This window comes from Scomber scombrus, chromosome 16, assembly GCF_963691925.1.
Source record: "Scomber scombrus chromosome 16, fScoSco1.1, whole genome shotgun sequence".
Classification (NCBI taxonomy): Eukaryota; Metazoa; Chordata; class Actinopteri; order Scombriformes; family Scombridae; genus Scomber; species Scomber scombrus.
Genome location: NC_084985.1, coordinates 14,613,948 through 15,767,380, shown reverse-complemented (window position 1 = coordinate 15,767,380; position 1,153,433 = coordinate 14,613,948). Strand labels below are relative to the sequence as shown.

The following is a 1,153,433-nucleotide window of genomic DNA, read 5'->3' as shown; positions in this document are numbered from 1 at the left end:
AGTGGGCGAAAAACTGACAACCTTGCCTTCTTCCACGAGAATGTAAATTAGTCTTTCCCAACTTCTACAGAGGACTGGCTAAATATCCTGACAGCATGCAAACATACACGACAATAACTTTCAAATCACAGTGTAGACTAGTGATGTCTTATGTCATGGTAAATTAAAGGACAAACTCAATATCTAATTAATTTAATTAACAAATAGGTTGCCATTTTAACTAATATTAAAATGTGATGTAAGGAATGTTTTCATATGTGAATAAAAAGTGTGCAGATAAAAGTAAAGATAGCGATATATCCCCACTGTATTGTCTTTTGGTACATCAAACCCCAAAATGGCAGATATATACGTCTGTCATTGCCTGGAGGGTATCCCACAGTCCTTTGAGGTGTTGTAGTTTTCCATGTGCACTTGATGTGAACACGTGAAAAACACATCTCCTTGCTTGCCACCAAGCCCCAGCTCCATTCCCTTCTCGTCAATCCTGTGCTCCCTCTGGTTGTGGAATGAGAAAAAAGAAAGAAAAGTTGACAGACAAGATGCAAGAAATGTTCTGTTGCTTTCCTCGTCAGTTGGTCTGACAGAAAGTCTTTTTTTGAAGTGAGCAGAACCTCTGAAAGTTGAGTCCTGATTTTGCACCAGGGATGATGGAATGAATTAATTTGCCAGGACGGGACCATGTTTTAACAACTGGAAGTGTACTCAGTCAATGAGACCTTTAGAACACATGTCCGCAGGCTTGTCCAATTGCGTGGGCAAATTAAGAAGCCAGATATACTTTACAGTACGTATCCTTGTTTTTTTTTTATATACACACAGAAACCCATTACAACTCATGCACACAAGTATGTGGTCATGTAACATTAACTGTTCATAGACTTAGCCTACTTAGACAGGTACCAAAACTCCCACCTTACCCATATTGTTAATCCAATAGGCAGTATCTCATTCATGAAAATGCAATATAGGCATTTCCTTTTCTATGAAGGTTTTGCACTTTGTAATTCCTACCGTCGTAGCTTCATTTCGACAGCTGTGCTAATCCCTTTGTTATAATGTCACTCGGTCGATGAATCATCCTGTGAGCCTCTTGATGTTGGTGAAACAAATGTACAGTGGAATTCAATTGATGAAACTACTCGTCAGCTCAGAAAGTAATTAACCACCTAACATTACTCCTTTGTCTTGGGAAACAGAAGTGTGTTCTTGACTCACAGTTTTTCACAGGCTCAAGAACACACTTTCACTGTTTATACACAAGGACACATTTAATGCCTTTAGGTGTATGAGCAATAAAATGAAAAACGTTACATTCATTAACATTTCACAAGATTGCCAGGGCGACCAGGGAGACACTTTTTTTTCCTTTTTCAAGATTGATTCATTTCTTTTGTTTTCATTGATGATACTGATAACTGCATTAAATGTGATTCCACAATAGGTAGCAGATTCTGACCGAGGTCCACAGTAATATGCTTATTGTCTACTATGAGCGTTTGTACTACCTAAGTTCAAATTAAAATGACAGTGACCCACTTTACTGAGGCAAAGCTTTCTTTTCTATAAGCTAATGGACAAAATGTCAGTGCCCTTGTTGTTGCTACTTTATCCTCACTCTGTCTAACCAAATAAAATTTCCTCTGTGGAAGCCTGCATTTATCAAACTTCATGTCACGGTATCCAGGGAATACCTGCGCCCCAGGTATTGAATTTATAATGTTGTACCCCAGAATGCGATTTGGTATTCTTTTGCTTGGATTGAGAACAGCAAATGAACTGTGCAGACAGGAGAAGGATGAAAACGTGATAGGAGAGATAAAGGGCAGAAAAGGGGGAGAAAGACGATTTTGAGGAGAAAAGAGAGATGACTGACACAGAGAGAGGGAGAGGAATGTGTACACACAAATAAATTGTAAAACAGTATACCAAGTGGCATGTATCTATTCATGCCTGCATACTTATGTGGTTGTGAGGCAGTTCCTCCACACATGTATGTATAAGAGCTGCCAAAGGTTGCTGTGATTGGCAGCGATGCCCCTGGACCCATCCATCATCATCACTCACCTTGCTATACCTCGCTTGCGGACCCGACTTCCCAACTTCCCCCAAATCAGCGGCCAGATGGCCCTCGCCGATGCTCACCCGCTTTACACACCTGATATGAAGCTATCCGTCATCTGATAATGACCAAGCTTTGGCGGTCCCCCAGCTGGGGCCTCTGTTGCAGCACTGGGCACTGGCGGGTATCGGGGATGGGTGGTGGCGGGGTGGTGCACAGCCTGACTGCCCCTCTGATGGATTAGTGCCAGGTAGTGTGGCTGGGGAGGGGCTGGGGGTGCTGAGGGGTGTCCCCTAATAGGATTCACAGTCATTCAGTGGACCATGGAACAGGTGGAAGCACAGAGAGGGACGATGGCGAGAAATAGAGGTGTGTGTGGTCGGATGCAGTACAAAGAGATGGAGTGTTAATTAGAGGAAGGGCAGAAATGTAAAGAGGAGGAAACTGAGCCACTGCAATACACCAGAAGCTGAGTAGAGACAAAAGGAGACCATCCGCCAAAGAAAAACAACAACATTAGTCGTTTCAGCAAATGCCCCAAAATGACACGTTCAGCAATTGTAGGAGACTCTTGTCAATTGTGTCAATTAACTCTTTTCCAATACACAATTTGTACACTCCATTTCCCAAATGCTGACCATATTATTATATATTATTAGGACGCATATTATTATTACATAGTAATTAATTCTGTCATATATCCAAATACTTTTTAAACAATCTTGCTACATGTACAGTCACTAAATTGATTCAACAAATAGACCAACATAAATGTAATTAATCATTTTAGAAATTGGAGTGGATTGTATGATGTAAGTACAATTGACCAAATTATGCAGGACTGACTCCACATTCACGTTAATCATACTTGACCATGGGCACAGTCTCCAAAACAGACCGAGAACTTCCTAAATTTTAATAGATTGTGGCATGGATGTACGTCCCAGACAAATACCAGTCCCATATTATGCCTAGCTATAGATTGTGTAAGATATAGTCAGTATTATACTAGCCAGTTATTTCCATGGATTTATTATGAGAGTTTGATACTGTACCAAAATATGCATCCATTCAGTCCTATACGAACTGCTTGACTGGCGCATATGCCAAAAAAAGTTTCTAACTTCCGGGTTTCCCTCAACGTTATGCCTGCCCCGCCCACGAGTTCCCACTTTGCCCATAGATTTTACATTGTGATGATGTCATGGATTTTTAAATCGCTTTTCTTGGCTAAGGAAAGTTTTACAAATATGGAACCTCTATTGATTAAAAAATTCATGATAGAAAGACTCATAATTGACCTTGTTTGAAATGTCCTGTCAACAGTTTTAAAGACTTATATTTTTCAGTGGTGGTCTATGGGGAAAATGCTTTTTGGGCTGTCGGGGGATTTTTCCTACAAAGCAGTGGCCACTGGGAAAAATTGGCTGCAAGACTGCGCAACAGAACCCTATCCAGCTCTTATAATACATCCAACTGTTATGCTAGCCCAACCTAGCTGTAGTTGAAACATTTGCCATAAACAATATTTCCCTTAGCACTGAAGGCATTTTTGTGCCTGAACCTAACCAAACCTTAACCATAGCGGTGTCGGTCAGAAAACTATTTTTCAAATTGATTTAAAACAGTTTGCACTGATACCAATGATAAGGGTGTCCCGTTATGAGACGTATTATAATGCATATGTGAGATCTGTTGCAAACTGTGTATTTTGAAGACTTTTTGCTTATGTTTGCATGACTGAATCAAAGTGAACATGAATGCAGAAGCAATAAGAGGACAAAGGAGGGTAATTTCAGAGAGGGGAACAGTTTTTTTTAAACCTGCTATCTAATGATGACAACCACACTACAGCTAATGCAGTCAAATAATTTTACCTGTGATGCAAATCAGGCCAAAATACCGTTAGCTTGATGAAATAATTGCTGTCTGGACCTAACAAGGATTGTGTTTGGCTGTAAATAATGACTTTTCAGGCAGTGAGATACACTAGTATACTTGTTAACAATATCTCGGTGTTAGTGTGACTGACAGGAGAAAAATTCCTTAATGGCTTATGTTGAGCCTAATGTAGCAGTGTTTCCGTTGTTACACATGCCAGTGCACAGCGAGGGAGGCTAGCAGCACAAATACAGTATACACACACACACACACACACACACACAAATACAGTTCACAGTCTCACACATTCACAGACATACATTTAAACTACCGCTCGCTCGCTCGCTCTCACACACACACACACACACACACACACACACACACACACACACACACACACTCAAAGACTGGCGGTTCTCATTAGTGGAGTCAGTTTGCTCTAGGCAGGCAGGGTCCCTGCAGCAGTCTTCAGGAGTCAGAGGAGCTATTTGTCAGTGGAAAACAATTAGCGGGGAATGATCCGTTCCATTGGTTTTAATGAGTACAGCCGGGTCACTCTGCTCACAGCAGAAACACGCAAAGGTCATCAAAGGCTGAGAGCGACGCACACCCAAGTCACATTTGTATGTAGGCACACAAACACATAGGGCGCACACACACACACACACACACACACACACACACACACACACACACACACACACACACACACACACACACACACACACACAAATATTCATTTTCACCAACTTTTGGTTCTTCAAATTTGCAACATGCACATACTTATATACGTGAGCTCACACACTGACGCAACCATGAACTGATAAATGGACACACCCAGCCACCTCACCCCACACTCATCTATTTCCCATCCCTGTCAAGCAATCCATTTCCCTCTACATCGTTGCTGGCAATGAAAAGTCATTATGGTAAGTGAAGTCTTGTAGGAGGTTATTGTGCATATATGTGACCTTGGACAGTACCAGTGCCTTAATGATATATGTAATGCATACACCATGTTAGTGTGAATGGTTAGCTTTGAAATGGTAGCTATAGAAACACATCTAGGAACCATGTACCATTTTCCATTGCAAAGGAGAAAAATAGCATTTGATGAAAGCATGTCATTAATGGACAACACGTCCTCATAATGAAACAACCAGATATGTTGATTGTACCTGCACTCCAGAAGGATGGATATGACTGTATTCTAATATTTCCCCTCTATCGGCAGTAATCATACAAAATAATTGTTTTATGATGACAATACTGTGGTTGAGGTCTGGTTAGGTTTAAGCATAAAGCCACTTGGTTAGGGTGAGGGAAAGATCATGGTTTGGATTAAAATGATCACTTAAAATTTTGGCTGTGTCTGAAATCACTTCCTTATTCAATCATTCACTACATATAAGAGACACTAAATAGTGAGCAGCAAATCAAGATTATGGACACTAACTAATCATTGTCATCTTGTTTCATCATCATTAACTGTAGACTCAGTAGTGTGATGGTAGTTTTCACATGTGGATCATTGTATTGTAGGATTGTTAGCAGAAAGTAGTGTACATGCCATGGACACTACTTTTTTTTTTAAAAAGATTGAGATTGTTTAAGATGTTGGCATATGTTGTATTTTTTGTTGCTTTATTTAATAATAACCTTGAAATATAATTAAAAAATTAATTTGAATTGTTTCATGGCTGTTAAAGGTAGACTAACAGAGATAATTAATTACTTTGGAAATATTTAATCTGTTTATTTGCAAGTCAGGCATGACTGACCACAACATGCAGGACTGATCAATCATACATAACCTCAGGCACACAAACCAAAAAAGAGAAAGGACTACCTCATTCTTTTCAGGCATCGATAAGCAAAACCACACATTTTTATTATAATCAAAGACAGATGAACCAACTGGTTTTTGGATTTTGAAAAGCTATACACAAACGATTAAAAATGTGCATTGTGAGTAGTTATTTCTAAATTGCACAAGCAAGCAATTCAAGGTTTTCTTGTAATAGTTGAAAACCCCCATCCACTCAAAAATGTTTTTTTTGCTTGTTGTCACCTCACTTGGATGTTTGACCTTCACTGTGCAGGATGATGTATGCCAGGCTGTTTTCACATTCATTTGTCGAAAGGGGAATATCTTTTTGTGCTCGCCTTAAATCTGAGTTCAAGGCTACGAGCACAATTTGAGACATTGTGGACCAGTATGCCATTTGCACAAGTGTGTTGTGGAAACTAGTAGCCTCATGTGCACATACACTGGAATATACTTTTCAGTGAAGAAGAAGGCATCTTGCATGCAGCAGTTACATTATTAAATTGAAAAATGTAGTATTTGAATATTCACACTTTAGATTCTGGATCTTTCAATGAGGGAGAAGGTATATGTAATTTTAAGAATTTCAAAACAGATAATTAACGGTTTTCTGGAGAAACCATATCAGATACAAATTATTATTCAAAGCAGAATACTTTTATCTGTGTTAAAACACCTCTGGAGGGGATGTTTAAGATTTAAATAATGTAAATATTAAATTAACTTAATATTACTAAACGGCTCACGCAGTCTGTATCAATAACACACATTCTAACATCCTTAATTGAGGAGACATATAACAGGCCATAGTGTCAATTCAGTTGTTGAACTAAACTGATATAAACCCATTTGGAGACAGGTTTTGTTTAATGCTACCATGTATTAATTTTACATGAGGTGCATTACTTAGCATTTAGCTTATGTATTAAATCACTCTAAATGCTTTGAGGCACTGACCTTCAATTTTGCTCACACAAAACATGAAAAGACCGTTCTTTCTGTCTGCCGATTTTCTGTTCTTCCTGATTTCCCTCTTAATACAAAACACTCAAACCCCCATTTAAGTGTTTTTCATCTGTCCTTTTCCTACCATGCACAGATATATATATATATATGTGTGTGTGTGTGTGTGTGTGTGTGTGTGTGTATGTACGTACTGTATAGTGTGTATATTGTACTTTAAAACATCACTTAAAGTGTCACAAAGATATGTATTTTTTCATTTAATATGTGATCTTACATGTTTCCATCTCTTCTGCCCTCCACTACATAAAACAACCACAGTTTGCTCTATGATGACACTTCAGACACACTAGGGAAATGCAAAATGTTGAAGAGTTATGTACCATATAACAGGACTCTCTCAGTCAGTGTGTAATAGCTTTGGTTTAAAGAGGAAAAGATACAGAAAGAGCAGCAGAGTAAGAGAAATGGATACCACCAATGGAAACACACCAGGGTTCATACAGTGTTCACACAGGAAAGGGCTGCCCAAGAATATTGCCACTTCACTGCCTTTAATGGGCACATTAAATGAGCAACGGTCATTTAGCAAAAAGCCCACCTGGTGGAACTGCAGTCCTGAACCCCCCCCCCCCCCCCCCCCCCATGCTAAAATCAGTGGAAAGGACCTCATAATGGTTTGTGAACACTGTGACAAGTAAAATGGGGTGGTGGGAATTGGGATGTTTAAATGGGAAAGCCCAGCCAATGTTTTTTGTAGTTAATTCTTTAGAGCTGTAAAGCTCTGTTTCATTTTCTGAATTTGAATGTTTCACCTTAAAAAACAGAGTGCAGTGATGGGGAAAAATCCTGGAGCTTGTTTGTAGACAGCAATTAATAATAATTCAGATAAAAAACATTTCATAATGAGAGAGGGATAGTAGTTCCCCTACTATAGCCATTTTTGCAATTATTTTTATGGTGAGGCGACTCAAAACACTAATTAAGGGAAATACTTTATGCATGGTAGAGAGTGTACTGTACTGAAAATCCCTGATTCCAAAAGGTACTATTCAGCAATCACCATAGGGAACGTGGAAAGATTGTGGGGCAACTCAGCAAGTTTTTAAAAATAGGTATGATTTCATTAAAAACAATCCACATATTAGTGTTGTAGGAGGAATTACAGCAAAATTAACATTAAAAACAAATTGGTATGAGGTCAATCTTCAACACATTTATTGTCACAATAACCAATACCCCCAACCTCACCATGTACTGCGATTGAGAGTGCGTGACTAGTTAGTTAATAAATAGAGCTAGCTAAAAGTAATGAATAAATGGTTCAGAGTTCATGGTTCAGACATAAATGGTTCAAATGTTCAGAGTCTGATAAGTGGTAGTAGTACAATTACAACCTGACCAATTACACTGATTAAGTTTTTGGAAAAAATTGTGGTAGTAATTAAATACTGAAGAAGTCAACATGAAACAGGATGCTATTGGGTCTGAGATTCCTCTCTACAACATTTTACTGATACATAAAAACATTGCACTATGTATTCACTCAGAATTATGCTAATAATATGACCAGCATTAAATTACCTTCAAAAGGTGTTAACCTGCTGCAAATTATGAGTGTAATTTGGAGGAGACATAGGGTACAGGTCACTGCCATTTTACAGTTCAATTTTAAAATATGCATTTGGACAACTGGTGTTGCCTTACAATAACACTGATGTAACAGCAAGATAAATACATAACACATTACATTTTTACCATTATTATCTACAGCATCCTCAAGTACAATTAAACCCACCTGAATCACGGGAAAGCTTGCACTGTTGTCCATATTAAAAATAAACTAGACTGTTCAGGACATCAAATGCTAGGTTTGATCTGCCAGAGGGACAAATTCTTGTGAGTGCAGTTCAGGTTAGGGTTAAGGTTATGGTTAGAGTTTTGCATACAATGAAGAAACACAATGTGTATAAATTATGCGAGATTTTTGCAAATTGTCCGTCCAACTGATCCAATCTATAAGTAACTGTTCAGTACTTGCAGGGGGATGAACATCTGCCCTCTTATTGGACAGCTTGGCTCTATAAAACAGGGCCTAAGTCTGTACTTGTTAACTGCTGTGTCACAGACAGGTTGGGAACTATGAGCGTTGAGTTTCACATGTAGTTTTTTGCTTTGAATCTGTAGGCATGTTTACACAAAAGCGTTTTTCTGTTTGTATCTTCCTGTAACTACACCACTGATATAATTTGTTCACTGATGTCTTTGTTTCTCACAAATGCAAATCTTCTCTACACATTCACAAACTTGAATTTCTCATGCAGATTTTTTGCACAGTTTTATAAAGATTTACAATGACAAGCTGTGGGATTATTTGTTAGCATCACAAACTCAAATACTTATTGACCCTGATTTGATCCCATAGAGTCACTATTTTACTGTCCAAGGACCATCTCCAGATATAAGCTGCTGACATGATCACTTCAGTTTTTGTTACTTTGAATCCCTGCATTAGTGGTTTAGTAGTTCTATCCTCTTTCTCTTTTGCTCTTTCTTTCCCTTTTATTTTTGCTCACACAAATATACACTTGCAAAGTGCATCAGCGAATGAAAGGCCGTGGCACGGCAATTGGAACAATATAATTAGAAGTGCTAGAGAGGTGGAAAGTGCTTTATGGTGATAATGTGTCACAGTAATTAAGGGGAAATATCATGACCCTAGTGCCCACGGCATTTTAAAAATAGAGTCATTTAAGCCCAAGATTACACAGTGATTGTCAAATCAATGGAGGAGAAGGAGGGGGGAAAGAAGGTGGAAAATGAACCTGTCTTGATGGGGTGCATCAATGATGAAAGAAGCAAGTTCAGTATGCATGTGCACGTTTGCATTTGTGTGTGAATGTGACAGTAAATGGACTTGCAGATGTGTCATCTGCATCATCTGCAACATCATTATATCCTTATGTTTCTTACATTTTATAACTGTATACAATAATCATAGATGGATAGATTTTCTGCACTCAGTTTTGTTATACCATATTAGGAAATGTTGGACTGCCTTTAAAAACACTGCAGCACAGACTGAGATGACTTACACAATTACATAATACATTTTCCCATATCATTTAAAAACAAATGACAGTTGTCTGTATATGTGTTGTGTTATTGCAATATTTTGACACTGCCAAGCTGCAGTTGCAGAACAACCACAACTAGCATTTAGACAAAGGAGAGAGGGAATGAGTTAGACAAAGGGTACAAGGGAAAATAGAAGGAGAGAGATCTTGGTAATGACAAGCACTTCACAGTTAGATCCGACCTCCCTCCACCCACGTACCCCGATGAGATAATTCTTTCTCCAAATTGCAATCAAAGCTCAGAAAAACACTTGAGGAGCAGGAGCCCTTTCAGCCATTAACTCGCCAGGTCCTGGGGTGCTGCTTTTTAAATATTACATTTCTTTGAATGTGTATTGTGCATATTGTTTTTTTCCCTCTTAATTATTATTCCAAATTTTCTCCCTCTTTCACCTCATCATTAGCACTGTTTGGAAATTATTAATATTCAAGCTGGGTAACTTCATTGACAAAATAATAATAAAAAGTTTATGCACTTAATCACCCTTTTTTCCAGTCCCTTTGTACAGACGTGTATGACCTCACACGGATATGTTAGACAAAGGACTACATTCATAAGAAGACTGCTATTTTGGCTATTTTCTTCTTGTTACTGTCTCACACTGAGAAGGACACTGTGAATAACAACAAATGAAATATGGTCATTAGAGTGCAGGAAATACAAGTGGGACCAAATACAACCAGTCAAGACAACTAATGGTATTAAGAGAACAGGTTACATGAGTCACTCCTGTTGTATGCAACAGTGAGAAATCACCATTATCCTTTAAAGAAACTGCTTAGTTTACAACCATCATTTATATTATTTTATATATTTTAGCTCTAATTTTTAAGCTTAGCAAGACTTAAAAATAATATGACCAATGTCCATTAAAAATTGTGGTCACCCAGCTCTTTAGAACATGTGGGTGTGCTGGTGAGAAACACTGTGGCATGGAACAATCTTTCCAGAGAAAATGGGGCTATTTCAGTGAAAATGCTGTGTGTGAGTGCATGGAGGAGATGCCTGATGTAATGCTTTCATGTATAGGTAAAATGTGAACAACAGGTCAATGCCTTTAAGTTGCTGCAAAAATAAACAGTATTCGTTCAGGATAATGCAGTGACCCATTTTGACATTTTCGTGACTCACTCGTAGGTCCCAAAACAGGACTTGAAAGACACCAAACGGCAGAGAAAAGAAAGCTCAGTCCTCTGCTGTAGATTTGGTGTCAAGTGGCTGTATTTGTCACAATAATGTGGTTGTAAAGGGAAAGTCTAGAAAGGTCTAATCAATCTGATTTAATTAAGTGCAGTCAGTCATTTGAAATGCGCAGAATAGAATTAATAAGCACATTGTAAATTTGCATTTAAACCCATGTAATTATGCCAATTCAGTGGCCTTACAAGCACATTCATTTTTTAAAAAAAACCAGCTAAGCAACAGAGACAATTTTTTCCTTTATTTGATTTTGAATCAATATGCAGTAAGAGGGAGTGGCTTAGATAATAAAGATAGCATATGTAGTTTACTGTATGAAAACCATTATGGACATGTCTGTTACTGATGCTTGTGGGCATGATACTACAGGTGTAAAATACACCTACTGTTAGCTGGAAACTCACCAAAAACTGTACTACAACACATGATTTAAAGATGAATGAAGCCAATCCATGTTATTATCCACAGAAATCATTCAGACCAGCCGATGAAGAGATGAGGAGTAGAGGGAGGGGAGGGGGAGGTCCTGACCTGAACTCCACCAAGCATTAGTAAGTAGAGGAGACACTGGATCATTATAGGTCTATGAAGCTCAGTTGGTGTTGGGGAGTTTGGGGAGGGGTGGTGGTTCAGAGGGAAAGAGAACGATCAGTGACTGGCACACTGGATAGATGGATGACTGGGTAGTACACTGGATGGTGAACTGGCTATGCTGGCTCACTGACTGATTGACAAGGTGACTGACAAGGTGACTGTTTATGTGTTGGGTCTTGCATGGATGACTCTCTGAGATTCACTGAAGCATTTCCTCTGGAGAGAGGCCGGCATGAGGAAAACTTCACCGACGTTCCCTTTGACCTGTTTTTATTAGAATACACTTTGCAGAAGACATCTAGAAACTCTCAGTTATGAAAGACAAATGGCCTCTTCAGAACTTTAACATAAATAAATAAATAAATAAACACCCCTACACGTTAACCCAATTCAGTCTCTGTTTAAGCACTCCTGCTAATACAATCTAGTAGGGAAATACTGTAATTTTCTCACAGTCCAACTTTGCCTTTTGTACTGATTTTTTACACCTTTTTTTCGTGCATATTTTTGAAAGCATGTCAAACATAATTTTACATGCTGTGCAGAGAAATAATGGCTCACAAATAAACATCACAGCCTTTCCGATGCAGCTTACCTGCCATGGAAACAGCTGAAATTAACTACCTCCCACAAGCCTTTGTTCTATTTACGTGTCAAATTCTGCTTGAGCAACTCCTCCTCTCCCACTGAATACCATATGGGCATGATGCAGGCCCATGCTCTGAACAGATATTACACTTTTGTCACAAGTAGCGCTGCACATCTGTCATTTAAAAAAGAAACAGCTGAAAAGTGTTGGGGGTTTTTTTTTAACAAAAAGTGTGTGTTTGTACATGTGTGTGCGCTTGGGACAGAGATAAAGAGATTTGTTATTGAGAGACAGAAAGAGAGAGGGTTACTGTTGTTGAAAAGATGCCTACGAGGAGTAACTGTTGTTGAAAAGATGCCTACGAGGATTCACTGTATCTTACACATCTATGTTTTTTTTTCTTTCTCCTTGATATCAGAACGCTGCCTCGCACTCCCCAAGATTTCCCAAGCGGCGTTGAGTCATTTCCAAGCGGCTTCCTCCATCTTGCCGCTAATCAACAAAGTTAATTTGTTTCCCCATTTTTTTTATGAATCCTCAAGCTACCACACTTGGGTTTCTGCTGTTCCACAATATATTTCTCCAGCTAACTGGCAAAATCTCTCTTCATTTATCAGATCCACACAGCCGGCTTATTACAAGAGTCCTCTTATCTGTCATATTTCCTTCCAGTAGCGCTGCAGTGGTTACAAATGGGACTTAGTCTATCTGGCTTGGAGCTGATGAGGGGGGAAATGAAATTATTGCGATTAGATCTGACCCATATGCTGAAGCGCTTGGAGTGTGTGTTGATGCGCGTGTGTGTAGTGTTGGCAGAGGTACTTTATTGTGTTTGTGTGTCTCACACTGTGGTGGGTGGCAGTGGCTAGCAGCTAGATTAAGGCATTAGGCAGTGCTTGCCCCAGTGAAGGTGGGTGATAATGAGAAGCAGATCTTTTTCAATTGGTAATATTAGGTGATGCTCGGCATCTGAATTGCTCTGTATCACTTCTTTCTTCTATCTTTATTTTCTTTCCCTGGCTCTCTCACTCATTTCCCCCCTCTTTCTTCTTCTCATACATGCACACACACACATAGAAAGACACACACTCCCTGCTTCTTTCTTTCTCTTTCTGTGAATAATTGAACAGCTAGCCCGGGCCAAGGTTTAGCGCTATCATCCAGCGTGCCGTCTGACTGCCAATCAGTTGACTCATCTACTCTTGTGGAGAAAACAAACAGGAGGGCACTGATGCAAGCCAATAGGCGGCACTCCAAATCCTGAACCAACAGAATGAATAGTCTCCTGTTATCTGGAGCAATCCGTGCACAATGGGAGAAAGAAATGCATTCAATAGATGTAATAAATAGATTCAGGTTTTTCTTAGACATAAACAAGTCAATGGAGATCTGACTCATAAGTATTCCAGCAGTGATGATTAAGTTAAGAAGAGATTCTCCACGGGGGAAAAAAGAAATAGCTTTAAATGAAAACCCTCCTTGTTGCAGGATTAGCTATGATTTGACATGTTCAGTAGTTGTACTGAATAATACAGTTTTGAGACTGAGCTTTTGGTTAGCGAAGATGAAGAAGGAACTATTTATTGCACCAGGTAAAGCAGGACAGGGGACGTTTGGTACTGTTTTACAGCCAGACTGAGGTAAATAAATTACCTACCTAAAATGTAAAATAACATTAGCATGTTTTAAAGGACCACTTTAACCAAAAACTGTCCCACAGGCCAGATTGCTGGATGAACAAAACTCAACCTAGATCTCACTTGCAGTAAATGTTGAGTACCACAGTTGCCTTAATGAGCCATTGATCAGGACTGAACAATCCAAAAACTGATTTCAGGTTTCAAGTGCAGGCACAGGCCTGTCATACCGTCCTTTAGACAATTCTAAGGGAACTAATTATTGTCATCATTGTCATGGTAATTTAGAAAAAATATTATTACTATTTGCAACAGAAATGATTAACACTTTTCGAAGCTCAGTGGAGCCCATAGAGAAACATGTGTACACATATGCAAACACTTACTCACCAACAGCTGTGCACTTCTATATGAGACTATCAAACACAAACAACCCTACATTCTCCATTCAAAAACATGTCTTTGCAGGCCATTCTGTCCATACTCCTATGGAGAAAATTGATGACGTTACACTGTCAAACATCTCTGCCCAAGGAGGAAGTAAACTAACCCATGCTACCTATACTATATTATTTTCCCTTAACATATTGAATAAATAATATTATATTATTCCCTGCCCCATATTTATTTTATAATTAAGAACCATAAATAAGTTGAAAAAAGTAACAAATAACTTAAATAATAAGTTTCACAGCATCTGTGCAGCCTTGTTTACTGACTGTGTCCATGAAAACAAGGATGAACGCACCCATAGAGGTATGGTGTGGCACAAAAGAGTCCATTTAATACATCATTGCATAAATGTTCAGACAAGCTTAACATTTGGGTATTTGTGATGCTGACCAACTGGCTCAAATCCCCTCTCACTTTAAAAGCTCCACCATCATCCCAAGAAACCCTCCAACCCAGCACTGAATGACTACAGACGTGTCACTTTGATGTCTGTCTCCAGATCACTGTATCACCCACCATCTGTTGGTGGATCACCAGTTCCCTGACTTGTAGGAAACAGCAGGCGAGGATGGGGAAAGTCAATTCTGGTATAGGGACAGTCAGCAGTGATGCTCCCCAGGGATGTGTCCTCTCCCCACTGCTCTTCTTCCTCTTACACCAATGATTGCACTTCCAAGGACCCAGCTGTTAAACTCCTGAAGTTTGCAGATGACATTACAGATATCAAACTCATCCAAGATGGTGATGCATCTGCATATCAGTGAGAGGTTGAACAACTTGGAGTTGAAATGACACCCCTCAGCACTGCTCCCTCTCAAAACATTTTATAACCTTGTGTCAACCATGGAGAGCTTCTAGTTTCTGGGAGCTACCATATCTCAAGACCTGAAGTGGGAGACCAACATAAACTTCATCCTTAAAAAGGCCCAGCAGAGGATGTACTTTGCACAGCAAATGAGGAAGTACAGTCTGCCACAGGAGGTGGTGAGCCAGTTCTACACCACAGTCACTGAATTCATCCTGTGCACATCCACCACAGTCTGGTTCAGTGCAGCCACTAAACAGGATCAGACTGCAGCGAACAGAAAGGACAGAAGAAAATAACATTGGTGTTCCCCTGCCCATCCTCCAGGACTTCTCCAGTACTCTTTCAGAACCAGTTGGCAATTGGCAGGGAAAATTATTACAGATTCCTCACCACCATTTCAACTCCTCCTCCGAATGAACATTTTCTGTATATTGTCTGTTTTGCTTGAGAGACTTCAACACAACAGCTGGAATCAAATTCACTGTGTTAACATACTTAGCCAATACATCTGATTCTGATTCTATGTATACATGAAATTTAAAGATATTCCTGCAAACTAATTAGGCGGTGGATGCCCGGATTTGAAACAGTTATAAGGCACTTTATCATTAAGGCTGTACATACAGTTCTGCGTAGGAGTCACACGCCATACTTGCTTTGCTTTTGACAACATCAAGCTCGGTCTACCCCGCGCTCTCTCACACGGTGGTAAACATTTTGGTTGTGCAGGCCGCCTGCTCCAAATGCCATGAAAAACACTATGTTTATATGTTCAGTTTATCTTTAGAAATAAAACAGAATAGGGGCAATAGACTGGAAACACAAATATATTTCCATGCTGTTTCCTTTTTCCATACTTGTCCAGACTTGGAAGTTACAAAAATCCAATTCCATATTTTTGTATACTGAGTAGGAACCCTGAGATGAGGGCACTGCACCACCAGTCAAACTGTCACCTTAAGGTGCCCTCTCCATACTTAACATGGCCCGATCAATAATCATTGACTGGGAGGACACAAGGGTGAATATTGAGCAACAGTATATCAGTTTTTCCCTTGATGTCAGTTTGTTGTTCTCTTACTGAATATTTCAAAGCCACTCTGTTGCTCCACCCATTCACCTCTACATATAAATTGATGTATCCATGCACATGTATAATCCCCAACACACACACACACACATACACACACACACGCAGTCACGCACATACGCACGTATGCACACAGGCATGCACGCACACACGCACACATGCACACATGCACACATGCACACATGCACACATGCACACATACAGAGACAGAGACAGAGACATTTATTTAACTCAAGCAATTGCATTCTGAATATACACAGAGACAGAACCAAGTGTTGAATCATCAGTGCAGTTTTACTGTATAAAATGTATATTCCTAATCCTATTCTATTCTATTCTAATCACTCATTTATTTTGTTGTTCCTTAAAAGCAACATAAAGTGCAGTAACAGGTTAATATCATATTTAGAGTCACTGTAACCTTACAAGAGCAGAAGTGCTGCAGTGGAATAAAGCACGTTTCTAAGCCTGTCCTCTGTTTGTCACGGAGACAACTGTCCAAAAAACATAGATGGGAACTGAATTCCTGTGCCTGGTTGTGCCTATATTTTATTTTTGTGTTATGGCCTTAATGCATGTGGTTCGAGTGCTGCCGTTTTCCGCTCATTTGCATCAAGTCCTTGGACAAGACCTGCCTCGGTCTCTCCAGCGCAGCTTGTTTCTATCATAATGGGCTACGAGGCATGTAAGTAGCGAACAGAGGAAACATCAATATTTGAAACCATTTTGAAAACCATTAGGCTTGTTGAGTGCATGTGCATGTGTGTGTTTTATTCTGGCCATTGAGTAGTAAGAGGTTAGCAAATGTTAAGTAAATAAAATTCAGCAGGGATTTTTTGCACCAAAATCCTCAGTGCAGAAGGAAGGCAGTGCTGTTTTGTTAGTCTGTCTGTATGAGAGTCGGAAGTAGGTTTGGTGCATTTTTTTCCCACAGTGTTTCTTTGGTTTTAAATTCATGAACTCTCCTGACTATATAAATGTGTATGTGATTTTCTGTCTGAAAATATGGATGTATGTAAATGTGTACGCTCACTTTCATGCTTCTGTGTCTGTGTGTGTGTGCATGGCGAGGCAGATTAGCGTTTCTTGGCCTCTAAGTGAGCACATCTGCAGTGAAGGCTTGACATCTGGATCTCACATTTTCTCCCAATGCCATTGCTCCAACTGAATATGAGCGCACAGGAGAGAAAATAAGAGAGGGAGAGCGAGAAGGAAGTGCTACTCAAGCAGAGAGATAACAAGTATGCCTTTTAAAATGGCAGACCACTTTCTACACTTAAAGTCATCTTTCCTTAGAGCTCTCATTTCCTTCTCTCCTTCTATTCAGACATATTTTATTGTTCATATTCAAATTCTCATAGCTTCATATAATCATGTAAACAAATATGTGGACATTCAATTCACCATAACCTGTCTGGGCTGAGAAGAAACTGTCTGTGAGAACAAATAAGCTACCCCACAATATTGTTGACAAAACAGTCTCACCTCATGGTGCTTTTAGTATATTATATGAAGCTTTTTAATCATATCATATGATTTTTCTCAGCAAATGTTTGCCTAGTTGTCACTGTAAATGTTTAAATTTCTTTAAATATCCCATCCAGACACGTATTGTTAAATTTGTTGTTTATCTTTCTTTCTTTTTTTTAAACCAAAGTACACGAATATGCAAGTATTTTTATTTTCAAAATGAGATGTTTCCTACTTCACTAAAAAGTCCATTCTTCAGGTTTGTACCTTTATATTGGCCAAAATCAGTGAGTGTCACACATCAGGTACTTTCATTAGGCTCAAACATCACAGTCAAGTGACATGAGAAAAACACATTTTTGAGTGGACTTTAAGTATTTCTAATCCATGTTGGCTTAAATGTTGCGATCTAGAGTCATACTTCACCTTTGAAACAGCAGTTGACAAAACAATCTGACCTCAAGGTCCATTCAGTAGCTGTTTTTGGAACTTTTGATAAGTTAAGGAAACCTTTCTTCATTTACTTGTTGATACACACATCCACTATTTTTGTACTGTAATTGTTTCTTTTTTTCTTTAGTTTGTTTTATTGTCTTATCCCATGGCTGTCTTCATCATGTTCTCCTCTAATATTCATCTGTATTGCACAAACCTGTTATACTACACTTCCGAGGACGCTGACATAACCTAGCTTATGTTGTAACCTTGACCATAACCGCTGCATCTCAAACCCAAATCCTTAACCTCACTTGTATTGTGGGGAGTGATGATGATGTGAACAGAATTCTGTCCCCACAAAATGATAAACACATAAAATACACATACATGTTTACTTAAGTCACTTTTGGGGACATTATATAGACTTACATTCATTTCCTGGAGACTGACACTAACCCTAACCATCACCACTACTTGCCTAAACCTAACCCTTACCAAAACGTAACAACTTAACAAAAATCCACTTTTTTCCAAATTGGGACATGACTTTTGTCCCCAGCCATCCCCAATTCAACTGGTCTTTAGTCTGAAATTTGTCCCCGAAAGTAGCCTATGAAAGAAACACACACACACACACACATGGCAGCTTTTCAGCTGGGCTGGTTTAGCGGTTATAGAGTCAAGCTCTCTTCACTCTGGGACAGACAGTTGGTCACAGAGCCCATCCAAGACCCATTTAGCCCTCTCACCCACAACAGATGTCAGAACACAGAACACAGATACTCTCAAACACACACACACACACACACACACACACACACACACACACACACACACACACACACACACACACACACACACACACACACACACACACACACACACACACACACACACAGTCTGACCTCACAGCCATAAGAGATACCATCATGTATCCCTGATGTACAGAACTTTGCTTAACACAAAAATGTCACAGTCTATTTACCTTAATTTAAAAATGTGTAGGCACCTGGAATAGCATTGCATGACCAACTAATATTTTCATATTTACAGCACATTTTATAAATGATTCAACAAAGAAAAAAGAAAAAATCAGTACCATTTCGAAGACTAAGTTATAAATGTTTTGTAAAGTTTAACTTAACTTCAGCTCTGGTTCAAAAATGTCTGAAGGGCAAGAGGTCTTTTTCCCTCCCATCATTCTCTCTCTGCTTTTCTTTGATCATGATACAAGTATATTCACTTCAAAAACTCCCCAGGCCTTCTCTAAATTTCCCCTCTCTCTCTTTTGTCACACCTCCCCACCCCATCATCTCCCCCCTTTCTATTTCTCTCTTGCCACCATCCATTAGATGACAAGGGACCAGTTCAGAGTCCGTATCAAAGCCCATCTGGGTTTGAAGTCTGTCTTTCTCTGCCTTCCAGTCATCCTCTGGAGTCGGTGTACAGCCGTCCATGACCATCCGACTCCCAGTCCCCTTGACTTACGAAGATTTCTGGGACTGCCACAGCCTCAAGGTGGGTGGTTAGATAGAGCATGACCTGACTCCATGCTGGTCAACTTCATTATAAGGCTGCTATTGGCAAAAAACTAGGCAGTGATGTGGAAAAGGAAATGGCTTCATAAGGTGCGTTTATGTTTTCTAAATATTATACTTTACTCCCAGTGAGCTGAATTAATATATTAACATACTGTACACTATTATTATTATTGTGATCATCAGTGTCATTATCATTATTATAGTCCACATAGTGGTCAAATAAAATCATATAGTACACGTCCTACCCACAACTCAAGCACTGTAATATATAATCCCTTCAGACAATTTAATTTATACAGGTGAGTCTGTTTCCTTTTGTGTACTAGCATATGTGCTTATGTGCACATATGTAATGTCATAAGTGCGTATTCCTTTGGCTTTCTAGATCGTGAGTTAACATTAAAATGGATTAGATTGTGTGTTGGTTTTGACAAATCTCCTCAAATGGGAGAAAGCAGCTGTGACTCTATGAGGCAGATAAAGCCCAGAATGGCGATGTTTTCCATGTGGGAAGCAGATACTCTGGACTCTACACGCACGCACGCACGCACGCACGCACGCACGCACACACACACACACACACACACACACACACACACACACACAAACACACACACACACATCTCACAATCTCTATGCTGCATTCATTCTTGTCATCCTCCGTATATCCAATCACCAATCACTATCTGCATTGTTTACTAAAACAAAAAATATATATCACACCCCATGGTCAGATAGATGGAAGTTGTCATCGTCTGGACAAAGAGATACAAATATCATCCTGCTGTCTGGTTGTCATTTCTGTAACAAAAAGAAAAGTCTTTCCTATTTTTGTTATTTATGCTTTCTCAGTCACACAATAGACTTTTGTGAAATTGCTAAATCTATCCTCGTAATCCCCTATATGAGCTCATTTTACAGCATCACATTCAATATAGGAATTACGGGATGGAGCACAGTATGTCTTCCCTCACGCATGCACTGACACTTTCTCCCATAACTGCCAACCACATTTTACTGTCTGCTGTGACACCATCACAATACCCCATGTCTTCTCCCCCTGAGTTTGCACACACATCATACACTTAATAAAATATTAACTAGATGCGTCTTTTAGCGCTGCCAGCACCGCTGAAATATAGCTGATGGATTTATAGTTTCACACAACTGCTCCAGTGAAAGGACCTGCAACGCCCCCGCCTTTCTTTGGTGCTTCCCCCCCCAGTAGCCCCTCTGCGACCTTCCTCCAGCTGTTTAAAGCACAGCTCCATCTGAGGAAAAGGGGTGGAGGAGGGAGGCATGGAGGCCCACTTACTCCCTCCCAATTCCCCTGCCATACACACTCACATAGACCCCCTTCTCCATGCCAAATGTCTTCACCTAAAACCCCAGCTAATATGCTAATAGCTAATAAGGGGCTCGTGTCGATCACAATACTAGTGGAATGGGCTTGCATAGTTAAAAGATGAATGAATTATGCTGATTTTTTTTCTTTTTACATCTATAATATTAGATATGGATATATTATAATAATTAGAAGAATGGCCTTCTATGGACAAACGGTATCATAATTTAATGACCTCTGTTGGCTGTCCTTTTGTATTTGTGATGTTACTTCTACTGTATGTACTCTTTACCTCTCTTGTCACATTCATAATATACCACTGACTTTGACAGATTCACTATAACCCTCATGCTTATGCAACACAAACTCATGACCTCTATGAGCATGGGAAGAAATGCCAAAGGAAGACAGATGTCTGCTTTTGTAGAAATGACAGAGAACAGTTACTTTCTCCCCATACCTATTCCCTTTTAAGGCTCTGGTGGCTGTGAGCAGCTCAGCTACATATAAATTCAGTTTGCTCCACCTCCATTCTTGGTCTCCTTCTCAACCAGGGGGTTCCTGGCAACGCACTTATTGATGACGATCATTCCTGGGTGGCTTGCAAGTGGTGGATGGAGTGAGTGTAATTGATCATTGGCATCTGTGACAAGAATAGGTTACTATGCCAGAGAGGCTGTAAAAGAGGCAGAAAACTGCAAGTGGAGACTCACCTAAACATAAATCCTAATCGTCATTCTTCTTGCAAACCTCAACCCTAAATCTAAGTGAACAGCTTCACCACTGAATCAACATGCTTTTTAAAAGAGATGCTTTTTTGTCAGTCCTAATATAATGGATAGTTTTGGCAACCTTAACATGAACTCTAGCTAGAAATTACTGCATATTAAGGGCATATAGTAAAGTGAGAAAAGTTCAAGTTGAGAATTCACAGAGGAGTGAGGCATAACCCCACATGATCTCATTTGAACACCTCACGACTGACTGCAAGAGATCATAGATAACCATGCAGTCGGTTCAGCAACATAATGTCTTGACACTGTGGCAAAATCAAAACGCTGAGACCTTTGAGTTGCCTGAGTGATCACTGTGGCTCTGAGATGTGGGAGTTACTTGTCAAATCAGACAGGTAGATAGGATGCTGACAGGCAGCAAGGTAAAGACGCAGGGGAGTGTAGACCAGCAATTAGTGCAGATTGATTTAGGTTGAGGAGCCACCCACGTCTGTCTTGGAGCAAAGTCGGGGCCAGCAGCTGTGAGAAGCACCAGGTTAATTAGCGGTGTGTAGATCTGTTCAAGAGTGTGTGCTGTGTGCTAATATAACTCTCCTCTCCCATGTGGAGTGTATATGACCAGATGTATGCTAAATCACACACATTACTAATGCCATCCCCCTGCAGATCAAATCTCTCATGGGTTTGCACACATGAAAACACACAGATTCGTAAGACTACAGAGAAAGTAGCAAAACAGCTGGCACCATCATAATCCACCATTGGTTGCCTCAGGGTCAGAAATAGCCCATACATGGAAAGACAAAGATAAGACACAAACACACACCAACCCTATAATCACCAATGTTTGCTAAAGTGTCTGTGCGTTCATCATTTTGACTCTCTTTCTCGCCACAATGCCTGACTTCTCATCCATGGCAATTAAAAGGTACCAATTGTGGTTGTCATTAATCAGCATGTCTGCATGGCAGTCTCCAATTCATATCTGTCAAATGCAATGGGCAGAAACTAATAGGTCACCAATTATGCACAGGGAGTCTCATAAGCCTTTGGAGACAGTGGGTTTAAACAGAGCACACACTGAGTCACTTCGAAACATGTATGCACGACTGAGTAGACACAAGTACACACACACAGAAACATGCATGCATGCGCAAACCCAGAAAACACATTTGAAAACACACACATCACCGTGGAGCCGCACACCTTCCATTTCTACCCCAGTGAGAGGTTTGACAGGACCTGAGGTGAGGAGAAGGGGGGAGAGGGAAGAGGATGGTGAGCAAGCAGCGATAAGATGAGAGAGTGAGTGTTCCAGGTCCTTTAAACAACAGAGCGGCTAAAACGAAACAAGATGTTTTCCCTCAATGGCCAAGCTCTGTTTTAGTGAAGACGGGAAGCAGCTGTTGAACTGGAGCCCTAGAAGAAGAGAAGCCACAATAGAAACCATTGCCCTTTTTCTGAAAGCCACTGATAAAAGCTAATGGAAAAATTATTGACCCAAAGGAGAAATTGACATCTCCAGTTAAACAAATGCCAAGGGTCAAAGACTCATCGCTTGGGGACAGAAAACTGTAAAATATGATTTATAGGATTTGAAATCAGTTATAAACTAATAAGTCAAAAATGTGACTTCTTTGAACTAACAACATGTTTTGTTTTCGGATCACAAGTAAAACCATGTAGTAAGTCATGTAGAACACACACACACACACATACAGTGAAACACAAAAACACACACACTCTCTGATGTGATGCAACTCCCACATATGACTTGCATTCAGCATGTGGGATGGAGAGCTGAATGATATAATTGCCACCAGATGTAATGGCCTGTCGAGAAGCAAGTTCGGGTTTCTAAATAAACAGGCTTTTATGACTCATAGCCTCATAGTGGTGACGGAGCTCCGGTTTCCCCTGTTGAAACACAAATAAATAATCAAGCGCACCCCCTCAACGTTCCACCATTACCATTTTGTTCTTGGCGAGCTTTTGCAAGGGACTGTATGGTTTGTATTAGCCTGAAAGGAAAGAGTGAAATGTTCCTTCGTTTTCAATATGGATCTGCACATTGTTGTATATTTTTTGGCAGAATTTTGCAGATACACAAACACAATGAACACACATTCCTGCATACATCAATAGGCTCAGCATTATTACACAAGGTTACAGGGTTTCTGCGGATTCTCGCTTCTTCTGCTTTTACATGTTTTATATGTATTTTATATGTGTGACAAGCGATGCAGTGAAAATACAGAACCTGGGGAAAAAAACACATGGTCCAAGAGTACAACAACTAATCCAAAATTTACAAATTCATGTTCAGCAGGCTGACAATTCTCTCAAGGTGGAGCTCGTCTGTCATTACGAAACCAACTAATGTTGATTTATAAGAAAAGAGTAATATTTGATTTTTTAATTCTCACCTGACTGACTTTTCCGGCAAATGAATGGGGGGGGGGGGGGGCATTCATGTTGTAATGATACAATGCTGGTTGAAAATCAGTTTCCCCTTTAAATAATAAGGCTCCATTAAGATATACAGTGTAAAATCATATATATATATATAAAATCACACTTTTCTAAAGGGACAGAACTGGTCGCCAATTTACTGGCTTACCATTACAACACTTGTACTGTTAAGCAAACGGCAGCCCTTAATTTTCATCCACGCCTCTAATTGCATATAAAATTATCCATTCAGTGTGCAGTACCCAGGACATCACATTCATATTAGCCTGTGTGTATATTGTGTGTGTGTGTGTGTGTGTGTGTGTGTGTGTGTGTGTGTGTGTGTGTGTGTGTGTGTGTGTGTGTGTGTGTGTGTTAGCAGTCTGTCCTTTTGGAGTCCAGAATGAATGCTGGGGACCTTTTCCCTCTCCAAGTGCAGGCAGGTAGAACTTTAATAACTGACGACCAAATTATAGAGATTCTGCAGAAAGCAGACAGGTTAATAGCCTGCGTAGTAGAGAAAATGTGTGTGTGTGTGTGTGTGTGTGTGTGTGTGTGTGTGTGTGTGTGTGTGTGTGTGTGTGTGTGTGTGTGTGTGTGTGTGTGTGTGTGTGCGCATCTGAAAAGCATGTGCACATACTGTAGAGTTTCATGTGAAAGAAAGGAGTTAAGAATCATATAGGTAGCAGGAGAAACTGCATAAAATATAGTATTCTTTATTTTCAAATGCAATAAACCAGACTCAGTCTCTGCTTTTAAAGAGAGCTGCATCCCTTGATCTTGCTAATTGTGAAAGGTTAGCCATGCATTACACTGATGAGCTGAGTGGGGGGCCCATTTACCATTAGTGCCTCTATGCATCTAAATGAGGAGATACATTTTAATAGAGCAGTGACACAAAATGGAGACGAGAATATGTAATTTATAAGGGTAGAAAGAAATACAAATATAGAAGGAAATAGTAAGAAGTAGATTTTGTGGTCTGTGTGGGCACTTACAATGACTTGTATTGTATTTTGATGTGAATTAATGTATGTTGGTACTGTGTGCATGTGTGTATATAATGTGATCCTCTTGGCGAAACTACATTGATTATTCAAACACATTTTTAAACCCTTTAAATTCATAAAGGGTTGATGGAGGAGTGCACATGCTCTTTTTCAACAGCACACACAAGTTACACATACGTTCAACCTCAGCCCATAACAACTGTCTTCCAGTTGGCCAATCAACAGCTCTGACCAATATACATGTATTGGCCTTTCTTATCTTGAACGGTATTAAAACATATATGTATTTACCTTCCATTAGAATAGTTTTTTTTTTTTTTTTTTTTTTTTAAATCTTCTTTATCCTTGTAGTTTTTGTGTTCTTTAAATGTGAGTGAAAACACAAACGACACAAAAAGAAGACAAACATTAATGTATGCCACAGACTGGAATGAAATCCAAAACAAAATGATTTCTATTTTTCCTCAAAAACATACACAAACACACCTTTTCTCTGTCTACAAAAGACTGTTGCCATTATCAGTATTGACAGATTCAGAAACATGCCTACAAAACATAACGATAGTCGTATCTACTTTCTATGCATTGGGTTCAATCTACAACATTGCCGCAGCATTTTCTATGCATGGGTAACAGCCAGGAAACACTTTACTGGTGTTTTCGATGCACAGAAGTCAAAAGGAGAGAAAATTGTTCAGAGTGAGTTGAGACCAAAAAGCGAGGCTCTGGCTGAGTGCTGAATATAATTCTAAAGTCCAAGAAACTCAAGGAGTTGGGAACAACAACAGGCATAACATTGTATTTATTGATTTGTTGGTGTGATGCAGTTAATCATTGAAATGCAAATTTAAAAAGATGCTTTCTTACATGATACATTTCAATACTTTTTCTGTTTGGAGGGAAGATGTGTCATCAGGGATCTGTGCAATGGCTACCCTGTTTTGTCTGCTCAGCTTGTAAATTGCTTCATTTTAGCCTTTTGACTGAAATGAAACATCTCAAATGAATTGCCTCTTCAGGAAAAAGCTTGGTTTTGATTCTGACACATGCAGTCACATTAGGAGTGCACTATATTTTCCACCTGTTCAGTTCTTATTCAAGACTGTCAATTTGGCAAATTTCAAAAGCCTGTTGATTTCAGCATAAGCAACGTTTTTTTTCCCCTCTAAAACTGCCACTTATCTATCGAGCAATCCTAGAAAGTGGTTAAAAAAACATACAAAGATACACATTCACACACAGAAATGGCAGATCATTGCTTGGATAAAAGAACCGGCTACAACAGATGGTGTTAAAAAAATGGACAAGCACATGATGTTTTACAGAGTGCCAGTGATGGAACTCAGTTTTCCCTCAAATGTATTCAAGCCACTTATTCATCAAATATATTTTGTGGAAAGTCGAGGCAATCTTTTCAATTTGACTTGTCCTGTGTACTTTATTGAACACTTGAACACAGAGCTTATTGTTATGTGATGAAAGAATGTGAATCACTATTGGCTTAAATGCTGCAGTTTTGAAAGAAAAATCTTCATAACCATCAATGGACTGTTTGTCCATTTCATTTGAAAAATTACAAATAACAAAATAGAAAAGAAGAAGTTGCTTGTTTTGTAAATATTAATCTGTTTGTCATTAAATTGAGTTGTACAAACTGTACAGTTTTGAACCAGTGAGATCCAACTACACACATATAGTAATAACATGTAAGGAGCTGGATTGGAATGTCCGCTAAGTTCAAGGTAAGAGAAAGAGGAAGTAGTGGGTGCATATACCAGATAAACATAGTTCATCCCATCAGTGGTATGATTCTAACTCATAACTCCAACTTGAGGATCCGCTATGTCCTCACTACACTCCTGCATAACTGCTTTAATCTTCCCCTCCCCTCATCTCTCTTGTTTCCCACCTCTGATAGCTTCTTACCTTCCTGTCCTCCCTGCCTCCCCTCCTGTCCTCTCTCTGATACACAAACAGTACAACAGCTGGAAGTGGATTGCTTCATCCAAGCTTGGCTAGCCACCAACTTTCTCCCTCTGCTATTTTAAGCTCCTACCTCCTTTTCTCTCTGTTTCTCTCTCAATTTAGTAGAAAGCATAACAGGCACTGACAGATGTTGAATCCCCGCTTTACTCCTTATCCCCCTCTCTCTCTCTGTCTCTCTCTCTCTCTCTCTCTCTCTCTCTCTCTCTCTCTCTCTCTCTCTCTCTCTCTCTCTCTCTCTCTCTCTCTCTCTCTCTCTCTCTCTCTCTCTCTCTCTCTCTCTCTCTCTCTCTCTCTCTCTCTGTTTGACTATCCTCTCTCCTTTCCCCCTGCTCTGTTTTATTGGTGAAAATTTGTGCAACAGCCATTGACACAGATGTTGAATTTTGTTCGCAGGGCCCAATTCTCTCTCCTCCTTTCACCCTCTCTCAGTCTGCACCTGTGCAGAGTCAGTGCCAAGCTCCTGTTGAGTCTAAATGGGAGGTCCAAACATTCCCAGAGATTAGCTAATGAAAGCAAATCTCCCATTATTATACACTGTATTATGGGCTGTCGCTGGGGCAGCCCTGTTTGGAGAGTCACCAGCAACTAAATGATGCGAGAGGTCATGGGTTTGCAGAAGCATGTAAATACCCACAAGCGCGTGTTGAGTATTACGTACATACACACAGATGCACAGGCATGGTAGACTGTAAAACTCTTAACTGTAAATACTAATGACATACATCTGTTTAGAACTTCCTATTCTATTCTTCATAAAAGCTTAATTAATTGCAAACCATGAGTGTTATCCATGTACAGTAGCAGACCAGCTCTAAAAGGGTTGATAATTGTGTCTATTCTGTTGCTCTTTTCTTTCTTATAATTAAAACAATAAAATGAATGAATCCATCTATTTATTAAACTTTATTGTGCCTCCATGACCTTTCCATTTTCTCTACCGAGAAATTTTAAGCTTTCCCGGAAAACACTCCATCTTAAAATTAACAACAAACTTCTCCACCAGCAGTGCACAGACAAAATGAGTTTCAGGTGTTCACCAGCAGGTTTTTTTTTTTAGAGCACTTATGCACAGCTGTTCCTGTTTTAGTTGGCAGGAATCAGCAGTTGCTCTTCTTTTCCTTCTTTTGACCAACAGTTTTATCAGCTTGCTCTTTTGATTTGATTTCAAAATACTCAGTAGGGTGTTAAAACTAAGCAAGCAGACATTTGTAATCATTAATATATAGTATGAGTGTGGAAATAAATGTGATACTGAAAATAAAAAGATGTGACTGTAATCAAGGTAAGAAGCAGTTACTGTCTCTTACAAGTGGTAAAAAAAAAAAAAAACTGGCAGTACTTTACCTTAAGTCACCCTAGCATCTATGAGTAGTATGCAAGCACTTAATACATGGTTTGTAAGATAATGAAGTTATAACGTACAGCAGATATAATTGACGGCTGGTGCATAAACAGATAATGAATAACAATATAGTAATATAGATTTGTAGTAATACAAAATATGTCTTCATGGTAAAACTTAATTTATCTGGCGTATTCATAGGTGCTGACAAATAATGCACACTTAAGAATATCCGTATACAGTATAGGTTTATTTTCCCCCAAAAAAAATTAAAAGAAAAAAAAAGTGGATTAAAAAAAGTTCATTATTTTACATAATCAAATGTTACTCAAGCAGCTTCTGTGTCCGTTGACTTTCTACACAAAACCTCACCAGTTTTGTCTAATTACTTTGCATAAAAAAAAATTTCTATTGATTCTTTAATGCAAATCGTATTTCTGCAGCTAATTTTCTAAGTTATTACAACCGCAGCAGCGAAGTGGTTGCTGCAGTACAGTAGCTCGAGGACATTATATGCTTTAAACAAACACTGAGTTGGACTGAGTGTCACAGAAAGATTTTTTTCACTTGAGCAACTGCAGCAGCCAACTCATCAAAATCACAAAGATGTGATAATTAATTCACAGTTTTCATTGTATATGAATGTGAGATTTAAAAAAAACAACAGGTGTATGAAGTGCGTGTCTTAGGCAGCAATTACCAGGCAGTCTTACATATATTCATAATCCTCTTGAATTTGTTTTACATCTCCAATCTCTAAAAACAATCATTATACTTATAATTAATCATTTAACTACTTGTGCACTGACCTTCCAGAGTGATTGACTGAACAAGTAGTGACAAATGTGCCTCTTCTCTGCACTTAAACCTACTGTTACACATATTGGCATACACTATATGTTTATAACTACATTAAATATGGTGTGTTATAAACAACTTGTTAAATGTTGGCATATAAATGCTAAATAGGGGGATTTAAAGTAACGTTGTACTGTTAAATACACATTCAGTGCAAAAAAACACGAGTGAAACTAGATAGAAATTCAAAAAAGAAAAACCCCTGAAGCTTTTGTGGGAACATAGAACTATATTGTTGGAAAAAGTTCAAGATCAATTGCATATTGTGGGATGGTATAATATTAATTGATCTTTTTGCCATAGCCTGCACCATAGTATCTTGTTAACAGGTGATAACTTGTTTGCACAGTTTATCTTGTTCACCTGTCTTGTGAGTGCAACAGTGTCATCCAGCTGAATAAAGTTTCATGCCAACACATCTTCTTATGATTTAAGACTCACTTTGTTGTTTTACTGTTTCTAATGTTGCTTTAAGACAACAGAAGGATGTCACTCTCCAGGAATTGCTGACTTGTACTGACTTACAAAATGTTTTGTATTTATAATATTCTGTATGCATAATTGATGGTTGCCATTGTTTTCTGCAGGTAGTGGTTATTTAATATGTGAAACTCTAAAATATATAACAGATGGAAGTCGAGAGGCACATTTACTATAGAGGATAAGAGGATAGGTAGGTGGGATGGGACAAGTTGAGGATGAAAATGAGAAAAATGTAATTTGTGTGTGCGTGTGTGTGTGTGTGTGTGTGTGTGTGTGTGTGTGTGTGTGTGTGTGTGTGTGTGTGTGTGTGTGTGTGTGTGTGTGTGTGTGTGTGTGTGTGTGTGTGTGTGTTTGTGTGTGTGTGTGTGTGTGTGCCAGGGGAGATGAGTATGGGGAGAGAGAGGAAGGGAGAGATGGAGAGGAGCGATATAGCTGAAAATGAGTGTGAAACAGATCGGAGGCTGTGTGCAGAAGCAGCAGATGGACTGGGGAGCAGCAGAGCGAGGCGGAGGAACATAGCCTTTGTTCTCCCTGCTGTCTGTCTGCCTGCCTTTTCTGTCTGTCTGTCTGTCTGTCTGTCTGTCTGTCTGTCTGTCTGTCTGTCTGTCTGTCTGTCTGTCTGTCTGTCTGTCTGTCTGTCTGTCTGTCTGTCTGTCTGTCTGTCTGTCTGTCTGTCTGTCTGTCTGTCTGTCTGTTTGTTTGGAAATGTTTTAATACTCACTAGTACGCTCCTGCTCCCCTCATATCATCTTCTGTCCTCTCCTCCTCTGTCAGTTACTCAAACTTAATAACTTGTATGTCCTCTCTTGTTTTACGTCCTTGTCACTTCTCCTTTCTACTGCTCTTTTTCTGTCCTTTTCCATGATTTGACTTTTTACCCTCTCTTCACCTCTATCTCACCTTCTCTCCATTTTCTCTTACTTCAACCTCCAAATTACCCTTTGAAAATGTCCCTTTGTTCTATTTGTTCTATTTCTTGTTCTTGTTCTACTTTAAAAAAAAATCAACAATCACACTATCAATTTTCATCTTGCCTCCACAGCACTTTTGCTCCCTGGAGACCTCATCTCTCTCTCTCTCTCTCTCTCTCTCTCTCTCTCTCTCTCTCTCTCTCTCTCTCTCTCTCTCTCTCTCTCTCTCTCTCTCTCTCTCTCTCTCTCTCTCTCTCTCTCTCTCTCTCTCTCTCTCTATCCTCTGGCTGCCCATAGCCCAGATGTTATGGCACATGCCATTACACCTACATGCCATTACTCCTAATTTCTCACTGGGGTGAAAGTGTGCACTTGGCAGAGCTCATCTGTGACGACTCCTCTCAAACAGTAACACACACATGCACACACACCCATGCAGGTGTAGAGTAGATTGAAAGGACACAGATAAGCTGTGCATCCTAATACACACTGAACAACTGGAGGAGATTTCATCTAAAATCTTCATTATAATTCAGCCTTTCATGTGGATATTTTCTTAATTTCTTTATAATTCAAGATAATATTCTTCAGTAGCATCAGTGTAACTAACATTGTGTTTGGGCTATTTATAGTATGTGTTTGATTTTCAGTACAAACAAAAGTGGGAGTTTCAAGTGAAATTTTCGACATCATTGCGTAAGCCCTTCAAACATGCCCTGTATATATGATTCTGTCTGAGGCACCCTCTAAAGATCATTGCAGCTCTCCTCACAGTGGGGGAGTGCAGTGCCATGCCATGAACAAAGGATTAGGAGGAGACTGTGTGTGTGTGTGTGTGTGTGTGTGTGTGTGTGTGTGTGTGTGTGTGTGTGTGTGTGTGTGTGTGTGTGTGTGTGTGTGTGTGTGTGTGTGTGTGTGTGTAACTGTACACATAACCCTATATCCTCAGGGCTGACTACTGCCTAGGCTCTATTCTCTTACCATCCATCTCTTATTGTGTGTGCATGTGAGTGCATGTACACGCGCGCGCATCATCATATTAACATAGATGACAATCTGGCGCGAAGGTGCTGATCAAAGATAAATTTCCCTCCCTGGCTCGCCTCCCGTTAATTACGCCATCTGTGTAGGAACGTAGCATCCCGAGTGTGGGGGAGGCCGATCCATCAAATGCTCCTGCTCTCCGGCGCCGACAGGAATTCACCAGAGACTGATCGCCTCCAACCCTCAGATAGGTTACACACACATGGCCGCAAGGGCACACACATTCAGTGCTCATTTATATATATTCACAGACATATCCCTTTATAGTCTTCTTAACAGTGTTTTACTGAAGAACTTGAACCTGTCTCACTTAGACACACAAACACAGATACATGCATACACACACAACCTTTTGCTCACCTCTCACCACCAATCATACACATTTCAACACCTCTTATACAGCGTTTACCTCAAATCTCTATGACAACTTGCTATTTGGCCAGCATTGAACACAGCTTTCAGAGACTTCAAATCTTTAAGTTGTTGTTGGCATAGCTGGAACCCAGACAAGCAGTACCAATAATTTATGTTGTATATCTGAATTAAAAAAACTAGAGCACAGTAACGATCAATCCTCACTACTATTAATCACATAAAATAGTAAATATGGCTCCTCAATTCCGTGTTTTATGATAACAACAAGACAACATTTAAATTAATCTGCAAACTGTACTTTCAATGCATTTAATTAGTTTTTTGCTAGTTTAAGCACTATTTTCACTTTTGTGGCTCTGTTTTCACAAATTAAAGCATGTTGTTAAGGTCAGACAATGAAAGTTAAATACTGAAGTTGGAGGCTGAAAACATACAGTAGACTTTTTAATATGTAACCAAAACCATTCAGCATTCACCCCAAGCGCTTCCTTTCCCAATGTCACACTTCCTGAATTAGAAAAGAACCATTGCCAGTTAATGTAATCCTGGCAGCAATTACTTTTCCCTCAAAACTTATTTTCCAGATTAGTACTATATAAATGTAGGAGATAGAGTTGGAATCAATTCTAAGATAGAGTTGGAATCAGTAGATTTGGTGAAGACATGCTGAGCCAGGCAATACAACCAAACCTATGTACTTGTTCATATTCATTTGTATTCAGCATGAGAGTAATCCTATCAGTGACTAACAAGGTAATTGTATTATTGTGTACATGAGGGTAACATGGAACACCATTCCCAATAGATCAGTTACTAAGTACTTTAATTGACAGATATTCATCTGATGAACACAAAGGAACCATGTAAGGGTATGTCAACAATCTACTAATAAAACAACTACTGCAAACTAGGCTACTACTTTAATTAGTAGCCTACCAGTATCAGGTTTTCTTACAGTAGTAAACACACAGTGTAACAGTGCCAAGAGGAACTTCCTTCCTCTAGAGAACGAGTGAAACAGAGACAGAGAGGGATTGGTGCCCCATGCCTGGCATTTGTGCCAGATGTGTGGGGTGTTTTTTACGAGGGGGCGCTTGGCACAAAGTGCCACTGTGACGAAGAGGCACACGCCATTAATCTCCTACCTCTAGGACGCCTATTTGCCGCTAAGCTTTAAGAGTCCTCCACCCCCCTTTCTTTCTACCCTTCTATCCTCATTGCCTCTGCTCTCCCATCATTCCATCAATCCTCCCATCTGTTACGCTGTAAACCAGACTTTTCTATTCCTCTACACTTTTTTAAAAGAAATCTCAAGCTTGCATGTAAGTTCACTCACTCCATCACTTACTCATCCATCCATCCATCCATCCATCCATCCATCCATCCATCCATCCATCCATCCCAACTATCCATCACTTAATGTAATTTTGCTGCATCTCCCCTCAGAATCTCTCATCTCTTCCTCTTCTTCCTCCCTCCCCTCTCTCCCACCAGTCAAATGAAGCAGTCACAGCTGTGCAGCCATTTCACAGGGGGCTGCACTGATCACACCATTATGATTATTGACTATATTAAGCAAAGATGGCGGGGGGGCTGGTTGTAACATTGACCACATTGATGCATGATCAATACACCCTTTGAGGGAGAAAGGGAGATGAAAGAGTAGACTTAATATTTAACACTTCAGTAGTTTTGAGTTGGGTGACTTTGAAAGGAAAAATAAACAGACATATACAGACAACACATACATCCCATTACTGCTCATAATCTAAATGTTATGAGCAATAAAAGTGCTTTCACATATATATTCTGTTTTTGATGTCTCTATACTGTGACATCTACTTGACATCATCCAGTTTAAAACTCAATCTTTCCTTTGAATACAGAGGTCATACAAACTAAATCAGTTTTAACTATCAAGGCAAAATAAACACAAACAACCAGTTGGCTTAAAACACAACTTCTAAAAGAATTCTTACATCTTCACTGAGTAATTAATTACAATATCCACCACCCACTGCTATCCTTGGAGACATTATTGGACAACCAAATTTTAGTCGTTTATGTGCAGGGGCCTTTAAACATGAGCGAGAAACATTGATGTGCACTCTGCTCCCCGCTGAAGCATTAGATTCACACAAGAATCAAGGTCATCATTAAAATTTCAAAGACTTCAAAGCAATACAGTCTTAAGCACTGCTCAAATTGACCATTAAGAGAAAAAAATTGAGTTTGGCATCTTAAAAATTCTCTTTCATCTCTTGAATCATTTTCATGTGATAAACCTATTGAGGAAAGGTTTTGTGGGGGGAAGCTATAAGAAAACATAACCAGAGTGCTCTGGGTATAGCCAAAGTCAGGATTCTAAGTTTTGTTCAGTGGTGTTTTCAAAGTGAATGAACCAAGATTCAAATATTTTACCTAATTTTATAGTCTTTATATTGAATAGTGTATTTATGGTCATTCAAATTCAGTATTTACTGTGCAGAATAAGTTAAGCTAAAGCTTGTTATGTTTGGGTGTTTGTAACTTTTTGGAATACTGACGTGGACCTGTTTGTCTGTGGTTCTGCATTTGTGTTTGTGATTATGGTGCACTTTCAGGTCCCAGGCCCCACTGATGAGCGCCAGGCTCTCCCAACATCCTCCTGGAGCTTTCCCAGATGGCCTGCAGAACTCCTACCCATCTCTGGACTGGCATCACTGCCAGGCCTGCGCTCACTTGCAGGGCACACAGACTGGGGACTTGGCACATCACTCTCTCCCAGGACAAAGGAGCAACTTTTGGAGGTCATCTCAGTGTTCTTGGACCAGCTGTACTTTTACCAAACTGGGACTTTACATTTGTCAACTTCAAAGATTTGGCAACATGTAGAAGGATATGGAAATCATATTTTAAGCACTTACCATCCTTCATTGTGCAACAATAAAATAAGATGACTGTCTGAAAGCTTTAAATGTTACAAGCAACCAAATAGTAAGTATATAAAGAATTACAGCAAGGGCACACATGCTTGTAATGAAGACACAGTCAATGACACCACTATTAATGTTTTCATTGAGACATTCAAGACGAAAAGATATCTGCTGTTACAACTAATCAAAACTGATCATTTTAGCAAAGAGTGCAGTTCAAGTGACTATAAAACATTGCTATGAATTGTGGGGAAATAAATCAACAACTAAAGACAACTAAAGATTGTGAGTAAATAGTTCACTTATTTAAAGTCCGTACTTCACTTTATTAATCCATACTTTACTGTTTAGGTCATTTTTACAAATTTGGAACTGACTACTAGCTTTCTGCCATGTGTCTAAATGTGAACACGTAGAAGTGATGAGCAGCAAATCTGCTGTAAAAAACCCTTTTCATACCAAGGTGACATTCAGTGGTCACCTGGCATGACATCTGGATTTGCATGAACTCATTCCACCTCGACAAAACCATGCAATGTGTATCTTTGGCAACTTTTTCAGTCGAGTTCTTCTTTATCAGAACTCCAATTGTGGCGTCAGGAGAAAAATGGGGGGTGATGAAGATAGGGAGCAGAATTAAATGATACGGAAATTAGAGTAGGCGTAAATGACTCGGCGAGGGTGAAGGACGGAATAAATTGGATTGGACTGATTCTGGAGCCAGCAGATAAAATCCAGCAGGGATAAAAGAGGACCATCTAGGCTGTCACATGGAACAAGTTGTGCATGTATGCGCCTGAATGTGCACACATATAAACAAAATTAATTAATTTGCTCATTATTAATAGATTTGCCCCTCTTTTGCTCTCTCTCTGTCTCTCTCTCACTCTCTCACTCTGTCTCTCTCTCTCTCTCTCTCACGCTCTCTCTCTGTCTGTCTCTCTCTCTCTCCCTCCCTCTCTCTCTCTCTCTCTCTCTCTCTCTCTCTCTCTCTCTCTCTCTCTCTCTCTCCCTCTCTCCCTCTCTCTCTCTCTCTCTCTCTCTCTCTCACACACACACACACAGACACACACACACACACACACACACACACACACACACACACACACACACACACACACACACACACACACACACACACACACACAAAAATGTCATCTTGGCATGCTAATGACCTTGCTTTCCTGGACTTTTTTCCTGTTGTTGTTTTCCTATGAGAGGCTTAAGGTAGAGGGTTGGAAGCTGTGTGTGTGTGTGTGTGTGTGTGTGTCTGTTTGTGAATGTGTGTACTCTTGGCGGTTGTAGCAGGGTGTAAAAAGTAAGACAAGCAGAGAGAAAAAGTAAGACAAACAAAAAAATCTGCAAAAAAGAGAATTAGAGAGAGCCATAGAGGGGTACAGATCAAGAAAGACTACTGGAATAGCATCCAGGGACACACTCAAAGGCAAGGACCTAGGGGAGTAGAGAGAGAAAGACAGAGGGTATGTGAGAGGGGTGAATAATCCTTTCCCCCAGAGAACTTAAAGAGCTCCTGACCACAAAGAAAATGACTTCAACCCACACAACCAAAATAACTGGTCAAACAACTGTTGATAAGAGAGAAGGAGAGTGAGACAGAGGAGAGTATGTAATGTGTGTGTGTGTGTGTGTGTGTGTGTGTGTGTGTGTGTGTGTGTGTGTGTGTGTGTGTGTGTGTGTGTGTGTGTGTGTGTGTGTGTGTGTGTGTGTGTGTGTGTGTCCAATGTCCTACGCATGTGCCAGATGTGTTGAGTGTGTTTTACAAGGAGGTGTTTGGCACAGAGGGTGTCTCTGTGCAGGGAAGAGGAGATTTAAGGAAGCAAGGGAATATGAGGAAAGCTCAGTCACCAAATGGCTCTTCCATGCTGAAGTGTCCTTGACCACTGAAGGGGAAAAATGTAGGGAAATGTAGGTGAATTATCATGTCTAAGTAAAGGATAACCTGGGACCCGAACTGGGAGCGGTACATCTAAAACCACGAGGAAAACATATCCATGCACATAAACAATGCCTGTGTCATAATGCAAAAACCTTTTTTATGGTGGTTTGTATAAAACACAGTATTTGGTGTGATAAGAATTATCGAAAAATTATGATATGTGATGCACACCAGTGAACCCCCTTCATAAAGTTTGAATGAAGTCAAAGTCAGATGACCTCTGTGCCTTCTATTAAAAGCTACAAGCTCTTTAACTTACCCCTAGGTACTGAGACCTCCAGAGCGAAGCGAGAATGGTGCCTGGTGAGTTGCTTTAATTACTTCTCTCCCTCCCTCGCTGCTAATACCTTTATTTTATTAGGCCTGATCTGATTCATATGCATAGTGCAGACATAATTTTGATTTGAAATTCTTTCTTATCTGCGGTGGCCGGGACTACCCCTGCATGACTGCATCCAAAATCAATTACCTTGCTTGGTCCCCTGGCGAGCATTTGGCGAGGAACAGAGTGGCACAATGTGCATGTATCAATCACAAACTTTTAACCTTAAAGACAATGTTGTTTTCCACTTTGAAGGACATCTCTGATACCAGACTGATGCAGTGTTTTATGGATGAGGAGATTGTCGTATCACTTCAAAACATTCCCTCATTCAAATCAGTCACTGTGAAAGCTGGTTAGAAGGAGTGATTTTGTCATGTCAGTCAGGCTGGAACAGAGACAACAAGTGAATGCAAAACTTGACTTTAAAGCCTCAACTTGCCATCGCTTACTCCTCACAAGAACTGTGCAGACAGAAAAGTTGTCTCCTTTCCACAAAAAAAGAAGAAAAAAACACCTACAGTACCTCTGTCTGACAATTTACCTTGTAATATGGCATCTCACCATCATATTTACTGAGGGGCAACACCTGTGTTAAAAACCCCTCCCCAAACCAAATATGTTTGGCTATTCATTTGCTGCAACTTCTCGTTATAGATCCATTATGGAAAGCGCCCAATGGACCGGCATGTTATGACACAGGCAATGCTTGCTGTAAAACAGTGGCATATGGCTAAACTACACAACATTAAACATTTTGGAGACTGTGCCTCCCTGGTGCCTAAATAGCACACTGCTTTGGCAAATAAACCATTACACAGTGTGAATGACTTATGCACTCACATGCCAAGCTGAGCTTTTTAACCACGTTTTACTGTGACAAACACTGCAGCACACAGAAAGAGAGCAATCTACATTACAAGCTGAGCTGTATAAATATATATATATATATATATACATGCTCACATACACCATCCATCTGTCCACCTACAGTATGTAACAATCCATTTTTGACTGCTCATCACAGCCTGCTTCTGCATCCGTATCTACTTCTCTGGGCCAGGCATGTAAACTCCTGTGGTGAGACTGCACAATGTATCCCAAAAATCCTTTATCCCAACTACATCCTCTAGCTTCTGTTTGGTTATCCTGAGGTGTTTCCAGTCCAGCAGGGACATTTATAATCCCTCCATCCTGTCTTTACTCTGCCCCAGGGTCTTCACCCAATTGGGAGTTATTGAAATAACTCCACAGGGTTCAGTGTTCAGGACACATTTTAATCAGATGTTTGATTCACCTCAACTGACTCCTTTTGATATGGCAGTTATTTTCTGAGGTCCTCACTCATATCTTTTACTACCCATGCCAAGCAAATTGTTTTTGCAGTCAGTCATTTCACAAAGCTTATGACCACTTCTGAGGACTGCGGATAAACTACGAAATCAAAATATTCACCTTTAGCGTTAGACAAAGGTGAAACACAAAGTGTAGTATGTCGCTGCCATCTCTTTGAGGATGAGTTAGGAACATTTAACTCCAACCACTGCATGCAGAGGGTCACATTGTGACAAAGCCTAAAGGACTATGTCTCCTGAAAAATGCAGAAATGCAAATCTGAGTCCTTTAAACAAGATGCTCACCAATCCTTATAATCATTTCCCTAACAAAAAACAAGTGAAGCTCATTCTTAGTGGTTGTTGTACACTCACAGCAAAAAAAGCTCTTGCAAACCTTTTAGATAGACTTGCACTGGTAGCCTAAACATATGTAATCTGAGCCTTTCTAACATACAAATATGTGTGATCACACAGACACACAGTCTGCAGGTAATCATCGACTGGCATCACAACTACACATTTTGCTGTAAGCTTAAGTGGCCTTATAGCCTGCCTCTGCATCTGCATCTACTTCTCTGTGCCAGGCATGTAAACACCCTCAGTCATGCAGTTCCAGCTATTTCTTTGTGATTGATGTGACTGCTTAGTTGGGTGACAGAGGTCACAGTGCCTGGGAGATTGTTTTAGCCCTACCTGCTCCTCTTTTCTACTTGCATCTCTTCTCTGTTTCTCTTCCACCCCCTCCTCTATTTCTCCGTCTTTCTCTCTCTTTACCCACCTGGAGTGTCGTGAACCCTCTCCACACTCCACCACCTAATTATATCCTGGACGTGTAAATGTATTCATATTCATGAAGGCACAGATGCTAAATTAACTGTGGCAGGGACACGTCGCACTGTGCCGACTGCACAATCTGCTTCCTCCACTTACAGAAAGGAGGGAGGGAGGGAAGGGGCGTTGTAGCTGGAGGAGAGAACACTGAAGGGAGAGAGAGAGTTAAACAAAGAAGGGAAGGAGAGGAGGAAGAAAAAGAGATAAGCAGATAAAAATGAGGGTAGGAAAGGAGGTGCAGAGAATAATGAAGGAAGAGGAAGGGGAAAGTTGGATCAGCGGTGTCAGGAGGTGACAGCCATGGCTACAGCTGGTCAAAGTCACTTATTAAACCTCAGCTGTGCCTTGAGTCACCTGAGATGTCACTATCCCTGATCCCGCCAAATGCCCCCACCATCCTGGAGTGAGCACGCTCAGCTGGTCACATGGGTCTACAGTAGGCGGCGATGAGTGACAAATCAAAAAGCCAGAGTGCATAAAAACTTGGAGCCGATGGCGGCAGAACAGCGCGCAGGGAACTCAGGGGCAGATGGAGGGAGGTGCAGCGGTGCGCAGCGAACAGATGGCCGTTCCGAACTTGATATATGAAATTAATAACGTTTCTCAAATAGAATTCAGAAACAGGAATACATTACCTGAATTTAAATAACTGATTTTCGCTTTTTTTGAGGAGTGGGGCAGAGGGGAGCATTTGCATGTCAATGAGAGATATGTGAGGTAAACAAATATGCAAAGTGTCCAATTCTAATGGTTGTTTTTTCTCCAATGGAAAAGCAGACAATAGAGAGTAAATGATGGCAGCTGAATTGTTCAGGAAAGTCAGTCCAAATCATGGTCATATCCTTTTGTGGTTGCTACATTCATATACATATGGGGCCTTTCTTCAACCTAGAAGCTTATTTTATTTTCAGCATAATATTTCCAATTTAGCCATCACTTTACATAAGTTATATTGTTATGATTTTCAATTATTTTTAAAAAGTGAGCTTGAGAACACTACAAGTGGTTGGACTTTACAGTTACCTTTTCCTCTACTGCCTGAATGATGAAAAAAACCTGCCTTGAACCTAATGTTGACTGGCTGACTTTCACATTTTTTTTTTTTAGGTCTTCCATTCATGTGGTTTCAGAAAATTGAATTTTTGTGAGAGGTTTGGCTCATTCTACAAAGAGTGTTATTCACTGCTGCTTGGATTTGCTCCAACCTAAAACAGAGCCATACATATTCACAGACTTACAGTACTATGGAGTATGCCCTTCTGACACAATGGCTATTCAGGGACAGAGCCTATTCAATTTCATATAATAGTTGTTATTCCCTTTAATACTGAACTCAGTAGGATGTGATGAAAGAAAAATGACACTGGGATAAAAAATCACCCATAATGTAATTTTGTAGAATGACATTTCTGTCTATCAATACTTCATTGAAACTATATATCTCAAATGCTATATATATATATGTTAAAAATATATATACATTAAATAATATAAAAATATAATAATAATAATAATAATAATAATAATACCAATAATAATACCAATAATAATAATAATAATAATAATAATAATAGTAATAGTAATAATAATAATAATAATAATAATAATAATAATAATAATAATAATAATAATAATAATAATAATAATAATAATATAAAATATATATATAATATGTTTACAAATAATTTCATGAAGGTTTGTATTTTATACTTGCCGTCCAGCCAGAGGACATATAAATACATGCAGGAAGGGAAGGCCAACAGCAGGCCGCCCTTCTGAAAGTTTGAAACTTACTATAGGTATAAAGTATATTCTATATAGTTTAGTATGTTTGTTAGCTTTAGGATGCTGCACATTTTGCACCACATATTCTGTACAATATAGCCTGCTTTGATGTGCTTTGATATGTGTGGTGCCCCAAAATGTCACCTCACTTTGCATATTACCACTGATTACAAAAAGAAACAACATATTGTGGCTTTACAGGGGGGTAATGTGCAGGACTATTTCTTCATTGTCTGTAGTGACTTCCTGGTGTCTTTTCATCACCGTGAGGTACAGGAAGTTACTGGAATGTCAGGCACATAACCTCCCATTAATCCACAATTTATTGTTTATACACTTATGTATTTTTTTCTCTTACAAATTAAACAAACAAGATACAATGTGTTAATTACTACCCTGTAGAGGTACTAGTAGGTAGATTTTGTTACTTTTGAACAGAGCCAGGTTAGCTGTTTCCAATCTTAATGTGAAGATAAACTAGCCAGCTGCTGGTTTTGGCTGTATATTTACAGACTCATCTAACTGTTGGCAAGTGTGTTCCCCAAATTGTCAAACAATTCCTTTAACTCATTTGCGAAGAAATGAACTGGAGCGGTTACTCTCTCTCAGTGAGTAAAGAGCATCAATAAGCAAACCTGGACTGTCTGAAACAGAGTCAGGATGCTCTGTTAGGAGAAAATGCGCTGCTGACATAGACGTCCCTTCATTACCCATGAACTACAGCCCATCATACCTTAACATCACATTGGAATATTTATTTAAAACATCTTTGGTTTAAAAAAGAAATGAATTAAAATCCCAGATTTGAAGTGAGTTCTAGATATAAAGATGTTGAAATACCAGAGCTAGATCAAACTGTGCTTTGAAGTCACAAAAAGATATCACATCAACAGAAAATAGTGTTAGTCTTTCTCATTGTACTGTACTAGTGAGATGCATTTATGAACAGAAAGTTTTGCTTTAAACGTATTGGTAGAGCTATGCACATACAGAGGCGTTGCTGCCTTCCATAATAAAGTTTTCATTCAACAGTCAGGCCACATTGAAGTTTTGTAAATTTTGTCTATCTCATTCCTTGCTCTGGATAATACACATATTCAAGTCAGGCACATTTGGTATGTTTCAGTATCCCAGTGTGTGTCACGATTATATTTTGGGGCAATTTGCAAGGAAGACATGCTGGTCGAATTCTGACAAACTGCTGAAACTGATGAATATGCAGCAAAGCCGGTGACAATGATACTGTACCCTTGCAATATGTAGTGGGAGTGGTAGCATAAGAAACTTGGAACTGGTTCATGCACACAGTCTGTTCACCTTCATGGATAGAATGACAGATGGCCTGGGTAGCTTTCTGCAGTAGAGTATAGCCGAGCAAACCTACCATGTCATGAAGAAGAAGTTTGCATATGTGGGAGTTTTGACAAGCTTTGGTCTATAGCAATCTGTGCATGAACAGACATTTACACCTGTGCATGCATTCACACAGAGACATTCGGTAAAACCTCTATAGAAACTGTTTGTTTGCCCTCCCAAACCAATCGCTAACACAAAATCCATTACCATGGCAGCATCATTATCAGTGGCGGTGGGGCAAGTCAGGAGCTTCAAGGTACGTCTCAATCCACGGGGGTACACGTTCCCTCCAAAAACAGAAGGTAGAAGTTGGCGAGGCGTTGTGCACATGGAGAGTGTTACTTACTGGTTATTGTGGTGGTCATACTGTGTCCCGTATGGCAGTGTATAAACGAACAGCATGCAAACACCTTCTGTCCAAACATCTGCGACAGGCACATTTTTAGGCTGCCTTCCAAAAACTAAAAAAAGATGAGAGGCAGAAGAAAAAAATCTCTCTAGCTGCTTGGCTCACCTCACCCGCTCTAATTCTTTTGGCTTATTACTTTCTGATTTTCTTACGTACATTTCTTGCATACTTGCTAAAAATATATACATTTAGGGTAAAACCTGCACTATAAAACCACCATGTAACATGTAATGCATACAGGGCATTGTTTACACAGATTAATTTTTTGCAACTTTGGTTTACAGTTGATATATAATGCAATACAATATCAGACCTCATTTCTTAGATAATGCTGTGAAGCACTCTAAGGCATGAGTGTACTGTACATTGATAAAATGTTACACTTTAGTAATTATAATGTTGAATTAATAAATAAGGTATACTGTAATGTATCAGTCTTGGTCTGAATGAGAACCTGTGGTTTTTAAATCATATTTGGGATATTTTTGTTAAGTTTCACAATGTAAGCATGCAAGCAGTGAGCCCCATTGTGGTATCCATGTACAGTACCAGCAACAACAGTAGGACGTAGCAAGAATCAAAATTAAACAAACCTAAATGTACAGAAATTGTGAAAATGAAAAAAAAAAAAATGAAAGAGCATTTGTCATTTTTTAAATTATTGGCTTAATAGATGCAGATTTTATTTTTATTTTTTAATTATTTTATTCTCATGACAGAGGTTTTTTCAAGCTGGAGTCAAAAGACAGTGATGGAGTTGGGATTAAAGCTAAACTATCTGCCTCGAGGCAAAAGCTTTAAGGAAGTTCCCAATTAAATGGCCTTTAACTTTAACACTGTAATTAATTAACCCAATGTAACAGACATAAATGACTGGATTTCTTTTCTTCAGTAATTTCCTCTAGCTCCGGCATTAAACAGTATATAGTTCCTCTGCAATTCTGTGTTTTCTCCAGTCACTGAACCTATCCTGGCAAAGATGTTTTTCATCTACAAGTTACATGACCTGGCCAGTGCTGTGTACACAAGTACTTGGCACGACCATACATAGCTGGCCAAGGAGGCGCCTGTTATAAAAATACACAAGTGGAAGCTCGGCTAGAGAGACTCTGCTGCTCCTTCTCAAGGCACCACGTCATGCATTCCTTCTGTTTTCACTCATTTTCCAGCATTCTTGCCGCCGAAGCTTTGCCCCCTGAACACGACTTATAAAAGACATCCAGTGTCAGCCAATTATTTTGGACTTTGATGGTCATAAATCAAGGCTGACCAATAAAAATGAAGACAGCCAAGTATAATGTTCGTGTGTGACTCCAACTGGATTGTAAATGAAGCCAGATGGGCTGGGAGAGTGCCACTGAACAGAGCTGGATCCCATCACTAAATGGCTGTGTGTGTTTTCCCCTCGTGCACAAATTACGGCATCACCTCATTCAGCGGCATAAATCAAAGCCCAAGCTGTGATATACGCAGGGCATCTCTCCATCTCATTACTAAAATAAATTCTCTGGCAGCCTTGGTTGTGTGAGCCCTGTTCGAATGGTTGATATTACCACAATCGGTACTTTTGTAGCTGCTTTTATTTCTAAGCAATTTTGGAGCCATTCATGTGATTTCAAACAAGCTGAGACATGCATGGAGATGAAACAGATCCTGGGAGTGTTACCTCATAGGGGACCTCTGGACACTTATTGAGAGGGACTGACATGTTTGGATCTGGGAGAGTGGAGAGTGGTGAGATAGAGTGAGGAAGAGTCAGGCAAAATGAGAAACGAAAAGAATCAAGAAGAAGCAGCAACACAGCTCATAAAAAGCAAAACCACTTCTGGTGGTGCTGCTATGCTTGCGACCCGGGCCCACAATCTCTTGCATTTGTTTGTTTGAACGTTTGCGTTTGATATTGTCTGACTACATCTCCTAAGTGTTACTTTAAAGTTGAATAAACATGCTAAGTTCACCTGGCAAATATCAAATATCACTCAATCCATCTGCCAGGCACTGACTGTACACCATGCCAAACATCACCAATGGGTTTGTGGAAGCTCAGCTACCTGTGGCCTATACCCGAGATGCACTGCTACCACTACAATCCACTGGATCCATTCCAATGGACCTGTCCAAAAGTGTGAGACTGCAACCTGAGTGCAACAGGCAGTTGTGGAAAAGAGGCAGGTGAGGTGGAGCACAGCAGTGTCTACGGCAATGGGGAAACAGACCTTGCTTGCTCTTGATGATACTGTGTAAGATGAGATCGCTACGAAATAGAAGGAGTCTGTGTTGGCACCAAGAGATGTTTTGAGTACCCACCTTAAGTATGATATTGTTCACATTAATAGGAAAAAGGCAGCATTTAGAAATAAGGACCAGGTTAAGGAAAATGAGACAAAAGGAACTTAATCAGCTGTTACAGGAGGTGAGGAGACAACTGAAGGACACTATTATACGACATTTTGACAATATGAACTCTAAAAATATTTGGGATTCAATAAAAGCCGTCACCAATATGGTAATAAGAAAAAGACATTTTTTTTTACTAATGATGACCCACAGAAAGCTAATGAGCTGAACAAATTCTACCTCAGGTTGTAAATCCATGATCTTTCCAATCAGTGCAATACTGTTCGCACTGACTTTCTCAAGGACAACTCGAGTATAAGGCCTGAGGTGGATAGCTATAAGGTGCAGTCACTGTTCCATCAGTAATGCCCTAAAGAATCCAGTGGACCAGATGGGTTTTCTGCCTGCTTATTAAAAACCTGCACTGAAGAGCTTACTCCAGCTTGGTGTCCACTCTTTCAGAGCTCACTGGACTCACATACTGTCCTTGCACTATGGGAAAAAAACTGTTATCCCTCAAGTTCCAAAGACGTCTTGTCCAGTTGAGAACAATGATTGTAGGCCTGTAGTATTGACCTCAATTGTGATGAAATGTTTTGAGAAATAAAGTGTCTTTACAAAAAAATTGAGGTAAACCCAGAGCTTGACCCTAAGCAGGTTGCTTATAGACTAGGAAGGAGCACTAATGATCGGTTTGACTCTTTGTCAAATGGTATTTTCTTTTCTAAATAACAAAGTCCAACATGTACTTCTTTTTGCGGATGATGTGGTCCTGTTGACTTCATCAGACTGTGACCTCCAACTCTCGCTGGATCGGTTCGCTGCTGAGTGTGAAGCAGTGCACGGTGGAGTGCACTCTCCGGGTCGGGGATGAGATCCTGCCCCAAGTGGAGGATTTCAAGTACCTCGGGGTCTTGTTCACGAGTGAGGGAAGGATGGAGCGGGAGATCGACAGGCGGATCGGTGTGGCGTCTGCAGTGATGCGGACTCTGCACAGATCCGTTGTGGTGAAGAGGGAGCTGAGCCGAAAGGCAAGGCTCTCAAATCAACCAGTCGATCTTCGTTCCTACCCTCACCTATGGTCATGAGCTTTGGGTAGTGACCGAAAGAACAAGATCGCGGGTGCAAGCGACCGAAATGAGCTTCCTCCATAGGGTGGCTGGGCTCTCCCTTAGAGATAGGGTGAGAAGCTTGGTCATCCGGATGTACCCATTAATCTGGTTCCTTCATGTAAACATCTTGTGTCCACACTGACTGCTCACTCACATGGAATATACTGTATGTTGAAAATCTTTGCAGGATTTTTTTTTGTTTTTTGAGAAGGCTCAGACTCTATGGTGTGAATAGTGAACCCATGTTTTTATTTTATCATATATTATCGAGTGTAATTCAATATGGCATACAAGCTTGATATGGTAACCTGTCAGCACAGTTCAAATCTAAGCTCACATGTCTTATTCAACAGCCATGAAGATCATAGAAAAATAAAAGAACATTACTATCTTCACACTTCAAATGAAAATCTGTCCTCAGGGAGGCAGAGAGGATTTGAAACGACTCAACACATGATCTGAACCCAGAATTCGAGATGTTGCCTTCAGGCCGACAGTTCAGAAAGCCAAACTGCAAACTGAAGCAGTACAATAATTCATTCATTCCACCCTCCATCAATATATTAAATAGCAACAAGTAGTAGTACTACATGGCTTTATGTGGGGACAAAGATATTGTGATTTAATCATTTATTATCTGGTTTGATTATATCTGGTTTCATTATTTGAAACTATAGTCTTTTTATTACCTTTCATTATTAGAGTGTATGTATGTATAATCTATTTACTATGTGTGTATATGCATGCAACATTGTTGGCAAGTGTGTTGTGTGATGCAGTGGCCTGGAGCCCAAGACAGATTTCCCTGCAGGACAATAAAGTATATCTTATCTTAATAGGCAGAGTTGGACAGTGACAGGGAAAAGGAACAGGAGTGACAGATATGAATAGACAGATGTATGTGAGCAGACAGACACGCAGGCAGACAGTGATTGAGTTATTTGGAAGCATTCAGAGGCAGACTTACAGTACTGAGCTCTGTATTTTCCAGGCACACACTGCTGACCTTCATTCATTTGCTGTGACTTCCATTGTTGAGTGAAGAAACAGACCCCTCTGAGAACCTGGCTTTCTCATTCAGTGATAACACAGGTTACCCCTTTAACAAAGAGAGGCTTAACTGTATCTCTCTCTCGTCTTGTTCAAAAATTTACAAGGGTAAGTTATATTTTTGCTGTACTTGCTGCAGCTCACAGAGAGTATGACAAAAATAACAGTTCTGGGTGGATTTACAGTATATGAAAGAGTTTTACATATGGTATTCATGAATTTCCGAGGTCAGGGAGAGTTGGCCAAGCTAAACAAGATTCCCCACTTCACGAGGCTAGACTACTTCATCAGCCGGTAATGAAACAACACGAGGGTTGAAAGATCGTCCTTTCTGCAGAGAATGATTCATGGGAGCAGTGAACAGCCTGACCTGTTATGCTTTCTGCATTATGCTTTCTGAAGGGGGAAATACTCCAAGACTGGCACTTGATAAAAGGAAGCCTTCAGTCGATATTTTGGTCTGGCGTTTGAAATTGAAGGTCATTGATATGGGTCTGTGAAAGATGTAGAAGTGGCGAGCACTTGCAAGGCTGCTGACAAAGTCAGTCAGCTGTCAGTCAAAGCCAGCAAAAACAGATCTATAACATTATACAGTCAGTGGATGGCAAGAGAGCGGCAGTGCTGCCGCAGGCAACTTTCACTCCGCCTCCATCTCACTTTGCCCAGATGTACTTTCTTTCCTCTGGGAACTGATTAGTGAATATACAGCTGACTGGTTCGAGTCTGAACTTTTCTTCACGTGAACAGTAAACCAATCAGTCTGTTCAATTTGAAATCAATATACGGTATGATACTACAATATCTATTAGTTAGGCCCAACATATCTGATATGGTCTTAAGGGAAGTGCAATTCTTTAATTTGTTCAGGAACCTGCTCTTATGAAATCAAAAGTTGGTGATCCTTTCTCAGTTTAATTGGTGTGTTGTCCAGTCATAACGGAATTGCAAAACTCAAAAGTTCTGAGGTAATGCTGATGTTAGCTGAAGACAAATAGTAAATAGAAGCTGAATAATGCAGATATGACTTGGTATGCAGCATCGTCCTTATCATTTAAGAGAATATCCTATTCTCTTTTATGCAGGATGGTCTGCATGATGTTGTTTGAGTAACCCTCTTGCAACCCACATAGCCATGAGCCATAACAGGCATGCACAATACACACATCATCTGTTACACACTCAAGGAATTGTCAAGGTGCGCAACAGCAGGCGTCAAGCTGCAGACAAGTCATATGTCTTCTGTGTTTCGCTTGGAGTAAGTGGTGGGGGTGGTGGACAGAATCTGTATGCCTGTGTTGGTATTTGTGAGTGTGTGTTTTCCCCTTCATCTGAATGTGTGCATGAGTGTATTAGTAAAACCATGCACATCGATGTCTGCCAACAGTGATCCCTGTGTTTCAAACAAAACAGTCCATTGGTTCATGTGGAAAAAGGAGGACTTAAAGAGATGAGGACCTGGATCTTATCATTCAGTGGTTTAACACTAGCCAGACCACTGCTCGCTAACTCCAGGCAGCAAATTAGGAGCTGGGAGCTGCAGACTGTGCTTGTGACAGGGATGTGATGGAGAGCAGGCGGGCTGGGCTACTTCACAGCTTGCATGGACCATGATAGGAGAGGAATGCTCTCTTTGTGTAGTCAGAATAAGTAGTAAAGAAATGTACACTCATATTGGTGCTTTTGCTTCACAGAAGTGCTTTTTGAAATTATGTGCGTGCTGTATTTGAACAATTGGATACTTCATCAATATAGGATACTCATTTGCCAGCCATCTGTTGCATCAGCATGTACAAGACATAATTCATAATTCACACTTGAGCAGGAAACACGGCAAATTCAAAAATCAATTGTGCATGCCAGAAAATTGTGCATGTTTTTATACAGCTATTTCAGTGCCTTGTGTAAAAACTGTTTCTGTGTTTTGACTGGAGGAAATTCCGCCAAAAACTACATTTATTTTAGGTAATTGTCCACAACTTTGATCATAGATTGCATTAAGAAAAACAACACTGCAAATAAATATAATATGAAACAAACACAAAAACATATTCACACACTGACAGTGACAAGGGGTAGACATATCCATCAGTTTTCAGTGTCCCTCTGATTTTTCCCTATTGTTTTGTATTACTATGTTGGTCTTGCAGCTTTTCTCTGTTTGCTTGGTTTCACATTCTTTATTTTGCATATTTAATCTGGCAAATGTTTGTGTTTTGTCTATTTTCACGTGTTCTCTTAAGTAGCACTGGGCTCTGTGGGCCACCTTCTCCTCATCTCTTTTTTAAATTAAAGAGATAGAGCAATATTTTAAATAAATAGTGTTTTCCTGCAATTCACTGCTGATCTGTGTATAATATAATACCATAACATGTTTGCAGTTATTGTAAACTGTAAGACATAATTGTTAAACATATAATTGAGGTAAGACACTGACATATAGTACAGTATAAATAAATATTAGCATAGTTTTATTAGTGCCTAAGTGCAAAGGTTTTTTTTTCCGTTTGTATGTGGTTGATTGAATAGTTTATGCATGTGGTTTCATTGCTTTGCATTGGTTTGAATTATGGCCTTAATATGCCCTCACAAGATGCCAGCCATCATTGTGTGGGTGTGTTTGCACTGTATTCAGTCTATACTGTATCATTCTATGTTTGGAAATAAAGGCTGCAGTTGAAGAATCAGCACCACATCATGGCCCTGCGAGTATAGTTCACAGCTGTACGCACCCTGCCTTGCCTGGTGGTCATGCTAAGAGGAACCACCCAAGTAGTCTCAGTACATACATTCATAGATAGAAACAAAGCACTTAAACATATAACGGTAGCCTACATGGACATGTTGTATATACTTACATAGACACCAACCCCGCTACATTCAGTGTTGATGACTTCTATGCCGTGACAGTTTGGCCACCTGTCGATTCCCATTTTTCTTGCCAGTGCTTTGACTCTCAGGTTATTTTCCTTCTCCTGCCTCCATTTCACTGTTTTCATTTTTTCAATCTCTGTCTCTCTCAGTTTTCCCTTCACTCCACACACACACGCATACTCATACACACACATATATGGTATTGAGGCCATGGCATATACTTCAAGAGACATCCGAGTCTGTTTGTTTTGGACATGTGTCAGGTTAAAATACATCCTGCACTAGCTGTCTGCAAAGACTTTGGTAAATTGCCACCAACTTTTTCCACTGGCTGGTTTGAGGAATTATAGTCATGGCAATACTCTCTCTCTCGTTAAGCCCTCCTCAGATTTCATTTTGATTTCATTTTCCATTCAGTGTTGCCATATTTATGAAATAATTCTTTATTGTCAGTTTGTATTTCTGAGAAATAATCTTATATTAATCATCTGCTATTTGAAACCAGTTGTCTCTGTTGAAATTCAGTTTGAGATAAGAATGTTTTCCTTTGATATTAGAGACAGGTCTACACACGTGCTGTACAGCACAAGTCTGGACCTAAGAAAAATCGAGATGGTAACTTCCTGCATAAAAATGCTCAAGGGGTCTTTTGCACTCACAAAATGTTTGCACGTCTAACACAGTGTCCCTGAAGTTGTATTTCACACAATAAAATGTGATTTTGCTGTAAACTGGTAACCCAGTTGTATTTTAACAGCTTGTTCTCAAATAAGTCAGATAGATCCCAAGAGATCTCACACAAACATACACTACAAAACACGAATAGGAATAGTGCTAAAATATTCTACTTAAGGGCTTAAATAAAATACTCAGCATTAACACGGATGCAATCTTCAGAGAATTGTTCGAAATGTACTCACCGAGGCATTGGTCAAACAAGATAAATATTGTAATGAATGAAAAATAATTGCAGATTATTTTTCATTCAATCAGATATTGGGAGCTTACTTTTTGTTAATCAATTACTAATGTTTGCCAAACTAGCCAGTAAAACTAGCAATTTAGAAACTGATTAAAACTGGTCAGATGACACAGTAATGTATAGTAAATCTGTTTGCTGCAAACTGTCATGGGTATATTTTAATTTCAGTGGTAATATACAGAATGTGTTGAGACTTACAAATTCAGTTTGTTAAAGGTACTTGTTACTGTAGCTGGTTACTTTAACCTGTATACTGTAGGTATAATTTCACATTATGAAGATGAAGATTAATGAGTATTTTTGTGAGAGCCTCTAGAATATAAATCCAATGTTTCTAAACACAGCATATGGCTCAAGTTTTGTGATATTGTTGTACAGTATATGTGTGTGTGTGTGTGTGTGTCTTACGTCTGTTTACTCAGTTAAGCAGGCTTGAAGCCAGCCGTCCCTCATGTGATTCTCTGTCTCCATTCCTTATCAACAGCACTTTGTCGTCCCTGCCTCCCTGTCAGTGCTGTGTGTCTGCACCACCTCTCTGCCTGATAGCCAACAGCAGCCTAAATACACCTGCACTATGTCACACTGCTTGCTTCCCCCCTCCTCACAAACCCAACAGACCCTTGTTTCAGGCCCTACCACCTCCATGGCTTTTACAAATATTTACATACATTACTGAGCAATTTATCTGGAGATCTGATTGATTTAATAACATAACAAAAATGAAATTGAAAGTGGTTTATCCCATTTTAATGTGTTTGCTATATTTTATTGGTATAAAAGCAGGTAGATATAGCTGATTAGAAAATGATTTGAATAAAATAAACATAGCTGTGTGTTTCTCTGTTCTAATTGCAATGAGGAGGAAACCAGAAAAACAACAAAAAAACAACAACAATTACACTAAATTTGCATTTAACACTTTGAAAGCTGTTTTTCTTCTTCTAGGGTGCAAAGAAGTGAAATAGAAATAAAAGTGTGACGACCATTGCAGTTAAATTTGTGCGTAAACTGTAATGATGTCTTTAAAGCGCTAAGATAATCCATGGAACATCCATCCCTTCTCCTGTTTGCCATCACCAACAGTAACATGAAAGATCAAGAGTGTCCTGCTGTAAGCATCCCAAATCCATCCCACTCCACTCCACTCTACTTTACTTCAACTCACTGAATGTTTATCACATTGCTTCTCATATTTCCTTCTACTGTACCCATTGCTCTTATCCATTCCAACACTCCTCTCTCTAATACAGTACACTGTATATCTTTTCTCTCCATCCCTTCATCCCACTAGTGCTTTACCTTTCAGCTCCAGACCCTGTCTGGTTTTCATCAAGTAAGCCCACTGGCACCATATTGACGCCCACCAGGCGTGCTACAAGTCAAGAGCCTGCCCTGAGGATGCCCTTTTACAGAACCATCCACACTCCCTTTTTTACTTTAAGTAGAGCAGAAAAGATCAGGCTGCAGTGGTGAAAAAAATGTCATTGGAATTTTTTCAGTTGTACAACATAAACATGTAAACAAGGCTGCAAAGCTGTCCTTCAATTAAAGGGCTTTAGGTCAAGACCAGCCGGCTCTGCATAAATGGCCTTGGGAAAAACATTTGATCCCAACCAGCTGTTCATAGGTGCTGTGTCATAGATGGTCTGAGGGAAAGCCAAAAAGTACTATTGCTAAATCAGTCAATTTAGTGACACAGTAGAGAATCCTAACTAAAAATATTTTTGTCTGTAGGCCTCACGGTGCCCAACCTTTTTGATAAACATGGCTTTGCCAGCTAAGAGTGACAGCCACTGATGACGGCAACAGACAGTACAGCGCCATGGGGGCTATTAACAGGCTGTATGCTGTCATGAGTGAAGTGGTGATAGAGTGTTGTGAGTGTGTGAGTGCGTGTGTGTGTGTGTGTGTGCGTGTGTGTGCGTGTGTGTGTGTGCGCGTAAAGAACAAATAAACCCTCGAGCAGGTCAGGTATGTTGGAATTAAATTAAGGTCTAAATTCAATTGCCTTAAAATTGCCAGAGGCTGCTGTCTGATGTTGCATATACAATAACAACAATAATATGTAAACTAGTTGAAGACTAATTTTAAAAAATGTATAATTTTACCCATCTCTTTTTTGTGTGCCTTCAAAACCTTTCACTGTCTTTGCACTTAAGTTCTGCAATAATGATGGACAACCGAAGCCACTGACAGTATAAAACACCCAAAACACTTTCCACAACTCAGCATCTCTTTAAAATCAATAATCTGACACAAATCACTGTCTCATGCTTTTCCCATCAACCTTGGGTCCAACTATTTGTCATTCTCTCATGCAAAACCCTACACTATATAACACCACAGACAGACCTGAATGAAAGCATACACGGGAGAGTTGTGTAAGTACTTTAACAGAGTTGGTGGAACAATAGTGTGGTGTCCAGGATGTTGCACTTTGCCCTTCACCGGCATATAGAGAAGGGGGTGAGATACAAGTGGTTTAAGGGTGTGCAGGGTGAGATGTGAGAGGAGCGTGCATCTGTGGGTGAGTGGGAAAGAAAGATAATATACGTGTGTTGTGAAGGATGGTTGCATGCATGAGGATTTGTTTGCATTCATTTCTATGTAATTCTATGTACATTTCTGAGCATGTGGAAATGTGCTTGTGTCTGCCTAACTATGCCAACATATATGAATGTGTCTGCCCACGCACACACACATGTCTGTGTGTGTGTGTGTGTGTGTGTGTGTGTGTGTGTAAGCAAGTGAGCGGCCTACATTGTGTTGGCTCTGCACCAGCTGTGTGGGCCATGTGGAGGAGGATGTATCAAGGGGTCAGGAGCTGGCAGCTGGCAGGGAGGGAGGGAGTCCAGTGCTGTTTCTAGAGGCCCAGACATTAGGAGCTGCTTTAACACTCTTCACCGAATGTGTGTATGTGTGTCAGAGGGGAGTTTTGTTCGTGCTTGGAGAGTAAAAGAGAAAGAGAGAGGGAGCATGAGCGTGTTGTGCAGGCATCCATGTCTATTAAATCAGATAAGCACATTAACACATTAACAACAATGAAAACACACCCACCCACCTCATAAGAGTTTCTCGCTGTTGATAGTTGTCCCCCAGAGTCGCCGTACTCTCACGCTCAGCATCCACCCACTGTGTTGAGTTTGTGGCTGAGCAGACATTAACACCTTCAGCAGGCGTCTGGTTTTCTTCTGACATCACTGATGGTTTTGACCACTGGAGGGTAGGGGTCACACGTGCTGTTTCCAGGGGTCACAAAACATCCCCACAACATGTCTCACAGAAGATATGTCAGACCAAAGCCTCTGTTGTCCAACTATTCAAGTTACTTGACATGTATAGATTTTCTTTCACTCTTTGCTTTAAGGATCTAGTCTATTACAGTGCGAGTGTCATTTTCATAGTTGTGTCCATCGTTTTTATTGTTTATTATCAGATCATACTCACTAAGTATTTTCTGAGATCTGAGAATATGGCAACAGTGCAACATGTACAAAAAAAAATCTGACAGTGCAAAAAAACTAAAAAACTTAAGCGACCAGAAAAACAGACAGGACTAACAATTTAGGTTGACCCAATGGCCATGTTACTTTTCATGACTTTTTTGTGTGATATTGCCATTAGATTGAAGGATGCAGTCGCTGATGACCAAAACTATGAAAAGCAACAGCCAAGTTGTAAAAAACTTGAATGACACTTTAATAATCACTAAACTAGCCAAATAGCTCCCCTCAACATTAACTTGTAGAAGTGCAGTGTAAGGCAATTTTGTAAACCTTTATTTTACCATAAGATTACAAAAAAAGGTAAAGGTAAAAAGAAAAACGTAAGACTATTTACTATACATATACAGGCTACAAGAATAACTAACCGCCTATTTCAATAACTACACCTAATTATACCAATAATAGGGGTGTTTTTAGTTTCCCCTTTGAAGTCACAAAGTATATTATTAGGCAGTTATGATAACTGGAAAACATTTTCAACACATTATCCGTAGTAAATGTATTTCCTATGTGTTATCCAATATTCCGCATTTTTTAAACCTCACAAACCAAAGGCCATTCCAATCAAACCGCCCCTAATCATTACTGTCAGTGACTCCCTGAGGTGGATGTAATGTGTCTTGCTCCCTGATAAAGCTTCTGTGTGCTGGCAAGTCTAGAAATATGCTGCAACATCTGCGAAGCTACTTGGGGTCCTAACGTTTCACTCCACTCCCAGCTAAAGCAAACAAGGGGAAACATATTGGAAAGGAATTAAGGGCAGATTTGAGACAGGCTGTATTGTTAAGCCTTCACCAGTGACATGTCTGTTTCAGTCAATGTCTACAGACGGCCTGACCTGGCAACCACTTTATGGACCTGGCAAGCCCAGCCAAGATTTGTGAGGTACTGATTTGCAAGGTCTGGAGGTTTAAAATGTACATCTACTGTGGAGTGTACTTTTTCATGGAGATGTCTCAAACTGTAAAATAGTGGAGAATACAGAGAATAAATGTATAGTTGTTGTCAGCTGAGACTTTGCTGCTTTACTTGCCCAATGACTGTGCACTGATCACTGTTAACTCTTTTCATCCCATCCCATCAAATCAAAAGACAATGGACCAGTCCCTTCACTTTCGTGCACACATACATGCAAACACACACACAGACCAGCAGACAGACAGACACCCGCTCATTTGTTCATTTGCGAGCTGAAAAACTGAACAGATGATGGCTTCTCCTTTCGGCGTGGTGCCGGTCATGGTGGCGGTAGCGGTGGTTGGCGGCAGTGGGCTCATCATTCCACAAAACCCCAGCCAGATGTCCCCGAGCCTGGGAGGCAGGTGGGCTGGGGCCCCCCTCTGCTGCACCGCGACAGGGCTGGCAGCTCTTCAAACCTGCTGGGTATAACCTTTAATTCACATGCTTTTCCTGGCACGGTGGGCCGAGGGGCTGCCATCTGCCCAGCCTGTTGTGGTATACATAGAGATACTGAGAGAGAGGAAGGAAGTGAGAGAGAGAGAGAGAGAGAGAGAGAGAGAGAGAGAGTGTGTGTGTGTGTGTGTGTGTGTGTGTATATGTGTGTGAGGGCCAGTGAAGTTGCAGAGAGGCCACTTCACAGAATATTGTTCTGGTGGTCCATCAGTTTAGGAGACGACTTTTTTGGCAAAGACACACGCACGCACGCATGCAAGTACACACGCACGCACGCATGCACGCAAACACACACGCACGCACGCACACACACACACACACACACGCACACACACACACACACTCTGACTCTTCAAAACATAAAGGCAGATGGCTGTATTCATAAAAACATATTTACTATTATGTGAATGACTCATCAAGATCACACACACTAATTTATGACAGCTAATCCAGATTGAATAATACTTATGAATTTTAAATAGGCCATAATAATGATATAGCACATTATTGCATCAAATATCAACACCTTGTGCAGCAAACAAACTACTGGCCTCTTCCTACAGATGCTCACCAGATGCAGGGATTTCCAATTGAGTCAAACACAACTTAGATTATTTCACAGTATCCCTTTCATCTCTTCGCTAGAAGAACCTTTATTGCCTTTCAGTACACTGCCATGGAGGAAGGGCTGTGCTGTTTTTGTTCAGAACAGATGTCATTAATAATCCCCAACATAATGAAACGCAGCTGATCCCTAAGTCATGATACAGTCAACAAACATAGCAATGCTTACCCTGGAGGTGAGCGGGAAAATGGGTCTGCTTGAGTCATAAACACGGGGAAAATCGTATTACAATGCTGGGAATTATTGCCCAGACTAAATTAACTGATAACAGTTAAGTTGCCATTTTTTTATTTTTGTAAATCTTTGTTATTGAAATGTTTTGATTTAAGGGGCTTGACAAATAATGTGAGTTTCTACACTTAAAGTAGTGCTGAGAATATGTTTTGTAAAATACAGTATTAATAGTAATTTATAAAAGCAAATTAATTGTTTGATATTGATTTAAAACCAAATAAAAAAAGTTTGCATAATTTACTCCTACAGACAATGTAACATAATAAACAGCCAATATATTGTACAGTATTGTATTTTTGGTGTAGAATAAAGTTATTTGATCATAAATGTCAACCGTAATTACACAGCCACTTTCTTGAAGACAAAATACAAAACTTGAATTTGAAGCATCTGAAATTTGACACCACACCACCCAAACACCACTGCACATGTCATATTGTGTCCATTAATAATAACAGTCATACTAAAAATATTACTGCTGGAAGACAATACAATTAATGACTGAATGATGATTCAGAAATTGTGTCATCAGACATTTCCAAATCTGCTCGGTGGCATATTGGCATTTGAATATGCAAATCCATGTCTGGGTCTGATTGTGCACAAGACAGTTTAAAGTAATTCTTGCCCCATTCCTACTTTTTCCAGCTTGAGAGGAAATTAAAGATAAAAAAGGGGAAAAAGAGAAAAATGAAGACATAGAGGAAAAATAGAGTCAGATCCAAGGAATTAAATAACGAGAAAGAATGATAAAGACAGAGAAAGAGAGGATGGCAGAGTGTGAGAGGAGAGGAGAAGATAGACGATGAGCAATACACAGCACATGTAAAAGAGATAATGAAAAGAAAGAAAATGCCAGAAATAGAAAAAGAGGAAAAACTAGGGAAAATGGAGAAAAGAGTGAGACAGAAAGAGAGGGGTGCTGCAGAGAGGCAGCCACAGGCCTGCTGTGCGGTGCATGGCGGAGGCTCATCATTCAGCTAATTATGATCAGGCTTTTCCCTGCAGGCACAGCAGCTCTGGAAATGGAAAGTCTTTGTTCTCACACACCCCAATGGAAGCGATGGGGCATGGCGCCATGCAGATGAGATGTGCGTACACACGCGTATACACGTAGACACACACACACACAAACACACACACAAACACACACACACACACACACAAGCAGGCGTGCTGCCTCATTAACACTACATGTGCGCTCTGTGCTTACCCCTGCATGAACATTTTTGTGTACAGAGCTCAGAACACACACACACATACACACAAACACGCACACACAATCACCATTCACACAGCACATCTCTTTTAATGCAGGTTGCCAGGTTTCCTTCTCATACAAACACACACCTCTCATAGTCATGCAGTGCCACACACACATATGCACACACAAATAAATATGGACACGAGACATTGCACGAACACATCCCAACACAAACGAATAAGTAAACACGCCAAAAATTAGATTCAGCTTTTCACTTAGATTGCATTCATAAGGATATTATGATAGCACTATAACTTAACTTTATACTTACTGGGCCAGGTTATCCACCTCTTTTAAAGAATACAGACATGTGCTTGGAAAGACAAGATTGCAGCCAGGCATAGGAAGAAAAAAGGACTAGCGAGACCCCAAAAAGATACATTCCAGCTCCCATGATCAGGCCTTTTTCTGCCAAGTTTGAGCAATCAAGATGAACACATGCACAAATGCTTTTAAGCAGACTTGTGAGGTCAAACATCAAACCAAATGATTCATACTGGCAACAACTACCTGTCAGGACCACGCTGTGAAGTTCATGGCCACTGAGCAGCTCTTATTAATTGAAATTTATGGGTATTTCAAACACTTAATTACAAAAAAGGGAAAATAATTGCTTTATTAATAAATAAAGCAAGGGAGAAAGCCTGCCAAGAAAAGAAAGATCGGCCATGGTCTGAATGCATAACTACCCACCTTAATTCAATATATTATCATATATTATTAATAATATTTTATTATAGTTTGAGATGGCCTAATCAAACATCAGGCAAAATCCACTCAACAAGTGTCCAAAACAGAATATTAGTATATTATTAAAATATCTTATATACAGTACAAACATGAACAAACAAGAAGAACATGAAATCAAAATGTAAAAACTTTATATTTTCACTCTCCTTATGTCATCACTCACTGAGAGATGGAAAATAATAAAATTGTGATTTTTATTGTGAAACACAAAACTATCATAGAAAAATTTAATTGGAAACATAATCAAATGATTACCATGTGATTAAATAATTACCAATGCCTTGATGTATCATAACTGACTGATCTCATGTGCTATTGTTGCAACAAGGAAATGTGTGGTGGTGTGTACTTGGGAGCTCACTCAACTTCATCTGAGCAAATAAATAAAAAATCAAAAAATCAAAGATTGATCAAAGTTGGCTTCACAAAATCAGAATCTCTTTATTGTCATTGCACAAATACAGTAAAACGAAATTGGGGTAGAAGCTCTCAAATTCAGTGTGATTAAAAACAAAATAAACAAAGTAAGAAGGCTCATTATAAAGTTAAGTTAAAAGTAAAAAAGGTATACAAGTTAAGAATCGCTGTACTCTATAAAAATCTTACAAAAATGTACACTGTGGACATGTATGTCTTTTAACATAGTTGAGAGTTTCTTAGTGAGTAGTCTGCATGTTGTACAAATCTGGGCCTATTGTGTGGTTGGGTGATCAGGCTGAGCAAGACAGTTTAAGGACCCACTCAGACTTACACCTGTAGTTTCAGTGAGTCAGTGTTGACAACTGCATAACACACAAAGCTTAGAGCATAAATGAACTTCTTCTGTTCACGTGGGATGTAAAAATGTCAAGCCTGTGAAGATAAATGTTTAATTAAATCAAGGGAGACACCATAATCATGCAGCTTAAAGATTTACAGTTTATTTAAATATTTTAATAATTGATCATATACAGTAAATTGAATCCCTGGGCAATGATTAAAGTTATATAAAATAGAAAGTATCTGCTTAAATTAAAATTTTGTTTCATTTAAGACAATTGATTGATTGAAAGATTGTCTATATAAGAATAAAAATCATAACTCAACTTCCAACTGAACTTCATGCTCATTCATACCATCACATACATAAATGATAGATTTAAACACAAAACTATGTAAGCTTGCAAATCTGTTGCTTTCATGGTCCTGGATAAGTCTGTTCATTAAAGGTAGAGTCAGTTATTCTGGAGAAAAATTGATGATATTTGAACTAAACACTCAAACAAATGCACCCCTCCCTTCATGCTTCTTCAGAAACTCCGCCCCCAAATTAATGGGTGTGCATTGCCATGGCAATAGCCAAAAGAGAAATATGGCGGAATCCAGATCGATGCATCATCTGTAAAGTTACTTCTGTTCCTCTTACACTTCATCACGAGTAAAAATGTTGCCTCATGTGAGTACAACAGTCCATCCACACTCCTCAGTTCAATTCAGTTGTATTTACCGAGCGCCAAATCATAACAGAAGTTATCTAAAGGCCTGCGTTCAGCATCTCTGTCCACAGAAGCAGCCGTCTGTCAGCTACAGCTCCTGAGAAGCTTAGAGAACAGCAGCCAGTCAAACTACTTTTACCAGGCTGACTGACAGCAGAAATGTTTGCATGTCATTCCAGCAGGAAGAAATCACCAGTGTTTGTATTTACTGATTGATTGACACAGTTAATAAGTTGAAATCACAGATAGAGCAGCATATTTATGTGAATTAGAGAGCTGCCTGCTCAGATAACACTTCACTAAACACGGTGCAGTGTGGATTGAAACATTTAATAAAATGAAGTGTATCTGTTCATGGGAAAACACTTTTTAAGGGACTTGGCCACAGCCTCTCTCTCTGCAGTTCACCAGACCTCCCCCACTATTCAATCACAATGCTGGAGACAGGAGGCTGTCATGTCTTCACACAGATTTTTTTTTAAATGCACACAGAATGGACAGCTATTGGACCATGATAAGATATTCGCTAAATTTGACAGAAAGTCTACTGAACAATCTTTCTTCAAAATTACTGGCTCTATCTTTAAGTCCAGTTCTTATCTACTGTAGAATAATTTTTGGGATCCACTTTTCTCCAGATGTTTATAGCTATAGCTACAGTTTGTACTAAAATACTGTAATATTTCATATCACCATAATTTAAATGTGTTGAGCATCTTTTGCCTGTTAGTACAAAAAGAAAGAGGTCAGAAAAAATCCTGCAGTGAAGGACTAAGCCAGTGTTTGTCTACATATTGAAGATGGAGCAATCTGCATCACTAATCATTTAAAGGAAAAGGATAAATGTGGGAAACACAGAAACAATATAGGCCAAGAGACAAGGAAATAGCTGCAGGAGAGAGGAAATTAACTACATTTTGAAGTTGGGAGAGCAATAACTAGGTCTACTCTATTCAAAGATTTTGATAAACAGCACATCGCTGAAATTACCTTTTGGGTAGAAGGAGAACGCAACCTATTTCAGAGTGAAATCTCATTGTAAAGCAGCCTACAAGAGCATTATGTCAATTAGTGGAACCATATCCGCACAATGAAACTGTTGGTTTGTGGGGGTGAATGAATGGTTTGTAAGGACAAAGTTGCAGTCAAGTGCCTTGATAACGTTTAGGAAAGCTGAAAAAGGAAAGAATTAATGTTGGGCTAGAGTGAACACCTTCCACATTATTACAGATTAGACTGATCCTGGAACCTATCTTAAATTCAATGTAAAAAGTTAGTTTGCTTTATACAGAGAGGAATATAGTTTATGTGATACAGTCTTCAGACACGTGCCACTGGCAAACCCTGCCAAAGAATTACATAAACATGTATTGTTGTGTTTTCATGCAAAGCGTTGTTCCTCTCCATATTTTTTCATAAAGTCTAGCATTGCAGCCCCCTGGTAGCCAGAGAAGATCTCTTGGCATGGCTCTGCACAGCTCTCAGTCTCCCCTCTCTTGTTTACAGTACAAACACATCTGCCTTTCACGCATAAGTGGTTCCTCAGAGTTGTGCAACGGTAAACGATCTCCCCCTACTCCAACATAGAGGTGTGTATCGCAGAATATTGTCCCCAAAGCTGAGAGGACTTGGCAAAAACACACAAGTTATTTTAATGAGCTGCTTATCATTGGGCGGGTGCCTAGTGTGTGTGTGTAAGTCTATCCAATAGACATACATAGTCACACAAATGCAACCAAGACTCTGAAGGACCAGTGTGTAAGATTTAGTGGCATCTAGTGGAACGGACTTGGCAGAAATGGAATATAATATTCATGAGTATGTTTTAATTAGTGTACAATCCTCTGAAAATAAGAATGATTTGTTACCTTAGAATGAGCCCTTTATATCGACATAGAGACCAGGTCCTCTTCCCCAGAGGCCGCCATGTTGCACTACCATGTTTCTACAGTAGCCCAGAATGGACAAACCTGGCTTTAGAGAAGGACTTTCGCAAGTTTCACGGCCATCGTAGGTTCTCCTACTTACTTGGAAGGGAAAAGGGAAAGGGGAAGGACAGAGGGTAGGGGTATTCATTTGGTTGCAGTCTGCATCCTCACTGCTATATGCCACTAAATCTTACACACAGGTCCGTTAAGCATGTGTAGCTGCTGTGACTGGGCTGTTCTTAACCATGTTATGGCAATCAGCTGATTTCATCAATAGCTCATAGTGTGAACAATTCAATCGTGTCTCTCAAGTGAAGGTAAAGCTCCAGAGTGTTCAGGCCTACAAGTTGCAGGACTGGAAATAGGGATAGTGATAGAAATGGACCATTGCAATATCGAGGGAAGTGAAAGAATCTGAATGTGTGCTATATTTATTAGTTCACTTCAGACTAGTTTATGTTCCTAAGTAGAGTTTTAATCACTATAGGCAGATAAGCACATACTTACAGTACATACATTAATAGATGCACAAGTGTACACAAAACATTAACAAACAAAAGCATTTATTTTCTAAACCATCACTGATGCTGGTAGCAGACAGCATTGCCTGTAACCTTTGTGAAACTTCTTGCTGCCCACACTCTCATTATAGCTGAATCAATATGCCACAGGATGGGACACCTCTGAGAGGAATCTTGATGGGGGAAATTATGCGGCATTACCAGGCAAATGCTTTTCGCGTATTTATTACGTGTCGGACGTGGTTACAAGCCATTATATAAGTGCCCCATTCAAACTGTGCATGCATATTGATGCAGCTATACAGGCATATTCATTTACTGAAACCCAGGTTGTTGATGGCCAGGTGACAATGCTTTACATTTGGCCCTGCATGGAAGCAATGATGCCAATATGCACAATAATAATGTATATACTGTGTATATACAATGAATATGTGTAACAGATGTTTTAGAGTGGGAAGTGGGCCTCCGCAGGGGGAGCTGTTTCAGGAGAGGCTTAGTGAATGGAAGTGAAAAAAGTATTACATTAGTTATCAAAAGGAGATTACGTAGAATAGCCTAAACGTGTGTGATTTGACTAAAGAGATACTTCAGAGATATATTAGCTTTGGGGAATTTTACTGCTTTTCCCACTTTCCCACAGTTAGAAAAATAAATGCATTTATGCAGTCATCAGCTGCATAATTCAATAGTTAAATTAACTGAGGAAGATTGTAGATTACACATAGTCAAGCTATTGTTGATACTAAGCAGGTCATTTTATTATTTATCGTTGCATACCAAATGATTATTAATATTTAATTTATTTAATATCAGGTTTGGACCCTGAATGCAGCAGTCTGCATTTCAGGACAAAATACATGATTGCCAGCTGATAGGAACAGCAGTGAGTAGATGGGTCTCTGAAATTTTCCTCATGATTCTCTTTAAGTACTAAGGCTTAAACTTTTGATAAACTGCCTTGACAACTCGCAATTGCTGTATGTCAAAATGAATTGAACTCTGGTAAGTAAGTCTCCCTTCTTACTGCACCCTGTGAATGTCCTTCACTAACCTCTGAACCACACTCACTTCAGCCTCATACACCAGTGCCTATCCAGCAGAGCATATCAATTGTAGTGATGGTAAGAAGTAAGGTTACAGTCAACTTTTCTCATTTGGCAGGCTCGCTGATTGTCTGTACATCACTACAGTTCCCTTGGTTACTCAGCTCCGAAGGAAATTCATTAATCACAGTATGCAAGTGCTGTATTCATGAACTTAAATGCAATAACGTATTTCCTCAAAAAGTCTATAAAGTATAATTTCACTGGCATAAAAAATCCTGTAGCTCATTGTGGATTTAACAATGATGTGAAATCAACACTGCCATGCATCAAGAAACAAAAGCAGGGCACCAACAATTCCATATGCTACTGAAAAACAATCACAGGAGTAATTTTGGCCTTAGTCAAGCATTTCCAAACAAATGCAGCCAACAGTGTCATTGTGCAGCAGCTATACAAAGACTATGAGTCAGTCAGTGTAGAACAACAACAGCTAAACCAAAGAGCAAATTATGCATCTCTTTAATTTTGGAAGAGAACACTGGTATGTTGGAGAAGCGGTCACTGTGGCCAAGTGTAGGGTTTGAGGTTGTGATGGATAACTCAGACACACACACACAGTGTCTCCTTTTGCTGTTTCTCTTTCTCAGACTTCCTCCCTCCTCTACCACACCTTAATGCCTGACAGACTTAGCCAGAGGCATGCAAGGAACGGTGGGCAGCCAAACTGTAAGGCAACTCCCCAACAACTAACCAGATGAAGTACATGAAGTAGCCAGAAGTAGCCGACCTTGGAGCCAACCAGCCAGTCAGCCAGCCAATGCAGCTAAGTGTCTCCTTCATGCTGCCAGCTCTCTGTTTCCTCCCAGTAGCTACAATGTGGGATTGTTTACAGCTCTTTTTATAGTCCAGTGAATAAGACCTTATTTTCTCCCAATCTACCCCTGCTGGGAGAGCCAACCCAGACAGTGGGAAGTGGCCCTGGGAAGTCGTAATTATACTTGGCACGGTGTGTAGAGCCCAACACACACACAACACACACATACGTGTTTAAATGCCATCAATTGCACTTATGCAAACTCACCTGTGAAAGAAGGTGTACTTAGAGGTACCCACACAGTGTTGAGTGCTTGTGTATGGTTAATACACATTGGCAAATACATACCATTGCCAATACAATTCCACTCTTTTTAAAACAACATGCAAGAAAAAAAGTGTAACGCCGTACCCACCCTCACCGAAAAGCTAGTACGCACATCCATAAAGGACCTGAGACTCCTCCACAGCCTCACTGCTTTGCTTGAACTCGCCTCCCTCTGCCTGAAACATATGTTTAACAAGCACTATGGCCCATTTGACTGACTCCCTCCAACAGTAGAAGATTATACGATGCATGACAACTGCATATCTATTGCCTGATTTGGCATACTGCCTTCCCACTAACCAAATTGCTTTCAAAAAAAAAGGAAAAAAAATACTTTTTATATATCCATGAAAATGCCTTTTGCATGTTTCAACCTTATACAGTACATGAGTTCTTTTAAAAACCATGTAGTAAAATATTATATGTTGTACATGTTATGTACAGCTTTACATGTTCCTTTGATCTGTGAACACTATCATCTCACACCTCAGCCATGTAGTACAGTAATGCAGCAGGTGTACAGTTCATTTCAGTGTGGGGATGTATATTTGTTTCTGTGCACCTGTGCATATGCTCCTGCACAGTTTATGTTACTGTGACTGGAGATTAAACTGATTTGTAAGAAGTAATCTGGGTGTCAAACTCTCAAGCGAGGATCATAGCGAAATGATACGAACAGTGGGTGTAATCGTTTTGCCTTTCCCTCCAGCAGCAGTTGCAGGGGTCCTCTTAAGTGCTCTTTGTGTGTGCAACATGTGTGATTATGCTGTAATCCATTCCTTTTCACAAATGCAATTCAGCCTTTCAGAGTAACAACATTAAATGAGATGAATAGGCTATCAATTGTGCCACAGAAAATTTGCAATGTGGGGCAGCCAACAGCTCCAGATGAAAATTGTAACTGCTACTGGGTTAAAATGGTTTATATTCTCCTTCTCCAACGTACCCTCTTTAGTTTGCGCTTTTAGTTTTTAACAAAGAGCCTATGGTTAATGTTAAGCCATAGTAAATAAAATGCTAGAAGCAACAAATTGAAAAAAACTCTTTTCAAATTTGGCTGAATTCACAGCACAATCGTTATGGGCAAAGGATAAATTAGATCATAGTGCTGCAAAGAAACCATTGTAGCACCAAAGATATACTATATGTTTGTGGTACTCACATTTTGTTAACATAGCGATGTATTCAACTATCTCTGCAAATCTAAGTTTGGGCAAAATGGAAAACCAAGCTTTATTTATTTTTTCTTTATACTGTCAATGCTTGGACAGATTGTAGTGTGGAAAAAAGGAGTGGCCACTTTTCTAAAAATCAATATGGCTCCTGCTTTACATGACAGACAGTACAACAACAGGTCACTTTGTTAGAAAATAGTGCTAAATGTAAAGAGTGTGCAACTATATTCTTAAAATAATCAATGTAAATAACAACACCAAGCTTCCATAACATCTCTCAAATTTGAATGGGAATAAAGCTGACTTGATCCAGAAAGACAGCCATGAGAGGCAAGCATGAAAATAACCAGTGTCCTCTTTGTCTTCGCTCCCACAACTGTTGCCAAGATTGCCAGTTACCATCAATCAGGGCAACAAAGGGTCAAGCTAAATGGCATCTTATCTGTGTCAACTGATTAGTGCCTGATTTCAGCATGACGTGGATGGATTGTACATGACATAGTCAGCTTGGCAACTCCTGAGTGTATCTCAATCCTGCAAGCAAGCACAGCACTGAAGAGATACTGTATTGTAATATTCAATATCTGCTGTTTGTTGTGTTATTTACATTAAAACAAATGTAAAAATCAGCGAGATAAGGATTTAACCATTTCTTTCAAGTACATCATATTTTGTTGTCTTCAATTCAGTGTCAGGCAAGATAAAAAGAGATTTGCTCTGAAGCAGATATTGTCACACATTTGTAAGATATGTTTTATTTGCATGAGGATACATATATTTATATTTATATTTCATATACATATATTTATATTTATATTTCATATACATATATATTTCATATAAATATATTTTCCACAATATGTGCTGAACATTTAAACAGTTTTGAAGATTCCCTTTAGTAATTCTATATAATGATTTAATTTGATCCCAGGGAGCAAAGTAGGAGTAATTTCAGGGGGCAACAGCTTGCACAATCTGACACATTATATCAAGTCATTTTCATCTGTATTGTCCAATATCACAAAACACAAATTTGCTTCATGGGGCTTTACAGTCTCCACAGTAACACAACATAACAGTAACACTGTCCTTAGACCCTCAATTTGAATGACGAAAAACGCCCTAAAAAACCCCCTTTGATAACAGAGGAATGATATGATTATTAAAATTATGAAATTGTTTAGAACATATTTTTAAACCTTTAAGCATTAAAATTAGATTGATATTATTCTAATTAACAATTGTATCAGTTTCATTGAACAATAGCATCTTTTTGAACACTAATGATCTGAAAATAGTTTCAGATCAAATTATGATGAAGTGTGTGTTTAATTTTATACAGACAGGGTGACACTACAAAGATGATGATGACTTTAAAAAAGTGTCTAACTTGTAAATTAGCAGTGGGTGCTAATTAAAATATTCCTCCATATGGTCTGATATTAATATTTTTGTAGTTTTGTATCTCATTATCATTTATGACAGAAAGACATTCATATGAAAAGTACATGAGGAAGACAAAAGTAGATAATATCAGACTTTATGACAAAATAAAAATGAAATTCATAACAAAGCTATTACAAAACTGTCACACAAAGAAGTTATAGTGAGCTGGGAGGAAAACGAAATGGCCAGAAGGAAAGGGAGACAGAAAGGATGGCAGATTGAGAGAATGAGATTGTAAAAAAAAAAAAAAGCTTTGCAAAAGCAAAAAGGGAAAAAAGAGCGATGCTCAAAGGTGAGACAGACAAACTAGCGAGGAGGGTCAATGTGTGTGGGAGAAAGGAGAGGGGGAGCTGGATGAGCTCACCCCATCTTGGCTGGTGAGTCAGGGGGCAAGTATGCAGGGGATGCTCCCTGATTCAACCTGGTACTGGCTTGTGTCGAGGCCTGGGATCTGTCTGGCTCACCCCCATTTTACACTATCTGTGGTTGAGGGAGGAAAGGTTGGGTCAGGTTTAGGTGTATGTGTGGGTGTGTGTGGCTTTGTGTACGTTGTTGCGGGCAGTTAGTGTTAGGGTTGAGAGGTGTGGGGTGTGGTAAACTGGAAAGGCTAGAAGAAGAGTATGATGGCAAATGGTATGCACGTGCAACACATGCACAAGCTTGACGCACACACACACACACTAGACAAGTTAATTCAGACAACCAGGCAACACCTGTAAGTGATTTGCAGAAACCTCTTCACTCCTTATTTCTTATTTCAAGGTGATGGAATGATGAGGACAAGGTGTGAGGAAAGCCATTCATTGTTTATTGAGCCTGTGGGAGTTAACTGTGGGATACATTTCATATTAAATCTTGTGAAAACACTGGTTGTTGTGAGCCTGACCATAATGATTTGTAAGAACACGAGCAGCTTTGTTTATGTTTGGAAAGACTGAGCTGCTTCAGTTTTAGCGTCCTGTTATTGTGTATAACGACTCATTGTCACAGTCATTGTATATTTTATCAGTAACATCTGTGACAAGTCAGAATGTATACTGTAAAAAGAAAGCCTACTATTAACTCTAAAGAACAAAACTAAGCCCCGTTTCCACTGCAGGAACTTCAGGGTAATTTTACGGGGCTGGGGCCGTTGGTGCGTGTCTACATTGCAGGAACCTCCCCCGAAAGACAATCTCCCGGAACTTTTACGGGGGCTAACCGAGTCCCCTGCCTTGTGGTAGGTACTCCGTTCGGCCCCGAAAAGTTCCTGGGTGGGGCTTGAGGTTCACTCAGTGCTGATTGGGTATAGTCAAAGCGGGATGTGGCGTCAACAGAAAGAGCCAAAATAAGAGGCATTTTTAAAAACCCAGCAGAAGAAGAACAGTAGTAGAAAGCGTCTACACTGCCGGAAAAAAGTTGAGAACGTCCACCACCATGTACACGTACACACAAACCAGAAACGCGGCAACCAGCTCAGCTCCTCCATGTTTACTTCCTTGTTGTCTTTTTTTTTGTTATGTTTTCGGCGAGTCGCCTCTGTGACGTCACGGTCAGAGTCCGGTGGGTCCTATCTGGGTCCTACTCTGCTATGGAGACACAACAGTTGGGAGGACCGAGTGAGAGGACGTTCCTGTAAAGATCCCGCCTCCTAAATTTTACCAGGAACTTCCTGAAGTTCCTGCAGTGGAAGCAGGCCTCTAGAGTTGACAGGAACCGTAAACTTTCACAATGTCTTTTTTCCCCATACATTTATTTACATTTTTATACTGCTTTCCTCATCTGTCTGTATGGTGTTCATAGACATTATTGTGAATTTAATCTGTATTGAAACATTACAATTACTTGGATTTTTTATTTTTATTCAGGTAAAACTGAAAGCAGGAATGCTTTGTTCTGTTTGTTTTTTGGCATTGAAATATTCTGTTATTACATTGATACGTTAAAGTCGTTGTTCAACAAGCAACAATCATGACTACAACAGTATAACAATAACAGCTCTTAATTCAAGGAACTGTCATACCCACTCACAATCTCATTTTAGAGCATATTCATTAAGAAAATGCATTCAACAGTTAATTAATAATGTTTTTTGCAGAGTGAAAAAAAAGGAAAAAATGGGTATTGTCTGAATATCAATGATTTGCATAGCTTTCACATTAAGATGGTTATTATCAGATTTGGGAATAACATGAATAAAAAATACCATTTGTCTTTTGCGAACAGTCTGTGTTTTGTGAGCTTGTTATGGGACGCAGCTGCGTCATTCTTGGTAAACAGATAATGAGGATGAGTGTCTGGGAGCTCACCAAACTGAATGTAAGGAGGCATGCTGTAGCTTGCAGTTTGTGTGTGATCATAACTTCTGTGATGGTGGACGAGCTGAAATTGGGTGGGGAGATCGGAAGGAGAAGATGGACAGCTTGGAGACAAACAAATTGAATGGCCAGCCAATTGGATGTGTTAGCAATGAGAAGGCCACAGGTGTGTATTGTCTAATCCCATCATTAAAACAGGTCTGGTACAGATGTCACATACACACTCCAACACACACAGAGACACATACACACAAAAATTTAATGACACAAATCCACTGTGGTGTAAGAGTTGTCCTTCAGAAAGGTATTGGTATTAGGCCTATCTGTGTAAATGTCACTTTAGCCCCAAGGCCTCTCAGCTCGCTGCTTCTCTCTTTCACACTCACTCATAATGTTTGTGTGTGAGAGACAGTGTGTGTTTAAGAGGAGGATATTTAGAAGTCAAATGCAAATATCACAGGAAGTTTTCTTTTCTTTTTTTTTGCCTTTGGAAAGTGGACACCTGTGTAAACTGCCATGTCACTCGATGGGCCACTGTGTGTACAGACAGCTCAGACAGCTGCCTGTCATGTGATGTTGATTCCGTGATAACTTGATGCTTTTTAAACACAAAACACAACAATAAGCCGCTTTGTATGGTTTAGCTCCATTGGGCTGGAGTGTCCCGCTACTAATATTTCTGAATATATAATCTCTTAAGGATGACAATAAAATCTCAGTGCTGTAATCATAATTTTGCTCCTCTGAAGCTTGTAGGCTATGATCTTCTTCTCTTTTTTTTCTTTTTTTTTAGCTGAATTACTTTTAAAACCAAAGCATCACAAAACTGCCAGAAAGACAGCAGATCAATAACAAGAACAATGCCCTTAGACACAAAACAAAATTCTCTCAACTACAAAAGACAAATCAATTTTATACTTTTTAAGTATGACTTTTTACTTAGACTTATGGTGTTCACACCAAACACAAAGAGAAAGTTTTATACAGTGAGATAGCAGACAAATTCAATGTAAAGACACAAATTTGCATCAGGGAATTTGCTAAATGCAAAGATGTGTCTGCACAAGTTGCAAATGTACCTCATGAATGTACAGGGAGGATCTTATCTGAAGATCATGAATGTCTGTACAAAAATGTGTACTAATAGCTCTATGAAAAGTTAGGGGATCACCAAAGTTATCATTCTCTGGGGACCGTGATTGTCTGTACATAATTCCTACAATAATTGCTGATGTATTTCACTCTGAATCAATGTGGTGGACCCATTAACCAACCCACCAATGTTGCTATTCCTAGAGCCACAACACTACTGTGGCAAAAACAGGAGCTTGTTACTTGCTCCAACATTTATCAAATCGAATATATAACTCCATTTAAAACAAAAGATCTATTCACAAGCTATATTTACATCCCAGAAAGACTTGATATCTGTATGATGTATATCCAACTGTTATGTCAGCACAAAACTGATCTTTCAAGATAATCTCTTATCCAGGCACAGTAAACGAACTGTGATCGTTGCTCGTTGTCAAAAACCCTTAGACACAAGATTTTCTGGCATCAAACATCTTGAATGACAGAGGTGCAAAAAAAATGAAACAAGGGAAAAGTTCTTCATGAATGGCACTCTTTATCCCTTTAGTCCCTTGAATGAATGATATCTGCCCTAACCTCTAGTGACCTCTGGCTTAAGGGGGCAAGAAAGAGAGAGAGTGGACAGTGTACAAATAGAGAGGGTAGTGTGTGCATTTGTGAGACACAGAAAGAGAAGAGGAAAAGGGAGAACGAAACAGCATGTGCACGGGTGCATGGTCTCCTTTTTGCCCCTGGGGTATGAGCCCTGTGGCCCTAACTCTTCTAAATCAAAGACAGAGCACAACCATGATCTTTGAAAGGCATTAATGACCCTTTTACTACCTTGAAAAAGTTCCAAGGAGCTGTTTGAACTTTCCTCCGCTCCATCTAAAAGAGTAAACATTCCCTAAGGACCCCAATGAGATTCTATCAGTTAAGACTCAGGTAGGCCTACGTAAAAAGCAGGTAGACTTTGACATTAGCACAAACTAAAACAGACCAACAATCACACAAAGACACACACTACTGCTATTTACAGCTTGCGTGCATGTGGACCCTGAAAGAGTGAGACTGTGTTCTGGCTCGTTTCCCCTGTGACATGTGATATCTGTTCAGGTTTATTTCACCCACAATGAGGGAGCAAGTGAACAAGATGGAGAGCCACCATCTTCTTGGACCATGTATCATCTGCCATCGTCCCTGTTGCCAAAACACAGTGACTGCTGCTTCAGCCTGTTAAAATGTCACTGCTAATGATGTGGGTTACACTGCCAATGCAACTAATGTGTTGTTCCTCTGGGATTTGGTATTCTGGTTGGGTCAAACCAATGTCTGTAAAACGTAATGCTGGAAGAATAGGTAATTGTCCAGCATCTGCAGCTTAAAATAAATCACCAATTTAACATTATTCGTATTGAAAAGCTGCACTTATTTTTATGTTTACAATCAATCAAATGATAATGTGAAATGTGGAGGGAATTGGTCATAGTGACTAACCCACAGGGAATTACCACACATCCCTGCAGTTCCTCCCAGAGTGTTTCAGTATCTAATAGCATATTGTTTTGGTGTTGCTATTTTGGTTCAGCCTCACAACTCCCATCAGCATAATTTCAGCTGCATCAGGTAGCTGTTCACAACACAAAACTCTGCTACCTGCCCAACACCAAACAGCACACAGACAAAGTTAGCGACTAGCTGGTGAATATAGTGGAACATTTAGCAGTTAAAGAGCCAAAAGAGACCAAAACAAAGGTGAAAATACAGTGCATGTTGAAGATACACTCATCAGTAGAGGTGTTGAAAAAAATTCGATTTTTAGATGCATCAAAATCTGGGGTAAAGAAAATAACTTGCTGTTCAGTCTGTTTCACCTCAACAGTCTTGTGCCAAGCTCAGCATGTTGGACAGCGATGTCTTTCCCAGAGCTAAAGGTGCAGCAGAGAGGTTTCTCTCACTGCAGCAGAAAGGATGTTGATAACAAACATAGCGGTGCACTGTGACCTCAGTCTGTTATTCTCATACAGGAAGGTGAGAATCCCACCCCTACTAAATCTATACTATTAATTTATTTTGGTTTACAACTTATTTTAATGTTAATACACTTATTTTTAACATCTATATTGAATGGCGGTACGGTGGTGCAGTGGTTAGCAATATCGCCTCACAGCAAGAGGGTTCTGGGTTCGAACCTGCCTGCATGTGTTTCTCAAGGTACTCCGACCTCTTCCCACAGACCAAAAATATGCAGGTTAGGTTAATTGGAGACTCTAAATTGACTGTGAATGTGAGTGTGAATGGTTGTCTGTCTAATCTTTGTTAGCCCTGCGATGGACTGGTGATCTGTCCAGGGTGTACCCTGCTTCTCACCCAATGACAGCTGGGATTGCTCCAGCCCCTGCAACCCTCTAGAGAGGATAAGCGGTTCGGAAAATAAATGAATCAATGTTGAAATCAGATTTTAAAGCACTTTCTAAATAAAAAAAGGGAGTTCATATTTATCTGACTTCTTGTATCAATTGATGAAAAATTAGCCATGCAGTAATATAGAAAAATAAGGATGTGATATGTCGAGATCACTAGACTAGACTATCACTAGACTTGAATTGAAATGTTAACAGCTGAATCGTAATCGAATCGAATCTTAGTCATTAGGCAGTCACCAGATCAACTTTATACAATGATAATATTTCAATGTTGTGTTTTAAGCTGATTTTGCACTTTTTGCTGCTTTAACTACTGCACATTCCAATAGTATAATAAACTCCTACAAACAAAAAAGTTGCAGTATTTTAAATGACAACACCAGAAAGACAGACACAGCACCACCTAATGATTCAATTACGGAACTTTTTCTGAATTGATTGGGGAGTCTGATGGTTGAGAAACAATCAAGTGAGCCACTGCGCTTCATGAATGCACCCATCAGTGCTTAGCTACTCTCTGGAACAGTGATTCACAGAGGGAGGAAGAGGAAGAGAGAGAGAGAGAGAGAGAGAGAGAGAGAGAGAGAGAGAGAGAGAGAGAGAGAGAGAGAGAGAGAGAGAGAGAGAGAGAGAGAGAGAGAGAGAGAGAGAGAGAGAGAGAGAGAGAGAGGAGGAGGAGGGAGCTGAGATCTCCTTACTTATTCAAGTAAAAACTACAACCCACCGTAAGAACCAGAAGACAACCTGTTGGTGTTATTCCCTCTGGCAATCCCACGCTCACTGGTGCATGGCCAAACACACCATTGTCAGAAACACAGCAAACTCTGCTCCATTTTCTTGGAGGCCTCTAACAAGGTATCGATTTGTCTTTTTCCCACACAATAAAATGCAGTTTTTGAACATCCATGGTGTTAAGTATTTCAACAAATTTGTCTAAGACAATTTAACAATACTAAAGTCTCTAAGACTAGACATGGTAAGCAAAGGGTTAGAGCTGTTAAAATTGGCCAAAATAAAAAATAAAAAGTTTGATTATTCTTTCTCAAATTAGTTTTTTTTTCTCTATATATAATTAAATTTAGAATATTAGTTGACAGCCCTACAAGCAGTGGCTTGCGTGTTTTGCTTATTTGAAAAATAGTCATTTATGTTGCTTAAAATACTATGCTGATCTAATAGAGGCCATGACCAAGTTTGGCACCTACCACTGCAGCTTATTCACTGAAATTTAGCTCAGAAAGCTCTCATGCATACTGCAAATTTTGTTGGCATGGTAAACCACGCTTGAAATGCAAAACAAATTGATACCAAAAACAATCAGCCTTAGAGAATCCAACAGACGTGCCCAATAGTTATAAGCGTAAAGTGATAACAGAGTCCCCGGTGCTCTCCTTTTCACTCTTCATTTCACTGTTGTGTGTAAGAAGCCTAGTTCTCAGGTGAGTCAATCTCAAGTGGGTCCGAGTTGGATGGTTTACTCAGGGTGTTGAGGCTCCTGGGAACTGAAGGATAGGATGTCAGCTGCTGCTTCCTGCTTTAGCCAGTAACAGGAACTGGCTGTGTTCCAGTGTGTGTGTGTGTGTGTTGTCAGACAGAGGACTGGGCAACGAGCCCAGGTGCAGCAGAGCCCAGGTGTTCTTCTATGAGGAACACAATAAGTGTGTGCAAACATGGATGGACAGACAGTCAAATGGAGAGGGACTGGTATCAGAGAGCACACCTGTTGAGCACCTGCCCTATGCGCTTATGACACACTGACTATGGATGCAGCAGTTGTGAACACGCACACATGCAAAAGCCCAAACTTGCACATCCACATTTCCTTTAAATCACAATTGTGATATGATGGTTTGAACACATTATAACACCCAAAGAAACAGATCAGCAAAGTCTCATGTGTCAGTTAGTGCAAGTAAGTCAGAGTTATTTTCTATCAGGAGACTTTCTCAGACCTCCAGCTACTTCTGAGTCTTTGCAACTTTTCTGTCACTTTCCTCCTGCCCTCTCTGCCTTTCTCTGCTCTCCCACTGAGTTCTTCAGTCTCTGTGTCATTAGGCAGCGCATCAGGGATTAAGAAGGCGATGGTAGGATGTGATTCACAGCAGAATCCACTAAGTCTGGCATTACCACACACCTCACAAAGCACGGGGGAGTTTCTAATCCACAGCACAGCACAATCCTGCTAATGCATTCATATCAGACACACAGGCAACAGAGGTCGGCTGAGAATTAAACACCAAAGTATTACTGTCAAGTTCAGCGTTGATGTGGTCATGTTTGTTTTTTACATTAAAGTCTGCAGGAACCCGCATTTGAATATGTCTTAGATAAGAAGATTATCTGTTGGACAAAAAAATACAGAACTATGAGCACATATTTGTACTAAACAACAATAATCTACATCATTCACTCCATAAAAAATTAATATAGAACGTAATAGTTATAATATAATGAGCTACAGCTTTCAAAGACTTTATATATCACACCACTCAGCATCAAAGAGACATTTTAGCTTTTAGTCTTCTGTCATACTGACCCTCTGTCCAGGACATGTATTCCAAAGTTCCTTACATGATATAAATCTACATATTTTAATTTTTAAGTAGAACTGCAGAAGCAGTGAAGGATATTCAGTAAAGTGGCAAATCAGTGATAGGGGGGAGAAAAAGGGGGAGTTAAGAGAGAGAAAGAGGGAGGACACATTATGTGTGAGACTAGCAGTAGTACTTTGTGACACGCATCATCAGTCCTGTCTTCTCACTATATCTCCCTAATGGGAGCACAGCAGTGTGTGTTTGCGCACATATATGTGTGTGTAAGAGAGAGAGGGAGCAATGAGTCTCCCTGTCAGAGTGACTTGTAGATAGACTGTGTAGACTGTGTGTGTGTGTGTGTGTGTGTGTGTGTGTGTGTGTGTGTGTGTGTGTGTGTGTGTGTGTGTGTGTGTGTGTGTGTGTGTGTGTGTGTGTGTGATAGAGATAGGGACTAAATGAGCTCCTGGCGGGACTGACCCTCCTCACTTCTCACTGGTCCGTCAGAGAGACTGAGCGCTCCACTGGAGCATGGCCACAGGCACGGTGCTGAATACTGAAAATACATAGACACACATGCACACACACACACACATACACAGACACACACACACACACACACACACACACACACACACACACACACACACACACACACATACTCAGGAGAAAGGCTGTTGCACAAGCCCTCTGTGCTGTATGCTCACATACACACACACACAAAAACTGGCACGAAAACAGACAAAAACGCCATCTTAGAAACAAAACAGAAAATACACTGAGGTCAATGTGCATTTATGTTCACATAACGTCATGGTACGGATAGAAAATGTGACACAATGCATGTGTTTGTTTATGTCAAAAGTAAATACTATGCAAGCCAAACCTAGCATGATCTGAGTGTCGGGTTTACCAGCAGTCATAATTATGATTCATGTCTTGATAAACAGCCATACATGTATGAGAGTGTTTCCTACTGCGTAAAGTGTGGGAAAGTGTGGCAACAATAAATATTGTACTGTGTGTGTGTGTGTGTATGCAAGTTTGGGCCCAAGTATAATTACTCTTGGTGACATACCTCACATGACTAATGAGTAGGATTTGAGCATGTGGCGCCTAGCTCATTTGTCACAGGATGGTAGGTAAAGCTTCAGTGCGTTCAACTCCTGTGGAACGCTGTTAAGGTCGTGCTAAATGCTTGTACAATACTACTGCCTGATTAATTTCCTCTGTTTGACTTGCAGTGAACAGAAGTCAGCAGAACACTGTCAATTAGCAGATATATGTCAAATGATGTATATTGATGTCACACCCATGTCCTTTTGGAACTATTGTGAATAACTTTGCTGTATGTATGAGCTGGATACTGGACCAAAAATGGCTCCCATTCAGTCCTATAAAAATGTTTATTAAAACATTTCTAGCTTCCACGTTGGCTTCCACATTATGCACCCCAATGAATATGTGCAGTAGTGTTTCCCCCACTGACCCCAGCCACAAGTTCCCACTTGGCCCATAGACTTTACATTGTGATTATGTGTTGGATTTTTAAATTGCTTTTCTGGGCTTAACGGATGCTTTACAAATATAAAACCTCCATGGATCACAAATTCATAATAGAAAGAGTCATAATTGACCTTGTTTGCAGTTCAAGGTGCCCTGTCAAATGTTTTACAGATGTCTCTTTTACAGTGGTGGTATCTGGGGGAAATGCTTTTCCTTCAATACCACATGTGGCCACTGGGGAAAATCCTCATATGCGTATCCCACCTACTGTAGCATCTGATCTCAAGCATATACTGTATAAAAATAATGGATGTAACCATCGTGATGTCACCCTTTGTGGACTCCCGTTTTCAAGCCTCCATCAGTCTGTTTTTTTACCATTGCCATCTGAGATTTTTGGAGCCAGAAGTGACCATATTTGGACGAGAGGGTGGATCTAACCTACCCTAACGCTAGCGGCTGGCTTGGTTAGCATGGTGCATTTTACAATAAATGGTATAATGCTAATGCTAATTTTCTTAATTATGCATTACACAATAACATTCAAATGAGTGAGTTATATAACAGTTCATCCCCCTTACAGTTGTCATGAATGGAAAAATTAGCTATAGAGACTAAAACTGTTTTTTATGCTAGGCTGTAAACATGTTTATTTATGCAGTAAAATTGGGCATTTTAACATGGGGGTCTATGGGGATTAACTCGCTTTTTTCTTTTTTTACCAGGCCTGAAGGTTGCTGCTTGATGTCAAATATAAACTCACTGAGGGAATCCTGATTGAACACCTTCACAGCTGCACCTGCAGACAGACAAACAGCCATACTATTATTGAGGAGAGGCCCTTCACAGGACATGTAGACCAGTGAAGATGTTACTATGGTTAATACAACTTAAACGGTTACTGACAAAACATTTATAGTTTAGCATTACAGCAATCTGAGAGGAATAATAGAAAGCCTTTACCCCATAAAAGTAAATCGCCACTAGGATTTTTTTATTAATTAACTTTTAAGACTCGCGGTTACGAGAATATAAAAACATTAAAATATAAAATATTACATGTAGTTATGATAATGGCATTATCTAAAGTATATACAGTCTGATCAGCTGTTCTTGTATTTAATTATAACCTTTACATTGTTTAATATTTACGACCATGAAGATAAGTTTGCATCATGGAGCAGTTAATACATGTGTCTACTTGTGCAAAGTATAAACACCTTTTTCATCATTGTTACAGCCATTAGGTTCTGTGTTTAATGTATCCTCCATTGTAATGTAGTGCAGATGCTGACACATGCTATAGTGGTACATACTTAAGATGACAAAATATTAATTTAAATTACTTAACTAAAATACTTAACTGAAAAAGGTCCTTTATTCTTTTTTAATCTTTTTACACGAGAGACACAATATTAATTTTGAAAGTAGTTTAATTACAGTAAAGGAATGCAGCATAATGACAATATATCACACAGTATCAGGTATCATAATGATAAAGCATAAAATGATTACATATACAAATCAATTGAATGATACTACAACATGTGACACTAACCATTACACCATTGTGTAAAGGTTAGTGCTATTACACTATTGTGAAAAATAGCTCTGCAAACATGAGCCTGAATAAATAGCTTGGGCTGCCAGATTGTTTCCACTGTGATGATGTCAGAGCTCTTGTAGTTGGTAATGGTGACCCTTTAGATGAGGTGTCACATATGAAGGCCTATTAGGCAAGCCTTTCTATTGTTATACATGTGAGTAACTCACAGTGGTGTAAGAGGGGAGTCTAGATATTCCAAGGCCAGATAAAAGCCACTGGGTATGGGTGCACGCTTATCATAATGGTTTCTTTGACATGCAGTGTTTTACCAGAGGTCAGGAGGTCATGGGAGAAAAGAGGGAAAAAAGCAGAAACTGAAAGCTCAAAATTCGTCTCACGTTTCGAGAATCATATCAGCAACAGAACACAGACGCAAGGCTTGTTTTTAAAAAAAAGACTCAGTGGGAAAAAAACATGTTAGGAATGAAAGTCAAAAGGCCTCTTGTGGATTTTGGTATGGGCCTTTTATGCATTGCACTAATTCAAAAACAAGTCATATCCAAAACAACTGCTTTATAGATGAGAGTATTGCTTTTGGTAAAAAGTAGTTGAGATGCACAGAGAGCAAAAAAGGAAAACTATTTGATAACTGCATGAAAATAGACTAAATAAAAGCCTCTGACTCCGCTTTTGCTTTGCTCACAAAGAACCTTTCAAACCTTGGAAGCACTTGGGCTGTAATGGTTATTTCGAAGGTCAGTCCTCGCACCTTCTAAGAGTAGTGCACAAAGAGAAAAGCAGTGGGATAAAGAGGCATTGATAAACCTTCATATTCCTGTCTATAGAAACATGTCATCCTTAAGGGAACAACAATACAGACGTTTGAAGAGGAGCAGAAATCATCAAGATGTTCCTTATGAGAAACATGTAGGCTCACCTCTATTCAGTCATCATTCATCTCTGTAATTTACATCCAAATGAAAGAACAGGATCATATGCTAATCCTGTGGATGCCTGTCTCTGTACTGCATGTATCTGCAGCAGGTAGAATATGTTGTTCTGTATTCTGCACACATGTTCAATCAGGACGAGAGCTTTGTGGATTCTAATCTCACACTTTGTGATCTCCAGATATCCGGGGAGGAGAGGTTTGTGCACTGGAATGTGAGGCAAGTGTTTGTCTCAATGTGATGAGGGGTTCAGCATGAAGATTTACATTTTTCTATTAGTGGAGAAAACAGCAGGACGTGACTCCGCAGAATATGATTAACAGAGCTCGGGCGTGACTGTAGTTTGGAAGACTTGTGTAAAAAAAGAGGTTTGTTTTCTTTGCTGAACGTATATTTTGCAACAGATGTTTAATGAGTGCCATGAAGGAAGAGGTCTGTCTTTTTCATGGAAAAAGAATTAAAGCTCCACTGTTGGTCCTTGACTTAGAAAATACATACATGGATGCTGAATTATAGTGTAAAAAATGTCAATATGTTTCCAATACATTACACAGTCATATATCAATAAACAAGAGTAAACAGGGCATCCTGGTGGCCTGGGGGCTAAGGCGTAGACTGTGAACTGCAGCATGCACAGTTTGGATCTGGCCCAGAACTTGCATGTTGATCCCTATCTCACTCTCCTAATTTCCTGTCATCTGTTCACCAGAATCTCTCTAATAAAAAGGCATAAAATACCCAAAAATATTTGTAAATGAAAGGGAAAAAAATGGCATTGAATGTTTACAGTTGCAAAACAATGCAAATCTCAACAATTACCTGAATCTGTACTTGTTTGTGAGTGTAAAAGGCTGACAGAAAATTGTGACTGCATGCTTTGGGGTATCATAAAGAAGTAGACCATTAGGACAAAGTCATGCGACCGTATATATTCATTCTACATCCTCGTCTTTGTGTATGAAGTGCAGAAAGAAGAAAATTGTCCTGCCCACAGTCCACCTCTTTTTAATCCACGTCCAGGTCCATGTTGATCTCGGTGCTCAGGTTGAGGTAGAAGAAGGCGTACACACAGAGCACAAAGAACAGGATTGCTGCGATGACCAGAAAAGCATCCTGAGAGGAATAAAGAAAATATTTAAAGAAGCAGTACATATACACTGTATTGATGAACTACTTGTTTATTATATTTTAGTCTGATCCCTCATCTGTATTTAAACTGAGGTGCAGCTCTACTTTGTTTCAATCTGTCTGCAGTGATCTGTAATATTCATCAGTGTTGTGTCTATATTTGATAAGTCCCTATTGTCTTTCTTTTCATCTAAAACAGTTGCATTCCTAATAGTGTGAGTAGGAATGTATTGTTTATTAGCTCATTTTGAAAAATAAAACAACAACTACAAACATATTGTTCAAAACATTAAGTTATGTGGATGTACTTCAAGAACAAATGTAAATAGGACTGTCAATCATCACACTTCCACTTCAGCTACTAAAGCAAAAACATGTTTTGGTACAAAGAGATGCAAACATTTCAAATAAAATTAAGTCCAGTCTAGAGTATTGCAGGTAAATAGGAAAACATCCCGTTCACACTTCTTTCAGTTTATTTACTTAAAGTTCACAAGTCAACAGAGCCCAAGAGGTGTCATGGAGAAAAAACAAATTAGTGCACAATTTAATACTTCATTCCCATGATTTAGTGTCGTAACTTTCGTATGTCTTCCAAACAAATCAAACACCAAATAAGAGGAAGCCACAAAGCCACTCCTTAATGATGAATATTCAGCAGTTGTACAGGTCGATGTCAAATAGTGCTGTCATTTTTTTGAATGCAAGTAATAAAACAGCTAGAGCAATCTGGTAAATTAAAAAATCACATCACTTTACTGTAATGCAGCCTTTAAAACCAGGAAAAAACAAAACTCATGACATATCACGATTATGATATCCAAAATCTAAGACGATATCTGGTCTCATGTCACGATATCGATATAATATGCATATATTTCCGTGCCCTAACAGCAGCATCTTTTATGTAAATCCTTACATAAAAGATGTTCTTTTTCATGTATATTATTGTCATGCATACAAAATTAAATGAAACAGAATAAGACATGACAGTCATGTTTGCAAAAACGTAAACAAGCTGATATCATCATGTCACTGTTGTCTGCCCACAAAACACACAACTGGTGTTTTTACAGATCTCAACTCTACAGAAAATTTTCAAAAAGCCTCTCTTTCAGCACCCAAAAACACGATCTTATTGTTGATGAAAGGCAATGTATCTGCGTTTGTGTGGAAATGGTTTCAGGATCTTTAAATTTAAATTAGGTCTCCACAGAAGGTGTGTTATAACTCTGATGGAGCTATTTGCACATTAATGGCATATGCTCTTAGCTGCTTCAAGATAGATTCACTGTGGGAAATCGTTACCTGATGAAATTAAGGTGTGAGAAACCTGACACACTGCATAAATACAGCACCTTATCCAACCCAGGCCTAATGTCAGATTTCACTGCCAGATTTAGGACATATTTTCAAAAACAATAAAAATTGGTATAGACTATGTTTGGGGTTTGTAAAGTTTAGTTGCAGTTAAATGTGACGACTTCTGCATCTGAAAAATGAATCATTGATTTATTTCAGTTTTCTGTTGTTAAAAAAAGATTAATAAGAAACATACTATTTGTACAGTATCACATTTCAGAGCCAGGCGCGTAGTATTATAATTAAATATTCTATCTGCAGTCAAGTCTCCACAGTTCTCTTGGCATTCTTGTTGAGAAATTAAACTTACTTGAACAAAATGGCCTATTTTCTTTTTTTTTAGATTTTCTATTGGTTAATTGTCAAACAAATTGAGGCTTTCCAGAGGAGTGGCATTCAACTTGAAAATGGAAATTTAGGGCGCTCGTTCATTATGTGACGCTCACACGATTACAATCTTCATCAGCTGGAGTTTCATTAGGGCCACTCAGAGTATTGAACAATGCCAGTTATTCTTTATCAAGAGAACTCATTAGCAGTAAACTTTCTAATCAACACTGGAGAGCTTGGAGAGCTTTAAAAGAGTGCAGAGTGCAGTCTGATTGGGGGTTACTCAAAAAGAAATATTTGATTTGAACATGGAAATTAGTTTTAACATGCAAACTGGGCCACAACAACAAAGGTGTCATCAAAGAAAAACATTTGATTCTAGTCCTACACAAACTTATTCATAACATATGATTCTAATTTCCGCAGATATCTATAAAATCATGTGTGCTGTGAAGCAACTCACACAGAGCACCTATTTCTGGATTCTATGAGAACCTCGTGGGAGAAAACTTCCTGAATCACGTTAAACTGAATCAGTCTGCAATGTCCTGTTGTATTTGCGAGTGACAGGCTGAGGTGATACAAGGAAAAAAATACAGGCAAAAAAAACCCTGAATGACAATTTGAAAAAAACATCAGTTTGGTAATTGCTATACGTAGCACGCACACAAAGAGGCCTGCAAATTCAACCCACTGGCCAAACTGCTGAATGAAAGAGAATGGAGAAAAAAAAGTTAACAATGAAAACGAGAGAGAAAACAAGTGACAGATAAGGCTCTGCACAAACGAGGGGTGGTGGGGGGCTAATAATAATTGCTCTCTGACGAAGGGGCTGGGGGTGGGTGGTGGGGGTGGAGGGACAATTAAAAGGCATCACAGCATCCACAGCTATCTGTGTACATGTTGTAGTGCCTAGTCATCAGCAGCACTGGTCTTCATTAGCCTCAACCCACATTTATCTACATCCCGGCAGCTTCCAAACAGCTTAAAGTCCTTGCTTAATTGGAAAACTTTTAAATTTCATGCACTTTAGCTTCATATATTAACCGCCAGGCTCCCTCCGCTTGATTTACTTTTCTATTTTGCCTAGGCCTCAGAGAAAAGAGAACTGTTATCAAATCACGAAGGCTTGATTGTTTTCTGCTTTTTCTTGAGCTCTTGCGCAATGCTTTGAAAAACATGACAAAGAGAAGTGTTTGTAATTCCGTCGACAACATTGCGAAGAAAGTGTTTGGCTTCGGACGCAGGTAAGTATTTTGTGTAGTCGGCGCTGAAACAAAAGGACGCACGATAATGCAATCCAGTTGTTTTTTTGTTCGTTTTTTTCTTCTTGGATTCAGGATTCAGAGAGAAAGAGAACAGCTGGTTCTCTTGTCTGTGAAAACAATCTGGAGGGGTTTTGGTGAAAACACTTGAGTTGTAGAAAGCACCTGTACTTGATTGAGATCATTGTTTTGGAGGAGATCGGCCCACTGTGTTGACTCTTGCCTTGTCTCACAAACACATTTACGTGGGCCCACTTAGACACACACACGCACGCACACACACACACACACACACACAGCTTCTCTGCCCACATTCTGATGGAGACCCCTGGATGGGGGCCCAAGCACATCATCATCTTCATCATGTGGCTCTCTCAGCTATGGCGGCAGCTGCAGCACACTCGGCACGCTGGGAGCTGGGTCCCTGTCACCCTGGCGACAAGCCACAGCTCAGCAGACATCATTTCATCCGGCTCGCCTTTTATTCTCCTCCTGGGTTCGTTTGTGTGCGTATATGTGTGTGTGCATGTGTACGGCAGTCTGTATGTGCCTTTGTGTTTGTGTGTTTGTGACTGTATGTGGGTGACCGATAGACACAAACTGCAAACAACTGTTGGTGCATTTGGGCTGCGTTTGGTAAGCATGTCTCCTCGGTATAAATCATAGCAACAAATATCACATATTAGGTTAGATTTCATGAAAATGTTTTACTGTAAAATGTGACTCCAATCTTGATACTAAAATAATTTCTTACCTTTGAAACACATCTTGTGTCTTCCTGCTACCCTGACAGCATACCCCTCTTATATATCCGTGCAATACGAGTATATATATCGTGTAGCGATAGTAAAATGTCTATTGTTTCATATTATGCTCCATCGTTAATTTGTTTGTGTCAAAGTCTTTACAGTAATATTTTTTATCATTTGAAGTCTGTCCTTCTTTTGTGTGGATTACATAGATACATTCCTCTTTTAATTTTAGTTGCAAAGATTTTATTGAAGTAGCGTAATGAGTGTAGACCAGAACTGGAAATATTCATTCAGTGAATTTACAGAAAATGTACAATATTGTGATATGTATCATTATCGGGATATAAAATATCTTATATCAGGATGAGACTTTGGTCATATTACACAATCCCTACCGTCTTATACTTCCACCCTCATCCTCATTAAAATCTTTTGTAGGCCTATAACTAATCAACATTTAAAATGTTGATTCATAATGTAGTAAATTTACACTCACATCAAACAACATAACAATTCTCACATACTTAAGGATGAAAAAAGTGAATGTTATGTATATTTGCTTGCTGCATGATTTTAAATTAAGAATGTATCAATGAATTGGTACACCTTGGTAGTCAGTTGGTTATCACACAAGCCACATAAATTCAATTTAAATAAAGGCAAGAAATTAAAATAAATAAAAATGAATCAATGAATTTGTTAATTTTCAATTGATCAACTTATCCAATAATTGACTTGTAATAGGGTAAATCTATGTCATTATCACAGTCTTAATCCTAGGACTAGGATAATCTAAAAAAATATATATTATAGTGATTTTTTATAAGTAATTCTAGAAATAATCATTAGAATTTAACATGTAACAAATACTGTAAGGCTTTTACATAACTAAATGTCTTTCCACATGCTTTACACCGTACAAAAACATCTCTGTGAATTGGAAAAGCCTTAACACTATCACAACTCATTAACTATTATGTTTCCGCTTACTACATTAAATGGCATAAAAGGCCATAAAACCTACAAATTCCCATGTGCTATATTTCAACGCTCCTAACCAACTTGAAAATGTGAATGAGCCTCATAAACCTAATGGCCAGCACAGATAACAGATCCAACATGACTTGTGTGGAGGGCAGGCACTACTGTTTGGACCCCCCCCCCCCCCCCCCACCACCACCACTATCATCACCACCACCACCACACCCTCCCCTGTTGCCCCAAAGCAGTCAACCTAGGGGAAGCACTGTAGAGTCATTATCTCTAGCCTCTATCCTCTGCCAATTCCATAAGCGCTTTTCCCAAACTTTCTAGGCTCAGTGGTTTAAATAAGACCCAGGGAAAACAGTCCTGATCACAAAGTTAGTGTGCCAATTAGACAAGGCAGCAGGCTTGTTTCCTGTGCTGCAAGCTAGTGTGCTGGAGCTACTTTGAAGGCGTTTCTACTTCTGTGGGCAACCTGAGGAGAGACTACAGCAGACTTCAAGCCAGTTTTGTGACCCCGTTCCATCCACTGTTTACATGAGCTGCATTCAGGCCACAATACGCTGCTACCGTACACACACACCGTGACTTGTATGTGTTTGTACGTGCAGACATAACAGGTGGTCGGTTTACGACATGTCTCAGGTCAATGTTTTTGTGCAGCCCGACAACTGATCACTGTTGTGGGAACAGAAGTTCTCCCTCTCTCTCTCACTTTCTCAGTCTCTACCATCCCTTTTCTCTGCCAACTTATCCAGACTGCTCTGCTACTAGGACAGCCCCGAGACAGCCTGCCCTGGCAGCTGCCAGATTCTCTGTGCCCGCATGTCTGCTTGGCCCTTCTGAGATGCCAGCTGCATCTGAGATGAGCATCTCAACTGGAGAGATGGTGATAGGAGCAGAGAAGAGAAAAGAAGAGAAGAGAAAAGAAGAGAAGAGAAGAGAAGAGAAGAGAAGAGAAGAGAAGAGAAGAGAAGAGAAGAGAAGAGAAGAGAAGAGAAGAGAAGAGAAGAGAAGAGAAGAGAAGAGAAGAGAAGAGAAGAGAAGATAAGAGAAGAGTACAACATGCCTATAAAATCCACAGCCAAATCATTGCTGTCAACCAAAGGTTCAGACACAGAAAGTGGGGGCTTTCTACTGTCATCACAGAGCTGTGTAAAAATCGCAACTTTACATAATGTTAAAAAGGACTCAACGGGAAAGCAAGCGTGACCAAATATCCATTACATGTGGGCTGAATTTCAATCGAAATCGGGGGCCAAGAGGTCTAAGTCAGTTTAATATACTCGTCCCAGAGGTATTTTTAATCCGACCTCTGAAAATTCCCTTCGTCTTGGGCGTGAAAAACCTGAATTATTCATGAGCAATATCAATATTTCAAGATATGGACTAATCTAATTGGATTAAAGACGTGCTTAATGAGGCCTTGCGTGTCTAAGAGATGCATATTTTAAAACCTGACCATTTCACCCAGTGTTTAATTCTCGCTATGATTTGTTCATCTCTGTGTACTATGTGCCAACTGAAGCTTAATGAGGAAGTGAAATCTTTTGGCTTTTGATATACTGTAAACAGAGCCAATTTTCAATACTATGAAGCAAAATAAACATGTCCAAACAATAACACTAGACATGACTGATTTGTGTTTATTAACTGACTTTGATTTTAAACAGCTATACAAAAAAATCTCTGAGGACCTGATGTCATCTGCTGGTATCTGCAATTTCAAAGAGGATTTAAAAATCTATGGCAGCTGATATTTTCCAAGCTATTTTAGTAGCTGTGGGCTTTGCTGTGAAATAGTAAAACTGTTTGACTGAATGAGGAAAAGCATACACAGAAGAGCCACATTTGGCAGAGTGATAAACGTGAAGTCATCCATCTCTGCCTGCACAACAGCTCCTAATCACTGCAGTCTGACACAGTATTGGAGAGAGACACACCTTTCTCCCCTTCTTTCACTTTCATATTACCCAACTCTCTTATCACTTTTTTTCTTTCATTTTAGGTTTTCCTTCTGTGCTTGTTTTATTTCTGTTATATATAAAAAGGAAACCTGTAAATAATGTCTTCTTTTTTGTAGACAGAGTATTATATATTTCTCCAAAAACAGTTTATAATACTAAGTACAAGCAGGGAGTGCACATCACAAAATGCAGGTTGATATATTACAATCTCTCAAGTAAGTTGTAAGTAGCATGACAGTCAAGAATCTGGGATATTGAACGTGATCTAGTGAGACATACTCTCAAATAGGAAGGCAAATAGACAGACAAATGGAAAGAAGATGGTTGGCAGACAGACAGACAAGCTGAATCGCAGATGGCCCGAGACAGACAGTCAGGCAGAAAGAAATAGTGGGAGACATGCAGATACAGACTTCAGTAATCTGAAAGAGAAAAAAGTCCGAGCCAGGTCTCACCTTGAATCCAGAGGAACTCTTCTTTGCCTCAGCTTTCAGTCGTGTGGCCTTTAAGGCTGACTTTGTCTTTTTGTAGTCTTGCTTACCTGAAAAAAAGAAAAAAAGAACAGGTTTTGTAGCTGTATTAAAAGGGATAGTTCAAATGTGGGGGACCATTTCTTGGGCACCTCAGGAAGTCCTTTTGTCTGGCCAAGAAATAGTCCTCTATAGTCTTACTTACACCCAGAAAACAAGAAACAAAACAATATATAAAATATTAATTGATGAGTTGCTTTCAGACAGATTCTTTTTATCTTTAGACAGAGACTGATTAGCTGTTTCTTATCTTTATGTTAAGCTAAGCGCTGGCCTAAGCTGCACACCCATTCACCTGTGCTCGGTTGACTTCCCATGAGCTCAGCTCTCAAGGGTGATTCTTGTCGGTGAGCTGGCCACCTGGCAAAACATGTGTGTGACTGTGTGTGTTTCACATGAGGCAGGGCCGGCTGTCTTGGTCTAATTAGAAACAACACACTGCAGGAAAAGGAACTTTGGTAACAATAGGGTGGAAAGGCAACAGCTTGCTAAGCAGTGTGTGTGTGTGTGTGTGTGTGTGTGTGTGTGTGTGTGTGTGTGTGTGTGTGTGTGTGTGTGTGTGTGTGTGTGTGTGTGTGTGTGTGTGTGTGTGTGTGTGTGTGTGTGTGTGTGTGTGTCTGGTACTACTATATTTGTGAGAACTAATTTGTATGCTCCAATTATGGAAATATTAGCAAGTCCCTAAAGGGTTTATTTAGGTAATCTAGCTCAGGGTTCAATTTTTGAATTACAATTAAGTTAAGGTTAGGTTGATGTTAACCATGAATGTTTGATAGATAATGTTAAAGTCATGATTTGTGGGAATCAATGGACAGTCCTCATAAGAAGAGACATAGAGTGCAATAAAGAAATATGTGTGTAAAAAAGAGACCAAGCCCTCGGGTCAGCTTTGAGGTTTTCTTAGTTGGTGATTTAACATGGAGGGGCCAGTAGGAGTTTTTACTCTGAGCCAATTAAGCCTCATTTACATTGAAAGAGGGAACAAGGGGGAAGGACTGGTCCATATCCATCTGGAAAGGGTGTGGAACAGAAAAGAGTGAGAATGAGCTTGTGAGAAATGAATGATAAAGAGGTGTATGTGTGTTGTGACTAAAAACAAACAGAGCTGCATACCACTGAGTATCATGTCGCTTGGGGAGCAGTGGTTCTTTTCTTCTGGGGCCATGGAGGAGAGAGAAGATGACCATTAGCCTCGCACTAAGCAACTGCTCTGTCTCAACCCATACGCATTTTCGCTTTTTCATACTTTTCGTCGACGTTGCACTCAATTTCAATCTTCCCCCATCCCTCCTGGTCCTGGATTCCTCCTCCACCTCTCTCTGACTTGGTGGAGGGCTAATAGAAATGGGGAGCATGTTGCCAGGAGCAGAGAGTGAGCTAGTGGGAATTCACTGAATGTCTCCTTCACTTGTCAGAAAGTGGAGAGGGGGAAATTTGATTGGAGGCACCTCAGGTTGTTCACCATTCATAAAAAAATGGTGTAGGGCTTTAAGGCTGTGAATGGATAGTTGTGATAATGTAAGACTACAAGTAGCATAATATACTGCCATTCCCTTTGGCCAAGAAGAAAAACAATGAATCAAGAATAAATAAATAAAATTTCTATATATTCAAATTGAGATTTATGAAGGCATAGCTGGTTGTTTAATCTTCATTTTGTTGACAGTGACACATGAATGGTTGTGTATGTTAACAGTACAATGCTATGCATATGTGTTTAAAGCATTTCAAAGGCAAATTTTAAACTCTCCCTTTTTCTAGCTTATAACTGCATTTTTTGATGAGAGATATTTTACTGTATTAAATTCTTACTTCTACTCTTTGAGGTGTAGACTCAAATGTTAGTTGCTTTGACATGTTTCCCACACTTTGTATGTTGGATGGTTAATCATGTCAGCCTATTGGTGTGTATGTGTATGCGGGTGTGGAAACCATTTATAAACATTTTAACCTGAAACAGATCCGACTTGGATTGAAACTTTGGATACATTGAATACATTTTTGTGGCTTGGAGTCAGTGCGCAGTGCTTTTTAAATTAATAATGCTGCTTTTTAAATAGCCTTACTTTATGATAATTACACTACTTTAATCAAGAAGAAAAACAAACCATACTGAGAGCTAAATATGTTGTGAAATGCGTACAAATGAACAGAAAAAACATGCATGGTACAGTGGTAATTATCTTATCTTGCATATAATATGCAGATGAGCGAACTGACTCTTCACTAAGCCACAACACAGATTCAGTTTACAATGACAACAGTGACAGATCACCACTGTAACTCATAGTCATTTTTGAAACATAGGGCCTTTGAATTGTCACAGAAGCAAACCCAAGTAGGCATCTTATTTCAAGCTAACAACTGTGGATTTGGTTGGCTGAAGTCACGATCGATAAAGTAAGTTAATGACATGCCCCTAGCCTTTGCTAATAACAATAGATCACAGAGTTTTATCCATTCCTTACACTTATGATTTTAGAAAGAAGACACCACCCTCTAAATTCTTTAGACAGAGAGTAATACTCTTATTAGAGCCCCTTGAACACAGCTTTGGCCCTTGGAGAAATCCAAAGCTTGACAGGCCTCCTGTGCTGATTTATGCTTGCTAAGTTGATTGCACAATTGTTGTTCAGTTGCCAGGTTTGGTAAACAGTCAATAGTTGAAACTTAACATAGAATTGTAAAACCTACTCCTACATTTCTTTTCAACATCAACTGGTACTGGATTTGATATACAATACAATATTTTTTCATATACAGGATTTTATAGGAAACAACCCAGTAGGGCTGGGCCAACCTTTAACCTTGATTACGATTAATGAACGATTATCTCCACCCTTGATGAACAATTAGGTATTTTCACAGTTTCTTTTGTTTTGTATTTTACACTGCCCTCACACGATATTTTGTGATATTTTCGTGTCTTTAGGGAGTGAAAATAATTATGTTTTAAGGTGTGACGCTGGGCTTAATGTCTAGTTTAGGCACAAAACTCACTTGATTAGAACTATGAAAAGATCATGGTTTGGGTTAAAATGATCACTGGAGACAAGTTTTCAAATTCCTTAAAGATATGCAACCTTAACTGTCATGGCAACAGTGAACACCACGATTAATTGACATGAGCAAGATTAAGTCGATTAGAGTTTCTAAATGTCGGTTTCAATTATTTTTCGATTATTGCCCAGCCCTACAACCCAGACATAACTATGTAGGAAACATTAAAATTGTGGAAATCCATGATCTCTGTCCTGTAACAGGCACCAGTGTCACTTTACTACAAGCTCACAATCAAACAATTTGTGGATAATTATTAGCTTGTTAGCTGTGTATTAAAATCTGTGTACACAAGGTCCCTTTACTGCAGTAAAATCCTGAAGGATACTCAAAGACAGAACAATATCAGAACCTAAACGAGCATCCACCTGTGCTGTTTTCCTCATATGTAGCATTTCTTCATGTTAGTCTACATGGAGAAATCACATTTATATGCAAAAAATGTCATCACAACCCAATACAACCATAGCCATCTGGTAAGAATCAATACTTAATTGGAGAAAAATAAGAATAATTACACCAAGTAGGAGAATGAATAGTTCATATGGAGGAGAACAGCCAAAAGATTACATCAGGCTACGTAAGGTATTGTAATATTTTTGTAATATAGCCCTGTCCTGTCTTAAAGCCACGTTACCTTTCTCCTGTGGTTTGCTTGTGGGGCTCTGCACACACACACACACACACACACACACACACACACACACACACACACACACACACACACACACACACACACACACACACACACACACACACACACACACACACACACACACACACACACACACACACACACACACACACACACACACACACACACAGTCCTGATGATATTGCATTGGGCTTATGAGCACACCTATTTGTCATTGCTCATCCCCCTGCTGCACCAGTGCTGTAGACATTTTCTGTCACCAATTATCTACCTGCGCTGGGCTACACGCCATCCCCCTCCCTGCGTCTGCTTGCCACACTGAAAAGGCATCACTGTCCTTCTGTACAGCAACGACAATGCTGTATCTCAGAGGAACATTAGCCCTTGTAAGGCGGCCTAGAGTGCCTGCTGAGAGGCTTCCCTGAGTGCACCTTCCATTGAAGTCATCACTGATTTCATGTCAAGAGGACAAGAGAAAAGTGAAAGTGTCCTTTCCAGCCCCCAACACCATTTACTGTACATTCCCTTAGATGTGTGTTTCACGGTTCTTCCTGGCTAGTCTGTCATTGTGTTCACCTATAAATGGTGTGAGGGAACATGAGTTTTTATCTCGAGCTATTGTTTTGTGAGGCATAATGAGACAGGTATTAGCTAAAATTAGCCACATGTGATTATGCACTCAAGAGAAGGATGGGTAAAGGTATATGATTTGTGTGTCACACAAATTGGCCATTAAAGTGAAGCTACGAGAGGAGTAGACATCTAAAAGCATCACAGTTTGTCAGAATGTATAAATGTCAAAAACAGTATTAATCGTCATTCATTTGTTCCTGTGACGTATAAAGTATTTAAATAAACTGTGTGTGGACGCTCAAATTCTGAGACATCTTTACCAAAACCTGACCATGACAGCAATGGCAAAGGCTATTTCACAACGTTGCATTGAATGCATGTGAGAAAATAGACAAAGTAGTACTATAGGATGATATGCTCGCCAATTGGTCCCCATTGATACATAATTAACAATACTCATAAGACAAGAGAAATGTGTAATATCATGTACGTGATTACCAAACACAGTGCCTTGCCTAATGACATCATGTTGTGTTGCAGAAAACGTTGAGCCTAGTTTGAGTTTTTTGCTGAATGACCCTACATTGTTTTGCTAAAGCCTTCTGTGTTGGCACTCCTCCTGCACCGATTCAAATGAATGAAAGGGTTGCATCTTTTCACTCAGGGCTAAAGTCTACTCATCTCTTATCTATAAATATCATGCACATGCATTAATGCTGCCTTGAAAAATTTAACTGTAAGGTTGTCACAGGAACAAATAAGTTATAGCTGTTATTCCACTCATCTATTACATGGTTGTGTTTGCAATGTTTGTCAGTTTATATAAAATTAAGACAATACTGTAATGTTCAAAAAGCTACTGTACACTATTGTTTGGTGGAAAATTACAACAATCCAGTGTAGGAGTCTGTCAAGAGAAAAAGTAACATACCTGAGGAATTAAGCATGTATGTGTATGTTTGTGTCCATGGGGAATAGCCGTCTTGCTTATGCACCACATGCAGAGTGATGGGGTTATTTGGACAGACAGCCCACCGTCCAGTGCTCTCTAGGAGCCCTGGGACAATTCGGGCAACACACTGACAGAGTGTCTGACAGTTCTCCATGCTTTGCTTTGCTTCTGTGTCTATCTGGCATGGCGGCCAAATAGTCAGTGACCACATGGTGCGGATCGCTGGCATCTGCCAGAATGCATAGTAGTGGAACTGGAGATTTCTGATGCCAGACACATGGGTGATATTTATGCCTTGTCCTTTGCGTCATGTCAGGGGAGGAAAAGGGAGGTCAAATCTAAGGTGGCAGCAGTGAGCATATACATATCTACATCTACGTATTTAAAAAAAGAAAAAAAGATATATATATAAATATATATATATATATATACATTATCATTATTACTTCTTAAGTCAACAATTTCTAATTTGCCATTGGGTGTCTTTATCAGTGTGAAACGATTTTCCATGTAAGAACACTATAGCTTTACCTCTCCTGAGGGCAGCTTGATGCAGTCAATTATAACAGGTTTAATAATGGTATTTAAAAAGAGTGTCAACAGTGGTCCCCTGATGTCCATTTGACATGACAAAAGCACTCCAGCAGAGTTGATGGTACAGCTCAACAACCAGCCTGGACTTCCGCTGATGTGCCATGAATAAGCAACCCTATTACGATTTTAAATTACTATGTGTGGCCTGTTCTTGCTCTCAGAAGACACAGCCCCATGCTATCTTTGAAGACTTAATTTTCCTCTCTGACATTTTTCCCCTGTCTCTGTTTTCCACCTTTGCTGTTAAACAGTGGTTCACTGAAATTGCCTGATGGGCATTCTTTTCAAAAAAGAAGAAAAAAATGTTGAAATTGAGGGTATGGAAGGTGGCAGAAGTAGAAAAAGGACCAAAGCGTCCATGGCATCTGTGTTACATATTTTTTGAATTAATGAGATAGAAGAGGATCGGGAGGGAAGACGAAAACACTACGTAGTAAGGGGAAAAAGGGGGAAAAAAAGATTTCCGGCATCACTGGTAGGGGATGTGACAGAAGGAGAAGTGGCTTGTCATGTTATGTCTGTCTCTCATTTGTTGAACCTGCTGGGTTTTACACAATGGCTGACAGTTAAGGGATATCTTCAGGCTAATTCATTTTTTTCTTCTGTCCCAATATGAATACACATGCAACTGTTGTGCTGTTTTCTGAGATCTCAAGCCCTAATAGCCTGGTAGTGTCAACAAGACAAAGAAATGTCTCTACATGCTATTAATTCCCTGAGAAAGATAAATTGGTATTGCTGTCATGACATCCCTTTTTCCTTTTAAAAAGTGGAACAACAAAATGGTGCAAAAAAATAAAACATGCACCAACAGAAATCATCTATGTAGATAGACCATCCTGTGAGTCATGCTAACCCACAGGAAATATTAAACCTGGGATAATCTGTGCTTTCTTTCACAAGAACGGTGAAGAAAGGTACCAGTCATCTCTTCAAGTTTTTAATTTTTTTAATTTTATCTCTGGTAAAAAAAAAACCTAAAAAAAAAACACTTCAGGGCTTCCAAAACCATCTCGTGATGGTTATTTATGATAGCTAGTAGGGCATCAGAATCCTCCTGTTTAATTCTCACTGTGGACAACTGATCAAAGAAGTCACCAGTGATGTTCCATTAAATTGCAAATTGGACACAAAAGCCAAAGACATGTTAATGAAAAAGGCTCAGTCATTATTGGGTAGTGTCACCTCTTCTTGAGTTAGGACTAGGGATGTGCGATATGACGATATATATATATGATATACTGTATATACTGTATATATTCAGCCTCATTCCTGAACTTGTTGTGCCCCAGCTTCCTCTGAATATTCTCTTCTTGTGTTGCAGTTGCATTGATAACTGTGTCATGACTGATAAAATGTTCTCACTTTCCAGAGTTGAAAAACCTGACTCACAGCTGAACAGGTAGTCTACACTGGCCCGGATAAGCTCAATTCTATATGACGCAACCAATCCTAAAGCATGAAAATGTGGATTACAATTAGCAGTACTGTGTTCCATGGTATCTGCTATTTTCTTACACATAAACAGGTTTAAATGAAGTACATATTTTTCTAAAGCCTGTTTCACACACTTTTTGAACGTTTTCTGTTTCTATACAGTGAACAAACTAAATGATCTTCATCTTATATTTTCTAATTGCACTGATATTACATATTATGTTGTTTTAATATGCAGTGCATTGTGTAATTTGAGATACCCTTAAGTTAACAGTTACTGTAAGCCAGTAGAACAATGCTGAGGGTGATTTTGCTCCAGATTTCCCCACCAGTATTTGACGTATAAATAATGACAAGCTTGATATGCGTGTGTTGTAACAAAGTCTATTTCTTAATGAAGAGGATTTGGGTAAATACACATGAAATAATATGGCAATATTATGCTAAAATATTACATTCTAAACAATCTCAAATAAAATGCATCAAGTATAATAATAAGAATCAAACACATAATTTGTTACATGAAATGAAATGTAATACCAACCAAGGCATACATGCGCAAATAGAGAAATTAATCAGATTTAGGGCCCACAACGTGTGGTTGGTTTTCTGGAAGAAGGGGTTTTCCCTCAAGCTGTTTCCAATCAACTGAGACTTAGATCCAATTCAAGAAAAAGCAGCACATCTTCCATTCGAGAGTGACAGTGCACCTTCTGCACACAAACTAATTTGTTGGACTTTCCAGGGACAAAGGATTTATAGGGTCATGAAAGATACTGTATATTGTTATTATGACAGTGTCCCATGGTGTCCTGATTGTTTTATAATTTTCATCTTCTGTAATGTGTCACTTTCTTCAGCTCAACTATATCTATTCATCTATTACGGAACTAATTTTCTCCACTTTGTTGACCCATTTTAATCCTTGTATAGGCTCCTGATGAGGGTATTCATTGATCAAAACCATAAAATCAAAAATAGCTTTACGAAACATCTCACACAATTTGGTGCAAAAATGTTCTTCCTTGGAGAAAGGGGGCACCTTTTGTTTCTAAGGCTATGGGGAAAAAATAACTTCCTTTTGCATTTGCATCAGTAATAGCTGCTCACAAATATCCAGCTTCACCGATGGGGACCTTTTGGTTTTGTTCCACAAGAATAAAACAATAAAGAAAAAACACATGATGAGCTGTGATCTTCAAGCAACCACAGCTGGCATGCTAACGGCAACCAAACTTATGATTGATACCAAACATATTGCCTTAGTTAGGCCTTTGAGATGTAAGAAGAAACAAAGTACCGCAGGATTAGATTGGCATTAAACTTTGACAGCTTCTGACATGATAACAAAGGGGCTTTTTTTTTAAAGCATGGAATTCACTTTTTATCAGTGATGTTACCTCAGATGCTGCTTGGTTGTATTGAAGTGTAATTAAATCCACTACTTGTACAGTACATGAGTTGTAATCCAGTCTGCTTTAAGGTATACTACTCAGGATTTTCATTAAAAAAAACAATGTACAGACTAATAAAAGACTCATCATAGTAATGCCCGTCAATCATAATTTATGACCCTTTAGAGGTGTGTATTTATCCCTCTGCCCTCTGCCTGTATTTTGTATTTTCTTATCATTTTGCTGTGTTCGAGACGCTTTTGGGTGTCAACCTTTGGGCAGTGGGTGTGTAATCCCCAGCCAATAACATTGTGCAGGATGTGAGGTCGGGACTTGTAGTGTGGCGATCAGGTTAAATCACTATCTCTGTCCTCTGCTCAGAAGTTTAATTTCAAGCCAATATGAATTGTAAAAGCTTCCAGGACTATGCAAAGATGTTATGCTTATTCTTGTATAGTTAATATTGATAGGGGTTGTCAAAAGAGGTGAGCTGTTGGAATACGTGAAACCACCACAGGATTGCTCAATGTAACACAGTACTGTTTGTGATTTATTAAAGAACCAGCACATAGGATTTAGTGGCATCCAGTGGTGAGAAATTGCGGTTTAAAAATATTGTGACTGTTTTTTATTTATCTGTGTACAAAATGTTAAATTAATGGCTAAATTGCTTGAGTCCTGACGATTTATGCTATATTATGACACAAACTAGCTATTGCTTGATTTAACACTTTAAATTACAGTTGAATACTTTTCTGTTGCTCACAAATCGATTAACCATAGGATAAAGAAAGACTTACCAATCTGTTTTCTGTACTGATCAACCGGTAATTTGGTCGCGCCGGCATCCTTCTTCCCCATTCTCCTTCCTCAGCCTGACAAGAAACGAATAGAAAAACAACCTTGTGAATGTGCGAATTTCACAGCTGGGTCTCAATGTTACAACTGATCATTTAGTTTAATCAAATACGGATATAGCTCCATTCCTGTTACTGTAGCCTGAGATAACTTGTGAAATCTGTGGGAAGGATTGAAGTTAATACACAATCATATATAGAGAAGAGTAGTCAGTTTTGATCAGGCAGATGATTTATCTTTCACATACATCTGCTAGTCATAATTAAATTAATTCACACCACCTTCCATGTGTGTTACGTTCACAGTATGTGCACTTCCTATCCATCTCATTTAGTCTAACACCATTTCCCTTCACACCATGAGCTCTCCTTGATTACCCTGACAGCTCACAGGGAAGATATAAAGAGAAAGAGCTAGAAATATATATATTTTTTTAAATGTATCTGCAATCTCCACGTGTAACTAAGCTTGTGTAATAGAATAGATGTCAGTCTGTGGGTGCATTTACACAACACGAGTGCATAAACCGCATGTACAGCACAGTCAACAGGAATAACCACACCTAAACAATATTTTGCTTTACAAAGTACAAAAAAATCTGTGTTTTTCTTGCATTCACCCAAAACACATTTGTTTCTCAGTGAGCTCTCTGCTCTAAATTCCAGACAGGCTTCCTCACAACACACTGCATCAATCAATATTGTAGCCTTTTGTTTAAAATAGTGGAAAAAGCAAATATGAGACGACGGCAGGCCTGTGCTGTCTACTGGAATCCCTTTGACCTGTTCTGTCTGAGAGATTTGTGCATGATTAGATAAATAATGTTCAATATCCACCAAGTCCTGCTCAGCTAATGACAATTGATTATCATGAAAAGAGACCATGTTTAACTGTGACAGAAAGATAAACGTGTACACATTTGTGCACAGGGGAGAACAGAGAAATATGAGAAGAAAAAAAGTATATATGTGCATCCAAGAAGAACAGGAGTGGAGGAAACTCTGGAGGTGCAGCCGGGGAATAGAGGAAAGAGACTGAATTAGCATGCTCAAGGAGCGTGGCTGGCTGCCTGTGCTGACTGATACCTTCTCATGGGAGACCGCTGCCTTAGGAGACCTGGATTTTACCTAGCACTAAAAACACTGTTTTCAGCTACATTTCAAACACTGTTAGTGCCAGCAGAGAAGGAGGATGTATGCACAGCTATTGTTCTCCAGCAGTTGGAAACCAGAGTCAGCAAATTAAAGGAAGTGAGAGGAAGACAAAAGGAGACAAGGAAATTGTCCAAATGTAATGTTTACAGTGGGACACAGTGGGCTCTCTGCATTGTTGCTGTGTCGTACTGTGCAGCACTATCTAAATTGCACAATAAACACATTTGTAGACTCTGTTATCACCCATTGTCAAAGTTGCTACAGATGTGTTAAGTATATTTTGCATTTGAAACAGAAGGGTACAAGACACATACTTTTACACCTTAGATACATAGATGATAAAGCTGATACTACATTTTGGTCATTAACAATATTTAGCACAATCTCAACCTAATTGTTAATAAAACTATATCTAAAAAGTAAGTCTAGCATTTTATTTCATAATGACTTAAATGTCTGGGTTGTATCCCCAGTACAGTAAACAATGTGCTATCCCATTTAATCTAAGAGTAAATGTTTGCCCTTGAGTAAAGTGTACTGACTCACAAATGAATTTGCACGTGACAACACAACTACATTTTTCCAGGAAATACTGTAGGTATTATGTCAACCTTTATAAAACTGCCTTGAAAGAACAAGAACAAAGTATGTGGCATACAGTTTCCTTAAGACTTGAATCCAGACATGATCATGGATTAATGCAAAGTGACAATACAGTCAAATCAGGTGTCAGTTTATTAGGTATATTTCGCTAAAAGTAATGTAGTTTAATGCAACAGTCCTGCAATGTTTTTGAAAATTTTGCTGAAACATTTTAGAGTTGTTGATTCAACTTTGTGGTTATTTTGGAGGCTGTAGTTTGTAGTTTGTGCTGTTGAATTACACCGTGTTATAATGAGATGTGTTTCCAATATGTTCTATTATTCTGGTTACTGCAGGTCTGTTGTATTAGACGGCACCAGCTTTAGCCAAGTGTACCCAAAAAGGTGTAGGTAAATGCAAAGTACATAACATAGCTTGATATTTGGGGGCATTGTGGTCTCTGGATAATGGAAGTATAGCTTTCTATCTGTTGAAACAGACCTACTACGCTCTGCGGTTTAAGTTTTCTAAGTTTTAGGTACAACTAATATTGCTTGATAATAACTAAGTTAGTTGTGCATGCATTTGCAGGACTTCGCTCTTTTGTAGTAGACACATGGCGACAGTTTAGTGCGTGCAGGAATTGTATTGTAATTTACAGTTGTCGTATTGTCATTTTTAACGCCCCTGGTAATACTTCAGAGTAGGTGGATATTTATTTATACAAGAGAAAGCATTCCAGTGGAGACGTTACTACATTGACTGCAGACTTCATTCATTGCATTCACGAAAGTACTTACTCTGCTCTTGTTTCTCGGGAGAATAAGTCGCTTAGTTGTGGTGTTTCTGCATTATGAGACGCCTGGTGACAGGACTACAGGACCGTTTTATTGTACTTTGCTCTAAATTTCTCCAGAATGCCAACACACCGCTTCTCCCACTGATAGTTCCTGGTTACACGTCAACATTGGTGTGAGGAAGTGATTTCCTCCAATCAGACACCAGTATTTGTGAAGTCGACCAATAGCAAGAGCGCAGGGCGGGGCGAGGCGGGACGCTCAGTCAAAACACATTTAAAAAGCGCGTGATGTGTAGACACACTCCCATTCATCCCAAAATACCCAAACCTCCATGCATCTCAAGACTGTGGGATGTATCGAATTTGTAACCAAAGCAGCTACACTGGTTGTTCCTAACATTGCAAATCAAGTCATTATTAAATAATTAGGTAAAACAATGATGCAATCTGGTGTATTCAGCCTAACCAAAGTACAACATTAAAGACAGACCACCACAATAGAAAGACCTTGTGCGCACCTGAGTGTCACACACAAAGATGCATCCTGGCATCGTCCTAAAATGTAAATGTGCTATTTCAAGTGACAAAGATGTAATGTTCTATTAATTAAAATGCCATATTAGTTTGACATGTTGGCCTTAAATCATTCTTTGCTTGTCAGATTACAAAAAAGTGTCGCAGTTATCCTTGCTGGAAACTGTAACATTGTGCTGTGACAATTAAAGAAAGCAACAGCCGACCTCATCAAAGACGAGGAAATCTCACTCCACGGTGTTCACTTCTCTTTCATCAGTCTTTTTACATTTTTTTCTTTTTCTTACTGTGTAGAATTTTATTTCCCCCCTAATTGCATCCAGCCTCATTGCTGCCTGGGGCTTCGTGCAGATTATGGGTAGACTTGCCACCGCTTGTAACTTATTGAAGTTTAAAATTATTTTCTGCTCTCCCATGGGCACGCCATTTGCATGCAGCACAGCAGTAACTATGTAATCTGCCTAAAATGTGCCTGTATTATGGTTTACTTTAGAAGAAGCTGTCATTGATAGTGAGGACTTTAACACTGCCCCTAGATGAAAGAACAAGTATTTGAATGACATTTGTCAATGATAACATTTCTTTTCACAGAAATTGCCAAGGAGAAATGAAACTCTGCTACATATTCACACAATAGTCTTTTATAAGTGTGACACAGAAATTACATGAAAGTATACTTAAGGTATACTGTAACCATTACACACTATAATTGCATACTATATCAATTTACATACATGTATGTGCTATAAGCCCCAAAGCTGCTAAAGCTGCCATGACAGCTAAGTTATAACAGTTAACAAATAGTTCCAATAAGAAGCCTGAAAATGTTGTACTAATATGGCCATCAAAAGCAGCATGAGTGTAGTTAATGCAGAGCTCAAATGTTCTCTTGTTATACTAAATGTGTGTGATTAATTTCTCCCATTGAATGAAACAAACTAACGTGCTGTGCCTGTCACATTGATAGATATGGAAAGCATTAGTATCAACAGCTAATGTGAATGAAAACTAAGCAGGATTGATTTGCCTGATTAAGTTGTAGTGTGTGGACTGTGCACATCACTGAAATGTATAGATAACACTTTAGAGATGAGAGGATTTTCCCCAGGCCACGTTAGTGTGAATTTAAAAAATCACCAACGATTGTCTCCACAGAGACAGTATACAACAGAGTTAAGCCTTGGCAGTTTTCTGAAAATGATCATTTAGTTTTTGAGATCTGTTTGTGTGTGTGCCTGTCTTTCTGTTTTTCTCTCATTTCTTTTCTGTCTCTCTCTTCCCTCCCTCTCTCTCTCTCTCTCTCTCTCTCTCTCTCTCTCTCTCTCTCTCTCTCTCTCTCTCTCTCTCTCTCTCTCTCTCTCTTTGAACCTCACTCTTTTACACTCAGTCACTCTCTCTCTCTCTACTCCTCTGTCTCTCTCCATCTCTCCTCTCAGGCAGTTAGACAGCCTTTAATTGCCAGACATTAAAAAGAATGCTACAGAAGAAGAATCCCCTGGGGCCATTGGCAGGCTAAATGGCAGCTCTGCTGCCATTGCCTCCTCCTACGTGCAGCAATGAAGACGTGTCAACATAATCTTGGGCAATTTGCAGTCATCATCAGGGGGATTGATTAATTTTCTAACTGAGTGTCAGTTGTAAACAGCACGATTGTCTTTCTGCATTTTTGTCTTACTTTTTTTTTTTTTTTTCAAAAGCAAGGTACTGATCATCAGTCATCAAAATGCATTCATGTGAATTTGGACATTAATCCACCTTTTAAGATGCTAGATAATAGACATGTTTTCAAATGGGTTTAGCACACTGTGTGACAATAGCAATCTTATATGTTCACTGTACATCACATGGTCTAATACAATTTTGTTGACAATCTCTGTCAAACTGTACAATATCAGTTTTGAGGTATTATATATGAATTCCAACTGAACTGTAGCATTACAACATGGAAAATATAAAGGCAAGCAGCCACGTCATCAACTCATCATCGATCTGTTCCTTTTTAAACTTTATTCAAAAATTATAAAAAATTGTGTTTGAGTTGGTATTTAAATGTTGGTCATAGCTGAAGTCACAATGTGAGAATTGGATCCTAAATTTGTGACACTGGCAGCATTTTTACACAGGCTGTTTTTGGTCATTTTGGATTAATGTCCAAATACTTTTTTCAACTTCTGTTCCAAAACTGCAGTGTATCGGGGGCTTTAGGCTAACTTAAGTGTAACATGATGGAACATGTCATAAGTCTCTGATGTAGTGCCTGAACTCTAGTTGTTGTTTTTTTCATCCAAACATATACTATCAAAGGATAATGCATAATTGAACTGAAATAGCATCCCATACAACAGGTTTACAATTCCATAATAATAATAATTCCATAATTGTGTTCACATATCTGTCGCTGTTCTAGCGAGCACATATGCACACACATAGATACACAGAAACATACACTACCGTCTAAATTCTGTCATATGAATTCTTAGAGTTTGAAGTTGCGTGTTACCTTTTCATTTCCACCCTCAGTCATTTTATTGGTTTGGAGGAGAAGACACAATTCTCTCTCCTTTTTAATATTCTTATCTTGGTTTCCCCGCTATGCCTGCAGTGTGAATTCTCTCTCCCTCTCTATCTCCCAACCCCAGAGTTCCCTCTCATTGACGGGGAAACTGTATCAGCACAGATACAGAGTGAAATGAATTTGGGTTTTATGAAACGCAAGGTCTTATATATGAAAAAAACCTCCAACAGACCTGGTGAGATAAGTTATCATACAATGGATTTAGTCCCGTTTCACTCCAGTCATTATCCTGTATCGGAGTATAGCGACTCTGACGGCAGACATCCCTTTGTGATCTGCAGCAGTTGGCTTAAAGACTTAAGAAGAGAAGTTCCAGGTACAGAGTTGAGAAAAAACACAAAGATAATAAATAAAAAATTATTTGCTTTACCTAACTTGGCCAAATGTCTTTGTGAAGAATTAAAACAAGAGAGTATATACTGGTCATATATTGCATGAAGTGGCATATTTATGTCCCTTTTACAGAGTTTCTATTGAAAAACGAGTAAGTTTGAAACATAAAAAAGTCAGATGGATATTGCATTTTCAATCAATCTATAGTTTAATAAGCTAGCTAGCTACAGCTGATAAGATCTGCCAGCAAGAGTTGTCATTCCAGCTGTAAAAAGTTTGTTTTGAGTGGTGAATCTACCACAGTTATCATCATGCACTGTGTGAGAATGGAACAATAACAATGGGGGAGTTTGGCAAATGATCAATTTCTCACCTCAAAAGTCGGCAAAGCCAAGTCATACAGAGGAAGTGAAGAATGTGATTGGGTTTTCCAGTTGACAGTAAACGTCATTTAGTCATTTTGGCATCTTTTGGCCATTAGAGGAATTATATTATTTCTCTTCATCACTGGCTACAACATACATCTTTATTTTTTCATTCTTTATTTGGATCCCCATTAGCTTTTACACTGTGGTTGCTGATCTTAATGGGGTACTGTGATCGATGCTACTAAGACCAGGGATGATTTGCTGCTTTGCTATTCTTGTCTCCTTGATCCACAGTTAGTTAAACAACAATGCCTGCCCCTTTAGATACAGATGGTGCATCAGCTCTCAACAACAAACTGCAATCGAAGAGCAGTGTCTACTTCAATTTCCCCAACGCAGTGTCTGCTTGTCTGTCCCCAGCTGTGTGTGGTGGCTGCCCACACTGAGTTTTAGTGTTTATGCAGGTGCTGCAGCTGGATCTCTGCTGGGTTCCCCCATGGACACACTGCAGACTGGCTGACTAGGCTAGACTATTTCTTTTTCATTGTTTACTCTGGCAAGGCAAGTCAAGCCGAGGCCCTGCTGAGAGCTATTCTTGAGGTGCTTAATTTTTGTCACTTTGACTCATGCAGTGATCCACACCAGGACTGATGCATATACACTCATTCTTTCTCTCTTTGTCCCAAACAGACACACATGCACGCACATGGTAACTGACTCACTCGCTCAGTAAAATAACTGTAATAATCCACATTTCTCTCTCACATACATACACACACAACCATTCACATAACCCCATGCTACCCTGCCAACAAAATGTGCTGCACCCTACTACCTCACCTAGTTGTCATGAGGCAGCTGCAAAATTCTGACATGTTAATTTCAGCCCTGAGTTGACCCCCAGCTAATTATCCTTCAACTCTGTAAACACTAGTAGCACCAGTTAACACCAATTAATGGCCACTAATCATTGCCAAATGCTTCACCTTGAGCAATTTGCCTGACTTCCTACACTCGTACTTACAATTTCACACATTCAGTTCATTCTGCATCTCTATGGTTTATTGAACCCTTGCATAGACTATTAATCACGGAGGTTTGCGCAACTACTGATTTCCTGTATTCATACAGTTTCATGCACACACAGAGAATAACACATAGAATATTTAAGCATTATGAAAAACACATTTTACTAGATCCGAAAACAAAATAATTTCTGAGCACCGAATAATCAAAAGCTTTATTCTCTTCCTCATTTCTGTCTGCACCAACATTATTCTTGATTTGCTGCTTCATTGTTTGTATTGATTAGTCAAGTGCGTACTGCTTGCTGTCTTGCCTGCCAACTGTACTGTTGCCAAGGGAAAGCGTGAACAAACCTCTGCCAGCACCAGCCTCCTCCGGCAACAGCTGTGCCACATATGCTGCCGTTCAATATAAACAAACATGGCCTCCCTGCACAAGGGATAAGGATTGACAGGTATGATTCATCTTCTGTGCCACTGGTGGGAGGTGCAAATAATAATAAGCAGAGATAGATCTTTACCCGTTGAGGTACGACCACTGAGGTTAGTAGGGGTAGGTCGGAGGGATCATTCGCCCCCCAAGGTAACTGGCAGGGTTCCCCACATAACCCCTCACAGTTTTGCTGAGGATTAGAGCAGCATGAATCCACCAGGGCTGTAATTTGTGGCATTTCATACATAGAGCGCACAGCGAAGATGAACGGGGAATGGGCATGGATCATTGGTGCTGTGCCAGTCGCACTGCAACTGAGCATATTCAACACAGACAGAAGGGAAGATCACAGTATCCAAGTGATTCATGGCACTGTTTTTAAATAGCACTTTGTAAACTATACGATTTCAGCATATGATCATCTCATCAAGTGAATGGTGTTTGATGCATCTCACTCCCGAAATAATGATGAAATTTCTATGCAAGCACCCATTTAAGGATTTTGGATCATTGCACTGAGGTCCTTTGTGGCTACATTACAGGAGTTCAGCAGTTTGCACATCACGTATGCTATTGTCTCAGGGGCACAGCTGAAGACACGGGCCACAGAGGACAATAGCAGCACAGAGTGGGTATGACGTCCGCTTGATGAAGAGTAATGGCTTGAAACAATATTTCCCCAAGGAGTAGAATTGAAATCTGAACACTGTGATATGGTTTCATCGCCATGCAATTTGGAGACGTCAGATCAGTTTTGCTGGGGACAGTGCTGCATGAGGGTGAAAAGCGCAACCACTGGAGGAAAGGATGGTATACAGATAACAATGCTATTTTCATGGGCAGCACCAAACTTGGGAGTGCTCATGCTGAACTGTGAGTAAATATAGTGCCTGAGAGTAAACAAAAATGTGACGTGTGAATGTTCCTGATGTTTAATTGGACTCTCCCGAAACAGTAGTGACTTTTCTGGATTGTAGCTAGTTATTACTGTAGTTCTTTTTCTTATATTGAAATAAAACTCCTGGGAGCTTACAGTATGTGGTTCTTTCACCTGTCCATAATACCCAATCATTGTGATTATTGTTTTTAGAGGAGTTAAAAAAAAGAGAAAAGCAATTTGTCTGATTTCTTTGTATACCTATTTAAGGAAAAAGTTTCCATCCTTTTTTAGTTTACTCGGTAGTTCAATGGCTTCTTTTTAATGAGTAAAGTGAAAATAATGCTATAATCCTAGTTTTACACTTATCACAAGTCAAAATAGGATTTTAACAACTTCTGCAAAAACAGCACTCCAACGTGCAACATAGACACACACATCTTAAATATGAATGTACGACAATCTCAGACATCCCATGTGGTTTGATGTCCTTTGCCCTACATGATGTTGCTCTGCTTGGCCCAAACAGTAATGAGCCAAACTTTAATTAAAATCCAGGCAAGAAAAGGATACTCCTAAAAATGAGACATTTCAAAACGCAATGTCTCCGTGAGCTAAGATTATTGGAGTAATTAATAACAGGATGTCTTCAATCAGTGCTACTGATACAGAGCTACTTAATAATCAGGGTTGATATTTAGATAAGGGTTGATTGGTGAATGTAAATCAGGCCCATTGTGTGGTGCAGTTATTAACAAGACTATGACTCTGTTTGGAAACGTCTATCTTGCAGGCTGGCAAAGTTACTACTATCAATTTCCTTTGGTGACCTACACACTGGGGTCACCACTGGTTATGGCTGCAGGGAATAAAGTAATGAGAGGCTGCAGAACAAGATGGTTGTAGTGGTTAGTTATCTGACTTATCTTAATGTGCAAAAAGAACACAAAAAAGCTGTACTTCTGTTTCCAAAACATGCATCAAAATGAAATACTGTACATCTCCAGTCAAGGCCGTGTCAGTTGTCTTTGTCTTGCTTATTATTTGACCAGAGCTACACAGCTGTGGAGATAATTTATTTGTTTACTTTATTTACCAGTCAATTACATTTTAATGTGACTTGCCTAATGTCCACATTCTGTCTTCAGATGTGGCCCATGTAATGGCTGTGATAGATAAAAGCCAGTTTAATTACACAAAACCCTAATTGTCTGCATGCAAAGCCTCCATTACAGAAGCCTTGAATCTATACCATCATCGCGAGGGAATGAGGATAATTTGAAGTCTTTGTCTGATGGTGGATATTAGAGCTTCCTAAAAATGTGAGGTAAATGTTGCCTGTGGGGGTGCAAACAATGACAACACACAAGATTTGTGGAAAGCTCGTGGAGAAAATGGGAAGGATGGAGCTACGCCCTGCACCCCAAAACACAACAGCCAAGACAAAAGATGATGAAGATGTAATGTACGTTTTATGGCAACAACAGCTGCACTTCTTTCTGTTTCCCAGTGACATACAAAGCAACCACCCACACAGTTATCACTCTGTTCTGCACATAATCACAATGCGAGAAGTTGTTCAGAGAAAATAGAATATTCTGGTCATTTCTGGCAGTTTGTGTGGTGTATTTTGGTCCCAGTGTGATGCCATTCATTACTGCCCTGTCAAAGCTCTCACGACTCGGGGCTCAACAACTAATTGAGATGACATTTCCAAATACACACACACTGGCCATGCTGCTATGAGCTATGAGCAGTTACAGCCACACACACACACACACACACGCACACACACACACACACACACACACACACACACACACACACACACACACAGAGCTCTTTATATTCAAACAATGATATAAAACCTTTATCAGAGGTTATGTCAACAGAGTGGACTCCTGGCGCAGCAGCATCTGTATTCTTCTCGACTATTTTCCTCTGCACTGAATGCTCTTACTTATTTTTCAAACTTTTGGAATCTCACTTGATTTCCAATGCCCTTTTGGTGAGACAGAAATTTCAGCTCTTGCGGGAGTTTCGACAGCAAGTTATGGAATAAGAAACAGAAGTGAGACAGAGACAGAAGATCAATTTATTTTCCTTACTTACTGCACCATTACAGTAATACAGTTGCCGTTGTTTTCTTGAGGAGACAGCATGGTGCCAAGTTCAGGCAGTGCTACCTTTACCTCAAGTTAAACTCTCAGAACTGCACCCCTCTCCTACATATATATACCAATCAATCCATTTTCTATCCGGTGCATGGTCATAGGGGGATTGAGCATTATCCCATTGGTTGACCAGCAATGTATATCCTGTAGAGGTCAAAGGCTGATGAAAGTGGTAACACATATGAAGATAAATTCAAGGGAATTTAGAGTTCACAAGTCACTTATCCTGCAGGTTAAACAGAGCATGCAAATTCCACACAAATGTATCTGTTCTATATCTCACATATTATATCACATAGACTTCACACATAGATAAGTTAACTACATTAGTTAGAGCTGGATGTAGATTCCTCCACCGCATCAGTGTTTACTAAATTAACAAATGTTTTACTCACATCTATTATGTCATTTTTTTTAATGTGAGTTAATGGAACTTTTGAATTGACTGCAGATTCATTAACCCTTGCATACTGTTCATATTTTGACCCATCACAGAATTTCCTTACAATTAGTCTCAATAACAAACTTCTGAAACACAAATCATTCATAAATATCTCATCAGTCACAGATAAATGTAAGATTAATCCTTAATTAAGCTTTTATAGAGCAGAAAGAGTTCATTTTTTAGTTTTTATGAGGACAAAACTATATAAAAAAACACTATATTATGGTCCAATGTTTCATAAGACAGGAGAAACTATTTCAACAAATGATATTAAATGTGAAAAATTGGTTAGGATGAAAACATATTGAATATATATCCTTTTCTGTATGTTAAGTTTATCAAATGTTAGACTAAAAGAAACATAAGTATTTTTTTACAGATCTGAGATGTAAAAATGGTTCATATTTGACCCTGAACAGTATGTAAGGGTTAGTGAGTCATGAACTTGCCTGGTCTGCTGATTACTAGAACAAGTAACAAGTGTGGGTGTGCAGATATTGTGCTGATGTAATTGTCTTTCTGTTTTACTTCTGATACCATAAATACAGGAATTAAAGCACTGACTGACAAAAGAGCAAAAACAAGATATGTTTGGTGAAATAAAGAAATTCAATCACAAAAACATTTTAATTTACTTCAGTAGTAGTAATCTTGCATTGTCTTTTTTGAGGTCATTTATGACAGGAAATGTTTTTGGCTTCTGCCTTTTTATTGTTTGCAAAGTCAACATCAGCACTGAAGCAGCCTGCCAGATTCAGCACACATGCTTTAAGTATGTGTCATTTGTCTATTTTTAGCTTCTTCACATTTTAATTTCTTCACATTGTCTTTATTGGATACTACATTACATACTCCCCTCTAGCTGGCCCCTCACAGTGAAGCAGTGATCACTGTTCCTCTGTTTCCATTCAATGAATTTCAATCATTGTGGAACAGTTGAAGTGCTCCAAAGTGAAACCCACCTTGACTAGAGCAGGCTGAAATGCAGTCTGTGTTGTCAAATAGAAGTTAGAAGTCCTGCTCAGTATTTTGAAGCAATGTTTTTGACTGGATGAGAAGCATACCTGCTGGATACATGGATGAATCATCAAATGTTTTTATTACAGTGTCACCACCGTAATTTACTTGAACAGTTAATAGCTGATAAAATTATATTATTAGGGTATTCTACTGTATGCTGAATGTCTGATGTTGTAGCTATGCCTGCAGTAATATGCTCTATTTTTACAGTGTTGCTTTTGCAATCTACATGACCAGTTTCTTAATGTAAATGTCATGGTAAACAACTTAAAAGTTTTCTTCTTATTCATGTGTCTTCAATCTTAATAGTCCAGTAATTAAATCAGCTCATTTTTACAACCTTTAACACAAAGGGGGATAAGACAAGTGACAGCTTTATGGTACTGAACATTTATTGAAAAACTTTGCCGTATAGAATATGTCAAGTATAATAGTATGTGCCCTTTCACAGGGGGTCAATGTAAATCTGTTAATCATAATATACTGAGCTGCCAGCAAAAGTTAGTCTACTGTGCACTACTCTGAGTGAGAAAGACACAAGAATGAAAATTGAGCACAGAGTGAAAGGAGAAAAATGAAACTATTTAATTGCAGAGAGAAACATTTTAAAAGTGAAGGACACCTAACTTGAAATGATGTCAAGTTTTTCAGAAGAGTGGTGACAAGGATTCACTGTCTCACCTGTCTTCTTAGACATTAGTTATTTTCCACAGCTGGCCTCTGTTCCCTTCGAAGCGTTAATCACAATGAAGTTCTTGAAAACAACATGTAACAAATCATTTATTATGTTCCAGGTTTTAGTACATCTTGGCAACAAACTCCTGTATCTTTGCAGCAACCACGACTACAGCTTCGAAATACTTGTGTTGAGCTAAGATAACCAATATAAGCACTCTGTCTTTTGGGGCTCAGCAACAAACATACCCTAATCAACTTGCTTATATATTTGAATAAACTTAAACTGTTATGGTCGGGCTGGATTAACATTAGCATTCACAAACAGCCATCCAAAAATAGTCTTTAAACTAGACTTTCAAGCAGCACTGAAAATAAGGCTAATAATAATACAATAGTATGCCAGTTTAATGTTTGCAGAAATTAAACGTAGTCACTAATTGGGTAACCAGATGTACACAGATGTAGTTCTAATTTCTCAGTGATGAGATGAGATGATGTTACTGACCTTTTGGTTTGATTCCACATAGGAGGATAACATTGATTATATGATGTTGATGGCTGCATGTGGCTCCTGTCCCTCCATTACAGCTGCAGCAAAAATGAAAATACTGTATCTTTCTGTCAAATCTTACACTAGCCTACTGTTAATGTCCATTCTTAGTTTTGGCTCCAAAAAGCATCAAAATGTATGTGTGTGTTTTTGCAGCAATTTATTACAGTTTAGTGAAGTCTCGACCCAATGGTCCTACCATCTGTGCTCTTGTTTGATGACTTTGTCTGTTACAGATAATCCCAAAAGAAATCCAAACTCTCAATGTTTTTCCCTCTAAATCACCCATACATTACATCACCCTGGCACCAGAACCAGCGGTAAGGAGGTTAACCCAAACTAATATTATGACACATAATCACACATTTACAATGTTAACAGAATACAGTTAATTATCAGCTATATGTACAGTATACATATTTTGCATTTTACTGCAATATTAACTAGAGTATATAATGCAGCAGGCAATGCTGTGTGACTATGATTGTCTGTATTCAGTTCAGCCAAAATATTCACATATTTTAAGTGTATAACAGTAACAATAACATACATTAGCTGTATCAACAATTGTACTGTACTGTTTGTTTTCTGATCATTTTGTAGCAACAACCTGGGGTCCAATTTTATAGTTTGTTGTTCATTTCTTTTAGTTGGCTAGTAGCAATGGGAAAACATTTTTATTTGTTACTGACTGAGGGTGCTGAATAATGCTTTGATTAGAGCACAGACATGTATACACACGTACGTACATACACACACACACACACACACACACACACACACACACACACACACAGTCTGTGTCCTCAAAACCTGGGAGAAATCGCACATGAAAGGTGCTCGACATCAGAGGGAGTCAAATTGGCCTTGGCTGGGAGGATTGGTCCAATCAACCTCCAACCGTATAATTAGTAATTAGATTGGGATTAGAGTCAACTCTGAGTGGAGGAGCGTGGCCAATTCAAATCAGCATATGAAATGTGATTAAATTAATAAGAGAAAAATTGAAATATTAATGTCCCTTTTTCCACTGGGTCTCAGTTTGATTTGTTTGAACTTTAGTTAATTATGGACTGACATAGAGTAAAAGATTTGTGGCTATTTTTTAACAATGTTTATTTTATTGTACATTGCAGCAGACCATTTTATACATAAATCCATTAGATAATGGACATTATATGACAGGTCATCTTTTTGATTTTAACATGATTAATATGATACTATTTTACATTACTCCCATAATGTGGTGTAATGTAATATAATAAAAAAAATTGTACTTTGTAAGGATTTATTTAGCAGCTCCCATCATATATTTATTTATATTTATTCTCATCACAATCTCAGAACTGCTCCTGTTTTTAAAATACACATACACATTTTTGTAAAAGAACATCTATGCTAAAGATTCAATCTATGTGGCCGTAACAGCCTCAACAGCATGATTTTAAAGATTTCAGTGACATTTTACTCACTCTTTCTTTCTGTCTTCTCTGTGTCTGCTGGTTTGTGTTAGTTAACATAACATATGTGTGCTTTTGTCAGGACTCCGTTCAAAAAAAGAGAGAGAGAGAGAGCTCAAGATACCATCCTTTGTAAATAAGGTCAAACCAAATACAAAATAGCAATAAAGAAATATAAATATACCAAATTCACTTATCTGAAAAGAATATACAGCGGGGTGACCTGTTGGATAATCCATCTCGGGCTCAAAATAATCCCTCGCCAGCTGATTATTTGGAGGAGGCAGCGGGGTAGGAGGCAGGTGCTGCCTCCAGCCCCTGAGGGTCTGTCCTCCCCTGAGATTGTCTAACTTCTTTGACATGTTGCAGAAAAAAACTCCTTCTCACCTTGAATACTCACCCTTTAGTTTCCTGAAGTTTTTTTGTGAAGTGGAGGAAGTCAGAGCGGATATTTCTTGGAATAATGGCCATGGAAACAGGAGTTGGTGCTTGCTGCACAAATAGACATGGTTATTGAGCTCCTTTTGATTGAAGCCATAGGAACCGCAGACAATTTACAATCAGCCTCCCTTTCAGTTCTCTACTGTGTCAAAAGAGTGACCATTTGTGTCAAAAGTCTCCTGCATGATTAGTGCTTACGCATTAAAAGGATTAATTCTTAACAATATACCTGTCATTATGATCTGGATTTTTAAAAAAGATTTAATAAGCGTAGTGATCAAAGGGGTTCTTATGTGAAGCTGACAACCATTCATTTAGAGAGGGCAGGTATTTCTCCTTACCTATTAAGACCTCATTTAAAATCTGTCCAAATTACATTATTTAAACTTGCACTGTTCAGTTTAGTCTTGAAAAAAAAAAAAAAAAAGTAAATGTACATTGGAGACCGCTCCTTTTGAGACTCTCAATTGAGGATGCATCTTCACTTTTCTGGCATTAAAGTGTTTAATAATTTATCACATGACTTAGGGTTGTCCTGTATTTGCACGTCAACCTGTGTGAGACAATGCTGTGTAGTCTTTTGAGCACATATGAAAAATTCAACTCCGACAAGCCTTGTATGAAGGGGAGAAGTTAAATATTGAAGCGATAGGAAAGCGCTGTTGTAATGTGTGCTGTCGGTATGTTGTGTTAGGTTTGAACAACAGGGAATATATTTTTTACCAGCAGCCAGGTGTGTTTTACAGAAAATAACAACCATCAGTAATGCTTGTGATGGTGGCATTGGCAAACAGGAAGAGAGAGCAAGAGGGAAGTGATGGAAAGGAAAGAAAGAGAGTGGAGATAATTCATGTGCAAATCTGCAAATAAGTATTTGCCCTGTTGGAGTCCCTTGGCTATGCCTGTAGCCAACTGCCTGGCCAACAGCTAGCTTCTGGCCCAACCAATAATTAGGGCCCGAGCACTGACAAGTCAGTGAGGGACCTATTGCTTTTGCCAGGATTCTTATTATTATTATTAAGCACGCTCTTATGCCGTGTAATGAATCGCATTTTTGGTGGCCTGAACATACATGAAAACTCATGAAATTCTGCACACACGTCGCAGCTGGTGAAAATTTATTTAATTCAATGTGATTGGACGCAAGCGTGGTAAGGGGACTCGCTAGCGCCCCCTAATGTCGGGTCATGTGACCACAAATCCTCTCGGATCGCCATGAAATTTAAATATGTCATAGGTCTTATCGGATCATTGGGAAATTAATTTTGTGGAATTTTTTTACCAAACAGGAAGTTGACCACGCGGCGTGGCGTGCACTGATTTTCATTTTTCGAACACCGCTTTGAGGACTTTATGATGTTCACAGAATCATGAAACCTGCCACGTAGGTTTCAAATCATGAGCTCTTTCATCTGATACCACATTTGCCCAATATTTTGCCCCAACAGCTCAGTAGCGCCCCCTAATGCCTTTTCCCACTTAGCATGTACTGACAAGCTCTAAAACTCACCAAATTGGACACACTCATCAAGACTCATGAATATTATTTTTTGGTATAACCGCAACCTTTTTAGTGCCAAAATGACTCTACAGCGCCCCCTAGAACATTAAAAGTTGAAGCCCCGCCTTCTACATGCACGTACATGAACGAAATTTAGGATTCATATATATCATGACCAGACGCACAAAAAAGCCTCTTGGACCCATACCCTAAGTCCAACAGGAAGTCGGCCATCTTGGATCACAGGTGCATTTTTTCCGCCACAGGTGCATTTTTCCAGGCCTCGTACTTTAACGCACTCCTCCTGCAGTTTTGACTCCACAGACTTAAGATTCGCATTGTATCATCATCAGACCTTGATGATGTAAACTTGACAACAGATTTTTCCTACGTTATACCAGGTGGGCGTGGCTGTTGTTTGTTTGTATAAACAAACAACTCCTTATAACTCCTCCATACATTGTCGGATGTTAATACATGCACTGCGTAAAATGTCACACCTGGTAACGCCGTTTCAATTTCAACATCATTGGGGGTGGATGTGGCAAGGGGTCTCCATAGCGCCCCCTAACAGCAGGTCATGTGACCAAAATCGTTGTCTGATCTTCGTGAAATTTACAGGACTCATAGCACTTATGGGTAAACCCCCAAATTAATTTTTTCAAAATTTTTGCTCTAACAGGAAGTCGGTTATTGTGCATTTCCTGCGTCAATTTACCATTTTTCCAACAGCGTTTAAAGGACTTTCCCATCTTCACAGAATCACCAAATTGCCCACATAGGTTCACACTCAGGAACACTTTAATTTGAGACCATAACTGCCCCTGGGCGTGGCACAACAGCTCAATAGCGCCCCCTAATGCCTTTATCCATTTTGTACATTTTCACAAACTCCTACACTCACCAAATTGAACACATACGTCAACATTCACACAGATTGACTACTGACAAAGTTTGGGATTTTTAAGTGAGAAGATGACTCCACAGCGCCCCCTTGAAGATTTCAAAGTTTAAGCCCCGCCTTCCACATTGACATAGAAAAATGAAATCGACAAGGCCTATGTATTATGTCCAGACGCACAAAAAAGCCTCTTGGACCCATACCCTAAGTCCAACAGGAAGTCGGCCATCCAGGCTAAAATTTTCAATCTGGATAATTTTTATTATTATTATAGTTGTACGCCTTTTTGACAGCCTAAACATGCCCCAAAACTCACCAAAACTTGCAATCATGTCCGATCCGGAGAACACTTTGATATTTTAAGGAGCGCGGAAATGGCCGACGCAAAAATTGATTAATAGCGCCCCCTAGAAAATTTAAAAAATCAAGCCCCTCCACTCAGATTGACGTAAACAAACCAAATTCGGGAAACACATGTATCGTGTAAAGACGCACAAAAAAGCCTCTTGGAGCCATAGCCTAAGTCCAACAGGAAGTCGGCCATCTAGGCAAAAATGCTCAATCTTAATGATTTTTTGACCCTTCACCCACATTCCTTATTGCTTAGAAGTCACTCAGACTCATTTGTGGTCTTAGACTGCCATCTAGTGGAGACATTAACAGCTGCACACAATGTTCAATTAAAGGCACAGGAGCAAAGACATCTACATGCCAGTTTTGACAGCCCTGCGACCGCCGCACGCACCGACGTGCACGTACGGCGTTACAATTGGGGGGGTAAACGGGGGGGTGCGAGGGCCCTTCGACACTGCTTGCAGTTTTAATTTGATATTGTATCTTTGCTGAACCACATGTGTGGACCTCCAGAATCCAAACCAGTTCAGGTGGAAATAGAAGCAGTTATGAATAATTTCAAAAATGATGGGCAGCTTTTATAAGTGCTATGAATTTGATGAGTGTAATTCTGCAGTTAACATCAGTGGTCTATAGGCTACATTTCCTGAAAGACTGTTGATGCAAGTTTGTGTATTTGAGCTGTAACTAATGCCAACATCAATATTTATACAAAAACAATGTAGTGTAAAAAAAAGTTATTAGTCTGCAATGGTAGAAATAAAATGTTAAATGAATGCTAACAGTGTTCTATATGTGCTGGATGTGTAAATAAGCCAGCATTTGTCCTGTTAACTTAATGTTGTCTATCTACATGGTTCATAGCAGCAGTAATATAATTTAATCAATAATTTTACATAGAATTTAATTCAGTGGGCTATTTTTTCCGAGGAAGTATTCTTAACATTGGGCACTTAAGTGAACCAAAAACAGAAAATACATTCCCTGTGATTCTTTATAATCCAAAGAACACAACATATTCAGCGTGGAATTTAAATGTTTTTGATGGTTGGATCACATCACCAGAAGACGCATGTCATCTTCATTTAAATAGATAAGAGCTTTTATGCCAGCCTATTGTACACTATATTTATTGAAGGGGAGTATTTCTTGGCAGAGGCATACATTATGTTTTATTAATGAAGATGCTGTACTACAGAGGGAGGGGTAGAAAAACTCACACACACCGCTTGCGGGACACGATCACTCAGCGCATTAAAATGTATGATATAAGGGAGTTAGTGAGTCGGTTATCTACGTGGTGAAAAAAAGATGAATAAATATTGAAACATCTTTATGAAATATTAACGCCAACACAAACAATGAAAGTAACTAAGGGATTTAGGAGTGGCCAAAAAGCCCGCTGGGGATACATTTTCAAAGGCAGCAAAGCTGTATACAGTCTTTTAGACATTTTTCACTGAGGGGCGAATAGGAGCAATTTTCTGAAGCATCTGAGATGAACTGCTTCACAGCATGAGAAAATAAATATTTCTTTGAGATCACAGGTTTCCCCTCAGAGAATCCTGTGTTTTTAATGCATCACTGGGAGACAGAGGGGCGGAAAAAAGAGCTGTGTATTAAATATGATGACTCCTGAGATTTTTGATTTATGGTGGGTGTATCTTTTGATGCAATATTTACCTAAGAGAAGTTTTGTGAGAGGAGAGGATTTTTTTCTGATGGGCAGGTTTGTCGTGCTGTGCTGTTATCGATGTATTCATTGTTCAAATGGTTGAGTTCCCATCTGTTCCTTGGATTTATGCGTCATCCTATCATTTGTTGTTTCACAGTAAGTCTTAAGGATGAGCATCTCATCCCTAGATTTATGTTAATTCTGTCTGCAAAATAAATGAAAAAGAAAAGCTGACATGCAAATTCAACAGGTTTGTACTGGTAATGTGTGTGAGATGAATTTGAGCAAACTGCAAGAAAACTTGTGTTCAGGGTCTTGTTTATCTGCTTTCATCACCAAAATGCTCAAACATCCAGCCCACTAGTCTGTCATTCTTTATTAAAAAATAAAATATAGTTGCATTGATCATGTTGGCAAAAATGTATGGAATACCAAGAACCTCCTAGAATTAGAAAGGGCAAGACAAGTATAACCTCCCCAGACACCCTCTCACTGCAGGATCAAGAGAGAAAGATATAGAATGATAAGCATTTGATCTCTGTGCAGTCTTCTGGGAGCAGAGCTATCAACTGTGGTGAGATTGCATACAGTAACTTTCTCTTTTGGGGGAAAGACATTTCAAAGATACAACAAGCCATCCATTTAAAACGAAACCAATATGACACACTGCACATGTTTCAAAGTATGATTCTGCACATTTACGTCAACAAATGGTTATACAGTTAGATTTTGTAGAAAAGTTTCTGCACTGTGAGGGAGCTCTTAAAGAGTCCAAACAGCAACAAGAGGTTGGGGCTGTGAAGGGAGCTGCAACAGTGAACAGCACTAGAATAATGCATGAAGTGTACCTGTCTGAATGTGATTGGACGTGTCAGCAGATTAATGAGCCAGTGATTTTGAAGCATGAATGAACCAGCTGTACATCTATAGTACCAGCAAGGTCTCGACTAGACGGATTGAAGTAAATCTTGTTGAAGCTATTACCCAAAATCTTTTGGTTTGATTGTCTTATTTAAGTTTAACATTTACAAACATCTCTCAATCATATATATTTTGCAATATTATATTATTACTTAAGACAGATAGATAGATGATTAACAGCTCTCAACTTTTCTCAGATTTCAACATGCACCATTTCTCAACCTGATTAGACAAACCCACCACCTGGTCTTCACCTCATATATAAAAAATGCAGGAGTTGTAAAGCAAATGTTATATTATTTCTACTTAAATAAGACCAAAAATACAGTAGTCCCTGCAGTTGCATAATCATGTTTCACTTTCTATTTATATCATGTTAACTGCATTTTTTTCATCATTCCTGCACTCAAACTCACTGTTCTTCCTCTCCAAACCATCTCTGCCATGTGTCTTTATTCCTTCTTTTCTATACATCCTTTCTTTCTTTCTACTTGGGCCTTTCAGTAATTGTCCACTACCAATACTTTCATTGTCCACCTACCCACACGAATACAAAGGAAAGTGACAGAATTCCTGCTGTGTGGCAGAGCAGCCAGAGCACAAGGTATCTCCATAGGATCCATTCAGTATTGTAGCAAGTGCGATGAAGCAGAGGTGAATTTCCACAGAATATAAGGTGAAGACAAAGCACTTTGTCATATGGTAAACAATTAGCAGAAATTGTTCAGGAAGGACCCTGTCCTAAGAAAAATTAGCCATAGCATTGTCACATCATGAAACATATTTATTGTTCAACAGTGATTTGTAACTGTTTTGGGATGATGTCATCCTGCTTATAAGTGCCAATTGGGGAATCAGATGTGTGTCATGGAGTACATAGACCAGTGGTCTATTTTGTTATTTGAAGGAGGACTTTTTGGAAATAGAAAAACCTGATGTGATGATAAATGACAGTAAAGGATTGTAACTTTCCTCCCCTCGGTGCAGCTCTTCTTGGTTCTAAATTGAATTGAAGTTCTGACAGCATCCATCATTTTGATTGGATTAAGTATAAGGTAAATAAGACCATGCTGTCCTATTAAGGAATTGAATGCTGTTTTGGTGGCAGGGTATCTATCTACCTTCCTTGTTCTCCTTTACTCAAACATGCCTATGCATGATAATGATACATCAATCATACAACCTTATATTTAATGCTCTATTCTAGTCTAGTTTTTATTTTATTTTTCTCTCTTTCTATTTTTCTGTACTTTGTTTTAATTTGTATTATTAGTGTGTTGGGGGGGGGGGTTGTTTTTAATTGTATGTTTTAATGTTTCCATGTTTTTACTATTATTGGGTTTTATTTTTATTTTTCAAATTGCATGTTTTTATGTTTTTTGTTTCCAATTCTTACTGTTAAATATTTGTTTTATGTAAAGCACATTGAGTTACCCCTGGGTATGAAATGCGCTTTATAAATAAAGCTGCCTTGCCTTGCCTTATGGAAACACTTAAGACAAAATATAGATCATACATTGTTTTATACTCAATAAGAAATACAAAAAAGAAAAATGCCAGACAACAACAAATTATCTGCCTCACTCAGGTCACAGCTCCTCCTCCTTTCTCCTCCTTCCTGCCACCACCGTAGGGTATCAGAATCTCTTCCAATCCACCCTACCCACCTCCACCCCTCTGCCATTTAAGTACCAGGCCCTCAGGTGGGAGCCTGAGGGATGGGAAGAAACGTGTGTTTCTCATGCGTAGGAGTCCACAGCTGCATGGTGCGTCTGCTTCCCCTGCCTTCAGACATGCTGCCATTCATCGCCTCATTACCATAAAGGAGAGGTAGCAGAGGATGGGTGAAGGTAAGCTGCACAGACTGCAATCAGCTCCCTGTTGCTGTTTTTTTTTAATGCACTATATATCACATTTCAGTTTCTGCACGCTCTATAGCCTCGGATACCAAAAGTTACCACAGGCTCATAAGTAAAAACACTCGCAGCTTGATGATAGTGGGGTTAATCTTGAACCTGAATCGACAGGTCAATGACTTACTATTGATTTTATGCTGGTATCTTTATATAATCAATGCCAGAGTGCTCTTATAATACAATCTGTATGGTACTCTGTCATCTTATAGACACATGATGATTGCCTTTTGAAATCATATGTAGGCTAATTTATTTAACCTTCATCACCTTTTTTTTTCTTGAATGTTGGCTGAAAGTTACTGCCAGCTTTATAGTGAATATTGATTTTATGGTGTGGTGCCTGCACAATCTTTAATGACCTGAAGGTAAATTGTCATTGCAGCAACACACTGACTGCAAAACAACTCTTCTACAATCTATATTGGACTTTAACTAGCCAGGTCTATTGGGATACTGCGTGCGCATGCGTTGGTGAACAGGAAATGGTGTATAAGAACAAAATTAAATGAAGGAATAAAAACAACCATGCAAATCTCAATTATGAGTTGTCAAAACAAGACCTACACAAGATGTGATATTGTTCTGTTCATCAATGGCAGGGTGTCGTTTAATTACACTGCCTTAGATTGAGGATTCAAAGCATACTCTCTAAGCAAATAATATAACAAGATGGATTTTCATATAGTGGCGACTCTGTGTTTCAGCGCTATTTAAAGTTTGGCCATAAATTAAGCAGTAATGCATTATTCATGAAGCCACTTATACTCTCTCTCGGGAGTTTTATGCAAAGTGGAGATCTCTCTATCTCTCTCTCTCTTTCTCTATCGATCTCTATTTCTCTCTCTCTCCGTGGCAACTGTCTACTGTACATTATCTCGCTAATGGTCTAAGTCTATGAGTCACTGTTGCACTCACACATGTCAAAGCCACATCGTACAGGTTGTTGAGACAAATTTAGCGGCAAATTAATTGTCTCTCCAGAATACTGAATATTGCACGGAAATTCAAACAAGCTGAATATTGTGCCCAAAACACTGATTTTATTTGGACGAATTTCAGCATTTGTTTTCCTTTATTACATTAATGTTGGCTACACTGCTGGCCACGGTAAACAGGCATTTTTTCATTCAGCAAGCACAACAGCAGTACAGGCAGTAACAAATAAATCATATTTCATATTCACAGGACACTTCTTTCTAATTTCCCTGACTAAACTAAAGCAAGCTGTAAAACCAATTTGTTCCTGGACTCCTGGTTTTGTGCAGTTATGCCCAACCAAGTGTGTGTGATAAACACAGAAATGAAAGACAGCAAGGTATATAAAGAAAGAAACAATATAAAGAAAAACAACAACCATTTTCTCCATACGCGTTGGAGAGCCAAAGGTAGTAAATGTTGAGTTGTGAATGTAGCATGGTGTTCCTCTCAGTGGGGGAGGGGTGGATAGTGGACAGAGCGAGGCTGCTTACCAGAGCCTACCAACACTGAAAGGAGGGGAAAAGTGTTGACAGCAATTTCACTGCAGGGTAGAAGCACACACAGAGCGCCCCAGGTACCTCGGCCCATACACAGTGTCTGATTGCAGTAAATTGTGGTGCTGTTTTTAGTACACAAACAATCCTTACTGTGTGTCTTGCTGCTCCGTTCAGTTAGCGGGTTTGTTGAGGACAGAGGAAAGGTACAAGAGTCTACATGATAAACAATATATAAGCTGTTTATAATGTGTTCTGTGTGTGTTTTGCTTTTGTTGAGGCAATAAACAGCATCAATAATGTGTCATATTGTTGTCCAATGTAATTATTATTATGTTATTTGATGCTGGGGGTATATTGGAACTCTAAAATAAGGTAAGAGAAAAATATGAAAAATGTATTATTCATTCAGATGTAATTAGCCTACTACAACATTCAAATATGGTGAAATGAAATTCTGCAGTGAAAGAAAGTGCTGCGCACTGCTCAGGCTTGTTCATGAACAATCTATTATGAAACAAAATGCACTCTCCGAACTCGCATTTTACAATCACGTGTGGCTTTTTTTTAATCAGTCAAAGCTTTTTTATCAAAAGCTCCGAAAACACTTAAAAGTTATTACAGCAGTACGTTGTATGAAAAAATTATGAAGCATGGGCATTCTAATAGGCTGCGACATCTCATCTGAGATTCCCACTCTGTCTAACAGTGCACTTATTTTCCAGAGAGCAACGTATTTTCCTCCTATCTCATCCATCTCGCTTATGCAAATGAGTGTCTTAATTTGGTTAGGGGCAGCGTCATGTGGGAGATAGGAAAAAGTACAATCTTGTTTACTTTAATGGGGAATGTTTTCAGCCCTGTTAACCAATACAGAGGCTCATTTAGTCATGCTAGAAGCAGAAATAAGGAGACTAATAGAACATGAATTTGACCACAGTGGAAGAAAACATCTTGTGTATGTATATGTTTGTATCTATAATGTATGTATGTTCACATATATAAACACGCTATTCAAAGCTGAACAAATAAAACTGAACTAAGCTTCACAATCATCAAAAACACAGTTGCAATAACACAACCTGTAACATAGTCCATAAAGTCACTGTCACTGTAGCTCATTTATGTGTCACTACTCACATGCAACATAACATGTTGCCACTGTGGCTGTGCAGATAACCATGGAGATGTGAACTATTCCTCCACAGAATAACAATAATGATCTAAAATGGTACGGAGAACAAAGGGCTTAGGTATAGTAATTACAGCTGCCACTGACCCTTCTCTGATAGGGCACGGGAAAGTAATTATAGTCAGCTGAATCCAAAGCATTTCACTGTAAATGTCCACTCACTTTGTGGTATGTTGAGTCCCTTTCTCATTCTTTCTTTCCACTGTGTGCTTTCAGTAAAAACACAAGATGAATGTAGTTTTTTTTTTTTCCTCTGGCCCTGCCTTCTCCTCTGCTCGAGGACAGTTGTCAGTGATTTCACAAGCTGGTGCTGTAATACATATACACATTCATGCACTTGACAAACTAAAGAATAAAATAATTGAATTTTCATTTTTGGAGTACTGAGTAGTTATGGGTGAATATATTCTGTTATCTGCTAATAATCTTATTTTCTGAAGGTTACAGTGTCATTATTTTGTGATCATGAGAAAACAGTTTGCACTGATATTTTGTGGTATTTGTGATCAGAATAATGTCTGAATCTTTTTTTAAATAATATTCACAAAATAAAGGATTTATGTCGAGATTATGATAATTTTATGCCATGGCTGTCAGAAAATGAAAAATGGAAACAAAAAAATTGTAACTGCACTCCTCCTGTGCTGTGGGTATCACTTTGGACAATTTGCTGTAGTATTGGTATTTACAATAGTTATAAAAGACTGACTTCATGAAAAATTATTCCTTATTTAAAACAACAACAAAAAAGCAGGCAGAAATTGAGCCCCAAAATTATGCTAGGTCAAACTAAATACAAATGCCAGTGGGCAATTACTGTCCTGCCAATGCTTATGTATGTGCAACTCCTAACCTTTAACACCACTACCACCCACCATCTCCCTTTCTCTTTCTCTCCCATCTTGGTGCAGCAGTTTCCTCCGTCAGTAGAGCCTGAGAGCAGAGTCGCACCAGCATGCTCCACTGGGCCCTGTGAAAGGATGCCAGGTTAGTGTGAAAGGCAGCCCGAGGGACTGTGTGTGTAAGTATGTGTGTGTGTGTGTGTGTGTGTGTGTGTGTGTGTGTGTGTGTGTGTGTGTGTGTGTGTGTGTGTGTGTGTGTGTGTGTGTGTGTGTGTGTGTGTGTGTGTGTGTGTGTGTGTGTGTGTGTGTGTGTGTGGGGGCAGGTAAGTGGACATCCAGGTTATCGCCTTGTAGCGATGCCAGCTACAGTGCATCATTACCTGTGCACTTTGATGGGTGTGACATTCACCTCACACTCTACTATGGTCATTCACCCACTCACAACACACACACACACACACACACACACACACAGACACACACACAGAGAGCAATGTTCAGTGAACCATAAGGGGGAAACTGCCACCTTATTTGATTTCTGTTTCTCTAACAAACACAGACACTCACACAAACAGCCACATACAAATGCTGGATTTTTCCCTCTAACTTTGTTGTTTGAATTGTATCCTCTCACACATCTAGCATTGCACTGAGTGTTACTGACTGAAGGATAAACTGCAAATTTACATTAGAAACAATATACTTAATAGTATATTCACTGTTACTTTACATGTGAGATTCACTAATGCAATTGAGTGATACACAATTCTACTTGGTTACTGAAAATTCATATTTTCCAATTATTATTTTGAGTCTCAGCAGCAGCTACTACGGCGTGACCAGGTGGGAGGAGCTATTCTTGGCACCCCTGGTTCCAGAAGTAAACGTCCCCTTAATGTTTCTCATAGACAATTTTACATGACTCATTGTTGGAACATTTCTATAGCTTGTAAGGGAAATCATCAGTACAGCAGACGAACAACTGCATTAGAAAATGTCTGGTTCTCTGATTTTAAAAAAGTTGACGGTAAGCCTGTGTACATAAAAATTTAAAATGAGAAGTTACAAAAATTTACACGGGAATTCAGGGAACATAGCATGAGTTCAAAGAGTCACCCAAGTCAGAAATTTTAAAATTTTAGTGGCTTGAGGAGATATCTTGGGGTTTATATTTGACTTCTATCCTAAACTTATTTCAGTATATAAAACTTTCTCTTTGGAAAAAAAAGATTATGGCCCAATACACACACACACACACACACACACACACACACACACACACACACACACACACACACACACACACACACACACACACACACACACACACACAGACTATTCCATCCCGTTGAACTACTTGGTAAGTCATATTGTGACATCGTGCTGGGTGTCATTTCAGCAGCCTAAAGGCAAAGCTGAACTCTTCTTCTTTGATATGCAAAGAAAATACTTGAGGCATCACTTGACAGAATGAGCAGCATTTTGGGACCAAGGTGTTGTCGACTCATATTCCCCATATACACAAATTCTTGCTATACCCTATATGATCTACTACACACTTTCACCCTCACAGCACTTGCTGCTTAGTGTCTCTGAGGCTCCCAATGAATATATGAGCTGGAATCCCTTGAACTTTCACTTTGTAGATTTCCACAAAAGACCTTTTTTTTTCGTTCTACATGTGTATTTTGCTGTGAACAAATAAGTGTATAAAATAAAGTTGTAGAGGAAATAAACTGATGAGATAATAATCCATATATGGCTAATACATGTGCTTATTTTCTTTCCCTCAGAAATTGTGCAAGCATAAGGGAGCCCTTTGACCAAGCTATTGCAACACATTACTGACTACTGAGATCCCATTAGTCTGTTTTACATTAATTCACACTAGTTGGTTTTGGATTCTCTATCTTTGTGTTGTAACATCCCACGCAGTTTTTCATAGCCTCACAGTGTCTCTGTGTGAGCGTTGGAGCCATCTGTTGGGGTAAACGTGTTGTCAGAAACAGTGAAAGTGAGATGGCAGTGAAGAGATGCTCGCCCTGAGGCACTTCCTCTGTCATCACTCCTAGAATCCCGCTGTGCAGACCATGAACATTAACTTCCCAAAGCACTCTGGGTAATCACTTGCCGCCTCACACTAGCCAAAACAAAGATTGCAGGGGATTTTCTGATGCACGCAGTTGGCATGCGGAGCAGGAATTGACAGTGAATTAACACTTCATTCAAGAATGTTTGATATTAACAGGAAGTGTTGAAAATCAGCGAGATGTCAAACAGAAAAAGTGACTTAATTTGGGGAGAGATCAGCGTGGCAGATCTTTTGTTGATGTTGATGCTAATGAATGCTTATCATAAAACCATACCAGTCCCCCAGTGCAGTGTTTGGCATCAAACAACAATCTGTGGCACAATGCTAAGGTGAACGTACGGCTGCTCTAATCCACTTGAACAGTTTCTCCTCTGCCTCACTTTCTGATGTAAAGACCCGCAGCATTGAAACATCTGCCACAATACAAAAGCAGGCAGGCTGATATATGAGGAAGCAGACAGGCAGCTGTTGAGGAGATAAACAGGTAGATAGACAGGTAGAAAGACAGACAGACAAGCAAACAGACACGCATGCACACACACACACACACACACACACACACACACACACACACTAACTCTACACACATACAAAAGTGCATCCAAGCCATGCAGCATCACAAGCCAATTTATTTTCTTCGAACTCCATCTGGACATGAGACAAATAGAGTCATCTGCTGGCCAGCGAGGTGACTATAATTTGTTTGCTTGCATGGCTATAATATTCAGTTTCTCTCCAGGTTAAAACACAATTACTTCCTAGCAAACACGAGTGGACTAAATCGGCCACAGCACCCTGTCCTGCCATCTGTTGCTTGCTTGCAGTAGGATGTGAGCATGACTGAAAAAAAAAAGGCTCCCGATTAGATGTTTCACATAGGCTTTTCTATGTTCTTATCAGATACATGTATATACATTTGGACGTCAGCAAACATGTATATACATACAGCACTCACAAACATGTTTACACAATGTATTTACACACCAAAAAAACACACACACACAAGCATGCATACACATACGAACGCAGACACAAAGACGAGCTCCAGCAAAAATCTGAAGTCTGATGTCTGCAATCTGGTGGAAAAAGGAGCAGTTTAGAGTTGCTCTTCACTATGGGGCCCAATACATATGGAATGTGTTTTCACCCAAACTCAGCTGGATGCCCAATCACCTGAAAGTGCCTTCGCTTGAATCTGCAAAACTGGCAACTTCAGGGAGAGCGCCAACTTTTAGTAACCGATTTTCCATATCCACAAGATAATGTTTCATCTTCCGATGCTGTACCTACCACTGTTTTGAATTCAGTCCTACAATAGTTTTTTTCTCTAAAATATTTCGAACATGAAAAAAAAAAACTGTGGCATTCTTGGAATTAGTCTAGAAAAAAGTGATAGTAGAACTGTAAACATAATCTGTTCATTAGATTTACAGTATTGTCCTTATGCCAAGAATCAAGTGCGGAACACCAGAGGGATGTTGTTAGGTTTTGTTTTACATTTGGCACAGAATGAAAGAGTCCTCGTAGTAACAGCAATCAGCCCCAGCACTTCCAGTCCTTTGTGTGTTTAAACCATGGCAAGAAATGGCCCTTTTCTCATCCCAAATTACACCTTCTTTTGGTGCTGCCCCTGAAGAAATTAAATAAATACAATATGCAAAACCATGCCTAAGCTAATTAGCAGCAGGCTGCCTCACAATGAATGAGGAATACAATTAATCATTGTGTGTGTGTGTGTGTGTGTGTGTGTGTGTGTGTGTGTGTGTGTGTGTGTGTGTGTGTGTGTGTGTGTGTGTGTGTGTGTGTGTGTGTGTGTGTGTGTGTGTGTGTGTGTGTTTTGGGGGTTGCCGATGAACACATATGCTCGGTTTTTATTGACGCTCCCTTTGTTTTGCCCCTGCTAATCTTCAGCCTTGTGTTTTTATTCGACAACATTGTTCTATGAAATCAGTTATTTGCATGCTTACAGTTTTGCATATGCATAAATGGAGGCAATGTAGCTTTTATTTTAAATGCTATTCTTACAAGAGATAATGCATTAGGAAAAGTCTGTTATTTTTAATCACATTTTCATCCCCTGGTAGGTAACGTACGACTACTGTACGAGATAAGGACATTTTGCTTTCACAGAGAATTCCAGCTCAGTTCAATAGCGGTGTCCATGGTTGGACTATTTCCAAATGCAAATCGCAATGTAATGATGTGGAGCTATTAATAGATTAGATACAGTCTTGTCTGCCGCAATTTATTAAACATGATTAAACATCTTGGCAGCAGTTTATAGCTCTGCTAACCAACGCCAGAATGAAACGCCCTAACTTCTCACAGTTAGAATCAATAAAGTCATCAGTTTGATTGTGTTTTTGTAATTATTCTTTAATTAAAAGTCTTTGTTCATTTATAAAAGTTCCAAGAATAGGTGGGGATGTTATCATCACTGTGTCATCACCACAAAAATGTCTTTCCTCATTAGATGGTGTCACTTATGGATAATTATTAATATCACGGTAAAAGTTCACTGGGTGAGTTAAAGATAAAATACTATATTTTCATATCTAAATCACACACCGCATAATTTTCACTCCTCATTTAAATCCAATAATATGGAAATAATTCAGATTTTGAAGCATGACAACACTAGCTAAGAATGATGTTAGCTGGGTTCTGTGGATACTATGTGACAGTGGATGTGAACTGCATCAAAGTCTTCTGCAGTGACAAAGTGCTACCCATAACAAAGAGAGCCTTATGGCCGGGCCCGGCGGTCTAACGTGTACCACAACCCCCTCGACCCCCGTCGACCATCAGCACATCAGAGCGGAGACAGACAGCGGAGAAAAGGCTGGACTTCATCTCACCTCTCAAAGAGCTCCGTGACCCTGTTGCTCCCAGCTGCATTCACGCCGCCTGACACCAAGTTCAAAGCAATTTCTTCTTAGTGTTTTCGTGTGTGCGTGTGTGTGTGTGTGCGTGTGTGTGTGTGTGTGTGTGTGTGTGTGTGTGTGTGTGTGTGTGTGTGTGTGTGTGTGTGTGTGTGTGTGGAGTGGGAGAAAGAGTAAATTAGGGGGTTTGTTCATGGTATAGTGTGTGTGTTTTTGTGTGCATGCAGTTGTGTTCTTACATGTCCAAACAGTACAGTATCTGTTTGCTGCTTTCAAACGTGCCTACATATACAGTATGTGTGTCTGCGAGTGTGCTGTAATAAGTGTGTATTATTACAACCCCTGTTTAGCTGAACTGAACATCTGTCACAACAACCTGCTCTCAGGTCGATCTGTCTCTGGTGGAAAGAAAATAAAAATATTCCCTTTCCAGCAGCTTTAAGCCAGAGGAAGGATATTTTACACATACAGTGCACACATACAGAAATTTGTCTAAATGTTTAATATTAGGGATCTTTCTTCTTCTTCTTTTTCAACTCAGAACCTTAGATCATTCTAAGAGGAAGAAAGCAGCCATCAACTGTGTCTCATAAAATAATCTATAAATAGAGTCATTTGCATAGTGTGATAAGAACATAAGTTCTCTTTGATTTGGCTGTTATGGTTTGGATTGTCTTCTCAACAAAACAAAAAAAGCCTTCACATGCAGTGCACCCTGTTTTCATGAGATGATATGAGGAGTGAGAGAAAGAGAAAGGGGATGAACAGATGTAGGTTGATGCACCTCAAAGGAGTCGTCTTAACCCCATTCTCTCCCCTCCATTTATTTCAGCACAAAAGCATTCTCTTCTGTCTACAAGACCCATTTAACACATGAGTGGCAGCAAGCTCGCAAGAGGGTTGAAGGTTCATAAAATTGATGTACCTCGACATCAACTGACCTCTGTCAGATAGTTCTGTGTGCTGAGGCTTTCTCTGACACGCATACTATGTAGCAAGCTTCCTGCCACCACCGAACTTAGTTATTAATTTTTTTTGTACGGAAATTTGTATAGAGGTGGTTTAAAGTGGATGGATTTCACAATGCAGACAAAGAGTTGGGCTCAAAGAAACTACTCTAAAAGCTCTGAGAAGTGTTTCCAACAGAATGGCTGGGTTAAATAATACTTATCAGTATTCAGCAAGGATAGATGTTGAAGATATATCATCAAGTCTATCCTGACAAGGCTGAAACAGATGGAATAATGTAGTATTTTAAGTAAACTGCTGATCTCCACGGTGCTTATGAGCTGCTTACCAAAGACACATTTTTGACAACCTCTACCTAAATTACACTCCTTTCAACTGGATTTGCATGTGAATTGTTCAAACTATGGCTAATACATGTCACATTTCATATAAAGCACCATTGTGTAAAACATTACATCATTCCTTCTGAAAATGCAATTATTCCTGAAGGATTCTGTTTTTTGGTATAAATTATTGCCTTTTTTTTACCATAAAAGACAGAGATGTCATCGATTATTCATTTTGTTTGACTGTAAATTTAGAATAGAATAGAATAGAATAGAATAGAATAGAATAGAATAGAATAGAATAGAATAGAATAGAGCTACTCTGTAATTGCAGTATTGTTCACCAAGATGGGAAATTATCAACAACAGAGACAAAAGTAGTTAGTAAAACAAACACATAGACAAGATCACATTAAAAATAGTTAATATCTAAGTCCGTAGGTGAAATCTTGTTGGTCACTTGATGATGAACTGCACTGGCAGACACGTTGACTTGTATCATTTTACTTATGATGGTCATTTATTAAACATGTGTACCATCTAAGGAGTGAGCTCGTGCAAAAATCTTGACATTAGAACTCAATAGATGTTTTAATGCATTGAAGGCAAATGTTGCCAGTGAAACAGGGATGAGCTATGAGGACTTGACTTCCCTGGCATTCTTTCAAAGCCCACAATAAAGTTGAGACCTTCCGTGTCATTGCCATGAAACTAAAGCTTTAATGTGTCATTGTGTGTGGTGCCAGCAAAACACAGAAAGCAAAGGAAATAAATAAGTCACAAATGAGTTCCTCTAAAAAGAACCGCGGCATATAGAAGTGAGCAGAAGTAATTCACGAAACGTTCCTTAATAGGCTTTTCATCGTGGCTGACTGAAATGGCGGCTGAATTTTTGTTACCACGTCAATTAGTAAAACTTTTCTTTCTCTCGCCCTCTTTCAGCTCTGAAAAGACTCTGAAATTGCCACCGCCCGGCACAAAAAGAAAAGCCTTTTATTACGCTTGCCTTTCAAACAAGCTGTCGACAAAACAAGTTTTCTGCCTGCAGTATCGAGCTATTTAAGACCTGAGAGGGAGGAAGACGTGGCAGTCACAGCATCTCTCTCCAAAGAGGACTGAATTGGGTATGACAGCATTTGCATCATGGGCTTTTTCTCCCTTATGGTGCTCCAGAGATGACCTATGAGATGGCTTTTTTTTCAAACTGATGAGTTTGTTAAATAACTAGATGATGAATTCAATTCAAATTAATGGCTGAAAAATTGAGTAAACTTTATTTCATATTGTAGCATAATTTTATCTCTTTAGTAATTATGAGCTTAGGTATGTAGATCAGTCACTGTCATTCGGAACTGAAACCAAGTTGGATGGAAGGGAGGCAAGAACTGAGTTTAACCACACTAGCACACAGAGATTAAATCATTTAAGCCTGACCAAAGTTAGGTTTAACAGAAGTGGAAGTTTGACTTTGAACATACAAAAGTACCCATCTGCTTTTTTTTCTTTGATTTTTCCTCCTGAATAAGGCTGCAGCATTAGGATAACTGCTGCAGTTAATACTAAAAACAGGTGCCCCCATGCATGTATATGTATGTGTGCACATGTCCACATGTGTCACACAGACCTTGCACCCCTGTGTCTCCATACGGCCGACAGCTCAAAGCGGGCGGAGAGCGCTGATGGCATTAGGCTGCACTGGGGCCAGAGAACCAGCTGGCCACCAGCTCTCAGCAGCCCTCCCAGCCGCAGGACAGGCATGAAAGAGCCCCTCAGACCTCTGGGGAGTGCTTAGTGTCTTGTCGGCCATTGTGGCCCTAATGGTCCCCCGCAGTCGCACTCAGCATTCATAGCCGACCATTATACTGGAGCGAAACCAATCGCTTAGCCACGCCTGTTGGAGTCAAGAGGGGACGTGGCCTCCTGTTGAAGCTATGACAGCAGGTAGAGATCACTCCTACTCCAACATGGAGCTCTCTTGGTTTCTCTCTCTCTACATCTTTCACTCCTCCTCTAGTTTCTTTCCATTTTCTGATCTCTTTTGTCTCCTCTTCCCTCCTCCCGCCTTCTCTCCTTCTCTGTCTTTCTCTCTGGTCAGCTGCTGGACCGTATGGGGTTGACAGGGCCCTCCAGGCCTACCAGGAGTAGCCACCTGTCCACCTTCCAGAGGATGAAGGGTCACACAAAGACACAGCAGACATCCATAAGTCTGGAAGGCAAAATAAGATCCTAAGAGGCTGCTATGAGCTCTGAGCTAAATTGATTTTTCACACTTTTTTCCCAAGATAGGGCTCGTTCTCTTTGATTTAGGTTTATACATAAGTCATTTTTATATATTTACAAACTGGGGGTAATTTGTTTAAAACAGACACAAGTTTTAATCACAAGATGGAATAGGACACACAGTTTTTTTTTAAAAAGGAAGAAGCAGAATGTTCCTATGTATAAATGTATTCTGTCTTTATTATAAACGTTCATTGAGGTTGATTAAAGGCTCACAACAGGGTGCTTGGTAATAGCATTTTTTATCATTACTAGAGAGTGCAGAGAAAATGACATGCAAGTGGAACAGAAACAAGCAAGGTGCAGCTAATACAGCTAACGTGCAGGAGTTCTTTAGTGTACAAACCACAAATCTGCAGTCTCAAAGTCACCCCATCAAAGCTGTTATCAACTGGGCGGCGAAACACTTTGATGTCCCAACTGTCTCTAAGGTGCACGTGGGCCAATTAGTGTGAGTTCTCTTTGTGTGGAAGGTGTACACAAGTGACCTGATGCTTGATGTCACAGTGAGTTCAAAGGGCTGACAGTGTCAAAGGAAGTCCCCGTGGGGGCTACATGAGTGAGAGTACAGCCTCTGCTATGCAAACACAACCCCCCCCCCAAAAAAAGCCTCAGCGCTCCAGGCAGGGGAACAATATCATGTCGAATCTGTGAATTTCTAATGCGGAGAGGAGGAAAAAAAACTTGCACATATGCACCCACACCTTCACAAACAGCAGAGCACAGTTATCCAAAATGTGAAAAGTGCATACACACACACACACACACACACACAGAGAGAGAGAGAGATGACGAGAAGACTTTGGAGATTAATTCAGGTTTGTGAGCAGAGAGGCAGGTAAAGTTTGGATTGAAAGCAAGACTGGAGAGAGATTTTGTCTACAGGGAGGAATGATGGGAGAGTCAGAAATACAGTTTTAAAAGTTGGGTAACTCATATCGATTGAACACATGGCTTCAATTCAGCAGTGCAGTAAGGGAAAACTTTTTATTATCTTACTGTAGTGTGCCTCATAGAATTGTGCAGCAGTAAACGTCGTTTAAACTGAGATACGTCCTAAATATCCTGATAGACCTTCATAAAACTGGGGTGCTTATACTTCAACAATTTGGGACTTAAGATAGAAAAATTGCTTCCGAGAAACATTGCAGTGATGCAAACTCAAAAAGACATTTTTTGTAGCCTACTTGTTGATTCATTTTGTTGTCCTTTTTTCAAAGATGTCTCGGCTAATTATGTCTTTTTTTGGGATTGTTGTCATGTGGGAATGCAGGCTATAACATCAAAAATGTGTTTGGATTTCTTAGGGCAATTGCAATCTGGGGTGGTATTCAAAACTAGGGGATCGATGAAAACTTGTAGCAGATTGTTCTCTGCAGTTGCACCAACATAGGACATCCAGACAGTTTGGCTGCAATATTGGTGGCTTACAGAGCAGAAAAAGAAAAGAGCAGAAAGATTAGAGACCAATCACCATTTGATCCATCTAGTAGGAAGTTTTAAATGTTATAAACCTCAGGTTTCAGAATCATTAGTTTCATAATAGGGCTTAAGGATGTGAATATTAATGTAAATGTACTATGAAAATAACAATTAAAGCATTTTAGAGAATTCTACTGTCCCTGGTAATAAAGGGAGTTTTGCTTAATTTCACACATGATTAGTTTACCTGTACACAAATATTACTCTTCAGCCTGTGAATACAATTGTATCCTCTGTGGCTCTGTAGCAAGCTTTGTGAAGTCCAAGAAAATAACCCTGGTGATGTAATAAGCTTTGTCTAAACTCGAGACTTTGTCTAAATTTACAGCCCGAGATATACAAACTTGGCGTGTGGAGACTGAATGATGTGACTGTTTACCAGGCAAGAACAAGACAATAAAAGACACTATCAAATTGCATTATGTAAATTGTGTAATTGAATTTTGGATCTTGGCTCTTATTAGGGACTAAGAGTCAGGATATCTCCATCTCTGCTGCATCTCTCTTGCATCTCTTGTGAGTCTATAGAAGTGCAATTAAACTGTGGGAGTGCCCCTTTAACAAACTAGCTGTGTATTCACTGTAAAAACTCACAAAAATTGTAACTTATGTGAAGTAAATCATGAAAATGAATAAAGCGTTTCTACTAACTATTCAGTATGATACAGAGCTTGACTTAAGGGGCACAAAAATAGTAGTGACGTTAATGTTAATTGTATCATGTGCAGAGTTAAATATGAATGATTCATTAGGAAAGGGGTCAATATGTGGATTGACAGCTGACTAACATTATTCATTTTATGCTGTTTTTCATTAATATAGTATCTCAAAGTCAATTCTGCAGCCTACCATCTTATCTTATCGATATCTTCTATTAGTATTTTGTAGTATAAATATTTTTGATTCAGAGTTTTCAGGAAATGTTTCTTGGCAATTAATCCATTATCAATTCATTTAGAATTGTTCCTCTCTCCTTCCTCACTGCTCATAAATGTGTGTATCACATCGTACAAATGTGACATATATGGCATACTGTCTTTGATATTACATTCAACACATTTTTATGTTCATATCCACTCTTATGGAAGTGTTGTAGATGTAGATTAGGCTACTTGTGAGACAGCAGACAGGTAACAAAATACAGCCCTTTGTTTGCATCCTTCACACACCAAAACAAGTGTGTTGTATTTATGTACAGTATATTCTGTGTGTGTGTGTGTGCGTGTGTGTGTGTGTGTGTCCTAGAGGGCTGCAGTAGACTCATTACTGAAAATAGGGAAACCTGAGCGCAGACAACATGGGCCTGAGACGAGAACACACAGACTAGCACAAGCTTGACACACGGAAACAGACAGACACACACACACACACACACACACACACACTTTATGTTCCCTCTCAGCAGTGCGGATAGGATGTTGGACCCCTGCAGCATTACCTGCAGCCAAGTCAGAGGGCACCATTAAAATTCAACAAGCTTTTGCCACCCACCCCTCCCCCCATGACCCAGGAAGTGTTTAGCATTCTGCTCACACACCAAACACCAACAACTACAACTCACACAATCTATCCACATCTTCCAGCTAACTCTCTGTGCAGAAAAATAAATGGTGAATTCTTGCCCGTGTGCATTTGTTTAGTATAAAAAGAGATATTTTGCTGTTAGCCAAAGGCATTTGTATTGTGAAAAAGTAAGTATCTGTCTGTTTACGTCTGCCTCCGTCTCACTCTCCTCTTTTCTTTTGAGGTTCAAGGACGCTGCCCTCTGTGACAGCACAGAGAGAAACTGCTGCGCCATCCTTCAACATTTTTTCTCCCATTATTAAGTGTCCTATTCTATAAAACATTCCTCTACCTTCTACAATGAATTGAAGAAAATAAATAACAAGGCAGGAAAAAGCCTGCAGGGGAAGTGACACAAAGGTTCACACCAGCTCTTGTCATTCCCCAGAGACTGAAGGAAGAAGAAGAGGAAAGAATTGAAGATAGATGAGGAGTGAGGGAGCACAGGAGAGAGGGGTTAGTGCAGGAAGACGGGGTACAGAGCAAGCAGGGGCTTGATAGTTAATGATGCAGATATGCTTTTTTGTTGTTGGGGGCCTGTAAAAATACAGAGAATGAAATCAAATATGTGTGGGGTGAGGACATAAAGACTAATTCTGATTTGTCAAAACTTAGAACTAAATTTTGTTTTGGTCATAATTTGTGGCAGTTATGGCAACTCTGAGCTCAGAAGTGAGCACACACAAAATATTAGCAATAATGGCTAATTGAACAGCAAACTGTATGGACCGGAATTACAGTAGCTGTGGGTCAAAATTGGGCAATATCCTTAATTAATGTTCACAACCAACACTTTAGGTTATAATTTTACCGTTTACTTATGGTCACCATTAGATTTGATTCAAACTGTTGTAATTTGCTTTTGTTTCTTGCCCCGTCAGACTTCTTCTTAACAATGTATCCACATCTACAGATCTTAACAATTAACTTACCAATACAGTCTTTCAAATTTGAATTCCTTGTACCCAAAATTTTTAAAGATTTTTAAAAGATCAGACCAAACCTTTAAACCAGAACTATTCTTTAAATGCTAAAACAGTCAGAGAGATTTGGATGAGATTAGTAAAAAAAAATAAAAAATAAAAGGTGAAATATCTGTAGAAAGCTGAAACACATGTACTTTAAAGTTTCAGAGATATTATTACTTGCACTCCTGTATATAGAATAGCATACAGTTGATCCCATATATCCCTTAGCAGCATGTTCATCACTTGTTTTCTCTGCACCATGATGTGTTCTTCTCTATCTTTTAACCATCTTTTCCATGAATTCAACTTTTTTCACATCTTTGAAGTTGACATTGAAGTTTTTCATATATGCTGCTTTATGTGCTGAATGTCTGCACAGTGTAACAACAGTATGAAACATTATGTGATATTTATTGTGTATGCACATTTGGCTTTGAGTACATTTATTTCTATTATAGCTGGAAATGTATTTGAATCTTTGGGAGCATGTTCTCATATTTCTGTGCAGTTATTTATCCAGGCTGCAGAGCTGACGCAGCCTTGCAAAGAATCCATTCTGTCTAGCAGGGAAAAAGGAGGGAGAGGAGGCACTCATGAAGATTTCAGCAGACCTCAGTACCTTTGAAATAGTTCTTTTCAAAAGCACCATGGCGTGTATCCATACATATTTCATCTCTATTGCTCTGTGCATGCTCAGAGAGGCAATGGGAATTATTTATGTGGTCCAAGAAGGGGGATAAAGGAAAAGAGAGATAAAGATGAGAGAGAGAGACAGAGACAAAGAGAGAGACAGGTCTGCCACCATTCACACTAAACTTCATCACAGATTACGCAGGGCAGAAGCCAGAGAGATACGTGCTCAACTAATTAAACGTCTAAATTAAGTCATTAAGTCTGTGGCCTTTTTTATCCAACCGCCTCTGGTAAAAAATAATTAAATCTCCCCTAAGTTTCGCTCTTATGCTCTCTCTCCCTCTCTCTCTCCTTTCTTCTCCACACCTTTTTGTAGCTTTGTGTCATAATACAACTAAAAAGACATTGGCTACTGGTGTTCTGACGATTTATGCCACTTTGTTGATTTCTTTTTTACAGTAATATCCCATAAAGGTATAATAGTCACAGTGTTATGTCATTTTTGCTTATGTTTTATTTTATTTTATTAAAAGCATGTGTAAGTGTAGTGTAAGAATATTGGGAGCATATTTTGATACTCTATTATAACATAATTTAGATTCAGGGCCACTGTATATTTTGATAGATCAATATCCTTTATGAAATAATGCTCCTTCTACAGAATCATTTCATATTACATCATTGCTCACTTCATGTATACTGTAAGAATAAGGGGAGCATACTGAAAGAGCCTACTCTATTATAACATCTTTATTATTATCACCCCAAAAACAATAAAATGTGCTAATTCTATATATTTTAATTTTATGTGTAGAAATAAAACCCACTACATTTTAAATCCCAGATAGTTAAAAGTTATGAAAAAGTTGGTTTAAAAGCTAGTTAGGACATTCAGAATAAACTGGATTAGGAAATGTCTCTCTCATCTGCACTCTGTGTGGTTTCACATACCAAACTAAGTATCTGATAAATTAACGTGTTCCTTTTCTTTTTTCCCCTTTTTTCCCCTTTTTTCTAGAGCAACTTTGATGGACATATTGGGCATATTAAGAATGTTCCCACCTATTACAATTAATCACACCTACTAATAAAAATAATAAAAAGAGCATTCGGTACATAAAACTTTATGATTACTTTTATGTACCTAATGAATTATATGGTAATATGCACACGCATTTGTGAGTCAATTAATAATACAAAGCACATATTTTATGTTATATTTTTCCATTTCAATCATGCTCTCATCTGTGTCATTTTTGAGGAAGGAGCACACCATTCAGTAATCCTCTAAGAGGTAAGTAAGAAAGTGAATACATTTCACCAAGAATTCACACACATATAGTATACATAAATGTATAAATCTGTATAAAGTCTGGACAGCATGCCCGACAGCAAGGTTGCATAGATTTATGGGTGCAGACATAGAACCCAAGATTGTGGGTCATGTAGCACATCTCGATAGTTAGCACATATCGACAGAATATCGGCCGCAAAGTACTGCTACATGCATGCTTTTTGTCTCACATTGAGGGAGATTTGCATGTAATGCTGGCACTCAGTCAAACAGTCATATGGTTTGATTCTGTGTGGTCTTTGCTCAGCTTGAGCAGCCTCCAACAGAGTCAGAGGCTGCAAAAAACAAGCTCTTGGGAAACTGAAACTGGGCGTAAAAAAATTGAATAGGTCTATAATGTGTGTTTGAATGTGTCTGATGTGTGTTTTAATGAGTGTGTGTGTGTGTGTGGTGTGTGGTGGGGGGTGATAGTGAGAGCAAGAGGTTCAACATCTGCTGACATCCAGGCAACTTGTCAAACCTGTGACTTTGCATGTGTGTGTGTGTGTGTGTGTGTGTGTGTGTGTGTGTGTGTGTGTGTGTGTGTGTGTGTGTGTGTGTGTGTGTGTGTGTGTGTGTGTGGGCCGGGGTTCTGTATACGGACAGAGCAATGTGTGTGTCTGCGCAAGTGTGTGTAGATGTGCTGAATGTCCCCGTGCATTCCTCCATTGGTGTGGCAACACTGTGATGTAGACATCTGCTCAGCTTGCCACAGTTCTGCCTGGTGTCAAGTCTCAGGGGTAGCTTGTTTTGCCAACTTGACACGTTCCCAGCATGTTTTTTACTTCCATCTCTTTGCTCAGCACAAAAGATCAGTGAAACACACTCTTTCTTTCTCTTTCTCACTCTGTGTCTCCATCTCTTCTTCAGGCCTCAGCATCACCTATGCTCTACATTTGATCAAGTTCTCTGCAGAGGTCTATTTGAAGGTTCATAACTAGTTCTATCTTGTGTATATTTTAGTTTGAACCCATAAATACTTTGAGGCAGGAATCAACACATAGAGAGATGCTACATTTGTCAGTGCTCTTACACAGAGGAGCCAAAACATTGTGCACCATGCGGGCGTGACGTTAATTTATTGAGTGGTAGGGAAGGAGACAAAAGGATAAAGATGTGCGTGTATGTGTAGAGAGAGAGGGGGGGCATATTTGTCCATTAGTATGCAAATTCATGCGGGTGCCTCCCTTAGATATCTAATCAGGCTGTCACCTCAGCAGGGAGTGTGATTATGAAGTCTCTATGAAGTGTGGCTCTTAGGCTGCTATGCAAAATGAGGGAGGGGGCAAGCCAGGGACAGGACGACACACTGTTTGGATGACCGTTTATTGTTTGATGTTTCAGATCAGAGCTGTACACGCACGTGTAATCCTCATATGAAGACTGATGCCACCTCTGTATATGTGCTTTGAACTTAACCACCAGTTTAAAGATTTGTCTAGTGTTTGATGTCTCCTAACAGGATAGAATGAATAAAAAGCATTACTGTTTACCTCAAGTGTCGTAGTTTGTACACTGCGTGTCATTCCATTGCCTTTTTTACTTGTTTATGCTCACTGTAATGCCAAAGCATCATATTTTGAATCAGAAACGGACAGGAATATGTGGTGAGGACGTTTCTAGGTAGGGGGTCATTTTAAAGTGTTTAAGAGAGTATGTGTTTTCATGAAACCACAAGAAAGAAAGTAGCCATTGTTTCTGCAGTGCAGCATCTCTCCGTGCTGCCACCTTCTCTTTATCACTTCCTCCTCCTCTCTATTTCTTTGTCACTGTGTGTCACTTTGCCTTAAGTCAGTCGTGGGCATACCTGCAACAGATGTACACACCTGTGTGTGTGTGTGTGTGTGTGTGTGTGTGTGTGTGTGTGTGTGTGTGTGTGTGTGTGTGTGTGTGTGTGTGTGTGTGTGTGTGTGTGTGTGTGTGTGTGTGTGTGTGTGTGTGTGTGTGTGTGTGTGTGGGTGTGTGGGTGGTGCACGTGTGTGTATCATGGTCATCACTGCTCACTCTGCCTGTCACAAGGGGAAATGGCTCGTGAGAGATTAAAGCTTTGTCTTGTCATAATGAAAGGTTAGAGTGATGGAGAGATCTGAGTCCAGTGAAACGAGAAGGACAAGACAGACAGAGAGAAAGAGGGGGAGAGAGAGGGGGAGAAAAGGAAAAATAACAGGAGTGGTGGAAAATGAAGATCAGAGGCACTCAAGCATCGCCCCGGTGGAGCCTCTGCGTTTTTTCTCCATGAAGTCAATCAGGCGAACGACAGACTGCCACTGACAAATGTTACCTCTGAATTTTCTTCTCTATCTTTTCGCTCTCCTATTGTTAAGCCCATGGATCAAGGGGTAAACACTGGTCTATCTCCACTGGATGGATGTACAGAAATAGCAATTACAGAAAACAAAACAAATCCCATTTTCACACAGCAACACAGCAGCAAGCCCTCACATGCATTTTTATTGTGTCCTTCAGTATATCATCCTTATTTCAAAGGATACATTTTAAGATATTTAATCTTGAAGATCTCTTCCTGTTGTGTTGTGTTGTGTTGTGTTGTGTTGTGTTGTGTTGTGTTGTGTTGTGTTGTGTTGTGTTGTGTTGTGTTGTGTTGTGTTGTGTTGTGTTGTGTTGTGTTGTGTTGTGTTGTGTTATGTTATGTTACAAGATTCTTTGGCATTTCTTTGGCATTCATTACACTGCCAAAATACCATATGTGAGCCCTGTTATGGTATACCACAGCTCCCCCTAGTGGAAGGGAGAAATCAAATCAACCATGAGGACATGGGCTCTTTGCCACTGATCACCCAAAACCCTAATATTGCTGACAGTTGGTTATTGAGTAATATAGATACATGTTTCATCAAGTTTGAATATGCACTGCACTCAGTTGTCAATATGAAGTTTTTATTCCAAAATATAAAAATGTCTGCAAAAGTTGTGGCAGCTATTGTTGATGTAGCAGTAAAACTTAATATGGATCATGAGAGTCAATGGTTACAAAATAGTGCAATTTATGAGTGTAATAATTTATGCTATGAAAATATAGAGCAATAATTCTGCCTTTTTATGTGGTTAACATTCTATCTTTGTTTCAATGTTGGTTTTATGACAATAACAGAAGGACTCTGTCATCTGATATCAGCTTTGACTTTGACTGCATGGCACCGTTCATGCACAACGTGGTTTTACAAGAGGCAGAGTAGAAAATGCATCAGGTACCACTTCCATGCACATGGTTTAGTTCATTTTTGCCCAAAAGGGTGACACCAGAGGAGCACTTGAATTGAACAATGCAACATTTGGGACAACCAAATGCACTCTTAATGTAAGAGATGGGGATGTAAGTGCAGGCCTCATTTTGTACAAAATTGTATTAAATTAAATGTATCTATTTATTGGTTAAATTGTGAACCTAACCTTTAAGATCATTGATGATTGCACCATCATGACAAAAATGGTGGATTTAAGGTTGGGTTTTTTCAGACTATACATTATAACAGCTTCAGTGTGGCAGCTATCACTATTCCTTTTAGTTTAGTCTTACTTAGTTTAGTTTGAGTTTGAGTCATTGAATTGAAGCATTTGACCTTGCGTTGAATGTGTTATTCAGCAGAACAGGGACTTTTCTTTCCATCACACACTGATCGAAGAGTAATTTTCTTTTCGAAAACAGTTGAAGGGCAGAACATCATTTATCATCTTTCCTTAGCACCCTGAGGATGATATCCCCCACAGTGCCTAACACTAAAACATATAACACACAAACACACTTGGATATGCATGCATGCACACACGAACACACGCTACCACAACTCCTTGGGAGATTAGGAGAAGAAGGAGGAGGAGAAGGCTGTGTGCCGGAACAGCCAGAGAGATACCTCATGTCCCAAAATGCTTCAGGCTTTGTACCAGGAAGTGAGCACTTCCAGACCTCCAGCTGGATTCAGAATCCTGCTGCGCCTCTGGGCACCTGGCACCCACAACAATGCTCTTAAAAAGACAAAGCCACAAACAAATGAAATAAATTACATGCTAATCTCAATAAGAATGTATCTTTCTCTCTACATAGTTCCATCTGGTTGGAATCAAAGGCCATCCTGAAGAAAGCATTTTTACGTATCATTTAAAAGATGTCAACCAGTATGATAATAAGTTTACCTTGGCTGTGCATGCAACTCACAGCTGAGTCAGTTTAGAGCACTATTTAAATCGCCTCTCCCCTCAAGTAAACTGTTTGTTTTGGGTGGAGAAAGATGCATTTGACATCTTCTGCTGCTTCCATTACCTCTTCCAGTGTTTTTGTTTGTTTTGGGTTTTTTTCCATTTCCTTTCATAGTGCAAATTGGCCTTCCCAGCATCAGCTTAGCAACATGGGAACCCAAACAAGCTTGTATAATGCATTGGCCACTGCTGGCACTGTAGTTAGCTTGAGTGGCTAAAAAGAGAAAAGGCTGGCTGTTGTCTCTTCTATTCTGCTCTGCACTGGCATTACTATTTTACAAGCAAGCATGCTCATTACAGAACCATATGTTTGGTAACGATGAAAGCTGTGGGTGCATCCCTTGTATGAGCTGGGATGCTTAAATTATTAAATACACCACCGAGGCTTGATTCAGATGTGGCAGGCAGCCCAGTTCTCACACACACACACCCACACACACACAAATACACACTCATACAGAAATGAATAAAGGCGTGGGGAAAAACTTCAAACACCTTTCCTGTGCATTTAGTGTAATGAACAATGCCTTAATTGAGATTGGCTAATTACCCAATTTCAAGATAATTAATATGATCCTAATTAGCATATGTAAATTGGACGTTGCATAATTGAGAATCCCTGTTTTGAATTAGATGGCTCTAAAGTGAACCCGCACGTGAAAAGGTACAAAGCAGCTATTAAGAGTTTGATGCCGCATTAAAACAGGCCATCATTCAAAGTGCGCTGATGAAACGCTCAGCATCACGCAGATGTTCAGAAACATTATGGAATGTTGTTGATTATTGTTGATATGTTTTGGGGACATTGCTAATTAGAAGTCATTACCTACTTATCACTTTTGTGCCACTACTTAAGCAGGAATGAAAACAATCTTGGTGCTGGAATTGCCACACAAATACAAAAGGTGAGAGATGGTGATGTGCACATTCAGCATTCAGCTCATCTGTGTCCTTGGAGCTCTGTCAGCAAAAGCGTTACTTGAACCAAGACATTCTTAATAAGATGGTTACAGTTATTATTATGGAAAGATGCATATTTGGGTATGTGGCTTGCTAATCAATTAATGCAAATGTTGTAGTCAATGGTGTACATATTTGTCAGTATCTGCACCTGTGTGAAGCATTGATAGGTTTTGCATATTGTGCCAGCTAAAAGAACTATTAGATATGAAATGGTATGAAAATCAAAAACTTCTTTCTCAAAGGTTCAAAGCAAGTGAAGTAATACACTATGGTATAAGTATACCTACTTTGAAACTTAAAGCATACATTTATTATGTATGATTTTAAAGGATAGGTTAACAGTTTTTCAAACTTGTCTTAAAACAGTCATCATTCATACTGACCATTTGTTCATATGAAGTTTCTTACTATCTTACTAATTCAGAGTCTTTGGTGCCGAATTCCCTCTCTTTGTTACTATCCTTATACTACAGCTGATCTCGAAAACAGTGTCCATCAAGACACAAAGAGAGAATTTAATACTAAAAAGACTGTCCCTGTGGTAGACATCAACTTTATTTGACTAACTCACGCTGCTTAAAGCTCATATTACCTTCAGATAAATTGTTAAATACATTTTTGCGCACTCAAGGATTGTAGGTTTCGTCCCCATCACTTACATTGTAAGTGTATTTAAAAGGCATCTTTTAATGGCAAGTTTGAGCAGAAGAAATGATTACAGTGGGCGAAACCTCTTTCTACTGTATGTTCATATGAACACCTGGCTGCTGTTTTAAGAAAGACTTGAAAAATGTGTGCCTATCATTTAAAGTGTTCATTTTGCTTCTCTTTTCTTTCATGCATCAAAGCCGCTTTTTGCTAAATATATCAGTATAAATGCACATGTGCCACAAAGAAATACTGAACATTCAGATACAACATTGTCTCCCAACACAGTTTGTACTTGATGCTACCTAACAATGGGTTGTCTGACCCCTCAGTGGTGGAATGACATGTTGTCCTCGGTGTGAGCTAATATTGATCTGGTAGCAAGTGGCAGTTGACTGAGCGGGCCTGGAGGGCAGCAGTAATGGGAGGGCTAGAGGGCGTGAGGGGGCAACCGAGCACCTGGCTTACCCAGCTGGTAGAGAGGGCTCCTTAGGCACACAGAGGACCCTGGCTGGCTGGCTGACACCCACGCTGGGCCACACACACATACGCCGACATACACAGATAATACACACACCACAGACAAAAATGCACATACACTTTTCCTCCGTCTCTCTCTCTGGCTCTCGCTCACTCATACACTCCGGGCCCTGTCCAGACTTGTGGCATCAGTGCTGTCAGGACACAGGCCTCCACGTTGGATTCAATCAGCAGTGTTGTCAGTCAATAGCACACACACTAGCACACACACACAGGTCGCCACTGCTTTCCGCCTTGGCAGAAGGGGAGCGTGTTGTCCTTCCAGTGTGATTTCCTCTTCCCTCCCGCCTGCCATCTCCGTTCCCTCGGCCCTGTCAGCTTTGCCCCCTCTCCTTGTCAGCAGCCATATGGCTACCCCCCCGCCCCTCCTGTGCCATCCCCTAGACTCCTTCCCCATGCCTCATCCCCCTGTTGGAGCTTCACTGACAGCCCTAAATGCACCACTCAGCCTCAGGATCACTGGACGTACTATACAACTACTACAGTCACTCCCAGATTTAGAGATGGGGATTTTTTTTCTTCAGTCTGCTATTTGCTAAAGAAATGGAACTTTGTGTCACTGTTGAGCAAATAATTGCTTCCATCTTTTCCATATATCCTAACCATACAGTAGCAACACATTGCTAAATAAACCAATGCTACCATTTGTGTAAACCTAGGCAATAAATTATTTCAAACAAACTTGAAGTATAAAAGTATTTAAGTTTTCCTTTGATTTAATGTTATTCTTCAAGTATTTTCAAAATGGACGTAACAGTTTACAGCTTAAATCTTTGTAACAGCTTTTTACTCAAAATTTACAGTCTTTGTTAAACAATGGCAATGGCTTGGATTATGGGCATCAATGTTCAGTGTAATTTTTTGATTGTTTAATCCTCGCCAGATTGTTGTCCAGTTGTATAATATTAGAAGAGGTACCAGTTAGTTCAAAGATACCAATAGTATCAATTCTTTCCCAGAAGTGTCTATATTGTTACTAGGGGCTGCATTGAACCCAACCCAAATGGGGATCTTCTTTGCTGAATAGTTTAATCATTAACTTTTAATTAAACTCTTTAACATCCTAAAATTAGAGGTGGAATAAAACCAAAAACAGGATATTTATGCCTTTTTACTACTGGAGTCATTTACTGAATCCAAGGTTAATAGGATGCACACTGGACATGTAAAGTATAGGACAGACCAGTGTTGTCAGGGAATACTTTTTTAACATTGTAACATTCACAATGCCAATTGTATGACAACAGTCAACATATTTTGCAGCTACTACTACTCAGTGACTTTTCTCTCCACATAGGGCGGATTCTGAGGATCAGGGAAATGGATAAACTCATATTATTAATGTATTATTTATTCTCAAACCCTTATATCCCGCACAGCATAGTAGGAGGTGAGATGCTGTCTCCACCTTTTATGACAAAGTGAACACAGCCTGGCCTTCATGGGTAGCTTGCTCTTCCTGTGATAGCCTGTATATATGGCCAGGCTGCAAATATATGTTGAGGAGGGTTGGGCTCATATTGCAGCCCTGTTTCAGCCCACAGTACTGTTTGAGATGATTGGTTATTTTGTTTCCACAGATGTTTGCACATCTGTTATTCAAATACACAGTTTTAATTAAATCACAGGTTTTGCTCCACACTCCATTGTAATAATCGATAAAAGAGACCTTCATTCCAAATACAGTCAAAGGCCTTGCTGAAATCTACACAATATGAATACATTTTATTTCATATTTTGGTGTACATGTGTTAATCAGTGTTTCTAGTGGTTTCTGAATATGGTTTATCTTTTTGGTCCAAATTGTATTTTTACATGCCTTAAGTGTTTAACGATACTCATAGGCATATATGTTTGAAGGGTCTTTGTGTTTTTGTGCGGGGCAGAGCAGGTGAACCCAAGTGCAGACACTCAAGGTGAGAGAAAAGGGATATACACTGTTGCCCATAAAGTTGGAATCATTTTGTTTTCAGACACATTCCTTTTTTTATTATTTATTCATACACATCACTAATCACCTTTGACCAGGTGCAATGAGATTGAGCAATACAATTTTGAGAATATATACACTTTACCTATCAAGAATAAATCACATTGTCACAATCATTTCATGAGAAGAAGTAAAAAATATTTTATTCCAACTTTATGGGCATCAGTATAATAGCCACAAGGTATTTATTTAGAAGGCTGGAGAAAGGGAAGCTTACACTGGTAACTGGGAAACTGGGGCTTGGGCTGGAAGCTGTAAACCAGGGACTATGGCTTGGGTTGGAAGCTGGGAACCTGGCACTATTACTTGGGCTGGAAACTGGGAAGAGTGGGATTCCAGGGCAGGGAAACAGGGCTGACAAGAGGAGGTGCGGGGCTAAAACCAGAGCAGATGGGAATGCAGGGAAACAGGAGACGGTTGGCCATGGAAGAAACAGACAACAGGAAAACTGGTAATGTACTGTATGAAAAATGGCTCGAAGCTGGTACAGAAGACATGATCTGGCAGAGTGGTAGTGGCTGAGCCGAATATTTGTAGAGAGGTCTTGAGATGAGATGAGGTGCAGCTGGTGTGGTTCTGCCCTGACTCCAGCACACCTGTCTGAAGTCACACACAAACTAACACGCAGGGAGAGAGAAGGAAAGAGACACTGAGAGAGTGGCAACAGGTTAGGGAGACACAGGATCATGACATGGTTGGGGTATTCTATAAACTCTTCTGGTCAAAATGTATGTTCCATTTGAAAGATGGTCCATCATATATGACCCATCAAGGCGATCTCCATGTTAATGTCATAGATAACATGAGGTAGGGTGTCTGTACAGGGAAGGATGGTAGAGATCACAACCTGTGACTCCGGAAACACTCTGCAGGCTCTCTCTGCCACTTATTGACTGTTGGCTTGTGCAGGTTTTTTGTGCCTGTGTGGACAATGATGATCTGAGGACAGCCAAGAGAGTCTCACTGTGGCAGGTCTGACACATATACAGGGTTCTTGCACCGTTTGGACACAAGCAGCATCACCTGTGGCTTCAGCTCTGGTACAGTGGCTGAAGGTGTAGAGGAAGGGTCAGGATGGCCAGCAAGAAGTGGCTATGGGAATGGATGTTGGGCTATCTCTAGGTTTCTTCCTGTTAAAGGGGAATTTTTCCTTGCTGCTGTTGGCAAGTGCTTTTTCATGGGGGAATGCTGGGTCTCTTAAAATTAAATTAAAGAGTGCAGTCTAGACCTGCTCAATTTGAGAAGTGCCTTGAGATACCTTTTGTTGTGATTTGGAACTATATAAATAAAACTGAATTGAATGTATTCTTATAGGCATAAAAAGGTTATGTCCTTTTTACCACAAATAAATGTCTCAATATTCCAAAACAGGAATGGAAGGCCTACCAGCTCTTTGTTTTTAGGACTTACTCCAGTTATTAAAAGAGGTCTGAGGCAGATCCAAGTTGTCAGTTGATCAGCTAGCTTTAGCTTTAGTTTTCTTTCTGACCTTTCTCTTCAAAATCTTGAGGTTAAGAGATGTCCTTTAGCCAGTATCCTCTATGTACCTTAAGGCACCTGTTTATGTAATTGTTTCTGTGTTTTGTTTCAGTTCATTCATTACAAGTTAAAGTATTGTTAGGTGCATTTTTTGATGCAGCTGCTCTAAGCTGCTCTCTCTGTCTCTCTGTCTTTATGGCACTGTACTCTGGAACCACCATCAGTCTGGGGCGCGGTTGGGACAAGTGTGAATGTGTGTGTGTCTGCCTTTGTTTGATGGGAAGCAGAAAGTGATGGAACACCACGGCCCATACTGTAATAAAGAATATGTGATGGGGGCCCAAGATCTCCCCAGTCACAAAGACATTAGGAGAGAGAGAGAGACAGAAAGACAGAGAGCAAAAGAGACTGCCGATGCCACCGTTGCCGGCCGACAAATCTGCCGTCAAAACCAGGGGTTGTAAAAATGTGATGGCTAAAAGCTAATGCCAGAAGTTATGTGGAGCTGTCATGTGCTATTAGAGAGGATTATTGCCACCGCCCTGACACAGAGAAGGACAGGAGAGAAAGGGAAGAAGAGCAGAGCAATAGTAAGAGAGACTCACATAAGAGAGCGACAGAGAGAATACAAAAGAAGAAGGGTCTTGTTGACAGGAGACAAATCAAAATAGTCAAAGAGTGCAAAGCAAAGGACATTTTTAATGTCTGGATGTCCTTCAGACATTTAGAATGTCTAAACGATAAGGGAGCTGCATTTAGGCCAAGCAGTGACAAGCTGAAGACTGCAGCAAATAAACTTTAAACTGCACTGATCAACGCTCATGGCTGAAGGCATCATGCTCTTAATAACTGTCAGAGTGCATCAGACCAAGAGTGAACGATCGCTGGTAACAAAATCCTTAAGTCCTAATGGCCTCACAACTACTCCCAGTACTCAATAGAGAGTTTTAATCCCCTAAAGCACAGGAATAATCAGGTTGGATATTAATGTATATATAATATATTATATTATATAATATCTGAGGACTAACAAGGGCAGTAATACAAAATATGTCCTTTCCTACTGTAGATATTTATGTTTTTGCTTGGCCACCTATGGTTACACATACACTCAACTGTTTACTTTGATTTTCTTAAGATTAATATAAAGATCATCCTTAAAAAAGCTTTCATTTTTCTGCCCCATTAACAACCATAACAGCATGAATTTCCACCCTCAGACAGTTTTACAATATTGTATCAGTGCGTTCTATGAGACTATGTGTCTCATCCACCTCTATTTCAGATAGCAATTTCCTTTATTACTCACAACGCCTTGTGACAACACTCAGACAAATGTCAGAGTATGCAGGAGAATTTCAAAAGGAGAATTCCTCACCAAACAACAAAGTGGATATACAAATCCAGACACAACATTTAAAATGAAATTCAACCCTTCATCCTGTCCACAGTCCTGCAGTTCTTTATGACACAGAGACAAAGAGCAGAGTGGAAAAGAGGAGAGTCCCAACTTCATACCCTGCAAGCTGTTATTGGCTGGGAAACACACCCACTGCCTAAAGATTGACGTCCAGGAGTGTCCTGAAACCAGCAAATTATTAAGAAAACAAGAAAATACAGGCAGCCACTATGATCTCTGAATGCAGTTTTTTAGAAGGATCCTGCATAGTATACATTTATAGTTGTTTTTAATAGAAATAAAGGGGGGAAGCAGTATGTTAAGGGGTTAATAACACAAAATGATTTACATATATTAGATAGGTTACATGAATCTTGCTTTCAGTTTCATCAAGTGAAGCCAATTAAACTACCTAATTCAAGGAATCCATCATCCTTGAAATAGTCCTTAATGTAGCCATATAGCTTCAGCCATTGTGGCGAAACCCTGCAAAGACCAAGTTTTAATTGAATCCCGTTTACTGTTCTGTTGATTCCATTAAAGCTGCCAACGAAGCACTTTTCTCCCTGCGTGGCCAGCTGCCTGTCCGTCATTATCGCACACCACATTCCAGTACCAGCTAATTCATAAAAATGACAGTAAATCTACTAAAGGTCTGGAGCACAGGAGTCATAAAGTAAATCGCCTGCTTTATGCTTACTGTGCTTAGGGGGGCCGGGGCCAAGGGGAGTTTGGGGCACTAAATCTGAGAAGGTGCTGAGGGGGAGTTAGGCAGGGGACATCAATCACATCAGTGTACACATACAGTATGTAAATGTACACACATACATGCACACACCCATAAGGGAGGAAAATGGGAACTTTGATACATGGATTGTAAAATTAATGGTTATTGGTAATGGCAGCTGCCTATTAGGACAGTAGAGCAAATAGAGTACACACAACACGCACACTCGCACATACGAAGTAGCTCCCTGTCATCTGTCAAATCATGTTTGATTATTACTCCCCCCTACTTCACGCACACACATGTTCATGATGTTGACATCTGCAGCTTGGTGTGCATGGACAGAGAAGAGCTCGGAGGCATTGATGAGTGTGCTGCGATGTCACCCACCACGACTGTGTCTGATAGTTATGTTAATGGTTCACATATGGGCGTGACAAATGAACTTTTGTAGTGGCACAAACAACAGATAAGGTGTGTTGTTCACAAATATGTCATCACGGGTGATAGCATGTCTGTCATTGGCATTCTAGTTTGTTTGATATCATTTAGCAGTTTGTGATTGTGACCTGTGCCTACTGGAGTGGATGTTTAATAGCTTGTTAAAAACAGTTATAAACCAATATCTGATGATAGACGATAGTAAATTCCTCTTTTTCCCAATGATGTTGCTGATGAGTACAACAAGGCATTCCTTGTATACCTGGTACCTCGATTTTCTGCATAAGCTCATAAATGTCACTGATAAAATATGCTGTTAACAACTTAGTAGATGTAATGTCCACCCTTAGAGGTTTCCATATTTTACAACACCGAGGTGTGCACAAACTGAGCAGAGATGGAAATGCTCAGACCTGATGTAGAAGACACATCTGAATAATGCTACCGATATGGTGAGCTATAAAAATCAGTGGCTATATCCTAACTGTGCATTTACATGATTTATGCATTATTACTCTTTTAATGCATCCTGCCGGCCACTTCTTATAGCTGGCCATAGATTGTGGATTGCCGCATTTTCCTGTGCACTGTGTACATGGTATGGGGAAATGCATTATATGTACAGCAATAGTATATGTTCATCTTAAAACGGAATTCAAATAACATATGTTTCATGACTAATGAATTGAACACGACTTTGCTAACTCTTTGTTTCAACACATTTGCATTAAGCAAGCTATGCACTGTAGCATTCTGTTTCCTAGCACCGCTTTCTTCAGCCTAGCCACGGGTTCCCTCAAGGTCATTAACTGGAACAACAGCCAAGCTGGCAAATACAACAAATGACTATACAACAACAAATGACTATAGGGTTTGCTGTGGACAATTACATATTTTCAAGTAACATGCCCTTTGTAAAGTGAGACAGAGGCCCTCTCCCCTAGCTCTCTTGAACTTGAAAGGGCGCACAAAATCAAAGTCTTCAATAGGATCTGATGATGTGCATGCAGAGAAATCAACAACAGCTGGATTGGGTAAGCGATGATCTCTGAAGTGTACTTGAAGCAACATGTCTGAACTAGTTTGGTTTTCCAATAAACTGATTAAGGTTGCCATATGCCTTCACTGCTTTGGGGGAGGAAATTGATTTTTTACATAGTCATCAGAATATGCCTTTCTATTCAGCCCAAGTTGAATCTACAGAGCTCCATCAAAGGCAGCACTTGGAGCAAGGCCTAAGGCTTTTCTTTGGGTTTCACAATGCCCAGCACTTTTTACACCCAACAAAGCAACTCCAAGATGTAAGTCCATTCGTTGTATCACATCTTAACAAGGTTTAAATTATGCATCATGTTCCCGATGGCCAAAAGGGTCTATTCTGTCTTTGAGACTGATATCATTAAACAATAGCTTAGAGATAAAATGAGGGAAGTTCAATGAGAAATAAAGAGGCAGACTGCAGAGAGAACGTCTCTACTGGCTTTTGTCTTTAGTGTGACTGTGTTTGTCCTTTTGTTGTGCTCTGGGTATGAGGGAGTGATGTTCCCAGTAGACAGCTGATACTGACCTTGTACATGGAAATCTGACCAAGAGAGAAAGAGTACAGAGTGTGCAGGTGAGAGCAAGAGAGACAGTGACATAGGGAGGGATTGAATGTTTGTGTGTGTGTGTGTGTGTGTGTGTGTGTGTGTGTGTGTGTGTGTGTGTGTGTGTGTGTGTGTGTGTGTGTGTGTGTGTGTGTGTGTGTGTGTGTGTGTGTGTGTGTGTGTGTGTGTGTGTGTGTGCAGATGTGCACAGTACATGTCTCTGCCTGTTTGCTTGTCTTGCAAGTGACAAGTGTCTAGTGTGTCTGCACCTCTGTGTATTTGTGTGCATGTGTGTGGATAAGTGTGATGGGCGCTTGCTACATTTGTGTGTGTGCCCCTCTGTTCGTGCACATGGATGTGTGTGAGGGAGGCAGAAATGAAAGGCAGGAGTCCCATCTGTTGTGGTGTAATGACTGTGCTATTTGGAGGCAGGAAAGGTTTGGTGCAGGAGCAGCTGGTACCTCGCCCGGTGACCTTTTAGCATTCCTCCTCTCACCATCTGACAGATGTGTCAACTCGATTATTTCAAAAGGCCCTGAATAAATAAGCGATTGTGAGAGAGCGCCGCCCGCTAACCCAAAGACTCGATGAAACGCAGGCTACACACACATACACACAGGTGAAAGTGGATGCAACAGGGAAATACGCCTGCAAGCACGCAAACACTCTCTTAATACTTCCAAAGACGAGCACCGACACAAACACATGCACAGCAAATGGCAAAATCAAATTCCCCTCCTCTGAACAAGTAAATGATCTCAGAGGTGAGCAGACGCATCACCCCTGTTGTTGCATTGCTCATTTCCTACTTTCCCTAACCCTCGTTCTCCTCCACTCCCTCTTTCTTTTCCCATCATCTGCTAAATAGCTGTTGAGTCGCTGGTATGAGGCTTGGTAAAAGGGATACAATGGCGTGAATTGAATGCCATTGTGGTTCAGGTGCCCTTGGAGCACCGCTATTAGCTGACTTTGGGTGAAGGGAGTGGGAGCTTGGGCTGGTTGGTGGGGGGCCTCAGGTGTTGCTGGGAGGCCGCCGATGGACTCTCATTCCCTGGCGGAACCCACAGCGGACGGAGGGGAATGGGAGTCTGTTGTGCATGTGTGTGCATACTGTATGTGTGTGTGTCTGTGTGAGTGTGTAAGTGGAGGGGGTGGGGGGCAGGAGGCTAATTGACTCACTGAGTGATTGGGGGACTGTGAAGAGGCGACCGCAATCAGACCTGCCCTGATAGAGTTTGATGCCTCCCTAAATAGTTTTCAAATGGAGGAGCAGGTGCTGTTTTTCCGAAGCAATCCCCACTGCCCGGGTGTATAAAAGAGGAAAGTGTGTGTGTGTTCCTCTGAGTGTGTGTCAATAAATGTGCAATAGTAAGACTGTATCCAGGGGACTATGTGGTTTTTGTGTCATCGTACGATTTTTTTTATTAGCATAATCAGAGAGAGTAATCAGATCTGGTATGACCTTTTTTTATTCCATTATTCCATTTATCTGTTTTGTGTGTGTGTGTGTGTGTGTGTGTGTGTGTGTGTGTGTGTGTGTGTGTGTGTGTGTGTGTGTGTGTGTGTGTGTGTGTGTGTGTGTGTGTGTGTTTGTGTGTGTGTGTGTGTGTGTGTGTGTGTGTGTGTGTGTGTGTGTGGTGAAGTCACACTTACAGCTACAGTTAACATCTCATCTAAAAAATATCAAAACAAGGAATTCTCATTCTCATCAAGTCATAGCTGCAAATTGCTGGAAAAGGAAAAGAAGACGAAGAAGCCAAAGAAGCTGAATTAATATTAGAGAGTGATGATGGAATACAGATGAGGGATAGAGCCTCTGTTGCCACAGAATTAAATTTTGGTAGCTAAAATTGGAGAAAAGCCCTTCATTTTGTGTACTCTTCTGTGTTAAGAATGACTTCTGTTGAAAATCCTCTGATGCTCTTGTCCAAAACCCCAGGGATTTCAACAGGCCTTGGACCGTCCATCTCTCTCAGCAAGTGTGAAATGGGCTTCATCAAATCATGTCCAGTCCTCTTGATTTCACCCAGTGGATCCAAACTGGTTTGGTCTGGTTATTGGGATGTCATGCTTTGAGATGTGTAGAGGGAGACGAGCCACAGTCCATTCTCTGCCTATTTTATTGCCTTGTTTCACATCAACTCCATATGACATGCTTTGAATAACCTACAAAGTGCTTAGGAAAATTGATTATTCAGAGAGAATTTATAACACTTCTGGCACAGAAGTAAAGACATGTGGGTGAGTGTTCCAAACATATGCAACTCTCAGACAACTGACTGAAATTGATTTGAATTGCAGTCTGTAGCTTTTTTGTCCAAGCTCATATCAACCCAACCTCAGCACGGATGCAACATTAACAATAGGGCTTCTGCCCACTAGGTCAGGACCACGCACCATAACCGTGGTCATTCCTGGACTCCTGTCTCAGTTCTTCTGTCAGCACAGCAAGCACTCCCCATCTATCATCTCCATTGATCTACACTAATGACAGATGGTCGTTATGGGTGGGGGAGACAGATTGCCTTCAGCACAGCGTGGCTTCAGAGGCAATGCTCAGGCAGCAGACTTTGTGTGTGTGTTCTCTGGGTGTACTGGAATATCTGATATCTTATTTCCTCCCATAAACAAAGGCCCAAGAAGAAACTGACTAGGGGAGAACAAAACTACTTTAAGCATTTAGGCAGAAGCCATGCACAAGATAAATGTTTCATTATGGTGTTGTGCAACTTGAGGAAAACACCATCAAACCTTAGCATCATCTGAAAAAACCATGTTAATGCATCTGTATAGTCATTTTTATATGATATGTCTGTCATATCAATGTCTTACTGGTTTGATTTTAATGTAATTATCAAATAGGAACATCTGTCAGAGTTGAAAAAAAGATATTCTATTTTTTAGACACCTAAAATCCCATTAGAGTATCTGGGTCACTAACCCATTCACTCATGTAATGTGCCCAGACACTATCCAGATGCATAGCATGTGGAACGAAACAAGGATGCTCACTTTCCATGATAACATTTTGCTGAATTGTCGCATATTATGCATTTTGTATGGGATGCTTCACGGATAGAGTGTATTTAAAGATGCACAAGCCATGTGTGCATCTCAACTGCTGCTTCACGAATGATGGGAGTGTTGCATAGGCATTAGCTGTGTTTGTACTTTAGCTTCGCCCCAAGGCATTAGCATCAGTTGTTTGGATCTTCACTATTAAGATGGGATAATCAAAATCAGACTCATGCCCAGCATCTAACAAACCTGTTTGCTGTTTGCTATAGTATTTATGGCAATCGCTATCAACTGTAAATTTCAGTGAGTAGAAGAATATCTACCCAGGATACACATCCAGTAAGAGAGTTTCATACATACCATATATAACTTATATCTTCATTCAAGTTATATTTTGGAGAAGTTGTGTTTTTTTTTTTAACACAAACGTATGCTTCCATACTCGCTTTAATTAAAACAGGGCTTTCATAATCAGTTCATCATTTCGTCTATGAAATTTTAGAAAATGGTGGAGAATGTCTATTAGAATTTCCAAGAGTCCAAGGTTACATCTTCAAAAAAAACCAAGGATATTCAGTATTCTTTCATTAAAGCCTAAGAAAACCAGAACATATTAAGAAGCTGAAAGCAATTACTTTTGAGCATTTTTTCTTTAGAAAATGACTTAAATGGGGAATAAACTATCAAAATAGTTTCATTTTCTGTCAAGTGACATTAGAGGAGTTTTTATCCACATGATGCCACTGTCCTCAGAGGCAATTAAAACAGTATTGTGTTTCAGGTCACACAATACCAAAGCTCCTTCTTTTGTTTATTAACTGAACCTTGAAAGACTAGCTCTAACTAGCTCAGCATGATTTATTCATAAGACTATAGATCTGCATAAAGCCAAGTCAATGCAGCCGTCCTGCCTGATGAGGTCAATGTGGTCGATACATATTGTGCGTACAGGGGAATTATTCATCATTCCTTTGACTGTTCAGTCACGATCACGTCAGTGGTAATCAATATTAAACTTGAGTTACCCCTCTTATTAGGGTGAGGAGGATAAGTAAGTTGTCATTATTTTGGTCAGTTATTTGATAAATTTGCAGATTTTTCTGGCCATAAGATCGACTTAAACAATAATTGGACCCTAGAAGATACAATGTCGCATACATATATGAATACAAATGTGATTTGAGATGTCAATGAATGCAGCACACTCATTATTTAAATAAAACAAAATCCTGATCAATGGTAATTACATTTTTTTCTATTTCAATGAGACTGGACTCCACAAAATCTGCATCCTTTTTCATGAAGAAATTGATTGGTTTTGACATACATTTAGCATTAATATTGATTAAAATAATTTGTGTTAATGATTGATGGTTTGAGTTTACAATGAACTGTTTTTTTGTTTTATGTATTTAAAGTTGAGTTTGCAAGAATCAGAAATGGGATTAAAGATGTACAGAAAGGGAATTATTGAAAGGAGATGGTGACAAGCTAAAAAAGGTGGAAGAGATGAATAAGCAGATGTGAGTGGTCAATTATTGTCAGCTGGATGTGAGAAGAATGAGAAGGAAATTTACATTTCATTTGGAAAAAGTAGAGCTTGACAATACCACAATTTTCACAGATGTAAGACGTTATCTTTCTCTCTGAGGCACACAGTGATGAAACCAAAAGCATGCACACCACCCACATCTAAATCCACGGGGATAGAAAGTTCATGTTGGATACAACAATGCTTCCAACAGCTGCATTTGTGCTGAATAAAAAATTAGACCTGGATGTGTAAATCTTGTGTGAGCAGCAGTTATAATAACGTCTATAGTTCAAAATTATTATTAGGGTCAAGAAGTCACTAGAATCACAGTGCTGTCACAAACCAAACTATCCAAACTCCGAAAAGCTCATGCCCTCATTGGGTCCCGTAGGTCTCCAGCAGCCAGTGGGGCCCCTTAGCCCCACCAGCTTCATGATTTAGATGAGGCCATAAAAGTCTAAATGGAGATGAGAGGCTAGTTGCTTAATTGACCTTTATTGGGCTTTCTGCTTCATTTGAAGACTGGATATTAAATTAACATGATAATTCAGGCCCAGCGTGTTAATGCCACTATTGCCCCCCCTCACCCCCCACATTTTTAATATCACCCTGTAACTTTTATGGCTCCCATTGATTTAGCACTGCTTTTTATTAACTGCCTTTAATTTTCCATATTGCCACACACTTACACAAAGAAGGTTTTATTCCAATTGAGCAATGCTCTGTTACAGGATTGGGGGTTTATGAGGCCATTTCTATTAAAAACCTCCCCTATTCTCACTGTGACATATATAGGCTGTAACATGGAGATGAGATCTAATATGTATAAGATAGCCCTGTGGTTGGTTACTGGAGCAGCAACTACAGAACGCATTTCATGGATGTTAGTGATGTTTTACATAAATACTGAAAGAATGGATTTTGCATAATAAATAATGAGAATAATAAGCAAAAAAAAAAAAAGTTGTATGAGTATGAGGAGTCATATTTGTCTGCCTCCAAATATCTCAAAAAGCTTACACACAAATACAGACACTCACTGCTGTATTCAAAATCTATCTATGCTGTAATGAACTTATTTTTCGCTGACTGTGTGAATCTTTATGACTATAAGGATTTACATACCAGCAATGCCTAGTTTATGCAGCCATCCGAGGTGAAATGGAAGAGTTTGTGGTCTGGGCTCAAAGGGTGAGAGAGCACTAATGTCCTCTTGTGGAAGCAGTGGGACCAGCATTTGGTGGCAGTGGAGATAAGATCTTGATTTCAAAACAAATGAGGACTCATAAATAAATAAGAATTAGCATGTGACAGTTTTCCTAACTGTTGGTCATAAATGGTTATAGTACAGTAGTAATGGTGGTTAAAGTGTCTGACATAACAGATTCAAAGGGAACACAGCTTTGTGCGTCATTTCAAAGGATTTCATTCATCAGAGTCTGTCATTACTGCATGACTGTAAATGTATACACCTTAAAGTGCAAACACACTTCAGCATTCCCTACATAAAGAAGACAGAAAGGTTTTAAATTGCAGATCAACACATTCCACTATGTTTGATGTATGAGGTAGCGGTGACCTGTACCTCAAAACCTAAAAGCTACAGCGTAAGTGTGTGTGTGAGAGAGAGAGAGAGAAAGAGGGAGCACTTAACATGTAGATGGGACAAATCCACAGAAAGACACACTAGACACAAACAGGGACACACACTGCCAGACTGACAAAAAGCCAATAACCCACCAACACATTAGAGGTGAATTGCTTCCTGGATGTAGCCCCTTTCCCCCTCTCCTAAGTGGATGCATTATCATTTTGCCTGTCACAAAAAAGAGGAGCCAAAGAATATGAATATGCGTTTACATCTGTCTTCCATTAATATGCATGCCTGAATCCACATCTCAACACAAAGCCAATTTTCTGGCCATCTGGGGGATGGCTGGTAGAGGTAATGAATATTCTTTATGAATATGTTTTATTTTGCAAGGTGGCGATACATCATGAGCATGCCACTGTCTTTCGCTTCTCTCGTTCACTCTCTGTTTCTCTGAGCTGCTGGAAACCTTCACTGCAAAAGTTGATGAGTTTAATTAGCATGTAAAGAGGAGGGATGGATGGATGGACAGATGGAGGGATGGTAGGATGGAAAGAATGGAATATATATTTTGCCGTACAGACTCTGTGGCTGTCTCTCTCTCTCTAATAGGAGCCTTAATAAACTACGCACCTGCTCTGAATTGTAATGCCGGAGAAAGAAATACAGCTGAAGCTAATAGCTATCATGACTTCCTCAGTAACTAGTCTGCAGTCCTGATGTTCATTTAATTACCAAAGTAAGTCATGTGGTATACCCCATAGAATACTCACTGGTCTTATATAATATTATAAAAATATTAATATAAATATTTTCTGTTTGGTTATGCACACAAGACAGGTTGAAAAACTGAAACTGCAGCCTGTTTAACCTTTAAGTTTCTTTGACTGCAGAGTAGAACCCAAATTAAAGCTTATTCTTAGACAACTTCACAAACACAGTCATAAACTATGTTATGACCACACTTAGAATTAAAATGTTTGCTCTTGTTAATAATTGGGACACCACCTTCAACTGAAGGAAAATAAATACATCATATTCAAAAATTGTGATTCTCAAAACAGGGAAATCTGTCTTCTGCTTTAAAGAACACACATATAGACGCACAGTCCAATAAATGAGGACATTTATTTATACTGTAGCTAAATGTCTATCCATAACTGACTAAATGAAGCAATAATAAGGAGTACATTAAAGAAGAAAATAATCAAACAGATGTACAAAAAGATTAAACGATATGATAAACTGATCACTTAGTTTGGTGATAGTGACATGAGGTATGTGATTCAGAGTTACCAGAAAATGGTGGAACGCTACGGGAATCTGTAACCTCTAAGAGGATTAGATCTATTCCACATCAACTCTTATCATGAAAAAAAATGTGGAGTTCCCTATTTGTTGGAGCATTGTTACAGGGATGAACTGGTTTCAAATGATTCTGAAGTTGGTTTGCAGTGCCTCTGCTGCAGGCGTCGCTCCCCAGGCAGCTTCCTGAAATGCAGTTGTTTGCTGCACAACAAGAGTCAGGCAGCAGAGGTCTTCAGCTGATGATGGCAGTCCCACTACTGTAGAGTGGAGAGAGATAGATAAACATTGAGGTTTTACACACAAAGTCACATACTTTAACTCATCACTATGGTCGATCAACACTGTTTTTAAACATGACATTGTCCTATTTCTGCATGAAAATTGTGATTAATTAACTCAATTAACTTAATTTAATCAATACAATACAATAGTTATTATTATTATTATTATTATTAGAAAGAGCTCACTATCGATACTCACTTGATGGCAGTGTGCCCACATGGTAGTGCATTAAATCTGGATGTGGATAACTCAATTAATTTATGGGAGTTGTACATGAAAACATTTGTTGAGTAATATTAGCAGAATTCCAGAGTAGTTGGACAGCTTTTCCACATAAATTCATAGTTGGGTTTAAACAAAGCCAAAATACAGAGTGAAATCACTTCAGGAATGTGTCCACAATTTATGGCATTGGTCTGGCAGATATCTTATCTTAGACCACATCAGGGAGTGTGAGAAAGAGACTGTGTGTGTGTGTGTGTGTGTGTGTGTGTGTGTGTGTGTGTGTGTGTGTGTGTGTGTGTGTGTGTGTGTGTGTGTGTGTGTGTGTGTGTGTGTGTGTGTGTGTGTGTGTGGGTTGTTCTTGCTACAACTATTAAGACTTTATAAAATATCACAACAATAAGTTAGGTTCGCTCTAATAAAATATTATGCAATAACCTAAATCATTTCAGGCACAAATCCAAAAACTGCATTTCTGACATATTGCTAAGTACATGTTACCTAATTAAAGGGCACAAACATTTTTATGACACCTAGTTAAGAAATGAGGATAGAGAGGTGGAGAGTAGGATATGTCAGCCTGTAGGCACCTTTGTATGTCACATCGATGATTTAGACATCAGTGACAGAATTACTGTTACTCGCATGTCTCTGGGGCCTGGGCACAGTCCATTGGCTAGTAGTGTCCTTTAATGATTTATGATTGAAATTAGCCTGTGAAGTCCCCAGAGGATCCTTCAGAGCGAGCGGCACAGGGAGTGACCAGTTTTATGGCAGGACTGGGAATCAATTATGCTAACGGTGGCTAATGAATGCACTTGAGGGAACTGCTCCCGCACTCAAGGGCCATTTTTGCCATTTGCATATTGATGGCAGAAGGACAGTGGCCACTTTCATCCGGCTGTGATGGAGCACAAAATGGACTTCTGTGTGTAATGCAATCTTATTTTTAATGCTCTATTATAGTATTTTATTTCTCTCTCTTTCTATGTTTCTGTACTTTGTTTTTATTATTAGTGTGTGTGTGTGTGGGGTGGGGGGGGGTGTATGTGTTGGATGATTGGGTTTTATTTTTATTTCTCAAATTCCATGTTTTTTTCAATTTTTTCTGTTAAATGTTTCTTTTATGTAAAGCACATTGAGTTGCCACTGTGTATGAAATGCGCTATATAAATAAAACTGCCTTGCCTTGCCTTGCCTTTCACTCTTGCTGCCGATCTCTTGGGTTCTTGATGTTTATTATTTTTTCTCTTTCTGTTTCTGCTTTTTTTTCACGAAAAATTGTTTAAGCCTATAACATCATGTTCATTCAGCAAAAATGCAACCTTACAAACACCCTGCTGTATAAAACATACATGAGCATACACACCCATACACATAATATTGTTACTGCAACCACATTTAACTCTGCAAGCCTGTCGCTCTTTTTCAGTAGTCTGAGGTCATTTTCAATTAGTGGCCTTTTGTGGTCCGTGGGTGAGCAGCCCTGGAAGTGCTCCAGTTTACCCCCAATGGACTCTGATGGACAATGTATGGTTTAAGAGGAAAAATGTTGAGGCTTTTTACCGCTACCAAGGTTAACATGCATTAAAGTCATCTGTTTGCAAAGCTGGACGTCTGGCAACACTCCCCCTCACTCTACTAAAATGCATTAAGGTAAATAACGCTAGACTGGGAGAGAAATCACTTCTGTATGTCTGATGCATCTCAGTGAAGTAAAGAAGGCTATGAATATGAAATGTGCTATGAATAAGTTATGTGGTGGTGGTGACACTGCAAAAGGAAGTGGGTGTGAGATCAAGGCTTTCTCAGAATGCAGAGGTGCTGCCTTCCTCATTCAATCAGATAATGACAGTGATATATAAATTATTTAACATGTTTAAAGGAGTAACACAGTACAACATTTTATTAATGTGTTTATTTGATTTCTTGCAGAGAGTTAGATGAAAAGATTGATCGTATCATATCTATCTGGTCAATAAGAATGGTTAGCTACACTACTATGAATTAGTAATGTAAAAGGTGTGTTTTCCAAAACGTTGAACTATTCTTTTAAATAGGTTGACCAAACCACAAGCGTCTACTGACATGTCCTTAAACATGAAAGAAACAAGCATTTATATGTGCCTTGTCATAGAGTATCATACCTGGGGAATATAAAGTTCATACACAAACTTACAGAAACTTCCATGACTGAAACTATCACTCGGTGGAATAAGCAGACAGAGGCAGACAGGCTGTGTTGGAGGCTCCCGCTAATTTGATCTGGTGACATTTTCTTCTCCAACTCCTCAGGGGAAAAGAGCAGTGGTGAGAGAGTGAGGGAGTTAAGAGAAGGAGGTGTTGGAGGGAGTAAGAGAGATAGAGAGGGAGAGAGAGAGAGGGAGATGGTGAAGGAGACACTAATGAACGCAGACAACAAAGACCCTAACCTGAGCTCCAAGCCCCTGGAAACACAAAGAGGTTTTTCATTGGGTCAATAAAAGCACTGGACCGTGTCTGCGTTGGCTTGCCCTTCAAGCACCCACTTAACTGCAGAGGGAGGACTTTTGTTCAAGGTTGCTGGAGTTAAAGGGGAATATCACTGAATTTCATATTTCAAATATGTGATTCAGAAGAAATGTATTATAGCTGTCTGAGCACAGTGGAGAAAAAATCTGTGACATTGTGTTTTTGTGTGATGTCAGTGTCAGTGTATATGGAAAACGTTACAAAGACAGCAGATGGGATGGATGACAGTTCTGCTGTAATAAAGTTTAGCTGGATGTAAAACCTGAACTAAAACAGACTGACATCTTCATTTTCTGTATGATAGATTTGGGACTTTTTGCTTTTTCCATTTAGACATTCTCCAGAGAAGCAATTAATTGCATATGAGAGATCAATTCTTAATTTAGGGACTGGTTAAATGTTATAACACTGAGAACTGAGTTTGAAGCACATAGGATAGATATATTTCCCACTAGATATTTCAGGGTTAATTTCTGTGAGAGTAGTGCTGTGTCCCTCTGCCAAATCAGAGGAATGTAGCAGTTAGAGGAAGGAGAGTGAGGTTAGCCAAAATCAGCATGATGAGATATTGACTCTTGGCTTGTAGTTTCATTTTATGCACCAAGTGGCAAACAAGATATCACGCTGTTCATAATCCTCAGCGTCCCTGAACACACACACACACACACACACACACACACACACACACACACACACACACACACACACACACACACACACACAAACACAAACACACAAACACACACACACACACACACACACAAACCTCCCACAGACTCCCACTTGTTATTAATGGGAAATCTAAAGCTGTATGTGAGTCTCTGTGTGGGAGGAGAGCCTCAAGTCTGGGGTCTTCACACCAGGACTCACACCTGAAGGGGGAATGTGAAGGAGGAGAGTATATACACAAACATGCGCGCACACATACGCACACACACACACACACACACACACACACACACACACACACACATATATACAATCACGCTGGGGGACACATACTTGGTTGCCCCACTAAGTCCCCCCATGTCTGACATATGTCACTCCCAATCTGTTCAGCAGCAGCAGGCCACCACATCTCCAGTGTAGTATGAGGGTTGCAGAGGGAGAAAGTCAGGCAGAGAGAGAAACACAGATAGCTGAAGATGGAACAAGAGGGCACAGAGGGATAAAGACAAAAAAAGAGAGAAACTGAGAGCATGAAAGAAGCAGAGAGAGCTGCTTGCTGCAAGTGGTTGCTACTCTCTCCTTGCTAATTGGTAGTTTGGAAACAACACCATCTGTTCTTTAAGAAAGTCAGATGCAGAGTGTAAAAAGATGCCACCACTTCTGAATACATTTACAAGCAGCCAAGGCAAATAACTGAACAGCCCCAGGCTTCTTTCAACACACAGATCCTGTAGGACGGTAGCAGGACAGGCATCTGTTATATTTTTTTTCATGTTTAAGAATTTTGAGTCTACTGCCAGAGAGTCCTGAATAATGTAAACATGTGATGATGAAGACAGTGAGGAGTGATGTGAGTCAGTATTAGTTTTTTGTGTCTAAAGATTCATAGCGGTTTAGAGTCCACCTGTAACCATGCAAATTTCTATTTGTGGCCTAGTCTAAGTGATGAATGGAGTTACATCGCCATCATGTGGTTGAGCCAAGCAATTACACTGGTGAAACAGACTGCTTTGTCTGTTGTCTCTTTTATTGTAATTGGAGTGTTACATATTTTCTAGATACTGTAAGGTCCTTTTCAGAATGCCTAACAGCACTCTACAATCAGCATAAAACAGGGGGTGGTTATTTGAATGTACATGAGAACTGTACACATGCAGAATACAATTATGCCTCACAATCACATTGAAAGTATTAAAACATCCAGGTGTAGTGACCCATCGGTCTTAGTAGAGGAAGGTTATATCAGATGCATTAAGAAAAGAATCTACCAGCATCAGCTGTACCAGAGAGTATAAACCAGAACCTCTTGGGATTCCAGGCACACAGCTCAATGCAATGACCGTGTTTTACATCGCCAATCTGTTACAGTGGGATCTCCCCTGCTTCAATCCCATGGATGATTAAGCGTGATAATTAAGGTTTTTGGACATTTTCCACAGAGGAGCAGACGTGGCAGCTGGTGACATTCATGCATTCCCAAACACAGAGGAGGGAATTACAATGAGGCCTCCATTCATTTCAGTAATCACAAAGTCTGCTCTTGGCACCAGTTCAAAAACAGTCAAGCTGTTGTTGAAAAGGACTATTTGTGGCTCTTTGTTTAATGTCGGCAGTGTACCTTGATCTATTTCGGAAATTATATAAACTATAGAAAGGTGACAAATATTTGGGATATTCATTTGCTATTGCTCAGAGAAGTAGCCATGGAGATGATCAAATAGCTTGTTTAATACTCTACTTAATATCGTTAATAAGCAATATAACTGATACAGTAAGATCAATCAAATATTTATAAGTGAATTCAGAGAGCCCAGTGCATTTTAATTATGATGGCACATATGAGAGCAGCCGTCACATAGTCTTGTACTTAACCTGCCCATGTTGGTGTAACAGGAAATTAAGAGATGGATATACTAGCCAAACAGACAAACTGTAATATCAAATGTAATAAAAATGTAATAGATTTTCCAAACTACACCTAAGAATAATGTTTATACAAGATGTAAAAATAAGAATGTCAGAAATAAAACTGTGAAACATGTTGGACACTTTAAAACATGTTGGTGTTTGATGAATGACACTTACATTCATAACAATGAAAACATCATTACTCATGTAATAAGAAGTCTCAGTTAGGGTATACACTTCTCAAATACTGTAGATAAAACATTTTGCAGGCTCATACTTTCAAACTAGAGACAGAGCTATGTATTTTGCAATGTAGAGAAGATTTCACAGTAGAATAGTGGTGGGCTAAGATCCTTCACCTTAGTAAAAGTAACCAGTTGGTGAAGGGAGTTACAATTTTAACTGCTTTATACTGTTGGGTCGTTTGACCTAGCTATAAAAAAACATCGAATGTATAAGTTGGCCATATAACATCTTGTTAACCTAGATAGTAACTAAAACTATTGTATTGTTCCTTAGTAGCTCATAATGTTTACCTCTGGAATGTAATAGTAGCATAACATGGGAAAACCAAGTATCACAGGCACCTCAAAATGTTGACTACTGCTTTATGGGCCAACTATCACATCACTGTGGGAGGCAAATACAATGTTTCACAGTGGTTTTCTTCAAGAAAATCTCCAAAGTATTACCTCACCTCATCTTCCCGAGTTCCCGTCTCTCTCTTTTTTTAGTGTGCTCATACGCTATTCTAATACAGAAAAAATAAATGTATAAATATAAATACAATCATTAAAAATAAGAGGTTATTGAAAATTATATTTCTTTCATAGGGAATCAAGATTTAGAGCTTCATACGTTTACAGTTATAGCCTCGAGTCAACAAACGACTCAAATTCCCAGAATGCATTCCTCAAGCGGAAACGCTACGTGACTCCATGGAAACGGCAGCCTGGCGTGCTAGCCTGAGAGGAGAAGCGCAGCTAGCAAAGCTAACGTTAAAACTGGGGCTGATAAATTTGTCTCTACACTGAATAACGTTACATTTCATTCACTGCCTTTCGGCTAAGATGAGTCGTACGCCCGACGCAAGAGCAAGGTAACAGATATTCAATGCATTAAAACATGTTGAAACAAATACCCTGCTAGTTGTAGAGGAAAGTGCATTGGTAAATTACCGTTAGCGGTGCCAAAAATCAAACAGCGTTGTTGTTAACGCTAACTAACACTACCTGCAGATATAACAATGATTACGTTTTTTAGTAGGTGTAAAAGAAAAACCGCCTTTAGTGGACATTGAAGATCATGTTTATACCCAGACTGACTTTTCTTCATGATCCACAACTCGCAAAAAATTAACTTTAAGTTCATAATCCTCATAATAAAGCAATCATGCTAACGTTACAGGAAGATGTCCTTTTCTCACAGTGTAACTAACACTTTGTGTTTGTCAAACGATGGTGAGACTTTATGAAACAATCTTGAAAACAAAGCGCTACATTACACTCTTAAGATGTTTTGGTTATGATGCCCTGCTACACAGATTTAGAAAGCCCATAATCAAATGACTTATTATACAAGATAAAAGGGTTGTTATTTCTTCCTTGCACAAGTATGTGAAATAAACTGTGTCATCATACACTTTGTTAAACTACCATTTGATTACTGCTGTTATGTTGTCCTTCACCCTCCCCAGGGACAACCAGACAAGAAAGATCCAGGAAAACATCACCAATGTTGAGAAACATTTTGGAGAGATGTGCCAAATGTTTGCTGCCTACGCTCGTAAAACAGCCAGGCTACGAGACAAGGCAGACATCCTAGTTCGGGAAATCGGACTATATGCTGACATGGAAACACCAAACCTGAAGAGAGGTATGAAGCAGTTTGCTGACCACCTGGCCAAGATTCAAGACTACCGCCAAGCTGAGGTAAAACTAACTTACCTCCCACTGTTTTTTATGTTGGTCATAACTTCATTTTCACAACCACAGTCTGAATTTGTCGAGTGACTGTGAGGAAACAAGGAACAGTGTTTAAGACAGGACCTAACTTGAAGTTATTTGCTTTGCAGGTGGAAAGACTTGAAGCCAAAGTCATAGAGCCCCTGAAAAGCTATGGAGCTGTAGTGAAACGTAAAAGGGTGAGTGGAATAAGACACAAGCAGTTTCAAAGTACAGCCCCCTTCCCCTGCAGCTGCATGCATTTCGAGACTAAAATGTGTCTTGACCTACCAGGATGCAGCAAGTGTCTCATTTAAAAATGAGAAGGCCATTTTTTGAAAATATCCACACCATTTTTTCTAATCTATCTGCTGAATTTATGTCATGATTTGATTAGGAAATAGTGAGATAAACCAAATATTTTAAAGGTTCTGCTCTGAAACAATCTGACACGGTTTATAAATAACTGACTAGCGCTGTTAGTTCTCATAATCACAACTGTGTCCTTTTGTGCTTCTCCATCCATGCAGGAAGATCTGAAGACAACTCAGAGTGCCAGAGAGAGAGAGACCAAACAGATGGTTCAGCTTGAGAAGACAAGACAGAGAAACCCCTCAGACAGGCAAATCATTGTATCCTTGCTGTGTTTCTCTTATATTCTCAAATTCTTCAATATCAAATAGACACAATTACTTTTAATGTTACAAAAAACACCTGTTTATGTGCAGGTAGCATCTTGGGTTCAGGCTTATTCCTTGTCCACATGTTAATATATTTATGGTGTTTCCTTGACCAAGCCTTCAGTCTCAGGTGTGTTCAGTGTAATCTCAGCATCTCATCATCTCATGGTGATGTATGAGCACAAACACATAAAATATATCAGAATTGCTTTGAAATGAAGATCCAACGCAATTAAACTCTGTTCATGTTTTACAGCAAAACATCCAGGATGTCAGAAATTTACTTTAGACCACATTCAACAAATGCTTCGTTTTTAAATGTATTGACATGTACTGATTTTGTTCCGCTCTCCTGTGTCAGATGTGTGGCACCTCGTTGAACTTGCTTGTAACTCAATCACAAAGTCACACATTTTTGTTACACAAACTGACCTAATGACCGATTGATTCTGCACATGGTATTATTGTCAGATGAGTTCCTCACATGACAACCTGTGCCACAGGTAGGAAAAAAATAAATAAGGAGCAGCCCCACTTTTATAGCTCCTGTTTTCTGTGTGTACCTGTGTGTAGTTGAGGTCCTAAATTGCAGGAATGTGGGAGACACAGGTGTAAAACTGCAAACGCTACTCCTTTCCTTGTCTAGCACTGTAGCATTTCTACATTTCTACTATTTCTTGCCGATAGGTGGCGCATGTTGCACTGGAACTGAAGGTTAGAAATGTGGTTTCAGGTACTTCACACCACTGACACTGAGCTTTGAATATTTCCCCCAAAAAAAGCTAACTTGGGTTTAAAGTATTAATTTCCTAATTCATCGTATCAACAAGTACTAAAGGATGCTGTTGAATCTCTATGTTTGTACACCGATGCTTTTCTCAAAAACTCTAGTCATAACCTTTATTGTTAGACTGATATGTTTTGTAGGATGTTGTATATTCTTTTTTTTTCTCATCAGGCTGAGAGTGAGCTCCAGAGAGCCACCATGGATGCCACACGGACCACCAGGCAGCTGGAGGAAACCATAGACGAGTTTGAGAAGCAAAAGATCCGGGACATTAAGGTCTGCTGCAACTCTGTATTTTATAGCTACAATTTCAATTGCAAATATACGCATGTTGAAACAGCGGATGACCATGAAGTGAAACCAGACAGTGGTGATTTCTTTTTCTGTCGCCTGCCCACACTCTAAATCCTCCCTCAGTTGTTAAAACTATTATTATTTGTCATTTCTGTGTCAGGTGTCAAAGCCTATTAAGCACTGAAATATCCCCTTTGCTTTTGCCCCCATAGAGGATCTTTGGTGAGTTTGTAACAGTGGAGATGTCTTTCCATGCCAAGGCTTTAGAGGTGTACACCTTGGCTTACCAGAGCATTCAAAGTGTGGACGAGGAGGAAGACCTGGAGGTAGGCTGAGGCTCTGCTAAAGGTTAACCGTGACGAATCATCATAAACTTATTGCTCACACATACTATTTATTCCACACCCTTTAATTGATGTGGTAACTGTGAAGTAATCTGCGGTCACTGCTGCACAATTCAGATATACGCTTGCTACTTTCTTCTGTTTATAATTCAGTGGGAGGTTAGCCTAACTATTTTAAGAGACTCTGCCTGTAGTTAGAAAACAAAGGATCAATGGTAGTCATCGAACGAGGTTCCTCCTGCTTATGCCCTTGTGCTATTTTCCTCCACGCCTTTCCATTTCATCTGTGTGTTTTTGCACTGAATCATCTGCCTTCCATTCATATTGAAGTGAAACTCCTCACCCAGACAAGGCTGTGTTTCAATGACTCATTGTACCAAGCTAGGGAGATTGAATCATCTGAAAAAGGCACAATGACTGGCATGAAGATAATCCTGATCGAGAAGCCGGGAGGAATTTATTTTCTACACAGGGAAAATCATTGGTGAGGTTTTAATGAGAGTTTGTTGCACTATCAGAGGCATACTCCCTGACTCTTTGTTTATCTGTGACTAAAGGACATCACCAGCCCAATTGTTGATTAGCTGGATATTCCAGATCATGGAGCATTTCTTCTTTGTGTGTGTGTGTTTTTTTTTCTGTCCTGAGACTCCAGGTGTTATATAACAGTAATATTAAGTACCCATAATATTTGTTAACATGCCTAACTTAATACTTTCATTCTTTTTTTAAATCTACATAAAGTGTAGCACATCCTACTGTCTTTGGCAGGTGTTCAGGAGTTCGCTGCACCCCCCTGACTACCAGTCACGCTTAGACATAGTGCGAGCTAATTCCAAAACCTCCCTCGATCGGACTGGGTCTTTCCTGAGCACATCAGGGACCTTACAGGTAAGATGCACAAAGTGCACAGATCCTTAATACCAACTGTCATTCTCTGATGCCAAAACTTCCCCCAAAAGATCCCTCTTTGAAGAAGTTTCTGTAATGGCAAATGCTTTTTATCTCCCACTTTGACAGTTGGATAGGTTACATCGTGATGATGAAATGAAAAAATTCCCTGCTTCCTTTTTAAAAATTGTTTTTTAAACCTTCCTCATACCAGTAGAGGCTGGTGCTCGATAACACTGTGTCTTATCAGTTGTGCCAATGCTGACGCCAAACATCACCCCAACCATCTCCCAATCTGAATTTCCACACGTCATTGCATGCCGGCAACATTGTGCATTTACTCCTACATTCAATTTAACCCTAGCATCTTTAGTAGTGATACTGCACTTTGCACTTTAACTTGTGAATTTATGGTATTGGGTTATAAAATGTGATTTAATGAACTGTACTGAGTATGCCTCAAAAGGCAGGTTCAACTTTAGCATCTTGAATTGTTGAGATAGTTGATAGCAGAGGCAGATTGCAGTACATACCCGTCATCAGAATGCAGATTAGATTTTAGACATACCATATGACACATTTATGTTTACACACAACAACTACCGAACAATGTGACTTCAGCAGTTCAATGTCATTGTGTCCTTGATGCATATTTGGGTGTGTTCGCACCTGTATCTGTATTGTCTCTTTTCCTAACCGCAACCTTAGAGGGAGAAATGTTGAAGAGAAAACAGATTCCAATGAAGAACAAACTCTGCTTAATGACTTCCTGTTAAGTGTCTTAGCTGCACAGTGACTGTTTATTTGTTGTCACAGCAACAAAGAGCTTCCAGTCGGCAGACAAGAGAGGAGCAGGAAGAGGATGAAGATGAATCGGAGGAGGAAGAGGAGGAAGAAGAGGAAGAGTCAGATGATGAAAATTAAATGTACAGTGTATGTAAAATGTAGACGTGGGGGGAAAAAAGGATGTCAAAGGGTGTATTAACTGTTATATAAAAGAAAAGTGGTATCATTGCCAAATTCACCTCACACAGGTGGTCTGAGCAGTATTATAGTGGTAATGTGCTGTAGTTATGAGCTGCTTTGTGAAAGAACAGGTTGTTCTTTACTGATATTTTTCTTTGTAATTCCAGCCATTTATTTTGCTATATTTTTATATAGACACAATGCCAAACACTTTATCAAACCATGGTCATTTGTCTTTATGAATAAAAACTAAAAAACTCAATCTGTATGTTTTGCAGTATTCCAATGGATTGCTTTTCTATAATAAGTACATGGTGTACCCTCAGTCACTTTGCATAAAAATGCCAGCAGGGAGGTTGATTGTTATTTTTGAAATTGTTCCCTATGAATCAGTCTAAGTGACAGTAGTTACGTGACAACGGCAGTTGAAAGTGACTCATCTTCTCCGCAGACATGCAAAAGTGTTACAAATGAAGCAGGGAACAGTTTGCACCACACTGTCTGCACTTATCTGGATATACATATGTGTGTGTATATAACATGCTTCTGTACATGCATATGGAACCTTACGGGGCCAGTTGCATGTGTGTTACAGTATGTGTTGTCTGTCACAGTGGATGTTGCTGCCAGTGTGTTGGCTGATGGCTCTGATATCTGTCTTGCATGAGTCACTCAATTCAGATTTTTGTTATTATCTCTACAAAAATGTAATAATATGTCCACATTTCCAAATATGCACACATGCACATATTGTATTAATGGCACTAAAGAACATTCATGCAAGCAACAACACTTTTATTTCAATATAATTATTAGGGCAACAGAAACCTCCCTTACAGAAAAGTCTTATTATCTCCGTTAGATAAAAGCTTTGTAGGTGGTGTGTCATCAACCCTCTGCGTAACAGCACCTTAATGCATATAAAGGTTAATGTGTATGCAAACAGAGTCACACACTAACATGCACTCACGCACCAGTTTTGTCTTTGTTATACTGTGGATCTGAATGGCCTGTGTTGCAGTGAGTCATCACCTATGAAGTGTGTTTGTGTGAACGAGTGAGTCAGAGAGCGTTTACAAATGCAGATAAACCTAAAGGCTCCACTCCCTGATCACAGAATAGAAGCATAGAGTGGCCGGTGAAAGAAAAGGGTCTGAAAGAAACAAAAAGGAATTGTGAGGAAAGTTGTGAACGAAATGCCAGTCTTAATGTTAGTTAGGAATCAAAGGTACATAACAAGACAAGAAGTGGTTGTGAGTCACTTACTGTAAAAAACAAAGCATAAAAAAAACACCAGGGATACCCATGCAAAGAACCAGATGTGAGGAGAAAAGAGTGGGCGTATGGGGAAAAAGAAGGACAGTTGAGAGAGGTCAGTTATAACCTCAGGGCCCCTTATCATTGACTCTGACTCATTGCACCTCTGCCTCACGCCACTCCTATCAAATCTAACACCCACGGCACACGTCAACCGCTGCACTGCCTCACGCAGCTGCTTTCATATGAAGTGCCTTTCCCCTGAGCCTCATGCCACTGATCTTACTTTGACAGAAGTCTTCCTGTTTTTGTTCTTTGATCGTCAAACTGCAGTTTTTCCAAATGCAGCTTTGCAAACTGCAAACCTTAATATCCACAAATAAATGCAACTATTGTCACCCAGAATCACATTACAAGAAAAAAACACAACTAAATAAAAACTATAAGGCTTTTAAGAAAGGTTACCTGTGAAATACGGTGCCACAGTTCCTGGTTGTTTTCTTCTATTGAGCCACCACCAGAGGGTGTTGTTTAAAAGTTTTCTCACCTGGACTGTTGAATTGGGGAAACTGATATGGAGACATTGTGTTCTTTTCAACCTGTGGGTAGCATGTGTGCGAGTGTGTGTGTTTGTTATCAGTAACCTCTTTAGAGAAACAGACTGATTGTATTTTGAAAGCCTTGTAATTGAGCTTTGAACTGTGATACAAAGACATTCGGATATGCAATGTATTTACTATATGTATGTATGTATGTATGTATGTATGTATGTATGTATTAACATTTTATTTTTGTCACACAATTGCTTTGGCCACTACCTTTATGAGAGTGCAGTTTTATCAAAGCAATGACAAACATAAACCAAACATGACTTAGTTGAGGAGAACAGTGCATTAGCTTGTAAGGTGTGTGAAGACTGTTTAGTCCTTTAGATCCATAACAGAGCTTCCTGGAGCCAATGTTTTGTATGTGCTTTGCCAGGTTAGCACCGAGAAACAGGTGGGGATTCAATATTGCAACTAGGAGGCTGACACAGATTTAAAACCTTGTCTAGACGTGGCATTTTACATACACACCTCTCCACATTTTCCTCCTAAAGCTGCATATATTCTCAAGTGGGAATGTATAGGGGAGTGATTCATAGGTCAAGTCTAATGGAGTCAGTATCAGTGGTGCAGAAGCTTATGATTGGATCTCCTATAGATAGGGCACACAAAGAGGTAAGGATTCCCTCCTCTCCCCTTCTGATTCGCTGCAGTCATCCCCAATGACAAGTGTGTATCTGTGTGTTTAAATGGAAGAGAAAAGGCAAAGTGAATGTCAATATAACTCCTCTGTCTTATTTGTGAGTTATATTTGGCCACAGAACATTTTGTGTGTGTGTGTGTGTGTGTGTGTGTGTGTGTGTGTGTGTGTGTGTGTGTGTGTGTGTGTGTGTGTGTGTACATATGTGAATATATGTATGTGTGTGCCACAGAGTCCCACAGTACAGTTGTTTGGAATATTAAATACAGTGCATTGCTGGCGGCTGTTATAAAATCGAGAGGCAGCATAGCCGAAGTGTGACTCACACACTGACTCACTGACAGAGCTGCCATGGCGTGTGTATGTTTCTGTGTAAGTGTGTGTGTCTCACTCTCTGTGGTGCCTCTGGCAGACCTGCTGTGTGTTGCTGGTGTTCTAAGAACTCTGAACTCTGCCACATTCCCTAGATTTCCCACCAGCAAACAAGTTTACATATGTGTGTTTGATTACATGTGGGTATCTTCCTTCCTGTAATGGCATAGTTGTAGTGGATATGCAATGTCAATGTGTGGGTTTATGCAAGAGAGCATGTTTTCACATACAAAACTACTACAAAACTACTGTACGTGTGCTTCCAGTCATGTGTTTACTATTACCAAGAGAGGAAACCTTGAACCTCTAGCTAACATGTATATAATGTAGCAACCACTCATCCTCCCATTTCCCTGATTTATGCACCAACATGAAGGCAGTGTACCTGTTGTCAGGGGCAGTAAGTCATAACAGTTATTGTACTATATCTGTCACACATTCCAGGATCACAGGTACAAACATAAATCAAGGGATGTCTGTGCTTTAAAGTGTGCATTATTGTAAATGTGTACATGCAATGGTACGCGTCAACGTTGTGAGCTGTGCTCCACTGCAATATATCATCTGATGGTGATAAAGTAGAAAGTGACTTCTTATTTACCTTCCAATGCCTGATAGTGGCGTCTCTTGGATATCCCCACTCAGCATAAATCACTGTTTGCAAAGGTTTAGGGGGAAGTGAGAAACCTGGTATGGGTGTGTGTTCTCTACAAACTGATTTTGATATATGATATAATATTGTCACAAAAGCAAAAGACTTGGAAAAGGCCACCCATCATTTAAAAAGGGTTATTTATCCAGTTACAGTTGGTCTTACAGTGTGATTAGAAGGTTTAAGGTCACATTCATAGTTAATATGACATGTAGTTATAAATACATTTTTAATATGAGAGTTAATCACACACTATAGCACAAGGATATGTTTGAGGACCTGTGTGTCTAAAATACAAGTGCATTAATCGTGTTTAGTCAAGTACTGTATGTGCTTCAGATTTTCGTGTTTGTGTGTGTGCGTGCACACGCATTATTTGTTGGACCTGATATTCAGGTTTGGCCTCATACTCTGCCTCAATAAAAAAAGGTCACGCCTGCACCCGTACTCCAGGCCACAAAATTCTGGACAACATTTCAATCTTTCGTCAGGTCAGAATGTGTCGTACTGTGCCTGCCAATCTATCCCAACCCGTGGCTGTTAATGATTTCGAAATCATCTGCTTTCAAATAAATGGAAAGGAGAGAGAGAAAGAGTGTGTGCACTTGTATCTGTGTATTGCGCAAGATGCTTATCAGACAGAGCCATGCTGTGATCAGTGAGGGAGGCCTTGGCTTGGGCCTGTACAGAAGCTAACAGTCGCTTCAGCCTTGGCGTATACTGTAAACTGTGTGTGTGTGCATGTGTATGTGTGTGTCTGAGGCTCAGCAATCTTGTTTTTCTGTCTGCCTGTCCCTTCCTTCCCATCAGTGGCCTGATATCAGTTGGTCATTATGAGTCTGTTTGTGTATTAGCCAATCTGATTCTCCTGCCAGGTGAGCAGTGAGTGTATTTACAGTTGACCAACCACTTCCTAGTATAACACTGCTTTCATAACAGCCATAACCTGCAACCCATCAGCCTTATCAACACTACAGTTCATTACAATATCAAAGTATTTTTTATAAACTTTAACTCCATAAACAATTCCTGAACCTTGGCCACAGATTAATTTAACATCAACTGCTTTGTTATGTGAGCTGTTCTACTTGTTATTGCTATTTAGTATTACTTGAAAGCCTGAAAGGACAGCAGTAGAAGAAATGAGTAGCTTAGAGCCACCTGCTCTGTCCTTAAAATTGCACATTTATTTAAAGTAGTTTGATTGCAGCCACCTGGTTGCCCACTCAGTAACAGATCCTCATCTGAGTTAGGAGCAAAATACATGAGGCAGAAAGACATCAGACATAGATCAGAAGGTGTTTCCTGTTTTATTGTTGACCTTGCATTCATATTGGCAGCCAAGACTGAAGCAAGGAAGAAGTACAATGAATGGACAGACACATATAATATTCAACACACAACATATATACTACAGCTCTAATTCAAAGATATTACATATTACATAGAGGCTGCTACAGTCTTCATGTCAAATGTGAAGTGGCTGAATGAGCACACCAGGTCACGAGGAGTAGAAAAAAATATTTGTCTTCCCTCTTGCACAACAAAGACAGCATTATCCTTCCACATTTTGAAACATCAGAACACCCCCCACCCTCTTCTTTTCTCACTCTCCCCAAGCTGAAAAATAAAGTGAAACCAAAGACAGAATGTGACATGAGAAGCTGTCAGGTCCAGCTCGGGTCAACAGCGGGGGGTCAAAGCTATGTCTGGAACTACAGAGTCACTGAGTGATGTGTTAAGTGTCTCTCAGGGACACTTTAGTACATGACAGCATGGTGAAAAGAGTGTGCGCGAGTGAGCGTGTGTGCGCTTTTACAGTTTCTCCGAGGTTGGTAAGAGTCCGTCAGACAAGTTGGTCCCATGGGTACATCTCATCCACTTGTAGACTTTACTGACCTCCCCCTGCTCCCATACCGAGTCTCACACAGCATGTCAAAACACAGGCAAGAAGCCAGTTACGGTGTCAGTCTAACCTGGCCTTTAAACACACAAACACAAGGAATATCTCACAACTGTCTCCCACATAAAAAGTGAGAAGATGCAACAGAGACTCTCACAAACAACCACAAGAGGACATGGCCACAAAAAATGTGTGAACATATAATCAAATGCTTTCACATTCACACACACACACACACACACACACACACACACACACACACACACACACACACACACACACACACTGTAGTAGTGGCTATGAGACAGCCTGGGAACAGCTAGTCCACTAATGAGGTCTATCCCATGAGGATTTAGTACTGCACAGAGGAATGCAGGCTCTCTGCTCTCATGACTGACCTGCCCTGACACAATCACACAGAGCTATGTTACTGTCCAAGAGCTGCCCTCTTACACATGAATGAGAATTGATAGAAGGCATCCAAGAATAGGACACTTGTAATTTGCTAGGTACTGCATTAGAAACAAACATAACAAGCACACTGGGGAATTTGACACTAATTTGAGACGAGAGCGAGTGAAGGCAGGAAGAAGGGGGGAATGGGCTGAGAAAACAGAATGAAAAGGAGGAATAAATAAACAAGGGTACCGAGGGGTCAGAGAGAGAAAGCGATGTAGAGAGAGGGAGACGGAGCTATGAGGGTATGAATCTCAGAGTTTTATTTGCACTTCACATTTGTTCTTGGGTTTTGGCTCATGATCTGGGTGTGAGAGCCAACTTGTGTGAGTTTACTAGAACAGATCTGGTGTCTGAAGCAGACAGACCCCGTTGCCGGTGGCCTGTTGATGGGGCCTGCTGCTAGCTGATAGACGGACAGCATGGGTGTCCTCTGTCACGACTCTCTGAGAGTACACACAAGTGAGTTCTGCACTGCTCGGTGAAAGTTTTGAGATGAATAACTTTATAAGTGTGCTTCAAAACATTTTTTGAAAAGCACCAGCAGTTGCATAGCCAACCCAAACCATTTGGGGTGTGAATACATCACTTGAAAGTACACAAACTCCACTGTGTTCAACTATGAATATAAACAGGTCTAAAATTTAGTGCCTAGATGAAAAAAATTAAAAGCATTATTCATTTGAGAAACCACAATGGACTTTTATGGTTTTATTATTTGAAAGAAAATTTCCCAATGCTTCTATAATTGTCCCATGACATGTTTGGACTATTCGATGGAGCTCAGACAGTATATAAAAAGATATATGAACCACTGGTACACTGTCCAATCACGTAGCAGGGCTTGCAGCTTTATGCTCAGTGTGCATGCTAATATTTAGTTAGTATATTGTTTACCATGGTCTCCATTTTAATTTAGCCTGTTAGCATTCTAACCAAGTGGCAACTACCACAGCTTGAGGCTGAAGCTGATGCAGAAGTACCTAATGCCACCATAGCCACTAGATGCTGACTCCGAAAAAATACCTGGCTCCAAGTGACTCCCACTGAAAAAGTGTCAACTTCTCTCTTGAAATACTCAGTCAATAAGTTTTTTCAACTAGTCATTGTGGTCTCAATTGCAAAATTCAGGCCTTTCTAATAAGTGTGCTGGTGGTCACTTTGGAAATGATTGCGATGTTAATAAGAATTGAAGACTTGTAGCAGCTTTGATGTCTGCATGAGGCTGTTGATTGACAGTTCGCTCACCTGCTGCTCCAGTCATAAGCAACAACTCTGGTCCTCAAACCAGCTCAAATGCAAAGCATTGGGTGCCGTCACATCTCGCTACATCCATCTTTATACACAGTCTATGATTCCAACATTAATAGCAGTTAACACAAAGTACAGCTGAGCTAATTTTGAAGGTATTCAGTAGGGCTTAGCAATTAAATGACATTTTATTGAAATCGCAATGTGGTTGATATTTTCAAATCACAGGAGGCGCAATATTTGTTAAGGACAACATGTGTGTCAAAATCCCATTTTTAAATTAAATATTGTTGTGCTGCAGGGATGTCCTGATCTACACATCATATTCTACAGACTTAAGAAAACATCTTTGTTTGGAACAGATCCCCACAAAAATCCCCTCAAATCCTATCACAATTGTAATATCAGTCAAAATAATTGCAATTAGATATATCTTCAATATATATATATATGATATTAAAGGATAACCCTATAATCTTATAAATCATCCTGAGGGGAGCATGAACAACAACAACAACCAAGTCAGTAGACGTCATCCTCTGGAGAGCATGAATTTTATGGTAATCAATCCAGTAATTGTGGAGGTGTTGAGACCAACAGATCCCAGTGGATTTTTAAAAAAAAAGTTTATACTAGACTTTAAACCCTCTGTCTTCAGTATAATGGTCTGGTTATTATTAATCATGACATGTTTCATCTATGGTAGACAGTATGCTGATGACTACCCTAAAAATGATAGTATGCAACCACTGTTCACCCATCCCGAGAAATAAACACTAGGCTGCCGCTAATCGTCCCTGTGTCAGCCATGCGTAACACCATGTCACAGCCGCCACGCATGCTGAATGCCTCCCTTTCCTTTGTTTTGGAAAATGTGGCAGGGGTTGCCATGGAGCTTGTGTTTGATCTACTATTGTAATTAACTGAGCCCATTGATTGCACAACGCTTCCCCCTGGCTCGTCTCCATCAGTGGACAGCCCTGACTGGACGTCTCATCAAACATCACGTTAAGCACCATATGCGGTCGCCTCCCCACAATGTTTTGTCCTTACATGGCCTAACACGGCCAAAGGAGCACAGGAAGTGGAAATGAGGCAATAAGGATCATTAGGGGATTTACAAAAGCTGAGGTTTACACTTTGAAGTGGTTTTGATTCTGCGCTTAAGAGTACTGATAAGTGTTCACTGATTATGATTATGGTGTTATGTATGTGTGTGTGTGTGTGTGTGTGTGTGTGTGTGTGTGTGTGTGTGTGTGTGTGTGTGTGTGTGTGTGTGTGTGCGTGTGTGTGTGTGTGCGTGTGTGCATGCGTGTGTGTGTCATCGGCTACTACTGGGTGCAAATTTCAGACTTGAAACAGGGCAAAACAGCTAGCCTGGCGTTGCTTATCAGTTTAAAAAAATCATCTTGTAGCACCTTTTAAGCTAATAGTCTGGCACATAACTCCCCATAAACCACAACTAGTTAGTTTTACACATACAGATAACAACATTAGAGAGGGTTAGGAACTGGTATATTATTTTTTACCTTTGGACAGAGCCACGCTGTTTCCCTCTGGTCCCATTTTATGCTAAACTAACAATCTCCTAGCTGTAGCTTCATATGTATTGGATAGACATGAGATTTGGATTGATCTCTGACTCACTGAAAGAAAGCCAATAATACGCATATTTCCCAAAAAATGTCAAATAATTCCTCTAAATGCTTTACATGCATATTAAGGGAAATTCCTGTTGATTAATCCTTTTTTCCCTTTTTATAGTCATGGTGTGGCTCAGCTCAGCTTTATCATGACAACTCTAATTCATCTGAAATTCAGCCAGTTGTAACATTTTAGATTGAGGAAGTCCAACAAAATAATGGTATTTCTTGTAAAGTTGTCTTTTGTCCCTCAATAGTCCAGTTACTGTGTCCTGGTGTGTGTCATGCAGCCTGGTTTAAAGTCAATTAGCCCTGCCTCCCAACCCCAGGGGTGACAATCTGGGGCTCACATGTCCCATCAGGGCTGACCTTCACATGGGGGACTGAGCCAGCACTCACATATGGCCAAGCCCTCGGGTGGGAAACTGCCTTCTCTGGACAAGGACAGGGCTGAGTGAATGGTGGGGGGATGGAACTATAATCTCTGGAGATGGTATTTTCTGGGGATTCTGTTTTTGTTTTGGGGTTTTTCTTCTTCTTCTTTGGTGGGAGAGGAGTGTGAGTATGTGTGTGTGGGTGGGGGCATGGAGGGTGGGTGACTACAAAAAAAGCTACATGTATATTCTCAGGAAAAAAAGTACTGTGGGTATTGCAGAATATGATTTTCACTTAATTTATCTGATGCATGTGACACAGTGAGAACCCTTTTTTTTTACTGAACAGAAAGTACTATGAACTTAATCTGAGGCCCTAGACTTCTCTGTAGGGGATTTCCAGATTTCCAGTGTAATGACTGTCTACTATACAGGCTTGTTCTTTGAACCTACTTGTACAATTGTGCAATAACCATACAGTTAAATTGATATCATAGCCATGATTAAAAATATTATATGGGATCTAGACCATGTAGACGTAGTAGGTCCCATGACTTTCTGGACTCTCCCAGAGAGTGAAAGCAATGAAAGCAACCCTTGCAATGAAAGCAACTTTCATTTCTTTCTTAGTAATCCATGGTGGATCAAGTGAGGTATATTCCCTGAAGCAGTTAAGATCAGCTCCATGCATCAGAAGACTGGGCATCAAACAGCAGACCACCCATCAACAAGCTACTGGATATAAGGAGGTCCATCCAATGTAACTAATTTGGACCAGATTTGATATTCTAAAGTAGCTCATCCGTCAGAGGATAAGACTCAAAGTTAAGATACATAACACATTTGTAGCCATATACAATTTCACAAGCTTTGAGGGTCAGTAATCAGGGGCTTCTCATGAAACAGAGGTTTCCTTGTATTGCTGTTCAATAAAAGCATGGAAATAGGTGTGTGAAAGGATCCACTGCTGTAAATCGGGGTGTTTCTAATTTGAGGATCTATTAAATCGAACTAAATGGAAAAACAACCCTGTAATGCAGCAAATTGCCTCGTCTGTCCTCTCCAAACAATGTTTACTGCAGTTTATACGTGTGTGTGTGTGTGTGTGTGTGTGTGTGTGTGTGTGTGTGTGTGTGTGTGTGTGTGTGTGTGTGTGTGTGTGTGTGTGTGTGTGTGTGTATGTGTATGTGTGTGTGTGTATGTGTGTGCGTCTGTGTGACGTTTTCAAATGCTGGTGGCTGCACTGTTGTGCAACTGCGGCCCATTTGCCCAAAGCAAATAGCAACATTCTGAGAAAGAGGAAAGGGGGGTTGTGCTTTGCGAAGGTTTTTCGCATGTTTTCCCTTTCTATTTTCCACCAATGTCATTTGCGTTTAATCTGTGAGGCTTGCACAATTTTCATTTGATGTTGAGCAACATGCTGATAAAGGTCACAAACAGTTGTGGCACTCCTTTCAGAAACATCTCACTGAAATCATCATATGCAGAACCTTTTTTAATAGTGTTTTAATCATACTTTACAATGACAGGGTACCGGTGGGATATTTTAAAAGGTCATCTGGTTTGCACAAAAGCCTCGCTAAATAGGTGTTGGCTCAACTTGTAAGGGCCTGTAAGTCTTTTTGCATTCCTGCAAAACCATAACCTCTGGAAGCTACATGTTGCCAGGTGAAAGCCTCAAGCTTTAGTCTGCTCACACCTCGGAAAGCCAAAAATGTAAACTATGGAAAACTGGCATCTGACAAAAATGTACACTGTGTTCGAAATGTTAACCTGCAGAAGGCACCAATGCATTAAAATGAAAACAATGTAACTAAAAAGAAACATAAGGTTGTTCTTTCTTTGCTCATCATTCATAAACACGAGAGGACATCTACCATAAAAAAAGTAATAAAGCTGGATGATATAACTGTAACTGAATTAGATTTATTTGAACCTGCAGTAAAACCTGATTCAACCACAGTAAACAGGAAAGCGGAACACCTGTGCCGAAAGACAAATATGAAGGATGATGAAACAGATGTTTCACTAGCAAGGTAACCCTGTCAGCTCAGAAGTCAACAGTGAACTATACACAAGCATATGTGTATTTATGTCTGTTTGTGTGCACTCAGGAAGGGGTTATATCCTCTCAGTCATACTGGTAAGTCTGTGTTTACTGGCAGGCCCACAGCCTGAGGGATTTTTGGCAAATGGGAGGTATATGTGTAGGTGTGTTGGGGAACACCAACCAGATTCTTATTTCAGATCACTTTTTCAATTTCCATCACTGTTGTGAAAACGTAGTGAGGCAAGCTGACTTCAGATCTGTGTCAAGCTGTGACCAAGGCAACTGCTATTACCTTTGCCAGTGGGAATCCTATGTTTACTGACCACACAAACACCAGCCAGTCCCTGGTACAGAAATTGCTTACAGTCACTAAGCATACATATGTCAGCCTGTTAGTCAGTGCACTTCCCCATGCAGTGACATACGGATGTCTGCTCCTCCCATAATCAGGATGTTAGTTGGTCGTCTGTTCAGTGGTTCCCGGTCTAATGTTGTTGGAAAGTCATCCTGTGTAATTGTCACATGTCCATAATGACTGTACAGTGCCAGCAAACACGGACGGCTTCAAGAGAAAATAACTGCAGCAACGAGCGATGGTGGTTTCTGTGATGCAATTGTGGAATCTCAAAACTTCCACTGCTGTTTTTTCTGCCTGTCTTGCATGACATTAATCTAATGTTTGTTATGAGGAAAGGTGAAATTTTCAGTTGGTTTAATGTCTTTTATCTACAGAGCTGTACAACCTTTGAATTGAATTTGTCCTCATACATCACTGACCCTCTAAGTCATTTTTAGTTCAGATACTATACCATTATTTTTTATAACTGTGTGTTTGTGTGTATAAAGTATGCGTTTGTTTATTATTGTTTACATTAAGCCCTTTTCCTGAACTTTTATAAACTGCCTTTGCTTTCTTGATATGGTAATTGTTTGCAAGTAACTCATATCTACTCAGGGTCGCACGCCACATTTTCAATTATTCAACATATGATGCAAAATGTTTCTCATATATAACCCGTTCTAATACAGAAACCCAAGGTCACATTTTAATTGGTTGTAGTGTAGCTCTGATACTCTCATATTCCCAGTAATGATGGGTTTCAGAGCTGAGTAAATTCCTAACCACCCGTTTGTCACTTGAGTCATCTCGCCCTGTGCAATCCTTTGTCTGCCAGCCCAGCACAAGGCATAACCCACAGACAGTGGAGCTTTTAAAATGCAGCAAATTTTAAATGTAAAAATGTTCCCCTTTTTTCTTTGATTAATGCCCCAGACCACACACTGTGTGGCGGAGCAGTGGAATTTCTCTCCTTAATAAGCATGTTTCAGGTCGAAACAGGCTGTTTTCCATTCATTCATATTCATGTTGCAGTGGCTGTGAAAACAGGCATGTCCGAATCATCATAGGCAACAATGTATGGATGGTTACTTCAAAGTGAATGTAATTTACTCCACAACATCAAAATCACTGAAAATTATATTCATTGTAAGGAAGCATTTGGTTTTCCAAGGCATTACACTGCTGTGCAAAATGATGCCTTTGGCTTGTAGTGACAGTTCAAACAAATCTGCAGCTCAAAACTTTTCTGAGTTACACTAAAACAAAGACATTTTCTGAATAAAATGAACACCTTGCCATGAATAAACAAGGTTTTAGTCCTAAATACATTACTTTCAAGAGTAAAAACATTTGCAGTGCAGCATAATGATAAGATCTTTTTTTATTTTCCTTTTCAAACACTTCTTCCATGACTCTTGGACAATAACTGGACAGTCTATGGAAAGAAATATTAACACTGGAAAGTATGCTCATCCTTTGAATTACACATTCCACCTTCACTTTCAGATATCTTATCTTGACAAATGTGTCATTACAAACATTTTTCTGACAACTCAAGCCTATATTAGGCATGGAATGCTGTCCTGTATACAACGTAGGGAGATGGACAGAGGCACCAATCTTAAAGAGCTGTGGAGAGTAACATCAAACAATAGATAGTTTCAGAGTTACTACAGCAGGATTCCTGTGGGGGCCCTCACTGGCATTGGAACTATTTCCTTTACAGTAATATTTGACACTGTGTGTTACTATAATAGTAACTTATGTTGTAGGAATTTTAGACAGCCGATGACATCATGTTTACTGAGGAAGTGGAACACATTTAAGTTTACCTGGACTTAAAAACACACCCTTGGGGTAGAAACTGACTTCCTGGTTTGTTTGCTTGTTTTTAATACAGACCATATTTACATAACATTGCTTACCACATGCAAAAAAACAAAAACAAGATAATAACAAATATGACTTATCAAATATACGTGCTGAATTATTTTGCCCACTTAATGAAGTCAGAAGTCAGAAGAAAGGAAGGAAAAACCTGAATAAAAGAGTGGAAAAACATATCAGTGCAGATGCCTCTGTGTACCAGGGCTCACTGAATGGTTTGGTGAGTATGAAAATGATATGAATAAAATGCAGTGGCCTTTACAGTTACCAGATCTCAACCCAGCTGAACACCTATGGAAGATTTTGGACCAACGTGTAAGACAATGCTCTCCGCCACCATCTCTATAAGACCAAAAAAACAAAACTCTCATCTTCTAATCTATTTAGTGATGTCTATGATTGTCTCTGATTCTATACTTCCTTTTGTTATGTTAGGTTATGTTTGATTTTCTCTCAATCTGCTGTACTAAGGTCTCTCTTGCAAAGCAGATCTTGATCTCAGTGAGATTACCTGATTAAATAAAGGTTGTGTAGTCCTATATATATGAGGGAATATCTTGTGAAGGAATGGTGTTCATTTCTCCAATAGACTCCACAGACTTGGAAGCTGTTCTAGTGGCTTGTGGTGGTTGGTGTTGTTTTTTCCTTTAAATTGTCCCCGGTCTGTATATTTTCTGTAGCCTTGTTCATGTATACTTCAACACACAGAGGTTGTGGTTGGGTTCAAACCACCAACCTTGTCAAGAGTGGGTGACCTACTCTACCACCTGACCACAGTTACCCACCATGTTTAGACACTAGCATAGTCTCACAGGCAAGTGTACACCTTGAAACATCAGACAGCACAGGTGGGAGAGTAAATCTCCCCTGTAGGCAACTCTTTCTGCCCAGTGGAATGAGTCAAAAACAGAAGTTTGCCTTGAAATGTGTCCTTGTTCCAACAAAATATCAGAAAATAAGTAAGAACTCTGAAATGGGGACCATGTGTTGCCCGTCAGACATTCCAACTACTGCACAATTGCAACAGACTGTTTTTAAACTTGTTTTCTCAGGTTGAGAAAGCCATGTGGAATTTGGGAATGGTGACACACCAAAGGTGACACATTTACAGCAACTGCAGATCTTGTCTACAATCTACTGTTGAGGAATGTTTGATTACACCTGTTCAGTTAACACCACCAAACAATTATATTAACAATTTTACAAAAGAGACACTAACAATGCTATATTGTCATTAACTGCTGAACATGTAGAAACTTCCATGTTGTAGCAATAAGATGTGTTTAATTTGAAAATTAAATGCCCCACACTAACACAAATGAAACTGATGCATTTTGGTTTAAAATGGTTGAAAATGATCTTTTTTTTTACTGATCAGTCTCTCTATTTTCATGCTCTAACATACCTAATGCACTTTTGCCTCAAATTGACAAAAAGTCCAGTGTAGGTGGGGGTTTTTTTTTTTCAATAGAGTACATAGAGAGATAGAAAATCTAAAAATAAGTCTACACTGCAATTGATTAAGATATATACAGTATATTCTGTGCTTATGAATTTCTTGAGACATTTCTCTTATTAGTATTGAACAAGAGTGGAACAACCACAGATATACAGATTGGGATCAGTCTAAATGTTAGGTTTCGCTCTTAGGACCAAATAAGCAGGACACAGCCACGGATGCCAACTCAGTGCAAACGGAGTTTATTTGGGGTTAGAGCGTAGATGGAGTGGAATGGGAGAGTGGGACCTGGGACCAGGAACAGGATTCAACGGCTGGGCGTAGCAGGAGAGCGAACGGGCAGGTAGGTGGATCTGAGACGGAGACAAAACAGGGGTTAAACAGAGGTCTTCTAAACAACAGTTAAACTAAGGGTAAGTATATCTATGTTTAGCCAAGCTGTGTACCACATGGGTAAACGGACGATCTGGCGAAGAATGGGATGAAGAACCGGTCTTAAATACTGCAGCAGCTTGTTGAGATGATGAGGTGATTGAGGTCAGGTGTGGAGATGAGGTGATTGAGGCCAGGTGTGAAGAACCAGCAAGGGAGGAACCAGGGAGGTTACACACACACACACACAGAGACAAACACAGAGGGGAGAGAATGCAGATTCCTAACACTAAAGGGCTTGCAAACTAAATAAAATTCATTTTGATCATTTTAAATGTAATTTTAGAGTACTATGACCTGAGACAGAATCAATGTAAAGTGACTGTTAAGAAAATTAAATAAAAATGGAAAAAAAGTTTAATTGCATTATTATAATATTAACTTTCCAAAGAAATGTAATAAAAGGCTGAAGTCAAATTAAAGGCACTGCCATCACAGGTTTCATTTCATTCCTAATCCCAGTGTTAGACCAGATATCATCTGTCCTTTAAAGGATAATGCAGCATTTTGTCTTCAATAGAAAAATCGAGAATGAATTAAAGTCATCAGCATTGGAAGCTCTTTTCTATGGAAATGCTTCTCCAGAGTTAAAGGATTTGTTATTTTGCTATTGCAGTACATCTCGCCATACAATTACAATTAAAAACTTTAATCTGAGCATTTTACTTCAGATGATGTTCAAATCTATAGCTTCCACTGTACAGCCAGTTAAAACATTTCGGTTCAAAATTTCTAGATATTTTGCAGGTGATGCCTCACATGTGCAGCACTTTACCTCGAATGAGTTCAGCCATTACTTCATTCTTACCTGTATTGTCTCCTTAATAATGTAACAGTATACTTTTCTCCCAACTCTGAAGAGAGATGTGTGCGTTTGATCTATGGTTGCTTGGAACATGTTCTGTCTACTCAAGGTTAGATTGTTTCATTACATTCCATCAATCATTCAGTGATGTAAACATCCCCTGAGCATAACGTTTTGCCAAATGCCCTTTACAGAGTGAGCTAACGGAAGAAAGGGAGACAGACAGACAAAGAGAGAATAAATGCAGGAGGAAGAGAGAAGACAGATGATAGCGGATAGAGAACAGGAGAGTGTGGAAGAGGGAGACACTGAGTCAGAATGAAATATTCTGACTGAGAACACAGCAAATCTGTACAGAGATTTGCTGTGTATCCTGGTCTCCCAGTGAGAGAGGATTTGTTTGGGCTGGACAGGATACAGGGGAGGTACATCTGGACAGATTCAGCCCATATACAGATCTCTCTTCCTGTGCTCTGTGGGGACAAGGAGTCCTTTCCACCAGGGATGGTCGTCTCTACAACAGGAATGTCCCAATGACAGACATAAGCTTCTGCGTCTATTTATTAATGCTGAAATTTAAAGTATAATTCTCATTTATTTCTACTTATAACCAACAGCTCTATTGGTACATTAGAATCGTACTCAAGCTGATTGCTGAAATCTGAGAAACCAACGTTTTTTTTTGCCATATTTTTGTAGTACATGGTCATACAGAGGTGGTCAAGTTGGATGGTCAAATCAAGTCAAGTAAATGTATTTATAGAGCGCATTTAAAAACAACAATATTTGACAAAAGTGCTTTGCAGATACTGAGACATACAATCAAATAAAAAGACAGACATGAATGGAATTTCAAAGTCTTTAAGTGAGAATGGACTTTACCATGAAGCAGGAGACGTCTTGCATCCAGTAAAATGTTTGAAACAGATAATATTGGGACTTCCGGTTTGGCGCGAAAGAGGATGGCAGCATAGGAGAACGTGCTCCCGACGTTTGAGATAAAAACAGCCCACAACGACTCGAATTCGTAAAGACTACTACCAAAGTAAAGATAAAGTAAGGGGCTTAAGATGCCAAGAACCAAAAGCAAAAAGAAAACTACACAGAGTGAGCTAGAAGAGAGAGACAGAGACGACCAGACATCGCCTGCTAGCAGCGCCGTAGAGGACAACGACATGCTAACAGACGAAGGAGAACAAGCTAGCGACGCAAGTCTGGACCTAGGTCAGCTGATACTCAGAGAACTGAGGGAATTTAGAAAAGACAATGAAACGCAACTGAAGGGAATCCGGGAGGAAATACATAAGACAAACACAAGAGTGGGAGAAGCTGAGGAAAGAATCAAAGACACCGAAACTCGAATACAAACTAATGAGGAAGCAGTAATTGAAATGCTTAAACTGCAAACTGAAATGGATGCCAAGCTGACGGACCTGGAGGGACGATCCAGAAGAGAAAATATTAGAACACACGGTGTCAAAGAGGGATCGGAAGACGACGCACCATCAATGGTTGTTTTTGTGGAGCGTTTACTAAGGCATAAACTGGAGTTGCCCGAATCAGCTGAGTTACGAGTTGAGAGAGCGCACCGCGCTTTGGTGCCAAAACCCCCACCGAATGCGGCGCCACGATCCATCGTTGCCAAAATGGCCAGCTTCAGAACAAAAGAAGAAATATTAAAACTAGCCTGGCAGAAACGTGGGTTTGAGTATCAGGGAAACAAAGTTAACCTGGATCATGATTATGCACCTGAAGTTTTGAAGCAACGGAAGGAATATGCAGAGGTGAAATCTGTGTTAAAGGAGAAGAAAATCCGCTTCCAAACCCCGTTCCCAGCAAGGATGAGAGTATTTTATCCGGAGGGAACTGTGTTATACGGCTCGGTGGAGGAGGAGACCAGCGACATGGCAAAGAGGGGATTCCCGGTAACGGTCATCAAACGCCCGGAGACTTTTCTGGAACAGATCCGACATCTCTCGTGGCGCACAGCCAGAAAGACCAGGGGCCAGGTGAATAAAGATCGGACCCGAGACTACAAGGAGAGACTTCAAGCATTCGGACGACAGGATCATGAGTTATTACAGGACGCGTAAAACTGACATATTATGAGGACCGACGGTGAGATGTTTTTTATTTTTATTTTATTTTTTTAAGATGTCCCCGAAGAGACAGTTATGGTGAGACGCATAAGGGATTTCTTTATCTTAAAGATAGGAACTATATGTGGCAACAGAGACAATTAAAATCGTCGGGTGTTCTATCTGTGCTGTGAAAAGAATGGACAGCGGTCAGACAGCACATGAAGGCCCTTTCTCACCTACAGGTGAGAGAGGCCCCCCCTCAAAGCCCCCCTTTCATCGGGGCTTGCTAAGGGTCATATTGATGACCCCACAGTTGGAAGTCAACATATTTTCTTTATATTCTGTATCTGTTCAAAGACAACTTAAGGTTCTTTCTACAGCTGTCGTTCTATACAGCTCTAATGTTCATATAACGGTTGTTTATTTATGTTCAGGGAGTGTATGGATTGCACCAGGTTATGCTATTTCAAAAGCATCCAGACAAATAGATTATGGCTAGTGGCAAGATAAAAATTACTTCATATAATGTAAACGGCTTGTTAAATCCAATAAAACGTAATAAGATAATAACTAAAATGAGAAAAGAACAAGCACAAATAGTATATCTACAAGAAACCCACCTGGACTTTAAGGAACATGAGAAATTAAAAAGAATGGGTTTTACAAGAGTGTTTTCCTCTTCTTATAAATTTGGACGAAGGAGAGGAGTCGCTATCCTTCTATCAAGCAAAGTACACTTTGAAAAAATATCTGAGATAAGTGATAGGGAGGGACGATTTATATTAGTAAGAGGAAACATCGAGGGGGAACCAATAACACTGCTAAATATATACGCGCCACCTGGAAGTGATATCCATTTCTTCAAGAAAGTTGTTAATATGATGGTATCAGAGACAATAGGCCTTCTAATCTGTGGGGGAGATTTAAACATACATCTACAACCAAAACTAGATACTTCCAATGGGAAATCACAGAATACGAAGTCAATGGTTAAGAAAATTAATACATTATTTGAGGAGGTCGGTTTAATTGATATATGGAGAGATTTGCATCCCAATCAAAGGGATTATACCCATTACTCCTCACCCCATTCATTATACACAAGAATAGATTATTTTCTAATATTTTGAAGAGACAAAGATAAAATAAACACATGTGAAATTGGGACAATAGATTTAAGTGATCATGCGCCTATAAACCTGTCTGTAGATCTAAACCTACAACCAAAAATGAACAACTGGAAACTAAATTCTAGCCTGCTCAATGATCCTCACTTTAAAGAACAGATGAAAAGAGAGATCCATTTCTATTTAGACATGAATGACAAGGGGATGTATCCCCTCCCATTCTGTGGGATGCCCTAAAGGCTGTCCTGAGAGGTAAAATTATAGCCATATCCTCCTATAAAAAAAAGATGAGAAATGAGAAACTGGGAGAATTACAAAATAAATTAAAAGAATTAGAGAAAAAATATAAAGAAAAAACAACACAGGCTCTATTGGAGGAATTCATGAAAACAAGAAACGAAATTAATAATTTGACAACGCATGAAATAAAAAAAAATACTACGAAGGCGGATCTAAATCAATGAAAGTTTTGGCCTGGAAACTTAAAAAGAAAATAGCACAGAACACAATTCATAAAATCAAAGACCCAGTGACTAAAACAACAAAAAATAAATTAAACGAAATTCTGGGAGCATTTGAAACATTTTATAAGACTCTCTACACTAAAAAGGCAGGAGGCAGCATAGCTGAAATAGATACATTCTTGGATTCTCTGGAATTACCAGTGTTAGATGAAGAACAGAATAAAATAATGATTGAGGACATAACAGAAAAAGAACTAAAAATAGCAATAAGTAAACTCAAATCAAATAAATCACCAGGATCAGACAGCTATACAGCCGAATGGTATAAGGAACTGAAAGAAGAGTTAATACCGGTGATGCTTCCTACTTTGAATTGGGCTCTAAAGAAAGCACAAACACCACCTAGTTGGAAGGAAGCAATAATATCCGCTATTCCAAAAGAAAATAAAGATAAATTAGAGTGTGGATCATATAGACCTATATCGGTTCTCAACATAGATTACAGGCTATTTACATCTATTATGGCTAGACGACTAGAAATATTCTTACCTAATCTGATACATAATGACCAAACAGGTTTTATTCGAGAACGCCAAACGCAAGATAATATACGACGAACATTACATATAATTAATCATATCCAAAAGAATAAAATAGCAGCTATAGTAATCAGTATTGATGCGGAAAAGGCCTTCGACTCAGTGAATTGGAGTTTCCTTTATCGAGTTTTACATAAATTTGGCCTACACAAAACTATAATTAAAACAATACAAGCATTATATAATAAACCCAGTGCTAGAATTAAAGTAAACGGCATCTTATCAAATAGTATAATCTTGGAAAGGGGCACAAGGCAAGGATGCGCATGTTCACCACTTTTATTTGCATTATATTTAGAACCATTAACCCAATATATAAGACAAAACAAAGAAATAATAGATATTAACATTCAGAGTAAAGAGCACAAATTGGCCTGCTACGCGGATGATATTTTGATTTTTCTGGGTCAACCAACAAATTCCCTACCCAAACTAATGCAGTCATTTGAATACTTTGGCCGACTATCAGGATACAAAATTAACATATGTAAAACACAACTGCTTAAATACAACTACAGGCCACCAGGTGAAATTAGGAGTAAGTATAATTTAGCATGGGAAACAGAATATTTTAAATATTTGGGGGTAGTAATACCGAAGGACCTCACAGAACTATTGCAATATAATTATTCACCGATACAAAAAAAAATTAAAGAGGATATAGGAAGATGGAATCTAATCCCATACTTAAGTTTCAGTTCAAGAATAGACTCAATTCAAATGAACATTCTACCCAAATTACTGTACTTATTTCAAACCTTACCAATAGAAATAAGCCAAAAACAATTTAATGAATGGGACAAAATGTTGTCCAGATACATATGGCAAGGTAAGAGACCTCAAATCCGATTTAAAACCCTCCAATTGACAAAAGCAAAAGGAGGATGGGGCCTTCCTTCCCTTAGAGATTACTACTGGGCAGCACAACTGAGACCTATGATATGCTGGTGTAATCCTTCCTACGATGCTCAGTGGAAAAATATTGAAGAGGGTCTGACTTCCATTCCCATACAAGCACTTATAGCCGATAGCAGCCTTCAAGAATTTATAAAAAATACAGAAAACCCATGGTTCAAGTTGACACTTAAAATATGGAAAACAGTAATAACAGAATACAAATTAGAAGAGGATATTGTGGTCCTTAAATGGTGTGCATATGACACACAATTTGTTCCAAATAAATTAGATATGAGATTCAAGGAATGAACAAATAAAGGATTAACAGCTTTATGTAAGATAATAAAGGAAAATACACTACTTAGTTTTGAACAAATTAAAGAGAAATATGCTCTAGAGGCACAGGACTTCTACCGCTACCTGCAGCTGAGACATTTTATCAGTAACAAGTTGATATTTATATCAGAATCGAGCAAACAGCTGTTAGATGTATTTAAAAGGGCTTATGGTGCGAACAAAGATAGAGGTATTATTTCAGGTTTATATAAAGGGCTTATAAACAAGAAGAAAGCACATTCAACCCTGTACATTAAAACAAAATGGGAAATGGAAGGAGGAATAGATTTGTCAGAGGATGAATGGGGAATAATCTGGGAATATCAATGGAAGTGTAGCAGCTCACAGAGTTGGAAGGAGTTTGGCTGGAAGAGCCTGATTAGATATTTTATTACACCTTACCAAAAATCTCACTATAAAGGTAATTCCCCAGCCTGCTGGCGAAATTGTGGAAATATGAATGCAAATCATTATCATGTTTTCTGGGAATGTCATGTTATTAAAAAATATTGGAAGGAAATACATAAGGCAATACAAGACATTTTTGGGAGTCACCTGCTCTTGCAAAGCAAAGTTATTTTTTTTGGACTCATGCCTGAAGGATGGACAAAGAGAGACAAACATTTATTTAGTATTTTGCTGGTGGCAGGCAAAAAGGCACTTACGAGAAAATGGCTTTCACATGAGAGTCCAACATTGACCATGTGGATGGACATTACGATGGATATATGCAGAATGGAGAAATTAACTGCAGATCTGAATTACAAGAAGGACTTGTTTACTTCACGCTGGAAGAAATGGATAGACTATATCACACCACGCAGACCGGACTTTGACTTGCTTAACCTGAGATAAATAGGCTGTATATGTAACAGTAACCATACCTAACTCCCTAAATGTTCATGTTTTAGTGTTCTTCTATTACTGGAAAAAAGACATTTATGCTGATTTTGTGACGAATATTTGAGATGGAAATACATGTCATATTTGTGACAGAATGTCAATAAAAACTAAATTTAAAAAAAATAATAATAATAATAAAAAAAAAAAATTAAAAAAAAAAAAAGAAACAGATAATATTTGCACTTTCATAGATTCTGTATATTTTATGATGAAGAATGAGTGTATGCATGTCAGACATAAGTTTTCATTCCAACCAGAGTATTTTATATATACATTAATACGTGCCTGGGAGGGATCTAACCCTAACCCTAAGGTTAATGTAATTTCAGTTAAATGTTTCCAAAAAAAAGGAAAAATGTCCTGTCCCATACTTTACGTCACTTTTGACATTTTCAGTATTTAACCAGAACCGCAATCTTTTCCTAGTCTTAGCCAAGTGCTTTGAGTACCTAAACTTATCCGCAAAAAACACAAATTGTGCTACAAGCAGAGGTTGAACTGCAAGAGCAGATATTGAAGGTAAAACAAATGGAACACGTTGGTATTACACATTTTGCAAACATTCTTCACAGTTGACAGACTCACCTCCAGGTTCAACTTTGACCTAACATTCTTTCCGTAGTTGAGTTTTCGTGCAATGAGGGATTATAAGCATGTTCATTAGGTGCTCATTTTTGGTTTAACCTCTAAATGAAGTGGCTGAATTGTACAGTCTATGGGCTGATGGCACATGTCTTTGTTCTTTCAGACTACGCTGTAGCAGTGTCACCATTCCCAAATCTCAGCAGTTACTTTGGTGAGTACAATGTTATACTAACTGATCGCAATGATGGCCAAAACAAAGAAAATGAGGACTATGTTGCAACCATGGATTCCTTTATTTGGATGTAAAATGTAATGTGTGAATTAAACACTTGCAGCCATACTGTTGTTAAAAGGACTTTAAGATACACATTTAGTTTAAAGCTGAGTTCACTTGCACAGGACTGGATGTGCCAAAATACTTGTAAAACTTCGGAAAATACGAGTGAGCCTGTGGAGGTAAGACAAGCGAACGCTGTGGTCTTGTTTTACTATCATTCTTTTATCATGAGTATTGAGCAGGTGAGAAAGTATTACATTCCTTTTTTGTCTTCTTACGTATGTGCCTGCAAATCTCCAGGAGAATGTAATTTCTTTCTCTGTGTTCCCTCTCCACTCTTCAGTCCTTCTGTTTCCTGTTACCTTTCAACCGGTGAAAATATTTACTCCTGAAAATGAAGAGGATAACTTTCCATCTCCGACATAGTTCCAGGAGACATCTGGCTTGTGTTAGAGGAGCTTTGGTGTGTGTGTGTGTGTGTGTGTGTGTGTGTGTGTGTGTGTGTGTGTGTGTGTGTGTGTGTGTGTGTGTGTGTGTGTGTGTGTGTGTGTGTGTGTGTGTGTGTGTGTGTGTGTGGTGGAGAAAAATAATCATAAGAGAAGGGTATTGTTTTACTGTCTGTGTTCTCCCACAGGGGAAGTCAGCTGCAGTGGATTGTAGACGCACATAAGCCACAAAGTATCCCAACAAATAGCACACATAAACACACACACATACAGTGGACCTCCCCACTGTGCGAGTACTGTATGTGTGGGAGGAGATTCTTGTTATACTTCCTCCTTTCTTATGAATGCACAAACACAATGACATGCAGAGAGTATCCACCAGTGGAAAACTTCCCATTCATACATGCAGCACACCTCTAACCACAAGTCAAACATGATGTATACAGTCTTCTTGTTACTTGCGCTGGGGAATTGGCTCTGATCCTCTCCTTGTCACCTCAGTGAGCCTTTTGCTTAGTGAACCCAACCTTCGGACCATGAACCAGCTTACAAATATAAACCACCTGGTTGAGTAATTTATTGTGTCGGCAGCTTTCAAATAAAGAGAAACTGTTAATGATATGATCGTCTTCTCCAAAGATTCACATGATGTGTTTATGTCTTCTGTGGTACAGATGTGATCTGTTCATTGGTGTCTAATTATAAAGAAACAAACATTCAAATTAGCAGTGATTGTAAACACCACATTTTCAGTCAAAATTAGGGGGGAAACGATTTAAGAAAATTGATTTCAGTCACAGCTGATGGCATGGTTCCATAGAGACTGAGATGAGAAAGTTGATAAATATCAAGAGTGCATCACAGATTTTAAGGATATCTAAAGGTTTTACAGACATAGACCATCATGCCTTGCAGCCACATGCCTTTGGTAGTATTCTGAGCTGGTTTTGAGTTGCCAGTTTGGTACAACATGTACAGATATCAAAGTCAGAAAATACTTTCTTTCTGCAAAGTAATAAAACTAGTCTGTGGGATGATCTCACTGACCTCACACACACAAACACTTTAAATTATCTAAAGGAATAGTTCAACAACTTCTAAATAATAAACAAACTATTGTAGTAGGCTTTCACTATTTTCTTTCATTCTTGAAATGTCAACTTCTAAAATACATCCATACATATTCAGGCTAAAATCAAATGCAAAATATTAGAGTGGACAACACATGAAAAATCCTTAGCGACAACCTTAGCAACCAAGGTCGTTTATGGGCTTGTGTGACAATCAGTATATAAATAGTATACAAGTAACAAATCATAAATCACAAAAAGCTAAATCAAAAAATCCACCAACCATCACCTCCAAAGCATAGTAATTAACATTTAGTTTAATTAACCTAAGCTAAGGTAAGATAAACGTGAGAGTTGTATCAATTTTCTCATTTCACCCTCAGCAAAGAAGTGAATAATCATATATTGTAAAATGTCAAAATATTTCTCAGCATACTGTGCAATAAATGTTCACAAGTTACTGAAGAGCCAAGTGAGCATAGTTGGTCTTCAGCTTATCATTTTTTCATAAGAATCTAACTTTCTCAATTTTTGTGGTAGCACCAGACTGGAGCCTGCTACCACCACTACTGGCAGCTAGACATCATTATCTAAAAGCACAAAATGGTTTTGGATCTACTAAAATGATGGTAATTAAGTTTTGGTTTTTTGCACACCAATGATACAACCAACCTTTCTTTGTCTGTAGCCACTCCAGACTTTCAATAGTGATAACAGGTAAGGATTACAGCCACGATCTGGTCAAAGTGTAATTAGCATTAATAAACAAGCATCACCACAGGAAACATTACTTGGTGTCTGGTTTGGAGATATAGCTGCCTACTTTCTCAAACACGGATTGGACTTTCACGACACACAGATGTGATTAAATTTGGTGGTAGACTTCTTCAAAACCAAAGCAGCTACTGGAGAAGAGAAGAAGAAAAAAATCTCAAAGAGAGCTGTTCCCTCCTCCTTCCCTCCACCCTGAGAATACTTCACCGATCTTTTCCAGGCAAGGCTCCACGCAGGTTTTAACTGTTCTCTCAGATGCACAGCCAGGCGCGGTAAAGAATAATAACATGTCAAAAGAGCTCACAACAGCACCAACCACAGAAAATGGAACACGCCTCAGGCTGGAAAAACACTTCAAGATTTCTCGCAGTGCTCTTGAATTTATTAACTGCCAAGACCCCTGGGCCTACTGTTCAGGAACAGGGGACAAAAAGTGAAAAAAGAAAAACACACACACACAAAGGCACGACTTTCATGATGACCTTACTGTGCTACCTTTGCAAAGTCAACTGTGGAAGAACAAGTTTTACTCTCACAGCATTAATTATGCCATTAAATTGCTGGATTTCGGTTTGAAAAAATGCACATAATTTATTGCTATTTCAGACCAACAGAAGTAAAATCTGGATTGCATTTGTAGATTTTTTTCCCTGTGGAATCTGTCTTTCTTCTCACAGATGAACAGTAGACAGACATGTCTGGTAAGTTATTGTGACAGGGAAAATTACAGATGATGTATTTACTGCAGGTAATTTCTACATTGTTGATATTCATTGTCAAATCAAATTTTGACAGCTAAGGTAGCAGAACAAATAACATGACATTAATTTATTTTATACTGTATGTCTCTTTGAAAACAACTGCAGATATCATAGGAATGAGCAGAATCTTTATTATCTGCAAACAAAAATGTAGATTTACCTGTTATGAACTTTTGTATTCATTTGAAGTTAGTACAGTCAGTATGGTGTGTTTGAAAAGCACTTTTACTTTACTTTAAACCATTTTAACAAGTTTTCTTGGTTTTGTGTGCAGCTTTTTTCTGTGGATTTTGGTTTGGTTTACGATCTGTGAATGTAACTTTACCTAAGCTTTCACAATTCTCTTGTTCCATTTGTTATACTGCGGCTCAGCCGGATCAACCTAACCCCTTCAGAATTTACCCTTAGGGAAAATGACATAACACCAAACACTGAGGGAAAATCAACACTAAACACTGAGTCACAGTAACCTGCCTAACACCTAAGCCCTGTCTCAACACTGCAGCACAAACAAGCAAGGCTCCTCTTCAGCCCACTGAGTCATGAATAGAACATTTCTGTCCTCATTTGTGTGATGGCCATGTCACGACTACGCTCACTGAGTGTCCCTTGCAGCCTGTTTTTGTTGTGGTTTGAATGGCAAAAATGACCTCGTGAAACAAAACAAAAGATGGTATCAGAAATGGGACACATACTCTTCAAAGCATTCATACTGAAATAGGTCATACATGTATTTGTTCTTTCATTCTTCCTGAAACACAGATTTAAATACATTTTTAGACTCCACAACATGAAAGCAGTCACATACAAATGCATAAAAAAGGAACACATACACAACACGAGAAACACACACAAACACACACGCACACACACCCCAGGGTGTTAAAGCGGCCGGGCATGACAGATCACGCCGCTTCCCCATTATTACGTTGTGTTACGATTAATAATGCATGTTTCCTGACACCTTAATTACCTCCGCCCACACCCTATACACACACAAATACACACATACAAACCTTCAGTCAGCACCAGCTCTATCACATCAAACATCAACAGCACCCATAACACTGGCTGAGGTGCTTGAAGTAACTGCAGCTGTCTGTCCCTGAACACACACCGTCGGACGTGATGTTCACTCAGCCGTCATGCACCTGTAGTGATCCCGTGACTGCTTCCTGCAGCTTTGACTGACCAGGTTCAATTTAATGCAATGAATCATCTTTCAACAAAATTGTGCAAGACTGTAATCTGAACACAGACTTTTGACCTGGAGGCAGGTCAAAGTCTATATTCTGATGAGGTGTATAATAATCACAGTTTCACACTTAAACACCCTATTTATCAGGAGTATTAACTTCTGCCAATACAGCAACCAACAGGAAGCACATCATTACAGTAAATACTCAGATATTCAAGGTTGACCTGCATTATTCTCATACAGCAGGGTGCAATTGCCATGAACCTTGTCCACCTTATCTGATGTTTAAGTGTTGCCAAGTAAAAACAGGAAATGCACAATGATGGGAACTGACTACTCAAGGGTCAATTCCCATTTTTTTCTCCCTTTTTTTTATTATCATTGAGCAGTAACTATTAACACCCAATAAAATAGAGATAAATAGAATTATGCTAATTGTTTGCCTTGGTTTGAGATCTTTGGTGCCTACCCTTCTTTCTCTTCCTAATAATTTTATGTCTACACCTTTACTGTTACCTAGCGAATAAAAGCAATGACAAAAAATAGATAAATAAATAAGCTCAACAGCAGCATATATTTCCAACTGTGTCCCAGTGACCCTGGGGGCTCCACTTCAGGAAATTTGCAACATGCAAGCTGCATGCGAGAGCCCTGTATGACTTTCAATTTGCAAGTGACATTTTTTTTATGAAATGTGATGCTGCCACCATTTCCAATCTGCATGTTAAAGCAGTGCTCACAACATGCTTCTTTCAAAAAAGACCCCAGGGATAACCCACAGATCTCACTGTCAACAGTTTTCATTCAGAAATGTTTCTCTGAAGGTTAAAAAAAACTGTTCACAGTCAAGTCTGTGGATGTTACTGTTACTGAAAAAACATGGCTGTTGAATTTTTCAGATGTTAATTTTCACTGATTTTCCATTTACATCCATTGTATTGAGGGCGAAGGCATTGGTCTCAAAGCCTCTGCAAATAAAACAAAAACAGTCTACAGTGCTATATGCCATTAGATGCAGGAAATAGTTTTCTCTCATTTGAGCCAAGTGATCCTTTAAGTTCTAGAGAGAAATGCCTGGAGAGACAATGGGCTCCGAGGAGTTTTCAAACCGTTCCACTGGAATAGTGTCTTGTAACATCTCCAAATATTTTAACAAGTTGGGGATCATCAGTTTTAATCTTTGCAACAGTTCAGGATGTTTTTGAAAATTAATTTGCAAAAATCTGGTCTACTATCTCCCCTTAATTAGGAAGTTGTGCCATCATGATTCACCAGGGACAAATGTCTATGAATGAATTCCTTTGAAAGATTTTAGTGCCTGTTTCAATAACATCATGTGTACGCCTTTATGATGACATTCTGCCGTTAAAACTCAAACGCAAACTTCATGAATGTTAACCCACATTTTCAACATCTTCCAAAACTGATGAAACGCCAAGAAACGTGGGGCCTAATTTTCAGCAGCCACGGAGTCTGCAGTTAATAGAGCAACACTCAGCTTTCATCTTTCTCCCGTGAGTTGTAGTGCAATCATATCATTAAAAGCTCTGCGTTAGGTAATTTATGAAGAGTGACAGGTTGTTGTGGCTGGCTGAATAGTAAGTGTGTATGTGTACACACAAACACTTTCTTGTCTTTTCCTGCCGCTCCCACTTCCTTTCACTCCCGCTGGCCTAGCCCTGGTTCAGGCAGTGTGTTCCAATGCTTGGGAAATAATTGGCCATCCCTTTCATCACGGGATTATAAGAATAAATCTACTTTTGGAGCGGAGCAGCGCTAACAGTCATTGAAATCCTGTTACATGGGGTATTATCCTGCAATTAATTGCTTTCTCCAAACGCTAAGCTCTGCTCTCCCTCTCGTGTTCGCACACTTTGATAAATTCAGTACTGGTTGAGTCACTCTGGAAAGAGGTTGGGGGTTATGGGACTTGTAGAAGGGATTGGTAACAAATAAAAGTGTTCTCTTTGCTGTCTCGCTCTGGTGTTACAGTAGAACTGTCATTAATGTTGATCCAACTAGTTATGTTTTGGCTCGAGGGAGTACTTTGTGTCCTCGGTCACTGGAATGAGGATGGACTGAGGAGCTGCTGACTTCTGAATATAATTTAGTGTAGGTATTTTAAAAGCAGACACCCCTTTTGAAAAAGCAGTTGTGGCTTATCTTTCATCAAGCATTACAGAGGAGATTAATGTTAGATGACACTTTCATGTGCTATCCTCTAAGGCGCTGTAAGTAAAAGAATATTTCTAAAGCCGCCGATAAAATAAATCAAAGCAACTGACACCAGGGGGAAATTGTGTGATTGAGAATATTAACAAGAGAGCAGACAATTGAAAAAAACAAGTAAGAAAAACTATTAATGCATTTTTCCCCATGCCATCTGTATGGCAATGTTGGTTCTATCTGTCCACTTTGTTCCATATTTAATGTATTGCCATGATTTTGTTCAGACATTAGTGCTTCTCGGATGATGAATCCAACTGAATCCAACTATAATGGTGAACATGGTATGTTAGCATGCTAGTATTGCAGTGCAGCCTAAAAGAGTGAAAGTATCTCTCAAACAACTGGACCATGATTCTTGAGATCTTTCCACTCTCTCCTTACTTTCACACATCTAAAAACAAAGATTGTTCTAAAAATATTAATACAATCTCCCAATCTTTTCCCCTCAGATGAGCAACAAGTGACAATCACTTCTTGTTTCTTTTTCACAATCAGTGTTTTCACATTCCTCTAAGGGTGACATCATGGGCTCGGCCCGGCTGAGCGGAGAAAGCTTGTGTAACCTCAGTGATGCGCTGGTGACAATTCCAACGGTGACGTGTGTGTTGTGGCCATAGTGCACACACAATTGCCATCCACTTCCCATTACCAACAGGAAACCCCTTGAGTCATCCTGGAGTGGCGCACTGAGAATAAAGCGAACTATTTCAGTGAAATCATGTGCTGAGGACTGCCTGATAAAGATAGCATTATGCAATAATGTTCTTAGGACATGAAGGGAAGTGATCTTTCAAGTGAAATTCTGCTGATGAAGGTCTGGGGATACCTGGTATGGTTGACTTTTCAAGGAAATGGTGTTATTGCAAACTGTTTCATTTTGAGTTGGAAAGATAAAAATGTATTTCCTTATTCTGCTACACCAGAATAAAGTGGTTTCTCATTATCTGTGGTTACTATAAAATGAGAGAGGTTGGAACTTATAAGTTTAGCCACCTCACATTCATATGTAAATTAGATTGTCTGGTGTTGTTTTGATGTTGCTTATTGGTTAAAGACTGACAATGGAAACAAGGGTCCCTCAGTGGTTTGATTTATCTGATCTGAATCATGTGCTTTAGTCTCTGCAGTCACCAGATCTCAACCTGTGGGAGATTGTAAAACAAGAATAATTGACAGCACTCTCCACCACCATCATTGACATTAGGACATATGGTGTTTTTTTCCTCCAGTAGAGTTCCAGAGACTTGGAGAATATAGGCCTCACACCTTACTGTGACACTTTAGGTCAGGAGTTGGCAGCATCACACAATTAGGTTTTGATGCGATACTAAGTAATCAGCCAGAACCACAAATTTGATAATGCATGCAATCAGATGAGACAAGATCTAAGATGAGAGAGATCCTTTTTTATCAATCCTGTTTATAAAACCAATTTTAAATAGATTTTTAAAAGTATTTAAAGCACCAATATTTACCTTTGTGCATTGTGAATTACATTCAAAGTGTCAGGGCATCTTGTGCTGCAGTGGACATATTATGTACAATAAAGATGAAGTTGGACAGCACTTGTACCATGACCTAACAAATGTGTTTCTCACCAGAAGAACAAAAACTGTTGCTCCACTGTAAATACACTGTAACCATTACTGATTACAACATTTTGGGTTTCAGATTTAATTAGTATTTTCTTTGTTGGGTTAACTTTTTTAAGAAAGGGCTATGTGCTCTTAGATTGTCAACTTCATGTGAAAAAAGTGTTGACGGTAGATTCATTTTCAGCTAAAGCTTTACAAATTCTAAGAAGACCTTTGGGGAAGTCTTTGTGCTGAGTTTGTGTAAGCATGACAACTCCCCTATGTGAGAACAAATGTTTTAAATCAATGGGTAGATGTCCTATGCAATGTAAAAACCGTTAGTGGTCAGCTGCCACAAAATCTGAGCACAACACACCATGAAAACTGTAGAAGTATGTATTAAAGCTAAGCTGGGTTTTGAATTGCACAAATCATCTGCATTGCCAAGAATCCAGTCAGTCCAAATCTAACCAACCCTAACTCAACCTAACAGATCAAAGAAATAGTGATGGACAGATTGGGATAACTAGCAAAGGAAGGCAGAAATGTTTGGCCAGACTAGTCTGGAGTCCATCCACGTGAAACAATCCTCATCTCGGCTCCTGGCTTGATTGATTGTCTTTGAGGTCAGCTGAGGCTGTGAAAATATAGAACGTATTCAGTAAGGATGGTTATAGCGGGCTGATGACTAATTTTGGATGAGATCTCAACACTTGAGTTCATACAGTTCACAGCATCTAGGAGCTTATGTCAAGATATAGTTTAATGTAGGCTTATAAGACCATGTTTTGTTTTAAATGCACCCAATGAAAAAAGAAATTAAATAATTTTTATTGTGAGCATACAATTGAATATCCACTGGCCCACATGTATCTCCAACAATCTGATTCATAGCAAACTGTCAGCTATCCAAAAACACAAGGGCAATGGCAGACAACCAGATATTTGGAGGAAACAAGATCTACTAATAAAAGAAAAAGTATAATACCAATAGAGGAAGATGTTGAACTTGTAAAAAGACTACTATTGCTTACGGTATCCTTACTTCCTTCTATCCTCAAGTGACACTTGACTCCACTTCATATACTGAGAAATGGGGTCAAAGTTCAGCTGTAAATACAATAACTACCATATTTGTCATAGTTTTGCACACCTGTTACTTTATCACAGAAAAACTCATCTCCAGTCTTTTGCTGTTTTGCAGAGATAGAAATGTTAGAGGTGCAATGTTTCTACCTTTTTGATTAATACACCTACACATTAACACATTTTCAACCACCCATTAATCAGTATAGTTCAATAACAATGACTGATCAAATGTGTATTGCATACAACAGCTATTAAAGAACATGTAGGTAAAATGGACTTAGTATACTAGTAACTTACTGTAGTGTAGTAGGCTTTGGTCCTCATAAGGATGCGATACATTATAGGATTTTTTCACAGAGGATGTTTTGACATGTCACAGTGGGAAAAACAGAGGGGTAAATAATAAAATTAATGATGGCTGAATTTCATTTAACTGCTTCAATTTCAGGGTCCTGGTATTGTGCATGCTAGCTAGCTTTCACATTGTCATGGCTGATGCCATGTTCACGTCATATTGTTCACACCATAATTAGCAGCTGAATCGGAAAAATCGTTTACATCAGCTTCCATGCTGTAATTCTGAATTAAAAAAGAAATTTCTGACAGCTACCACTTTTCACAGTTGGTGAAAAAAAAACTACAGACATATCAATAAACAAAAGTAATTGAAAAGTCTCTATCATTAACATTTACATCTGAATAAAAGTCTATTCAATCTTAATTAAAAAGGAGATTTACATTATAGTACCGTAACACAACAAAAGTAGGTGTCTAGTGTGACATATCTGGCTACCAGTGTGGATCTTGGAAGTAATTGCCGCCAAAGTCAAAATAACAGGAAGTTTTCTTGATCTTTCCTTTCTGCCTTCATTGCATGAATGCAGTATTACTGGGACATGAATAAAACTGAGGTATCGTTATTAGTAACACCTGTGCTTTTCCTGCTGTGACAAGTCTAAATGTGTGCTGTGAAAAAGGCCAATTAATCACACCAAGTGAACTTAACAGCCATACTAGTCCAGCATGGATAACTGGAATCACTGTTGCTGATTTAAATAAAGTCCAGGAGTAAAACACAATTTATAGGCTATATAACAGGCAACAATAATCGTCTTCAGTGTATTAGAAACAGCTCTATTGGTAACAAAAAGCAGAAGCAAGTATATGAAAAACAAACTGCTTTCTCCTGGTTAAAGTTGGGGAGCTTGGTTCTGTATTGTTGTGGATACATTTACAACAGAGTTTATTATTATGTGTTTGGTTAATCTTGTCATCAGGCATCTACCTATTGTCCACAAAAATAAACTAATCTAGGCCAGTGGTAAGAAAATGTTAGAAAGTCACTTTTTGGTTTTACTAGATCAAGATTGATCAAGCTTTTATTTCTGATTTTCAAGTCAAGCTTAAAGGCAGATTGTTAATCTTGCATCTTGAGTTGTAGTCTCTAGTGTACAGCTCTGTTCATTTTGTTTGGTGTGTGTGTGTGTGTGTGTGTGTGTGTGTGTGTGTGTGTGTGTGTGTGTGTGTGTGTGTGTGTGTGTGTGTGTGTGTGTGTGTGTGTGTGTGTGTGTGTGTGTGTGTGTTCTGACAGAGCAGCTCAAATGAAGAATAATTCACAGCAATGGTTGGCTTTCAGCCAGATAAGATTGAACTATTCTCAGAGCAGATCAATTCCCAGCCTCACTTTACCACTGTTGGTGACTCAGCTAATTATAACAAGGAAGAGCATGCTGTGAATAATGTTTTCTCTTCTTACTCACTGGCATGGGGATGCAGCCACACTCCCACACAAACACTATATACCCACTCATAACACACTCCCACATACACCATAAGGTACACGCTGGCTGACCTGCTATATAATGTTACAACATAAACTATCTTGCATAAATGTAACATACAGCCCACACATGGAGTATACTGACCTGACCTTTTGTAATGATTCCAACATAATTTTTCTATCACAGACAAATTGTTGTTTCACAAACACATACAAACACTTTGTGCTGATTACAGCGAACACAAATAAGTCAGCTTTTCCAGTGTACACCTCAACACTGTGTCAGACACAAACAAGCTACAAACCCGCATCATCACTTTGATGCACTGACCACCAGATCCGGACTATTGTCACATAACAATAAACCTTTTGGCCTTCCGTACATCTGCCGCCTGTTCCCACAGTGACTGCTTATCCTGCTTTTTGAACTTCTCTAAAAAAAAACAAGAAAGACATGACAGTGAGAGAGGAAACCTGTTCCTGTGCCTGCTCGATGGCATGACAAACACACTTGCTCACAGAGACGCACACACATCAATCAGTTGGTGAGTCACCTTATTCGTAGGACGACCACTGCACAAAGAAAGAATGCACGGCCTAAAAATAACAGCCATCATTCCTATGGAATCTGCAGCTCACCCATGTTTGGACAGCCTGCAGAGACAGGTTCACATGACCTTTTTGAGTCAGGCTGAGCCGAGCTGCTGTGACCTGGTTAAGTGTGTGACCTCTTGTGGAAGGAACTGTGTTGAAAATGTGTAATGAAATGGTTTGGAACAGCATGCTACTGTTTTGGCAGGAGGGCTTGTGCAAAAGAGTGGTGATAGTGTGTACACACACAGGCCAGCTGGTGCTGTGTGTTTTAGTGAACGCTCAGTGAGCCTCTGCTGCAGCCACTATGCTTGTTCGACATAAAGCAGTGGAAAAAAGCACTCTTGCGCAACACGCACATTGTCACGCGGGTGTACACACCCCAACAAACACTCACAAACATGCACATTTATAATTAACTCATACCATCAGCTCATCTTAACACTCATCCTCATAGGAATGTTTTTTTCAAACTGACTATATACTGTACTTCACCCTTCAATTTCTGGTTCTTACATTCTTAAGTAACAGTCCATAGTTCACTGATTATACTTTTTTCAAGAATATTGCATAATTTTCACACAGATTGCACAGTATTGTCTTGCTGGTTTGTGGTATTTGGGTATACAAGTAGTTTTAACTTAAGATCAGTGTCTCTGGGAGCCCAGCTGCTGTGATCTTGTTTACAGAACTGCGCTGGCATATTTTATGTGAATGCTTATAGCCCAGCACCATGGCTTTATGGGGGTGACTCATATCCACATAACAAACAGGCCCAGCAGGGGAAAATATCATGGTGATGTTAAAGCTAGCGTTAAGATACATACACTGGAGCTTTGTATGGGCTAGTTCACACTTCAGGCCTAACATTTGAAGAGTTAACAGTTCAAGTGCCACACAGGAGGTCTGTGGAGAGACTGTTACAACTGGCAATAAATGGCAATAAGAGCTGAACATTAAGGAAAAACTGAGTCAGACAAGGAGTTTTAAATGTTGTTAATTATTGTCTAAAACATGTGCATGCTTGATGAGGCAGCTGTGATAAGTAGCAGATGATTTCCTCATTGCTCTCACATGGGTTCTTTTCAGCAGCTATCAGCAAAATCTCAAAGCAGGATTTTTGGAGATTTCATTAATAGGATACCATTAATGTTTGTACCGCGTGCTCACGTCGTCTGTGAAAGGTAATACAGCAGGCAGTTTCATCAGAGCTGAGCTGGAGTCGGTGCCGTTACAGGATTGCTCAATGGTTGTGTCACCAGGAGGCTGGACTGATCGGGCGGAGTGTTTGAGCTCAGTGCTCAACATCACCGGAGCTCACTCACTCTCTGCCTCCGTCTGAGTGAGGCGGTCTCTCCCTCTCCCCCTCTCTTTCTCTGTCTCTCTCTCTCTCTCTATCTCTCTCTCTCTCTCGCTCGCCCCTTCTCTCTCTCTCTGCTTGGGCTCTGAGGGATCGGGATTTTCTCACCAAAAGTACACAGACCTCAGAGCCACGGGCAGTCACTCAACGAAAGGACTTGGCTTGGATTACTACCAAAACGCGCCGACGCTCCGTTGAAGTTTTTAGCTCAACCAGGCTATAGCCTAATAAGTCTCACCGGGGGAAATGGAGCACACAGTTTGTAGTTTATTGTAACCATCATCCTAAATAAGTAAGGGTTTCGTTTTTGCTTTCATGGTGAACCGGTCTATCAGGATGAACTTACAGTGGAGCAGCCCGGTACCTTGCATCCGTACCGGGAGAGTCGCGCACAAGCGGCTGGACTCAGACGATCAGCCGCCGGCCAAATGTGCCAGGCTTAGCGCCGAGGCGGGGGATACACAGGGACTCCTCGGCACATCTCCCGGGTCCCCGGTCAGCCCTCTCTCAAACCCTGTCCCGGCGACACACCAGGGACCATCCAGGATAGGACCGTTTCTGCTTCTACCTCTGGCGGACCGGGAGAGCATGCACAGCGCGATGAACACCGACACTGGCGATGAGCTACTGTGCAAGGTATGCGTAATCATTTTTGCAATTTCTCTGAATGAATGGTGTTTCAAGACAGCGCGTTAGTCTGTCTGATATGTCATCAGCGTTCAGCTGACTTTTTCAGCAAAATTTGAAATGTGTCACACTTTGCGTAATAGCAACAGTGTTTCTTCACCATTTTTAAATCCGGAACTAAGGCTTTATGGTTATTCGAAATCTATTTACACATTTCTTTAAAAAAAAACAACCCCCATAGTCTTTCCAGGGTTCAGAATACACCCTACCTATTGAAGTCCACCTATTCTTGCCTCTACGGATTCACACCGTGTCTGTCAACTCGGCTCATTTGCATACACGTCACTGCAATACTCCACGCTGTGACACACAAAAATGCAAACATGTGAGGAAACGAAAGACCATCTTGATAAGGATCGGTTCTGATAATGCCGGTGCCCTCCACTGTTCCAGATCCATGTGTTTATTTTGCTTGATAGACCTGCAGGCGTTTGGCTTTGTTGATTAATAAAGTTAATCTCTTCACGCTTTGATGATTCATTTGTCATGCTCTTGCAATAGCAGTGTATTGAGATGGAATCAAAGGATATCCTACGCCTTTTTTAACTCGCTGCCAGATTTGCATGCCTGTTTCCTCAGATGATCATTAAGAACATACTGACCCAATGCCTCCTCCCCCTCATACATAGTCTCTCTCTCTCTCTCTCTCTCTCTCTCTCTCTCTCTCTCTCTCTCTCTCTCTGTCTCCTTAATTTCCACTCTGCATCTCCTTCCCTTTCCCTTCTCTTCTTTCTACTTTCATCTCTCTCCCAGGTCTTTGACATGGGGATGTATCAGGAAAAGATCAGAGCCTATGGGATCCTTCCAGCACAAAAGAATGTGGCCGGTATCAGGGACATCATCATTGGTGAACGCAAGGCCTACGTGTTCCTGGACAAGGACTTTGGGGACATGCACACTTTGGTGAAGAGTTGTCGCAGGCTGGACGAGGAGCAGGCCTGCAGACTCTTCCGTCAGGTGGCACTGGCTGTGGCACACTGCCACCAGGCAGGCATCGTGCTGGGTGACCTCAAACTGCGCAAGTTTGTCTTTGCTGATGAGAAGAGGTGAGATGAGAGTTAACACAGTATCCCTAACTTTCAAGGACTTGAAACCTCAGTGTTCAGGGTGAGATGTCACCCAGATTAGGTTACTAAAAAGTTTCCTCACACTGTTGAACTACCTGTTCAGCATCACATCCCTCTGGACTTTATTTTGATGCTGTCAGACTAGAATACATGCAGTTTAGTGGGATGTGCAAGTGAGGACCGAACATGGCAAGAGCTGATACACACAGGCCATGTGTGCAGATATCAATGTGGGCACAGATCGAGTAGGAGGTTCTGTACTTGTGGAGGCAGACTGCACGGCTTCCCAGATTTTCGCCCTCTCTGTCTGTCTCCCTTTCTCACTCTCGATGTGCCTCTTTGTATGCATGTTGGGTGTTTGTTTTGAATGCGTGTGTGTGTGAATGTGGTGGGTGGTAGTTTGGCAGTGCCGCTAGACGAGGCTGGTGAATGAGACAATCATCCCCCTTCTGTGGTCTGTATCTCTGAATATATTTATTACTCATTATTTATTAATAAATTACATCATAACTATGCTGCAGAATAACTGATGCTTCCAATACGGATTCATTCTAATAGACTTTCATCCATGAAGGAGTAGTTCAAAGCACCATCCTTTGAACTCGCTCCCACACACACACACACACACACACACACGCGCGCACACACACACACACACACACACACACACACACACACCCACTCATGCACACACATGCCTTTTAATGTCTGCATCTCTGAGTACTACTTTGTTCTGGAAGACACACAAAACCCCTGCTTACAAAACTATTTGTCGCCTCTTTGCCCTTGCGTCACTCTCTTTCCTGTAAGCACCCGCTGATCCCACACAACCCCCCCTCCAGCTTTCCAAAGGCCCTTTTTCATAGAGACTTTTCAACAGTAACATTCTCCAGCCATGACCTCTGGGTTTGCAGGGTCACACTGGATGAATGAGAGCAGACAGCCAGTGAGAGAAGTTGTGTCCCTCTGATAGCTATACGGCTGCAGAGCGATGAGTCACAGTGTATATGTGCAGAGGGGAAGAGGAGGTGGGGGCTGCATACCTCATTTTCTTTGTGCGTGTGTGTCCTTACATGCATGTTTTTATGATTGCTGATTGCAGCCTTTTGCAAGCTCAAAAACCTTGTTGCTTGTAATTTAGTATGTTGTTAGCTTGCATTGCGAAATTAATACTGGTTGATCGACCCACTTGACCCCGCTGTGGTGGGATGACATCTTCTTTTTTAACAGACTTCTCCTTACACTTTGGCTAGCGACATACTGTAACACCACCATAAATGGATCTGCTGTGATGGACTGTAAAAACAAAACTGCGGATTTTGCTGATAGCATTAGATGCCTGTGTGAATTCATGAAACATGGTTGTGTTTGTTTTCAGAAAAATCAGTGTTATGCATTGCTGCTTCAATCCAATTTATTGTCTTTTGACACGCATAAGTCTCGTTGAAATGTTGCATGACCTCATTTATTTCGTCATACATTCTTCCAAATTCACAATCAGGCATCTTTCAAACGCCAACAATCAAGCTGTGATGCAATGTCCTGGCCAACAATGCAGCGCTCCAGCCAGAGACAGAGAAAGTCACAACAATTTGACAAATGCTATCTCCATTCACACACACACAACACACACACACACACACACACACACACACACATTGCAGTTGGAAAGCCAGTTTAGGGAAGGTGACTAGCACTGTGAAGCATGCAGAGCTCCACTGCCGGGCCAGCCTTCCCGTGCGTCACTGATGTGGCAACAGCCATTTGAGGGTAATTATGGGATGGCTGGCGCCGCGAGTGTGGGACCCAGGTGCAGATAGCCTCGGCTCGAGAAAGAGAGAGAGAGGAGGAGAGGAGATATGTACTCTTGACAGAAGGATGAGTCACTCTCTCCACCCCTCTAACTCTCTCTGTTCTGTTTCCTTTTCTGTCTCCATCTCTTTTTCTCCTTCCTGACTTATCTCCTCCATTATCTTAGTGTTTAAATATCAGCTGCTTTCTATGTTGGTCCTTCAGGATGTCACTCTTTTCATCCTCTCTCTGGCTGTCTATTTCCTTCTCCAGCCACTCTGTCTGACGGCTGAAGTGTCTCACAGAATCGACCCTCTGAATTTGAGATAAAACACCACACATCTTATGTGTGTTTGACTTGATAAAGCCTCAATAAGTGTGTCAGTCTCAGGAGCAAATCTCGAGAGGCACGAATGAAGTTTTAATTAAAAACATGGCATGTCTATTTCTGTAGAGAACTGATCCCTTTTGAAATTATTTAGTGATATTTGTGTGTCCCCGGAAAGAGCAGACGATTCCCATCACATGCTCTATCTTTGTCCCATCAATCATTTTGTGAGAGTGTTATACTCTCACAATCGTATATGCTCTGGTGCAGGGCTAAATGTACGTCCTGTGATTAACATGGCTAAATATAGCATTATGTGTGTGAGCTGAAGCTGAGGAGGAGGAGGTGGAGGACGGGGGGTGGGGCTGGAGTTGTATATTTATATGTGTGTTTATGTGACCATGTGTGCCAGGAAGTCATTGGAAATTTGCTTAGGCAGCTCTGCTTAAACTGGACTCACTGTTGTGCACTTAGGTCATAGTAAGTTCACTGGTGTCTGATGTGTGTGAGTATATGCGTGTGTGACTGTCTGTCCATCTGTCTGTCTTAAAGCTAAATGAAGGATGGCTGTTTTTCCATGATGCAATCAGTGACTTACATTTAACGGATATCTGAAATGTCTGACAATGTTAAACAAAGCCACTATTTGAAATGCACACACACATGTGTGCGTGCACACACAGTTGTGCACCAGACCAAGGAATGACTTTAAATGTTGTTGTACTCTCTGAGAACATAATTTCCAACAATAACATGACATTCAGCAAAAAATGTCCTACTTTCTACTACATTAAGTTCTTGGGTTGCTTGTGTACATAATAATAGATGATGTCATCGCTATCACATCTATCACAGTATAAATAAAGTCTGTATTAAATGAGGTTTGGCACTTAGGCATAGCTGCTTTAAGTAGCTCACAGAAAGAATCTCCGATGTAGTTGTCATTTCTCTGCATTTTCTCTTCTCTTAAAGGTGTTACGAAATGTCTTAACCTTTGTTTTATTTTTTCCTCGCAGGACACAAGTAAGACTAGAAAGCCTTGAGGACTGTCGCGTCTTAGAAGACCCAAACGATGACTCCATGTCAGACACCCACGGCTGTCCTGCTTACGTCAGCCCAGAGATCCTCAGCGGCTCGGCACCTTACTCCGGCAAGATGGCCGACATGTGGAGCCTGGGGGTCATGCTGTACACCATGCTGGTTGGTCGTTACCCCTTCCACGACCCGGACCCGGCCACACTGTTTTCCAAAATCCGCAGAGGCCAGTGCTGTTTGCCAGAGGGCTTGTCGCCCAAGGCCAAGTGTCTACTCCAGAGCCTGCTGAGGAAAGAACCCTGCGAGAGACTCACGGCAACTGAGCTGCTCGCTCACCCGTGGTTCCACCAGCCGCCGTCGTCGCAAGAAGTGGTGCTGGGTGAACAGGAAGTGAGCTCGGCGGAACAGATGGTGCCGTCCTTTGACGTGGAAGAGGATGATGATCTGTTCTGCTGACAGACTCTATTGAGCTGGCTGAGGGACCAATACAAAAAGGCATATTGCTATGAGGGATTCATTGTTGTTTTTTTTACATTTGGCACTTTTTAGAAACCATTTGTGTACTGTTGTGTGTACATACACCCTCAAGCTTTCTACAAAAACTTAGTGTACTGTATTTTGTTGTCGTATATATGTTACTTGCTAAGGGCATTTTTTCACAATGATCATTCGTTGTGTTTCTATATGTGCGTTTTTGAAAATTTTTGGTGCTAAAACAAATAACAAAGAGTCACAATTTGCCAGATTATGTTAACAAAATAATCTCTGCGGGCTACTATGAGTGTATCACAGGAAACTAATCCATGGCACAACAGTAGTCACCAATACTTACTGTCAGCCTGGACTCACAAGGCGTCAGAAAGCATTAGATGAAGGCTGGGGAGGAGACGAAGAGACCAGGATATTGTTCCTCTCACTCTCTGACCAGGCTGGAGGCACCACCGGCTGACTCACCGACTGGCTCGAGGAAGGCCTAGCACAAGCTTGATGTCTCGCAGCAGGCAGTGACATAGAGTGAGAAAGATGGTTAGCAGAGGACTGATGTGTCACACTCAGCGGGACGCTTTGGCAGTGAGGTGTCTCACTGCCAATCTGGCAACGTCTCAGCAAGTGGAGAGCATTTACAAATCTCATGCCACGCGCAGAAGGTTGAGAAAAAGGCAGGGTGTTACTGGAGGAAGGCTTGCAGAAAAGTGGGAAGACTTTGTCACACACATACTCAACAATAAGCAATGACATTAGGCTCATACCAGTCTCTGTAAATGGCTAACAGAGAAAGGTACAGCCAAGTCATTTTCTCATATTTAATGATGAAAACTAAAACATGTATCTTATATAGAAAAATCATGCTCAAAGCTGAATATTGAATATCATATAAAGTTTCCATCCAAACAGGAAGTGTCTATTATCAGGGTCTGACCTAGCAAATTAGACAGAGATTCTGCCTGTGTGCACTAACACTAACGCTTGTAGTTTGAAATAAGATTCTGGGAGCAACCGTGGGTCTAATGACTTGATCACATGCCTCTGCAGCAGCAGAGATGGTGTGATGATTCTTACGCCTGAAGGGATGCAACAGTAGGATTTCAGTGGAAAAAGTAAAAAATAAACTCAAGAACTCAAATGGCACTCATGCAAAATGAATTTTCTCTCAATTCAACGTTTTTTATTTTATTTTAGAAGACTTTCTCAGCTGAGCAGTGAAGCCCGTTTTGTTCATTTCTGTTGGAACAGTATGTTAAGCTGTGTTGCTTTAATAAAGCCGAGCTGTGCTGAGTGTTGTGCCCGTATCACTGTGTTTCATAAACTGAATGGCTCTAAATCAGTCACAGTCAGGCGCTATTTGATGTTGGTGGTCTGATGATGACTCAACACTAGAGCGTGTCTGCAGAGAATGGTCCTGACCTTGGCTGGTAGAATCTGTTCTGACTGTTTCACCCCTGTAATGGCACATTTTTTCCCTTCCTTTTTTTGTTTTTTAGCCGTTGAAAGCTGTGGATCTAACGTATGGAGAGTAGTCATCATAGTTAGTAACATGATGTACCATATTCTAAAAGGTGTTTTTATTTTTGAATGAGACAGACGGATGCAGTGTTTCAGTGACGTTGACCCTTACAGGCTACTGTAGGTCTGCAGCCAGCTGTTTCCTTCTGGCACAGTCATTTTGACAATGGTACTAAATCTGGCAAATCTGAGAAGCGCTGTGCATTTCATTTTGGGTCACAGAGTAATAAAACATCTTTTGCAGTACTTTAATTATTTTCCTTCATCTGTGTGAGATACCAGATGGGAACAGACTTGTGACAATCTAAATTGTTTCTCACAGAAAAGTAATTTAAGAGATTTATGATTTTGTTCCTGGTTCATACATGTAGAGTGAGTCACACATTTCATGTGACATGTAGAGTAAACTGACACGGGTGCACAAACTTCATATTGCACTGTGAATTATGTATTTGTGACACAACCTAGAGGCTACGAGGTCCAGATAGGTTACACACGAGATATATTCATTGTAAAAAAGAGAAAGAAAAAAAAAAGATGTAAATATGTATATTTGAAATATGTGTGGAGATGTTGAATAAAGATCACATTTTTTCATATTCACATGGCTTGTTTTTTTCATCACTGCTGATTGTCTTTCCCACATGCACACAGACGATCATTCACACACCTGCACATCGCACAGCTCGACTTCATGCAAGAATTCTCCCCATACAGCTCCTCATCACCACAAGTGAAAATACATGTTCTTATTTTCTTCAATGCTTTCAATTTCATCCTTGTAAGGAAAAAGAATTCTCTCTCTCTCTCTCTCTCTCTCTCTCTCTCTCTCTCTCTCTCTCTCTCTCTCTCTCTCTCTCTCTCTCTCTCTCTCTCTCTCTCTCTCTCTCTCTCTCTCTCTCTCTCTCTCTCTCTCTCTCTCTCTCTCTCTCTCTCTCTCTCTCTCTCTCTCTCTCTCTCTCTCTCTCTCTCTAACCTCTCTCTCTTCTCTGACCTTTGCGTAATGTAACATTTAACTCCTCAAACACACAAATGTCAATAGTGGGTCGCTGCTCTTCTTCTTTTGTCTTTGCAGTCACCGGTGGAACTGGAGGTCAGCTCATCAAAAACTGAACACTACTTAAACTCTACTCTTTCTTTTATCCAAACCAAATTTGCCTGTGGATCATTGTTTGACCTATAAGAGCTTGGCATGTCTCCACTCTGTGTGTTATGACTACTGTAGGCATGGCTGGCTGGGGCTTGCGTAAGTGTGTGTGTGTGTGTGTGTGTTCATGTGCATACCTGCCTGTGCACGTATATGTGTGTGAGAGAGCACAGGAGTCAGATTAGGTATCAGCAGGGTAGCTGGAGTGTCTCTGCTGCTGAGCTGCCAAACCAATGATTGCGCAACACGTCAGAGACCTCCGGGGATGATAACTGGGCCCCCAAAAAATGGGCTAGTTGTAGGTCAAGTAATGAATATCTTGAGGTGTGTGTTGTGTGTGTGTGTGTGTGTGTGTGTGTGTGTGTGTGTGTGTGTGTGTGTGTGTGTGTGTGTGTGTGTGTGTGTGTGTGTGTGTGTGTGTGTGTGTGATAAAGGGTGAGACTGAGAAGGGGAAGGTGTGTGAGGAAGCTTTTTGTGTACATGGAAATAGTTAGGTTAGCAGTTGAGGGGATAACATATTTGCTAAAAGCTGTGGTTAGGATTCAACAGAGATATGTTGTGGTGAGGAGTACAAATGAGGTTAAGTGTTGAGAAATGTGATCAGATATACTATGTCTGTGCATGATGTCGAGTTCTCATCTATTCCCCCAGCCACATGTGTAAACTTACCCGTCCTTGTGATCCATGATCATTAAAGTTTCCACGTAATCCTTTAAACAACACACTTCACAAACTTCCTCATGACGTCTTTGTCCTCTCAGGTGGATTTCACACACACCACAGCGTTATCAGATATTACCCTGATACTCCCTGACCTCATTTGTTAAAATAGAAATATCACTGTAGTGCGTTTCCTGGTATTTATGAGGATCTTTTTGACGTTTGAAACAATCTTGAGGTCCTTGTCAGTGAAAAAAAGGCCCAAGATTGATTTTTGGTCTGGATTTTGGATATACTGTATGGCATTGTGGAATGAAAAAACATGTGGGTTGTTTGTGTATTTTCCATGTGGACCATACAGGAAAACAGTCTCACACGTGTCATATTGTCCTGTTTTCAAATGTAAGCCACATAAGGAAGATGCAGATCAGAGATTTGACAGCACCTGCTACAGTCTCCATTCAGTGATGATGTTAATTGTTGTGCTTATTCCAGGAAGTCTTTGGCATAGGCCAGCGCTCCACTGATGCAATGGAAACAGCCTCTCCTCTGCTTAAATGACTCTTTGACTCTCTGATTTATTTCAAAATACAAATCCCTGAAAGAATGTGAGTTATTGTGTTGATCTTACTTCAGTGAGGAGTTTGCATGCTTGTAATAAGGCTGGGCTGTCATCTTAAATCTTAAAGGCATACCTGCAAATTCATTTGAATCAAGTGGTCAAGTTCGGATCTCTGCTACCATCCAGTGGACATATGGTAAACTGCAGCTTTGTGTCTTCAACGATTGTGTGGTGCACTGAATTACATGTCCCAGTATGGTACAACACTGTGGCAATAGTGAATAAGCATATATCCCAAAATGTATCACTATTCCTTTAATTTTATACTGATATTTATACCATTACGTCTTAAAAAGAAAGAAACCTATGCCCCTTTATTAGTGACTTACTGTTAAATAAGCCATCAAGTCTGCAGTCTGTAAATAATAAGTTGTTAATGGATGGATTTTAGTGCAGATGTCACAAAACACTGTTATACTGTTGGAGGATACAGACCAGTGGTCCCCCACCTTTTAGACCATTTCTTTGCTCATTTAACATAAAACAAAATACTTTATTGTGGAGAGATATTAACCCAAACAACATCTTTTCTGCTCTGATTGTTAAACATGAGTAAATGCTAGAACCGTAAAGCTATAAAATGATCTATTATTTCACAAGAAAGTAGAAATAATTGTAGGAAATAATCAAAATTTAGTGCATCAGAATATGTTTGTCATTGTTTACATGAATTGTCCAAACCTCCAGGCTGGGAACCCAAGGAGACTTGTCAAAATCTGCAATGCAAATGTTGTTCCATATAAACTTCTTATCATTGATCTATAAAACATTTATTATTCTTAAACTTTTAATAATTAACTATTATTAAAGCCACCAATCACCAAAACCCTATAAAGTATAAAGTATGCCTTATTAGACAATGGTAAAATATAATTTCCAGGGGGAAAATGTTGCAGCATGTTACGTCTCAGACAGCGTGAGCCTCCTTGGAGGTAAATGGAGTCTTGCGTGTTGTCTGGGTCAACAGCCTCTTAAGTACAGGCAGGAGGGGAATGAGGAGTATTTCTCTGATGAGATTCCTTCAAGCAAAGTGGCCCCACAGGGCTCTGCGTTATTGTCACGACTGTTTTCTTTTTCAGACAAATAAAGAGAAACAGGGGGGGAAAATTGCAACGATATTAAAATATGCTGATGACATGGCCCTGGGTGGTCCAATTTACATGGTTTGTTTATCATGACTGCTCCAGTGTACATCTACTCGGTCAAAAAATAAGAAAATCTATCAATTTAGCGTTTGTCTTTTCAGCTGTTGTTGCTAGACAACGCTTGTGCTGAATCATTAAATGCAAAAAATGTCTGTTATGACTCCTAGGGCTGAAACTACTGCAGCAGTGATCAGCTTGGTGATTCTCATAATGCCCAAAGTCTTAAACCTAGATCAAAGCAACTAATTAACTGATTAACCATCTATAAAGGCTTTCTAAGGTCCCCTGAAGCCTAAATCCTACCTGTTAATGCAAATTAGTAAGTTAATATATGTGCTTATGCCCTCCTTTTTGAGCTAATTGTTTATTATTGCTAACATCTTGTTAGTTGTTGAATCCATCCAAAATAGAGCACCAATTCAAGCAAAAAACATTTTCCTTTAATATATCATAGTCACAGAGGAAATATACACATCAAAGATGCTTAGGTTTGGTTTATCTTCTATTTTATTGATTAGTGCTTGTGGGACATCAATTCATATCATGAATGACAACAAATGTCCAGGAGAGGGCAGTGATTTCCTGCACCTTGCCAGGTTTGTAATTGAACTGTCTTTTTTTCAGACAGGTTCATCAAAGTTATCAGACGTTGTGTAAATCAGAACAATTGTGTGCATTAAACAGATAACATTTATGTGTTATTTGGAAAAGGAACAACTGATGAAATGTTTTTGTCATAACACTCATTTGGCTGACGCTGTTGCCTAAACAATAGCCAATCCCACACTCCTGCGTTTCCCACCCATATTTTTATTTGAGGCAAACAACATGAAACGACCTCAGATTTTGGTTTTATGGGGTCTTAAAGCAGGCAACAGACCAAAATTGTTTAGATTGCTTGGTTGTAAAACTGTCCATCTGTCTGTGGAACCGATTACCCTTCCCTGGCCTCAGCTCAGGCTTTTAATGATGTTGCTAAATTAGCCAGTCGGAGAAAAAAAAAACCCATGCAGCTGTTAAAAAACTTGTTGTAAAACAGCAAATGTGGAATATTTGAATTATTCTCAGTGGCACCTAAAGGGATTATCCTACTGCATAGAACTCTAGAGTAACTCACTTATATGGTATTGTATTGTATTGTATTGTAAGAACATCTATATATTTTATTATACAATTTTAAAAGTCTTAAAAGTGTTTTATGAAACAGCTCCAAAGATGATATCAGATCAGAAGAGTCTTATATTTTTGAACTAGAATAGCACATTCTGGTGTCTCTGTTCGTTTTATATGATTCATGTTTATTGAAGGGTTTACGCTGCAGGGCGTACACAGAGTTGGACTGTTGGACTGGAAAATATAGTTTGTAAAATACTTAATCACCTTCCCAACAAACATTTTGTTGAAACTCATTCTCATTTATTCACATTTGTGTCATTCCGAACATACTCAGAGTCAGGTTACTTTATCTGATTGGACCTAATGATAAATATATATTACCTAACACATGTGCCATAAAATTAACAGGAACTTGAATTCACTGAACATCTTTCATTAAAATGAGCGCCTCTGTGTTTACAGATAAAGGAAACCAAACAAGAGAAGAGAATCTATTGTAAGTGCCAAACATACAGCATGTGTTTGTATGTGTTATTTGTCGTCCATAGGCTGATCATTACATCCATTATATCTAACAGCTGCACTACAACAGGAAATAGGCTGCATGTCACTTCAGCCACTGTATGCTTTACTGTTTCCTAGAAAAGTGTTATGCCGCAACCGGCCCCCTGCACTTGTAATGTTAACACTGACATGACTGACTCACGGCTGCTGTTAATGGAGCGTACAATGAGGTGTACAGGAGCCTTCTGTGAAAGCTGTATGTCATTCAGGAAACCACACTGACTGAAGTCTGTACTTCAACAGCTAATTCTAAGTGTGCTTGTCCCAGCATGCACTCATAGAAGGCAAGGAAACATCACAGACAAGATTTCAGACCATCACATTACAAAACACAGATAAGCAATCAGAGACAGTCTGATCTGAATAGATCTTTAGGCTGTGCAAGAAAAACTAGAGAACCCCAAGGTGAGATGCACAGACATCTGAGGACTATCCAAACTCCACTCAGGAAAAACCAAGATCAGACACCAATCTTAATCTCTGTGAGGCAGCAGTGCTCACTGCTGTGACACCATGCCTCACATATTGGCATATTTTAAAAAGGAATAACTCTGGAACTCTGTTTCTCTGTTCTGCTTAAACTGCTGACGCTTTGGATGTTACAAATTTATTTTGGAAAAATAAGTCTTACAATTCAGATAGAAAACAGCAAGCCAAAAACTAAAAAACTAAACTAACTAAAAGTCCTCTCTTCTCCTTTCCTCGAGTACAGCTGTATTTCTGTCTGGTGGGAAATATTGAAATGAGGCAGTACTCTGCTGTCATCCCGTGGAGTGTTTTCACTCAAAAATATCTTCTCTTGCATGTCACTCAGGCTTCAAGGAGCACTGGGTGTCTTGTGCTTTCAGGGCGGCATTGTTCAAAAGGCACAGTGTCAACCTACCTGATACCTGACTTTTTAGTTTCCCCCTACAGAGAGTGCTTGAACACAATCACCACCAATCTCTCTGCAATAGACCCACGTCTGTGAGGAGAATAGAAATTAGATGACTTTGTCTTTTCATCATTCATGGTATGAATAGGAATTTGGCCCAGCGAGGAGTTGATTATTTCTTGTAAGAAGGTAAAAAGAAAAAAAAAAGATCTTCCAATCTATAACATGAATTACTTTTCAAAAACGGTATTTAGATACTTAACCAGATAGATAAACTTGACATTTGCGTTGCTACATGAGTGTGTTTACATACCCGCTCGCCCATAAAGTTGGAATAAAATATTTTGTACTTCTTCTCATGAAATCATTGTGACAATGTGATTTATTCTTGATAGATAAAGTGTATATATTCTCAAAATTGTATTGATCAATCTCATTGCACCTGGTCAAAGGTGATTACTGATGTGTATTAATAGAAAATAAAAAGAGGTACAGTATGTGTCTGAAAACAAAATTATGCCAACTTCATGGGCAACCGTGTATAAGCTGCTTAATTTCTAACCTCTAAAAAATTATGAATCAGCAGTTTGATGGCAGAGAAAATAGTGCATCGGCCAAAGAGATTAGCTCAAAATTAAACAAAGAGCACAGTGTAAGGGGATTTGCTCTGCCACACAGGGCTGTGTTGACTAAATGAGTATACAGTGGCTATGGCTGTGGCCTTTGTGGTCTTTTATGCCGCTGAGCTTTGTAATGATTCGTATTTTCTACAAATGCCCATTAGCCAACTTGCTGCTCGCTTCAAGCCTGTGGATTAGATGTTGAATACATAGGTCCCATTGTACGTTGGAGATAATACACAGATCAGTTGTACCCGATGGCAACATTAACCCCTGCTGGTATACCTACATCTAAAGCTGCACAGTTTAGAAGAAAAGAACAGAAGACTGTGCCCGTGCCTATGTAGAAAAGCAAATCAAGTGGTAGAAAGTACATTTAAATTCTGTACCTAGGCACAACTTTGAGGTGATAGCTTACTACTTTTTTGCAGATGTTGCAGATTCACTCAAAACATTGCAGAAAAAAAGAATACAATTTTACAAATAAAACACTATGCAGATGGGATTCACTCAATGATGATTTATGAATAGATTTGGTACCAAACAGTGTAGATAAGAGTAGTAGAATAGAAAAAGAATTAAATAATTTGACATGTTGTCAGACCACATCAGAAAACAAATGAGTTAATCGTTTGTTTCCTTGTTCCTATAGTGGTTCATTTCTAATGTAGGGCTTATGGTGCAAAGAATGGTGTGGGAGGGGTTTCAAAAGCTGTTCAAACATTCAATAAGCACTTCAGATGGAGCATACTGGTGCCTTAAGTCCCACAACCTCCACTGTTCATACACAGTTTAACCCAACTGCTTCCAGTACTTACATTTCAGCTTCACTTTTCAGTTTGTACACTTGAATTGGTAATCATTTCCTTGGGACTGATGCTCAATTTATCACGCACACTTCGAACATTTTACTCATTTTAATGCATGAACTTCATCTGAATAGTCATCTTATTTAAGCACTTTTACTTCAGCTAATACATCACTCTGCATTTGCACTTAAAACCAATCCTGCAACTTCACATTTATAATTTACACTTCACCAAAAACGTCATTATCTTTCAGCTCTCCTATCTGAACTGCCATTTAAAATGTTTCAAGTACAAATTTTCAGAAGCATAAACCCTAGCATGAACAACATTTTTTCTCAGAAAAGTGAGCCTTTTCTAACTTAAATGTTAAGGTTACATGCTAACCAATTAATATAAAATCTGTAATCAAATATAATTGTTCAATACTGTGAAAGCCTTGAACACCTAGTGGTTTTCCTACTTTTACCTCAGTAAAGGATCTAGTCCATCTGACACCACTGAAAAAAGTATGAGTGTGCTTCATGTGCTTGTACTCACACTAACATGACAACCCTGCTATGTCTAATGGAAGTTAACTTCATTGATCCTCATGGGAGGAATTAAACACACGCGCTCCCCTGACATGCTGCCGACAGTCGCACTTAATCCGCTACTGATAGTCTTTCTTTTGTCTCATCACATCTCATATCCCCTCTCATTGGCTTGATAGCTTTTCCCTGAGCGGGAGGAATTGTGACCACTTCATAGAGCGAGTATTTGCTTCTTTAATATCCTTTCATTAATTAAAGTTCAAGCACAGACAGCAGTCCACAGTGGCTGAGTTGTGTCGAACATTAAAAAAAAGTTAGAGCGGGGATTAAGTCACCAATCCACATGGTTGCACAATGGCCTCCTCCATTTTTCTCCATTTACTCCGAGCGACCCACAGGTACGCCAGGGGGTTATGAACAGGGGGAGCAGTGAAAGGGGTAATCTTTCACTCTTTTGCATAGCACAAAGGCTTAACTTGAGATAAGCTTTCACACTCTGTAGCTTGCATGGCAAGTAATATCAGATGGACACCCTTTACTTTAAAAGTTGGTCACACATCTGATAGATCTGACAGGATGTATGTGAGCCACCTAATTATACATGCAGAGCTACAGTGACAGACATCTGCTATACATACACAAAAAGAACCATGACGCACAACCCTAAAAGTGTTTACCGCATATCTGAGCTATGTAGTATTTAAATTTAGCACATTAGCAGTGCATTACAAGAAATGCACTGAATATGCATCTAGCCCATATGTGTCTGGAACAAGGTTGAGGGACGCTGTGGTCCACTCATTCACTGCTTTTACTGTTTTTTGCTCATAACAGGTAGCTGCATTTGTCTGTCAGCAGGTGATGGATGGAGGGGAGAAGAGAATAAAAAACATCCACAGTCTGGAGGAATGATGGACAGATGGAGCGGAAAAACATAACAGGAGTTTAAAAGAAGACAGCCAAGTTTTAGGTGGGAGGTAACAGAAAGAGAAACAGAAGCCGGATGTGAGAGAAAATGAAACAAGAATTAAGAGAGAAAGAATAATAGAACAGCAAGAAGTCATGATGGGTGTTATAGCAAGCTGGGAGTGTAGCTTGCATGGCTCCTCTCTGCGGGTGACTTTAATTACTTTTCAGCGTCACTGCCTCTCCTGATCATGAGCTGCATGCTCCGATCACCAGCCTCTGATTATCTGGCCTTTGTGAGGGCCTCTGCCCGCTGTCAGGCCATAATTACGTTTGCGCTGGAGAGCATCTCAGCACGTCAGAAAGCTTACAAAGCCATTATCCAAGTGCTCTCCTTTTCTACAGCCATGAACTGTGCTGTGCAAAGGAACTCAAAGCTTAAGGGCAGTGCAAAAATGTGTAAAAAAGTGTCACTGGTGGAGTATGTTATGTGCAATTATTTGTGTTTCTATCTGTTCTATATCGGAGTTAAAAGCAAGTAGCAAGGCCTCTTCTCTGTGTAAGCGATGTAGTGATGACATATTGAATAACAGCCTTGAATGTGAGAATGAAGCCACTTGTTTCCTGCTAAGCACAGCTGTCCTGATCATGGTCACCATGAGTGGGTAAGTAGTGCTGCTTTGTCTCTTAAGTGATGCAGTGTGACTCCCCAACCTTCCTCACATCCTTCCTTTTAGAAACCTTGTCAATTTATCTTTCATTTGTCGGCTCAGATTCTACAATTCTCTCTCTCTCTCCTTTTATTTAATAAAGCAAACCTATGCGGCTTCTTCTTTTTCTTGGGAAAGAGTTGTCGTATCACAATGTGTCCCTTTTTAGAGATCACAACATTTTTGAGTAAATGTCACTCAGCTTAGTTTATTTTGTATCTACAACTTAGATCAGCTTCAGTTATGATCATGTGGTATGAATTTTAGGCCATGTTTAATTTTGCATTATACAGTTAATGCTTCCGCTGGGGTCTGTTTATACAAAATACAACATCGCTGGTCAATACTACGCTGATGACATGCAGCTATATTTTCTTCTTGAAACCTAGTGAAGCACAGAGTTTTCAGTCTTTAAAGTTGTCTTGAGGATGTTTAATGTTGGGTGGCTTAATATTTTTTGCTGCTTAATGTGAATAAGACAGAGGTTATTATCAGCCAGTCATCCCTGTTTCATCTGCAGCTATTTCAAAATGCCCTTCACTAGCTACCAGGAAAATATATTAATTTTAAGCCTCCTCAATTTCGTTTTAAAAATCTGTATGGAAAAGAGAGTTTATCATTCTTCAACCTCCTTATTTCCCATTTTACAAAGGCAACCAATTTTTCTTGATAAATGCTTTCCGACTGTGGAACAGTTTATCTCTCAATGCAAGGTCTGCTTCATCTATAGCACCTTTTAAATCCAGTTTTAAGACCCCCATCTTTACAGTATATACAATATTGAGCACCCTTAGTCTTAAATATTACTATAAAATTGATTTAAGAATTTATTTATTTGATTTGATTTATTGATTTAGAATGGATTTTGTCTGTTACAATCATTTACCTATTTATTTTCCTTATTATTTAATTATTTAATTTAGCTTCAGATCTACCAGATGCTTTGTAACTCTTTTTTTTACGAGGAGCTCTATAAATAAATTGACTGAAGGTTACTGCAGACTCAAATTTCTGTCTGCTTTTAGACTGTCTAACCCTCTTTTGCGTCTATGTCCCTTGCCATTTCCTACATCTCCTGTCTCTGATCTTTGTTACTCCCATTTTTCCCATCTCCCCATCCCTGCCATTCTCTCTCTCTCCCCCGCAATCATTTTGCACTGAACCAAAATAGAGGGAATGAGATGATATGGCGGGAGAGCTGCAGGTGTCTATTGACGTGTTGTCCAGCCAGGCAGCCCACCTCCAGGTTTCCGCGTCCCACAAGCTTGCCATGGCCTGCACTTGTCTGAAGGTCGCATCACTCTGAGCCATCGCACATAGCTGTTCAGGGGCCCCTGAGCCCCATTCTCATCTTGCAGTCTGGTGCCCACCTGCTGAGCAATATCAAAAGAGTCAGGACAGACCTTAAATCACACCAAAGTCAAAGAATATCAGTTTGTTGTGCATAAGATTATGAAAAAAGATTGGGATGTTACCGTATCCTGCGCTCAAGTACATGTGTGGCCCACTGCAATTTCTGTGTGCTCCCAATGGCCAGTCCATCACTGCATTAGCAGCAGATCCTTTAAATACGAAAAGATGGAAGGTGGGGCCTCCATAAATCAGACTTGTTTTTTCCAGCACATCCTACAAATGTTTGATTGGAATGAGATTTGGGGGAACTCTTTGTCATGTTTCTCCAACCATTCCTGAACAACACTGTGGCAGCTCGCATTATCTTGCTAAAAGAGGACACTTCCATCAGGGAATGCTTCATTGCCATGAAGGGATGTAAATAGTCCGCAAAAATGTTTACAGTAGGTAGGAGCGTAACACTGCTTCCATCGGTTTGCTGTCTTCCTAGTTTCTTCAAAACTTTAAATTAAAATAGATAGACTGGTAAATTGGGTGGCAGGCTATGCAAAGGTGTATCTATTGTTGCTACCACATAAATACCACAAGTGCCATCACATACATACACAGAGGAAACAGATGAACCACTTGTGATTCGCAGCTGCTTTAACAATAGCAAACAGTGACCTCTCCAGTGTAAACTGCAATATGTCTAAAATACTTCTTGACATACTATTGTGTAGCTGACTAGCAGTGAGGACTACAGTGAGTTTTGTTAAATTTCTTGAATACTTTTTCCCCAAACCTTGTGACTTGATTTAATTACTCACTGACAGTTTTTACAACAGTGAATAAACATTGCTATTTGAATTTTGACTTCAGATGCTCAAACAAATTACAGAACTTCAAGGTGCTGCTTTCAAACCATGTCTCACTTAATTAAAATGTGAAATGAAGATGCTTAACATTTGTACAAAATTAGAAAGTAAAAAAAGTATGGTGTTCATTCGGGTTCAGGTTCATTCAGGCAAGCTGTAACCAAACTGTGTATTTATAAGAGTTTGCAGTGAGTGAGTGAGTGAGTGAGTGAGGGAGGTAGTGAGTGAGTGAGCGAATTGTGTGGGTGGGTGAGAGGCAAGGCAAGTTTACATAAAACTACTGACTTACACAAAGTCCCTATAAAAAAGTCCTTAATTTTTGTATTTGTAAACTCAACACATGAGGGTTGACTGATTTGTCACGTTGTGCCTCTCTCAGAGTTTCATCACTATGAACAGCCTGAAAAACCAAAAATGTGTTCAGAGAGAGTTTGAAAGAAAAATTCATCGTGATAATAATAATAATGATGATAATAATTATACTTAATTTATATAGCACATCCATGTGAGAGAAAGTGTTGTCTTCAGCTGTATGGGTGTTGCTGTTAGCTAGAGTTTTTAGATTTAATAATTGTTGTAATAAATCAAGCCATTACATTTACATTTTTTATTTCTCATTCTAATTGCTCATGTGAAATACAGGATGCAAATTACTTTATCTTAATCAATTAATTGTTTGATCTGTAAAATATCAGAAAAATGGCAAGCACACTTACTAAAGTCCAAGGCAATGTCCTCAGATTGCTTGTTTGTCAGACCAACAGTCCAAACCCCCAAGTATTTAATTTGCTATCATAAGATAAGCAGCAAATTTCACAATTGAGAAGCTGTAACCAGGGAATGTTTGAAATTATAGCCTAAAAGAGATTGAAAACAATTAATCAATTTTCAAAATAGCTGCTGATTCATTTTCCTTCTGTCAACATATCATTTAGGCTCTATGTAAAATGTGCCTTTCTGATGTTGGAATTTTGTGTGAAATATCTTAATTAACCTTAATTGCTCCTGAGGGAAAATACTGTAGTTTCTATAAGAAATGTTTCAATGTCTGATGTCTGTTGTGTGTCTGTTGTGTGTGATGTCTGTTAATGCCTTTTGTAGTGACTATGCCCTGTATTTTAGCACTACTGGAGGCTAATGGATCGGAATAATCTGACGTGTACGCCGGTTTCCCATTTTATTACCTTTACATAACTTAACAATAAACAAAACAGAAAAAACAGCCCTTTGCCCTGAGCACAGTCAAAAAACTTTTTATCACCATAGCGCACACCTGGCTTGATTGGCATCACCCCTTTAACTGTGCCCAGCCGGCCTTTTACCGTGCTCCCCCTAGTGCTTGGGAGGAGCACTACCACTCATTGAAATCAATATGTAGCACCTACACCTTTAAAAAGGCAAAACACAGTGTTTGAACAAACAGAAAATCTGTAAGTCTCAGAAACAGGTTTGTATTGCTGTCAGTGAGAGCTGGGCAACATTCTCCTTTAGCTCTCAAAAACTAAATAATATCAGTAACATTAGCATAATAATTATATTTACCTCTCGCTGTAAACTGCATGATACTAAAACACACATATTTCTCCTAGTATGTAGATTTAGATCAAACAAAGCAATAACTACATCACAAAGGATTGGCAGTTAAGTTAATTATCTCTTTTCAAATCAACCAGGATTTCAACTTTAATTTGGTGGTGGTGGTTTGATCTCAGCGTGTGCCTATACTGATACATGAATCCCAAATTAATAAGCTCCAGGGGAAAAAAAGAGAGTTAATTTTGCTTCTAGTTCAGGGGATAAGAAAAGGAAAAAGAAACAGGCATAAATGGAGACGTGGTGGCACTATTCACACCAAACACTAATCAGTTGAACGAGGATCAAACTTTCCATCTGATTTTATTGAGAAAGGTTAATTAGTTTTGTGCTTTCTGCCAACTGACAAAAAAATACATAGACAAAACCTCACTGACAGAGTTAAAACAGGAAAATTAAAGGCAGGATGGTTAACTAGCTCCTTGATTTTCTATACTTGGCTCAGCCGTCTATTCATAAAGCCTGACTGGATCTGCTCCTTATATGAAGGTCTGTATCCTGGCAACCATAGAATTGGCCTTGAAATGTGATTGGAATTCATCTCTGGCCTGAAGCTAAAACATCTCCAGGGGTTATTTCTAAGACAAAAATATGTCACATTTCAAACCACCTATTCAGTCATACATTTCAATTATAAACAGCAATAAAACTCCTTTTTGTTCAACATCCTTCACTATACACACAAATTACATGACAACATTTGAGTTTTCTGGGCATTTTTGTGGCAGAAAACAGCGCCATGTACAGTATGTGGTGCTTATGTCATGTGGAGCAAAACATGTCCACTGCCTTTGATTGTTGCCGTGCCTGGCCTTGGCTGTGTGTCTCTTTCATGTGCCATCGTGCTCAGCGTGTGTGTTTGCTTCTCAGCATAGCCTGCCATCAGAGGAGCAAGAGCCTATGCTCCCCAAACAAACTTCCCTGACACATGGCAAGATTTTTGTCAAGCTTCTCCTAGAAGGAAGCAATGCTACCAATTACCTCTGCAGAGCCAGCCAGCCGTCTCGCCGGTTTGACAGATAACTTTGACCTCAGCAAACATAAGGACCCCTCTCTTGGTTGACACATAACTCCCGTTGAAGGGAGAGGTTGATGGTTTGAGGTGCGGGTATGGAGGATATGAGACTTATTCTCATACTGCATCCTTCACAGTACAGGCCTCAGACAGGCAAGGACAGGTAAGTTACCTTGATGGCATCATTGTGTTCGACCCCTGCAAACCCACTCCTGTGCTATCTTTTCACAAACACACACGCACATACACATAGACATTTTTTCCCTAATGATAGTTCATAATCTGCTTCCTGCTGGGCCTGAGAGCTTGGCTACACTCTTACTAAGCTATGAGCCATGAATGTAACTTCCACTGAAAACAGACAATGATGCTGATAACTGACTCATGCTAGATGGTTGATGTGAAGACAATAATAATGCAATAATCAAGTTTATTTATACGTAAGCACTTACCACAACAAACATGGAAAAACTGCTTCTCATAAAACTGAAATGAAAACCAAATTGTGGGAATAAAAACTTTGATACTACAAAAGCAAACAATAACAGGACTTTTTCTTTTTCTTCCACACAGTGACAGAGCATCTAACTCTGTAACCCCACTAACTCCCTTGTGTTTTTTGATGAAGTAGATATGACTCCACTAATGTGTTTCCATTAGATGGAGCGTGAATATAAAAAGCTGCATAACTGTTCAACTTTTACCCTCCTCTGCAGCAAAAAAGCATCAGTATTATCAACTCAATCTCAAGAACAATTTAGTGTCAGTATATGTATATAAAATTAAATATAAATAAACGTACATGATCGATATGCACGTAGCTGTGTAAGTGGAACATGCTTGGTGTTATTCGAGTCATGGCACTGCGCGACTCTTCATGCTGTTATTAACATTCTCTCTGATATTACATGCTGCTAAAACACCCTTGTGTTAATCAGAGTAAGGCTCTCCAGCCTTACACTCCCCACGCACTGACTTGATCCTTTGTTTTCTGTACTGCTGTTATTATCGTAATCAAGCGCCTCGAAGCACTGGAATTTCCTCTGCTTTGACTAACCCACCAGGCAGACAGTGATGAAAATGCGCCTCATGAGTGTGTGCTCATTATTCTCGGCTTTACACACACTGTGCATACAAATATAGAGCAAACATACCTGAGCAGTGTACTTCACCTTAGGTAGCTTGAATAGCAAAGTGAATCAGCTCTAATTTGCGAGGTCACAGAGGTCCTTTGGTTTACTTCACTCTCCAGATGAAGACCTCAAGAATTACATTGTGATTCAGACTTCTTTGTTTTGAATTTTATCACTGTTTTATAACCTTCATCTTAAATTCACTGCTGGGCCAGGTTGTGTGTAATTTTGAACACTGGCTTCTTGAAAAGTTACATTTGCATTAAAAATGTCCTTCTGGCAACCAAATAGTCAACATAATCGTGATGTGTTTTCACATTTTGCTTGCTGGTTCTAACCATAGACTGTATATAAAAGTTCTAACCAGTAAAGAAAAACATCACTGTTCATCACTGTTCATCAGTTTGTCAAGCTCTTGTTGCAATGAGGAACTGATAGAGTACTGGATATTACATCATAATGTTAAATGTCAAGGCCATTAGTAATAGTTTATTGCTCAACTTTCTTTTTTCTTCATCTTGAAATGGGAGTTTCAGCTTGTAATTCATGTTCATCAAATGTGCACATATTGATATTTTCTTCAGGTTAAGCCTGATTGTCAGGTTGCTTGTCTCAGTCGTACCAGCCCTAAATATTGTGTTTCAAGGTTAAGATTTGAAGAGAGCTCTGCACCTGCCTGGCAGCAACTGCAGGAGCTGGACCGCATGGTGAGCACTGGAGGCACAAATCTGAAACAGCATCTTTGTCGATTCTTTCTCTACACAGTTTGGATTGGAAAATAATGAAGTTCGCCCTTCTCATTTCATCTAGTAATATGTGACAGAGCTTTAAGTATGCATTTTTGGCCACGTTGGGACTGCAGAAACAAGCAGTGAACATCTTACAGTTGTTTTACTGCCTTTTAAACTGATATGGTTGTTTTTTTTAGCAAACAGTTGCCTTTTTACACATCCAACTTATACAGAGCAACATGAACATTCTTTTGGAGTCATTTTTCTGGCCACCTGGTGAATGAAAGTCCAATATTCACTTTCTTTTTAGCTCTGTTTTTGGTCTCAAGCACCTGCTGAGAAAAATATGTTGCTGCTGAAAACAGCAGGTGAGAGTGAGCCAAACAACAGGCAGTGGGCTTAAAAACACACCTAAAAGATACTAAAACACTACGAGCCACTTCACACTACACATATTTGTTACTATATTGCGGTAGTGAGGTGGTGTCATGATGTCAGATCTTAAGGAAAGTAAGGCTCTCCATCCCTCCACTAGCCTTCAGGTCACCCTTGGTTAAGGTGTAGTACCTGTCAGCCCTCTAATCAGGATTATGTGAATGCAGGTGGTGACTTTATAAGCAACTTTCAATTCATGGCTGTGTGATCATAGACCTCAGGTATAAGATTTTTCAAAAAAGAAGAAGAATGGCTCGGGTCAACTGTCTCAAAACGACACTGCATGCATAGGTGGGTCTTGCAGCCTTCCTCAAAGTCAAAGTCAAAGTTCTTCTGAAGTCTGAAGTTTTTCAGATTTTGGCAAACAGGGTAAAGTGGACACCAGTCATACTAATCCAGCCCAGTGGAACAGCTGTAAGCAAACAGGCAGCTCTGCACTGTCAATCAAGTGACTGTTTGAAAATTGGAAAATGGAAGGATTAGCAATGTCTACAGGCAACTTGCTAAACATAAAACAGACAGAATGGAAGTTGACATCCTTGGAGTCAAGAGACTCACTGGAAAGGGAAGGAGACTACTTGACAGATATATGGACATTTGTGAAAGCAGTTTCAGAATTTTGTACTCAATGCCAATAAACCTGAATATGTTCATAACATATATAAAGAATTGTCTATAAAAGCAGCTTTCTATGAACAATTTATAGAAGTGATTAAAAGCAAAATGACCTTCGATGAAAATATTATAGCAATGAGAGGCTTTAATGCAAAAGTAAGAGAAGAAAAAGAGGAAAAGATTGAGGGACCTTTTGGTCTGGATGACAGAAATGAAAGAGGTGAAATGTTAACATCCTTTTGTAAAATCGATCAATGCCAACACATGGTTTGGACAAAAGTGTAATGCAAGGCATACACGGCGAGTACCCAATGAAGAGCAAAAAATCAAATAGACTTTTTTCTAGTCAGATACAGAAATTTAGTAAGAAAGACAAAAGCAAGGCCTGGAGCAGACCATAGCCTAGTCATAGTAACTCTAAAGTGCAAACTGGAAATGGTACAAAAAGAGAAAAGGTTAAAAAAAATGTGAACTTTGATGAACTAAAACAGGAAGAAAGTAAAAAACTAATTTACAGATATAACAGATGAAAGATTGAAGCAAATAAACCAACCTGAATGAAAAGACAATGAACAAAATAATGAGATATGTGGTAATAAAAAGACAGAATGCAAACCAAAATGGATGACAATGATAGTACCAAAAACTAAAGAAGTAGATACAACGTGCAGAAAAGCAAAATAACTTTTCCAGTGTAAAGAACTGGAAAAATTGGACAGACAGCATAACCCAAGGTTTCTTCAGAAGGTTAAAGATTTCAAGGGGGAAAAGCACCAGCAAGTCACAAACAACAACAACAACAACAAAAGACAAACAATGGAAAGTGCCCATTGAGAAGAAAACAAGTCCTTAAAAGATGGGCCGAGTTTATCGAGGAACTACACACAGATCAAAGGACAGAAACACCAACAAATTGAGAGGCAGATTACTCAACCGGAATAGAAATAAATGAAATCACAGTGGAAGAAATTCAGGAGGTGATAAAGAAGCTACCCTAAAGAAAAGCATGTGCAGCAGATGGTATCCCAGCGGAACCACTTCAAAGTCTAGGACCAGAAGGAATAACAAACATCAAAAAATGTCATAAACAAGATGTACAAGTCAGGAAAAATACCAGACGGATTGCTGAAGAGCAATTTCATTCTTCAGCAGAAAGTGAAAAATACTAAAACGTGTGAAGAGCAGAGGCTGATAGGTATTTTAAGTCAAAGATACTGCTCCATATAATCAAGAGTAGAATAACCAACATCATTGATAGCAGGATTTCAGGATTTCAGAAAAAGTGGACAACTTCAGAAGTATAAGACATGGATGTATTTTATCTCCTATTCTCTTTCATTTGTACACGGAAAGGATGATCCAAGAAACACCACAAGAGAACAGAGGGATACAAATAAATTGAGAGAGCTTGACAAACATCAGGTATGCTGACGATGCAGTTCTTTTGGCAGAAGATGAACAGTAATTGTTAGATGTAAATCAGGCTTGCAAGAGATATGAGGTTATGAGAAAAGGTGAATTTGAGAAGATCAAAACTGAAATGGAGAATTTAGAATTAGAGAACAAGTGCACAAATACAAATACTTGGGAAGTTGGCTCAATGAAGATGGAACATATCTGGAGGAAATTAAATGTAGAATCAGACAAGCAAAATGGAATTCTTAGGGAATAAAGAACATCTAAGAAGCAACATCAACATCACAATACAGAAAAACACAAAAAGTATTCATTGAAACCTAAACCTTTTCTGTTCTGACATATGGCTCAGAGACGTGAGCACTGACGGAGTATTGCTCAAGATCAGCTGGAGGAGATTTATGTCAAATAATATGGTTCTGGATCTGGTAGGAGAAGACAGGTAGTTTATGAACAAGATTGCAGAGACAAAGTTTGAGTTTCCAGAGGCTCCAGTGGAAGATTGACAGGAACGGAGGAGTGTACACAAGTAGTAAGGCTTGATGATATAAAGAGATAGAGCAGAGAAAGAAGATATGAACAACTCAAGAGAAAGGCTGAGAAAAGAAACAGTTGGAGGACCATGAAAGCCAATTTTCAAGTCAAAGACGGTACAAATGATTGATGATTGATGATTGTTATGGAAATATTGATTACAGTGGCTTTGAAGTAAGGGATTTAAATGAATGAAATTCCAGATGACAGACGCTGAGAATTAGAGCCAATATGAGGTCAAAGTTCACTCACACATGCTGGAGTGGTGACCGAGCCAGCTGTAATCCCCACTTGCCACACTCCTAACATCTGCAAGCCACACATTTATGCAAATGAGAAGTAATTAGTACGTGGATGCTCATTTGGCTTAATGTGCTCCCCAGACACGACCGGAGATCAAGGAGGACCGAGCCAAGGGTATTTAACAGGAGAAGGTAAAATTTCATGAATACTGATATGTCATGTAACATACTGACTGACCTCCCTGGAGTCAAAACTCTGCAGAATCGCGTACCATCCAGAGGAGTCAATTCTCTCTTTTGGCAAAGCTGTTAGTGACAGCACCTCGACCGCCTGTGGAATCATTAGTAGAGGAAGCTCAGCATACTGACACTCTATCTGAACAAATGGCCTCTCTGAAGAGACAGGAAAAGCAAAGCCTTTAACTCTGTGGAGGGAGAGACGAGACTGACTACCTACTGAAGCTGATTGAGTCACAGGGGTATCTAAGTCCCAGCTGATTATGATGCTTACAATTCAAATGCTCTTCTTTCTATACACCATTAGACTTCAGTCGTGAATCAGCTCAGCTTCCCTGAATCCTGAATCCTGAATCCTGACTGCTGAAAACTGCTGACGTGAAAAATGAAGAACAAGCTTCTCAGAGAGATCGATTACCGTCTTGCTCCGATTTCACAATGAAAATGACATTTGGAGCAACACCTTGGTCCCCAGATCTCGAGACAGATGGCATGTGCCAGTTAGTGTGTGCCCTCAGCAGCCTGGCAGAGAGGGGCTGTTGCTCAACAATCTACCCATCTACAACACTCCATCCGCCATCAAAATTATATGACCAATATGCTCCGTTTCAGCGAGGGCTCAGGAGAATATGCCATTATGGCCTATTTGCATCATTTGCTCTTCCAATCCAATAAAAACAGAAGGTGTGAAGAGCAGGGAAATATTTGGGTTTTTAACCTTGAAAAAGACTACACCAGAAGACCAGATTTGCTTGCTTTTAAAGCATTGTGAGAGGAAGCTTTGCCTTATATCTGCAATTTAATCAGTATAGACAGATATCCATCATCACGTTTGCAAATGGACTAAAGCCTGCTGTTGTGTCTAGAAATACTCAAGGGCTAAACTCAAGTAAACTCTAGAAATGACCTTTTGTTTGAAAATAACTGTGAGCAAGCAGATGACAGTTATTACAAAGTCTCACATGCATTCATAACTAATATGAAAATTGACAAAGTGGTGCAGCACAATTTCTGTGCTTTCTAGAGCATCGCAATTTAAACAATTACTCAGGCAGTCTCATGAAAGTTGCTGTTAATTTGTTTATTAAGGCAAAATTGTAGCTGCTCAAGGAGGAGAGAGGGAATGCAAATCGAATTTTGGTATAATTCCTTCCTGCTCATTACCCTTTTTCACAAGATTTTTCTATACTTTAAACAGCCTCTGGAGATTTCAGACTGTGGCTAGCAGGCACAGTCATTGTGACACATAATGAGGATGTAAATGTAGGGATGCAGCCAGAGCAACATAGTTCAGCTACTGTAAATCCCAGAGATCCTACAGACATACAATCACATTTACATATAGTTCGCACACTGTATACATATATGTGTAGACCACTCTGTCCTGATTTTAGAGATTATTATGTGTAAGCCAAAAACCAACAGATACTAAGTCTGTAATTTATGCACAACATCAGTTAATGACTGAAAAGCTTTGATTCATCTTAGGTGTCATCCAGCAAAAGCAACATGTACATTTTTCAGTTTAGCTTATAATAGATGAGCACATACTTGTGTTAGTAGAAGAATGACCAACTAATCTATATCTGGCACAACTTTAAGACAGATTGACAGATTTAAGGAGGGGGAGGAAAGGACTCTGCAAACAAGGATAATTAGAAATCATTTAAACACGAGACTTATGTATCCAATTATTTGAGACAACTTCAAAGTCAATAAACTGTTTAAAGGACATCATTGCCAAATTAAATCATCATCATACAGATGTTCAGACAGGAGCTGCGAAGTGAACTGATAAAAGGAAAAGTTTGATGTCCTTGTAAAATATACGAAACATACAGTATGTGGGAAAAATAGTGACATTAATTGATGCTAAAGAGTTTGTTGAGGCTTTTTGCTATTTCAAAGCCGATCTGTCTGTGAGTACAGCTGTGTAAATATGGGAGCGATAAGAAGAAATTGTGGGGCTGCTGTGTCCTTTGACTCACACACTCTGCCCTTGTGTCCTCTAATTTAGCTGCTTAATGGTGCGTTGACACAGAAGAAAAGCCTTTACTGTTGGGTTACAGTATGTAAATTTGATTTCCCGGCTTCATGTCATAGAGCAAAGTGACTTTCAAGTCATCCATAGCATGAACGAATCTATGAGAGCACAGCAACCTGCTGCGAAAAAAAACACAACATGTAATCCTGATAAATCTAACGCATGAAGCTTTTAAAAACCTGCCTGCCAAAAGCTTTATATAAACACAACTTTAATTGCTTATGTTAGCTTAATGGATGCAAATTACCTGGTAGACTGTGATCTTTTTAAAACAACGATTCAATTAATGTGACTCAGGTGCCCACAAGCAAACACAGAGCTCCTATCATCACAAAATGACCAGTTCAAAGAACCACTGCCAGCGAGTGCTGCCACGGGAAAGAGCAGGACAACAACAGAGATAAACAAAGCCCGGGCAGACAATGAAGCCACCTGCCTCCTCTGCGTCTCAAGCCACTCAGCTGTGGCACTCGACTCTGGACCTCAAATGAAAGACCACAGCTTCAGGCAACATTTTGGGCAAAATACTCAGGCAGGCTTGCCAGAAGATGGAAAATGGAAAAACTCAGAAAAAGGCAAATTGAATTGTCCCTGTATCAAAAGCTCATTGATGAAAATGTATTGCCAGCACTATTAAAAAAATCTGGTTACTAGAGATAAAACCGGCCTACAATCAATGTGATATAATACAAGCACTGTGCATGATACAATAAATAAATTAGAAAATGTAACATATATAATATAAATATAATATAAATATCTCGCTTGACTTTTAAAATGTAGCTTTAAAATGAACTTCCTTGTACCTGATAACTTCAAAAATGTACAATGACTGCATATGTTATTGACATAAGCACAGCTCCACAAGAAAATTGGTTTTGCTTATTGACACTTCATTTGGATGTTTGAACTTCACTTGTGTAGAAAATTGTTCAAAGTTTGTTTTCACATTCAGCTGCTGATGGAATAAAGTTTCCCTGTGCTTACAGAGAAGTTAGTTCATGTGCAACTTAAAACAAGTGTGATATGGAAACTTGAAGCCTCCAGCGCATGAAAACGGAACTTTTTCTGTGAAACATCTTGTGTCCAGTAGTGAAACGTTTGAAACAAATAATATTATTATATTCATAGATTCTGGATTTTTTTTAATGTGGGGGAGGGAGTAGATGTGGGTTTTAAGAATGAATGACTAGTTAATTAAACGTTTTGTGGAAAAACGTTTACAATCTACACTTTAAAACATGTCAGGAGGGGATTTTTAATCATTTCACTTCACCATGAAATCCACAGACAAACTGCTGAGTCATTCCTACTTTGTTTTGCATCAACCTACCAGGAGAAGTATGACATCAGACTATTATAATTGTCCTTTAGACACTCAGGAGTTTTCCAAGCATCACTTTGATACACAAAGAGCAGTGTTACTGTTGTTTCGAGGGTATGACTCACATCCTAGCATGAGGTGTAATCAACCCACCTTTTCCAAACAAACTGCCCAGTAGACCAGACAGGTCTCGTCATAAAGAGCGCCTGAATCATACACAAACGTTTGAGTGTGTGCATGCAGTTTAAACTTTCAATTAGATTATTCACACTTGATTACTTAAGAAAGAAAAAACCCAGGTTGGGCCTTCATGTTGTGTCCTAAATAGGGAATTCTCTTGTTCTGTTCTTAGAGAAGTGTGTTTGTGTGTACATGGATGTCACTCTGACCTGAAGAATTTGTCTTTTTTTTAGATGCTGCCCTGATTCATTACATTCATTTCTCTATCAGTGTAGTTATTGGTTATTTGCAGTAGCGTGCGGTGTTGTTTCATTCAGGGCCAGCACCAAAATCCAACTCCCCCGCCCCAAAAGAAAGTATCGTATGCCGATACAGCCAACAGAGCAGCCGCACACATATAGGCCTATGTCCTACAGTACATACACATTGTGAATCCAATATAAGGCCCCTATTATGCAACAGTACTTAATCGACACCAACATGACAGCTGATCAACATCCGCAACGCATCAAGACACCACTGTGCAGCATTACCATCAGATCATCTTCCCTTAGGTCACTGCCCACTTTACAATGCACATACCATGTGACACAACATCAAAAACAGCACATACTGCTCTGCACCCTTAGAGGAAACTTCTAAATAACTTCAAAAATAAAATCAATTTCTATAACAGACACAAACATGCTCCAAAAACGGTTCTAAATTTACTTCACAAAGAGAAAGAGGGAGAGACAGCCGCGCCAATCTGGTCCAGAGAAAGTTTTTAAAAAAAACTATCACTCACCGATTACTTGTAGATGAAATCCATCCTGCGAACCTTCATGATGAAAAAGGCACCCGAAGCAGGTCTGCAATAATATCTTTATCTACCGATCTTGCTGTTAAATCAACCGCCATCACCTTTCCAGAATAACAGACAGTGCGTCATCACGCACCTGCCCATGGGCCAATCAGCCACGCTCATTTGAATGACGACGCCCAGGCCAGCACTAGAAACTCTGCTTGACTTAGGGAAGAAGAAAAAAAAGCTTGACTTAGGGCTAGTTCTGTCAATAACATATCAAAATTTGATTGGCTGATGATACGTTCACTCAACGTTACGCACCAAATGGCAGCGTCCAGCTCGATCAGATGCTAGCAATGCAACTACTGCTGGCCCCAGTAGAGGAAAGGAGCTGTGATGCGTTTATAGGACATAGGAGATTTGAGCTCCACAAAATATAACCATTCGTTTTCTGGATAAATTTGCATACTGAACAAGTAATTGACTCCAGATACATTTCAGAATGACCTTTTAATTATGGAAAAAACAGTAAAAAAAAAAAAACATTTTTGACAGGGCTAGCAGTGCTAGCCTTGCTGCCCCTGACTGCACACCACTGGTTATTTGTGGTTATATATCTTTCATTTTTAAAAAACAGTATTATGTTTTGGCCTCTAATAATGGTTAGTGTTTGGATAACAGAGTGGAAAATTGAGCTAAGTCAACCAGGTGTGGTGAGAATGAGAAAAAGACCACCTCAAATTAAATATCCCAACTATTTTTTTGTTGTTGTTTTTTTAATGTGTGTTTTCCGGCTGTATATGTGTTAATGTGCATCCACGTATCTGCGTGTACAGTAGACGTGTGAGAACTAAACAGATGGGTGGTTACAAGCGCATTGATGTGTGAAGACTAAACAGATGGGAGGTTACAAGAGCATTGTTTCTGAGTACGAGAATAAAAACCATATAAACAGGGCTTGTTAACATGTTGCTTTATCTACTGTTTCCACTGTACACCAATCACATATGCAGCAAATATCTCTGTGATCTTTTGCATTTCAGCCACAGTGGGGATGTGAATCCCAGTTTGTTGCTCTCTTACAATACAACTAATCTCATCAATTCATCAGCATCCTAGAGAAACTTACAGTATACAGCAACAACAGCTGGCTGAGGTACCTGTAGGCGAGCGCTGACAGATTATTATAATTGGGTTGCATCTCTATGTCCAAGCTTTCAGATCCCATCAAGAGGAGCGGGCTGGAAGACGGCTAATGATGCATGACTGCTGCTTCACTGTAAGAGCAGACTGAATGTAGTATGCACTCCCCATTTACTACAGGAGGGATCGGGCTATATAAAAACAAAATACTCCCAGCATGCAAGAGGCTTGGAAACAACCAGGATAGGTCCATCACAGGGATGCAGGTGTATGCTCTTACCTATGAACAATTAAGTCACCTACCTACATGACATTTAGTCTATTTACAAAGCACTGTTCTATGTCAAGTGTCACCAAGTGCTTCACAAGTCAACAAAAACAGAGCATTAGTCCAACAAATGAAAAAAAACAACATATACAATGTCAGTGAGAGGCCTGTGAGCACAATAAGGTTTTCAGATAACATTTAAAGTTGTTTACACTGCCGACTGACCTTATGGACTGCAGTGTATGGCAAATGGACTGCGTTTTTCTCGTCTCCAAACCACTTAGCGCTTTTACACAACAAGCCACATTCACCCATTCACACATACACATTCATACACTGATGTCAGGGGCTGCCATGCAAGGTGCAAACCTGCTCATCAAGAGGACCTAATCATTCACACACACTTTCACATTCAAATTTAGTTCAATATCTTGCCCAAGGACACTTTCACATGTGGACTGCACCGCCCATCTTCCAATGAGTGGTCAACCCGCTTTACCTGCTGAGCTACAGCCTCCCCTGAAGTTCAGGATTTTTGAGTTTTGACTGTCAGATGACCTTAAAGTCCTGCTTGAAGAGTCAGGAGTTACGAATGCATTAATGTATCCAGAGGTGGTGGAAACCTTTTCCAACATACAAACTCCACACAGAAATCAGAGTACCAATCTGACCTCCCCACACTCACATTTATCTCTCAAATTTTGAGCTTCACAAAAACATCTTAAATCACAAGTTTGACTCTGCGCCGTACCTGACATACAGGATAGTAAAGCATAAGAGGATACTGCCCTTGTGCAGCTTCAGCAGGAACATCTTCACAGCTGCATTCCTGTCTTGTTAAATCACAGTTTGTTCAATATAAAGTTGTCTAATATAATCAAGGCAGACTGAGCTTGACAAGACCCTAAGGAGGGTTTACCATGTCATAATTTGATTACCGTGCTGCGAGGCACATCAAGGCAACCGTTCGGGAAAATGCAACATACAGTGGCTAAAGGAGGCAGATATTTAGCAGTATGGTCATGTCAATATGTACCATAGGACTAATGCTATTTTAGCCCAGATATGACAGAATGTCATAGACGATTTTAATTCAAAGTGTAGATAAAAAGACTATAGGTTTTAAGATGTATGTTTATCTTCACTCTGTAGGTGTTGGTAGCTGTGGGACAACTTAACAATCCACAATGCAGCTCTGCGCTAAAAACTGTAACAATTGTCACCACAGTCATCTGTACTTGTTGAAGGTTGTCTCCAGCAGCCATGGTACTCATTTTCGCCACATCAGCGTAGACACAAAAAACTTTCATTCTTCAAGGGTGAAGTGAAAATGTTTGCATGATTTTTTTTTTTTTTTTTTTCATGTTAGATTTCTCCTCAGTTTCAACTCAGCTAACATAAAGCTGAAAATGAGCCAACACAAAGCATAACAATTAAAAAAATAAGTGATTTCTGATGCTGAGGCTCCAGAGAAATGCTGGTGGAAAACTACAGATAGCTTAGTATGTTACAAGTCTAACCAAATTAGCTCATCACTGCCGTCATCAGGGCACCATGAGCATTCTTTTCATTGATACAACTTTGTATCATCACACTGAGGCTATAAAAACACTGTTTATAACAATGTTGCCTTGTGTTCTTCTGGGCTGCAGTGAGTTTACTGTCAGGAATACTGCCAACGTAATGACAGTGGAATTTATATACAACAACAAATGTAGTATATTGATATAATGGACAACTTGCCATCTGCTTTTTGTTTAAAGTCCTATTTTAATGCTGAAGCGGGCAGATGGTCTAAAATGCCACAAACATCCATTGTGGTTCTGATTTTGAAGAGTGACCATCATTCTCTAAAAATGTTGTCATTTGAACACTCCTCTGTTACATTCAACAGTCTCTTCGTCTTCCCTTTATCTCTAGTGAAAAAAGTAATATTGTACCAGGATCCTGTGCTTGGCTGTGACTAGGAAATGCTGAGTCCCATGAACCAACATTGTTTTAGATCCTTTTATTGTTAATTTCATGTTTGTATTTCTTGTGCACCCACTCCAGCTGTGAACCCCTGGAATCATCTAAACCTTTCCCCCCCATTATAATGACTTGACTTCCTATTCCTATTCCTTCAGAATAAATAAGCATCATTGGTGATACCTTGTTAAAAGTGAGCCAGTTGTGTCAGACGGAAAACACTAACTTTAAACCCAAAGCTAGCTCATGATAACCCATAAATTGTCTCCAATAAATCACCTTTATAACATGTTTATAAGTTGTACCATGGTTAATACATCCTTTACTTGTTATAAACTGTTAATAAGAAAACATTTTGGGTTGCCCGATTGCAAAAAATCCCATTGGCTGTTTTTTCCCCTTCCAGTTGCCTTTGACTTAATGCTTCTAAATATGTGCTTAAAATATATTTGCTACTGACAAAACAGTTAGTGACGTCTTACATACACCATCTTGCTTTGTATGACAAATCCCCAATTGGCCGTGAGGGACTTGACTGGTGAAACTGGTTTGTTTCTTTGTTAGCAGTTTAACAAAAATGAATGTGAGCAACCATTTACCTGAAACTCAAAGAGACTTTTCTGACACATGAAATTTCGGTACATTTACAATTAAGTGATTTGCCCGAAAAATATAGAACATCAACTGTATTTGTTTTACTATTAGCTGTAGCTGAAGTCCTCCTAGTTTCAGATAATTACATGAGGAAATTGAAAAACAACACAGTATGAACTCTGGTCTTCACACATTTGACTAGAGGGGAAAATAAAAATTCCCTTTTTTGGCAGTAAGTAAAAACCTTTTAAACCCAATTAATGTACACTAGTGTCCAAGAAACCCTCTGATATCCAGTGAAGATTACAGTAAATAAAGTTGATATTAGTTAAACATGATCTTTGATGTGTTAATCTGGTTCATGTCAGTAACACAACACTACAGCATAAACAACAAGACTCAATTCAAATAGAGACTATAGGGATCATGATTTACTTGAGCTTTGAGTACAGTTAACACAGACTTTGATCAGTGTAACACAGACCAGCTCCATAACATTTTCTTCAGCTGTGCTGGTGTGAGAATTACCCTTAAAGGCAAAATCCTTCTCATATTCAGCAAGCAACTCTTGACACATTTGCTGTCTGGGTGAGCTGAGAGATGAAGTTAAACCACACAAGGATCAAGTAACAGGACAAACTATGAATAGAGAAACATTCACTCTATGCGTACAGAATCAGACGGTTCAAGACAGACGTGTAAAGCATTTATAAAAACCATACACTGTGTGGAGAGCTACGTACAAGCCAATCAACTACTTCAATCAATTCAATTTCTTTCAGATAATTGAATTCATAATTGCTAAGGCCATTAAGCATCAGATGATGTTGAGTAGTGTGGCTTTAAGGCAATAACATTGTTATAGACTAATGAATACATGGAGGAAAACGCATAATTAAAACGACACCATCTAAGTGGAAATTACGACATGTGCTCCAATTAAAACTAAAATGAAAGAGTGAAGGCTTGCTATAGATTAAAGCAGGGTGTAACAGTTTGGTAAAGGCTACTCTACTTGCAAAGCAATCGTTTTGGAAAGCTTCAAAAGGAGGGCTGGTATCAGTCAGCGTCTGGCTCACTTTTTATCTCCTCCACACTGTTGAAATGAGTGGCCAGCTCCTGCAACACGGCTGTCCTGCCCAGATGATCGTTTCTCCTCTTCTCCATGACCATGTCCTCCAAACTCTGAAACTCCAGCACGTGGGAATGCTTGTCGGACATGAATATTTTCAACCTGTAAGGCTGTTTGCCTATCCGTATCTCCCCACCCATTTTGAACTCCCTCTTCCCGAACCTGCACCAGGCTGCAAAGCACTCCGAATTCCTCCAGCTTAGCTCTTGGTCCTTTAAGCCCACCTGCTCCATCGCGCTCTGCACCACCATGTCCGGACCCAGAGCTTTAAATTTGTACAAGTCGTTCACAATCCTACACCTCCTCCCCTGACTTGCGTCTGTCAAAAAGCTGTTTTTCACCTCGGCTCGGTGCAGGTGCACTACCTGGAAGTCCCCCACGTACACAGCCCAGTGTGGGTACTGACCGGTGGCCACGAACTCCACCAAGTCGCCTGCTTTGCATTTGTTCAGCAGATTCTCCGGAGAGTAAACCTCCAAACTGGCGGACTTGACACTCTTCTCGTAGATGCATTCGTCTCTGTTGTAGACGGCGCACTCCACCTCATCGCGCTGGTCGTATTGTTTCTCTTCCTGATTCGGGTCCTTTGCTGTGCCATCGACCGCGCAGCCATCCTCCAGCTCGTCGTCGTCGTTAGAAAAAATGTAAGAAACGCCGATCCGCGGACCTTCCTCTGTGTCCACGCCGTTCGGGTCCACTGTTGGAACTTCTGCGTAACTTAAATGTGACAGCTTGTCCATCTGGTTCCCCATGCCGCTGCTCACCTGGTGGCAGCCTGCGTAATACGATCTGATGCCGTGAACTGTTACCGGTCGCCAAACATCACCACCATCTGCCACCTCACAGGTTCAAACTTCCTCCTCCCTGCCGTCTGACAGGGGTTTTATCCAAACTACACATAGGAATATCTCCGCGGTAGGACTGCTGGGATAGCCTGTCTGTGCTCCATCAACAAGTGGAGTTGGGAGGAGAATACGGGTTCAAATTCAGCCAGTAGAAATATCCTCAGGTGCAGCCTCGCAGACTCACTTTCTGTTTCCTGCGTAAAGTTCCGTCCACCCTCTGTCAGATCTGAAACAGATGAGTTAAAATCCAAATTCTCGCCACACAGAAAAGATCATATGTTAGTCTGGAAACTAGTCCGCTGTACTGACGGCGTGAGATCCGACTGGCGGTGAACTGAAGCAAGATCTGTGGCTCCGCATCGCTTTAGTGACTCTCCAGTTACACAAAGCTTCTCTTTTAAAGCGGAAGTGTGCGTAATTTTCACCACCGCACCTTTAACATCCTCTTCATGTCTGGAGAAAGAGAACTTACTGTCTGAATATTGTTACGTTTCTCCGTGCTTTATTTTATGTTATTTTATTTTATGTTATTTATTTTTGAGGGTTGGGGGATTTCTAATATTGGGCTAATTATTAAAATGACTTTTATCTGAACAGTTTTAGTTATGCAACTTTTTATTTGTGGCTCAGACTGGCTTTAATTCAAACCAAATAAACAGAAAAATATTTTTTAAATATTTTTTTTTTATCATTTTTTACTCAAACGTAGAGTGAATTAATTTACTATTTTTAGTATCCTGCATTTCTACTGAAATCTGAAAGATTAAATATTTTATTTACATTAGATAGTTATTTTATTGAATGATATGTTTAAGTTAGTTAGTTAGTTAGTTAGTTAGTTAGTTGGTCTGTTAGTTAATTATTTTAACTATTTTTTAAAGTTTTGTATTCTATTTTTAATATCATTTTATTGATTCTTTATTATTTTTATTCGATCATTATTGTATTTTATGTTGTTGGCTATTTTCTAGTTTATGCATCAATTTATGTATCTAGTCATTTTAATTGTACTGTATCTAGTCACTTATTTGATTTTATATCATCACAGACTCACTGGATGGAAAAATGCAGAATAGACAAACTAACACTCTGGGTTTATAGCTGAATGTGTGTTTATTACAAATCTACTCAGTGAGGAGGACGGAGGGAGACGTGTTATTGTTTTGACCACCTGTCTGTCCTTGAATGAACTGGAGCTGCACAGTCATTTACTCCCTTTCCATCTCCTGGTGGGACCATAATGTCTCCATTACGTTTGTAGTGGCTTGTGGCCTGCCTAGACTCACTCTCAGTTATGGGCTATTTTCTCACCACTGTATCCCACAGGCAAGGTGAATGTGCTCAGTATGCCCCCAAAAATGGCACACACTGCGGCAGCCTCTGAGTGAAAACACCTGTCCTAGAAGTGGTATGGATGAGTGAGGGAGGAGAGGTGCTGAGGGGTGTAAGTATGTTTGACAGGCTGTAGAGGGAGATAATATGTTCAACTCAGTGAAGAAGAGAGACAGACAGAGACAGAAACTTTATTAATGGGGCGGATGAACCAGAGTTTGACCCCAGTGCAGAGCTGCGGACCCACTGGAGCGACAGATTACAACTGCAAAGTCATCTGGTACAGGATGTATGATAGAGGACATGTCTCAACAGAAATAACACTGTCTTTCTTATCCATTCATCTGGTTCAAACAGTCAGAAAGGCCTCAATGGCCACAGTGGAATAAGCAGATTAATGAGGAGGCCTGCAGGCAGCACTCCTTAAGACTATCAGGTTAATTAAGAGACTGAGCTTTCTTAGAGCTGTACAGGATCACACCGTATGATTTTCAACCCTGAATAATCCAGATTGAATGTTTTCCATGGTTGGTAAGATTCAACCTGGGTCACCTGGTTCAGTTCATTTCTTCTCACAGGTTTACAGGTCAAATAAGGTCACCAGTGTCCAAAAGTGGAAAAAGTAATTAGATCCTTTACTTAAGTGAAAGTACAAATACAGCAATATACAAATATTCTGTTATGAGTAAAAGTCCTGCATTCAAGTTCATGGAACTTTTAGAGGGGGAATCACTCTTTGGTGGAGCAGCCAACAAACCTTCACTAGATCCTGCAAAAATGTTGGGAACCATTGGTTTAATGTTTTTTTTTAAGTGCTGTAGTTCTTAATCTGATCATATGTTTTTAATATTAAATCTTAATCTAAAAGTAACCAGTAACTATAGCTGTCAAATAAATGTAGTGGAGTAAAAAGTGTAGTATTTCCTCCTCAAATGTAGTGAGGTAGAAGTATAAAGTTGAATAATACCCAAGTGAACGACAAGTTCCTGTAAATTGTATTTAATTATATTACTAGGGTAAATGTACTTAGTTACTTACCACTCTTGCCTAAGACAAACAATTTATTAATTAGATTTGTCTTTCCATTTTGTCTTAGACCATGAATTTTCTTGGAGTAATGGGCTTGATACAAATGTAGACATAAAATGTCAACACCAACAGAGAAAAACGCTACCATCATGAACTGACCAAATAATGCATGAGACGTTCCAATTGCAGTTTGACTTGAAATGAGGTAAATAATGAGGAAGAATGCAGTGTGCAAGACGGCAGTATAATTTCGCCATCACCTTCACTGACCTTTCATCAGTTCATGCTCATACTGTTGGTCTTCCATTCCCTGCTGCTTTTCTCCTGTTTCAGCCTGTAGTCTTTCAGCAGCGCCAGTCCCCAGCATATGACAGGAGTCAAAAATAACAAATCTGCAGAATGAATTTGGCAGATGTATTAGACCTTTCCTGAGCATGAGGTTTCCTATCAGAGCAGGCTGAGGGTGTTAGGAGAGAAATGAACTGTTAAAGGGGTGACATGCAGCCTATTTGGCCGCTTCTTGGAGCTTCTTATCCTCGGGGGACATGACCCAGTTTACGCCCCTGGTGCCCCCCTGGTGACACACTGTAATTTGTGGTGCTGGGAAATTACTGGAGCAGGGAGGCCTGGGAGACATAGTCAATTAGGCAGGGCTCCACCTGTCCGGTGGGGGCACAGCCTGCTGCAGACTGACACCTTAATGTTTCTCCCAAATATGTGGGTTTTTCATAGCTTTTCAAAGGCTTCACATTCACATGTCAGACTTTGTGCCTTTTCAGCTCGGTGTCCGTTTAAATCTACAAGGATAGGTGTACAAGTGCATACTTGAGGCAGATGGACAAAGCATCCGGACCGCTGTGTTTTGCACGCCATCTGCTCCACCTGGCTTGGAAAACATCTACCAAGTGCAGCCTAATGTCATGTAATGTGATTGACTACAATTCAGAGCCAGTGAGGGCTGGAATTAGTGATACAAAACCTCAAACTATAGATGAGTAAAAAAAGACACCGGAAGACATTTTCAGGCAGGAAAAAGAGTTTGTTCTTATTACATATTTATTTATATTTTCATATACTTTTTACATATTTATTTGTAATAATAACATGTATCTGGAGCAGAATGGAGGGAGGAAGGAGAAAGGGCATGTTGAAGGAATGTCACTTTCTTCTTTTTTGTTTATCCCATTTAATTACAAGAGCATCATTATTAACTCAAGTCAATGATATTCACAGTCCCATTAAACAAGCTACAACAAAGATTTCCTAAAATATAGGCTGACATATAAAACTAGCATTTTTTAAACACTGTGGTGTGGTTGTATACCCGGAGGAGGATGGAGGATATCTGGGATGTCCAAGTACTGCAACTACAGTAAAGATAACAGACAGGCAGGTTTAAGGGGACTCTATAGTGAAAAGTAGGCGTGTAAGGAAACACACCAAGTGTGAGGTGTACAATACGCACACATACACAACATACACACAACAGTTTCTACACAGTCATCATGCTTCAAACGGGACCTCATGTTAGTTAGTTGTTTTTTTTTCTAGATCAGCATCACGTTATTAGAAACAAAAACCACAAGTGGGTCAAAAACTGCAGAAGGCAGATTCCTTCCAAAAAACAAGACGAGGAAGAAACTCAACTAAATGGGTTACCATTCTAAATGTAATAAAACATACTCTATATTCTCGGAGCCTTGCTAAAAATTCATGACAGACTTCAGATACTTTTTGGGCCATCGCATCTCTCTGAGACGCTGGGCATAGCATTAGCATTTCTATCCCATGGGTCTGTGACAGCCTTTATAGCGAAGATGCCTAGTCCTCTCTAGACTACAAACCCCATTTTTCAAAACATGGTGTAAACAGAATCCCTTGGAGAGTGTTGTGGGTCGGCCAAGAGTGCACTGCACTGAACTGGAGTGGATCCAGGGAGAGATACTGGCAGACAACAGGGCCGGGTCACACACACACAGACCTGACTGTTCCCAATCTACTCTAAATCTACTCTAAATTAGATTGTTATTTTGTGTAATTCTTGAGAAGGGTGATAAGTGATAGTTTGTGACCCAGTGTTGCTGATTTCAATGGTTATGTACAGGCAATCAAATGCACATAAATCATTTGTTAAATCTAAAAAAAAGAGACTAGAAAAGCAAAAACACCCAACAAAAGCAAATCAAATCCAGAGATTCGATCCAAGACCTGGTGGTTTCTGATTGGCTGATAGTAATAAGGCAGCAAAATAAAAAAAAAGGCAGTAAAACAGAAGTTTAAAAAAAAAAAGTTATTATACAGGGAAAATGGTCTTTGGTGCTCTCTTGTACTGAGAAAGAATGTTTTGCAGAAAAAAAGATTTAAAAAAACAGCAGATTATCTGATGCCCTGTCAACTTCTAACTTTACAAGAGGAAACACTTCTTTGTGTTAAACATGAGCTCTAAAATTGTGTGCACACACTACATGAAAGGTGAAATGTTTTTGAAGAAAAAAAAGAAATAAAAGAATTACATGACATTACTTCATCCACAGGAAATCCTGCACAGTGCAAATAATAAATGCCCCCCCAATATCGATTATAAGTAAAGAGGAAAAGTATTTCTATTTTGTGCAACAGTATCATCAGATCACTTAACATGAAACAACACAAGGAGGCAGCGGGGTCTGTATCTGAACTCAGATGTGACCGGGTAAATCCTTGTCCTACAATATGTATTATGTCAAATGATTTCCGAAGAAGTCTGTTCAACACTTTGTTTATTTTGTGGGTCATTTTTAAAACATCTATACATTATTAACCACTTCACACTCCACTCTCAAGGATCACAAAAACATCCATTGACTGAAGGGTAGGGGGGCTAGTCACTGGAGAACAGCGCTTGGGTTTCCAGTTACATGGCTTTCCTGATTATATGCTGTTTACCTGCATCATAGTTATATACTGTGATAATAGCACCACTCCAACAGATAACACTGCCTTGTTACGAATACCAGGAACCACAAAGGGGGACAGCGAAGGGGATCTGTATTAGTGTTGGCAAAACTGTCAGAAAGATGGTTCCTCATACAGGAGATAAATTGCTTTGTGGCTTTTATTTTGCCATGGCTGCATACTGATGGACAGGGGCTTATGAATGAGTGCATTTCCTTGTGACCAGATGTGAAGACACAGGGTTGAACCTCCAATAAGAATTTCCTCAGTGACACTGTGAGAGTTGGGTGGGCCTTTTCAAAGAGATTTTGATCAGCCTTTTTTCTTGTGATCAAATCTGGACGTTTCGGGAAGTGGTTTATGTGGGCTGGTCCTTCTGCAGGGCTGAGATGTCCAGAGGAGGAGGGGCCCGCCCACTCCACTCTTTCAGCTGTCCGTCCTTGAAGAGGAGATTGAGGGCGGGCAGGGGGACGCCAGACTCTGCCGGGGGCTGACTGAGAGGGTTTGACACACCGCTGTCCAGGTCGGAGGGCTGAATGCCGTCCTGCCAACACAGGGCAAAGTTCGCAGATCAGGATACCAGGTATAGAACAGGAACAGATGATATGTGGGACAAGGATACATTTCTCCAGGACATAAAAAGTAGGGAGGGGCTGAGCAGAATTGTTCCTGTCTGATTTACAGCCTGCATGTGGAATATTTATAAAATGTCCATCCCTTCCAAACACTAAATCATGTTGCTGAAAATGTGTATATAAATGTGCAGGATCAGTGTTTAGTTATAGTTTATCTACAGAAAATCAGCTGCTCTGTGACAGGATGTTCAAAACTAAAACTATGTGTTCACCATGCCTTTCTCCATAGTATATTTTTATCTTCCATTTCATTTTCTGCTTCACGTTATCTTGATTTTTTTATCTCTCTTCACCCTCACACACATCCACACATTCTGACAGTCTGTCAGTACTCAGGTAAAGGAAAAACATGCAGGAAAAAACAGATTTTTTTTTAAAACTCAAAGCAGATCTCAGTCTTGTTACACTCAGATTAGATATGATAATTGTGCTGCATTTTTGTCTTGTTTTGTTTGATTCATCTCACGTCTTTTTTTACTTTTCCTTTCTCATGACTTTCAGAACACTGAACATGCAGAACCTGTACAAAAACACTACTTTATGTTTGATATGTTAATGTTTTGTCTTTCATATCTCAATAACATAAAATAATAAACTACAGTTGCTATATCTATCAACGACTAAAGGTCTATTCTTAAACTGGCTTTGGGTCATCATCACATGATCACAGTATACAAGTTAGTTGCCTACAAAATAATAATTAACTAATGCAAGGTGCAAGAATATAATTCAAACAGGATGAGGTTTGATGATGTGGCTACCGAGAGCAGTCATGATCCCTGAAAGTTGTGTTAAAGGGCCAGTATGTAGAATTTAGTGGTATCTAGTGGTGAGATTGCAGATTGCAACCAGCTGAATACTCCTCACTACCGCTCCCCATTCAAACATGTAAGAGAAATTACAGTGGCCCTGAAGCTTGTGAAAAATGTGAAAGGCCCCCTTTAAAAACAGTGTTTGATTTTGCCCATTCTGGGCTACTGTAGAAACATGGACGTGCAACATGGCAGGCTCCATGGAAGAGGGTTAGGGTTAGGGTTATGTGGATATAAAGGGCTCATTCTAAGGTAATGAAAACACAATGATTCTTAGTTTCAGGTGATAAAACACTAATTAACATACTTATGAATATTAAACTCCACTTCTGCCAAGTCCATTCCACGAGATGCCACTAAATTCTACACGCTGCACCATTATCCATTATCTCACAGCAATGACATTATCTCGTCGTCTCACACTAAAATAAATTACAATTTAGTGGTGCTCATATTTAGCTTTGCTTGTTATACTAAACAAAAGAGATCATTATATTGCTTTTCTTTTAGGTATAAAGAAATCTTTTCTCAAGATCATAGTGTAAATATCTTGCTATATTGTTATCAATAACTACTGCTTTTTCCCCACACTGTACTTGACTTTGTAACTAAATAGAATAAATACTGGTACTGGTCATAATACTGGTCATGAGTTGGTTCACATCACTGCTGTATTTAAAATAGATTAAACCAACCTCTATTAAATTAACTTAAATATGATTATTCAACTTATTTTTGATTACTTACAACAATTTTATTCTGTAAATTAAATCAGACTATTAATATTTTCACTGTCTATTTTTATTTCTTTTCTGTGAATATTCTCGAGTAGCAACCTGCAAAATACAGATAAGTGTTTTTACCTGGAATGACTGAACGAAGCTCAACACCTTCAGCGATAGCTTTCGGCTTGAGTGAAGTAGCTCTTGAAGGCTGAAAAGACATGAAAGCTTAACTCTGGCTGCACCGAAACACCCATCTTTACACTTCTCAGTGTTTTAAACAAAAGTGAATTCTGGGTGGTTTCCTTTTACCTCTCGTTGCTGCACAGTTTGTGCGAGGCAATCTTCCGACACACTTTGCGGTTGAGCTCGGAGCTGAAGAGGGGCATGCCGAAGCACAGTTCAAGAGGGACCCACTCATCTTCGGTTGACAGAGCTGAAAGACAAGGATTGTGAAAGGAGTGAATGGGACATGGGACCTTTGGCACACTTAACTCACCTCTCTGCCGACACTTCAAACTCTTAAACGTCTGACTAAGTGAAGTTACCTGAAGATATTCTAAAAAACAGGAAATAAATAAACCAAAAAAGGAGGCCTACTGTCCGTCTTTCCTTTGCTCTCTCCATTGTTCTCATCTGTTACAAGCTCAAAGGACTCAGTGCTGCCATTGGTGTCCAGGCCTCCACCTAGATGGGTGTCTCCTTGAAAAAGAGCGACAAATCTCCATCAGCATTAAGCCACAGAAAGGTTGTTTCTGGGAACTGGTCAGTTACATTACAGCTTGAACAACCTTCAGTTAAGAAGCTTCATTAAAAAGCACAACTTTTAAAATCATTTCTGTTTTGCTGTCTGTTAAAATAAAATAAACTGCACTTTTATTTGAATAAATGTTAAACAAAAACTGACTGACTGATCACATCAGTATGGGGAAATCTCGAGGTAAAGGCTAAGAATGTTCGATCAGCGTCCATTAGCAAAGGCTATCACAATAAGGGACACAATTATGCAGACAAACAGCATAATTAAAGTGGACTGTGAGCAATCTTTATCTAATTTGCACCATCAGTGCCAATGGCCATGCTACTAATTCAACTATATGTCTTGTCTCTCAATGTGCACACATACGTCAGCATTGTGCACACACAGACACACATATTGTCAGAAGTTTTTGTGTTACCTCTGCACTCGGTGCTGTCACTACCCCGGCGACGGTGCCTGTTGTTGGAGTTGAGCATGGTGATGTAGCCACACTGGTGCTCCAGGTCCACCTGCTCTTTCAGCTTCTTCAGTGCTTTGTGCACACACATGTTGGAGTAGGAAAACTCTGCACAGGAAGTAGAAAGAGAGAAAATACAACCAATGGGCATGCAATCTTGAACTCCAGACTCACAGCGATGAATAGGAAACTACAGATAATCCTATTGAGACCACTGCATAAGATTCATGTGAAATCTGTTTCTTTAAATGATGTAAGAATCTGAAAGCAAGCGTATTAGGAGGATGGGACTTTAGTTTTACTTTTTAAAAAGGGAAACTTCTGTATGTTTTAACATGGATCCTATTTTCCCATCTTTTGTGTCTAAGTCACTAATTAGGAAACCAGTTTTTGAAATTGGTCCAGTACTAAGCAAGAACACTTCCTCTGGCAGCCATGAAATGGACTGCAATGTAATCCTCTGGGGCAATAGCGGCCCGTCAATGTATGTCAATGACAGAGTTGGAGAGAGGAGTGCTGGGAGGAGTTTGTTGTATTGGAATACAGAAAGTGTAACTTAGTGTTGTGTAATTAAAATTTTAATAAAAAGTCATGGTTGAATATTTAGCTAATTTCAACAAGTCAACTCTCACAAGCATTCAGAACGAGACTTCTCCTTGGGCGAGACAAAAAGACCGGATCAAGCAAAGGATAAAGAAAAACTTTTTATTTCTCTGTAGGGTCCTTCCATAATGTTGTCAGACACTTTAAGAACAGTCTGAGCCTGTCAGTGGTAAAAACAAGCACTTTTAGTGGATGGACATTGACGTGTTGCTATTGTTCCATCAGATTACATTGCAGCCCGTTTAACAAAGCTTTAGCTCAATACAGGACCAATTTCAAAAACTGTTGTCCCCATTAGTCATTTAGACACAAAGAGATGGGAAAATAGGATCCAGGTTGAAAAATACCAAACTTTCCTTTTGAGCTTGACACAGATTCAGAAAGAAAAGGCTTTGGAAGATTCTAATCATCTCCATAATGTTCGTTGAGTTAAAACCTTAAAGCCAAACTGAATATTTTAAGTCACCAGACAAAGGACCATAGCTTGGTGGAGGCGTTGGGAATATACTAATACTGATGTTACTGGTGTAAATTTAAAATGTTATCTGTTAATCCTGCTCTTTACACAATGGAAGTGCGCCCTGTACCTGTGAATCTTTGCTGAACACTCTCAGTGTGTAGTCAGAAAGTGAGAATCTGTGGTTTTTAGCCTTTTAGGGTTTGGGGGTTATTTATTTTTTTTATTTTAAGCGTACCTGATCAAACATACTATTGTGACTGAAGCTAAATCCGTCATTACTTTACTTTTAAATAAAAAAGTTTTGGCCTTTTATTGATTACCACTTCTCATTCTGTGAAAATTACACAAACATAATTAGTTTTCATGGAAATAAAAGAGCATTCCTCATTATGATTTTGTGACAACTATAATTTAACTCCAGGATTGTACTAAATAACTGAATTATTCTTCATTACAGGGTTGACATATCATGAACAAGTGTAACATATAGGCACACAACAACTTACCTCCCTTCAGATCCTCCTCATCAAAAGGGAAAGGGATGTGGACTGTTTCGCCATGGCCGTGCATACCATGACCCTGCGAGTTACAAACAGGTATATTTAATATCCACACAGTTAGATTTAATCGCTCATTCTGTGAATTACTGAAAATACAGAACATTAGAGTATGCAAATGTTCATTCTGAGATGACCTGATGCCCCTAATTAAAAAAAAAGCCCTGTGGCCATTTACCTGGATGAGCACAGCAGAGTGTGTGAGGGCATCATTGAGCATGGTCAGCACATTGGACGTGGGGACGACGCCGGGGTCATGACCCCAGGAGGTGATCAACAACCTGTCGTAGCCCTGAACAGAGAAAAAGAGAGGATTCTTCCAAAGCTGGTAATAGCATCAGAAACATCAGTAGTGTGCCCTAATGGTGCACAGCATAATGAGAGCAACAAACTGAATAATTCAGAACTTAATACGTTTTTTAAGTTTCGTAAGACTCTTTAAAATTTATTCAGGTATCTGACCTCAGTAATACTTTTTATATTAGAAATCATTAAATCTGGGAAATGAAAAATGATGTTGAAGGGGAGGAAACATCCATCGTCTATTCAAGTCCACATGTCAACTTGCCAACCTCCCACTATGCCAGTGATGAAAATAATTAAAATTCCTGCCTCGCACTGATTTCTTTTACATACTACAACTTTTGCAAGGCTCAGTCAGAACTTTAGATCTCAGTTTCTGAACTTGACATCTTAGTTTTCCTGGTTTAATTATAATTCTTAGCTGTGATAAGTAGTCTGTTTTTCACTACAGCTAGACTTACTGTGAAGAAAAACAAGAAGGTGAAAACATGTTACCAAAGAGTGACCCATTTACATGATATTACCTGTTGTCCCCTGAGAATGTATTGCATTAAGTACTCTTTTGTTACATATCTCACATTCCCAGGATATCTCTGAGATTCCAACACAACTTGGAGGCCGCAGAGGAGGAAAACGCAGGTGTGTGGTGAGCTACAATACAGCTGTGATTGTGATACATCAGGTGCATTTTTTTAAGAAACGAAGGTTGACAGGTACAAAGGAAGCAGCCTTGAATTCAGCTTACCTGGCCTCCCAATAGAAAAGCCAAGGTCAAAATTGAAAAAGGTATGTGTCAAAGACGAATGAGTAACCAATCACATCTTTGATCAGATGCAGACTTTTATTTTCCTTATCGTGTGTGTGTGTGGTTTTTCTTATCTGACTTCAAAGGGAGATTTATTTCTTTTATTTTTGTATCAGCATACATTGACGTATTCAGCGATGTACCTACAAACCTGATTAATTATTAATCCGGGCTAACCTGGAATATGTCCGGAAGTTTGCGGAGCCTGGAGCCTTTGGAGAGCAGCAGAGACGGCGGGCCTTGGCCGGTCACATGGTACAGGTACAGCTTGAACCAGATGGAGCTCACCTCGGGGATTGCCGGGCCAATGTGCTGCAGGGAGAAACAAACATGAACACATATAAACATACTTACATATACAGGAGCAGAAGTAATGCACAAACACATGCTCTTCTATCTCATTTCTCATGTAAGTATATATTTCAAATGAACAAAAAAGCAACATGAAGACAAGGATGAATAGCTGAGTCTGTGTTGTTCTTCTGTTTAAGAAGTAAACATTGAAGCTGCTATTAGAGGTGTGAGCAGAAAACAAAGAAACAATTCACTGAATTCCACTTGATCAATTCCCAGCAGTGTGAGAATAAACAGCAGCGTGAATGGCACAACAAGAGTTTAACTTCTTTCCCTCTGTCTTTTTGAGCTCAGCTAGAGAGCTGGACTGTGGCCAGGCAGAGGAATTACTCATGAGCCTCCCATTTCCCTTCCCTCCTCTTACTCTCTCCTAACACCCCCCTCTTTCTCTCTTTGTGTAGTCTTGTTGTTGGGGGCAACTGCAGGCTGAGTGCTCACAAAGCATACACACACAGTCACAAATAACCCTGGGCACACAAGTGTGTACACACAGCGAGAGGGCACACACAACCAAACAGTGCACACACACACACACACACACACACAAATGCATGAACTGCCAACTAAAATCCAAACATACAGAGTGCTCATACATCCTAACACACACACATCTGATCCAACATCCCGACATGACACATAATATCCCCTCTGCTCTCTCTCCCTCCAGACATCATACCTGAGGCGTGCAGCTGCTGATGGGTCTGATCTCGTTGCTGAGCGGCGCCATCGAGACCAGCAGCTTATAGTTCTTGTTGAGGACACGGCTGCAGGTGGCCTGATCCAGACCCAGCAGGCTCTCACAGCGCAGCATGTCCAGCGGGAAACCTATAGGAGGGAAAAAACAGAGGACACAGAAAGAGAGTGTTGGTGTAAAAAAAAAAAAGGTTAGGAAATAAATGCAAGCGTTAATATGTATGTATATAGTTTGTGTGCCTTTTGCGATGTGCCAGAAGTGCATGAAAGGATGCAGAGGAGGAAGGACAGATAAAGATTCTGTGAGGTGACAAGTGTAGATGCAACAGAGAGATACTTTGTTGAGGAGCAATGGATCACATCATGAAAGTTCAGCACAGTCTCTTTCTTGATGTGAAGACAAGCATTCCCTCCAAAGTGAGATCGTATCAGAAGTGTCAACTTGGCACTCTTGGATTTAACAGACACCTCCTGCCTCTAAGGTATGAATCTGAAAGGTGTTCATGAGCTACTGATAATTACAAGATAAATCATTACCAGCTAAGAGGTTTACAGATGAATCTCAATAGTAAAGACTTGACAGAGTCAAAAGGGGAAAGGAACTGATATTTATTCACAACATATAGGAATAATGGCATTCAACAGCTGATTCAACCGCACAGAGTGCTGTTTCATGTTATCTAAATCATCTTATAGTTGCATATATGCTCCCTGATGACAAAAGGCATTTCAGTATCGGCCTTTGTGATGGACATTTTCAATTACTCATTCATGTGACACATCGTAGAAAAGAAGAATCTGGTCTGTTAAAAGTTTACAAATGTACATTCATTAGGAATATACATTTTCATTTCTCCTTCAGTGAATAATTATCAGGATCATCATTAGACTCTTGTATCAATTGGGGCTTAGTGACGCTTTAGCCAGCAGGCTCTCAGCACCCAGCAGACGCCAGGAGCAGCAGCTGAGGAGGACTGAGAGATAAGACAATCAGAAGCGAGGCACCAAACCAAACCAAACAAGCAGCATCTGGTGGCACAATGGCAGCTACACAGTAACTCAGACACTTATTTTGTCATCACTGAAGGACTTTACTCTCTGCTGCTCCCTCAGGACAATAAAGCTTTACTCTGGATGTATAGTGTAGAGAAACTATCCAGACACAGGTGAGAGGCTAAACAGACACTTCACATGAAAATAATACAGAAATGCTTCACTGCTTGTTGATTTTCCAAGATCAGTTACAGTTTAAGACTTGAATCATTTAGATTATTTGTTGGCTGGAATTTACAGATCATCTTCTGGCAATGACACCTCACAGTATATTTCCCGTAATAAGAGAGTGAGTTAAAAAAAGAGTAAAAGAGTCTATTTTTTTCTTTTTTTGTTGTTGCTAAATTTAACAAACAATGTTAAATGTCAGTATTACCTTGACAACTACCTGTACAATTAACATACTTTATGATTAAAGTCATTCCACACAAGCAGGGTGTGTGTGTGTGTGTGTGTGTGTGTGTGTGTGTGTGTGTGTGTGTGTGTGTGTGTGTGTGTGTGTGTGTGTGTGTGTGTGTGTGTGTAGTTTTGATAGTGCTTTTGACACCACCTGTCAGGAGAAAACCTACTGCAAAAAACAGGCACAGTGTTTCTTTTTTGTTAGCGTGTTGTTGTTGTTGTTAAGGAGCTGGGGAAACCAAAATCAACATTCATAAATCCAGATTGTGTACTAAAATCAAATCTGCTCTGCAAAGTGGCCTATTTAACACAAGTATGACTTGTAAAGGACTATGACACCTCTGGGTGTTGTTGTATTCACCCATAATTGAGAAAGAGTGTGTAACTGTGTAGTAACCTATATTTGGGATATCAGGTCCCTGGTCCTGAGTGAGTTCTTTGTTGTAGCGCAGGAAGAGGATGGTATTTTTCAGGGTCAGAGCGTGGTCAAAGTATCGCTGAGCCTCTCCCTCTGCTGTGCTTTCTACCTGGAGGACAAAGGAACAAGGAAACAAGTTAAAACAAAGTTTACATTTGTACTCTATAAGCTATAGATCATTTACTAATTAACTTATTGTTTTCTTTCCATTGCTCGCTTACCTTTTCCAACTCAGCCAGGAAGCTGTCCAGAGTCTCGTCAGACAGCTTACCCACCTCAAACATGGTCACTGCATGACTCTTCAAGTTCTAATAGGAAGACAAAGAGACAGAAGAACTGAGTTAATGTCAATTATCAATTATCATTGTAATTAAAATAACTACGTTTCTGTATGGCATTTAATATACTAAGAATGTGTGTTTGTCTTTTTGTATGTTTTCAATCACTAACCGGAGACAGGTTGCCCATCATGAGGAAAGCTGTGAGTGTGGAGTCAAAGAGGAAGGCGATCCTCTTGGTGGGTGCGACCGGGATGCTCAGGCTGCTGACGCTGGCTGTGTCTGCTGCATATACAGAAAGGCAAACACATATCGACGTCTCTTCACATTAAACAACACTATCAAACTGTGTAATATGGTTGATGAACAGTCACTTTGATTGTTAGTCATGAGCAACCCTACAGTGCAGACTTAACAAGCATAACAAATGTAAAATTACACCAACAACCGTTTTAGACGAACACCTATTAATGTGAGAATGACTTTCAGAAGCATGGCTGAGCTTTCTTAGGGATTAATTAGCACTGCCGTTTCAAAACTCTAGAAGTAATATTCAGAAAGTGCTTGGTGTGCACTGTGCATACATGAGTACGTGTATTTATGTACATGCATAGCAGAAAATGTTTGTGTTTGTGTGTCTTGAGTCCAGCCAACAACCAGACCTTGGTCTTCCAGACTGGTGGTGTCAGTGTCGGTGGCTGAGGAGCCTCCCTCCATGACAGGACTGCCCTGCTCCCAGGACAGCAGCATCTTCTGAGGGTCCATGGTACTCCTAACACAGAAAAAAAGTAAATCAAACACTCAGACCAAGTATTTACTTTATTTATAAGGGAGCATGTTCAATTTTAAATATAAGTGTTATAATTTGACACATTGTACCAGTTAGCTTAAAGCTAGTTTTCATCTGCAGTCTCTTGGCAGTTGAGTGCTTCATTAAAGCTCTGATGCTGAACTAATTCAAAATGTTAAACATTTAGAGGATTTTAATTTTCCTAAAGGAGAATGAAGGATTTACAAGATTGATGTAGTTGGACGAGTGAATTTTTGATCCCCCCACCTCAATTTTCCTTGTCCACATGAGACAGTAAATATCCTCACATACTTTAAGAACAAGTTTAACATTTTGCTTCTTTCATTGTAATTAAAAAACAAGCTGGTCTCCTATCTCTACATTTTGTTTAAAAAAAAAATTCAAATTCAAAAAACATCCATGATCTTGCAAATGAAAATGCAATGAATTCCACTTATGGGATTCCAACGGATAAAAAGATTGTGTCGTACTGTTACTGTTTGATTTGTTCTGTGGAATAAAAGGATGAATAGATGCACAATGGTCAGCCTCTACATACTTGAGTCTGTTGACAGACGGGGCGTTTTTCCAGGTAGGATGGAGCTGCTCTGAGCTGAACACCTGTCCTTTCTTTACAGCAAAGCCGAGGCGACAGTACATGGACACTGCATTCTGAAACACAGTAGAAATACAGTCAACAGACCACACAGGACATGACTGACACCATTTGTCAGGTACTCAAGATACTCTTTTCATGTTACATCATCAAACTGTGAGGCTGATTGCATTCAAGCAATTAGAAACAATTTAACAGTGTTGTAGTTTACTAGTTTTGGTCCAGTTTCTTATTTTTCTACTTTCTACAGAGAGCCCTCCTGGCCTTTTAGTATTCAGCTGAGTTTTGAACACTGAACATTGACGGAGAGCAACAATGAGGTTGAAATAGCGAGAGCTTCCAGCAATTCAAACTAACGCATCATGTGACAGTCACTGGAGAAATTTGTAGCTTCAACTATACCTTTTTACATTGGATTTCTCCTGTAACATTGACTCAAAGTGGTGAGTCATTCAGAGGAGGTGACACCAAAACTGGTTTACTGTTGATGTTTTACAGAACTTCATTGCCACTATAGTGAAAATAACTCACATTAAAACTGTCTACCTTTAGTCAGACATCCACATGAATTAAAAATATAAATCACTAATACAAAAAAACATAAAACTAACGTAGTAGTGGCTCTTTTGTGACCGTTTCTAATATTTTTATTTTATTTAGCTACTGTTTTAAGGTTTCACACTACTCTGCACTCTATTATAAAATGGGGTTGACCATTTTAGTGCTAATAAGACAATATAATGGATGGATAAATATTGCTACAATTTGAACAAAGTTTAATTTACGTGATCTGAAGCCAAATTTTGACTTGTTTCACTGGATACAAGGAGCCAGCTGCAGTTTCACAAATTTTATTCATCAATGTCCGTTTTTGAGAGTCAAAATACTGTTTTGGATAATGTACTTTCCACTTTGTACTTGGCACTTTACATACAGCTGGCTTTTTCATTATTTCTTTTAAGTATACAGGCATCAACTTGCTGTAAAATCTTTTATTCAGACTCAACAGGCCACCCTTGTCAAGTATGGTGGGCTTGATTGCGTTCTACACCTTAATGCCCTGGTGGTGCAAGCTGAGGTCAACTCTTAGCCATCCTCTTATCATGTCTAAAGAAGCATAGCAAAGTAATTTTTTTCAAGTGACCCAGGCCATGAGGTAGTCATTAAACGAGAGAACGTTAAACTCAAGTCACGATGGGGAACGTTGTGCACAAAGGAGGCCTCTCAGACATCTCAGTCATTTCTGAAGTTACAGGGTTTCTCCTGGAGAATTGCTGCCACTGCTGCCTTCAACCACTTCTCTTAAGTGCTGCTTTTCAATAGCAGGGATGAGATGAAACTGAGGGGCAGACGAGTTCAGATCCTCACACTGGAAGTCCTAACACTGAGAGGGAGTTTGGCTGTGTGTCTGATAGAGAGTGAATAGGAAACTGGGGGAAACTAGGTCAAACTCGCACCAATTCAAGTGGAATGGTCCTGCTCATCCTTCTGGTAGTGTCACGGAGCATGATGGATCAAATCAGAAACAATGTGTGTCTGTGTGTCACAGTCTACCTCTCAGGTGTGTGTCTGTACAAGTGATCCAGAAAGAAAAAAGACAAATTGTGCAGAAATACTCTCTCACCGATTTGCACTCGTCTGAACTGCATGAGACTGGAAAAAAAGACAGCAATGCCAATGTTCTGCTGTAATAAAATGATGTAATACATATTAAGCCGAATATCTAATTTAATGATGGCATACCTTTGGAAAGCAAATGCCTACTGCAAAAGAACAAGAAACAAATATCACTGAAAAATGGGTTTAATCTAAACATACCAGATTTGATGACGATCTAAATCTCATTATGGCTCCAAAACATCAATTAGCAAAAAATAAATACACTGCTCTCTTTATTTTTCTTTCAGTCTACACTCTGCTGCACTGTGGCCTTCAAGCACACAGAGAGGCAAAAGGTATTTCTGCAAATCTCTTCGAAAGTCACAGTGGAACCCATGAAAATAACCTCCTCATATGTCAGTGTCAGTTTTGAAAGTGGGGATCATACCTCCCAGATCTACCATTTTTCCATCCTCCTGTGAAACGCAGCAGTTTAGTATATAGGACTCTCACATTCTCCAGCAAGCGGGTACCCACCTTTACTAAGTCCAAGTCGATCTCCAACACGTTCGCCAGCTGAGAAGCGCAGGGGAAGGAAGGATCAGGAGAGAAAAAGAAAAAAAAATAGGGCTTGGTTGAAAAGTTGATCAATAAACACACACATATTTCAGTCAATGAGCACAGAAAGGGAGCACAGTGAAACACATTTTTAAAGCCTACCTCTGCTACGTTTGTCTGCTCATCAATGGACACAAAGATTTTGTAGAGAAGCGTTTCAAAGTAATCGCCCTGGACGCGGTTCATGACAAAGCCTTCCAGTGGGGGAACTGAAAGACACAAACAGTGACGAATAACTGTGCAAACAATTCCTGAGAGACTTTTTTACATTCTTTAACTTTGGTTCTGCTGCAGTACAACTGTGTCCTCTCACTTCTTTTTTTTTTTTTTTTTTTTTAAACACTTTATTTGTAATTTTCTGTTAACATATAAAACAATCATATTCTCTGTATTACTCACTTCTTTTAAAATATAATAATATTATATCAAGTCCACTTAGCCATAATATTAGCTTACGGTCTCACAGTTGTACACTGTAGCAGGAATGTTCACACACACACACACACACACACACACACACACACACACACACACACACACACACACACACACACACACACACACACACACACACACACACACACACACACACACACACACACACACACCTGAGATACAGCTGTCATCAGATATAGGCACATCCAAGTAGATGAAGCCCCGGTTGTACAAGCCTGGAGTGAAAGAACAAACATACAACAGCTTTCAACATAATTGTGCCTCTATTTATTCACATCTCTGTTGCCATGTTCAGAAAAACGATTTTTACCGTACAGATTATCCAATTATTGAACTACCTCTAACCAGGAAACAGTGCTATAAAATGTAATGCTAATACAATCTCATTTTAATAGCTACTTGTATTCAAATCACCCTGCGTCTCCTGTATTTAATTGTATTTGTTCCCACTCCAGTGGGCAGAGGTTCATCACTGTCAAACTGCGCAAACACAACCTCGGTCCCTTTGCTGCTTCTTTGAAATTCATACTGGTACACTGAAGATCTCATACTGCAACCTTAGCATCAGCCTTCATGTTTATATTTTAACTGAAAATGACTTTTGACCCTTGCTGGAATTTTCATAAAAGAAAACTATTTACATATTAGTGTGTTGTTTTTTTTCTTGTATTTGATCCCAAGTCAATATTTCACAAGGAGTGGAGCTTAAGTGGGTCACTCACAGATTCAACACAGAAATCCATCAGAGCTCCTCAATGTGATAAAATAAAACAATTTCCAAAATGCTGTTTTACAAGGACATTAAAGACAAAAGACAAAACAAAACATTTACATTAATGAGGGAGACAGACTATTACCATAGAAGCAACATTACATCTAACTACATTCTCAGTTGTAATTATGGAGTGGATATTAATTAAGGAAGGGAATTTGTTATATATTTTTTACTAGACTGAGGGTGAAAAAAGTGTTTTGCATCATTAGAAATAAAAAAGCAATAAACACAGGCTTCACATCCAAAATCGTCTCACAGGAGATTAGAAAGCAGACCTGAATATGGTTAACTTTTAAAAATATATAAGTACTATGTATAATGTAAGTATTTTGGCAGTTCGATTCATGGCTCCTCCACTCCACATGTTGATGTATCCTTGGGCTAGATACTTAACACTAAAAGTGCTCCTGTTGCTGTGTCAACAGTGAATGAATGTGTATGAATGGTTAGTTTCCTCCTGATAAGACTAGAAAAGCGCTATATAAGGACAGTGCCTTTACCATTTTAAGACATCTTGCATTATATGTGCTTAATATTAAAGGAATTAAAGATGTGTTATTAGGGTGATTAGCTAGCAGGATGAAAAAGTCATTTATCATTTTGAGTTTTAACATGTGTACATCTTTGTTTTCAATGGGAAGACATTCTGTGATAGCTACTCACTTAACACCACGTTATACTCCGTTGATCCAGCCAGCTGAGGACCAGAATCAATCATCTTATCGATGGATTTCTTCTCTGCTGGAGAACAGATCTGTAATTACATGCAGACACAGACAATATTAGAATATGCTTTTACATGTGAGTTTGTTACCATGAGTGTCAAAAAATCGCCTCCAGTGAACAACAGTGGTAGTGCAGTCTCCTGGAGGATGAATACATTTGCATATTATAACAGTTTGGATTCCTAGACTGATTATATTTATTCTGGTAGGTAGAAGAACTGTTGGGAACTTGGCAGGTATTTATTTTTAGTCAGATGAAATCTCCACATGCAGTGCAGGGGCGTGTGGGATAAATCGCTGTAGCTTGCTGGGTAACGAGGATGAATTTCAATGAAAGTTAGGACACAAATCATGCCAATAAACTTTAATTTTTTTAATTAAAGTGAACTATGATGGGTTTTGCATTATTATGCCAAGATGTTGTTTATTACTTGACTGTGTTGACAACACTCAATGGAATAAAGGGGAAGAAGTCTAATACTAATCAGAAAATAGGAAAAGACAAGAAGGACTCTGATCTCACCCTGATATCATCCTCAGTGATGTAGCCTGTCTGCGCCACCCACCAAGGCTCCACAGAGATCTCTACCGGCTTGGCAGGTAGCAGGTCCCGTGCTGATTTCCTACGGAAGAATTTCTGACAAAAAGAGACAATGATGGAAGCAATTAAGATGAGTTGGAGTCACTAAAATCACATGAGGAGCAAGTGCTGATATTGTCACGGTGAAGATAATTGGTGGAAAAACAATCTTCATGATTTTTACCTTGGGCATGCTACATATAATAGCTGCTGTTATTACATTTCTGAAGATGTGTGTCATATTCAGCGTGCAGTTGGTCATCTAATCACAGTACAATACAATACAATTCAACTTTTACATTAAATATCAGAGCTGCATCTAGACACCATGAATTCTCTGAGCCTTCTGAACTCTGCTTGCTACAAATGATTAAAATATTTTCAAAAAGTTAAAATAGAAACGTGTCTCACTTTGGAGGACCTGCACTGGTTCATCAGGTCGATGTACTGGTTTCTCCCAATGCCAAGCAGTCTCAGACCTGTCGGATGATGGGGAAAATTAGTAAGTAAGTAAAACTCAGTCATGCCTCAGTAAGCAGCCGTGAAGTTGTAATGGCACCACATTAACACTCCAGCAAATAAATCTGGCTGCAGTACAGCTGGAAAAGTGTGTCTGACATTTTTCGATTACAGTCTCTGAGGCTTTACAAAAAAAAAAAAAGGGAGAGAATTACAGCAAGAAGCAAAGTTTTGTTTTTCAGGATATTTCCAATAACCATACTGGAGAGATACCTTGGGGTATGAAGGAGATTTGCGAGCGGTAACAGTGACTCATCCAAACTCTGCAGTGGGAGTATGTCCACACAAATACCCACAAACCTGCTCTGAGATAATCCCCGACTGACTAACACACACACACACACACACACACACACACACACACACACACACACACACACACACACACACACACACACACACACACACACACACACACACACACACACACACACACACACACACACACACACACACACATACACATACACACACATTAAAGCACAACACAACATACATACATGGATTTCTGAAAATAACATGTATGCATTTCTAACTGCAATTATTCTATGTCACAGAAAATACTAGACTATATAGCAAGAAAATTTTATAATTAGTTTAGTGCTGACGTGTGCAAATTTTGGCTCTAAATCCACCTTGTCACCAGCCAAAGGTGCCCCTCCTCTAACTTGTTCTGCACAGGCCAGAAAGGGGCAGAGCAAAATGTGCTGGGATGGCTGCCAATGCAAGCAGTGACCAGTAAGGGATGTTCAGATTTCAGCCTCCTAACGCAGCAGAATGAAACACGCGTATCCTGCTGTTTGCACCGAGACACAGACACAACACACAACACCACGCCCACGTAAATCTCTCTCTCTCTCTCACACAAGCACACTCACTGCCTCTCTATCCACCCACTTCTGTATGACACACTTCCAAAAGTCCTCAGGGAGATCAGAGGAGAGAGGCCCCACCGTGCACGGCTCCCGACAGCCTGCTGGCAGCCTTCTGTCTCGACAGCATGAAGGTCCTGTACTGCCAGCACTCAGTCACTGACGGCCGGGCTAACGCTAAAGTATGTTTATGTCAGTTTCGCTTGACAGCAGAAAGTCAAACAACCCTTCCTATGCCCATCCACTTGACTTTCAGCTCTGACGCAATCTTAATTGGGTTTTGCAATAATTTCTGACGCAGCTCCTCAGGGCCAAAAGCGACCGTTTTTGAGAAGCAATTTTGATTCATCATGAGAAAAGGATTTATATCAGTCAACTCAATCCAAAAACCGAAGACATTTTTATTTTTATTAGTAATGAAAGTCAGTGGGTAAGAAAACTATTGCTACTGTAAGCCAATAGATCCGGGCAGGATTTGTTTGTAATTGTAAGGTGTGGTAGACTCCCTAAAAAAAAAACTCATACTTCAAGTATTTTGAAAATCAAATTACAGAAAGAAATCAAAAACACTTGGAAAAACAGATGCAGTTGTCAAGGAAACTGTATAAACAACAAGAGGTAGGCTACACCTGTCAACAGGCAGCCACTGGGATGTGAATTTTCATATTAAAAACAAAACAAACAAATAAACCATTTGGATTGACTTAACTCTTGTAAATGTGCTGTGTTATAAATGCAGTTTGACAAAAGCACATGGTATAAATGTATAAATTGAGTGTTTTTATTATCAATTATCTGCTAATTAATCATTTTGTCTAAAAAATGTAAGAACATAGTAAAAAGCCCAAGGTGACATCTTCAAATTGCTTGTTCTGTCCGACCAACAGTCTAAAACCAAAAGATATTCAGTTTAATTGGGAAGCTAAAACCAATGAATGTTTGGCATTTTTACAAGAAAAATATATGTATCAAACAGATGCAAATTAAATTTATGTCAATCAAATAATCTGTTAATGCTGTTTCAGATCTAGTTTCATTACAGGTTTAAAGTAAGACATAGTAATACACAGTAATAGTACTGTATGCACTATGAATAATACAGAAAAGGCAAATAATATTTTAGAATGATCTCATGACACTACTTCAAATCCCTGAGCTTGCTGGAAACTTTGCATCCTTTCATAGTACCTGATCTACCACCTGATACACTGACAGTAAAGAAGCGGGAAGACACACAGAGAGGAGTGGGAGGTACACAGAACCGTGTAAAGTCATCTCAACAGTATGTGAAAGAAGGCGGGGGGGTTGAAAAAAGGAAGAAAAAAAACTCACAGTCAGCAGCAGTGAAGTTGGGCAAGGAGTCATAACTCTTCTCACTGTTCATAATATCCTGGAGGTGCAAAAAAAGAAAGGAGAAAAGGAAAAGAAGAATTAAACTCATTTTTTCCTCTCTCCCCTCTTATGTCCCCTGCCTCTGATTAATAACAGGATTAACAGATCTGGGCGGCCATGCTAATTTCAACTCCCCATTTTCATTAAGTGCTTAAGAGGGATTATGAGAACATGACATAGCCGTCGGCAATTTAGTGTCCACAATTAAAGCTCAGGCAGGTTTAGCTTAGCATGCGTCAGAAAGTGGGTGAAGCCTTTTTTAAAGTATGAGCTAAAAACGAAAATGGCTCATCTTTACTCGTGTTTATGAGCCAACAAAGAACACTGGGCATATTGGTCACATCTGTTCAGATTGTGAAATATATCTGACAGCATTATGTAAAGAAATGTATATCTAATAAACTAAAAAAAATTTTTAAAGTACATTTTTCAGTAATCGCTGTAGATTATTTGTTAAATGAGACCTTTCAGGCCGCATGAACACATGGGCTCAGTGTTTGCAATCTAATTGAGACTGTCAGGAGTCAAGGAGAACCCGACTGGTTAACGTCTCTGACAGGCTGCTTCTCTGTGAGCCTGGCTGCTCCAGTCTCAAACACCAGAATGAGCTTTATCAGTGTGATCGAGCCGTCATGCAGACAAAGCCCAAACTGACTGGAGAGCAAACAGCACAGCTTTTCCCTGGGTGTGTTTGTCCTGGGATCAATCCTCAGTGCCTTCGTAAGCTGGTATATACAAGGCTTCACTGGACGCTGACTGACACCTAGTGCCTGACTGATGAAAAATCTATCAGCATGGAAAACATATTACAACACAATCTACTTCTAAACTGCAGAGTAGGTTAAAGATTCCCCTACATATTTCTTAAAAATCAAGTACACCATTTCTCTAAGTACATTTTTAAGTGCATGACTCATTCATGGTTGCTAATGACATACACATTCCTCCTCTATATAAATGCTCATTGTACAATAATTAACACAAAAGAAAAAGCTTTCAGTAGATCTATTCAGGTCTACCATAAAAGATGGTATGCTGCCATTTTCCAAGTGACAAAGAACACATTACACATGACAACAGGGAGTTATAAGAAGCTCAGATCTTATTATTGTTTCCGACAAAACCTGGTTTCTTGGAATCCCTGTTTTGTCTGAAATTGCCGCTGTGGTTTCCAGGGATGCCAAAAATGTGGACATTGTTCAATTTAAATTAACAGAGAGTGGATGTTTCCAAACTAATTAAAGAATCGTTGCTGCTGCACAATAAGATTTCCTGCTCTGTGCCTTTGAGTTCACCCCGCAGAGCAGACGGAATTGTGAAATTGGTAGTATCTTGCGGTTCAGAAAAAGAAAAAGAAAAAAAATCAATGCGAGTCTTGAGAATCCGCCTGAGCTTTCACATGGTGCATGCAGAAAGCTGGTCAGGTGTTGTGAAAAGCTGCCTACCAATTTTATAATAACAGAACAGTAGTAAAATAAGTAGCTGAAGCTTAGCCCTTCCACATCAAACACTCATCTCTCCGCCTCTGTTCTGCAGTGCGGCACAAGTTGCTCACCTCCATGATTCCTATGTAATACGAGAACGGAGTCACTCGCAGCCCTTTGACCATGATGTCAGACAGGTGGTAGGGGTACAGCATCAGGTGCTCCCGGCTATACTTCAGCAGCTCCTCATAATACTTGCGCTCATCCTTCCTCACGTGGCGCACTGCTCGTAAAACACACACACACACACACACACACACACACACACACACACACACACACACACACACACACACACACACACACACACACACACACACACACACACACACACACACACACACACACACACACACACAGCAGTTAGGACACAGTCGATCTATACCGGATCAATCCAGGTTAAAAAATGAATATTGATCCCAAACAACCTCTAGAAGGTCACAAGGGAAATAATACAAGTTAAATTAAGTGTATATAATTACATGATTTTTAATGACATTACTTAATTGGTAATATAATCAGTTTCTTGATCATTGGAGACAAGCACACACAAAGCGTACCAAGAGGGGAAAGTAAGTATTTCTGTAATTTAACGTTTCTTTGTTGCCTGTCTGCTGAAGCAACAAACACATCTGGCTCATCTACAAACTTTACTAACTTATTCATGAGCCATAAAATGCAAAAGAGAGCAACACTTGTAGTATAAAGAACAACTTTATTGTTAGATCAATGCTTTTCAGCTTGAAGGCCAAAGCCAAAACATAGTAGCGTATAAACCAATAATAAATTCTTCAATATACTATGTGTTGCTGGAGTTTTGACCTCTTTAGACTTTTTTTTCCCCTTCTCCGTTCACCTTGGAAGTAGATGAAGTTGTGCCAGAAATTCCTAACCTGCTCGTGAGCCATAAAATGCAAAAGAATTTGTTCTTTTAAAAGGGGCCCTTTAATGATTTTACACAGTTCACGTATCGAAAGGAGACCTACTCAGCCAGGGAGAACTGCAGGTAATATCTTCTTCTTCTCTGGACAGGACTTTCTAGAGTCTTTGAGAAAATACTGGTAGCTGTGACATCGAGGTTATATCAACTTGGGCTTGGACACAACAATTTACTGCTGCGTTGAGGAAGTTGCAATTGCTGTTTACCAGGAAGGGAGGATCTAATGCCATGTTTATGCATATTGAAGGTACCGCAAGTACCAGTTTCCAACCAGCATAATACACTGATGTCAAAGGTGTAACTAGAAACTGGGGAATTTTTTTGAAACTCCTATACATCCGACTTACATTGCTTACAATTACAGAAGTGCCTGAAAAATCAAATAAACATGGATGCATCACATCAGCCAATGTCCATCATTCAAGGAAAATCACCAAATGAATCCGCATTGTGTTATATTGTTAATTGCACAGTACTTTTAACCTTCACAAAACATACATCAAATGATGTAAACACACACATTAATCTACCATCCAGTCCATATGACATGAATGAGGTATAATAAAAGATGTTACTAAGTTGCATTGTGGGAAATGTAGGATCCAGAATTTTTGCAGCTTCACCCATCCTTGACACTAAAAGACAGAATATCTCCTGCACAGATTTTAACCATTCTTTTTTTTATGAATATCTTGCAAGTTTATACAATACTAAAACAGACATGCAATACTAAAATGCTAATGTAACCCTTTAATGTCATACTTAAGCATGATGTGTCCACAGCACAAGGTGTACATTTGGCACAGCTGTGAGGGACAAGCTTGCTCACCTAGGTTATTGCGGAATCGCAGCTGGTTGCGGATGCTGTAGAGCAGTACATGTTTCTCATATTCGCGTTGAGAGTTCCCCAAACTCTGCAGAGGAAAAACACAGCATGGGTGAGGAACAAATGTGAGGGCAGAAATAAGCACATTAACCCTCCTTTTCCTCCTAATGCCTGTGAAATGTGTACACTTTTTGTATGGTGGAATATTACATGGTCCCAGATTTAAATTTGGGATAATGCAACATATAAATGCAAATCTGAAACAATAAGGGACCAGTAGGTAAGGCTGGGTAGTAATTGATGTTATGCTTTAGTAATGCATAACTCACAATTCTCTCTGAAGGTGCCAATTCGATAGACTAAATCGCAGATCAGGTAACAGCCAGGAAGTGATCCACATTTAATTCAATTAAATGAACATCATTGTTTTTGCTCCCAGTTACATTCAGAGTTTTAGCACTACTGTCTACCTCTGGACTTATGTCAACTTTCATGTAAACTGTTCCAATAACTTGAAAAAATATTGATATCAGATTGATACTATGCATGGTAGCCACGTGCCTCAAAGTGCTTGGGGCACTCTTTCACACCATCAGGCATCAGACTGTACAACACCACAGCTCCCAATACCTCCCACTCCCAGTAAAAACACCGATGCTGTCCTTACTATGTTAATCCCAGGAACATTGCACACATGTATATAATCTGAGGAATGTCTGCATATTGCACATTTTTACATTGCAGATGCATTCACACAGAGATCGTTTACTGTATGTAGTATTTTATTTTATTTTATTTATCACTTTCACCCTTACGCTGCTGCTTTTTTGCACTGTGCTGCTGTATAAATTTTGAATTTCTCTCAAGGAGGATCAATAAAGATACATCTTATATCAGAATCAGTAAAAAGTTGAATCGGTGCATCTCCCATCTTTATAGTTTAATTAGTACAAACCAGTTGATGCAACTTGGAGCTTGCAGGGCCCCTGGAGGACTGGGGCCCCCTGAGTTTATATAACCCTGCTTTGGAGGACAGAACCCAGGGACAGATGCAACTCAAACTGCATGTATGTATGTGCAGGTAACCGCTATTATCGACTATTAATAGTATAACATCCTTCCTATTTTTCGACATTGCAAGTCCCCAAAACATAACCGTGCACACAGGTGTGATTGCAGCATCTGCAGGTGACACCCACATGCTATAATCATGTGGCGCCACCTATTAAACAACCTGTCAAGTGATGCCAGTGTTGCTCAGCAGAGGCAGCGGAGCTCCAGAGACTGCAATATAACGCTGGGTCAGTTATGGCTGAACAGTGAAACCTTCTGCAGAGGAAGGAGCGGGTAGTGCGACAATGCCAACCGCTGGAGAGAGAGGAGAGCACCGCGGTGACATTGACAGCTCCCCCTCCCTCTTTCGCCTCTCCCTCCGGGACACAGCGGGGCTCGCCTCTACCCCTGACCCGCGGTGTGGTTAAAGCACAGTACCTGTTTGACATTAGCTGGAAGCTTGGTCCACGGATAATTCTGCCTGATGTGAAACTCCACGTCCGTGTTCATCGCTAGCTGGCTGGCTAACAGCAGGCTCTAAGAGACGATCTGAAACGGGCTCACGGGAAAGTCCACGGTGACTTTACCCCCCCGACACCCAACAACCGAGCGAGGCTGCTCCCGGTTTGAAGATATGTTTTATCCGGTGATTATTTTCCTTTACAATAAACCTTCACTTCCTTGTTGTATTTTCGAAAGGGCTGTTCGTCACGCTCGTGGCCATATACGTCACTTCCTGTCGAGGCGTGACCGTCGCTGTGAATGGAGCTCGAGGAGCATAACACATACCTGTGTTATGTAACAAAAATCACTATTATTTTATATTATTTACTATTCATCTTATTTACTATTTATTTTTGTATTACACTTTTAATATATTGTATTACTTATTTATATTTATTTATTTGGCTTATATATTTATTTTGGTATTAATTTATTTATTTTTCTAAGGAAGACCTGTAGCCTAGTTAGTGAAATGTCGATAACAAAAGAAACCCAAACAAATAAAGAAAAGGAAACAAATAAAGAAAAGGAAACAAATAAAGAAAAGGAAACAAATAAAGAAAAGTGCAGGGGCGGATTTAGAAGTTGACTAGATTCAGGGCTAAACCCAGTGCACCCAGGGCTGTTTTTTTACATGTGCAGAATAGAATTTTACTGCATTGTATGACTGATGCAAACATTAGTAGTAGTAGTAGTGATTTATTTTGGTCCTTATTAACAATTTTCCAAAAACAATGCACATATAAATACATAAATAACAATAAGGAATTACATCAAAAGGAAAACAAAAAATATTACATTCATTTTTAATTTTACTCTGTAACGCTGCCTCAACTGAATGTCTTTAGAAGTTTTAAAACTGTTATAAACTCACTCAGATTCAGTCAGCAGCTGTCAGAAAAAATAACTTTTGTATCCAGTCCACTGAGTTCTTGTGGATGGAAGTGAACACAACTACTGTCATTTTTTCATGTAAAAAAGATTTCACATCTAAAATCCTGAGTTTTCAATGTTAGATTACAACTCTAAAATACAATTTAATAAAAGAGATACAAGAGTTCAGGTGTTGTTGGGATGAACACCCCCCAAGGCTAAAGATGACATGTTTGGCCCTACTAAAGAATAAAGTTGACATTACTCTATTATTTCTCTTATCAACAAATTACATTAAAAGACAAAAGCCAGTGATGCATTTGTCTGCTTTCCAACGTTACAGCTGAACTGTCTGTGACTCTCAACTCCAAGCCCATTCATTCTCACTAAAGACGCACATACACACTCGTTTGCCACTTTTGCCAAGTGACTGACATATTAACATAGCTTTCAGATGCCTCGGATGGATGAGAAGTTTTAATAGCAGACATCTCCAGTTGTTGCTCACTTTTCCTGATTGCCAAATCAAAGTTTCAGACTTTTATGACCCCTGACCTCATTTTAGAGGTCAGATCTTTTTTGCGTGAAGTAACCAGGTTGAGGAGCTGTAAGATAAATGCTGTTGAGTTACTTGAGGATAGATAAACCATGAATGGTGTCTGGTCATGCTGTTCACTGACATGTCTTTAACATGCATTCATACTGTATTAGAGCCTCTATAACACTAGGCCTCATGGTCAAAAATTATATTTAAAGAATTTAATCTGCTTTTGTTTTTTAGTTTAATTACACTAATAACTGTTGGGCAAATAGCCAAAGTAAATAACACTTTCTTTTCAAAATGCAATGAAAACTAAAATGTATCCACATGCACACATTACTGTTGTTCCTGAGCTCTGTTGGTGCATTTTAATAGTAGTCCCTAAAGTAGCCATGAGATTTTCTGCCACAGGAAAATCAATTTATCAAGAATATGGCGTTGTATGCTAGTAAGATGAAGTCGAACTGAAAAATCATAATCTCCTCTACCTACATCTTTTTCGAAAAAGTGCTCCTTGTCAGATTTTTTTAGCTTGGTTGTTTAAGGAGTCTAAAGTGCACGCTATGACCTATGAGGCTGTGACTTAGTAACTGCTAACAGAGTGTAGGATTTCACCATGTGACAAAGTCCACCAATCCTGCGTGTGCTTGCATGTTATGATGTCTTACTCGCTGACAGCTCACTTTCTTGTAGCTATGTCATTCAATCTGTCCACATGTAACTCCAGTTCCTTGTCATATGCCACTAAACAAACATGACAATAACTCATGTCGCTGCCCCAGGAGCTGCACGGAAGAAGAAGAAGAAGAAGAAGAAGAAGAAGAAGAAGAAGAAGAAGAAGAAGAAGAAGAAGAAGAAGAAGAAGAAGGATAGGTTACAGATGGCCTTATCTGTAACCTATCCTTCTTCTTCTTCTTCTTTGTGAGATATAGAAATGACAACTTGAGAGATTGTGAGGAAAAGGCTTCATATCTCTCTCTCTCTCTCTCTCTCTCTCTCTCTCTCTCTCTCTCTCTCTCTCTCTCTCTCTCTCTCTTTCTCTCTCTCTCTCTCTCTCTCTCTCTCTCTCTCCCCCTCTCTAGAAAATCTTTGTGGAAACATGGGGTTATCACATAAAAGGAGAATATATTTCATTATTCTTTTAATCTTTATCCTCAGTGACTTCAAATAATGTTACAGGAGATTCTGTCAAGATTCATTCTTATCTTTCAGCAAGGTATGAGAGAGCTCATCTACTGCTTGTTCCTTTACAGTATATCACTGTTTCCCAACTTTTTGGGCTTGTGACCACTTAAAATGAAGCAGTGTCTATGTTTGACCCCAAATATGGGCAGTTTTTCTTGTCAGATTGTTTAATTTTTGCTCTCCGAATAAGTGGAAGAATCTAATTTTTGACCAGAAAAAAGTAAAAAATGTAAAACAAAACAGCTAAAAACCTAACATTTTAGGGCTTCTTTGTATCTTTTTTAGTAACACTGTTAAGAATTTACATATCATGAAGTCATTTTCATCTATAATTAAATTTTAATGACCTATTTTTTTTTATGACAAGTGAAGAAACAGGTACAGTGAGTCATGAAATGTGTCAGTCTTGTACGAGAAAGAAGGAATGAAGAATGAAGAAAAATAAAACTTGATATTATTATGAATACATTAAATAAATTGACTTACATTAGAGACAAAATATTCTCTTGCAAGTTTTTAACATTTCTGTTATGTGTGCTTATTTATTTATTTGCCTAGATCAATACCACTCTCATATTTTAGAGTACAGTTTAGACCTGCTCTATGTGTAAAGTGCCTTGAGATGACTTTTGTTGTGATTTGGCGCTATATAAATAAAGGTGGATTGATTGATTGATTGATTGATTGATTGATTGATTGATTGATTGATATTTGTGCTGAAAATATGAAGTTGCTTAGCACACCACTGGGAACAGCTAGTTTGTCTGTGTCAAAAATTAACAAAATATATTTGCCGGCACCTTTTCGTTAATTTTTTCTTTTTTTTACAGAACTACACTGTAAAAATGATTGGAAACAACTGGATTATTGGCCCGGAGCAGCAATTTCCTGCTGGGGGGTTGTTACAGTGCCACTGTACACATTAAACAAACAAAATGTTAATTAGTGAGCTTTAGAGGTGCTTATAGCAAGCTAGTTGTTTCTCCCTATTTGCAGTCTTTGTGCTAAGCTAAGCTAACTGGCGGCTGGGTTATTCAGTTATACTGTGAAAACATGAAAATTGTATCAAACTTCCCATCTTATTCTTGGCAAGAGGGATTCAAGACACAAGATTGTATTGTCGGTCACAATAGACAAACAACAGAAAAAGCAAAATGGTAAAATGGTCACAGTAAAAATGACAGTAAAAATAAGATGAGTGCTAAAATCAACAGGCTACTGTTAAAATAAGTTTAGGTGTGAATATCTGTATGTGTCTAATGTGAATGAGTGTATTTTCCAAAATTGTAAGTATTCCTTTAAGAACAAAAATGACTTGGTCCAAAGGAGAATTTTTCTCATTTCTAATCTTGTGACACCAGGTCCAGGTAACCTAAGCCAGTGACTTATTATTTTATTGAGGTAGTATTTTTAATGGAGTAAATCAAAGTATAGACAATTATAAACTACATTTCTTTAAGTCAAATATGGCACTGTGGAGCCCACAATGTATCCAGGATTTAGGGTAAGTAGGATTTGGCAGCATGACCCACAGGTGAGTTGTAGTAGTTGTAACAGCCATCTCCAGTTGTGCACGCTCATGGAGACACCTTGAGGCAAACAGAGCCCAGTTCTTACAGCTGTTTATCCTGATCAAGCGGGCCTATCAGCACTGCTCTATATTTACCTTCATCCTGGGTTACACACATGGAAGAGGGAGGAGGAGGAGGGGGGAGGACTTAAACAGCACAGGAAGACGGACAAGGGTTAGCAGCTAGGGGACACTTTGATTAAACACCAGCCTGGGTGGGCTCAATGGCTGAGTCAGGACCCCGTGATGACTCTCCCTCCCCAGGCTATTGTAAACACTCTCTCCACTGGACGCTGGCAGAGCTGCTAAGCCGGCAACTGGGTACCAAACAGCCCTGTGTCACATGAGAGGCCTGGCTGGAGTCACAGTGGCCCAGGATACTATTCTTAGCTGCAGGAATGTATACAGTGGCCTCATGGCGAGCTCCACAGTGCCTAACTGGAAAGCCTCGCTGTTTCTCTGTGTCATGCTCCTTTTCTTTCCCTCTTTTCATTTCTTTTTTGTCTGGATAATGCTTTGGTTCTCTTTTGGTTGGAACTGATACTTTTTCTGACAAGACTGGCAAGACATTTTAGATATTATTGATTCACTGAGGACAGCAGGTAAGGATTCACCCACCCACAGATGTTGCAGATGAGCTGACAACAGGTTCATCAGCCAGACATTTGACTCAAACTCATCAGTCTGACACAAATCTTATTATTTTATGTTTCATTACAGCTCTATTCTTTGATTTGTTCAGATAACATTACTATGTGTGTCCTCCTCTAATTATGTAGTTTATGGGCAGTTAAATAATAAATTCAGCTTTGGCATGCAGATAAACGTGTAAAATGTCATATTGGATACAAAAGTGTTGTAATGAAACAGAACTGATTATTAACGGAAGAAGGTAAATGAGTATTTAAATATTTAGTGTGTCAATTTTTAGGTTATTCATTATAAGGCAATATGAGTCTCTAGTGGAGACCTTTGAGACCTGCCAGCTGTGAAATGTCACTCAGAGCCACTGGTATTTCATAAAATACAATAATGATTAGAGGTCCAAATATATCAGACAGGCTGGGTCCCATAAGTGGGAGTAAATCAGTAGCTGTCGCAGAGATGATTAGAAGACTTAGTGTTGCTAATAGCCCAATGAAATTCCTGCTCTTTAAACCCTCCAACCAGGGAGAGACGCACTATGGGAGAAAAATTCATAGTATATAAAATAGCAACAGAGTCAGAGAAACTCAGAGGTATGGAGAAACAAACACAGATGGTCTGTTGACACAGCTCTGATAATGTCAGCAGTGATGGGCAGCTTGATGACAGAGATGTGGCCTAATGCTACGTAAATGCGTCAAGACAATTTAGAAGGGGTTGAAAATAGAAATCTGTGTGAGTCAGTAATCGTCACATTAAGGACAGCTGCTCTGCAGGAGTTTGAGAGCAGGCTAATAAATGAAAGGGTTCGCTATCAGTGGGGTCTGAGTGATTAGTGTGGGGACAAAGCTCAAAGCCATTCAGTTGTCAAATTGGAGAATGACAAAGTGAAACTGTTACACTAGCATGCATGATGAAGTAAATGTATATGATATATTGTGATAATATGTTTCCTATACTGAATCTGAAATTCACTGCAATATACTCTGAATTACACTTTCTTTGAAAGTATTATGTGTTATATAGGCAGTTAGCATGTATGAAGCAGCAACTTTTGCTAAAGACAACTTGTGTGTCAAACAAGTTTCACAAGCTATGTAACTTGGAGGATTGGCCAGTTGGGAGGTTATTGGTCAATCTAAGTAAGTCTGTAATATTTACTTTTGGAACTTAGTAGAGGCAGATCTAATTCAATTTCAACAAAAAAAATCTTTCATTAAAGGTATCTTTTCAGTAAAACCAGTGATAGTGACACCATAGGACAGAGAATAATGCCATCAGTACACTTGTTTTTGTCGATCAACCATATTTTGTCTTTTCCCTTCCTCCAGAATGGCCCGTAGACCACGAGAAGCTTTCTCTTTCAAAGACTCTGAACTCCCCTCCCAACTCCTTGCCCAGCTCAACGTCCTCCGTCAGGATCGAATTCTGACAGATGTCCTGCTCTGCACTGAGTACCAGGAGATCCCCTGCCACAGGAACGTCCTGGTGTCCAGCAGCCCGTATTTCCGCGCCATGTTCTGCAGCAACTTTCTGGAGAGCAGCCAGACAAGAGTGAACCTGAAGGGAATCTCTTCAAACATCCTCAGTGGCATTGTGGACTATGTTTACACAGGATGCATTACTATCACCATGGAGATTGTGCTCCCTCTCATGCAAGCAGCATCAATGCTCCACTATGGAGGTCTATTTGAGGCCTGCTCAATGTTCCTCCAGGAGCAACTGAGTCCAGAAAACTGTCTGAGCATGATACGACTGTCTGAGATCCTTCACTGTGAGAGTTTAAGAGACAGGGCGAGAGAGATGGCTGTGAGGTGTTTCTCTGATGTAGCTGCTACAGAGGACTTCTGTGAGTTGTCTCTTCCTGAGCTCATGTGTTATTTAGAGGATGACCGACTTTGTGCTGAAGAAGAGCAAGTGTTTGAGACCCTCTTGGCATGGATCCACCATGACCCATTCTCAAGACAAGGTGCCATCCATGATCTCTTCAAGAAAGTCCGTCTGCGCTACATCCATCCAACATACCTTTTTCAGTTTATCGCCAACGACCCACTGGTGCAGTCGTCAACGCTCTGTACTGAAATAATTGAGTCAGTGCGTCGCCTCATGCTCTCTGTTAGTGCTAAGTGTAGCCGTGAACTCAAGCCTCTCTGGACCACACCTAGACGTTACACCTGCCGGGAAACTCTGGTGGTGGTCGGAGGACGCAAAAACAATGAGCAGACCTCCCGAGAGGCCTTGCTTTATGATGAAAGGACCCAACGTTGGCAGTGGTTGGCCAAGCTCCCTCTGCGGCTCTACAAAGCTGCGTATGTGTGTATTCATAGCATCCTGTATGTGCTTGGAGGGCTCAGCCTCTGCATGACATCAGGTGACAGCTCAGTCAGTGCCACAGTTTACACACTTTCACTCAAGACCAACCAATGGAGGACGGCTGAGCCTATGTTGGAGCCACGGTATGCCCACCAAAGTGTGTCCTTTCTGCATTTCATTTTTGTGTTAGGAGGCATTGGCATAGACAAGCAAATCTCTCGGTCAGTGGAGAGGTACAACAGCATGTTTAATCAATGGGAGGCCATGGCACCAATGCCCACAGCGGTGCTGCATCCAGCAGTCGCAGCCAGTGACCAGAGGATCTATGTTTTCGGAGGAGAGGATGCCATGCAGAACCCAATCAGGCTGATTCAGGTAGAAAAGTCTCTAATCAGTTTTGGATTAACTTTAAAGTTCCAGTCCCACATTTTTGCCACTCAAATAGGGGCATGATCTTAGTTAAAATACATTGTCAGTTTTTGCAAATGGAAAGTTAAGTCAGGAACTTTAGGATTGACGGTCTGTTGATATTTGTATTATATCAATAGGTGTATCACATCTCTCGCAACTTGTGGTCCAGTCTTGAGACGAGGACAGTGAAAAATGTTTGTGCTCCTGCTGCAGTCATAGAAGATAAGATCTACATCGTAGGAGGTGAGCTTAAAAACGCGTACAGCTTTACATTAGAAACATATTTTTAACATCTTTACATACTAAGTTTGATTTTCAGTGAATTTTGTTGTTGTATGTTTTTCTCACAGTCAACAAATCTCAGAAAAAGAACTAACAATGTGTTAGAACATCTCTTTAAATTTTTCTGACTTCCCTACCCTATCTGTGGCTCTTCTGAGCTCATTGGTTGAGATGTAAGTCTTTTAAAACCTGCTCACAAATACAGTTTAATTTAAGGCTCAGTAATTTTCTGAAACAGCTGGGCACTGTAGTTTTCAGCAACAGGACAGTGTTTGTGGGATCAACTCAAAACAAACTACACTGCCCATGTTCACCGTAATGGAGGGACGTTATGTCACTTTAGTGCAGCAGTGTGGCTCATGGATGTAATTTTAATAGTTTTTTTACAACAATGGAGGTCTGTGGCACAGAGGAATAAGATATATCACGCTTTTAGATACACAGACAATACTTGCGAGATCAATTTATTGCTGGTTTTGTTCTTTTTGTGGAGTTTGATGATAATAAAAAAGTGTAGGCTATAACCAAAGTTATCCTTTGAAGTTGGCTCAATCAAAATCTAATTTCCAGGGTACACCAGGCGGATGATCGCCTACGACACTAAGGCCAACAAATTTTTCAAGTGTGAGAATCTGAAGGAGCGAAGAATGCACCACAGCGCTACAGTGATCAACAACAAGCTCTATGTCACCGGTGGACGAATCCTCAATGGCCATGACGTCATCGAGGACTCAGACTGCTTCGAGTGTTATGACCCAAAGACAGATGTGTGGACCTCCAAAGGTTCTTTGCCATATAAGTTATTTGACCACGGCTCTCTGCCACTAGTCTGTGTTTCCAACAGACCCAACCCACCATGATCAAACCCCCCACCAGGGTGAAAGCTACATGTTCTTCACCTCCCTTTTGGCATGATTTATTGGCCTTTAACTACACAAATGGGAAACCATTTCAAACTAACTGCATTCTTTCACGCAGCTCAGTTACTGACACAACTTAGCGGCACGTTAAGTCAGGCTGGCTTTTATCTGAAACAAAGGAGAGATCAGCTGACGTGCAGAGATGTCATTATGAAGGCCCCTGAGGTGGAACTGAACTGAGAACCCCAGAGATCACAAGAGGCAGACTTACTTACACAACAAGCAGCTGTTCAGACACTACGTAATCCAAAAAGCTGTTTCCATAGATGGCTGCACTCTTTAGATGCTAACTGAAAGTGTTTATGCTTTAATTTCCCAGACATTTCTACACAGCGTATCACTGTGCAGCTGCAGTTTACTTTCCTTTAACACTTTTAATTAGAAAGGGAATTGTGTGTCTGGCTGCAAGTGTATAAGCTCTGCCTCTCTGACAAAAAAGACAGATAATAAAAGCAGTTAAAAATATGCACTTTATAGAAATACATTCCTCCTTGACCCATATGCTTCTATCAGAGTGCTGATGAGATGAATTGTGACAGAATATGGACAGGCTCTCGTGGTAAAATGTACAGCAGTTTCAGCTTCAATCATGTTTGCTGAAATGCCGCTCAGACATGGAATATTACTTAAATGAAATTATCAGGGCCAACATTATTCCGATTAAGTTGGCTTAATTCACACTAACTTTGTGAATTATTCCAGAACCCCCAACAAAGCATGTTCTGTATAATGTTTGATGGATGATTCAGTTGCAACAAACAGGAGGCAGAATAAAATACTTAAATATTTATGCATGATTGCATTTCCTACAGTGGTGGTTTACCTTTAATTTCACAATGTGCTATTGTTGCTAGATAAAGAAAATGGCTTCGCAGGCAGCTACTGAATCTTGATGTGAGGATATGTGAAGGCAAATGCCAGTGATGATGCAGTGACCTGCTAAAGGTGACCATGACTGGAAATGGCTTTGGGAGTTTCAGTCTGCATGTACATACTGTATGTAGCCAGCAGGTGATTGCTCACAAGTATGTTGAATGATTTGTAATCAATCCTCCCTTCATTTGAGGAGAAAAAAAAAGATATCACATGTTAAATCTTGGAAGACGCTTTAAATGTCCACTGCAATGCTGGACACCTCTGTATACATCCTTGAAGTCTATGGAGCATCTATGTAGCATGTGTCAAAAGTTTAGACACACCTTCCCATTGACTTGAATGAAAAAGTGTATCCAAACTTTTGACTGGTGCTATATTAGCTTCGGTGCTCCACAAGCCCCTGGCCCCGGTAACAATTGCCATGGCAACTCCATTATTACCCAATTGCATTGTCTTTGACATGCATCCCTATAGTGAATATATTTAAGACAGCATCAGTGATCAGCTGCCTGACGCAAATGTGTTGGTGTTACTTGCACAACTGAGATACTTGCTCTTTATTTTTTGATGTATTATTTGTATGTAGTGTATTATACTGTCTGGACTGTATGTGGTGATACTGCAAAGAAAATCTAGTTTCTTATTTATTGCGTTGAATCTGTGCTGGAGGGTTGTACAAATTTTGTCTCTGTTCATGAAGCTGTTAGTTGAACTAGGCACACATATAAATGGTTAATTTGTCTACGGACTGACTGAGTCATATTGTCTTCATACTCAAGGGAACATTGTTGACACAGAAGCATGTTTAACAGTTATCAGGTGACATATTTGTTTTCCATACGTTAACCAGCAACAGTGAAACATCCACTTAAATACTGCAACATATTTAACTTTGGTTTAATGATACAGGAGTTATGATAGAAGGACAAACACCTGTTTACAGTTAATCTGTTTATGAAATTGACACTTTGTTTTATGTACTATATGAGTGACATGTGCCAACCTCTTGGCCCTTCAGACCACATTATCTTCTTAAAGAGTGTCTGGCATGAGGAGCTCCACATGTACGCTAAATATCCTGTTACCAGTTTCCCCCCTGAGAGGTTCACTGTTTGCACTGTATAGCCTACTTGTATGCAGCCTCCTGGTCAAGTCGACCTTATGGGAAGAGACACAGGTTCAGATTTCACTCTTAACATTTTAATCCCTGCCCATTAGTGGGGAAAAACATTGAAACTTGTCCGGGAGCAGCGACCAAATGGGAATTACCTCACGCTCTATATTAACAGGCCCAGATTGCCATTGAGTTAAATGGCTGCTTGTTAGCCCGGTCACTCTGAATGCTTCACAATAACCCTTTAGTACATGTGTATGTGTGTGGATTCAACACAAAATGCCCAAGCAAAACATCAAAAAGACATACATGCTGCACACAGTGACACATACACACCAGGAAAGTGTCTGATCTTTAAAAATTGAAAGTAAAACCTTAAAATAATAAACAGGCTGTGATCAATATGAATAAATTGCCATCAAATGAGATCAATTTCATGCTACACTCAGTTAATACCCTGTGAAACTTTTTATTGAGCTGCTGCTAAATACACAACCTATTCAGGCTGTTTATTGGTGTGTGTTTGCATGCTGTCTTTCCATAGAAACCAGTGTGTGAGGGTCACCCTTCATGGAGGCTGTGGCCTGGCAGGTTATTTTCAGCATCTGTTACTAACCCATCAAGGGATAGCATTTCATTGCTAGCCTTTTCTGTGTGCGCACATACACACATAATTGTGGTTTAAAGACCTGTATGCACACACACACTCACACATATATACTTGCAACCTCCCCAAGTCACCAAAACTGACCATAAAAACGGTACCCTCCATAACCTCTAAAAGTCTTTTACAGTATCAGCACTACCATGTAGCATACGGATGACATAAACTAATGAGAAATGTAACGTAAAACGTCATTTCTAATTTTAAACAACTTTACCAGACTAAAAACTCTTAAATTCAGGTTTTGAAATTGTACTCTCAACAGAAAACAGTCGAAATTAGAGTTTACTTTCTGGTTTGAGAGAAGCACACCCAGACACACCAGTTTGGATCAAGGGTTTTTTAAATACTAATTGAGGGAATTCCCTGCTGTGTCATGTGAGGGTCAATGGCCGGTCTGTAACTTTACCCTGTTGTGTTAATGTGATGGAGAGGGGGGGATTAAGAAAGTTTACACCTACATAAAGCCAGGAGTGCTTTACAAATTCTGCCAACCATGTGTCTTTGTGTGTTACACAAGTCTCAAGACTTTTTTCCCCCCAGAAATGGTTTTAATGTGGAATTTGTGGTGCGAGGTGGGCTGGAGATTGTCTGACATCTTTTTACCAATAATGCTAAAAGAAAAAAAGTGTTATCAATTTATTTCAAAATACATTCAATATGTAATCCAATAAAGCTGTTAAAATACCCAAAAGCAGCTACCTGAAAATAAGCAAGAGCAGAGCTTTTAACAGTGTTAATATTTTAAGTCCTGGACATCTGTAATAAAACTAAATAAAAGTTAAGGATCCAAGGATTAAGGGAAAAGTGAAGAAAAACACACATACAGTGAAATTAGTGCAACTCCATATAGCCAGTTGAAGTGTTTGAATGCACTTTCTAAAGTTACAACTATGGCAGCAGTTTTCATGACTTCCAACACTCAAGTTACATTACTCAAATGTTTATATATATACACATATAAATATATATATATATGAATATACTTACATATATCCTGAGTATGGAAACGTAATACACTTTAAAATACCTGCAGTACACATCATCTGCCACCTGACGTCCCTAAAACTGCAGAAAAATATGAAGTGCAACAGAAAAGATTTCTTCTTATCATCCCTTTATCGCCCTCTGCTGACTCAAACATCTTCACGCACAACACATCTTAGACTTAAGAGTTTTACTAAGCTTGACAGTATGTGTAATACATATATGGAGTCAAACATAAGAATCATGATGATTTTATTATAGTTTCTTTGATAAAAACAAGTCACAATACAGCATGCACACATTCCTTACACAGGCCTAAAATAAATCTGTTCGGATGAACTATTTTTAAAGGAACATGGCATCATCATTATCTAACAGGCTGGTTAGGCTTTGTGTTCGATTGCTAACAACTGTCACAAAACACACTATATGAACACACATTAAGATGTCTGTTGGTATGTTCATCTGTCAGTAAGAGAGAAGTTCATAATGTATATTTAATGACAGTTATATAATTTAAAATGCTTACATTCAATTTAGGAGTGTTCTGTTTTCTTTTAGCCATTATCCCTCCTTTACAAACAACTTGCAGCCATTCACACACATTTTCATTCATGAGGAACCCTGGGAAATGGCACTATGGGCCCCCAACAGGTGAAAAACAAAGATTTTAATTATTATCATTATCATTATTAATTAAGACAAAACCCCAACATAAACAATAAATTGGTCCGGTAAAAGTGCTATTTGAGTTTTAGGAATATCTTAACACTGAGGAATTTATAAACTATACAACAGAAATACAATCTTAATATAACATATAACACAAACCATAAGAACACTAATAATAAAGGTTTCAGAGAGTAATCTCAAATAAAGTTTTGATACTCCACAGTCAGAAATCTTAAAACATAGTAAAATTAAACTTCTATTTAGTAAAGTTTTTATATTAAATTTGGAGTAATTTAGATATACAGCATGTACACATTCATAACCCTACATTTCTGTGATTCTATTGCCCTGCTTGGAACATGGAAGGGCAAGAAACAAAACCTTAAATTTACTCTAAAATATCCCCCGTTGAGTTTATAACATATGTACAATAGGTCCATGACTACAAAAGGCATTCAAAGAAAGAAATTACATTTTGGCACCAGGCACAGAATTTATTTACATTATAACTAAAATAGCTAAAACCCACCCAGAAAAATAATACATTTCCACCCCTCAACTTGTCATCCCAACATCATGAGATAAGTAGTAAAATGTACGCATTTGTCAGACTACGTTTGATGAAAACTTGCTTAAAAAAAACAAATGAACGATGGAACATTTGGCATAATTGTTGCTGGAAGAATAAGAGAGGGGCAAGAAGTGGTAGAGATGTACCCCAGCGGACCTGACAGGAAGATCTACAGTGCATTTCTGTCAAAAGACAATCGGTTGTTCATCCTGAGTGCTAGAAGTAAACAGGAACTGGAAAACTTAGCTAAGATTAGGGTTGGGCATCTGTACTATTTACATATCATCACTGCAACATTTGGCTTTCTGTATCCTGTGATCCAGCTCTCCTGTCATCCACATTCTCTCACCCGGTTCACTTTAGCAACATCAATAGCTCAATATAACCACTTTACCCACCACTAACATGCCCTGAATTATCACGGCCATGTAAAGAAACATGGCTCTCCATTGTTATCTGGCAGCTAATGCGGAGTCCTGACCACACGTCTTTGTCATGACCAATCATAGCATGCCAACTTTTCCTGAGACGGGGTAAGGTATACGAACCTTCACTAACTTTGGGACTGGGATGGACTGGCTGCATGGTGACTGGAAATTACCATTTTCATACATAGCAGTGAACCAGTCAGTGTCAAAACTAACACTAAGTAGGGACTTTTTATTGAACAAATGTGCTCTGGGAAAAGCATGAACAAAAAGTGCACAGGGCGGTCTCACTCCCTACACCTCATTAATGGTGCGCTCGGAGGGCCTGAAGTTGACCGAGTTCGACGACGGCATGTAGAAGGACTGGGTTTTGCGATTGAGGCGAGCGCGCTTGGTTGCAACGCACAGGCTGCGCTTGCTGGAGGAGATGATCTCGGTGATGAACTTTTTGCAGTCCACGCAGACCTCCATAGTGACCCAGTCCTCAGTCAGTTCCTTGGGCAGCTCTGGCTCGTCCTGCGACCGGCCCTCTTTGCTGCTACTACTGCTGCCGTGTTTGGACAACCTGAGGACAAGATGAAATGATGGGTTAAGTTACATCTTTGTCTTATTTGTTTTGCATATAAAAAGACATTTTAATTCTGCTGTAACCTACTTGTAAACACTTCTGCGTAGGCTGTGTCGACTCTGTCCAGATCCAAACGGATGCTTTTCTGGCTCAGCGGGGGCAGAAACACCACTTGCCTCTTCTTTAGCCATAGCGCTGGGACCCAAAGAGTAGATGGGTAAGGTGGAATATGGTTTAGATGGAAGCCGCATCTGAGGGTAAAAAAAAAATACACAAATAGATCTTAAGAACAACTTTTACAGAATATAGAGTTTTATGGTCTTCATAGATCAGCCGACAACTTCTTACCTTCCTAGAGCACTGGGAGCACACAGGCCTGGAGAAAATAAAAAATTAACTAGTAAGTTGAACAGTCCTGAACGGCTGGTACGCTTCAGTAAAGTGGTTCCAGGAAGAGTGATTTAATTTACCTTTTGCAGAATTGGCAGGTGTACGACCAGGTAAAAAGCGAAAACCTCTTGGTCCGACATGAAAAGCAAAGCTAGAGAAGAAAGCGTGAGGTGAGGTGACGGAAGTACAGTATATGGGATCTGATGCATTTTAATGACTGTGAGAAACAATCAGCCTGATTGAAGATAAAACTATACCTTTCCTTTCTTGAGGGCGTTGTAGATTTCTTTATACTGCTGAAACTTCTCCAGCTCAGCCTTGACCAGAACCTGCCTGATATGCATCACTTCCTCCACCGTCAGAGCCAGACACTCCACCGGGTAGCAGAACTCCTCCTGAAGGAAAAAACACACCACAATCAGCAAACTACCTTTCTGTACGTAGATGACTGAACACAAGTCTTGAGACAACAACAGCAAGAGGTGATGTCATCTGCTGTCAATGAAACTTATGTCATGTGAATGTGTCTAAATGCCAAAACAAAATGAAATGCCCCAAAACACAAGCACCCATTGTACACCACTTTACCAAAACACCAACACATGCAATGAGATGGTGAGAGTGAAAACATACGTCTTCGACAATCTATCGAATACGAATTATGTTTCCAATGACATTACAGAGTGACAGTGAACAGAAATACAAACTTCCCGGTGATGTAACACACCCGCCATGATGGTGGTCCACAGCTTCAGCCATCAATTTACTTTATTCACTTATTCCATTTACCTTATTCAAAACCACAGGTCCATATTAAAAATAAACAAAAAACAGCTTCAAAGACTAACTGCAAGGTTTTAGCACCATTTTTGTTCATTTTTTAACATGACTCAATGGACTTATTACCAGTTTTACGAACAAATGAATGTTGAATTATTTCTACTCAAACTATTTGCAAGTGGACCCCCATCATGGTGTAAACTGTGGTCAGCAGGAGATTAATGACATAGCTGGGAGCTTCTTTAACATTTTCTCAATCAATCTGTGGTTTGTCTCTACTTAAAAGCGTAATGCACCAACAGTTAAACTACCCAGAAGTGAAAATTGCTCAGGAAAAATTCTTCAATCATTTATGCATTGCTCACTTTCCTTCAGTTGGCTTGATTTCAAAAATTCTGCTGTAATTGTTTACAGATGATTTCTCAACTCTTATTTTCCCTCTTCACTTTCACTGAGCTATTTTCAGTATGCCACAGATCTCCCATTTAAAAACATGGTCATGACACAAGGTCCCATTCATCTAAAAACAAGTCTATTGAATTATATGATATTCTGGAGGGGTGCCCAACACAGTGTTATGTGTTTTTTGATGATACAATTTGATGATTTGCAGTAACAGTGAACCTACCGTGCCCTGAGCACCACTGGCTGCTTCCACCTGACCAGCAGACAGAGGAACAGGACGTTCAATCAGACCTTATATTCCAACAAGCTAATTACTTACAGTATGCTTAATTAGGTTTAATACAAGAATGTCACAAATCTGTTGGGGGATATTTGGGGGGCTCTCAGTAACATCATCATTTTTACAGCCATATTTCTTAGGTTTATGACAAAACTAATAAAACGATTATCTTTACAGCCGTTTTGTAAAAGGGATAAAGTTCTTTATCATAATTCACACATTATTTCATAAACACCCTCCTCGCATGAGCTCATACCATTAACTTACTGTTATTTCATATCATATGTGGCATGAAATCTAATTTCAAAACAGCAGAACTTCATAACTGCAAGTCCCATGATAGAAAAATCATCTGACAGCATCCATCCCAGGAGGAGGAGAGTTCACCGAGATGGCAGCCTTCATCTCATGATTGCATTCTTTCTGCTCCATCATAGACACAGAGGTTCACAGCTGGTGTCTACTGATGGTGCAGAGATAAGTATCCTACAACCCTGCCAGGCTTAGGTTTCATACTGGTCTAATATAGATAAATAAAACAATGAAACATTTTAAAAGATGGATGGTCGTGATAAACAGAAAATTGACCAAGTTACCTTTGCACTGGGATCCGCCTTCAGCTGCAGCATTATATAAAATAGGAAATGACTGAACGTCAGTCTTTTGGAAAGGACAGCTAACCAATGTAAATATAATTACAAGATACAGCCAACAAAGATGTTACTGTTCTACATCTACTAGAAAAGCTTAACTTCTCACATATATGTGAAGCATGTTTGAGTGTGTGCACGAGGGATGAAAATTAATTAGTCTTGTTCTTATCATCAAAAGGATGGCTGGAAAAATGTAAAATGTGCCTTCTGAATACCCCCCTCTTTCACAAGGAAGTTGCATTTTTCTAATTTTTAAGAAACAGGATGTAATCACCAAATATAATTGGTAAAAAACACTACTAAAAATAGCGTAACAAATTACTATTAATACATGAAACCATTGCTCCTAAAGTGAATCATCAGCAATATCAGAGTATTAAACTACTGTGAAACGAAGTGCACAATTTTAAATCGATCTGATGGCCTCCAACTGGTTGCTCTGGTTTGGCGCCAGAGGTCTGTATTTAACTAGTAAGTGGTGAGAAGGAACCAATTCCCTCTAAATCCTCTTCATACAGCAGCCTGTCCTGTGGTTTCAATTACAGCCATCAACATCACTAGAATCATACGACCGGCACAGAGTTACTCAGAGAACCAATGACCTCATGGCAGACAAATGACCAGTCACAGGACGGCAGTAAATTCAACGGATATATTGTACGTCCACTGATGTTGGTGCATGTGGCCACAGTAATGGACATTCATCCAAATTACATGTCCATGTTTATAAGTTTAGATTCTACAGACTCAACTTTGCAACTCAGATAAATGCCTTTCTCTCTCTGAATCAAAACATGATCATGTGCGGTAGAAAGGATTTCTGATGGCTTTTCCTGGCAGAAAGGCAGCTGGCCGAATTCCTGAGCAGAATCAAACCGGAGGTCACGAATGGTTAGTATCATGAACACATGCACAAATCTGCCCAAAACTGACAGATTCAAGTTAACTGATAAGTTAGTCTGTGTTCTCAACACAATACTACAGCCGGAGATATGATATTTATATTATTTAATGATTAATTTAAGAAAACTCAGGTGTGGCCCCCGTCAGATACAAGCACAGACAGAATCTGATTCTGTGGGAAACGCCACATCTAATATGACTAAATTTATGGAGACAAATCTTTTCTGTCTGTGTAGAAAAGTTCAGAAAGAAATCTTGAGGACTGCATTCACTCATTCATGCTTTGATGGTAAATCCAAGAGAAATCGCTCTCATAGTTTACATACCAAAGACTTGGAGCTCTGTCTGGATGCCGGTACAAAAGGGCGAACACTGGTTGGGGTCTCCTTCTCAATGGAGTGCCGCCTCTGTGGAGACTGACGCTTGTCTGGTTGGGGGGTGGCAGAGATTGGCAGGAACTTTGGGGGTGCTGGAGTGATGGAGGGGGGAAAATACATGAAAAAAAGCCAAAAAAGGATCTTTGATGATTTGGTGTGAACAAAAAGTACCGCTACATTCAATACTTACCCTTCTTCCCCACGACAGACTCTGGAGAAGTGTCGTCTATCAAAGACGTGGACATACTGGAGCTGCTCCGCAAGGGCTCCTCCTGTAAACCAGACAGATTTAACCACAGGAAGACGATAGCTTCAAACACAACAAAACGTGACAATGTCTGTGTTTGACAGCTTGCAGGCTGGGACTCAGCAGGGAAGCGAGACACAAACTAAACAAACTTGCGCTGCAGTTTATAAGTCATGGGCAGGCAGCGTGTTGGTAACAGTGGCACTGAAAGTAAGAACTGAACCAGCATTTAAACAAACATTTACATCTATGTTTACGTGCTGGTTAATGTGCTGCAGCTGAGCAGCTCATTAGTTAACCAGCCTGCAAACTGACATTAGCAGTGTACTTTTCCCCTTAGGAATGTTTGTAAGGAAGAGACATGTGTTTTCTAAGTTAGACAAGAAGGAGACTTTAGATGGAAAGATAATGTGTTTGTGTCTGCTCTGCCTATGACAGAAATTAAATTTGATTGGCTTTGATAAGACAGTGTGTGCCACCATAAAAACATAAAACACTGAATATAAATGTCTCACTTTTGGATCCTTCTCAAAGGAGAAGACAGAACGCATGATTTACAGAGTAGATATATATGCTATAACAGACAAATTCGATTTCAGTTGGACTTTAATCCTATCAGGGCCAGTATTTAGGTTAGGTGGCGTATATTAATCATTTCATCTTTCTCTCTTGATGCACTTCATGAAAATTACATCACATAAAGTGTCCAACATCTTACATCAGATTCAGAGCTGTCCAGTTCAGCAAGCGTGGGTGCCCTGAGTAACCTCTTTCTTTGGGAAAGAGGCAGCACTCCTCCTCCTTTATTGGGTGCAGTGGTGCCACTGGCGAGAGACTGAGTGCTGACAGCCAACTTCCTGGGTGCATCAGGAGTATCTGCAGGTAAAAGATAATAGTCTCTGAAATCCCAAACAATATTTAATTTTGAACAATGTTGTTTCACGTGAACCATAAAACAATATGAACTATCTTATCTTATCATAACAGCTGGCCATCATGTCTTTTGTGTAAACTATGGGTGTCTTCATACAGTTACTATATGATACTACAGAGTCTAGACACCATATGTTAGGCTAGATAGTCTCCAACCATGCACTAATGTTACAGATTTTCTCATTTTGACAAAACATTTAGATGTATTTTGTTTAGACGTTTAAGTGCTTTACCTGAGCTGCGGAACAAGTCCTGAGGAGTGCTGATGCTTTTCCCTGCACCTGCAGAGTAATTTAGGGTAATTTATCCTCCAGTAGGACCACACATTCATATTTTCATCCCTAACAACAAGCTACTACAGGGAAGACTTAACAGCAACAAGCATCTGTCAGACCAGGTGTGCATTGAAGGAGGGAGAGTGCTGTATAATTGTGGTCTACATTCATTGACACAAACATAGCTGGAAAGCACAGAGGGACAGTGAGGGAATCCGTGAAAGACAACGAGTGCAGACAAAGCACCAAAGGTTATTCACGTACATCCATCTGGATTACAGTTGTCCTATGAACGGCAGAGCTACGTTCAGACCATCATCTGTCATTCAACTCTATCTAGAGGTAGGCTGCTGACACCCGTGTTATGTAATTTTTCATATTCCCCAGTGAGAGCGGATTAGGTTGACAAGCAGACTGTAGAGGCATAGGGATGATCTGTAATCTCACCCAACTGGCTCTGGCTCAATAGCCATCGCTCGTCACCTCGACAACCGAGAACTCCTGTGAGAAGCTACTACATCCAGAGCATTTTAAATGTTATTAAACTTATGCCACTCATAACATGCTTAAAATGTAGAATGCCTGCCCTTTTGGAGAAATATAGTAGACTGCCCATGAAATTATCCCACTAAAAAACATGCAAAATTGCATGATGCCAACATTACAATTTCACACATTACAAGATGTGCTGTGCTGACCCATTTTTTTGTTCTTTCCTTCTTACTGTGGGTTTCTGTATCTCAAAATATAAGCCAAAATATGACACTGGTGTGTCATACAACAACAACAACAAGTAACGTGTCATAAAAAGTGTAGGTGTGTGTGTTTAAATCACAGGGGAAGGCGGGTGCTAATCCTAAAAATAGCCTGGAATGAAACACGGGTACAATAATAGGCAGACAACAGGTGACATGAAACTTTACCTGATGAGTCAAAACTGTAAGACATGCTAAGAGGTCGCATGACTGACAGATATGCCCATGTAAGAAAAAAGGAGATGGAAGCAAATTGGAGAAAAAGAAAAGATGAGAGTTTAAATGGATGGTGAAGTCAATGAATCATCCAAGTTTATTTAAAAAAAGTATCATTCATAAAAATAGAGACTCTTCCTAAAAAAAAAATGCTACTTATAATCTCAGTTATTCAGAAACTGGTTCAGAGACATTTTAAAGCCTCCTATATGTATGATTATGCAATAACTTTTCCATGTAACCTACTTAAACCCCAAACAAAAAGACGTGTTGTATGAACCACATACACAGAGTAACAGAGTACAGCATAGACTGACAAAATATTAGCTTGTTTGCTTTTATCTGCTTAAAGCCTTAAATGCTTTAAACAGCATAGATTAGGAGTAAGTTGGTCAATTCTGACCACTACATACCAAAAAGATTATCTCCTATGCACTGCTTAGCAGAATTGCTTACTGGTATTATAGCAGGTATGTTGACTAAGTTCAAACCAAAGAAATCAACTTGGGCAATGCAAGTCTGACAAACAACCGAAGGCTGGCAGCTGCAGTCAGAGTGATCCTTGTTTAAACTCTCTGGCATTTCTAATAAATAGAACAGATCAATGTAGGGAAAAGGCTGTTGGAGTAATGGTGATGGATGCTGTTAAGAATGATTAAGTTGTAGTTAATTATTTTTGTCCTGAGTGAAGGGGTTAGGCCATAAAGCCACACTCGCTCAGATTAGATTTCTTCAGTTTACACTTATCATCTGAACAAAATATAACATATAATAACATAAAAATTAGTTTTGAAGTAGGAGCATTTTTATATTATGTCCATATGTGCATGTATGCCACGATATAAACACAATTATTTCCATCTGTGTGTGTCTCACCCAAACGGTTTCTGCGGATCATGTCTGGTGAGACCGGTCGGAGCTTCCTTTCAGCTTTGATGCCCTCCAGCAGTCGCTCATGGAGGCTCCGGGGACGTGGTGGGTGAGGTTTCAGTTTACGGGCAGAGACCTGTCATGACAACCACAAAAGTGAGCACTTAACGGTCATCACCAAGGAGACCGAAGTGAGATTTTCGTCACACCCCTCCACAAACACTGCAAGATTTGTTATTGAATTAATTTGACTAATTATTCTTCATTCTTAAGTCTAACACTTTGGTTAAAAATACTAGCATGGTGATGACTGATATGACACATAATGTTCTTTCACACTCCGTCATATAGATAGTTAATTATCATCTCAGTCATTCACCTTAAAATAATTATAAGATTGCGTCAAAATTGAAAGTTTAGTATTGCCCCAGTAGGGAAAGTATCTTGTGTAAGCTGATGTTACTTACAGGGTTGAGAGGAGGCCGCGACCTGATGAATTCAAGAATGATCTCATGTGCACTCTTCTTTAACCTTGGCGGGATGTCTCCATTCACCTGAAATGAGTTTGTGGATTTCAGTTTCTTAAAAAATTTAATAAATACAATCTGATAGAATATTACAGAAGAAATCTTTAAATTTCTTCTGTAATATTTGAAAAACTTGCAGGCAGACATTAGGATGAACAGCTACTCCCTAAACTGACAGTACAGAAATGTGGCTATTATTAACATGAAGAAAACAAATATTATGCAAACTTCTTCATCTCATGTAACATTTTGTTTTATTCAGACCGTGGACTAAACAGCTATACATAAAAAAATTGTTGTGTTGGACCTGCGCAGGACCTCACCATGACTTTTCGCAGCTTGTAACGTTTGGAGCGAATGTCGTCCATCAGCATTTCGTACGGCGTGAGCTGGTATTCAATAGGTAGTGGGTTGTACTGACGTTCCTGAACCTTCTTCAACTTTACACCGTCCCGTAGATCTCGCATCACCTGTACCCAGAACCGTGCCTGCCGGGACAATAAAAATGAATTGCCCCATTATGATCAGAAAATATACTCATGTAATTACTAATATATGAACGTAAACTCATTGAATAAGGGTGATGGTGCAGTAAATTGATAATCTCACCCAATCTGCATTTTGAAGCTCATCGAGATCTTTTACAGGTTCACCCCGAGTCTCACCTTCCATTTTCCGAAGGTTCTGACAAAAAAGGAAGACATTAAAAACAGAAAGAGGGAGGGAAAAAAGAGACAAAGAAAACTAAAAACAACTGTAATATCACGAAAATCAGGATAGTATGTGTACTACTGCATTTACAGTACTGGCTGACATCAAGTTGAAGTCAATGGCAAACTGCCCACATAGCAATAGTCGTCTAATTAATGAATCGATGGATATCCATCTCATCCTACACTGACAGTGTACCGGGGGAAAAATAAATCAATAGCAAACTAATGATATTTATTGCGATTAATGTCTGTCTTCCTGCACAAGTCACTGAAAGTTCAGTGGGACCAGTTTCAAATGTCAAATGGGGCCAAGTTAAAGACCACCATTGTTGTTGACTTATTCAGCACATCCTTTTTTATTAAGGCTTTTATCAGTTTTGGACATGGTGAACTCTGCTGGGTGTGTTTGAGCATGTTGTCACACTATCTTCTCAGCCCATTTGTTTTTTACTAAAGGCATGAATACTGACAAAGGACAAAGCTGCCCAGGCTGGAATGAGGAGCAGGTAGCTGTGACAGGACACTTTTCACCCCCCAAAACACAAACATTAAAATGTTTATAGTTGAAATACATATCTAAAAAGCTCCAGACCAGATAAAGCAAACCTGATCTATGAGATCATTCAATGCCAAACTTACAGATCAAAGAGAAAGGCTGAAAGATCAACCTCAGGTGTTTTTTGTCTTATCATGCATCTACACATCTGTTCGTCCACACCCGTGTTTACTGCTGAAACACATTCCTTCCACCCAACCCGTGTCTTTTTTCTGCTTATCTGACCTTTCTCCTCTATCCAAAAACATCACAAATGTCGATTTATCTTCCACATTTGCCACGCATGTTTCCTCCCTTTTTTTAAACCAGGGCAACATTTTATCTCATCTGCTGCTTTCACAAGAAATTAAGATTTCAGGTTATTTACAGATGGACTAAAAAGACAAGGAAATATGATTGAACACACTGATAGAAGAAAGAAAAACAAGAGCAGCAAGAGAAACTGAAAAAAAATACTCATTGATAATTGATTAATTTGTAAGCATGTGCGATGTGTGATGCTATGCATGGCTACTTATTAGCAGCTACTTATTAGCCTGTGACATTTCAGTACCGCAGGAAGTGCAAAGCCCCTGAAGCCTGGTGGCCCCTCCTGTAAGCTCCTTAAATTGCTGTAACAAGGTTACACTTGATTCTATAACCTTTTATTACGTAAGACAGTTTTCATGAATTCTGTCCCGTGCAAAAGTCACTGCCTGCACTTATTGCATGAGTGTGTCCTTACTGAACAGCAAAGGTGCGCTGTCTGACCAGCTATGGAAAGAGTCATGTATCCCCACACCATAATTCAATCAGAGAGCACAAAAGTGTACTTCTAGGTATATGAGAGCTTCAGTTTGATATGCTTGACTAAGATTGGACAAATATTTACCCACTGGCCCTATACAACACTTTTCTGAGACATACTTTATAAAGGTTGTCCATTTAAGTTTATGTATTTTAACACTACAGTCAGGGTGCAAATGAAAGTTTAAAACAACATTTCCTATCAGAGAATTGTGATTATGAGAACGGAGTTCATTATACACCTCTAGTTTGTTTCAATAAATTTACACTGTTTTCCAAAAATTTGCCATTAGACTCATCTGTAATATCTGGGTCTGCTCAAGTTGCTTATGACATCTTCCATGGTGTATTTCTTTAATGGCATTTTTCAATCAAACAACTTTTAATTAATCATATTCATTAAAAAAAAAAGTCCAGCACATCTCAGTTAACAGTCGGTTAACCACTAATCATACTCCATTACTCCCACAAGGCATAAATCTGTCAATTAGCTAGCATCGTGACATAAGACAGGCAGACAAGACCACATCCACTCAGAGTTACATCATGCCGAGCGCTCCGGGAGATGCCGAGTTCTCGGTTGGCCTGACAAAAAGGGGTCAGACGGGGACACCTACACAGGCTCTGTCCTTTACAACACTGCAGGCTGTTTTGTTGTTATTGTGCTCGTTTCTGGGCACCACTCTGGTAGTTTCGTTCCCAGCGTTTGAAAGCCTGGTAGCCTAACAGACCCTAATTTAACCGACTGAATACTACTCTGTAATCCACACACCAAAGCAGAGTGCTAAAACCCCTGAGACAACTGACTTTGGTACTTTCTTTTATCAGTTTTGAGCCCTCAAACACAAATTTCTACATCACTTTCAATTTGATTCATATTTTGTGATGTGAAAATTGAAAAAGTAGTATGAAGTATGACTTAGTGACCCTCGAACTATTAAAAGTGAGTTTTTCATTATTTTTGAAAAGGTTTTAGGTGACTCACTTCATGTGTCAATGTCAGTTGTTTTGGGGATTCAAGTGGGTGAGGAGAATGCACCGTACGCGTTTCCTCTTAACTGTGACTCATCCTCAGCAGATTTATTATAAAACTAATAGATGTCATATGCTCGTGTTTCTTTACCTCCTTGGCACTCTTGATCTTTTCCAGGAAGGTGTTCAGTTCCCTGGTCTCGGCGAACAGAGCGCGACACACAGCCTGGTAATGGTTGGGGGCGTCTGACGGGCTGGGAAGGTGTGAGGAACATAGCTGTAGGGGAGATATGGTAGAGCAGGGCTTATGGAATAATCATTAAACATGACCAATATAAAGTGCATATTAGTATCGTACATAACTGGACCAGACATAGATCAATCATATAGTTCAAATAAGAAGAACTGACCCTTTTTCTGAAAAATATACACATCAATTTGTAGCTTTATTGGACTCAGCTACAAAGTTAATATCAGCATTCATCTCCATTCTCTGATTCAGTCTGCAGCCAAGTTACTCTGAGCTAAATGCTAACATCAGCATGCTAACATGCTCACAATGATAATATATGCTAATATTTATTAAAATTGTCTGATCCCAGCTTCTTAAGTATGTTCTGGTCTCTTTAGACGTATACGAGAGTAAACTGAATAACTTGGGGTCATGGACTGTTGATGGTAACAATAGAAGACATTTAAAAAGGTGTCACTTTGGGCTTTGGGAAACAATGATCAATATTTTTCACCATTTTCTGCCATTTTATAGACCAAATGACTAATCAAGAAAATAATCAACAGATTAATTGATAATGAAAATAATCCTAAATTACAGCCCAGGTAATGTGCACACCTTTGTTTTAGGTGGTAATAGTGCTGTTATCATGCCAACACACTAAACTAAGTAAAGCTAAAAGGTTAAATGGGAATGTTAGTACAGCAGATAAAATTAACTTCCTTATGGTACCTATTGTGATTGTAATGTCAATAACAGCTGCCTGCCAGAGTAATGGATTAGCTGTCAAATTATTTTCGGCAGCAAAAAAGGAGGAAACCAGACCAATGACATTTTCTCATTCTCCTGATGGGCTTGGCAAGCCACAGGAATTTGTGACTCAGCATAAGGTGTCTTCTTCTTCGTCCACAGCAAGAAATTCACAGATACAATGATAACAGAGCAGTGAGAGTATTTTCTACCATGATTAAAATACTGCTGTATCAGTGTTTCCATTGTTTCTGATGAAGTCAAAGATTTGAATGAAGCATGAAACTTATAAAATGAGGGCAAAACTGTAGCTTGACTGTAAAATTATGAACAAATTATTAACGATATGTGCCATATTAAAGCATAGTGTGATTTTAAAGTCGAGGGCAACCTGTGTGTGAAATAATTTGAGGTTTTGGAGAGCAATAAAACACGAGCAAAATGGGTCAGCTACAATCCAAACCCCAGATTGACAGCTTTGGTAAGAGGATGACTGCTCGTGTAGCCACTCCTCATTTCACTAAAGCATTCAGCACATTCTGCGTCTGGCTCTTCCTGTCTTAGAGGGACGCTTTACAAGCAAGTCCTGTCATCTTCAGTCAACCTCAAAGTGTTGCTGAGACCTCATCCATCCGACCCACAGAACAGCAGAGTACGAGGAAGACAGACTATAAGGAAAGAGGTCAGGAATGTGCACTTATCCAATTCAGCCTTGTCATACCAACATGTCGCAGTTTACACTCAAGAGAATGATTGTTGGAGGAATTAGGGGCCGGGCCAGACACACACTGGCAGCAAACACACTTAATGTTTAGGTTTTAAACATTCATTACATGAGGGAATAGGCTTAGAAAGTTTCTAAGCCTATTCCCCAAATACCTGTGTGTTTACCCCGCTGTAATTACCCGTCTCGTATTCAGAGGCTGCCTGGGGAATTTACAGCATGACAGCTCCTATCAGGGGAATTTATTTGAAGCCTCAGTGATGATGAGGTCCGCTTTGTTACGATGACGGTGTGACAATGGGTGAAAATAGGTAAAATGTTCACAGTGAAAGCAGATTGTGTACCTTTAATATTCCCGTAACAATGTCAATAGTGTGCTGTGAAATTTCAATCCACAAAAAAAACCTGCAAGCCTGATCGATCAACCCACGACTGATCGAAACAGTCGTGGGTTACAGTAAATTCATTAAGAGTTATAATTGAGAGTGTTACAGAGTGTGAGGAATGTGCTTTTGTTTTCAACAGACTCAAAGTCGCCATGAAAGCTCTCATTTCCGAGCAGGCATCAATGGAGACACGTGCATCCCGCTGCCCACTTTACCAGTTTGTTCAATGAGATTTTGTCATCTGCACTCATCACATGCGTTGTGTTCGTTCTATTAAATCAGCGTCTGAGGCGAAAAACAAACAGTCATGAAATCATCTGTTGTTCCCCTGGTAACAAAAACCTACCGCGATGATGTCTCGATAGCTCCGAACGCTGCTGCTCGAAGCAGAGACGGACTCCTCCGCCTGCCCTTCCTCCTCTTCCCCGCACTCATCCTCTTCTTCTGTGGCCTCGTAGCCCTCGTCAGGACAGAGGTCGCTCTCTTTTTCTTCTGTGTTGGTCATCATGTCGATCAGGTGCTCCAGCGGCGGGCTGAGTTCACGCTCCTCGTTCTCTTTGAGCCCGAAGTCCAGAGCTTTGTAGATCATGACACCCAGTGAGTCGATAACCTGCAGGATGATTGGAGATCATTATTGTGGAGAATCAGAGAATAAAATGAAATTATAGAGTTGAATTCAGGCTGTTCCTGGGCTACTATTGTTTTTGTTTTTGAGTCTATAGAAAAAGGAACTTTGTGAGATTAGATTTAGTTTCTATGTTGTGGTGTAGTCATGGAGACTTTAATCACAGTCACGGTTTTAATGTAATCACATTTTAATTAATTTGAAATGACATCACAAACCTTCCCCAATATCAGACAAAAAAATTGAATATGAATTTCATTACAGCTTTTATTTACCATCATACCTGCCCATTGTGATTTTTGCTTTTATGTTGTTGGTGGCTAAAATATTTAATTAAATTAATAATAACAATAATAATAATAATAATAATAATAATAAATATAACATAGGCTTACACACACACACAACTGCTCTTCAAACTAGCAGTTACGTATATTTGTTCAATCTTCAGGGACAATTTAATTAAGCCAGGACAGTCAGACATAAAATATATTTTTCCATTTCCACACTACCCTGTAATTGCCCTCTGCTCCTCTATAATTAATGGCACACCAGCACATCCTAATGGACCAGGCCCGTTTCATAGCATCCATGTCTCAGTTAGATAAACAACTCCATCTACAACAAACTCAATTCACCTGAGCAGACAAGATGTCCTCAAACCAGATGTGAAATTAGGGCAGAGTGTTCCTCCAAACAGCCTGATTATTACCATAATCTGGCGATGATTTCATTTCATCACTGCCTACACTCATTATTAAGCGGGGTATGACCTCCCTTTTTTCCCCCCAGCTTGTTTCAACTCATCTTAATGTCTCATCTACTGTCAGGCCACAACAAGACAAAGTTGTTCTTTCAGCGCAGCATTTGCAGTTGGCTCGTTTTCCACCATGTCCTCTCCCGACAACTTAATAAAACCGCTGCTGTCAGCGCAACAAGTGAGCACTTTCTGCAACCACTAATGTGAGCTGAATGGTCATGTAAGGATGGGATTTCAGAGCTGAGAGTCAACTCAAGTCAATTTTATTTATATAGTGCCAACTCACAACAGAAGTTATCTCAGGGCACTTTTCACGTAGAGCAGGTCGAGACTGTGATTTAAACTTTAAATGTATCACAGAGACCCAACATTCTCCCATGAGCTAAAAAAAACCCCCCACTGAAACAAAATGTACGACGGTAGACCCGAGATAACCTTTAGAAACCTCAAGAAGATGAATGCCAACACATTTGTAGGATGGGACAGCTGATGTGATTCAGACTGACTCGGAGCTCAATGACGGCGGGAACATTTTGGGACGGCAGCGCTTCATCTTAACTCGAGATTGTACCTTTATATTAAATTTCATGCAAAAAAACTAATAAAAAAATAATCATATTAATCAATAATTAGAAATATTTTAGAAAAATAATAATTAGTTGCAGCCTTATCCACAGGAGTGTATTCTTAATTAATTAGTAAACTAATCCTTATTTAGAGTCTTTGATTAAAAAACGTTTGAGAACATTTTTATGTCCTGTTATGTGGATTGGGTCATTAAGTCATTTCATTTAAATTAAATAATAATTATCTTGTCTGGCACCAGAATAATTAAGGACATTAGGTTATTTGTCCTGCAACCAATCTTAGTCATGTAATAATAAGCATCTGCAAATGAGCGGTCCCAGTGTGATATTTGTATTTTTCTACATGATACAGCTTAAATCACATTTCTCCTTTTTTCCTCCATAGTTTCCAGTGATATTCTGGTCCTACATTGATTTGTATGATGTCAAACAAGTTGTGCAGCTCGTTACGGCCGCAATGTTTGGACAGGACTTGGCACAGTTATCCTCCATCTTAAATGAAACTGCCAGCTGGTATTTATCTGTTTGTGCTTTTCCGTGGTTCACTCACAACACTGGGTTAAGTTTCTGTGTTCTTAGCGTGAGACAGGTTTCAGTGTTTAAACAGAGCGTACCAAAATACAGCGCAGTGGTTTCCAATACACAAAGGTTCTGAACTCAACCGGAAATGTTGTTATATTGTAGCCAATGTTGATCAATTAAAAAATGATCCTCTCAATCCTAAAAGCTACTTTCTGCAGATCTTTAATAAACAACAAGAAAGCCACGAGCCCTTCTGTAGATCTACATTAATCATTTTATCTCAAACTCAACTAATCAATCAGCCAGTTTAATCCTACTCAGCTAAAAGTGTATTTAATGAGTGACAGCCCAATGCTGCTTTAAAGAATAAATATTTAATACATATTTAAACAATATAATATCATCAATCAACATCTCAAAGCCATTTTGAGAAGGCTTTGTTCAGGCAGTAAAATCATCAGGTGAGAACTTTAATATGCGCTGCATGCTGTGTCATGACCATCATGACTGTACTGTGTGTTCTAGAAAGGAACGGAGCCACATTGTTGAAGAAGGGAGGTGCCCAAATAAAAGAGTAGATGTAGGTGGAGATGGTTTTGATGGGCAAGGCTGCCGTGCCAGTGTTTTTGATATGGTGCCAGGGAACAGTTCTTGGCTGTTGAATCGAGGCGTAGAGCACACAGAAGGGAAGGGTGTTGACGGAGCATGTCTGGGCTCACAGACTTCAGTAACCGGAGGAGAAAAATCATTACGAATAGAGTCAAGTTTGGACTTGTGTCACTGAGGGTTTTTAATTACTATTTTTGACTTTGATCTTTTTTAAAAGACACATAGCGTTGCTGTGCTATGAAAACTATGACTCTAAAACTTCCACTATTTTAACAAGCCACTAAAAACATCCATGAATTCAGATAGTCCAATTCATTTTTTTAATGGGTTACATAGCACGTACAAGTTCAGGTTTATATTTTTATCTCGAGGCTTAATATCTTTGTGTGATTTACAGCTTAGAAATCACAGTTTGGAATTTCACTTTATTTCTCGTTCTTCACTCGAAATATAAACTTTCCTCAGAGATGTCCGCACATGTCTGAGCCCAAATTAGATCCTAAATGTATGATTGGACAATGCGAACAAGCTATGGAATAACCTTAGACGGCCATATGTGGGCATCTATGAATCATCTGACGTCAGTTCGATGGGGAAGTGGACGTAACAGTGTTCACAGAAGAATGAATCTTTGGCTTTTGAACTGAAGGCGACATTTTTAACAAAGATGTCCGTCATTATAACAGTATATATAAATCACACACACATTATGTTATGCACCCTTTCTGGAAAAAGGAGATTGTTCACTGAGCAAAGATTTTAAGTTAAACTGTAAACCACTTCCTTTTCCTTTGTCAATGATCACATATAAAATGTATAGATGATTATAACTCATCCTGTCCGTTTTCTATATTAATGTGCAAACTAACTGCACATTTCTACATCATCTGACATACAGCGGGCCTTACCTGTCTCTACAGTTTGAGCTTACACTATTAAAAAAAAGTCATGTCAGACCCGAGAGAGGTTGAGTGCTCTCATGCTAGTTGTGCTCAAGCTCTTCTGAAACATTATGTATAAGACTAAACAGGATATTTATTTATTCATGGAATAAAGATGAAAATATATGAAATTATGCAACAAAGACAAGCGGTACAGTAAGTACCAGATGTTGCTGAATGTGTGTGACTAGAAACTGCTCATTTTATCTTATTTACGGATCAAATTCTCTAACTTCCAGTCATATCAGTGCTTAAAATAAACAAGGAAATGAATACAGATATTTGATTGTGTTTTCCATGAAATCCAACACAACTCTCTCTATATTTACTATTACATGCTTAAGAATAACCCATTCCTCTATTCTGAATTACCAAAACAATAACCTACTGATCCCGCTCTTTCTGGAAAACAATGTTTCGAGGTGTTTTACTGTTATCATTTAGCAACCATCTCTATGTGCAGCTGATAATCCCTTTCCCGAGGCTAAAATAAATATCCTACTCCTTGGTGTCTTATTATATAACCTTATAATCCGTGTGTAGGACAACACGCGCTGTGGTGGGCGGGGATACTAAGGGGATGCTGGAGTGACATACTGTGCAGGGGGTCCCACCAGGATGTAACGGTTTATATTGGACCAAATGAAGTAAACTAACATCTTCTGATCTCAAGTTGAGAAAATGTGGGAAATGATCTTGCATCCATGTCTGATTCCAAGCGGTCAAAGTAGATTGGATTTACAACTAATGAGCACATGCTACACTGGCAGGGCATGATTACATTTAGCAAAAAGTTATTATTATATATATTATTAAATCCAATTTCCCTGCCAGCACAGAAGTGGTTATAATAATTAGCCGCCAAGTGATTCAACAGTAGATGATACAAAAAAGCCCACTGTTCATACATCATTAATTGGAGCGCTCTGAGCAATAATGTGTGTCATCCAAGGTTTAGGCACTCCAGAGCATAAGTAACAACAGATTGGGCTCAATTTTCCTAATACACAGATCACGATGACTCCAAACTGACCCAATAACTGATATGAGGAAGACTAATGTGTAGTAGAGTACACAGGGAAACTGATTCTTATTATTGTTTTTTATGTTCCAGTAATAGATAAGCATCCAGTTTGTCTCATATTGGTGTCAGAAGTTATGGGGAAGAAGGAAGTGCAGGATCCATAGCCAACATGTAGGCTACTGGATGAAAAAACAGCTTAGTTTTCCACTTACACACCACAATTTCATTTGAAGACTTGTGACTCAGAGGAATGAGGCAAAGAGGCAAAGCAGAGGAGCAGCAGGAGGAGGAAGGAGGGGGAAGAATTATGCGGATAAACAGTCGAAAAAGACGGCCAGAAAATCCACCGCTGGGTTTCGGGCACAGACTGAAATGTTCGGTAGCGGACCACTAATTGAAAGCAGCCTCCACTCCAGGAAAAGTGGAAGTCTGCCACGGTGGATGACACACGCATATGTTCCCCCCTCGGTGAGGTACTGGCCGACCGCAGGTAACACAGGAAATCTGTGCATTTTTACTACTGCACAGTATGTACATTTTTTTTAAATGCGTCTTAGGAAACGTAACGTGAGGAGTCATCTTGGTTTCAAAGAAGAAGAAAAATAGTATCACTGAGAATAAATTCAGCCTCAGTGTCAGTGCATTACTGAGACAGGTTAAACTGTTTACTTAATACAAAAATACTCTTTTCTCACGCTCCTCAAACACAAAGTGATACAGAGCGCTTAACATGACATCATTGCCTCTAATAAGAAGGCTGATGTTTTCCAACAATGAGATATTTTATTCTAAAAAGTCTCATTTTCCCATGAAGGCCTGTGTCAGAGGCATCGTCTTGAAAATCAATGACGAATACGAAGATAATTTTTTACTCATGAATTTTTCTCCTCAAGGAACGGATGTGGCCTTAAGGGCTATACTCACAGTTATAAGATCTTAAACTTCATAGCCAGAGTAAGGTCCTGATAAACAAATCTAATTCAAATTTGTTAATAAATAATGAAGTAAATCCCACAAATATATATGAAAAGGCCTCCTCATACCAGAACTTTCTTCCACATATAACCAGTTTAAATGAGTCAAGAAGTACAATTAGTAAAAACACTGCCCTTCTGATGACCAAACAAAAATAAAGAGGGACACATAATTAAAAACATCTGTTTGGTCTCCTCCCGGGCCAAAAAGCTCACACAGCCAGGCAAACAAGTTTTGTCACTCATGAATATAAATGCCACTTCTGGTGACGCTACAGTTCATGTGACTCTGAGCTACGAGCCTGACTGCTACTGCTCTGTTCAAGGGTGTTTTAGTGTGTGTGCTGCCTTCTTGACCCCTCTGCTTAAATAAAAGTTTTTAAAAAAACATTTTGCCTTTATTTTAAACTTTGAACTGCAGGTTTGTTTCTTGTATCTACAGCCATTTTACATGACTGGGTATTTGATACCAAAAAGTTCTGAGCCAGTTCAATTCATAAAACTAAAACTAACTAAAATAACTCAAAAAATAAGGCTTCGTTGAAACCTACACCTCTCAGTTAGGTAAACCTTCGCATACTAGCAATACAAGAGGAGCAGCCATGATGGGGGAAGCATCAGTGAGTCAACCAGTACGCAGATGGGCAAAGAATGAGTTGTTTGTGTTAAAGAGCAGCGTTAACACTCACACAAACACGCAAGGGAGGAAACATTCAGGCTGTGTGTTGTTGAGTCCCGTAGACTGACATACAACTGTTCCTAGTTTCTCACTATTAAACTGCCATTATTAAAATGTCCATTCACATCAGTGGCCGAGCTGAACTGAATGAAAATATGCCAATAAATAATATAACTTAAACAGCTGTGATAATGTAGATCAGAATATCTAAGATATGGTTTAATCTGCAGTAGGAGAAGAAAAAGTCATGAAATCTGCTACTTTTCAAATTAAAAGTCCTAACAGTGTTCATGCAGATTTAAGCAGCTGCCCCGAAATAACTCCAGGAGAGTTCACATCATCACACTTTGCATTTGCAGCGGAGGCCCAAAGCTTCACTACCACACCACCGTGGTCATCTGAGTTTACAAACCAGTCAGCTAAGCAGCCTTTAGCATTTTGCTGCAGTAGTAAAGCAAAGCCATCACAACACAGACGGTTACATAACCGGAGCTAAATCTTAAGAGGTCTTTCACCACAGGAGTGGATACTCAGCCTCCTGTGGTCTCCAGCATCACTATTGTGGTTCATAGCAGATGAGAGCAAAAATAAATACATTTTAAAAAATGTCGAGCATGCACTCCTCTGTGAATTCAGCTGGAAAATGCTGAGTACTGAGAAACTACCGCTGCTTTTCCACGTCATCATTTCTTGTTGTCAGTATGAAGATGTAAGCCGAAGGATGATGGTGATTCCTTTAAACAAAATTCAACAACTTCAACAACACAAATAACACTTAATACTAAGAACAATCAGTTTTTCTATCATATGTCCCTAAAACATCCCCCAAAAAAGAGGACTAACCTACAGAGTCCAGTTTATTCTAACATCATTCAATAGTGGAAAAAATAACTAAGTCCTCTTATTTAGTTTGACCTAAAAACACAAATCTGACTCATTCTCACTGATGAACATAACTTGATGAACTTCACAGACTGAAGAGGAAACAGCAAACTGTAATCTCTCAGGCCTGACTGGACCAGAAAAAGGAGAGATAGGTTTCTTCGGTATTGGTTTTAAATAGAATATGCGGCTTCAAATAGTTCAGGCTACTCAATAAAATGCATTTCTGTGGCTTTGTGCTTGCTGTGAATATCCCTGTATAGGCAGAAATGAAGCCTCTGGGGCTGTAATACAAACTGCTGTAATTGAAGCTTTCAGTGTCACAAAATCACTTGATTGATCAGGATAAAAGCAGGATGTAACACAATGAGATCACTGGTACATGCAGGGTTCAAACTTGGTGTCACTCAGTCGCTGCAGTGGACTATGACTGAGCTCAAAGGCCACGTCTACAAACAGGCTTGCAAAACATGTTGAGCACGCTCGTTAGCGGATACAAAACTCCTGAAATCATTTAAATCTAATATTATAAATGTATTCACACATTCACAAACTAAAAACCTGACAGCTGTGAGAAGAAACTACATGAAAAGTGTTTGTTTCTTCTATTCAAATTGTGCAGTCTGATGTCAGAGCTGACTGAGTGTGAGAACCGGACTGTGTCGACATGGGGGGGCAGTGTGCTAATACACAGTAACACACACACACACACACGCACGCACGCAGCCGCTGTTCACCCAGCTGCAGCGTGGACGCCACTACTGTATACTGTTTACATGCAAAGATATGCACTGCTCCTCCATTACTGAAGCAAATTCATCTGATGAGCAGGAAAGAAGATCGGAGAGGATGAAGAGCCCCAGATCAGGTCTGTGATTGAGCTACACTTCATATCTAGAGTATGATGGAGTGCATTATTATTATTTGGAGTTATTACATTAAACCCTTACAGTAACTGCTGGTAAGAAACTGGGCCTATTAGGATCCATTTCAAAATCCAAGGTTTTACCTCGTGGTTGATGCTGGCAAACTAATCATCTTGGCCCGAAATCGATGGAGCTGACTAGACCTGGCAAACTGGAGAACCTATAATAGGATACTACTACTAATCTCACCTTAATCTTCAACATGACAACAAACTGGGTTAAGCTCGTCCTGTTAGCTACACCAACATCTCACATAAATTCTTTTCTTGATCGAAATATTCACTATTAAACACTGAGGTGACTATACGGCACCGACGCAAACTCAAGACTGGTTTAAATGAGGAGAAGAAATCTCTATCCAGTTTGTCTTTATTGATATTTATCCTACTGGTGGGAAGACAGACAGATAGAGAAAGTGGGTCAACTCACCACAAGCTGGTGATTAACCCCAAAAGACTCAAGTGTGTGGAAGTGAAGAAGACACTACATACATTCACAGCCTCTAAACAGGGACTATAGACCCAGTGTGACCATGTGTGAAAGTGTTGTGTGCTAAAGGTGTATGTGCTAAATAAATTGGCTTGAATGATCTGAATGAAATTGGGTCAGGGAAAAAGCACCAGGACAACTTCATAGCTCCAGTTAACAGCTCTTTGAAACATAAAATTACATTAAGCCCCCCCCCCCCCCCCCCCCCCCCCCCCGCTTCCAAAAAACGAAACAAAAAACAAATGACGTGAATGAACAAATGAGAACAAACAAATCAGAAATCAGAATATCAAACACATACAGGTGACCGGTGATTAGATCAGTGTTCAGCTATCAATCAATGAGAATAACAAACAAACACATTTTAAAAATTAAAGTCCTTTAAGGTTTAACCACATAGGTGTGTGTGTGTGTGTGTGTGTGTGTGTGTGTGTGTGTGTGTGTGTGTGTGTGTGTGTGTGTGTGTGTGTGTGTGTGTGTGTGTGTGTGTGTGTGTGTGTGTGTGTGTGTGTTCGTCATGCTGAAAGGCCCTAGCAACCATTACACAAGATGTTATTTCGAGAATTTCTATGAAACAACCAACAAACCCACTTTACGGCCGAATCCTGGCAATATGAGGAAAGTGAATTATCCAAGAAGCGACCCAGCATCACTAAAGACACCATAAGTTCATTTAAACCTGCGCTTGATTTGCTGTAATCTGAAACAAGCTGTAAATACATAGCTGACACATTATCACCTTTTGTGGGTCATACATCGAATTTGTTAGCAAACAGTTGCCTATTTACGCGCAGAGCAACATTAGCATTCATTTAAAGTTGTGTTTTTTTGTCAACTGGTTAAATCAAGTCTAATATTCACTTCTCTTTTAGCTCCATTTTACATCTCTACTAATGTAAGCTTAATGTTCCACTATGTTTACCGGCTAGTGGCTAATTTTGCGTGCAGTGATTTTTTAGCTGAAAAACAGCTTCCTGTTGTGTCCGAAAACCAAAACGATGAGCTGAAAGAAGCTACAAAACTTTGTTGAGCTGTGAGGAGCAAAAACATCAGGTGATGATTCTCAGTAGATTCATCTCTATGAGCAACACCACCATTTAATCAGCTGTCAAAATAAAAAGGAATGATTATAGCAGCTTTAAATCAAAGCTAAAAGAAATGTTGGAAGGTTACAGAATAAAGGAGGGAAGACACCTTTAGCATTCTTACTTAAAGGCTTCGGTAGTGATGGGATTTCATCTGTGTTTTGACTGTCAGCTGACGTAGAGGAATCCTATTTCAGACATACTGTGCATGCCTGCAATCACATGAACGAGACAAACAAGACGGACGATCTGCCTGCTGCAGGGTTGACAGAGCACTCCCTGTGTAATTATCCTATATACACACGTGGAAGCTTTGAGAGACATCTCCTCCTGACATTAAGTTGTGTACCTTTTGCCCGGCCACGTGCTGCTTCACGTGGATTCGGTGATGATGGCTGAGTGAACAATAGTAGCCAAAAAAAGTAATGCATTTATGTACAAAAGCAGCCCGACACAAACAAAGACTCGTTCTCTTTTAAGTGCAGAGAGTGCTGTTTGTAGAGAGCGTACACCCACGCACTGTACATCATGAAAACACTCAAGAGGATGTCATGCTTTGCTTACATGCTGTTATTAATATCTGAATGGATAAAAATCTGTTTTATGTTAGATACAACTTTCTGAATGCTTTTGGTAAGAGGTAAGCTTGTTTTATGTTGGATACAACTTTCTGAATGCTTTTGGTAAGAGGTAAGCTTGTTTTATGTTTGCCTGGCTGTACACTGAGCACCTTTCTACTGGTTCTTAGAGAGAAAACTGACCCTAAACACAAGAAAACACCAGAATTTACCAGCACTGATAATCAGTTAATGCTAATTGAAATGTCTCCTTGCACCGGTATGGTAGTGGAAATGTTTTCCTCAAGGTTAATATCAATTTTACAACACGCTGTGTGGTGCATCTGCTCACACAATAGCTTCAGCAGTGGGCAAGCTGTGAAAACAGATCCTGAAAATGTTTTGTCGTAATAAGTCAATTGCAAAAACATTCAAGGTAAAAAGCATCTAAAATAAGAATGTAAGTTCTCAGCGGGTAATAAAACTACTTGATTGTGGCTAATAGCAAAAAACACTTTCAGCACTTGTTGAAAAGGAAATCCAATTTTACAAACTCACTGTGAAACTCACCTCTAATGACGTTGAGGGCGATGTGTATTTATCTGTAATGACAGAACACAGAGAAGGGTTATTTACACTCATAAACAGTGTGGATCGTTATTAATTGTGCAAGTAATTACTTGTAACAGATCAGGGAGGCAAACACACCCTCGGAATTATTACCGGGCATGTACTGTACAGTTATGAAAGGCGTCTTTAAGTTAACAGTTACAGAGAAAGCACACATACCTCACGCAATGTTACACAACATGAAATATTAAACTTAATGTGCGAGGGGTGAGCATGGTTATCAAACAGCATCTCAGGCTGTAAAACTGTGTAAAAAGTGAGTGAATAAATGATTATGTTTTTCCTCAGCAGTCACAGGCGAACACTGCCTGAGGCAAACTGAGGTGTCCAAAAGGTGCCACTGGGGGCTGCTTGTGATAATGAAACTGTTCACTCACACTGTGGAGGAAGACATTTCACTGTTGCCCTCCATCCATTTCCATGGAAACCCCTTTCTAGCAATACCTCAACCTTGATCGTGTGCTTATCTTCACATATATTGCTGGATCTCAGGTTGAATGTGGCCCATTGTTACACACTAGACTGACTAGAAACCCGTTCTTAAAAATACAAAAGAGTACATAAGAAGAATTACAAGCAGCTGGATGTGCTTTACCGTTTCATGCTTTTAGAATCTTATCTCTCGTTCTGATTGTGTATTTTTGACACACCTGTCTCTCTCACGATTGTCACGTAAGTGCAAACAGAGGTTATCTCTTCTCAACACTGAAAAAGTTAAATTCCCTAAACGAACAATATTACATTTAAATTTAAATCAGAGCTTCACATTAGAAATGTAACGTTTGACCGCCGGTTATTTGCACAAAATGGACTGAACACAGGATGACTGCAGGTCAGAGTAACGTCAGAGATGAAAGTACAGACAGAGAGATAGAGCTGCGGACTTTAACACCAGTCCAGTTAGAGTGTGCCATCTCATAATACTAATAAGGGCCATTTCTGTTTTGGTAATTGAGTCATTTCCGATTAAAACAAGAATCTTCTGACTGTCGTAGCTGCAATTACATGTTTTTTTAGACATAGAGTTTAAGACATCTTTGGAAAATAAGTGTAGCTCAGTTCCTGTGCAGGACGCTAGAAAGTACAGCCTTGGAAGACTGGGGGGAAAAATAAACAGTCATCCACCAACGCTCATCTGGGAAACACTGGGCCCTCTGTTAGTCCCAGCCAAGGAGCAGTGGCTTGGCCAGGGCTCTAGCTTCTCCTAGGGCGAGTAAATCTCAGCGGGCATGTTTGGAGCAGTATGCAGCGTCACCCCCTGTCGATCCTGTTCAAAGAAAAGTCAACCTCTACGTGTTCAGTAGAAATGCAGTTTGAGATCTTCTTCTCTTTTTTTTTTACCACATTTGATTTGCAGGTTTTATCTTTTACCCATCAGTGGCCTCCAATTTAATAAGCAAATACAGCAGAGGATGCTTCAAATAGACCCACTTACATCCTTATTTAAACCCATTCAGTGAGATAATTAACCAGATCAACAGTATGAATTCCAGCTCAAATACTGCACCAAATAAAAAAAAGAGAGAGAAAAAGTCCTTTGTACTGTAGGCATGAATCATTGCGAATCTTGGGGTAAACAAATGTCTCATCTTGATGCAGCGTTCAGGGCTTCTTCTCTAGAGTAGGAGTGCTTCATGTGAATTGATCCGACTGCAGCAAGAGCGGTGTGCTTCTAGCATAAATTGAATCTAAAATAAGACTCGACTTGGACTCTGTGCTGCTTATTAGCCTGATCCTGTTTTGTCCATTTAAAACAAAAATAAAACACCTCTTTGTCTGCTGTGATAGCTGACCACAGCGACAGTGTGCGGCTCTAGAGAAAATCTAGATACAAAGCGGCAACAGAGGAATAATGACATCAGCTGTACGTTGGTGATGTAGCTGCTGGCCAAAACATAACACCTCGTTAATGTGAAGGCCATAAGCATCGATTTTCTGCTGGGGTAGAAACCTCTTAAACTTGAGCTACTGAAAGCTTAATATGTCTCACGTCTCTCTCATCGCCAGGCCTAATAAGAATCTCTGCAGGGCCAAGCTGTCCCAAAATACCTCAGCTACTGGCTGCAGAGATGGCGGAGGACTCTCCTCATACTCTCCAAACTCATCTGCAGTCAGACTTCTCAAGTCTGTGCATCTAATCATCACGTTTGTTCCTATTTTTAAAAAGTGCCAAAGAGGCTCAGCGCAGATGGTTTCTTTTCATAGAGTGTAACCACACAAAGAAGAGCGGCTGGCTGTATTCAGGGTCATGAAGCAGAGCTGGACTGAGGTTTCAGCTTAAAAGGGAGCGATGTTGGGGGAAGAAAGGTGGATAATAAGTTCCCAACAGAGATGGGACACAACCTCAGTGCCTGAGGCTCTGCTGACTGCCAGACCTCCTCCTCTCACACCCGAATGCAGTTAACAGGATACACAGTGTTCAGGCATTTTGTACGTCTGGAGTCAGCTGGACCAAACCCTGCTGGAAGCTTGCTCATTTTCAGTGATGACATCTAATATTAAACTATTCTTCACCCGAATTACCAGGTAGTCCTTGAGACCCTGATTAATGTGAGGTGTAAATACACAGTAACAGTCAAAAAAGAGTGAGAAAGTGTGTCCAAACATGTGTCCAAACATGTGACTGGTGCTTGATGTCTGACTATTAAAAGACAGCAGAGCATGAAGCACCTGGATCATTAATAGATCAACACACAATAAATTAGCCATTGTTAGTTTATCATTTTTAAGAACAAATGTCTGCAATCTCTACTTCCAGCTCCTTAAATGTACAAGTTTTCTGGTTTCTTTAGTCCTCCCTGATAGTAAAATGAATATCTTCGGGTTGTGGACTGGACAAAACAAGAAATTTTAGATAGTATCATGGACTATGGGAAACAGTGATTAACCATTTACCGACATTTTACTAATCAAGCATTGAAAAAAAAAAAATCAGCAGATGATGAAAATAATTGTGAGTTGCAGTCCTTCATTATTTATGCAGTCCATTAACTGCCTATTTATACAGGTAACCTGTTGTTATGCAAAACGCTTTTATTAGAACTGAAAGCAGTGAAATTTCAGAAATCTGCTTAAAAAACTACTTAAATATCATGAATATTGTTGCCACTTATTTAGGTGCATCTACTGCCTGCAGCCCCATGTGCATGCGTACAAACTCCCACCTTGTTATTCTCACACTACATTAAAAACGTGTCTCCATTGTGTTTAACGTGCAGCACACACCTCCCTCCCCGAGCATTCATTTGTGCTTTTACCTAAATGTCACAACGCATATAATAATGAAGCAGTTAGCAGCAAAATGAGTCATCTGTCTTTGGCTTTTGGCCTCTATTGCTGGCTCCCTGTGATTTCGCTTTCACTGGACCCAAGGCGCTGTGCAGTTTGACTCCATCGTATGGCGCATGGTTCATTGTTTACTCAAGTTAACTGACCGCGGCAGGAGGATCATTTCAAACATGAACCCAGCAGCCATTCCTCACCTATCAGCCCCGTCAACACCCCCAATTGAATAGAAGAAATAACATTAATCAGGTTGATAATTGAACATAGGCTACGTATCGGAATCTGCTCTGAGAACAAGCCCTAGCGTTTTTTAATAATTGACAATACAGCTTTGTTGGTGTTATAGATTTACAGCAGCTATGCGGTGATCTATGATGAATTATTAACAACCACATCGGGCGTCTGTAAACAAATTCGCCACATGGCTGGAAGCAGACAGACACAACAACATGGCCTCTTTGTAGAGATGCTCCATTGGCTCGGCCTGTGAGTGATGTTGAGGATAAAATACTTCATTGTTGGCAGCCTGCTGAAGAGATATCAGTCTTTTTGTCGTTTAAGCTGCGCAGTTACTCAAAAACCAGACAAATGCTGTAGTCGGCATGGACACCTAGCACACCTCGGCTCATTTACCTGTGCTTCCTTCAAAGTGCAGTTTGACAGTCCCGTCTCTCCCGATCCTCACATCCCCGGGTCCTTCAATCCTCCTCGGATAAGCAACAGCTGAAGCACCGGAGGAGCTTTTCCTCCGATGTTTCTGCGCTAAAGTCCTACAACACTGGTAACACACTGCCCATGCTTGCTCCTCGTTTATCGGCTGGCTGTACAGCGTCAGGATTTCTTGTAGGGAGACCTCCTCGGCTCCGTCGCCGCAGTCCATGTTCAATTCCCCAGTGTTCAAATCCCCGACCATATCCCGGAGAACAGCCGGCGAAGTCAACATCCCGTCGTCAGTCCCCGGTCGTTTAGCCATCCTTGCATTATAATGACCACATAACGTAAAGAAAAATAGCCCAAATTAAGTCCTTAATTGATGTTTTGCTGACACTTGGTAACATAAACGTAGACGTTAGCCTCTCATCCAGACGTTATCGCTCCGGTGTGAACGAAGTGCACCAACGGCTCAGAGTGAGCGACAGCAGGCTCGCAGATGTCCGCGGGGTCCTAGTGTCCGCCAATTTAACTGCGCATGTCTGGCCGTGACTTTAATTCGCCGTGAGCGGAAGTCGTCATTTAGGCCACTGATCAGCTTCCGCCTTCAGATTTGTAGTCCAAAATTCTTAAGAAAGACCTAACTGCAGACAAAATGCAGACATAGAGGCAGACATCTTGATCTCTTTTTTTTTTTTTTTCATTTAATGGATTTAAATCATTAGATGGCACATTTAAAATAATCAATAACTTGTGAATTAATTTATATTGGACTGTTAAACAAATCTTCCAACTGCTAACTTCTCAGTTTAACATATTGTACAAAGTCTTTAAAAGAGTCAGTTGACTACATATATATGTATGAAATTATGTTTTAAATCCATCTGCTACTTCACAGGCAATAAACACGAAGAAGACCAACTTCTGCTGCAATGCTAAAGTAATTTTCAGTCAACTGCGGCCAAAAAACAACACAAAGAACAACAACATATTATCTCATTAAAATCCCTTAAATTTAAACTACCTTTTGTCAATACTGAGTTGTGCCAGTCACTTTGTAAAGCAGTGTATCTACAGCAGCACAACTTCCTTTAAGTCTCATCTTGCTACACACAAAAAAGTAAATCATTCACATTAACATCTTCAAACCATTAAAAACAGAAACCTTTTAAACTAAAAATCTCAAAAGACTTTTTACTTATTGGCTTAACATCCTGACCTGTGCTGTAGCTTAAATCAATCCATTTAAATATCTGAATTGAATATATTTATCATTTAATTCTAAGCCTATCACACTACATTTTCATACAAAATTAACATACTAATCACAGATTACTAATCTTAAACTGTTAATAATTCACTTGCAACACAAAAACTTTGAGTACTGAATAGAATTCATGAAGGTGATGTTGGGTTATGTATTTTATTTCATGGAAAAAATATCATTTTTTGGCATTTCTTTTCAACTCTGTAATCCACAGTGAAGTACTACCTTCACCGCAATGTCTTCTCTTTTATTCATTCATTCTGTAAAACAACAACAACAACAACAATAATAATCATAATAATAATAGTTTTGTTGTAGGCCAATTAATAGCAATAACAAACCAATCGTAATCAACTGATGTGACAGTGGGCTTGGTAAAGGGAAATGAGAGACATATATTATAAATGTATTTAAATAGTTTTTTAAAAAGTATATAGAAACAGTCATTAATGAACAGAAAATACCATAAAGCAAGATATTGGCCAATATGAATTCAGGCTATTAAATCCTGCTATTCTTTACTTATAGCAAATGAGAATTGCTTGCACATGTCACATTTTTTCTGAGTTTGAGAACTTAGGAAAAGGAAGGAAATGGGTGGTTAATACTGCAGATCCTGTGTTTTAAGTTTCATTTTCTATCTCAAAAGTTGGCACACAAATCACCATTATCATCTCAATGAGTCATCAAAAACCTTTGACAAGCAGCTGTTTCCACAACATTTAAAGTGTGCCGAGACATGATCAATAGATTGCCTTTCAATTACTCTTCATCATCTGTTAAATTGTTGGTTTTCTTAAATTGTTTGTTGTTCAAGCAATCATCAGGAGAGCTTCAATTTCTAAGACCTCAGCTGGTCAACATCTCCATCTGCTGGCCATAAATCTCATTATCCTAATCGCCCATCATCAATCAATGCCTCATTTTACTTCTTTCTGCTGTTTTTCTGTTTTACACTGGATAGGCAACCTCTGCTTTTTTTTTTTTTTTTTTTTTTTTTAAATCTCAGCATGCTTTGGATGATATGTGATCAACTTCAACCAAAGCTGATTCAATTTCTAGGTTCATTTATGCATGCAGATCAGTGTAAGCCACACAACTGACATACTATTATAACACATTGTGGAGAAAAAAATACAGTGTAACATCATTTAACATAAAAATATAACTGGATAACACATAATACTAACCATAGTTTAGATATAAACTGAACACAGGAGCAGTTCAAATCAAGATGAATTATAGGCACATGCGGGTGTGTTTGTTTCTATAACTTGCAACGGCTGGAAAAGACAGTCTTCAGCCTTCAAGCTTAAAACCTCCAAATCTCAGTTTCTAAACAGCACTTCAGGTTCTTCTAAATGTAAATAATTTACAGCATTTACTAAGGTTAAACAGCATCATCATTGGTTCCCACACTATTGTTTCTCATTCACAAGAAAAGGAATATAGTTGCACAAAGAACTAAAGCAAACTCTTTAGGAAGGCCCCACACAGAAAACATTTGATGTGCAGATTGTGATTATCATGTGCATATGGAACGGTCTGTTCTTGTTTTCAGCTTAACACAGTGACACGTTCCCTGACTGGCACCACGAGCATGGGAGACAAGCATGGTGGAGAGTGTGAACACCGGCTGTGCCCCACTCTCTGCTTCACACATGCATTTGCAATGGCACGACAATGATGCAGCATCCCGAGATCTTTGGATGGAGACATATGCAGGTGCTTATAGTGTTGTAAATCACTGAGATCGACAGCGGAGATCTTGGAAAGTCACTCGCAAACATCATCCACACACTTCTCATCCCGTCTTCTGGTGAACCGCTCACAGCTCAGACCGTCTTGCACGCAGAGTCTCGGCTTTTCTTCATCTTTCATCACACGCGTTCCCAGCTTCGGCGTCTCCACTACTGTTGATATTGACAGACTGCCCATCTTTAGACAAAGCACTGGCCTCCTTTGATGCCCTCCTTTTGGAGTCACGAGTGGTTTGCTGTGAAAAGATGGAGGATCTAGAATGTCATTTAAATGTCAGCACAGTGGACAGAGAGTGAGTGGGCGAAGATGGCGAACTGAGCCCTGAGTCACTGAAGCACTGCCTATAAATGGAAGGATAAATAAATAAAACTGAGTACTCACTGAAAATGTAATTCCTTAGATTGGAGACATTGATTTTTCAGATCTTTTGTAATTGTTAAACTGAATCTGAAACACCCAGAATGCACGTGCACAAACCTTTATGTGTCTGTTTATCTCTATTTGCTGTTAATTTACATTAACATCCATACATCTGCATTCTGAGAACAGTGTCTGCGCTTTCTTTTTATTCCTTTGTGCAGTGAGCTCTAAAGATAAAAGACGAAGAAAACTTTTATGGTATGTCATGTTCAAGGAATCCAGATTATTTTACACAAAATCATCAATGTTTGTCCTTGCAAGGGTGGTCAAGACCGTGGACTGAATTGTATTTGACAAACTCAAACATAGACATTTAAAATATTCAGGAACATTTTTAGGTTCTACACACAGTACACACTATCCCTAATTATATTCCCATAAAACTGCATTTGTAGGCTTGAAACTAACAATTAATGCCTTTATTTTTTATTTATTTGCAATTATTTGCTTTTTCAGCAAGTTATTTTCACAGTAGGTTAATTGTTTGGCCTTTAAAATGTCTGAGACCCCAGGGTGATATCTTTAAATTGCTTACTTTTTTCCACCAAAAGTCCAAAAGCTTTCAGTTTAGTATCATATATGACAAATTAAATACACAAATCTTCATATTTGGGAAGATGAAACCAGAGAATATTTGGAACTGCTGCTTGAAAATAGTTGCAGATTAATTTTTAACAACAATTTTGTATTTACTGCAGTATTTTTCACTTGTACCAATAGGCTTATCCTGTTCATACTGGCCAGTAAAAGATCCCTTCCTTAATAGATGGGGGACAAAATTCTCAATCCTCCTCCTGTAAAAAAATATTTTTAAAATTTCTCTGAAACAAATATGAAGCTTCAGCTTCTCAAATGACTCCAACGAAGTGGAAATCTTTCTTTTCAGTGCCTACTTCCCTGTTTTTGTTCAAATAATTCCACCACAGCTGAACAGTAAAACACTGTCCACTGAGACACAAACAGGAAATTAAAAAAAAAAAAAATCTGATTGTGGAAAATATCAACTTGATAACTCAGACTGCTGAAGCCTATTAATTTAAGATACCCTTTAAATACATTTTTTGCTCAAAATCAGGACTGTGGATTTTGTCCCCCATCACTTACATTGTCAGTGCATTTGAATGGGATCTCCAGTATCAGCCTAGCAGTGAGCAAAACCTGTTTCACTGTTTGTTTGTTTTTTTAAGGCAGACTCACAAAATTGTGAACCTGTCCTTTAATTGAGAACTTTGATCTCCAAATTCAAAACCATGTCTATGTGGGATGATTAACTTTGTTAACTGTCTATGTCGTTCAGCCTCCTTAGTAGGTATTGTTTCATCTGTTGTCTGATTCTGCAACTATTTATGCTGCCGTCTTGGTCTCCCTTGCAGTTGAGATACCAGCTTAATGAAGATTGGTAAAATAAAGGTAAAATAAAATTATAAGAAAATAAAACAATGTTCTACACACTGTGTACACAGATACTGAAACCTAGTGATGAACTGGAGGTAGACTCCTTGCGTGTTCACAACATACTTGACCAATAAAGTCTATTCTACATGAATTTAAAGAATAACCAAGCAGATTGACTTTTTTATGAGAAAGAGGACAGCTAACGTATCCTGTATATCACTATGTGTGCAATGTCAGAGTCTCGTCGTATTCATATTTAGTGTTTAGAAATGCCAGTACTTGCTACCAGTGACACCTACATCACTGAAGGAGCGCCTGAGTCTCCTCTGGTGGTTGGAGCCAGTGGTGGTGAGGGCCTGCTTCCCACACTGGGTGCCTGTGTTCACCATCCTCTTCTCCCTCAGACTGGCCTCCAGAGCTTTACCTTTGCAGAGCAGATTATAGGTTATTAATTGACATGCAACAACAGATATAGTCTCTTAAAGCATTAAGACAAGGTGATAGAGATGGTGCAAAGCTTGATCAGGGAACTGACAGGTCGGTGGTTGTGTTTTTGTTTCATTTATCTTTCCTGTGAGCTCTATCTGTAAGGTTGTATCATTTGTTCTGACCTGAGGAGATTGCATTTTAAATGTGGCCTGCTGTTTCTTCATTGCATCTTCTCATCTTGCATTTTCTGGTTAAAACAGACAAAAAAAGATGACGGATGCTCTTACTGTTTGCTACAGACAGGGGGGACTCTACGTCGGTATTGGTAAGCCAGGTCGATTCGGTCTCCCTGGTCCAGCTCTCATGGTACCTCGGCTCGATGATTGCGTCCGCCCGACTCCCTCCACAACCCATCGAGAAAATCATCCACGACAGGTGGAGCAGCAGCGGGCTGACATGGACCAAACGCAGCTCGGTTTGTCTCACAGCCGCTGCAGCATCCTCCCCGGATCTCTACTGCAGCTCCATCCGTGTTCCCGTGTCCATCCCCCGCATGAAACTGGTCATTCTGCTGGTGCTGCTGGCTGCTACTGGTGGTGGTGGTGGAGGTGGTGGTGGTTGTGATGCTGCTCCCTACAGACAGCAGCTGACCAGCATGAACACACACCGGAGCTATCTGCGTCATCCACAGAGAGGTGGAGGGGGAGTTAAAACTACATCCAGTCTAACCGCTGATTGGTTGTGGGGGGGTTCAACTCAAGCTAGTGTCAGCATTATCATCACCACCATCATCATCATCTTGAAAACATGCACTCGTACCAACCAAAATCAATTATATTATCAGAACATGTTTTAATCGTTCTTATTGTGTTAATTGATATTGATTGATTGAAAGAAAGAAAAAATAATCAAATATTAAAAAGAGGACAATTTATTTAAGTAGGCTTATAGGTAGCGTTTGTAATTGCCTACTTAATTGTTAAAAATAATTAATGCTTTACATTAGAGACCCCTCAAGTTTTGGTTTGCCAGGTTTTGGAAAATGCCTTTTTTACTATATATCAACCATCAATAAAGCCACCAGCTATGATAGATGGTGCTGTATTACAAAGCAGTACTAAAAACTTTATTTAACAAGTACCTTAGCAAAAAGAGGACCACTGGAATAATTGACACAGACTAATATTAGCTCTGTAACACCTTAATTTCAAAGTTAAATTATTTCCCTTTTGTGTTCTCACTGAAAGAAAAAAATAGATAATAAATCTTTATAGACAGCTTGCTTCGTTGTTCTTAGGTTATGCTTCAAATCCTGTAAATCCCATGTTGAGTTCTACTATTTTAATGTTATACACACAAAATCTGTAGCAATATCGAGAGCAAGTATTAGAGGGTGAATCATCTTAACAAACAAAAATGTATGAACTTTTCCTTTAACCTCTGACACTTTCAATACTAATAGTGATTTTGATGCTGGTTTAATTAATCCTGATATGCTTTCTAAACTTTTTTCTGCAGTCCAAAAGGACAGTGAGCCAAAGTCTTTCACATACAGTATTTATTGTCACATTTAATTTAAATACGTAGTTCAATTTTCAGTTATATTGACAATATACAGTATTTGCACGTACATAGACCTATCATTACTTTTCCCAATCTTCTTAATATACAGAAATCAAAGGAGCATACAACCAGCAGATATATTGCTTCTTTATACTGTAAAATGAAATGTCTCAGTATTTCACAGGATTATAGCTTGAGTTAGAGGAAACAATGGTCAACATCTACTTGTAAACAGACATTCCTTACATGGAGCTAAAAATACATCACCTTAAAAACTGAAACAATAGAAACATATTCACTGAGTTTAGAGGCTTAAAATAAATACTATATTTAACATATACTTCTTTTCTCCGCTTCTCCGCATCCCCCCCCCACACACACACACACACACACACACGTGTACTGTTGTTGATACTTTAAGTAGGATAAGAGGACACATCAATAAAAATGTAGTATTTTAAATGTCCTTTGGGTGCTGAGAAGGAATGTCAAATGTTGTGTTGGGGGTAAACTTGGATGGTTTTACAGCATGGTACAAAGAGAAAGTGACAACAAAGGAGAACAGAAGTTATAACTGAAGACTATTTCACATCTTTAATCTATCCTGTTATTGGATCCAATCATTTTAGTCATCAGTCATTACTCAGATTCTTGCAACTCATTCAGTATCGACCCAGGAATGTACCAGGAACATGGGTGGGAATTAGAGAATGAGGACACAAAAAAGATGAGAAAAAGAGGGAAAACATGGCAGGAATGAAAATAAACTAAAGCTTGGGTATGTGAACATGTCACATCAAGAACACTACTGCACAGAGAGTGAGAGATGATGCTGGCAATGTGTCTACACTTTGAAGTCCAGCAGGTTGCAGTCAATCTTGTAGTAAACATAGGGGTAGTACTCCTGCTGGCTCAAATTCAGACCTGGGATGTCCATTGAGGGCTGCGAGGAACAAGGAGATACAAGAAGACAAGGGTGATCCACATCCTTCTTAATGGGAAATATGATGCAAAATATTTCATTTATGTTTAATGAAATATGCTGCGGGAGCTCTGGCCATTAGCTCTGATGGCTGTGAGAGCAATTACTTTGGTGAGTTTAATGTTAAGATCAATACATTTGGTGAAGTTGCTAAACAATAGGTCCAACAGATGATCAGAAAGGTTGTAAACAAACCCAAACAAATTCATATTAGTCAAACTGATCAAACGTATCTCTAAATGTTGGTATGTGTTGTAAACATCTATTAAATTTTACGGGACGACTTCCTGCTTCAACTTTGACTTACCATACTTGCCATAGTATGCACACGATTCTCCACAGCAATGAGGGATTAATTAGTGATATTTTGACTTGTCATAGCAGGAAAAGCACATGGGGAACATTAACAATGGGTCAGCTCCATTCAAATGTCCCAAGAAGCCATACAAGTGAAGCATCATGCTCCTAGACCAGAGTTGTGAATTAGGAAAAACTAAAGGGTTCTAATTTGTCAATGGTGTTAATTGCACATGTTCTTTTCCTGGTTTGACATGTCAAAATCTGTGTTTTCTAAAGGTCTATACTGGTGTGTTCACTAAGAACGTAGTAGGTTGGTGTATCAGTCAAAACTGTCAGCTTGTTTACAGTCTGACTGCTTATGCAAACTAGTTTTTAGCAATCTCAATGTGTTCCCTCTCTAAGGAAGCTTTCCAGAGCCTCTTTGTTTCTGAACGTGAGGCTCAGACTTGATAGCCTGGTTCCAGACCGCTGATTTACTGGCCACATGTTCTTCTCATTGATTGTTTTAACGGTTGGATTAAGGATGTAATTTTCCATTCATGAAAAACAGCTTCAAAAATGTAATTCCAAGCAAAAGAATAACAATATTAAATCAATATGAAAGTATAAGTTAAGTTCACTGCTTCTTGCAACCACTCCCACAGCTTCTGTGTCAACTAAAAATTAAGCTGGTGCCATAGAAATGTCACTCACCATTGAATAAAATGAGCTAACATGAACAAAGTGTCAGGCTGAATTAATACAAATAAATGGCAACTCAGCCTGATGATTATACTCGATTTTCTAAGCTTCTAAGGCAAACTGAGTCTTTTAAATTTCACTGATCTACGTTTACAAAAAGCACTTTTCATGCCAGACCTATAAAGATGAGTTGACTCACATCAATGATCGCAGCACTGCTGTCCAGATGTTTGTACAAGTCGGATAGCACCTCTCTCAGCTTCTTCATGTTTTTCTTGTTGGGTTGGAGCAGCATGGCCTGGAAGTTCACCGGCAGCCCATATCTATAAAACACAAGAGGACCACAAGAATGTTATCTTACATTTAAGGATTATTTTTTTAAGTGATGGATGCTGCTGATGGAGGCTGCAGAGTCTTCAGTTGCTCACCTCAACACTGACTCCACAAACACACGCAGAGCTTTTATGTGAATCCACGCGATGAAGGCTTCACTGAAATTTACTTTCAGCCATCGTACCAAAGGCCCCTAGACCGACAGACATAGAATTTTTATATTTTTCAATAAAGTTAACATACATTTGAATTTACTGACTTGTATTCATACATCATACAATTATTTTCCAACTTGAATTGATCTAACAGAAAACACAGTGACAGATTTGTTGAAATGATCATTGGTTTTACTCTTTTGGATGTTAGTTAAGACAAACGAAAAGCCAAAAACAGGAAATAAACCTCTACATATCTATGGAACTTGGGGTTCTTAGCATTAAAAATCTTATCTGTATCTCTATCTATCGTTATTGATCAGTACTGAGAACAGCAGTCGTACAAACTGTTTCTTCTTGTCAGTGGACAAACGTGTCATCTCTTCTTTGTCTGCCTTCATTTCCTCCTCATTGTACTGGAAATCACGCACTGTAAACCTGCATCAGGACACACAGCAGAGCGATGGTAATCAGCTGCGAGCAATCCCGACCCCACTCCCACACACACACACACACACACACACTCAAGTGCACTTTGTGAAATAGGCTTCGTATAAACACACAGACACAAATACATAAACACACAATGAGATCTCTCTCTGTCATGCTAATTGGAGAGACTGTTGAGTGCCAGTGAAATCCTGTTTATTATAGTCTGTATGTCTGTTTATAGCGCATGACGAGCCAGCGCATGCTTTAACAAATACGAAGCCTACTCCTTCAGTCATGAGCTATCATTACTATTATTTGTCTGTGGATGATCAATTTTAATAAATGAACACGATTCACTGCATACACAAAAAAGAAAAAATATTGTAGAGATGTTAAATGGTACTGTAACAAAGCTCAAGTGGAACTCTAATGAGCGTCACATGTTAACTCTTTTGGCAGCTTGTATTACGCTGTTGAAAAAAGTGAAACTGAGTAATTTACTTGTTTTCTCTGGCCTTGTGTTTGAAGTCATCTATAGCCTTCCTGAAGAGAGTGACACTGAACAGACCGCTGTCATGGTCTTCGAACAGCAGCCTGTAGGAGAGGACAAAGGAACACAGATTAACACGAGAGCTCAAAATATGTTGCGTGTATGCGTCGAGACATATTTCAGCAGGTTTGGTTTTAAAATAAATAACGCAGCATTAACTTTAGAAGCTGCATGACACGCTGACAGTACAAACTTATCAACACGCACACACACAATACACCCAGATTATTGCAGTCATTGTAAGTTGTTCTGAGTTGAGTTGAACAACTCAACCATCCAATACAGCACAGAAAACAAAGACTAACTTAGACTTACTTGGTTTGTTATTGATCAAATGTGCACGTAAATTCACTGATCTCAAAGCTTCCTGATTTTCTTTGATACACACAAGTTGATTCTTTTTAGTCTGAAAAAAAACATGGTCCTTCACTGGCTTTCCACTCACCAACAACTAATTTTGCTGGTTGGAATACAATTTAAAGACGTTACATAAAAAGTTGTAACAATTAAAGATCAAGTCTTCATAAAACAAAAACACCTCTTTGTAGTGAAATATATGTTATGTCTAGTTTCCAGATCACACTGGCGGACAGTGCTCCGTAGCTGCTTTAGAAATACAGGTTGCTTGGTTACCACACCGAACCGCGACAGTCCAAAAGCCCGAACATAACGTCTCAAATCATCCGGCCACGTTGGCAAAAGGTCAATTGCTTTCCACAGGTCAACCACATAATGGTTTCCATTCTAATAAAAGTCAATTGTATTTTACAGGTCAGCCATATAATGTCTCCAATTTTAGTCAGAGTGAAGTACAAGGCTAAATCAACTGTAGAGGAAATGAAGCTGATAGTGAGGAGAGCAGGAAAACTAGTGTTTGATTTTCTAGGAAATAACATATTGTGACATTCACAGAATCCTGTACAGCACAATCAAAAAACATGAGTACTGAAACAGGTGGTTCAGACACAAGTGCATGACTTAAAGCCTGACAAGAGTAATTTTGTGATCTCGTGATCTTGCAGATGCTGCTGCCTCGAAAGGTAAGAATACTTACTTAGTGGAGCGTGGCACGACCATGTCTGAAAGAGTTTCATACGTCTTCTGCCAGTCAGTATAGCTTGTCCTGGTGAGAGAGGAAATGTCCATGAACATTTATTCTCCTGCAGTACAATCATAATGAACGTTTGAAGCTGATGTCAATATTTCTTTACCAAGTGACCAGCTGGAAATTATACATGCTCAAAATACTGTATATTCACTTATCGGAGTCTGTGTCTCAATGTAAAACTTTGAGCAGATGTTTGCCATCTGTGTTACATACAACATATTAAAATCTAAATAAATAAAATTGTTAAAAGTCATTTTCATGCAATGTAGCTGTAGTTGACATTTGGGCTGCGACAAAAAAATATTTTAAGTGTTGATTAATCAAACGATTATTTTGTTGATTCAGTGATCAGAAAATGATCACAATTTCTTGCAGAAAATGACATCACATAATCTTAAGTAATGTGTTATATTATTGGTCTTACAATAATGTAAGACCAAGAAAAGCAGTAGATTCTCAATTTCCATCCAGAACCATTACATGTTTAATCAATTACCACAATTGTTGTCAACTGATTTTTCTAATAAAAACTGCTTCTTTTTTTTTTAAATGTTCAGATATGGAATTAACTGCCATCTATGAAAAAGAGAAAACCAGCAAATCCTCACATTTGAGAGGTTGGAGCTATAAAATATTTTTTGCTTAAGAAATGACTGAAATTATTAATATGATGGTGTACTTACTTTGGGACGACCGCCAGCATGGTAACCAGATACTCTGAGTCCAGAACGAAGTCCTCTTTCTTAACTATGTCAGCCAGACTCCTGGTCAACAAGCTCCCTCTAAAGGACAACACACACAGTCCAGATTGTCAGGTAACATACACTGTATATGGACTAATTTCAAGGCTGGAAAAATTGCTACTTATTGAAATAAATGGTAAATGGTAAATGGACTGTACTTATATAGCGCCTTTCTAGTCTTTTCGACCACTCAAAGCGCTTTACACTACAACTCATTCACCACATTCACACACATTCATACACTGATGGCAGGCAGCTACCACGCAGGGTGCCAACCTGCACATCAGGAGGAATCTAACCATTCACTCGCATTCATACACCGTTGGCACAGCAACGGGAGCAACTAGGGGTTAAGTGTCTTGCCCAAGGACACATCGACATGTAGACTGGAGGAGCCGGGAATCGAACCGCCAATCTTCCAATTGGAGGACGACCGCTCTACCTCCTGAGCCACAGCCGCCCAAATAATAATGTCCATCCTTGAGAAGCACACCATCGATGAGCAAATGTATAAAAACATAATAAAAATAAAAATATAAGTGAATCATTTTTCACTAGACTAAGGCACACCACACTATTTGGTGTAAGAAAACACTGTGTTATCAAGTTTTAGACTTCATATGTGGACATTTTGTTCTATGTGGAATGACAGATTTCAGTCACTGTTACTCACGCATTCTTCCTCTCCAGGTTCTGCAGGTTTCCCTTCAGGTTGTTGTAAGCTGAAGCTCTGGCCTTCAGGTCATTGTCTATCTGAGTCGCTTGCTAGAAACCAAAATGGAGATGGTGGATGTTAAAAATCAATTCAGTGGAACTTTTCCTCCAGCAGTAGTGTGAAAGGAAACACAACAAGACTGCAATTATCAACATTGTGTCAACAGCTAATAATGAGTTTCTTCCAACAAACCTTGGAGATGATCTCAGAAATGTTTTTCAGTGACTGTTTGATTGGATACTTAGCCATGTCCCACTGAAATCTGGTGATGTAGGTGACCAGGTCAACTGTAGAGAGTGGAGACCAGATTCGAGTCATCAGCATTAATCAGACAATTTCCGCAGGCTGCGTGTGCTGTAATGATTGACTAGTAAACAGCATCATACTGGCTTTAGCTTTCTACCACCTCCATCACATTATGTCTGTCCACTAATCAAGAGGTTACATGTCAGTGTGATGATGTTAACAGTGATTACCTCCATTGGCCAGCAGGTTCTCCTGGACTTTGTCTCGGCTGTCCTCCAGAACGTCAGCCATGTACTGAGCAACCTTCTTCACCACACTTAAGCAAGACATGGGATGAGGAGAGTGACAAGCAGAATGGTCAAAAAGAAACTGTGAAATTGTGCTTTCTAAACATGGCTTTTATTTTTTACAAGGCTTCTACTAACATCACCAACAATTTACCAAAGATATGACGTTTTTATATTCATTAAAGAGTTAACATAAACTATTTTAAAAGGACAAGTGTGTAGGATTTAGTGGCATCTAGCGCACACTGGTCTTTTAACTGAACTGAAATAATAACAAGGCACATAAGATCTGTATAAATGTATTATTCACCTTTCCACAAACGTGTCCAGTTTAGCCAGCTCATCCGACAGTCCCACTAAGACGTCTAGTGTTCCAACCTGTTTGAGACGGATCACAACATATTAACACCATCAGTACCCTGACTACCTATGCTGCATTATCTGCCTGGTCTTGTCAACTATTGTATTTCAGTGGATGTTAGATGACTGCCGTGTTTGACCTTAAGGTCGGGGATGTTGAACTTGTTGTTGTTGGACAGGTTGTTGGTGCGCGTGGTGGCCACCATCAGCTTGTCCCAGGTCTGCTGGCACGTCTTCTCCCCCGGAGCAGAGATCAACCAGAATTCTGTCATGGCTGCTGGCAGAAGGTCTCTGAAGTAAAGGAGTCACTGGGGGGAAAGTAAAGAAGAAGATGAGTTAATACATTTCTGTTTCCTAAAGTTTATGGATGTAACAGCTTGCATCGCCCCTGCTGAAGAAGCTATATGAAAACCTGCAAGTACAGCTGTTATGTTCCTGACTCTGACAATAGGAGGATTTTTTAAATTAAACATTTTCCTGTAAAACATCAACACAATATTATTGTAAATGGTGGGGAATTTTGAGGATGTTGCTAGGCTAAAACTCAAACAACCAACTCACACATGTAGGCTATACATCTCTGTAGTAAGTACTGGTACTTTTTTGAGGAGATTGTGCTTAACTTGCATATTTCCATTTCATCCCACTTCATACTTTCACTCCACTACATTTATCCAACAGCTACATTATAGACACTGTGTACACTGCAGAGTTTCAAGCAAAATACATTATCAACTTGTAAAAATGATGCCTGTTTACACGAGAGCATGAAGTTGTCTCCACCTCGACCAGCAACTACATCACAATTTTTCAAGTGTTTCTTAAAACAAATGCCCAAATCATTATAATAATTCCTCCTGTTCATACAAGCCATTAGAAGATCATTTCCCATAATGCAATTACAATGTAAGCTATCTGCAACAAAATCCACAAGCTTCCTTCTGCTTCAGCTGTCCATATAGTCAAGTAGATATCTTTCAAGGTTAAAGTGTGTTTAATGCCAAAGTCCTTTATTTGTTACTATACTTCCACCATAGCTCTACAGGGAAACATTATTTCGTTAGTACTTCAAACTAACTAACTGACACTGAAAGTGCATTTGAACTTTTAACAGCCAGTGTGAACAGCAGGATTTATAACAGCATGGAAAACCTCTTTCTTTCTTTCTTCTTTTTTTTGTTCACATGGACACCTGACTGCTGTTTCAAGACAGACTTGAATGTCTGTGAAGCTACCCTTTGATGTATCAGTGAGTGTAATCCAATATTTCGATATATATTGTATATAACAACTTCAAACTCTAAAAGGGCTGCTTTGCTTTTACTGAAAACTGCTGACAATTTTGTAAAATTTTGATTGGAAGACTTTCGTTGGTAACAAAATCTACTTTTCCACCAGTGAGGACAAAAATAATCCCTGAATTAATCAATAACTTTTGTTCCTCTTTTTTAGTTTAGTTATGATTCTGAATCATGCACTTATCACACTTCCCCATGCCTACAGTGTAGTCACTGCCTTGCACACAGTCTGTTGATTGCATCACTGAAGCACTGTAGAGGGAACCAGGTCCCCATGTCTGCTGATTGACATGTCATATGATCAGTGTCTGAGCTGTACAGGACATGCTAAAACAAACATCTTCATGCGAGCTGAACACAGAGCGCACGCACAGCTGAGAATCGAGGCTTTAAGGGTTACATTTGTAAATCCTCCTCTAATTAAAAATCACTGATAAACATCAAAATAACCTGGTTCATATGTGGTTAAATGAGGAGTTAGCCTGCTGCTGATACTAGCTTATTAGCACTGCAGCCTCACGTTGTCACGACATCAATAATCGGTGTATATTCGTACTTACCGATGTGTAAACTGCCGTCAGTGTTTGTTCACACGGTGTAATTCAGTTAAATAGTCGATACTCCATTCATAGCGCAGATAATAGCAGGTTTTTGACTGAGAGGTCCTTCAGCAGAGCATCTCACTCACAGTCAGCTGATCAGTGGAGTAGATGTGCGCATGCGTACAGGTTGCTGCGCACTATGCTGCTTTCACTTAAGCGACAAGTGCTCGTTAATTTTACTATCTGAAATTAGAGCCAGGAATAGGACGTGTTGAACGTCTGTTAAACGATTAAAATGATTTGATTGGAGATAAATTCAATGTAAATCCGACACACTAGTGTTTTTGTGGTTGTTTAATTTAGAAACCAAGTGGTAGCTACTATTCTGCCAGCAGTAGTGAGACGATGAGGAGGAAAACACTGTTATAAGTTGGACTCATATTGTTTAAATGTGCGTTTTACCCTATTGTAACTTACTCTACACTTGATAAAAATCTCACAGTTTGGATGTTGTATTTTTTCGGCTGCGTCATTTGTGCTAAGACAATAGTTATAGTATTTCCGACAGCACTTTAAGGTAGCATACGTGTTTGTTTTGACATCCATTAGTGACTTTTATTTCAATAAAAAAACATTGAACACTATCTTTCTGTTACCTCATAAATACACGATTACAAATAAAATCAATGAGTTCCTGTTTAAGACCGTAAAGAGCACTGTAAACAACAGATGCACTTTTTGTGATTGTGATAGGGAAACTGTTGATTTGTACATTGTCTTCATGCTGCATCTTTTTGGTTTGATTTACTAAAGCTTTCCAAATCAATTTGACAAAGATACTACTATTACTATTACTATACTAACAATTGCTATATTACTCATTTTTGACAATCCCAACTTCTCATTAGATGAAACTGACATAATTAACTTGATTAATATCTTGACAAAATAGTGTACCATAAAATTACGTGGCTTAAAAGATTACCCTCCTTTTACATTTTTAAAGGTACTGATTTAAAACATGCTTGACAACTACTGAACATTTAAAACTCAAAAATGATAGATTGACAAAAACTATTACACTATTTAAACAAATTAAAATTAACACTTTTTTTCAATTTTAAAATGTTTTTAATTTGTTCCATTTGTAAATGTTTTAGTTGTTCAGCAGAAGCAGAACACAAAGGTTTTTGCTTTTGTTATGATTGTTTACTCTCCCTACATTTTGTTATTTGCTGTACAATATAATGTATCTTTATACTGTGGAGTATATCATGAAACTGCCTGGAACATGCACTCACTGTGTATTGAATGAACTAATTTTACTCAATAAAGTTGGCGACCTCTTTCGGTAAAATGCAAACACTACAGCATGTTATTTTACAGTTCAGTCTGTAGGTGGCAATGAATCAGTGACAGTAAAGCTGCAACAGCATTTTTGAGCATTCAGCTGTTTGTAACCCAGAGAAACATAATGAAACTGGGGAGACAGTGTATACCTTCACCTAGAATTATGTACTGCACCATATTCAGGTCAATATTAAAGTTTTAATTAGTCTTACATCTATACCAGAGCCTGACTAATGCTATATTTTTATTTATTATCTCAAAGTTTGTTAGTTTGCTAATTTGTACATACATTTCTTTTTACTTGTTAGCTAAGTAAGTCAATAATGCCTGCCAGTTTGACTTATCCCTAACTATAACATACCATACACTTAGAGAAGTTGTCTCTGAACTTTTGAATTTTTGGATTCGTGGGTGTTCTGTGGCTATTGAGGATTGATTATTAATGCTGTTGTTTGTTTATATCCGTTACTTCTGGCTTCAAATTCAGTTTCCGTCCTGTGGACAGTGAAGCCATTGAACAAGAAATCAGCAGAACTGAAGCTAAAAAATCTAATTCAGTCCTGTCCTCATGGACCCTGACATGACCTATAAAGCACATACTTTTGATAGTTTAAACTTTTTTTAGATAGAAAACTGGGTACACATTGAACATACAAAGAAAACATTACATCCATTTGAAATAACTGCCACAATTAACTGACGGCTATAAATCTTGTATTCACAAGCAGTCATAATCCAAAACTCAGTTAACCGATAACTGGGAAAAATGTGAGCAGGACTCTAAAAGAGTATTCAATTATTTTATCAAAAACATCAAAATGCTGTTATGAAATTATAATAAGATGTACTGTCAAAATGTTACCATCTTTGCTTTGTATTTCTAGTGTTGTTTGTTTATGGTTTACATCTCTGCTCAGCACTTTAATATCTGCTATTGCACATGATTACTTCATAAATAAAGCTTAACTTGACTATCCCAACATGACCTGTAAAAAGTATAGGAATGAGAAATGTACAGCTCAAGTGCCTCAAGGTCATTAGCATGACTGTACAGCATATATCCATATATTACATGCAGTCATTAGGTCTCTTAAATTAGTGAAAAAGAAGAAAAAAAGGCCAACCAGCTTAGAGCCTTAAAAGTAACAGCATCACAGTACTTCTATAGAACTTTCCTTGTTGTTTAGAGTGGGATGTTTTCTAGGCTGTGCCGTTATGTGAACTCTGTGTCCCCTGGAGTGATTGTGATAAAACAGAGATAAGAGCTATAGGACAGCCAGGCAGTCACAGTTGCACAGATGAAACCATCCATCATGTTGCTCCAGTGCCACAGAAACACAAGTCATACGACTAAGGTGGCTGCAGGCTGAGTTTTGGTGCTCGTCTTGCCAGTCATTCAGTGCTGCACTGAACTCCTGACCATCATGCTTAATGATGTTAATTTTGCGAAATGATTTTTCCCCCCTATCAAACTGAATTGCATAAAACGCTGAATTATCACAGTTGAACTAAAGCTGTAAGTGGGTGTGACAAAGGCTTACGGACTAATCAACAAAATATCCAATAAGCTCTTGAAACTTAATAATCCCCCACATTCCAAGAGACACAAACAGGAAAACAGTAAATATCAAAATAATCCTGACCTAGAAGGAAGCATATTATGAAAGCATTGCCTTTTCCACATCACTGTTTTATGATTGTTTGAGTGTCCAGAGAAATCGTGTAGAGCTGAGTTCAGCAAGGTTGTTAAAACACTCTCACGGGATTGACTGAAACTGTTGTAATTAAAAGGCTTTTGACCCAGTGACATTCTCAACCGTATTACGTCGCCAGCCACACAGGGTTTTGTGCTCATTTAGTCACAAATGTCTTTAAGGCTCATGAATGCTGTGTGAGGAAAAAATGGGGATGAAAACACTGGCTGTGCATTCATTTAATATAAAAGTGTCTACAAAGAGCACAGCAGTTTTGCATTCACAAACAGACTTGCAAAGAAGATTAGAAGATTAGGAGTCAAATATCTTTGGGCCATAACCTTAAGTATAAGGACATACAGAAAGTGTAACTAAAGTATTTAAAAAGTTGAATGTATTTTCCTTAGTGTATTCACTTACTTTTACTGTATTAAAAGTTTTGACTGGTCTTTTCAACATAGCTACAGTTGTGGGTTTTTAAATACACATTCCAGTGCATAAATATAAGAGTTTATTGATGGGCTCCACTCATTTATTTCTGTCTTCCGTCTTTGTTGATGAGAGACTCTGACCATTCATAGTGTTACATAGGCCTAAGTACATTAAATGATTAGATTCCTTTATTATGCAAAACAAGCACAGGCAAGGGAAGTTTATTTGCATAGCACATTTTAACAACTAGGCAAGTCAAAGTGATTTACATAAAACATACAGCTAAAGGCATCAAGACCAAATGTAAAAGGAACACAGTACAACATAAAAAGATACATTTAAATACAATTACAAAGAAGTGAATAGAAAATAAAAAATGAACTAAAATAAGACTGATAAAAAAGGAGAATTAAACTTACAGTGCAGTGCAAAACATTAATCAAAAGCCTCAAATTTGATTTAATAAAAGGGAGCAGCAAACAGATACGTATCGTATATACCGTCTTGATTTAAAAGAACTAAGCATTGCAGCAGACCTCAAGATTTCTGGGAGTTTATTTCAGATATGTATTGCATATAAAAACTGAATGTGAAGTGAATGTTTTTTAAAAGGGTCCATATACATGTATAATGGCTTGTGGAATAGCAGTAAGAGAGAAAACGACACACAGGGAGTGGACACCAAATGAGTAGGACATGTTTTTCTTATGTTTTTGTTCTTTTTCAATTTCACAAAGTTGTGCCCACATACACATAACCTCAGTGGAGTAGATGCTGGATACAAAAACAGGATACAAGAAGTACCCATACACTGAAACAGAGCTCCCTTTTCTTTATTTGTGATATTTCAATCAACCACAGGCAAAAAACGATGTGAGGAAGACCTGGGTCCTGTTCCATAAAGCAGGATTACCCAATAAACCAGGCTTATTTCATTAGTCTGGCTCATTTTCCAGCAGATCCAGTTACATAAAGCAAGCTCAGCATAGTTCAAGCTCAGTTACCACGGCAACTTATGCTGGCAAACTAACCTGGTCCGGATCAGGCTAATTGTCAGTCTTAGCCTGTGTTGCTGACACACACACACACACACACACACACACACACACACACACACACACACACACACACACGACACACACACACACACACACACACACACACACATATATATATATACATTTGGAGAAATAAGTTTTGTATCTCACATTGAGACATTGAGGCATATTCTTAGTGAATCTAAATGACCCGGCCAGAATAATAGCCTACTGCAAAAATATTTGGACAAGAAATGTTACATTTAAATCCATATGCCTTTAACTGCTATTTTCCTGGTATGAAACGCTGTTTTAAAAGGCATTTAAAATAATGTCTAAAAAGTAAACTAAGGCGTGTTTAGTGGATGCATGCCAGGCGTTACCCTCTTTCTTTTAACTAATTAAGGTCCAGCCAAATTAACGACCTCAACCCATGCGCTGTATTTCTGTTAGTCATGGCGTGTCCCTTGATTGAGGAGCTTGTACATGAAGGAGCTGCCATAGTTCGCAAGGCACTGCAACAAGAGCGCACCTTCAGAGACAGATCAGACCCATTCAATCGATCAGCGATTTCCTGACTGCCTTTCTTTTGGATTGTATTTATTGCTGCTGTATTACATCTTTTTGTGATCATATGTTTAAATTCTTCATATGTCATTTTATTTATTTACTTTCCCCCGTACTTTTTGTTATTTTCGTAGGTGCTGTCTTTCCATTTGGTTTCTTTTTCTCCCTTGTTACATTTTTGTTTTATTGTATTATTGTTCGTCGTGTTATTTCATACACCGAATGTATAACTTAAAAGTGCAATTATTTTGTAATGCAGATTACACTAAAAGAAATAAAGAAAAGGAAGCTCTGAATCAGTGTGCGGATATTCCTTCTATCAAGTTTCCTCTCTCCACATTGATTTATATGATTGTTCATCCGGTTTTATTTTCAGTTTTGCTGACAAAACTCCATGTGCTACCTCATCATACATGACCCCACGTATGATGTCATTCAATCAGTGTTTGGTTGATGACTTTGTCTGGGCTGTGGAGGTAATTGTACTTCATTTTAGTTAAGTGGGTTTGTGTTCTAGGACTAAATTAACTATTATTGTTATTATTATATTTGTCTGAATAGTCCCATGAAAACAACAGCAGCAGAGTTCATAGACTGATTAACTGAAACGAGTAGCCATTTACGGAAAGTTTATGGTTATGTAACTTGTATAAACATCACAGATCTCACTGCAGCCTATAATATATTCGGAAATCCATATTTGGTATGATCTAAAAAAAATGCAGAAAGCTTATTGGTTGAACTGAACTGTAAGCCCCGCCCACTCGTCGTTGATTACCTTTTCCTCTTCCCCCTGCTCTCTCCGGTTAGTCCCCCTCCCACCGGCCGACAGAGAAGACGCCGCTCAAGCAAGCTCGATGTTCGTCCCCCTTATCTGAACATATGGCAACAACAGCCGCCGTTCTTTCTTATATCGCTGTGCCCACTACTCTTTAAAAATTCCGCCGAAAAAGAAAAGACGATTTTCCAAAACCTTCTGGCCGTTATCTCACGTAAGTACAGCGGAGCACTTGGGTTTGGGTTGCTTGGATTCAGCGGGCGGACGTAACATGGCGGGCTGGTCTTTCTGCCTTCTTGCCACACATGACAGGACCGATTCATTAAATCCTGTTGGAGTGTTTTAACGCCGCTTTGAAACATATTAATGGATTACAAAGCGGTTTCGGGGGACGTCGAATCAGTGTTAATGAGTGTGTTGTTGTCAGTGTTGGGTTTTGTTTTGGGGTTATTTAGTAGAATACGGAGCTAACATGAGCCTCTTTCGGTTCTCGTTGCCAAGAACACTCAGCGGCGCGTTTCCTCGCTATGGCGTTTCCGTTCATCGCAATGGCACTTTCAACCTGTATTTGTATTTATAAAAATGCATCTTTTGACCACACTTGCCGCCATTAAGCGTTTCATGTTTTGTTTTGACTACTCGCTGAAATATTATTCTCTCATTTGTCAAGTTGTGACACTATTTGCGGCCTCACTGCGCATGCGCATGATTTTCTATAGGCATGATGTTGACTGTGAGCGATTAGAAATAGGTAGTGAAGCAAAATGAATACTCTGTGTGTTATTTGGTTAAATAATAATAATGATAAAAATGATGGTAATAATAAAAACAAGCCACGTCAAAGGGCGTGGAAGTTACTTAACATATCGATTATGTCAGTGAAGATTGTGACCACAGAGAACCCAAAGATGACAGCGATAAACTTTGTATTGTTAGAAAGAAGTGAAATGATTGACTAGTCGAGCCAAGAGCATGTCATGTGATGGTTTTTTCCCCCTTCTTTTCCTCTTGTGTTAAAGTCGGAGTACAAACAGAAATTAACTAACCTTTATGTCAATGTGTATTTGTTCCTCAGGGCTCCCCTGTCTCTGTACAGGTGTATGAGCGCTACCCAGGGGGCCTAGGGGCGGCTCTTTACCGGGAGCACTTTGACTTCAACGCTGAGCCGCCTTGGGATCCTAGCTGATAGTGGGACAGGTCCATCTCCTGACTTGTCCATGTGAGTGACCATTGTACACAGAGGCACATGCTCATGCGCACATACACTTGTAGCAAAGTCCAGGATGATTGTGTCCTAGTCAAATTTGGCACGAGGTAACACATTTTTGCATTGAGTCTGTGTTTTTTTTTGAGAAAGGAAGTCAGTGTACTTATTATATTATATATGACATATATATATATAGGTATATATATAGGTAGAAGTTCATCATTCATGTCCCTGTGCAATTGTGGAATTGTGGTGATATTAATGTTTCTTTCCTCCTTTCTTTTCCTAGTTTGTTGCATACCGGCAGGACCCCATTGGCTCAGTCGTTACCCCTTGACTTGCTTATCTGTTCTTTATGATTGTCGGCTTAGCGGAATACGGTTGAGATGAAAGGACTCGCTGACAAACCCAACTACATCATTGAACTCCTGGAGGGAGGAGTGACCCTTGAAGATGTTATTGACGGACACATCTGCGAGCAGGCTCTGGTGAGTTCCACTTGCAGGCCTTTTAAGGTTCAGGTTGCAGTGGACGAAATTACCTAAATGCTTTTAAAGACACTGTCAGTAGCACATGTATCTTTTTATAGCTGGTTTTCCAGTGTTCACTTTCGAGATATTGTTGACATCAATAAACGCCTTGGAAATCTGCTTTGCTTACTGTATGCAGTGAGATTCTTAGGCAGTAATCTTACTCTACTCTTTACATCAAAACACTTAAGTAACATTCATCATAAAAGTTGCATTATGTATGTACTCCAACCCTTATATACTCTTACTTTACTCTTACGTTCCCAGGTGGAGAAGAGTGCGTTTGTGGTGGGCGACCTCGGTGCCCTGATGCGGCAGCATGTTTGCTGGCAGAGCACAGTGCCACAGTTGCAGCCTTACTTCCCAGTCAGGTGCAACAGCAGCCCTGCAGTCATCGAGGTGCTGGCCTCCTTGGGATTGGGCTTTGTCTGCACTAACAAAGTAAGCTTTCATATTAACAGATACAAATTCGCACATAGCTTTTATTTATTTTTAAACTACATGATGCTTCATCCTCTTATGAAAGCACTCAACATTTAGGGGCAATTACATTTTATGCACTCAATTGATTACTATTAGGCTGGCGGCTATTATCCTTTCAACTTATGCAACACATTTGGTGCCTTTGTTGATTGCTTTGATGAGGCTTTTAGACTTTGCTGCGTTAATGTGTCTAATGTGTGTGTCCCCTCTCCCCCAGGCTGAAGTGAGCCTAGTGCTGGAGCACGACGTGCCACCGGAAAACATAATCCTGTCAGGTGTTTGCAAGCAGCTGGCACATATCAAGCATGCTGCCAAGAATAACATCGAGCACCTTGTTTGCGAAAATGAGGCTGAGTTGTCGAAGGTTGCCCGCCTCCACCCGAGTGCAAAGTAAGTGAAAGAATTAAAGGTACCGTGTGGAGTTTCTGACCTGTAGAGAGACCATGGAGAATTTCTTTTAAATGAAGAAAAATGAGAAAGCCTTTTTAGTTGTAATGTCAAAGTTTGGTCACTCTGAAAACATATCGGCCTAAAGTTGATGTCAAAAGTTCAGAGATACTTGATCTAGATGAAGCACTATCTCAGAATTATACATCTTGCTTAGAGTTTTTTTTTGTCTCATGTATTTTGTTTTTCTTTTGTCTCCCATAGGTTGCTGCTGCTGTTGACCACTGAGGCACACGCGGCTGAGACCAGCATGGCCTTTGGTTCCTCTCTGAAGAGCTGCCGGCACCTGCTGGAGGCAGCCAAAGAGCTGGGGGTCCAGGTGGTGGGAGTAACCTTCCACATCCCCAGCTCCTGCCAAGACCTGCAACAGGCCTACACCCATGCACTCTCAGACGCCCGCTGTGTGTTTGACATGGGGGTGAGTACTGTTGACTCTGCCGATAGACGGATGTTGTATTTAAGGATTTAAAAGAAGTCAACTAAACGGAGGGTTTTTTGGTAATCTAGAAGAAGAGAAGAGAAAAAAGTTGAAGTTTCAGTAATTGATGAAACAACTGTCACAAAGTATGACATGTGTCTAAGGCGATTTCTGAATTAAGAGAGACATTTTGGAAGCTTTGCATTCTCTGCAAGTAATGATATCATCTGGACAATATCTTAAATTCCAAAATGCTTGTGTGGGCATTTTGTAGATAAAAGTCAACTTAATTTATTTTCTGGAACATCCGTGTTTTTTAAAATATTTTGTGTCTTTTAAATTAAAGGTAACACCAGATTGTTTTCTGTCTCTGCTCTGGTTGCTTTTGTTGCTTTACCTTCTCTGTACTACACTTTGAATCTACCTCTGTATATGATACATGCTTAATAAATAAAACTTCCTTGTCTTGCCAGATGGACCTGGGCTTTAACATGAACATCCTGGACATTGGAGGTGGCTTCACCGGCTCAGAGTTTCAGCTCAGACAGGTAGAAATTGGTGCAGTGTGCAAAGACAGAAAACACATTTCAAAATGTACATAAACTCTGGACGCTCTACCATCTTTTTGTAATTACAACGTTTTATCTATTGTCTCTTGCTGACAACATGCAGAAAGTTGTGGATTTCAGCTTTTAAGGCCCCTAATGCCTTTTAATAAAAGTTTCGGCATCATGTTTTGTTTTATCTAGGAACGGTGTTTGAGTGTGTACTTTGTGTATCTTCTTGCAGGTTCAGTCTGCAATCAAGCCGATGCTGGATGCTTACTTCCCCCCACTGTCTGGTGTGCAAGTGTTGGCCCAGCCAGGTAACTTCTACGTGGCCTCTGCTTTCAGCCTGGCTGTCAACGTGATCGCCAAAAAGGTGGTGGCCCGCTGCTGGGACATCCTGTCTCAAGGTGAGTTCTTCTCTTCCTGCTCAGAAGTCCTCAGTTTGTAGATAAAACTGTATGTTCTGTATTTTTTACTTTCTTTCTGACTTTGTAATCTACTTACACAGATGAAAACAACGAGGACACCGAGTTCCTGTACTACATGAATGAGGGTGTTTATGGTCCATTCAGCCACAAGCTGCTGGGAAACTCCATCTCTGCCCCATCAGTGCACAAGGTTAGTAGGCCTCCACCCAAGGGAGTCAACCCTATTCAGGACTGAATGTTCCATCTGATAGTGGCTATAGTTGAATTGGAAAAGGGGTCATGCGTTGAGTATTTAAGGAAGCAGGATCAGATTTTCTTTACATCATGAACTGTATTGACCCATATAAAGAGCTCACATTGATTGTGGGTTTTTCAACACAAAGCCCAAGTATTTAAACATGCTGCTACATTTAGATATATGATGTAATCTGACAAAAAGGTGGCCGGCAACCTACAAACAGCTGGTTGCTATGCAGTTGTCCTTCCTGCGGAAGTATTTCCTCTTCTGTGCTTTGTTTACCTCACAATTGTAACAATGACTAAAAGTGACAAAAACCACACAACATTCAGTAAAACTGGAGGTAAAGTTAACTAATGATGTAATCATAAACAACAGGTGGTCAGACAAAAGCAGATTTTGATTTGAAAAATAGCATGCTGTGATTAATTTCACACAGCCCAGACCATCTAGTTGTAATTATTTTATCAACAAATAATAAGTGGAGGTTGGGAATAGTATTTTTACTGTGTATAACTTTTTATAGTTGATGACTAATCATAGATATTACTCTTCTATGTAATCATTTTGTATATCTTGATACATTTTCACGAGTACTAGAGATGTCACTCATTGTAACTGAAGGTCTTAGGGAGGAGCGCTGGCATTTCTGATTGTAACATTTTGATACAATGTTTCCTCCATCTAGCATGTGCTGTCTGCTGACGGGGCGGCGTATCCCAGCAGCCTGTGGGGCCCGTCACTGGACCAGCTAGACCAGGTGGTGGAGCGCTGCCTGCTGCCTGAGCTCAGTGTGGGAGACTGGCTTCTCTTCTCCAACATGGGAGCGTGCGGCCTAGAGGAGCCGAGCTGCCTCTCCAGCTCCCCCCAGCTGCCCGTCTACTACACTGTCTCCACCCATGACTGGTAAATACGGAGGGAGTTAGATTGTAAAGGTCCACCGCTGATACATATGTAACAAAACGCTGATCAATTTAGAGAGAACTGACTCCACTTGTGCTTGGTGTCGCCCACAGGTACGAAATGCAGGAGGCCGGTGTGGCACTGGACAGCGCCATGAAGAATTTCTCCATGGTCCAGTACAGTGCGTAACTACTCTTCTGCCCCTGTCCCGTCTTATATTGCACAGATCCTCCTTAGCCTCTACTTTCACCATGTGAGAAGAGGGGTCAGAGTGGTATTTGGGACAAGGGGCAAAATGTAGTCAACATTCCAGCCTCCTTGGAAAATGCAGTGTCCTATTATTTCTTCCAGGAATTTGACTTTTGTACCTCTTGAAATGGGAAACAATTGGTTATTTGATACCTCAATTGTCCAAAATTTTATCTGGAAGTAAATTTTCTCGTTTTTGCTCCTCCCTCATATGGACTTAAAAAAAACCTGTCAGCTAAAAGAACTCCTGCCCAAGCTCAAATGACATTATGCAACAAAATGGATGACTCTGTGGAGATGGGACCCCACCCCAAACATGTTTGGGGTGGTTTGTTTCCTAAATCAAATCCAGTTTACAAAATGTACAATTGATTTAAATCATGCGATCTATCGATTACTTGTTGACAGCTGTGTAAATCCTGTGTCTGTTCAACATCAATACATTTTGTCTGTAGATTATATTTTAAAGTGTTTAAAAGAATCAATGCCATGTGTGGCTTCTGTACCTCAGACTCCCACTTTGCATAGTTTAAATGATATTATGACAATGATGTAACCTATTTCTTTATTGCAGTTCACCTCATTACATTTTTATTTATTGGATTCAGTTATTAAGGAGCTTGTTGAAAGCTCCTTCTTTAAGTGTGTTTTGCCCAGGTATTATGCTGTGGCCCATCTAACAGTGTTTTCCTGATAAGATATTGATGTGTTTTTTTAACGCTACATGGATTTTGTGTGCTGTGATTGCCATCTGTGACCTCAGTGGTTTCCCTTGACTGAAAAGGCATGAAGAAATTTCTGTGGGATTTTCTTTTCTCTACATAAAGCTAAAGCTTAAAATGCAGAGATGCTACATACACCCTAAAGGCACTCCTTGCCGCTATTAGAAAGAGGTTGATTTGGTTTAAAATGCACAAAATCTTTTGTAGGTGAAAAGAAATACTGTGATATTTGACAGCACAGTCCTGGAGCTTCAGGTCCTCAGATTAGTGTCTTGCTAAGGTATTGGTCCTTGTCCTCCCAGGATCTGAAAAACCAGCAGACGAGCCATTTCTGAAGAGTGCTCAAACATACATTTTCGTACTGTGGTGGGGATACACCGACATGTGTCTATCTCTCAAGTGAAAGACATGCTAGCTGTGCATATGATAAATAACATGCCTGACGGAGGTCTTCAGAGGGGTGAGGAACATCATGCACTCTTGTACAGCTAAATGTCAAATAATATTAAAGGTGACCTGACTTAACTGCAGTTTTTAAAGAATCCTGCCCTTGTGTGTCACAAATGACTAATGTATTAAGTACTTGCTGTCTAAAGCACTAATGGACCATAGCCTGTTTTTGACTGTAAATTGTGCTTGTTAAAGTAATGAAATGATTAATTTAATACATTTCTGACAGAAATCATCTATCATGTGTTTGTGTGATCTTTTGGTGAGTTATTTCTGGTTCCTGCCAGCTCTTTAAGTTCACCACATGTTCTGGATAAACTCACAATCATATGTTTCTGATCTGCAATGAATCTATGGTTACATAGTAGTTACCATCTGTAAAACTGTTTTACGGCTACCTTCCTTACTGTAGGCTGTTCTGTTCTTTTATTTTATTTCTTGATGTAACCGGTACGACAGAGTACAAAATCTCCGTATGACCGATATCATCCTCACCTACAGATCACTCTAAAACATTAAAAAAAACTTATGAAGAAATAGAGCAAAAAGAAAAACGATAGTTCATACCTGGTTATTATTTTTTTCATAGCAGGAAATGTATTCTGTCTCATCTTGAATGTTAAGTTTTTATCAGCTTTTAACTGGCCTTAATGGTTTATTCATCCCAATAATACATTGGTAGAGTCTTGCACGTTTAGATGATGATGATGCCTTTATTGTCCCAAAGAGGAAATATATTAGCACATTACTGCAGTGTAAACCAACATGCAGTGATATATGTCACAACACAAAATAACAAAGATCTAAATGTTTGAGTTTCACCATTTATCTGTAAAAGGAAGGATACAAAACAGGGAACTGCTTCTGTTTCAGTTCTGTTGCAGGACTTTAATGTGGTCCCCTCTACACTTATGTTTCAGGATGGAGGACTGAGGCAGCCGATCTCACTACTGTACAAATCACCTTCGGTTTATCTAATCAGTGAATTGAGCTGCTGCAGTGCTTTGATGTGATGAAACCAACCAGACTAGATTTTCAAGACAAATACAATATACTTTCTAAACACTTCATTTACCATCTAATTATTAAAGAGCTCAGAACAGAAGTCTTCTCCATCTTCTTGTCAGTGTACATTACAGTATCTTATTGGTTTATATGGTGTTGAAGTCTTAAAAACTAACCAGCCATCTTAACATATAGTAATTAAAGACAGGATGAAGTGTAAATACAGGTCAGGATGACAGAGTGATCTGCTGGAAAAACATTAATGGGGAAGATTTTATTAATTTCCTTTACTGTGTGGAAACTACCATACCTGTTCTGACAGTGTGTCAGTGTGTCCCTGAGTGAGACACTATTATCTCACACACTTGTGTTCTCCAAGTTGCACCCATATTGTTAATAATGTAGTCCTTACCTGTAACCAGTGCAATATATATTAGAAGATAGATGCCCCATTTCTCTCTGATCCTCCGTGTCATTAGAATTTCAAGTAAAAATGTAAGTATACATGTTTAATGTGAGAATAATGAAGCCATCAAACCTCGCTGATGTCCACTGGGAAAATTTGCTGCAAGTTCCTCTTATTTAGTATTTACAACCACCAAAATATCTTCTAGGTTTTTCATGTGGGAGAGGAAACATGTCTGTAAGAGGAGTTTCTGCAGCTAAAATGTAGTTTCCTGTTCTTAAACATAGAAAGAAGTGATGACTGTGTGTGGTATTTAGATTGAAAATAAGGCTAATAGGTCAGTGGAGGATTCATTTGTCGTGCTTTTCTATGCTACTGCATGTGACCCAGATCAGAAAATGTGTTAAGTAAATAAATAGCAGACCATTTATTAGTCTGCCAGGCAATAAACATAAAGTCGTACACACTACACTCCAGAGCAGCATACAAACAATTAGACTGTAATGATGAGGTTACAACACAGAGTTGATAGATTTGCAATTATATGTAGAAGGAGTCACTTGTTATACAGTATGAATTAAACTGTAAGTGGTTGATTTTGATTGGTGGTTAATTGATTTAATTGCATAACCTCATATTGGTTTGACGTGGGAAACGCAGTGAATTAAGTCTTTACTCGCTACTTTGACTTGGACTCAGTTGTCAGCAGTCTCATCTGTGGGATGTAGTTCCTGCCTCAGAGAGATGTTTACATTAATTGTTTGTTCCTCTCATGGTAATGCACACCTCCAGAAAAGAAGTGATTCATGATCAAAACGCAACCCAGTTTACACATGCCATGACTGAAAAGGAGGATGGAGAAAAAAAATCTTATTTTGCCTGCTCCTAAAGAAAACCCAAAACATAAAGACACAGTAGAAATGGTCTGCCAGCTACAGCTACTTAACAACCAATAAAAAGAATCAAAAGCCATACAAAATAATTCAACCTCGACTAAGAAAACCCATTACCTGACAACTTCATACAGTCTTATTATTCTTTCTGTATACATTTTCTTGAACTAAAAGATATTCATACAACCCTTTAAATCATTCTGTAGAGACCCCAACAACTGAAATACACATCTGCTCTAAAGTAGTCTGTGCATACTGATGCTTAAAATTCACATTTCCGTCATCCTCTGAACTAAACAACCAGCTTTTTCTGATAATACTCTGTTTTTTGCCCTGTTCATATCTAATAATGTCTGTAACTCATTTAAGTCTTTGAGTTGAATTAGTCCACTCTATGAATAATTCTTCCTGACATCAATATTCAAATGCATGCAACACTTGTAATTGTTATACATCTGTTTAGAGCTGTAACGATTAGTTGATTAATCGATTATTTGCCAACTACTAAATTAATCCCCATCTACTTTGATAAAACATCAATTGTTTTGTACCATTTTTAAGAAGAAAATGTCCAAATTCTCTCCTCAAATGTGACTATTTTCTGGTTTCTTTAGTCTTCTATGACAGTAAACTGAATATCTTTTAATTGCAGCCCTATTTCTGTTAATAGAACATTATTTTTATACATAATTATAGGCAGGTTTACCAACGATATTGGATTTTGAATTTAAACTTTCATTTGCCCCTCACTTCCACACAGTAACTAAAATACGGCAAAATAAGTGAACAGTACAGAATTTGCATTGCTTTGCAACAGAAATAGCCTATTTGTAGACACCTTTATTTTTTTTTAATGACATTTCTGTGTCAGTTTGTCTTCTATTATTACACCCAAAAATATAAATACAAAATACCTTCATATAAACTCCATCTATAGACAGTGATCTGTTTTTTGATTTGCAAAAAACATGAATTTAGCTTTGTTCGGCTTTAATGACAGCTTATTTTTTTAATCAAACCATCTTTTAAGTTTGACCATTTCATTTCATTTCATTCTTTCTGCTAAAGCTTTGAATTCATCTCCTGAACTAAAAAAACAAGCTGCGATATACTTGACACTTCGCATATGTCAATTATATACAAAAAAAAAAGTTTGGGCCTCGAAACCGAGTCTTGTAGGACTCCACATTCAATCATTGTATTACAAGCGAACTGTACATATTGTTGTCTATTATTTAAATAGCTGTTTAATCAGATTAGAACGACTCCTCTCGCACCAAATGTACGTACGTGATTTATGAATTTAAATGATGTGATAGTATTATGATTTTTTTTTAATCGAATACCCGTATTACGAATTTATCACTAAGCTATGCTAGCCAAAATTCTTATAACCTATGAATTTCATTTCTATCAATATGCTGGATCAATGTATATTGGCTAAAAAGAAAAAGTAGCATTTTTGCGTATTTATCATTAAGCAATGCTAGCCAAAATACTTATAACCTATCAATTTCACTACTCCGCCTATCAAAATGCAGGATCAATGTAATTGGCTTAAAAAAGTAGCATGATATGACATCACAGTTGTAGGACCACCCATTTAGCTCACTTTCTCGACAGCTCATTGGTCAGCCTTAGTCATTTACCACGTGACTGCCATTGGTGGTCGCAGTAGCCACGCCCCCAGACCTAGCTATATGTTGTAGAGCACAAAAATCCAATTAACAAGTCAGGTATTACATGAAACTCAGAAACTGAACTACAAATCCATCACCAGGACTGTTTGAAACAGCAGCTGACAGTGTGGGTAAAAGAATAAAAAGTTATTTAGTTTTTAGGCACAGAGGCCTCCTATTGGTCAGTTTGTGCAGTATGCAAATGAGGACGTCTACGTCAGATCCTGAACTTGAGCGCCATTTTTTTTCCTGAATAGAAGGAAGAAAGGGACAAAAGCTGTACCAAAAATAACTTATCTGTGGAGTGGGCTCCCAAAAAACACCTTTTATATCTGAGTAGGGCTTTAGTCAGAGCGGTGTGTGTGGACAGAGGATGCTGATCGGATGAGTCTCCGTGCAGCGCTTGCAACAGTCGCAGCTCCCCGACATACACACACAGCTGCGGGCCGGTGGAAGTGGAAAGCGTTGTTAGCCCTGTGGAGGTGGCACAGCGACTACTAACGTTAACATACACGGACAACCGGACGAGGTAAATATCTGTGAGGAAGCTCTGGGCATCCTCATGTAGGAGTACGCAGCGTGGCCGACCGGCTTGTTGCTGTCAGCGTGTTATGACGGGGTTTACAGTGAGTCCAGCATGGACAGCATGCATTCAGCAGGGTTAGCATGTGATGGAAAATGTGTGCATATTTCAGGTGATCTAAATCAAAACGCACACTTTCATCTGCTTAAAAGATACGCCTTCTCACCCTCATTGCATCAGTAAATGGTTAGTATGTATGTATTACTCATGTAGAGGCACACAGCGTGACACCGTCAGAGTGCGATCAGCTGTTGCACAGTAATGATGTTTTTTATTTACCACGCTGAACATGCACACATAGCATCCATATACAGCCGTGCTGTGATTTTCTTTGACAGCACATTTTAAAAATATATATACAGGAGTGTTGTTATTATTATGCTGCCTGCGACTTCATAATATATATGCTCACTGTTGTTTATTTTATTGTTTTGATAGTGTGGCATTTAGTGAAAGCTCAAACATGTGCGAAGTTTATGACTTTATTTACGACCAGGATGAGATGACAGGCGTGCTGAAATTCAGGTTGGGGGCTTTATTTACACACTGCATATATTAACTGGCCACAGCTAATTGATTTGCTTATGTTTGTCTTTGCTTTTTCCCCCCTTTTTTTTCTTTGGTTTTCTAATCTTTTTCTTTATCTTTGTATTTGTCCTACTTTAAACTACTTTATTTAAGGCGGCAGTAAAACATGGAAATTAAATTAATTATTCTCATGCAGTGGTTCATTTCCATTAGTGATGGAGGAGCACTGAATCAATATAAAATCAATTGCATTGAAAATGGTTCACTGTTTTGAAGCGTTTGATACAGCCAGACCAGTGACACCTACTGGGCAAATATTGGTATTATTCTTGTATGGCTGAATTAAATCCCAGATGAATCAGTCAGATTATAAATGGTCTAACTGCTTTCATTACTGTTATTTTGTTAAATATAGTCTATGTTATTGAAACAGATCACTTTTAAACAGTCTACAGCTCTGTTTGAAAAGCATATCTTTTTAATTTAATCCCTTTGTCACTAGAGATAACATAACAGGCATGACTTCACTTTCAATTGGCTGATACATTCAACATCATAACAAGACATAAAGGAAAAGTGTTAATTATAAAAATAACAGAAAAGGTGGGCAATAAAAATCAGATTTATTTAAAAGAAATTCTGGAGCATGCTAACTGTATGTGCACATTTCTTATTGATTATGAGTTGGATAGACTCAAAATACTTTATAAATTCGATCATGGAAAGTCCAGACGATGGGCAAGATTTCGAGAACTTGGAAAATTAATGAACTGACTGTCCCTTGAACTTTCTGGTATTTTGTTTTCATTTTATAGTATTACATCCTTGGCTTCCAGTTTAATTGAATGGTTGGTTTGAGTGTCAAAGTAACCTTCAATTTTTTTCCCAGAATCTGATGTATACTGACATTCATGAAATAGATGTTTAGTTGTTTCTTCTTCATTTTCATTGCATCCACAGATCTTGAGACAAATTTGTCAGTGGGATGTATATTAGGCACAGTTTTGTGATGTACTTCTTTATTTGTTGAAGATAACACATTTATTTGGTAGAAGCTGTATTGTTTCCCATTGAATGTTAAAAACAGGAGAGATCTACACAAATTTCTCACGTGGAGTAATTTTCCTTTTAATGTAGTGTAATAGTTTCTTAAATTTTTCTTACTTCATTTCTGACTTTTAATATATATTCCATTAACAAAGAAGGTAGATAACATTGCAGCACATCTTGTATCCAAAACCAGTGCCATACCTCTCTGATACAAGTGTGACGTAACAACTCCTCTTTTGAGGTGGTCACGTGATTTCTAGCCATTTCGAAGCGAGGCATCGAATCATCACACCACGATTCTTTGCTTTAAAGGGTCGATACAGTGTCAAGTAGTCTGTTTCGATCATAGTATCACTTCTTTTTAGGCAGGGGGGAAATTAGCCTCCAACCAGCCAGCTGGTAAAATATGAAAGTGGCTGGTAGATTAAAAAAAAAAAAAAAAATAGTATTGAGTGACTGGTAGATTTTCCCATTTTAAGTTTCCCACCCTGTATCCTGCCTTGAATGAGCAAGGATGTGGTGCCACTGTGCTGTACATTTGGATGTATTCTAAATACATAGAACAAATAATGTAGTTGATATTTTTATTAGCTTTAGAGCTCTTATGTCAATGATCCACAACATTAAAACTTTTTATTTTTTTACGTTAATTTCTATAAGGCTTGCAAGGAATAATGTATCAGCTTCCGGTTGGAAATATTGAGAAGATTCGAAAGGCACGCAAGGCAGTGAAAAACATCCTTGGTGAGATCGGCCTTGAAGACTGCCAGAACCTGCTAAAGGTATGTTTCATCCATGAAGAGAAGTGTTTTTTCCGATTTGGGTCTGACCAGAGGCTAGTACACAAGTGTTACACATAAAAGAGGCTGATGGCTTAAAATAGACTCACAACCTAAATGAGCCAGTTTCAGTATTATTTGTGTAGAGTTGCTTTTTCTGCTCTTACAATACTTTTTCAATACTATAATAATTGTGTTGCACATGCAAAGACTATTGGTGAAAATGTAAATCAATCATCAATGTTTCTGTGCAAGTAAGTAATCCAACCAAGTCTGTTGACATTTTAGTAGTTTAGGTTTAGGTTTAAGCTCCATAAGATAACTATAGCTGTGTGCCAAATATGGGTCAGGAACAACAGACTTGTATGTGTCATTATTTGCATCAGCTAAATATAAAGTAAGCAAGATAATGTTAATTAATAGATTTATTGTTGTGACAGTTAATAAGCATTAAAGGTGATAACATCAGTCATGTTTCAACAGTCTGATTGATACAATCCACTCCAACTTCAACAGCAACAGCTGTTTAAAAAGATACATTTATTGTCAGTAATGTTTAAGTTTGGGTATAATTGTTTCAAACACGTTCATCTGAAGACACATTAACATCAGATTTGAATTCGATATAATGTCCGTCACATTAAAATGCCATTTTGAAGGTTTTTTCTTTGGTTGTTATGGCAACAACCTGGGTTGGGCACTATGATGTCATCTGTTAACTGAGAGATTTTTTTAGATATTACGCTGAATGTGGACCTCGTTGTAAATCAGTGAGCTGCAGCAGCTTTTTGCATGAATGTGATAAAATACTTTGATTTGTCAGGTATTTACATGTAGTGCGAATATTTTGTTCAAATCACCCACCTCACGCAACAAGTTGGGAGACAGATGGTTCACTGAAGACAGCAGTACTTTGTTTGTTCACTATTTCGTTTCAGATTGCAAAGGTTTTACACTGTAGCTGTAACTTGTTACATGATTAAAACCCACATTCTTGTAGGATGACAGTTGCACCTGTGTTAACCATTTATTACCTACATACAGTTTGGTTTAAGGTGCTGGTACATGATTATCTTCATTTGGTGTGACTTAATACTTCTACACTTCAGAGGGAAGCACTTCACACCCTTGTACACTTAGTTGCCCATTCATTAGGTCCACCCAGTTAAACTAAATACCCTCATTGCTATACATTAAATGAGGTGGAGAACATAGAAAACACCACTCAGTACAATGCGATACAATTCAACAGCAACCACTAACTATAGCCTCCAAACTGACATTGAAGTTGAAAAAAACAATTTTGCACACAAATTTAAACAAAAACTGGGTTTGTAGGATTTGTCATAAAGCTGCATTAGTTATATCAGTGTGTACCAAATACATTGGCAGATACATAAACTATATGTTTAGTTCATACTGTATGGTACCATACTACAGTTTAACTGGACTGAATTGGCACTTGTGAGACTTGATTATTTACTGCTAATCCTTATTTACTGAATGTAGGATTCTTTTAAGGACATGCTTCACATTGGGATATTGTCACATATACTTATTTGTTTTTCCATTTATTATGCAGGATCTCAATGAAAAGTCAGAGAAAAGTGCAGACGATGAGGCCTTTGGGGAAACGGAGTGGCTTGATTTCACAGATGGATACAATAACAAACAACGCAAAAAGGTGAATATGACACTTCTCTCGTGTGACTTTTAATCATAAATTGCTGTAAACAAAAACAAATTGCAGCTTTGGTTGATTTTGGTTTGGCTGATTATTCAGTTGTTATGGTGTAGACATACTGGATGCATTGACAGATGTCGATGGGTTCCCTTAATTTTCTGTGGAAAGCAGGAGATCGGCCGCGCTGTGCATGATGGATACAGTGTGGATAGTTGACAGATCAACCACTGTATCTGAATTTGCATAATCACAACTCAACCTCAACTTTGTCCAAATTAGGTCTATTCAGCGCAAATGTGGCCAGCTTGTGAAACAAAGATCTAACTATCAAACTAGGCAGTGCTGATTCTGTTTCTGCATTTCCTGTTTTACACTTCAAATGTTTTTTTAGACACACTTGTCGTGGAAATTGTCTGAAAACACTAAACACAAAGATGAAATAATACACAAAACACTGCTGGGATGAAGATTTAACAATAATTATTGTACAATAAGGAGATAGTATACATACAAAGTGACATGCTCATCTCAACAAGCTAAGAGCATGCCTAAACTATTATAGTCTCTGAAGGAACAAAGACATTTTCTGTCATTGGTCAAACATGTCAACCTATACGAGTACAGCCAATGGCAAATAGCCACAAACAAATACATTTGCATATATGCATATTTATTACCCAAAGTCATGTCACACAAGGGTCACACATCCCCTGGATATAGGAAATGGGACCTTCAGCCATAAATGTCTTCGCCCACTTAAACGTACCCTTTCCAATACCCCAAACCTTTACATTATCTTAACAAAGGTTAAGAACATGATGACCACCAGACCCCTTGATGTAGTTAACATCAGTATTCCTCAGGACACACAGGCCTATAGGATCAAAGCAGTGGTCACATTTTCACCCAGAACGTGTATCTTACTTAACATGGACCATGGCAATAAACTTCTTGACAGTAGTAATGACCACATTCACACAATTAATCACATATTAAAATGATAAACTCAACCTTTGTTGCTTCTTTACTTTTACGTACTGTTTAGCTGTTAAATGAGAAAGTTTGTGATGCAGCCGCTATGTCGAAAATCCGGATTCAGTGTGTATGCACCATTACTGCCCATATCTGTCCTGTGGATTACAAAGATGAGTTGTCATTCCATATTGTTAAGATGTGTAGAATAATATAAATGGTATATACACCCTCAAGTATTGAGTTTCTGTGTACAACTCTGTTTTGTCTTTTTCTTTCCCAACCGTTAAATAAAACTAACATTTCACTTAGTTCATTCTTTATCTGAAATAACTGACTATTTTTTCTTTTTCTCTCTATTCAGTGGCCTTATCGGTCTCGAGCTCTGTGCTGTAACATGTGCAAGTACTCTTCACAAAACATCTACAACTTCAGGAGCCACGTCTCACGCTGCCACGGAATCATGCAATCGTTCTGTGCGCTGGCACCATGTTCTCAGTGCCTCTTCATGGGCCACCCCAAGATCCTCAAGAAGCACATGCTATTCTTCCATGCCAAAGTCACTACACACATACAGTCTGCAAGAGGAGGATCTTTACCCACCCATTGTGGAAATGAGAGGTATCAGTGTCGAAAATGTGGATTCCCAACCTCTTCTATCTTTGCAATGAAGAAACACATCATTCTCAAGCACCTTGAGAGTTTGGCAGAACAGTACATTGGTTACAGATTACATGTTCAAGGGACTACGTCTGTAAAGATCTACTGTTGCAAGGTGTGTAAAGTGAACACTGGAACTTTAGATCAAATGTTGCATCACATGCTGGTGGAGCCATCACACTATTCAGTCAGCACACAAGTTCAGAGTTTGATTCATGAGAACAAGAACTACACTATTAAACCAACACCTAATGGGAACGGCGTGTTTGTAACATTCCCGAGTATTGCTCCTAAACCACAGCAACCTCAGATATACAGTAAATCCTTGGTTTTACCAAGCAATGGCCAACATGCTGGGACTGTCGTGGCATTACAACAATTACAAGGAACTACAAACAGTACTACGTTTATCTGTGCCCCTGGAACAAACCAAGCTTTTCTGCCCCCTCAGGCATCAGCCCTAGTGCAACTAGCTAGTGCTGAGGCTAAAGGTTTGCTTCAGCCTGGGGCCACTATTGCCCTCCGAAGTGCTTTGCCCCAAGGACCATCAACGGTTCATCTTCCCACAGTGTCTAATGTGTCTCTGAAACAGGCACCAGTGGCCCTAGCCCATGCTTCTGCTCCACCACAACAGACTCCACAAAAGCAGCAAATCCTTCTTCCTTCAGGACTGCAAGCCAACATGGCAGCTGCGACTGGGACTGCACCTAAGCCTGCTGTAGTCACACAAAATCAAACAAACCAAATCGGACTACAAGGTACCATGCTGACGTCACAGTCTCTGCTGAGTCACCTGATCCCCACTGGCAATAAGGTGAATGGCATGCCGACATACACATTTGCTCCACTCCAAGTAGCAATGCCTGTTTCTCATAGCACAGTTAGCGCTCTCAAGCCTGTTGAGCATTCAAGTGACTCCTCATCACAAACTAAGAAGTGGATTACCTGTCCCCTCTGCAATGAACTTTTCCCTTCCAATGTCTTTGACATGCACATAGAGGTTGCCCACCAGACAAAGTCATCATCATCCAGATCAGAAAGCGTGGCTGCACGAGCAGCATTCCTAAAGAAAATGCCTGACAAAACTGTCAAATGTCTAACGTGCAAAATTCTACTATCAGAAAAAAGTGTCTTCCAACATCTGCTGCATGGCCTGAATTGTTTGTACTGCTCAGCTTTGTTCTTTTCAATCAAACAGCTTGCTGAACATGTAAAGCAGCACAATCCCACGAGCAAGGCTTACTGTGATTTCCTGAGGCAGAAGTACAGGGTCTACTCAAAAGGTATTGGGGGAATCCTGTTCCCTTACTTTGATGTGCACACCACTGCACCAAAAGAGGTCCTAGGAGATAACGAGGTCAATCTTGCTCTCGTCACAAATTCCCTGGATTTGATCTTCTTTAAGTTGCAGCCCAGCAGCCAACCAGAAATCTGCCCAGCCCCTGCAAAAATCAACAGTGCGTACTGCCCCTTTTGTGACGAAAAGTTCCAGGATGAATCCAAACACCTTGACCACCTGAAACAGAAACACCTTGTAGCGCCCACCATTCATGCCATCCTCAAGACGGAAGCTTTCAAGTGCATATACTGCAATGGTGTGTACACGGGAAAGGTCACCCAGCAGGCGGTGATGCTCCACATTCAGAGATGCCGGTGTTCTCCAAAACAACCACCACCACCACCCAAAATTACAGTAGTACCACAACAGCCACCAAAACCACCTCAGCAGCTCAGTCAGCCACCTGGACTGTACTTTCTCCAAGTGCCACAGGGGGTGACTATGAAACAGACTATAGCTCCAGCTCGTGTGGTTCCACCTGAACCCACTGAGCGGACTCCACAAACAGAAGCAGAACTGCTGTCGAAGAAGAGGCTGGAGGCTGCATGGAGGGAGGTAATGGAAGCCAACAAACGAGAGCGAGAGGAAAAGGCCGCCATACGCAAGAAACGAGAGCAGGAAAAATTGTTACCCCCACCAGAACCTGAGGTTCAGAGTGATCCCACAGTTAAGCTAGTGTTGGAGCCCACTTCGGTGGAGCGACGCTGCAGCGATGAGCGCAAAGACTTCATATCCAAATATTTCAATCTGAACCCTTACGCAACCAAAGCCGAGACTGATGAGCTGTGCAAGAGGCTGTCTCTATCCAAAGCAGAGCTGGCAGCCCACTTCAGCAAGAAGCGCAGCAAGTGCATGAAGAGTCTTAAGAGGAGCACTGCGGCCATTCTCCTCGGCTTCAACATGACAGCACTGAGCAAAGTCAAGCACAACCTCCTCATCCCAGAACAGCGGCCCACCGATAGCACAGAGCAGCAGTCTGCAGATGGAACAGAACCGATGGAAAAGATTGACGATGGACCGGAACCGATGGATGAAAGTGGAAATGAGAAAGTTACAGATGGGAAACCGATGGAGTAGAATAAATGCATTTAGAAATCAGACAAAAAATGATTCTGCACATATGTCCCTAATTTTAAAACAGAATAAAACCCTGATACATTCATGATGGCCTTTTGCATTCAGTCACTAGAGACGCTTATCATGCAGTGCATGAAGTGCATTTCCTGACATACAAGTTAGCTGTAACTGAGGGCAGTTTGTTAATGTAGCCTTCATCAATAGTGCTTCATTTGACTTCAGTATCTTGTCAGTGGTCCATATTCTACGTTCCACATAAATGCTCCTTGATAATGAAGATGTTTTCATCTGTGAGATATATATAATGGGTCAGACTGTTAATCTGCAACATTATTAAGCTGGTTACAATCTCTCCTTCACTCATGGCTACTGACTTAAAATTAAGCACTGATTCACCCTGATAGATGCTTTTTTTTATTTTGCAATCTTTATTTAAACCCAGTTGTACAAAATTGTGATTTACACATTGCTTGTCTGCTAATATCAAGACTGTAGTGCACACTCAACATAGTTTATGTATTATTATGTTGTGCTTTCCTTTATAAATTGATGGGTTTTTAAGACCACATTTGGACCTATTTCTCGTGTGCACACATTAATCGCTTTGTTTTTTGTCAACCATGTTTTCTTCACAACCTCACAGACTGTTCACAGCACTTCCCCCGGTCTATATTTTAACAGTTAAAAGGGTAAATTGTTTCTTGTTCACCGACTCCTGCTGACAGTTTAGGTGAATGCTGCAGTACTGAAGCCAAATGCGTTAGAATGTAAAAATGTTTGAGTTGTCGGGTTACAGAGTTCCCAGAGTTAATGATCACTCGGGTTATTATAAGTCTCTGACCATGTTGCTTGCATGAGCCTTTGTTGTCAGATGAAACTATGATTTGTGCCATTGTGAAGTCTAGAAATTTGCATAGACTTGTTGAAATATACCTAGAGATTCAGCAAAACTTACAACTGTGTTATTGGGTGTTCATGCAGTCATATATCTTCTGTTCTCCTGACCGCTGTTTTTTTTTTTTTTTGTACCAGTATTTTCTATAATTCCTCCAAAATGTTGGGAGAGGAACAAATTCTCATACTGTCCAGGGCCACTGTGTTGTAAAAAAAATAAAGTGATTTCCTTTTATGTAAATGATTCATTCATTTTATTGTTCATTTCATAATATATATATTTAATTTTTAATCAAGCTCTGTTAATACACCTTGAGGTGTGCTTTTTTCACATGTAATAGAATGACCTAGAAAATTGTTTAGTGATTCTGGCAGCTCTTTATTTTCTTAGACAGTAACAGAACATAAAGGCAGTGTGACATATGCAATAAAAGGCTAACGAGTGAAATCTTGAGGGTTTTTCATCAGCTTTTAATACTCCCCTGAGAAATACTGAAAGTTTTCTGCTTGCCACATACATTTTGGTCTTCCATTGTGATGATTGACTAGTTTAATTACATTTCTTCTCAAATGAATTGCCCTATAACAGATCAGAATAAAAATCTTCAGTCTACTGTCAGCCTAGCCAAACCTATCGTTACTAAGTGCATGCAATATTGACTTCTGGCAACACAGTGGAGCTGAATCTACTTTATAACCAAGTGTGAAAGTTAATTCTTGACTTCTTTGAACCTGGGAAATAGTTTGATAATCCAAAATTTAAACACAGGTTCAAATTATTAACTTTTTCCGGAGATTACAGCCATACCTCACGCTCTGTACCATTCATTTAATATATTTTATTTATCATTATTACACTATTATTACTTTACTATTACATTTAACAGCCTTGAGGTAATGATGATGACTGTGAGGTGCCCTTGCAAGGTCCAAAAATTGCTGGACTTCGAGTGACTTGTTTTTCTGGTCGAACTTCTTCATAACTTGATACGAGACGATGTCCGCTCAGTAGCTGTTCTGTACTCAGTTTTCTACTTAGAACAGCTGATGAGTGGATGTGGTGGTGAAGTCGTTGTCAGCTGCTGGTTCCAAAGTGTTTTGTTTTTTTTCAATCACTGCTTCTCAACAGTTTTGATCTGATCAAGGATCGAGGGACCACTGTAGTTGTTTGTTTTAATGGCCTCCAGCCTCTTCAGGTACTCCACCGGGAGTCCGTTCTGCTCTGCACCCAGACACACCACCTTTATAAAACAAACAGAAACAAACATCAGTCTACAACTGATCTGTGATGTGTTGTTTGTACCACAGTATAGTCAAGTTTGTCATCTGTGGACCAGCGTTGGTTTTTACATTCACACACCTGTTTATACTGAGGAGAAGGAGGACAGGCATGGAAATTGTTCATCTGATAGGTCCTGCACAACGTCACTCCATTATCCGTCTCCACTGAAACCTCGATTGGAGAGTATTTTCCTAGGCTCACCCCTTCCTGGCTGAAGGTGAAGAAACAATAACCATAATGAGTTGGTTAGAATGACAAACACAAAACTGCTGGATTGAACAGATGTGTGTATGTGTGTGTGTGTGTGTGTGTGTGTGTCTCACTTGTCTAGGCTCTTGAGATTGTCGTTGCTCAAAGTCCAGATCACCCCCCACACTTCCGCGCCTGGGCAAAATTCAATAGTGGCGACTCCACCATGCCATGCATTATCCACATGTTTCTCCCACAGGCCAAAGTTCAATTCATAGTCCTGTACACATGCACAGGGGTGGTAATGGGGGTGGGTGGGGGGGCATAGGACAAAAGGCTGTAAATAGGGACAAGGCTTGTGCATTTGAAACAAAATGCCTTTTATTTTACTGTGTTTGTGTTTCCAGTGGGCCTGCTTACTGTTGATCATCAGAGCATTGCCAGGACATACTGTACACTCAGACTCTATTGTTGCAGCTGGTTCATCTCAACAACAGAGTCTGGGGGGGCAAAGCTGCACTGTCGTCATTTAGGTTAACAAATATAAATATTTATATATATGGATATAAATATATACGGATGAGGTCGCCAAGCCAGTTATTTCTCATGTTTTTACATTTAAAATTAGATCAAGTTACGGTAAGTTACCAATATAAAGAGCGGCTTTAAGTACATAAATATATATATATATGGCATTTTGTTGCTACGGTTACCGGTGTCAACTGACACATTGATTATTGCTTTGATTTTCAATTAGACCAGCGTCCGCCTATCATCTTAAAAACGACTATAAGGTAACAACATAGTTATAATATGTAATATTATATGTAATGTAATATGTAATCGGGATGTAATCTTCCAACAGTCGCCAAAGCTAAAACATGTTAAATCGTTCAGTTTTGACTCCATTTTCCCTCTGTGAACTTTTAGTAACGACAGTTAAACTAACGTATGAGACGCAAGTGCGACGTTCAAGGATGTGTGGTGAAAGGAGGAGACGACACGGTCCCCACTTTCGACTGTTCATCCTAAACGTGTGCACATTAACACAACGAATTAATAACTGTATACCTAAATTGATAATGTACTGTTTATGTGTCGAATTTGGTGCTCCGCTGAAAATGAATGGTATTCAAGAATACGAAGTACACCTGCTAAGCTAGCTGAAGTTGGATCTTTGGTAATTACTACATGTACTTGAACGCAGTGTTAGTGTAATACAGAGGGTGTAAGTAAGACTAATGGTTATTATACAGACTTGTTGCTTACCTTCAGTCGACCGGTGGTGCAGAATGTCGCTGAGGGGTTTGCCAGCTGCAGTCTTTCCTTCAACAAGTTGCTCCCAAAGGCGAAATACATGAACCGACCGTGGGCTGCACCGGACATGTTTACCGTGTTATTAATGTCTGCTCCCGCCGCCACATAGAAAGCAGAACTGAAACTAACCAGTCCAGCCACAAGTATAATAAAACCACACATACGAACAATTCCAGCCAGGGTACAAATGTGCCCCAGAGGCCGCCGGGGTAAATGAAAGGTTAACATGTAAGACCGGCTCCCCGCATTAGCAACGTTTAGCTTAGTGAGCTGACTCGTTACCGGTGTTTCGGTTGAACTGGTGACCGTGTAACTGGCGACTTTCACGTAGGTGTCCTACTAAAAGTCTTTAATTGTAGTTTGAATAATTTTTAAATGCATACTCATCTGTATTTTAATATATACGCTAATAACTTACGTAATTTCAATTATGTTCAGAAGACTCATTCACCACACGTAGCGTATCTTCTAACGTGGGAGTCATGAAATTACACGGTCACCAGTTAAAGCAAAACACCGGCCGAGTTATATCAATCAACCGGCCCGATATTAACTATTAATTATCTGAGGACAAACGTTTTTCAGGGGATAAATGTTTCGATTCAATTGGTTTTTAAATTATAATTCTATAATAATTTGTCGTTTCATTGGTAATATTTCGTTTTTGGATCGTTATTTACTTCCGGCTCATAAACCAATCATCCTATAAGGGTAGATTAGCGAAACTCTCGCGAGATGTACACCTTGTGAGGATTTCTTGTCATGATTGTCAGTGATAATACATTTGTATGTGTAACGTACTTTACATTTGAAGCAAATCTCAAAGTGCTACAAGGTAAAAGCATCAATATAAAACATCAACCCCCCCCCCCCTCTCTCAACCCAGTTAAAGGAAGATCAGTGTAAGGGTTAAAATGACCACTCTTGCGAGTTCCTTTGCAAATCTAGGGTTACGTCTCTTCTAACTCAACCCACATAGCCATTACATATTTTCTTTGACTAAAACCTCTACATGCCAATAGTTAAATGCAGCCAAAGCTATTTAATTTAATATCTTAATGATTTGAGAAATTATTTGATTGATATTTTAATTTGAATCTTGGTAATAGTCACATGGTTTACAAAAACCAAACCATACAAGTTTAATTGAAAGCTGTAGCTACACATTACTGCATTACTGCTAATGCAGATAAAACATTACTCAGTCATAATGAAAACTGCACCTGAATGAAACAAAGCAAATCAAAGCTGTAATGACACACCAAGTCAAGTTTATCTGCTTCATAAGGAGCATTTTAATGTACAAAATAAAAAGGGAAAATAGAGAAAAACACACTGAAATTCACAAAACGTTTCCTGTGGAAAAGAAAAAATCCTGTACAAAAACAGCGAGGTGGTGACTAGAGACTCAATAGCCCTGTGATCATCTCCTCGGGCCGCCTCGTCCTCGTCCCCTTCCCCGTCCACGTCCTCGTCCTCTGCCTCGACCTCGACCAGCCACTGAGAAAAGAGATGAGGGATTGTCAGCAACATTTGTCAAACTTTAACTGTTTGAGGATGAAAGTACAGACTCAACATTTACACTGCCAAGCGTGAAGGTGAGGAAATAATCTGTAGAAGACGACCACACAAAATACATACAAATATAAAAAAATACTATGGGGATATCTTCCTATACAGTACACTTCACTGATAAGTGGTAAGTGAACAAAGGACAAGACAGCTGGTTTGAAAAAGTTTCTTTCTGTTAACTGATGATTTGAATGTCTGAGATTATTTGTAGTGACAGTGAAAGCAAGAAAAAAAGTTTGCACACTGCAGCTCCCAAATGCAGGTAGATTAAATAGGATACCACAAGTGACATTTCAAGCTTAATGCTTAAAGAGCAGACTTTTCTTGTTTTTACAGATTTTGTTATTTGGTCTAGCACCTGCGTTCTTACTCGAGATGGGTATGTCTACCATAAATTTATTTGTGGTGACAGCAAATATTGATAAGATAACATTTAATTTTCTCTCCTAAATGTGTCTTTATTCATTAAAAATTCAGACAGCCTTCGGTTAAATCGTGTCACAGCGGAGTTGTCAGTGAATGTCAGATGACGCCCACTTAAAAAATATGTTACAGGTGGAGATGTGTGCTTGCTCATGTGGGAATGCTGGGTCTCTTTAAATTAAAGAGTACGGTTTAGACCTGCTGTATGTGTACAGTGCCTTGAGATGACTTTCATTGTGATGTGGCGCTATATAAATAAAAGATTGATTGATAGAGATAATGATCCATTCCACACCTCACTTCCTCCACATTCAGACTGTTTATAAGTTGTATAACCAGCTGTTGTGTTACATGTATAGCCTGACCAGCTTGTGACCACTTTCCTGAACTTCAAGTTAATCATTATGGGTTTCCAGTGTTTCACGCATGGCGGACAAAACATACTTTTTTTTTTTTTTAAAGCTCTTGTTTTTTCTACAAGATTACAGTAGCCCAGAGAAATAAAAATCCAGACTTCACTAAGAAGACAAAATTTGAACACTCTTCAGCCAAAGACTTACTGAGATAACTTGTGGACACACAATCTGGTAAATGTGAGCCACTGTAGTCTTGTTATATAAAATGTAATTTCCTCATTGCAATTTGATGACAAATAATTTATCAACAACAACAAAGCACAAATATCAAATCCTTTCAATTTCAGGGATATTTATGTTTTTTAAAACTTCACTGCAATTACATGAAAATTGTGAGCTCCTATGTAGCTCAGTGAAGTTTGCATATTTTCATTACTTTGACTCGCACTACTTTACAGCTCACCGACAAAAACCTTGGTCCATTAAAGGCCAACTTCGTGAAATTTAATAAGATGCCTCAAAACGTCTCAAACTTCAAGCAGCCCTTCAAGTATCAAGCTCAGCAGTATGTAGTTTACAATAGTTTACATTAACTGTGGCCAAAACAAAAAAGTTAACTGAAAAAAATGTCTGAAGACTAAGATTTATTTTATGTCATGAAAAGCATCAATAAACTGCCACAACACCCCGGGACACTGTTTTTGTGCCATTGCTTACCTGCTTCTCTCTTCTTGGACTTGATCTTCGGTTCAATGTCAACCAGCAACGTGTCCAGTGGCAGGCTGTCAGGCAGGATAAAATAGCGGATATTGTTGCCACGGATACTCAGTGACTCAAGCTGAGTGGGCTCCCTGTTTTTCAGGGTCATTTTAACCGCCTTCAGGTGGGTGTTCATGCTCACGTCAACACCTGAATGAGGGAAAATTAACAGTGGTAAAACATGACGAACATAAATCAATTAGAGCAAGACAATTAATAAATCAACACTTACTCCCACTATTACTATCAACCTATTTCAAGTAATGTTGATGTGTTCTGTGATGCATTTCTCCACACAGACCACCCCTTTAATAACCCTCAAAGCAAAATCTTCAAACCCAAAGTAAAAACCGATAAGATTTTATTTATATACTTAAAACAACAGATGTCCAAATTAACACTGAAATATTCTCTTGCTGTAATCATTCCTCCTGTTCATACTGACGATTAGAAGATCTTTCATAACGCACCATATTGGATTTTTTCCCGACTTGCTGAGGAAACTGTCACACGTGAACTGATAGATTGTACTGAGTATGATCAAGAACGACAGAATATGAAGGAAGGACTTATGAAGACTGGAGTTCAGGAGATCAGCATTAAATCAGTAAAATGTCAAACTGTGGGGATATGTTTCATTCTCATTGCGGTAAAGAAAAATCCACACCGTCACGGCCCTACTGCCTGAGTCTATTCATTTCAATGGGAGAAGTGTATGTGAGCACAGATTAATATACCCACAGTTACTCAGGTAGATATTACACCCAATTTTAACAAGCCAGACATCTTCTGAACATTCTGACACCAGGAGAAAATTAACTCTTTGAAACCTGTCTCCGTGGGCCATGATGGGGGCCAATACAAACAAGCCCCCTTCTTCGCAAATAAAAGTTTATCTGAAGCCAATATAAAACTTTATTTGACAACTGGAGCTGCGTTTGTGCTCAAATGAGGACTGTGGCTTTTGTCCTCCATTTCCATTGTACACATAGTTGGGGGATGGGGGGACATGGGAGGGGTCCTTCTATAATGCAGTATGAACAGGGAGAATGGTTAAAGGGAGAAAAACTTTCTTTGTACACCTGACTGATATTTTAAGACAAAGTGAAGCTCTCCTTTAAGATTGTGATCATAAAGCTAACATCTCGCTGCAGTTCAATCCGTACAGGTTTAACTAAATTTCAGCACATTTTGAATAAGATAAGATGTATCTTTATTGTTCCCCCTTGGAGCACAGTGGAGAAAAAAAATAGCTGATTACGGGTGAAAGTGTACAAAAAATATAAGACAAAATAGGATAAAATAAATATCTATATACAGTAAACTGGATTTTTGTGTAAATAAATCTGCGACACAGAGGTTCTTGTACAGTGTTCCTGAAATTACAGATAAAAATAAATGTGCAGAAAATCTGGGATGTATATGTACAATGTTCCTGGGATTTACATAGACTGTACAACAACACAGCTCCCAGTACCTCCCACTTCCACTAAAAAAAGACTGATGCTGTCCTACTATGTAAAGCACAGGAACCTCAGGACCTTCTGCATATTGGACATTTATATATTGCAGATTCATTTACACAGAGACTGTTATTGTATATAGTATGTTATTTTATTTATCCTGAGGGGCGAACAATAAAGATACATAATATCTCTTATCTTACACAAACTCTTGCATGATGTTATACATGTGCAGCCTGTTTTAACAATGAGTGAGTGGAGTATGTGGTAACTTAATGCTTCAGCTGACTTACCTGTAATGGTACCGTGGACCTGGGTGCCATTCTTCAGCTCAATGGTCACCGTCTCATGACTGAGCTTCATCAAAAACCTGTGGAGTAATAATGAACGAGATCAGAGTGAGCACATTTTCTCGGTTAGCCTTTGAAAATAAGACGCCTGTCTGTTAGCTCCTGTTAGCTACCGGCTAGCATCCCGCACCAAAACAAAAGGCGAGCCAAACTTTCCAAAGCATCTCAATTTCCACCTATAATGACGAAACACATGCTTGAAAAGCTTCCTGGCGTCAACTAAGTAACATGTAGGTTAAATGGAGTATTTCCAGAGCATAAAATAGCTTTAACAGAGAGACTGAGAAGGAGAAAGAGAGAGAGTGAGGGCCCTTCACCCAGGAAACATGACTGTAAGCAAAGTTAGCAAACATTCAGTAATACGAATCGTCACTTCAGCTTTTTGCACAGTGAAACTCGCTGCCGAACACCTCCTATAAAGATTGAATGTGTATAAACCTGTCTGGTGTATTATTTCACACTCTTTTAGCTAACGCCGTCCCAGCCTCCATTCATTCCCTCCGCCGCTTCCCGCCTCATCTCCTCCTCTCTCCGGTCTAATCTACCTCCATCCACCGTCACAGCCCTCATCTTTCTCCTCTCCGCTCCCCTCAGGACACACATAGACACATCTCAACATTGCTCACCTGACTAGTTTCATGATGGTGATGGACTGTAGAGACGTATCCTCCACCAAAAATACCAAAAAATTAGCAGAGGGCTCACGGAGGAGACTCAGGTCCACTGCTGCACGTACGATTTACGTTTCACTGAGCGCCGGAAGTAGAAGAGGCTTCACAGGTCACCACACTGCCGCCCAACGGAGGAGGACTGAACTGTCACTGGGTTTTATCTATTAAAGGAGCAGTGTGTGAAATTTAGTGGCATCTAGGAGAAATGGATATAATGAGTGTAGGGGAGTAACTTTCAGTGTTGAGGAGACTTAAACTACATGTAGTTGAACTACATAGCTTAACTACCATTTGCTGTAACTTGCTGGTAGTTAAACTACATTCATATTTTGTGCTGCGTCGAGTATTTCAACTACTTTTTGGGTCATTTTTTGTAGTTTTTTTGTCAATTTACAAACTACAATTTTGGCCAATAACATGAAATATTTTTAATTTTAAAAAAAACTATATAATATAAATTTTATTTTACCATTATTGTGTTCCAGAACTCTTTTTGAAAAAAGGCATGAATCATGTCATGACATACCAACATTGTTGTTCAAGACACACAGATCTAGAATATGTCTACTCTTTGTATTTTTTATTACATTTTTTGTTGACTGATTTACATTTCTGATTTACAAGTGGGTATTGGGGTAGGCTTTTAATTTTCTCTTTATATTACCCAACATGTCTATGGTGAACCTACAGTATGTTGACCAAAAACGTCAGCTTTTTTTCTTTAAAAAAATAAAATAAAACTGAGTTGAGAGGCATATTTCTGCTGGCATGTGAATTTTTAGGCTATTATATTTTGTTTCATGATAATGATTTATTTTTGGATAGGGACAGTGCACATTAATGAACATCGATATTAAACATCTCTGTAAACATGCCGGATTATATCAAAGCCGCTTATTTGCATCCGTAGTCCCTAACAAATAAATAGAAAAGATACAGATAGATAACATCGGGCAGGGGGGACTACCAATGGAAATCAGGGCTTGGCTGCAATTGGGTACATTTACGTTTTTAGTTCTCTGAAAATGTAGAATGATGTACATTGTCCCTGTGGAGAAATAAATAAATAAAATAAAATAAGGACAGCAAATAAATAGATCAAATACAAATAGAAGAGACAACACATACAACACAATACAACACAAGTAGTCTCGAGTCCAGTTAGTGGTCGCACTTTTGGTTTGATTTGAGCCATTGTTTTAGTTTTCCTTTCAAAGAAGAGTATGTGGGGCATTCCCTTATGGTAGAGGGAAGACTATTCCAAATGTCCCCCCCCCCACAACAGACAACACTTACCTTCCATACGTAGTGCGCTTGTGGGGAATCTCACAGTCTCCTCTATCACAAGCCCTAGTGCTCATACCTCCCATATATCTCATATACACCACATGTTGATTTATTTAACGCTGAGTTAAATGAGTATAATGAGTATAAGTAGTTGCTAACGCTACTTTTTTTAGCTGTAGTTCTCCAGGGGTAAAAATGTAGTTTGTTCAAACTACTGCCAGGCTGAACTACATGTAGTTTTACAAGCTACGCTTGCAAAGTAGCTTCCCCAACACTGGTAACTTTACATGTAACAGCGTTATGTAATTTAATTTAATTTAATTTAATTCCCAAAATCTACATGAACTAATGAATACATTTTTAAATGAGAGATAAATCTTGCTTTAAAACAAATAATCTCCCTTATAAACCATGTCAGTATACATGAAAAACACCTGAATTTAGATTTTGGTGGGCTTAATGGGTAATAGTTGAAAACATTTGTTAGAAAATTAGAAAAGTAATCAAACATAATAAGTTACAGTACTTTACTTTGATTAAGTAATTGAAATAGTTACATTACTTATTACATTTTAAATAGGGTAACTATTAATCTGTAACCTGTTACATTTACAAAGTAACCTTCCCAACCCCTGGATATGAGTATGTATTAATTGGTGTATATTCGCCTGAAAATAAGAATAGTTGTGTTTTCGTTACCTTAGAATGAGCCTTTTACATCGGAGGTGGCATCGGGAGCTGTGGTGCAAATAAACTGAATAAACTGGTGAGGAAAGCCAGCTCTGTAGTGCGGATGGAAGTGAACAGTGTGGAGGCAGTGACAGAGAAGAGGATGAGAGGAAAGCTGGAAGCTATCATGGACAATCCCTCTCATCCTCTCTATGCTTGCACTACACCAGAGCTCCGAGTACCTCCCACTCCACTGACCAGGACTAGGATGGAGACTCAAACCATACACCTCTCACTCACAGTTAACATGAATACCAAGGGCGATCAATAAAGATACATTTTATCTTATATCTATAAATGGAGAGAGTCCTCCTCAATGGCGCCTGCCATGCATAGTCTGTAAAAAATGTATTTTCAGCTGCTTTAACTTTAAATATTTAGTTAGACTGTGGATGTATATGAAAATAAACTCACAGTGAGTCAAAAGACACACGTTTGTCAGTGCTGTTGTAGTTTCCACTTGTTGCCAGTAGATGTTACTAAACATCTATCTAAAGGAGCAGCTTCATTTTTTTCACTCTTGCAAAGTACTAATTCTTAAAAGTGACACTAAATAATTTTTTTCCCCTTCTTGTCCTTCAGCTGGATGTTTGAGCCTCTCTGTACAGAGTTTGACACTGAAAGGCTGTTTTCACTATTTTTTTTTTGTGCTCACTCAAATTCTGAGTTTAAGACGACCATAATGTGTGATGAGCAGCGCAGTGGTGATGGGGTCAGCGCTGTCGCCTCCCAGCAAGACGAGTTAGGTAGGTTTGAACCCATCTGCTGGTTTGGGCCCTTCTATGTGAAGTTTGCTTATTCTCCTCCCACAAACCAAACACATGCCACCAATTAACCTAACCTGTAATGTTCAGTTATGACAGGTTATTAACATCTTAACATTGCAGGTTTGGTTCATTGACTCTAAATTGTAGACCTGCAGGTGTGAATGTGAGCGTGACTGGTTGTCTAAATACTACATTAACCCCGTGAATGACTAGCGAGGATGCACCCCCACCTCTCATCCAATGTCAACTGAGATTTGGCTCCAGCTCCTCTAGAGGAATCACAGTAAAGAAAATGGATAGATGGATGATTTATGAAATCAAAACTACAACTTTAGAGCCAATTGTAGTTCGGTATGCAACTTACACAAATGTTATGTGGAAACACGAAGCCTGCTGTGCACATACACAACATTTTTCTTCAGTGAAGTAGGAGCCATCTTGTGTCCAGCAGTTACATTTTTCAGAGGAAAAATATTTACGTATGAAAAGTTTCTGGATTTTTTTTTTTTTTAATGAGATAGAATGATGAGGAGGAGGAGATGTCATTTTAAGGATATTTCTGTCTTCAAACATATGTTTATGTTTGTAGTGGATCTTTAACTGTGTGGTTTCATGCCGATCACAGTTTTTAGATAAGTGTTGAGTCTGGAGAATGTTTACTTACACATTTTAAAATAATGTCTCATAAATGAATGAATCACACTCATTGCGTTGTTAATTATCAACACATGAGAAAGTGATTCACTGACTGCGGACTGATCAGGAAAATAAACCATTAACATGAAACCAGTGAAATGTGAAGCAGCAGATTCTTTTTTTGCTGATTTCTACAGAGGTTTCTTTACATATCACTGTCACAGAGCACTTAGAAACACCTCACAGCAACACACTTTCAGTTGTTTTTATTGAGAGTAAACTTTGCACTGACACTTTCATTTACAGTTTTGGCCACACATCAAAACCTCTCTTATGGACCGACTGGGAATGTATCGAGTATAATCTACTAGAGTGCAATTCCTTTTCTTTAATTCTGACGTTGTTGTTTGAGGGATTGTTAAAATATAAACATCATATATATGGAATATAAAATGGCACCGGAGCATTCACCGCACCATAAATCCAATTCTAAAAATCAAAGAAATAAACAAAAAAGGAAATAATAATGTAATAATTATGATAATAATAATAATAATAAAAGCGACTCTCATCTGTCCTCCACGTGTTTCCTGACAGCACTGGATTAGTGCAACACATCAACAGCATGCTTGTGCAAAATAAAGACCCCAGACTCAGTGCTTCCATGTTGCACCATGCAACCCAAATAAAATGTGCGCGGTCCTGTTAACCGAGCCGAGTCTGAAGTGTCGTAGGCTACACCGGCTGCCCTCACATCTCATCTCGTCTTTATGAAATGTCATCGTCTGCACCTTTGACCTGTCCAGTACCTTCACAGTTTAATGTTCAATACACAGAGAGAGAAAGAGAGAGATGGGGGGGGGGGGGGGGGGGGGGGGGGGGGTTGCCACTTCCTCTATAGTCAAAATCACTTCAGTGGAGCACTCCAGACCACCTCACTTAAAAAAAAAAAAAAAGGTTTCAAATGCTTCACTGAATACGTCCATGTCCTGTCTGCTAATATAAAAAACGTGGAATTGAAACTTCAAATCATAAAATATGAGTGATGCATTTTTTTTGATTGCATATCACATTCTGTGTAACTGGCTACTTCAATAAAGGGAGAAACAATCTCTTCTTGGACAGGATGGAGTATCTCTAGGTGCCTTTGGCGTGCCACAGAGTCTCATTAAACCACTCATTTATGATCATCCAAGTCCGCAAAGCACCAAATCATATCTCAACACAACAGGCAGTGTTCAATTTCTGTGTAAACATTACAGTTGGAGGGAAAAAAAGCGGAGGCTGGATGACAAGGATTCAGGGTGCTACATCATCATTTCCTTATAAAATCAAAGGCCGACTACATTTAAACAACATTCAGATGAAGTGCGCACTAATTATAGTGGAGACTCTTGAACTAGGAGCAGATAATTAAACAATTGAGGTCCAAACTCTTTTTGAGCTGGTAAAAATGGCCAAAACATCGCTTCTCTGGGAATGAGATAACGTGAGATAAACCTGCGGTGAAAGGACGAATGATACGATTGTGCAATATGAAGCTCAGTGTGTGCGGCAACAGCCAAAGTGGTGTGTCCTCCATCACCTCGGTTTAGCGTATTTTAGCAACGACGTTAATAAATACCAACAAAGAAACAAATATGATCGAAACAAAAAAGGCACACGGACCCGACAACTCTGGTCTCAACTGGAAGAATTTTCTTCTCTATAAAAGGCGGAATAAAGGAATAAAAAATAAAAAAGGATAAATTACAGTAAAAACACATCTCCCACCTATCAAGAGCACGCTGTACTCGCTATCAGTAGTGGAATAGATATGATTAAAAAACAAACTGCAGTTATAAAACCTTAACAGAGCTCAGGAGTGGTTCCATTTACAGTGTTTTGACATTGCTTCAGCTCAGTATTAAATATGCAAAACTCTTATACAAAGAACCAAATTGAACTGTGAAATTCTTACTTTTCAACACAAATCGCTCATCACATTAAAAGTGCAACAAGAAAACTAAACAATAAATGCTTAAGTTACATTTTTAGTCTGCATTTCAAATACTGACTTATATATAATTGCCCTATTTTTTCCCCCTCATTGCTTTTTCCATAATCTTGAGGAAATGACAACTAAAAACCATGTGATGAGAATTTCTTACTGTCTGACAGCATTATTTCATAAGGACCATTTAATTTCAAACACCACAGTGATTAAACTTCAGTGATGAGCTCATACAATATTGTGATATCTAATTTGATAGATGTTCTCTTTGTGTGTGCATCAAAGCATCTTAAAGTTTTGCACTTTAAAGATTGAGCCAAAGCAACAGTAAAATACAGCAACATGGAGGACACTAATGAATGAAAGCTCATGATGAAGGCAGAGACATATTTGAAATGGGGGGGTAAGTGAATGTTGTGAGCAGGAAAAAAAAAAAGAGAAAAAAAAGGACAAAACAAGCACCCGTGATGCTGTGTCTTTGAGCGAGACAGAAACCCTACCAAATGTGTGGGCACTGCTCTGTAGTGAAGACTGACCTCTGACCGTTTCTCTCCTGCGATCACTGGAGTTTTAGAAAAGAATCATAACCGTCATAAAATCCAACAAGCACGAGTGTGACGTTCACTGAGCGGACAGGTGTATCGTCTCTTTTCTTTGCAGCGCACCAAAAAGGGAAACATCAGTAGTGTGTTGGCTCGCTAAAGCAGGCACAGTGTGCATGAAGGTCCAAAAAACAGAATCAGGCCCTCTGATTGTACAGTACGCTAAACAAGCTCCAAGGTTACAGTTATTTGGCTCTCGGAGCTCCAGATAGGCTCGTGGTTGGGTCGGTGTGTGTTAACAAAGTGTGGGTTGACTCGTAAGAGCTCGGTGGGGTGCGTACGAGGCAAGTTTGTATTTCAGCATGATCAGCACCAAAACTTCACCCTGAACAAACTGAGAAGACCATACAGGAGGGTGGGGAATAAATAAAATAAAACTAAAACATGTGCAGCATTTTATGTGTTATGATATCAGTAGCTTTCCATTGATGTACTTGGTTTTAAACACATTTGTTTCAAAGAATGGTTTGTCTGTTTTTACAGCAGACAAAAGCACTTAAAAAAAATAATTAAAATGCTTATGACATCATCTTTACTGGACAAAGTCCGCAGGGCTTAATGTCCTCTCTAGATACAGTATAATACATACAGTAAACACTCTACCCCCAAAGACAGACACTATATCTTATATTTTTCCATCAGTGTTTCTCCCTAGTTTTCCCAGTCTTTGATTTTCTTTCCTTCTTCAGGTTAATCTCTCAAACTGACTCTGAATCTGGACTTGGCTCAACCTATCTCGACATCCTTCTTTCACACTAAGTGAACTTGCTCCTCCCACTCCTCAGGTGATTGGTCCCCCTCTAACTGAAGCACGAGGTCTAAGTCTGTGTCTGCGGCTGGGGCAGTGTGTGTGGGACTGTTTCCATGTTGGGCGTGTGAGCACGGGTGTGTGTGCGCTTCGTCCAGCGACAGATCAGCCACACACCCGGCATCCACGTCCTCCTCGCCAGCCTCTCTGTTTTCCAGCTCCAAAGTACAAGGCCTCTTCTGGCCCTCCACGCCCGCAGCACCCTGACAGGGATTTGCAGACCCTCTGTCCGCCTCTGGCTCGCCCTCCAGGGGCTGCCAGATCGGGGCGGGGGTTACGTTCCTGGAGGTCTGGCTCTCTGACTCAGTCTCGGTGTGTGTGTCGGGCGAGGAGTCGGTTTCTGTGGTGGGCGGGGAGGGGATGAGAGCCAGGCTCTGGGGGTTGTTCTGGGGGTTTATGTTGTGGTTAAACCAGGCCATGATGTTGTCCAGCAGCTGGGCACTGGTTGTGGGGTCCAGGGGTTCCAGACTCTGAGGGTCGCTGGGGGTGAAAGGCCCCCCCGGGGGGATGACTGGTGAAAGCAACAGCTCCGGCTCAGGGTCTGGAGAAGGGAGGCACAACTGGGCGAGGGGCTGGGGGTCTGACTTAGGGGGCTGGTCAAGAGCATAGGCGGCAGGACGCTCTTGAGTGTAAGAGCTACTGTGTTCTGGGCAAGGGTTATAAGAGCTGTCTGGTTTTGGGGTGCTGTCGTACGTGGCTGCGTGTTCCTGGTTATATAAACTAGGATGGGCGGGGTTTTGGGTACGTTCAAGTGCGCAGGAGGCAGTCTGTTCAGCCTCAGCCAAATAAGTACTTGTGTGGCAGTAATTCTGCTCTTTACTGTCGTAGCGAGGGTCTGTGATGGTGATATGGTCGAGCACATACGGGGTGTTCAGTGCACCCGGGTCTGGTCTATGGCTGCAGTCGCTGTAAGCAGGTTCCATGGCGTAGGAAGCAGAGAGAGCACTGTGGTTGTATGTGTGGTGTGAGCAGAGCTGCTCCTGTGTGTGTGTGTCTAGGTCATAAGGAGTGGTTATGTTCCCTAGTTTCATAAGGCTGTCTCCCAGCTCCAGCAGCTCCGCACTGAGAGAGGGAGGTGGGGGAGGGAGGGGGAGAGAGTTAGGCATGGGAGGCTGGCAGGTGGAGTCTGTCCTGTTTGGGGGACGAGGAGGATCTAGGAGAGAAGTGGGAAAGGATGAGCCTCTGGCTCCTGGAGGACAGTCTTTGTTGAGAGAGTGCAACGCAACGTCACCCAGGTCTCCTGCAGGACCCAGTCTCCTCTCCTGTCCCCTGTCCAGTCCGCGCTCCAGCTCCACCCTTCCCTCCATGCTTCTCTCCATGCCCCCCTCCAGGCCTCGCTCTCTGCGGGACTCCTGAAGCGACAGCTGGATGGCCAGCAGGATGTTCGGATCGTCTTCGTCCAGGGAACCCAGCGCTCTCCTGCGGCCCTCGCTCCTCTCTGGACCCTCTGGAAACAGAATGTCATATTAAAACCAGCGGTGCTTTGTAAAGCTTGATTGCCAATTGATCTCAGTGATCAATGCCTCTGTGTGCTTCAATCAGATCTGATTCATGGAGCAATACATTTAAAATCTCATTTACTGGCTGTCTGTTGTAATGAAAAGTCAGAATTTATAAATGGAGTTAAGGAGCTTGTACAAATAAATAATATTGCTTTATAAAATCCACAATTTATATGACACCATACATAAGTGAATTTAGTACCTGCACCACACTGAGTACAACTCTAAAGTGCTATGTATTATTATTTTAAAATAACCTTTTGTACATTTCATTTTGTAATAAAGCTCTTTATACATTAAAAGTTTTGGCAGACCTGTGTTGTCACTCCTCCTGCTGGTCTCTGGTGTGTTGCTGCTGCTTCTCAGGTTGTGCAGACTCAGCATATCTCCTCTGCGCCGCGGCCTGTGTCTACGACGGTACTGGATGTCAGCATAATCCTGCAAAGAACCATTCAAGTTAGGTTATTACAAAACCAAGGCTTGAGTGAATATCATGAGTCTGCTTTGTATCTGCAATGCACATAAAACAGGATTTAGCCCATGAATTTGCACAAAACGCCAGAAGTCTAGAGTGGGATAAAAGCAGATCTCTATAGCTGCGTTCAGACCAAAAGCGTCTGACGCGAATTGAGCAGCAAGTCCACATAGAAAATGAATGTAAATGGCGCGATCACACGCGATTTTATATCAGGCGGCGCGAATGAAGCGTCTGAAGCGAATGAATGAATGAATGAATGAATGATTCAAGCGTCTGAAGCGGCGCGAATAAAGTTGGAAAATTTGAACTTTTCAGGCGGCATCGCGCCGCGACATCCAATCAGCGGCGAGTTTCTCCCGACGTCACAAGCGCGAATGAAGCGAATGAAGCGATGATCCAAAAATGTATATTTATGATCAAGCGGCGCGATAGAAGCGATTCAAGCGATTTTTTTGCGTCAGACGCTTTTGGTCTGAACGCAGCTTATGAGTTACCTGTGACTGTCTCTCCCTTTGATCTCCTGGTCCCAGTACGGAGTGACGACTCCCCATCTTAACAAACACACAAGCAAACTAAGTCAGCTGCAGCTGTAGTCATGCATTAAAATGACCTCACACAGAGGTAGATCACTATGCACAGGTTTAGGAGTAGCATTAGCTGGGCATGAACTAATAAGGTAGCAGGAGAGAAACAGTTAGTGTTTCAGTGTATGATGTGACAAGAGGAGATTCTGTTTACCTCAGGGGAAGCAAAGCCCAGATACTCCCAGTCCCATGATCCTCCAGGGTAACTGAAACAAAAACAAACACAATCATGTTTGAGTCACAGTGAAACATGAACCAGGTAACTTAATATTTTGTTTTAGTGTAGTTTGTTTCCAGGTTATTGTAACTCCACTTTGTCTCATTTATCCCTGCCAGCATCTCGCCCACATTAAATTTGTAAACAGAAGTTAAAAAAAAGAAAAGCACATGTGGTGTGTGCGTGTTTGTTCGTACTTTCTGCGGGGAAGCTCGGGAGAGTCGTTTGGAGCCACACCACGAGCCACTGATGCCAGGAACTCCTGCCTCTTCTGCTGGACTAGACGAGCAGCACTGATTATCTTGTGGCACGGAGTCCTCAGGTACGGCCGGTTGACCTTCTGGGCCAGATCTTCCACTACCATCTCCAGGTCCGTCTGGGACGACATAAAGACAACATCCTTATTTTCATCTGTGCAAGCAGAGACTGGAAATTCAGATGTTAAAAAGGGATTTGCCACTCATATTCAACTGGTGCTGTAGATAAGACACGAATCGAGTATACTTTGTGTATTCTTTATCTCACAGGAGACTTCATCCAATCTTAAGCCTATTTAAATGTCTGAAAAATAGATGAAATGGCCCTCTGGCTCTGCCTAATGCTGCTCAACTCCAATTTCAGCATTCTGTATAATTTAAAAAAAAAAGTACCATACAGTTTTTGAGTCACCAGAAAGGAGCCAACTTATCAAATTGATCTAACACACAATAAAAATACTCCTTGTTTTCTTAACAATTTAGCAAAATTGAATTAGTTGTTTGTTGGGAACTAAAAAAAAAAAAAAAAAAAGCAAAGCACTTGACTTTTGCAAAGGGATGGTAGAGCATACAAAGATTAATTTGCATGGTAAAGGGCAAGCACATGAAAACTGTGCAATGCATTCTATGTCATAACGTAGTACCACATAATGAGTCTGTTTAAATGTGGCATGTTAAAGACAGCTTAGCACAATCATACTAACATTATGTATGCAACCACTGGGTTTAATGAGCACTCCTGCCTGTGAGTGACATTATGGTCGTTACATCTTGCAGAGGATACGAGCATGTCAGATATTTATTATTTAGATTACCTGCATGAGCTCAAATATCTCTTTCTGGGTGCTGCCTTGCTGCAGGAAGAAGCCGTATGGGTAAGAGCACTTCAGCACACGCCGCGTCTTCAGCAGCTCGCACACGCCATCCTCGATGAACCGTGTGTTTGGAGGAGTGCCTTCACCTGGGCGCACACAAAGAAAAACAGAAGATGAGACGAATTTACTGGCAGTCTCAGTCTCCTGTTTTATTAAGAATAAGAAGGCACACTAATACAGACTCTGCCTTTCCTGTAGCAAGAAGACATGTATTCTGATAAAAACAAACCAAAGTTTGGGTTTCTATACACCTCTTAGAAACTGTAATGAACATACAGCTAACTTAAACTCTGTTCTGATGCAGCAGTGAAAGACACTTACGGCAAATGAAGGCTCTGCTCAGCTGCTCCATCTTCTCTTTAGCTGTTTTTAGCAGTTTCTGCTCCAACTAACAGAAAGAAGACAACACAAGTCAAACATTTCATGATCATTTTGTAATGTGTGCCTAAATTTTTTCAATTTGCGTTCTCTACACTCTGAATCATTAGAATGACAGCATATGTACAGTATATGTTCTGTGTGTGTTACCTTATAACTGTGTTCATGGTTCTTGAAGCGAGTGTAATAGTGCATAAAACGATCCAGCTCCTGAAAACTTTTGTGCTTCTTTTCTGCCTGTAATGAAAAACAGCTTTATTTCATCAAAAACCTTTTAGTGTGTGTGTGTGTGCAGTAAATGTAAGTATAATTAAGTGTGTGTGACCGGCCTTGTGTGTGTTTATACCTCTACAGTCATCTCCTTGGACTGCTCCTCTAGCTGTTGGATGACCTCATAGCGAGTGCAACGGTAGTAGCCTCCTGTTGATGAGCTGTGCTTCTTCCACTCCTCCAGACAGATCCAACAGAAATCATACTTGCACTGACAGAGGGAGTAGGGAATGAGTTCATTTCATAAATAAAACCAGAATACAATTTGTACTGGAATAAAAATATTATTCACAGTCAGCGATCTGAGCTCATTCCTCCTAACAGTATCTGTCGAAATGATGACACACAGCTATGGAGAGATTCATTTGTATACCTTGGCACACTGCATGTGGTTGCAGCCCTCATTCTTCTGAATGGGTGACTTGCAGTTGGCACACGGCTTGGAGTTGGTCAACAGCCACAGGCAGTTAGCAGCATCCTCGTAGGCCTCGCTCACACCTGCCACTGTTGAAAGCACACAAACACAGAGACACACATACTCATTTTAGCAACATCTCAATTGTCCAACACCTGCTTTGCAGATACACCCTCAGCGCACACACAGAAACAGACACACATTTGGCAAATATCAATAACCTGAACACCTGCCACTACATTATAACAATATATTAGATGCATCCCGGTAGGTCGTCCTGACAGCTGCTGTTAACTGCATCATTGTGGTGCCAGTGTACTGCGGTGCCATTTAAAGTGAGCCCTGGTAACGCTGAAGATTTTCTGGAAACACAAACAACACAGGACTGACTTACGCTCCTCAGGCTTCATCTCTGTGACTTTTTGGAGCCAGTTCCTCCACATCTGACAGTCACATGGCTCATGGGCCTCGCCAAGGCACTCCCTGCAGACAGGGAGGGGGTGGCCAGAGAAATGAGTGCAGTAAAAACACAAAGCACTGAGAGTAAGGCAGCATAACAAGTTGACGGTCATAACTACAGACAGAAAGGGGCAGCAAAGGAAATAATTTTTAAAAATCCATCAAGAAATCAATGTTTTTCATTGTGTTTATATATTGTTGGCCCCACAAAAAATCATTTGTTAATTTAATCTTTAAGCATCTAATCTATTAGGTCAATTCTGAGTGCTGTAATTAAGATGTCGTATTTTCAGTTTTTAGAGCATCTCTGTAAACAATAATGGCAGTTTAAAACGTATCAGCATGAACTGAAAAGAGGTGCTAAGATATAAATGTAGCTTAAACCTTAAATCAGTGAACACATAGGTTTTTAGCAATGTGTGGAATGTGTTTGTAGAAATGATCTGTAGCGATGACCATGTGAGCTGCATAACTCCATGTGTGTTCATCCAATTCACGGAGCTTACCAGCAGAAGAGGTGACCCTTGCCACAATCGACAGCTGGGGAGGGCAGCAGGGGGAAGCTGTGTGGGTCACTGTCCCCGGGGCCTGGGCGGGTAAGCCGCACAGCTCGCTCACAGCGTGCTGCAGGACACCAGCGGATGGCTGGGTTGTTTTCAACAAAGGCCTGGAGCAGAGGGAAGGTGAAGAGATGGGAGGGAAGGAGACATGGACACATGACAAAATATATTGAAGTGGAGATGTGATAATAAAACACGAGATAGAGGGGAATGTACAGAGAAGAAGTGATTGGGTAACGACAGAAAAACAGGAAGAAACAGAGATTTTAAAAGAAATGTGTAGCAAGAAGTCAGGCGAGGAGCAAAGACACACTACATTTATTAACAGTCAAAAGTAAAGCTTAAGCTCAGTATTTCTTTGAGTTGTGTTTCTACCTTGATGTCAAACTGAAGGTATCGCTGGTCCATCTCCCTGGAAACCACGCTCTCTATCACGTGCACCGGCACCAGCTGGTAGCACTCATAAGCAGGACAGAAGATATTGTGAGCATCACCCTCCTGAATCTTAACATTGAGGAACCTGAGAGATAAACACAAGAAAACTGTAGTAGACACATTTAAACGCACTGAAATGAGCAATAACGTTTACAAACACACAAAAACGGCTTCCTACCCTTCCCAGCAGGCTCTGCAGAACTCGTGGCCACAGGACATGTCCACTGGGTCCTCAAACACTGAGATGGAGCACAGACAGATTCCACACTGCAGGGAAACATCACATGGTATTCAAATTATATTTAATTTACTTGTAATTCAAAACCTGCACTGTTTCATCCTCATTATATGCAGCGGAGGGCTGAAAAAGCAGCAACGCAATGTTTTTGTTGTCTTGTGGAACCACCACAGATATTTTTATCCCTGCTTCTCCAATGACATATATTTCTATCATACCATTAAAGTAAATCCCTTTAATTTGCTTTAGTCTAGTCTTCAGCGGTGTAACAGCTTGACGTCTGAACACCGTGAAAATGTCAGACAGAGAAATGATGAACACTGCATGTGTAATTAGACTTGCCTCGAGAGCAGCAGTAGAACAAGAGGCTAATACTTACAAACATGAGTCAATTACCAAGAGTGAAAAGGAGAATTATCGTTAGAAGTTATGTATTTTTCCTCTAGTGAAATTATACCTGCTATAAACAAACGAATAAGACAGTTGTGACACCTGAGTGCGACTAACTAAGAGAACTTTTTAAAGCCGATGAAATGTACCTGTCAAAAGCTTAACTAACAAGAAATACCACCTTGCATTTGTATGCCTCCGCCAACCAGTCAAATTACGGTTTACATTCATGTCTATCCAGACTTATATAATATTTGTAGTGACGACTTTGAAGTAAATAAAATTACCACTGTTTCACGGTGGGTACCCGAGATTAGTGTCCTCAATTCAGCATGCGACCAAATGTGAAATATTGTCACAACCACCACTTCTGTCCCTGAGTTATGGTGTTGAATAATGGCCATTTTTGACGTGTCACACATGCTTTCATAAACAGCACTTTGGGCATAAAAAGTCCCAACCTTTACATTTATATGGTATGAAATAATATAAAATAAACAGGACATTAAACTTTAAGCATATAGAGCTTTAGAGGGAAATATCTCTATGATTATCAATAATACTGTCACAGCTTACCAAGTAAATCCACATGAATCGACTCAGTAAGTCCTTTCACAGTAGCAGTTTTCTAAAAAGATTTGCTGCATCTACAAGTGTTAACTAAAGAGTTGTGTCTCACCGTAGCCAGGCCCTCCTCGCCAGGTGTGAGACAGCTGTCGGTGGGGGAGGTGAGGGTGAGTGTGAGGGGTGAGCGAGGGGTCCTGGGAGTGCGGGGTGAGGGCAGGGTGTCCCAAGCGTTATAGCCACTGGGTGGAGGGGTGGGCATGGTCACGCCTGAGCGCTGACAGCAGCCTTCAGCGTCCGACATCCAAGCCTCCAGAAGTTTTTCTCTATCCCAGTCTGAGAGAAGGAGGAGATCAGTGTTAGGGAAGTTACTCAAAAAATGCAATATATTACACATTACTTGTTACTTTTTTTTGTTTTTTTAAGTAATGCTTTACGTTACTTAATTACTCCCTGTGGAAAGTAATTACACTACTAGTTATATTACTTTTGCGTTACTCATGTGCAACGCCAGTGATAAAATAATATATCAACAGATAAAATAATATGGGTCTTGACCATCATTACACCATGTTGTACAAATAATAATCGCCTAAAAATAATATATACACAACCTGTTTCTCCTCGGAGTCGGAGCTTATACACAAATGTCATTGAGGGTCAAGGTTTCATGAATGTTAACTCTAACGGATAAACAACACACACCATGTGCTCGGAGCAGGGCCTCGGCAGTGAAGAGGGGAGCTTGCAGCATGTCTGCCGTCTCCACGATCAGCATGTCTTTCAGCCTGCGCAGGTCCTGAAGTTTCAGTCCCTCGTAAGGCTGAAAGGAGAGGGCGGGAGAGACATGTTAGGAAGGATACAGACAAATGAAGAGGTGTGACAGATGAAAGAGAGATAGTTAGTGGGGAACCAGTGCAGTACAAGGGGCAGGTAGAAGAAAAACGCGGTCAAAGTGTAGTTGAGGTCAAGAAATGATGAGACATAAAGCTGGAGAAGAGAGAGGTGTTAAATCAAAACAAGAACTGTGCAAGATAGAGATTATGTTTAAGGAAGTGAAAAATATTTTTTTTAATAAATGTGAGAGAAAAAAAAAGGACAAGGATTGTGGGACAGTCAGGGTTTCTGTGGGAAACAGAGATTAAGTATTAGCATGGATTTGGCTGCAGGAAGGAAGATCAAACTGCTATCAGTTGGCAGCAGCCGCTGTTAGAGAGCTGTGCCGATGGCCTCTGTTTAAATACAACCATGAGAATACAAGGCGCAGGGTTTGTATGTGTGTGTATACTCATAGTGCTATAATTAACCAGGATAAGTTGTGACCCATGAAGCAAGAACTTTGTAAAAAATAAAAAAAAATAGGGGAACTTTCGGTGACAAGTTGTGATAATTAAAGTTAGTGGTAAGAACTTAGAAATGTGGTTATGATGGTAAGCACGCAATCTCTTCAGAGTATGTTATCAATCATCTTACATCTTTGCAGGGATTTAAAAATACTGTCTGAGTGTGTGTAGAGGCATTTTTGGGACTTGCTACCATCTTCTTTTTTACGTTGGAATGATCTTGTATTAATTTTGTTTCTTTAGCACAATTTCCGCTGAAATGAATTCAAATCATTTCTGCATGAAATTATAAGCTCCTGATGAATTGAATTTATTTGACTTTATTAGAGGGAAACATTAACATTAAGACAACTTCAAAATATCAAGGATAACATGAAAAAGCCCCAAGACTTCTTTGATGTAAAGAGAGCAAAGATGATCGAGTGGATGTGACAAGGTGACATCATATAACCAACAAATCAGTACAATGTATACCTTAAATGTCATTTAAGTTTAAGTTTAACAGCAAAAAACTAAATCCAAAATATCACACACAGTTTTCAGGAAACATGAGGAATGTGACGCCCATCATTAATGTTTTTAAGTTGCAACAATCTCTTCTGCTTGGATCTATGACTGCAAAATGTGTGATTATAATAATATAATACTGATTTTAAATACACAGCCAGCAGGAAACCCTCAAATATCATAACTGTGATCTCACCTCCTTGTACTGAAGCAGGTTGGTTTCACCATGTGCGTCTGTGTTTGACTGCTGAGCTGAAGAGGAGGAGAAAACCATCTGTGACTCCAGGCTGAGGGCCAGCTCAGTGTGGTGATGCCGCTCGGCATGGTCACATGGCGTCAGCTTGCCCTCATCCTCCACAAAAAGGTCCGCCTCGCTCTGGATTAGCAGCTAGAAGGAGGGACAAGGAGAGATTGAACAAAGAGGAACAAAAGAAAGAGGAGAGGGATGATAATGGGGAAGAACAAGAAAATGAAGGTACTTGCAACAAAAGAAAACAAAGCAGACAAGATGCCAGAACAAGTGGAGCAGACAAAGAGAAAACCGGGGTGAACAAAAGGAAAAGGTGTGTATGTGTAGGGGGGGGGGGGGGGGGGGGGGGGGGGGGGGTCAGATGATAGAAAAACAGAGAATAATTGGGAGAAGAGAGAAGTAGGCAGTGACACATGAAGGAAAAAGGAGGAAATAAAGAATAAGAACGTGGAGAAGAAAGGGAGAGTGACAAAGCAAAAAAGGAGGTTTAGTAAAATGAAGAAAGATTAAGAAGTATATATTCAGCATATCCAGAAAGTTCTTCCTAACTCAAAAGCTGTAAAATCTTTAAAAAGAAAGAAACTGATGACAACAAAACACAACGCAGATGTTCTAGCTGCAGTGACAGGCGTAATACTGTCTACAGATTGTAAAGTCACACAGTATAAAGATAGATCAGTGTGAGTTTCAGAGTTTCTCTCACCTCCACGCAGCTTTTCATGCCTGCAGCGGCAGCGTAGTGCAGACAGGTGCTGTGGTGGTTGTCAGTGGCGTTGACATTGGCCTTCTCGTACTGGCCTCCTTCCAGCCTGGCCCCCGTCCAGCTCAGGATCATCTGGCAGTGAGAAAAACCCACAAATACACACAAACACACAGTTATGTTAACAGGAATTACCTTATTAAGCATGCTCATAAACATTTCCCGTCATGTTTAGACTGGACGTTTTCAGATACATGTACAGTAAGCATGAACACTGAACTACCTGCAGGCAGTCTGCACGGCGCTGCTCGTCCCTCTGGGGTCGGGCAAGTCGTGGTGACAGCGCCCCCTCTGGCAGCAGTAGGATCTGTGGGCCTTGGCACAGCACATGGAGGCACGTCTCGTTGTGCACATTACGCTTGTTAGGGTTCCCCTCTTTACTGAACAAGAAGGACCTAACGAACAGAGTCAGGAAAGGAGGGGGATGAGTAAAACCGAAGAGAAGACCGAGTTCAGAGGAGCTCAGACATTAAATGAGAAGAGAAACAGAAGAGTATAAGGTTAAAAAAAAAAAAAAAAAGGAAAGAGAAAAGTGAAGCACACTTAAGAGAGAGTCAGAGATGTGGAGGAAAATGAAGGGATGGAGTGGAGATGACAGAGGTTGAAGGATGCCAGTGAGATGGATTGTGAGATAAGTGCGAGTGTTGGTGGTTAAGAATAAAGGTAGAGAGAAGGAGGAAGAGGAGGAGGAGGAGGAGAAGAACGATGGCAGAATATTGACTATTTCTGTTTAACATCTCTGGGATAATGGACATCCTGGCTGGCGGGTGCACGCGGACACACACACACACACCCCTAGACGGTGATGGATGTGCCAGTTGCGCTGGGAGCAAGGCTGCGGCTGCAGTTCTGTTTAGCAAATAGTTTTTCTCTGCTTTTTGTCTGTCAAAACCTCCATTTACTGATTAGCTTTCCGTCCACTCCTTTACGTGGCTCCACCTATTCTATTCCTCTTCTTTCTACCTTTTCATCATTTGAATAAAACAATCTCCTTTTGCATTCTATACTTGCTCTCTTTTTTTCTTGTCCTTTCCATTTTCTGTTCCATTTTAAATCATTTTCAATCTTATGTCAACCAGAGAGAAAAGCCTGATTTTGATCAGCGGTAAAAACATGAATACCTCTCCTTCTCTGCTCCCTCTGTAATTTGGACGCAGCAGTAGCCACTATTGAATTAGCGTCTGAATGCTTCCTTCTTGTGTAGCTGTTCAACCTATTCTTCCATTGCTGTCCTGCTCTCCCACTTTTGACCTTTGTATCATGTCAGCCACGAGCCCCTGTGGCCCCCCCACACCCCTCCCCAATGACAGTGTGTTGCCAATTCATCCACATAGCAATAATTAGAAATTATTCCCCTCCCAATTACAACCCCCCCACCTCTACATGCACATATATAAACACACAAAGCCCCAAGTTGAGGATGGATAGCCATAATATCTGTCCACTAGAAACAACAGGCTGGGGGGACATTATATTTTGCTGCAGTCGTCAAGCACCAAAGCTGTTTAGACCGTACAGGCATTTGATGAGGGCAGGGAACCTCGGGGGAGAGTTAAAAGAGTACATTTCACTCTGAAAATCTGAATTAGTGAGTGGTGTGTGACCAAACAGGAGCTTAACCTGTCCTAAAGTATAAACACACCTCATACTTTAAGACAGTAAAGCAGGAATAAAAAGGAGACATTTTTTTGCTGCTAGACAGGAAATTGTTGTGTGTTGACAAACACGCTTTATGTATTTGTCTTCCTTCAAGAAACAGAAAATCGATTGTTCACAATGAGCAACCGAGCCACAATTGTTATCCACATATTTTCGAGGAGTGTGTGCTCACTTGTTGTGAAGGAAGGGTTACACTTCCTGAACTACACCCATTTTTCCAGTAATAGGTCTAACTTGTGATTTTACACATCTCATGGGAGTAAAAGCCAATGCAGCCCACAGAGAGGACGAGAAGAGGGAATGAACGTGAAGCAGCTACATGTTAAAAATAATCTGAGGAACAGACACTGCATCTACCAGCCCACGCTCGTCCTCTGTGAGTCTTTATTTTGTCTGAGATTTCTCGGCCGTCTATCTGCTCGCTTCTGTCCAATAGAGCTGTTGGAACAAAGACGCATTTCCTCTGATACTTATCAGGAGCAGAGCGCTGCGTTCAGCACGCCTCTCTGGCCCATTATAGGTTAGTAGGAAGGGACACAAATAGCACACCGATTGATTCACTGCATTGTATTCACAGACTCGGACATGTTGAGCATTTGTGGAGTCACATTTTACCCCCTCAAAACACACACACATACACACGCACAGGTGCACACATGCAGATGCACAGATAATTGACTGGCCTTTTCAAATCGGCTTCCTCTGACCCCCCCCAACTACCCCCCTCCTCCTCCTCCTGTAATCATGGAAAGAAAGGGCAAGAGAGAGGAAGAGTGCGAGGGGGAGGAGGAGGTGAGGTCAGTACTGAGTCACTGAATCAGCTGTCTTGGTCATGGCCAGCAGGCTGATTATCCCTGCAGGGGGTAAAAAGACACACTGGTGTCTCGCTCTCTGGGTGATTTAGCTTAAGTTAGACTCACAATAGACATATTTCAATAATAAATTAAAAATCTATACAAGGAAGCAGAGATATCATTATCTGATCCCATAATGGGTCAAGCACCAAAAACACTGATTCCTGTAATTCTCATAATGCCACCCAAAAGTGGCAATATTATGATATGCATGTGATGATACAAAAATGTATTCATTATCATATTATCATATCATTATTATCAATCATTTCATATTATGCTCTTTCATTTATTTAATTGTTGCTCTCTCACAGCAATATTTTTCATCATTTGGAGTCTGTCCATCGTTTGTGTGCATTACATTAATAAATTACTCTTCCTGGCTTTTTACTTATTGAAACTTTTATTGCTCTTACAGTGACGTGTAAAGTGTAGCTGTCGTCAACTCGAGTACTACACCTGGTTCACTGTCTCAGTACAGTACAACATAGTCTCTACTGCATTTTGCTGTCATTTATTATCGCGTTACTCTCCTCTGTGCTCTGAGTTTAACCGCGGGTGGGGCTGAGCCCTCTGTGTGTGCTGCACACAGCGCAGCAGAGGAGAAACAGTGAACAAGGTGAAGTACTCGAGTTGACGACAGGGGGCAACATGGACCAGAAACCATTTATTCACTGAATTTACAGAAAATGTGCTATACCATGACATGAATCACCATCTGGATATCAGATTTTGGTCATATCGTACAGCAGTAACAAATATCATCTTTCGTTAGACCTTCTCTGCTTCCTTGAAGCCCACTCCATATCCCAAGTTTGTAACGCAGGCGTTCTGTTAAAGCCCAATTTTCTCAGACTTATAAAAAGCTCCCTTCAGAGCCACAGAGGACACCATATAACAGTTTTCACTGGCTGAGGCGTCCTCTTAATGATAAGTGAAGTACTCTTTTTGTTGAAGACTCTCTCACGTGTTCATTTGAGTTGTCCTTTTTGAGGCTGCAGTCTGCAGTTTTGTTCAGCAAATATCAGCTGTTAATGCACTTTGTGCCTGGCATGCGCCAGCACAGTTTTGGGGGCTTTTTACCTTTACGTACTTTGACAACGACTGGCCTCTTTGGATGCCTTACTTACTTGAAAATGCAATTATGAAAATGGTGACTCTCAGACATCTATTAAAGCTGACACGCTGTTAATTGTTATCCAATTTAATATGACTCACTTGCATAACTGCCTTTGTAACTATATTGGATAACTGCTTAACAACATTACAGACTGCAGCCTCAAAAATGACTGTCGAATTCAATCAACAGCTCAGTCGTTCTGAACTATATCCAGACTATAAAACACGTGTTTTACCTGAGTAGACGGGTCATGGCGTGGCGGCAGACGTAGTGCAGTGGTGTGTTGTGCTGGTACTGCTCTCCGTACGACGCATTCGGGTCCAGGCCGTCCCTGAACTGAGGGTTGCCCTCGTACAGCTGCCAGGCCAGGGCCTCGTCGCCGCTCACCAGGGCCTTACGGAACTTGGTGGCTGTGTTGCCCATGGCTTCGTGCTTAAAGGGCCACCTAAAAGGAGCTGTGGCAAATTCCTGCCTGCCTTCACTGCTGACCTCGACCTCCTCCTCCTCCTCCTCTTCCTCCCCCGTTCAACACAGGTCAAAACTTAGAGCAACATGGTTCAGTGTTTTCCTGCCCTGTAAGTAGAAGAGAGAGAGGGAGAGAGATTAATTGCAAGGAAAAGACAGATGGAAAAAAAGCACTTGAGGAGAGGAAAGAATTAGAATAGGAAAAAACGGCTGGTAAAGGTAGGAAAAAGAGGAGAAATATATCAAGTTTTAAGAAGCAGGGAGACAGACGGAGCGGAGAGACTGATGGGGCAGCTCAATCAATCAGTCCATCCATCGATCAGCTGATGTGCTGCAGCAAGGATGTTATCTTACCGGAAACAGAGGGGAAAATGGAGGGACAGAAGAAAGGAGCTAGAAATACAAGAGAGATAATTATAAAGAGGTCGGCGCGAAGAGGGGAAGGTTAATGATATCCAAACCATTGATTTTTTTAGCCAGTTGATGAAAGGCACAGTCAATATTACCACAGCTGGCCAGTGCGAGTCCAGTCAGGTTGCGTTTTGTGAGGAATTTGCATATATTAGACTGTTCACGTGCTTGTCTGCTGCTGGAGATATGAGGGTCAGAGTGTATGAAACCATGCAGCACTAACACTCTGAGTCCAAAACCAATCTTTTATGTTGCCTCTCAGGCTCTAAACCAAAGAATCAAAAGAATCACAGCTATGACCACTACAGCTGAGATTACTCTACCAGCAAAAACTGATAAAACTACTGAAGATTTTCTTTTTTAACTTTTTCAGTGCCATCACAACAGCATTTTTAAAAATTAATATCACAAGTAAATAATACAACATGCCGTATGAGAGTAATAACAGTGTGGTGAGAAGAAGAGATATGGGAAACAAACAAACACACACACACACACACACACACTATTTCTTGTCACACGTTGAAGATAATTACTATCTTTATCAATGTATTCTGCTTCATTTCCTTTCCCTCGTTCACACACACACACACACACACACACACACACACACACACACACACACACACACACACACACACACACACACAGCATTACATCCTGTAATGAGTGGAGTCTGTATGCGAGTGCATGTGTCTGTGTGCGTATTGGGCCGTTGAGGGTATCATTACAGTCTTCATTCTATGGCCATCTGTCTAACCCTCACAAAGAGCCTCTTTTAGCCCAGCTACAGTTGGCCGCTGGCTGGCCAGGGTCTGGAACATTTGAATAACATGGCTGGTTGCCTCCCCTCTTCTGCCTCCCATTTCTATGCAGTGACAAACAGGGACACAGACAGAGAAAACGCACAATGACAGACGGAGACATACACACACACAGACGAACAGAGGCTGCTACCACTGGCGAATATTAGCCAACATTTTGTAAGTTCTGCTCCTGCGGTGCAGCAGTAAACTGCACCTTTTGTGTGTGTCTGTGTTTGTATATATCTGGAGTGATGATGATGGTGATGGTGATAGTGGTAGGGGGGTTACTACAGTTAATAGGTCAGTCTGTCTGCTTGGCTCTCTGTTTTGTGCACACTGGTTTACTTCCAGTTCACTTCACTCCTCTGTGTATCTCTACCGGTCTCTCTCTCTGTCTCCCATACTAAATAAGGACAGGAAGTCTGGACATGGAAGGACTTCCAGGGAAGTCCTGCTTTTGGTGCTCGGCAGTGACGGTGCAATTATGTGCTATTACGAAAACTCTCTGAGCAAACACGTCATTTAGTGGTCGGGTGGAGCGAGACTAAGGAAGCATTTCACTTGACCCATTAGCCTTAATCCACACCCGAAACTGTGTTATGCTCATGAGTTGTGTTTGAAAATTAACACTTTTAAAGTCACACTGGGAGCTCATGTCTACACAGAGCAGGCAGAGAGTACATGTGGCATTCCCTACTGGACACAATGGGAAAATCTAGACTTAATGACTCAAGAGCTCAGGAATTACAGACACATGAATCTTGTCTGAAATTCCTGTCTGATGATTTTCTGTTCACAAGAACTGAGGTCAAAACGCTAGCAGTACACACATGCAGAAGAATTAAAAAAAACGTATCAATGTTTTCCCATAATATACAACTATTTACATTGGGTGTGACTTTCATGCTGCTTTCACAAAAGTACGAGCTCACATGATTAGACTGACTGGAGTAAACAACTGAGAGATAATTAATCTACAACTATTAAATACTTTTTCAGGCAAAAAATAACACGTTCTCTGGTTACAACTTGTCCAGTGTGATGAACTGCTGCTTTTCTGTGGTTGAACTCATTGAATATGAATATCTTTGAGTTTGGGACTGCTGGTCGAACAAAACAACAACATAACAACATTTTAAGACTTCATCTTCAGCTTTGGGTAATTGTGCTGGGCAGTTTTCAAAAATGTTCTGACATTTTATCTACTCAATTATGATGAAGTAATGATTTGCTGTTTGTCAATGAGACATCAGAAAATCTTTGAAAAAAAACACATCACAACTTTACCAAGGACCAAGACAACCTCTTAAAAACTCTTATTTTGTCCGACAAGTAGCTTGAAACTCAAAAAATATATTCAGTTTGCAATAATATAGAACAGAGAAAATGTGAAAAATCCTCACATTTGACACGCTAAGATCAGAGTGCTTGCCAGTTGTATGATAAATGGCTTAAAGGATTAAATGATTGTCAAAACAGCTAAGTTACTGACTAATCCTCTCATATCCAAATCAGAGTAATTGATAATGAAAAAAAATCATTACTTGTAGCCTAACCAGGAGCACTGTCATCTTTGTATCATGTTAATATGTATTTCAGCTCTATGTTCAATTGTAACAACATAGCTGTAATCTGCTAGCTATGTCGGATTGCTGCTGAAAGAAACCTAAACAATAGAGCATTTCAACCTCTATTTAAAAGGTTTCATTTACACTTACTACTCTGTAACTATCACTATTAAATTGAATTTGAACAGAAACCCATCCACTGTCATGCCATTAGAGCTTTAAAAACTTGCTGTCAGCTGATAAAACATCAAAATCAAACATCTCACTCAAACTACAGGAGGACAATTACTCCTGGAGGACAAAGTCAGGTTGCCAAGAGAGACATAAAAACTTACAGGAGCGAGTCAAAGTCAGGCAGGAGCTGCATAATGAGGTGCAGCCCAACTTACTTCTGTAGCGACTCGGCGTTTACCAAAATTAGCTAGGTCACCGTCTATATCAGCTAAATATTCAGGTCAGACCTCGTGTGGTTATCCCTGAAGAAGTGTGTCAGCATGAAATGGAGCACAAAACAAACAGCAGTCGACTTTTCTCTCTGCATGTTTCTGTCCATGCGGCCCCACGGTTAGAGCTCCTTTGTTCAACACACTGACAGTCCGTGTGAATTACTAACCCAGCTGGAAACAGACACAGAGACAGAGAGAAAGAGACAGAGAGAGACTGTGTGTGTGTGTGTGCCTTAAATGTTGACGATACAATGCTTTACCTTGGGTGCTAACGTGTCCCCCGTAGGTAGCTGTGACGGCGCCGTAGAGGGAGACGTTAACACCCAAAGCAGTCTACCTTCCTGCCCGTTCATGAAGCTAGCTCTCTCTTGTTAGGTTAGCGCGGTGTGTTAGCCTCCTCTACCTTACAGCATCCAACATCTCCGTTTTTTACTTACACTATCGTCTCACTTGGTAGCTAGTCGCACGTTCGGAAACTTGCGTAAATCGAGGGCCATTGTCTCATCGCTGTCATTCGCAACCCCGGCTGCTTTTCCGCTGGACCATCCTCTCTGCCACCGGACCCGGCGGGGACGACGATGCTGCTGCTGGGAGCGGAGGGGCGAGACTGACCGGACCGCCTCACTGTGTTGTTATTGCTGCCAAAGAGAAAACTGCACTGCGCATGCCCGGTACCAACTGTCATACAGAGAGCTCTCACCTGATTGGCTGTCCGGGCTCCATGGTTTTAACACAGCTACAGTTCTCTCTATTGGCTTTGACTGTGTTTTAGTTGCTATAACAACAAGTGAGTTTGACACGTTGAAACTTCAATGTTAATATATAGCCTATATGCGGTCACTGGGCACTTATTAGGTACACCTGTGCAATCCAATTCAATCTTATACAGCAGGTCTGCTATAAATTCTTCTTTATTGAAGTTTACACATTTTCAGTTTTTTTTAATATTGTCAAAAAATGTGATAATTCTACTTTATGTTTATTATTGAAGTCGTACTAAGTGATGGTGGCGCACTGGGGTGCATTATAATGAATAGTGTTCCTAATATTTTGCCCCCCTCGTGTATGTTAATGGAGTGGACAAAATATTAAGAACACCATACTATCAGCTATCAGACTGTACAACACCACAACTCCCAGTACCTCTAACTCCCATTAAAAAAAATAATGCTGTCTTTACTGTTTAATCCCAGAAACATCAGGAACTTCTGCATCACACATTTATATATTGCAGATTTATTTACACAGAGATTGTTACTGTATATTTTATTTCATTTTGTTTGATCACTTTCACCCTTACACTGCTACTAAGAATCACAGAAAAAATACATTACAAGTAAAAACTAACATTCACATTTTACGATCCCATACAGACCTGTTTTAAGATGTTTATAAAATAGTTTTCACAATCATTTGTGTCTGATGTGGTTTTTCTACCAAACATTTTTTGGATTATCTTGTTAAAAATCCTTGAAATTCCTTCTCCCTCATTATAAGAAATCCTCAATCAAATATGCAAGTACTGTATACTTCATTTCAGAAGTTTAACTGTTGGACACAAGATGTCTCCTGCTTCACTGTAAAATCTATTCTCTGTGTTTGTGCACTGAAGGCTTCAAGTGTCCAAATCACACTTGGGTAAGTTGAATATTGGACCAAACTAGTTGTCACAAACTAGATATTCATAAATCGTGCCCGTAGGCCCGCCCCTTAAAAATCATTTTTTTAATGAGCACAGAGACATTTTCTACTTTCAGCAGATCTATGTGAAAACAGTCTTCCAGTGTCAAACTCTGCACATATTCTGCACAAACATCCAACAATAGGAACAAGAAGACAGTGGAGTGGAGGGGAGTTTAAGTAGGAACAAAATAAAGTTATTATCAGCTAAATGTTCTTAATGTATTAAAAGACAAAGTGCCATTTGTGCAGAAAATGGCGCATGTGAGTTATATTATTATATTTTTTCAGTGTTTCCCTGCTTTTTTTGTGTGTGACCCTTTAAAGTGTAGTCATATCTACTTGTGGTGCATCACAGGTTTGATAATTCAATCCAAACAGTGATTTTTCTTTCTCAGCCTGATTTCTATCTTACTGATCATCTCATAAATGTAGTGGAGTTAAAAGTAGAGTCTGACATGTAGAGGAGTATAAAGTAACATTAAGGTGGAAATAATACATACGTTTTATGTACAAGTAGGAAGTTTAGTAAACTGAATGGTTACATGACTTGTCCTCCATGCTAAAATAATCATTACTATACAAAAACAAAATACATGGTCAGACTTTTATAGACTTTATTAAAAGAAAAATAAGATACAAAATGTACAAATGCATATATTTACTGTTACAATCTTATTGTTGATCATAATGGTGTATCATTTTCACAACATACTATACAAACCCACAAATGAATCATATTTATCTCAGCCAACCACCACACAACCAATCTCTCTCTCTTTCTTTCTTTCTTTCTATCTCTCTCTCTCTCTCTCTCTCTCTCTCTCTCTCTCTCACACACACACACACACGCACACACACACACACACACACACACACACACACACATGCTTGATGATTATAGATACTTATGTTTGAGAGTTTGTAGTTGGATGTTTATTGAATGGAGTTATATTGATTGTTAATTGATAGCTAACTTTAATAAACTGTTATATCTGAAAGAGAAGTTGTTTTTGGCATTGTTTGTATAAATATCATGGTAAAGGCTTTTGTCCACCAAGCTGTCCCCAGTTAACTGGTCCTAAGTCTGAAATGTGTCCCCAAAAGTAGACTATGACAGACCACACACACCTGCACACACTTCTATTCATCCTGACAACAAATGCCCATGATGCAGGCCTCACACAGGCTCTTCTCATGGGGTTTGGTCCACACTTTGTTCGAGCATGCTGAGGAGCCATCCTCATCATCATCGTCATCCTCTCCGTAGCAATTCTTACGGATTTTGCCAAACAGCCTAAGCAAGGCGTGTTCCACCTCTTTCTTGGCAAAACCTGGGAGTTCGAACTCATCGTCTTGGCAACTGCGACAAGCCTGTCCAAAGGGCCGCATGATCACGGTCCCCCGATCTCCCCTCAGTCGGTACCGGAACAAAACCACCACCCGTGCTGAGGGCCAGATCTTGTGGCAGGATCCGCACTGGAAACTGAAAAGGAGAAAAAAAAATAATTTGATGATTTATTTGTACAACATATTTCATGCAAAGATTGCAGCTCAAAGTGCCTCACATGCAAAGCAAAACACAAAGACAGAGTCAATGAAAACATCAATAAAAGCTGATAAGAAAATAATACTACTAATAATAAAGGAATAAAAAGCAGATAACAGATGAATAAAACATCAAAGGTAATTAAAACAGCTGATACAGCCAGAAAAGGGACTGATAAAATACCAGGTTACACAAATGTGTTTACAGCAGTTTACTGAGTTGGTCTCTCTGACATGTCTCGTACAAGATTTCATAATTTTGTGGTACAGTTTAAAAAAACAGAAGAAACACAGTTTTTTTATGGGCCTGATAATGGTGCAATCATGTGGTAATTGCCTTACTGCAGTGAGGTCATAACCACTCTCACTATCATATTTCCTGCATCTGTAAATTTTCACTTTTCTTGTGACACTTGTAAGACCTTAGTTTTTTTTAATGTTTTTGTCTGTATTTCTTTACAGTCTAGTTTTTATGTCTCACAGTTGGAGGGCCACCCAACAAGCCTTATTACTGGTTTCCCCTGCAATGTTCTGTTCTACATGTATTATTTTTATTATTTAGTTTTATGCATTTATTGTCCTATATGCAAAAAACAAAACAAAAAAAGTTGCCCTCTTGAACCAGGATGCAGTACCATATTTTTTCCACACAATGACACTGTTTGTTTACGTGCTCTGTGTCACACGATCACTTCCTCATATGACATATGACCTGACATAAAGTCGCCACAGAAACAAAGAGGAGTCAGCAAGCCAAACAAAACAATTTACTGTGTATTCAGATAAATAAAATAAAAATAATTTGGCTTGTGATTATTATTTATTTTATTATCACTGTATATTATTTTAATATTGCTACTTAGGAATATACAGTTAAGCAATACATACTGTCCATAGGCACAGTGGGAGTAGACTTTCCAGCCTCTTTTCTTTTCCTCCTTGGTGAGTGTGTCTGTCTGGCTGTAGTTAAAGTTGAGAGACCACTGGTCACCATAGTCCAGCTCATTGTCATCATACAGTAGCTCATCAAAAGTGTCCATCCACAAAGAAGGAGTCCAGTCTGCGAAAGTGGAGATATCATATTAGTCAATAAAATATAACTCTCAAGGTCAAAAGTTCAGCACTACAATGTACATGCACTGCTCTTTTTGAGTGAAATGATCAATCTTGCAGCAAAAAGAAAAAAAACTGTAATAAATGCTGCAAATATGGTCTATTATGAATGCTGAAAATATTGCAGCAATGGCAGGAAATTATATTGCACTAAGTCAAAAAGATTCTAAAGACTTAATCGCAAAGTAGGATATAATACAAATATTACCTGTTGATCTGCTCATGGTGCTAGATGATTGGATATTTTCTGTTTTAAAGAAGAAAAACAGCAGTTTTCTGGTGAAACGACGTTGTTGCTCTGAATGTTTCTCAGCTGAGAGCCTCTATTTATGATCTGTTAACAGCTGCTGCTCTGGAAAACGAAACCTAACATCATACTTTCATTTTCCTCCTCCTCGGTCTAGAGTGCATAATCATGATGTAACAAAAACAACATCAATGTAACCTACTTATCGGGAATTTCTGGGGGGATTTCTCTATTGATGACCACATATAATAAGTGTTCAGTATTTAATTGTTGATGGTTGCAACTGACAGTTCAAAAAAAAAGATTAGCATCATTTATGGAAACCCTAAATACTGAGAGGATTGTCAGACAAATACATTTTATGATTGATTATATATCATAGAGTGAAAAGATAATATTTTAACAAAAAGTAGCTCATTTCATTTTTCTAGTCTTACTGCAGCACATATTTAATCATTAATCTATGTCTTACTTTCCCTAAGCAACATTTCTTGTTATATATATATGATAAAGAGAGTCAAGGTTTTGTATTTATTGATGCATATTTTTTTGTGGTTTGTTTCATTTACAGTAACATTATTACAAGAATGATGCAAGTGATAACAATTTTCAGTCATCATCATTCAGTTCAGTCCTGTTCAATTTTCTTCAGTTCAGATCAGTCCTGTCCAGTTCAGTCCAGCAGGGGGCAGTAGAAGACAGCAGGTTGTTTCACACAGACTGGACGCTTCAGCAGCCTTAACTGCAGTGCAGTTGAACATCAGGGTGGCACTATTTAGTTTACAGTGGAAACAAGTATTTAGGGAAGTCAGTGAGTACTGCGGTTTCCCACGAGTCACTGCTTATTTATAGAAGCAGGCAAACTGGATCAGCTTTTCGTGTCTACGTTTATTACAATAAGTAAATATACTTATACTTACTTTAACTTCATCTCTAAGCCTACTTGAAGTACACTGACTGTGAGAAACTAAGGATGAGCTGTCATCCAGTTGACCTGATGGCCATTATTAGGATGACCCTGACCATTGAAGGACATAATATGTGTAAAGCCAATATATGTGAAATACATTATACGTTACATGTTTTTTTCCTAATCAAGTTGATCCCAGTACTGCAAGTGTTTGTCCTTATATAACTGGCTCCATGTTCCTTGCTAAGATGGGATGATCACACACAAATTAAAATGTGATTTTTAATTTGTCTCCATAGGCCAGGTTACCAATTTTGCCAGGCCACAAAATAGAAAATGAAATAAAATATTATGTAGGCTAAAAGATTGTTCACAATTTTTCAAGTCTGTTTTAAAATAATAGTCAGTTGCTCAGATGAACATTAAAACATGGTTTTACTGCTGGAATCGTCCCTCCTGCTCATACTGGCTGTTAATGAGAATGAATCCAAATCAAAATGTCCTAAGGGATAAAATCCATTTTTATTTTAGTTTATATGAAGATAATATGAAGCCTCAGCCGTCCAAGAGACAGTGTTTCCCTGCTGAGCTGCTGTGGAAGAATTGTCACAAAAAGAGGGAATTTGGCACTAGAAAGACTGTAAACACTGAAAGATAATGACTTGATTTGACTAATTTGGGCAGATGAAGTCTCACGTTAGCTTCAAATACATTTCTTTACAAATATATATTTAGTACAGATGGAGGACTGTGGATTTTGTCCCCCTCACTTACATTAAAGTGCATAATAAAGGGATCTTTTAATGGCCAGTATGTGTCAATGTTCATTTAGACACCTGACTATTATTTTAGGACCGACTTGAAAAAATGTGAATCTATCCCTTAAAATAGTGCAATGACACACTCATCCAATGACCTTAAAGAAGTCATAATCTCCAGTGTTTTTGCTCGAGTCAAGGTTTCACCAGTTTCACTTATGTCGTTTTGTGTGTGTGTGTGTGTACTTGTACTTAATTTGCTGGCAGCTGAGTGACAGAACTTGTTTAAATCACTGTGCTCCCTATCACGCTGAGTTTCTACTGTTTTATCAGCCTGTTGTGTTTGGTGACCGACTGATATCCATCATTGCAATGTTCTATCAGTCCTGCCCACCTGTTGACTGCAATTTCTTCTTGCAGCCTGCGGACGAGCTTCTTGGAAAATGAAAGGGCAGGTGTTGTTATTACAAACACTGTGTTGTCATTCTTCTCTGGAAGAGGGTAAAACTTGTTTCTTAAATCTTTGGAGGCTTTGCTGTAATCTATTTCAAGTCTTTCAAGACTTCTTACTTATTAAAAAACATGTACAGTGTCAATCTCAGCTTTTTTATTGATATTTGAACTTTCTTTAAGAGCTGGAGTGCTCCCTCAAGTCTGAGAACAGCCTTCTTGTCTGGTAAAGTTTAGAATAAAGCTGAAGTCCAAAGGTAAAGACCAAGCCCTCACCTGGGCCTTTGTAATGTGGGAAAACCTGTTAGAGATAAAATGGCTTTGAAATTATGACTTCTTTTTTTATCAACATATTTGAATAAAAATGAATGTTTTATGTTTTTTAATGTTTTAAAGGAATGTCTTCATATAGTCTGCATGTTTGCTCTTGACAAATATGTCTAAAGCGTCAATAAATTATAATTACCTGCTTTTAACAAGTGACATAATAGCATCAAAATGGCAACACCTTGTCACAGGTATGTAGTGAAGGTGCTGCATCGTTTCTCTCTTTCTCTCTCTCTCTTTCTCACACATACACACACACACACACACACACACACACACACACACACACACACACACACACACACACACACACACACACACACACACACTTACAGTAAAATGTATGTGTGGGGACTTTCCAGTCGTCCAACATTTCTACCTGAGCCGTTGACGGTTCATGATGACGCCCCACCCATTACTCGAATGAGGTCTCCAACTGCAGCAAAAAAAGTCTCACACACACACACACACACACACACACACACACACACACACACACACACACACACACACACACACACACACACACACACACACACACACACACACATCTGATAACGCACACATGCAGATTTATGAGGTTCATAAGATATATCTCATTTAGAAGTACTTGACAGTGAGTATTTTAGGTGTTCTCTATCATGACAACATAGTGGCGGTTATGTAATGAGGTCTCTCAGTTACATATACACACACACACACACACACACACACACACACACACACACACACACACACACACACACACACAGTATTTCAGTTATTGTAACTGTGTTGTTTTACTTTTAAGGATCATGTTTTCCTCTTTAACAGCTGCAGAGAACAATTACTTTGCAGTATCTTGTTCTGTAGGAAAAAAGGACGTGTACTAAGCAGACTGAAGGTGACTTATCATTATACAGTATAGTAGGCGTTGACTATCTGCACATCTACAGTACAGCAACACAACACATGAGTGTGCACCTTTCCTCCCAGCACAGTGGTGTAAAGATGACCTCAAAGCCCCAGGCTCCAGAGAGTCCCTTTATACTCAGGTGTGACATTACAGCGTGAGAAAAGCATGCTGGGAAAGCTCACAGGGCCACAGAGACGCAGGTCCCAGACGGTGAAAGAAAGAGATGAGACAAGAGCACATTCACAGAGTAACATGTTTTTGTTACAGCACTGAAGTAAATTCGTGACAATCTGGTGAATTAAATTAAAACCATGGGACAACAGCTAAATGACACTAAGTCAATTTAAAGTGGAGGGGGGAAAGAAATCCACTAACCCTAGCTCAAAAAGCACATTCAGTGTGGTTTGAAAAAGAACTGAGTTAAAGAAAACTGCTCATCCAGTTTTTACAAAATCTCATCTCATAAAACTTGATATGGTGGAGTGTATATAAAGAAAGTTGTTTGTATATCAAATACACCTATATATATGAAAATAATGCGGTCTAAAATCCTTCTATACCTTTATATATTTATGTTATAGTGTATACTGAGTGGTGTTGATTCAACTTCATTGACATGTATGTGTCCAGTTAAACCTTTGAAAAAAAAAACAACAAAAAAAAAACACACACACTACATATTCATCATATTCTGGGTTTTCAGTGAGGGAAGAGTAGATGTATTTTTCCTATTGACCTTAAATGTGGCCCAACTGTGCTGTTCTCTTGGTTTTCTTCTGCATTTTTTATTTCCTTTGGGTTCACTCACAGCCCATTACTGCAATACAACTGCATTTTTAGTCTGTTACTAATCACTATTTATGTTTCTGATGTTCTTAAATTTCTAATTTCCTTTCAAAGGGTCTCTATTCTTTTAATCTGCATTTACATCTTTTTATTCATGTTTTCTCTTTCTTTTCACCGTTTTAATGCATTATGTAAAACACTTGTGTATAATATGTGCTATACAAATGATCTTGCCTCACTTTATATGAATTTTTGATTATATGATTAAAACTGTCTTTTTTGAAAAGAAAAAACACACAAATGACACACAAAGTATTGTTTGTGTCCATCTCTTCAGTAGAGACTTGTGGTGGTCCAACAAAATGATGTTTTTTCCTTTCATGTGTCACTCATTTATCTATATTTTATGTAGTCATTAGGTGGAGCACACTCACATTGTCAACACTGAACTCTAACAGTCATGTCAATAAAGCTTGATTGCATTCAAATGGTCCTAGATATCTTCGACTTCTCAGCCAGGTGTGTTGAAATGCAGGCCAAGATTTAGCAGCCTCTTTGACTCAAGCCTGGGCCTGTACCTGTTTGATGGCTGCCAAGTGACTCAGAGAGAGAGGAGGATGGGGAAAGAGGCAGAGCAAGTGGGAGGACTGCAGAGTGAGTGAGAGAGAGAGAGAGAGAGAGAGAGAGAGAGAGAGAGAGAGAGAGAGAGAGAGAGAGAGAGAGAGAGAGAGAGAGAGAGAGAGAAAGATAGAGAGACAAGGAGGGAGGGAGGGAAGGAGGAGGTTGGGTGTGGTAAGATGCCTTGAGCACATTCCTCAGAGCAGCCGCACCCTCAGTTTCAGAGACTGTATACCTGCAAGTGTTTTTATCAGAGCTTGTTCATGTAAGCAGACGCTTACTTTCACCCTTAGCACAGATACTAATGTCATCGGATATAATTTCATTATATTTTATTTATTTCTTCATTTTTGCACACTGCCCTGGTCTACATGTAACACAAACGGCTGTATGCAAACACTTTTGTTTCATATCATATGCCATGCTGAGAGTTGCACATTTGCATTAAATGGAAAAGAGCAAAGAGACAAAGCAAGCTCTTAGAAATATGGCATATCCTCATCCAATGTGTAAGTGCGTGTGTATGTGTGTAAGAATGCAAAAAGGTGCATACTAGGAAAGACATGAAAACAGGAGGCACACCCTTGATAGGAACACAGTCAAGAGGTGTGTGTGTGTGTGTGTGTGTATGTGTGTGTGTGTGTGTGTGTGTGTGTGTGTGTGTGTGTGTGTGTGTGTGTGTGTGTGTGTGTGTGTGTGTGTGTGTGTGTGTGTGTGTGTGTGTGTGTGTTGTTATCACAAGGCAATGAAACAAGGTGTGTTCTGTCTGATAGGCACGTTTCAGGGCAAAGAACGGCCAATATAAAGAACACACAGATGCACACACCCTATGGAGTATACCTTTATTACGCTTTCTAAATGTTAATTTGTCATTATTTCCAGCATATTTATGTAAATGAAGAAAAGAGCAAATAAGGACAAAAAAGAAAGGAAACAAATTGCTTAAGGCAAACAGTCAGGGACTTAACATACGGAATAACAATCAGAATGATTAAAAAAAATCATCATACAGTGTGTATGGGGATCTCCAAGACAACCAGTGACACTGGATCTATTCAGGTCACTTGAACCTGCACTGTGCCTGAATGGACAAATCCAGCCTCCATTGCAGGAGGAGGGACTGAGCAGTGCAGCCTGCATGTTTTTACAAAGGATTCTTATAGAAAAGGGAACTGAAAAGGGAACTGTTGGAGTCTCCTGATTCAACATGAGTGTTTTGCTTTTGAGATAAACAGCTAGCCTCAACACAATGTTTCAATAAGAAACTTGGTCACCAAAGAAACCTGTTGCTCTTTAGCTTAAAATTGGTGCCAGACACTGCCACTCTGTCAGGGTGAAAAAGCCTCTGGATTATTTGAGCAGGGCTCCAAAGTTAAATCCAAGTGTAAAGAGTGGGCAGAGAAAAGTTGCAGTTGCGTCCTCCTTCTTTCTTCCACAATAGATAAAACGCCAACTGGCAGCCATGACATAAAGGCCAGCACTTTTGAAATATGCCTCGGGCAGTAAACTTCCAATGGTCTTGTGTTCCCAGTGATCAGCGGGGCTGGGAGGAGTCTCACTGGTGGGAAAGCCCTTTCTAGCAGGAGTCGCCCCCGCTCCTTCCTCATTCACTGCGCTGCATCTGTGCCATAGTAGCGGCGGATAAGGTGGTTTTCACGCACCGCCGAGTGAAACTTTCTGTCCGGGCCTAGAGTCCGAGTTGCCTCTCTCCCTTCTCCCGTCTATTCGCTGGCTGGGATTGGAGGGTACACACCGGGAGCTGGGTGGAGTTGTTGTCCGATCTTTGGAATGTGACGCGCAGACGGGAAAGGAGACGCACGACGGCGGTTTCACCGGGTGGAGTACAAAGAGAGGAGACAAGTTGTGCAGCAAAGTTAGGAGCTAAAAAACAACTTTGTGCAGCGTGGAACAAAAGCCCTGTTGACAGTGAGGCTCTATTCTATTCTGCTCTGTTCTATTCAATATCTACATTGTGTTATACTGTATACGTTTATATTGTTGCCTGAGTAATTTGATTATATTCTTGATTCTTCCTGTGTTATTCTGTCGTAGTTGTATCCTGCTCTGCTCCATTCAATGTCTATATTCTATTCTATATTTTACTGTTGCCTGTTCTATTCTATTCCATTCTAGTCATCCTGCTCTGTTCCATTCCCTGTCTTCATTCTATTCTATTCCATTCTATCCTATTATTGCCTGTCTAGTTTGATCCCATGCTTTCTAGTTGTATATTGTGATCTGTATATTGTGATTATTCTATTGTTTGCTGCCCTGATTTATTCAATTCTACTGTCACCTGCTCCATTATGTTCTATTGTGTACTGTCCTGCTTCACCATCTTGACTCTTGAAAAGCTGGTTTCTTTCCACATCAACCAAGTGTGAAGTGTGTGGCTGATTGAGTCATCAAGGTAGCTGTTGTGCATAGCAAAACCTGAACAGAATTGTTATTACAGTCTCTAAGCACACAAAAGGCTCCGTGTTGGCTGGCATCGAGGACACAAACTGCTCTCTTCCCAATTTCTCTGAAGACATTCAAGAGAGACAAAATGACTACCTTGCAAATTAACATGGTTTCAGTGTGTGTAGTGGGTATGGAACCTCAGGTAATAAATAATGCTTGAAAAGGCAGAGACACTTTTACAAGCATGTCTAATGCCTCAGTTACACAACGATACACTATGTATGCATTTCAGGTCATTGTCATCAGGCTAACTTGAGAACCATCGAGTTTAAAGATAATTGGTGAAATAATACACGATCCTTGCCTTCTAATTATACCGCCTCGTCCGTTGAGCAAAGAATGCACTAACAACACATCTTCTTCTACAGACTGATCTATAGGCTCTGATAGTATCTTTATTGCATACGCAGATCCATTTTCTTTGCAGTTTTGACTCAATCAGATTTAAACTTATAGTCTTTGCCTCGATTCATTCAATGTGACTCATTGGGTAGGAATAGTCCGACATGTGGTTATAATTTGAGGGAAAAAGTCTGTAGTGCCAGCTTTTTTTCGTTGTGCGTCTTTGCATATGTGCTACTTTTTATAGATTTTTATCCTGTCACACTAGCTACACGGCCACGCCTGCATCCCATTCATTCAGGTTTGTTAGCCTTATGCATGTTACAAAAGGTCACTGTATGCTTGTAAAGATGTTGTTAAGCAGGTATGAGCAATACTGTGCTTGCTGGGGAGAGAGAAGTTCAGTAAAAACATTTTTATGCCTTTATTGTTTGGTTTTCCACCCAAGATGACTGCAAACATTAAACCAGTTGGAACAGATGACGAGGACCTTAATGGACCTGTTTTTCAAGCAGTACTGTTGTGTAGAACACAGTTTTTTTTTTTTTTAAAGGGACGATACACACTACAGTGTTCTCACACTGTATACATTCACCCGACCTTGAGTCTGTCTTTTGTATGGCATTCAACAGGCGTGCTGAGGTGTGACAAGTTGTGTTTTCTGTTTACTCTTATCTGTTTGTAAGTGTCAATCTGACCAAAGTGGCACTGAAAGGTCTTGACAGAAGCATCAGAAGATTACTGGCTCATCCCTCCAAACCTGTTATGTAGTATTCATTCTTTATACTGTTCACACCGAATGATCACACAAAATGAATCGACTCGACAGGCATGCCGGATCAATTATAGTGTTTGTTTAGTGAGGTGTGTTCAGAACATGTGTGTGTATTTTAGAGGTCGAGGGAAAAAATAAAGAGAGCGAAAATATTTTTTGTGCTTGATAGTTTGTGTCTCCTCAGGCTTATTTTTCTCTGGCTCACATGTCGAAACAGATAGAGATTCCTTTTCCACTCCCTCAGCTCTCCCCTCGCCTTTTCTCTCCTTGTTCTTATGTCAGTGTTGTTGAAGGAATGCTGAGAATGGGCCATTTACACGCTTAGTGAGCAAACATTGTGCACATCTGAATATTGAGTTTATCGGCCTTGGGTAGCCGCATTTGCTTGCCGCCTGCGTACCCTGTGGTGGTTTAGTGTTTTAAACCGGCTTTGTTTATGGTAGATTTAGGGCAACTCAGGAAGGAACAGACAAGAGAGAGATCCCTATCATGATGTGTCACTTCCAACAGTTTGATGTCTGACGTAGTTGCTATAACAACAAACAAAGCAGCCGTATTTGTTTAAATATGGAGAAAGTCTGTCATGCTTCTTATATTGTGTTGCTTCATTCTGCTGTGACCCAAATGTCAAGGGGCTGAATAAGAAACCTCCAGGCTCTGTTGGGTGCTAGTGTGCTCGAGTCACCGACTTAACTCATATTAACCTCAGGGTTGATTCACATTAGCTGCTGTGTTCTTTGATTTTGTAACTGATAAACAATAACAGCAATTGCTATTTCATAATGGCACTTGCAGTGTTTTGTTTTTTTTGGCTGCTTTTTTGAGGTTTACACATTAAGAAAAGTATAGGCAAGTGCACATCTCTAAGTTTATGGCTGTTATTGAAACTCCTCAGATATGTACTGTAATGCTGCATCAGCACAGTTCACTCACAGATCATGCCCCATGTGGCTTTATTTTCTATAAATTAAAGACAAAAAATAAATTAAAGTACTTGTGGTTTTTTTGGACATTAGTAACTTGGCAGTAGTGAAAATATTCCATGCGGAGCAGCATGTGTGCCCAACATGCCTCCCTGTCCACCATGGAACTTTGGAAGGGAAACTGCGCACCGCAAAATGCCACATTTCTATGGTTAGAAATGAGTCAAGAAACAGGATGTCAGCCATTTTGTTAGCAGATGAATCACCACAGAGGGGCATGTTGCAAATTAACCCCTCTTGGCTAGGCTGGGCTTCTCAATGACTCATCAGGCTGCTGAGCAAACCGGGTTCTCCTTGTGATTGCAGGTTAGGACTTGGTTCCTTTGCTATCAGCACAAATCTCTAAGTGTGCTTTGACGTTTTTAATTAAGTATAAAACACCTACTCACCATCAGAACCCAGGTTGCAAACACACCCTGATCAGTTACTAAATCAGACCTTCAATCAACCATAATTGCTAAGGCTGAACATCTCCATGGTGATGTATACACAAAGTCAAAACACTTCCTATTATGACCGCACGCAGCAATGTGCAGAACAAACATATATTCATGGGATTTACCAAGTGTTTAACCAGTTCACTTTCAGATGGAACATCCAGTATACAACTGTGTGTACTGGATGTGTGGGTTGGTACCCAGTTGATGGTACATAACATGACTGTGTTGTGGGTGGGAAAACAGACTGGGATCTTTGTCATATGGGCTCCTCCTCTTTCTCTTTTTCTGTATTCAATGCCAAAACTAAATCATACCAGCAACAGTGATAGTCTACTTTTATCTTATGAAAGAACAAAATGATGCTCAAGTGCCAAACAATGATGACACATTTGTGTCTCACACCAGTCATTGTTATTAGGCATGAATAGTCAATTAATTCGATTGACAGAAAATTTGAAACTTTGTGATAATAAATAGTTTAAGGCATATTTAAAGCAAAAATGTCAATCATTGTTTAGTCCCAGCATCTCATATATGAGTACTAACTGCTTTTTTTGTCTGTTGTGATAGTGAGCTGAGTATCTTTAGGTTAGGGAATATTGATCGGACAAAACAAGCTAGCATCACCTTGAACTTTAAGAAATTGTGATGTGCAGTTTTCATAATTTTCTGATATTTCCTAGACCAATGATTAATTACAAAAAATAATCTGGAGGTTAATTGATAATGAAAATCTTCTTTTGATCCATTTTTTTAATGGTTGCTTATTGTCTCTTTTGGGTTTGGAGCAGGGTTATTTTGAAATTTCCATTAGTTTTTATTTTTATTTAGTTTTTCAGTTTGCTTTTTTATTTCACTTTAGTTTTAGTTAGTTTAACAAGTGATTAAGTAGTTTTAGTTTAGTTTTTATTTTGAGGAACTGACTACTTTTAGTTGAGTTTTTATTTAGTTTTAGTTTTTCAAGTATTAGGAGGAAAGCCTTGATAAGAAGAAGCTGTAAAGGATGAAATAATGCCTGACACTGAGGTAAAATTTGCTGTGTTTGTGGTCTCCCTACTGGTACTAGCCTGTTATTTCACTGCTAGTTTTAGTTTTAGTTTTAGTTAACTATAATAACCCTGGTTTGGAGTGAGATATGAACACTGAAAGACTATTAGCTCCTTGTAATCATTCCTCCTGTTCATACTGGCTATTAAACAATCACCTTCAAATGTGCTTTCAGTGTAAGTAATGTGCGACAAAATGTGTGTCCACATAGTCATTATGTGCAAAAAATGTTTAAAATTTGATCTGAAGCTATATTAGGCTTCAGCAGTCTGAGTTATGTGTCTGAGTCTTATCATGTGGATATCTCCCACATTTACAGTCTTTTTAGAATAAATCCTCTCTTTGTGTTTCCTCGGACAGTGTTTCCCTGTTGAGCAGTGGTGGAAGTATAGTAACAAAAGGAGGGACTTTTGCACTGAAAAGACTGTAATGTTGAAAGATATCTACTTGATTTGACTCATTTGGATGGCTATAGCTTCATATTAGCTTCAGATAATGTTTTAAATGCCTGAAGAAGCAGGCTTGTGGTTTTTGGCCCCCATCATAAGTTACATCATAATTGCATTATGAAGGGATCTTCTAATTCCAGTACGAGCAGGGGAAATGATTATGGGAAGAAAAATGTCTGGTAATATGGGCATCTAACTATTGACTGCTAAAACAGACTTGAAAGTGATGAAACCGGTTATTTAAGGTCTCTTAAGGATCGGTGAAGTGGATCGTAAAGGTCTCCACCCTCTTTGTCCCATTAAATTAATATTCACAGAATAGTTATCCAACAATGTTCCTTTCACTACCTTAAATTAAGTTTAAGTCAGCTCAAGTCATGACATATCTAATAGCATACTCATCGCGTTCACTTAAATCAATTTGTTTGCTATGATGACACAGATTTTTCAGGATGTCTCAGTGGCAACTTGAAGAATGACGCACTAGAAGGACAAGTTTACAAATCAGAGATATGAAAAAACCTGTCTATACACCTCTTCATGCCTTTCCCACCTCTCCCTTGCACCTCCCTTTTTTCTCATTAGACTTTTTTTCTTTTTCTACCTCCAATATTTTCTGTATCTTGTTGTTTTTTTGTTCATACCTTTATGTACAGTTTTCTTACAAGCTGAATGACATTTCAGTTAATCATTGCTGCTCTCACAATTATGATATTTTGTTGCTGAATACTACTCTAATGTAACATCAGATAAAACAGGTTATTAAGGTTGTGATATTCCATAGATCATAATTAAGTTTACTCTTTTTCATCTTCAGAAATGTCTACTTATTATTCTCCTCATCCAGTCAAACATTATATGCCAGATGTTGTCAAGAGTTATTTTTAGTTCTTTTTTCTTTTATAACTGAATATTAATGTTGTATAACAATGTAAAAATCTACACCCTTCTTTCCCAGACTGTATGAACTTGTCCTGTAAATTTAGAAACATGGCTGTAGGCTTTGACAGAAAACACTTGTTGAGATCTGTCCCAACTGTTCTGTCTGTATGTTGTAGTAAAAATGTGGTATTGCGTGCAGTTAAAGGTGTGTTAATATGAAAGGTGTACTCGTTAAACTTCCTGCACAGGCTTCAACTCAGCAACAACTGATGCTTTGTGTAGGAGGTTATAAGTAGCAATCTGTTGGCTTTGTGTATCCTGACACAAAGCATTCTTCGTCTCACCATGCTAAGGAATATTTAATTAAATTAAGGTGTGATATGTTACCTGTGTGAAACGACTAGCAATGCAATTAGACCACATGAAAATATTTCATTGGCTTTGTGAACCAGTGTGTTTGGATTCTTGGAATCCTGTAACGGCATCGCACTGGAAAACAGGCTGTGCAGAAAATCGGAATGACTGGAAATAAGATGATAAAGATAGTTTTATTGTTCGTTAATTGTTTAATTCACCAACATATTGGATTAATTTCTCTATATAAAGTGCATAACTCAGTTTACTGACCTATTTTTTCCTGTTTGACTTTGTTGCACAGGCTTAAATTCCCCCCTTCTTCTCATCCCCGAGCCCTGACCTTTGATCTCGCCCCCTTCTCCAATCATGGCACACCGGTCTCAGAGTTCATCAACTGGTGATAACCCCCTCGACCCAAACTATTTGCCACCACACTACCGGGAGGAATACCGTATCGCTATTGACGCACTGATAGAAAATGATATACCGGTAACCGTGCACATTTCTATTTGTGTGTCCTTTATGTCTGTGTTTCTAATGAATATTTATTTTAAAATACTTCAAAAAGAGACGTAGATGTCATTATGTAATAAATCTGTGCATCTCTCCTGTCACACCAGGGATACTATGAGTTTCTCCAGTCCGCAGATGTGGTCAGTTTCCTTGCACAGCAGGAAATTGAATATATCAAGTCCACAATCCAAACACCCTACCAGAACTCCAACCTCCCAGAGCTGACATACCACGAAGGAGGTAATGACGCTGAGGGTTCCTCTGACACCTACTGGCCGATGCAGTCTGACGTGGCTGCACCGGGTCTGGACCTGGGGTGGCCAATGACACAGCACAGCTTAATTGGGCCCACAGAGGTCACTACTCTGGTCAACCCCTCAGACCCAGACATGCCAAGCATCAAGGAACAGGCGAGGAGACTCATCAAGAATGCACGCCAAGTAAGTAAAAGGGACAGATAGATAACAGAGAAATACAGTAAAACTTGCATGTCCAGATTGCTTTCAGATCAAGGTCTTGACCAGATCAAAGGATTCCACATTCATATGCACATTCAATGTATACCACTATTAATGTGCTAAATGTGTTTTCATTTCTGGGCATGTACACTACTTCTCAAAGCTGATTTAAAATTGAATGGGTGGGAAACACTTCTGATCTAATAAATTAACACACCCTTTCTTACTACTGAGTATCCTCTTTCTCTGCCTTATCAGTAGGTATTGTATAATACAAGCATTATCCCTTTTTGTGAAATTTGAGATAAAGGGCTGCCAATGAGTAGTGAATGTGTCGATTACGCTATCTCATTGTTAGTGTAATCTTACTTTTTATCTGCCACTGTCAATTTTGCCACCACTCCCTTTAAGGTGAATGTCTAACTGGCTGGCCTTTGGCTACATAAAAAATATAGTCAAAGGAGGCCTATTATGCTTTTCCTTATTTTCAATCAATATATATATATATATAATGTTACAATGTTGGATGTTCATGTTATGTGGCCAAAGTGTCAAATAAAGAGGTATGTAAAAGTAATCCCTGCAAAAGCAAAAAGCAGACTGTATTCAGACTGTTCTGAACACTCCAATGGTTTTTTCTACCTTCAGTCTGAGTTGACATCAATTCATGAACATTTTTTTTAGATCTGCTCCACACAAAGCACGCACTGCATTGTGGTAAAAGTTCCACATTTCCATTGCTTTGCAGGTAGTCACGCTGAGCCTTGATTCGAGTTGAGCTGGCATGCTGTGAGCATTTTTCCATTACACAGCATGGCAAAGCTAAATAACTTGTTTACCTGTTGGAGGTGTGCTGGTCATCTGCAGTTCTTCTTCTAACATCATTATCACTGTGGCCGATTGCGCTTGTACTATTCCTCCCTGCATTATTTCTAACTTATCCACTGAGCAAAGAGCTCCACATATCTCCATGTTGTTGTGTTGACCAGTTTTTAGCACTGCTAATGAAGCTCTGCTAATTTGGTGAAGAACATGTTTCATTACTTGGCACAGAAGACTCCATTAGTTGAGAGATTTAAAAGATTTTCATGTAAAGTATTAAAGAAACAAATGAGAGGGCCTTAACGACACTGGAACTAAGGCTGCCGTAAGAGCCAGAGGCTAAACTGAGGAGCTGCATAAAGGGCCAGTATAAGATAAATAAGGAGTTTTGTGAACTGTGATTCATGTAAAGCTACTCTTGCGGAGTCCCAGATTTAAAATATAGAGCTGGAAATGAGCATAATATGTACCCTTTAGCATGAAGTATACATGTCAAAAGTCACAAGCAGTCAAAGCTGCATGTGTGGTGGGTTATTTCGGTATCAGTCCTCCATTTTTGTCAGTGTTTTTTGAGTGTCTGTCTCTTTTACTTGTGATGACATTTACAAGTCCGTCTCTCAAGCATTCCTTAAAGTGTCAAAACATGCACATGGAGGACAGAAAGATTGCAAGAGACAGGATTCATTAATCTTGTCAATATCATGTTTGTAGAGTATTACTGATATGCTTACTGTAGTTGAATGCACATTTGGTTTCAGTAATTTTGTTACTGTACAATGTACAAGGATTCATTTTAAGAGCTAAAATGGGCTTGGTGATTTGTTTGTGACTAAAAGCAGTTCAGTGAGTGATACAAACTTTTCTGTGATAAAACTTTACTTTGCTGTATTTTTATTTAATATTTAAATGTTCATATCCATGGGGTTAGTAAGTTAATAAATCAATTAGTCTAAACATCCCACTTGTGAATTAACACAATTTCAATTAAAACATGCGATCCTTTCACTAGTAGCATAAACCTGTACTAACATCTGCCATTACAAAGGTCTCTACAAATTATGCAAATGTTGCAATTGTCAAATCACCTAGTCAGTTAACAACAAGCCTGCAAGTTATACAACTGGAATAAGAAGATCATAATTAAAAGATCATAAGCTAATTTTATACTGAACCAACTGTCTCATGTTCTTGTGATTGCCCCTTTTCTCCAGGTTATTGCTGTGGTGATGGACATGTTCACAGATGTTGACATTTTTGGTGAACTCTTGGACGCAGCAGCACGCCACGTTCCTGTTTACATTCTTCTGGATGAGCAGGAAGCCCATCACTTTGTCTCTATGGTTATCAATTGCAAAGTCAACTTGGACTTAATTCATGTGAGCTTGCCTTTTCAGTATATTGTCTCAAAAGACTAATAGTTGTTATTGACATACTTATAACACATAATTTCCAAAAAGGAATACATGTGTCCATTACATGATTTAAATGTTGGTTTTGCAGATGATGCGCGTCAGAACCGTAGCAGGAATAACTTATTATTCCCGGACGGGGAAATCATTTAAGGGACAGGTGAAAGATCGGTTTCTACTGACTGACTGCAGGGCCGTACTCAGTGGGAACTACAGGTGAGTTCATTAAAATGCCAAGACCCTCCATGCAATTCATACTGTAAATACAAGTTATTTAATTGCCTCCACCGTCTTCCTTATTTTTTTATAGTTTCATGTGGTCCTATGAGAAGATTCACCGCTGCATAGCCCACCTTTTCCTTGGAGAGCTAGTTGCAACCTTCGATGAAGAGTTTCGCATTCTCTATGCTCAGTCAGAGCCTCTGCACATTGACCCATCTGACGGAGCACTTGCAATGTCAGACACCAGCAGCACCAGCAGTTATTTCAGCAGCCAGTTTGGTTTGAAGAGGACCCAGTCTTTGCGGAACCCCGGATCATTTCGCAGACCTGAGATTTCCCCTGGCTTGCCTTATGGAGACTCTGATCGCAACCTTGCAATTCCATTCCGGAGAAACGACCCATTTCGTCACACCATTGAACCTGGGCCAGGAATTCAAATTGGGAAGTATTCCCAGCAACAGTTTTATCTGCAGCAGTCGTTCCTGGAGCAGGGAAGGTCCATCGTGTCTAGGCAGATGGAGATGAGTAGTAGTGCGTACAAGAGGCACAGCTATGCAGAGGGAACCCAAGAAAACTACTCATCTTCAAGGCAATACATGAAGCAAAGAGTCATGAATAATCTGGACGAGACAGAGTTTCACAGGTTATTTATGTTTTTATACCTACAACTGTTTGGAATCAAAATAATTCAGAATTATTACACGTATTAACATCTTATGTCATTATGCATTAACATATAACTATGAATTTATAATCAAACAAGTAAGAACCACTGTATTTTCTTTACAGGGAACAGACCCAAAGTAGCCGTTACTACAATGAAGGGCCTGGACCGGGGTCTGGCCATGGACACTACGACAGAATTCGAGGCCGTCCTCCACATCTTGCCATTGACCAGTATTCAGACTCAAGCTTCCGCTCAGATTCGGAGCCTCCACCTGCAATTCATGGCAGAGACTACTTTTCATCTGAAGATTTAGGTGGACATGAGGGGCAGCAGGCACCTCCTTTAGCTGGAAGGTATGGAGGAGGTTCCTCCCATAGGAGGCCGACCATAGGTCAGACGTATGCCTGTCAAAGTTCACCCACACAGCTCCATCCACCAGAGAGGAAACAGTTTCCAAGTAAATCTGACCAGGAACATGATGAAGACGACAGTAATAAGCAAGGGATGAGGAGTTGGAGAATCAACTCTTATCTAAGCACTTATGAGGACAGTGGAGAAGAAGGCCTGACTCAACCAATGGGGCCTGATGCATTTGAAGATCCTCCACTGTCTCAGCATCCTACTGCTTCTGAAAGTTCAGCTCGCCGCTTTGGAATAAAGGAGCCACCAAATGCTCCCTCCAAGCCGAGACCAGATATTCTGAAACCACGCTTTGGAAAGCCCGTCTTGCCTGAGAGCACCAGTAAAGACTCTGCCCATACAACTGCCAAAGACGTGAAAAATGAGAGGGAGGTGGAGAAGGAAAGGGAAACAGACCAAGAGAGATACACAAGGGAGGCGGGTGTGGATACAGAGATGAAGGAGGCTACAGATCTCCTCCTTTCCAAGCATGATTCATTCCGCTCACGTATTAACCCACTCCTTCAACGTAGCTCACGTCTGCGCTCCTCGCTTATATTCTCATCTTCCAAGGCAGAGATACACAGTGGTAGCCTGGGCCTAAAACCAGCCACAGAGCAAGATGAGGAGTTAGACTCAGTACGCACTTCCTCAATTGTGTCCAAGATCTTAGAAAAGAGAAGGTCATTTTCTCGGGAGCCGTTTGATTGGAGAAAGAGATTGGAAGAGAAAGAAAAGGAAAAAGAGGACAATGAGCATCAGCAAAAGGAAAAGGAGATCAAAGATGAGACAAAAGGAGAAGAGGAACTTCAAAAGAATAAAGAAGAGGTAAAGAAAACCCAAACTGTCGAGACCTCTGAAGTAACATCATCTCTGAACATGAATGACCCAGCCAGTCGACTGCAGTATTTCAAAGACCTGGCTGCCAAGCGAAAGTCCTCACGAATGGAGTCAGAGTCATTGCTAAAAGCCACAGAGCCTGCTGAAAAAAAGCCAGACCTTTCTGATAAACCTTCTCTAAACACTACGACAACTCCAAAGATCACAAATGTCAGTTCAGCAGAACCTGAACCAAAGAAGCTAGACATCTCAGAGAAACTAGCAGAGCTCAATCGCAGATCTTCACTTAGTTCCTCAAAACCACCCATAATGCCTACCAAGCCTTCCACAACCCACCAGAAGTCTTCAGAGACAACTAAGGCTCATAAAGAGGAGAATACAGTGGAGGGTCAAAAGAAAGACATATTCAAGTCTTTGAAGCCCCTTCAATCACCTAAAATTTTTAAGAGGGATCCAGTGAGGCTTAAGGGACTAAATCCTCGCTGTGTTTCCTGTGATGAGGAGGTTCTGACCACAGATGCTACAGATGCAGAGAAGAGTGAAATGAAAAAGAGCCGCTCCCATAGTTCTTCAACCCTACGACATGCGGAATTCACAGAAGGACTACAAAAAAATATGGGATCTAATACATCCCTCAACACACTTGGGGGTGAGGGAAAAGGTGAGGGCAAGACAATTGATTTCCTCAAGAAGCAGACTCTCAGACTAAAGGGATTCCTGGGGCCCAAAGATAAAGAGAAGAAATCTGCAGGAGATGATAGGGGCATGAGCACTGTCAAAGAGACAACTGAAGGTTCAAGCAAAAAGCAGAGTCTGTCAGCTAAAGATACAGGATCTACCACAACTGACCAAACCACAGCCAACCACAAGACATCAACTGGTTTATCAGGCCCATCACGATACCAGGGCCCTGGCAGCTCTGTCCTGTTCAGTAGCAATCTACGAGATGACACCAAAGTCATTCTGGAGCAGATCTCAGCAAACAGCCAGAAGAATCGACTGGAGCGAGAAGAAACAGAAGGGAACAGAGATAATGATGCCGGGGAGAAGGGGCTGGACAGACAGAACTCCATAAATAACAGACTTCTGCGACCAACCGGCAACATCCAGGAGAGAGAGGGATTGCTGAAGAGAATAGAGAGCATGAGGAAGGAGAAGAAGGTCTACAGCCGTTTTGAGGTAGTCCATTACTGCAAGGATGATGTTTACACTGTAAATGGGAAGGGGGTATAAACAAAAGTAGTATTTGGTGTCAATAGGAAAAGTAGTAGTAAAGACTATTTGTGAAATTAGGTTTTGAATTAAATTAAATTTAAAAAATGTTTACAATATTGAGACCAATTCTTATATTGTTTGAGTACACCGAACACTTACAGTACAATGTGAGAGAACAATCTGAGCCATCAAAATGAACAAATATGTTTAACTCATGTTTAGATGCTTTGAAAGTAATCATGTGTATGTTTTTTACTGATCCTTTTTTAAACATTGTCTACATAATTATAGCAATTATATAGTTGTTGGTGTGAATGAAAGTATTTTTTATCATACACAATCACTGATACATGTTCTTTTTACATAGTGTCTGCTCTTAATCGGTGACAAATAATTTTGGTGCAACACCTAATGTTTATTGATTTATATATACTGTAGAAGTTTGTATTGCACAGATACAGCATATCATTGTTATCGATTATTATACACTTTTAAATACAAGTGAATTTGGTTTTATTCTTTCTAGTATATTGGTAATTTAAAGTGACATTAAGATAAGTGGAACACTGTAGTTAAGATGCACTGATCGCATAACTCAGTTATTCCTGTTGTTCTGTTAACAGATGGGAAATAACCTGGGATAACGAAGATGGAGGAGCACCTTTTTATATGGACTATTTATACAAGATGATCAAAAAGACTCTTTGCCCACATGTGCCAACGACACTTTCAAAATACCTCTGTGGCTCTACACTGCAGCCTTTCCTGGATTTTCAGTCAACATAATAAAACTTGAAAAGACAATACATAAAAATGCTGAAAACAAACTAAAGTCAGTGAGTCTGGAATGTGCCTGTTTGCCAGACCCTGGCACAACTTTTACCTTATATGGCGATTGAGAGAAAGAGTGACTCTACTTGAATACTAGGTGCATGGGCTAATGTTTCACCAAACAGAAAAAGGTAGAGACGTTTACCTATAACTAGGCTTGTGGGGACGTGACTGAGGTAGTGAGAGTAAGAGAAAGTCAGCACGGGAAATGAAATAAAATTCATGCCAGTCAAAAAGCATGGCGGTATATAACTGCACTTCTGTAGAACCAGTGTTTATGTTGTTGGGACTTGTTTGAAACTGAGAAGGTGTGCCAATGGCCCATCAAGGGCATTACCAAATCTAGAAGGCCTAATATTAACCCAGGCCAGGGTGAAATTTTCAGGGTAAGTATGAGATTTTAGAGAATGAAATGAGACAAAATCAAAATTGAGGAAACTGTGTTTTAAAATGTCTAATTCCAACTTTGAGGCAGCAGAATTTCAATTGAAAGTCGAGCCTGTAGTGAACTTTACTCTTTGAAGATAGTGTTACGTACCTTTCTGTTAAGGTGTGTACCGATTTCTTATAGTTAAAGACTTATAACCATTCAGAGAGGGCCTAAGAGCTTGCAGGGTCAGAGGTATGGAGGTAAATATATATATATATATATATATATATATATATATATATATATATATATATATATATATATATATATATATATGTTAATGTGTGTACTTGACTTTGTCTTGTTTTGTAATGTAAATAAATAAGTAAAGCTTTTACAGTATCCCCAAATTACTGTCAAAAAAAAGAAAAGCCAATTCCTATATAACTGAAAAATATGCCCCTGCTACTCTCTTCTCTTATTAGTCATTATCTGTAATGAAAAGGAAGATGATTGATACATTTTGCAGTATTGGAACAGGGCCATGCTTCCTTACATAAGTCACTTAGACACCTACGCCCTACGCACAACTCCCAACTCCTTTGTTGGCTTGTAAACACTGTTAAACCAAATATTTAGTTATACGGTAGTTTCCAGGCTGCTTGACAGCTAGGCTAAGCATTTAGTGTAAAGTGTATTTTTGTACAGTACATCAAAAGATTGGAGGATCTATTGCTATACGGCACTACAGTGGTTCTATTAGAGATTATATTGTAAATATTTAAATACATTAAGGGATGGTGGATATTTTAAGCATCAAATTGGATTATGATTACCCTCACTGTAGTATCATGGTGCCTTGTATTTTTCTAATTAACATGTAAGTATGTGGTTTTGTTGCACAGGGTCTTTTATAAACCTCAAATAGTATTACATTGTATTTGAGATACTGCAAAAAACGTTTACTACTTTTATTAAATCTCTTCAGAACTGAAGTTGATTGTGATTGTGTGTCCATTTAAGTAGAGTAAGTGTGTATAGTGTAGCAGAACCTCTTTAAGATTCATAAAATAATGCCCTTTGAGAATGACGTGACAACATTTGAAAAACGTTATATTTTTAAATATGTTAATTTAATATTTTATGAATACACAATATAAAGTTCAGATATAAACAGTACTGTAGAGGAGTAGTACTGGCATCTATCCTCCTGAAGTAAGCCATTTCAACAGTTAAAGAATGAAAAACATTTTAAGGTTTCAAAAATACATAACATTTGGCAATTAATATAAAAACATGAAGCACCCAGAAGAGCATTGGCAAGGACACATTAAATAATGATTTAAATATATCAAGTATAAATAATTTGATAGGCAAACATTTTACTTTAATATCTGAGATGTCACATGTCAACCTGTGACTAAAATCCTTTTCAAAATCATTTTAAGTTTATTTTGACTGTTTTAGTTATTTGCCTTTAAGCATTCAGCAGGAGTTTGTAACCCCTTGGACTGCTGAAATCCCTAAACTGACCATTTTGGGAGATTCAAAGTTTTCACCTGACAACAAAGATGAGTGGTCAAAGATCAACAGACTGTTGCATCCTCTGATCCTCTAAAACTACCAGTCAACATGCAGTTTTACTCCTGCTGAGCCTCTGAATCTATTGCCCCCAGTTGCTTCTTCAATTCTTCCAGCTCCTCATCGAGGCGGCACAGCTGAGCCAACTTCAGTTCTTCTATTAGAATCAGAGAACAGATGATCAAAGGGGTTGAAAAAAGGGAAAACCATCCCCATACTCATGCATAAATAAAAACCAATTGTTTGGTTACATGTTTGCATAAAACTGTGCTTAAATTATGAGAGGGTACTCACCAGCTGATAACAGCTGCCTTTTTGTATTTTCCGCACTCTCTATTTCAGCTGTAAGTCTTTGTGGCATCTAATTAACAATTTCAGGGATTCCAGTCATTAACAATATTAACAATATGTCACATTTTAATCAGTCTATTATTATCTATAGAAATCTGGTGAAGAGTATAAGCAGGAGATGAGTCCTAGATTACTCATTTTTATATTAAATAGACAAACTTACAAACACAGACTGCAGATTCTTATGCTGCTCTATCAGCTGATGCAATTGGTTTTCAAACTTCATCCTGCAGAAACAGGGCTGAATTTAATACATTTATATGATATAAATGTGTTGTTCTTCAGGTTTTTTAATGTTATAGATCATTGCACTATAAATTGATACCGCAGCTTCCGGTGTTTAAGCTTGAATTCCTGGATTTCACATCTGTACTGTTCCAGCAATTCTTCACTTTTCTTGTTCTGCTCTACCTGCCTGCAAAACAAACAGTACACAACTCACCTCTCAGCTCAAGATATAAAAGTATTAAAAATTCCAAAGTACCATTAATTGAATTAGACTTTCATTGTGTGCAGTAGACTTGGAAAAAGGTTTGAAACTTGTTAATGTATTCAATATCACCATCACTTCAAAACTTTGATGGGTTGTTCAGCTATGTCCCCACAGTGAACAGTCCACTACATATATTACTGTATATATTACTGCATACAGTGCATGAAAATCTGCTTGCAATTTAAAATACTTTATGGAGATAAAATAAGATACAACAAAAAAAGTTAAGCCACAAAGGTATCAAAATCAAAGGTCTTTTAAAATTATGTAACTTTTTTTCTCTCTATGAACAATAAATGGATTGATAATAAATTGATAACGAGAATGCAAAAAATGCAAAATCATTAGCTGTGATGCACTAGCAAGTCTTCATCACAACAGTAACAATAACTGGTTAGTCAATGATAAGTACAGTAAGACACAAGTTAAACTTAAGTTCTATATTTTAAATTGTTTGTCTGGTTGACAAGTCGTGTTGCTGACAACATTCAATACTTGTTGCTGAATAAAAATGTATAATTACAAAAGCTACAGACAAGGACAAGGATATTTTCAAAAACTTACAATACTATATCAATATACAGTATAAATAGGCAATTAGGCAAGATGAAAGGTCTTTATATAAAGTACAAATTAAAAATGGAAAACCACACAATGAAATTTAACACAGCGAACTTAAGGACTGAATAAAGTAAATCCAACATTTCAGAACAAATCTAATAATACAGGTACGGTTTGACGCTGGGCAATTTATCTAATGAAGAACTATGCAGGACTCCACCATGACCAGTTACTGCCATCTAGTGTTACAAATTACAAACACAACAATGACGTCTCACAATATGGAGAAGTTGAAGGGTCTAGTTTAGACTACAGAAAAACACAGACAGTTCGTATTGCTGAAGACTCTCAATTAGGGTTTTCAAGTGTAAAGCTCACCTGACAGAGTCCTGCTCAGACTCCTCACACTGGAACTGCAGCTTCCTGCACAACTCTGAAGAAAAACATCACTGAAACTCTGCTCACCAGTTTATTTACAATGTGTACTTACAATAAACTCAAATGTACCTTCTTTTTCTTTGTGGATTCCCTCCAGCTGGTAAGCTTCAGTTTGTACTGTAACAACAATTACTGATACTATAACAGACATTATATTCGGTACAGTACAGTTCATTTTTCATTGCATAAAATGAAACGTCTATAAAGGATAGTAAATATACTTACATTTTAACAACAGATAAGTGCATTGTTTGTGAATTTAAGAAAATCATTAAGGATGATTCTTTGCCTTACAATATGCCAGCTCCTTCTGCAGGGAGTCACTGACTGATTTGAGCTCCTTAATTTCTTCTCCGAGGGCTCTTTTACCTTAAATAAAACACAATGTAACTGCAACAACATAAAAACTGCAATAACTGCTATAATGTAAGTTGTTATTTGTATTACTAAGGATTTTGAGAGTTAATGTAATAAAAATTGCACATAAGATGTATATTTGGGGAAAAAAAGTTAATTTCCTGTTTTGTGTATAAAAATATCAAAATTTGTAGCATTGTAAATCTTTTATTTCAAAAACAACGCTATGATTTAAGTTATTTTTAAATGAAATAAAATATTATTTTGAGTCTCTACAATAAATAAAAAATAAGAAAAGTTGATCTATTATCAAAATATTTTCAGAATGTTTTAATTGAAGATGTCACTTACACTTTTTGTTTTTTTCTATTTAAATTACTATAATATTTATATATGTTTTCATTTAGTTAATCTATGAACTGGAATGACTCGTTTTATATTCTGTTCAACAAAGAATAGTCATTTAGAGGTGCTTAAAATAACACCTGTACATATAGCATTTAGCTATTAAGACACATTCGTACATCACTTACAATACCAACTTTTTTTTTTACATAGTATATCAGAATGGTTCTTGTAGAGTGTTGCGTTCTCTACAAGACGGAGATATTAATCATATCTCATGAAACTCCACTCATCATTTTCTGATACTCCTTATTAGGAGTAACAGGTAAGGATGTACCTCACTGAAGATGGTGAGAGAACGTTGTGAGAACTGCTCTGATCAGTGCGCACAGCTATCTTACTCATGGTTTTAAATTTCCGTGAGCGTCCAATTTTTTCTTGTTATATGTTGCTACACATGTTTATCGAAAGCCAAGGTGCTTGTTATGTTAATCTGTACAGATATTCCAGTTCTATGTGTATTTCTTTGTATAAGACTAAAACCAGACGCGTGTTAAACAGCATGTCGTCAGCACAGCCTGCCGTCTGATTGGTGCACATTAACACATATCCACTATCAAACACACACTACCAGATTAAAGCTTTCTCACATTGCCAAACACTCTATCCTGTTAGGACAAACTGCACATGACCCACATTGTCATTTTTAAAGCTTTTTGATGTAATTAAAGAAAAAAAAGACGAGCACGATTTACAAACGGAAGCGGAAATACAGCTTCACAGAGACTAACTCCGGTGTCAAGATTTACCCCAACTCATTATCTGCCAGTACAACATGTTGCTGATTGCACGAAACATCCAGCGAGTGGCAAAAATAGGAATTGATACTTGTATAATGATAAATCCTCTAATACAGCTGCTAAATAATGCATCATCCGTCTCTTTTAACACCGGTGTAATTCAACACGAAGGCGGAAAGAGACGACAGTGACTCATCCTGCCGTCTGCTTCACTAACTTTACTTTAAGTGGGAGACGTGAAAGTATGGTCACATTATGTTCAAATAAAAAGTATATAACCATAACTTCTGAATAAAATAAGATATTCACGACCTTTTAAATTAAACAGTGTTGAGACTGTTATCAATATATCGGTAATTTAAAAAAATGTTTTAATCAACTTACCAATTAAATCCAAATGTTAGACGCAAAAAAACAACATCCATATACATGAAGATAAAACTCAGGTTTTCCACAGAAGATGTCGCTGTGGGGTCTGAACGGTGAACAGGCCTAAACTTTATACGCACATGACAATTAAAAATACATGATTAAAACATGTCACCTTGTTGCAGTCTCACTAGTTTTCCCACCAACTGTTCCAGTTTGGGCTCGTCTCCACCTGACAGAGCAGGACATAAAAATAATATCAGCTCTGGTTTACAACGCTGAAGTTAGTGTCTCATTTGCAGGTGGACAGCTGTGAAATCACCGTTTAAAGTGCTTTCACAAATAGAAGAAAGATTTGAAAAGTCTAAAACTGTGTTTAAAACAGTCTCTAAAGTCTCCTTGTCTAGTCCAGATTTGACAAGTATAGTAGTTTTTAATCTGAATCTTGGTCAAGAAGCAATGAAATTGACATTATTCGGTTTTCATAAGCAGATAAATGTTGTTTTTTAATCTTAAAAGTTGGTCTAAACAGTGTTTAGGCTTTAGCTAAGATGTCTAACACCTTTTCGTAAGTTCAAGTGGTAAACAATTGTAAAATATAATTATTTATGTTTTCCTTACCCCTGAAGCAGAAGCTAACTTCAGCACTGTCCTGACGTTATCAAAACTCATCTCATTTTTACTTTGTGAAGCTTTAGCTAATTTACCTCCATTCAGTGGTGTCACTTGAATCAGCTCCTCGATGTTGAATCCTGTTGTAAAATTAAGAGAAGTGTTACGTTTTTTCATCATGTTCTACTGTGCCTACAACAAAGTGTTAACTAACTAACTAACTAACTAACTAACCAACCAACCGACCGACTAACTATGTAACCGACTAACTGACTAACTAGCCTAATTAACCAAATAACCAACTACTTAAACTGTAGCTAATGTTAATTTAGTTAAATTTAACAGTTAACACAAATGACTTTTCGACATGTAACAGCAGAATAACACTTTATTACATTTTAATTGAGTGATAAGACAGCTATAAAGGAAGTCACTGACCATTTGGCCACGTCATCACAGTGCTAACACAGTCAACAATCACTGCTACGATTTGTGCGGTAACTTTAGGTAATATTTAATCAATTTAAGCTAACCATCAGACACTATGAACTACTTATATTATAGTTCAGCTCAAATGTATGGTGTCTAACCTGCCGTCTCGCTCATGTTTATCCAGCCTTGAGAGTCTTTTTTCTCCGTTATTTATTCAGATGTTACAAGTTTTCTTCTTATCCTGACTGAAGAGATCTGCGCATGCGCACGCAGAGGGAGCGATCCTGACGTTTAGCGCCAAAAACCCGCGTCGTTCATTACAGCGGGTTAAAGCCATTCACAGGATTTGTTTAGCATAATCTTATCAATCATTTTATTGTATAAAAGCACATTAAGGTTTTGTGCTTTGATAATTGATCACAGGGTGTTCAAGCTGTTGAAACTGCTTGTGTAGCAGTTTTCTACATTTTCTAATTTAACAATGCTATGAGAAAGGGTCATATCTGTAAATTATAAAATGTATAGTGTGACACGACCCAGTATGCTTAACATAGGTTTGCACTTCGTCATCTGCAAATTTTAAATAGATTAGTTAATAGTTGTTGTGGTTGCTAACTCATAATCTCCTCCTCTATCACTGTTGAACATTTTAAATATTTTACTACTTAAAATCTTTGAGAAATCTCAGCTAAAATTAATCTCCTAGACAAAAAAATACATTTCTTGAAACTCACGGAACTTTTTCCTCAATAAACTACTTCACCGTTGCTATAGCATCCACTTCCTAATGTTTTATTGTATCTCTGATATAAATTTGATAACGTTTCACATCACCAACTTGAAGACATCTGACTTCAAAATCCTCTCCAAGACCACAAATTACATAAACACACACATTTATATTAACTGTGACCTTTCATGGAATAAATTCCACTGCAGGTTAGTCAATCATTGCCATGTTGTCTTATTCTATCACTGGTACAAATGATGTAACACTGACTGCACCAACTTGGAGAAATCCTACTTCAAAATCCCCTCCACATATTTCTAGTTTTTGTCTAATTTGATACCAAGCACGGCTTATTACATCTTATTAATATGTTCTGTTAATATGTGCTTATGCTCTATATACTGACACAGATAATGAATGTCAGGAGATGTCACTGTCTCCTCACAGTTGTCTGTTTTTTTGTCTTATGGACACGTGCTTTGCTCATTACTTTAATTTTACTTCTTAATTATGTTCAATAGTTTCAAAATTAGTCATTAAATGGTGGGGTTATGTTGTGTCTTTCAGAGTTAAATATATAGCCTATGCATGTGACTGCAAAATGAAAGAGCAGAGAAGACAAAAATAGAAACAGAACCGTCCAGTTACATGGAATGTGAAGACTGACTGTGTCAAAGTGTGTGAGTGAAGGAATGAGAGACTGAGAAACAAAAGTGAAAGGGTAGACAGGGTTTAGCTATGGCTGGTGGGTCAGTTGTCATGTTAACAATGTTATTTTCATTTATTCTACTATTCTAGTACTTACATACGCCATGGATTGATCCCAGACCCTTAAGAGGGAGCTGGCCTTTGCAGGTGCAGCCTCCTTAAGAGCCACACTTAGACCATGAAGAGAGCACATATTCATAAACAGATTGTTTGACAGGTGTTCATCTTTGTTATTGTCTCTGATAGTTGGGTCCTCATAGCATCATGTCACAGGTAAAATAGAATTGTCCCTGCCTGTCTCTCATTATCACTTATATTGAAAATCTTTTCCAGAGGAATGATAACAGCCACCAAAACCCCCTTTTCACCATTTCACTTGATATACTTTCCCTACAAGACAGAGCAACTGAGTTCAGGGACCACAATAACTAGACAACAAATCTAAACTCAACTTTAACTCTAAACTTTAGCTAAGATCACCTCGATGCAACAGCCCCTGAACTTCCAACACATGATTGTTGAAGTTTTAAAAAAACTCTGCTGTGAAATGTATTGATATTTCCAACTAAACGAACTGAACAGTAAAGACATTTTGGGAGTCATCCAGTAGAACTCTTTATTGAGTACAGCCAGAAACATACATTGTCAAATTTATTTCAAAATTGAGAGTAAAAGAAATTGTGACAAACTGACATATATTCTTCAGAAACAACAGAGGCATGTATTATACTCAAGTTTGTAGGCACTACGCATATTAATTTATATACAAACATCTATTTGAATTAAAAGATGACTGCTTATCATGGTGATGTTCACTCACCGACAACTTCATTAGGTACACCTGCACAATCTAATCAAATCCAATACAACAGCTCTGCCATAAATTCTACATTTATGAAGGTTATCATTTTCAGTTTTTGTTGACATTGTCAGAAAGGTGATAATGCTGCTTTATGTTTATTATTAAGGTCGTACTGGGTGATGGTGGTGTACTAGGGTGCATTATATTGACTGGTGTTCCTAATATTTTGTCCACCCCATTAATATACATGAGAGGGGCAAAATATTAGGAACACCAGTCAATATGATTGCACCCAGGACACCACCATCACTTAGTACGACCTCAGTAAACATTAAGTAAAATCATCATTTTCCTGACAATGTCAACAAAAAGTGAAAATGTAAAAAAAAATCATAAATGTGGAATTTATGGCAGAGCTGTTGTATTGGATTGAATTAGATTTTACAGGTGTACCTAATGAAGTGGCCGGTGACTGTATTAGCGACTTTGTTTTTGTGTGCAGCCACTTATACCAAACTTGTGTCCATGACCAGCATCCATCATCTTGCAGGCACCAAAATTTAACATTCAACATAATTTAAAACTTTTCTTTTTTTTAGTTCATGCATGTTGTTTTTACTTAGAGAAAAGCAGTTTTACATGTTGATTGCAAGCTTGTTTTTTAATTTAATTTAATTTTGCACAGAAATATAACATAAGGCTTTGAGCCGGAGAACAAGTGGACATAATAAATGTACAAAATAATGTCGCACAAAATCAACAGCTTTATCAAAAAGAAAAAAAATTAAAAAGAGGAGGTTGGAACATAAAGTAATTATGGTTAGGGGGTGGGGTGTCATGAGCTTCAGTTTACAAATTCAGCCTTGGATATAAAATAAGCCTGATACAAAGTGGCTATGTCAGCACTGCTGTAAATTACAAAATATTAATCTTTTAAACTTTTGACAGGACATCACTAGCAGCACAGAGGGACAATTTAGATTTTTTCAACCCAAATTATTTCACATTTATAAATCTGTATGATATAAGCTGACGGGTTCATGGACACAATAATACACTTGCAGCAGTGGACGTATAAGGCTCTTTGCTGTGAGATTTGGATTCTTTATGCCCTCTTGTGCTCAACAATTATTTAATGAAACTTTAACCCCATTTACAAAAACACATGCTGATAGACTGTAAATGCAATATTTGTCGATATTCAAAGTTTCACAGTGTGTAAGATTTAGTGCCATTCAGCAGAACAGATTTGGCAGAAATTTAATATAATATTCATAAGAATGTTTTAATCAGTACTGTATTGACCCGAATATAAGACAACCACATTTGCAAGACTCATTTTTGGAAAAAGACTTACAACTTGCATTAAATGACTCTTATTTGCTTGAAAAACTTTTACTGAATTTATTGTAATGTAATGAGTGTAGTTGTCAACTCGAGCACTTCACCTGGCTCACTGTCTGCTCCGCTGAGCACACATACATCTGCAGAGTGCTCAGCCCCGCCCGCGGTGAAACAAAGGAGAGAAGAGAAACTCAGCGCGACCATAAACAACAGAAAAATGCATTTTGCTGCATTTTGCTGTCAGTTCTGGTCGCGCTGAGTTTCTCTCCTTTGCTTCAACGCGGGTGGAGCTGATCCTCCACACACATATGGAGCTCAGCGGAGAAGACAAGAGACAGGGAAGTACTCGAGTTGTCAACAACTCCTCAATTCTTGGAAAAAAACTCTTATAACTTGGATTAAATTACTCTTATTTGCTTGCAAAACTTTTATTGCATTTACAGTAATATCATGAATGAAGTTAGGGGTTGTCAACTTGAGCACTTCACCTGGCTCACTGTCTGCTCCGCTGAGCACACATACATCTGCAGAGTGCTCAGCCCCGCCCGCGGTGAAACAAAGGAGAGAAGAGAAACTCAGCGCGACCAAAAAGGACAGAAAAATGCATTTTGCTGCATTTTGCTATCAGTTCTGGTCGCGCTGAGTTTCTCTCCTTTGCTTCAACGCGGGTGGAGCAGATCCTCCACACACATATGGAGCTCAGCGGAGCAGACGAGAGACAGTGAAGTAGTCAAGTTGTCAACAACTCTTCAATTCTTGGGAAAAAAACTCTTATAACTTGGATTAAATTACTCTTATTTGCTTGCAAAACTTTTACTGCATTTACAGTAATGTAATGAGTGTAGTTGTCAACTCGAGCACTTCACCTGGCTCACTGTCTGCTCCGCTGAGCACACATACATCTGCAGAGTGTTCAGCCCTGCCCGCGGTGAAACAAAGGAGAGAAGAGAAACTCAGCGCGACCATAAACGACAGAAAAATGCATTTTGCTGCATTTTGCTGTCAGTTCTGGTCGCGCTGAGTTTCTCTCCTTTGCTTCAACGCGGGTGGAGCTGATCCTCCACACACATATGGAGCTCAGCGGAGAAGACAAGAGACAGGGAAGTACTCGAGTTGTCAACAACACTCATTAAATTACTGTTACTCAGTTGCTGGTTAAATTGGCCTACTTTTAAGCCACCATGTCTTATATTCGGACTAATATGGGATAATCACCAAGTGGGTCACCCTCCAGGTCATCATGTTTTTACAGTAGCCTAGAGTAGACAACCCAAACACTGACTCTAGAGAGGGTGTCTTGCATTTTTCGTTAGTTTCGTGGCCACTGCAGGTTTTCCTACACACTTGGAAGACTGGAGTTTTGGGTTTGGTGGATTATTCAAATGGTTGCAATCTGCAACCTCATCACTAGATGCATCACTAAATCTTACACACTGGTTTATGCACACACAAGATTATAAGCAGAAAATGTCAATCTTCTCCATTTCCTTGCAACTTTGCAGACCTGTGGTTATCAAAGAATAAAAACAGTGAGTAATTACCAAGCCAGTCAATTAACAAAATGTTTATCCAATTGAAAAATGAGTTTAATACATACCTGCAGCGCAGAGGAGGGTAAAATTACATATCTGGATCTGTAGAGAGAAATAAAAACCAGTTGAGCACCTGCGCTTTCTAGCACCTCTGACCTGAACAGTTTAGAGCTTGTAAATGTGGAGTGGTGCATGTAAAGGTTTTAAAATTAAAAAAAAAAAAAGAAGAGAAATACAAAATCAAGATCAACATTTTACACACTCTTTTCCGATAAATGATATAGCTGTATATGAGGTATTTATAAAATCTCGTCAGAAAAACAAAAGTTTACTTTTTTGGGGGGGTATCTTAGAACTTGGGTGGTTACTGTTTAGCAACATAGAATGTAAACTAAGAGAAGACTCAACTTTCACTTATTTGTTTTTCTGTGGATTCTTAATTATATTTTGGAATTAATGCTTTTATTTAACCGTCGGCAGTTAAGAGAGAGAGCGAGAACAACAGCCACATGTGAACATCGTGGTTATGTGTTACGTGCCTTAAATCAGGTCAAGAGGATGCAGCCCTGTGGTTTGTTTAAAAGTTAATTTGAACAAAGAACATTGTTTTTGCTAGAGATAGTAATAATGTCCCACTTCCTGTCCATGTATCATCAGTTTATTAAATCATTAGTTTCAAATTGGAAACTGAAAATGAATAAATGAATTAAGCTTTTTTTCTGATTTTGTTGAAAAATGGGAAATGAGCAAGTAGGACGATTAGGTTTTTGGGGTTCATGTGAACAACTGTAAATTTGTTTTCATGAGCTTATATTGTCATGTTGCCGGTTTGAGCACATTTCAAGTGTTTCTTTGTATTGTTGTTTATTTTTCTTTTGTTTATTTAAAGAACTGTATATGTTGTGCTATAAAAAGTAAATTAAATTATTGTTATTATTATTAGTTGTAGCAGTTTACATATTTTATATTGTGTTGTTATTGTCATCAATTATATTAAAATCTGATTATATGTATTGATGACATTATCTACTCGGTTTTGTAGGAGACGCACAGTACATACATCAATATATCCTACAGTATATAAACTAGGTCATATTTCTCAAATGTATTATGTATGCGATCATTAATACAATTATTTGTTTTTCTTCTTTATAGTAAAAAGTGCATTTTGTTTACAGTATACTTTGTATTGCAATGTGGTGTAAGCTATTTGTTCTATTCTTATTTTAAATGATAATACTTAAATTATAAACCGGGCAAAACACAATTTAGCATTACTGTACTAACTCAAAGTTTTTTAAAAACCCCATAAAGACAGAAATACAAACAGAGAGACAAACACATACCCCAAATGTATGTCTTGGGTACTTTCTGCATGTGAGTCACTCTGCAAGAGAAATGATCTCCTTTGTTTGGAGTGAACGTCACGTGTTTGGTCAGGTGGTAGTGCCAGTTCTCCTCAAAGGCCAGGTCAGTTTGCTTGCTGTTGGGGATCTCCACACCGTTCTTCAGCAGGTCAATCCTGATCTCTGGTGGGTGGAAGCCGCTCACATGACAGATGAGGGTGTTCTCTTTCCCAAACTCTCCTGGAGAACGGCTGTACACTTGGACCTTTGGCTCAGCTATCAACAAACAGAAAAAAATGTTCACTTGATGAAAATATGATATAGTAGGCTGATGTAGATTACTTACTTATATACTGTATTCTAAAAAGTATTCTTCCTCTCCCTTATTACTAAACAACAACGCTGTGCTGTAATATTATTATTAATCAATTTAGGCATCAATCTCTTTTTTTATATCAATAATTTTGTTTGAACATACAAATAATTGTAAGTGATAAAAATATAGCACATATCACTTATTTTACCAGCCAGTTTGATTTGATCAGTGAGCAAAAATGATAATAAATTAAAAATTGTTTTATTTAGATTGATCACCAATACTATAATCAAACTAATTATATAGCCAACATATCTTATTGCTTTTTTAAATTTATAGTGGATGACACCAAACAATAGTTATATATCCACATATATTTTAAAGTCAGAGACTATGTTATTATTTACGAAGCTTGTAATGTCTTTCCATAAAGACTCTCTATGCGGACAATGCCAAAAATAAGTGTAACATAGTTTCTGGGCGGCCCTTATAAAAGCTACAGTTAACACAAGTGTCATTCTTATACTTTTTCAGGAAGCAATTGGCAGGGTAAAGAAAGTCTTCCCGTACTTTATTAATCAGATAATATATAACATAACATATATATAAGGCAAACTCCACATAACCTAGCTGTCTTTATGAGCCACCTTTGGCCAGTGCGATCAGACTGTTACAGCTTCCCTGTTGCTGCGTCACAGCGCATTTAAGGACATTAACTTACCTTTGAACTCATAAAAAGTTTATTATCAACACACTGCATTTCTCGGTTTTTATGTTACTTTTAATATAATTAATACATATATATATATTCCTTTGTCTATATCTTTTGAGTGGAAGTTAGCAGTAAACATAGCGTCAGGTGTCTGAGGTCTGTCCCTATCTGCGATCTCAAGGCCTTCCGCGTTACAGCACAACGCCATTAGTCAAAATATGTTTAGGATTCATAAATAATAAAAGTACAGTAGGTAACTTACACTCTTTGGCCCATGAGACGCTCAGGAGGCAGAGCAGAGCGACGGCAAGAAACATCTTCATTGTTTCTGCTTCGATTTTTGAATTATTTTGAAGAAAACAAAGGCAGAGACGGTAAAACAGCGGCGGCTGTAGAATCGAAAGTAGAAAGTGTCTGTTTCGGGGAAGTGCTTGCTGGTAAACGGCGGCTGTGTGCGGGCGGTGACAACGCTAACCCCGCCCACCAGAAGCCGCTTCCGCGTTATTCACTGCAAAGAAAAAAATTAACCTGCTAAATCCACCAATAGGAGAGTCAGGAGAAACGGTTGCTAGGTAACGTTCACCCCGACATGTTGATTTCTATGGCGCGGTTTCATCAGACAATCACTCCGTGTTCAATTTAGGTTCCTGTGAGTTGTTAGAGCCCATTTGATAGTTTTTAGAGTGTATTACTTATCTCTTATTCCTTACATTTCTTATTACTAAACAATTTATATGTTGCCATAAAGTTTACTTTATCTTACAACAAAAAAGACCGGAAACAGTTTCTCAGTCTTGTGATTTGAGAACAGCAGACCCTTACATATATCCAGTGTGGGTAGTAACTAGTTACATAACAGTATTACGTAATTTAATTACAAAATCAATGTAACTGTAATCCGTTACAGTTACTGAGAACAAATGTGTAATTCAATGAGTAAGAGAGACAGTTACTTACAGTTGATATATACATAGGGGGTTACATCTGAAGTCAGACCTTTAAGATTTTGCTCAGGATGAGGGGTTTTTCCTCATTTTTTGTTATTAAATACCTATATTGCTTTTTAATTCTTTGAAATCAATATTTTTTACATTATGTATTTAAATCATGACGTGGGTTTATTTAGAACACACATGGGCTTAAATGGTGTCACCAATTAATCCCATGCCAGACTTTTGACCTTTAACATAAAATATTTTTATTTTATATTCCAAAATCTACATGAACAAATAAAACACACACAAAAAAACATATTGGACACTAATTATTATTCAAAGCAAACCATTTTCATATATCTGAAATTATGTCTGGAGGGTGCATAATAACCCAGATAGCAGAGTCATTGAAACAATGTTAAATCAACATTATTTTGTCAACGTTAAGTCATTGAAACAACGTTGAACTCTGATGTTGATTCAACATCATTTTGCACCCAAAATTAATATTGAAACAACGTTGATTTTCTAACTAAAGATCAACGGAATTTCAATGGTATTTCAACTAACACAAATGTTGAAACAATGTTGAAATTTCAACCTAACTATAGATCAACGTGCTTTCAATGATAGTTCAATATTAAATATAATAATATTAAACCACAATTACTAAATATGCCTATATAAAAATAGGCTAATAATACAAATCCTGCTTTATCTACAGTCAGGGTGTTATAGACATAGGCCTAAATATGATAGGCCTTATTAAACAGGTTTTTATCTAATAGCAAATGACAAATCCACACAAAATATATTTTTAAACAAACATTCATTTATTTAATCAATAAATTTCACCAAATTTCAAAGCTTTTAAGGGCATCCAATCCCTCCTGACTGGTCTAGGGTGTAATGCAGCCATTTCTGATCTGCCTGAGAAAAGGCAAATTCGTTTGCAGTCCCCATTTGTAGTGTCAGGGCATCCAAAACAGAAAACACAAGCAAAACACAAACTGTCAGTTAAATAGCTATTACATGCTATTGTGCAATTGTGCAGATTAAAATATTAAAAAGGAACACAAATAAGGCATAAAATACTTGCTTACTTGATAAATGATGAGGATCAATGAACTGTAAAAAGGACAAAAAGAGGTTAAGTAAACAGCAATTTAACTAACAACCAACCACAGTCCTGATAACATTACAGCAAAGATAAGAGTGTTTCTGTAACCATAGAAACACAGTGTATGTCAGAGTGGATTTGGTGTGACTGAATCTGCTGTTACTGTGCATGTATTGTGACTTTATCTTTATCTTATAATATTCAATAAGTAAATGCCCACATCAGAAGAAAAGTTAACGTATCTTTTGTAATGGCTCTGTAATTAATAAAATGGCTGCAAATTGGTCATATTGCTTTTAAATTGATCGATAATATGGGCTGTATGTATCCTCGATCGCTGATCCTAGATAACATTGTCCTCATCTACAGTTAACAAGGCAGGCTATCTTAGAGAGCTAACGCTAATGCTAACGCTAATGCTAAGGTTATGTATACACTTCATCAATATTTTAACATTCTGTTTATTTATAGCTAACATTACCACGAAATAAACCGGTACACAAATGCTTGCTTTATAACTTCTGAGTGTTTATGAAGCGCTTGAATGAACTTGCTGTGGTGCTGCAACAAGTGTGTAAGTGTATTAATTTATAAATGAATGGTAGAAGTTCTGACAGCACTCGACTGACTGCATATGCTGCACTATGTAAATAAACTATAATGTTACACGTTTGCGAACATCAATTGGGTACAATTCAGCATTCAAACATTAGATAAATGTAGATAAATGTATGCTTACCTGATATGGATTCAGAAATTAGATGTGCGGAGTGCAGAAACGTTGGTCTAACACACGATGGTCTCCCGGTCAACTCTAATTCAATGACTTTTCAATCATCTTTCCCGGTCAACTATAAATTGATGGTTTTTCAACAACATGTAATTTCCCGGTCAACTCTAAATCAATGACTTTTCAACATCAGTATCATCACATTGTCAACCAGGAATCGATGCTCAATCAATTATAATAATAACTGTAAATCAATGTTATTTCAATGTCGCTGTTATCAACGTTGGGTTTCATCGCTATTGTAACAGTGATTCAACATTGATTTAGCATTGAGATTTCAATATCAACCATTCTGATGATTCAGATGGAAAATCAACATTGTTTCAATGACTCTTTGCTATCTGGGAAATGTACTGCAATTTCTTTTTTTAAATGTATGGGCCAACATTTACATTCATACATTACAAATTGAAATTAGCCAGTAAAATTGGCAACACTGATTGGTCAAGATGTAGTTATTCAACTCAATAACAGTTCTATCAGAAAAATGTCTTAACCTAAAAGACCACACAAAGTTTCACACCTTTACATTGTATCTGTTTTAATGAAAAGCAAACAGCAGTGTAGAGGAATGTGGTTCCATTTTAAATTTAATGCAAATATACAATGCAAACAGATCTACAAAGCCCAAAATTACCTCATCTATACACATCAAACCACTAAGGAGTTCTATATACACTTGCACATTAGTAAGATACAAACACAAGAGTTAAAAAAAAAAAAAAAGGTCTAACAGGGCTGCCAGACAACATGGTATCCCTCCAAAACAAGAATACCTCTACACTGTGCATTATCAGCACATGCAAATGTGAGTAGAGGGTCATGCAAGAAGTGAAAAATCAAAAGAAGATACAGGATTAAAAAAAAGCCGTACATGTTAAATATATAAATTAGGTTGTGTGTAAGAGTATTTTGGCTTCCAGTGCATGACTCCTTTTGCCAGTTTCACTTTGTTGAGCGTAAATAAGTTTATACTTTTCGAAACAGTCTGCTTTTGTCTTCATTAGATCCAGCTTACAGCAACTTTAAAGCAACACTGCAACCCCTACATTGAGCTCAATAAATAAAGTTATTGTGTACCATTTCCTTCAAGTCCGGACCCGGTGCTACTTCATAACAAGTATTCCAAAATTTTGAATAAAGTTGCCAAACAGCTTGGTATAAAAGTGGTCAGAAATTAAAAAAACTTAAATATTTCACATTAGTCGTAATGAGAAAAATATATAAATAAAGCACTAAATTTTCACTTCACGTTAATGACCAGACGAGAAAAAATTAGTGAGGACAGAAAAGGAGAAAAAAAAGAGAAGATAAGGGAACATCTCAGCTTTGAAATCACACAAATAATTAAGAACATACTTTTTCTTCCTTTGCAAACAATATCCCATAAGAATGTATAGCGCTTATAAATATTAATTTATGTTTGCGTGTCATATACATCCAGTGGTGATCTTCATTCTTATGCCATTGAATATTAAGCACTACTGAAATCTTCCCTGCTCTCTTTCTATTTTAATCTCTGTGGCAAGGCACGGCTCAGTGCCAAGCACCCACAGAATAACATTTTTTTTTAAACTTTATGTGGCAAGTCAAACTTGAAGTTGAGGTTTTAGATAATGTGGACGTCCGTGTTAGTAGAAGCAGAGGACAGTTAGAGCAAGCAGTGTTCAAAATTCAGAAAAAGAGAGGCAGATCATGACGCTCTCAGCTGCATTTTATGACATCCACAGCTCAACTACCTGCTTAAAAACTTGAACTGTGCATATGATTGGAGAGGAAACAAAGAGTATCATGGGGGGGGGGGGGGGGGAGAAAAAGTTGAAAAAAATCAGAGATAACTGGCAATGTTAGCAATGTGTCACAATGGAGGGAGGCATCCTCCATCTCCATTCTGTTTTCTCTAAGGTGCAGCTTTAGTCACGGGTGCGTCCCACAATAGCCAGGATGTAGAGGAAAATGTTGATGATGTCAGTGTAGAGGTTGAGGGCAGCAAAAACATACTCCTCTGGACTCAGGGCCAGCTTCTTGTTGCCCAGGAGGAGCTGAGTGTCCACAGCCAAAAACTGCAGAGAAGAAAAAAGGATGGCATTAGTTATTTCAAAAGACATCCACACCTCACATCAAAGCTGAAAATGTATTCTTTACAGGTATCAAAACAGATACTGTGGTAACATCCATCAAATATATCTGTTAATGACATAAATCAAGTCCATAAAACAGAAGCAACACATATGATCCACACTGTATATACGTTTTTTCAGTAAGCATATTCCAGCTTGTAGTAAATGGGATGAGACAGATTTCCAGGCGTATAAAAGAGTAAACTGTCATTTCTATTCAGTCTCAAGGCTTTGAGACAATATGGAGGTTATGTTGGATTCATACTTATTAACAACTCTGAAATGCTTTCTTGGGTTTCCCTTTTACTCTAAAAACTCAACTTGGTCACACACCACCTACATGTACTTTGCCTGTACCCTTTTAACACTGGTATATTCAAGGCTGATTGAGCCACCTCTCCTACCAGGTCCGAGAATTAGCCTTTCATAGTCTTTTATATTCACCCCATCACATCCCCACAAGGTAAATTCTACTTTTTGTGGGGTCTGCGCACTCAGACCATGAATGCATGATAGTTATATAAAGTTAGTGACCTACTTTCCGCTTGTTATCATTATTCTTTTTTTTGTTTTGCTCTTTAACATTCTGCAGATGTAATTATCTTTTATTGAGCAGAATAGAGTTCACTGGGAGCTGGAAAACCAGCTGTGTGCGCCAATGGTGACGGCTGTCTGGTAACTGAGTCCAGACTACTGGACACCACTACCACAAACATCTAATTACCCTACAGGAGAGTTAAAATGCACCTTTTCATCATTTTGACATAAACAACAACAAAAACTGTGTGTCTCCAGTTGAAGCAATTTAGACACACTGCACGCAAACTTCATCAAGTGATACTTTAATTTTGTTTAGTGTATTTGTATACGTATATTTGATTAATCTCACATTTAAACACAGTCAAAGTTTATACAATTGGTTAAAGTCTAAGTGGAAAGAATTAGAAGACACATGCCTTCTTCAAGTAATTAAAAGCTTCCACGGTGGAGCCAATTCCTTTTCTGATGAGGCAGAAGCCAGGAATTCACGAGCAGATGATAGTTTAAAACCTGACCTGTTCACAAAAGCTCTGGACACCCTAAAAACTGACATTTGCACTACAATAGAATCAGTGGTCAATGGATTACAGTCAGACATCTCTACCAAGACTCATCTTCTTCAGCCATCATGAATGTCGCTTGATAGAAGCTGAATAATCTGCAACTGCAACAAGTGATGTGGTTATAGATCTTGAAACAATAGTCTTCAGACTCCAGTTTGGCTTGGATGAGAAGCTCCTGTTAAAAAGGGCGTACCACACACTACAACCAAAACCAAATCAGCCACCTAGGCCCTTTGTGATCAGGTTCCACTTTGTCCATATACGTGAGCTTATTCACCACCAGTTGATATGTAACGGATGAAAGTTGTTCCTGTTCCTGTTCCCGGATCTCACCGCATTGAAGCCAAGAAGAGAGTGGCTCTCTGGGATAGCTGCCAAAAGCTACTCTGCGAGATCAAGGGAGCCCGTTTTGGATTTTGATATGCTGCTAAGTTCCAAGTCGCTCTACATGGGGAAGCCAAATGCTTTTTCACTGATCCCAAAACAGCAATGGACAATAATACATTGGGTTTTCATTAAAAATAGATTTTTTTTTTTTTTTAAATGTAAGGATCAATATCTATCACCCCTCAGACTCTCCAGTTCCAGAGGTATTCATTTCTATGGACTAGGAAAAAGCTTTTAAATAGGGTGGAGTAGAGATATTACTTAATATTCTTAAAAGATTTGAGTTTGGTAATACATTTATTTCTTGGATTAGATTACTTTACACAATACCAGTTTCTAAGCAGTTAGTTAATGCCCTAGTTATCAACAGTCTCATTACCTACGACTCCAACCCCCATTCATTTGTACCTATTTAGTTGGGTTTGTGTATACAGTTATCATACATATACAGTTTTTCATTTTATTCCTAAAAACCTAATTCATTGTCATGCCATTACTGTGACTTTTGTTGTTTTGATAATGTTGTTGTTTTTGAAAAATCAATTTAAAAAAAGAAAGGAGAAAAAAAAGGAAACCCGAGTGTGAAACTTACGCAGGTGAACAGAAGTGCCCCCAATGAGGCATAGACGATGTGCAAGATGTTGCTGCGGATGAAGATGCAGAGGATGGAGAAGACCAACAGCACGATCAGGCAAACAAACAGTACGCCCCAACAGGAAGTGAAGTCATACTTGGTCTGTAATAAAAAAGGAGAGAAAACAGGGACTGAGAAAGAGTAATGGCAGTAATAGCTATTTATAATATTTTCAGTACCTATATTTTTATATATTTAGTGCTATGAACCAATTTCACTAGCCGCTAATAAACAATGCGAGTACAGTGTGTGGAATGAACTAGGCTGAACAAAGCAATGTCAAAAACTAATCAAACGAAACTTTTCTTCCCTGGTAGTTGAAAAATAAAAGAAGAAACAGAGGGATGACGTTGTCTGTGTGCGTGTGTGGACATTTAAATGTATTTATTAAAGTGGCTGTTTGTGTGTGCGGACCTGTAGTGAGAAGATGACGACAGTGAAGCAGACCACAGCAGTGATGCCCACAGCTATGATGACCGTCTCTGTGTTATAGAAGCTGGCTATCATTCCCACCATGTAGGAGAGGCTCAGGGTCAGGATGGACTGCAAGAAAAACACACATCATTGTTAAGACATTTGTTACACTTATTTGATTTAGATGACAAGTTTAAAGTGCTCTTAGAAATTACGCACTTTTGAAGCTTTTAACATTTGGTCTGTTTTTAGAAATTTAGAAACTGAATTAGTTTAGTTACTGAATAAACCAGCTATCATGATGTGTAATTCATGCTTACTTATTATTTGTTGTTCTTACCAGTGCAACCAAGTTCCAGGGGTGCTTACGGCGGAACTCTCCACAGCAGCTGAGGACGATCAGAGACACAAAGAAGACTGCATAGGACACGTAGTATGTCCATGTATTACGCCTCACAAAATCCTTGGCATCATCCACAAAGGTGAAGACGGCAACAAATGAGAATGTGACCAGCAGCTGCACTGTGAGAACCATGAAGACCTGGGGGAGAAGTGGTGGTGTTGGAGATAAATGTGGCTTATATTACACACCATATTGGTTCTTTATTATTTATTTTACCTATTAGACACAGATGAAGAACGTACTTTTCTGATGAAGGCTCGTCGGATGGTTTTGTCTTCAAAGCCAGAGTTGGTGAACTCATCATTGTCGTAGTAAGATGGAGGCACATCACCATGGTAACCAGGGCTGCCTGCAGGTGCTGGCAAACAACGACAGAAAGACAATTAAGGGTTAAAAAAACAACTGACAAAATCTGGGCGGACACATGTCTGTGATGTTTTCAGCACAATGTGATTGTAGTATTGATCATTTCATTGATTGTCCATTCATCTGTGTGGAGTCTGATCTAAAGTGGAGTCAGCTGTGTGTTTTCTTGTTGACCTGGATAAAAACATGCGTGCACATTTAGTGTGGAAATCCATTTACGGAGAAAATTCCATCCAAACCGATGACTCTCACATGGAAAAATGAAACAACTTTATGGAGCAGAATGGAAAAGCTTTGGAGGCAACTTTAGCTGAGCACATTGTTTTTTTTGTAAATGTAAATTTATGAAGCACAACAACATGGTGTGTTCCCTCTCATGTACGTACAGCCTATGTGACACATTCAGGTTTCCATTAACAAATAATAAGGTGGCCTAGAAATAAATGATTCTAATCTCTAGTTCAACTACTCACCAATGGGTTCTCCAGGAAAGCCTGGCTGCGTGGGTCCTTGCTGGTAAGGCCCCTGAGGGTAGGGTCCCTGTGGGTAGGGCATCTGAGGGTAAGGCATCTGTGGGTATGGACCAGGGACGAAACCAGGGCCTGCCTGGGCGAAGCCCGGCTGACCATAGCCAGCTGCTGGTGGGTACGGTCCCCCAGGTGCCTGGCTGTAGTTGGGAGGGGGCATGCCAAAACCTGGCTGAGGGGGTCCATAGACGTTGTTATGGAGTGGGTTGGTCTCACCCATAATGGGGTATCCACTCTTGTCCTGGGACATGGTGCGGGGGAAGGTTCACTCTGCTGCAAGAACAATCTATGAAAGAAAAGAAAAGAAAACTACAATTGTAACTGATGTGTTTAAGAAACCCCGAAAACTACTACAAACACAGGTAAAGAAATCTTATGTTTACACTATACATATTTAATTTTAATGTCTTTATTACATCTCGAAAAATCCCAGACCAAAGCAGAAAAAAAGTAATGACAGTACACCGTCTAAGCCAAACTGGCAAAGACACAAATGCTACATCTGCCTGATTAAAGAGGTGACAGTTGATCAAAGAGTGCAGCATGAAGAGATGACAGAGAGAGGCAGAGCTGCATCACATTGTCTCTCTTTTACAAACTAAATTCCATTATTTTATATAAATTTTCCTTTTTTTTTAGGGATTTTGATCCTACCCATATATGCCTTTTATTCAATCTGTAACAGATAAAACCAGATTTTATTGGTCTTAGTCATTGTCAAAGAAGCTGAAAAAACAGATGTCAATGCAGACTCTTCCAAAGTTAACAGGGCCTTTAGGAAGGAGACCGCAATCTTGGAAAACTAGGTAGTGAGGGATCATGAGGAAAAAGTTGAGGAGAGAGAAAGAGAGAGAGAAAGAAAAGGGGACCATCACAAACCCTGTCTACTGCATAAAAAGCTGCAGCAGCTGCAGTGAGAGTACACACAACTGGAAGGTAAAATGTGGGAAAGAGTTTAATTTCAGCAATGATTTTAAAAGCTACTCTGAAGTTAAGTATTACTTGATATAATCAATGTAATCAATACAAACTCATAGAAGAATGTGAGACTAATGTGTTGATAGTGCAGCAGTGGTGATTGATTATTGTGAAGTAATGATAATGAAACAATAGATAGTAAAAGTTAAGTGTTGTTGTTGTTGTGGTGAGATAAGAGAGGATGTGAAGGTACTTAACTACATATGTGTATGTGTGCTAAAAAAGGGGATTGCAGTACGAGCTGAGGAAAAGCACCCAGAAACACTGGTCATCACAGGAAAACGGTAACGGCACATTGACAGGACCTTGTTGCTACATTCATCAGCAACCATGATTCAAGAGAAAAGTATAAAAAAAAATACAGAGTTTTAGGAAGGCAGGGGAGAGCTTCATCACTGCAACAAACAGGCTCCTCTAACTGCTAGTTGAGTCTAATGCATCAGTTCATAGAAACTGATCAGCAATTTAAAGACAAAAATTGATTATGGATAGATGTTTGGTTCATTACTGATTTATTACTTGTTTTATGTATTATAGAAATGTTTAAATATAGTCCAAATGTACCCATTGTAATCCAACTGTAGAGAATAGTATCCAAATATTATAAATATAAAATAAATATTATAAATATAAAATAAATATTATAAATATTAAAAGTCTATAAATATATGTGGGAATCATTATATTTCTATTATCTATGTTTCTAAGTATTATATTTCTTCTTAAATATGTTTTGTATGAAGATTTTGAGCATTTCTTACTCTGTTTGTCTCGTGATGAACAAACTAGTATAAATATGTCAGAGGAGTAGAGAAGAAGTTTGATGTTATTGAGTTCATGCTCATACTGTGATATCTCACTGGAAAGCAGAGCGCAGCGACAACTGGTCTAAGAAAATGTGAGAAAATAGATTAGAGAGCTACTATGAAGATCAGATAAGAAACGTATGTGAGAAGAACGGTGAGGGGAGGAGCGTCTGACTGTTGCGACTGTTACAGAGGAAGTGGGCAGAAGGAGGCAGAAGGACACTTGTTAACAACCGACTGCAGTCCCTAGAAGAGCTGACTGCACAGAAAACTATTGATACGACTAAGAATAATGATATGCGTGCATTTATTAAAGATAATGAACCGCCTCGGCTAATGAATGTACCCACTATGTCACTTTAACTGAAACTGGTACACAATGGGTATATATAATTAGTCAGTTGAATGATTAATGACACCTAGGGCTGAAACTACTCGTTATTTTCACAAGAAACTGAGCAGGCGATAACTTTGATGTAAATAGCATTGGCAAAACTTCACTGTAAGTGACGTTTCGCATTTGTAAGCAGTATATAAAGAGTTAAATAAATGTTTATCACACACTATAATGTTGTGTTTAGATATAAGTGTTAATGAATGTGTAGTCAAAAAATATAACTTCTCCTGCGGTCATCCATAACCAGAGGCTACATTATATAAACAGATAATGATTGCAAATAAAGTAAAACACAGTTGTAATAAAATAATAAATGTCTTGGTGACATACAAATGAAGTTTGACTGATTGATAGAAGGGGGCCTGAAGTAAATTGCTACCAGAATGCCAGAAAATTAAAAAAAAAAATCACAATTTTCCATTATCAAATTGCATGTTTGGTCTAATAAAGAGTCCAAAACAGAAATATATTCAGTTTACTGTTCAAATAAAATAAAGAAAAGTTGCAGGCACTGGAACTAGCTAACCTTTTGCTTAAAAAGAGAATTTAAACAATGAATAATGAATTGCAGATTCATTTTCTGACGATTAATTTAACCCTTTCATGCATGGCGTCAACTACAATAGACAAAAAAAACGTATCTTTTTACAAAAGCATTTTGCTAAGTGTTTTTATAGGTTCTCCTTTTTACCTTTTTTAAATGTTCTGCTCTGTAGCACTTTGAGATTGATGAAATGTAAAGTGCAATACAAATAAAATGTATTATTATTATTATTATTATTCATAAGATATTTGGAAGTCATTTTGAACCATTTAAGTCGTAGTACCATGTCCTAAGCAGCCAGGGGTCAAACCCCCAAAGTGTAACACTTTTGGCTCTTTCTGTCATTTTAAAATGTTGCATCATGAATTCAAAATGGCGTATAGAGGAGATGCACCAATTAGCTCAGCGATATCTGTCAAATCATTTTATTCTCAGAGAAAAAAAACAGGTAAAAAAAAAGAAGATTTCAAGTAAAAAAGATGTTATACATACTTTTGTCAAGTTTTTAATAATATTTTTCTTAAAACTATTGGCATGATTTTTCACTTGTTAAAGAGTAAAAATAAAAAATGACTGCTTTAATAAATTCATGCATGGTGGTGCAGGAATTTAGTGGGAAAAATTCTGTTTTAATGTGCAATTTTCCCAATTTTCATGGAAGCACTCAATTTTAGATTAGTCATTTTTAGATTAGATTAGTTGGTCATTTTTAGATGTTTTTAGTCATTTTGAACTTTTCCAACCACAACTCAACCAGAGATCTTAGTAACTCGACCGGTGCGTAAACTTACGCACATAATCACAGGCTTCACTTATACCTAACTATATACCGAGGAGGGAGGGACAGAGCGAGGAGTAAGGAGGCTCTAAACCACACCAGCGCTGACAGTGTTGCCATGGACGCAGGTGGTGCCTTGGTAACCACATGCATTATTTATCTGCTTTGCCTAAGGAAGAGACCCTACATAATTGACCATTACTGTGCTGTCCCTCCCTCCATCAGGCCCCGGCATGACCCCGGTCAACTGGTTTCTGTGCTGTTTACATCACCGTCTCTAATGAGGCGTCCGCATGCTCGAGGCATAGGAGGGTCGGAATTACAGAGTTGATTAGTGCTTTCAAATTGTCTGATTTAGAACAGAAATCTTGACTTGTTACGCTTCCTTTCAGTCGACTCGGTGGGGTTGGCAGATTCAAATGTCTGGAGCCAGGCAAGCTTTCAAATGTTCAGTGCAGATCTCGTATGCAGGCCTACAGTCTCCAGAGGAAGGGAGCCAAATCCATTTCCCCTAATTGCTGACTTCTAAAAGATGAGGTGGCAGCAGTCTGGGTTTACAGTGGTGCGTGGACTACGTGCCGTTCAAAGAATATAAACTGCGTGTATACCACTGTGAATATAAAATATAAGTAGGTAAACACACACTGAAACTCCACCACAAATCGAAGAAATACACACAGGGACAAACATATCCATTCAGCAGTTGATCACTTCACTTAAAACCTTGTTTACTGTTTTGCATGCCCCTCGACTCCCCGACCCTTCCCCCCCTCTCTCTCTGGGACACACTGAATTAATAGCGAGTGTTACACAACAACGCTCCATTTCACCATGGCAAACACATCCAGACTCCAAGTGTGTGTGTCCTCATGATCCCTGCCTGTCCATCACCGGGACGGAGACAGCGAGAGGCTGCAGATGAAACATGGTGGAGTGCCGGCTCTGCTTCATACTGACAGTCTCCATTAAGATCATAACAGATTACTATTACGTTATCTGAGGAGACAAATCCCTGCTGGCTTTCCCGGCATCAGTGGCTTGTGTAGCACACGCAGTACAGCAGTTTTGATGAATTACTTGAAAAAAATCTATCTGTCAGTGAATTTGTGAACTGTGCTCGTGTGGTTTACATAAAATGATCGCTCACTTGATCTGAATTGACAGACAACACCCTCTTTAATAGCTGTGTGACACACCAAAGTGAGCTCTCTGTGTGTGCTTGTGTAACACAGGTCAACGTGTCGGTCTACTGTATACTGACATGTAACTGATCATGTGACACACGCGGTGGAAGCATGAGATCCCCACAAGTTCAATGTCCATGTAAAACTTCAGGTTTGTAACTGGAGACTTAACAGAATTGTCATTCAAGTTGTAGAAGGGCTGAACATTTCCTCACTATGTTTTTCTCAGTTTTGCTTTAACAAGAACACAAAACCTCATATAATCATACTTGTATATAAAACTAATAATCTGGCCTCCACTGTAATGTATTACATGAATCCAGATGTGTAAAACAAAAACTTGCTCTGAAGCGTTAGTTTAGACACTTGTCCTCCAGTCCTAATTCATATTCTTATTTCCGAATATGTAGTGAATCGGTCAGTGAGTCCTGTTTAACATAATAAACTTCGACAGTGTTTCTTGTGGTGCTGAATTAATCTTTACTGGTCTGTTTTTCATCTGTGTTTTAATCTATCTGAGTATGATGGATTACCTGGTATAATCCACAATAACACACCATGCAGTGAAGAGAATGAAAGATGTCTGAAATGTGCATGAAGTCACAACAGCTCGGTCAGCTCAGAGTCACGACGGCTGTCTTCGCAGACATTTTGACAACAAGGTTATTTTTACGTGTGTGTGTGTGTAAGACTTTGGCACAAAAGATGTAATTACTAAAAAAGACACCTGAAATCGAGGGGGTATGATTACCAACCTTACACAAAGTCCCTCGTTCTATATAAAGCAAACATAAACTGTTAAAAAAGGGTAAATTTCTGTAAAAGACATTAAAAGTCAGTGACCTCTCTATCAACCAGTCATCATAAGTTCATGAGACCAACTCAGAAACCACAACAGTCTCACTTCTCACTATATGACAGGAAATGAAACTGAAGACAATAAATATAGTTTGGTTATGATTTTGTTTTGTGTGTTTTTTTGGAGAAGTTGCATCAGTATGAGGCAGCGTTTATACAGCTTCACAAGTATTACACTAGAGATTTTAAATCCTCTTAGGAGAGACGCCCCAACGCTGTGGATAAAGACAGCGCCCCGCTCCCTGCCTCCTGCTGATGGCTATGGCGGTGGGGGAAATTAGGTTAAAGGGAGGGATTCAGCGGGTTCGCCAGAAAGCCATGTTCACACAATTAGGTAAGCACAATACCTCGACAAACCCTTGTACAACATGCTATGTGCATGCCGGAGCAACAGGAAACGGGCGACAAAGTATCACAACAGAAACAGCCGCACAAAAAAGTGGGGCCTAAAAACGGAGCTCACTGTGTCATAACGTGAGGCGTGAAAACAAGTGACTGTGAGACTGAAACCACAGTTTACAGTCCCACACACACAGAACAGGCTGGTTATTAAACAAACTCCTCCATAGCTCTCAGTTTACAGTGATAATATTTTTAATACCATTATGAGACCGTCACTTGCACAATCTAGCTGATACAATCCTGCGCTGTGCTGCTGCCAGCTGATGCAGCAGTCTAGTAAGATGTCGTCTCCGCTTCACGCCGTTTCAGCAGCAGCTCTGGCCGTGTCAAACCTGCCTCGCCTCCTGACAGTTTGTTCCACTTTACGCAGGTTTGCATAATACAATAAAATACTGCTGCCACGAAGAACACAAAGATTAGTTTCTCTGAAAAAACTACGTTGTTCTACCATTTTTTGTCTTTTCCTGTGTTGATTGAATGTTTTTTTCTTGTTATTACAACAAACATTTCTAGTTTCTATAACAATATACCATCTTGTGCTGTTATAACAATAAGTTTCTCACAACAAAAACAGTCATATAACAACATTTCTTGTTATAATAAAAGAGTTGACATGTTATAATAACAAGAAATAACAGAAAGAAACCATCTTCTTGTAAGATATTTATTACTAGCCAGAAGAAAAATAAAATATTCACTCCTTACAATGAGCAGTTGCCAATTTTAGGAAGTGGTGTTGGCAGCACAGCTCAGCTTTATTACTCTTTCCTGGTCAATATAAGCAAACTGATCTTCCACATCTTACCAAAAAAGAACTGTAGTGTAAGCAAAACAGACTAATCCAAAATGTTTACTTTTCCTCCTCTCCAGTTTACATCAGCAGCTAAAGAGAAAGAGCGCATAAAAACTTCCTGTAGGATCAATAGATTAATTAATCCTGGATTTAAACATTTGTGTCACAGCCAGACGGTGACAGAACAGCAAAAAGTCCACCTCAACTTGTTCTTTCATTAAATTATTACCAACAACCAATAACTTTACTGTAACCCTCAAAATTAATCATTTACAATCCCTGAACAACTGTATGATAAGAAGAGCAAACTCATTCACTCTGTGTGGTGTCATGCATGTCCTGACTTTTAATGAGGGCTGAACGGCTGGTTTTCATCAAATCACTCAGATATACCAGTTCAACCTTGATCTGAGCTTTAAATAGAGAACGTCACCGCTGTCAGCCTCTAAATAAAGAACATTAATTGGAAAGTTGATGAGCAAAATGTGGGATATAGTTTATAAATAGCAAATCAGCGTATTTGACTAATGGAGAAAACATACATTTGTGTGTTGATTATTCATGATCACAAACTTATCCTGAGACAGCAACAGGTGACAAAAGCTTTTCTTTCTTAGTTTTAGAGGCTGCCTAAATGTCAAGTGATTTTATGATCTGATCAAATAGGTTTATCTAAGACTGCATTATAGTTTTAATCTTCTTGTTTTCTCTGAGAGGGCAATACAAGAACTATAATATGCTTGTGCTGTGTATCTATGCAAATGCTTAGTAAAGTGACTTTTTACTTTATATACAATGGACGACGGGTCGTCGACTAATCACAGAGTCCATAGTTTGATCCCCAGCTCCACCTGTACACATGTGACAGTGACTTTAATCATGAAGACACTGATCCCCACATTGCTCCCAGAGAGGGTGTGAAGGTATGAATGACAGTAAAATTATAATGTAATTTGGATAAAACCACTATATAATGTCATATTTCTCTTTTGGTCAGCTAGCCCAGTTCTTAGTGTCGTTGCCTTGGCAACACACGTCAATAAATTTGGGGGGGGCAGAGCAGCCGAAGGAGCACTGTGAGTGTATTATTTGGCTGCTGAGTTCAGATATCAACACATTTTTGTCCAGAATAGCTGGCTCCACCTTTAAAAGCCTCATTTTATCTGACCAACAGTCCAAACCTAAAAGATATTTAGTTAACATAAATATTCAACTGAGAAAGCACTAAATCCTCACATTAGAGCACTACTAGCTAATATTTATATGTTTTGTTTCAATATAATATCAACTACAATTTGTTGTAAATATAACACTTTATGTAGAACAAGTAATACATATGATTTATATTATATGATATCTGTCAGGTTTATCATATGTTAATAACCTACACTTACTCAATGTAGAGTTAATGACTTAAATGCAAGGGAGGCTAAAATATAACCAATTAAAACCACAAATTAATGATAAGAGATTTGTTTAGAGGAGCAGAAACTCTCAACCTCAAGGTCCAGAGACCCCCAGGGGTCCTTGAGGTGGTTCCAGAGGGTCCCCAGAAAAATGGGGAATAGTTTAATTTCACTATTATTTAATTTACTAGAAGTTAGCCCATTTACAGAATAACTACGAATGACTGTTCTGCTTGTAATCAGCTAATCTACAGTATAGATAGATATGGAATAACTGCATTTTATCAGATGGGGATCACCAAGACTACTCCTTATCAATTACGGGTCCAGGGCCTGACGTGTATCAATTTGGAGGTTCTTGACGTAAAAAAAAGAAAAAAGGCCGAGAACCACTGGTTTAGAGGTTATTGCATGAAAACCAAAACAGAAACATTAATACAAAAACTACAATTTAAATAAGTAATTAAAAATATTAAATAAATAAAGCGCCAGCCTCGTTTTCATACAGCACCTGCAGCCTGCAGCGGGCGCACCTCCATCGAGGCCTTTATAGTGCAGATAAATGCGACACACTGACCATCTGTTTCAACAAACCCACTAATATTAAGCCTCAGCTGCAGCAGCACCGCCATTACAGCTGAATATAGATAAATACTGTTTGAATACACGACCGATATCCAATATCGCATGAACAAGTTACATTTAATGATGGAGACCACACGACGCGCCCCCCACGTTTATTGACAGATCCCTAAAGGCGGACTACTCTGTTTGTTTGTGACTCTTTTTTGTTTAATTTATCCACCAGTGCATCAATGGCATCTGTTTTTCTGCTTTCTAACTCACTGCCGATAAACGACGGCTGCTGCCCCCCCCCCTGATGCTGATGGTGTAGCTAACCAAAGCGGAGCTCGCTAGCAGCATATTTAACACATTGGTTAATAACAATATTAGTTTCTACTAACAGAACACACACAATAATAACATATCCTCTGCGTATTTCCATCCATACCTTTTTCCTCCTGTCGTTCTCGACCGTCCAGAGGTGTTAATAGTGTTTATTTCAGAGTAGCCGCCGTGCACTGCGTCTCCTCCTCACCGAGCTCAACTGGGTCGACAACTGCTGACGCCACCGCATGACGTCGTCACGTCACATGGTGTGTGGGAATCTCCGGTTGTTACACAAAATGACTCAAATGTATCTCTGCTGACACCATGACGGGGTGTTTTCTATAATGTTAGGGGTCATTCGAGAGAAAATAGATTAATACACTAGCTTTAAATACGAACTACTAGGAATGAAACATTTAAAGAGCTGTGCGTGATGTGCGTACAGTCACTGATGCGGTTTATTATTACACTTTATGCTGCTTTGCTGCCACAGTCATCCAAGTCAAACATTATAAAACGTGTTCAACAATTTGTTTTATTTCTGTACACATTAGATTAGCAAAGAGGTTTATTGCTATTGAATTTACATGGAAAACGTTACATATTATCACAACTATTTGCATATTTTACAGTGTCATTCTCTGTCCATGTGGAACTCATTGGCTTAATGTACTTGCCAAGCCTATAGACATTTAACTACATAGATCAACATGAGAAATCATGTGAAACATGAGAATATTTAAAATGTTCATTTTGACACAAGACCTCTATAGAAAATATGTAAACAAGACATTTTCAGTTGATAACGTGTCAAAGCCCATATTCCCAAAGAAATATGCATTAATCAAATGACCACAAACCAACTAACACTTGATTAAAATGGGGCCCTTGCGGCCATGTACATTTTTTATGAATTAAAATTTGATAAGTCTGATATGAAATAACATTGGATGTTACAAATATATATTCACTGTCACAGACAGTGAATGGAAATCCATGTTTCCATGGGTTCAATCTACAGTACACAAGACGTGTTTTCAGTTTATTTTTTGCCACACGTCTAACATGCTGATATGCAGCAAATTTGTTTTGTGTTCAAACACCTGTGACACCCTGTTACATACGGGCTGTATGTAACCACTAATATAACAGCAGTTATGGGTTGCAAGGTCGATTTCGAAGCAGGTTGTCCAGGTCAGTCTTGCTGATAGTACCATAGGCCTGGGAGTAGCTGCCTAGCTTGGCTCGAGGGTCACCTGCAGCGGCCACGTTACAGTTGCTCTGAAATACTTTCTTGCTGAATCGGGGCGGTGGCCGAGCTTCACGAACCTGAGAGTTTGAGCGCTGGTTCTACACAGGAAGAAAAATAAATATTTACTGCATCAAAAAAACAAAAAACATATGCACCATAAGTTAAATATCCATATATTTTCATACATTATGTCCATTTATCAGTCATATTTTCCATTTGCTGAGGTGTAGAGGACTGACCAGGCGAGCAGAAGTGACGTTCAGTCCAGCGGACAGAGATGACTCATCCTTGCGAACCAGTGGATTGTTCTGGGTTTGGGTTAGGGTCGAGGAGAAAGAGCGGTTATGGCCTGCAGGGGCTGAGCGACCACGCTGGAGGATCTGGTCCATGGACTAATGGAGGAAAGGCAATGAAAGAGAGCGAACAGAGTGAGCCACAAAAAGAGAGAATGTAAGAAGCAACTTTTAAAAAGGGCATGAAAGGAAAGACACCAAGATTTCAGTACATCCCAGTAAGAGATAACAGAGTGAAATAGTGAAGGGACTAAACTCTGTTGCTTACTATATTAGCGTTGGTGCCCTCTGTTGGTGATGTACCTACACTTTCACTACTGGTCTGTCCGACTAGTTTCCTGCTGGCTGCAGTAGAGTGGTAGTAATGAGAAGCACCGGCTGGACTCCGAACGAAAGCATCTGAATGAAAAAAAAGGAGAGTTTGTGTTTTCTTTTTCCCTTCTGAGTAAATGTTTCTGCCTGCTGTAGATGAAATGCATGCAGCTGTATTGTTTAAACTTCATTTTGAAAGTGAAACTAGGGCTAGGCATTTATCACATTTTTTTGAGAAAAGTGCTGATACTTAGTTTTACTACTGATAACAAAACAAAACTTAAATGTCTAAACAAAGGCAACCCTTTAAAAATGTTCCCCAACTAAAATACTGTTTCAAATTATCAAAACTTTTAATGACTGACTTTAAATTCAGTCAGATCCAAAACAGTATTGAGGTTCAATACCCGGTCCTACAGGGAACCAGTAAGTAAATTCAGACATACTTGGTGCATGTGTGATGGGGTTATATGTGAGTTTTCCCAAGCCAGGACTAGCTGAGGGGCTCATCTTCTCCACAGCAGGTGGGGTTGATGCATTCACAGGCCCAGGTTTGGTCACTCCTGCATGAGGAGGCACATGGTTTGTCTCATCAGTCTTTTCACATTGAGTTTTTGCCTCATGGTCACCATTCCTATCGCCATTCCCTGTCACCGGGTCCCTATCCACTTTTTCCTTCCCCTTGGGCTTATCCTTACTACTGCCACTGCCTTCATCTTTCGGTTGGACCAGTCTCAGCATCCCCTCATGAGTTTTCCTCTCCAGCATCATCTTGAAAAAAGAGGAATTTCATTGCATTTAAAAATCTGATCATATAAAGTGTGATGACACTAAACATTTTTATTATTTAAATATATTTCTGTATAATATGGTCCGATGTGTACAAATGTCATCAAATATTGCCTTCTGGACATTTATGACTCATTTTGTACCTCATAAAGTTTGTTGCGGTATTGAACCACAGATAATTGCACATCATCATCCACTGCCAGTACTACATCATAATTAAGAGCCGGCTCTTTGGCTGGACTATGAAACCTTCAGGAAGCAGAGGAAACAGTTAAGGATACAGTAGATGACTGCTGTATGACATTAACAATGACATGATGATACAAATATTGATCTCTCTCATCTAGATGTAGCACAGAAAATACAATAAATAATTAATTCTAACTGTTCAACAATGAAAAAAAGTCTGAATTCAGCTGTGAGGAAAACCTGATCACAACTACTAATCCATGAGTCTATTTGGATGCATGGTCCTTATTACCTGGCTACATATGGATGCTGGAGGGCTTGCTCAGCAGTCAGCCTTTTGTCTGGGTTAAAAACTAACAAACCCCTCAGCAGGTCCAGAGCATCAGGAGGCGCAGACGGCTGGAGAAGATCATCCAAAGGCACCTGTGGTCTGATGAAGCAGGAAGAGAGATTCACATACAGAGACAGCAGAACTAGAAACAGTAAAAGATAGATGGTTGTCTCATGGATGTTTTCTACTAACAATTATTCTCCTTTTTAGGTACAGACAGATGATGCAGTTTACAGATATACAGTCCTGTGCAAATCCTACAAACCACTTCAGGCAGACAAATAGATTCACCCAACTAACTCTCACATCTGTACCCTGCAACACATATTCAACACACCATTTGCAATGAGGCAGTGTCTTTAAGCTGTCATTGCTTAGTTTACTATTTTGCTTCGACACTGCTGATTCATTGCTCACTGCACAATTATCACTGCTGCTGCTCAGCCCCGCCTCCACCTGCAGGCTATGATGATCATCAACACAGTGGGAGGAAAGAAATGTGTTATTGTCACTCCCTCAGTTAGCTCTGTGCCAGGACAAGGCCAGAAAGAGGCTAAACATGAATAGTTCACACCCTGTTTTCACCTATTAATAAACTATTCTTTGAGAGTCAACTGTACTAAATGCAACAGGTGCATTGTTGGGTATTTAGATGACAAGGTTTACACGTACATTCACAAGAAGAACTTCTCTATTGTAAACATGCCCTTTGTGTAGGAGGATTTTCACAGCACAAATACAAAAGAAAAATATTTTCTTACTTTAGTAACATTCTCTGAATGACAGAGGATCCATATTCAGACTTGATAGCGAGGACGTCTGGAAATCAAATTGCATTTAATTAATTCATTGCAATCAATTATGTCCTTTACTTAAAAGTAAAGAGTGAGATGTTCAAATTAATTTATTTTCAAGGTCTTTAGTCACCATCTGGGCTTGGGTGTGGTATGGCACTCATGATCTTCTCTATTTGGTTGATGGTGGATGTCCCAGGGAAAAGGGCTTTTCCCAGCAGCATCTCTCCCAGGATGCAGCCAAGGCTCCACATGTCCACACCCTTAGTGTACCTTTGGACGAGATGTGTCTTTTCACAGCCTTGTACAATCATAATTGCTTGTATTGCATTGTTTTATAAATAAGACTTCTCTGGATTGTATGAAAATATAAGATTTTCTTCATGACTGCTGAATCAACTGTTGCAATGAATGAACACAAGCAGCAGATACTGACGACAGATGCTCATCACAGCTGATACCTTGTGGATCCCAGTAGGATCTCAGGAGCTCGGTACCACCGCGTCGCCACATACTCTGTCAGCGCTGGATTCCCACTGTCCTCTTGGATCTGGTTGAGCGATCTGGCCAAGCCAAAATCACACAGCTTGACAACACAGTCAGTGTCCAAGAGAACGTTGGATGGCTGTGGGAAACACAGATAAGAGAAACAATTCTTCACAAGGACAATGCTTGTTTGATTTTCATGTTGTTAGCCAGAGGTCAAACCAAGCAGGTATTATGTCCAGCACCCAGCTTGACCACGGTATGAAAACAGACATTGTACAAGGGGTGAAAAGAAGGGTTACAGTAGGAGGACAACAGGAGAAAACGAGGGATGAAATTCTCTTCTCCAGAACCATTTTGTGCAGCCATGTCAGCAGATTTGCTGCAGACAAACAGACAGTATTGGATGTGTGATGAACACAATATTTTGAACATATTGTCTAACATTTTCTGCTTAGTATACATAAATAAATGCTTTATTCATTCAAATATGATCCTATATTTTACATGATATTATGAATTTACACAGACCACAAAACAGAGATTAATGCGATCATTAATATATTATATAATATATGCAGTAGGTAGGCAAACAATGCAGCTAGGGTTTTGGGATTTATTTTAACCAAAATTAATTCTTACTCTCCACATTATAAACTTGCCATCATACCTTCTTGTCCCTGTGTATAACGTTTCCTGAGTGCAGATATTTGATGGCTTTAAGGAGCTGGTACATCACATAACGTTTATGAATGTCCTTCAGTAAGGTGCCTTTCTTTATTACTGCATGCAGGTCAGTATCTGGTACAAAACAGAAAGCAAAAACCAATTACGAATATTACCAATTACCAATGTCATGTCAACCAATGAATGGATTGTAAATATTCCTCAGCGATACAAATCACAGTCATCATGACACTGAAATGTCCATGAAGTTGCTGAAACACATGCTCCTCTATAATCTCACACACACACATACATAAACACAATGATCTGAAACCGGCAGAGTCCCAAAAATGAAATGCCAGAGAGAAACAGTAGAGGTCTGTGCTGTGGTGCTGGTGTACAGTCATGGATTAGACTGCAGAGAGGCCAATCTGTGGACTCAGCAGTACGACAGTGACAGTGCAGGCAGCCAAAGGAAGCAGAACCCCCCCCACACACGCACGCGCATACGCACGTGCAAACGCACACGCACACGCACACACACACACACACACACACACACCATGTGTGTGTTGTAAGATTTAATGATGATTATTTGTTTGTGTAAAACTCACCCATATATTCAAAAATGAGGTATATGTCTTTATCGTTTTGTGCTCTGATAACATTTAGAAGTTTGACGATGTTGGGATGATCTCCAAACTCCTACACAGAGAGAAAACAGTTTTAGCAGTAGAAAACACACATAAACACACTCTAGCTACTGGTTTGACCCTTAATAACTTGCAGATTTTGTGTCAAGGTTGTGTACACAACAGGGAAAAGCTTCAGTACAGCTTACATAATGGTCAGAACAAACCCCATGACTACAACACTGTTTCACTAGAAGATGATAACAGCTGATTAGGGGGCAGTGGCACAGTTGAAAGTTACATATAAGTAGGTCAGAAGATTAAATGTGAAAGAGGAATATGTAACACAAGAATGAAGAAAACAATGAGACAGCTACATTGTTTGCTGCTCATAGTCTTTGGTGTGTCGTTGAGATCTAATTTCTTTCAGGATACTGATGAAGTTGCAGTAGAAAACCACATCCCTTGATGAACACATGATTTTCCATATCACGAGTGATATCCATGGCACTAACTGTTAATGAATCAAGTACTTTAACCTTTAAACACAAATTACATATAACTGAGGAGTTAGGAACACTCTCAGACACAACAAACAAGGTATTGATAGAAAGAAATTAGTGAAATTGAGACTTTGACTCTTGACAGTAAAACTGACCAGTCTAAACAAATAACTGACCTCTATTACAAATTGTATTACCTGGAGAAACATGATTTCTCTGAATGTCCGCTGCAAAAAGACAAGACAAAAAATACAGTCAACATGCAGCAATAAACTAGGCACATACAAGCCGTCTGCTCTGTTTAATCATTAACTAAACTTGAGATATACTTTTTGTTTGAAATGACTATATCTCACAGGCATATACAGCTGACAATAGATCAAAAGTAGACATTACTTAACTTTTTCGGGGGGTAGAGGATATGATTAAAGGTAAGAGTGTTAAATAATTAATTTTATCAGACAGACAAAGTACACACCTGGGCATCTGTCCTGTTTCTGAAGGCGTCAAAGATCTTCTTCACAGCAACAATCTCACCTGTCTGTCTGTCAACTGCCTTCCACACAATCCCGTACGCCTGAGACAGAAACACGAGGCTCAGTCGTCACATAATCATGATAACAACATCAGAGCGATTGTTATCCTTACTTAAATTCATCTCAAGCATTAACAAAAAAACAACAACTAGGACATAACCAACCAACAAAAATGTAAAGGAAAACTAAAATGGGGAAAAAATGTGGTCAGGGTTTGTTAGTATGTATTTTCTGCTGACTATAGTCCAGCGGCTCCTTCACGTCTGGAGGCTGTCTGACAAACCTGTTAAAGAATGACCAGAATAACTTTTACGACCTTACCAAGAATATCCTATTCTACCCAAGATGGGCATTGTACTATATTTGAGCAACTGTGTCGAAGGTATAAATATTAGGATTCTTTAGACAATCCTTGTCTTTGTCTGAATGCATGACGGCGAGAACCGAGCTCGTATTAAATCATGCATTAAGCTGAACTCCTGATCTGACTCATCTTTGCCACAGTTTTCGCACTATCAGGGTTGTAGCCAAGAATTTAGAAATACTGAGGTTTTAAGTCTAAGCAACCCTTAAACCTTTGGATCATTTTCAAGAGATCTGAAAATTCAGTCAAAAATTCTGTTAATCTGGATTTATTTTTTAGCAACTTTAAGTCATTCTTGTGTTATATCATATCTAAAAGTGTCCAAGAGTTTGGGCTTCATTTCCTTTAAGATCTGAAATCTGTTTTCTAAGAGTATTTTTTACTTTTCCAGGAGTGCTGACGGTTGCATGTATTCTTACATTTGTTTTTTTCATTATCTTCACCTTTCTTGGCCTTTAAAACGGTCAAATTTAAGGACACAGATTCTTCAAAAGTAGTGGTATGTGTCTTTAAAAAAAAAAACAGACTATGCGTAACTTTAAACTACAACCAATATAATAACCATGTTCCTAGAAAGACGGACAGAGGACATCGCATCTGTGCCCTCAGTGTTGGTGCAGCTTAAGCGTTGTCTGCTGTAAAGGGAGAGTCAGGGAGAAGATGAAGGCAGTGAAGTCAAGCATAACAGAGGCAGCAGCGGGGCACACAGAGATGAACATTTACAGTGAAAATACGGGAAGAAAAAACAGAACAATCTTTGCTGCTGTAAAATGATTTTTATGACTTTCTACAACTGATTAGTACAGTGTTATTGAAATGTGTTGCCTCCTTGAAGCATCACTGCCCAGGACACCTCTTAACCCGTCCAGTCAACTGTAAACAGGTTCAGCAGCTGTGTAACATGAGTCACTGCCACCCTCAGGTATGCCTAGTTAGCCAATATGACGTGTGTACGTGGCAGCTAACCACCTGGCCACTAAGCAGCAATTTGTGAGTCTCTGTGGATGGTGTACGGAAAGAAACCCAGCTGTTTTTAGTCCTGTGGCAGCTGTACCATCGGAGAGGAAAAACAAAAGAGACTCTAAAAGGAATAAGTGTCCTCACACATCAGCTGATCAACAAAGAAAAGAGTGTGTCCTGCCAAAGTAAATAAACCCTTGCTTACAACACTTCAGAGCTTAAGTCTGGAGTATTTGAGGAATTTCTCATGAGGCCAAAGTACAATGAGAACTCTAACAGAGCGGTACAGATTCATTTTCAGGCAGAAAAAGAGGGAGAAACAGTTTTTGTTTTGTTTTTTGCTGCATAATGAAATGGCAGAGAAACTGTTTGGTGACTGATGAAACGTCTACAAATCATTTACAAAAGTTTTATGAGTTAATTCATGTGAAAGATGCTCTCAATTGTTAGGTTATTATTGGCATAAGACATATTCACTTTCATTTCTGTTAAATCCATTAAATTAAAGATTTCAAATTGACTCACCCCTTTTCCAAGTCTCTTCTTGATTTCATATTTCAAAGAGATATGATCCTCCACCTCTGACACGTTTGTTGATTCATACTTTTTGCTCATTTTCGAGAGTTTTTCCTTCTTCTGCTGCTCATACACAAACCATCACCACACTGGTTACTGAAAGATGTACTGAGCGTCCGGGAAACAGGTGTTAAAGCAAGCAGATGGTAGCGATGAATGAATAAAACCAGTCCAGTCAGAACTACAGCATACTATCAAATTATAATCTTGAGGATGCACAGAGAAAAAAAGAAAAGAAAAGAATGAAGTATGTTTGTGGTTATCTTTGTATCTGACGTCCTTGTATCTCTACTCGACGTTAATTACTATTCAATCAATCAATGTCGCGCGAGGAGCAGGTAAGTTTGTCACTTCTGTCTCGTGATTGTCAATGAAACACACGAGCTCTAATAAAGCAGTAAATACTCTCTTGTTGTCTCATGAAGCATTAAATACTCTCTTGTTGTCGGTCAAGTTGATAGTCAGGTCTTACTGTGAGTTTGGATACTCCCACCACACCGCTACAGCTGCTGCAAACTGACGAACCGTGGAGTTTTGTCATTATTTGTCGCCATGGCAACGCTGCTGAGACCTCTTAAAGGAGCAGCAGTATTTTTGAATGGTGAATTTTTTGAATAAATATGGGGCAAATACTCAAAAAAATGTTTTGTATCAGCTGCACTTGGATGATGCTTTGCTCATCATGGCTCCTATTAAAATGTTTCCCTTTAAGAGTCAGTTCAAGGGGAAATGCTGCGTTGTTAGTTCTACAAACTGCAGCCTGATAAGCAGTTAGTTTCCTCTACATTAGAGAATATTCCTTCAATAAAGTTTAAAAAAAGGGTATTGAAACAACAAAATTATAAGTCATAATAAATAAAAAAGGAATAATTAAAAACAACAACAACAACAATCATCTCTTCAAAAGATTTTTTACTAATATAGTCATGTTGACAGTGCTGCTAATACCTCTCATTCAAGGTGAAACCAGGCAACTGACCCAGGCCCCTAAGGGTCCCAAAATTCCTAGGTTCACTGCACTGTGCATTGGTTCTGGAGATTTAATTGCAAATTTGTCAGGGAATTCGCAACACTAAAATAAAGTATGAACAAGGCAGGAACTGCATTACAGTTCTGTCTTGTAGAGGGGTCTTGTGTCAAAGTATTTCCTTAATGTTGGTTATCAAAAAGCGTCAAGAAAGTTTGACATCAAATGCCTGATCAGACTCTGAGTCTAGTTTACTTATTCTTTGGTTAGATACCCTTTTGTCTAATTCGCATTAATACAAATTATTTATATGTACATTTTATTCAAGTTTTTAATTTTACACTGATGAATTCAGATGTGACGAATATCTTGTTAAATTAAAAAGGGTTAAACTACTGCGTCAAATATAGCAATGGTTTGATAACAGTATGAAAGATAACGTATTGTATTGGTAATGATAATGCTCCAGTTAGAATACCAACATGAATACTAGTTGGTCTGTGGGCATATTTTGAAGCTAACATGAATAAATGTAGTGTGCTGCGTACACTTTACAACACATTAATAAACACTGCAGCAAGCAGCCTTTTACCAGCCTGATATACACCTCATACATAATATCAAAAGTTAAATAGTTTTGGGCAAAGGATGAAAAAGACAAACTTCATCTCAATCACACACACAACACAAAGGAAGTCGGAGTTACATTTTTCAACTTTATTTCTAAAAAGGAGTTACATGCTTTTTATTTAAAAATCAAAACTATTATTTACAGTGATAAATCTGAATAAATATGTTCTCCCTAATGGTGTTTGAGGGTTGAAACATATTTAGTAAGCAAATGAGGAGGGGCATGTGTCCACCTCTCTTTTGCGTACTTAATCTGGCCAAACCCTCACTTCTAAAGAAAAAATGGATTAAGCATGTTAACAGAAGTCAGGGTGAGAAAATGTACAGAATAAGAAATAAAGAACACAAACCTTTCTTTCCACTTTAATTTCAATATAATGATTATGGTCCAAATCATTATTTCAGCTGCATATTATTTTTGATATTATTGATTTAGCGTGTATCAGCCACTTTTGCTCTACTGAACAGAAAAAAGTACTATTGCAGGTCTACATTAAAAACTTGTGTGATAGAAAAAAAAAACATGGTACACAGAACGAAAAATGCAAACCTGACCTCAAGTGGCAAGTAGAGGAAACAAGTAGGATACCAAAAAGAAAAATATATAAATTCCTCTTTCCAGTAATATAAAGGCTTTGGCTGTTACAACCTTTTCTTCATATGCAGACTTTGTCCAGTACAATTGTATTGTGCGGCTCTGTTAGTGCTCTGCAAAACTCAAGTATAAAATTAGACCTTTTTTTGATATTACAGTAAAAAGCTAGAAGTAAACAGTTTTATCAAGGGTAGACTGAACAGCCAATATTGAAGGATTTAACACACAAGCTAGAAAACAGGCCAATTACAGCACAGAGGAACCCAGTGGGCAATAATGCAGGCAGCATGATGTACCAGAAACAGTGGAGTATACAAGGCGGGGGAGTTTGAATAGTACAGAACATCAACGAGAGCATAGTAAACAAATGTGAAGAGAAGGAATAGCAGGGTTATGAGACAGAAAAAATGTCCAAATGTAATTCATCTCCTTACAAATGACCATAAGGAGAATGTAGAGTGTTTCTTTTTCCTTTTTTTAACTTAACAGGTAAAGAGTCAGGATCTATTACGGACAGATGCTTTAGGAGGAGTGGAGAAAGCGGTTGAAGGCATTGTAAGCTGACTCCAGGTCGAACAGCATCTGGCGCACCTGATTATCATCCAGCTCATCTGAGGCCGACATGCTGCTGAGGGTTGTCAACCTGGCGAGAAAAAAAAATCAAGATAACGACATTTATGACTAAGAGACGTGAAGCTGAGTTGTGGTCTTATTTATGAATACTGAAAAATCATGAAAAAAATAGAATGATGTTAAATAAGGTAGCAGGATTGTGAACGGTATAAGTTTTAGGACTTGACCTAGTTTTGTACGTTGTACCACATCCTTCACCCACATCAAATACAGACAGTTCTCTGCATGATCCCCCCTATCAGAGCAGCTGCATGTGAGTCAGTTTGACACATACGAATATAGTATCCTGCACTGAACTAGCAGGAGGCTTGACACTATCAACACTGCAAACTCAGTGGCCCAGTGTAACTAACCAGAGGCTGACTTTGTCCTTAGCCTCTGAGTCTGGAGGCATGTTGCTCATTCTGTTCATGGTTTCCATCAGCTCCCTCAGGTCCGGTTGAATCTGATCCAAAGACAAAGAATCAGTTAGTTATCCAGTTAAGCAATTGTTAACATAAGTCTGCTGAATATTTAAGTTTTACACTTTAAAGAAAAGACAATTCACCTCATCCATGGCTCTGATCTCCAGTCTCAGCTTATCCATCACAGTGATAAACAGCTAAAGGTTAGAGAAAGTGTGAGAAAGTGACAATGAGACAAAGTTTCAACAGTTTTCTGGCTTTCCCTGTCAGCAAAACAAAGAGGTCACACAGCCTCTGCATGTCTGTCTGCTGATTTTATTAGTCTGAACGGTTATATGAGCTTAGATAAAAGTTGGCAGTGGATACAGATGGCATTACTCAATCACATCTTTCAGTTACCACAGGATGGGCCAAATTAAGTGAAACCACTTCAGCCACTTAGTGCTTGAACTGAACACGCTACATCATTTGATCTAAAATACAACTGCAACCATTTTTATGTTGGAGCAAAGCCCAAAAAGCCTGCACTGACTGAAGATATATGAGATGAGGTACATACAGAGACTATATCTGCAATGCAGCGGTTCAAGTTGCCCTTGTCATCCTTGATGGTGATTGGCCGATCCTCCTTAATCCTTTCCATGGCTAGAGGGCAGTCAAGCTAGTAGACAAAATGAAAAAAGCAAGATCCTTCATAACATAACACAAAAGAAATCTAGCTTAAAATGTGTGCATATATAAAAACTCAACACAACCCAACACAACATAATCTAGAAATCAGAACTCACTCTGTACTTCCTGCAGAAGTCATCGATGGAGCCGACATCGGAGCCCTGCACCTGTTTGAAAGCAGCCTTATACTGAACCAACAGTCTGGAACAGGAAGCAGTGTACCTAAACCAGACACGTTCTGCATATTAATAAAGGTGTGCATTGAAAATCACAGCAAGCATTTTTTGTCCAATTTCTTTACAACTCACTCATTAGGTGTGACACAGTCTTTGATGTAAGCTTTCTCCAGGGCCTGAAGGGTCTTGACGACAGCAAACAACTCGGCCATGTTATCATACCTTAGGAACAGGGTTAATAACAAGGTGTTACAACACTGCTCACAATATGAATCCCTGGCTTACTTCTTATTCATGTAGGACAGATAACTGGTAATATAATCGACACTTACTTCTCTCGTTCTCTTGCATTTTTGTACAATTTCACTTCCTGAAAAAGACATGATTTGTTGTGATGGCTTTGTTATGACTGACAAGAAGAATATCACACATTGCTGATAGTATTCCCAGTTTTAATTCAGTATTAATGAAAAATGGGCATTAGGCTACTAGCAGTCATAAAAAATTATACATTCGATTTTATTCTAGGTCAATTTCAGTAAACAATTAGGACAAATAAAATAACTATTTGTCTTACATGTTAATATTAGGTTTATAAAATCCAATATGCCCAGCTTTAATACAAACATTCAAGATTTACATTTACCTCATATAACTCAGGTTTATTGGCCGGAACTGTTGGAGAAAAAATAAGTGCATACTTTGAGTGACATGTACAGATGTTTATTTATGAATGGACTGTGTTTGTACAGTCTGAGTACCTAGTTTTTAGACATAAGATTTATGTGATTGTCTTACCTCCTCCTACACCTCCTGTAACTGGTATCCCATGGAACATGATGTTGGCGTATCAGGTGATCTGAAAAAGCATAATGTCACATTAAACCTAAGCTACATAAACAAACTGCAAAGCAGCAAGAGCTGTCCCATTATTACTGAATATAAGAATAACAATAGGAACAGTACTTCAAAGACTTTAGGATGACTTAAGGACATTTGCCAGATCATCCCTCATAGCATGTAGAGTCAATAAGTAAAGTTACATTAAAACACAACTTCTAGCTCCCTGGTGACAGACAGTGTGCAGGATACACTGACAGTTATTCCTGAGGCAGGGTTAACACCTCATCTGGAAAAAAGACCACCTCAAACATCTTTTTTCACTTTTCTGAACTAAAACATCAAACTTCTGGAGAGAAGAGCAGGACCTTGTAAGTATTAATTAAGGACATTTATTAAAATCATCAACATGTTAAGAGATGCATCAGCATTCAGGTGGCTTGTCACCTCAGCTAAACAATTCTCTGGTGAAACTTTGTTACACGTTCAGAGATATATTATGATAACATCACAATGTAAACAATTCACTATAAGGCTGTTTTCACATTCATCTGATGTGAAGTGGAAAATTTCTGTGCTCAGTGAAAATCTGGTTTTAAAAGCTTGGCCAAAGAGCAGGATCTGTGACATCAACAAAAGTTAGGAAGCCATTCGTGGTTCAAACTTTAACTTGATGTGGAAACTTGAAGCGTCCAGAGCACAAACACTGAGAATAGACTTTACAGTGAAGTTGGAGACAACTTGTGTGCAGAAGTTAAATCTTTAGGATGAAATATATTTTTCATATGAATAGATTTAAGTTGTTTTATTAAGTAATGTCACTTGTTTGTGTACGGAAAAAAACATACAAGACACGAATTATATTCAAAGTGTTTTATATACACATCATAAAACATGCCTGAATAGGATCTTTAATCATTTAGTGCCCAGTTTCATGGTTTACATGCTCTGAACTAATGAACGCCACAGAAATGTAGTGCCATCCATGAGAAAGAAGACTTGAATCGCTGATCACACAGCTGATCCGAAATGTACAGACTTGATACAGCTGACACGATACACAATGTAACTGTACTGAAATGTTGAGTTCAAATAAACAGTTGTTTCTCTTGACATGAACATTTAAAACAGCTGCTCATGTCAGCCGATCACCAGTCTTCGGTGCCTTGTTTTGCCAAAACCAGCTAGCCCGAAGTTAGCTATCGCAGCTAGCTCGTCAGCACTTCCTTTATGATTTACTTTGTCTAGGACTGATAGGCAGTGATTTATAAACACTAAAATCTATGTGCGTGACCATAACTGTTTTAACATGTCTTATATCTATTATAACTATTTCAATATCAGTGTTTAATCAACGAAATAATAAACATTTTACTCACCTCCTCTTCGGTAAACTGCTGTGACGTCAGTGTAAACACACCCTCCTGCAAGGACCAGTGGACGTCAAAATATTAGGTGTCTTACTGCCTTAATAAAAATGACAGCTTTAAAACACTAATGCCGAAGTATTAAATATAACTAGTATATTTTGGTATATGTTAAGGGTTAAAGTAGTGGTTGCTGCATTAAAATATATCTTTATAGCTTTACCGCATTTAATGGTTTTCATACAGTCAGACGCCACCGGCAGCCCATCGTCGAGGCGGGAGACTCAAACAAACAGTGGGGACTAATAAGATAGTAAAAACATAGTTAGCTGTGTTAGATATGTAAAAGTTCGCTCAAAGGAAGGCGGAAATCATCCCTGTTCAACGTTATAAGGTCAGTAAACATATGATGCGATAATCTGAGAGATTTGGCGAACTATAGTGAAGTTATGATTAATAAATATTAACATGATCTGTTAGATAAATTGGCTAATTGACACCAGTCACGCAGAGTAGTCAGAGTGGTTACCTATCTTTTTAATCTAGCTTTCAATTTATGTTTTAGTCTGTTTTATTACTTTGACTATTCCTTTTATTTCAATTGTATTTCCTGATTGTTTTCCCCTTCATAATCCACCTTTTATGTCTGCTCTTACTTCATTACTTTTACTCTTAGTTGTTTTATTATTTTATTTTCCTCTTATCTTTTTTTCTTTTTAATATCCCTCCTAACTTTTCTGGTTTTACCCACTTTATTCTATAGTGGCTTTATTTTATTATTTCTTATTATTACATTTTAAAGTATTTTTATTAATCTGTTATTAACCTTTTATTTTATTTGGATATTCTTATTTTTTTTTACGTTTTTATCTTCATCTCTGGTGTTTCCTCACTACAGAATTCAAGTTATAAAAGTGTTTCCACAGTTCCTGTTTTTATTGATTTTTTGGTTGGTTTGTTTGTTGACTGTGTAAAGCACTTTGTATTACATTACGATTTGCAAAATGCTATAATTAAAAACAAGGAGACCCGAAAATAGGCACTGATAGTAAACTGTAGTTATATAACTTTAACTTTTAAACTAACTTCACTATCTAAAATTGGGACATGAAAGAGGCGGCCAGCACAATTCAACAACTACGTAAGTCTTGGCTCAAAATGTTCACAGTGGTCATGAAAGCTATAGCAATCAGGACCTTCAAATGATTAGTCTTTGACGCAGCTGTAACTGGATTATCATATTGCTTCTGAGAAATTTCGCTGTGGCTTTCTCACAGCTCCTTCCCTCTTATTGAAAACTGATGTTTTTGTATTATATATTACATCTCTGTCCCTCAGTCTCCACCATGAAGACCTCCAAACCAGTGCTAAAGGCCTCTACTCAGGAGGAGTGTGGTGTGTGGCTGGACACTGTGCAATTGAAAGCCAAAGCTAAACAGGTATCTGTGGACTATAAGTGGCCAGTTTGTTACTCCTCACTGTTGATCAATACATTTAATAAACTCAGAAACTGTTCATAATACAAACTGCTACCCACCGTATATGATTGATTAGTAGTAAATTCATTTTTATCAGTAACCTCTTACACTATTATTGCACTTACAAAGTGTTGTAGTTGGACAGTAATTTATCTTTGCGATTTTTGTTTGTTTCAGAAAAAGGTTGCTCGTCCCATATCCAAGCTGCTGAACCCGTTCGTTGAGGGTCGAGGATACAGTTTGGCTGTGGCGCTCAACTTCACTCAGACCAAAATAGAAATGCCGAAGACCAAACAGGCCTCCATATCATCCTTCTTTGCACCTAAATGCAAAGGTACGTTTATACAGCTCTGCTGCCATCAGGCTGCAGAGACACATTAGGATTATTATTATCAAAATTTGTCATCGGGCTGTTGACTTGATTGAATGTATGAATTGCCACAGCTTTTCATTTTGTTAATGTAATCCTTTCTTATTCCTTTAATCAGAAGTTCTCAAAAAGACGCCCTCATCTGACGCACCAGTATGGTCCACCTCACCATCTACGTCAACTGATCCCTCACCTGTAGCATCCGGTACAAAGCGCAGACGTGATATGGACCATGAGATGTCTGACTTTTATAACTCAGAGGACCAAAAAGAAAATGTTCCTGTGGATCATGAGTGGAAATGTAAAAATGTGACTGAGCCTGAAGCAGAAGTGGGGCAGGAGCAGGATGAGGCAAACTACTCGCCTCCTCAAAACACATACTGTGAATTTGAAGAAGAGCAGACTGATGAGATGAAGCTACCAGAGAGAAAGAGAAGACTCATTGAAACCTCGTCATTGCCAGGTGACAGTCAGCCTCTTCCACAGGCGTGGAGTCAGGACCCATTGATCGCCTATGAAAGTGAATTTGACCTGACTAACCAGAAATACACCACAGCTAAGGACTTAAATGACTATGAGCCAAGTTTCCTGAACAATTTGCAAAGTGAGGATGCCTTTGTTACTCGGATGAATTTGGAAGGGAAAACCTCAACTCAAAAATCCTTTAAAAACTTTCCTTCTTCTCAGATAGATGATGAGAAAGTATACAGCTGTTCATTGTCTTCTAACTCTCCAAGCAAGCACTCACCTCTCTCTCATCTTGGACCTCTTTCGAACAGTAAAAGGACAGAACCAAAAACTGCATCACCTCAAAAAAATATCCCAGAACACCCGAGGATAAAGGCTAATAAAGAAGAGAGCCTCGACTCCCAGTTCAAGTGGACGAAACCAAGAACCTCCCCTTTAAAAAAACGAGCAGCACAGCAGCAAGGCAGAGAGGTTGACGAGGACAGTCTGGCCATGCTGTTCACCCAGGACTCTGAAGGCTTTAGGGTGATAGCACACCGCAGTCTGCAAGCCAGGAGTCCACTTAAGGATCAGAGTAACGTGAGCACTGGGACGGCGAAAAGACGTTATGCTTATAAATGTGTGTTTGAGGAGGAGGATGAGGAAGATGATTTTCTCTTTACTCAAGATTCTCAGGGAAATATGGTGATCAAACACTGAGAGGACACTTTGAAACTCAGTACCAGACACTTTACTGAATGTGGATTGTTGATCTGTAGTTTTTTAAAACACATTTGTACCTCGTGCACTAGTTGTCAAAGCTTGAAACTAATTGTCAGGATATTTACTCTTCTCTCTGACCATCTTTCTTCATCTATAGATCTTTTAAAACATCCTGGAGGCTAGATTATTTTCCCTGTTTTCCATGTTGGATCTTTTTTTTCTTTTCTTTGAATGCTGCATTATTTCTTCCTCTTTGGTCTGTGTATCCCACAAGGTGCAACTCCTTTTAGAAATAACACTGACAAGCAGGAATTGAGGGTTTTGATTTTATTTGAAAAATGATACAGATACATCAAATTGTTTCCATGTAAATTAAAAGTTTTTGAAAAGTACTACTGGTGTAAATGATCTTCTCATTTATGCTGGTGCCATGTGCTACATGTTAATACAAAACAGGGTGTCAAATGTGAAAGTTAGCCTAACTGTTAAGTATATTAAGTATTTCAGTATTTTAAGGCTTATTAATGAAGTGCTTGTAACTTGATATCTAAATATTAAAAGAAATTAGTAGGTGAATATTGAGTTTATTATTTTCATCATTTTATTTGTTGTCTTTAATTGTGTGTCTGTTACATTCATCTGAACTGATTAATTACACTTTACATTCAGCACTGTGCATTAGTAAGATGGTGAAGTCTGCTGTTAATGCAAAAGTACTACTGAGTAGTGTAGCATCAACTCTATGTGAAACAGCATCATGTGACTAACATGCACTATACACATTGATAAAGAGGTAACTAAGACACACTTCATTCAATAGAAAAAAGACAATAATCCTACATGTGACTCCAAATCATTGCTGTGCGCTTGTCCACTGAATATTGTGGTTGTCACATAATCTTGAGTATATACACATACATACTAGCATATAGCACATGTATGATCATAATTGTAATTAATAGCATTTAGAGGAACTATTTTGAAGATGGGAATGGGAATACTGCTATATGTTATATATTCTTACATAAATGCCTTGCTGTTGCTATGGCACAGAAAATGTAAGAAAGAGTAAATATATTAGTTTGTGTATTTATTGTATTTCTGTGGTGCATTTTTACAGCTGTGTTTTGTAGACACGTGTAGACAATTGACTTAATGACTGGTTCACTGCAATCAACCGTTTTAAAAAGTGCTTGAGATACATCTTACCAGGAAACGAATACAGCAACAATGATTTGATCAACAGATTATTGACGTGTAAAATCCCTTTTATATCTCTGAGATCCAAAGAAATCAGAGGGATGGAAATATATATGTTTTTTTTATGTCAAAGGTGATGATGATGATGATGAAGATGGTGGTGGGGATGACAATGTATCAATTAGCCTGCAATCTCAGTGGGTTCTGTCACCAGTCTGGAGCCATCCCAAACAGTCTTGAACTGCTCGTGGACCGGAAACTCTCTCTGTGAAATGACAGAGAAAATGACTCTAAGTACAACTGTAAAACAACAAGACTTGAATTATTATAATGATATTTTTTTCTGCTCTTATCTCCGACACTCACATAATCGTCATCTCCTTTTGGTATCATGATGTTCATCTCAGAGCTTTTGGCACTGATGATGTCACAGTTGAGGGCGTCCTTACTCAGATAGACCTGGCAGCCTTCGGTTTTGTTGATGGACATGGTGGGAACTGTACCCAACACCTGCAGTGAGACAATGTGGTTTGATAAGACAAAATTATTTTTCAGACAAAAAAATGTGACTATAACCCAGCTGGTGCATGCATTCAAAGCAAATGTAGCCTAAAATGTTAAAGTTCCATTTAGACACATAGCTGACATTAAATTAGAAACATTGTGTCTTCTGAAGCCAATATTTCAACAAGTTCTAGGGCGCGCAGGTGGTCGAGTGGTTAGTGTGCATGCCATATACACAGCTGACCCTGGTTCGAATCCCAATCGGAGGTCCTTTGCTGCATGTCACACCCCCCTCTCTCTCCCATGTTTCCTGTCGGTCTACTGCTAGATAAAGGTGTCTATACCAACAAAATCTATTTAAAAAAAAGTTTTTCTCACCTGTAACTGAATAGCCTTTGAGTTGATGACCTCCACAATCCCAACCACGTTCTCAAAAACCAGACCAAGCTTCTTACAGTTATCTGGAGAGGGTCGACACACACAGGATCAGGAAAAGGAAATATTTGCATTTGGGAATATATACATATATAAATAACACATGAATGGTCTTTCAGCTCTATATTTTGGCAGCTCACCGATGATGATGGAGTTAATTTTTCCCTTGACCTGCACGGTGGAGTTGTTACAACCGAAGATATAGACCACTTGTTTCAGCTCCGTCTCCTCGATCACCAAGTCGTGATTCTGCTCAAAGTTCTCCTAAAACAACAACAAGGGAACAGATTCAGTCAACAGTCTGTCACATAACAGGTGAGACGCCACCAATGATTTAACTGATTCTTAGTGCATAACAAGTTTCAGCAGCAGGTAAAAATGCAGTAAATGTGTGTGAGTCTGAAGCAGGATGGATACGAAAAAAATGATGATGATAGGTTTAATGACCTTTGGGAACATCACTGACAGAGGAAGTAAACATTTTACGTACCACCCTCCATTTCTTCCCCTCCAGCTCCAGCAGAGGGGTTTTTTTCTGAACGGCCGCTCTGGGCGAGTTCCCAGACCCGGATTTCCTGTTTTTGGTCGGTGTTTCTTGGGAGCGCAGATTTGGGTTCTTATGGGTCTTCTTGTCATCTGAGACATGCTTCAGACCTACAGATATTTGGAGAGGCATACACATGTAGGTCTGCAGCAAGGATTTTAGAAATATATCCCCAGCACTAACCCACACTGGAAATACTCGACTAGTTGCCAACCAAAAATGTTGAGTATTTAAGAAAAACAGTTCAAATGTTTTATCTTATATCTTCCAACATTAAGATCTAAAACTCTCCGTGCACTGCTTTCATTTAAAATTGGTTTTCTATTTGTTTTTAAACAGATATTTAGTCTTAAGAAAATCAATTTCAGTATCAGCCTTAAAAAAATATGGGTGTAATTGCAGCATGTAAACTCCTACTAGTGTGATTAAAAGTAAGACATATAACTAAGGGTATGTCCTTGAGCATCTCCAAACTGTATGACCTTTCTCTTCATCTATTTATTTGTTGTTGACAAATTGTTGTAACCAAGTCTAGAGTTCTGTGCATACAGTAGCACAGTTCATTTATAATACCATCATTAAAATGGATGACTTTACTCATACAGTATATCTGGAATAGGGAATCAAAAAGAAATACTCAAGAAACAGGTTGAGGTTGATACACCTGTGTGGTCACATCAGTTGCGTGGACATAATGAGGACTGAAAATGTCAGGATATGTAACAGCAGATACAGGAAAAAACTCAACAGTGAATGTACCTTTAGTGATGTTCATGCCCTGGTTAAGCTGGGCGAATAATGCTGAGTGTGGTGCAGCCGGGCTGCCGGACTTGGGCTGGGAGTCATCGTCTGTGAAGACTGGAGGAGGACCAGGAGGAGGAGGAGGAGGTGGACAGGGAGCAGCGGAGGTAGTGGGGGCGATAAAGACAGAAGAAGGAGCAATGGGGCCCTGTGGGATGAGGAACGCTGAATTTTAGAGAGCAGCATTTTTCATGAGAGAAACTGCAGAGGTGTTCTGTGGATAACAGGTGTAGTAACAAATCTCTCCATCAGGGGGAGTATTGCATAGGAAATATCTTAAAGCAATGATAGAAGTATTTTACTGCAATTAAGGGGATGTGACAGACCATCATGTGTCTTATGTTCTGAGTACATGTGGATGGCAAAAGAGATATTTCTTTTTTTTTTAATAAACAATGTTAATATACAAAATGCTGAGATGAGATGAGATGGTAACTTCAAGATTATTAAAACCATGTTATCTCTCTCTGTATGTCAATACCACATACTGTATATATTCGGTAATATCTTATTCCAGCACTTTACTGCAGCTGCATGATATTTATACCAATAAATATTAAAACTCCAGACTACATGTTTTTCTATTGCAGCACCATTTCATTAAAAGTAAATATTTTAGATGTCTCATGCATTATTTTCTACACGTCGTCAAAATTCAGCCTGACATGTCAATATCTTTGAAAAATGTTTTTTTTTAAAGATTTGAGCAATATGAGTTTGTACTGAGGTTTAATCAGGTCCGTAATCGAGTCACTTCCAGTCCACACTGATGTGTACAATGAACAGCAAACACACACACACTTGCCGTCTGAAGACTGCACAGCTGCCAGACACACGCACACGCACGCACACGCACACACACTTACACACACTATCACAGGCGTTCAGACGTTCAGACGTTTGAATTGTCACATTATGCGCTTCTGAGTACAGCTGAGATTACTTGACCTTTGACACGAGGTGCATGTGTCGTGCATATCATTGCTGAACAATGCTGACCTGTTACACTAAACAGCTCAGCGCATACCTCTGGATTAGAACCAGTTTGTGTGTGTGTGTGTGTGTGTGTGTGTGTGTGTGTGTGTGTGTGTGTGTGTGTGTTATGCGTGGCTCTAAAACTGTCTGACTACCTCTTTGTGTTCATGTCTGCCACTGTGTTTGTCCATGTATGTGAACACACAAACATGTTTGTATGAGCACAGAAAAGTACAGCTTCCTTGTCAGGCTGTTTTAAATTTTGGGGGCATTTGGTCCATTTTGTTCATTTTTTGGGGATGTATTTCATTTTCAATTGTTATATACTAGTAAAATGTACTGTAAAAGAAATTCGATTAATAATTGAAGTGACTTTAAATGAGAAATGCTAGACATTATGTGTTTCTTGATTCTCAAAGTGGGGATTTGCTTCCCTTTTGAGTATATTTGGTTTTTGTACTGTTAGTCAAACTAAACAAGCACTCTGATGATGTCGCCTTGGAATTTAGGACACTGTGATGGATATTTCCCCACCATTTTCTCCCATTTTATAGTTTTATATTACTTTAAAGAATTGTTTTTTTTAAATAAATGTTGGCCGCAGCCCTACTTCATACTGTTGTTTTGTGGTCAAAAGTCACTTTACTTTTCTCCTCCAGAATGTACTTATCTGGTCAGAGGCCACCACAAATTGCTTAAAAGCGCCTGCAGAGGACAGCTGGAACAAATATTTGAAAACTCAAGTGAGCATACAAGAGTTAAGCGTGTCACTAAACCCCAATCTGAGCAGCAGATGACGGCTGCGTTGAAGGGGGGACCAGCCCTGCAGTTTAGGTTACGGGCGCAAACTGTGTGTGTACATAGGCCCTTTGTCGGGGTTCCTCTATGAAGAAAACCTCTATTCAAGTAAACCCTGAGGGCCACCTGTTAGTACCACACACTCCCGTCCTTGTACGTGCACACACTGCATCCCTCACACACACACACACACACACACACACACACACACACACACACACACACACACACACACACACACACACACACACACACACACACACACACACACACACACACACACACACACACACACACATACACACACACTTCAGATCTGTCGCCTGACAGCAGGGGCGACAGCTGACACACACGGCCTCTGCAGGCTCTCGAGTTTCTGCATGTAGGAAACACACATGTGAGCACAGTTGTTCAGCATTAGTTTCACTTAAGGTTTTTAATCTGACGTTAAAGAAGACTCATACTCATATCTGTCTCTTAAATATAAAGCTACAGTTAGGAGACGGCTGGCTTAGCTTAGCATAAAGACTAGAAACAGGGGGAAACAGCTAGCCTGACTGTAAGCAAATCCTCCAACAAGCACTTCTAAACCTCACCTATTTGCCTAATGTATTTTGTTTTATCCATACAAAAGTCAATGTAAAAAACAATAGAATGCAGATTTATGAAGGGTTATGTGCCACTATTTTGTCATTCGGTGATTTATTTTCACCTATTACTCAGCCAGTCTAGTTCATTCCCCCTGTTTTGTCTTTTATGCTAAGCTAAGTGAACCATTTCCATGTTGTAGTTTCATATTTACTATACACCCATGAGAGTCATATTGATGTGTTAATCTAACTCAAGAAAGTGAATAAAAGCATTTCCCAAAAGTTAAACTATTGACATTTGTGTGTGTTTGTGTGACTACAAGTTTGAGTTTTAGAAGCCAAAATGTAGAGAAGCTTCAGTTGTCGTTCCCTGCATGAATAAAGTTGAGAAAAAAACCATTCCAGCTAGCAAAAGAAAGAGGTCAAGTGTGTGTTGCAGTATTTGGTTTCGAGCCATCATAATCTCTGGGATCTAGTGAGTGTGAGTGCTCCATCAGGAGTCCCTGAACACACATCCATAAACAGAAGTGTGTTTAGCAGTGTCAGAGGTTTTGTGAACTCTAGGGACAACTGCTGGAGAGAAGCTCATTCATTCATTCATGTTCTCTGCTGTGATTTATGTAACCGGCTCGCTCCATAACTAAAAATGGAAGTATACGCAAATAGGGGAGTTAATTTGAGCTCCGATTTAAAAATATCAAGGCCTGCGAATGGAAAACTAAAGTCAAACACTGCTGAGATAACAAACAAGATGTTAAGGAGGTAATTTCTTGTTTTCTGGCTAATGTATTGTGAAGTTTTAGAGAAGTGCTGGATACCGGCCGGAGGGGAAAGTGTAAGCATGCTTGATGTTAACATGCTTATTCACACAGTAGGAATGTGTATATAGTGTTGTTGCAAAGGGAAAAATAATCAAAAAACAGTCACAATAAATAAATCATAAGTAGTGCACTTACAGTCTTACTCCAGACCAGTCCGGTGGTGTGGTGCTGTTTGATGAACGACTGCATCTCGGTCCAGATCGTCAGGTAGGAGCACACCCAGTCCACATGGCGTTTGTCGCTGGGGGAGACAAAGGTATGATGGTAAGATGAAAACAAAGCAGAGGATGAGGGAAGCAGTAAAATAGGAAGGAGTAAAGCAAAGGAACCAGATGTGATGATGGATAGAAGTAATGTTGCAGCATTTTGCAGCTAAACTTTATACTGTAGCTATACAGAAGTAGTTACTGTAATCATAAAAACATAATTCCCCTAATGCATGTTTTTGTTATATTGCATTTTGTGCCATTTAAGGTAAAACAAAAGAAGTAGGGGCATGTTTAGCCATTTTACATTACAGCTATTTAACTCAAACCAGACCTGAAGTATTATTTCTACCCTTTCATGAAGCCATTTGTATCTATTTATTTCTGTTAAATATGAACATTTATTTATAAGATTCTTGAGACTTGCTTCAATTGTGAGATCCACCACAGGAACATTATTATGCATTCATTTTTGTTAGATTATTGCTATGATACTGCTATGATAATTCACTACTGACTATTCAAACAAATCATGGCCACGTTTCACGGCCACTGTAATTTCTCCTACATGCTTGGAAGGGAGGGGGAGGGGTATTCAGTTGGTTGCAATCTGCAACTTCACAGCTAGATGCCACTACATCTTACCCACTGGTTCTTTAAAACAAGAAGAATCCACTGAAAACTCTGAAACCCTCAGGCACAGTTTGCAAAAGTGTCAAGAGTCATTTAAAATATATGTGATCTATAGTTACAGTAGAAGCAAAATCACTGGTGATGGTCCATTAAATGACAATTCAGGAATTTCTATGTGTTACATTTTCACAAAAAGATGTTGATGTTATCACTTATCATGTTTTGAAAAACATATATTTACCTTTCCTTGTAGTCCTTCAGCACTCTGTTGGTGTAGAAGATGGCGGCATCATTCATCTCTTTCACGTAAGGGCCGGGCTTCTGACTCTGAGAGATTCAGTTTCGTTAGAAACAAAGATCAAAACTCATCTTAATTTCAGCGTAAAAAGCCGAAGAGCTCGTACAGTGATATCTCGGGAATGAAGGTTTGAATTAAACATGTTTGCTGTTAAAAGTGTCTTGACAGCAGTGTACATTGAGCAGAGCGAACTCCAGAGTTTCTTTATTTAAGAACTCAAGTGGATAAACTTTGATCTTAATCTAAATGATATTCTTCACAAAACTCAGAAGAAGACTTTTGTACTGACGAGAAACAGAGAAGAAAACAGATTGGGAAAAACACTACGTATTGTAGGAGGGAGAAAAAAAACACGGGATGTTGAGCTCATTCTTATCCATTTTATGCAAGCTTCTTACAGATGTTTATGAATTTAATCTGACATTCTTCTTAATTAATCTCAAGTGTACTATCAGTTTTCTGGTAACATTTTATCATAATTTGTGTTTTTCCAATGTGGTTACATTAAACATTATACTTTAAATTACTTTATATGTGTGAGACTGATATCTAATATAGTCTATTATAATGCATCAATAGTTGATCAAAGAGTGAAACTTTTTGATTATATTTAAGGATTCCTATCAGTTTAAGATTATACATTTTTCATACATGTATTTTATAAGTCACACTTTCCTCATCACATTACCCTTGATTTATGAGTGTGTGTGTGTGTGTGTGTGTGTGTGTGTGTGTGTGTGTGTGTGTGTGTGTGTGTGTGTGTGTGTGTGTGTGTGTGTGTTTTATGTGTCCTTACCACAGCCACCCAGCCCAGAGCTGGGATGCTCTCGCTGACAGCTGAGAGGTGGTTGAACAGGTTGCTGCCACGGTTTCGTTCCCGGAAGTTCTGGATCTCCTGGATGTGATCAGAAATGGGCTTCAGCAGGTCACGAAGCTCCGTCTGCAGGTGCAACACATAGACAAGAGGAAGTTTAGAGTGGAGGCGGTTGGTTTAGGAAGGGGCAGCAGAGGGGAAGGATGTAGTAAAGAAGAGGAAGAGATGTTGGTGCAAGAAGAAGAATGCAAATGATGAAAGAGGAGATTGAGGCCTGTAAACATCGTATTATATTAAATCAAGCTTCTTCCACATGCAGAAAATCCAACATGTTTCAGATGTTTTTCAATATTTAATAAGAGGATAAACTTTTTGAGATGCATCATGTTATTTCCACAGGGATCCTCAGGCACAACAATGGATTTTACAACCCCACCCGTACCAGCCATGCTCTCTGTGCCAGCCAGTAATTCCCAAACTAGGCTACAGGACAGTAACTAATTTTATTAGCCAGAGCCTTTTTCCATTGGAACGTCCAGATCTTAGCTACAGTATAGCTCGTCTCCCAATTCCCCTCCCCTTCGCTCCGTTCCTACAAACATTCCTCGGTTCATGGGGAGATCCCTCTGGCCTTGTAAGGCATACCTCTCCTCCAGTGTTTACAGTTTACCTATCACACATGCGCCTGCACACACATAGATTCAGGAACACAATGTTTCATTGCCAAATTGCTGCTACAGTTTTTCTTATTCTGAAGTGCAGCCAATGGGTTGCTATGTGAAATATCTACTGTTTGTTAATGAACATGTTTCTTTATTCAGATACAAAATAGAGGAACACTCTGAAAAATATGTGCTGCTGTTGAAATAGCTGGTTTCAATACACACATTAAGATAAGTGAATACGGCTGATATCAAAGAATGACAAAAACCTGGTGCATCCTTTGTAAGTGTGTGTGTGTGTGTGTGTGTGTGTGTGTGTGTGTGTGTGTGTGTGTGTGTGTGTGTGTGTGTGTGTGTGTGTGTGTGTGTGTGTGCGCACACGCATGTGCATTCCAATAGCAGTTTTATTTTTTTGTATACTATATTGTATGCAGATGTCTGCATGTGTAACTTTATGCTTGTTTGCAAAGGATCAATAAAAACAGAAGTAAACTTTCTCCTCTTTTTTTCAAATTCTTCCCCCAATCAGATGCACATGATCTCCATAAGCTGAGATAGACGCCCCTTTCTCTGCCCTCCTTCTGCTTTTATTTTCCCTAAATCTAACTAATAATGAGCAGCTTTGAAGCAACATCTCTCCCGTCCTTAAAATGGGAATGTAGGAGGATAACTGGTTGAATCTGAGCCGAAGTCATGATCTCATGAAAACAGTCAATCACATTACATTTCCTGCTGCATTACAAAACAACAACATGGCTCCCATGTTGTTGTTTGGAAGTTTAAACTTGTCCTCTGAGTCAGTGCCTAGATCTCGGTGTGGGCTTCCCCTCACAGTGTGGAGGGAGAAAGATATGTCTGGGCTGTGAGGAGAGAGGGTGACTGAGTGGGAGATGTAGAGAGGACGTTAGCTGTAATCCGATCTGTAACCCCTCTGGTAAATTTCTGCATTGGCATCAAGTCAGAGCAAATTCATTTTGTCCATGTAAGACCCTGATTTACTGATTTGCCAGCTCAGGATCTACTAACATTTCTGGAAATGTTGTGCCACGACTCTTGTGGGAACAAAAACAGCAACATTCCTGTGTAGACTAAAAAGCAAAGAAACATTTACATTGCTGTTATGACAGTAGAGCAGAGAAGGTCTAATGTATGTGCTGGTTTGAAGCCAATATGAGTCAGTTACAGAACAGCATTTTATTCACAAGTTATCTTGGAGGAAAGTGACACACAGGAAACACTGAAACTGAATAAACACAATGATAAAATTGTGAATCATTATTTCTTGCATTAAAACGCTGCCTTTGTTCTTCCTGAAGTGACTGACAGACAGATTCAACTGAGTAAACTTTGTAAACTCATTTGTATAGTCAGTTCAGCCACGAGTTGCATGTTAAATGATTGATTTGACATTTTGTGAAAACTCTATTTATTTTCTTGCCAAGAGTTAGTTGAGAAGATTGATACCACTCCTGTGTCTGCTTGCTGTAAATTAAGTCAGCAGGTGATTAGCTAAGCTTAGCATAAAGACTAAAGCAGCGGGAAACTGTTAGCATATCTCTGTCCAAAGGTAACAAAATCCACCAACCAGCACCTCTGAAGCTAACAAACTAACACACTGGGCCTCATGCAAGGACCACTCCTTCAGATATGATCTTAAGAGGCAGATACAAGCATTTTATAACAATTTGTGGCATTCACCAGTTTTTCTTGTGCTTGTTCTCTTAGGTATACACAAAATTTACGAGTGGTCCAGACCGAAGACAGAAGTCTCTGCCTTTCTTCACAAAGGGTTTGAGTTGGAATTATACTTATTAATATTAATATTTAAAGGGTTTAAATGCACGTCGTCATACACACACATTGTTAGCAGCTGTAATAATACTTTCTAATTGTTTTGGGTCGGCAACTACTCACACTTCTAAACTAGTTCTGCTTTTGTCTTCTGATATCTAAAAGCAGGACTTGAAGCTCTGTGGTGTTCTTGTTTTTATTCTTTGGGAACATTTCGTGAATGAAACTTCCCCGCAAAGGGAGCCAAACAGGTCACCTTATATGGACATTTTAGGCCTATCGATTATCTCAAATCTCACAAATGCACACCTCCTCATGAACAGGTGGCATTAATCAGGCTGAGTGTTGATGAATCCCCCTTGGAACACTTGTACCAGCAACCTCACAGAAAAAGTAAGAGACTTTTAGGACAGTAACGTGAAAATGTATGACGAATGAGGCCCATTGTATCTCGTTTGTTTACTCTGGAGAAAGTTGGAAGTGTTAAACCATTAACAAAAATAAGTTTGGGTTTTATTGAGGGTTACAAGCTGGACTACAGCTAACTGTCAGACAGAATAGGCTAGCTTTTTCCTCCTGCTTCCAGTCTTTATGCTAAGCTAAGCTAATTGCCTGCTGGCTTTAACTTCACACTTAATATCAAAAGGTAGAGCGGTGTTGATCTTGATCAAACTTGCATATTTCCAAAATTTAAAACTATTGTTTAAAATCTCTGAAAGCAACAGTGCTTTTGCTAAACAGTGCTTAAACACTCAAGACCCATTTACTACAGAACTGAACATAATAGTCAACAGAACCTGCTAAGAAGCACTTTAAAGTCACAATAAAACAATGAAAAATGATGTTACTGCTCACAGATGTGTGTTTAAACTTTGAAATGAGCTCAGTGAAACAATATGAATCAGAAGTGATTCATAATTTCCCCGCCCATTCACAAGAATAAGAAACAGCTACAGAAAATAAGACAATATAGTTACAAAGATCTCAGTCTACCAAAAAAATATTTCTGTAAATGCAAATGTGGATGTGTCGTCATTGGTAGTCAATAAAGTCGAGTCGTGCACTGTAAAAGTGGCGATTATATAGACAGAGACAGAATGAGACGACAAAAGGATCAAATGCGTCGGATCACATTATTCAGTGTTCAATGTGTTACAACAGCACAGCGTCCAAGCCTTGACTTCCTATACAAGCAGTGGATCAAAGGTAGAGAGTGGAGGGCGACAATGGGAGAACAGCTGTAGGAGGGTTTTTTAACGCAGTGTGTGAACAGCCAGAGCCAGCGGGACACACAAGAAAACACTCACATAATCACACACAACGAGTTAACGGGCCAACTTAAGGTCACATGAGAGAGAGGCTTACTTTCTCCTGCCTCTCTCCCTGTCTCTCTCTTTCTCACACACACACACACACACACACACACACACACACACACACACACACACACACACACACACACACACTGACAACAGGCTCAAATATAGAACATGCCCATAAAAAGTCATGGAGCACAACAGGGCTGCGCTGGAGAGAAAGGCCAGAAGTTTGTACACTCTGTGTGTGTGTGTGTGTGTGTGTGTGTGTGTGTGTGTGTGTGTGTGTGTGTGTGTGTGTGTGTGTGTGTGTGTGTATGTGTGTGTGTGTGTGTGTGTGTGTGTGTGTGTGTGTGTGTGTGTGTGTGTGTGTGTGTGTGTGTGTGTGTGTGTCTGTGTGTGTGAGGGGCACTGGCCAGAGTCACACACATTTTTTTACCTCTGCCTGATCTGTATTGAGGACTACAGATATAGACATGAATGAGGGAGGGTGTGTGTCTGTGTGTGTGTTTGGGAAGTTTTGCATTTGTGGTTTGTGTGTGTGCAGGAATTCAGTTTGTGTGTGTGTGTGTGTGTGTGTGTGTCTACCGAAGGGCAACAGGTCATGTTGATTGTGTATATAGTCCTGATGTCCCATGTAAGCCTCAGTTCCACTACGAAAGATTTTCTCGTATGTTTTCTTCAATCTGCCTTTTAGAAAACATGACACTTGGGTTTCACATTCATACTCTAAGCTAACCTGGTAGCTGTGACTGTACTGGCAAGTAAACTTTATGAATCACAGGATTTTAACAAACATAAGTAAAACACTGGTTATTTTGTTGGCACTCAGTGACTACATCACCCAAGAGACTTTGACAGAACTTCTGGGATAAATGCCAAGTTCTTGTGTCAGAGTTACTGTAATTAAAAGGGGAGTTGTCATTTCTGCCTCATCTTTGTCTACTTGCAAGGTTCAGGAAGAAGGAAAATAGACTTAATTCTTAAGTCCAGAACCACTTGTAGTATAAATGATTAAGAAGTTTGTTATGAGATGGCAAGTTGGAGTTGAAGTTTCGGCCATTTACAAGTCACCATAATTACTTCTTCCTGGCTTGTAACTACCGTTCGCTTTAACATTAACATTTTTCAAGGTAAAACAGTGATGGACAGATGGTTCGTGTAGTCACCTTTTTGAAAGTGCCAGCCATTTTCTAAGTAGTTTCCATGGACGACTTCTCAGATTGTTCTGTGTAACAAACCATCTGATGATTCAGATTCAGCATTTGTAAACCTTACATGAAACGTTTGCAATCACACAGCTATCTTCAGGTGTCCTGTTACATGAAGGCTCACATTGTAAATGTGGGAATCTTTTCCATCGCTACCATTTATCCCCAGATGTGTTTTTGTTGAACGCTTTCAAAAAATTGGTCTTGAATCTCTGTTAAGATTACATTATATGATCATATAATGTTAAATGTAGCAGATTTGGCCCCAGAGAAATGCAATTTCATTCCTATTGTGCAATGCAGTTTTTTGTCATTTGGATCCAAGTCCAAGCCAAAAGTTAAATCTTGTCAAAAAGGTCTCAGGTGAACTCTCAAGTGTTTGAGGGCAAGTAAATGTCAAATCACAAGTTTCCATAAGCAGACTTTAAATGCTGACAATTAAAGTGATGTGAAATTTTAATATTTTGTTTTTAAATATGCAGTTATAGCTGAGATCAAGTAATTTCAATGCAGTGGGCTAATCATTAAATATTCAAAGTTTGTGGCAGTGCAGTGTCTTTTTTATTGTTATTAACATGTGAGACAAGCCTCAAGTGAGGTCAAGTCTTTAGGGAGTCATCATTTCTAAGATTTAATCCTTGTGCATTTCTAAATGACCCATTAGGGTTAGAGAAAGCGATGATAAATTTCATCTCTTCTTCCTCATATCTCTCTCCTCTCTCTCACCCAACCCCTCTCTTGGGTCGGTCCCTCTCTCTCACTCGCTGTCTAAAACCCTCACTCTTTCTCTGTTTGCATTTCTGACAATCACTGAATGCTCTTTTCACCGCCTCTCAACCAGTGACCTGACAGATAGGGAGTAATCACTTCCTGGTGGGCTCTGCGGACCCTGTAACACACACTCACACACTCATGCACACACACACCATCACAACACAAACAGAAGGCCAATGGGATGATATCATATCGACTCTCTCACACACACACACAGCTTTCTCTCCCACCCCCCCTTCTCTATACGTGAACATGTTGGGAATGTGTTGTATTAGCATTTTCTTAGTCAAAGAGCAGCATAATCCCTCTGTGAACAGCCCGGCCTGCTGGGGAACACAGGAGGGGAGGACACAGACAGACATCAGGGACTCACATACAGTTAACGTATCTGTCTGGGCTGATGTGAAACATTTTGATGTATTTTGAACTAGAGTTGTGCATCACTGGCTGCAATAATTGAAAACTTTTTTACCACTTTGTTGTTAATTACCAAAACAAACAGTGATTTATAATGATGGTTTAATGTCACATAAAACAATAATCACTATTGCTGTCATTTGGGTTCTAAAAGCATAAAGAACAGTATGAAAAGTATTGCAAGATGACTGAAAGTAACAGAATAAATCATTAAATAACCATTAAGTTATGCTTATATTACCTATTGCCTACCATGCAGTTAAAGTCGTTCTTGCACAAAGCTTTGGTTTAGTTTAACAGTAAAGTTGCATAAACAGAACAGAACTGGAAGCTACTTTCAGTTGTAAGTCTTTTTTTAGGACATTTTGTGCCTTTTTTCACGAGTCGACATTTGAGAGATGACAGGAAATAAGGGAAGAGAGAGATGGCATACGACATGTGACAAAGTCCATGGCTGAACTCCAGGGATAATGCAGTTCATGGTCAATGCCATAAAAAACACACACACACACACACACACACACACACACACACACACACACACACACACACACACACACACACACACACACACACACACACACACACTAACTTTTTAGCTCCCAAGCCTCATAGGTATGTGGGAAGAGTCGGGAATAACTGGCACATTGGCATTCCTAAATGTGAGATCTTTTGAGTGATGTAGTAGTTGTTTTTTCCTACACTATTCACAATAGCAAACCGGTTTTATTGTGCAAAATATTGGTTTTGATTGTATAGTTATTATTTTTAGAAAAAATTGGGAAATTCCCCCTTATATCACCATTAAACATTGAGCACCGTTTGCAGTCAAAACTGATGACAGTGTGTGTGTGTTCACTTGGTAATCTTCTGCTGACGTACCTGTGCAGGTTCTTGGTGTGTAGAAGCCATTTTGAGGAAAGATCTTTGAGTCTGAAGAGCCTTGTTCACCATCTCCGCCTGTCCATCACAAAGGGTCAAAGTCAGATTGGTTAGGATTACAATACAAGCCTCTGAAACATTTTATGGAGTGTAAAAAGCTATACATTCATTTATTGTGTTTATATATGACTGTAGATATTGAACTGCCCTGAAAAACATTTTTCGATTCTACTATAATGCCTGCAGAACTCTAGGTAGTATATCTGTATAAAACATATAAAAATATGCACACTAAACACTCACACTCACACACACACAGAGAGGTTGGCTTAATCCCAACCAGCCGTGTCCTGTGTGTGTTTGGGAGGAGACCTCCAGTTGCGGGCCAAGGGAACCACCAGGGAGGCTTTGTCCATATAAGGAGCTCTCCAAACTTAAAGAAAGTACCTCTGGTTCTTGCTTGCTCACACACTCTCCCCTCCTCCTCTCTTCGTTCAGTGATGGGATGTAGAGATACAAATCTTTTTCAAGGTACAGAGGCAGAAATTAAAGTACTTTTTCTTCTATGTTTCACTTTAATTTCTTTCTTACTGCCTTTACCCTCTGTTGTGGAGCACTCACTGTTGTTTTGGATCTATTCCAAGGACATAACACAGCTATTATTGCCAACTAGCTTACCACAAAACACACTTACAGCCCTAGAGGGAGTACAGGATCATTACCAAATAGGAAAAGGTGCTCAACTAGCAGTTTGATAAATGAATGTGAAGTCAAAGTTCAATCATACTCCCATCCTTGACTTTGTAAAGGACAGGAAGCCTTTTCTATCATATACACATCATGAACCTCACATACACACACATTATTATGCTTCGGCTTTACAGGGACATGCATATTTGAGTGGGAACAGAGTTGGATAATCCTGTTTGTTTATAAATCTCCATCCCATGAAATAAATGTTGGCACAGACAAACTGCACTAGTTGCTCTTCTGGTCTGTCTGAGCTCACATTAAAGAATAGCTTCCATGCCTTAACTTTCATATTGAGGTACAAAAATGAGTTTGAATTAGAGGATCTCGTTTCAGTTTCAAGTTCTGTCAAGTGAATAAAACTGAGGACCGGTCAAAATTAAGGGTAACATCTGGACGGTCAGGAGGGTTTAATGAGGTTAAAGAAGAGGCTAACGTCGAAGCTCTAACATTAAAGGATAAGGCTGCTGCTTTTCTATAGTTTAAGTCTAACATATTGTATTAATCCGTGCAATAGCTCTCCGTTGTTGTCCAAAACTTTTTAACATGAGTGAAACTACAGCACTGGGTGATTTGTTCCTTCACCCAGAAGATTACAGCCACGTCAGTTTGTTTAGAAACGGCTCCAAAGACTAATGACAGCAATCATGTTTTGAGTCTCCAGAGAGTAGTTGTGTGCAGCAGATCCTGCTGAGCATGTGCGGGAAACAGTTCAGTTTACAGAGCTTCACTAGTTTGTTGCAACTACATATCAGAAAGTATTAACTTTGTACTGTAATTCTTTACTAAGAACAAAGTAGAAAAAAATCAAAAGTACATGAAACTACTCTCTAGACACTGAAAATGTGATCACTGTTATTAATCTTTGACGCTAACTCTTAACAAACCATACTCTTTGTGTTGAAGGAACATGTCCAGTGCAGTGGTGTGGCTTATTGAGGTATTTTTAAATGTTTTTGGACATCAACAGAGGTTTACAGCAGAGAGGAATAAGATATATCAGGCTTTGGTAACACACACAACACTTGTAACTAGGATGAGTTCATTGTTGGTTTGGCTCTGCACACGAGATTTGCTGACAGTAACAAAGATACAGAACATTTCCAGCCGTTTCCTTTAAAAGTAGGGCTCATGTTTTAATGTCTGGGATTTAGCACATGATTATTACTTGATTTCAAGAACAATAGATGGACAAACCTGTACTGTAACTGTAGATCATTAGGCCAACAGCTGTGGCTACATCTGCTACAGCAGCTGGTGCGTGCCATGCATGAGTGTGTGCATTTATGAACAAGTGATCCATCATTTATCAGCCAACATTTGTGTTGGATTTGTGTCTGAATTTTGGGGTGAGTCCTTACATGTTTCTCCACATCGCTTCCTATGGCTTTACTGTTGCTCAGGTATTCCGACACTGGACCTCTCATCAGCATATCGAACGCCTCCACACAGGGAGAAAGACCTGGAAATACACGCAGAGATGACTGTAAATGTATCAAACACTTTTTTTTGAACTCCCAAACCTCTGAGCCAAGTTTGACCATATCACAGACTTGCCTCCACTGATGCCGTTGACACAGTCCCCGTTAGCCATGCCACTGGACTGCATTGTGACGGACATCTGCTCTAGGCGAGTCACAGCTCGCTCCAGCCGCTCCATTAAACCATCCATGGTGACCAACCTAGAAACAAAAGTGGGAACACAAACATCTGAGTCTTGTAGTTGAGCGTGTGCCATCTGAGCTGACATCAAAACTCTGATCTCATTTTTACTTTTGTTAGATGATGTTATATTATATTTTATTGATCCCAGAGGATTCGTTTTGTTTGAACAGTCTAAACTTGGAGATCAGACAGCGATCATCAGTAGTCCAGCTTTCCCACCTTGCTGCTCCTAGTTTTCAGAAAGCCATGCCAGTCTCAGATAGTGAAAATACCTGAAGTCAGTGCAGTACTGGTTTATTTGAACACAATCTTTGAGCTGTCTAGTCCTATCTGTTGAAGTTGATTTTCAGCTGAACACATGAACGTACTGTAGCACACAATTGGATTAAGCAGGGACAGAGACTGGAGGCAGGCAAAGAGGCAGAGAATTTTGTGCAGTGGAAAAACACAAGAGCCTGGGAAAAATAACTGTTACAGTACCTTTACTGACTGGACGGAGTCAGATTCAAGTGATAGGAAGAGGTCTTCTCACCATCGCAAAGGTAATGTATAAACCAGGAGATTTGCTGTTTTAAGCATTTTACTTCAAAATCATAATCAGGAGCAAACCAAACAAAGTATGCCAGCTGATTGCATCAATTAGGCTGATTAGTAACACTGAACATGTTTGATGGTATTTATCAGCTGTTTCCTGATGCTTATAAGTGCTCCTGATGAGATAAGATACTTTATTGTTTCTCATGGGAAATTTGTCTTGCGCTCAAGTGTTGCATACAGCAGCAAAAATACAAGGGACACATATTATAGGTACATAATCTCATGAGACATACAAAAACGTGAAAACTGGATGTGCAAAGTAGGCAAAGTATGTATATTAGATATCCAGCTACGTAAGACACGTTAAATAGTATTGCACTCAATATCAGTCAGTATAGCACATGCAACAATACTGCACTGAATATACATTACATCCTACTATGTAAAATGAAATAACAGTCAGCAGTTCAGCAGTCTATATATATATAGAAGTTGGGAAGACAACTTAAAAGTAAAACCCGAAAGTTTAGACAGCAAATATCCCATGGTCCTTTTTTGGATGAACTTTTTCTTACAGCATCATGTACAGAAATGGTTTCTTTTAAACTTTTTTACCCTGCAATACTTATGTGAATATATCAGGGTGGATGTGTCAGTAACAGAGTGACCTCAATAACCCTGGATGTCCCCATGATGACCCTATTAGAAAAAGGACACTCGTGGACGGATGCCTGACGAAGATAAAAAAGTGCAGACAGTTATGACAAGGTTCGCTTACTGTTGAGACGTAAACAAATCTCCCACCATAACTTAATGCCACTGAAATACATTCAAGATAGTAACACAAACCACATCGTATCTCCCTCTTTAAAAGTGAGCGGCCATATGCATCATCATGAGGCAATGCAGACCTCTTTCCAATATTCATTAGTCAACAGAGTGGAATTCAATCCAGCAACCAAGTGCGTGTTTGTATAAGGTCTCCATTTGCAAACTACTGCTAGGTAACACGCACTTCCTAATCTGACACCTGCTACCTGCATGTCCAACACCAAATCCAATGATGAGACAGTTTATTTGCTTGACAAAATGATGTATAAAAATCACAATGACGCTCTGCACCAATAAGGAGGCTACACAGACTGGATTGTGTTCCCTGTCTGTAATCTTTGTAAATTATGTTCAGTAATTACGTGCTATGAGCGGCAAAACTGGCCTGATGGGCGTCATCTCTCTGGAGAGTTCTCTCAGTGGTGCCAGATGCCTGTCGCGGGCCTCAGCTGCTATTTCTGCTCTCTGGGTCACAGCAGCTCTCTTAGGCAAGACCTGAAATCTGTAGAGCTGATCATGTGCAACAAGTGGGACTTGAACCAATGCTACCATCCCTGCCTCAGGAAATTTGCTTAGATGGAGTGGTATCAGATTTATTCCCTGAGTGTGAGATGGGATTAAGGTTTTTTTAAAAATCAATTCTCGATAGTGGTCGAGAGAGAGAGAGAGAGAGAGAGAGAGAGAGAGAGAGAGAGAGAGAGAGAGAGAGAGAGAGAGAGAGAGAGAGAGAGAGAGAGAGAGAAATGCTACAAGTCTAACGTTTTGCCTGACAATTTCCTCACCACTACGCCTTTGTGATGAGTCTGTAGTGATAATACTTCATTGTACAGTTTTGTACACTTATTTAGTAAATATTTCAATCATTTGAACACTTTCAAAATGTCATTGTGTATAAACCGTTTGTATGGGGAGGCATGGTGACATTTTAAACAACTGATTGCTTTCATTTACATGATGAGTGTCGAATGTTGTACTCTTATGATATCAGTATCACTCTAAGGGTGCTGGTATTGGTATTAATGGTTGATAAGTCATAAAATTGCTTTCTAGATCAGTTATAAGCATTAATACTGTGATGTGCCTCCCTGTCTGCCTACTGCTTGTGTGGTTGGTCTGACCTCCTGGATCAGGAGCCAATAGGCAGTTAAAGGGGATGTCAGAAAACTGCCTACCCCTAAATAAAGTGGGCTTCATACTATTTAGGTGGCTTCATTTCTGACATCTTTTTCTTCTCTTCTTTGTAGGCATCCTTGAATTTTTGTGTTTTGTTTGCACACACCGCATTCATTACTGACCAAGATGACTAACATTTTTTATTTTATCTTTGCTTAAGCAGACAATAAATGCCAGTCTTAGAAACTTGGCCAGTTTGTGAAAATATGGACAACTATTGGGTTGCCAGGTTGTGAAGAAATCCCCTTGGCTGGCATTAATCCTCCTCCAGCATGGCACTTGCTTTGTCTCTCAACCATTTAGTTTATCAGAGAAGCACTTAAATAGACTGTTTGACCACTTAACTTCTGGAAAAGAGCTAAAGCACATCTGGATCCATTTATTAACAACTTATTAGCATTTAAAGCTACTCTTACCTTTCTTGCATTTCACACACCACTTTGAAAAAACTTGAACAGCAACAACCCCTCCTCCCTCCTATGTCCCACCTTCGCCCTCCCTTCCCCTCCGCGAACGCGCTCTATACATATATATAGTTTTCTTTTTCCCCGTGGGAGCGGCTGGAGGTGGAAGCCGTGGCCCGCTTTTGTCGGTCATTGTCAGTCGCTACTGTCTGTTTACTGCTATCTCCGTGGATCATGGATGTATTATAATGCTGTGGATCCACAACAGATTCTCTTCCGGGTGGGGGTGCGCGTGATTACGTAATGCGGAAGGGGAAAACAGGCAGGTCGCTCAGCCAATCATATCATTCGGACTGAATGATATGATTGGTCAGAGTTTTCACAGAATATTATGAGAATGGAATAATGATTAGTTTCTATGCCTGGTGGATCTCTCTAACATTTTAGAGTGCCATTACCTTATTAATAGCATTTTAACCTAACCAAAAAAATGTGTAAAAATGTAACAAAGGTAAGGGTAGCTTTAAAGTCACAGACTTCATCAATTATTTTAAGAATAATTTATTAAGAATATTTACAATGTTCTTATTGGCTTATAAATAGATTATTAATGAATTCATTATTAATGACTACTGGAGTGCTGGTGGTTAGAGCGCATGCCACATAATCGCTGTGTCCCTGGTTCAAATCCGACCAGGGACCTATGCTGCAGGTCATTCCCTTCTCTCTCTCTCCCTGTTTCCTGTTGGCATCTCTGCCAGTTACTGTATAAATAAAGGCAAGAAAAGCCCAAAAATAAATCTTTAAAAAAAAGAATAATAATAATTATTATTAATGACTACTCACATTTACAACTGCAGGCTTGATGCATTAAACCTCTATAAAGCATCAGTATTAACTCTTTTAGAAGGCGGTACTTGACATAAGGTTTGGGCTCAGATGAAGTTGTAATCATAATTTTCTCCAGTCCATAATACTTTATTCAATCACTGTCTGTCTCAATAATAATGTTAGACTTTGCTTAAAGGCATAAAGCAGAAACAGTCAGCATCTACTTTGACTGTATTAGCAACCAGCCAAACTCACCATGGCAATGCAAAGACTTAGCCAAAGACATGTGACTCTCTTTTCTTGTATAGACTTATTATATTCAGCCGATCAAAGAAACTGAATGGGAACGAGAGGGGGTTTAAACCATTAAGCTTAGAAATACAGTAATATAAAAGGACTATGAAGAACAAAACCACAAAAAGCATATAATTAATCTGCCTGTGAGTTTCAGTAGGCTTTATTATCGTCTCCACTGTACGAACACATTCCTCTCTCTGTTGCTGCAGACAGGTGGACCACAGACACATAAAGACCCCAGACTCCAACCAACAGCTGAGAAAGCGCACATGTTCCTGGAGTGGAAAGTTATTACTGACTTCACCCTGACCCGCATGTGTCTCCTGAACCCTCTGGCCTGGTATCTGATCTTTGGGGCTATATTGGGCCACAGTCTGGCGTTGTGCTGCTATGGGCCGACTGCACTGTAAGATATTCTAACATACCGTTATCGTGTGCTGTGATCTTGTGGAGATCTAGGTTAAACTTCTGTATGTCAGTGTAGTGTTTACTCTACAGGTGCTGCAGCTGTTTATGCAGCCATTACAACAGGAAACTGTGACATCATCAGGATGAGCTGTCTACAAAAAAACTGCAGTGGCCTCTCGGTTTGGTGTTAAACGATAATCAAAAGCAACTCAAATAGATAATTTAAATGTAATTGAAAGTAAGTATACAGTGAAATTTAGAAATATGATATACTAAATACATTGAGGTTAATAGACAATAAAGAAAAGCTATAAAATCAGTGTTATAGAGGCCAGATAACTGAAATGCAGCATTTGAAGAAGACTTTAGGACAAAACACGTGCAAATGTGTTTATAGGCCTGTTAGAGGCAGTTGATCTGATAATCAAAGAATGTATAGACAAAACAATATTACCTCAAGGTCCATTTAGTGGCTGTTCTGAAGCTTTTGACCACATCACATGCTCTTCATCAGTTGTCATGGGAGAGCAGTTGTTCAAATTTCTTTCTTTTTCGGAGCACTTTAAGGACTTCTCCAGTAATGTCTTAATGTGATATGGTCGAAAGCTCCAGAGCATCCACTAAATGAACCTTAAGGTAGTAAAGAGTGAACTCAAACACATTAAAACATCACTACAGCTCATATAGGTTTTGATGTCAGGTCCCCATCATGCGAGGCGGAAGATGAGATCAACACCGACCCACCATAATAAAACATGTCATGGCGCCCACATGCTGACACGATTTTCACCGCCCCTCAATACAATCTGTGATGCATCACCTGCTCTGCACAAGATCACCGTTCCCCTCACATACATAAGAGATTTGACAACACATTCAAACCCACTTGAAGCGATTTTCTTCCCTATAACGCCATTTCTGTGCCAGCCTGGGACACAGTGCGCAGGTGAAGATGACTTTGTTTGAACATTTTCTGCGCAAAAACGCACACATCTCTGTCGTTATCATCTCCTCGATCCCGAAAGCACACCAAACTTCACATTCAGTGATAAAAACGTCAGTACAGAGACGACTTACCTCCCTCCTCTGATCCGCAGTGGATTTCTGTCGGGATGTTTTGTTGTGGCTGTCAATATCCCGGGACGGATTCGTGGCTTTCTGCTGCTGCCGTGCAGTCCCCTGCCTCCCAGCCCCGTCACTCAGCTGCGCACAGGACCACCGGGACTCTTCCGGGATGTCCTAATTAAGCAACACGGCGAACCTGAGAGCCTAACAGCGCGCACAGAGCAGGACCATGACTCAGTGCTGCAGTATCTCCTCTCTGGGGCCGACGGACATTTACCTCGCAGGCAACATAAGCACCCTCAGACAACCAACCTGCTAAAAATAGACCCTGAGTGATCGAGGCTGTGGAAAGTCCTGCATGGGTTCTCTCTAGGGGTATGGACCGACACTTACATTGGGGTCAGCATCATCTTCGTCATCTTCATCTTAATCAACAATCTCTGGGAGTTAAATCAGTTTGACCTCCATCCTAGAGAGTCCCCTTCTCACATCTCCCCTCCTGATGTCAACAGCACTCTGAATACTGACAGCCTTTGTTTTTGTTTTTTTAGCCTCAAATGATGCATTTTTATTTTTAGCATGCAGGCCTATTTAAAATATAAAAAATGAAATATCTGATGAGGACATTTCCATTTAAGGTTTATGATGGATTAAATTATTTTGTGTTTTATAAAATAAAGATTCTGTGATAAAACACATTAGATTTCTGAATTGTTAAATTCAAAAACAACTAATCAGTGAAATCTGTGAAGTGTGTGAGTGAAACTGACTGAAGCAATGAGTGTATAACTGTGTGTGTTATCAACAAGTAACACAGAGGGAAATAAAGTGTGACAGTAAACATTTTCTCAAGTTAAATCAATTAAAGTTACCTAACTTCACAGGGGTCAAGGGTCAACACCTAAAGTAAAAAAGCACCACAACTAATATCAATTCAAATTCAACCAACTTTATTTTTGCATTGAGGACTTATTTTATGAAGAGAGTACCAGTGCACACAACCAGTTTAGGAGAAATATTCATTCATGCCTCCCTTTTAAAGTGCCAGTGTGTGAGACAATCTGCAGCTAGACCCATTTTGGGAGCTCAAAAGATGGAAAGAGGCTGGACTGAAAGTTTCTGTGGCCTGTCTGGTTTTGAGTACCAGAGACCTGTATACAAAACACAGATACAAAACATAGATGCATATTCAGTGAAGTCCTGGCAGCTTCTGTCCCCACAGGCCACAACCAAGTTGTGATGCTCACATGTTGTATGATGATATGTTTACTTATAGCGATATTTTTGTTAGATTTCACACCCTCGGTCTGTAAAAGGCCAGGTATTGCCATAATTTTTCTGTGATACTAATTTCTAATAAGGCTCACCCTATAATGGGCTGAAAAATGGCAATTAATTGGCTTAATTGGTTAATGGTTATTAAAAACAATTTACAGATGTTTCATTGATCAATTATGAACCCTTGATAACAACAACTGATCAGAGGTCTGAGTAAGTAGTCAAACAGGCCGACTACTCAAAGGCATTTTTCATGATTTGGCAACCAAAACATTGTTCTTGATAACAGCTTATAACGGATCAATAAAGAATTGTTACTGTTTACAGCTTATAAATGATGAGTAGACTGAGCTTGAATTCTCATCTGAACACTATCACAACCTTTCATCATCCTTTTAATAAAGAAACTGCTTTTATTTACTGTAATATGTCTGACGTCAAACGCCATTATAGCTACTGATTTCACCCATAAGGCCTTGCTGCATCCATGCTGTGTCATGGTCAGCCACCTCAGTGCGGACCAGTTTCATGTTTCACCAGAGACCAAAATACTCCCTGGAGCCAAGTGAAACACGGCAGCACGCTACTTCTGACATGACTTATTGATTAGAGAGCTGATGAATCATTGATAAGCTGAGTCCTAAGAGACTTTATTATCTGTTAGTCGTATCCATGAAAACTCTGGGTGTGTCCGTAATGTGAGTGTTTCAAACAGTTTCTTCTTGAGATGGTTTCATGATGAAGAGCGGAGCAGCATCTGTGTGATGTGTGTGTTTCACCTTGCAGCTGTTGGCACAGCGCAGCCAGAGAAATAAGACACACACACACACACACTCACACAAAAGAAATGAATCAAGGATGAACTTTTAGGGGAAGTTTAAACAGAACTTGGCTGTGTGTGAAATGATCACCACATGCGGTATTTCACATTCATATTATTGACTCCATTGAAAGAACTGTCACCAAGCTTTTTAAATATAGAACGTTTTATTCCAATTTTGAGTAAATGGTGTTGAAAATTCTGAAGTAAAGGTTTTAATATCAACAGGACCTTTGTATTTAAATAGTAACACTTTACATGCCTTCATCCAGTGACAATGAAAAGCTTCCTTAAAAAGTTTTTTTGTAATTTATTTTTCTTATTTCCCTTGTAAGAAATAGTTCAAGTATAAAAATTCCCAACAGTGTAAAACAGCCCATCTGATGAATATGAAGCAAAAGAAGCACAGCTACTGAAACCTCGACGACGACTATACATTCTAGTGGAGAAAGCAGCATGTCGCTTGTTTTTTTTTTGTCAAAATTATTATTATTATTATTTTTACTCTCATCTAAACACAGAAGAGGCAGTACAATCTGCATGCAAACAGGCCTCCATTTAAATGAAGTTCTTCCATACAAAAAAGGCATTAAGCTAACCAATACTTAATGTTCTAAAGGATCAAGAAGATTTTTTTAAAAATGACAGTGCACGTAACAGAATTGTATCTTAAATAACTCCTACATCAACATTTTTGGTTGAGTATGTTAATCATAATGATTATAATAATATTATTACTAAAACTATTCAATAACTTATATATGCCTTGAGATGAGTACATATTATTAATACAGTACCGCCACTAAGTCTCTACTCTCAGAGCGTCAACATAGTCAACCCTCAAAAATAAATATCTTAAATAGTAGATTTCTCTCTTTTTTTCAGTTTTTTTCTCTTAAATAGCAGTAAAAATGTAAGGCACACAAAACAATGTTAACGTCAACGAGTCAACCCCCTCGATCTCTTCACCCCACCCGGCGTTTCTTGACAGATATGAGGCAGGCCAGTTGTTGGGGTGGCTTTGGTGGAAAAAAAAAAGGGAAAAAAAGTGTGTTTGTGAGTGTGTACCTGACGCCAGACTACAGCAGCAGCACAGAGGTGGAAGTGCTGACAGCGGCAGGGCTGAATGACTGGGGGGCTCTGTTGTGGGGGCTCTGTGTCGGGTGGAGGGCTGTAAAGTTGGTTCCCAAATGGGCCCGGGGATTAAAATGTGACAGCTCAACAAACGAGCACAAGTGATGCGTTCTTTCCAGAGTGATCCGTTTGTGTGGCGCTTGGAGCGGCTCTGTCCAACCCCCACCAACAGCTGCTCTCTCTCTCTCTCTCTCCCTCTCTCTCTCCCCCTCTTTCTTTCTTTTTCTTTCTCTCCATCCCAGAGCACCGAGCCAGAGAGAAACACGGCCGTGCTGCCTTTGTCTTTTTCGACTGCTATGTGTGCAACTCTGGATGCATGTGTCGGTGTACGTGTGAGTGAAACATGTGGAAAAGCGACTGATTTAGTGTTTCTCATTGTCTGAAGCCATTTTCAACCTCTCTCCTTTGTCAGTGCCTTTGTTTTGTTTGCCAAGTCCCCCTTTTTAGTCCAAGAGTCAAGTCAGAGTTGATGACATTTTCAGTTTTTTGTTTCTTTGTATTTTTTTGTCTCCTGGTGATGTGTTTGTTTTGCATAGGTCGAGAGGTCGAGACACAGAGTAAAAAAAAGGGGACATTCAGCATCAGGAAGATAAAAAGGTAGTTCTTCAAATATGTGTGACACGACGAGTTACGACTCCTCAACTTCCTGACAGAGGTCACATAATAATAGCTAACACATTGGAAACGGTTCCATTTCCCTGATTATCAGAAAATATTAACTCCAAAAAATGCACTTGAAAAAACAAAAAGAACAAGGAGAGCCCTCAATATGTAATAATAACAATAATAAATATATACGTTACGAGGGCGTCAAATAACTGAAAACACTTGTGGAACACCACAAGCAAAAAAAAGAAGAAAAAAAAGAACAGTTTCTCTAAACTTAAAAACGTTAAAGACAGCAATAGGACTTAAAGGCTTAGTTTAACACCTACACCAACCACAGGGATTAGTTCCTGCATTTCTTCTCTAAAAATAGGTACTCTACTACAGTGATAATAGTAATGATAATAATCATAATCATAGTAATAACAACAACAATAATAGTAAATCATTTTCCATTATTTGTTCTGTGACTTTTTTTCATTTTCTCATTTTTTGGTTGAAGCACAGCAAGTTGGAAAGTTACTGTAAAAGTTCCCACCTCACCATCATCATCACTACCACCACCACCACCACCACCATCATCATTATCATCTTATTTTTAAGCAACTCTGCCTCTGAGTCGCTGACTCTCCCCCCCTCAAAGCCACTCCCTCTTCCTTTTCCTCTGCCGCTCCTCCTCGTGACCAATCAGTTGTGGCTGGGGGCGGGACTCCCCTCTCTGCGTGTCCAGTGGTTGCAGTGGCTGCTATTGCATGCGGTCCGCTTGCAGCTGCTGGGGCTGGTACTGGCCAAAAGCTGCGGCAGCGGCGGCGGCTGAGCCCGGGGCGGCGGTGGCTAAAGGCTGCTGGACTGCATAGCCATAGCCGGCAGTGGCCACATAGCCTGTGGTGGCAGGGGAGGCGGCATAAGGATACTGCTCATAGGCGGCAGCGGCGGCGGCACTGGCTGCAGCTGCAGAATACTGCGCGTAGGCTGCTCCGGTGTAGTCGATGTAGGGGGAAGAAGCGGTGGCAGGTGCAGCAGCTGTGGGCTGCACATGAGGGGATGACCACGCTAGGCTGTACGAAGGCCTGAGGGTACACATAGTGGGCCGGGATGCTGCAGGACAAATAAACACATATGAGGGGTTAGTTTAATTCAGCACAAAGCTCTGTCTGAGAGTAAGATCCCTCACCCTGAAACCCAAACCCAACTCCATCACACTGCGGCCAAGCGCCCTCCCACCACACAGCCCCAGTCCAATCCACCAGTCAAGAACAGCAAGGAAATGCCTGCTAGTAGGGATTAGAACAATATAGGGTTGCCAAAATAGAAATCTCTCTGTGAAAAGAAGATTTGAAGGTGAGGAAAACATTGAACCCCCAGAGGATGCTTATTTAACCTCTGGGTCACCCAAATCACATCTGTATGATCACATTTGGAGGAAATGAGGCCTGGGTGATGATGTCATCTTCTGTATTGGGTGTATCATGGGAAACAGGTTTCTGTTTATCTGTCTTGGGCACTTTGAGGTTGTGTTTGTGGAGACAGAGCTGCAGAGAGGCAGAGGGAGGTGAGACTAAAAGACAAAGACAGAAAAAGTTTGGGAGTTTTAACCTGTAGCTTGTCTGTGGGCCACATGTGGATTTGGCTCTGGTGCCGTCCCCCTTCCCTGCTGGAGGGCAGGCGGGGAGGGAGGGGGCTTACAGTGCCGGGAGCGGGGGTGCGGACAGAGGAGATGAGCCCAGGGAAGCATTGTGAAAATGTCACTGCCACTTTGACAGCTGGACAGTTTTCAAAAAGGGACGCTGCTGGCCATTTCCCCCTCTGTGTCGGGACAAAGAGCCGGGGAGGCATTGGGGGGAGCCGGGACTAGGCTCTGCACCCAGAGGGATGTTTCGATTAAATAAACAATTATGAACAATGAGCACATTCTGCCCTCCATGACATAGCCTTATCCCCCCCCCCCCCCCCCCCCCCCCCCCCCCCCCCCCCAGACTCTATAAGGTCTGGAAACTCAGTCAGACAGCAAGCATGAAGGGAGCTTTTGAAAAATTATCACTACGTGTTCAAAGAAGTGTCAACTTTTGACTCTAGGTGGAAGCAAGAAGACACAACTTGAAAGCTTTTGGTTTTGTGTGAATTTGAGTCTTTGATATCTTGAAAAACTGCCCTACCCTCCACTTTAGAGAGAAAAGTAGAGTCAAATTCAATCTCACTGTGATTCAGATGGAATGAGAAGCATCAGGCTTCACTTGCTACTGGAACAATTTAATTTTATCGACTCCTAAAACAGCTATGTGTCTGTTTTGGATGAGATGCGTCTGTTGGTAAGTTTGAATGAAGATGGTTAAAAATATATATATCTGTTGAGAAAAAAATCAAGGAAACCAAATATAATCAGTAGAGTTTGCATAAATGACCTTCACGTGGTCACTTAGGTGTCTGTGTTTGGGAGAGAAGAGAGGAAGTGTAGAAAATGTTAGAAGTAAAGTGAATGGCGGGATCTATCGTGGCAACCCTATTGTCAGCACTCCATTATCCAATCCAATCACATCTCAACCAAAAACAGTGGGCCCAGAGAAAAACAGGAAAAACAAAACAACAGCAAGGCGTCAGAGAGGAGGAAATATGTAAAAATAGTCCACCGTGACTAGACTGATTACATGAAAAGGGCACAGCACAATCACTCAACTGGAAAGACACAAAAAAAAAGAAAAAAGGGAGGTATAAACTGAGTAAGTAGAGGTGTGGCTATTACTAAAGGGTAAAGGTCACTGTCAGATGCTTTAAATATTTCACACATCCATACACACACACACACACACACACACACACACACACACACACACACACACACACACACACACACACACACACACACACACACACACACACACACACACACACACACACACAGGTTAAACCGATTCTTGAAGACCAGTAACATTTCTTGAAAAGATTTTGTGTTTTCATCTGAGTTTCTCTGAGCCTCCAAAATAACATATTTGTCATCATCATGTGACACTGACACCCTCCTTTGAAACATAATGAAACTCAGCAGGTTAAGGCAGGTTTCCAGGAAGAGTTTATAGGACGCCATATCTAAAAGCTGTCTAAATAAAAAGAACTCCCACATAATGCAATGAAGAATGAAATCAGTGGAAACAGTCTCCAACAACAAACAGGGAGGAAATTCCTCACACTGGAAGTGGATGTCGCTCACTGGACAGTATCCAATATATCAGTATTGGTCTGATTGGTGTAAATCTGTGATGAAAAGATTCACAGACAGCTAGCTGTCTTCATTTGAGCTATTTAAATATAAAAAAATAAATTTTTAGTTTGAGTGCAGGGGACCTTTAAACCTCCTGTCTAACACCATATATAATGATTGTGTAACATTTATTTAATCCAAAGAAGACATTTTGTCAGTTAGATAAAAAAAATCAACTGTTACTATTACTGCCTGTGTGTTTTAAAAGCCGTTCGCCTTTAAATTAGCCTCGTGACTCGGGATAAATTACATTAAACAAACTTCAACAAGATTCAGCCAAGATTCAGATTGACTGTAGAAGCTGCAGATCAAAGAGTGACTATTTTACACCACATATTTTTTAAAAGGACTTTGGTGGCATGTGCCCATCTCCTCTGATGTTGTAATCAAACTCCCAGCTCAATGCATTCTAGTTAGAACCTTTGCTGTCTCCGATTCCCCACCATCGCAGTATCTATGGGACGGTATGGGATTCACACACACACACACACACACACACACACACACACACACACACACACACACACACACACACACACACACACACACACACACACACACACACACACACACACACACACAGACATACACACAGACACACACACATAGAATAAGCAGAGGTTCTGGCCATGGGAAACAAAGCTCTGGCTGACCCATCAGTGTGGCCTCCTTTCCCCCGGGATGATCATAAAATAAGATGATCAAAAATATCAAAGTTAAATGTAAGGCTGTTTTGTGAAGCAATGCCGGTACCTATGATGTGTCCAACTCTGTGTGTGTGTGTGTGTGTGTGTGTGTGTGTGTGTGTGTGTGATTTGACTGGAATTTCATGTTCAAGCAACCCAGCGGTCATTAAAGTTCAAGGCTAAATAAAGGCACTCTGCCGTTGCCCTGAAGGAGAGGACGAATGTACACTGAAGTGAGAGGATCTAATGTGTTTGTGTGTGTGTGTGTGTGTGTGTGTGTGTGTGTGTGTGTGTGTGTGTGTGTGTGTGTGTGTGTGTGTGTGTGTGTGTGTGACATTGGTAGTGAACACCTGTCCTACTTCCATAGAGTTGTTCATAAGGCTTGTTTCTATGCAACAGATGAGACACAGATAGTTCTGGTGTCTAGTTCCACTTTAAGCACAGCAGGACTTCAGTCATCCTCCACACATAGCAAGTTACTTGGATCATGGTAGTTTGTTTATTGAAGTTTGGTATTGAAGAAAGCTAAATAAAGCTACAATCATCTCAAGATCCCAGAGAGCAGAGAGGCAGTTTCCTAATGGCTGTAGAGATGCCCAGTTTGAAACCTGCTCTCATAATTTCAGGATGTGAGAAGATAATTACCAACAATTTTTTTTAATGGCAAACTTCAACCGGACACTGACAAATCTTGGTCTCACAGTTTTTTCACAGTTAATGTCTTTGAGATGAATACAAAAGTTGATGGATCTCACTAAGAAGTCACATTATATTACTGAAAGACCCCTATGGACATGTTTTAAGACAGACAAAAGATACTCATCAATTGACATCACCTTCGTCTCCCTCATGGAGAAATCCAGAATCTATAAATGTGCAGATATTGGTAATGCATATGAGGGAAACAAAATTGAGCATGCACGGCTTAGAAAAGGAAACAAGGTGCTATTACTCCCTAAAATCTACATTATGCTCATAAATCTGTTAATGAGTCTCAAAATGTGCTCTGCACTTGTAAATCTGTGCCTGCATGCTCTGAAAATGTTAACTTGCAGACTGGTTAGAGCTCAAATTTGCTTTGTACTTTGTTGATACTTTTGTCTGTAATTCTATATAATTTTTTGCAGGAGCACTAAGTGTGACAAGCTGACACTCTGTTGTCACTATGGACTGATGATCAGGTGGTTAGCACATGTGTATGTGAACATGGAGGCTATACATTTAAACACCCGCTCTGACCCTGTTTAAATGGCCCCTGCCCTGCTCTTACATGACAGAGAGAGACAGCTAACCCTCACCAGACCCCCACCCCCACACCCTCCCCACATCCCCAACACACACACATACACATACAGACACACACACACAAAACACAGAGCTTCATGCGACTGCAGTGTCAGCATTCGGGGCTTTGTGTGGCACAATGGGTGCGCTTGTTTTCCTTAACACCACGGACCCATGTGACGAAAGCTCGTTCCGAGAGAATAAGAGAGCGAGAGAGAGAGATCCAGACATTTGTTTGTGTCACACTGGAGACTTTGGTGCGTTGAGCTGAGCTTGAAATGCATGTGGACAGACAAAGACAAACACAAACACAATGAGAGCACACTGTCATGTGTATCAACCAGACATGTTCACCTGTTCACATTCAACTATGAATACAGCTCACACACGTCCACATTCACACTTAAACACATTACTAAGGCGTTTTCCTGTTTGAATGGCCACCAAATTTGGCCGTGGCTTCCCAGTTAATTACTAGACTTGTCATTCATTCATCGGACATTCACATTTGTGATTGGAAAATGGCAGTACATGACCTTAGTTTTATGATGAGAGACAAAGAGATGAAGACAAAAAGGAAGACATATGAACAGAGACGACAGAGTAGGACAGCAGTAATGTGGCAAAAAGTTATCTCTGCTACGCTGTGTTAATATAATAAACTGCTAGTAAAATCAGGAAGATGCTATAAGCACACGCAAGCAGTGGGTTGGGGGGGAAAAAACAAAATAAATCACACAGAAAAGTCACCACTCATTCCAACAAGACAGCCAAAAACACATAAAACAGCACATCCTGTTAAACAAAACAGGTCAACCACAAGCTAAAAGCAATAAAGAAAAATAAACAAAAAGAAAAATTGCTCGTCCTTGTCAAAGTTAACCACAAAAAGAACACCCCAAAAATTCAGTCAATCCAGCTTTTTTTTTTTTTTTGGTCATTAAAGTAGAAAGCACACGGTTTAGCTAACAACACCACTTCATAACCGCACACTCAAAGCTCTAAAGTTCTATTCAAATAAAACGAAAGAAGTCAAAATGAAACCCACGTACATGCATCTATAATCACCATTTTGAGAGCTTGTTTGTGTGTGTTTGACTCTACAGGTAATTCCTTTCTCTGATCTGTGATTACGTTCGCAGAACTATTCCACAAACCAGCACAGTTAGCTTAACCGAGACCGAGCCTGTCGAACCAGAGAAAGATAGATAACATTGAGTCAGACTGGAACGTTCCATCATTGTCCACTCAACACACATGCACACGCGCACACACACACACACACACACACACACACACACACACACACACACACACACACACACACACACACACACACACACACACACACACACACACACACACACACACACAGGTATGCATACACACACTCGCACATACATTCACAAACAGGCAAACCTAGAATAGGCAGTTTGACTTGCTTTTTTGGTGGGCAATAATAAAAAAGAATAAGCTACATACTTCTAATTGTCCACCTCTAATTATCAGACATCAGTTATGTTCGGGGAGACAAATGGTTTGAAGACTGATAGTAACAATTATCACACATTAAACTGAGGAAAGATTAAATCAAAACAGGTTAATAAATCACTTGTCCCTACATGAGTAATATCTACAATTCAACACTCCTCCAAAAAACATATGGATTTATCAGTACTTACCCATAAGGCCTTTGGATGAACGCAGGGTGAATTTGGGGAACACCAAAAGTAAAACCTGCAGGGAAAAAAAGGAATATGAATTAATAAAATCTTGTAAATCTTTCTCTTCACTTGCAGGATTCACTACAGTAGTAAGTATAACTTATTAGCTCCCTATGTTCTTACAACTGCAGACGCTACCTGAAGAGCAAACAAATGAACCCTCAGGTAAAAATGGGGAAGGATTGGCTTGATTTTCTTGTTCGCGGCTTTCCTTATAAAACCAACTACACGACTACTTAGTAGTTCCAAAAAAACACAGTGAGAACAAAAGCAGCAACAAAAGGTTGCCTCTTCAGAATCAATACAAGAGACACATTTTCTAATCTTGAACTTTTTTTCATTTTGGCCACATCTGATTGAAAGGTCTGACAAAAAACATGAGGCTTTTTAAGGAAATTAAACCCATTATCTATGTTTTATTGTCTGTACCTGGCTGCATCACCCGAGGCTTGGCTCCCAGGTAGGCCAGGTTGACGTTGGCCTTCCTGCCATCGATGATTGGGTTGGGGTCCTTACAGGCACGGTCTGCAGCTGAGCGGTCTGCCATCGTAACCTGACAGGAGGGAAAAACACAGAGGATGGGAAAGATGTACATTACTGAAGTCCAAATGTAAGTGATATTTCCTTTCCTGCTGACTTGACATAAGGAAAGAGGGTGCACTGAACTAAAGACCAATGAGGATAAAGCCTTATTAAGTGCTGAGACGTTTCTGACATTTCTGTGTCTGTAGGAAAAAGAGAGGATATATTTTGTCTATGAGTGTGTGTGGCCATCGTTACAGCAGCAGGTATTTGGCACCACACCACACATCCATCATCCTCATGTGAATGTGTCAAAACTATCATCAGTGAATGAGAGCCTGGTTGAGAGGCTCCAGTATTGCTCCCAATATAACAGCCAAACTTTACAACTCAACTCAGAAGCTGTGAGCTGAGTTGTAAAGTTTTGCAACTTAAATACACTCAAATGACCTCTCCAGAAGGGTTTCTGAAGGGCATGAATTTGAGTGTATTGAAGTAGAAGCTAGACAAAATTCATATCAGATTTGGTGTGAAAAGTTGGACCAAACATACACATACAGACATTTATTCCTATCAACAGTGACTGTGCAACGTTTACTCTATCTGCTGGGGGGAAAATGCCAAATATCTTCTCAAATCCTGGTCTGAGGAGCCAAATAAGGGCCAATATGGTGTCCGGATCTCTCTTTAGGCAGTCACATTAGTATATATTACCAATAATTGTATAGATTAATTACGATCAGTCACAATTAGTATTTTTAAGCGTACTAACTGAGCATTTGGTAGCATTTTCTCTCTACAACTGCGCTTCAAATGCTTTCTGTCAGTCAGGTTTTATAAGCGAGAGTATTTTCCCAACATAGTGAACAACGTCGTAAATAGCTCCAAGATGATGAAACCCTTTTCAGAAAAGTCTGAGCGGTGATATCAAGTCGTCATCATGTGTTTTTCCCCCTCCTCAGCTCACTAGAGCTGTCAGTTAGAGGGCAGCTCGGTGCCAGGGCGCACAGAGACGCGCAACAAGTTGGTGATTGAGAAATGACAAATTGAAGCAGGGTCTGCTTATCGAAACATTAACATCCCATGACTGCAGATATATTAATGTTGGTCATTATATTGTGGAGAGAGAAAAAAGCAACAGATGCGCACTTTAAAAGAGACACTTTATCAAAGACTTACGATGGAGGAATGTGCGTGCGTAAAATAAAATAAAAAGTCAAATGAAGCGTAAACTTGTTTAATTGTGTTATTTGTTGATACTTACGAATCCATAACCCCTCGACTTGCCGGTCTGTCTGTCGGTAATGACCACCGCTTCTTCAATCTCACCAAACACCTCAAAATATTTCCTGAGACTTGAATCCGTGGTGTGGTAGGGAAGACCCCCGACAAAAATCTTCGTATAGGTCGTGTCCTTTTGCGTGGTGTGCATTGTTAGTGCAAAATACAATAAATAGGAACAATTAAAAAAAAGAATAGTGCAATGTCTCCTTATCAGTAATTCTTTGGATGAAGAGAGAGAAAGACAGAGAGAAAGAGCGCTGTTACTTTTCAAGAAGAGAAAACAAAACAAAACGCGACAAAAAAATGAAGCCTGGAGGTAGATTTATCTTCCGAGAGTTAAAGAGGGGAGTTATATGGAGCGGATTGTCCCAAAGAGACCACCCGGTGTTTCCAGCTCTTGTTGGTAACTCTGCTGTCTAACTGAATAGGTTTGGGACCCATTTCATAGGTTTGGGAGCGCTGCTTCTAACTCCACCCAGCTTTCTGTCCATCTCTGCCCGCCCACTGTGCGCGTACAAACAGCTGTGAAGCCTGTAGGTCTACTGCGTGTTAATCACCGAATTGACTTCCTGCATTCACAGAAACGCACAGATAAACCAACATTTTCGTTTAATTCATGCCTGCACTGTGTGAAACTCTGGAGCCACTCCATGCACACACACACACACACACACACACACACACACACACACACACACACACACACACACACACACACACACACACACACACACACACACACAAAGATATCAATAACCTTGTTTAATTCACCATCAGAGACCACCAAGACCTGCTCTTACTGATTATATGTTGGGGTCAAAGAGGAGCGGAGATGGTACATGTGTGATCAAACATTAGAGAAAATCATCAAACTCTCAGTGAAAATTTGTGAGATTTTCACTCATTTATAAATTGGATTTCCTCTCTTAGCTGAGATATGATCCCCTTTCTTTGTCCATGTTTAATCGTTGCCATACTTTGAACTGTGGGCCTACATGGATTAAGCCTCTTACATAAACAGTGGGTCGGGGTCTGGAAGCAGTCAGGACACAGACACATCACAGCAGCAACCGGGAGAAGATAGACAGGTGCAGCTTTGAGCCTCCACTGGAGGGATCTGCCTTCACTTGTGGGGGGTTTGACAGAGTTTTGGCAAGTTTCTGTGTCCATGGAAACAGCCATATGGTGTGATGGTGCCATGAGTTAAAAGAGAAGTGAAACTCTTTTTGTCCAGCAACATTTGAAAGTCTGCTTTTTTATTGAAAAGTCATAAAGACAGTGGCTCCCACTGTTTGTACTGTTATGCATAAACAAAAGGTTTGCAAAGTCATGTCTGACAACCTATAGGACAAAATTTACATCTTGTATGGGTCCTTGGAATGGAAATGTTGAGCCAAATCTACCCTTATGATCATAAAAAAAGTTTATATTGATCACATTTAAGTATTTGAATCAACTGAGAAGCAGTAACTTGTGCGTCACAGAGTTACGCAGTGATTATAACGGGTAAGGGATCAGGTGAAACAGTCAGACATCAATTCAATCGAGATCCTCTGAACATCAATGATTTAAATAAGTCCTCTGCTCTGCTGGATGGATCCCCTTTTGAACAGCCAGCAGGAGTAATACACCTCCAGTAATGTGAGAGGGAACTCTGCTGTTAATTATTCATGGCAGCTTCTCTTCTGTGAGCGTTGTGCTCCTGCATGTGGATGCTGGCCTACATATCCCCCACCCACCCAACCACCACCACCTAACAGAATGAGTTCACACATTTGAAGCAGGAGCATAACTATGTGTCATTTTCCTGTGGAAAATTACCTGCTAATGTCTTCCCATGTAAAGTGAGTCAAAATTAACTGGAAGAAGAAAGAATTTGTGCTCTGGATCTTCAGATGTGTTTTACCACAGACTTTATGACTGATTACTTTTTGCATCTTTGTAAGCTGATGACAAAAAGTAACATAACTCTTGCACAAAATGTGTAAGGTACCCATATATTGTACCATCCATCTAAATGTGAATTGCCACTGCAAGAACTTCAGATCACAAAGAAATGCAACCTGATCGAGCGTCTGTCCGCAGCGTCTCTGCTCACTCACTATTTTATTCATGCAGCCACACGCCCTTTAAAGTCAGAGTGGAGTGGTGAAAAAAGGGGACCGTATCCAGTTTCTCTGGCTCAACAATGGGGATTCGGTCAGGTTGCGTCCTCTTGTTTTCTCTGTTAATGTGCATCATGTTGACTTGTCTGAATCATCTGATAGTTTTACAATAAAGCCTTTGTTCCCATTTAAAGCTTGATTGATGATATTCTCTCTAATAAACATTGGAAATAGTCAAACTGACAATTTAAATGAGTGAGATATGACGTGTGCAGACATGAATCAGTAATGATCCACAGCTGTTTGTATATTAATTCAAATAAAAGTTTTCATACACATAAGTCACATCTGTAGGGACTTTTTTCAGTTTGATTAAGACAAAGGCCGCACAGCTGAAATTGAAACTGTAACCATTTGGCCCAAGCACGCACCTGCCAGGCAGAGAAAAGCTGGAGGTCAAAGGTCACTTAAACAGCTGAATACCCATAGCACAGTCACACCAAGGTCAGCCTCAACACCCCTCGCTCCCTCTCTTTTAGAAACAAATCTAAAAGTTTATTTTTCTTGACATTAAACTAACTTAATAAAGTTTTAGATTCTGACAGATCACTGAGCTGAACATCACACGTTGGGGAAAAAAAGGACATTTTGTCGATCAATAAAATGTCACCTCACACATCTTTCCTCCTCACATGCTGACAAACTCCTCCTCTGAGCAGTTTATCTTGTAGATGAGGTGTACTGACTTCAGGGAGTCAACACAATTTAAACCCACTGAAACAGCGCCATCTTATGTCCAACATAACAAATGCACCCTTCACAAGACTGAATAATATCATTACAGATAAGAATAAAACAAACGTTAAAATCAGTTTGCTGTGTTGGCAAGAACATTAAGTCTTGGTCACATTTATTAAAGCATTCACTGAGGTACATTTTATTGCATTAGAAACAAAAAACCCTCATGTTCCTTTGTGCTTATTACTGAGCTACAATATTATTAAAACAATTAATGCACTTTCCCAGCACTGGAAATGAGATTGGATGAGCCTCATTTCGCCTGTAAGGCCAGTCACGGCACAATATGTACTGTATATATTTCTTTTACATCTTTCTTAAGTTTGACAGACCGCATGACTGTGCAAAAATAACTATTTTGGCTCCTCCCTCCCTCTCCTAGTGCTAATTCATGGCTCCTTCATGTAATAACTTAAAATACCTCTTCTTTGTCTTCTGCACGTAGAAAACTGTCGTCGTTCTCCAGCTCCCCTGAGACTGAGAGGAGCTGACCCGCCGTGAACTCCTCCACCTGGGTCAACTCCTCCTCCTCCTCCTCCTCCTCCACCTCCTCCTTCTTTGCCCCATCACTATCCTCACCTATCCTCTCTGCACTTTCCCTCCATCCCCCGTTGTTATCTCCGCTCTCTCCTCCTCCATCCATCCCTCCTCTCTCGTCTGCTGCGGTCACTCCTTCTCTGTTTTCCCTGCCGTCACCTCCTGATTCTCTCACACAATCTCCTCCCTCGGCCGCCTCACGTATGATCTGGCTGTAGAGCAGAGGAACTGGACTCAGGTCAGGTGTAAGAGGTGACTGTAGAGGCTCCACGGGAGTGACGGTTGTGTCCTCATCCTCCTCAGTCTTGGAGGTGGGGATAGCTCCACGAACACGGGCCGACTTGGTCCTCAAACGTGCCTTGAGCTCATCTTCCCTTAACTGCAAGAAAAGGGAGGGAGTGTGGTATAAAATGTTTTAATAAATTATGTTTATGATGACTACACTAAAGATTATGATATGTGGTTAAGAGTGAAGAATGTTTATCTTACACCTGCTGATTTAATGTGCACCTACTGATTGAGTTTTCTGTATTGTAACCCACAGATGTGAAATATAACTAGATGAGAAAGTGAGTGAAACATGTAACCAAATATTTATCAGTTAACATTACTTTTTTTTTTTTTTTTAACGCAGTAAGAGGAAGCCAGAATATAATGGTGTCTGTTAAAGACGGTACATTGTATTTTTTAAGAAACCAATGCTGAGGGGTGAAAAAATGGTATCAGCAGAAAATGTGTGTGTAAAAAAAAAAGAATCCTGTATAAGCCAGGATGGTCGTGGTGGAGAAATAACTGGTGTCAAGGACAGGTTAGCTGGTGGACATGACATGTTGTGTGCCAAAATGAAAAAGAAAGGATAGATCGTGGTAGGAAAGTACCGATGTCAAGATATCAGGATGATATCATAGGATGATATCATGGTACTTTCCAGCAAACACCAACCAACACCAGCCAAGTTTGAAGGTATAAAAGAGGGCACCTAATACTGTATGTTCATTGCTCATAGACCTTGTCTGGCTGGTCTATAAATTGGCCGCCAATAAAACTCTATTGCACTCAACTCAGAAAACTCATGGGGATTTTTGGGACTCTGAAGAATTTTTTGAAGAACAGAGAAAGCGACAAAGTCTTAGTTATTTTGAGACACATCAGGAGGGGATGAAAAAACTGCTAAACTCTGAGAGAGTCAAGACAAAGAGAGCAAGGCACTTTCAACAAAGAGCAGGTCTAGACCGTACCCTTTAATTTAATTTAGAGACCCAACATTCCCACATGAGCAGCACTTGGCTACAGCAGCGAGGAAAAACTTGTCTTTAACGTGAAGAAACCTCAGGAAGAACCAGGCTCTAGGTGGGCACACTAGGTATGGGATTATAACCGTGTTCAAGGTATACCGCGATATGAAAAAGTCACGATAACCCAAACCGCCAAATTTTCTGTCATACTGTTCCTAAGGTATGAGCCGTTTTTGTCTGGTCAAAGACAGAAAGTGCAGGTCAGAAATCCCTCAGGTGGTGCAGCTGCAGCGTATCACGACCCCTCACACTGTCATTACAGATTCAGGTTAAATTAACATGTCTGTCTTTATTTTTCTTCCTTTTAGGAACATTTTAGAGCTTTAATCGCAATACCGCAATACCGTGAAACCGTGATATTTTTGCTTATGGTTATCATACCGCCAGAATCTCATACCGGCCCATGCCTAGGGCACACACACACACACACACACACACACACACACACACACACACACACACACACACACACACACACACACACACACACACACACACACACACACACACACACACACACACAGTACCTTGCGTCTCTCTTCAGCGAGCTTTATCTTCTCCTCAATCTCTTCTCTGCTGGGGAGACGTTGTTCTTTCTTGGCTTTTAGAGACTCCAGTCTGGCAGGAGGCCTTCGCCTGGTCCCTTCCCTGTTATCCAGCTGATACACACACAGACACACACACACACACACACGCACACACACACACGCACACACACACACACACACACACACAGCAGAGGGAGACAAAGAACACTGAACCTTACAGGTGAACGCACTTTATTATACTTTATAATATATTTAAAAGGCAACTGATTTTACACATCAAAGTCTGCATGTGTGTGAGAATTTGTATAGTTGTAAGATACATTTCCTCAAGTAAAGTGAAGCCTAAATCATATTAGTGCTAGATTAAGACAATGAAGAAGAACGTGTGGAATAAAAACAGATCATATTTCTGGTTCTGCTGCAATACTTTTTTTTGACATTGTTATACGGTAGGAGTATCATGTTAAATCTCTTGCGGTTGTAAACTCCTCCAGAACAGCTATAAGTGTGGCTGACAAACACGTTTAAATGGCTTACTGGGTTGAGACCACCTGAATCGTTCCCGTGTTCAGTTTTTCCTTCATATCAAAGTGCGATATGATGAACTGTCACTGTTTCAGGTCATTTACTTTCATTCACACATTCAATTAATAGTGACTGCTAGTTATCATCAAACATACAACCATTAGGAGACATGTATGCTGGACTTTTCTTTTCAAGCTTCTAGTTCATACTTGATCTAAAGCAGTGGTGTCAAACATACAGCTCGTGGGCCAGAACCAGCCCCCTAATGGGTCCAATGCGGCCCACTGGATAACTTTGTAAAGTATGAAAATTGCAGAAAAGTAATTCCACTTTTTCAATAAAATGCACTACTATTCTCGCTTATTTTCACTCGCCATTCACTGCCAAGGCTTCTAACCTTCCGACTTGAGATAACTGACTAGCAATGTGATTCAGATTTGAAGGACATGTTTTTTTCTGTTTTATCAGTATTTATTACCAGGGTATCCCTAGATGGTTTGTTAAAAGTTATAAAATGTATTATATGTATTATATATATTATATATCATTTATAGGTTATTATGCAGTGGTTTTTCAGGTCCAGCCCACTTGAGATCAAATTGGGCTGTACGTGGTCCATGAAGTAAGAGTTTGACATCCCTGATCTAAATGATCTGTGGTAGCAGAAGGTTTTTTAGTTTTTTAACCATTTAGGATTATTGCTTTCTCTGTCCATGGCTTAAGTAATTAAATAGAGCTGCTAATAGCAGAAACTCTTCCATTTAAACATCACAGGCTGTTCTGAAATCTGAGATGATGTTGATGAGTCAATGCACAACAATTTCCTTGACATCAGGCATTTAACAACATGACTGTTATGCAGCTTTCAAGAACAGAAAAAATGAACAATTTCAGATATTTCAAAATGTCATGAAAGTTAGATCTAGTTTTTAAAAATCTTTTACCTTGTGAACTGCTGGTATATGATTAGCATTTGTGAACCAGGTACTCACCATGATGTTGTAGGCCTCTCCAGTCCCGCTGCTTCTCTCACTGGTCTGGCACTCTGGAATGATGCCCTGGTTCAGCAGCTCCTTCAGGATCTCACTGGACTTTTGACGCTCCTGCTGCAGCGAGCTCGGGTCGGCTGCAGAGGGAGACAGACGCCATACAAACACTTACAGATATGAAGCAATGGACTTTCTCTGTGATGTAGGGCACGTCAAACACACTCACCGTCCGCCTCATTTTCTCTGGCGAATGTCGGTAAAAGGGCTTTTCTGGGCACAGCTCCAGGTAACTCGAGTATCTCTCTGTTCTCCATCACCACCCCGCTGTCTGCAGTGCCCTTTGACACGGCCGAGTCTCCACGGCCGCCGTGTTTACTCCCGGTCTCATCCTGAACGCACAGAGAAATGTTACAGAGGAGGAAAAGATGCCACAAGATGAATAGACAGAGAGCTTTCTTCATGGTATCATAAACATGAGGTTGTCATGGTGGCATCTGTTTGTTGACGGTGTCATGGACACTCAGCTCAGGAACAATAATAACGACACGCTGATGGTACCTCCTGCAAAGTCTGAAAGCTTCTGCACAAAACTGCACATCAGTTCATAAATGCAGCATTATTTGATTCCTCAATATGTTAAATAATTGTTATAAAAGTGTTTGTGAGAGAAATTTTCAAATCAAAGCTAGGCCTAATTATTGGCCTCGTTAGTGTATGGTTAACTAACTAATATCACTGGTGTAACATGGCTGGCTGGAAGATAAAATGTTGCTGATTTAACAGTGTTTTCTGTCACCTATAAAACTCTGTGACTTTGTGTTATGAGCTATTCAGTTGTGGAAAGAAACCAAATACAATTTAATCAAGCATTGAGCTTGAGTACTAACTGAGATACTCGCACTTAAGTTTAGTATCTCCATTTTATGCCACATCATACATTCTGAGTTTCAACATTTCATTTCACTGCATTAATGTACAATTAGGCCTGCTTAGTTTTCAAATACATGGTGATGATATGAATAATCACGTCAAACTACTCAACAGTAGTAGTCTCGACTAGCTATAATTAAAAAGTGGGTTAATGCATCAATATTAACACTAATAATCCACAATTATCATATAGGCTTTATGAGAATACAGTAGACTGAAATGAGTCATTCTGCATATTGATCGCTTTCACCTTTGTAACTTTAAGGACAGTTTGCTCATAATATTTGAGCACTTTTACCAGCAGGGTATTTTGACTGTGCCTAAATATTTTTCAATGAAGGTTCAAATGTAGAGGTTCACCCCAAATATGGAGATAATTAATTGTAACCTATCAAGAAGTATTAAACACATGGGGTCATAAGGGATTAAAACACATACCAATTGACTAGATAACATGAAAGTTGCCCATGAATTTGAGCACTTTAGCACTTTTACACTTGAAGTTCATTCTGCTCTTCATTGGGATTTTTGGTGTAAAACTCACTTATAATTTGAACTATTTCTACATCGTGATATTGCTGCCTTGATAAAGATTTACATGTTGTATTTTGATATTTAGCACCAAAAAATGGGCAGAATAGAAAACCAGAGGCAGTGAAGGGGCCAGCAGTCAGTATTTGGGTCTTGACCCTCACAGTAACAGCTCTTCAGTGCATCTCACATTCTGCGCAAAAACGTCAAAAATGTTTTGGGATACTGTTGACGAGGATATACCAGTTTAACTCCACAGTTTTAGCTAAAAGTAGCTCCTAACTTACCTCGTCGGCTCTCAGAGGTTGGACCACGGTGTCTGTGGAGCTGCCACATCCCATCTTCTCAAAGCACAGGTGTGAGAGAAGTCCATAAAAGTCATAAATGTTACTTTAATCACAGCTTCGTGGGGTTTTTTTCTTTGGATATTGACCTCTTTAGCCTGACATTCCTTCACACGGACGGACAGACAGACCGCGGTCTCCTAGGACACGATCCGTTGCTAAGGGCCGTTGCTACGACAAATCTGACCCGGTTAAAGAGGTGAAACCCCGGAGACAAGCTGTAGATGTCAGAGTCAGGACACAACACTGTCTCACGTTGATGTTATCAGGGGCGGACTTTACTATTAGGTAATGTGGGCAATTGCCTGGGGCCCCCAACTACAATGGCCCCAAACAGCAATAGATTTATTTTGATATTAAGATATTAACCCTTAAACAGGCAACATGCACCAGGAAATGCATACCTTGATATCCTGGTGGAGATACAACTTACAAAATCCAAAATATTTTCAAAATGATTTGTGGAAATGTTTACTTAGGTGCAAATGAGATAACTAGTAACATCAAAGTTGATAAAAAAGTAAATAAAAGAATAATTGACATCTAATTATCTGCTCCTGCATGTTTAAGAGTTAAAAATATTATATTATGTTAGTCAATCTTTTATTTATACAGCGCCAAATTACAGCAAAGGTCATATCAAAGCACTTTCAACATAGAGCAGGTCTAGACCATACCCTTTAATTTAATTTTAAAGAGACCCAACATTCCCACATGAGCAAGCCCTTGGCGACAGCAGAGAGGAAAAACTCCCCCTTTAACTCACACTCACAGCACTTTATTTTTTTTACCCACCGGCCTTGTCTTAATTATTACCTGCCTTTGTTTTTGTTTTGTTGTATAGTTTTATGATGGGTCGTGATTGATTGTGTGTGACGCGGAATGTATGTCCTGGTATGTGGGTCAATGACGTATAAGGATTTAGAACAACTCAATTGTAGAATAATAAAAACAAGCATATCTAATGCAGTAGTTCAAACATTCAGAATGTCGTGTACCTGAAGCTCCATATTATATATTTGAAATTAAGTGATTTTAGTGGGTTTTTCAAGATTAATTGGCACTGGCCTTTAAAAAGAGTCATGTGGTGCGACCACGATTCATCTTGAAATAAATTAATTTACTTAACACGCTTCACATCTTTTTTTTTTACAAGTTTTCAGTAATATAAAGTGTTTGGAAACAAAGTATTTGCATTTTTTTTTTTAAATCTTTGTAAATGATGGTCTTTTATTTATATAAGACATTTCAAAATGAATCATGGTCGCACCAAATGACTTTTTTTTCAGGCCAGTGCCAATTAATCTTGAAAAGCCCCCACTAAAATCACTTTCAAATTGTAATATGAATTGTCAGGTACACAACATTCTGAATGTTTGAACTACTGCATTAGATATGCTTGTTTTTATCATTTAAAATTGAGTTGTTGAAAATCCTTATACGTCATTGACCCATGTATGTACATGAATGCAGTACAAGGAAGAAGACTCTTTGATCAGGCTCTCAGCCGTCACCTTCAGGTCCCTGCAGTGCGACAGCCACTTGTCATAGCTCACATGGTTGGGCCTGTATTGACCAGCAGGCAGCTTGGAGCACGGGGTGTTGCGCTCATGGGTGATGCATTTGGTGGTGAGCTTGATGGCTTCACTTTTATCCTGAAAATCAGCCAGCAGCTGAGTGCGAATCTCCTTCAGAGAGCTGTAGGGAGGATCAGAAGTAAAGGTGAGACGCAGCAGTGGCTTATTTTAGATTTTACATCAAGTTCAAATGAACAAAACAAATCAAAAATTTACATATTGCAGGTAGACAGTGCAAAAGAATGCTTTAAATGAAGGAGCAGTTACAACTTTCGACATCCTGAAAATCCAACAGAAACATTTTGAAAGAATTCTGGTCTGTCTGACCTCAGTTTTTGCAGCAGGATGCAGATCTGCTTCTGGAGCAGTTCTCTGATCTCATTGGTCAGCTGCTCTTCCTTCCTCAACTCGAACAGGACACGGTCCTGTACCAAGACCTCTATGTTCGGACTGTTAATGAGCACCACACAGTCGCGCATGAGCTGACTGTACAACTGCTTCTCGTGGAGATAGCTCTCAGTTGTGTCTTTCACCTGAACACAAGGGGGAACACATGAGAGTCTGCTGTTACTATTAACTCTATCAGTGCTCTTTTTGCAAGTAACTTTCAAGTGTATTTAGTATAATATTATTATTTATTATATACAGTATGTGTTTACCTGCTCCACCATGTATGTCCTGGTATGTATGTACATGTATGCAGTAGTATGTCAAAATACCACTGTGATGGGCACTAGCAATTTCATTGTATTTTAAACACAGTGACAATAAAGGCATGTCTAATGGGAAGAAACCTCAGGCAGACAAACAATTAATCAACATTGAAAACAATAATAACTGCAGTCATGGGCTCCGGAAATCCAAAAGGTCCCAACAGAATACCCCACTCCTGCCCTTCCATGTGTGTAGGGGAACCTGTGTCAGAGAAAGGGTGAAACTAAAGCAAGACATAGTTTTCCTGGGGCCCTCCAATTTAGCCTACTAAGTCCACCCCTGTCTATTATTACATTGATCCACCATCAGTGGTGTTACTGACACTGATAGTCCTGTGATAGACCTCTTATCAGGTCACAAAGAGGACCAACAGGATCTGAGCCAGAATTTTAGAAATAGCCTACTGAAGTCATGAGTGAAATTCCTCACACTCCACCCGAAAAAAGATTCTGTATAATTTATGTTTTTTAATGTTGTTTTGAAGTTTATGGTGGAATTTTATTTTCTGTAGATTTTATTTCCCAACATGAAGGTCTGAATACTGTTTTAACCTGTCACCAGGCACTCGGGTTGCAACTAACAATTATCTTCATTGTCGATGAATCTGTTGATTATTTAATTGGTTAGTTATTTGGTCCAACAGTAGTCACAAATTGAGATGGCTAACACTAACTGGCCTGCAACTTAATGGCCCTTTTTTGTCAATGTTTGCAATGGTCATTTAATTTTTTTTATTTAATTTTTTTTTTTTATGTGATCATTCGCACATATACTGTACATGCATTTCAACTGTTTCAAAAAACAGATTTTGTACTGTATGTTACTTGGTGGCAGAGCCCTGACTACCCTGAAAAACAGCTCAAAACACTTAGAGGTACAGCCCATACCAATTCTAGAACCGCCAACATCATTTTGCTTAGATTTTATTCAATTTTGCAACACCAGCTAGAAAAGAGCAGAGGGCTGGTGCACTCTCCCAGGCTCTACTGTAAGTGAGCGATGGGGGTGTAGCGGCCTGTGGCTGTGCAGATCCGAGGCTTGTTGGCGAGGACCACAGCAGTGTCAAGAGCAGGCAGGAAGCTCTGGTGCAGGTTCAGGCACTTCTGCTGCACATCCAAGGCACGAGCGTTTTTGGCCAGCTTATCTTCAACAATCATCAGGTGTCTGCGTTTGACCTCCGTGTCCTGCCTATGAATGAGGTTTAACATTAGAATAAGTACATTCAAGATTCCCTAAAGAAGATAGTCAAAATATTTAAATGCAGGTCATGAGGTGAGAAGCTGCAGAGAAGTAAAATTGTGAATGGACAGACTTACTGGGTGCGCTTCAGCACTGGGTGAAGTCCACCTAACATCTTTGCCAGGTCATGTTTCTCCAGTGTGAGGCTGACATAGGGCTGGAGGACAAACAGAAAAAGTGGGTTAAAGCCATTATGTTTCCATGGCGAAAAAAACAGAGAACAAGGACATTTAAGGCTTTATGTAGCTCTGACTGTAACGATATCACATCTTAACCATCCCATTTACTCTCTGAATGAAAACTTTGTGCATGGAGAGTTTAGTGGAGCACCTACCCGGTCCACACAGAGCTCTCGTCTTGGCCTCTGGTTGAGGATGTCCAGGCGATGAGTGGCCTGGTGGAGCTTGGAATCACAGTTTCTGATCTGACCCGCTAGCTTCTGTGCGTCCTTAGTCAGATCCAAAATTTCATCCTTGATCTGGAATTTAGAGGAAATAATTTGCAAACATCAACAAACAATTATTTTGTGGATGCATGTGTGTGTACTAAAATTAAGAGTAGTCCAAGTTCTGATCTAGAATCTAGTGGACTGACCCGCTGCCTCTCCCAGATCATAGTATCCTGGACCCTGCTCGTGTTATTGATCTTCTTTCTCAGAGAGTCAACTGTGCTGCGGCGCTGGCACTCTTGGGCATTTTTTAACTGGTCAGACATTAAAACAAAGATAAAAGTCATGTATCTGAACAATCCGGCAATTATTTGTTTGAAGAGTATTTTTTAGTCATATTTTAGTTTTTTCACTCAACCCCTGCAGGTTTGGATATTACTGATGCATACATACTAAAAGGTGCATTGATTTTAAAGATTACCAACTGATAAAATGTTGATCAGACTCAATGTCCATGAAAATCTACAAACTCATGCATTCATACTGACGATGAAAATTACCACAGACTCAATATTAAGCTTAAAACTATTTTTTTAAAGATTTGTATATGTTTGTATGCAAGTATGGTCGATGTTGTCTTACGTTGGCCAGTGTAAACCGCAGGTTTCCTCTGAAGGAAGAAGACTCTTTGATCAGGCTCTCAGCCGTCACCTTCAGGTCCCTGCAGTGCGACAGCCACTTGTCATAGCTCACATGGTTGGGCCTGTATTGACCAGCAGGCAGCTTGGAGCACGGGGTGTTGCGCTCATGGGTGATGCATTTGGTGGTGAGCTTGATGGCTTCACTTTTATCCTGAAAATCAGCCAGCAGCTGAGTGCGAATCTCCTTCAGAGAGCTGGAGGGAGGATCAGAAGTAAAGGTGAGACGCAGCAGTGGCTTATTTTAGATTTTACATCAAGTTCAAATGAACAAAACAAATCAAAAATTTACATATTGCAGGTAGACAGTGCAAAAGAATGCTTTAAATGAAGGAGCAGTTACAACTTTCGACATCCTGAAAATCCAACAGAAACATTTTGAAAGAATTCTGGTCTGTCTGACCTCAGTTTTTGCAGCAGGATGCAGATCTGCTTCTGGAGCAGTTCTCTGATCTCATTGGTCAGCTGCTCTTCCTTCCTCAACTCGAACAGGACACGGTCCTGTACCAAGACCTCTATGTTCAGACTGTTAATGAGCACCACACAGTCGCGCATGAGCTGACTGTACAACTGCTTCTCGTGGAGATAGCACTCAGTTGTGTCTTTCACCTGAACACAAGGGGGAACACATGAGAGTCTGCTGTTACTATTAACTCTATCAGTGCTCTTTTTGCAAGTAACTTTCAAGTGTATTTAGTATAATATTATTATTTATTATATACAGTATGTGTTTACCTGCTCCACCGAATTGATCTCTCGGTCCACTTGGCTGATGCTCTCAGAGATCTGGGCCTGCCACTGGCTGACCTCGTTATGTCGAGAGCTGAGATGCCTCATGGTGCTACGAGTGGCCGAAGGGATCTATGTAAATAAAGACATTCATAATTAAATACATGTAAACATTAGATTGAATTACAGCCTCATAAATACCCTGTATTCTCTCCTAATACTTTTCACTTTGCAAAGGATAAAATATCGATATCATGATATGAGACCTGACATCTTCATCAGTGTTGTCTTTTCCTGGTTTTAAAAGCTGCATTACAGTAAAGTGATGTGATTGAGTTTATTAGAAGAGACCTTTTTCATTATTAGCCTTTACACACTTTGTCATTATATCCACATTACTGATGATTATTTATCAGAAAATCTCATTATGTAAATATTTTGTACAAGCACCAATAGTCATCCATACAATAATATTGCAATATAAGTACTTGGTCAAAAATATTGTGATATTTGATTTTGTCCATATTAATCAGCACTAATATGAATATGAAACACAGTGTGAGGATCAGTTGATGTTCCTTACCCGTGAAATATCATCACCCAGGGTACAGACGAGCTCCTCATCAAGCTTAAACACTTTGTACATCTGAAGCTGTGGTCTGCTGGTCAGCAGGCTGGTATTTGGCAGCGCGGGCAGAGTGAATTTGACCCCCGACCTCTGCTGGTCCTCTTTTAGTGCGAAACGTTGCCTAACAGAGTGACAAGAAGTCTACAATGTAATTTAAGTTATCTTGATTTCTCCCATGTGATTAGGTTTTGACCAAATCCTGGTTTGTGAAGGAGTTTGAATCTTTATTTTTAAATAAAAACTACATGAAAACAAAACAGAAATAAGTTACTTACCACATTTTTGGGTATTTCAGTGAAAGAATGTGAAAAACATCAAATTGACCAGGGTGAGCTGCTGAAACACTTGTTCTCAGTTCAAGTTGCTGGACCAAACTGAAGTCTCTAAATCTAGACTCTAAATATGGAATCTGTTTACTGTGACATCAGCAAATGGAACTAATGACAAGCAGCTCATTTGCATAAATTAGAACTAAGAATCCTCACACATTCTATATGGAAATACCACTATTTATCTATAAATATCTATTTGTGTATCTATTTAATACACATTAAACCCTTCATCATTTATGAAATACGTTCATAATAATCACAATATAAAATCAAATTATGATTGCGATTCATCTACCTTATAATCTATGTAAAATCATCATTATTTTGGGAATATTTTGGCTTTAAGACAGGAGAAAGCAGTGTGACAATATTTTAGTCTCACGTTTTCTGATATTTTGACACAGCATTAAACACTTTGAAGTGAATTTATTTTTCTTAATGGCACATTTTTCTTCTAACACAAGCAAAGAGTACTGGAAAGTGAAAAAAATATACCTCATTCATTCCTTAGCAGAAATAGACTCCTTACTCCCCTCTGTTAAACCTCTTAGAAAATAAGAAATTGACACTGGACACACTTTTTTCTCCACAAATGCTACTACTACTACTACTACTATACTATAAAACATCTGATTTTGCCTTATATGTGCCTCTATCCTCTTTCTTGTTTGTTACCCTTTTTCCTATAATTACTGCTATTATTAAAACTATTATTATTGGCTATTTGTATGCTTGTATGGTTGATATTTATATTTGACCGTAATGTGAATCATAATTTGTTTCTGACTTCATGCAGTGTTGTATCTTCTACCTGTTTACCTGACCACCTGTTGGTACTATTTTGTCCCTATGTATACTGTAAGATAAGTCTGAATCTCTAGGCCACCATATAAGCAACACTCTAAAAAAAGATTTGGAATATGGCCTGAGCAAATCAATTGACTTTTTAAATTTAGTGAATAAGTGCCAAACAGAGGAAAACAAAAGTATTTTATTTTAGCAGCTGGAGCCCAAAACGGTAGTCTATTTATCATATTTTGTTTCTAGTAGTGGTGGGGCAAGTATTAAGATCATATTTTCCATCTCTAAAAATACTTATTTTACTCAATTATACTCAACATTGAAGTCCCAGATTGATACAAATCATTGTAGAATAAATTATTATTACCCATTAGTATAATGCAATGCAATTTAAAAGCATCACAAACCTATGCCTCCAAAATGACCCTGAATTTGAATTAACACAGCTCTAATACAACAACTGAACATGTAAGTGTAAAATAAACCAACAACTGTGTACATTGTCACATGCAAAGTCATTTCATATTGTCAAGTTGAGGACTTTATCCAGGGCTTTATTTCAGCCTTCAGTGGGGATAAAGTCAAGTCAAAGTCAAGTCTACTTTCTAGTCTAGTCAACAGGGCTCTACTTTCTGCGCCGCACCGCTGTCTTGATCTTGTGTCCAGCTATCACTTGCTGTCCAGCAGGAGAGGCTGTGAAGGATTTAGTTGACCTTCTCATCTGACTCTCACTTGGTTTTTAGTTTGCTATTTTTTTTTCTTTACCTCGGTAACACCACTGGTTTGTTGAGCCCGTTTAACTACTAATTCTGCTCTTCACCCAGGATCCTTCTCCTCCCCTCGGGTGATTTGAGATCACTTTTCCAAGCTTTACTTCGACACCTTGTTGCGCTGATATCTAAAATAGCAAAGCAGAAGGTGAGGTTCAAAACTTTACTTCCTGTTGGAACAAGCCACGTTAGCATATAGACGACCAATTGAACATGTATTCTGATTGGCCACAGCATGTATCTTCGGTTAACCCTTTATACAACTGGTGGCATATTTAGGCATGAGCTTCCGAGCCCTAATGCAACCTTTGGCATGAGGCGGTTCTTGCGTGAAGTGGGTGTGTTTATCTGCAAGCCTGAAGACAGGGCTTTGAAATTCTAGATTAAATAGATAACTCCAGTCTGAAAAGTGAAGCCAATGAAGAAGTGCATTACTCCTGCATTCTCTCTATTGGCCAGCAGGGGGCTCCTCCACTGGCTCCAAAAATAAGTCAGACTGCGTGGAAGTCTATGGGAAAATGACCCTGAAATCTCACTTTATTTGTAACCTCAGTAAAGATTTTCCTGATTATGGTCTCAATCCCTAGTTTAAATTCTTAATTACAGCATGATGTTCATTTTGTAAATTGTGGTCCCATTATAAGTACAATAGACAATAAAGCAGGGTATGCTTTAGGGCTTAGCTACGTTGTCATTGTAAGGTCTTCAGATGGACCCTGAGGAGCTCCACCCTCTTGTCCGAATATGGTCACTTCTGGCTCCAAAAAAAAGAAAGATGGTCAAAATACCAAACTCAGGGATTAAAAATGGGAGTCCAGCATTAAAAAATGGCACCTGTTCAGTCCAATAAGAATTTCTCTGGGGTACAAAGGTGGCATGTAATTTTAGTTGGCTGAATCACACAGGCCAAAACAGACGTTTTGCATGAGAATGGAGAATTCAGAGAACATACTTGCTTTAGTATTATATTCAGAGAAGCCAGTATGTCAAATTAGCGTGTTTCCTTAATCTCTGATATCAATGTCATTTTACAGAACATTTATTGGTCCTTTACAGAGATTTTTCACTGCATTAAAGAGTGGCACTGGGGAAAATTGGCTGCAAAACTGAGAAGTGGCACAATGTGTGCCTCTTATAGCATGGAGTCCATGCACTTAAGTTGTATTAATAATGTAATTTTTGAGGCCAATACAGATATTGACAAATGTTATGCATATTTTTATCTAATACATAACATTTTTGATAGGGATCCATTTAATTTGGACATCAAGGAATTGTGACTAAGATGTGCTGATTGCGATATTTCACTGTTAGAACAATAATTTACAAATGAAGACCTCACACATATCTTTAATAATCCTGAACTACAATTGTTTACTTAACAAATGAGATATAGTACTGTATCTGCTGATATATTCGTAATAACAATGGCAGATTTAATGGTCAAACTGAAATACGTCTGAAAAGATCAGGAACAGAAAATTATTCTTTATAGTTTTATTGATGGTAATTATCCATTGTTTTAATGTTATCACTCATCCAGTAATAATCATGGCTTTAAAATTAAACTGACTTCCTTATCATCCAAAGTCACCCGTGTCCATTTAAACACGCAATAGAAAAATATATACTTAATACTTTATACAATACTGGTTTTGGTCCAAACAAAAGTGGATCAGAAAAGCCAATATACCTTTAGTCATTAAAGGCTCTCCAATTTGCATTTAAGCTCCTTTTAAATGGATTCGGGCAACTTTGAATGTAGGGACTTACATAATAAATTCTAAAGACAAAAATGCTGAATGCGGAGTTGGTAACACAAAAATTCAACTTCACAGATTAAAAAAAATATCACTATTTACAGGTTTTTATAATAATATTCAAAGGCCAATTATAAGAGACAGAGATAAAGAGGGATAGGCAGAGAGAGGTAAAGGGAGAGTATAAGTAATCAGGAGGAGGGATGAATAAGAGAGAGACAAGAGGGCACGAAAAGCAGAGTAGTGGAGCAAAACCAGAGAGGTCAAAGAATTAAACATGTAACATGACTTTTGAAACTATGCATTTACAAAGTCCTAAGGAGTTGAACGAGGGCGTGAGCCTCCAGCCCGGTCCATCCTCCACAGTGCATGGATACGTTTTCTCCTCTCCCGATCCCACCCTCCTTCCTTCCTCCCCTTGTTTTTGTTTTTAAACATTCATTTGCTTGATCGACAGCGGCGGCACATGCCACCCAGGCGATTGACTCCGTCGTTCAGTTTTCATACGCACACCGACACTCAACCTCAGCATGTACAAAGAAAACAAACACACCTCAAGTCTGTACATAAGAGGGGAAGAAAAAAAAAAAAAACAACCAAAAAACAATCACGCTGCATTCACCACAAAGATAACACGCTCATCCCTGTACATACAGCACTCTGCACTGACACCATGGCAACATCTCCAGCAGCAACTGTTGATTCCTGTTAGAGGAGCAGTCTAGTTTGCGGGATTACCACTGGAGATTAACCCTACATCTCTCACTACCTCTCTGCATATCACAGCTCATAACCTGATCACACATACTAATTAATAGGATTTTGTGTACACTCGCAACTCTTTAGGTTTGCAGTTTTGCCTTTGTAATTTTATTACAAAAAGTCATGCCTAAAGTCTAGCAGACATTTGCCGGTGTTGAAAATATAGATATGACTGCCTTGCTTGTTTTTCATGTCGAGCACGGATCTTTGCTTGATTGTTGTTTTCTAAGTCAGCGTCATTGTTCAGTCAACAGTTTTATTTATGTGAAGTTCCTGTGTAAATGGTCTCACGTCGACGTCTCATGGTTTACATGTGAAAGCCTCTGAAAACGTCAGCCCAGCCTATAAGTTCAAACCCACCCACCCATCCAGCCCGAACGCAAAGCGGTCCCATGAAGCCTCTGCCCTTTTTTCACATGCAAAGTCATTTCAGTGTCTGTCAAGTTGAGACCATCCAGGACTTTATTTCAGCCTTCAGTGGGGATAAAGTCAAGTCGAAGTCAAGTCTACTTTCTAGTCGAGTCCACAGGGCTCTACTTTCTGCGCCGCACCGCTGTCTTGATCTTGCGTCCAGCGATCGCTTGCTGTCCAGCAGGAGAGGCGGTGAAGGATTTAGTTGACCTGGAAGAGCAAAGACATTATTCATCAAATACACAGCCACCAGTAACAACTGTCAAATGACTCAAAACAACACCCGGAACAGCTCGCTAAACTGAGAAGGCCAACATACCCAATATTGAACGCGGGGGGCTGTGCGAAGTTGAATCCACCTCCAGGTGTTCCTGCCTGGGGAGCAATAGAGGGGTTAGCAGGGGGGGCAGGAGATGCTGCTGATCCCGCTCCGAAAGTAAATACTCCCGCGCTGTTGTTTGAGGGTGCGAATCCGCTGGCTCCTCCAAACTGAAAACCTCCACCTGAAAAAAATGTGGCACATTTAAATGTTGCAAATAATGAAAAGGGTAAGAAGCTATTGGACAGCCTAAAAGATGATTTCAGTCACCCACCTGGTGCAGAGTTAGCAGCTGCCCCAAATACAGGTGTGGAGTTGGCCTGCTGCCCAAAGACAGGGGTGGCATTCTGCTTGGCCCCAAAGGCTGGGGCTGGGGAGGATGCAGCTGGGAAAGGGGATCCAAAGGGTGAACCAAAGGAGGGAGTCTGGTTGGCCCCGAAGCCACCAGAGGGGGCTGAGCTGAATACAAACGGGGGAGGGGCTGCAGATGGAGCTGGAGAGAAAAAGAGAGAGGAGGTAAAGACCAATACATCTAGAGATTATACATATAAAGGCAACATTTAATAATTGCAAATATACACATTTCAAATCTAAAATAACCACTGTGAGTTGCTAAAGGAGGTACAGACCTGCAGAAGAGGCAGCAGAGGGCGCTGCTGCTCCAAAACCAAAGGAGGGAGCAGCAGCAGGAGCAGCACTGGCAGGAGCACCAAAGATGAAGGGCTGAGAAGGGGCTGGAGATGGAGCAGAGTTCACTGGGGCAGCGGATGGGGCAGGCGGCTGGCTGTCCTGGTTCTGGCCAAAGACAAAGGCTTTAGCTGGAGTAGCGTCGCTGGAAGTCGCAGCAGGCTGACCGAACATGAAAGTGCTGGGAGCTGCAGTAGAGGCTGGAGCCTGGGTGGAGCTGCTGCTGCCGCTGCCGAACAGACTTGGTGTTGGGGCAGAGGATGACGAAGTGGTGGTGTTGGTGGGATTACCAGCCATAAAGGAAAAGGTTTGTTTTGGAGCCGGAGCAGAATCTGTCAGGGAGGGGAAAGCATAATTTATGTTGTGTTGTTGCACTGCAGTGGGAAAGTTATTTTGACAATAACAGGAAAATTATTTTTCAAGTAGATTTTGTTACAATCTAATCATCTTTCACCATGTCATCATAATGCTATAGTTATGGACTATAGAAAATACAACAAATACAATAACTGCAACATGGTGGTCCAGGTTTAAAAAAAAAAAACTGAATATGTATTTTGAGAAATACATTTATTGGCTTTCCTGCAAAGAGTTACATGAGCAGATCAACACCACTCTCATGTCTGTACAGTAAATATGAAGTTACATCCAGCAGCCAATCAACTTAGGTTAAAGACTGGAAACCTGACCTGACTCTTTCAAAAGCTATAATCCAGCTACCGGCATCTCTAAAACTCACTAATCAACACATTATGTCTTGTTTGTTCTGTACAAAAACTGAGGTGTAAAATGACACATTGTAAGTGTTATGTGCTGCACTATTTTTGGCGGTCCTCCTGGAGTCTGACAAAAATACAACAAGAAAGTGAATAAAAGCATATTTCCCAAAATGTCAAACTATTCCTTTAACAAACCGTCAAACAAAACAAGCTTTAATAATTAGTGGAGGTAACTATGTATCACAAGTTTACTAAAAACAAACATTGACAAATAAAATACCTGCAACACTTTGTCCAAAAGCGAAGGAAGGCTTAGGGGCCTCTGAAGTTGATGTTTCAGTCTTGTCTGTCGGCTTTCCAAAAGTGAACGCAGGTGTAGGCTGTTCTGCTGGAGCACTCGGCTTGCTGAAGGAAAAACCTCCTGTAGTGGCCGCTGCCGGTGCAGCATCAGCATCTTTACTAGCAGCACCGAAGAGGAAGTTAGACGGAGCAGAAGAGGCAGCCGCTTCTTTCTTTTCCTCTGGCTTCCCAAAGGTAAACGTGGGAGCAGCTGGCTCCTTTTCTGTAGATAAAGATCCAAAAGTGGAGCTCCCTTGTGGTGCGGTGGTGGTCAAAGTGCGCTCACCCAATCTCGCAAATACAGACCCAGCGGAGCTAGTTGTGGTGGTGGTTGTGTTGGTGTTTGTTGATGTGGTGTCATCTGATGATGCCACATCGTCGCCCTTGTCTTGAGAGGAAGCAGGGGGAGTGAAAGTAACAGAGGTTGAGGTGGTAGTGGTGGTGTCTGACGTTTTCTCTTCAGGTTTTGACAACCCAAAGGTGAAGCCGCCCTTAGAGTTACTTTCTGTGCTAGATGATCCAGTTCCAAACGCTATCCCGCCACTGGCACCAAATTTAAATCCAGAATCTGTGGCAGGCTGGTCTGACTTTTTATCATCACTAGAGGCAGTCCCAAATTTAAAGCCCTCAGATGAGCTGCCGAATTTGAACCCTGATGAGGCAGTAGTGTCTTTGGAAGTGGTTTCTGATGAGGAGCTTCCAAATGCAGCTCCAAATTTGAATCCACTTGAAGAAGAAGAGGAGGACGATTCTGTAAATGAGCCCCCAAACTTGAAACCCCCAGTTCCAGATGCTGAGGTACTGTCTGATGTGCCAAACTTAAAACCTCCAGTAGTAGAGGTAGAAGAGCCAAAGGTAGAGGAGCTTGACGTTCCAACAGCTGATGAACCAAAAGCTACACAAGAGGAAAAAAAGGTTAAGAGTTATATTTCAAAAGTCACACATTTCTCACAACCTAACGATTTGTCTAAATGTGCGTCTATCTTGAAACTTTAAATGGTGTATGTATACAGGTCAGAATAGTTGAACATCCGACGGATCAAGAAACATTTTGGTCCCCCCATTTACTACTGTTGTTGCAGAAACTAAAAAACCAAAGAAAAGTACTTTCCTGCACACTTCTACTCAAAAACTAGATATTTGCCATTTTTGTTACCTTTGGGCTCCACTTTGGCTCCAGGTTTGGCTGCCTGACAGGCAACACACTGTACATCAGCAGCCTTATTCTGTAGAAGACAGACGTCACAATCCCAGGAACCCTCATCCTTCTTAAATTTGTCCCCCAACCCAAACACTGGAGCACTGCTGACTGAAGAAAAGGTGCCATCTGAGGACTCTGTTGATGCTCCTGTAGTGTTGACAAGATAAGAAAGATGCTTCACTACATTAAAAAAAAAAATTTCATATTTAGTCACTTAAACAGTTGATGAATCTTTAATTATAAAGTAGAACCCAGCATTCAGCTGTTTGTATACTAGAAAATATTATCACGGTCATGCTCTTGTTACCTGGTTTAGCACTCATGCAGGCCACACACTTTGTATCCTCTGCCTTGTTCTGTACCATGCATGTATCACATTCCCATGCACCTTCAGGTTTTTTGAACTTGTCTCCAAATCCGACAAACCCTGTAGTGATGGGGGCTGTGGGGCTGGATACAGTCTTAACAGCTGAGAAGGCAGAAGGAAGAGTCAGTGAGGGCTTAAGCCCTGTCCCAGGCTTGGCCGTTTCGCAGGCCACACACTTTACTGCATCGGGTTTGTTTAGAACAAGACACGTATCGCAGTCCCAGGTTCCTGCAGGTTTGGAGAACATTGTGCCAAAACCTGTGGTGGAGGTGCTGTTCGTGCTGCTGCTCTCCAGCCCGACTGAGGAGGCGGTGGGTTTACTGTCCTTGGGTTTGGATGATGAGGAGGAACTGGGCTGGGGGGACATGCAGCAAACGCACTTTGTATCTGACGGCTTGTTCTGCACCAAACAGACGTCACAGCTCCAGCCTGCCGGTGGTTTGAACAAGTCACCAAAGCCCGTTGAAGAGGAGAGGGAGGTGGTGGTTGTGGAGGGCGCAGTGATTTGTGTGGAGGTCTGCTGGGGAGCATCATCGGGACTCGGGGAAGTTCGGGCAACAGGAGAGGCAAAACCTGAAGAGAACAGAAGAGAAATACTAAACAAACTCTAGATTGAACCTTGAAAAAATGCAATATCATGAAAAACAAAACAGATTCTAACCAGGTGCTTTAAGAAGATCCAGCACACTGCCCTGCTTCAGGGTTTTGGCTGGTTTAAAGGGTCCTTCAAAATCTTCTGTGCTTTTGCTTGTTGCTGGCTTCACTGTAGGAAACATGAGAAAGACCAAAAGTTAGTTCAAATTTTCTCAAGAAAGGCAAAAATCATCACGCCAACCTAAAAGAAACTGAGTAATTCTTACCTGCTGCCATTATGGGAGTGGCTAGACTCCCATTTGACATGGAGGGACCCAACTTTGCTACAGGTGCGCTAAAAGTAAATCCAGCCTACAAAGAATAAAATAAAATAATTATCATCCATATTACAGTTGTAAATCATTGCAGTCTAAACAATTACAAATCCTTAAGAAAGTAACTGTACTTACTGAGGGGGAAAAGGAAGGTGGGCTAGCAGCAGTTGCTTTGACAATCGGGGAGGAAAATGTAAAAGGTTCACAAGGGGGTGTTGAGGCCGCTGGTTTGTCCTGGAAACACACAAAAATTAGCGGCATGCATACATTCATAATGTTATTAACCATTAGATTTGTACTAACGCTGAAGTACACACTTTTTAATACAGACCTTATTTGTTAATGTTTCCTTAGCAGGAGTGACAGGTGTGGTTTGGGGGGGGGTGCTGACGGTAGTGGAGGTGGTGAAAGGTGGTAGAGGGGAGGTAAAGCTGAAGGTGGGCAACGCGGTGCTACTGATGGGAAGTGAAATGGCTGGAAGTTCCGGTACCTCGGCTACCTATTACGAGAAAACAAGCATGAATGTAACTATGAGCTTAATTTCAAGAGAGAATTGAAAACCATCATTTCACCTTTTTGCCAGTTCTGAAAAAGTTTGAGCTTTCAGACTGACAGTGATATGAGATAAGCACATGTTGGATATCAATCTGAATGCACTGAGGCTCATTATTTGATATAGATTTATGACCTCTCATTCTTTCTCTCTCCAAAGTCTCATGCTGTACTGGTGTAAAAGGACGAACACCTATTCATCACTTTCTTGCAAGAGCTTTTTGTGTTGTGTACATTAAAATGTGAAAAAATGAATCCAATGTAATCTAATTCCTGATTTCTGAAAACGCGGCCTTGTTGTTTTTGGATGCAAAGCTCTCACCTCTTCTTCTTCGTTGCGTTTAGAGGAGGGCCGTGTACTGGTCCTCTCTCTCTTCATCTTGCCCCCTCCAGAGCTCACGCTGCTGGCTGCAGGTGTGCTGGACAGAGGATAGGTCAGGCCAGTGAAACCAATTGTGCTAGTGAAGGTATAGACAGGAGGAGGTAAAGTAAGTTAAAAAAATATGAGCACAAACAGAAAGCAGTGGAACATCTGAGAAAAAAAGTTACTGGAGAAAATTACTAGAGATGTGGCGAGAACAGAAAGGAAACACTGAAGAGTTGTTACATTTAAAGGAATTAAAAGAAAGGCAAGCAAAACCTTATGCACCTATTTAGTCAAATTCATACTTTTCTTCAGTCTTTGCTTAATTTCTTTTACCATAAATTTAAACTTACTCCAGTGGCTAGCTGATAAATCAGAGCATCTCTAATAGTTATGCATCAGTACCTTTTAGATGGACCTGGGGTTTCTTCAGGCAGTTGCGGTGATTTTCTCGTGGGCTAAATAAACAAAACAAAAACAAAAATTAGCATCAGGAATGTACTCAACACCATTTGGCCAAACCTTGTGGCGTACATATTTGTGTGGGCAGACCGTCTCTCTTGGGGTTCTGTCCAGAGGTCGGCTCACTCCTCCAGGAGTCAAAGTAGGCCTGAAGGACACGGAGCGGTTTCCAGACACGGACACTGCAGCAGGAACCACCAGCTTCTGCACCGGTGGGAGGGAGGAATCCAGCTGAAATAAAACACAGAGTGGAAAATATATGATCATCAGAGTAATCTGAATGTGTGTAATGATGTGTGTGTGACATGCCACTCTGTGACTGTTTATAAACTACGAAAACAGGGATGAAGGAATATTCATAGTCATTGCAGGATATTCCTCTCTACGTACAGTAAGATGTCCAGATCTGATATTTATAAAAAAAGCTACACATGCCATACAAAATGTCACCCGAATGCAACATTCAGGCTCTTTATATTGAGTTAATAATTTCAGGATGAGTTCAATCAAGTTCTGTGGCACAGAACAACACAGACCATCATTTTCTGTGAGAACGTTGCATCCAATTGTAGTTTTTTCTCCACTCTAGTGGTCATTTGGGGGTAATTCATTATTCCTGTTTACTTCCTGCTATTGTTTTCATTGGTTGTTTTAGCCATGACACAGCCAGGTCAGAGTTCAGAGATTCCCTTCACAAAATTCTTTGATTGAAGTCAGCATCAGCTACCTTATCCTTTCTTTCCTCCATTTGTGCCTTGGAAAGCATTGCTTGTAATTCATGTTCACAGTTAAATCATAACAGCACACAATAATATGGATTTGGAGAATTGCTACAATACCTAGTACACAAATGTGATATGTCATATTAAAATCTGTTATGTTACATTTAAATATTTTTGTTTATTTAAATGTCAATACCACCAATGTTAAACTAGCTACGAGTGGTTATGATGTTTCCTATTGTAAAAAATACTGTATATCTTTTCTTGCTCTAAGTATGCCAGTACTCTTTCTAAACTGGTGAACTTTATGTACATTATTCAGAAGATATTTACAAGTTATGTACCGCTATTTATATATTTTCCTATATTTCTGTTTCATTTTAGCTTTCCAAATATCCTTCCATGGAAATTAAAACAATTAAGAGCATTCAACATAAGCTTCCGACATTTGTTGATAGAAAGATTAATAAGATCCAGTGTTATCCTTTAATTTTGGACACTGCCGAGGTGAAACCCCAAAGCAACAATCAGCTGTGAAAGGTCCAGTTAGATAAATGGGCTTTCTTGTCTTAGACCAGTGAGGGTCAATACACTATTGTTGCAGTTTACAAAGCAGCTGTCGCAGCTGGGAATGCCGGACAGTTATTAGTGAGGACAAGTCCAGTACAGAGCCGGCACAATTATTTAACAATGGACTAACACTGAACACACTGTACATACACACTTTTATGAGGCAATACAACATGCAGCCTAACACACTTTTGCTCACAAGCATATCCCTGCACGCATAAAGACACACACAGAGCAGTGAACAGCTGTGTACCAGCTGAGGAGAAAGCTGTTAACAAGTGTAAAGGAGGCCGCCAGGCAGTAGGACAGGAAATGACAAGACGACAAACCACAGCAAGTGCTGCTGGGTTTGAACAATGACATCCCTGTTCACATCATCAGGCCTAGTGCTTGGCTGCAAACACTCCAAAAGGCACAAGTGAAGTTTATTTGTTGATGTGTGCACACAAGCGTAAGGTCAAACACGGACATGAGGTGTAAAAAACAAAGACTCCTGCTCTTGGAAAGCTACATACAAATGCAACTTTTTGATGAAACAAGAATAAAAGAAAATGTGACGGTAATTTTAAAATCTGCACATACCCGTTTCTTTTTCGCCTGGAAATGTGAAACATCTAGATTTGTGGCATCCATTGACTGCAAAGAGAAAACTTGTGTGAGGAAATAGTTTTTTTCAGTGAGATAAAATCAACAGGATGTTTTCAGCTTGATGTGTATTTAATCATTCACTAACGAGAATCAATTTGTTGTCTGTTTTGTGTTCCTGGTCACATCCTGTGCTGTATCGTACTGTGTATCACTGCAAGCTAAAGCAAAGCCTACAATATATGTAAAATGTGCTACAAACACTTACTGCTGACAAGGGAGAGGAGGCTGCTGACGGGATTCTCTTGGCATCCTGCAGATGAAGAGAAATCAAATCTATCAGTTGTTTCAGAGAGACATATTTACCAAACAGGAAGATTATCGCCAACACTTTATGACACATGGTTTAGAGTACAGATTCTTTGGCAACATAACAAAATGTCATAACACTGTGAAACAGAAATCAAATGGTGGTGCATGTCTGCTATGTACAGTATGTATTTACGTGTGTGTGTGAATACTCACAGCGAGAGGGCTCGACATGCGCTCCAAGGACTGCAGGATGCGTCTGGCTGTGGCACTCGTCACCCCACAGGGCTGCGCACTGGCAGGCTTGGCCTTGATCTGTCTTCTCACTGGAGCCTACGGATCAGATGAGCTAATTTAGTCCCCAATTAAATTAATGATATTCGCACTTCAGTGACATCAATCTTATGGCGTCAGTGTCAGAAATTAACGGCACACCTACAAAAGTCAAAACACTGACTGAACATGAGTCAATATAGGTCATGTGTTCTAATTTGATCAGCTAAAAAAAACTCCAATGAATTTATTTACTAAAACTAATTTTAACATTATTAAGCTCTTGGTTGGAGGTTGCAAGTTTCACAAACCAACCTGGTATGGTGTTCCAGGACGAGCACGAGAGCTCCTCACTGCAGCTGCTCCGCCATACGTGGTCTTCCCAGGGTAGAAGGGCGAGTCTCCAAGTTGGCTGGAGTTCAACACTGTGCTGTTTAATGTCGACTGGAGGAGAGCGGTTCAATTAAATTAGGTTAGGGTAAAGTTAAATCACTTAAAGCATATTAATAATAAGTGGCATTCTTTTTATTATTATTTTTGTAACGCATAAAGTAGCCACACAAAACATTATCTTGAGTAATACTACAAGTAAGTCCTGCAGTGCTTTCCATATTCATTCCATTCTGGTAGAAATCTGAGTCAGGATGCACATCAAAGCAGGGCAGCTGTTTAGTTAGCTGGACTGAAAATGGATGTAAATACAGCATGTTGATCACAGAACCAGTGATCTATAAAACAACTCAGACATTGACTAGCTGTGAGCTGAGTGACACAGATTCTTCTGGTGCTGCATTTAATGAATAATAAACTACTTACTTAAAAAATATTAAAATTGAAACTTGAGGTAAACTTGTATCTACACCTAAAAACCAATGTAAACTCTGCAATATGTATAAGTTTGTGGTACACTTGACTTTGAAGAGTTGGGTACAGTGACCAAAAGTATGGACATTTTACATTTAAGTGGGTCACTGCTTTAATGGTACAGTTCATAGTGAACCCTGAAACACTAATAATGCCTGGCTTTGTGGCACGGATCTCTTCTTTAAGCTAGCGTTACTGTTTTTTTGTTTTCCCACCTTGTGCTCAGACACTCAGTATCTTGACAGACAGACAGATACTCACATTGGAGGCTCCAAAGACAGACAGGTTGAAAGCAGGCCTTTTCAGACTGGACTGGGCATGGTGAGTCCCAGAGTTTGTTCTGTCCATCTCTGGGGACCAAAGCTGGGGAAGTGACGCTGTTTTGGAAGTGGGGACATCTAAAAAAGAAGAGTTTGAAACCATCTCAGACCATTTTGAGAGAGCACCAGTGAACTATTGACCTTCCAGGCCCGAGTCAATCCACACAACATATAATCGCAATAGACTCCTCCTACTGTAACACTAAACATTTGTAAAATTTCATTTTTTGACTCCATGGTTGGTGTGTATGTGTTGAGTCTTGAACAATGCCAAGAAATTCTATTAAACCCAACGCAGCACACTGGTACAAGTGAACTGTCAGTTTAAACACGATACAGATATTGTGATGCTTGTTTTGGACAGACTGAGCTCGAGCTTTACATCTGAAACAATTAATTGATTAGTCCAACAGACACAATTAATCAGAAACTGTTTGGGTAATCTTAATTGTTTATGTGATCTTTTGTAGACTAATGGCAAACATTCATTGGTTTCAGCTAATAAATTTTGCTTTTGTCTCATGTGATGGTAAACTGAACATTTTGGGGGTTTTAAGACTGTCTGCCAGCATCACTTTGGGAGTTAGGAAATTATGGCATTTTTCACAATTTTCTAATATTATGAACAAATTAATCAATTAATTGACAATAATTGGCAGATGTATCATTATTAGTTGCAGCACTAACTTATTTATAATCTGTGTTCCAATAAATTTCTTTCATCTTGTAATCAACTTTGTTAAACATGTAAGTCAGCTCACGCTCAACACTTGGCTTTGTCCAACAAATCAGAGAAAACAAGACCCAAAGCAGAAGTTGTAGTTATGTATTAAAGCATTGTCTGTTTATAGGCTAATACTATGCATGCCAATCTATGCAAATTCCTGACACTGAGCTATATGTGTCTACATCAGTTATAAAAAAAATCATCTGTGCAACATTTTCAACAATTTCACCACATAAATTACTGAACACATAACTAGTTTAATTGTGAACTCTTTCCTTTTGATTCAGTTGTTTATCCACAGTTACAAGGTGAGACCCCGTCACAAGCATAACTGAATGGTCTGCAGTTCATTACCTCTCACCACAATGGAGGGCGACAGTGTGTGGAAAGTTAGCTATGGTGCTATTGTACCTATACTGATATTAAAGCCTCAAAAACATCTGAACACATGTCTCCATGTGGAAAGACAATATCTTTTTCTTAAACACTGAGTCTGTACCTTTGTCAGAGGCGCGGGAGGAGAAGCCGCTAGTGGTGGAGATGTTGTCATCTTCGTGCTGTGAGAGATTATCCTTGATTTCTTTGACCAAGGAAAAGCCCGTGGAAAAAGGTCCTGGGGCTGAAGAAGTTGAGGGCTGGGAGAAGAGGCTACTGGAGGCCCCCAGCGTTGGGGAGGAGGCGTCCAGCGGAGAAAAGTGTAGGTGGGAACGACTAAGAGGGGGCCGAGATAATACATATTCCTGAAAGTTCAGTGATGCTCGGCTGGTTGAGGGCTCTGGGTGAGACAGAAAAGTTTGGGGTGAGCGCAGTGGTACAGGTGAACAACGTGACTGAGCAACAGATCTGGACATTTCAAGCTCAGTTCTCATCCAAATTCTGCAGCTAGCTTTTCTGATGACCCAAGAGACTGAATAGATCCCTCACCTGTGTTACTGGTGCTTGGCTCTGGTGAGTCGCGTCCATCCAGAGGAGGAGGTCCCTCTTCGCTGCCATTAGGAGGAGGAGGAGGCGGCGGCTGGCAGTTCTGGTCTGTCCCCTGTACAGCCTCCCCTCCTTCAGGAGCATCTCCATTCTTAAAGTATTTTTGCAGCCAGGAAGGAACGATGCTCTTTACTGTGTCTGTTACTCGACTGATCAGGCCTGACTGCTGCTGATAAAAATGTGAGAGAAGAAGCCGTGAACGGAGCGAAGAAATGAGTGAGGCAGAGACAAATGCAGAGAGACAGAACAGAGAACAATCAAGTCATGCCATTATTTCTAGTCTGCTAATTATGAAATTATAAGAAACGATGGATACATTTCAGCAGCTGTGCGACAATCATCGTCTTCTGATTCATTTATCAACAACTAATACACAAGAAATCAACTAAAAAGCTTGTCTCTGTGGAAAAACAACTAAATTGTGTTTTTGAGGCCTTTTGCAATCCTGTTAAAACAGTTGCACTCTTGTGATTTACAAAATACAGCAATTAACTCTACATTTTATTATTTGAATGAGCTGCACGGGCCCATTTGCAAAGAGAAGCCATTCTTCCTCCCCAGTGCAAAGCAAAAACACAAGCTCAGTAAGACAGAAACTGGGTCAGGCTAGGCGCTGTGTATGCTTCTATGAAGCACTGAGCAAATGACGCTGGTCTGTGCTGTAGTGAGGTCTAATGTTGGATGAATTCCAGTCGATACGGATGAGTCTTGTCTCCTACACCATGCATAGAAAAACAGCTTTTTCACAATCTAAATCCATAAACAGCTCTCTTCTGTAATATTCTATCAGCTGTTGCAACTTGTAATTTATCCATCTGCTGATTGTGTTTGCAGGCGTAGGAGTGAGGAGGGCAGTATATTTTGTTTACAAAAGTTGTTGAAATGCTGTCGACCTTGGTTCTTTCAGTAAATGCTGGTATATTTTCCATGGACTGGGTCAGTTTTAATGAACGACTTCTCCACCAGACTGAGCAGTTTTGGACATGTGGTAGCAGAGGACAACAAAAGGGGAAAAATCTATTATGAATGCAATGAGCAATTAAAGCTAAAAGGTGTTTAGGAGAGCAGGGTGTGCAAAAACTTTAAGTTTAGCCAGCCAGCCACATTTTTCCCTTTGCAAACATGCCAATTTTGTTCATCATATCATATTCATTTGGTTCTAACTTTGATATTGAGAACATACTTGAGTGTCTTCAAATTAAGGCAATGGACCTCGAGCTCCTGTGACAAAATAGACTGAGAAGAGAAAAATAGCTAACTAGCCACCTTGCGAACCACCACATAACCACATCTTCTGGTCCACTGAAGCTATTAACCCCTGATAAGAGCCGTATGGGCCTCTTGCTTTGTGATATACACCTGTGGGTTCTCCCTGCACTTTGACCTATGTGCAAACACACCACTTTAACATGTCAAGAGCGACTGTAATAACCACCACAGCGTGTGTTTACTTAGTGCTATATAAGCTATTGTTATGAGGATTTAAGGGTGCCGCAATTCTGCTGTCGACAGTATCATGTGACAAAGGGACCTGTGGTCGACTGCCACAGCTCTCTCGGGAGGCAATCACATTCAAACACAGGGCGATTCTGATTTAATTGAATGATCAAGTACTTAGGTGAATCTGTGCACCAAGCTTTCCAAGCAAGACATGATGAGAGTTCGAGTTATGAGCTTGTCATATTAGATCCATTAAGATAATTGCTGTATTTGTACTGTCATATTCGTACCATGTGGAGAAGTAGGCACTGCCCAGAAAGACTATCTTTTGCAAGCAATCACACAAGATGCAAGGCGAGATGACGCAAACACTGCATGTCTTATCATGTTACTTCTGCTTTTTACCCAGTAGTGATGTGTAAACCAAGTTTGTTAAATAAAAGCTCAGTGTCTTTTCAGCACAATTGTATACAGAATTTGGATAATCATTGTTTTTTTTGGGCTTACTTCAGTCCACACATATTTGTCTGGACTACAAATGCAACTGTGCTATTTGCAATTTAGTCAAATATGTGAGAGTTTAAAGATGTAATCACGTCTCCCTGATGCCAAGTGCAACTTATATTTGCATTTATTCAAACTCAATATTACAAGTTTATTTTTGTCAGTTAAGGTTGTTTGTTTTTTGCACAAATGCATAATTGCAACAAGTCTGTCTTCATTTCAACACTGTTTGTTGATAGGATTAGCATCCACTGCTCAGATGTTTTGGCTGTTGATCAAGTGGGATAAGGTGTCAAGAACCTTAACATGATACTAATACTGCCTGCCAAGTCAACAGCATTTATAAAGAGAAATTACATGACTTTTCTAAGTATAAACTACACCAAGCCTTAAAAAACACCCAATTGCAGTTTATTAGGCTAATCTATCTGTCTAATGGCAGTCTAATACATCAGCCCTGAACTGAGTCCCACCTTCATGGAGGTTATAATGTTCAGTATTTGTTGTAACTGCTCTAGATGTGTATTAATTAACCTGTATGGTCATTTTTAGGGCTGCCTGTGCTGGTCCTGAATTATACTGGCTCTGTCCATCACATCCATATCAATGAGGACAGATTCAAGAGAATGGTACACAGGTGGCAAATTCATATCAAAACAAATACAACAACTTACAAAGATGAACTTGCAATGTTATTTTTATACAAATGCGAATCAGTTGCTTTATTTATTGTCTTAATTACAGCCACTATTACATCTGACAACATATATTATACAAACACAATAATCTGTTTTAATGCTAAATAATCTAAAATGTTACAAAATGTCGACAACAAAAGTCAGCAAAAACTAAAGACTTTCTATCCAAATCTTGTTAGTGAGGTGCATCTCAGCACTGACAGACCTGTGTGCTCATTACAGACACACTGCTGACAGCTCTCACCTCAATGTGTGTCTGACTGATAACCTTCCAGCAAGTCACGATCAGCTGGTTGTATAACTACCGATACTCTGTGAGTGATTTCACAGAAACTGTTTTTAAAAGACATCATGAGTTGATGTCCAAGCGGCTAATAAATCCACTCAAGCCAACCATGTGGGTTCCCAATCAGGCAATGCTTCCTGCGCAATCCATCTGGCTGAGCTTTGCTAACGCTAGCTGCACAAATGTACAAAATGCTTCCCGATACGCCGGTAACACAACTTAACATTGTATCAGCGTGAAAGCCGGCTACACGTGGCTGTGGAGAAATGTTTAATTAGGACCAGACAATCACGTCGCCTTTACCGGGGACGGTGTGATGCCTCCAAACTTAAAAGAGGCGAAGACAACAATGCGCCGCTGTTAGCCTGCTAGCTGCCGACAATGCTACATTAGCACAGACTGGAACCTGCTTGGTTTCCGCTAACTCAGCTAGCAGCTAACAACCTGCTCCCGGTGCTACAGCTAGTTATTCCGGCGTGTCATGTGAGGACGTGGACTTCACCAAAGTGCTGGTGAATTAGTGTAAACGGTTCAAAGTGTGCCGTGATTTGACCTGTCAGGTTAAGTCTCATTTTGCTAACCCTGTAAGCCTGCTAGCTCAGCGCGTGGAGGCCACGAGCGCTAACAGCAGGCCATAAAATGTCTCCAACAAAACAAAAACAAGAGATAAAATATAGTGGCACCGCAGTCACCGTAATGTCCTCCACACGGAAGCTTTCACTCCATTTACCTGTTTAGTCTTGGCGTAAGGTTTAGAGGCGATGTGATATCTCCTGCTTCTGATTTTCCCTCCACCCGTGGCCGCCATGGCTCTTTCGTCTGAGCTCTGTCGTTTCGGCGCCGGATAGCTGTCATCCACCACAGCGGCCAGTCACCATAGGAATCATGGGAAATGTAGTAGCCGAACAACAAAAAGCATTGACTACAATAGCCTTGTTACCCCAACACTCAAACCATCCATGCATTTACCAAGGATCACGGTTGGGAAGGTTACTTTGGAAATGTAAAAGGTTACAGATTACTAGTTACCTATTTAATATGTAATAAGTAATGTAACTAGTTCAATGTTTTAATCAAAGTAATGTATCTTATTACATTTGATTACTTTTTGAATAATTTTCGAACAAATCTTTTCAGCTGTAGGGTAAGTGTACCCATTAAGCACCAACATCTAAGTTCAGGTGTTTTTTTAATAGATACACCTCCCACCCTCTGCATCAGACTGTGAGGGCCTTAAGCAGCTCCTTCAGCGACAGACTTTACATTGCTGCACAATAATTGCTTCTTTTTTTTTGCACTTTAAGGTCCCTTTTTAGTTTTTAATTGTATTGTTGTCGTATACATATGTTTTTTTAAAATTGTTTTTCTCATATCTTTTCCCCACTGTGGGATCAATAAAAGTTTATCTTATCTTATGATGTATAAGGGAGATCATTTCTTATAAAGCAAGATGTATCTCTTATTTGATGTATATTTTGGAAAATATGATAAAGATATTTTATGAAAAAAGTTAAAAGTCTGGCATGGGCTTAATTGGTACTGTTACACCATTTAAGCCCACGTCATGATTTGTTTACAACAAACAAACAAAATATTGATTTCAAAGAATTCAAAGAAAAACAGCAAAATATGTATTCCCCCTTTGTAATCATCAGCATTTTCATAAGTAACTGTAATTTAATTACACAGTTTTTCTCAGTAACTCTAACAGATTAGTTACATTTATTTTGTAATTAAATGACGTAACACTGTTACATGTAACTAGTTACTCCCCAACACTGCCAAGGATGTAATAGAGTTATGGTTAGGGTTAACAAAAAAGCAGAAAGTTAAATGGATTGTTAATTTATTAATTTTATTACACATCCATAAATCCAGATTCTTGTTTGAATTTTTCACGATTGAGTTTAGAAAGTATTTTGATTCTATCCATTTATAAACAATAATGTTTCAAGATTGTTTGTAAAGAAATCTGATTTATTGCGATCCATTCCTGGTTATTTTCAATTTATTATTACGATTTATTTATTATTATTACTTTTACTTTTTGTCATCCTACCATGTTGGCTGCATCAACAAACTGAGAGTTAAGTCATGTCCATCATGTTATCTTTATATCATTATGATGCATTGTTTTCTGTTATGTATAATGGTCGCACATGTTGTTAAGTGACAAATTCTATAAATAAAGATGTCATTTTGTCTTATCAGTTAAAATAACAATATAGACATAGTTATGGTTTTAAAATGTGTAATTTGTGCTTATTTTTTTCCAACAAAATTGTGCCAAATGTTGTAATTTGTGGAAACAAAAAGGTCAATTAATCAATTACTCAATTAAAAGAAAATGAATCTACAGCAATTTTGATAATTAATTGTTGAGAATTAGACAATTAAAATAAAAACAATGAAATAAAACAGCTTATCTGTAGATGCCATCGTGGACTCAGACATTTTAACAGGCTTTTTTCTGTATTTTTTGGTGTTTTATAGAACAAAAATTACCAATAAAAAAATTAACAGATTAATTAATAATGAAAATAATTGTTAGTTGCAGCACTACATTTTAAACATTTTGTGTTGATGCACTGAAATCAGAAAAAATAAAATTAGTGGATGTAATAGAATATATTGTGACTTTTTGAGGTCACAGTGATGGTTTGCAGAAGTTTTATTCAGGTGAGAAACTACAAGTAACCACTATCTCAGTGCACTATCCCATAATTTGTATTTTGGCATTTCAGTGGCATGATAGTCATAGTGTGGTTTGTTTACCCGAATCATGTTTTTCTGAGGTGTGTTGTACATATTAACAGGAAATCTCATAATTATACAACATATGTGATATGAGGTAACATCTGCGGTATTGTACCGTTTGTTTGTTGTTTGTTTTGACAAAAGTTACATACTACAGTTTTTATCAATTGAAATATTTCCTGATAAATGCTGATAACTCTCAAGTTAATGAAATAATGAATCCATGAAAAAGAAATGTAAGAAACGTGGTCATTTAATTATGTGTACAAAACATGCAAACCCACCCATAAAAAATAAAACATCAGTAATATTAAGTAGTCTATCACAGGTTACAAAATTATAGATTTTAAACATCTAATATTAAATACAGTGTAGTCAGTCTAACACATGAAGACTGGGATCACTGAGGAAGAATGATGCAAAAGCCTGTTACATTCAAACAACGTCAATACAAACTTAATAAACAGATATTCGGTTATAAAAACATTGGTCAAAGTAATGGGATAAAAACACTATAACGCTGAATATGAAACTGTAGGGCATCATTTAATAATATTAATAGCTACAAGAAGTTTACGTGGACCAGTAACTGTAGTTACATTAATGGCCCACATTATTTATTTAGATCACTTTAAAAACACTTCAATGATAATCCTCTGCGATTTAACGTCTTCACAGTGGTAGTGCATTGAATGTCACAGTATTTTTTGTCGGTACACCAGTCATACACCCCTTACTTCTCTGTCCAATCAAACACACCAACACACACGCATACATACACAACTGCAAAAAAAAAAAACACCCAACGACAACAACGCAAACGGCCCACACACATTTCAACAGTTCCAATAATCACACAGATGAAAGCTCAAAGTCTACAATTAATATGTAAAGACTACAGCTGCAGCTGTGCACTTGGTTGAACCAAAATCACCTCCTTTCATGGCAATGCCAAAATCACAAACACCAGTACTTTAAACTGTACTATATATTATAGAAAAGTGCAGAATGTGGTCACTTTTGGCCATTATGATATCAAAACAACAAATATATTAAATTAACAAAGTTGAAAACCAACCATCACCAACTCAAATGACATACAAAATGATACACACGACAATCACTGTGATTTTTAGTTTTTCTAGTAAAGCTTTTAGACTCAATACACAGAGCCTGCACACCCTGACTGAACATATCTCACTGTCTCATAGTGCAAAGCATCCAACAGCATTCAGTACAGGTAGGTAGAAAATAGCTGTAGGATGATGCTGAGGCCAGCATGCTAGTTCTTACAATATAAATTAAGGCCACAGTGTCTTTAAAAATCCAGTGCATACTCTTCTTTTTAGATTGTTATCAAGTAAACTCTATTTTATTTTATATTTTTGACCGAATCAATTCTGTTCATGTCCTATATAAAAGTTTGTAGTGATGCAGATTCTCCAGAGAATCAACACTCTAGTCTGCATATGAGTCTTTTTCCTCATTCTCGTTGTGTTTTTCCTTTGATCTGTTTGCTGTAAGAACTTGATAAGTTGATGTAGTAGATCAAGACTGGTCACTTTTGAAGACTGCTTTCTGCCCTCTAGGGGTCAAAAACTCAATTAAGTGCATATTCCCCTTGTTGGGTTGGAATGTGAATACTCAAGAGTCTTTTGTGCTGTTTATTGTCTTTTTCCTCCTTGGCCATTCACAAATCTGTTCTTCCCAGAGGCTTTCCTCCGTTTTGTAGGTTGTGAAGTTTTCAAGGAATCCCTCTTAGCTACAGAGAAAAAAAAGGATCATTTTGTTAAACTTTCAAGCTCGAGTTTAGGGAAGAGTTTTCACCAGATTGGCTGTTATTGGACTGACCTGCAACACCATCTGGGACAAAACCATGTGAGTCAACAACACTGCTGTCATCATAATCTTCACCTTGCACACAAACGTTCTGTAAACAGAGGAAGCTCAGAGTGAATGGCAAATCTGACAAACACAACTCTAATTGACTCTACATTTATATTAGAAACACTCTAAGTATACCTGTAAATAATTGCAGCAAGTGAGAGGGAGAAGCAAAATATGATTTACAGCTTTGCTTTTTTCATTTTTTAACATTTTGCCTTCTCTTAACACATCATGGAAGTATTCAGTAAAGCATCAACGGAACATCTTACCTTCATTTTTTTTTGCTCTAACCAGACCATCCCATACAAACACAGAAGAGTGATGAGTGCCTAAAGAAGATAAAAGTGGATAAAACACAGTTGTTTTGATTTCTGCAAGGACATACCAGAATATACACCAGGAAGTCGAAATCATGCCTCTGCAGAAAAGCAGATCCTAATTATCCTACCAGTTTTAGTTTATTTTCACACAATAAACCACAATGCATTGTGTGATACACAAAAATGATACGTTAAAGGGTTACTAAAAAGAAAATTACATATTTTTTCATGCTATAAGTAGCAATTTTCCACACTTGTTTTGCATGTAAACAGACTGCCAACAATAGGCCTGAAGTATAATCTACCAACTGCTTAAAACAAACAATATAGAGGGTGCTGCAAGGCTATGCTTTAACATTACCAAGAATGTTACTGGCATTTTCAAAAGGCGCAAAACTCAGTGGTGTACATAAGCAGCATGTGCAGAAAGAAGCATGCGCCCTTTAACTCTGGGCAGATGTTTTGCATCATCAACAGGCTTCAGGTCTGTGCCAGAAATCCCAGCAACTGTTACAGGGGCAGATGATGGTCCATGCAGCATTGAACAGCCATCTTTAGAAAGAAACTTTGTCATTTTTTTTTTTTTTTTAAACAAGCCAGACGACAGACACAAAATCTTATTTATTATCTACACAATAACTAGTTAACTCTAGTTACATAATACTAATACACACACGTCTTTTCTCACCAGACAGAGCAGCCACAGGAGTACGGAGCGAATTTGTGTCTTGGAAAACAAATCGTGGCCAAATTTCACACAAGCAAGAGCCTCCAGGAAAGCAATGGCTCTGAAGAGAAGCACAAGAGTACAATAAGAAAAATTGGTACAAAAATTTTGAACACAGGCTGTTGGATTTAAAACACCCTCTCTTGGTAGTGCTGTCTCATTGCAATGGATCTTCTCTACTGATGCAGAACACTTCTGGCACATACTGTACATCCACATGCGTGTGCTCCGTTTGTTGCTCCCTGGCTTTTGAAACTCTTCAATACTCATTCACCAGACTGCAGTGGTAACTTTTTTCAGTCTCAAAGGTTACACTGCAGGGGTAAACTGCAAACAACAGACTAGTCTCAATGTTGAGTATCTGATGCAGACAGAGAGAGCTCGTCTCGTTGCTATAGAAACTGGAGCAGACTGGGGGCATGGGCAGCTTTGTGTCTGAGATGAGGTCAATAACTTCAGGATGTTATGAATTTCAATTGACTAGCAACTACTCTGCTATAAAGTGTGAAATGTAAAATGAATATAAATGAAGCTCCACTGAAACAAAACACTTAAGTCTGAATGAAAATTAAAAACTAATATTAAATTGAAACCTCTGATTTTTTGGTGTTTACCACATCTTTGTTAAAACCTCACCCATTCATTTGTCAGCTACACTAAAATAGCTTATATTAGCTAGAAAAACCTGCAAGCTAAAAAAAAAACAAAAAACAGCTTATAGCCAGAATAACAGCGGTTTCAGTGGGAATATCAGTCCTGCTGAGTTGTTGCCACTGGTGGGAAGTCTATGAAGTCTGTTCAGTTGAAATCGTTTGAGAACTTTGATTGCGGTTGTTGTAGTATTTGAATTTACAACAACCCTCGTCTGCCAAACAGACTCAACAATAAACAGGAATAGATGAGTACACCCGACACTGTTGATTTATGGTGTAGTCCTGAGTTACAACTTTGATTTGTTTGATTAAACTTGGTAATAACCAACCAGCGTGGGCGTGGGCATGACCATTTGGTATTTAGCTATTGTATGCCAAAAACATTAAAGAATACTTAACAGACTCTGGACAAAGTTCAGTCAGATTGCCTGCCAGACAACTGCTATCACTGCTGAAACAATGTTGAGACTAAACTGACAGGTTGAAAACATGACAGTTTTACCCAAAATATGGCAACGAAAAAATTGTGGAACTGAAAATGTCACAGTAGGCCTTAAAATAATTCCTCATTTCCTTTCAGTATCAAACAGGAAAAAAGGTCATTAACTTGCATTAATGCAGATCCTTAACATCTTTCATTAAGCACAAAAAACAGGAGCGGATAGCCCAAGAGACTTACCCAAAGACCCAACACTGTGTGCCAACTCGTTTGCACTGAGTGTCTGTCAGGTACGCATAGTATTGTCTGAAAGAGACAGAAGAAAATAGGTAAGTTGTACTTGTCAAGAACAAAGGTTGTCAAACACTAACGGTTTCAACAAATTCGGAAAGCATCTGTAACAATTGCTACTTTTTCCTCAAAAAACTATTCATAAATGCTACCTTAGTTTAAGAAAACAGTTGGTTTTAGGTGGAATTTAAATCCAGAATATCACATTTCCTGTTACCAATAGATGGAAGGTAAAAATGTCATTTTGAAGGTTGAACATACCGTACAGTGGGTGCAGTGATGACTCCAACAAGGAGGATACGACACCAGCTGAGAGGGTGAGAGGCCTGGAAGACGAATATGTGCTTGAGGAAGAATGTGTTCAGCTCTGTCAGCTGTTGAGATAAAGGATGTAAGACAGACAGGATTTAATAGGATTTCTCTGTGGATGTGTCGTGTACTTGATGCTAGAGTGAACACAAGAGCTTTTCTGGAATGTGTGATTCATTCATTCATTAAAAGGATAATTTAACAGACACGTAATGCCTAAAACCAGATTGCTTTGACAGTCGTACAGCTGTTTCAAAGTATACAGTACCTGCCACAGGATCATGAAGAGGTAGATGCCTGCCAGCCTCTGGAAAGAAGACTTTGGGTCAAACCAGCGCACATAAGTCCAACTGGCTGGTGTGAACTGGAGCACGGCTCGTTTTATCTTCCCTGTGGTGGTGTGGATCTCCCTAAAAAGACACAATATGTTATTTTTACTATACAGAAATAAATGTAAATATGCAGCTTCGGTTCAAACAATAACATGGAGCTATCCAGAATTATAGTGTTATAAATCTGATTTGAATAATTTCGGTAAAGCAAGTAATTTTTATTTTTCACAGCAGACATTTTGACTTCAAAAACAGATGTAACTAATTGCATTGCACTGATTGCTGAAAAAGGAGCCACTGTTAAGGTTATTAGTTCCATTTGTGCTTTTCCTGTTATGACAAGTCAAACTGTATGTTGTGAAAAACATCTGATTGATTAAATCTGATTCATTTGCAAAATATAGACAAACACTTCTAATTATTATAATATAGCTTTAAATTTAGGCTGTTTCAGCTTTCCCCCCCTCCCCGATAGAGACCCTGTACAGTACCTGCAAAAGTTTGGTCACGTGAATGAGAAAGTGTATCCAAACTTTTGACTGGTACTGTATTTCACATCAGAAAAACACAGAAAAGAAAAAAGCTTCACTTACTTGATACTGGCCCAGCGGTACGTCCTCATCTCCAAAAAGCGGCAAACTGTCATACCGAGCCAGATGCCTCCTCCATTACACAACAGTATGTCCAGTATCACCTGATCCCACCAGCACTCAGCAAAGTTTGGCAGAAGGTGCATGAAAAACAGCTGTGCAAAAAAGTAAAGAAAGAAAGGACAGAGAAAAGTAATTGATCTGTTTAAGGATTTAAATCATAGGCTTTTTAAAATCTATTTATGTAATACCATCTACAAATTGTAAATTAGGCCTTTTATTTCAAAGGTTCAAGCACCTTGTTTGAAGATAAACACATATTTAAACTTACTTTTAGTTGTGCTGTACTGAGGTAAAATTTGCTGTGTTTGTGGTCTCCCTACAGGTACTAGCACGTTATCTCAAGAAGTCAAACTGAACAGAACACAGTAAAAATGAAGGGAGAAAATGAAAAGAAAACTATAACTAAGCAGATTTTTTCACTACTAGTTTTAGTTTAAGTCTTATTTTAGTTAACTATAATAACCCTTGCACAGACACACTGAAGCAATGTTGTGCACCTGTATGAAAGTAATGCCTTTCTTAATGAACTTGCGGACTCAGAAGGTTGAATTTCTGTTTAGGTCCTGGGACTTTGCAAACATTTGTACATTATTCACATCACAACTTTCAACGCAGGCAGATGAAGCCTGATGTCCTCTTTATGACATGCATGCTACCTCAGTGAGTTCCCAGGTGATGCTGATGGTCCAACAGAGTCCGTAGCTGCGGATCAGCAGAGCCTTCATGGCCCAGCCTGCAAAGTGGGCGAATGCAAAGATGTCGAAATGGCTTAGGACGCGCTCCCATGTTATCACAGTACAGTTGACAGCATATTCCTGCGGAAGCAAGGTAAATAAAAAAATGTTAAAACATAAATGCAACCAAAAAGAAAAAGAGAACACATCTATAGCAAGAAAATATAAGCTGTGAGTGCTCCTTAAACTATTCTGAAAACTGAGACGTCATCATACATACGGTTACTCTAGTGTGTTTAACTGACTCAGCAAATGCAAGGCCTATTAACTGGGGCAATCTTGTCTCTAATGTAGTCAAATTTAAACAGATTTAGTCTAACATATTTAAGCTCAAGTACAAGCAACGGTTCCTCATTTGCAACTTGTTATTAGACCTTTATTTTACAATTTACATTGTAGATAATGCAGGATGACCACCACTCCTCACAGCTAAGTTTTTGTAAGGTGCTGAAAGCATCAAAGGGTCCAAACTTGATGAAAGAGATTTCCACACGTCAAGTTTACGATTCACATTAAAGTTTCTAAATTATCCATACCATGATATCGGCTTCCCGTGTAGCATAGCGCAGATTAGGGTCTACCCAGTACATGAGTGTTTTCACTTGGTCCCAGTTAAGGAAGATGAGGAAGACAAGAAACAGGAAGTAGATCACACTGAGACCTAGAGAAAGTGAGTCGGGATAAAGAAAAAATTCATAGCTAGAACCAGGCCGAAAAGTGGTTTATTCTGAATTTTATGGATTTGGACACTTTGAAGACTCACCAAACACCATTCGCCAAATTGCAGGATGTGGCCTGGTAAAAGGTCCTAGTGGGAAAAAAAACTTTTAGTTTATTTGTACCATTTGTAAAAGAGAAATTAGGACAACCTCGGTGAGTGGAGTTAGCTCCGTTGTCTTGGAGATAGGTTTTTTCGGACAACCTATAATGATACAACTGAAGTTACACACTTAATAAATGAGCTATCTTCATGCAAATTCAACAAGCTTGTTGTAAAGGAGGACCATGAGCTGTGGTTTAGAACTCTGGGTAAAATGGGTAGCAATTGGAGTTGTTTTTGGTCAGAGTCCTTGTTTTTAAGAATGAACTTTCACACAGAAACCAGACAAATGTTTACACTGCAATTTTTTCTATTCAGTTGGCTGAAAAGTACCCACTTTTGTGCATATTTGAGTCAATGAATCAAGTCAGGCCACTAAATAAATAAATAAATAAATGAAATTAAGGAAATAATCAGCCAATAATTTACTCAAATAATTGATTATCTTTTTGGTTTTTACAATTTTCTACAGTTCAGAGTGATGATTTAAAATTGTATGTTTTGTCCAATCAAAAGTCCAAAACCCAAAGATGTTTAATTTACTATATCATAAGATACAGAAAATCAGCAAGTCCTCACATTGGAGAAGCTGGAGCCAGGGAGTTATTTAATGATTAATTGATTATAAAAATAGTTACCATTAATTAAGCCCATACAACTTAATAACTGAGCCAATGGTAAGTTTAGGTAGCTACATAGCTGCTTACCATTAGGAAAAGCCAGGACACTGATGACCAAGAAGAAGGAGATAACCACCAGTAGACCAACTCTGAGGTTGTTGTCTGAGTGCTCATCATCCCTGTCACACCACAGTATCACATGTTAGCAAAGAAAATATATCCAACACTGTAGTACACTATTAACAGAGCTGGGAAGGTTACTTTGGAAATGTGATTGGTTACAGATTACTAGTTATCCTATTTAAAATGTAATAAGTAATGTAACTATTTCAAAGTACTGTAACTTATAACATTTGATTACTTTTTAAATTACTTTTCTAAGGTCAGGTGTTTTTCATGGATACTGACATGATTTATAAGGGAGATCATTTCTTATAAAACAAATTCATGTCTCATTTGAAAATGTATTAATTAGTTCATGTAGATTTTGGAATATAAAATAAAGCTACTTTATGAAAAAAAGTCAAAAGTCTGGCATCGGCTTAATTTGGTACTGTGACACCATTTAAGCCCATATGTCGTCCAAATAAGACAATGACAGTATTTATTTACGATATATATTTAAAATGTTGATTTCAAAGAATTAAAAACAGCAATATATTTATTCATGTTAAAAAACGAGGAAACGCTCCTGAGCATTGTAATCACCAGCATTTTCATAAATAACTGTAATTTAATGACACATGTATTCTCAGTAACTGTAACAGATGACAATTACATTTATTTTGTAAGTGAACGTAATGTGACCATTACACTCAAATAGGAGTGGTTTATTTAGGAGTACTCATGGTGAGTGCTGACTTCAAGGCTTAAATCTTGCTTTGAAACACGAATATCAATCGGCCATTAACATAAAATGATATACTTTTTAAAAGTGAACGCTGTTATTTACCTGGTAAAAGCAAAGTACATCAAGCTGAGCACAGTGGCCGTCAGCAGAGAGATGGTGTGCGGCTTGTAGAAGGAGTCAATGCTGATGTCCTCCACTTGTTGCTCGTTTATCATTCGGAAATGTAACTTAAAGTCGGCTTCATCCTTCCGCCATGTCCGCGGTCCCGCTGCTGCTGCCATGTCGCTGTTGTGTGATAGTTTGAATGTTACTAGAGTAATTGTAACGACTGTAAACCATAAAAGTTAAGGCACGAAAACAAGATGATGCCAACATGAGAGCTCCTCAAGCAGCTAGAAATCCTGAAGATGGACTAAACCACAAAGCTAACGGGGGAGTTTTAATGAGAAAATGCATGCTGTGCTATCCACCTAAACATGAAGTGGGAATATTTAATTACATGTGTTACCTAATGTATTGTATTAGTTATCCTATTTAAATCAGTGCATCTTTTTTCCATCATATTTCCTTATATGTACATTAAAATAATGCAATGTCCCCCACAAACGGCGTACTTGGTTCATCCCTAATTGTGACGTTTCGTTGAAGTCCTTCCGCTTGATTTCCACGTGAAAACATTTCGTGACATTGAGCTCTACTGTTAGGATGGACCTGATCTGTGGATGATATACTTTGATACACAAACTGTGAGTAAAAAGTTAACCATTTAAAAATAACGTGCTGGCTTCATCTCGTGTATGTTTTTAGACGAAGAAGAGGCGTGCTATTATGCTAGCTTGTTAGCAATTAACGATATGTCTTGTAGTAGTTTAGTCTACATCTTTCTACCTCCATTCCTAACTAAAGGAAATAAGTAATGTGGATATAATGAGTAAATATATAAAGGCAAATAATAGAACATCTAAAACAGTTTGGTCATTTCAGAAAATGTCATCACTTAAATGCAATGCAGCCTATAAACCATGAAAAGACAACACTGATGTCACGATAACATTATTCAAAATCTACCACGATATCTGGTCTCACATCACGGTATCGATGTAATATTGATTTATTGCCCAGCCCTACTACCCTATGTATTACAGTGTTACACAAACCTTGGGGTGTCAGGTATCACTTGGGGTTTGATGGTATCATTTCATTGTCTTAAGTCAGTCTACGTAAGATAAGATATATTTTTATTGATCACCCTTGGGAGAAATTCAAATTGACACAGTAGTTCAGCAGAAACAAAAGTGGCAGGGGAAACTTATAAAATACTATTTACAGTAAACAATCTCTGTGTAAGTAGATCTGCAATATGCAGAAGCTCCTGATATTATATACATATGTGCAATGTTCCTCTGATTTACATATTAAAAACAGCATCAGTCTTTTTTTACTGGGAGTGGGAGGTACTGGGAGCTGTGGTGTTGTACAGTCTGATGGTTGATGATATGAAAGAGCTCCCCAAGCGCTCCCAGGCACATGGCTGGATGAGTCTGTGGCTGAACTTGCTCCTGAGCTGCCTCAGCTCGGCATAGAGAGAATGAGAGGGAAATAAATTATATATGCTTTCAGTACATGGATAAATCTGTAATATTCATTTCAGCATACTTGTGTAAAGACTGTGTTGTATTGTCTAGTTCTCACATGTACTGTATATGTGTTATATGTGTTATTGTTGGATTTAAAGCCTCCCATAATTTTTTTTTTGACAGTGTGTGTAGCTACAATATCAACGGCACCAGAATCATCATGGCCTCTTCCTGTGCACAGCTGTGTCTGAGATGTAGAAGTCTTCTTTCCTCCAAGACATCAACTCTTACCTGGCAGCAGTCTACTCAAATTCGACATTGCACTGCAGTCTCAAGGGTACCAAACAAAATCCTAAATGGATCTTCATTTATCAGTGGCAATCACACAACAACTCGGGCAAGACAGATATGGAAACAGCAGACGTGCTATTACAGTGACTTTTCTACTAAACATCTGGAAACTGAAGCTAAGGAATACAAGCATACTGAAGAGTTGTTGAGAACTGATGTTGTGCCATACAAGAGCCCACTGCTGCCAATCAGAGATGCTGCACCAGTAACTGAAAACCAGATGTCATTAGGTATTGGTTTGCTGGTGTTGACCATTAAAAACATTTTCATTCAATAACAGCATTTCTAATTTATATGTCATTTGTCTTGAAAGGTAGTTGAATAAGTTTTCCCTGTCTGTATGTTCTTCATTTACTAGATCTGGATGCTGCAGCAGAATTTTCAGCATTAGAGGAGATCAGCAATGAAGAGGCTGTTGCTTTATCTGTGCCGACTGCCTTACCTCCAGCCTCCACCTCACTTAGAGACTACGTAGACAAGTCTGAGACGCTTACCAAATTGGTGCAGCTAGGTAATTAAACTTTAGGTTTTACTATTATGATAAAGGCAGTGATCTTTTAAATGGTGATTTCACCCAAATCTCCTTTTTGTTTTAATTCAACTTATCTGTCATTGCAGGCGTGAACCTGTGGAAGCTGGAACAAAGGCCCAATGTAGGCTCCATGCTGCTGAGGCTCAACTTCAATACAGATGTGGCCCCGAGGCTACTGTTCCTCAAAGGGATTGGGGTGGAGGACTCTCGCCTTGGCTATATCATCTCACACAACCCCTTCATTCTCATTGAGAATTTGGAAAACCTTCAGGCCAGGTGACCTGGACTAATCTCAGAAAAATGCTTGATTTTTTCATTCAGATTAACAAGTCAAGTGATGTAACCATGTATTGAAACGGGGAATCATTAACCCCTTTAGTTGCAGCTGCTGTGAGACTGGTTTTTACAGTGTTTTTACATTTATTAATCAATACATATTCTCTCTCTTTTCTTGCTTGTAAAGAGTAAACTATCTCAAGTCAAAGAAGTTCAGCTCTGAGACTGTTGTATCCATGGTGTCCAGAGCTCCTTATCTGCTGAACTTCAGTGTGAAGCGACTCGACAACAGACTTGGTTTCTATCAGCAGCAACTCAACCTCAGTGCTTCAAGTGTAAGTGTGTACTTAGATGGTCTCAATGACAAATTTAGCCATATCAGTGTCTTCATAAAAATGTGTGATCCTCTTTCTACATTGTATAATTGCAATGTATAATCATTTCTTCACAAAAAGAATTTATTGTTTCAATTTTAGCTGTTTTTTTCTTTCCAGACTCGGAACATTATCGCTCGTCTGCCCAGATTACTGTGTAGCAGTTTGGAGCCTGTTAAAGAAAATCTGAAGGTAAAGACAAATTAAACAGACGCTGTTTGTGTAACCTTGACATACTGTGTATAAATGTCCTTACCCTCTTTGTGTGTATCTGTGTGTGTAATTGCGTTGCCCTTAGGTGTGCGAAATAGAATTTGGCTTTAAGGAAAATGAGATCCAGCACATAGTTATCGCTGTTCCTAAAGTGCTGACCGCCAACAAGAAGAAGCTAATTCAAATATTTGATTTCCTCCACAACACCATGAAGGTGCCTCACCACCTGATCGTCAAGTTCCCACAGGTAGATTAAACTGCTAGATTTTTCTTTTCGTGATCCAGTGTCGAGTATTGATTTTTATGGATTATTTCTAAATTCGAGAATATAAATCATTCAAGACTTATCATGTCCATATTCAGAATTATTATTTGAACGTCTGATGTCTTCCCATAGGTCCTCAATACGAGGTACTTGCGTGTGAAAGAGCGCCACCTGTTCCTACAGTACCTTGGAAAGGATCAGTACGACCCAACTCAACCCAACTACATCTCCCTGGATCGCCTGGTGTCCTTACCGGATGAGACTTTTTGCACTGAGTTGGCTTTGGCCACAATGGAAGATTTTTGTTTGTTCCAAAAGACACTTTGATTCTTCATTCTTCATTTTTCAAAGAAACTACAGAAGAAGTGGTCAAGCGCACAAGAGAACACCCAGATACATGCAGAACTGAAAGTATTTAAAGATAGTGGATATCAGCTGAGTTTGAAATAAAAAAGTTTGCTTTGTAAATATGTTAAATAAATGTACACAAGTAAGCTTCTTCTGCCTGAAATACTGCGTTTTATTGACTATGGCTGTCTATCTAAGGACACTGTACATGTGGCAAAATTCCTGTTCAGCCCAGGCTGTGTAAAACATTTGCCTCATTGGGGGGTGGGGTTGTATAAAATAATCAAAGATTAAAAAAGAAACTGCCTGCAATCAAGAGTGGGCTGTGTTTTCAAAGTGAAAAGGTGTTGAAGTTACTGTATCACTTTTTCAGCAGTGGAATGTAACTAATAACATTTACTCAAGTACGTAAATGTTTTAATACAATTTTGAGGTACTTAAGCTTTGCTTGAGTATTTATAATTTATGCTACTTTGTACTTTTTTCTCTTTCAATTCATTTGACTTTTTACTCCACTTATCTGACAGCTATAGGTACATTGCAGATTAAGATTTTTTTTTTTTTTTAAATTAAAACTACCCAGTGAAGTTGCTGAAATTAGCTGTAACATGATCTGCTACATTAAAATACTGCTTACATCTTACATTCATCAGTGATACTTATAAATTAATGAAATGTATAATTTTAATGTGGGTCAGTGGTGAAGAAGTATTCAAATCCATTGCTGAAGTAAAAGTACCAATATAGTAATGTGCGAATACTCTATTTCAAGTCCTACATGAGAAATCCTGCTCAAGTAAAAGTAGATAAGTATTAGCAACAAACTATACTTAAAGTCAAAGTAGTCGTATCATCCCTCTGACTGATATATTATTATATATGATATCATTAGATTATTAATATTGAAGCATCAGTGTGTAAGAAGCATGTTACTGTTGTAGCTGCTGGAGATGGAGTAGGTTTCAAGTACTTTATATACAGTTAGCTAGTTTAATCCAGTGTTTCCCAATATAGGGGTCAGGCCCTTCCAAAGGGTCACCAGATAAAAAAGAGAGGAAAGAATAAAAAAACAGAGTTCTGATACATAAATCTTTAAAATATATTGTGCACTTGCTGCTGCAATAATGTAAATTTCCCCATTGTGGGACTAATAAAGGAATATCTTATCTGATCTTATTTCCCTCTGAAATATAGTGGAGTGGAAATATGAAGTAGCATTAAATGGAAATACTAAAGAAAAGTACAAGTACAAGTAGTCTACCTCACAACTATACAGAACTACTTACAGAAGTAAATGTACTCACTCAGTGACTGTCCACCACTGATGAGCTTCACTCTGAACACATCAAACCAAAGTGAGGTCAGATCTTGAAGAACTTTTTATTATTCACAACTCATTTATTAGGGGAGTTTTAAATGTCCTTATTTCTTTAAAATTACCTGGAGTCACGTGATGTGAAGTTTCGCAAGTGACCGTGACGTAGGTCATCTCTTCCCACAATCCACCGCTGTCATTCACAGTCTCAAACATGGCGTCGAGGGCACCAGGTTAGTGAACATCGCTCTTACATGAAACATCTAATTAATTAATGTAAACCTCTTGTTGTATTAGTAACTGTTGGCACATTATATGATGTGACACACAGGATTGTGTTGTATTTATTTATTCTGGCTGAATATGACTTGACTTGTGTTTGTCCTTTAGTGTCCCTGTGCTAACTGATGCTAGGCAGCTAGCGTTAGCCAGTGGTGCTAATCAGGGTAAAATGTCAATATCACAGAGATAGGTAAAGGTTTTATTTATTTTATTCATATAATACGGTTGGTGGCATAGTAACTTAATCTTATTGTTCAGCTCATGTTGAGACTCTGCAGGATCTGTTGTTAACGCTAAAGGTTTAGATAGTAAGTTATGTAAAAAGGCTGATGAGCAAATACATTTTATTTGATGTTGTACTATGTGGACCACTTCCCTGTCCCTCTCTATATCAGCTGGAAGATGTTTGGAAAGTGCTCTGAAAGGATCGGTTCACAATTTTTCAAGTCAGTCTGTAAACGTGATCCTTAGTCGGGTGCCCAAATGAACACTTTTTCTTGCCACTCCTCATTTTTACAATTTTTCCTGTTAATACTGACCATTAGATCCGTTCATTATGTGCCTTTGATGTAAGTGATGGGGGACTACAATCCACAGTCCTCTTTCTGTGCTTACAATGTATTTAAATGTTTATCTGAAACTAGTATGAAGGTTCAGTTGTCCCAATTAGTCATATCAAGTGGATCTGTCAACATTAGTCTTTTTAGAGCCAAAGTCCCTCTTTTTGTTATTATATTACTACTGCAGCTCAACAGGAAAACAAAAAAAGGGAATTTGATGCTAAAAGACTGTAAATGTGTCAGATATCCACTTGATAAGACTGAATCAGACTGCTGAAGCCTCATTTAAGCTTCACGTCAGTTTTTAAATGCAATTTTGCTCATAATGACTGTGGACACACTACAGATTTTGGTCCCCATCATTTACATTGAAAGCAAATTTGAAGGAGATCTTTTAATAATAAACAGGAGGAATAATAGGAAGAAAATGTCTTTCAGTGTTCCTTTGGGGACCCAACCATTGTTGTAACCTCTAACCTTACACTCCTATTTTTGTGCACCAACCTGAAAATAATGAATCCAAAGCATAAAGGTTACTATTCATAATCATGGTCTCATTTGAAAGGCTACTCTTGAAATTTCACAACCAAAAAGTCCATATGTAAGTGATCTTGAACCAAAGTTACAGAAGCTAATATGTCACACAGGTGGCACATTGTCGTTTAACAGGTTAAGATAGACTTGAATAATTGTGAACCTATCTGCGCTCTAATATCAACTTTGCTGCATGACTGATTCGTCTATGCGTGTCTTTTTTTTACTTTAACAGCGCAGGCAGGCAAGTTCCTGGTTGGTATTCGCAAATGGTATTACGGCATGTGTGGTTTCAACAAGATGGGTAAGAGTGATGTGCTGGTAAAAATATTTATCTTAAACCCTTGATGCAACATATGATACTAGTTTTAAGGCCACTGTATGCCAAACATTCCTGTGAATAAATTATAAGCAGAAAAGATCACTGTATGGCTTAAATAATAACTGCATTTTATAATAGATGTATTGTCCATCTAGCATTTCACTTATTTGCTATTGTATTTTTTCTTTTTCAGGTTTAATGCGAGATGACACAATATATGAGGATTCAGATGTGAAAGAGGCCCTGAAGAGGCTCCCAGAGCACATGTACAATGACAGGATGTTCAGGATGAAGAGAGCCATGGATCTCTCCATGAAGATGCAAATCCTACCTAAAGACCAGTGGACTAAATATGAGGAGGTACAACAAATTTCATAGAGAGGAATTAAGTTTTTATTCAGTGTCAGGTGGGATGGAGGTGTAGGTCAATGTAAAGGATCAGTGTTATTCTGCATTGTGTCCCCTTTGTGTCATTTTAAATTGTAAATACAATACATATGAAAAGCAGTAGAATTCTCCTAAGTGTACGTTCACATAACATGCTTAATTTAAACTAATCTACTTTATAATTTTACAACTAGCTGAAAAAATAAATGTGACTTCTCTGCGTTACAGTAGTTATTGTAACCATGAAACAGTTTCCAAGGTTGATCAGAGCCTCTTGACAGAGAACCTGAGAGTGGTGGGGAGAAAACTAAAAGTTTTGGAGAATATTGGATACTCATAGTGTCTCCTTCTATAAAGTCACTAAAGATTGTCTTCTTGACAAGTTATTAGCTTTTGAATAATTTCAGTTTTGATACTTACTGACATCGATTTAAGATGTTAACCTCCTAATCCCCTTGTTTTACCTCTAGGAGGTCAACTACCTGACACCATATCTGGAGGAGGTGATCCGTGAGAGGAAAGAAAGAGAGGAATGGATGAAGAAATAAATGGTTACTGGTCAAGGTGTTAATCCCCGCTCCGGTCCAGTACATGGTTATTCTTGTTGTAATATTTAAAATTAAATGTAACCTATATGAGACAGTACTCAATAAAAAATACACATTTTGGAAGATGTGTAAGTGTTTCAATCTTTTTTCAAATGGATGTAAGGCTGTTTGACGTTCAGTTTTATTGCTTTGAGAGAGTGTAACAATCAACATTGTAAATTGGGATCTGTCCCATATTGCAAATGTGTAATGTTTACCTTTACAAATCCAGTTATATACAATCTTTAAACCAGAATGTTACAACATGTACAAAATATCTTAAGCAAGTTTTTACCATAACCACCTCAGTGGCTACATTTGTCTATACAAAACATCTGTTTGGCTGACAGGCTGTAGGAGGCTGATTACTAAAATTAATCTCAAGCCAAAGAAATATAATTGTAAATATAACCAGCAAAATTCTGTTGCACAAAAAAATGTTATGAAGCATGAAGTCAGGTAAAGTCTTCCGTGTCTACTGCGGTCAGTAGCATGAACCTCCCTATAAGGCTCAAGACTTAAGGTCTGGTTTACACAAACATCTAGATTCATGAACAAGCTGTGTGAGCCCTGCTCTAGTTACAGTGATCAGTCCATTTATTTTTATCCCTCCATTGTCAATATCATCAGTCATTTTGAGATTGGGATCTCCTGTTGTCCACGTCAGTTATGGTACCTATAAAGCTCCCAATGACACTGTTAAAAGACTTTAACATGGACACCCCTAGCTCATTACTGGTTTCATTAATGTCTGCATCGTATGCCCCCATGAGTGGAGTGCACACCTCCACACTCCCTTTCCCAGCTCCTGCCAGGATCCCAATCAGCTGGCCCTTGACCTCCTGAAACAACTCCCTGTCATACTGCAGCAGGACCGTATCATCAAGAGGGTAAGTGACATCCTCAGAGTAACACTCACGGGGAACTGGAACCTCTATGTACCTTAACTTTGGAAAACCTGCAGATAGTGTGGAGAACAACCGCCGCATGGCTGCAGAGGTCAGAGGGTTTCCTAAGATTTTCAGCTCCTCCAGTGCTTGACAGCAGGACAGAGCATTAATGAAGGCGTCCATGTGCTCGTCACCTATGTCACATTCTTCTATGACCAGGCTTACCAATGAGGCCTTACAACGGCTTAGCAGTTTGTGGAAAGATGTGGAGAAGGAGCCAAAGATGTTGTGTCCACTGATGTCCAGGCGGACCAGGACCTCGCTGTGGAGGCTGTTGGACAAATACGTCATGTCCACACGGTTCAGGCAGCAGTTGGCCAACTCCAAACATTTCAGTGGAGTGGTGAGAGGACTGAGTAGAGAAAAAAAAGGTTAAAGGACATAAATTGTTGCAGGACAAAATTACGTGGTACCAGAAAGCGCTGGATCCACTGTAAAGACAGTTGCGTTTATTGTTTTTTATACAATGGAAAAAGGCAGATGCATATGGTTTATGTTAGTCCTTCATAGGTAGGATTGGTCATGTGGGTTTGCTGCCAGAATACTTGCTTAAAAATCACAAACAGATGATCTCAATTTAATATTTTTCTCAAACATCTTATATGGTGTTGTCTTAACTATAAGTCACATGCATTTGGAGAATTCAAAACATTTCCAAAATCCCCCAATGTTGTTTACTCATATTTTGCAAAACATGTTCACTTTGTAAAATTTAAATCATTTGGTGAATAGGTTAATGCTCCTGTTTTACTTCCATTTGAAATGTGAAGTACAGTATATCCATCAGACTAGCCTGTAGCTTTGTCCAGATGGCATCATGTCAACAATTTTAACAACTACATACCTGTCATTGTTGAACAAGAGCTTTAAAGCTGGAATGTGCTGTGACTATTGTGAGCCTTGAGTTCTTGATGCTGCAATGTCGATGCAAAATTGACATCAGAAGCATCCATCACCAGTATCCTTCACCTCATTCACACATATGTTATCAAGGACACCTTGTTATTTTCTGTTCATTTACTCACTTGAGAAGTCTTCGTAGGTGTCCAGTGAGAGTAGAAAAGCCAACATAGAGCTCAGTCAGACTGGGAACCTGAGCAAGCAGGTTGCCGATGGTGGCCAGCAGATCATCATCATCAGAGCCCAACCTCCTAACATCCAATGCCCCAGCTGGCAGGGTCAAAGACTGCAGTTTGGGAAATTCTATCTTAGACAGCATCACCTCCAAGTGTGGAGCCTCTAGGGGAACGTTGTGGACCATCTCCAGTTTTGTAATGGACTCAGGCTCTGCTAGTCGAAGAACATAAAACAACTGCTTGAGAGCTAGGGAGTCAGCCCGAAAACTGATGAAACGAAGCTTCAGAGGACAGTAGCGGAGGAGGAGGAATGCCTGGGACACCACCTCATAGTTGCGGCCTGTCACAAAGCCATTCAGACGGACATCGATAGATGTTTCAGAGGCCATTTGGAACACATTGCTGGCTTGCATAGCTACCATGGTCTCATAGCACATTTGTGTTAGGAGGTGGGTTCTCGCCCATCGACCCAGGGTGGACTTGCAGGGGCATGCCTGGTGCTGAACGTCTTTCAAGGCAGTCAGATCCACCACATGGAGGTTCTTGGCATAAGTTGATGGAGGAGACAGCACATACTCCTTTAGATAGGAAGACAAAGAATGATAATCTAGCTCTACTATAACAACTTATGATCAATTTTAAGGAAATAACAAGCTGAGGCATGTTTAAGTTATTTATACAGAAAGGATCAGCAATTAAGAGCAAGGAAAAGGAACATGCAAATATATATAAAGTAAATAATAAATAATATGTATACAAGGAACTTGACATAAGTACATAATACCATTTAAATACCTTTAAGCCAGTTATAATTGCCTCCAGACAAAGCCGGCAGGTGCGTGAGGTAAGGTCGATCTGACAGTCAGCAGTCGTTCCCAGGAGTCTTTGAAGGTTGAGATCAGGTAGAGGCCATCTCTGGACCAAAACATGCAACATATCAGCCTGTTCATGGAGGTAGCAGGACTTGAAGAGAAGCGGGTATATGTTAAAAGGCACACAGTTGAGGTTCTCTATAGCACTTGATCCACTTTGCATGAAGGCTTCAGCTGCAAAGAATCGCAGTGACTTCATGGCTCCAGGTTCTAACAGGCCCGTGAGTTTCTTGGTTGTTGATAAGAGCTGCTGTCAAACAGCTCTGTGTGTCAGTGTTTTGCCTCCTCTGCTGTCACTGCTTTGTTGTTGTCCTCTGTTGCTGTCTGTCTGGATGTTCTGCATTTGTCTGGAACTGGGCTTGCTGTGGTAGAGTAGGAAGAAGGCATGGGGGTCTCGTGGTAGATAAGAGGTTGGAGGTTATATATAGAAACAGCTGTCTCATGTCCTTCGTCGGACACTCTGTCTATTTGCAACTTCCACCAGAGAGCTAAGTAGGACAGCATTTGAAATGCTGTTGGCCAACTTGTCACTATTCACAAATACCCCTTTGAAATGATGCACAATGAGCTGCTACAACTACAGAAAACAATGTTGTGAGAGCAGAAATAAAACAATCCCCCATCTGAGTTTGCATGTTTTTCGGGCACTCCAGAAATGATTTTGTGATGAAATGCTGTTACTTGCTCTTTGGTATCATCACTACCTCAAGGTACCTTATTTATTTATTTATTTATAGACTTAACATTTTGTCACTGTAAACTGCAACAAGTCATGTGGTTGCAATGTATTATGGTTTACTGAAACTTTTGTCAAGGTGACATTGGTATTTTTGCTTTTCCTCCCTGTATAAACATTGGTGCGTGTTTCCTGCTATCCCTACTATGCTGAACATATATCAATCTGTCTGTCTTTCCTCTGATATAAAATATATAATAATAAACAATAGTGGTGCACAAAAATGAATTCATAAGTGTATTGAGTGCAATTGTACTGAACAGTTGTTTTTATGTTCAAGGGAATGTTACTACTCCTAAACATCAGCTGTTATTGAGTAGGAGTGGTCACAAATATGTATGTAAGAAAGACGAGATGAGAAAACAAAGCATAGATTTTGTCAGATTGTAATCGTAATATGAATGATAACATGTGAAACCATTTATTCTAATTAAATATTTGTTCAGTCATACAAAAATCTGTCAAGAAAGCGAATATATTACTATTATATTACTATCAGGATAAACAAAACACTGTGTATTCCTGTGAACATCATTTTAGTATCTTAAAACTGAAAAGACACATTTTTTTATAATGAGACTACCCCATCTCTTCTCACCTGAGCTTAAATCCAGCCCCATATGTGTCTCAAATGCATTTATGAAGGGTGGTAGTGGTGATGGTGATGATGATGGTGCTCATGGTGGTGATGGTGCTCGTGTCTCTTGGCCACAGGGGCTGGGGCTCCACAGGAGGGCTGAAGGTTAAATATCTCTCTGTCTTTAAAGGGCAAGGCGGCATCCTGTAATCTGGAGCGAAGCCTCCTGCTGTGGGAACGCTGCAGGTGACTATGAGCTGGAGGCTGACACAATGAAGCAGAATGTTGTCCATGTAACCTGCAGGACTTTCCCTCTACACCATTCCTGCCTTTCAGGGAATGAAGGGCAGAGAGGCCTCTGGGAGACCCGGGGGAGATGCAGTTCTCCCTAACCACCACACGGTGGTGCTGGAGAGCTGAATGAGTGTCATGTCTGGGCTCCTGAGAGAGCGATTCTGGAAAAGGAGGCAAAATTATTACTTTCATTCATTTTCTTTAATGCTTATCCTCTAGACTAGAGGGTTGCTGGGTAGCTGCAGCCAATCTCAGCTGACATTGGGCAAACATGGGGTACAACCTGGTCAGGTTGCCAGTCAATCACAGGGCTAACATACAGTATAGAGACAGACAACCATTCACACTCACATTCACACATACAGGGAATTTAAAGTCACCAGTTAACCTAACCACCAGATAATTATATACTTCTAGATGAAAAACTAAATATCGACAGGAAAGGAGGAGATAACATACCTGTATTGTCAAACTTGGAGGTATAGTTTTCAATGCCAGCGAGATCCAGATAGTGGTTTCTGCGCTCTATGTTTTCATCCACACAATAGACTCTCCTTACTGGACTTCCTTTCTCCTGAGATGCACTCTGCTCCTTCTCTGCTCCTGTTTTCAACAAGAGATGGACATAACCATCACAACCGTGGCAGTAATTTGTTGTTAAGTTCTGTCCCACTGTTCAGACCTCTTCAATGTTTGTTCCACAAATTATGTCTATGGTTCCTGGAGTCACACCTGTCTTGTGTGGACCTGCTGATGGAGTTACAACTAGCTTGATCCTCAGTGCTGTGGTGCCACCATAAGGCTGCTTCACTGATGCCTCCAGAGCCTCATACATGGAGTGTATCAGACCAGACATGTCCTGCAGAACAGACACATACACGCCGTCTGCAAGATTAGACACTTAAAAGAGTAGTGACCTAAAACAATATGCATGAAAAAAAGTACCTCTTTGGTGACTTTGCCATTGTTGTCAAAGTTGTACAGCGTGAAAACCCACTCCTCCCTGGAGTCGTCCTCAAGCACCATGTTACACTCTGTGTCCTGTAAAGGAAATACTTAAAGCTACAGTTATAAATATTTAACACACAGAACAATATGTAGAATGACATTCTTACAATCATTTATGTATTGTATGAATGACTCTTAGGGCCATCAAAACTGGTAATAAAAAACTTTATTAGTATCAGATTTTGAGTGCAACAAACATAACTCATAACACAAGTTAATCAGTACTTGACCATAGACAGTATGGGTCTGACAGAAAAATCCCAACCATCTGGTTCGCCAAATTGTTCAGAAATCAAAAAAACTGATTGATGTTTGTTCCAGAGTCTATTTGTCTATTTTTTATACTCACACCAACATGGTTGTTTCTCCTTGTCTGTTTATTGACTGGGTAGTGGATGATGTTGTCCCGATCAGATCCCTTCTCTGTTGGCAGAACCACTAAACACACAGAGTTGGATCATGAACATCTTTATTTAATGGACTCACAGTTTGAGAGTAACTAAAATCATTATGATGCTAACATGCCACATGTTTGTAATAAATGTATTCATGGCGATTGGCTCTGTTTTCAATGAATGTCTGGCAGCAGAGGGAAACGGAGTGCTAACTGAAAGCTGCATATCCAAAGGGTGAAGCTTTCCCACACAAATATGAAACAGATGTGGATCCTTTCACTATTTCCTGACGTGTTAAATCACTACTCTATTGCTTCTGCTGATGCATCAGAATCAACACAATGACTGTTGTATGTAGTATTTGTCAGTTTTTAAGTCTCTACTCACCCTCAAGGTGGCAGTTATGACCAGGCTTTGCATCTTCTCTCAATTCTCTGCACAAGTCCTGAGGAAACTGTAAATTACAAGAGGAGAATGCAAGAGGAAGCAATTAAGTGATTTTCATGTCCCGTGAGTGCAGTCATGGATCTGCAGATGTGAGCAATACTGAGCCATCATTGAACATCTGTGGTTTCGTGTTAGTTTTTCTCGAAAACACCAAAACTACTTCAACTACAATCAACAAAGTCATTACTGACTCCAGGCATCCTGATCAATAAATGAAGCAGTGAAGTAAATCTTTCATTATTGAATCACACAGAAAAAAGTATAAATGGGGCAACAAAACATCATCTCGTTGACATCTTGACCTTTCCTGTCCACGTCAACTTCAATTTGACTATTAAATATTAAATCATAAAGCCATGTTTATTTGAAATGTTCAATTTCAGTCGCTGGGATGCAGCATCTCAGGAAAAGCAAACAGAGCTTTTACTACCACCGTATATTCAGTGTTATCACTCAAATTCGCTCTCCTATCAACATCAGATGCAGACAATTGTCAAATTATTAAGTGAACTATAAAACCTAAAACCTCTAGAAAACAATACTGTAATATTATAAATCAAAACCTCTTTGATTAAAAAACCCACATCTCACTACTTCATCTACTCCATTTCTAATCTCTCAACAAATCCATCCATCACTAACGTCACACTAATGTTGCTGCAGATGAAGATAAGGAACAAACGGGATGATAAGTGGAGTGCATACCCGCACACCCACATACACAAAACACAAACCATAACCAATCTCTCACTACGCCCTCTTTTATCTCCCCGCCACGCTCTGTCTGCTGTGAAGCTTTGGTGCCGGGTAAGATTTCCAAGGAAGGAGTACGAGAGGTGGGAGAGGGAGGATGCAGGTAGGAGAAAGTGAATCATCTACTCATTTATTCTGGGATTACAAAGTGTCCAGAACTGGCAGGACAGTGGCTGCCTTTGACTCAGCGAGATGGTCTAACAGGATTTCTGATAACTTGATACCCGGATAGGAAACTTCACTGAAATGCAGAGAGATGATGATGATTTTTTTGGAAACATCTCTTTACAGGGCTGTTATCCAGAAAGATGTAGTACCATATATTTTCTTTTGCTCTCCACTTGTTTGTTTTGCTTATAAGAAACAGATCAGCAGAGACCTTGTATTTTTTGAGTTTGCAAAACCCTCTGGGTAAATGTTAAAAATAGATAATTTAGTGTCAAGAAGCACCTTTTTGTGTGTTTTATCAGTGATCTGACAGCTCAGATGTAACTCATTGCATCTCAACTCTAATATCAACAAGTGGCAGTGACTTTAGTTTTTATGCGCAGACATCATAACCATGGAGTCTGTGTAACCCCAACAGCTGTCAGAAAACAATGAGACGTTGCCATTTACACACAGTTTACAGCAGTAGTGTTGTGATAACAGTCTGGAAAGTCTAATGGCAGGAAGTACTCTGCAGTTAGATTAAACTGTCTAATAGCATGTGTCTGCTGAGGGCTCCAGTTCACTGTAAAATGTACATTAAATTACCTGCAACAACATTGAAAACCTTTACCAATGAATGCATAAAATTAATATTAATTATATTTTAACACACTAACAAGAAAACTTATAGACAGGTTTTAAAATAAATGAGGAATATAACCGAACAAATCAGGTTCCCTATTTTATGACTGGCTTGAAGGGAGGTTTGTGCCCCCAAAATCACACATTTTCTCCTCTCAAAAGCCAGTCTTTGTAAGACTTTAGACATGTGGACACTCAAGACAGAAACACAATAAAACACTAATGTTGAGAACTGGACTGAAGGGTGGATTCCCTGCCCAAACTAAATAATACACCTCTCTTTGTGCTTATAGGAGTCAAATGAACCACTCCCAGTCGTTAGTTATGTCAGACAATATGGGGTGGACACATGAAGAGATCACAAACCTCTGCTCATGATGTTTGCTTGAGAATGTTAAAATATTTACATAGTTTATGAGAAACTCATACACACAAGCTTAATCCAGAGTTCAGAGCAAAGCAAACAGGTCTGTGTTTCTTTAGAAAGCGATGTTATCGTCACCTGAGTGTGACTCACTGGTGACAGGTAAGTATGTAAACATGCAGTTAGCGGTCTGTGTGTGTCTTCAGTTTTAACCCGCAGCGTCTTAAACAATGTGCGATAATGTTTATAACTATCCCTTCTTTACCTGTGTTGCTATAAAAGTCTTGTCATGTCAGCAATCATCTTAAAGGACTATTTCTTTTAATATTCTCTAAGGGAGGAAAGTAAAAATGTAAAGTAAAAGGCAAGATTTAATACCTTGGACTTTGTCTAACACCAAAAGCTGTCAGAAAACAATATAAAATGTGTCACACAATTAGACTTTACCATTTACACACAGTTCACAGCAGTGAAGTCATTATTTCAGCCGGGAAAATCTAATTGCAGGAAGTTCTCCACTCTGCAATTAATGAGTACAGAAACTCCACCACAACCCTTTTAAACTAGCTGGCAGAGTCAACGCCTTTTCTCCATTATACAAATATGTCCTTGCGTTCTAACACTTAATAAACCTCAAAGCAACCACACCTGTGGTAAGGCACACTACATCTCATGGCTTCAGTAGCTCTGCCCAGAGATGTTCAAGACATCAAACAAACTGTGGAAAAGTGAAACTGGCATGTTGACTGTTTATCACATTGTTATTAGGATGGGTGGATAAGTGAATTTACCGTTCCTTGAATGTACATAAAACTTCAGTAATTTACTTTCACCATAAAATCTAGTTACACAGATTTAATCAGTGTGTTTACACTTATTAGGCGGATGTGTGACGGTCACCAGTTCTCACAGATAATCTCTTTGGATTATAAACTCAAGCCCAAACGTGACTGCTTCATTAAAGCCAATGGTCTACATGTGATGCCGTTTACGCAACCAAACACCCCTCCCCACGCCACAGTCTGTCTGGCTGTCTGTTGCTGGAGAAGGAAAGCAGTACCAGATGTGGAATTTTTTTTTCAGTGCAGCATAAAGACCTCGCTGTTTGGAGGGGGGGTGGCTGGGTTGCACTTCACAGACTTGGAAGTCTCTTTATAGAGATGGAGGAGGAAGGGTGGAAGAATAAATACACGACTGTACCTCCAAACACCTTTTATGTCTCTTGGATGTGATGTGAGCAAACACTGTTTGTCCCAAAACTAGCTTCACTGAGATGAATCTGGTGGCTCTACAAAAAGTCAGTATGGGCAGCCAGCTCATGTGTCTGTTTTGTTTTTTGTTTTTTAAACCTCATTTCTGTAGTTTGGGAACAGACCTCCACGATGTTAAAGTCTCATGCACTAATGGTGATGGTGAAATCTGCCCTTAAATACTTGTGTGTTGTTATATATCTCTAGATCTACAGAGTGTACAGTCAACATCAATACTTAATATCCTGTGGCTGTCATCATCATCATCATATGATTATCAACATCATTTTTCAACCCTGTAACCAACATAATCATCCTGACATATTTTTTGTGCAACAGGGAAAGTAGAAAGTATGAAAGACAGGGCTCAGTTTAACCTGTGTTTATATGCGTGTTAGTCCATTATGGAGCAAACCACAAAATCACAGGGCAGGACTTCACTTTGTTATTTTTTTATGGAAATTTGGAAATTTTAATAACCTAAGAAGGAGTTTAGGTTCTACAATTACACAAACATATTACACATGGTGTCTTTTTAAAGCTGATTCTAGTATATTTTAGACCCTTTTTTAATTTGCAAAAGAAATATATGCATTATGAAACAAAGTACAAGAAAACATATAAACCATAATATGAGTAGATAAATAACCTCCAGAGCTAAGGAGACTGACTCAAACTGACATAAACAGGAATAAATGATAACAAATAAATAAAAATCTACCTCTGTGAGTTTAGTTTTATGAGTGCGGATGAGCTCCAGCTCCCTCTGACAGGTCAACACACTGGACGCCAAACTCCCACCTGTAGAGCAGAATAATAAACAGGTAAACACACACTTACAAAGACATATTTTGTTTATAGTGTCTCATGTTGACTGTCTTACCTTCAGGTCTCTGTCTGCGTTTCGAAGCTTTCGATATAAGGAGAGAAAAGTTAATATAAAGTGAATATAATGCTACTCATAAACTCTTCCATATGTAGTCCAATAAAACGTCTCACCAAGTTTAGACTGGAATTTGCCCATAGCTCATTCCTGCCGGCTCATTTAACAGAGAAACGTTAGTAATGTCCAACACATGACGAAGAAAAATACGTTTGATTTTGGTTAATTATCCATTTCCCTGCGGCAGCACCGGGTGAACAAACGAGATGAAGCTCCACAGTTTGACGGACCGGGATGTTTGTCCGAGAGTATACTCGCAGCGCGCGCTAGAGGGTTCACTGTAGCGCGCTTCCTTCTCCGGTTTAACTCGACTACTCTTCATAAAACATACAGTACATACAAGATAGGCTACAGTACATACTCTAGACTGTATTATGTTTTTTAAACTGGCAATATAATAATTAAATATGAATATTATATTATTATGATTATATTAATATTATCACTATGCCAGTACAGAGGTCTGCAAGCCTAGTTCTTTAAAAAAAAAAAAAAGAAGTTAATTATTGATCTTCATGGAGGCACATTTCCACCAATGTGATGGGGAAAAAAGATTATGTAAGTCAATATAATGGTAAACTATCTCAAAATAATGACTTATCTTATGACTTATAAATATCTCATTATTTTGAGATATTAAGTCATTACTTAAAGATAGTTTCTCATTATATTAACTTACAGGATGGTTTCCCCCCATCACATTGGCAGAAATGGGCTTCAATAGATCTTTTATTAGGGATACAAAAAAGGGAACAGAAGTATTTACACTTTTTTGGTTTGTTTGTTATGACAGATATATCCCCAGGGGCCTCAAAGTAGGGCCCCAACAACAAGGACACCAAAACATTGTCTCTGTTTGGAAAATAACACTAGTAATTATAGAATGTATGAATATTTCAAATGTATAAAATATACAAATAACTGTGAATAAGTAGATAAGAAGTGAAAATGCAAACGAATAACATTAAGAATACAAGATTAGACAGAAATTATATAAAATGAAAAAGTGGGCAAATGGGAGTGGGGTGCAATAGACCAGGGGCAAAGTTTGCAGAGTTAATCTATGAATGAGTCCCATTTATGAAAACATTTAGCAGAGCTTCCTTTCACTTACAATCTTTTCTAATTTAAGAAAAATCCCTGAGTCACAGAAAGAGAAAATTCATTAAATTAAAAGCGATAAAACTGTAAAATGACCTACAAAGAAAGAAAGTCATATTGGATTGATCTATTATCAACAAAGCAACATCAGACAAGACCGGACATAAAACGGATAATTGAAAAGAGCTATTTTGTTTATTACTAAATACAAAAGTAATATTCCAACGCAACAGTCGTGTCAACAGCATAATTTTGCCTCATTTGAACCGTAGTTACACTTGTTTTCCTTTGTACCAAATTACAAATTTCCATCTGAAATAATAGCCGTTCTCAACAGCCAATTTTGGTTTCATTATATTACATTAATATACAAATGTCTGTTTAAACAGACTAAGTCCATATCACAACACTGTTAACTTCCACCACTGGAAGACTCTTTGACTGTGTGAGCTGGTGTGGGTCCTATGTGGGTCCAGATGTAGCCTTTTTCTGGTCTGATGGGAATGGTGGGGAACGGCGAGCTCCGTGACTTGAAATATTCAGAGGGGGCGTGACACACAAACTCCAGGTACTCCATCTTTCTGGGCAGATCCTCCTCTGGACCTAAAACAAAACAAAACAAAACAAAACAAAACAAAACAAAACAAAACAAAACAAAACAAAACAGTTCTTAAAACTTGTTGAGTAATGGTGCAAAAATATATAGTAATTTATAATAATAATCTTATAATAAATATAATATATATATATATATATATATATATATATATATATATATATAATAAAAATATAAAAATCTCCTTTCTTATTGCGTACCAACGATATATGTCCCAGGATCAAACAGGTCCTTTGGACTGGCCTGGGTGGGGATGAGCCAGGTCAGTGCGGCGCTCTTTTCACAGTACTGGTCCTGTACGAAGCCTCGAATCTGAGCGTAGTATGGCTTACCGTCATCTTCATCTGTTACCTTGATCACATCTCCTGTCTGGTAGTAAACACCCTGTGGGTATCAATATAAACACTGAAGATGAGTCTTCTCTCACAGGCGTCAGAGAAGGAAAGTTTAGTAGTATCCTGTTGTCATTAAAGCTGTGATTTGAGAAATGCTGAAAACAGATCAGGAAAATTGCTCAAATGAAAAAGGTGTAGATGACATTACGATTATTTCTGCTATTGTTCAGAATACTGAGATTATTTCACCATACCTTATAAAACAGAGATTCTGAAGTGATGATTGTTGCTACAGATTCTGGTGCTTTGATTGGCTGAGGAGGGAAAAAATAAATCACACACGGGATTAAATGTATACAACATTATGCAGAGAAAAGAGAGAAATATATTACTCTGCTGATCTCTAACTTACATTCTTGAGTTTGAAAATGTGTCGTCTCCCCTTTCCTTTTGTTGACACCTTCTTCTCAGATGCAGGAGCTTTGTATTTGGTGCTTCTGAGACGTGCAGACCGTCTGTGGATCTCCTGCTTGGACTAAAATAAAAAACAACACATTTAAGCATTCAGCTGCATTTAAGCAGGCTTTGCCCAACTGCATCCGTTAAAAGAAACAAAACATCAAGCAGCAGATCACTCATGAATACATGACAGTTTTATATAAATGTTCCCAGTCATGACCCATTTTGAGATTTGACATGTTGATGCCCCAAACAGAGGAAGGAGGAACCAATATGTGTAAGTGAGGATTTACAAAGGACACCTTACAAATCCCAGCAGACACACCTTGTGTTATTGAGCCAGAAACCCTGAGAGGTAGCACCAGGACCATGAGCACTTGAGAAGAACTCCTATTTAAGCTAATAGGCATTAAAATGATCAAAACTTCACATATTTAAGTTCTTTGTAACATGGCTTCTTTTATTTTTCTCAATAATAAATCATCATAAGAGGCCTGATTGCTGTAGATGCTGCTTTTGACCAAGAAATAAGACAATAACTTAAATGTGAAAAGATCATACTGTAGATAGACATACAGACTGTGGTGCTGCTAAAATGAAAACATTTGAACTGAAGTTAATGAGGCGTGGAAATGCCTCATTAACTTCAGTTTATTGTTCTGCTGTAATCGCCACATTACAGTCTCAATTTCACCCACTGAGCTGTGTACAATAAATCAGTATTTAGATTGTATGGGGGGCAGTGTGTGGACCCTCTTAAACTCATGGTAAAGGCAGTATCTGACCTGCTTGCCCCCGCCATTGCTGGGCTGGGTATTGGAGGACATGGAGGGTCCTGATGCTCCACCGCTGCTGCTCTTCCCTGTGCAGTTGTTGCAGAGGATTTCTCCCAGGTTTCCTTTCTTCCACATCGATGAAGAATTCGTCTTACAGACAGCGCAGCTCGGTTTCAGCCCCAGCGGCATCGTGAGTCCAGTAGCCAGAAGACGCAGTCGGGGTTCAGGTTTTTTAACAATGAGATGCAGTCTGGTTTGGTTGCTCCTGCTTACTGTTTATCATTAATATCACGCTGATGTGACTCCAGAAAACGACACCAACAGAGACAGAGGTGTGTCCTTTCTCCTTCTTTACACAACTGTCTATGACATTAGACTACTTACAGGAATGACGCCACCGTTAACTTACAAGCTCAAATGTTTATCTGTGAAACCAAATAGTCGCCATTTCTAAGCGCCGCTGTTTCCTCTTCTTTTTCGGGTTTACTGGCGGACTACAAACCAACGTTAAAGGTGCTTGCTGCCACCTACTGTATCGGAGTGTCTAACGTCAGGACTTTAAACAATGAAAACTAATAAACCAACCAAACAATAAACAAACAAATCAATCAACTAAACAAACAAACCAATAAACTAAAAAACAAACCAATATACTAAACAAACACACCAATCAACTAAACAAGCAACTAAACAAACAAACCAAACAACCAAGCAACTGAACAAAAAAAATGCAAATAAACCAACCAACCAACCAACCAACCAACCAACTAAACATACAAACCAACCAACCAAGCAACTAAACAAACAAACATGCAAACAAACCAAGCAAGCAAGCAACTAAACATACAAACAAACGAAGCAACTAAACAAAAACACAACTAACTAACCAACCAACCAACTAAACATACAAACCAACCAAGCAAGCAACTAAACAAACAAACAAACATGCAATCAAACCAAGCAAGCAACTAAACAAAAACACAACTAACCAAGCAAGCAACTAAACAAACCAAACAAACAAATGAGAAAGACTTATTCTTCTTTGCTTTTTCTTTTTTTCCTTCCTTTTCTTCTTCTTCTTCTTCTTCTTCTTCTTCTTCTTCTTCTTCTTCTTCTTCTTCTTCTTCTTCTTCTTCTTCTTCTTCTTCTTCTTCTTCTTCTTCTTCTTCTTCTTCTTCTTCTTCTTGCAGTATAAAACATGTCTCACAGCATCAAGCAATAACCCATCTCAATGGGTCTCAATCACATCTATTTTTAATAGATTTATTTTTATTTTTACCTAAATATTATCAAATTTGTGTCAATTTAGGGGTTAACCCAGCCTGAGCCCCAACCATCAACTGTTAGTAACCTTAAAAGAATGTAGGCAGCAGGAGGCTATGATTTTTTTAATAGTTATTAGCTACCTGTTAAACATGGCCTACTAAATTGTTTTGTGTATAATTTTAAATTTAATCTTCATGAGACCCTCAGTCACCTGTTTGCAATTATGTTAAACTAGGAGTTAAGGAGGGGAAAAGTTGCTAACAATAAATGCTGTTAAACCAAATTATTGCAAATTACACAGCCGTATAATGAATTCCTCTCTGAATTCAGGCTGCCAGTTACACTAAAAGAATTTGCAGTGGTTTCTGATGCTTTTCAAGGGCTGTGCTGCAGCTCCTTAGAGGTTCAATGATCAAGGTTTCAATGACTGATCTATACAATGGTGGTATATTCATTGGAGAAACTGACATGACCAAAACTAAATGCTCATATAAATACATCAGGAACTAAATACAAACTGTACTCTTCTCAAGAAGATCATATTGGGCTTCGCTTTATGGAGAAATCAATTGGCAGAAAATTTGGCTGGGGACAAATTCCATCTTAGTAATAAAGTTAAATAGGTTTCCTTTAAAATTTTGCATCAAATAAACCCATCAAAAATGACAGTAGAGAGATTTTGAATTAGTATTACGTTGCTGTATGTACAGCAGAATATTTTGGGTGGATTTTCAGCATTATGTCAGACGGAAAACTGAGCAAAACAATTCAATTTCAGGATAATGACATTTTATATGTTTTGAAGGTAATGAGAAGGGAAAATATATTATTTTCTATACAGTTCACTTTATTATTTGGAAAAATCCACATTCACAAGGACTCCAAGCCCAATTTTGGACATTTTTATCAAGAACTATATGGCACCACAGAGGCTTTAAGAATAAGAAGACAGTTTAAGTTAATTGTGTTTTTGATCAATTTCTTATGGATAAATGACACATTATTTTGATTTTTTTCTTATCATTTTGTTTGCTTGTTTGTAACTTTGTATCTTCTCATAGAAAACTGCCTTAAATTCTTCTGAAACTTAAACAAAGCACACAAAACAGTTGCAGGTTGTTAAAAGACTGAATATATTGTACAATATGGAGATTATAGGAATCTTCCAGCATCTCAAAGATGGAACACAGTGGTATAGTTTTTTTTTTTTTTTTTTTTTTTAAATAATAAACTAGTCAAAAGAAGATCTCATCCATCCATCACATCATCTGATGAGTTAAACCTATAGAAATCTTTATACTTAATAATGACACATCACAAGTCTCTGAACCCTCTTCAAATATACAAAGGCCACAGTATTCACACACATGCATGTGATATACCAATCAACAAAGAACCACTGTTTCTTTGAAGGCATATGCTGACCACAATACACATTAATGCCGGCCTACATTTACAGTAACCAAGCATAGGCTATATGAAGGTACATCAAATTAAATGAATATAAAACAAAGTAATGATTAATTTGTGATTAAACTGTTAATAAAGGATAAACTATAAGAATGCAAATGAGTTTTTCTCTGACAATACTGGTGTGGACAGTATAGTGTTCATACTGTTAATGTACATGGACCTCCACTCCAGCAGGTGGCGGTGAAACAACCTTTTTTCTTAAACTGGAGATGAGGAAAGAAGAAAAGCGTCACAGTTCAAAACAATACTTGAAGTTCCGACTGTCTGGCGCCGTGTGTCTCCTCATGAAGATGTCTCAAAATAATCCCGAAAAAGATGACCAAACTAACAAAAAAACCATCTCGCTCCCTATTTCCAGAGTCAGGCTGATCATGAAAAGCTCCCCTGACGTTTCCAGCATCAACCAGGACGCGATTTTCCTCACGACCAAGGCCACAGTGAGCTCACATTGATGCAAATTTATCAACTCATTCATCTGCTGCTAACAGGGATTAGCACCGTGCTAGTTTGGCGGCTCTTTTTAGTTTGTTTCTGAGGTAGCTGCTGACTGCAAACCTGTTTTTCAGCTGACTTGTTGTTGTTGTTATTGTCTTTGAAGGAGCTGTTTGTGCAGCATCTGGCTCTGTCCTCATTCAACAGCGGCTCCGGAAAGGAAACCAACAGTCTGTCATACAGTGACCTGGCTAACACCGCAGAGGAGAACGACACTTTCCACTTTCTCACAGGTGAGACCCCCGTGTAGTCTGACAGACCCCCACAGACATCAGCTTAAACATGTACAGTTGGTCATTAATGGTCCAAAAATTACCCTGAACCTTGCAAGACGCATGAAAATGTATTGTTCTTGGTTATAGTGTGTAATCATTTGATGGTTTATACTAGGATGAATTAAGCTAAAACTAATGCAGTCTAATATAGGGCTGTAATGGTAAATCGATTATTCAATTGACAGGTATTAATTGCCAACTATTTTGATAGTTGATTAATTGTTTTGAGTCCAAATCGATGGATCTGATTCCAGCTTCTCAAATCTGAATATTTTCAGGCTTCTTTTGTCCTTTATAACCATAAATTAATAATGTTTTGGGCTGTGGACTGTTGGTTGGAACAAAACTAGACATTTGAGGTTGTATTGCTGCTTTTGGAAACCATTTTACCATTTTCTGACATTTTATAGACCCAACGATTAATTCAGAAAAGATCGTCAGATTAATCGAAAGTAAAAACAATCGTAAATTGCAGGCCTAGTCTAACAGTGCCTGCAATAAGTACTAATGATATGGTAATTTTGGAAGCTGCAGTTTCAAATCCTGAATTTAGGATTCATTGTGGTGCTGATGTATTTGACAGCAGTAGTTTTAGTCAGGTCAGGTGTACCAAAAACTGGGTTTAATTCTACCTCAATGAAATCAAAGAAATACGATACATAAAGGCTACGTCAACCTTCTCAACAGGGCCTCAACTAACGATTATTATCACCATAATTAATATGCAAATTCTTTTCTCCTTTAATTGATTTGTTTTTGGGCTATAAAATGGTGAAACATGTCAATCACTGGTTCCCAAAGCCCAAGTTGCAACATTGAAATGTCTTATTATGTCCCGACCAACAGTTAACCAAATATATTTATTTTACTGTCATAGAGGACTAAAGAAACCAAAACATGTAAAAGCTGGCTCAAAATGATTAATTAGTGATCAAAATAGTTGGTGATAATTTTTCTTATGTTTGACTGAATGACCAGTCGTTGCAGCTCTATGCTAATTCATGTCAATCAGCCTGCAGGTTCGATAGGCTTATCAGTAAAAAAAAAAAGGATAATTTTAATGTATAAAACTGGAGGATGACATCATTAATTATGGTACATATGTATGTCTTCTGTCTCTATCTTTATTTATCTTGCTGCTCTGAATATTTGTTTTAAATCCAACCAGTTCTTTAGTGGAGGAAGGAACGTTAAACTTAGTTTCTGGTGTTTTACTTCGTTTCTGCTCTGTGTGATTAACAACCTTTGTGTGCCGGATTAGAATTAGAAAAGTTAGTTAAATGTTCAAGAATTAAATATGGGATTAAAAAAAAAATATATATATTCTGCACACAAACACAGGCTTGCGCCTCTTTAGTGTGGTTTTCAATAATGCTAAGTGAATGTCTTCAGCAATATTAATAATGTTTTAAATTAGTTTTTAAAATGAGTGTAGTTGTAGCTGTGTAGTCCGCTGAGAAATCAAAACACTGCTATCTCTTGCTGAGGGCTTCTGAAACTCAGAACAGTGTGACAAAAAAGATTTTAACTGTGTGATTTTCTCTTATTGACTCACAGATATCCTACCCAAAAAGATCTTGGCCCGAGATTACCTCAAGTCTTTGGAGCAAATGCAAGAAGAGGAGGCTGACTTTTAAAAAAACAAAACAAAAAGACAATGAATGCATTTCATGTCTCTGCAGCTCTACTTTGACAGGTGTTATGAAATGTGCTGTATCCGGCTGTTCATTGAGAGCAAAGTGATTCATGATTGAGTTGTAAGTAGATTGTCATAAATACTTGAATACTTGTTTGAACTAATCAATTCACGCTCAGTATAATACTTGTGAATATTTAAAGTGCATACAATATCTGACCACCTCACAAGGCATCTTCCTCATGTATTTACAAATTTGTTGTTTAGATTTGTTATTAAAATAAATTCATGCTGTCTGGTAATTATTCTGCAACACGAGCATCTTATTTTAGAGCTTTTATTGAGCATAAATGATTATTTATTCTATTCCTGGGTTCACAAGTGTTGTGCGGTTTTACTAGTGCTTGTAAATGTGACTGTGAAATCTCCACATGGAGCAGCTCTGCAAACTGGAAATATAAAACTAAATTTAACTGCTACATGTCTATCGAAACTCCCTGATAGTTTGAAGTTTATTTATCTATGCTGATTCAAGGTTACACATGTTACATGGGTAGCAGATCTCTTACATAGCATGCATGCATTTTTTAAAATGGTTGTATAATACATGAATACATAAATACATATCCAATAAGAGAAAAAAAGAAGAAGCAGCATATCTGTGACACATTGTCACTATTGGATGAGTTTGTGGAGTCGAAACTGAATGTTCAGCAGAGTCTTCTCTAGAGTAGAACACTGCGTCTCCAGGATGTTGGCTGTGTGCTGTCTGCCATCTATGGCGTCCCTTGTGTTGGCAAGCTGCTTCTTCATGCTGCATGGATGACAAACCACCAAAAATATCAGACACATACACACACCGCTTTTCATGAAATTGGTGACATGACGTACAGTGAAGTGTCTTACATCCAGTAGACAGGAAGGCATGTGTGTTACATGTTCATGCTGTACAACCATTTTACTGCCAGAGCCTCGTCTCAGACAAATGTTGGAAAACACTGAAATGACTCAGCTGGTTGTCTGGACAGTGTTTCCACTATGTCGTCTTTGGCATCTGAGCAGTGTTATGTTTGGGCCAGACAAGTAAGACTGATCCAGGTTTCCCGATTCCCTCACTAACATTAATTGAGGAGTAGTTGCACAGCTGGCGCCGGATCAGTATTTACTGGAAATGCAACTGCCAAACCAGTGATTTATCAGGGTGTCCATGGAGTCTTACAAAATACTGAAAGTTGATAAATCAATTTATCGAAAGCCCTTAAAAAGTATTAAAAAGGGTAAATGCCATTTTCCAAGGTATTAAATTTTATAGCTTGTTTTCAATATGTGAATTTGTCCAAAGAGGTTGTATGTTAACTGGTCCAGACCTTTGAATCAGCGCACTGCACCGAGTCGAGATGACTGATTCTGTTGGTCTGGTATCATGACATGAAACAGCGGTTTCTCAGTTGAAAAAGTGATCGATCTAATGAATGCGGTGGGGGGACTAAGGATTAGACAATCAGTGCCATGGCAGGGACTAATGTTATCAAGCTGTGTGCTGAACCCAATGAGGAGTAAAACTGGGCAGTGCTTATCAAATATGAATCAAGATTCTGTTACTGCATTGCCCATTTCTCACCTCAAATGTTTTCATAAACATATTTTAGTGTATTATTTAGTTGTAATTTAAGTAAGTCTTTGACCCTGCCATGTTGAAAATGTCATTCCCACACAAATTGGTTTGAGTGGAGGCAATGTCAGAATGAAAATGGAAACGGTGTGTAGTGAGTAGATAGTTCAGTCATAGATCAGGCAAGTTGTATGCCAAGTTTGCCTGAATTTAATCATTGCATGGACACGTACAACCGTTGACTGACCCACTGACTGACTACTGGTTGATTGTGTGTACAGGTCCCTTTAAAGGTTGTTAAACAACATAGTAAGGAAGTTTTCGTTCAAATGGTTGGAGGAGGCTAATGCCTGTTTCTGGGAAATACTGTTCTGTGTGACGGAAGGCGATCAGTGTAACCTCAATGGGGACCAGTCCCACATTCTGAGTGCAAGGCCAAAAAACTGCTATGGGACACAAAACACAGGTATCTGTCACACATTTCTGTGCAACACCACCATCCATACCCACCACCACTGAAGCTACTACAACTACAACCACACCACTTTCTAACATCACAGCTGACCTCCGAGTGATGACGGGTGCCACTCCAACAATGCTGCCTGCAGAGGTTCAGCACCACAAAAAAACACCAATCCCTCAACTTCAATGACAGGATCTCTGATATTTTTCAAGCTATGTTCCCAGATTTGGAAATGGCCAAGAAGTTTGCCTGTGGAAAAGACAAAATGGGGCACATTACAATTTGGTTTAGTCCCTTTTAAAAAACAGCTTGTTTGTGCTGAATTGTGTTGCATTGACAAGGAGTTATCACAAACTAAGATTGTTTAGTCAGCTATCTTACAATGAATATATTTATGGAACGGCATGAAATTAATCATGGGCTATGGCCCTACCTCTGCTAAGTTACAGGATGGTGTATTTTGTGCTGATACGGCAAACTGTTTCTTTGCTAGGTTTGACAAACATGACTTCACTGCTGAACGTGAAGTAGCTTGCTCCACCATCTCTCCATCAGCTCCTTGCCGGTGGAAAAAAAACAGGTTCGTAAGAGTTGCTCGGGTTAACACCAACTGAGCACTCGCTGTAGCACCAGCTCCCAGCAAGCTCTAGCTCCAGCTCAGTGGAAAAGGGGTATAAGGGGGTCTGATGGTAATCGTAGCCCCCCAATAACAGTTACATCTGATGAAGTCTGCTCAGAGCTGAGGAGGCTCAGAACAAATAAGGCTCCTGGTGCAGATGGGGTCTCGCCACAAGCCCTGAAAGTATGTGCAGAACAATTCTATGATGTTTTACAGTTTATTTTTTCTCTCTCTCTCTCACTCAGTCCAAGATCCCGGTGAGTTGGAAAACCTCATGTATTGTGCCAGTGCCTAAAAAAGCAAATGCTTGTGATCTTAAAGAGTCAGCTGGTGCATCAGCGAGAATCTTATTTTTCGATTTTCCAATGCATTTAATACAATTCAGCCACATACTTTTATTAAGAAACTGCTGGATAGGAATATAAATAACAACACTATTGCATGGGTCATGGACTACCTCACATCCAGACACCAGTTTGTGAAAATTGGTGACGAGGTATCTAAAACAATTCTAACCAATACAGGATCACCACAGGGTACAGTGTTGTCACCCTTTTTATTCACTTTGAATACCTCCAACTGGAGGTCAAGTTTGGTCTCTGACTGCCACCTACAGAAATGTTCTGATGACTCTGCACTTGTTGGTTGCATCACTGGAGACAACTACTTATCCTATTTAAAGGAAATTGACAGCTTTGTCAAGTGGTGTGATGAAAACCACTTAATTTTAAATCTAAGTAAGACAAAATAACTTGTCATTGATTTTAGAAAGAAAAAGATACCGGTGACTCCTTTACTTATCAATGATGTGGCTATTGAGGTGGTCCCCTACTACAGGTACCTTGGCGTCCTTGTGGATAACAGGTTGGACTGGAAAGAGAACACCCCTGCCATTTTTATAAAGGCCCAGTCCAGACGTTTCTTCCTCAGGAAAGATCTGTCATTGGAGGTCTACAGGTTAGAGAAGCAGGCTTTTGATTGAAGGGTCTCTATGGGTGTGGAAAGTTAAGAGAACAACACTTGCCCTACCCTCATTAACACCACTGAGCCCTTAACTCCAACTACTCCAATGAAGCTCAGCAGGAAAGACTTGTTGCACTAGCAGCTTCCAAGTGTGAATGTTTGTAACTATGTGAGTGCTGTTCGGGTTTTCCTGCAAAAGAGAGCTTGACTTTGATGGAACCGTCCATGAAAAAATAAAAGAAAGAGAAACACAACAATATATTTGGTTGTGGCTCCAAAATGGCGGTCCTGCTGGGACGAGCCACGTCTACTAACCAACCAATAGGAATGCAACATGAAACAATGCTTTGATCAGTGCAACATTGCTAAAAATTACTTACTCAAGTTGGCCTCTTTTCCCTAGCCACACCCAGCTCCACATTGATGTTGTACCCTAGTTTATTAGACCCATGTTGTACTGTACAGTGTGGTTTGCAGTAAACTTATAAGATTGCCAACATCTTACAGTCTGTAGGTGCCATAAAAGGTTCTCATACTTTAACATAGGTGACCTCACTGTACTGTAAATCCAATACATAATGATCCATGGATTTCGATTCTCACCTTGTGAATACGTCCTGCTCGTTCCCTTCTTTCCTCTTCTCCTCCAGTGAGACAAACACCTTCTCCATGGTCTGCACCGTTTCTACCACGCCCTGGTGGTCTGAGTGGATCCCTTGGACCTCCTCTTTGGCCTGGTGGTCATAGGAGATCCCTCCCTCTTCCACCCCGCTGGAGGTGGACACAGCCTGCAGGGCAGCCCTGTTCTGCAGAACAAGCAGGCGGGACCTGGCAAACTCCTCAGGCCCGGCTATGTTTTCCCAGCAGATCTCAGAGGACGGGGGTAACCAGAAGCGCTGTGTGCAGTTGACTGGTTTGTCTGGGGTCTCTGTTACGAATGGGCTGTCAGCAGGGAAGCTGTTCAGCAGGTGCAGAAAAGAGGATCCAGAGCCCCACTCCAAGTTCTCTAGGTCTGATTCCCCAGATATTTCTTCAGGGGGAAAACTAGGTGCTGGTCCTGCTGGCCCTGCACCCTCTGCTGGAAAGCAGACCCCTAACAGGAGGCAGCAGGACAGGCAGAGCCAAGCCCTGCTCACTGCCCCCTGGAGCATCTCCAAAGTGGCTGAAATGTGAGGTTATCAGACGTGTGATTAGACTTGCAGGAAAATAGCTAATACACACACACACACACACACACACACACACACACACACACACACACACACACACACACACACACACACACACACACACACACACACACACACACACACACACACACACACACACACACACACACACACACAGAGAATTTTAATGACTGGAAAGTCCATTTGTTGGCATCATGACAGACAATTCTTATCCACTAAACATTTTTTCCACTGACACAAAGCAAAACACATCTCCTCTCACTAAAAACACCACTAAAAACCCACCCCCTAAAACCTTCTGCTTTCTCCTCTGATGCTGGAAGTTATTTTAGTGGTAAAAACAAAACCTTTTTTAGCCAACCCTTAAAATGAAATAAGAACACTTGACATTTCTAGGCCGGTTATATTGTGTCTGTGGAGATTTGGAGATCTTAATACATTTTTAGTGAGACTTTTTACTAGCATGAAAGTGTGAAGAGAGCCAAAATGCGATTTATGTTCATTTTAACTTTAAAATCAAAGTATAAATAGTGTAACATTTAAAATATTGAACAACAAAAGACAAAGGACATGTAAGCCAATATATTCAAGATATGCCACCACAGATTTATTCATAAAATGCATCATGTGTCCTCGTTACTGGTGGCTTCACAGTGGTTTGCCACTATAAAACTTTTGGAAAGTAATGGAGCACTGCAACTGCTGATCACTGCAACAACTTCACTTATTACAAACATAATTTTCCTCATAAAAGCTACACTATTTTTTGCTTCTTTCGTGTGTTTGTAGTATCTCTTACCTTGCAAAGAAAGCCCGGCGAATGAGCAGTGTGTGAGTGCTGCTACGCTCCTCTGGTGCCTGAAGTCTTTGGAAAAACTGAGTCGTTGACTGCAGCCTGTTACATGCAATCTGATTCACTATTTACTGGCCTACTAACAGTAGAGCAGGAGCAAGGACTTTCCCTCAGAGTTAATGGAGGGAATATGTGGGAAATGAACAAATGGGGTACACTTGTAGTCTGGCTGAAAACATACTTTCCTTTGCTGGAAGAGAGAAGGTGTTGACAAGTCTATTCTGCTACCTTTGTCTACTTAAAATGTATTTCTTTCATTGTGAATTTAAGCTTCTATGCAGGATTATTCTTTAGTGTTTGTTCTTTTTGTATTCTGCAGCTTTTTTCTCCCCTGAAGTCAAGGCTCTGGAGATTGAATGGAAAGCTGGGGGAGTTGAAATGCACGTGGAATTTATGAGCCATTTTACAATGTCCTAAACAAGACCAGCTATAGGCTTGAATGTGGCCCAATTTTGAACTTACACATTTAAACCTTTGCCTCTTTACATCAAAAATGTACGTTCATAGTATGTGGTATTACTGTTTTAAGAACAGACACATAGGTTATAAATGTGCCAAAACCCTCCCTGAGCTGGACTTGTGACTAATTCACACCATCTGCATTTATTTAGTGAGTCTTTTAAATGGCCAGGGAATGAATTTATCTAACTGGAGGCTTGCACGCTGACATAAGCATTTAGGAATGGGAAACATATTTTGGCACAAACAATCAAGGGTGTCGTAACTTTAGTGGAGGGATGGACATGAGGCCCACAGCATCAATCTCCAAATGTGATGTGAATATGAGGTTCAATTGTAAAACATAAAGGTAACTCCTGCAAAATGGTGTCTCAAGTTACTGCAATTCTGTGCACAAAGATTCTTTAGGTTTGGTCTACAGCTGGTGGTGGCAGCCAGATGTTCTTTTCAACTCCTGCTAATGATCTTTAAACCATTTGGGAACATTTTCTGGTGAATGCATTTTGAGACAAGAAGTAGACAAAATTAGGGTTGACAATTTCATTCAGACGAAGCACAGTCATGATTCTGACTCGAATATATGAGCAAATTGAGTAGTAGGAAAAATAATCACATGAACATGTTCAGTCTAAGTATTTTGACAGTGACAAGTGTCTTTTTTGTGCGGCTGTTTGCTCAACTTTGCATTTGAAATGGAAGAAATTACTGTACCAAATGTCAGATGCGTTCACAATCACACTCAAACACTCAGGTTATATCAACTGCAGTACAGCAAAACATAAAGATAACAGCAGTTCACTGACAACCTGCATACACTCACAACACATACAAAATGTGGATTAACAGTGTACAAGAGATTATAGGAGATTACGTAGAATAGCCTAAATGTGTGTGATTTGATTAAAGAGATAGTTCAGAGATACAGTAGTTTTGGGGAATTTTTTTTTACTATTTTTCCCACATTCCCAGAGTCAGAAAATAATAAATGCCTTCAGACTGACTTTTTATGTATTTGGCGTACTCTGAAGTATGTCAAACAGCAATGGCAGGCTATCTTGGCTCAATTGTTGAGTGTCTATGGGATCAAAAACCAGAATCATGATCCCATAGGCATGCAGGATCTGAATGAGTAAACTAAAGGGGTGGGGCTTTGTCTGAGGGGAAGCCCACAGTCTCGGACTTTGAAAACTCCTGATCTATATCATAATGTTTCAATTATAAGTAATTACTTTGGCATTGAGGCCTGCTAAATCTCTAGGATCTGTAAAAGTCATTCTTATTTATGAAGCCCAAAGTCACAAATAACACATTTGTCTTATGATAATATGTAGAACACATGATGCTTCTGTCCTTGGACCAATTATTCTTTTTTTTTTAATCCACAAAAAAAACTTCAATAGGATAAAAGGGGTAATACAGAGGAGAGATCACTCTTCCAGAGATACATGAGAGTAGACAGAGTGAAGGAATGTTCATACATAGCCTTATGAAAATTAAACACAGAAAAGGCAGCCAGCTGTCCTTTCTTGGGACCTTTCAATGATATATCTCTCAGTCTCTCCACGAAGCTGTTGCCAGTGGAAACGGGTTTAAGTACGGCAAAGGTTCTGCGTGTTGTGTCTTGGGCCAAAGGTATCTGCTGTGCAGGGATCCTTATCTGGACAGGGTGAGAGGTTTAAATAGGCATGAAGACAACTCTCCTGCAGACTTGATGTGGCATTTCACTACGTCAGCAGCTGCACTGTGGTATGTAACTCTTGTCTCCTTGATCAACCAAGTTTGTGTTTGTCAATACATCTTTTTGCAAGATATCCATATCTCCTGGATTTTCTGAACTGACTTTATGCATCTGCATATCCAGTGAATAATTTAGGAACAGTAGTCATTTTAGTCCCCTCAGTCATGACTAAATCAGTGTATATAAAACATGTTTCAAGTCTACAACCCGCAGACATCAGCAGACAGTTTGTATTAATTCATGATGCCATTGACTGTACAGAGTTAACCTTCATTTGTTTCAGGATTTTACCTTCAGTTAAAGTGTATGAACCCTATGATCAAAATAGTCACACATACTGCCGTTGTGTTACTTGATGTGATTATAGTGAAAATAAGTTATCCCCCTTTTAGTTGCGGACCCCTTGGAACTTCCTAAAGGATCCCTGGGAGTGCCTGGACCCCCACTTTGAGAACCACTAGTCCAAATCACGTTACAGTCCAAATGTTGATGGACTGATCAAGTCTTAACCTCAGTGGTCGTACAGTGACATCTAGTGGTAAGAAGTGAGAACTGTTGCTTTACTGGTTCAGGGACCCTGCATCATTAAAAAACAGTAAATTGTATCTGCTTGTTTGGATTAAAGTAGAAATGTGTAAATATCTGAAAATAATATGGTCTGGACTCAAAATTTAATTTAACATTAAATTTAATGTGTTTACAAGCTGCAGTAAAATTTAATAATTAAAGTTGTTGACATATTTTTAAAACTACATTCCTTCAGTGGAAACCATGCTGTATTCAGCTCCATGTAGGCGATGTACGGATCTGCCCATGCCCAGGGCCATGTCAGAGGGGGGCGGGCAGCAACACGGAGCTCCTCCCTCCTCCAGCCTGCCGTCACCGGCGCTGCTGGACCGGAGCAACTCGGCACCAACAACCAGCCGCCGGCTGCTCCTCCGTGCTGAGTGAAGACTCGGTGCAGCCAGGAGCCTTCCCCGTCCCGTCATCTTTCACCGCTCACGGTAAAAACGACATGGCCTCCGACGGCATGGACGAGCGATCCCCGCTGCTGTCGACCCCCAACTCCGAGAATGTGACCCCCACTGCACCCCCGTACCTGCAGGATTCAAGTCCCAGAGGTAAACACGCTACACGTCGAGCCCGCCGCCTGCATGCTGAATCATTTTCGGGCGTATCAAAGTGCGTAAATAAACCGCAGCGAGGCATAGCAAGGGCATCGGTGGGAAATCAATCTGCAGCTGAGTAAAAGGTGGAGCTACCACTGTGAGAACTGGAGCAGTGGGTTAGACGAGAGGGGCCTACAATAACAGCAACCTCTGTTTTTACTGCAGAAATGCTTACATCACGACTCAGCTGGGGGGCCTTAATGTTTTGGGTCTTTCCCAAAAATGTGATATCAGTCGTGATGTAGCAAGACTGCAAGGCCTCGTTGGGTTTTTGCATGAATGTCGCAAGTTGTTGATTGATGGGGGGAAGAAATGACCCATTGCAGATGAAGGCAGGCTAGCAGTCTTTTGTCCCAGCTGCAAATCAACAAAATGCCCAGATGTGCCCTTTTTTGGATGGGACCAAACCAACAGCATTGCGTTATTTAACTGTCATGCTGTCGTGTTTAATGGTCAATTTGCTCATTTGCATGAAAATAAGGCTGTTTAAAACAAATAGTTGGCTTCATTTATGTGGCAAAGACAGTTTGAATGTGTTATGTCATTCTCTGTATCTTTTAATCAGCAGAAAATACATTTACGGCCAGAGAACTGCCACAGTCTCCATAATGTGCTTAGTAAACAGATGAATGTAGGTTACAGAGCCATAATGCATGCAGAGAGCTGACTAACCCAGGCAATTACTGCTCATAAATCCCCTAACCACCCTGTCTAGGAGCCATTGTCAGGGTTGGCCTTTACACTGAATTAGGTTCAATCATACTCTGAATTTGTTCATAAAAAGATCAAATTCCTTTTTGAATCTCTACACGATCACACATGCTCTTCCTTTTTTGCCAGAGGCTTCACTTAAGACCCAGTTTCTCTACAAAAAAACATCCAGATCAGTTTCTCTTATCAAAAGAGTATGTTTTTGTTTTATCTCTCGTTTAAGCAGCTTGATCTCTCTTTCAGATTGAACTTGTGTGGAAAATCTGATATTAATTGAGCTTCAGCTTCTGTTAAAGGTTCTACAAACAGCATTTCTCTGCCTCCCTGGTCGTTCTGCTACCAATGAATGGATTCATTGACCGTGTAATACTCTTTTAGGAGCATTTCAGGACAAACGGCTAATATCAAGCAAACGAATGCTGGAAATGAACATTTTGCAGTTCTATAGTGTAATCTAAGTCTAATCTTACAAAATTCACATTTACCCACAGGATTAATCATAAAACCTTTAACACCAGACTGTAATAACTTATGAACTCACTGAATTTCAGTATATTTCATGGCCTAGTTTCTCCCTCCCTCCCTCCCTCTCTGCTGCCTGGATTATGGCTAATTCCAGTTTCTTGGGGTTTGTTGGTCCACAATCCTCTATCAACCAGTTTTAAAGTGGCTTAATTTGAGCCAAAGAGGCCAAAATTGAGACATTTTTCTAAAACGAAAAGGCTGTGCTTTGACAAATAATCAGCTGTAATGAGCTAATGAGCTAATGCGAGGTGTGATTAGGAGTAAAAGCTGTAATTTGTGAAAGTATTAATCTTCTAAATCTATCTCTGTCACTCCTTTACCTGAAGAGAGCTGTCCACCATCAGTTTTTATTCCACAGTAGCAGGTTGACAATGAGAAATACTGTATGTAGAGATTCATTGTTTGCTGTATTTTCCATCAGTGGGCACGGTGTGGTAAGGGGTGGAGACCAATGACCTTGGCTGCCTCTGAATGGTTAGATAGGCTCTGGGCTTGATTTTTTTTGACACTTACTGGATATATTAATGCTTGAATGGCAGAGCAAATTGACTGCAACCAAATGCCTGTCTGAGGCTCTTTTAATCTTGACACGGATAAATGGATTCCTCATTTTTTGATTTCGGATACAGTGCTTCACTGACACAGAAAGAGCTGTTAAAATAAACATTTCTATCAAATGTTTTCAAGTGTTTCCAAGCTGGTAGTGATTGTCTGCCAGGATTCAATAATATTAGTCTAGATAGTTACTTTAATAAAGGTTTTTATATATCAAAAAGCATGCTATGTACCCTTTAAAGAGAATTTTATTTCATGCCACATGTGCAACAAGAAAAAAACAAAAACATCCTCCTCTAGCTGCTGATACCAGCTACTCAGCTACACCCCACAAACCACAAGTCCCACAATCAGCTGGTCATCCAGTCAGCGATGGAGCAGCCAGCAAGGCAGGATGTGATGGCAACTGTATATTGTGGTGCTGGTGGTGGTTGTAGTAGTAGGAGCTTCTCATCTTACCTCTGGCTCCAAGGGCAGCCAGTGAAAACCTATAGCTGCTATATTCAGTTTCTCCAGTGCACACAGCTAGGAGAGAAAGCAAAAAGTAACAGGCCTCTTCGGTAGATTGTAGAGGGAAAAGTGCTGGATCAGAGGTTTATTTTATACTGTTATACAAGAATTTATGGTTTATGAAGAGAAGGTCTGCATCTGTCTGTGCAACATTACATTTTCGATGAACACAAGTTAGCGGAGGATTGTGTTTTTTTTTGTGTAAGAGGCACCAACTGCACACAGCAGGAGGGTCCAGTCTTTGGCATGCTCTGGTTGTATTTCTGCTGAGGACTTTGCACAAATCTAGACTGGGTGTCCCATCTGTCCCTGCGGTGTTGATTGGTTGAGAATCACTGAATCTCAGAGCCAAACTCGTTTACCTGTTGACTTGCCCCATTATCTCGATCAGAGCTGAGATCAGAAGGAAAATGGTCATTTGTCAGATTAGATGTGTCCTTTGTGTTTGTTCAACAGTCAGACTTTCACAAGCCTGTCTTAAACAACAGTCACTTTCCCATATGCAGATTGAAACAGATTTTTTAGTGCTGTAATCATTCCTCCTGATCATACTGGCCATTTAAAGATCCTTTCCTAAGTCCAAAGTTACAGTCTTATTAGTTTTTGTTTATTGATTTTTTTCCTGGACAGTGTTTAGTGTTGAGCTACACAATGAGGACTGTGGATTTTGTCCCTCATGACTTACATTGAAATACGTCAATATGAGCAGGAGAAATGATTACAACAAGAACAATCTAATTTAATGTTCGTATGGATACCTGATTGTTGTTTTAAGACAGATTTGAAAAAATGTGAACCCATCCTTTAATACAACCTTGAATAATGTATCTAGTAAGATAACTGCAGACACAAACATTTCATGATTCTGTTGCAAAATTGAGTAAACAGTGTTGTATAATGAAGGATATGAAGCGTTGTACTTAATGAAGTCTGTCTGGTATATAATACTAGTACTGCTATGTTTTCTCTAATACTGGAATATTTGATTGATTGATTGATTGATCAATCAATTGATAGAAAGTACATTGTCAACAATTTTGATAATCACCGAAGCATTTCATTCATTTATATAAGAAACACACCATTTGATAATTTTCTCTATTTTTACATCATTATATATGTATATTTTTTATCTTTGTTTTCATCAGACAAAACAAAAAAATCACTTTTGGCTGCAGGATATTGTAAGGGGCTTTTCCTTTTTCTGTTTTGAAGGCATTTTTGGCATTTAATTGACAAATTGTAAACAGAATGGACAGATAAAGGAAATAATGGACAGTTACAAGTCTAATGTTCCAGATGATCATATCTTTTCTTTCTAGAGCAAATTGTTGAGTTAATTTAATTGAATCCTGACCGAAGGTTTGGTGAAATCGTAGAAATGAAAGAAGAGAGAGTTTGCGTGCTGCAGGCTTTATCTTCTATAACACAGAATGTTAAGTATGCGTGAGTACTACAGTAGAGTGACTGGTGCAAATCTATGGATTAAATGTATTAAAACCCTGAAAAACACATGGAATGTAGACTAATTTCAAAAGGTTAATGTGGGATTAAACAGTGCAGAGTTCATTTGAATGGCTCCAGTAGCCATTCTGTCAGACATAAAGAGAATAATCGTTAAACCTGTGAAGGCTGTACATCTGATCAGGTTGATTACACTTGTTTATTGACCATAAAAATGTAATCAGTGATATGGTTATTCTTTGTTTCTCCGCCAAACTGGTCAGGTGTTTATAACGCTCATTAAGCAGAAACGTCTTATTTTATCTGCTCAACAACTCAGCACATTAATGCACTTTAATATATGTACATTTTCCACAGTGGTCTAAAAACGTGGGTAAGCGTAACTTGTGATACTTGCAGTGAGCATTTCCCTGCTAATTTAAATGATTTTCACTGGTGTTTCTTCATAAAGCACAAACAATTGCCCACCATAACAAGTGTTTATTTCTCTCTTTGTATTATTAAGTGCATTTACATAAATTACAACACTTGCTTGTGTGTTACATGTTGTATGCAGATTGACAGTGAGTGGATTTTTCACTTTGGTATATAAAAGGGCTCATTGTTTCTTTCTTAAACATACAGAGTGGTGCTCGGGCCCCTGACAAAGAGAGAGTCACATGTTGAGCAATCAGAGCCGAACACAGGCTGTCATGAGTTTGCATACAGTATGTGCAGGAATTAAGCTGGAAACAATGAATGAGAACTGACATTATGATGTGTCCAGGCTTAGGGTGATCATGTATTCTAGCAGGTTGTAAGTAACATACAGTTTCATACAGTTTTGAGAAAATTTGACTGGAAACTCTTACAGTTAAGAATCGCATGTCATGTTAGCTGGCAGCTCCTCTCTGTATGTTGTATTGGGATGTATCATTCCTTTATTTTTGTATTGTAAATCGTGGGTAGTTTCTCATAAAATATATTTACACAAATCAAATGATTAAAACTTTATGACACCCACAAATCTTCTGTTATGTTGTCAATCAGAGTCTCACACACACAGAGAGAGAGAGAGAGAGAGAGAGAGAGAGAGAGAGAGAGAGAGAGAGAGAGAGAGAGAGAGAGAGAGAGAGAGAGAGAGAGAGAGAGAGAGAGAGAGAGAGAGAGAGAGAGAGAGAGAGAGAGAGAGAGAGAGAGAGAGAGAGAGAGAGAGAGAGAGAGAGAGAGAGAGAGAGAGAGAGAGAGAGAGCAACATGCAACAAAGGTCCCCAAGCCAGTAGTAAACTGTGGATGTTGAGAATCATGTGGTATGTCCTTTAACCATCAGGCTACTGGCCATGACCTACAATGTGTAGTTGTGTGTTATTCAACTGATGCACTTGTAGTTAACTTCTGATCTCAGTTTTCTTCCACAATATGTTATTGAATGTCATTTTTGTTAGCAAAAAAGTCTTAACTCATTGGAGATCCTTGGTAACCGAATGGTTACCGCGCATGTCACGTAATGGCAGCATCCCTGGTTTGATTCTGGCAAGGGACTTTTGCTGCAGATCATTCCCGTCTCTCATCCTGTTTCCTGTCGCTCTCTATGCCATCTGCTGTCAAATAAAGGCAACAAAAATCTTAACTCAAGATCTATTGGTCAAAAATATTATATGTGGTTTCTCCAAAGCCAATTAAAGATCTCTTCAGCCCTTACAGCACAAAACGCATGTTAACATATTATATATTATATATTATATGACATTATCTGGGGTATATTGATAAAACAAAGATGTTTTGTAGTTATTTTATTGTGATTTTCATATGCTATAATCTGTTTTGATATTAATTTGCTATTTTGTTGCTGCAGTTATGAAGGCAATTTGACATTGATTGATTTTGAATTGAACTTGAAGAGATTTGCAATGCCAGCACAACCTACTGCAAATATACACAGCTCAGACCCAGACATCACTAAACATTACTGCAGAACCATGTTTAGCACAAATTAAAACTGTTTTCCCTTCTGGGCATTTTATACATCTGTTGACCTGTGTAACCAGATTTATATTCACATTGAATTTAAAACCACAGTGTCCACCCATTCAAGATAATGTCCCTTTACAAAACACAAACATGACTTCTTTTTCACTGCATGTAAAACTCCATGTTTTTGTTCATGACGCTCTGAACGTAGATGCATGCAATTAACAGCCTGCTGTGTGTTGTTTGCTTTGCCCTCCTCCTCTCAAAGCCGAACTACCTCCTCCCTACACAGCCATCGCCAGCCCCGATGCCGGCGGTGTGCCTGTCATCAACTGTCGCGTATGTCAGTCGCTCATCAACCTGGATGGCAAGCTGCATCAGCACGTGGTCAAGTGCACAGTCTGCAACGAAGCTACGGTAAGTGGCGGCCATTGTGCAGACCGGTGACGGCTTTATGAATGATGTCTTGTGTCTCCTCTCCTCTCCTCTCCTTTGCTTCTTTCTCCTTTTCCCTGCTCTCCTCTGATTTGTTCTCCTCCCTTCACCTCCTCTCCCTTCCCCTGCCATCCTCTTCCCTCCCCTCACATAGATTTTTACACTCAATTTACGATCGATCCCTGTGACAATATAATCACACCTGCAGATGCATTTCCTAGACATCATGCTCAGCTGTAGCATTAGTGTCTAGTTCTGTATTACTGTGCAGAATAATTTTGTTTGATAGAACATGCGATTTGTCAATAATAATAGTAATAAAAAATATTGATTGCATCCTTTGATCAACTTCAAGTGCAACATTTGACTGTGTGGTCTAATTCTGTGCAAAGCACAACTATTTCAATCAATAAGCAGGCAGCACAGAGTGAGACGGAAACTTTAGAGGCTTTAGAATTGCTTCTTGAATGGCTGACAAATACAGCGTGACATAGTATGTGTAATGAGTGTTTGAAGGTAATGGTTGAACTAATTTATATTTTATAGATTAAAGGCAAAGCTATTGATTTTTCACAGCACTTTATCCACCCTGTTAGTGTCTGCAGTATACTGTGACAAGGTGCTGGTGCCAGTGAGCTGATTTTTTTTCGGTTGTCTTCCAGCCCATCAAGAACCCGCCAACGGGGAAAAAGTATGTGAGGTGTCCCTGTAACTGCCTGCTTATCTGTAAAGACACATCCAGGAGGATAGGATGCCCGCGACCAAACTGGTAGGTGGGAGAAAAATGAGGTATTCAGCTTGATAAAGGATTACGTCCTTTCTAGAGCTGAATTTACGATTGTTACATGTTGAGTCATTTATATCGACTTCTTTTTTAAGTACTTTCCATATTACTTAAGTCAACAGAAACTTTTATAGTCCCGTCTTGGCTGTGCTGCGATCGTAACTTCGTCTTTTCCATTTGCTCCTCCGACAGCAGACGCATCATCAACCTGAGCCCGGTGATGGTGATCCCAGAGGAGCAACCCGCCCAGCCTGCACTGCCCATCCAGCCTGAGGGGATGAGAGTGGTTTGCGGTCACTGTGGCAACACCTTCCTAGTACGTAAAACCCACCAAGACAACCAGCATAACCAATCACAGGCTTGTTCATGCAGCGTTATGTTGCTGTGTTGTTGGTACATGCATGTTAGTAATGTTGATGGCCAAATCGCAGTGTATTCCTCCATGTTTTTTCCTCATGTAACCCTCATGTAAATGTTGGATTTTCTGTAGTGTTATAGCAGAGTTGTACAGATGTTCTAGGTGGTATAGCTTTGTGTACTGTTCACATGTCAGATTCAAGCACACATTAGAGTTATGAGTTCTCCTGTTGAATCATCTTTCATCTCGTGAAATGAAAACCTTCATCCCGTTGCAGATTTGGTCAGAATATGATGTCTGCAAGTGGCTGGCATCCCTTCCTTGCCTGTCTTATTAAAAACAAAAACTCAGGTCGCTCTGGATTATAGTCACATCTGGTCACAAGACATGCCACGTACCTCTCTAACCTGCAGCTGCACCAGCTTGTTGCAGATTCATTTTAAATGTCTTCCTGCCACCTTGTGTTGAGGATAAGAATTTCTGACATGCAACATGTTCACTTTGATTGACTTCTGTTTATTAAAACATCTGGCAGGTGTCTGTATGACACACACTAGCCTGTCAAAATCATGCCCTCTTTAATGTGTGCACGTTGTTGCTTGCGGCGTCTTGTAGGGCAGTGAGGACGCCAGGTCATCCCAGCCAATGTCTGGCCTCCCCAGTGATGGCTCTCCCCCAGTACAACAACAGGTTGAGAAAAGCTGGTCACACTGGTGGACATATTAACAACAGCCTAACCCTGCTCTAGTTCAGTCTGTGGCCTTATTCACACTGGTGACGATATGACTTTATTCACATCTGGCTTTGAAAAGAGCTGCAGCCAAAAAGAGTTGAATTTCAAGTGTATTAAATTGGCTTAAATCTAGATGGTTTGGACTTTGTTTGCTTTACAGATCATTGTTGGCTAATTGCTGATTTTATTTAAATTTGCATTCCTTCACAAAAGCCACATGTCAAAAGTCACATATTTAACTTGTGTTAATAGGACCTTTGTCTTTTCTCATCTGTGATGGGTTAAACAATTCAATGGTGCTGCTTTTTTAACATCAGAACCTTCAACAAAAAATGTGTCTATTCATACTTGTAACTAACATATTGTAAGAATCATTTTAGGTGCTTATAGTTTTTTGACCTTTAAATCCTTTCTCTAATAAGGGAATCATTTTACCATCATACCTGATCATGTGAAATCATTTGCAGTAAGTCTTGTGTTGATTGTCCTTAAAGCGCAGATTTAATGACTGTAGCATGTTTGTGAATGCATGTGTGCACACTCCTCCGTACTGTGACGTAACTTTTTCTTTTCTCTGTTCTTCTTTCTCTCACAGTGGATGGAGCTTCGGTTTAACACACTAGCCAAATGTCCCCACTGCAAAAAAATGTGAGTCCATCATTTCTGTTCAACACACTATAAAGGTCTAAGTGAAACACACAGGTCACTGGATTTTTCAACTACAGTTCACATTTTATCTGACTGCTCTCATGTTTCGGCATTTATTTTCAGTCTTTTGATTGGCACGGCCTCCAAACATCAATGTCAATATAAACGACCACGCTAGGGCTGATTTTCATTATTGATTAATCTGATCATTTTATTTCTTGATTAACTGATTAATCATTTGTGTAAGAAAACTGAAAATCCTCAGTATAATCCAAGATTACTTCCTCAAATGTACTGTATTGTCTGACCAACAGACCAAAACCAAAATATATATATAATAATAATAATAATTTACTATAATATAAACATCAAATCCTCACATTTAAGACAATGGAACCAGCAAATGGATTGCCTTTTTGCTTAAAAAATTACAGCTAGGGGCTATTTAAACTGTAACTAAAAGCAAACAAGCAGCATGAGTTTTTCAGTCACTTACAGAAAATCTGAATTTGGGCAGGAAGGTGGAACTGAAGTAGGGAGAGCACCATAAAGAGTTGAATTGTAAGAGATTTGTCAAATTGAGGTGAACGTACCTCCAACACATCCTGCTTTAAAGGTATACTGTGCAGGATTTTGCCAAATAAAACAATGTATAGACTGTAGTAATCCCTCTCAATCATCACTCATGACCTCATAACTGTGCGGCAGTGTATTTATATGCAGAAACTCTGTCCTTGCCTCTATTTTTTTTTTAAATGTCCTGGCAGTGGGCGTGTTTACCCCAGCCAATAACAGCTTGCAGGGTGTAAGGTCGGGACTTTTCTGGGTACATCTCTGTCTCCATCTCTGCTCTGCTTTGCTCTCTATCTCTGTGTGATGAATGTATAAAGAGCTTCATGTCTGTGTGTCTGTTTGACCGAGGGTGTGGCTGAGCTACACATACGCAGAGCAGAGAGGCTATAGCAGACAGAATGATGAACTAAATCTAGCAGCGTGGAGTGCTGTTAAAACGCTAAATTGACTTTCCAATTAGACATTTGCTTTAACTCTCAGCCATGTAGGTGTGTGGCTTGATATGATATACTTCATTACAGATGTAAATAATAAAACCTAAAAGCTTTCATCCTCTTTTTTTGAGCACTGGTGTACTTTTCAATTGCTTACTTTTACAAATAAATTCAGTGTAGTCAGATGGTGAGCTTTAGAGGTCTGGACTTTCCTCGTGGAAGGGAGGGGAGGTAAAAGAGGCTAATCTAGACGTGTGACAGGAATTAGAGCCTGGCCTCAATACATGAAGTGAGGATGGGGTGGGAGGTTGACAGGGTGGTGTGAGGGCAAAGAAAGGTGTGTGTCTAAAATGTGAGACAGTATCTGGGAAGGAAAGAAGCAATGATGCAGAAATACAGAGACAGGCCTTCAACAGAAAAGCAAGCTGCAGCCAAAACCTGCTGTCTCATAACTCAGCATCTTTTTTTGTTTTCTTTTTAACCTCTGTGTCTGCCTCGATCTGAATGCATTTAAACATCATCATGTAGTGAGAAATGAAATGAATAAACAGAGCCTATCCTCTTATGGTGGGACCTCTCCATGTTTTACTCTTTATCTTTATTTTCTTATTTTCCTCTTTCTCTCTATCTTTACATATTCCCTAAAACTTATTTCTTTCCCCCATAAGAGAAGTTAAAGCACTGACTTTAATGTTTAACAGAAACTGATACCGGAGCTATAGTAGCAGCTTGATGTTGTCAGGCTGTTTTTTATTAGTATTTTAAAAAGTTTTCCCCACATCTCTCAGTCAGACTGATATACATTAGTTCCAGTTTGATCCTTTAGTTTTTCTGTTTTGCAAATGTTTCTTATTAGTTTTAAATGCATGACAAACCCAGTCCACATCTGGTAGCTTGAGTCTTCAAAAACATAATTTAGAAAAAAAGAAGAGGTCCGATCCATATATGGTCCCAGGTCACATGAATGAGATGGTCAGGTGGTGCTAGTGTAAGCAGTGGGAGTGGGAGAAGGTAAGAAATCAGGTGATCGTGCCCCCCTAAGCCATCCGAATACCAGCGATTCCTGAAGAATGCTTGAGTCCCGTCACATGAGAGGCATGTGAGATCTGAGAGGGGGAGGAAAGTAAAGTCATAGTGAAGCAAAAAACAAAAAAAATGATGCCAGTCTGGTGCTTAAGGGCAGACGACTGTGTCTGTGTGTTTGTATGGAGTCTGGACAGGATTGCAGTTGTTGGGAGCTGCACATGTGACTGGCCTCCGGTGCTTTCATGTGTAACTTTAAAAGGGAAAATGAGAGACTTGTGGCTCACAAGGCTGCCGGGGTGCTGCGGAGTGAGATCACTGGGAAAACGGGTGGGACAAAGACAGTCATATTGGATCAGTAAACCATCAAACAAATGCATAAAAGTATTAAAATATCTGTCCTTCTGAAAGTCTCTGTTCACACGCTCACATTCTTTCCATTTCTTTTTCTCTTTGTTCTTTTTATCTGCAGATCTTCTGTTGGCAGTGCGCTCCCCAGGAGGCGCTGCTGTGCTTATATAACTATAGGAATGATCTGCATTTTCATTGGAGTGGGTTTAACAGTAAGTGCAGCCTTTCTTCTGTTTTGTTTTTTTAGATAATAAATATGTAAGGAAGTATAGATTTATTTATGGGGTACTTTTCAAAATGAGAGCTTTACAAGAAGAAGATCCTGCCTGCTCTTTCTTCTTGGTCCCAATGTTTTGAACTGTTCTAAAAAATCATGATGTTGATTTGGATTGTTCTTCATTATTTTTTATGATGCAAGGCAATGCAGCTGTATTTATATAGCACCGTTCAAACATAGAGGTAATTCAAAGTGCTTCACATAAAGCAAAGAAATGCATTTTTATGCAGCTATTGAGTTGTTTTAAGATGACATTCAGGTTGTTTCTAAAGAAAGTCATGATTCATTTCTCTCTAATTTTGACTTGTGTTTGTAATGAATTGTTCCTGAAGAGATTTTTTGTCTTAATGAGTCTTTTCTGGTGAATTAAAGGAAGAAAAAAGAAGCAATAACAGCATTTAGCATGGAATGTCAAGCAGGCAGGATTATAATAAGCACAAGAGCGACAAAGTAGAATTAACAAAACAAATAAGAAATAGCATTAACAATAAAAGATAATTATTAGTTCAGAAAAGTGAGCTGTCACATTAATTATAAGGTCAAATATTATACACCCATACATACCCAGGCAATGTAAAACAGACCATCATACTACAATTAAAATATTTTTGTGCCACAGGAGTTTTCACATTTGTGTGAAGGTGTTTTGAATCTGCGTTGCTGTGTGTGTGTGTGTGTGTGTGTGTGTGTGTGTGTGTGTGTGTGTGTTTGTGTGTGTGTGTGTGTGTGTGTGTGTGTGTGTGTGTGTGACAGTATATTACAAATACATCACATGCACTTTGGTCCGTTAAGCCAACTGGACTAACTGGTCCTGCCAGTTAGTGCAGCTCAGTAAACAAAAGCACTGTGTTTGGTCCAAACAACCACATATTGTTCAGTTTTTCACAGTACATCAGACGCATATTAGACTTTCACCACCTGCTATAATCATATTAGAATCATAATCACTTAGTATTTTAATTAAAGGTTACTGAGTTTGTTGCAGATTGTTCTCATTTTTCTGCAGCTGATTGAAATGATGAAATATTGATAGATTTGTTGGGGATTTTTTTCTGTTTTCAATGCAGTGAAATATATTAGACTCATCTTGTTTATCTGTGTTTGCAAGATAAAAATGTATGAAAAAATAAATGATAGAAACAATATTTTTTCTCAGTGTTAACTGCAGCACACATTCACTCACACTGTTGCTCCCTCTTCTGTGTTGCCAGGTCGGTACTCGGGACTTTGCCAATCGTTACAATGCCACCTATGTGTCCTGGGCATTCGCCTACCTGCTTGGCCTCATCTGTCTGATACGAGCCTGCTACTGGGGAGCGATCAAAGTCAGCTACCCGGAGAATAGCTTCGCCTAGGGTGGGCATGGCCCTGCACGGCTGAAAGAATATAAACCCCACTTTTAGTTTCTTTTTTCATCTTGTTCAGATTTTCAAACCACTCATGTTCAGCAGAGTGGAACGTCTGCAGTGTGTCAATGGTGTGTGTGTGTGTGTGTGTGTGTGTGTGTGTGTGTGTGTGTGTGTGTGTGTGTGTGTGTGTGTGTGTGTGTGTGTGTGTGTGTGTGTGTGTGTGTGTGTGTGTGTGTGTGTGTGTGTGTGTGTGTGTGTGTGTGTGTGTGTGTGTGTGTGTGGATGTGGGAGATGTCTTGTTTTGTTTGTGACTCGCTGAACTCGCTAATATGTGTCGATCAATCTCTCTTACTTCTCCACAAGGACTCAAATCCTGCCCAGGCTTTACAGAGATTCGACAAAAATGCATAAATCAGGAACTTGTATGAATTAGTTTACTAATTCAAAAAGTTCTAATTTTCTTAATAAATGACAAAATCAACTTGACAACTCTGATTAAAGATTAGCAAACTGGTTGGATTTGGTCTTTCTGGACCTTTTTTTTTTTTTTTTTTTTTTTTTTTTTTCAGAAGCCTGGCAGACATGATGGTACTCACTTCTTTCTTTTTGTTACAAACCAGACCAAAATGAGACAACCATTTTGCCCATTGCACTACGATTATATGCAATTGTATGTGTTGTTTTGCTGCTAGTTAAACTTAAAGCTGCATATCCATACTGTATCGTAGCCATTTACCTTGCCTGTATACACTGACATAGTATTACGATATGATTTTAACTCTGGAAATGATCAACTTTTAAAAGAAATTATACTTAAATCCCGCCCATGCCTGCCAACTGTGCTGCCCAGTATTAGTCAAGAAGAGCATCTGATCAACAGGAGCTTGTTTTTATTACGGTGTTCATTTCTTTTGGTGCCATGCAGCTGTTAACTCACTACAGCAATAATCCTCTCATTTGAGTTCTTTTGAACCTGAAGGCCCAACAGTATCTCCTTGTGTTCACTGCATTTGTGTTGCCTTCTGGTGGAAAATGATCCCAAAACATGGTGACAAGCTTTTGCATGTTGACTTGTTTTTGTTCTGTCACTGAGGTGGTGTTTTTTTTTTTAACTGTGTCAGAGAGGTAGCTAAAGCGTACAATATCCCTGTCTTAGCTCCTCCTGCCTGTGATTTAGAATGTAAACTCTCCTTCCTCCGCTTATATCGCTGCTCTCTGAACTCCAGTGAACTCTGTGCTAGCTAGCATCGCCGTACGCTAACTCAGCATCCCGTCTCTTGACTTTGACCAGTGGGCACAGCTTAAACTTCTAACCTTGTTTTGAATGTGATGATGATGATGATGATGATGATGATGATGAAAATAATATTAAAGATACTCTTTGTACATAGCTCAAATTCAGTACTTGGAGAACTGTAGTGTGAGGTGGAAGGAAAAGATGGCTTGTGGGTCTTTTTAAAAATGATAATTTATCAATAAAATGTAAAAACTGTCCATGTTGTGTTTATTTGTCATCTGGGATAGTTTCCCTCCTACCTTTAGTGGTGCAGACAGTTTTAATTGTTTAGGTTTTTAGCTATCTTTATTTCTTCGAGCTGAATGTGATTTCATTTTTGGTGTTTACAGAACTGAAAAATTGTATTTAAAACAAATGCAGAATGTTTTCCCTTTAACTGTCCTATCTATTCTGGATAATACACACAGGTGGGTGTTGTTGTTTTTTCTCATTTTTGAGTTAAAGGGGATTAAGTTTATGCGATTGTGCCTCCACGCATCAGTAGTGATGGCAAAAATAGTATGCATGCCAGTAAGTTCATTAGAGATGGATCACCCTCAAGGCATGAATTATACATCAATAATAGCCCAATTTTACACATGATCCATGATGATCAAGATACAGAAAAGTGGAAATGCATGGCAAAAATGCATGCATAGTTTCAATATTTTAAAAACCCCCAGCATTTCAAAAATCATGTTTTATGGGGAGCTCATGTCTTATTTAGAGGAGCTGAGCCCCCCGGCCCCTCTGTAGTTAGTACCCTGAATATTTTATGTAAATGTGCTTTAGTTTGTGTCTTGTATATCTGCAACTGCACACAGATAGCTACAGTTTAAGTGACTGAACATGAAGGTAAATAAAACATGATGGGTTATATTACAAAGTGATTGCCTTTTAAAAAATCTTAATATTGAATGTGAATTAAAATTTTGAGTTTCTTTTGAAATTCATCCCGCAAGTTACTAGCGGCTGCAGGACATCCTGTTACATCACTGAATCTCCTGAGTGTTGGTGTGTCCACTGTGTGTGTGTGTGGGGATGTGACAGTTGTGAAGGATACTCTGGTCCCAGGAAGCCCTCTGTGTCCACAACACACCCTGTTTATGATGGCAGCAGCAGTAGTCTGAGGAGACACTTCAGTGTGCAGATTTCACCTGAACAACACTGCTGCTGTCAGTTTCTTCTCTTTTTAATAAAACCCAAGAGCAATACTTTTCCCTGTGTGTGTGTGTGTAAACATCTGTAATGCATAGCTGAGATCAGGACTGAAGAGTTATATATCCAAATTATAGTCATTACTTCATAAACAAGATTCAGTGTCTTAAAAAGAAACCATTCACATGAATTCTCTCAAGCTTTCAACTCTTAATTCTTTGAATAGAGGATGTCTCATTTTCAATAGAGCATATTTATGTAGTTTTTTTGTAGGCTTATTGATTTAAATACATAATTTTATATATTCTCTAGATTCAGAGACAATTAATTGACAGGACAGATTTCTGTTTGTGTTTGTGTCTGTGATCCTCTGACTGGTTTAAAGTGTGTAGAGCTCAGTTGGAAAAAATGATGTCATGTACTTCCGCACCAATCACAGCTTAATATTTTTTTCTTTTTTCTTTTTGATAGCCAAATATTATTTGAGCTTTTTATATTTTTATTTGCCTGCCAACAGGACATTAGGGGAGAGAGAAACAGTCCTGATGAAGCAGATCAGCTGATGGTCAAACATTTCCAAAATAACTAAAGAGGGTTTTTTTTGTTTGTTTTAAACTTTCACGTTGATTGTTGCTTATTTAGAGAAATATTTGAGATTGTGACTTCAAGTTTCAGGAACTTCAATGTGATAATTTGGATCATATTATGATATATGTGGGTTTTTTTGACACTTTAGAAGTGATTCATCATTAATACTTAAATCCTGTGCAGTGAGGCAGCCAGTCACTCTTACAGCTGCAGTCCTGCTCTCTGTTCACTAGGTGGAGGCATCTGCAAACATTTGGAAAATGTGTTTCTGGAAGTCACAAATACTCACTGAGAGTCAGCTTTGATTAGAGCTTTAAATGTGTCACACATTAGGAGATGAACAGACAAAGAGAGGAGCAGACCATCATGCAACAATTTGTCAGCTATGGTTGTTATAAAGCTGTTAAGTGTTTTGTTTAATTTTGTTTATACACTGAGCATCAGCATCATTTTTGTCACTTTATTTTTAAGTTGAATCATCTTTTTGACTCTGCAGAAGGAGAAGTAATAGTAGAAACTGGAATCAGGCATCTATATATCTATATCTATATCTATAATTATATCTATATATATATGTATGTCTATAAAAATATACAAAACAGGAACATAAATGGAGTGAAGAGGACATACACAACAATATATCGTCTTTATTTATGACCAACAGATTTTTATCTCAATTTGACACATTAAATACAGAAACGACAGAATAATGGTTTAATGAGCTCTCAGAGCTGCTACGATTGATACAATTACATGGTTCTCTCTTTCTCACACGCACACGCACACACACGCACAGAATGCTGCACATCCACTCTGCACGCTTCAGCTCTTATGAACCACCGTGGGCTGCAGATGATGTCACGTCAAACACAGTGATGATGTCAGGTCATCAGAACGTCTGATGAGGTCATTGCTTTTAGGACGTCAGAGCGTCTTCTAGGAGTGTAAATAAACACACACCACAAACACACACACACACACACACACACACACACAAGGACTATTTTGGCTACCACCTCACGATGAAGGAATATGGAGGTCATAAAATTGATACTAATCACCGTGACTTCACGAGTTGTGTTGAGTCAGTGTGTGTGTGTGTGTGTGTGTGTGTGTATGTGTGTGTATGTGTGTGTATGTGTGAGTGTGCTGCTGTTGACTTCCTGACATGTTGACAGGTGACTGTTTCCTCTCTCTGCACCCGTCAGTGACGATCAGTTGTTGTTGAGGACCCACCAGGAGGCTGCGGAGGAGAGGCACAGAAGAACAAATATTCACTGACCCCCAAAAATGACCCCAATCAGTTAGACACTGAGCTCGTACTCCTCTGCACGCGGTGTGCATATTTGTTGTGTGTTGTGTTTTTGTAAGCTGTGACAAATGTATTTGACCTCTTCTCCAAGTCTTTGGGGGTGGTTGTGTGAAATGGGTAATTATGCTTGTTGGATAGAATTGAGGTCAGTCCATTGTAATAATGCAGGAAAAACAACACAAAGATGATTGATTAAAGCACATCAAATCTGTTATTGCAACCAGCAGACAAACTATTAATGAAAAGCAGTGAAAGTCTAATATTTTTGATATGATTTTGGGAAAAATAACAGACTATTAAATGTCTCGGTAAGTTGCTTAAAAGCTATATCTATCTAGATTAGTTGTGTATTCCAGCTTTTTATTGAAGCTTTATCGCACCGTCAGGGTGAAATACTCAAATCAAATCTCCCTATGTGACATTTTGATATCTTTGAAAACTAGATTCGAATTTAAAATGAAGTATTGTGAGTTTCAGGATCATTTGTCTGCCTTTGTGATTGATGACAGGCCCATCCAAGAGCGTGTGAAGCTAAAGTGTTTACTCTTTAGGAGGGTACGATCCATCAGGACAAAGCGATTATTAGTTTTCTTAATCTTATTAGATGTCATATGTTTCACTGTGTAATGTGACGGGAGGGTCAGACCGGAATTTAAGGATCCTACCAGGAACCAGCATGGTGGTTATGGATTCAGGAGTTTCCAGGAAGTCCACATTCCCCCTCTGGAAGGTCTTGCTGTAGTTGGTCTGCAGGTGACTGTTAAGAAGAAATGAGAAGATTCACTCACTGCTCATCAATAAATAAAAATAAATATAAAAATAAAAATGTTGATCTCTCTGTGTGTGACATCCTTTAGTGTTCAAACCTAACTCTCCATAAAACAGTTTAACGTGTCTCTGATGCCATTTTGTAAACAGTAAAGGGAGACAGAGTATGTTATAATGTGAGATGTGCAGGAGAGTTTAATTAAGAACCAAGAGGTTGCTGTGATGCCCTTAACACAACAAAACAGAGGTTATGTAATGGTGTCTAATGTGTGATGCTAATACGGAGCTGTTAGATGGGTCGTGTTAGGCTATATTTGTCATCTCTGTGCATACTCTGCTGGTTTTACGTCATAATATCACATTATCAAGTTGTCATTTATGCTTTGGTAGCCAGCTGTCAAGATGTGGCGGCTCTTACCTAATATCTCTAAAATCTGGAGATAGAGGGTGGAAGGACCTTTGCTGTAAGGGCTCCACAACTCTGGAATAGCTTTCTCTTGGGAAGACAAGCATCCTTGGTATCTTCTTTCAAAACTCATGCAAAATCTAATTTTTATAAGCTGGCTTTTCTGTGTCATGTTTGAGTATCACTCTCTAAATTTGTTTGTATGTATTATATTATGTTATATGAACCGGTCAGAGTGCACAGAAAGAAGGTATTGTGGTACTGATAAGGGAAAAAAATGTAGTTGAATCAATGAATGATATCCATCGGCCCTGAAGTAGTTTGGTTTAGTTTCTGTTTGTTAAAGACATCTAAATGAACTGAAATCAACACTGAGCTGAGGTTCAGGTCAGGCTACATCCTTTTCTTGTTATTGTCAACTAGGTATTCAGTGTATGTTGGCCTGTTGGTGGCAGCCGTAGAGTTTAATTGGAGATCAATAAGCGAGTCATTTTAGCAACGCTACCTGTGCTGTGACGATAACTGATAACATAATTAAACATCAGCTTGTATGCATATCCCTTTCCCAAGTGTTTTTGGCCAATGCACCAGCAATGTGGGCACAAAGAGTGATTTTGAACTGATTTATAAACTTAGCTAATTATTAACAAATGCATCAAATTACAGGGAATTTCACTTAAATTTAGTTCAATTTAAAATACCATATTCATCCCTCAAAGGACAATTTTAAACAAGCTGGTTTGCCCTCATAAAAGCAGACGTTTTAATTACTCATCCTTTAAGAATATTTCAGGTAGATTTTATCTCTATTAAGAATGCACAAATGTTAAATCAAATATTGACATTTTAGTAACCTAATCAATAAAGTAAGTGCATATCTGTAACTTTTTAACATTTCATTTTGAATGTCTTCCAAAATAACAAGCGACACGTGGAGTGACACAACCATGGCTCAAAATATAAAGTCACTTGTTGAGACATCAATTTAAATGGTAATGTAATGAATAAAAGTGACCTGAGGTTAAAGTTGTAGCAACCTGTTTTCTTCATTAGTTTTCATTAGTTCACAGAGTACGATGTTGATACCCTCAGTTTGAAAGAGACCTTGTCTCAGTGAGTTCAAGCTGAGCAAGGAAATAATTTGGGATTGATGTGAACAGGCCACGGTGCATTAGTCATGGCGCATATGGTGCAGACGAACACTTACTTCTTCCACACGTTGTTGTGCTCCCAGAATTCATAGAGAATGAAGCGTGATTCATTCGCCAGCCGCTGAACTGCAATACTGCCAAATGCAAAAGAAGAGGGAGCATAAGTCATGCAATCACTAATTAGCGTGCTACATCATGTGTCCCACATCCCAACAGTCTGAACTATCTGTCACAATCTGCCTGAGTGCAAACAATGTGACTCTGCCAACTAAATACTTTCTGCAGCTTCACTATGAAATTAGGAATATCAAGGGTTTTGTCAAAGCTGTTAGTCTCATTTTAAATTGAAAATGGGTAATCAGGAGTTACTGAAATGGTCACGACACAACATGTAAATGTCACACTGTCCTTCAGGCTGCTGTATTGTGTCTGAAACCAAAGAGGCAGTGAGAGCGATTCTGTTTGTTCTGCTGAATTCAGCCACAGAGCGACGAGGGCGACACAGCTGAGGTTTGAAATCTGTGGCTGGACAAAAACAATGCCAACCTTCTTTCATCTGCTGACACAACCTATCGTGGTAGCATGCAACACAAAGGCCAGAGCATGACTTCAGTTCTGACAGGAGAGCAAAAACTAACAGCCATGTCGCTGAAGTTCAATTTAAAATGTGTCCTGATTAATTCAATTTCACCCATAATAAGACTTCTCAATGAGATTATGATAAATGAACCGTTTAAAGACAGTGCACTTTAATGTAATACATTAAAAAACACTGCTTTATACTACTCTGAGCCATCGAGGAGATTATTTTAATAGACACAGATTTGAGCCACAAGCAGAAATGCCACTATACATCAAAGTACAAAGAGATGATGTGTTATTTCTGTGATTCAAATGTAATTCAAATCCTCTAAAGACATGTCAGTTAGAGTACATTCTTTCTATGATCCAAATATAAGAAAATAAATAGGAGTAAAGAATATAATGAATCTGAATTTTACAAGTGACCATTACTAGTTGGATTTCATTCTCAACAAAAATGTCTGAAAACATATGAACATATTAATGAGAGCATTTATTTGTGTTGAAGATGTAAATCCTTATGAAACATTACAAATACTATATACTTTCTGTCTTTGCTTTTTTTTTTTTTTTTTTTAAATGCTAAATGTTGTCCTGAAACAACTAGGCACTTTTAGCTTTCATTAGTTATAACTGAAAAATAACTATAACTTAAAATAATTCATTTGTTGGAGAGTATTTTCAGCTGCAGATTAATTCACATTTGGTGCTCTCAGGAATATTTACAGAAGCATGAGTGAGTCAGCCGGGGCAACTGTGTCGCTTATTTTGAAGTGTTTTTAATAGTTTTGGACCACAGACACAGGGAATATGAGCTCCATCAGGCACGATACCTGTTAGTACAGTAGGATCAATGAATTTTCAGCTGAGTTTTAGTTAAAGGTTTTAATGGGATTTATTGACAATAAAACTAATATAAAGGATCACCCTATTTCCACGCTCAAAGAAATAGAAGTGTTGTTTTGTATTCATGTTGAGGCACATAAGCTTCATAAAATTTAAGTAAAATATGCAGCATTTGAAGTAGTTCAGTCAGTAAAGCAGATGCAAGTTTTCAGCTGTTTCCTGTGCAAAAGCACAGGACATAACTCATAATAAAACATCTTGCAGCTTACTAATAATCATTTATAAACTGTAAATAGGTGGTACACATTTATATGTTACAGTTCTTGACATACAGGGACAGCTTTTTAATTTTTTTTTTGAATTTGTATTTTGTTCTACTGCCATTCTTTATAAAGCCCTTTGCAAAAATGTAAAAATGAACAGAGAGAATCAGGACTGACTGTAGACATCCAGTCTGGGCGCAGGCACACTCCATGTACTGTCTGAGAGCCAAACGAAACTCCTCCAGCTCTTCCTCCAGCACCGAGAGCTGCCTCTGGACTATCAGGATGTGCTGTGAACAAACACACACACACACACACACACACACACACACACACACACACACACACACACACACACACACACACACACACACACACACACACACACACACACACACACACACACACACACATGAGAAGACATAAAGGTACATCAAGTCAGAAGTTCAGAGCGTATGACGGAGCTGGTGGGGGCATTCAGCTTGTTACCAGAAACATGACTCAGAGAATTGCAAGAACATTTTGATCTTTTATAATATCTTTTTTTATTACTTATAATCCAATTTTCTGCCAACATTTTATGAAACTATGAATCAAACCAATGACCCAGTGTGATCAAAATTTAACCCTGAAGTTCATTATGACACATCGATCCTGCAGAAGAGGAAATGTTAAAGGGTCTGCATCTTTTTGCAGAGTTGTGAACAGCAGGGAGCAAGAAGGAGGAAGCAAACCCTGATATAATACAGACAATAGAGAGCCTCTTAATCATTTCCTGTGGCTGATGAGGAACTGTTGACAGGGGCATCAGAGGGGCTGATGATGGGAACAGGAAGTGAACGGTGAGCCTGCTGGCCACTAGTTTATGTTGTTGTTGTGTGTGTGACTGATACATGCTTCAGGACTCTCTCAGTGGCTAATTTGAGAGAAAGACGAACACATACATACACACACACACACACACACACACACACACACACACACACACACACACACACACACACACACACACACACACACACACACACACACACACACACACACACACACACACACACACACACACACACACACACACACTCACACACACACACAGTGACATCATCACATATCAGACTTGTGTTGTGGGTCATTACGGGTTTCTCTCCGAGCAACACTCTCAGTACCAGTGACACACAGCAATAAACCAATTACATATTGATTCATTCTCACACGAGATGAAACGCCTGTATCAAACCAGTGATGAGACATGACAGTTTTATATGCAATATTCATATGCATGGTTTTGCCCATATTAACTACTGCGTTGCTCTGTGAAACAACTGGTGCTCACACTGTGACACAAATCATGAAAAACACATAATATTCCTGTTTCCACATGTGACTACATGTGATTTAATCAAATGGGAATTGCGTGAGGGTAAATTGTTGCTTTTCCATTTGATATATCCTCTTTAAACCTGCATTAACTGATGTTTTAGCCACTTGGGATCGAAAAAATGTGTGGTTTTTTTTTTACATAAGAAACTCATGCTTAAAGGAAATCCCCCTAGGCGTGTTTGTGTTGTTCTGTTCTGATGATCATTGAGTCTGTCGTCTGCTATACAGAGTTTCTCAGCCATGAAATAAGTGATAATGATAGTCTCTCTCTGCTTTGTCATATGGAAGCTAAATGTGAAGGTTAAACATCTGCACGCTTTGTAAATACACATCTGGAGGACATTTCATTTGTCAATAGGTTTACACACATAGTACATCGATATACAGTATGTGCTGTTATTGTGGTATTTATGTTGTAAATATATGTAGGCCTATTTAATATTAAAGACATTTATTGGCAATAAAGTGCTGGATTTGTTAAAAGCTTTTCAATCCAGGAATACATCTCTCTCCATCTTTCTGCTCACACTCTCCCTCTTAGCCAGCCCACTTAATGCCTCTAAGCCTCATCTTAAAAACAGCCTGTAACTGTATATTGAGTCTAAAACAGACAGATTAAGGATAAAGCCATAGAGAGCAAAGGAAGAGACGTGGGAAAAGCGCTGACAAGTTCAGGCCTGATGTTGTCATGACAACATCTGAGCACTTATTATCCCTTTCAGTGATACTCCACCATGTGAGAACAGATTCACACAAAGTGTTGACCGTTGCAAAATGGCAGAAAAGTAGAAGAAAGTCAGAGAACGAACCGATTTGCTCTCCAGGACCTCCTCTTCAACAGGCTCCAGACGGATCTCCTGCAGAACAGGACGAGTTAAAGCGTTAAAACACAGTGATATAATGCTCTCATGATGACTCAACAGGCAAATTCATCTTAACATATTTGCAGATTTTTAGATCTTTATCTAGGTTATTTTAACCCATCTCATCTTCTTCATCAATATATCCATGACAGCAGGTCCCAACATTTTTGACTTGTGACCCATTAAAAATGTGACTCCCTATGACCCCTCATCACTGGTTGCATATGTGTCCCAGTTATGACCAGTTCAACTAAAGAGTGGCTTTTGACTTGTTGTTCCTTGAATACTTTTCAGAGTATTGAATAAGGACAATTAGCCAGTAATTTACAAGAAAACAACTAAATATTCGAGTAAAATACACTAAACTAAACACGTGTGACTTCTGTTTGTTCCGTTTTAAATCATTGAGTTGAGTTTTTTTCAGTGTTTACTATCTCTTTATTTTTTTTGGAATAGACACCTTTATTGACAGTAGAGAGACAGGAAATCACGGGAGAAAGCTGGGTGTGACATGCTGCAAGGGTGCGCCTGCCGGGACTCGAACCACTGGTCCGCTGCGCACATGGCATGCACTCTTTACCACTCGACCACCTGCTCAGTTTTATCTTTGCCAATGTCTGCTGACCTTTATTTGGCCCAATGGGGCTTTTCTGCCTTCACCTCATTCTACATGTTGGGCTGTTATAATGAGTCAATTTACAGTAGATTTCCTACTACTTTCAACACCTTTAGATATGCAGCAGCTGTGAGAGTTTGTGTGCAGCTGATTTGTCCCTATATATTGTGAATATGTGAATGTGTTAGTTACGTGGGCGGGTGTTGAGTTAATTTGTTGATAGTGTTTTGAATCCACTCGCCATAATTTGTGGTTAATTTGAGAGAGCGATGTAAAGACCAGATGGTCGGGATGGTGCGAGGAGACAGATGGAGATAAAAATAGTGGAAGCTGCAGAGAAATAAAGTAATAAAGAAGACAGCAGGAAGGTGAGGAGAGTACGGAAAGGTTAAAAGAAAGGAATTCACTTTTTGTTCTAGGCGGTCGATAAGCTTCTGCAGTCTGTTAACCTGCATCATCCACTGGCTGTCTTCATCATAAACACCTAGTAGAGACACAAAGATACACAGAGAGAGAGGGAGAGAGAGAAAGAGAGAAAGAGAGAGAGAGGGAGAGGAAAAAGAGCAAACAACAAAGGTGAAGGGATGAAAGCTGCTACATACATCGACTGTATTTTAAACACTTTTTACTCCATTGATTGTTTGGAATGAAAACTCAGAAACAGTAGCAGCGTCCTGGAAGACATTTCAAGGTTTCCTTTAATGTCATGCAATGGACAGCTGCACCAATCAATAGAACAGCTTTGAGACCTCTAATCAAAGATTAGAAGCTCTGCAGTTGTGTCACAGCATGTTGACCACAACTTGTCCTATAATGGACGTCCGATGGAGAACTGGCTGTATGCAAACAGTGGTTAAAAACATACAATAAGCAGCCTTTGTTTATGTATGCAGTAAACAGAGTTAAAGGCACTTAAGTGCACTAAAGCTCTCATGCTAACTAAATACAATCGGCTAATCAATAAGGAAGACATTTCACTTTTAATGATAACTCATTTAAAAATCATCTATAAACAGGCAGAATAATATTGATCCCAGCAGGACTTATGTGATTGGCCCATTAAACTTTCAGCTGGGGGGAGAAACATTACTGAACATTACCGAAGGGGCAGCTGTGGATCAGGAGGTAGAGCGGGTCGACCCCTAATTGTTAGATCGGCGGTTTGATTCCTGGCTCCTCCACACTGCAGGTTGATGTGTCCTTGGGCAAGATACTTTACCCCAAATTGCTCCTGATGGCTGTGCCAATGGTGTGTATGTGTGTGTGTGTGTGTGTGTGTGTGTGTGTGTGTGTGTGTGTGTGTGTGTGTGTGTGTGTGTGTGTGTGTGTGTGTGTGTGTGTGTGTGTGTGTGTGTGAATGTTAGTTTCCCCCCTGATGAGCATGTTGGCACCCTGCGTGGCAGCCTCTGCCATCAGTGTATGAATGTGTGTGTGAATGTGACATTTCGTGTAAAAGCTCTTTTGAGAGGTTGAAAGACTAGAAAAAGCACTATATAAGTGCAGTCCATTTAACATTTACCAAACTTAAAAGCTACCTCTTTAGCCTGGCTGATTAGAATATTTTATGTCCATTATTAATTTTAGGTTTCATGTTTTTAAATGTTTTATTCCATCTTATTTGTCAAAATCTTTTATCTGTTTCATTTAGTTCTCATTTTACTTTATTTAAAAATCAATAGTTTTTTATTGGTTTTATTAGTATTTTTATATTAGTTAGTCATTATAGTTATGTTAAGGTTTATGATCAAAGGAGTTATATGTAAACAAGCTTAGAAAGAAAAAGCGAAGGATCTTCAATCCTTTTTTTTGGTGCTGGCAGGAACATAACTGAAGAGTGGAGCAGGATTCACTGTTTCACTGAAACATAATTAAACATAATACTACACAGCAGAAAATGGTGCTTCTGAGTTCACACTCAGCATCACAACACAGGGCATAGTCACACCTGAATTGACGAGACTGAGGAGCGGGTTGTTGGGAGAGAGGCTGCTGTTCCTCTGAAGCCTCCGATTGGAGCGACGACTCGACCACTGGATGGTCAAAACATCTGGCTTCACAGGGCCCTGTCTGGAGACAAAAATGGGGAATTATTATTCTAACAGCATAATATTTTCATACATTTCCATTTGGACTGTTATGCTGAGGGACACACCGCATGACTTTTAAATCCTCCGCAACATGCACATTAAATGAGCCAGTAGTTTCTGGGCACTGCATTCACTAAATAACAGATGGGTCCCATAATAAAACATGTTCCCTTAAATTTGGTATAAATAATCTGCTGACTAAGAAAAGTAAACATGAAACATAATTATGTAATGTAATTAACTGGATAACATGAAACCTTATCTGTTTGAGCCCTTTGTTGTGTGTGAATAAGAGGATGGATCACTTATCATCTTCACATTTACATTTTCACATTTTTTGTAATTTAAGGTGGAACCCAAATGAATGAAGCACACAATTTCAAAAATAGACGTCAACGCTGAGAATAAATTTAGGTAGCCTAAAGTCGTCTGGGCTTTCGTTATGTTTGTATGTCGTATCGGTCTGACAGTGATGCTAATGCCAGTGACAAGGTACACGCACCCACAGGGTGACATCACCTAAGATTTATCTTACTGCTGTCAAGTTGTTTGGTTACGTATTTTGAGAAGACCTCAGGGTGTCTGTGTGTGTGCAGGTGAATGTGCGTGCACACACGTGTGTGTATTTGTGCAAATGACAGAAACATAAAACTAGAAACATGAAGCGTTCTTCAGTGAAGGCTCTCTACCAACCTGTCATAATTTTTCATATATTACCCACTAGTGTTATTTTTTGTGCAGTTCCAGCTAATCTTTGTTCTTTACATGCAACCAACAGTGTTAAACAGTTTAGCTCTTATAAGCAGAATACAAACATTTAATTAATGGTTTATAACACCCTATAATGTAATTTTAGAGTATAAATGTTTATTAATGTATTTACTATAACACCTCCTGTGGCATAAGTGGATGCTTGTGTATAAACAGATAATGGATGGCAACGTATTAGTCTATTATAAAATATATCTTTATAGCAGAAGTCCTAATTGTTAACAGAATGGTTTATTAATGAACAGAAAAAATTGTCCTTATCCCTGCTTGTAACTACATTATAGTGTTATAAACCATTTATTAACTGTTTGTATACTGCTTATAAATGCTAAATAGGAGAACTTAAAGTAGAGTTTAAAGATCAATTCAAAACTGTGCAGGATATTTGCAAAAATTGTAATCTAAGGAGTTTTTTTCTTATTACTTTCTTTTGGCTGAGTTTTGATTTTGCTGTGGGATTCAGTTAACATCATCAAATAGCTTGATTTATTTGACTAACAGTTTCAGTTTTTTCTATCAAATAAGATGAAGAAAAGCTGCAAATACTCACAATTGAGAAGATAGAACTAGGGAATATTTAGCAAATGTTCTTGATAAATGACTAAGTATTGACAGATATCATAATAGTTCACCAATTATGTTCTGTTGATCCCATAAATTAATCATTTCAGGTTTATGGATGTTACTATATAGTATCTCATGCACAGTGAAGTAATTACAGTACATATAAAAAGATCTCCTCGTGTGCTTCCTCTAGTTTATAATTAAGACCATGAAATCCCACATCATGGGATGAGTCATGGGAAAAACATCATCATGTTTTTCAAAAGGATCTGCTTTTGTTAAAGAGAGTGAAGTCTTATATTAGAAGAAATGCTCCTGTTCCACACCTGGGAGAAAAGCAGTATAATTAATTCACGAGCTGCAGTCAAATGTGTCTTATGTGGTTGATGTATGAAGGAGTAGGAACTGATGGCGGGTCCCTCTTGGTCTGCAAGTGAGTCATATTCTCGGCTACAGTACAGAATAGCAACCTTAATTACAAAAACTGTCTGAGATCAGTAATAGAGCAAAAATCCCATCAGCATCTTACCCCACTGCCTTCATATTGACCGAAGAAGAGGAGCTATTGTTTTCCCTGATATTGTACTGTGTGCCTCTGGGTCACACCAAGCATCCATTAATGTGAACCATACTCTTCCACAACCTCTTCACACATATAAAACTGACCACAGTAACCTATTTAAAGCCACCAGAGAAGCAACCAAACCCTCTACATGTTAGGGAGAACAGAGTGATTGCATTCAGACGCACGGGGGAATTTCACAAGTGAAGAAATTCAGAGAAGGATGCTGAAGGAAAAGAAGCAGCTCTGGGAGCGAGGGACAGTCACACTTTGAAATGACACGAGAGTGAAACAGAGAATAGAGACACAGAGGGAGGGGAGGCGATGAGAGGAAAGAAAAGAAGAGTTTGTGATGGTCTCAGATGTCAGTTATCTAAACCCATTATTGTCTGCCTCTGAGAATAAGTGTGAACGTGGTCGTGGTGAGAAGAGAGACACGATAGAGTGCACAACAAATCCTTCTGGGATCCTGTTACACTAAACTCATGCATGGAAACTACAGGTTTATGCTGCAAAAAAGCTGCTATTGATAAATGTTGACGTACTTAGCCATGATTTTGACAGATGTGTACATAATGTAGATCTACATCCTAAACATATGAAGACATTCAAGGTGTTGCACTCAGCTGTACACACAAAAAGAGAAAGAAGTAATGTCAGAGCTTTAGAGAGAAGTTAAAGACCCCCCTTCAGATATGTTTTATGTCATGAAACACGCACACGCACACACATACACACACACACACACACACACACACACACACACACACACACACACACACACACACACACACACACACACACACACACACACACACACGCCTAAGGTTTTATCATCAAGCGTCCACACTGAGAGAGTCACTGGGTTAGTATTCATAATCAGTCATAATCAGGTCGTAATCTAATTGCCAAACTGTCATGCGGGCAATGTGTAGATAAATCTTGGTATATCTCATTTGAACTAAAGACCAAGTAGGAGTAATTACAATCTACTCCTTAATGGCATCCATGAACCTGTTTTTATTCTTTTTGATACAAACAGAGGTATGACTTATGTCCTATCCAAAAAACCAGTGGGGCAAACAATAAACAGCTTTCAACTAATAAACAGGTGACAGAGCTTATGTTAAACCTACATCAGTTGATTTGTTTAGAAATCCAGCAGGTATCTGGAGTGTTTCTGTCCGCCAATATTCATCACCCTCTAGGTCTTCAGTTGCTAACCAAGTGGGTAGTTCCTGAAAAGTGAAGCCAAAGCTAATGTGTCGTAAACCTGCATTCTTTCTAATGGCTCCAAAAAAGAAGCCTGATTATATGGAAGTCTATGAAAAAATGACCACTTCTATTACCTCAGTAAACTGTGTGGGTTTATGGTCTCAATCGCTAGCTTCATGTCTTCTCCAATACAGCATGATGTTCATTTTGTAAATGATGCTTCCAATTTTACAGTGAGTTAGTGCTCTGTAGAAATGATGGGGACTTTGGAGTTTGTGTTAATCTGTTGGGTCATCATATTAAATGTCACCTTTCACATTACACATAATCATTTGATCCGTACTGAATGATTCATTAGGGAAGCTTTAAATTCATTATCTGTTATTTTATGGTGCAATCAAGCTATTGTTTGTCCTTATCTACTAACGGCCTCAGTGTGGTAACAAATACTGCATTCAGTACCAAAAAAATTAAATACATCTTTGTATTTAGTCATGTTATGCTGGCCTCCATGCTCCACTTTGTCTATGTTTCCCTATAGGAAGTGGGTTTACATGATAAATAAGGAGAGGTGGTCTTAAGAAATGCAGGATAAGAATCTGTGGTATTGTGTGGCACCTTGGACAAAAATTTAAGCCTAAAATTAGGAATGTTAATTGGTGTGTGTGGTTTGGACAAAAGTGTTAGACCAGCTGTGAGTACTGTAATTATGGGTGCCATTGTATAATACATTTTGTTCATGACTTTGAAGACTAATTGTGTGTGTGTGTGTGTGTGTGTGTGTGTGTGTGTGTGTGCGTGCGTGTGCATGTGTGTGCGTGTATGTGTATATGAAAAGGACCAGTGGAATTTACTCTTACTTCTCTTGGCGAGTCTGCTCGGCCGTGGTTTCCATGGCACACTCGAGCGAGCTTTGAAGGGAATGAAGCTGATTGGTTGTCTCCTTCAGCAGGAAGCGGGTCACAAATTGCTCCAGGTGGGTGGACTCCTGATATTCCTGTCAATCAGGAGCAGGAGAAGGAGGAGGAGGAGGAGGAGTTAAGAGTAGGAGGACACAGGGAAAAAATCAGTGTCCAGACTTTCCCTGCTAATTAAAACATGCCTACAAGATCATTCATTTATAAAATATTACATAAGAGAGCTGCAGGAGAGGAGAAGAAAGGAGAAAAGAACTTGTCAGAGCGATCTTAACACACTACATCTCTTATCTGCCAAATCCGCCCTCTAAATTGTGTTTAATCAATCACAGTCTGCAATCTGCCAACTGATTTTCTTAAATGTACGATAAGAAGACATCAGGATCATGCAAGTTAGTTCAGGAAACAAATAAGAACTCCGGAGCTTATCATTATGACTTACACATGTTATAGTGCACTTAGTTGATTTATTGTTATTAAAAATATTGATTGATATTTAAAGAAAGACTTCTTAAATCATGTTTTTTTTTTACCTTCAAGCTGTGAATAAACTAAATTATACAACTCAAGTTCTTGACTGTTGATGACGCATCTTATTTGTGATTGGCACAACAGGTGTCTGTATCATAATGTTGATAAGTATTTAAAAAATAACATGTTGTACCACAATCATAGCCAAAATTCAATCAATATCAGGTATAAGAAATATATTTCACCCATTACAAGTATTTCAGCCTCAGCCTGGTAATGTGTTTCAAGGTAATGGTCATTTTGTGAGTCAAGGGTATATTTATTTTTTCATTGGCTGGTGGGCTCACACAGCTCAGCGGAGAAAATATCCAACTAAATTACATTTTTGGGAGGCATCATTTGTTATGCCTGGACCAGAGCAGCAGTGTTGTTTTGGATCTAATCAAAGGGGAGGGAGCGATTCATGGTGAGTTTGCTGTTTGCACACCGCACCTGCTCCCACATTTCTGAGCACCGCGACTGTTAGTACACTCGACTAACAATGAGGGGTTTGAAACTAACGCATCAATAGAGATTTGTGTGTTAGTGTGTGTGTGACAGACAAATAAACTAGACAGGAAATATGACAAACTTATTAAGCAACGGATGTAAGTTTAACATAAATAATCATCTCAAAAATACAATGAGGATGGTTTGATTTTAAAAGCTGCATGTGTTCTTCTGTGCGTGCCATGCGGCGCGCACACACACACACACACACACACACACACACACACACACACACACATACACACACACACACACACACACACACACACACACACACACACACACACACACACACACACACACACACACACACACACACACACACTAATTGCAGTATGTTGAGCAGGAGTTCTCTGTGAGAAAGCTGAGCTTTAACCAGCATGTCTAGAATACTGAACAGGTCTTTAGATTCAGGCTTTTTCTTCTCGGTCATATCTAACAACATATCTGATTATGAACCAAACTGTCCTGAGATGTGAATGTTAAAAACCTTGACTAATTTATCCACAAAAACAAAATACACAAAATAAATATCTGCAGTGCAGCAGTTTGTCTTTTAAAAAGACTAAAAGCCTACAGCCATGATGAAAATGCTTACTTGCAAGTACAATGTTTATCATGTTTATTGTTGTAGGGTATTAACATACTAATATTTGCTACTTCAAAACTAAAGAAAAAGTACAGCAGGGGCTGATGGGAATGTTGTCACGTTTGCAGATTTATGGTCTTAAATCATAAACTGTATAAAAATGGACTGATGGCACAACAATAAATGTCAGACATCACAAATGTTATGACCATTCATCCTGATTAGAACATGAATGTGTTTACAAAATTCAACAGCTGTTGAGACATTTCACTCAAAGCCACAATGTATGATGGCGCTGGAGGAGAAGTCAGGTGATCATTACACATGGTCTGGGAAACATTAATGTCTTCACTAAATTTTGTTTCAAACCACCTTGCAGCCAAAGTGGGTCATAGTTTTATGCCCTGACATTCTGATTATTAGCAAACAAACAAACAAACACACACACACACACACACACGCACACACAGGCATGCATGCACATTCACTCAGTGAGAGTGAGTCACGACAAAACTGCTAAAGGTCAGTCTCCTGTCTGCCATCTGAGCATAGATTACCTCCTGGGATCTGTACCTTTGTGTGTGTGTGTGTGTGTGTGTGTGTGTGTGTGTGTGTGTGTGTGTGTGTGTGTATTCATGTTTGGCCATTTTAAACAGCTGAAGGTCCATATGATTCTTTTTCTTTTTTATTTCTCTTGATCTCTCATTTTCAGCTGTACAAAAGGTCAAATGAGTGCTTTGTCAGAGGTGGCGGGTTTGGTTTCTACATTTTTTTTCGGACTGTAAACTGCAAAATATAACTAAGCTTTGTAGTGACCTGCCTGCCTCCCACCCCCCACCCAATCCTGCAATCATACTTCACCCTGCGCCTGCCAAATGTATTTAACTCAGTTCTTTTAAAATCCTGATTGCAATGATTGAAATCCTTTATAACTCTGATGTGATTGCCCAGAACATTCCTTAATATGTTTGTGAGTAAAGTCCTTCCTAAACTCTTGGAAACTACTTGCTAGTTTTAAAGAAGTAACAGTTAGGTTTTTATTAGGCTAATTTTGAATCTATGATCAGCTGGTGCAACTGGTTCTTGGTTACGATTAAGGTAAATTGATTGCAATGACACCATTTACATATTTATATGTTTAAGGTTTCAAAGCCAACCACAGTGCTTTTTGTGATTATTGTATTTTCCATGAATATAAACATTTGGTATCGTGACAAAATGCATTTATTGTGTCCATAATAATACAGCAGTGTGAACTGTGAGAAAAGCTGCAGGTGAAAAACACCTGATGTCTTTAGAAGTCAAATCTGATGGTGGGTTTGTACGGGGAAGTCTGTAAATAGCTTTGGCATGAATATCTGCAAAATGAAACCCTGTGCGTCTCCAATCAGATTTATATACATGCCTGGCTCCGTTTTAGATGCATAATCTTGTTCCAGTGTGCACAGATGTTTTATGCTGGCACACAAAATTACACTGATAAACACAAATGAGCTTGTGTATACATGAGCTCAAAAAATACACACTTTAAAAAAAAATTCCAATACAAGACACCTCACAGATGAACACGCATGCAGCCTACCCCCTCACACACATCCACAGCCAGACCACCCACTCAAATACATACAGTTCAACAGAGACGACCAAGCTTTAGTCTGTGACTAATGCAGCATCTGTCCTTCTTGCTCAGCCAATAGTTGCTCACAGACAGAGGAATACAGCACGTCATACCTTACTTTTGTCTCTTTCTTGCGCTATGTCTCATCACACGTTCACAGAAATCTTTAATGTGTCACACACTTTGTAAAAGAGAAAACTATGAATTAGGTTTCAAGTAGTAAACACTAAGCACTTTAAAGCGGTTCCTGGGGAGACATCAGCACTGTCATATCCTCTCAATCTTTCATAAGTCAGACAAGAAATTTGATTTTAAAGTTATTGCCTTGGTCATTAAATCACATCTTCTGTTTGATTCGTGCAGAGTAATGTGCTTTCATTTGTGCTCAAATATTGATGTTGTTTGTTTGTAACGGAACAACTGTGACACATTTACTGAAATAAACTGATCTGTGACTTTAACTAAGGTGGTTTTCCCTGAGACCTGACTAAAGGTTAAGAAAGTAGAGGTGAGTAATTCCTTTTCAAGTGAAATGACCTTAAAATATGTGTCTGTACTGCCTGTGCTGTTTCTCCTGCTGTTTCACGTCCCTCTCACTTCAATACAGGCTATTCTCTTGGAGGACAGAAAATGATTTGAGGTGCAATTTGATTTTCACACCTCATCACAGCTCTAAAAGATTGCAAAGGGGCTGCAAAAGTATCTGTATATTTCATTTCCTGTGCAGAAGGCTGAATTTCAGACTCATGTAAATTACTGCTGTGCTCCTTCCTCCTACTTTTTGAAACCTATTTAAGGAAAAATACCATTCTCTTGGAGTGAAAATTGTCTTTCAAGGGTCTAAATTGTTTTTCTACAGATGCATTCATTTACACTCTATGCTGTTTTATGTATGTACCGTATATTTAGATTACATATAATCTCCCCACATTTCTTTCTGTTTATCCATGCAGTAGTGTGGCTTTAGGGATGGCAATAACAGTCTTATTCAGTACACCACTTTGGTCCAAACTACTGGATGGATTGTCATGACTTTTTTTTTTACATTCATGAACCCCAAATGACGAACCCTATTGACTTGGATGATCAAAACCCTCTGACTTCATCACTGCTAACACAGGCTGATTGACATTTATGGCTTTTACTGAAATATCTTGATAATTAATTGATGGATCGCCATGAAATTTGATGCAGGTTTGGTCCATCAGAGTGTCTGTTCAGAGAAATATCAGATATTAGAATGGGCACAGTTCAATGCCAATGTAGAAAAAACTACAAATGTAATTTTTAACAATGACACGCATAGTCAGTGTGGTATATAAGCTTACAGTGTTCAGTTGGTAGTAAACAATATACACAAGCTTGTTAGAAAAATATTTGCTCGGCTACCTGCGTCAGTCACATGATCATCTCTTTACAGGTCATAGTTGTCCATCAAGAGTCAGCCTCAGAGCTGCCAGCATGCCTGTAGACTATCAGTGTCCAAACACTGGCTAAACAATAATCTCCTGTTGCCATTTATCTTACAATAGAACTAGACAGTATGTCAATTACAGTTACTTAACAAGCAATACTGACAGTAACATGATAAAATAAAGAAAAAAGAAAATCCATACACAATAATTCACCATAAGCTAAGTAAACCCACCTGACAACTTCACTCAGTTATTCATACAATTATTTTTTATTTATACATTTTCCTGAGCTGAAATATATTCATACAACCCTTTAAATCATTCTGTAGAGACTCCAACAACTGACATATGCATCTGCTATAAAGTAGTCTGTGCATACTGATGCTTAAAATTTAAATTTCTCCCTCTGGCCGTCATCTTCAAAAAGACAATTAACTTTTGTGAAATTTCCGGTTTTATGAGTTTTATGAGTCCTGACTTAATAAACAATCTGTTGTTCTTTTGAATCCACTTTATTAATAATTTTATAATTTTTTAATAATTATTCCGGCTCTTTTCTTTAATAAAAACTGTGGCTTTATGTTCCTCATGTACGTGTTCATGTAAGTAAAATATTCATCTTTGTCACTGTAGTTTAAAGGTTTTAAAAGTTGGATGTCATTATGTGTTACCTCATCCTGTGCTAATAAAAACTACCACTGACAAATGAACGGTTTGACTCCCACACTCTGTTTCTGAAGGAGTCACAAAGACGCTGTGTGTGCTTCAGTGCAGATCTGAGGGGCAATTTGAGCTTCACAACATGTGTCATACAGTATGTGCGAGAGAGAGAGAGAGAGAGAGAGAGAGAGAGAGAGAGAGAGAGAGAGAGAGAGAGAGAGAGAGAGAGAGAGAGAGAGAGAGTGGTGGAAATAAAAAGAGGCTCTACCTGTAGACCTAATGAGCCGACTCTCTTCCTTCATCTCATCCTAACATCCTCTTCCCATCTATCCTCATTATATTTCCCTTCTCTTTTCCTCTGTCATCACTGATTTACCTTTCTCTGTCTGCTCACCATCCTCATCCCTTTTTTTTCTCCTCTCTCTTTAATAATGTGAAACATAATTTGCTGTAGCCGCATCTCTACAGTACGATCAATAGGATATAAAGCTTTCTTTCAATGCAAGATCAAAAGCGATATTTGTTTGGTAAAGCAGACGCAGTCCATTTAATTTCCCACCAATATTGGCTACAAGTAAAAAAAAAAAAAAATACATAACATGTTTTGTTCTGGGGATTAATTAGTAGCATGAATAAGCCCTGACTCGTTATTATTGGCTCTGTAATGGAAATGGGAGATCTGAGGAAGCCGACCGGGCAGCAGAGGAGCATGCTGGGAGAGATTTGCAGAGAGAAGTTCAGTCCACACTGTGAGTAAATGAAACATCTCCTATTGTTATCATTATGTGTACGGCATGAGATGTCAGTTTGATGCATAGCATGTGGAGAGGTGTGTGGGTGTGCAAGTGTCTCACAGGGATGTGAACAAATAAGAATACACCATTAGGGGGAAAACTGGATGTTTTATTTGAATCTGTAATCTGATTTCTTTTCTTCATATTTTTTTTTGAGAACTTTGTTTTATTTCTTTCTGTGTTAGAGCCGTCAGAATGGACTTTAGGTTACAAATTAGTGGAAGATTAAAAAAAGTTTGAGTCAAAGTCATGGATCATAGGGACCTCTAAGGTCTTAAAGGACAATCATGGATGCTGTAATTTTGTCAAAAATAAGAACACAAATAAAGTTAAAAAAAGAAGAAGAAAATAAAAGAAGAAGAAAACAGTTGGGTTTGAGTAAATAATGCAAAGATACAAACAACATTCAAATTTAGCAGATTGTTTTTGCCTGATTTGGCACAATTTGCCATACATGTTCTATTCAGACACGTAACTCAGTGAAATCTAAACACACAGATGTGATATACATTTGTGTCAAGATCCAAAGAAGAATAAATGTCTATTCAAAAATGTAAATAGTGATCTTGCTTCATCAGATTCAGAGTTTTTCTCCAGTATCAAAGTGATCCGGGGAATGTTTTCCTGTACAGTGCAAATGGGAACTGCTAGCAGCTAAATCAGTATCACTTTCAAGGATGGGGATTAACCAAGGCGTAAACAAAGAGGCTTTATAAACATGGAGGTGTAGAGGTTATATTGAGGAGATATTGAGATGCTTGTTAAGGTTAATCCCAAATAAACTCAGTTTTCACCAGATTTGTAGCGCAGCACAGGATAAGAACTGACTGATGTTGCACAGGTGTTATTTGTACATCAGGAAGCCTGTAAACTTGTTTGACTTGTTTTAAACTGATGCACTGAAGTTAGGGACTGTCATAAAAGTGCATGCAAAAAAGCCAAGAGAGCATGCATAAAAGTATAAGGAGCAGTAGAAAACAATTTATCACAGAACTACAACTTTGAATATATGAATACAGATTCTAGTTTGTTTTGACCATTAGTGTGTCCTGTTGAGAAAAACAGGTTTATCTTCAAAATGATACATTTTTTATCTCACCTTCTTTGTTTTGTCCATCGCCTTCAGGATGGACATATTCAGGTCTTCTAAGGCAGCGAGAACGTTCTCATATTCACCAAGGTGCTGTGAGAAATACTCTTCACAGGAGAAAGTCCCAAAAAAGAAAAAAAAATGTTTGGGGAGTTAAGCAACAACGACAGGGCTGTAGGTGCTTTGTTGAAACAGCATTAATGTGACACCTCAGTGACACAGCCTCCCGGGGTCTGGTCATAGAGGAAGTCACCACATCTACGTGGTTTTTTACATGTGCTGGGAAATGTCAGAAAGCATTTGAGTCTCTTGTTAAGCTTGTAGAATACCAGTAGCAGCTAAGTAAAATTATTTGGGTGAAGCCTCAACTTACCACAGAGTTCATCAGTGTCCACATTGCTGCAAAACAATAAAAAAAGAGAGGAGTAGATCAAATAAATCAGAGCTTTGCACTCAAGAATTCTTTAAAAACAGAAGTTTCATCTCTACAGAAACTTTCCCTGGACAGACTATGATGTGGTGAATCAGTGTGAAATGACAGGAACAGGAACGAACAGAGTATGTTATGAATAATTGAATAATATATTTGTTTTTGTCCCCAAGGTGTTGGATGAGAGACCAGCAGGTCAGGCAGTGAATTTGTCAACAAAAAGCTTGGAGGAATTTTGATGAAATGTCTATGCATGATTATGTTTTAGGGAAGTGTGAAGTCTTGTGGTAGACACAAAAACAGAGAGAGATGGAAAAAAGAAGAATGAAAGAAAGAGTCGAAGTTGAAGAGTGGAGACAAGTGGACAGTTATCCAATGCATCCCCTGTACATCTAGCTTTAAGACACACACAGATACATTTTCATCCTTGTTATAGTGAGGCTGGGGACTTGATTTTAACTCTATTCCACACAAACTGTAGCTGTCGTTCACAGGGGAAAAGTGCTGCAGCGATCAATCTTTCCAAACAGGAGAAAACACTTAGAGCCACAGAAGACTGATGACAGCAGAGGAGGTAAATCAGAGGTTGCACATTACATTGGTTACAGACTGAAAAGGTCTTACTTTAGTGGCTCAAAACTTGGCTGTTTTGACATTTTAAGGTACATTATGTACTAATGGACTTTACGCAAGTGAAGCACTGAATAATGTTGTAAGAGTGTAGAAAACATGATGGACGGTAATCAGGACAGAAAGCAAATGTTCTACATTATAAAAATTTAAATGTATGCCATACTGTTATTCACTAAATATAAATCTGTCTACATCTACAGAGTACATACTGTACTCTATGTAAACGTCTTTAAATTTGAAGTATCATATTATTTTGTATGTGTTCAATTTCAAACTGAGCAGGTCGGCCTGCCTGTCAGGCACACCTTACAGCTTGATGATTCATTCTTTAATCAGTACAGGATTCGATTCAAGACATCCAAATTACTTCTTAACAACTTTACCATCTGCCTCCTTCTGTGCTGGTCTCAGAGGGACCAGACATGTGCTTCATGTTGATTTATTATCCAGTGAAGCTCCATTATTTATCAGGGTGATGAGTGATGTGTGTCAGTTTAGATCAGATGCATTTATATATTGTGTTTATTTTATCTAATTATGCTCTTCATATATATTAAATACATTACAATGAATTTCAATACAACTAAATCATGATGCATTCTTAATGCATATACTACAACTGAGTGTTTCATCTTTCTCCTTTTGAGCATTCAACCACCCCAAGAATAGTTTAGTTTAGTGAAACACCATGACTCCTTCATCATATCATTGAAAACATAAAATAATCCACAACTGACCCTTGATAAAAAAAAAAAATAGAGGAAGAGCACCTGTTTCATTAAGAAATGTTTTTGTGGAGGTTTTATTCTAGCAATATTATTTGTAAGTGTATGGAGAGTTTTATTACTTGCAAGTGTTGGAGAGTATGGATTTGTGAAACTGTGTGTCAATCTGTGTGTGTCAGATTTGTGTGAAACAACCCCTAAATGCGTCCTAACATTTGTGAATGTGTACAGGAATCTGCAAATGTGTAATCATATTTGCAAGTGTATCGAGATTTGTGAAAGTGTAGTCAAATCTGTAAATGTGCATTTTGTACATTTTTTAGTTTCAAGGGCAAAATGCATAAACAACACCTTTTCTTTGAAACAGTTATTTCTCTTAATATTTGTCTTAAAAAAAACTGGTATGTAAAGAAATAGTCAATAGTACCCTACAAGTAAAATTTGCTTTGGATACACACATTATTTCTAAGTAGGATGAGTTCATTGTTAGTTTGGCTCTGCACATGAGATTTGTTGACAATAAAAAACTATAGAAAATCACACATCATCTTGCTAACTTTAGCCTCACAGAGCAGCTTGCATGGCTGTAGATTTCCCTCTGAAGAATTGTGACAATAGCTATCCACAAGGGCAAAAATGTCCTTCTTTTACCTGCAAAATAATTAGCCAGCAAGTGTTTTTTCCAGGATATCAGGATTTTATTTCCGTTTCAGTCATTTCAGTATCACCTTGGCTCATTTCTGCCAGCCTGTGTTCCCTTTCCTGCCTCCTCCATGGCTGTTAGGAGGACTCAACTGCTGTGCTGGAAACCACAAGTATCAAAGAGAGTCTTACAAACTGCCTACAAAGCTGAACAAGGGGAGCAGTCAATGCCGTTCAATAAGCACTCTTAAACTGTTCCCTGGTCGACCCTCTGATTTATAAGATCTTGTATTCAAGACATATCGAATGCTGATGTCTGGAGCAACAGAAAGTGTTGATACTGTTATTTTGGACCCTTTTTGAAAAATGGAATAGGGACAAAGACCATAGATACGTAGGACTAATACCTATTTAAGTGGTCATTAATCACAATTCTTTATAAATGATCGATAAAATACCCCAAACTGACAAAAACATGCAAAAACATTTAAATTCACGATTGTCTTTTACTAAACTGTAAGCACACATCATTACTAAATCTGCACTTACATCTTTACCTATTCAGTATTCATTTCTTTAATTCCATGTTTTTATTTTCTTTTAAACCCATGTATAGCTTTCCATTTTCTATTTTTAATATAAGTTTGGAGTTATTTTATGCCTTAAACAGACAGCAACAGTAGGAAATGAGGGGATAGAGAGATGGGGCATGACATGGAACAAAAGTCTGCTGCTTGAATGTTTTGTTTGAATGTTTTAATGCTGTGTTTTACTAATTCTACTGCTGTTATTATTATTTGTCATATTTCTATTGTTATTATTGTTGTTATCTTTATTACTGTTGTTAGTGTGCTTCTCTGTGTCCCTCTCTCCTCTGTCCTCCTCCCTCTTTCTCTCTCAACCAAACCAGTTGAGGCAGATGTCTGCCCACCTAGAGCCCGGTTCTGCTCAAGGTATTTTCCCATTAAAGGAGAGTTTTTTCCTTACGGCAAGTGCTTGATGATGTGTGCATGTTGGGTCTCTGTAAATTAGAGAGTGTGGTCTGGACCTGCTCTAAATGCCCTGAGATTTCTGTTGTGATTTGGTGCTATATAAATAAAATTGACATGACTTGACTTCTGTTTGTTTTAATGGATTATATTGAGTAGGAGATACTCAACACAACAAAAATGTACAAAAAGACCTCTGCATTGGCAGTGATGAAGCATGTGTTTTTGTAATTATGAGATAAAACTTTAATTATGTTGTCTTTAATGTTGTCATGTATGCATGAAGTATGTTAAAGGTGTGTTAAGAGGTTTCTACAGGTGCTCTCTGTGTGGTTGAAAATACAGTCATAAAAATCTTACTTCAGTAGATGGTTGTTGGTATCTGTAGCGGTACTAGGTGGTTATCTGCTGGTTGCTATTGTGATGTGCAGAGTTTCTAGAGTGTTGCTATGTGGTGATTGCTAGGGGATGATTCTTGGTAAGTTCCTATTGTAGTAGCGTATAGGGTAGTAAATCTGTTGATGCGTTTGAGGCCCAGAAGCAGTGATAGAGAACATAGTTTTGATCTGCCGTGCTGAAATAATGCAATACTGTACACACATGTCAGCCTGTCTTTAATCTTCAGATGTAAGAAATAAGGATGTGAGACAGGCAAACAGAGAGATTGGTTTGACATGAATCTCTTGTGTCCTGCAGAGAGAGAAAACACAAGCTCACTGCCTGGAGTGCTTTTCTTCACATCTTGGTTTGCTTGTCACCGCTTAAATAATACTGAGCTTATGAATACATAGAAGATTCTTATTAGAGCGTGGCCCAAATCCTATAAATATTTTATTCTGTATGACAAGAGACACTGTCTTCTGGATGTTTCATATTATACTCAGTACAATACAATAATAAACACACCCAAAAGGATTTCTAGCACACAGAATGTAACACAAAATCTAAGCAAAAATATGCTGGTTTACTGTTCAATTTAGTCCAAAACAGGTTGAGTTTGTGTCCAGTTTATCATCTCCTAACTCAATACTGCGTCACACATATCTCCATTCTGTCCAACGCAATAAAACAATGTAATAATAAAACTGGACTTACTCTGTGTTGTGGGTATCAATAGTGTGGAAGAGCTCCTTCAATTCCTCAGCTGTCAAGACTCCATCAGAGAAGTAGGCTTTGAATTCATCAAAGGACAGCTTCCCATCATCTAGAGGGCAGAGCGCAAATACAGCTTGTCAACGCGACTCTAGACAGCTCAGTCAAAACTGCATCATCCTTTGTATAAATCATGTTTTGGTTAAATGAACTTTATGGTTTGAAATGACAAAAGAAAACATTGTGGGGGAGTAGGCCATAAATAACAAATCATCAAAAAAAAGGGGCATTAAGCATATAGATTTAGTTCCCTTTCATTTAGGAAACAGAGTAATAAAACGTCTTGTTTTTATCATTATGAACAACACGTGTTGTGTGCATGTACAGGATCATTACTATTTCTTCCATTAGACGTACTTGATTGCAGTCTCAAACAATCAGTCTCTAAGGCTCTGAAATTATGAACAGAATAAAAAGGCCCAAGCTGTATGAATTATTCATGAGGTGAAAATAAACATGACTTTTTTTTAAATGAGGAGCCCCAAACTGGCCAAAATTCAACAAAATGAAGAAAACCAATCATGAACAACATGATTTTCTTACAACTCTGGCTGCAGTGATTTCTTTTCAATATGTGTGATATGAGGTGGCTGATCACTGCCTAAATGCTCAGGAGGTTTTCATGTCACTACAGAGGCTGTTTTGGACGATGTAGAAAGGCAAACGCACATGCACATAAATCAAAGACAAAGTGACTCACTGGTGCTGAACTCAGAAATAATCTTGGAACAGACTTGACATATAACTGCTGCTACTTGCACTAAAGCACTACAAGCAAACATGTGGGATGACTTCTTGTCATGTTGCACGACAAGAAGTCAAATCATTCACAGCGTGGGTCGTACATTTAATAAATAATGAAGCATGTCATGCCATGTAAATAATGACTCCTGGTTAGCTATTTTTGATCATTTATATTGTTCGCTCAAAGGACAGCTGTAACTAGAGGAAGTCATTTTTTAATGTCTGTTGAAACATCAGATGACACCTGATTCCTGTTTGGTTGTGTGTCACATCAGAAATGAACGTCGACTGTTTGTATGTGTGTGTCTCTGTTATATTTCACACATTATTTATTAATATGATTAATATTTGATATGTATTAATGTTATTATTTGTTATAAGCTTGACATAAAAAGATGCTGTCAGTGTAGTCACAAGAATGTGAGCTGGTCTCATTTTGAACCAAAATTAGCACATTTAGTTGTCTCTGATTAACAAAAAAAGAGGAAACTACAATCATTCACATAAAAGTATCAGTATGTATTTGATGTTTGTGGTAAAACAAATGTGCTTAAGCAGTGTGTGTTGTTGTATGAAAAGAGATTAAGTCATCCATAGAGGTGTCTAACTTGTTCAAAATCTTTCATGCTTTTTTCTTCATTAATGCTCTGACACTCAGCTTCACTGCATGGTCAGTTTCCTGTTTCCATGGAAACTGAGAGAGTATCAGCACCGAGTCATGATCAGAATTTCATTGAGAAAGTATGTTTATTTTTCACACGCAAGGACAGAGGGGCTGAACCGCCACCAGAGACAGAGGAGTGTGCGTTTGTGTGTGAGTCTGAAAGATATTTACCATTTTTATCAGCTCTCCGTAAAATCTGCAATTAAAAAAAGGGAAAAGGAGGGATGTGATAAAACGGTTTCACATCATCAAAGTTAAAATGTGTATGTGTGTGTGTGTGTGTGTGTGTGTGTGTGTGTCATCGATCACACTGTCAAAAACAGTGTCATTTAATTATTGATAGCGCTGTCCCAGAGTCCAGAGGAGATGAAAGGCATGTGGCAATGACCGCATCAGCTTTAAAAGGGTCAAACCACCAACCTCAAAATAGCATTGCCCACTTTCTGTTCTTTGTACTTGTGAAGAAGAAATCTGAGCAGACTTTGAGTTTATTTACACATCATCACAAGGCGAAATATGACTGCAAAACCCTGGCGTGTGCAAAATCTAAATTTTTGAAACCACAACTGGGAGGAAAAATCCTTCCAATTGGTGGATTTTGCCCGCAAGGAGGACTTCAGCTCTTGGATACAAAAGGGTAAAAACACAAATAGAAAAAAAATCCACCCACCTTCCTCTAGTTCTTGGCAGTCTGTCCTGCGTTCTGCTTTACGTAATTGTTTCAAAATATCCTCCTGATCAGTCTTTGTCTCTCCTGTCTGTCTCTTTCTCAGTTCTCCCTGTTACTTATCTCTAATCTCTATAATCACTTCAAGTCAATACATAACTTCATTTATCTCTGTGAGGGCAACATTTTGGCATCCAGGTCAACAAGTGAACACACAATAAATAAATAAATAAATAAATCCTGTTAACTGTACAAAATTAAAACAATCATATCAATTTTCAAGTTGTGTGCTTCTATGTAGATAGTGTGATTAATCAGTTTATTTATAAATATAAAATTAGGGATTTATGGCATTTCTTGTCAGAAGTAAAAAATGAATATCTTAAGTCAACCTTGAGCTTTAGGGTGTTATGATGTGAACATGATTTTTCACAATTTTCTGATGTTTTATAGCCTAAACAGTTAATTAACTAATAATCAGCAGAGTAATGATAATGAACTGATATATTAGTTTCAGATGCTCTCCAAATCCTTCTCCTCTTTCTTATAAACTGAAATATGACACCCGTAGTAACCAGTGTGCAAATTATTACATTTTTGAAAATAATTTTAAATCAATAGGATTGGTCACTTCATCAGTGTTTTGTAATTGGACCAATCTGGGTTTAATCTGATCCCATACCCAATTAAATAAATGAATGTCACCAAGTATAGAAGTCTGATGGTCCTTTTGGATTTTTTTCCTCTTCTAATATGTGTTTATAAAGTCAGAGTGCAGCAATAAAAGAGAGAAAAACACACATGAATCCAATCTAAGATGTTCCAGGAGGAAATGTCTCCAGTTTAATGGCACACAGACTGAGGCTGGAGCTAACAGAAGAGATGTCAAACAACAACTGAGGCAACACTCGCCTCTGCAGACAAGCAATAGCTGATTCCCTGTCAGTCAGCGCCTAAAGAGGGAGCACCTGTTCAACATCAGAGAGACATTTGATGTGGAGGATACAGCTCCCCACCTTTAATAACTCTTGGTTCTCATGTGTGCAGCTGCCCCTCTCCCCCCATCTCCCTCACACACTGAAGGCAGCCAACAAGTTCATGGTTAAGATATCACAAGGGAGGAGAGTGTAGGAATGAGGGGGAATATAATTAGGTGTTATAGCAAGATAGGAAGCAGCATCATGAAACAGGAGAAGGAACTCCTGAGAGAGAAACACTTGAGGAAGATCATTAGCTGTACTGATGTATATATATATACATAACGTCAATAATATTTAAACCCTCATCCCAGCCATATTAGTAGTTATTTCAAGAAAAATAGATCAATATGTTAATATCTTTTTACACTGAAAAGGTTATAAATATTAGGTATGTGTGGTTGACGTTTACCAAGTAGAATTTTAACATCTCAATAACTTGGTATTTGGTTTAGCACTGACATAAATTTTAAATCTTTACACAAAGACACACAGATGTGTCAAATTAATGCCTTTTGCAATGAATCCTCATGTATCTTGCATACGTTTTGGTGATCTGTAATAATTCAGGTGATCTGCAGTCTCCAGCAGATAAAAACTTGACTGGACAGATTTGAAAAGAGAAACTGCATCATTTTTCTTCAAAGGCCATAAATTAGTTAATTTTAATGCTTTTCTGGGCTACGGGCTATGGATTATTGACAGTATACAATATACTCTCAATCAAAAGAGTGAGAATAACTCCATTATAGCACTAACATAACTACAATTGTAATAAAAATGTACTTACATCAATGAAAATCGACATTCCCTTCTTGAGGTTCATTTGAGCAGTGTTGGGCTCCTCAGACACAGACTGCAGCTCCTCTGAACAATCCATCATCCAAAATGTGTCTTCAGTTGTAAACAGCAGAGGAATGTGAGCGCTTCAACCTCTGATCTGATCACCACTAGTCAGAGAGCGCGACTGGCTGTCAAGTCAGCCGGAATAAACCACACCACTTCCCATCAAAAGGGTCACAATTTGAATCTTATTAGTGACGTCATTGCTGTGTCGTAGCCATAGTAATATGTAATATATTTTTAAAAACGTGATTTAATTTTAGTTCAGATTATTTTGACGCTATTATTTGCTTTGGGCCTGCACGCATGGGCACTTCTAATGATTAATGCTGAAACATACGTGCTTTTATTTGCAAGGAAATTCAGCTACACTTCCTGTCGCATGCTATCTGTCGCTGTGTGACTTGAAGCACGCGCTCCTCTATCAGCTTGTTGCAGTGCATCTCTGTTTGATTAAAAAAAAAAGAGTCATCAAATGCAATTAAGTGTCCTGAACTTAACTTACGTGCATAATTCATTTTATTGTAAAATAAGTCTGAATTCATCACTGAAATCAGTTAACATGTCTGCAATATAACATGCAGCCAAATGAGCAGCACTAATAGCTCTACATAGAGTACATGCCCAGATAGAAATGTTATATATAGCCCAAGTTTTTGTTAAAAGATACAAAGGGCAGATAAAAGGTCAATTCAGCTTGAATTAAACAACTCATTCATGATGTCTTGTCCGTGCCCTCAGACATTCTTCTCTCTATACAGTTTTTTAAAATGTGATTTTGATCATTTGGGATTTACTTAGTTGATATTGATTTATTTTGATACATTGTTACATCTACAGCAGCATAATGGTGTAAATTGCCTTATGTATGCAAGTTTAAATTTAAATAATCATATGATTCAAACCATTTTTAGCTATAATGTCATTTTATAAACTAAGCAATTAAGAATAAATCTGGGGTGAAAACATGGCAGTCTTTGTTTTATTAGAGTCATTAAACCTGGGGGTTATTTGGTTTGGTTTTGTCATGTTTTACATGTGTCTACAGAGCTCACCCAAGTCAAATATTCCACAAAACAAACCCTGTATGATACCTGGAGTGGTTGTAAAACTGTGTAACAGTTCCATCTAGTGGAGTGCTGCGATGACACACAGTGTACTGCAGCATTTAAACAAAGAGCATTTGTAAGCACTAATCATTTCATGTAATCTATTTCTACATCTATGACTTCAGCGAGAAAGATTTTGTAAAAGACTCATAGCTGAGGCAACAAAAAAGATTGTTGTGGACTACCACCCCCAGGTTTTTCACCCACAGCTGGGGGAGCCAGGAGGAGAACAGTGGTAGATGCATGAATGCACATATTGTCTGCTTCACTCCACTCATTATGAATTTATGGTAAGTGTGCCAATCAGGGAGTTTCCCTTCAGGCTATTATATTACATTGTATGCTCTCAACAATACAACAGAATATAGGGCAATATTAGTATCATGCATACATCCTGTATAAGGTAGCTGTTTGTTACAAAGCATATAGTTTAATTTAGATTTATGAATTACATTTTATAAGTGTGATATAATTTCCATTTAAGAGTGGCACAACTGATTTTCAGTGGTGGAGGATAACTAAGTATGTTTACTGGAGTAATTGCTGTTCTTAAGTAACGTACAATTTTGAGGTGCCTATAATGAAATATTTCCATTTCTTGCTACTTTTTTTTTTACTTCCCTACATTTCAGATTGAAGTTTCTCTACTCCACTGCACTTATTTGACAAGCATTGTGCTTTGCAGATTACAATTTTATGTTTGCGTATAATTTACAGTGATACAGTGCCAAGGATTAAACACCCAACAAACTCACAAAGTTGTTCAAATAAGCTCCACATTGTATGAAAATTCACTTTATATGTTAATTTGCTAATAATAATAATACAGATATATAAAGCATATATAGTGTCAGTACTTTGGAAGGAGTTGTTCTGCATAATTTCAACTTCTGATACTTTAAGGACATTTTGCTGATACTACTTTTGTATTTCCACAAGGAAATTAAAATTCTGAATGCAGGACTTTACCTTGGAATTTGTACATTTTGATATTTCTACTTGTACTTGATTTAAAAAAAAAAAAAAGTGAGAACACGTTCTAAAGCAGATATCTTCAGCATAGTTCATTATTGATATTTATAATGTTATAATATTTATGTTGATTTTCTTACAGAGGTGTAAAGTAACTACAGTAAAAACTTCTACACGCTTTCAGGCACTGTGCATGAGTATTCCCATTTTAAATAAAACACAAATACTTTACTTTTTACTAGTTACATTGCAGATTCATATTTCTTAAGCAGGGTTCAAGGGTTCAAGGTAAGTAGTAAGTAAGTAAGTTTAATTTGCTGATCATACTTAAAACTAATAGTTTACCTTTACCTAAAGATCCCCTTCAGACAATGTAATGTGTGCCTTATATAGTTTTTCCACAAAAAAGGTTCAGTTATGTTGTTAAAATCTTTAAAATTTCATCTACTCCTTCTCCCCAATTAAAAAAAATCCAGAGTTTATGACTATCCGAATATATTTCATTTCAGAAGTTTAACTGCTATACACAAGATGTCTCCTGCTTCAATGTAAAGTAAATTCTCAGTGTTTGTGCCCTAGAGGCCACATCACACGCGTGTAAATTAATTATTGGACCAGGATTGGCTACCAAACTATTTGTGATGTCATAAATAACGCTCATAGGCTCAGTCAACCAGATTACCAATTAGCTCAGTTTATGGATGTAAAAGCAGCCTCCCAGTGTCAAAATCTATACATAGGCTTCATCACTTTGCACAGTGAAGCTCAAACATCCAATCCAAACCAAATCCAAATCCAACAAGAAAAACACATTTTTGAGTGGAAGAGGACTTTAAGTAAATTATGTTTCTTCCACTACACTCTGATAAACTGCCTCTCATCTTCATCTGTGAATCTATATAATTTGACCACATTTATTTACACAATTTAAGATAAATAGTGAATCTGGTGGGGAAATAATTAACGCATGATGGCTTGGTTGTACAGTACACCCTGCTTATGTGGCAGCTCGGTGGCCCCAAGTTACTCCAACGATAATTGCTCCATAACAAACAGAATTTGTCGTGAAATCTCGCGATATCAAGCGGACGCCTCTGATTGGAGGAGAGTAACGAAATGGTCAGTCATGTGGGTGGGGGTTACTTGGCATTCTGGGACACAAACAGTGGTCGGTATGAAAAGCTTCAACAGCGAGCACAGCGGCTGCATCCACCGTGCAGGGAGACAACACCCAGCTGACAGAGAGAGGGATAAACTGGTTCTTCATGTCGGACTCGTCCATGCTGTCTGCTGCTCTGTGGTCCGCGACGAGCCTCGCAGCAGGCCGGATGGGAAGGTCTGAGTCCTGAAATGCAGCGGGGGACTTTATCCACGCAGCGAGCTAGTTAGTTAGCTGTGCTGTGATTTAATGCTAGAGGGTTAGCGTTAGCTGGATGGAGAATAACGGTGGAGCCTTAAAAGTTCACGTTGTAGTTTTCTCAGTGCAAAAACGTGTGGGATAGTTTAGTCGTCGTCCTCACAGCTCCCTCCATACTTTGACCTGAGCTGAGCTGAGTGATGACAACTCTTAACATGGCGAGTGTTTCAAACAGAGACTACAAAACTGGCGCTTTTAAGTCATTGGACTTGCACATTTCCCAGCTAGTATACCCGAGATAAACATTTTAAAATCGGATAATTAATGTAATGGCCAAGGTGAGTGACATATATTATCTTTGTCTCACTGAGACTGGGTGTCAGTGCTTGCTGAAGCCATCCTCTTAAAAGTTTATCAATACTCGCCTCTGTTGAAGCTCAGTATATTCACATTGCTAGACATGGACTTGTCCTGGATGTAAAGACTGTCTGGAAATCTCCAACGTCACCTCTGTCTTCAGGTCGGACAGGTCATCTGAGCCGTGCTGCAGGGCCCCAGAGCACTCAGGGGCCAACATGTCAATGTCAGGGTCCACGACCGTGCAGCTGTTCACCAAGCTTGTAAAGCATGCGGTGGGCAAGGCGCAGATCCAGCTGAACCGCTGGCTGCAGAGGACTGCCACAGAAGAGTGTGACAAAATTGACATCCTGATATGCAGCGCCTTCGATGAGAGAGGTGCTGGCATAGGGAAGTCTGACGGAGAGCCCGAGGTTACCAGCGACACAGGAGGGACGACCTTCAGCAGCAGTGGAGAGTTTAGGCACCCTTGCTGTATCACCACCTTTTGCTTCAAGAGCGCCTTGCTGGCATGCATCCTGACTGCGGTGTGCTTCTCCTCGGTTGCCCTGGTTCGGCAATACCTCAAGGATCTCCTGCTCTGGGTTGAGAGCTTGGACAGCTTCGTTGGGGCCTTGCTGTTTATAGTGGGTTTGATTACTGTGTCATTCCCATGTGGATGGGGATATATTGTACTTAATGTGGCAGCTGGCTACCTCTACGGCTTTGTGCTGGGCATGGGACTCGTCATGGTGGGAGTTTTAATAGGGACCTTCGTGGCACACCTGGTGTGTAAACGGCTATTGACTGACTGGGTGCTGAACAAAGTTGGGAACAGCGAACAGCTCAGTGCTGTCATACGAGTGGTGGAAGGAGGGAGCGGACTCAAAGTTGTGGCCTTAGCAAGACTCACCCCCATACCTTTTGGGCTCCAAAATGCAGTTTTCTCGGTGAGTATGAAAAAGCTTTCACTTAAAGAGGACATTAGATAGGCATCCAACGTACATTATAAACTCGTATGGCTTTTAGCAGAAAGGTCACAGCAATGGACCAGCCAGCAGCAGGGCCCATTAACCTACTGAGGGGCGCTTCAACATGGAAACAACTGATAAGAATCAAACGTGTGACCTTTTTGATTTTTAGAAAGAAAGCTCTTTCTCATTGCTAGGCCAACTGCCACACAAGGGAAATCTACTCAGAAACCAGTTTCAAGGAACAATGTTGCTGTTTAGTCAAGTGAGACACAGGTGCAGGTGTTAATTTTAAATGAGCTGTGATGAATTTTGGAATCCTGTGGATCCTTGTTTTTGTAGCCTAATGACATCAATTACTTTATTGGATCATTAAACCTTCAGTATCACATATTGAAGTCACGTTTTTCTGTCTGGGCCACTGGTTTTTTGACGTATCTGGTGATATTAACAAAACATTAACGAAACCATGGATGTCTTTTTTAGTCACGGTAAATCTGAAATCATTGAGAGAATAGTCATGTGACCTACATTTTAAACCTAAGTAGGATTTCGCTTTCAGTTGCAGTCCTTCACTTAACCTGAGGCACTTGACCTTCATACACAGCATGAATAATGTATACGCACTGATTACTCTTCTCGGTCAACTCATTGATACCTCCAAAGGTAAAAGCCTTGAAGGATATTTTACTGTATTGTAGAAAAATCAGCTGGGAGGACACGTGGCATGAAACATGGTATACCAGTAGTGATTGAATGCTAAATGAAGAATGTCGACCTGGGGGTGAACTTGATGTTATGTAGCGACTCAGGCTCAAATCTCCAGAGTGGGACAGGCCATGTTGCTGCAAAATGATCTCATCACTGTCTCCAATTTCACCAGATTATACAATATCTGACACAAGAGGCTTCAGTAAACTCACCAGAACCTCATTTCAGATTTTAACTCACTTATAGCCGTTACATATTTGTCCTATTAGGGTTTTTTTCCCTAAAAATATTCACACAGTTGTTCACACTAAATAAATAAAAACAAAGAGAAGGGGAAAATAAATTGTTGGCACTGATGTTTCTTAAATCTGCAAAGTTAGTTAATCATTGGGCAAGACATCTACATATATGTAAGATAAGATAAGATATTCCGTTATTAGTCTCACGATGGGGAAGTTTGCAAGTTGTATATACAAACATCTTTTAAAAAAAATCAATATCAATGTGCAAAGATACATATTTTGAATTAAAATGTGAGGCTGTTCAGTTTAACTTTTACAAAATGCATCAATTTAAAATGAGTCAAATATAACTGGTGTGAGTGTAACTTCAGCAGAAAGTTCAGGAAAAAGTTCAGTTCATGCTAGTTAAGTTGGCGTTTAGCCTACTCAAACAACATATTTCAAAAAGCTGAATGCAGCTTTTAAAACTGTTATCAGTGCCAAAATGATACAGCAGAAAGCAGCTGGATTAAAGTGCAGTCCAAACCATCTCCATATCTATTTCATAGATTCTGTTTAAATCAATAGTGTTGTTTCCATCCTTTCATTTCTAACTGAATATTGCTCCATGCGTTTCTAAAAATATCTAGCAAGAAGAGAATCAAAATACTGTCGAAGGCAGAAAGCAACAGTAGCACAAACATCCAGAAGAGGATGCAAAGTGCGGTGCTTGAAAGACATTCATAGCTTAAAGCACGAAGAAGTATATGCACAGGCCTGAGGCAGGAAATGGAAAAATAAGATGACGTAAATGTGTTTTACAAGCACATTAATTGCATGCTGCAAAACTCTGTACATTTGACTGATTTCGTTAGACATTTATCAGCTGTATTGATATTGGCTAGATGGGTTTAGATTTTTGTCGGATCTACAAGCACACTAATAATAACAGCTCCACCATAAACACTCACACACTCTGTGGAAATAATAAAAATCCTCTTGAGATTGTGTCAGAGCTGTATTGACACTCTGGTAAATCTCAAACTGAATTCCTTTATATTGGTTTAAAGCCTTTAACATGCATGTGGGAGAAAAATATTAGAAGCTCTTTTTACAATAATATGACCTTATACAACAATACCAGTACTGTTTCTTGAAAACCACCTTAGAGTTGAGTCAAACACAAATTAGAAATACGTTTAATACATTTAAAATGACAAGTACGATGTTTTCAAAGTGTGTTTATTACAGATGTGAGATTGCAAACATTCACTTATCAGGTGCCTGTTAAGAGTTTTGATGCCTTACTAAAAATATACAAATAATTTGTTCAATGCAGTTCATCTTAAGTTATTGCATTTTAATTCAGCATCATACTTTGTTTCAATAGAGTGGTGATAAGTCTTTACTTTTACATTTTTAATCATGGAATCAGATACGAGTTTTGTATTATTGCATATGTGCACTTACTGCTTAATGGGATGATGGTACAGTACCAGCAAATACCTAAAGGGTCCCTCTTCATTTTAGGAAATATACAAAAAATATACAAGACACCTTTTAACCAGACCAAGTTACAAAGCTTCTCAGTGTTCATGAGTAAAATGTCATTTTCAGATAAGTGAAATAGTTATTTGGCAGCAGTCAGGTAAGATCATCTAAGACATCAGATGACTGTGGGTGCAAGTGGCAGCGCGCCCAGTAAACGTTTGTGGCTAATAGGTTCGTATTTAAGAAGCATCTCAAATTCAAATGCTTAGGCTGTGACATCGGAGTTGAGTGGGGAGCTGACAGAGAGGGATTTTTGGCATGAACTAGGGAAATAAGGCGATGAGAGTCAGGAGCTGACCCGTTGAGGTGCTCTTCAAAGTCTGTCACCTATTTAAAAATACCTGCAAATGAATGGAGGATGAGACTGTATATTTTACTCCTCTGTTGTTCATATGTTGGCACCACAATTATAAGTATGTTTTAAATTGAAGGTTTTGTTTTTCTGCAAGTTGTTTTTTTCTTTCAGGCTGCCACACTACTGTGAATTTAATTTAATTTAATTTGAGTCTGTGATGCTAAAAACCAACATGATTCCTGTGTTAGTCTCTCACTGTAGTCAGCAGCTGACATGTAAAACAACTATATTGAGCAGGACATACAGTCCAAACCTAACAGATGGTTTTGTTTTGCCTGAATGACTTCGCTGGCTCCTGTTTGTCGTCAGTTCATACTTCAGGCTCCAAGCTTAGGATGTTATATCTCTGTGTCCAAAGGTTGAAATCTCCCACTCACCACTAGAATAATGGGTGAAGCCTTAACAGTAGTCACAAAACTGAACTTACTGTTCCACTCCGCTGAGGTGAAAATGAGGTGTCAAAGTCAAAAGGGCAGAGTTTTAACGCTGTGTTGCCCAGCTGCTGCTACTGTTACTGGTATTGCTGGCCGGGGTCAAATGAATGGCTTTGTTAAATACGGCCTCTGAGGGTCATTATCTACAGGGGAAACCAAACAAACACTTCATGCTTAAAGGATGTCAATTTTTAGGTAGATAAACCACCACTGCTACAATAGTGAGTCATAGATGGCTGCATACCAGTTAGCGTTTTAAACTGGAAATTCTTCATATTTCCATTGGCTTTAACTTGCAACAGCTGTTTGTGTTTGAGGATATGTAGTCTGTATTTGACATGATTTTTGTGAGTTTTCCTTATAGATTTACAGTTGTTGTTTTTTTACTCAGGCATGTGCAGTTTGGGCACTATTTTGATCTATTCTGTACTGGTTTAGTTGATCATGTTGTTCTGAAAGCTCACGTGTAATGTGCCCTTTGCTAGATCTGTTTTTAAAGCTGACATGAGGTGTTGTCAGTAAAAAAGTAAAGCTGAAAATTAATAACTAAACCATAATTCAAGGTTAATTCTTGGTTTAGTTAAGCTTTCTATCATTCACAGACAAACCTCAAATTCGAAACTACTTTTGTTCCAGCTGGAGAGGTGAATGTCAGAGAAGAGCCTTCACCTGTGTTGCAGTTCATATTGCTGGCAGGGCCATTTGCAAGAAGCAGGCTAATAAGCTCAATCCCCCACTCGGCCTGCCTCATCTGCTATGTTTTCACTTCCCACCCCAGAGGGGTTTCGAATCCAGTTCAGCCTCTCATGTAAACCTTGTACTTCATCTTACCTGGAGGCTCATTATTAAGCCTGGCAGATATTGTATCTTAAGATCTTATTCTCACCAATAAAAGGTGAAACTACTGTGGGTGGGTACTGCTCACGGTGGAGTTATGCGTTCTCTGTGCTGCCCTTGGTAAGCACTTTCTGCGGGTGAGGCTACATTTCACCGTGTCCCTCGCTTCTTTCTGCTGAAGTGGATGGTGCTACATTATAACAGGTAACCTAAAACGGCACAAAGACTGCAGCAGTTAGCAAAACAGTGGGACAGCTCAGGAAAAAAATGTTTGTGAATCCACTGAGGGCGAAGTGAGCTTATTAAGGTTCCCGTCTGTGATTTATTACAGCTTCATAACCTTTAACACTGCGAGCTGGCCTGGGCCCATCCCTCCACTGTCATAATGAGCTGATAGAGCAATTGGGGAATTTGTCATGTGATTTATAAGACCTTCACCACAGGCAAACATGTCTGTGCAGCCTTTAATTACTCCCTGTGCTTCACCCTTCATTAAAAACCTTGTGTGTGTGTCCAGATAAAAAGGAAAACAGCACCACGCAGTAAAAATCCTGAAATTTACTACGCAGTCAAGACACCCTCCTACGAGCACAGACTCAGACCTGCATTGCTGCTGCTCTGAATGAATCAGGTCAAGCTAGGATGGGCTGTTTTTTCACTTGAATTTGCAGATTATCTCCATTTACAGACTCGCAGAAGCAAGTAGTAGGTTCACTGGGAATTCTCAGGGCAGTTTTAAAAATACCAGTGACTAGCCCATCCCTAGTCGTATATGAGACAGCTGCATGCATGAGATGCCTGGGAAGGCAGAGGCTTCCGAAGAAACATGTTTCACAACTCTGGGACAATGGCTGAGAGAAAAGGGGTGGAATCCTTTTCTTCTGCAGCTCTCACATGCTATGTCTCAGAGATAAGCCGAAGGCGTTTTGAGTGTGTTGAGACATGGTGCGGACACATCAGTGCTAATCTTTCAAGGAGAATGGCCTGTTACATGATTGCGTCTTGTGGAAAAATGCTTGACGGAACATACAGATGAAGAACAGCTCGACAACATTAGCTTGATTAACCAGGTTTTGATAACATCAGTGTCCTATGAAGTGTAACCCAGGCTTGGCCCTTATCAGTGTGTAGTGTGATAACAGGAGAGGAGGTTTGGGATTTATTGCTGTGAGGAGACACTTGGCCAGGCCGGCTCTAGCATAAATGTTTTCGAGGCCTGATAACATTTTGGCACAGGCAGTGTTGTTGCAGCAACACACCGCGGCCCCTGACACACCGCTATCAGCCACAGCGTAGTCACAGTCAGGTGCCAAGGTCACATCCGCACAGAAACACATCAGCTTATGTCATCACTTAATCAGGGGATCAAGGGTGACAGCGATGCAGTCACTTTTTTTTATATTTAGGTGGTTGTACTGAGATATGAAATGAGACACTGAGCTGGACATGTGGTGGTATGTCATGGGCTAAGGTACTTAGGTACACTACACGTCAGTCACACCACAGATTTTTTGTGGTTACTGTGACCCGAAATCAATGAATTTTCTGCAGCTTTTAACAGAAAGAATATATTTCAGCTTGTGATATTTTTTGAGTCCATTTTCCAAAACAAGACCAAACCATGCTAGCAGCTCTGTGAGGCTGCTGTAATTAAGCACCGCAGTGCTTGGAGCTAAATGTGAATGCTTGCATGCTAACATGCTGGTGTATACCATTTACCATGTTCACCATCTTAGTTTAGCTTGCTAACATTTTCTAGTTAGCAGTAAACACAAAGTACAGCTCAGGCTGATGGAAATGTCATTAGTCTTACGAGTATTTGGCCATAAGTTAAAGTACTGGACAAAGTGAAATATTTACCAAATGATGGCGCTAACTGAAATGTGATTACCACAGTTATTATAATTCATCCTGAGGGGAACATTAATGTCTGCATCAGATTTCCAACACGCTACACTTTACTACATGACACACCCCCGACCTCTAACCTTCACCATCTCACTGCTCATGCCTAACACTAATCAAGTGGTGGGTGTAACATGTAGTAAAGTGGGTGCATCGTGTAGATAATGTGAGTCCACAGATAGAGGTATTTGAAATTTCATGACAATCCCTCCAACAGTTGTGGAGATATTTCACCCAAAACCACAAATATCAACTTCATAATGGTGGTCAGAGTATCATCAATATATTTAGGATTCATCACCTGATCTGAAAAAAAAGAAGAATTGTGGCTATTTCTCCTGTTTTTGTTGAAATATTTCAGTCTTGACCAAACTGGCTAAAAATAACCAAACTTTGGATGAAGTGTTGCCTATAAGCCTCACATCAGTACAAGAGAGTCATTCAGAGTGATTGACTGTATTTACAAGGAAACTGACTTTCCCTAAGGCTCAATTTTGTTTTGAAAAAAGCAGGGGGGGAAAAAAAAATCTATTTTTGTTGAGCTTTAAATCTTTCATCTTCTCCCTCTTACTGGTATTGGCAACAAACAATGTAAGAAATGTACAGGTAGTCATTTAGCTTGAGTTGTTGCTCTTTTAGCACTTTGAATATTACGTTTTTACCCTAATACTAAAATATTATTATAATTGTTAATAGAGGATTGACTGAAATACTTCAATTTAACATTTTTTCAAAGTGTATTTTTTCAGTGTGCTTAGATTATCTTACTTAACATGTACATTTTTTTCATGTCACTACCTTCATTTTAAGATCACAGACGTGTCCTTGCCAAACTACCTGGTGGCCTCCTCTGTGGGTCTGTTGCCCACCCAGCTGCTGAACTCCTACCTGGGCACCACGCTTCGCACCATGGAGGACGTCATCGCTGAGCAGAGCGTCAGCGGCTACTTTGTCTTCAGCCTGCAGGTGAGCTGATAGTGATTGTGTGTGAAGATATCCATAATCCTGGAGTTCACATTTTGCTTTGTTGTGGTCTGTCATGAAACATTTGACTATAACTTTACCTGGAAGACTATTGTTTGCACATTAATGTAATTTTGTACAATTTTAGTTTAATTTTGTGTCATATACATTCTGGGAGCCAAAAGTCTGAGACCACAAGTCAAGATACATCTATTATGCATTTGTTTTGAGTGTAATATACATTTTTAATTACAAATGATAATATCAGCTCAACAATATCAATTGAAAGTTGAATCTTTAAAGAATGTACAGGAATTTCAGAATAGTTTGTGCAAAACCTGATGACCCATGTTATCCCAGCATCTCCCTTCTAAAGGAATGACTCTGTCCGCATGCCTGTCTGTATGACTCTACACTCAGCAGGTGAATGTGGTTCAATGTGAACATGCAACATCTTATTAATAAACTTTCAATAAACAAACAAATAGTGAGCTGCTCTACTCTGTGTACACTGTGACATCACATCGGGGGGGGCTTCATATCTCGGACTCAGGGCCAGTGCAGCATGGAGGGTTTCTCCTGTCAGCTAAAGATTTGATCGCACTGGACAGTAGAGATGTCTGTTTTAAACAGGAGTTCATCAGATTTTGCTGCATTTAACACAAGAGCTGAGAGTGCCAGAGTCAGAGAAACAGTCTCTCTGCATCGTGCTGCACCCCTCCGTTTCCCTTTCATCACTCTCATTTTCCACCACAGTGTATTTAGGTCATTTAAACGAGACTTGATTTGAATGGGCACTGCACTGGTGATTTGACAAATGTTCCAAAAGAGTTTTGTGTGATGTCACACGATGCTTTGCTTTCTCAGTCTTCAAGGGTCTTCATAAATGTTTAATGGGGTTGAGGTCAGGTGACTGTGAAGGAAAGTCCATCGTCAGTCAGGACTTCTTGGTCTTCTTTGGTCTTCAGATGGCTCCTGCAAATGTTTGAGGTGTGTTTGGGGACATTATCCTGTTGTAGTATAAATCCTTCTACATAAAGATGAAAATCAGAGGGTGTAGTATTTCTCTGAAGAATGGAGTCACTGTCTGTTTAATACACTTCTCTCTCCTGTTCGTCTCCTTACATACCACCCCTCTTTTGCTGCCGTAGATCTCACACTTGGATTCATCAATAAATAGGACTCCACTGTGAGATGCTGGTATTTCTTAGCCTACCTCAAGCATTTGGCCTCGTTTCCCCTCATGAGAAGTGGTTTAGAAACTGCTACTCGTCCTCTGAGACAATTACAGGACTGTGTTCTTTTGATAGTACTTTCGCTGATTGGAGTCTTGTGTTCTTTATTTAGCTAATTCTTTATCTGTGGTGAACTTGTTTTATTTTTCTCAGGGAATGAAGCTTAATATATTGATGTTCTGATGCTGTGGTCACTATTGTTTGTGCTTTGGATACCACTGCTAAAGTTTCTCCAAAGTGTGTCGGAGCGCCATGTACTAGTATAGCCACGGTTTGACATTGAGAATGCCCCTCTTTGCTTAAAATAACAGATTTTTCACTTAGTTCTGATGCCATGTTTCCCACCGTCACAGTGCAACTTAGTCAGCAACAATCTGCTGGAAACTTGAATCACAGCCATATTTCTAACAGGTGAACACTGGCTGCATGCTGAGTTACTGAAATGAGACTCTGATGAGTAGATCAGATCCACCTGAGTGTCATCTGAACGCTTCAATAGAAGGAAAACAACTCAAAGAAATCTGGCCTTTTTGTACAAAGGAGTTGGTCAATGCCACTAATTTTCTTAATTTTGATTACTGATCTAGAAATGCCTAGAAATATCAGCCTGACTGATACTAGATTTTTGGAGCTGAGGCCAATACTGATATTGGGGATTTTAAAAAGTTCAATATCAATATATCGATATACAAACGTATAATATATACATGAACTCATTTTTTGCAATGATCACTCAAATGTGGTTATCAAACACTTGTGTTTAAGATATGTAACGACATGATATTTTACAGAGACAACATATACACTGATACCAATATATCTGTGGTAGACCAATATTGGCCGATAATGTTATGTGAACAATGTTTTTAAATGTCACTGAATGCTCAAATTTTCAGATTATTTTCAGGTTTATGTGGACAGCTCTTTCAAGTCACTTGTGAGGATATTCATGTTTATTCATGGGAATTCACCAAGATGAGCGTGTCATGAGTGTTTTTTTTGGTGATCTGTGATAAAATCGTATATCATCCTATCCCCACTGTCTGCTTCTGAGAAATGCAGGATGAACACGTCATTCAGGAGTTCCTGTAATCTTGATGAAATGCTGACAGGTGGCAGTGATATCTATTTCACACAGTGTGCAGGTGACACACCTGTACCTCTCCTCTGAGAACAGCATTATTAAAACAGCAATAATAAAACACCATTAGTGTGGCGGCAGTAAAGTTAGATGAAGCGCTGACCACACCTTCAGTAGTAAACACATTCATTTGTTATAGGATCACTGCTTTAGTTTTCTTCTTTACATTGTGAACTCATTGGTATTATATTTTGTTTGCCAGGCTTATGAAACCTAACCCCTGTGAAAAAGCTATGACGTCTATTACATAAACAGCTACAGTATGAATGCTAAGCGTTAAATATATGCACTCACAAATACGCTCACAATTCTGTTCAAGGTTCACATGAAGCTGTCATCACATCTCAAACAGCTGTTCAGCTCGGATCAAGGAGTCGTTTCTGTGTGAGACATTTTACAAGTTCACACGGGTGAGAGGTCAAAGGTCAAGACTAAGTGGGCATCAGTGTTTCATGCAGAACTGAAAGCTCAGACTTGACAACAGCCCTAAATCACACAGGCCTTTTTTAAACACTTGTGGTGGGAAACTCCCCATCTGTAAGAAAGCTGATGAAGCCCAGTTAGATTTTACTGTTGTGTGTTATATGAAATTAATGATTTACCCTTAATAAAGGAGACTGGGTTCGAAATATAAAAGTTTAAGTTGAATTTATTTAGTTTGTACAAACGGAGCGTTTCACCAATGCAACAGACAGAGTTACAATAGAAAAGGCTTCTCGTGGAGCGTTGTCAGATAGGTTTTATGCTGTTCTTTACTTGGGCTGTCTCAGCCCCGTCCCATAACTGGCAGACATATTCCATATATAGCATCATAACGGTTTCTCAACAGCTGGCAGACATATTCCATGGATAGCATCATAACTGTTCTTCAGTTCCCTTAATCAGTAGGCAAGCAGAAGTTTTACTCCCTGACCTGTCTCTGACCCTTCATTACACATAGAGTGGAACTCTCTTTCTGCCAGTCTCAGCAAACCGTTGAAACAGGAAGTATCAAAACAATCATGTAAAAATAGGAACACACATTGTATGATTTAAGACATCTGAATTACAGTATAATCCTAATTTTTATAACATTGTGCACAGACCAGGATACATATCATACACACATTTATCATTTCAGTGACATTCAGTGGAGCAAATAAACCATTTAAGAGACAAACAAATCTTAAGTCTGATTTCTCTGATAAGTATCGTAGTGATACTGACTTTATTAATCAGATCAGGTATCGGCCAGACGTGACCAATCCAAATGAAATAAAAAATAAATAGTAACGTTATAAAATCAGTATTATGCATTCAGTTGTATTCATGTATTTATGTTACCTTACATAGAAATCCTGCAGTGTTGCATCGAACTCAGATCTTAATCACCACATCGTGACTTCTGTCTCCCGCAGATCGTCATTAGCATCGGCCTGATGTTCTACGTCGTGCACCGGGCTCAGGTGGAGCTCAACGCTGCCATCGCCGCCTGCCAGATGGAGCTGAAGTCATCGCACATGAACGGCTCCTCCACCAATCACAGCGGCTTTACCTACTGCAGCAAGAGGGCGACAGCTGGCGGCGGGAACTGCATTAACGTGGTGTGACGGCAGCTCCTGTGACCGGGTCACCCGATCGTAAGACTGCGTAGCTTAAGGGAAGCGGTTCAGTTTAGAAGGCGTCCGCTTTTTCAACATCATATTCTGACCACCCATATAAGGAAAAAACATGACGGCTAACGTCAGACAGGTTATGCTCTGTCGTTTTTGTCGGTACGATGTTTAAGATGTGTGGGACCACGCACCGTTAGAAGAAATGGTGCTGAAAGAAATCATTGAGCGGTACATCATCTCGGGAGTTTTTGGGGTTGTTTTTTCTTAGTTTTTATTTCAATTAAGGTACTTCTTAACTCTGTTACAGGAGATGTCAATGAAATGATGATGTTAGAGGTATCGGATAATGAGTGAATGAGAGAGTAAGTCATTAAAATATTTGCTAGGCACAAACTGCCTGCTAACCCGATGAATGTGCAACCTGGAGCTTTCTAGAGAACCAAGGAATTGTTTTTTTTCCATTTCAGTGTCAAACGAATGCCAACCTATGCACCTTTCTTTCATACTACATCTGTTTTATGTTTAATTTCAGGCTGTCTTCACATTTGTTTGTCTTCATTCAGTGCTAATTCACTATATAAATGATAAGGGCATTATTGATATTTTTGAGAGTTTTGGCTCTTCAGTCCAGTTCATTTTTAAGTGTCTTATTTTTGGACTATGGAGAGGAGGGAAAAGCTCTCACTGGAGCACTACCGGCCTCTCTGACTGTGTGACTTCTGCTGGCTGCGACCACGTCAGCTGAATAGGCCTTGTCTGCCCGGAGATCGTTTTAGCGCTTCTGCAGTTTTGATAAGAACAGCTGGAGGAGGAGAGCAGATTTCACAGCAGGAAACTCAGGAATGTTCTGCCAGGAAAGTTGAAGTGCAGCACGATTAGCTCCACGGTAGCACAGCCACAGTCTGCTAACAGAAATAACCCCACGCTGAACTGAAACCAAGATGTCGAGCTTTGCTTAACATTTATAATTCACTTAGATTTTACATTAGATTCTGTTTTACATGTTTTATTGAGATTATCCTTTTGGATTATATGATTTAGCTCTTGCTTCAGTAATAGTTTTGACGATTCTGTGCAATACATTGAAGAACCGTGACAAATTAGCATGAATGTCATATTTCACTGCTGAAACCAAACTAATCTAATGCTCATGCATACAAAATAACACAACACCTAAGTTTGTTTTATTTAATTTATAGAAGCATAAGCTAGATGAGCTGTAGAGGCTGTTATTTTTTATGTGCCATAATTTGATAAAGTTTATTAGACGCCATGACACTGAGTGGAGTGTACATGTGACTTACTATATTTTATTACCTAATGATGTTGGTAATGATAGAAATGACCTGTGAGTGATTTGTGTGTTATAGCTCTTAACATTGAAGCTCTCGTGCTGTTGTTGTTGTCTTTTTTTTTTTGCACAGTCAACTACAACAGACATACATTATTTTCATACAGAAAGCAGGAAGGGGTTTGGTTGGTCAAAAGTTGGAACTGATGTGTCTCAGAAGCCGACAATCAAACACAACACGGACACTAAGTGATGAATGTGACAATACTTTTTTTTTTATATTACATGAATTATTGTGATGCTGCTCCTCAGACACAGTCTGATAGAGGAATAATAAGGGCTCCTATATATCAACTTTATCTCAAAAGCCTGTTTTGTACCTTTTCTTTTCTTTTAATTCGTTTTCATTTTTGTACTCTCCCCCCCCCCCCCCCCCCCTAAAGTCAGATTAAATATTCACCCTAGCACATTCCACGCTGTCAGTCATCTGAAAAGCTGTAGATTTATTTTCATACTCAATGTTTTCATCCTGGTTGAAAAGGCCCCTTCCTGTCTGAATTTAGCAATAATGTTAGAAAATCAAAAGCAAAAAATAAATAAAAATGATAGGAATCCTATCAATAAGATCTTTAACCTAAGTTAAAGATGTATTTGTATGTTGTTGTTTTTTTTAAAAAGTGGACAAAAAAAAGCATCCAAGTTGTTAATTGATCCATATTCCACTGAAAGGTTGAGTATCAACATTCCCAGGTTTGTGTTCGACAGTGTTCAACCTGCCTTTTACCTCCTGCTGCCTCTGACGGACATTTCTGTGCTGCCTGTGATGTGGAGGAGATGTGACGAGACGCACCAACATCTGTGATCAGTACAGCTTGTTCTGCTTTTGTAGCCTTCTCTTCTACAGAGTCCCAAACCTATTGATTGCTTGATAGATGTTTTAGCGATCAAACTATCACTCCTGTCATGTGAAAATCTTCAAAATCAGACTAAAACACACTAAAAACCTTTCTTGTTTCTTACTTGACGTGAAGGTTTACATACAGAGAGGAGTATGTTTTACGAAATCTGCTCACTACTGTCACTTATTCACTTTTTTTTCTCAGCTCCTGATGAGAAAATGTGGTAAACACACAAGACTTTCACCTGACAGCAGCGACGTTCTTTAGAAAATGTTTCCCAAACAAAATGTGATTTGTGTAGCTGTTCTGTTCATAAGTGGGAAAAAAGTGGACGTTACACCATGTTTCATGCAACAATTAAACACATGAAACTTGATCTGCCCCCGTAGACACACTTCATAATATTTTAGCCTCTTAACTGGAATTTTTGAAAACTTGAGATTGTTGGAAAAACGGGCAGTTTCACAGTCAAGGCTTTGGTTCTTCCTAGGTGGGCTCTACTTAGATATAGTTATGCAACAACTGATTCCTGAGGGAAGTATATTTCATAGACACCCACACAAGACCTAAATCTGGGATGTAACTGCACACTTGAACTGTTGGTACTTATACAGTGTGAGATGGTTAACTTAAAGGGTGTCGTTTGGTGCTATGAAATGCAATACTTCCCCATCTGTATCAAGTGCATTACACATATACTGTATTTTGTAATACAGAGAATTTTACAGTGTATAAATATTGATATTTATCGCTGTACGATGCTTGTTCAGTGTTATTTATGAGAGAAAAAATAAAAACTGTCAGACTTTGTTACAAATTTTCTGTCCAGTTTTTTTTTTACTGCTTCATTCTTTTCATCACATACAAACAGAGCTGCAACTAAAGATTATTTTCATAATCAACTAATCTGGTGATTGATTAATTACAGCTCTACATACAAATGTATGAGTAATTTACTCTCAGTAGAAACTAATATATATATTCATCAAGTCCACTCTCCCCTTTGTTTAATAATTTACAGCTCAGGAGACATTACGTAATATTTCTGTCCTTGTTTGCCTTTACTAAACTTTCTGTCAGCCTTGCTATTTCAACGCAGAAAGTGTAACCCAACTGCTATCAGAGGGGAAACTCTCACGTCTCAACAGATGTGTCCAGAGAAATGGGTTGAAAAGTTCCAACTGCAACTCTCTGTTTGGTAATCTTTGTTGAGCTGCCACAGATTTCATCAAATCCCTTTTTCCCTACATCATAAACTCACCCTCAATCCCAGCATAAATCCTTAAATATCACCTGTCTTTATCCTTAACCCAAGACAAAATGTTCTGGCTCTGAAGGTTTCCCCTTATCTTGCAAACCTCTAAATAACTAGCAGTCCTCAAATATGCAGCAGAGGCAGCAGCGGCTGCACTGTATGGCCAGAAATAATGCTGGCTTCTGGGGCACTTTGTCACAGCGATTTTGAAGTGAAGCAGTGATGGATGTGGCAGCGGTGATATAGAGTGGAGCAGTGCTGCCACCACTTACACTCGCCCTTGCCTTGCCTGTGACAAGCTATTTGTACAGGGGTGAGTGGAGGAGGGAGGGATGGGGGATGGGGGGGGGGGGGGGGGGGGGGGTGTTTGTGTGGACGGTGTCTGACAGACATGGTTCAGATAGATTTTCCTTCTTGGGAGCAGTACTGTGTCCTCATCACACAGCACACAAACACATAGCTGCCCACAGTCCAAATACAAAAAACCAAGAGGAGCTAGGCCATAGTCTATCAATCAAACACAAACAGAGCTGACTTCTCTTCGTCTGTTGCTCTTCACACAGCCTGCCGATCTCTTCCGGGCTCAGGTCAGATATGTGTCCGATCCATCATCATCTAACCCTGCCTAAAAGGACTAACCTCATCTCAAAGCCTCCCTGCCAGGCACATGGATACGTCCACGCAAAACCAAGATCATCCATTTTGACGGGTCCTCAAATGAAAAAGCTCTGGTCCTCACTGAGGGCTACTCCAAAAATACATCTGTGAGGCTGCTGGTGCTTGAAGAACACATCTCAGAGTGAAACTGTGAAAGAAAAAAGACACAAAAAAACCTCCACACGGGTTTCCAGAGGGAAACTTACAATACCGATGTTTATGGATTTGTGAAGGAGGCGTTGATCGGCCGTGGCTAGAGGAATCTTGCTCAAAGCACTCTGACAAATCACGTGACCACTTTCTTGGCCCAGACAGCTGTTGCCTCCATCTGTACCATCTATATAGTACATGACCTGTTCCCCTCCTCTATACTGTGCAGCGTAACTGCTGAGAACACAAGTGGAACAAAGACGTGAAACCTCTGGAAGACCCTACAGGAAGCAACTTAAGATTTATGCTTTTTATTTTTGTCTCCCTCACAGTTACTTGCATGTGATTTCTATTCTGTGCTGGTTTGATGATGAGATTAATGTGTATCCCATGATCCCTCAGTTACACGGACGCTGACCGTTAATCTGTTTTTGTCTTTGTGTAGTTAATTACATCACAATATCTATCAACACTAAATGTTTACCACTTTAACCAAACTGAAAACTTGAGCTGAAATAGTCAATTAATCGACTGAAAGACTGAATGCATTTGATGATCCAGATGAATTCATTCATCATTAAGTCATTTTTCATGTAAAAATATCAAGAATGTTTCTGGTTCCAGCTTCTCAAATGTTAGTGTTTGCTGCTTTGTTTGTGAATGGGATATTAACTATTAATCTTCAGGTTTTGGACTTTTAGTTGGACAAAAATAATTTGTTGTAACATTAATGGGCATATTCCCCCTTTTTATGACATTTAATAGACAAAAAAAAGTATATTCAATAATGAAAATAATTACTTGCAGTTTGTAGGGTACATGCAAACCCATGAAATATCAAAGGCTTGGTCCAAATAATAATCAGAAAATCAGAGATTTGTGGCGCCACTGGTTAAATTTGGATTACATTAGCCTGTGTGGCATGAATCATAGGAAAAAGAAGAAGCTGTTTGTTTTAAATAAGGTTTTAGGTGACCTCAGACTCAGTTCATGTGCCCTTGCTGATCAGGAAGCAGGGAGCGGGGGACAGACGAGGGAGGGAGGCCTGTTCTGATGACGCCTGCTCCCAGGGAAAAGTCACATCTGTGTCCTCTCCTAAGGTCAGCTCTTCCTCAGACTGTGCTGTAAAAAAAAAACTGCGCTGAGTAAACATGAAAACACACTCAGATTTGAAGGGTGCCTCACAGAAAGCGAAGGGGAGGGAGACATCTTGACAGCGTGTTTGGCGGCAGAGTCTGAGGAGGAGGTTACATCTGGTTTGAGGAGGAAGTGAGGCCTACAGCAACACACTCATACTGAAGAATATATAAGATCATAGCTGCTATTAAATCATTACATGCATCATTGTGCTAATAGGCCATTTTTCCACAGCAGACATTTTTACATGTCATAGCTGCAAAACCACAAGTGTAACTAATTACATTAATAAAGGTTTAATGTATATAGAATAGTATTAATTACACCTGTGCTTTCCTGTTATGACCATTCAAAATCTCACCTGTGAAAAAGCCCCATGAGTGACGTGACAGTTACATCACTGAAAATGAAGGATAGCTGGAAGGTAAAAAACAAAACAAAAATGAATGATCTTTTGAACTGTGTGTGTTTTTTCTGCTGCAATGAAGGGCTATACATGCTTCAACTTAATTTCACCCTGATTTTGGTCGGTTTTTTGTCATCTGAGACGTAATTTACTCATCGTAGTTTATGGACTAATAGATTCAATAAAAGTGAGAAGCTGCTGTTTTTATTTATTCAGCCTCACTTTCTTTGCATGTTCAGTGCTGTCTCAAATTTTCTCTATCATTCCAGATTTTCTTTCATTAGAAATACTGCAATAAGGAAAAAACCAACATAGTGTCTTAATAAGGACTGAAGGCGTAATTATTAAGGCGTAATAATGGCCACCACGTGCTGCCAGAACCGGTTCAGTGCATCTTGGCATTGAATCTACAAGTCTCTGAACTCTTCTGGAGGGATGGACAACATTCTTCCAAAATATTTTCCATAATATGGTGTTTTGTTGATGGTGGTGGAGAGTACTGTCTAACAAGTCAGTCTAAAATCTCCCATAGTTGTTCGATTAGGTTGAGACCTGATGCCTGTGAAGACCACAGCATATGATTCACATCATTTTCATACTAATCAAACCATTCAGTGACTCCTCACGCCCTATGCATGGGGGATTATCATCCTGGAAGAGACCACTGCAATCAGAATAGAAATGTTTCATTATAGGATAAAGGTAATCACTCAGATTAATACTTTGTATTAATTTGCAGTGACCCTTCCCTTTAAGGTGACAAGTGGACCCAAACCATGCCAGCAAAATGTCCCCCACAGTATAACAGAGCCACCGAATGGGTCAAGCATTAAGACCTGTACCTGTTTTTCCTTAATTTGTCACCCCTCTGGACATGTTCCTTTTTTTTAACAATGTCAAATGTGTCTCTCCAGTGCTCTCTTGTGGCCACATGCCAATACTACATTCACTTCACCAGCACAATTGTATTTTTTTTAGAACAGTCCTGCTGCAATGACAAACACATTCATTCCTATAATGTAACAGCTGACTTTTTTTTTTTTTTAAAGGGATTTTTATCTGGAAACAAAATGCTCAAAAATCATTTACAGAAATGCAAACTTCAGTATCTTAACATTTATTCAGGGGAAAAAAACTTTAGCAGAGACATCCAGACATCCAGAAACACAATGGAGGATAAAATCAATCAAATCAAGATCATAAATTTACAGGCAACCAACCTCAGATGAGGTCAGAATATTATCTTTCACAGAGAAAGTGTAACCGTGGTCTGAAACCATAATGCAAGAAAACAAACAGAAAAACAAACTAGACCAGCTTATCTAAAACAGTAGTTTTGTGTTTCAACTTGTTTTGTGTCACTCTAACCAGCAGAGAAGCTACAGTAGATCCCCCAGTGATCACTGATGTAGCGGCCACAGTCCAGCTTCTCCAGCCCCACCAAGGCCATGTGGTCAGGAGCCTGACGCGGGACTCCATCCTTGCTTGCAGGGCGGAAGTAGACCCGGTCGAAGCGACAGCGGCTTACGTAGGGAACGGTCTTGTTGTTGTTAGCTTTGGTGTCCCATGTGTAGCGGCAGTGCTCCTGCTTGCCCAGGCACTCCCAGACATCACAGACTTTGGAAGGCAGACCTACCTTGGCCACCTGAAACAGAACCAGGCCATGTATTATTAAAAAGGTAAATCTGTGATTACATTTATGGACAACAGTGCACTGGAAAAACCAGTGACTGACCTCTGTGTCCCTCAGGTTTGTGTCCCCTCCGAACACGACGGTGAGATCATCAGGTGCTTCCCTCATCCTCTGCATCACCACTCGCAGCTGCTTCATCCGCTCTTGTGCTTGGCCCTTACAGCTTTCGAGGTGGGATGTCATCAGACACAGCTTCTGCCCTTTGAAATTCACCTGATTTGCAAAGAATCAACATTACAACAAGCTATGAATTTAACTACATTGATTTTGATTATTTGGACAATTGACTGTGTGCACACCAACCTGGGCAACAAGCAGATTCCTCATCATTTGAGTGGTGGGGTAAGTTACTATCTCAGACTCCACCAGTTTGACTCGTGACTTCTTCAGCATTATCCCAGTGAAGTAACCTTCTTCACCACCTGGTCAGTACAAGTGAAGAAAAGCTGTGGTTTAAACAGCTGAGCTCCTGTATAATATGAGTGTGAGCCAACAAAGACTATGGAGGAGTGCAGACAAATCTGCAGTGAGAATACACACATCTCTGAACATGCCATACTTTACCTTCAATGATCAGGTAGCTGACGGCCCGTTTCTTCAAGTACTGGATATAAGGTGGAATGAGCTCCTGCAGGAACACCACATCAGGAGTGTATCTACATGAAAAGAAGATTCACTTTACAAGTCTTCCATCTGATAACTTGTGGGGAGACAGCTGAGAAGGCTAAAACCACTCTGATGCTAGTATGTCTAGCTGAGTCACATACTCTGATGTCTGTCAGCAGAGTTTCACCTAGACATCTGGATATCAATACAATATCAAGTGATTTTTACAAAGAGTTACAGTGTATAAACACAAGCTTACAAAACTAAGAAGGAGCACAGGCCCCTGGCACGTTCAGCAAGGTTGTCTGTGTCAAGTCCATCCACGTTCCAGGAGATCAGCGACAGTTTGTTGTTATCTTCCTCTGAGGGTTTGCTTGAGGAGGCAGGACTCTCTTCAGTCAAATCAATGCTGCAACATTTTCAGGAAATGTTAATTCAGAATTAAAGATAGCTGATAACATTCTCTCCACTGGCTGCCTGTTCGATTTGGGTTATTTGGGTCTGGCTCCAAGCTACACAAAATTTTGTGACACAAGTATCATGATAATATTGTATCTTGTAGCCTCTGGTGATTCCCACCCCTAATATGAACCAGTGCACAGCCTTGGATCCTCAGCTGGGTTTCCTGAGCCTTAAATCTATAGGTGACCTGGCTTTGACCGTCAGGGGCCCTCAGCCTTGGAATGACTTGCCTGAACAGATGAGCTTCACAGAATCAGTGATTTCTTTTAAATCACTTTTTATAGAAATACTTTTATGTGATGTCATCTTTTTATCTTCCATCTTTTTTTCTTCTCTGTACTGTATCTTCTTGTCTTCACTTTATTTTAAATTTATATTGTTTTTGCCTCTGTTGTTTTATTACTTTCTGAATATCCTGCTTTTGTTCTGTCTGTCAAAGCACTTTCTTAACTCTATTTTTAAAGGAGCTCTATAAATAAAATGTTTATTATTATAATGCACAATAACGTAGACAGTAACATAGTAGACAGCACACCAGTCTTGAGGAGGTTTTTCTCCAGTCTTCTGTCTCTTGGTTGGGGGTCCGGTCTCTCTCTCTGGAGAATCTTCTACTTCAAATACTTTCTCCATGTCAGCCTCAAAGAATGAGTTTAAAGCTCTCTGAAAGTGGTGAGAGAGAAAAAGACCACACTAGTAAATAAATGAGGGTCTATTCAACCACATGCCATAATTTACCAACTGCATGAATATATTTATTTCATTCAAAGGCCAAAGTAGTTTTTCACACTTCTGTTAGCCAGGGAGGCAAACACCAAATTAGCAAGCAAACCTTTTGAATACAAGAGTCTAATTATTAGCTGCACCTAATATAGCTTGTCCTCTAACTCATAGTTCTAATCTGACATGTGGATATCCCTTATTATATACAGAACTGATACAGAACTCAGAAAGCTGCATTCACTTATTACGCTCCTCATTGGTGGAATAAGCTTCAGGATTCCCTTAAATTAGAAACATTTTGTATCACTAGACCATTTTAAGATTGTTGGATGATGTTTTATCCTTTTATTCTTAGCATGTCTTTAACATTTCATTAATGTGTTAAATTATAGCTGGATTATAGCTAGTTTTCATCTGCAGTCCCTTCAGTTGGCCAATATTAAAGGCTTGTGTACTTACTTACTATTTATTGTTCTTTATTCTTTCTATTGATGCTCTTTTTATTTTTGCTATCCACTTGCTGCTGCGATAATGTACATTTCCCCACTGTGGGACTAATAAAGGAATATATTATTTTATCTGACAGAGCTGAAAAGCTTTTAGCAGACTTTATAATTTGGTTTTAATGTGCTAATTGCACTGCAGTTATGGCTTTCCCCTGAGTTGTGGCTTTCACAGAGAATGCTGACTGCCATTTATGTTTTTTTGTAAGATTGCTGGTTTTACTCTTTTTACACTTTTTGTTATATGACTTGGTTGTGTGTCCCCTGAGTAAATAAAGGTTTCTATTCATATCCTAAATTGCATGCTGCAGCAGTAAAATAGTGTACTTGTTAGCCACCACTTATAGTGTTTAACCTTCCAGCTAATGTCATATCACACAGTTGTGTTATGGTGTAGCTGCTGTACCTCCATCTCCCAGTCATTTTCTGCCAGGTAGCACTGAGCCACAGCGATGTCTGTTCCCGCTACAGCAGCAAACTCATCGCAGAGACGACTTCTGTTTTCTTCTACATTAGAAACTGACGCTTTGTCCGAGTCTGAGGAAGCAGCCATTTTATTTAGCTGCTAGTTTAACTCGTAGAGCAACACTAAAAAAAGTGGACATTAAATGCAAATATTCATCATGTTTTGGCTCTTTGGAAGTTATGAGGTGTCACAGTGAAAAACTTCCGGCTGAACTTTATCAAGTCCAACAGAACAGATAACTACGCATTATTAAAACTCAACCACTCTAAATATACAATTAGTAATACATGTCAACATATGTTTCCATTATCGTGCAGCTACTTTTCTTTCTTACGTATAAATCTGGTCGATAAGCAGCTCAGCTATTTTGTCTAGTTTCACTCGGACGATTTTCCAAACGCAACTATTTCCGGTGTGAAGTAAACATATCTTTGACATTGGCCCACCGGGTTTATTAAAGTTAAATATGGCTTCGCTGTCTTTAAACACGCTAAAACAAGTAATGAGAGCCATGGTAGATAACCCAGGCTTCGACAGAGTCATGAAGAAGGTAAAGAAACACATTCCGTCACATTTCTTCGTCGTTTTAAGACTTTTCCTGTGAATGGGAAACATTCCGTAACTCCTGTGTTTGCAGTTAAAACAGCACTCACCTGTTTTCCATAAACACATCGTCCCACTGTGACAGATAACTATGTGTTTTCTCAGGTGGACATTTTGTCTGCCGCCCCAGGTAAGGTGGTGTGTGAGCTGCGGGTGGAAGAGGAGCACACTAACCGGGGAGGGACGCTGCACGGCGGGTTGACAGCCACACTGGTCGATGTCATCTCCACCGTGGCTATCATGAACAGTGACAGGGGGGCACCGGGGGTCAGTGTGGACATGAACATAACGTGAGTCCATGAACGGTGAAAACCTTCAAAATATATATATTTATTCCGCTCCAGAAAACTCTGGCTTCAGGTGTAGATTAATGTATGTAATTATAATGGACACTTGAGCTTTCAAATAAACAAATGTACACTAAAAATTGCAATGGTAGGGTTCATAAGTTCATAACTAATAGAGCCTGGCCGATATACTGGCCTGTCAAATATATATCGGTATCAGTATATTTCTTGTTTTTTTCCCCTGTTTTTTGTTCAGTTTATTTTTTAACATTTTACTTCCCAACATGAAGGTTTAAATGCTATTTCCAAGTTTCCCCACACTGCTGGGAATAAAAATGATTAAAAAGATACAAGATTTATAGAATACATTTTGAATACTTAACATTAATTTATATTTATGGGCCTAAAAGTGACTAAATGTAAATATGTGCTATTTTACTTGTGTATCTTTTATTTAAATGTATTACCTGGGTTAAGAAAACCTCCCTAATGTTCGGTCAAAATAACAAATCTCACTGGTCTTGATTTCAGATGTAAGAAAACAGAACTTGTTAATTTATCTTCCAGGTTTTCATGGCAGGAAACAGAAACCCTGAAAATATGTCATGTCTTGTTTTAAAATGGATATGAATTGAACTCCACACTATCATCTTAACCCGACCCGATTAAAGATTAATCTCTTAACTATGAATGACTGTGAAAACGTGACTATCTTACAGATACATGAATGCTGCCAAGATTGGAGAGGACGTACTCATCACTGCTCAGGTTCTAAAGCAAGGGCGGACTTTGGCGTTTGCCACTGTGGACCTCACCAGCAAGGCCACAGGGAAGCTCATAGCACAAGGAAGACACACCAAACACCTTGGCAGCAGCTAAACTGTCTCCAGTCTGTGCCTATCTGTAAATCACATGATCAAGTCGCTCTACTGTCATAACAATGAACTCTAAGCATGTAAATTAACCTCTGCCTGTAAATAGTTTGACTGTGTGTAAAATGTAGTTAACAGTGGTGTGTGCAACAAATCCTGCTCATGGCTAGTTACTTAATGACGTGCTGTTACCACAGTCACATATTGCAGTTACAGAGAAACGAATATCTGTATGGCCTGAGTCAACTTTGACCTCACTGTATCAATGATTCATGCACATGCAATAAAACAAATGGACAAGAGTTCTGCTTTCAAAATTTGCACTGTATTGGGATATGCTCAGCAGTATTGATTTGAGAATCAACAGAAAAAAACCCAGAAGTTACACGCCTTATACCCTTTCAACTGAACACACTGAATCAACAAATTATTTGTACTATGTACTTCATATTCTTTGACAAGTAAAGCCTGCAAACCCCAATTTTAATTTGATGAGCATGGCAGCAAATTATCCTTAATTTTAGTAGGTCAAATTAAACAAAAACAAAAAATCAGTTAGCTTCAGCAACTTGTGTTAGGTAAGTTAAGTTTAAACAAAAGTATGTCACCATTTCAGTTTCTCACCAACCCACATCCCAAATAAAACAAAAACATAAAACATCAGATTTCAGTAGCTTAAATGAAATAGTGCATGAACGGCTTGAACGGTGACAATGACCTTCAACATCTAACCAACATGTCTCAACTTTGTGTACAATGCCTTTCAAGTCACTCAAGATTTTAGCAAAGGCCTGCCTAGCAATTTTCAGAGGAAAGCAAATGACACCAAAACATTTCTTTAAAAGTCCAGCAAAAAACTAAGGCGGTTTATAAGAAGCAATACCTACACCATATGATTTGACAAACATTGTTCATCTTGTTATCTTTGCTTACACGGGTGTTTTAACACCTATTCACACCTGTCCTTGGTCAAAAGATTGTATAAAGTTGTTCTAGAAACCCCATTGACATTACAAGCTTTAACAATCCTTTCTTATGACAACAAGGATATAAAACACGTCCATCTGAGAACCACCGTGAAGACCTGTGTATTGTTTGTTCCTGTTTTGATGCAACATAAAGAGTTCCTTCAATGACCGGTGCTGTTGACAGTGCGGCTCCAAGAGAACAACCAACCACTCAAAATCAATGTTCGTGCAGGTTCAAATAAACAAAACTGGATGAGTGAGTAGAAGGGAATGAAGAGGGAGTGAAATAAAAAACAACAACTGGGGAACCAATCCAAAAATGGCAGAGAGAAGAGGAGGAACATTGGGAGCGTGAGGGAAAACAAGGATGGGAACTGAATCAGCTTCAGGTCAGGGAGGGAGAACGAGTAGTTAACAAAAAAGGAGAGATCCAAGCACAAGTTCAAATCTTTTTTTAAAGGAAAACTGGTGGAGATGAGTACATCAATTTGCTTCTGAAGGCTTAGGCAGGAGGGTGGGGGAAGGGCTTTTCCCTATGTGGCTGGGTGGAGCAGGAAGCCTTAATCAGGCATGTATGGTCGGAGGTGATCCTCGATGTCTCCAACACCCCAGCAGGTCAGCTGGTCCTGGGGCAAGTACAGGCAGAGGCTGCACAACTTGAAAACTGTGGCCTTGGTTTTAGGAGTCTGCAAAAGATTATTACAAAGAAAATGAGCAGGAAATGTGTTTGGAGGCCAAATAAAGCAGCTGGTGGTGGCATCTTTGAAAGCTTTTCACAACTATATATACACTGACTCACCTGTAAGTGCTGTCTATCCATAAAGAGAAATACAGACTGAGTTGGGTTGTTCATGACCATTCCAGCCTTGTCTTTACGACCCAAAGCATGCAAGCACTGCTTCTCATAGTCTCCATGATGAAATTCAAACTTGGCCTGTGAATCAGATGATAGATTTATGAGCAAAGGGGACATTTTGGGTACATTCAGCCACAACAAAGGCATTCAGTTACAATCAAAAAATGACAACAGCCTTCAAACGTTTACAGCTTGAGGGATCTGAGAAGGTGCAAAGCTCCGACCTGAACAGGCCTAAAGGGTTCGTCATCAGCCCCCTTCCATCTGGAGAACAGCAGACAGACAATCTTCTCAATATCATTGCGTGGCCAAAGGATGAAGTCCATCTCCTGTGTGCAGCCTATCACATCCTGTGAGAAAAGAACAAATTATTAACACGTTAGCAAGATGTTGTCTTCTTCAAACCATTGCCGCTCCAAAGACGGTTCACTTACCCTTCGCATCGACTGGTATCGGGGGGCGTGTAGTTGCACAACGTCTTTTTGCAGGAGTTCTATCGAACTCTCTAAAGAGTAGCTGGAATCCCGCACACCTCGTAAGATGTTTTCTTCATAGTTGTTAGTCATCACTGGCACCACTTCAGCTACCTCAAAAAGTGCAGACTTCTTTTTCTGTAAAGACAACAACAAAAACATATATTTAATCATTTTGGCTTGATCGTGTAATGAAGAGCAAGTTTTTTCTAGGACATTAGCTTCCATGAGATTTGTGCATTTTAAGATCATGTCAGGACTTTAATTCTTTCGTTTTACTGACAAACCTTTTCTTTGAAAACGAAGGCTATATAAATCTTGAAGTCAAACTGATCAGCCAAAGATTCCCTTTTCTTCCGCAGTTGAGCTCGAAGTCGACTTCTTGTTTGATTTCTTCGTGAAGTTGGGTCTCCCATGGTTAGATTTTGATGGCAGCGTCTTCTCTTGTGCAGAATATTTTTGTCTACACTCTCTATTTTGTATTTATACGTTGGATAAAGGATGGAGCGAGCTACCCTTTGCAGAAACAACGCATCAAACAACTCTAGATCTGTGAAATACCCACTAACTACCAACTGAAAAGGTCAGCAAATCTAAAAGAAAACTAAGTCATTTTAATTTTTTTTTGTAAAAAGGGCAGTGTTGAGGAGGGGAATGATCAACAAGCTAAGACTACATCTCCTTATTACTTATTCAAAAATCCATGTTTTAAGACATGACTTTAAAGCCAAATGAGCTTGTTTTCAACCTGCCATCGACACAGGATTACAACGGAGATTTAAATGAAAGAGCAACTCAAATTTGACTTGACTTTTCCTTCTGTAGATGTTACTGAAATGAACAGAAGCAGCTGCTACTATAAAAACCCCATATCGGCGATATATATTATTTTTTTGCTAGTGAAATTGAGGACTACAGAGACTAGCAAGCTGACAAATATTCTACTAATTGGGTCATTTCAAAGTCCCCTCATCCATGGCTGTCTTTTTTTGTGTGTGTGTTTGTTTCTCTTGTCGAGCGTTATTTGCGTGTTACAGACAGGTTGGGGATACAGACGAACATGGCAGATAAATACAGATGCCAGGAGATATTGGCACCGGGTAACATCGAAGACTACTGCGAAAGTAACTTGACATTTCCTTGACTTTTTACTGCCACTCATTTGGCCCACGGCCCGCGGTGCTGCCACTGCTGATAGTCATGATGCGGGCGTATTTTTAGCACACTAGCTAAGGTGAGCTAGCTAGCAAGCTAATCTAGGCATTCACTTCTCAGACACTAACTAGTAGTGAACCGACGATAAAGCTACATCTTATCTTCTTGACGGCTTGGCTTAATTGAGGCCTGTGTGTTGGTTGGCTAGCTAGCGTACAGTCATCTTTTCACGCGTTTACATTTTCTCGCTTGCTTCAATATGACTGCCAGTGCTGTGAGAGTCAAGAGACCTGCAGGGGGTTGACTGACCTAGCTGGTTTTGCCTGTGCTCAGCATTTTTTCTTTTTAGCTTTTTTTGTTGTTGCTACCAGTCGTGTCTTGTCAACAACTTCATCGACGGATAATTAAGATAATTCAACAAGCCAACCAAACGACTAAAAAACACAACCTTAACAAAATCTTTCCCCTCTTATTTGTTTTCCCTTTCTCTCTTTCCCCTCCTTCACGTCTGAAGTTTCGAGGTGTTTTGCTGCGCTTGTTTTTCTTTCTCTTCCTTTTCTTCCGTCGTCACAACCTCCGACTCGCCCTGCTGCATGCCATGTCAAGATAAATCGACAATCCAGCTGAAATCCTCCGCTCTTTCAGTCGATGTGTGGCGGTGCGTGTCTCCCGGCGGGCCCATAGTTAACGGCGAGTCGTCCAACGTTTGTGTCCGTTTGGTTTCTTTGTGTGTGTGTGTTGCTGTTTTATAGCTAATAATGGCACAAACACACACACACATACACACACAAGCTCGTCGATCCACAAGCCTCCCCAAAATGGCTACGCAGACAACTACAGAGATGTGACGTATGTTGTCACATGACCGCAGCGAGGAAGAAAAACAACAGCGTTTTTATTTATTTATCATTAATAATATTAATGCAAATTAAAGTATAAACCTTTTTTTTTTCTTAAAAAGGTATTTATTGAATAGAATATACAGTAGAATACACAAAAATATACAAACAACCAGTCATTCCAGTTCATGAATAAATAAATAGATAAAATGAGGTATAAAGAAGATAATATCAATAGAAATAAAGGGAAAAAACATTAAATGAAAAAGAAAATCTGAATAGATTTTGATAACATACTATTTAATTTTCTTATTTTTTTATACAGTGTAGAGACTCAAAATAATATTTTATTTCAATTGAAAATAACTTAAATTATAGCGTTGTTTTGGATTTGTGGATATGAAATTTTCAACAAAATAAAAAGGTTTATAATGCTACAAATATTGATATTTTGATACACAAAACAGGAAATAATACTTTGTTCTTTACAATACAGATCTAATGTGCAGTTTTAGTTTAAAAAAACAAAATAAAACACAAAATGAGCAATTACAAAATAAATGAATAACATCCTCTATTTCAGTTTTGCAAAAAACATTTGTCATCCATTTCTAAAAATCAAAAACAGGTATACATGTTGGATAGATGCTGAGTAATATTTTTAGATGTAGTTTTCTAATTTTGTTTGATATTAAAAATTTAAAAGGAACAATCCGCGCTCTACGCCAACTTATGTCTTCACAGTGAGAATCCAAGAACATTTTATCACGTGGTGTTTATTTCCTAGTGTTGTAAAAAAAATTTCTGATACATTTGTTGGTACATTTGTTACTCATAAACTCAATGCCATTTATATAAAGCATACATTGAGAACTATGAATATTGTGTTGCTTTTTATAGCCTAACTTTGTAAATAGAGAGATTTTAGTAATATGTTCATTGTTGCACATTATTGATTTGTGTGGAGAAAAATCATGTGTATAACACAGCTTCCATGCCTTCAGAGCTTGTTGATAAAGTACGAACCTTGTTTCTATAATACAACACGTGCATGGGTGTTAACAATACATGCATGCACAGTACTAAAAACAAAAACAAAACAAAAATAATATATATATACATATATACATTGTATTGATACGATTTTGCAAATAGCTTGAGTGCATTCTTCCATTTGTTGATATGGTGCTTAACTAAATATTTATATCTATGAATAAAGCATTTACACAACAAAATCATGTTGTTTACCTGAAAGTCCAAGTTTTTTCTTATTCATAAGTACTCCACCTTTAATTGACATTACAGTTAGAGGGTGTGTTCATCAATCAATCAATCAATCAATCAATCAATCAAAGCCAAAGTTCCTGCACTGATTATCTACACTCTCACAGAATCCACATTAGTTGTTATTCCAATTAAATTAACAAAACATTTCTAATTACAAGACATAAAATGCTACTGGCACGGTACAATTACAAAATAAATGAACAACATCCTCTTTTTCAGTTTTACAAAAAGAGCATTTGTCATCTGTTTCTAAAAATCTAGAAAGGTAAACATTTGTTGGATAAATGTTGTGTAAAATGTTCACAAGTCTCTCATAATAAACTACATCCCGGACTATGACGACATGGGATGTTACGATCAATAAAGTTTCAATGAAAAAAAGAAATTCCTCGTGAGCTCGTGACTAATCTTAACCATGTGACTGAATGGGCGTATTTAAGCTCCTGGCGCGAGATCTTCAGAAGAAAGAAAGGTGACCGCATCAACAGGGAAGTACTTCGCATTATACAGTAAGTGGATTTAACTTTTAGCTACTTTATAAGAGTCTCATTTTAATCGTCGCCAGCTCACCTTGTAAATTAGTATTTTAAAAAGGTAATGAGTTCGCGTTTTACCTTTTTACAAGGTAAACAGTTAGTGGCAGGCCTTGTGTGTCGCAACATAAAAGCCCATTCGCTTTTTCTTTAAAAAAAAAAAAAAAAAAACTTTTATGTTTATAATTGTCTTCACAGGTCCGTGGAAGAAAATGAGTGCCAGTGGAAAGCTTAAACACACCCAGCAGAGGTCTAATGAGAACATAAAGGTGAGTAACGTTGTCGATGGATTCTGTGTTAAAAATGTGTTTTCTCTAAGTGAATGTCCACCAAATGTATTGTAACAGTTAAAGATTGTGGGTAAGGGGTAATTATCACGATATATTATTGCTGGTGGATGGCATCATCACACAGGCCATTCTGCAGCTGGAGCTCAGTATCTGTAGATGAGACAGGGAAGATTTTTCATTGTACAAACTTTTGTAAATAACTGCTTTCCATAGATGACAGAAATGAGACTGCATGGACTGGATGTTTTTCAGTTCAAGCACAGGATGACGGCTGTTTTTACCGCATATTGTTAAAAAAAAATACAATAGAGGGCATTGTGGAAGGGGAATTACACCCCATCAGCATAACTTGAAATGCATACAGTGGTTACTGATACATACATTAACATAGGTTAATGAATTTTGAGCTGGAATAACCATTTGTTAGGTCATAGTAGGAAAAGCAAAGGTCTAAATGACACCTGAATGACGAGCCATTGTTGGTATTAGCTCTTCTTACTATGTGAAAATGTCTCTGAAAAGTCTTATTGGAGCAGATTGGTTTTAAATGACAGCAACAATGAGAGACAATCTCAGTATTGTATTGAATGGTAAAAGACTATCTGTCTCTGAGTGATATTCAAGAAAACCTCAAATTTGTCTGCGCAGTGTTGTTGCACATTAGGCACAACATGTTTGCCCACTTGGCTCTGGCTCCTGGCTAGACAAAAGTGGGTGTTTTTGAATTCTACATGGCTGCACTTCAAAGTAGTTTCTGACATTGTCTCCCTAACAACTCAAAATCACCTTTTTGTATGGGAATGAAACACACAAGCGGTGTTGTGACGCTGTAGCCAAACATTAACAAACTGCTTTGTAATGAACCTTGAAGGAAAAACTTTCCCACGGCTGTTGAAAGAATGTAGGAACTGCCCCTGTTCCCACACCTGTAGGTCTGTTTCACATGGCAGCGTTGTGTAAGCCACTTCACTTATGCCCTCTGCCATGGTGACAGTGTAACTAAAGTAAAGCATGAAAAGTGATGCTAAGCCTCAGTGAATAGAGACTTTGAAAATTAACACAGGTCAGTTTTTTTTTTTTCATGTGACTCAATCTTGAGTTTCAAGATTCACCTGGGAGGGATGTACGTCACTGTTCTAGCAGCAGCTTATCTTCTGTGTTTTTACATGGTGGTATCTTACATTTCTAAACTACATATGGTCACATTTTTAACTGTACTTTTTGATGTCTTCCAGAGCTTTTTCAGCCCATCTCAAAAGACAATGGGACCCCCCAGGCAAACCCTGCAAGTCCTCCAACTCTCGGCTGTCAACAAAAATTTGGGAAGATGTCAGGTAAGCACTGTCTCGTTGAAGTAATTTGATTTGGTTAGTGACAGAACGAGTCTATCAATCTGTGTAGCGGTCTGTATGTCATGTATGTATGTGTATGTTAAAAAAACAACTCCCTGACTTCTAAGCTAATTTTCTCTTTAGGCAGGAAAGGTCATTCCTAAACGGAAACAGTGGAGTGCAGAAGAAACCAGAGGTCCAAAGAGGGGGAAGGTAGAAGTCAAATCGACCCAAACAGAAGAATCTCAGTGTTTGACAGATGGCATGTCCAATGAAGCATATGAACTCATGGTCAAAGGTAGGAAGGGTGTTACAAAAGTGCACTTACTACTAAATTGGGGCCTCTACCCCAAAAACCTTTTTGATTTTTAGCTTCAACTTAAATTTCTATTTCGGTTTTAGAAACACCACCCTCCTCTTACTGGAAAGAGGTAGCAGAGGAGCGAAGGAAGGCCTTGTACAATGTTCTACAGGAGAACGAGAAGGTGAGTTAATCACTAAGAGACTGCTAATGTTTAGCTGTCAACTGAGCTGTTCCCACACTCCCACCGACTGAGTCGACCTTATTTGGCTTCAGTCCAGCTGGCATTGGATTTTGAATTAACTCTGTGTCTGAATGCACTCATTGAAATCAGTTTATTTAACTTTAAGCAACTGTAGTGAAGGTGACAATCCTGTAATAAAATCTGACTTACTATACACTCATTTGGGGTGGATTATATGGAGATCCAAAAGTTGGGGCCTAATGCTCCACTGTTCCCAGCAGCTTTCATTTTATATTCTGAATGCTTCAGTGAGTGATTGCTGGGTGTTTTGAAGTGGTTTACTTTAATTTAATCTTAGTTAAATTTGCCCATTGTGCCATGGCTTTGCTTTGATACACCCGCCCTTTTGATCTTGCTGTCTGTGCTTAATGTTTTGTTGTTGGGTTTTTTTCCCCCTAAACCAGTTACACAAAGACATCGAGGCCAAAGAGGAACAGATAACACAGCTTAAGGGTGACAATGAAGAGCTGCAAGAGCTGGCACAACATGTACAGTACATGTCTGACATGATTGAGGTATGGACATCAGCATTGCTAGTCTGTTATATCACACTAAAGACACAATGTTTTTGTTTGACATTTTGTGTACACAGTAACACACCTTTTAATCACAGGCATGTCCTCCAGGACAGTTTGAATTGAAGCATAACTGCATAAACTTTCATTTTAATCTTATGTTTTATTTATTTAAATGTTTTAATTACTCTTTGCTCCAGAGTTCATTTGTCACATGTTTGGATATACAGGGTGGTAACAAAACTATTTACACTCTATCATATTATTATATATATTTTAGAGGCTGACTGGGAAGAGCCCAGACAATCTGGAGGAATTGAGGGAGATGGCCCTTGATGTGGAAGAGGAGGATGAAGATGAGCTGGTAGATGACAGTGAAGTGGCTGGTCATGAGGAGGAGGAGGAGGAAGAAGACTCTGATTGCTATCAGAGTGATGCAGAGGAAGAAGACTCTGATTGCTATCAGAGTGATGCAGAGGAAGAACAGACCTCAGACCATGAACAAGTGGGACCCTCAGAGCAGGATTAACTGACACAACTCTGGCATCTCCATGGGACATTGACCTTCTTAACCAGGTCAGCAGATCTTAGCCAGTGTGCTTCTGCAGCATCAAGTAGCCATCCATTTGAGCCTTTTTTCTTCTTGAATTCTTGAACACCTGTGATTTTATACTTTTAAAGCCTTGAACAGAAGGGGCTGTCATCTTTTTACATTATATTTAACGTTTGCTATAAACGCCCGTGCTTTCTCTACTGTGACAGTCAATTTGTTGTGGAAAAAGGTCTATTGAGGCAATTTTTTTTTTTTTTTTGCACCAACAGATGGTGTTAAGTTCACTGCCACATGTGGCCCAGAGTACAGGCCTCAAGTGTTTGTTTACAGTGTAAAATTGTGTAATGTTATGGCAGAGTTGTGTACATATGGTTAATGTAAAATTAAACTTTTTTTAAAAGAAATCTGACTGAGGCTTCATGTTTAAATGGGATTTAGGAATGAGTCAGAATGTTTGTTTGGTAAACTGGCTTTGCAAGACAGACTTGCTTCTCAAAAGAGGGGGGGAAAACAGCTTCCAGTTTCTCCATTAAACTGCTGGAGGTCTCAATGGGAAAGATCATGTTAGGAGCAACCTTGTAAACAAACCTGGGGCCTGTTTCAGGAAGCAGGTTTAAATGAGTTAAAACCTTAACTCTAGGTTGACCAACTCTGAGCTGTCAAACTCAGTTTTCAGTTTCAGAACAGGTGTTAACCGTTAGTTCAATCAACTGAGTGAAGCTCGTACATGAGATGCCAAGCCCTCATCAATGGAGCACAGATAACATGATTCACCATGGCAACAGGAGAAACAAAGGGCTCAGTCCTCCTACTTCTCCCCAGTGGAGTTAGAAATATTAATGAATGCATGCAGATAACTATATTAAGAAAAACAATATAGTAGCAGCAGCAAAAGAACATGAGCTGGTGTGGCAGAAAATTACTGACAGTCAATGTGAGTATTTTTAAAAACGTTTTCTCGAGTGGTCCACTTCAACATTTATAGTGTGTGTGCGTGGCACATTTATTATTCATGCAGACCCCAACGGGTACAAAACGTAGGCCTACTTGGCAGCAACTGAATACGAAATATAAAAATATAGCTCAAACTAGTAAGGTATAATTTCATTACAAGCAATTGTGATGTTGTTTAGCCTGCCCTCTCATTAAACGGCATTCAGTGGCTACATTCAACATTTGATATATTTCAGTAGTTAGTGAAATCTAAGCAAAAAAAAATTTCAGCTAACCCAACACTGCCAGTATTTAATATTGTATATTTAAAAGCAACACGCCTTTATACATACAACACTACAAAAGTGTTAACGTTTCAGTGCAAGAGTCACATTTTGGTTTTGTTAAAGATTTATGTTTGGGCACTTTCACCTTAATTTAACAGTAGCTGGTATAGAGGCCGACAGGAAACACAGGGGAAAGACCTGCAGCAAAAGTTCCTCGCTGGAATCAAACCAGCGACCCTGCCACTATGAGGCTTGCACAGTAACCACTTGGCTATCAATACCCTTCAAATATTGCATTTCTGACAGCCCGACAGAGGGTTGCCTTGGAAACATGCTCAGCGTTACTTATAAAACTGCCATTGGCAAAGGAAAAAACCAAAGTGCAACACAAAGAACTTGTTCTGAACTGAGAGCATGTCCACGATGTGTTGTACAGACAATACGAGGGCTGAGAATATTGTTCAAATTGATTGTACGGAAACATTCAAACAGAACATCATCAGAGAATGATCAAACATCCCAGCGGGGTCTGATCACCCTCTGACGGAGATTTCTGCTTCGTATTTGTGCTTCAATATTAACTGACTCTTTAAGAAAAGGACACACCATGTCTGACAGCTCCTTCAATCTGCAGGCTTCAACTAAAAAGGAAGAGAAACTCAGGGTTAGTTGAAAACCTGCCAGCGAGCAGGTTCGGTTCACGGAGTATGTTGCCAGGGTAACTGACTCAGTTAAGCTGAACTGGCTTTGTGAAACCTGAGTTTCCTTGAACTCAGGTTTTTTTTGTTAATATAAAATTTTAATGGTTATCAAATATCTAAGATGTCCGAGTGCTAGGAGCTGAAGCAAAATGTGGTAAAAGGTTACCAGGAAAGTAAAATGAGTGACTAAATCAAATACTTTTAATCTAAATACTACTTGGTTAGTCAGTTTTATAGGTTAAGATTAGTTGTTTCTTTGTGTACCAAACTATGACACTAGAATATTTATTAATGCAAAGTCACTGCTAACAAAATGACAACCATTGCTTCTGACACACTGAGGCCTTTGCCTTTTGTAACAAGAAAAAAAAAGTCCACAACTGTAATTTTAATTATGCAAAAATAAACTTTATTGCAACTTTTGATGAGCAGAGGAAATACTGCTCACCACAATGGAGAAGAGTAGTATGCAACTAAATGGATCAGTACTGAAGCTCTTGACCACAGATGAATAAAGTTCAATTTCAGCAAATTGTACCAAGTTATTCTTAAAAACAGTCTCTAAATGATTAAAGATGTGCACATTTTGCCAACTTGTACTTTTGCGGTGATTTAAGAATTGAACAGCCAACAAATCAATTTAACACTGGTCAACTGCAAGTTTATAAAAAGAAAGAAGCTCACTCAAAAGAAATGAACAGACACAGACTAAGTGGGTGAACTGGATACTAAAATACTGTAATGCTATTCACATCATGGAAGAAATAAAAGTAACTGTTACGTAAAATGTGGACCATGTTTTTGCAAAAATCTGAATAGAAAAAAAAATGCATCTTTAGCTTTTAGTAGCAACTTCACACATTTACAGATTATAATACAAAAGAAAATACATTTCATAAAAATATTACCACTTGTTTTTAATATGGCTTTTTTGACTGTGCGGTTAGAACCAAATGTAACAAGATTCATATTATGGATTTGTCAGATTTTTCAGTTGTGCTTAAGGTAAGTCTGGCCAAAATGCTAATGTGGTATTGAAAATACATTCTCCTTGATGAATTATGAGCGCTTATTAAAAGACAATTTTAAGAATTAATTCTTCCTTTGGTTATAGTAAGTCTCAAGTAATAAAGTAACATTTCTAGTATATAATGTCCCATTACATTTGGAACCTTTTCAGGGAAAAAATCTATAATAGCAAAATCTATTATTAGCAAATCTTAATCTTCTCCAAAATAATAATCTATTTTAATTCATCCAAAATAAACTCCAATTAAAGTTAAGCATGAGATCAGCTGCATGGCAATAACACGGAGGCCTTTTTAAACGATAAACAATATTTCAAATACTAGACCTGATCAAAAATAGAACATAAATACACAATTCATTTACATAACATAATGTCATCTAGTACAGTTTAACTCCAGAGAATATTAGAATTACATGGAGTGAATAATAAATAATGTGTGTGTGAACAAATGTGAGTTTTGTCATTGTGCATTAGCACCAGACTCAGTAGTACGGTTACAGTGAGACAGGGTGGAATTAGACGCTTTCCTCGGGTCAGTTTTCCCCAAACCAGAGCAGACCCGAGAAAGCAAAACACTTCATTCTGCCACTTCTCATAATAAAAGATTCATTTCTAATTCTTTGAGCTCACTACGAATGTGCAGCTGGCCACAACTGAGGCGACGCCTTCCTCTCAGCCCACAGGAACCTCCTCTCTGTACAGATATATTGAGAAAGTGCATTCTCATGCAATCCTAAACAGAATTTATTGCCCTCGACTGGCTCCGTGCATGGTAGGACAAAAATACATTTACAAAAAGAGTATTAACCCGCCTGCTCGACCATATCAAGGCTCAAATGGTCAAAGCTGTCAAGTGAGAGAGATGCAAAAGAGTCGCATATGTACAGAAAAATTGCACTTGTTAAACTGCAAGTATAAGAAAACTGCTGAGCGAGTGAATGTTGGGCGCCATGCCGACCAGTTTCATCTCCACTCTTCTACTTTGTTCTGTCCCTCCACTGATAACTGAGGTCTAAATCTGTAGAAGACTGTAAACTGCTGTTAAACTCTTTAGGCTCTTTAACCACGTTACCTCATTTTCTCTCAGAGGCCGTTCTCAACGTCCTGCCCCGAAACACGCGCATCTTCCAACCATACAAGAATCCCTGAAACCCAAAATGGAACGTACTAGAAAACAGAATTTAAATATACATTTTGAATACAACCACATACATTACACCGGCCGTGTAAAATATGCCATATTTACATGCCTTACAACAGTGCAAATTCTCCAAAAGCGCAAGAAAACAGTTTCTTAGCACCTTAACGCAAAAACCACCAACTAAAGCATGAGATAAACAGTGATTATACAAAGATTATTATTAGTATATTGCGTGAAACGACTGACTCTGTCTGTGATAATTGATCAGTGAATAAGTGGTATGAATAAGTATTTTGTGCTTGTTTGAAGGGTGAAGATGCATTGCTCATATTGTAGTTTCCGCAGTCTTTGGAGCAGCTTTCAGCGACATCTTGTCCATGCAAATTCTCCAGTTAAACCCAACATGACCAGTCTGTCTGGCTCAGAAAGCAGGGAGAGGAAAGTGGGAGGTGTGGGTGTGTTTGTGTGCAGAAGGGGTATAGGTTGTGTGTCTTTGTGTTTAAGACAGTTCGTTTGGTGTTAGTTCCTTTTTAGGAGGCAGTGTCAGTGAGAACAGTAATCAAACGTGGTGGCGGTGATCTCAAAGTCCTTGCCAACATCCTTTAACAATAAGCAGATCGATAAGCAGATCAGTCATTAGCAGCCCTGTGCTGTGAGGTGTGCAGGGTGGGGTTAAGGTGAGGGACAGTGCTGGGCTTGGATGGTAATCTGGGATGTTTTCAGCGGCACGATGGCTCAGAAGGCAGTGGTCACGGCGTTGCCTCGCCGCGCGCCCAAACGGACTATTTCTCCCGGCACTGTGTCCAACTGCTCGTATGCCAGCCGCCCCTCCTCACCTGCAACACACACACACACACATTTTACCTTGAAGCACTGTACTTTTAAGCAGCTTTCAGTGATGACAAATAACTGAGTATTACTCAGATTGAAATGGTGTTTATGCAGTCTTTATATCTCTGCTTTAAGTGACAGTAAAAGGTGAGTGAGAGTTCCGGTAGCTTTAATCCAGTGTGCGTATACAGTTATTATAACTCATCAATTACTAACTGAATCTTAAGAAATCTAAAGTTTGACAAACTTTTTTGTTCAAAGGAAAAGGGTTTTTTTGCACACACTGCATTTACATTATTTCATCATGGTGCGAGGTGGATTGAGGTACATGTGTATGAAATGCAAGTCAGAAATAAGGATGATGTGTAGATGAGTTCTCCATAAATCTGTCACTCACCAAATGTGAGCAGGGTTTCTATGGCAACGTGGCGTAGCTCCTCATCAGCTGAATCACACAGTGCTACTACAGCTCTGATACTCTCTACAGCCTGCGGTGACACAAACAGACAGAAAACATCTCAGAAGAGGGTACTCGTCATTTCATAACTACTTCGTCAGCCTGACGAGTAGCTCGACTCTCGCATGACTACATGCTGAATCAATGGTTCTTTTAGTCTCATAACATGGCAATAACATGTTAAGCAGTTTAGCTGAATTCATAAAATTCTTCACCCCTCTCATACTACTCCCCAAATGTAATTCCACTGAGTCAGTTTACTGTGATCAGACCTCCAACTCTTATCCACACTGGCTGTCAAGCTTTCTAAAGTGACAAAATCCAAAGTCCCATCTTCTGTGAAAAAAAAGCCTTTTAAAGTTCAGCTGTAACTAATATGAAGCTTCAGCAATCCCATTAGCCAAAGCTAGTTGTTTTTTTTGTGCTGGCAGTGTGAGTTTATTGCTGATGCAGGAGGGAACATGCCTACTCTAAATGCAGTGATAGGGGAGTATCCCTCTGCTGCAGCTTGGCAGGGAAACAGGCTCCACTTCTGTATCTTAGACTGTTCAACCCTCATATAAGCTTCAGGTGAAATGTAGAAGTAGGGCTGTTGATTTAGTTCTGCATCTTTTACAATGAATACAAACCACTCCTTTAAACAGTATCGCTTAGAAAGACATTTAGCCTGAAGGGACACAAACAGAGACCTAAATCAGTCCCATATTCTTAGTTTCACATTATGCAACAAGCCACTGACCTGCAGATAGCTGAGAGCTGAACACGCTGCCCTCTGGCTCTGAACTCCAGCCTCTGACAGCGCCTGGGTGTAGCACTCCACTGCCTGTAGACACACAAACATTCAAATGTGGCTCGTGGCATCTGTCAAGAATATCTGAAATGGCATTAGCCTCCACACACACACACACACACACACACACACACACACACACACACACACACACACACACACACACACACACACACACACACACACACACACACACACACACACACACACACACACACACACACACACACACACACACACACACACACACACACACACACACACACACACACACACACACACACACTTCTCTCTAACTCTCCTTTCATTGACACTGCTCACCCTGGTCCTGAAGTGGCTGTGTGATGCTGCAGAGGAGATGTAGTCGGCTGCTGCCTTGTTGACCTGAGGATCCTCTGCAGTGAGCAGGGAGGCCAGGGCTCTCAGGGTGCTGTTTTTAGGCCACAGAGAGGACAGGGGCACCTGCTCCAGCTCTGCTAGACACTGAGAATAATCTCCACTGCACAGGACCTCTACAAACACATCTGAATTTGAGACACAAACACAGACACACGTGTGAAACTTTGAACCATCCAGAGGGATCTTTTCTGCCACCTACCTATCTAAATCCCATCTTCATTGTCGGATTTTCTGAGCTGTCAGCACTGTAAAATGACCTTGTTTACAGTGACTGACTGTGGTGATTAGAGATTTCTTGGAGCTGAAAACCTCTGGTTACATGGGGACATACATTTGTGATGGAAATTGATTTTTTTGGTTCTTTTCTTTAAAAAATTATCAGTAAAAAACAAAGCTCTAATCCATTGATTATCAAACGTGTTGTAATTCAAATATAAGCAATATGGACTATATTCCCATACTCAGCCCTTTCATTCAAACACACTTTCTCTTTTATCACCATTATGTCTTTGTTTATATACCATATAACATATAGTCAGAGCCCATTTACACTACAGTACAAATAACTATCAAATCCAGCTCGATCGCTGTTGTGCATGAAGAAAATATATTCTCACTCAGGCATCGGGGTCTTAGGTTATTAAATGCTGCCCACCCTCTCTGCCCAGATGCAGCAGGTGTGTCTCCATGTCTAGTACTTCATGTTGTAAGATGTAGCCGTAAAACTGAAACACGGTCAGGACATCCTGGGAGAGTGCAGAGGCAGGAGAACTGTGTGACGCCACCAGGTCACTCCTGTCCATCATCTCACCCACTACTGTACTGATCACTAGAGGAGGAGAAAGGTAAAAAACAGTACCTGTAGATGAATACCCAATGATGTGTATCTTCACAGCTGCTTCATAACTCTTACACTTGTGGTGTCTTTGAATATATAAAACTGTTACTGATGATTTACAAATCAAATTAGTGACTCATTTTGAATTAAAAAACACAGAAAATCAGACTGTGGTGCAAACAAAAAGAAGATGAAATTTTAACCTTTGGCTTGTTTGCAGGAACAAAATAAATGTGAGCCAACCTGTGTCAGCGCTGTGTGGGTGTCTCTCCTGCAGCACTGCCGTGTAGCACTGGTTCATGTGTTTGAACACTCTGTCCAGGGTGGTGTGAAAAAGCCCTGCAGACCCACTGCACTCTGACCAAAGAGTCATCAGCTCTGGGCGCTCAGCAAGGCCTGGGAGGACTGAGAGGAGAAAAAAACAGAAGGTCAGATGCTAAAAATAAACACACCAGAAAGTCCTTTGTTTATGAAGATAAAACGTTGTTTGGTAAAAAACACATAAGATACCAATGAAAAAATTGTTTTCTCTTGGTGGCACCCACCGTCAGCAGCAGATGTAATCGCTCCCAGTCTGTCCACACTGATCTCTGCTAGCTCTTCTAACAGCTGAGTCTGACCTGAGAGTTTGAGGAGCAGACTGCGCCGCTGCCACACACCCACGCCACTTAACGACTGCCATCGGGCAAAGAAACAAAAGCAAATTAGAAAGTCTGATATACAAAAGCCAAATTTGTGTTTTTTTCATAGCTGACATAAATCATTTTATAACAGTGTTATCAGAAGGCGCTCTACCTGGATGAGGTGATTACAGTACTGCAGGTGGATGACTATAGCCACGTCCAGGTTCTCGTTTCCAGTGGTGAGTGGCAGGGGGCTTCCTGCCACACTGTTGCCCACCCCAGTGTCCTCTGTCAGGGCTTCGCTCAGGTGTCCTCTGGCTTCTGGATGCTGGCCACTGGGAGGCAAATACCCAGAGTCACCACCAAGAGGCAGCAGAAACACAGAACGACAATCTACTCTGCTGATTATGCAGATTTTATGTCTGAACATCTATGTAGCTGGTTTTACAGACTGATACATTTAGCATGAGACAATAAAACTATACTGATGTTGGAACTTGTGCTTTTTCATATGTGATACCTTCACAACTAACTTTAATTTTCATTCTCAAACTGTACCATGACACGATGAGAAATGTAGTTATTGTCCTCCTCCCTCTGTCCTCGACTTACCTGATTCTCTCTCCGTCTGCATCAAAAAGCGGAGACCTCTGCGGGGGAATGCTGAGGACGGCGTTATCGTCTCCTGTATCCTCATCATCAAAGTCTGAGGTGTTGAGGAAGTCAAAGCTCTCCAGGGCGCTCTCCACTGTCAGACTGAGGCTAGACGACCGGCTCCTATGACCCGGGAGACGACACTACAGAAAAGAGGTGGTAACAGCGTGTTAACCCTTAAATTCTACACCATGATCAAAGTAAACTTTTTTTTTCAAAGTAAATTTTTTAAACCTCAGAATCCAGGGTAAACTCTTAGTGAGTATTTCTATGTGATCATCTACCCTTGTATTACTTTATCAAAGTGACCAAACTGGCATTCATTTAGGAGATCGAACATTTGGCACACTGGACAAATGTTTGGAATAGCTCCAGTACTCCAATTACTGCTTCACTAATTACTTTTTCAGTTGATGTAATCAGCTATAATAGATGTGTGTCCTCAGATAGTGGACATTTCTTTAATATACACTATATTTAAGACCTGGAAGTACATAAGATGCATTACTGTACTCTTTTTAATAGCCCTATGTATTATACAGTAGAGGGGCTGGTGTTCATTTTTAATGTTAATTACAAAACCTGGAACTTTTATTCATGACAAACTAGTTAACAATTTAGTTGAGGAACACAGTAAAAGAAAATCAAGTTTGTTTAAGAACTATCACTCACTGAAAGTACTCAATATAAAATATTTCTTTGTTCATTCAGTGCAGTAAGATGGTCACCTTCATTAGATCCTCCAGGCGCATCACTTCCTGCTCCAGGTCCTGCAACTCTCTACAGCGGTGAGTCAGTGACTCCAGCCTCATCAGCAGGCTGTGGATGGCTTCTTCCAGGCTGCTCTCCAGGAAAGCCCTGCTTCCCTCCCCTGCCCAACTCAGGCTTCCTCCACCCTCCGTGGAGCTTCCGATCAGTGGCACGATTTCGGAAGAAGTCAGCCTCTTCACGAGCTGCCTCGTCAGGCTGCCTCCCTCCCCCTCCTCTGTGTCCAGCTCCACAGGTTTCAGTTCATCAGCATGGTCCAGGAAAACATCCTCTGGGGCCACCGTAGACAGGTGGCCATCAGAACATAAGGACGGAGCAGCCGAACCACAGTTGGAGCCTGAGTTTCGCTGGGACTCTGTGCGCTCCCACTCCGAATCTTCTTGAACCTCTGCTTCGTCACTGGCGAGGCTGGCGCTGGTTCTGCTGCCCCTGCTGGTTCTACTACCCGTCTCCCCATCTTCTTCGTACTCCTCCTCCTCTTCCTCCTCTAAATGCTCCTCTACGATGGAGTCCCCTCTTGTTGGGAAGATTTGTGAAGGTGATGGGTCTATTTCTGGTGGAGTGACGGTGATCTCAGGGTTGGACTGTCCTGTGGAGTGGGAGCTTGGGGCAGGGCTGGGGCTGGGAGTAGAGCCAGAGGTGTCGGAGAAGGTGAAGGAGAGACGCTTGCATTCGGCCACGCCACAGCCACCATTTTCAAAGACATCGTCTGGTAAAGTGGACTGAAAGGGAAGACGGGAGGAAACGTGTAGCAGAAAAATATAAGATTAAGCCTGAGATGTAGATTGAAATCAGTGCATGTCAGACAAACAGTACAAGAAATAGCTCTCTCAAGTGAAGAAAGTGATGGCAAACAGATTCAACATGTTTAAAAGATCTACTCCAACACCACAGTTTTCTCTAAATTATTAAGACCAGTTCTGCTTAACTTAGAGTGTAAGTTAAGTCTGAACAAAAACAGGTAACAACAACCCAGACAGCTTTAAGCATGTCATGCAAATAAACATGCACACCGCCACACATGGCATTTTGCAGCCAACAGAAAGTGACTGAACAAGCCCAAGTGTGTCCGCAGCAGCAGAAGAGTAAAATCCCCACCATGTCAGTGAGGAAGGGGGCACACAAGAGTCGGGTTAGGGGCGCTGAGGGGCCACAACACACTCACATAGACCTCCAGACTGGATTTCGGCCTTGGCCGTAGTGAGGCCAGGTCGCCAAACGAGCGACTGCGCCTTAGCTTCTCAAGCAGGGTGTCTCGGAGCACGTGCAGGAAGGAGAGGCGCTGGCGCTCCACGGGATATGGCCGCCACTTCTTTACACAAATGCACGCAAGCAAATAAGACAAGGTGTTGGGTATTCGAGTGAGGGTGGGTGAGTGAGATACAAGAAGGAGGGATAAACGTGTAAAGTAGGACAGAGTGTGGGTAATGGTGTTTAATGCAGAAATGCGTAGGGGAGGATAGCAGGGAAATGGGTGAGGGTTAGTTTAGGGTTAGCACTAGCGTTACTCACATACATATGATGCATTAACTAAAACAAGGTTGCAAGATTTGGGGCCATAATTCAAATTTTCATATAGCAGGGTGCAGGCAAAATTCAAATTAGTGTGCAGAGACTATGAAGTCAGTTTACAGACCTGAAAAACATACAGTTCAGTTCCCTCTGCTGTAGCTAAGGTGCTTATTTAAATTGATTTGGGGAGGAAACAGCAGCAGAATGAGCTAAGAGTTGCTGTCCCCAACCATATCTATCAAGGGAAAGGAGGTTTGTGTGTTGGACTCACAAAGAAGGAGGTGTCCTGGAAGGTGGGGGTCTCCGGCGTGCCCTGGCTATAGACTGATACTCGTCTCTGGAGCGCTGTGGCTTTGCTCACGTTGCCTGATGACAGTGTCAGGTCCTCACTATCGAAGGGGCTGAAGGAGAGAAAGGATCAGTCATCTGTGCTTACTCTCTGTGTAAGTGATTTCTTTAACTCAGGGGTTATTACCGGACAGAACTGAGTTGCTTTCCATAACTTGTAATGAACAGGTTTACCCACCAGATGGCAGGAAACCATAAGTCACGCAGACACTAAATTGAACAGTTACTGAAGTGTTCATTAGTAACCAAACATGCAACCAGTGATGGAGATATTTACTGTGCAGGGATCAAAATGATTATAGACGGTTTCTCATAATCCTGCGACCCAGTAATGCTCTCTTAAACGAAAGCAGGGTGAAAGATAAACTCTCTGTCCATCGGCCAATGGCTGTGAATGTTCAAATTTTACTAGTCACTAAGTAGATTTCCAGTGTTTTTAGCAGGCAGTCAAGCAAATCTACCAGCATCTTGCATATGTTACCAGAATTTGGCTGGTGCTACTTTTGTGCCCTGCATCAAAGCATTGAAAGTCTTTAAAATATATCAGACTGGAACACAAAGTAGCATCTGTCCCTTTTATAAAACCCCACTGAAGTGTTATTGGAACTTTAGTGGTGTGAACATGATGTGAAATTGAATGAATCTGCAGTATGATATTTTAAAAATCAAGATAAAATAATCACAAAAAACAGGTAATTTCAGTCTCTCATTTAATTAATACTGTTAATCTGTCGATTCAAGTACATTAAAGTATCATTAAAATAATCTAACATACAAATTAAGCAGTAATAAAACTGCTTTTTACTGCATGAATATTTTTGTTTGCTTTAGCAGTGTTATTCTGCTGAAGACAGTGCAGTCATGTACAGTACAACATAAATGAATAACATAAAAAATGACTGCTTGCTGTACGTATCAGAGGATACTTACTACCACGTGACCTCCAGGTTGAGTTTAATGGTACCCAGGTCATTGACGTCCACAGCCACCACCTGAGGCATGGCAGTGAACAACTCCTTGGTCTCGCAGATCACGCTGCCCACCAGCATGTGAGTGGCCAGGCCCTTCAGCTCTGTCACCTGATTAGGCCAAAGACAGCGTTTATTTACTTACTACTTGGGTCTAGGGATTAATCGTCAAGTACTCCACAAGTCAGGTGATTGTTGATGAAGTGTTTAGTTGCACCAGACATGATTTTGTGTAAACTATCATCCTTGGCTGCAGATAAGAAGTCCAACACAGACTATTGTGCATGAAAAAACAAACCTGCATGTGTTGTGTGTCTGATTTTCAACTTACACTTTGCTTATATTACTGCAGTAAATTGGATTATTAGTACCTTGATGTTGATAAGGTCAGTGATGAGAGGCATGAAGACCATCTCGTCTCCATCCCAACTCTGTCTGGAGTTCACTTCGATCCTCCCTTTTAACTTCCACCTCTGGCGACCGTACCGCATGAAGATCTAAAGGCAACGAATGAGAAGGCGGCAGACAGAAAAGGAAGAAATGAGTTATAATGGAGATGGATTTATCGCACTTGACATTTAGTGTCACCTGGAAACATTAAAATGAAAAATGTAAGTGTACAAAATATTTAAATCTGCAAATCTGTGTACACGTTCTTTGGCTGTGTCCCAAACTGATGAACTTTTGGACCAAAGTTTTTATTTTTATAAATAACCTTTTGGAGATTTTCCTGCAGAAGAATCCTAAATCAGCAGTATTGGGAGTAATCCCCAGAGATTTAAGACATTCAAACTTCTTAAATATTCGTTTGGTTACAGCAAAGAAATGTATGACTGGACTTTAGCTCAACAAGGATGCACCTTTAATAGCAAAATGGATAAGTAGATTAAAATGATCCATTTCATAGAAATAATAACTTGGGCCCATTAAATAAACATAATAATAATACAATACATAATGCTGCTTTATTGTCGAAAAACTATTTCCTTTATTTGAACTTTTTTTGACCCATTATTTCTTTTTGGGAAGTTTTCTGTTTGTTTGTTTGCTGTCTCATTTCTGCATTTCACATTTGTTAGAGTATGATTTTGTAAACTGCTGTGAGCAAATGAAAAGTTGTTTGCAAAATGTTTATATCTGATTTAAACTATGTGTGAACTGTGACATTTTCCACATGAAATGAGATGTCAACATGAGTGTTAAAGATAGGACAATGAACTTGCCTCATATTGGTCTCCAGGACAGAGTCTAGCAAAGCCGGCCAAACCTGTCAGAGAGAGGAAATTGATTTGTCACTTTTTTTATTCACAAAGGGAAGAGAAAAGAAAGAGGACACTAACATGATGCAGGTAACCACAAGTTCTGTAACCTTAGCTGACTTTCTAATCCAGGGTGACAACATAGAGGTTCAGTTTCTAACTATGGTAATCATGAGTTTGGGCTTTTTGCTTGTTATACATGTATAGAGTGTGGACATTCTCTGAATAATAAGCTGTCAGCCAAAACATCCAAAACAATAGTGAAGTAATCCTTTCTATATCAATGTCAATATGTGAATGGGTTTTTCTCAGAAGAATTCTTATCTCACCTTTCATCTTGATATGAAACTCCCCGAGAAGGTTCTCCAGTTCGCTCTCGAATGTGCTCATGTTCTGTGGAGGACAGAAGGATGAAGATAAGACGGATCACATAAATGGCCCTTTGTCATGCAAGACAATAACAACAATGGCAATCATGCTATAATGAAGACTCTGACAACACCAGACAACACAGTAAACTGCAGTGGAGGCTGGTCGTAACTCCCAACAAGCTCCCGACAGGTGATGGATTAAAAGTGTGTGTGTGTGTGTGTGTGTGTGTGTGTGTGTGTGTGTGTGTGTGTGTGTGTGTGTGTGTGTGTGTGTGTGTGTGTGTTACTGGGATTTAAAGGTCACCATGTATACATACTCCTTCACAAGTCAAAGCCTTGCATTCAAAATCTTAATGAAGTAATTGTATACATGTATTAGTTGCTAAATATACTTACATTTCAAACTTAAATTCATTTATTATACATAAACACAGATATACTGCGCCTCTTGGAATTAGTCATACTGAATTAAAGGGGATGTAATGAGGCTTTTTTGACACTTATGACACTGATCGAAAGAACAAGACCCACTAATGTCAAAGTGAAACAGATCTCTACAAAGTAACCATTGAAGCATTGCGTTAGTTCATGCAAAACACGGAAGTCATCCGCCCCAGCTGTAATCAGCTAACAGCAGCTGATTGAATCAGCACACTTTATCAGTCACACACCAATAACAGCCATTCTCACAATAAGGCGGTCCATTTAAATATGACTCCCATCTACACCGATCTTGCTACACCAACACTGTTGCTCACAATGCTGCCTCCACCACCCCAGCCTCCACCTTTCTGGTTCAGGGTCCCATCGTAGCTCTAGGGTCAATCTGAAATTCATGTCTTGTTTTTGGCCAACTCTGCAGGGGGGTTTTTGCATTGTGCTCCCTGTTTTAGCTCAGCATGCTGGCTAATCCAGGGAGCATTTTAGAGTGGAGCCTTCAGCGTAAATAAAATTGTATTTTCATTTGTCACAATAAATAGTTTGATCTACAGTATGACGATGAGTGTTCCTGACTGAACTTAATTATAAATATAAAATTCATCATCTGTTTCACTCAAAATCTGAAAAGTAGCTTGTAACTAGTTGTGAAGTAAAGGTAGAGCAATGAAATTACATTATTTTACTCTAAAATGTAGTGGTGGAAGTACAAAGTAGCATAAAATGGAAAATACTTATTGACAATACTTAAGTAAATGTACATTGTTGTTTATGCCCTGTCAGTACCTCAGTGTACTCTTTATACCGGCGGTTGACCTCAGCGATGCTCTCCTTGGTGCCTTTAGTGGAGGGAGATGAGGAGAAGGCCTGCTTCATCCGGCTGGCACCGTCCCTCAGACGGCTCTGGATGAGGAACGCCTCATACAGCTCATCCACCTTTAATGCACACAAACACAGAGGCACCCATCTTTAGCAAATGTACCCGAGGGACAAGCATACACCCATACACATGCAAAGTTTCACATTAATAAGTGTATACACACACACACAAAGAAAGAAAGACACTTCTTCAACAATCAAATTAATCTTCAAAGTTTTAAACTCTCCATACGTTACATCAAAAATATCCCTGGGCTTGACGCAAATGCCCCAAAAACTTCCAACTGCTTTAAATGTGTTCACAGCTCACTAGGATTCATTCAAGGAGGACACAACTATAGGTTTAAACAGTAACTCAGCACTGATGTTAGTGTTATCAGCAGGCTACAATAGGCTTTGTTGACAATGAAACCTGACAAAAGGTTAAAATATGACTAAGAATACATTATTAGATTCCAAAGAGGAGAAAACAGGAAGGTAGAAACAACAAAAGAAGTGATCGGGGGAAAAAGAGTAATATCAAAGCAAAAATTATTCATAGAAAAAAGAGACATCAAAAGAGACATCACAAGAGACAAGATAGAGACGAACAGATAAGAAGCAGAGACTCCTGAACTGCCAGAGTGAGCTGATACAGCTGGTAGCCTCCAGTGGCAGACGCTGCGACATCCCAGTCTGCGACCCCAGTGGGACACTCCCAAAGCGGGGGAAACAACAGACAGCGTTTAGAGCTCATTTGGAGACGTCTGCTCGACTTCAGTTTGCACCGCCAGCCTGATCTCACCAAAACCCGCAGGGAGAGTGAACGACTTCATCGACATTCCGCTGTCTCACTGTGAGCTGGAATGTGATGTGAAATGATCAGAATAAGATGGTGCTGGATGTGTCAGGCACCAGGGTCAAGGATTTTATGTGATCTAGAAAAGGCTTCCAGATGGTGTTCAAAGTTTTTAAGGAGCGCTTACTAGGGTGTCATTTCCTCCAGTGTCAGTGCTTCTTTGACCCAATGTCCAAACGTAGGGGATGAAACATGCATCCATTTCAGAACAATGAGGCAGAACAGCAGTGAAAGTTAAGAGCTTTTGTGATGACCCAAACAGGTTTTTGTCATAGAAATGCCAAAAATCAGGAAGTAATTGTTACATCACAGGCATTTTTCAGTTTCAAATAGTTTAGTACAATACTAAAATAGTTGGAGTCGAGACAATTATATGTGTTCATTTTTCAATCATCAACACTGAAAAACTCTATTGAATAATTTTACTGTTATTTTATTGAAAAATACTTTAGAACAATGTTCATAGAAGTGCAATAAAAAATGTAGTTATTTCATTAAATCTGCAGGATCAAACAAAAATAGAGTTAAAATTATAATCTCCCAAATAAAAGTAAGTGTCCTTCACAAACTGAGACAGAAGTGCACGTTCACAGTCATTCTGTATCAGAAAACCCAATCAACCAACAATTCAGAATGTCAGCAACTTGTCCATCTAATTTTGGTTTCCTGAATTCTTATATGATCAGAGTGACATCCGGGCAAAACAAAACACCTCTGCTGAGACTCATCAAAGGGAAATATTGCAGCTTGCCTGACGAGAGCGCTGAAATATTGATGCCTCGCGCTCTTTATGGCACTCATTAGGGAGAAGAGGGGGAAAATGGGCCATTCTGGCTCCTGCTGTCCTAGCAGCTTCTCTGAGTGTTTGTTTGTGTGTCTTTATGTCTGAAGCACACACTGCCGGCGTGTTTGTGACTACGTGTGCAGATGTGTTCAGATGTGTAATGGAGAGCATGTTTTTGCTGTGGTGGGTGGGCACATCATGTGAGGGTTTAATGTATGGTAAAAAAGTGAAAGGCTGCTGTGGCTCAAGATGCGAAAGTTATTACAATGGTGTCTGATGATGTTATAATGACTTATTTTGGCTTATATACAAAAAGACAGCCTACCACCTTCAGCGCTCCCCACCCCCCATTTGGGACCCAGCCCCGTCTGTCTGTCTGTGGTATGTGGTGCATGTGGTGGGGCTGCAGCAGCTGAACTGAGCCAGCTATAAAACACCCTCCAACCACAACTGTTATTCTCAGCTCTCCGCCTGGTATGGAGCTGGTCCAGAGCCAACAATCTACAGTTTTAAAACAAGTCTGTTTACAACATAACGAGGGAAAACATGAGCAATGGACTGAAACTACTTTTAAATATTATTTGTAATGAAGAAGAACTGAAACTGTGTCAAAAGAAGTGAACTTTTGCGCCGAGTAAGTCAAGAAATACTATGTTATTGTACTCCTGAATGAGTAGGTGACTACAATGAGTCCAATTCATTTGGAGGAAATTGTGCGCCTCGGTAACAAAAATGGGCCCCCTTACAAACTGGGGCTGATGATTAGCCATCGTTCTGCTCAAGCCATCACTAATCATATCATTATCAATTAATGAAGCTAATTTTTTGCCCCCAATTTAAAATAGCCTCTTGCTGCCTTCAAGGAAATGTCCCTCTGAAGGTCAGCCAAGCTCCACTCCAGAGAACGGCCATCAGCATATTGCACCGCCTCGGGCTCATTTCACCCCCAGAAAAAGAAGAAACAGGAAAACACAAACAAAGGAGAGACAGAAACCTCAACATATGCATGTACATAAAAAGGGGAATTAAATTATACACACACACAGACAGTACTGAGCAGCTAATGTGCTTTCCTGCACACACACTTTCTATCAGGGGACGAGTGATTATAAAACAGGTAAAGTAATGTGTAAATTCCCCTTTTAAAAGAAGCTGAGAGCACAAAATAAGACACTGGTGTGCTCATTTAAAGGGCTATTTCACCACAAAATCACTCCTTGTTTAAAATTCATCCCATACAAAAAACACCTGAACCCTCTTAATTAAGTCTCACCAGATGTTAAAGAGATGTTCAATGTATGTGTATTCTAAATTACATCCTCTATTGGACTCACAGTCCCAGGATTAATTACAGCTCAGTGGGATGACAAAACCTGCACAGCTCAGAGCACTAGTGAGGGATTATGGGAAAATCTTTATTGGGGAATCAATTATGCCCCGGGTGAGGATAATATAGTGTTCACAATTACTGAGGATGAAATATCTATTTTACAGTCACTGTTACAGTTTTTTTTGTATTTTCAAGTCCAGCCCAAGATAATCCTTTGAAAAAATATGAACTAATGATGTTTGTTTTATGCAGTCTGAGGTGTGTGGTGTTTCTTTTTATTAACCAGGAGTTTTAAAGGATTGTCTCCACTGTGTATCTGAATTTTAAACTGTGAGGAATTTTGAACACAAGCAGAGAATCTTTAGGATAAGGCAGGAATCCTCTTAAGATATGGCCATTATCCTGGATTGCACGAATGGTGCGTGCACACACACACACACACACACACACACACACACACACACACACACACACACACACACACACACACACACACACACACACACACACACACACACACACACACACACACACACACACACACACACACACACACACACACACACACACACACACACACTTTCTGCCAGGGGGTGAGTGATTATAAGGAGATTAAAACAGGCGGGCCACATCAAACAGCATCAAACACATAAGACCCTCTCTGGAGAACGGAGACTGCATCTGTGTTTGTGTGTCAGTGGTAAGATTCAAGGGAGGAGTGGAAAGCAAAAAAAAGGCCTTATATTAAAAAATAATCATATGCAAAGTATTTACATTCATTTTTGATTGAATTTGGCACACGTTTAACACACACACACACACACTCAAGGGAAGGGGAGACCCTGGCAGCTGCACATCTCACCTTCAATCTCTGTCACTCATCTCTTTAATGATGCCCTGCTGATACTAGAGGCCAACACACACACACACAGACACACAGACACACACACCATAGACCCTATCCCATGCAGGACATCATAGGGGTTGTATTGTGCCACCTGCTTCTTCCATGTGTGCCAATTACTGCTCAGACATCTGCAGGCAGTCGGCAGCACGAACAGGAACAAAAGAGCCGGCTGATGTGAGTCACAAACACACACACACTCATTCACTAACAACTTGCTGATAGATGATTGTTAAGTCATCCCTCGCGGCAGCTGTCGTGCACAAAGAGCCACGCCTGCGCCTGAGCTAAAGAACACACTTACTGTAGCTCACAGCTGCTGAAACACTGAACGTCCTCTCACTTACAAATTAATTAACTGTGAGATTTTTATTGTCCTACTTTCTTTGCTTTTTTAATCATACTGTATGCTTTTGTTCATGTCTTAAATATATGATGTATGAGTGTGTACGGGGCTGATATACTCAATTGAATGACAAAATACTCGTCTAATATTCATTTACACACATTCATTTTCATATCAGGTTGGTAAATCTACCTTTCCTCTCATCTTATTTCCTCAGCCTATTTCCTGTATCCCACTACTGAGGCAGCAACTTTTGTCTCCAAAGCACACATCACTCTGGCTGTTGGTACAAATAGCAAAAATGTAAAAGGTGATGATGACTCCCCTGTCATTTTTCTCCTCATCTTCATAGGTCTACAAGCAACACCTGCCTACTACACACACACACGCACGCACGCACGCACGCACGCACGCACGCACGCACGCACGCACACCTCAATACAACTGGCTTTTTTAATTGAAGAATAAACCTTTTATATGTTATAACTGTGGCTTGTAACAGTACATTTACAAATTGTAAAAGTTGTGGGTCATGTGTGGTTTAACAAAAGCCCACTGACACCAAAATTTAACTTTACAGGATGTATTTCATTGTGTTCACTAAATAAGAAGAGATTCAGATGGACCTTACAGCAACACTCAGATACTGTTCTCACAGAAGCTTTGTGAGTGATAACAGTCTGGTTACCGCACATATTGATGACCTCTAATTCATTTTTAAAAACGGTATATTGTTGTTGGGGCAATGACAAGAGAGGAGGGAATAATATGTAGCACTGATTGCTACTAATTCAAGGTCATTACCACAAAACAGTCTATGACAGCATGGAAAATTATTTGATAATTATTCAGATTTTTTGGCTAATATGGTTTCTTCTGCTCCAAGGCCCAGTCTGCAGCTGAGATGCTGGAAGCCTCACCTCTAGTGTATCTGAAAGTAACTGATCGACCCTACAGCTGTGTAGGAATTGATAATTGGATAAACACATACTAAAGTCTCATTAACAAAGACATCATCACAGCAGCACACAGCATCAGTTATACTGTAACTGTCACCACTCTTTATATCTTTACACATGAGGATGAGGCCAGTTCTTTTATGTGTGTGTGCGCTTTAATTCCCTGACCTCAATGCTTTTGTGGTTGGCTGATTCTCTTAGCTGAACTCTACAATTGATCTCACTCGATAGCTATCTGCTGATGCTGTGGTTTGGAAATGGACCTGTCTAGTGTGTGTGCGTGTGTGTATACAAGTGTGCAACGTCAGTCGTTCATGTGGCAGGCAGAGGGCTTCCAGGGCTGATAGTGAACTTGGCATTGATGACACTGGCATTAGTTTTATTCATGATTGAGTCAGTCTCTCAACACAAAGTCTTTAGGATTTATTGAAACTATTTTAACTCCAGACAACAGCCTACACAAAGTCAGTACAAAGAAAGAAGTAAAGGAGCACTGGTGTGTATTTGTAATTAAAGACCAAAAAGAGAGAGCTACATTTAACTTTCTCTTTAGTCTTGCTTTTACTTTTGTGGCTTTTTTTTCTTTTTTTACCAACCTGACGAGATAAATCAGTCACTCCCTCACCATTTCAAATATTTACAAGTGCATTCAAATCTATTTTTGACATCCCAATACAGAGTTGGGAAGAACAGAGGACGGGAGTTCATCTGCTTCCGAATGATGTTGGATGTTAAGGAGAAAGGCTTTGAGTGTGTGTTTGTTTTAAACTCACAAGACAGAATCAGCCGGCGCTTCTTCTTTGTTATTAAAGTCAAAGTGGTGCATGCATGCAGATACAGTTTCTGAGTTTCTCAAAGCAACAAACGTCTCTCATCAGACCCTTTTTTCCTCCATTTCTTCTCATCTTCCTGTGTTTAAAGGACTATGTCAGTCGCTCCTCACTATGCTCTGACCTAGATTCATTGTCGTCTTCAAACCTTCAGACGTACTTACGAAACACAAATCTGTCTTCGTTCGTATTGTTGCGTACATGTGTTTGTTTTCGGTCATCTGAAGGTGAGTTTTTACGGTCTGTCTGGGTGTATGTGAACATTAAGGGTTAACGTCACCCAGTAGATGGCTCTTGTGAGCTCCTCAGGACATCAAAGGGTCCGTCTCTGAGTAACCATGGTTACCTTTGGAACGGCGCTGTTGTTTGGGCGTGTGTGTTCTGATTGCCTGCTGTCACGTCTGATTTGACGCACAGCGAGGGAGACCATTACAGGACAACAAAAGGGGATGTGGAAGAGAAGTCAGAGAACCTCGCAACCATGCAGGGGATTAATGTCCCTACCTGGCAACCTGGGAGGAGACTACAAAAGGAGGATAGAGGGGGAAAAAAGTTGCCCTACCTTGCAACCTTGGTAGGGAAGTTTTTGCCTAAACCATCAAACAGTTGGAACTGTTCCCAATATATCAACACATGAACCAGAAAAGAGCTTGAAAAAAAATCTGGCTGCAAAAATCCTGTCAAACCAACTTAAAACAAGTCAGTGGAGCATGGTGTAAAACTACAACCTCCCTGAATAACTCAACATGAAACCAGAAACTTCTGAAGACCCGTAAAGGCAAATTATCACACCTGTTTTGTCAGAATGAAAGGTTAAACGGGGTATTACGCAATTCCAGGCCTATATTAATTTCTGGGGCTTTACTGGTATATCTTTGCATGATTTACAAGCTGCAGTCCCTCAGTTCAGCTTCTGTCTCAAACAGGCTGTTTTAGCTCAACCCACTCTCTTCTGATTGGCCAGCGTCAGGAAGGCTTTTGGCTTTCGGTGGCTCGAGGAGCTACGTAAACAAACAATAGTAGTAGGATTTCACTTCTTTTTCTCATTCTTTACTCTAAATGGAAACACAAATATAGTGAACAATATATGTGGACACGAACAAACAATGGAACAACTTTAGCAACAAGGATTGTGGAACAGACTGCCGTTTGTTGACTTTCAGGGAGCATTTTTACATACAACTATTACCACATCATAACAGTATAAAAAATAGAAAATCAATAGAAGTATGATGTAAACAGTTTGACATTTAGGGGAAATAAGCAAATTTGCTTTCTAACTAAGAGTTGGATGAAAAGATTGATAACACTCTCATGTTTGTTTCATATGAAGCTGCAGCTAGCAACCAGTCTGCTTAGCTTCGCAAAAAGCCTGAAAACAGTGGGAAACAGCTAGCCTGGCTTTTTTGGATTGTAACAAAGTCCGCCTACCACCATTTCTGGAGTCTCGGCTGATTGGCTGGACAAGAAGAATTAGTGAATTATAGAAGTGCTGGTACACAGATTTTGTTACCTTTGAACAGAGTCAGGCTCACTGTTAGCCCCTGTTTCCAGTCTTTGTGCTAAGCTATCTAGCTGCTGGTTAGGCATGAAATGGTATTTCATTTTCTCATCTGACTCTCAGCAAGAAAGCAAATAAGCGTATTTCCTAAAATGAAAGAGGGAGAAATGTGTGGCAGTATTGTGGCTGTGTGGATGTCAGAGATGTGGAGAAGCTTAAAGGGAAAGAAGGTACTGAGATCTGAGAGCTTCAACAGCATTTAACGGCAGCACAGACATGCCTTACAGAAGATCAAACTGAAGACTCAGATCACAACGTTCAGACAATTTATAGAGTATTGACAGTGACAACAAAAAAAACGAAAAATGAAAAATATTCTTACCTTGCTCATGTGAAACTCCAGACGTCTCATGTACCTCTCAATGGTTTTGATTTGCTGCAGACAGACAGGCACAAGAATTTATTGTAGTTCATGAGAGCATGGCTACACATGGTTGATAACTATAAACATATTCAATAATCAATCATTGTATCCATACCACAGGATATAATGGAGGCACAGTTTGCAAGACGGAGTTTACATGTCAAAAAAATGACATTTGGGATTGTTAAATGTATGTTATTAGATGGCAAGATGTCCATTACATTATAGGTTGTGTCCTATATGCAAATATGCTTTTTATGACATGTACATGCTTTATTCCCTGCAGCCTTCCCCAGCTAGTCCCTCACAAACTGCATCTCTTCCTGTCCCCATCAACCATTTTCTCCCTCTTGCTTTTTTCCTGCATTATTCTTTAAATCCTGTTTTTTTCCCCTTCCTCCCTTTCAACTCTCTCCTACATCAAAGATTCCCCCCAATGTGCACCAAACTTGGAGCAGTTGTTACAGTAGACCCTCCCCTCCATCAACTTACCTTGTCAAGATCGTACAGCACTCCCTGGAGAGGCACACACACACACACACACACACACACACACACACACACACACACACACACACACACACACACACACACACACACACACACACACACACACACACACACACACACACACACACACACACACACACACACACACACACACACACACACACACACACACACACACACACACACACACACACACACACACACACAGTTACTACAAAGGAAAGCACAGTTGAGGCTGTTACAGCAATGCAAAGCAGATTGCAGTCATCTGGCATCAACAAAAATCCCATTAGTGTTCAGTATGTTTGTAAGACTGAAATGTGTGTTGTGCCCATGTAAATGCATGATGCTAAACATGGTATATAATTATAATATCATAATCATATCATCTAAATTATAATAAAACAGAACTGACATCTTAAAAGTGATCCAGGCTGCCAAACCCTTTGCTCTTGTTTGCATTTTTCATCCTTGGGCTCTCGGAGACAAACACAAGCTAACTCTTTCTGTGGTTCTTGAGATGAAAGTGTAATACCGGACATTAATTACCAGCTTCTGACTCCTAAACAGCATTCAAGTCATCCAAGTTGTAATTATTACTGGGCAACAGGATTTTCCTGAAAGCTCCAATATAGATCCAACTTGCGCATTTAAAAATAATGAAGTGCCTAAAAACCGAACCAAACGTCAGCTGAAGTCCAGCGTTCACAGTAATTAAACCCAATTTAATGGGTATGTTATTATATTGAAAATGCACAGTATTTTTTGAACCCTCACTACCAAATCTGCAACCATGCATGTTGTAAACATCCAAATCATTTCTACCATCCTCTCCATCGGATGTGAAAGCTGCATAAACTGTAGCTAGAATGTAAATTGCTGTGCAGCAGTTTCTTACCAGGCGAGAGTTCCTCTTCATGTCCTTCATCAGAGACATGAGTTTGTCCAGTTCTGTTTGATGAACTTCTAGGTACTCACTGGGGGGAAAAAAACATATTTGAATAAGATGCAACTTTAATGGACCCTGTTAGAGAAATTTTAACGTTTGCTGTGGCAAAATCAATAGCACCCAGGAATGCAAACATACACTAGAATATGTATGATATCAATAATATATATGAAAACACAGCAAAACAGTATAGCAATATAAACACATTGGTATATAAATATTTGTGGAGTCATGTAAATATGTGTGTCACCAAACTGGGTGGAAATGTACAATTTAAAGACACAAATTCCAAACATTTATATAGCAAATGGTTTACACACAGATGTCTCACTCACTTTAAAATAAACATTTACTCTGCAACATTTGATGAGTTTATACATCGAAGAGTAAAGCGTTTTTTAATGCTCGACAAGGTGACGTGTGTGCACACAGTGTGAATGTACATCAGTGTCCGTGTAACTCACTCCAGGCCTTGTTTGAGTGCAGTGTAAACCTCCTCCAGTCTTTTGGGTTGTGGCTCTCTGGAGCTGCTGCCCCCCTTGTGACCCGAAAGGTGGGGCTTCTTGGGCTTGGACTGAGGCTTCTTCTGCACCGCTGTATTCCCCATGAAAGAGTTACACCTATAAACACACAAACACACAAACACACACACACACACACACACACACACACACACTGGTGAGATCACCAACGGCTTGCTTTTGCTCACACAGACACAATATTACATCTTATATTACATATTCATCACAGGATTTCCACAGAGTTACAGAGAATCAGACATGCCAGCTGCCTGTAAAAACATCTTTACATTACATTTCTGTATTATTTCACAGCATCCTGAACAGGCCCTTGGGCCAGTCTCAGCATGAATTCATTTCATCTGTCAGATGGAGACGGCTCGTCGAGTCTGTTCACACCAAAATAACTCAATACAGGCCATACAGGACTCAGCCTTTTGGCCTACATATTATTCAAAATTAGTCAAACATGCACGTACTCACGCAATCACAGAGGTGTGCTAAATCACTAGCAGGCACACATATGTGCAAACGCATGCAAACATGTGGTTCCCACTCCCCACTTTCTATGTTTGACCTGTGCGTGGCTGCCATTTATCTTCTGTGTGAACTCACACACACACACACACACACACACACACACACACACACACACACACTTTTAGGGATTACATAGCATTCATATCCTGGAGACTTACCCTAACCTTAACCACCACTGAGCTGCAAATCAGCTTCTCCCCCGAACTGGGGACACACCTTTTGTCCTCAGTTGGACAAACCCCATTTAACTGGTTCTAAGTCTGAAATTTGTCCCAAAAAGTAGCCTACAACAGACCACAAATACACAAACACACACACACACACTGAAGCAATCAGTGACATTCAAGTGTTCTTCACTCTCTTCCCTTCAATCCTCCAGCGGTTGACCAACATTGCAACTGACTTCAGGGAGAGAAGCCAACACTTGTGAGAAGTTAAACAGAGTTCATTAGTTGAGGTTATTTCCTTTATTAATTAAAAGTTGTTTTTTTTTAGATTAGATTCATTTATTAGTCTAAAAGTCAGAAAATAGGGGAAAAAACACTATTGCTATTTGTAAGCGCCTAAGGTGAAATATTCTTGTTGTTTTTTTTTGAATAATCAAAAGTTCAAAACTCAGAGCTATTCAGTTTACAATGATAAAAAAGGAAAAAAACACACTAGTGGTCAATCAAATATTTTACATTTTCTGCTTAAAAAAACTACAATAATTCATTATTTTTCAAAAGGAAAAAAACTCATTCTTCTATACAGCAGAGCCTAATCAAGCCTCTGCTCCCTTCATTCCCTTTTAGGTCCCACTCATCTCACCCACTCATGTACATTTCAGCTTTTAAAACCATTCCAGACTTAGCTGACAAATGACATTTCTCTAGACTTAATGAAACAATCCCAGAGTCATCTCAGGGATAACGGTGACAACCAATTCCAGCGCCCGACAAGTTGGAACGCGTCACGTCTTGCTGCGTGCCAGGGAACGTAGCACAACTCCAACTAAGCTGCCACAAATCTAGGGCACCACTGAATGAGAGCGCCGCGTAGCCTTGGGGTCAAGCAAGCTGTAGCGCAGGAGGGTCTCTTGGCATGGATGCACACATATATGCATACATGCTAACACAATTCCATACTGACTTTAGATTCTTATTTAGCACACATGCACAAAACCTCTATCTGCTTTTGTGCGAGAGTCTGCAAAGTCTGCAATATGCATACATGTGTAAATGCACATGGAAACACACACACACACAATCATTCAACATCAACATGCTCCAGTGGCCTCAGAAGCCATCGCTCTGTAGCTTTCCACCCCGCTCATTATCAGAAGGGTAACTTATCACTCGCTTTCACTCGCCCACACACCCGAGTCATCGCAACCAATTACACCATCCGCTGTCTGAGCAGAGCGAAAAGAGGGGAGCAATGTCTTTAAAATCTGTTCTCTCAGCAGGGTTTGCTCTGCTGAAATGCACCCAGACGCCGACGCCGACAACCAAGAATCTAAGATCATATCAGAGATGTTTCTGGGATATGAATGTGAGAGGGCTTTGTCTTCTGATGATGCAGTAAAGTCGATTCTGAGAGAGGGGGGAAACACAAATGAGACCCTCATCTCCCAAAAACTTTATCAATCTCTAACTCTTCCAGAGCAACTCCTGGCTATGAATGACACAATTATAGAGAAACTGAGTTATCCAGTTATGTCATGAAGTGACAATTATCCCTTAAGAATTCCCATATCTTCAACTCGATGAGGCTCGCTGAAGAATTTTTAACATCATGACAGCTGGCTCCAAATTAGTGAGTCAGTGAATTCTTTCTGGTGTGACTGAAGTTTGAATCTATGCCTGGTTACAGTGATGGATGAGGTTTCTTAAAGGGACATTTTTATCAAACTATTACACAGCTAAACATTCAAACTGCCAAGCATATCAGGATTTTATATAGTTTATATAGTTTGAAAGTTACGTTGTAAGTCTGATACACCCAGGGAACAGTTTCATGTGGGGAGAGAGAGTTGCTGCAGTTTGTTTTAAAATCCATTGTCTTTGATCACTCTTTATCATCTACATTATTGCCTGTCTAAATAGGCTTTCATTTTCCCAACACATAAGCACATCGGGAGCAATTTGGAGCTCAGTGTCTTGCTCAGGGTCACTTCCATGTGTGGACAGTAGGAGCCAGGCATTAAACTCCCAAACCACATATTAATGGCACCTGAGTCACAACTTCCCTACACACACACAATGTTTATTGAATGTATTAAATATAAACATTTTATATATTGTTTGTGAATGCTAAAAAGGGGGACTTTAAGTCTATATTCTTTCATGTTGACAACATTTTGGTAAAGCATTAACAGTGATCATTAACATGTTGTCAGAAAACATTTATCTCACAATCAATACCATTTCTAATGGTATGATAAATTCCTTCATTCACCTGCTGACCTCAATTGTAATTTCTGCAATAATTAACATCAGTTTATCATTGATTAACAGAATGGAAGGCTTCTGCTGACCGTGAGCGTCTTTCCTGTAGCGTACTGAAGCCGGCGAAGGACTGACTCCGGATTATGCCATTGGGCCCTCCGGGGGAGTGGGTACCTGCCGCCATGATCTCTGGGACGCGTGACGACACTCCTGCAGGAGACACAGACATACAAATGGATTATAGGATATGTTTCAAAGCTGACACGTTGACAACCAGTGAAAGATGGGAAATGTATTGTGGATACCAAAAAAAGCATCTTATGAACTGAATAATTCAGACTCACAAACAAACTTTTGAAGCAATTCATATAAAAATTACATTTATTTCTAAAGCAGTAGAAGGCTGACAGAAGTTGCCCCAATAACTGTCACTATATGGGAGGCCTCATTCGTCCAAATCTCAATCCGAATGTTCTGAATCTTATTAATGTAGCTGCAGAGAGCAAAGTCACGACTGCCACATTTATGGGAAATACATCAGGTTCAAATAAGATCGAATTTCCCCTGAAAACATGTTAACAGTGAACATTGTGCAATGCAGCACGCAGAGGTGATTCTTGCCGTATGCGATGTGGATGAGCAGCATTCAGAGCCTGCACTAACATGTCTTGCCTCCTCTGGTCTACCTGTCACCCATTAACTGCAAACAGACCTCAATAGTTACAGTTTCATGTTTACTCTCTTCAGGCAGGTGTCAGACAACATGACTCGTCACTTTAAATCATGTGCGATGTTGACTTTGTGCATATTTTCTACCTGAGCGAAGAGTTTTCTTAAAATGCAATTGATCAGAGACTAAAGATGTTTTGAAGAAGTTAATGTGGCGCAAGGCAAGTTGATGACAGCCCTGATGTAGCTTTAAAAGCCCTCCTTGCCATTTTGAAATCAAATTGTGCAAGTATGAAATTCCAGGAAGCAAATTCAGACTGGCCTATGGCAGTGTTATCTTATCAGCCTCTTCTACAGTTAAGACATCTTTTATCACCTTGTCTATATTTAGCAGTTTCAATCTTTTTTTAAGATGGATATGTGGAATGCAACATGACTCACGTGGATACTTGGGGAACATGCTAAAAATAGACAGTGAAACCTCTACATATAGCTTTCAGATAATGATGTTGCAGGGATCAAGTGCCCAGAGGCAAGGATCCACTGAGATTGCTGAATCACAGTTTCAACCAGCATGATAAGATTTTGTCCAGATTGTGATGCTGGTGGCAGCAGGTTGGCGTTTAAACACAAAGGGCAATTTAGTTCATCATAAAATGTAAAATGAGATTTTATTCATCCATAATGTTAAATCCTTATTTTGCTAGCACATTGTTCCATATAGGCTGGGGTCAGATAAGGTAGAAAAGGTTCAGATTTGCTTGGGAACGGACAAAGACTGCAGCTAAAGTTATTTCTATTATCGATAAATCAGGGAATTATCATTCTGATGAAGTCATGGTTTGGTCTATAAAATGTAAAATTGGAATATGTCCCACGCAATTTCCATTAACTGATCAATTGACATGCCAACACTCATAACTTTGTTTAGACATAAAAGTCAATTTTAGAGGTGCAGCAATTGTGTATAACATTAATGAAAAGATGCAAATAGAAGCGAATTTGTCAAGAGTAGTGTGAATTGATGCTACAGCTCACATACAGTTGGTATTTTGGCTGTCTCAGGTGATTAAACACAAACAGTTCAGCAGTCAAACTCTCACAAATGACGTGAGGTGAAAATTCATTTTGTGTTCTGTCTGAATACACCATAGGACTTCTTTTTAGGCTGCATTCAGACCAACACTAGCAGAGAAAAAAGACATGTAGCACCCTCGTTCATTTCAGTGAGACCACTGCTTCAGCTCAGCTGGGCTGCCAATAGTCATTTAAAATTATTGTAGTAAATATTATTATAAAACAGTATACAGTGTTTTGGAATCTGATAAGTCTTCAGACTCATGGATCTTTTACTCACATCCTGAATCATGCATCCAACATGCTGACCTCAATGTTTACAGTGTGATGAGTGTGAACACTGTAGTGAGGAAGTATCATGTAATTTCTGTCTTGTTAATCTGTATCGCTTCACAACTGAGTTTAGGAAAAGTTTGGTAAACACAGAAATGCCTACAGGAGAGAGACAGAGACGGGAAGTTTTGTCAAATCAAATTAAACTCAACTAACAAGCAGAGGAATCAGCATCTAAAGCCTTCAGTCAAATGAGATAAACCATCACACAGCGTTACCAGTTAAACAACTTTGCCAAATGAAGTGACAAAACTGCATCTTTTTGTCGGTTACTCTGTTAGTGGGGCCCCGTGTTTGCATGTGCCTGGTTTTTCACTGATCTATCCATCTTTCTGTCACTAGCAGACAGACTACCTCTATGTGGGGGCACAACCAGACTCATGTCGACACACACACACACATACACACATACACACATACACACATACACACATACACACATACACACATACACACACACACACACACACACACACACACACACACACACACACACACCATCCACAGACACCCCAGTGCTACATGCTATTGAACCAGCAACATGATATCCTCTCCTTTGGTCTATGTGACAGACAGGGAGTCACACAAAGACCCAGCACGAGGCTTGAGGAAAGACTAGAGCCTTGTTTTGTGGTGGGGGGACAATAGACCAGCGAGACTGATACTGGTCAGGCTAATAATAGCAACTCACTTTAACAGCAAGGTCGCTGATGGCTGTGACTCAGTAAGTGAATCATCAGGACCAATGGTTTGTGTAGATGCATTGGCCAGGAATAGGGGCTGGTTGGATGGGTCAGATGTAGCCAAAAATACACCTTGTTTTGTTTCAAAGTGGAGTGCTTTATCTTTTTCGAGTGAGTTTTGAATATCAGTCCATTATCACAGCTATGGCCAGCCAATATATTTTAAGTCAAATAAATACAATAATAATAGTCAGTCAGTCAATAACAGTATTAAAGCTGCATTAATTCATATTTTTATATGAAATATGGATCAAATTACTACTTGTATTGTCAAACATGATGGATTTAGTGAAAGAAGCAATGCAGAATTATCACCTAATTCTGTAATATCCTTCAACTCTACAGAGCTTTTCAGCATCTTTCAGCTCATTTGGTTTTACAGGTCAAAAATTCCACTCCCATCGGTGTTTTCAGCTGCACAGGCAGTAGTTATCAGCAAAAAGGCTCTTTTAACTGTACACTAAGTTTCCTGAAACAAACAGCAGACACACAAAATTAGCAACTAGCTGGTGAAGCCGTGAAGCATTTAGCAGCTAAAGAGACAGATACAATATTTGTCACAGGAGCTGGTGGAGAACAAATAGAGCTTTAAAAAAAACTAAACCAAAAAACAGTGACTATTACACTTAAATGTATCAGGCAGCCAGAAACAGATACTACAAATGGATGCCAATGTTGCTCCGTGCCTGCTGGATAAGTAAACAGGTATTCATTTGCTGATGACATTTCCCCATGACTACTTTATGAGGTAATATCAGATCAAAATATCAGGAAAAAATTGATGAATGCAGCTGTAAGAATGATCAAATCAATAGTATGTGAAATTTCATACAGCATAATAAACTTGATGTTGAAAGCCGAAATGTACATTAGCCGAAACTCTTGTACAGGCTAATTTTGTTAGTTTCATTTTGCTGATATGTACAACAGAAATGTGTCTGATAAAATGATGTAATCATATCATCATGATGAAGATTCTGTTGAAAGACAATTATCAATTATCGTGATTGATCGCCTTTCTCTCACCACAGCTGGCAGCAGGCAAGAGATCTAACATGAGAGCAGCAATCTGTAATGTCCTGAGGCAGTTTGATCCATTTTGATGTCTGGATGTTCAGCAGCTCAGTTTTCTGCCTTGTCCTGTTTGTCTCACTGACTTTCTGACTCACTCGCCTAAAAGAAGAGCCGTGGGTGGCACATGGTGATGGTACATGTTGTTACCTAATGCTCTCTGGGTAATCACACAACAGGCTGGACACCGTTTCCTGCACTGCAGCCATTTCCTAAAGAATTAATGGAGATTTCAGTGAAACAGAGTGGAAGAGGGATGAGAAGAAGAAGAAGAAGTCAAGAACTGAACTCCGCACATGATGATACCAAATGCTTTCAGCTGGGAAGTCGGTATACTGATGTTCCCAAAATGGTACAAGCCTGTAGTTCTGCATGTGATGAGGACTAAAGTGAATAATGCTGAGTGCAACTGTCATCAGGGATTTAAAAAAAACATACTTTACAGAAACCGTAGGGGCACAATTCAAACTGGGGAAATAGCTCTATATTTAACAGTGTGCTAACTAAAATCTGATGCTGAGCTCAAGGCGGAGACCCTGTATGAAATTCAAAAACCTTTCCCAGCCTCAGCCATCCCCCTTAAAAGCAAACTACACATAGAAATCATTGTTCCCAACGCTGACAAGCACATACACACAAATACTGAGTTCAGCCACTGAATCATAAAAACCTTCCCTCCGCAACTCTTAGTGTCACCGCTCATCTCGTCTAAAGAGCCTTTCAGAGCGAGAACAACAATGCCAACTCGCTTCTTGTTCTGGTTGGATGCCAGCCGTTACCCGTGTTGAATACCGCTGCCAGTCAGTCCATTCACTGGCCTTTCTTCTCTGGCGTTCACACGCCAATGGCCTGAAATGTCCTCGACGAGGAGTGTGAGTGTATTTTTCTGGAATACGTGAGCATTGGATTGATCAGTATTCTGTGCTGTCGCTTGACATAAGAGTGGACAAATGACACATTCAAGGAAATGCACACATAGTTTAGCGAGGGGCAACTGACAACTAACAACTAACAGATGAGAGAGCAGGACATTTGATATCTATTCGCTGGTTTCTTTTCACACAGACAAAAATCCAAAACCACATGAGGATGTCGGTGGTTAGTTGTGTCTGGGGCAGGAGCACAAATGTGAACACAATGAAGAAGGACCTGTCTGCCCTGATAGAAAAAATGTAACGTACTTCTAAGCACTTCTTAGTCCAGGTTGCATCTTGATTCAGTCTATTGCTCATCTGCATCCCAGTATGCAATGCGTACCTGGCTACAAGAGACGTGTAAGACAAACTTTCACAGTACACCAAGTAGTCGGTTGGATTGAGGTTGGATCACGTTCCCACCACAAACGAACAGCTCCACAATTAATCTGGAACCGAACTGCGGCCACTTTGTCAAAGGGTCTTAGAGCAGTTGTTCTGGTCGCAATATGGATGAAATATTCAGAAACTACATTCAGTTTATATCAAACCCTTCCGCATCTCTCAATTCTCCACACTAATAATCACATCAATCAGCCTGAGCTCTTCGTCTGCTGTTAAGTGCCTCACTTAAGGAGTCTCAACCATACTCACAATCAGCTGCGCGCCCATAAAAACACACACTCGACTAATCCTCTGAGAGTGTGTGCGCACGTTTCCAAGTGTGTGTGCAAAACCAGCATCAGCCTGCAGTGCATGTTAACAACAGGAGCCTAATTCTTAATGCCTGTATAAATTAGCCTCGCCATGGCAACAGCAGACAAAATGGGATGAAGTGTGTTACGTAAAACAACGGTTATGAGCCAACTGCCAAGAAGTAGGACACACACCCTCGTGTTACAGGGCCGAGGCTTTTGAAGCACCAATCCTTCATTTGAAAAAAAAAAAAGCTGTTTTCATATTTAGATCAGTTACAGATGTTTTAAATGTGTGAGTGGCAACAACTATCCTTAAACTTCTTTCAGTTCTTTCTAGTTTTATTTGTTTCTTATGTGACAGGAAGTCAAGACTAAAATAGTAAGAACTTAGAGAATAACACAGGCAGGAGATGATGCACACTATCAGAAAAAGAGAAGAGTGTATAAAAAAGATGCTGGAGGCTTGTTAGAAGATACAAACAACTGGGCTTGAAACAGAACAAATCCAACAGATTAGAGAGATAATATACTGTATATGACTGGAAACGGAGTAACATGTTCCAACACACCCTGCAGGTCGCAAGCGCGTGCCTGAACGCTTCTCAGTTATCCCACACAGAGTCCATGTTTGTGTGAACTGGTTCAGTGAGGAGGGGTGGGTGTTAACTGCTGGTGCTGCTCCAAACTGGGGTAAAACTGGCTGCTGGCTGCTATATCTGAGCCAAAACATACAATATTGTTTCTTTCCCTTTTTTTTTTCTTCCTGCAATTCTGTACAAAATTGAAAGCCAGAGTGTGAGACACCTGCCAAAGCTTTGTTTGCAAGTTTTGTCTTTAGACAGATTATTATTATCCTGTCAAATGTCTCGACTAGGGCTACAACTAACTATAATAAATATAAATCGATTGATCATGGTCTATAAAATGTGAGAAAGCTGTGAAATTTGATCACACCAATAATTTAAGTATTGATCCAATAATCATTTCAACCGAAATCTTTACCACAGCCAAACAAGTGGCTTCATTTTGGTCTACTTAGTGCACTTTTTATACTACAAAAACAACTTAATGAACAAATGAAGATTTAAGACTTGCAGTAAGCCATCTTGAAATTTCAACTACAGCTCCTGCAGATTGTCTACATAATCCCTTGCATGCATAAAACCATTAGTTTTAAGATTAAAAGGCAGCATATCTAATGCCACTCACTTAATGTGTCCCATTAACCTGGTGACCATCTTGGAGAGAACATGTTTTAAATCCCAAATTCCCTGCAGGTGAAGCGTGTGACACCAACAAACCTGCCTGCAGAACACACACAATCACAAGCACTATCATGTTTATGAAAGGTGACAGCAGAATGCCGCACATGCAGATGTGATTCTACAGCACCATACAACAGACAGCTCATGATATTGCTTTTTAACTGAATTCAAGATTTTGCCATTTATAGCTGGTTTTACTGAGACAAGTGACTTGAGGAACACAGAGCCTCATTATCCTCAGTATGAGCCCTGAGCGGAGGAAAAGTGCAAGTTCCTCCTGAGGAAGGAGCGCTTATTGATCTTCACTAAAAGACTACATGAAGGCACTAAGAGGCAGGGAAAAAAACTGTTTTAGGATGACTTGTGAGGTAGCGATGACACCTTTAATAGTAAGGATGGTTCACAGAACAGTCAGCTCAGTTTTCTCTGTGTTTGACTGAAAAGGATCAAATATGACAATGATTCTGAAGCAAAAACATGCTATAAACACAACATAATTGCCTTTTAAATGGTGAATTTGTTAACAAACAGTTTCCGGCATACACAGTGCAACATTCGTATTTATCTAGAGTCACGTCTCTAGTCAAATGATGAATGTTAATCCAATATTCACTCTCCTTTTAGCTCTGCTGTTGGTCTCCACCAACTCCCAACAGAAAAATCGGACATTTTAGCAGCTAAATGCTCCACTATGTTCACCAGGTACATGCTTTGGTACTAGACATGTAGCACACAGTGACTTTTAAGAGCGTCTTTACTGGAAAAACAAAAACAACACAGAGTGAACCACACAGGAAAGTGTCAGAAAACCAAAACAAACAGCTAAAAGATGCTGAGCCAATGGGAACTGTGGATGTCGGGTAAATCTCTGTGGCTTATTTACTACAACCCCATTCACATACAAGTAACCATATGATCCATTGTTAATATAAAAAAATACTTACTATAGCAGCTTCAAGAGTTTTATGTCAATTCATACTTAAAAACACAAAGATAAACATGATGAATCTAAAAACATCATTCATCAAAGAAAACAGGTTCTACTCAAAGTCACTGGTCTTCATTGCAAAAGTGTAAACCAATGTCACTGTGGGTACCAGCATACAAACACACACACACACACAGCAATGTAAATAACATGACCTGGTGATTGTAAGGAATTCACCAAAAGCTTTGAACTGGAGAACAGAGACCCTGTTATGACTGCAAACCTCCAGTCAGTCACCTGAAGGATGATTAATAACATTTTTAAACTCTACTCTCGACTAAAGAGTAAACTTCACCTGTTTTTGTTTCCACGGATTTCATCACACACAAAACACACAAAAGAAACAATGAGCATTACAAAAAATTCTGTGTGATGCTGGTATGCAGCAAGGAGGATACATCAGGTTCAAAAAGAATCAATAGCTTAGTCAATAGTCATTTCTACAGATGTGAACAATGCCTCTTTGTAACTGTCCCGTTGTGTGGACACAACAGTGAAAAACAATCCTGAAGGAAGACAAACGAATGAGCAGCCTGCGTGACCCCAAACTGTGAAAAACAAGAAAGACTTTGCGAATATACCCAGAGATTTGATTTAAACAGAAAACATGGGGGGGGGGGGGGGGGGGGGGGGGAATTCTCGTTTGCTTTTTGCCCAGAGTTAGATGAGAAGAATGATAACACCCTCACATATTCCAGTGATTGTCGTTTTTTTTCCTGACCCACATCTGACTTTCCTGATCTCAGACATCCTCCCATGGCAAAAACAACCAATCCTTTATCAGGTCAACATTAAACTGGTCTAGACTCTATAAATAATATCAGCGGGAGTCAACTGAGAGACAGCTCAGTCATCTGATGCAGTTCAACAGTTTTACCAAACTGATTGAGAGCTTGATGTTTATTACTGAGGGGATGTGACTGTTGCATGAGTGCCAACGTGTGTTTTCTGTGTGCATGTCTGTGTGTGTGTGTGTGTGTGTGTGTGTGTGTGTGTGTGTGTGTGTGTGTGTGTGTGTTTGTGTGTGTGTGTGTGTGTGTGTGTGTGTGTGAAAGAAGGTCAGTGCCAACAACATCACATGAAAGTCCAGACGGGTCTTGTCACCAATAAGCCACAGAAATGCACAAGACACATGCAAACATTTAATCTGTCTTCAGAATATCTGATATGAGTTTTCATGGCTGGCAATATTTTAGGTCATTCACAGGGAGAAGCATAGGGGGGGCAGGTAGAGCAGGTCATCCACTAATGTGAAGATCAGCAGTTCGATTACTGGCTCCTCCAGTTTACATGTCGAAGTGTCCTCGGGCAAGATACTGAACACTAAGTGAATGTGTGTGTGAATGATTAGATCCTTCAGATGAGTAGCATGGCAGCCCCTTCCATCAGTGTATGAATGTGTGTGTCAATGGCTGAATGTGGCTTGTAGCGTAAAAAGACAAGAGCGGTGCCTTATAAGTGCGGTCCATTAACCGTATCTAATCACCTTCATCAGGTAATTATTATTCTTCATATTCTTCTTGTTTAACAAGAACCAAAGCTTGTTTCTCTCCACCTCCTGTTCTTTAAACCCCAGTGTGTGTGAGTGAGAGAGAGAGCGACAGATTTCCCCCCATAATGTTGAATTACGATAGTCACTCTATTCTAATTATAGGTCATCAGTGTCCTCGTGGGGCAGTGCATGCAGGAGAAATTAAGGTCAGGATATGGAGTGGCATTTAAATGTACAGATGACCAGATTAACTGAGGCATGTCTGGGCTAAAGTTACATTCAGGCAGCTGCCGCTGACATTTCAGCAGTGGGGAGAGCAGTGTGTAATCACTTGTGAGATTTGTAAACCACACCAGTAAATGCACAATCCAGATTAATGGTCTCAAAGATTATTTTTTTTATGACATTTATACATTTTTAGGCAATAGATTAGAAAGCATCACCAACAGCAGATGAGAGACAGGGGCTTAAGGCAACTTCAGCATCCACACACTGACAACATGGTAATTAAACGCTGCAGCTAAATAAAGTTGCAACATAACAACAACATTACCAGTGACTTTGATACTGCTGCACAGTCACGCAGTTTCCTGATTAACTTTCATGCAGAAAGCCAACGTGGGACCAGATGATGCTCGGGCACCATTTACATAAAATTCGACTTCATTTCACCAAGAAGATCTACTCAATGTCAACTAACAATAAACATATCAAACAGCAGTATCAAACACATCTTATAAATCAGGAGTACAAATGTCCAGATTTCAATTTGGCTGCAAGGATTGTCTAGAGACGTGGATCTCTTTTCACAAAAATCTTAGAATCACCATTACCGGTGAAAATCACTATTTCTCAGAATTAAAGCACTAAAAGGACAGGGTGATGTCTTGAAATGTTATGTTTGTCCAACCAAGTTGACACTGACCATTAGAGATAGAGAAAATCAGGAGAAAAATGACATAAATGATTAATCGGTAATCAAAATAATTACTAATCAGTGATGGTCAGTTCAGTGACTGATGAGTTATTCTGTGATGAAGGGATGCAGTGTCTGTTTCTACTTCACCCTCGCTGTCTTGTCAAGCTATACTTGAAGAATAACGTAACAGCACCTGAAAATACCTTTCATGTTTTTGCCGAACTTCAACTTCTCACCTTGCTGTAGTGATGTAGAAGTGAACTCCAGGGTGTGTCGGTAGACCGTGACATAGTTTCATGATGCCAGACACTCGGAGATCTACACCTACCGAAGTCTGGGGATTTTCTACATGCACGGTAGTTGATTGAATGGCAGCAAGAATGGCTGCTAACAAACCTACATATTGTCAAGGACACATCTTACTGGAAATTATGCTCTTCACCCAATCTACTCCCTCATCACCCCGATATGGAGGGCGTCCCTAAAGATTTTGAATAGGTTCCACAATGTAAGGTTTTTTTTCTAAACTCTTTAATTGTTTCCACCCAGTTTGAACAATGAGCAAAACTTTGACTGACTGTTGGGTGTGGGTACAGGTGCAACAGAGCTCACTTTAAAATCAACAATTTCCTACATTACCCTATTCAAACATCTTGTAGCTGCACTCGTAATATTTGTGTGGTGTCACATTGTCTATATTTGGCTATAAAGTGAAAAAATGGCACCAACAAGAAACAGCATGAGCCTGGAAATGCTTCACACATCACCAACAGTGCAAAAGTATTTCCGGCTGTATTTCTATTCACAGACTGAAAGAGGGTCCTCTGATCTCCACCCCCGCTCCTTTTCTATCCCTTCTCCTCACAATGTGTCATGCATATTGCTCTAATAAATGTCTGAGTGACATATTAACATCCCACAGCATTTGGGTCAGCAGTTTCCCATTCGCACTCCTTCTTTGATTTGTCCATTATGTGTGACTCTGATTGAAAATGACCACCTATGGTGCGGCGCTGGAATGCAGTTACCATACAAACAGGATTACCTTGGTTATTTCAGCCCCATTTGTTATTTTTAGCAAGAAAAGACCGCATTCTTTTCACTGATAGCAGCTACTGTGATAATACAAGCTCGGAGTGCTGTAGCGGCTCTGTGTGAAAACAGTCAGTTAGATACAGAGTTTATTATAGTTCATAACTAGACTGTATCAGCTGGGGAGGCAGCAGGTTTTGAGGTGTCCTCATAAATGACTAGCAGATAGGAAATAACTCATTACTGAACCATGGGCGTGATTTTCAGAAATGAAGACATTTTATTGTGTGAAATGGTTTAAAAGGCACAAGATGTAGGAAACAAATTCTGCACTATTTAGTTTAGGTAATACAGCAATTTACACCACATTCGCAATTGATTTTTCCATGCCAGAATCCAAATAAACAACCTATGGCCTACATTCACTGTCTTTTGTCTCGAATTGGCTCTGGTTATACTCGTTTCATAGGAGAGACATAAATGTAGAGTCTCTCTCACCAGAAATACATCAAACACTGTGGGTGAAATTCACAAAACAGAAGTCACGGTGGATTTCTGTCCCACACATTCTTCTTGCAGCTTTGACTAAGTCATTACCATAATATTAACAACAGAATAACAAATTACAGAGTGGCTGGATGAACAAGAAAAACACACTGCAGGAGAAAAATACTGAACCAAGAAAGGAAAATGACAAGAGAAAGGCGCTTTCACGTGTTCCTGAAATGAGATCTCGCTGGCAGAGAAATACACTTGAAGGGACAATTCTTCCTAAACTATGGTTTCACAGTTAAATATTTCAACTAACTGTGGAGATTAGCATGCTGTTTGGAGTTAAGACTCAGCAGGGGGAGCGCGGCACTGAGTAGATATGAAGTGCATTTTTAAAAACTGCTACCGCGACCACTTGTGAACCATTAGACTGAAACCTTAAAAACACTCTGCACAGCCAAGTCTCAAAAAAACTGGAGCAGGCGACAACTTAAAAGTTTCAGCGCTCACTGTTAGTTATATGAGGATTTTTGGTGGGAGGTGCAGAGTTCAGTAGACAAAGAAACATCAAAAACAAACGAAAGCGACATCCAAGACACAGATTTGATGAGAATCAGTGACAGAAACAAGGATGATTCAGAGACTGGCGGTGAAAACAAGCAAGTCTGTACATCTGTGGATGATGCAACGGATAAGACACTGATGCACTGTCATCCAATGTACCATTTAAAAGCTGATCATCATATGAACTCATTCACCTGCTTGCTCACCAGTCAAATTTCTCCCCACAGCTGTTCACATTCACTGGTACCACACATCTGGTCCCGGTGCGTTCTCTTGTATGGATTACTGCCATTTTTTGGCTATTTTTCATGGTTTGTCAGCTTTTATCTGCAGTATAAAATCGTGACAGGTGGGGAAGATGAGAGGGAGAGGAGAGCTCATGCAAAAAAAGGTCAAGTGCCACTCAAACACTGTGCAGTGCGCTGTACTCTCTGCTTCAACCTGATGAAGTTATTTCTTTAAAAAAATATTTTCCTATTTTCCTGCCATTAAGGGTAAGTGCTTACAAGGGATGTACAGCTGAAATCACTGTTTCAGATCATAATAATCACACAAAGGGACATAATTCTTCTCTATAACCAGGGCTCTGATAAGTCTTGTGCAACATAATCCAAGTGTTTAGTTGCCAAGCAAGTAACTTCTGGCTCCAAAAACTCTAAAATCTAGAAGAGTAACTCCTGACCCCATTGATTTTCCAGAGGGAACTGGAGTGATGTCTTTGCAGGCAATGCTTTGCTTTACAAACTTTACAGCCAAACCAGTAAAACAAAGACGTGTTAAACATCCCACATTTCTTCACAAATGCATCTGGATTGACTTCTAGTGACTCTACTCCAGTTTGCTCGATTCATTTCTCAATTAATCTATTAATTGTTTTGTCTCTTCAATGTCAGAAAATAGGATTTTTATAGGATATTATTTTTCTGAGCAAATGTGAAAGTGCTGCAGTTTCTCAAAAATGTGAGTCATTTTCATTTGATAAATTCTTAAATTGATTGATAGATAAATATAGAAATGTTGACACTTTACCACTTACTAGCTAATTCATATGAAACCCTAGCAGCTGATATTTTGGGTTATGATTTCACCTAAAACATGACCATTAAACCAGGCGGCGGCATCCTTTAATGACATATTTTGTTGCAGGAGGAGTAGCACAGTTCAAAGGGTGAACAGTCTTCCAGTCAATGACTCACCTCAGGATGAAGGAGAAGCCCCCCCCCCCTCCTCTCCTCCTAAATTCATCTGTCATGGCCACCCCGAGGCAGCTGGGTAATAAGAACACCCACTTCCTGGTGCCCCAAAAAAGCCTTGACTTTGTGACAGAAGACACCCATCACTAAAGGTGCAAATAGTCTCCTCTGAAAAAGTTACAAAGGGACCAAATGTGATCACAGTGCTGAAATCCAGCACTTTGTATTCTGGGAAAAGATCAAAAGTCAAAAACAGAATCTGAAAAAACAGTGAGGGAGCTGAGAAAAACCAGCAGGGACAGAGAAGACATGAGGCTTGCAGCACTGATATTTTCCAGGAGACTCATCACAGCAGCCCAGAAATCTCGACACCACAAGTACAACTTATTACCAATATCTATGCAGAAAACTGTCAGGACTGCTGGCACTGGGTGTGTGTCACACTCCAAAACTGTAATCTGTGTGTTGTCCTGATGCAGGCGAACAAAGAAACAGACATAAGACCATCATGACCTGAATCCTTAAAGCATTATCTGGTACTTTTTATTGGCACCTTTTATTCATTCATTTATTTATTTATTATATATGATTCTTTGCTTTCAAGTGATGGCTTGGTTTCTAACCCTGTGCAAGCTGAATTACCTTCACTCATTGCGCATTGTCTATAATCTTTAGTTATTTTATACAGATTGTGTGAGCTGCGGACACCTGAATTTTCCCATGGGGGTGAATAAAGTATCTGTTTTTGTATTTATCTGTGACATGAACCAATGGTGTCTCTTCCAGCTGCTGGACAACACAGAGGGAACGCACCAAATACCAAAACAGACAGATTATCAGATTAGGCTCCTAAAACGCTTAAGGCAATCATAATGCCGCTACAACTCCCAGCTGTTCTGGCCAGAGGTGTGTGTGTGTGTGTGTGTGTGTGTGTGTGTGTGTGTGTGTGTGTGTGTGTGTGTGTGTGTGTGTGTGTGTGTGTGTGTGTGTGTGTGTGTGTGTGTGTGTCAGGGTGTGTGCCAGTGTGTCACATATCATGTGTTGCACATGACGTCTACTGTAGAGCATGTGGTGCGTGCCTGTTTAGTAGCCCCTCATACTGTAACATGGTCACACAGTTGGAGGAGAGGATTAATAGGGAACACCTCTCTCACACACACATACACACACACACACACACACACACACACACACACACACAAAGAATGCCATGCTGATCTGTTCAGAGACAACAGGAGGGGTGAGGATTGGCTCAAAGCCCCTCCATAAATTCTCCGTCTGTATCTAGGAGGAGAGTGGATAAGGGAGGGGGGCAAACAGATGGGAAGGGACTGGAGAAAGAACCAGAGGAGGATGGAAGGAAGGAGAGAAAGTGATAAAAAATAATAATAATGAAAGATGGAAAACCCAAGGGTAGTCCAGCAACCACTCACCCCAGATCCCACATACACACACACACACACACACACACACACAGCTGGGCACTCATTAGTCCATTAGCAGCACATAATTGTTCCGGTTATCATTTTTCATACATCACTGCCTCTTACTCATGCGGTCAGGATAGAAACACACACATACATGCACTCAAACACACATTTTGTATGTGCACGTATTTGTCTCTGTACGCTGACTGTTTGATGTGACATAACTGGCAGTGTGCAATGGTGCGAGTGTGATGTGTGCAGCAACGCTTTCATCACCGGCCCAAAAGGCTCTGGTGTCTCTCAGGACAGCTCAATGCCCGGAAAATATTCTGTAGGCTAACGCTACTGAAGCTATCGTCACTGATATAGAGCTGAGAGTACATGGTTTCAGTTTCTGTCCACAGTGGCTGAGACAGAGACACAGAAGAAAGATTGAGAAGAAATAAGAAGCAGAGGGCCTGTGAGGACAACCGAGAAGAAACAAGACAGACTCATCAATTAATCTTTGTTTAGACTTTAGTTTGACTTCAGTGCTAACATGCTGAAGTCTAATGATTGGCAATAAACACAAAGTACAACTTAGCTTGATGGGAAGTCATTAGTTTTGCATGTATTTGTGTACAATAGTGTGAGTACCAATACCAAAGTATTAGACAAAATGATATTTCACTTTAGATGAGAAGTCAGGAGATCACCACTGTTATTACGAAACATCGTCAAGGGGGCATGAATGTGTCTAATACGTCCGATAGCATTTGAGATATTTCACTAAATACAATAATTATCAACTTCATGGATACACTAGAGGAAAAGTATTTTCAGTCTGGACCAAAATATACTCAGAGGTGCTTTTCAGACAGTCGAATAGCTTCGGAAACCCACTCACCGCAGTCCTTTCCAACAGGTCTTTCTAAAACGGACAATCCGACATTCACACCCACTCCATGCCGTGATTGGACTGCTGTTTGGTGATGAAAAAGGAGATAGGTTTTGAGCTTCTCTCTCTAGCTCACTTTTTAGTCAATTTTAATGTGAACAACGAGGTGCAACTATGAAATTATCTCCCGGTAATTATGATGACGGCTCATAATAAAAACTAGTTTTGACCATCAATAAACCGACTCCCATCATCTGTAGAGCCACGCTGCTGTATGGCTTAAGAATCCTTTCCCTTTCCGCTGTTCTCGTCTCAACCCACCACCCCTCCCCTGAGATATCACCACCTCCCCACCCACTCCTCATTCTTTCCAGCCGGTCGTCTCCACTGACCCTCCACTCCCTGCCTCTGCCCCTCCCTCCACATACCACTTAACCCCAATGTAACACCCTACAACCCACCTTCATGACACCAGATATTCCCAACACACACAAAATACCTCCCACCCCCCATAAGGAAGCAGTGATTGAAGTGTAGGACATGTTGGGACAGGCGAGCAAAGACAGACAATCATCTTGAGAGCAGATAAGCTCTGAGTCAGAGCAGACGGGATGTCGTCTTTATCTGACTGTAGTGTCACTAAACTACAATTTAATTGGAGGTTTGCTGCATGTGATTAATTACAAACAGACTTCTAAAACAGTAAAGAGGTGTGAAAACTGTGACAGACGTATCAAAACCACTGTCTTCTATATCGGTGAACAGAATGACCCAATTTCCCCAAGGAGAACATTAAAGTTTCATCAAAGAACCAGAACAAAAATCAACGTCTCACTTGCTGGCTGCCAGTTATGAGTTATATCAAAGCAGCTTCCCAGACATAGACTGAGGATTAAATTTGGAGTCTGGATCATGAAGACTCAGCTGGAGATTTGACTTCATTATTTAAGTTGTCTTTATCCTTAAACTCTCACAGTGCATCCAGAGCAGTTAAAGCCTGCACCAAGGCTTCAGACAGGACTGAAATCATTTCTTCAAGACATCCCAGTGGAGCACTCTTAAGTTTCTGCAGCCTACACGCCTCATGAAATAACTATCAGCTGTGAAAACTTTAAGGAGGCACTCCTCCTTTAAGAATGCAAGGCCTACAAAAAAAACCTCCAAAAAACAACATAAATATTCTCACAGATGGAAAGACATATGTATGTGGATACACACCCACCCACACACACGTACTAAAGTAGCCAATATTCCCGACAACTGCAAGTGGGTGTTCCTGAGGGAAGAAAAAGGTCAAGTGTTCCACGTACGAGACATTGATGGACAATAAGGCACCAAAATCCTTATCATGGCTACTAGCACAATGCTCCTCCGGCTTTTGGTTTTTCGTTTGCATAACCTTAACGGGTATAGGTTTAAAAATGTTCAAGTCTGTCCTGAAACAACAGTCAAGTGCCCAAATGAACACAGACACATGTTTTTCTTGCTGTAATCATTCCTCCTGTTCATACTGGCCTTTAGAAGATACATTCATAATGCACTTAAAGTAAGTGATGGGGGCCAAAATCCACAGTCCTCCTGTGCAAAAATGTGTTCAATCAGTCGTCCAAATCAGTCAAATCAAGTCAGTACATTTCAAAGTTACTCTTAAGTGACAAATTCCCTCTTTTGGTTACTCTCTTTCCACTGCAGCTGAACAGGAAAACATGAGGAGGAAAAGGTTTGTGTTTTCTAACTAAAAAGGTTGCAACTGTGTCCACTTCATTTGAGGGTTACAGCAAGAAACCCTGCTTAAATGTTCTAAAGACAGGCAGAAATATAAATAAGAAAGAGGGAAAATTATGAACCTATCCTTTAATCCTTATCTGTGTGTGTTGAATTAGATGTATGAGACAGGCAGCCACTGTAGAGCTGAAACAATCCACTGACCGATAAAATCATTCTTCAAGCTTAAATGCCACACTTTTTCTGGTTTCAGCTTCTCACAGGTGAAGATTTGCTGCTTTTATTTGTCTTATATGATGGTAGGTCTTGAACTGTTGGTCAAACAAACAAGACTTCACTTTGGTCTCTGGGAAATTGTGATAGGCATTTTTTAGTATAAAATGTATGATTAATTGAGAAAACACTCGGCAGGTTAAATCAATACTGAAAACATCTGTTTGTTGCAGCACTATGTTAATCCACTCATACGTGCTCAGGTAAAGCTGGGAATCTTTAAAACCATTTTCAGCTTATGACAGAATTGCAGTAATGTGTTATAGTAGTTTGGGGAAAAACCCAACAAAACAACAAGAGCATCTGAATTTCCTCCAAACCGCACAGTCATAATTCCTTTAATGAGGCTTTGGAGAGAAAGAGGGGGAAATGATTGAATGTGTGTATGTGTGTGTGTGTTTGTGCACGCTTGTCCCTGCATGTGTGAGACAGAGAAAGTGAAAGACGCTGAGAGAGAGAGAGAAGAAAGAAGCAGAGTGAGACCGAGGGAGCAGATGCAGGGAATGAAAAGCCGGCTGGGGTGAAGTACAGAGAAGGTGAGGGAGAGCTTGTGTGAGAGTCTGGGAACAGACGCTGGTCTAGCATCCCTGCAGCCCGTCTCGACTTGGCACGAGCACACAACCCCCTCATCTCCAGCCCCTTTCAAACAGCTTAACCATGGCCCAAACAGGCTGGCAGGGAAGCAAAGCACTTCCACTTAACCATATCAAAGTCAGCCTGGCGCTGCACAGAAAGAGCATTTAGCCCTGAAAACGCCTTCTTTTTTTTGGGGCTGCACAGTTGTGCGGGCGCAAGATTTTCCTGTTGTTTTGTTTTTGATTTCCAAATCTATTAAGAGTTGGCCATGCTTGACAAATTGCTGTCTTTGATCCGCTTGAAAGATACACAGCCGAAAAAGATAGCATCAGCTCAGTTTGAGGTGATTTTAAAATATCAAGGACTTTTTTCTGGGTAGATAGGGGTGTTTTTAAAGCATTTTGAAGACCATCTGGCAGGTAGAAAGCTGCTAACAACTGTAAATATATCCTAACAGAGGAGTACAGGCTGCTCACTGCTCGCTGCTCAGACAGGCCGCTGTGTTTATCTGCTCTGGTTCAGCTGGCAGATCCACTGTGGTGGGTGGTATCAGTGTACAATACATCACAAAAGCCTGATGCCCTTTGACCCTTCCCATCAAACCTGAAGGGGCATTTTTAAAATCACTGACCTACTTCTCTCATGTTTCACACATGCCTTAAGGAGAAAGAGTGCGTGTCCTTTCGCTCTCTGTGTCATCAGGAAAGCACACACCCACAGTGATGCACACATAAACAAAGTGACAGAAGCTTCACATGACGTTTCCCCAAATTAAACTTATTTCACGTGTCTGCAGGAAGCCACTTTAAGGTCAAATATTACTCATATGATCTGTCAGGGGAAAATGGGGAAAAAAACAAACCAATCACGCAAAAGCATCATATTAAAAGGGAGTGAAAACACAAGAAAAATGTTTAATTTGCGGTTTTCTTTTGGCATCAAGTGCAATATATACTGTAAAAGGCTGGAAATAATTACAAAAAATATCTTTTAACAACACCATGACCTCATGTAACTTATAGTATATTACTGAGTGATCCTGAGCAAAGTGCACAGACTTGTTTCAAAACACAAGAGGGTAAACTCTACACAACGATTAAAAAGAGTCTAATATTAGTGTTTTTTGTGAGTTTATTCTCCTCTGAGTTGCATGCTTATCTTCACGCATCGCTTTGATCCACTAACCTACTGCCCCGGACAACAAGCCTTTCTCTGTTATTGTTCTGTATGAGCGCACCACAGACTTCTTGTCACACATCTTCTGCGTTATTGTCCGCAAAGATGCACCGTACGATGCTTTCACTCACCTCTGCAAAACTTCACACAAGTGTCTCCTCGGTGGCGTCTCTGTCCGTCTACCTGCGCTTCTCCATCCTTGCGTTAGAACAAGGGGACCAAAGTGCGTTTTCGCTTTTTACGCACGGATCTCGCTGCTGTTCAACGATGCAAATCAGAAGAAAGAATATCTCATTACCAGTCCAGAGCGATAAACCAGCCGCCCCGAATGAGCGATGGATGTTCGACGTTTGTTTTCCTTATGGGAGCAGCAGCGGCGGCCGTGCAGAGCAAACACTGAAGCCCCCTCACACACATTCCAGTTTGTGTTTGCGGCGCTCCTCCTGAACAACGGAGAGCCAATGAGAGGCCGAGGATGTCACAAGGAGGGCGGAGACAGTCTGTTTAGTACCCCTGTTTCCTCTCTCTCTGTCTCTCTCTCTCCCTGTCTGTGTGTGTGTGTGTGTGTGTGTGTGTGTGTGTGTGTGTGTGTGTGTGTGTGTGTGTGTGTGTGTGTGTGTGTGTGTGTGTGTGTGTGTGTGTGTGTGTGTGTGTGTGTGTGTTTAAAGGTCCCACCTTTCAGGTCACAAGGGGGGCAGTGTAGCGGTGGTGGGTATAGATGAAGCATAAATCAAGCTTGGAGTGTGTCCTATCTTTGTCTCTTTGTCTGTCTGTCTGTCTGTCTGTCTGCGAAAATCAAAGCGAATCACAGCAAATTAGCTCTGTTGGCATTAAATGTTGAAGTGACATTATTGCCAAAGCTATTGTAATTATCACTTTATCATGAGGAGAAAAAAACCTCAAACGATTAAAGCTATAAAATGTAATGATTTGCATACTGGGGTGGAAGGGAACCCCCCTTACCCTCCCCCCACATTCTTTCAAGTCAAGAATCACTGAATCCTGCAAATGCCCCTATATTGCAACACTTATGGTAAAAATATATTTCAAACATTCTTGTCCAGTCAAAGACATTAGGGAGAATAAAGCATAAAATGACAAGAATATTTATATTTAAATCCAATCAAAGACGATATTGTCACACAAATCAAATGTATACAGCATACACTGCAACCAACAAAATTGTTTCAGTGCTGTGTTTTACGTTGCTTAGGTCTATTTGAGCCATTAACTTAGCTAGCTGAACTAACTGTATCAATATTGTAAATAGACAAAAGAAACACTGCATAAGAAATACAGTCAAGCAAAACTGAGCTTCAGTGTTAATAATTTTACAACCCTGACGTCCACAACTCCTTTGTAGCATGGCGAGAAGAACCCAAAAGAAGCAGCTCTGTGCCCGCTGAGATTGTTGAAACCAGTTAGCTGCTTTGTGTTGGGAGTGCTGAAGCTGCTATGTCAATTTACTGTGTCCAATGTTTAATGGAATTCACACAATCTACAGAGGGTGGGAGGTGTATCAATGACAAAGTTTATCCCCTGACTTACCTAACATCCTAAATCAACCATGATTTTGAAATAATCCTATTTTATCTTGCCCTAAAATTGGTCAAATTTATCATTTTCAGTTTGTTTTACTTATCTCACATTCACATGTTAATCAGTTGTATAATGTTTCTGCCAATTTCTGCGAGTTAAAAAAAAAACCTTGAAATTAAAGACTTGAGAGGACATTTAAAATGTTAAATGTGCTGATTACAGAATGTAAACTACTTCAGGCAACTCAAACCCCCTGGAGCCAAAGTACTGAGGACATGACCTCTGTCTCTTTAACAGGACTGCACACACATATACTGTATATGTACTGTATATATATTGTATTGCCACAGGCGTTAGTTCGTCCTTCCCTGCTCTACTTGCACACCAGCTTTGCCTGCAGGCTGAATCCACGTCTGAGCACTAGATTGAACCAGCTGTCACCTCATGAACTGTCTCTAACATTTCTCTTTGCCTTTGTGCTCTGGACAACGGCTGATGCTTTTGCAGCCTTGACGGTTGAAACATAGACTTTCCATGTTCGCTCTCACAATAAACCCAACTTTTGTTGAAGGACGGTACAACCAGCATCATTCTGCAAGCGTTTTAACAGGGCACAAGAAAGTTTCACTTGTCCTAGTAAATGTATTGACAGGTTGGGAAAATGATGGCATGATTATCTGTGATTACAGAGCTTAACAACAGGGACTTTTTCAAAATTGCATCTCCAATCCGTTTGCCTCAACTGGGTTTACTACGAATGTTTTTCCCTGGACAGTGACCGACAAACAAATCAAATTACATGGAAAGAAACCATGAAAAAGACAAACGCCTCCATCTTTAGGAGCTACAAACAGCATGAAACACACAGGTGCTGCTATTTGAGGGCGGCGGGAAAATCCATTTCTGCAGGATGACTTGGTATTATGAAGAGTGACTCGTCTTGAAGTGCTCCTGCCAGCGTAATTGCCCTCCATAAGTGGATATGCTGTTCCGCTGAGTCCATATAAATCCAATTCAGCTCCCCCTTCCAAGAAGGAAAGGGAGCAGAAAATGGCTTGTCCCTTTTAATCCATCAGTTTGGTATTAGTAGAGGAAAGGATTTCATAATGACACTTTGATATGATTAATCTTAGAGGGAAGGTTCTGTGATTTTCATGCAGTCACCTCTGATCCTGATTCTTGGTTTGACTGTGGCTTTGGCAAGTAAATTGACTTTGTTGCAACAACTAATCAATTAATCAAGTAGTCGATTGACAAAAAAATTCATTAGTACCTATTGTTTTACTCTTTTTTTTAAAAGGAAAAATGCCAAATATTGTGCTGGTTTCTGCTACTCTAATATGAGGATTTGAAGCTTTTATATGTCATACATGATACTAACTGAATATCATTTGACTTTGGCTTTAAGACATTATGATGGGTAGTTTTTTGTTTGTTTGTTTGTTTGTTTGTTTGACATTTTATGGGTAATGCATTAGTTGTAACCTTATTTGTTGACAAAATGCTATGAGGAGGATTATCATATCTTCCCAAAAATAATAACGCTGTCTTCAGAACATTGCTGGTTAGGCATTGATGATAAAGACTGTCAAAGGAAATCAAAACTACATAAATGGGCATTGATGGCTTCAGTGCAAGAATGAAGCTGTTGTTGATACAATTGGTGGAAGAATAGTTGGTGGAAGAAGCCTTATAGGGTACGCGATATCAACTGAGCAAACTCTATTCACTGAAGTAGATCATGAGAAAAAGCCAGCAAGTGGACCATATGTCACATATGATTATTTTGTACTATTTCCAAAGCCATGACTGGACTGTCACACTCAGTAAAGAAGAAAGGGTTAGGGTTAGGGTTAGGGTTAGGGTTAGGGTTAGGGTTAGGGTTAGGGCAAACTGTCTTCAGAGGGTTTCTGCTAGAGAAAGTCAGTCAAAGAACATTCAGTGAATGCTAAATGGGCAACAATTGGCTTGATGGCGATTCAGCCGTGGTGTTGAGGATATAAAGTAGCGACAAGGATGGAAAGAGTTAAGAGGAAGTTAATGATGGAAAGAGAAGAAAGTAAAGAAAGAGAGGAAAAAAGCGGAACAGAGCAAGAGAAAAGAGCATTAAAGACAGACAGGGTTTTAGAGGCAGAAAGATCCTACTTTTGAAGGTTTCTTCACAGACCCTTAAAGTTCAAAGATTTAGCAGCAGCAGCAGCAGCTCTGCATGTTCTGCTGTCAGTGAGCTTCCCCACCTGAGGCTGCCAAAAATACTCAGTCACACAACTCACCCAAACTGACCCCATACCAGTCCTTTTCTAGCCAAGTCCACCTTGCACACTATGACAGTTAAATGTTATTTAGGGAGTCAAATATTAGTTTTAACATAAAACTTACATTTCAACAAAATGTGAAACCACATTAAGCCTGCCTATCACTTTCCTCTGTACATTTTCTTGTAAAACCTCCGGGTTACAACAAATTCAGAGAACTCCGTAGGGTTTCCATAAGCCTCTCAGCTAGCACTAACACGCACACACCTCTCTCTTCCACCTAGACTCTCAGCTGCTGAACAGCTCAGTCTGTAATTATGGCTGTCATCAACAGCCCCTGACTAGCAGCTATATTTACTGGAGAACCAGCATGCACACACACACACACGCACATGCACTGCCTGCACACACACCCACAAAGAGAAGAACATACACACATAGACCTACAACCACACACACACAACCACACATGCACACACATTGCACACAGATATATAACCAGCTATTTATAGGGGCTGTCAATCAGAATCAAAGCAACAGGTAATTTAATGTTGGGTTAATCTGCATCGTCGGCTCTAATCTTCCAAAGAATTTTCTTGTGAAGCATTTTGTTGTTTTGCTTCGGCTCATGTACAATTTACTGTAATGTGCAAAGAAACACTTTAACACAGTCCAAATCATACCTTCAATGTCAGATCTGTATTGTTTATCTTTCTTATTGAAACATTTTGTTTTGAATTTTTGCATGTTCAAAGAAAAAACACAAAAATACACTTAGAAACAACACGAAATCAAAGCCCAGATATTGTGTTACACAGTTATATAACGGCAATATGTGTGAGAAAATCTATTAAAATTAAAAACAAAATGTAACCTCAATGCAAGAAAAAAGAGCCATAGATTATTTATCTCTCATCATAAAACACCTGTGACTTCCCTATCTGTAAATGACAACATGGTGCAGTGATTTAATTTCCCCCTCAGAAATCCAGCTTTCATTTCCTGAGACTATTTATTTAAAAAAGTGATAATTTCACCAAGTTGAATAACTTTTTTATACGTTTTATATTGATACATGCTTAAAACAAGAGATTTCAATACACCATGTTGAACTGTTGGAAATTAAAAGGGACATTTTAACAAATCTGCCTGAATGAATGCACAGACATTCAAACACAGAAACTATGACTGGAACAACTCCCACTGACCTCCCAGGAATGGAGCTCCTTTCCTTTCATACCAGCCTCGACTGCTGTTTGTCACCAAAACCAATCTCCTTCTCCACATGTAGCGTGGCATTGAGGCACCTTCTGTCACACTATTTGCCCCCAACGCTGCTTTGTTTCATTCAGTTAAGCATTTATCCATGCTGCTATTCTTCCTCTGTTGTGTTTCACATTTTCTTCATCTCCACCACCAACAGCTTCTAACTTCTAACCGTTAAAAACAGGATGAGAGATAGTCAGAGAGGCCATGTGACAGAGAGGGCAGGAAGGTCAAGGCTAAGGGATGAACAGGCACAGCTGACGGTATATGTGTGTGTGTGTGTGTGTGTGTGTGTGTGTGTGTGTGTGTGTGTGTGTGTGTGTGTGTGTGTGTCTCAGAGTGAGAGTGTGTGGCACTAAAATATCAGAGGAAAATGCTGAGTGCCACCTTTCCTCAGGCTACTAGTCCTGTTAAGAATGACTCATTGTTGGACTTTATTGTTGTAAATGCCGAACTCGAATCAAAATGAAATTCTGACATTGTCAACTTTCTGTTTACATCACAGGCACTCAAAGAAACAACTATACATACATATTTAATGATACAGTCTGTGATCTGAATGCACAGGTGGGTTTACCATATTTCAACCTAACAAACACATTAAAAGCTTCTATACAGCTATTCACATTTGCATATTGTTCTGACTCTCTGAGTCAGAGGTGCAGAGGTGAAAAAATTACAGCCTGAACTGCCCTGTGGCACGGCCCCATGCTGTGGCTGCTTTGGTCTGTAATGACAGGTTGCTTGTCATAGGTAAAGTCTCTCCCCCGAGCAGCGTGGAGGCACAGTACAGACCTGCACACTGCAGGTGTGCGCCAACAATATAATCTCACCAGCTGCTACGTACAGTAACTTCACAAAGCAAGGATATATTATACAACTTGTGATATGTGGTCGATTCCTTCTTTAATTACTGCTTTTTAAGATCAATTTCTGGCTAGCTAAACAATTTAAAGCCGCACTGGTGAATATGTTGTAAATCAACAATGGCTCATCAGATGTACGGTGAGAGGGGTTTCCCATAGTGACAAACCATGGATGTATTAAAAGAACTGGATATAGACTTGGAGGCAAGGCTCCATTCATTCCTGTGAAAGTCGCTCAGTGGTGAGGCCAAAAAAGTTAGACCGCCAGGTATAAAATTACTTGCATTACTTCTGGGATCATGTGGCACATAGAGCAGCTGTGCCAGAAACTTCCACCAGCCAAGCTTGCTAACATCCAGTTTAGCCTTAACTTGAGCTTTAGTTCTTCTAGACTTTACAAATGTTGACCAAATGGATCAAATTCTTAGAGGGAATCAAGTCATTTGCACTGTTGTGGCAATTTACAGGACTCTCTTTCAGAATGTAAGTCTATGGGAAGTCTTTTTGGGCCAGTGTGCATTACGTGACGGACATAGAAGTTGTAATTATATGGTTTGGCCACTATGTCAAATTGGCTTCAGAGCCCGGTGCTGTTCCTGGGGGCTTGTGACAAACCCACAGAGTATTATCAGATAACACTGTAGCCTCCTGCTACTGTACTGAGCTTTATAGTTTCTTTCAGCTCACTGTTTTTGGTTCACAAACTCCAGCAAATGTTTTCACCACAAAAAGGTCACAAGACCACTGTAGACTACCTGCCCAACAGCAGGCAGAAAAAGTCAGCAGGTAGCTGATAAAGAAAAAGATAAGACTTTCTCAGGAGTTGGTGAAAACTAAATCAGAATTGTATCTGCTGGATGTGTAAATAGGCAACAATCTGGTAACAAGTATGACATAACAAATTGATAATGATGATAATATGTTGTGTTTTCATCTTTTCCCCTTGCCATCCACACACAAAAATCAATGAATGCAGCTTTAGCTTCTTTATTAGATTCTTCCGAAGCATTTCAATGTCAGATACGTCAAAAAGACTGTACTATAGCTGTAAAATATTTAGAAAAACTTGACCCCTCTATGAAGAGCCATGGGTGGTCTTTTACCTTTCATGTTTTAAACACGGTTACCTCACTGTGAGAGGCTCCAAACCACTAAGTGTAAACCTTGCACGCCCAGGGTTGCCCACAGCACAGATTGTCATGGTAACCACATGGGAACTGTAAAGGAAAGGTTAGCAGTACAGTGAAAAATACCATCTTAGATATAAGCCACATGTAAACATCTGTGACCAAAAAACTGAGACAAGTTTAGACTTATGGCTGAGACATGTCTGCATTAAAAAAAATGAAGAAAGATTTCTCCTCTTGCATCATCTGGCATCATCTGGCTTACTGCACGTTGCACTGTTAAACATTCACTTCAAGTCCCGCAATGCAAAGAGTGCTTCCCTCTCCTATAATATTCACTCTTATTTTTTCCATACTCTTTTGGTGAAAATTGCAGGAAATAATAGTAGTTGAAGTATTTTGGCCAAAGTAGGTCAGTGGAGCCAACTGTCAGCAGTAGGAAGAAGGAGATGCAAAGCAGTAATAAGCCAGCTACAGCAGGTCCCCTCAGGTCAGAGCGATTCCCAACACAGAGCAGCCACTGATGCACAAACTACACTACTGTCATGTTAGTCTGTGTGCTGAATGGCCGTGGACAGTGTCGACATCTGTGGCCAGACAGTGGAGGTGTATGTGTGGGTGGGCTGCCAGTGTGTTAATGTTGAGGACCGCAGACAATGCTTATGTGTGTATAAGGTTGCAGAGGAGTGGGTCAGAGCATGTGTGTGTGATTTTATAGTGGGGCAACTAGATCAAATCCATTTTAGATCATTCTCCAATCCCTAGGAGTGACCTCTATGGCTCTCAACCCGCCTCTCCTGTCCTATATGTCCATTGCAGCTCTGACATCAGATATACACTTCAACCGAATCACAGCATCACCCACAAAATTACATCAACACCACTGACACCAAAGCCACCAGGTACATTTGCGTCACATAAAAGTTGACCTTAAATTGACACGACAGCAATAAACACTGACTGAATTATTTCCAGGCTAAACCTCGACTGCGGAAATCACTGCTGAGCTGCAGTGAGACTTCATTAAGTTTGCTGTAATCACTGCATCAAATTGAATTGCAGCTGAATACCAATGAAAACATTAAGTCATGATCAGAAATACAAGAATTATCTCTTGGATTGGACAGTGTGTTGATGTGTTCTTTAAAATGAAATGAAAAATGCCTTTTAACCCTTTCACATCACCTCCCTTGTCATGTTGTGCACCTATTTAACAATTATATGCCACAAAAAATTTCTTTGTATTCTTATATCAAAATTCAATCATATTTTCTTCCTGTAAAACAAGGCTCGACCTGACTAATTCATTCCTGTGATATCATGACATCCATCCATTTATAAATGTTCAACTTTTAGCCACACACAACAAAGATTCATTATTACACGCCCACTTTTGATTGTTAAAAATCCTCCCCAACCATTATGTCCCAGCTGTAGGTATGTCCTGTTTCACTTGGAAATATGTCAGGATACAGAATTAGATACTCTTGAAATGCTGTTTCATCTGGACACTAAACTCTCTAAACTATTTGTCGGTGCAAGACAGAACCTAAAAAACAACAGTTTTTTCGACATTTACCAAATTATTGTTTTTATAGTTTTATAGTTGACAGGTAAGCTTTGACAAGTCCTATAGGGTTTAGTAAAATGTTGCCATGTAATACTGCTTGACCACAATTTATGTACATGAAAATAAGACATATTTATATTAATTGATTATTTTTGTAAATTTGTTTTTAAGTTTGGGCGAACTGTCTTTCCTAAGTTCTTATAACTATTTGTTGGTTTGAAACCAGTGATTTACTAAGTCTGGTTGCACTACTTAATGTCGTAAGTTCAGACCTCAGTCATGTTTGCAAGAATATAATAACAACATAATGTTGTACAATTAATAGCAGTTAAATATGTAAAGTCACTGTAACATAACTTACAAAATGTCAGTTTTAAGGGACCAAATGTTGGTAGGTTTTTTAATTATTTTATGGTTAAACTTAGAAACAGCTGGTGTAACTGCAGCTTCAGGTTTTGACTTTAGTTGGAGGATCATATGCTAACGTTAACTCTGTGGGGAATTCTGCAAACGTTGGGAAAAGATATGTCCCAAAAAAATGTAGAAAATATTATCATGAGAAAAATCTTGATATTTTCATCATTATAAAACATTACAGATAAATGACCTCCCTCCCAGGTTTACAGTCAGTGGAGCAGTACTCAGCTCACTGTGATCCTGAGCTTTGGAGTGCACATCAGCTCAGAGGAGGAGGAGACAGTTTCCTGGGGTTTGCCACACAAGGCAAGTACAGACAAGAGACTGAGAGAGAAAATGGATCTGTGAAATTTGACCTGGCTTCTAGTCTTGCAGTCTTTACTGTGGGCCCTGTATATCATGCTGAATGTACAGTATGTGTCTGTGAGTGTGTATGTGGGGGGTGGGGGTGCCTCATGGTTCACCCTCTGGGCAAGAGCTGAAAGCTAGTACTGTAGAAATGAGATAGATTTCATGTCATCAGCCTGATAATGTAATGAGATCTTCTCAGAGTTCAAATTGTGCTTTGATAGTAATGTACTCGTGATTATATAGAGATTAGATACATATAGTGATTGTGTGGCTGTAGTTTATGTTTCTCTAGCATGAGTATTTCAACATATAATACATACATGCATGAATCGAGTTATGCCCCAACATGACCAATTCCAGTCTGCTAATAGTCGGTTAAAGCTGTAGCTATAGCCAATTAGATAGCTAACATTAAGTGAAACTTTTAAGCTTTCTGTAATGTTAAAGTAGTTTAAATGATGCTGGTCACCAAGCAGTGAATGCTAGGTAGGTCTATGACTATGGCCTCTGCAGTTTTTAGGAAAGTTATTTTATTTCGAGAAGGTAGCTTGGGATTGTGATTGCCATCATTTTTCACTTTTAACTCTATACACAATGTGGTATATTTGGGTAACACTGCTTAAAAACCCCTCACAAAATCATAGCCTATTTACATTGTGTAAACAAAGAGCTTGATAGCTATTAGCCAGAGAATGACAAAACCAACTTTTCAGGTAAAACGTGGCTCAGTTATACATGTTTGTGTCTGTGCTCCTGTTTCTTAGATTACAAGAGGAATGCTGCTCTTCTACTTTCACTCCTGTTGCGAGTTGAGAAGACATAAGTTCCCGTTGCACTGTATAAGTGAGACCTACATTTGGTGTTTGTGACATGCCTGCCTCTCTTAAAATAAGCCTGCATGTTATGTCATGCCTTTAGATACTCTGGTTTATTTGTTCACCCCTTAAATCGCAGGTGTTGTTCAGCTGAGAAGATTAAAGAAAAGCCCTTTGGCAAAGTCTGGGGCAAAAGCTTAAAGAGCACAGATGACATTAAAGCCTCAGATCCCTTTATACCATTACAAACATAAAGACATCCCCTCTGTATGTGTTTAATTGTGCATCTAAAACTCATCTAAGTAATTTTAAAACTCTCCAAATCTGTGGAGGGACATCAGCTTGATGGGAAACTCCAATAAAATTGTAGTGATTGACATGTCATTGTGCCAGAAGGAGTTTTCAAGAACCCGACTAAAAACAAAACAAACAAACAATAGCTGTTGAGCCCAGCAATTAGTGGTTTTGTCATGTAATTGGTAGTCAAGGGAGGAGTGGAAACATATCCTATTGCACTAGGAACAACACAAAACATTCCTGCGTCAGATCAGATCAACTTTTCCAGAACCAAGCTAACTGTTTTAGATGAGAGAGATTTAGTTCAGTTGTAAAACTACAAAGCACAAACATTCAACACACCTATAAAAAAGGACGAGTTACTTCCTTTGTGTTTCCTGAACTTCATGTATGATTCAGGGAGGCACAGAGTCTCCTGAAAGCCAAACCCTACACAGTATTACTAATCAAAGCATTTTCAGGAGCTCCTCACTTCAGATTGAAAGCATCTCTTCATGCTTTCTGACCTGACCCAGTTAGTCAAACACTGGTTTATTTAGACACCAAACACAGACAATCCATTCCAATCACGGCACCATCGATCTAAAAACCCAACTATATTTTTACTGTCATTAAAGTTCTACTACTGTGACTCTCCTTTGGGACACAGTACTCACTTGTACTTTGCTTTTGCAGACTGTTGACTATTCTGATGTGAGCCACATGAGTAGACCGGCAGAGCAAAATCAGATCCTTTGAATTACTCATAAGGAGGAAGCAGTAGTTAAAGAAGCCATTGTGTTTATTTTAGGCTCAATGAGGCTGCTGTGCACTTTTACTGATATCTTTTTCTTTCATTTGGTGTAGCCCTTTTTTCTCTGAGAAATGTTTCAAGAAAGCGGGCAGTGCATGTGTGTGGGTAAACCGTGATAATAAGGGAAGAAAGCAGAGTTGTGTTGTGCGATAAGATGTGTGTAAAACCGCTCAAGTGTCAGACTGTAGTTTTCTGTGAGCTCTGAATTGAACCGTTCAGGTCAGGTGGGTTTTCATGCAGAGAGGCTAAAGGGTGATCGTGGGCTGAACTGAGACTGTATTTGCAGCACTGTCCCATCATCACAAAGCATCAAATGCTCCAAGTTGCATGTGTGACAGTTATTTATAGCTGCTTTTTTAAATGGAACATCAGTGTTTAATGATACACTGTTTTACTTTGTAATTACATGCAAATGAGTACAGTTATTGGCGCCGGTAGGTAACGTCTCACTGCTGATGTGTAAACCCTGTATAGCTCTTTTTTGTGACTGATTATTTTTGTGATTTTGACATTTCCCTTTCTCCAGTGCTTCCACAATTGAGACGACTCTGCTAGTCAAATTAAGGACAGAGCTGCTTTTCTTGCATCTGAGAAACTAATCCAAAGTTTTTATCTAAATGCAATGATCTGCAACAACTGTGGAGGCAGCCAGGAGGCCTTCAAAGCCAAAAGAGGTAGGTTTATACACATTACAATAAGTATATATCTTCTTTTACCTCTAGCCATGAAAATAACTTTCGTTTTATGTGCTCAGGTTTTGAGAAATCTGTCACTGAGATTTCTGCATCCTCCACTCCAATACAATAGAGATGATTGCATTTGGGAAGTGACAGCATTGCATTTTTACGCTTTTTTTGTTGATTTACAAAACATTAGCAGCAGTTATTCTGGATTGTGGAGAGACTTGTTTCATTATTTAAATGTCAAAGGAGATTGAAGCTAAAACACATTGTTCCTACTTAGTATAGCTTGCTGAGGCTTTTTGTTAATTTATACAACCTCTGCTGGAGTCACTGGTTGTGCTAGTGAGAAGAGGAGGGAGAAAGTATGCAGGTCTGTATCTGTAGTGTGTGTTTGTGTGTGTGTGTGTGTGTGTGTGTGTGTGTGTGTGTGTGTGTGTGTGTGTGTGTGTGTGTGTGTGTGTGTGTGTGTGTGTGTGTGTGTGTGTGTGTGTGTGTGTGTGTGTGTGTGTGTGTGTCTGTGTATTGTTCAGGCACTCTTGACATTTCTGCTGCCAGGCTAAAAGTAGAGCTCCTTTAGCCACAATCCAAGGAGAAGAAAAGAGGAAATAATGACAAACTAACCAAACCATATACAACCTATCATCTCTGGGAGTGAAGATGTAGTAGTTGTGCTACTATAAGGTGTGATGTCTGTCACTGGCTTCATTGCCCTTTATGTTTACTATTTTATTGTATAGCTATTTTTACATTGTCTCACCACTACCATAAGACTAGTCTTTCCCAACCTTTGTAGCCACACTAGCAGCAGGTCTCTATAGGAATGACAATGTCAGCCAGCCAGTCTGCCAGTCCAGTCCAGTTTGGTCCCGACTAAAATATCTCTGCAACTACTGGATGGATTGCCACAAAATATTTAGTTGACTTTGACTGACTTTGGTGATCCCCTGACCTTTCCATCAGTTTCAGAGAAATCTGACATCCCCATAGCTGTACTTGGTGTTTATTGCTAATTTATTAAACCTAAAATAAGAAAGTAAACATGCCAAACTTAATATCTGCTATACAGCAGCATGTTAGGATCCTAGCTGGGGGCACCACAGCCTCACAAAGCCTTTACCTCTCGTCACAAGTTTCAAATCGATGAGATATGTATGAAAGTGATTTTCACTTCTCATGTGGCTTCATTCAAATACATTTTTAAGGCCAGAAGATTTAAAATTATACAAAAATCTACACAAAATGATTAGTTTGTGCATTTTGCCCCAGTATTAATGACACCTTAGACACCTTAGTTTCAGCTTGTGACTTCTTGTGGTTGGGAACCACCGCATTATACAGTTACACAGTCACACATTTCATAGTTCACACTGAATACATTCAACATGGAATAACATTTTGTGGGTAGAAAAGCTCAAAGATTTGCAAAGCCAGTGCTAATGATCAAACTAATGATTTAGAAAGAAAATAGGCCAGTAGTAGCAAATCTGCATACAGCACAAATATATTCAACACAAAACACACAGAGTAATTTCCATCTCAAATCCAAAGAGCTAATTAGAACAGAAAAATATAAGTGATCCATATTCTGCAACCTTCAACTGTGTCTATGAATAAACACATTGATGCCTGCTGGCCAACCTCCACATGAATATGTGTGCAGTGATTGGCTGGTTTTGTTGCAGAGAGTCATCTGGCTGCCTTGTACCTCCTGGCGATGTTGTTCAAAGAGAACGTCACATTAACCAACGGTGTTTTGCAGTCAGAAGTGGGTCAGTGGAGGCATTAACATACATTACACACCAAATGATGCAATATCTGGGGATATCAACCTGCTCACTGTGTATTTTTCATCAGTAGATCTGCTACAGAGCATTTAGAGCCTGCATGCAGCTTAAATATATTTTCAGATATATAAAATACCTTGGTGCTAATGTGTACAAAGCCAGTTAAACATGAAAACAGTATACTTTGTGATGAGCAAACCATGAGCTTAAAAAGGCTACATAACAGAGCGCTTGTACGTGTTGAGGGGAGTATTTATGAATTTGAAAAGAACAATTCACACTCAGGAGAAAACTGTGAAATTGGTTAAAGATTAGTGTAAATGGCCATTTTACCACTTGTGTGCATACATTTCAAATGGGGGGAGGGGATGGATTTTATCAGAGTTAAGTTGAGGGAGCTTTAGACACAGCGTGCATCATATGACACACACAGTGTACACAGAGCATTACATTAAGTGCAGAGACAGTTTCTGAGCTACCATTATTTATAATCATCTGCTTCAATCTCGGTCAGAGATTTAAAAATGGCTGCTCAAAATACACAGTATCCATTTATTAAACAACCTGACAGCATGTTCCATCTTTTCTTCTATCTATGAATAATCATCAGTCAGGTTTTGCTGTATAATTCTGCTGCTCATCACTCTTCCAGGATCCAGCTGACCTTAGGTTATGATTACAGCTGGTTTTAGAATAACAAACACTCACAAAAAATACATGCCAGGAAGATTTTCTCTTGGTGCATAATGCCTGGTTAAAAACATCTGCCTGTTATACAACAACGCCCGCCCACACTGCATAGGGCAAGGCTCCTCTCAGCTCTCTAAAAAGGGTAAAAGTTGAAAATCGGTATACAAACTCTGCACACAGCTCCTAAAAAGGGGAGCTGGAGTTCTCATTACTGAGAGATTCATTACACTGAGCAGGTGCACGTGACTTCAACTACAGTAATGACAAACTGAATCTCTGCTGCAATTTTTGGTGAGGATTTTTCAGCATCGGTGTCTGATATCAGAGCCTACTCATCCATGCCACAAGAAACTCCACCTGCACAGCTGAAAAAGTCTATCTGGGCCACTCTGCAAGCATCACTTTTACCCTCTCTTTAACCCTGAACACAACCACAAATCACAAACCAACCAGTCTGACGTTGTAATCCTCAAGCAGCTGGCTTGACCCACCTGTACACCCCCCCTGCCTGCTTTCATACTTTACAACTGACCCCTGGCATGCCTACCGTCCTCGTAGAAGACATCCTCTGCTTCTTCACGCATCATCTCATCCAGGTCATCCTCTGCAATGTCGGTCATAGCCATCACTATCCTTCTTCTTCTTCTCTCCCCCTTCTTGCCTCCCTCGGCTGACTAATCGGAGCTTCAGAGAGGGTGACTGGGCTGTAAAATTAAATCAACTCCGGCTCGGCCTCTTCGCTTCAGGCGACAGTCCGATCACCGGCAGGCTACTTGCTTGAGTAGGAGAGGAACTGGGACTGAGCCGAGCTTCAGCTCCCTGCACGAGGGTGTGTGTGTGTGTGTGTGTGTAAGTGCCAGGTGACTGTGTGTGTGTGTTAGGGTGTGGGTAAGAGAGAGAACTCCCAGCGACCTTCACCAAGTTTCAGCAACAGTGCTGATTTCATAACATCCTGTGCAAAGCTGAAGTGAGAGTGTGCAGCTTGGAGAGCACTTGTATGAGTAAGTGTGCGCATGTGTGTGTACTGGACGGGGAGCGTCAGTGGTGTATGCATGTGTGTCTGCATGTATGTGTGTGTGTCCATATGCACAGGATGGCTCTCCACAGTGAGTCAGCTCAAGTGGCTGGTGATTAACAGGAATATTTAGCTTCTGTATTGTGAGCCAGCAGTGACATGTAAAAAAAGGTGCGAAAAAGTGTGTGTATGTGTGTTTGTGTGTATGTGGCGTGGCGTGTGAGATGCCATGCTGGCTCTACTTGTCATTCCTTCACAGCTCACTGGGAATCATGGGACCACACTGATTGCTCCCTCTATTTTTTCACTTGACCCACATCGAGGGGGCTTCAGCGACACTGATAACATCTGGTGTCGTCTGCTGCTGGCCAAAGTCTCCATGGTGCGGCTCACAAAGCACTGAATAAACAAACTCACCTGCTCTGACAGACTGAGACATTCTGCAAGGCTGTTTGTAGATCTCACGTAATCATTACTTTTTACATCCGAGGATTTTGTATCGATTTGAATCCCAGAGCATATGGGTTTCTGAGGCATAAAAACAAGACAAATGAACAGAGGACATTTGAGACCACTTATCACTGTGGATGTTTCCAAAATCCTTAAGGCAAGGACTTTCTATCCGTTTGGATTCTGTCTGCTTAACAGAGAACATTTTTAACCAGTTTCCTTAGTTGCAAGTTTTGTTCAATCCAAGAAAACAGTAGTGGACCCTGCTCTCGAAAACAAAATTATACTAATTTTTCGTGTTGTGTCGTTCAAGTCAATTCAGCAACATAAATAAATGAATAAATTCCATTAAATTAACAATTGATTACATTTTTTGTGTCACACAAAACATCACATGCAGCTGCCATATTTTGTTTTAGAGACAGAGTTGCCATTTGAGTCTAAAGAAAAAAACCTTTTTGAGGCTTCAGAAAAAAATATTTTCCTTTCCACTATACAGGCAGATAAAATTAGTAATCTTACCATATTTACCATCTCAGTTTAGTTAACATGGTAACACTTCCACATGTTAAACTCAAAGTACAGCTGGGGCTGATGGGATCAGTTTTGCAGGTATTGGACAATGTCAAGTTTTGACCTAATGTGTGAATGAATAATTGTCATGACAATTCATGCAATAGTTGTTAAGCTATTTAAGTCTGGAATGGGGGGGGGGTAGTTAACAGTTGCACGGTAGTTAACAGCATTTGTAGTTAACTACTGTGCAACTACAAATGCTGTTTTAACAATGCTGCAGATATAGGGTGTAGAATGACCTCAGCTTTAGCCCTTGTTGGTCATTAATGCATGTTGGTACATCTGGGCATCCAAAACAAACTGGGTTCAACTTATGAACAAAACTCTAAACTCTTGTCATGTGTAATAACAAACGTTCCACCCAGTTGTGGGCAGGGTTTCAGCATTCATGACTTTGAAATAGTCTTCAAAAAGCTTTTTAAGTTTAAGAGTTTTGCACCATCCCTGGGAGACCCCTTACCAGTATCTGTCAAGTATTTCATGTCCAGTCCCAAATTACCACTAACATGTAGTCTTGTCTCTTTTTGACCTTTAATTTATTCTTCAATGAAAAAGTAAAAAAAGCAGCCAGACATAGAATTTATTCCTCTTTTGCACACCATGCCTCCATCTGTCTTCCTTGTGCAGTTTCTCAGAGTCACACCCCATTTAGACAAACCAGTTCCCAACCAAAATAGAAACTAGGCCTTAAGTCAATTCATTATCACTTTTCCTTCAGACTTCCTCTCCCTTGCTGCCGCCTCCCTTTAAGACCAAAGCTCGAGGGAACGATCTCTGAGACAAACTCATTTTCACTGAGGCTAGTCCAGACAATTCAGGTACACATTATCCATCAGGATGTGGGATGCAAGTCCTGAATGTGAACAATATGTACAGTGGACTGTAAGTGGTTTTGTGTAATTTGTTGAGTTTACAGTGATGTTTTCACAGCTATGAGATTTTTTTTTCTGAGGTGTGAAATAATAGGGTGTTTCATTGATGGAAAGATAGTTTTTGCATGTGTTTGACATCTAAGTAGGAAACAAAACTGACAATGTCTAAAACTGGAAGTAAAACTGCTTTAAAGAAGGAGCTTTGAACTGCTTTGGCCTCCACAGTCTAAAATACCCACTCCTTATAAGCTGTCAAAAGGGTGAACTAAATTATCTTTTACTAGATAGTTAAATTCTGTCTAGAAAATAGTTTTTCTTGAAGCATAAATTATGCTGGAAGATGCTGAGCTCAAGCTGAAAACGCACCAAGACACAGTGGTACTTGTACACATGAACAACAGTAACAACATGTTTGCATAGCTATGATGATGTGTACACATTCATGTATCTGTCCTTTTATGCATGTATTTTATCCTACAAATGGTGCATGAGCCTCTTGGCATGACAGAATTAAGATGGAGAATTATGCAAACTACAGCTGAAATGATAAGTTTATTATTTGATTAATGAATAGATAGAAAAGTAATTTAATAATAACAATAAGTGATTAAACTTTTAAGTCATTAATTATGCAGAAATCAACCAATTTTCTGCTTCCACATTCTCACATGTGAGAATTTGAGACTTTTCTATGTTTCATGTTATTGTAAAATGAAATTTTTTGGGTTTAAAAAGAGTAATCTACAGGTTAATCAACTATGAAAATATTGTTAGTTGGAGCGTTAACGCCAACACGCAAGCACATACACATACACATACACATACACGGCAGGTTGTTTGGTCACTGTTTCACACAGAAAACAGGGTGGGACACTTCATTTCAGCCAAGTAAACACCCTGCTGACAGTATGGAAAGAAACAGTGATCACAAATTGGACAAAGCCAAAATGAGAAGTGGCAGAAAAAAGCACTGTATATGCATCTCAAATTCAGGGAAGGAAGAACTTTGTGGCTACAATACAAACAAACTTCCTGATCAACAGGAAATTCATGAAAGTGGTGAAATACACTGTTTAACACATTAATCTCAAACCAAACAAATGCAGTGTGATCTATTTAAGTGTGGTAAAAGAATACAAGGATAATACATTGCTGCTTTAGAATATGGCCCTGAAAGGTGTCTTTAATTCAGCAAATCTCCATATAAACTTTGACTAATGTTGGGTTTTTTTCACAAGAACCACATGATCCACTTGCAAACACTGAAGTTAAAATAAGCTGCCAAACAAAACAGCTAGAGTTGTTTCAAATGAAATGATGGTAATTTGGGTTATTTAAAGCGTTTTCATCAAGTGGCAACTACCACGGCTTGAGGCTGAAGCCAATGTGGAAGTACCTTAAAGTGCAATGCTACAGATTTTCCAGAGCATGAAAGGCAACGCTCTGCACTCATTACTTTAAAGGTCCTGGCTCCAAACTTAAAAGAAGGTGCCAACCAAACGCAGCATTTCTGGGCTTCAAACCAGCTCCAATGGAAGTAGCAAGGTGTGAGAACCTTGCTACTTCCATCTTTATACAATCTATGTTTTTAATTCAATCTGGGGAGTCACAGGCAGCAGTTACACTTTGACTTACTGCTCTGACCCTACAGACATATGATGCAACAGAGGAGACTCACTGGTCGTACAGGCCAGTAAACAGAAAGCACACTAATATACACAACACTGATGCAGATACGTCCCACTCCCATCTGTTTTCATGCTATAGTGACTGTCATGATTTATATGAACAACATATCTGAGATCAAACCCAGAGTTGCATTTCAACAACTTTTTTTCCCTCTCAGAAGCAGCTTCTGGCCATGAGCTAGCTACTTAACCAGCAGCAGTGCCAGAAAACGGGGTCACGTTCTGGCTGCATTCGCCTTGCTGCATTTCAATGACTGGGTACATTGTTGTCACCAGAAGAGAAAACCCCCTGCTTCGGGAAATGCAAACGCATGCCGCTGGGATGCAAACACACTTGGCCACGCACGCACACACACACACAAACAGACAAACGTTCATATAATAATACCAAACATTCACACACAATGGCAATGAAACGCAGCTCAGACAAACAGACAGATTAGTACACACACCACACATACACAGTTGTTACTCCGGCATAGCAAAGAGGAGCACAATCAGACCCGCTGCGTACAATGGTGTTGTTTGAATAGGGTCAAACAATGGAGCTCTTTGGCATCTGAATCAGGCCAGATGATGAGTATCCCAGGAGGCTGAATAGGCGGCTTCAGCCTCCTACACACTCGCTCTTCTGGCCCTGACAATATGCATCAGTGCACCGCCTGTTACTGTGGTCTTAAATATCAGTTATTAGCATGGAAGCAGCAACGCATGCAGTCTAATTCTATGGTTCTGGCTAATTTGCAAGTATTCTGCCTCTTGCACAGATGCTACATTGGACATCAAACACTTGCATTGTGAGAACACGAGAGAAAGTAATTAGCATCGGAGAACAATAGATCAAAAACCTTAACATTCACAACTCAAATGTATTGTTCTGGATTGGCTAGAAGACAACATAACATGTAGCATAAAGAAATGTACAAAAAGCATTCAATCAAGTCAACTTCTTCATGATTATTCAGAAAATGCATCTCAGTATACAAATACTGATAAAGCACATTTTCAGGTCATAAATAGCTAGCTTGTTTCTCATCTGATATCATACACCAAACCAAATCACCAAATCAATGAGATAATGCACCACAATGATTAGTGTCCACAGCAAGATTTGGGTCATTCATGTTCTTTACTGCACTCCATGGCTGTAGCCACCAGTGAGGTCACTGGGTTCATGCACTTGTTGTTTTGTTTTTTTTTTTTTTGTTTTTTGGGGGGGGGTTAAGCAAACTGGTCAGTGTTTAAATTCGGCAACTAAAAAAACACTTGCTGGATACATAATAGACTGATATCAGTATTTTTTGGATTCAGTATATTTCAATTTGATAATTTTTAGGCCAAACAATGCTTTCTAGCAGTTTAGATTAAATCTTTCTCAGTATTTCCTCTCACTACTCAAATATAATAACCACAAATTAAACTTATATGTCGAGTACTTCCCTTTAAAGATTGATAGAGCTTGATATGATTGCACATAAAGAAACAATCAATGAAGCACTGAAACTATGGAAATTACAATTTGAATGAAGAATGGAAAAGCTTGCATCACACAACAGGATACTGTTGCTACACAGAAAGCCAATTCACAAAGTATCCTGTGGAAACTGGATTTCCGAGGTATAGGGAACTTGAGTAAGTGCATGCTGCAACAGCAGGCCACCCCAGGCCCAGACTGCTCAGAGATATCAAACACAGAGAGAGTTGAGTAGGGAGGAAGTTAAAGGAGGAGACAGATGGGAAAACTATAAAAAAGTTCTTGATGTCAGTGTGACTTCCTCTCCACCAAAGCATGACAGACCAGCATGATGGGGAAGGAGGGAGGACTGAAATATAATGTTCTGTTTGGAGGAGGATACAATAACTTCTCGGGTAATTCCCACAGAAAATAAGTTAAACTAGTCATTATTCAAATTCGCCAATCAGGAAAGGGAGAGCCAGAGGGGATGATGGCTAGTCTTCTCTGCTCTCGTATCATTCCTGCCCTGTTCCCTCCACCCAGACCTCCGCCTCTTTTTCTCTCACTCTAAGAAAGGATGACAAAATGGGATGACTGTGAAGGGGTGCCTGGTTACCCTGGTAACAATAATGAGGGCATTGCGTGGTAAATCCAATTTGCCATGGCATTCTCTGACTCATTCGAGGTGCACGTGTGTGAGTTATTGTGTATGTGTGTGTGTGTGTATGTGTGTGTGTGTGTGTGTGTGTGTGTGTGTGTGTGTGTGTGTGTGTGTGTGTGTGTGTTGTTTATCCAAATCTCAGACCTAAGAATGTGTGTGATGACTGAAACTGAGAGCTACTGCATAAAAACAGAGTGCAATCAATGTGAACTGCTGATTCAAATACCTCATGAATATGAACCTCAAGTCAGGGGTATTTAACCAGAGAATTTGTGTGCATGTACAAACAAGACTGCATCAGAATGTATGAACTTGCAAATTAGTATTTCACTTCAAAGCTTCTAAGCAGCATCCACTCTCACACTATTCAGGAAAGCCATGTAAACCCAGATAAGCATACAGCCTGTGATTGTTTGTCTGGTTTAGTGTGCAAGAAGAAGCATGGTGAGATGAAAGAAAACAGCCAAAATGATGTTATTAAAGAGAACAAAGTAAAGCTGCAGGAGAACAACTGGTAGAAATACCTACTGTAAGAGTATCGATATCTTTTCATCTTTATATAGTTGTATGTCCTGACTCTGCGATGCATTATGTTAAAGGATAATCCAAGCGGACGCCTCCTTGTCACTGTGAAGCCTACAGTACAACTCCTTCTCTGCTGTCACCAATTTCTATTTTTTTTCTCTCCGTGTCTCTCCCTGCCGCTATTGTATTTTGTCTTTCTCTGTTCCACAATTGTATCGTTTTCTCTTGCTCATTCACTCTTTGCCTCTCCGTCCCTGTCCCAGAATGCACCAAGGGCATCAGACAATGGCAGCAATACAGCTGCTACACGCCAGCTGTGCAGACTGGCACCACAGAGACAGCAGTTCCCATGTTGTGCCCTGCTGCTGCTGGTTACACCTGAAGGGGAGAGATAAGAGGCAGCTGAAGCACTCAACCAAATGATTCAGCAGGCCACGGCCTTATCAATCCGTCTGTGTAACCTTTAGTAGCAAATTTAAAGTGATGTACTCAAGGCAACAAAGAGGATGAGCTCAAGTGATACTGCAAAGTGCTTCTTAATTTTAATATCAGATATTCACAGGATGGATTTCTTTCAGGTTTATTCGACCATTGCATAAACTCTCCAAGTCGTAGCTTACAACCATTACTAGGCACAGCAGGCCTGTAAAGCTTTGCATTTCTTCACAAGGTGAAGCAGTGTGCATGGGGATCTAATAAGAGTGAGCAAAAGTGAAAGAACGCATCCACTGTGTAGTATTTGTAGTAATTTCTCATTGTACGGAAACGCGTACTGGATGCTATCAGAGTTTAGGGTAATGTTAGCAGCTCTGTCCTGCTCTTTACTGAAGTTAGTGGAGTTAACACTCCAGCAACACCAGCCAGCATTAAATATCTGTGGTATTGTTACACTTGTCAAACAAACAGGTCAGTCCCCATCCTACAGGAAAAGCCTTTTCTCCTCTGGTAACGCTAAAAATGAAACCACACTGTCTGAAAATACAAAAAAGCATATAAGCATAAAACATATGTGTGTGTGGGTGTGTGTGTATGGTGGGGTGGGGCGCCAGAGTGAAGCTTCCTGTATGGTGAGGTGGGTTTAACTCACAGGTTCCTATGGATCATGGGCGTAGACAGCTTGGTTTTGGATCACGAGCTTCCATAGGTCATGGTTGTGGACATCTTGCGGATGTAGTCCTGCTTGACACCTACACCTGTTATTATTATTTGTTGTCGTATTTCTATTATTATCCTCTGTGTGTCTCTCTCTCCTCTCCCCCTCCCTCTTTCTCTCTCAACCCAACCGGTCAAAGCAGATGGCCGCTCACCTGGAGCCCGGTCCTGCTCCAGGTTTCTTCCTGTTAAAGGGGAGTTTTTCCTTGCCGTTGCCACCAATTGCTTGCTCATGGGGAATGTTGGGTCTCTGTAAAATAAAGTCGGCGTGAAAAGTGCCCTGAGATAACTTCTGTTGTGATTTGGTGCTGTATAAATAAAATAAAATTGAAATTGAATTGAATTGGTTAGGGTGGGGTCATGGGCTGTAGATTAGATCTGTTGATCAGAGGATAAAAGCGGCCCCTCAGCCTAGAGGTCCTACATTTCACATTTCTGTACCTCCTGCCAGAGGGCATAATTGTGAAAAACCTGTATTGGGGGTGGGTGGAGTCTTTGATGATGCTGCAGGCTCTTCTATGGACTCTCCAGTGGTAGATGCAGAGGTAGTAGGGGCACCCTGAGGATCTTCTCAGCAGTCTTTACCACACAGTGAAGCAGCTACTTAAGATGCTCTCTATGATACAACCGTAGAAGCTGCTGAGAATCCTTGGTGACATGCCGAATTTCCTCTTGTGTCTGTCTCCTTAGAAAGTACAGCCACTGTTGTGCTTTCTGGACCAACTGGGTGATGTTACACCTCAGCAGTTGATGAGGTCTCCTCTCCCTCCTTATGTTCACTCTCATTTCATATCTGTGTTGAGAGGCTGTTGTTGTCACACCACGTCACCAGACCTACCTCTCTCCTGTATGCTGTTTCATCACCCTCAGTGATCATACCAATTTCTGTGTTGTCATCAGCAAATTTCAGCATAGTGTTGTCCTTGTATGAGGCGACGCAGTCACAGGTGAATAGTATAGGGAGCATGGGGGTGAGGACAAATCCTTGTGGGGTGCCAGTGTTCATTGTCAACTCTGACAGATTGCGGTTTGCCAGTGAGGAAATCTAAGCGCCAGTCACTGATTGTGGGGTTCAGGCCAAGGTGGTACAGTTTGTTTGTGAGTTTGTGGGAGAAGACAGCATTAAAGGCTGAGCTGTGATCGATGAAGAGCTTTCTGATGTAAGCATCTTTGTGGGCTTGTTGCAGAGATACTGTCGTCAGTGGATCTGTTTGGGCAGTACGCATACTGCAGGGGGTCCAGTGATTCAGTTGGCCAAAACCACTTTCTCAAAGCACTTCATTATGATTGTAGTGAGTGGAAATGGCCTGTAGTCATTAAAACAGGTGACTGGGCTCCTTTTTGGGACTGGGGTGATAGTGGTGGTTTAAAGGCAGCTTGGCAATGCGGCTGAGGTTCTGAGGGCCCGCCCAGGGATGTTATCTTGTTATCTGGGTCTGCTGCTTTGCGGGGGTTAATTCTCTTCAGGACATTGCGTACATCAGCTGATGAAAAAGTCAGTGGGAGTTCTTGCATGTTCTGAGAGAGTGAGAGGCTCCCCTGTGTTTCACTGTTGGAGGTCTCGAAACAGGAAAATAATGTATTAAGCTGTTCAGGTAGAGAGATGGTGGGCTTGGTTATTTCCATGGTGGTCCCTTATAGTTGATGATCTGTTGTAGGCGTTTCCACATGCGCCTGGCATCAGCTGTAGAGAAGAAGCCTTTTAGCTTCTGTGTGTTTTGTGTCTCTAATTGTTTCCGTAGTCTGTACTTTTTGTCTCCATCTCATTGCTTGATCTAAATGCAAGAGAGTGAGCATGCATGTGTTGTACATTACTTTTCACCCAAGGCTTCTGGTTTGGATATTTTCTGACCTGTATGGTGTGTACTGTAACTACTTTAAAAACATCCCATTCTGTGTGTGTGCAATATAGTCCTGCGTAATGCTCTCAGTATCTGAGGCCCAAACTTTGACTTGTTTACTCACAATTCTAGTCTACTTGAGTATTTGTCTGTAGGCTGGGAACAGGAACAGAGAGGTGCTGTGGTCTGAGAGTCCAAAGTGGGGGCGGGGCTGCAGCTTTGTCGGCATCCTTGATCCAGCATCCAGTGTGTTGTGTACTTGATACTGGGTATTCTGGTCTCTTGTGGGGATATTCACATGCTGGTAATATTTTGGTAGCACGGGCCATAGATTGCAGTGGTTGAAGTTATTATAGTTTTTACATTTTTATTAATTTTTATTTTTATTTAGTTTTTCAGTTTGTTTTTTTTAATTTCAGTTTAGTTTTAGTTAGTTTAACAAGTGATTAAGTAGTTTTAGTTTAGTTTTTATTTTGAGGAATTAACTAGTTTTAGTTTAGTTTTAGTCTTAGTTTTAGTTTTCCAGGTATTAGAAGAAGACAAACTGAACAGGACACAGTAAAAAGGGAGAAAAAGAAATGACAACAACAACGAAGCTGATTTTATCTGCAGTTCAGTTTAGTTTTAATTCGTTTTGCATTGTTCATTTTAGTTTTTATTTAGTTTTATTTTAATTTTTTTAAATATCATTTTTATTTTTGTTTCAGTTAAATAAATTGTTTTTTCACTACTAGTTTTAGTTAACTATAATAACCCTGGTTAGTGCGTGGTGGGACGTAAACATAGCTGATCAAATCACAACAGAAATGATCTCAGGGCACTTTTCAGACAGAGCGGGTCAAGACTGCACTCTTTAATTTAAAGAAACCAAAATAGTTTGATCTTATATTTTTTCATAATACTCAGACAAACTAGTTTTTCATTGCAATACAAAAACAATGCTGTTTTTTATTTCTATAACTTCTAAAGAGATCATATACTGGTTATGATGCTGACTTATTTTATTGCCAGGAAGCTGTTAGCTTTAGTCTCAGTCTTTAAAATAATATTATGTATGTAGCCATTGAGTGTATATTTAAAATACCTTTTATAAGATTCTTGTTTTAAAATGTGTCACCCGGAAACATTAAAAAGTCAGCTAGAGAGTGTTTTAAACCAACTCATAAAAGATAGCTACAATTGATCAAATCAACCAGAAACAGTTGTAATTTCAACTGATAAAATAGATAGAAATGAGTCTGCTTTTGTCTACCAGTCTGAGGACCAGTTGTTTGAAAAAAGACTAAACATTTTGAATGAACTGCTCCATGAGAACTAAAAGCTTGATAGACATAGTAACACTAACTAGGCTAAATGGGGCAGGGCAGAGTTTCTAAAAGTACCCACATTTACATGCTACAGCCATCAAATTACCTTCTGAGCAAATATCTGACAACTGATATCTCCCCAAAGCTGCAAGCAGTTCATTATATACTGTGAAATCTGATGCTATTTTTGACAAGACCTTTTCCTATTGGGGAGCTACAGAGGCCAGATTAAGAGGGTTGCAGCAGGGTGGGGCAACAGGGTGACGAGAGCTCTGAAAACCACAGCTTCCTCTCCCACACCACCCAGCAGATCACCCTATATCTCTACTGTGCACTACAGCCAACACCTGCCAGCTACAGAATGAGGAAGTAAACTTTCAAAACCAGAAAAACACACATGCAACTGATGCAATGGACTCTAGATTGGGAGTATATTTCCCACGATTATTATTTGAGCCATAGACATTTTTCCACTTTTCCATGCAGCAAGAGATGAACACACTCACAATAAAACTCAAACATCTTGATTCAACAGATCATGTGAGCAGGCAGAGTTGGGATGTAGCTAAAAGATTTAAACAAATTCTACCAAGCGCACAGGAAGGGAGGATATTACAACCCAGCTTCTGAGAAGTTGGGTGGGGACATGGAAGGAAGGTTGGGCAACAGTGTGTAAAAAAACATCAAACCAATATTGCAGCTGTATTTTTCTGAGACACAGTTCACATGTGCCACAATAGCCATAAAGTGTGTCACAGTGGGGAAGAGGGTGGAGGGTTTCATCCAAGGATGACAGAACTGGTCACTGTAAGTGTTACATGTGTAATCTTTCTGCCCTGATGGTCTGAGAAGCAGGGAGAGGGGAAATAGGGCTGGAAACTGTGGTGACAGCTCATCATCATGCATGAGGGCATCTAAAAATCTATCTCCCTCTTCTTCTTTTTTCATTGTATGTATGTCACACCAGAATAATGCCATCTGCCATAACAACACATCTGTTCTCCTCCCTGGAGTATGAGAATGCACTAGTTACACCAATCGTATATGACCTACATACATCCACATTTTTGTCAATTAGCTGTTTGTTCCTGCGGAGGAGAATTGTTGTATTGTCAAGCCTGTTGCAGCTTTTTTCGAATGTGATGGTTCTGCTGTGAATCCTCACACAAATTAATGTTGCATCTCACAAAAACAATTCAAACCCCACAATATAGTGCTCTGATATGATGATGGCATTGTTTTTCTCTAGAGCTGGCTGTAATTTGTAATTTAATTTTGGTGCCATTATCGGAATTATATTTTTTCCGATACGTCACATTGAAGAAAGAATATTTCTTTCAACAAAGTACTACAAAATAACTTCAAGTCTTTTAGTCTTTGACATTATGTGTCTGCTTGACATATATACAATATGTTATATGTAATAGTATGTTTTATGGGTCTCACATATCATATTATTCTACTTTGTTAAAGTCTCCCTCCTCACGGTCCAGTATACTCAGAGAGTAATGTGGAAATCAGAAGCCTCCAGTGAACATACTAAATTAGTTTTCAGTTTTTAGTAGTTTTTCTTTTACATATTCATAGATTATTAATTTCAATGAGGAATTAACTTTTTTGTAGAAAAAACACATCAGACAATCAAAGAGTTTTTTAATGTCCTAAACATACCTGAAGGGGGTTTTTAAGATAATGTCAGTATAAGCATGGTTGTTCTGTGTTGTATTGTCCTTATTATTATAATGTCATTGTGCGAGTTGTTTGTAAGTGGTCTTGATTTGTAATAAGGAGGAATAGCTGCTGTGATATAGCAGCAAAAGGAGATCAAATCAAACAGACCTACAGCATATAAATGAATTGCCCAAAATATGATTTGAATAAGGACACATCTGATCAAAGAATAAGAAACAAGATTATTTGACCAAGCATGTAATGCCAGCTTTTGGTGTGCAACAGTTTTTGATGCTCAATGATATGCACATATTTCTGTCAGTACTCAGACAGTATTATGGTATGATGCCCAGCACAATTTGTCACAGCATATAGTTTGTTAAAAAATAGATTTTAGCTGAGAGAGAGTGAGGCGGAGACTCTCCCACAGCACTTGAGACTCAAATCAAGGCCTTCTTTCCGGTTCATCAGCATTTGAATGTTACTTCTCATCAGTGAAGCCAGCATGGGTTTAACTAAGCATCTCGCTCTCTGGCATGCAAGAACACACGTGCGCGCGCACACACACACACACACACACACACACACACACACACACACACACACACACACACACACACACACACACACACACACACACACACACACACACACACACACCCATGCACACACACACATGCGCAATTATGTTAGTCTGGCATCCTTCAGAGGGGAATGGACACTCAATAAAGCCACATCCTGGCCACCATGAAAACCCAGGAGTTCCACTGAGAAGCACAAAGAAAAAACTGGCAACCCGGTCCAAACTCAGTGACATGGGAACCATGAGCTCATGAGCAAGTGTTGCCATATACTCAGTGGATGCCAAATCTGCCAGTCCTGCCCATGAGATGCTGAATCTGGCGTTAAGTTTGACAAGTCAGTCTTACGCTATTCAGCACAAACTTCTCATTTATGAAAAATTTAAAATGATGAGATGCTAGGAGGTTCTTTTGTTGTCTATTTAATGTGGTTTCTGATGCCAAAATCTCTAAAAAAAAACCTGACAGATACTCATTGGTGATCTGGCAACTAGACTAAAAATCCTGAGACAAGAACCTGGGCACGTGTTGAGAAAAGGGAAAGTTTAGCTCTGATTAGCAATTGTATATTGTTGTGCCACAATGAGATGAAAAAAACAAATGCATTCAGGGAAATTGAAAAAAACAATCTAATCTGTTTATGGGTTTCACTTGTTTAACTGTGCTCATAATAGTATACTTTTGAGCACTTTCCTGGTACTGACTGTGTTGTATTTTTCAATCATGAAGTCGTTTCAAAGTTGTTCTTTCAGACATTGTACCTTGTGAGTCATCATGACAACAACAGCCAGTTCAGGTTGAGGACAAGGTCAACCTGAACTTTTTGTCAATTTCCTCCAGATTGTATCAACAACAAAAACAACAACATGACACTTTACTGATTCTCCTCTCTATTTCCATTATATGAAGATGTCAGAGGTCAGGCTCAGCTATGGTACAATGCTGTCAATGCCTTGCATGGTACTTCAGCAGTGTAGCTGTTCTGAGCTCTCCCATCATATTTAGATTCAAATTGTTATGCTAATCTGACATCCAATTTGAAAGCATTGAGGAAGCTGATCTATAAAGCAATGTAGTCAGTATTTTCATATTAACAATGGAACATGCTGTCCACAGAAAATGATCACCCAACTCTGCATATCCCCACAGCTCTGTGGAATGTTTTGTGTCTTTTAACTCATTGTTTTGGTTTTCTGTCCTACAACTTTAATGTTTTGGTTTACTCTACTTGTTTTCATCAGCAGCATTTTTAGCAGCAAGCTGCTGTTTTCAGTGGAAAAACCCTTTAAAACACACTGTTCACTAATTGCCCAGCACCAAGAGCACCTAATGATAAGTGAGCATCTGGGGAAGAAAGTGGAACATTTACCTGCTAAAAAGCCAGATTTTTTTCTTGGAAGTTTGAAAAAGTCAAAACAGAGATATATAGACTTACATTTATCAGGTGGACACAAACACGACTCCAAATAAATGCTAGTGTTGCTCTGTGCCTGCTGAATACACAAACTGTTTGCTAAGTTAACTTAAAGGGTGGCATGTAAGTTTTGGGTTGATTTGAGCTGCCCAGAAAACCCCCCAAAAAGTCTTGTTATTGCAGGTTTAAAGGGTCAACTCACACATATTACAAAAACAACATATTTTTACAAAGCTCTTGTTAGTGGTTTCTAGTTCTGGGTTTTATTTGACTGTCCCTGAGAGTTTAATGATTTTTTTTATTGCTGTGAGAACCACAAATGAGACAAGACATGACTGACTGCAGTGCCTAATGACAGGAAAAACATCATGAAACACTGATACTGGGCTTTGATAGGAACACTCACAATTTTTGGCACATTTCACTTCACTTATTGATAACTGACATGATTTTTTATTATGTAAAAGTATGACACGACACTAATACATTTTTTTTGACAGAAGAGTAGGCTACATAATTAAATTCTACAATACATGCCTGCATGCATCATGACTGACAGCTTATTTTCAGACTATGAAATACTTTCTGTCAACCACAAAAAAATAAACACGTGCCTTTTTTTGGGAAAAGCAGGCAGCATTTTATTTGGTTCTCTCTTCCCTCTGTCTCTCACTCTCTTCTTGTCCTTCTCTCCATTAGTCGTTCTCTCCCTGTTCATAAGCAGCCCACGCAGCAGCCCCGCTTGTTGACTTTATTGTGTGAAATTACAGAGAAAGGGCCAACATGATTCCACACTCACATGTGCCCTGCGAGCTTGAAAGCCTGTGAATTGAATTATTTTCAGGCTGATGGACAAGGGATGGGGAATGGTGAGGATGAAGGAGAAGAAAGAGAGAGAGAAAAAAATAATTTGTAAGATAAATAAAAGAAAGTAGAGGGGGAAAAGGAGAAGAAAGTAAGAGTGAGCAGTCAGAGAGACATTTCCAGCTGCAGCTGACAACTGGAAAATGAGGCGAGGCAGTATGTAATCTCCTCTGATGTAGTTTTACATCCCATCGCCACCTCCTGCATCAGTGGCAGCAGAGGCTACAGTAGTGAAGAGGCGCGTTGCTATGGAGTGGGAAGATTTTCAGAGAATGAGCACCATTACAAATCTGGTAGGAGAGAAGGAGAGAAGAAGAGGCAGGAAAGGGGAGGGAGGGGATAATGAAGATCTGGTAGGGAAGGGGAGTGGGGGCAGGGAGGGAGGTCGCAGGGCATGAGGACGATAAGTGAAAAGAGAGGAGAGAGGCTGAAGGAGAGATGAGAGAGAAAGGAAGCAATAAAGAAAATGCACGGAGGGCAAAGGTGAGGGACAGAGAGGTGCAGGAAAGAGGAGGGATGACAATAGAAAAATAAAGGAAAAACGAAATGTGCATGAGTCAAGTCACAGAAACAGAATAACCCAATCTGGTAAAGTGTTTTATTTTAATTGCCTCCATTATGGCCTGACCGGCTGCTCCATTTAAAGTGCTGCCTGACAGATAATTAGTGAGAGACAGCTTTTTACTACGCATGTGGTTTTTTGCATCTGCATCAAAAGACACAGAGGAATTCTCTTTTCCAGTCTCTGTATTATTCATAAAATCAATTGGGATGATCGTTTGAGTAGCCCTCAGTGTGGTGCCAGAAATAAGAACAATAAACTGCAGTCTGCAGAGGAGGAAAAGAGCTGTTTTCATCAATGTCCACACAGTACGACATTGTTAAGAGGAAACGTGCAATCTTGGTGTTGCATTACTTCCCTCAGAGCTCAGCAGAGGAACCCACTGTATGTGTGTGTGTGTGCGTGTCTGTGTGTCTGTGTGTGTGTGCTGCATGTATGATTGTGGAGAGTTGAAATAAGACAGTGAAGATATACGTTATATCATCAAACTGTGAACGCCCCCTCCTGGTGACTACTGGGATTACAATGGTTTAGTCTGGATGAAAACAGACACAAAATAAGGATGTGTAGTTTTTATTTTATTTTTTAAAATAAATATTTTGGACTGAATTATTATTATTTTAAAGGCCTTTAACATCATTTAATATAGTCATGTGAGTGTAAGGCTTAACATTTGATTGGACATCTTGCAATGTAGAAAATATGTTGTCATTACTTTAAAACAAACATAATGTGCTTGTCTATTTCATGCTGTACAGTGTTTTCTTTCCAGTTCCACTTGGTTTATAAGAGAGTGATAATGCAACGACGCATCACTTTGAAAAAGGAGCTATCGTAATTTGGTCCCATTTTAGAAACTGTAACAAAATACACATTTAAACCTGCATTAACAGATCTTTTGGCCATTTGGGGGAAGTGGAAGAATGTTAAGAAAACAAACTTTTAAGTTGATATGACAAACTCGTTAGCAAAAAGCTGCTTATTTAGACATCCAGCAGTTATGGAACAACATTATCATTTACTTGGAGCCATGTTTCTGCCCACCTGGTGAATGCAAGTTAAGTATTCATTCTCTTTTAGCTCTGTCTTTGGTCTCTACCAACTCCTGAAGGAAATGTCTGGCTCTTTAGCTGCCACTATGTTCACCTGCTATTATACAGCTAATTGTGTCTGTTTGCAGTGTTGAGCAGGTGCTATTGAGATGGTTTTTAGAGTTTTTTTCCTCTGGAAACAGCTGTAAAAACAACACTATGAGAGCCAGGAGAGTGAATCAAAACAGTAAAATTGCAGCCAGACAGCTAAACAGTGAGCTGACACTCTTTGACACTCTGTAAAGCTGACGCTGCAGAGTGTGGTTATAATTATCTTTATCATTACAACATTACTCATAAACTGTTATTGTAAAGTAAAAAAAAAAAATCAGTTATGCGTCAGATCCACCCTGAGCTAATTCATGTCACCAGAGCTGTCTCTCACTGCTTCACTAATTCCAGTTTAACGTCTCATTTTTCTCTTATAAGCCAAGATTCTTAGAGCAGCTGCTGCATATCAGACTAACCTTTAAAAATACACTGTGAAGGACAAAAGCACAAATCAGCGGGCGTCACATTATTAAAACCAGACAGAAGGTTGAAGATGTTCGTTTTAAATCCTCAGTCTTATCTCTCTACTATTCCCCAAAGCAAAACTGAGATGTTCAGTGACTTCATAACAGGCCTGCATACTGAGTGACAGTGTGTCTCAAACACAAGTGCATAGCAACCACCACACAAATCTGCAGCCCTGTAGGCAATCATAAAGGTGTGACAGTGAGTCACCTCTGAAAACTGATTTGTTGACATGAGTAACTTGACACACTGAATTTCTATCCCAAGGCTACTGCGATTTACAACACATGTGAGATGAATATAAGACATGAATTTTCACCCACAGAAACAAAATAAATGCCCTGTTTGAAAAATAAAGAGACTCACTCAGGTATAATCAACTTCTGAGATATGTTTCCTGCGAGAAAGAAACTGTGTTAGCCCACTATGAAAACAAAATATGGAACAACAGAAACAGTCTTGACTAGACTGTTGAAAAACTGCAGTTTATCAGCTCAAGAAAAACAACTTTATGAAGGGCAATAAACATAACCTTCATGCTGCCCTCTGGGGCACAAAAGACATTAAACCACCCAGAGGAACATTGTTGTTTCCCGCTGGTGAAAGTGCCATTTGGGTTATTAATGGCAGAATTAATAGGATGACTTTGTAACTGAAGTGCATTTTGCAACTTCCTGTTGTATCTCTTTTAGACTCTATTTACCAACTTAAAAAAGCGAAACTAAAAAAGCTGATCAATTAGTGTTACTGTTTATTAGCTATGTTTGAACACTACTTCAATACAGTCATAATACAGCACTTTTCATATCATCTCTGAAGTGTTTTTTCCTTTGTTAATAAACGTTAGACAATTATTAAACATTATTAATAAACTGAAGGCTTCAGCTCTGCAGTGACCTCTGGTAAAAACCCTCAAACCCTTTGCTTCCTCGTATTAAAGAATGCTGGGAAAATCAGCAGTGGATGAACTCGAGCCACTTGAACTCAAAGGCTTCTCCTGAGGAAATAATCAATAACCTGCTACCTCAGGGCTTCCTCTTTGAAGCGCGTTGTTAAAGCACGGCTGCAGCTGACGGTCAGATTAAAAAGCGCTGGATGAAAACATGTTTTCTCTCTGAAAAGGGAAACAACTGCTGGGGAATCAATGAGATTATCGCAGGGTTGTGCAGATCGAAACTGAATCTCGAAGTCTTTCTCGATTTGTAACAGTTTCTCAGGACTTTGTTTAGGCTTAAGAAGTCAGCCGGGAACCTTTCTGAGAGACTGTCTATATAATGGCTAGTTGGCTGCAAAAAAGTAAGAAATGAATCGTAATGATGCAACGCAAGCTGCATCACGGTGGGTGCACATGTTCAGCCACTGTTTTAAGATAATTTGGTTCTTTTCCTTGTTTATTAGCACTATCTTTATTTCCCTGGACTCAACTACTCACACATACTTACAGCTAGAAACATGGTTCCAATATATGGGAGTATATAAAATAATAATAATAATTAAAGCCGCAAGCGGCGATGGCGGGCCCTCGTTCACCCATGCCACCGCGGGGCCTGAGGCATGGCGGGGCTGTGGCGTGAAGCAGAAAGTGAGAAAAAACCTGGAAGGAGGCCAAAAATGCAATGTTTCGTTCATCCAGTAGGGGGCAGTCACAGGTAGTTACACATATGGTCTGGTGTGGTCTGGTGTGTTCAGGGCGGCCACTCATCAGTCATGTGAAGTTTGGAGTGAATTGGACAAAGCATGAAGGAGTTATGAGAGGTTGATGGTTCATCCACCAGGGGGCAGTAGAGTGTAACAAAACACAAGCGGTTGCGTTCAGGGTGGGACAGTGATTACACATGTGAAGTTTTGTGGAAATCGCACAATGATGATGTAAAATATGGCACTTCCTGTTTCCAATAGGGGGCGACACAAGTGAGATCGCCTTTGAGCGAATGGAGACGTTGAGGTCGGCACCCTGGACCTGTGTACCAATTTTCATGATGATACGAGTTCAATAAAGCCATCAAAAAGCCAAACGTATTTTCATGGCGAGGAATTGATGGTCGCTGCGTCGCCACACGGACGCCATTACTCGTAGCTTCACAGTCTTCATAATGTAGCTTCACCAACTGGTTCTGAATGAAGTTGATGGGGCAAAATATGTAATTTTAATGAATCTTAGTTAACTTCCTGTTACCACCGGGGGGCACTATGAGTTACGTGGGAAGTTAATATATCGGGACGTTCAGGGCGGAGCCATCATCATGTCCAGCAAGTTTGAAGCTGATTGGATGAAGTATGTGGGCGTGAGAGCCACTCGTATGTACATGGCGAGCACGCCAAAGTTAGTTGAGCCCTGGCAGACACGCCCTTTGACCTACGGATGCGCAGAGCACAACTTAAGCTCAGCTAGGTCTGGAGATGTTGCGTACTTAATTTGAACTTGATCGGGCGAACGCTGTGGGAGGAGTTTATTTTAGGCGGGAAAAATCAAAACCAAAATGGCCGACTTCCTGTTGGGTTGAGGTCATGAGGTCAAGAGGCTTTTTTGCATATGTGGATATAATACATATGTGTACCGAATTTTGTGAGCATAGGACAAAGTTAGCAAAATTCCCTATGGGCATTTTTGGACTTTGTAGGGGGCGCTATTCCGCCATTCTGCATCGATCATGTGCGACCACCCAAAAATATCGAATTTCGGATGAGGCCGGACGTCCGTGCAAAAGTATAAGCATTTTCGCATTTGGGAAAGGGGCGAAATTGGGGCACGAAATGTCGGAATAATAATAATAATAATAATAATAATAATAATAATAATAATAATAATAATAATAATAATAATAAACATTACAATTTCAATAGGGCTTTCGCCAGGCGACTTGCATGTATTTGCTTTTATATTTTGAGTGATAGCTCATGAACCATGAGGGGCAGAATAACAGAGCTGATTGTGGATTTTATGAATCAAGACAGAGCTTGATACACACACATAATGTTTTTAGATGACCTGTGACAACCTATGCACTTATTATGGGATTACTCATATTGCTTGACTGTAATTGGTTACCAAAGTTTTGTAGGTGCAGCTTGAATGCATCAAGCGTAAGACTATTGTGCAGTCAGTCTTCATGTCTGTCCTTGACATGGAGATATTCTGTATTGTCATGCTGCTCCATCAACACTTCAGCAGTGAAAGGCTGTGTATCACAGTGCATTACGCTTTATCACAAATGACAAATTTCACACTCATCATTGTTCTCTGTATCACACAGTTGGCTGGGCTTCCTTACATTCAAGAAGAAATAGTCATCTCACATTATTCATCTATAAAGTTTTACTGCTGAAGCTTCCAAACTACCTCACAGCTCCTCTCTCATTTAAATCAAGTAACTACAGTAATGATCCAGTAACTACTTAACCTTAGATATCCCTCATGTTCACACTAATAATGGCAGAACTGGTTTCAAGTATCATGCAGCTTTTAAATGTAATGAACTGCAAATCCTCAAACGTGAGTCTTACATTCCTCTAGGAGATTTTAAAGCTTTATTATCTATCATTTCTTATGATTCTTGTAACTGTTTTATTAATTACTTGTTTATTGTGTTGTTGTGTTGTTTCTGTCTGCTGATTGTGTTCTTGTCTTATGAATGCTTCTTGTTCTTAGGTCTCTCTTGGAAGAGAGATTGTAATCTCTGTGAGACTGTTTGATTAAATAAAGATTAAATAAATATAAAATGTTGGAATGCTGTACAGACTATTTCACCCACAGGGGGCGCTACATTAAAAAAAACATTTCTGCAGCTGCTGGCAGCAATGATATTTTCTCACATTCATTGTTTTTATCAATCACTTTCACTCAGTTGGTGTTTGAATTGAGTTCATAAACTACCTCTGTATAAATGAAATATATGAAATGAATAGCTACAGATAAATATAACTTAAACATGAAAACATGAGGAGCAGAGTTCATTTTGAGATATTTATACACAAAGGAAAGACCATGTTAAATAATGCATGATATAGAGCAGCAGAACCACTTAACGCTGTTTGCTACTTTTCAATTTTGTCTAATTTTCACATAATTTGTAGACAAATTACAACATGTTGTCTTATTAGAAAGTTATTGTTTTCTTTCTTCCTTCAATTAATGCGCGGCTCAGTTTCAGCAGAGCCCACCTGTAACTATTAAACAACACTGATCAAACGCCATCCAGACAAATTGAAATCTTATACAGGACGTGCTCTGTTAAAAGCATCAACGTTTCAAGCTGTCTCCCTGTCATAACCACTCAGTCGATCAGATGCCCCCCTCCACACCTGAGACTAGCGAATAGTAAGCACACAATTATGTAGTCCATCACCTACACACACTCTCTCTTTATTACAAGACAAACACAGGTTGTGTGTATAAGATAATATTATATTCATCACCGTGTGCATTTTTCCCATTCCACACGCTGACACTCTCCTTATTTCTGCTTTAGAAATAATCTCATCATGTGGTGATGCTCAATAAATATTTTTAAACATGATGTGAGATGAGGACCCAACTGCACTTCTGCTCAAGACATAAGTTGTAGCTGCTAAACCCTTTCAGCTCAGGCACTCAGTTTCAATCGACCCATTCTCCTAATGCACCACAGTAGTATGCACTTAAGACCACACACATGATCACTGAGGTCACGTACACAGTTTTTATTTGTCAGCACAAATCGTGGCAGAGGCACAGAGAAACGTGCACTTTTCTATCCAGCATGTTAACAGCGCTGTGAGTAACACCTGGCCCACTTGGCAGGGCCACATGAGTGCTGTAATCCACTCTCCTTACAATCTGATCCTACAAAATCCACATAGATGCAGTTTCAGTTAAACATTCACTGATCAAGCCTCAATTCACCGTGTCTGTGTGAGCAAAAACTTGTTGCGGACAACATTACATAAGAATGTTTGCAAGTTAACACGTGAGATTTTTACCAACTGTCCTCCAAAGAGCAACATTAAGATTGACCCTGTTTGATGACATATCACTAACCAGGTGTGATCTGAATTCTTGGTTAAAGGAGGAGACCAGATTTCATAATACATGCAGACATTAGAGAGAGTCCATGTCACAAATCTGGATGGATTCTGGTACATATTTCTACTCCAAGACTGAGTCATTTCCCTAACAATGTAAACATCAAGTGCTGTAAATGCTGACTGGAAACACTCAGAGTTGCATTACTAATTTAGGATGCAGAACCTGCAAGATTGTGCAACATATTTACATGTTTAAAATCATTAAGCACCGTTAGAAACAATACAAACAACCGACAGCATGAAGCATGAGGATATTCTCGTGGTGGCAGCAGAAGTAACACCCTGTTGGAGTCACTAACAACACCTCACTTGATGAGAAAGCAATGACTTCACTGGGAGCTTCTCAGGTTCACAGCAGTACTCACGCAATTAAAAGAACAGTTGGTGGCAAGCACGTACGACACAAACACAACACATAAAGGTCAAATAAATGACAAACAAATCATGGATGAAGAGAAGTTTCAGAGTATCTCATGATCAAATTAGGAGGACAAATTAACTGACATTTGGCATACATACATGAATCCCCCTTCCCACTGCACACACACTTACGGTTGAACTCCCTGCGGCGGACATGAGGCCTCCAGGGTCGATTTCGGATCCAGTTCAGGCGTCGAGGCAGCTCCATAATGCCAAGCAGGTGCCAGTGTGTATGGCCAGTCACCCATCAAAGAGCAGCACCTCAGCTCTCCTGCCCATCCCCAGGACAGACGCTCTCTCCAGGGCATCGGTGATGCCACATACACCCCCCTCAGCAGCCTGCACCTGTTAAAACTAATAATTCACTTTGGCTGCAGCCTGTCCTCTACTCTCTAGGAGGGAGCTGTTGTGGTGCATGACTCAATTCCCCCCTCCACAGCTTTATCTTTTATGCATGAGTCAGTGGAACACAACTCCCTCGGTTCTGGGGAGGGACAGAGACAGGCCTCGCTCCAAAAGGAACACCTATCGACAGGCAGAATCTGAGGTGAAGAGTGCACACCCTGGTGAAATGTGATGCCTCTGCATCAGGGCACCCAGGGAGGAAAGTTAGGTGGATGGATGGACAGGACTAGGAGGTGTGGCTTGGCGAGCCACCTGAGGAGGCTGGAAGGTAGACGATCAGCCACAGAAGCTAGAACATGTTTCTGTGTGTAATAGATAAAACAGTACATGTGTACAGAAAGATTAGACACATACTGGAGAAACAAATTATATTCATTCTGAACAGCAGAATGAAGTTTTGCCTTCAGCCTCATTGAAATTATTATTTTTTTTAAATTACTGATTAATCTATATGGATTTTTAATTAGTCTACAGAATGTCAGAAAAAAGCTACATTTTTGTTTTTGTCTAAGCAGTTTAAAACTCTGATTTAATTTATTGTTTAAGGATATAACAGACAAAAACAACAAATAATCTTATTTGAGCTACAGGAATGAGTGTTTGTCATTTCTGCTTAATGCTTAATGACTTCACCCTCAATCAGTTATCAAAATTATTAATTATCTTCCATCCAACAACTGATTTGTTTCAGCTCTAATTTCATTGAACACAGTCCATCTGTCCAGAAAATTATGAGATATAGAAAGAAATGTAGCATAAATCACAGGAACGGAAGACTGAGGTTTAGTCCACAGCTTCACTGCAGTTTCTATCAACAGATTAACACACACAAATAAAAAGGTAACTACAGCTAAATTAATATACGAGATCAAGGTGCAGATTGACAGGATTACATCAACTGCTATGAGATCATGACCTCTACTGGCTGGATGCTGATACCAGAGTTTCAATAGGACATTTGTGTTTCCAGTTTAAGGTGGAGGAAGGTGAACAGGAACAGTCAAAGTCACTGAGATGTTTACAATGCATAATCTGAACTCGCCTTTATTCAAATAAAAACACACACAGAGCACACACACCTGCCTCAAGTCTGGCCAAACAAGACTTTCCTGTGCTGAAAAATCTTGCCGGTTGGTTTGTCCAACGTTCAAAATACAATAAATAAAAACAGTGAACAAAGCAAGCTCTTATCACACAAATACACATTTGGTACCCGATGAGACACAGAAATATACATTATACTGCAACATTCAGGTCCCATGTTGTTTAATAAGAGTACAGTTCATAACATGACAACATGTGGAGCAACAATGAAAACATTTCTTGCTACTGCAGATAAACAGAGGTTTTATTTGTACAAACACACACTAGTTGAGCCCAGAGAAAGAAACGTAGTACAAAAAAAAACAAGAATATTTGTGTGCTTCTGTTGTTCTGGCATGGACATTCTCATGTCAAGACACTAAGGCCCGATTATATCCAGCTGACAGTTAACTACAATATGTTGCTGGTGAAACTACTACTAATAAAAAGACCCCCAGAATAACGTTTGGCAAGCTACAGTAATGAGTCAATACGATTGTGCTCAGACAACGTACATAAAAGCTACATTACAATATCAAAAATAGACAGGGCCTTTTGGTAGACCATGCTCACAGAAGGCACATACAGCTCAGATAGACTACAGTACACTCAAACACCAAAGTTTAATCTCAAAGACTGACCTATGACCTTTAGGCTGAATGAACTGCAAATGTTTTCATTAATCTACCTGTAGCTCAACATTTTACAGCTGTCATTTTCACTTCTCACAGCACACTGTGAGCAGAATCATGGACCAACTCCCAGCCTGATTAAGACTTTTGGTTGTGCTGTGTGAATAAATGGTCCAAGTTGGCGGTGTATTCAAAAGGCAACGTCACATCAAACATCGTACCTGTGATTCTTAAGACAAGAGATAAGATAATAAATATCAGCAACGTTTGAACATCAGCATGGTTGATCTTGAGGTTTGCTTCTACTTGGACCCCATTCTGGAGGAAAACAAAACCCAGAGGAGGGGATAAGTTACATTTGCTGAATCTAGGAACAATCACAACAGCACATAGGTGTTTAAACTTTTAAAAACTGTTTTTTGTTTTTTTTATATCTGTAAGACTTGAGTAACATCCCTCTCACCAGTGTGTGTGTAAATTGCTGAAATGAGAAAACGAGGTGAGAAGATGACACTAACAACATTTTTAAAAAACATACAAGATGAAAAAAAGAGTCTTGAACTTCACATGGGGTGAAAATGTATAGATTGTCTGTGGATGTAAATACTAGCTACCACCAGGAGGCACCAGAAATCCAACAAAAAAAGCCCTGAAAATGCAATCAAAAGGCTCAAAGACAAAAAAAAAGTGGCACTTTGCATAATGTGGATGGAACAAAAGCAGGAAACACATGGCGAGGAATATTCACCCTCAAATGACACATCACAATAACCTCAGATTAACGTTTCTTACTTTGCACTTTTGTTAATAATCTCTCAAGATCGTCATTACAAAAAACCCTCCGTGTGTCCTTTTGGTCCTTCAGAGTTTAAAAAGTTTGGCAACAATAAAGCTTTCCGTAACCAAAGAGGTTGTTGTACAATGAAACAGAAGATGCCAGATGTGCAAAACTGTTGCTGTCTGTGGAGGTTTTGTCAACAAGTCCAAGACGTTGGACATTGTCAGACACTCACATGTCTTAACTCTTAAAAAAAACTACCTGTAGTACACTAATGAGTACCATACACTGTCTGACTCCTCAAAACCTTTACACAAAAAGGTAGTGAGAAATCTTGAGGTCTGCGCCTTTCAGCCTTTGTTTAAACCAGTGGTTCCCAATCTGGGGGTTGAGAGGCCCCTAATAGGACCAAAGTTAAATCTGAGGGGGTCACGAGTAAACAGAGCTGAAAAGGAGGAAAACGCAAAGAATTTTTGGATTAATTTCATATAATTTTAAACGTGTATCAACTGATTGGCCACTTGGGGGCAGCAGACACAAGTTGTGAACACAATCGTCACCTTTTAAGTTTGCCAACTTCGTCAATTTACGAAGAAATATTTGCCTATTTACACATTCAGCGGTTACGGAGCAGCATTGTTATTCATTTGGAGTCGTGTTTGTGTCCACCTGAATGTGAGTACCATATTTACTCTACTTTAGCAGTTTTTGGAGATATCTGGCTCATTAGCTGCTAAATGTTCTAATATGTTCACCACCTAGTTGCTAATTGTCTGTTCTGTGTCCGTTTGGTGCTGAGCAGGAAGCGCACATTTGGGTTTTGGAGACTGTTTTATGAAATCAGCTTTGAGTACACAGAATATGAACCAAAACAGTAAAGTTTCAGCTGCACAGCTAAACAGTGAGCTGAAACTTGCTATAAAGCTGCAGAGTCACTGATAACTTTCTGTAGGTTCATCACTCAATGAATGACGCCTCTCATATTACCTGTTGTCATTTTATACACCGTTATTATTAAAAATATCAATGATATATATAAGAAAGACAAATTAGCATTTCTCTGACTTCGCTTCACTTTAAACGGTCACAATCTAAAAAGGTCGGGTACCACTGGTTTTTGCACATCTGTGCCCATTCTGTACACATTCACATGAGCTACAGTAACTCGTACGTTTAACATAAGAGACATGATGCAACATATTTATGTTTGTTATATGTAAAGAACATATTTTAACAGTTAATCACTTCTCTCTAAGTGATGAAAACACTTCAGAGATCTCTACTGAGTCAACTCCTTCTGGACCAGGTTGTTAGCTTCCACATGTTGTAGTGTCACCTCTAAGGCTTTCGGTCAGCTTATGTGCGTGTGTGTGTGTGTGTGTGTGTGTGTGTGTGTGTGTGAGATGCAATGTGTGAGCATGTGTGGAAGGAAATCACACTACCAATACTGTACTGTGTTCAAAATGTGAATGTGCAGTAGGTCCACCAAGATTATCTGTAGAGTGTTGTCTGTTGGACAGATTATTGTGTACAAAATCTAAGTAAAATCCTGCTCCTTTATTCATATGGCTCATGTATGAGAGGAGGAGGCGGAGGAGGAGGAGAGGGGCGTTGAGCTCATCTCTCAATTTTCTTTTTTCTTTGAATAAATCAAGCCTCATTTATCCAACTCTTGATTGTCTGCAGCTCACAGCTCAATTCATCTGTTCATTCTTTCTCATACATCCCTCCATACAGTACTTCATAGAGTCCTTTGTTGCTTGGTCACTCCATCTTTTCAGGGTCGATGTTGTCCAGATCGATATCAGGTGAGGCCACACAACACATGCAAATTTTCTGGGTGTATAGAGAGATCTTATCTGCAGTGACAGTAGAAAAAAAAGAAAAAAGAAGAAAAATCAAGGTTTGTTGTCAGAATCTTGATACAGGATTAACAGATACCTGTGTTTGTTTTAAACTAACATCATCAGTAGTTTTATACTTATAAATATCTGACAGAAGTCTTTATAGTACGTGCAGTGTATAGTACTGTACACTGAACTTTGAAACACTCACTAATCTCAATCCCCCTTCAGCTTTTAACAACACTAAAAGGAATTTTTACATTAGTCTATGGCAGCTGGTCAAGCTAAGACGTCTAAGCTACTTTAAAAAAGTTATCCATAAAGACCACAATAACCAACCACAGCCAAATTCTGCAGCTCTCGTCCCAGGACTGAATGTTACTGTTTCCTGAGGAATGCTGCTGTTGTTCTTACTTTGTAAGTCTTACAAACTTTGTTTCAAATAAACACGCACCGAAGTCTCCTTTTGTATTCACTTGGTAATTTCAATGTGACTTTTTGTCATTTAATGCTGGCAGAGCAGTTACAAAACCCTCACTAACAATTAAAGCATGTCCACTGTTGGTGATCAGCTGTTCTTTCAATGTTTTTTTCTAGCAGACTCCAATAAAGTACTACAAGGAGTAGTTGATTAATCGATTGGACGACCAACAGAAAATCAAGTCTTTGTCACTGTGCTTGAATGAGAGAGTTGCAGCGTTTTTACCAGAGGTTTGTGTACAATGGATAAAGGTTCATGATTTCTAAAATATGCATTTAAAAAATTGGACTGTTTTTTAGCTCAATATAACACGGTTTTAGTAGCTCAAGATTATCAAAAGGGGTATGAAGGTCTCAACAAACATGACCTTTCTGACAAAACTGCTGTCTTACCAATTACTCTGCCAAAGAAAGCTGGTCTGGAAGTGGGTGGCAGGTGGATGCAAATGAAGTAGACTGGTACACCAGACAGCGCCACAGCTATTCCCACCAGAGAGTTGATGGTGTCGCTGTAGAGGGGCACCACCACCAGGAATACGCTGCACAAGCAAAAGACGATTGGGAAGAACAAAGACAGCTGGAGGAGGCAGAGAGAGGAAAGGAAGAAGAAAAAGTAGTCAGAAGAAGCAATGAGTGTAGTGAAAGGTTGGGGAGAAAGACAGTACAGGATTGAAACAAATATTAGTTTAAACCATATCCATCTGAACACACATTGCTCTTTTTGCCCTTAAGTCAGTAAAAGTGCAATCACTTTTGTATTTGCTAAGAGATTTAAATAAGCTAATACATTTTCAGATTCACACATCAAAGGCCCCAAACACTGCCGCAACTCATAACTACGTACAGTTGAGATACTGTTGATGGGTAAACAAATGTAAATACAGGTTTAAAAAGGCCATAGAGAGGGTCAGGTAGCTACCATGCAGTCTGGAGGACAGACGACAGGTTTTTATTTCATCTTTTTCTTAACCTACATTTACTCTGTTCATTTTTATATTCAACCACAGTAATTTATGAGAGTTTTGAGTGGCATGCTAAGAGATTATCTTGACATAAAAAAAAGAAAAAGGAAAAAAAAAAATAGAATGATATTTAGGTCATGTATTGTGTGTCTTGAGCCTCGACTATTTTCAAATTACAAGCTATGATCAACAACGTGCATGTACAGCTGTACGCATGTTTACTAAGCAAGTTCCCAGGTTAGGGTTAGCCTCAAGTTCCTGACAATTCACTGTCTGTATTTTTAGTTTGGATTTTGATTATTTTCCTACCTTCCAGTCACTTTATAATATATGAAATCAATCACAGTAACATGTAGTCAGAGCTGACATAGTTGTTTTCGGCTGCAAGCAGGGGACATTTTGAAAACTACTGTAACTATTGTAGGTGTAACCAAGGAAACTGACATCTGAAGTAATTAAATGCAATTTGATAAAACCACCTCTCAACCTCACTGATAAGCAGTTGTGTTTGATACAGTTCTTCGAGTGTGATTTTCTTCATCTGGACAATGAAGCCTCACACTGCAGTCATTCAGTCTGAAGTTTTCATAAACTTTGTCACAGCTTTAAGACAACAAAAAGTGGCAGCACAGAGAAAAAAAAATAAACTGACATGTGAAATCTCATTAGTTTACAAAGTTAAAGAATTCTCTTGATAAAAAGTGTGAAACTATGTCAAATACGTGCCTTGTTAAAGGTACTCTCAAATATTCACTCAAAGATTATCAGCAAAATATGCGGGTTACATGTATACCAGAATGTGGGTGTGATTCACAAGTTTGAAAATATCCATGTTTTCCACAGACACTAAAAAGCAGAAGAACAAGTTGTCAGCCTCTGCTCTGAACTACATGACCACAGAACTGTGAGCTTGTGAAATGTAAGCTTTCTAAATGTTTGCCTTTTCACGTCTCTGCCGTCACTGTCTGAACCAAATTACATGTCTCTGCACGTTGAATTTATACTACAGTGAGAACCTATGTCTGCCTGGAGAGCAGCGTCACTATTATTCTGCATCCATACATGTTTGCACTCATGATGCATCACTACCTTAATAGGTCGGTGCAAGTCTGGAGCTTTGAATCGAAGGTAGATCTGGGCTGCGATTGACAGGCCGATGAACAACCAGTAGTTAAAACTGAAGTAGTTGATCAACTGGAAGACGTCGGGCACGGTCAGGTAGAGCAGCGACATGGCACCCTTGGAAGGTAAAACCAAACACAAACTCAGAATGTGACATCAGGCGGTGACCAAAATGACTAAATCCACTAGCTACATTTCAAAACACCCTAAAAAGACGTGATACTAACATTAAAAAGCAGAGCTGGAATTGGAGTAAAACGCTGAATGTGGATCATGCACAGGACATTAGGCAGGTGGCGTTCTCTGGAACCAACAAAAAACAACCTGCAGGAGAAAACAAAATGTGAAAGGGTTCAACCCTCTCATAAAAAAAGGAATTTGTAGAATATTTCTGTAAATCTGCACTAAAATAAAAGCTGAAATTGATCACACTAGCTTCAGGTGTGCTTGTGTTTACTCACCTGGAGGCAGCGATGATGGAGGAGTTGAGGCCTCCGTAGCAGGAAATGGCCACAGCCAGAGGGATCAGCCAGCGAGCCCAGCCCAGCACCTCATCAGCAAAGGTCTGAAGGGACATTCAAGAGAACAAAGTGCTCAGCTGTTACATTCGTTTTTTATTGGTGAGATCAGTACTTCTCAAGGCCACTCACAGTGTGAAATCCAGCCGGACATTAAACAACAGGTGTAGGAGGTTAGCACATGCAGTGTTTACCTCAAGTTGACTGTTTGACCACAAAAACTGACTCAGCAGTCAGACATTTCTCTGTTCCCTGTTTAAGAGTGGCTGAGATTGACACTAAAATGAAAAAATGTGGTCAAAGCTTGTAAAAAAAAAAAAAAAAACATTCTATGCATCTAACTTGCTAATCTCACTATGTAAACACCTAAAATGATCATTTGCCTTGTGGAGATGTTTTCTGACTATAAAGGTCAGTGTAGTTGCTACTTAATCCATCAACACTGTAGTTCCCTTTTTTTTAAAAAGTTTTCTTCTGCTGGTCACCTGTTGCTTTAACTTCCTACAGTCATGAATGGAAGCAACATATGAAATCAGAAAAGCAAAAGTAATGATGTCAAACTCTGTCCCAAAAAGATACTAATGTAGCAGCCAAGTTGCCTGCTAGAGATCATTTTTTATTAGCAATGTTATAATTGATGATAATTTGATCCTTTATTTCATTTATATACTAGAATAGTTTTCTATTCTTCGCATTTCATATTTGGTATTTATGGTTGTATATAATTTTGGTATCTATGGTTGTTATTTCTATTTATCTATCTATCTATCTAATTGGGTTTGGGGTGGGGGGCCTTTTACAGTTGTTGCATATTGCATACTGCCTATAATAATTCATGCTTAGAAAGATGAACTGAAGTGACATTTGTTGCAAGATGATTAATTAAAACATTTCAAAATACACCTGCATTGTCAAATAAAGGACTTTTTTCCAGTCATATATTTCGTCATTTAAATTTTCTTAAATTTTTTTAAAATCTCATCTCGTTCTTGTGAACCCAATATCATGTACCATTCCATGTATCGTCTCATGAGCTGAGTGTAACGTCACAGTATCTATTTTGATACCTCTTAGTCATGATTCCTGGTAAGGAAAATGTCAGTGCCAAACAGCAGGTTTTAAGTCCAAAAAAATAAATAAACGTGCAATTCGTTGCCAGGGTGTAAAGTCTAAACAGTGTGCAATGTCCAATGACAGCTGGAAGAAAAGTAAACAATTAGACTGAAAACTCAAATAAAATCAATTATCAAAGCTGTTGTCAATAAGTCTGAGTATGAGTCTTCCTCCTCACATGCACTAATCACATCATCATCTTCCCCCATGTTCCTGTGAGGGGCGCTAACCTCTTTAGCTAAATGAGATTCCTGTCATCATCTGGACTTCTACAGTCAAAGATAACCCAAAAGAGATCACTGAACCAGACACTAGTGCCAGAGGCTACCAGCCAGAGTCAAACAGACCACAGAGGACAGGAAGGAAAGATCAAAACCTGCTGACCCTGTGAGGCTGAGCAGATGCTGTCCATTTGGATAGACCCTGTTATGCATTAATAGAGTTTATGGGTAGATATAAGTATGCACACGCTTCGACTGTTGAATCAGATACGGTTTCATTAGTGCACACAGACATTAGACCAAATTTGTGCTGCAGCTTTGGCCGATCTTCAGATACTCACCACAGCGACAGCTTCACTGCTGAGCACTTTGTCTGCATCCATGACGACGTAGTAAGCTATGTTGGTCAAGATGTAGATCACTGTGACAATAGGCATGGAAATGGCGATGGACAAGGGCAGATTCCTACAATGAAAAACAAGAGAGGTGGTTCACATCAACTTAGTTCTCAGTCATAACCTAAATGTTTCCTTTAGAGAGCTGAAAAGAGTATTACAGCCCACACAGTAATAATCCACCATGGAAGAAAATCTAGACTGTATGCATGTTCACAGTTTATTTTAGTTGACGCATGCACGCATGCACGCATGCACGCATGCACGCACCCTTCTGAGAGAGATGAAGGCTTGATGACTTTGAAATACGATTAATTAGTTACAAGTCAGATTTACTGCTGGACTTACAGCTAGTTATGTTTAATTGTGTAATTAAGTAAAGAGTATCAGGACTGAGAAATCAAGCTTCTTTCTGAAATGTCTGTTTCAGACTTTGTACCTCTCAGGGTCCTTGATCTCCTCTGTGATGAAGTTGAGTGTGTCCCAGCCAGAGTAGGAGTAGAGTGCTGAATAGAGGGCCAAAGCCATGTCACCAGGGTTCACTTTGGAGCCTCTGAATGAGTCCTCAAAGTTTTGATCAAAACCTACACAAACAGTGTCAACACATTAACACAGACAGAAGTGTTTCAACTTTTTTTTGTTAAATATATTGATAACTAATGCCCAATGCCTTTTCACAAGATACCTACAGTTTTAGAAGATCCAACTTAGAAACGGCAAAGGACAAAAACATACATGCACAAATGATCAACAAGTGACAAAAACAATCCAAAACATGAATAAAAATGATAATCTAATAGTAATTTGTATTTAAGATGGAGAAATATATAAATAGACTTTTAATGTATACATTATACAAAGGTTTGAACAGTTTAAACCAGCTGGTCCAACATTAAACATTGCAATTACATCATTAAAAGTACTGTAACTTATCAACTGGATGAGAGGTGTGACAGTTATGGCCTATATCATAACACCTTATCAGTCAATATCAGTTTAAAACAGCAAAAGCAAACAAATGCAAAATCCCACCACAGCATTTCAACTTTTTATGCCAGCTTTAACTTTAAACTAATCAATTCACTAATTTTAATCCTATATAATGCAGCAGTGCTTCATCCCTCTAAGTTTAAGCAAAGTCAGAGTTACAGAATTGCAGTAGTGTGTTTGAGATCCTACCTTGTGCAAGCTTCACCATGCCGGTAATGATGATAACGATGAGGGCTAGAACCTTGGCTACAGTGGAGATGACCTGAAGAATAGCCCCCCATTTCACTTTCATACAATTCACACAAGTCAGCAAACCTGATGAAGAAAAAGAAGAGGAAGAAATACAGCAAGGTAGGTTTACTTGTATAGAACAGTTGTATAAAAAGACAATTCAAAGTGCTGTACATAAAATACATGGCATTATAATAAATTTAAAAAGGACATACAATTAAAAATGGTGAAATAGAAAGTTATAGTGCAGTTCGAGATATTAAAATGAAGTTCCACATTTAATTTAATAACAGGCAGTGGCCAACAGAGAAGTCTTAAACCTTGATTAAAGAACAGAGAGCTGCAGCAGACCTCAAGTTTTCTGGGAGTTTGTTCCTGATATGAGTTGGACGGGTGTCGTAACTGTGACAGATGTGTCGAAACTGTCTGAGAACTTAAAGCCAAATGGTGGAGGTGGATACTAACAGGGATTCTAGGGGAGAGTAAATTGGATTAAGGTGTGGAAAGAATTGGGGTGTAAGCTTAGTGTCAGCAGTGACCAACTCTTTCATCTGATCAGTGAACTCCGAGAGGGGGGATGAGGGAGAAAGAGCAGCTGGAGAAGAGGGTGTCCTGCATTGGGTTACGTGGGGCGGTGAACAAGGTGAATCTTCACAGCGTGTTGTTGGTGAGTGTTGTAAGCTCTCTTCAGGCGGGGGCTAAGGCGGCTCTCTTTCAAGGTTTATTATTTTGATTCCTCTTATCTCTAGTCCTTGGCAGACAGAATAGATGGATGATGCAGGAAGTTAGAAATGAATACTTTTACTCTTGACTTGTTTTGTCCATCTGCTATAAAAAGATAATTGCAGTCCCAGAGACATTTGATTAGTCAATAAAGTGCACTGAATGAGCAGCGCATGCAGTTAAAGCCACGTGTGTTCAGTGACAACAAACTGCTGAATTTCTTTTGAGTTTTGGCAGAGGGCCACTAATAAGCACCTCAGCATTCAACAGATGATTGGTCACTGAATCTATTGGCTTTGTCAGACGACATCATGTCTCTTTCTAGCAAAAGTTGGGCCTGGTCCAACTTTTTTTCCTGGATGACCGCTGCATTTTTTTTGGCTGAGCCCTGTGCTGTCCCCACCCCTGCAGGTTAAACACAATGCCCCCCATTCAAATCCCACCCATTGCCAGATTTAGCCTGAATGAGGTCGTTACCCTGCTGTGTGAGGATGAGAGTTCATCCAGGTAATCTGATGGAGATTCAGGGTCCAGCAACAGGGGAGCTAATCTGTTATCAAGTTGTACACCTGGTTGTTGGGGAGCTTTGACGCTTGTAGTCTCTTACACAGGTGTCCAGGGCTGTGTCCTACTAAATACTGGGGCTGATGAAGTGCTCTGTCTGGATGTTAATACAGGCCAGTCAGTGGCAATGCAAATCTCAGGGTGCTTGGCTAAGTCTGTGAGTCATCCTCCCATTTCCCAGAGAAATGACCACTGCTTGTAGATGTAGATGATGAAATGACCACTGCTTGTAGATGTAGATGATGAAATGACCACTGCTTGTAGATGTAGATGATGAAATGACCACTGCTTGTAGATGTATTACCTGACACACAGCCCTACTGTGTCTTGGAAGTCTCTTTGGTGCTAATTAGCCATGGTAAAGTAGTGTCATTTCCACTAAGTCCATTCACTTCCACGTTCACTTTTAACAAATAGATTCTAGTTTGGAGCACTGCAATTTTCTTTGTGGAAGTTTGTGAAAGTCATCTATGGAGCTCCTTGCTGCTAAATAGCTTTAGCCAAGAACCACGTTTCCAGTCACTACAGTACAGGCATGTGTAGTTGGTAGGCCGTGCTCAAGTAGTACAGAGGAAGTCATAAAAGTGTTGTAAAATATGACAATAGCCTATTGTATCCTTCATAAAATACACCCCCAGTGATTCATGAGTATTCAGGAGCCGCTGCTCAAAATTTCAAACAGGAAAAAAAAACAGTAAAAGAATTTCAATAGCCGCGAGAGCAAACAAAGAAAGGCCTGTACTGTAAGAAAGCATGAAAACCAAGTATTTACTTTAACTATTATAAAATGTTGCTTCCTTTTATATTAGTTAATATGAACTTTACAAAACAAGAGACAGAATGATGGACAGCAGAAGAGAAGAGTAGATAAGTGAGGATACAAATTTGAAGTCAAGACCGTCTGAAGAAAATATTTTTTGCTGAAGAATTCAACTTTAATTCATTTCTATTATAAAAGAAATTCCATTAATTAATTTAAATACCAGTTTTACGCGGTTTGAATGTCGTAAGAACAAATATAGAAACTGATCCAATGTGTAACTGTATATTTGAACCAGCAGAAGTATTTCCACTTGTAAGCTAACTAGCACATTCTCCAATTGATCTCCTGATGACATTACAGAGATTGAGACCCTTACTCAATCACACCACGTCTTCTTCTATGATGAGCTTTTGCTACACACTTGGCTCAAAACTAAACTAAACAAACCAAACAGGTCTATGGTTGAACAGCTATATTTACATAGCCCTTATTTGTCTTACTTTGCTGTCTAGTATCAAAAGCTTTAGGGTTGCTGAGTTTGGATGAAATCTACAGGTATTAAGTTCAGTTATACACATAGATCCTGTAAGTGCAATGTAAACCAAGACTAGATTAAGCAGCAGTGTTTTGGAAACCGCAGAGGCTCACCACATGAAAGTGTGTCATCTAATTGAATCTGGCAGCCACGGTTTAACATTTGCCTGTAATGCCACTCTGCTGCTTAAAGTCACTGTAAAGACTATTTTGCCACGGTATTTTCTGAAGATACTTTTGGCTTGTAGGTTATTTTGAGAGCTTCTTCTACAGTCATCCTCAAACATTCAACAGACTGACTTCAGACGTGCTGTATGGGAGGATACATCTTAAATGTAATTATCACTGTAAATACACCATTGAAACAAGTGAAGGGAGAAAAACAAAAATCGACGCTTTTCATTATACTGTAGGACACAATATAAAATATTTTACAAGATCAGCTGTCAAATATACAACACACACACACATACACACACATACACACACATACACACACATACACACACATACACACACATACACACACATACACACACACACACACACACACACACACAGCTCACCTGTAATGTTAAACACATGTACAACAGGTTAATTAGAGCATAGCAGTGAGTTCAGCACAGGGAGGAAACTTACATATGATGGCAGCAGCGATGAGGCGGACGGCATTGTAGGGGGCTAAACAGGTTGGGTAGAAGGGCTGAACCAGATAGCTGGAGAAGGTCAAGGCTATCACTGCCTGACAAGCCGGCTCCACAATCAGCAATGATGTCCACAGTCTGCAGTGGAAAAAAGGCAGAAATATATCATTTAGTCACATTTAAGTAACATGAACTTCATGTACTTTTGCAATTTTAATTTCAGTACTGCACATGCTTGAGTAATAACTATATACAGGAATACACCCTCACACATGTAGTATAGCATTTAGATTATTGGGAAACAATGACTTTGTTATAATGTAAAAAATATAAAATAAAATAAAACTGAGTAACAATGAGTAACAATTTCACCGTTAAAGTACAGAAGTGGAAAGAAACTAACCTTAACTGAAATAAAACCATCAAAAAATATACGTCACATCTGCACCTGCTAAAAATCACAACTGAATAATGTTCAGACTTTAAAAATTGAATTTGATGCTCCATTTCATTAATTATTCATCATATAGAGTAAATCTCACTTTTTCCACGCTGTGCTATAGATCTAAAATAATGAGTCAATTCATTGATTACTCAATCTATTGACTGTTCTGAGGAAGAAAATATAGAAATTATTTGATTCCAGCTTCTCAACTATGAAAACGTTCTGATGTATTTAGGCTTCTATGATTGTAAACTGAATATCTCTGGGTCATGGAAAGTTTGCAGACATATCATAGAGCAAACGACTTCTCAATTAATCAAGAAAATAATCGACAGATAATGAAACGTTGAAAATAATTGCTCTTTTAAGCCCTACTATACTTTGTGTTTGGAAGAGAATGTGTGGTCTAAGAATTGATCTTCTACAGTGAACAGTTTCTGTGTTAACATGTTTACCAGAATGCGTCCACATACAGAAAGAGTAAAACCTCTACATACCGAATAAAAGCCAAAAAACCTCCAAAGGCTTCCAGGATATAGGCGTAGGAGGCTCCAGATTTACGGATGGTGGTGCCCAGTTCAGCGTAGCACAATGCCCCAATCACAGAAAATATCCCACCAATGGCCCAGACTATGAGGGACAGGCCAAATGAACCAGTGTACTTGAGAACGCCCTGCAGAGAAACAAATCCATGTGGAAAATTAGTATATAAACACTTTACAGGGCAGAATGACTCTGGCTCTGGCTGTTGATGTTGGAGTGATCTTTTTTGTTTTTGTGTTTCAGAAAAAAAAAAGAAAAAAAAAGAAAAAAAAAAGAACAAAGAAATATAGTTGCTTTTGGTGCTGTCATAATCATCTTTGAATCCAGTACCTAGATCAGTGATCTAACACAATGACAACGGGACAATCTGAAAATATGTACATGCCCAACTCTAATGTAAACCAAAAAAAGGTATCTATAACTAAAGCAGACCTCTGAAATTACTCATTAAATATGTATTAAGATTTAATAACGTTTTAACATATTTCAATAAGAGCAAGACACTATTTTCCCTGTGTCAAACTGAAAAAAAGATACAGTTGATTATAAGAAATTAAATGTGATACCTTTGGTGAAACAAAGATGCCAGAGCCAATCATATTTCCCACGATGAGACAGACACCGTGCAGGAGGGAGATCTCCTGCTTCAGCCGCACACCACTGCCCTGAGACACGGAGTCCGCCTCTGCAACCATTCTGACTTTAGGCTGAAGGCTAAAAATCCTTCAGAGCAGCTTCCAGGGATGTTATGAGGGAGGGGTGAGTATTGTCCGCACCAGAAAGAGAGAGTAGGTTAAAAAGGACGGAACTGGACTGGCATAGATGAAGAGAGGGGTGTGGACCAGGCAGCGAAAGGGAGGTGGGAGTGTCACTGGAGGGCGAATACTTTTCCTCAAACAGTCATTGGTTGAATCGAGGAGTGCTTCTCCACTGGGATGATCTGTAAGACAAACAATGACACTGTCACACATGTGCCTTACCGACAAATTCCTGCTTTTTTCGCATCTGTAAGGTTCCACATGACTTTAATGTAGTCATATGCCCATTTCTGCACATATCTGCGCGTCCCCTCTGCAGAATTTGTGACCGTGTGGGCTGTACACATAGCAGGCCCACCAACTGTGCATGTGCTAGAAAAGCAAACAGGAATGGGAATCCTGTCTACTGTACCATATGTACTATTCCTACTGTCATGACCTTATGATCATTATGATAGTAAACTGAGTATCTTTGTATAGTGGACTGTAAAGCAAGACAAAACCATTTTTTTAACCATTCTCTGATATTTAATAGACCAAATAACTATTAAATTGATTAACTGAAAAGGTAATTGGTAATCTAAAAGATTAACCAATCATGAAAATAATTGTTAGTTGCAGCCTTAAGAAGCAGTAAGTTAGGGAAAAGCCTGACTGAAGGTTTGTTTGACAGGAGCCTTCTTTTACAACCACAGAGACAACACGGCCTGGAGTCAATGCAAAAATGTACTTGACTGTCAGGCTGCACAAATTATAAAAACTGCATTCCAAATGTTGTCCTCTATAAAGAATTTATTTGATTAGTGCCTACTGCTGTTAATTAAATTCAGAGCTTCCTACTTGCCAGTCAACTATCTGAGGAGTCAATTTGTGCACGCTGTAGCGCTCTCTGCTTCCTGACACACAATTGTGACTGCAGGCAAGAGCATTGTGAACATGCAGTGAACCACCAGCCTAGTGTAACATATCGTAGTATAACAACACTTTCTATGTATAGATACAATTATTTATTTCACTCTGTTGTCTATGTAACAGATGATCAGGGAATTCAACTTAGACTATCTGAGTTATGCATCTTCATGAAACATTGTCACTCTTGAATAACTTGCCTGACAAAGCTGGTTATGAGGTGGCACCATAACTCCTGGATTTCCGGGCCATGTTTGTAACAAACAGCCAGGCGATAGGACAAATATGCAACTAAGAGGAGGGAAGGACATTTCTCTTTGTTTCTAAATGTAAAAAGTAAAATTACAGCTTTGCTGACGGCTCATTTAAAAACAGATGAGAAAAGAAGGAGAAAAATACAAAGAAAGAGATCGAGTAGTGGTAGCGAGAAAGCTGGTGAATGAGAGAAATAAAAAATGTGATTTTCTGATTGTTTTACAGTGGTTAGGAATAAACACGCTCCCACATCCCTCCCACCCCTGCAAAGGTACGCTGCAACACCTGATTTGGTCTGAACATGGCCTCCGGTGTCCTTGCAACTTGTCGAGCAGGTTCTCTTTCTTTAGTATGAAGCTGAAATGCACAGACTCATGGCAATTACACATGGCTGTGAACCAGGCCACCGCAAATCTGAAAGTTTCTGATTTAATTTCATTTACAGTTGCGTTGAATAACCTCTCCTGTTTCACCGTGGGCGGAGAGAAGAGATGGACAGATGATGGGGGCACTTTTAAATCACAATGTTACGATGATTTTTGTCTGTTTCTTTTGTCTTTTAATCTCTGTTTTAAACTAGTTTTAGTCCAGCTTTTATTAAACTTTATCTTTTTTTTTATCTATTTTAACCTAGTTTTATTATGATTGATTGATAGTGGTCTGCCATTGGCCGACCGTAAACGCATCTGCAGGCTGCTTTACTTTGGTAAATAAAGTCGTACAGGTGGGATTGTATTGTACATATTGACACAGCTCGTCTTCGAACACCTTCTGCAGGTTTCTAATAGGAATATACTAAAGTGACATTTAAATCATTTTCTGTGGCTGAGCTGCTCATTAGCCTGCCTTGGACATCAAAGGGACGGGAATATTTCACAAACACCACGACTAAACTGTGGAAAACAAAACAAAAATTATTAAACTATTACTGATTAGAGCTGCATAGTTTACTGTATAAAAATTAAAACAACTATTTTGTCTTCTGCGCTGACATACTGACATACATGTGTTTCACTCGCACATCGTCTAAGCAGCAACAGATATTTGTTTGTGCATGCAGTAACCAACAAATAAATAATTTATGATAGCATGTAGTGTTACTGTAATTAACATACAAAAAAAAGAAAGACAAGGAAATATTTCTCATTGCTGAGTTGGTCATGTGCCTGGCTCCAAGACTACTGGAACGAGGCAGATTTCACAAGCTAAAGAATATAGACGCTTTGATTGTAAGGTTACCGACAGATCTCAGGATCACAGCTCTGAACTTTTTAGGGAACTGTCACAGCTGCAAAACTCTTCTTAATAACATGCATGAAACACGAACCAAAGTTTTCAATTTTTCAAGTTAAAGTGAAAAAATGGAATAAAGCTGCAACTAACAATTGGTTTCATTATTGATTAATCATCTTGATTATTTGTTTAGTCTATAAAATGTCAGGAAAAAAAGGAAAAATGTCCTGAAAAATGACCTCGTCAAATTTCTTGTTTTTTCTGACTAACACCCCAAAACAATATTTACTCTGCTATATGACAAAGAAATAAAGCAATTCCTCACATTCATAGAGCTGAAACTAAACAATATTGGGCTACTTCTTCCCGAAAAGTAACTAAATGATTAATTATAGTATTTGAAATCAATGAATTGAAATATTATTGCAGCTCTAAACTGGAGTGATTTTTTCCATCATTGCCTCAATTAGCACTAAAACATATCTGCATGCTAATCGACTGGCAGAAAAATGACACAAATTAACTCCAAATTTAAGTTATTTCATATTGCATTAAAGATGTAAAACATGAGTCATAACAGCTAAGATCTAATTACTTTTCCTTGTTTTATGTGACTTTTTTGGCAGCCAACTTGAACTTGTATGTGCACTGAATGTGAACATCGACCCCACTGACAGTTCTGAGCCGTGTAAAACAATTAATCCAGGAAAATATATTTCTTGAGTCGTCCCTCTCCTACACACCAGTCTTATGAAATGGATGTGCAAATTGTTCTTCTAAGCTGAATTTCTTTCCCCATCACCAGAGAAAAATACTGGCAGGAGGTGTGTGAAGGACAAGCGCCATGTGTCCCATTACCAGACCAATGAAATTACGCTAGCATCTGCTGTGCATGCTGAAGCTAATATGGCTGCTACAGATATGCACTCCTGTTGACTTCTCATCTATGGAGGAGGAAATTATATTCTCCACAATAACTATTACCGCCTTTTATTTACCCTGTGTTCATCAGGGGTGCTTATAAAGTCAGCTATGCATGTTTTAATGAGTGTATATCACCTGAAAAAAAAACTTTTATTTTTTTATGAAATTGAAGCTTATACTCTTATGTTAATTGTCTTGAGATTATGTTATATTGTTAATAAATAATCAGTTAATAAGTTAACAAGATAATTTAATAAAGTGAACTGTAAGATTCAACCTTTAACTTCTACTTCTCAATAGACAGAAGCAGAGAAGAACCCCCCAAACTCCATTGTGCATTAATTAAAAGACCTCTGTCAGGATGATGAATATGGATATGTTCTGTGACAACATGCCTGCATATGATTTTGAATTATATACAGGCTCCCTTTCAGCCTAGCAAACTGGGAGATCCCCAGTTGCAAATGTGTACTATGGATATTGTTATAAAACTCTGAAAGAATTCATCTCTTTTTTAATTTACTTCTTCCTGCCACAGCATAAATGCTGTCTTATCTCCAGCAAATGTAGTGAACCTCTTTTTTATTTCTTTGACATCTCTTCTGCTTTTTTAAAAATTTCCATATTCTTTATTTAATTGCTACAGCTGTTTTGAGCTGAAGCACCCTTCTGGAGGTAAGCCAAATCCTCTGACCCAGACCTCAACTTGACTACAGCTTTCTTCCACCTGCACATATATAAAAATAAACCATCTGAACAAACAAGATTGATTTGAATGCGTAAGGAGATCTGTAGCTATGCATGACCCTTTGTGAACTAATGAAAAAGATCTGCACAAACACCAGTAATTTCCAGTGTGTGCGTGCATAAAGAAGATTTGACAAAGGTTGTCAATTACAAAGAGGTTTGCGGTTACACATCTATCTGTAGGCGAAAAAAGTTCACACACAACTGTCTTTTTCCATTTGTTCACAAAATGTCACGCACAGCTACAGATCTCTACAGATTCAAAATTAAAATCTATTTATTTATATATTTTATTACACATTCAAACATGTGAATTCATTTGAATTCACGTGTGAATTCATTTAATTTCAAAACGTTTTTGAAACTTTCATAAATTTGATTGTTTTCACACATTCAGATATGGTGATACACAGTTACAATACATATGACCCTAAATTAAACCCATAGGAAAAAAAAACAATTTCAATGGTCATTTGGGTGCCTACCGGTTGTTTTATGACAGATTTGTAAAACTGTGAACTTATCCTTTAATTTACCGGACATGCTGTTACAGCGCATGCAGGAAGGGGACCAAAAAACGTGGTCACTAACTTACTTTACAGCCACATCGTGTATTCACATAAACTAGACGGTTGTGACTGAACTCTTTGACTCCATTCATCCTCAGTATGTCCCCCCCTCCCCTTGTTAGTCACACACTCACTCCTGTTATCCTGTTTAAACACCCAAAACACCAGGCTGGCTGTTTAAGATTAGCGCCAGATGGACTGATAGCTTTGTTAGCTCTGGCCTCATTCAGACTCAAAAGAGAGGAGAGAGAGGGATAAATTAAACCGCCTAATTCACAGCACTTACATTACTTTGTTAGCTGACACTGATACAACTCAACAGTATCCGTGTTAAAGTCACTGTGCTGTAAGCTAACGGAGCTAGCTAAGTGAAGCATCCGATATAACACACATGATGTTGCTGATGCACATGCTTGCGTCAGACAACACGGTGACAACTTTAACGTCACATCGAGTAGAAACGACTCCATAAGCCATTAAATAGCTCCTGACAGCGGTGAAAAGTGGGACAAAGAGCTAGCGGTTTGTGTGTAGTCAAATAAGACAACCATACCTGTGTTGTGTCGTCTTTTTTCCTCCAGTGGAGCAGGCAGTGACACATGAACGCTACTTTAGGTTTGTGCAACTTAAGCTCGTCCAACAGCAGCAGTCAACATCTGCAGCTGTGGCTCCGCCTCTGGACCAACCCGCCAAATGATGGTTGGAAACACCTCCCGTCAGACACCGCCTTTACATCACTTTAAAACACAGTCACGACGAATTTATGTTTTATTAACGATGGCTCTTTCTGTCACTCAATAGGGAGGAAGCAAGTAGCACACACAGGTAGCGTTACAGGTACGGATGCAGGCAAATCCCCCCCCGATTAGCGCACTGATCTTTATTTGAGTGGTGATGCGGTCACACAGGTGCGCCACTGTGCATTGGTAAGCAAATAGTCCATCTCTCTCTCTCTCTCATCTGATGTTAAAATTAAATGAGCTCCCCAGCTTTATCGGAAATAAGTAGGAACAAGAGGGTGAATCATACGTGGTGTGCAAAGTTTCACACGCCACGTAATGAGGTGAGTTTATTCATAGCCTGTGGCAGCATGGGAAAAACATGGGAGCTGATAAAGTCACACATGAAGAGAAAGACAGAAAACAAACACAAAGCTTGACTATTAAAGACCTTATCCCAGCCATGTGCATTTCACTCTAGCCAACATTAGGTTTCTACAAACAACACTGACAATTACATTTAACCATTAACATACAGAAAAGGCTCATTTCCAGTGGGGTTTGGGGTCACACACAGGTGTCCTCTAACATCCTGCTTTTATTATATATCAAGCAATGTCAAACAAATATTAGTAGCCAATACTTATACAGTTGCACTCAAAAGTTTAAAGTGAATGGGAACGTGAGTCAAAAATGTATTACTGTGTATGTTTAAGAGACAGAAAGATAGTATTAGGCCACATTTAAATTCTATATATATTCTACTGCTTAAGTATAAGTCTTGCTATGATATTAATTTGACACTCTGCTTGAGTGCACACTTTAAAGTGTCTTTAATGTATGCAGACTGCATTGATTTATATTATTGATAAATTCACATTTTATTTGTACATCTGACCAGTTATATCTCTATCATCCCTCCTCAAAACACACTTTAGAACAGCATTTTTTCCCCATGTGGTTTTAATTTTGTGCTTTCTTCTTTTTACTTTCATTTGTCAAACTGTTCAATTAATAAAAGAAAATATTGAACTCCAATTTGTGTTATGTCATCAAGCCTACTTGATCTTTAAACGTCTGCAGCATTATTACAAACCTTAAACACATGTGATGGTTAATCAGTGACCATTTATAAGGTCTCAGGCCAAACTCTTGGCATTAGTGTGACACTTTGAATAAACACTAGCAAGGTAACTGTCTTGTTATATATGCAAACAATTGCTTTGTGATAAGGAACATGTCGCCTGAGTTGGAATGAGAACTTTGTGTACTCCAAAAGTAAAACACCATGCATATTTTTTTTGTTAAAATAGGCCCCATAACTGCACAACTCATGAACCAATTGCTAATATAATTATACAGAATATCTGTCTGTACAGTATAGAATGAATGAATCCATAATTTAATGATTTCCCTCGAGCCTCCTTAGTCATATAACTTGGGATTTGCTGCCACCTAGTGATTGCTGTTTTAATGATACCACCCAGACTATGATTTGACCATTAGGCCTAGTGTTTTTTATGCAATCACAAAAGAGAGTCTGTACTGTTATCGTTGGGTCATTTTAGTGTAAATACGGATTCTGTTGGACACTTTAAACTTTTCGAGCCATCAAATTGACGGAGACTGGTTAACTGTTTGTAAATCTGCTCCGCCCAGAATGTCTTACCAGGAATTACCACAAACGTAAATGTGGTTAAAAAGTTTTAAAAAATGGAATTGTGCTACATCTAAATGTTTTCTTATCTTGAGTCAAGCTTCCTTTAAATTCTAGCACAGTTAACATAGAGGTGTGGATACCTACAGTGCATCACCACAGAAACAAAGAGGGAAACACCCTCTGTGTATCTCTAGCTGTATCCTGAACTCTCTAATACAAGGGGACGTTGGATTTGTCAGGGCTCCGCTTAAGAGAGGTGCGTCAGGAGGCTATAATGGCCAATATGCTCATAACTGTGCCACTGTAAAGCCAAATAAATTATATGATGAGACTTCTGGTTTTTAGATTTCAAAATAACATCTTGCACCTAAATCTAATGGTCTTGAATCACTTACAGGATCAACATTTTATCATCTAAAGATATTGCTAGATTAAGGGGACTAATGCTTCAACATGATCATGAAAAATGAATTCATGCATTCATTTGGATGTAATTAGACTATTGTTTTGTCTCAGGCTTACAAAAGAAAGCTCATCTTGTACGAAATGCAGCCATCAGAATTTTAAAAAATAAGAAAGAAAAAAAAGTATTTTTTGAAGCCTCTGCATTGGTGACCAGTTAGTCAGAGAATCCGTTTTAAACTCCTACTGGTCAACAAATCACTCATTGATCTCTGATATGCTTTATGAAGCTCCAAGAAGAGCACTGAAGTCTTGTGACTTGGGTCTGATGACCATGTTCATATCTGGACTTCAAACCTGTCTGCTCTCTGTTGCCTATGATTGAATTTTTGTCCCTGCTTCGGTGTTACAATTTACTATTTCTTGATAATCACAATCTAAGTTGTAGTGTGTTAAATGTTTAATCAATGATTTTTAATTCATGCAGTTTGTAAAGTACTTGTAGATATGTTATAATAATAATAATGATATACTGCTGCTGCTGCTACTACCACTACTACTAATAACAATAATATAACTGAACTGTATGAACTTTGAAACAATGTTTCAAAGTGTGTTACAGTAAAACAAATAAAATCCTAATTCTATAAAAATGACAAATTGCAGCTAGTTTGAAAAAAGACATCAGATAACAAACATTACAAAGACAGCAATTTGAGTAGGGGTTTAAAAGATATCTCTGAATCTAAACCCAACATCCTTAAACCACAAACTGTCTTCCTCCCTCTGCTGGACTGTGATAAAGACAAATGGATATCAAAGACGAATGGATACAAGATAGGTTCACAGTTGTTCAAGTCTGTCGACATCTATATGAACACTGGAAGAGGTTTTGCTCAGTGTCATCATTCCTCCTGTTCATATTGACCATTAATCCATGATCCCTTCTTAATGTGCTTTCAATGTAAATGATGGGAGACAAAAATCCACATCCCTCATTTCACACAGAAACATTTATATAATAACTAATATGAAGCTTCATCTGTTGAGTTTGCCAAATCAAGTGGATATGGAAGTTACAGTCTTTTTTAGTACCAAAATGCCCTCTTTGTGTTGCAATACCTGCACCATTTTCTCTTTATTGATGAGGACAACACACATTCATCAGCATTTCTGTAAATGTGCTAGCGTTAGCCAGCTGGCTAATTTTCGACTGCAGTCCTCTGTCAAGATGTTTTGAAACCAACAGAGAAAAGGAAGATGAAAAGGAATCAGACACTAAAAGACTGTAACTTCAGAAGATATATCGACTTTATTTGAGGCCTCACAGTAGCTTCAGATAGATGGATTTCTGATTATTGTTTTAAGGCAGACCTCTGTGCATCATATTGTTTTCATTTGTTGTTGTTGGTTTTTTTATTTAACAAGCCCTAAACTGATACAAATTAGACGTTAGACCCTTTGTCGCAGGGTCCCCATCAGATAAGATCTTTGGTTTTAGATGTTTTATTAACGAATTGTATGAAACCCATGACCATCATAGTCACACATAGTGTCATTGTATTGTTATTGATGGAATTATAGTGGAAATTAATTATTCCCCGTTCTTCTGGGGACCCCTTGGATCCCCTTCTAGTACTCCTGGGGGTCCCCATACCCCAAATTTTGAACACCACTGGCCTGTTTGACTTTCTGATGGGGCAGGTTTTCCCAGTTTTATTCTGAAGGCCAAGTCTGCGCACGTGTCTTGCTGCAGTCATTTCCTGCCGGCTTGACGCAGCTCTTAACAGACCACCAGGCGCACCGGCAGCCCCCGTCTCTGCTGACTCAGTGCCTTACCAGCAGTCCCTTCACTTCGAGAGGCAGCAGCCAGCAACCAACGCACACTCCTCCGATCAACCCGCTCGGCACCACCACAGAAATGGCTAAGACCGCAATTGGTGAGTTTTTGCACTGAATTTCTTTCAAGGATGTCTGAGATTTCTGGTGGCTTCGCAGGTTTTGAGGATGCTGAGAGGCAGTGGCGACACCCATGGCACAAAAGGATGCTGAGGGTTGATGATGAGAGGGAGCGGCCAAACTCCACTGCAAGTCACTTCTAAAAAAATAACTGCAAAACTAATGCAACCTTTTCCATTTTTTAAATATTTCTTTATGAGCTATAAATGGTCTCATCCTAAATCCTAATAATTGCTGATCATTATGGGCTGGTTCAGGATCCAGTTTGCCATATGGTGAAATCCAGTGACGCAGGTTTTTTTTATTGACTTTAAAGCAAGCGATCAAACGAGATTTAATTAATATCATGATTTTTTCCCCGTCACACAGCATCATTTTAAATATTTTTTTATCGATGCCTGCCTGCCTGGCGCACCTGCTCTTATTGCCTGAGTCAGAGCCGTGCAGCATAATGCAGCGCAGGCGACCCCACCCAACATCTCCGGTCCCTTCAAAGAAAGCCAGCCGCACTCCAGGCTGTGAAATGTCTCACCGTGACAAATCTCCTTATCAAAACTGGGCCATCCTATGTAGCTGTCTATAATGTAAAGCCTGCTGAACCAATTTTGTGGGTGACCGCTATAGGCATTGAATGAGAAAGAGAGGAGAGCGAGAGAGGGAGGAAGAAAAAAAAGAGAGCATCCTTTTCCAGAATTGCTTTGCAGTCGAGGGAAGAATTTACGACTGGTGATGAAAATTAATGTTGTCTCAGGAATATCTATAACTATTAAAAAGGCTATTGGCCATAAAAATTGCCTATTATGTTTATTGGAGCCACAAGTGAGTATAATGTGGCATTATTTAGCAGAAATATATGTATAGAATTGCATGTTATGGCAGGTGGGAGGCCTTGTATTTGTGTCAGCCTGTGAATTTCCATATCAAGGCTTGACATATTTTCCATTGGCTGGTATTTGAACATATTACTTTGAGAGCTTATAAAAACCAGACGTGACCTACAGGCTTTATGAAAAAGAAGCCTTTAGACATATCTAACATTATGGTAGTTTTTTTTTTTGGTTTTTAGGGGCTTGTGTACAGTCAGAAAAAAAGTGAAATGTGTGTGTGTGTGTGTGGCCAGTCTAGGGAGGATAGTGTTTGTTTTTTGGTTGAATAGGCACTTGATGGATGGAGGGGCATGCAGACAGACAGCAGTAAGGGTCCTGGTGTCTGCGCTGAGGGACGTCGGCAACTAAACCCTGACTGTTATATTTATTCCCCTCTCCTCCTCCTCCTCCTCCTCCTCCTCCTCCTCCTCCTCATCCTCCTCCTCCTCCTCCTCCTCCTCCACCCACCTCCTCCTTCCTCCCATGATTTGAGCTGTGAACAGGCAGAATGGGATGGGCAGGGAATATAAAGCAGTCATCATCCCATCGTCAGTGCAAGTCAGCACTCACCAGGTCGTTGAGTTCACTTATAGACTTTATTTTATTTAGAGAAACACTGCAGCCCAATACTAGTTTTTCACATTTCTGACACTAAGGATTCATGAATCAGTGAACATTTAGGAATGTATTTAAAGACTATGATGCAGTATATGTGTGAATATGTTTGTCATTCCTTGGGGGAGATCTGAGGACGCAAAGAAACATCCCTCTACACTATAAGATGGAGCACAAGTTGTCAACTATCCCACTGATAAATCGGTGCTCAGACCAAAAGTGCGCACCCATGTGCATTAAGGCCTCTAAGCGCAGCTCCTGATCTTTATCGTGCACATTTGTCATATCCAGTTAGGTGTGGTCATTCAGCTGGTGCCCTAAAATCAATTCCTTTTGTGCGCGGAAACAGAAGCCTCTTAGACAATAATGCTATCAATATCAAGCAACCAATCATGTCCAAATTCTGCTATGTTTCCCATCTTATCATCTTAATGGCCCATGTGCACAAAGCTTGAAGGTATCTGCCGGACTAATAATTCATTCTGATTTATCATCAAGTCCCGTCGATCAATGCAGCACACTCCCATTACTGGTTCAGATGACTGTTGCTCTTTTAAGATTGGGAGGAAGAGGTGACATCAATCCAGGAGGATGGTATACCACATGCTCATGAGCTCTTCATCACAGATGCCGAGGCAAAAGAGAGCTCTCATTTCAATGTAGAGGATTGTGGCAATTAACACCATTTCCTTTTTTGTTTTAATGTATGGATGACCTTAAATGGACGCAGGGTGTGGTGCTGGAAAAGTCCAGCCCGCCAGTGCTGCACCAGATGACTAGACTTGTCCTTGATCGTCTGGGTGCCATAACGTTTCCTTTAATAGCCAATCTTGCTGTGGTAATACCTTCATCATTTTGTGATGATATTGCTGCCTGGTGGCCTGGCTGTAAAGGGCTTGTATGGGCTGAACACAGTTGCCAAGCCCATGTTGCTGTGAGGTTATAGCACCCGGGAGGAGAGTAAAGGGTGTGATACACAGAGCCGCATTTGTGGGACCGCCCTAATAGGCAGTTTGCTCTTAGCTTTGTCAACATTGTCTTTCACTTTGTGCCATTTTGCTCGAAAATGACTCTATGAACAGAATTGAAATTCTTATTGTAGGGGCTGGGCTTGTAAGAGGAGACGAAGGAAGGGAGGACGAAAGAAGTAATGGCAGAAATGTACCAAATAGAGGTGTGGCAGTTTGTGCTAACGCAGAATTGAAGCTCCCAGGGGAAGCAGAGAGTGTGGGTGAAAAATACAGAAAGACAGAGTAAGAACGAGAGGATGGGATAGAGATGCTGAATACATCAGCAACAGATGAAATGGAGGCTCGGGGGTGCAGAAGGTGCTGGGGAAGAGGCACGCTTGCGGGGGTGGAGGTACAGTAGATATTGATGATCTGTCCTCTTTGGCTGATAGATTGAAAGAGGAAGTGCAGCTTGCTGGCTGTGTGTCTGTGGTCGGGACAAGAGGAGTCTGAGAGGAGACTCTCAGGGAGGATGCAGAGCTGACTGGTTGAAACCAGCCTGGCAGAATGGACGAGGAGCATTAAAGTGGTGTCGTCCCTGTCTGACATTATTTTGTCCTCTCATATTTTCATATTAACATACAGTAACCAGCTGACTGACCCAGCATGTGTGAACCTCAGCCAACATGTCTGAACACATGCTGCTGCTAGGACGCTTCATGCTGTGGATGACAGTCTGTATCATTTGTCATTTTTATGTGTCTGATCCACCGGGAATGAGCTCATTATCGTGGTTACCGAAGGAAAATATATTTTCTCTCAGGAGAAATAATGGGACAATTTAATACATTTGCACAGTAGAGAATCTCATTTTTTTTATTAGTGATATAAAAGAAATACCTCCACGGCTTTGAGTTATAGAGCTATTTCAATTCACAGTGAGGGCTTATCTTATACTAATATAATAAATACATTTAATGTAATCTGATACAGTCATCTCACATACAAATAAACTATAAGTAAACTGTCAATTCGGTCAGTTTGAAAAGCAAAAAGGCCCCACCCAGAACTTGGCAAGCACCAAGCAAGAATCTGTGCTTATCTGCTTCATAAGCACTTAACCCAAATTACCTGCTCCACTGAATTGTTAACTGTTTGTGCCTTCAGCTGTCAAGTGGGCTTGTGTGTGTCGGATAAAATGGCTGACAGGGTCTTGACATACACATACCCTAATGAGCCTGTGACAACCCTCCAAAAGCTCTGTTCCCCCCCTCTAGTCAGCAGAAATGGCACAGTCCACTAATTACAAATTAAAGTGCCATCCACCTGAGGTGGCTGCTTCCATTAGGCTGTCCTGAGGGCAGCTGATGGGGGCTGCAAGTCCCACTGGGAGCTGCCCCCGTTGCTGTTTTTTAATCCTCCCGTCTGTGATATCTGTTTATATCAGAGAGATATGATGATGCTCACATCAAACACGCGCCCCACCAGCCAAGTGTTTTCTCCGTCTCTCTCCATCCACTCGTTGTGTTTCTCTAGAAAACTCCACTTTTATCTCCATTCCTACTCAACCCCTTTCTCCTTTCATCCTGAACTTCTCTGTTTTTTCACCACCACCCCCCACCATGCTCTCACCCTGTCCTGCTTCCTCCTCAGGGAAGGGGTTAACAAGGCCATCAGAGAATAGTGAGAGCTACATCTGAGAGTTGATCACATTACCGTGGCGTCTGCCAGTCTGCAGGGCAGAAAGCGAGACACAGGGAGGAGTAGAAGAAGAGCAAGTGAGCAGGGAATAGGAGTAAGGAAGAGGATTTGGATTAATCATACACTGCACTGTACCCCACTATGGAGAAGCTCTTTCACAGTAAATCTAATTTCTGGCTTTTCTACTGTAGCCGACTGCACATCGTGAATCAACATGGCACACTTCAGCCCTGCAGGCCTTGTGCTCTGGGTGATGGATTATGGCGCGCTATGACAGCCGGCATGCAAATCTGCACTACCTTGACAGAACCTGTAGTGTGTTGCAGATATTTTTGCCACTCTCCCTTCAGGGACTGCTGCTGAACTCCAGGCCCACATTACAAAGTAGTAGATGCCGAAAACATAAGAATAATAATAAAAAATTTAAAAATCAAAGTCAGACAAGGATGGTCGTTCTTTTCTGTACTTTTTTTTTCTGTCTGCCCTTTGGCGCACTTTGTCCCTCCCTATTAAGCATAGAGAAGGTTGACAAGTACAGTATGATTCTAATGTCATTAACTTTTTGGACCATAAATGGACCGAGGGATGGGCTGTGATATATTGCTGTGTTATGCTGATAAGCTAAACCCTTGGCTATTAGCCTCTATCCATCAAGTGCAGACAAGGAAGATGAGAAGCAGTTTGAAGATTATCCCAACATCTAGCCAAATACCAGATTTTAAATTACCTGAACCACATAAACTAATCTCTGATGTTTTTTGGCGTTAGCCACAAAATGGCAGCAAGGCCAAAGGGCGTTGGTCTGGCTACGTTCATAAATAATACACCAAAATGAAATGCATAGCTAATGATGTGTGGAGAATCCTGTGGAGACGACAGCATCTTAGCTGTTGGGGAAATTAGGCCAAGTAAGGACACTGCGCTCCCCTCGCAGCTCGATGAAAACAAAAGCCACAAAATGTCTACAAAACCCAGACCAGTTCTGCTCTGCCAGACATTTCCTTTGATGAGATTTTCTTTTTTTGAGGACTTGATGAATATTTATTTTTCTAGAAATTCAGATATTTACTTCAAGGGCCTCCTGTGGAGGTAAAAGTAGGTTAATGATGTTTCATCTTTGCATGTATGTGTTAGTGGGTTAATGATATTTCATCTGTGTGCATGTGTGAGTTAGCAGTGCTCTCAGTTTGCAGTACATACAGAAATAACAAACTGACATGCATCCATTTATCTCCACAGCTTACAAAGAGAAAATGAAGGAGATTTCAGTTCTCTCACTCATCTGCTCTTGTCTGTACCCTGAGACCCGCAAAAACCTCATGGGTGACTTTGAGGGTAAGTGGAAATCAGACTGAAGATTTTTATCTTTATCAAACATGCTTGAATGAGAAGTCGCATGGAGCTAACAAAGGGGTTTTCTTTATCTTTTTCTTTCTTCCTAATTAATGCACACACATGCAGACATGGACATCAAGCCTATTAACAAAAGGGCCTCAGGCCAGGCCTTTGAGGTCATCCTGAAGCCGACCTCCCCTGTGTCCGATGCTGCTCACTGCGTCACCACCCCTCCAAAGAAAGACATTTCCCTGGAGGACATCCAGAAGAAACTGGAGGCAGCTGAGGACCGGAGGAGAGTAAGGATGTTTCCTGTCATTTTCATTGCACCCATCTGCCACATGACACTTTGCCTGAATGACGTGATAATGAATTTACACCAGCCAAAATCTATATGTCTAAGTGTAATATAGCTTTTGGTGAAACTAAAACGTTTCTTAGGCTAAATTACAGGAAATTCAAAAGGAAATAAAGACAGTAAACATGACCAGTTTCATACAATCACTGTTAGGCTGTAAATAAGTATTTGGCATCTAATACCTGTTTGTTTGGTCAATAGTGCATCACATTGACTGCTGAGCGGCAGTAAGTGTGGTGCAAAACCACTATGGAAAATCTAATCTGACTTTGTGTAATTCCTGCATCTCATTGATCCTCTTGTCAATACAGTCAGTCAAGCACCTGACAAATCCAGCAACCCACCAACAAATCAATCAACCAATCAATAACCTAGTTTGACAGATTTTTTAACACCAGATGTCCAATACTGAGAGTCAAACATACAGTATATTAAATAAATTATAGTGGATGCCAGGAGAGCATTTGTATGCTTAACATTATTGTCTGATAGTTGGACCTGCTCAGACTCACTTTTCTAAATTTTAATAGGAATCAATAAGGGGTTCTGAGTAAATCCCTATTTCTCCTTGACTCATCCTCCCTCTGCTTCCTGTCCTTCTTTTGTCTCCTCTTCCTCGTCCAGTCCCAGGAGGCTCAGGTACTCCGGGCCCTGGCTGAGAAGCGGGAGCACGAGCGTGATGTGCTGCTGAAGGCCATGGAGGAGAACAGCAACTTTAGCCGCATGGCTGAGGAGAAGCTCCAGCAGAAGATGGAGCAGATCGAGGAGAATCGGATGGCTTACCTGGCCAGCATGATGGACCGCCTGCAGGAGAGGGTGAGGAAGGAGGCTCTAGTCAGGATTTTAGATTAGGAAGTCAAGAACACTGTAACTCCAGACTATTCTGATTAGACACTACAGGAAATAGTCTCAAAACTTTGTCAATTATTTGAATTTTTGTTAAAATGTAATTTATTCAATTGACTTTTCAGTTATATTATCACCACACAGTCAGGAATTAAAGTTAAGAAATAATAAACCTTTATATATTTATTTGTTGGTGTATACAATGATAAAATATCCACCAGGTGTAAGCTTCTAATTTTAGAATGCAAAACCCCAAAATTCCCAGAAACAATACTGAAGATATGACCTCAGTGTCCCCAGTGTCCTACAGCAGCTTGCACCAGCCATTTGTAAATATGTTACTAAGTTTGTGTGTAAATTCCTTTGTAAGTTCGTAACTGCTAGTGAGTTTCATAGTAGTAATTTACTAAGGCAGCACCATTAAAACTTTCTCATTGGTTGGTAGGAAACATCTCCAGCTCAGTTCAACCAAAAGCAATCAGCTATTTTGAGAGTAACATATTGCAACTGCCAGAAACTAACAAAACAATATATTAAACTTGAATTGAAAAATTGCTAAACCTTTGTAAATGTAAATTGAAATGGTTGCATGTAGGCTGTATACCTGCTTGACCTTTATAGAAGTACCACAATGTGGAAAAAACAGCTAACGGAGGAAGGCTGTCAAAGACATGCAGTCTTGTGGCTGTAAGTGGGAGGTAAATAATCATATGAGGGGGAGAGAACATGAGAAGAGCCTCAGGTCAAAGAGGAATACAGGTGACAGAAAAGGGTAAGGAATAAGACGTCACTGCAAAGGTCAAATTAGAGAAAGTGGTGAAGTGAGCAAAAAGAAATGTCAGGAAAATGCCGGCAACCAAAAAAACATTGCATGTGTTCACTTGTGTGTGTTTCTCTAGGAGAGGCGTGCTCAGGAGGTGCGCAGGAACAAGGAGTTGAGAGAAGAGGTGACAGCGTGAGAAGCCCCAACAGGTTCTACGTCCCACCTCCAATCCCCCACCTCCAACCACCACCACCCCGACCCCTGAGGAACACACCCCTCTCCCAGCTTATCCTACATGTCCCCATCCCTCCACCCCCCGCCATACTCCCCCATGCTACAATGAAAGTACCACAGCCTGATGAGACTCCACCCCGAGACAGTGGGAGGTTTGAATGGGTTTGGGGGTGGATCCAAAAATGAAAAAGAAAAAAAGAATTGAAAAAAGAAAAATTATTGTCTCCCACTCACTATTCCCAAAAAAAAAGAATGTTTTTGCTCCGTTTCAAATGAGAAGAAAAGAAAAAAATCAAATTGACAAGTGACAGTGGGTATTGGTTTTTGTAAATACTTCTTTTTTTGTTATATACAGTACGATACAAGCAGCAAAAGTATTGATTGCAGTGTGCCATTTTATATATAAGTTTCCTCTCCTTGCATATATATGGATGTAATAATTTGTTCATTTTCATGTTTTTTCTGTTTGTTCATTTCAGCCTGAGATTGTTTCTTTTTTTAGGTTTCTCTCGTGTGGTAACAGGCTTAGGTGTTTGTTGTGAGTTTGCCAGCTAGCTGATGTGTGCTGTGACTGGTTGCGTCCTCACAAGGCTGCATCCTGGCTCCGTTCCCTCGTTCCTTCGAGTGGGCACTTACTCATTTGACCCTGCAGTTCAATAAACAAAACTGAATCTGTTGGTTCAGAGTGATTTTCCATCCAGTTTTATGCCAATGTTCCAATTAGTGAGGGACATATGCAGGGGAAGTTGGCACAAGGGAGGGGACAGGCTGCTTTTCTGTGAGGACTGCAAGTCGTCGCCGCACATCCACTCCTGTGAGGTAGATGGTGACTGTACCGCAGGAGAATACTATAGCATTTAATGAGCCCATCCTCATCCCCCCCCGCCCCTCCGTCTGCAACCTCTTCATCTCTCCACATACATATATACTGTAGAAGCACTCACTCACACGCTCTCCACATGGGCAGGCATTTAGCCAATCATAACACAGAGCTCAGGAGGAGCTCGCTGAATTCTGTCCATCTGGCACCGGAAAGCTCACGTAACATCCCTGACCAATGGCGGGCCTCTTATATTCCTCAGAAACAAGCTTCCAGACACATTTCAATCACACGTTACCGTCGAATCCAACACAACTAAGAACGCTGCAGATACAGGCAGGGAGTGCAAATAAAACGCCACCTTGAAATCACACTTATTACTGTGAATCTTAAATCGGAGAACATACAAATAACTTCCGTCTTACTCCATCTGATAGAGGCTAGAGTAGTGCTCAACATCATTGGATGCCGCAAACATTGCACTTCACTCCAAGACACTGTAATTGCTGCTGAACGACTGGCACAAGAAACATATTTAAGCCATAACAGGTATCACTGCAACAACGAATCATGAACACAGTATTGTCATCTGTAAAGGTGTATATGAGTGTATTAAAGTTTCCAAATAGTTTGTAACCAGGGGTGTTGAAGCCTGAGGTTGAACCCTGTCGGTCACACACGCACGGTAGGCCCATAGATGTGTGTGAGTGTGTGTGTGTGCATATTTCAGAAAAATGGCGGGTAGATACCGTATGTTTGTGCCATGTGATATTGATCCGGTGACATATAAACCAACTAACACCATCACAGTGTAACAGCTGTCAGAAGTACATCACAGACAGTGACTATCCTACCTGCCTCTCGCTCTCTATCTCTCTCTCTCTTTCGCTCCTCTGTCCATTTGTGTGTTTCCCCTTCTCCACATATATCTTTGTGAGCAAGCAGTGGTTAATAAAGATTTGGGGTTCAGTGAATTCATGTGGCTATGAGACTGAATTCTTTCAAGAGCTTTTATGTTTCCAATGTAGCAATCTGTCACAACCTTGATACTCCTTAAGTGATATATCAGTCAAATTATAATGTATTATTAGGGATGCAATTAATGATTGCTTTTTATTGTACATTAACTTGTTTGTTTAAGCTATATAAATCCATAAAATCATATTAACAATTAGAAATTCCAATCACAGTTTACCAGGACCAAGGCAAATTTTTTTAAAACCCAAATTCCAAAGATTAAATTGCCATTTTTTACAGTAGACATTTTTACATATCATTGCAGTAAAACCATAAGAAACTAATGTCATTAATGTAATCCAATAATCTTTACAATTGTCAGGGTTCAGCTGGATTCTGGCTAACTGGCACACTTAATGGGAGCAGAGTCATTGTTAATGGTATCACTAACACCTGTGCTTTTTCTAGTATGGCAAGTCAAAATGTCTGCTGTGACAAAAGAACAATTTAGTGATTATATACTAATGTAAAAAACATGAAATGCACACATTTAAGAAGCTGTTTGGCATCCTTTTATAAAAAACATAAGTAATGAATTCAGGACATGATATTAAGTCTTTGCTCCATGATGAAGTACCACATTTATCCAGTCGGGGGAGACAAACTGTCACACAGCTTGTGGACCTTTTGGTTTTGGCTGAAGTGAAGCTTTCAGTACATCACTACCTGACCTTGCATCATCTTTATAAATAGAGTAAAAGGTTAAGAAGAATGATTAATAGATTACAGATTGTAGATCTAAAATGGATGTTTATTTTATAAATAGATGTAAAACAGGAACATTTTGGCAAGAGAGAGTTCATTTTACGTCAGCAGAGGAGAAAACGACGTGCAGGACCTGAGAACAGAAGGTGCAGCTGGTGCGAGCTGAAAAGATGGCAGAGAGACAAATCTGTCTGCTGTACACTTCCTCTCTCACAGTCTTACACCCCTAGTCTCTCCTTTGATCCCCCTGTCCTGTTTCTTTCTTCCACCCTCTCCCTCCATCTCTAACCCTATGCTCCATCCCCTCATTTCTATCCTTCTTCATCCTCTTCCAACCTTCCCTCCCTCCTTCTTTCCTCCTTCTCTAGTTCCCACGCAGCGCATGGGGCCAGCCAGGCTGCTATTGTCCAGGATATCCCCTCCTTGTTAATGGTTTCCTGTGCACACACAGAGGGTTGCTGAGAGAACAAGCAGCCTCATCTGATACCAGGCGTCACCATGTACTGCGCGTGCACACTCACACATACACACAAACAACTGCAGGCATCAACAAGCAAAAGAGTACACATTCATACCCGTACACACACAAAGACGCTGATAAAGCTGCAGGTGATTTATCAGAACTCTTTATTACAGGGAAGCTGTCATTACTACCAGCAATGACTTTGAAAAGCTGAGAAATCTGATTTGTCAGTGCTTGCATGTGCTTTGTACAACCATAAAATATACAAACTCACAGTGAGGTTTATCAGGAGACACTAAAATAACAGGTGGAAAGGATTATATTTCTTTGTGTCTCAGGTCAAAGACAAAATAACTGAACTGTATTGAATTATTTTACTGCAACTGAGAGATGATACAGATGAACTCCATCTTGATTATTATTGTTTAGTACAAGAAAATAATTCGTAAGCCTAGGAGATAGGAATCCCTCTTGCATCAGTTACATGAGAAATGCAAAAAAAAAAAACAAAAAAAAACAGTGGAAAAGCTGGTAAAAACATATGTGAAGCCTTGATTGTTAACAGCAATGTTAAAGACAATTTACTGCAGGGAGGAAACGTAACTTGAAGCGTTAACAATGGAGTACCAAATGAACATCAGAGGTTGCGAGTAAATCACTGTTAAGCTGATTTCAACCAAGCTGGTAGCTAACTTCTGCTCCCAGTATTTAGTCAAACAAACACCTGGTTTCGGTTATTCCACCCCATAAAATGCTAAAAAAAAAGGGGGTGACTCTCAACCACCTCAAGCCCTCTTTTCACACCGCCTCTCTCTGTAACCAGGGCACCAACACTGGGTGTTTCAGCTCAGAGGGAAAACAAAGAGTTTCGCCGAGGAACTTGACAGGCGACTGCTTGACCATCTGGAAAAGCCATTCCTGATAGGCTGACAACAGTGGGTGAGACTTCTAAAGGGGTGGGCAGGAACACAGATCAATCAACATAATAAATCACTCTTGCTGTTTTTTAGTCGTGGTCTCCCTCCTCACTGTTTTTTTCTTCTATGCAAAACACAATACATTAGCAAGAAAATAAAAAAAATCCTATAGCTATAGGTATATCCTCTGTGGGAGGTCAACATCATAGAAAAAATAGTACTTTCTTAGCAAGGATATTAAAAAGTCTTGTCCTTGAAAGTCCAGCTCAGCTGTGTTATGAGTCTATATGTGGATTGCATTTGAGGTTTTCACTTCAGTCAGAAGGCTCCTATTTCCATACCCCAGGGTCTGTAGGGTTTGCCCACACTGGATGTCGGTACAGGGGAGCTGACAGTAGCGGTGGGGGAGATGATGGGGAAGGCGCTGAAGGGGAAGGGGAATGCCGAGAGGGAGGAGAGGAGCGGAGGGGAGAGCTTGGACGCTGATGAGGGGACCAAGGCATGGTGAAGGACGGTGGTAGGAGCGGCGGAGGTGGGGGGAACGCGGATCGGGCCTTGATCTGAGTGGGGGGTGGCGCTGCCGCTACGCCTGCCCGGAATGTGAGTCTCTGCAACCGATGTGGATGATGAAGAAGAGGAGGAGGAGGAGGAGGATGAAGTGGAGGTGGATGACAGAGGAGTTTGTGGGCTGCTGGTGGCACTGCGGGGTAAAGGAGCCAATGCTGCCCCCTGTTGGTGCTGGAGGAGGAGAGGGTGGGTCAGGTGGGCAGGAGGGGATCCAAAGGCAGAGCCCCAGGCCAGGTGATTCAGGCCGGAGTGGGCCTCTCTTTGACTGGCGTAGTTGTTGAGGTGTGAGACCAGACGGATCCGCAGAGGGTCTGTGCTGTCCAAGCCTTCAATTATACTCAGATAGCGGGCCGTCTCAGCCAGGCACTCCCTGAAACCCAAACCACGGTAGTCCATTGCCAGGGCATGGGCATCAAAATAACCTGAGAAGAGACAACATTTGAGTATAAAACAGAAGTGCACATACAAAACAGGTTTTTCCAGAACTGTAGACGCTATGTCTGACATGAATCAATACGCTCTTGGCACTGAGACCAGGACAGAGTCAATAATCAGTCCAAACAAAACAGATATAACTTCCAGAACTATCAAATCAGTGAGTAATTAAGTTGAGAAATGCATTTTATTATACAGCTTTTTTTTTTCATTTTTCAAGAATTTTTTTAAAAGTTTTTTATTTTTTTAAATATGAAATTACTTTAATCCCAGACATACCTTTGCCCCCAGCAGCATGAAGCATTTTCAGATGGTCGACAGTCATCTGCAAAATCTCTGCTTTCTCCAGTTTGGCTGAACCCTACAGTTTGGGGAGAGACAAATAAAAGCCACTTAGATATACATATATATTTATGTATGTATATATATAAATAAAACCCAACCCAAAATAGCTGAAGTGAAACTTGTGGTTCTACATTTTGAGACTTAAATTCAAGTAGCATGTTGCATCATACCTGTTTCTCAAAGGCGCTGGGAACCAGCCTGCGGAGCTCACTCAGGCTGTTGTTGATTCTGTCCCGACGCCGCTTCTCAATAATCTGAGGAAAGACAGCAGATTATTTAGTTAATTGAAGAATTTATGAACATTTCTGAAGATATCACACGCAATGTCAACTATTGCACGAACGGATAAATTGATATAAGTGTACTTACTCCTCGACGCCTTTTCCTCGCCTGCACCTGAGTTGATGTTGTGGGGGACATGGAGCCCAGAGGAGAGCTCATACTCCTGAAAAATATTAAAATTGTAACAGAAAAGTTCAGTCCAGGCTCCACTTAATTTTTTATATGATTCATAAATGGTAAAACTAGTTTTAGTGTTTGTCCACGTCGGTCATCCATAAGGCTGGATAACGAAAAAGAGAATAAAAAACTTACCCATTCTCATCTGCGCTCTCCTTCTCCACCTCAATAGTCTCATCGAGCTCGCTGTCCGAGGAGCTAAAATCGTGATTCCTTTTCATTTTGATTTCGTCCACAATAGTCCTTCAGTGTCCCTGCTGTGACTGTCAGACGCGCTTCTGCTCAGGTTTGTGCGGAGCACCTCTGTTTGAAGCGCTCAGCTTTCTCACGGTGTCATTTCAACGCTGCTGTCGGCCAACAGGGGCGGGGACTCGGGCCCAAACCAGCCAATCACAGAGAGGCCGTGGGTTTGAGTGACAGCGCAGTTGGCCCAAGCGCATCCTAGTGCGCAATGACAGGTCTGAGAGGAAGAAAAAAAGTAGAGACATCTCACTCTGTAAGTGTTACTCGAAACTTAAAGTGATTTAAAAGTGAACCTGAGCATGAGATATGGCCTCAACTGTCTACAAAAACATTTCATTTTATCAAAAGCGAACACATAAAAAACAATCCATAAATACATATTTTTATTATTATTACTCATAATCAATTATATTATTAATAATCAATCATTAATCATCAATTGCTGCGGACCCTGAGTTGTGTGCAGTGTGACATTATTACTTCTTATAAATTTTCGTATTGACTATCAATATCTTGGTTCATCATCAGCTTTTTACCCTTTTTCTGAAATTAGCCTATGCTGAACTTCTGTGACAATTTGTATAGAAGTAGCCTATTTTTAGTGATATTAACTCAATAGCCTTTGTGGACCTTTCAGTCACAATGTTTTTCCTCACATGATGGCACTGCTTGAATAAAAAAAATGTAGGAGATTATCTAACAAACTGAGCTTGTGGTGAGATTGTTTTACCAATTACTGTGTCCAAGGTCAATCTACTTTATTTCTTTTCTTTCTTTCTTTTTGTTTTTTGCCTTTATAGTTTTTTAAACTTCAGTACAAGAAAGATTTGGTGCATCTTTGAGTTGGGCCGCAGAGTTTCACAAGCAGAAAAAGTGACATGCCAAGCCAAGAAAATGGTAACACCTGAATCAAATACCTTTTAATGTGGGCTGATATCTTTCAGTGGGTAGGTGTAGTAAACCCACTATGGCCTGATTTTCACACTGGCTGTTTCTTTTTGTTTTTTACAGTTTTTCTGAAATGTTCAGCTGTAGGCTACAGCTCAAACTGATTAGCTAGCCTATAGCCTAATAAGACATTATGCTTAGTGATGTGTTGGTGGTTATTGTACCCTATGTAAAACCAAACTGACAAACATAGGACCATAACATTGGCTCTCAATCACTGTCAGATTAGTTTTTTGCTTGCCTATATTTCTTTTAGATTTTCCCATACTCGCTCTGTTTATGCCAGACAAGCTTTCATGTGCTTCAGTGAAGTTTTTAAAGTTTGTGTGACTCAAGACCTCAGACTGATTCATCTTCACAAAAATAGAAGATCTTTGGAGAAACTTTGACAGAGGTCCAATAGACTTTCGGTCCGTGGCTGCCCCCCCCCCCCCCCCCCCCCCTCCCCCCCCTCCTCCTCCCCCGTGTGTGTCCCGGTGGTGATGAGGAGTGGCTGGCCGGCTGTCAGCACGCGCTGGCCGTGGGAAAGTTCCCTAAACCGACGCTGATAACCAATCAGAGGCCGACGGCCGTCTCCGGCGCTGGAATGAATGGAGCAATTGGTCGGGGCGACGGGCGGTCTGCGAGCGAGCGTGTGAACCTGTAATCCAATACTAACTCAGCCCGAGAGGAGCGCCGGGGAGCACTGCCGCAACCAGAGGAAGCCACCAAGTCTAATCTTACCCCACAGAGAGACCTCATGCTCGGTAAAGACGCTGTGGGGACTTCAAGGACTTTGTGAGCGCCCTCAACAAAAGAGCATAATGCAATCAAAGCCGTCCTCGCCCCTTCTCCCCAGAGTTTCCACATCATCACCACCACAAAACTGGTGGCTCCTATGGTCACACTCCCCAAATAGTTTGACAGAGCTGCTGGTGTGTGTTTGTATACATGGAGGGCTCATGTTTCTGTATGTGAGGATGTGGCTCTTCAGTGGAGAGTCTCCTGCAGGGACTGAACTGTGACATGTTTAACTGACTAGAAAATAATACATTAGATGGGCTATTATATACTCACTTCAATAGATACACCTGTGCAATCCAATAGGATCCAATACAACAGCTCTGCCATGAATCCTACATTTAGCCTATGAAACTTATACATTTTCATTTTTGTTGACATTGTCAGAAAAGTGATAATCCTACTTTATTACTGAGGTCTTAGTGGGTGGTGATGATGTACTGGACTGTATTATATTGAACAGTGTTCCTAATATCAACATAATGCAAATGGTTTTTTGCTGCAATTATCAAGCCGATATTGTGTTATTAAGTGGGTTAACTTTACCCAGTAGCACTCTGTAAAAAGCGCCATAAGTCTGAGCCAGTGTTACACACAGGCTTTAGTTAAAAACTGTCACAAATGTAGTGTTGTTCTTGTACAAAATGATATGCAAATGACATACAAAAGATACACAAGTTATTAACAATCAATAACAAACTGTGATATGTAAGTTAAAGGCAGCAGATATATCTATATGATCTATATGATATAAGACACCTACAATCATTTGAGCTTTATAGTAATTGAAACAGTATCACTATCAGTACTATACTGAATATGATTGTTTATGTAATAATTCCTACAGGTGAAAGACCCATGAACAGAAAAGGTCATATATTTTATATCACACTTTAAAACTTTATTGATATGCATGATTTTAATAGTACATAACATGTGTTTAAAACACACACAAACCAACAAGAATTTGATCCAAATTAAACTTAAATTGATGCACATTATGTTAAAATCACTTTAAACACATCCACTAAAAGCTAAAGGAAAAGGTTGTTTTGTTTTACCAACCATGGCTTGTTAGCTTTGGTTGCATTGTATGTAATCCACAATGAAACCAGTCAGTAGGGGCAGAATGGCGACACTTTGTCACATCTTACAAAATCTATCTTAAGAGAAAAATGTTTCAAAATGTCCGTGAAGGTCGTTTGTTTATGTATATAAATAAACGCCTGCAGTGAAATATCCCCACCAGGCAACACAACTGCAAGACTATGAATGAGGCAAGGAAATATGCGCTGTGCACATGTAATAAGGAAACATAAAACCATGATTCATCAGATGTGAAAACAATACTGTAATATAAATTAAATGCACCTCCATTCATTCTCTGGGGCAATATGCCGGTGTCAGATTTTTATCTTGTGCTAATAAAGCTCAACAGTAAAAACCTAACTTATACATTACTAACTTAAACACGCACACACACATACACAAACACACACACACACTGAAGTATGGTGATCCTTATCAGTCGGAGCCAAAAGCAACCAAAGGCGTAATAGTCATCACAGAGAGAGGAGGCTGCCTTGTTTGGATTATATGAATGAGAGGAAGCACTTAGGGCTGTTTTCATCTTATTGTTGTCGTACAAGGCTACGCTTATAGCGGGACAGACACACAGATGCACTCCCACATTCATCGAACTGATTATTGAAGCTCTGTGTGTGTGTGTGTGTGTGTGTGTGTGTGTGTGTGTGTGTGTGTGTGTGCGTGCGTGCGTGCGTGCGTGCGTGCGTGTGTGTGTGTGTGTGTTTGTGTGTGTGCTGGGGAGTGGCAGTGGAGGGGAGTTGCGTTCACACATGTCCGAGTTCATGCAACCTGAAGCCTCTGTCACAATAAACACAGGTGTGCGTCCACACTAGTCTGCGTGTGTGTGTGTGTGTTGGCGGAGTGGGAGAGGAGGTGGTGGGGGGGAGGATGGGGAAGGAGGAGGGGAGGTGGTGGTGGTGTGTGGGGGGGTGAGCCCTCTTGTTGTATTTCAAGTTCACCCAGAGTTCCCACGCTGTTATTTTCTGCCCGGCTGTCTTTGTTCTACCGGTCTCATCACATGTTGTGATTAGTAGGGCCTTTCAGGGGCCGCCCTTTGAAGGTGAGGGCCCGCAACACGACATCATCAAATCCCCACCCGCCCATCCTCCCTCTTCTCCCTCTGCAAATCAGGCCACCAAACCGAACACGCACTCAGGGCCAAAATAATCACGGTTGCAGTGACAGTTCACCTCCGTTGCTCCCTCTTAATGCGCTCTACTCTTGTATTATTTTCTCTTTTTCTTTCGTGTCTCATTTCCTGTTTTCACATATTTTCCTCCGGGATCAAATCCTCATTCTGTCTTTTCTCCCTCTCAACCAGTATTCTGCTGAAAGACTGAACTTAAAAGTAATTTTTGTCTCCCCAATCTCTCTCTTTAGCAGCCAACTTCTCTCAGACACGGAGTATTGATACACATGGTTTAGGGTCAGTAAAAGGGAGCCATTCAGACATTTATATAGAGATTAAATATTGGATTGTCCTGAAGATTTGGTCAGAAATACTACATTTCCATGTCTGTTGCCTGCTCACACTGTACAATAAAAAAGGGTTTGAATTTCAGTTTATTAGTGTACTTTTGTCAGCAGTAACATGTCATCAGCACAGACATAAACTGAGTCTAGACTGTCTTACCAGAAGAACATAGTAGGAGTTATGTGCACACATTCAGGCTTTGAAGAAGTTTTAAAGGGGAGATTCCACCAATAATTCACCTTGTTGCAGTCCATATTTTTTGCATTAAGTGTAATTACTTTTGCTGTATATATTTATACAGTGGTCCACATGTCATCAGGTGTTGTTTCGGTTTGTTTGGATTTGATTTCCTGCAGAAAGCATACGTGGATTTACATGACTTCAGTGAGTTTAAATGGCATTAGGCTGCAGTGTTGACTGAGTGGCATTGATGAATGATGTTGATATCACGTTCAGGAACTCCAAGTAAAGTCACGCCAAACTGCTAACTACTAAAAATGCAACAATGCCGGCTGCCTCGCGATATATTAATTGCAACACAAAGGCAGGTTTCCTACACTTTTATTTAAAGGTTCCCTGCAAATATAAAAAATATATATATAACAAAATCATCTCATATATGAATATATCTTTAACTCAAATTTGAGGTGAGCGCAAAACAGCCTTCAAGTGTCAAACTCTGCACATACATCATTCTGCACAGTGAAGCTCAAACATTTAATACATAAGCAAAAACACTTTTTCAATGTTTTTCAGTAACATGCCACAAACATATGGGATTAAATTTGTGTCGTAATAATTGACCGTCCCCATTGGGATATTAGTTTAAGAGGGACAGATCAATGCCTTTTGTCAGAAGTGAAAAATTCAGGACTGAAACTGAAAAGTGAAGCAGTAAAACTGACAGAGAATTGCAAAAGCAAATGCTGCACTCTTGTATTGTTTGACTTGGATTTAATTATTATGACACAAACTTAATCCCATACATACAGATGTTTGTCCGCTGGAAACAATACGTCGAGACGATCTCTGGTGAAACCCTGTGGAGGTCGAGCCATGTTATTGTTTATAAATAGAGCTGTATGGAGCGCTGAGGAAGGCTAACTTTGTTCCTTCTGACAGGGAGAGGAAGTGACGGCTAATTCTGCTCGAGACGTGTGTGACACCCCACCATTGTGGCTTAGAGAGAGAGGGGGGGTGATAGAGAGGGAGAGAGAGACATTGTTTATCAATGTGAGTGTTTGACAACTTCTCATATTGTGTCTTAAGAAGGGAGGGCTGTTTGTGTGGCAGGGGTGAGACACCCAAGTATTGTCCTTTAGGAGGGTGGGGGTTTGGACGTGGTTTCATTGTTTGCCCTTGTCTATCACTGTCAGTTCCTCTGAGTTTTGTTAAAAGAGTCCCCTTTTTCACCCCTCTTGACTTGTATTCTTCTGTCCTTTCCACATTGGATATACACATTTCTCACTGTGTGTATTTGTATTGAGGAAGTGAAGGATGTGTCAAAGTTGACCCACTGACACTCATCTCTATCTTGTGTCCCCATGGGAAGTGTTCAAGGGGCCTCCCTCTTTCTGTCACACACCCACAGAAACACTGAGAGACGTACTCTGTCCCTGAAAAAGCTGTCATTGCTTTCTTATCCTTTCCTGTTTTGAATAATGCAATACAGCATTATTTGACAAGGAACCTATTTTACTTCATATTCAAGTGTTTCTAGCTCTTAAATACATTTTTAATTCTAGAAAACAATGCAACGTAGGAAATTACGATGTATTCTAAAACTGAAAACATGTTGTTTTCTATAATGACCGCAATTTAAGTCACAACTAAACAGGTCATGAACCTGCTAGACTAGGACTAGATTTTGCATCTGCTAAAAGTTTCAACATCTAAATGTTAATAATTATAATAAATAGTGGTGCAGAATTTAGATTTAAAGTCAAGTAACGTCACTCTTGTTCGTATGGCCCAATATCACGAATCATACATTGGTCTTAGGGACCTTTACAGTCTGCACAGCAAGACAACATCCTCTATCCTAAGACCATTGTTTTGGATAAGGAAACCCCCCCTCCCAAAAAAAAATCCTTAAAAGGGGAAACATGGCTAGGTCAAAACCTATATGGCTGGGCTGTGTATGGTCAATGTGCAAAATTGTGGCCAATTTGTTACATGCTAACTAACTGCCAGCTGACATGAATACTGGTAAAATGGATCCATCGCATCTCTTTGTATTTTCGGGTTGGTGCCCCTGTCAGTGTCAGAGCCTCTATGTGAGACACTTTGGTGTGTAGATGTGTGTTTTCAAAACTTATTATGGGACTGCGCTCATAGGCTCCTATGTAAACATCCCCTGACGACATAATAGAAATTGTTCACACCTTTTCATTTTGGAAAAAGAGCAATGGCCAATGGGGAACCTCCAACACTTGGCCAACTGCACCAATGGTGTAACTTCATCACTCTCTCAGTCAGTGACTGCAGATTAATACACATTTAGTGCAGTAGTGAGTATTTACAGTAGCAGGATGAAGTACTGTATGAGGAAATGATTCAAAACAGTTCCTGTGTTCATCATAATGAAGGAAAATATCTGTCAGTGCACCAGTGTTGATGAATAAGCTATATCAGACTGACTATGTAGAAAATATATTTAGTAGAATAATCAGTTGTTGGTTTTGATCTTTTCTTGAGATTTGGTGATAATAAAAAAAAAAAAGCCAGATGTGTCCTGTAAAACAAATTATTTAGACTTTTTTTTTTTTTTTTACTTCAGCCCAAATGATCACTGAGACACCTGTAGCCTTCCAGACAGCAGGGCGGTGAACAGGCCAGTTGACTGACATATGTTGTAGGGAACTCAGACAACCTGAACACACCCCCTTTATCTGCAGCTCTCTGATCTTCTAAATGGTCCGCTAATCCTCTGTCTGGTACATTTGATATCTAAATTCAACAGGTGGATGGGAGGCAGCACGTGGTATTTCACTATATCATTTGTTGCATCCAGTCAAACCAAAAAAAAGACAACTGAGGTACCTGCTGGTGACTATTCGCAAGATGTCATGATCAGTGCTGTCAGACTTTAATCTAGGGGGTAAAGTGCGAAGTGGAGCGGCTGGTTTTTGGGGGCATTTGGGTGTGACTCATGTCTGGATTCAGCGAAACTCCTAGTGAGTGGCCACTGTGAGGAGAGACTGAGAAAGAAAGTCATGGAGAACAAAGGCAGTTATTTAACTTTCATCTCAGCCTGAGGTAATTATTCGGTTGGAGACCCAGTCACACTTTCTAATTGGCCTTGTGCCCTTGGAAAACAGCAGATTTTGTCCAGGTCTAACATTTTATTTATGAAGAGGATATACCAGCTGAGTTTAGAGAACATCTGCTGGCATGCAAGAGAAGTCACGAGTAGCGTAAGAAGTTCATGGTTTGTCCCTGAAGACTCACTCAGATTGCCCCAAATTTGATCCTTTGATATGGCTGCAGTGTGATCTCTAGGCCTGACATAAAGGTATGTAGAGGAATGTCGATGTGAGGCGAAAAACAACATTGGTTTCACACATTTGTCAAATGTGCACGCACAGACACACACACACACACACACTCCTAATGCACACAAGCTTCTAATCTCTCATCTTTACTCACTAATTCGATAACGAGTCTGAACAGTTGAAACATGTTTTAACGTTTGACATTTGGCCTCAAAAAAAAAAGAAGAAGAGAGAACAAAACGAGCCTCCCTTCAGTATCTCCCCTCCACCTCCCCCCCTGCAGCAGCCAGGGGTTGCTGGTCCTCTGACCCCGGTAATGATGGAGGGTCAGGAGTCAGGTTGTGTGAAGGATCCGTCTACGTCTGCAGAGCGCGTGAGGAGCGCCTGGGAACCAGAGCTCGCCGTGTGATCCCATGAAATTGATCTCTCCAGAGGGGACCAGTGGTGTGTATTTATATTTATGTGTGGTGTGTGCATGTGTGTGTGTGCGTGCAGGAGGGGAGCGACCGCGACAGGAGACACACCAGCGGAAATGGTAGATCTCAGCAGTCGGCCTGTTGTGCCATGACCAGGGTGCCCTGTCTGCCTGCCTGTCTAGAGCGGGAATGACAAGAGACATTGGAGGGAAAAAGGTTCATCTGAGACTCCTGAGACGTAGAGAAAGAGAAGCAAATAAAATCCCTTAATTAGCATTTACTTAAGTTCTGTACTACATTAAATACACTACATATTATAATTTTGAGGGACTTTAGATTTCCAAGGAAATATTACTTCTGTTTCTACTACTGCTCCTCTTTATCTGTTGCTCTTCCTTAGGTAGATTGTAAAGCCTCCTGAGGCAAATTAGTAATTTGTGATATTAGTCTATCCAAATAAAATTGACTTGACTATATTTATTAGATAGCTATTTATTTTTAGATTTAAAAAAAAATTTACATAGCTTGACATTTTTACTTTTCTTTTCCAGTGTTCGCTGAGAAGATCCATACCATTATGTCTATACACTAAATATGAAGTTTTAGCAAACAGCTGTTTAGCTTAGCTTAGCATAAAGACTGGAAAAAGATGGAAACAGGTAGCCTGGCTCTGGCCAAAGGTTAAAAAAGCATACTAGAACCTTTAAAGCTGAATAGTTAGCATGTTAGTGTGGTAAATACCAAATGTGTCCTATTACACTTTTTTTTAAACATCGAAATGAGAATTTTCCCAAAATGTTGATCTATTCCTTTACAATTCTATATGTAACACATACGATGGGCTTATAAAAAATGTTGTATTCTTACAAATTGCACTACCCAACAATATAAAAAGTAGTTTATAAGGTTAGAAGTTATTTCCACTTCCACTAGATACAACACTAAAATAATGTACACTCCTTGAGATCCCCATTGATAAAAAATAATCATATATATAATGTATGTAGTAATATAACAATATGAGAGGTGAAATTCTGCACATTGAGTAATGGTGCTGGTAAAATGTTATTTACATTTTGCTGGTAATATTTTCACTTTCAGTAAAATTTTGAATGTTTTATTTGTATTTTTTTTTAATAATGTTTTTGTTTATAATGTTTGTCTGAAGTAAAGGATCCAAGTTAATGTTCTTACAGTGCAGACGGTGATGTACATAATGTATAATGTATATTTTTTCTTTTTCATGCTGTGGCCGTATAAATGCATCAACTTGTCCCATTTGAATGAATAAAAAAGGTAAAGCAAATGTTAAAGAGAGTAAGAGAAACATGAGAAGAGGTTGTATTTGCATGTGTGTGTGTGTCAGTATCTGTGAGACAGACCCCTCCAGTGAAGTCCTGGCTGCTCTTTCATCTTCAGCATCTGCTATTCCTCTTAGAGCGCTCTCTCTGGCCAAACCTCCGCTGTCTGTCTGCTCTGCCTATTTAGATGCGACCACTTCAGTCATATCTGCAGGCTCGTTATGGCAGCTACTAAACCAATCCCTCCCCGTGCTTATTCAATCACAGAGGGATCTTGTGAGCTTTTTTTTGTCTGTCTGCCCCCTCTCAGTGGCTTTGCACAGACATTTTGAAACAATCAGATCTATTAGTTGGGACTTGTAATGTCTGATCCCTCTGCTGTACGTGGGGGCCTGTGTGGAAGTGCGGCACACCCCGTTCAAAAATTCTTTGAGGTCTGCTGAAAAAACAGAGAAAGATGGAAAGAAAAAATTGTGAAGAATCCTGTCTGAATTTAGCATACTTTTGAAGTGATGCCATGAATGTCTTTGGGTATTGATATCAACTGTAATGTGACATGAAAGATGGTGATGGTAATGTGAGGTGTCACATCAAACAGACCAACTGGGAAACATTTGCACATTGCATTTTTAAAGAAACAATTGAAGAAGGAGAAATTAAAGCAAAATATTCAGAAATATGTTCCCCTTATGGACTCCACGATAATATATTGTTCAATATGGAACCATCTACAGGATCATACTGTGATAATGGAAACATGCATATTAATATTGTCATGTTGATTTCAGCCATATTGCCAATATCATGTTATGTAAAATTTAAATTGTTCTTAAACATGAAAAATGTGTCATGAAAATGAAGTGAAACACTGCAGTCTGATCACATGACATGTAGATTTATGAACTTTTGAAACCATAATAATTTTCCCATTTGAGGTTGTTAAACTGATGACTTATAGTGATGATTTCAAAGTTTCACAAAATTTAAAACAAAACTATAGATAAATAGAATAAAATGAATTTATCCCTCTGAAGGATGAAAGCGTATATAAGGATGACATGAACTTTATATTGTAGTTGGGTTTTTCTTTTACCAGTTTGTCACTTGTGAAAGACAAATGTTCATGTTTTTATATGATTTGAATTTATGGGAATTTACATCTTTACATTTTATTGTCAGTGTCAGCTGATTTTGTCGGATGGGAGCGCTGTATTTTCCATAATTTCATGGATCAATACATTGTACATTGAACCATGAAATCAATTATGTACTGTCCCCATCATATAAATCATGTCTTGACCTCCAAATTGAAAATCACAATAGTTTTATGAAATGTTTCTCATGAAACACAGTTTTATATGGTTACATAACAACATGTGATATATGAACTAGTGTTTACCCTGCAGAAGAGATGCTGATGCTTTGTGCTCACGCTTAAAGTCAAATCCAGGTTTGTGGGAAGTCACACACTCACCAGGCTGAGAGTGTGTGACTTACGTGTTGTCATTACATCACTCAAAGCATGATTCAAAACATTAATTAGACAGACTTCCCCGGCTTGTTTGCTTTTGGACTTGTGAGTGACGTGTGTATGCGTGCATACGTGTGTGTGTGTGTGTGTGTGTGTGTGGGCATTGTGTGGCTGCTGTGAGTTGATCATGGGCTCACTCACCAAGCTTAGGCTTTTCTGTGTGTGTGTGTTTGTCACAGAGAGGTTAGCGCAGCACTGATTGCTGTTTATTTGGTCTGTGGGTTGACACAGAGCCTAGTCAGTCAGGAGCGTTACTGACAGCTCTGTTTTTATTGGGTCCCTGCGGCCGTACCAACACTAACACTAGGGTCACGCTCTTCCCTCTGTCCCCCGCACCCCGAGACTCCCACAGCAAGCTTCCTGTCTGTGCTTCGAAATAACATACTGTAAATCATCATGATTGCCACAAGATATTTTGTAAGTCTTAGAAGAGAAATACTGAGGAAAATCCCCTTTCAGAACTGAATCACAGCATCTCTGAGACATAAATGTTTGCTTGATTTTAAGAAATCTGAACAAGAACTTGGAGCATATAGGCATCATTAATGGGTTAGGATTAGGGTTTGTTGTATGATTATGACAACTTTTTAAGATGATTTTAAACAACTAGTAGAAGAGCTCATGCTCATCATGCTTTCCCTGGTTTAAAACAATCATGTTGAAGGATTTTTGTGTTTATTTTTCATGTACTTGCTTGTACATAATAGAAATATTTTCATGTTTAAATGTCTCTGTTTAGTTTTATTGTCCTTGTTTTGGCGGTGTGTCCACGTGTATCTTCCTTAACATTGTTGTGTGGGAGTAGTGTGCGTGAGCCACCAGAAACTGGTGTCAAATTCCTTGCATGTTTATAACATACTCAGCCAATAAATCTGACAATGACTCTGATTTAGCTCAAATATATAAATATATCAAATTATAAATATAAATATATCAAATTATATACTCAAACCTTTTCTTTTAAACATCTGTTAGAGTTTGCAGGGGAAATTTTGATTCTGCCTGGACCCTCAGTATTGATTATGTCATGATGATAAATGATTGAAACATTTATTTATAAAGGTGAAACACGCTGGGACCAAGCTCTCATTTGCCTCAGTGTACAAATAATAAGTGTTACAATCTGTACTTATTTAAAAAGCCACCAGAAAGATTCAAAATGATATAGACACAATAGACATAAAACCTTCCAAATAATATTAGATTATGTTTCCAACCTGTGTGATTGTCTGACCACTTGTGGACCTTACGTGGACTGTTAATATAATCAAAGGGGAATGATGGCAAAAACTGTAAAAACACACTAAAAACACAAACCAAACTGTGTAAAAAGACCAAAAAACATGAATTTTCCTTTAATGTTTCAGTTTTTCCCTGCTCGGTTTTCTGGGTGGACTTTCTTTTGCTGTGAAACATCTTAGCTCATGACGTGTCATTGTTTTGCACACAAACACACACACACACACACACACACACACACGCACGCACACACATACACACACGCTGACATGTTCAAGATGGTATATGGTACATGAACACTTAGTCAACCATGTAATGTGACCTTGTCTCACCCAACACACCAATACACACACACACACACAACACACTCACAAAGCAACACACTAATGGTAAAGAGGTCACCGCTTTGCCGTCTGGTGGTCAACCCTCCACCCTTCTCTCACTCACTCACACACACACACACACACACACACACACACACACACACACACACACACACACACACACACACACACACACACACACACACACACACACCACACACACACACACGATAATAGACACACACTCTCAGCTCTGTCCAGCTGACATCTCCCCTTAGTGAGAAAACTTGATGAGAGTATTGGTGGGGGGTGGGGGTGCTGAGATGGGACGACTGTGGGTGTGTGTTTGTGTGTGTGTCCCTGCTATAACGGCTGCTCCCGGCCGTCCACACAGCTGTCTGCTAGACACACTCACACACACACACTGAGCGGCTGTGAGAGATCCCCCCCACGACTGCTTCCCAGGCTTGTGACTGAGAGAGAGGAAAGGAGGAGAAACGGCTGGGAAGGATAACACACAAAGACACACTTACGCACCAGAGCAACCACACATAAGACATTACTCACACACACACAGTCGTGTTTCCATCACTTCAGAGGACATTACATTGACTTACATTCATTTCCTGGACACTTATCCACACCTTAAGTATAACCACCACATGCCTAACACTAACCCTCACCCTAACCTTAAACTTACCGTAGCTTTAAACCAAGTCTTCACCCTAATATTCATGATTTATGTTAAGGGGACTTGTTTTTTGTCCCCAAAAGGGAGACAATTCCCGACAACATGAGGAAGACTTGGACCACACACACACACACACACACACACACACACACACACACACACACACACACACACACTTACTAGTACTAGTACTTGATGCTTAAAACAGGTTTACATTGTACTCCAACTGCTTCAATATGATCATGTGTCAGTAGAGTAAAGTCATACTATTGAAATGTATGTCTTTTGATGTCTGTATCCAAAAAGAAAACACAACATTGCAAGCTTTATTTTTTACAAATTATCTCTTATTTTTTACAGTTTTAGCCTTTATTTCTAATTATAGCATGGAACACACCATAGTAATTAGTTAGACATGGCGACATCACTACAACAAAGGTGGAAAAGGGGCAGTCAAATGATCAGCTCCATTGTAAACAAGCACATTTTGCCTGTGGAGGAGAAAATAATTGCTGCAGTTCCCCTTTTATATGTCCCTTCCCTCCAAAATAACAAGGACAAGAACAAAATACATGCAGCTTTACTTTTACTAGCCTTGCTTGCAAAGACATGCTAATAGGTAAAAACATAGCTCAGATATGACCAGGAAACACATGTGGTGCCCCTTTCATGTTGACATTGTGATGTAAGTATCTGTGTGTCCTTGTCAACAGGTCTGACACGCCCATTGTGATGATAAGAAGAGTCAGAGGTGATGTTGCACAATTTGCGCAGGAGGTCATTTTTATCTCAAGTTGAAATATTTTTAACTTCTGATGATGTGGATGTGGCCTTGCCTCAATTTGTGCCACAACGGGCAAATTCCCATCTAATCTTTCCATTGACTTTGTCTGTAATTGTCTAAAACACAGTTAGGCAGTAAGGTAGTAGGGATGTGTAGAGAGGCCAGTATTTGCATCTGTATTTGTTGATGCAGCAAAATTACGAGCATGATTTGGGACATCAAAACAGGTGCTTTGGTGCCAATCCTGGTCCAGTATTCAACTTATACAAGTGTAATGTGGAAATTTGAAGCCTCCAATGCACAACCACTGAAAATGGACATTACAGTGAAGTAGTAAACATCTTGTGTCCAACAGTTGAACTTCTGAAAAGAAATATATTCACATATTTATAAATTGAGCTATTTTTAATGAGGAAGAAGGAGGGATGTAATTTTAAAGATTTTAAGATAATTGATAACTTTTTTTGAGGAAAAAACATATCAGACACTAATTATTATTCAAAGTAAAGTATTCTATATGCATCTTAAAACATGTCTGGAGAGGATCTTTAAACATGGGGAAAGTAGATATGAAAATGTTAATATGGGTCACTTTGACAACAAAACATAATGTTTTTTGTCAGTATCTCTGAATTGTCAGTGCGTGAGACCTTTCCCTTCAGACGTGCCAGTTAAGCTTCTGCAGTGATCCTCCACCAGAAAATGTGAATAAGTTTCCCAATTAAATACCAAAAACACACAGCACTTCAGTAAATGTCAGTAGAGAGTGACTGTGCTCTCTGCCACTCTGTCACCAGGAAATTGTTCATAGTTAACAGGAAACAGGACCACAGTCTCAACAGGAAGCAATGGGCAGCCACATTGCTGAAACCAAACCTGTTGAGCAAGAACGCAAACGAAAAATATGTCAAAAACCATTACAGTATGTGTTAAAATGTATTGTCATTTATGTTTGTTGTCCTAACGAACGCAAACAGATTTGTTATGTAAATGGTCACATCCTCTCTAAGAGTGTAGGTTTAGCTTTTGGAGATGTTTTCTTTGCCGAAAGTGAGCTATTTTAGTTATTTGTTGAGGGGCCTCATGGTATTTCGGACGTGCCATGTGAAAACATGCAGCAGACTCAGGAATATTCCCCATGTTTATGTTTGTATCGGGTGCTTTACACTGTGTTTGTTATCCCTGGAGATGGAAATAGACAGAGCCTGGAGTTTCACAGGCACAGGAAAGTCTTTGTTGGCAACCAGAACACTCAGAGCTGTCACTACAGGCGTGATTACCTGACAGTCTGCACTCATATACTGTGAGTCTTTGATGGTAATCAGGTTCAGTCAAGAGGTGCTGCTTCTATCTATGTAGTGGTATTGTATGTATTCAGTGGGTTTTAATGAAAGATTACAGTAAGAACAAACAAAGAGAGAATTAAGGACAAGAACTTGACAGTATGACAGGATGAGGCTCCATGAAAATCACAGTTTGACATCCCTGCAGTGATTCCAGACCCCACATTTAATGCTTGGTGTTTACCACACATATTTGCTTTGTAGCGTTTTAGCGATTCTCATGAATATTTGGGAGCATGTTATTTAGGCGACAGCGGGCTCCTCTTTGTGTATGTTTGCGTGTGTGTGATGTGTGTGTGTGTGTGTGAGTACTGTTGTGGTTATTGATGCAGTTCTTATGAGACACGGCATTATGAGCTGGGCAGGAGTTAAGAGGGTGGTGGTGTGTTTGTTGTGTATGCGAGAGTGTGGGAGCGAGACAGAGGAGAGACAAAGACAGCAAGACAGAAAATAGAAAAAATAAAAAGCGACAAGCAAAATTAAAGGGGAACCGGGTGAGACAAAGAGAGAGAGAGAGACACTCACAGCCAAATGCATGTGCGTGATTAAAAAAACGAAAAAGAGAATCAGAAAGAAAGAGTCTTGAAATGTTTGTGGTGAGGGGATAAAAGCGACAGAAGAAAAAAAGAGGGCATCTGCATGTGTGTGTGATACAGTCGCAACCTGATCCAGTGGGAACGTGGGGAGAACGTGGGCGGCACTGAGCCATAAACACAACACGAAACCTTGAGTGCAATCAGCATTGTAACCCTGTGCATAGAAAAACACACTCACTAATGTAACTAATATACAGATATACATATACAAATATATATATGATCATCACTCAGTATTGTATATAAAAGCACTTTTCACACATGTAAATATACAATGTGACCTTGAACTGTAAGCGTTTATGTTTCAATTCCTGTATTCAAATGAATCGTATCCTTTCTTATCCTATTTGGTTAAGAAAATGTATTCATTACTTATACTGGCTACAACATTAGCCATGAAATCGATTAGCCAATAATTATAAAGTTAAATCACTGGCAAGATTTTTAGTCTTTATTAAAACCTTTGGTGGATTTTGTGTTTTGGCCCATCCATAAATATTCATGAACAATGGACAGCCACCAGAGTGCATTTCAAGTTCTGATCAAAGACTGTTTGATTTTAATATACTACTGTTGGTTTAGGGCCAAAATACATTTCTGATCATCCAGACCGCTCAGATCATCTGGGACTGGTCTGCTTTCTGTCCCAGACTCAAAACTGAATCAGTAAAAACAAGGTTCAACATTCACATACAACAAGCAACAAACTCTCAGTTCTCTTTGCCGCTGCCATGTATCAAAGTAAATCTGGGACTATTCATGTCTCCCACTGCACTATAATTGCTATTCTCCAGTCTTATCTGTTATAGTGTATTTTTATTGACCGCTTTATTTATTTGATGTATTTAAATTTATAATGTCTTGTGTTTCTTGATGCATTTTCTTTTTGTATGTCTTAATGCATTTTTATATCTTGTGTAAAACACTTTAAATTGCCTTGTTACTGAAATAAATAAAAATAAAGCAGTCAATCAGTCTGTATTGTGCAGTATCAAAATGCAGTGGTGGAATAGTCATATAAAAGGAAAAGGACTTAAGAGCAACCATAACCTCATCTAATATCAACCCGATACCTGACATGCATGTCTTCAGAGGTTGGAGGCATGCACTAAGACTAAACAAATAATCCATTGTTTGGAAAAACTAATACATAGATTAAATGATAGTGGAAATAATAATTAGTTGAAAATGACATTAGTGTCTGTTGGAAAGAAATTAAGCTTGATTTATAAAAATGTGTTATTTTAGAAAAGCAGACTGTGTTGAAGCTCAACTTAGTCCTCACACTGATTTACAGTAATTCCTCTAGGCGCGTGTGAGTGTGTGTGTGTGTGTCTCTGCTCATGGGTGGGGGTGGGGGATCTGTAGCAGCAGCTGGTGGATTACAGAGCTGATGTGTCCCTCATGTCCTACAAAAGCTGCCGTCATGCTTCCTGTATTTTGGCCAGTAGTGCATGATGTCACTTCCTGTGCTGGATAGCGTTTGCGTCTGTGAGTGTGTGTGTGTGTGTCTGTTTGAGGGTGTGGACCATGCTGAGACCCAGCTGCAAAGGGCTCCCAACAGTCTGTCCCAAATACACAGAACAAAGGAAAGATATCATTACGGGAATTCAAATGTATCTTAAAAGCAGGTAAATTATTTTCTCACAGTCATTGTTTCTGTAGCCTTTGTAGATAGTTGTGGAGGTTCGTACACAGAAACAACTTCCTGTCTCAAATATTCTTAGCAAATGACAACAGAAGCTGGAGCATGGATGTCAAGTGGGATTCATTGGTAATCAAGCAATGTAAAATACTAAATGTGCTTTAAAAGAGCACATACACACATCTGATTGTCCGAAATGTGAGTTATAACCATGTTGCCATTATTATTGATTTGATGATTTTCACTCAATCTGAAATCTGGTTGGACATATTTTACCATATGTTTCATTATTTATGTTTATGAATTAATCTTAAGATCTATTAGAGGTCATAATGAAAGCAAGAAAATATGTCGGCTTAAAAGAGCATCAACTGCAGTGAAGAGGTTTTAAGGGCAATGACAAGTGTAGACATAATATATCATTTGAGATCACAAATGTAATATCTTATATTTAACACAGACTGTGTGGCAGTAAATAATGGCTTTATGAAACTAAAGGATCATATCTATCAATTTTATGTGTGATCACAGTATTTATGTCATAGAATATGATTACTTTTGTGTGAGTGCATTAAGGTTTAAGTCATGCTATTTACATGTGTTAAATTTAGGTATACAACAGTCATGTTGCATGGAGCATGCTGGAAAAATTGCTACTTTAAATAGAAAAATGAGCTAGTTAAGTATAAGAGGTTCATCTTAAAGGTGCAGTTTGTAGAATTTAGCAACATTTAGTGGAATGGACTATGGAAATATAAGAATATAATATTAATAAGTATGTTTTCATAAGTGTAGAATCAACTGAAAATAAGAATTGTTGTTTTTGTTAACTTACAATGAACCCTTTATATCTACATAGGAAGTGGGTCCACTTCCATGGAGGCCACCATATTGCACCTCCATGTTTCTACAGTAGCCCAGACCAGACAAACCAAACACTGGCTATGGAGAGGGCCTTTCATGTTTTCGTAAGTTTCGCAGCCACCGTAAGTTTTCCGACACACTTGGAAGGGGAGGGATATTTAGTTTGTTGCAATGACACACTGGTCCTTTAAAGGAAATATAACAAAGCATTGAAAAGTCATTACACGTTGAAAATAGATAATCTGCTATAAAAAGAGGAATGTTTTGTTTGTGAGGAAAGAGCTGAGTAAAGCACAGGAAGGAGATGAGTAAGAACGGATAAAGAAATGACGTCACAGAGAGGAAGCTCAATCATGAGGTCACAAGAGACACACTTTGTACACAGGTAGGTATAATGTATAAAATAAACTTCATATTATTGTTATCAAACAGGTGTTTGAGTCACATCCCCCATCTGAGTCTTGTATTACCTTTTGGGGCAGCTGGATTCATGAGATCACAACATTACTAAATCATGTGAGAATTCATCTTGTCAGGCTTCAAGTTATGCTCTTGTGTCCAAATCACCAGTGATTCAGACCAATCAGTGTAATAAATCCAGCTGCCTAGCACGCTAAGTAGGTGATAAACAGATGGTTTATCCAATCATCAGCCAAGTATTTTTGAGGGTGCCTGCCCTTTTCCAAACAGTTTCCAAAGACGAGTTCTCAGATGGTTCTGTGTAACAAACCAGCTTGTGTGTCAGGTTAAGTGTTTTGTGCAAATACACAATATGGACATTTTCTACTGCACTGTATTCACATTTTATTTAATTTTCATCCCCATTACTGTTAATAGGTTCATCAAAACAGAGGCAGAGCAATCAAAACCACATTCCGACACCCCTTTAATAACAACTCACAACATACAAATCCATCCATCCATCCATCCTTCCATCCACCTGCCCCTTGACAAAGCCATTCTTCCCTCAAACATATCCTTCATCTTTTCCTCTATTTATCTGTCCATTCGTCCATGTGCCAATGTCTCCCGAGATCACTCCTCTCATTCGCCTTCCCTCCAATTTCTCCCCTCATTTATCCGTTCTTGTTAGTGTGACCCCGTTTCAGAGTCTATGGTTGGCAGCTGGGCTGCTGGGACACGTGGTTCATTGACTGGGAAGGTCTGGCAACACACTCTGTCTTTCCTCTCACACCATTTATTATCTATACTGGGAGAATCCCAGGACACAAGAGTCTGAGCTCACATGAACACTGACACACACAAGCTGAGATACGCGCACACACACACACACACACACACACACACACACACACACACACACACACACACACACACAGGGATATAAGCAACATTCAGTGTGAGAACTTGAGCAAGGTCTCTTCAACCGAGTCACACAGATGTTCCTCTTGGCACCTCAGCAGGTTATGGTGGGGTGGCTCAGGGGGCCTTTCTATGGTCTGGGGGGCCGCCGAGGGCCAAACAGGGCCCCAGAGCCTGGATGAGAGCTTCCTTTGTGGGATACAAAGCATTGTCTGTGCTGGGAAAGGCCATGGGGATGGGAACACCGCCCAGAGCTGGACACTGAGCAGCGATTCTGGCTGTGTGTGTGTGTGTGTGTTTATTTGAAAGTGAGAGACAAGAAGGGTGAGTCTGAGTGTGGGAGAGAGAAGAGAAAGTGTGTCTTCACATATCACACACAGAGAGACCAGTGCTGTGTGTGTCTATGTTAGAGCATGTAGATATGCGTGTGTGTGTGTGTGTGTGTTTGTGTGTGAGTGTGTGTGAGTGAGAGAGAGATACTCCCTGTATGATTAAAGCTGGGGTAGGCAGTTTCCTAGAAAATTTAAGCCAGAATTTTAAAATACAGCCTTCGACCTGCAGCTCTCCCCTCTGTCCTCTCTGTCCTAAGCCCCTCCCAACATGAAAGCGCAGGTGTGCATGCAACACATAATGTGTCACTTCCTTCCAAGGTAAAACAACCTTTAGTTAACAATAAATGGTAAACAGGACCGCCTTTCACCTGTTTGAAGTCTGCAACAAAAGTAATGACTGTCCCTTCTTTCGAGTGATATCACTTCTCTTTCATTGTCTATAGTCAAATCTATCACAGCTTTTTACTTCTGGGAGCTGAGTACGTTTGCACTTAAAATATGCTTTCTGTTGATATTTCCATCTCTTTTTCTGTCCTTCTGCATTCATGCAGTCCCATCACCTCCTATTTGTCAGTATCCCACTGCTCATATAGCTCCTAGCCCTGTTGAAGACCCCGGTCATGTGCCATAATAGGTAGACAGACAAATGGGTCAGTCATCCAATCACTTCATGAAAGACTGGACGGACTTGTTGCAGGTCTTCAACAACCACAGACATTGGATTTTTTTTTCTTTTTATTGTCAGAGTATTTGATTTATTGATCTCAAACGAATTTTAATAAATATAACAAAAAATGCTTCTAAAATAAATTGCCAACTCTAGCTTTAAGAGATGTACGATGAAGTTGTGTGAAGAAAGAGTGTGAGAGAGCAGTTGGAAGGACACAGTTTTACTCTTTAGGGTCTCATCAGTTTGGGTTCAGTGTTCAATTCAATTCAATTTTTATTTATATAGTGCCAAATGACAACAAAAATTTCTCAGGGCACTTTTCACATAGAGCAGGTCCAGACCATACTCTTTCATTTGACATGAAGAGACCCAACATTCCCACATGAGCAATCACTTGGCTACATCAGCAAGGAAAAACTCCCTTTAACTGGAAGACAGGGATATGGTGTGACCTAGCGTTAAAAGCCAGATCACACAAAAAAGTTCGACAACAAAATTCAGCTTGGTGATGTAGGCTAGTGACTTGGCTACTAACAGGACTAGTTCTGATCTACTGTAGCTAGCAAGCTAACCACTAGCACAGTAGTCAACCAGGAATATGCTACTCAAAATAACTCTCAAACTTTTTTCTATACTCCCCCAAGCATGTTGTTCTCACGGTGAGTTCAGACATAACAGAAAGCAAATTTTGCACTGGGCACTCCCCAAAAAGCCAAAATACCAACTGTACATTTGTTGTAAGTTAGCTAGTAACAGTCTAAATACTACGTATCAATCACGTCCTTTGTGTTTGTGTACAGTTCAGCCTTACGCCTTACTCAACAGGGACTTGGTTCTTTCTGTTATTTCCCTCTGGTTAGCCATTTACAAAACAGATACATAAAGCGCCAGGTTAGGCAACAATTTTTCGCTCAAGTTACAAAAACTCTTGCAAGAATGTGTCTTCAAGTCCAAACATCTTTTCATTGACTTTATATAATTTGTGCCACATGTTAAATTTACTTCATGTTCTGTCTTAACAATAAAGGCTGTATTGAAGTGGAAAAAGCTGTCTTGATAACTGAGTTAGCAAGCTAGCAATCTCAGTCACTAAAGAGGAAAAAAGGATTCATGCAGTTTATTCAAAAGACATTTATACCAATTAGACTTCTGTCTTTTTCTGGAGCAGTTTATCAGACGGATGAAGTTAAATAGAAGCTGATGGTGCGGCACAGCTAAGCTATTATAGCTTCCTCCATTTTACTGTAGGGTGACCAGACGTCCCCGATTTCCGGGGACAGTCCCCGTTTTGAGTGACCTGTCCCTGGTCAAAGCTGTCCCCGAAAATGTCCCCGATTTTGACACTGAATGGGTGAAAAATGCGCGCAGACTCAAATACCAGTTATTACGGTAGCCATTTAACGCATCGCCAGAGAAGACGTCGTATGACTTACAGACGTTATCAGGACGTACGACCAGAAGCGGCAGCGTCAACAACAACAATCTAGAGGCAGCAAAAAGGAAAGAAAAGAAGACCAGCGGTCATTAATGGTATGTTGTGTATGAACTTATTTAGACAATAAAACAGATTTATTTTGTGTGAATTGGTAGTAGACTTGGCTGTGTGTGTGTGTGTGTGTGTGTGTGTGTGTGTGTGTGTGTGTGTGTGTGAGAGAAGTGATGTAACATTAAAGTAAGTTGTTTATCTGAATTGAAGACCTAACGTAACATTATGACAATGTTTTCATATCTGTCATTAGTGACGCTGTAACGTTAACGTTAGCATGAGATTACCATATTGTATGTGGCCCTGTTTTGGAAGAGGGGAGGTGGAAGACTGCTTTGGTAACATATGATTTTCCTGTAGGCATAGGAACATGAGACTCTGTTAAAAATAATAAATTAATTAATAATAAATCAATGGTTGATAGTTGTGTGTGTTAGGCTAACTTCTGTATTTTGTGTCGGGCTGTGTGGGTAACTAATGACTGTAGTAGTTATAAATGCAGACCATCTGATTAGCTGTTGCCCTGAGTCATGTATAAAATTAATATACTCATATGTTTTGACTTGGTAATTATTATTAATTACATCTTGATAATATTTACTAGCTACTGGTCTGGCAGCTGTCTTTGCACATGACACTTAACTTTGGAAGATAGATGTTTTTTCTACATTTGTGTTTTTGACACTGCTGCGCGCTACTGATACATGATATTTGTGGGTGCTGATATTTTGATTTATTAACCAGGTCCTTTTGTGTGAAAAAGTAATTTTTTTATTTCATGATGATAATATTTAATGATTTTTCACCGCCGCATTGGAAATCTCCCCGATTTTCATTTCAGAAATCTGGTCACCTTATTTTACTGTCAACGCATTGTGCTGTTGGACAATTTCAAAAATAACCACAGTTTGAACTTGATCTGACACATTTTGACAGGTTTACTTTGGCCCACAAGCAAATACACTGATTGTGGCAATTCCACTGGGACAAACCATGAAATGTGCCTGTTTTAAATACTGTGTGTGTGAGGAGGTCATTATTCTAAATATACATATAACCTTAGGACTTTATACTGTATAATCTCCAAACTGCCATCTAAGAACTGAAAAAAACTATACTAATGAGAATCAATCTTTACTAATTACTTTATCTGCTATACTTACTTTGCTTTACTTAACTTTGCAGCAGTACATACTCCAGTATGTACAGTCGTGTCTTGAGAAATATGTAAGCAATATGCATTTCCAAACAGAAACATACGTCAACATGAAATTAGCCCTGGGATAAAGCTGTTACTATGGCAACAGACAGTCTAACAAGCAGCCTCACCCAGCTTTTCTTTTAAATATGATAAGATATGGTGCTGATGAAGGACCAGGAAGCATGGCAGCTATTTTAAGACTTTGGGAACTGTCGCTTGCGAAGTTAGAAAAAGTTGGCATGAGCCAAAAGAGTAAGCTTGTATGAGTGCGTGAGCGTGAGTAACAGGGTGGAGTGGGGGGACGGTGGGAATGGACGAGGAATGTCAGAAAGCCAAAGAAGGGGAAAGAATGAAAACAAAAAGGCAAAGAAGTGGTTTATGCCCTCAGAACAAAGATGGAGAGAGGGTTTTTTTTATAATTGGCCTTTTCCTTCGGGTCCCAGACTCACTGGCTGAGAGGAGGAGACAGGGGGACAGAGGAGTGCATGTAGTCTGTTTAACACACTCACATACACACATACACACACACACACACACACACAGACACACATAAACCACAAAGACGGTCCAAACTGCAGAGGACTCCAGGAAGATATTAGAAGAGTTTGGGACTGAGGTGATGTGGGAACCTCGAAAAACCAGCACTGTCTAATTACTGTCGGAACAGCTCCTTTACTGGCCAAGAACATTACACCAAAACAAAACACACACACACACACAAATGTACCACACACTCCCTAGCTGTCACAAAGACTTCTGAAAACACACACATTGCTTTACTTCAGCACAAGTGAACATCAGAGCAGGTTGGCTCCAGGCCCTCAAGTTCTCTGTGAGAAGCTGTGTTTTACATAAGACAAGCGTGACCCTAATGCACCGCAGAGAATGTGTGTGTGTGTGTGTGTGTGTCTCCGCTCTGCAAACCACCCTGGAAAGCCCCGCTCCTTAAAGGCCATGTGGGTCTGCAAACCCTGCAGAGCTGCTGTCTCACAGTTTATTCAGCTATTTCTGGGAGCTCGGTTATTTCAGTGTTTAAGAAAGCAGGAAACCTGAGAAAGATGTCTGCTGGAGGTTTTACTCTCATACAGGGAGGCTCAGGAAAATAAGTTGTTGGTGGGTTTTTTTTTGGTATTGTTTGTTAGATCATACACCCCAGAAGAGAAAGACAAGAAAGTCATCAATTATCTCTTTTCTCCCATGAAGTCTTCACAGACATCTGAGAGCTTTCATCCACTGCAAAACTGATCATCCTTAGATCATGCTCTAACAAATATAAACATTTTGTGAAATACAATCATAGTAGATTTGATATGCTTGTTTTTTAATTTAAAAAAAGTTGTTTTAAAGAATTTTTATTCAAATAGTCACAGTAATATAGACCTCAGAGAAAGCGGTGCATTAAATCTTTGAAAGTCAACTATGGTTTTGCAAGAATAATACAACTTATGTGTCAAACTGCCGGGCATATGTAACGCTAACACAAGACACTCCTAGAATCTCGTTGTTGTTTTCCTCTCTTTTCTTTCTTTTTTTTTTTTTTTTTTCAGTATTAAGTAAGGAAAGTAAGTTAGTTATCTCTGCTGGTAGCAGCTCATCCTGTCCTGATATCAACGGTTATGTTTATTATTTGCTGGGTTTGAGGTTGAAGGTTGAACCTTTGCGGCCCCATATCCATACTAGATCACGGATCAACATATGAGGGTTTTATTATTATTTTTTGGCTTAGTTATTTTGAGCCTTAATGTTCATGGGGTTTTACATGTTATGTTGTTTTTCGGGCACCATCAAGGGGTAATGGGGGGTAAGGCACACACATTTTGTACGCTTATCTGTCAGTGTGGGTCAGTTTACCACAACTGCTGGCTCTATATTTTATCTTTGGGTACATGGTCGTTAACTTTGAGTTCAGCATGCAGTAATGGGTGATTTATCCATTTTGGTTTGGAATTGCGATGGGTTAAATACACCACACAAGAGGACCAGCGTCCTTACTCTTTTGCGTCGGCGGAAAATTGACTGGCTCTCCTACAGGAGACGCACTTGTTAAGCAGAGACTCTGGTCGGATGGCCAACAGATTTTACCACACAATTGCTTCCTCTTCAGCTGAAGCGAAAAGTAAAGGAGTAGCTATTGTTTGTAAACGTAATCTAAATATTAAGGTGTTGGATGTATGGGCGGACACCGCAGGAAGGATAGCAGTAGCCAAGGTGGAATTGTATGGGAGGAAGGTAGCTGTTATTTCTTCTTACGCTCCAAACAAATTTGACAAGACTTTCTATGACATGCTTACACAGAAGTTGTTAGAACTACCTGAATATTCTCTCATTGTGGGGGCAGATATGAATGCGGTGTGGCATACAGATGATCGATCTAGCTTAAGCGCCTCCAAAGATCAACAGCTAGCAACTGCAGCTTTACAGTCATGGGCCAAGACCCTTGGCCTGATAGATGTATGGCGTTCCTTCAATCCAACCATGAAAGATTACTCCTTTTTTTTCAGCCAGACATAAATCATTTTCACGGATAGATTTTCTTTTCACTTCACCACAACTTTTTCAAAAAATAAATGATGCTGCCTTACTACCTATTGCATTATCAGACCACAAAGGAGTATTTTGCTGTGCAACCTTGGGCTGCTTATCCAAACGTGCTGCTAGGTGGCGCTTTAATACCACTTTGTTAAAAAATGATGATTATAAATCTCAGTTTTTGTCCCATCTAAAGGAATTTTTGGACTTTAATTTAGGCTCAGTCAATGACCCCAGGATTTTATGGGATGCAGTCAAAGGGTTTATACGAAGTAACGCCATCCGTTTTGCCTCAAATCTGCGTAAGGATAGAACAGCCAAATTACAAGCTTTGGAAGCTGACTTGACTAGAATAGAATTGACTTTACAAAATAACTATTCCCAACAGGTTGAATTACAACGGGAAATCATTAAAAAGGAAATTAATAATATTTTAAAACAACAGTCAGAATTCCTGATACATAGGACTAGACAGCGTTACTATTTTCAGGGGTCTAGACCCAGCCATCTCTTAGCTTCCAAAATAAGGACCAACGAATACTTTGCTGACATTCCTTCTGTCAGGTCAACAACAGGCCAAATTCTGACTGATCATAAGCAGGTGAATGAGACCTTTCGCACATATTATTCTAATTTATACCAATCAGAGATACAGTTGGATAGAGATAAGTGTCAGAACTTCCTTGGCCAACTAGATCTACCACAATTGGCAGTGGCTGACTCTACGCATCTGGACGCACCCGTATCACTGGAAGAACTTAAGGCAGCAGCTCTTGACATGCAAAGAAACAAATCTCCAGGGTTTGATGGAATACCTCCAGAGGTATATGTGGAATTCTGGGACATGCTGAGCCCGCTACTTCTAGACATGATCATGACATCTATAGACAAAGGAAGTTTTTCACGAGATGTCAATATAGCTCTAATATCCTTACTCTTGAAGAAAGATAAGGACCCTGTAGACTGCAGTAGTTATAGACCTCTCAGTTTATTAAACGCAGATCTTAAAATATATGCAAAGGTGCTAGCCAGACGCATTCAGAATCACATGCCGACATTAGTCAGTTGTGATCAGACTGGATTTATAAAGTCTAGGCTAGCTGCAGACAATGTCAGACGACTTCTCCATATAGTAGATGCAGCAGTAGACAAAACAGCACCAGCTGCAGTGCTATCCCTTGACGCTATGAAAGCCTTTGATAGGCTGGAGTGGTCCTTTTTGTGGGCGGTCTTAGGGAAAATGGGTTTCGGAAATAACTTTATTCATATGATAAAGGTCCTGTATTCAAATCCCTCAGCTCTGGTACTCACCGGGCAACTCTCCTCTGCGCTGTTCCCTGTCACCAGATCGTCCCGACAGGGCTGTCCCCTGTCACCGGCACTTTTTGCACTTTCTCTCGAGCCACTAGCTCAGATGATTCGTCAGTCCCCCAATGTGCATCCTATTTCAGTTCGTGATTCAAATCACCACATATCATTGTATGCTGATGACGTGTTGGTCTTTATGGAGAAGCCGCTACAATCTATACCGAACTTACTGTTCATTTGTGAAGAATTTAGCTGTCTCTCAGGTTTTAAGATAAACTGGACCAAATCTGCGTTACTCCCCCTTAATGATTCGGCTAAAGGGCTGCAATTTCCAGTTGGCATCCTAGTTGTCCAGGATTTTAAATACCTCGGAATACAAATTTTTCCGTCCTTGAACCGTATTGTAACGCACAACTACCCAAAAATATTTAATAAAGTTAAAGCAGACTTGGATAGGTGGATGAGTCTCCCTAACTCTCTTAGAGCCCGTGTCTCTATAGTCAAAATGAACATTTTACCCAGGATTAATTTTATCAGCTCAATGATTCCCCTCTCTCCTCCTGTCAATTATTGGAACAAAGTACATTCTTGTGTGTCTCAATTTATTTGGAACAGAAAGCGCCCGCGCCTTAAACTGTCCATCACACAAAGAGGAGTGGCCAGTGGTGGCTTATCTGTACCAAACTTTAAGTTTTATTTCTGGTCATTCGTACTTAGACCATTACTTGTGTGGCGTGACTCTGATGCCTCAGTTTCCTGGCGCAGGCTAGAAGAAAACTGTGTGAGACCCTGGAACTTGCAGGAGGTTCTTTTTGCTAACATATCCAATAAACAATGCCAATTACGTTTTGGTCCAATAGTCTCACAACTCATTCAGACATGGCGTGCGGCTGAGCTTCAGTGTAAAATCTCCTGTAAGTGGCATACACTCACACTGATCCTTAACAACAATGGCCTATTAATCGGAGGGAGACCGATCTCTTGTGCTGCCTGGTGTAAAAGTAATATTCGCACTTTAGACAAGGTATATAGTGACACTGGGCTGCGCACCTTTCAAGATATTAAAGACAGGCACAATTTGCCTGCAAACTCGTTCTTCTTCTATCTGCAACTTAGATCATCTTTACAGGCGCATGGTGCTCCGGTACAACAACCATTATCCATTCACCCACTATACAAAGTACTTGCCACTCGAATCAAAAAGAGAGGGTTAGTATCCGCACTTTATCATTTCTTCCTGGAGGCCTCCTATAATGAACTACCACTTGACAGAATATGGAGGTATGATTGCCCTAATTTGAAGAATTAGTAACAGTGACCATACCAGTGACTATACCTGTCCTTTTGCTAAATGATCTGTCACAAGTTAATATTACTATACTTAAAAAGCGCACTGTACTAGCTGGCTTAACAGCTGCCAAGAAGTTGATAGCCTTAAGATGGAAACCTCCCCATTCTCTCACCATCAGACACTGGGCACTTACTTTCCTAGATGTAATTTATCTAGAACTGTCAACTGCTAGAATTAATGGCGCTAGTGAGGCTTCCATAAACAACTGGCGTGCAGCAGCTGACGCACTGAAAGAACTTATAAGATAAGCTCAATGAGACTCTAACCTTGTTTTTCCTGAATGGGTTGTGTGCGTCACGTCAGATCTATACTCCATAGGGTGCTAGAGAGCGTACCACTGTGAGTGTGCTGTTGGGGTGGGGGGTGGTGCCCATTTTCCTTTTCCTTTTTTCTTTTTCATTTTTTTCTTTCTATTTTTTACTTATTTATTTTTTTATATAATTTTTATGCACATTTGTTTTGTTTTTTATTGCACCTTATTGAAGTGCAAGGTTACACTATCGCTATTATTATTATTATTTTTGATTTAGTTGTTACAGTCAATTTTTGTACTGTCTCTATTGTCATTAATGAGTCATGTTTCTTGGTTGTAACTTGTATTCTTTAAATAAACATTTGATCACAAAAAAAACTTTAAAAAATCATGATCACCATCTTTTACACAAACAATTTAATAGGAATCTATTTAAATAAAGTGCTGTAAAAATGAATCTGCTCTAAAAACTAATTTTCAAATAATGCATAAAGCAAAATTGTGCGTGTTATGTACCAAGTGGCAACTAACATGGCTTGAGGGTGAGGCCAGTGTAGAAGTACCTTGAAGTAAAATGCCACCAATGGTCACTACATGCTGGCTCCAACAAATCACTGGCTCCAATTGACTCCATTCAAAAAGCATCAACTTCTCTCTAAACATACTAAGACAATTTTTTTCCATTATGGTCTCAATCACTTAATTCAGGCCCTCTAATGAATGTGCCAATGGTCATTTTGGAAATTATTGCTATGGTAATCATATTTGAAGACTTATAGTAGCTTTGATGTCTGCCGAGTGAGCAGGGATTTACAGACTGATTGACTGTTGGCTCACCTGCTGTTCTCCTGGTGTCCCCGCTCCAGGATTCAAATTGATTCGGTCTATAGTCACTATATTTCGGTAAGTTTAATATTATTTGACTACGATACCTGCCATTTTAGCAGAATTTAGCTACAGTAGTTAATGTTAGCCACATGTACACCACTCAGTGTTCCCATTACGCTAGCGTTCACTTGGGTCCAAGGTAGCGGGCCAGAGTATTAAGGACAACACCCCGCATTCCTTATTTGGGAGGTCTGGCTCCAAAGGGAAAAGATGGCAACAACCATAAGCTGTAACTCTGGGCTTTGAACTGACTCCAGTCTAAACCAATCAGTAACGTCACATCTCGCTTCATCCATTTTTATATACAGTGTATGTTTTGTACCAAAATTACCAGCTCTTGAACATGCTGGTCAGCCACAGAAAATCAGCTGTGTTAGAGAACAAACAACACTCCAATGTCACTGAAAAAAAAAAAACATAATTTAATACTGACAATATGTTGTTTACTGGCAAACATTGCATTTCTGGCTTTGTTCATGTGGTTTGCTCATTTTTTTTTAGCAAGTAAATGGAGAAAAAATGCACAATACTCTTTCTCTCTCTCTCTCTCTCTTATAAACACACACGCACGCACGCACGCACGCACACACACACACAGTCAGACAGTAGTACAGTGGAAGTTGTCACAGAGCTGCAGTAGCTCCGGTTGCGGTGTCTAGTTTCCACATGATGAGAGTGTAATCCTTGCAGGTTCCTGCCTGCTGCTTTGTTTTCCTCACCGTCTGATTCATCCCTCCAACCTGTGGGAAGGAGGGTAGAGATGGACTATGTCACTGTCATAACATAGGATTATTGTCTACAATACACTTTCTCAAAGGGATGGGAAAGATGCCCTGGAGTTTCTGTCTTCTCCTCTGTCCTTTCAGTTTTCTCAGATTGCACTTTTTGTTTATTGGCCATTATCACCTTTCCTTCCTTCTCTATCTTCCTCTGGCTTCCATAGTTTCCTGATCCATGTCAAGAATGATTACGTTCATTTACTCAATTTTACTACACAAATGAAGGGTTTTGTCCTAAAATCACCCAAGTATGTAAGAGTAATATCACCCCTCCCTTCAAAAAAATCTGTAAGAAAAACTTTCTTTATTTTCTTGTGTTGTACTTCAGGGGAACGCTTTCAATTCATCCAGTTTCCCATTAAGATGTTTTCATTTTTAATAACAAAGATGAGCCCTTTGTGTTTTAATCCAATTATCTTCTATTGTTATCTTACATAATGTGAAGATTATCACATTATCACATGTAATGAGAGCTGAGATTGTGTCGTCTCTATATTCTTTGCAAGAATTTTGTGGTGTGTTTTGGGGATATCAGAGATTTATTTTGAGTTGACGTATGATGATAACCGTCATGGTCTGAGTTTCTGCCTCCTGGGGTTTTGTGTCAGGACATTTTTCTTTTGAGAGACATTGGTCGATGGGGCTCACGCCAACAGAGTAGATTTACTGGACTCTGAACAGCCTTTTCAGAAATAACATCAGTGTAACTTGCGCATTATTGACATTTAAATCAGGACCCTGGACTTGAGCACGTGCAGCAGGGACATTCATTAAGTGGAGCGCCCTAACTTTTTCTCAAGTCACAAAGACTAGCCTGTCCTCTTCTCATTCCCCCACACCAAGTCATACTTTCCCATCATCTGTGTGAATCCCAGGTCTTATCAGCCAGCACCTGCGCCGCTGCTCAGCTTTAGCAGACCAAATCCAGCCGGATCAGAGCTAAACACTATGGGATTACAATGCGGTTTAACACTGAACTATTGAGACTTAGGCCTGAATGTCTCCCTGAAGCTGCCTCCCAACATATTAACAATCAACCCGTTTTGCATCCGTCTGCTTTGACGTGTAATGTGGTTTAGCTGCCAAAAGCCACCTGTCTCTGAAAGTCAGCTTTTGATAACGTGATAAAGAATCCATTCAACCATTCACTCCCATGAGGTTTTATTTAATGTTTTATCAAAGACGTTTCTATCTGTTGGTAATAAAACATATTCTGTTTAATGATCTGAATGTAGCCTGCAGCAATACATAGGTTTGTATCAGAGTCCTGGCCTGAATTTCATCATATTGGCAGTTTCAAAGAAAACAATCTTATTCAAGATCCTACGTGCAGCCACAGCGAAGAGACAGTTTTTGGGATGGATGGTTTGCCCTTAGGGTTGAGTGCATGGCAAGATCAAAAGCCACATGTGCACACTGCTTTTCTGGGTGCCAAAATAGCTTAACAGAAGCCACAGAAGAGCTTAAAGGTATACTATGCAGGATTTTTGTTAAAAATAAATCAATCAAAAAAAAATAATAATAATAATCATATATAATAATCATCACTTATTATCCACTAGAAGTGTGTGATGATATATTTATCTGCAGAGACTCTGGCCTCTGCTTATGTTCTCTTATTATTTTGCTGTGTATGGGACAATTCTGGACGTCAACCTTTGGGCAGTGGGTGCGTTTCTCCGAGCCAATAACAGGATGCAGGGTGTGAGGCCAGGGCTCGTAGTGTAGTGACCAGGTTAAATCGCTGTTTCTGTTTCTCTCCTCTGCTCTGCGAGATATATAAAGAGCTGCATGTCTGTGTGTCTGCTTGACCGGGGGAAGGGCTAAGCTACACACACACAGAGCAGCAAGGCCACAGAAGACTTTTCATTCACTCTCTAGCTTGCTCGACCACCACTGGTCTCTCTCTCTCTCTCTCTCTCTCTCGTGCTCTACTCTCAACTCGCTCTGGTCGTGCCAGGGAGGAGGGACCAACTTTGAATGCTGTGTTTACAAACACAAACCAACAAATTCTTTATGGTATGCCTTTAAAACTCATCTCATATTGCACCAACATGCTGCCTTCCACCTGGCAGGAAACACAGTGCCAATAAAAAAACCTCACCTGCACCTGCACTGATTGCCCTCCTCTCAGTTTGTTTTCAAATGTTCCCCAATGAAACGGAAGGAGGAGTGAAAAGAGTTTTAAGTGCTCCGTGTCAAGTCTGAGTGTGTTATTGAACGTCAGGGTTTGAAATTGTTATTTCGCCCCAGGAGTGGGGATGGGGACACCTAAACAAGGTTGGTAAGAAAAACAAAATGAAGGTCGGTGTATTTTCATCTGAAAGAAAAGCAGGAAGCTTTGAATTCCGAATGCCAACAGTTCAAAGACGAGCTGCAAAGGGAAGGTGGGGATGGTCAAACATACACACACATGCACATAGTAAGCCATTCAATTTAAACAAACAGGAGGCCTCATGGATCCTCACAAGGCCACGTTCATGGTTACTGAGGCTACCAGTTGCCTTGCACACAAATACATGTTCGAGCAAGGCCCACTTTCAGCAAATCATTGTTCTGTTACATTCACCCACACACACACACACACAAGGCCCCTTGCTGCCTCTCCTGTTTCAGCTGCATGTAACCAGTAATGCGTACAGCCACACAGGAGAGGCCTTGTGCGAGGGGTCGTAACAACTGCGGCAGTAGCTGCACGATGACCTTTAACCCCTGACAGCATGGGAAAGTGGGCTCACTCAGCTGTCGGGACCCCAGTAGGCCAGTAACAACCCTCAGTAATGGTTAAACGATGATTAGACATCAATGGGAAGACACCCACAACGATGAGGGAGGGATGTTGTTAAGTGCACAGAAATGGACAAAGTGCACACAACACACACATTCCAATAGTGACATCTGAGTGTTTAGATCGCTGTCCGGACCTCTGCTATAATGATGTATTAGAGGTGAATATGGCAGAGAAGAAAGGGTGAAAAAAAAATCCTCCATTCATTAGTCTTAATTGGACATTAGCTGAAGCCCTCACTTCCAGGGAAGGAGCACATCGTTAATTAACTACTTTACAATTATGCAGGGTTACCAGTTATGTAAAAAATGCACCATTCATGACAAGCATATCCACTGTAACGTATTTCATGCCTGTTTAGCTGCTATCAGAGTTTTTAGCAGCACTGTCCTGCTTTTTGCTGGACGCTTATATTACAGCAACATCGGCCAACGTTAGCCGAGATAGCATTTACCAAACACACTGGTTAGTACCCATCCTGTTAGCCATTTCTCTTGTAATGTTAAAAGTGAAAACATACTGTAAACTTAAACAAGCAAGTATGTAAGCTGTGCAGCTAACAGGGTTATATTACAAAATATTTTCCCCATATACTATTAGGACTAACTAGCTTTTTGTTTTTTTGGCTAACTATGTTTTTCTTGGAACATAGCTTTAGCTTGTTTTATTTTTTTTAGCACAATATTATGTATGTAGCCATCAAGTGCATATGCAATCCCTTTTATAGGATACAGGTTTTAGAGTCAGTCAGAAACATTAAAAAGTTAGACACCAGTGCTAACATTGGTACTAACTGGACTGAACTTGAGGCATAGCAACTGTAACTAAGGGTGCAGAGCGCACACTGACATACAGGTACATATACACCAATGTACAGGCACAATAGTCAATAGAGTATATAGACAAGTAATATACACTACACTAACTGTAGCTAACACAAAAACTATCAAACGTACACCAACTTCTATGTAAGTGTGCAGGCAAACACGTATGTACTTAACATTTGCACACACACACACACACTCACACACTCTGCATTAGTTTTTCCAGTCATTTAAGACCAAGGAGTATTTCTGCCGGAGTCCTTTGGTTCTCACAGTCTCATTCAGTGTAGGAATGCTAAGTATCCAGGAACCCCCCCCCCGGCTGAGTGGGCCAGTGGTTAGGCCTGTGATTTAAAACAGCCTTGGTTGTTCCCATGTCACACGCTGTGACAGGAGGGCATGCGGAGGTACAATATGCCACAGCCCTCAGCAGTCCGCTCTCCATGTGGCTGTCACATTCTCCAAGAGTTTTTGTAGGTGGAGCAGACATGTTCACCTAAAGTAGCTGCCACACCACTTCAAGGGCCCAAAGTGGTATGTTGTGCGTGTCAGCCCATTAACTACAAATTGTCAAGTTTACTGTGAACCATTTTCCAAAGCATACAGTATTTTTTTTTGGAGTGACAAATGCAATTTTTCCTATCTTCCGAGCAGCAGCATGTTTAAATTCATGTTGATACAATATTCAGAGCAACACGTATATACTTCAAACTCATAGTAATGCAGTTGAAAGCAGCAATCTTTCAAAAGACACCATTTTTTAATTTGTAATGTTTCTCTCTGCAATGTCTATATTTGGTTGTTTCTGAGATTTATTATTTGTCCACATAGTTTGTGAATGTATTGCTTCTCAGCAGCCAACGGAAATATAGGATGCTTTTCACCCTGAGATAAACTTTTATACTAAATGACTCAACATTTGCTTACAAAAATTGGTTGAAGTCGGGAAAGATTGTGGTTACAGATAAAATAAACTAAATTAATTGTGGGTTTGTGGCAACGCTACACACCCATTTACCACCCAGACATCCACAGGCATACTTTCCACTTTACATAACATTTGTTTTCTACTTTCTGCATTGACACTGACAGTTGGCAGTGGATGTAAAATGTGAATGTTAGTACTGGGCTTCCCAAAAGCACCAGAATACATCGACAAGGATGGGTTAATACAACTTAACCTGGTCTGAACTGTATTGTCCAATAATAATAAAGAAAAAACTATAATAATAATAATAATTATAATAATAATAGTAATCTTTATTTATATAACACCTCTCAAAATACTGATTTCCAAAGGAAAAAGGTACATTTTAAGAAGCGATTTAAAAGATGTCACTGATTCCCCAAGCCTCAGATACAATGATTATAACATTTAAAAGATAAAATAAAACATTAAAAAAGCAGACAAAATCTTCAAAGTGATGGATTACTTTCTCAAGAATGTTTCGAGGCCCTTCATGTTAATGTAATAATAGAGGCATGAACTAAAACCACTGGCTCCAAGCTAAAGTTGTATGTATGGTATGTTTTTGATAAATGGTTAAGCAGTAATGTAAAGAACATACAATTTGTGGTAAACAAGAAAAAGAAAGCAAAAGCTCTGTTGTGGTTGAAAAAACAATCAGTGTTGACTGGTTATATTTACAATATTTAAGGCAGAGACTTGACAAAGCACTGTGGTGCGTCTACAGTGTAGAAACAGTATGTCTTTACCCTCATCTAGCTAGTAATAATGGGTCAATGACCGCACTGTCCTGAAGGATCATCCCTCCATTGTTATAATCCCTCAGACAGCTGGGACCCTCAGGCTCACAGATGCCCAGGCGAGAGGAGCTAAGACTGATAAGGAATGAGGGGTGGGGGTGTGTGTGCGGTGAAGAACCTGTTACTGATATGCATGTGAATGTGCGCATGTCTGTGCGATGCAGGTTTATGTGTGCATGCGTGTGTGTGGCATGGAAGGCTTCATGCTCTGCATCCTTTCCTTGTCAGGTTGGCAGCTGACTGTGATTAATATTTCACAGCTAACAAATGGAGAGCACAGGCAGGCCCCTGTGTGTATGTGTGTGTGTGTGTGTGTGTGCGTGTGTGTGTGTGTGTGTGTTCGTAACCTTGCCATGACAGCAGTATAACTGACATAATTACCCACCCTTGCTAAACAGCACACACACACACACACACACACACACACACACACACACACACACACACACACACACACACACACACACACACACACACGCACAGGGATAGCACTCCACACCTTACACTGTGTTCACATGTCTAAACTGATATACTGTACGTTCAATAGTCACATGCAGTGGAGTGACCAACATTATCTTGCCCCAGTGCCCAGACTAAACACACACACACACACACACACACACACACACACACACACACACACACACACACACACACACACACACAGACACACTGTTTTATCATGCCACTGTGCATAATTCATAAAGTGGAACAAATTGTACTTTTATATATGTAGGTTAAACTTTCACAGTAGGTTAATTTATGTAATAAATGTCTAAAATCACAAAATCACACCACTTTATTCTTTTATTACATGAGAATCCAATTTTGTTTAAACTGGCAGTGTTAAAATTGAGTATTAAAAAAAGAATACTACAGAGCCTGGGTGGGGCAATGAAGGAAAAAATAACTAAAATCATGCTTCTGATGTAATCATTTGTGCAGAATTCACCCTCATGCCATTCTCTCATCCTTCATATACCCCTACTATGGACTGCTTGGATATAATTAGGTTATATTTTGATCTTGGAAAAAGATATGTGGATATACTTTAATCACAACACTTACTGTATTTCCTCAAATAGTGGCCGGGACCTTTATTTACCTCAACTGCAGAAGGTACCAGGAAGCAGGTTTATATCAGAGAGAGGCCTTAGGCTCATATTTTATTGTTTTCTGATCTGCTTCTGTTTGCTCGGTTAGATTTTTGTTACTGCTGGACCAGCAATCTACTTACTCCGACATGTGTGTGCTTGAGTTCCTCTCTCCCCCTCCTCTCTCTGTGACGGTCAGCTAGAGGGTTACACATAGATTCATTGAACCAGGGTTACATCCAGGTAACTTTTATCTTTTTAATGAATGCTTAAAACATTAACAGCAATTTGTGAAGCAATATCTCTGTGCCAAACTAAATGCACATTCTCTGCTTTACACTCAGTTTGTAATTTTATAACACACTTTCTGCCAAGCTGTAAACACAACTCACCGCTTAACATTCAGTTTGTAATTTATTGAATTCTTCTAGCACAGCTGTAAACATTGGTGTCTACATTGCAACACTATTTTTCCAATGGCCTTTCCTCGTTGACACATATGAAAACACTTTTAGATAATGAGTTCACTTACAAATCAGAGCTTGAGCACTACCAATAGGCCACAGGTAAACATTTGGTTTGCACAACAATGGAGGCCAATGTTGGACAGAGAGTTGTGCCAGGCCTGGATATGGCACTCCAGGCGATACTTTCCACGCTGCCGCTCTCAAGACGACATTGCATCATATGTGGATGAAATCTGATGGCCACAAAGACGACGAGCTGTAGCCTAATTTTTTTTTCTGTTCCTTTTTTCTAACACAAATGTTTTTGTTTTCTTCTACTACGCTTTTGTGGTTTTAAGGAGCGTTACAACATTTTCATATAAAAAATAAACAACTTTTCCCCCTTATTTGTATTGATAGTGTGTTATGTTCAGAATACACATCCATACTTTAAACATTTGGATACCTGTGTGTATGTGTGTTTATGACATGCATGACTAAACTTTATTGAAAACTGCTATGCCCTGCACAGAGAAAAAGCAAAAGCCACAAGTGTTTTTCATTTATACCATTAGTGCGTAGCTGGTGCTTCATGTGCTTATTTAAATGATGGTTTGTGTGTACTGTACTGATGCAAAAACAAACATTTTTATAACAGTTTGAAGTGTTTTGCCTATAATTTCAAAGATATTGCCCAAGCAATCAGAAAAAACTATTGGCTACCGGCCACTATTAGAGTTAATTTGGTATCTCTGAGATTCACTGAATATAACCTACAGTATAACAGACCTTTTCAAAGTAAAAACTTTAATAACCCTGCGGATCTCATCCACTTCATAAAAACTCAGCTTCAGAGTACAGGACAGCTCGCTTCATTCACAGCAATCAGCACATTCAGGAGAAATGTCTTCTTCATCACTGTCTTGAATGCATTTTGGTCTCCACTACAAGACGGGAACAGGCAAAACAGATAAATTGTAGTTTTATTCTGTGTGTATCATTTGAAATATATTTTGATCTAATTGTTTTTATTATTCAATGCTTTGAGGAATCAACAAAGGTTTTTTCCACAAAGCCTTTTTCCTATTTATCAAAAAAGCAAATGTTCTCATATATAAAACATTGTCTAAACAGAAGCAATTGAACGAGAACTTTGGCTAAATAAAATACTGTCTAAAAAAGGAAAAATCATGATGTAAATGACGACTGTTTGATCAAAGAATACGTAAACAAGATGATGAATCTGAATAGAAATTCAATTCCAATTTTCAACACTTGAAAACATATTTTTGACACCAAAAATAAACTTAACATAATGGATCTCTTAAACTATAACACTCAGTTTTCCTGTGTATCAAAAACTCTATAAAAGCAAATATTTCAAAAAGTTTGTTTTTCATCACGCCTGAAAAAAAATCCTTCAAGCTACTTCTGTCTCTTTCTTCTCAAGTAAGTAATCACTTTGAAGGACTAGGGCGTCACATGTTTCAAATAGCAGATAACTGATTTAGGAATGAAAATTAATGCCAAAGTTAAAGCAGTTATCTTTGTTGTTTGCTCTTTTTTTTCTACGTGAAAACATCAAAATACAATCTTTATCCCATGTGAAAGTTCCCCCTGATGAGATGGCTTTGATGAGGGCTTTGAAGTGGAGGAGTCGAGGTAATAATGGCGATGATGGTAATTGATAACGGTGAGCTGAATGGTAAATGGCTGTTCATCGGGGATAGGAAGTGCAGAATGGAAGCCAGACTGGATGCTGCTGAGCCTCGGGCTGTGTGATAATAAAAGGGAGGGGTTGGAACACAGATGATAAGAAAAAGTGGCAATTGTGTGTATGTGCAGTACTTTCCATGTCACTCGTTAATGTGTGTGCATGGGAAGGCCTCTGTGTAAGAGTGTGTGTCTGTTGTTGTGCTGTAAAGCATGTGGGTGTACACTTCCAGTACATGATGAGTGTTTTTATCTGTATTTTGTGTATGGGGTATGTGGAGGGAATTGTATCGGGCCTGTTGGGAGAGTGTGTGAAGGTCAAAGTTTAATGTGTGTTTATCTGTGTGTGTGTGTGTGTGTGTGTGTGTGTGTGTGTGTGTGTGTGTGTGTGTGTGTGTGTGTGTGTGTGTGTGTGTGTGTGTGTGTGTGTGTGTGTGTGTGTGTGTGTGTGTGGTGGGGGAGGTGTGGGGATTAGTAGCAGGTGGTAGTATGGTGGAAAACTAACACACACTGTCACTCTGATTAGAAGTGGCAGGAAAAGGTTGGGTTAGAAAAAGTAAAAAGACAAATGGATAAAAACCTAAATAAGAGAAAGGAAAGATGCTTGGATGGATGGTCAAATACTAATGCAGCCATAATGAATCCACTGCTTTTGAAAATGTGATAACAAAGCACTGTCTGTTAATGGCTTTTATTTCCAGAAACAAATGTATTCCATGAGATGGAAATATGAATCTATCTTCCACCTCCATGTGGCTCAATGAAATAATCTATATTCCGGACTTGAAAAAAAAAGTTTTTAATATTAAAATAGGTCACATTTGGGCAAAGACTGCACCTTCTTCAGTTTTACAAGATTACCTAGTATCATTATACTACTATATGAGTACCATATGACCTACCATGTGAGGTAGTTTTTAATTTATTTTTTTTAAAGGAACTGTTAAACATTTTGGGGAAATATGCGTGTCAGATGAAGATGAAGAAGATGTTGAAGAAGCAGGACTGTACACAGGGACAAAAATGAAATCTGGGAAATGCAATAAAGATGAATTGATTTAAATTTTAAATGGACTGACTGAAACTTTACCTAAGTGGAACCCACCATCTACCCAGGTTACCAAAAGGTGAGCTACATCAGTACAAAGATATCAGAGAATACTGAATAAAATAATAAATATTGATAGCCAGTTGTTACTGCTGACAATCACAATGTATTCACGGCCTCACACACACAACCTTGAATGCATCAGATTTAACAAAATGTAAGTTACATTGAACCTGTCACTCACTTAGAGAACGTATGATGTACACCTGTTTTCACTATTGGTGATTAAGTAGATGAACACACATAAAAATAACAAAAAAAAACAAACATACAGTATCAGTTCAGGACTGAAGCCTTTCAACAAAACTTTTTGAACAACAAAGTACTGAACTGAAACTTGTATTCGGTTTTATTCTATCCATAACACAACACTATTAATGTTGCGAAACAGGGCCCAGACAGGCTTATATGGAAGGGAGATATATTGCATCAGTTTCTGCTTAATGACATGTTCAATAAAGATACTGTCATATTGAAAAAAGACAAGTGGAGAGATGGATGGCAAGAGAGTCAGAAAAAGAAAGTTAAGCAGGAGTGAAGCAGCATGACGAATAGGAGGAGAGCACGTCTACATAGTCTTCATCTTGCCTTGTGTGTGTGTGTGTGTGTGTGTGTGTGTGTGTGTGTGTGTGTGTGTGTGTGTGTGTGTGTGTATGTGTGTGTGTGTGACTGTGCTGCAAACTAATGGAGCTGGCAGGGCGGAATCAATTACTGACCAGCAAGGATTTTCCCACAAGCTTGAGCTGGTGGGAAAACAGGAGCTCCTCAACATGCATCTGTACATGTTTGTGTGTGTGTGTGTGTGTGTGTGTGTGTGTGTGTGTGTGTGTGTGTGTGTGTGTGTGTGTGTGTGTGTGTGTGTGTGTGTGTGTACCGATGTCAGAGCATGTAGAGGTGTGCACCAATGTGTGTGTGTACTTGGCTGCTATCAGTGCGTCTGTATATGCAAATGTGTACGTGTGTTAATGTTTATTTGTATGTGTATGTGTGCATGTGTGCATGTGCACACGTGCGCGTGTGTGTGTGTGAAGACAGCTGGCGCAGAGCAGACACTGGGAAAGGAGCCGGCAAGCCTTCAGGGAAGAAACAAGTTGACTTATAAACGAGTGACTCAGTGTTCAGTGCAAACCGTGTTATGCTTTCTCTCTCTTCCGTCTCTCCCGGGGAAAAAAAAAGACAAAGAGAAAATAAACTTCATCCCATGTGGCTTTTAATTACACCCAACACTTTACGACATAAATCCTCCTCTTGTCAGCTGGTTTGTCTGGCAGACTGAAACGTGAAGTTAAGGATGGGTGTAAGAGTGTGTTCCAAAAGAACACGTACCAACAAAAGTGGGATATTTTTCATGAGAAAACAGAAATCATGCTTATGAAGACAGTTTTTGGGTTTTTTTTGCCCATTATGTTGTGTGTTTTCTGGGAACATTTTTAAGCAAACATCTGTTCTGATACGCTCAGTCAACACAGTCACATTTTTTTGTACTGCATTTGTGTGCCTGAGTGTTTTTTTGCTGTTTTGATCATAAACACACCCTCTCCTTTGTGTCAGTATTTGTTGAATGAAGATGCTACACCCTTTGACTATGAAGCATATCTGTTTAACGATTATAATGGTTGGTATCATACAACTGTTACAATCATTTCCCAGAACTACACCTCCCATGATTCTTTGCCTTAGGCACACTGTCAACACCTGATGGGAGAAGTTGATTCCTTGGAAATAATAGTTGATAGAATCTCAAAGCTTCTCAGCTTCATTAGAAAGAACTTCCTACTAGTATTGTCATTAATACCATCCTGCCTTGTTTACCTTTTCATACCTGCAACATAGTAACCGTCACCCAGGCAACACATACTAGCCAGCAACATCATAATTTTTCTGTTTAACCTTGTTTGCTAGATATTGTTACTAAGTACAGTGTTTAGGGCTGCTGTCAACAAGACATTCAGATTTGATGCCCCTTCTTGCATCACATGGCCTAGCTAGGCTAAGCTAAGCTAAGAGTGAAAAATGTACGGTATTTTGCGGTGTTGGACCAATGGATAGAGCTGTTGCTTGCCGACAGAAGCCTGCTGAGCCTGAGCCTGTGTTTCAGTGGATTTATTTCAATCTCACTGAACCTGGCCAGAGTTAAATTAACATCAGAGTCACATACCACCTCAGCTGCTGTCATCAACAATAAAAACCTGAAATGCTGGTAAGTTTATATCATTTTAAAGTTACACAGTATGAAGATATCTATGCGTATAAACAATAATGTTGCTGACATATTTATGCCTTTAAATGATGTTATTTTGAGTGTGGGTGGAGCAGCTACAATATTAACATAGCTCTGATCTATCTGAACTCCATTCAGAAAACAAGCATTTTAAAAGTTGCTTGCTATTCGTCTTGCAGACAGATCTGACAAAGCGTGAATTCAGACTTTTTACATCATGATGTAATTATTTCGACATCCTTTTAATCTGTTTTTAGCAATTAAATCACAGCAAAATCTAAGTTTATTTACACTCAAACTGGCTGTTCTGAGCAGGACTGTTTAAACAGGATGAGAAGGCTGCTGTGGCGCTTGATCCTTGTGGTATTTTGACCAAAGTATGTCAGATACATTATATTAAGACCTCAGGGAACTGTGTTAAAATGTGGAAAAGTCGTATGATGGACAAATACAAAGTGCAGTACTCTGACAACAGAGACATGGTTTTGCATCCAGAGTCACGCATGTGGTTGGCACTTTGGTTTAGGTTGAGGAAGAATTGCGCTTTTGGTTAAATGTTAATGAATCTCTTGCTTTAAGTCACTGGTAATGTTTTTTTTGTTTTAACTAAGACCACAGTTTTCTTCTAAGCCTGCACCAAATAGTTTATCTATAAAACATTTTGCATTTACTGTTTTTATGAGCAGTTTAGGATTTGGCAAAAAGGTTCATTAAAGATATTTCCTCATTGTGTTGATAGAAGAAAGAATAGAAGAAAAAATTGATATTATGTGTCTCTTTGCTGTTTGAAATTAGCTGCATATGAATGTAATTTCTGGGAGATATGGTTCTTCTGTTGGACAAATGAAGCTATGAAGTTCAAAAAGGAAAACGTCTTTTCATTTGTTTTATTTCTCTTATTGTGCTTTTTGTTCTTACTTCCAAGTTAATCAGCTGTGCGTTTTTTTTCTTATTTAACTTTTACCAGTTGGATTTACCACAACCTCTTTTAACCTGATTGTTAGCCTGGTTAACCTCACATCACTGTTGATATCTGAATTGAAAACGTTGTCCTTCTTGCCAGCTTTCACTTCAGTTTTCTGTGTCATGTGACTCAACTCCATCCCTCCTCCTTGTTGCTAGTGTTCATCACAGTGTGTCATAGGTTTGGATCTGATCCCATGAAGTCGTCAGGAATCCCACTCACTCCAGGCCACATTCATCCAGATCTTTAGCTGAAAGCTTAATCTTCTATTTTATTTCATTGTTCTTAAGCTTCACCACCAGATTGCAGAAAGAGGAAAAAATACCCCTGCTATCTTATTCTCAGGACATTGGCACCATGTCATGTCCATCAGATAGCATACAGGCCTTTTTTGGGGGTGTGGGGGGGTTCAGATTTATTATTACCTAGCCTTGAATACATTCCTGTGCGGCTCATGACATGAAAAAATAATAGTTTCCATGAAAAATAATTTCACGGCGGTGTCAAGTTGCCAAAGACTCATACTTCATACTATATTCTGTACTCTGCAGCCTATAAATTCCTTTCATTAAATCTTTCTTTCTAAGTCTTTCTTTCCATAAGTGTCACCAAAACACCTTTGTCAAATTAATTGGCTTTAAATATACTGTATATATGAACTTCTGTCTATCTCTATCATTAGCTGGTGTTTAATAAAAGAATAAAAATGTTCAAATCCCTGGAGTAAAGACACCGCCACTCAGCACGTGTGTGTATGTGTTCAAACGTTTGTGTGTGTCTGAAAGAGAGAGTCTGTGATGTTCCTGTGCTCAGAGGAAAAGGGCAGGAGCAAAGGCTTCACATTATTGTTTAGTCATGCTTTGCGTGCACACGTTGTCGGCTTTTCATTTCTTTGATTGTTTTGTTCAATAATCGACTGTGTATTGAATGGCTGCTGCTCTATAGTGAACAACTGCAGCAGGAAGCGTTGGCCTGCAGGATAACATTGGCCTGAATGTAGGGCTTGGTGACCCTGGGGATACTGAGCCTGGCGACACACGCACGCACACACACGCACACATACAATTGGGAGCCAATAGGGCTGGACAACAGTCTCTTGGGTGGGTCATTTAAAAACCAATCAAGCAGACATCTTGGCTCTTGTCATTGTTGGGTGCTACAGTAATGCCGCCTCTAAGCAGATACAAGTGCGAGTAAAGTCTTGACACGCACACACATGCAGCACACACACTTTTGGCCCTTGTTGTAAACGCCATTGGTGTGTGTGTGTGTGTGTGTGTGTGTGTGTGTGTGTGTGTGTGTGTGTGTGTGTGCATCTCAGGATGTAGGGTGTTGTTGCAGAGTTGTACATAAAAAACAGGGAGTCATCTTTCCTTGCATTCACACACTTGTATGAGTGGAAATACAACTCTAACAAACAACAATATATTTAAAATGGTTAAAAACTTGGCTGTAAATGTATTTTTCAAATGATTTACTAATAATTTCCGAGACGTTTCTTGGGAGGAGCAATGGAATCCGGTACTAATTACATGGGAAATAGAGACAGTGTTCAACTGGTACTTTTCCAGTGAATTAATTCCTGTTACCACTAACTAACTTGAAGCGAATAACAGTCATTTTCAATATTTTTAGGAAATAACATTTATTACCCAGGAACAAAAAAAACTAGTTAAAATTTGTTACACAGTGTTTTCTTTTAGATTAAATAATCAATGTTTGTAGCCGAAAAGCTTCATCCAGGAGTTAAGTGAAGAGTAACAAGGCCAACAGAGCAAAGTCTGAATCTTTAATGTCACAGTTCACTGGTGTGTGTGTGTGTGTGTGTGTGTGTGTGTGTGTGTGTGTGTGTGTGTGTGTGTGTGTGTGTGTGTGTGTGTGTGTGTGTGTGTGTGTGTGTGTGTGTGTGTGTGTGCACATGTAAGTGTGTCAGTTTGTTGTGTGCGGGACTGAGAGCCATCATCTTACGTAACAGATGAAACTGGTTGTGTGTGCGTGTACAGCAACAGATGACTTGTTAACAAGACTAACAACAACACCTTTAGCCACAGTAGCATCCCAAACTCCTGGCCTTAAACACACACACACACACACACACACACACACACACACACACACACACACACACACACACACACACACACACACACACACACACACACACACACACAGTTAACAAGCATTCCTCCTGCCTGGTCTACCGCATGCTATTCAGTCAGTACACAACGCACACACACTTGCATGAATACAGCAATAACAAAGTGCTGAATGCACACCAATCACTGTGTAAACACTTGAACATTAAAACTCATGGGGCACCAGCATTTGCATGAACAATGGTACACACACACAAACACGCACACACACTTATTTTCACACAAACACTCCCACATGCTTTCAGTCGCGCTCTCACAAACACCCTCCCTGCCTGCCTGATCCCCAACACACACACACACACACACACACACACACACACACACACACACACACACACACACACACACACACACACACACACACACACACACAGTGCTCCCACACTCGCTCACATCTGTTTGGATTTGTTTTCTGTCTGAAGCAGCCCCCTCCATCCTTCACCCCCTCCCCAGCCCCCTCCTTTGCTCCTCACGTTCTTCTTTCTGTAGTCGCAGCAGGCCTAAGGAAACTTCAGATAATTCAACTTGACTGTTCCTTCTCTCAATATCTTTACCTCTTAATTAAACCTTTATTATAACTCTTGAGCCAAGTGGTCACTGCAAATTGTACTATAATAATATATACTACTATAATGTTGAAATTGAGGCAGGTTTTGCAAGCATTACTGCCCAAGATAAAAATTTTCCAACATAAGAAATTATAAGATGAAGTGGAGACCATTAGTCACACTGAAATAATGTTTCCTGCAAACTGGATAAAGGAACACTGAAGACTGTTTTAAATTATCACCCATTTCTTTAAAGTTTCTTTTTTGTTGGTTTAACCCATGGGTAAGTTAGTTTTACTTGCAAGAGTAACTGTAACTATGAAACAGGGAGTGTTGTTGCTATGGTTACTTGCAATTTAGTAGCCTATCCTTTGTGCAGTGACTGAAAAACAGTAGCAGTGTTGGCAATGAACTTTAAAGGACCAGCATGTAGGATTTAGTGGCATCTAGTGGTGAGTTTGCAAGTTGCAACCAAATGAATACCCTTCCTGATCTCCATCCAATTGTGTAGAAGAACCTACATTGGCCACAAAGATCAAAACAACAAAACGTTAAAGACTCTCTCTAGAGCTAGTGTTCGGTTTGTCTGGGCTACTGCAGAAAAATGGCTGTGCAACATGGCGGTCTGCATGAAAGACGGCCCACTCTTTCTTTAGATGTAAAGGGCCCATTCTGGTGTAACGAAACCACAAGAATTCTTATTTTCAGGTGATGATACACTAATTAAAACATACTTATGAATTTAACATTCCATTTTTGCTTGCGCCATTAAATCAAATACACTGGTCCTTTAAGGTGTTTCAATGTGCAGTTTTAATTTTAAGGTACCCCCCCGCCAAGTGGAAATAAGTATTTTCTGTTGCCATGGTAGGATTGCGTTTATTACTATAAATACGTACAATTAAACCCAACAGTAGCAATCAAACATCCTGCAGTAGTTGGTACCTAACAATATAGTTATTGAAACAAAAAAAACTAGCTTATTATTTGGGTTGCACTTTTGCATCCATTTTAGATTCTGGGTGACAGCCATGTAAAAAATAAACAGAAGGAGCAGTGAAAACATATCTCCATTGAGAATAATCGTTAGTCAACAGACCATAATGCAGTGTAGTAACAAGACATATTAAGTTTTGTACATGGTTATAATTGCTAACTGAATAATATTGTATGTAAACAGTTAGGAATGTGAGGCAGGAAATGATTGCACTTAATGCTTTTTTTCTTTTCTCCATCTGTTACTCAAAGCTGTTATCTGTATTCATTATAAATGTGTATTATAAAGATTTTAAATATTCTCCACAATTATCTCTTTGTGCTCTGCTTACACCACTTATTGAACCTTAGATATACACAGATATCAATTGAACTAAAACTAAAATATGTCACATAAATAAAAGTAGAAGAAGCTTTTTATCACTGACATTCAACAGGTGTCATTTACTATATTTACATATTTGGCGAGAATGTAAGACTCAACCTCCATTTCTAGGTTCATGACAAAGTTATTGTATGTGTCAGTCAGCCATGAATTATATTTTCATTTTCAGGACTGGGTTAGATACTCAGAAATGACCTCATCTGACATCTGAGTATTATTTCACATAGTACAAATGTTCTGAAATAGCATACATGTTTTTCTTTGACCCAGGCATTTGAAGAGGTTAAATTAGGTTACAAATGACAGTGAGTGAATGCAATATTTTATCAATTCTAATCTTAAAGAGTTAGGGTTAGGGTTAGACTAACACTTTATTGTCCCCTAAATCAGTCAATGCCAAATACTGATACACAACTATGTGGCACATCCAGGGTCTATTTTCTAAGATCTCCGCTAACAAGACATTTCATACACATTGCTGAGAGGGTTAAAATATCAGTTCAACACCTTTTTATCCCTCCTTTGCACTCAGCTAGTGGGAAGGAATTGTGTCATGTCATGTCACACACACACACACACACACACACACACACACACACACACACACACACACACACACACACACACACACACACACACACACACACACACACACACATACACAAACAAACAAACACACATACAAACAAATACACATTACTTATGTCCCATAACCTCACGGAACTCTGGACTATAGGTGTCTGGTTTGTAAATGTGTGTGTGTGTGTGTGTGTGTGTGTGTGTGTGTGTGTGTGTGTGTGTGTGTGTGTGTGTGTGTGTGTGTGTGTGTGTGTGTGTGTGTGTGTGTGTCAACGTGGCTGCTGCTGCTGCCGTCAAGCTCCTGGTATTGACACAGTAAACTGATCCTAAGGGGTCTGAGAGGGGAAATGTCTCAGTGCCCAACACACACACACACACACACACACACACACACACACACACACACACACACACACACACACACACACACACACACACACACACACACACACACACGTAGGCCTACACACACACACACACACACTCCAGAGGGAGAGGAGAGCACTGGAGGAGCGGCACTCACACGGAGATTGAGTTACAGCTGAATTAGATCTGAGCTGTGGGAACCAGCACCTTCCCTTAGATACACACACACACATGCATACACACATGCATACACACATGCATACACATACACACACAGACAGACACACACACACGCACACACACACACACACAGACACACACACACACGTTGTCACTTCTTGACATCGAAGACTCCCCGGGACACACGCTGAGATGATACGGTATGTGTACACATTCTCACACACACATGCTCTCCCACACACGCACCGACAGATGCTTATAAACAAACACACGGTCATGAACAGATGCAGGCAGACCTTCAGGAACACACACACACACACACATGCACAGAGAGAGAAGGAGAGAGAAAGAGAGAGAGAGATTAAAAAACAACAACTGTGATCCCACAAATAAAAAGCAAGTATGAACATGACATGAATGTGTGTGGCTGTATTAACAGACATAATCATAAACCCAGATACTCATCTGTAAACATTAAAGGATTAAACACACACACACACACACACACACACACACACACACACACACACACACACACACACACACACACACACATGTCTGTCACCCACAGAGAGAGGGAGAGAGAGAGAGAGAGAGAGAGAGAGAGAGAGAGAGAGAGGGTAGCCTGAGGTGGCTAGTTTATATTTGGCACAAACTCCTCCACACACAGTGTCCTGGAGTTGGTGGCCCTAAATAAAGCGAGGCTGAAAGGGAAAGGACAGGAGAGAGGCCACCATACCACAAGCCAGTAAACTCTCAACATCTTAATTGTCCCTTTCGTTTTCACATGGTAATGCCTCCTCTCGTGTATGTGTATGTGTATGTGTATGTGTGTGTGTGTATGTGTGTTTATTCGTGTGCCCCTGCCAGGTTCACACAGTGGAACCCGCCAGCTCAACAATGCGTGCGTTTCCTCCTGCCATAAACACACACACACACACACTCTGGAAACACCCCCCGCTGCCCCAAGCTTCAGCCGGATTGATGGAGCAATCCCACCTCCACCCCCACAAACCCCTATTTTATTTCATAAGCAAATGTTTTTCATCACCTCCTCTGCCCAGACACTCCTTCAGGAAGTATTTCAAGGTTTTTCTGGAGTAAAGGTTCAGTCTGAGCTGCATTTTTTAAAACTGTTTGATGTGGTTACATTTCAACAAACTGTACAGCTCAACCGTTGCTAGGTCAAGACATGAACTGCTTTTAGGTTTTAACAGTACTAAAAGTGACCAAATATCTAGAAATCATTTATTATTTACACAAGATCAAACATTTTGTGTAGTGAATGATGCATTTTGAATCCAGTTTCTACATGATTGAACCTGAACAACAACGAAAAAAGTCCACATATCTCGTGTAAATTTAGAAACATTTTGGTGGGACTTTTTCAACTTTTGCTGCACTCTGCCGGCACACTGCAGTAGAAATCCTTTACAGATGCTGAACTGAACTTTTACTGAACTTTTACTGAACTTTTTTTTTTTTTTTTTTTTTACTTTAATAAAAAGCTTCATTATTCTACATCATGTTTACAGAAGAAATTAAATCCCCAAAACTCAAGGATGCATCATATTTTTGGTCACATGCAAGTTGACTGCTGTTTAAAGACACAGTGCAATTTTAAAAATGGATTTTTGATTTATATCTCTGTGTCCCTGCATGAACTGTTATCTCTTGCTGTATGAAAATTATGCCCCCAAAAAAAACCAAAACAAAAAAAACAGAGAAAGATTTATATCAAAATCCCTCTATCTCGTCTCGTAAACATTTTTGATGACTCGTCTTGAACTCGTGGGCTTTTTAGATGCATTTTCCTAGTCAAATGTGACTGGCTTAGCTTGTTGTGCAGCAGAAAAATATCAAATTTAATTAACATGTGTATACTGGGTCTTTGTCTGTCCTGTGTAGATGTATATAGACTTTATTCAAATTCCTAACTGTACATATATATCCAATTAATACACACCCATTGGGATTTATGCTTCTATTTGTATTCTGCTTTTTTACACACACACACACACACACACACACACACACACACATACACACACACACACACACACACACACACACACACACATTTTTTTATCATGTCAATATGCAAGCACATAGTCCACCCCACTACACAGAATTTCTAAATTATTGTCCCTGACTTTCTTAGACCATTGGGTTAATGTTCATGTTTTTTGCTTGACATCTGGACCACAGATGTCAACTGTTCCTTGTACTTGGCAAATAAATCTGATTCTGACTTATAGTTCAAGCTGTGTGTTTGGCCCTCAGTTAACAACAACTCACTTTAAAAGAAAGAAGCATGGTTGTTCTTTAATTATTCATTTCTCCCTCTTCCTTTTACTGCAGTCCTCAGCAGCTCTATGTGTCTCCACAGCTCCATATTGCTCCATGTTTTCAGAGCCCCGCCCATGTTGGAGTGATCCAATCAAATCACAATAACTTGATTTAAATCCCTGCACTCTTTATCCTGCCTACATGGTCAGTGTCACTCAAAAATACATCACATTGAATAAGCTAAAGACACTTGGACTGCAGTGTCATTTTGACTTTAAGGTGGAGAGTTCAAAGATTTGTAGCCTGTGTGTCCTGTCTATGATGATAAAATGCTGCTCTCCCACACTATAGTCATTTTCAAAAGCTGCAGGGTGAACACAGGCCATGTGGAGCGCAGCATTAAGCCATCCTGCTGGGAACACTTAACCCATGGGAACCAGATTTGTCTCAACACCAGCGCTGGGTCACAGGAGGTCACTGAGGAGATAATAGCGATCAGAGAATAATCTGCTCCATTAATGTTTGCTCTCCCTTTAACCTCTGAGCGCGTCACTGTGAACCATCAAATCACTTCAGATGGCAGCAAAGGACCAGTACGCTGTGACGGTCAAAACCACACCACAAACCTACACACAATGAGTGGCACAGAGGTTGCAGCTGTGATCACATGATTACCTGTCTCAGCACCTTAGATATTAACAAACACACACATATGCACACAGATATAAGCACACACAAACACACACCCCTGCTCTCCAAAGTTCCCCTGCATACAAACCACAAACACACTTGCACTATGTCGCCATCCGTTTAGCCCTGTCCCCATGGGCAGGAGCTCCACGAGCACCAGGGGAGTGAAAGGAGAGTGCAAACAAACTCTCCCCAGGTCCGGGGCTCCGGTTTCAGCCTTCCGTCCGCTGTGGCTGGGGGGCCATGGGAACACGAAGCGCCAGGGGCCCTGTGTCAATAAGGAGCAGTGGTTCAACACAATGGGGGCCTGCCTGCAGACAACACCGCTGACAGACACCCACACAAAAAGCGCCTGTGAAAAGGAAGGAGGCTCATGCACATGAACACACACACACACACACACACACACACACACACACACACACACACACACACTGCGAAAAGAATAGAGCAGTGTGCGGTTGCCCACAAGGCCAATGTTTGATGACTACCTCTGTGTGTGTACATATACATGCTCATGCCCACGAGGAAATAAACACAGTATAATAAACTGAGACTCATACACTGTTTACACTTACAGTACAACATGTACCACAGAAAACCAGCGTGACAAACAGACATCGGCACTTTTAATGCATTCTTTGCATTTGCTACAGTCTCAAAGTCAAATTGATGGAATTTGCTGCATTCAGGCAATCAGATAACGTTAGATAAATTATCACAGAAAACTGTAACGGATACTTACAGTTTGACAATCCTGTGCATGTTGAGATGCCAAAGTTATAATTCTGCTCATCATGCATGCTTGGGAAGATGTAATATAACATATTTGATGCTTTCAAGGTGTTTACATGGCTACCTTAGGTGTACTAAGGTTTTGCTGTATGTTTCTAATGTCTGAACACACAGATAAAAGAGGAAATCTGAAGTTTCTGAGAGAAGCTGTTTAGGATTTTTCCATTAACCTTAACTAATACAGTGATTTGGTTGTCAGTCTACATGCACATCTTTCCTCCAGCTCATCACATTACTTAAAACAAGCTAAGAATATGATTACAACACTAGAAAGCTAAATGAAATATAAAAATGAGTTAATGACAAATAAAATATGATGCTGCCTAATTTTACACCTAAACCTGAGCTAGGTTCAAATCATTTGTATTAAAGCATTTAAACATTAAAAATCATCTTATCTGCACCAATTCCGGCAAATCACAGTCACAAAGCATTCAACTGGTGAAAACCCACTAGCCCCGGGTTACGAAACCCATATTTCATCAGCTCATCAATCAATTCTTTCATTGGTCTCCCTAAATACCTGAAGCTGCAGTTGAGTTTACGGTTTGACTGTTCAGGGTGAAATGCAAAGACAAATACTGCCACCTGCTGTCAGCCAGTCATGTTTTAATCCGAGTCTGAACAGCAGGTGGCAGCAAATTGGCTTTTAAAGGAGGCTGAGTTCATGGTTTAAACAGTCATTTCATCCTAAAATAACAGAGTCCACAAATCAGCAGAAATCACTCTCTTGAGGCTGGAGAGAAAATCCGCACACATGATGGAACAAAGACACATCAGAGGTTTATTGGATCATTAAAGAGGACAGGATAATTTTCCATCAGCGTCTTTTTTCTTCTTCCTCAAAAAGAAGGAATTTAACAGACCACAAAGCAGCGTGCAAATTGGACCTGAAGCTGTGCAGGGAAGTGTAAGGCTCTAAAAATATATTCTTATCACCAGGAATGAGTTATTGCGGCTGTATGCTGTCACCCTGTTGTTATCCCTTAACCACAGGTGTGTCAGTATGAACTGTCCCAGTGCAGGCTGCAGGCAGTTAGTGGACTCTTATACAACACAAATATGCAACTCCTGTGTCAAAAGTGACTACAGTGTGTCTTTTTGACTTGTGTGTTTTGGCTGATTGTTTCTTTATTCTATCCGTCTTTATTCTCTTGTGTTGTTTTGAAGGTTTTAGCATTGATTTGATTAAAAAAAAACCTTTTTGAACATTGAATGGTTATTATTTTTTGTTGTTTAAAATGTTCATCTGTCCTCTATGTATTTTGTCCCTCTCTGATGTCTGTCAGCTTCATATTCAAACCAACTTATGTAAGACTTTCACCCTGTGTAGTGTTTGAAAATGTGTTTGAAAAATGTTTGAAAAATGAGTACATGAGTTGCATCAGTAAAGTAAATTGATAATTCTAGTGCAAATGTGCAAGGATCTGTAGTAAGTAGAAACATGCTATGTCTGCTTTTATGACAAAAGAAAACCAAATTATTGAAATTAAAGGTGTAGATTGATTTAGATTGTTGCATGTGAGGATAAACATGTCAAAAAACACATCTGAGCATAATACAGTTCAAATGAAAACAGTAATGCATTTAGACCAGCGAGACTAATGCAACTCAATTGGAGATATTTGTACTTCAGCATTAGAATTGTGTGAAAGCAACAACAAATACTGATTTTGAGAATTGCACACATTGCTTTGAGTCACAATTTTTCACTCCATGATTGTGCCAAAGGATGTGAAATAGAGACAGCGGACAAGGCTGCTTTCAAAAGAAGATGGTTCCACCTTGGACTAGTTTCGTGTCACCAAAATAGATGTACACTGTGCAGTTATATGACGCATAAATTGGCAAACCTGATCAGCAAGTGGTTCATGGATTGCCATCTCTTTGAAAAGAAAATGTTTTTCGCTGCAGGTTTTAGTGATTTCTTTGTGTTCATTTTCTCAAAACAGAAATTACAAACATTAAGCAGACAAAAAGTTTAAAGCAATATCAAAGTTTTATTCTTAAAATGTAGTATAGAGAGGAACAGTAGTACAATTCAGACAGAAAAAAGGAGAATGTAGTTCCATCTTTGAAAACCTTTGATAAAAACGTAAAAAGAGTAACCTGAATTTGCTTTGTGTTCGGAGAGCACTGAGGCGCGGCCCTAGTTTTGCATCACTGTTAAAGTTCGAGAGAAATTGAAAAATACAACCTTCTGCAACAGCGTAAAAAAATACAGCTGGGGAAAAAAAACCTCTGCTTTACATCTGTAGTGTTTTTGCTTCGTTTTTGTGTGTTTTTTTTTTTTTTTTTTTTAATGTTTGTGTCCATATAACAAATACAGCATAAAATCCAAAATGATACATCATAGTTTTGAGTTTCATTCATTACAGTAAAATCAGTAGGATGGTAAATAGTATCAAAAGAACAAACAAGACAACAGGATGGTGTGATGAACGAGCACACAGCGTGAACAGAGAGAGAAAGTGGAAGGTTAATGTTCACGGAAATAAACCACCACGCCCGGGAGGTTTGTAGAGCTGACTGTCAATGTGTTTCATTAAGTAAATCCACTAGTTAAATAATATTTTCTTCATATATATATATATATATATATATTTTATCTTGTATATTCTCAACACATATATATATATATATCCATAATATAACCCATCCCACAGTGATTTGAAGGTAAAAGTGACACAAAGAGGATGAAGATCTCTACGACTTAAAATATATCTTCTTCCACAGAGTAAAGGGAAGTTATACATCTTCTGTATCATTAGCACTTCAGTACATACTGTATATTCCACTGCATATGAACAGATACTGCTGTTCCAAGGTTTTAACCCGCAAACAATCCGTGTTTCTTTAGAAAATATGTGCTTAATGAAATAAAATTTTAAAAAAGGAGAAAGGAGACATCTGTGGAAAGGACAAAAATTAAACAAAGTATGTATCGAGGGTAAAGTGAATGATTCTGTAGCATAAAAACATTTAAAAATCTCAACAGTTACAGACACGAGCAAGGATTTTCTACACTAAGCAAGTTTTCACCTGGCTTTTCTCATACATTATATTTCAACAATAATTAAAAACAACAATTTTGGTTGGACAAATAGAAATTAACAGTCGTGATTGCATTTTGGAGTCAATATATATATAATATTAAATAACAAAACAAAATGTCTAATAAAAAAAGTTGCGCATTGGAAGAAAGACACAACAGTTTTTTTTTTATAGTTCCATTCAGACCCGCTTTTGGGGAAGCAAAAGAAACACAAAAAGAAATTATTTTCATGAACGCAAAAGTAAGTGCATGTCTATGAGGCGCCATAGAGCTTCACTTTTTGTGGAACAAAGTGTTTTCCTACCTGGCAGACCTAAAAAAAAATATATAATAAAAAGAAAAAAACTTACATCAAATTAAACCGATGACATTGTGTATACCTTTTACACATGAAAAATGGAGTTCTTTCAGACTTTAAACATCACACATCATGATTTTCTGCACACTTTCTTCCCCTCAAAGCCAACGTTCAAGTGATTCAAAATATATATATATATATATATATATTTATATATATACTGTATTTACTATTTAACTCAGTACCAAATATAAACAAACGTATACAGGTATTGATGTCCACTTAGGTCCTCATAACGTCAATTACTGCCGGTAGTTCTACAAAATGGTATGTGTATGTATGTGTGTGTGTGTGCATTAAATAAAATAAAAAGCTTAAAAACAATGGCAAAGCATACCTGATAGTCGCCGTAGCACAACAGTGTTCTATAGTTTAAGCTGATTACATATGTATAACTGAGTCAGTTTAAGCTTTATGATTATAAACATCATATATAGCCTGTAGGTCCAGTATTCTGCGACAAGCATTACAGCACCAAACGTTTCATCATTTGGCAAAATTCAAGCTTTAAGTGAAAGTCAAATGCTTTTGTTTAATAACAATAAAGTGTTACTGTGACGCTGTGATTTGTATAAAGCTAGCAATAACATTTCCCCTTGTACTTTTTTTATTCATGTTTTTTCCCCCGCTTAACGAAAAACCTCACGTTGTCTTTTTTTTAGTCTTTTTTTTTTTTTTTTAAGCGTATTCAGTAGTTTTTGTTTCCTGCTAAATCTTGGTGTGCGGTCTGTTTGGCACAATATCACAGCCCTCTTAAATTAATCATAAATATGGCTGCAATACATTAGAGTCACAAAACAGATTTTTTGGTTCCAAGACTTGTGCAGGGAAAGAAAAAAAAAAGAAAAGAATAATATAATAATATTGAGCGCATCTACACAAGATTCTACAGAGAAAGTGAAAAACCTTCTTGTCTGCAATAATGCTCTTCTTCCATGTACTTCTACAAGCACCAAGCAATATACTTTCAAATTAAGCAGCAGGCAACAGCCATTATTGTGCCTCTGCTTACCAACAGAAATAAAAATTATAGCATTTGATAAGACCATAATAACCTCTCTTCATAAATTAAATAATTAACATTTTTCTTTTTTTTTTTTAGATGATTGGCCTACCCCAACTCAAAACTATGTCATCACCCTGCCCAACTCTGCCCCAAATAACAGGAAATAAAAATACATCACCAAAAAACCTGATTTATCATATTATTCGACATTAGAATCTTTCTCTGGTGGGCGCTGGGCCCAGCGTTGGACACATTTTAACAATAATAAAATCTGTACATCTTGGAGTTCCCACTCTACCAAAGCTTTTTTTTTAAAATCCATCTCTTTGTCATATACTTGCACAATTAAGTAACCTCAAGGTTTGATAGCACTTTGGAGTTGATTGTTTACCAGCTAGTTTTTGTGTACATAATATATTAAACATCAACTTATTTTTATTTTTGTTTCTCAAGCTTGTTAAAATCTAGTCTCTTTCTTCCAGGGCAGCACCAGTGTTGCCCTCACCCCAATTTGATTGGTCGTTGTCAGTAGGCTCGTCCCCCTCCAGGTCCTCCCCTTCCTCCCCTTCGAAGTCTTCGTCGCGAGGAAACTCCATGCCCTCCATGGCATCCAGGCCCTCCTGAGTGGCCTGGTGTGAGTCGGCACAGTCCGCGCACACGCCGTAGCGCCGCGAGCCATGGCGGATTCCGACGCTGGCCGCGAGCATGAAGATCTTTTTGCACACCATGCACTTATACTTTTTGTCCTTCTTGTGCACCTGTGAAAGGAATTGGGAGAGGAGGTGAAATCAGTTTAGTTATCCTTTGAAGTTTGGGCTCACTGGTCGCTGGCAATTTAATGGATATTCCACACTTGTATGCTTTGTTGCTGAGAGCTAAATGAGAAGATTGATACCACTCATGTGTTTATACTGTATGATTATCCCCCTGTTTTTGCTGCTTAGCTAAGGTAACCAGCTGTTAGCTGCAGCTTCATATTAGCAGTACAGACATGAGAGCGGTCTTGATCTTCTCATTTAACTCTTAGCAAGAAAGTGATTAAGTGGATTTTCCAAAGAGACAAACCATTCATTTAAAGGCTCATAGAGACTTTCTCAATGATTACATAATTTAAAAGGAGCAGGGATTCAGACTTGCATTTTTCATTTTTATCCCCACACCAGATTGGGTATAAATGAAAACGCTTTTTATCCAACAGTCTTACCTTCAGTTCAGTTCAGTATAGCTCAGTTAAACATTTCAGATTACATTAGTATTTAACAAGACACTGCCTGCTGTCAGTACTGTTATGTAGCATCCAGATTTTACAGGACGTGTGTAATGAGGCAGTCTCACAAATGTTTCGTACCACTTTGTGAGATCCATCCTACATTGGATTAGAAGATAGATATCACGGCCAGACTTCTTATTAAACTTTCTTTCTGCCAGACACAAACCATGGGGTGGAGGCAACAGGGAAAGATGGCCAAAATGCTGTAGTGTTTGTCAGTCGATAGGTGGAAGCGCATCACATGGTGCTACAAGAGAAGAGGAGAGGATAATGTATGTGTATATGTGTGAACTCACCAGGGAATGTCTCTTTACGTGCTCTCGGCGGGTGAACAGCTTGCCGCAGATGTCGCAGCTGAAGGAGCGCACGCCCGAGTGGATGATCAGGTGCCTCTTGAGCGTGCGCCGGTGCTTGGCGATGTAGTTACAGTGGGGGCACTTGAGCTTATTGAGGGCTAGGTGTGAGGTCTCGCCTGGGTAGAGACAAAGAAAAACACAAACAGGAAGAGAAATGTCAGCAAGAAACAGCAAGGCAGATGTGATGCAAGATGTGCTTTGCTTTATAGAAGTGTGGTCTGCTCTTAAAATTTGACTTACTTTAAATAAGCTTGAGATGGAACAAAACAATAATGATAACAGTTACATTTGCATCTATAAATCCTCGGGGGGGTCAGGAACCAATATCCTGTTTATCAAATCACTGAGTTAGGATGCAGCGGCCATTAGAGAGAGAAAACAACCACAAACCGATTTAGGAGCTTTTTGCCATACATCAACGATCGCTACTGAAGTTTATTAAACTGTAGAGATGCAACAGATTACAGTGGCAGCCATGTTAACTTCTCAATCCAGCTCTGTCACTGTTGCTAAGTAACTGCAGCTCAACTTTAATGATGTTGGGAGGTGTCACCATGGTAATAAAAGGGCCACAGATTCATATTAGCAGAGACAACAACATGGATGGCCAAAATAATTCAGTTTGTTGTAAAAAAAAAAAAAAAAATCAATGTGATTGTTAATGTAACAGCTGTGATTGCAACTAAAAAGCCTACTATTGCTCAAATGATGAAAAACAGCTACTAATTCAATTACATACATAAAACTGCATTATGTTGCACGGAAATGGCTATAGTTCAACAGCAACAACCGAACACTGTAAGTGTAAAGAGATTTCCTGCAAAACTAAATAACTAAACACAGGCTTACATAAAAAACATATATTCCCTTCATGCTTGGCTATTACACTAACTAACAGCCAGAGCTTATGGTACCAGCACGTTTTTATTACAGTGTATAAAAAAGGGAGAACTCAACATGCCCTCACAACCACGATGTTCGTCATTCACCATCTCAGACGTTTGTGCTAAAGGAGCTACTGCAGACAATCTATTGATTTTGAAAAGGCTCCAAACAGTGTGATAGTCTTCACTGGTGAGAGACAGAGTGGGGTAACAGGGCCTGGGCCTTTTGTTTGAGCCAGGGAGCACACAACAGAGTCGTTGTCAGGGCAGGTTGCTAGGGGGAAGAGGGAGGAAGGGAGAGTGTTGATGAGAAGCAGGTCACCTGTGTATTCCCTGTTGGTGCGAGAGTGTGTTGGGGATGTCCCGATCCAGCTTTTTGCACTTCCGATCCGATACCGATATTGTAGCTTTTAGCATAGGCCGATACCGATACCGGCCGATCCAAGCATGTATTAAAGATTAAAGATATTTACTTATTTTGTTGTTATACTCATGTTGAAAAGGGTTTTACTCTTAAGAACAACTAGCCAACTTAATAAGGTTAGTTTGAATAATCCACAATGGTTGGTAATGAGAAGCTGACCTGTTTATTCTTAACAGGGTTAAATAAACACAAAATAAACAAAATAATAAATAGTCAATTAACCACACAAACTGAATTGGCATCAGTGCTCTGCTCTTGAACAACAAGAGTGTAAACCAAGGCTTAAAAAGCCATCAGTGCAAACAATATTGTAAACTGTATGAAAAAAGCAAAACACACAAAAAAGCTGAGTAGAAAATAAATAGTGGGATGCTGGACAGGTCGCTAGGTGTGCTGAAAAACGCGGACCGGATTTGGGGGGTAAAGCTGAAAAAAAACTGGAATGGATTACCTACATCGGTGTGCTGGAAAACACGGACCGGAGTTTTGAAAACAAACTGGATCGGGAGTCCGGATCGGGATTTTCCTGTGCAGGCCGATCCGATATTGATATGCATTTTTTTGCTAATATCGGCGGCCGATCTGATCCAAATATCGGATCGGGACATCCCTAGCGTGTGTGTGTGTTGTATGCAGCGAAGACACATTTTGTGGAAGTGCAATAAGCGACAATATTATGCTAAACACACCTTTTCTTTCTTTTGCATTACACTTTCTTTCTTTTATCTATTTTACGTACATGTATGCCCCTGGTTTGTCTAGAAAACCACAAACTATGAGAACTGTCCTCTCTCTTTTTCATCTGCTCCATTTTTCAGTAAATGTGTGTGCAAAAACACTGTTTGAATATGGCTCCCTTAATGACATCATAAAGGGAATGGGTTGGACGTCGACTCTTCCTCTACTCTAAACCTACCGAATCCAATTCTGAACGCAATCATAGTTCTGTTGTTAGCTGCAAGAACCAACATAAGTCTTTACGTCCTCCCATCATCTGAGAAAGTAAAAACTTGTTGGATTCATTTTAGTTTTGACTGAAATGTCTAGAACTAAAAAGAATGTGGAAAAATATGTGTGATCGATCGATTATCGGATGTGCTTGACCCAACCTCAAACTAGAAAACTTTAAAATCTGCCATGTTTTATGTTGTTTTAATGTTCATTTAGCAGGCTAACCTGTTGCACGTGTTGACTTTTGTTGCAATATGGAGGGACAGTCAATATTGCAACAATATTGACCTTCACCTACACCTTTTTGGTCGGAAACTGTTTTATTTATTTATTTTAACTTTTGTTTTTCCATTTTGACTTGTCACTAGTTCTGGTGGAGATGAAGGACAAGGACAAGGACATATGATCGTTTGCCTTGTTAGTACATGTGTATTTGAGTTTATGAACCGAAATAAACTAAGCTAAAATGTGTGTATGTTTAGCCCCATTTGAACCTAACGAAATAACGCCCTCGGTCATTGATGCTGTCATGCAGTCTCACTTTGTATCACGGCCAGAAAGCCACACCCAATTCCTGAGTGGGGTGTGGGGAGCAGCAGCTCATTTGCATAGACACAGAACAAGCCCATCGAGAACAGGACTGAAACAGAGGCCTGCTAGAATACATAGTCTCAGTGGTATACTCAGCAAAAAACTTCAGACAAGTTTTTGGGACCTCAGAGATCATATGCTATCGTATACTTTAGAGAGTTAGGATGGGATTAAGTTTTCACCTATGCATACATACAGAGCAAACAAAAAATATAGACCAATGGGTGCAAACTGAAATTAAAGTTTCATGCAAAAAATTGGATTCTTACATTTTGTGGCACATTTAGCTGAATGGCGGATTTACAATAGAGCCTCTTCTTCAATGTCTTCCCCACCCCTTTTCTACTGAACTCTCAACTACATCTGACTTTGGTCAAATGTCAATGACACTGGTTACCTGTAGAGCTACAACAATTAGCCAATTAATCAATTAACTATTTAATTAATCTATTTTCAACAAGCTTCTCCAGTGTGAATATTTTCTGGTTTGTTTAGTACTCTGTGATAATAAACTGAATATCTTTGGGTTAGTGGACTCTTGGTAGGTGGTTACATCTTGGCACTGATCGATATATTCCAATTATATCACATTTATATTGAGAAAGAAATTGATAGATTAATCAATAATAAAAATAATCATTAGCTGCAGCCCTAGTTTCCTCTGTCCACTGACTCACAAGATGATGTGGTACAAATTGGTGGGCATATACAGCATATGTAGCACTAGCCATCCATCTATTTATTTATTTTCTATCCATTTATTTACTTAATCCTGTGCATGACCCTTAAAAAAATGCCTTTATTTTCTACAACATCATCATCATTAAAGTTGTAATGATAATAAATTGCACAATACTGTACATCAACATTGTGTCTCAATCCTACACTACGTACAAAAAGTACACTATTTATCTTTTAGTATACTAACTGCAAAAACTGTACACTTATAGGAAGTTATACAGGACTTGCATTGATGCGTGTCAAAACAACTTGTTTTGTTACCATCCACAGTTAAGTTTTAAATGTATTTATGTAGTGAAATGTTAGAAAATGGTGTCCACCAACAGCAGACTTCAGCATGCATACTGACACTTCTATGCTTCATTTAGATACTCTGAACCAAGCTTAGAGTTAATGTGTTGTATAAATTTGGTACACTGCACAGTGTCCTGTAGACAATGGCTGCTATTTATGTGATACACTTTCTTCACCGCCACTCATTCGAGGCAAATTTGTGATTTTGGGCTTTTCAAATAAAAATCAGCTCAACTTATCCATTTCTATCTTTTGTAAACAGACTGAAAGGGGTATTCTGTAGATCATGATTTTAATTAATTTTGTATTTGTCTGTTCTTTTATTAAAAGGAAGACACACTGAATGGACTGCCCACACTAATTTTAAAAGGTGCATGATACTAAAAGACCACTGAAGCATCCTGTTCTTTAGTTGCAGTCTAGCGAGTGCGGCATCTTACCATTCTCCCAGGACTCCCCTTGCTGTATGTCTTGGATGATGCTATACTGGATCTGATTGGCCAGCTCTGGGAAAGGGGGAGGGAACAAGAGAAGCAAGAGGGAGAAAGAGAGATGAGAGGTGGTTGAGAGCCTGGGGGGAGCACACCTCAGAACGCTTTGTGTACGTAACTAACCGGCCCCCACCTGAAACAATGGAAGTTTCAGTTAACAACATCGGCAAACACACACACACACACACACACACAGGGCCCTACTATATTTAAAGCAGTGCGTTCCCCAGGCTGAAGCAACAAACAGGACTCCAGCTGGGAAGGGGTTAATTAGAGAATGAAAAAGTCAAGCCCACACACCCGCTCGGCTTACACTCAGCTTTTGTAAGTACTTGTGTGTGAGCACCTGTGTGTGCGTGTCCGGTTCCTCCAGCATCAGCGCTTAGAGGCCATTAAAGACACGCCCCTGTGTGCGTGTGTGCGCGCGTGTGCGTGTGTGTGTGTGTCCATTCTCCCTGGGTCAATATTTGGAATAGTGAGGACAGCCCCAGTGCATTAGAGTGGATTAGGGAGAGAAGGGACAGCCCCTGGCGGCTTTGCACCTCTCAGGGATTGGGGGTAGTTATAGTGCATGGGTGTGCGTTTGTGTGCAGGCTTTAACAGAGACTAGTGTGTATGGAAATGCGTTTCACCTGCTCTGTGTGTCTGTGTGCAGCACTCCCCCTTTAAACAATCCAACAGTCCTGTTTGGAGAAGACTTTAGAATTTATTGGCTGCGAGTGTTGGCTGTGGGCTCAGCGTGGTAAGAGCAGACAGTGATGACAAAGCACACGAGACCTTGAAAGCATCCTCCACTTCCAACTGTTCTTATTTTCCACAACACTAGTCATCCTACGACTCTGTAAACTTACAGCCTTCAACACCAGCTGCCTCTACATGCCTATACTCACCATTTTTTCTTTTTTGGCAAATCATTACAAATATTTAAATTAAAAAATAAGGTTAAAGAAAAAAAGCGCTGTTATCAAATTTCAGACGATAAAGCCATAATGGTGTGACAACATTTTTCAATCTAAAAAGGATCATACAATTGATAGTTCCACCTCACAAAACATGAAGATTTGCTGCTTTCCTTGGTTAATAATTAAATATCTTTGAGTTTTGCATTGTTGGTATGACAAAATATGATCAGAAGACATCAATTTGGACTACAGCAAACTGTGACAAGCATTTTCTAAATTATAATAATTGAAGAAACAATTGTGAGTTGTAAATTGAATATCATGTTTTTAAAAAATGGGGAGAAAAAAAAACTAAAAGACAAGCACACATTTGGAAAGGGATGATAAACAATGCGGCAGAAGAAAAACACCATTTGAACTACTATGTTTCCATCCGTGAAGCATGACCACACAAATGAAACTGAAGCTAAATGAAAGCCCGACAAGTGACATCACTGCAGGAAACTGGGACAGTGAACATTGGTGGATGACTGTGAGTATGCTCAAACAGAAATATGCAAGCAAACTAATGTTACAAGAGAGCTGTCTAGTTGTAGAGCAGCCGCCTCATAACCAAAGATGTTTTTGGTGCAGATGTGCCCACGAGCAAGATGGTGACCCTTCCTAGACTTTTCTGCACGACTGTGCATGTTAAATTTATAGAATAATCTAAAAAGCCACACAGACATCAGTAATTGTACACTTTCTTGTTTTTGCTTTATGAAGCAATATTTCAGGAAAGCATAACTAACATTTTAGACATCATGTGACACGAATATCCAGAGCGAGTCACAACAAATGAGCACTGTGTGCAACACAAGGCTAAACAAGCCGGAGTGTGCCAGACAGCAGGGAGATGCTGTGGGAAACGCTGTCGCAAACATAGACCGTTGATAAATCACTTTCTGTCCTTTAATGGCTCCACACAATCTTTTTAAGTACATTCCACAAGATATGGCCTGAAAAATGGCATTAATATGGTTTTAAGTGCTCTGATTCTACACATAATTCAATCATTACATGATAAAGCAGTGAAGATGCTCCTTATTAGGTGATGATTGTTCTGTAAAAGCAGGAAGAGCTTCACCAGTGCATAATATCATATAACCCCACACAACTGGATGCCACTCCTTCCTACACAATACTATTCATATAAATTAATCCATACCTAACGAAATGGCCAGCTCAAACCTCATGATTTCATTAGCTCATCCACAATAATACTGGCTTTGTAAGGTTTGAGGCAAGGCTAGTTAGCTTCTACAGAATGGGGGGAAAAATATGCAACCATAAATATGACGGACACTTCATGTTTGTGACTACACGTCAGATTACTGTAAACAACCACAATGGCAGCCTGCATTTTGTCTCTACTTAATTTACGAGACTCTTAGCTTGTCTCATCTCACTGTAATAGATGGACAGAGTTAAATTGTTAAAGAAAAGTAAAAAAAATGTCCAATATCTTTGATGTGATCAAAGAAGGATCTAAAAGTCAGAATAAACTTTCTTACCACAACAGCTCTGAAAGTCCAACCACACTACTAAGACAAAAAAACACAGAGTGTCACTTCAGCAAGCACTATGGGAACATTTTCTTACAATAGGAACTGAAGAATTATTTAAAACTCAATTTTCTTACAATAGGAACTGAAAGCACTTTATAGAAAATGACATGGCTGACTATCTATCCACAGAAGTGAAAGCAATCTCACAGGTTTTATTCATAACTAGGCCACATGTTCGTTTTTAGCGGCTAAAAGGGCATACCACCTTCTTCCCACTCCAACATCAAACAGCATCAGAATAATTTGTTGCACATTTCTGCCTCAAATTCTCTGGACACCATCTCGCTCACATGTTACACTTCAAACAATATGGAGTCCGTCAGTTTGAGACATTTAAAACGTTCTTGACTACAGCAATGAGGGAGACAGTTATTTTTGGCAGGCCTCTTTACACGGACAAATCTTTATGATTTCGAGGCCTTTCAGAGACTTAATAAATTCACAAATCTATAATTAAACAGCATGAATGAATTCTACTGTTTGAGGTTAACGGTCTGTTGAACACAAGTGTAATCTAGGGGTAAACAGCTGCCTTGAAACCTTTTACTGTGACTAACAGCATACTTCAAGTCTTAACCATATCTTTATTTGGAAAAATAGTCCACATTAAATAGAGACATGGAGCTAAATGGGCAAAAGATACATGAAGAGAAGACGGTTGGAGAGTTAGCACACATGCACACAAACTCAGTCTTTAAGTGAGCTATTACAACACCCTGGATCACTTTGCACACGCATTAAAAAAAAGAGCCCTAGGAGGAGTTGGAGGCACTAAGAGCATTCAAGCGCATTTAGGGAGGCCTGAGGGAAGAAATGTTTCCCCTGCTTTCTTCATTATCCTGCATTAGGGAGGGTTTCTCTCTCTCTCAAATACAAAATGTAGTTCTCTCTCTTTTTCTACGCACACTTTGTGTCTCACACATCCCCCTCCCCCCTGTCCATACCACTCCACTTAATATGTGATATCATTATGGAGTGCCATGCTTAATGGGGCCAACAGAAGGAGAAGGCTGGAGTGGAGAGAAGAGATTACTAAGAGCGGTACATTGTATGTACTGAAGAGGATGGAGGGATGGAGGGAGCCATGGATAGATTAAGGCACAGAGAGGGGGAGTTATCAAAAGGTAAATACAAAGAAAGATGTAAAAAGAGCACAAAAAGTTTATTGAGCAAGATAGAGGATTAAAAAATTGATTGAATGTGTGAAAGCCACTTAAAAAAAAGGTTAAGAGGATGTTTCCCGTTAGCCACAGCATACAGCAGATTTACAAACTAACACAGATTAGAATAAATATATCTAGATGTTACTTTATGAATGAATAATTGTTCATTCTCAAACTATCTTTAAAACACTAAAATATAATTTTACACTGTAAAAATAGTAAAAAATAGAAACTGAAGTCTGATGTAGGATAGATGGATGTAACTTTACATTACGAAACATCTCTTCTTTAATTCACAGCAAGTCTCAGCAGAGCAGTGTGGTTGAGACAGTCCAGGTGGGCGTAACTTTCGTAAGCCCCCCGCTCTGGAGTGATTAGTGGAGATCATGACTGGCAGTGAGTCACTTGTTGGCTATGCACGGCAGGTTAAAAGCTTGATAAGCACGTATCCCTGCTGTTATATTGATCGAAAGCTTAAAATCCACACTTCTTGTTCCAAATGTGCGATTGCTGTGCTCAATAATAGTTTTTTTTTTTTATTTAGCTGTGCTTAATAATTTGATAGTGAAGATAACGAATGATGTGCCAGTGGTTCTTACTGCGGGTAGCCAATGATTAGCCTCTGAACACAGAATAGCGTCAGGTGATTATGGGTGTGGTATGATTAGGTTAATCACAATATGGTAAGACTGTTGTACACAAGACAATGAAGCCCCAAAGTACAGTGCTGTCTCACAGTTCTACATGAACATAATGCATTGAGGAAGACTGCAAACAGAGGAAGAAAATATGAAACAGTGTTATCCTTTAAACTGCAGTGACCCTCTGCTGAGGAAACCATTACAGTACACTCTGTTTCTTCATCTGACAAAATTCAATTTAATTTAAAATAAAGGCAATTACGCCAGATTTCCAAAAATATCAATAGAACAGGTTAAATTTGGAGACGCATGTATAAAATGAAAAACATCTATAATATTTCAATTTGATGCTGTAATGCAGCCATAAAAAACATTGTATCTGGGTTTGAGTGAGCATTTACCTTCAACTGAGTGCTGGAACAGGTAGAAACTGAACGTGAGAGGATTTAAAGGTTAAACTGTTGGGTCACGGGGGTGGTTGAGACAGAAAGGCAGAGAGGCATCAAGCTAGCTAATGACACAACCTGACATAACTGGTGACTGTGTCTCCAACTAGCAGTAGCCCTGGGCTACGTGTGCAATCATAATTATTATGTATCTTGAAAGCAGTACAAAGATCTTGACAATTTCAGAGATGGCTGATCAGGGACATTATGAGGACTCTTACAGCTAAATTATAACCTTTTAGCCAAGAGGGCCACATAAAGGATTAGATGATTATTTAAACCATTGTTTTTCCCTAATAACATCTCTCTTAGCGTCTCTTTGCCAAAGAAGAGGTTTGACAGGATTGACCATCATAAAAATGACTACAACCACCTCTTTTAATGATATTCTTCCTTACCCTGGCCTGTTGTTAAACTTAATGTACTAAACATGACACACCATTCATTCTCTTTATATATAATGGATTATTATTGGGGAAAGGACTGGAAGTGAAGAGTGTGTGAGTTTAAAAGTGTTAAGGTGCAAATGTGTGTCATACCAGCATTTTCAGAGAGGGAAGAGAAATCCTCTCTGGGGTAGGAGGCCGATGGCTGGATGAACATTCCCTCATCGAATCCCTCTTCAGGCTCTGGTGGGAAGTTGTAGACAAATCGCCGTGTGGTGGTCTGTTTTTTCCTCCGCCCGCTTCCAGCCGCAGCGTCCGGTGCCTCTCGCTTTATTGCTGCCGGTGCTGCCGCAGTGCCACCTGTGGATGGCTCGTTCCAGACGAAGACCTGCGCCTGGCCACTCGCTGCCCGTGTTTCATTGGTCTCTGCTGAATCAGAGGAGTTGTCGTTGTGGTGGGTCCAGTTCCCAGAGGCTCCGGGGGTGATCAGGGCACAGCCCTCACCCCCAACCACTGTCACCTCTAAATCGCTGCTCTCCTCCTTTACCCTGCCACCTTCTTCGTCTTCTTCCATTGTTTCCTTTCCTTGGTTGTTGCTGGCCTTGATCGACAGCTTCGATAGGATGCTCGTGGCCCAGAAGTTGCTTGGCTTCCGGTCCAGCCCTCGCTGGCCGTCTTTGGCCACCATCTGTCTCTTGTTGTAGTCCACCACCACTGAATCAGGAGCCTCCTGCTTGATGCTGATATTCAGGGCGTCCTTTATAAAAGCCCTACACGACTGTACAACTTCTGTCATCTGGAGGTAACTAGCGACAGACATCACCTCAATGGCATTTTGGCTTGTGAGCAGCAGATTCCCAGAGTAGAGAAAGTCGAGGATAACTGAGAAACCCTGGATTGCAGCGACATCCAGGTGCGTGACTGTTGCCTGGTCCTGGGCCTCGCTCTTGGTCAGACAGTAGAGGGTTTTGAAGTAGCGGCTGCCCGCCACCAAGATGTTCTTGTGTGCGCGGAACACCTGGCCTGAGACGACTATATTGACGTCACAGAGGATGCCACTTTTGCGTTGCTTGTCCAGCTCCTGGAGAAGCTGGTAACAGTAAGAGTTCTCATTGGGCTTGTTGCGGTAGTCTTCCTCTGAGGAGTTAGTGGAGGGGCTGGCATTGTCTGAGGGCCTCACCATCTCCTTTTAAAAGGAAGAAACAGAAACATAATTGCAGACAATGTGTTTGCTCATGCAGTTATTTGCAAAAGTAAGCACAAATGCATTTACACACATATATAATTTCCCTTCCTGTAACTGTCTCTACAAAACCCAAACACACACACACACACACACACACGCACACACACAGGTAGACAAACACCCTGGAGGTTCCCGACACACCTGCCCTAGGGGTGAAACAGGTTTTACAGGCTTCTGTTATGGTGGCGGTGGGATACAAATGAGGTAAAACCTGAGCTACAGTAGATCAAGGAGAGGCCTTTGAGAATAAGTACTGCAACACATGAGTCCATTTGTTGATTTGTTCTAAGCGCTCCCTTGTGGAAGCTTACCTATTTCTATTTCAGTCAATGATTTCCTGCATTTTACAGAATGTCTTTTGTCAACCCACAAACAAAATCATTCCCAAACTTGTTGCATTCAATAACTCTGGACTGACCTGATTATTACTCTTTAAATTTTCTCTCTTTGAATTTGTTTCATCATTTTCCCGGGTACTAATTTATAGTAAGAGTAGTCTTGCTTTTGAAGTCCTCTGGTCTTCAAATCTGATTATGAATGAATAAACGTTACAATTTAACTTTGGTTAGATAGCTAGATGTTGATTTATAAGATGCAGTAAAATGCAAAAAGGGCCATAATTAGACCTGGAGGAGGGCTGTGTCCAGAGCAGGACACAACCTGACTGTGGGATGGGAGGGAAACTGGCAGAAGCATAGAACTACCCTGTAACAGCCCCACCTCCCCTCCCCTGCTCCCCCTTAAAGGGGCAAAGGGCCAGCCTGGTACGAAGAGGAGAAGAGAGGGGAGTACACATGTACACACGTGCATGTAAACACTTACCAAATACATGCTATTGAATATAACCCCCATAGGTTGGGTTGAGTTAAGTGCATACAACCACTGTACAAAAACAACAAAAAAATGCACCCTGAATGTGAAGAGGTCTGCATTTAAGTTTTAACACACACACACACACACACACAACAGCATACATGTCCAGCTCATTTTAGAATTGCACAGCAGATGTCCTAATCCAGAATAATTCACGTTGCTAGAGCAGAGCCCTGCATTTTTGCCCCCACCCACCATCTCTTCCACGCACGCATGCATGTATATATACACACACGCACAGACACACAGGAAACCAAGCTGCCTACACATACACACAGCTGGGGTTTCAGCTCAAGTAATTCTGATTAAATCCATTTCTCTGAGGTCCCCACCCAGCCCCCACCCCCACCCCTACTCCCTCCACACTGCAGCTCTTGTCCAGGGCAGCCTGGGCACACAGGATAGTATAGGGGGGCTTATCGTCCTCTGCCACAGCTGGAGGTTGAGAGATGGGATAGAATAAAATGAGAGGCAGAGACAGAGAGGGGGGAAAGTGGACGTGCTTTGCAGGATAGAAGAAATTAAAAAATGAGGAGAAGGGCAGCATAATAAGGACAGCATATAATGGGGAGATAGAAACATGGCTGATAGAAATAAGTGCGAAAAGAAGATGATGAATGGTTGGTGCAAAAAAGAGAAAAGCCTGATAACACACGCACAAAGAAAAGTAGTGAGCATGAGGCATAGATTGAGAGAGAGAGCAGGACCTTGAGCCTCGAGAAAAGGGGCGGAGGAGAAAATGTGGAGCAGAGGGGGACGGAAGGCGAACACGGGAAAGAAGGAGTTGGGTCACCCCATTTTAGCCTTTACAATAGCCGGCGTTCTCCCCGAGGCTCATTGTCCACTCACTGTGGGCCTTTGTGAAAAGGGCTCTGCAATCACTCTCTTATTACACAGCAGCTCCCACTTGCAAGCATAGAAAGGAGCCAGCGTGCATGAGGGTGAGACCAAGTGGATGGGGAGAGGGAGACAAATTATTCCGTGATATACACATCAAAGCCTTTTGGAGGGGCACAGTCATAATGTTGAGTACTGTGGTGAAATATATTGGCGTGGTGCATTGAAGGGCAGGAGTGCTACAGAACAAGAAGAGTTGGACAAGCTTCAGAGTAGAGTTGCTCCATTGCCGATGGCTGACCCCTATACCTAGAATATTGTGATTTAAAAGATCAACACAAAAAAGCCAGATGGATGAAGTGGTGCCTTTTTTTTTTTTAACAACCAAGTTTGCGGCCACCATAGTGCGTGGTGATTTGCCACTGTCATCGATCAATATCTGCTCACATCTGCTTGGCTGACTGCCTTTTTAAAAAATTCACTGCTATTTTCTGCAGTTATATAACTATTTATTTATTTATTTATTTATTTATTTGTATATACACACATATATTTAAAATTAGATGATCGGCTTAATGAGGTTACTTAAGCACCAGCTATAAAGGAGGAAAAGTGAAGAATGATCCGCTGAGTAGGTGAGGATAGGCTGTGAAGGGGCTCAAATATGCAAACAATATAAATAACACATACATCATATAAAAAGTATAAAAGGAAGTATATATATTTTTTTAAAAGTATAGTAACTTTATAGGAGTGGTCCATAAAATGAACCCACCTCCCCTCCCCCAAAAACGATAGCCTATCAATGTTTCACTGTGGAAATCATCATATGCCAGTTTGGTGGACATCTCCTAAACCTTCAGAGGTAGATTGCCAGTGGTCAAAACATGTTTTTGCTACCTTGTTTTTGACTGTAGTTCTCTTCTATTTGATGAGTTTAGACCTGACATGCTTCCAAAACCAAATAATGGATTATATTATATTATATTATTTAGCATCCTCAGACACAAATACCTCCAAACAGACATTTATAGTCATTGAGAGTTGAACTGAAAAAGAGCTGATATATTAGAAATGCCATAAACAAACAAGCATTCCTAGACTCTTAAGTACCTGGAAATGTGTAAATCCCTTTTATCGTTGTTTTCAAATAAATACCCATCCCACCCCCCAAAAACCCCATGGTTCTCCACAGCTTTTATCCATTACACATAGCGAGGCAATAGGCCAAAGAGGTAAGACTTGTCTGGCAGTTCTGATATAAGCTGTGTGTGTTTTGCACACATATTGGAGACAGGGTAGGACAGCCTGGTACTGGATAAGTTGCTCCATACTAGCCTCATCAGCAGCATCATCATCCTTTCTCCAGATGTGCCACGTGTCAGCTGGGAGCTTTGAGAACCAGCAGACCAACCCTGCACAGCAGATGCTGTAGACAAGACCTGCCTGAGCTCAGGCTGTGGAAGCCGCAGCCAAGAGAAAATGTGGGGACATATCAACCTCCCCCCAGTCTTGACATGGCTAGGTTTTTATTTGAGCCAGAGATGGTAGGGGTGGAAGAATGAGAGGCAGGAACGGGAGCATGAGAGAATCCAAGAGGACGATGGTGAAGAAGAAGAATCCTTTGATCTAGGTGAAACATGAATGCTTCAAAATCTATGGTGAATGTCCAACAAGAGCTGATTTACAGGTGGATTAAACAAACCAAGATGGCCATAAATTCAATCTTATTGAAGCACTCACTGGCCGCACAGTCAAGACCTGCAGCAACACTGAGAATAGAGTCCTTTAACAAAAATAAACCTCAAACCCAAACAAACCACAAAGCCCCAAGGCCAGCAGATCCATGACAAACACTACACACCTCTAAAACAGATCATGTCATATAATACTGTCCTCACACAACATAATGACCCACTGGAGCCAGTTTTTGTTTACCTTTACAGCACACATGTTCATCTCCATGCCTTCACTTGTCTACCCCCCTCCCCTCACCAACTATCAATCTAGTCCCATGACTAGCCCAGCCCTGAGGCCATAACCACCACTCCTTCCCTAACTCCTTACATCTACTGTATCGTTCCCTCGACCCCCCCCTCACCCAACCCGTCTGTCCCCAGATGCTAGAACAATACCGCTGTGTAAGTTTGGCCCAAGGTGTGGGAGGGCTGCGCTGAGTGCCTCCCGGCCTCCTAACAATGCCCTACCAGAAGAGACAGAGAGAGGGAAGGGGGGTCGGGGGGTTCACTGACGAATTCAACGAGAAGAATTCCCTCTGTGGCTCAACCCCACCCCATCCCCTTGACCTGTGCCCCCCAATAAACATCTCATATACTGTATCTGGCAGACAGCAGACAGCAATGGGTGGGTCCCCTTTTCCATTCCAGGGAGACCTCTTACAAAAGGGTGTGCTGTCTGTCTTAACTGAAATGGGGGGGGTGAAAATTACTTGTAATCCCCTATATCCGAATCCCCCCCTCCCCAGGGATCAGCGAAGTAATCTTATCTTACACCCCATTAAGACAGAAACACGGGTGGCTCTGTAGTTTACTTGTTAGAAAACATACCACATAACCGCAACATCCGTTGTTTGTCTGCAGACCACTGTTGCATGTCATGCCCCTCTCTCTGCATTTTGCCTACTGAATAAAGCCAAAAAATGCCCAAATATATTTTTAAAAAGACAGTGATACAGGTAAAACCTCTGTTTAATGGTCAAACTCAGTGGGTCAACATGCGTGCACCCCTGTCCTGGCTATGTGATCGTCATCCTAACCTGAGCTGAACATAGGTCAGATATTGTTGGGCTTTGGTGAGCAGGTGTCTAGTAGAAATAGGAATTCAATTTGTTATTGGCCTTCAAACAATGAATGCAGAAGAGAGAGACAAGAATGTGCATGCGTGGTTGAGAGATAGAGAGTGCTTGCAAAGGTTAGCTATGGCGAGAACTGAAATTGAAACTAAATTTATGGGGTAAAGACTCAATGTACCTCTGTGTTTAATAATGTATGTGGAAGTGCAGTCATAGAATAGATTGTATGTAGTGATGAAAAGGGATTACTCTGTGAAAACCAATTATACGTCTGGTAGCCCCACTTCATTCACTCATCTCATGTAAAGGGTAAATACGTGTTTTAGAATTTTACTAATTTGTCAACATAAGGAGAAAAAAAACAGTTACTACAGAATGAAGGTGACTTTTTTTTATCCCAGATGTGCTCACATATCTGATTTAAGAGTACCAATTGTCTACTTTTGCCTCGTTTTAACCTTTTACCAGTGAGCATAGAGAACAATCTAACGAACAATCTAAGCACAAGACCACATCTAGAGAATTAAGGACAACGGCCCCCTTCTCCAAGGAGACCCACATTTGCCACAGCTGCCCTGGTGTGCTAGGGCTAATCGAGTTAGCTTTAACGAATGCAGCAGAGGCCTGACTAACGTCAGGAATGGGTGAATAGAACAAGACACTGCCTCGTAACACCATAACTCCCCTTTAATGTACTCCTTCACAATGCAGCCAAGCTTGACATACACTGCTGCTCATTATTTTCAGCAGTGCTCTATATGTGAAATAGTAATATAAAAAATAAAAAGAATAAATATATAATTACGTCTTTATAGAGAAGGTGGACTGTAAAAAGAAAAGAAAAAATCTACATTCAGGAACACCAAAATAGCTAAAAGAAAAAAAAAGAAGCAAATAATTTCCCATTGAGCAGCACTGGGGATTTTATCTCTCCAGCTCTATCCTAGATGAGGAAATGGCCTGGATAACCTCTCAATGCTCAGTACAGTGTCTGGGGTCCTTGTTGCTAGGGAAAAGCCACACCAAGCCCCTAATCCACTCCTACTGCTCTCCTTACCAATTAGAGATGTGCTCAAGTTAGTGGATCACTTTAAGTCATTCTGATTAGTGAGTGCGTGTACTAAGGAAGGAACTAAATGTAGTAGTTCAATCCTCTTCGCTGACAAATTAGAGTCAAAAAGCACCCCGCTCTTAATTCCATTGACAGCTCAGACCATCAGATCATTGTCAAGACATTGCAGGAAGTGACAGCGAACAAGGAACTGTAAGTAATTGTATGTTTTTATTTTTCTAATATAGTATCGATGGGAGAAATGCCCTTTGACACCAGATTGTTTGGGCAGATACACACTCCCTGTTTTTATGAGGTCATTGGAAGGAGTACTGTGGACATGTTGCCTACACTGCAATAAAAATAATGAACCAATATAAACACTTCATGCACATCAATAAAGACAGAGTTCACCAAATATAGAACTGCCCTGACCCCAAATACTGTCAATATCTTTATGCCCATTTCAAGCTTAAGTCAACCACATACTCTTTGTAGTATGCCAGTTAAATATAAAAGGGTAATCTCCCAATACTATGAAATATAGTTTCAGTCCTCTGCATACAGGATGGGGCCTTAATCGATATGACCCAAAGGAAAAACACCAGGGACCATTAATCCAAAAATATGTGGATGACCGGGTGAGGTGAGTGTCATTCTATTATATACACATCTATTTCACTCATTCAAGCCTCTTTAAAGGTTGCATATAGGCCAGGCAAGCTGTCAGGCTCGAGGCAACATAATTTACTCTCCTCCTCTTGTCCAGCCTTGCAAGTGACACCATCTATGGATTTCGGGGGGTCAATCTAGCACAATGCCTCTAATTTAGCTCCCCCAAAGGGAGGAGGAGGTGGAGGAGGAAGAAATGCGCCAGAGGTCACCCGGGACTGCGAACCAGCAGAGCTGCTTCAGAGTCCAAGAGGCGGGGGGTTGGGTAGGGGTGCGGTTCCCCAAAGGCTACTAGGGTCGAGCCCTTGCCATTGTGTGACCTCTAGCAAGCTAGCAGTCAAGACAGCTGCTGATGCAACAAAAGGTTTTGAGCACCTACAAAAAGTCATCTACAATCATACCAATGTCCATGACTAGATAATGACATTTTTTAAAAGGCACTTCACATTCATTAACAATTATCTGTGACATGCAATGCAGCCCCCCACTCTAGGAAGCAGTCTACACGATGATATGAACTTTGCTAGCAGGTGTCATACTCATGCAGGTTTGTGCGTGTAAATTAATTTGACTGGTGAATGGAGAGGTTGACACATTTTACACGTTAACTTAATCACAGATGATTGGTGTCACGCACACTGGAAGGTAATTCAGTATGTATTGCTTTTCAGAAACTCAAGTTAGTCGACATTAGTTTCGACAGGGGGTTTCCACTCCAGTCACCGGCCAACTACCTCCGGCTGGGGAGCAAAGCTACAGGCGGCTAGTCTGCTAAGCTAGTTGTTAGCTCAGGTTAGCAGGCGGACGCTAGCTAATTAGCCCGGAGAAGAGGTGGGGAAGAAGCTTAAGTTACAGCCTCTTTTTCCCTTCGTTGTGTTTGGGAAATTGTGGAAAGTCATGTTTAGAGTGACACTCCAAACAGATAATGGACTTGTGCTGTGGTGAACGTGTGACAGGTATTTCATGTAACGCAGGTAAAGAAACGAAAGTGTGACGGACTGGAGCTAGCGTTACCTGTTTGGTGGGGTCGTTTCTCCCGTGCTCAGAAGACAGGTGATGTCTCAGCAGCAAGGCCCGTTTGTAGTTGCGACTGCCTTTGACAAGCTCGTCGCTGTTTTTAGTGGCAATGTTGTGACACCAGGAGCAGGACATGAGCCCCTTCTCCTGGCAAAATTTGAGCCATGGAAACTCTTGCAGCCACGAAGCGTGGAACAGCGAGTGTTTCTGAAGCAATGTCTGTGGTCTCATCTCGACCCCAGATTTCCTGGATCCCGTCTCACCGCTTCCCGACTCCTGTCCGTCCCCCGCTGGCCAGCTACTGCTCCCCTCCCTGGACCCGTCCTCCGCTTCCACAGAGCCGACTCGCTCGTCGCCGGCTGCCCAGCTGCCACCTTCCGGGTCCTCTTCTTCCTCCGCCTCGGGCTCCGTGCTGTCGCTGACAGACCCCGCGCCCTCCACTCTCTTCTGCGATGGTCCTTTCGCCCCCAGATCCCTGTCCTCTTCTTGATCCGGCCTGTTCCCGTTAAAATGTCGGTCTTGACAGGCCGGGGCCTCCCAGCTGTTACAGTTCCCCCCACCGATGCCACTGGAGCCCGTTAACCCAGCTAATCCACCTCCTCGGAAAGCCAACGACCTGCGGTTTCTCTCACCGGACATTTTTATCTTAATATAAATGACAATGTTCACTTTCTCAATAGTATCCCCCTCCGACAAAAAGATAATGCTGTTGTAAACGATTTATTTCCCCGAAAGAGATGGACCCGTCGTCGTTTCTTTTTCTCCGCTTTGGCCCTCCCGGTGAGAGTATGTAGGTTATGCGGAAATAAATAAAGGTTTTAAACGCATAATGAATTTCAGGGTTCTCGCTGCGTCCGCGCAGGCCCCGCAGAGGTCGAATGGCAACGACTTTCCTCCCCACAATGCACCTCGACCAGAGACGGGGGGGTTGGAGATAGGGAGGGGGCAGCCTTTTAAAGGAAGATGGGGGTGCTGTTGATCAGCAAGGGGTCTTTTGTATTTGAAGGCTGCACCCATTTTCCGCATGCTTCTCTTCATCTTTTTAGCTTTGCTTGTCTTGTCTGCCAATGAATGCTGGCTCGTGTGACCCACTTCAGACCTCCTGCTAATATGATGATAATAATAATTATAATAATAATAATAAAAGTTTGTTTTATATGGCAACTTTCATACACAGTTTAAGTGCTTTAAAATAAAAATACATTATAAAATACACATTTTAAAACGAACTAAAATGCCATAAAATATAAATGAAAAGCTTCTCTTTTTTTTTTAAAGTGGGCTTTTGAAACAGTTTCCATCCCTGATCTCCTTAGGCAGGTTATTCCAGTGTCTATGAGCTTATTCCTCTGAGAATTCAACAGTACTTTTAACAGTATTCCTATTTTTATTAATTCATTTATTTATTTAGTTTTACATTAAAAAACGCTATTTAAAGAACAACATCACTGATTATCTACTCACAGAAATTAACACAACTTAACATGATTAATATATAAGTAGGCCATATTTCCTTTTTTAGTGCCCTTTTCCCCACTGAAACATTTTATTCATTCTTTTTTCAGTTTATTTATTTTTACAAAAGATAAATACATATAATATAAAGTAAAACATATGTACATGCATGTATATTTATCCTACATGCATGCGTATGAGCGCATGTGCGAGTTTTTAAATGAAAATCAAAGATGGCTTATTAATAATTACTCCTTTACATTATCATTAACACCCCAGTTCATTAATAAAAAATGTGTCTTTTTCCACAATGTTGAGTTTAATATAGTGTGTAAGTCACCATAATATTATACTGTAAAGTATATTTACTGTTGATATTTGTCATCCTAGAATATAAAAAATAATCATGTGTTAAATAAATAAGTATGAATGATTAAAAAATACATAAAAAACATATTTGACTACAAAAAGTCATGTGATGTTTGATGACTTGATGTGAAATTGGCATCCTCCAGAGACTAGTGAGGTATGATAGCCTAAATTAAAGTATCCCAACCTATCCGTATGGATCTTCAGTTGATTCCTGTTCACTGTCATCAAGATTAGATCCAGCAGGTGGCAGTCTTTCATGTGAGCACCTTTCTTTCTACTCCTCTCTCTCTCTCTCTTTATATGTGTCTGGTAATGTGGTCGTTGACATAGTTCGGTGTATAGTTTCAGTGCTGTCCAATTAAAGGCTTTGCACACAGCGTGTGAACAAGAGTAGGATTTAACCCAGGTTTTGATTACAATAACATGGGGGATTGTATATCCCACTGTAATGGTTAGATTCCCATGGGGGTAATGAGGCATGCCTTGTACAATTAGTGTATCTATTTATTGCTCCAGCTCATATAAGTATTGGCTATCTATCAGCTTGACATTACAAATGGAATGGATTTGACAAATTGAATTCCCCATGAATTGAATAGGAAAGTGTTGTTATACTATTCTCTCAGGTTTGAAATAAACGGGTTGCAGGTATCACTGACATGCCTCTGCCCCTGGCATGCCTTCAGTTAGGTAATAACTGACTATAATCCTACTTCCATTGTTAAATAAAATTGGCGGTAATGTAGGTATAAGTGCAGGAATAAAACCTGATAGTCCAGCTCAGCTTGAACTCCATAAACATTTCCTTCAGGTTCTACTGTTCCCATCAATGATGGAATTCTTCAAAAGAGACTGTAAATATGTTGGGTTGATTACATAGCCACTAATTTCCTTTCAGTCCAGAGATTACTGACAAAAGTCAAGACAGATATAACAAATAGACCATTAAATCAACAAACGATGAACTAAATTAATATATTTTGTAGAGCTATAAAAGCTGCATTCCAAACATTTTCTTCTTCTTAAACTTAACTTTGTTAAACCTGTGGCAAACCATTTTTACATCTTCCTCTCTTCATTTTGGTTTCCATAATACATTTTCTAACTTTTTTGTTGATATACTGCATAAGTTCTGCTCTATCTTTGGGATGACAAACATCAGGTGTGTACATAATGAACTGTTTCTATGTATGATCTCACTGACACTTAACATGTGTTACACTAACTTGTGAACAGGGTTGGGAATGTTACTTTGGAAATGTAATAGGTTACAGATCACTAGTTACCCTATTTATAATGTAATAAGAAATATACTATTTCAATTGCTTAACCAAAGTAATGTAACTTATTACATTTGATTACTTTCCTAATTTTCTGACTAATGTTTTCGACTGATAGGGTAAGTTCAGGTGTTTTTCATGGATACTGACATAATGTATAAGGGAGATCATTTCTTATAAGCAAGATTTATCTCTCATTTGAAATGTATTCATTGGTTCATGTTGATTTTGGAATATAAAATAAAGATATTTTATGAAAAAGTCAAAAGTCTGGCATGGGCTTAATTGGTACTGTGACACAATGTAAGGCCACGTCATGATTTATTTACAAAATAAAAAATAGTGATTTCAAAGAATTAAAAACAGCAATATAGGAATTCAGTTACACGTTTAATATAAAAAAATGAGGGAAAAAACCCTCCTCCTGAGCAAAATCTTAAAGGTTTGCCATCAGGTGTAACCCCCTTTGTAAGCATCAACATTTTCATAAGTAACTGTAATTTAATTACAATTTTTTTCTCAGTAACTGTAACGGATTACGATTACATTTATTGTGTAATTAAATTACGCAAAGCCGTTACATGTAAAGTTACTCCCCAACACTGTTAACGTGTGTTACACTACCTTGTGAAAGACTTAACTTGTGTACATTTCACTATTACTCTATAACTGCGATATGAAAGCGATGCCTGTTTAAGTCTGTGTTGTTGTTTTTTTCCCCCTCAGCAATAAATAAATAAATAAATAATGACGTGTCGTTGCTATGCAGCTATGCAGTTGTTGACGGTGTAAAAAACTTCTTCCACGTGCCCCTTCTGTTTACACTTGTACGCGCTGACGTCACAGCGGACCCCACCCCGCGCGGCGGCGAGCTGCCTGGCAACATGAGAGGGAGAACAGGAAGGTCCGCCGCAGCAAAGTGAGCAACCTGCACACTCTGGACACTAATTTACCACAGAAACAACCCTCACAACGCACAATGGAGGATGCAGAGAAAGGTAATTGATGTGCTGAATTGTTTCACAGTTTCCTATGTTGTCACCGAAAACGTTTTCAAAACTTTTGCCTCACGTGAAAACTTAGCAGACTAGCTAAATTTGCGCAGTTGATTTAACAGCTCAGTGCAGTCAGAACATATGCTACATGTCAAACTCGAATAAAATACTCGTTGTCATGGAGGTAATTCACTTTAGGCTTTTGTAAGTAAATACATATTTTGGAATCAACAATAGAGTGGCAGCGTTTACCAGAAATGACACGGAAGTTGAATATTACACACCATTTGTGCCAACATGAAAGCAGTGCGACGGGCAACTTCAGAAAAAAAACATATAGGAGGAAGTTGTCATAACTACATGTGGCGTAGACTTGTTTAAAATGTGGTCACATTGTTTAACTGACAACTCAACTCATGCAAAAATAGGTTACACCCGTTTGACAGCTCATGGCATGTTCTCCAAATGTCCCCCACAGTCACACTGTCTGCTTTTATTATACCCAGAGCAAGGAGTGTATGCTTTCATTATTCTATCTATCCTAATCTGTATCAAACTTTATCTAGGGGTGGTTGTGAAGTTTATTACTGGGGTCAAACAGGCCTAAAGGCACATGTGTGGGTATGTCAGACATTTTAATATAAAGAGAGTAGATGAAAGTATTAACCACAGGTATGCTGTGAATGCATTTTTTCCATCTCTCTTTCTTCTCTCATACACCCACCTGGACATTTCCTCTCCTGATAGGCAGCCATCTGTTCTACATCTCTTCCTCACTCAACTTCAGTGTTTGTGCACTTGCCTAATGGGGCAGCTGCTGCTTCTGAGGCAATTGCATGAGTTTTTTTTGTAATACCAGGTGACACTTGTAAAAGATACAGCATAACTTTAAGATTTAGTTTCTTTCCACATATCAGGGTCTTTTAGTTTTTGGGAAAAGAAGCAAGTGAAAGAGGTTTATTTAGCTCAAGGTGATGCCAGGTAAACACGACAGAGCCTTGACCTAATTTCCCTTCAACAACAATGATAAGGCCTCATCCCTTTGGTTTCAGAAATGTAATTTCCTGAAGTCTGCATGTTGTATTTTGTGTCTTTTTTTTCTATGTATCACGTTTGTGAGGTGAGTTGGTCCCACAATCTGTGTCTTAGTCAGTATTACTAAGAGGCTACTTGTCGTATGACCATGGTTCCTCTTTGGAAATGTAGATTTCCTGTGTTTTGCATGTGTCGTCACTCTTAAAGAGTGTTTTTTCTGGCCATGTTATATTATTTTCCAGTGTGTACTGAGGATAAACCGTCATCTCAGCCTGCAAATTATCTTGACTCTTTGTATAGCTGTATGGCCTCTGTCAGATGTCTACCAAGGTAACACACAGCAGAGATGGACTACTGATTTTTATTCATAATAATATGACTTACTTGTAGTTTGTAGTAGTCTACACTACACTTGTTTCTGCATCATTAGAAACAGCAGATTATTTAATAATGGCTATCAACACAAGAAAATGGTTCCATTTTTAGCTTTCCAATGTCGCTCTATCTCTTACAGCACCATTGTACTACCTGATGCTTTTTTTCTTCCCTATTTTAATGACATTGTCATGGCAACACGCGGTGAAGTTCATTTTACAGTTACACTTTTATGTCAGGTATCTATGGTTTCCCGGCACATTCGGTGCCCGCATTTTACTCCGTGTCATGGTCACCTGTTGGGTTTCAGACCACTCAGGCACCATCAGTGTAAAGACTAAAAAGGCACTTTGAAGGATATTGTTACAGGTTTGGGAAATATCTCTCTCTCTCTCTCTCTCTGTCTCTGTCTCTCTCTCCATCCATCCATCCATCCCATTCAGTGTCCAGGTGTTTTTCCACAATCTTTTGTCATTGTTTGAAGTGACACATTACAAAAAAACAGATGGAAAGAGCGAGGCCAGTGTGCATATTGAGTGCTCTGGTGCTTCTCAAAGGAGCTGTCAAAGGAGAAGAGTCTGCTCTCTTCAGATTGTGTGTGTGTGTAGTTGATATTTTTGATAGCAAACCTATGTGCTCGATTTTCCCTGCAGCTGAATAATTGAGTTTCTAACACTGACTATTCTCCATGTTATATTTGTAGTTTTTTGTCTTAAGTCAGAAATGATGGTTTGAGTTTGTTTTTTATGATTTGTACACAGTTAAATTAGCTTTGGCTCAAATCGAGACGTTCAAAAATGAGATCTCAGTCAGACTTAACGATCCGTCTTGTTTTTCCACTCAACCGCCTAATGAGATTGATCAAGAGCGGTGGCCAACATTTTTTGCCTTTATTAGATTTCAATGGGGCACAAGTGAATGCTTTCAGCCATGAGAGGAAGTGCCTCACAGACGAGCTCCCCAGCCATGTTCAAGGTAGAGATGTGCTTCACTGGGACGAAATGACGTGGATTTAAATGATGTTTTCACACGTTTTTAAAGTATTTTTAGTCCTCTCGCTGTGATCAGTTTCAGTAAGAATTAACTACTCGCCCACATTATCTTGAAATGAGGGTTTTGTTGCAGTGCTGTTAAGATATGATTAGTCATGATGATATTTGGTCACTATCATCGCTGTGAGGTTTTCTGTGCAGTGTCACGCTTTGTATCTTATAGTAATAAAAGCTGCATATTTATCAGAATGAAGTGAAGCCCCGGTGATTTATTATTTATTTAAAGGTTTGAAATAATTTATTAAGATGTTTTATGTCGGAGTAATCGTGTCAGTTGAAGGTGAAATGTAACTGAGTTCAGAGACTGAGACTGTAAACATGATGTTTGTTTGCCAAAATCAACCTAGAAATAAATATCTGTCTGCACACCAGTTATACCTGTCAGGTTCCACTGAAAGGAGCTCTTGAAGGGTTTGATGTGAACCAAAAAATTACCCAGAACACTCAGCTTCTCCAAAAAACCTGCAGTGTCCAACCGTCAGTGTCAGCAGATTTACACATTTCCCCTCAAACATCAAAGGAGAAGCTGCGAGTCTGAAAACGTTGAACTTTGAGGTGAAAGCTACATGACTGAAGGTTGGAAAATGTGCCTCATGATTTAACTTAATAGTGAATACTTTACATGATGCACTGAGAGAGTAACGGAAATCATGTCTGACAAAATGAGTTCAGGCAAAAATGTCTTTGCTTGTTCAAATATAGATAATAATGCTACCTACGTTAGGTTAATATGCTCTAAAATATGTTTATAGTCTTTGGATTAAGAAGATACTCAAATTATGCCAAAATAGGCATTTAATTCTCTTTCTTCCACTGCTTTCTTTGTTGTTTTTTGTAGTATTTTTCATTAACCTGCGAGATTTGGCCGAGCACAGCTCTCACCAGTCTGGTAGTTCTGGCATCAAACAAATTATCTTCTACTCTGACACTGTGGAGAGAAACTTTGGGCCTCGCTGTAATCTTAAGTACTGAGTCCAGAGAGACTTTCTGCATCACTTTATTGTCGTCTGTATTTTAGGAGTAGGCCGAATAAGGAGTGATGTAGTCTGAGCTGTGATGTGAAGTTATGTGGAGGTTCCTGTTATCAGTAAGGATACAGACGTCTTCTTCATAGTTCAAACAGCACCAGTCGAACATTTTGACACACTATGGAGCAACTTCCCAGTATTGATTTTTGTCACACGTGTACGTGAACACAGCAGCTCGGTGCATATTACCGCTGACAGTTTGTCTGTTACCCTGATTGTGGACAGCTGGTCGTGCTAAGGTGCAGAGAAACGTTGGCGGGCCAGTAAAGGTGGGCCAGAAGAAGACCACTGGCAGACGCTGATGTAAACGATGCAGGTTTTTAAATATTCTCAGGGCGGACGAAATGCATTCAAAACATTTTTAGGCCTCAAGAAGCCACATGATGGTCTCAAGGAAACACATGATGGTGAAAAATGCTTAATGTAAACTTAATTTTGTTTTGAGAAAACCTCACAGAGCACCTCTTTTAAAGTTTGAAGAATGAACCTGATTTTGTAGGGTCACCTTCTAACAGCTATTAGGTGGATGTCTACGATGCAGCACTTCAGAGAGCTCAGATTAGATAGAAACACATTTGTGAGATGAATAAGATTCTTCGGGACATATCATGAACATTTCCAGCTCTATATTCATATTCTGCTGCTCTACTGGTATACCTTTACATGGTTAGAGAGAAAAAAAAACCAAACCCTTCTTATTTTTCTTACACTGACCTTTCATGCTGCCTCTGTCTCAAACAGGTTATTTTAGCTCCTGTCTCTTTAAGAACCCTGCTGCGCTCTGATCGACTAGCTTCAGGAAGCTGCCCTTCAAGTAGTTGGATGTCACTTGTCTTTCTCTTCTTTTTTTAAAAACTCCAAATGGAAACATCTCAAATACATCTGTTCATGTTTGAGCCTGAATTGGATCCGAAATATACGAGTGGACATGAACAACCCCCGTGGAAGAACTATAGCAACAAAGGCTACAGCCGGACAGCTGTTAATGAGCGTGCACAAACAATCAGATGTGATCACGAGGAGGAAGAAGAAGTAACATCACAGACAAAGCGGTCAGAGCAGGTTGAAGCACAGGCTTTTGAGTTTTAGAGAGCATTTTTATTTATGTTCACCTCGTTGACTTTATATAAAGATGGACGTCATGACAGCCAAAACATCTCGATCGGCCCCTGGTGGCTGGCTGCAGTGTAGGTCATAAATCCATGTTAGCGAATAGTAGTCAAACTAAAAAATATCAAAGTATACGTCAAACAAACTTTTCTTATCATGCTGATGTTTGTCCAAGTGCTCATTTTTTGGATACATTTGTTTTTAATTAGTTATTTGACGATATCAAGCGGGCATGTGACGTCACGATTGATAGACGTGACAGTTGCTGTAAGAACACGTTAGGGCCCGTCGTCTTGCAGCCCAATGTCACACAAGCAAGATGGCAGCTTTCCAGAAAGGAGATATTTTGGCCTCAAATTTGCATAGCAGCAGGAGGTGGAGACGGGTCGCCCATATTTAAATAAGTCAATGATTCACTTCAAATTTAACAGCTTGGATCACCTTTAACACAGACATACGACATAGTAACTGTATAAAAATAACATAAAATCACAAAAAGCCTGATACGTCCCCTTTAAAGTTTGCAGTGAGGTGGAGATAATATCCCTCTAATGATAATAATAATAATAATAATAATAATAATCTAAAATAAATCTAATAATAATACGATTTTGGCTTATATATGGAGCCCGTTTCCGTTAACTGTCAGCCTACACGTACAGTGTCTGAGATGCATCTGAGGTGTAGCCACCGATTTCCCATGATGCACGTCTCATGGGAACTTTGAGGTTGTGTTTGCTGCGTCCCACAATCATCCATGTCTCATGATTCTTGTTTTAGACTAATCATGTGACAGGGTATGCCATGAATCGTGAGGTAATTGATGTCATGCTGTGCTTCATTAACCACTTGAAAATGGCTGTTTGTTCCCGGTTATAGTCAGGGTGGGTGCGTGGGTGGGTGTCATCGGCCGATCACGGTGCTCTTACAGTATCTGTTCTGTTTTGGTTCATAGAATGTGTATGTTTTGGAAAAAAGATGATTTTTCAAAGCAAATTTGCATCTTTGATGGGATTTTTCATTCCTAATATTTAATAATTTATCCAAATTCAAACACACCAGTCGTGTTCTTTTTTAACAAATGTCACATGAATCAGCAGCTCCGTTGGTCAGCAGGGCAGCAGAGTGGAAGTAACGCCGAGCTCGTCCTGTAGAGAGCTCCGTCCTGTTTTAGTACAGTAATGTTTCATTTACCTCTCCTTTAATGATTGTTTCTTTCTCTGTTTTCTTTCTACTGCTACGATAAACATATTTGGGGGTTTACAGTGAATATGGAGGCTGACGTGTGTGTGGATCTTTGAATCATGTGTTAAAACTCTCAGCAGCTTTATTGTTGCACAGTGAACAAAAGTACACACATCTGGAGAGAGAGAGGAGTTGAGCTGGAACCGATTCATTGTCCTTGGTGTGTGTGTGTGTGCGCGCGCATGCTGACACTTGATAGTTTGCGATGGGCGGCTGTATTCGTGTCACTTCCTGGGCTGACCTCGCTGAATGGAGGCACGGCAGTGCAGCAGAGCCTGACTCTGCAGATCAGGACGGACAGTAGCTGCATTAGTTAGCCGTGAACGTCCCACATCCTCATCCTCCCTCCTTCTTCCACTCTGCTGAACTGTCACACACACACCACAATAAGACTATAAGTTTATATTTGTTATTTATCATCTGGCACTGCCGTCATATTATGTACAGTAAATAATGTAAATCATAACTACGTTGTGTTATCATATGAATTAATACACAAAATTTGTGCTTAATGAATTGTGGTCAAAGTCTATAATTAAGTGCAGCTCAGCAGAATGTCATCAATCAATCTGTTTATAAAAATGATTAAAAACTCCTTTCTCTTCACTTTGACGTAGTTTATCGTGGGATTTGTCCCTCCAGTGCTTCCAGGAGAGTGTCCTATCTGTCTCTCTTAATTGGAGCTATTTCCGGGGGACGATCACACAAACATGCTCGTCTGGCTTCTTGACCGCAGAGGAGCGGATGGTGGTTGCTGCAGTCGGCCCGAGGGCACTCGCACACATGGTTTTAAGATTGGTGTAGTACTGGGAAACATTTCTGTGCTGAGCTGCTCTCATTAATCTACAAGTGTGGATGTTAATGTGGTCGTAATCGTAGCTTTTCATTATCAGTAATGAAGAGTGAAAGAAAGAGTCCAACTGGGCAAAAAAGAGAGCAGGTTTTTTTCTTTTACTTGATTTGGTATATGACTTTGTGCACATCTGATTTTCTTGGGTTTCCATCCTTTTCATTTTATTTTCAGTGTTTAACCACAACAAACTCATCCATCTTGATTCTGGCACCGAGCTCTGTCCTAACATCACAAAATAACCTTAAAATAATTTTACGCCAGTCCTACCAGGAATAGTATTCACACTTAATCCTCATTTTATCTCTCCTCTCGCTTTTTTTTTTGCTCAAGATGAGTTTCCCCCCTCCTTTCCAGACCTCATGATGTTTACACATCCACGTTAAATCTTCGACAATGTCATCTTTCATAAAATTTGTGCTGGAGTGTCACTGGGGCCACCTCAGCAGGTGTTCGGATACACTGTGACGAGCACCATGTGCCTACAGTTTTTCCTCCCTGTGTCTCTCCTTCAGTGTGACAGGACGTTCAGACTTTGCTGTATGAGTGTTTCTGTGGTGAGGTGGTTTTATAAGGGCGCTTCGTACCTTTTTGTTCACTTTTACTACACGGAGCGTTCGCACAATACCCAGCGTAGCCTCAGGCGTCCTCTCCCCTCCTTTTCTAGCTGACTAGCATTACTGTTGCTCCAAGCTGGACTGGCCATCCCGGATTAGTGCTGGGCTGTAATCTGGGACACTGCAGATTATGCTTTTCATTTTATTCACCTCCCTCCTCCTCCACCACCCTCCACGCATGTCACATGACCAGGCCACACAAATGGGACCTCTTTTCTTTCCATCCTCGGATGACAGATAGTGAAGGAGGGCGGGAGGGGATTGACAGAGAGAGACCTGAGAGTATTGAAACTGGTGTCATGAAATATCCCCGCAGCACCGGCTCTGCTAGCAGCGGATAGCGTCAGGAAAAAACAACACTGTTGTCTCAAGGATGGACTGAGAATTGACCTTTGTGATTACGAGGAAGAGGAAGACGGAGTGTGTGTGCGCGTGTGTGCGGCAACAGCTGCTTGAAGGGACAGGTAACTTATTAACAGCGAGAGAGGAGCAGAAACAGAAAATGGAAAACCGGCTTCACTGTACTCTCACTGTGACCTTCTGACCACCTGAGAGCCAATACGTAACCTCCTCCCATGTACGCACACACACTTGGACATTGAGTGTGTGTCTGTAACTCACACACACACACACACACACACACACACACACCAGAGGAGGCTGGGACGCCGTAAACAAGGAGACACAGAGACGGCCACGCGCCCTAATCACATGCAGACAATCAGCACTTGGCTGGCTTCTCTGAGGTAGCATTGGTGGTGGCTGGAAGGTGGCAGTTGCTCTGGCTGACAACACGCAGCACGCTGTAACAATGGAGCCTCTGGAGGAGTACCACTCTCCCTTCGACTTTGAGCAGGGAGTAAACGCCAGCTACCTCTACCTCTCCCCGGCCTACAGCGACACGCCGCCCAGCTCGCCAGCTGTCAAAACCAGAGGTAATCACAGGAAGAAGAGGGAGAGGCTGGGCGGAGTGTGTGTGAGTGTGTGTGTGTGTGTGTGTGTGTGTGTGTGTGTGTGTGTGTGTGTGCGCGCTGGACAGAGAGACAAATCATTGGTTTGGTTCACTGGAGGGGGAGAATTTTGGGGAACACAAGCTGAAAGGGGGAGGTTACAAGTGATAATTGGTAGCAGTGGTGTTTGTGTGTGTGTGTTTATGACCGTCTAGTCTTCACTTTTATATTTCAGAAAACCACTATACTTACAAATGAGATTCAATTTGTTTTTTACAATTATTATCATATTAGCAAATGAAGGTCTGCACATTTCTTGCCTATAAAAATGTAAGTTCTACTGTCTTTTAATTTCTTATTAGCACAAAATATCATCAGTGTGATCATTTAAAGTTATTCAGCTCACAGAAACCCTCTGTAGTTAATTTGCTGATTTGATTTTGTTCTCGTTATTACTTGATCTGTTTGAATCAATATTCTGCTGTACAGTATGTTAGGTTCACATTTTGGAGGAGTGTCTGTGTGTCTCAAACTAAGTTTCATCCAATAATCTCAAATATTTGGGCAGCCTGCTCCAACAGCTCTGGGATCATCTATCTCTTTCTCTCCGTTTGTCACACATGCTGTTTGTTGAATGTGAAGTAACTTTGAGAAGCTGCATGTTTCTTACGGGTTATACAGGCAGACTGCAGAGCAGCAGATCAAAGGTGTGTCTATATTCTGTATCATAGACATGGTCTGGTCACATGCTTGCATTTAAACAATAACGATATAATACATGAAACTCATCTATCAACTTCAGAGGAGTTGAACAATAGCAGAGATTTTTAGGGACCAAGCCGAAAGGCAAGAGGGCGAGGACTCCAGAGGAGTCCTACCCTTGCCTGGAGGCAAGGACCCTATTTTTTTTTTTCTTCTTTTTTTTACTTGTCCCAACAGAAAAGAGTCTGTTAAAAACGTCTCTTTTCAGGCCTGTTGTAGCTTTGAAGCCTCTTTTCTTCTGTAATGAGTTTTGGAGTTGAGCGCCACATAGAGTTAGAGTAGGTGGTCATGGGGCAGAGCACGCTAGTCTAAAGAGGAAATGAGCTAAACACGAGGGGCAGGGCAGTAATGTGGGTGGGTATGTAGTTTGGTATAGTGAGCCAAACTTCTGCCTACACTCACAAAACAAACTCTCTCTCTCTCTCTCTCTCTCTCTCTCTCTCTCTCTCTCTCTCTCTCTCTGTCCCTCCCTTTGAGTCTGTTTTTTCTCTCTCCTGATAGAAACACACCTCAGAGGCAAACAATCATTTATGCTATAACTCAAACACACACAATTTAACTCGGTAGGTAAGTTGTCAGCCTACAGAACCCGTTCCTCTCACCCGTTTAAACTCAACTCTCGAGCCGCATAATGTTTGTTACATAAGACGTGAAAATACTTTTCTTTTTTCAGAGACACTGCCGCTATAAGAGGAAGTATCAATTACACAATTGTGTTGCTGTAAGCAGGTGTTAGGACTAATAATGGTGCAACCCAGCGCTCATCTGTGATAACACGACATGATCGGTATTCAGAGATGTTACTCCCCAGACTATTGTGAGGAAATTCCACCACGGGTTTCGTGGGAAGATGTATCGCTGCGTTCTTGTGATTTTTTGGTATCTCTGCCTGCTCCAAATATCCATCCATCTCTGCTTTTTTTTTTTTTTTTTTTTTTTGGGGGAGTATTGGGGTGTGACTTGAAGGAGAGGAACGTGTGCCAAAATGTTTGGAATGAAGTGGGAGGAGAGGACGTGGAGTTTGTTGACTGAAAAAACAAAATGTGAAAAGGTTGCAGATCATTGCTCAGACCTGCTAGTGAGAGGTTATTCCTTTTAGTCAGATTATATGTCAAATCATCTCTAAACATGAAATCAAACATGAAAGAGCATCACTCTGAGTTAAAGCTCAGATAAAAGTCCTTTTTCTGGTGCCTTTTAGCGGTTTAACGTCTCACCTAAAGTGTACACAGGGGTCACTGTGACGTCACTGTGTGGGCGCAGCTAAAGGTGTCAGAGTTGCTCATTTCAAATACAGATTATCACACAGATTATCAGTGTTATCAAAGCGTTATTTAGTGTAAACTGGGGGGAACCGGCTCGTCTGTCTCTGTACAAAGATAACAAGATCCACCCACCAGCACCTCTAAAGATCCTAATTAACATGCTACTGTAGATCTCATTTGTTTAATTCATGAACTGCCGGCTAATAAGTAGTAGTTGTTTTCTGTGTTGTGTTGCTGTTAATGTTTCTCGACACCACTGTAAATGAGGATTCCTCCTCTATGGGCTTTCGAGGTGAAATAAGGGTTAATAATAATTTCAATAAATACTCTAAAAGTCCTTTTTAATCCCTATCTGAATTCCTCATGAAACCACATTTGCACACCGTGACGTTTTCTGTTTATAAAGAGCCAAACGAATGCAAACTCGTTCTGTGGGTAATCAGCTGGTTAAACAATGCTGTTTAACTATTTAAAAAAGGGCAATTGTCTTTTTTTGCCTCCTTCATCTCACACATTTTTATTCAACTTTTGGGTTTCTACCTCCTTATGTTCTTACTTTTTACTCTAAAGCTTTGAAATATGAGGAAAGACCAGATAAAAATATTTAAAAAATGATCTCAGACACCGTTGTGTCTCCCTCTTCAGCTCAGGCCCAGAACATCCCCGGCCGCTGTTGTCCTTTTGACTGACAGATCCTAACAACCCCTTTGCCTCCAGTGAGCTCTCACGCTGTCTGAGCCCAGGATGTCTCCATCTAGAAAGTTCTTTGTATTATTGATGCTCTGCCGCTCCTACGGGACGCAGCTCTGTCAGAGGCAGCAACATCAAAGACGAGTGTGTGAACAGAGAGGAAAAATGAGTGTCTACGAGAGAGGGTGTAACTGTGTCTTCATGCTGCCACAGCCACCACCATCATCATCATCATCATCAAACAGCATTGTTTTTTTGGTAATTTTCCTTCTCCGACTCTCATATGCTTCATCCATTCACCCTCTCTTCCTCTTATTCCCCAGAGGAGCAGTGTGACAGCCAACATTAGGAGCCCGCCCCCCACCTCCTGCAACCTGTTCACTGTCATGTTGCAAACGTATCTTTAAAAAGTAAGAAGCACTGACATATGTTTTTTTTTTTTTTTTTTTTTTTTTTTACCTCTCAGGTGCACAGCAGCATCCAGACTCAGTGCCAGAGTTGGGAGAAGACGCAGTGACGTCTGTCAATCCCAGTCCACCTCCTTCTACCCTGACCGAGGAGGAGCGGCAGGAGTTGCAAGAGGAGTTGTTCAAGGTCAGGAGGAATCTGGGATTAAAGAGGTCGTAGTTCAGTGAGTCAAGATCAGGTGTTGGATCCGATCTGTTGTATTTAAATACAGAACTGCAAAGAGCGAGGAAGGTTATTTTTTTAAATTTCAGATAAAACCAGGCTGTGTTCAGAGTGCTTTTTTTGCATTTAAAAAAAAAATAGGGGAAAAATGCTCTTAGCTCACTGCAGATGTTGGATTACTGCACAATTTCCAATTTCCATGATAACCAATATTTCCTGTTACTCTTACCACTTGTTATTGCATCATACAAATACAACACCGAGCATCTCTGTCATTGACTACACAGCGTGTTTGTCAGCGTCTATATTTAGCTGCAGATTTGCTGGGCTGGTTGGTATTTATGGTAGTAGACGGCATTTGTGGGATTGACTCATCTTAATGAAGTATTGCGTCATCCACTTTATTGTCGAGGCTCCTTGATGTCCGTGTTTTTTAAAAATAGATTTTGGACAACAACTGAGGTCTGTGGCACAGACGAATAAGATGTATCAGGCTTTGTGTTGGTTTCGGTCTTTTCAGGGGATTTGTTCCTAATAAGAAAAATATAGGATATCACCAGAATAGTCCTTTAACTGAGAAAAAGCAGTTAATGTCATTTGACCCTTAATAAAAAGTTAAAACCTTTTAATGGACGTGGTTCCTTCTGACCAAAGAGTTGACAGGTGCAGCTCCTTTCATAGAGAGTTCTTCATTCTGAGAGCCTTTCAGCAGCTTCTCTTTACTTAAACATTACTTAAATAAACTTTTTAATACACTTTTGCTCCGTGTTTGGTTTTGCTGTTGTCATTTGTCTTCTCTGCGAAACTAAAACAGATTAGGGCAAGACAAGGTTAAGCATAATACAATTCAAAACCTCAAGTGTGTGTGTGTGTGTGTGTGTGTGTGTGTGTGTGTGTGTGTGTGTGTGTGTGTGTGTGTGTGTGTGTGTGTGTGTGTGTGTGTGTGTGTGTGTGTTTCCAGGTGGAGGATGAGATCCAGACTCTGTCTCAGGTGCTGGCGGCTAAGGAGAGGCAGTTGGCGGACATTAAGAGGAAGCTGGGTATCACACCTCTTAACGAGCTGAAACAGAATATCACCAAAACCTGGCAGGAGGTCACCACCTCCACCGCGTAAGTACTGACCTCCCAGAGGACGCTGACGTTTGACTCGACAGCACACAACGCATTTATTACATTTCGACCCGTGTGGAATTCCAAACAGGAACCTCACGACCAGCTGCTTTATTATCCACCATTTTTCCAGTGTATGCATCATTGGTCTTTTTCCAGTATCGTGAAAACACAGTTAACTGTCTGCACAGTTGAGGAAGAACTTTTTTCCTCCTCCATACAACGAGGAACAAGACGTCAGCGCACTTGACAAGCTGAAACATCACAGGAAAGGAGCAGTATTCTGATGCTTTCGGGCGTTTTTTTAAATAAAAAAAGACATTGAGGTTTAGATCTGACCTTGATGCTTATCTTCAGTCTTTGATCTCTGTCTCTTTTCATCAGTGTCATAGTGTATCACCTCTTTCTGCTGCCCATCACTCATCCCTCACCCCCCTTTCGTTCTTTCTTTCAGCTATAGGAGGACTTCTGAAACTCTGTCTCAGGCGGGGATGAAGGCCACAACAGCCTTCTCCACTATGGGCTCTGCCATCAGCCGCAAACTTGAGGATGTCAGGTGAGATGTGTGACTTAACTTCACCTCAGATATCTAAAAAAGTAATGATCAATAATCACAGCACATTATTCATACACTGCGACATTTATGCTCCATTCTCTGTGCTTATCTTATTCGAGTAGAGCAGCCTCCTGGTTTATTTCCTAGAAAGCTTTAGTGCTTTCCTGAAATTCCTACCTGTGAGCCGTGCCCAGTGTATCTGTAGCTTTCAGCCAAATGAACAGTTGATTCCAGCTTTACATGCTGCTTTACAGTTTTTTAAAATGCATATAGCATGATTTTATTGTCTAGGAATTATTAGACACAGGTACAAACAAGTTTATGCTGCAGCATATGGCCAAAGGCAAGAAGTTCTATACCAGCACTCACAGTACGTTTAATCACATCGTAACTCATTCTTGCCTGTTTTTTAACCTGCAGCATGATTGCCATTGATGCCATCGGTGGCATATTGATATTGATTTTTAGTGCAGTAATGATTTAATATGCTTCACTATGAGATTTATTTACACACACAACACAAATGTTGTATCTTACATCCATACTTGGCCTTTGCAGGTTGCAGTCTATTACTTGTATGTTTCGGTAAGACGAAAAAAAAAAATCTAACTTCTTTTTCTTTTCTTTTTTTAAATAAGAATTATTTTTGGGCTTTTTAGCCTTCATTTTGTCAGTGGCTGTCAGAGAGGCCGACAGGAAACAAGGGAGAGAGGGGAACGACTTGCTAGAATCAAACTTCTAACTTAAATTTTGAATTATTTCCAATTTCTCTCATGTCACACTTTCATTTTGCATGAAAATGTATTTTATGTTTTTAATACACATAATTCACTAAATTCTGCCACCCCTTCATTTATTCATAAATATGACTGTAACTGTGTGTGTGTGTGTGTGTGTGTGTGTGTGTGTGTGCGTGTGTGCGTGTGTGTTTGTAAATGTCCATCCTAATGACTTTATAATGTTGCTCTAACCACAACAATACTAACTATAATGAATATTTCCTGATTAAACGTGGCTTTAAAAAGACAGATTGTTCCAAAACAACAGATTGCTCCATTTAAAATTTATCTTCAGTTGATCCCCCCCGCCCCACACCCAGATCCTTATCTGCCGTCTTCCCTGTCATCCTTCTTCTCTCTGGATTACTGAGCTGCAAACAAGATTATTAGGCCCCTCAAAGCTGCAGGATGCTGAGAAATGCAGCCTCACGGATGAGCTAGAACACAGAGCTGGTTTGGGGAGGTGGGGGGAGCTGAGAGCAACCTGAGAGGGGTCAAAGGTGTGTGTGTGTGTGTGAGAGAAAATGCTTTGTGGTTGTCTTGTGTGTGTTTCTGATGACAAGATATTCTCTTATAATACACAGGATTAGTACACACCCACTGTGTTAATACACAATCAATCTTAATGGGATAAAGCAGGGTTTATAGGATTTATGCACTTGGGAGAATACTTTCTTATTGAACATACAGTATATAGTAGAATAAATGAGGCTGTGTGTACTCTGCTTGCATATGTGTGCCTGTCTTGTCTCTTGTTCTTTCTGTACAAAACGGCCTTTTCTATGCTAATATAACCACTAATGCCCCCTTTCTTCTCCATAACGCTGTCGGATAGCATACGATCATTACAGCACTCGGCAAGTATGCCTGTCATGAGGTAAGGGGTGGACACACAGTGCCCAAACATGAAAGACCTAGAGTCCTGTATTTTCATGTTATAGATGTATTTTTTAAAGAGAGTGAGGTTGGAAAGTACATCCACTGCTAACAGCCACGTTATTAGCTACCAGTGAAGCTGCAGCTTTGATAATCTCACATCACCAGAGTTTTCGTCAAACTGACAGAGCTTTTCATCAAAAACTCTTGTCAAAATTCTTGAGATAAAAGGCATCTTTGAAAGCCTGTGGCACTATCGTTAAGGTGTGAATTTGAACACACCTTCAGAATCGACTCCTCTGGTTGGTTTTCTGTAAGTAAGATTTAACAGCACACCATTGTCTCGCAGCAATGTCCAAACAAGTTTTTAACTCAATTTCTCCAGATTGTAGTGAGTTGATTATCTAGAGGTCTGGTTGTGTATCACAAATATGTGAGTGTTCATCGGTTTCTGTAGCTCTGTGAATCCTTCTTTTTTCCTTTTACATCTGTTGTGTAGTGTTGATGTGTTTTAAGTTGTATGAATCAAACACTACTTGTTAGAAGAAAGACAGTCTCCGTGTCATCCTTCATTCTCTTCGTTATGTTTTCATGAAAGTCAACACCTCTTCAGCACCTTTTCAGTAGAACAGAAAGGAATGGGGTCACTTAGAGTTTCCCACAATGTGTGTGTGTGTGTGTGTGTCGGGTATCCGATAACGTGACCTCTACAAGGTGCGAACACAGTGGATGTCCTGCTTTTTAAATTTTTTTCCTTTTGAAGGAGTGACTTGTTGTCGGCATGTCCACTTTACCACATTACTGTATTATGAACACATCAGATTCGGGCAAACACTCACTCTTTTACGTCCTGTCATTTCACAGGAATGCACCAACTTTCAAGTCGTTTGAGGAGAAAGTGGAGACACTGAAGGTAATTGGTTAAAAAATGGCCACGCTGCTGTGCCAGTGACAGGCATTTACCAGGAGTGTATGGAGGAAATTTCACTAATTTAGTTAGAATGTATTTGTGTAGTATTGCTTTTCCACTCTGATGTTGCCCTTAAACAGCTCAATGAGATATATTGACCTGGTCACGGTGCATAAGCCGAACTCAATTCTCGACATCACCCTTTTAATCAGAGTGTAATATTTACTTTTTTTCATAGCTTGAATATTCCTAGAGCTCAGACAGTTTATCAACTCTGGCGGTGTCAGTCAAAGCAGGAATTTAAATAGTTTTAAAGTTGAAGCTAAATTGTCAAGATGTTTTTTTTTGTTTAAGATGTTTGTTAACCATTTTCTTCTTTTGTGTCAGACCAAGATGACTCCGGTGGCATCCACCAGCAACGTCAGCGATCAGGATGACGGCAGTGCCACCACTCAGTCTCTGCTTAATCAGCCAGAGGAACCGCCCACCCAGGAGGGGCCGATGCACTGAAAACCGCTTAACCCCCTCCTGACCCTTCCTCACTTGACCCTCTAACCCCTGGACCGTCAACACTCATCCCTTAAAGTCTTGTGTGCCAGTCTCCCTTTATTGGAAACAAATGACTTACCCCAGCCTTCTCTGTGATCTAATTGTCTGGTCTTTTTGTCTGACACGTGCACTCACTTGTTAACTGGTGTGGAAACTGAAAGCATGGGATGGGTGCAGGCATGTGGTCTCGCGCCAGCAGTGTATTTTTTTTTTAGGTCTGTTGCGGCTCGCTGTGGGAGAAATCCTCCCTGCCGTGTAACTTTCCTTCTCCTCCCACATTTCTGTTTCTCCTCTGCCTTTGTCTAACCAGCAAAGCTCAGATGCCAAACATACTTCTAGTTTGTTTGTCAAATTAACTCGAAGTTTTTGTTTGTTTGAGTGTAGAAAATTGCACAAATATAAAAAGATTTACACTTTTCATGTGAACCAAGCAGTTTTTGGCTTATTGCTTCTGCATGGCCCTTATTATATATTGGGTTTATTATTATAAGTGTTTGTTTTGTATGCCTCCATTTTAGGGGCATTTTCGGTTTACTTTGGATTACCAATCTGATTTCTTCATGATATTAATCTGAAAACACTGCACAATCTTAAAGTAGTCTTGACACTGTTTTCACAATATGAATGTATACCTTTTTGTGTGCTGTAGGTCCAACACTTTGTATAATGCAGTCACTGACTCCAAAAACACACCTGAGAATAAAATCCATCCCCTTCTCCCTGACAAATGTCCATGCCACGAGAGTTGCAGGAAAACGGCCGAGATCAGCAGAACAGAGACAGAGCAAACACACCACACCGTCGAGGCACAGCCTTGACCCTGCGTGAGAGTGAAATAAATGTGTCTCTTTCAGAGCCAGAGTCAATATTTGAACACTTGTCCATTGTTTCTGCGAGGGAGGTAACACCTAGCCTCCCTGTGCTATCTAACAGAAAAAAACAAGGCAAGGCCAGCAAATATCCTGCTGGATGTTACTTTGTACACTGATACAGGATCATGTAATGAGTAGGTTGTTATAAAGTGCAACATTACTGATTTTGTGAAGTTTTCAAGAAATATGTTTAGTGAAAATGATAAAAAAAAAAAATCTACTTGTTCTTATTCAAACTTAAGTCTCCAAACTTGGAGATTTGGAAGTTTCAGATAAACTGAAGGATGAAGTGTTCCTTTTATGGGTTGAGAAAGTTCCTCCACTTTAGCAAAAAAAAAAAAAAATCTATAAAATGTAACTGTTACAAAGCTTAAAAAATGATGTTTTAGAGGCATGATTTCCACAGAATGACAAAATGTCAAATGCACAAATCATCATACAATTGTTTTCCTTACTTGACCGTCTCATGCTGCATTAGCTTCATATTATTTAACTACTAAACAATTATTCTCAACAAACACTTCACCAGTACACACTTATGCATGACAGGAGTTTTTACAATCAGTGGAGGTTAAATAAAACTTTAAAGGCCCTCTGAGCCGATCTGAACACACAAAAGGGTTTCTGTGGTACACAAATGGAGGACACAGGGCTTCATTATATTTCTTACACTTGGTAGGACAAGACTTCCCCTGCTGTTGGATCACTGGCTACACATGACGCAGTCTCAACCATCGTTGATGGAATTTGCCTCACTGGCTGAAGATCAGAGCAGCATATAAGAGGACAGGTTGAGGGCGGGATTTCTGGTGTTAAGATTTAGTATTTACCAACCATAACACAACAGTGTTTTCTATTCTGAGTCAGCCATGACAAGCAATGGTTTTCTTACAGTAATACAGTTTCACATGTCCTCATGTAACATCGCTATCTAGCCCATGACCTAGATCACTGAGAGGATTCATTACAGCCTTTTATCTCAGACATGAGGATTTAATTAGCCATACATATCACACACACACACGCATCATTTGTTCGGTTCTTAATTGGAGTGTTGTAGTGGAGAAATGTACTCTAATTAAAAAAGTACCTCTGAAGTGACCCGACTCTGTGCTAACTGTCTTTATATAGAAATGAAGGGGTTGAAATGGCTGCAAGATTTTCACTGTATCAAGTTTACATTTGGCTGACACAACATAAGGTAATAACTGATGGTATATGGTTACAACTCAAACTGATGGAGGGGGAAAAGGGCAAACTGCAGTTCCTCATTGGGGACACAAGAGGGCAGCCAAGAACAGAAGTGTCAAATGATGGCTTTATTTTTCTCAATATCCATAGCAGGTCAGACATGATATTGCCTGGTGCCAGGACTGACTGCTACTGCTGATCTGACTCTGAGTTGTAAGATAGTTCTTATTTTATAGATATCTATAGAAGTCCACTTCCAGCAGGATACTGAGGAGTTTAGAGTCCAAAACTTAACAGTGAAAAGCCAATATGGAAATGCCATCATTTATGTTTAAAGTGGTATGTGACAAAAGCAAATATCCAAGTTCAGACTTTATTACAGTAATCTCTCTGTCAGTGGAGAGAGGAAAGTAAGTATTTCTAGTCCCATTTGCTGATAATCCATACTAATTAGGTAATTCAGGTAATTCATGCAATTTAATATCCATCATGTACTTAATCATCATGTACTCATCATATAATCATGTACCATCTATTTAAATATAATTGTTCATAAAGATTTGTACTTTTAAATGTATATTTGTGCACTGCTACTGTTGGTAAGATATAAACTACAACAGTTTATGGCAGTGGAGATGTTATTGGTATGTCTGCTTTAGTTTTAGTTTTGTGTTGTTTGCAGAGATTTTAAAATGCCACATTGATTGGAGGAAAGTCACAGAGCTGGTGGTTATATAGTAGATCCAAAACATTCTGACCACCTTATATATATGTAAAATATAAAATCAGAGTAATGCCCACAGAAGTAAAAGTGGTAAATAAAGTATTTAAAGTGGTAATAAAACTGGATGTGGAAATTTAGAGTTGACTGTAATAACGAAGCAGTGCATGTTTGTTGAAAAAGGTGTCTCATGTTTACAGTCAAGGAGAGAGTAATTAAGAGTAATTATGAGAATTAATAATAACAAATAATTAATATAATTTAGGACTAGAACTGTAATAGACACTTGAACCTTGACCTTTTTGTACTCAGCAATTCTACTTTAAGATTTCAACCACATTTGTGCACAACTACATTTAGTCAGACACAAATCAGCATTATTATAAGACAGGGATGATGCTCCATTCATTTGCTTTAAATCTTACATACTGTTCATATTGTGACCCTCCACAGTATCCTCTTATAAGTAGTCCCTATACCACCATTTTCATTCATAATTAACTCTTAACTCATTAATAAATGGGTGATTATTCCTTAATGAAGCTTTCAGAGAGCAGATAGAGTGTATTCTTTAGGTTTTACAATATTTTTAATGGAGAAAAGGTATTAAAAATCACACCGTATTATGGTTTTATGTTACATAAACAGGAGAACATGAAACTAATAATGATCTCAATGAATGTTGAATATGAAAAATGCATCAACACTTTTTGAATGGTGAATTTTGAATTTCTGAATAAATATGGCTCACAATTAACATTCTTGACTTATAAAAATGTGTATATCAGTTGCACAAACATTAAAAAAAAAAGTTGAAATATTTACATGGTTGCATATTCTAGATCATTTTAGGAAAAGTCATAAAATTTCAGGCTAAAATAGAGAGAGGTGTTTTTACTGCTCTTTAATGTTAATGGGGCAAATTTGACCTGAACCTTTTTGGCAAACACCTCTGAGTTGGAGAGGGACAGTGGTAGAGGAAACACTCAGATCATGTACTTAAGTGACAGTAACTGGACTATAATGTTAAAAATATAACCTCTATTTAAAAGTAAAATCAGCAGAAAGTTCTTAAAGCATTAAAATTAAATACTCATCATGCAGCAAGATGTGATCTGTCTCAGTGTTATATAACATTATATTATTGTATTATTGTTTATTAGAGTATTTCAGTTTTCTGCTATAGTTCTACTTAAGTACATTTCAGACTACTACCTTTCAGGGTCAGAATTTTCATACAAAATATATTTATATCAGTTTATAAAATATTGTTGCAGGTTGAACCGACCTCCACAATGCCCCACAAAGTACTGCAAATCCATAATTCTACTTAGGTATAGCAGTTGAGTAAATTCACTCAGTTATTTAGTCAAGGTGCTGCATTTTCAGTGATCCTACAAACTATCTCATCATAGTTATTTTTGTACTTTTGAGTACACGTCTTAACACTAAACGTTAATGTGGCAGTGAATTATTATTTGAGCAGAACAGAGAAAAGACGAAGTGACATCAGCTAACAAACAGCTGCCAAGACATTTTTATTCAGTTATAACCAGATGCCTCCAGAATCTTCTAGTCACACATAGATTCATCTGGAGAAAGGTCTAAACTGTACAACAAGTCGAACAACAACAGCACCGAAACGCAAGTGTCAAGAAACACCATTTACAACAAGAACGATGGCAGTTTCTACACTAGGAGACAAAGTAAGAAAAGAAAAAAAAAAAAAAAAAGTGGTACAGGGGTTAACAGTCAGTGTGCATCGATTCTTCTTCTTTGAGAAAAATCATCACATATTCATAGAATTCATTTGATAATATTGCGGAAAAGAATATAACAAAACATCATTGAGTATATACCATTTGTGATAGAGCAGATACATATTGCAAGTGCTTTGTGTTAGCTTGTTGTTAGTAATAAAGAATCCCATATATAGACTCAGTATCTGACACTGACAACTGTTGATGTGTGTAATATAATGACGCAGACCTTGTTTTAAATGCGCAGAGAGAAAACATTCAATTCAAACATGGATTAGTGTGAGTGAGTGTGGGAGCTCAGAAGGCATAAAAAACCTTTCAGAAAAAGTCCCAAATGACTTCCCATCCCTTCAAACAGTGAGAGTGTACACACACTCTGAGGTACAATTTTCAGGAATAGTTTGACCTTTTAGGGGAAACACGTATTTGCTTTCTTGCCAAGAGTTAAGCTGGATGAGAGGATTTGAACCATTCCGACACATAACCCCAATAAAAAAGGTGTTTACAGTTTGTTTTTTGTACATACAGTACCAGTCAAAAGTTTGGACACTTTCTCATTGATGTGAATGAGAAAGTGTGTCCAAACTTTTGACTGGTACTGTATAAAACAAACAATATATATCATGTTAGCAGTGAGTTTTAGAGGTACTGGTAGGCATATCAATCTTCTAAACCAGCTATTAGGTTTTTTCAGCACTGTTTATTTGGGGGCAAACATTGTAAAGGTGCAGTAGAAATGTTTTTTGATATGTATGTTTTAGGGTTAAGTTTTAGGGTCGGAGGGCAAATATCATAATTCTCCATTAGTAAACAATGGCTTGCTTTATTTATGGTTGAAGCTTAAGTATCGTTATTGACACAAATCTGTTCTGACATTATGTTTTTGTACTTGTAACATACTTTTGGGCTAAGTATTTTTGTTGGAGGGCCATATTTGGCCAAGGGGCCGCTATTTGCCTGCCACTTCTCTAAACTAACTCAGCTAGAAAGCAAAAATAAGTGTGTTCCCAAGAAACTCGAACCATTTCTTTAAAGTTCTAACTTTTTGTAAAGAGCATAGAATAACGTGGGACTTTCATTACAATAGACACAAAACGAGAATCAGTCCCTTCATCTTCTTCTGCTGCCCCCTCTAACAGATGTGACTATGACCCTGATCGAGAACAGGTTTTGTGATACAATTCTGTCGTCGTGCCAACAGGCAGAATCTCTCAGTTTTCTAATCTCAAAACTGGGTCCTGATCCTCCTGTTGCTAAAACATCGACCTCTCTTTAAGTTTTCAGATGTGAAAAGGTACATTCACATGTGCCTCTTCCTCCCCCGCCACCCTTCTTTCTCCTCTTGTTTCAACCTCTTTCACCCTCATCGTGAGGGGAAAGCTACTGATTTAATGGACAGCAACGATTCTTATCAACTGAGGTCACAGATGGACCGTGAATACATGTGCTGTTTCTCATCACCCTCATCAATTATTCCAAGGCTCACACACGTATCTACACATAAACAGCTCCCTGCGCTCTACCAAAAAGCCAAACATCTTTCCGTTCCCCAGTGAGACTCACTGATGCCAGCACACCTCAACCTGCTACTTAAAAACAGCTTGCTCCTTCCTTCACAGCAACATTAACACAATACCTGCATCATGTCAAATGTCAGGTGACCTCTTGTTTAGCATTATCAACATGCTGTATCTTTTTAATATGGGCTCCTTACGTTTCATTTTAGGCATCTGTTGGAGGGCGATGCTCTGCAGATGCCAGTGTTTATGAATATGAAGCAAGCAGGCTTTGGCTGGTGTGAAAAGCAGCAGGGGGAGGTTTATTATGCTCTGTCAATGTAGTGGTTGATAATGCATGAGGTATGACAGCTTGCACATTGAAAAGTGCACATTTATGGCCGCAGGAATGGCTAGATCAGGCTTTGTAGGGAGCAAAGGTGCACACACACACACACACACACACACACACACACACACACACACACACACACACACACACACACACACACACACACATACACACACACACACACACACACACACACACACACACACACACACACACACACTCCCAGTAAGCACATACAGGCTTTTGTGCTCACACAAAAACAGAGACAAACAGGAGGAGGTGTAACTGCTACATTGAACAGATGGGACATACCTCGGGCGGTCATTGGAAACACTCACTTTATCATCTCATGCTGCACACACACACACACACACACACACACACACACACACACACACACACACACACACACACACACACACACACACACACACACACACACACACACACACACACACACACACACACACACACACATTTCGACCACAGGCCCGGCGAGACGTGAGTAGCTTCCACCAGCGAGCTCTTCACATCATCGCAGGATGAGACCTGAAGCCACAGGGACATATGTTCAGCAGCATGGGCACATATCACCCCAATGACATGATCTACCACAGTTAGCTTTCACACCTCTTTCACTCATAGTGTGCCTGTGTGTGTGTGTGTGTGTGTGTGTGTGTGTGTGTGTGTGTGTGTGTGAGTGTGTGTGTGTGTGTGTGCACGTGTCTAGGTTAGCTTATGCATGCATGCAGTGAAAATCCTGCCCAAACAGGTTTCATAAAGAATAAAATACAGGCGACAGACGTTTGCAGCTGAGATGTTTAGTTGCATATTCAAATTCTGCTTGATAAATGATGCAGACTGACATAAATGTTGCAGTTGCTTGATGAAAGGTGGATTGAGAAAGGAATAAGGAGCCAATTTAGGGGGAAAAAAGCCTGCACCTTTGCAAATAGTCTGACCTAATTTCCTACATCAGCCCTAACCTATCTTCAACCTTCTCAGCATTGAATGATAAAGGCTGTTTTGTTGATCCTCCAGCCAAGACTCATGAAAACACACTGCTGTGATCACCCAGAGGAAGCAGGCCTGCAGGACTCATCTCATATAGTTTTAAAGTGGACTGATTTTTTCCACATAAATATAAAACAAGCAGAGTGAGTGGTAAGGGTAGCGGTTGGGAGGCATGTAGTCGTATTAAAGCTGACAGTGTTTGAGATATCAGAGAACTCTGGAGTTGTAAATAATTCCTCAGCCTTCAGTAAAATGAAACACTCCTCAACAGGGGTTGTTGTTTCAGAGTTGGAAATTTGGAGTAAATGATACTGATTGGAGGAGACAAATTTAGCCGGATCTCAGCAGCGTGGTGCAGAACGTTGGCTCAACACAACATCTGCTTTTCATCCCAACTGTCAAAAAGAAAAGAAAAAGAGAGATTAACCAGGCTCATAGATTTATACTGTAATGATTTTGCATGTTTAAAAAATGTATTTCAAACAGTTTTAAATACTTTGTCATTCTCGTCCTACACTGGCTTGAAGGCAAAACAATGGTGGAATAGTTTGACATTTTGGAAGATACTCTTGATTATTTGCTTTCTTGCTGAAAGTCAGATGTGAAGAGCAAGATCAGTTGTGTGTGCAGTAAATATAAATCCACAGCCAGCAGCCAGTTAGCTTAGCTTAGTACATAGACTGGAAACAGGTGGAAACAGCTAGCCTGCCTCTGCTGAAGAGAGCAGCAAGACAAGCAGCTTTAAAACTAATTAAATGGGAATAACAATTTATTTCTACCCGATAAATGTGACTGTTGTGATTCATTGGGTCGTGATAACTTTGCACACCACTTTTAAGGACATTTCACATGTCATGTCTAGGCATTTTAAGCTTTTCAAGTGTCATATAATGCTGTTGGTTTGGTTTAGGCACAAAAACCACTCGATTAGGGTTGGGGAAAGATCATGGTTTCAGTTAAAATAATCAGTAAAATATGGGAAAAATGTCCCGTGTGACAGTACAAATGTCCGCTTAAAATATCCCAACGTGGCTCCAGCATGCTCTCCTGCTGCTTTTGCAACTTTTTGCCAACTAGCTTTCCACCAAACCTGCCTCTTCCTAAAGAGCCAACACATCTTATAAAAGAAAAAAAGTCACTCTATAATGACGTAATCTGAAAAGCATCACTCTAACGTAACTATAGGTTGTTTTTAGTGAGTGACTTATTGGAGGGTTATTCAAACTTCATTTGGCTGGACCCAGCTCACTTGCCAGCTCGGTTTTGGCCCTCAAGATTTCGAGGAACAAGGATTCGCACAAAAGGATGTAATCAGGGCAGCTGTATAAGCTTCCCACTGTTCTCTAGATAAATATTATTTTACATGAAACATTTCAAATGTTTGTCTCTGAGTCTGAATGAACGTAAACACAGAAACTATCCACCTGTCGCAGCCATTATGGCTAACTGTGTGGGGATCTACAGTGAGGGAAAAGCACAACACTTCGCCATTTTAGGAGAGGTTATCTACCAGACTAACATTTCTTGGCTTTAAGCAGTTGCCAAGCAACCAACACACAAGTAGTTACGAGTTTTGGCCAAGTAAAGAGGGGTACCGATCTTTTCATCTCATTCTTGGCAAGAAAGTAACTGAGCAAATCTCCCGAAAGGTTGAACAACTCCTTCAATCTTTCATTATTACATTGAATCAACAGCTGAACCGACCCCGTTCATGACATGAGATCCTCCTGAACACCTCAGCATAGCCCTCCATCAACCATTATCCCTGTTTATTCCAGAGAAGGTTTTACAACCCAATTGCGTCACCTAATGTGCCGTCCATGAACAGATCTGGAGAAGAACAATGTGTTGCAGCGATGGTTTAGTTTAAAGTCTGGAAACACATTTACATTTAGAGGCTTCAAAAGGATATAAAACGCAACATACTGTGCCGGCCAAGTCGGGGTGAAGAGCAGCCACTGCCAACTGACTTCATCAGAAATGTTAAGAGTGCTAAGAGGATGATTTAGGGAAACATTTTTTAACTAATCACTGTGTTTAGTGGCCAATTAAAGAGGACAGGCAACAATAAAGTTTATTGCATGTAATAAATATTGTTCTTTTAAATATCTCTGTGTGTTTTCAGTCAAGCTGTCAGGGAGTCAGGAGGGTTGGAGGGGAGGGTGCAGGTGGACGAACTCATAATTCATATTTCAGACTTCTTCATAACTCCAGCTGGCACTGCGCCCATCACTACAACACCCACTCTGAGCTGCAGGCTTTAGTGCACAGCCTCCGCTAGTGATCCATCTTCCACAAGCATCCTGCCAGACTCTCCCAGGACCACCAAACTGTTAACACACACAACCAGGATGGAGACAAATTGGTCTGTGCCGGCAGGGAGTCGCAGGTACTTCAAAAACGGCTTGTATCTCGATTTAAAAACTCGAGAGAGATTTCTTTTCTTAGACCAATCTTAAGTTTTAGATGAGTGCAGAACGTTGAAGAACGTAAAAGAGGCAACAGCTGCTCTCAACTCCTTGGACAACACGGCACAAATGGAGCACATTTATATATAAAGTCCATAATTTCCTTATTTGCATGCACATGCAATATTAAAAAAATACATTTAGACCAGAGAGTAGTGTATATGGTTTGAAAAAAGAGTGTAAAAATCCAGTGCGACAGTCATTGAGTTCTTGAGGTGCCCATGATTGTAATCACAACAGATAAAACAACCAATGAGATGATCCAGTGTTGCATATTCATGATTAAACTCAAGGAGCTGAGGCATAAACATCCTGAATTAAGTCCTTAATCTTTGTTCAGTTAATATTTCTAATTAATTGAATCTGGTAATAGAATTCAGGCAGATAAGAGTGTTTTTCTTCGCTCCATCTGCCAACACCTTCTCACAGAAAGCAAATGAGGCCCTATTCAGGTTCTTGTTGAAATGACTTGGCAGCCCCACACTAAAAATGGATCATCTCACTGACTGTTTCAAATGCTGTTTTTGTGAACGAGGCTCCCTTGATTTCCCAAACACTTCTAGATTGCAACACAACAGCAATTGTTCACACAAATTTATTGACAAGCCCTTGTGCAAAAGGGGAGAGAGGAGCCATGTTTGGGAAAACAAAGAAAGAGAAAACAGTAAAACACAGTATCATCAGCGAAATTGTTTTTTACAAGTTACAGCAGAGAGTAGAAAAGTCACTCTTAGAGCTTAAATGTTCCTCATAGCAACATCTTTCTGGAGCCAAGAGGGGCCAAAAGGGCCTCTGGACACAAACTCACAGAATATTTCTTTATATTACAAACATATTACACATATAAGAAGCAGAACTCGGACTAGCCAGCACCAGAGACATTCCCTCACCGTTGCTGTGTCCCTGCATATCACAGTAACACAGAGTTTCCAGACGTAATGTGGCCACTGTTGAGGTCCACTCTGGAAACTCTACTGTGAGCTCACCAAGGCACATTCAGGGGCATATTTAGTCATTTGGGGGCCCCAGGCAAGCGCTGTCTTGCTTTACTTTTCACCCTTTTTCAAACTGGGAATGTTGGTATTGGCAATGGTAAGAAGAAGTACTCTTTTTTTACCCTTAAAGTGAAGAGTGAAAGAAAGGAATTATTAGCACAATGTAGTTCAATTTACTCAACGTGTTTGAGGTGGAGATTTGAATTCAATGCAGAACGGCTTAATGAATAATAATGATGTTATATCTTATGAGTACAATCTGAATCTGCAACGTAACCAGTAACATTTATCTGTCAGGTAAATGTAGTTGTACAATGAAGTTGAAGTACAGAGTAAGTAATAGTATGCAGTTACATATTTTAAGTGCTTTGGGGGTCTTTTGTAAGTTATTTCAGGACTAAATGAATTAGAATAGTAACATAATTCTTTTTTCTTTTCTTTTTTATATCTAGGTGTTTCTGGCCTTTTTAGCTGGGCAGTTGCATACCCTGCCTAATGGTGTTTTGCCCATGCTCCTGTATTCCTTCAGTCAGGCTGAAGCAGCTCATGGAAACACAGACTAATGACTTTTCTTATCATGGACGTTGGAGGTGAAACCCACAAAGTGTTTACAGAAGCCATTTCACCCACAGCTCCGCCCTCCTCCTCCTCCACATTCCTGAATGAATGAAGGACGGAGGACCCCTCCTCTTCATTGACAACACTGCCCTGCAGTGGCAATGGCTGTGGATAATAATGCATACCCTGCCCTTCAGCATGGTTGCCATGGAAACTATACCTAGGGTTGGACACACTCAGTCTACAGTTAAAGGGTGCAAAATGTGACATTCAGCCCCACTAGATGTCGCAATTGAGCAACAGCATCTCCCACCAAAACATCTGCACGTGCTTTTTTACTCAATAAAGTTGGAAAGAAAGAAAAAAGAACACAAAACTCAGATCAAACTGTCAAACTCAAATATGGATCAATATTCAGTCACTGTCATTACCTATTTCTCACAGGATTACTTTATTCCACTGTATCTTTACATAGCATGTAGTTGTTAGCTGACGTCCAGCAGGGCTGAATGTTGTATATTGCATCTTTAAGGGTCATGCAAGGTGATGCTATGACTACTCAGGTGCACCAAACTCTACACATAATCAGTTTCTGTATTTTCAAGTACAAAACAATAAATTAAATCAATTTTTTCATAAGACTTCTGATTCCACACACACCGAGTACCACCTGCTTGCAGCTTATTGATAAGTGGCATTTCTGCAGAGAAGATAACACACATCTGCTCACATGTTTTATCACCAGGTAGAAGAGCATGTGGCTGGCTAATCTGCCAACCACAGAGCTAAGGGGAGGCCTCTTCACTAAAGGCATAATCCGTCATTTTGACTTAAACTTCTGCTGACGGAAAACTGGAAACAAGAAGTAATTTTGAGAGCACTGAAGTCGATATACTGATACACACTGATACTGTAGCATAGATATACTGTACTGCAGCTTAATCCGTATATACTGTAGCATATATGTGGGTGATATAAGGTATAATAAGTGTCAGCCTCTTGTCAAACAAGCCTTGTCATGTATTTATGATCTCAGTAAAGATCAGGTACATAAACCAGGGATGCTTATAAAACTGTCAACACATGAACTGCTGTTAAAGCCATCACTGCTTAGTAGATAAGATGGACATATATATGTGTGTGTGTGTGTGGACATATACATTGAAGGTCCCTCATAACTCACAAGAGTTGATTTTTATACCTTCCATAAGCAGAATAATGCTATCTTGTTTTATTCAACTTATAAATCATGGCTGAATGCTCAGCCCTTTAAGAGGCGGCAGTCAAGGGGGTGGTGGGGTAAACACACTAAAGAACAAAAGCCAGACCAACCGCAGATTGAAAAAAACCAAAAAAGTCCTCATATGTATTCATATCACTCTCACTAGAGCAACAAGCGTATTGTGGCTCTTTGATGCCACAGTTTTAATTCTGCTGTGCGAACACGTTTGTAATGGCAGCTCATGTTTTAGCTGCCTGCTGACAGCTCAGTTCTGCTCTCATATGAATAAGTTAGATGATCAAATCAGGAAGATGCTTCCATATGGCACGTTTGGCATCATTAGGATGTTAGTTTGGAAATAAAAAGATTAGTGTCATGATCCCAGTTTTGCCCAAATAGAAGAAAATTAAACATTGTCGTCATCTGTTGGACAAGAATGTAAAGTTTCAGATTATCAATACTACAATACTAATAAATGAAAATGTTTATTAAATACAATTTAGGGGGAAAAAGTTCAATTTTGCACAGAAATGTTACTACAGGTGCCATGCTTAAAACAAGGTGTGACATGTTTATTCATTTTGGAAATCAGTTCACATTTTTAATTCAAGGTCCACTTGTTTGCCTGGACCGTTCAACTATATCACATGGTAGATTTTTGTTTGCAGTACTGCAAAGATTGAACATCTAAGGTTTCCAACTGAGCAATCGCAATCTGCTGATAAAGACCAGCAGCGGAAAGTAGAGCTGCACCGATTAGTCGATTGATAGAAAAATGTGTGGGTTTTTTAAAAAGTTTCTTCATGGTCATTATTTTCTAGTTTCTTAATCTTCTTTGATGGTAAACTGAATATCTTTGGGTTGTGGACTGTTGGTCAGAACAAAACAAGGAAATATGAGGTTGCATTTTGGGCTTTGGGAAACTGATCAACATTTATCACCATTTTCTGACAATTATTCAATAAAAATAATCATTTGTAGCTCTTCTTGAAAACTCTGAAAAATGCCAGAAATGTGATGTTTTATTGTTGAGTGAATAACAAAAGTACTTTGCTTGAATGTAAGAATTTAAATGTGTTTATTTTCATATTTTAAATTCAAATTTTTAGATTTGAGAGATTCATTAGCGTTACTCTTACTTAAGCTCAAAACACTGAGAGACAGTAATTAGCACCAAAATAAAACCAGTCAATTAGGAAGCTGGAGACAGAACAGAGATTTTGGAGTGACGCACTCACTAACTCGTGTCTGGACACTCGGTAAACTTGAGGCAGGGTGTTTTTATTTTCATGTTCTACAGCATAACAATGTGTACAAAATGGAGTTAATAGATGAGAGGACATATGGGAGAAACAGCACTGCATGGGAATATAGCACCTCCATTTCTCCCCCGCCGAGGCCACGGCACCGGTGTGACTGCGTACAGTGTGCAAAGACAGACCTGGGCTGAGTGTCTCTGAGAGCACCTTCATGCTGAGACGTCTTTGTGCCATTGGCAGTAAATGGTACCAAGATGTTCTCAGTACAACAATGCAGGCCAGGCCACAGTCCACAAACAAATCCCACAGATTCTGCACATCTACGAGGATGGACAGTTTTAAGCAAATATGCTGGACTTTTGAGGTAATTTGGATTAACCCTTAAACACAGGTGTGAGATGATCTTGATTGGTCAAATCTTACTGTTTGAGCGACACAACACTGACCGTAAAACAGAATCCAGAGAGAGCTTCTTTTAATATTAGCTGCCACTTTAAACATTCAGTCTTGCCAGCAGCCTCTGGATGATCTGAACTGGGGACTTGTTCCTGGACAGAACCCTGGCCAGATCTAATTTGGCTGCCAGATTTTCCCACATGTCAATGGAGGAGGCAGTCCAAACACAAACATGAAGCACCACAATGATGGACAAAGGGCAGAGGGAAGTACACACAGTTACCAAAAAAACAAACCAAAACAAAAAATAAAACATCAACCATGTCTAGCCGCTGTGGTCTAGACCAACAAAAACATCCATAAACCCCACAGTGTTGTTTGTCAGGAGCCTCAAAGAAGGCTTGACCTGCACACAACCTGACAGGGAAACACCACAGGCCATTTGATAAAGGTGTGCCACTCCTCGGGAGAGCAATGCTTGGAGGGGCGGGCAGAGCGCCGCGATTCAGTGGTAGCCTGCATACTTTGCCCGGGGCTCCTTCATGTTCACACACAAGAGCGCGCGAGCACACACACACACACGCATTGGCGCGAACACGCCGAGATGTCAATCAAAATAATTGCAAGTGGGCCTGCGTGACACTGGGAGAGGAGAATTGGAAATAAGATAAAGGTTTTAATCAACTGTGGTTTTTTGACCACTAAGCAGCAGCAGCAGTGGGGAGCGTGACGTGAAGGAGCTCGAGGCGGGAGCGTGCGGGTCACACTCGTTGAAACAACCATAACAAGCTTGGCTTGCATTGAAAATCATGCCTGGGCTTCCTCTTACAGTTACAAATAGCAACAAACATTTCCTTCAGCAGAACATGAAAACAAAATTCTTAAACAGTATATTTATATATTCATATATATGAAAAAAATAAAAACAGCCAAATCAATGTCTTTTTTTGCTTTGAATTTAAATTGCAACATGTTTTTTCTTTATGTATATATAGATTTGTCTTTTCTTAAACAATAATACGTTCACATAATACAATGGCTAATAATTTTTGAGATAATCTAAATATTTCTTACTGAAATATCAATGTAATGACAAAGAAGAAGCACAATGATTATTTTCAAAAAGGGACTTTAAGGCTATCCCTATATTCAAAACAACAGTAGCCCGAAAGGTTAAACGGTACATTATTTCCTCACACGATATCATACTTTGAACCTGTCTTGTTCATAAGGTGGCAAATGTAATGACCAAAGTCAAAAACATGGAGCTTAGAGAAAATACAAGAAGTACATATATACATAAACAGACAGAAAAGAGACAGAAATATAAACAGATGGGCAAACATAACAAAGCTATGATTTTCAGGTATGGAAGTCCTGTGTATCAAACAAACGAGCTTGTGAGTTTATTAGCTGGTGTTGGTTTTGAATAATTCTGATTATGTTAAATGATCCTCTGTAAGCGACAGAAATGACAATAAAGATTTATGCGTGCATTCAAACTAATTTTATATCATTCAGAGATTAAATGCAGAAACAAGCTGGAAGAAACATTTGTCTTAAACTGAACACAGAACATTTCTATTCATTTCAAACACTGTAATAAAAGGAGAATGCAGCTGCAGGTGACAAAACCGTTGGTCCATCTATCACCACAAAGCAAACATCTGTAAACTATTTGGCTTTGTGATTTTGCTTCCTGCCTTTGAGCCATCTAGCAGGCTGGAATTAAAATAGAAACATTCAGATAACCGCGTCATTTTTACCAATCACTCTCAGTTACGTGCAGATCACAGGGACTCTTTTGAAAGTTCGAGCCAAAGCTTTGCTTGCATGTTGCCAGGTGAATCAAGTGTGCAAAGCACATTAAACAACAAAGGAGTGACCTAATCAAGTGCTTATAACTTTTCCCACCCTTGTCCGAAACTCTTGGAGCAAATAATGGATCAAAAAGTGGGGATTGCCAAATCTGTTTTTTTGTGTTGTTACTTCTATTTTTAACCAGTTAAGTTGGAAACAGAGAAAGTCTATTGGTAGATAAGTAACATTTCAACTGTATAGAAGTAACCACAGGAGTTATCAAATATACCTAGTGCTCAAATACACACATACAGTGCAAGTGCCTCACTTTTGGTTTTTAGCCCTCCTCCTTGGGTTAGATGATCATCAAGGTGCGCCTCTGCGGCGAACGTAAACACAAAGTTATTTTGTTCCCTTTGGGAAGGTGTAAAAGTTGGATGAGGAGGAGGGCAGTCTGTCTCTCTGTATGTAGTGAAAGATGTTGATCTTTTTATGGCCTCGCACTCCGCTGGTTTCATGCTTCCAGTGCTGTCAGGAAGGTCTTTTAACACACCTTCTTTAGCAGGTGGTTGGTAAACAGTCTTGGTTTTGCCAATCAAACAAAAGAGTTAGAAAAAAAAAAAGAAAAAAAAGAAACTACATCAGCAACAGTAAACATGGCACCTTAACAAAAACCAAAAACATTAAGAACATGATAAAGGAGTTTTTGGTTGCAAAGTTGTCATGTGTAACGAAAGAGAGAAGCTGTTGAGATAGTGCTGTATACAATATAACCCCAAGTTTTAGCTGCTGGTTTTTGCTTTCTGTAGAATCCCATCCCTGATAAAACAAAGAAAATGAAACAACTGGATAAAAAAGTGACATAGAAAACAGTTCCTGTCTTCTGATATGACACGTGTGTCTGTTTGTGTGTGAATGCTAATGTGGTTTCATGTGGTACATCTCTGACATTGACCGTCTGCTTTCCCTGACTGTAAATTGTATCTTTTTTTGCATTGATCATTCACCTTGTGTCTCCTTCTGCCTCTTCTTCTCTCTACCTCTCAGCCCGTCCTCGCCTGCTCTGCCGTACATTCCCCCTGAGCTGTCAGGAGTGAAGAACAGGTGAGGGAACGGGAGAGGCTGTGAGAGGCTGTGATGTTGGTGATAAAAGATCACCTCAAAAAGTCCAGAAATAAAACAAGAGATGAACAAGTTGAAGGAAGAACAAAAACAGTGAGTGAACCTCCACGCTTTTTTTCATAACTTTCTTCAAAAACTTCAGCAAAGAGGCCTGTTCTTCTTTTGGATAAAAAAAGTGAAGATTTTTTTTCTTTTTCTTTTGATAAAACACACAAAAACCTTTTGGCCTTTTTTCTGGACCCCTTCTTTGACTAGACTTTCCATTTAAAAACCAGAGCTTTACAAAACATAGAAAGATGCAACACTGAACCCAACATAAAAACAGCAGAAAATCTGTTTAGCTGCACTGGGGTTTCCCAAAAACTGGGAATGAAGGGAATGGCGAGGCAGTACTGGGAATCCTGGACGGCAATGTAAAAGGTGACTCTGCCGTCATTCGGTTCCCTCCACTGCTGGAATGGGCCAGTGGAGCTGAGGGGGCGGAGCCGGAGTCGTTGCAATTTTGAGCTGAAGAAAACCGAATGCATGCAAAATGATGCTCCTCCCCCCTTTTCTCTGGCGAAAGGCAGCAGTGCCCGATGGCGTGGCGCGCTGGCTGAAGTGTTGGCGGGGGGTACACTCAGTCGGTGAATCTCTGGCAGGCCTTTTTCCAGCGGCAGGCAGTGCACCACATGTCGCGGTTCTCCATCCCGTACACCTTACGACACTTCTTCCCCTCGCCGCGCACCTTCCGACTGGAGACAAAGAGAGAAAATAACAAACCTCTCAGATATGATGGCAGAAAAGTTTTAAATGTTGCCCGGTCATTTTTCATCGGTATTTTAAACAGAAGCTTAATGACCATTACCATGCGACTTTATCTCTCATTGAGTCCAGCAATGCTCATTTGTGTCCTCATGTAGTAAATAATGACAACAATAAATCATAATATGTGAAGAAGGTTGGTTCCTTATTGAAGTGGATTACGCTAATAAGACCTAATCATGACTTGAGTTTAATTAAGAGCCATTTAGCTCATTTGTGAGAGTCAATATTCCATTTTTCATCTCTACCGCATGAGATGATTTTCACTCAGTGAGGTCAAATCTAAGTAGAAAATCATATTAAATGCACTGGCTTTAAATATGAGCTTATCTTGGTAATTTGTAATGTGCGCTTTCATTATAGCTTCAGGGAAATGTCAGATACCTGAGGGCGGTGGTGGCTCTGGGTGGGGACGAGAGGACGGCTATGGTCTGCGAGCGCTGTTCACCAAAGCCCAGGCTTTTACTGGGAGACACCTGCAGAGGGCAGACACACACACACACACATCATTATGAGAACTCAAATAAAACAACGTATGAGGAGAACTGACAGCTAATTCTTGGTTTTTCATGTGTGTTAATAAGTCTTCCTCACCATGTTCCCAGTGAAAGTGACGGGCGGCGACTGCCAGGAGATACTAAAGCTGGAGCTGTTGGTGGGAGTGAAGCTGGTGGAGGCCGAGCCAGTCGAGTTGCTGCTGCTGGATGGGATGGACACAGGAGCCGTGGCCTGAAGGCAGAGGTCAAAGGTTAACATAGTATTATGTTCGGCTCCTACTCAAATGGAGCAATGGGTGTGTGGAACAACTTTTATTTCTGCTATGATATAATCCCTTTTTAATTCACTCAGGTCTCAGCTCTAAGTTGCTGTTTTCTTGTTTTCTAATTGCTGCTTGGTTTGCTAGGTTTGCATTTTTAAACTAAACTACTAGCTTTTAAATTAAACTGTAGCTATTTTTAAAACAAGAACTGTGTTTCACATTAAATATATTATCATTATTATTATTGTTGCTGAGCTGAGTTTTTAAAAGAAAGACAATTCATTGACAGTTCTTTATCTGAACATTAGCTGAACTCTAAATTTAGAGAAACTTTGCTCTTTAAAATTCATCACACAAATTTGTAGACATTAGTAAGCCCCATATTGATCCCCCCACAGGTATATTTTTGATAGTAAAAGGCTCATTGTCATTTTTAAGAGCAGACTTTAGGTATTTTATATCAAACAAAAAACTCAGTTAAGCACTAATGTTTATGTTTGGGTAAACACATAACGGTACCACAAAGCTCAGACTTACAGACTGACATGAAACTTCAGATGGATTTTGTCATTATTCCACCTACAATTAAATATCCACATCTGCTGCTACATGTCGATACGACAACTGTTAGCACAGCTTCTAACTGAAGAGAAGGACAACATTTCGCTGTAAACACTGAGACACATAATCAGCATAATGAGGATCCTGATAGTGTGTGAGACAGTAAAGCAGAGAAAGAGTGTGTAAATTATGTCTGTGTGTGTGTGTGTGTGTGAGTGGTCTGATGAGTGTGTTGTGGTGTGTGACCAGAAGCGGGTACATTGATCAGGAGAGTGCATCGATCTTTTATGTTTATGTTGAGTTTGAGCCTGTGCATTGTTTATCGATCTCAATCTTGGCCGTGTGTGTGTGTGTGTGTGTGTGTGTGTGTGTGTACACTTCCTCTGCTTCCTGCATATGCTCACCTGGTAGGCGTGGTCCGTGTGGATGAGGTAGAGCGCGCTGGGCGCAGAGCGGCTAAGTGGGGTGGTGCCGCCAACGTGAGGCTCCTTGGTGTCAGAGGGCTGCGGGGGTCTGTGGGAGTCCGGCAGCTGGCTGAGAGAAGGGAGAGGAGAAGGGGGAGGAGGAGGGGGAGAGAGGACGGAGGGCGACACGGGGGACAGGCTGCTCAGCCCGTCGGCCACTGAATCTGTGTTGAGCTTGATCTCAGTGTAGTAGAAGTCCTCCTCGCCGTCACTGCAGTCCGAGTCACAGTTACGCCTGAGGGATGATGGAGAAAGGAAACAGAGAGAAATGCAGATCATTCCACGTAAAGCCAAACGTGTCAATACAATCACACTCCTGCCTCCTGCTCCCCTTCAACATTAACGTCATTCCTCCAACCAACAATACATGTCATCTGCAGTTAATCAGTGTAGGAAAGAGTGGCCTCAGTTTAATTGAATGTCAGTATAAATATGTGACCCATCCAATATCATTGTTCTCCGCCTTGCTCATTCCCCCCCCCCCCCATCCAGAGCCGGACGTGTTACTGCGGCCCATCAGCCATTAATCTGCTGTTTTGACAATGATGCTGGAGGGAGGGAAAGTGACAAAGTCATTTTCGAGTCTCAGTGTGTGTGTGTGTGTTTTCTTACCCCAGGTGGATGGTGCGGATGTGTCTCTGGATGCCGGCAGCAGTACTCAGCACCTTGCCGCAGTTCTTCCACAGGCACTTGAACATCACCTTCATGGAGTTCTGCACAGAAAACAAAAGAGACAGCAGGTACAGTCAAATTACATGAGCTCCCAAATGTTGTCAAGAGAACAGGAACACTTGAACCCAGGGTTAATTGATCTTTGAAAATGAACATTTGCCATCAATTAAAGTATGATACCAGTGTTTTGTTAGTGTACCTGTTCAGACTTCAAACTAAGCACGCCTGAATAACCACAGTAAATCCTAACCAAACAACCTTTGAGGATGTTTGGATGCAATTATAAGCAAATGTTGTTGTTTTTTAATGTGCAGTGTAACAATTACAGTATAGCTTCTATCAGGACATTTCTTATAACATTACAACGGCAATCTATATTATTACAGGGTTTTATTATATCATCATTAATTGTCCGTTTATGAATCAACCCCATGGATATCCACAGGAGACGTTACAGTTTTAGACAAATACATTAATAAAAATATACAACAACCAAACTATTTATCAACTAATATAGTGCTGATAAATGCTAAATAAAGGGACTTAATGTGTAAAGTGTTACTGGTCAATCTTCTGTTGATAAATGGTGATGTTGGTTCGGTCTTACTGACAGTGACAATGCTGCTGAGCTTCATCAATACAGTGAAGGACAAGATGAACAACTTCACACTAGAGGCTCTGTCATCTTTGCTGTAGTCTGAACATGCAAAACTGCAGCATAGCTTCATTGTAAAAACATTTTTTTCTATTGAAGTGCTCTGAAAACACAGATGGGAAAAGAAAAAAAACACAAACTTTTTTACTGGTTGTGAGCAAGCCATGCTCCTGTATCTTTTATCTGAATACTGTAATTATACCACCGGCCTCCTAGAGAGACTGTACATTGTTTTTCATGAAGTGGAAATCCCAGTGAGCTTTCTCTCTTGCTTCGCCGCTCCGAGCCATTATAAATGGTCTTATAGGCCCGTCTATCAAACCATTGTTGAGGGGGTTGATTTAATTTTGACAAAATGTATTTTTTTCCCCTCCTCCTCCTTTCAGAAATGATTGCACACTCAACAATCATGGGCCCACCGTGCATTGTTTTGTGTTTGGGTAACAAAACCCTTTTGTGTGCATGTCTGCCTGTGTGTGTGTGTTTGTGTGTGTGTGTGTGTGTGTTATTCCCTTTAAAGAAGCATTTCACAGTTAATTAAATGGGGAGCTCCAAATGGTATTGTCTTGCCAAAAGAGAAGCGAGAGTGCAGGACAAGTGTGCAGATAATTTCACATGAAACCTTGGCACTGCACATGTAGTGTGTGTGTGTGTGTGTGTGTGTGTGTGTGTGTGTGTGTGTGTGTGTGTGTGTGTGTGTGTGTGTGTGTGTGTTGATGTGAGGCTATTTTTCTCTCCATTCTCTCACTTTTTCCTATAATTCCTGCTGGTCCACCTTTAATTTCTTCATTCATAACCATCTTTTTCCCTTCCCCCCCACCAACATCTAAATGTCTCCCTCTCCTTGCCCTCCTTTGTGATAAGTCCCCAATTAATACAGAATGTGCAGCTCACCCAAGAGCTTTTATCGATTTTGAGAGGAAAGATGAGGCCGGCAGGATCTTTATGTTTACTGTAACAGGTATTGAAATCATTCCTGCCATTGCTGAGCGGCTGCATTTGAAAGGCTGAACAATGAATGTCTGGGGAGGACACACATATATACAGAGTGAGGGGAGGAGGAGAAGAAGAGGGGAGGAGGAGAAGAAGTGTGGACAAAGAGTGAACAGAGGTATAGATGGATGATGCTGACAAAGTAAGAGCACTGATAACAAGAGGGGGACACGGATAGAGGAAGGGAGAGCAAAACAATATACATCTGAAAATATATAATGAGAGTGACACTGAACTGTGGAAGTGATGAGCTGTCAGTGGTGTGATGAGTTACAAAGAAAGAGAGAGAGAGTGTGTGTGTCTGTTCACGCCTCAGTAATACAGACAAAACCTCCACAGGAGCATGATGCTGTATGTCCAGTATCAGTCAGTGAGAGTCTAAACTACATACGTTATCTTTACTGGTTAATACTACAGCATGCAGAGGAAGGGAATCAACTAGCTTGTGTACATCTAACAACATCTCCAAAACTCTTTTCTTACTGAGAGATATCCCTGTTATCAGAGGAATTGCTGTGGTTCTCTTTAATGTGTGAATACAACTCTACACAGTAGTAAAAACCCCCCCTGCTCTGACAGATTTAAAAGCAATCTAAGCCAGATTTTTTATTTCTTTAGAACCTGTTCAGATCGAAATTGTATGTGTCCAGTTGAATATGAACTTTCAGCCTCAGTGAAATATATTTGAAAATGACTGTTAAAGCAAAACGCTTGTCAAATTGACAGCTGCTCCAAATTCATCCATATTATGCCCACTAAATCTTCACAATCATACAACAAGCTTTCTGAAAGCTGTACAAATCTGAAAACACTGGTCTCAAGTTTTGGTGTGGACAAGAAAACAAAGCTGTTGGAAAACAAAGCATGGCCATGTGGCAGATGCTGTCGTGATCTGTGTTTTTTGTCATAAAATAGTGATGTGTGTCATGTCTCAGCAGAGCCGCTCAGGAATTACTGTTTGTCTGATTGGTTGTATTTATGAGCTCTGATTTAAATCACTATTTTATTCTCAATCAGTCCATTTAGAAAAATCTAAGACTAAGCAGACCAGGTGGCTGTCTGTCCCACTCCTCACCAGATGATGGTTGTCATGAGCAATGTTGTTGTTTGACAAAAGTAACAAAAAGAAAAATACATCAAAACGGACAAAGAAGAACACACTCATTCACTAGTGGCGCTATAGCTTATGCTGTAGAGCTGCAACAATAAATTGATCAACAGAACATTAATTGCCAACTATTCTGATGATTAATGAATTGTTATGAGTCCTTCTTCTAAGAACAAAATACAAAAATTATTTTGTTCCAGCTTCTTAAATGTGAATATTTTTAGGTTTCTTTAGACCTCAATGATAACATTTAAGATTTGCATCTTAGGGCTTTGGGAATCAGTGATTACATTTTTTTTTTTTTTTTACCATTTTCTGACATTTCACAGAACAAATGACTACTCAGTAAAATACTTGGCAGGTTAATCAATTATGAAAATAATCTTCAGTTGCAGCCCTAGTTCAGTATTTCAGTGTGGACATACATTTTTGTCACAAGAAAACTGCATTTTAGATTTAGCACTTAGTGTGGAAGTAGAAATTGTATAAATAAGTAATTTCTGTGCTTATTTATTTTTCATTAATTGAAGTTTATTTTACAGAGGATTGTTTTCAGCAAACAGCAGCAAAACTGGCTTCTCCGTTTAAGAATTGAACGGGATCTGCAGTATTCACCTTGCGCTTGCGAGGGATGGGCTCATCGAAGAGCAGGCTGCTGCCATCCTGCTCATCCAGGCTGGGGTCTTCGGGCCCTGCGGGGCCAGGCCCCACGCCACCCAGGCTGGCCACACGGAAGGGCTTGAAGCTGTCTGCTGAGAGCGGAGGAGAAGGTGTGGAAGGGTTGGACTGGTCACTGGGGGCGGACCAGCTCCAGTAACCTCCTGAGGAGCTGTTGCTAGACGGGGTGAAGGGGCCGGCTGAACCGTTGTCCTTCCATGAACCACCCAGACCCTCTGAGAAGACAGAGAGGTGAGGAGAAGGGGAGGAGGGGAGTTAAGAACAGAAAGGAGGAAGGAAAGACAGGAAAGTGAGTAAGAAAGGGAGACCTTGAGTAAATCTGACAATAAATCAGCTTCTTTAGTCATATTTGTAGATGATACAACCACAAGAAAACATGTAGATGTTTCTCTCTCAATGATGGGAGATCAAGACATTCAATTAAGTTCAGACAGCTTTATTTGCACTTCACATAAAAGAGGCTCTCAGCACTGTTGTTGAGTGTGACACAAAAAAATAAAGGTTACTTTCCTGATATGTGATTCTGCTGAGACAGTGCCTTTATTTTTAGATCAAAGAAATGTTTCTTTTAAATATCAGCTACAAAAGGCTTCTCACTTTGTCAGAATGGAGGCTAGGGGAAACTTTGTTGTGTGTGCTTGTTTGTATGTGTGTGTGTTTCGGTTTGTTTAAATTGTGTGTGTGTGACGGAGTGTGTGAGCCCGACTGAAAGACCGAGTTTGTTTGGTTTAGTGAAGCTGCTTCTCTCCTTACTTAAGCACAGTGTTTGATAGAAAAAAACTAATTGGCTCACCGACAATGAGAAAGCTGCTCTGATTTGGGATTTCTTTTGTGGTGAAAAAAAGCAATGATTATGATTGAATGAAGTGCTAATGATATTAAATTGAGCATTTTTAATGATACGGTAAATTGTGAGGAAAAAAGTATCACTAAGCATTGCTTGAATCTATAAGTATGCATGAGAAGCTTCTGTGTGCACATATGTAAATGCACACAGTTTGATCTCCAACATGAATACATGGCTGTGACATCTGTATGAGTACATTACTGTAAAACTGTACAGTTGGTATTTAAAATCCAATTTGTGCACGTGTGCATGATGGATTTGATTTACATATAACATTTGACTTCATGTGTGTGTGTGACCGTGATAACACGTGTGTGGTGGTTGGAGGGTTGGCTGCATGTCTGCACGGTTGAATGGGTGGTCGCTTGGTTGCACAGACTATTTAAGCAGCTGCATGTGATGGCAGTTATGGGGCACTTTGGATTTCCGCCACTGTGTCCAATGGCAGAGATCCAGATTCATTGTGCTTTTCTGTGGGTTTGCAGAACTCTTGATGAGAGGATCCTAAAGCACAGCAGGTGGCAGTAATTTATCAACCTCAGCTTCCATGTGCATTCACAAGATAACAGCTGTGAGGGAGTGAAAAGTCAAAGTGTAGCAGAACATACACATTACATGCTCAGCCTGAGCTGCTTTTTTGAAGTGTTAACTTCTTCAAAAAATGTCTGTTTTATTACTTAAATAGATCAGATACATTAAAGCTTCATATTGATTAAACCTGTGATTTAAAAAAAAGTAGCAGCCAAAGCCTATTGAATCAGAGGGTCTTAATCAGTTGTTTAGTAGTTGAGATACTCACCGCTGACTTTGACAGGTGGACTTCTGACCAGTGGGCTGGTAGAGAGACTTGTAAGTACCATGGCAGCCGTCACCTTGTCCATGTCTACTTCCTCTTCTGACCGTCTGTCAAAGAAAAAAAGAAGAAGAAAAAGAAGAGACCTTTATTGAGCACCTACTACTGCCGCTGCATTATCACACACTGAGAAAGAAAATATTTGATCAACATACAGATGAAAAGCTCAAAGTACTGTAAACTACTTTTCATATGCAGATTGTAACAGGCGACAACATACACACCATAAAAATGTTTGGACACAAGGGGGTTTAGCACTCAACACAGTGACGCTTCTTCCTTGAAGGTCTTGAACTAATTTCCCTCAGCCCTGCCTACTGCTGCGTTGACTGCGAAATAGGCAGCTAATTACAACCAAGCCCAAGTTTTTATTTTTTTGTCCTTTGTGGGCGACTGATGCAATCGCCCAGAGAGACAGTTAAAGACACCATTAGAAAAATCAACAGCCGACAGCTAAAATGCTGCCGTACAAAAACAAATCACTTAATTAGTGTTACACTAAACTAGACTGATGTGGGTCTTGTATTTGAGTCCTAAAGCCTATATTATAAACACCAGTTCAGTGCTGTACAGTACACACACCAACCAACCCATATGACAACATACAATACATGCATTTTTCTTTTCTCATTAGCGCGCACTGAACACACACAATAGAAGACAGGTGACTTAATCCTCTCCCATGTATTCTTCAGAGGAGCAATCCCCGTGATCAAAGTGATGTCAATAGCTTTATTACTGACAGTATACCTATGGTACATGAACACTATTAATGTGACATGAAGTGTGTGTGCGCGCTTATTGTGAGTGAGACTTTGATGGCGTGTGGAAGCCAAATGATCCAAGTCAATTTTTATTACAATGAGGAAATCTCCTGCTGCTTTGAAAAAACACAACATAAGCCATCACCAAGTTTTCACAGCCTCTAAGATCAAACAGTAGGCTATAGTGCATCTTAATTCAATTTAATTAATATACATACAATACAGGCAACTGCTGAAGTAAACAGCCCGTCTCAATTTCTAACAAGTAAGTGCCCACTTAGTAATGAGACGATAAAGGAGTGTATGAATTATGCAAAATCTGTGAGAAAAACACTTTTGTCTGTACTAACAGGTGTCTACTGGTTTCACTGGATGTATACTGTACCAGTCAAAAGTGTGATTTCTCTTTTCTGATCATAGCTGAAGCATTACGTAGCATGTAAAAAAAACATTTCTGTCCAAATGTTAATTAGGTCTTTGAAATTGAGGTCACCATTTGCCCTCAGGAAAGTGTGTTCATGCAGAATTCCTCCTCTTAAAGTACATTTAGATGATTTTGACGTAAAAGCTACAGGCAGCGCAAACGCATCCAAAGTCAATGAGATGATACAAACACATGGATTTGTTCTACATGGTTCAAACTGAAGGCAAGACTCATCTGCTGGTGTTGAAACTAACTGAACATATGCTGAAAATTCCCCTTAATTTCATCTGAGCTGTTGCTGTCTCGATGTCATGAACAGAAGTAAAAAGGATACAATTGATAAACATCTAATTTGTCTATTGGTTAAAATAGACAAATGAGCACGGAATAAACAGATTGCACAAATAAAGGAGGAAAAATGTATTGCACTTAACATAACAGCATCTGTCTATAATCTCCCTAACTGTGTCCTCCAGATTCACTGACACAACTCAGGACGACGGGATGAGTCTCAATCCTGTGACAGAACTACAGCAGGAGAAGTAACGCAGCCTGTGACAGAACTTCTGGTGCTTGCAAAAGAGGAAAAAACATGTGAAAAGTTAAGAGAAAAAGAGGATCTAATTTAATGATCTCATCAGTCATCGTGTGGTGGCACAACACCCTGCTGTAAAACATGGTGGGAAAGAGAAAGACTTAAAAAAAACAACAAAAAAACAACCAAGAGCCAACCACAGATTCTTGTGAGGAACCTCCTCAGAGCGTCCAACACTTTCACGGGGCCAACAATTCAACAATTTGTGCTTCAACAGGACGCAAACCCTGTAGTATAAATTAAAAAATAACACTGTGCAGGCTTAAAAACAACAGTGAGGAACTTGTTGAGTGGTGCAGTCAAGGCCCAAACGTGACTCTTGATATTTATTTTTAGAATGGCTTTACGGCACAGATGCTCCCCATCCAAGTCGACCGAGCCTGAGCAAATCTATGTAAAAAAAGAAAAAGAAAGTAAAGGCCCAAAATCCAGATGTGCCAGACTAACAGATGTATCTAAGAGGACTAGAAGACTCAAAGCTGTCACGGCTGCTAAAAGACAGTGGAGACTCAACGGGTCGAATGCTGGTTCAAGTAAGCAACTGAAGTTGACTGGATGCTTTTTACATTTTTATTTAAATGCCCATACAACAACAACAACAAAAAAAAGGATTTTCAGAGCAGTTGATTTCATGCACATCCCAAAGTTAAAAAATGATGTCACTTGACAAACTCTCTTCTATGACACAAGGATTCATAGAAGAGAGTTTCTGGGTTTTCTGAGTTTCTGTTTGTGTTTCTGTTTCTGCCAGTACAAGCTGGATAATGTTAATCAGAGATATTTATTTATCAGCAATAGAGGCACATATAAAAACATTTATGCATATGATCATAGCCATAGCACAATTAGTGCAGTGCTCAGTAACTTTGCACTGTAGTAAAAGTTCAGTCAGTCTACTGTACACTGTCTTGTGTACAGAATCTCATTATTGATTCATTTAATTGTAAATAAATCATAGCTTCAAAATCAATGTGCGAGCTACTGAAAGAGTTTTTAACTTACAACACAAAGACAAAACAGTGAGGGTGCGTTTGCATGCAGAAGAGAAGAGAAGAGAAGAGAAGAGAAGAGAAGAGAAGAGAAGAGAAGAGAAGAGAAGAGAAGAGAAGAGAAGAGAAGAGAAGAGAAGAGAAGAGAAGAGAAGAGAAGAGAAGAGAAGAGAAGAGAAGAGAAGAGAAGAGAAGAGAAGAGAAGAGAGCGCTGGCTAACAAAGAAACAGCCTCAGCCTCCATTAGCTGATGTCTAGTTTATTACCCTCTCCACAGTTGAATATGATGTCATTACAGCCTTCCCATAAATCACGGAACGAAGCTGCACACACAACTGCCACTTTTACCCATAACCCCCCGTCCTAAGACGCCGTAAAAAACACTTCCTGGTCACCTTGGGAGGCCATCATGTGACTGTAGATATTATCTCCATGGAAACAGTGACAGACAATAATTACACGGTGCTTTGTCTTTCTTGAAATATGAAAGAGTAAATCTCGGAAAAACACATTAGAGGACTAATAATTAAGATGTGATGTATGAGAGGGAGTGAGAAAGGGAATTTCCCAAATCGCATTTGTCATTAGTGGTCTTATCAAAGTTAGTTTCCGTCCAAGTGCTTATTATGGCTATAATTAACACAGGCCTAGAGTATGTCTGAGTGTGTGTGTGTGTGTGTGCGCGTGTGTGTTAGAGAGACATGTTTAAAACGCATGATACATGTGACACAGGAGACATGGTGGGATGGTTAATGGATTGGTAAGTGAATTCAGATAAATTAGTTTCATATGTTGGGGTGTGTGTGTGTGTGTGTGTGTGTGTGTGTGTGTGTGTGTGTGTGTATGTGTTTGTGTTCTAATATTCTTACTTCACTAACTTGCAATAAAACATCTTCCTGTATCCGACCCCCGAGGCTTCCTAAAAGGAACATTATCATGGACGTACAGCTTCATCAACACAAAACCTGAGAGAAAGTAAAGAGCTTTCTCTCTAATGCAGATTACATGAAACACATCCATGTAATTTTATCTCGCTGCTGGCGATTCATAAATGAAAAATGTGTTTATCTTCAGGGGCCAAACAAACATATTAATGTGGATGCTGTTATGTTGTTAAAGACTTTAAAGGCTGCTATATGACCTATTAAAAGCTCAATGACTCTATTGTATTTTCATATACTGTATTCTGTTTAGGAAGCATCTATATAAGAATCATCTGTATTTGATTCACACCTACTATTAACAGAGTCCCATCAAAAATGCAAACACATTTACTGGCCTCTAAATACAGTAACACTGTTATTAGATATTAGATAATTTCACACTTTATTTAGAGTTACCAGAGTAGATAATATTGCATTTTTTCATAAAATTGTACTGTGCAGTTTTAATATTCAGGAACAATGGTCAATTATTTTAATTACATTTCATAAAAATTTGGAATGTCAGAAAAGAGTAAAAAAAGAAAAGAAAAAGCCTGTTGATGTCTTCAAATTACTTGATTTGACCCACCAATAATTAGAAACTCAAAGAAATTGTGTTTACAATCAACTAAGTTGAAGAAAACCAGCGAATATTCACATTTTGAAGCTGAAACCAGTTTGAGGAAGACCTTAAACAACTGATCAAACATGTAGATTAATTTGTCAACTGGCTGATCAATTTATCAACTAATCATTTCAGCTATGAAGACAATTAATTCAAGTAGCCAATACATGCTAGTTCCTGGATATTTAAGGTGTGATTATTACATGGTTGATTTAATACAGCCTCACGTTCTCAGATCACTTCCTAAACATGATGTAATTGCAAGATGAAAACAGGCTCAAAGAAGATTTGTGTATTAACAAACTGAGTGTCTTTGCATCTAATAATCTTGTCTTAGCTGAAATTTACACAGTTAGATTTTAAACTTGATAGCAGATATCATCTCTTTGTAACTGAACAAGTTAAAAGCTACCAAATCTCTTTCACTACAAAAACAACTAGATCCTTGGCTGTTGAGAAAATCACAAACACATGTTAGAGAAGATAAAAATGGCAAACTGAAGGAGTTAAAATTAGAAGCAGAGATGAGTTAGGATTCACCCTCTGACAGTAGAAGAGGTACAAGTAAAACAACAGCTCCCTCTTCAGGGGTTCTGATGAGTTTGGTGGGACACATGGCTGTTTGCCAATTTGCCAAGAGGCTCTGCATGTGTGCATGTGTGCATTTGTGCATATGTGCGTGTGTGTTGAAACTTGTTGTACTTCCCCAGACAGATGTGCCCACTCCTTTCTTTTTAATTAGGTGCCATAAGTGAATTCAACAAAACACCCCCCCCCCACCACCATTGGGGGGGACAGGCAGTGTCCAGTTTCAAGCAAAACACTGGGCAGCGAGAGAGACAATAACGGGAGTTCAAGTTACCGCGGCTCCTTTGACAGGTAGATGGGATCCAATGAAATGTGGGTCTGTCTTTTGTTTTTCATCACATCTACAAGTTGAGTCTGATGCTTATGACAGAAGAAGTGTGAGAGGGTGCCATTATCTTTTAAGGTAAGAAAATGTAAACCTCTTTCTTTTCAGAACAACTGAATTATTTATGGAGGAGCTACTTCAGCTGGATGTTTACAGTAAGCAGCTCTGTAAGACTACTGACAGAACAATGAACCTTCGCCTCTGTCTCTGTTTTTTGATGTGTGCTACATTATTAGGTATTAAAAAAAACAGATGTTCCTGAATAGAAAAAAAAAACAAAAAAAAACAAAAGTTTCACTGAAATCATTTCCCCCCTAAATGTACGAGCCAGTGTGTTTGCTTGTGCCTACAACATTCAACCCTGTCTGTTAAGGTCCTTATCATCTGATAGATCATGTAATGGTCTAGGTATTTAGCCTCATTACACACTTTAAGGGCAGTACCAGACAGGAAGAAATCAGGATATACTCATTCTCTATCCTCCCTTCTAACAACCATAATTGACTCTTATTTGCATGATGTTTGATGTTGTATTGTGAACATACCCTCAATAACAGTACTGGAAGACCGGCACTACATACAACAACCATACAACCCTGTTCCACATCCATTTAACTGCAGATCATCCATACAGATGTTAAAGAAATGGAGATAAAATACGGCCCTGTCAATTTCCTTTTACTCACATCATCTGATGTGCATACCAGAAAACCAGGATTCTCACTAGACATCTAGGACCTGCTCAATGATCCAATTTGTTCAATCATTTTTGATTATTTATACAGTAAAATGGTTTAGAGGCATCAATAAAACACATAAAAAATTTGGAATTTTACTTATTGTACTTTTGTATTGCTTTATAAAGCTTTCTATTCTATTCTATTCTATTCTATCTAAGATCTCATTGAAGGCAGAAATACACACACCAGTGCCATGTTCATGTGTAAAACAAAACTGGTTGTCAGTATTCAGGATGTGCTGTTCTAGCTTGGTCAGTAGAGTCCAGCACTTTGGATAAAATGCTGGCTAAGGCTTCTCTGAACTGTTTGGGTTACCAGCTTTATCTTAAATGATAGGCAGTGCTATAACAGATAAAGCTTCTTCTTGGACTTCTGTCTTTTCACATGTAGCCAATCCACCGTTCCAAATCTGTAATCTTTTTAACAAGCTCCCTCGGACTAAACGGGCCAAGGCCAATCTCCCCACACACACACACACACACACACACACACACACACACACACACACACACACACACACACACACACACACACACACACACACACACACACACACACACACACACACACACACACACACACACACACACACACACACACACACACAAACTATCAATCAGCTCTAATGAAGGCAGCTGAAAGGTGTGGTGGGTTACAGGAATTTGAAACACAGGCTAGCGCTGCCGAGCACACCCCTCACTCCTACACTCCTCTCTCTCTCTCTCGCTGTGTCCTCTCTCTCCTCCTCCTCCCTTCACCCCTGCTGGACTGACTTTCAACTCTTGCTCTGCCTCTGTCTCTCGCCTTCACTGACTTTCCCTCCCACACTTTGAGCTTCTTCCGAGTTTTGTTGCCACAGATCACACAGTGAGGAAAGTAAGTGAGCAAGAGAGACAGTGAGAGGGACTTTGTGTGCATGTGTGTGTAGCTGTGTATGCCAGTGTGTGTTTGGGTTGACCTGTCACTTTGATGCCGAGTGGTGGAAAGAGGTCTACTCATTTATTACAGCCACTGGACTATGACGCCTATTTTCTCCTCAATAAACTCCTATAAATTTGAAAGCTCCTCCTCTATCATGTGCTTATCCGATCTCTTCCTCGTTTCCTCATACACACACATGTACAGTATACACACACACACACACACACACACAAAAGGAATCTGCATATGACACGGGGGCTAACATGCATGAAGGGCACAGCTTTTGAATGGCAGATGTGTATGAGGAGACACGCAGGAATTTTCCTTGACATGCTCGTCTGCATCGTTCAGGCTCTGGACATGTTTCAGATTACAGCCCTTTGTGGGGAAAAAAACACTTATCCTAAAAAACAGTACTTATATTAAACCTGAGAAATATATAAAGAGGTATATTATAACATTGTGCCTGTTTTAATTTCCTGTAAAGAGTGTTGTTGTTGTTACTGTACACATGAGGTGTGTAAGTCTCAGTCTACATCTACAGTATGTGGGTGTGTGTGAGAACAGGTGCTGCCAGCAGCTGCAAGCGGATGTTTTTGCTTCATTGTAAACATGAGCACAGATATTATAAGAAGGATCCATTTATGTGGCCACAAGGGTGATATAGACAAAAATCAAATATCACAATAAGTCACACCGAATACCTTGATAGTGATATTGCAAAAATTTTATCAGGATAACTATTGGTGTGTTCACAAAATATGTACAATGAGATTTTTAAATAAATAATCATTAGTTATGTGGATATAATGACTTAGTATGACAGCTAGAACAGTCCGGTAAATTCAGAAAATTACATCACTTTACTGTAATGCAGACTTTAAAAAACGGAAAAGACAACAATAATGTCATATCCCAATTTTACAATATCCAAAATCTAAAATGATGTCTAGTCTCATATCACAATGTCAATATAATATGGATATATTAGCCAGCACTTGTGGCCACAGTAGGAGTTTTACTGCACATGGAGAGGATGCCATAAATAAAAAATCTTGCTTTGGTGTCCTCTGTTGCATTTAATGGCCACATTTTTGTTTTATACGCTGAGATCATCTAGTACATATTAGCTGCTGCTGGTGTGTACATACTGACACTAGAGGGTGAACATGAATACCTATGCCATAGTACCGTCATCTGTGCTGGAAGTTTTCAAAACTGAATTTCTATATTGTTTTCATATATTCATCTACTTTTTTTTTTTTACCTACCTTAACCCTACCATCACATTTCTTGCCTTCAATAAAGGAAAAATCTCAAACACATTACCTTTGGTTTCGTGCATGCTTTTTCTATAACTGTTTTATTATTGAAGCCCAGTAATCATCTAATTTTCAAGGTTTTTTATAGCTGAAATGACTACCTGATTATTCAATAAGCTGACCGGCAGAAAATGAATCCGCTGTTGATTATCGATCTACTATTTGTTTGGTCATTTATAAACAAAAAAGGTTACATTTCTCTTGTTCCTGTTTCTCAAATGGAATACATCTGGGTTTTGGACTATTGTTTTTTCCAAACTTTCTGACTGAATTAATTACAAATGTAGATGCAACCAGATTGTCAACTGTTCAGGTGGTATCAGAGTTAAAATAAAATGTAGAAGTTAAGATGGAACTGCTATTAAAATCAAACTCTGTTACAGTAACATCTATATACACATCATGTCTTTTTTCTGTGCACATCTGTTCTGGAAGTCACACACACACACACACACACACACACACACACACACACACACACACACACACACACACACACACACACACACACAATCAAAGGGCCAAGTCATCTTCCTAGCCATAACAACATATGCACTGGCCTGGCAGCCAGCTCCTTGAAATGGGAGCCATGGGCATCATTCCCGTCACACAGACTCTGCCTCAGCTCCTCAAGCAGCAGCACCAAACCTCCGTCTGATTCACTGTAACTTGAGCTCTACAGTGAACTATAGCCCGGATCAGTGATCCTACACTGCTGGGGGGAAAAAAAAGAAAAGAAACCTGCCCCATTTTCTTAGGAATATCAAGACGCCCTCATTCAGAGTTGGTACATGACATTGTAAACATTTTTTTAAAAGCTGGTGTTAAATTACGACAAGAAACAGACAAGCAGTGACTGAAAAGAGAAGCAGAACATAAACAGAAAACAAAGTTATCTACTGCTTGAAGTATTGATTTTACAATAATTTAATAACTGTCTTGTTTATAGATTTGGAGGGAAACATGATCACAATGAAAATCCTGGACTGAATTATCAGACTAGAGCAGCAGAAGTTGTTTTTTTTAGGGTGAAATCTTCCTTTAACCTTGTAATAAACACATAATAAATACAGTGGATTTCACGCATCAACATTCTCTTAAAGTTTCTCTTAATTTTCTGTAAAGACAAACAATAAGAGAAGGTAGGTGTTATGCTGTGTGTAAATACTCTGGCACAAGCCCAAGAATGAGAAAGCCATCAAACACCATCAAAAACAGGCTGTAACATGAACCTCAGCAGGAGAGAAATCAACATACAGTTAAATAACCTTTAACAACATTAACATGTGATTTTCCAGAGCGTCAGTACTTGTGTTACAGGAGAGTCAAAAACCCAGCTGTGTCAGCAGAGGGACGCACATCAACTGAAAATAGAGGCAAATGGTTTGACATGACAATGGGAGCAAAAAAAAACAAAAACCCACTTTGCCCAAGCCAAGCGCTTCATGATGACAGCTGGAGGAGGACAGGAGGAGGTGGCGGTCTCACAAGTAGACCTAAGAATTCAAGAAATAATTGGAGAGGTGGCACTGACAGGTGTCCAATCAGACGCTCTACTTGACAGCCATGCTGCTCTAGGTGCATCACTTTCTGAAGCCCCCCGACACATAAAGTGACCCACTGCCAGGCACATCAGGGACTCCAGCCCCCACCAGCGTGCATTTACAGACATACCAGTTATTTATACACACAATTTTTTTTCTACCCATGGTCGTCTATAGGCCACGCTTTCAGCTCCGGTGCTGAATGTTAGCAAGGGCTACAACTACTTTAGTACCAGTACCAGGCTCCTCCCCCACAACCTCCACACCAACAGCTTGCAACTCAGAGCCAATTTGGAAAATTCAGAGTCATGTAAAGCCCCACTGACTTCTGTGTCTTCCTTGCTTTGGGAAACAAGACAGCAAAGCCTCTGGAGATTCCTGTGTTGCAAGGCTGATACATTTCATTTTCATTAGTGAGGGCAATGAAGACATCATTATGAGTCGTTGCTGACTTTCAAAGCATTGTAGATCAAAGGCAGAAACAAGACTGTGTTCAAGAAATTGCTTTGTACGATTAATATCAATCACACCCAAAGACCACAGACTATTCTGCAGAAATAAGTGGCACTGGTAAAGTTTCCTAATCAACTCTCTAGAGGTTGAGCAGAGTATCTTATGTTTTCCTTGAGAGGAATATAACATACACTAATAAGTTTTGTGGGCTTTGTCTCCATCTTATTACTAAAGTTTAAAAAGTCATTTTGATTGTCATCAGTCTGTGTCTGACACAACTCACCTGTACAACAACCTATCTGACTAACTATATCACACTGTAAAGAGAATTACTCACTGAATATATGAGGCTGGTCACGTATAGATTAGAGTAGGTGATAAACTCATTAATACTTGACAATATTACCTCCGAGAACCACACCGTGTCTAATCATCAGCATTTGCTAGCCGCTAATTAGCTGATTATGCATTAGCATGTTTTAGTGTCTTTCTCTCTCTCTCAAAGACGCATTTTTACAAGAGTAAACTGCAGTCCGTGCAGATGGAAACAGACACACACAGTTTGTTGTTCCCTTTTTTTTAAACAACAAACACACTCCAAGCAGACAGACACACACTTCTTCGAGAACGCCCTCTGGTAAGGCCAAAACAGGGCGTGGCGTACATTAGCTGGGCATTGGGCCAAAGACCCTCTTTGTGTGTGTGTGTGTGTGTGTGTGTGTGTGTGTGTGTGTTGCTTCCTTGTGTGTCTGCAGACAGACAGTTGCAGCTGTACAGCAGCTACACTGAACTATTTGTTTTCATCTGCATATCCGTCCGTATTTTGCTTCGCCTTTGTCCCTTTCTGCACCTCGTCTGCTACGAGTGGATGAGATATGTTTCATGCTATTAATGGATAAATAAGGATGTCGACCTTAACCTTGTGACACACTCAGCGCCTCGCCTAAAAAAAGTTTTGTCTGTGAAGAGTTTCATTAATGGTGTACAGTATGTGTTTTTCAGTCTCTCTTAGTCGCTGGCTCAGCGTCTCTTGAATCAGATCTCCATTAGAAACACTGGCAAAAAAACACAGCCTCCCACTCTTATGCAGCTCTTTAGCCTAGTTATCCATCTGCACATCACACCGCTGGGAAACAGAGCCGAGCACACACACTCACGCACATACAAAATTGGAAATCTGATCATATATGTAAACAGAGACACATGCACAGAAGAGAAACAAGCAATCAGTGAGTAATAGTAATAGTCAAGTCAATTTTATTTGTATAGCACAGAATCACAAATTGGCCTTAGAGGGCTTTACAATCAGTGCAGCATATGGCTCTCTCTATTCTTGGTCCTGCAATTTGAATAAAGTAAAATTCTTCCTAAAAACATTTAACAAGGACAAAAGTAGGAGCAACAGAGAACAGACAAACATGAAACAGATTTCGTGAGTCCAGAGTAGACCAAAATAAGAACAGCAAACTTACAGTATGGAAAATCTGAATCACAATATAAAGGTAGATAGATTGCAGATGAAAAATATGGATCCAGGAATACTTAAAGTCAGTGGGGCTTAAAATCGATTTACTACAAACACCCAAGGTATATTTATGTACATTATGGATCAGCAGCTTTTGAAAGGTGCAGCTAATCGTTGGTTCATAATCTACATGTGTATCTTGAATTATAGTTGAATTTTTTTTGATCAGTGCTACAAATTCTAAGCAGCAGTGCATCTCTGTTTACTGCATACAAACAATCAGCTAAGCTCCATAAAATTTGTCAAGGTTTCCACTCCTCCTTTCACTTTTCTAATACAATGAAGAACATTAAAAGAAGCGTGCAGATCTGCTTTGTTTATGAGACTGTATCATCCTATTTTCTGTGAATGGATAACCTTTGAATGTGAAGGTAAACAGGTCATGACAACGGTGAGCCCGGCTGTGTGTATCGACACGAGACGACCTAGAGGCAAGGATGATAAAGTGTATGACAGAATAGGTAGATCACGTATTAAATACATAAACTATATTTTAGTACTGTTCATACACCTAGTTTACATGTAAGGTTGTATTCACACCAAATCCGGTAATGCAGCACCATCCCGCAGAGTTGTGCAGAGGTGTGGGTGTGTTTATTGTGATTTAGAACGTGAGTGATGTGAAACACTGAGAATATAACCTTGTATTTAGATGATTCCCTGCTGATTCACTGCTCCTTCTCTTCATTTACTCTCTAGCTCGCCCGACTAACACTGCTCTCTTTCTTTTACTCTTTTTTGGCAAGCTGACGACAAGTCTAATGTTACTTATTATCCACTCTTTCATGCTAAAATGCTACATGGATTGTAAACATAGTGTCTGTCAATCATTTCATCTGATTTTGCGGGGAAACCCGGCCTGCTGGACGGTATTTAAAATGATCTATACAGAAACAGCCAATCTTCTCGCTGATGGTCTTGATTGCTTATGTAGTTCATATAGAGGTATTACTATTAAATTGATACTTAAACCAGTTAAAAACTCCTTGCAGTTGCTTTAACCAGCTGTTTTCACATCAGCATGCTGCCCGCGCCATCAGTCTGTCAATGAAACGAAGGAGACAGATGACGTACAGTTTCACAGATTGTGCAGCAGCGCCAAGGTTCTCCAACAGCGCCAGAACAGCTGTCACTACACACGGCTTTATAGCGTCCATGTCATTAATTCATCACATGAATGTTTAAATCATATCTCAGAAATCGACTCAATGATTAGTTTGTAGCGCTCATATCTAAACTGACGAGGTGTGACACAGCTAAAGATAAAACAAAAAGAATACTAACAGCAAAATACAATGTTGACTCTTTTGTGAATTACAAGAATGATTAATTAACATTACATTTGTCAATGCATCTTTGGCATTTTGCAGATCTCTGTGTAAACACACCTTAACCTCATCTCCACCTCATCACATCACCCTCAGATCGCTTCTGTGCTAAGAAATACCAGGTCATGTGCAGGAAATGGCGTATGCAGTTTTTGTGTACGTGTCGTTTATGGATCTGGCCCCAGGTCTTTAGTGAGCGCGTGTGTGCGAGTGTCAGGTTGATGTTTATAAGTCCTGACTTCTTCTCAAAGACAGACTTACCCCTTGAGCAACAGAGATGGGGAGGAAATGATCATCCAATCTCTACGCTGCGCTTTACCTTTTAATATGCCTTTTGATTGACACACGCATGCTCCAGTAGCGTGCCCTAGATTTGCTCTATAGGTTGGGGTTCCTATATCCATCCAACCCTTTGGGCTTGCGGTGAAAACATACACACATACTCACACTCATACATTTGGCGGTTGTGCCCTAGATTGGTGTTATAGGTTGGTGGTCCCACTTATGTACCAAGCCTCTGGGGCAGACAGACAAACACACACTCAAACACACACCACTAAAAGGCTTCACGTTTGCCCAATATTAGAGTGGCAGGCGGGGAAGACAGCAGGTGACAACACACTTACAAGCTAAACAAAAACAACTTGCAGTCAGATACTAGGATGGATGAAAGATGATGAGCAGTGAAGAAAACAAGGGAGAAGTTTTCCATCCTGCAGTATGTAAAACCTTGTTTCGGTTTTACCTTTTTCGAGCTAAACAAAATCAATTAGTCATTCATTCACTTCAATCTGAGACTGCCGGTTGTAGCGCTTCCAAGCACACATTATTTTCTTGATTAACTGATTAATCTTTTAGTCTATAAAATGTCAGAAAAAGTGGAAAATGCTGAGTGAAGTTATTCAAAAGAGTTGTTTTATTCAACAGGCAGTCAAAACCCTCAAAATATTACGTTTATTTTAACAAACGAAAACATTGAATAGTCACATTTGACAGTGAAAATTTGGCGCGTGTGATTACTGCATGATATGTTAACACCTATACCTAACTTCATGATCTCTTTTTCCAGTTCAAACACATGCCCAGGTGTTTTTGCACTGTTATGTTTTCATATTTTTTTCATATTCATCTTCAGGTGAAGTGAACTAATCCCCTCCACCAGTGTTATTGTTACACCTCAGCATGCTTTCCACAGAACCGAGTCTAAAGTTGACTCAAACACGCACCTTCACAAACAAGTTTGAAAATACTGTGAAATGTGAACAAAACATAAAGTCTTGTCTCCTCTTTTTAGGCTGAGCTACATCAAGCAGATGTTCATCAGCAGCTTTCAAAAGCAGACAATTCGAAATGTTTGTTAACTGATTTTTACAGAAAGTCATAAAAATTGAAGAGAATGTGAGCTCCCGATCTATTGTATATCATATAATCTCTTTTCTGCCAGGCGGGCCACACACACACACACACACACACACACACACACACACACACACACACACACACACACACACACACACACACACACACACACACACACACACACACACACACACACACACACACACACACACACACACACACACAGAGAGTGATGGGCTTTCCCTGAATTGATGTTGCTGTATGCCGTAATGAGCAGAGGGAATACACAGGATCTCACTGCTCTAAGCTACTCATTTGGCCTTGTGTGTGTGTGTGTGTGTGAATGTGACAGCATGTATGAGTGTGTGTGAGTAAATGTGTCACTTTCTCTGAGATGTTTATGTTTCAGCTTGCAAGTACCTGCCCTGCGTGCATGGCTGCCTGAATACATGCCGGCAAATGTGAATGTGTCTGAATGTGTGTGAGAAAGAGAGACAGAGAGTGTCAGCATACAGTGAGGGGGTCGATCACTGATGCGAACAAAGGCAGCAGCTATGAGAGTCATGACGACCTTTGGAGCAGCTTGCTGGTAAATATTCTCCCTCTCTGCAACCCCCCGAGCTCACTCTTTCCTCCTATTCCTTTCTTCTCCTCTCTTGCTCCCTATGTCCCTATACCCCCTCCTCTCATGTGCCTGTCTTCCTCCATCCCCTACCATTTCTCTCTCATGTTGGATCAACACTGTCTATCTATATGATGCAGCACTGGAGTAAACAAAAGGAAGTGGCTTAGATGAATGAAGTATCCGAGCTGTGTGTCAGAAATGGAGTAAATGAAGAGCCTGAGAGTGTGTAGCTGTGGAAGCAAACATCAGAGGGTTTCTTTCTCTCTGTCATGCCCTTTTCCTCTAGCTTGACATCATATGATTTATTTGTGTTGTGGCAGACGTAACCGTGCTGATTCAAAACAGGGCTTAATTTCAACATGGTAGTTCTGACTCTGGGAGCTTATTGAACTAAAGTCACAGGGGCATGAAGAAAGGTACGATACAGAGAGCTCCACAATCCAACCATTTGGAGAATATGCCTTTTATATTTTTTTATTTCACTACTCCTCCTGGGTATTCACACAACTTTTCACCTCAAAGGAAATCGCCCAGAGGCCTGGTGGCCTCTAAAAATGTCACATTTCCACATTTTCCTCTTTCTCCCTTCAAGAATTGGGGGAACCTGCTCCTCCAGCTACCTTTCACATCATCAGCGTCTGTGTGTTACAGTGTTTAGTGTTAAGTGCAGTAGTGATAATGGGGGTCGCAAGAGCAGCAACATTCACCAGTGAGTGCTCCTTTCACTCTACCTGCCCTCTGGACACACACACACACACACACACACACACACACACACACACACACACACACACACACACACACACACACACACACACACACACACACACACACACACACACACACACACACACACACACACACACACACACACACACACACACACACACACACACACACACACAATCTGCCAATAAGTGCCATAAACCACACAGACATAAACACACACAAGCACCTTTTTATCACCGCTGAGCTTGATTATAAACACCTTGGCTGTAAACACTGCAGACGTAGACAGACACACACCCTACGTTTCCATACACACCTCCCGCCTCTCAGCTCCCAGGAGAGCGATACACATACACACACACACACACACACACACTGGAGGAAGGGGCCTCTTTCCCAATTACACCTCGAGGGGGGGGGTGGCTGTGTGTATGAGTGTGCATGTGAGAGAGTGTGTGTGTGTGTTTGCTGAAGGTGCTCATAAAAGCCCCGGAGATTGAGCTGATGGAGGGCATTATAAAAGGCCTATCAGCTGGTCCAATCGCCTCACACAGCCTCCAGGCAGGACAAAGGATCTGTCCGCCACTTCCACATTTACCTAAAGGCCTTTTACTTACACCCCTCCCCCTTTACTCTCTCCCCCTTACTCCCCTTCTCTCTTCCTTTCCAATTTAGCTATTTGTTCAATTGCTAACCTTTACGTGCCCATACAAAGTTGACTGAGATGCCCTTCTTCACACTAACATTTACACATACTCGCACTCTGTAGCTGCTCGGCACTACAGTTTTTAAATGTTGTGACCACTGATGTCTTGTACAGTTGATAGTGGAAAAAAAGAAGGAGATTCCCCCCTCAGTGGTTGTTGTATTTTGGGGGGAAGGTCTTCATCAGGCGAGCATCATCTCTGATTAATTTACTGCTGTGTGGTATGAGAATGTGACACTAAGCGTGAAGAGACAGTCAGGTCAAAACAAATGAAAACCCCAGCAGAGAGGAGAAATAGGGGGTATAGGGAGGATGAGAGAGAGAGAGAGAGAGAGAGAGAGAGAGAGAGAGAGAGAGAGAGAGAGATAGAGAGAACCCTTTCCTTCTTCCCTCTCAACCATGTCAACAAGTCCAAACAAAGACTCCTCTGCTCCATGTTCCCATACAATATACAGATTAGGGATGCTCCGATCAGCATTTTTGGGGGCCGATCCGATCACCGATCACAGGAATCATATATCTGCCGATACCGAATCCGATCACCGATCACAGAATAGATGGGAGAATAATAATAATAATCCTCAATGTCCTGTATTTACAATGTAGCCTTGTGCACCACTTAAAGTGGTAAAACCATTTGTACTAAAATAAATAATAAACACAATCAAGATCTTTATGTACCACAATCAACTTTTTATTTGTGTAAACCCTGCCCTGTCAGCTTTGTTGTAATATCCCTCCACCTTTTACTGTCCCTGCTGTAAGGCTCCAGACGTCTAAACGTTTCACTGACAGTGGGCTGAGTGACGGCGGCCGTCTTTTTTTTTGTCCGGGCTTGTTCCTCATACTCGCCGTATTCTGTTGTGTGGCGCGTTCTCAAATGTCGGATGAGGTTAGTTGTATTAAATTGTCGTGGTTGTTGACCACCTCTTGGTATTTCGGCGTCGCATATCTTGCAAACAGCGAGTTTTACATCTTTTTCGGAAACTGTGAAAAAATTCCAGACCGGAGAACTCATGCTGCCTGTGCCAGCCTCATTCATGAGAGCGGATAAACAGTGGCAGGTTAATTACATCACGCGCTGGAATGCGGGAAACAAAACATACCGTCAAAACTCATATAATATACGTCACGCGCAGAATGTCTCCGGTAAAAAATAAATATATATTTGCGATCGGCTTTTCTGATCTGCACTTTGAGAGCACACCGATCAACCTGTTTAGGATCAATATCTGCCGATAACGATCTGCAGCCGATCGATTGGAGCATCCCTAATACAGATCTATACATCCAATCCTAAAGGCAGCTATGTAAAAGGACATTCTGTTATTTTGTATGAACTTCAACTTGCAATCAATACTTGTCTAATACTTGCCTTAATATGTACCTAATCTTCGGCATTAGACTAATCCTACAAAAGATTACATTCATTTACATTTACATAATGAACAGAGAAATAAAGATAGACTTTTAATCACAAAAAGCATGCATTCACTTGAATCAATAAAGTGTGGATGAAATATAGTTTTAATTCAATTCATGTATGAGGGGCACAATCCCTAACTGGCTCATCATATCCATGCTAGCCTCTTTGTTGTTGTTGTTGTTGTTGTTGTGTTTTTTAGGAGCTCTACCCATTGAGATAAGAAATAAGAAGCATAGGATGCTGAGAGAAAAAGTAGGCATCATAAAAATCAATAGGTCTTCTAAAAAATACAAATGCTTCACATTACAGTTTCATTATTGATTGTTTTTTATTTTGTTGGGCATCAACATTCTTGAAAATGTAGAGTGATTTCAACCTTTGAAAGGATTTTCTAAATGTGCCTTCAAGCACAGAAATATTGAAAAAAGCAGAAAACTGCACAAAGCTACATAAATATTTCTGGACTCCTGAGTTGCCACCTGTGCTTGTGTCTGTATGCCTCTCACATCTTCAGCGCAAATACTTCATGTGGCCGCAGGCGAGGCAACCAATTGATGGACACTTTCAGCTGGCTAACGTGCCAATTGTCACTTAGCATTTGGGTCAATGCTACAACAATTACCGTCTGCATGAAAAAAGGTAAACAAAACAAAACTGATTGTAAATACCACGAAGCACAAGTAAAGGGAGGACGCCTCTTTGCTGTCTGTCTTTTTGTGATATCATAATCACTTGTAAATGTGTGATTGCACTCCCATCATTAATCATTAACCCTTCCTGTGGGGGTTAACTGCAGATGATTGGCATATTTGCATACATAATTGGAATTGTGCATGTGTGCATGTGTGTTGTGTGTAAAGAATCTGTATGCATGTTATTATACTGCATGTTAATGTCGGCATATATCATTAATTACAACTATGTTCTATATAACTAACATTTCCTGTGTGAGAAAAGGGAACTGGAAGTGGGGAAATATTTTTTTTTTGGTGCCACAATTCGACACAAATGTTTGTTGGAGACGGCTCAAACAAACATTCTTGCACTTGCCTCACTGTTGTTATCACAACTAATTTCATATGCTTGTGTAAGTTAGCCACACTACCTTTTCCACAGCGCCAGCACACAGCTCAGCAGCGGGCTAACATCTCTCTCTGTCAGTCAGAGGAAAAACACTGTCACATACACACACACAAAAAGCAGGCAGCTGAGAGAGGAGACAAAGGAAGAGAGGGAGGGCTATAGAGTGTGGGAGGGTGGGAGAGACAGATCAGGGGGGGGATGGAGGAGGGGGAAATGAGCGGGAAAGCAGAGATGGAGAGAGCAAGATAGAATACAGCGAGTCAGGGGAGGTGAAAGCGGGAGGGAGGGAGGGAGGAAGGTGGAAAGCAAATCCATCCATCTGGTCAACAAGGGGACAATGAAAAAGAGATGGAGAGAATAAAAGAGAGAGTGAGAATGGACAATGATAGGGGGAAAAAGTGTTTGTGGGAGAAACTGAGACAAAAGGCGGAGGAAAGAAGGGGAGATGAGGGGGAAAAGCAGTTTTTAAGTTTGCTCTTTGTTTCAGTGACGACCAATAAGACTTTATGTCCAACCAAAGCAAAGCACAGACTCAACCTACGTAAAATGTATCTGTAATCCAATATAATGTATCCAGTAATAACACAGCACAAGCCATTAAATCCAGTACAGACACAAACACTGTTGCATCTTTTCAACTCACATCCAAACACCTAAACTGACATTTACTAAACATAAAAACAAACAAATTCAGAGCAACGTTACTCAGATTATTATAATTATAGTTATTGAGATTTCAACTAACAAGCAGCATGACAAAGCCAAATATGGAAATAATAAGTAATGAGTTGTTGTTCAAAGTGTGTTCAGTTGGAGTTGAGTAAAGGAGTATTTCATTCAACTCACCAACCATGCAACAAAAACCCACTACAGAGCAGCTGAAGGAAGCACCCATGTTTACATACTGTAGATGTCAATGGGAGGTCATGAATTATGCATGCTGTATGGAGGAGTATGCTATATAAAATGTAACATGGTGTGTGTGTGTGTGTGTGTGTGTGTGTGTGTGTGTGTGTGTGTGTGTGTGAGAGCACACATTTGATAATGTTTGCAGACCAAAACTCCAGAAAATGATTGTGCGTGAGTGTGTGTGTGTGTGTGTGTCTAATGGGGGTGTTATGTTTCCCTCCATCGAGGTTGTGAGCCTCAAACGCCTGCAAGAGAGAAAATAAGAGAGGGATCTTTAACACACACACAGAGAGAGAGAGAGAGAGAGAGAGAGAGAGAGAGAGAGAGAGGGAGGGAGAGGGAGGGAGAATAGAGAGAAAGGGCCCCTGGTAAACACATCCATTTTCAGCTCACAGTGAGTTAATGCTACCAGAGCTTCCATGACCCACACACAAATACACGCACTCACCCAAGCACACATGCAGAAATACACAAAGTTCTTCAGGCAGCCCGCTAGTTTGGCAGAACATCGCAGTCCCACCCGACCCAAACTTGAAAATCATTCCACAAACTGGTGGTCCGATGGGAGTCAAGTTCAGCATGTGGAACCCAAATCAAAACAATAACAACCCCGTCGGCAGATTCTGGTGGCTCACGTGACCAAAGCCACTGGCTCCCATTGTTTACAAGGAGGGACACGAGAGAGGCAGGGAGGTGACAAATCTGTAGTTCAAGCAAACTGCAGCCTTGTTAATATTACGAGCTTTGTGGTGGTGGTGGTGGTGGTGGTGGTGGGGGGGTGTGTGTGTGTGTGTGCGTTGAGGAAAACAGGAGATGATCTGAACAACCTCTCCAAATGGGGGTTGAGGGGGCAACTGTACCAGCTGCCTTCTGAATTCCAACACCATCCCGTACGTGTAAACCCCTCCTCGCGCCCCGAACACACACACACAAACACACATCATATACACACATACACACATCATAGACACGATCAGCCCCCAAAGCAAAAAGTGCCACTGTTGACTGTTCACCCCCTTACAAGCTGTTCTGTATAGTGACATGGGACAAGCTGAAGATAAGCAAAACAGTGAGACACTAATCTTTACCTTCGGGGTGTGTGTGTGCTTGTGTGTGAGTTTGTGTTGTAGTAGTAGTAGTAACCATGCCACTGTCAGCCAGCTCCCAGGTAAAGCTAGCGACTCTAATGACAAATGTCTTTGAAGAACAAAGGATGGCTGAGAGCGAGAGTGAGTGTGTGTAAAAACAGAGTACACAGATCTCCCACAGAGAGGAGACACAACAAGCAAAGCTTTATCTTGTTTGAAAGGTAGGGTGGTTATGAGGCAAGGGCCAATTAAGATGTGTTAGGTTTATGAAGCAGCTGGGGTCCACCATTTAAAGTTTTGACAATTTCAGCACCACAAAATGTGGTTTATGTATTTCAAAAGGTACTAAATGTCATAATGATTTCTGAGGGAAAGTCACGAGGAACAAAACAACAATAGGGAGAAAAAAGAGATTCAGCGTTGAAGAAGCATGCAGGAAACCGCACATATATTAAAATGACCACCAAATATCAAAATATTAAGCTATTTGCAAAATTTTTAACAAAACTAAAATCAAACTTTTAGCCTTCAAGTCACAGAACCAACTTGAATAAGATTGGGAAATATCTGTTTCTTTGTTAGTCTGTACTGTATAAACATCTGGCCAAGTATGTGAGCTGATTATCTTTAAGCTATTAATTGAACTGAAATGTAGACATACAATCAGCAATACGGCAGTAAATAAAAGTAATAAAACAATTTGTAAGACATTATACATGCCCGGACTAACTTACCCACAACCTAACCAACCAGAAAAAAGTACATGTATAAACATGTATGTTGATACACCTCTGCTGTAAAGAACATAAAGTGATACCCAATAATGTAAATGATACTGAGGTAAGCAGTTTGCTTTAACCCTGATAAAATGAGACAGTATTATAACACTGAAAGATGTCTACAACAATTAGGGAAGGAAATACATTATAAAGCCCAAACAGGGAACAATGAATTAAGAAAAACATGACCGGAGGGGGGATTCATGAATCAAATCAAATCAAATTAAATTTTAAAATAATGTAAGAAAAAAGGAGGAAGAGAGGGAGGCGGTGGTGGGATCTCCTTTTTAAAGTTTCTTTTGGAAGTGCCTGGCTGGTCTCTTATTTACAGTTCTGGTCTGCTGCCTACTCATGGCTTTAGATCTTCTTGCAGACACCAAAGACTACGGAGGCCTCTTATTGGATTATGAAGTAAACGGATATTCTACTGTTGTCCTATTCGGGTACAATTTATGTAGATCAGCCAAAGCAGATGGCTCTTAGATGTCAGACTAACAAATGGCTAACTTTCAATTAACTTTATCGCTCCCTCCTCGCAACATAAGGTCTTTTTGTTGAGGAAGACATTTGTGGCATAGTTGTGACTAAACCTCTGGCTTATTTAACGACGTGTTGTGCCTCAGCAGTGTTGAGCAGAATGCAGAGAACGCCAACTGTTAAAATGCTGCATATCAAATGGCTCCATCATCTCTTGTAGCCTTGATGTTATTTAATTTTTAGCAGCTTTAAACTGTATATCTGTGCTGAAAGGTCCTCTAATTCACACTGCACCACCATCACGTATAGTTTGTATGATTCTCACTTGTGTGAAAAAGGATCTTTTTGCTCTCTTTGAAGTGAAATTACATGCCACCACGCTAAACGCATTATAGCCTCTCCTGCGATGTGAATATCTTTGCTACATCTGTTACTCCAGAAGGTGAATGTGAAGCACATTTGGGAATTAACATTGGTGTAGGCGTCATGATTATGATTCATCACACAAGTTAGGATTGTTGTAGGAGTAAGTATATTAGTGGGACAGCTCTGGTTGGATAGTTTGGAGACAAACCGAGATAGGTGGGATTGAGATGGTGCAAGCATGTGTGGAGGAGAGATGCTGGTTATATTGGGAAAACGATGCTGGAGATGGAACTTCCGAAGAAGAAAAGAGGAGAGTTTATGGTTTAAGGCTTATGGATATGGTGAGGAAAGACATGCAGGTGGTTGGCACGACAGAGGAAGATGGAAACGGATCATCCGCTGTTTGCAGCCCCTAACGAGAACAACCAAAGGAAGAAGACACAAATTATGATTGTGCTCGTCGAAGGCATGTTTAGTCTACAAATTTGTTACATCCCTTGCTGTAAGTCTGTGTGTTTGTATATGTATATAAAAGTGGTGGCTTGGTTGTGAGCGGTGGTTTGGAGATTTAAGGTCAGTTTTCTGTCAGGATGGTATTGTGTTGTGTCCTTCCAAATGGCTAATAAGCAGGTAATTGTCCTTTCATTATCAATGACCAGACTTTCATTACTCTGGCACAGACACTATTGACAGAATCAGAGGATCATAGTGATCCAAACATTGCTTGAGGACTTGGAGGACACATGGGAAGATACAAGCTGCGCGACACAACATTTGTTAGCAAAAGGGGAGACACCTGTATTGTGACCTGATATGACTCAGAGGGGGGGGGGGGGGGGGGGGGGGGGGGGGGGGGGGGGGGGCAGGCTCTCAGCATGTGACAGAGAGAGATGCCACTGGTGAGTAATATGGCATGGATGATATATTAATTCTATGAACACGTGTTTTAACATCCCTGCAAATACATACATGTTAGAATAAATACACAGGTGTACTGAACAGTTTGGCAACCACAGTTCTTCACAGCATTTTTACACGTTTCATCTGGGGGACAAATGGGAGCACATTTCAGAGGCCTTATGGTAAAAGAAATGTGGCAAACAGCTCATGGGAGGAACGGATATGTTCTGTCATTGGATTGGCCAGTCTTTGAATTTCATTTGCACTTATCTCTTTGGATTATGGCAAAGAATAATTAATGTTCTCATGCAAACTGTCATGAACAAAGAAAGGAAGTCATTATAACATCCAGTCTTCAAGGAAGAAGACGGGGATGGTATCAAATGATGGACATCAGCTTGAGGGGAGAGTAAACACATGTGTCCACTTAGACTTAAACACACACACTTTTTACTAGATACACATGCATACACAAGCACACACTTGTGTGTCAAAGCAGGGCACCTTCACCCTTCCTTCGCCCACCCTTGTCCCGCCGCACCCACTCTGCTAAACCGCGATAAAATTGATGAGCGACACTCAAATTAAAACGGGGCTACAATTATGACACCCTCATGCCGTGTTCTTAATTAGTACATCTCCATTTTAATTAATAAAGCCTGTCAGCCTGACAGATATCAATAATTCAAACTAGACAGGTCAATGGAGCTTCAAAATTGATGGCCATAATTAGAAATAATGTGGGGAGGGGGTACTTCTGCAGGGCTGGGTTAGTTTTTTAATAGGTTACACTTGAGAAGCATGTCGCCTCCCTGTTGTGTCACCATGCCTTTGCCCCAAACCAAAACTTTGCCTGGGTCATCACAGTAATATGAACACTAAATTATGGCATTGGCAGGAGTACATAATTAATCAACTTGAAAGTGCTGGATTGTACATTTTTTTGTTTTTTTTGTGTGTTTATTCAAAGAACACAAAAGATTAAACAAACAACAACTAAATTCCCAATTATCGCTGGCCAGAAAGTAAAAAAATACACATTAAGATTAGAGACTGAGATTAAAATTTCACTCTTTCTCGGCAGATGGAATTTCCCGATTTGTCATAAAAATTTACATGTTTCAAATTTCTGAGCATTTCATGACTTTTCATCTATGTTGGCTTTTAATTTGGGACTGTAAACAGCAGCTGACAAAACAATTTCACTTTTTAGTGATTTAGTTACTTTTGCCAAGTGTGTTTTATACATGCAGCCTCACAAATAAAGACTTGTCTAACAACTCCTTGAGGGAAACTGACTTAATATGGCTAATTTGTCAATTAAGTTCAATACAATGATACAAAGAAACGTATTATAAAACACAATATCCAAACAATATAGTCATGTATTTATATTTTCAGGCAAGGGTGCAAACTGCAGGACTTGTTTGTGCTAATCATTTGTCATTTAAAGTAATTTGAGAAATGCTCCAATTTGAATTCAAAGACATAATAATACATGTTACTGATCTGTGTGTTGGTGGTGTATAACATGTTTAACATTCAACCTGTGTAATTATAGACAGAACACTTACACAATTAAATGACATTGTCTCATTGTTTTAGGAGCTGACTTTGACAAAATGTCTGCTGATTTATTGGCCAGGTTCAGCTGATCTTCTCACTTCATACCTAAGAGAATGGATGTTCAGTGAAAGTACAGCTAATTTCTCATCCTCATTAGCAAATGTGTTTGGACACGACGTGTGACACTTGACACTGCCGTCAATTAGTACCACCTTGTATATACGGTAGATGACCATAAAGCGCGTCCGTCGATAGAATCAATTAGAGCTTTTTTCCTTCCTGCAGCACTTTGTGCCATCAGTCCATTAAAGCGAGGGACTATGGATTAGTCTGAAACAACAGAGGGCCCACAGAGCCCACTGTCACATAAACATTGGCTTTGAGGCCCTACACCATGCATTATAGATAGCAGGCGGGGGAATGATTGAACACAAAACTATCTTACAGACACAACAAATGCGATGTAGGACAAATTAGCATACTAGTGGCATTTTCTGTGAGGCTCTTGATTGATTAATCTGTTGATTCATGACATTGACGTTGTCAGGACGACACATTTAGTCACGCTCCCTTGACAGCCATAAAGAGTGTTCAAACTCCTAAGAAGCTGCGTTATGTTTATTTACGACATCAATAACTGCAAATAGATTTTTGCTGATGGCTTCAAAATGAATGTTACAAATGATGAGTCAATTCCACTACTAAGTAATCAGCATTGGACTTCTGGATTGTCAAATTTGTTATTTAGATAGACTATGGATTGTGGATTTCATTTTAAGTGCATGCAGTGAACCTTCAATGTAAAAAAATTTAACTGATACGGGTTATGACAATTGCTGTATTCTCAATAACTAATGTTGTAATTGGAATGCCGTATGTATGCCAATGAACATGCAAGTAGCTCTGAAGTCTTCTGTTGTTAAAGTGAATGTAAATCCTGGACAGCGATCACAACAGCGCGCACATTGTCTGCACATGCTTGCCACGGTCCAGTGCTTTGGCAAAAGATTGCAGTGAATTCAGACAGGCCGTCTACTAATCCACGGTTAACCATTCCCTCACTCGCACTCCCTGATATTCAGCGCGCTTAATTAAATAGCTCATTTGCATATAAATTTAAACTCACAATTCCACTCCTGCGGCATCACAGGTGGTCGTTTTCTCAGGAGCCAGAACCTGCCGAATGAGCCAGTGTAGACCACCTCGATGCGGCTATTGCTCATGTGCTACAGATATTGACAAAGAGTGAGGGCTTTGCCTTTGATTAGTCTATGTGCAATAAATCTAAAGCTGGGTTAACAGCAGGGTGGGATGGCTCCATGAATACTCAACAATTGTATCTGAGATTAGAGATTCAGTACAATCAACTGATGTCGTTTTCAAAGCCTCAAACAAAGAGAATTTCACTGAATCCTGTTTCACTACTTTCTATAAGTCACTTATCATTGGCTCATGTTTGTGGATATGGAAAGAGCCAATAAACATTGATATGACATTTAAGTAATCCATGCAGACTATGGTTTAATAAGATGCGTTCCCTCAAGAAAAACTTTTGATCGCATTGATTATTTACAGAACACAAGGTGCTTTTGTCTCATCTGGTTTTACATCTCTTGTGCATTTTGCTTTTCCAGCATACAAAAGATCTCATTTTGTCTTATTATACTGAGGCACTAAAGATGGAAAGCGAAAGGTTACAGGAGGAATCTGATTATACAACCACGCACATTACTGTGTAAGTCTCAATAAAATGAGATCATATCACTCTAATTTTAGCATGTTTTCACGGGCTGCTTGACACTCCAAGAATTGATTTTAAGATTTTGCAGATCCCTTTAAGACATGAAAGCACATGGTACCGAGATACGATCGTAGCCTTTTTAACCCCATATGAGACAAACTAAGGACCTTTAGTTGGTCCCTACTGTGCGTTATAAAGCCGAGATTAGAAAACCATTGAGCTTTTTCCATTAGGACTCATAGAAAATGAAACACCCATCTGTGATGAGCTCATTCTGGCTTAATCTCTAGTTACTATTTTACTATACTTAATTACTATTCATCTATCTATTTAACTATGTATTTTAAAGACTGATACAATAATGACAATTTGGAGTAGGAAAAAAATGATGGCTGATCAATTGGAAGATATTGACAATTTCTTCATCAATCTTTGACTTTATGAAAACCGGATAACTACTGAACTGAACATCTAAGTCAGCTAATAAATACCTAAAACCTGCACATCCATCCAAAGTCAGGGTGAAACCACTAACCACCTGTAGGATTAGGATTTTATCTTTATTTCATCCATACTCGTCAGCCCGGTTCTTTATCAACAACTCTTACCAGTTCTTTTTCATCACTAAAGTGTTGGATTTTTGTAATGATCATTTTTTTAAATAGAATAAATTCAGAAGAGGAGCAAAATGTATTTATTTTATTTTAAATAAATAAATTAGTGTGTGTCAAACACAGAGAGCAGAGGAGAGGACAGAGAAACAGTGTGACCATGAATGACAGCAAAATTAGGCACAGACACAGTTGGATTGATTACAGTATACCCTAGACAACAGTGTATTGGGAGGACTCATTAAAGCTGTGTAATAATTAAGAAGAGTCTACTGTCCAGCTTGCACACACTGCGACTAAATGCAGCACTTCCATTTGTCTAAAAAATGTTTGTTTACCATTTTGCGTATATGAAAGCCCCAAAATAAGTTTCCTTAAAAAAAACACAGCCACTGCATAAGTTATCATTATGACAAATCCCACAAAGTTAGAAAGTTTGGGAGCCAGATTGTGGCTCAAAAATAAGATTACACAAGTTGAGCAATGTCCTCTGTACTATAAATACAAGCACATTTCTGTTAATATTTTTAGCTGTGTGTAGTTAGGCCAATCTGATACAGTTTAACTGAATATTTGGCTCAACATACTTGGTTTGGTCAAGTAAATTGTTGCTAAACTCAACTGGCATCCAAACCAGGAAAACGGTTTGCTTTGGCAAAAACTGAGCATCTCTCTCACTCTCTCTCTGGATAACCCACACTGCTCTCATGAACACGCCCCACCCTGCCCTCCTTTCTCTTATTTCGTAACTCAAATGCCCTCCTTCACCACAAACATAAAACACATTGTGAAAAAGGAGTAGCAGCTGTTACAGTGCTCCAAAAGGTAACAAATGACACTAAAGACAAATAAAACCATGAGCAGAGAGAAAACAGGCAGATTATAAAGCTGTGCCCTGTTATCAAAAGACAAATGATAATTTGACAGTCCCTATGGGCCTATTTTTGCACAGGATGGGGAGTCTTTGGCCCTGTTCCATGTCTGAGTTGGCTGATGCACGAGGCTCTGAGTGTGGAACACATGGTTGGCTCGGCAAAGTGAACTGCCTGAACTGCAAACACACTGATCAACAGTAAAAATGATCCACAATAACAAACTGTTTTGTTTTGGTATTAAAGTGGGTCTTGAAGTCCGTCCCAAACCTGCCAGCTTTCTTGCTTTAATTTAGAGCTATAGAACAGAAATTGGTTACCATAAATCAAGATTAAATGTGGTCATTATGTTGGGTTTGGACATAAAAAAAGAAAAACAAAAAAATCATAGAGGACCAGTGAGGGGTCCGGTTATTTTCAGAAATGCAAGTAAGCTAAGTCCATGCTCGAAAGGGAAGACTGACTGTTGGCGGTCTGAAAAGAAGAGGATTTGAACCCTCAGATCTGTTGTTTTTGGGTTTTGCAATAATAAGCAAAGCACTCTCTTGATTTCCCCTTCAACTAAGGTTATACTTCACTTCCCCTGCTAGCAATTAGTCTCCTGCTATTTGTCAGGAACCAAGCCATTCGTTTCCACTGGTCTGCCCCCGCCAGCTCTTGTTACAATTGACTGTTTCCTGCATAGAGAAAACATAAGCCCTTGGAGCAAGGATCAGGCGCAACAGCTGGGTAAAACCACTGCCTGACAATCTGTAGAGATGTCTGAACATTCAGCAAAAAGAAAATCAGACAACAAATATAGTGTAAACAAATAAGAGACCTGCCACCGCCAGCAATTTCTGCCATCTCGACACACAGCACATTTAAAAAACATTTCATAAAGGAAACTGTTAGTTGGGACATTTGGGAGTTGTGGCAATGCAGAAAATAGGTCAATCATAGAACGACACCTATTGATTTTTGGCCCAAGATCTGACAAACTGCAGGTGAGGTAAATGTGCTGTAAACAAATATGATGAGGGAAGCTACTCCATAAAGTAATAAGAGCTGGGCCTGGCTGACAGAACCATGAAATGTAGCTACACAAAACCCCTGAGGTCTAACATCTATATGGCACACTGTCATTTTTCCTCTATTTTCCCAATGATTGCAGACGTGGCGTTGGGGGTACTTCAGTGACTCCCAGTGAGGTAGGAAACCTATTGTATCTGGGTTACAAGGGACCTGGAGAGCCATCAAACAGCCAGACATTTTCTTGGTAAATCACCAGCAGAGTGAACTTTTGAGAGTGCAATTAACAACCTCAAGGTCAGACTTCTCTAGAGAGTTAGCTCTGAAAAAAAAATCCTCAGGCATTCTCTCTCTCTTTTGCCGTTATCTTCACAGCGACATACTCTAACACATTTCCTTTACCCTCGTCCTCCTCTCCACACACACACGCGCACGCACGCACGCACGCACGCACGCACGCACGCACGCACGCACGCACGCACGCACGCACGCACGCACGCACGCACGCACGCACGCACGCACGCACGCACGCACGCACGCACGCACGCACGCACGCACGCACACACACACACACACACACACACACACACACACACACACACACACACACACACACACACACACACACACACACACACACACACACTTCATTCACTCTTTTTTCTTGTTCCACCCTCATGTCCTTTCCACCATCCCTCCAAGACTCCCCCACCCTTCTCCCTCCTTGTCTCCATTACTGATAAACGTTACTTTGTGGTCGGTGGCGACACCGTTCCTTCCCCAGTACAGGAGCAGGGCTGAAAATCAGTCGCAGGTGTGCAGAGAATGAGAGCCACGGATCTTAATCTAAAGGCAATAATGGCACTCTGCACTGAGGAGGTCACTGTAGGGATATTTGAGAGAAGAGCTCAGGCTCATACCTACATAAGCTGTGGCATAAATGCACTTTCCATGTTTTTGATTGTGTGAGCACGTTATAAAAACTGAGCTGAAACAGATTTTTAGTCTGTTGTTGCAGTTGGTTTGATTGAGCATTTCACAAATATAGATCTTTTGAGTGCCTGGCTTTTAAATCCTACACAAAAAATAAGATGTCAAATCTGTTTGGTTGACTTGAAATTGAACTTTTCATTGACACTTTAAAAAGCTTATGACATTAGGAAAGGGTAAACTGGCTGAACCTTAACTATAAGGATACTTTGTGAAGAAAATATGAAAGAGAATTTCCTAACATCTACAGAAACTTGAGAGCACCCACATTTCTTATCTTAGTTACTTTACTTGAATTATGGGGCACACTTTTAATTCATGTAATAACAGACTAATGCCATATGGAGGTAAAATAGAGCTGAGATTACTTTATGCTAACAGTTTATTGAAGTTAGAGCACACGCAAACACACACAAACCATCCTGGATGTGTTTAATTGTACTATGGGCGCCCTCCCTACACGTGGCCTTCACATACCTACAGTTACTTTTTTCCCCGTTTGTACCTGGCAGCAGGAAGAGATATTGAAAGAAAAGGATAAAGCTCAGGTTGTGTTGAAAAAGCACACTATTGAAACATGCAATAAAAACTCTCCCAGGTCTCAGATCTCAGGTGGTGTGCTGCCACATGGTACCAAATGTGCAAAAAGGCTTCAGATGTACCTGTTTTCCAAACAGTGCTGCACACAATCCAATATAGCTGCTTCCTACTGTAAATACAGGATAGCTGTATAAGAGCAAATGCAGGTTGTTTTTATTTATGAGAGGACTATTACTGTCAAATGTCACTAATGATTTTGGAAAATGTCTGGGCTAAATAAAAACAGCATATTTTACTGCAGTCCTGTTCGAATTTTGGGCAGAGAGACTTTGGGTGTTTAATTAAAATGTTTACACTGTGTGCCTGATTTACTAAGATCCCAAATAGTGGGTACTAAATTACGTGCACAGTGCAATAGATTGCGTGTCTTGTTTGCGTGCGTTTTGCGGTTGATCTACTAAGAATAACTGTGTAAATGAAAACAGGTGCAACAGGGTGGATACAGCAGTATTACTGGGTTTTGCGTGTCTTTATGGAGAGTTTGGACGAGCAGAAAGCTGCAAGTGCAAAATGAAATGTGATCAGGTTCTAGTGGAAGAGGTTAACAAATATATTGAGTTATAACAAAAACAAATATTACCAGAAAAACCAACATATGGGATAGTATTTGTGACAAAGTCAATGCTGTTATTAAAACCAAAAATATTCCACTCCAAAATATTAACACGGGTGGAAAAACTCCGTCCTGTGCGTATTCTGTCATTCTGCCTCCGTGTCCTCTTCTCCACAGTAACAGAACTCATCTGAGCGCAGTGCGCAGCAGGTTAATACCTGTCCTTCAAAGGGTATTATTTATAGACGCAGTTAACATCAGAAAAAATACCTTCAGGTTTGGTAAATCACAATGCGCGTGCTAAATAATATATTTGCATTTTCTCCTCCATGTATTTTGTGCACTGGGGTTGAAACGCCCCATATCACATATTCATCTTGGCAAACGTACTAAATGGACAGCGCGTACTATCTTGCACAGCTGTAAGACGCAAACCTCAGTGCGCTGCGTTAGTAGATCAGCTTGCACATTTTTTGCGGGTGATGTCAAGTTTGCACACGTTTTTACACACGCAAACCTTTAGTAAATCAGGCCCTGCGTGTCCACAATAATAACTTCAAAGGTCATGGCTTAACCCAACCAGTGCATCAGAAATATTGCACGTTGGCGGTAAAGTCTGATTGATCAGTATGATTTCTTGTTGTCACACAGTCTCATTAGGAGGATAAACATGAAATGGCTTATAAAGTGATCGTCCCTGAGCTGAGGCAACAAGCTTGTGCAAGGTTAGATGAAAAAATCAATAAGCCATTCCATAATAACCATATAAATACCAATACTATTGAAAAACTTATGCAAGAAGGTAATTATGGTGGGACGGGTGTAAAACTTCTGTCTAATCCATGTGATAGATTCAATTTAAAAAAAGATTTTTTCATCTTAATATGCAACAAGAGAGAGAGAAATAAATGATTCATCAGCAAATAAATTAGATTTAAAGCACGGCTCAGGATGCGGTGATAAAGCTGCTTAAATGGGTGAATTTTACTGTACTTTCCAGCAAGTTGCCATCGATTGGACAGCAAGAGGACAAGTAATGGGGAGAGATGCTCGATAAGAGCGCCGGGCTTTACAAGGGATTAGTGTTTCACATTTAATATTGAAAGAGTGTTGTTTCTTTATTAGATGGCACTTAAATCATGTGTTCTGCTGCTTATTAATGTTTAATTGCCCAATTGTGATCCTGCTTTAGCAGTAGATTGTGCTGACCACCTAAAAATAATGTGTGTGTGTGTGTGTGTGTGTGTGTGTGTGTGTGTGCGTGTGTGTGTGTGTGTGTGTGCGTGTGTATTTTGAATCATTGAATGGGGTGAGGAAGCAGCTCTTGCATCATAATATACAGTTATAACTGTTTCTATTTGAACAGGACTGTGTGCATTCCATACTGCAGGATCAGATGGATTATGTACCCCACTTTAGAAAACATGATAGCTGTTCTCCCACACAAATTTCAAGCATGTATGTTTTTTGTGTATCTTGGCTAAAAGGCAACAGTATGTCTAAATCCATAGTGTCCTGTCTATGCAGCAGAACATACATGCAAGAGGGTAACTGATGAGATTTCTGTCAGTTGACACTCAAGTCCTTGAGTCCATGTTGCACCACCTCTACAATTTGGTAAAACCAGAGGCTTGTCATTTAAATAACCATAATCGTAACTGATTCAGTAAGTTCAGGCAAAAGCATGGGGTTCTTCCAAAACGTATATTTTGTGCCCAACCGTTCAATAGTACGGACAGGGTTTTAATGTTGGACAAAGAACATTTTGGCATGCTATCAAGAATACATTCATTTCAACATACAGACAGAACTGCAATCTAACATGTATGATGGCATATGATAAATTATACATATGTAATGGAATAAAGTGGGCTCCTGTCAAGCTATATTAGGTGGCCAAAATGGCTTCAAGGATCCCCAGTAAATATGGGATGTCAGTCCATATAAACCCTGTCCTATTTATGAGATGACATATCTATGTCATAAACCTTTATTGAACTTTGCATGTATGAACCTGAGCCAAACTCCCTCTAGGATGGAAATCAGGCTCTTGATGTCAATGACACACACATGCACAGACAGTCTTACCTGGCGTGTGGAACATCAATGCTGGAAGAGACCACTTTCCGTTTCTGCTCTAGCAGGGACACTGATCGGGTGTCGGGGTCCCGGCCAGCACGCTTGCCATCCACCACCCGCTGCTCTTCCACTGCCTCCGGGCTGAGGGAGCCTCCTTCTATCTTCTGGCCCTCTGGAGCTCCATTACTGGAGCTCTGCTGGAGAGGGAGGCACAGAGGAATGAGCTAGTGCTTAAGTAGAGAACCATGTATTTGAGTTAACAATGCTAATGTAGGAATGGACCATGAACATTGTACAGAGAACTAAAACACAACTCTCTTGTAAAGGATTTAATTTCTGCTGCAGATCGAAGACTAATAGTAAGAAATACTGGCCATTTACATTATATTACATGAAATAAGTGCATACATAGAAAGCAGATAAAAAGTCTGGATCTGCACTCTTGATTTGACTATCAGAAGCTTCTAATTAAAATTTTGAATATTTTCATGTTTACATTTAAAATGAAAGAGTACACGGACCAATATAGTTTGAGAACATTTTCCAACCTCTTGGGCTCAAAAAAGCTATTCCAAAACAAACTGCGAACTAAAAAATGCACAGTGGTCAGGTTTAAAACAAGGCTGTTTTTCTTAGTTCAAGATATTTTGGAGATATGAGATTTTTCAGTTCCACTAAAACTGCTTTCTCATAAACGAAAAATAAATGTAGCTTTACACAAAACTCAGCATTTGTGATGCCAGTTTTTTTGATGCTGGCATAAGTAAGATAATATCCAAACTGTTTGATACAGTTGTTCTTAAGACATGATCAGGCTTTATTGGTGAAATCATCAGTGTGCAACTTAAAATAAATTACAAACCCATCACTCATTTTGTATTTCTGAAGAGAGGAAAATTCTGACACCTACAATTTTTGAAGATCAAAAACCTCACATTTCCTGTTCTCACCATATCATTCAGAACAACTTTTGGCAAAAGGCTCAGATGTTACCTACAACAAGATTGTTGCTAGCAGATAAAATGTTCCTCCTTGGTACAGAGCTGCTGTTACTAAAAAGCGTCAGTACAGTTAAGTTATTGTGAGTAGCTTATTATTCCAGCACAGGCTGTCAGGGAATACACTTAACTGGTTACTCAGTAACTATACGCAAATTGTACTTTTAATAGTATGTCATGTTTGGCAGCTTGAATGCTGAAAGGTGGACATATAACTATTATTTTAAATCGGCCAAAAAGAAACTCTGGTGAGTCAGCCTACTGCCAATAGTCAATGTTTCCAACCAAATGCCCGACCTGATAATTGAATGATTAATGAAAGCATAGCGTTGTAACATGACTGCTTATATTTAACAGTGCAGCATTAACTGTATTATAGAAATCTGAATTGGAAAACTTAATTCTTGTTCACAGTTACATAAATGTATCATCTCAGACTTATTATTATTATTATAATAGTATTTTAACTGTTATTTTCACACAGCAATCAACATGAATCTTTGGTGTTTGTGCTAAATGAAAGCTACAGGAATTGATGGAAGTCTTCAGAAGTGAAATTTTTGGCACTGTGTTTATGACAGCAACAATAAAATGGTTTCAGATAAAGTAGTTGAAGCAGGGGAACCAGAACTGATGGGTCTCTGAGTGTTTCAGCCCTTTATGAATACTCCCATGACACAGCCCGTCCACAGTACACTCACACTGAAAACCAAATGTAACAGTATGCACAAATAAACACATTAACATACTCCATACAGCAAGTCTGTACAACAGAAGATAAAAGACACATTTCAGTACCACACACATTAATCATCAACTACTCATTGATGCACAGTCGATCACTAAAGAAAAGCATATCTGCCATAACAATGCTCAGAAAACGCCTACCTGTAGCAATGTAAAAAAAAAAGCAGCCCAACATCATCTCTTCTCTTACACAACAGTACAAATAGCATGCATCTGTACATGAATACCTGCATGCACCTACGCACACACCAACACACGTACATCTTTGTAGGTAACCAAAGCCATCAGGCTCTTAGAAACACACCCACAGAAAGGCCAAAACACTGTCAAAGTGACACAGACGGTTGGCCGTGCCGACAGAGCAGTGAGGAGTATGACATGCAGGCTGCTGTATGTGTAATCTAGATCAGTGGCTCTCAACTGGTGGGCCGTTTAGAGTGGGTCGTAGATGTGTGCTTGAAAAAAAAAAAAGTTTGAGAAAAAGAGCGTTTCCTATGACGTGGCTGTTTGCTGCCAGTGTTGTCATGACAGTAATGTCCAAAGCTAACGTCGTCAGATCAGTAGTTAGCTCTCATTGAAGCATTTGTAAACATTGTCTACATCAAATATGGGTTTACTTAAGTTGAGGACAAAAAGAGAGCAATTCACTGTTCAAAACACACTGAGGCTTTGGTCCCTCTGTGTTGTGAAAAGTGAAGTGCTGGCACATGTAAGCATGAAGCCATCATAAAAGTAACGCCATTTAGAAACAAAGCACTCCGCTTATAAAGACAAACCTGCTGAGTACTTTCAAAGATGGCTCCAGGAGCTGAGGGCATCACAAAAGTGCCTTAAATCTTCATGTTCAGAGCAAGAGAAAGCACTCCATCGTTTTACCACATAGCTCACTGCAAGCTCACTCCACACCAATGGAGACGACCTTATCCTACGTGTGTGTTGGACTCACAACTGATGGCGCTGCCTCCATGAGCAGAAAACATTCAACACTGGTGAAGAGAATATTTGAAAAGGTATCGATATTTGAAAAGTCAAATGCAAATTGGAACCATTGTTTTTTGCAACGAGAAGCCTTAGTGGCCAAGGATGTGGTGCCAGTGATTCATGAAACTCTAAAAAGGATTCCAAAGTGGTGAACAACATTAAACAGGTAAAAGGTAATCTCACACCTTTACGAACTTAGAACAGAAATCGCAGCCCTCCTTTTGGAGGAATGTGTCTATGCAAGGGAGGGAACACAATATATTTTTCGAACAGTCTAAAAAAATATTGAGGCGTTCCAAACGAAAAGTCACATTGTGGGTGAATCATGTTTTTCCAAAAATAGGCTTGACGTGTTTGCGGATGCTTGTCACGAGGCACAACTGGACACCGCAGGCAAAAATGCTCGGAAGAAAACTGTCAGGGCACATCTCACCAAACTGCAGGATCGGTTTAACGACTTCTTCCTAGAGAAACATGAGGATAACGACTGGGTACGAGATCCCTTCAGAATCAATATGGAGAGTGTCATGTTGCCATGGAAGATAGTCCGCAGGTGGAGATTTCATGTGATTGGACACTGAAAAGTAAATTCACTGAGGTAAACTATCCATGCCTCACCACCCATCAAACCATCCTACCAATCATCACTACTGAACTTTGTTAAAGTGGCTTCTCAGCTTCTGGTCCAGCTGAAGAGGAACAGATTGGACATTAAGCACAACCTCAGAGTTGCTTTGTCTAGGAGCTGAAAGCATCACCAATTATCAAATTAGCTCCTCCATAACTAGGTCTGTTATGTTAACCCTTATATATAAGGGTTCCAGTAAAGTGCTACTGAATATTATTAATAATGCAATTCAGTTCAGTAAGCTTGGATGGTATCAAACTATAACAGGGTATTTAGAAATCCTAATCGTAGGATTGTTAATACTGTCAAAAATACTGAATACAAGTAAACCTGGAGTACAGCTGGAGTTTACAAGGAGCACTTTAAGGTAGCGTGTAATCCCCCCTCCGACCACAATGAGGGTTGCAATGGTGGTGATGCTGTCCATATTTTCACTCACAGACTCTGTTGGAAGTAAGGACTGCAAGAGCAGTGATTCAAACTGTATAAATTCACTGAAAAGCTTTAACTGAATTTTTGCCTTGTACTTCGACCTAGGCACTCATATTTCTAAGATATTTTTGCACAGATGGCGGTTTGCAGGTTGGAGTGGGTTCGGGTGGTTGATTGATACATATTTTTGCAGGTCGGGCAGTGAGGATTGGCTCTCATAACAGGTCGGGTGGGTGCAGGTATTAAAAAAACCTGACCGGACTTCCGGTTCTGGTCTAGAGGGGATGGCTGCTTAGTGAGAGAGCTCTCGACAAGAGTAAATAAAACTGCCCCAAAGCGATTAAATTATTTAGCGAATTGCACGAAAAGAAGGTAAAAGGGGCACAGATGGCGTCCGAAAAGAACAGAAAGGGGAAAACAACATTTATCGAACAACTTGCAGACGACGAGGTGCAGCTAACAGAAGAAGCTAACGTTAGCCCCCTCGGGGCTAGCCGGGGTGCTTCCCCCGCTCCTAGCTATGATGGCGCTGATACGGAGGAAGAGGAGGAACCGGTTAACTTGAGGATGATCCTGAAAGTGCTAAGAGGCGTTGGGAATGAGGTGAAAGAATTTCGAAAGGACACAAAAATACAACTACAAGACATCAGAGGTGAGCTGGACAAAACAAACGCGAGGCTCAACGAAGTGGAAACCAGGGTCGCTGGGCATGAAGATAAGCTCCAAAGCACAGACGAGATACTGGCCGAGATGTTAACAACACAGGAAAAACTTCAGTTGAAACTGACAGCGATGGAGGCCTACTCGAGAAGGGAGACACTCAGACTGTAATTTAAACATCCCCCCGGCAACAGCACTACAGATCCAGAGGGCGCATAGAGCGTTATCTCCCCCCCCACCAAGCGGCTCTCAGCCCAGATCGATCCTGGTGAAGTTTCTGTGCTTCACTGTTAAAGAAGAAGTGCTCAGGCTGGCCTGGCAGAAGAAAGGCTTCACATGGAACAACAACAAGATCAACCTCGACCACGACTACCCTCCGGAGATCATGGCCATGAGGAAGGAATACACCGAGACGCGGAGGATCCTGAAGGAGAAGAACCTGCGGTTCCGGACCCTCTACCCAGCCCGCCTTAAAGTGTTTTTCGAGGAAGGAGTGAAAATCTACAACTCGGTGGAGGAGGCGACGGCGGATCTGGCGAGCCGGGGGCTCCCGGTAAGAGTGATTAAACCACCGGCAACCCCCAGAGAGAAACTACAGAGATGGTCTTCGTGGCGGGGGGCGGGGGACCAGCGCCCGCGGCAGAACCGAGGAGCTGCAGGATACAAGGAGAGACTGCAAGTATTTAGGCGACAAGAGAAATAATGTTCTGATATGATTGTGATTTGGATGATATGGTTAAAAGTTAATTAATGTCGAGCCAATATGGATGGGGACTCTCTTTTTTGAGGACGTCATCACAACGGAAGGCCCCCTATCTCAGGGAGTAAGTAGGGGTATTCCTTCAAAGACTAAGGGAAGCAGTGGAAGAGCTTCACTGCTGGAAGTTTGGTTAGGAGCTTTTTTATGCTTCAGTTACACACCATACACTTCCGTTCGTTCTGTGTTTACTCCGTTCGTTGTTGTTGTTTTTCTTTTCGGGGGGGGGGTCAGCCGCTGTTGGGGGAATGTTTTGCTGTCAGTTAATACAAATACATGCAAATTGAACCAGTGAAAATTATTTCCTTTAACGTAAATGGGGTTTTGAATATGATCAAGATGAACAAGATTTTATCTAAATTAAAGAAAGAAAGAGCCCAGATTGCCCTACTCCAGGAGACACACATGAACCAAACAGATCATTTGAGGTTAAAGAGAAAGGGCTTTAAATATGTTTTTTCATCATCTGTCAAATCCAAACACAAGAGGGGAGTGGCAATACTTATCTCTGGTGGACTTAACTATGAACATATCTCAGAAATCAGTGATGAGGAAGGCAGATTTGTCAGGGTAACAGGTAGGATAGAGGGATCTGAAATTACAATACTAAATGTATACGCTCCACCTGGGAGTGATTGGGTATTCTATAGGAATATCTTTGATTTAATGGTGGACTCTCAGGGCACGGTTGTCTGTGGGGGGGACTTTAATTTTAGACTTGATCCCAAACTAGACTCATCCAACCCGACGAGTCAAATTAATCCACTCACAAGGAAAATCAACTCCTATATGGTAGAAATGGGGATTATAGATGTGTGGCGAGAGCTGTGCCCGTCCGCCAGAGACTACACTCACTATTCTGGCTCATTTAAAGTCTACGCTAGGCTGGATTATTTCTTTATGTTCAAGGTGGATAGTTTCAAGATTAAAGATTGTGATATACTAACAAGGGATTTATCGAATCACAGTCCTATCTCGTTGTCTCTGCAGGTGGCTAGGAAAAAACGAAACACCTTATGGAAACTCAATTCAAATATATTCAATGACCCGGCCATAGTTTCTGAAATAAAGGAAGAAATAAAAGGATTCTTAGAAATTAATGATACAGGTGAGATATCAGCAATTATTATTTGGGACACACTTAAAGCGGTATTGAGGGGCAAATTAATTTCTATTACTTCTCACCTAAAAAGAACCAAAGGGCAAAAATTAGCAGATCTTCAGACGAAGCTAAAGCGGAAACAACAGGAAGATATTAATAACCCAAACCCTACTGTAAAGCAGGAAATTAGGAAACTACAGGGAGAAATCAATGATGTTTACACACAGGAGGTCCAGAGGAATTTAACTTTCCTGAGACAGAAATATTATGAGATAGGAGGGAAATCAGCAAAATACCTGGCATACAAACTACGGAAGCAACAGGAGGAAAGCACTATATATAAAATTAAGAACCCTAAAACTCACATACTGGAAACCAAATTGGAAAGGATCCAGGAATGTTTTGAGACCTTTTATAGGGACCTTTACACTCAACCTGACGCCCCAGGGGAAGATTGTTTTGATGCCTTTCTCAGCTACGTGAACCTACCCTCACTATCAGACTCTGAAAATGATAATTTATTAAAACCGATTTCGACAGAGGAAATCAATGCTGCTATCACCAGACTAAAATCAGGCAAGGCAGTGGGGCCCGACGGGTACAGCTCTCAATGGTATCGCATCCTAAAGTCAGAACTAGTCTCACTATTGCTGAAGACATTTAATTACGTCCTGCAGAAGGGAGAAATCCCTCCCTCTTGGAGGGAGGCCACCATTTCAGTTATCCCAAAAGAGGGGAAAGATAAACGAGAATGTGGGAATTATCGACCAATTAGTGTCCTCAATTTAGATTATAAATTATTTACCTCTATTCTTACCCGCAGATTGGAACACCTGCTGCCTGAACTCATCAATTTAGACCAGACTGGTTTTATACATCACAGACAAACAACCGATAACATAAGAAGAGTACTACACATCCTTGGACAGATACAAAATGACAAAACTCAAGTAATCATAGGGAGTCTAGACGCTGAGAAAGCTTTCGATTCCGTCAGATGGGCATTTCTTTACAAGGTGCTGGGTAAGTTTGGATTTCAGGACAGGTTTATCAAAGTAATCCAGGCGTTGTATGACAGACCTTCAGCCCGCATCAAGGTCAACGGTGATCTATCAGAGGCCTTTACCCTAAAACGAGGGTGCAGGCAGGGCTGTGCAATATCGCCCCTCCTTTTCAACTTATTTATAGAAGTGTTAGGCCAATTAATTAGACAAAATCAAAATATTAAGGGTATCATATTATCAGGAGTTGAACATAAGGTAGCAATGTTCGCTGATGACGTGCTGGTCTGCCTGGGGGAACCAGAGAGGTCATTTAGTGAATTGATGTCTACTTTGAATGATTTTGGCAAGCTGTCTGGTTACAAAGTCAACATTTCAAAAACCCAGGTGATGACTCTTAACTATTCAGCCCCGGTGACTCTACGTAAGAAATTCAAGCTAAATTGGGAAAATGAAAACATCAAATACCTAGGAATACACCTGACTAAAGACCTCGCGGGGCTCTTCAGAGCAAACTATGAGCCAATATCTTCAAGTATAAAGGCAGATCTACATAGATGGAACTTGGTCCCCTTCCTGAGTCTTAGTGCAAGGATAAGTGCAGTTAAGATGAATGTGTTACCACGTTTACTTTATCTGTTTAGGAATTTGCCTATAGAGGTGGGTGAAAATCAATTTAGGGAGTGGGACAAGTGGATCTTCAGATTTATCTGGCAGGGACGGAGGCCAAGGATTAAATATGCCACCCTTCAACTCGCTAAGGGAAGTGGAGGGTTGGGTCTCCCCTGCCTAAGGAATTACTACAATGCTGCACAGATAGCTCCCCTTGTATACTGGTGTAATGAAACATATAAAGCAAAATGGAAGGAGCTGGAGTCCAATCTATCAACTCAGTTCCCCATCCAAGCTGTAATAGCGGATAAAGGCTTAATATGTCATTTGGAAAAGCTAAGGAACCCCTGGTTGAACCACACTCTTCGAGTCTGGCAGAAGGTGATTAGTATTTGTGGGATACATAGAATGTTGAGAATATTCAGATGGTTTGCTTTTGACTCTGATTTTACTCCCAATAGACACGACTCCAGCTTTAAATCATGGACAATGTATGGTCTTACAACATTTATTTCACTTACTCAAAAAAGTACTGTGTGCAGCTTTGATACCTTGCGGGACAAGCATGGCCTAGCACGGATCGAATTCCACATATACCTTCAACTACGCTCCTATATCGACCATGAATGCAAATTAACTAATTTCTCTGAAGTTGAATCAGAATTTTATCACATTCTAAAAAATGCTACGACCATGATCCCTTCTAAATTAATTTCAAAGCTATACACAGCTCTCTCCAACGCTAACAATAATAACACTCAATACATTAAAAATAAATGGGAAGCGGAATCGGGGATTGAGATCTCTGAGGAGGCTTGGGATAATATCTGGTCCTTTCAGTGGTCAACATCCAGCTCTATGGACTGGAGGGAACATTGCTGGAAGAATATTATTAGATTTTTCAAAACACCGTATCAGGAGAGGTATAAAGGTGCAACTATGCCGTGCTGGAGGCAGTGTGGCTCGGCTGCTGCTAACCACTACCATATCTTCTGGGATTGTCCCAAGTTAAAAACCTTCTGGAGGGATATCCAGGTTTCTTTAAGCACAGTCTTTAACACTCAAATACCCCTGAGCTTTGATGTCATGTACCTGGGTCATGTTCCTTTTCTCCAATGTAGGAGAGAGATAAAGCTGCTGCAAATTCTTTTGGTGGCAAGTAAGAAATCAGTTACAAGAAGATGGTTAAGCCCGATTCCGCCTACTCAAGATGACTGGATTGGAATTATTCTGGAGATATATAGAATGGAAAAATTGACCTACCAAATAAGACTTCAAAAGGACACATTTTACCAAATCTGGAACAACTGGATTTCATTCATTGCCCCCACAAGAGCAGACTTTATCTGATCTCACTGGTATTGTTGCTTTGTAATTCGCTCATTTACTTTCTGACTTGTTTCTGAAAAACATTTATATGACAGCGGCGGCAGGGGTCCCCCCCCCATGGGTTCTGTGTATAGTTACCTGTTCTACTCTTTATTAAGCTGTACGAGAATTTTCCCTAAGTGAACTAGTCTGGGCAACGTGTCAACATGGGCCTAAGGTGATAACTTTGCTCCCGCTGAAGTGACTATAACACCAATCTCACATAATTTATGTTACTTCTGGAGAGTGGGACCTGCAGACCCCTGATTTGCGCTTGTACACTCTTTGGACTTGTAAGCCCTGTTTGACTGATGTTGCACAATTTCTGTATATAAAACAAAAACTGGAATGGCATTTATATCTGCTTTACTGTTGATGCCATGTGAATGTACTTCTCTGTCCATTCCAAATAAAGATACAATTATAAAAAAAAATAAAAAAACCTGACCGCACATCACCATTAAAAAATGTAATACATGCTATAATGACTTCTGTCACCATCAGCTCAGCTTTCAGGTTTTTTTTAAAGCACAAATACTGTACAACATAATGTCAGGAAGGTCAGAGTAAAAAATACCACCCAAGCCTACTGTTCAGTATGTATCCCATGATAATAATAATAATAATAATAATAATAATAATAATAATAATAATAATAATAGTTAAATAACAATTTAATATTGTTAAATTTAGATTCCTGAACCTTGATTACGATCGTCAGTTTCACTAGTTAAAAAAACAAAAACAAATAAAAAACCTGTAATTCATGCCTTATTGTTTTGTAAAATAATTTTTTTAGTGTTTCAAAAATTTCAAAAATATAGATTGTGACTTAATGACTAAAGAAAAATGTTTGTCCTGAGGCTAGACCAGTTGATTTAGATCATTATCTGAAAGCACTGTAACACGATTAGCCTTCACTGTGGAAAAGGCAACGGCACCCTAGTCAATCACTCACACACGCCAAACACCAAGACAACAATTTACTTAGATTAATGAGGTTAAAAAACAAGCACGCACACACATACAGTACACAAACACACACACACATACAGTACACACACACACACACACACACACACACACACACACACACACACACACACACACACACACACACAATAAATGAGTATCGAGTATCTCATGATAGGACCTGGTCGCATGAGCAATCAGTGGTGCACAAAACGCTCTGTGAAAACACAGACTTGGGTAAAACAACAAGATGGATTACCCAGGCTCGGGGAAGATTAGGTGTTGTGTGTATGACAAGTGTACTCCTCGGATAAAAACCGATGGCAATTCCTTCCTTTCACCAGTCCTATGAATGATGGCATTTCACGGAGTCAAGAAATTATGAAGCATGCCAAATCGGTTGTGAAATGTGAGCTGCATGTGTCAAAGCTGGTACTTATGTGTATGTGTGTGTGTGTGTGTGTGTGTGTGTGTGTGTGCCCGTGTGAAAAGAACAAATATCCAGAGTGTCCCTGATACCCCCCCCCCCCTCTCCCTTTATCTCTTTCTCCTTCTCTCTCCTCCTCACAAACACACACACAGAAACTCATAAGCGTTAAGATTTTCCTACCTTTATGGGTCAAAGGTTATTATAAAGCAAACGGTCATGCTCCATAAATTGAATTCCATGGACCGAAAGTCATAAAATCCCAACCGACTGTGTCTCTCCAACCTCACATGGCTCTTTGTTGCTAGGAAGCATTTGTATTAAGGGATCTAGTGAATTTGATCAGGATTAAGGATGTTAATGATTAATCAATGAATTCACACTGCACTGGTACAGCCAAACTTAGTATCTTTTAAGACAAGATATGACCTGGGAAAAATAGAGGAAGTTATTTTGCATGCAGAATTGTAATATGTGCCTTTTGCCAATGAGAGAGGGAAATACTTCTGGGGGACACGCATGAGAACAAGACAAAAGAAAAATGGATTCAAGTTGCTTGTGCTGAACTTCTGTTTCTGTGTTCACAGCACAAATAAACCCACACCCCCTGCCCCGTAAATATTACTCATACATCATCACAAGGGCGGCAGCATCCAGACCTGACCCTGCAGTAACTGCGCTTCACGCTGATGCTGCTCGACCAATCAATAAGGACAGCCGACGCCGGCCTGCCTGCCTGGGACCACCGCTTTAGAACAAAAGAGTCACTCAGCTCCTGTCATCAAGCTTGCTTCATTGACTCCCAACGTCAGCGTACAATCAACATACACAACAACAGAGAGAACAACAAAACCGCTAGCAAGACAAAAACAAGTAACGCCTCTTTGTTAGCCGCAAGAACACTATGTAATGTTGCACACACAACACAAGGCAACAAGTGGCACCCCCTCCTGCAGAAAGGGGGTGGACATTCGTTTGCTGTACCAGGCAAGGTGCCAAGCATCCAGCTTCTTTGGCGCATGCCACCCGTTGCCAACCTGGGGGTGCCCGCTTTGTTGGGCAGTACAGCTGCTGCTCAAACAGGGCGGCGTGCCCTCACAAACAACCTCCTTTCCAAAATTTAAAACTGTAGTTTCTCACACACACACACACACACACATACACACACACACACACACACACACACACACACACACACACACAGCAGACTCCTCCTCCTCATTTTACGGCTTGTTTTCGACCTCTGTGGGCATTGAGTCGTGCTGAAAGAGACTTGACCATTGTGCTGACAGGACTGCGCTCTCAGCCTCAGCTGCACTCCTCCAGCCTGCACCGGTGACTGTATCTGTTGTGCAACAGCTTTTTTTGTGAATGCAGCACTGCATACACGAATATGCACATTCAAAACAAAGTCAACCCAGCTGTAACAATCTTTAATAAAGAGCTGTTGAATTCTACAGTGTTAAAGTTTAAAGAACAGCTCAACATTTCACACAGCAGAGTGCTAATTCAGTGTGATGGCTGCATCTGTAAATTTGAACCCTCTCGATATCTCACACTTACAAAAAGGAAATGTGAGCAGTCCAGCATGTGTGGTAACAAACAGTGGCCGAACATTTCCGCTTTAGTTACGGAAACCACACTAAACATTAAAGCCTATACAGTATGTTAGTTAGTCTATAACATAAGAAAACAAAACACACACATAAACTGAACCAATCCATATAAATGAACTTGTAAACAAGCCTTTATTCAGTCACATGCATTCTTTAGTCACTCCCTCGCTATAAAAAAAAGACAGAACACACACACACACACACACACACACACACACACACACACACACACACACACACACACACACACACACACACACACACACACACTTCCCCTATGCTAGAAAGTGTTTTCATCCAAGACCTAAATTGGCTTCTCTTTAGATGAGGCCATGTGACACCCAAGCATACAAGCTGTATATGGAGGCAATTAGGTCACCTCTAATTAGACCTGATCATGACTACAAATTTGGGCATCATGGAAACGTCACATTCTGCCTTCAACACCACAGGAAGCCCTCACTATCTATGTTTAACATTTGGTAACAATAATAGCTATGTTGTGCAGAATGAAGTCACAAAAAGCCATTTTTTTCTATAAAAACCCCCTCAAAAATACAATCCATGCTTTCATTGCAAATGTGCAACTAAAAGAAGACTGCAAAAAAAGCCCATCGGTAATAAATGTGCTATACATTATTAGCCTATGTGCAAAAACCATCAGTCCAAAACGCTGCAGTCAGAGTGTGTTTGTTTGCCTCGGTTTACCAACCCACTAGCCCACATAAACATTGCGCAGGCCCTTTAAAGCCCTTTGTCCCATATTTCTGATATCGCCAAATGTCATGACAACCCGTTATTTACTGCAATATGCAACCAAATTTATGCTGAATTATGTTTGTTTTGCCTCAGCTGGTTAAATCTGCCATCCGCGGCCGGGGCGCTTTTTGCACACGCATACACATATATACACACGCACACACACACCTTCAAGCTGGACTTCAGCGGTCCTTTGGCTGCAGTATTGTTGAACCCAGCGGCTATCTCCTCCTCGGAGAACTCCTTGAGGCTCCCGTCTTGCATGAGCACGGTGTAGACGCTGCGCCGGGCTCCTGCGGCCGAGACGTCTCTGTTTTCCTGCTTGACAGCCTGGACCACTCCTGTCACCGGGGCACCGTCCCCCGTCGGACTCGGCGCATAAACACGGCTGCCGAGGATCGACCGCTTCACTAAACGCCTCGTATGCATGTCTAAAAGTGTCTCACTGGATCCAGAGCCGGCAAACCGGTGAATTTAAATCATTAAACGTCGAATAAAAGCCGGTAAACAACGTCGAGAAAAACACAAAACCGCAGCGGGTAGACTACGCGCTCCGACAGCCCTGACAAAATGTTAGAAGGCGACAACATGCTCGGAAGGACAACAACTCTAAACAGTGTCCTGAATGCACCGTACTGGAAAGCACCAAAATAATGTAAGATAACTTTAAAACAGCGCAAAAATAGAGCCTACAACATGAACACACAATTCATTCACCGCCAAACAACCTCCACATCCAACCGGCTACCAATCTTCCTTCATCCGACCTGTTTGTTTTCCCCACTGCTCCCTGTGTGAGCCGAGGAGACGACGGGAAAACACGGGACGAGGGCTTCTCCCGCCAACCGAAATTACATTTGTACACGATTTAACAAAACGGCTGCTTATCCGTGCAAAAACGACTCTGACACCGAAAGATGGAGGCAAATACGTCGTGTCATCTCACTTCGCGCGGCTTCATTTGTCGTCCTACCTCTGCAGATGTTGAAACCGGTTCAAAATACGACCGGTAGTTGACTCCAGATCCGGGTGTTGAGACGTCCAGTCCGCGCTCCGCTCCAGCCGAGTAGAGCCTCTACCGGCGGAATGCTGCCTGTAAACATGTGCGGTCCGGCGCCTGAGCTGGGCTGCTATTGGTCGGCGAAGCACACGCCTCCACAAGCCCCCCACCTCTCCCCCTTCTCCTCCGACATAAGGTAATGCAAGCCGGGAGGATGCTCCATTCAAAACAATGACGCAAGGATGGAGAGGAAACGAGAAGGGAGGGGGTGTTGCCAAAAAAAAGAGAGAGAGAGAGAGAGAGAGAGAGAGAGAGAGAGAGAGAGAGAGAGAGAGAGAGAGAGAGAGAGAGAGAGAGAGAGAGAGACAGACAGGGAAAAGGGGGGAATTTAGGCGCTGGATGGAGAAACTTCGGCTAGACAGGCTATAACCTAGTTGTACAGGCATGTAACCTACTTTTCAGGTGCAATGATGGGACTTTTCTAGACCAGTGGTTCTCAAAGTGGGGGCCAGGGTCCTTGATATGGTTCTTGGGGGCCCCAGCAAAAAGGGAATTAATTCATTTTCACTATAATGTTATTCATGAATAACACAACGACAGTCTGTATGAGTGTTTTGATCATGGGTTTCACACACGTTCTGTTATACAACATCTAAAAGCAAAAATCTTATCAGATAGGTGACCCTTGGGCAAAATCTTATCAAATGGGGGTCCATGGTCTAATTTGTGTCAGTTTAGGGGTTTCTGATGTGAGAAAGTTTGCGAACTAGACCTACTGTTACTATGCCACTATGCTCTATTTTTAAAGTGGCCTGCACTGCTTTGTTTTTGTGAATTTTAACACAACAGGTTCTCATCAGTCATTTCTTACTTTATTTCCTACTGGTAGTTTTCTTCACCTAACGTGTCAGTTTTATTCTGAAAACATCAACCCTGTAAACTGTCAAACAAATCTTAGCTAGTCACATCTGATAATTTAGACAAATAATGCTACACAATTATCTGTGTGTAATGACTCACGATAAAAATAATCACATTGTTCCTTTCTCAGCGGTGACATTACAACATTACACATAAACAGCACTAACAGGCAGCTCACACTTTTATGCGCACGACATCCTGTGCAAAATGTGTGACCTCGTGTGACGCAAGTTGCGGCTATCAGAGTAAAAATATCTGATAACCGTGTCCCCTTTGATTAGAAAGTCCACAGTGCTCTGATAAAACCATTTTACCAGGAGGCGATTTCATCCATCGCGATTATCACCCAGAGAATGTTATCACAGTAACAAATGGTCTAATTAATGTCAAACGTAATGTTTTTAGAAAATCATACGCAGCTTACCATCCTTCTACATGACAGCGCCCCAGCCAATAAAAAGACACAATGACACATTTTATTATATATATATTTTTAATAGAACAATTCATGTCATAAAATATTTACATGCAGAGAATGGAAACTGGACAGAGTGGAGTGACAGATGTGGTCATAACTGCCAAAACAGGCTTTGCCCTGTGATCAAAGGCGGGTGTCACCATTGAGTTGTCTGCTGGTTGTAAGAGGGAACAAATGGTCTCATTACGTGAGTAGTGGAGCTGAAGGAGAGGCAGCGAGGGTCCATCTCCAAACCTCTACCACAACCCCATTCCCTGAAGGGGAATATATAAATATATGTGTGTGTATATATGACCAAGATGGACAGCTAGGGAGAATAAGTGATTTTTTAAAGTATCTATTAACAGTGTCGGTGTGTGTTGTCCTGACTAGATTTGGCACTAAAACATCCCTCTTTGACAGATCATTTCCTTAGAGGTCATTTACAGCGTTCGGTGAACACCATTATATCTAAATGATGGCACCACCCTGATACACAACCACATCATTTGGCAGAAAAATGTACTCAACGGGCCATGTGTTTTTTGGGAGTGTAAATAATGACGATAATTAACAAGGAGATACTTTTTTGAGGGCTTCATTTAAATGCAGGAAGCACTTCAAAACCCACTTTCACTGTAGAGAAAGCTGGAAGATGTAACAGCATTTCAAATGTTTTATATACGCAGTCAGCGTGGGTTTGCTATGTGTTTGTCTGAGGGACCAACAAGCTCCTGCATGTCTAATGAAACATGAAGTAAGGCTGAGGAGATGCTGTAGTGCTGTTATGTTGATATGAGCGGATTTTTCTCCAAATGGGGGGAAATACTGTAGTGAAAGATATTTACAGCAAAAAAAAACAAACAAACAAACATTTGGCCTCGTTATTTGAAAAGAAACATCCAACAACAGTATTCAAACAGTGATTCAATTTTTTAAATAAAAGTACCACACTCACTGTTCACTTAAAATGTACCAGCTTACTGTACCATATTTGTGACATTTGATTGGTTACCACTTCTCAGAACCCAAAAGGATATTTAACAACTTTGAGTTACAATACAAGGCAAAAAGCCATTGGACAACAGGGTTTCAATTTTTCTTTAAAACAAGGCTGACATACAGTACATCATTGCTCTCAGCAGACTTAATATTAAAATTATATCACTCTGGACATTGTACAAATAAGTAAATGCTTACGTGAAATTTCCAGCGAATAACAGTTGGTTAAAATAGTGCTCTAACTATATACAAGCCTTGGTTGGCATGTCGTCAGTACAAGCTACAAACAGATACGAATTTGTGTTGTGTTTGTGCTACTAGTAGGTTAAAAAGCATTATATATTCAAATTGTGCAGAGATGTTACTGGATTTTGATGATGCTTTTGATAAGCTGTATATAAATGCAGTACCATAATATTATACCTTGTGCTTTAAAATCATCTGGGATGCCAACTACAGACCGCATACTGTACCAAGAATAGGCTCAACAAAAACATGACAACCAAAACAAAACAAAACACACAGCTGATCAACAGATTTGCAGTAATAATACAAGTTCCATGTGTTGTTTTGCATTTGCAAAGTGTGAGAGAATGAAAAGTGGTTCACAGAATAAAAAAGGACTGCAACACGTGAATATGATCTCATGTTTGTTGAATTTCTTTTTTTTTTTTTTAAGTCAGGGGGACGCGTACCTTCACAACTGTCATCACCTCACAACTCACTTTCATTAAGTATCTCAATAAAAATGCTAGAAACATATACTATAAAATCCTATTGACGTTTCTCTCACAGACATTTCACAATTACACAACAATATGCATCTTCAAATAAATATGAATTTCACAAAAAGGCGGACACAGACTGTAATAAAACATCTAAAAATGCTTTGTACTAATGTACTGTGAAACCACAAGTGTGTGAGACAGGCCTCTTTTTCTCACCGCTTGTTTCCATTTTGGTTCTGCTGAACTATAGTTTCTTTTCTCCTGACCTGTTACATATTTTCCCATACATTTGCAGCTAATCGTCTCAATAAAAGGACATGTATAATATGTAGCAGTCAAGACGGCATCATTTCTATTTGATGGCGCAACCTATCAAATACCATGTTTGTCTCTACTAAACATTTGGTCACAGATAAAATTGACGTATGCTTTCCATACCCTTTCAAGGGTATTTCTAGCATAGTGGAAGTGCTGGCAATCTGACAAGGAATAATTTAGAAATATCATGTAACACTCAATAAAACATGACACTGAGTCACCTGGTGGGAGCTAGAAAGTGACTAGTATCTGCAGAGGGGCCTGCGTAACACTGTTCCCTCCTTATGTACAGTAAGTGCATGTGTTTGATGATTGTATGGCACTGAATTCTTCTATTTCTTAAGTCACAGGCACTGATAGTGTCCTCAGCTAACACTTTGAAATGCTGCATGTGTGTTGTGATTGGATATTTATTTGATAGTTTATTTATTTGATCTTTTTCACAATCAAGTTTTTCCAAATATGTCCATGATATGCACTGCCAGCACAGAAAAAGATGATAATCCAAAGTGCAGTCTTCCATATGATTAATGCCCATTGACTGAGGTACTACAGTTCATTTACTAATAGGGGTACCAGTACCAATGACATTCACCCTGGCTGATAAATTAAAGGAGTCAAGTTCAGATATGATAAACCGTACCCAAGCTGCAAAGACGACACTCATGCATTGAAGATGAATGCTGCGATGAGCCATTTCTGCCGTTTCCAAAGTCATGCACCAAAAGCATGCTTGGTAGCAAGTTCAAAGCACTACAGTGACGTCTGTAAGATATGTCAGAGAGAAGGCTTCTCCCAAACCGCCACAGATGAAGATAATTATGCTGATGAAAACTCAGAGACGCGACGTTTCCCGGCCCAGACCCAACTCTCCGACGCTCTCGTAGTCTGGCTCAGTCTTGGTGGGATCTGACCCTTCCGCCCCCCGCCCAGCCCTCTGGTTGTCATCCGAGCTATTAGTCTTTGGGATACGGATGGTTTCGTAGCCAGGATCCGTGCTGTCCAAGGCAGGGTCTTCCCCCAGCTGGGGCTCATCGGGCTGGGTGTAGATATCTCGGACAGTGGCGTAGAGATCACTGGAGGACGAGGCCGGGACGATACCTTTGATCTCTGCAATGCTACTGTAGTCGTGCTCTTTGTCCTCCTCATTTACAGCATCGTCACAGTTTGTTTTGTCCACTGTAGAGTACACTGCTGACTGAAGGACACAGAAGAGACACATAGCTGAGGTGAATCACTTTTATTTATATTCTCACTTGTATATAATAGGGATGAGACGAAAAAAGGTAATGCATTCATGCCAGAAGATCCTTTCCTGTTTTTTCCCCTCAGTATATTGTCTGATATTGCGTGACAATTTTTAAAGCTTCCATATTTTTTTATTTATTTTTTTAATCTTTTTGGTGCTTGGAGCATTGTCACTCACAGAGTAAAGTGCTGCTGTCCCGGGACTGGAAACAGCAGTTTGGGGAATAAGGGAGTTTAACACACACTTACCTCATTGTCTGACAAAATGTGGTTGTCGAACCCTGGTGAAGGAGAGAGAGGGTAGTTTAACTGGAAGAGAAAAGAACAAAAAGATTTAGATATGGCAGACAGAGTATGAAAAGGAAAGACTGAGCACAGAGTCAGACGTTTAAAACAATCCAGAGGCTACAAAATGAGAGCTTACTTATCCTGGTAAGCGGTTGTTAGGAACATGTGAGCGGCTTTCACACATTCTTATTTCTTAGAAATGGCCTCTTACAATTTACAAATTTAGTGCCAACCCACAGAGCTTAAACAATGTTCTCTTTTATATATAACATTGGAACTTTTAGTAATAGAGTTCTTCGAAACAACTTTGAGGGAATGCAATTAAGGTATGGTTGCAGTTCTTATTGATCTGCATTAGAAAAACACATTGGAAAACTATTGACAAGTTTCAAAAACATAAACACCATTGGATAGAGAAAATCTCTTTGAATGTCAGGAGAGAACGCTTGGAAACCGATCAATAAAGAACTTCTGGGCTATTCCCAGCAGTGGGAAAGAAACAAGCCCTGCATTTGCTTGTTTCTGCTATGATACATATGAAGCTAATGTTGTATATAACCACCCATTCATTAAGAAAATTATTGAGTGAAAGTCAATAGGCAGTGACACAGAGTGTGATGTTTTTGTGCACAGCCTCTGTCCACTTGGCCTATGATCGATGGGAGAGCCATTAATCAACAAAGCTCATCTGGCAGCAGCACCAAACACCTTAGGAAACTAACAAGAACCTCAATATCCCTGCCAGCACTGGCTAAATACTAGTTGTTTTTTTTTGCATCTATGTTATTTGTGTTCTTTTGTGACTTCATGCAAGGAAAATATTGACATTTACCAAGTCCCTGGTTGGAGTTCATGCTGATCCATTAAAAAAGCTGTTCACTTGTTGAGGGCATATCTCCAAACAAGCTACAAACGTATGTACTGAATGAACATCTGTGCACAGAGATCCATCCATCAAACCATCAGCCCCAGCTGGTGTGTCGTTGTATCGTCATGCAGATACATGTTTCCCTGGCATTTTCTCAAAGAGTGTAAATCAATATGATTACTTTATGAATAACGCATGTTTGGAGACATGATTACTTTTATAGATTTGACACATACTCTGCAATGCAGCAGATGCCTTTTCCATTTCACTTTAATTAGCCAACCAATTAGGCAGAGTGCCCCGGAGGAGTCTTCGTATGAAACATGGACGCAGGTGACTTGACCCAGCTACTGCACTTCTGAGTGGGTCTCACAATATTTGTTCATCTAATTTGCAGCTCACTGTGTTCTCAAGTATCACAAGTGGAAATCTAATTTATTCAGTCACATACTGAGTAATAAACACAGCATTTAACCTGAGCGCATGAAATGCATATGAATGTTAAATTAGTCCACAAAAACTTTTTTTCATGTATATTAAACTCATATGAAGGCCTATAACGGCATGTGTTGCGTCAGTAAGCATCAAGACATTACATCTGAGAGATTCATATTTTAAGGTGTTATAATAAGATGTTTGTGCATGTGTATGTGAGAGAGGATTATGGGATGGTGTCAGTGTGTACGTAGGAGACACAAAGACATACAGGACATGCAGTGTGACAGTAAGCTGATTACAGTAGCCTCAGATGATGGACAACTCAGGTGTCAATGTGTCAGTCATGCTGACTTGCATGTTGACACACGCACGTGCTCAGTATGAATACATCAGCCTAGATTATCTGCGTTCCCTGTTTTGCACATGCTCATTCAAGTACATAAATTACTCGAAAAAATATACAGCACAATAAAATATGTTAATACACCCTTATACACATATATTCAAATCCTCTATCTAACAATAATGATTTCCTTTAGTCGCAGGCTGAGGCTCAACAGTGCTGAAATGCTGAATATCGCAGTTTACCTGGACCGTTTCCCCCGTGTATATCCCAGCAGCCCACTAGCGGGGTCAAATTCATTTCCTGCACCTTACATGAAAAGCCCACAGGCGACACAAAGTCAAATGACTGCAAACAAGTGTTACTGCTGTTTATGACAGTTCAATAACCGTACAACTGCACAGGATCAAAGAAGCTGTGAATGAAAGGTCACACAAGTTCTGTATGAGTGTGCGTTTGTGTGTGTGTCTGCGTGGACATTAAACTAGAAACCAAATGTATGTATGGAAAAATGTGTATATGATAAAGACTGACTGTGTGTGTGTGCATGTGAAGCATTTACAGAGCTGCTACCTGAGGGGATTCCACTCAGACATTTACATACAGCGTATGCACAGATGAGTGTGTGTGTGTGTGTGTGTGTGTGTGTGTGTGTGTGTGTGTGTGTGTGTGTGTGTGTGCGTCTGTCTGAGAAAGAGAGAGAGAGAGGGACAGAGACGGAGAGAGAGTGTTTCTATAGCCCATCTCATCCATCATGAAACCAGACTAACTGTCATAGTGATGGTGGCCAGCTGGCGCTCACTAGGCTCAGATACACACACACACACACAACCCATACACTTTGTCTGACAAGACAAATCACCAACGGCTCCTGGTCATACGCGGGCGTAAACCACGGGGAGCCGGGAACATTCGGGGTTAACCTTAAATCAGCCCCAGGGAGTCTATGTGTAGCTGAATATATGTAAACACACACATCTTAGTCTCTGTAATATGGGGGGATGGGGAGAAATAACAGAATTAATGCTGACTAGACAAGCCAACAAGGTGTACATGTGGGATTATATATAAATGAGAATTGTGTGTGTGTGTGTGTGTGCCAGGATGGTTTGGAGATATATTGTAGCTCAGTAGATCAAGATTTCATCATGGTAACGGGGGTCAGACGAGACCCGTCGCGCCTGCTGTCCAAATGAGCAGCAGTGACTAACTAATTGGCTAAAACAGCAGAGAAACAAGTAAAGGAATAGATGAACTGAGAGAGAGTATACATTAGAAGGATACTTCTGGTTTATCACAACTTAAGTCCTATTCTTGTAGTTTTGTCCATCATTTCAACTGGTTAAAGCTGCATTAATTGATTTTGTGGGGCAATGAGATGTAAACACAACACTGACATACTGTCATGTTCTAAAACTGTAATGGCAAACTTGTTAGAAAAGGCTGCCTATTTATACATCCAGCAGACATGGAGCAATTTTAAGGGAATACTTAAATTGAAAAAAATTATGCTTGATTAGATGAAAAGATACCACTCTCGTAATCTGTCCATTCAAAATGAAGCTGGATCCAGGAGGCAGTTAGCTTATCTTAGCATAAAGAATGGGTACAGGGGGGAACCAGCAGTACCAGCACCTATAAAACGCCCTAATTAACATATTACACATTGTTTGTTTACCCTTTACTAAATTTGAGGTGTAAAGATAAGAAGATGCAGATGCTAACCCTTACTGTGGGTTATGTGATGGACAATTTCTCAGCCAGAAGCAGTGACTTTTCTAGAGTCACCACTGGTTGCCTGGTAACCTCATAATGACGAAGACCAGTACCAGGAAGTAATTACTCACCAAAATAATTGATGAGACCTGAGAACATGGCAAACACTACAACAATAAGTCTGATGAGCCAAGAAACACATCTAGGTTAGCAAAATGTTTGTGAAAGAAGGAGATCAATGGTAAAGTAATCCAAAATAAACATCTTTGACCCGCTGCACAGGTTTCCAACCTTTTTGGTTTCCAACCTTTTTGGTTTCCAACCCTTCAAAACAGAGTAATGTTTGCTTTCAACATCTGGTCGCAGGTTGTATCTGTTTATCAAATGTCACCAGTTTAACCAAACAGTGACTTATTGTCCTATTGTCATATCATATTGTCCTATTACACACATTTTTTGAGGTAAAATGATGTTATCCACAGAAAGGGGGAAACGATTGGAGGACATTTGGTGAAGCAGAAATATGCTCTTTTTATGTTCTCCTATCCTCTCAATCAGATATTTACTTGCCCACTGGACCTGTTCCCAGATCTCAGCAATTAATAAGAGAAAAAATAAGAGCGAAGAGGGAAGAAGAATGCAACAATTGCCACTTCACACAGTTTTGTGGCAGACTGACAATGTGATGTTTGTGTACATGTTCTTGTCAATCTCTAACAGTCTGATGCAATTCTTTCTAAGCTCCGACACCGTGTTAATGCTGGTTGTGTGTGTGTGTGTGTGTGTGTGTGTGTGTGTGTGTGTGTGTGTGTGTGTGTGTGTGTGTGTGTGTTCGGATCTCTGACGAATCTCTGCATGTTGTAGACAAAACTGAGAGCAGCAGCTCTGCTTGGTTCGGTGTACAACACTGAACAGCATTTCTTCTTTCACCACACCTCTCCTCTCCTAAGTCTTCTCCTTTTTACTCTTCTTCCCTCTCTTTTCCTTTTCATCTCCATCTTTCACCCTGTTTTCTCCAGTACAGTTTCTTCCATATTGCTTTCTTCTTGTCTCCCTCCTCTCCACTACAGATGGTTTCATTTGAATGCCACAGTTTTTTCCCCCTTTTATCCTGCCTCCATCTCACTGTCTCCCACCCCTCTCTCTGTCTCCCTCACCCTTCATGCTTTCCGTTCCTTTCAGCACTTTTTGAGTCAATCGCCCATCATCTCTCCGTCCCTATCTTTGTTTCATCTGTTATTCTCTTCTGCTCTTCCCACTGTAGCTCCCATTTTCATTCTCCTCTCCACCCTCCACTCTTACACCTCTCCAATTTCTTCCCTCAGTTTGTCACTCTCTGTAAAGCTCAGCCATAAAGCAGCGCTGAACAGGCAGCTGAGCAGATGATAATTGTGTTAGAGATAGGGATAGTGCGTCTCCTGTTTTCTTTGTTCTCCATCACGTCTCTACTAAAACCAGCTACACTGTCTCTTTAAAACAGTTTTACAGGGGTTGTCTTGTGTCCAGTGACCTGCACAGATGACCCACCTTATATGGGGACAGCTTAGGTCATCCAGACATGGATAACTCGGTTCAACAGAGGGTGAAGTGGAAGGGGAATGTGACTGTGAATTCTTGTTTTGTGTGTTTGTTTCTGTGTTTTGAATTCTCTGTTCTAATAAAAGATTAATCAACACGTTATGCTAATGTTTCCGCACTGCAGGTACCTACAGGTGTGAGACCACACACACACACACGCACACACACACACACACACACACACACACACTATCCTCACCTCTCCATTGTGCAGCCCAGCCCCTGCCAGCCCATTCATCAACACTGGCTGGTTGTCGTTTTCATCCAGAACCTTTTCTGGTACTGGTGGAGGTGAATCCTCCTCTGGTTCATCCAGAGGCTTGTGGGATGGAACGGCAGCATTATCAGAGCGCCTTTTGGCCTCCATGTCGGCACTATGGCGGCTCTTCTTGTTCAGGTCTACCGAGGCATACTCCACCCCTGCGCACAGGGGCCCCCGCTCAGGTGTGCAGGGGCTGAGGTGGCCGTTAAGGAGGACAGGTGGATGATGGGGTGGTTCGTCTTGGCTTAGCTGGGCAGTACCGTTGGGAAGGCCAAGCTGCGCAGGGTGGTCTTTGAGCTCCTTGACCGTCTCGTACAGGGAGTCTTCGACACTGACATCACGTGACGCCACAGCCATCTCTTTAACCACCTGGAAAAAGGATACCAAGACAATGTTGAATTTTAGATGAGCAAAATGCTTCCAATTCTTATGTAATCCTACTGTAAACTATGCAATCATTCATCTATCCAAAATCAACTTCTCATGAAAAAAATTAAAATTGTGTAAATGTGATTCTGCCTCTGCGAGGTGACTTAAAGCATTGACCTCGTAGGTGCTGTCCCCTGAGGGTGGGGGTCTGTCCCCGATAATGGCGTTGTTTGGCGGAATGCTGGGGAGCTCGCGATCCTGAGGACACTTGGAGGACCTGAGCTCTGATTGGCTGGAGAGCATCTCCTCTGAAGGCTGGGGACTGGTGTCCTGTGTGTCTGAGAGAACTGGAGGAGCAGGCAAAAGGGAGACTCAGGTTGAGAAAAACAGCTCAAAATTTATTTTTAACATTTACATCAAGGTAGTTTTGTAATGAGTCACATCTTATCCCTTTATCGTCACTGCAAAGTAGATCAGTTGCTTTTAACAGTTTTCTGTTACTGGCATTTAGTATCCACCCAAGTAGAAATGACTAAGAACTTTACTTACAGTAGATATGATCATGAAAAAACAACAGCTGACGTTTAACATGAACCAAAGCTGAAAAACAACAAATATGTATCATAACACCAGCTGCTAAGCAAATGTTATTATCATGTAGCTGAATGAATGGACAGCAGTAACATGCTGCATTTTGCCAGCCGAGACTCTAATAGTAATATATTAATATTATAAATTACAGTAGTTAATTACATGGACATCAAAGACATGACATGCTAATCTAAAGCTAACTGTCTTGGCTAAAGTGGCTACAATTCCTTGAGTAATCGATTAGTTGATTGATAGTAAATTATTGATATTTTGATGATTGATTAATCAGGTTAGTCATTATTCAAACAAAAATGCTCAAAAATGGCTGGTTATAGCTTCTCAATGTGATATGATTTAATGCTTTTCATTATGATATTATCATATCATGATGGTAAACTGAATATCCTATGGTTCTGGACAAAATTTAAAGATGTAACCACTGTCTCTGGGAAATATATTTATTTATTTTTATTTTTTTGTCTATTTTTTATTTTATAGACAAAATGATTATTTTATAGACAAAATGATTCAATTAATCTTCAAAATGAAGATTAATTGAAAAGGAGAATGAAAATGATGGTTAGTTGCAGCCCTAGTCTTGGCTTACTTGTACCGCTGGTTAGAGGTCCATTGTGAGAGCTGCTGACGGCCCCATCAGTTGCTGGACTGTCTGCTGATTGGCTGATGGTCTCTCTCTCAGACACCTGCACAACAAAGGACGCAATGTTTATTACTACAGCTTCACCTCAATGCTGACAAAACTGATTCGAGCAACTTCATGTGCATAAAAATCATGTCTTCAGGTCACACAAAAAATGTTTAATTCTTAAAGGGAACACAAATCAATCTGCACCTGTCAGCTTGCACAACATAAATGAATTTTATAGGTGCCTCTGCAACATATTACGATTTGTTTTTAACATAATTTTTCAGGATCTTTCAGATTTTTGGAAACACAGCTCTCATATTTAATAAACAGCTTTAAATTTTCATGCTTCCCCATCCTTTATCTCTCCTTTTCAAAGCTTTTCAAATCACATCTCAAATTACACAGAGCTCATTATTGGTGTATTATGCATGGTAAATTAAATGTAGTGTATTTTTACCCAGCAACAAATGACATCTAAAGATAGCTAACAATATCTGCAAGGGTAAAAAAACAAAACTGTTAGCTGATTTATGTCTAATGAAGATATGCTGTTTATGTTTTATCTCAGTTGATAATTGAGTTTATTGCAGGCAGAGCTGATCTGACATCCTCCTTTTGACATGAAATGTTCTGCTCAGTAATGGGCACACCACAGTTTATGTTCCTAATGTCACATTGGTCCATTAATAGAGAAAGCAAGTCAAGCATTGGGTTCAGCTGAAGAGGCTTAAAATAACGGCATGTTGCAGTGTGACATGAATAATAATGAAAACCTTAGATGATGATACTTTATGGATACCCAAAGAGAAATTCAAGTACACTTCTGCCGACCAGATTTCTCTAACACTGAGACTTTAAACCACATTGCCCTGTTTAAGGCGGTTTTTCCACGTGGCAAATTCAGGAGCTCTAAATAAAATGTGAGAACACAGAGTGTTGAATCAACTCTACGAGTGAGCAAACCCTCAAATTAACACTTTCTCAACTCCCAGACAACTCTCACTGAAAAGAAAGTATGCTAATTAACACAGGAAGTGCTGAGCACCTGCCGCATTGAGGAATTATCAGCGAGCACTTTGTTATAACTGTATTCTTTCAATTGGTAAGGTCACTCACTACTACATAGTGCAAACAATGTAAAAACCTCTGAACCAGTTCAAGTCAAGGTTTTCTTTGTTTAGGTTTGTTGTTTTCCTTTTGCAGTCAGGCTGTGTATAAAAAGCCCCACAACTCCACCTAGTGGTCATACACTCTCACAACTATTGGTGTCTATGATGTAATCTTTAACTATTTTGTGACCCAATGATTTCTGATCATTGATGTCATTCCTTTGTTGTTTAATTTGCTTGTGGGAGGTAGGCACTAGGAAAAAAGTATCCCTCCTTCTCAGCATCAACTTCATCTTTTTCATAATGGTCAAGGTCCTTGTGCTTGAGTGATTGATAAACAATGTTATAGAGCCAGTGATTCCAATACTTTCACCAGTTTTGACTGCATTGGGAATGTTATATTGTGCAGTATTATCATATTGTATTGTATTTTAGGCTATTGTATGATGTTGTGCTTTTTTATTGCACTGAGAATGTTTAATCTTTTGTACGTGCTCAGGAACAACGGATGAAAATTTCCCTTATAGCATATTGTATTTGATATGCATTGTCTCTGTCAAATAAATGACAAAATAAACTAACCTTAATCATCCAAAATGGGTCACTTGGTTCTGTTTCTGTCTAGACTTCAAGTTCTGGCAGTTTTAAGTCTGAATATACACTAAATGAAATTATAAATATGGTTTATACATTTGCACTTTGAGGCTAAAATCCGTTAAAAGAAACACCACATACTATTTAGTGAATGACTAAGATAAAAGGCTGAATAGAGTGTTGGGACACGGCCGCGGGGAGGACAGTCAGACTGATTGCAGGTGAGCGAGGAGAGGCGATCTACTCATCCGCAAAGACAAAGACCCCCATTTAACCTGACAGGCTGCGTCATGGTCCGTCATTTAAATGGGCACCTCCTGAAACAATTTGAATACCCCGCAATTGAGCTACTGCATTAAGGTTACAGCAAAGATATCCATCAAGTGCAAAAAGGCTCTGAGAAATGTGTGTGTGCACATGGAAGCATGTAGGCTCACACACACACAAAGCCCTAGAGGGAGTGACAGAATAAGAGAGTAAGTGGGTGTCACCTTAGTCTGTGAAAGCCAGGCATTTGTCATACTTAAATGTGAGCATCAGTATTAGTATGGGAGTTGGTAATTACCATCTATGTGAATGATACAATGTTCAAGTGGACAGAGTGTATGCTTATGTAATCATTAAGGACAGACATAGAAAAGGAAATGGTCAGCTCTATGAATACTGACAGAATATTCTTTTTTTTCAGATTATTGTGGCTTTTGAGTTTTAGTTTGGATACATTTATTTTCTTCGTTCTTTGTATATTTCTTTATTTAGCTGTATATAAAAATAGCAGTCACTGGAATTCCCCACATGTGCTCCCTTACCAGCAGTAACCACTTCCCCATCAGTGCCTGCCAGCAATTTCAAAGCTGTCAATCAAGCCATGTGCAGAGGGACGTTTTTGTTTTGGGTATGTTTCTGTATCAGCGTGATGGAAGTGGATTAGGAAGGCGAATGTCAGAGTGTGTGAGTGGGTCATAGGATGTCAGGGTGGAGACGTGTGCGAGTGTGTTGAGTGTGTTATTCAGGCATGCACCCGTTTTGGAAACTCCATCCACAGCCTCATTTACTAGCAGTTACGCTGCCTGATTGCAGACATGTCACTCTCCCACGCTGGGACTAATGAGGACTGTATGTATGCGAATAAGTGTGTGTGTGTTTGCGTGTGTGTCTACACTGTGTGGGTGATTTTGTTTAAGCAAGAGCATGGATAATGCATGAGTAAATATTTTACCAGCATTCATATTGGATTATTGATTTTTCAGTGTTAGAATTTAAATCATTTCCTGCGGCCATTTAAGATGTTAATAAAGGTTGACTGCACATGGCTAAAATATATTCAGAGCTACTACTATTTCGTCACTGAGTAGATGTTTATGTATGTCAAGGAGTATGTGTCAGTATGAATATGTTCACACACATGTAGTTCCTAAATCTGTCTGACACACACTAGCAAGATGACTCAGAAGTACATAACCGTTCCCCTACAAAGACTGGAGCAGAACATCAAATACATTAACACACACACACACACACACACACACACACACACACACACACACACACACACACACACACACACACACACACACACACACACACACACACACACACACACACACACACACACACACACACACACACACACACACACACACACACACCAAAAACACAAGAAGTGACACTTGAAACCTAATCACAAACAAAAGACAATCATTTTCAATGGCAGCATTTTGATTAGATTTGTCCTAATATGAAGTACAAGCATCCCTTCAAATGTGCAGCTCATGTAAGCATTATTCCATAAAAAGGGAGATCCCCCCTCATAAGAAAGTTCAACTCACTCCATTCATGAGGTTCTCATGGTCTACTGCTGGATGTGCATTGACTGCTTTCTTCTGCCTAAAAGAGAAAAGGAAGGGGAATATTATACATTGTGGTATTATTCTTATATTTAAATATTGTCATTAAAGTGTATCTCTCTTGGGACCATGTGTAGGCCTGGGTGTTATTCTTTGTTCAGGCTCTGTTCTCCAGCACACTGAATTTCCAAAGGAACCATGACTATGAGTGTAAAGTGCTGAACTTTGACGTTTAAAAGTGCGGTCACATTACCAGCACTGTGCTCCAAAAGAGCACATGATATCATGTTTCAGATGTGGGTAAGTGATGCAACAGCGATAATGCACGAAAGGTGGTGAGAAACACATTAGAATAACAACTTCTCCATTTCTAAAGACAGAGAAACAGTGTTTCCACTGGCCCACCGAGCACATCTGCCTGGTTGAAGTTGAACAAATGTGAACTCTTACCAGCAGAATAACCAGAGCTGACAGGATATCAATATAAGTGAATGATAAATAGAACAAATATTTGTACAACAGAGATGTAATGTGACCTCCTGTTTGGAGGTGTTCACATTCATTCAGGATGACAAGGTCTTTTTTCTATCTGCTTTTGGCTTTTTAAACCAAATGTTGTCAGGCCTGTAGCAGCTGTGGATGTGAGACTGGTTTCTGACTATGGACAATTCCAACAGTGATGCTGACATCAACCTGTGTACCTTTTTGTATATAATATTATTTATTGAATATTGTTTGTAGGCTAAATCACTCCTCTGGAACATTAAAGCTCTTGTCTGCTCTATATTAGGTTACAAACTTTTACAATACAATAAGTTGTACAGATGTGGATGTTGGAATTCAAAGCATAAAATCATTTTAACTTCATAGTCATTGTTTCATTATAAATCCACTCCAACTCTTACAGGAACTACATATCTATGAGTGACCTCTTAATTTCCTCTGTTTAAATACTCAAGTATGTGTTCTACTTTATCGACATACTCCTTCATTTATCGTAGTAAAGTCAACATAGCCCGGAGAACATTATTTACTATTACTCAGCAGCACTGTTCCTCGTTGTTGCTGCACTGATAATTACTGTGGCTAAGAATGCCCTCTCAGGTATTTGTGCTATTCTCAACACTTCAAAACACAGCCGGCATTTCCAGTAATAGTAGATTCTATTTAGATAGTTCAACCTGAGGACATGTCATCGCTTAACAATAAGAAGGTATTATCAAAACACACATCAACTGTTCCTAGTATCTTTTAGATGTGTGATTATATGCTAGAACAACACTAGTGCTACCATATACATAGGTCATGTGTATGTGTGTTTGTGTGTGATGGTGCTCACCCCTGGCAGCTAGCACATAGCAGCAATAGCACAGAGACGAGCAGCAGGGCAGTGAGGGTACTTAGGGTGATGACTACGACCAGCTGCCCACTGCCCAGCCACGACGCCACCCCGCTAGCAGCTGCCGCCCCTGACCTGACGACACCTGCCTCCGGCCCCCACCATACTCCACTCACCACCGGAGCCATGACGCATCACACTGTGGGAGGAGAGGACATCGGACAGGTACCAGCTGGGGAAGAACAACAAGAAAAAAAAACAACAGAAGATTAAGATTTTGTCATTTCATTTATATTATGTCCAGACTGAAAACCTTCAAATTCAATTTGATAATTGTAATGATCATTACATCTACAGAGGGTTTTAAAACCCAATATTATATTACCATACGCCAACATTAAATACAATGGAAGAATCTGTGTGTTTCTTTTTCAGAGGGCCTTAAATGACTATTGTTGGTTGAGGATGAACACAGTTTACTGAAGGATAACATACTGGATTGAGCTGATTTCCTTCAGCCCTTAAAACACAGAGTTCTGGATGAAGACAAACAACTTCATGAAAACACAAACAACTTTACATTTTGATTTTTTAAAAAGATAGACTAATTTCCAAAAATGAGCTAGAGCCTGTAGTTTTTAACAAAAATGACTACAGTTGCAATAAACAGTTGTGTTATTGGGGACATCTTTGAGCTGCGGATTTTGTACACCAGTGAGTGCTTACAGCAGGAAGATGATGTATGTGGGACAAGCTGAAAATAAACTCCAACACCCAATGCTGATTGTAATGACGGAGTGCAAAAGTGTGACTCACTGATGTGTTTTTAATAGTTTTTGGAAAACAATTAAAGTCTGCGGCACAAAGGAATACGCTTTAATCAGGCTTTTACAGATTGGTGGTTGTGGTCTTTTTATATAATTTGATTATCATAAGAAACAGAAAATATCACCAGAGTTATCCAGTAATTGTTACTAAATCTGTGTACCATTCACCAGCAGCTCAACTGCAGCCTGTTACCAAATATAAATACCAGCAGGTGGCAGCACAGAGCGCAGTCAGACTGCAGTGCAGACAGTGATCAGCCTCAGTCTGCTGCAGTGGCCCTCACACTAGAGCCTCCACAACTGGTGTCTGGGGCTATGCGCACAGCATAAGCAACCTCATCACGTCTCAGTCTAACAGCCAAAGTTGGGTTTCACTGAATTGATGGAACCCCTGATGTTATCACGGGTGATTTATGTCGGTGTGTGTGGTGCTGCGGCTGAGTCACGGTGGAGGGGTGGGGGGGATCAGGCGATGGCAGGAATGAGCTTGAGCCTCAAAAAACTCCAGACGAAATAAATGTGAAGTGGTGGGTTAGTTACACAATGTGTGTATGCTGCGTGTGCATGTGAGGACATTTGGCACTGCAGTGTTTATGACAGAGGAAAAAAATGATGAGAAGGTGACAAACATGCTGAAAATCACAGGAAGTCAGGAGTGTTTTCTTTCTGGTAATTTACCTATCTGCGCTATTGCCGACAAGACAGATGCAGCAGAGCTGGAAATCAGAAAAAGATGACAAACCTATGACAATCTATCTTTTCCTAGTCTGGCGTGTGCATGAGACCAACTCCTGTCTGGAGCAAAGTGTATGTATGTGTGTATGTGTGTGTCTGTGAGTGTGAGTGTGTGTATCTTGTGCTGGCGGTGAAAAACTCCATTGTGTCTCTCTCTGCACGGCTATGTTAATGCGACTGGGGAGTGTGGGAGTTGGGAAAGCGTCTTCCTCATCTTCTAGCAGTGAGGAAGAACAAGTTTTGGTGGTGAATCAGATTGAGCTGCAGAAGCCAATTTTAATTTCTTCAAAAAGGACTTGCGGAATTCCTGTTTTGTTGAAACACCCATGTTTTTTATCCCCCCCGATGAAAGATACACCAGGTCTCATGTTGCTATCAGAGTAAATGGCTGAACACAACCTTACATTGACACCTTGGATGATTAGTCAAGTCAGCCTTGCCTGGAAGAGAGCTGATAAAGAAGGGGGCGGATTAATGCTTGGTGGAAGTAAAGCACTGAGCTGAATATTATTCTTGGAAGGTGGTGTTGCTCTGTGTGTGTGTGTGTGTGTGTGTGTGTGTGTGTGTGTGTGTGTGTGTGTGTGTGTGTGTGTGTGTGTGTGTTTGAATATTTGAATGTATCAAATACATATTAGACAACACAACAGACTGCCTGCTACCTCACACATAGTCTGTTCACACACACACACACACACACACACACACACACACACACACACACACACACACACACACACACACACACACACACACACACACACACACACACACACACACACACACACACACACACACACACACACACCAGCTTCAGCCGTGTGCATTGTATATAATTCTCTCTCCACTCTGTCCACTGTGTCTTGCACACAGGACACTGTCTTCTACACATACTTGCATGCACACTCCAATCCCTGATGTGAACTTGTGTTTGTGAATCATAATCTTGTGGTACAGCCTCAGAATCTTAAATCAAGGTGGAAACACACTCTTACTCTCTGGGATGTGGACCCTGATTTGAATCTACATGTGATCAAAATGTCGTCAGGTCTTCCACCTCTAAAATGACTAATGCCTGTTAACTTCCTTATCCGGTCTCGTCTAAGAGGTTCGTGTCCAGGTGCCACTGTGTGCCAGCTCGCATGTGTATCTCTCTGCTGGCACTTAAACCAGAATAATTACTGGCTGCCACAGCACTGTGTCACCATGGCAACATTCCCTTCTACCCATCAGCGCTATTTATGGTGGTAGAGAGAAAAAAATCCTCAGAAATGTTTTTGAAAGCCACTCACAGTGGACTATGAAGCTGCAGGTGTGTGTGTGAGTATAGTTGGGTTATTAGTTTTTGCTTGGGCGATTATGTTGTTACTTTTAAATGTCAGCCTTTGTTGTAGTTCTACATGAGGATTACGATGGTGATGATGATACAAGTCAAAGTTCAGAGTCAGCTACTAAACTTCATTACTAAAAATCTACAATCCCAAAAAAAACTGGGCAATGCCCTCTGCTGAGTAAGAACATGTGATATGATCAAAAGCTCCAGAACAGCTACTTCCTGGATAGCTTGATACCCTTCATTAATAATTTTGGACATTAAAAAAAATGCATTCCACAAATAGTCATAGTCACCAATAGTCGCATAGAAGTTTTGTCCAACTAAAATCAAATTGAATCATCCTTTTTGAAATCAAATTACTGTCATTGTGCTTTTAAAAATGTATTGTTAATAGTTTTGTATCATTAGAAAGAAGAAAAAAGGTCTTTGCATAAATATCAAAAACGCTCCTTTTTGTCTCAGCTGGCTGGCTACCTTGTTTAATTGATGTTAGCTGGCAGGTTACCAGTGTTACACTGAACATGGGCAGAAAGTGTGTCGCTAACAGTGACTTTGAAGAGCAATGAGCAAACCAACATCCAACAGATGGAAGTGACATTTTCAGGTATCTTAACATGCTGTTTAATGTGCTGCAGCTGAGCCGATAATTAGCTATTTACTCACTAAGTGACATTAGTGGTGCACTTTTCACTGGTGAATGTTTGTTCGGTGGCTCATTCAAAAGCTAAGGTGCAGAACAAGACATATGTTCATGTTTGTAAGTTAGATAAAAAGGAGAATTTAGTAGGAATGTGAGGTGTTCAGAGTTTGTGGCTCTTGTGTTGTGTAGCTGGATGCTATCAGGCTTCTGCTCTGAATGCCACGTTATCGCTTTATACAAAAATGTATTTACTGTATCGAATTAAGGACTCCAGCTACATAAGCAGATGATGTAACTGTGTTTCATTATAAAATTACAAATCTTTGCTTTGATCTTTTTTTTTTACTCAAAGGAAAACACAGAAAGTGATTTATGGAGCAGTACTGTATGCTGTAGTAGTAGTTGTAACTTAAATAACACATTCTTCTTTTTACAAATGTTGAGTTGAACATTGAACTCATAAGCAATAAAACACACCCTTTCCAAAACTAAATACATGCTGGGGTTTTCTGCAGCAGCCTTTCTTGGTCTAGTATGCCCACTAGCATGTGGTGGCTAAGGTTTAGCTAATATTAGCAAATATAAGAAAGATATTGCAGTGTAACTGACCTAAATAAATTAGTTTCTTGACTTTATGACTCTTAGATTAGCATAATTAAGCATTCATTCATTATTCAGTAGGGTTGGGGTGGCTGCTGTTGGGCAAATATTACTGTATACATAGCTCTGCTTTTAAAGTAACATAAAGGTTGTTCTCTGAGGCTAAGAGCCTAAACACATTCCTTGCAATTGTGGCCATTCTCTTTCATTTCAGTATTCCATTTCACTCTCCCAGTGTACTATGCCACATTTTCAGTCAAAAAATCTCTACCATCTTCACTAAAATGGTATGAAGAACCTGTTAAGTACAAACACAGATCCATCTCTGGATAACATTTCTGAAATATTTCCCTGCTGAGTAGAAAATATGTGCAGAGTAAACCATTCATTTTCCCCTGTGAGGATACACTTCATTCTTGATAAATAACACACATAAAAGCTCTGAGTATCTTTTCAGTGTGGAAACTCCTCACACAGACACCATGTGATCTGAGACAGCAAGCCAAGGACTACAACTGTACACTCGTTACACTGTCATTCTCTTTCTCCTGGTACTTTCAGGCTTTGAAGAAAGAAAACAGAAGCCTTGGATCAGAGACAATCAGTTTGGTTGTCCTCTGTTTCATGCCACAGAAAATAACCGACTGGAAAAGCCATTTGAAAAGGAATGTGTTTTGGGAATTAAAGGCAGAGGTCCAAATTCTACCCTCACCCAGCTGTACACACACAAACACACAGACCTGAGGTTAACCACAAGCCCCATCAAGGAATGCAAGAAACTACAGCCAAAGAGCCATGAAATCCAACCTGAGCCCTTCTGCTCTAAAGGCTACCTGACACAGCAGTGAAGCAAATCAGCCAGGCAAAGCTGTGTGTGTGTGTGTGTGTGTGTGTGTGTGTGTGTGTGTGTGTGTGTGTGTGTGTGTGTGTGTGTGTGTGTGTGTGTGTGTGTGTGTGTGTGTGTGTGTGTGAGGGAGTTTGTTGGATACAGCGAAATACAGAGGGATAAAACACAGAATTAACATCCACAGGCAGTGCAGTGCTTCAGTTTCTGTGGGTGCCTGTGTGGCTCTGTGACACCTCCCTCTGCAGGATCCTCAGGGGGCGCACAGACGGTGAGGGTTTACAGCTGGATGGGCTGCTGAGAACAGAGCCCCAGGAAGCTTCTCATAAAGAGAAAGCCAGAGGCAGTTCTACAATAATAAATAATCCAGTTATTTTAGGGGAGAAAAAAGCATCAACTTTCCTTCAGCATTCTTGGTGTGAAGCTCTGCAGCAACTCAAATGAGCATTACCAAACTTATAAAAGGAGTCGGAAGAGAAGAAAGTGATGACTAAAGTTTATTCCAAACAATAGGAATTTTTGCTGTTTGGGGGGATGGAGCAGGATTGCCTATTTGGCTGTGATCTTTCTTTGCAGCAAAAATATGAGTACATGCACATATCCTGCACCATTAGTGATACCTATTTCCAGTAGTTCTGCAAAGACTATAAGCACAACCCAAAGACCTTTTGCTCCCTAAACTTGCAGGGCCTCTATACTGTTACTTTTTCAACTGTTACGTAAACGCTGTGTACAAAATTTGGTATTAAACCAACCAAAAGGAACAATTGACCTCTTCACATCAAAGCCTCTCCAACAAGCTCTGTCATCTTCATCACACTCAAACAGCATGTAGCTTTCTGTGCTAGCATTGTAGGCTAGCTAGGGGGCGACAAAGGGGGAGTTGCTTTGCTGATACCCAATCTGACATCCACCCTCACCAGGGCTACTAAATCAGCACAAGCAACATGTAGATGCAAATAGAAGTGCCTACACATAAATTACAAGTACACCAATACACATCAACAATACTACAACATTAACATACATATATAGAAATTTCAATTAAATGCACACATTTTAAAGAACTTTTAAAAGATTTTCATCATCATCCTATCTTTGTGAGAACATTTTGGTTGTATAAATATAGGAAAACAATGAACATAGATCCACATACATGAGCATAATACACACACACACACCACTGACCATCTTGTGTCCTGACCGCAGGGCCATTTGGAGGGTGGGGGTGGGAGAAATAGGGGGAGGGGAGAAGGAGGACAGCGGACTGATGCCAAGAGAGGAGAGAGAATGGAAGATAAAGGAAAAGAGGGGGAGAGTATGTGATCAAGATGTGCAGCAACTATGCTGCAACCAAAATAAACACAAATCAACATGCAAGAGAGAGAAACAACCAGAGGAAGTGATGAAAATATAAAAAGAAGAAGAAAAAGAAGTGATAAATAATAATCATAATGACACACCCATCCCCTGGGACGGTTGATGAAATACAATTCCCTACAGACTGCAGGGACCCTGGGACTCTGCACCGACTGAGACAATGCAATTACGTGTACACACACACAACCACAAGTATACATAGACACACAGCTATACACATGTGTTGAATCAGATGCTATAAATACTAGCAGCAAGTTTCATTGCCTGTGTGAAAATGTATTTGCGTGTGTATGTGTTTGTGTATTTGTGTGTATGAAGGCAGGTGGGTCATTGTACATTTAATGCAAGTCTAATTTACTAATCACTGTTCATCTCTGCATGTGTGCCTACGCGTCTGCATGCTCGTGTGAGCATGAAAACAGGTGCTTCTGATTAAGGGACATAATCTGCGTTGCCTTGGTAACGCTGCCCATCCTAAGGGTTAAAATAGTTTTAGCATGAGAAATTGATCTATCCTCCCTAAATGGGGAAACTGAAACTGCATAATTTAGCAAGGCTCTCCCCCTCTTCTCCCTCCCTATCTCCCTCCCCTCCCTCTCTCATATTACAGATATGTATTATATCTTCATCCATACACGGAGAGCGTGCTTCTCTCGCTTTCATGATACACTGGCTATATCTGCCGGCAGCACATCGATCTCCCACTGGGGACATAACAACGAAATCTGAAGCATTTTTCCCCAAGCAGATAAACGTTCCCTCCCTCGAGTTTTTCATGATTCAAAGAGATACAAGAGACATCCAGGGTGCCGAACAAAGGGCTAAACCTTTGTTCCACACCCTGCAAGACTCCTGTACTCCCTCTTTCATTTAAAAAAAAATAAAGCATCCTAACTTTCTACTGGCCACATAGAACACAATATATGCACAATCCTCTCTGTATATACTCTACCACGATGAAAACATTGTGTAGGAAGTAGAGCTAGGTCCTGGCAGGCTGGCCTTGTGGAAAACTGTAGGATCTGGTTTCAAGACTCCAACCTCATCTTCCCTAACCCTCGAATCCCTCCTTGCTGCAAGGCCACAAAAACAGCAACTTGTGTCTTATGTCTTCACTATAAAATGACCCCCCCCCCCCCCCCCCTCATGATTTCCGTTTCCTGCTCTGACCTCAAAGACCAATCACAGCCCACAGAGGCTCTATGAATATGTGCAGGGTTTTGTGTAAACATATGCGTGTGCCTCTCTAAAATCTGCCTCCAGTTAATGTCACACAGCCCCATGGGAAAAAAACATTTCCTGTCTTCCTCTGCTGGCCTTCAAGCACACTGATGACCCTGAACTCTTCAGAGGCCTGCAGATGTTTTTCACACACACTACTGAAGCAGAAACTACTATATTCCAACTGGATGAGAACAAAGCTATAACTGAACTGATGCTGAATCACATCTAGCGATTTGCTTGTCAGACTACTCTGACTATGACATGCAAATTTTATGGTATTTTCGTAACAAAGAGAGGATGGTAATCTGCTTAAAAAACACAGTGCTTACAATTGGGAGTTTTTTAGCATCTTTTGTATTGTTTACTTCAATACTCCTTTTTTCTGCTCCTTTTGCATTTCTGGGAAGCATTTGTCCCCTCTTTCTACTACTTTATCTCCCCTATTATCGTCTCTCTTTTTTTGCCAAAGCCTGAAGCCATTGCTCTGCATTTAAATCATTATGACTCGATTCTGGGAGCGTTCGTCCAACTCAGCTTGACAATGTGTGTCTGTGTTAAAGCACTAACACACTCTATGGGAAAAAAACACTCAGTTTTTTGCCTTTCAGCCTTTCAGTTTCAGTTCTACTTTTTCTCCTTCCCTCCCTCCTTAAAACAGCTTTCTCAGACTTATTTAGCTGTGTCTGTCTTAGTCATGAATCTTTCAATTTCAATACTCCCTGCTGCTAGAAAAAGTGGAAGTGTATCGTCAATCTGAAAACAGAACATCTGTGACACCAAAAAACCCACAACTGACCTCTGAAAGTGGCAGAGGCAAAAACTTCCCCTGACACACTGTTAGCGGTCATATTTTCGCTGTGCTGCTCAGAAAGCAAACAGTGGTTAAATTGAAATTTAATGAACTGAGCAGGATGTTTTTTATACCGCACGGACTGAATGAGCACTTTCATTCCCAAAACTCCAGCAAAAAAACCCAAAAAACATTCTGTCACTGTCTCAAACTGATTAGCTTTGTGACATCCGCTCATAATAAAATGCTAAAACAAAACCGAATTCAGTAATTGTGCAGTCGAGCAGTTTTCTGTGATTAAACAAACCAGCCAGGCGTGTCATCCAAATATGGAAATGGGTGCGCACAGCGTGAAAAAAGAGATGGATTGTTGTAATGATTTCGGGGATTGTCACTCACATTGTAAGTGACCTTCTCCACAAAAACCAATGGAGGGCTGGGGGGAGGGGGGTTGAACTGTTGAACTCTGGGAGTTTGAGGATAAGAAGCATGGAGCGGGCTGAAAAGTGAGTGTGCAAACAAAGGGTGTCTGTCTCTCCGTGTGTGTGGATGTCTTGTTTCTGTTTGCACAGTTGGCAGCTCACAATATCAGTTTAACTCCTGCAGTTCAATTAGTTTGATACTAAGCACATAAACAGACACTTCCCCTTTTTCTTTTTTTTTTTAAAGGAAACTGAAATGTTAACTGAACTCATATAATCATACACACACCCCTGATTAGAAAAAATAAATACATTTATTCATTACAGAACGACTGGGCACGTAAAATGTCTCCATCATTGTCACCTTGAGATGAAGATTAGCATTAAGAGTGAATAAGGAATGGATACGACCACATCATTATTCAGTGGCATTGGCCTTTATGTGTTGAATAGCCGCCAAGATAAAGGGATTATCAGGGTAGATGAAATGGGATGAAGGATATCGTATGTGTGCGTGTGTGTGTGTGTGTGTGTGTGTGTGTGCCAGAGAAATCCATTGAGGTAATTCATTCTAAAAGCTGCTAATGAGATGCAACAGATGCCTGTAGATGCACATTCTCACTCTGGCACAGACACACACACACACACACACCGACATTTTCTCTATCAAAGATGCATTAACACGCACCAATATAATTCTCATTTCCTTCAGGCTTTGCAACCACTGAAACTCATCATGCAACACTTCATTTATCTCCTCCTAGCTTTTTGGACAAAAGGCGCGGAGCAATAGTGGAAATGAACAGAGGCTATGTCTGTTTGTCTGTCCATGTGTGAGCAGATGAGCAACTGAAATGGAAATGTGAGCCGTCTTTACAAGGCTCTAACCACAGCAGGGGTGGGTTTATTAGAAGACCCAGACGGGCCAAGTGGCGGGGGGTCAGACCCTTCCAAACCACATTGAGGCTGTGTGGAAGAGGGAGCACAGTTCGGGTGTACTAATGTGTGTGTGTGTGTGTGTGTGTGTGTGTGTGTGTGTGTGTGTGTGTGTGTGTGTGTGTGTGTGTGTGTGTGTGTGTGTGTGTGTACATATGTGAGGAGAGGTTAAGGAGAGGGGATGATGGGAGACAGGAAGGAGTTAGGATTGAAAAAGTGGAAGGAGGCTTTTGTTTAATATCACACAACACACACACACACACACACACACACACAACACACAACACACACACACACACAACCCTGGCCCTGCTGATCTACCTCCTGCCTCACATAAACCACAGGTTCTTTCTTCTATCTCCTTGTTCTGTTTTCTTTCCTACAGCTTTGCATCTTGTCCTTCTTCTCTTTGTCTAATCTGTTCTCCCTGCACCTCTCTTCATCCTCCTGCCCTCAACCTCTTCTCTCACCTCTCCCACTCTCCCTCCAGAGCCTCGTCCCCCTCCAGACCATAGCATATTCAACACGTCTGCTAGACCATAAAGATATGGTAAAATATGGAACCCTGCAGGGGCTCAAAGGCCACTTCTACAATCAGAAACAGCAGCTGGGGGTGGGGGCTGGACGGATGGGGTGGGGCGTCTGGGGATTGCAGCCAAACATAAATGGCAACCTCTATAAGAGGCAGTGGGGGGAGGATGCTGCAAGACACAGCAACCTTCAGACAGCAATCTTCAGATATCTGGTTTAAATCTGTGCAACACACGCCTAAGCAACTCAGGAAGATTGCACAAGACAGATATTCACCTTTTCCACAATTCCATTTGATTTCTCATTTCACAAGCCGAGGCTTACTCCATATTTCATGTCGATGAGTAGAACGAGTTTTCAGAGGAGAGGAGGCACTCAAGATCAGAAAAGAGAGAAAAACTGGCAGCAAATTTGGAGGGAATGTGCACAAAATGTTTGTTCCTATTTCAAGCTGCAAATATTTCTAACAAGGTTGACCTGCTACTATAGTTACTACTATCACCTGTCATTCACCAGTAAAGATAGCAGACACATATGTGCTGTGGATGTCTCCTTTCAACCACAACTGAAGCCAAAAAATGCATAATCACACTGCTTAAAATTCTTTTTAGACAAAATGCTTACTATATGCACAACAGCTACATAAAGCAGGGCTAAATCATGTATAATGGATACATAACAGTATACACAGTAGAATAATTATTTACAAAGCTGCGATGGCTGCCACAGCCCTTCTCAAATCAGTTAATGGGGGCTGCTCAGCGTGTCCCGAGGGAAAGCTGAAAACCAAATGAACCAAGTAACAGAATGCCTGCTGGTGGCGGAAAATCTGCCGTCAATCACAAACGCGTGTACACAATTATTTAAGCGCACGAACACTTGGGGAATTCAGACACACCGTCAAACGCTCACACGCGCCGAGTCGTCCAAATAGAGACGAGCCAATTAGCAGGCGACAGACATGAGCGTGACAGACAGAGATGGAGAGTGAGAGAAGTGAAGGAATACATTAAAGTAGTCAAGGGTGCAGAACTGCAGTATGAGAGGCAAAAATGCATCGGAAACACCTTCACACTCCAACACTTTCAAGGAAGCTGAGGTTGGCCGGAGGCAAATCCATTTGGACACAGTGGGCGGATAATGTGGCAAGATGTGTGGAGGAGAGAGCAGGACAGACGCTCACTGATGATGTTCACAGCCTGCAGAGGGGCCGGGAGGAAAAGTAAGAGGAATCCAGATACAGACTTTTAGAAAGTGAATAGTGCTGATTAAATGATACATATGGGTTATAATTTAAGGGAGAAACCATCATAGCAACGTGTTGGGCCACTATGAGCCTCTTGAGCCGAAATGATTGGACAATTAATGGATGAGTTGACTGACGAAAAATATTTAGAAACTTTTTTCATAATCAACTCAGGATTTAAGTCATTTTGAAGGACTTGTTGGACTTTTCTCTTTTCACCAGCTCGTATACACACACAACTGCACTCCACTCACTCAGTATACACACATATCTGAACTCTAACCCTACATGCACTCTTCCAGAGTCCCCCTTGAAATCAAGAGCCATTGCATTATAGCATTTTGCAAATTACCTCTCAATGCCTCTGAACTCAAACTCATATCAGTCCATTAGCAAAGCCCTGGACACTTAACACACTCTGCAGGACACACACACACACACACACACACACACACACACACACACACACACACACACACACACACACACACACACACACACACACACACACACACACACACACACACACACACACACTCTGGACTCCTCTGACCCCTTGAGTACTGCTGATGAGAAGCGAAATGTGTGATGCAACATATAATATCATGTTATGGTGATAATGACTTGTCTTCATGACTTGCTGAGAGTCTATCAGTGACATATATCAATTATTGCAAGTCAGACAGGATACAGGAGGTTACTGTACTGCAGACCACAAGGAGGAAGTCAATTAAAAGAAAAAGGGACAGGGTTCTGTTTAAAGAGATGCTGTGAGACCTAAACTGGCTTTTATCATTGTAATGTGGTACCGTCTCTCTTCTATAAACTAGCCAACAAAATATAAATACCAAGAAAGAGCACAAACCCAAGCAAGGTTTCCTGTGATTGTTGCTTTGGAAAATTAGGAGCGAGGTAATTCTTTAAAAAAAAAAAAGGCAACCATTTAACTGACCAAAACAGCAATGAGCAAAAAAAAATCATCTCATGAGGAGGAATTAACAGTGTGAACAGCGCCAGAGAAGAGATTGCAGATTTCGCCCTAAGCTGCTTGCAATTACCTCACTTCCTACGACAAATTTGTTGTGTGAGATTTCCTTGAAATCTCAATTAGAGGAGTTTGGAGGAGGGACAAATCACATGCCTTTCCAAAATACACACAGAAAAGAACACAGGATGACATTTCGCCTTTTAGCCTAGCTTTATGGTTCCACTTTCATCTCCCAACTGGAGTCCCTTCAAGGTTAAAGAGTGCATCAGGATGTGTGTGTTTGTGCGGGAGTGAAGTTTGACCCGGGCTAAGTGCTGGTGTGAGGACAGTTGCCAATTGTATTCCAGAGAGAAGTCTAAAAATATCCACATACACACACCTACCTTCCCAGGCAAATAAGCAAGGGAACAGAGGATAGAGAGCGAGATTCCCATGAGGAATCAGTGGAATGTAAACAGGCCACCCACACACACACACACACACACTTCAGAGTGTTTCATCAGAGGCCGTGAGACGAGTGCCTCATCTGGAAAAAGATGCCCCAGAGAACAGTCATTGGTTTACCCCTTCTGTCCCCATACTGTCCTCCCAAGAGATGACACTGGAATGAAGCTACATGCTGGGAAACACGTCAACCTTCAGAGAAATGTCCTGTGTGCAAAATCCTGCAGAATTAGTAGTACACGGATACAGATGCACTCATACTGAAGTCATGAGTGTTAAGGCAGACAACACTAAACCAGGGTTATAAGATTTAATGAAAAAGTCAGACAGTATTATTCTTATTATCCCTCAGCTCAGTGACACACACACACACCACACACACACACACACATATGCACATGCAATACTTTCATACATTCATACATTCTAATCCTATGCATGGGTGACTCGGATGAGTGACATCAGCCTTTCTCCCGTTAATAAAACCCTCTGGGCCACACACTGCAAATTCTACAATCCTGTGTGTGTGTTCAGACATATACCACTCAGTCGCAAATCACACACCCAAAATGCACTTCGGCTGCTTTTAGATGATTATAATCACTGCACACTAGTAGGCACAGCTCAAAGTTTTGAGATGTTATAAATGTTACATGTTGCTTTTAATAATGTACGATGTGATGCCTGACCCCTGCTGGCTTTAACACTTTCTCAGCCATATGACGCTATTGTTGTGTTATTAGGCCTATGGCCCACATAACCACCTGCTCTAGAAATGACTTTCTGGGTCGCTGGGGGATTACTGTAGCGCTAACGCCACAGTACAAAGTCCTAGGGGCCACAAATGGGTCAAATACTGCTTCATATCAGAGGCAGCACAAACAATGAAGTGCGTGGTAACCTTGAAAGCTTGCTCCTTTGAGATGAGAAATCCACATGGGGGCTCTTCACACTTAATTAGTAGGAACAAGTCTAGACAAGGGAAAGTAAACAGTAGCTAATTTCCTGTGTTTTGGCTTCTCCTGGCCCTGTCCTGTGGTTTGGCCTCGATGCTTAGCTTAGTTTAGCTGTGTTTGCCCTGCTCCAGAATGGCTACCGCAGCTATTGTTCTGCTGACAGGCCACTAATAAACAGCTGGTTGCAGCCCATGTCGTTGTGGCTAGTTTCGCCACAGCGACATGGGGTGCAACCAGCTGCAAAAGTGAGCAAGTGGTGCAAAAATGAAAATGGGCCCACGGGCCTTTGCAGTTGGTGCGCCTTTGAAAGGCTGTATTCCCATTGTAAGTTCCCGTTGAAATCTGGAGATTCTTTTTTTGCAGGGAGAGATTCAATACTCATTTCATCTCTCCGAGTTCTTTTATAGGTTGTTTTGTCTGCAAAGTTGGCATGCTTACAAAGCCACAAAAGCGTACGTACATGCGATATCTATCAGGGAAAGTCAACCTTCATTTTAAGTTTCATAGTGATGTCAAGGTGGAAATAGAACAGACTCACCCAGGAATCTAAAATCCAAAATGTAATGAAATGAATAGCCCAGGATTTATTGTAAAAGACTAACAGCAGTTTTATACTACTGTGAAAGTATCAGTTAGTTTCAAAAGCATCTTCCACACTGATCCCCTTATTTCACTAATTAAAAATCAGATATGAGAGACAGTCAATATGACTTTCTCTGCTTACAATATCCCTATATTGAACTGTAGTTTAACAACTTTCCATTAGGCTATATAAGCTGGAGTGTAACAGTAAAATAATGTGTCAAGCTGAGAACTCTTTCGTGTGGAGATCCGTAAAGGTAAAGGAAGTTATAACAGATGTTTGGAGTCAGCCCAAGAAGCCCCCACCTCATCCTCTTAAGATCTTTGCAGGAAATGAAAGAGATAGAGTGGAAGGGAAGTAGAAGAGGACATGAATGGACCGCTAAAGCACAACGAGCCCCTGTGAGAGTCTATTAAGCCTCCAGAGTAAAGTGCAGAATCGCAGCAGATTCGGGAGGCTGTAAAATGTTTTGTAACGGACAGTTTTTTTCCTGATATTTCCAGCTGCTGTTGTACACAAGTATACAATTGTTATTCACCTTGGAGTCTATTCCTATGAATAATTGATCAACATGTCGAGCTGTTGGTCCATATGATGATTCAATAATGAGCTCCATAGCCTTATCTTGGGATTTGTTAAGTGGAGCTTTGCACTGTTTCGGTGGGGGGGTGTTTAGATTTTACTGGTTTTACTGGTTCCAAAATAAGGAGCAGCAAAGACAGGATGGGTGAAAAGGTGGTATATGTGACATATGTTACAACCTGGACTCAAACCCACAACACACATGGTGTTCATTAGTGCGCTGACCCATGAAGAGGAACTGCTGACAGTGCAGCCAGGATTTTTTCTTTCTCTTTCACGATTTGAATGCAGCTTCATAGTCCGAAAATTACATGGAGAATGATTAGTTCATGTCGGTCATGTGTGTAGAAACTTTTTCAGTTGCTAAACAATCTCAAAAGCATTTAGTGACCAAAAACAAAAACAATTATTGAAAAATATTTGATGACATCTCTCATTATATCATGAATCATTTAACAGAAAAAAAAGAAGCTCAGTAAGCAATCAGAAACTTTAATATCGCAAGAAAGCGATATTAAAGTTCTCTCACTGCCCTCGATCCAGCTATGAATTAATTCTGAATTGAGTCCACACAGCTCAAGTATGCTATCATGTGTCTATGTGTGACCACACATCTGCTCTAGTGTGTGCGTTGTTGTATGACAAACACCCGGGGATCAAGGAAAGCTTGTTAACATCCCTCCTGATGTTCAGAGGTCGAACTCCCTCCCCGGGTCTTGTTATCGCTCGACAGGACACATCGCACCAAAGGAGCGTGTCCCAATAATAGGCTGTAAAAATGACAATCCATACCACAAGCACTCAGGGATTCCCTGCTGGATATAAAATAACCTTGAAGTGTGGCGTAAGAGCACATGAGAGACGACATACTCACACAGAGAACACACAAGTACACACATGCTTCCACAGACGCATTACGCATCCATTATCCCAGACGACTGAATGGCTTTGTACATCATTACAGTCTGTCTGGGGTGTGTGTGTTTATGTGTGTGTGACGGTTTGGCCTTATGACAAGTTAATACAACAACACGCATTCTGCAATCATGTTCACAGGGATTGAAAAGAGCAAAATGTGCTGAAGGCACTGCCAATACCTACTATAGCATTATGGTAATCCTATAATAATTGTATAGTAACTGTATCATAATCCTCAAGTTATCATAGGCTGTAAATCTGTGTTTACCCTTCATATGCTTTCAATCCATCACGTGTCACTACATGCTACAACTAAAGCAGTTTAAGGGAACAATATCTTGTAGGATTATGTTAAGTAAGTAATCTATTAAAGGACAAGGCTAGTGATTTTCTTACTGTCAACAAATCTTATGTGCAAAGCCAAACCACCAATGAACTCATTCTTTTTACAAGTGTTGTGTGTTTATCCAAAGCCAGATATACTGTATTCCTCTGTGCAGTATACCTCTGTTGTTATTCACAAACTACTAAAAACACTTCCGTGAGTCACGCCGCTAGTCTGGGTGACATGTACCTTCATCCCGGAAGAGTTTGGGAACATTTGTTTGTTAATGTTTCCAGTCTCTGGAGAGTAGTTCTGTGTAGGGCAGGAACAAAGTTTAGTTTACAGTTTCGCTAGCTTGTCGTGCTAAAATCACAATCTCTTAACTTTGTCCTGAAGTTCTTTAAAAAGTTTTACGCTGTAGCGCAAGTCAAGAGGTTGTGATATGTAGCACAACAAGCTAGCGGAACAATGTGAATGGAAGTGTGATCAGGATTGAATACAATCAGGATCTGAAATTAACACTTGCCAAGCGCCAAATGTGGATAGATTTTGTGTTTGGCGAGTAAATCTTGGAGTGAATGAATGTATGTGACACAAAAGGGCAAATTATTATGTCGACCGAATACAATATATTAGGCTTTGGATACACACACAATACTTGTAAGTAGGATCAATTTGTTTCTGGCATGGCTCTGCACATGAGATTTGTTGACAATAAGAAAATTATAGAAAATTGCCACCCTTATCCTCTCAACTCTATTGTCACCCTTCTTTGTAGAGCTCAGCTGAGGAATAGCTCGTACCCAAAAATGTCTGCAATTAGGACTTCACTGATGCAGTAATCTTCTTCTTTTTTTTTTACAAAGCTATGTTCTGTTGTGATACAGCTTTATCTCAATGTGTGCAGTTTGAAGGAGTTCACGGGTAGACTGTGACTAAAGCGCCACCAGCTGCTTTAAATACCACAGTAACGAGTCACCAGCAGCCCCTGAGTGATGAACATACAGCTCAGACAGTCCCATTCACTCTTTAACATACACACATTCACACAATCTAGCGGGAAAGTTGTGTGTGTATGTGTGTCCTGCTCATTCGTTGTAATTCTCCCATAATCCTTTACTCTGCAAAATGACACAGCTGCCAGACATATCCTCTTTGCTGGCGCCTCAAACCTCCACTCCCTCACACACACACACACACACACACACACACACACACACACACACACACACACACACACACACACACACATACACACACACATACACACACACATACACACACACACACTCTCTCGCTTTTGCTCCCGCGCTCTCACTCTACAACCACAACATAACTTAAAACAACATCAATCCCAATGGAGCATCGTGGTTATTTATGCACTTTACCATATAATAAATGACACAGTTTGTTAACAGGAATCAATCACCTACAGTGAACAAACCCATGAATTCATCACCATGACAACGTGATAATTGGAAACAAACAGGAGTTCCATTTGTATTGTACAATTTGTATTCTCGTAATTGTGAGAGAATAAAAGTTAGTGGGCTGGTTTTGACTGAAGGAGGAAGATGAAACATTGCGCTTGCTTCCTGTTTGTGTGGACAGAACACACCCTGCCTATGCAGGAGTTTTATTTAACTGTAACTATTCACAAGCATGGAAACTTCGCTTTCTAATCTCCTAATCATTTGACATTAGACTCAAGTATCTTGAAAACATAGTTGGTGCCTTTTGAGTAATACCTACTCAGGAAAGAGTACTGTGTATAAATCAACTCACCTGTAAAACAGCTTACATTTGAATCCTTACTAAATGTAAATGAATAGAATAGAATAGAATAGAATAGAAAGTCTATAAGTCTAGTCAGAGTAACGCTGCTTTTATGTAAATTGTAAATTTCTGTGACAAACTCAAACATAAATATGTGGTATAATTCATTCACAGCCTCCTCCAGGTACAACTGCAAAGAAGAGGGATGGCAAGGAAAAGGAGCAGGGAATCAAGATGTGGAGCGCCCACATGCCTAGCTGGTACTTTGGTGATGCCAGTCTGTCCATCCCTCCCCCTAGCAACCCTGTAACCCGGGGCGACAGGGCCTTGACGATGAGCAGACAGAACAGAACTCTCTGGTTCTCTATTTGCTTGTTGCCAAGAGGCTGATAATGCAGACCTTTCAGATCAACACACACACACACACACAGAGACAGGCACACAGACAGGCACACACGGGCATAGAAAAACTTGTGTGCGTATGAAAACGCAATACAAAGAAATGCACTGCAAACACCTCTCATACCTGCACACACATACACACAAAGACACGATGACAAATTGAAAAAATGAAAGACAATGTCAAGCACAAACCAATATACACACAAAAACACAAACCCCCCTCGATGCTGTTTTCCAAGTGATTGAGTTACTAAGACAGTCAATATGAAACCTCACTTTGAGAAAGAGAAATCAATGCTGCTACAGTATCCACGCAATTCATCACCAGCTAACAGCATAAGACAATTCAAAAGAGTGTGTGCCGACCAACCAGCAAAAGCCAAGAGAAGCCGGAGCATGAAGTGCAACAATGTAAAGACATTTTGATCAATAACACTCCATGTTCCTCAACACCATGTTGAGGAAATATATAACGAACAAACCAAGAGGGTAGTGCTGGGTCTGAAAAGTGAAGTTAATGCAGAAGTGCCATAAATCTGCATTCTTTCTAACGGCCAGCTGACTTCCAAAAAGAAGTTAGTTTGTCTATGGGGAAATGACCCTACTTCTCACTTTATTTACTGCCTCAGTCAGCATTTTCCTATTGAGTTTATGGTCTCACTTGCTAGTTTCAAGTATTACAATAAAGCATGATGTTCATTTTGTAAATGATGGTCCCATTTCGAGTAAAACAGACAATACAGCAGGGTATGCTTAAGGTAGCAGCTACCTTGTGATTGAAGTCGCTATCACTATAGTGGGTTCCTCCCCAGCTCCAATATGGTCACTTCTCATCACTTCTGGCTCCAAAAACCAAGATGACGACGGACCAACTTCCAAAATCGAGGAGTCCACAAATCAATGATTGACGTCACGGTTGCTATGTCCATTATTTCTTTACAGTCTCTCAATGACTCTATTTTATTACACACACACACACACACACGCACAATTTGTGAGCATCATATTGTGCATTCCAGGCAGTCTACAACACTGACTTGGATTCAGCAGCACTCTGATCTGCTTTCCTGCAAATTCTTGTTGATTGAATATATGCACGCTTGGCTGCATTGTCAAGTTGGTGAAGCACAAGTGGGCTAACTCTGCTAGAATAGATGAGCAGGCTATCTGCTCACTTCTAACCATCAGCGGATCCAAGCTGACAGTGCAGAAACAAGTGCTAAAAAAAATCTCAAGACTGAACCGGTAGAGCTGGCATCAGAGCAAATGAGATGTGAAGTTTCTGGAACGGCATCCGTATTGTTGGGAGAGCGCCACTGGAAGGCTTTAGGTTACAATCTCAGCACAGCTTCTGTTTATTGACAGAAAAAGGAAAAGAGCAGTGCTCATCTGAACACATTAAGCGGCAGCCGTTGTAATGCTAGTCTCAATACCTCATGGCAGAAAAATCACAGGCTCTCCAGAAATTTCCCCCGTTATCTCACTCTGGTACACATCCCTGCAGCAGCAGAACAGCTGGGCGGCAGAGTCTGTCTGTCTGTTGAGTTTGTGTGGCTTGAGCTAGCTATTATGGCATTAAGTCTTGAGAGTATTGTGTGTGTAACAGGCGATGCAGAGTCATTAGCGGTGTTGCTTTCAGCATACAGCATGCTTAATGAGGGGGCAAGGCCATGCTGTCTGAGTGATTAGTTACTGTAGAGGGCCAACACTGATTTGTGTGTGTGCAGGGAACGGGAGGATGGGTCTTTTAGGGGGTGTCAAACTGAGATAGACAATGGCACAAAAATCTGATTTGTATTAAATAACATCATCTTACCCACAGTCTACTATAGGTCACCTCCCATACATATGTCATAAGAAAACCCCCTTTTAAGTCTTTTAAAATGCTAGTAAGCAACACTTCGTCAAAATCAATGAAAATACTCAAAACCACTGAAACCGAAGCCACAGGCACAGAGCCAGGGATCTGTATTCAAAAGCCAAACTCTAGCCGCTTTGTTTTTTTATGAGGCATTGTGTGGCTGAGAGGAGCCTAAAAATAACCTTCATAACACGGTTGAAAAGAAGCTAATCCCCCAGCCTCATTTGTTGCTCTGAGTTAGGCTTTTAATTCACTGGTTTATGACTGGGTGTGTGTCTCTTGCCACGAGTCTGCATACAGTATGCGCGTGTCATCGCAGAGAATTGAAAAGGTGGGTGTGCAGGGATGGGGAGAGGAGCAAACTGACAAATAATATACAGTGGAGGGAGGCTGTAGTGGAATTCCCCCGTCCTCTCCTCTCTGCAGCAGCCACTGCAGCCCGTTTTTGATCAAACCTGACACAGGAGGACTGAAGAGGGATTATTTATTGTGAAATAAAAACAAGCTTCAGTGTACCAGGTCTTATTGCTCCTGGCAACCTAAGTGAAAGAGAGCAATTATTGTTACAATCATTCAAATCATAGCAACAATGCAGCAGAAACACATTGTTATGCAGTGGAAAATGAAAGTCCTAGCTACACCTCAGTGGGCAAAGATTCATAATTAGCTCCAACTAATAACATTTTCAGTAAAAACTGAGCTAGGATTATCTTTGTGTAGTCCTCTAAGTGGGGGTAGTAGAGGTGGAACAGTGAATCAGCAACTATTTTGTCATGTTATTGAATTGATTCATTGTTTCAGTCATTTTTCAAGCCTCTTAAATGTGAGGATTTGCTTTTCTTTGTCATATATGTTAGTTCATTGAATATCACTTAAAACAAGGAATCTGAACATGAAACTTTGAGCTATGGGAAATTATAACGGGCATTTCTCACAATTTTGGGACAATTAATAGCTGAGGCAATTAATAAAGAAAGTAATCATCAGGTTAATTGATTATCAAAATAATAGTTTCAGCATCAGAAGGTAAACAGTAAAATAAACCTCACAAATAAACTCTGTCTGGGTTTTATGGATTCAAGCTTCCAATCAGACGCTTTAGTGATTGAAACATGATGCTTGATTGTTCAGATGATCCCATCATTTCCCAAAACTATATAGGTTCACACACTCCTTTTAAGATGAAAGAAATAGGCTGGAAGAAAGAAAGCATTCCATTGGAAAACTTCTGAATGCCAAGAATTTCCAGGATCTGTTATGTCTAGCGATGCAGCATCGAGTAGGTCTGATTACAACTTGGATTTCCTGCTGTCACTTCCTAGTCTGTCTGAGTGTTGCCATTAGCTCTTTTCTCCAAAATTCTTCCTCCTCCCTCTCCTTTTTCTTCCCCTCTCCTCAGCTCCATCCTTCCATTCCTACATTCATCTGCATCCAGAGTAGAGCTGCAGTGAGTTTTAAGTCATTTTCCAAGAAAATTCTAAAATAAGAAAAAGAGTTCAAGCCACTTGCTTGTGCGGATTTGCTGTATTTCTCAGTTTTACGTGACAGGAAATTTGAATATTTCTGAATTTTGGACTGTGAAATTCTAAGATGTGACTTTGGGTTTTACTCTTTATTTTCTGATATTCTATAGACCAAACAACTGGAGATGATAATATACATATTAATCAATGATGAAAATGATCGTCAATTATCCATAGACAACCCTGCATTGATTTCTGAATGAGTAATACGGAAACTAAAGTAATCTCAAGTTCTCTAAGGGAGGCTTTATTTGAATTTCTGTCTCTTGTGTCCCCTCTGTACAAAGAATGTTTGCAGTTGATCATAAAAGGATGCACAGTCTCCTAGAGAGTTAAAGACCTGCAGTAGACTTCAGCTGTATATCCATAGCTTCATCCTAAACTCTGTCAACTTGAAAGAATCTACTGGAAGCTATTTTCTTCTTCTCACTGCCCAGGGTTCCACTTTTTTCTCATTTCCCTTGTCCTTTCCTATTTTCCACTTCCCTCTTCTCCTTTTCTCCTTTTCTCTCTCTGGTGTCTCTTTTCATCTTCACCCCTCCCCTATAATCCTCCATTTTCTTTAACGTTCCTCTCTTCCAATCACTTATTCTCCTTTTTTCTCCTCTCCTCGGCCCTTCAGTATTTGCAGAGAGCTCAGGGGTCTGGCTCCAGTTCAAAACCTTTTTCATGTCGCTATTCACTGCAGCTCAGCGGAGCAACCTGCTGTGGAGGGTCTCTGCAATTTTCAAGCTCACATCTCCTTCTTTTTAAAAAAGGTCTGTCCCTCGCGTTTTCTCTCTCCCTCCCTCCCCTGCACTCAGATCACTTTCTTTGCCAAAAGCTGGAAGGTAAACCACTTTCATTTTACCCTCCCTCTTGTCAAAACTCCTACTCCCACTATCGGAAGAAAACATGCAGCTTCTGCAAAGTAACCCAAGCGTTTGTAGGCATTTTTCAAATCTGCCACTCCCTGGGCCAAACATGTACATAACCTCACCGAGCTGTGAAAAAACATTATGCAAGTGAGAGATACGCCTTTGACTCAGCTGAGGGAAGAGTCAGCAATCAGGGTTCAACTGCAGTACATGACATTGATGTGCCTCTGTATTATAGAGGTGCGACCATAATTTATTTTAATCATCTCATCATTTGCTTTTTATTTTATTGATTAATCGATGCATCATTTGGTTTACACACTTGCCCCATTACAATTCACAGCTGATCTTCACATTCAAGAGACTGTCTGGAACCAGAGATATGTGTGCATTTTTCCTTGAAATATCACTTAAACAATGAATCAGTTATTCAAATTGTTGGCAATAAATTGATCTTTTCTGTTGATCTACTCCTCAAATTATTCATCAAGTCATCGTTTCAGCTTTACTGTTTATTGCTTGAAATAGGCTATTTAATCTAGTGAAGATACTTGGGTTTCAATACTGACACCAAAACAATTTTTTTTGGATCTACTGACACATACTGTAGGCTGAGAATAGACTTTGCACTGAAGTAGAAGACATCTTGGGACCAGCAGTTAAACTTTTGGTTTAATGATTCATTAGAGATGTTTTATGTATCTAATACGTGACCATAGGGGAAATTTAACCAAACAATGGTTAATAAATTATCTCTTCATATTCATAGATCAGTTATAAATCATTCCTAGGAACATACTTCTGGTTGCCTTCTGACCCAGAATAAACCCTGGACAAAAGCAACACAAAATCTGTTCTTATCAATGGCTTTTAATTGATCTTATTAACTGTTAATATAGCTATTTATTACCAAAACCAAAAACCAAAAACACCAATTTAAGCAATAAGGTGCTACAAACACAGTCCATGAAAGTATTGAGATTGATTCCCAGCGATAACTCTCCAATTTAAACCAATTCTAACAAAATTGCCTTTAAAATTGTTCAATTTAATGAATAAAGCACAACATTGCTCCCTACTCAAGGTGGACAGCATGGAGAGAAACTGTTAGCAAAGCAAACTCGCTCAATCCGTTAACTTTTCATCAGGGAATCTAAGAAAAACATCAGGGACCAACTGTCCAGGAACTGAAAGGCCCCTCGCTTACCTCAACAATCAACTCTTTGTTCTTCCACTTGGCTCAAACATCTTTTTCTCCCCTTCTATTTACTCATTCATTCACCAACTCACTTTGTCTGTATCACTCTCTCTCTCTCCTGCTGTAACTTTCTATTGTCCGTCTTTCTTCCGTTATGTTTAGACGTTGCCATTGTCTGCTCACGGACGGCAAAGCATATTTACCAGCAGCCAACAGAGGAAAACAAGCAGCCTATTCAAGCAGCCTGGTGACAGAGATGGAGAGAGGAAAGAGGAGGACGGAGTGGGAAAAAACAAGGAGAAACGTAGAGTAAATTCCCTGGATGAGTTTAAGATATAAGTAAGGCAATTCTTTTTCATTTCACAGAATACAACCTGTGCAAATAGTCCTAATTGCTTTAATTGCAGGCTTCTCGAACTTTCCTTCAATTGTCGTGTTGCATATTGTTGCATTTAGACTCGACACAAACACACACACACTGTCTGTGTCGCTCTCTCATCCTCCCACTCACACATACACACGCTCTCTGGTGACTTAATGCCCTATACTCCATTAACGAATACTGTCCCTACTGTAAACAGTCATTTGCAATCAGGCTAAAGGCTTTCCTCCAGAGAAAGATGGATAAAACTACCCAGTAATTTCCTCTGTACCAGCCACATAATAGCTTCAATCATCACACACTCTGAGCCATAAGAAAAATGATCACTTCCTTTAAAGTTGGAGCAAAGTCAGAAGTTCACCACTGAAAAGATCAACATGAAATATTCCAGAGGAAGTTAATTTATCTTAAATTGCTTCATATTTGTTTGCTGGTTCCTTACTGGAAGGTTAAACAGAGAAGCAATAATTGTCATTTCAGTACTTAACCTTATTTGTAGGAGAGTCCATTGTCATTGACACAAAAACACAAGATATTTCAAGAGACCATGTTTATGACCTTCACACACACACACACACACACACACACACACACACACACACACACACACACACACACACACACACACACACACACACACACACACACACACACACACACACACACACACACACACAATTGGAGGTCTTGTGCCCTCACTGTAAACTGTGCTACTGACCCTGCCCTGACTGCAGCCTCTGCTACTCTCTTGGGTCACATGATCAGCATTAACATACTGTATACAACTGTCTATGCTGTGAGCCAGCAGCAGCAGCAGCAGCAGCACATTATATCACAAGCAGAAGATCTGAGTGGGCAGAAACGGCTGCTGTTTCACATATCAACCTGCTTCTAAATTAAGGTCTGGTCACATCAGCATTTAAAATGCAGTGAAATAAAATAATGTCAATGGAATCACAAAATTTAGTGGACTCGCTCACAGGGGCGAAGTGAACTTAGAGCAGGAAATTTGCACCATTAAAACATATCAAACCATATTGACAGTGCTGAGCTTTGAGGTAAAGGAGAGCCAGAGTGTCCAAAATGGAGAAAGGTTATTAGCTGTGTTGCGCCACCATTTTTATTTAACCTCCTCTGTCAGAGTACAGACTGCTCCACCAAATGGTAGGCGGACAGTTATGAGACATGAGTTGATAGTAAAAATATGACTTTTGAGTAAGTGTCTGTCAGGAAGCAGACAGTTTGCTAACAGATAGGCTTATATTACTATGCCGGGGCATTTCCAGACTACGTCACCTAGTCTCTACAACCCGGCCTTTAGCACTCAAATTAATAGTTCATTGGGCATTTTTCATTATTTTAAGACATATAGCCTGGACAATTATAAGATGATAATGAAAATGATAATTAGTTGCAGCCATACCCTGAATGGAATAGAACTGAAATAAATAGGCTACTTAGTCGGTAGGCGTATTTTATCGTCATGCAGAGTTATAAATGGAGTTTGATTCTGGTCCCTTGGCTTTGTTCTGTGCATCGCCTCCTCCATTCTAAACTCGCCTCTCCGACCTCTGTCCAATCAACCGAAAAAGACCAAACCATACTTTAAAACCAGCGTTTGACCCTGGAGAGCAGCCTCTTTCACTTCATTTCCCACATTTCTTGCTTTTCTTTTTTCACCTGACTGTTCTTTACCTTCTCTTGCTACATTACTACACTGTAGAGAGTAAAATCCTTACGGAAAACAGGTTGAAAAGGCCGGCCATGTATAATCTGCCTTTTACTATTGCAATTTATCAGTGCTGAGACATGGCATAGCACGCACCCACACCTTGTTTGTCTACGGCTTATATTAATATGCCGGTGCGTACAGATAACGGGGGCATTTCCTATTATGAGCCTGCTTGGGAAAAGGGAAGAGGGAGGTACGCTTTAATTGTAAGCAGGACAGATTGTCTTTGGATCTGTGTGTGTGTGTGTGTGTGTGTGTGTGTGTGTGTGTGTGTGTGTGTGTGTGTGTGTGTGTGTGTGTGTGTGTGTGTGTGTGTGTGTGTCTGTCTGTCTGTCTGTCATAGGCTACTTTTGGGGACGAATTTCAGATTTAGGACCAGATAACTGGGGACGGATTGTCCAACTGGGGACAAAAACTGTGTCCCCAATTGGGAAAGAGCAGATTTTTGGGATCAATGGTTAAGGTTAGCATAAAGGGTTAGGGTTAGGCAAATAGTGGTGATGGTTACGGTTAGGGTAAGTCTCAAAGAAATTAATGTAAGTCTCCAAAAGTGACCATAGTCTGATATTTGTGTGTTTGTGTCTGTGTGTGCCCAATTGCCTCTGCTTAAGATCGATATCATTGGCAGCAATGCAGGTTGTCAGCCATTTCAAAGACTAAGCTAGAAAGAATTCAGAAAAAGTTGCAGGGGAGAGAAAGTAAGGGGAAAGAGCAGACAGATGGCAGAAATAGGAAGAGGAATGGAAAGGAGACAAACAGAGAGGAACTGTGAATAAGTGGTGGCAAAGATCTAGACACATAGTGGGTAGACATGCAAGACAAGATAAAAAGGAGGGACAGATGAAGGAAAAAATGAACAAAACCGGAGAAAAAAATGGCGTAAACAGACAGAAAGGACCACAGCAACAAATGAGGAAAAAAGAAGGCATAGATATAATCGTGTCAGTAGTCTCCCACAGCCAGCCTGAGGTCCTTGTTGATGGATGGAAGCCAATTCACTGGTCATCCCATCTTTCATCTGACTGCACACAGACGGAGTAAACAACCACCCTTTAGACCCCAAAACCTCCCCACACTACAGAGGTTCACTTAAAGCTATGGTATGTTCAAACAACATAGGAAGACATCCATATACACATAAGCATGAAATGCACACATACTGTATATTAGATGAATGCAAAATGTGGAAACACGGATGTCAAAAAACAACCAATGACACAAACATCTCTTTGTGTTCTATCGTTTCATCTTGTCCCCAATAACCCTTATTCAGCTCCGGACATGAACAGATATCTTATTTCTCTCCAAACACATGATGTCGAACACCTGACCTCACAAACACATGATCTCATTGGAAGAGATTCGACACTGCCTTATTGTATTGTGCCGTTTTTTGCATTATATAAACAAAAATGTCCAAGAGAGATTATTATTCATTCACTATTTTCACAAACCTTGATTGTTTTTGTAGGCAAAGATGCCCATGGGGAAATACAGAGACAGATAAGCACGCGAGAACAAACACATGCTTATATATATGAAAGACAGACAGGTGAGTCCAAGAGGAAGGTAGTCAGAAAGAGGAATAAACAAAGAAATAGATATTGTTCTCACAAAGACATAAAAACAAGAAGTCGGGGCAAAATACAGATTAGGCTCAGTGTGTGCATAGGTGTGTGCTTAATGTGCGTGTGTGTGTGTGTGTGTGTGTGTGTGTGTGTGTGTGTGTGTGTGTGTGTGTGTGTGTGTGTGTGTGTGTGTGTGTGTGTGTGTGTGAGTGTGTGTGTGCGCCCTCCCTGCAGTGCTTTAGCCAGCAGAGTGTGAGATGAGGATCCTCCCCTTGGGTGACATTATAGCATCCCACCCCTGCAATGTGTGAATGTGTGTGTGTGTGTGTGTGTGTGTGTGTGTGTGTGTGTGTGTGTGTGTGTGTGTGTGTGTGTGTGTGTGTGTGTGTGTGTGTGTGTGTGTGTGTGTGTGTGTGTGAGAGAGAGTATGTGTGTGTCTGCTGCATCAGCACCACTGCACACCGACGGGGAAGGGGCAGCCTATACACATTCACTCACACGTGTCCACTGTCCATCACCTCATGTCACCTGACCCCACTCCACACACACACACACACACACATTTCCACACACAATCATTTGGCTGTTCACATACTATACACACCTCGTTCATATTTGGCACATGCAAAGCACATTAACAAATTTCAAATGGAGCGTTTATTAGAAATAGAACCACAATTCCCATAAACCCCACTGCCTCTTTTACAGAAAGGATGTTGCTACTTGTCCCCTCCCAGTCCTTGGCACAATTCCATTTGACTGAAGAGCAAGGAGTAACAATAACAGCAGAAAGGAGCAGGGAGCAACACGAGGGAATAACATGAACCTGGGATCAGTAAAGCGGCACAAACTTGTTATGTAAAATGATTTCCCATCAAACTCCAACCTGTTTGCACACAATGTAGGAGCTATGTAAAGCATAGGAGAGAAGGAAAGTGTTTGCAGCACCTTAGTTAGGGGTATTGGGAGACCAACAGGGACTTTTCGAGAAAATAAACTCTTTTAGGTTTTCTAGAGCTCAAGATTCAGCTAACCCAAATTACAAAAAAAATCTCTGAAATGGATCTTAAAACCTCAGCAGATGAAACCGAAACTATCTCCACACAGATACCACAAGGGGTTCATGGATAAAATGTTTTTCCCAGAAGGATATATTTAATTAATATACCCCAATATGATGAATCACATATTAGATTCAGGGAGCTTTTAAATCTATAGAGTACACAGCATCCTCTATCCCCTAACAAAAAAGTAATGGGAAAAAACTAATAAAAGTTTGACAATATAATCCCTGTTCAAGCTCCATTTAGAAGTTTTTTCCAAAGCTTCCAACTGTATCACACAGACTTCATCGGATGACCTGAGCTCAGTAGATTATATTTTGGAACTTTTAGGACTTCTGGTCTTTTCTTAAAGTTAAAGGAATGGTTTGGCATTTTGGGAAATTCACTTGCTTTCTTGCTGACAGTTAGATGGGGATTGATATTCTCATCTAACTGTAGCCAAGCTAAGAGGGGGAGACTAATCTTTTAGTGAGCTATAGAAATGATGGTTGTTTTTCACATGTTTGGCTGCCAATATAGGTTCTCCTACCTGCTGGGTGAGGAGGAGGTGTATTAATTTGCTTGCAATCTGCAACCTCATGGCTAGATACTACTAAATTTTAAACACTGGTCCTTTGAAAGACGTGGTTTTTTGTTGTCGTGATTTTCCTTTATTTTTATACTGTTATGATGTCGGCTGTCTGAGTTAAACATGGTCAAAGGTCCAAAACTTGAAGTGAATGTACATAAAAATGCTCCAATCTGCTCTAAATGCTTTGTTTGCACTGTTACTTTTACTGTCTCCTTGTGACGACATCAGATTGTCCATGTAGCTGGATCGGCTTCAGGCTAAAACATGTACGGATGTATTAGAGAAGTTTCCATTTTGAGTAAAGAATGAGAGAAAGAAGTGAAATCTTACCACTGTGGTTTGTGCTGCACGTCTGCAGAGGAGCAGCTAACCAATCAGAACAAAGTGGGCTCATCAGGAGGGGCCTTAAAGAGACAGGAGCTGTTTCAGACAGAGGCGGAACAGAGGGGATACATAAAGGAACACGTTTTTTGAACTGTAAATAATGCAAAGGCACACCAGTACAGCCCCATAATATAATTATAGACCTGGAAATGTGCATGATGCTTCCCCGATTAAGCATGAAAGTTCATTCTTTACCTTGGAAAAAGTAGTTTCGCAAAAATCCAACTGAGGGTTACCATACAAGCTTTTTATTTCAACAGATCCTTCTTCAAGACAGCTGAGCAAACTCGAGCCGCTGATGAAGATCCTACACAGCAACAACTGTGTACCAGAATGCAAGTCATTTCAAATTCCTCAACCCTGTCCCCTCACTCTCTCAATGTGGCTTCTAACATCAGGGGGGAATGCGTAACGACTTGCATTACCAACAATTCTTGGAAAGAGGTACTCTGATTTCCCATTAGAGCATCCCCAAAGCAATCTCAGTTAATCGCATCTGCAGTGTTTACTTGCCTTGAACACGCCACGCTCTCCTTCAACCCTCTCGCTCTCTCTCTTTCGCTCTGTCACACTCTATCACAGAGGTGAGGTCTGTTTCAGTGCTGTTGTAGAGAGTCTGCACACAACACAAACACAGAGCAGCAGAATAGCCGAACACAAGCTGAGACACCCTGTTATCCTTGAGAAAATTGCTAAGGGCCACCTTGAGTTGATAACAGTGTGTGTGCGTGTGTGTGTGTGTGTGTGTGTGTGTGTGTGTGTGTGTGTGTGTGTGTGTGTGTGTGTGTGTGTGTGTGTGTGTGTGTGTGTGTATGTGTCAGTGTGCTGTATGTATGAAAGATGCAAACAACGGTGAAATACATGTGTGTAAGTGGAAACTGGTGTGTAGGCAAGTATGTCTGCAGTTTTAGGTGTGTGTGGGTGTTCCAAGTTGTATCCAAGATACTCATGTGTGTCCATACAGCTAGGAGCTTTTCTATGTGTGCATTGCATATAACCTGTAAGTGCATGTGCGCTTCATGCCTGTCAGCAGTCTGAGTGTTTACGTGTTTTTTGTATCTTCAGGTTACTGTGTAGTTTTGGCTGATAAGTGAGTGTGTGTTTCTTGGCAGGATCAGGCAGACTGTACGTCAGGACAAACAAGTCTGCCTTTAACAATGTGTGACATGTTTCTTACAAACACGCACACACACACGTGAGATTTGGCATTCCAACGCTTGGTATGCTAACATAATGAGCTCAGCTGCTTCGTGTCTCCAAGAAATACCTCTTGCTATTAAAACCGAAGCACATAGCATAGTGCACACACAGCACATGCAGGGAAAAAGGCTGCTGCAACCTAATTCTTTTTTAAAGCCATATGACTTAGTACACACACCACAATAACAGGCAGAGAATAGACAAGTAATCAAAGTAATGAAATAAAATGTATATACATATACATATGCTCAGAGTGATGACGCTGTATGTCACTATTACTAGATTGTCCTACCTTATGATGAATCTCTACAAAGTATAAAACTCCACATTTTGCTGAAGAGATCCATCATGGTTCACTGACTCCATCAGTCATTGATTAACAAGGTTAACGTTTCAGCTAAGCAGAGCATTAGGTAGTTTCCCTGCTTTGAATAAGCTGAGAGAAATATATAAGAAAAAAACCTTTTCAAAATGAGTATTTGTCATCTATTTTTCGACACGTGCTGCTGGTTGAACGGTGGGAATTAGCATTTCTGAGCTGAACGCAGCTCTAAAACCTGTTGAAGATTCATAAACCTGAATCTTCATTCATTAACTGTCAAGAGCGCCCTTTTTGAAGATTGTGCACTTTGTGTCCCTTAAGAAGAAGAGGCGCACTAATAACCACCACAAATGACATCTCAAAAAGCAAGTGCCCTTTACACTGTACAGAACAAATGAAAAATCAATTCTCAAAGGGTCAGTCGTGCTGAGGAGAATGAGGAGTAGATCTGTACTGTAGATCAATATCCTCTTTTTATTATTAGAATTGCTGGCTCATTTTTTTATTCTCCCCATCTGTCATGGGCTTTTTTGCCCCTTGTTCAATCCCTACTTCCCTCTCTCTGATTGAATCGCCATTTCTCGCGATCATTTCTCACTCTGAACTCTCTAATCTTTAGCAGCAGAAGGCATTTTCAGCAACCATCTCTAATTCGGCTGGAGTGAACAAGAGCAAACTAAATGGTCATTTCTCCACCAGCAAATGAATGACAGACCACATACAGCAAGATTACACATTAAAGATGGCAGCTGAAAGAGCATCAATGCATGCAGTCACGCTAAATGACAGGGCAAAATCTAAAAAAAGTCAAATGACGCTATGATCTTAAATCATGCTGCAATATTTACTACAGGATCATTACACTGCAAATAAAACAAGCTATGAATATATAGTTACACAAATAGGTGTTTCTTTCACAGTTTAGACCAAACCACTGTTTCACCACTTAATGTCCATGAGCTGCATGAGTGGCTTTTTAATATTTCCTCTTTCTGCATGGAAGGTGACAACTTTAGTGTGGGAAATGCAAAAACAAATTACATGTTTAGTTATTTCCTTGAAAGAGTTTACATATCGAACTAATGGGTTTAATATGCAAAAACTCTCCGTGATGTTTTAATGCATATACTTGAGCTACAGCAAACACCATAAAAAGATAGAAATTCAAATCTGGCTCTATAAGCTTTTATCCCATAAAATCCCCTCCTGACCAACACAGCAGTGACTACATCTAAAGTGAAAATAATTACATTTAGCTACTTTGTTCTGTGCCAGATCAATGACAGAGCAAATATTCTTTGCAACGACAGCACATAACAGTATTTTGTGTTTTCATTATACAATCCTGCTCCATCCAAAGCAAGCTTGACATTTAACAAACATTCAGTTCTTTGGTAGTCATCTGAAACACATTCTTCCTCTAGACTCAATCTTTCAGTCTAATTCCCTGAGGTGTCTCTCTCAGACAGACAGGGGTGTCAAACAGGGCGTGCAGGGTAATTGCAAAACCTGGGCTGCAGAGCCAAACACTCCACTGTTTGCCTACCAATGATGGGGAAGGGGTTCTTGCTTGTTAAAGCCTAAGTGGGTGTGAAATGTGTGTAGTCTGCTAAACGACATCTTGACTACCTATGATGAAACTTTAACAGCAGTCAAACAGAGAGCGATTACACTCCATCCTTCCAGCAGCAGGACCTTCAGGTCCTGCACAGCAACATCACTGTGTTCTCCATCAGTCCAGACACATTACGACCAGTTATAATGAGCACAGAATTACAGGCAGCTGTTCAGCCTTGCCCCTCCTGAATACGGAACAGTTCTGGTAATGCAAATGACTTTCTACAAAGTCATACTACCCCAAGGTGCTATGACTTCAAATCCTACATCCTTGATGCTGAATAGTTTTGATTTACGGTAATTTCCTGGAAACAATCAACATTTTTTGTGCCTGTATATAGATGTCGAGAGATGAGACAGACACCTATCTGGTGATTACCGGAGATCAAAATTGGAATCAGAGCAACCGAAATAGAATAACAACTATATAAGAACAACTAAACCAAAACAGCTGTATTAAAGCACAGTGTAAGTGATGGTTAAGAGAAAGAGGGGACAGTAGCTGTGATCAAAAGAAAAGGAAATGTCTCTGCGTAAACATTAGAAACAACCAACACTAGAGTGGTCAGTGGTCACAGGCCTTTTTTTACATGTATGCATGCATGATCTAGTTTAGTCTGCCTTGTTGCAGTTTGGCGAATGTTCACAGCCTTTTTTGCTCATCTCCTCTTCCCTTGTCCAAGTACGTAACCTTGTCTCCTTCCAAGTGCTATCGTGCTCCGGAGTTAAAATTGTCACAAAGCATTTGCCATGCTGCTGTCCCTTAACGTTTTCCGCCACGCAGCCAAACGCATATAGAGTGATTTAGGCGATACACAGACATTCAGCTCTGACCCTTTGACATGTGACTGTTATAAGCTGCAAAAGCCTGCCAGCTACCCTCTTATAAACAGTACAATGACATGAAAACAAGCAAAGGTCAAACACAAAGAAGGCTGAGAATTTTGAGATTTCTATAATTCACATCATTTGGCTCCTATGTTGGTCTACACTGAATGACATTCACTACAGCTGATGTGATATTTGAATTAATCTGAACTCATGCATTCAATTTTTGCACAGTTAGCAATATAGTGAAAACACGACCGTTGCCAGTTTTAGCAGAGCAGTGGATATTTGTTTACAGTGTTCCTATTAGAAGATGCAAAACACCAGTTTTCATTAATGTTTAGCGTGTAGCACAAGGAAGTTCAGTGAAAGCAACGGGAAGATGAAACAAAGTGCAAATTGTGTTTGCTGAAGTGAATGTCAACTTCTGTGAAAGCCAGGCTGCTGCAGGGTAGATGGCCTGCCAACAGCTCCTATTCAGCAACTGAACACATCAACGCAGACAGAGGGAGGGGGTTTCTATTGGTGGCTTTTGGCTCTGTATGCCTGTGTGTGTGTGTGTGTGTGTGTGTGTGTGTGTGTGTGTGTGTGTGTGTGTGTGTGTGTGTGTGTGTGTGTGTGTGTGTGTGTGTGTGTGTGTGTGTGTAGAGGGAGAATTGGGGGAAAGAAGAGAGATCTGGAGGAGAACTGACAGAGTGTGAAAAAGGGTATTTATTTATTTGACAGGTCAGCAAAGAGAACATTTCTTATTTACAATTACAGGGAAGGAAAGTTGTAGACCTGTGTGTTTGTGTGCCTCTGTGTGTGTGTCCTTAACCTCATATGTGCACATACAGTACGTGTGTGTGTTTGCCCATTCATGCATGCCAGCCCTACGCTATAAGGAGGGAGAGGCCATGTTCATGTCAGTGTCAATGAGGACAGTGCTGTTTATGCACGTCTGTGGATATCCAGGGGGGCTTAGCAGCATCCAAACATGACCATCCACATAATGTGTGTGTGTGTGTGTGTGTGTGTGTGTGTGTGTGTGTGTGTGTGTGTGTGTGTGTGTGTGTGTGTGTGTGTGTGTGTGTGTGTGTGTGTGTGTGTGTGTGTCTGCTTGCCTTGCCCATGTATGCATGCCTGTGACTAAAACCAGTCTATCTGTCACCATAGGGGGAAGTTGATTTGCATCTCAAGAACAAGTACAGGCTTATCTAGCAGTCATGAAGATCAAATAGCTCCCCATAAATGTTCTAGTGACCCTTAAAAGAACCAATCAGATGCCAATGGAAAGGCTACATTTCAAACCATATTTCATTACATGTTTGAATGTGAACATGAAAACAGCTGACTGTAACCAAGGAAACAAACAAGCAAGAGGAATAAAGGCCATTTAACCTCTGAACATCAATTAGTATCAGGGATATTAAGGTTTGTAAATCTGAAGGTAACACCAATGTTATACAATTACATTTTATATGTGGTACATTACCTGCAATATATTGAATTTCCCCCTTAAACCGAGCCCACTGCAGCAGCCTTAACGATTGAAAATGGACAGGAGACTAAAAACTAATTAGAGGACCGTTTCAACCCAAGCAAATGAAAACCGCAGAAGACACAAATATATAGGCTACACACACATCAACCTGACGACTTCTGCCAAAATATTCAAGAGAGATTATAGAATTCATCTGAATACGGCATCAGCAACCCCGCTCTGTTTTCAATTAACAGGAAACACGACATGTTTTGGTGGAAGGCAACAAGTCCTTGTTGCAGCTTGACTGTCACATTTCGTTTAACTGCGACCGCTGAGGCTGCTGCATACACACTAACTGAAGTTTCCCAACGTGCCCATCCATCCACACACACACACACACACACACACACACACACACACACACACACACACACACACACACACACACACACACACACACACACACGTATACACTCTCACTCCAGATGTGGAAATAAACAACCACGAGAAAACAATACAACTTTTACATACAGATGTGAAGATGTATAAGCGAGCGGTACTCACCAGTTAGGACTATCCAAAAATCTGCATTCGGTGGCTGCTTCAACAGAAAGTGTTTGGATTTGTTCAGTGTGTGTTTATCCTTGTCCTAAAGCTCCCGGTGTGACATTACAGAATGATGAGAGCCGTGTTTTTTTTTGTCTGTCGAGGCTACAGAGAGCAATGAGACTCTTTCTTCAGCCTGCGCACATTTCTGGACATGAGAGACTCGGAGCTGCTCAGCTCAGTCTGCTCCTCTCTGAGCTACGCCGGGCAGGACGCTGCTGCCAGGGAAGAGGAGGAGGAGGAGGAGGAGGAGGAGGAGGGCCATGGAGCAGCCGCGCTAAGCATCACGGGACGTGTAGTTCGAGATGACAACGCCTGTCTGATTGTGCAGTGGGTCCGCTGCAGGTCACTTTATCGATCAATTAAGCCCTAATTGATTTCTTGACATTCATAAGTGAATAAATTAGTATTCTGAAGTATAATGGGAAGTGTTGTCAAACTTGCATCCACTTTAATGTTCAGTTTATATTTTTTAATATAACATATAGTGAAGAAATAGCCTATTTTAATATTAAGAAATAGTGAATGTAGATGGAAATACGCACACACAATTTTAATTTAAAAAAAATGTATAGCCTATATTAGAATAGAAAAATATAGAATATAATGAGAATATAGTGAGAATAAACAGGGATCATAAAAATGCATAAAAACCTTTATATCCAGGAAGACTTGACTCTTGTTATTGTCTTTATGTTGTGTGTTGTATGTTTGAGCACTTTGAGATTCACTGTGAATGAAAAGTGCAGTACAAATTAAATGTGTTATGTATCATTCTTTATTTATATGAAGCTATATAGGTATGTACATATTAAATAAGGGCAATGTGTAGGTAATTATACGAAATAGAACAATGTACAAAATGATAGTAACACAATACAAAAACACTGAAGAAACATACAAAAAACTAAACTAAATGTCATCATTAAAAGAATTATTTGGTAACGGTATACATTTATTAGGATATAAGAAAAGAAGATTTGAAGAGATTAAATCTACCGACTGTAAAGCCCTGTGAGGCAAACTTGAGTTGACTATTAAGTCTTTTCTGAAAAACATGAGTTTGTGTGCTTCCCCCAACAGATAGAAACATAACTTGTTGCCCCTGATGAGAAAAACAGTTTTGACAGATATACAGTACAGCATGAGTTACATTATTTAGGAGTTACATGTTTAGTTATACATGACACGTGGAGAGAAGTACAAGTGGAAAACATTTCAGCATTCAGTATTATATTTATGTCACTATGTGTTTTTTTACACTCCCCGGGGAGTGTGAAGGGTGGGGTGGCAGCTTTAGGGCTCCTGGGAGTTCCTGAAACACAACATGAAGAGTGACTGGGGTAGTAAATATACCACTACCAAAGTGCTACTTCCTTATACTGTATAATACTCTTGAGGGGTGGGGGTGCTTCTTCTCTGTGCTGGTATTTCACATGGGTGCTCATTATTATGATCGTTTCCGATTCATGGTGCTACACCATATTCAACACCATATTCCTACTCATATTCACACTTAAAATGGGTGTCACCGATGTGAACAGAAGCTGGTATATTACTACATATGAACTAAAACTTACCCTTAAGTGGCATAATAGTAGTAGTAGTAGTGTAAAAATAGCATTCCAAACAGTAGAAACAGCAGCAACAGAGCTTAATAGCAGTTTAAACTGGGCAAGAGTAGAACATCCTTAACACTAGTGTTTCCTTGAGAGACAATACCACAATGAAAAGAACATTTCATAACGTATTATTGTATTCAGGCAGCGACCTTGACAGATGAAATCCTGCGCCAAGACAATACCTCTATTTTCTTTGAGGTCAACCGTCCCCTTGAGCATTCATTGTTCCAGACCGGCCTCTCCCCCACTTTCTTATTGCTGGACATACAGTACAGCTCTTACAACTACTTAAAATAAGTGTGTGTGTGTGTGTGTGTGGGGGGGGGGGGGGGGTATAGGAAATGCTTCTGCCTCTTGGTAGCTGTGTATGTCTAAATTTAGAGGCCCGTGCCGCCACTGTCCAACTGTCACAGGCCTGGCCAGATTGTCGGCCGCTCAGGAAAGAGACTTGAGGCGTGTTGAAGTGAGGATAAATGGTAAGAACTCGGCTGTGCTGATCTGAGAATAACACATTTGTTCACCACACACACCCTGAAAACAGTGTGGCTATAAATATCATGCTACATTATACTGAGCAGAGGTAAAGGAAGTGCACACACACAGTGCTAGTGTTTTGCACAAAACCAGTAGATGAGGTCACTACTATGCAGAGTTTGCTCTCTATTTGCTTGCTTTTAAGAAACAAGTCAGTTAATGACTATATAAATGTAATTATCAGTTTATTAGAAAAAATATATTACACTTATTGACTTATTCAATGTTGAAAAAGGTGGTCAAAAGATAAATACATGCTTATGTGTGTAGTCTCTATTGTAAAAAAAGAAAAAAGAAAAAAAGAAATGTGGCAACCTTTCCTCCCATAAAACTGCAAAATGGTTGTTTGGATTTGGTGCAAACTAAAAATGCAGACACTTATTTCACACTTGTATTCATGCCATAATTAAATTTGACTCAAGTGCTAACGCAGTCAAATTTTTAACACATTTCCATTTCTGAGATGTTTCTATTCCCTGACAGGCTTTTGACCTTTTTTTCATCGGCTGAGTGCGGGAGGCTGGGGACCGTTTCCAATCCTCCTTTTCTATTTAATTATGAAATGTGTCTGTTTGATTGTCCATTTGAAGAGCAGCACCTCCTTTATTGACTTAGTGCCTGACAGACCCCACACTCATGCTTCTGTAATGTAATTCAGCTCTGTGACATTGTTTATCAGATGATTACAGGAAGGTGCCACAGTCGGTTTCCCTGTGAGCCATGCCGTGTCATTATGAAACAGAGGGAGTTATTTGCATAGCATGAACTGTGTTGCATTTAAAAATGACCTATGTGAAGGCCATTAATGGACCTGCTGGTGATGTTGTCAAACTATTACACTACTGAATGCTTACATTGACATTACAGGACATTTGCAGAAGCCCTAACAGTAAGACCTGATATTCAACAACCAATTTACCAGCTCTCAGTGCTCACAACACCTGCTCTAGAGCTCCTGCTGCAAATTAATTTGCACATAAGGCCATAAATGTTCAGTCTCATCCCATACATGCACAAACTCTCAAAGAACAAATTCAAGATACAAATCAAATGCTGTCATGGATTGTGAAGAATTGTAAGGAAGTCTTACTTAAAAACAAAACAAAAAAAACAACAACATTTATAAGACCTGCCTACAAGTAGATGACACAAATAACTCACTAAGAATTAGTATCAGAGGATTAAAATAGATAAACAGCACACTTGCACTGACAAACAGAGAGAATCATCAGGGAAAATAAATAATCATACTGAATTTACTTTAAAAAAAAAAGTTTTTATTAATATGTGCCTGTAAGTGCTATCAGTGACATTATTGTACCATGCTTGCATCAGTTTCCCAGTGAACGACTTGCAGCTGGTGAGTTAATTATCATCTAGCGCCCTCTAGCGCTTCTGAAGGGCACCACGCCTGTAGAGGTTGGAGGTCACCACAGAAAACATGGCGGCCACCCGGAAAGTCGCCGTGGTGCTGAAGGCTGTGAAGAATATAACCATCCAGTTTTGTCCGTTTGAGTCAAATGTCCGGTCCACACGGTAAGACGTGTGTGTGTGTGTGTGTGTGTGTGTTGTCGTCCTGTCGTCCTGTCAGACGTCACTGTGATGAAAGCTGTAATGAATGAATGAAGCGGCTCAAGCTACTGACCGTGTTAGCAAGCAGTCACAGCTGGCTAACTGCAGGACTGTGATAGTTCACTTCATTAGACTGTGTGAGGAAATGTGACTGGAGTTTGGACTATGTATGACTGTGAATACTTTTTGCACAACTCGAAGTTACTGAACGCATATTTCACATAATGCTCCTTTACCCTGAGCCCTAACATACACTATGCATAGCTAGTGGTTATATATCATGTAATCAGGCTGAAGAAGCACTCAGATCCTTTACTTAAGTGAAAGTACCAATACAGCAATGTAAAAATACTCCGTTACAAGTTGGGTGGAACTAATGCATCAGTGTTAGAGCAGCATGTAACTGTTGTATCTGCTGAAGGTGGAGCTAGTTTTAAGCATTTGATATACAGTTAGCTTAGCTAGCTTAGTCCAATGGTCCCCACCAAAAGGTCAGGAGATAAATCTGAGGGGTTGAGAGATGATTAATGAGACAGGAAATAAGAATAAACAAAGTTCTTAAACACAAATCTTTTTCAGCTTTTGGACTTGTTCTGTTATCTTTTTGATTGTTTTAATGAAATATCATTTGAACATTTATTGAAATGAAACCATTTGAGAAGTTAAGAGGGAAAAATCATTTCTTGCTGGAGCTGTTAGGAAATCATAAGACATCTGAAATGTGACCCTGACTACACATTGCTTTTTGTAACAAGTCAAAAGACAAAAAGGTTGGAAACTCTGGTTTAATCTTTAACAATGTGTTGTATTTTAAAAGCATGTTATATTATTTCCATTGTGTCAAATCTTCATCTGAAAACTAACTAAAGCTGTCACATAAATGCAGGGAGTAGAAAGTACAATATTTCCCTCTGAAATGTAGTGCAGTCAAAATATAAAGTAGCATCACATTTACTTAATTACAAGTACTTTAAAACTGTATTTAAGTACAGTACTTGAGTAAATATACTTTGTTACTTTCCACCACTGTACACATCTCCCCCTTTATGCTTACCTGTTAAAAGAAATGGCTTATTTTAATTCAACTAAAACCTTTTTATACATACTTAACCTGCACAGTAAGATATGATTTGTCAGAAATTTTCTCTAAACTTCCTTTATATTTTTTCTGAAACAATAAAAACAAATGTTAGAATTAAAAGGTCCTGCATACTCAAACAGGTGTCACTTATTCTGGTTAATTATACCTCTGCATACTAAAAATTGGACCATCTATTTTTTAATTACATGAAGTTCAGGTCTATACTCCCACACAGTTATCAGAGACAGCCTAATTAGGCAACATAAGTGAAATGAATAAATTTCAAAACAAAAATTGTTCTTGCTTCAGTAAAAATGTTATATTGATGTATCGCTTTTAGACATTCAGGCGCTTTGCATCAAAATATAAAAATACTCAATTTGAAGTAAAAGTTAAAAAGTGCATAATCAGTGAAATAAGCTGAAGTATCAAAATGTAAAGTACTCATAATGCAGACAAAAACGTCCCTGGCATTCTTCTATTTTTTATAAATTATTGGATTATTATCACTGTTGCAGTGATGTGGAAGTAATATTCTAAATTTGTAGATTATGGAGTTCATTTAAACAGCCCTACACACTCCCACAGGTGTTTACAGATGTTTTGGCTGATAATGACACATCTGGTCAGGTTGAAGGTGAGCAGAGCTGGAGAAAGCTGGAGAATCAGAGAGATGTCAAACAGTCTCTACAGACCTTTTTCACAGCAGGTGTTTTCACATTTCAAAATAGGTGTGATTAATAACATGGCTGAGTCCAATTTAGATTGACCCAGGTGTAGCACATGGTAGTCATCATTAATGTTATCAGCTCCATCTGTGCTTTTCCTGCTATGACAGTGTCAAAATGTCTGCTGTGGAAAAGTTGTGCTCACCCACACAGACCTGGAGAAAAGTTCCTGTCAGCCAAACTGAGTTAAATCACCTGTGTGGGCAAACCACAGGTGAGCAGAACTATAGTTGGATGGTTGTGTGCGTAGCAGTTTGTCACACTGATATATGTAATCAGTGTGAAATGTGCTTTCCTTGTTGCCCCACAGGGAGTTCCTGGCCATGGTGGGCTCAGAGAAGGCCAGATCCACTAACATGAACTGTGAGGTGATGACCACAGTGAAACATGACAAGTCTGAACCTGTAGTGGATATTACTTATGGTAAGTGTCACCATAGCACATTCAACAACGTTATGAGATCATGACTGAAGTTTAACATTTGTAGTTTTCTTTCTTAGAATTTTTTAATCCACTGAAGTCAGTTATCACCATGAAGGCAAACTTGTGTTTTCTACTTAATTGTTTGAGCTAATATTTTTTACAGCTGTATTGCACAAACTGATATACTAGAAAATAATTACAAGTGCAAAGTGTAGTATTTATTAAAGATATACTGATGAATTTGGCATCAGTAAATTCTCAAGCTTTAGCAGTTGAGAAAAACACATTTAAGGCTGAGAGAGGAAAAGACAAACAGAGACAAATACATAGTTATAATGCATTTGGAAAGCAGTTTTAATTACATGTAAACATATGAATTCAATCTCAGAATGAGCAATTGAAGGAGAAAAATGTCCCTCTTTTTTCCTTACATTTGACTACAGACCCCTTTTAAGGACTAGTGTGTAGGATTTAGTGGCATATAGCAGTGAGGTTGCAGATTGCAACCAGCTGAATACATCCCCTCCACTCCTTCCAACTGTGTAGAAAAAGCTGCGATGGTCATGAAACTTGTGAAAACATGAAAGGCCCTCTCTAGAGTCAGTGTTTGGTCAGTCTGTTCTGGGCTACTGTAGAAAGGTGGGCTCCATGGAAGGGGATCTGCTCTCTATGTAGATAAAAACAGCTCATTTTGAGGTCTTGAAAAGACAACGATTCTTAGTTAAAACATACTTCTGAATATTATATTCCATTTCTTCCAAGTCCGTTCTGCTAGATGCCACTACATTTTGCACACTGGACCTTTCTAAACGATGTATTCACATTAGAACTTTGATAACTCCTTGGAGACATGCTGACAGGCAACATACAAAAGTGACAGTGCAACAGATGTGATGGTGAGTAGAAGGGTGGATTGTCAGTCTAGTATCAGTGGTAACTTTGCTTGTTCATTAAGGTTCATAAGGTTAAGCTCTGTACGTGCTGGACAACACCTCACATAGTAGTTTGTACTGTATGACTTAACTTGGAATTTAATCCAATTACACAATAAGTATTACTCACACACAACAAATCAAATGTAGAAATGTCTGCCGTAGGTCAGCAGCACAGAAGCCCGTTGTGTGTGATACTTGACTTTTGCACACAGTTGACTCTTCACCTGTTTACCTCTTGTAGTCCTAATGAGATGAGACATTGTGGCATCATGAGTCATCTCATTGACCCTTTGCCTTTCCCTACCACAGCAGATGGAGAGAAGCTGGTGATGAAGGGAGCAAAACTGACGAGCTCTGAGATGCTGGGTGCATTTCAGGCCCGTTGCATCGCCAAGGACCCGCAGGCAAAAGCTGCAGCGAAAAAATGATCTCTGCTAGCTGAATATATCTGTATTTATCTGTGTATATTATTGGATGTTTTATAATAAAAGTATTTCATTTGAAGCTTGTTAGTTCTGCTGTGATTTGATCCTTGATTCCTTAAAGCTACTCCGTATTGATTCTGACATGTGACAGCATTTGGCTTTGTATGATATAAAAAATGCTTGATTTACACATTTTCCTATTTGATCCACTATTTGAACATCAAAACCTGCCTGAGGACGTGTTTTCTTTGTCAAATTGAAAACAAAGAACGTCACCCTCTTGTTAGCATAATTACACACATCAGTTATGCTTATTTTCTCCACATTGAATACTTCAATTAAAATGCTTTAACTGCTAAAAATGTGCTGTGATCAGTACAGGGTCATGGTGTGTCCTTGCATAATGTGCCATTTCCTTGATAAAAGAGACCATTCCAGCATTTGAGAGAACATTATGCAAGCTCCAACCTTTGACACAGCAGGCTTAAATGTAATTTGGCACAGAGTTTTAGATACAGCCCCACTGAAAAGAAAAAAAAAAACCTTTCACCCAGTCACAGATAGCTAACATCCTATCCACTCTATTCACCCTCTGTATCATTTAGCATCTGTAACTGTAGTTTTTTTTTCTCCCATTTATGCATTATTATTATATCCATGGCATATTTTTCCTGATAATCTAAAGCCAGTTTCTGATGGGAAGTTCTCCATTCATATTCTAAGCTTTTACTATCTGTTGCAAATAACAGGAATAGAACATTTGGATTGTGAGGTTGCAAAAAAAAAAAAAAGATTTGTTGGTGTCGATCCTTTTCTATTTGATGATAATACAGTTAAATGTTGGAAATTTGTTAATCAACACCCATTCTCACTTTCTAATAACCCATCGGGTCTGCAGTTCAGCTCAAGTCTCTATTAATAAACGTTTTGCTAGTTTTTAACAAAGATAAAACTACTTTTTTATTATCTGAAGAGGCTACGGCATGCTAAAGACTTGTGGGAAATGTTGTTCTTTCATGCTAACCAAATACCTAGGTTAAAAATGTTGGAAGTTTACTATCCAGACAAGGGACCCATACCTATTTATATATTTATATTTGATATAAACAATAAAACCAGCAAGATTCAGCTTTTCAGTGTTCCGCTTTTGTAAGAAATCAATTAAAGAAAGCCTAGGCCCTAGATGCTAGAAGGGCTAGAGGCGGGACTTCAAAGCTGTATTATGTGACGTAGCATGCTGTGATTGGTTCGTGGGTGTCGGGCTGGTCCTTTAAAAACGCTCTGAGCGTGTTCCCACACTGCAAGAGAGTTGGGTCCAGAGGCACTGTGTTTTTGTCACTTAGGATATCGCATCACACACCAGCTGCAAACATGGTTGAGAAGTTCGTTGGGACGTGGAAGATGATTTCCAGCGATAACTTTGATGACTACATGAAAGCAATTGGTAAGAAAAAGGAGTTTAAACACTATCAGGCTGTCCCTCAAAATTGGTAGCCTAAAAGTTACTTTTCATACCGGATATCTTTATTTATTATTTGTAAAACATGATCTGGAGTTAAACTGAGTTACCTGATTTAAAATGTGCAAAATTAATTTTCAGAATATGGACTATCAAAAGTCTAATTAGCTCAATTTGCATGTCTAAAGCTTCAAATTGGGTTTTACTACAATGTGTTATAAGTGCAAATGTATGAGTGTGTATTTCATGCATGCGCTGTGCAGGTGTGGGATTTGCAACCCGACAGGTGGGAAATCGGACCAAGCCCAATTTGATAGTGACCGTAGACGATCAAGGAATTGTATGCTTGAAGTCTCAGAGCGCATTCAAGACAACCGAAATCAGATTCAAGCTCAACGAGCCTTTCGATGAAACCACCGCAGACGACAGGAAGACCAGGGTTAGTTTCATGTGGTCAGCGTGCAGAAACAAACAAAAAAAATCCCATCAGTGAGTCTTTTTTTTGGTTTTTGTGTGGGAATGAACTTTTTGTCTCTTGTTCTCTGCCCTGCAGACCGTGGTGACTCTGGAAAACGGCAAGCTTGTGCAGAAACAGAGCTGGGATGGCAAAGAGACGAATATTGAGAGGGAAGTCACAGATGGAAAAATGGTAGCGGTAAGGATATTTTATTTACTCATACTTTTTCTAAAGGACAGAAAATCTGGTAACCTTTACATAACCTGTGCAATGAATAATTCAGGATATTTTCTGGCTTGATTTGATTATTTAATTGAGTTATAAATAGACTGTAATGCAAATGTAATATGTTTATGAGTTATTCCCACTATCCTAGTTTTCTAATCTGAATGCGAAGAAAACTCTGCATACATGCCCCCATAAAAAAAAAAATATATATATATATATTGTCATGCATCTTTTTTAAGGTGAGTTGAACTGCAGGAGATCCTTATATAATATAAGGCAAACAATACTATTAAGTAGTATAAAAGCAAAACCCAAAGTACATTATCTGTAGGAAGAATTTAAAAGACAAAAACAAATCTTTAAAGTATGACTGTCATCATGGAGAAGCAGACAGGCTTATGGGCCCATAATGAGATCTAAAAGAATACAGTATTACATATGAATAGTCTGCATCCTAAACTCAAAGCACATGTAGGAATTCATATTCACCTTTGCCACATACACCTCTCCTGATAATCTGACCGCGCCTTTTCTTTCCACAGAAATGCATAATGGGAGACGTAATCGCAGTGAGAACGTATGTGAGGGAGGCGTGATGAGGGTCCCTTCGGCCTACTTGTTGGATGCATTGCTGGATGAGAGGCTCAGTTCAATGAGCACAAACCAAACTAAAGTAATGGCGTGTTCTGCTCTCCCTATTCTTTATCTTCACTGTGTTGCCAAAAATAAAGATTTCTATGCCTCTGTTCTCCAACACGACACATTTGATTTCATTTGGAATTGTTGTGGTGATTTGAATAAAAATGGCTGAAAAATTTGTCAAAACAGTTTCTCTGAGAGTTTATTGATTGTTTTTGATATTATTTATCAGTAAATCAGCTTTTTATTTGAACGGTACCATGTCCAAATTCAATTATGACATTCTTGAAAGCATTCCAATGATTTGGGCATGCTGAGAACGCTGTGCATGAAAAAAGTGATCTAATGAGAACATACCACCTATTCTGACAAGCTGATTTCCTGACTTTAATGGTTTACTCCTATGGGTGTGTTGCTTTGTGGAATTTACGCTGTAATTATTCTACATGCATCCACATTTTCCAGATATTTTGGATTTTATAGTTCTTTAATGCTTCCTTATTTTAGTGAGAAGAAAGGGTCCAAACATATCCCTAGACTAAAGGTCAAGAAGCAAACAGTCAACGGTCCTGATGATATATGATTTGTGTTGGCAGGGCCTCCTGCAGGAATGTGAACTCTTTTTGGAGTTATTAAGAGCATCATGCAGAGAGGTCAGCGAGGAAATGTATCCCCTCTTCCTTTTTGGGAGGTCGAACATTTCCCTTTGCACATGTACAAACTGGGTAGCTGTACGTACATGGAAAAACTAAAAACATTATGAGTCGTCCCCACAGACGTCCCCACCCTTTGGCTACTGGTCAAGTGTGTAATGTGTGTGTGTTTCTCTTCTGGGGGGATGGATTGTTCCAGAGGCGACGGCAACTTTCCCATGACAGGAAAGAGAGATGATAGCACTGATTGGACCGAATGGCTGAAACAGCTGAAACAGGTGAAACTGTGGGCCAACACTCTTGTTCTTTTCTGCTCTGACAATGGTACTGGCAGTAGTCGAGGATATACAGTATTTGAACTTTTGGGGAGATGCCCAGTGGATGAGAAAACCACAGTGGACGACTAGCAAAGGTCACAAAGTTGTGTTAGTGTGTCATTGGCCATGTTTTTAATACCTCAAAGACATTTTACTTGTGAAGCTGATGAGATATTTGTTAACTTAGTATTTGAAAAAAAGAGTACCAATGGAACCTAACTGGTCCTCTGCAAAGTATCACAGAACCACGAAACATTTTGCAGACTTAAATGTAATGTATTTAGACATGATCGTGAATAGTTTCTGCAGTATGATGGCATCTTTTTAAACAGAGCAAAAGTGATAACAAACATTATACTTACTTCAGGTCTAATAAAGGTAAACTATATCATTTTTACAAGCAGAGGGTTTACTTATACTGATAATGAAAGTGATGTTTGTACACATTTGTGCACATTAGAAAAGGGGATTCAGTTGAATTGGTGCCATTTGTATGTTGTAACTTTTCAACATTAAACTTAACCATTTTAAAAAATCTTTTTTCATCACTATATTTAATAACACAGGTTATACTATTCAAAATGTGTAATGGTCAATCCCAAGCCATTTTATTCTTTACAAGGCTTAAATTACAAATACTTTATACGAGTAACAGGACTAAAAGTAACAGGACTGAGTTTTTCGCATAGCATCAGCAAATACATGAAATGTAGCCACATGGCATCAGTGCTAATAGCATAACAAAAAAACATAACATCTAAGAAATAACTTAGGTAACATTGAGTTTGACATTCTCAGTTATACTTACAACATGATTGAAAATACCAAAAATTGAGTGAGAGAACTTACTTTTGGTCTTCCAATAGCCTTCAGGAGACTCAGCTGATGCTACTACCAATGATCATTTGACATGAGGAATGTCCCAAATATTTAGAGGAGGGAATGTGTCAGGGTAACAGGATTGAGTGAAAACCTGGTGACACGACTAAAATGTATATTTTATCTAGCATATTATGAATTTTCCAATTAGAAAATGTATTTCATGTCAGAATTGGAAATAGAGTCGCATAATAATAAAAAATTAAAAAATGGAATATATTTCATGGTAAAGTGTAGTTTTAGAGAATCAGGATGGGCTTCAATTCTATTTTCCAGTGTTCTATGTAGTTTTTATAAAGGTTTTACATGATGTATCTGCAAATTGCAAATAGGACAAAGGGCAGGATGCTTTGCTTGATAAATGAATGTATTATACATATACTTTTAATGCATATTTCTGCCTGTAATGTCCTGGGACTGGAAAAGGCCCCAATTCAGCAGAATGGCCCAACGGTAATCTAAAAACATGAAAAGATCACATCTGCTATGGATTGACTTGTGTTCCACATGCTTCCCCTTCGCTTTGTTTGGATAACAATGGGGGACGAGGAAGATCTTCACCTCCCCGTTTAATGCAGGACATCTTGATTTGATGGTCATTGGAGTTTCCTAATTATTTAGATAATTGGAACTGGAAAACTCAAGACAACTGAGCAAATATGTGTCACACAATGTACGTAGTCCTCAGTATCTGGCATTTATTTATTGTTGAAGAGATTCTCTAAGACCATTTGAAAAAAATATTCTCTAGCTGCCAAACATGACAAAAAGGGAGGTACTCCACAGTAGAGGAAAGGTACAGATCTTCCTTCACTGTCCACAGTTGAACCTTACACAAGGAGAGGTGGTTTCACAGTGCAAACTAGGAAGCTGTACAGGAAGGAGCAGGATAGTGAGAAGCCCGCTGAAAGTTGACTGGCAGAGAAAAGCAGTAAAAAAACAAAAGGCAGCCACAGAATAAACTGGAGCTGTGACATTCAGTTTTGTTGTTGTTGGGATAGACTGTTTTTTTTTTTGTGACAATCGTGTGTGTGTGTGTGGGAGTGTGTTCTCATTCCTTTCATGCAGAGGTATCTTGTTGATACTGAGGTTGTTTTTTGTTAAGGCAGATTGTCTTGGACTTTACAAGAATGAACTCATTTCCTTTGCATAACATCTGGAAAACTCCACTTTGGTTGTAGTGTTGACACCCTTCCTCTGCTTGTCCTTAACTTAAACTCTGTCAAACACAAACATCTCATGTTTACACAGATCACAAAGGTTAAAGATACATGATGTATGAGCTTTAGTTCTCATGCAACACATCCTTGATTCTGCTTCCCTTTCTGTAATGTCAAAATACATTTTAAAAGGTTCCTCAGTAATAAAGACTGAGCAGATTTTCAGTGTGACACAGTCTTTGTGTGGTCAAATAGTTGCTGACAGTGGTCACTCACTCTTTTAGATTCAGGGATACTGAGCTGAGGTTCCGTGTGTGAGAATATTGTGTACATCGTAGCGTTTTGGGCCTGATATTTTTAGAAAGACAGTGTAATCTGCAAAACTGAGCATTTCTACCAAATAGTCACTCAAACTATAAACCTCTGGAAAGTTAGGAGAGAACTCAGGGGACAATAATTTCATTTGTTGTTGTTGTTGTTGTTGTTGTTTTTTAATCTGATGAACTGTGAAGATTAGTTGTATTAAACAAGTAAAAAACTTTGTAATTTAGTTGTGATGTGATAATCACATGTGCAGAGGTTGATTGGGAGCTTTAAAACTCAAGACTAATTAAGACATGATAGTTGTTTTTACTCATAAACTCTACATATGATGGTAACACATTAACTTCCACTCAAAATTGTGATTTGCATTTTCTTTCTTCAACTGGATATTTGTGCGTCAAAATGCAAAATGACATCTGCACAAAGCTTGACACTAGAAGGCTGTTTTTACATTAATCTGCTGAACTGGTTAAGTTTCTCTGTACTCACTGAAAATCAGAGTCTAAGGTGAGCATGATTTGTGAAATCACAACTAGTTTGGAGTCAGTCGTGGTCCAGTATTGAACTACAAGTGTGGCATTGAAACTTGAAGCCTCCATTGCACATACACTGACAATGGACTAATGACAAAGGATACATCTTGTGTCCAGCAGTTTAACTTTTGACATTAACAATATTTATATGTATTAATAGGCTGATGAATTTATAATAAGGGACAAAGATGAGATGCCATTTTTAAGGATGAGATAACTTTTTTTGTGTGGAAGAACCATAGTAGACACAAATTATTATCCAGGGTATTTTACATACATCTAAAAACATGTCTGGAGAGTATCTTTAAACATTATATGGCAAAAAGCTGCAGCAACATGTCCTGACTTCTTAAGCTTCACAACAACTTCACATCAACTGTCTCAATATGGCTTGTTGTTGAGTCTGAATGACTTGGTTTTAGGGAAAATCAAGCAAAAACAAAATGAGTAGTACACTATTCCTTCTGTACCTACAGCACAAATCCCACTCCCACTCTTTGTGTTTTTCGACTTGGGTTTCTGCTTGAGGGTGGGGATGACCTTGGGATCAACCCCCACCTGGATACAGCTTACCAAGCCTAGAAGGGTTGCTGTGAAGTCTGTGCCTCCAAATTCACTCAAAACGTTGAACAAACATCAGTTTTACCTCAATCCTCTCCGCAGGACCTATACAACATCTACGCTGACCAAAGAGCAGTATCCAAGGGCAACCAAACAGCTGGGCAGAGGGATGTCAGCAATGGCCCCACAGAACAGTAGGGGAGGCTGGTTGCCATGCAACAAGCTTTCTTTCCGCTGAACCTCGCTATCCAGTTGTACTTTAGAGTGAACTCTGATTTCATCAACAAATCTCTGAATGTTATGCAAGCTGTGCCCCGTCTGGTTGCACAGAGGCAGGCTGTACTATTATCTCCCCAAAACACTCAGAGAAATGTCTAGGATTCCAGGAGGGCGACACTGTTTTGGATCAAAGATTGCAGTCTAGACATCTGGATGTCCTTAGTGTATCATAAAGGATATTTTTAATAAAGAAACAATTCTCACTTTAAGGAGAAAAGGCGTGGAACCAGCTAAAAATATAACTTCTAAAGGCTTCTGAGCTGTATATGAGGAAATACATTTTTGCCTTTGAGGACCCCCACAAAGGATCACTGTTTTTCAAGTCATCCCACCAGGAGTTCCTGTCAAAGCTTAACGTGGAAAAAGACCCCTGTGAATGATTGTATAGCTTAGAGGAAGGAAATCTTTAAAGTGACGGTATACAAACTGGATCCTACACAATGAATCCCCTAGAGAGCAAGCCAAACTCAGCACTTTGGATTTTGTGCATATGCAAATAGGTTGTTTATGTGTATGTATCGGTGCTTGTGCATTTCTGTTAAAAAGCAGATAGAGAACTGCCTGGACATGCAATAAAAAGTCAGTCAGCAGGAAGTGCTTGCATTTTCTTCTGTCCATCCACCGCAAGTCATCACAATGTTGAGCTTATCCACTCCTCCTCCTACTACTACTGTGTGACAGGACATGTGATCTATAATCTGGAGGGGGTGATGGCGGTATGGGGGAGTGAGGATGGAGTCAGTCTTTGAAATCAGTCTATATGTGCATGCTTGACTGTATGCGTGTCTGTGTGAAGCCAGATGGGAAGTAACATACTGTACATGGTTTCTGTTTTGTTCGTATCAAGCATTCTTTGCGCTCAACCCTCAGAAACTCTGTAACACGCAGAGCAGTTTATTTTAAGGCCGCAGCATGAAGTGAACAGAACTTCTGTTAGGGAAAACTAACTTCAATCGCCGAATTATTACATCAAATAAGCGAAACTGTAAAATGCATGTCGATTCCACACTCAGTCTGAAAGAAGTTTCAGATCAAGGACATATTTATCCATTAAAATACAATATGATGATTTGCAAAACATGTACAAGCCAATATTAAAAATCAACCTATGCAAGGCAATCTTCAAACTTTGATATCCAAACCAGGTGTTACTCTTCTAAGGAAAGGAGCGACCCATTAAACAGAAGTTCAGGAGTTCAACAGACAATACAGTCTGAAGTTTGACTATACAACCGGAAGAACAATGCGCCCTTTTGTCCTTTTGTGCCAGACAACACAGATGTCTTTCTGTCGCTCCCCTTCTGATAGGGAATCAAAGTGGATTAAGTCACAATAATGTTATGCTTTGCTGTGGTTTCTATGCCATAGGTTTGCACACACACACACACACACACACACACACACACACACACACACACACACACACACACACACACACACACACACACACACACACACACACACACACACACACACACACACACACACACACATTGACCTTCTAATGCAGGTGGTATGGCTGAATAGTGTAGACATTTTAAAGGTAACTTTGCTGTTTGTCTGCAGAGAACTTCAGGCTGAGAAATACCTTGACTTAGTCAGGAGCAGGAGCTCTCATATTCATCCCTATTTCTTAATAGTAATATGTTGAGTACCTTAAGAGTAATATTTTCCCCAATATTGTATGTGGTGTGTATATGTGTATCAGTGCCTGAGAGGATTTACTATTATTTACTGTTAAGAGCAAAATATGCATATTATTTCTTTGGGAATATCACATTCAAAGACAAATATGCCATCTTGCTTTGGCCACAGTCAAAAACTAGCAAAGTGAAGTGATATACTATGAAGCTATAATCATGTTACAGGATGTTATCAACAGTAAAAACATCAATACTACTTGATACAAATTAAGTCACTGATGTTACATTTCATCCCCTACTGATTACAGTACAGTACGGTGTGGACAGTTTGGACTGAACTTAGGAAACTTTCAGCAAATAAACAATAGGCCACCAGGAAAGCTGACCTGATGGACACTCTGAGACATGCTGTATCCAATAGGCACTTCCCCACAATGCACTGGAGAGATAACAGCAGTCTGTGATAGGCGGTAGGAAAACGGAAGCCATTAGTCACAAGCTGACCTTTCTCCAAGTAGCTTGTAAACAGGCCTTTCATCAGCATAAACCCAAACAGCAAACCTCTGAGCTCTTCAGGTGAAATTGATTAAACGTGCACAAAACTCAGTTCATTCTGAACAGAGTTGATGATTTTTTCGTTTTATAGGTTTGATGTAAATTCCAATGCCAACGTGACAATCAATGATATTACTATATGCACTGTATTATACAGTACAGTAACACTCTAAGAGCACTCTCATAACGTTATGGAGGTATTACAAGTATACAGGGATTAAGCTTTACTGTATAACCATAAATCTGAGGTCTGTGGGTTTACAGCTGTTTGAGTCGACGCCCGTGTGAAACTCACCGGGAAAGCACTCAGCTGCCGTCCCTGCGATGCACAGCTGCATGCTAAACAAACAAGCACCCTCTGTGGGTCAACTCTTTTGTTAGTTCTTTGTCTTGTCAGGCACTTTTGAAAGGGAAAAAAGAAGAAGGGAGAGTGAGGCATGTGACTTAAAATTGAGCTTCCTGACACCAGTGTAAGCAAGAGGAGAGAGTGATTTGATGGAGCTTCAAATTATGTTAGAGATGAGAGTCTCCTATCTTTTGGACAGCATAGTACATGAAAAAGCTATTTAAATGTACTCTAGGAGTTATGGAAATGCTAGAATAAAGATCATGGATGAAAAAAGAATTTAACCTTTGTTCTTAAAAACTTTGCTATTACAAGTGGCATAAGTAAGTAATAGTAAAAGCACTAAAATTAATATTATATACAAAGTTCTTCAGGGCTTTGAACCTCAAAGTAATTATAACTATAAAGTAAAAATATCAAGGAAACAGAAATGATATTATTAATTTATCATAGCCAGTTGGTGTAGGCAATGAGAGGAAAAGGTAGAAAAGTTTTGTAGGTAATAATGGAAATAGTTTTTAAGGAAAGGAGGGTTGGTATTGTTACATGAACAACCCTTTTACCTCCTCACCACAGTGTGCCAACACCAGGGGAAAGGTGCTGAGACTTTAAAGGTGCAGGAAATAAAGAGAATTAGGTAAAGAGGAGGAGGAGGTGGAGGAGGAATGGAATTTGCTTGAAGCAGGAGCCGGTGGGAGAGCAGTTGTGCTCTCATAACCCACTCTCCCCTTGGGTGTTCCTGTCAGGGCTCCAGGGAAGCAGACATAATTCACTTAATTGGTTCTCACTGTTACACGTATAAGAAAAAGCATCAAAATCTCAAGAGGGATTTTTCTCTTCTCTAGGCCAAAGGTAACAAGGACTTCCCTCTGCCATCTCACTAAATGAAGCAGTTTTTCCTCTTCAGTCTACATTTTCTGAGCTTTAACTGTATAAATCCATTTGTATTACTGCAACTTTGTTAATTTGATGAAGGGAACTGATTTGAAAAGGTACCAGCCAAACACGCAGTGTAAGAAAGACTTTAATCGTTACAGACTTTTTCATCTTTGCATGAAATCAACAAATGACAGAAATTAAACCCATTTGAGACTGTAAAGAATTTCTTGAAAGATGCCATACCAAAGTCACAAATGTCTGGAATATAGTGTTCCTTTCCGTCGATGGATTTAAACCATCACAGAAACAGTCTTAGTCATTTATAAGATAAATCACATGACAACTTCCCTCTCCCTACACCTACTCCAAAACAGGAAGTCAGTGACCCCTTTCCCCACATTCTCTGGACGCCTGACGAATGCTTTGTTCATTTCTTTAACCTGCGACCCACTAGACACATTCTGACTGGGCTGAATCAGTGTGCTTTAACCTTTGTGTGGACTAAGAGCTTAAACCAGTGCGTGGTCGTGCAAGGCAACATGACAGAGTAATGCCAAATCTGCAGCAACCTACATCTTGAGTTCCTGTATGAAAAAGAGTGGAATATTTCCCACCATGCTCTCTGACAAACTTATCTGAACAATACATTTGGAGATCCAAGAGTCACTGCTTTTTGAAAGGGGTTAAAAGTCACTGTTGACTAAGACCAGTGATGTGCCGTTATCTACGGGACCTTTATGTAAACTGTGGCTAAATTCCACATGACTGTGGGAATAACTCATTTAAAACACTGTAAATAGTCAGGTCTGATAGTTAGCCTGCCAAAAGGCAAATACTTGATTTAAAATTCATGTGTGTTAATTGTATAGTACATGTCCAGACAGTTTGATCTTCTAAAATGATTTTTTTGTGAAGCTCTCATGCTGTTGATAAGCAGAGCGTTCATTTGCTGAAGTTTTTTTCAATAGTTAAAGAATTCCAACTAACTTTTTTCATTCAAGGACACAAACATGTCAGAAAGTAGCATTCAAGGACTTAGTCTTAGGGGGGAAAAGGTACACATTAAGACCAAATACACAGTAAACTGAGTCCATAGTGCATGTTTCTGGGCAACTGGGATTATTTGGTGACCTTGTTCTCTTGGTGTACGTCTAGGAGCATGGCACACATCCTGTACAGACACAGCAACCTTTTTCACAAGACCTCTTGTGAACCGTGTGAACCTCTTACAGTACGTTGGTGAACGTGTCACTCACCATTATGCCTTTCCAACACTGAGTGGCATGCATGGAGGCAGAGGTGAACATGAAAAAGGAGCCATACCTGCAGTTGTTACCAAAAAAAAGAAGAAGCATGTATTGGTCACTTTAAAATGTCCCTTCAGATGAAAAAGTCAGCATTTTCTCTATAGTGAGACTGATTTTTGATTCCGATACATTAATTGATTTTTAGGATAAAGGTCCAATATATCTACTGATTTTTTTTTTTTTTACTGACAAATAACCCAAAAAAACAATCTTGATACGGATCCGTAAGATTTGTTGGTTCTTTTTGTCAGTGCTCTCTGGTGGACAAACTATGTAATGTTAACGCTGTCTCTAAATGACCAAAAAGTTAGTTTCTATACTGCGATTTCTTGTTGCTTATTGGCCAACATGGTATATCTGCAATACACTAATACTGGCCTATGTAGGAAGTCAAAAAAGATGCCCAACCAGAGTGGCGTGTGCCTTGGGCCAAACAGAGTTACAGCTGAGTGGCTCAAATGCTGCTCTTGTGTAACATCAGGGTTAAAATGACGCATGGCAGTGTCCTGTTGGGGCACAGACACATTCTGTATTCAAAGGTTTCAAAAAACGTCTGCACTCAGAGCAATGCTGCTATACTAATACTGTATTACATGAAGTTCACTGAACTGTTAACTTGTGTTGACTGAAAAGTAAGTAAAGATAGATTAGATTAGTTGTGATTTCAGCCACTAAGGTACACACTGTGAAGTCTGTCAATGTGGCAGTATGCCCACTATTTGCTTAAGATACTCTACTATGGTTATTTGGCATTTAATGTTGACCTAATATTGCTTTTATTTGCTATTATTGCAAACTTCACACTTTTTCAAAAGGTGACAACAGTCAGCTGGTCTAGGATTAAACCTACACATATGTAAAGTAATAGGTGTTACAACAGAGTGAGAACAGGTCACTGGCATATATTAGTTGCATTAATGCATGTAACTGAATACTGCCATTAAGCAGACAGTATTTTTAATGTAAACTTCATTGAAGCCAACGTATCTGTTACACCTGTTGGTTGAAACACTGACAATGTATCATATTTATTAGTTTTTCACATGTTTTGCATATTCTATACATCCATCATATGTAATGGGAATTGAATGAAAAGTGCAGTACTTCCACTGTTGTGTGCTAAAGTAAGAAATCTCACAAGATTGAACAACTATTACTTTTAAACTGTGTTTTAGTACTTGAGCAGATTTACTTAGTTACTCTGCACCTCTGGGTGATACATTGCCCATCCTGCATCGGTACAGTAACCAGTTCATCCAAACTCCCATTTCACTCACCACTCTTCCAGCATACACACTCACTCACTCACAGACAGACACACACATACAAATACACACACCTCCACAGCAGTAATCCCTCCAGGTTGTTGGGTTCTATGGGGGTCAGCGTTTGCCGGACACAGCTTTTATTTTGGCCCGATTACTTTTGGGCACAGTCATCGTATGGCCTCTGTCGACAGGGATAACGCTCATTGCGGTCGGATTGGCGTCCGCCTCACTGGCTCCATTCACTGGGCCAGGCACAATCATTTAGAACTGGCAGGCCTAACACCTAACCCACAGAGCCGGGCCAGCCCAGTCAGCAAATACAACCCCCCCATTTACCCCCCTCACCCCTTTAATCAGAGAGGAGGGGGACATTTAGAGAAATGGGGAGACAGAAAGAGAGAGGAGTAATTGGAGAGGTGGGATGATGGAGAGGGTGGGAGATATCAGTGAGAAAGTGGGGTCAGAGAAAAAAAGGGACATAAAAAATACTATGTGTGTGTGTGTGTTTGTGTGTGTGTGTGTGAAAGAGAGAGAGAGAAAGTAGCTTTTCGTCAGCTGACTGGCCAGCAAATTTTTTGAATCAGAGCCATTTCTGTAGCGGCTTTTACACAGTTTTGAGTTTTGACCCTGATGGCCTCCGTGTCAAACCACTGATTTGTCACTGATCGGCATCTGATCGGTCCCAAATGTATTTTGCAGCATGACAATAATCTCAAACATATAGTCATAAAGAACTATCTTCAGCAACAAGAAGAACAAAGAGTCTTGCAACATATGCTATGGCCCCCACAGAGCCCTGATCTCCACATCATCGAGGCAGTCTGTGATTACATGAAGAGACAGAAGCATCTGAGACGCCTTAATCCAAAGACGAACTGTGGCAACTTCTCTCCAAGATCACTGGAACAATTTACCTGCAAAGGACCTTGAAGAACAGTTTGTCAAGGAGAGCTGGTTTTAAAGGCAAAGCATGGTTACATTAAATATTGATTTAATTTAGTTTTCTTCTGTTTACTGAACTTTATATGAAGTTAATTGATAAATAAAAGCTATTCATGGGCATCATTTTAAAAAGCATCCTCACTTTACTTGTGCACAATTACTGTAGCCTATATTATGTTCCTGACCTAAACAAACAGCACACAATAAAAAAAAAAAATCAGTTACATGTTTTATCATTTGTGTACATGCGCTCATATCATTGTGTCATAAAATATAATAACAATTAATTATAAGTATATATGTTAATAGGAAAAGTAGTGATTATTTTGACAGTATTATTAAAAGCGTTATTAACTCAGATCAACAGTCCTCTGCTGCTCTCTTGTGGATCACTCTGAAAGGTTGTGTTGTTTGAATTGGGACCAAGTGGAAGGACATGTATCTTTATGCTGCAGTATATTTATCTTTCTACACCTTTTTGTCATAGAAATGTGAGACAGTTCGTCAGTTCCTTGTCACACTGAAAAGTGACTGGTGTTATTGCTCTAATAATGGATTCCTCTCACTTTGAAACATATTAAACAGTCTTATCAAATTCATTTGCATAGTTGATATTGGATGCCTTTGTTAATTTTTATATTTTATATTATTTTAAGTAAATATAAGCTCTCTTTCATGAGATATTGTTACAAAGTAGAACCTGTCCCTGTTTCATCCCTGATATTAATAACTCACAGAGGAATGATAGCAATGTGAAATATGTGTATCAATTAGACCAATGAATAAGGCAATTGAAAATGCCACAATTGCTCAAATTTATTTAACCAAAAATAAAAAAGTGTGATATGTGATTAACTTATTATGCAATTTACCCTTCATTACTCCCAAAGAGAGGGTGACTGATGTGCCTGATGACGATAAACCGGTGTATGATGAATGTGCCTTTAAATGGAATATACCATTAACGACTGAGGGGGTCTGTTATTAGTCTTTTCCACAACATAATGTTGAGTTACAAAAAATCTTCACCACAGATAAGGTATGCATTTTGATTCTACATTATATATTAATATTTCAAGGAAATTTACAAAATATTTTGCGACATTTACGTTACCACTGTGGGAGGTATTGTTGCGCGGTCCCGGAAATCCCCGTATTTACAAGCCCACTTAGCTAGCGCTGCTGTGTTTGAAAGCAACGGAGAGCTAGTAAACCGACGAAAGAGGGATTACCTGAAGACGTAAAGGCATTTAAAGCAGATTTACCTGATAAATTAGGGGAAGTCTGTGTAGTAGGTCAGCCATGGTGGGGACGACAACAGGTGACAAGCGTCATTGCCCTGAAAAGGATGCTAAGCATCCTCCGAGTACCGCTACTACGGAATACTGCGCCAAGTTGCAGCAGTGGATGTGGCAGTATTACTGGGAATATGCTGGCTGGCAGAGCTGGGCGACTCTGTCAGCTTTTCCCTTTCCTCCTCCGTGCAGTTTCCCTCTGCCGGGGACAAGCGCTCAGACACCGGGTTCACCTGCCTCGACTTCCGGGACTGGGCAGCAAGCTTTCGACTCACGTAACTGGTACAACCACCCGTATCCTTTTAGTTTCCCTGCATCCTTCCCTCATCCTGGTGCCCCCCAGACGGAGCAGAGCACAGCCGCGACTCCAGCTACAGCCCGGACAACCCAGCATCAGAATGGGAATCCACCTCAGCCAGGTAGGGTTCAGTTTCACTAAGTGTTAGTGTATTACAGGGCCTCCTTTCTCCAAAATGCCATTCAGCCTGAAGTAATGTGTGGGCTCACTTGTGTAATAAGCTTGGTCGTGAGTCTGATGGGAAGCAGGCTTATATGGCCTGGAGAAAACAAGCTTATATGCTTAGAGCCGTTACAAAATCTCTCTTGGTTTTTAGATAACTTTCAGCCGACATAAAGTAGTAAGCCAGTAAAAATCAACGTCCTTTTAACTAAGAACTCATCCAGAATAATGTGGAAAAGTATTCAATTTGTGAAAAAAGCATACTGGATGCACTTGTCTTTTCATCTGCTTCACAGGACGGGAGTACACCATCCCCTCTCCTCTTCAGAGGTTCCTGGCTGAGACAGTGGACTTCTTCATCTTGTTTTGTGTGAAGGCCACCATCGTGCTGTGGATCATGCATCTGAGTGGGATGAAGTGAGTAAAGCTATCATAAAGTCTTAAAGGAAACATAACTTTAAAAGTAAAAGGATAAATGCAAGAAAAGACAGTCAGAGCCTAAATTAGAACATTTAAAAAATAAACTATTTTGGTTATTTAACACTGTAATTCTAGATTGCAATATGCAACATTGTCAGCCCTCATCATGGTTTTCCTTAGGCTTACCTGCCACAGGTGTAGCTGTGGGTCACATATGCAAAATAGACAATTTGCGAGCATCATAGCTTTTAATGTCAAGTTATTTCACCATTCCCCAGATCCATCTTCACACAGGCATGCTGTCTCTCCTCTTTCAAGGGACATTGCCAAATTCATAACCCACTTCATTGTGGAGGAGATCGATGAGAACACGTCCATGGAGGACCTGCAGAAGATGATGGTTGTGGCTCTAGTCTACAGGGTTCTAGTTTGTGTGTATGAGGTGGGTCAAATTGAGCACAGTCGTGATAATATTTATACATATGATTTTATGATGGCTGAATAATATGAGGAACAATATTTTGATGAAAAGAATGAAGAAGACATTCTTCTGCTACACTGAGGATATTTAAATGTATGTTACAATATTTAGTGATGGAGAAAACCTGCATGTTAAGCGTGTTGTTAATGTTCATCACATTGATAGTAAATAAGGTAATACATAAACTGTATTTGTCATTTTCAGATTGCAAAGGAATCAGACTTATAATAGTACACAAATTGTACATAACAAAAAACAAAATATATCCCAACAATTAGATGATTTACTAAATACCATTATAGCCTGTTGGTAGTAATTGTTGGTGTTGAACCGATGTGTGGATAAAAACAACAGTGTCCCCACTTGATATACAGAACTGAAACAATTCCCTAATTAGTTTAGTTACATTTAATAGAAGCTGCTTCAGTGCCTCCTGGTCTTGTTAAATGAGAAGAGTCAGGCAGAGTCAACGCTGTTTCCCACAGAGGACAGTGATGCAACGTAACATTCATAGTTGCCTGAGATTAAGTCATGTATCAGGTCTCTTGTTCACCTTCTGCATCAGTGACTTGTTGTCCCAGGTGGGCTCCAGCACAGGGACATAGAGGCACCTACTGTATGCTCAGACTAATACCATCTGGCATGTTTCTTTCCATGGTTTTGACCTTGTTTGTGTAAACGTATTATTAATTGGCTTTTTTACTGCTTCCTATGTGAGTGTGGTATCATTATTAAGCTCTGCCTTCAACTGGTCTACAGCGTAGTATACTGGCGTAGTCAAGAGCCTACCAGATTGTTAGTTTGCTCTTCTTGTCCAATCAGATCATCTGTATCTGGGGCGCTGGTGGTGCCACACCAGGGAAGTTCCTGCTTGGCCTGCGGGTGGTGACCTGTGACACATCCACTTTGGTCCGACCTAACCGTGTCCTTGTGGTCCCAGCATCGAACGTCTCCCTATCTGCGTGAGTGATCACATGCTGTTTGAGAATCTTTAAAAAAAATGAAATATATGAGTTAACTGTGTTTAAATTGTTCTCTTAGTGGAACATTTTTGGGATACATGCTTTAATTAATGTTAATATAAAATGTCTTGGTCTTGTCTCTTTTGTCTTGACTGTCGCAGCTCTACTGTGCGGGCACTGAATAAGAACTTCTCCATCGCCTTCCTTTTTCCCGTCTTCATCACTTTGCTCTTCTTCCAGCACAACAGGACTGTGTATGACATTGTGGCAGGGACCATTGTTGTCCAGCGCAGAGGGGGCAGATAGCCTTTTCTCCAGCAGCAGACTCTTATATGCAGCGGGAATGATGGTGCATGGCAGGCCTATGGGTACAGAGTGTCCAACAATTTGAACTTATATCGGTCACAAATGAACAGGCTTTGAAAACAGCAATGCACCGGCCCATTTCTTCACAAAATCAAACTCGGGTTTGAATTGCACTTTAAAATGGGATGCATACAGCACAGGTTTAAACAGGATACGGTGGAATTAAAAGAATCAAACCTTACATTTTTGAGTGTAAGGTATTTGTTTTAAACCACTGAACCAACAGAAAATCCTCTTAAGTATTTTGAGTTTTGATAATTGCAAAGTATGTTAAGCTGAAAAAGTTGCTGACTGATGTTACCGGAAGACTAAGGAGGAACCACATATGAATCTTAATAAGTATAATATGTTACATTTTAAAATTATATAATTTTGCCTACTCTGTCTCTTTTGGGTCCATTCTTTGGTACCAAAAAAAGACCTTGGTCCACATATCAATACACTTTGACAGAGACTGGTTCATTTTTCTACAGAAACTAAAGCCATCAGAATCACATAAAAAATCTACACGTGAGCTGGGTAAGCAGGGTGTTAAATGATTAGGACTTGTACTTCACAGCATTTTCTTATAGGAATTGTTCTTTTGGTGAATCAAATTTTTGGTTTGCCAGTACTTTTTTGTGTTACATTGTGATTTTTCTTAAGCACTCAGACTAAAGAAAATGAATGCCAGGTTTATTCGTTTCTATTCTTTGTGCCTTCATTTTGATGAAGAAGTATTGTTTGAATATCTTTTTGCCATAGTGAAAAGTAACAATATGAGGCACGAACACTGGAAACTGTGTTTATGAATTCTCCATTGATATTTTTTTGTCATCAGACTTGTAATTTTTGTGACTCAGGGCAGCTGATTAGCATAACAAAATTGTCTCAGATGTATCATTTAATGCCACTGCTCATGTCAGATTTTCACTTATTAACAATGAAAAGCTCTTCTCTTCTTGTATTAAATATTATTAATGGTTTATTAACAAACTATAATGATGCAGTGATGATTTAGTGGTCCAGTTAAGATTTAGTGGTTAAGTTACTAAAAAAAACAACTACTGTGTGTCTGCTCATTTAATTGATTTTTTTTGTTTGTATAATGCTACTCAGTCTTTAACTCTGAGTTCTTACAAGTAACCAAATCAACACAAACAGTGGCAAACAGCAGAGTTAAAAACACAAAGGCAAAGACAAAACTATCAGGAGAACTGACAAAAAAGTTATCATAATAAGGGTTAAATATTTCAGTAATGTCATAAATGTCCATGTCTTCAAATTTGAAATAAAAATTAATTCAGACATTTTGATAAAACTAGGTGATATTTGATTTATGTCCTTTATTTTGGACTTTTTATCCTCATCTAGCATCTAATTTTACTTGGAACTTTTTTATGAAATAACAAGCTGCTGAGCTTTTACACAATGACACTGATAACTCAGGAGGCGGCTGTATAGATTAAATACAGCAAGTCATCTAACTGTGGCCTGCTCTCTCTCTTAAAGGCTTTTGTCCCCTCACTTAAGCAAAATTTCAATTGGTGTCCTTGATCGGGGACGCTGCGTCATTAATGATTGAGGAAAGTTCTTAAAAGTTTTATTCTGAATGGCTCTCAGGATTGAGAGTAAGGGTTGCTGCTGTGCAGAGAAAATGTGAAAGATGCTTGAATGTAGTGTTGAAGCTAAAAAACATATAAGAGGAATATACAAGTACTGAATATGTTTAATGAATATGTCCATTATCACATGTGGGACAGAGATGAAGCAGTTTCAGAGTTCAGACAGTCAAAAGGGACATATTTAGCAAAAAAAACCCATAATTGACAGAGGTTTTTCAAAAGACTTAAAATAAAATCAATTTTCTTTGTCCCATGCTTGAGAATGTGGGTGACAGTGCTAATGTAGAAATTAGGATTAAAGGGATTATTTTTTGCTTAAAGATGGTAAAGGACATTACATGCTCCGGTACAACAGACACGTGGTATGCACCTTAATGTCAATATTTGACTCTTCACCATGATAGCCTCTTTAATCAAAAGGGCAGACCAACTTCAAATCAGGAAGTACAAAAGTTATTCAAATTAACCAAGTTCCCCCATCAGGATGTTTGCCATTCAATCTACAGTAGTAATATCAGTTTCACGGTACATTACATCCTTGTCTTCATGTTACATGTGGTGAAATCTTCAAGCGAGGCAGTTCTCCACAGTTGCTGCGACCCTTGTCACCACTTGGGGGTGACATTAGACAACACAGATGAACCCATCTTGTGGCCCAGATACAGTAGATGGAAATAGAGTGTAATTACAGCATGATGGTTTTTGCACATAATCTCTTGTGGAATTGTAAAATGTGGAGTCTCTGCTTTGTAACTGGTGACTTACAACTTTTATCATAAGTAAGGGAATGCAAAAAAAAAAAAGTGCACGCAGTACCTTTCTTCATACCCTTCTACCTGTCTGTCACTTCACAGTTTCTGTCGTCTACTGTTGTGTCAGGTATAACTCAAATATGACTACTGAACCGGTAATGATGCAAACACTTTGGTGACAGACTTTCCTATTAATCCGCAGGTAATATTTGCTTTCCTCTGTGACATTTGCAATCATTTTGGGTTGCTGACATCTGCAGCCTCACTGCTGAAGGGAAAATATCAATAAGGGAAATCACAAGGCTGCAGGTCATACAAGGTAACATTTTTTAATTACATGCCACACAGGGCTGATGACTGTTGACTAGGGTTTAGTCAATTATGAGCTCTTGCAGTGAGGTCGGGTACAGAATAAGAGTATTTTTTATAATTGTGTGAGTGCGGTCATGGTGTAAGGACATGGCTGCCCTCAAACAATTTTGATGGTGATAAAACAAGTGCTTGTTTTATATTGAATCTTTTTAATCTCCGCTCTGCCATGTGGAATTTGACTTACTCCAGGCTCCTCTAGGTGACTAGAAGTATAATCTGTATTCTCAGATAAACCATGAAAAACAGCCACAGCCATCTCAACATGAGCCTTGCAAAAAAACTACCATGTTACCACAGTACTACAGCATTAAAATTATGTATTTTCTGTTTTACCATGGACCATGATGTTACTGTTTTACCATTTACTTTGACAATATTGCTTTGGTACATTTAAAAAGTTTAAAAATGTTTGAAGAAAAGAAGAAAGAAAACGTTCAGATAAACTCACTTTGGTGACAGACTTTCCTACTAATCTTCAGACACTGTTTTCTTTCCTCTGTGACATCTGCAATCATCTTTGGGTTGCTGACATCTGCAACCCCCACTACTGAAGCGAAAATATCAGTTAGAGATTTTACAGTCTGTGACTTCACTATTTTGGCTCAGTCTCACCATACTCATCAACATCAACATGCAGCCATTTTCAGACGGGTAAAGTTAGAAATTAGTTAGTAGTGGAACATTTAGCAGCCAAAGAGTCAAATATTTACCCTAGGAGTTAGTAGATACCAAACAGAGTGAAAAGGAAAGTGAATATTGGACTTGTGTTTGGTGCAATGGAGCAGGTAGACCCTAATGCAGGGGACTACAGGCTGAGCAAGGATGAAGAAACCTCTTAATTTAAGGCTTGTGCAGGCTAAAAACAAAGCTGGCAGGTCAAAGCAAAATTGAAACAGAATGTAGCACAGACAGAGCAGACTGAACAAAGGATCCCACCAAAACTGAACAGAAAACCAAAACTGAACTAATGAAACAAGACACACGTGCAGGCTGGCAGCTGATTGGCTGAGGAAGACACAGAGAGTAGAGCAGGGCTAATGAGACTGCATGCAGGGCAGGTGTGAAGGGAAAAGGCAGGCTGAGGAGGAGTACATGTACACAGGAGGAAATACACAGAAAACCAAAAGCCCAGAAACCTAGTGTATACAGTGTAACTAATAAAGGCAACTTAAATGAAACAACTCACAACTGCTTTCTCCCACTCAAAGACTCAAAAAAGACAGATAAGGCTGAGAGTCTCTGGTGAAACAGAGAAGAAAAACAACCAAGGAATACAGAGATAGACTGTGGCAAGACCATGACAACTTGTCAGGCTGTCAGAAACTCCAAATGAATGAAAACACATTTGTCAACTTTTTAAGGTTATATAAGGTTTATGGGTCTTTGCATTCTCTTCACGATGTGAATAAACTTTATTTTTGATTGAAGCTGGAAAATAATGAGTAGGTTTACCCATAGGACAAGCAAGCGACTTGTGAAGGTAAATAAACTAACACCTAACCTTATTTACACCTTTCTTTTTTTCCTTTTTTTTCCAGTAGCAAATTGCCGTAGAGCTGAATTTTTATGGACCGCGTTTGTGTGAAATTAGCCAGGGGCATTTTTTGTCTCATGGTCACAGTAGGAAGACACAGAGTTCGTTCACGGCTCTCCTCAGAATGATAGGTTTTTAAATAGCAACCATTAATCCTTATGAATTAGTAATCATCACCAGTCTCTTGCCAACTTTCCCACTCCAACATGCACACAAATTAATCAAAAGACACAAATCACTGCCACCATTTAACACTTTTCGCTTGCTCTTGAGTTTTAATTTCCTTTGAGCTGTTTGTATGTCATGTTTCTTTCATGGCAGCTGTGGTTTACTCTACCCTCCTCAACTGTACATTTCCTTCATCTATCACTTTTTTGTCATTGGGTAATACTTTCTTAAGTTTGGCCTTCAAGGCACAGCAAATCTTCTTGTAGCTTGCACCTACACTCGTGTGTGGTCTGCAGTTTGAAGTGGTAGAGCATATGCAAATGAACTGTGAATTATAAATGGTTATGATCTCCCATAAATTTGGAGCTTGTAGAACTTAGATATGAGTAAAAAATATAATTATCCTTAAATGGCTTTGAGGCAGTGAGAAAATGAGCTTTCTGTTGTATAATCTCTGCGCATGGAAAAACAAAAAACTATCCAAACATTTTGTCAGCCATTGTGCATGATTTTAAAAGTTCATCACAGCATTTTGTCCTTCAGTAGCAAGTTTTTGTGCTGAGAGTCATGAGTTGTTCTTTGTGCCAGGGAACTGAGAGAGGCTTAGCAATAATTACGCCTCGAGTGGCTCTAATACAAATTTCACAGGGAGACAGAGTGGAGAGAGAAAGAAACAGAGTGTAAGACACAGAAAGGGATTAAGAGAGAGACAAAAGCCCAAGAGGAAAGAAAGGATTGGAAAAGGGAGTTCAAAATGAGAGGAGAGGGAGAATGCAGAATGGAGGGGAAAAAAAAGGAGGAAGAGAGAAAGAATGAGAGTGAATGAGTGGGAGAGGCTGAGGGACACCATGCTTGAAAATTCTCTCTGATCTTTGAGCTGTGGGACCAGAGGCGATGGAATACCCAGCAGAACTCTATTAAAATTCAACCAGCTTCACTAAAGCTCTCAGTTATTATACAAGTGATGCCCTGCACAGCTCAGCTTTCTCTGTTTGCTCTCTGTCGCATACGCACAGTACACGAGCACGCACACAAAAGACAAACAGACGCTTACACACCCATCCACATACACACACACACACACACATTATCAGAGGTGTCTTGACTGGAAGAAAAAGATACTTGAGTGCATGTGACAGTGTTTTTGAAATACTAGGAATTTTACTGAACATATTGTTCAAGTTTAGCAAAGACAGCTGCAGATGTATAACATTCATTAGCAGGGGCGTTTGGTCCATTAAAGGCACTGGGATGCCACTCCTGCAATTATTAAATACATTTTTGAATGAAAAATCATTTTTGTTATTATTTTGTTGTGTATAAATTTCAGTTGTTACTCTTACATAAGTCATACATAATTACAGAAATGATAAATAATGAAAAATTGCATACTGTATACACACGTGTAATATGTTCGACTGCTCCTGGTGGCCCCTGATTCACACCACATGACATTTTTTTGCCCAATTGCTGCTTCCTTATTAGATACCATTTACCCACTGAAGGCAGGCAAATCACACATAGATTGTTATGGTACAATGGTGATAATTTAAAAAAAAGATTTGTTTTAAACTTTTAGAAACCGCTAGCCTAGCTTCCAGCCACCAGAAGCTGGCTGTCAACTACACTGTGTGGCACATCCCGTCCATGATACACAGAGCTATTTTTGGCTGTTGCTCCACGTAGTGGAAAAGTCACGCCACACCAGTGTAAACTCTTTCACAGGAAGTGTTGTGGCAGAGTTCTGCTTTTTACTTTGTCTCATAACACCACAGACATGCTCTGTAATGGTAAGAATGTTTATTTTCAGTTTGTAGCCATGAAATTACGGGGAATAGTGAGATATTAACTTTACTTAAACCATCTGAAACACAAATCATTGACAACCAGAGAACATAATATGCAAATTTAAACTTTAAAGGGCCAGTGTGTAGGATTTAGTGACATCTGGCAGTGAGGTTGCAAATTACAACTTAGTGAATACCCTTCCCTGTCCCCTTTCAAGTGGTCATGAAACTCGCAAAAAACACAAAAGCCTCTCTCTAGAGCCAGTGTTTGGTTTGTCTGTCCGGGCTACTGTGGAATCATGGTAACAACAATGGAACCAAAACAGTGATTCTCTGTTTCACATGATTATACACCAATGAAAACATATTTATGAATATTGTATTCCATTTCTGCCAAATGATCCCCCTTAATCTTACACACTGGTCTTTGAAGGTATTTAAAATTAAATTCATTCAGCCTGAATGTTTTAATGAAAACAAAATGTTTTTTGGTCACTTGGCAGTAGCAACAATATGACAACATTGAATTGACTTATAAAGTTAATATGACAAACTTTTTAGAACAATGAACTTAGGTCCTGAGGGAAATATCTGCCTGTTTAGCTGCTTGATGCTCCTCTGAGTTCACCAGCTATTTGATAACTTTGTCCGTCAGCTGTTTGGTACTGGGCAGGTAGCGTACAGTGGGTTTATCACATGTTTTTTTGCTGATAACAGCTACTTAGCTCTGGAAATGATGCTGATGAGAATGGTAAAAGTCAATTAAGACAGTAAAATTCAGGTCGTAAAGTTTGGTGATAAAACCTAAACAACAATCTGAGAGACGCTGAAAAGCTCTGTAAATATGAGGGGATATACAGCGTTGGATTTTGATTATCTGTGGGTTCATTACTATGAGCGACCCCTTTTACATCTAGTAATTTGACCCATTGTTAATATATAAATATCAATTATAGCAGCTAAAAGTTTTAATAATTAAATCCCATAAGAATCTTTCTGACTAACAGTATAAATGGTTGATGTGAGTGTATTATTAGATTAAATATTTGTGTAAAATGAGATATTATGGGTGTATTGTCAGACCTATACAGTTACATTAGGTATAATAGCTTCCTTAAACTCTATTACTAGGGTGTGAAGACTAACCTAAAGTTTTGGAAAAATAGAATAGTAGATTCATATGGCAGAGTGAAAAAAAAATGTATGTGATAGTTTATTTGTTAGTAATACCTTTTTGAACAAAATGAAACTGAGTGACAGACATAAACATATGAAAAGATACCCATTTCCATTTGTGACGCACTTTTTATAACTGTAGCTCAGCTGGACTTTCCATCTGACTCAGTGCACTGATATTTCTTAGGAATGTTGGTAGAAACTCTCTCCACCCTCAGATACTTCACAGAATCTCATTCCAGGCCTTTGAATGCTCTCCAACGCCGCACAGGTCTGAGAGGAGCTGCAGGGCAACAGGTCTTTGTGCTTGGACCAGTGTTTTTTTCTGTGTCTTGAAGCTACTGTTCATTTGTTTATCACTGCAAAACATTGTGAACATTTATATTCTTGGTGTTCTTATGTCTGCTCAGATATGAGTTTGTGGCCGCATGGTGAGCTGTTGGGTCACATATAGATTGATGGACAGACTGTATCTGGCGAGTGTGTGGAACAAAAAGGAAGATTGTGTGTGTGGCTATACTGTATGCAGAGTATGAATGAAGATTGTTAAGAAATGTCAACTTTCTGAGCAGAGAAATAGGAACATAGAAGGATTGTAACAGATAGAGATAAAATAAAACTAATGGGAATATTAGCAATTGTTAGGATGCAACTGTAATCTCTGTGTAAAGTGAATATCAGACACAGTGTCTTTGTATGGATGAACTCAGATGTTCTCTGTATTGCCCAGCAGAGGGAGTTCCCATTGAATTAGCCTCTGTATTCCTTCTCCCAAGAGCAGACTCTTCATTGGCTCTCAATAGCCCAAGTGTCAGAGGTGTTTCAGCCAATCGGCACGCTTCTGGGCCACAAACATCTGAAGTAGTAATAATGTGGAATGTGCTGGCTCGGCATGAGCTGTCAACTAGAGCATGTAGTACTATACTATATACGGATGGAGGGAGGAGACGAGTAGAGAGGAGGAGGAAGTGGTAAGCACTTGATGACAGAGCAGTAGTCTTATTGTGCAGAGTGTGTGTGTGTGTGTGTGTGTGTGTGTGTGTGTGTGTTTGTGCGTGTGTGTACAAAGCAATACTGTCAGCTGTTGTAAGTTGCCTAACATCCACAAATGTGCCCCACCCTCTCTGCCTCTCCTTGTTTCGAATTCCCACATGCATGAACAACACTTTATTGTCTCAGACTCACATGTAACGCTCTTGCACAACCTGACGTGCAAAAAACCTTTATCACAACACCAGAAATAGATATAGACAGAGTTAGAGAAGAGAATATATCTAATGTAAGACCTAATTTTGAAAAAGCTGGAGGAACTCTAGGACAAAAAGTGTTTGAAGAGTTCAACAGTTATATGCAGAGACAGACAGACAGACAGTGTGTGTGTGTGTGTGTGTGTGTGTGTGTGTGTGTGTGTGTGTGTGTGTGTGTGTGTGTGTGTATGCATGCGTGCGTGCCTGTGTGTGATTAATATCAACATAGTGAACATACAGCACTTGTACTTTCAACCCTTCAGAATACTGACAAGAGAGATTATTTGTGTCCTCTGTGAGGGTGTGTTGATGCATTGCAGCAGGTTACACGTTTGACACAGAAGTTTCAGGCTCCAGGCCCTGACAGCCCACAGTGACCCAGGATTAGTGCCTCTTGAGTGGGGCCTCTGCAGACTCACCACCTGGTTCCCCCTGGTGGAGGTATGTACTGTATGCCAGGAGTCCCACAGACTCACAGATCTAAATTAAACTCTGAGTGGCCATATGTGTAGATGGGTATGCCTGTATGATTTATGCATGGGAGTGAGTATGTGTGTTTGAAGTGGGTGGCTAGAGAAAAGGGATACAGAAGAGTATCAATATCAAATAAAAAAAGGGGAAAGGAGACAATGGAGCCAGGGAGATTTAGTAAATTTTACTCACCCAGTATGTACACATATAAACATACAAAGTATATTACAAAGTGAACCATGTCAGGCTTCAAATTAGACATACCAACCTAGTTAAAGTCAGAAAAGTTACTGGAATTGTACTACTTGTGTAACATTATGTGACACAAACATCCTTGCATAATTTTCCCTCTGGCACAGATTTTAAATATTCAAAATCACACTATCAGCTCCTATCAGCTACACACACTGGAAAGGTTTACATACTTGTTGTTTGTCCTGCAAACAATCTACATTTGTTCAGTATCAAAACTAGCATTTGATCAGACATTTTGGTCTTTTTCATAATGTCATCATCAGCTGCATCAAGCAAAGCAAAAAAAGTAGTTGTATTGATATTTCTGATATTTTGATTCTACATGTTACAACAGGTCCTAACCATTCCATCCCCTCCTCATATATTCTATACAAGTAATGTATTTAAAATAATAATGTAACATGTGTTTTAATGTATGCGCGTGTGAGAGGAATCTGAGAAATCCCATCCCAGATGGCAGAGTAACAATCTGATGGGTCATAATCTGGCCTGCTGACTGACAACATGTGTTAATGCAGGGTTAGCTACTGGAGGTCTGCTATTAATAGAATGGCAAGCAAGTGCACTCACAAACACATGCACACGCGCAGACATAACAGATGCATGCATAACCTAACAGAGTGCACAGATCAAGATACAGCATATTACTTCTTTGTTACTTTTTTTTGAACATGCAGTTGTTAGCTTTCATTAATGACAGTGACCTAAACATACATAACATACAATATATAAATGCACTGAAGAGACAAGCATGTTTCAGATATACTAACACTAAAGTTGCCTATGAAACCATGCAACTGTGAATGGTAATAATGAAATTGCATGTATGCATGAGGCTTTTCAATTGTTTTGGTTGTCCTAATGAAAAAAGTTGTTTCAGTACTGCCAGTGCATGTCTGAACATAAAATCTACTCTGTTTTACATCAGTGCTAGCTGGTTTGACTACCTTTACCTCCGTTTCCAGCTTTACTGAGCTTGTAGCTTGCACCAATGTGACTATCTAAAAACAAATGAGAACCCCTTCATTTTTGCTAACCGACATTTAAAAATATTGCTGTTTTGACTCATCATTTCCTGTTTGCCCCTTGCACTGCAGTTTATCCTTTCCTACACATTGCAGTGTCACCCTTCAGTTTGACTCATCACTATTGCTGCTCTTTCCTCCGTCACAGTTTTGTTTGTTTTGTCTCTTGTCAAACATTATTTATTTCAAGGCACATGTTGTACAACACGAAAAGAAGACTTTGCAATCCATAACTTGGTACACCATTTCATAATCACCTGTTGTATGAGGAGGATGTTAAATTTGCACCAGCATGTTTGAGCATGTGCTGAAATGTTCAGAGTACACTGCCTTGAATATTGATGATATTTGAAAAAAAGTTTTTTTTTTACTGTACTAATTAAAAATCCTCAGAACTGAGAAATTAAAGAGGAAGTAATCTATAAATAGAAATTACAAGTTGTCTGAATAGAAAAAAAAGAAGAAAGTAATGGAACAAAAACAACTCAGCAACTGTAATAAGAATCCTTGTGAATTTTCTGAAAAAGCTCATTTGAATGTTTGACATCTTTTAATGTATAATCATTAACTCTGTATCCTCAGACATCATTATAGTAATCTATTCATCCAATGCTGAAATCCTCATATCAGAAGCTGAGAAAAGATTTATGTTGTATGTAAATAATTAGCTAACACAAACTGTAGGCACAGGCCTTTGGGAGAAACTGTCACATTACTCTGACAAGTGTTTGGCCCTCAAATGTTGCAGTAAATATTTACAGAAACAACCCTGGGAAGAAGCATTCAGATCCTTTACTTAAGTAAAAGTACCTAAGCATTAGCAGCCAAAGGTATTTAAAAGTACTCGTTCTGCACTAACTGATATATTATTATATATGGCATCATTCGATAATACTAATGCATCAATGTTTAAGTTACATTGTCCAGTTGTAGCTACTAGAAGTGGAAATAGTTCAAACTACTTTATATTCAGTTAAAAATGGAAATACTTAAGTTAAGCACCTCAAAATTCAAAACAAAACAAAACAAGTACACTTTCCACAGATTATCATACCAAGAATAAGTGGAAATATGATAATATGATACAATTCCACACGCAGCACATGAGCACACATCGTCACATGCAAACATGAAGGTTCACTGTCTTTCAGCATAAGCAGACAGCCAGCAACTTCATGCTGAGGACTCTCCCTCACTTAGAGAGCTTTTCTCCACTAATGACGATGACTATAGACATGCAGAGCAACACAGTGATAAAGATGAATTGATGGCCTCGCAGACAATGTTATTGGACCTCTTGTGGCCAGACATCCAGGGAAGCAGTGTGTTGATGAGACAGCAACTTTATTGATTCAAATTTTTTAAAAAGCTTTGAAATCAAGCGTCTGGCGGATGTTCATGTCCAATCACTCTTGAAGAGCCCAACAGTCAGTGGTTGAGATTATAGAACAGGCAGATTGAAGTCTACAGATTTGCATTCCGCGACAGCAAGCACATTGTATAGATTGTAAAGTCTTTATTGTCATTGTACAAAGCACAACGAAATTGAGTCCTATTATTAAATTAGACCCCTACTACAAGGTTCTGGTACACTTGAATGCATTGAACTCAAAAGGGAGGGGAGGGGGGTTGAGAGAGTAGAAGCACTTTAAACCCTGATAACTCCAGTGAAATGACTGAACATAACTGGTGTGTGACTCTAGGTCTTCCTTATCTTAAATAAACTTAACCAAAAGTTTCATCCTCAACTTTACCCTCACAAAAACACTGATGGCCTAGCTGTTCCTCAAGTAGTCTCTGAGGTGTGAAGAGGCAAAAGTAATCTTGACATACGAGGAGAATGTGGAGAGAAGTCGAGGACCACTGGGAGCACAAGGGAAGCAGGAAAAGGTGAAGATAGAGAAGTGGCAGAAGGACAGAGGAGGGACATGATAGAAGGTGCTAATGATGACGGTCAAAGGGTAAAACCACAGAAGCAATACTGATCAATGACCACGATGCATTGTAATCAGTGTGGTAAGACAGGGCCTTTGCACCAGTCTGCTCCCGTCCTCCTGAGGATAGTTGCTAACAGAGGACTGCAACTAACAAATATTTATACTATTGATCAATCTGTTGGTTATTTTTCTCATTACCCAACTGTTCATTTAGTAAAAGTAGTGAAAAAAGAGACCCCAGAGCACATGGTGATAATTTGGATCAATAGTCTAAAAGCAATTTTTGCCATGTTTTCTTCATAATAAAGATGTAATTTGACATTTTGGAAAATAAACTTGTTTCATGCGATACAAGTTAAACTAGATAAACAGTCTCATGCAAGCTTGATGAGAAGAGTGATGTGACTCTCATGTTTGTCTCCATGAAAACAGACAAACATGAGAGTGCTTGGGCAGTCAAGAAATAGTCTGGCACCTAAACAAAACTTCTTGTTTTTACACTTCAGTTCTTGAACAGATTAAACAAATGAGATGTGATGTGTTTATTAGTGCACTTTATAAGTGCTGGTAGGTGGATTTTGTTTCTAGTTTTGATGCTCAGCTAAGCTAACCGGCTTATTACCTTCTCATCTAACTCTCGGCAAGAAAACAAATATGCTTGTGGATGATCCATTTCATGTACATTATTATTCAATTAATCAACTGATAGTGTAATAATACCTCTCAGCAAGGCTACTATTTTTCAAGCAAATGGGACAAATTGAATAGCATGTACAGTCAACTGAAATGAGTTTTGCAATGCACACTCACATCACCTTCACAGTAGATCAAAGGGACATTCTGTTCTACTTTCCCTTCTTTGCTCATTTACTTCTTCTGTCTGCCATTCTAACTCACTCACATTGCAAAAAAAAAAGCGGTTCACTCACTCACAGTTTCTGTTCCTCCAACACAGTTGCACTGTCACACACAGAAAAGAAAATCAGGCACCCAGGCAGGGGTGTAAGGCGAGCGCTACAGATTTGTCGGCTGCCTCTTTCCAATTCATCCATTATCCATCTGACTCCTCGCTGACCCCTCGCTAGTGACTGTGTACTATAGAGGCCTGTCCTGATATCACTCATCACTGTTTGTATGCAAGTGTGTTTGTGTGTGCGCTGTGGTGTTTGTGTGTGTGTATAAAAGCGTGTTGGAAGGCCTCCCTTGCCTGGTCAATAATTAAAGTCGCTGCTTAGTGGGAAGAGAGTGGCTCAGGCATTTTTTCAACCCCTATTAAACCAAAAAAGATGGCCGAGGAAACATCTTCCTTTATAATACATGAGAGGACAGTGTTTTTATTTGGGAGAAGGTTGACCCAGACATCCCATTTGAGAAATAGTCAACACCTTATGTGGATAATTACAATAAGGGGTGCAAGTGGAATTAAATGACACCAAAATCATGATTTACTCTTTACAATAAGAGTACAAAGGGTAAAACAACAGTTCGGAGTCTGTATAAAACATTCTTGTGTCCCTGTAATATTGCAGTCTCATTTACAAAGGCAGCAGTCTAATAATAAGTTTGAGGTCCAGTACTAAGAGCCAATTATTTTTTCATACAAAAGGAGCTTGGCTGTAAAACACACACATGTCCTCACCGGTGTAGGTGCTTCCATTGGTCTTTATATTTATATATGTAATGCCATTTCTGATATGTAGCATTATGCAACTGTCAAATTCTTTTGTGCATGACCACACTGTGTGCTTGCCAGTGTGTGTGCTTGGACTAGAAGACAGACTGTGTGAGAATGAGATTCATTTATGTATGACTGAGAATATACAGTACATACACATCATGCTCATATGTTTAACTATGTTTCTCCATTACAATTAGGTCTGGATTTTTACAGATCACATTAAGGCACTGCAGATTACTCCCCAAAATCTGCCTGCCCTGGTCAGCTTGATTCAATTGGCTGCTGTTAATACACAGATTAGGGAACTCTCTTTACATCCTAATCCTCCCCACTTCCTTCTCCCTTGTCGCGGGAATAGGGAAGGTGTGTGAGAACAGGTTAGCCGATAGCAGGCATTCACTGTTGGATTATACTTGCCAGGGCAATTTTAAGCCGTTGTAATTTGGTTGTTAGGGTGGTGGTGTGAAAAGGAGATATATCACTGTGGTTTTGATTGTTACATGCAGATTTGGCTGATACAGAAACTGGATTTGAGGGTTTTCATGTTTAGAATACAATGAAGGTATCATATGTGGCTTAGAAGCGTCAATATATTTGCTACAGCACAGTGCATTGTATGAAAAATGGATGGATGGAAAACAATTGGATGTGTGATGTGAAAGTTTATTCTTATTGGTTATTCTACTGTTTGTTTATTGTGTAATGAAAAGCATACTGTACACATTCATACATAAAAGTTTTGCCTGTTAACTATTTTCTGTGTCAAGGTTGAACACTGTATATTAATATGTAGTGGATACTACTTTACAGTATAAAAACTGAAACCTTTCACCTATTCTTGCATGTTGGGTTTGAGCTGGCCCTGAAACTTGCAAACACTTCCCCATTTGAGCAAAAGGGGGGGCAGTGAGCAGCAGAAAAACACACTATCGCCGTTTAATCAGAGAGAACTTCAGCAGAAGACCAGTCTCAAAATCTGAAATGAAAGCTGCTTTCAAAGCGCACGAGACAAGCGTTCCTCTTTTGCTAAGAAAATCTTTGGATTCTGCAGAGAAGAGCTGAAGGTGTCAATGTGGTAAGCTGATCTTTTCCACGCTGGCTGAACAGGTAAATAGTAAAATTCACATACAAATGAAGAATATGTGATTTTCTGAATGCCTGAAGCGCTGGGGTACTCAATAACTGAGAGTACTATGTAAAGTGGCATGCACTCCAGACACTATGTTACTCTGCTGTCTAATAAAGTAGAGATGTCCATGACCAGTAAAATCTTTGAAAATCCCTTAAGAGCTGTTTCCAGAGGTTGGTTAATTATTTATCTAGCTTATTGTGTCTTTTAAGTGTAGTGTATTACTTGTTCATATCCCATGTGTAGTGTCAAATCCCTTGTTTGTGTATACTCGTCAGTTAAGTGGATGTCTCTTATTTAGCTGAATGCCTTTGGCTAAATAGAAATCTTTCTTGGGCAAATGCTTCGACTTCATCTTTTTTTTTAAAACAAGAACATATTTTATAATAGGTCAGAGAGTCACATAACTTGATGACATTTTTTCATATTCGGTCTAATATGTAAGTTGGCACCCTTCCCCCAAGCTTTTTAATCACAGTGGTTAAAAAATTGCATTGAAATTTAAAGTATGAGTCATTTAATCTCACAAAATAGCTATAGAGGTATGCAGGCTTAAACAGCCAGTCTCCATTACTCAAGACTCTACCCATACAAGCCACACCTGGTACACTTTATTGTCCCTGAGTGTATACTGTTCACACCTCCTACACAGAGCACAGGTACATCTCTAGGGAGTAACCTAACCCTCTAAAAAATCTGCTTACTCCTTTGGGAGCAGTTCTTTATTATTCCTCAAGCACACCAGGGCCTTGTAGGACGTGCACACACACACACACACACACACACACACACACACACACACACACACACACACACACACACACACACACACACACACACACACACACACACACACACACACACACACACACACACACACACACACACACATTCTCACTGTACTCTGAATGGTGCAAGTCATTCAAATGGTTGGTTTTATTCACCAACTAAGTGCGAGTAGGTGTATACCTGTAAGCACACGCAGAGAAGAAAGAAAAGAGCGAGTAACAACTGGTACAGGCACATGCTTGTATGTTTGCAAATATACAGTATATGCATGCACTTCTGTGGGCTAGTAAGATATTTAGCAACAGCATACCTAAATTACCTATCAAGATCAGGTGATGATTGATCCAAAATCATGATAAAATGAATTTAAAATGTGAAAGTGACACTACAGGAAGACAACAGCGATAGAGTACAAACAGCATGCTAATATTCAAATAATACAAAATACACATGTTCTGCAACACATTCTATGCTGTAAACTGAAACTCTTTCATTCCCGTCTCCATTCAAATATCAAAGTCCATTCACTACGAGACTGTGCGTCTTCATTTCTATGCATCCAGGCCATGAATGTAATGCTAGCCTCCTGGCACACCGGGCAGCCTACCTCTCTGTCTCTTTGTTTGGCGTACATGTGACAAGGGCACAATAGAGTGCTGGACAATAGGCCACTTATTGAATGACTGGCAGGGAGTGGGATACATCCCAGATCGTCTGTCACTCTGCTGCCTCGTGCACCGTACTGCTCATGGTCAGTGTCAGGTATCACTCTCCTGTGATGAAGAGGCGAAGGTGCTCACTGCTCACTGGAAATCTAGAGGGGGTTACAGGGGTCAAGATGATAAAAAAAACAAAAACTCTGATAACAGAAAAATGTTATGTGAATATGTGTTTCTTTAATATTAATTATAATTTAAAAACTTATAACAATGTATTAGTTTATTTTGTTGTTTTTTATGATTCTTGTTGATACACTAATGTCAAAGAAACTGTTTATCCTCACAAGCTTTTTAAAGTGTCAAAACGTTACTTAGATCCAATAAAATCCAAGGGGTTTAAAGTGAATTTAAAACCACTCAATCATGTCATAAATAAATAAACGTTTTCTAGTATCACTGCATGATTGTGTTTGTTTGCAGTTGTGTGTGTGACAGTGAGACAGTTGCTATTGGCAGCTGAGATTTTCCAACTTGTCACTGTCAGCTGACAATCAGTCATTCCCTTCAGCTGATCTGATTCTTTCTAAGATCCTGAGCTCACTACCTCGAAAGGCCTGTCTTGACCATCAAGTCTGTTGACATCAGCTATCTGAGAAAAGTTTTTGGTTTGAAAGATGTTATGTGCTGTGTACATGTAAGGTATGTTACCCTCAGAATGTGATATTAAACATAAGACTCAAATACATATTGAATACTCATCATATTAATGCTATTACATGACCTCACTGAGACAACTATACTTTTAATGATCTGAGATTACATCCGAATTTGTGTATTTGTGATATGTTTGAGTGTCAATACACATTGTGGTTACTATTATTTAAATGTTCACAATATTTACTTATATTATTATAATAACTTACTGTTTACCTGGTATTGTGTTTAATAGATGTACATAATGCATATTCTAGCATTTAAGGTTACTGATCTACATGACTATAGCCTACTGAGAATGTTATTTGTGCTGCTGTGATACTCTGCATAAGATCAATAAAGTTAATCTAATTCAGTGGTAGAAGTATTCAATTACTACTGTATGTAAAAGCACCAATAGCCTACTACAAAATAAATGACCAAATTTACAAATATGAGTTCTGCATTAAGAAGCTTTCCTGATTAGAAATATGAAAAGTAGACTACTAATTATGCAGTAGAATGGCCCCTGTCAGTGTTCATACATTATTGGATGCATTATCATTATGCAATGTGCAGCATTTTAATATTATTGAAGTGGAGCTAATTCTAATCGAAATCCTCATCTGCAAAGTGACTCCTGTTGTCTGATAAATGTAGCTGAGTAAAAATAAATGAAGTAGCACTAACTTGGTATGGAATTTGCAGCCTGAAGTTTCCTATGAATTACATCCCACAAATGAGCCAATAACAGCGTGTGTACATGTGCTTTCTCACGCCCTGCTGTCAGTGAATTTACCTTGTAATTCTGTCTGTGTTTGCTCTGCTCCGAGCAAACTCTCGTATTTTTGCATGAGTAGCTTACAAACTGCTCCATTTTTGAACTCTCTCCCTCCCTCCCTCTCTCTCTCTGAAGGTGGGGGCAGAGAGCTACTAGCTGCGCGCTGCAGACATCATTAGGAGGGGAGACGCTTTCCACCGTCAGCGACGGAGCAGAGCAGGGGAGCCCTGGCAACAAGGAGAGACACAAACTCAGCAGCCCGTTACACCCTACAGTAAGTCACCCAAAACTGTTCCTTCAGAGCTCGTCTCACCAGCCCGCCATTGCTTTCACCGTGACACTTTTCTCTTTTGGAGCTGTGTAGAGAAAATGGCTGGAACAACTGGGCAGGGTGGCGCTGACGCTCTGGTTTACTTCAAAGCCTTGGAAAATGTTTACTTCGCCCTCTGACCTGTTTTTTAAGTGACCAAGCAATGCGGGGACGTGCAGGGCTTGCGTGTATATACTTGTCATTTCACAACGTAAATGCAAAGTTGTGTTTAAGTGGGGCGGAAGGGAGCGGAGGTTTGGCTGGAATGTGACCGAGCGAGGAGCGCGTCCGCCGGGCGAGCTGGTGTCGGGCGGGCGCCCGTACTTCCAGTAACTGCGCCACTCGACCTCGGCTTAAACATTTGCTCTTTGCAGACTTTTTAAAAGCACAAAACAGTGTCATAAACTGCTAAATGACGTCGCTTTAAGTCGCATATGCCTTATTTTAAACTAGTCTCTTAGTGACAAGGACTGTCAAAGGCAAGCATTACATTTTTATCTACGTTTCACCATCGCGGAAGTGTTTTCTTTACACGAAAAGAGACGAAGAGCAACTAACCACAGTAATTTGTCCACTATTAGCGCAAACGCAGTTACATCTGTTTTGCATATTCCGACCGTTTTTACAAAGTATTTATAGTTGTGAATGTAATATGTTACTACACAGTGTTTTACATTACCAGCTGGTTGTAAAGGACATAGGGTTTGTGATTGCTGGACTACCCGTGATGTCATTCATCCTAGCTTGGACCATTATATAACGGGACTGTAGGGAAGCCTGTGATAGCAGGCTATTTTTACTCTGTTTACACCTCGGAGTTGCACTCAGTGTAGGCTATGCGTCCCAAGTGATAGTAGCCTATACTTTCACTCACATTATGCAGTTATTATAGCATCCAAATGAAACTTAAGTGGATGGACAAAATAGTGCCGAAGATGAAAAGCTCTGATTCTCCCCACCAGCTGAACATTTACACTTTTAGTGTTCCCTTTTTCCCTGACGGTGCATCCACAATTATGTGCGATTTGAACAAACTTGTTGACTGTATCTCTGAAGCATGTCCTGTAGCTGCAGGCAATGAATGAGCTAATCAGTCTGAGGAGGACTACCACTTAATAGAAATAAACTAGTATGTATACCAAATACTCCCTGTTAGGTCAATCCAACAACCTATAACTGATTGAAGTTATCTTTATGTTTATAGTTTAAAGGAAGATTTCACTCATTTTTTTTGCCAGCTCCTCTCCGCTTACGATACTCCCGCTCCACAAAAAATGCATTGTAGTCTTTAATTGAACAGGAGCTGTTGTGTTTAATAATATTGGCTTATTTAGCAAAATGTCAAAAAAAAAAAAAAGTATTTCGGAACATCCAGATCGATATGTATTGGATTATACTGCTAGAGTGGTTTGATAAGGTTTTTCACACATGTTGATATTGGTTTTTTTTCAGGGATGTAGCAATCACATTCTTCATCTTGATCCAAGTCTTTTGAAACTGACAAAAAGCTGTTAGTCTGCAGATACAATATTAGTTTTTTGTGTACAGCTGCACATGACACACTTATATTAAAATTAAGAATGCAGTTTAGATATGCTTGATAGTTGAATAGCTTTGCATTAGAGCTCCAATAATTAAAAAACGAATTGGTATCAACAATAAATTAAATGACTGTGTCATCTAGGATGGATTGCTGCAAAAATGTTGGTGGATTATAAGAAAAGCAACAATTTTTCACACTTAAAGGTGCAGTGTGAAGCATTTAGGTGGATCTAGCAGAATGGACTTGGCAGAAATTGAATATAAAGTTATACTTATTTTAATGAGTGTATTTAAACATCTGAAAATAAGAATTGTGTTTTTGTCAAGGGTACAGATCTCATTACAACTTACTTAAGTTCTCACTGCAATTTACCTTAAGTGAGCCTGGTCAAGTTGTCACTAACTTCCTGGGCTACATGATGTATTGCTGTCTTTTTGCCATTAATAGTAGCTTAAAATATGTATTAATCACTTTTAGGCCATCAGTACATATATTTACCAGTATTAACAGTATTTGCTTCTTTACTCTCCAGCTGCTGCTCGGCCCATGTTGGGAATTTGCAGTCACTAGTCACCAGACACCAGACTCACTCACTGAAAGAAGGAACTCAAGCAACAAAGATCATACTGAGATAAAATCTGGTAAATGTAGTCCCATAGCAAGCAAAGGCATCAGGATGAAGCAACCATAATTAATTTCCCAAATTCCCACTGAACTTAGTATATGGAACAGTTCAGACAACTGAGCAGGATTCATGGGGGGACATAAACAAAACCTTCAAAAATAAATTTTTAGTTGGGAGTTATCCACATAGGGAGCGGGTCCTCTTCTACAGAACCTGCCATGTTGCACCGCCATGTTTCTTTAGTAACCCAGAACAAACCAAACACTGGCTGGGCCTTCTGTGTTTTTCACGAGTTTCATCGTCATATTCAGTTAATTGCAATATGCAACCTCACCACTAGATGAACCGCTGGCTCTTTAATGGGTTTTTTCAGATCAATTACTGATGTCTGCAGTCAATTAAATTGCTTTCATTGGCCACAAAACTAGTTTTATAGATTGTTTTAGGATATTTTCTGTTTTGCTGTTTTGACTGTAATGACTACCACTTTGGGACGCTCTGTTTGCGGTAAAGGATGTGGGCACACACTTTTATGTTGAACATTCAGTGCTATTACATTCAGTAACTGATGAATTGAATTGGTTGTCTGATTGCTTTGGTTATGTTTTTTCATGGTATTTAGTCAGACATGGGTATTACAATAACATGTTGTATTGCTGCGCTGTGCGCTGTTTTCTGGGTGATGGCAGTCTAATATTGCTCAAGGTTGCACTAGTTGTTTGCGATAGTTGCCATTGCACTACTGTGGGACATACCACACTAGTAGTATGTAAAACATTTTGTCCACTGTGAACTTGAAAAAAAAGCTGCTGGTCAATTGTTGCAAGCTGTAGCTTGTTGCCGTAATCTCTTTATTGACATTTAATTTAGCTTCCTGAATAGGTAGATAGTTTATATGAACTGAGCAAAAATGTAAATATTTTTGTGAATCATTTTATTATACCACCATGATGAAACAGCAGCATAAGTTAATATGTAATTGTATACCGCCCACCTGGCCTATACATTCATAGATTAGGCTGAAATGATCTTTCATGGTCATCATAATGAATGATAGGCAGGAGTTATATGACAAAATGAAGGGGACCCAGTATTTATCCTGGTGGGACACCATGGTGGTATATTTTGCGTTCCTGGTCGTAATGGAAACAAACTGTTAAGTGTGAAATGAAGGAGATTCACCAGAAATGTGCAGCATTGTATACCCAAATAGAGAGTAATTTTTTTTGGATGATTTAATGAAACACACTGTTTATTGAATGCTATTTTTACTGAGTGGGAAGAATGTGTATGGAGTGTGTAACAGAGTCGACTGCACAGTAATTTTGAGCAGTGGCAGTTTGAGTGCTTTGATAGGAGCAATATCCAGATTGAAATGAAGTAAATTATGGCTTTGATGGTAGGGGTGAAGCTGAGTTGAAAAAGTGCAAACCAGGATTTTAGAAAGAAAGTTAAAGTTGGATAACAGAAGTTGAGCTCACTAGTGTCAGCACCAGTCAGCTCATTCAGGATGTGGACTGACATTTAAAGCCTGGAAGTCTTCAGGGTGATAAGTACATGACCAGAGGAGAGATGTTAATACAAAAGATGGAGAGTGAAAATAGACAGAACTTTACAAGATAGGTACACATAGGGTGTAATACAGTTAAGTTTATCAGGTGATGAGTGTTACCGGCTTAATGCTTATTATTTTAGATGTGCTAAGGAGTGCTAAGTGAGAAGGAAATAAGCAAACAGTATATTTAGGGAAAAGTAGAGGGAGTAGTTGTAGTTGGCCATTAGCTTGAAGTACAAGGAGTTTGAGATTGGAGCGGATTTTGATTTGATCCGTAGGAGCAGCAGGCTGAATATTTTTCATGTTAGATTTGATGATGAACACAAAGACTCTGTGATAAGGAAAGACCAAACTATAGTGCTTTATTGTGCTGTAATGCTAGTGTGAAACAGGTGTGCTGTGCCACCCACCTACCACACACACACACACACACATGCACTTTACCACTGCCACCATAGCCTTTGATTCCAGCCGCCACTCACTTACAAATGGTAATGAGAGGCAATTAGAAGCCAATGTGTCCTAATCACAAGCCATTTAACTGAGCTCGGCTCATTTGCCAGAGCCATATGTGCACACGGACCTGCACACTCAAACACACATGAATACATACATCTGCTAGATCATGCTAGTCTGCTAAGTCTTTTCTTTGTCTCTGGAATTTGCTGCCTATGTAAGGGAAAAGAGGAAGATTGTTTGTTAGCGAATGTGTGTGTCTAAGACAGAGAGCCTGATGGAGAGAGGGAAAAGGAGAGAGAGATTTCCAGGTAATGACTAGATGGAGATTTCACAGCTAAATTAAAAAGTGACAGAAATCGCTGTATGCTCCAATCTGCAAATACAGGCAGCATGAATGATGGGTGGGAGGGGCAGATGAATCGACCAGTAGTTTAAACAAGTGTGAGTATCTATGTATATGTATTGAGAAATTAGTTGGAATACCAGTACTCACTGTTAATATTTTCCAAAAAAAATGACTCTGACAGGTGACACATTTCAAGCAGAGGCATATTGGAGGTTAAACGCACATAAGAGCCTTTTACCAACCTGTCAAACTCTGAAGTAGCATTTACACAGATCCCTCAAGGCATTTATAGTTTACATGGATGAGCACACTTTCTCACAATGTTCCTCTTCTCAATTTTGGAATGGCTCATGTTGTCCTCTGCCAAATGATGGTATGCATGTGAGCATTTAAAACAAGCTGCATTAAGAATAAACTGTTGAATATAATGTCACTAAAGTAAAAACTATTTTCGTGTGATATTTTTGCAGTTTTAGCAAAGTGTATGTTGCAGGAAACAGGGGATCACATTGTTGATGCTCATTTAATATGCTTTGTATACAGTATACCTAGTAGGTAGTAGGTAAGACAAGCTGGAGTTTACCAACCCCTTTATTTGCTGCTGCAGCACTGACTTTTCTCATGTATACATATTGCAAATGTACTCTCAGGAGCCTTAACAAACACGGACACTTTGTTATAATAATGTGAACATACATACACAATATGTAGCTGCACCAACTCTGTCTTTTGAGATAACAGCACACAAACAAATTGCACACAAATTATAGGTGTTAAGAATTATAAGATTATAAGTGTGCTTGAGCAAGACATGATGTTCAGCATATCAATTAAACGTTGTTCTCCTGTTTTATACCATTTTCACACATATGTTTGATGCCTGATAATGAACATAATGAAGAACAGCAATGTAGATAGTTAGGGATGCAGTAGGTGAGTTGAAATGTAGGGAAAAGACAAAAAAGCCAAAGAGGAGCAGCTACCGGTGGGACAAGAAAAAGTGTGTGTGAGAAAAATGATTTAGAAAAAGTAAAGCATGGTGGGTAGGGGGGGCAGATCAAGAGATTGAGCTGTCTGGTTGAACCATGCAGTGCGCTCAGACCTTTTCAGCTTTTCCTTTCATCCTGTTCTATTCATGATCGCACAGAGTACACGTGCATGCACACAGGAGAAAGGACGCACTCACACGCAGAGTGCTGCCTTTAAAGCGCACCAATGAGAGTTTTTCTGTATTTTGTGTGAAAGAACATTCCACTGTGTGCAATTGTGTGTGTGTGTGTGTGTGTCTTTATTGCTTAGTGCACAGTCTTGTCCTTCTTAGTCTGCTTTCTGTATGGGATAGCATACTAGTTCAATAGATGCCAGGGCAGCCACTTGAATCTGCAATTCATCGTTAAAGAATGAAAACATTTCATTGGTAATAGGCTCAATGAAAGAGTTTTTATGGTCTTGTGAATCACTGCATGTTGATATTGTACATATTGAAGTCCCATAAGTACTTTTTAAATGTATAATTCAGTCAAGACATTCAGAGGGGACCACTGATGTTACTTGTATATCTGTGTGTTAACATTAGAGTGGATGAATACATTTGCAGTCCTTGTGACCCTGTTTTAACCCTTGCCGTCTTTATCTTAATGTGGCAATCTGATCAATACCAATCCTCTGAATGACCAAGATAGTCCCAGTGTCTGAATGAAATCAAGACAGAGATGGGGGTAAGAAAAATAGGAGCAAACTTGTGTTACACTGCTTGGTCGATAAGCTGCTGCATGGCTCGATAGCCATGTGAAAAAGGAAAGCTAGCTTTGGGACTTAGCTCAGCCCTGTGTTGGCTTTAGACCTATAATGCCTGCCAGTGTGGTTGACATGATATAGAGCTGTCTATATACTAGGAGGGTTGCTGTATAAGGCCAAACAGGATTGGAGTGTATAGCGGTCTAGATTATGACAGACTGCTCATGCGAGCAAATAACAAGCTCTCAGGCTACAAGTTTGAATTCATGCAACTGTTCAAATCAAGTAAGATCATCTCTGTGCCTGAGCTATACATCAAATGTGATAACTCATGTAGGTTATCATGCACTGATTAATTCAGCATGCTCCTCCTGTGATCTCTCAAGCCTTGATTCATATTTGATCATATTCCAAGCAAAGCCTGGCTGAGAGGGGAGGATTTTAAGCATTGGTATTTTGAGGGCCAAGTTAAACGAGGGAGGACCTAACTGATAACAGCACACCCTTTATAGGAGATCCAAATGTGGTTTGAGTTATTTGCTCTGTGTTTAATGGTATTATATAGTTTATAATAGAGCAGTGGCTCTAAGCTCTTTCAACTGTGGCTCTCTTGGTGACAAAGCCACTGCACTTTTTGTGGGAATTGGAATCCGGTTCTGTTGCTTAAATGGTTATCCTCCAAGTCCTCTCTCTAAATAATATTCTACTCATCTCCCTGCTGCAGAAACATTTTGTTGTGTCACATACATTTTCTTGCCCTCATATTTTTTTCAGTCATATACATACACATTACACAAACACATCTTTCTCTTTTCTTTTGCTTTCTTTTTTCTTTTCTTTTCTCTTTTTTTCTTCTTTTTCTTCTCTTCACCAAGCTCTGTTGTCCTTATCAGAGGCAGTAGAGGATTACAGAGCAGAGTTGACACTGACTGGCAGTCAGACAGCTCCTGCAGACTTGTTTCTTCCCCATAGAGCTCCAGGCCTGGGACAGGGATAAGCCGACACCCTGGGACACAGAGAGTTGGATAGTGATGAGGAAGAGAGATGAAACCGTAATCGTAGGAGTTAGGGTTATACATATACAGTATATTGAAGCACTGATTTATGTTAATAATTAACATTTGCATCACATCAACAGATATAGTCTGTGTAAAGATCATGATACACATTTTGAAGTGACGGATCAATCATTTGGGTGATTTGAAACTTATTGAAATGTATTTAAAGAGTTTAGTGTAAATATATTAGTAATATAATGAAAATATTAAACTGTTTTGTTTGAATGTTAACTTTGAGCTGGCAAAGATTATAATTGTCCATGTTGTTTTATAAAATGTCCAACATACTGTGTCCATTTAGGCGTGACATTTAGAAATTATAGCCCAGGCAGCTGATGACAGTATTAATTGCTGTGACCCTGCCATCCATACTCTACCCTACTTTCACAAAAAGACTGAATGAAATGATGTCTGTTTGAGTACAAAAGCTGAGGAAGTACCTGACAGTGTGTTTTCTTGCAAGTCACTTTGTGTATTTTTTACCCCAAATGACCAAATGTACCTTTGGTATCTTGCACTGTGTCACACAGTCGCTAATGCTTTGATAAGACATTACCCCTCACTGGCTTCCCACCCACAAAAACCTGACAGCTGTTTAGGTTACAGCGCTGTTGCTATAGGCTAGAGTCTCTGCTGTCATATCTTTGTAATTAAACCTCTAGTTCTGGCTGAAATTATACAATTTTTTGACTTTAAGTATGATAAGCTAGTTTGTTTTATGTTGGATCAAAATATACAAGCCTTGTCTTGAAAGGGCTCATTATGTGCCTGTCATTGTACATCTGTGAAAAATGTGCATTTCAGTTAAAACATTATACCCTTTATATAACCCCCCTTTTTACTGGTGCCTCATTCTAATTTTTTGGGAGTGAAGCCCCCAGATCTGCAGCTGCAAGGTGGGAGTGTGGGTATCAGCAATGACTTAAGTCTGAGCCAGGAGGATATGCATTGAGAGAGAGGAATTCAATAACAGGAAAATGGCCAGTGATAAAAACAATCCCTTGAATACCAAAACCCACCCTTCACCAATGTTGTTCTTGGCACAAACTGGCTTTCCATTACTACTGTTTACTCCTTAGGATGCTGATGTCAAGATACAGCACATGGCAGCATGGGGAGGGTCCGTGCCATGCATCCCAAAACATCCTATAGCAACAATTACCTCTATTTAATTGATGGTTCATGGTGTGGCATGTGCAGTGGATTGAATGAATGGGTGGATTGGTGTATGAAACCAAGGGACTCAAGTCACCATATGGCAAGGCGTGTGTGTGGGTGGACACTTGAGGACAGGTTGATACAAGTCTGTGCAACTAAACCAGGGGCAATATTTAAAACAGTAATGCTGTAAGGATGAAACTATTTCCACTCTGAGAAAGCTGGTGTGGTTTGAATAGAGCAAGTTGCTGGATTACTGGATTTCTGTGTCTGTCCGTCTGTCTGCACTAGCTGGCTGGCTGGTGGTAGTTGTGGCTTGGCCAGTTCATATTTTTTACTGGATGGCTGGCTGGCCTTAGCTCAGCCTCATCTGGCTGGACATTTGGCTGGATGCTTGACAGTGCAGGCTAGCTAGCTGACAAGCTTTCTGGACACACGTCTGGCTCACTGACTCGCTGGCTGCCTGACTGGCTATTATTTCTGGCCCTTCCTTTAGCTATGTAGTAAGCTCATGACATTGGAACAGGGACATCTGGCTATGACAGTCAGGGAGGTGTGCTAAAACACTACTGACAGAGATAAGACCTAGTGAGCCAGGATGTTCCCTGCCTTCCCATGAGCCCCATGAGTCCATCCCCAATCACAGTATCAAGACCTCTTTGGAGAGTATATTTTTTCTCCATTTAGCTTTCACTCTATTAGACTAGAATCCTAGATGATGTTACATTTTCACAACATTTCTCCAGTGGCCTGATACTATAGCATGACCAGCACCTCATCACCCCTTGAAAGTAACAGGATTGTATACATTGTTGGCTGAGGAGAGTTAGCTTAATTGAAGCTATAAATTACACAGGCTTGCTCTAAGATGGTGGTACAGTATCACTCCTGCTCTGAGTGTAGTGACAAAACTACAGTGTAAGACAAATATGGCAGTACCTAATGGAATTCATATCTGTCTAGTGTTGTGAATAGTACTGCCCTGATAAAATATAGAAAATTAAGTATCGTCTTGCTCTTTTACTCTGAAAAGCTTAATACTGATGCAGGGTTTAAGTTAAAGAAATGTCACTGTTACTCTCATGTACCTCTGTCATATATTCACTGTATGCATTTAGTTAGGTAGATTAGTGCACGAGCATGCATTCATGCCTGCCACAGCTCTGGCTTATGTGTTCATCAGAGAGTGAGTGAATAACATGGCAAGGTGATGACCATCAAATGCCTTTATGCACACACTGCACAGTAGACAGAAGAAATGCCCATGCACAAATACTTAGGGCTGGGTATTGGTAATCAATACATTTAAGGTAACCCAATAACCCAGTGTAGCATCAAAACTTCTCCACTCAAAAAATACATGCATTCAATCCTTTTTGTACTCAGATCTAGAAAAAAAAAGAGTATTCGTATGGATTTGCTGCAAGTGTTCTTTGATGTAATGTAATTTGTGATCAGCCCACTACTGCAGCAGCTACAAGCCATACAGTCAACCCATACAGTCATTTAGATGGGGAGGACTGGTGGCATTTAACACAACTGAATGCTTCCACTCACATGATGGGTATCCAATGAAGTAGGGGGAAAAAAGGTATTGAATGAAGTACTCTATGAATGAAGTACTTTATTGGCATTGGTATCACTTTAAGGGTACTTGTATTTGGGTAAACAATACCCAGCCCTAACAATCCTACAACTCACATCAATCTCACACTTATAGACACAACTTACATAGCACACAAAAATTCATACTAGGCATTTGCATGGACACAACACACACACACACACATACAAACGCATACACTTGTTGCAGCTGTGCTTATGCTACTGTACACACCCATCCGTAGGGGCTTGCCCAGGGAAAATACCTGTGGTAGGAGAAGAAAATTCACCTAATGGGAAATTACTAGGCATCCTCATCAGACCAAAATAACTGTTTCTTCTTTTGCACATTCCATAGCTTTAATGGCTCTTATGGGAATTTGTAAACTTCCCAGATTACAAATCCCTATTATAAGCCACAGTTAGAGTGTCAGGTGGTTTAGAATTAATCATCATTACAGGGTAGGTGTCATTTAAGCATATGTCTCACCCCAGGTAACCCATACGGAAAGGAAACGTATGACCATTACTGCTGTAATTTAAAATGTACATGTGTCCATCTATGTTATAAGCACGTACTGTATGTACAGTATGCAGTCTGTCTGGTATTTTAATGATCTCACAGTCTACTAACGTAACCATGCTACTGTTGTGTAGTCGCACTTTTTACCCAGTGGTTGTCAATCATTATACTCTATTCCGTTAATGCAAAGGTTAACTTATTTTCAGCTGATGGTCTAAGGTTTCGGATGTTATTTCGATTTAGTCATAGTGTAGGCGTTGTGAAGGGCTATAAGATCATAACAGTGATTAGTAGCCCAACAAATAAAATGACTGGACTTCACCAGGGATTTTCCTGGCCCAGAAACAGGCAGAGGTGATACATCAGAGTTTTAAAACCATTTGTGCGTACATGCCTTCTTCTTGGCCCTTTACTGTAGTAATGTATATTATATATATATGTGTGTGTGTGTGTTTGTTTGTATCCAGACATGCAGCTACTATAATCTGTCATCCATTTAAAAGATATAGTCAAAAACGACCAAGATCTAAAAATGCATTGTAAAAAGGTGCCTTAAAACTGGATAAAATGTCAATTTATGACTTCTTCTATGCTTCTGGCAGACATCCACAAAACTGATACGCGTAAAGGGGATATGACGCCATTGACAGGCAACCAAATGAAATGGACTGTTAACTTAATTAAAATTACGGATTTCTCTGGGTTTGAATATTGTTGGAAACATTTGGGATGTATTAAATATAAATACACAACTCAACAAAATATATAACATAAGTCTAGTCATTTTTAGATATTCTAATGCGGAATAGTTACATATTGTGAAAGTGTTAGTACAATATTTCCCACAGCGCCTGACTGGTTCAGATGTGTAGTGTTGACCACTAACCTAAAAAGAATGTCAAAACCCCCCACCATATATTAGCCTCAAAACCCAACAACACACAGTCTTTTCGATTGAAAAGATACTTTTCTCCCCCTTCCCCCTTTCAGCTCAGTGCTTTGGTTTTTGAGGCGAGCGCCCAGTCAGCTTGGTTTAATGCCACATGACGTGCCATTAGCTCTGCCAGCGATTACCTCCGTAGTGTGGGGGCAGCCTGAGATGGATAGCTGAGTGCATTTGCAACCTGACAGTACATGCTACCTAACTGTAGACTGTTTCTGAAAGGGTGGGGGGTGGGGATGGAGTGAACGTACAGGGGTGGTGTGATCCTTTTAACCATTTACACTTACTTAAGGCAAGAGGACTGGCGGTGTGGAGAGGGTGGAGAGAATTTGTGTGTGCATCTAGGTTAAAGGTGGGGTCATCATGTAAAATTCATGTTGTTCCAGGACACCAAACATGAACAAAATGCACCTGTCATAACTGCCATCATTAATGTAGCCTACTTAGACTTACAGTATAGCCATTACACTATTTTTTTCTCTAAAACTGCACACTTGGCTAAAAATTCAGTCAAAACACTAAACGGTTGATTGTGCAATAATAATAAGCTTCCATTTTCTATAGATGATGAATATATAGCATCTCCCAATGGCAGTGCAATTAAAATGTGCTCCTTAGAACTGACTCCTTTGGTGAATGATCAGATTTGAGGATGGAAAATCTTGCTCTTCCAGAGACGCAGTGGTAGTAATAATTTGTATCAGACTGGATCAGATAAAAGTCTTAATTAAATGTAATCATGTGTATGGATTTTAGAGGGCATGCAATATACTTTACTGCGACATAAATTTAACATAGAAGGGAATGGAAAATAAAAGTAAACTATATAATCTCTGAGTTGACTGGACCCCTATTGATGATTCATTACTACCACTGTTGATGAAATTGGAGGCTATTTCGTAGATTGCTTTCGTAGATTTCTCCAATGTCTATTTTCTCTCAATAGGTGCTAAATAAGTAATTACAAAGTTCTTTGCCTGGTTCATATTAGTTTGGCTGAAACATTTCTATTTCTTGACATATCATTTTTGAAATTAAATGGTAGAGAGGGTCTGGGGTAATGTGGGATGAATCTACAAGGCATTTCCATCATTGAACCTGTAACAGTTTCTCTGTTCTTGGACATGAGACAATGAAAGATCCTTCTTTAGGAAAGGACGACCCAGTAGCCAAACAGTGCTAGTTATGAAGCTTGGTCACACTGACCTGAACTCCATGACCTTTGCCCTAGAACTAGAGTGACCCTGAAACATGCCAGGGCCACTGTGATTCACTGTGACACTAAACATCCGCTAACATCTTCTAATGCTGTGCTTGTGGATTTACAGCAACATCAATTACAACAGCAGTGAACTGGTTTGAACTTGATGCTGCTGATCATTCTAATGAGATATTTAAGAACTGTGTAGTCAATGAGGACATGTTCATCTTTAGAGCTAAAGCCAGATGACACGTCATTCCCCGATTTTAGTCATGGTTTCCTAATAGTGGTTACTACTGTGCATCATACACATTTTCTAGTGCGTGATGGTTGCTATGCATGAAAATGGCTTTATATAGCAAGACATGGCAGAATCGTTTGACATATTAGTCACTGCAATAGAAACAGCCATGCATTTTTCAAACCTTGCAGCTAATACACCAGATGTTGCATTTGTAAATGAGCACAAGGCATCTGTTTGTTTTGGAGTTGGGCTCCACTGAGTTTAGAGGAGGTATGATCCAGTTGCAGCTTGGTTATTAGTCCATATACTGATACATAATACATACATATATTAAGTGGCCTATGTTAAAACATTTTGTGCATGTGTGTTTGAGTGTATATTTTAGTGTGGTGCAAGTGTGAGTATCTTTCATGTTTATATATCTGCTGACCTACAACAACTGTCGGCTTTATCAACATGACACAAAGGCTATCTGTGTTTAATTCTCCTGGAAGTGATCATTTGTGGTTTTGAACCAACGTTTTCTATTTATCTGGTGCCTATGTTGAAACAGAAGCGCTCATTTTCATCAGAACGATCAATCAAAAGCTGGACACATCCACCAGTTCAAAGATTTGCATTGCAAAAGCGCTCTTTCAATCCCCAAACCACAACATAGAAACTCAAGTCCCCTCTCTCACAAACACCCTATGATCTAATTCTCGGAAACCTTGCACAAGGCTGTTAAGAAGCTGCTGGATTTGCAGGTTTCTATTTGAACTTTTTGCAAACGTTTTTCTCCGTCCTAAGTGTGTTTGCCAAGCGCAACACATGATTAGAGTCCACCAATAGTAATACTGCTTAGTCCCCTCTGGTCCAGCTTTGGAGAAGAGATTTGTAGGGTTTATATTGTTGTTGTTTACTTCTAATCTTATAAAACCAAGGCACAGTTTCATAATACCTCGTAAAAGTAGTAAGCTTGTGTCCTGTACTCATTTATATGGTTTTCTGTTTGTAAGCTCCACTAGACGGAAAAAGAAGGGGTTTGAGCAAATGTGGCTAGGCTCAGGCTGTTTAGTTTCCTCTGAGAATTACCTTCGGCTGTCCAGACAGTGAAATATTTGTTACTTGCACCAGACTCACTTTTTTCATTTATGGCTCCTTTTTTTCAGCCATCACTTTTAGTAAATAGTTAAAAAATTATGAAGCTGTGAGCTAGTTTTCTCAGTGAAAGGAGAAATATATATAACATAATAAAAAAAACAAATCCACATTTTTTGTTTGCTTTGTTCGTGATATGGTGCATGTAGCTCATGTTGTTTTCAGCATTGGGACAATCACTGTAAAGCTCTTTTAGCCCAGCATAAGTACTCCGGTGTTTCTTAGGAGAGAAAAGAAGTCTTGTCTTCAAACCAAGGTGGTGTGAGTCACGGAAGGTTTCCAGCCTGATCCTCAACATTGGTGCATGACTCAGTGTGAGCTGGATCTGGCTAAAATATCTCAGAGTCTGACCATCCTTCAAGAGAACAGATATCCGGAGGTTAATTAAGGGTTCTTATGTCTAGTTTTGGGTACAGAAAAAAAAAATGCTGAAGTTAACTGAAGTGCTTTGCTCCAAAAAAACTAAACAAAGCAAAACTCCCAAACAGAAACAAAACAAAAAAGTAATTTGTTCTGCCCTTGAGATTAAACGATCTTGTCTATTATAGTCCAGTAAGAGCTAGTATATAAGACTATCAGACTATTATATTAATATGCTTTATAATATCTCAGCAGTCGTGTATCAACAGAAAGACATGCATTATGAGCACTTATTTTACATCAATGAGGCCTTTCAATTCCTCAGGGTATTTTTTTAATCCTTTCTATTGATTTTATAATATGCATTCAGCTGACAAACTTGAAGTACTGTAAGCTTTCAAGCAATGCTTTTGTATGCAATGAGATGCAGTAAAACTAGATTTTGTTCATAGCTAATGACTTCAAGTTAAAAGCTGATTTGTCACATACAATTCAGGATTTCATGGATCATATTCACATATTTTGTGTCTCTTTGAGAAGGTAGCTTTCTGTGGAGCCCATCACAATCCCACAATAGTTATTATAAATTAATATGGGTTTTTCAGAATGCTGTTATAAAAGAGTCCACCATACCATCCAGGAAAACCTTCGCTTGGGGAAGATGAATGGAAGGGAGGGACAGATATTTAAAAAAAAAAAAGTCATCTCTTGTCTGGCCAGCTCCAATAACTAGTTGGCACTTGTGCTCTCTTCCCCCCTGCTGTGCTGTCGGGGGAATCATTCAACTATTGAACCAATGTGAACCAATGTTGTGTGCGTGTGTGTGTGTGTGTGTGCGTGCGTGTGTGTGTTTTTTTGTTTGTGTGCATGTAGCCACACACATTTACTGGACATAGACCTGGTTGGATGTGAGTACAGTATTGTCTATGTGTGTTTGAGGTGGGCCGAAAGAAACTGCAGTAATTTCACAAAGCTAGAATGGTGCGCCTGCCCCACTTTCAGTCTTTTAATCATGTATAGACACTCGGGGCACTTGTGTGTGTGTGTGTGTGTGTCTTCTGTGTGTGTACCCTGTGTGTGTACTGTATCTGTGTTAAGCGGAGTGTGAGTGAGGGGTTTTGGTACCGTATGTGTCAGAAGAAATTGTGCTTAGAACTCCGTGACCCGAGACTACCCTGTGTGTGTGTGTGTGTGTGTGTGTGTGTGTGTGTGTGTGTGTGTGTGTGTGTGTGTGTGTGTGTGTGTGTGTTCACTTTCTAATGCATGTGTCTTTTCTTCTAGATAGAAAGGCAGAATCGTTCACAGCATCATTGCCTTCATTGAATCTTCTTTGTTGTCAATGATTCACTGGACTGAATTCTGCATTTTCTCAGATTTTGATACAAACACAATAAACAAAATACTACAAACACACAAACACAATAATAATATTTATTCTGTAAATTATATGCAACAATTCTAATTGATTAATACTAAAAACAGACCTCTGCTTTAGGACAGGATAAGTGATATGAGTCTTAAAATTCAACATTAATAATTTCTCAGTGCAGGAAATCTATATGTCAAATTTAATTATGTTACATCCATCAGCAACTAATTCAAATCTCTATGGCAAGAGGTGTGTGTGTGTTTGTGTAAGCTCACGTTCTATTTGTTGGCCCCTCCAACAATGTAATCTCAGTATGACCTTGTAGCAGTTTGTAGCCCCATGGTACCCATCCCTGTGACTAACACCCAGTCTAACAAGCTGCCACAAGCATCTGCACTGCTGTACTTGACAGGAACACAATATTATATATATTTGGGGCAGCCAGTTTCAGCAATTCTCTTCAGATGAAATATTTTATATGAAATATGTATGTGCATAATATCATTTGAACTAGACACTCATTTCTGGGTGATACAATCTATCAGCTTTTATTTTTCAAATACTTTCAGGGTTATATGTAGCACTAAAACACAACAGCACTTACAAACTGTTCAAAAAAATCATGTGGGATTTGGTCAAGTCATATCAAATTTATTATAGAGCACATTTAAAAACAACAGAATCTGACTGAAGTGCTTTACAGAAAAATGTAAAATACCATTAAATAATTGAAACAAAACTAAATAAAAGGGGTGACCTCGCTCTTAACATGTTTTCCCTCACATGAACTCAAACATTTGTGATTTTACGTCCTCCAGGCACCCATCATGGTTAGTTTGGTACTGTCATCCTGATTTAACTCATTACTATTAGTATTTGTTATTGTTTACTACGATGTGCCAGGGGCATTTCTCGTGGCTCACACTAAACATGTTTGAGCTTGGCCAGGGGAGCTAGGACAGCAGTGCTGTACATCGCGTGCCTGTCAGGTACTGACAGTGTAGCTCACTATGGAATGCTAACAGCCAGGCAGGGCGTGGCCACACTGTGTTTGCTGCTCTGACCCTCTGACCTTGGTTATATAACTGGTTGTCAGTCTTTTGTCGAGGCAAGAGGGAACAACTTTTTATGATGTGTCATGTGGCTGACATAACAGTGATGTAACCTGAAGTCACAAGAATCATCTACGCTGACCTGAAATGCCACATTACTCTCAAAGTTATTTGACGCTTGTAATCAGATCTTTTGAGGAACGAGTACTCTTTCTGTCTTTTGGTGATTGTGTGGATATAAATGAGCACTTATGCATTCACACTTTTCCAGTGGCCTGTGAGGGCATGGTATACAAATACATAAGCACATAAATATACGCACAGCACTAGCAGTGAAGGTTAAACAAAGATAACCAGACTTTATTTGGGTTAAGGGCAGTGCAGCATGTTGTAAGTAAGCCATGACCTGACACACACACACACACACACACACACACACACACACACACACACACACACACACACACACACACACACACACACACACACACACACACAGTCCAGGACACACACCTGTCAGTGGTGGAGCCTGCTCAGTCCTCTTTGTGGTAGTCTCCTTATTCCTTTGTCCTCTCTGTCTTGGTCATCAGACTTTGTAGCAGGATCTCAAGGGACAGCTGGTGGGGCAGTGTGAGCACCTGTGCTTTGTGTGTGTGTGCACATGTGCATCTTTATGTGTGTGGCCATGCATATCAGTGGAGTTAGGAGGGGGTACCTGCAGTGAGTGTCCTGGCCAAGTGTCTGTATCTGTGTGTGTGTGTGTACGTGTGTTAAGTGTGTGTATGTAAGCACCTGTGCTGCCAGCAGGAACCTGCCACATTCATGGTGCTTCATGACGTATGCTGGTGACTTCCTAAGGTCGTGCTGTGAGCCCCATAATAACTATTATCCTCTAAAAGTTGACTCACCTGTGTCCAGAGAAATATATTTAAATATGTAGTGCATTGCAGAAGCACAAATCACTGTGTATGCTATTTTTAACTGACATATTTTCTTTGTTTTAACTCTGATAGTTGAACATTTGTGAAAACAAATGAAAAATTCATTACCCGGCCACAAAGAGCTTTCCCAACTAGCTCAGTATTACTGTATGAAAGTGTCATTACAATGTCAGCACAGCCCTGAGGGCTGGCCATGCAAAGACTCTTCTGATGTGTGTTTCATGTTGCCTGAACCGCCAAAACACAATTAAAGCATGAATCAAGTTCATTGCTCATTTGCAATATTAAATTTAAGGGTTACTGTTCTTCCACCATTCAAACAGCAAATTCAACTCGTTTCGGAGAGGAAATCATTGTGAAGGATAAGCCAGTCATTGTAAAACAAGACGATTCAACTTTCTGCCTCTGGGTGTCTTTATTATCAGATATTTGCATTTTCGTCTTCAAAGTTAATCTCTCAGCCAATAGCTCTGTGTATGACCCACTTTCTATCAATCACCACCCAGTCAAGTGAATAAGATTTACCTTCAAACAGCTTTAAGACTTTGTGAGTTATTTGAGTTATTTGTCTAATTTTTACCCTCTCTGATCCATAAATATATGCATGCAGTTTCTGGAAGGTGCTGCTGCAGTGTAGTCTGCTATAGAGTGCCCAATATGTTCTATCCTCAACCAATGAACTTTAACTTACATAAGCAATCAAGCCATCAAAATGAAACAGCCCTCTCACCACAGTTAAAAGCGTGACTGGCAAGAAAAAGAGTACAGGTTGACTTGTCATTCAGCACACCGGCAGGAAAGAAACTGCGGGGGCGAGCAAGACTAAAAGTTGGTGTCAAAGAGTTGAATGAGGTCTCATAAAACCTGCTCTCACAGCAGCAGCTTGCACATGTATCCTTGCTCTAATACTGTGGTAAAACGTCTGTAATCCGACCATTATACCTGTCGCCTGCCTTGCTGTCGGATTACTGCTGGAGAGCAGGTCTGTCTCATTAGGGGCTGTTTACTAGTCCTGTACACTTAATGTTTAGGGGTGAAACGAAACCATTTCTGTGTGTAATTGTAATAGTTGGTTGGCTGATTTTAATTTGTACCCTTATCACAAACCAAAAGGGCACTTAATCCCTTCTGTTTGGCCCATATTCCCCTCAGGCATGTTTTTATTTATTTATGACCCTTGGAGATTCAGTATGTGCCACTGCTAGAAGGAGCACATAAATAGATCTCCTTAAATAGATTTACTCTGTGTAAAGATGACATTGAGCGCTGCGTGTTAATGTTTTCCAGATTGTGTGTGTATGTACAGTATGTACTGCATGTACATTATGTGTGTGTGAAAGACTTGGGAAGGATGATCAAAAGCAGTAGATTATCACTATGCATGCGTGGGCAGCATATATGTCTTTTGAACGTTTGGAAAATTGTAAGTGGAAGAACGCAGTGCGTGTGTGCGCATGTGTACACCTTTGAAGATGTGTTTTAGTGTGTATGTGTGTGTGCGTGTGTGTGTTCCCTGCAGGCCCCCCTCCCAGCATATTCTTCTTATCCCGGCGTTGGGATTTTAGGGGGCCGATCAAAGCAGGGCTCCCTGCAACTCCTGCGTCTCCAGGCTCTGTGCGCTAACGCTGCTTGACTGAGGAATGCTGAGTAATTCCCTCAGGTGGCAGCTTCTGCTCTGATGTTCAGCATCAGCACACTCTGTCAGTCTCATTTATGCATGTTACTGTAGCTCCATAAACACACCCACAGGTAAACACTTTAAATACAAACACACCTATGGAAAAGTTAGGTGGGACTCTTTGTTGTTTATTTCTTTTCACTTTTCACTCATTTTTCTTCCTTTCATACACTCTTCTTCTGTGTGGCATGCTCACATGGGAGCCTGCTCTGTGTTTTATTCCCCCTCGTTCACATCTGTGTCACGTGCTGTGCTGATGTTGTTATGTTGTGATGTGTTGCCTTGGAGAATACTAGTATCAGAGAGGAGAGGAAAGGAGAGGATGGGATTAGATGAAAAAAAACAACAGGGGAGGGAAAGAAAGAAAATGATAGAAAGTGAGGAGACTCAACGAGAGAAAAGAGAAAGGTTCAAGACTAACCTTGGTTAGTCTCCATTAAATTCCTTTTGTTTGAGGAAGTAGCAGCTGAAAATAGTCTTCTGGGTATCGACAACTCTAATACTGATTTAAGAAATATGGCTTAAAAAAAGAGTATCACCACTACTACTACAACTACAACTTCGTCAATCTAATAGTAAAAACTTTGTATCATCATAGACACAACCTTGATAATCCACAATCAAGATGACCTTGTATATTCTTATGGGAAGTAATTTTATTACATCATGCAATTAAGCAGCTGTTAATCTTTCATGAGGAGTGAAACGACATCAAGAGACGCTCATTTAAGATTTGCACCTGTGAATGTTGAAGAGAGTGAAGAGAGGAGAGTCAAGAAAGTAAGCAAGTTATGTCAGTCTAAACCTCTGCAGCATTTTTCCCCAGACAAAATACGTGCAGATGTGTTTTTTATCTCCATTTGTCTCCGTACATAAGTCTTATCTAAGTTGTGTATAAAGTGTCAGAGCGTCATTATCCATTTTAATTGCACCACTATCTATACTGCCTGCTGCAACCACAGTCATTGTGGTAGTTGCTAGCTGTGGTGTTACAGTGTATACTAGTGGTAGGGAAGCTGTGCTTGTGTTTATCAGTAGGAAAAAGCCTGATCATCAGGTACACAGAAGAACATTTGGGCAGCTTTTAAAGAGTGCTGAGCTTTAAACTTTGACCCGTAGTGCTGAGGGTTAGTGGGTGAGTTGCATAACACAGAGATAGCTCATGTGTCTCTCTGTGTCTCATCATATGTCTCTCATTTCTACTTGCTCCTTTTATTTTAGTTTTATTTACTTCAGTAATAATTCACTCATTGGCCAAAACAGTAACATACTGTGCAAGTAATTAAGATAATTATGAGACCTTGTTTATGTTTGATGTGTGTAACAAACAGATCTAATAATTAAAACATTAAAATAGACAAACAGACCTTGAGAATAATTGCAAATGTGTTTTTGCTTATATGGCTTATATGTTATAATCAGTTATATGTTATAATATTGAATTCAAATAAAAGTTTTTTTCTTTCTGCTGTGCTGACAGTCAGCACTTTAAACCTGATTTGTGATAAATTATTCAAAGACACTCATTATGAATGTGGGATGTACATCTATTTCTGGTTTATTTCTGTGTATTTGCCCCTTTATAATCTAGTTTTATCATGGTTAGTGAACTGGGTGCAATACAGGTTCTTTTTTGTTTTGGGGTCATAATTATATCCCGCTCATATATTGTATGAAGAGAAGCAGACTGGTGCAGATTGGGTTTAACTGACATATTTTCATTGGCCACTAACTTGCAGGTCTGCCAGTGTGCAGCCAGTGAACCCAGAGCCTGCAGTGCAACTCAAGAACTTTGCAACACTGCACTTTCTTCACTTCATGGAAGCCTACACTCATGACGCATTTTAAACCAGAAAAACAGCTTGTTTGTGGCAATGTATCTTTTGCAGAAAAGCCAAGTGAAAGTCAGTTTTAATGGAATTCCCTTCTGAGTTTGTGTTGCCTTCTGGTGAGTTCATTCCATTTCTTTTATTCAAGGGTTTTTTTCTTTAGTTACATACAAAGATACAAATGAAGAACAAAAGCAACATTAAAGCCGCAAGCGGCGATGGCGGGCCCTCGCTCACCCATGCCACCGCGGGGCCTGAGGCATGGCGGGGCTGTGGCGTGAAGCAGAAAGTGAGAAAAAACCTGGAAGGAGGCCAAAAATGCAATGTTTCGTTCATCCAGTAGGGGGCAGTCACAGGTAGTTACACATATGGTCTGGTGTGGTCTGGTGTGTTCAGGGCGGCCACTCATCAGTCATGTGAAGTTTGGAGTGAATTGGACAAAGCATGAAGGAGTTATGAGAGGTTGATGGTTCATCCACCAGGGGGCAGTAGAGTGTAACAAAACACAAGCGGTTGCGTTCAGGGTGGGACAGTGATTACACATGTGAAGTTTTGTGGAAATCGCACAATGATGATGTAAAATATGGCACTTCCTGTTTCCACTAGGGGGCGACACGAGTGAGATCGCCTATGAGCTAATGGAGACGTTGAGGTCGGCACCCTGGACCTGTGTACCAATTTTCATGATGATACGAGTTCAATAAAGCCATCAAAAAGCCAAACGTATTTTCATGGCGAGGAATTGATGGTCGCCGCGTCGCCACACGGACGCCACTACTCGTAGCTTCACAGTCTTCATAATGTAGCTTCACCAACTGGTTCTGAATGAAGTTGATGGGGCAAAGTATGTAATTTTAATGAATCTTAGTTAACTTCCTGTTACCACCGGGGGGCGCTATGAGTTACGTGGGAAGTTAATATATCGGGACGTTCAGGGCGGAGCCATCATCATGTCCAGCAAGTTTGAAGCTGATTGGATGAAGTATGTGGGCGTGAGAGCCACTCGTATGTACATGGCGAGCACGCCAAAGTTAGTTGAGCCCTGGCAGACACGCCCTTTGACCTACGGATGCGCAGAGCACAACTTAAGCTCAGCTAGGTCTGGAGATGTTGCGTACCTAATTTGAACTTGATCGGGCGAACGCTGTGGGAGGAGTTAATTTTAGGCGGGAAAAATCAAAAAAAAAATACATATGTGTACCGAATTTGGTGAGCATAGGACAAAGTTAGCAAAATTTCCTATGGGCATTTTTGGACTTTGTAGGGGGCGCTATTCCGCCATTCTGCGTCGACCATGTGCGACCACCCAAAAATATCGAATTTCGGATGAGGCCGGACGTCCGTCCAAAAGTATAAGCATTTTCGCATTTGGGAAAGGGGCGAAATTGGGGCACGAAATGTCGGAAGAATAATAATAATAATAATAATAATAATAATAATAATAATAATAATAAACATTACAATTTCAATAGGGCTTTCGCCAGGCGACTTGCAGTCGCCGCTCGGGCCCTAATAAACATTACAATTTCAATATAGCATTTTTCCCCGGGGGTCTTCCATACCACATGATTACTTGATTACTTGATTACTTTGGGGTCACTTGCACTTTGGGGTCACTTGCACGTTGGGGCATGAACGAATTTCAATAGGGCTTTCGCCAGGCGACTTGCAGTCGCCGCTCGGGCCCTATTAAGGAAGGACATGCAGCCAAATTAAGCCCACAAGGGAGCTTGGAGTGCCCTGCTAGCCTCCTGAGAAATATCTTAATGAATTATATGAATAGAAGCAAAATGCAAATAATATGTAAAAAAATAAATAAAATAAAAACAGAAGTCGACGTTTCACATGACTTGTGACAGAGAAGTGTAAGTAAAGTCTCAAAAAAGAGGCAATAGTGAGACAAAAGTGCACTGAATACCTAGAGAGTCCAGTTTCTTGAGTTTCTCTCTGTCTAGTAGCTGTGTGGATGTTGTTGGTGATAACAGAAACATTAATCAGACAAGCTAGGTCATGGTGTAATCCTGAATGATACCGCTCTGGTCTGTATTATACTAGGTGCGCGCACACACAACACACACACACACACACACACACACACACACACACACACACACACACACACACACACACACACACACACACACACACACACACACACACACACACACACACACACGCGCACACACGCTTAACCCACCTATGGTTCTGTGTTCTCTGTTGACAGCTGTGCTTGCTGTGTCTCCGAATGTGTACGCATGTGTTTGTTTGGGTGCTTGCATGTGTGTGTGGGTGCGTGCATGTGTGTCCATCCTTGTGTGTGACAAAGGGACAGCAGGCAGGGGACCAATAGGAAAGCGGACTGAAAGGGGCAGGGCACCATTTCATAGATGCACATGGAGATGCAAACAGACACACACACATTCATGTAGCCAGTATTATTGAGTGGCTTGCGCGTTAGGCAGAGAACTGAATCCTGGGCTGCTGAGTCGGAGGAAAAATTTGCAAATGTGTTTGTGTACACTGTTCACAATTCAAAGCACCCTCTTCCTTGAATTAGATGGACAATGTGTACCCAGGTGTAAACTCTGCCCCCGTATTGATTTCACCCCTCAAATCAGCCAGAGAAAGTTTAAAATTTGTTTGAAAGCATGTACTTAATGAGCTAGTTATAGTTTCATGTTTTTTTTATTGTTGTATGGTCCTTTCTATGGTAAAAAGTCTGATAAGTGTGTTATTTCTTAAATCATTTTTTGGTTACAGAAAAGTAACAGAATCATGGAGGTGAATGGTGGAAAATGTGTGTGTTTTCTAAATGTGTGCAGACATTTATGCACATTTGTTTGAGTGATTGGGTGATTTATGTACAGATCATACTGTGACATAAACTCACCCTTTGTCCTATTCATACAGACAATCCACAGCCTGAATTTTGATCATACCCGTTTCAAACTCTTCACGACTTCCAAGAATTCAGTTTCACATTTTTTCTGCAGGTTTCTTCAGGCTCATATATGTTTACTATGATAATTAACATGTTAAATTAAGCAATTAGTACAAAACATGACGGTAAACATTTCTTAAGCTTTTGTGTAGATAGAACCTCAATAGGACTATGTTCATAGTATAAGTGCACATAAAACTTGCAGTGACTATCTGTTTACTTAGTCTTTATCAGATAGTTCCTGATTTTAACAATTTAGGCATTTACAGTGAATATCCAATTTGAAAGATGTAAAATACTGTATATAAAACATACTATAAAACTAGTTGTGATATCACAAATCAGGCTCATATAAACCCACCCCTTAAAATCAGATTTAAAATGTTCACAGATAAAATGTTCACCTTTAGCAAATGAATGTGTGGAAACAGCATTTCAGTGTGAAACTTCACATATATATGATGCAGTGAAACTCAAACCTCCAAGTTAAGTAACAATAAGAAAAACATATTTTTAGTGGAGGTGGGGTTTAAGTGTAAATTGCATTATATAATATTGTAATGTGCTGTCTATTGTTGTTAATGTTGAACATGTTTAAAGTAAAGTCTTAAACATACTGGTGATGATTGTCTTTTTAATTCATATTCAGAAAACACACATACAGCAGAAATAACATGACAGTCACAAGTCAGGCAGTATGAAGCAGATAATAAATGATCTTGTGTATCTGTGATACTCTCTCATACACACTCAGCTTATTGTAGACATACAGTATGCTGTAGACTAAGAACATGTACAGCAATTAGTATGTCATCCTTGCTAACATTTTATTATCAATGTTTTTGTGTGTCTATTTACCCGTTGGTGGTTTTCCCCTTCTGTTGCCTGTGCAAGAACTTTTATTGTTGTGTGTTTGCATGTGTATACGTGACTCTAAATACTGTAAGTACATGTATACAATAGTAGGTGTTTTACAGGTTTCACATGCCTGCATGCTTCTGTGTCTGTGTGTGTGTGCCTGTGTGTGTTTGTTGAGTTTGTGTCAACTAAGTACAAACAAGAAAAAGTGTACTTTAGTACCCTATCACTTTCTGTCCCCAAGGCCTGTTTGTCACATGATCAACTGACCTGATTTTGTGTTGCCAAGGCGATGCCTTGTTTCAGGGTTCAACTTAATGCTCAGCTCTGCCCTGTGACCTTGGGACATATCTTTGTCGCTATGGTTACAGCCTCCGGGGTTACTGTAAATGAGAGGAGCGTGCTGGTTGGCTGCAACAAGCATTTTTTCCTCTGTGTATGTGCATCAAGTCAGACACTTAAATATATTTATTTACTCGGCGAAGATTAACTCCCACCTCATTGTACTAATGTGTTTATTATGGTGTTTCTATGATCCAGCTTTATAAAGCTGTGCTGAATCAGTGTGCATTTAGCTTGGAAATGTAGCGTGAAATTATTTTACAAGATGAACAGCGACTCTGTCAGGCTATAAACCAAACAACAAGAAAACCAACAAACAAACTAAATTTTGCTTTCACAGAGAATTCTGCTTGTATTACCAGCTTTCCGTTTCATCATAACCTGGCATGATTCATCATAATCGTAATTCATTTTTCTGCAACTTCATAATATCTCTAAAATTAGATCTTTTTTTATACGCTAAGAATCTGGAAACTGTCATCCACACATTCATTACATCCTGCCTTGACCACTGAAACTCTCTGTACTCCTGTCTCACTCAACACAACCTCTTCAAACTTAAGCTAGTTGAAAATACTGCAGCAAGACTACTCACAAAATCCAACAGAAGATTCATGACACCTATTTTAGCATCTCCACACTGGTTACCTGTACTTCACGGAGGACATCAGCTCTATTTTTTTAAATTTTTTTAATTTAATCTCTTAAAAACACACTTGTTTACAATTGCTTTCTCTTGATGAATATGTTATTCTTCTGTTTTTACTTGTTTTTACTGTTTTAGTCATTCATATCTCGCTTGTCATTGTATCTGTAACAATTCTACTTTTATTTATTATTTATCTGGTGATTTCTTTTTTAATTTGTTTTTCTTTTCTTTTTTATGTCACGGTAAAGCACTTTATAGCTTGTACTATATAGATAAAGTGATCATTATTAATAGCTCTCAGTTTACTAGAAGCAAAGTGAAACATCCTCAACAGAAAGTGAGTCGAGCTCATGAAAGAGACCTAAATGCCTGCAAATAACTATGTTTTATTTTTAATTTTTAAAGGACTCACGCCTTAAACCAGTGTCTCATGCGGGTAAACAAAGTGTGGTTGCCATGCCGATGGGGCGTCAGTGTATAAATAGCACAGGTGTTTGTTCTGAATACTCCTAAGAGAGGAAGAGAGAGTGAATAGCAGGGAGACTGTGATACCCGGCGTACATGTACAAAATCACATAGTCTCAAATGCACATCAACTAGGTTCTCATGAAGGAACAAGTACTACCAGCATGAATAATACTGTATGTTTGCTGTACATGAGGCTCTTACGTCAAAAGGTTACTTGAATTTTAATTGATATAAATGTTCATACATTTATATCGGGAGACACTCTGGATCAATTATCATTAACTGCATTAATGATGATTTTATCTTTTTTTTGTGTATTTGTTTGTTCGGTGTTAGAATAGTTTGTATAGTATAAATGATCTTACCTGTGAAGACTGAGGATAGATATGAGTTTACATGACTTCCTAAACTGGGGTTCTGAACAATTTACCATTAAAAGTGAGAGCAAGTTGTTTGGTGGTAAATATCACCTGGCTGAAGGTTAAGATGATGATTGTAATTGCGCTGCAGGGAATTTGGTTCTCGTGCAGTGATTTGCAATTGAGCTAGAACAAGCAATAGCTGTGACCTCAATTGTCATATCAGACAGAAATAATAGTGCCTGTCGATGTGTAAAATCCTGTCAAGAGCACTTGCACAAAATGTTTTTTAACGCCCTGTGTCTCTTTCTTTGTTCCCCCCGTAGGGTAATGGTGACAGCACCTGCAGACAGACAAGACGTGGACAGACGGCACAGGCACCTGAGACGTTTCCTTCCCACTGGTGAAGAGATCCAGACCTCACACCATAAACTGCAGCTCCAGCTGGTCATCAGCTCTCAACTGAACAGCAGGCTCCACCTACTCCGCCCAAGTAGCTCTGCCACCTCTGCTCAGGTAGGACAGCCTCTCACCAGTGAATCTTCTAATAAATGTCATCACTTTCCTCCTCCTTTGACCTTTTTGTTCACATGCTGTCTGACTTGCAAGATATTCATTTATTGATCCATACAGTTGGCATGAATAAACGTACAAATACAAGAAGGGAGACAGCTGGTCTGCTTATTATTGTGGTTGTATTAAGGTTTAAAAAAAATGTTGTCCTACACTACAAGGGGAAAATTATTTCTATACTGTAGACTGATTGTATATGTCAAATTGTCTTTTTCATAGTGTCTAATAGTTATTTAAATGTATTTTATTGTCAAGCATTGAAGATGATGAAAAAACCCACCTTATTTACAGTGATCTAATTCTGGGTGATTTCATTTCTTTGTGTATTTAACTTTGTGCTGCTGCAGCCTTTACGTCAGTCTGTCGACATTCAGAATTGTTATAGAAATGTTGCCAGGTCTGACCTTATAAGACCTAATAAGAGTGTCTTTTATTTAAGTCTTTTATTTAATAAGCAACTTTTATTTAAAAGGGATGTATGCAGACTTGAAATCAATATGAAAAATTGAGGTGTGTGTGTAAAGGGGGCTCATCATAGCAGATGGGGGTAGGGCTCTGCTTTTGTAGTTTATGGACTGTCAATTTGAGTATTTTTCTTCTTCTGATATTAATAACAAAGTTTTAGTATTTTGTCAGTATTACAGTTGTAATATAAGAACTGATTGTGCTTGTGTGCGTAACTGTGGCCCAGATGATACATTTTTCTTGGCCTATCCTCCTTCTTTTCTCTTCTGCCTTTCATGTGATTTGTCTTTCGATTTGTCTTTTTAAAAAAAATATAATTCTTTACTTTGACCCTCCCACAATAATGTCCCTCAACTCAGTGTTGCAGTCCTTTCTTCCTCCAAATTCCCTCCCTTTTTTGTCTGTTTCCCCCCTTCTCTCTCAGTCTTTCAGTCCATTCTTTAACTGTATCTCCCTCCTCTTCTCCTCCTTTCTGCCTCCACTGTATGTATTGAGGCTTCTCCGTTAGTCCTTTATCTCTGTCTCACCAGCTGTGTGCTGGAGCTTCGTTCTCTCCTACGAGGGAGAGTAGAATGAATAGAAGGGCTTACTGAGAACAGTGAGAAAGCCAATCCCTGCCTTTCGTCTCATTGAACGCTCCTCTCCTCTCCTCTCCTCTCCTCTCCTCTCCTCTCCTCTCCTCTCCTCTCCTCTCCTCTCCTCTCCTCTCCTCTCCTCTCTTCCCATCTCCTCCCCTTTCCTCTCCTCCCCTGTCTTCTCCTCTCTCTTTGACCAATCCTGCCTCCTCTTCATCATACTGCTCACTCTACCCAGTGTCTCAGATGGCTGGAGATGTATTTCAAGACTGAAAGTGAGGGAAAGAGATTAGACACAAATACCACCATAGACAGGATTTTTGCACCAATTTCAATGAAACTACAGACATTCAAAAGTTAAATTAGTTCAAAAAAATCTGAAAACCCAGAGTGTAATCTATGTCTCATCCTAGTCACAGCATACCTGCTTTTGACAAACATTTTTTCGTTTATCAGCCTTCAGCAATAAACAACTATACTTGACTCACAAACAGCATCATTATATTTTGCTGTGAGGTACTTAAATGTGCTTGGGGACTTGCTTCATAACTCTACAAATATGTTTTGAAGTACAGGCTAATTAGTTTAATAAATTAACGTTGTACAAATTCAGAGAGGAGTAGCAAGGAGGGGGGCAAAATAAGGAGAGTTGCTGAGAGGGAAGATGAAGAAGAGGTTAGATGTAGATGTAACAAATGCAAGAAAAGTAGATTAAATAAAGAGTTGATTCTTCATTTTCTCTTTTTGTTCTCCTTCCCATGGATTCAGCCTCTTCCACGCTCTCGTTTCCCCCCCTTCTCTCGCTCTCTCTCTCTCTCTCTCTCTCTCTCTCTCTCTCTCTCTCTCCTTCCTGTCTCCTTCTTTCTTCACCCATCAGTCTTGTTGTATGAAAATTACACATTTCACTCCCTGCTCCTTTCTGCTTACCCTCTCTTTTGTAAATTCACTGTTGACAGTCACCTTTCTCTGAGCAGAAAGCCTCAGAAATGAGCAGATGGAGGGCTGACAGTCTAGAAGCTCAAACAATTAGGCTGGGCGGCAAGTCGTGGTGATCAACACATGTCAGAAAATGGCTGCTAATGGGAGTACCATATACAGACTGTCAGTCAGCTATATAGGGGATGGATCAATTTTTGTCTTGCTGCCTGCTGAGGGGGTAGAGTCAGAATCCAAGTCGTAAATCACCTAAGATATGACATTTACATTTATAGTTTTGGCACATTATCCAGCCTGGCTTACAATGAGTTCAAAAGTAGAATAAAAACATGCTTCTAGACAGCCAACATCGCAAGTGAAGAATAACTAACTTTTTACGAATGCAAGTTATTATGGCGCTACTGTGGCTCCTTGCTTACTTGTGTGTTCATACACATGTATAACCCAGAACTGATTTCAGGTGTTTGGAAAAACAGGAAACAATATGTGATACTGTTTAACCAGGTCCAGCTCCAGTGACTAATCGTTCTAGCTCTAATTTTCATTATTGATTTAACTGCTGTATACATTGTTCTTTAATCCACCTATTGTTTGGTCTAAAATTTAGGGTTAGTTTAGTGCTTGTTTCATCTGAACAACAGTTCTCAACCCAAAGATATTGTTATCTATCACACAAGAAAAAAACTTAGGAAATATTTACATTTCAGAGCCTTGAATCAGCAAATTTCTCTCTTACACAAATTAATCAATGTCAGAATAGTGTAGTTTTTTAGGTGGTTAATCAATTCATTGTCAGTGAGATCCCAAGATACATGGTTGTTGTGCAAAAGACAGTTATATCAAGTCAAAGTAGTTCTCTTTTGCACATGTCAACACAAAGACACGTTTGACATAAAGTATACTTTACACTTTCATATGTAGTACATTTTTTCTGCTTTATTTAGCTAGAAAATGTCTTTTTTCCACAGAGGAAAAAGTGAGGTGTCCTTTTGATACTATATTGATCAGGCTTCAATGACTTTTGCAATGTACAGAATTCTTCTTTCACATGTTACCTGAAGCAATACAGGTTTTTATACTAATTCAAATGATCTTCAGGGGTTATTTAAACATATTCTTTCTTTGGTTTTATTATTCCAGAGCTAGGCAGTGAAATATCATTTATATGCCAGGAGAAAGAGTAAACTCATTTGTGTCTTGTAGGGGAAATCTGATAGCTTTATATGGATTCAATCAATTTTCAGAGATTGTTTTTTTTTTCTTCATTTACTCCTACCACTCTCTGAACCCAGGGTTCGACTCAATGCAGCCTGCAGCAAGCGTTTACTTTAATCTCAAATGACAAATTAACCCTGCGATACTTTCAGTAATAAAGCCTCACACGAGCCTTTACAATTCCAGAAACGCCACCGGGTGTCAGTCCCGAAACTGAACCTGTGCCTGTTGTTTCACTGTGTTATTTTGGTGGCAAGCTAGCACCAAAAATAGTGTTTGTATATCTAGTAAGGGTGTCAGAACTGGGTCAAAAGTATATGCTGTGCTTGTTTTAGCCTGCCGAAGGCTAGTAATAATACCAGTTACATGTCAGGCTTACAAAAAATTAATTTAAACTTCACACTAGGTAAGTTCCCTTTGGTACATTTTGTGAACTTTGCTGCCTTGAGCTATTCCAGTAAGTGGAGAAGTCGTCCCTTGGCTCATTCTCTCTCTCTCTCTCTCTCTCTCTCTCTCTCTCTCTCTCTCTCTCTCTCTCTCTCTCTCTCTCTCTCTCTCTCTCTCTCTCTCTCTCTCACTGTGTGTGAGCATGGATTTCCCATTCTCTGTTTTCTTGTAATAGCTGCGCTCTGCTTTATTTGATCTGGGCCCCCACTCTTATAGTAGGATTGAATTGGGTTTGGAGAGCAAGGGAAACACACACATACACCTGAAATTGCCAACCGCAACATCAGCTGTCCCTGACCAAGGAGAAAGAAAGGAAAGGAAGAGAGATATAAAGGGTGATATGTGAGGAAAAGGGGAATATGAGAAGAAGAAGAGAGAAGAGAAGAGAAGAGGAGAGGAAAAGAGATGGTAGAGTGATGGAGACAAGTGACTTACATAATAAAGTGAAAGTGTTCTCCTTTATTCTGGTTCTGGCTACAGACACGAAGATGAATTAATTAAATCAAGACGAAGTTGATCATTAGTTCATCCCTTTTTATCTGTATCTCTTTTTTTCTCTCCTCTCTCTCCTTTCTGTCTTGTTCCCTCTGCACTTCATTACCATCCCCCTCCAGAGTCTCACCCGATCTCTCTTTTGTCTCGTGGTCTTTATTTGTCATGCCTTCACTTTCAACAAACATACTCTCTTGACACAGACACACACTGTGTCTGTCTCTGCACACTAAACAATTAGGTAATTACCTTGCCTAGTGTCGCTGGGTTCATCCAGAATGTTGGTTGTGGCTGAATTAGGTAGACAGGAGATGAGGCACATGAGGAGTAGTGGAATGAATGAGACACTTTCAATGGGAAGAGGGGGACCTGAGACTATTATCCATGTACTAGAAAGTCTTAATGACAGAAAAGAAAAGGGGACGTACATAGAAGTACAGAAGTACATTGGAACAAGTAATGAAAATGATTTGAACATTTCGTCTAAGGCCATTCTGTGATATTTGAAAATCTCACAAAACCGTATCATGTCTCTGCAAAGGCACTTGTAAAGACATTTCACAGATTTGTATGACTCTCAGAAAAAAAAGAAAAAGAAAAGCTGTATTATTTGTGGATGTCTCAAGTGTAGTAAGGAGCAGCCCTCAAGTAGAAATTTGAGGTCAACATGTTGAGAACACTATTCTTTCCAGCTTGAAGTAACGTTTATGTGACTGGCACTACATGAGGATGGGAAATGGAAATAAGAAACTATATATTATATATATACTATATAATATTTTTCAAAACTTACATGACCTCTACATTTAGTTCAGCGCTGAAACCACAGATAATTCCCGTTATTAATTAGTCCACCAATTATCGTCTTAATTAATTGGTCAATTACTTGATTTTTGAAATGCCATTTTAGAAACTGAAACCAGAAAATACTTGGCACTTTTGTGACATAAATGACTATTGCTAATTACACTCTATTACAGACTATTTAAATTAAATTAAAAATATATAAAACAAAATTTTAATATTGAATGTCTTGGTCGAGGCCTGAAATCTTTATTGCTTGGAACCTTTTTTTGGAGGAGGTGATGCTCTGCAGCACAGCAGCACAGTGCATCTTCTGTTTTACTCTGCCAAAAACAACTCAGTAAAGTAGTTATGTCGTAATACTGATGAAAACAGTATTCTTTATGCACCACTTACACAATCATCCACGTTGTAAGAATCATAATGTAAAAATCAGTTTAAGTGGAATAACAACTCATGCAGCAGCTCCTTGTGTTTCACACAGCTGTCATCTGTTTACAAAGGAGAGATGTTGAAGTCAGGCTTAATAATCATACAGGAGGTCCAATGGCTTCCCCCATAGGAGCTAATCAGTGTGTGTATGCCTGCTTGGCTCAACCACTGTGTTCCATTACTCTGTCTTGATAAACATCACTGTGCGTGCTACGTGTTCTGCAAGTATATATTTGTGTTTGTTGTGTGAATACAGTATGTACCTTCATCTATACATGTCTGCATCTGTACTGAGTGTGTACACTGTACATGGGCATGTGTGTATTAGAGCTGCAGCCTAGTTTGCATTTCGATTGCAAACCATAATGAAATTATGAATACGAAATGTCATGTGAAGCTGTTGGGTATTAACTGAAATATAGCCATCAGCATGGAAAAACATGTAGCTGTGGGTCATTACTAATGAGCCATACATGTGCTGGAACATTCAGTGTGTGTGTGTCTGTGTGTGTGTTTATGTGTGTGGGAATAGGGGCAGATTACTACGTCTGCATTTTTATGGTGCGTGTGTGTTTCTCTGTGAGAGTGACTTAATATATCAAAGCATTTACTCCTAAGAATTACGTACTTTAGGAACTCCAGAAATGTGTGCGTGGGTGTTATTGTTCACATAAGAATTCTTGTCTGCTTTCATTGATTGATCCACTGTCCTGCCTAACTCCAACCCACTCTGTTGCTCTTTTCTTTGTTTGCTCCTGATTCCTCTTAGCTTTATGGCATTAAGTAATTATTACTGACATCATCTCTGGCTTGGCTAGTGCAGACTAATCGGCCAGTGCAATCTGATTATATTAGATATTATTCCTTCAGGGTGTTCCCTGTCCTCCGCCCTTGCTGTGAAAGATATCCCTCATTGTTTGCATGGGGCAACATTCTGCTTTTGTGTGGCATTTGTTTTATTGTATTCACACAGTAGTAGGAAGAAACAAACTTTTGTTTTTCTGGTTGGCTATAAACAGGTCGGTCTTGTAATTATCACTTTTTATTTATGATTTGTGCATGTAAACCTGAAAAGTGAATAATGTTAAAAGCTGCGATTGATGCCGAGCCTCGACTTGCCTTGTTAATTGCTATCATGTAAAATACACATCTCAGGATAACTCAAGGATATTATGAACGTGCTACAGGGACTCTAATATACCACTGAAATGTCTTTGGTTATTGTTTGGATGCTCTGGGTGCTCGTGCAAGAAAGCAATAAAGGTTGAAAAATGAAGTTGCACTTTAAATTTACTAACAGCCATGAGAGGCTTTTTCCTCTGCTCATCTTTCTTCCCCGCTTTCTCTCCATCTTCTCACTCGTCTCTCTTTCACAGAAGCCGCTCTAAGAGCCACCTTTTCAAGTGAGGTAAAATGATTAAAGTAATGGATGCCCCCCACTCCAATCTCTCTCTCGCTCTCCTTCAGGCACTACTCTGTACATTCTGTTCTGTACATTAGTGTGGCCCTGGGGATGCCCTCGCTTGCTGCGGCTTAATGCAATCACACCTCCAGTATAAGTGCACTGAGAGAGAGAAAGACAATGGAGAAAAGAAATGAGAAAGAACGTACAATACCGAATGGGACTGGTGGGTGGCAGCTGGCAGGAATGATCACATCAAAGAATGATAATTACCTACCGACAGGACCGAGAAGTCATGCAAATTAGATCATTTAAAGATTTTCTTGTCAGTCAAGGTACCTCTATAGATTCTTGGCACAAATGTCACCTGTACAATCATGGAGCTACTAATTTCCTGTTTCCCCTACAGCGTAATGATAGTTTTCAAGGTTGGCATGCATCTGGTGTGCATGCAACTCCGAATACCAGTTTTGACACAGTTTAACTTACTAGCAGGAATTGTTATATAAATTACACTGGAAAATAGTTAGCTGGATCTGTTTACAAAACAGGGACCTATTAGTTGCAATAAAACACATCTGCAATATATTAAGGAACAGTTTTCAATTTTCTTTTGTTTGCACATTTAAAATGATGAAACAAAACAAAAAAAAAGCAAAAACCTCACATCAAAGCAACAAAGAAATATGGTACCTATTCTTTGATATTTGTATGGATCGAATGCTCTGGTGTTCTAAAATCATCAGGAGTTCATGATGACAAACACTTTTCCCCAGGAGGAGCTAGGTTCAGTTCAGCAACTTCAGCTTTTAGTGAGATGAATGGGGATGGCCTTTTGTGTTGCCTGGGAAGTCCTTATGCTGAGACCTATAGAGAGTTTATTGCTTTTACAACTAAGCTGTATGATAAAGTGCCATGTTTCTTACCACCCACTCTCTCCCACCTACTGTTTTTCTCTCCATATCTCACTGTCTGTGTGTGTTACTCCTGCTTTTTGTTGGCTTTGTTATCTTGTTCTCTTTTTCACCTCTTTGTCAACGTTCAGTTCATTTCCTCCCTTTCATCTTGCTGTCTGTTCTTATTTCTCTGTATAGCTTTCTGTAACTCCCCATTGTTGACTTTGCCACACACTCTTCTTCTTCTTACCTTTCATACCTCCTACCTTAGTTTGCAGTATAGCGACATTTTTTCTGTATTTCATATCCTTTTTCTCAAGTGTGACAATCTTTGGTTGGCATGGCTGAGCAGACGTGGAGTGGTATTTCTGGCAAATGGTTTGGCAGGTTTATACAATGCTCACAATACTTGAGCAGTCAGCTCTCATCACTGCCTCCCAACCTCTGGGATAATTACTTTGAGAAAACCAGTGAAGCTGGCTTCGACAGGAGACAGGTAGACAAATCAACTTTCTATTAAAAGCTAGACGTGACACACATCATGCAGCTTTTAACATTATTCCTTTAGAAAAGTGCACTTATTATTATGACAGTAATGCTATACATTTTATCTTGAGAGATTCAGATGGGTTACTCTAAAGGCCAACTCCACAAAGAATGGATTAGGCCTCCTTATAGCACTGTGAATTGTGCAATCTGCCGCTATTCACAAAAGATTTTGCACTAATTATATTCCTCCGCAAACATGCTCATAACGTTTTGGATCTGAGTGCATTCACCCTTGTCTTGCATCTGACTGACTAAGTGGAGCTGTTTCTAGTGTTTCATGCTCCATATTTCTGTATTGCTCATTTTGCTTGACAAAGTCTCTTGCAAAAGCAGTCACCTTAACTTGTGACATGCCAGGATGTCCCGGTGCTTATGGCTGCTTGTCAATTTTGACCACTTTGTGGCTATTAGCTTTTAGTTGTTTTTTGTTATTGTTGAGTTTAAAAGGAATTATAAAACTGTTTTTGGCAATATTTTTAACCCTTTTCTGGTGTAATAAATAATTAAAATATCAACAAGTTGCATTTGGATTGTGTATGGGGAGCCACCATGGACAGATGTGGGACATATGGTCAAGATCTGGCAGTAATTAAAGATCTGTGCTACACACCTTCAGGTCAGCTGTTACACACACATGTATATGGTGGAATTGTTGTAATAAAGTAGCCCCTTACTGTATGGATACATCCTGAGCTCCGTCCGAATTACAAGTTGTCTTTTTGTCTCATTTTCAAAGGTTCAATGGTCACAGAAGCTGTGCAATCCTTTTGTGGGTGTGGCCCTAAGTTTTTGAAAAGAGGGATAAACAAGTTGTTTTCTCTCCAACTTAAGTTTTTTTTGACTGGCCTTCCAAAGAAAAGGAAAGAAAAATCACATCATTATTCCTGTACTGTGTATGGCTGTACTGTGTACCAAGCTTTCCTGCTATCACAAAATTGTCGGACCAGATTGTACAGCAGTGCTGATGGATGGACACTTACCAGTTTCCCTATATACCCTCCACTTATGCTTCTCTTTTCAATCCTTTTATGTGTGGAGAGGTGTAGGCTAATAGCCCATTGAGCCAAACTAGTTTTGCTTCACTTGGGGGAACAGAGTGAACTTGGGGCTAATGTAGCGCCCTGTGGTTCCCTGAACGGTATAACAATGGCAAATAGGCTTTGGTTGAGGGATTGTAATGGAATAGTGCAGGGTGATAGCCAGCTGCCATTACTCAACACAGTTACCTGAGAGATTTTCAAACATGCAGTATAGGTTTATGTACATGCATGTACTGTATACTACAAACATATCTATTACAGCCCATCTGCTGCATCTCATCAGGAGTCTGTGTTTCTCTGGTGCTCTAACTCTTTTGCTTTGCAAGGTGTCCTTGAAGAGTCTGACAGACTTCTTTCATATGTGCTGTTGTTTGTTATGTTGATTCTGCACTTGAGGTATATTGAGGTATACTAATTCTTATAAATGATTTGCCTGCTGAATAAATTCTATATACACCAACAACGTATGCATTGCATCATGTAAATTAAGTCAAATTTCTCAGTCCGTTGTATTTCAAATAAAATGTTATTGTTGAACTGACCTTTCATGAATGCTTTTGCTCTGTTCAGTAATAATTCAGTGCTACAGTGCTACACTCTGGTGGGACCTCATACAGTATTGTTATAGCCTTAGATAGGGAGCGTGCTATACACATCACAGAGCAGCACAATACTGTGAGCCTGCCACTGTACATAACTGTAGGCTGTGCTGATTGGTACGTGGGAGGTTACATAAACATAAGCAGCGATGGAGGAAAGAACTGCCATAATGTCACATTCATAAATATGTGCAAAAGGAGCGTTCCCAACCGGAATTAGGACAGTGAATCAAAAGCATGAGTATGTAAGGCTGCTGTGAATATAGAGGTGGTTTTTGAGTATAATTGTACAAAGTAAAACCGGTTTTACTTAAATTGGTTGCTAAAAATACACTAATAATGATCTGTGTCTGTGCTGCACATTCTTCTGAGAGAACTCAAATCAATTATGATAGGTTTTCATCCCTAAAATAATTTAACCATTAGTATAAATGGTGATGAGAGCATAGCAGGCCTGCTGGAAGAGGGAGGTGTCTGTCTTGATACTGCGCAAGGTATCTCACCAGGACACAAGAATAACCTCTGTTTGAAGGTGCTAGTGTGTGTGTGTGTGTGTGTGTACAGTATGTGTGTGCATGTGCGGAGGTGTGTGTGAATACATTTGACGGCAAGGATTACATAACAGAGATGCCTGCTGCTGCAGTTCACTGTGAATGACAGGAGCACACACACACACACACACACACACACACACACACACACACACACACACACACACACACACACACACACACACACACACACACACACACACTGGCATACATATAAATCATTGCAAATACAATCATATTGTAGTTGCACATACACACAGTCACACGCACATACTCTTCTTCCTGAATTTCTTTAATGTTCTTGACCTCACTCCATCTGATCTATTTAATCTGCAGCCTGATTATCTGTAAATGTATATATAATGTATATATGTATGATGGAATCTTTACCCACAAAATTGTGCATGGGTCGAGTGAAACTGCTCAATTCCTGGAAAGTGTGTAGCATAGGACAGTACGTGCAAATTCTCACCACTTGAGAACACATGAACAAACCTGTAGACATAATCTTCAACTGCAGCAGCAAGTCAAATAAACACATAAAAAGACATGCACTGTGTACACACACACACACACACACACACACACACACACACACACACACACACACACACACACACACACACATACACACGCACACACACACACACACACACACACACACACACACACACACACACACACACACACACACACACACACACACACACACACAGGGATCCATCTGTCTGTTTCTATGTACAGGACTATTGACTTCTGTTGCTACACGCATACATATGCATACACACAAACACCCAGGAGCCATAGAGTTGCCAGCTTTGTGAAGACAAGTATTTTGAGGTATTATTAGACTGTGCTGGTAGTAGAGTTGTGGCAGTATCACATATTATTCAGATGCTAGCCACCATCAAACACACTGGCTCCTGTAAATTGACCTGGAGAAAAAGTTATCATATAAAGATGTAATGCAGTCTGTTTCTCAGCCTCCTCTCACTGCACCAGCAGTACTAATGAATCAACATTACTCCTTTAATAGAAATCCATGTCTGCTTGTTGGTAGAGGTGCACTCAGACATACCTACAATCACACGCACGATTACACTATCTCAAGTTATTTCTTTTGCAAGCTCTTGCGCAAATGCATACACACATTGCATGAGTGAACTAGCCACTGTGGATGATGTGTCATGTGTAGAGGACCACAGGTCCAGTTTGGGCACTGATTCTATTCTAAATGAAGCAGGAGTTTGTGAATTATTGAAACGCCTGTCCTCTTTCCTCTGCTCCATCTCTTTCTCTCTCTCTCTCTCTTCTCTCCCTCTTAGATCTCCTTTTTCTTACTCCATTCCCCGTCATGCACACGCCCCCACACACACACACACACACACACACACACACACACACACACACACACACACACACACACACACACACACACACACACACACACACACTCTTGTCATCCCTTGCCCCTTCCCTTTTTTTATGCCTCTGTGCCGGCAACAGCCATGGCCGGAGGCATTATGTTTTTGGGCTGTCCATCTGTCCACACATGTGAATGTGATTGCGATATCTCAGGAACGCCTGGAGGGAATTTCATTACATCTGGCACAAACCTCCACTTGGACTCAAGGATGAACTGATTAGAATTTGGCGTTCAAAGGTAAAGATCATTATGACCTTAAATATGTTTTTGGCCATAACTCTATAATTCATATGCTAATTATGACTGCATTTTAATAATAATCTTTTTTAATAAAAAATTTATAACCAAAAGTTTAAAGGTTAACTTCGCTGTGATATAACAATGTTCTGCAAAAACAATTTAATGTTCATTAATCGATGCCTTAACCAGAAGGCAAGAATGTGACCATGTTTCACATTTGGTGAATTCCTTCACTACAAATATTATATGAGTCTGGAGAGACATGAATGCAAACTGCAACTTGAGTGGTTGGTGGAGGTGCACAACTGTGAGGCAGTATTTATAGTTTCTGTTTTATTTCCCTCTATTAAGTACACAGGAAGGAGGGTCAAACTGATTTGTGAACCAGTAGTTGAGTGTGCGCATTTGTGTGATTTGAGTGATGTTGGTTAATCCAGTGTTGTCCTTGGGGACAGATTTGGCCCATATTACAGACTGCTATTGCTGTGTCTAAAATCTCCTGTGCATTGAGACAGTTGTTATTTACTGCTGTGCATTGTCCAAGCTCCCTCACCAGCATTTTTTCTCTCATAAGACTCCACCCTGCTCTGCAAAAGCAGATATTAAGAGCCAGATGCAGGTCAAGTTAAAGAAAATACTTTTAGTTATGGTATTACAGTTGCAAAAAATAGCACCTTCCATATACTAAATATCATTAAAGGTCTCAAAATCTTTTCTTTTACAGTTATACCTGTGCTTCAGAATTACTAAACTCTTAATAACAGAATCACAAAATCATTTCTATGACTACTTAAAAAACAAAACAAAATAACTATCCAGCTGTGCCTCTATAGCAATGTAAAAAGCACAAGTAAAACATATTTATTTGACATAGACTTGTGTTTGACACCCTGAGGTGATATAAATTCAGTGCAAGTCTCCCTTGTCAAATACAACAGCGAGAGCAGTGGCTTATAAAACAGGATTTACTTTTGTTTTAACTTTCAAATACTCTCTTCTATCCGATTTGTATGGTTGTTTTTGTCGAACTCCTATCATGTGTTGTGTAAACGTCAGACAGTGAGGGAAAGATAGAGATAGTTATTTAAGACTGATGGCATAGTAGTCACATTCATCTACAGTATATAACAGAACTGAGTACACCTCTGGGCATTATCACTAAAATGTTAAGTAATTACAAATCTTGCTAATCCATTTAATATAATTTTGTTTTTAGACAAAACCCAAGAAGGATTAGATTAAAAAATGGACTATGTGACTCATTTAACTATAATGAAAGGTCCATATTTAAGAACAAACTGCAACAAAAGTCAACACACTCTTTATTAGTGAGAGGCAATTATTTTATATTTCAATATTTGCTATGCCTGCTTTTACTTTTGATGACAGATTCGATCCTCTTGGGTATGGATGATAACAGTCTTGACCAAATCTGCAGAGAAATGTTATGTCATTCTTCACAGATAAATCTTTTCAGCTGTTCTTTGCTGGAGGGTTTCTGCTGCTTTACTTTCCTCTTTAAAATAAGGGTGTTCAATTGAGTTCAAGTCAGGGGACATACTTGGCCAGGTCATAGTTTTCACTTTTTTCTTTCAGTTACTTTGGAAGTCCTGGCCAGGTCTAAACATGCTGCACCCCATTTGATCTGATCCAAACTAATTTATTTTGGTTTCATCTAACCAAAGAATGTGCAGCCAATATTAATCAGGCTTCTTTTCATATTATTTGGCAAAGTTGTATCTTGCAGTTTGGTGTGGTTTGTGAGCAATGCTTTTCTTCTTGCATGTCAGAGGTTGACTTAATGCAGTGTCCTTCACACTGTGAGCAGTCACTGAAACACCAGTTTCCACAGATAATCTTTTTGCCAAATCAGAAGCACTTGCCTGTCTGTTCTGACTTGAAATTGTTTTGAATAGAATTGAACTGAGCTGAATTAAACTGAATTGTATTCTCAATGCAAGGTTGCATAAATGGTGGATTGTGTGTCATTTTTCAAAAACGGCTACTGTAGCTTCTGTTATTGGTATTATGGGGGTCTTGCTGTACCTTGTAACCATTGCTGCTACTATGCTTTGGCATCTGTTCAGAAGCCCACTGATGAACTTATACCCTCTAACATCTTTATGAAGTCTCACAATTTGGTTTCTTACTTTTTCAGGCAATTCCTTAGCATGTACCATGTTGCATTTAGATATAACTCAGGCTAAAATTGAGAAAGTTGTGTTTGCATGTCTTTATTATTTATTATTATATCTTTATAACCCTGTTCACGCAATCAGTCTTAATCGGAATCCAAAGATGTGCTCACTTTTGTTTCAGTGTTAACAGGTGTACTCGCTTTGTTGCATTGAAATACTTTGAGGCCTGTATTTTCATTTTAGTATATCGAAAAAGTTTGTTTTTAACTATAAATCAGATCAAATACTCTACACTCCACCCTAAAATACAAGTGTTGGAAGATAATGCGATGTTAAATCATTTAACATTTTAGTTATATTGCACAGGGTTGTTCTCAACTTTTTACTTTTTAAAAAACACACACTCACATACATGCAGTCCACGACTCAACAACATCTAAACACCCTCAGCAGAGGTCAGATTAGCATGCACCACACCATACCACACCACACCATATACCACCCACTGTTAATGACCAATCAGCAGTTTCCAACATGTAGGAACCAGTTGGAAAATACTTTTACATATATTCCTCCCTCAACCTTTGTTGTTTATCACCCTGGGTTTATCGCTGACAGTGGCTGTGCCCTCTACTTTCTCTCCCCACCTGTCAGACAGACCTCCAGATAGGAGTCCTACATAGAGAATGGTTGTGAGACAGTGAACAGTTGTGCCTTTTGTCTGTATAGATTTGGTTTCATGTATCGATAGTCAGTGCCAATTCAAATGACTTCTTGAGCGAGGTAGATGGATACTGTGATTTTTACAACAGGAGTTGATAGATGGCGTGCTAACAACCAGCACGCTCTACAGGGAATGCATGCTATGTCAAGCATGTCAAATAGCAGCAACTGAGTCTTTTTGCTGATGTTTTGCTTTGAAAGAAAAATCGAAAGAAATGGAAAGCAAGATTGATACCAAGGAAGGTTTGCACTAAGATGATGAATGTATGACCTTTTGAGGTTTGTTTTCTTTCATTCTAGTTACACTTGATATTCCACAGGCTCTGGTACAGTACTGATGGTGAATGCAAGGAGATGTGATTTGTAATCAACCACTGACTACTTCTAACTGTTTTAATTAATCACTGACTATGTCTCTCTCTTTTTCTGTCTGTTTATTTCAACTGAATAACTGAATAATAATCACACTATATGTGGAACAGAAACAATTAGGTGATTGACCGAAATCTTTAAAAATAAATTAATCAGCATGAGTAATTTTCAAGCCAAAGTGAAACCAAACAGTTCACTAATTCTGGCTCCTCAAATGTAATGATTTGCTTCTTTTCTTTATCTTCTATAATAAGAATCTCTTTGAGAATATATTTGGGGAGTTTGGACAGTTTTTAGTGTTTTAAGAAGTCAACTTTAACGGCAATTCCTCAATGTTTTCTGACATGTTATAGACAAATGAAGAAAACAATTCGAAAATGTATTGATAGTGCAAATAATTGTTGTTAATTGTTGTTAATTACAGTATGTGGAACAATTAAAAACTGCCTTAGCGGCTATATACTGTATAAAATAAACTCAGGAGCCAAAATTAAGACTATAGACAATAAGCATGAGGCAGAGAAGCAAGTTTCTTCTCTCACTCCAATTCTCTCACCCTCCATGACTCTTCTGCCTCTCTGCCACTGCTCCCTCTGTCCTCTCTGCTCTTCAATATTGATATGAGCTGTCATTGGTCCAGTTATTTATGAGGCCCCTCCCTGGTAATTTTCCATTGGCTCAGGCTCTACAGCAAAATTCCTCTCTAGTAAAATCTAATCCAAAGCAGCCTGATTTTCAGTTGTACGACAGCCTGGCAGAGTCATAAACAGAATACTGTATGCCTTTCAATGGATGTGGAAAAATGTGAATGTCAGTTTTCTGTTTGCTTATATGGATGTCTTACAGGCTGTTTGCTCTCTTTTTCTTACTTTCTCTTGTTTTCTTCTCTCGCTCTTTCACTCCCTCCCCTCTAGAATTGCAGCCAAAGACTCGTTCCCATAACCTTGTAAGACCTGTGTGTGTATGTGTGTGTTCCTGCAAATAAGTATTAAATAAGAGAAAAAATTGAAAGACATGTAAGCCTTGTACACGCAGCCACATGAGTGCACACACACACATATACACGCGCACTTGTACAGTTCACAATAGATACATACAATATGTATCTATTGTAGAGAACTGTCAAATATTCAAAGTTGCCATTCAATGATGATCAGATGTCTAGTCTTTGTTTATTTATGCGTTGATGGGATATTTCCTGATCAAAGTTTCAGAAATCGGAAAATCTTAATAATTTTAGACCCTGTTTTATTTTTGCTGCCGCTTATAATAATTAATTAAGTCAATATTAAAGTTGACTTTAAGTTTGGCATATTTTGTTAAAAAATAAGTCAAATTCCTCAATCTAAGAGAAAATAATGGAAAATAGTTTTGATATTGATGCTAAACTGATCACACTGATCATAGAAAGAACCATTTTATCTGCATTTCTTTTTTGTTTGGAGACTTATTTTTTGGACTGTTGTCTGAGGTTTTGTGAAGGTGTGTATTTGCGTAAATGCATGAAAAACATCTTAATATGCTTCAGCAGGTGAAGGGTATAAAAAAAGGTAGTGATGGGTTACATTTCCTCTTTTTAGACCAGACAACTTATCGCTGAGGGCAGATATTTTTATTCATTATTCATTACTTTTTAACACTGTGGGTAGTTCTTACCTGACACGCAGTTGGAGAAAATTTTGGAACAATAACACCTGAACCTTTGAGTTTAAAATTCATTATTGTGTTTTGTTATTTTTGCTATGGCATTCAATACAGCAAAAAACTATTCTAATGAATTCTGCTTGTTTTACTGTAAAATGCATATATTTTTCAGTTGACATGAAAGCAGGTGTACAGGGCCTTTACTATACTACACTGCTTCATGTTTAAAGTTCAATTGTGGAGCAGGTTTAAATATCTTTCTTCTTCTTCTATTATATTCATTATTCAATCTTTCATCGTCGTCTTTCAAAATGCTAGCAGTACATAGCAGAAAATGTATCAACCAATGTATAAATGACAGGAACACCCCAGGCACAAGAGTGTTAAATCGAGTTTCATGTTGAAGAAATAATTATCAGCATTGAGTTAGGTGATGGTTGCACAAGAAAAGCTGGGGTTCACTATTACAGCGGGCAGGATGTGCACTCCAGTAACTTCCTCTTCAGGTGTGAAGTCATCAGCTAAAAAAAGATTCAATGTAACACCTCCCTGACTGCGTGGATCTCACACATTCATCTTGGAAACATATATGGGAACATGCACTCATGTACGCAATTTTACACATGTAAGGATGTCCACGTATGTAGTTTATGTAATCAAAAGTAAACTATTAGTTATCACAAACAGCCTTATAAGTGTGATTAGATGGTTGTGGTGGAACACAGTGTATTTAACAGAAAAGGGAACATTTTAGCTCTTGTGTGTCATTGCTTAAATGCAGGGTGTGCAGTATTATTGGTTGTCAGTAGAAACGTTGGCATTTGAAAGGAAGCAATGACAGCTTGTGCATATAATGTTCCCTAACCTGTATCAGGAACTAAAACATTGCTGCTCTAGGCAACATTAATGTATGTGTACTCTATGATTGCTCATTCTAATGTAGCATGATTGTCACCTTATTGTGAACATAATAATTCAGTACATCATTTAGACATTTTGCAGTCTGGATTTACAGTCAGACATCTTCATCCCATTTTTGGTAGACTGATTGGTTACAGATCAGTAGCAGTAGGGAGGGCAAATAATGAAGTGCGCTAATTAAAAACCATCTACTTGTAATTCCGACTATCACAGTTTGTTTGAATCTCATATATGCAGTGAAAAAAACGGTAATACCAGATACCTTAAAATAGACTGGAAAGCCAGTCTACAGCTTTTCCTCTCCATAGCAACAGTTTACTGTTGAGCACAGACTTGGAGTTGATGGAGTGGATTCTCACAGTACCTTATTTACTCTGTGTATGTTAGAAAGAGAAAGAGAGAGAGCGTGTTTGTGTGTGTGTGTGTGTGTGTGTGTGTGTGTGTGTGTGTGTGTGAGAGAGAGAGAGAGTGAGCGAGTAAGTGAGTGTGTGTGTTTATTTGGGGAAGAATAGTTCCAAGACATTGTTTGTTTGAGTCCTTCTCTGTGTAAACCCAGAACAAGGCTGAAACATGCAGGCTTTGGCTCCTGCTAAGTTTTATAATAAAGTCTTCACTTTCTGTTGGCAGCTGTCAAACCCCCATAGGACATTACCACATAGGTAAGATGAAGAATCCCTACAAGTATTTATGCAAATATAATTGCAATTTTTCATTCCATGCGCTGTTGAAGAATAACAAAATAGTTTGTCTTAATAAACAACAAATACACAGATTGTACTCTATTACGTTACTCTAATTCATTTTGTACAAGAACCCAGGAACCTAACTACTGTACATGACGCTGTATCTATTTGTAGCTGCAGGGTGGACACTGGCACACACTTACAAAAGTGCATGCACAGACACACACATGCAGTGTGTAGAGTGAGGCACGGCAGAGGTTGCATCTCTCCAGATGGCGGGAGCCGCCCACACACTGCCAGTTGTTATACAATATGTATTGTATAACAGTGGAGAGCAACAGGCCCCCTCCCTGTGCATGGAGAAACAACACACACACGCAAGCACACACACACACACACACACACACACACACACACACACACACACACACACACACACACACACACACACACACACACACACACACACACACACACACACACAGTCATTCACTTACAATTAGTTACAAAGGAACACATATCATACATGTAGACATGCAGTCCCTGTCAATACACAGACGCACATTTTTTTACTTTTTTATTTTACACATGTCACAAAAACACAGTCCTGTTCAGGGACTCAGTTTGCAGTACATTAGCCACCTAGCCAAACGGCCAGTAGGCTGTCAGTCACAAGCACAGAGATCAAGATATTCAGTCAGTAGGCTAGTCCCCCTGCTGTTCAATCAGTCATGAATTCAGTCAGCAAACCTCCAGCTAGCCAGTCAGACAGCTGTTCAGTAACCAGGCAGCCAGCCAGTGAGACAGATAATCAATTTGTCTGTTTGCCAGTCATACAGCCGTGCAGTCGGTCAGACACATATTCAGTAATTTAGTCGCTGTTATGCCTAACATGCTAGTTTTCGGCATGTTAGTTGATTGTCATCGTGTAAGTACAGTATCTTTCAATGACTTCTTGTGAGTAAGCTGAGCCAGAGTGTTCAGGAAGTTGATAGGAGGCGGACTCACATTTTAATGACTAAAAAAGGTGATTTATTCAGACCAGTGCTCTACAGTGTTTCGCAGCCCTGATACAGGTTATCGTTTTTCTACTGATGATGGACTATTTCCCTCCTACCTTTCCTCTTTTCTTTCTTTCCCTTCCTTTGCTCTTTCCTCCCAGCTTGGCTAATACCTTTCATTCTTTACAATCATTAACAGAGTCATATTGAGAAGATATTATAAAAGCTCTATAAAAGAGTCAACCAGTGTGCCCCTGCAATCGTATGACTCCATTACAATATATATCCTGACTTACACACACAGTTACAGTTAACACACATTTTATCTCTCTCTGTATCTGTGCCTTCGTATATAATAGCTTGTGTGTATAAAGTGCGTGTCTCTTTGAGTGTGTGTATGTTTTTTGTTAGCCCAGAGCACCATGTGATGATGTAATGAGACACTGAGCAGAGCAAACTGCGGAATCCCCCGAACACACACAGACACGCACATACACTGGGGCTGTTGTGCTGAAAGTGAATGAAGCATATAGGAAAGTCCTTCCAGTCAAACTATGAGTTTTCTCTTCATTGGATTCAACGTAATAAATTGCTTTAGTGACTCCCGTGTACTCTAGCCTTCAGCGTGCACACACACACATACTCACACAGAGTTGTAACTCTCTCACATTTATTCTTTGCTTTAACTGGGTGTGTTCTTCCTCCCAGCACTATAAGTTTGAATGACAGCAGTGTCAGCTTTATGATCACACTGTTTATGCTCAAAGAGAGTGTGCACTGTATGTGTGTGCGGGAAAGCTGGGTTGGATGGAAGGTGTGCTGTGTTGTGCAGATACAGGGAGGTGAAGGACACTGAGGGTAGGGAGAAACAGATGGAGGAAGGGAGGGAGGAAAGAAAGAAAGAAAAGTGTGAAGAAGGACAAGCACGGCATGGAAAGGGAGTGACTTGAGAGAGAGGAGGAGAGGGGGGGCAGAGGAAGGGAGATATTTATGCCAAGAGGAAGATAGGAAAAGAAAATTTCAGCTTAGAGCTCAGTGGGGGAGCTGAAAAGAGGAAATAAAAGATGCATGACATGAATCATCAAAATTCCTGGTAATTTACATTGGTAAATTAGACACTATCACTGGTAATATTACTGTATTACCTTTTAAGAGTTTGACTTTGGAATAGGGAGAGGATGTACGAAATGGGATGGTTGAAGAAAGAGAGCGAGAAAGAGACTGACAGTGGATGAAGTGATAGAAAAAGATATCATTTTACAATGTTGTGTTGATGCAGAGTATGAGAGAGACTGTGTGTGGGTGTACATTATGTTTATGAACTCAATAAAATCCCAGTGAAGAGGACATGATGCACCGAACTGCATACACTGTAATGTTCACACTCAGACATGCCCACAAACTAAGAGCTCATGGCAGCGAGCCATAACGACCTTCCATCAGCCAGCGCCCAGTCATAGTAATGATGTCATCTTCTCTGGCACACACACACATAGAAACTAATGCATTACACATATTAGCACTTCAGTCCTTCACAGCACTCACCAGATCTTGCAGCACAACTGTCTTTTGATAAATGCAGAGAGATTATCTGCACAGAGAGGTTTTAAAAGGTCGCACATGGTGAGCGTGGGTTCAAACAGGGAATGGTTGTGATGTAGAGATGCACATAAATTATGCATGTACACTCACTCACCCTGTTTGTAGGATCACATATTCACATGAAGATTTATAGGTATACTATGCAGGATTTGTGGGTTGGTGTCTATAAACAAACAGCATTCAAAGTTGACCCCTCCTCCCAAGCTCAATTCGACCACAGCGAGAGAGAAAGAGAGATCAGCGGTGGTCAAGCGAGCTAGAATGAGCGAAGAGAATGAGCCGTGCTGATGAGAACAAACAGATAAAGACAACTTTAATTTCTAATTGTTTCATGGCAGTTACATTCTACACTTTCATCCTGTCCGCTGTGGCTTCTCTGCTCTGAAAGTGTGTGTAGCTTAGCCCTGCCCTCAGTCAAGCAGACACACAGACCTGCAGTTGTTTTTAGGAAAATCCTGCATAGTTCATTTTTGAGAGATGTGGGTTGTCAATCTCTGTGTATGTGTCTGTGTAGAAGGTAGCAGTAAAATGTGTAACATATTTAGCATTTCAATATGATGTTTAATAATTTGTTAGCGTCAGTTGAAGCACTGCTAGAAATATATCCAATCATATGGGTAGTTTTGTTATAAATTGCTGTAAATGAGCTGAAAGGTGCATGCTGTTTACTGGTCCATTCATGCACCATTTATTATTTTCAGGACAATTTGGCTTTCTGGGAAATGCCATCATTTGGTTTTGGCTTTTAGATATTGTAGTTAAAATTCATCATGTAGAAATATTGAACACATGGGAACACGTACTAATGCAAGTACATGTTTAACAAGCACAACTATAGACCTTTTTGACAGCTGACATTTTGACATGTTGTAGCAGGAAAACCTGAGGCAGGTGAACTGATGACATTAATGATTGTGTTCCAGGGCTTACTGGGGCTGTTAAATGATATGGCTTAGTTATTAATTACACCCATGCTTTACCTGCCATGACAAGTCCACATTTATGCTTTGAAACGGGTCTATGGTGCATGTTGTACACATTTCCTTTTTTTCTTAAAGCACTTATTGTAACTGCTGCGCATTATTACACATAAATGCAAATGCGCGCCGCAAATAAACTTGCATTGTGTGACTGAACTGCTCTGTAATATCGAGTAGCACCGTACATTTACTGTCAAAACCACACATACACACAACCACATGCTGCAGGAAAAGAAAGCTCATTGTGAACCAGTGTGAGTATGCAAATGTGTGTGGACACAAGTGTAAGTGTATGTGTACGCACAGTTCCCATGTAAATGTACTGTAGCAGAGTCCTCAAAAACAGCAGGGTTATAAATAGATGTGGCTCAGTGTGCGACTGCCGAAAAAGAACCCGTACTCTTAAAGGAGTATGACACCATACTCAGGTGCTTTTTTTTCTGTGTGGTAGAAACAGCAAAGTGGAGTTTCAGTAAGTTGAGACATCCACACCCTATTTGCTTATGCTGGCTTGTTCTCATCGAATCTCATGTCTTTCTAGCTACATTTTCTATTTTCACTCTTATGAATTTGCCCTTTAACTTGTTACCTTATTAAAGAGATTACAGTAGACAGGTTTTTCCACCCCGCTCTTGGTGCTGTTTTTGTTTGAATATTCATGTATAACTAACACACAGATATCAAATAAGCATAGTGACAGCATAGTTGGTGCTTCTACCAGAAAATGTAACCTCCTTGCTCCCTCTGTATTGTAGTAACTGTGCTGTATCGTCACCATTATTATGCTAGTTTTCACCAAAAACAGTGTGTGCACAGTTGCTAACGCTCTGTCAGTTAACCAATTGAGCGTGGAATAGAGCTGTGTGTAAAACATCCTTCCAGTGCACATTTGACAAGTGTATGCAATAGGCCACACATGAGTAAACTGACTCAGAGGGCCACATCACTGTAGAACCCTAAAGGATGGGGAAGTGGAGTGTTATGAGGGGAGGGGAGATGAAGGAAAGATGAAGGTGGTAAGGTCAAATGAGGAAAAGCAAGATGCATAGAGTCTACAGACACAGTGAGATAAAATGAATGAGAGGGAATGTCACAAATGAAAAGGCGTCACAGGAGACAAGAGAATCAGGCGGTTTGAGAAGAGAAAGACAGAGACAAAGAGAAAATGCGAGCGAGTGAAAGAACAGAATAGAAACAGAGTTAACAAGGCGTGCAAGAATATTATTTCCCCAGACCAAGCAGTCCAAGTAACAACCACAGCAAATAATGAGTCCGACTTTATCAGCCGTGCAGATTGGTGATAAAGCCATATACTGCACGCTTTTTCACGCTGAGTGAGACCCATCTTCTAAAGCCGTGAGTAGAAATACTGTGATGTTAAGTTTGGTTGTGAATTCTCTCCCTGGGGCAAAGACGGAGAGAAGGAGCAACGTCTGTCAGCTGTCTGGGGAAAGCAGGTTTCTTGACAATACTGTATTTATTTTTGTCAGGCTTCATTGTGTATAAACAGAAGAGAAATTATTTTGATATAAGTAGAGAAGTCATAAGACGAAGATAATGTGAAAATATGTGTGACTGTGTGCATACAATACCCACATTGGTCTGATACTTAATACAATAGAGTAACATTTTGCTGTATTGATGCAAAACCCTCTGGCTGACACACACTGACATTTCAGAAATGTTACACTTAAATCTGCATTCAATCATTTTGACCACTTTGGGGCAGTGAAACAAGTTTTAAACACAACACTGATTGAACATATCATAATCAGTTGCTGTTGCAAACATGATAGCAAAAGCTGCCTATTTATCTATTAGCCCTCCTTTGAAGGCTGGTTTCTGTCTACCTGATGAATGTCAGTCCAATATATGGCTTTTTAGCTGGTAAATGGTTCTCTATGTTTACTTGTCTGCTGTTCATGATTTTTTTTTTATTTGCTAAAAAAAACAGCTGCCTGTTGCTGGAAAGGAGTTGATGGGAGTGCTTACATTTAAGCAAAACAATAAGATTGTGTACTGTAAGACCAAAACAATGAGCTGAAAAATGCGTATATGCTTTGTGGATCTGAAGAGACATGCGGATGGCATACCTTCTGCTTTACACATCAGATAGAAAAAGAATATTGATGAATATTGAAACTGCATCATAGTTTGAGTTTTGGGCTTTTATCTGTTTCACTTGTCTGACTAGCATTAGGCCTGCAGTTGTTTTCCCTCCACATATCTTTAATACAGTTTGTATAATTTCTTCCTCTTTCCATTTTTGTCATCAGTTTTTTCTGTCTCCCTCTGACTCAGCCTCTTTCTCCGTCTTCATCAGTCTGTCTCAGTTTCTAGTATATCATTACTTTGGTTCAGAGGAGGGTAGCACAGAACTTGTCTCCCAGCAGGGTGTAGTGGAGTGTATGTGTGTGTATGTGTGTGTGTGTCCCACTAGTGTTGGTAGCAGTGTCTCAGGAGCACTTCATAAGTCTTTGAAGATCTTAGAATGAAAGAGAGAGAGAAAGAGAGACCCAGACAAGTTCCTTTTTCTTTTATCATAGTCTACCCCAAGTTGTTTTTTTTCTTCATTTCTTCTTTTGTTTTCTGTTTCTTTCTTTTATTCATTCTCTCTTATCACACCGCCCTCATCTGCCACTGCATCTTTTTTTTTTCATCTTCTGCCTCTTTTTTTTCTGTCTTGGGTTTAAAGATATTCTGCAGCACAGAGAGAGGCGGCCTATGTATAACACTCTGTTTGAGTCTGGGTTTAACTTCCTTTGATATTTTCACTCTCTGCGCAGGCAGAAAATGAGTCGGGCAACCAACCACATTATACTCATTGATAAAATGTGACCCACCACACAACCAATAACCCTCATTTACATTTAGCTGCCAGTCTTGCATAAAAGGAAGAGAAAAGGAGAGTGAGTCACCTCATTGCTCTTTCACTGAAGGACACACAACTGTTACATTAACCTGTGACCTCCCCTTATGAGATGGGCAGTCTAACATGAAGCTTCACTGCTGCCTCATTTATTAATTGGACCCCAATCAGCAAGATATTTCATACTATTACCTACTAGATTTTTCATTTTTTAATTGTTGCTGCCTGTGGGAATAAATATCTCTAACCTTGGCAGCGTGATGTTTTATTCAATGACTACCTGTGGCATACCACCTTAAACATCTCTATCATTTTCGTCACTGTGGTGCACAATTATATTTCCATTTCAGCCACACATAACTAACCATCAAATCATCATTGTCATCATCAAAGCACCTTTCTTGTTTGTGTTGTGTCAAAGAAACATGTAAGATAGAGAATAGCATTTCTCTTGTCATTTGCTTGCAAAGTGACCATAATTTGCTTCTTTTTTTCTTTTTTTTAGCGGTAGTACAAGTATTTGGTAAAAGTACCTATACCACAATGTCAAAATAGATTGGATATTAGAAGTCCTACTTTCAAAAACCTACTTAAGTAAAAGTACAGAAGTATTATTAGCAAAATGCATTGCAGTAGAATTATAAAAATGGCCACTGTGAGTGAGATGCTATTATGTGTAAAAATATTAGATTAATACTGAGCAATGCACAAGTAACATTTTACTCTTGTCAAGTTGGAGCAAATTTGAAGACTTTAATAGACTGTTAAGGAGTTTAACATTGTATTATGTTGTGAAGTGAAGGGGTAAAGTAGCATAACATGAAAATATTCAACTGAAGTACCTCAAAATTGCACTCGAGTAGTTACTTTTACTGCTTTTCACCACTAGTATTTACTGCATTGCCAACAGAGCTACAGTATGAAAGGCCCTCCAGCTGTGCAGAGCCCTTCTTGATTCCTCTAGGGTATGAAAAAAATGCATGTTTCCTGTTCTACATACATGAAGCCAGATTACGGGCATAGAGATGGTGATGGAACAGATGTTTTGCGGTTGTAGTACAATGGGAAGTTAAACTGACACATTTATTTTCGTTAGAAGTACTTAAAAATATCACTTCTTTGTTTTCTTCTCCAGTTTAGTCATTGTCAGTTCCTGTAAGCCTTTCAGATTCCTCATTCTGTGTAAAGCCTGCTTTAAGTTTAGCTGCTTGGGTGACATCAGAGGAGGCCAAGCCGCAATCTGGAGGGGGAGATTTTTGTGACGTGATGTTATTGAGTCTCCTTTGTTTGCTTCTCAATGGTTGGTCACCTGAGAAGAGTGTCAGTGTGTGTGAGATTGGGAAACTGAGAAGGCACATGTGAGATGTTGAACAGACTGAGAGATCTCCTTACGAGTCAGTCCTCTTTCACATCACTCCTTACATGTTGTTGTACTATCTAGACAAAAAAGACAAGAAGATGCACTAGAAAACTTACCTCTCTCTTTTGTTCTACTTCTTTATCTTGAATTCACCAAATATATCCTCAAAGCCCTCAGAAATGCCACACACGCAGACTGCAGACAAGAAATAGGAAGGTGTCCAAATGTACTGCAAACAGAATAAAAGAGCCGTGAAATTGTGCAACAGCTTTTCCTGTAGTGATCCAGACTCCTACCTGAAGAAAGTTTTAACATGGAATTAACAGGAACCCAGAGAATGACCTGCTTCAGCAGCAGCTAGCTCAAAAACACCAATTAAACCTGTATGTTCTACCCACAGCCAAACTCAAAGAAATTGATATTAATAATGAACTCTTTAATGGTGACTGCTGGCAAAATTAGATTCAAACAAACAATAAATTGGCCATAGTGACTGGCCTCCAGAAGAAAACAGATATCATCAGAGATATCAATTAAAAGGATATGAAGCATTTGTTTTATTCTCCTGCTCAAATACTTAGCTAAAACATTTTGGAGGATTATTTATCAAATTGACCGAAACAAATACCAAAGTCTGTTTATGGCTGGCTGAAAAGACTGACTTTATGTACTGTATATTTTCTCTTTGAGCTGTCATTGGTTAGTTACCAATCATGAGTTTAATTAATATTTGGACTTAGTGCATCTTTCATTGTCACATTTGTGTCATAAACTTGCTTTTGCAGTAGTCTCTAATGCCCATTAATGCAAATAAAGCACATTTTAATTTGAGAGAGAAAGACAGACACTGGAGGGAAAATAGAGAAATCAGCAGCCAAAAATGCCTAAAGAATTATGATGAATGAATGCTTCCTATTCAATACTTCACACAACACACACATTGTGTGATAATCACACACTGGAGATAAGGGCTGTTCTAATGCCAAATGTGTAAGACTAGTCAACTTTGTTGCAGCATGAGAGGCAGTCATTACACAGCAGCGTCTGCTACTTAGTAGTCAAGATGAGAGCCAGACTTATGTCACGTGTCTAACTACTGGTGTGTGTGTTCGTATGACTGTTTGATTATCTGTAAATCAGTCCTATATAGGGATAAGTATGTGCCCTACAGTACATGTACACGTGTGTATACATGAGAAAATTATTTGTGTTGTGTGTGTGAACTCAGTCCTGCAGCTCAAAGTATGGACAGGTCAGCCACACACACACACACACACACAGAGTGGAAGGGTCGAATTGTCTGGTTGCTGGGCAATGAGCTCACAGCAGCCGACCATAACAACCCCTCTCTCCATCAATCAGCTATAGAGTGCTCTGCTCTAGTAATGATGTCATCACACACACATGCATGCATACACACACAGACCACACACTTATCTCATCCTCTTTGTTTTGACCTTGGGTTGCTCGTACATAGAAGTGTGTGTGTGTGTGTGTGTGTGTGTGTGTGTGTGTGTGTGTGTGTGTGTGTGTGTGTGTGTGTGTGTGTGTGTGTGTGTGTCTGTTTCTTAGTGTGTGGAGAGTGCAAGAAGAATGAGTAGTGATTGTCATTGCCTTGCAAAATATTGCAGGGGAGGATGCAATCTGCTTCTGATATCGGCTACATAAATCTCACACACATCATGTGCATTACACACACACACACACACACACACACACACACACACACACACACACACACACACACACACACACACACACACACACAAACTGTGTTGCACAGACATGTTTCTCAGAAAGTCCATTGCAGTTTGTTTTCAACTATAATTTAACCCTGAAATATTGTCTGAGTATATTTTACTATTTATTTCTTCTCTTTTTTTCTAAAATGCTCTGTAGCACACTCATGTGGTTACACACAGGCACACATCGAAGAGTCCCAGCACAGCTGATCGTGTTCTGTAAGAAACTGAGAAGCACCACTGCAGCAGCTGGGCAGCAACACTTTTGTACTGTCTCATTTAGAAGAACAAAAGATATCACAGTGTGTAATGTAAATACGCAGTGTACTGGTGATACAACTTCATACAACACTGGCAAAATGCATGTGGTGTGTGTGTGTTTGTGAGAGAGAGAGAGCTTTAAGCGCCTCAAGCGTATTGTGGCATTTCACATTTAACAACACATGTATGTGCTGTTTTGTCACTTAGACGTTCCTTGACCAGCATGGAGACTGCACAGTGTGCTAAACAAGTCTGTACATGTTTTTCACTTGTTGTTTACATAATGGACATTGCTTCTCTTCACTGAGGCAGCCAATGTTTTCGACCTCGGTGAAAAATGACCAAAATAATTCTCAGTACACCCTCAATCAGCCGCATATTATCTGCACACAGCACAGAAGATGCTTTCCCAAACCTGGAACATTGAGATCTGAATTTAATGCCAAATTCCAAAAAAGCCAAAATATGTGAAGAGTTGAAGAGTTGTTAATAAATTGAATAAAGTGGTACTTGCAAAAAAATGTAGACTTTGAGAATTTGAGGAATCTGATCCTGAAACTGAGCCTCTTGGAACTGTATTTGTTTGAAATGACACCTTCCTACACCTACACACATGCACAGACACACATACTCCCGTGAAACTAATTACTTCAGGGTGACACACACTTTCAGACGGACACACACTCTCACATGCACATGCCCACATTCTCCAGGTCCAGCTGTGCCTCTGCCAGGCTGTAGGGCAGGGGGCCAGCACATTGAGGTGAAGAGAGTGGCAAGAACACTAACTGGCAAATCAGTGGCCAATTAAAACACTCAGCAATGTGTGTGTGAGAGAGAGAGAGAGAGAGAGAGAGAGAGAGAGAGAGAGATGAGAGAGAGAGAGAGAGAGAGTGTTTTGAGTGTTTGTGTGTGTGAGTGTGTCCTTGTTTGACTGCCAAGGGGAGGTTTGGCACAGAAAGCATGCTTCCTATTCTCTCAGCATGCCCTCTTAACGCAGAAGCTCACACACTAACACAGACACACACACACACACACACACACACACACACACACACACACACACAAACACACACACACACACACACACACACACACACACACACACACACACACACACACACACACACACACACACACACACACATACATACAGCCTTGGATTTGTCTTACCCCATTGTCTTATATTTGGGACAAATGATTGCATGCGCGTTCTCTATGGTATGTATGTTTGTTTGTGTGTATTTATATGCGTGCGTGTGTGTGTGCTCCACCCACTAGTGTAGTTGTATAACCTCACAAAAAGTTAAACTCAAACTGGACACCCTACCCTGCCTACTTGATTATACGATAGGAGACATTGTCATGACTAGAGATGACGGCTGTGCTCATGGGTGTTGACAGAGTGGCGGTGTGTCTGCAAATGTGTGCAGGACAAGTGAACCCAGAAAGTGAAAGCTTCAAAGCAGCAGCTGTCTCCTCAAGCTGATTAATCGGCCAATCAGACATCTTCTCTGAGCATGTTTCTCAATTTTGTCAATTAGTTGTTTTCCTGATTTTATAGTTAATGAGCAAATAAATGTCATGACTGGGGACTGATCCCATCCGCGTCTGATTGTGACTCAGACTCTGATTGAGCAGTTAGACTCAGATTTTCTTTCTTTTCCAATACTGTGACATGCTGCTCTGATTAATTTGGTTAATTAGCACCAAAACCTATGATTGATCATTAAGTGTTGTCTGCTTGTGATCAGTATAAATACTAGATGAAGGCGTACACAGTTTCCTCTCATTAAATACTGTATATGGCATTTGCTGTGTGATACAGCACCTGTGCTATTTTTTTACCATAAAGATTAATGCTATATTTCATATAAGAGTAATCATTTCTTCTGAGGTTAGCAGGTGCAGTCTTTACCTCAGGCGAGGCAGTGCTCCTGCGGTAAAAGCTGTGGGAAACCCTGTTTCTCTTCCAATCAGTCTCAGAAACCCTTTGACTGTTGGTTAAACGGGATGTATCATGCACATTTCTAGGTCTATAATCATATTCTGGGGCTATAATGGCATATCTTTGCATGATTTACAGTTCAATAGAAATCCTTTAATTTAAACTGGTCTTTCATGCAGCCCCTCAGTTCGGACTGAAACAGGCTGGTTTAGTCCTGTCTTAAAGGCCTCCCTGCCGATAAGCCCACTCTGTTCTGATTGACCAATTCTCAGTCCATTGGGAGGCTATACAAACAGTAATTGTAGGATTTCACTTCTTTTTCTCTTTCTTTGGACATTTCTCAAATACATCTGTACATGTTTGAGCCCTAATCCAATCCAAAATATGCAAATGGACAATGTGAACAGCCCATAGCCAACCTTGGTAATAACATTAGCAGCAAAGTTTACGGAACAGACTGCCATTTGTGGGCACACACCAATGATGTGATGTCATCACAAGGAGGAAGTAGAGATGCAGTACAAAAAGAACAGGAAATCACAAAAAGCATGATTTTTAGTTGGGTACAGCTCTACAGACTTCTCACAGTTGTTCTTTGTTTGATGCTTTTCTTGATAGCATTTAGTCTGTTTAATTCTGACTATGATCAGCTCCAGCATCATTGAGAGTCTTGGTGTTCCAACTTTAATCTATTGTAGTCTTTTTTATTGCATCATACACATCACTGAATCTATGCACTTGTAATACACCCAATGCAAAATTAGGTCAGCTGTCATTCACAAGTATGGGAGAAAACTGTGACTTGCATCAGTTAAACTATGAAATGGACCAGCAAGCTTTAGATTGCTCTCAGCTAGCTTGAAGTCACACCCTTTCTTGTTACAGTGTGGTTTGACATCTTCACAAGCATGAGCTGTGTTATTATGTGTCACACTGTAGACTAAAGAGTTACTGAGCAACAGATGGCTATAAATGGTGTTTGATTGGAAAGAGGTGGGAAGAGCAGGAAGGGAGAGAGAGAGAGAGAGAGAGAGAGAGAGAGAGAGAGAGAGAGAGAGAGAGAGAGAGAGAGAGAGAGAGAGAGACCTGGAAAAGCTGACCTTTCTTTTATGTTTGTCTTTGTTGAATGATTTGTATTTGCTTCCTGGCTTGTGATCTTTAGTCCTTCCTTCCAACAGTATATTATAAAAGTGGGTATTAAAAATAGTTCGGGTCAGCAATAGGAATTTTTCTATGGCACTGAACCTAACGCAGCTGCCACGTACACACTTCTAGTAACAAAGCGAAAGCGCGCAGAATGGTAGATTAAGAATGACGATAAGTAAAGGACACAGGTCTTTTGCTGACATGTGTGCACACAAGATAACATTCCTTCCTGCTATGAGCACCTTGAACCTTCAGAGGGCTGATTCCTCACTTGTGGTATGGCAGATATGTTGGAGTCTAGGAAAATGGGGTTGTGGTTAAGGAAGGCATTTCCCTTACATTACAGTGATGGTCAGTCACTCGGTCTGCACACACACACACACACACACACACACACACACACACACACACACACACACACACACACACACACACACACACACACACACACACACACACACACACACACACACACACACAAAAACACAGACATGTGCATATATAAATATATATATATATAAAAAGACTCACTGCATTCTTCTGCCTCAACCAACCAAACAGCTGTCAGACACTACGTCAGCTCCCAAAGCATTCTGTCTATGTGTGTGTGATCCTGCCTGTGTGATTGTCTGTCATATTTTATGGTAAATGTGTACTACGGGCAATGTTATTGGTCTAAGCAAGTTGAAAGAGAAAATGCATGTGAATGTTTTATAATAAATGTTTTTATCATCTGTGCCCAAATTATAACCTTCAACTTTACATTTTTCCAGTTAGAGTCTGACATTCAACACTGTATTTTTCACTGTAACTTAGTGAGTTACAGCAAGCACTTGTTTAAGGGAGAGAAATGCAACATTCACATGCATTTTTGGGTACATCTTTTGCTGATGTTAGCCTTATAACCCAGTAGTTGTGGTTCCACAACTTGTAGCCGTTTCAGAAAAAGACTGCTCTGTTAGGCAAAATTTGTACAATAGGCAATATATTTGGCAAAAGCCGTGGTGATCGTGGGTTGACAGCATTTTTTTGACTACACTTGTTGGGGAGATAAAGGGAAGAATGCAAGCACCTTGTACTGAGAAACTGATGGTTGAGGTGACAAAAGTATTCATAGTGTAATCATGCCAGCATGTAGTCTAGTACAGAGAAACACTTATAGAGAGAATAGTTGTTGCCTTTTCATCTGGATTGCTATGCATAGTCACACACACACATAGATGACCAAAAATTGTGAACACATTGACTCACTGTAATAAAATTCAACAGGCTGACAAACACACAAAGGACTGTAGCATTGTCCTTTTTAAGTGAGCATGCTACTCATTTAGTCACTTCAACATTGGCTGCAACACTTTGGTTGTACTAGCAAAACTCCCCAAAGCAAGACACTAAACCTTTTAGTTTATCGAAACAGTTTTTCTCTCACTGATGAGTCATTCAAACCTTTCTCTCTCTCACTTAGTCAAGTTGACTCTCAACACATCTATTTCTGCACTTGCACAGTTGTTGGATGGGATGCATGCACAATTTTGAAGACATCTCCCTCTTGTCCGTATGGAACATTAATTAGTTTAGTCATTTAGGACAAAAACTTCTTCTAAGTGAATGTAATGTGTTGTAGATACAACACAGAGGAACAACTTAAAGCACATAGGATTTGAACACACGCAATGTCATAAAAAAAGCCACACACACACACACACACACACACACACACACACACACACACACACACACACACACACACACACACACACACACACACACACACACAGTTCTTTGTAGGAGCTGTCTTCTCCACTGTGCTTTGCAATTCAATCAGCCGTTCATTTAATGTGGTTTACACTGAACCGTTCCTCCATTCCTGACTAATTTAGCATGCCTGATTTCTGGATTGGACATGATGGATTGAGACAAAGTGTATAGTGTATAGTGTGTGTGTGTGTGTGTGTGTGTGTGTGTGTGTGTGTGTGTGTGTGTGTGTGTGTGTGTGTGTGTGTGTGTGTGTGTGTGTGTGTGTGTGGCCATAAGTGTGCACTGAGGGTAGTATGCTTGTGTTTTGAAGCTTCTAATCTGGCTAAAAAGCATTTATATTCACTATACATCCTCTTCATAGACAATCAAACATCACTGTGAAACAGGTATTAAGACTTTAAAGAAGGATTCTAAACCACAGAATCTGTTTCACTTACGTTATTTGATGAGATTTCAGTTTTATTGCTGCCACAGACCCACTTGTGGAAGTGAGAATTTCAATAACTAAATCTGATACTTATGTGTAACAATATTATAATATTAATGCTCAATGATTTATTATTCTGTGTATACACTGATTTAATAAGTTTGTATTGCAGTTGAGCTTATGATTTGTCATAAATAGTTTTTAAAAGTTAATTGTTTTTTTTGTTGGCAGATTAGTTGTATGTTTATCTCAATGAGATGTCAAGAATGGGATAATGTATAGTCCCCATTTAGGGAAATACAACCTGCTTCAAAAGAGTACTTACATTTTTTCCTTGAAAGACCTTAGGGACATTTGTTTTACATGGAGAAACATCTAAACCTGTTCAAAACTATCAGGTATCGCAGTATTTTCCCTGAAAGTTGGATAGAGCTTTGGAATGAAATCCTCACTCTCTGTCCTGCTTTGCTCTGCCCTCCCTCTCACTATCCATCCTCCTCCCTTTTATGACATTTTTCAGCTTTCAATACTCCCTGCTGTGCCTTGCTAGCGGAGCTAGTGTTGTTCTCCCAGTGAGTTTATATCTGTCTCTTCTCTGCCACCATCTGTTTCTCTCTGTGTCTCTCTTCCTCTCTATTAGCTCTCTCTCTGTCTGCTTTAGCTTTCTGTCCTCTCTATTCTCTCTTCCTTTATGTCACCTGGGGATCTCTACTTTTTTCTTTACTCTTGTAACTTTTATGCCATTTCACACTCTATGTTGCCATCTCTCCTTTCTTTGTCTCCACTTCTTTTGAGTTCTCACTTTCCTTTTTAATACCATCTGATAGATTCCTTTGCCGGTTGGTGTCTGGTGATCTGTGACATCAGTCTCCATCCATTTTCTTCTTTTCTTCTTTTTCTTCTGTCTTTAATACACACAGACCCCACTGCTTTCTGTGGTAGCCAGGATGGACAGTGGCAGTTTCATTTGTGTGTACATACATGCTTAACTTTCTTGACACTCATGTAGCCCTCTTTGTCTCCAATACAAGACATCCTTTCTTTCTTATTATGTGTTTGTCTCACTCTTCCTTTGTCATATCTTATTTCCACAATAGCTCTCAATCCCATGTGGAATAGAGTTTCCAGTTTAATTCCAGTGTGCGCGGAGTGATATATTTTACAATTACTAATGTAATACACAAACAAAGCGAGCCACATACTCGAATTCCCTCATCTGCCTTCCATAAAACATTAACAGCCACAACTAGACAGCTGCACACACACACACACCCTTACTTCTTTCCCTGTTTTCAGACATTTAAGAAGTGGGTCAGTAGGATGTTTGACGACCCACACACCTCCACACACATCCCACAAACAATCTCAGACACACAAGCGTGCACACACAGCAGCTGACTAAACAGCAGGGAACACGTTTCTCGTATCCCCGTAACATCCACATCATTCCACCACAACTTGCCTAATTAGTCCCACAGAGTGTGTTCACGCAGTCGACGATCAGCCGGTCTGTCTCTTATGCTGGTGTGTGGGTGTCTGCTTAATTCAGCTTGTTGCACATTTGATTTCTTTAAAGATGCTCTGGCGTTTTCGGTTTTTGGGGTTTTTTTTGTGTGTGTGTATGAATATGTCAGATCCTGTTTATAACAATGACCTGTATTTGGGTTGCAGTTTTTAAGACAACAAAACATTTTGCAGCAATTGCAAATAAAATCTGCACAAAGAATGGACACCCAGTGAAAATGTCAAACAAGAGCAAGGTTTAAAGCGCTTACTGTATGCAAGAATATTCAACAGGAAGACAGTAATTAAACTAATAAGTATGAGAATACTGCACTTTTTGATTGATGTTTTCTGTGTAGACATGTTTTTAATGTATTGGCACAGTAAATGGCAGGCCTATTCCTTTCCTCTTCATTTCAATTTCATTGAGATGTACCCTTTTTAATAATCCTCATATACAACCACTATGTAGTGATTTTGTCATGTTTGATTGTCAGATGTATACATATTAGCACTTCCAGAGAATCATAGGATACAAGATGTGAGAATCCCATATATCTCTTTGCCTATGGATCAAAGCTGAGTTACATTTGTTGCTTTGTTAAAAAAGCTTGTGATGTATGCCAAAATACATTATGCTGTGTGTTGTACAGTAAAAAAGAAAAAGTCCTCCACAGTCCTTAGTTCAGTTTTAACTTCTGTTGTTTTCATCCACCAGGGAGTGCTGAGTCCCTGAGTCAACACACTGCATTCTGGGATAGTCTGGAACCCTCTCCATGGGCTGTACCACCTGCTGACAAACCAGGGGGGGTCTGGAGGAGTGGTGTTGAATGAGGTAAGAATGTCCCTGTCCCTCCTGTACACATGTATTTTGTCTATATCATAGTATTTTGTGAATAGATGGGACCCAAGATTGAGTTGAAGCTGTACTTAATAAGCTTGAGGGCAGTAGTTCACTTCTTACTGCTGAATCATTACTGACACAGTGCCAACATGTTGGTATTCCAGTGTAAAAGCTGTTAGTCTTACTGTCATTTTTAATTTGATGTTATTAGTTTTGACATCAAGGGCTTTTCAGCCTCGTCCTCTCTCCATCGCCAAAAGCCGTGTTTTCCTGATAAACCTGTCACCCTGGTCATAGCACAGATGCATGTAAAGTAAAGTGCATTTGATTTTAATGTGAGGGAAGTGGCAGCTCATCATATGTACAGCTCACCGTGATTGAGCCAAGGTTTTCCCTCAGTGTAATGTTGAGCCGCAGCACGTCGCAAGTGTGTGGGTGGGTTCAAATTAGTGGCTTACTCTTCTAATCCCCATTCGCTGTCATGCAATATAATGAGCTCACCAAACAATATGGTAGACTACTTAATCCTTCACCCACTCTTTTACATTTGCTGAAAGGTTAAAGGAAACCCGTCAGAAAGATAAGAACGCATCATTTAGTCACTGAAATGAAGCCTGTGGGCCTTGCAATCAAGTTTGTTTCCTGCCTATGCTGTGATTGGAGGAGAGGAGTTTTTAGACTAAGGGAACGCTACTCTGCCTAGTGACAGCGTGTTTGTTTTTGAAGCTGCAACTGTGTTGGAGCTGCAATACATTTTCATGCATAGCACCTTCAGGAATCAGTTAGTGAGGGGTCTTCCTGTGAGAATTGCTTATTGGCAGTGCTGAGAATGCGAAAAACACCCTATAAATAATGTCTCTGAGGAGGCCTGAGGAGGAGAAGGTTGTGTGTCTGTGTGTTGGGGGGGTGGGGGTGTAGTGTATTGTAGTTTATGTGTTGGGTTGGGATCTATTCAATGTATGTTCAGTCATGAATTTCTGCCAAATCTGCCACTTTTTAAAAAAATTAGGAGCAACCGACAAGCTACGACTGTTGATTTTTCTCTGAATGACTCACAGCACATGCAGTCTTTTTGTGGTAATATTGATCCCTAGAGGAGAAATTCTCTTTTTAATTCTTCCTCTTCCACAGGGAAGTAAGACGACAGGGTCAGCTACAGAATAGCACCTTCAGAGCTGCCTGCGATTATCTTGCTTGCAGGCATTTCAGCAGAGTAAATGCTTGAGGTCAAGGATTTGAATTGAGGCCTTCAGGTTGATGGATAGTCTCAATACTCACTATAAGGCATTTTCCCACTGAGTCATAGAAAATCAATACGAACAAACATTTAAAGTTTTCAAGTTCTCTCCTGCAGATTGCCTTGAATGTTATTTTCCGCTTGCCTCTTTGCCCGGGGGATACTCTGCATGTCTGTTTACAGCCGTTGTGAGCAATAAACAATTGGACATGGGCGACTTTAATAACAAACAGGAACCCACCTCCACCAGACATCTGCACACAGAGTGGGAGATTACTGCTGGAATTGACTGGTGTCAACATACTAATTTGCAGGTGAAGTCTCAAGGCAGCCCTGATCTGTCCAGCTATGAGCTAATAATATGTGTTGCAAACTAATTAAAAACATTTAATTCTTCCACAGTGCAGGCATCAAGTGCAGACATTAAAAAAGTAATACCGGGCAGTCTTGACTGTACTGGACAATAACTTCAGAAGTCATTGCTAATAATTAATTTGCTTAATAATTCCTTTGCATAAATGAATGATATGCAATCTAACTTGGCTAGGTAAGAGTGGAGTGTATTTCCAATGTTGTTGTGGTTTTTACAAATCATTTGGTCACAAATATTTGGGATATGTTGCTTGACTTACTGTTGAAGTCCTCGGAGATGCTGATTTTTTCAGGAACAGATCAGAACAGTTCAAAATAAAAAAAGGTTAACTAGTTTTTAGGACAAAAACTGAAGTATTCATCTATGTCATACTTTGTGAATGAAGTTTAAGTGTTTCCTACACAGCCGTGCTTTGGAGTGGAAACCCTATTGTTCCCTGTTATTCTGTTGCCTCAACATTTGGTGCCTCTCAATGGGAGTAGGGAGTGCTCTCAGGGAATGAACCCGGGCCTCCTCTTTATCCGCTGGTCTACTGCTTTTTCACACAAACATACTTGTTTAAGTGTACACATATACACATGAGCACGTATACACAGAGAGTGCACTCTGATTTACCCCACAGGGAGCAGCCAGTTTGGAGAGTGCTGCGGTTTCCCTGTTGAAATCTCTGTATGTATGTAGTATGCTGCTCTCTCTCTTTTTCCCTCCCACACTCTCCCTCCTTCAGTCTCCCTTTTAGTTCATTTCAGTCCAAAAACACATTCTTATATATCTCAGAAAGTCAGACTTAAACATGCTTCTCTTTCTGTCTTCTCCAATATAAATTTTCTTTATTACCATGACCATATAAACAGTATGTAAAGTAATGTTAAAGCAGGTTTGACAAGGTTTACGGTGTAATTACAGTTTGATTATTCAGAATGTATCTGTGTTTTTCACTGTCTCCTTCACACTATCACTCTCTTTCTTGTCGGATCCAAAGAGTAAAAAAGTGTGAGTGCTTGTGTTTGTGGGTGTGTGGGTGTGTGGGTGAGAGAGAGAGAGAGAGTAGAGAGAAGGAGAGTCGGTGCTATTCTTGGCTGGTTGGGGAAGTCTTGGCTCCCTGGCGTATGGGAAAAGTGCTCTTGGCAAGTCTTGAACCCAGGCATTCCATTATGCTGTCCTGTCGAAACACACACATAGAACACACAAACTTGTTTTTGTCGCTTAGGAGGACATTGCACTGACTTACATTCATTCTCTGGAGACTAAGCCATAAATGCAACCCCAACCTTAACCAAAAGCCAAGTGTATCCTAAAATGCAATGGTTATTTACACAGATGCACATCTAAGTGACTGTAAAGAATGAGCATGTAAATGTGCAACTCAAACTGCAGAGTTTTTTGGAGTTTCTTCCACTCCCCCCCCCCCCCCCCCCCCCCCCCTCTCTCTCTCTCTCTCTCTCTCTCTCTCTCTCTCTCTCTCTCTCTCTCTCTTAGACACACACAAACATTTCCATGCATGCACACTAAAGTTAGGTCTCAAAAGAGAGATTTCTAGTAGTTCTACATTATGCCCCAAGGCCCAAAGCAAGAGTTTCATCGTCACACACACACACACACACACACACGCACGCACGCACACACACACACACACACACACACACACACACACACAGCATTCCACACTATATCCTTGAATCAATTCCCTAAGGAGTGGGAGGTTATCTGCATGACTTGTATCAGCTAATAGATCTCTTAAGTATCTGTCTCTCTCTCTCTCTCTCTCTCTCTCTCTCTCTCTCTCTCTCTCTCTCTCTCTCTCTCTCTCTCTCTCTCTTAGACACACACAAACATTTCCATGCATGCACACTAAAGTTAGGTCTCAAAAGAGAGATTTCTAGTAGTTCTACATTATGCCCCAAGGCCCAAAGCAAGAGTTTCATCGTCACACACACACACACACACACACACGCACGCACGCACACACACACACACACACACACACACACACACAGCATTCCACACTATATCCTTGAATCAATTCCCTAAGGAGTGGGAGGTTATCTGCATGACTTGTATCAGCTAATAGATCTCTTAAGTATCTGTCTCTCTCTCTCTCTCTCTCTCTCTCTCTCTCTCTCTCTCTCTCACTGCAGTGCTACTACAAGGTGACATCACCATCTCACTTCATCTTTTTCCTCATCCTCCCTCATTTTTTATGTTTTTTTATTCTGCCCTCCCCTCTCCTCCTCCCAATGTCCTTTTTCTCATCTGCTCTTTTTACGTGTCCTCCATCAATTTTTCTCACACTCCATTTGTTCCTCCCACTATAAATCCTTACATAACTGCTGTCAAACTATGTACAGGCACAATAAAGATTGAGTTTGCGATTGAGATGGAGCCAGGGTCAAAGGGCACTGTGTCTTGTAAGAATACAGCCTCCTTCAAACAAACAGTATGTGTGTGTGTGTGTCAGCCCATGAGACAGCTGCATATGAACAGAAGAATTTTGTGCACAAATTATGATGTGGTAACCGCATACACACACACACACACACACACACACACACACACACACACGCATAAAGCGGTTACTGGTCTTTCCTCAGTCTAAAAAGGCCCACCCAGTGAATGTCACTGAGATGGAATTTCCTTTCATCTGTGTTTGTGTGTACAGTGTGCGCACAAATAAATGCTGAAAATACGGATGTTGAAAGAAAATGAAAGAATAGTTGGAAAAGTCACACAAGCAAAGAGAAGCCAGTGTGGTCAGTCTGTCTCTCTGCTTTTTTCCTTTTCTCTGTACTGTGAAGTATTCAGCAGTTGGAGTTAACCCGCTCCTCCTCAAGTATGGGCAGTGTGACTGTATACTTCAATATTTCAACAGTAGCCTGCATGTGCAAGCTGATTAGTTAAGACAGGAGAGGCTGGTCAGTCGGTAGTTAAACACAAATGTAAACCTGGGTTTCGCAATATTAACAGCATATATATTGTTATTGACAGAATGCTGCAATGTAAAAGCTCCCTTAGATTTTATTTGTGATGTTTCAACCAAGTACAAGTCATCCTCTGGAAAATACATGCAGGAAGGAAATGAGTAGTACCGTATATAACCAAATGACCAGTTGTCATAATCATGTAATCACATAAATGTGTGAAAGTAAAAACATGAATATGAATAGATGTACAACTATAATTCAGAGGAGCTTCGCATATATTTTTAATCAAGTCACAATGATATAAAACAAATGTCAAACCCTCATTTTGTTTAAGTAATAAGGTGGGTGCCATATGTTAACAAGAGACACTAGGTTGCAAGAAGAGTCATTAAAAATATATATAGTGCATCAAATATGAATATGAATAGACATATATTAACAAGCCAGTATCAGCCAATTTGTTTTCACATCTAAGCTCAAAATCCTGTATGTGCCTCATGAAATGGTAACATCTGGAGTCTAGCATTTAGTCCAGGAATCATGGAAAATCACAGTTCCTCATCAAAGAGTAAAGTAGACTGAAAAATAGTTTGTTGTGTGTACATTTATGAGTCAATTTTCCAGTTGATTGTTGTGTGTCTGTGTGTGCCTCTATGTGTGTCTTTGTGTGCGTGCGTTCATTTCAAACTTATTTTTGAAATATCCTGTGTGGCTTTAATTGCAAAATATAGTTTTGTGTGTTTCTTTGTCCCTGCAGAAGTCTCTAGAAATACCCACAGTATAACCCCCTGAGTACATGCACAATGTCTGGGTAATAGATTACCATCCATATTTCAGTTATTCATAAACCGAAAAAACTAACAAGGCCATTTAATGTCTAAGTATTCTGGTTGATCACAGACTTGCTGCAGCATGATACATTGTCCCTTTGCTGACAGAGCACACAAAACAATCTTTACCAATGTAGAAATTGCCCAATTGACTGGAGCCATTTTCCTCTGTGGGAGCCTGATGGCAATCAACTAGGCTATTCATCATGATTATATACATTTGATTGCGTACAGTAGAGGGAATGGCCATGAATATAGGTTTGTGTATTTTGTTCACCACTCAGTGTTTTGCCTCTGGAGGAGACACACTGCTGGGCAGCATGCAGACACCTGTGGAGTGTGTGTGTGTGTGTGTGTGTGTGTGTGTGTGTGTGTGTGTGTGTGTGTGTGTGTGTGTGTGTGTGTGTGTGTGTGTGTGTGTGTGTGTGTGTGTGTGTGTGTGTGTGTGTGTGTGTGTGTGTGCGTGTTCCTGGCTATGGAATTTGTTTGTTTGGATGATAACTGAGTTCTGTAAGGCTTCACTGTGTACTGCATGCTTGTCCTGTTGAATCCCAGGAGTGTGTTGTGTGTGTTTGTATAGAGCAGAAGGCTTTGATGAATGTGTGCAAGTCTGCATGTTCACCTAGTGCTGCTGCCTGCCTGACATTTTTGTCCGTGTGCCTTTGAAAAGGTGGAACACATTATTCACAGACAAGGACACATGCTGAGCAGTCACCCACCTCTCCTTCATTCACACAATGTCCGCTGCCATGCCCATTCATGCCAATTACTGCTAGTCTGCCTGCCTATGCCCATTACAGCGGGGCAGTTCACCTTCAGTGAACACAACAGTTTGGTTGTCCATCCTAGATGTGGACGCATGCGGGCGTGTGTGTGTGTGTGTGTGTGTGTGTGTGTGTACTCTGAAGCACAAACAGAGGCAGTGTGCAGTTCAGTGCATTACCATTTGTCTCTGCAGGCATTCTGTTTAGCGCCATGCACCCTGCAGTCCCTCAGAGACACACATTCCACACCTGTCAGCCTGCCGTCAACCTGACTTCAGCTAAGAAATGATCATACTCTCATCATCTGAATCTGGTTTCCTGCTTGCATTTCTCACCATGTCCTAATCAGTGGTGAAAAGTAACTATAATAACTATGTTCACTCAAGAACTGTACTTAAGAACATTTTTTAAAGTACTTGTACTTTACTTGAGTATTTCCATTTGATGCTACTTTATACTTCCACTCCACTACATTTCAGAAGGAAATATTGTACTTTCTACTTTGCTGCTAATACTTATGCTTTTGTCCTAAGTAGGATTTTTCATGCAGGACTTTTATTTGTAATGGAGTATTTGTACATCTCTATGAGGGAATCCTACTCTCATACTAAGAAGATGATATGCAATAAACATTAACAAATCGTCTTTTCTGTGAATATTGAGCAAGGAAATCCCTTTTAAGAGAACAATGTCTTTTCACTGACAGTCTACATGTAGAGTATATGGATATGTTGCATATGCAATAAAATTCAGCTGGATTTTAAGATGTCATATAAAAATGGAAGATGTTTGATGATGTGGAAATTGAGGATATTTTGTTATTTAAAGCCATGAAGTATTGAATCAATAGAATTGAATAGATAAAAAGAAATAAATTCCTAACTTCGGTGCCAGCAAATGATGGTGTCACTATGTGGCACTATGTTACCACTGCACATCTGAATCAGGGACACTAGGATAAATGGGCTAAAAAAAAAGTATAGACTGACAAATTTCTACAGGGAGTGCCTCTTTCAAACCAAAACTTATACCATCTGAATCATTTATAATAGAACAACTGTAATCACATAAAACATCGATACATAGTGGATATCAAGTAAGTGAAGTTCATGTCCAAGCTTAACTTTGATATCTAAAAAGGAAATTCACTCATCTTCAAAATATCAAATATCTGCAAATGCCTTCAATTATTTTCCCCAGTTCCCATGAAAGGCTAGATTAAGCCAATAAGTCAAAGTCACATAACAGATTCTCTCTATTCAAAGTGAGCGACATTCACTGTTAATGCCGGTTTTCTGTTGAAGGAATGAACAATGGAAATATAGGTGGGTAGGTAGGACAAATAAATGAATGGTGTACTGATGAATGGATGTGTTTTTGAATAATAGTTATCTGTCGCTTTTCTCTCTCTTCTCTTTTCTGTCTCTTACTTTTCTCTTCGCAATTGTCCCTTTGAAAAAAAAATCTATTTTTCTCTCTTCAATTTCCCTCCTTCCCCTCGTGCATTGCTCTTTTACTCTCTTTTGTGGAGTAACACACATTCTCTGAGTAGGATTATACATCGTCTTTGAAATCATATTTTGATGTTTATGTCTGCGTTTGCCCTTGAATGAGTGTGTTGGACTACTGCCTGCGTATTTGTGTGTCTGAATGTCTGTGATAGCTGCCTCTATTTGTGTGTCACTGTGTGTGTTTCAAGTGTTGTATGTGTGTGACAATGAAAGAGAAAACATCAGTTCATGTTTGTGTGTGTGCACTGCATGTGCACGTCTGCATCATGCATGTTTGCATATTTACGCATTTGTGTGTGTGTGTGTGTATGTGTATGTGTGTGCTCAGTAGGATTATACAGCAATAGAGGAGCTTAGCAGTGATTTGCCCATCCATTCCAGTCCCTCCCTAATCCTATACACACACATGCATACTTCTTTGTGTGTGTGTGTGTGTGTGTGTGTGTGTGTGTGTGTGCGTGTGTGCGTGTGCGTGTGTGTGTGTGTGTGACTAGGAGGGATATAATAGTGTGTGTGGATTAGTAGGTTTGTGAATGGGATGTGGCTTGGGCAGAAGTAGCACGCTACACTGCCAGTAAGTTAACGCAGCCTGGCAGAGGGTTTGTGAGAGACACAGAGATGGAAAAAAAGGGAAATTTATTTTTAGTGTGTGTAATTGGCCCACAGTTCAGAGGGCACTGTTAACATGATTATAATAATTACAAAAGGTTATGAATGATGGAGTTTGAACAGTATGTTGGTCTGATATTATTAAGTAATAGGTGTGTGCCTTCATAAAGCCAGAGTTGCAGGGTGTGTGCGTGTTGGGTATGTGACCATTAGGTGGCTCTGCACCTGCTCTGCTGTCTCACAGCCGCCTGCACAGTCACACATACCCACAGAGACAGATGGAAAGACATGGATAAACAAGAGAGCCGAGACTTTCTCTGACAGAGACGAAGGGGGGATAAATGGGTAAAGAGAGTGTAGGAAGGCGGGGGTTGTCGTTGTCATAACTGCAGCGTGTGTGAAGTTTGCGTGGGCGGCTGAGAGTGTGTGTGTGTGTGTGTGTGTGTGTGTGTGTGTGTGTGTGTGTGTGTGTGTGTGTGTGTGTGTGTGTGTGTGTGTGTGTGTGTGTGTGTTTGCGGAAGAGAGAAGAGAAGTCTGTGATATGTATATGGGTGCGTGTGTGTATATATAGAAGCTTTTCATCAGTTTCCTTAGTGACTGGCTGTAACTGAGATGGTTCTCTGCAGAAAGACAGAAGGAATGAAAGAGGGAGCAGCATTTGTGGAAGATTTTAGTGCACTTGACATTTCATAGATTCTACTTACGAGGCGGTTATTGACTGAGGTTTGATGTTATTAGTCAGTTGTTATGATGAACCCATAGCGTATATTTTCATTTAAACTGTCACTTTGGTCAACCTTGACTACTCACTTCTGAAATTACAAAAGAGAAAATTATAGGATTTGTTTTCATTTTTTCTACTGCATATGGGTCAGCATTACACCACAAGTAAAAATATTTCAGTAAGTTATAATTTCTTTTTATGAAAAATGGAGTAGAGTCAAGATATCTGCTTTTAAAGAACACTTTTCAAGTTTCCCATGTTATTCTCCAGATGCAACTATATGAAAAAGCTTAGTGACTTTATGTAATGAGTATAAAATACATCAGTCATGGACAGGAGATGTAAATTTTGAGGAGGTGACAGCTTTATAGGGACATTTTTTAGCTCAGGGACAATAAAATGTGGGTTTTGCAGGAGATGTGATATTTTAGACACTTCAGCTCCAAAACAGGTTTCTTGGTTGAAGTCAGTGGGGAGCATCTGAAGAAAATTGATATTTTTGTGGTTCTTGACTTGTGGGTTAATGTAAGGAGCAGAGTTTTATGTTTTTAGACATGATCGAAGGGCGTTGACGTGTAACCACCTTAGCCAGACTGAGAAAGTTTTAGATGGAAAGACAGAGCGGCTGAACGAAGACAGACAATACAGAGAAAGAACTAAAATCCCCATGCAAAAACTTGAAATCTCTTATAACTGATTCTCTCTGTTCCTCATGTCTTTTTGCTTGTTCTCCACCTCCGCTTTCCCTCTTCCTCTCTCTTTCTCTCTGTTGCACTGCTTTCACTTGACTTCAGATTGTAAACAAACCCACACAAATGAATTATGATTAAATACCAAGAGTCTCCAATTAGCTGCCAAGGCAACAGACGAGTGTTGCTGTGCTGCTGAGGTCACCTGACAAAACAAAGCGTACTGTGAAACAAATGCACTGTCTAGTCTTGTTTTTTTCTCAATGCCTGCTGGTTTGTCTCTCTGTCTGTGTCTCCTTCTTGTGTTTCTTCTATCTGTGAATTTTTCTTGACTTCAGTTTGGTCCTCTGATATAAAGCTAAAACAATTTCTTATGGTGATATTAAACAATAAAGCAGTGATCTGTTGGCAGTAAATACAAGACAAATTGGCTAGTTAAAGGTTACAGCACCTTGATATGCTTACAATTCCCCATAGTGCCTCCAAAACAGGAACTATATCTTTAATGTGAACATTATAAAAACAGAAAGTCCTAGAAGAGCAACAGCAGGACTGATGTCCTGACTGACTGAAAAATGGTATCAGAAATGTCACAGCACTGAGTGCTTATCACCAAAAATGCCTTCCAAAAATAATTTTAAAAAAACAACACAAAGAACTTGCAGATTACCACTTTTCAATCCTCTTATCCATTCGAGCCTCTTGGGTACATTTTGTATTTTCTTTTTCCCCTTTATCACATTAAAAGCAAACTTTTGAAATGTCTCTTGTCTAGTAGTGAAACACTCCATGTATATTCCAAGCTGAACACTGGATTGATATCATGCTGACAGGAAGACCAACCAACACAAACAGGATGTCTTTTTTAGTGCATGTTTAGACTCAGTCAGTCTAGCGGGAATCATTACAGTTCAGCATGTGTGTACCGTTGTGTGAGCGAGTGCTCGCTTCTTCCCTGTGCGTGCTACATCTCTTAGCATTGAGGAGCACATTTCATCTATATTTACTTCCAAATGGTCTTTTAACTAGGTCAGCTAACTAACGGAAATAGACTACTATATGCCTATCAGTGAGGCAACCAGTCATGACATCTAGTGGTCCAAAGAAAGAAGTTCAGCCTTGTAGTAATCTCAACAGAACACCTAATGAAACTGTAAAAGAGGAAAAAGGTATACGTGGGTGTGTATGTACAGTATTTAGTATGTAAATATGGTTATGTCTATCTGTTTTTGGTATGTGCTTGTGTATTGATGCTAAATGTTGCTCTGAAACGACTAGTTGAACACTTGATTAGTTGATCCACAAAGAAATTATGGAAACTGTGTTTATTATTTGTTCAAGTAATTTTTCAAGAATACCACACATTGTCAGTTCCAGCTTCACTAATGTGATGACTTACTGATTTTCTGTGCTTTGTATCTAAGTAAACAGAATATATTAAAGTTTTGCTCTGTTGATGACACAAAAGAAACAAAGTTTAAGATGCCCACTCTTTGGTATTTCCTGACATTTTAGCAAGGTCATGATTAATTAAAAGCTTGAGAAAAAACAACATAAGAATCACAGTTGCAGCCCTAGATACAAGTATATCTTTGTGTGTGTGTGTGTGTGTGTGTGTGTGTGTGTGTGTGTGTGTGTGTGTGTGTGTGTGTGTGTGTGTGTGTGTGTGTGTGTGTGTGTGTGAGTACATGAGTTTACCATGTGTCCCTCTTTCACGTACTCTCTCTGTTTCTGTCCCTGTAATCTCTACTGCTCACTCTCTCTCTCTCCCTCCCTCTTTATCTCTCCCACACTCCCCCTCTGCCCTTCTCACTGTAACACCCTCCCACCCTCCCTCCCTCCCTCCCTCCCTCCCTCTCTCTCTCTCTCTCTCTCTCTCTTTTTTCTCTGTCTCTCTCTCTCTCTCTCTCTCCCTCTTTCTCCCTCTTTCTCAGCTTGTAAGCGGTCTCTGGGCGTGCAGCCAGCTGGCGTGTGTGTGTTTTTTGAATGAATACCTGATGAAGTTGGCTGAGCGAACCGTGGGAGGGGCCCTGTGTGTGTGTGTGTGTGTGTGTGTGTGTGTGTGTGTGTGTGTGTGTGTGTGTGTGTGTGTGTGTGTGTGTGTGTGTGTGTAGTACAGACAGTGTGAGAGCTCTGGCTTTCATTCAGCCCCTTGCATAATACACGTTGGAGCTATGCATGCGGGACTCCCTCCCTGTGGGCGTGTGCAAGTGTGTGCTACCAATTTTTTTTTGTGTGTGTGTGTGATCACCTGTGTGTCAGCGGTTGTGAGGGAGCTTCCTGCCTCGCTGTCAAGATTTAGGAAAGGACTGCTGGTCTGGAGAGTGTGAGTGTGTGGTGTGTATGTGTGTGTGTGCGCGCGTGTGTGTGTTTATGTGTGTCGACAGTGTGGGTTTTCGAGGTGAAAAGGGCCGAGAGCGGTTTGTAGCACAACTACACTGACTGCTTGGGATTTTCCGCCGGAGAGGGAGAGGGAGAGGGAGAGGGAGAGACAGAGAAAGACTCAGGGTGCTTTACAAGAGACATAGCAGAGCAGGAGAAGAGAGCAGGAAAGAGAGGAAAGGAAGGAATGAGAGGGGGAGAAAGAGCATGCTGCAGAAGTGGGCTACTCCTGCTACCCCGGTAAGTACACTTCACACAGTTTTGCACTCGCTCTGAATGAAGTGTGTGTGGGAGAAAAGTCAGCATGTGTGTGCGTGGGTCCCGAACGCTTGTCTTGTTGTATCACAGTATGTCATTTGTAAGTGCGTACTGAGTCTGCCCTAGTTTTTCCTACAATCGTCGCTGCTCGTTTATCCCATTCGGTCGTCGTAATGGAAGTGTTTCCCCTCCTTGCTTCTCTTCTCTTCTCTTCTCTTCTCTTCTCTTCTCTTCTCTTCTCTTCTCTTCTCTTCTCTTCTCTTCTCTTCTCTTCTCTTCTCTTCTCTTCTCTTCTCTTCTCTTCTCTTCTCTTCTCTTCTCTTCTCTCCCCTTCTCTTCTCTTCTCTTTTCACCTCTCCACTCCTCTCTTCTCTGCTCTTCTCTTCTCTTCTCTCCCCTTCTCTTCTCTTCTCTTTTCACCTCTCCACTCCTCTCTTCTCTTCTCCTCTCTTCTCCTCTCAGGCTCTCCTTCTCGGTCTGTCTACCTCCCTCCCCACCCCCCCACCCTCTTCAACCACCCACCAAACCTCAGGGTTGCTGAGAGGTGAGAAAGTGCAAGTCATGCAAGGCTGCCTAAGTGTTTGTTTTCTGAAAGAGACTCTCTCTTTTTCTCACAGTCATTTGTTTCTCTCCATCTCTGTCTCTCTTTGTTTGTGTAACTCTTAGTCATTCTCTCCCTCTCTCGCTCTCTCTCTCGCTTCTCTTTTTCTTCCGTCACCCCTCCCTCTTCTCTTCCCCGGCTTCTCTAACTGCGTCTCCATCTGTCAATGGCAGATCCTCCATTACTCTCAGACTATCTGACCATGCTCTTATATGTGTGTGTGTCTGTGTGTGTGTGTGTTGTTTGTTGTTCGTGTGTAATCACTTGAGGAGAGTGACAGTGAATAAAGTGGCAGCCTTGTCAGAGTTCCCAGTCTGGCAAGACTCCCTTTAATGCCCACACACATGTACATATGCAAACACACACACTAATGAAAAACTACACAGACAAAAAGCTACAGAGAGACACAGAGGAAGAAATAGAGAAGTAGAAAGATCGACTGAGAAGTATAAGCCTGCAGCAACACTGTACTTTCCAGTTGGACTATATTTAGCAGTGAGATAACACATCACGTTGGACTTATCCCTTTGATCATGATTATGATTATGACTGGGCAATCACGCACACAGACACAGACCCAAATGCAATAGACATATGCAGCCTGTACACATCCGTTTTTGTTTACTACAGCAGGTATGTAAATGCAAATAAAATAGTGACATGTTGGAAAGTTGATTAACAAAAGAACATGAAGTTACTGTTTCTTTATCAGGAACTATTATTTAAATTCCCAATAAGCAAACATTCAAAGACTTGACAAAAACACAGACAAGAAACACAAGACACGAGACAACACATTCTGTAATTTCCTGTCCTCTGTGGTTTCCATGTTGTGGTATTTCACTCTGACATACTCAGCTTATCGTTTTGACAGCCAGCTAAAAATTTTGAGCCTCGTGACAACAACATCCTTTGACACAACCATTTCCGATGTTTATTGTCACTGGTGAATCTTGACACACTGTAGCATATAATGCAATGCATTGGCTCCTCTTAACATCCTGAGTAAAAATGCAAAAATTGAGTTTCTTGTTTTAAGGGACGTTTAAGTATATTTTTTGTTTATGACATGCTTGCATATAGCTTTGCTGCTGAAAACTACAGCTGAATGCTGCTGAGTTGATCACATCATCATTAATTTCATTGGTAGGTATATTGGTATTCAAGTGAATGGGAAGATGTGTCCAACCTTTTGACTGGTACTGTATATGTTGGAAGATAAGTAACAAGAAATTGCAATACAGAAAGACCAAATTAGATTTGAGATCATTTAGAAACAACGTCACCATTGCATAGTTTTTCCACCACCATTGACATATTTATTTTTTAAATTTAAAACGTCCTACTTAGTATGCCACAAATAAAACATTATCAAATCTATGGGGTCTATATCATATGTAATGTAATATGTTTTGTTTTGTGTTTTATGTGAAATTACTATTGGCAGACATATTGTTATTTGATTTTTTAACCTCAAACCTGTATTGGCGTTAAAGATCTGGTATCGGTCAGGCTATAGTTTTGTATGTTTTGTATCATTCAAAACCATACATTATGATGTCATCTAACATTCCTTACAAATATATATAGAGGCCTTTGGGGCAGACACAATCAGTTCTGTACATGAACGCACATATGTCACCGAGTTGAAGAACATTGCACACATTTAGTGCTGACAAACTTCAAATACCAGAATCCCAGAGTGAGGACCCAAGGGTGCCATTAAATTACAGAGGGATCAGCCTAATGAGCACAGTTTACAAGCTGTACTCCACCATACTTAATCAGAGGCTCATGTTGTATCTGGAGAGAGAATGACTCCTCGTGGACGAACAAAATGGGTTTCATAAGTCAAAGTTATGTCTTAATAATATCTTTGTTTTGTCTACAATTATAACAAATAGAAATAACTAGTATGAAGTGAATGGAAAATTTGACAGTGTTCTAAATCTCTCTGCAGCGAGCCCATAGTGTGTGTAAGATTGAATGAGAAAAGATAGTAGCAGTATCAAGAAGTATTCTTCTGTATACAGATGACATAGTTTCATTATCGCCATCCTAAGACAAAATGTTGCACATACTCTCCTACACTAACAAATGGCATTAAAAAATGGAGACTGTTTATTGACAAAAAGAAAACTGAAATAATTCACTTTAGAATTTACTTCATTTACCCAAAGTACTTACTAGTTAAAGTTAAATCACATACGCTAAATAATGCAGATTCATACAAGTATCTCAGTTTCTTTATTGATGAAGATATGAATTGCATAAAAGGTGTTAAGGTTCTTGCTGAATCAGCAGGTACTGTAGTGCTCTGGTAGGAATTATTTGTAAAAAATAAAAATGTGAAGGAATTGAGTTTTCAAACGAACTCTAGACTGTTTCAAGCTTGTGTGTATTGTGCTTGATTTTACTGCTGAGGTTAGGGATCTTAGAGATGTCTCTATGTGTGAATCAGTGAAAAACAGCGCTATGAGATATTTTCTGGATGTGCACAGATATGCACCGAAGTTGGCTGTAGTTGGGGACATGGGATGGAAATCAAGAGGCTCATTAGAAGATCAGTTATGAAATTGGTTACTTGATATGCAAGAAAGTTAGCCTGACTAATGCAAGACCCTACCACAATTGAGGTAGGGTCTGGCGAGGAGCCGTTCATTTTCTCGTATTTGAGGCGGGATCAACGAATGTTGATCAAATGCTTCTGTACGCTACTGGACAAACTTACAGCCAATCATATCAACGATACACAATGACTTATTCAGAGCCTGTAGGGAGCAGCGTGAACACATCCTTTTTATGAAGGAAAAATCTTGTAGCGCAATTTATTTAGCACACAATCTACTGCTGCTTCGAACGGTTGCTGCACCTCTGTAGCCGCCATGCTGGATGGAAACAGAGTCGCTCTACGGTCGTCATCGCCTTGAGCCCACCTCCCCATTCTATGATTGGTCCCCTATCTCAGGCGAAAATATTGTCTTGGTGGCCATGCTAACTCTCTGAGCAAAGTGGAACGTCGCTGGAAAGAGAGCATGGGTTTACCCAGGCTAGACAAATATTTATCTGGGATAAACAAATGATTGGTTTTTGGTCTAAAGATATGTGCACATTGTTCTGTAACTCTGGGTTTAGTGAGGCTTCTTTTTGAAAAGTTCCAATTTGGTTTGTTTAGAGAATCAGTGTTTGCCAAGGCCAAATGGCAGGGGGCTGACAATATATAGACAAAACTGCATATTTCAGAGAATTATGTTGTATATCTAGGAGAAGAGAAGCGGTTTTGTCCAATGTGCTGTCTAAATGATATAGAAAATGAGCTCCATTTTGTTTTCTGCTGTCCTTTATATTGTGAACTGCATGATCCTTTGTGTAAGATAAAAATAGATATTGATTTTGTGAATATGGATGCTGTACAAAGAATTGGCTGTTCACATATGAAACATATAATTGTACCAGTTATCTGGGAAAGATGAAAAAAGATCTTTAGCAAGATAATCAGTAGGTATGTAACAGTTCTTTATGTTAACATTTCATTTAGGGTTTTTGTTTCTTTTATTTTCCTTTTTCCACATCATTTTTATATGCGACACTGGAAGATGTGTGTTTTGTAAATTAGTGGTGACTTGTAATGTCAAACATTTGGGATGGGCCAAATGTTATACATGACACAGAAATAAAATCTAAATTAATGTATAACTTTGCACACAAGAGGTACCTTTTAAGCTTGTTTGCATTCAATATATTGGCTGTTCAGTCTGTAAGGATATCAATTACTTTGAGATGGACAACTGTAAAACACGTTGTCTGTCTCTTTAAATGTAAAATGGTACAACATTGTAATTCTTGTAGTTCTTTGTGACCATAAAACTGCAACACTGGCAACATAAACACAAACCACTTAATCACTGTTTAAGTCATTTATAAATTATATAGTAGATGTCATGTTTGTGAAATACATTAAGGACTGTGGCAATTTGTATATTACCATAATATGTGACTTTCAACATGACATTCTTTTTACATAATTATTGATTGACACATGAAATATTTGTTTAAATCTGTTTCCCTGCAGGGTTTGAATCACAAACATTAGTATCCATATGTTTGAAGGCTTTTGTCTGGTTCTGCATACAGATTTCGGATATAGTGTGTGTGTTTGTGTGTGTGTGTGTGTGTGTGTGTGTGTGTGTGTGTGTGTGTGTGTGTGTGTGTGTGTGTGTGTGTGTGTGTGTGTGTGTGTGTGTGTGTGTGTGTGTGTGTGTGTGTGTGTTTTTAATGTGAAGGAGAAAGAGGGTGACATATACACACCTACACTGTTTTGACCGTAGAAGGACAATAGTATAGTGCATGAGTGAATGGTTCAAGTTACTAACTCTGTCTCTCTTTCTTACTCATACAAACACACACACACACACACACACACACACACACACACACACACACACACACACGTTTTTTCACCAGAGCACACATGCACAGACTTAGGTAAGATAGATCATTGTATTTGTGAATGTGTGTGTGTGAGAGACTAAAGCACACGGAGGACAGACAGCTTGGGTTACAGGTCATCTGATATCCACACACACATTAACACACACACACACACACACACACACACACACACACACACACACACACACACACACACACACACACACACACACACACACACACACACACACACACACACACACAGACGGTGCAAACTCAGCAAGATTCAGGTGACATAGCTTTTCAGTGAATGTGTGTCTGAGTGTCAGTTTCAGTGAAGCAATACTCTCTCTTTTTGCAATGTAGGTCAGTTGAGCCTGCTCTCTTTTTCTCTGTTTCCCTCCATGTTTCCCAGCCTTTCCACACCCTCATACCCCTGTTCTTCAAATACTTCCGTCAATCCTTCTCGGGTCTCTTCCTCCATTAATTGTTGCTGTATTTATACTGGGGTTTTTTTGTGTGCTTATTTGTTCAAAATACCAACATTTCCCACCCTGCATGCTGGCAGAGACGTTCATTCTTTCTTCTACCACTTACCCAGTTTCAACACAGTCTTTTTTTCTTCTTCCTCTATCTTTTAATCTCTCACTAACACCACAAGATAAAGGAAGAAAGGACTTAAGCAAGTTTTTGGTTTTCCATGGGAATATTGCATGTGTATTTGTCTGTACATGTGTCTCCCCCTTAGTTGTGGTAGTATTTTAGTGAAAGCTACTCTAATCAATATTTTCATATTAAAAATAGATCAAATGTGTAGTGATTAAAGGGTCGCTGGTAGGGACAAGGCCACTGAGAATTATCGACTCTGCAGTTCCCCTCAGCTCTACAGAGATTTTTAACATCTTTCAGCTAATTGTTTTGATTTAAATGGTCTGTAACTTAACTATTTTGGTTCACTCTCCCCAGTGTCGTTTGCAGATGAAACAGGGAGTGGTTTTCATAGCTCTAAAAACACACTGCACACTCCCTGTCCAGAACTAAACTGCAGACAGACAAAGTTGGACACTAACTGGTGCACAAATAGGAGCATTAAGCAGCTAAAGAGCCAGATATTTCCCCCTTGAGTTGGTGGAAAGCAAACTAGGGATTAAAATGAAAGTGAATATTGGACCTTGATTCAGCAAGTGGACAGAAATACAACTCCAAATGAATGCTGATATTGCTCCATGTGTACCGAATGTGGAAAAAATCAACTAGTGCTAACAAATTGGACATATCAACTTTATAAGGTGATAATATGTCAAGGTGGTGTTTACTGCCTTTCCTGCTGCCCCGAAATGGCAAAAATCTGTTCCTATGCTTCCATATTGTACAATGTTCCCATTTTGTAAAATGTAGTCATGCAAGATGACAAACCACTGTTCTTGAAATAGCAGTTTACACCCCTTCTGTTGTAACGGCAAACTTACTGTGATATTTTGCTTTGCTTTAGCGCACACAGTTATTCCAAGCATAAGCTGCTCAGCAGCTTCAGCACCATACCACTCTTATTACACATAGTGAACGTAAAAGCAGCACAATATATCCAATTACACAATGCATATAATATTTCTCCTGGAATTCTCAGACTTTTCCCACATGCTAGCAGAGTGAACTGTCAGAAATGACGTGCCTTTCTCCGAAGATAAAAGCTCTTATAGACGGCAGCACAAACAGATCTGTGGCTGGATTTACAGACACTGTCAGTGTTTGATGTGACAGTTGATATGAAATTTCTCTGATCTGAGAGCTCTCTCCTCTTATCTCAAAGTTTTAATTTGGGCGAGAGCTTGTTGAATGTAAGCAGTATAGTTTGACTTCTTTGTTTCATAATCTTCCCATGCTTGCATTTTATGACACTTGCATGAACAGTACAGGGAATGAGGTGTGATACAGTGAAGACAGAAGAAGAAGATTAATGCTGAGATTGATGCCAAGAGAGAAGAAGAGACAGAAGCATAAGAACATAAAACCATTAGTTGGAAGAATGATAATTGAGAATGGAGTTATGAAGTAGGAGAGGTGGGCAGGCTGAGGCAGGACAGCTGAGTGGAGGTAGAGTGAAGAAAAAGAGTGTATTTCAATGCTAAAAGCTCACCCATCAACAGCACCTCTCGACACACCTCTGAGTCATGCTTGCTTGATTGAACAGGTGGTGTGTGCTTGAGCAAATGTGCACTCACTACCTTGAAACAAAGCCTGTACAATATGTGTGTGTTTGTGCACATTCTTGTACTGTATGTGCATGTGAATTCGCATGTGTGTTTACTCCTACGCCTGTCTCTGCAGTTGCATCGTAGTAGCACTGTGACATTTCTTAAATCACAGCAATCTACTTAAGATGCAAGATGTCCCTGGTCCCTACAGAACACACACACACACACACACACACACACACACACACACACACACACACACACACACACACACACATTACTATAACGTATGTTTCAATAGGAAAAGGAAGAAATGAAAATGCATTACTGTCGTGGTGTTGATCTGAGAAACCCTGTTTTATTATTTTAAAAAAGCCTTGGAAGTGTTGATCCAGTCATTTTGGTTGAAAGATTACATTTTTTGTGGTTTGACAGCTTCTGAGATCAGATAGATTTAACACTGAGGCAGTGTCCATGGGTCTAATGTGAGCTGTGTTAGAAACAATTGTTTTATTCAGTGATGTTACCAGATCAGCTGCTTTAATGTGGCTAGGGCCTGCTTTTATCTCGTTCTGATCCTCAGGCTATTTTAAAGGTTTATTTGTCCCTTTTTGTTATTTTGTCAAACTACTTCATTGCGTATTTATTTATTTGACAAAAGTCAATTATTCACAATTTTCCTTTTGGCTCAAACATTCATTTAGGTTATTATTTTGCTTGTTTAATTATTACAGTAGTGCCCATGCTTATGTAGTTGTGCAACTTTCACAGTAGCATTACACACAGTCAGCTGATGATAATGTGAACGCACAGTGTAAACACTTAACTGAGGAAGTTAATTGGCAAACCTTGTATTGCAGTCAGTGTGTTTTTGCTGTAACAACAGTTCTCCTTACTATGCATGCTTACTGCAAGTTTGTAGTGTGTTAGTCAACTGATACTCTGCTCACATTCAAGTGTGCAAATGTTGAAAGTCTCTCTGTTGGACAAGAACATGTGTCGGTGTGTGTGCTTTTGTGCACTAGTTGGTGAAAGCGTGCGTGTGGAAGTTTGTGTGTGAACTTGTGCTGTGTGTCAGGAAAAGAACGTGTCAGCATAATTGAATATGCCCAGGTGTCAGTGCGTGTGTGTGTGTGTGTGTGTGTGTGTGTGTGTGTGTGTGTGTGTGTGTGTGTGTGTGTGTGTGTGTGTGTGTGTGTGTGTGTGTGTGTGTGTGTGTGTGTGTGTGTGGGAGGAGTGAAGGGTGGGGTGCATGTGCTTGAAATGCTTTTACATTATTTATGAGATTCACACCAAGCTTTCCATCTTTTTCAGCAGGGGGTCCTCTCTAACAGATGGCACACACTCACTCTTACTTTACTGAGTACATACATATATATATAGCACATGCTTGTTATTGGTGGTTCAAGTGCTGCAGATGCTGGGAACTTCTTGGAATTGTTCAGATTATTATCAGGGGTTCTACTTTTACATTTTTGTCAATAATCTCAAAACCACTCTAGAAACACAAGACATATATAGATATTTCCACCTGACTACAATTTTTTTTAACGATTTTACGACTGTCCCTAATATAAATAATTATATGGATATTTTGACATTGCCTATTGTTTGGCCTGAATTCATCTTTATCATTGGCCTATTTAATATAAACTGACACCAGTCATGATTGAATTGTTGTATTATAACAACATTTAAAGCATTATGCTAAATGACTTACCCCATCTCCAAAATCTTGGAGCATGTTAACCACGTTCAATAACCACGAAGTTTAGGTTATTGAATACATTACACTGTTAGAGATTGTGTCTCAGCTCAATTTCTTGTTGCCAAGTGTCCTTATGTTATTCCATGGCCTCTTTTCGGTCTGTTTTTCAACCTTCATGGCAATAAACTGTTTATTTTCTTGGATTCCTTTTGTCATGGCTCTAAATTTGTTTTGGTGCGCCACATCATTATAGCCCTACTGTAGGCCTTGTCTTTTTTATTTTCATGTCCTCTGTTTGCAGGAACCATGTGGTGTTCTCTGTCTTCCAATCCCAGAATTGAGTTTGCACCTGTTTGCAAAACATGATGTTGGCTATATTTTGATGCATAAAAGTATGTCTGGTTTATACAAGGTGGGATTTGTGAACAAATCGAAGGGCGGTGTTTGAAACGTTTTTATTCATGATATTAAACCAACCATTCCTACCATCAAAATTTCAAAGATAGATTTATACTAAAAAGAACCTTATGCTAGAACATCAACTTATTTCATAGCAACCTGCGTTCAATAACTGAATTTATATTTTCCAAAAACTCCAAAAACTTTTTTTCTGTGGTTTCATCAGTCAAATTTTCACTTTGTTCTTAGACTGCGGTCATCTCTGTATTTGGCTCTATTTTTAGTCTGTTTGTTTAGTTAGTTATGTAGGTGTGCATGGGTTTTTATAGACTGACTCACATTTACTTTTATGCATGTTAGTTGGTTGTATTGTTTTTGAAACAGTGTTGACACATCCTCTGTATAACAGTAGTGCTCACTTGTGGCACTATAACCTTGACCAGAGATATTTACTGTGTGATTCAATGTGTTGGGTTACTTGCAGTTTGTCAGTTTAATTTTCTTTAAAAAAACTTAGCCGATGACATAGGCTACTTATGCAGATTTAGAAGGTATATATTTACGTTTTTAGGTTTTTAAAGTTTGCAGTTCAAGTCAGAACAAACTGCAAACATAAAAATATCTAACAAAACCGATTTTAATTTGTATGTATTTACCTGCTCATCTGTTTGAGAATCACATCTTTTCCTAATAGTCTCCCTTTTTCTCTTTCACAGGATTGTGCTGTGTGTGGGCAGGCTTGCTTTTGCAGGGAAATGATTCCACATGAAGTGCGACGCACTCGGCCCCCTGTCGTCCTTGGCGGCAGCTGCAGGTGTGACGTCGTTACACTCTCCCCAACTACACTGAGCACACCCTTCAGCCGCTAAAGACCCCTGGACCGAAAAAGACCGTCCTATCCCTCCCCTCTAACCACCCCTCCGTATCTTCATTCCCATCTCTAATCCTTCCTCACCTGCTTGATAGGGCCTGGATTATCTTTGTTATTGTAGAAAGACCTGATAACCAACAGCCTTTGGTGAACTGGATAGAGAGGGAAAGAGAGACAAGATTGGGAAGGTTGAATCATAGCTAATACAAAGAAGACAAAGGACAGAACATCATAAGTGAGAAAAGGAACGAAAGTGAAATAGAAAGTCAACGAAAGAGGGAACAAGAAAGAAAGAAAAAGCAATAAAAGTAAAAAAATAAGGAAAGATAACGCAAGTACTGTTGAGGGACTTGAGGCGAAATCAGCATGAAGTCCAACCAGGAACGCAGTAATGAATGTCTGCCCCCAAAGAAGAGGGAGATCCCTGCAAGCACATTACCATCTGAAAATCGCTCACCTGCCATACCACCTGCCAGCAATAGCCAGCGCACAGAGAACATGGCCTGGCTGGCTAGTGTGGCTGGTGGGAATGAGAGTGGCATGAGTGGACACTGTAGCTCCAGTCAGTCTGATGGGCCCCAGTATAAATCCCTCTCCTCCACATCAGACTCCTTGTCCTCCTCTTCCTCACTAAGGCTAGTCTCATCTCTCCCCACAGTGTATACATCCCCCCTGTCACAGTCCACAGTTGGAGGAACTGTCCATTACACCCAACTGCCTCCCAATCTGCAGTTTATAGCCTCACCCTACACTGCCCCATACACAGGCTATGTCTCTCCTCATCTGCTTCCACCTCCTCCTCCACCTCCCCCCCTCTCCTCTTCCTCATCTCTGGCCACACAGAGATCCCCACACATAGAGACAGCCTCTGCTCCTACGCAGACCTCCAAACATGACCAGCAGCGAGCATCCATTGGGCGTACATCCATGCCACCGCCTTCTACAGACCCTGCCCCTCACTATGTTCAGATGTCAACCTCTCCACGGACTGTGCCGTCGCTTCATCACCAAGGAGGTGCTCACCTTCCACCCCCGTCACTGCACCCCCATCATACTTTGGGGCATGGTATGTCCCAAGTTGTGGTGCAATATACAGACGGACACACCAGAAAAGAGGATGGTGGCTCCAGACCCAGAGAGCTTCACAATGGAGGCCTGGAAAGGGGCCGGCGATATGGTGCATCCCCTGAGTCCAGCCTCTCTAAACCTGGGAGCAAATCACGGGATGCAAACTCTTCTTTGTCCTCATCAGCGTATGAGGCCCGCCATCTGGTTCTGCCATCCGACTACTGTACTCATGATCCCTCAGGGCTGAGAACCTCTGTCATGCTAATGCCTAACAGCCACAGGGACCACCATCTGGTACCACCCAGAGCCAGCCCTGAGAAGTTGACAACCTCTGCCACCACACACCTGGAGAAAGGTGGAATCATGGTGGGCAAGCCTGTCAATCGCACCACCACCTCCTCTTTCACTTTTCCACCCCCATTAAGTGTTGACAGCCTGAAAGCTGCTGTTAGTTCACTATCGCCTCAGACCGTAATCCAGACCACCCACAACTCTACAGAGCCATTGTCAATGGGGCTGCCTTCCACCAGTATCTACCCCCAGCCACCTATCATTGGTTATATTGCAGGTGGCAGCGGGAGCCAGCATACGCCAATCAGCTACCACACCAGCCTACAACAACACTTACTCATTCCTGGCGCCCAACAGGTCATTATCCCTGTTAGCGGAGGTGGAGTCACCACATTGGAACCTGTAACCTCCCATGTGACATCATCCTCCCAAGCTGCACCATTTCCTACCACACTCCCACACACATACATTGCTGCCCCAGTCCCCAAAGGAGAAAGTCTGGAAACTCCTAGCGGCACATATCACCAGGCCGCTTCAGGTGCAGTGGTCCAAGCCCAGCTTCATCTCCCCATTGTTCACGCTCCACCAGGGCTGGTCGCCCCTTCTGTGCCTCCTCCCCCGTCCAGTACGGTGGCTCCCCCCACACTGCCACCATATTTCATCAAGGGCTCCATCATCCAGCTGGCCGATGGGGAACTGAAACGTGTGGAGGACCTGAAGACTGAGGACTTCATCCAGAGTGCAGAGATCAGCAGTGAGCTGAAGATCGACTCATCCACAGTGGAGCGCATTGAAGGGAGCCACACCTCACCCAATTTTGCTGTGGTTCAATTCTCTGTTGGTGAGCACCGTGCACAGGTGAGAGAAATTGTTCCTCCCTTCCTTTATTAAAGTCTGTTGTTGTTTTTTTTAAGATTTCAGTAGAGAGATCAGTAAAGAGGCTGATAGGAAACAAGGGGAGAGAGAAATGGTTATGATGGTTATGATGGTTATGATGACATGCAACAATGGTCCTTTGCTGGACGTTGCAGATATACGGCACGTGCAGTAACAACTTGGCTACCGGCATGCTCTGTTATTAAGGTCTGTTCCTGGTGTGGAGTAGCCTGGGTATACCCATGCTCTCATTCGAGCGAGATTCTACTTCGCTCAGAAAGTTGGCATGGCCACCAAGACAAAATTTTCGCCTGAGATAGGGAACCAATCACAGATCAGGGAGGCGGGCTCAAGGCGATGACGACCGTAGAGCAACTCTGTTTACATCCAGCATGGCGGCCACGGAGGTGCAGCAACCGTTCGAAGCTGCAATAGATTGTGTGCTAAATAAATTGGAAGGCAAGTTCACTTTGAAAATAGAACAAAAACTTGCGCTACACGATTTTTCCTTCATAAAAAGGATGTGTTCGCACTGCTCCCTACAGGCTCTGAATACGTCATTGTCTATCGTTGATATGATTGGCTGTAAGATTGTCCATTAGCGTACAGAAGCATTTGATCGTCATTTGTTGATCCCGCTTCAAATACGAGGAAATGAACAGCTCCTCACCAGACCCTACCTCAATCTCACATGAGATTGAGACGCGGTCTGGTGTTAGCCAGGCTAGGTGTAGAGCCCATCTGTGCAAAAACAAATAGTTAAAATGACAATTTGAAATTTTAAAGAGAGTTTTCTGCTGGACATTTTCTTGGCAAGGAGCTAATTTGCACCTTTGGCTGGCTGATTCCCCCTGCTTCCAGTCTTTTTGGTAAATTAAGCTAATTGGCTGCTAATTTTGGATTTTAATAGGAGTTTGGTTTTAATCTTTTCATCTCACTCTTGACAAGACAGGGTATATAAGCATTCCAAGTCCTTTTTATTAATGTTTAGTCCTTTCCAAAGACTTAAATTCAATCCAGCATCAAGGTAAACAACCCTGTTGTAGTTTGCCTCTGTGAGTGGGAAAGATCACTTTCAACAAGATGGAATGAGACAATTTTAAAATTGGCTTCTTGCACAAGATAGAATGCTTTTATGTATATTCTTAACCAGTATTATTAATGTTGACTGACAGGTGTTGAGATACCCATACTAATTATTCTATTATCATGAATCTCACAGGACTGCTATTATCGCTCTAATTAAGTTCAATGTACCAGGATGACAGTCAGGTAAAAAACATGTTCTGGTTTTGAGCTTCTAAGGGTTGAGTGTCGGAATCTACTAATCAAGTTTTCTATTAAGTATTCAATAAAGGCAGGAGCATGAATGCACGGATGCAGTATGACTTTTACTGCCACATACTTTCCAGGTTTGATAGAAACCACGAAAATACATTTCTTTCGATTTTTTCTGATATGCACTTAAGTTTCTCCCAGTACAAAATCAGAGTTAAGTTTTAACCATAACCCATACTGTTAAAAATACTGTACAAGCATTAATTCAACACCCAGGATACATGTCTTATTTCCATGTATTTCATACTCTGACAAGATCAGTGTTTTTCTCGCAGTAATCTCTTAACTGATAATGTGATGCTACAATTTATCTTTATGTTTTCTGTGTCTAGTTCTCTTCATCTCCTTTAAACCCACTTGTACACACTCACATACACACAAACTCCTCACTGTCTTTGAGGGTGTGCGTTAAAGCTAGATAATCTATTTCATCTGTCCAAGCTGTGACTCGTCCACCCACACAGCAGATCTCTAACCATCTCTCCAGCCCCCGGCTGCTCTTTGATACCGTACCCCACAAAAGCTGACCATCTTTCAAAGACTTATCTTTCTCTCTTGTACTCCCTCAGTGGCTCTTATTTCTTTTTTTCCAGAGAGGTGGTAGCGGCTTTGAGTCCATACTCCCAAGGACTTACTCTGAGAAGTCAAAAATTATATAATACAAGAGGGAAAATATTGCCTGACGTTTGCTTTGAAAGGGTGTTTGATACATGTTACACTGCTATCGTTCTTGACATTGTTCCCTTTCACACTCACTTCCTCAGTCCTCTTCTTGTTCAACCCACCCTCCCTTTGTAGCTGGCCTTTTCATCTCCATCTCAGAAACGTCCTCCACTCCCATCCTCTCATTCTCTCTCCTCTCGTTCAGATTTTCTTTCACTTTATCTTCTTTCTTCTCAGGTTTATTTTCTCTCGCCCCTTTTTGCTCAAAGACTTCTCTACTTTTATCTGTCATCTCCTCATTCTGTCATACATACAAATGATAATGCAGATGTCAATCAGTGCTAAAAGTACAACATTTAACACTTCATTGAAACATCCTCTCTTCACTTCTTCATTGATTTTGTGTAATGGACCACAAGGTTTATTTTTTAGGTTGATATTGTTTTCTTGAAATAAGATATCAAACATTTTTTCCAAGGGAATGCTTGTGCTTCTTCTCTACTGCCACCAATATCCAGCTGCACCTCTCTGTAAAACAATCCAATCACTATTGGTTATTACATAATTGTCTTGCTGATTTTAAGGACTGTGTGTCCCAAAATCTGTTTCATTCTGCTAAATTAAGACACAATTAAAGTCACTGTAGTTTCAACCAAGAGGTCATCTCTTCATTCTCAGTTGTACATCAACCTGTATCAAAGTTTAAACGTTTCTCTTGTAATCACCTTCAGGAACAACCACATCTGTTAGAGTAAAATAATGTTTGTATTAAAATAATGGTCTAGACTGATGTCTAGACTGTTTTATGCATGCATCTTAAATATGTTTGATCACTCCTCGGTTCAACTCTAAAATGTTGGCACTACTTTAGAGTGAGCATTGGTTATTCACAAAAACTAAATGCATCTGTAACTTTTTTTAAACTTTAAGATTGCTTATCATTTTCAGGATTGATTAGGACCATGGAGTGATGGAATAATCATATTCAATCATGAAATATGTAAAAAAAAAAAAAAAAAAAAAAGATTCAATCTGGAAGTTTACCTTTTACTGTCAGTGTCATAAACCACTTGGCCTTCAGGATTCCCTCTAAGATTCGATGAAAGTCAATTTAAGATTTACTATTTCTTGCTGTTGTACTCCTCGCCTACTGTGTGCTTCTTTTTGACCGTTATTATAACAGAACATCTGAGATCTTTGTCAAAGCCCTTGTCACTATTTTCTTCAATCTGGTCTACAGACTTGTGGTTACTTGTATGGCTCTAGGCTTTTGTTCCCGGATAGGGTCTGGTTTGGGATCTTTGTTGAATGTCATACCCCCTCTCCATGTTTCTTGCCTCTTTTAATTGTCAATAAAGGTTAAATAAAGGCAACATGCAAAAAAAATAAAAGCCTTTTTAAATCTTATGGTCATTGGTGGGCTGTTTGCTGATGTTTCCAGATTAGCTAAATTGTTGTGTTAAATATTTTTTCTTTTAAATTTTATTGTTGCTTTTATTTATATTTAACGTTGTAGAAATTATTAAGGATTTAAGACAACATTTTCAGGGGTTTTCAAACACAAACAGATTAGACAATCAATGTGTTATGTTTAAGTGCCTTTGTAATGATGTATTTCACTCATTCCCTCTCCTCTAGGTGAGTGTGGAGGTATTGGTGGAGTACCCCTTCTTCGTCTTTGGCCAAGGCTGGTCTTCATGCTGCCCAGACCGGACCACCCAGCTCCTGGAGCTGCCTTGCACCAAGCTTTCTGTGGGCGATGTTTGTATTTCACTCACCCTCAAGAACCTGAAGAATGGATCTCTGAAGAAGACTCAGCCCCTGGAGCTGACCAACCCTGCCTCTGTCCCAGCCTCCAGCCACGGCCACCTCAAACCCCCCAGAGCTGTCACAGACGCTCCTCAGAGCTGCAGTGGAGGAGGCTCCAGGCATGGGGAGCGGGAGAATGGCATCAGCCAACGGGGGAGTGGCGGAAGTGGGAATGGGAGTGTACGGGGAGCTAATGTGGAAAACGGGGATGTTATGTTTGGGGAAAGAGGGTCAGTTTCTAAGAGTCAGGTTGCCACCAGTGCAGAAGCTGGCTCCAGTAAGCCATCAGGAGGCAGAAAGAGGAGGTGGTCAGCCCCTGAAGGTCGAAAAGTAGAAAAATCAGAGGAGGAGCCACCTTTGACCCTACCCAAACCTTCCTTCATCCCTCACGAGGTGAAAGTCAGCATCGAGGGAAGGTCAAATATTGGCAAATGAAGGCTAGCAGGACTGTTAATAACCCTTGGGATTTGGAAAAGAAAAAACATAAAAGGATTCTACAAAAAAAAAAAAATGAATGCCCACATTAATGTTTCATTTGTCTTGGTTTTAAAGTTTTGTTTTCTGTTTTTGTTTTCTATCTTGAATACTGTACTGTAGAGGTAAATTTACCCTACATGTTATCACCTTACATTAAGTCCATGTAGTTTATAACACATTTTTATAGATGGATTTGATATCACATAAGCAATCAGTGCCGTTTTGATGGTTTTCATGATAAGACTTTTGGTGAGGGATTTGTGAAGCGTGCTAAATGTTTATCGGTGGCTGTGTGGCACACAGGAGCAACGCTTGATGGCTCTACTCAGCTGGCTGCACATTACACATTATGTAAATTTCCAAATTGAGTTAGCTCACAGTTGGCTTCCTGACAGCGAGTTCACTCCCTGTGCACTGTGAGTGAGGCTGCCTGGATGGAAAGACTTTCCCACCACCTCTGGCAGCGCCTGCGGTTTTACATTGGGCCACAGGGGTGACATAATGTCAGCTGATCCTGAGCATGAAGGATTTGTTGGTAAATCATGCAATTTTCCATTTACTAAATCTCCAAGTCTTTGGTGTAAATGTACCAGACTGGATTTGTAATGTCATCAAGTAGTGCCAGTGTGCCACACAAAAGAGAGGGAACAACACTTATTCTGTTCAGTTCAATGTGAGAAAAGTCTTTACTTTCATCTTTAGCATTTTATTTCATTTTAATATGTTTTTCTTAAACCCCTTGTCTTCTATCTCACCAGATAGTTGTTTTTAATGATTGTCAAAAACCTTAATCAGGGGTCATTTAGTCCTAGATTGAACCTAGGTGGGTCAATGTTAATGTGAGATACCCTAACCTAACACATACAAGTGCAAACACGCTGGGTTGGCAAACTTTTAGAAAATAGTAAGAGGAAGACTGCATACGATCCTCGTTGTTTTTCGATGAATTACTTTATATTTTTGTATCCAGAAAGGCTGCGTGAGAGGAACCGAGATAATCTGCATGTCTGTTCTGAGAGGGTCAGGATGTTTCAAAGCACTTCACACACCTGTCACACTCACCATACAGCCGATAAATATTTGTTGTCTCTTTATTTACGCAGTACTGTATGTTTTTAGAATAAAAAAAAAAAAAAATTTGTTGACAAGGGTAAAAAAAAAAAGTAGCAACAGCACTTTGGAAAGGTGAAGCTTTTGGAGAAGATGTGGTTTTGGTAATGTCGGAGTGTATGTGCCATGAGGTCACCAAGAAAGGGATGAATGTGACGGGTATTGGAGAGAATTCCAGTGTGTAGATGGTTAGAGAAAAAATTTTCAAGGTGACAAAAGGAATAAGAAATATGATGGTTTTTAGCATGTGCATTTGTACAGCCGGTCAGCCATGCAAATGTGAGGGAAAAGTATTGGAATGTGTTTTGATCCCAGCAATGTTCTGTGCTAGACGGAGAGCAACGATCAGAAGCTCATGCCACAGAATGTTTGAAGGGTGTTGTATATTTGTAATGTATGTGTGTGTATATGCTAGAGTGTGCATGATGCTGGTCTGTGTCTGTCCATACACACACACATGCTTACACAAACACAAAACAGTACAGACCATCCCTGAAACACAATGACTTATGATATGTACTGTATAGGTTGAGAAGCATTTTGATGAAAGGAGGTGCTTATATTTTTTGGTGCATATTGTCCCTACTGCAAAGACACTAGTGGACTGACATTGGATTTATGCACACTGGTAACAGTACAGTTGTACAGTGCTCTGTGGTGTGTTTGTGTATGTGAATGCGTTTGTGTATGAGTGTGTGTGTATACTGTGTATAGGAAAAAGGATATACTCATTTGATATATAGACGATGCTAAATGTCCAGTGTTTCTACTTGGAGTCTTTACTTAAGAGAATCTTGCAATTTGCACATCAGGAGGAGGGAGTTAGGTGGAGACATGAGTTTTAACGGTTCTGTCCTGAAACGAGCCCTAGACCACGTGACACACTGGAGGAGACCAAGGTTTTTGTTCCTCAACAGGCACCTGTCACATTGTAGAAGAACGGGTCAAATTACATTCAAAGTTTTTTACCAACACAAGCATAGCTATAAACCAGAATTTTAACACGTGCCTGCCTACTGAATTTAATTACAGATTTGTCGTGTATCTCAAGTTGAATACTGACTTTTTTTGTCCACTTTCCCTGCTATTCAAACCGGGGTGTCCAGGGTATAGGGGCTTGGGTTCAGTTCTGAACACGGCCTGTGAGTTCAGCCAGCTGAAACCCTATTTCACTAAGATGTAGCAGTTACCTCAACAGATGTGCTTGCTTGGTTGGACCAACATTTAGAGCTCTGTACGCGACTGGGTCAGACTAATTGAACATCCTCATAGGCTCTCTCTCTCTCTCTCTCTCTCTCTCTCTCTCTCTCTCTCTCTCTCTCTCTCTCTCTCTCTCTCTCTCTCCTACATAAGAAAGTCCTGCTCTTTTTCTGAGCTTGGTTTCTGAGGTGTAGTGTGAAGTGTCTACTAGCTGATGATCCTTTGGCAATCTGATTACACTGCATGTAAACATGTCTTTTTGAAGGTGAAGATGGCTTCCTACATGCATATCTGTTGAGCTTTCTACACCGATCAGTTGTATTTCATCCCACTGATGATATAAAGCAGTAAATTTGAATTGTGTGGGGCAGCGCTGTTTCAGGTGGTGGTGAGTTTACCAGGGTGATGGCAGGATGGATGTGTGCTCCGATGGCTGAGGAATGGATGAATAGGTGGTTGAATAAATGTGCAAACAGATGGTGTAGGTGAGTGAATGAGAAGAGCCCCATATGAAATTTGAAAATGCTTTATTTTAAAAAAATAATAAAACAGGGTTTCTCAGATCAACACCACCACAGTAATGCATTTTCATTTCTTCCTTTTCCTATTGAAACATCATGATCATTAGTACATTATAGTAGTATGTGTGTGTGTGTGTGTGTGTGTGTGTGTGTGTGTGTGTGTGTGTGTGTGTGTGTGTGTGTGTGCGTGCGTGCGTGCGTGTGTGTGTGTGTGTGTGTGTACATGTTTTGCAATCTGTGCGTGGCTGCGTTTTTGTAAATGTGTGTGCATGTCTTTTTCTGCCCCCCTCCCCTAGCCCCACCCTGTCAACATAATAATTCTGTCAACCACTCAGACCATCAAAATTTTAACTGTCAGTCAGGTTAAAAACAAAAAACAAACAAAAAATAGAATTATGGAGCCAAAGCCAAGTGATGCTGTTGTTACTTTGGTCACTTTAGAAAGCAATAGTATTACAATATTCAGGCTCTCTACTTGTGTGTGAGTGGACACACATAAACACACACACATGGAATCATTCCACTCATGTTCTCTGCAATAAGCATTTACTAATACTAATTCTTCAGCATTACAACCAAAACAGATTTCTATACGCAATATAGAGAAAATATAATCTTGTCATACACTCAACGTTTTTAGCTCATATACCTGAAAACAACTCCCTTCAATATCCCCTTAAAGTAAACCTAAATCTTTAGAAATTGCAGTTGCAACTCCAGTTGCTAGTTTTTCAGGGATGTTTCTCATATATGCAGTAACTGAACATAACCCCCAAAACCTCCTTTATCCCAGCTGGTCAGAGTCACAAAAAAAGCTGTTGTTACTCTGCAGGTGAGCTGTGCGTTGTTTGAAAGTGATGTCACGTGCACCTGAAGTAACCAGCAGGTGTTTTAGACTCCGCCCAGGTCTGCCTCGTTGCCACGTCTCCCGTAGTGACCTCGTTAACTTTGTTTCAGGTACCCAACCATAGCCAGCCAGCCTCACGTGCAACCTCTTCCTGAGGCGAAGCAATCGTTTAACCCTTGACAACCGTTAGCTACCTTTCAGTGCAGCCTGGCCTGGATATAGCAGGGCTGGTCTGGACTGCCTGTTCCCCTCTTCAGCATCATCTTTTTATATTTGGTGTCCTTTTCACTACTAGCTTATACAGGTCATTGTATTTATACGTCAGTGTAAACGCATGCTTAATACAGTAATAGACAATGAAACAAAGCAATCTGAAATGTAGAGACTTTCTGAATGCAGGGAGGGAACGGCACATCATTGCAAGGTTTCAACATTTTTTGAGGGTTTGATGTTTTGATTTTGTTTAAAATAATCCCAAATTTAATCTTTTTTTAACCCCTTGCAACGTGCAATACTTACATTTTGTTTTCCGCCTCCCTTCACTGTGCCAAGTGTATGTAGCATAGTCCTACTCATGTGTCTCATCCTTAACAGCTCGTGTGTATAACTGTCTGTCAGTGAGTCAGGATGCTTTTGATGAGAAAGAAGAAGAAAAAAAACAATGGAGAGATTGCCCGTACCTCTCTTTCCCCTTTGTCCTTTGCGGCCTTCCTAAATTTGTGAGTGTTTGAGACTGTCATGTCTCTGTGGTGTGTGTGTGTGTGTGTGTGTCTGCGTGTGTGTGTCTGCACCACATGTCATGCGTGACGTATGTTTGCTTATGTACACCCGGTGTTCAAACATGTGTGAGTGTGTTAGGTGTGATGCATGTGTGTGCACGTG

General features: G+C 39.7%; 53 protein-coding genes, 1 long non-coding RNA gene and 1 other non-coding gene across 79 annotated transcripts; 20 read left to right on the top strand and 35 right to left on the bottom strand.

Moving 5' to 3' along the window:
• Positions 1-79,271: 79,271 nt before the first annotated feature.
• On the bottom strand, positions 79,272-100,876 carry triqk (triple QxxK/R motif containing). Of its 2 annotated transcripts, XM_062436458.1 has the most exons (5): positions 100,730-100,876; positions 98,136-98,210; positions 89,784-89,822; positions 88,596-88,681; positions 79,272-81,465 (listed from the first exon to the last, which is right to left on the bottom strand). In XM_062436458.1, exons 2-5 carry the CDS (start codon positions 98,194-98,196, stop codon positions 81,358-81,360), a joined length of 294 nt encoding a protein of 97 aa, XP_062292442.1. In that variant the 5' UTR covers positions 98,197-98,210; positions 100,730-100,876; the 3' UTR covers positions 79,272-81,357. The 2 variants fall into 2 exon arrangements, with proteins under 2 accessions (XP_062292442.1, XP_062292443.1); XM_062436459.1 differs by lacking the exon at positions 89,784-89,822.
• A 59,749-nt stretch (positions 100,877-160,625) lies between these two features.
• Positions 160,626-173,621, bottom strand: LOC133996362 (uncharacterized). The gene is made up of 3 exons (XR_009927213.1): positions 173,602-173,621; positions 167,921-167,986; positions 160,626-160,639 (listed from the first exon to the last, which is right to left on the bottom strand). It is a non-coding gene; the product is annotated as an uncharacterized LOC133996362 (long non-coding RNA).
• Positions 167,648-172,141, top strand: cibar1 (CBY1 interacting BAR domain containing 1). The gene is made up of 8 exons (XM_062435914.1): positions 167,648-167,905; positions 168,049-168,117; positions 168,448-168,549; positions 168,722-168,727; positions 169,556-169,660; positions 169,891-170,004; positions 170,794-170,913; positions 171,730-172,141. The coding sequence occupies exons 1-8, from the start codon at positions 167,648-167,650 to the stop codon at positions 171,835-171,837; spliced, it is 882 nt and encodes a 293-aa protein (XP_062291898.1). The 3' UTR covers positions 171,838-172,141.
• Positions 173,622-208,144: 34,523 nt separating the features above from the next.
• trib1 (tribbles pseudokinase 1) lies at positions 208,145-215,655 on the top strand. Its single transcript, XM_062436199.1, has 3 exons — positions 208,145-208,782; positions 209,587-209,879; positions 213,036-215,655. The coding sequence occupies exons 1-3, from the start codon at positions 208,462-208,464 to the stop codon at positions 213,508-213,510; spliced, it is 1,089 nt and encodes a 362-aa protein (XP_062292183.1). The 5' UTR covers positions 208,145-208,461; the 3' UTR covers positions 213,511-215,655.
• A 28,111-nt stretch (positions 215,656-243,766) lies between these two features.
• On the bottom strand, positions 243,767-245,477 carry lratd2a (LRAT domain containing 2a). The gene has a single exon (XM_062436255.1). It carries the CDS (start codon positions 245,112-245,114, stop codon positions 244,290-244,292), a length of 825 nt encoding a protein of 274 aa, XP_062292239.1. The 5' UTR covers positions 245,115-245,477; the 3' UTR covers positions 243,767-244,289.
• Positions 245,478-248,621: 3,144 nt separating this feature from the next.
• fam91a1 (family with sequence similarity 91 member A1) lies at positions 248,622-273,745 on the bottom strand. 3 transcript variants are annotated; one of them, XM_062436219.1, is made up of 24 exons: positions 273,495-273,745; positions 272,007-272,091; positions 270,309-270,460; positions 268,694-268,751; positions 266,382-266,449; positions 265,914-266,027; positions 265,329-265,419; positions 264,043-264,105; positions 263,537-263,643; positions 263,354-263,392; positions 261,161-261,273; positions 260,474-260,583; positions 259,984-260,096; positions 259,755-259,841; positions 259,513-259,642; positions 257,647-257,795; positions 256,794-256,928; positions 255,687-255,800; positions 255,458-255,530; positions 253,850-253,996; positions 253,272-253,373; positions 252,984-253,107; positions 252,813-252,882; positions 248,622-251,046 (listed from the first exon to the last, which is right to left on the bottom strand). In XM_062436219.1, exons 1-24 carry the CDS (start codon positions 273,564-273,566, stop codon positions 250,861-250,863), a joined length of 2,502 nt encoding a protein of 833 aa, XP_062292203.1. In that variant the 5' UTR covers positions 273,567-273,745; the 3' UTR covers positions 248,622-250,860. The 3 variants fall into 3 exon arrangements, with proteins under 3 accessions (XP_062292203.1, XP_062292204.1, XP_062292205.1); XM_062436220.1 differs by having other exon boundaries at positions 259,984-260,093; XM_062436221.1 differs by lacking the exons at positions 268,694-268,751; positions 270,309-270,460; positions 272,007-272,091; positions 273,495-273,745 and adding an exon at positions 266,703-266,717.
• Positions 273,746-279,706: 5,961 nt separating this feature from the next.
• Positions 279,707-282,240, top strand: klhl38a (kelch-like family member 38a). Its single transcript, XM_062436303.1, has 3 exons — positions 279,707-281,062; positions 281,236-281,341; positions 281,951-282,240. The coding sequence occupies exons 1-3, from the start codon at positions 279,707-279,709 to the stop codon at positions 282,238-282,240; spliced, it is 1,752 nt and encodes a 583-aa protein (XP_062292287.1).
• A 3,979-nt stretch (positions 282,241-286,219) lies between these two features.
• Positions 286,220-316,558, bottom strand: spire1a (spire-type actin nucleation factor 1a). Of its 2 annotated transcripts, XM_062435782.1 has the most exons (17): positions 316,119-316,558; positions 312,141-312,172; positions 301,257-301,520; positions 298,970-299,095; positions 296,401-296,475; positions 296,115-296,279; positions 295,732-295,818; positions 295,271-295,400; positions 293,382-293,429; positions 292,934-293,091; positions 292,159-292,240; positions 291,918-292,060; positions 288,828-288,965; positions 288,651-288,721; positions 288,529-288,556; positions 288,268-288,431; positions 286,220-288,177 (listed from the first exon to the last, which is right to left on the bottom strand). In XM_062435782.1, the coding sequence occupies exons 1-17, from the start codon at positions 316,456-316,458 to the stop codon at positions 287,907-287,909; spliced, it is 2,322 nt and encodes a 773-aa protein (XP_062291766.1). In that variant the 5' UTR covers positions 316,459-316,558; the 3' UTR covers positions 286,220-287,906. The 2 variants fall into 2 exon arrangements, with proteins under 2 accessions (XP_062291766.1, XP_062291767.1); XM_062435783.1 differs by lacking the exons at positions 312,141-312,172; positions 316,119-316,558 and adding an exon at positions 311,138-311,393.
• Positions 316,559-319,273: 2,715 nt separating this feature from the next.
• On the bottom strand, positions 319,274-321,834 carry si:ch211-215i13.3 (brain and acute leukemia cytoplasmic protein). Its single transcript, XM_062435426.1, has 3 exons — positions 321,696-321,834; positions 321,279-321,403; positions 319,274-319,399 (listed from the first exon to the last, which is right to left on the bottom strand). The coding sequence occupies exons 1-3, from the start codon at positions 321,832-321,834 to the stop codon at positions 319,274-319,276; spliced, it is 390 nt and encodes a 129-aa protein (XP_062291410.1).
• Positions 321,835-323,337: 1,503 nt separating this feature from the next.
• On the bottom strand, positions 323,338-331,849 carry atp6v1c1b (ATPase H+ transporting V1 subunit C1b). Its single transcript, XM_062435683.1, has 13 exons — positions 331,722-331,849; positions 330,004-330,171; positions 329,814-329,881; positions 329,447-329,532; positions 329,163-329,257; positions 328,929-329,020; positions 328,196-328,294; positions 327,459-327,527; positions 326,356-326,448; positions 325,767-325,860; positions 325,363-325,460; positions 325,134-325,257; positions 323,338-323,914 (listed from the first exon to the last, which is right to left on the bottom strand). Exons 2-13 carry the CDS (start codon positions 330,133-330,135, stop codon positions 323,816-323,818), a joined length of 1,149 nt encoding a protein of 382 aa, XP_062291667.1. The 5' UTR covers positions 330,136-330,171; positions 331,722-331,849; the 3' UTR covers positions 323,338-323,815.
• Positions 331,850-337,604: 5,755 nt separating this feature from the next.
• LOC133995855 (antizyme inhibitor 1-like) lies at positions 337,605-885,539 on the top strand. Of its 3 annotated transcripts, XR_009927183.1 has the most exons (12): positions 337,605-337,775; positions 338,637-338,780; positions 339,058-339,256; positions 339,566-339,739; positions 339,999-340,171; positions 340,433-340,646; positions 341,120-341,194; positions 341,436-341,601; positions 341,703-341,812; positions 342,549-342,766; positions 342,877-343,956; positions 885,523-885,539. XR_009927183.1 is itself a non-coding variant. In XM_062435359.1 (11 exons), the coding sequence occupies exons 3-11, from the start codon at positions 339,155-339,157 to the stop codon at positions 342,950-342,952; spliced, it is 1,227 nt and encodes a 408-aa protein (XP_062291343.1). In that variant the 5' UTR covers positions 337,605-337,775; positions 338,637-338,780; positions 339,058-339,154; the 3' UTR covers positions 342,953-344,421. The 3 variants fall into 3 exon arrangements, 2 of the variants coding, with proteins under 2 accessions (XP_062291343.1, XP_062291341.1); XM_062435359.1 differs by lacking the exon at positions 885,523-885,539 and having other exon boundaries at positions 341,703-341,767; positions 342,585-342,766; positions 342,877-344,421; XM_062435357.1 differs by lacking the exon at positions 885,523-885,539 and having other exon boundaries at positions 342,877-344,421.
• adnp2b (ADNP homeobox 2b) lies at positions 348,536-358,017 on the top strand. Its single transcript, XM_062436283.1, has 4 exons — positions 348,536-348,696; positions 350,989-351,110; positions 352,690-352,791; positions 354,128-358,017. Exons 2-4 carry the CDS (start codon positions 351,003-351,005, stop codon positions 356,837-356,839), a joined length of 2,922 nt encoding a protein of 973 aa, XP_062292267.1. The 5' UTR covers positions 348,536-348,696; positions 350,989-351,002; the 3' UTR covers positions 356,840-358,017.
• ggcta (gamma-glutamylcyclotransferase a) lies at positions 358,016-360,849 on the bottom strand. Its single transcript, XM_062436284.1, has 4 exons — positions 360,474-360,849; positions 359,339-359,484; positions 359,094-359,226; positions 358,016-358,974 (listed from the first exon to the last, which is right to left on the bottom strand). The coding sequence occupies exons 1-4, from the start codon at positions 360,747-360,749 to the stop codon at positions 358,846-358,848; spliced, it is 684 nt and encodes a 227-aa protein (XP_062292268.1). The 5' UTR covers positions 360,750-360,849; the 3' UTR covers positions 358,016-358,845.
• Positions 361,797-366,181, bottom strand: snrpd1 (small nuclear ribonucleoprotein D1 polypeptide). The gene is made up of 4 exons (XM_062436110.1): positions 366,071-366,181; positions 365,388-365,464; positions 363,590-363,781; positions 361,797-362,021 (listed from the first exon to the last, which is right to left on the bottom strand). Exons 1-4 carry the CDS (start codon positions 366,082-366,084, stop codon positions 361,945-361,947), a joined length of 360 nt encoding a protein of 119 aa, XP_062292094.1. The 5' UTR covers positions 366,085-366,181; the 3' UTR covers positions 361,797-361,944.
• Positions 371,576-387,581, bottom strand: LOC133996364 (ankyrin repeat and IBR domain-containing protein 1-like). Its single transcript, XM_062435918.1, has 20 exons — positions 387,288-387,581; positions 383,643-383,814; positions 383,363-383,494; positions 382,606-382,797; positions 381,265-381,382; positions 380,675-380,895; positions 379,546-379,634; positions 379,308-379,452; positions 378,879-379,039; positions 378,308-378,396; positions 377,872-378,002; positions 377,575-377,709; positions 377,379-377,465; positions 377,172-377,238; positions 376,791-376,936; positions 375,916-376,094; positions 375,656-375,707; positions 375,412-375,468; positions 374,754-374,877; positions 371,576-374,384 (listed from the first exon to the last, which is right to left on the bottom strand). The coding sequence occupies exons 1-20, from the start codon at positions 387,473-387,475 to the stop codon at positions 372,880-372,882; spliced, it is 3,990 nt and encodes a 1,329-aa protein (XP_062291902.1). The 5' UTR covers positions 387,476-387,581; the 3' UTR covers positions 371,576-372,879.
• On the bottom strand, positions 393,039-395,432 carry LOC133996583 (receptor-transporting protein 4-like). The gene is made up of 3 exons (XM_062436188.1): positions 395,298-395,432; positions 394,865-395,036; positions 393,039-393,914 (listed from the first exon to the last, which is right to left on the bottom strand). Exons 1-3 carry the CDS (start codon positions 395,311-395,313, stop codon positions 393,572-393,574), a joined length of 531 nt encoding a protein of 176 aa, XP_062292172.1. The 5' UTR covers positions 395,314-395,432; the 3' UTR covers positions 393,039-393,571.
• fam83hb (family with sequence similarity 83 member Hb) lies at positions 401,722-415,783 on the top strand. Its single transcript, XM_062435919.1, has 8 exons — positions 401,722-402,006; positions 408,120-408,307; positions 408,439-408,771; positions 410,823-410,987; positions 411,112-411,236; positions 411,331-411,885; positions 412,032-414,327; positions 414,987-415,783. Exons 2-8 carry the CDS (start codon positions 408,185-408,187, stop codon positions 415,005-415,007), a joined length of 3,618 nt encoding a protein of 1,205 aa, XP_062291903.1. The 5' UTR covers positions 401,722-402,006; positions 408,120-408,184; the 3' UTR covers positions 415,008-415,783.
• On the bottom strand, positions 419,907-420,038 carry LOC133997097 (U8 small nucleolar RNA). Its single transcript, XR_009927251.1, has one exon. It is a non-coding gene; the product is annotated as a U8 small nucleolar RNA (small nucleolar RNA).
• Positions 423,944-429,819, bottom strand: LOC133995834 (beta-2-microglobulin-like). 2 transcript variants are annotated; one of them, XR_009927181.1, is made up of 5 exons: positions 429,656-429,819; positions 428,366-428,641; positions 427,085-427,121; positions 426,257-426,991; positions 423,944-425,870 (listed from the first exon to the last, which is right to left on the bottom strand). XR_009927181.1 is itself a non-coding variant. In XM_062435314.1 (4 exons), exons 1-3 carry the CDS (start codon positions 429,714-429,716, stop codon positions 427,108-427,110), a joined length of 351 nt encoding a protein of 116 aa, XP_062291298.1. In that variant the 5' UTR covers positions 429,717-429,819; the 3' UTR covers positions 423,944-426,991; positions 427,085-427,107. The 2 variants fall into 2 exon arrangements, 1 of the variants encoding a protein (XP_062291298.1); XM_062435314.1 differs by having other exon boundaries at positions 423,944-426,991.
• grinaa (glutamate receptor, ionotropic, N-methyl D-aspartate-associated protein 1a (glutamate binding)) lies at positions 433,712-447,451 on the bottom strand. Its single transcript, XM_062435685.1, has 7 exons — positions 447,351-447,451; positions 438,139-438,478; positions 437,542-437,657; positions 437,237-437,437; positions 436,897-437,025; positions 436,441-436,584; positions 433,712-434,301 (listed from the first exon to the last, which is right to left on the bottom strand). The coding sequence occupies exons 2-7, from the start codon at positions 438,440-438,442 to the stop codon at positions 434,152-434,154; spliced, it is 1,044 nt and encodes a 347-aa protein (XP_062291669.1). The 5' UTR covers positions 438,443-438,478; positions 447,351-447,451; the 3' UTR covers positions 433,712-434,151.
• On the bottom strand, positions 447,867-455,954 carry mapk15 (mitogen-activated protein kinase 15). The gene is made up of 14 exons (XM_062435920.1): positions 455,862-455,954; positions 453,955-454,053; positions 453,674-453,703; positions 452,956-453,046; positions 452,346-452,476; positions 451,651-451,814; positions 451,323-451,462; positions 451,157-451,214; positions 450,357-450,494; positions 450,019-450,124; positions 449,533-449,857; positions 449,043-449,173; positions 448,721-448,873; positions 447,867-448,579 (listed from the first exon to the last, which is right to left on the bottom strand). The coding sequence occupies exons 1-14, from the start codon at positions 455,949-455,951 to the stop codon at positions 448,385-448,387; spliced, it is 1,851 nt and encodes a 616-aa protein (XP_062291904.1). The 5' UTR covers positions 455,952-455,954; the 3' UTR covers positions 447,867-448,384.
• vps28 (VPS28 subunit of ESCRT-I) lies at positions 457,582-462,256 on the bottom strand. Its single transcript, XM_062435750.1, has 10 exons — positions 462,209-462,256; positions 460,788-460,848; positions 460,636-460,664; positions 460,322-460,359; positions 460,122-460,211; positions 459,930-460,035; positions 459,701-459,802; positions 459,285-459,338; positions 459,091-459,182; positions 457,582-458,747 (listed from the first exon to the last, which is right to left on the bottom strand). Exons 2-10 carry the CDS (start codon positions 460,825-460,827, stop codon positions 458,627-458,629), a joined length of 672 nt encoding a protein of 223 aa, XP_062291734.1. The 5' UTR covers positions 460,828-460,848; positions 462,209-462,256; the 3' UTR covers positions 457,582-458,626.
• On the top strand, positions 462,513-465,437 carry LOC133996943 (uncharacterized). Of its 2 annotated transcripts, none has more exons than XM_062436451.1 (4): positions 462,513-462,590; positions 463,535-463,635; positions 463,852-464,008; positions 464,163-465,437. In XM_062436451.1, exons 2-4 carry the CDS (start codon positions 463,543-463,545, stop codon positions 465,209-465,211), a joined length of 1,299 nt encoding a protein of 432 aa, XP_062292435.1. In that variant the 5' UTR covers positions 462,513-462,590; positions 463,535-463,542; the 3' UTR covers positions 465,212-465,437. The 2 variants fall into 2 exon arrangements, with proteins under 2 accessions (XP_062292435.1, XP_062292434.1); XM_062436450.1 differs by lacking the exon at positions 462,513-462,590 and adding an exon at positions 463,226-463,337.
• On the bottom strand, positions 465,527-489,147 carry cap2 (cyclase associated actin cytoskeleton regulatory protein 2). The gene is made up of 13 exons (XM_062435313.1): positions 488,860-489,147; positions 483,194-483,318; positions 482,998-483,098; positions 480,887-480,964; positions 473,816-473,959; positions 472,963-473,048; positions 472,018-472,123; positions 468,657-468,846; positions 467,844-468,007; positions 467,494-467,617; positions 467,297-467,379; positions 466,781-466,924; positions 465,527-466,679 (listed from the first exon to the last, which is right to left on the bottom strand). Exons 2-13 carry the CDS (start codon positions 483,306-483,308, stop codon positions 466,596-466,598), a joined length of 1,419 nt encoding a protein of 472 aa, XP_062291297.1. The 5' UTR covers positions 483,309-483,318; positions 488,860-489,147; the 3' UTR covers positions 465,527-466,595.
• On the bottom strand, positions 493,431-501,589 carry rbm24a (RNA binding motif protein 24a). The gene is given in 5 exon segments (XM_062436145.1): positions 493,431-493,727; positions 493,729-493,783; positions 499,594-499,648; positions 500,065-500,188; positions 501,422-501,589. Coding segments are annotated over 5 exon segments (699 nt in total).
• On the bottom strand, positions 504,757-510,040 carry stmnd1 (stathmin domain containing 1). Its single transcript, XM_062435425.1, has 5 exons — positions 509,987-510,040; positions 508,465-508,627; positions 508,242-508,375; positions 506,704-506,835; positions 504,757-505,260 (listed from the first exon to the last, which is right to left on the bottom strand). Exons 1-5 carry the CDS (start codon positions 510,038-510,040, stop codon positions 504,757-504,759), a joined length of 987 nt encoding a protein of 328 aa, XP_062291409.1.
• LOC133996620 (uncharacterized) lies at positions 513,246-518,052 on the bottom strand. 2 transcript variants are annotated; one of them, XM_062436233.1, is made up of 10 exons: positions 517,915-518,052; positions 516,292-516,349; positions 515,972-516,137; positions 515,395-515,520; positions 515,063-515,268; positions 514,604-514,856; positions 514,168-514,275; positions 513,908-514,051; positions 513,651-513,730; positions 513,246-513,522 (listed from the first exon to the last, which is right to left on the bottom strand). In XM_062436233.1, exons 2-10 carry the CDS (start codon positions 516,294-516,296, stop codon positions 513,318-513,320), a joined length of 1,293 nt encoding a protein of 430 aa, XP_062292217.1. In that variant the 5' UTR covers positions 516,297-516,349; positions 517,915-518,052; the 3' UTR covers positions 513,246-513,317. The 2 variants fall into 2 exon arrangements, with proteins under 2 accessions (XP_062292217.1, XP_062292218.1); XM_062436234.1 differs by lacking the exon at positions 516,292-516,349 and having other exon boundaries at positions 517,915-518,041.
• Positions 519,267-535,895, bottom strand: nup153 (nucleoporin 153). Of its 3 annotated transcripts, none has more exons than XM_062436550.1 (22): positions 535,780-535,895; positions 532,065-532,287; positions 531,640-531,915; positions 530,355-530,491; positions 529,545-529,673; positions 529,173-529,289; positions 528,916-528,960; positions 528,645-528,698; positions 526,861-527,001; positions 526,714-526,766; positions 526,267-526,402; positions 525,724-525,891; positions 525,528-525,626; positions 525,345-525,429; positions 525,146-525,247; positions 524,425-525,057; positions 524,073-524,264; positions 522,858-523,811; positions 521,801-522,190; positions 521,446-521,664; positions 521,172-521,355; positions 519,267-521,062 (listed from the first exon to the last, which is right to left on the bottom strand). In XM_062436550.1, exons 1-22 carry the CDS (start codon positions 535,855-535,857, stop codon positions 520,975-520,977), a joined length of 4,503 nt encoding a protein of 1,500 aa, XP_062292534.1. In that variant the 5' UTR covers positions 535,858-535,895; the 3' UTR covers positions 519,267-520,974. The 3 variants fall into 3 exon arrangements, with proteins under 3 accessions (XP_062292534.1, XP_062292532.1, XP_062292533.1); XM_062436548.1 differs by having other exon boundaries at positions 526,843-527,001; positions 532,065-532,290; positions 535,780-535,872; XM_062436549.1 differs by having other exon boundaries at positions 532,065-532,290; positions 535,780-535,872.
• Positions 538,051-546,805, bottom strand: ptdss1b (phosphatidylserine synthase 1b). Of its 2 annotated transcripts, XM_062436551.1 has the most exons (13): positions 546,544-546,805; positions 545,679-545,770; positions 544,915-544,959; positions 544,688-544,812; positions 544,074-544,232; positions 543,358-543,509; positions 542,701-542,842; positions 542,385-542,497; positions 542,073-542,138; positions 540,702-540,801; positions 539,963-540,022; positions 539,658-539,736; positions 538,051-539,568 (listed from the first exon to the last, which is right to left on the bottom strand). In XM_062436551.1, the coding sequence occupies exons 1-13, from the start codon at positions 546,720-546,722 to the stop codon at positions 539,471-539,473; spliced, it is 1,410 nt and encodes a 469-aa protein (XP_062292535.1). In that variant the 5' UTR covers positions 546,723-546,805; the 3' UTR covers positions 538,051-539,470. The 2 variants fall into 2 exon arrangements, 1 of the variants encoding a protein (XP_062292535.1); XR_009927235.1 differs by lacking the exon at positions 538,051-539,568 and having other exon boundaries at positions 539,653-539,736; positions 539,963-540,565.
• On the top strand, positions 547,123-550,540 carry mterf3 (mitochondrial transcription termination factor 3). Its single transcript, XM_062436125.1, has 8 exons — positions 547,123-547,187; positions 548,202-548,599; positions 548,728-548,880; positions 548,988-549,177; positions 549,365-549,512; positions 549,672-549,743; positions 549,850-550,011; positions 550,162-550,540. The coding sequence occupies exons 2-8, from the start codon at positions 548,239-548,241 to the stop codon at positions 550,354-550,356; spliced, it is 1,281 nt and encodes a 426-aa protein (XP_062292109.1). The 5' UTR covers positions 547,123-547,187; positions 548,202-548,238; the 3' UTR covers positions 550,357-550,540.
• Positions 551,672-554,448, top strand: LOC133995911 (cytochrome b-c1 complex subunit 7). Its single transcript, XM_062435424.1, has 5 exons — positions 551,672-551,737; positions 551,862-551,925; positions 553,304-553,372; positions 553,584-553,750; positions 554,248-554,448. Exons 1-5 carry the CDS (start codon positions 551,672-551,674, stop codon positions 554,323-554,325), a joined length of 444 nt encoding a protein of 147 aa, XP_062291408.1. The 3' UTR covers positions 554,326-554,448.
• On the bottom strand, positions 554,500-557,563 carry lrrc14b (leucine rich repeat containing 14B). The gene is made up of 3 exons (XM_062435749.1): positions 557,186-557,563; positions 556,340-556,968; positions 554,500-555,666 (listed from the first exon to the last, which is right to left on the bottom strand). The coding sequence occupies exons 1-3, from the start codon at positions 557,459-557,461 to the stop codon at positions 554,991-554,993; spliced, it is 1,581 nt and encodes a 526-aa protein (XP_062291733.1). The 5' UTR covers positions 557,462-557,563; the 3' UTR covers positions 554,500-554,990.
• On the bottom strand, positions 558,636-564,902 carry LOC133995910 (protein naked cuticle homolog 1). The gene is made up of 9 exons (XM_062435423.1): positions 564,878-564,902; positions 564,739-564,788; positions 564,600-564,680; positions 560,660-560,717; positions 560,227-560,315; positions 559,815-559,910; positions 559,617-559,728; positions 559,329-559,472; positions 558,636-559,030 (listed from the first exon to the last, which is right to left on the bottom strand). Exons 1-9 carry the CDS (start codon positions 564,900-564,902, stop codon positions 558,636-558,638), a joined length of 1,050 nt encoding a protein of 349 aa, XP_062291407.1.
• gatad1 (GATA zinc finger domain containing 1) lies at positions 566,096-568,582 on the bottom strand. Of its 2 annotated transcripts, XM_062436150.1 has the most exons (5): positions 568,118-568,582; positions 567,286-567,408; positions 567,128-567,187; positions 566,739-566,922; positions 566,096-566,525 (listed from the first exon to the last, which is right to left on the bottom strand). In XM_062436150.1, exons 1-5 carry the CDS (start codon positions 568,295-568,297, stop codon positions 566,335-566,337), a joined length of 738 nt encoding a protein of 245 aa, XP_062292134.1. In that variant the 5' UTR covers positions 568,298-568,582; the 3' UTR covers positions 566,096-566,334. The 2 variants fall into 2 exon arrangements, with proteins under 2 accessions (XP_062292134.1, XP_062292135.1); XM_062436151.1 differs by lacking the exon at positions 567,128-567,187.
• chrac1 (chromatin accessibility complex subunit 1) lies at positions 570,990-573,503 on the top strand. The gene is made up of 3 exons (XM_062436120.1): positions 570,990-571,284; positions 571,446-571,572; positions 573,172-573,503. Exons 1-3 carry the CDS (start codon positions 571,057-571,059, stop codon positions 573,249-573,251), a joined length of 435 nt encoding a protein of 144 aa, XP_062292104.1. The 5' UTR covers positions 570,990-571,056; the 3' UTR covers positions 573,252-573,503.
• Positions 573,574-579,163, bottom strand: si:ch211-57n23.1 (uncharacterized). Its single transcript, XM_062436119.1, has 3 exons — positions 578,897-579,163; positions 577,511-578,069; positions 573,574-574,064 (listed from the first exon to the last, which is right to left on the bottom strand). The coding sequence occupies exons 2-3, from the start codon at positions 578,056-578,058 to the stop codon at positions 573,926-573,928; spliced, it is 687 nt and encodes a 228-aa protein (XP_062292103.1). The 5' UTR covers positions 578,059-578,069; positions 578,897-579,163; the 3' UTR covers positions 573,574-573,925.
• pip4p2 (phosphatidylinositol-4,5-bisphosphate 4-phosphatase 2) lies at positions 582,106-595,026 on the top strand. The gene is made up of 7 exons (XM_062436246.1): positions 582,106-582,268; positions 588,300-588,448; positions 589,129-589,235; positions 589,443-589,566; positions 590,937-590,989; positions 593,492-593,582; positions 594,859-595,026. The coding sequence occupies exons 1-7, from the start codon at positions 582,163-582,165 to the stop codon at positions 595,000-595,002; spliced, it is 774 nt and encodes a 257-aa protein (XP_062292230.1). The 5' UTR covers positions 582,106-582,162; the 3' UTR covers positions 595,003-595,026.
• On the bottom strand, positions 599,176-628,025 carry necab1 (N-terminal EF-hand calcium binding protein 1). Its single transcript, XM_062436554.1, has 13 exons — positions 627,921-628,025; positions 625,658-625,682; positions 624,022-624,130; positions 619,881-619,906; positions 619,517-619,614; positions 612,265-612,401; positions 608,151-608,272; positions 606,613-606,689; positions 605,536-605,583; positions 603,524-603,636; positions 601,712-601,789; positions 599,996-600,087; positions 599,176-599,261 (listed from the first exon to the last, which is right to left on the bottom strand). Exons 1-13 carry the CDS (start codon positions 628,011-628,013, stop codon positions 599,233-599,235), a joined length of 1,047 nt encoding a protein of 348 aa, XP_062292538.1. The 5' UTR covers positions 628,014-628,025; the 3' UTR covers positions 599,176-599,232.
• tmem64 (transmembrane protein 64) lies at positions 631,208-646,650 on the top strand. Its single transcript, XM_062436552.1, has 3 exons — positions 631,208-632,697; positions 639,543-639,698; positions 643,469-646,650. The coding sequence occupies exons 1-3, from the start codon at positions 631,987-631,989 to the stop codon at positions 643,658-643,660; spliced, it is 1,059 nt and encodes a 352-aa protein (XP_062292536.1). The 5' UTR covers positions 631,208-631,986; the 3' UTR covers positions 643,661-646,650.
• Positions 650,593-654,704, bottom strand: tdp2b (tyrosyl-DNA phosphodiesterase 2b). Of its 2 annotated transcripts, none has more exons than XM_062435549.1 (7): positions 654,565-654,704; positions 652,758-652,882; positions 652,020-652,169; positions 651,719-651,810; positions 651,458-651,576; positions 651,197-651,367; positions 650,593-651,106 (listed from the first exon to the last, which is right to left on the bottom strand). In XM_062435549.1, exons 2-7 carry the CDS (start codon positions 652,850-652,852, stop codon positions 650,825-650,827), a joined length of 909 nt encoding a protein of 302 aa, XP_062291533.1. In that variant the 5' UTR covers positions 652,853-652,882; positions 654,565-654,704; the 3' UTR covers positions 650,593-650,824. The 2 variants fall into 2 exon arrangements, with proteins under 2 accessions (XP_062291533.1, XP_062291532.1); XM_062435548.1 differs by lacking the exon at positions 654,565-654,704 and adding an exon at positions 653,852-654,145.
• acot13 (acyl-CoA thioesterase 13) lies at positions 654,338-656,941 on the top strand. The gene is made up of 3 exons (XM_062435553.1): positions 654,338-654,461; positions 654,620-654,804; positions 655,521-656,941. Exons 1-3 carry the CDS (start codon positions 654,378-654,380, stop codon positions 655,678-655,680), a joined length of 429 nt encoding a protein of 142 aa, XP_062291537.1. The 5' UTR covers positions 654,338-654,377; the 3' UTR covers positions 655,681-656,941.
• On the bottom strand, positions 655,983-659,942 carry c16h6orf62 (chromosome 16 C6orf62 homolog). The gene is made up of 5 exons (XM_062435552.1): positions 658,258-659,942; positions 657,932-658,108; positions 657,722-657,847; positions 657,441-657,575; positions 655,983-657,327 (listed from the first exon to the last, which is right to left on the bottom strand). Exons 1-5 carry the CDS (start codon positions 658,384-658,386, stop codon positions 657,202-657,204), a joined length of 693 nt encoding a protein of 230 aa, XP_062291536.1. The 5' UTR covers positions 658,387-659,942; the 3' UTR covers positions 655,983-657,201.
• On the top strand, positions 661,743-665,399 carry gmnn (geminin DNA replication inhibitor). Of its 2 annotated transcripts, XM_062435550.1 has the most exons (7): positions 661,743-661,760; positions 661,983-662,053; positions 663,310-663,408; positions 663,550-663,703; positions 663,808-663,890; positions 664,355-664,465; positions 664,746-665,399. In XM_062435550.1, exons 2-7 carry the CDS (start codon positions 661,997-661,999, stop codon positions 664,992-664,994), a joined length of 753 nt encoding a protein of 250 aa, XP_062291534.1. In that variant the 5' UTR covers positions 661,743-661,760; positions 661,983-661,996; the 3' UTR covers positions 664,995-665,399. The 2 variants fall into 2 exon arrangements, with proteins under 2 accessions (XP_062291534.1, XP_062291535.1); XM_062435551.1 differs by lacking the exons at positions 661,743-661,760; positions 661,983-662,053 and adding an exon at positions 663,047-663,137.
• On the bottom strand, positions 667,332-751,062 carry ripor2 (RHO family interacting cell polarization regulator 2). 3 transcript variants are annotated; one of them, XM_062435916.1, is made up of 22 exons: positions 750,923-751,062; positions 693,197-693,317; positions 690,085-690,240; positions 689,570-689,648; positions 688,654-688,677; positions 688,120-688,173; positions 680,153-680,302; positions 678,887-678,950; positions 678,522-678,565; positions 677,670-677,795; positions 677,261-677,409; positions 676,254-676,383; positions 674,431-675,192; positions 673,661-673,845; positions 673,221-673,383; positions 672,971-673,100; positions 672,669-672,830; positions 672,243-672,416; positions 671,510-671,712; positions 671,138-671,221; positions 670,339-670,429; positions 667,332-669,946 (listed from the first exon to the last, which is right to left on the bottom strand). In XM_062435916.1, the coding sequence occupies exons 1-22, from the start codon at positions 750,996-750,998 to the stop codon at positions 669,846-669,848; spliced, it is 3,228 nt and encodes a 1,075-aa protein (XP_062291900.1). In that variant the 5' UTR covers positions 750,999-751,062; the 3' UTR covers positions 667,332-669,845. The 3 variants fall into 3 exon arrangements, with proteins under 3 accessions (XP_062291900.1, XP_062291899.1, XP_062291901.1); XM_062435915.1 differs by lacking the exon at positions 750,923-751,062 and adding an exon at positions 727,612-727,900; XM_062435917.1 differs by lacking the exon at positions 750,923-751,062 and adding an exon at positions 712,743-713,031.
• si:dkeyp-120h9.1 (Y+L amino acid transporter 2-like) lies at positions 752,222-771,848 on the bottom strand. Its single transcript, XM_062436640.1, has 12 exons — positions 771,729-771,848; positions 766,347-766,720; positions 765,735-765,910; positions 764,788-764,930; positions 761,523-761,648; positions 760,783-760,927; positions 760,290-760,413; positions 758,558-758,661; positions 758,324-758,420; positions 758,064-758,213; positions 756,406-756,589; positions 752,222-755,547 (listed from the first exon to the last, which is right to left on the bottom strand). The coding sequence occupies exons 2-12, from the start codon at positions 766,473-766,475 to the stop codon at positions 755,453-755,455; spliced, it is 1,473 nt and encodes a 490-aa protein (XP_062292624.1). The 5' UTR covers positions 766,476-766,720; positions 771,729-771,848; the 3' UTR covers positions 752,222-755,452.
• Positions 775,878-783,545, top strand: stmn2b (stathmin 2b). Of its 3 annotated transcripts, none has more exons than XM_062436643.1 (5): positions 775,878-775,896; positions 781,287-781,382; positions 781,509-781,681; positions 782,365-782,556; positions 783,486-783,545. In XM_062436643.1, the coding sequence occupies exons 1-5, from the start codon at positions 775,878-775,880 to the stop codon at positions 783,543-783,545; spliced, it is 540 nt and encodes a 179-aa protein (XP_062292627.1). The 3 variants fall into 3 exon arrangements, with proteins under 3 accessions (XP_062292627.1, XP_062292626.1, XP_062292625.1); XM_062436642.1 differs by having other exon boundaries at positions 781,287-781,392; positions 781,501-781,681; XM_062436641.1 differs by lacking the exon at positions 775,878-775,896 and having other exon boundaries at positions 781,265-781,382.
• hey1 (hes-related family bHLH transcription factor with YRPW motif 1) lies at positions 786,768-789,586 on the bottom strand. The gene is made up of 5 exons (XM_062435781.1): positions 789,447-789,586; positions 789,222-789,297; positions 789,023-789,106; positions 788,787-788,868; positions 786,768-788,494 (listed from the first exon to the last, which is right to left on the bottom strand). Exons 1-5 carry the CDS (start codon positions 789,530-789,532, stop codon positions 787,824-787,826), a joined length of 999 nt encoding a protein of 332 aa, XP_062291765.1. The 5' UTR covers positions 789,533-789,586; the 3' UTR covers positions 786,768-787,823.
• zbtb10 (zinc finger and BTB domain containing 10) lies at positions 844,370-867,024 on the bottom strand. Of its 2 annotated transcripts, XM_062436117.1 has the most exons (5): positions 866,170-867,024; positions 857,818-858,850; positions 852,469-852,534; positions 848,084-848,259; positions 844,370-847,275 (listed from the first exon to the last, which is right to left on the bottom strand). In XM_062436117.1, the coding sequence occupies exons 1-5, from the start codon at positions 866,809-866,811 to the stop codon at positions 846,982-846,984; spliced, it is 2,211 nt and encodes a 736-aa protein (XP_062292101.1). In that variant the 5' UTR covers positions 866,812-867,024; the 3' UTR covers positions 844,370-846,981. The 2 variants fall into 2 exon arrangements, with proteins under 2 accessions (XP_062292101.1, XP_062292102.1); XM_062436118.1 differs by lacking the exon at positions 852,469-852,534.
• tpd52 (tumor protein D52) lies at positions 870,151-888,623 on the top strand. 3 transcript variants are annotated; one of them, XM_062435360.1, is made up of 6 exons: positions 870,151-870,277; positions 881,720-881,847; positions 882,845-882,993; positions 883,448-883,549; positions 886,069-886,117; positions 886,502-888,623. In XM_062435360.1, the coding sequence occupies exons 1-6, from the start codon at positions 870,259-870,261 to the stop codon at positions 886,622-886,624; spliced, it is 570 nt and encodes a 189-aa protein (XP_062291344.1). In that variant the 5' UTR covers positions 870,151-870,258; the 3' UTR covers positions 886,625-888,623. The 3 variants fall into 3 exon arrangements, with proteins under 3 accessions (XP_062291344.1, XP_062291345.1, XP_062291346.1); XM_062435361.1 differs by lacking the exon at positions 886,502-888,623 and having other exon boundaries at positions 886,069-886,129; XM_062435362.1 differs by lacking the exons at positions 886,069-886,117; positions 886,502-888,623 and having other exon boundaries at positions 883,448-883,553.
• An 11,945-nt stretch (positions 888,624-900,568) lies between these two features.
• znf704 (zinc finger protein 704) lies at positions 900,569-959,825 on the bottom strand. The gene is made up of 9 exons (XM_062436438.1): positions 959,048-959,825; positions 945,829-946,016; positions 912,231-912,334; positions 910,522-910,799; positions 907,091-907,191; positions 906,419-906,713; positions 905,288-905,422; positions 905,078-905,169; positions 900,569-904,623 (listed from the first exon to the last, which is right to left on the bottom strand). The coding sequence occupies exons 1-9, from the start codon at positions 959,306-959,308 to the stop codon at positions 904,509-904,511; spliced, it is 1,569 nt and encodes a 522-aa protein (XP_062292422.1). The 5' UTR covers positions 959,309-959,825; the 3' UTR covers positions 900,569-904,508.
• Positions 959,826-961,335: 1,510 nt separating this feature from the next.
• On the bottom strand, positions 961,336-1,012,312 carry pag1 (phosphoprotein membrane anchor with glycosphingolipid microdomains 1). Of its 2 annotated transcripts, none has more exons than XM_062436517.1 (8): positions 1,012,163-1,012,312; positions 976,545-976,776; positions 975,188-975,245; positions 971,614-971,710; positions 970,593-970,762; positions 969,984-970,415; positions 964,803-964,862; positions 961,336-964,503 (listed from the first exon to the last, which is right to left on the bottom strand). In XM_062436517.1, the coding sequence occupies exons 2-8, from the start codon at positions 976,730-976,732 to the stop codon at positions 964,141-964,143; spliced, it is 1,368 nt and encodes a 455-aa protein (XP_062292501.1). In that variant the 5' UTR covers positions 976,733-976,776; positions 1,012,163-1,012,312; the 3' UTR covers positions 961,336-964,140. The 2 variants fall into 2 exon arrangements, with proteins under 2 accessions (XP_062292501.1, XP_062292502.1); XM_062436518.1 differs by having other exon boundaries at positions 971,620-971,710.
• Positions 1,012,313-1,015,781: 3,469 nt separating this feature from the next.
• Positions 1,015,782-1,019,603, top strand: mrpl53 (mitochondrial ribosomal protein L53). The gene is made up of 3 exons (XM_062436133.1): positions 1,015,782-1,015,896; positions 1,018,052-1,018,164; positions 1,019,409-1,019,603. Exons 1-3 carry the CDS (start codon positions 1,015,802-1,015,804, stop codon positions 1,019,525-1,019,527), a joined length of 327 nt encoding a protein of 108 aa, XP_062292117.1. The 5' UTR covers positions 1,015,782-1,015,801; the 3' UTR covers positions 1,019,528-1,019,603.
• A 1,208-nt stretch (positions 1,019,604-1,020,811) lies between these two features.
• Positions 1,020,812-1,022,493, top strand: fabp4a (fatty acid binding protein 4a). Its single transcript, XM_062435760.1, has 4 exons — positions 1,020,812-1,020,968; positions 1,021,247-1,021,422; positions 1,021,537-1,021,638; positions 1,022,211-1,022,493. The coding sequence occupies exons 1-4, from the start codon at positions 1,020,896-1,020,898 to the stop codon at positions 1,022,262-1,022,264; spliced, it is 405 nt and encodes a 134-aa protein (XP_062291744.1). The 5' UTR covers positions 1,020,812-1,020,895; the 3' UTR covers positions 1,022,265-1,022,493.
• Positions 1,022,494-1,035,199: 12,706 nt separating this feature from the next.
• On the top strand, positions 1,035,200-1,038,005 carry fam8a1a (family with sequence similarity 8 member A1a). Its single transcript, XM_062436365.1, has 5 exons — positions 1,035,200-1,035,667; positions 1,036,005-1,036,125; positions 1,036,447-1,036,570; positions 1,037,432-1,037,571; positions 1,037,733-1,038,005. The coding sequence occupies exons 1-5, from the start codon at positions 1,035,256-1,035,258 to the stop codon at positions 1,037,875-1,037,877; spliced, it is 942 nt and encodes a 313-aa protein (XP_062292349.1). The 5' UTR covers positions 1,035,200-1,035,255; the 3' UTR covers positions 1,037,878-1,038,005.
• Positions 1,038,006-1,056,160: 18,155 nt separating this feature from the next.
• atxn1a (ataxin 1a) lies at positions 1,056,161-1,152,932 on the top strand. 2 transcript variants are annotated; one of them, XM_062435555.1, is made up of 5 exons: positions 1,056,161-1,056,268; positions 1,083,611-1,083,800; positions 1,119,723-1,119,839; positions 1,142,197-1,144,568; positions 1,148,226-1,152,932. In XM_062435555.1, exons 4-5 carry the CDS (start codon positions 1,142,718-1,142,720, stop codon positions 1,148,829-1,148,831), a joined length of 2,457 nt encoding a protein of 818 aa, XP_062291539.1. In that variant the 5' UTR covers positions 1,056,161-1,056,268; positions 1,083,611-1,083,800; positions 1,119,723-1,119,839; positions 1,142,197-1,142,717; the 3' UTR covers positions 1,148,832-1,152,932. The 2 variants fall into 2 exon arrangements, with proteins under 2 accessions (XP_062291539.1, XP_062291540.1); XM_062435556.1 differs by lacking the exons at positions 1,056,161-1,056,268; positions 1,083,611-1,083,800; positions 1,119,723-1,119,839 and adding an exon at positions 1,132,118-1,132,128.
• Positions 1,152,933-1,153,433: the final 501 nt, after the last annotated feature.

Bases quoted from the DNA above. Each gene is read 5' to 3' on its own strand.
- triqk (XM_062436458.1), bottom strand. From the start codon at position 98,196: ATGGGGAAGAAGGATGCCGGCGCGACCAAATTACCGGTTGATCAGTAC. The intron at 89,823-98,135 runs GTAAGTCTTTCT...TGGCCCCAGAAG, and splicing joins TCAGTACAGAAAACAGATTG to AAAAGAACCACTGCTCCCCA. The intron at 88,682-89,783 runs GTATGCAGCTCT...TCTTTTTTTCAG, and splicing joins AAGCGACATGATACTCAGTG to GTAAGCAAGACTACAAAAAG.
- cibar1 (XM_062435914.1), top strand. From the start codon at position 167,648: ATGTTGTCCTTCACCCTCCCCAGGGACAACCAGACAAGAAAGATCCAG. The intron at 169,661-169,890 runs GTCTGCTGCAAC...TTGCCCCCATAG, and splicing joins AAAAGATCCGGGACATTAAG to AGGATCTTTGGTGAGTTTGT. The intron at 170,914-171,729 runs GTAAGATGCACA...TTGTTGTCACAG, and splicing joins GCACATCAGGGACCTTACAG to CAACAAAGAGCTTCCAGTCG.
- trib1 (XM_062436199.1), top strand. From the start codon at position 208,462: ATGGTGAACCGGTCTATCAGGATGAACTTACAGTGGAGCAGCCCGGTA. The intron at 208,783-209,586 runs GTATGCGTAATC...TCTCTCTCCCAG, and splicing joins GCGATGAGCTACTGTGCAAG to GTCTTTGACATGGGGATGTA. The intron at 209,880-213,035 runs GTGAGATGAGAG...TTTTCCTCGCAG, and splicing joins GTCTTTGCTGATGAGAAGAG to GACACAAGTAAGACTAGAAA.
- lratd2a (XM_062436255.1), bottom strand. From the start codon at position 245,114: ATGGGGAACCAGATGGACAAGCTGTCACATTTAAGTTACGCAGAAGTT.
- fam91a1 (XM_062436219.1), bottom strand. From the start codon at position 273,566: ATGAACACGGACGTGGAGTTTCACATCAGGCAGAATTATCCGTGGACC. The intron at 265,420-265,913 runs GTGAGATCAGAG...ATGTAATTACAG, and splicing joins TCACTGAGGATGATATCAGG to ATCTGTTCTCCAGCAGAGAA. The intron at 259,643-259,754 runs GTAAGCGAGCAA...TTTGTCCTCCAG, and splicing joins TCCTGGCTGAGTTGGAAAAG to GTAGAAAGCACAGCAGAGGG.
- klhl38a (XM_062436303.1), top strand. From the start codon at position 279,707: ATGGCCCGTAGACCACGAGAAGCTTTCTCTTTCAAAGACTCTGAACTC. The intron at 281,063-281,235 runs GTAGAAAAGTCT...TTATATCAATAG, and splicing joins ACCCAATCAGGCTGATTCAG to GTGTATCACATCTCTCGCAA. The intron at 281,342-281,950 runs GTGAGCTTAAAA...TCTAATTTCCAG, and splicing joins TAAGATCTACATCGTAGGAG to GGTACACCAGGCGGATGATC.
- spire1a (XM_062435782.1), bottom strand. From the start codon at position 316,458: ATGGCTAAACGACCGGGGACTGACGACGGGATGTTGACTTCGCCGGCT. The intron at 312,173-316,118 runs GTAAATGAGCCG...CTGTCATTACAG, and splicing joins GCACTTTGAAGGAAGCACAG to ATAAATACACATCGCCCTCA. The intron at 301,521-312,140 runs GTGAGTTTCACA...ATCATCCTGCAG, and splicing joins CGCCCTCAACGTCATTAGAG to GTTATCGACTCACTGGGTGT.
- si:ch211-215i13.3 (XM_062435426.1), bottom strand. From the start codon at position 321,834: ATGATTTTCTCGATGGGTTGTGGAGGGAGTCGGGCGGACGCAATCATC. The intron at 321,404-321,695 runs GTAAGAGCATCC...TGCTCTGCAAAG, and splicing joins CCCCCTGTCTGTAGCAAACA to GTAAAGCTCTGGAGGCCAGT. The intron at 319,400-321,278 runs GTAGGTGTCACT...ATCTTTTCACAG, and splicing joins TCAGGCGCTCCTTCAGTGAT to CAAACCACTCGTGACTCCAA.
- atp6v1c1b (XM_062435683.1), bottom strand. From the start codon at position 330,135: ATGACAGAATTCTGGTTGATCTCTGCTCCGGGGGAGAAGACGTGCCAG. The intron at 327,528-328,195 runs GTAAGTACACCA...CTCTCTCACCAG, and splicing joins ATGCTGGCGGTCGTCCCAAA to GACAAGCTATACTGACTGGC. The intron at 323,915-325,133 runs GTGAGTCAACTC...TGTTCCTCGCAG, and splicing joins GCAGTGCTGCGATCATTGAT to CCCTCAATGGACATCCCAGG.
- LOC133995855 (XM_062435357.1), top strand. From the start codon at position 339,155: ATGAAAGGACTCGCTGACAAACCCAACTACATCATTGAACTCCTGGAG. The intron at 340,172-340,432 runs GTAAGTGAAAGA...TGTCTCCCATAG, and splicing joins CGCCTCCACCCGAGTGCAAA to GTTGCTGCTGCTGTTGACCA. The intron at 342,767-342,876 runs GTAAATACGGAG...TGTCGCCCACAG, and splicing joins ACTGTCTCCACCCATGACTG to GTACGAAATGCAGGAGGCCG.
- adnp2b (XM_062436283.1), top strand. From the start codon at position 351,003: ATGTATCAGCTTCCGGTTGGAAATATTGAGAAGATTCGAAAGGCACGC. The intron at 351,111-352,689 runs GTATGTTTCATC...TTTATTATGCAG, and splicing joins ACTGCCAGAACCTGCTAAAG to GATCTCAATGAAAAGTCAGA. The intron at 352,792-354,127 runs GTGAATATGACA...CTCTCTATTCAG, and splicing joins ATAACAAACAACGCAAAAAG to TGGCCTTATCGGTCTCGAGC.
- ggcta (XM_062436284.1), bottom strand. From the start codon at position 360,749: ATGTTAACCTTTCATTTACCCCGGCGGCCTCTGGGGCACATTTGTACC. The intron at 359,485-360,473 runs GTAAGCAACAAG...GCATGTGTACAG, and splicing joins GCACCACCGGTCGACTGAAG to GACTATGAATTGAACTTTGG. The intron at 358,975-359,093 runs GTGTGTGAATGT...TGTTTTATAAAG, and splicing joins CTTCTCCTCAGTATAAACAG to GTGGTGTGTCTGGGTGCAGA.
- snrpd1 (XM_062436110.1), bottom strand. The intron at 363,782-365,387 runs GTAAGTCAGCTG...TCCCTCATTCAG, and splicing joins GGTCCACGGTACCATTACAG to GTGTTGACGTGAGCATGAAC. The intron at 362,022-363,589 runs GTAAGCAATGGC...CTCTTTTCTCAG, and splicing joins GTCCAAGAAGAGAGAAGCAG to TGGCTGGTCGAGGTCGAGGC.
- LOC133996364 (XM_062435918.1), bottom strand. From the start codon at position 387,475: ATGGGCAACACAGCCACCAAGTTCCGTAAGGCCCTGGTGAGCGGCGAC. The intron at 382,798-383,362 runs GTGAGAGAAACT...CCCTCCTTCTAG, and splicing joins GCATGAAAAGCTGCGTGGAG to CTGCTAATCCAGAGCGAGGC. The intron at 375,708-375,915 runs GTACGAACAAAC...TTTTTGTTTCAG, and splicing joins CCCGAGCTTCCCCGCAGAAA to TTACCCTGGAGGATCATGGG.
- LOC133996583 (XM_062436188.1), bottom strand. The intron at 393,915-394,864 runs GTATGTATTGCT...TCTCCTTTTCAG, and splicing joins TCCCACTGTGCCTATGGACA to TTTCCAGTGCGGATCCTGCC.
- fam83hb (XM_062435919.1), top strand. From the start codon at position 408,185: ATGGCACACCGGTCTCAGAGTTCATCAACTGGTGATAACCCCCTCGAC. The intron at 408,772-410,822 runs GTAAGTAAAAGG...CCTTTTCTCCAG, and splicing joins TCATCAAGAATGCACGCCAA to GTTATTGCTGTGGTGATGGA. The intron at 411,237-411,330 runs GTGAGTTCATTA...ATTTTTTTATAG, and splicing joins GTACTCAGTGGGAACTACAG to TTTCATGTGGTCCTATGAGA.
- LOC133995834 (XM_062435314.1), bottom strand. From the start codon at position 429,716: ATGAAGATGTTTCTTGCCGTCGCTCTGCTCTGCCTCCTGAGCGTCTCA. The intron at 428,642-429,655 runs GTAAGTTACCTA...GTTTGTTGATAG, and splicing joins CGTCTCATGGGCCAAAGAGT to CTGAGCCAAAGGTCCAAGTG.
- grinaa (XM_062435685.1), bottom strand. From the start codon at position 438,442: ATGTCCCAGGACAAGAGTGGATACCCCATTATGGGTGAGACCAACCCA. The intron at 437,438-437,541 runs GTACGTTCTTCA...CTTCTCCCCCAG, and splicing joins GACGAGCCTTCATCAGAAAA to GTCTTCATGGTTCTCACAGT. The intron at 436,585-436,896 runs GTCCGCACACAC...TTTTTATTACAG, and splicing joins TCGTCATCTTCTCACTACAG to ACCAAGTATGACTTCACTTC.
- mapk15 (XM_062435920.1), bottom strand. From the start codon at position 455,951: ATGAGCAAAAAGTATGAATCAACAAACGTGTCAGAGGTGGAGGATCAT. The intron at 453,704-453,954 runs GTGTGTACTTTG...GTCTTTTTGCAG, and splicing joins GAAACAGGACAGATGCCCAG to CGGACATTCAGAGAAATCAT. The intron at 452,477-452,955 runs GTGAGTTTTACA...GTTTTGTACCAG, and splicing joins CCTCATTTTTGAATATATGG to ATACTGACCTGCATGCAGTA.
- vps28 (XM_062435750.1), bottom strand. From the start codon at position 460,827: ATGTTCCATGGGATACCAGTTACAGGAGGTGTAGGAGGAG. The intron at 460,665-460,787 runs GTAAGACAATCA...TTTCTCCAACAG, and splicing joins TACAGGAGGTGTAGGAGGAG to TTCCGGCCAATAAACCTGAG. The intron at 460,212-460,321 runs GTAAGTGTCGAT...CCTGTTCCTAAG, and splicing joins AATGCAAGAGAACGAGAGAA to GTATGATAACATGGCCGAGT.
- LOC133996943 (XM_062436450.1), top strand. From the start codon at position 463,304: ATGAAAGAGGCGGCCAGCACAATTCAACAACTAC. The intron at 463,338-463,534 runs GTAAGTCTTGGC...TCTGTCCCTCAG, and splicing joins CAGCACAATTCAACAACTAC to TCTCCACCATGAAGACCTCC. The intron at 464,009-464,162 runs GTACGTTTATAC...TCCTTTAATCAG, and splicing joins CTTTGCACCTAAATGCAAAG to AAGTTCTCAAAAAGACGCCC.
- cap2 (XM_062435313.1), bottom strand. From the start codon at position 483,308: ATGGATGGTTTAATGGAGCGGCTGGAGCGAGCTGTGACTCGCCTAGAG. The intron at 483,099-483,193 runs GCAAGTCTGTGA...GTGTATTTCCAG, and splicing joins TGTCAACGGCATCAGTGGAG to GTCTTTCTCCCTGTGTGGAG. The intron at 473,960-480,886 runs GTACGTCAGCAG...TTGCACCTGCAG, and splicing joins CACACCAAGAACCTGCACAG to ACGGAGCTTCGTGACCTGCT.
- stmnd1 (XM_062435425.1), bottom strand. From the start codon at position 510,040: ATGGGATGTGGCAGCTCCACAGACACCGTGGTCCAACCTCTGAGAGCC. The intron at 508,376-508,464 runs GTGAGTGTGTTT...CTCCCTCTGCAG, and splicing joins CAGAGAAAATGAGGCGGACG to CCGACCCGAGCTCGCTGCAG. The intron at 506,836-508,241 runs GTGAGTACCTGG...TGTGTGTATCAG, and splicing joins GAGAGGCCTACAACATCATG to CTGGATAACAGGGAAGGGAC.
- LOC133996620 (XM_062436233.1), bottom strand. The intron at 515,521-515,971 runs GTAAGGAACATC...TTATTTACATAG, and splicing joins TGGGTGATGATATTTCACGG to ATCCCTTCGGCCACTCGTAG. The intron at 514,052-514,167 runs GTCAGTCCACTA...TCTAAATTCCAG, and splicing joins TGATCTGGGAGAGGCAGCGG to ATCAAGGATGAAATTTTGGA.
- nup153 (XM_062436548.1), bottom strand. From the start codon at position 535,857: ATGGCGGCCACGGGTGGAGGGAAAATCAGAAGCAGGAGATATCACATC. The intron at 531,916-532,064 runs GTGAGGGATCTA...TGTCTCACCCAG, and splicing joins GCCAAGCACCAGTAACACAG to AGCCCTCAACCAGCCGAGCA. The intron at 529,674-530,354 runs GTGAGTATCTGT...GCTCTCCTCCAG, and splicing joins CTGTCTTTGGAGCCTCCAAT to TCGACATTAAACAGCACAGT.
- ptdss1b (XM_062436551.1), bottom strand. From the start codon at position 546,722: ATGGCAGCAGCAGCGGGACCGCGGACATGGCGGAAGGATGAAGCCGAC. The intron at 544,960-545,678 runs GTAAGCAGCTAT...TTTTCCCACTAG, and splicing joins TGTCCTGGCTTTTCCTAATG to GACCTTTTACCAGGCCACAT. The intron at 540,802-542,072 runs GTAAGTCTCTTG...GCTTCTCTTCAG, and splicing joins ACACAGTGTTGGGTCTTTGG to AGCCATTGCTTTCCTGGAGG.
- mterf3 (XM_062436125.1), top strand. From the start codon at position 548,239: ATGGCCTCTTCCTGTGCACAGCTGTGTCTGAGATGTAGAAGTCTTCTT. The intron at 549,513-549,671 runs GTAAGTGTGTAC...TTTTCTTTCCAG, and splicing joins TCAACCTCAGTGCTTCAAGT to ACTCGGAACATTATCGCTCG. The intron at 550,012-550,161 runs GTAGATTAAACT...GTCTTCCCATAG, and splicing joins TGATCGTCAAGTTCCCACAG to GTCCTCAATACGAGGTACTT.
- LOC133995911 (XM_062435424.1), top strand. From the start codon at position 551,672: ATGTACTCACTCAGTGACTGTCCACCACTGATGAGCTTCACTCTGAAC. The intron at 551,926-553,303 runs GTTAGTGAACAT...TTACTTTAACAG, and splicing joins CATGGCGTCGAGGGCACCAG to CGCAGGCAGGCAAGTTCCTG. The intron at 553,751-554,247 runs GTACAACAAATT...TTTTACCTCTAG, and splicing joins AGTGGACTAAATATGAGGAG to GAGGTCAACTACCTGACACC.
- lrrc14b (XM_062435749.1), bottom strand. From the start codon at position 557,461: ATGAAGTCACTGCGATTCTTTGCAGCTGAAGCCTTCATGCAAAGTGGA. The intron at 556,969-557,185 runs GTATTTAAATGG...TCCTATCTAAAG, and splicing joins CAATTATAACTGGCTTAAAG to GAGTATGTGCTGTCTCCTCC. The intron at 555,667-556,339 runs GTGAGTAAATGA...TTCTCTACTCAG, and splicing joins CACCTACGAAGACTTCTCAA to TCCTCTCACCACTCCACTGA.
- LOC133995910 (XM_062435423.1), bottom strand. From the start codon at position 564,902: ATGGGCAAATTCCAGTCTAAACTTG. The intron at 564,789-564,877 runs GTGAGACGTTTT...TTATATCGAAAG, and splicing joins CAAATTCCAGTCTAAACTTG to CTTCGAAACGCAGACAGAGA. The intron at 560,718-564,599 runs GTAGATTTTTAT...CAGTTTCCTCAG, and splicing joins ATAAAACTAAACTCACAGAG to GACTTGTGCAGAGAATTGAG.
- gatad1 (XM_062436150.1), bottom strand. From the start codon at position 568,297: ATGCCGCTGGGGCTGAAACCGAGCTGCGCTGTCTGTAAGACGAATTCT. The intron at 567,188-567,285 runs GTAAGTTAGAGA...TTCCCTCCTCAG, and splicing joins ACATTTTCAAACTCAAGAAT to CCAATCAAAGCACCAGAATC. The intron at 566,923-567,127 runs GTATGGTGAAAT...TGATACCCACAG, and splicing joins CAGAATCTCTGTTTTATAAG to GGTGTTTACTACCAGACAGG.
- chrac1 (XM_062436120.1), top strand. From the start codon at position 571,057: ATGAGGAAAGAAGAAAAGCGTCACAGTTCAAAACAATACTTGAAGTTC. The intron at 571,285-571,445 runs GTGAGCTCACAT...TTGTCTTTGAAG, and splicing joins TCCTCACGACCAAGGCCACA to GAGCTGTTTGTGCAGCATCT. The intron at 571,573-573,171 runs GTGAGACCCCCG...ATTGACTCACAG, and splicing joins CACTTTCCACTTTCTCACAG to ATATCCTACCCAAAAAGATC.
- si:ch211-57n23.1 (XM_062436119.1), bottom strand. From the start codon at position 578,058: ATGCTCCAGGGGGCAGTGAGCAGGGCTTGGCTCTGCCTGTCCTGCTGC. The intron at 574,065-577,510 runs GTGAGAATCGAA...TCATCCATGCAG, and splicing joins GAGCAGGACGTATTCACAAG to CATGAAGAAGCAGCTTGCCA.
- pip4p2 (XM_062436246.1), top strand. From the start codon at position 582,163: ATGGCCTCCGACGGCATGGACGAGCGATCCCCGCTGCTGTCGACCCCC. The intron at 589,567-590,936 runs GTACGTAAAACC...TTTCTCTCACAG, and splicing joins ACTGTGGCAACACCTTCCTA to TGGATGGAGCTTCGGTTTAA. The intron at 590,990-593,491 runs GTGAGTCCATCA...TTTTATCTGCAG, and splicing joins TGTCCCCACTGCAAAAAAAT to ATCTTCTGTTGGCAGTGCGC.
- necab1 (XM_062436554.1), bottom strand. From the start codon at position 628,013: ATGATGGATTGTTCAGAGGAGCTGCAGTCTGTGTCTGAGGAGCCCAAC. The intron at 619,615-619,880 runs GTAAGTTGAGGC...TCTCCTGTGAAG, and splicing joins GGACACTGATGAACTCTGTG to AGTATTTCTCACAGCACCTT. The intron at 601,790-603,523 runs GTCAGTCCTGAT...TGCATTTGGCAG, and splicing joins GCCCAGACTGGATGTCTACA to TATTGCAGTTCAGCGGCTGG.
- tmem64 (XM_062436552.1), top strand. From the start codon at position 631,987: ATGTCAATGTCAGGGTCCACGACCGTGCAGCTGTTCACCAAGCTTGTA. The intron at 632,698-639,542 runs GTGAGTATGAAA...CTTCATTTTAAG, and splicing joins TCCAAAATGCAGTTTTCTCG to ATCACAGACGTGTCCTTGCC. The intron at 639,699-643,468 runs GTGAGCTGATAG...TGTCTCCCGCAG, and splicing joins ACTTTGTCTTCAGCCTGCAG to ATCGTCATTAGCATCGGCCT.
- tdp2b (XM_062435548.1), bottom strand. From the start codon at position 653,998: ATGGCTGCTTCCTCAGACTCGGACAAAGCGTCAGTTTCTAATGTAGAA. The intron at 651,368-651,457 runs GTTGGTGTGCAC...TTTGCAAATCAG, and splicing joins GGAATCTGCTTGTTGCCCAG to GTGAATTTCAAAGGGCAGAA. The intron at 651,107-651,196 runs GTCAGTCACTGG...GTTCTGTTTCAG, and splicing joins CAAACCTGAGGGACACAGAG to GTGGCCAAGGTAGGTCTGCC.
- acot13 (XM_062435553.1), top strand. From the start codon at position 654,378: ATGGCTTCGCTGTCTTTAAACACGCTAAAACAAGTAATGAGAGCCATG. The intron at 654,462-654,619 runs GTAAAGAAACAC...GTGTTTTCTCAG, and splicing joins TCGACAGAGTCATGAAGAAG to GTGGACATTTTGTCTGCCGC. The intron at 654,805-655,520 runs GTGAGTCCATGA...ACTATCTTACAG, and splicing joins AGTGTGGACATGAACATAAC to ATACATGAATGCTGCCAAGA.
- c16h6orf62 (XM_062435552.1), bottom strand. From the start codon at position 658,386: ATGGGAGACCCAACTTCACGAAGAAATCAAACAAGAAGTCGACTTCGA. The intron at 658,109-658,257 runs GTTTGTCAGTAA...TTGTCTTTACAG, and splicing joins CCTTCGTTTTCAAAGAAAAG to AAAAAGAAGTCTGCACTTTT. The intron at 657,576-657,721 runs GTCGGAGCTTTG...TCTGATTCACAG, and splicing joins AACCCTTTAGGCCTGTTCAG to GCCAAGTTTGAATTTCATCA.
- gmnn (XM_062435550.1), top strand. From the start codon at position 661,997: ATGAGTGCCAGTGGAAAGCTTAAACACACCCAGCAGAGGTCTAATGAG. The intron at 663,409-663,549 runs GTAAGCACTGTC...TTTTCTCTTTAG, and splicing joins AAAATTTGGGAAGATGTCAG to GCAGGAAAGGTCATTCCTAA. The intron at 664,466-664,745 runs GTATGGACATCA...TATATATTTTAG, and splicing joins ACATGTCTGACATGATTGAG to AGGCTGACTGGGAAGAGCCC.
- ripor2 (XM_062435915.1), bottom strand. From the start codon at position 727,690: ATGGCTATGACCGACATTGCAGAGGATGACCTGGATGAGATGATGCGT. The intron at 678,951-680,152 runs GTACTGACAGGG...TGTCCTCCACAG, and splicing joins GGTATAAAGAGTACACTGAG to AACATGAGCACATTCGAGAG. The intron at 677,410-677,669 runs GTACTAATAATC...TGGCCTAATCAG, and splicing joins CTGACCTTATCAACATCAAG to GTGACAGAGCTGAAGGGCCT.
- si:dkeyp-120h9.1 (XM_062436640.1), bottom strand. From the start codon at position 766,475: ATGGTTGCAGAGGCGGACTCCGTGTCTCAGGGCAGTGGTGTGCGGCTG. The intron at 765,911-766,346 runs GTATCACATTTA...GTTTCTCTGCAG, and splicing joins GCATCTTTGTTTCACCAAAG to GGCGTTCTCAAGTACACTGG. The intron at 758,662-760,289 runs GTGAGTATCTGA...ATGTCCCTTCAG, and splicing joins GCAGTGAAGCTGTCGCTGTG to ACCTTTGCTGATGAGGTGCT.
- stmn2b (XM_062436642.1), top strand. The intron at 781,682-782,364 runs GTAAGGATGTTT...TTCCTCGTCCAG, and splicing joins CAGCTGAGGACCGGAGGAGA to TCCCAGGAGGCTCAGGTACT. The intron at 782,557-783,485 runs GTGAGGAAGGAG...GTGTTTCTCTAG, and splicing joins TGGACCGCCTGCAGGAGAGG to GAGAGGCGTGCTCAGGAGGT.
- hey1 (XM_062435781.1), bottom strand. From the start codon at position 789,532: ATGAAAAGGAATCACGATTTTAGCTCCTCGGACAGCGAGCTCGATGAG. The intron at 789,298-789,446 runs GTAAGTTTTTTA...AATATTTTTCAG, and splicing joins GAGAGCGCAGATGAGAATGG to GAGTATGAGCTCTCCTCTGG. The intron at 789,107-789,221 runs GTAAGTACACTT...GTCTTTCCTCAG, and splicing joins CGAGGAAAAGGCGTCGAGGA to ATTATTGAGAAGCGGCGTCG.
- zbtb10 (XM_062436117.1), bottom strand. From the start codon at position 866,811: ATGTCCGGTGAGAGAAACCGCAGGTCGTTGGCTTTCCGAGGAGGTGGA. The intron at 852,535-857,817 runs GTATGACACACA...CCCCTTTCCCAG, and splicing joins TTCCCTCTCTGAAAATGCTG to AGCTGGCCAATCAGATCCAG. The intron at 847,276-848,083 runs GTGAGTTCACAC...TTCCTTTCACAG, and splicing joins ACGTAAAGAGACATTCCCTG to GTGCACAAGAAGGACAAAAA.
- tpd52 (XM_062435360.1), top strand. The intron at 883,550-886,068 runs GTGAGATGTGTG...GTCATTTCACAG, and splicing joins CGCAAACTTGAGGATGTCAG to GAATGCACCAACTTTCAAGT. The intron at 886,118-886,501 runs GTAATTGGTTAA...CTTTTGTGTCAG, and splicing joins AGAAAGTGGAGACACTGAAG to ACCAAGATGACTCCGGTGGC.
- znf704 (XM_062436438.1), bottom strand. From the start codon at position 959,308: ATGCATACGAGGCGTTTAGTGAAGCGGTCGATCCTCGGCAGCCGTGTT. The intron at 912,335-945,828 runs GTAAGACTGTCT...TTTCTTTGACAG, and splicing joins ATTGATGTTCCACACGCCAG to ACGGTCAGAAGAGGAAGTAG. The intron at 910,800-912,230 runs GTGAGTATCTCA...CTGTCTTCTCAG, and splicing joins TCCACCTGTCAAAGTCAGCG to AGGGTCTGGGTGGTTCATGG.
- pag1 (XM_062436517.1), bottom strand. From the start codon at position 976,732: ATGGCTCCGGTGGTGAGTGGAGTATGGTGGGGGCCGGAGGCAGGTGTC. The intron at 975,246-976,544 runs GTGAGCACCATC...TTTCTCTTTTAG, and splicing joins CTATGTGCTAGCTGCCAGGG to GCAGAAGAAAGCAGTCAATG. The intron at 970,416-970,592 runs GTCAATGCTTTA...TCCTTTTTCCAG, and splicing joins CAGGGGACAGCACCTACGAG to GTGGTTAAAGAGATGGCTGT.
- mrpl53 (XM_062436133.1), top strand. From the start codon at position 1,015,802: ATGGCGGCCACCCGGAAAGTCGCCGTGGTGCTGAAGGCTGTGAAGAAT. The intron at 1,015,897-1,018,051 runs GTAAGACGTGTG...GTTGCCCCACAG, and splicing joins TCAAATGTCCGGTCCACACG to GGAGTTCCTGGCCATGGTGG. The intron at 1,018,165-1,019,408 runs GTAAGTGTCACC...TCCCTACCACAG, and splicing joins TGTAGTGGATATTACTTATG to CAGATGGAGAGAAGCTGGTG.
- fabp4a (XM_062435760.1), top strand. From the start codon at position 1,020,896: ATGGTTGAGAAGTTCGTTGGGACGTGGAAGATGATTTCCAGCGATAAC. The intron at 1,021,423-1,021,536 runs GTTAGTTTCATG...TCTGCCCTGCAG, and splicing joins CAGACGACAGGAAGACCAGG to ACCGTGGTGACTCTGGAAAA. The intron at 1,021,639-1,022,210 runs GTAAGGATATTT...TTCTTTCCACAG, and splicing joins CAGATGGAAAAATGGTAGCG to AAATGCATAATGGGAGACGT.
- fam8a1a (XM_062436365.1), top strand. From the start codon at position 1,035,256: ATGGTGGGGACGACAACAGGTGACAAGCGTCATTGCCCTGAAAAGGAT. The intron at 1,036,126-1,036,446 runs GTGAGTAAAGCT...TCCTCTTTCAAG, and splicing joins ATGCATCTGAGTGGGATGAA to GGACATTGCCAAATTCATAA. The intron at 1,037,572-1,037,732 runs GTGAGTGATCAC...TGACTGTCGCAG, and splicing joins TCGAACGTCTCCCTATCTGC to CTCTACTGTGCGGGCACTGA.
- atxn1a (XM_062435555.1), top strand. From the start codon at position 1,142,718: ATGAAGTCCAACCAGGAACGCAGTAATGAATGTCTGCCCCCAAAGAAG. The intron at 1,144,569-1,148,225 runs GTGAGAGAAATT...CCTCTCCTCTAG, and splicing joins TTGGTGAGCACCGTGCACAG to GTGAGTGTGGAGGTATTGGT.